Below are 1,149,654 nucleotides of genomic sequence, written 5' to 3'. Positions count from 1 at the left end.
ATGTTCACTTTAAAATAAGGTCCTTAGAAATGAACATTCTGCTCCATGTGCAGTTTGATCAACCCTGAGTCCATTAAGACTATTCCTTCCTGTGATCTTCTAATGCAGTTTTACAATTGTATTGGCTTAAAGAGTAAGTCAATTCTTCACATTTATCCAGCATGTATTTTGGGTCAGATACTTAATATCTACTAAGCAACCTCTCCAAAGGTTCAGTGATAGAGGTGCTCTGTTTTCTCTTACCTCATGGGGCCAGGAGATGGTACAGCCACCCTCTTCCATTTACTGTCCTCCAGGTCTCTCACTTATTGAGGACCTCAGCACCTCGCTTATAATCTCTCTAACTCTGGCCACCATCCTGACTGACTTTAATGTCCTTGTAAATGACACATCTACAAGTGTCATCTTTTCAATCCTTTTTATCTCCACTCCACTTCACCAACCTATTCCCATGATTCACTTTATTCTCAGCAGATGACCTCACCTCTTATTTCATTATGCAAATCTAGGCCATCAGATGCTAACTTTCATTTTCCTGCCCTCACCCCACCCTGACACAGAGCTGTGTCCCTACATGTCCTAACCTCCTTTCTCTTTATCTTGTGCATGGGTAGGCATAACTTCTGTTCAAGTCAAATTCACTTATTTATGCTTTGGAGATCATTGTTTCCCACCTCCTTGGGGACCTTTCTTCATCAGTTATTCTCTCTTTTATCTGTATCTTCAACCACTCTTTCATTTAATGCTCAACTTTCTCCCATTAAAAAAAGAAATAAACAAAACTCTCCTGGTTCTGCCTTGAACTGGTGCTCGCCCTATTTGTTTCCTTCCATTATCAAGGAAGTTATCCAAAAGAGTAGTCTATAGTCACTGTCTCCATTTCCTCAGACCCCCATTCAAAACTAAGCCCCACCCCACACCAGTTTGGCTTTTCTGACACCAGAATACCACTATTACTGCTCTTGTTAAGGAAGCCAATGACATCCTGGTTGCCAATCCAACTAACAAATTTAAGTCTTTATTTTACCCGACCTTTCTCTGCTGCATTTAACATAATTGATTACTCTTACTCTACTTCTATTTTCATGCCTCTCTTGAAAGTGCCCACTCCTTGGCTTTGGTGATGCAGCTCCCCTCCTGGTTCTTTTCCTTCCTCTCTGATACTCCTTATTATGTTCCTTTGTGGATTTTCCTCTGATACCCCTTAAATGCTGGTCTTTCCCAGAATTTGTCTCATTCTATGCCTTTCCCCTAAATCATCTTATCTATTTCCATGGTTTTATCTGTTGTTCTGTTGACTCCCTAATCTATATCTATATCCTCAAACTTCTCTTGTGAGCTCCAAACCTGAATACTCAATTGCAACTAAACACATGGGACATGGTATGTCTCATAGGTACTTCAAAAAGAAACTCAGCATGTCACAAATATATCTTTGTTATTCAAATCTTCCACTCCTCCTCTATCCACGTCAAAATCTCCATTTTTGGTGACTCAGACATCTATCCACATAGTTGTCCAGGTCTGAAACTTGGAAGTCATCCTAGACTCTGTTCAACCAGTCGCCCAGACCTGTTAAGTCTGTCTTCCTAGTATCTATATGATATGTCTTTTCTTTGTGTTCCTATAATACATTAGTCCAGACTCATCATGTCTTTTTAAAAAATGTTTAAATAGCTTCTCTTTTTCTGTTTTTTTATTTCAAGAAAAATGATCTTAAATATAATAATGTTACATGCAATAAACATTAATATCTCAAGAAAAAAGATTTTAAATATGATGTTATATGCAATAAACACCAATTATTCAAGAAAAATGATCTTACATATAATAATGTTACATGCAATAAAGATTAACATTTCAAGAATACAAGGATTTTAAGTATTATAATATTACCAAAACTGTACTAACATAGTATGATATCACAAAAGTTATAGGAAATATTAAAAATGTGCAAATAACAAGGATTACTTCTATTATATTCTAGTATATTTTTCCCCCTCTGGCTCTATTTTTGTTCATCAGTTTATATTGTTCATTGTATTCTACAAATGAGTGAGATCATATGGTATTTATCTTTCTCCGATTGGCTTATTTCTCTTAGCATGATGCTTTTAAAGTCTATTTTGTTGGATGTGAGTATTGCTACTCCAGCTTTTTTTTTTTTTCCATTTGCTTGGAAATTTTTTTTCCATCCCTTCTCTTTCATCCAGTGTGTCTTTTGTTTTGAGGTGGGTCTCTTGTAGACAGCATATACTTGGGTCATGTTTTTGTATCCATTCAGCTACCTTACACCTTTTTATTGGAACATTTAACCCGTTTACATTTAGGATTATTATTGAGAGGTACTTATTTATAGCCATTTTAGTTCTGTATGGCTAGGTTTCTCTCTCTGTTTCTCCTCAGCAATCCCTCACAGCAATCCCTTTAGCATTTCTTGTAATGGTGGCTTGGTGGTGATGAACTCCTTCAGCCTTTGTTTGTCTGGGAAGCTCTTTATTTGACTGTCCATTTTGAATGATAGCCTTGCTGGATATAGTAACCTTAGTCTTAGATCCTTGCTTTCCATTAGTACTTCATGCCATTCCCTTCTGGCCTGTAGAATTTCTGATGAGAAATCAGGTGTCAGCCTTATGGGAACTCCTTTGTAGGTAACAGTTTTATTTTCTCTTGCTGCCTTTAAGATTCTCTTTGTCTTTAATTTTTGGCATTTTAATTATGATGTGTCTGGGCTTGGGTCTGTTTGGGTTCTTCTTCTTTGGGGTTCTCTGTGCCTCCTAAACTTGTGTGACTTTTTCCTTTACCAGGTTAGGGAAGTTTTTTACCATTATTTCTTCAAACACTTTCTCCATTCTTTTCTCCCTTTATGCCTCTTCTGGCACACCTACTATTCTAACATTGTTACATTTCACATTGTCCCACAGCTCCTTTAAGCTGTCCTCCTGTTTAATTGTTTTTTCTTTTTGGTTCTCTAATTGAGTGATATTTTCAACTCTGTCTTCTAATTCACTGATTTGATCCTCAGCTTCCCCTAATCTGTGTATTCCTTCCAATGTGTTCTTTATTTGTGTTATGTCATTCTTTATTTCAGACTGTTCTTTTTTCATAGTTACTATATCTTTTTTCATACTGTTGAACATTTTTAACATTACTATGAACTGTTTCAGATAAATTTCTTATCTCTGCTTCATTTATCTCTTCTTCTGGAGAATTCTTTTATTCAGGGGTTGTTTCTTTGTTTCATAATTTTGGTTGTCTGTTTGGGTTTGTGACTATATTTTAGGTAGATCGTCTATACCAGTGGTTCTCAACCTTCCGGCCCTTTAAATACAGTTCCTCATGTTGTGACCCAACCATAAAATTATTTTCGTTGCTACTTCATAACTGTAATGTTGCTACTGTTATGAATTATAATGCAAATATCTGATATGCAGGATGGTCTTAGGCGACCCCTGTGAAAGGGTCTTTCGACCGCCAAAGGGGTCGCGACCCACAGGTTGAGAATTGCCTCTCTATACCTCTCAATCTCTAGTGGAGGAGAGTGTTAAAGGTTGTTTCTGACTAATTGGATCAGGCTAAGACTCAAAGCCTCCAGAGACCGCCTCTGTCTACAGACTAATAGGATTCTGACTTGAATTGCCCCCAGACAATTGTCCTCAGGTATGGGGAGTTTTTTCAACAGGGTGGAGCAGTTGCTTCTGCCTGGAGGCTAATTGTTATTTTTAATCTCTTAAGTGGCCTCAGGCAATAGGGTGTATCGACTGTCTTTCCTTCAGGCAAGGCAGATGCTATGTGGGAAAGATATTCTCCACTGTGTGAGGGAATGACTCAGCCCAGGAAACTTGGGGTGTCTCCCTTTTGAGCTCTATCTTCCGAGTCCCCAGTCCTGGGTTCTGCTCTCACAGCTCCAGTCCATTTCACCTTATTTCTGCCAGAGCACAAGGTGGGTGGCTCCACAGGGAATTTTTGTGTGTTGGTCTTTTAAGAGTGTTCCTGAACTTTCAGCTGCCACTCCCTGGCAGATAGTACCCACTGCTTTTCACAGCTAGATGTTATGTAGGTACCCTCCTCAGTTTGGTGCTCTCTGCTGGGGATCCCAGCTTTGGGATTAGATCCCAGAATTCTCAGTGGCACCCCCCACAGCTGAGATATCTCTCCAGGACTTCAGTTGCTGTCTGTGAGTGCCCGCCATCCCTTTTGAGTCTCCACCCCTCCTACCAGTCTACCAGTCTCTATGTGGTCTCCACCTTCCATCCTTGGGTATCAGGGTTCTCTCCTGTGAGTTTTCCATTGATTATTCAGGAAGCCTTTCCATATTTCAGTTGTAATTGTATATATTATATATAATATATATATATAATTATATAATAATTATATATATACACACACACACACACACACACACACACACACACACACACCCCAGGTTATCTTTGGGGACCCCGGGTTGTCTTTGGGGACCCCGGGTTGTGTCTGGGGACCCCGGCTCCCCAAAGGTGTGGACGGAGTCGGCGAAGAAGGAACGACACAGAGGCAGTGTTCAGTTGATCAGCATGGTTGGGTTCTCCAGCCAGGTTCTATAGCCATATTCCCTCGCTAGGTTCTCCAGCCAGGTTCTGTCCAGGTTCTCCAGCCAGGTTCAGTCACTAGGTTCTAGTCAGGTTCTCTTGCCATGTTCTATCCAGGTTCTGTAGCCAGGTTCTGTCTCTAGGTCCTTCAGCCAGGTTCTCTCGCTAGGTTCTGTCTCTAAGTTCTGTGGCCAGTTTCTGTCCAAGATCTTTTGCCATGTTCTCTCCAGCGAAGTTCTTCTGTCTCTAGGTTCTGTGTAGGTTCTGTGTCTAGGTTCTGCGTCCTGTTGTCTTATTACATCTGTATTTATACCAGTTGATTCCAATCCTATCACTCTCTATTCCAAAGGTTAGGGCGTTTCTTATCTCCATTCCAGGGAGTAAAGATTATGTAGCTTAAGCATGATTGTTCGTAGTTAAAGTGATTAATTACCCGCCTGGCACTTAGTTAAGGGGTTTTATTCCCTCCCTAACTTCAGGGGGAAATCCCTACCTGGGGAAACAACCTTTCTCAGAGAGGTGACCTTGGTTAAAACACATAGTGCCAAGAAGGTGAGCAAACATATTAAGAACAGTATGCCATATATGCCAGGTCCCTTGAAACAGCAAGGATGGACTGGCTCCCGGCAAAGAAGGAGCAGCAGAACAATCCAACAAACAAAAAAGGAAATAGAAATGCATGGTGGAAGGGATCTTAAGGGTGGGTAGGGGCATTGCCCAACTAAAATGTAATTGGTTTGTTACTGAGTACTATTCATGGGAAGACAGCATCCTGACTCCTTCTCTATACAGCATATTGGGAGTAAAAATGATGCATCCAGGTGGAAATAAGATTAGAGGTTGGAAGACAGACAGGGAAAGAAGAAGTCATAAATAGACACTGAGTCACTGGCTGGCTGGTTGCAAATACTGACTCTCCAGTAGTGATAGAATAAAAACGTGGGGGATATCTCTGGAAGATTCAAGAGATGGGGGCAACTCTTCTATGGTTTTGACTTGCCCAGCAGATTTCCACGTACACACGTGTACAGGCCTATGTTTGCATGCACACACATAAACACATAACTGACTGCCCTCCCTGGAAGCACAGAAGAAGAAAAAGCCGCCAGAAGAAGAAGCCGCCCACCTTTGGTCCAGGCGCCAGTGCCTGCGGCTGGCTGCAGCCCAGGAGACGGACAAGCCACCCGTCCGAGGTCCCAGGCTGCAGCCACCCGGAGAAGCTGCCAGCCCTGTGGTCCAGAGCGCCAGCGCCTGTGGCCAGGGAAATAGGTTCCCTCTTCTCCTACTGTAGTAATTACTTCAATATTCCCCTTCTGAATTTCTCTCCTGTGCTGCAACCCAACTCCACTTTTCATCGGAAGGATACGGAACAGAGAGAGCAGTGTTAAAAGCTTACATTTTTAAGCCGGTAAGGTTGGTACTTAAACATATAAATGGAAAGCTAGAGTCCTTAAGGCTACAAAGGCTACAAAGGACAGGGACAGCACATGACCTATTATATCCAGCAATCCATATGGGGACTGAAAACTTTGCAATGATGACAATTAGTGAAGATATGAATCAACTGAAATAGTTGACAATTCTTCCATCTTTGAAAATATCTATATCAAATCTGTTTAAATATATTTTCATCTGCACAATATAACACATTCTGACAAGACCACCACCACCACCACCAATGTGGTCAGTGTTGTGCCGATAAATGTTTAATAACTAAGGGACCACCACCACCCCCCAGTGCACAAATTTTTGTGCACCGGGCTACAAATATATATATATATTGATTTCAGAGAGGAAGGGAGAGGGAGAGAGAAACATCAATGATGAGAGAGAATCATTAATTGGCTGCCTCCTGCACACACACCCCACTAGGGATCTAGCCCACAACCCAGGCATGTGCCCGTGACTGGAATCGAACTTGGGACCCTTCAGTCCGGCAGGCTGACCCTCTATCCATTGAGCAAAACCGGCTAGGGCTAAATAGCTTCTTAAGTGGTCTTCCTGCCTCTAGACATACTCTCCCTTTAATTTGTTCTTTGCAATTATGCTAGAATTTTTCTGTAATGCAAGTCAGATCACATCACTCCTATACTGCAACAAGCACTATCTCCCCACTGCTTACTGGTAGAGTCCAAGCTTCTCCACATGCCTTACAAGGGCCTTTCAGAACCTGGCCCTGCTTACCCTTTCAGTCTTATCTCCTATTATCTTTTCCTCATCCTCTTGCCTAAATAATATCAAACTGAACACACCCCATCAAGCCTCCATACCTTTGTACACACTGTCCTCTCTGCCTAGAATGAGCCCTTGTCTTCCAACCAAACCTTTATTCAGATTTTAAAATTAGACTTAGAGTAGTTATTGAAATCAGTATGGTTAAGCACTTTGCCCATGGTCACACTGCAAGTAAGTAGTAAAGCTGAAATTTGAACTAGGTCTTTTGACTTCAAAATTCATCCTTGATTCCTAACACTACACTGGTTGAAGAAGGCCACTCCACTGTTTAAATACTGGGCAAGGTGTATTCCAGGTTTGGCTTGAACCCCTTAGTGTCTAGTGTTCATTGTACCTGAAGGCAACCCATTCTAGCTTTGGGCTTCTTTGACCAGTTTAAAAGCTATTGTTAGTAGTAAACCAAATTATAAAGGAGCCAAACAAGACACAGCTAAGAATAAAACATTTTGGCTCATTGCTAGAACTTCCTTTATAGTTTGACACCAAATCATTTGTTGTTCTGGTTAGTTCTAAACTCATCTCAACACACAACTGAAGCATACACCCTATATTTTGCCAACTCATCTACAAAGAAATTATGGGAAACGTTATCCAACACCTGGATTAAATGAAATCCACTATAGCTATCACATTCTCAGATCTGCCAATCTAGTAAGTATGGGAAGGATATTTATTTTTTAATGAGGCAATTTGTCAATGATTTAAAATATGAGTTTCCAGTGGCATACTTTCAGAAATCATTTGCAGGTTGTCAGGAAGATGATTTTTGGGTACTGGGTTTCCCACTGCCCTTCAAATGACATCTAAATAGGCAGGGGCATTGCTATGAATTGTACAGCATTATTGTTTGCACCTGGTTTATTTAGGCTTCCATTTCAGTTTTTCTATGCTTTTATTTTTCTTTGACTACATTCTTCCCTTGCACATGTTTTCTCTGTCTGCTTCATTCCCTAAATTTCTACATCCATCCTCCCCCAATCCAATTCTCTCTCTCTCTCTCTCTCTCTCTCTCTCTCTCTCTCTCTCTCTCTCATCATTGCATGCAGCCTCTCCTCTGGAAATATTCTCTGATTTCCCCAAGCTGAGTCATTGCTTCTCCTCTTGTAGGATATAGTAGAAAATGCATACAGTGTACACCATGAAGTACTAGTAGATCCCCAGAAAATATTAGTTCCCTTCTCCCTTTCCTTTATATAAATCTCTAAAATAGGACTGATTACATTGTATTGTTTCTTGTTTACTTGAACATCACCAATTCTGAACTCATGTAGTCGTTCATTTAGCAGATATTCATTGGATTTTTAATGTGTGTACAAGTCATTGTTAATGTGAGGTACTGAGGATACCGTCCTTTCTGAAAATTTTACTTCCACTGTCTCTTTTTCATTTACATATTCATAGCACCTAGTATAGTGCCTGACAAATAAAGAGTGCTCATTAAATGTTTGTTAAGAGAAATCTCCAAGTGTGGTCCTAGGACAACTTGCATCTGGATCACCGAGGGTTTCAGGTTAAAATTTAAATGTAAGTTCTTTGGTCTTGCTCTAAATCTACTGAGTCAGAATCTCTTAAGGGTGATCTGAAAGAATATGCATTTTTTTCTGGTTCTGCAGATTTTCCCTTCACACTAAAATGTGGGAATCATTACAAAATAGTGTGTGTGGGGGAACTAATGCCAATTTTTGAAAAGTGTAGCTAAAACCAATTGAATTATTTTTAATGCCTCTGACCATAGTAGGAACATTTAGTGAAGAAAGAAAAGGGCATTAGTCAAAATTCTCTGGGAAGTTTTTAAAAACAGGCTTGGAATATTCAAATAATTAAAAAAGAGTCCTTCTAAAGTCTAATATGACAAGTGGAATTATTAATAAAATTTAATCTTAATTTAGATCAAAATTATACTAGAGAGTTTTCATTTTTATAGAGCTATTTTATTTATATACTTGGTATTATATATATCTTAGTATATATAGGGACCATATATTATAAAGTTGAATCACATATTTATTTTAAATTATGAGAGAGTATGTCACAACTGTATTTTTACTTTGACCCTGATTATATATGTGACCTATCTGATGTCTAGTTCTTGATTAGAAATGATAGTAGTACTCATTATCTATGAAAATTTGATCAATTTTTACTGTTTTATACCATATTTTCTAACACCATACTGTTATTAAATATATTATTTGGTAATATATTAGGTATGTAAGATCTGAGTCAACCAAAGGCAGCATAACTTACCTTTCAGGAAGAATTGCAAAATCAGATTTTATGCCCATGTTCTTGGGACCTGGCACATTCTATTTAGGGTCTGCCTTGACATGATCCTCTTGGTCAAGAGCTGAGGTGTGTATGCATCTTGGCACAAATCTCTTACGTATCCACAGGTTTTTATTTCTTCTTCCTGTCTTGTAACTTTACTCTTTTAAAAAATTAAATTTAGGGTTTTGTTGGTGTCACTGCTGCCAAGCTGGATCATGACCGGCTGCCCTCACAGAGCTCGCTGAGCACCATGTCCAAAGACCTGAAGATTCTGTCCAGTGACTCCTACCTGGAGCTGAACAAGGACCAGAGCCAGCATTTCAGTGCCGATAACAGAGAGCATGAAAAATTACTGAAGGAAAGCTGCACTCTATATGTGGGGAATCCTTCCATTTGTACATCTGAGGAGCAAATATTTGAGCTCTTTAGTAGATGTGGTGATATCAGAAATGTATTTATGGGCTTGGATAAGTTAAAGAAAACACCATGTGGTTTCTGTTTTGTAGAATACTACAACAGAGCTGATGCTGAAAATGCCATATGGTTCCTAAATGGGACCATCTTAGATGACCATACCATCCACACAGAGTGAGATGTAGGCTTTAGAGAGGGCAGACAGTGTTGTGAAGACTTTGAGGCTGAGAGAGGAGACTTTGAAAAAGAGTCTCAGGCCTATGATTAGAGAGAAACTCCCAAGTGAAAAATTTGCAGCTCTAGCCCCTCCAAAGGTCTTTTAAAGAATATCCCCAGGTGAGCAGATACCTCATAATCTCACAACCATTTTTAATTACTTTATTTTCTGACCAGAAACCCTTTTGATGTACTTTCTCTCTAAAAAATTAATAAATGGCATAAACACAAACATTCTTTTATTCTTGTAATTTTGAAGCTGGCTGTCAGATTACTAGTTTGACCATCAGGTTGTCAAAAGTAAAATGTTATTCAGGAATAAATTAAGTATTTAATATCTGAGTCAACCAAAGCACAAATTTACTTCCAGAAAGACGTCAGTTGGATTGAATGACCATGTTCCCAGGACCTGAAAATGATCATTTTTTAGAGGTTGCATAAAATAAAGACAAATAAACAGAAATTTAAAAATATATATCAAAGGAATACAAGCACATTACTTATAAACATAATCAATTTCGGGAGAGTTTGTAATGAAAGCCAAAATCCTCCTGCCCCACCTGTTTCTACCCTAGACTTATTCCCTGGGCAATAAGTTTTAATTTTTTAGCAGTATTTTTTTCTTTCCTCGTAGTTTCCTCTAAATTTCTAAATAACATGACTTTCTGTACTATTTGTTTTCCTTTTAAACATTAAGTATTGACTTCCTCCTTTCATAGGTAAGGATTTAGCTCATTTACACCCACATTGGCACATCTCTCCTTCATAATGTAGTTTACAATACTTTACTTACTTTGTCTATTGTTATATAACATGGGTTAGGTTAGATTACAATAGCAAACAACCCCAAAGCCTTACTTGCTTAAAACCACTCAAGCCTGTTCTTCACATTGTCAATTGCCTGGGGACTCTGCTCCATGCCATGATGATCCTCCTTTTGGGGTCCAGAAAGCATAGCCAATATCATTCGTATAAATCAGTTATTGTAATTCCCTCTCTTTTGCTGGTGATTGGTTTAGGAATCCAGGCTTACACCAATTGGAGGTTGACAATCCCATGATGATTAGTTATTAATACGTTCAAGGTGGACAATGGCCAATGGGGACCCAGCAAGACTGAAATGAAGGGTTTTTATTTTATCCTTGAAGTAGAGGTTGTCCCTTTCCACTGCATGTGACTAAGTATGTATATAGCAATTGCTATAAGCAACCTTCTTACAACCAGAGAAACCAGCCCTAGGATGAACTGGACACATTAGAATGGTGAAAAAAGAGACCAAAGAAACTGTGTCTTTCACGAAATTATCTAGTTGCTGAATCAACTAACCTTACAGTACACACTATGTCTGGATATCCTATTAAGTAAGACTAGAGGCCCGGTGCACAAAATTTGTACATGGGTATGGTTCTTAGGTCTGGCCTGTGATCAGGGCCATCTTCCTTGGTTGCCAGCAGCCAGCCCCGCCCCCTGCCACTACCCACCTCCCTCCCCACCCCCCCAGTTTCCCCTTCGCCCTCTTGCACCCGAGGTGGGTCTGGCCCAGGATACACTTTGAACCTGTATAGGAGGCTGTGATCCAGAGGTGCTTTTGTGTGGAATTTCTTTCAAGTAAGGGATAGGGTGTGGGCCCAATGCTCAAGAGAGTTCCAGGAGGCAATGGTGCTATCAGGGTCATTCTGGTCACGCCTGAATGTTCACTGCATTTATTCACTGGAGGATTCTATTTGCAGGGTCCTGGGGTCCTTGCAACAACCCATCCCACAGAAAGGTCCCATTAGATTTCAGGTCGCATCACCACTGAGGAGGGTAAGATCAGGTGCTTTAAGCAAAGAACACAGAATTCTGGACAGGGTTAGAATTCAGCAGCATCAGGAGGCAGGTTTCTCAACAACCCACCTAACCAACGCCTGCTACCTTATTGATGGCTTCTCCCTCCCCCTCAGGGAGCAGGTGGGGAGGAATGAGAAGCAACTGTCAGCAGCTGTGGGCAGGCCTGTGTCTCAGCTGTGGGAAACAATGCCAGCCAGCCAGGGGAGGGACCGAGAGGTTGGCCTGCAGGCCCCCATCAGGTGATCAGGGCCTGCAGGCTGGGGGCAGCTCCTGCATTGAGCGTCTGCCCCCTGGTGGTCAGTGCATGTCATAGTGACCGGTCGTTTCACGGTTTGGTCGATTTGCATATTACCCATTTATTATCTATAATAACAAAAGGGTAATATACTAAGTAGACTGGACAGCCAAACAACCTTCCAAACATCCTTCCAGATGAAGATGCTGCAGCGGGGGCCAAGGCAGAGGCAGTTAGGGGTGATCAGGCAGGCAGGTGAGCAGTTAGGGGTGATCAGGCAGGCAGAGTAGTTAGGGATGATGAGGCAGGCAGACAGAGTGGTTAGGGGCAATGAGGAAGGCAGGTAGAGTGGTTAGGGGTGATGAGGCAGGCAGGAGAGCAGTTATGGATGATCAGACAGGCAGGCAGGCGAGCAGTTAGGGGTGATCAGGCAGGCAAGTGATTAGGGGCAATGAGGCAGGCAGGCAGAGTGTTTAGGGGTGATCAGGAAGGCAGGAGAGTGGTTAGGGGTGTTCAGGCAGGCAGGTGAGCAGTTAGGGGCATCAGGCAGGCAGAGTGGTTAGGGGAGATCAGGCAGGCAGGCAGAGGCAGTCAGGGGTGATCAGGCAGGCAGATGAGCAGTTAGGGGCATCAGGCAGGCAGGCATGTGGTTAGGGGTGATGAGAGAAGCAGGCAGAGAGGTTAGGGGTGATCAGGCAGGCAGGCGAGTGGTTAGGAGCCAGTGGTCCTAGATTGTGAGAGGGATGTCCGACTGCAGGGATCTGCCCTAAACCAGCAGTTGGACATCCCCCAGGGGTCCCAGATTGCAAGAGGGTGCAGGCCGGGCTGAGGGACCTCACCTCACCCCACATGAATTTCGTGCACCGGGCCTCTAGTATAGGATAATACAGTATTTGATATCAGAGTGTTTTTATTTTATTCTTGTGTAAAGAATTTGAGTTGTTCCCTTGTGAACCCAATCATACATTTCTAGTGTTCATGACTTTTCATCTGGAAAGTTAGATGAAAACACCTTTTTACTCCTGACTCCTTCACCCTGTGACCTGAAGTCTCTGCTCAATAAGAATCTTTCCTAGATAGGGAAGGAAAGGGCATGTCAACTTTTATGGAGTGACTATTAGGTGCTGGGCACTTTGCTAGAGACTTTAAAACACAATCTCTGGTGCACTGGTCAACACTCTTGCCCCAGCGGGTGCTCAGTTGCTTGGAGCATCATCCCATACACCAAAACTGTTGCAGGTTCCATCCCCTATCAGGGCACATATGGGAAGCAGATGTTTTTCACATTGACACCCCCCCCCCCCCCGCTCAAAATCAATAAAAACATATCCTCGGTGAGGATTAAAAAATAATAATAATAAAACACAGCCCTGGCCAATCTTTCTCAGTGGTTAGAGTGTCTGCCTGCTAACTGAAGGGTCTCAGGTTCAATTCCTGGTCAAGGCGCATGTTCCATGAGTTGCTGGTTTGATACCCAGCCCCATTCAGGATGTGTGCGGAAGACAACCAATAGATGTCCCTCTCACATCTCTTCTCTCTCTCTCTCTCTCTCTCTCTCTCTCTCTCTCTCTCTCTCTCTCTCTCCCTTTTCCCCCTCCCTTCCACTCTCTTCAATGGCAAAAAATATGCTTGGATGAGGATTAAGCAAAAATAAACACATAAATAAAACACCGTCTCATTTACTCTTTTTAAAAATATATATATTTTTTATTGATTTCAGAGAGGAAGGGAGAGGGAGAGAGAGATAGAAACATCAATGATGAGAGAGAATCATTGATTAGCTGCCTCCTACACACACCCTACTGGGGATCAAGCCTGCAACCCAGGCATGTGCCCTTGACTGGAATCAAACCCGGAACCCTTCAGTCCACAGGCCGACGCTCTATCCACTGAGCCAAACCAGCTAGGACTCATTTACTCTTAAAAACTCTGTGCCCATTACCTAGATGAGGTAACTGAGGATCAGATAGGTAAGGTCACTAACTAGTATGTGGCAGAGCTAGGGGTCAAATCAAGGAAGTCTATGTCAAAGTTGGTGCCCTTAATCACGGTACTCCACTGTCTCTTTCCCTTACCTTCCGTCAGGTCACTAGGTCCAAACTTGTGAGTTTCCTTTTTCTCAGGAAATCATCCCGCTGACTACATCATATCTGAATGCTCTCTCCTGCAAGCAACCTTCTCAAGTGAGTTCTCCTTCTGCCTTGCCATCCAGGACCACTCAAGCTTCACATCGAAAGCAACCCAGCCATATTTATATTTACTCTCTAAAAGAAACAGAAGCATCTGGCATGCATTTCTGGCCAATTTAGCTTACTAAATTACAGCAATGGAGTTTACTAAATTTTTTTTAGCATCTTCCATTTGCAAATTCCCTAAACTAGAAAAAAAAAGAGAATTTAAAAGTCATGGGATTAAAATGTGTTTTGTTTTGTTTTCTGTCACAGGGAGTTTCTGGAGGAGTACCCTGGCATTCTCTCAACCACTCCTTTTTTAATGAGACCAATTGATAAGGAAAACAAGGAAATTAGAATAGAATTTTGGTTTTCTTTAGATTTTAGCAAAGCAGTAAACAAGGTCTTTCCTGGAACCTTTATTTTACTGACCATTCAATGCCATTTAATACTGCTGCTCTTTCTTTTTCTTTTGATTCCATGACACCACACTTCCCTAATTCCCTTTGTATCTCTATGACTATTCTCACTTTGCCCTTCATGTGATCCTCCTCCCCCATCAACATGTGGTTGTTGACCAAGATTCCATCCTAAGTCTTTGGTTCTTCCCACTTTCAAATTCTCCCAGCCCAGCCTGTGTGGCTCAATGATTGAGCGTCCACCCATGAACCAGGAGGTCATGGTTCCATTCTGCGTCAGGGCACATGCCTGGGTTTCAGGCTTGATCCCCAGTAGGAGGCATGCAGGAGGCAGCCAATAAATGATTCTCTCATCATTGATGTTTCTATTTCTCTCTCTCCCTCTCCCTTCCTCTTTGAAATCCATAAAAATATATTAAAAAACAAACAAACACACATTCTCCCAAATGGTTCCATTCATTCTCATTGTCTACATTTCTTATCTTTTCTCTGATGACATAAAAATCTATATCTCCAGGCCAGAACTTTACCCCAAACCTGAAAAATCCCATGAGTAACTCAAATTTAACACATTCAAAAACAAAACTCATTATCTCCTCCCCAAACCTATTTTCTTATGTTCCCTGTCTCAAACAATAGCATCACCCAGTTATCTCTACACCAGAGACCAGCTAGTCATTCTGCCTCTTTATTCTCTGTTACTCCCCTAATAGTAAACACTGACCCGATCTTGATGATTTTACATCTCAAATATTTCTCCATTCATGGCATACCTAATATCTGTAACCAATTCTTAGCTGACCTCCCTACCTCCAGTTTTGACCCTATCCAACTTTCCACACAGCCACCTGAACTAGGTTTTTAAAGAAAAAATATGATCGTGTAACACACTATCACATATAAGATGGAGTTCAAGCTTTGTCAGGACCATACAAATCTTAAATTAGCCAGCTTCATTTCCCAGCTTCATGTCTCACTCACAGCTAATGTTTTAGGAATACCAAGCTGCTTGCAGCCTTGCATTTCTCTGAACACTTCTGTTCCTTTGCTCATGCTGCAGCCTCTGCTTTGAAGCCCATTCCCCCATTTTTTACTTCCCCCTCTTTACCTGGCTGACTACTTGTCATCTTCTCAGACTCAGCCCAAGCATCATCTCTTCAAGAAGGCTTCCCTTAACCTAACACCTGATCCTGGGCTGGCTTAGATGCCCCTATAAAATGCTTTCAGAACATCCTGAACTTGACTCTAACACATCACTTGTCCCACCATATTTTTCTTGTCTGTTATACATGCTTGTATCCCTCATTAGGCTATGAGCTTCCAGAGGACTATGTTTTATTAAAAATTGTATCTGTCACATCATGTGCAAAGTCTGGAACATAGTAAGAATCTAATGTTTGATAAATTGATTATTTTGTGGCCATAACACACTTGGCTCATTGAGTTGACTTATAACACCCTTATTATTTTTTTTCATACAGTTATTACATAGTGTGGTAAGTACAATGGTAGAGATAAAACAAAAGAATAGAAATGGGACTTCTAACTTGGCCTGAAATAAGTAGAGAGAAGGAAAATGTATTAAGTTAAACTTAAGTTGCACTGATAGAAATAAAGTATGTAGAAACAGAGAGGAGATAGTTTGGGTTTATTCTTCAGGTCAAACTACGCCTGAACAACATTTCAACCAGTGAGCTAAGTTGAATTATTCAATAAATGCCAGTGGTTTGAAAAAATAAAGCCAAACCTCAGGAATTGTTGAAGGAACAGGAAAGATTTAACCAGGATAGGGATTTAATGGTTTTAATCAAATATTTGAAAGCTGTGTTATGGGTGGAATTGTGTGCCCCAAAAAGATATGTTGAAATCCTAACCTCTGGAGCATCAGAATGTGACCTTATTGAATATGGTGTCTTTGCAAATTCAATTAGTTCAGATGAGGTCATATTGGCATAAGGTGGGCCATTAATTCAATATGACTGGTGTTCTTATAAGAAAAGGGAAATTTGATCACAAAGAGGGAAGTTGCCATGTGAAGACAAGGGCAGGGATTAGAATTATGTTGTCACAAGCTAAGGAACAGAAGCCCTTAGAAGCTACAAAATGTAAGGAAGGATTCTCCCTTAGAGCCTTCAAATGGCCGAAAACGGTTTGGCTCAGTGGATAGAGCGTCGGCCTGCGGGCTGGGGGGTCCCAGGTTCGATTCCGGTCAAGGGCATGTGCCTGGGTTGCGGGCGCATCCCCAGTGGGGGGTGTGCAGGGGGCAGCTGATCGATGTTTCTCTCTCATCGATGTTTCTGGCTCTCTATCTCTCTCCCTTCCTCTCTGTAGAAAATCAATAAAATATATTTTAAAAAATTATATAAAAAAAAGAACCTTCAAATGAAACATAGCCCTACCACTGCATTGATTTCAGATTTATAGCTTCCAGAACTGTGAGACAATAAATGTCTCCTGTTTTAAACCATCCAGTTTGTGGTACTTTGTTCTAGCAGCCACAGGAAATTAACACAGGCTGTCATTGAGTAGAGGGAACAGATTTTTTTTTTCTGCATAAGACCCAGTGGATGGAAGATACAGAGAGACAGAAATGCTTTATATTGAATAGAAACCTCGTAATCATGCTATCCTAAGTTAAAAATGAGCTGCCATGGGATTTGGCAAGCTCCCCATCACTGGAGGTCTAGGATGATCTGTGTGATGAAAATCATAATAAAATAAATAATAACAGCAATATTACAACTTCCACTCTTATCCAGATTTTATCAAGCCAACTTCAAAAAGGTGTTTATGAGACAACTGGAGATATTTGAATGCTGACTGAATATTTGATTATATTATAGATTTATTAAAAAATAGGTGAAAATAAGTCATAATGCTTATTGAAAGAGAGAGAGGGAGAGAGAGAGAGAGAGAGAGAGAGAGAGAGAGAGAGAGAGAGAAAGAGATTGAGAGAGAGAAGGAGACACCTTATCTTTTAGAAATACACACAGAGGAAATGATATGGTGTCTAGGATTTGCTTTAAAATAATCTGGAAGAGGAAGAGATGATTTGGTGTACAAATGAAACATGATTGGCCATGTGTTGATAATTGTTGAAACTAGGTGATGAATACACAGAGATTTACTTATACTATACTCTCTACTTTGTGTTTTTTTTAAATTTTCCATAATCAAGTATTTTTAAAAAATAGCTATCGGCTACTATGTACTGAGCACTTATGATGTCCAGAAATCATGGTAAGTACTTTTAAAACAGTATTTAATTTAATTTAATTATATTACATAAAATAGACAAGTAAAAGTAGACATATTCCTGTATAAGATGGCATAGTACTGTAAACATGTTATCTTTTAATTATCTATATATATATAAAAGGCTAATATGCAAAGTGTCCCCTTGGGAGTTCAACCAGGAGACTGGGAGTTTGATCGCTCACTATGACATGTGATGACCACCAGGGAGCGGTGTGGAATGAAGGAAGGCCCCGGCCAGCAGCCAGAAGGCCCCAATCAGCCATGATCGCCGGCCAGGCCTAGGGACCCTACCCATGCATGCATTTCGTGCACCAGGCCTCTAGTTATGCATAATTAAGATGAAGAGAGAGTTTAATTTGTTTGAATTGCTTGAATTTTCAAAAGAATATATCTGTGTCAATTTCTATATTTAAAAGAAATCTCCACAACAGTCCAATGAGGCACTAATGTTTCAATTTTATAAATGAGGAAACAGCATCAGAAAGTGAAGTAAACTGCCCAAGGTTGCACAACTACTAAATAGTGGAAGATTTAAACCCAGATTTCTCTGACACCACTATTGCATGCTTTTAATGCTGTTGTTATTCAAAGTGTTGCCTAAGAATTAGCAGTATCTTATCATAGGAGAGTTTCCTAGAAATGCAAACTCTCAGCTCCCTACCCAGACCTATCAAATGAAATTCCACACTGCTATCCAGGGTATTTAAGCACTGGAAGGATGATTAGACTCAGCCAAAGATTCTAAACCCTAGCTGTTTATCTGTGCTAATTTAAAAAAATTTAGAAATGCTGGTTTCAGATTGTACTGTATTGTACCTCTGGGTGGGGCTTGAAAAATCTATATTTATAGGTATCCACAGATGAGCTATCGGGGTTGGAAAACACTGGAAAATGAGATCTATAAAAATATTTTCCAACTCTTGAATTATCTCCTGAGAAGTTTGCAAGAGAGAATGAAGAACTTAGTTATGTGCAACTGTGGAAAATTACCAATTCACTGAAGATACACATTTAGAAGGGAAATATAAACTTCAAGTAGTGAAAATTGAGTGCAGATGTACTGAATAAGGAGTAGAAAGTATATCAAAATACATGAAAATTAATATATAAATATTATATTTTATTTCAGTGGGCTGTCAATGTATACATATACAATAATATAAGGTAGAAGCCTGTGACTACAAAGCAATTAGATTGATTTTTATTGGTGCATTATGTAACTCAAATTCATTACACTAGAATTTTTTTTTCAAAAACAGTTTATTCATGAAGGAGTATAAAAGTTAGTTACAACAGAAAACAGAAGGGCCCAGGCCAGTGTTCACTGGTTAGAGCATCAACCTGAGGACTGAAGGGTCTTGGGTTGGGAGAGGCAACCAATCGATGTATCTCTCTCACATCCATGTTTTTCTCTCTCATATGGCATTTTATCATTTCTATTCAACTGCTTGGATGTCTCATAATACATAAATTACTGCTATATTTTTTTAATTTTTAATTTTTATTTATTATTATTTTTTAATTTCTTTATTGGTTAAGGTATTACAAATGTGTCCTCATCCCCCATTAACCCCCAACCTCCTCCCCCCCCCCCACCGCACTCATACTCTCATCCCCCTGTTGTCCGTGTCCATTGGTTTGGCTTATATGAAAGCATACAAGTCCTTTGGTTGATCTCTTCCCCCTATCCCCACCCTCCCTTACTTTCCCTCTGGGGATTGATAGTCTGATCGCTGTTTCTCTGTCTTTGGTTCTGTCCCTGTTCATCAGTCTATATTGTTCTCTATATTCCACAAATGAGTGAGATCATGTGGTATTTATCTTTCCCTGACTGGCTTATTTCACTTAGCATAATGCTCTCCAGTTCCATCCATGCTGTTGCAAATGGCAAGAATTCCTTCTTTTTTACCACAGCATAGTATTCCATTGTGTAGATCTGCCAAAGTTTTTTAATCCACTCATCTGCTGATGGGCACTTAGGCTGATCCCAAATCTTAGCTATTGTAAATTGTGCTGCTATGAACATAGGAATGCATATATCCTTTCTGATTGGTGTTTCTGGTTTCTTGGGATATATTCCTAGAAGTGGAATCACTGGGTCAAATGGGAGTTCCATTTTTAATTTTTTGAGGAAACTCCATACTGTTCTCCACAGTGGCTACACCAGTCTGCATTCCCACCAGCAGTGCATGAGGGTTCCTTTTTCTCTACATCCTCACCAGCATTTGTCATTTGTAGATTTGTAGATGAAAGCCATTCTGACAGGTGTGAGATGGTACCTCATTGTCATTTTGATTTGCATCTCTCGGATGATTAGTGACTTTGAGCATGTTCTCATATGTCTCTCAGCCTTATGTATGTCTTCTTTCAAAAAGTCTCTATTTAGGTCCATTGCCCATTTTTTGATTGGGTTGTTTATCTTTCTTTTGTTAAGTTGTATGAGTTCCCTATAAATGTTGGAGATTAAACCTTTATCGGAGATATCATTGGCAAATATGTTCTCCCATGCAGTGGGTTTTCTTGTTGTTTGTTGATGGTTTCTTTTGCTGTGCAGAAGCTTTTTATTTTGATATAGTCCCATTTGTTAATTTTCCCTTTAGTTTCCATTGCCCTAGGAGCTGTGTCAGTGAAGAAATTCCTTCGGCATATATCTGAGATTTTGCTACCTGTGGATTCCTCTAATATTTTTATGGTTTCCTGTCTTACGTTTAAGTCCTTTATCCAATTTGAGTTTATTTTTGTGTATGGTGTGAGTTGGTGGTCTAGTTTCATCTTTTTGCATGTATCTGTCCAATTTTCCCAACACCATTTATTGAAGAGACTATAATTTTTAATAATGAATTTATTTATTTATTATTTCTTAATGTTTAATGTTAAATGATTAGTCCACTTATTTACCTGCTGTCTTCTTAGTAATGAACATATTCGTTGTTAAATTCACCTCTGATTATTTATCTTCTTACTCTGTAAGGACTGTTGAACGTGTCCTTATTTCAAAGTCAAGAAAAAGAGTTTCACCATCGATGTCTTTACAATCATATTAGAAATTTAGTCCCAATATCTATTTTACTAGTAATATTTGAAAAATAGAATTTATTTTTTCAATGTATCCTGAGCCCCTATCCTCAAGGAGCTGACAGTCTAGTAGGGGAAACATAAGTGAACAGACAATTAAAATAAAGTGTTATAAAGTACTGAGCTATGATAAATACAAGCTGCTTCAGAGCATGTAGGATAGGATCCTAATAGGCAGTGGAAATGGGAGGATGGTAGTCAGGGAAAGATGAGTCTTGACAGAAGAGTAGAATTTATTCAGAACAAGAAGGGCATTTCAGAAATATGGCGTGTAATAACTATAGATTGTGCCAGATGGCTACTTGAAATATCAGGGGCATCACTTTATAACGCATATGATTTTCTAACCACTATGCTATACGCCTGAAACTAAAACAAAATAATATTGAATGTAAACTATTTGAAAAATAAAATTAAAAAAATAAATAAGATGGCACAGAAACCAAAGGGAATATGGTAACGTCAAAGAACATATAATATTTTATGCACATAGGCTCAGTGTGGAGTAAAAGGAAGAGGCTAATGAGGTAGTCTGAGGAGAAATCACAAAGGACTCTATATAACATTCCAAAGAGTATGGACATTATCCATAAGCTATAGACAATCTTTGAATGCTTTTAAATAGGGGAATGGCACAATGAAGTTTGTGTTTTAGAAAAATTATTCAGGTTCTATGGGAAAGATGGATTTGAAGGAATTGGGACCGAAGCACAAGAGTTGTTGCAAAACAATTCAATATGTTAGGCACAAAATAAGGAGAGTACATATATGAAAGATATTTGGGAAGCTGAATGAAACTCCGTGACAAAAGAAGTAAAGGAGAAGGAAGAGTCAGATTTCTGGTTAAACTATGTCCTCAAGGAGCCCACAGGCTAATGCAGTGGTTCTCAACCTTCTGGTCCTTTAAATACAGTTCCTCATGTTGTATTATGAAGTGGCCTTCCTTATCTCTTGTTATGGCCTTCACTTTGAGGTCTATTTTGTCCGATATAAGTATTGCTACCCCAGCTTTCTTTTCCTTTCCATTTGCCTGAAAGATATTTTTCCATCCTTTCACTTTCAGTCTGTGTGAGTCCCTTCTAATGAGGTGGGTTTCTTGTAGACAGCAGATGTATGGGTCATGTTTTTTTATCCATTCAGCCACTCGATGTCTTTTGGTTGGAGCATTTAGTCCATTTACGTTTAAAGTTATTATTGAAAGGTATTTGTTTCTAGCCATTTCTTTTTTTGTGTGGCTGTTTTCTTTCTGAGCTTTTTATTTCTTATTTTTATACCAGTCCTTTAGCATTCCTTGCATTGCTGGCTTGGTGGTGATAAACTCCCTTAGCCTTTTTTTTGTCTGTGAAGCTTCTTATTTCCCCTTCAAGTTTGAATGATAGCCTTGCTGGATAGAGTATTCTTGGATTCAGTCCTTTGCTTTGCATCACTTTGTAAATTTCAGTCCATTCTTTTCTGGCCTGATGTGTTTCTGTTGAGAAATCATTTGACAATCTAATGGGAGATCCCTTATATGTAACTTTCCGTCTCTCTCTTGCAGCCTGTAAGATTCTCTCTTTGTCCTGAACATTTGCCATGGCAATTATGATGTGTCTGGGTGTGGGTCTTTTCGGGTTCACCTTGTTTGGGACTCTCTGGGCTTGTGTGACTTTTTTCTTCCCCACCTCAGGGAAGTTTTCTGATATTATTTCTTCTAATAGGTTTTCTAATCCTTGTTCATCTTTCTGTTGTTCTGGTACCCCTATTATTCGTATGTTGTTTCGTTTCATGTTGTCCCAAAGCTCCCTTAGGCTCTCCTCCTGTCTTTTAATTTTTTTCTCCAATTGCAGTACATTTTGGGTGTGTTTTGCTTCCTTGTCTTCTAATTCACTAATTCGGTCCTCCGCTTCTCCTAGTCTACTGTTGATACTTTCAATGGAGTTTTTCATTGCAGCTATGTCACTCTTCATTTCTTCTTGGGTCTTACTGAAGTTGTTGATTTTTTCATCTGTTTCTTCTAGCTTCTTCCATATGTTATTGATTTTTTCATCTGTTTCTTCGTGCTTCTTGCAGAGGTTGTCAATTTTTTCCTCCATCCGGTTTATGCACTCTAGGACCCTTATTCTGAATTCTTTTTCTGTCATGTTGCATGCCTCTGTATTACTTAGCTGCTTTTCTGGAGAGTCCTCCTTCTCTTTCCTTTGGGGGTTTCTTTGCCTACCCATGTTTGATCTCACTGACATATCTAGACGTTGAGTCGTTCAGTGGTTGCTCCCTTGGTGGCAGTGACTCCTTGGCCTGTGGTTGCTCTTCGGGCAGTTGCGGTAGCAGCTGCTCTTCAGTTGGCAGCAGCTCCTCTGATGGGTGCTGTTCACAGCTGTGGTGGCTCTTCTGGCTGGTGGGGCGAGGTTTCATGTACAGCCGCTGTTCCTCAGCAGAGGGTGTGGTGCTCAGGAGGTTGCTGTTGTTTGGATCTGCTGTACTGATTTAAAGGCACAAAATACAACACAACAAGGCACCACGTACCAGGCACTATACACAACTATATTCACGATATTAATAACCCCAAATAAAGGTGACCACCAGAATTAAGAGAATTAGGGGATAAGGAAGAAGGAAGAGAAAAAGATAAAAGAGAAAAAAGAAAAGAAAAGTAGGGACCAAAAAAAGGAGTGCAAAAATGAAATTGGGAAAAAGGAGGGGGGAAAATAAAAGCGAGAAAAGAAAAGAAAAGAAAAAAAAGAGCGAAAAGAGAGAATGAAGTGGAAGGGGAAAGAGACTTTTTTTTAATATATTTTATTGATTTTTTACAGAGAGGAAGAGAGAGAGATAGAGAGTTAGAAACATTGATGAGAGAGAAACATCGATCAGCTGCCTCCTGCACATCCCCCACCGGGGAAGTGCCCACAACCCAGGTACATGCCCCTGACCGGAATCGAACCCAGGACCCTTCAGTCCGCAGGCCGACGCTCTATCCACTGAGCCAAACCGGTTTCGGCGAAAGAGACTTTTTATATGAGGAGAATACTCCTATAGAACTGCCACTAATCCCAACAAATTCCAGCAACAGCTCCCTGGAGATGAATGCAAACTAGAAACAACCAATAATATAACAATGAAAATAGAATGGAGAACACTAATCCCAAAATAAAATAAAGAGAAAATAGAATGACGAACCAAGATGGCGGCATAGGTTAACACCGGAGTTTGCTGCTTTGAACAACTACTTCAAAAGTGAAACCAAAAAACGGAAAGGACATCACCCAGAACCACAGGAACGCTGGCTGAGTGGAAGTCCTACAACTAGGAGGAAAGAGAACGCACAGGGACACTCAGAGGAGGCGCAGTGGTGAAGTCAAATTCTGAGGTGCGGAGTGCGCGGAGCGGGCTGGCGGCGGAGGGCGCGGTTGTTGTTTTCAATCGGGAGGGAGTCGCAGACTCTGAGCACCAGATCCGGGCGAGTCTTTAGGGACCCAGACTCAAACCGGAGAAGCGGGACTGTCTGGCGTCGGTCAGAGCGAGTGCAGCTTTCTCTCCGAGCTTTGCAGAGGGTGCTGGGACTCAGAGAGGCAGAGCCCCTGGGGACAGGACTGAGAGCCGCCATAACTGCTCTCTCCGGCCCACCCTGTTGATCCTGTGCTACCCGCCCCGCCCAAGCCCTGCACAGAGGCATTTGCCGGATAGCCTCAGGCAAAGGCTAGATTAGCACCTCCATAGAGGACAGAAGTTCTCTCACTGCTGACACAGCTGATTCTCATAGCCACTTGGCCTGGAGGTCAAACCCTCCCTGGAATTAGCTACAACAATCAAGATTTAACTATAAGACTGTGAACAAAGACCACTAGGGGGTGCACCAAGGAAGCATAACAAAATGCGGAGACAAAGAAACAGGACAAAATTGTCAATGGAAGATATAGAGTTCAGAACCACACTTTTAAGGTCTCTCAAGAACTGTTTAGAAGCTGCCGATAAACTTAATGAGATCTACACGAAAACTAATAAGACCCTCGATCTTATATTGGGGAACCAACTAGAAATTAAGCATACACGGACTGAAATAACGAATATTATACAGACGCCCGACAGCAGACCAGAGGAGCGCAAGAATCAAGTCAATGATTTGAAATGCGAGGAAGCAAAAAACATCCAACCGGAAAAGCAAAATGAAAAAAGAATCCAAAAATGCGAGGATAGTGTAAGGAGCCTCTGGGACAGCTTCAAGCGTACCAACATCAGAATTATAGGGGTGCCAGAAGATGAGAGAGAGCAAGATATTGAAAACCTATTTGAAGAAATAATGACAGAAAACTTCCCCCACCTGGTGAAAGAAATGGACTTACAGGTCCAAGAAGCGCGGAGAACCCCAAACAAAAGGAATCCAAAGAGGACCACACCAAGACACATCATCATTAAAATGCCAAGAGCAAAAGATAAAGAGAGAATCTTAAAAACAGCAAGAGAAAGTAACTCAGTTACCTACAAGGGAATACCCATACGACTGTCAGCTGATTTCTCAACAGAAACTTTGCAGGCCAGAAGGGAGTGGCAAGAAATATTCAAAGTGATGAATACCAAGAACCTACAACCAAGATTACTTTATCCAGCAAAGCTATCATTCAGAATTGAAGGTCAGATAAAGAGCTTCACAGATAAGGAAAAGCTAAAGGAGTTCATCACCACCAAACCAGGATTATATGAAATGCTGAAAGGTATCCTTTAAGAAGAGGAAGAGGAAGAAAAAGGTAAAGATACAAATTAAGAACAACAAATATGCATCTATCAACAAGTGAATCTAAGAATCAAGTGAATAAATAATCTGATGAACAGAATGGACTGTTGATTATAATAGAATCAGGGACATAGAAAGGGAATGGACTGATTATTCTTGGGGGGGAAAGGGGTGTGGGAGATGTGGGAAGAGACTGGACAAAAATCGTGCACCTATGGATGAGGACAGTGGGTGGGGAGTGAGGGCGGAGGGTGGGGCGGGAACTGGGAGGAGGGGAGTTATGGGGGGAAAAAAAAGAGGAACAAATGTAATAATCTAAACAATAAAGATTTAATTAAAAAAAAGAAGAAAATAAAATAGCACTTTAAAAAATGGTAAAATGGTAGCAGTAATAATACTGGTTAAAAATAAGAAGGTAGTAATTAAAAGGGTAAAATCAGGTGATGGAAAAAGAAGAAAAAAAAGAAGAAAAAAGAAAAAAAATGGTTTCTTAGTTAAAAGTTGAAAAAAGAAAAAAAATTGCAGTAGTGAAGGTCCTTCGGTTCTTCTATTCTTCAGTGTGGCTCGCCTTAGAACTGCCAGGTATTCAGGAAAGTGTATAGTTTCCCTGCGATACACTGTTCCTCTGTGTTGTAAACCACAGTCCTTATTTTAAAGCAGGCCGTATTTGTTTCCCAGACTGCCTTATTTTGTGTTTAGCAAAGAGTCAGTTTGTGGGTCAGCCTCTGGGTGGCAGTGTTCTGGGGTTGGCCTCTTGCCGGGGTCCAACCCCAGCAGGTCCAGGGGTTCCCCAAAGGTGTGGACGGAGTCGGCGAAGAAGGAATGACACGGAGACAGCGTTCAGTTGATCAGCAACCTAGCCAGGATCTCTAGCCCGGATCTCCAGCCAAGTTCTGGTTTGGATCTCCAGAGAGGTTCTGCTTCGGATCTCCAGCGAGGTTCTGTAGCCATGTTCCCTCGCTAGGTTCTCCAGCCAGGTTCTGTCCAGGCTCTCCAGTCAGGTTCAGTGTCCAGGTTCCAGTCAGGTTCTCCTGCCAATCTCTGTAGTCAGGTTCAGTCCAGGATCCCTTGCCATGTTCTCCCGCTAGGCTCTGTCTCTAGGCTCCGAGGCCAGTCCCTCTCCAGGATCCTCCGGCATGCTCTCTCCAGCAAAGTTCTTCTGTCTCTAGCCTCCGTGTAGGTTCTGTCTTCTTGATTCTGTTCTAAGTTCTGTCTCCTTCTGTCTTGTTACATCTGTATTTATACCAGTTGATTCAATCCTATCAATCTCTATTACAAAGGTTAGGGCGTTTCTTATCTCCATTCCAGGGAGTAAAGATTATGTAGCTTAAGCATGATTGTTCATAGTTAAAGTGATTAATTACCCGCCTGGCACTTAGTTGAGGGGTTTTATTCCCTCCCTAACTTCAGGGGAAAATCCCTATCTGGGGATTTAACCTTTCTCGGAGAGGTGACCTTGGTTAAAACATAGTGCCAAGAAGGTGAGCAAACATATTAAGAACCGTATGCCATATATGCCAGGTCCCTTGAAACAGCAAGCATGGACTGGCTCCTGGCAGCCTCTGAGGCTATAGGGGCTCTCTGTCCAGTGGAAGTTCACTGCCCAGAGCTGGCTGCGTAATAGTTAGTTACCGGCGCTTTGTTGTTGCTGGGATTGAAAATCCCTCTATAGGCCAGACCCTGTTAACTCCCAGGGACTGATCAGGTTATTTTAATCCTTGATCTCGTTCAGGGTGGAATCTGGGTGTGGCTGTGCTCCTTGCCTGGGGGCTGGGGGGAGGAGTCTCACTCTCCGGAGAGAATGGCTGCCCCAGTCTTGGGCTCAGGGGTGTCTCAGCACTCAATTCGCTGCCACCTCTCCCGGCCCCCCTTCTCTCCTCAGTCTCTCCCCAGATTCCACTCCTCCGAACACTCTCCCTCTCTTCAGCACAGGTGAGTGTCTGTATCCGAAATGTCCCATGAACAGGATTCAGTGAAAACAAACAAACAAACGCCGGCCGCGGAAACGGGGAAGGCTTGGTTTCTGTAAGCTTCTTCTCTTATCGGGACTGCATGGTCTGGTCAGCTCTTCAGGCTGTCCCCTTTAGGCTCAGTCTTCCGTGATCACAGAACCCAGCTCTCAATTCCCCTGGCAGCGCCAGGAATCCCGCAGTTCTCCTTTCCCCCATCAGGGGCTGTGCCTGTCCCAAGGGACTCGGCTGTCTGCCACGCAGTCTCCCTCCGACTCTCTGGGTTCAGAGGTCTGGCAAACTTTCCTGCCCAAATCCCTGGTTTTTTTTTACCTTTCCAGGGGAGTTCTGCTCTTTCCGGCTGCAAACCGTCTCACCAGCTGAGCAATTTCGCCAATTCGGCGTGGGTGTTATTAGTTTCAGCTGCTGACTCCATTTTCTCCGGGACACGACCTGGGACTCGTCTGCCTATATCGCCGCCATCTTCTCTCTCACAGTTCCTCATGTTGTGACCTAACCATAAAATTATTTTCGTTGCTACTTCATAACTGAAATGTTGCTACTGTTATGAACCGTAATGTAAATATCTGAAATGCAGGATGACCTTAGGCGACCCCTGTGAAAGAGTCATTCGACCGCCAAAGGGGTCTCGACCCACAGGTTGAGAACCGCTGGTCTAATGCATGAGGAGGAGTAGACTTTGGAGGAGTAGAGAAATGTGGGAGAATAATGAGATCAATTTTGGATATGCTGAGTGAGTTTGAGGAGTCTATAGAACAACTAAGTGGGACTGGTGAATAGACAAATGAATATGTAGGTGATGATCTCAGAAGAGAGGCAAGGACTAAAGACCTAGATGTGGAGCCCTAACTGGTTTGGCTCAGTGGATAGAGCTTTGGCCTGCCGACTGAAGGGTCCCAGGTTTGATTCTGGTCAAGGGCATGTGCCTTGGTTGCAGGTACATCCCCAGTAGGGGGTGTGCAGTAGGCAGCTGATGGATGTTTCTCATAGATGTTTCTAACTCTCTATCCCTTTCCCTTCCTCTCTGTAAAAAATCAATAAAATATTTTTTTAAAAAATAAAGACCTACATGTGGAAATCATGAGATGCACATTGGAATTATGACAGCAAGTATGTTTACCTAGGAAAAGACTCCAGAATGAGGTGAGACATGGGCTGAGGACAGAACCATGTAGAACATAAACATTTAAAGAGTTGCAGAGGAAGAAAAATTCTGGAAGGAAGAAAGAAGATCAGTCAGAGAAACAGGAAAAGCAGGACAGTGCAGTATCATGGAGCCAAGTGTATTCATTTTACATTGCTGCTCTGTCAAATTGCCACAAACTTAGTGGCTTAAAACAACAGAAATCTATCTTATAGATTTGAATGTTAGAAATAAAAAGTCAGTTTCATGGAACTATCAACAGGGCTGGTTCTTTCTGGAGGCTTTAGGGAATAATCCATTTGCTCACCTTTGCCACCTTCTACAGACTGCCTCCATTGCTTGGCTCATGCCTTCTTCCTTCATTTACAAAGCCAGCTGCATAGTTTTGTCACATCTCCTTCACTGTCTCTGCCTTTGTTTTCACGTCACCGTCTCCTGACTCCCTCTTATAAAGACCATTGTGATTATATTGGGTCAGCTGAATAATACAGGATAATCTCCCCATCACAAGATCTTTATCTCAATCATATCTACAAAGTTTATTTTTTTCATATAAGACAACATATTCATAAGTACCAGGAGTTGGAACTTGGATATCTTTGGCGGGCATTATTCTCCCTGTGACACTAACATAATGGGGAGTTTTGAGAAGGAGGATTTTCAGCAAAGTCAGACACAGAAGAGACATCAAGGAAGATCAGGACCACAGCGGCCTTTGGATTTAGCAATTACAAAAAAAATGAGGTCTGAGCAAGAATAATATTAGTGAATTTGTAGAACCGAAGCTAGAGTATAGTAGATTAAAAAGTGAAAATAATAACACCCAGAAATCTATGGCTATTTTATACACCAATAATGAACTCACAGGAAGAGAAACTAAAAAAAAAAAATTCCATTTCTCATTTCACCAAAAAATTAAGATACCTAGGAATAAACTCAACTAAGGAAGTAAAAGACCTGTACTTGGAAAACTACAGGACATTGAAAAAAAAAGATAGAGGAAGACATAAACATATGGAAGAATATACCATGTTCATGGATTGGTAGAATCAACATCATTAAAATGTCTATACTACCCAAAGCAATTTATACATTCAATTCAATCCCCATTAAAATATCAACATATTTCACAGACCTAGAACAAACTCTCCAAAAATTCATCTGGAATAAAGAAAAAAGACCCCTAATAGCCACAGCAATCCTGAGAAAGAACAAAGTTGGAGGGATCACAGTACTAGATATCAAGCTATATTACAAAGCTACGGTTATCAAAACTGCCTGGTACTGGCACAAGGACAGACATATAGACCAATGGAACAGAACAGAGAGCCCAGAAATCAACACAAAACAGTATGCTCAATTAATGTTTGACAAAGGAGGCAAGAGTATACAATGGAGTCAAGACAGTCTCTCCAATAAATAGTGTTGGGAAAATTGGACAGATACTTGCAAACAAAATGAAACTGGATCACCCACTTACACCATACACAAAAACAAACTCAAAATGTTTAAAGTACTTAAATGTAAGATGGTAAACCATAAAAATTTTAGAAGAAGCCATAGGCAGCAAAATAGCAGACATATGTCGGAGCTTAACCGATATAGCTCCTTGGGCAATGGAAACTAAAGAGAAAATAAACAAATGGGACTATATCGAAATAAAAAGCTTCTGCACAGCAAAAGAAACCACCAACAAAACAAAAAGAAAGCCCACTGCATGGGAGAACATATTTGCCAATGCTATCTCCAATAAGGGTTTAATCTCCAACATTTACAGGGAACTCATACAACTCAACAAAAGGAAAATAAACAATCCAATAAAAAAAAATGGTCAAAGGGAGGAGAACCAAGATGGCGGCATAAGGTACAAACCTGTACATGCTGCCCCCCACAACAACATTAAAACCACAACTATAAGACAAAACAGCTATCATCCAGAACCACGGGAAAGCTGACCGAGTGGAAGTTCTACAACTAGAAGGAAAGAAAAAAGCACATTGAGACCGAGTAGGAGGGGAGAGGCGCCAAGAACAGAGGTACGGAGGCGCACGCGAGGCTGCTGCACCTGGGTGCATGGTTTTTTTCAATCAGAAGGGGACAAGCTCTCGAACGCACTGAACTCATTTACAGCGAGATGCTGGGGTCCCAGGCTCCTACGGGGAGAAACGGGACTGTCTTGCAGCGGGTTAGAAAGCGAGGGTGACTTTCTCACAGAGCTGCTTGCGGGGATCATTGTTGCTGTGGGGGTGCGTGGCACTCAGGGAGTTGCGGAGTCGGAGTTGCGGGGTCGCTGACGACACCATTGCTGTTTGATCCTCCTTGGGGACTCTCTGAGACCCTGCTCCACTCAATTTACATCCCCTCCCAAGCAGTGCTCGGCAGCACAAAGGAGGCACCTGCGCTTTTGCAGCCTAACAAACTGCAGTGAATCAGAGAGCTCCAAAACTTCCAAACTCCAAACAAAGAGGAGGAATCTGTTTATATTGCTGTAGCCCCTGCTGGGTGGACCCACACAGTGGTTGACTTGGAGATCCAGAAGTCAGGGTACTCTGGGTCAGATACTAGATTTCAACTCCTCACATCTATAAGGGACACACTCAAGAAGCAGACTCAGTGAGCACCAAAGCCCCACTGAAGCAAGTCCTACCACATAAGGGTGTCTCCAGCACAGCAGTTCTTCTTATAGACACAGTGGGTCCTCGCAGTCAGCCAAAAATGCAAAGACAAAGAAACATGTCACAAATGAAAGAAATGGAGGAAAGCAAACTAATGGAGGACATACAGTTCAGAACCACAGTTATAAGGTTACTCAAGAATCTTCTACAAACCTCTGAGGAACTTAGTGAGACCTTCAAGGATCTTAATGAGAATGCCAAATAAATGGAAAAGGACCAATCAGAAATTAAACATACACTGACTGAAATAAAGAATAATATACAGAGATCCAACAGCAGACGAGAGGACCCCAAGAATCAAGTCAAATATCTGAAATACAAAGAAACAAAAAACACCTATCTGGAAAAGCAAAACGAAAAAAGAATCCAAAAATATGAAGATAGTGTAAGGAGCCTCTGGGACAACTTCAAACGTACCAACATCCGAATTATCGGGGTGCCAGAGGAAGAGAGAGAGCAAGATACTGAAAGCCTATTTGAAGAAATAATGACAGAAAATTTCCCCGATCTGATGAAATTAATAGACTTACAAGTCCAGGAAGCACAGAGAACCCCAAACAAAAGGAATCCAAAGAGCACCACGTCAAGACACATCATAATTAAAATGCCAAGGGCTAAAGACAAAGAGAGAATCTTAAAAGCAGCAAGAGAAAAACAGTTAGTTACCTACAAGGGAGTACCCATACGACTGTCAGCTGATTTCTCAACAGAAACTTTGCAGGCCAGAAGGGAGTGGCAAGAAATATTCAAAGTGATGAATGCCAAGAACCTACAACCAAGATTACTTTATCCAGCAAAGCTATCATTCAGAATTAAAGGTCAGATAAAGAGCTTCACAGATAAGGAAAAGCTAAAGGAGTTCATCACCACCAAACCAGGATTATATGAAATGCTGAAGGATATCCTTTAAGGGATAAATACCACATGATCTCACTCATTTGTGGAATATAATGGACAACATAAACTGATGAACAAGGACTGATCCAGAGACAGAGAGGCATTGATTGGACTGTGGGGCCTTGGAGGGAAGGTAGGGGAGGGTGGGGGTAATGGGGAGAGATCAACCAAAGGAGTTATATGCAAGCATATAGGCCTAACCAATGGACATGGACAACGGGGGGGGGGGGGTGAGGACATGGGCGGGGGGGGGGATAGGGGATAACATGGGGATAAGGACACAGATTTAATATCATAATCAATAAAAATATATTAAAAAAGAACAACAACAAAAAAATGGTCAAAGGACCTAAATAGAATCTTTTCGAAAGAGGACATACAGAAGGCCAAGAGACATATGAAAACATGCTCAAAGTCACTAATCATCCAAGAGATGCAAATTAAAACAACAATTAGGTACCATCTCACACCTGTCAGAATGGCTGTCATCAACAAATCAATAAACAACAAGTGCTAGAGAGGATGTGGAGAAAAAGGAACCCCCGTGCACTGCTGGTGGGAATGCAGACTGGTGCAGCCACTGTGGAAAATAGTATAGTGTTTCCTCAAAAAAAATAAATAAATAAAAATGGAACTCCCATTTGACTCAGTGATCTCACTTCTAGGAATATATCCCAAGAAACCAGAAACACAAGCCAGAAAGGATATATGCACCCATATATTCATAGCAGCACAATTCACCATAGCTAAGATCTGGAAACAGCTTAAGTGCCCATCAGTAGATGAGTGGATTAAAAAACTGTGGTACTTCTACACAATGGAATACTATGCTGCTATAAAAAAGAAGGAACATTTACCATTTGCAATAGGGGAGAAGGGGTTAGAGATCAACCAAAGAACTTGTATGCACATATTAGCATAACCAATGGGCACAGACACTGGGGTGGTGGTGGTTTGCCCTCGGGGATGGGAGTAGATGGAGGGGGGAGGAGACATATGTAATACTTAAAACAATATAAATAAATAAATAAATAAATAAATAAATCCTATATAATAAAGAGGTAATATGCAAATTGGCCATCACAGCCTCACACAAGATGGCCGCCCCATGTAGTCACAACATGGCTGCCCCCATGTGGTCACAAGATGACTGCATCCATGTCATCACAAGATGTCTGCCACAAGATGGCCGGCAATGGAGGGCAGTTGGGGGCGAACAGGCCAGCAGGGGAGGGCAGGTGGGGGGGACCAGGCCTGCAGGGGAGGGCAATTAGGGGTGACCAGACCAGCAGGGGCAGGCAGTTGGGGCAAACAGACCAGCAGGGGAGGGCAGCTGGGGGCGATCGGGCTGGCAGGGGACTGGTTAGGAGGTGATCAGGCTGGCAGGAAGAAGCGGTTAGGGCCAATCAGGTAGGTGAGCAGTTGGGAGCCAGCAGTCCCGGATTGTGAGAGGGATGTCTGACTGCCGGTTTAGGCCCTATCTCATGAGGGGTCCCAGATTGGAGAGGGTGCAGGCTGGGCTGAGGGACACCTCCCCAGTGCACGAATTTTGTGCACCAGGCCTCTAGTAAATAAATAAATAAATGTGAAAATAATATATTGTGGATGTTGGTAGTCAAATTTCTCACTGTTGAAGAGACTATCTAAAATGGTAAGGGCAGAATAAATCCTATGGTATAGAATTGAAAATAGAGGATCAGTGTGAATTCTTTTGTTTTAATATAAATATACAGAGAGACAAATACATAAGTTGATATAGATGTATGTGGGCATTCTTTTATGCATACATGTGTATAGGCACATATATACATCTATTTCATAGCTTTGTCCACTGAGAGGTTCTACAGGCAATGTGCACCATAAGGTCTTGGTTTCTATTATTGATAGGTACTTATTTATTGCCATTTTTATTCTTTATGCCTATCTTTCTCTATTTCTTCTTATTATTACAGCAGTCCCTTTAACATTTCTTACAATGCTGGTTTGATGGTAATAAACTCCTTTAGCCTTTTTTTTTTTTGGTCTGGGAAGCTCTTTATTTCACCATCTATTTTGAATGATAGCCTTGCTGGATAAAGTAGTCTTGCTTTCAGATCCTTTCTTTTTTTTATGGCCATTTATTTATTTTTTATTTTTTTATTGTTTTATTGCTTAAAGTATTACAAAGGGTATTACATATGTGTTGTTTTTGTTTCCCCCCCCGCCCTTGACAATACCCTGGCCTCCCCTAACCCCCAGTGTCTTATGTCCATTGGTTATGCTTATATGCATGCATACAAGTCCTTCGGTTGATCTCTTACCCCTCTCCCTCCCGCCCCCTAACCCTCCCTGGCCTTCCTGCTGCAGTTTGACAATCAGTTTGAGGCAGCTCTGCCTCTGTATCTATTATTGTTCATAAGTTTATAATGGTCTTTATTATCCATGAATGAGTGAGATCATATGGTATTTTTCCTTCATTGACTGGCTTATTTCACTTAGCATCATGCTCTCCAGTTCCATCCATGCAGTTGCAAATGGTAATAGTTCCTTCTTTTTTACAGCAGCATAGTATTCCATCATATAGATGTACCACTGTTTTCTAATCCATTCATCTACTGATGGGCACTTAGGCTGTTTCCAGATCTTAGCTATGGTGAATTGTGCTGCTATGAACATATGAGTGCATATATCCTTTCTGATTGATGTTTCTGGTTTCTTGGGATATATTCCTAGAAGTGGGATCACAGGGTCAAATGGGAGTTTCATTTTTAGTTTTTTGAGGAAACTCCATACTGTCTTCCATAGTGGCTGCACCAGTCTGCATTCCCACCAGCAGTGCATGAGGGTTCCTTTTTCTCCACATCCTCTCCAGCACTTGTCGTTTGTTGATTTGTTGATGATAGCCAGTCTGACAGGTGTGAGATGGTACCTCATTGTTGTTTTGATTTGCATCTCTCTGATGATTAGTGACTTTGAGCATGTTTTCATATGTCTCTTGGCTTTCTGAATGTCCTCTTTTGAAAGGTGTCTATTTAGGTCCTTTTCCCAGGTTTTGATTGGATTGTTTATCTTCCTTTTGTTAAGTTGTATGAGTTCCCTATAAATTTTGGAAATTATGCCCTTATCAGATATGACATTGGCAAATATGTTTTCCCACACAGTGGGTTTTCTTGTTTTGTTGTTTCCTCTGCTGTGCAGAAGCTTTTTATTTTGATGTAATCCCATTTGTTCATTTTATCTTTAGTTTCAAGTGCCCTAGGAGCTTTATCAGTGAAGAAATTGCTTCAGCATATGTCTGAGATTTTGTTGCCTTTGGATTCTTCTAGAATTTTTATGGTTTCCCATCGTACATTTAAGTCCTTTATCCATTTTGAGTTTATCTTTGTGTATGGTGTAAGTTGGTCGTCTAGTTTGATTTTCTTGCATATATCTGTCCAATTTTCCCAACACCATTTATTGAAGAGACTATCTTGGCTCCATTGTATGTTCTTGCCTCCTTTGTCAAATATTAATTGAGCATATTGGTTTGAGCCGATTTCTGGGCTCTCTATTCTATTCCATTGATCTATATGTCTGTTCTTGTGCCAGTACCATGCAGTTTTGAGAACAGTGGCTTTGTAATACAACTTGATACCTTGTATTGAGATCCCACCTACTTTGTTCTTTCTCAGGATTGCTGCAGCTATTCGGGGTCTTTTTTTATTCCAGATGAATTTTTTGAGAGTTTGTTCTAGATCTGTGAAGTATGCCATTGGTATTTTAATGGGAAGTGCGTTGAATTTATAGATTGCGTTGGGTAGTATGGACATTTTAATGATGTTGATTCTACCAATCCATGAACACGGTATGTTCTTCCATCTGTTTATGTCTTCCTCTATCTCTTTTTTCAAAGTCCTGTAGTTTTCTGAGTAGAAGTCTTTTACCTCTTTAGTTAAGTTTATTCCTAGGTAGCTCAATTTTTTTGGTGCAATGGTAAATGGGCAGATCCTTTCTTTTTATTACCTTGAAAACTTCATGGATTCTGGTCTATAGTTTCTGTTGAGAAATCAGCTGGTAGCCTTATGGGAGCTCCTTTGTAGGTAACAAATTGCCTTTCTGTTGCTGCCTGTAAGATTTTTTCTTTGTCTTTAATTTTTCTCATTTTTATTATGTTGTATCTAGCATGGGCCTTTTTGGATTCTTCTTGCTTGGGAGTCTCTGTGCTTCCTGAACTTGTGTGACTTTTTTGGGGTGTGTGTGGGGGGGAAATTGATGATATTTCTTTTTTTAAAATTAAATCTTTATTGTTGGAAGTATTACATATATCCCTCCTTTTCTCTCATTGGCTCCTTCTAGCCCACAACCATCCCCCCCACTACAGGCCTTCACCACCCTATTGTCTGTGTCGATGGGTTATGCATATATGCATACAATTTCTTTGGTTGATCTCTTCCCACCCATCTTTGCCCTCCCTCTGAGATTCCACAGTTTGTTCCATGCTTCTATGTCTCTGGATCTATTTTGTTCATCAGTTTGTTTTGTTCATTAGATTCCACATATGAGTGAGATCATGTGGTGATACTTGCCTTTCTCTGACTGGCTTATTTTGACCTCCATGCTGTCTCAAAGGGTAAGAGATCCTTCTTTTTTACTGCTGCATAGTATTCTATGGTGTAAATGTAGCACAACTTTTTTATCCACTCATCTACTGATGGGCACTTAGGCTGTTTCCAGATCTTAGCTATTGTAAATTGTGCTGCTATGAACATAGGGGTGTGTACATTCTTTCTGATTGGTGTTCAGGTCTCTTAGGATATATTCCTAGTAGTGGGATTACTGGGTAAAATGGCAGTTCCATATTTAACTTTTTGAGGAAATTCCATACTGTTTTCCATAATGGCTGCATCAGCTGGTATTCCCACCAGCCTAGTACTAGGGTTCCCTTTTCTCCACATCCTCACCAGCACTTGTCTACTTTCAACTCTAGCCTAGATTGTGATATGACCTAATTTCTCCACTTGCATTCTTGCCCCCTATAATTCATTCTCCCACAGCAGCAAAAAATGACCCTTTTAAAATGTAATATTATGTCACTATATTGCTTAAAACCCTTCAGTATATCTAGAAAAAAATATAAATTCTTTACCAACTGGCTAGAGCTCATATAATCTAGTCTATCTATCTCTCTGGTCTCATCTCCCTTGTTTTAGCCCCCACCCCAGGTCTTCTTTAGGTGCTTGAACACGCTAAGCTCTCTTGAACCAGGGTCTTTGTACTTGCTCTTTCCTCTGTTTAGTACATGCTCACCACCATTCCTTTATATCATTTAAGTCTGAACTTAAATGTCAACTCCTTAGAGATGCCTTCCCTGCCCAGTCCACCAAAAGTATATTCCCTATGTTATTCTCTTTCTTAGCTTCTTGTTTTGTTTCCTTCATAGAACTTACTATAATTTATAATTATTCTATTTATTTACTTTTCTATTTGTCTCCTCTTTAAGCAGAGTTCAGTGGAGATGGATTATCTCTGTTCCACATGGTGTCAGATGGGGCAGCTTGACTGACTCTGAAGGATCCAAGATGGCCTCACTCACATTATTGGGTCTTTGATGCTAGCTATCAATTGGGACACCGTAATTCTTCTCTTTGTGGCCTTTTTCTACATCAGGAAAGCTTGAACTTCTCTATATAGCAGTTGTCTTCCAAGAGGGCATAAACAAAAGCTGGAGACCTCTGAAGGCTTTGAAATGACCACTCCTGTCCAGTTCTACTGGTCAAGGCAAGTCACAGGGCTAGCCCAATTTCGAGGAGGGGGAAACTCCACCTGTTGATAGGAAGAGTAGCAGTCACATTACTAAAAGGGTATAGTAAATGAGAGGAATTGTTATAGTCATGCAATCTATCACCTCAAATATTCAAATGGCTCACTCCTTAACCTCTTAAAGATTTTTGCTCATGTCACCTTCTCAGTTAGGTCTTTCATGACCACCCTATATTAAATTATAATTCCACTTGCACATTCCTTATCTCTTTTATTGTTTTATTTTAACACTGTGAAAATTATCATCATCCAAAATATATATTTTACTTATTTATTGTCTGCCTTTGCTTTTTAGAATACAAAGTCCCAAGAAGGCAAGGATTTTTATCCATTTTGTTCATTGCTATATTTCCAGAACCTATGAAGTGGCTGGCACATAGAAGATACTAAATAATTATTTGTTTAATGAATATGAGTTCAAAAGTAGTGAAACAAAAAAAAAAAAACCCCATAGTGAAACCTCCTTTTTCAAAATATTTAGATATCTACTATGAGCATAAAAAGGATTTTGAACTCACTAGTTTTCCTTCCTTTGCTTTTCCCTGATTTCTTGGTAAGCCTTGAATAAGTTGTCATCTGCAGTTCCTATCTTCCCAACAGCAAATAAACTTGAATAATCAAGCAATGAGCTATCTCATTAAGAGGGTTTTGGGGAAATCCTATAAGATAAGATGCAAAATTCTATGAGATGAGATGAGATGCATGGCCACTTTCTGATCATTATTGTGTATCTTGTGCCAAATTAACACCCACTGGAGATAGCTAGTTGAAATCCCACTGGGATTTTTTGAATCTGGAAAATTGGTGAAAATGAAAATTTCATTGTCCAGATGCATAAAAGAAATCCAAGAACATCAAGAGGACAAAGAAACTGTCTTTTGGAGAGGAGGTGAGCTGAAGGTAACATTATATATCCATTCCAGTTATTCCTGGATTGAGATCAGAAATTGGGCCAGTGCCCTAACCTTCCCCAGATAAAGAGACAGCTCCTCTAGGGTAGAATACAGCAAAGAATCCAAATATTTGAATAAGTGCCATGAAAGTAATTAAAATTGGGAGATTTGAAAGCAAGTAAATTCAAAATTACTGTACTCAAGACAATGATGTTTGAGCTGAATTTTGAAGAAAAAAGAATTAGCTATGCAACTATCTTGGCAAGTACTCTTCAGGCCAACCAATTATGACCCTTAGACCAAATCCTGTCCACAGCCTGTGTTTGTGAATAAAGTTTTATTGTTTATACATTGTCTATGGTTGTTTTTGCACAGAGCTAAGTAGGTGAGACAGAAACCATATGTTCCACAAAGCCTAAAATATTTACTATTTGGCTAGTTACAGAAAAAGGTTGCCCACACCTGCTCTAGGTAAATGCAAAGGCTTTATGCAGGGATGAGCTTGGAGAATTCACAAAACAGAAAGAAGTACTGAAATGGGTAAGAGGAAGAGTGGTATGAATGTTGCCTCAGATCAACATTAAGCCCACTGGTCTGCAGAATCCACCTTCTTTCCCCTTTTGAAGGCTATTTATCTAAAGCTTTTGAGGATCTGATACTGGTACTTTTCCCATGTACGATTTCCCAGGATCACTGACAGTGGTTTCATTGATCTTATTTGCAGATTCTCAGTGGCCTAGGGAATAAGTAATTCAAGCCAGAAGATTTGAACTAATTTAGAGCAGCACTGTTAATCCATCACAGGCCAGTACCCACCTAACAGGTCAATATTAATAGAAGGGCACTATCTCCAATCAATGTTTTATTTTATTTTATTGTTAAAAATATTTTTTTATTTATTTCATTGAGAAAGGAAGAGAGAGAGAGATAAAAACATCAATGATGAGAGAGAATCATTGATCAGCTGCCTCCTGCACACCTCACACTGGGGACCGAGCCAGAAACCCGGGCATGTACCCTGACCTGGAACCAAATCATGACTTTCTGGGTCATAGGTCAATGCTCAACCACTGAACCCCATCCTACCCATGCTCAATGTCTTATTTTAAACTCAAATCCCCCTTGACATCATTTCACTGATATCTTTGTGTAGAAATTACCATGGATCTTATGTTAAATCTGATTAATATCATATATGGATACCTATAGCCATACATATTCATATATACCTATGACAGTGTTTTCAAAACTATATTTTGAGAGACACTTGTATCCTGTTAGATATTAATAAGTGAGTAGAACATGAAAGTCCCATGGTCAAATATATTTGGGGAATTCTAAACACAGCTAAAATTGATTTTATTTCTGGCAAGACTTCTTAAAGCCTTAATATACTAATGAGTGCTGTAAGTCTCTGAGAGGGAGGTTCAGTGTGCAGCATTTCCTAAACTTCCTTGGTCAATTATATTTTTCTCAGAATACCAGTAAATATCTTGAGGGACACTAGTATTTCTTGAGTTAACTTGAGAATTGCTGGCATATAGGCATTTGAGTCCCTGAGTAATGTGTCTGGCCTCCCAACATGAATCTGCTATGAATACACTAGTTCTGCCAAGAAGTCCTCTTCCATGTGTGATATTCTCATTGTAGATTGAAGACTGGGGTAAATCTATCAGGGTGGTGAAGGTCATCTCTGGACCACACTCTTTCCTGTTCATTGCCATTCATCCAGGAAATATTAGTACCCACTTTGAGCCAGACACTATTCTAGGTGTTGGAGATACACCACTGATGGAGACAGACAAGGTGTTGCTCTCATGGAATGTACCAGTATATGCTAGCATGTATGTGCACCAGCAGGGCATATAACAAATATATATGGTATATTTAGCTAGATATAAGTGCCCTAAAGGAATGTTATGCTAGAGAATAGTGTGAATGCATTCATTTAGATGGGGTGGTTAGGGAAGGCTTCTGTGAATAAGTGATGTATAATCTGAGGGAGTAATCATCTATGTGAAGAGTGAAAGGACAATCACCCCTACAGAGAGAAGAGGACATGAAAAGTTTCTGAGATTGTGAAGAATTTGTGGTTCAAGTGATATTAGAAGGCCAGTGTGTTTGGATTTCAGTGAGCAAGGAGCAAGTAATCAAGTATAGCAAGAATGAAACAGGATGAGATTGAAGGGGTAAGCAGGGGCCAACCATTGCTAAGTCTTACAGAACAGTTTAAGTAATTTGAATTTTATTTTAATGGCAGTGAGAGGATGGAGTAAAATGATTAGATTTCCATTTTGAAAACTGTTGGGGTCCATCCCCAGCAGGTCCAGGGGTTCCCAACGGTGTGGATGGAGTCGGCGAAAAAGGAATGACACGGAAGCAGCGTTCAGTTCATCAGCATAGCTGGGTTCTCTCTTTATTGTCCTGTTACTTCTGTATTTATACCATTTGATCCTATAAGCATGCCTCTATAATCACATCATAGTATGTTTGTTTTGGGTAACCTTCTACAGTTCCTTGTTTCATTTCCATAGTTTCTTATCTGACCTTTGCCAAAAATCCTGTCTCTATCTAGTTCTGTTGATTTTAATCTTGTCTAGGTTAATCTCTGTGTTCCATTATAAGGGCTATTCCAAGATCACTATTCTACTGCTCTACTGATAAGCTACAAGGAAGTGACTGAAGGAGATTATCCTACCCAGTAAAGGTTATGTCCTCCCAGCCCCGCTTCTTCCCTTCCCTGGGACTGCCCTGTGTTGGCGGGTCTCTAGGGGTATAGGCTTTGGTGCTTTCCCTGGTGGGCAGACCCCTGGGGATGTGGGCCCAGCAAGTCCCAAATTTATTGCCAACAGTCTTAGTCCAAGTTCTTCATAAGTCCTTTCTCGGGGAGGTGGCCCTGGCTAGAACACATAGTGCTAAGAAGGAGAGCAAACATATTAAGAACAGTATGCCAGGTCCCTTGAAACATAAGCTGTGAAGATGTTTCTTCCCTGCAGCAATTGTGTCAAGCAGCAAGGGTGGACCAGCTTCTGGCAAATTCCCCCATTTTTATTTTTTAAATGACAGCGCGTGTAAATCAGTGGCCACCTCTCGGATTGTGTTAAGACTTGGAAGAAGACTTGTTTGTGATTTTGCTAACAAGTCAGTCCAAGGCCTAACCCTATATTGGCTCCCCACAGAAAACAAATAACTCTGGCAGAAGTACTGATTGCAATGGGGATAAAGTAAAAGTGGGGAGACGAAAATAAGACTTGACAGTGGATTATATGTAGCATTCTGGGGAGAGGAAGGTGTCAAGGATGATATCCCAGTGTCCAGTAGAAGCAGTGGATAGAGCCATTTAATGAGATCAGGAGGAGTAGAAACCAAGAGTTCTCTTTTGGTCACACTATCTTAGTGCTGTGTACAAAGGACCCAGTTGAAGATGTTCAACAGTCAGGTGGATATGCAAGTCTGGGCTCAGGGGAGAGGTTTGGACTGGAAAGATAAAATGGGAATTGTATTTAAAACCGTGGGACTGGAGGAAGTCACCTAGGGAGTGAGTGTAGATAGAGAAGCCAAAGACTGAACCTGGGGCACCCCAACCTTGGGAGTTAGAAAGGCAGCAGGAGGAAACAACAGAGCCAGAGGAACAGGCAGTGAGATGGGAGAAAAACCAGGAGGATGTGGTATAACAGCAGCCAGACTCTAAGTGACCTGGTGAGCTGGTTAGGAAGGCATGGCCAACAGGTAGGTTAGGCTTGGATCTGAGGACTAATTAAAACTCTAGGAAAATATTTACCAATGTAATATAAATATCAAACATATACGTTATGTTTATAACAAACATGTATGTAACAGAGCAATTCAGATAAATTATCTATACATATAAAAGCCTAAGCAACCGAATGACTGGTCACTATGATGCACACTGACCACCAGGAGGCAGATGCTCAACGCAGGAGCTGGCCCCTGGTGTTCATTGTGCTTCCATAGCCAACCTCCCACGGCTGGCCAACCTCCCATGGTCCCTCCTCCACAGCCGACCAGCTCTGATTGGCCCTATCAATCGGGACTGGGTAAGATGGTCCTGATGGCCCGATTGCGGACCAGGCAGAGGGACCACACCCGTGCAGGAATTCAAGCACCGGGCCCCTAGTAAAATAAATAAAAGCAATACCAAAATATAGATCAAAGGGAAATAAAAAGTACTAGTACCTAGAGCAGTGATGGCGAACCTATAACACACGTGTCAGAGGTGACACATGAACTAATTTTTTGGTTGATTTTTCTTTGTTAAATGGCATTTAAATATATAAAGTAAATATCAAAAATATAAGTCTTTGTCTTACTATGGTTGCAAATATCAAAAAATTTCTATATGTGACACGGCACCAGAGTTAAGTTAGGGTTTTTCAAAATGCTGACACGCCGAGCTCAAAAGGTTCGCCATCACTGACCTAGAGCATACTATTTCTCCATACTGGGAGCATATTTATTTTGAACCACTGTCTCTTAAGCAGCCCACATGGCCTGTTCAGAACAATATCCCATTGATGAGCCCATGCCAAAAGTACTTCTCAACATCCTATTAAGAACCCCCTGGTTAAAAAAGCCTTCAGGTCAACCTCTGCATTTCAGACAACTAGCTGCTTCTTTTAAGATCCTGTGAAGGATCCCTTCTTCAGATTGAACAATTCTCTTGTGCAATAAAATCTCCCTTCTGTGATTTTTTTCCCCTCTGAAACAGACTGGGCTCTGTGTTTTTCTCTGTAGAAAGTATCTGGAGCCATTCCCCCTCTCCCTCCCCTTTCCTTAGTTGGAAAAAAAAGAGGCCATGAGCTGTCCCTTTCATACCCTAGGACTGTGGTGTAGAGAGCCTGCCTCTGATTAATTCAATTAAACACCTCAAGCTGAAGCTGTCAAACATATTTTTTTTCATGGGTCTGGTTTATTTTGTTAGTAGGATCAACACATGTTATATACAAAGGTAACCATTAAATAATTATAAACAAATAATTTAATCACAGACTCCCAGCCCATTTTGCATCTCCTGCCAGCTACAAAACAATTACTTTCATACATTTTACAGTGATAATTTGCATAGAACCACTGAAAGTGGGGATATGTTCAAAGCAGTTGCTTATGTGATATAATTATCAAAATCTCCCAACCGCCCCATCGCCGCCCACAAACACTATTACCATTTCTATCAGTTAATACATTGAAGGCCTCTGTAAAATTAAAACATTATCTACTAATAGAGAGACAAATTAAGACATTAACATTAAGCTCAAATTAGCTAATCCTTAATCGGTAAGGTCCTTTTTGAAAGGGACCCAGAAATGGTTAAATTTTAAGGAAAGGAAAGGTCTAGAATAGGGGCTGCTGCCTGGGGAGAGAAGTTGGGGATCAGCACTCCATGGAGTGCTCTAGTAATCCAGGGACTTATTTAAAAGCATTGGCACCTCAGGTGGAGGGGATAGTGCTAAAAAAAAAAAAAGGTGAAGGACACATAGTTTTTAAAGGACAATAGAGATTTAATGCAATCCCCATAAAAATCCAATGTCATTTTTTAAAAAATATATTTTATTGATTTTTTACAGAGAGGAAGGGAGAGAGATAGAGAGTTAGAAACATCGATGAGAGAGAAACATCGATCAGCCGCCTCCTGCACACTCCCTACTGGGGATGTGCCCGCAACCAAGGTACATGCCCTTTGACCGGAATCGAACCTGGGACCTTTCAGTCTGCAGGCCGACGCTCTATCCACTGAGCCAAACCGGTTTCAGCTCCAATGTCATTTTTTAAAGAAATAGAACAAGAAGTCATCATATTTTTATGGAACCACAAAAAGACTCTGAATAGCCAAAGCAATCCTGAGAAAAAAGAATGGAGCTTGAGGTATCATGCTACCTGACTTCCAATTATACTACAGAACTATGATAATCAAAACAACATAGTATTGGCAGCGAAACAGATACACAGATCAATGGAACAGAACAAAGAGCCCAGCTATAAAACCGCATGTATATGGACAGATACTTTTCAACAAAGGACCCAGAAACACACAATGGAGTAAAGATAGTCTCTTCAATAAATGGTGCTGGGAAAACTGGAAAACCACATGTAGAAGAATGAAACAGGATTATAGTTTGTCCCTATATACAAAAATTAATTTAAAATGAACTGAAGACCTAAATATAAGACCCAAAACAATAAATTACATAGAAGAAAACATAGTTACCAAACTTACAGACCTTGATTGTAGAGAACATTTTTTGAACTTGACCCCACAGGCAAGGGAACTAAAGGCAAAAATAAATGAAGGGGACTATATCAAACTAAAAAGCTTGTGCACAGCAAAAGAAACTGACAACAAAACAAAGAGGCAGCCAACCAGATGGGAGATGATATTTGCAAACAGTGTAGCTCAGACAAAGGTTTAATTTCCAAAACATATAAAGAACTCATAAAACGCAACACCAAACAAGCAAACAAATAACACAACCAAAAAGTGGGCAAAGGACCTGAAAATGCACCTCTCCCAAGGAGACATATATGAACAACAACTAGATATATGAATAGATGTTCACCCTCAATGGCAATCAGGGAAACGCCAATCAAAACTACAATGAGATACTATCTCACACCTGTAAGAGTGGCTATTATCAAGAAGACAAGCAACAACAAGTGTTGGAAAGGTTGTGGGAAAAGGGAACCCTCATTCACTGCTGGTGGGAATGTAGACTGGTACAACCATTATGGAAAGCCATCTGGTGCTTCCTCAGAAATTTAAGAATAAAGCTACCATATAACCCAGCAATCCCTCTCCTGAGCATATACTCGAAAAACTTGAAATAATGTATTAGCAAAGATATATGCAGCCCTATGTTCATTGCAGTATTATTCATGGTGGCCAAGACATGGAAACAACCAAAGAGTCCTGTGATAAAGGACTGGATAAAGAAGATGTGGTACATATACACAATGGAATACTACTCAGCCATAAGAAAGAATGAAATACTGCCATTTGCAACAACATGGATGGACCTGAGAATATTACGCTAAGTGAAATAAGTCGGTCAGAAAAAGCTAAGAACCATATGATTTCACTCGTATGTGGGATATAAAACTAAAATATGTGGACATAAACAGCAGTGTGGTAGTTGCCAGAGGGAAAGGTATTGGGGGTTAAGGGAGCCCTAATATATGGTGACAGGAGAATATTTGACTTTGGTGGTGGGCACACAGTGCAATATAGATCTTGTAACATAGAAACACACACCTGAAACCTATATGATCATAATAATCAATGTCACCCCAATAAATTTAATTATGAAATTAAATTAAATTAAAGGACAATAAAGGCAATTAAAAGAAAATCTCTAAGTGCCAGTTCTTCCAAGAGCTAGCTAGCTTGGTTCAGGTGTAACTGTGATGAAAATGGTCAGTTCTTAAGAGTTTAGAAAATTCTCCAGTTCTCTGCGGGGATCATATCAAATGAGGTTAAAGAATTCCCAGGAATCAATTCACTCAAATTTGTGGGGTTTTTTTTGAGACATAAATTTTAAAACTTTTTTAAACTATAAAAGAAATTCTCATTATAGAATATCCAAACAGTTATAAAATACATAGAATCAAACCAGAAAGATCCTCTTCAACACCCACTGTAATTCCAGACTCAAACTGTTTACAGTGTGCCTTCCCAATTTTTTTCTATGCATTTACCGGCACACAAATACAAAAATCTTTACCAGTTATGTAAACCTCCTAATTCTTTTATTTTCTTAAAATTTGTTTTATTGTAGAAAAATATGCATACAGTAGCCTCCCCTTATCCATAAGGGATATATTCCAAGACGCCTGAAACTGCAGATAGTACTAAACCCTATATATACTGTGTTTTCTCCTATACATACACACCTATTATAAAGCTTAATTTATATGTTAGGTGCAGTAAGAGATTAACAACAATAACTAGTAATAAAATAGAAAATTATAACAGTATACTATAGTAAATGTTACATGAATGTAGTCTCTCTCTTCTCTCAAAATGTCTTATTGTATTGTACTTAAACTTCTTGTGATAATCTGAGAAGATATAATTCTTATGTGATGAGATTCAGTGAAGTGGAACTTTCCTTTTAATATTTTCAGACCGTGATTGACCTTGGGTAGCTGAAACCATGAAAGCTAAACCATGGACAGGGATGAGGTCTACTCTACCATAACATTTACCATTTTAACCATTTTCCAGTGCACAGTTCAGTGGCATTAAGTACATTCACAGTGTTGTGTGACCATCCCCTCTATTTCCAGAACTTTTAAATTGTTCCAAATAGAAAATCTGTACCCATTAAACAATAAGTCCACATTCTCTTCTTCCTTCAGTCCCTGGTGACATCTATTCTACCTTGTTCCTATGCTCTTCATTCTTTTAAAATTGCTTTTGAAAAGGTAATACAGAGACATTATAAACATTCTAACAATAGGAAAGGGCATATTCAATGTTAAATACTTTTTCCTCTCATGCTTGAACCCCCTGCAACCAGTGTAATCAGTTTCTTGGATATCTTTACTAATGAGTCTATGTATATAGAAGCATAAATGGACATATACCATCCCCCCTTTTTTACAAAGTAGTAGCAAGCCATACACAGCTTGATTTTTTCATTTAACGGTATCTGACATGTATACATATATATATATAATGCATATATAATATGTAATATAATGTGTATGTGTGTGTGTGTGTGTGTATAAATATATATATATATATATATATATACATTAATAAAAGGGTAATATGCTAATTAGACCAGGTCAACTGGACATCTTCTGGTCATCCGGTCCTCTTTCTGGACAAAGTCACAGTGGCGGGGGCCAGAGCAGAGGCGGTTAGAGGTGATCAGGCTGGCAGAGGAGCAGTTAGGGGAGATCAGGCTGGTAGGGGAAAGCAGTTAGGAGTGATCAGGCAGGCAGGCAGAGGCAGTTAGGGGCAATCAGGCAGGCAGGCAGGCAGAGAGGTTAGGGGTGATCAGGTAGGCAGGCAGGTGAGCGGTTAGAAGCCAGCAGTCCCAGATTGCAAGAGGGATGTCCAACTTCCAGTTTAGACCTAAGGGGTCCCAGATTGGAGAGGGTGCAGGCTGGGCTGAGGGATCCTCCTCCGTGCACAAATTTCATGTACTGGGCCTCTAGTATATATATGACATGCATATATTTATAATTCTTCCTCATCCATTCCTCTGTTATGCTAGGATCATCTTATGCCCCATTAAGATTGTAAAAAATAATTTTTATTTTTGCAAGAAATGCATAGCATAAAACTCACCCTCCCAACAATTTAAATTGTACAGTACAATATTGTCAACCACATGCACACTGTTGTGCAACAGATTCCTCAGAACCCTTCCACTAAACCCTGCATGACTGAAACTCTACACCCACAGAAAACAACGCCCTGCCTCTCCTCCCCCTGGACCCTGACAAACACCATTCTACATTCTGTTTTTATGAGTTTGACCACTTTAGATATGTCCTATAAGTAGGATCATGCAGCATTTATCCTTCTGTGACTGGCTTATTTTACTTAGTGTATTATCATCAAGCATCATCCTCATCACATACCACATTTCCCTGTATGTATATGCCAAATTTTGTCTCTCCACTCATCCGTTAGAGGATATTTATGTTGCTTCCAACTTGGCTATTGTGAAAAATGTTGCAATGAACATAGGAGTGCAAATAGCTCTTTGAGAGTCTGCTTTCAATTCTTTCAAATATACTTCTAGAATTGAGACTACTGAATCCTGTTAGTTCTATTTTTAATATTTTGAGGAACCTCTGGATTCCTGAGTTTTTTCCATAGTGGTTGCACCATTGTACATTCCCATCAACAGTTTACAAGGGTTCCAATTTTTCCACATGCTTGCTAACACATTTTATTTTTGTTTTGGTTCACTTCTTAATAATGGCCATTTTGATAGGTGTGAGGTGATTTCTCATTGTGGTTTTGATTTGCATTTTCCTGATGATCAGTGATGTTGAGCATCTTTTCATATGCTTTTTGGTCATTTGTATATCTATGTCTTCTTTGGAGAAATATCTATTCAACTCCATTGCCCATTTGTTAACTGGTTTATTTATTGTTTTGTTATTGGTTTGTAGGAGTTGTTTTTTTTTCTTTATTGAATAAGATATTACAAATGTGTCCATATCCCCCCAATGTCCCCTCATCCCCCCAATAGGAGTTGTTTATATATTCTGGATATTAATGCTTTATCAGATATAAGGCTTGCAAATATTTTCTCTCCATTCTTGCCTTTTTTAGTTTGTTGATTCTTCTGCTGCACATTTTTCGAGTTTGATGTAGTCCTGCCTGTCAATTTTGCTTCCCTTGCCTGTGCTTTTGGTGTGACTCTAACTTTTACTTCTCTTAAGGCCAGACTTTCATCAGGATAGCCTGGTTGTGATTTTTGCCTCCCTTTCCATCTCAGTGTTCTCCAGCACATTGTTTAAAAGGGGTGTTGCCTAATTACTACTGCTTCTCTGGTGCTTCCCAGAGTTACCTTAATTTTTTCTGGGCTTGCTTACATGCACAGTAATGGGAGGTCTATGTGAGAGGGGATGTTTCCTCCCATTTTCTAGCTTCTTTCCCCTTCATCTCCCCATTTCCCACAAGTTTGGAAGTTAATCTCCTCTGGGCCTCCTGTTTCTTCCCTTTGGAATCTTCCTTGTAAGTGGGGAGGTGGTCTCTGAGCCAATGACAGGTCAGCCAAGAGGTACTTCATACCAATAAAGGTTTCTGGGTTCTAGATGAACCAATTAGCTTCTTAGGGACATTGGATACCTAGATAGCTAGCATCTATTCTATTGCCCTCTGTAGTAAGGATTCTTCTGTTTTGTCCATCAAGGATTGGAATGTGCAAATGAAACCCTACTTTTTATTTTAATTTGATGGCTTTAATCCATCCCCACAGTTTTTTTTTTTTTTGTGTGTGTGTGTGTGTGTTTTTTTTTTTTTTTTTTTTTTTTTTTTTTTTTTTTTTTACCATGGCCAATAAAACAGCCATTCTCCCTGTGTAAAAAGAAAGAGGGGTTGGGTTTCCTTCAATTGTCTGCCCTTTTCTGTCTCCTCCACTATTTTTGTTTTACTCTGTTGTTAACTTTGCATAGAGCAGCTTCATAAGAGGACCTGTGCTGTGGACTGGGGCTCTCATCTCATTGGCGCTTGCAAGGACCTTTTCCTTGTTCTAACCTGAGGGTTCCTGGGACCAAGGGGCTGGTGGGTGGAAGAAGAGTTTGGCCATAATCTGCTTTCTGCATTTCACACACATTCTTCGCCCAGTTTCTTTCTCTTTCTCTCTCTCTCTCCTCTCTCCTCGCGCGCGCGCACACACACACACACACACACACACACGCGTGCGCGTGCGCGCGCGCGCGCGCGCGGACACACGCCCGGCTCTGCCCCTCTCGGTGTGTCTTCCTTCAAGATGACAGGGCGCTGGAGAAAAGGCTGCTGGAATCAGCTGGTAGGTACAGCAGTAACCCTAACCCCACCCACCCGCTGCTTTTGCTTGCTCAGGTTTCTTGGGTCACTACTATCCAGGGAGAAAACAAGTAAATGCGCCTCCAGAGGAGGGGTTGGGGGAACTGGGAGCGGAGGGGACGTCGGAAGGTGAGGTTGGGAAGGTGGCCAAGTGCCCCTGCTGCTGGGGCCCTTCCCAGTGCTCCCTCAGGGCCTCAGTCCCAGCCCTGTTTGCCCCCACCCTACCCCCTTTTCGAAGCGATTGCTTTTTTTTTCTCTGCTGCGGCGGAAATGACAGTGTGGTGCTGCCTTGGTGTCATGGTGCTGCCCCTGGATTGAGGTGGTGAAAACTCTTAAGTTTGGCTCCGGAGCATCGCAACCGCCTTGCTGTCCCTGGCGGGGCGCGCAGGAGGGCGGATCCCAGCAGCTGCGCGGCGGCAGCGGCGAAGGCGAAGGCGGGCGGCGGCCTAGAGAGGCGGCGGTAGCGGTGGCGGCGGCGGCCCGGGAGCTCTCGCAGCAGCCAGAGCCAGAGGCATCTCGCGGCGGAAGCAGGCGAGCGCCCTGCGCTCTAGGGCGCGCTCAGGAGATGGCAGGCACGCGGAAACGCTCTGGGTAAAATGCGCCCCTTCTCCACGGTCCTCAGGGGGCCGAGCGCCCCCGCTCGCGCGCCACAGCTCTGGCTGCCTCTCAGGTGTCGCCGGGCCCGGCGCGGGCCAAAGGCTCCCGGGCTCGGCGGGGCTGGGCGATGGGGCCCGCGAGGCTCGAGGCGGCGGCAGGGCGCCGGGCCAGCTCTGGTATCCCTTTGCGCTGTTGGGGCCCGGGTGCTAGTCACTGCTGCCCTCCTGGAACGGAGTTTGCTCTCCGGGGTGCGGGCGGGGGCGGTCCGAGGCCTCCCGCGCAGCCGGCCAGGCCTGGCGCGGTCAGTAAAGCGGCTCCTTCCCACGAGCGCCTTCCCACGCTCCGGTGGCCGGCAGCCTCCTCAGCCTGGCCGGCGCCCCTCGACCGCCAGTCTGCCGGGGGTGGCTGCTGTGGCAGCCAGAGATGCCGTGGACACCCTGCCGGCAAGGAGGCCCAGCGAAACTTAATTTATTTTTTTGCCAGGGGAGCGATCCTCAAGTCTCTGGGCGGTTCCTTATTTCTGGCCTAGCTCTGAGACCAGCTCAGCGGGGGAGAGGGGAAACTTACATATGTACACTCGACAGACTGTGACTGACTCTGGGAGAGATGGTGTTTTTCCATTTCTGGCTTGTAAGAATTAAGTAAATAACTGTGGAGTAAGATTTACAAAAACGTTTTGGTGATGATAAGGTTTAGGTTACTTAGCACTTTGTGTGTAGCACATTATTTCTTGGAGGTTTTCCTCAGAGCAGTAATTTGGAATCCTGGGGTCCTTGTGTTCTTCACTGTTGCTCTCTCACACTTCCCAACCCACCTTCACACTCACCTTCCTTCTTATCACACATCTTCCTTCTTCCACCTTATCACACATCTACCTGCCTACCTAAATCTCCCACCAGAACCTACCCATCCCACACACCCTTCCACCCTGTGTACTCCCAGCTTCCCAGCTATGCAGTCTCTTGCTCCTCAACCAGTTTGCCTTTTTCAGGATTTCTGAGTGTGGGGAATGTGTTGAGTGATGGTTGTGTGTCTCTGAGGAGGAACCCTTATAAAAGAATATATTAGAGACTACGTAAATAGACAAATACTGTGGGAGAGTTGATTCCTCTGATTCCCAGGTTGGGCCATAAGGGCTACCTTTAACCCCATCCTTTTGCCTCCCAGTACTCTAATCAGTTACCTGGTCATGTTCCAATAGAAGGGAAATGCTGAAGAAAGAGAGTCTCTTCCCTACTTCCCACTCTACCCCTAACCCTCACATCCTTCCAACCCTCTCCACTCATCATGCCCTGAGGGGGAACCAGTCTACTATTTTTATATATTCCTGCCCAATCAATTAAGTTAATATACTAGTAGATATATAATGTGAATTATATTTTTCTGATTGTTCCTTACAACTAGATTTATGTGGTTGAAATATGGGTCTAGGGGCCCAGATGATCAGAGAGTTCATCCCAAATCTGATATTGCATTATCTCTATGGCCTTAGGACATTCTTCTGACCTTTCTTTCATAGTTGATGCAGTTGTATAAAAGGCATAATATTGTGTACTAGGTATTGTGAGCTTTCTCTTGGCCTTTGGAAGATGGAAGGGTTCTATACAACCTCAGCATTACACTTTTCAAAGAAAGTGCTTCATTAACCTTTTTGTTGGTATAATAGATTGACTGGGTATAAGTAGGAACCCTAGTTTCTGGAAACCTTAACTTGCCATTATTAGCCCCCCTGGAGCCAAATCTATCACCATACTTCGGCCCTAAGTCTGTTTTTCCCCCCTAATGCACAAACAACTGAATGAAACATACATAAAACTAGATATACAGAGTAATGGTGATTATTTTAAGTAGAGGCTTAAATCATATCTAATGTACTGCAACCTAACAATCTGAGTCAGGCTGATCTGAAAACATAACCTCACCCATTTTTTTTTTTTTTGCCTTTATGGGGGCAGTTAATTTCTGAAAAGTTGCATAAATAATTTTAGGTATGGCTATATAAGCATGATTAGGATCTAGTAGAGTTGAGTCAATAATATTTATTAAGTGCCTACAATGTGAAGAGACCTCTGCTGACTGGGCCGAGGCCCCAGCCTTGGCCTAGTATTTTGGCCTCCTGCTTCTTTGAGGCCTACCTCTTTACTTGCAGCTCCAGGATCAGGACAGGGAGGGGCTGTGAGGGGTAGGGTAGAGGCTATTAAGGGGCAATTGTTTCTCTGGTTTACTTTCCTGACTACTGGACTTCTCATCTTGCATGTTGTGCCTTGCATGGCCACCCCCTGGGAAGTACTGCCACAAATCAGAGTGACTTGATTGCTATACAAACGTATCATCTGAACAGTGCAAACTGATTCAGATGAAGTTGGTTTAGTTAATCCCTTCTCTTTAAGTGCAGGACAACCTGCTCCAACTTGCAGATTCTAAAGCAGTGCCAGTGAGGTCTCATAATTGCATCTAAAAATTGCTCTGGGTAGTCAGCCTATCCAATCCCTCCCCTCTCCTCCCATAAAATCTGCTGACACCATGACAGTTGAGAAGGAAACTGCTGGAGGAGTATGTCTTTACCATTCACCAAACCTCATTGGCTTGGTGAAGAGGTGAGAATGTCTTTTTTTACTATATTCCTTGGCACTCAGGTTCTCTCTTTTCCAACTGGGACACAGCTCCTTAAAAAGCAGGTAAAGACAGGGCTGAGTCACAGAATGTGTCTCAAATGGCTTTTCTAAGAGGTACCTGCTTGGCCTCAGGTGTGTCTGTCACTCAGTCTTTATGGATTTTGGTAACTCCCTAGCTATTAGGCAATGGGATTTGGGTGCTAGTGGAGGCCAGTGGTGCTGCATTTCCATTTAGCACTAAGATTTTGTCTTCTCTGCAAAGGAGAATATGAGGCAGCGTGTTTGCAAAATAACTCCGTACTTAAGCTGAATATCTTGACTTAGAGCCTTGCATCATCAAAATATGACATGTAACATATTGATACTGGACATATGATATATCAGGAAAGCTCACAGTTTTTCACTTTTTGATGATTAAAAGTTTGGGACCAAGGCGTTATTGCACTAAGATCTGTATTTCCAGTCTCTCAAAAAGCATTGAATTAATCACTGAGCAAGGTGGAGAAAAGACTAGAAAAGTGTTTCTCAGCCATTGTATTGAATAATGCTAACAAGTTTCCCTATTAGCTATGAGGCCTTGGGCAAATTCCTTAACTTCTCTGAGCCTCAGATTCCTCACCTATAAATAATAATAGTATCTACCTTTTTTTTCAGCTTGTTGAATTTCTTTATTTTTTTCTTTTTATTGAACTTATTGGAGTGACACTAATTAACAAAATTATACAGGTTTCAGGTGCACAATTCTACAACACATTATCTGTACACTGTATGGTATTTTCTTCACCCTAAATCAAGTCTCCATCCATCACCATTTATCCCACTTATACTCTCCTCTACCTCTTCTCACCCTCTACTCCCTGAGACTAGACATTTATATCCAGTTATCCCCCTGTGCAGGCTGCTAGTCCACTTTTTATTTTTTCTCTTTCCCAAGAATCAACATATATTTCTTTCTTCATTTTTCTTGAAGTAAAAGTCTGTTGAATGTCTTCTGTGAGCACTGGAGGTCTGTGGCTATTTCTACTGTTTGTCGTTTTTCATCTTCCCATTCTCCATGGCCATAGGCAGACACCATCTTTTCAAAAGTCAATCTCCCAGCTTCTTCATTTTCCTTAGAAATCCTATAAGCTTCTAAAACTACCATATGTTTAAAATATGGAAGGTGGAGGGATTTTGAATAATGTGCCAACATCCCACCACTCCCTTCTCCATGTGGGGTTTACCTGAATGCACACTAGGGTGTTGGTTCAACCTAAATGGGTTAGTGAAATAACCTTAGTAAGGCTTGTCCTGCTTGGGTTCCTGTCTCTCTGCAGAGCTCTGACTACCTGACCTTGGGCTTTGTCTCAGCCTCTTTCCTGCAGGTCAGACTCCTATAGTTGATGAACAGAACAGTGTCCCCAGTCTCTGGATCTTCCTCTTACAGAGACCAAATGATCAGATAACAAACTCATTATACAATGTAAAATCCTCCTGTAAAAGAAAATACCATTATTTACAATTTGCTGGGTTAATGTGTGGGCATGGAAGATAATGCTAATGCAGGACAGTGAAATATCTGAATGTATACAGCCCAGAGATAGAAAAATGGTTTATGGTCCAGAATCCTCGATTCTTTTGTCTATAGCCCTTTGTTCAGTGTTGCTAGGATTCATGTGGTTCCTAGGGGAGTAGAAGTTTCATTTCAAATAGGCTTTTGTTCTCTGTCCCTTGTTTCTGTACTGAACTTGGGGTCCTCTCAGCCTAACATTCAATAGCATGCCCTATATACATATATTGCCAATTTCATTCTGTGGAAGTAGAGGTGCCTGTCCATTCAGGTGTGCCACTGCACATTTAAACATTTACAGATATTTCATTGGAAAACAGAGATTGGGAAAACAGCCCTAGAATAGATGGTAAGCTGTACTAGTAGCAGTAGTTAAATTAAATTTATTCTCCATTTGTTCTTGAACCTTGCAATTGCCAATGTGATCTGCATTAAGATAAAGGTATTATGAATTGTACTTAGGATTCCTGAATTATGTGTTACCTTGGCAAATCTGTTTCTCGGTTACTCAGATTATATCTTTTGCAGTTGTAGCAGATTTAGGACTTTTAGTTCTGCTATTGTGATATTCATTTTAATGTCTTTGATGACTATATTATATAAAATAACCAATGATTGGATTTATGAGCTAATTATTGTAAAGACAATATCATTGAATCCACATACTATAAAATATTAAGTAAGCTTTAATAACCTATTAGACGGGAAGTGACTCTGGCACTCTCTGTCAGTTGGTAATCAACTTCCAGTCCTGAGCTCTCTCTGAGCATGATAAAAGCTTAAGAGAAAAGAAGAGAGACAGTTCCTGCCTTAGGGAACTCAAGTCTCACAGGAGAGACATATGAGTATAATGAATATCACAATCAGATGCATAGTCCTCTAGAAAACTTGTGGTGGAGTGTAATGTCCTCTACATGTCAACTATGTGTTTGGGATGAATTTTCAAAGGAGACTTGGCTTGGGGTGGTGAACACCTAATACAATATACTGATTATATATTATAGAATTGTGCATCTGAAACCTACATAATTATATTAACCAATGTCACCCCATTTCTATATAATAAAAGCCTAATATGCAAATTGACCAAATGGCAGAATAACCGGTGGCTATGACACACACTGACCACTAGGGGGCAGACGCTCAACACAGGAGCTGTCCCCAGCCTGCAGGCCCCAGGCCAGCCAAGGCCAGTGCCAGCAGGCCCCCTCCCCCACCCCGATCACCCTGCAGAGGGAGGCAACTGGTGGCGATGGCAGGGGGCAGGGTCAGTGAGCAGGTGGCACCAGACTGGTCAAGGCAGGTGCCAGTGGGGGCCCTCTGATCACCCCACTGGTTGCCCCACAGATTGGTCCTGATCGCTGGCCAGGTCTAGAGACCCTACCCATGCACAAATTTCATGCACCAGGCCTGTAGTAAATTCAATAAAAAAGAAAGTAAAATAAAATCAATGGTAGGACATTTATATTTATTCTAAATGGTAACGAAATTTGTTTTTTCAAATAATAAAAATTACTGTTTTCCTTAATAATGCATTTCATATCTGTCATCTGTGAATGTATGATGAGACTATATTTTATAAGCAAATTAATTATTTTATTCTCATCTGATCCTCACAAGAGCTTGTGAAATGGGTAGGGCAGGTAGTTGTGATTTGACAGGTGAGGAGGCTATGACCGAAAGAGTTTAAATGTCTTACCTAGAATCACTCAGCTAATTCATCTTAGAGTCAGTACTACAACCAGGCTTTATTATGAGGATCAAATGAGATAATCGCTTTGGAACTATTTGAAAAGTATAAAATGGTACACAGATGTAAGATGATTCTTACTGTTATTTATGCTTACTGATCATCTAGCCTCTTTTTGAGGGGTTTCTATTTTCAGTCTTTATCCTTTTCGGATGAAAATTCTATGTATTGGTTGCCTTTTATGTTCCCAAATGATCTTGTTTGAGTTTCGAGAGTTTTTTCTCCCTGTTAATAGTATTCTAGGATTTTGTCTTCTTTTTCAGTTCCAAAAGGTGTTCTCACTCATTTATACTCCTATGTAACTCCCCTCCCCTTTATTTGTCTTCTGGAACACCCATTATATCTTTCTTGAGGTACATACAGCAGACAAAGCCAGCCACTGCCCTTCGTCACCTTGGCTTTAGCCAAAAAAAGAAAAAAAAGAAAAAAAAATGCATTCTGTTTATTTCAGTTTCTTTCATGATGATGTCCATTGTTTGTCAGCCTTTCTAGTCACACTAATAAATAAGAGTTGAATTTTGAGGGGCCAGTTTTCAATAATCCAAGGTGTCTTTTCTATGTGATACAGATAGCAAGATCTCTGTAATGAAAGGATGTCAGACCTGGAAAGCATCTTAAAGAGATCATCTGGTGATTCTAGCCCAACTTTAATGACATTTTACAGTTAAGGAAACATAAGACTTAGCCTGATGTTATTTGATCATTCCTGAAGACAAGGAGACAGTTTCTAGCATTTTTATCTTTTGTATTTTTGTTTGTTTTTCTTTATTGATTAAGGTATTACATATGTGTCCTTACCCCTCATTGCCCCCCACCCCCCACTCATGCCCTCACCCCCCTGGTATCTGTCCATTGGTTAGGCTTATATGCATGCATACAAGTCCTTTGGTTGATCTCTCCCCCTTACCCCCACCCTCCCCTACCTTCCCTCTGAGGTTTGACGGTCTGATCAATGCTTCTCTGTCTCTGGATCTGTTTTTGTTCATCACTTTATGTTGTTCATTATGTTCCATAAATGAGTGAGATCATGTGATATTTATCTTTCTCTGACTGGCTTATTTCGCTTAGCATAATGCTCTCCAGTTCCATCCATGCTGTTGCAAATGGTAAGAATTCCTTCTTTTTTTACTGCAGCGTAGTATTCCATTGTGTAGATGTGCTTAAGGAAGAGTTCATAGGACATTAATGTTAATATCCTAAAGAATCTTTATTTTATATCAATTTGTGTGTATATTTTTTGTTAATCCTCACCTGAGGATATTTTTTCCCATTGATTTTTAGAGAGAATGGAAGGGAGGGGGAGAGACACATAGATAGAAACATCAATGTGAGAGAGACACATTGACTGGTTGCCTCCCACTGTGCCCGACCAGGCAACCAGGTAAATGCCTTTGACCCAATTGAAGCCGAGACCCTTCAGTCTGCAGGTCTATGCTGTAATCACTGAGAAAGACTGGCAAGGGCTATATTATTTTGTTTCTTAAACAAATCTTACAACTCAGCCCAGTCCTCATTCTACAGCCCAGAGGTCAGACTTGGTTTCATATTCATGGCTTTTCTCTGAAGAAGGGTAAACCATGGCTCCTCAGGGAGGTAGTGAAAGCCTAGAGCCATGCTCTGTAGATTACGAGTTCTCTTTCTGATCAAAGTTAACTACTAGTAAATGCTGGATTTGAAGGGTGATGCTGAAATCAGTCTTTTCATTTTGTAATGTAGAATGTATTATTTTTATCTCAATCGCCTGCTTTTAAACTCCTCTTTTCTATTTCTACCTACTCACACAGCTTTATACCTTCTTATAGTTTATTCTCATCAACTTTTTTTTTTCAGGGTGAAGATAAGCCATGGATAAACAATTTCATAATAGAGCAAGGGCAAATACATGAACATACTTATTTAATGAGCGGAATCAACTAAATTATATGGAGGGCAACAAATAAGTGTATGTTGACGTGGGCATTTGTTTTTTATCATGGCAATTGTTCTGCTCTCCCAGACATTTTATCAATGCATTTTTATGACAAACCATTGTGTTTTCTGGAAAATGCTTCATGATTACCTGTCATTGCATCACACTATCAGGTTCACATCCTGTCTTTATTCTTAGCAAACTCTAATTCTGCATAAGTTGGTGATTCACAAATTTTTAAAGTTGCAACACTCTGCTACTGTTTTATTTTTGTCATACCATACCCCCATACTTCCTAAAAGTATTTTGTGATATAGGAGTCAAATATTTTTAGGAGTTTTATATTTTTTAAATTAATACAATTGGGAACTGAGAATTTTATAACACCCTTTGATCATTAAAGATATCCCAGGATATTACAAAACCTAGACAGGGATTCACTTACCTAGGAAAACAATTGAAAGGAGAAAGCAATCCAAGAGAGTTTAGAAATACTACATAATTACATAGTTGACAGTATATTATAGTGGTTAACTGTTCATACTCTGAGTCAGACTTGTGTTTGAAACTTTTAAAAGTTGAGATATAATTCACTATCATAATATTCACCATTTTAATGTGTACAATTCATTGGTCTTTAGTATATTCACAAAGTTATGCAATTATCACCACTAATTTCTGAACATTTTCATCATCCCCAAAAGAAACCTCATACCAATTATCAGTAACTCTATCTCACCAACCCCCAAGCCTTTGGCAACCACTAATCTATTTTCTGTTCCTATGGATTTGCCTATTCTGGATATCTCATATGAATGGAATCAGAATTTGAGGCCCTTTGTGACTGTATTCTTTCAGTTAGAATAATGTTCTCAAAATTCATCCATTTAGTAGCACATATCAATACTGCATTCCTTTTCCTTGCTGAATACTATTTTATTATATGATATACCACATTTGTTTATCCATTCATCACTTGATGGATATTTGGGTTGTTTCCATCATTTGGATATTATAAATAACTAGAGGCCTGATGCACGAAATTCATACAAGGGGCTCAGCCCTTGCAGCCCCGGCTTCATCTGGAAGGACATCTGGAAGGTCGTTCAGCTGTCTGGTCTAATTAGCAAATTATGCTTTTATTATTATAGATGCTGCAGTAAACATTGTGTACCGGTTTTTGAGTATGTCTTCAATTTTTCTGGATCATATAGTAACTTTACATTTAACCTGTTGAGGAACTGCCAAACTATTTGTCAAAGCAGCTGGATCATTTTACATTCTCATCAACAGTGTATGAGGGTTCCATTTTCCCCACATCCTGGTTGACATTTGCTATATTTTAAAACTTATAGCTATCCTAGTGGGTGTGAAGTAGTATAATAGCCATCTTAGTGAGTATGAAGTGGTATCTCAATGTGGTTTTGATTTGTATTTCCCTAATAGCTAATGATGTTTAGTATCTTTTCATATCCCTATTGATCATTTTTATATCTTGTTTTAAGGAATGTCTATTCAAATCCTTGTCCATTTTAATTTTTTTGTCTTTTTATTGTTGAGTTGTAAGAGTTATGTATATTTCTAGATACTAGACCTACAGTACATATATGAGCTGCAAATGCTTTTTTCTCATTATGTGAGTTGTCTTTTAACTTTCTTGATGGTATCATTTATAGCACAGAAATCTTTAATTTTGAAGTCTGATTTATCTTTTTTTCCCTTTAGTTGTTTGTGCAGTTGGTGTCATCTAAGAAACCCTTGCCTAACCTAAGTTCATGAAGATTTATACCTATGTTTCCTTCCAAGAGTTTTATAGTTTCTGCAATTATATTTAGATTTTTTACCTATTTAGAATTAACTTTTATGTATGGGGTGAGGTAGGGCTCCAACTTTATTCTTTTGCATGTGGATATCCATTTGTGCCAGCATCATTTTTAAAAAAAGATTATTATTTTCCCCATTGAATGGCTTTAGAACTCTTGTCAAAAGTCAAATTGACCATAAATATATGAGTTTCTTTCTTTTTTTAATTAAATCTATATTGTTCAGATTATTACAGTTGTTCCTCTTTTTTCCCCCCATAGCTCCCCTCCACCCGGTTCCCACCCCCTCCTACCCTCACCCCCCCCCACTGTCCTCATCCATAGGTGCATGATTTTTGTCTAGTCTCTTCCCACATCCTTCACACCCCTTTCCCCCCCAAGAATAGTCAATCCACTCCCTTTCTATGCCCCTGGTTCTATTATAATCACCAGTTTATTCTGTTCATCAGATTATTTATTCACTTGATTTTTAGATTCACTTGTGATAGATGTGTATTTGTTGTTCATAATTTGTATCTTTACCTTTTTCTTCTTCTTCCTCTTCTTAAAGGATACCTTTCAGCATTTCATATAATACTGGTTTGTTGGTGATGAACTCCTTTAGCTTTTCCTTATCTGTGAAGCTCTTTATCTGACCTTTAATTCTGAATGATAGCTTTGCTGGATAAAGTAATCTTGGTTGTAGGTTCTTGGCATTCATCACTTTGAATATTTCTTGCCACTCCCTTCTGGCCTGCAAAGCTTCTGTTGAGAAATCAGCTGACAGTCGTATGGGTACTCCCTTGTAGGTAACTAACTGTCTTTCTCTTGCTGCTTTTAAGATTCTCTCTTTGTCTTTTGCTCTTGGCATTTTAATTATGATGTGTCTTGGTGTGGTCCTCTTTGGATTCCTTTTGTTTGGGGTTCTCTGCACTTCCTGGACTTGTAAGTCTATTTCTTTCACCAGGTAGGAGAAGTTTTCTGTCATTATTTCTTCAAATAGGTTTTCAATATCTTGCTCTCTCTCTTCTTCTGGCACCCCTATAATTCGGATGTTGGTACGCTTGAAGCTGTCCCAGAGGCTTCTTACACTATCTTCGTATTTTCGGATTCTTTTTTCATTTTGCTTTTCCGGTTGGGTGTTTTTTGCTTCTTCATATTTCAAATCTTTGACTTGATTCTTGCCATCCTCTAGTCTGCTGTTGGAACTCTGCATAATATCCTTTATTTCAGTCAGTGTATGCTTAATTTCTAGTTGGTCCTTTTTCATAACCTCGAGGGTCTCACTAGATTTCTTGAGGGTCTCACTACATTTATTGGCGGTCTCACCAGACTTTTTGAGGGTCTTACTGAATTTATCGGCGGTTTCTAGAAAGTTCTTGAAAAACCTTAAAAGTGTGGTTTTGAACTCTATATCCAGTCATTTGCTTTCCTCCATTTCTGTCATTTGTGACCTGTTTCTTTGTCTCCGCATTTTTTATGCTTCCCTGTGTTGGTAGAGTGGCTTTCTGGGCTAGGTGTCCTATAGGGCCCAGTGGCTCAGCCTCCCCAATTACCTGAGGTGCACCCCTTTGTGGGCTTTGTGCACAGTCTTGTTGTAGTTAAGCCTTGATTGTTGTAGGTATCACTGGGAGGAATTGACCTCCAGGCCTGTTGGTTGTAGAATCAGCTGTGTCGGGGGGGTGGAACTTCTGTGCTGAAGACACCCTTATGAGGCAAGACTTGCTTCAGTGGGGCTTTGGTGCTCACTGAGTCAGCCCCCTGAGTGCGTCCCTTATGGATCTGAGGAGTTGTAATTGGATGGTCCCACTCTGACCACTGGATACACTGACTCTTGGATCTAGGGAGGTGCTAATTTAGCCTCTGCCTGAGACTACCCATCAGGAGCTACGAAGAGATCTGCAGATTCCCCTTCCTTGTTTGGGGTTTGGAGGTGCCCAAATGAAGCCCAGCTGTGAAACCGTGCAAGCTGCTGTGGGGCCTTGGGCCTTCTCTTGGAAGTTCTGGGTCTGTCTGGCCCTGCTGCGGTTTGTTAGGTAATTTTCAGATTGCAAAGGGCCAGGGCGTTCATATGCAAAGCCTCTGCCGCAGCTTGTGTGGGGCGGGATCTCAGGGAATCAACAGGGAGGAATAAGCAGCTATGGCTGATCCTCAGCCCTGCCCTAAGGGGCCCCGCGTCTCAGTGTCCCGGCAATCACTGCAAGCACCTTTGAGAGAAAGCCACCCTCGAGTTCGGAGTTCTGCCCACTGCCAGACAGTCCAGTTTCTCCCTGTATGAGTCTGGGTCCCCAGAGACTCACGTGGAACTGGAGTTCAGAGCAGTCGGGGGCTTGTGACTCCCTCCTGATTCAGAAAGACTGCTGCGTCCTCAGTTGCCAGCCCTTGCCGTGTGCACCTCCGTACCTCTGCACTTCCGCACCTCCTTTGAGTCTCAGTGTGCTTTTCTCTTTCCTTCTAGTTGTAGAATTTCTGCTCAGCCAGCCTTCCTGTGGTTCTAGATGATGTCCGTTTTGTCTTTTAGTTGTATTTTTGAAGTGGTTGTGCAAGGCAGCAATTTCCGGTGTTTACCTATGCCGCCATCTTGGTTTCCTCCCCGAGTTACTTTCTTTTTTTTAAAAAATATTTTATTGATTTTTTACAGAGAGGAAGGGAGAGGGATAGAGAGTTAGAAGCTTCAATGAGGGAAACATTGATCAGCTGCCTCCTGCACACCCCCTACTGGGGATATACCTGCAACCACGGTACATGCTCTTGACCGGAATCGACCTGGGATGCTTTAGTCCTCAGGCCGACGCTCTATCCACTGAGCCAACCAGTTAGGGCTATGAGTTTATTTCTGAACTCTCAGTTGTATTCTGGGTCTGAATCTTAGCTTTGCTACTTTCAAACAAGTATGACCCTGGGCAATATGACATACACATTACATTCTTCAAACAGTTCTAGAAAATTCAGCAATCCCTGGTTAAAAATCTTATTTTGATCTTATCTAAGGCAATCCTGACCCATACCATACTTTACCAAGCTTAATTTCATGGTGAAGTTCAAGTGTCACACATGGGAACAATTTTTAGGATTCTAGGAAAATTCAATGAGCTTTTCCTCAGTACAGTATTTATACAACACCATTCTAAGACTTAGAATACTTGTGGTATTTGTTTTATATAGTTTTCAGTACATAGACATGTCTTTCAAAAATGCTCCTGTCCAATTGTCATTTTGGTGAGAGGCTGTACTTGATCCTCCCAGGTAGCTTCCAACACAGATTTTAAGGAATGCAGACATGCAGTTCTGGAAGAGACAGTAATAGAAATGCAGTGTGAGATGGGGATAGGCCTAGAAGAAAGAGATACAATTTGTAAGAGACTTGGAATGAGAGGCAGATTCAGAGAAACTCAGAGGGACACAGAGACAAAAATAGAAGCGGAAATATGCTGTTTAGAAATCCTCTTGTAAATAGTCAAGATAAAGTTCAATGAAGGAGGTGAGATGATTGAAATAGAGGTGTAGGGAAAAGAGCACAGGCATGGTGACACAGTACTCTGTGTATGTATGTTCTTGGTTGATTTACTTAACAATGCTGAGCCCCAAATTCCTAACTATCCTATATAATAAAAGCCTAATATGCTAAGTGTCCAGTTGACTGGTTGGCTGTTCAACCAATCAAGCATAATATGCTAATGATATGCTAAGGCTGCTCAACCGCTCTCTATGATGTGCACTGACCACCAAAGGGCAGATAGTCGATGGGTCGACCAGTCGCTATGGTGTGCACTGACCACCAGGGGGGCAGATGCTCCGACTGGTAGGTTAGCTTGCTGCTGGGGTCCGGCTGATGGGGACTGAGTAAGATGGGCCGGACATGCCCTAGAGCCCTCCTGCAGTCCCTTCCTGGCTGGCCAACCTCCCATGTCTCTCCCCAGCCCATTTTGTGCATCATTGGGGTCCCTTGGCCTGGCCTGCACCCTCTCACAATCCGGGACCCCTTGAGGGATGTTGGAGAGCCAGTTTCAGCCCGATCCCGCAGGCCAGGCTGAGGGACCCCACTGGTGCACGCATTTGTGCACCGGGCCTCTAGTAATACATATATAGTAGTAATACATTCCTCACAGATTTCTTCATATAATTTCATGAAATAATGTGTGTGAAGTGCTTAACACAGGACTCAGAATATAGGAGGTGCTCTATAAATGCTAGGTCCCTTTCTAACTTCTACTTTAAGGGATTCTTTATTTAACAATGATTGATACCTAGTGTGTATGAAGCTCCATACTTTGAATAAAAATATGAAATAGTTGAAGCCCTCAAGGAGCATGGAGAGTTAGCTGGAGACACAGATAAGTAAATGAAAGAAAACAATATTCTGGAAGCTACCGGTGGTTGAGGTGATAAACATGTAAATGAGAGAAGTTCTAGTTTTCTAGCTTGGATGGTGATATTCACCAGATAGAAAAAATTGGAAGAGGAACAGGTTGTGTGTGTGTGTGTGTGTGTGTGTGTGTGTGTGTGTTTCAGGGAGGGGAAAATAACAAGCTCACTTATGGATATGTTGAATTGAGCAGTGAAACTATCAAAAACAATACTCCTGCCTTGAGTGGAAGTTGGAATCTATCATCTCCAAAGTATCTTCCAATTCTAAGAGTCTATGATATATGTACATTTTAATTGTTTTACTTTATCTCTATATGTGGATGCTGATAGATGTTATGTTACAGAATACTAGCCAACAATTTTCAAGCACTTGTAAATTGTAAGATAAGAATACCACAAGTCTCATTTTTTTTAAAAGTGGTTATACAAACTTACCAAACCAACTGAGAGTGACCATTTTACAAAAAGATTCTTCACTTTTACACCAATGGCCTATATATTTCTGAAAAAATAGTTATTTCAGTGTACTTAAAAGGTTTGATTTAGAAACAGCTTTTAGGGATACATCTATTGTACTTTTGCAGAAGGTATAATTGTACTCAGAGTTTAAGTATCCTGTGAGAAGGTTATGTGGGTATCTCCGATAGATGACCAAATCTGAACAAATGTAAATGGCAGAATAAAGTTCTCATGCCCTGATAAGTGTCTCCAATGGTAGAGAGATGATGAACAAAAAGTTTTTCAAAAGCAAAAGGATAAATAGGATTAATACTTTTAGTCAATAAGATATTTTACATTGTTCCTTAGTTAAGGCTAGCTTAGAATATTTTTGTGTGTTGATTTTAATTAATGGAAAAACTATGGCAACAAGTATCTATATGTTCAGCTCAGAAGTGCCTGTGAAAGAAGAGATAGATTGACCAAGAGCTTAGTTTCTTCTTAGTTGGGTGACTTCTTTTATCTGATGCACACTAAAATGAAGATTACCAGATCTGAAAATTTCTCGCTCCACACTTTGCTAATTTATATCTAGATCTTGATTTGCATCTTGTTATATTTTAGGAAGTATGAAAAGACACATGGGGAGGTGAGCTTCATAGCAGACTTGTGCTAGTTCAGTTCAGCAGGTGTTAAAAACCAACTGAAGCCACAAGGTAATATGTCTTCATTATTGATCTGCAACTATTGCTGAGTAAGTTGAAATCATTGATCATTTAGTTTGATGAAATGAAGACTTTTCTGAAGGTGAAGGAAGAAAGTGAAAATGAAAACTATCATATTTTGGCTCTAGTACCTCATTATACTAGAAATGGGACAAAACAGAAATTTCCATATGTGTTTGTAGGAAGTACTTCAGATCCACACTCTTAAAAACTTATTATCCTGCAATCAAGAACTACATTTTTCTAAAGCTCTCTCTTCTTTTTATGCAGGCTCTTAGAATGGAATCATTTCAAGAACTAGTGAATTAGTTTGAAATATGGCCTTGTTCTCCTTCCACTAGATGTGAAATAGGAGCAGCCTCTATATTTTACCTTGAAGTAGAATGGAGAACAATATTGGAAAATGGAGATTGAGAGTTTTTCAGGGCCTCAGGTTTGTCATAGTCATGGAGGATAAGAAATGTCAGTGGAGAATATGTGAGAGAATGATATATGCCAGTGTTGTGAGCCTAAATACTAATGTTAATCAGTAAACCAGGATTCAGAGGTAGCCACTAGTTCTATTTATTAGTGCAGAAAAATAAACTGAAGTATTTGTCAGAAACAAGGTTTGAAGGGGGATAAAACCTTTCTGATTAATTCCTGAATCATTTTCCTATTACTCCAGCATCCCTGGGGAATCCAGTATGTAAAGTCTCCATTGGTTAGTGAAGAATTATACTACATTCACTTTTCCCTTGGAAATGCTTAATGACTCTTGTTTTGTATTCCTTGCAGGTGAAAGCCCAGCCTCTGTGGTTCTTAATGCCTCAGCAGGATTATTTTCAATAAAGATGGAAACCCTGGAGTCTGAATTGACCTGCCCAATCTGCCTAGAGTTATTTGAAGATCCCCTTTTGCTCCCTTGTGCTCATAGTCTCTGCTTCAGCTGTGCCCACCGCATCTTGGTCTCCAGCTGCAGCTCTGGTGAATCCATTGAACCCATTACTGCTTTCCAGTGTCCTACATGCAGATATGTTATCTCACTCAACCACCGGGGCCTGGATGGCCTCAAGAGGAATGTGACTCTGCAGAACATTATTGACCGCTTTCAGAAGGCTTCAGTCAGTGGGCCCAATTCCCCAAGTGAGAGCCGCCGGGAGAGGACTTATAGGCCCAGTACCACCATGTCTAGTGAGAGAATTGCTTGCCAATTCTGTGAACAGGACCCACCAAGAGATGCAGTGAAAACATGCATCACGTGTGAGGTCTCCTACTGTGATCGTTGCCTGAGGGCTACACACCCCAACAAGAAGCCTTTCACCAGCCACCGCCTGGTGGAACCAGTGCCAGACACACATCTTCGAGGGATCACTTGCCTGGACCATGAGAATGAGAAAGTGAACATGTATTGTGTATCTGATGACCAATTGATCTGTGCCTTATGCAAACTAGTGGGGCGTCACCGAGACCATCAGGTTGCGTCCCTGAATGATCGATTTGAGAAACTCAAGGTAAGGGATCTGGGAAATATCCCTTACACAACTTTGTGTCTTTGTACACTGTTATGTGGGAGGCAAGTTCACTAGTAAAATGGGTCACTTATATGAAAAGTGAGTTAACTTCAAGTTGTCATGAGGAATAACCTACTCACCTGCTAGCTCTCACTGGAACCTATTTCATCTGTTGTATAAATCTGCTTGTGTCTGGCCAGTTCTGGGGGAATTGGCCTATTGCCCACTACACCAATAGTACATCCAGGGAAACAGCACTCTATTTCCTCTTTCAGTGACGCGTTACACACTACATATCTTTGCCATGATTTTTTCCACCTCTTCTTTTAAGGATGTGAGTACCTGTGTAGGTGTGCCATAATTAGCATTTGTGCTTATTTGCCTATTTATGTGTATAGCAATGGGAAGGTTTGGTGTGTTTCTGTGTAGGTATGGGTGGAGGTGTCTGAGTAGATCTCTGTAGGTGGGAGATCTTTGTGGAGAACAGTAGTATATGTTTGCACACTCAGTACTCTAAAGAAAATTGGCACTGGCCACTACAAATTGCCATCAAGCCCTTAACACAGGGCTAATTCTAAGCCTGGTTTAAAAAAAACACAAAAAACACAACAACAACAACAAAATTAAAATAAACAACAACAACAAAAAAACAGACTAACAGTTCCTAAAAAAGGAACTTCAGTGTACCATGAAGTCAGAAGGAATGATCAAATACCTGAACTAAACATTTAGACTGAAGGCCATAAATATTTAATCCAGTATCAGATTTTGTGCCAGCGTTCATTTTTGTGGTTAATGGACTGAAGCACTTGTTTGCAGTCCTGCCTTGGAAATTCTTACTCTTTCATTTGTGTTCAGTGGAAAGAGTTCCAAAGTTGTTGGGCCATATATATTTATGTGCAACTCTAAATGCCTGTTTTTAAAGCCCTACTACCTCATGCGGATAGTAAAATGTCAGATCCAGCAAATTGTTTTATTCCCATTGCCTGCCTGTCATGTCATTTAACTTCTCTTAGAATTTTCAGACAAGTAAAATGTGTAAATGAGTCAGATTACCACTGCTAAATAGGGCCTGAATATATAAGCCAAGCTCTAAGGAAGATCTAGATAGGATGAAAGGAAGGCAAGAAGTGGGTGGAGAGTTTCCTCTAGCCATGCTTTGGAAAAGTTGATGTAACTTAGGTAAAATTTGTGATGTTGGATAGGATAGCAATACTCAGAATAATATACGTATTCTCTTCTGTCATTTGTGGCAAGCAATATTGAGAGTAGTCACATTGACAATACTTTGTGCCTTTTTAAAAAATGTTTTTTATTTATTTTAGAGCCAGAGGAAGGGAGAAGGATAGAAAGATAAAAACATTGATGAGAGAGAAACATTGATCAGCTGCCTCCTGCACTGGGGATTGAGCCAGCAACCCAGGCATGCACCCTGATCGAGAATTGAACCCTAACCTCCTGGTTCATGGGTCGATGCTCAACCACTGAGCCACACCAGCCAGACGGTTTATGCCTTTTTTGATCATTATTTACATCTAATATTTATAAATTTGTACATAGTTCAATGTTTATGTTTATTTCATTCAAGGTGCTAGTATACTGAGTGAAATAAGCCAGTCAGAGAAAGACAAATATCACATGATTTCACTTATAAGTGGAAACTAATGAACATAATAAACAGATGAACAAGATAGGTCCAAAGTTATGGATGCATTAAAAAGAATGACAGATCTCAGAGGAGGGGAGGAGATGGGAAGAGATTAACCAAAGAACTTATCCTATATAATAAAGAGGTAATATGCAGATTGACCACCACACCCTCGCACAAGATGGCCACCCCCATATGGTCAAAGATGACTGCCCCATGTGGTCACAAGATGGCTGGCAGTGGAAGGTAGTTAGGGGTGATCAGGCCAGCAGAGGAGTACAGTTGGGGGCAATTGGGCTGGCAGGGGAGCAGTTAGGCATTGATCAGGCTGGCAAGGGAGTGGTTAGGCATTGATCAGGCTGGCAGGGGAGTGGTTAGGGGGTGATCAGGTTGGCAGGCAGAAGCGGTTAGGGGCAATCAGGTAGGCAGGCAGGCAAGCAATTAGGAGCCAGCAGTTCCGGATTGTGAGAGGGATGTCCGACTGCCTGTTTAGGCCCGATTCTGCAGGGCCTAAACCGGCAGTCGGACATCCCCCAAGGGTCCCAGATTGGAGAGAGTGCAGGCTGGGCTGAGGGACACCCCTCCCCCAGTGCACGAATTTCCTGCACTGGGCCTCTAGTATACATATATGCATAAACAATAGACACAGACAATAGTGCAATGAAGGCCTTGGGTGAGGCAGGGCCTGGGAAGAGGGGGACATAGGCGGGGGAGAAATTGGGGCACATTTATAATACTGTCAATAATAAAAAATTCTTCTGCAGAGAAGAATAATTTTATTAGTTTCAATTTTTAGAATCATAAGAAGTTAGGCCTTGATCTTGGTCTAGTTGAAGCCCTACACTTTAAAGTGGTATAAACTGAGAGTTTGATAGGTTAAGCCAGTGGTCGGCAAACTCATTAGTCAACAGAGCCAAATATCAACAGTACAACGATTGAAATTTCTTTTGAGAGCCAAATTTTTTAAACTTAAACTATATAGGTAGGTACATTGTTATTAACTTAATTAGGGTACTCCTAAGGCTTAGGAAGGGGCCAAAGAGCCGCATGTGGCTCGCGAGCCGCAGTTTGCCAACCATGGGGTTAAGCAATTTGGTCAAAGTCACAAAATTGGAACTGGATCTAAGCTTCTAGACCAGCAGTTGCCAACCTTTCAGACCTCATGGACCACCAGTGGTCCGCAGACCACCAGTTGGCAACCGCTACTCCAACGGTTTCCTCTAGAGACCATGAGTTAAGGATCCTTTGTACTGCAGCCTGCTGCCACTTTATTTTAGACTTAAGTTTTCCCCATGAAATGTGATTTGAAACTAAACATTATGCTCCAGCAATTATACATCTTATAGGTCACACAGATAGACAATTAACAGCATCAAGGAAAGGACATATTGTATAAACTTATGGCTTCATAATGGCAAGAGATGGGGGTGGGGTTTCAGGGAGAATGGGGGATATGGAGAGGATGGAACAATCTCTGCCAAATATTTGCAGGTGTTAGAACTATAAATAAGGCATTGGCCTTGAGAAATATTCCAAACAGAAAAAAATCTGTATCCATATGTATTATTGAGATAACAAAAGACTGGATATAATAAGCCTGTATCTACACAACACCAGCTTTTTGAAAACATCTAAAACATGAAAACATTGGATGATGGATTAGATATTTGGCATCGTGCAGCTATGGCCCTCGTCTCTAGGGATGGATGGAACACAAAAATATTTTACCAAAATATACTTTAGTCTGTAACTAATCAGTAATTTTTAGAGAAAGTGCAGATTTTGAATCATTCCCCTTTAATTTTTTTAGGAAATGTGCAGAAAAATCTGATTATAAATTAAGTAGAAACTCTTTATGCTCATTTTTGGACAGAGAGTGGAAACATATGAATCATTCCCAACTGTGTGGTTATATTGTCTGGAACATCTTGGATTTGGGGAGGGAGAGGGAAGTGCTGCTTATGTGTGTGTGGATGGGTGGGGTCACTTTGGTTTGGTGCCAGGTGTAAAAGGATATTAGTTCACCACATAAAACAGAGAGAAAATCTGACTTTCAGTGTCACATATACTCACTTTTTTGAGTTAATTTAGAAAAGCATTTAGGATTATCCCCTTAGTCTACTTGATTCTTCTCCAAGGAGAAAGGAAAACATTAGCTGTCAGAAGCTATGGGGGAGATAGCCTTGAGCATACTTCCCTGGCCTGAGGGAAGCACAGCAGTCCTACAGGAGAAGGGGAAGAATGATAGCAAATACATATATATATGGGTTTGACTTTCTGGCCAGTAACTGATACAGTATTTATTTGCACTTTTTGGTTCTGGAGCTTAATTCTTGGCATTTATAACTCTGTACAAACATCTGTGCTTAGGATTAGTATTCTCTAATATTTATTTGTTCAATAAAGAATAAACAAACCATTATGTAATAGGTGCAAGATCAGAATAACCAGTAGCTAGTTAACATGTATTCAAAATGGTTTAGAGGGTTTGGGATACTTAGTATAGTTTATTATCCTTACTTAATTGTCCAGTCTACTTACATGCCTTCAGAAGACTACCAGTGGTTTAATTAATTCTTCACTTTCAAAGAATAATTGTGCTTATGACAGTTATTATAGTAGTAAAGCCTATCAAAGTAGTTATTTTTTTCCATTACTTCTATTTTTACTTACTAATCACAGTATATAAATTAGTTCATTATTTGTGCTGCTTTTCTATAAAACTGCTTCACATTTTAGAGTTTTCATTGTCACATGAGTTTCTCATCTTAGAAAAGATTGATATTATTGTATTAGTAAATGTTGGCTTTATAAAAAGAGGTCCCAGTGGCTCTCTATCAGTGCTTGATCTCAACTTGATATTCTGAGTCCTGTGCAACTTGGTCCTCATGCTGCCTTTCTGTCTTTTCCCCCTTCCACTCTCAAACATGCTACCTTCATCTACCCAGGGTAGCCTCCTAACTATCTGCTAAACATACAATTCTCTTTTCCAACTCTGAAATTTCACTCTCATGCTCTTTTCTTGGCCTGCTTAACAATCCAACCTATTCTTTAGTGCTCGGTTTAAACCCCACAAGGCCACTCCAGCACACACCAACTATACCATAAATTCTTTGAGGCAAGTCACAAGGTCTTTTCTTCAGTATCCTCCTCAGTGTCTAGCCCACGTAGTCAGGGTTCAGGGTTTAAGAAATCCAAATGAGTTAAATATTTGAAATGGATATGCAGCAAGTATACCAGTATCTGTAGCTTGTTTTGGTTCTTATAAGATATAAATCTGTATTGCCATTATGATTTCTTTAGCAGTCTGAAAAAATCTCCTGTGAACTACTGATAATGTTAAAAATCAGAGTTTTAGCAAAAGTATTCATGTCCTTAATTTTAAGTGCCTATCCATTTTGATTGCTGGATTTTCCAACTTCCTAACCCTATTGTGACATCTGTATAAATCATATGTGATTATTATAATTCTCTTTGAGAGTGATGTCTTCACATTTCCATGCCCACAGCCTGCCAAAAATATAGCTGATGAAACCCAGGGGGAATAGAGGAATTTCCTAAAAGGAATAAACAAGCACATTTTCTTTTTCTCATTACATTTCCACAAATTCATTACTTCAAATAATTCTTAAATGCAGTTACATTTACACATCAGGGATCTTGTTGTTAAAAAATATTACCTGGCACTAGGATTAGCTTTTGGTTATGGGAAAGTAAAACACACACACACACACACACACACACACACACACACACACACACACACACGAAGAAAGACTGAGACAGAGAAAGCTAAAGATTGCCAGACAAAGAAGGAAGATATGAGACTTGGAGAATGTTCAAAGGAAAGCCATAATGAGAATTAAAAGGTTGGAAAATATGATATTCTGGAATCTTATCATAGTTGATTGCTTGTCCTTCTTCCTACTCAGTCACTCTGTCATCCACCCACCCTTCCTCTCTCAGCCACTACCTTCTCACAGGCATTTGTCTACTCACCCACTTGACACCCACTTCTGTCTGCCAAGACAGATACCCTCTCAACATAACTACCAATGGGCATTTGGCTGTTTTTGAACAAGTGTGAGTATGAATATAAGAGAAAGAGAAATATCTTTATGAGCCTGAGTTGAGAGTGGGTATATTTTCATATATATGCATGTGTCACTATATATAAGCGTATGTGTTTTTGCATGGATGAGTGGCTGAGGATGACTCTGTCTGTGTGTCTATGTGTATGTATAAATGTGTACCACTGTGTGGAGAAGGAAATAATGTATGTGTTAATTTTCTGTGGGTATCTGTAGATAAGTTGGATATGAGAGGCCATAAGTGTAAGGCAAGTTTTCTGTGGCTACATTAGGGAAGGTTAGGACCTCAGCAGAACCCCTCCTTATACTAAGGATCGCCATAATAAATGAGCAAATTCATATATTCTCATGATAAGAAATGTCTCCAGGTTGAGACCAGGGCCGGTTATCATGGGTGAGAGAGCAAAAAAAGTTGTTTCTCACTTTCACACACTTAGATACTGAATCACAGTAGCTAAATATAACAAGAGCAAGGAATTTCAGTCCATATTTGCACTCTCTAAGGTATGGTAGTGGATGGTGTGTATGGGGGTGGGAGTAATATCTGTCATGGGGTGTCTCAGCTAACCAAACCTTTAATTCACTATTGTAAAATCATTCTTGCTTGTAAGCATGGCTTCTTTGTGGTCTCTTAATTGCCTAAGACTTGCTCCCCATTATTTATAATATTTATAAATCTGTTCATCTTTTGTATGTGTATGGGGCTAAAAATGCATTTTATTCCATCTCTGCTTAAACTGTGTGCTAAGACTCATTTGGACCTTTATTATTTTTCTTCTAATAATTATATTGATTCTCTGGCTCAGTTCTCATGTAGCATTAACAGGGTTCTCTGTTAAAAGATGATTTATATTATTTCTTAGGTTTGAGAACAAGTTTAACAAGTAGATACTCCAACAATTTGTGCTCTTATCTTTCTGTTTTACTGTTATTTCTTTTGTCCTAAGTCTTCTCATCAACACATCTGAGAACAGTTTACAAAATGTTGACTCAGAGATTGTTCTTGGGTAGATGAAAATCCTGTCTGTTAATATTGGGCAAAAGAATATTTTATAAAAATATAATATAGGTGAGGAAATATTAAGGAAACAAGAATTATTGAGCCAGCCCTAGCCAGTTTGGCTCAGTGGATAGAGCATTGGCTTGCAGACTGAAGGGTCCTGGGTTCAATTCTGGTCATGGGCACATGCCCAGGTTACAGGCTCTGTTCCCAGTGTGGGGCATGGAGGAGGCAACCACAATGATTCTCTCATTGATGTTTCTATCTCTCTCTCCCTCTCCCTTCCACTCTGAAATCAATAAAAATATATTTAAAAAAAGAATTATTGAACAAAAAGAAGTGAAGTTTAAAGGGGAAATGTGATAATGGTATTCAAGTTCATAAAGGATTGACATAATGAGTTAATATTAATTAAACCGTAGCACCAGGGATTTAGGACAGAGTTTCATTCATTCATTTACTAAAAATAATGAATGCTAATTTTATTCAATGTAGTAGGAGCTGGGGACACAGAAAATAAGGCACAGTCCCTGGCCCGAGGTGCTCTGAGCTGAGTAAGTAAGGGAGATAGAAACATACATAGAAAATTCGAATTCAGTATGGTAAGTGCCTTGACAGAGGATTGCACAGGATACTCTGGAGCACAGAGGAAAAGTCTGGGAAAGGAAGTCATCAAGCTCAAAAACAGGGACTCATGAATGGATTTGTTGGAGAGGAGGGCAAACTGGAGAAAATATGTGAAGAAAGAATTGATGGGACTTGGTGAATTATTATAGTGGTTATGGACAATGGAGAGAAAGAATTTAAAACATGATCTTTGAGTAGATGTCTTGAATAATTATGGTATCGGGGACAGAAATGGAATTAGGAAGGGGCTAGCAGTTTGGTGGGATGACTTGACTTTAGATTTGAGTTTGATATGATTGTGGGTTGACTCAACATTCACTCATTTATTAAACATTTACTAAACACCTATGTGGGAACCCTAAACAGAGTATGCCAGATGTTCAAGGCCAAATTGCCATATGCATGTGAAAAGCAAGGACACAGCAGTTTTACTGTATGCACTGTGCAGGCGTACCTTTCTATAACCCAAATATTGATGTCACTAGTTGGCGAGAAGCCTCTATTGTCTAAGTTGGTATAGAAATGAGTGACTGACCAGCCAGTGTATGGCTGCTTTGTGGGCTGCTTTGTGAGGCTACTTTGAAGAACTACTTTGTCTGATGGCTACTTAGTAGCAATGGCTACTTGGTCTGCAATAAAGTCTTTCTTATATGCCTGCGACTGCTCATATTGTTTTCCAATACCCAGCGTCTGAGGACCTGTACTCCCACAACCTTTAGGTGCCCAGCACCAGAAGAGATGTAGGGGTTACAAGTATAAAGACAACATAGTCCCAGCCCTAGTGGAGTTCTCAGCTTAGTGTGGGTCAAGAGGCAATTAAGGACACAGTTATGAGACAATATAGTGAGTGCTATGACAACAGAAGCACAGAAGGCTGTGAGAGAGCATAGAAGAGAATCATCATGGACTTTGGGTGGGCTTTTGGACTCCTTATTGGGAGCAAGGGCCACAGTAAGTGCTCTAGTTAAAATAAAATAGTTTGTTCAAATATCTGGAGGAGAGCCAGCATGGGGTACTCTTAGAACTGAAAGGGCAAGTTGTTTTTTAGGAGTTTGGAAGTCAGACCTTTATGGTGGCTGAAAGATCAGGTCTAGAGAAATAAATTTGGTGTTTTTAGCATGGAGGTAGAGCTATGCAGTGGTGAGCTAATGAGGGCCCATGAATGAACCTTGCAGCACACTAATGATCTAGAATTTTGTCATGGAGGAAGAGCAGGAGGAGGATGTGTAGGAGAGGCAGAGACTGAAGAGGAATAGTGCAAGTAGAATACAATATTGAGGCCTCCAGCAATGTAGGGTTGGCTTTGACTCACTATTCTAAGTATTATGAAAATGGTGCTAGATTTACATTTTTAGTGCAGGTTTTCATTTAGAAGGTCCAAATAATAATTTACACATCTGAGCTAGAGATTACCAATGTTATGCATCTAAAGAGAGGGGAAAGAATGTTTCGTGTAGCATGTCTAATAAGGTGACTGAGGGAGTGTGGGTCTTTCCTGAATGATTTCGGAAAGTACAAATGCCTGGCTGGCTTGGCTCAGTGGTTGGACATCGACCTATGAACCAGGAGGTCATGGTTTGATTCCCAGTCAGGGCACATGCCTGGGTTGCAGGCTCGATCCCCGGAAGGGGGCGTGCAGGAGGCAGCTGATCAATGATTCTCTCTCATCATTGATGTCTCTCTCTCTCTCTCTCTCTCTCTCTCTCTCTCTCTCTCTCTCTCTCTCTTCCTTTCTCTCTGACATCAATAAAAATATATATTTTTAAAAGTTCTGAAAAGAGGGATGGCAGCCTGGCCCGAGGACTGGTCTGATTATCTCTAAGAAGCCTTAGGTGGAGTAAATCTTACACATCCAGTATATCTCCTGCATCTCATTCTGTGACATAGCCTGTGTATATACAGCAGCAAATAAATGTTTGGGGAAGGAATAAAACTCTGGCATAAGGGTATGGGTTTTCATTTATGGAACAGATGGTGTGTTCTGCTTTAGAAAGGCCATATGTAATTGATACATAATGTGACAGACTGAAGCAAAAGCAAATTAAGTATTTTAAGACAAGCAGTTAAAAAAAAAGAAGGCAGAACGTGACCCCCAAAAGTGTGCTAAGATTTTGGCTTCTAGCTTGTGGAAAAGCTGGGAACATCCGTGAATAGACAGGATGTCAAAAAAGAACATGCCAAGGAATAGTAATAGGGACACTGGCTCGGGTTATTTTTAAAGATGAAGTTATCTTCTGTCAATTGGGAAGGCTTAGGTTTGTAATGAGTTGGGCTTTCTTCCCCCTTCCCTTCTCTCCCTACACTTCTAAGGTTCAGTTCCCACATCAAAAAAGGTTTAGATAATGCCTCCCTTGTGTCTTTTATTTTATTTTTAAAAAATCAACTCTGGTGGGCCCTGGCTAGATGGCTCATTTGGTTGGAGCATAGTCCCATACACCAAACAAGGTTGCAGGTTCAATTATCAGTCAGGGCACATATCTAGACTGCAGGTTCTTCCCCTCTCCCCTCTCCCCTCTCCCTCTCCCTCTCCCTCAATTTTTAAAAAACCATATTCTCAGATGAAGATTAAAAGAAAATGTTTTTAAAAATTTACTCTGGTTGGATTTGACTTGTCATACTTTTTAGATAGCAAGAGGGCATATGGGCTAGTGCAGTAGGCTTAGGAAGGGTACGAAGGGGGTCAATAGGGAAAAGGGAGGATATCTTTAATACTTTCAACAATAAAGATAAATTAAAAAAATTAAAGCGAGGATATGGACACTTGGTGGCAAAACTACATGTTTCCATAGAACAGAAAGCTCCATCCTCTTTTAGGCTTCAAGGTTTGCTATTTAGGGTAGGTGTCTGTAAGTGTGCTCATATTATGTGAATACATGTGCCTTCACAGAGCATGACAAATGGAGATCATGGTCAAGTGTAAGCCAACAGGGAAATCACTCTAGCTTTAATGAAGAGCTGGTGTTTTGATGCATAGTTAGGTTTCTTGAGGGAGCCAATGAAAAAGTAACCAGAAATAACCTGTATCTAGAAAACTGAAACAAACAAAAAACCCCAGCAATTACTTGAGAGGTTTAGAAAAACCGTTTCTTTTTATGGGATGCTGTCTGGAAAAAGAATAGCCTGTGCCTGATTTTCTCAGAAGTGGCAAAATATTTTTCTCTTTTGGAAGGGTATAAAAGAAGACAAAGAGGCCAAGTCTATATGACACAAATGAAGTAGAACTTGGTTAAAAATGGCATCCATGTAGGAGTCTGCCAATTTAGCTAACTTGGGCCTTTTAAAATCTCATTTATGCAAATAAACCTAATCTTCCCCTCACTTTGTGCTATTTAGACATATGTACAATTTTGTGAGAGCTCTAATGATGTAGTCATCTGGAGGGGAAGAGAGTCTCATAGTTTTGTAGCTCAAATGACTTCTCTAACCCTCACACATGGGAAGCACAGGAGAACCCAGAGGTAACCTCCTGCAGCAGGAAATGGGAGCTTCATCCTGCTCCCCTTGCCAACCTCCTGTCCCCGTTTCCTCCCAGCAGTTATCTCCATTCCAATCTCCCCTGCCACTTTGACTCTCTCTCACTGTCATAGTTCAACTGTACTGAGAAAACTGCATTAATTAGGCTTAGACAGAGGGAGCTTGGCCCAGTCATTAATAGGACTGCATAAGAAAAGAGCAAAATAAAACAATTTTTCTAAACCAAGCAAACAATAGAGACACTTTTTAGTATAAGATTTTATATATATATACACATATCCTTTTTGTTTACTCAGCCAGAGTATAGACAAGATAATTACTTGGCTAAATCAATAAAACCTAGGGTGGCCCAGAATATCTAGTTCTAAGTGATTAGTCAGTACAAGGCATGAGAAGTAAGGGTGTGGAAATATACTGCATAATTGTGTCAGTTCTCTCCTGTACATGGGTTCATTATTGAGAATCAATTTCAGTTTCAGGGGAGACTTTAATTCCTTGTAAATGAGTAGGAAGTTAGTAAGTAAATGCTTGGTGTTTTCCTCGAATTATCTCTCATAATATAAGAAAACAGTGGCAAAAAGCCAGCAACAGATGGTGTTTTTATTAGCCAAAGATTTATTTTTCAAAGCATTTTCATATTAATGAAGTCAGGTTGAAATTAGAGGCATCTTGTCAGTTGAAATTGTCTGTTGTAAAAATGTGCTGGTATTCTGCAAATTGCTAGGGGGAAGGAGCAAAATAGCCATTTGCCATAATTTTGTGATGGTAACCCAAGGTCCATAGTCTAATCCAGTGATGGTGAACCTTTTGAGCTCGGCGTGTCAGCATTTTGAAAAACCCTTACTTAACTCTGGTGCCGTGTCACATTTAGAAATTTTTTGATATTTGCAACCATAGTAAAACAAAGACTTATATTTTTGATATTTATTTTATATATTTAAATGCCATTTAACAAAGGAAAATCAACCAAAAAAATGAGTTCGCATGTCACCTCTGACACGCATGTCATAGGTTCGCCATCACTGGTCTAATTAGACCCCAAATTATGTGCTCAGCCCTAATTTTTGTTTTCAGGGGCTTTACAGAAGCTATGAGTCTCAGTTCTGGGCCATAAATGAGGAACACCCAGCAGGGATCTTAGTCCTGCTCTGCACTATGAATTATTTATAAGATATCAGTTTCATAACAAGTGTTGCAGCAGGTTGCATGTATTCGTTAGAAAACATTCTCCCCATGGCATCCTATGTTTGAATGGAAACATATTGCAGTTTGAAACACAGATTTCTAATATAGCTGTTCTGTGTTCATCAGTCTACATTATGTTTACCTAATATGTCAAGATAGCCATTTGTAATATATTGGGTTTCCATTGATCTAGGAATCTGGACAACTCTGCTAGAGATAATCACAAATTGATCAGGTCCATTACTAATGCCCACTCTCTAACTTAAGCTGGACCTTTTCTTCAAACTATAGCTCTGTCATATTCATCTTACGATCAAAATTTTTAAGAGGGGCCCAGATTTGGAGCCTCCACGTTATCACTACCTCCATACTTAATCCGGTACAGTTTGGCATCTACTTCCAAAAGTCTATTGAAACTAATTTTTCAAAGGTCACCAGTGACCTCTAATTACCAAATCCAGCTGCCCTTCTTGCACGCTCTGCATATATGATAGTGACAAATCCTTGATTGAAATGTGTTTTTCTCAATTATCACATTAGTTTGGCCCAGATCTGCATTCCCAACTGCCTTGAACACTGAAGCTTTCTCCTAACCAGTGTCCCTGTCCCAGGCTTTTCTGTTTCAGTTTGCCCCACATGTTGCTGGTAGCTTGATCTCATAACTACAGCCCTGATTATATCATTATCTTACTCAGAAGCCTCTGGAAAGTCCCCACTGCTTCAAAAATAGGTACAAACTCCTCACCTAGGCATTTAAGACCTTCATAACAGAGCCTTGATTTCCATTTCCAGTCTTGCTTCCCCTGCACACTACTCTCTTGTACCCTCTGTTCTAGCCAAACTCAAAGCCTCTTCCCTGAACATGTCCTATACTTTATTCCATTTTAGTTTTGTTCATGTTGTTCCTAGTGCCTGGAACACCCTGCCACCCTCCATCTCTGTCTATTAAAATCCTACTTATCCTTCAAGACTCATCTTAATCTCACTTCTTCTTTATCTCTGAAGTCACTGCACCTTGACAGAGTAGATGTTCAATACCTTTTGTGGTATTAAATCTCTGAACTGTTGTTTCTTTTTTTTCCCTCTGACATCTACTTAGCTTAAAGATCATGCCCAAATCAATGATTGCGGCCCTTCTTTTTTCCTTCTTCCCTCTCTGCCATTGCTAAGGAGAAGGCCACAGTTGAAATGGTCATGGAGTTAAAGAAGACCAGGGGAGACACTGTGCCCAAACCACAAAAAATGGAATAAATTGTGAAAAATCACTCCCATTGGAACAAAGCCAAAGAAACCAAGAGAGATCTGGCAAAAAGGGAAGCAAAAATTAAGATGGTTTTCATAATCCAGTTTGAGAACAAGCAAATTCAAACTGCCTATCCTAGAAATACACATATCCAGAGGAACACATCTTTTAGAATAGATTCATTGGACAGTGCCAAGGTTACTAAGCAGCAACAGCTTTTTAGTAGCAAGGGGCCAAGTACATGAGTCCTCTTCCCCTTCCCCATTTCTCCTACTGAAAACATGAACTTTGAACAACTACAAACTATAAAAACTGTAGAGATAGCAATGAAGCAACATGGCCAAGGGAAAAAATGATAATAGTGTAAGGGCCAGGAAGTTGGGGTATTACATTTGGAACAGACTTTGTGAGGGCATTGGGATGGTGAGTCAGAGAGGAGTGGATATTGGGGCAGGTCCCGGGGTAAAGCAGCCACCAGAGCTGAAGATGGGAATGGGAAGGAATAATAAGTTCATTATCAATCTAGCAGGGGTCCTCAAACTTTTTAAACAGGGGGCCAGTTCACTGTCCCTCAGACCGTTGGAGGGCCGGACTATAGTTTAAAAAACAACAACTATGAACAAATTCCTGTGCACACTGCACATATCTTATTTTGAAGTAAAAAAACAAAATGGGAACAAATACAATATTTGTATTTGCATGTGGCCTGCGGGCCGCAGTTTGAGGACCCTTAATCTAGAGTAAATAAAATGTTATTTTCTTACATAAGGAATGGGAGAAAGTAGCTTGCTCAACTGAAAATATGCTAAGAGTTCTGAGTACTTTTGAACTATGTTATATTAAACGGATTTGCAAAGTGCTTCTAATGTATACCTTAAAAGTATCTATATAGTAGTAAGCAGTGATAAGCAATGGATGTCCTATCTTGATACAGTCAGGCTTTGCTATATATATATATATATATATATATATATATATATATATATATATATATATATATATTTTATTGATTTTTTACAGAGAGAGAGAGAGAGTTAGAAACATCGATGAAAGAGGAACATCGACCAGATGCCTCCTGCACACTCCCCACTGGGGATGTGCCCGCAACCCAGGTACATGCCCTTGACCGGAATCGAACTTGGGACCTTTCAGTCCGCAGGCCGACGCTCTATCCCCTGAGCCAAACCGGTTTCGGCAGGGCTTTGCTTTTTGAAGTCTGGCATCTCCATGGGCTCTTCCTTAGTGCCAAAGAAGTGAAACTGAGATATGATGCTAGATTTTGAGGAATCCCACACTTAAAATACCGTATTTTTTTTCTGAAGGAATCTACTGATAAATATAAAATGTTATCAACAACAACAACAACAAAAACACACAAAAATCATGGGATTCTGGAGCAAAGCCATGACTGAATGCTAGAGACCTGAGTTACAGCCCTAGCTTTGCCATATACTAATTATATGACTGTGCAAAATACTTTACCCCACTCTGAAGCTCAGTTTTCTCATCTGTAAAATGTTGAAATCTCCTACTTCATGGGTTGTTATGATCATTCAATGATAGATATGAAAATGTCTAGCATAGTGTCTGGCAAGTAGTAATCATTCAATAAATTATAGTTTTCTTAGTCTACTCATCTGTAAAAGAGATAATAATATATGTTCTCCCTATATTACAGGTATACTATGAGGGTAAAATGAAATATTGACTATGAAATACTTTAAAAAGTTAAAAATATTACAGAAACATAAAGCTGTTTTAATGTCATTAAAGTCCTATATCTACAAAGTCATGAATGTCAGCTTTTCCCCAACAGTGATAGTGGATCAAATGTATAGTATTATTAAGTGCTTACAAGAGTGCTTAACCCATAGCAAGTGCTCATTGAATCTTTGAAATAGTGTATTTGCCGCCTAGCTGGTGTGGCTCAGTGGTTGAGCGTTGGCCCATGCACCAAGAGGTTGCAGGTTCCATTCCTGGTCAGGGCACATGCCTGGAGTTGTGGCCCGATCCCTGGTGGGAGGCGTTCAGGAGACAACTGATTAATGATGTTTCTTTCTACCTCCCTCTCCCATCCTTCTTTCTCTCTCTAAAATAAATAAAAACATTTTTTAAAAAAGGGAATATTGTATTTGCTGACTGACTGACTGATCTCCATATGGTATTGGTTCTCAAGCTCATTGAATGTTTGTTCTTTTTTCCCCCCTCTTACCCTTTTCCCTCTTGCTTCACACTCTGCGATGATAGCAAACTCTAGAGATGAACCTCACCAACCTGGTTAAGCGTAACAGCGAACTAGAAAATCAAATGGCCAAGCTAATACAGATCTGCCAGCAGGTTGAGGTATGTAACAGAAATATTTGTGATTTCTTCAGAGGACCTGTATTGATTCTTTTTTTGGGGGGGGGGACTTGAATTATTCATTTCTTTGCTTATTTATTTATTGGCTTAAACCCTTCACCTTTTTCACCCAGCCTCACAACCTCCCTCCCCTGTGACAGCTGTCAGTCTGTTCCCTGTACCTATGAGTCTGTTTCTATATTGTTTGTTAGTTTATTTTGTTCATTAAATTCTACATAAAAGTATACATCATATGGTATTTGTCTTTCTCTGACTGGCTTATTTTACTTAGCATAATACTCTCCAGGTCCATCCATGTTGTTGCAAAAGGTAAGATTTCCTTTTTTTATGGCTGAATAGTATTCCATTGTGTAAATGTACCACAGCTTTTTAATCCACTCATCTACTGATGGCACTTGGGCTGCTTTCAAATCTTGGCTATTGTAAATAACACTGCAGTGAACATAGGACTGCACATATTCTTTTGGATTAGTGTTTTGGGTTTCTTCTGATATATTTCCAGAAGTGGAATTCCTGGGGGCTTGAGTTTTGTCAGACTGCAGATCAGCCATTTGGACTGAAGGACTGACTGGCAGTTCTAGGAAGTCTCATTTCTTTAGGATGCTTGTGTTCTCAGAAAAGTGGCAGATAACTATTGTTTAAAAATATAGGTATGAAGTGGTGATGAGTTGTGGAGTCAACAATCCAAGGGACAGTCCCTTCTTCTTTCCAAACAGGCAATATGAGAATCCAACATGAAGTGTGTTTCTTCCTTCATCAAACTAGACATTATAGTTCCTTGAAGAGATTGCTGTAGTGCCATGGGGAAGTTGGGAGTCTGGGTCATCAGAGTAGGGTGAGGCTCATTCAGTGCCATATTGTTTTCATAACAATATTATCAGGACTGCTACTCTTCCTAGCCTCTTCTCCCTTTGTCCCCATGCTCCTTACCTGGTCCACACTCACCACTTTTCCACTTATTCTTGTCATCAACAAATGATATCTATGTTAAAGTTGTCCGTGAGTTTTAAAGTGTTACACAAGTATAAGGTTTTTGGAAATGGTTACCTACATGAAATCTCAGAGCACAGCTTATGAGAGGAGTCAACCTCTTCTTAAGTGGATGCAATAAAAGAAAGATGTTAGCCCTGACCAGTTTGGCTCAGTGGATGGAGCATTGGGCTATGGACTGAAAAGTCCCGGGTTCGATTCTGGTCGAGGTCATGTACCTTGGTTGCAGGCTCGATCCCCAGTAGGAGGCATGCAGGAGGCAGCTGATTGATGTTTCTAACTCTATGTTCCTCTCCCTTCCTCTCTGTAAAAAGTCAATAAAATACATTTTTTAAAAAGAAAGATGTTATTTCTCTCTCTCAAGAATGTGAAACTTTAGCTGTAGCACTTGGTTTTCTTTTTTTAATTTCTTATTTTCCCTTTTTATTACTCTTGCATGTTTTTTTTTTAATTTTGTTTTCTGTAGCTTTTGTTAAAGAGGCAATAGAAGTGTTTAAAGTGTAAACAGTGGGTAAAATATTATAGGACTCCTCATGGGCAGTGATTGGATAAAAATGTTTCTAATTCTATGTACAATCTGATAGTCTAGTTCTAATCTTAACTGTATGACAAATAAATGTAATGGTTCAAGTTTATTTTACTTTCAACAATATAATAATTTTACTGTGATCTCATATCTTAAGCCCACCTAGCCATTCCTATTTAAGAGAAGGTAGAGAATTTTGTAAGGAAAATGATCTTTTTTTATGAGTAACCGCTCATGATTTTTTGGATTTCTTAAAATATTGGTTTTCTTTTTTAAAACTTTTTTATTGAATTTATTGAGGTGACATTGTTAATTAAATGACATAGGTTTCAGGTATACAATTCTATAAAACATCATCTGTATATTGTGTTGTGTGTTCACTACCCAAAGCCAAGTCTTTATCCATCATTTATCTCATCTATACCCTCTTCTACCTGCTCCCATCCCTCTTTCCCTCTGGTAATCACCATACTGTTGTCTGTATCTATGAGATTTTTTGTTGTTATTTTGTTTTTGCTTAATCCCTTTACATTTTTCACCAAGCTCCACAACCCCACTCTCTTCTGACAGCTGTCAGTCTGTTCTCTATGAGTCTGTATCTATTTTTTGTTTTAGTTTATTTTGTTCATTACATTCTACATATGAGTGAAATCATATGGTATTTGTCTTTCTCTGACTCGCTTATTTCACTTAGCATAATGCTCTCTAGGTCTAGCCATGCTTTTGCAAAAGGTAATATTTCCTTTTTTCTTATGGACAAGTAGTATTCTATTGCATAAATGTACTGCTGCTTTTTTTTATTCACTCATCTAATGATGGGCATTTGGGCTGCTCCCAAATCTTGGCAATTGTAAATAATGCTGCATTGAACATAGAGCTGCATTTGTTCTTTCAAATTAGTGTTTCAGGTTTCTTCAGATATATTACCAGAAGTGCAATCGCTGGATTTTAAGGCAGTTCTATTTTTAATCTTTTGAGGTAGTTCTATACTGCTTTCCACAGTAGCTGCACCAATCTTCATTCCTACCAATAGTACCTGAGGGTTCCCTTTTCTTCATATCCTTGCCAACATTTGTTGTTTGTTGATTTATTGATGGCAGCCATTCTTGCAGGTGTGAGGTGATATCTCTGATGATTACTGATGTTGAGCATCTTTTAATATGATTATTGGCCATCTGTATGTCCTCTTTGAAGAAGTGTCTATTCAGTCCTTTGCCTATTTTTAATTAGATTGTGTTATTTTTTGGGTTTTTTTGGTGTTGAGTTTTATGACTTCTTTATAACTTTCGGATGTATGGGTGAATAAGTTCTTCCATTCAGTGGGTTGACTTTTCATTTTGTGAATGGTTTCATGTGCTGTGCAAAAACTATTTAGTTTGATGTAGTCCCATATGTTTTTCTTTTGGTTCTTTTGCTTGAGGCAATATATCAGAAAAATATTACTGCGAGACATGTACGATATTTTACTGTCCGTTTTCTCCTAGTATTTTTATGGTTTCAAGTCTAACATTAAAGCCTTCAATTTTCTTTCTTTTTAAAGTCTTTATCTGCTTTTGGAATTAGGATAATGCTGGCCATATAAAATGAGCTTGGGATTCTTTCCTCCTCTGGAATTTTTTGGAATAGTGTGAGAAAGATACATGTTAGTTCTTTGAATATTTGGAAAAATTCACCTGTTAATCCATCTTGTCCAGGACTTTTCTTTGTTGGGAGATTTTTAGTTATTGCTTCAACTTCACTAGTTGTAATCTGTTCAGATTCTCTGATTCTTCCTGATTAAGTTGTGGAAGATTGTATGTTTCTAGAATTTATCCATTCTGTCCAGATTGTTTAGTTTATTGGCACATAATTGTTCATAATATATTCTTATAATTCTTTGTATTTCTGTGGTGTTAATTGTTATTTCTCCTCTTTCAGTTCTGATTTTATTTATTTGGGTCCTCTTCTTTTTTCTTGATGAGTCTGAATAAGGGTTTGCCAATCTTGTTTATCTTTCCAAAGAACCAGCCAGCTCTTTGTTTCAAGGATCTTTTGTATTGCTTTTTTACACTGCATATCATTTATTTCTACTCTCCTCTTTATTATTTTCTTCTCCCTACTCTCTTTGGGCTTTGTTTTTGTTCTTTTTCAAGTTCCTTCAAGTTTAAAGGTAGATTGTTTATTTGAGATTTTTCTTGTTTCTTGAGGTAGGCCTGTGATAGTATGAATTTCCCTCATAGGACTGCTTTCACTTTGTCCCATAGGTTTTGAGTTGTGTTCTCATTTTAATTTGTTTCAAGGTATGTTTTGATTTATTTCTTGATCTCATTTTTATCCCATTCATTGTTTAGTAACATGTTATTTAGCCTTTATATGTGTGTGTGCTTTTTCAGTGTTTTTCTTGTGATTGACTTATAGTTTCATACCATTAAGGTCAGAGAAGATGCTTGATATGATTTCAATCTTCTTAAATTTATTGAGATTTGTTTGTGTCTGAAAATGTGTTCTATCCTAGAAAATGTTGCGTGTGCACTTGAAAAGAATGTATATTCTGCTGCTTTAGGGTGAAATGCTCTGAAGCTATCAATTAAATCTATCTGATTTAGTGTGCCATTTATGCATACTATTCCCTTTTTGATGTTCTGTCTTGAAAATCTATCCATTGATGTCTTACTGGGTAAAGAAGTCTTGGTTGTAGGTCCTTGCTTTTTATCACTTTGAATATTTCATGCCAATTCCTTCAGGTCTGAAATGTTTCTGTTGAAAAATCCATTGACAGTTTTATGGGAACTCCCTTATAGGTAACTATCTTTTTGTTTCTGCTTTTAAGATTCTCTCTTTATCCTAACCTTTGCCATTTTAATTATGATATGTCTTGGTATGTGGCTCTTCGTGTTCATCTTGTTTGGGACTTATGTGCTTCCTGGACTTGTGTATTGTTTTCCTTCACTAAGTTAGGGAAGTTTTGATCATTATTTCTTCAACTAGGCTCTTGATCCCTTTGTCTCTTCTTTTTCTGGTATTCCTATGATACAGATGTTGTTACACTTCACGGTGTCCCAAATGTTCCTTAAGCTATCCTCATTTTAAAAATTATTTTTCTTTTTGCTTCTCTGATTGGGTGTTTTTGTTTTTTTTCTAACTTGTCTTCCAAATCAATGATTCAATTATCTGCTTCCTCCAACCTAGTGTTTATTCCTACCAGTGTATTCTTCATTTCTGACTGTTCCTTTGTTATGGTTTCCCTGTCCTTTTTCATCTTCTTGAGCATCTCTTATAAATTGCTTGCCTCCATTTCATTTAGCACTTTTTTGGGGAGATGTCTCTGTTTTTTTCATTTGGAGCATGTTTACCTAATTGGCAGCCTCTTTGTGTTTGTTTATATGTAATAGATGGATCTGCTATGTCTTGGTAGGGTGGTCTTACATAAAGTATGTATCCTGTAGAGTCCAGTAGTACAACCTCCTTGATCACCTGATCTGGGTACTTCAGGAACGTCTCTTGTGTGTGTTATGTGGGCCCTCCTGTTATAATTGAGTCTTGATTGCTATTGGCCTCTTTGTGTGTGGGATTGACCCTTGGGCTGGCTGACTTTGAGGCTCAATGTCAATCACAGCATGTGAGCTACTGTGCAGGTGCTGACCACACGAAGCAGAGCTTGTCTCAGCAGGGTCTTGCACCTGCCATGATATCTCTTCGAATATGCATACTACTTGTGAAGCTTATTGGATCCTTCTCAGGGATTTTTTGAAGTTGGCTATTGGGTGTTTTGGTTCTGGTGCTCTTGGTAGGGACTCTGGTGCAGGCCAATGACAGAAGCTGTCTATGACTGGCCCTGGACTACCTGTTTGGAATTACAAGCGATCCACAGTTTGAGGTTGCCTCTGCTGGACTTGGGTGTACCAAAGCTGTGCACCAAGTCCAGCTTTCATCAGCAACGGGCCCGGGGGCAGGTCAGCAAAAGTTTGAAGGCATTCTGAAATCCACCTCCACCTGTCTCCACCTGCCTGCTGCCTGTTAGACTCAGTCACTGAAAGAGCCTCTGGCATTACTCGAGTTTCTTGAGGTAGTTTCTCAGTGAGTCACCAGGTAGGAGCGAGTGGTATTTACCAGATTGATACAGGTTCAAGCTCGTTGTTAGTGCTGGGTATTAGGCCACTCAGTATATGTCCCTGTTTATACCAAATCTAGCTACCTCCCACTGTGTGCTCACACATCTTTGTGTTGGGGTGGGGTCTCAGGGAGTTATCAGAGTGGCCTCCAGGGTTTATCAGACCCTAACAGACCTAGATCTGGCAGGTGAAGGGAGGGCTCTGTACTGGTCAGGCATGTGAGGGAAAAATAGCTGCTGCCCTAGAGCCACATAACTCAGTCTGTCCTTGATTCTGCTGGGAGGAGCCCAAGCTCAGCAGGTTGGGGCCTCCAGGGGTAGGGAGGATGGGGTTAGTGGATGGCCAGTGAGTGGAAAGTGCTAGTCAGGCTTCAGGGAAGGTGCAGGATGTGGCCCTGCTCCAGAGCCCCACAACTTAGCCTATTCTGACTTTTGCCTAGTCCTCCACAGGATGGAGCTATCAGGAGTTGGGCAGGTGGGGCTGCTGGGAGCATGGAGGGTGGGACTAGCACTCTCTTGAGGGGGAGTGTCAGTCAGGTTCACAGGGGGGTGAGGTACTCGACCCCACCCCAAAGCCACACAACTCTGTCACTGACACCCCCTGAGTCTGCCCAAACCTCTACATCCCGGCCTAGGCAGCTGACTCCTCAGCAGGGTATAAACTCTGCAGGGTGGGGCAAGAGGGAGTCCAAAGGGTGGGGCTATTGCTTTCTCTCAGGCAGATGCCACATAGAGGGCTGTGCTCCATCCAAGAAAAATGGCTTCTCTGGTGTGGGAGAGGGACTCAGCACAGGGATCCTGGCAAGGATCTCTTCAGCTCTCTCCTCAGAGTCACAAACGCCAGACTCCCCATTCTACACTAGTCTGTTACCCTCTCCCTCGGCCAGAGCAGAGAGTGAGTGACTGTGAGTGAAATAGTGTGTATTGGCCCTTTAAGACTACTGTTTCTCTGGCAGACTACTGTCGGACAGAATCTGTGCTTATTTTCACAGGCAGATATTATCTGGGTGCCTCTTCCCAGCTCTGGTGCTCTGGGCTGGGGTGCCTCCCTTGGGGTTTAGACTCCATGCTTCTCAGGGGGAACACGCCCCCCCCCCATACACACACACACGCACAGCTGAGATATCCCTCTGGAAGCCCTTTTTTGCAACTCTGCCCTTCCTGTCAGTCTTGATATGGCCTCTTTTGTAAATCCTTGGTTATAAGAGTTCTCTTCAGTTGTTTTCAGTTGGTTATTCAGGATGATGGTTTTATAATTTAGTTGTCATTCTAGTTTGGTTCTTAGAGGAGATGAGTGTTGCTTCCACCTACACTGTTGCCATTTTGGATCCCAGCAATCAATCAAGTATTGGGTTTCTTAAACTAGGATATACTTGTATGATGTACTTGTATTATAGCAATTTAATCCTTGTTGCACACTCCATTTGTGGAAGAGAGTGGTGCTAAATGTACGGTACATACGATACCAGTTAAACCCTGTTACGAGATTATGCAATGGGGTCTGGAATTTAGGAAGAAGCATAAGGATTGGAAAGAAAGAATACTGGAATGTAAGTTGGAAAACTGGACTCTAGACTAAAGTTTGCCATTAACGGGTAATATAAACTTTAATAAGTCATTTAGCCTCTCAGCTTGTGTCCTTACCTATAAAATGAGCAGTTGAACTGACTACATGACCTTTGATGTCTCTCCCAGATTTCACAGGTGAATAGTTACTTTCTTTATTCTCTCCTTTTTTTTTTTTCAGTCTCATCCTTTCCCAGGGCAGGTGGAAATAAAACAGAGGCATTTTAGAGTGTTTTTCAGATCATCAGAGTCACTCTATGTTCCACTATATCAAAGCTTCTGATTATGCTGTTAGATTACAGTATAATAATCCCACACTGGTGAAAAGACAAGGAAGTATTGTAAGTAGGAGACAAGATAAGGAATCCCTTGGTTTAGAATTTGCATGATTGAGGGTGGGGTAACAGCTAATAGTAGATGAATTCTGGTTAGAAATTATAATAATCACCTTCCTCATTCTCATCAAAAAGACTATTAAATATAGAGCAATTTGTAGTCAAATTAGAAAAGTAAGCAATTTATTTTCATTATTTGTTCACTTCAGGAACTCTATGACATCTTATCCTACACCTGGGAATCTTGTCTCTCTATCCAGCCTCACCCAAATGCCCTGTTCCAACATTTCCCAGCCCATTGCGCCAATCATACCTTTAAATTCAGAACCCTTCTCTTTTCAAGTGGCAAGGAGCTAGTCTCATAAAACAATGCATCATTGTGTTAATAGAGGAGGACTCATTCTTGCCCTTTAGGTAAAAGGTGATATTTTAACAGCACCTTTCTGAAGTTAGTATTCCTGCTTAGTCTTTAAGGGCTGACACTAGTGCTTATAAATGTAAGCAAAGTAGGAAGGAAGAGCAGCCCCACCATGAACCAGCAAGGGAGGTGTTTAAGAGGCTCCCTTAGGGATGCTTATTAAATCCATCCTGTAGGCCATTGTCTGTTCTGGCACACAGAAGTTCACCTTTTAATAATAGCTGTCCATTACATTGTACTAGGTACAAAGAAAAATGGCATGGGCATAGTATTTATCTTGGAGGGCTTACACAGTACCCACATCTACCCTGATGTGGATACACATGTGTAGGAAATATACAGACAATGGAATAAAAATGTTAACAGTTGGGAAAGATTCCTGAGATACTGCATTACATGTCAAGGGTGAGAGTATATTTTGGGAGTTAACTTCATGGTCTATTCAGTTTAAAATGCTATTTTAACAGTGGCTCTACAGGATAGCTTATGGAAGACCATGGCTGTCCCCTATGACATCACCCGTTCTGAAAGGTTAGGGATGTGCTCTAAACTTCCCCATAATAGTAGGGTGATGAATCCAGGGTACTTATTATACTCATTCAACACAGAGCCTATGTCCAGAAGGCTTCAGGACAAACATGCACATTAGAAATGCAATTAAAGAAAGAACTTGAGACTTCATAAGTGCTTATAACTACTTTATAAATGAAATAAATAATAGCATACTGTCCATCATGAGAGCCAGACAGTGAAGGGTGATATGACAGTTTTTCAGTTTATCTAATCCAGATTTGTCTATAGAAAATTATTATATTCATAGTGTAAACCAGGCATTTCACATTAGGTGGGGGTGGAGGATTCAAGCTAAGGCACTTCTGAGAAAACTATTTTCCTGCCAAACCTGTTCCCCTTCCTTATTGTCTGCAAATGTTTTTGTCACAGATTGACTTTTCATAAAGGGGCCATAAATACTGCCTCCCTCTCCTGGTTCTTTTTCCCTGTTCTCTATTCTCCTCAGAAAGTAAACAAAGCTGCAGTCTTCCTATTATTACAGAAACAGAGATTAGGATCACCAGAGATTTGTTAGCTGAATTCTTTGGTAATGCAGCCTATTATAGATGCTGCCCAGCTTTCAGAATTTAGTGGAAAGGCAGTTAGAAAATTTTCTATCCCAAGACTCCATTAATCTAGTTAAGGAAGGACATGCTTTGACCTTGCTACTCTGGCCACTTGATCTCTATATATAGTTCTTTGTCCTGTCTCATCAGGCATCCTTTGTTTACATCTCCAAAGGAAATCTCTGTTTAATGCATAGCCAAAGCAAAATATATACTAACAGATGACTCTTTCCTTTTGGCTTCCAAGACTGTATAGTTTTATGAGTAATTAGCATTCCAGAAAATACTGAGGGAAAGAAAAATTGTTAAATACTTCGTAATCAGTCAGTCAACGTTTCTTGAGCAAGAACTATGTACTCACTGTGGTGAGCAATTTGACAACTACAAAAGAAACATTTCTGATGGCCTCCAGGAACTTTTACTCTAGCTAGGGAAAACACAGTGTCTAGTGAGAAAGAGGAGTATTTATAAAGCAGCATGCAGTACAGTATAGGGTACAAGTGAATGTAGTGTAGCTCTTCCAATTTTACTGATTTAGTCTTACTGTTAATTTTTAGGGCACTGAGCATATTAAAGCACTTTCTTGGGTATTTTGTGTGTCATCTGTTTTCCTCCCCATCAGAACTGCTATAGTACCATGGGTTAGTTAGTCCATCCCAGAAGCTCCGTGGGCTGATCAATTTCTTCCTGGCTCTTCTCAAGCCTTTTAAGGAGCTAGGTGGCACTGATATTTAGAATTAAGATAAAGAAGAAACAAAGGAGATGAGTTGGAAGAGAGGGAGAGGCTTTCAGTAGTTCGGGATATTTCAGTTTTTGGTCTTGCCACCAGGTTTTAGCTTCAGTAGCTTTCAGAAGTTATTCTGTTAGGAGTTCAAACTGTAGGTGGCTTGGTGGTCTCCCTTTTTGCTCCTATTGCTCACTGAAAGGGGATTTGGTTTGGGAAAAGCAAGAATCAAGCCTGACTGCTTCACCAAGCATAAAAATAGGTGTCTTAATAGAAATTAATTTTTTTAAAATCTGCTAATGGATGATTTCAGCAGATGATCCTTAAATATTTTAGAGTGCTCCAGATAAAGGAAAGAATAGAATCTAAGTCATTAAAGCACACAAATATGTTTACTGGAGGAGTCTTTTCCAAGCACAGAGTACATAATACAATGAAGAAGTGATTAGAGGGAAGTAATTATAACCAGGTAAAATTTAATAAAGATAATTCATTGTAGCCAAATTTTTAAGGAGGAAAAATAAATTACTCTCTCTGCTGAGACAGAGAGCAGAGGTATTAGTAGAGGTAGAAATGAACAAATTGTATGGGCAAAATGGTACTCGAAACCCTGGGCATACACTGTATACAGAGATAAATAGGAATGGATCATGCCCCCAAGGAACTTACCTGACAGATAAAATGTCAAAAAAAAATTGTGAAGTGATAATTATTTTAATGAAGGTAAGTGCAAAAGGACAAGCTAGCACAGAGACAGAAACACCTCAGTCTGCTTGAAGGAGTTAAGAAAGACTCCAGAATGGATATGAGAATTGAGTTATTTTGAAATAAAAGAATTTTGCCAACAAAAATGAAATAAGAGAATAAAGGGACAGCATGCAAGAACACAGAAGGGTAAACAGCATATAGGTGTTCAGGGAACTACCAGAAGTTTAGTTTAGTCACACAGAATGTGAAATGTGGAAATCTTTACATGAGGCAAGTGTAGAGAAGTAGTTAGAACCTAGATAATAAAGGGCCTTGTGTGTCATGTGTAGGTGTTTAGACTTGATCCTGAAGATTTCGGGAAGCCATGGAAGGATTTAAAGCAGGCGAATAACTGGATAAGATCTGCATTTCAGGGTTGTCCTGGCATGAGTGGGGGGGATAGGGAGTAACGTGGGGATAAGGACACATATGTAATAACTTAATCAATAAAAAAATTATTTTAAAAAAATGAAGGCAAAGAGACCATTCAGGTGAGAGAGACCAAGGCCCAGTCTAAATGGCAGTAGGGTTAGGGAGGAGGGTATACATTCAAAACACTTCTAGAATGTAGAATCAATACTACCTGGTGATCAGTTAGATGCAGTGGATGAAGGGGTGAGAAAATAGTAAGACAACCCTGCCCACTAAGCCAATGCAATAACGCGATGCCAGCATGATCTTCTCCCAAATACTATTGGTGTGAATTATCCTAACCCCCTCAAGGCTAAGAAGACATGGATAGTCACACACCAGCTGTCATTATTTTCTACCACAGCCTTACAGGCCACTGGGTTTGGTGGAACTCACATAGAAACAAAGACCTTCTAACTGTCTGTTGTCAGCCAGGCTACTTGACAACAAACTCCAACTCCGAACAGTCAGAAGTGATGTTTCCACTGCCCCCTGGCCGCCCTGGAGATTGACCCTCCATTTTTGTACAATGCACTCTATCATGAATGGAAAATAAAAGTTGGTTCTGAACATTTTCATACCCCCCCCCAAAAAAAGAAGAAATTAGTAAGATGATCCCCAGGTTTCTGGCTTGGGTGACTGAATGGATATGTTGCTTTTAACTAGGTTAGTAAATACAGAGTTCTTTTTAGACATGTGAGGTTTGTTGTGCTGTGGGTCAGAGTTAGGTAGGAAATGCCTAGTATGCAGCTGCCTGGCTAGACCTGGAGATCAGGAAAGAGGTCTGGGAAAGTAATGAAGACTTCGGAATCATCAGCATCCAAGTAGCACTTAGAGCCACAGAGAATGTGTAGAATGAAAAGAATGCCTAAAACAGATCAGCGCAATTGTTTGTCAAACTGACCTTCCAAAAATAAACGGGAAGACTGTGCAGCCTTCTATGGAATTACTAAGGGACAATATGTATTTAACAAATTGAATATCAGAAGTAAATTATTAGTTTGTGGAAATAATCAACATTTTAGAATACCTTCATAGACTAAGAATAAGTAATGTTTATTGAAGATTTCCTATATTTGAGGTAAATACATTATATGTTAACCCATTTAATCCTCATGACGACTCTATGAGGTAACTACTGCTTTATTCCTGCTTTACAGATAAAGATATTGAAGTGATTTGCCAAGGTCATGCCACTAGGTAACAGAGTGGGGATTTGAACCCAGGTACTTTAACTCCAGAGCCTGTACCCTTAACCACCTCATGGCATTTCCTTTTGTAAAGTTAAGGTACACATCACTTGGATGTCCCTTGTTCCTCATCAGTGGTTCGTGACCCATCCCATAAGGAGACTTGTAGTGAGTAAGGGATATGAAACAGGGATGTGAAATCTGGAGGAGAGCAAAAGAGAAACAGAAAGAGCAGAAGGGAGGAAGTAAACTAACAAAACAGAGGATTGAGATGGCAGAGGAGGAGAAGCCTTCAAGGTGTGGAATGTTTGATGGAGTCCAGTAGGGCAGACACATTATACAGGAAGAGCTTTGAGGGAGGATGTTCGTGGAAAGGTGAGGATAGAAGATAGATTCAGAAAGATTAAGGAGAAAGTAAGTTGTAAGAAAATGCAGGCTTCAAGAAATTTGATCATGAAGGTGAAGAGAGGTAGCGTGGTAGTATCTTTTTGAAGTGCAGAAAAATCAGACTTACAAACACACATAGAATATTCCAGTTGTTTATTTTGTTACTGGGTAGCTAACAGCAGGAGTTACTAGATCCAGTGACTCAGGACACACATGTTTCATTTCTTTTATTTGGTTTCCAGCCATCTCTCCAGTCCAGGGTCCTCTTCCAAGTTCCAAAGCTTCAGTTTCTACAACTCTCTCCTCCTAGAAATATAGGTTCTGGAACACAGTGTACTGTGGCAGCTTTGGAGTTGGGCAGACAGGAGTCATGCTAGCTGTGTAACCTTGGACACATAACTTCTCTGAGCCCCAGTTTCATTATCTATAAAACTTGGACTAATTATATACCTTGAAGGACAAGGCAGTACATGTTAAAGCACTGCTGCTGTGTCTGGCATATAGTTGAGGCTCAATAAATGGTGGTAGTAATTGTAGCAGCAGCAACAACAGTGTTAGTAGGAGTAGGAATAATAATAAGAGCAGTTATTAGTAAGTAGTACTATAGTAATATTTCTGGACACCACACCTTTGCCAGAGATCCCTAGCCCTGACCTCGGGACTTCTAGGGGTATTTAGAGTTATTTCTGAGGATGGGAAGAACAGTCATTGCCAAATGCTCACAGTCAATTTCAAATTTAATATACATGAACTAGAACTTTTCTTGGAAAGGGGGAGTGGTATTGAAATTGCAGCACTGAAAATGTTGGGAATCTTAGCCATATGACCCTATTAAAAAATCTACCAATAACTCTGCAAAGGCGTTACAGTAAAGAGGATTATTATACTCAACTAGAGGCCCAGTGCACGAATTTGTGCTTGGGTGGGCTCCTTAGGTCTGGCCAGCGATTGAGGCCTATCAGGGGGCCAGCTGGCTGGGGGGAGGGAGCCTGGTAGGTTGGCCAACTGGCCACCCCCTCAGGGCCTGGTGGTAAGGACCATGGGAGGTTGGCTGGCCGGCCCCCCGATTGGGGCCACTGGGGGGGCCGGTCGGCCAGGGGGAAGGGCTGTGGGAGGTTGGATGGCTGGTGGGGGTGGGGCTGCAGGAGGTTGGCTATGGGAGTGCACTGACCACCAGGGGGAAGCTCCTGCATTGAATGTCTGCCCCCTGGTGGTCAGTGCTCATCATAGCAACTGGTCGACTGGTTGTTCCAGTCATTCCAGTCATTTGGTCATAATGGTCGCTTAGGCTTTTATATATATAAACTAGTGGCCCGGTGCACGAAATTCGTGCATGGGAGGAGAGTGTCCCTCAGCCCAGCCTGCACCGTCTCCAATCTCGGACCCTTTGGGGGATGTCGACTACTGGTTTAGGCCTGATCCCAGGATGTCCGATTGCCGGGATCGGGTCTAAACCGGCAGTTGGACATCCCTTTCACAATCGTGGACTGCTGTCTCCTAACCACTCACCTGCGTGCCTGCCTGATTGCCCCTAATTTGTGCACGGGAGCAGGGAGTTCCTCAGCCCGGCCTGCACCCTCTCCAATCCGGGACCCCTCAGGGCTGCTGGCACCTAACTGCTCACCTGCCTGCTGGCCTGATCTCCCTAACTGCTCTCCCCTGCTGGCCTGATCCCTCTAACTGCTCTCCCCTGCCATCCTGATCCTCCTAACTGCTCTCCCCTGCCTGCCTGATCACCTCTAACCGCCTCTGCCTCAGCCCTGCCACCATGGCTTTGTCCGGAAGGACGTCCGGAACCTCGTCTGGAAGATGTTCAGTCTAATTAGCATATTACCTTTTTATTAGTATGGATGCCACCTTGCCTAAAAATGCAGGTTGTTAGCAGGTTTCCCTATCATGGAAGAAGAGCCCGCAGTAGCATCCTGGGTTCTGACCAGGGCTTATGCACTCGTGCTTTATCTCAGCAGATGAGATTCCTAGAAGACTCTTGGATGTACCTTGAACATTTCTATCGATTTTGCCAAGTCATCCTCCAAAAATGTTGAATCACTTTAAACTCCCACCAGCAACCATGCATGTGCCCTCTGTCCTACTTTGATGCCAGTATCATTGATTTCCCCCTAGAAGCTTCCCTCCCCTCAGCCGGGACTGCTTGGCACTTGAGCCAAACTCACTGTTCAGCCCAGGACTTGATTTCCTGAGATAGAATTATGGAAGAGGAAAAATAATTTTCCTCTACCCTTCTGAGTTCTTAGCGGAGGCCCTTGTAATGAAAGACAGATTACCAAGAGAAAAACCAAAGTTCATTAACATGTGTACCTCGTGTATATGTGGGAGATCCCAGGGAAAAATGAATAACTTCCCAAGGTGGCTTAGAATCCAGATTTAAATACCTTCTTTCTAGGGAAAGGGGACGGGATATGTAGGCCTCTTAGAGGAGAGTACATGATTTTTAGGAAAGATGAATGGGGGTGGGGGAGATAGTTTGTAACAAAGTTTGGATGTGATGTCAACTTCTAGTCTCCTGTCCTGTGACAGGAGTCAGTCTTCACTGGCTGATGGCACTTTTCCCATCAAGGAAACCTTTTGCTGGGTCCGATTTTAGGCAGATCAGGAGACTTCAGTGAAAACCTCTCCTTGCATTTGCTGTTTTTCAAGCATCTGCAGGTCAAGATCGTCAATATAACAACATGGCATATGTTGGGGTGGTCTGTTCTCTGACTTTCAGAATAAACCCAACAAAAGCTTGTTTCCTCTCTTAGATAATTTGCCACAGTAGCGTTATTCCCTGGAAATAGTATTCTGACCAGTATTCTGATCACTTCCTGGGAGTGATCATAACATACTCTGTGCTTGTAGAAAGGTGTGGGCCATATCACTAAATAATCAGGGTCAGTTTTCTCATCTTGTGGAAAGGGAGATAAAGCTTTGATAGTTGATCTCCCTTTCCACAGGTTTCCTTCCAGTTTGTGTCTCTGCTGCAGCCCCAGTGGCCCCAGCGCCTCTGCGGCCTTGGGGTTATGGGCTGCTGGGTGCCGGCCCCCCTGCAGGCTGTGTCTGTGGTCCTCTGACCCCAGCGCCGAGGTGGGGCTTGAGGCTGCTGGGTGCAGGTCACCCTGTGGGCTGTGTCTCTGCTCCCCCAACCGCAGCGCCTAGGCGGGGCTTGGGGCAGCTGGGTGCGTGCCCCTCTGCTGGCCCCTTTGTGGGCTGTGTCTCTGCTCCCCCAACCCCAGCGCTGAGGCGGGGCTTGGGGCTTCTGGGTGCCGGACCCCCTGCAGCCTGTGTCTCTGCTCCTCCATCCCCCCGGCAGCGCTGACCAAGCAGGCCCAGAGGCCCTCCACCAGCGGGTTGAGGCAGAACGCCTGCGTCCTCACCAGGCTTCGCTCTGCCACTTGGAGCCTATGTATGCAAATTAGCCGCTATCTTGGCTGGCAGTTAATTTGCATATTGTGCTAATTAGCCAATGGGAAGGGTAGCGGTCGTACGCTAATTACCATGTTTCTCTTTTATTAGATAGGATAAGCTGCTAATTTCTAGTTATTAATTTAAACAAATTTTATTTAATAGAGAGTGTTCACTGCCCTTCTGCAAGAATACCTTTAAGCTGATACTTAAGTAAACTTGCCTATTATCCTGCCCAAATCCTCTTGATTACTGACACTAAACAAAGGCACACATTTTATGGAAGGACTCATGCATTTATCTCTAGTAGCTTTAAAAAGAGAAGGTTCTTTGGGATTTTTAAATGTTTACTAGCCAAAATGTTCTGTGAGTATGCCAAACAGAGTTTATTCTTGTACTATTTGTTAATTATTGTATTATTTTCCATATGAACAACTGTAAACCTACTTTGGCTCATGACTGTATAGGTGATATTGAGAACATAGAAATGGACGAGACCACCTAAGACAGAGTTCACATGATAGAATCCTTGGAATACTGATATATATATATAATACTATAACTAAACTGGGTTTATTCCAGAAGAAATGATTTAACATTAGAAAATATATTAATATCCTATTTAATAATAGACAAAGATGGTAATTGACCATACCTTCACTACGCCTCCCATTGGCTAATCAGTGTGATATGCAAATTAACCACCAACAAAGATGGCAGCTAATTTGCATACTGCAGGCAGGGCGGGACAGTGCAAGCCGCCATCCAGGCCCTATGTGTGGCCCTGGGCTGCCTAAGCCCTGCCCCCAGCTGGTACCCCCATGTGCCGCCTAAGCCCCACCGCCAGCCGGGACCCTATGGTGATCTGAGAGCAGGAAAGTGCCACCCACAGGCAGCACCCAGCAGGGCCTGCCCCCAGGTCGCTGTGGCAATCCAGCAATCCGTAAGAAGGAAATGCGACCTGTAGGCAGCACCCAGGAGGGCCTGCTCCTGGGTTTCCATGGTGATCCCAGAGAAGGAAAGTGCAGCCTGCAGGCAGCACCCAGCAAGGCCTCCTCCTGGGTCTCCCTGGCGATCCCAGAGCAGGAAAGTGCAGCCCGCAGGCAGCACCCAGCAAGGCCTGCTCCTGGGTCGCCATGGCGATCCCAGAGCAGAAAAGCGCAGCCCCCAGGTGGGCAAGCTCCTGGGTCACCATGGTGATCCCATATCAGGAAAGTGTGGCTGGCAGGCAGCCCCCAGGTGGGCATGCTCCTGGGTCGCCATGGCGATCCCATAGCAGGAAATTGTGTCCTGCAGGCAGCACCCAGGAGGGCCTGCCCCCAGGTCTCCGTGGAAATCCGGCGATCCATGAACAGGAAAGTGCGGACTGCAGGCAGCACCCCACCCTGGCCACAGCTCAAGGGAGAGAACGACACGCAGTGGAGGCCAGGAGACTGAGAGATCAACACAGAGGGGCGCCTGCTCCAAGCCTCCACGGTGTGGCTGGGGGCAGGCCCCCAGCAGACACACACACACACACACACACACACACACACACACACCCCACACAGAGTGACTGCTCTGAGCCTCCTATGCAGCTGGAGGCAGGCCCCCAGTGGGGACACACACACACTCTCTCTCTCTCTCTCTCACACACACACACACACATACACACACACACACACACACACACACACACACACGGGACGCCTGCTCCGAGCCTCTGCTGCCAGACTGTGGCTGTCAGTAGGACATCCACTGAGGGCTCCCGGACTGTGAGAGGGGCAGGCTGGGCTGAGGGAACCCCACCCACCAGTGCATGAATTTCGTGCACCAGGCCTCTAGTATAGTGTTATAATACACTAGAGGCCCGGTGCATGAAATTCATGCACAAGTGCAGTCCCTAGGCCTGGCCAGGGATCAAAGCATGACTATCTGGAGTGAAAGGGCAGGTCCCAGCTGACCTCTGGGCCCTGGGCAGCACCTGGGCCCCCAGGCCCCTGCACACCCCCCTCTGCCTGAGTCACGGCACCCGAGTCTCCACACAGAGACGTGGTGAGCGCAGCCAGATGGAAACCCGGCAGACAGTGTGCTCTCTCCTGGCCAGCCTCGCAGACCAGCTCCTGTGTGAACCCATGGGGAATCCAACCAACCCCTATAGTCCCAGAAGAGGCTGTGCTGGTGTGGGGCAGGCTCCTTGTGGGTGCCTGGCACCTGAGCATGTGTGGGGGGGCTTCCCCAGGGCACAAGCCCTGGCGTCCAGGGGGAGGGTAGCAGGGGTAGTAAGAGCAAGCTCAGCAGACACCCCAACCCTGCATTCTCACTGCACCTCCATCCTGTCACCCGCACCCCCCACCTGGGCCCTGCAGGAGGTTGGTTGCAGCCACACACCCCCAGTTCCCCATTCCAGCCTGGGACCTGGCCCCAATAGGGCGATTAGGGCCTGAAGGCTGCTGGTCCACATCTGTAGGGTGATTGGCGGTGGAGTGATCAGCCCCCCACTCACACCTGCCTTGGCCTGCCACTGCCCGTTCACCTGCTCCACCATCCCACCATGGTCCCTGGGGCCCATCAGGCTGCAGCACCTCCACTGCCACCTGCTGCCAGCACTGAGACACCAACGCCCGCCATGTTCCATGCCACCCTCTGGTGGTCAGCGCACATCCTAGCGAAGGGTCAAACTTCTAGCAAACGACCACGCGAGGGAATAATTTGCGTATTAGGCTTTTATTATATAAGATTTGTTAATAATAATCCAATATTGTATAGTTTTATTATTAGTGATATTAACCTGTTACTGTCATGTGTTGTAATTTTTTCTCAGTTTGTCATTTATATATTTTTTGTATGATTTTTGTTTTTTCTCTCACTCATGGAAGAAGGTCTCCCCTCCTTAAACTTCCTTTTCATATTTTCAGTGATTTTCTTCTTTCTATTTTAAGTCTTTTATGTACTTGCAATTTATTTTAGGATATGAAGCTTTAAAATTTATTTTAGGTTATGTAGTTTTGTTTTCTTCCAAATAAATAGCTACTATGGCAAGAGCATTTATTCATACAAGTCTTTTTCCTATTGAACACATATGCCAATTTTGCCATATATTGTGTTTCCATAAGTACTTGGACTTATCCCAGATTCTACTCTGTTCCATCAATTTAATTTCCTATTCTTAAACCAAACCCTTACTATTTTTTATTATAGTGGCTTTATGGTAACTTTTAATATTTAGTAATATCTGATATTTCTTTGTCATAAATTTCTTGCTACTCTTAGATATTTTGTTCTCTGTAAGAACTTTAAAATAATTGTATCCAGTTATAAAATATACTCAATTTGGATTGTGATTATCATTGTTTTATATTTATTTTGAGAAGAATATATTCTATACTAGTGGCCCAGTGCACGAAATTCGTGCACAGGGGAGGGTATGTTCCTCAGCCTGGGCTGCACCCTCTCCAATTTGGGACCCCTCAAAGGATGTCCTACTGCCAGTTTACAGGGATCGGGCCTAAACCGGCAGTCAGACATCCCTCTCGTAATCCAGGACTGCTGACTCCTAACCACTCACCTGCCTGCCAGCCTGCCTGATTGCCTCTAACCACTCTGTCTGCCCGTCTGCTTGCTCCCAACTGCCCCCCCCGTTGCCAGCCTGCTTGCCCCCAAATACACCCCTGCCAGCCTGATCACCCCAAACTGCCCCCCCTGCTGGCCTGCTTGCCCCTACCTTCCCTCCTCACTGGCCTGCTCATCCCCAACTGTCCCCCTGCTGGCCTGCTCACTCCAAACTGCCCCCCCTGCCACCGTCCTGATCACCTCCAACTGACCCCCACTGATGGCCTGCTTGTCCCCAACTGGCCCTCCTGCTGGTCTGCTTACCCCCAACGGCCTTGCCCCCCACCAGCCTGATCACCCACAACTTCCCTCCCCTCTTGGCCTCTAACCGCCTCTACCTCAGCCCCGCCACCATGGCTTTGTCCAGAAGAACATCTGAAAGGTCTCCCAGTCTAATTAGCATGTTACCCTTTTATTAGTATAGATGAATTCTTTTATAGAATGGGCATTTTATTACAGATGGTTTCCCATGGCATTTTTTCTAAAGAAGTAAAAATTACTTTAAAAAATGTTTCAGGAAGACTTTGAGAAATTTACAGTATCTGCTTTTCTTCCAAGAAAGTTGTCACTTTTATGCCAGCGTGAGAATTATTTGTATGCTTTGTATGTCAGCATTGGGCCACTGTGACTGGGGGGCACTTAGCTTGACTTGAGAGTAATTATCTTGCTCACTGGCTGGGAGGGAGGGTGTGTGGCAGAGGAGATAAATACTCGGTTCTGGATTATTCATAGATTGCTGACTTTCTGGATTTATTGTGCAAGCCCCTCCTTTTATTGATGTCCACCTTCTATTGACAGACATCTACCCTGGGAGAGAAATGAGATGAAACTCTCTTTTTATTGTAAAAAGCATTTGAATTCCTAAGGTGTGATCAGGCCACCCAGCCATCCATAGTCAAGGTACACATTTTCATGGAGGATGTTCCCACTCTTGAATAAATCAAAACAATTTTTTCTTTTAATTTAAACTTTCTTCTCTAACTGTTTTCTTGTTACTTAAAAGCTAGTTTTTTTGAAACTACTTCCAAAGCTTTTCAAGCTGTATATGTCCTTGGAATGAATTTATAAATTAGAATTGAGCCCGGCCAGTGTGACTCAGTGGTTTAGCATCGACCTATGAACCAGGAAGTCACAGTTTGATTCCAGGTCAGGCCACATGCCCGGGTTGTGGGCTTGATCCCCAGTATGGGGCATGTAGGAGGCAGCCGATCAATGATTCTCTCTCATCATTGATGTTTCTTTCTTTCTTTTTTTTTTTAAATATATTTTATTGTTTTTTTACAGAGAGGAAGGGAGAGGGATAGAGAGTTAGAAACATCAATGAGAGAGAAACATCCATCAGCTGCCTCCTGCACGCCTCCTACTGGGGATGTGCCCGCAACCAAGGTACATGCCCTTGACCGGAATCAAACCTGGGACCCTTCAGTCCGCAGGCCGACGCTCCATCCACTGAGCCAAACCGGCCAGGGCTCATCATTGATGTTTCTATCTCTCTCCCTCTCCCTTCCTCTCTGAATCAGTAAGAATATATTTTAGAGAGAGAGAGAGAGAGAGAGAGAGAGAGAGAGAGAGAGAGAGAGAGGAGTATATATGTTTGTAAATAACAAAACATGTTTTTGATGCTCTTAGAAAGTCTTATTTTCTTTCATTAAAACTTGTGCAGTATAGGGAACTCCATAGATTCTCTTAATTTGAAGAAAGTTAGAGGGAAAGGTACTAATTCAGAGTTCCTTGGGAAAATGTGTCGCTTATATATTTTTTTATGTTTTTTTTAATCAAAAACTGAAATATTTTCTATTCAGAAAATATATTTGGATCTAAATATCTTCTATAATTTTAACCCTAAAATATCAATTTAAATATTTTAAAACTGGTTGGGATGTTTGTTTTGTTTTTTAAATAAGTTAGGTTACTGAAGTTCTACATATTACTGGATCACCTGGGATAATTTTCTGATTGGAAAATTAAGAATTATAGTCAGAGGGGAGGACATGAGAATTTTTAAAGAACATATTCAATTTACTTTAGAAGCTGAACCTCTCTTATCATGTGACTTGTTTTGTATGTTAAACTATATTATCACATAAGCATTCCTGCTATTGGAACAAACAGTGACAGTTGATTCGGGTCATTTGAATGTCCACTGTCTGTTTTAATTTGTATGTTCGTTTTGACTCTGTCATATGCTCAAACTTCAGTGGAAGTCATGAGAACCTATTATTTTTGCCTGCTCCCTCCTTTACGTTGGAAATACTCTTTTTTACTCAAAGGGACCTTAACTTTAATGTAAGGGATTGTTCCCTTGCCAACTTTTTTCTTCCTTGCCAGGTAAGAGAGTTGTTGTGAACTCTTTAGAGATGCCTTCCCCAGGATATTTGCAGATGTGGTTGGGAAAAGTCATTTCATCCCCGACCTTTGCATGTCAGGTGCTGGGGTGCCCGGGGTGCTGCCATGCCTGCACCCCCAGCCCTCCCTTCGTGATTGCAGATCCGGGGACCGCAGGCACAGCTGCACCAGTCCCCCGGGTGCAGCCGTGCCTGTGACCCCGCCCCTCACTTCCTGATCTCAGATCAGGGGACCACAGGCACCTCAGTACCCGGTGCCCTGGGTGCCGCCATGCCTGTGGCCCCGCCCCTTCCTTCGCATCTCAGATCAGAGGTCCACAAGCCAGGCTGCACAGGGTCCCCCAGGTGCAGCCGTGCCTGTGGCCCTGCCCCTCCCTTCGCATGGCAGATCAGAGGGCCACAGGCATGGCTGCACCCTGGGGCTGCACCCGGTGCCCAGGGTGCTGCCATGCCTGCTGCCCTGCCCCTCCCTTCACCATCGCAGATCAGGGGGCTGCAGGCCAGCCGGCACCCCTGGCCCCGGGGGTCCTGCATCCCGGCTCTCTCTTCCTCTGATCGCCATGGCGATCACCGGCACCCCCAGCCGGGGGGTGTCTCCTGGCCTGCTGCCGGGCTTTCTGATGGTGATCACCACCCCCCAGCTCTTGCCTGCCACCGTTCTTCCGTCTTTCCCCTTTTGCCTCCCATCATTGTGCCTATATATGCAAATTAGCCGCCATCTTTGTTGGCAGTTAATTTGCGTATCGCCCTGATTAGCCAATGGGAAGGGTAGTGAAGTTATGGTTAATTACCATGTTTGTCTATTATTAGATAGGATATTTATTTTGAGAACAAATGATGTCAAATCTTTCCAAACAAAATCATGCTTTATCTTTCCTTTTTTTCTCAGGTTCTATTTGTGGGAAACTTCACTTTACTATATTTAAAAAATTTATTTATATTTATTTATCTTTACTTTTTATTTTATTGAATTTATTGGGGTAGCATTGGTTAAAACTATACAGATTTCAAGTGTACAACTCAATAAAATATCATCTGTATACTGCATCGTGTGCTCACCACCCAGAGTTGTCTCTTTCTTTCCCCATTTATCCCCCTTTGCCCACATCTACCTCCCCCACCCTCCCCATATGTTCATTGCAGCATGATTTACAATAGTGAACACATGGAAACAGCCCAAGTGCCCATCAGTAGATGAGTAGATAAAAAAACTGTGCTACATTTACTCAATGGAATACTACTTGGCCGTAAAAAAAGAAAATCTCACTTTTTGTGACAGCATGGATAGACCTGGAAATTATTATGCTAAGTGAAATAAGCCTGTCAGAGAAAGAAAAGTACCACAAGAACTCTTTAATATTTTATTATTTTGTTTCAAATAGGTACAGTATCTTTATCATTAAATTGATCCTTAGGTATTTTATGATCTTGTCCCTGTTGTGAATGCATTACTTTTCTATTTCCATATGAAACAGCATATGGAGAAAAGCCCTTGATTTTATGTATTTACTTGTATGCAATAATCTTACCAAATTAATAATTTTAGATTAAAAAAACTAGAATCTCTTAGGTTTATCTGAAGTACTTATATCTCTTCTATATCAATATTTATACCAGTTATTCAATTTTCTCATTTTCTTTTTTGGCCTCAGCTAAAACATTAAAAACACTGTTGAATAATAGTGATGATATCAGACATCCTTACCTTGTTCCTGATCTCAGAAGGACCTTAGCATTTTCACCATTTAGTATGATGTTTGCTATTTGTTTTTTAATCATATTTCAATGCTATCTTTATTTAGAAATTTTATTTGGATTAGCCACTAAATTTTGTTTAAAAATTTCTTAGAATGTATCATAACACTATATGTTAATATATTTTCAAATGTTGAATCTTTTTTTTTTAACTTGGGTAGCAGCTTATTTATTTATTTATTTATTTATTTTTATGTCTAAAATTTTACATATGTTTCCTTTTTCCCAATTGACCCCCACCCCCAGTCATTCCCACCCTGAGCAAGCCCCCACTGCCCCAGTGTCTGTGTCCATTGGTTATGCTAATATGCATGCATAAAATCCTATGGTTGCTCTCTAACCCCCCTCCCCTACCATTTGTCTCTGGATCTATTCTTGTTCGTCAGATTATGTTGATCATTATATCCCACATATGAGTGAGATTATGTGATATTTATCTTTCTCTGACTGGCTTATTTCACTTAGCACAATGCTCTCCAGTTCCATCCATGCTGTTGCAAATGGTAAAAGTTCCTTCTTTTTTATAGTGGCATAGTATTCCATTGTGTAGATGTACCACAGTTTTTTTAATCCACTTATCTGCTGGAGGGCACTTAGGCTGTTTCCAAATCTTAGCTATTGTAAATTGTGCTGCTATGAACATATCCTTTCTGATTGGTTTTTCTGGTTCCTTGGGATATACTAGTAGTCCTAGAAGTAGGATTACTGGGTCAAATGGGAGTTCCATTTTTAACTTTTTGAGGAAACTCCATACTGTCTTCCACAGTGGCTGCACCAGTCTGCATTCCCACCAGCAGTGTACGAGGGTTCCTTTTTCTCCACATCCTCTCCAGCACTTGTCGTTTGTTAATTTGTTGATGATAACCATTCTGACAGGTGTGAGATTATATCTATTGTTGTTTTGATGTGCAACTCTCAGATGATTATTGACTTTGAACATGTTTTCATATGTCTCTTAGCCTTGTGTATGTCCTCTTTCGAAAAGTGTCTATTTAGATCCTTTGCCCATTTTTTGATTGGATTGTTTATATTCCTTTTGTTAAGTTGTATGATTTCTCTGTAAAATTTGGAGATTAAACCCTTATCTGAAATATCATTGACAAATATGTTCTCCCACGCAGTGGACTTTCTTGTTGTTTTTTTGATGGTTTCTTTTGCTGTGCAGAAGCTTTTTATTTTGATGTAATCCCATTTGTTTTTTTTCTCCTTAGTCTCCAATTCCCTAGGAATGTGTATGCAAAGATATTGCTACGACATATGTCTGCTATTTTGCTGCCTATGGAGTCTTGCAGGATTTTTATGGTTTCTCGTCTTACATTTAAGTCCTTTAGCCATTTTGAGTTTGTTTTTGTATATGGGGTAAGTTGGAGATCTAGTTACATTTTTTTTGTATGTATCTGTCCGAATTTCCTAGCACCATTTATTAAAGAGGCTGTTTTGACTCCATTGTATGATCTTGCTTCCTTTGTCAAATATTAATTAAGCATAATGGCTTGGGTCAATTTCTGGGTTCTCTGTTCTGCTCCATTGGTCTATATGTCTGTTCTTGTGCCAGTACGAGGCAGTTTTAAGAACTGTGGCTTGGTAAAGTAGCTTGATATCTGGTAGCTTGATCCCTCCAACTTTGTTCTTCTTTTTCAGGATTGCTGTGTCTTTTCTGGGTCTTTTTTATTATGGATGAATTTTTGGAGTTTTTCTGGATCTTTGAAATAAGCCATTGGTATCTTAATGGGTATTGCATTGAATCTGTAGGTTGCTTTGGGTAGTATGGACATTTTAATGATGTTGATTCTACCAATCCATGAACATGGTATGTTCTTCCATATGTTTATGTCTTCCTCTATCTCTTTTTTCAATGTCCTGTAGTTGTCCAAGTATAGGTCTTTCATGTCCCTAGTTAAGTTTATTTCTAGGTATCTTAATTTTTTTGATGCAATGGTAAATGGGATTTTTTTCCCCTTTCTTTTTCTGTGAGTTCATTATTGGTGTATAAAAAGGCCATAGATTTCTGGGTGTTAATTTTGTATACTGCTACATTGCCAAAATCATTTATTAGGTCTAGTTGTTTTTTGACGGAGTCTTTGGGATTTTCTATGTATACTATCATGTCATTTGTCAATTAGGACACTTTTACTTCTTCTTTTCCAATTTGGATGCCTTTTATTTCTTCTTCTTGTCTGATTGCTTTGGCTAGCACTTCCAGTACTATATCAAACAGGAGTGGTGAAAGTAGGCATCCCTCTCTTGTTCCTATTTTTAGGGGAAATGAGTTTAGTTTTTGCCCATTGAGCATGATGTTGGCTGTAGGTTTGTCATATAAGCCTTTTATTATGTTGAGGTGTGATCCCTCTATTCCCACTTTGCTGCAACTTTTTATCAAAAAAGGGTGTTGGATTTTGTCAAGTGCATTTTCTGCATCGATTGATATGATTAGGTGATTTTTGTCTCTCAGTTTATTTATGTGATATATCACATTTATTGATTTGCCAATATTGTACCATCCTTGCATCCTCAGAATAAATCCCACTTGGTCATGGTATATGATCTTTCTAATGTCATGCTGGATCCGATTTGCTAGAATTTTTCTGTGGATTTTAGCATTTGTGTTTATCAAGGATATTGGCCTGTAGTTCTCTTTTTTTGTGGTGCCTTTGTCTGGTTTGGAGATTAGGGTAATGCTGGCTTCATAGAAAGAGCATAGAAAGACCATTTTGGAATAGTCTGAGGAGGATAGGTTTTAGTTCTTTGAATGCTTGGTAGACCTCCCCTGTAAAGCCGTTCAGACCAGGGCTTTTGTTTGCTGGAAGATTTTTGATTGCTACTTCAATTTCTTCGGTAGTTGTCAGCCTATTCAGGTTTTTTGATTCTTCTTGGTTGAATTTTGGGAACTTGTATTTTTCTAAGAATACGTCCATTTCATCGAGGTTGTCCAGATTATTGGAGTAGAGTTTTTCGTAGAATTTTTTTAACAATCCTATGTATATCAGTGGGGTCAGTTGTTACTTCACCTCTTTCATTTCTGATTTTGTTTATTTGGATCCTCTCTCTTTGTTTCTTGGTGATCCTGGCTAGAGGTTCAGCAATCTTGTTTATCTTTTCAAAGAACCAGCTCTTGGTTTTGTTGATCTTTTGTAATGTTTTTTGGTCTCTCTGTCGTTTATCTCCACTCTGATCTTTATTATTTCCTTCCTTCTACTTACACTGGGCTTTTCTTGTTGCTTTCTTTCTATCTCTTTGAGTTGTAGGGTTAGATAATTTATTACCATTTTTTCTTATTTTTTGATATAGGACTGTAGAGGTATGAACTTTCCTCTCAAGACTGCTTTCACTGTGTCCCATAGATTTTAGATTGTTGTGTTTAATTGTTCTTTATTGCTATGATGCTTTTTATTGCTTCTTTGATCTCTTGGGTAACCCAATCATTGTATAATAGCATGCTATTTAGCCTCCAGATGTTTGATTTTTTAATTGTTTTTATTGTAGTTGATTTCTAGTTTTATACCATTGTGAGCTGAGAAGATGCTTGATATGATTTCAAGCATCTTCTTGAATTTGAAGAGACTTTGCCTGTGTCCCAATATGTGGACTATCTTTGAAAAATGACCCATGTGCACTTGAGAAGAATGTATATTCTGTGGCTTTGGAGTGAAATATTCTGAAGATGTCAATTAATTCCATCTTATCTAGTGAGTCATTTAGGATTGATGTTTCTTTGCTGATTTTTTCTTTAGACTATTTGTCCAGTGGTGTTAGTGGGGTATTAAAGTCCCCTACTATGAGTGTATTTCTGTCAATCTCTTTCTTGTATCCTCCAGAAGTCTTTTATATATTTGGGTGCTTTTGTATTGGGTGCATATATGTTTACCAGAGTTATATCTTCTTGTTCAATTGCTCTGTTTAGTATTATGAAGTGACCTTCCTTATCTCTTGTTATGGCCTTCACTTTGCGGTCTAATTTGTCAGATGTAAGTATTGCTACCTCAGCTTTTTCTTTCATTTCCATTCGCCTGAACAACTTTTTTCCATCCCTTCACCATTAGTCTGTGTGAGTCCTTTGTTCTGAGGTGGGTCTCCTGTAGACAGCAGATATATGGGTCATGTTTTCTTATCCACTCAGCTTCCCTATGTCTTCTTATTGGGGCATTTAATCCATTTACATTTAAAGTTATTATTGATAGGTACTTGTTTGTCACCATTTTTATTCTTTATGCCTGTGTGCCGGGAGCCGGTCCATCCTTGCTGTTTCAAGGGACCTGGCATATATGGCATACTTTTCTTAATATGTTTGCTCACCTTCTTGGCGCTGTGTTTTAACCAAAGTCACCTCTCCGAGAAAGGTTGAATCCCCAGGTAGGGATTTTCCCCTGAAGTTAGGGAGGGAATAAAACCCCTCAACTAAGTGCCAGGTGGGTAATTAATCCCTTTAACTACGAACAATCATGCTTAAACTACATAATCTTTTCTCCCTGGAATGGAGATAAGAAACGCCCTAACCTTTGTAATAGAGATTGATAGGATTGAATCAACTGGTATAAATACAGTTGTAACAAGACAGAAAGACTCAGAACTCAGGAGACAGAATTCAGAAGACAGAACCTACACGGAGCCTAGAGACAGAAGAACTTCGCTGGAGAGAGCATGCCGGAGGATCCTGGAGAGGGACTGGCCTCGGAGCCTAGAGACAGAGCCTAGCAGGAGAACATGGCAAGGGATCCTGGACTGAACCTGACTACAGAGATTGGCAGGAGAACCTGACTGGAACCTGGACACTGAACCTGACTGGAGTACCTGTACAGAACCTGGCTGGAGACCCTGACAAGCGAACCCGGCTATGATGATCAACTGAACGCTATCTCTGTATCGTTCCTTCTTCGCCGACTCCGTCCACACCTTTGGGGACCCCTGGACCCGCTGGGGTTGGACCCCGGCACCTGTGTTCCTTCTTCCCTTCCTATTTCTTGTTTTTACAGCAGACCCTTTAGCATTTCTTGCATTGCAGTTTGGTGGTAATAAACTCCCTTAGTACTTTTTTGTCTGTGAAACTCCTGATTTCACCCTTAATTTTGTTTGATAGCCTTGCTGGGTACAGTATTCTTGGATTCAGACCCTTCCTTTGCATGACTTTAAGATTCTTACTTTGTCATTAATGTTTGCCAATTCAATTATAATGTGTCTTGTTTCCAGTGTTTTGGGATTCATCTTGTTAGGGACTCTGAGAGCTTCTTGGACTTGTATGAGTTTTTTTCTTCCAGATATCAGGGAAGTTTTCTGTCATTATTTCTTCAAACAGGTTTTCTATTCCTTGCTCAGTTTCCTCTCCTTCTGGTATCCCTGTTATGCGGATGTTGTTTCATTTCGTGTTGTCCCAAAGTTCCCTTAGGCTCTCCTCCTGTTTTTTAATTTTTTTTTCTGGATGCTGCTCTGCTTGGGTATTTTTTTCTACCTTGTCTTCTAGCTCACTGATGTGGTCCTCTGCTTCTTCTAGTCTACTGTTGATGCTTTCTATTGAGTTCTTTACTGCAGTGACATCATTTTTCATTTCTTCTTGGTTCTTCATTTCCTCTTGGTTCTTACACATGTTGTTGAATTTGTCTTCCATCCTTTTCAGTGACCTTATGACCATTGCTCTGAATTCTTTCACTGACATATTGCTTGCCTCCATTTCGTTTACATCCTTTTCTGGTGATCCTCCTTTTCTTTTGTATGCAGGCTATTTCTTTGTTTCCCCATTATTGTCCCTCTCTGGGCATCTGGTTATGTAGCTCTCTCTCTCTCCTGTGTTGACTTTCTCTAGGCAATATCTGACCTTTCCATCCACGGATTGCATCACCAGCTGTGTTTAATTTGTCAATTCTGGGTGGGTGTTACTAGATTCAGCTGTTCCTTCTGTCTGCTCTGTGAGAAGGTACAGGGCTCATCTGTGTATTCGCACCACTTTATCTCCCCCTGTACAGACTTTTTAGGTGCCTGCGGTTGGGGCGGCTGGAGTCCCAGTGTTCCTTGGTTCACAGCTGAGGCAGCTGGTTCCTGGGCATTGTGGTAATAGGGTCCTGGGAGGTATCCGAGGTATCCCCAGTTGAAAGTATGGCTGGGCTTCAGATCACAGCCACTCTCCCCTTCAAGATGGCACAGTCTCTGTGGCAGAGCCAGCCATTCCAGGAGAGATTTCAGCAACAGTAGAAGCTGCCCGGCCCAGGGATCCCGGTCCGCCAGTCCCCAACAGTGCCTTGGAATATAGCTGTCCCTCACTCACAAATACAGACACTTCCTGCACATCCTGTCAGCAGCCATCTTGGATCTTCTTGAATCATTTTTTTTTACGTTTGGAATAAGCCGTGTTTGGTTATAGTATTTTATTCTTTTAAAATGTTTTTCTTGATTGAAGAGAGGAAGGGAGAGTGAGAGAGATAGGAACATCAATGATGAGAAAGAATCATTGATCAGCTGCCTTCTGCACTCCCTCTACTGGGGATTGAGCCCACAACTCAGGCATGTGCCCTGACCTGGAATCAAATGGTGACCTCCTGGTTCATAGGTTGATGCTCATCCAGTGAGCCACACTGGCCGGGCATATTCTTTTGTTGCCCTTTAGATTTCATTTTCTATTTTATTTAGGATTTTTTGTGTGTATATTCAGAAACGAAATCAATATGTAGTCTTATTATTTCTGGTATCTTTCTAATATTGTATTTATATGATTCACTAAATGTGTTTGGGATCTTTTTATCTTTCTCTGTGGTTTTCAATAGTTTAAACAGCATGGAATGATCTGTTCTCTAAAAAGTTTATGGAACTCATCTCTAAAATAATCTGAACTTGGAGTATTTTTTAAAAATTACACACATTTAATCACCTTTCCAATATGGATTAAAGTTATCAGTGTCTTGAGGTTTTATTACTTTGGAGAAGGGATAAAATTAGGTAGTATTTAATAGATTTTTCAACCATGTGACATAGGTTGCACATATTCCCATATAAATACTTTTATATCTACACAATAATGTTCTAGAGCAGCCGTGGGCAAACTACGGCCCGCTTGAAATGAATAAAACTAAAAAAAAAAGACCGTACCCTTTTATGTAATGATGTTTACTTTGAATTTATATTAGTTCACACAAACACTCCATCCATGCTTTTGTTCCAGCCCTCCAGTCCAGTTTAAGAACCCACTGTGGCCCTCGAGTCAAAACGTTTGCCCACCCCTGTTCTAGAGCTAGCTCACCCTTGGCATATTTCTTCCCATCTTTGGGTTTAGTGACTACACATTGGTAACTTAAAATCCACCATGATGGGAGTTTTTATACAATGGAAGTCAATAAATAGTGGCTTTTTTTAAGAGCACACTACTGTCTTTATCTATTTTCTGTTGTTAGTATTGCATTTTGTTTTGTTTTACTTTCCTTTTCCTTAATCGGAGTTTTTATTTATTTTTTTAAAATTATTTTATTGATTTTTTACAGAGAAGAAGGGAGAGGGATAGAGAGTCAGAAACATCAGATGAGAGAGAAATATCGGTCAGCTGCCTCCTGCACACCCCCTACTGGGGATGTGCCCACAACCAAGGTACATGCCCTTGACTGGAATCGAACCTGGGACCCTTCAGTCCACAGGCCGATGCTCTATCCACTGAGCCAAACCGGTCAGGGCTTAATCAGGGTTTTAAAGAATCCACTTTTGATTTAAGTTATCATTTGATTATTTCATTTTGATTTCATTCATTTCAGATTTTTAAAAATGAAATTCTTCCTTCTGATTCATTTTTGTTTATTTTATTGCCCTTTTCCAGTTTCTTAAATTGAAATATTAAATCATTTATTTTCAATCTTTAGATATTTTCCTAATAGAGCTTTAAGTGCATCCTATAATTTTATTATTGTGTCTCTTCATTATTTTCTATAAAATTAGGAATTTGAGTTTTGAATTTCCAAAATTGTGTAGGAGTATGTTTTCTAATTTCCAAGTGAATAAGAATTTAGGGATTCATATTTTTGTTATTTTCTTCCTTGTTACAGTATTATGATCAGAGAAGGTAGACTAAAATGTCTTCTATTTTGAATGTATCAGTATTATGTCATTCTTTGTTGTTGGAGTATACGATCAGTTGTCAATGTTCCATGAATAGAAGAGAAGAATGCTTCCGCTCTTGAAAAAAAAACAGGGTTTAGGGCCACTGACCAGCCATGCAGTTGAAAATCCATGTATAACTTCACACCCTCAAAATGTAACTGCTAATAGCCTACTGTTGACCGTAAGCCTTACCCATAAAATAAACCATCTTACGACACATTTTTTTGAAATATTTATATATATATATATGTATATATATATATATATATATATATATATATGTATATATATACTAGAGGCCCGGTGCATGAAATTCATTCAATTGGGGGCGCTGTCCCTGAGCCCAGCCTGCACCCTCTCCAATCTAGGACCCCTCGAGGGATGTCTGGCTGCTGGTTTAGACCTGATCCTACAGGCCTAAACCATAGGGACTGGGCCTAAACCGGCAGTTGGACATTCCTCTCACAATCCGGGACTGCTGGCTCCCAACCGCTCACCTGCCTGCCTGCCTGATCACCCCCTAACTACTCCCCAGCCAGCCAGATTGATGTCTAACTGCTCCCCTACCAGCCCAATTGCCCCCAACTGCCCTCCCCTGCCAGCCTTGTCACCCCTAAGTGCCCTCCCCTGCAGGCCTGGTCTTCCCCAACTGCCCTCCCTCCTCTGCAGGCCTGGTCCCCCCCAGCTGCCCTCCCCTGCCAGCCTGGTCATCCCCAACTGCCCTCCCCTGCTGGCCTGGTCATCCCCAACTTCCCTCCCCTTCCAGCCTGGTCGCCCATAACTGCCCTCCCCTGCAAGCCTGGTACCCCCCACATGCCCTCCCCTGCTGGCCTGGTCTTCCACAACTTCTCTCCCCTGCCGGCCATCTTGTGGCAGCCATCTTTTCACCACATGTGGGCGGCCATCTTGTGTGAGAGTGTGGTGGTCAATTTGCATATTACCTCTTTATTATATAGGATATACTGTATTCTTACTATAAAGTAAGTTAGAGAAAAGAAAATGTTCTGGGGGGGTAGATATGGCATGGAAGGGGCCAATGGGGGGAAAAGGACATCTGTAAAGCTTTCAACAATAAGTTTGTAAAATATGTAAGGAAGAGAATATATATTTTCAGTATTTATTGAAGACAATTTGTGTATAAGTGGACCCATGCAGTTCAAACCCATGTTACTCATGTGCCAACTGTATTTTATATCTGGTACAAAGTTCTCTATATAACTATTACATTGTTTTTTTGTTTGTTTGTTTTAAAATATATTTTATTGATTTTTTACAGAGAGGAAGGGAGAGGGATAGAGAGTTAGAAACATCGATGAGAGAGAAACATCCATCAGCTGCCTCCTGCACACTCCCTACTGGGGATGTGCCTGCAACCAAGGTACATGCCCTTGACCGGAACCGAACCTGGGACCCTTGAGTCTGCAGGCTGACACTCTATCCACTGAGCCAAACTGGTTAGGGCCTATTACATTGTTTTATTGGTAGGTTTTTTCAAATCCTTTATATCCTTGCTTATTTTTTTAATGTTTCTTACTTCATTGGTAGGTTGGTAGGTTTCACACTATAACTTTTTATGCTTTAATCTTATCATTCATCCTATTTGTAACAATGTTTGTTTCTTAGAGGTGCAACTGATAGTTTAAAGCAAAGATGCATTTTAGAAGTTATTGATACAGCCCTAGCCAGTTTAGCTCAGTGAATAGAGCATCGGCTGTGAACCAAAGGGTCCTGGGTTTGACTCCAGTCAAGGGCATGTACCTTGTTTGCAGGCTTCTCCCTGGCCCAGGCTCTGGTCAGGGTGTGTCCAGGAAGCTTTCTCACATCGATGTTTCTCTCTGTCCTTCCCTCTCCCTCCCAACTCTCCCTAAAAATCAAGGGAAAAATATTCTCAGGTGAGGATTAACCAAAATAATAATAATAATAATAATAATAATAATAATAATAATAATAACAAAATGCCTTTTATTAAAAAATAAAAAATAAATAAAAGTCATTGATACATATTGTCAACAATCTCTGTTCACCAAGACAATTTACACTCTTGCCAGAAATGTACAAAGGAACAGATGGGGCTTTCCTATGTTTTTCTCTACCATGCTGTTACAGAATGTTACTGAATTCAGTCACCTATACCTAGCCTTTTGGTCTTTTCTATAAGAGAAGAATTCTGAGATACCAGGTAGTTGTTGAGAGGAGGAACTCCTATTGCATTAGGGTTAGGGTCAACAAAACTGATGGATGTCATTCAGTAAGCCTACTACTGCTGTTTCAAATAATACTGTTGAGTCTTTGTGGCTTGACTTGCTTCAGTACAGAGAGAGGTCAGAGAAATCAGAAGCAGTTTTGATTAAGCAATTAAACATCCCCTTGTTGGGCCTTAAGTAGTTCCCTCCATAATACCTGCCACTCCCTTCCTTGTACCCCCCAACTCTTTCCCTCTTTGTTCTGCCCAGGGATGACTTTTTCTTCTTTCCAATATCTCCTTCAAAACGTGTTTTCTATGACACTGAAATCTACAATCCTTCATGAATGAAAACTGCTTTACAGAGATCTGCATTTTTATAAAGGATATACATTTCTGACGGTAGAATTTTAAGGGTTAGTGGAAGTGGTGCATAATATTGTTGGAGTCTTCTATTTTCTTCACTATGAAACAGTGGTATTTAATTCTTCATTAGAAATGTACATGACCTTTGAAAAATCAGTATTAAACTACTCTTTATAAAGTATTTGATTCAAACAAATCAACTGTAAAACTACATCTAATCTAATAAAAGAGAAATATGCAAATTGACCACACCTCTGCTAAGCCCCAAGCCACGCCTACCAGCCGATCAGAGTGACTATATGCAAATTAACCCAACCAAGATGGCGTCCAGCAGCCATGGAGCTGGAGCAAGCAGGAGGCTTGGTTGCCCTGGTGATGGAGGAAGCCAAGCTTCCCACCTGCCCTGGCCAGCTGTGGCCTCCACTCAAGGCAACAAAGTTTCAATTATAGAAGATAAATAAATCCCAGATACCTGCTTCCAACCAGCTTCCACTGGGAGCTTGGGTGGCTGGGGGCCATGGCCTGCCTGCAAACAGCCATCAGCCACTCACTCAGGATGGCCACACACTCATGTGGTGAGGGTCCCTACTGGGGGACTTGGCCAGCCTGCAAACAGCCATCGGCCCCTCACCCAGACAGGCTAGGCACCCCAACAGGACCCCCTCACCCTGAAGGGGCTGTGGCCAGTCTGAAAACGTCCCTCAGCCCCTCACTCAGGCTGGCCAGGCACCCCAGGGGGGACCCCCACCCCGATGCGGGACACCCTTCAGGGAAAACCAGCTGGCCCCCACCCATGCACCAGGCCTCTATCCTATATAATAAAAGGGTAACATGCAAATTGACCCTAACAGCAGAACGACTGGGAATGGCTGGTCACTATGACACACACTGACCACCAGGAGGCAGACACTCAATGCAGGAGCTGCCCCCCTGGTGGTCAGTACGCTCCCACAGGGGGGAGCTCTGCTCACCCACAAGCCAGGCTGACTGCTGCCAATACAGTTGTGGTGGTGGGAGCCTCTCCCGCCTCCTCAGCAGTGCTAAGGATGTCCAACTGCAGCGTAGGCCTGCTCCCCGCTAGCAAGTGGACATCCCCTGAGGGCTCCCAGGCTGCCAGAGGGATGTCTGACTGCCAGCTTAGGCCCAATCCCCTGGGGAGTGGGCCTAAGCCAGCAGGTGGTCATCCCCCGAGGGGTCCCAGACTGCAAGAGGGCACAGGCCAGGCTGAGGGACGCCACCCTCCCCGAGTGCACAAATTTTTGTTCACTGGGCCTCTAGTTTTTATATAATTGGGAAAATTTAAATATGAAATAAGCATTAGATGAATGATATAAAGGAATTATCTTAAGCATTGTGATTATGCAATGAAATACCTTTATTTTATCCTTATCCAAGGATATGTTCATTGATTTCAGAGAGAGAGGAAGGGATAGAGAAAAAGAGAAACATTGATGTGAGAAACATTGATTGGTTGCCCCCTGTACACACCCCGACTGGGAATCAAACCCACAACCCTAGGTATGTGCTCTGATGGTGAATTGATTTTGCAACTTTTTGGTGTATGGGACAATACTCCAGCCAACTTAGTCACCTAGCCAGGGCGCAATGAAATATCATTTTATTTTTGAGATGAAAACTGAAGTATTTAGGAGTAATATAAAACTATATAACATCTTGGATTTGCTTTAAAATAATTCAGCAAAAAAGGGGGAAATAGATTAAACAACTATAGCAAAATGTTGATGGCTATAGAAGCTGAGTAATGGGTACATAAGGTTTCATCATATTCTCTAGTTTTAAATATGCTTTGAAATTTTCATAATCAAAGTGTTTAAAATGGTAATAGTGACATATATTCTCTGCAAGAAGTAAAATAATGCTAAGTTTTATAAATAAAAGAATTTAAAGTTTTTCCTGCCCTCTCTCAAGTAAAAATCTTATATGGCCAAGGTTATTTTTTGTCTATCAAAATCCCATATTTCCATTCTCAGGACCAGCCTGATTTTCTCCAGGCCCAATTTATCTTCTTTTTTTGGTCACATTGTTTGAAGCTCTTCAGTGAAGAGAAGGTGACAACAGGGAAAGATCCGCAAGAACCAAACCACATTATTGTCCAAAGACAGTCCACAGGAAATTGGCCGCTAGTAAATGCATCCTTTCTTAGAAAATATATTTGGAATCTGGTGCTGGAAATGTGAGATCTGAACTGTAAGAGACCATAAACCTGAATATTCAAAGCAAAGTCACTGAATAAGTTAGCTCACTATCCAAATAACACCAACTCAGGCTTTTAGGTTCGAGATTAAGAAGAAGCACTTATCCAGATTTAGAGAATGGAAGTAATTTCTGAGTAATAGAAACACATTTGTGTGTGTTCACATACACACAAGTTATAAGTTCTAAAACTATCTTACTTAATCAACAAAAAGTTGTGGAAATATCCGTTGTAAATGATAAATCATCAAGAGTCAAAATGCCAGTCATCCCATTTTGCAGTATAAGGAGTAAGTATAGACATTAATCAAATCTGAATTTCAGCTTTTTGGGAAAGAGGTATTTCTTGTTTCCAGACTAGAGGAGCAAGTTGGAGTGGGGGAGGAGTGAGGAAGGCTATACTACTTTGTTCCAGATTCTGTTCTAAGAACTTTATCTCTGTTATCTCATTTGATTATCACAACAACCTATGAGATAGGTAACATTGTTTCTATTTTACCTGTCGGGAAGATGGGCTCAGAGATGTTAAGTAACTTGACCCAGGTCACTCAGCTTGTAAGTGTCAAAGCTAGAATTCAGGCTCAGTCCTGCTTGACTTAAGTCCAGAGCTCTTTCTATTCTACTTGGTTGCCTTCTAGGAGAAAAAAGGAGCTTGGAAGAAATTAAGCATATGAAAATCCTCAAAAAGAAAAAAAAAGAGGGTGCTTTTGCCTACAAAAAAATAGTTGTAGTTATAAATAGAATAATCAAAGGGCACAGTTACTTTGATGGTTAGAATGAAACATGGGGAATCTGAAGGAGCCCTGGCCTTGGAATTAGAAAAGCTAGTTTGGGTTGTAACTCTATCACTTGATAGCCTGTATGATTTCAATAATTCACTTCATCTCTCTGGATCTTGGTTTCCTTTTCCATACAATTCGGACAGTAATGCCTGCTCATAGGGTTGTTGTGAAGATCACATATATATTAAAGCAGTCTCTAGTCTAAACCATAACAACTTTACAGGTATAATAACTACACAAATGTAATGAATGAATTTTTTTATTAACAGTAACAATATATTAAGATGATCAGTCCTTTGGAATTTCCCAGCAAGTTGAGATTCTTTCTCCTTTGCTTTATATGTTCTCTAGAAGTCACTGACTTCCCAAAGGAACTGAGCTCTGATCCCTAAGCAAAAAGTAAAGATCCAAAGTATATCACACTTGTGCCCACTAATACCCTCACCATTTATGTATAGGTAAAGTAGGTTAAGAGAAAAAACATCAAGAGCGGACTTATAAGGGAATAGATGCTCATCTGAGAAAGTGTAAGGGTGAAGGATACAGACCTATCTGCTTTACCCTACTGACAGTGGCGAAAGATTATGAATATAGGCATTACAGGCACACAAACACCCACTCACACATATGTGAGCCTCTGGGATTTTCATTATAAGGCAGAGCCCATCAGGATAGGATCCCTGGATAAGCCATGTAATGGAGGGCCATCTCTGACTCAAGAAATACTTTCCTAATACTACCCGATATTCATACTTTTGACAAGCGCCTTTCATCCTTCTTAATCAATACCACCGACAGGCTAATTCCTAGATCCCTGCTCTGTAGAGCAGGAATTAGAAGGCACACAAGGATCAATGCATTAGCAAGTATTTTAATGAGCCTCCAATGTATTGAACTCTACTTTGCTTGGAGTCAGAGTACAGGACAGATCGAGCTGGCTCCCTCAGGGAACAATGCTGAGGAGACTAAAATGTAATATAATTGCAGTATTATATTTTTATAAGTGAGGGAATGTGTTAGATAGCTTTCTTGCTTACACACCTATTTCTTCTAGATTCAACCTAATATCTTTTGGGATCTGAGCCTGGGGGATTGTGTTAATTATGGGGAAGCCCAGAGCATACAATCAGAAAATAACAAGCTTGGACCAGCCAAATTCATTCCCAGCCAAGGATGTGAAATTGAATAGATATTTTGTCAGAAATCAGAAGTTGACCTCCCTCCTGGCACCAGTACCCTGCTCTGAATGGAGGGAGTAGGTGATGGTCTGACTCATGGTAGGAAGAGAGGCCATCTTCCTTTAGAGGCAGGGAGAACCCTGTGCAGCAGTATGAAGGTAAGTGCATTTGGGAATGAGGTCTAGGTGCTTAGGTGTGGGAAGTATAATAAAAGGAACATGGCAGTCATATATACAAGCAAATCATATTCCAGAAAGAAGAAGAGACACAGAAACTGAATACAAATATACCAGATGATGAAGCCATGCTTGCTTGTTTGTTCTACAGAAAGTCCCAAAAGATATGATGGTTATAGCAATAGTAGCCACAGTCATTGTCATCATCACATTAGTAGTAGTAAAAACAAAACAACACAAAAAGCAAATGTTTGACTGTAATATATCGGAAAGTGAATCAGGTGCTTTAATTCTGTTGTTTAATTTAATAAACATTTATAAAGTCCTATGAGGCTAAATACTGATATTATCTTCACTTATAAAAGAAGAAACTTGGACCCCTTGTTCAAAACCAGACAGAATCAGGAGGTTCACCTGGAGCTATCTGACCTCAAAGCCCATTCTTTTAACTATTTCCAATTTAATTTTGATTTTTGGTTCAGTAAAGATAAACTCCCCTCCCCAGGTCTCCCAGGAACCCTGCCCAGAGAGCCCCTGTTCTCTCTTCTGTCCCTTTCCCAACCCCATCCACACAAAGATAACATTACCAAGGGCTCTCCTCAGGACCTCCTTCCTGCCTTGGGTTTTCTCCCATAGAAACTCTTTACCTCTAATCTCTCTCCTGAATCATGAAGTAGTTGGGACACATGGAAATAGTCTCTCAAGACATCTTTGTTACCTGGTCATGGAGTTGGGTATTTTTCTGGGCCTCTTTTCCCACTGATGCTCTCATACAGAATTCTTCAGATCCTTGTCCTGGAGCTCTTTCCTAGTACTTCTCCATATTCTTTCCCAACCCTGAGCAGCTTAGAACAACATAGACTCTTCTTCAGCTATTTTTACTCTTCCATTTGGACCCTTGCTTCTTCTAGTGACCATCTCCCTTTTCTGAACTTGGAGCCAGTTTTTTCCCTTCTGTCATCCGAAGTCCCCTGTCTCAGAAAGAATGACTTATTTATCAGAGTCCTTAGCTGTCAGTGTGTGAATCTCCTTGGCCTTCCCAGTAGAGATCCCTTGCTCTGTATGTATCTATAGAGTATCAGGACGCTAAGCCATCTCTGAGAGACTAAGGTCTTGTGGAAGGATGCTAAGTCAGACTTGAGTACAGAGAGGGGCTAAGTGCTCCCCACAATCTAGTCTGAGGCAAAAGAAAGGGCAATCTTTCAATGGATTGCTCTGCTCTCCTTCCCTTACATAATTCAGTGGTTGTGAAAGGCAGTGAAAAGGAGGCCTTGGGGGAAAGCTGTGGACTAGGGATCAGCAAACCTGTGTATAATACCTCTATTACATTTTCTACTATGCTGTATTGGAATTATCTGATTATGTCTTATTTCCTTCATTAGACTATAAGCTTTTTAAAGGCAGAGGCCTTGACAATGCCACATTCATTTTGAAAAACACAGTTCCTAACTGGTCTCTCTTACTCATGCTACTCTCCTGTAATCAATTTTCCACATAGTTGTAGGGATAAGCTTGCTGAAATGCAAAGCCCACCTGTCACTCCTCTACCAAAAACCCTTCTAATGTTCCCCATTGCCATTAAGATAATGATATTTAAGATGCATCATGATCTGGACCCTGCCTACTTCTCTAGTATGCCCTTTAACCACCTGCACTTTATACTTTGTTCACTCATTCCACAAATACTTAAGCATATTTCTGCTTTGGGCCAGGGATTGGGAATACAATGTGAACATGGTCACCTACTCTCAGAAAACTTACACCTCTTTGCTTCTGCTAGCTGACTACTACTTGCCCCTAAAGACTCAGCTCAGGCATCATGCCCCCAGGAAGCCATTACCATATGTTTCACGTGTACATTTCTGTGATACATGACTGTATATTGCACTGTGTGCCCACAACCCCAAGTCAAATCATTTGATGTCACCATATATTTGTTCCCCTTTACCCTTTACTACTCTCCACACCTTTCCCTCTGGTAACCACCATACTGTTGTCTGTGTCTGTGAGTTTTGTTTTTCTTGTTTGTTCCCTTGTTACTTTCAGTTTTATATCCCATATATAAGTGAAATCATATGATTCTTAACTTTTTCTGACTGACTTATTTTGCTTAGCATGATATTCTCAAGATCTATTCATCTTGTTGCAAATGGCAGTATTTCATCTTTTCTTATGGCTGAGTGGTATTCCATTGTATATATGTACTACATAGTACTTCTATGTACTGATTTATCTCCTCACCAGACTGTAAACTCTGAGAGTAGGTACTGTGTCTTATCTACTTTTTTTATACCCAGCACGTGGCTTGGTACATGATAGGTATTGAGAAATGATAATTGAATAAACAGTACCCTCTGGTGGTTATCTATTATAAGAATTTTTTATGGATCATAAGGGTGAGTAAAGCATAGCTATTTATCCAGGAGAGGTAACTTTATCTTTCTTTCAACATTGGGTAAGGAACCATTTCAGAATATGTTGTCTCCTAGACCTAAGTTATTATTCCAGCGTCTTTCCGAATCTTTCCTAATGCAGCAAACAATATGTAAATGACAGAACAAAATTACTAGTTTGAGTAATTGTATAAAAAGAAAGTGTAATGGAAGTTGGTCCCATGTAATTAAGTATACAATTTCTCATTGAGCTCTTATTTCAGAGCCAACACACTCACATTCATTCAACACATACTTGTTGAGTATTTACAGTGTGCTGGGCATTATTCTAGATGTTGGGGATGCAGGAATGAATAAAACAAAGACCTTAACCTTAAGTAGCTTACATTCTCTTTGGGGGAGACACAATAAATGGCTATATTTTTTATTGAGGCTTATAAGTGCTATGGATAAAAATAAACTAGGGTACAGAGTGGGGTGTGAGATGAGATGCCATTTGGACAAAGTCCTGAAAATCTATTAATTATAACTTCGGAAAACTATGTAAATGTTGGCTCACCATACCTGCCCGAAATATTATGGGACTTATAGAGTTTTTCTTCTTTTTCTCTTTTACATTTTGAAATAAGTTTCATCTCACATAGGAGTTGCTAAAATAATACAGAGAATTCCCACATACCTTTCACGTATTCTTCCCCAATGTTAACATCATACATGACCACATTAACTATCACAACCAGGAAACTGTCATTGGCACAATATTTTACTAAGCAAACCACAGACCTCATTTGAATTTCACCAGTTTTTACATGAACTCAACCTTCTAGGGTTCAGGGGAGGGTACATAGTTCCATGAACTTTATCACATGTATAGATTTGTGTAATCACCATCATAATTTGAACAGTACAGCTTCATCACCCACCAAAACTTATTTGTGCTACTTCTTTTTTAAAAATATATTTTATTGACTTTTTACAGAGAGGAAGGGAGAGGGATAGAGAGTTAGAAACATCGATGAGAGAGAAACATTGATCAGCTGCCTCCTGCACACTACCTACTGGGGATGTGCCTGCAATCAAGGTACATGCCCTTGACCGGAATCAAACCTGGGACCTTTGAGTCTGCAGGGCGACGCTTTATCCACTGAGCCAAACCGGTTAGGGCTGTGCTACTTCTTTACAGTCACATCTGCCCACCTGGCAACCACTGGTCTGTTGTTCATCACTATGGTTTTGTAATTTGTGGAATGTTATGTAAATGGAATCATATAGTATGTAGCATATTGTGATTTATTTATCATCACTCATCATACTGCCACAGAGATCCATTCAAGTTATTATATAAATAGTATTTTATTGTTTTATTACTGATGTTCCACAATTTGTTTATCCATATCCCCCACTCCCACTGAAGAGCATTTCGGTGGTTTCTTGCTGTGGGCTAATACAAATAAAGCTGTTATGAGTATTCTATAAGTTTTTTGCATAGATATAAATGTTCTTATTTCTAGGATAAATACACAAGGGTGCAATTCAGGGAGTTTTATATCTTCAGAGCGGCTTACAAAACAAGCAGTAGCATGAAAAGAACATTGGATGGGGAGTCAAAGATCTGGCTCCAGCATTGTTCTGTCATTGATCAATAATATGATGTTGGGTAAGCCCTTCTCTCAGGACCTTACATTTCTCTCTGTAAAGTGACAAGATAGATTATTTCTTGAGTCTTTTCTAACAATTTGTGGTTCTAAAGAGATAGAAAGGTTTCTGCCTCATCTCCTCATCTCTTGTAGGATTTATAGCTATATACATAGAATTCCAGTTGAAAACCTAGATTATACCTCTCTATTCTTTTCCTTGCATGTTCTAGTTATGTAGAAAGAGAATATGCGGGAGAAAGTAAACTATATATAAGGCTACAAAGGCTTGAAGGTCTGATCCCTGAGAATAAAGGACAGAATAGCTATGTGGCACAAGGCCATTCTTAAATGATGTATATGTAGTAAATTGTTCTCTCCCTCTGTTGCAATATTTTTATTAGTTAGGCTTAGGGTAAAATAAACATGGAATATGTATGTGTGCCCATATAAAATGTGCACATTATATGGTTTATAAATATTAAATTATATGCATTTATAAACTACATATTTTTGAAGTCAGGAAGGAGTTACACAACATGTTTGCAATGGTTGTGATTATATTGAGAAGCAACTCTGAGAGGAAAAGAAATATACCTGTGAGCACAGTCTCTCTGCTTCTCTCTGTCTCTGTCTCTGTCTGTCTCTATCTCTCTCACACACACTCAGTGGTTATCATCATGGGCAAGAGCTAGATTGCTTGGGCGCAAATCCTGGCCCTGCCATTTATTAGTTATATGAACTTGGGTAATTACATAACTTCTATATTTCTTAGTTTCTTCTGTTAAATGACAGCGATAATAATAGTGCCACCTTCATAGGGTTAATATGAAAAACAAATGGGTAAAAATATATGAAACCATTAGAACATTGCATCATAAGCACCCACAATCTGACAGGAAATGTGTCTGTCGGTTGATGTCCATGTCTGTCAGGAGGCCTCCTACAGCATGAATTCCTGAGCCCAATATACTAAGATTCTTACACTTCTAAGGACAGTCTGCCCGCCACCTCCCCATGCACACTACTTTTATAACTTCAGCACCTCTATCCCCCACCTACCTTTACCCTCCAACCCCTCATCCCCTCCTCCATTAAAAAAATAAACTTAGGCACTGAATCAGTAAGTTGTTCACTATGCCTCAATAATTCTTTTTGCCTCCTAAACTGCAGTTTTTCCAATACTGGGAACTAAAAAATCTTATCAATAGCTTTACATATCCTTTATTACTTTAAGTGACCCCTTTCCCCAACCAAATCTAAAAAGCAGATAAAATCCATTTAAAGAAAAACAGCCATAGTTGATTTAATTATTTTTATGTAAAGCTATAAAGGCTATCTTTAATATGTTGCAGTGTTTTGCTTTAGAACACAAAAAAGAAGATTGTCCCATTTTCCTCTTCCTTTTATACATTTGACCTTTCCTGATAAAAAGATTGTTGTTGGTGGTGGTGTGTGTGTATGTGTGAGATACTGCCCTTTAAAGCATGATCTGGATTAATAGCTTAAATGTTGCCACTGTAGGTGCTATATCTGCTTCATTAATATCACGTTTTGTTACTTTTTCCAGCTTTATCCTATATAATGAAGAGATAATATGCAAATTGACCATCATACCCTCACACAAGATGGCTGCCCCATGTGGTCATAAGATGGCCACCCCCATATCATCACAAGATGGCTGGCAGGAGAGGGCAGTTGGGGGCGACCAGGCCTGCAGGGGAGGGCAGTTGGGGGGGACTGGGCCGGCAGGGGAGCAGTTAGGCGTCTATTAGGCTGGCAGGGGAGTGGTTAGGGGGTGATCAGGCTGGCAGGCGAGCGGTTGGGAGCCAGCAGTCCCAGATTGTGAGAGGGATGTCTCAGATTAGAGAGTGTGCAGGCTGGGCTGAGGGAACCCGCCCCCCCCCCAGTGCACAAATTTTGTGCACCGGGCCTCTAGTTGAAATATAATTGACATATAACATTGTGTACATTTAAGTTTTGCAATCTGATTTTATCTATACTAATAAAAGAGAAAAATGGTAATTGGTGTACGACGATACCCTTTTCATTGGCTAATCAGGGCTATATGCAAATTAACTGCCAACTAAGATTGGCAGTTAACTGCCAACAAGATGGCGGTTAATTTGCATACGTAGGCACAATGCAGGGAGGCAAAAGGGAAAGCAGGAAGAAGCCCCCTGCCACTGACAGTGATCGGAAACCCAGGGGGGAGCTAAGAGCTAAGAGAATCAGGCGCCTTTGCCGCCCTGGCCAGTGATAGCGGGAAGTAGGGGTGGAGCCAGCGAGGGGAGCTGGGCACGGTCGAAGCTGGCAGTCCCGGGAGCTAGGGGCCCCTTGCCTGGGCCTAAAGCGAAGCCCACGATCCTGCGATTGGAGGGTGATGGGGGTCAACGCCTGAGGGCTTCCCAGTATGTGAGAGGGGGCAGGCTGGGCTGAGGGACACTACCCCCCCCCCACACACCCAGTGCACGAATTTCGTGCACCGGGCCCCTAGTATATATATATATATATATGTATGTGTACATACACACACACACACACACACACACACTAGAGGCCTGATGCACAAAAGTTGTGCTAGGAGCTTGGCCCTCGCAGCCCCAGCTACATCAGCCCTCACGGCCCCGGCTGCCTCCAGGCCCTGCGGCCCCGCCCCGCCCACTGGTCATTCCAGAAGGTCGTTCTGGAAGGTCGTTCCAGAAGGTCATTCTACCATTTGGTCTAATTAGCATATTATATCTTTATAGACCATATATATATATATATATATATATATATATATATATATATATATAAATGGATGACCACAGCAAGGTTAGTTAATACACCCATCACCTCACATAGTTACCCTTTTTTGTGGTGAGAACATTTAAGATCCACTCTCTTAGAAACTTTCAAGTATACAATAGTGTTGTTTATTAACTATAATTAAGGAACCTATAATTAACTATAATCAAATTCATAGATATAGAGAAAACATTGTGTTTGCTTGACTGCATTGTTATAAGACAGTAATGACTTAGTTGCAGCTCAGTAAGGTGACAAAGCTGTTCCTAACTCGTTGATAATCCCTAAGATGTTCAATTTACCTCTCACTTTTCCTTCTCATCTCCTTTACACAGAAAGTGACTGCATGTTGAATGAAGCCCACCTTAGTCTTTTGTCTTTGATATTGTAGAATCTGAGATGGTGGGATAATGGTCACTTGAGTGGTCCTGGGCAATAACGCAAGTCAGAAGTTTGTTGTGCCCTCCCACTTCTTTGAGTATTGTGCCTGCTTTTTCTCCCCACTTTGTTCTCAACTAAGGTGTTAATTAACAATAGTTAAGATGTTATTATAGTGTTAAGATCCTGATATCGCCGAAACCGGTTTGGCTCAGTGGATAGAGCGTCAGCCTGCGGACTGAAGGGTCCCAGGTTCGATTCCGGTCGGGGGCATGTACCTTGGTTGCGGGCACATCCCCAGTGGGGGGTGTGCAGGAGGCAGCTGGTCGATGTTTCTCTCTCATCGATGTTTCTAACTCTCTACCTCTCTCCTTTCCTCTCTGTGAAAACTCAATAAAATATATTTTAAAAAAAAATTTAAAAAAAAAAAAGATCCTGATATTGTATCCAGGTACACTCAAAGTCTCAAAGGGACAGCACAGGTGTCCATAATATGTCTGCAACCTCCGTTTCTACCCTTATTTTCTTCTCTTGCATTTGTTAGATATGCTTTACCCAAATACCTTCTCTACTTTCCTACCTGTGTTTTTACTCATGCTATTCACATCATTCTCTTTGTCTGGAATTCTCTCCCCTTAAACCTCATTTCTGTGTGCAACCAAGTCTTTACTCATCCTTCAAGAGCAACTCAGCTACATTAAACCTTTCCTAATCCCCTGATTGTCTTTTTCCATAAGCAAAATGACTTTTCCTTTCTCTGTGTTCTCATAGAGCTTTGGTTATATTCTATTACTTGTTCTGCTATTCCTTCTATTGTAATTAGCTGAATTCACACTCATTTTCCCCACCAGATTGTAAGTGCCTTGAAGGCAGAAGCTGAATTTTTTCATAATTCTGTCCCACTTAGGAACCTGCATAATGCCTTGGTGCAGGCACTTACCAAATGTTTGCTGAAATAAAAACTTCCCTAAATAATCTTTATAAATGGCATTTCAAAAAATCTTCTAGGTGGAAGGGAACAATCAATTTGGGCAGAAGGTTTCAGGGAATAAAATAAGATGGAATTGACTATGTAGGGGGTGGTGGTGTCCTGGGGTGGAGATGGCCAACGAGGAGTTGTATTACTCTACAAATGAATTTCATTTGAGTCTGGGTATAGGGCTCATCCAGTGTTCATACATATTGTCCCACCTGAACAGGAAATCTCAGTTCCTTCTGAACTCCTGTGCAGTGCTCTGCAGGACTGATGAATATGACTGAGCTGAGGGGACGGGATGAGTAGAAATTTTTCATGGAGGTGGGATATAGCGAAGGCTGGTGAACTTTAAACCTAGGAATAAAATATCTATAGAATAAGTGTTTGAGATATCACCCTAGAAACTATCAAATACACTCTCTGAGGTAAAAAGGGTAAAAAGATCTAGTCCGTTTACATTTCAATGCAGAATAGAAACAATTACCAAAGTAACATTTCACCATCTGTTAAACCTTTTCATCCTGTGCCTTTTGTAAACTCCTATATATTAATTTTCTTGTAGTGACCAGCAGTAAAATCCTTCAAACAGAGGACATGCGTGTTTGTGTCAGGGAAGGGTGCAAATTGGGGAACATTGGGTCTGACTCAAATTCTCTAAAGATAATTTAGGGAAGATTTTCTTTCAGATTAGGGTTTAATCTTTGGGCTGGGAGGTAGGAAAGACGTTCAGGAAATCGAGTAGGGTGGGCCATTGAGAAGAAAGAAAAGAGCATAGAGCAGAGAAGAGGACCTGGAGACTTTAGGATCGCCTGTGTTCCCTGGTGCTTATGTCTTGGAAGACTGGCTCTGAGACTCAGTCTTAAACATCAGAAACTGCCCAGAAGTCTTTTTGGGATAGAGATATTTACACAAGTAGGTTGTCAAGATTAGCATATTAGTATTTTCAGGCAGCATAGAGTTTTTCACAGACATAAAGCCATTTAGTTAAATGCACTAACCTAGTGGTCGGCAAACTCATTAGTCAACAGAGCCAAATATCAACAGTACAGCGATTGAAATTTCTTTTGAGAGCCAAATTTTTTAAACTTAAACTATATAGGTAGGTACATTGTTATTAACTTAATTAGGGTACTCCTAAGGCTTAGGAAGAGCCACACTCAAGGGACCAAAAAGCCGCATATGGCTCGCAAGCCACTGTTCACTGACCACGGGTTAGTGACTAACCCAAAGAACAAAGAACAAATAAAGAGCTGGGGTCTTCTACAAATCAATCAACCAACTAACCAACCAAGAATGCTAATCAAGATAATCCCCAGTAATTTTCAACTAAGGTTTAATAAGCAAGTGAAATACCATACTGTAAATTCAAAGAAAACTGCAGACAAGGAAACTACCAGACCTTTCAAGTGCCTTCAAAGCAATTTGAGATATTTTATTCACATCAGGAAGATAGTTTTTCCCTGGAGTGTTTCCTGTTCAGAAAACACTTAAGGACCCCGCTCTTTCAGGCTGCTTCTTTTTTTTTTTTTTTTTTTTTACTAGAACATCACATAAGTTTATTTCAGATGTAACAGCAATGTTAAAATCAACAAATTTAATTATTAACTGCACCAAGTAAACTTAGCCATTTAAGTACTTTTAAAGTTATTCCCTCCAAAAAACTGAGGGAGCTTTTCTTTTCCACCCCACATACCATGGTTTCCCAATAGTTCTGTTTTTGGAGGACTTTCAATTGATGAGTAAACTGCTTTGGTGATATTTCAGAACTTCTTTCCCCATATGAAAACTGATCTGGACAAATTATATATTGCATAGATTTCTCTACAGATTTTCTTCTTTAGAACCCAAATACAATTGCCATCCAGTGTAATTTTTACCTATTCATCCCACGGTAAAAACTGTCTGTCCTGAAAAATATGGTGGTTATAACCTGTAATCCAATCATCCAGTTAATAGAATAGTTTTACCTCAATAATAATTTTTATCATATTTCAAAATAACCAACTCAACATGGGGCCTTATTTCAGGCTTTACTGACTCATAAGCATATGAACTAGTGCCCAGCTTCTACCTCTTCTATTTCTTCCTCCTCCATAAGTGGATGGAATTATTTAATACAAGTCTGATATAGGATGATTAACCCTTTACAAACATTTACAATTTAGGTTAAAGATACTGACTAGTGTGGAAAAAGAAACAGTATAATGATAGGGAGCCTACACACTCAATTCAAAATTTAATATTTTTTCCTCCTTAAATAACATGTACTTAATTGTCATGAGGCAGCTATTCGGTTTTCAATAACAACATTTAGGGATACATTCATAGGACTGATAGTCCAGGTGAAATGGTTATAGAAATAGAGGCAGTGTTATCTCAGAAAACTCATTTATATATCAAAATCTATTTTTTGATATCTGTAAGTTTACAAAAAGGCTGAATTCTTCAAACTAATTACGCCTTCTGTAACTCAAGCACTCTTTTCTTGGCAAGAGCAAGCGGAAGCTTATCCATAAGGTAAAGGTGCTTAATGCTGAACTTTTATTCTAAGCTTAGATTTAGACTGCTGAAGCAACTGATACCCAAGAACCAGCATGGTCTATCTACATTTTTACTATCTTAAGATTAGAACCCTATAAACTCATTCATCAACTATCTTCCTTTTCTGTATTATTGTTGGCACTCAACTAAGACTGCTGAAGTCTATTGTACTTTGTACTTTCACATTCTCAAATAAGAACTTAAGATTATAAAGTGTGTATAAACACTGTGTAAAATAATTTTGTCATTTAACATATTTGAAGAGATGAGACTTTCACAGCAGAATTTACATGAGGATAAATATTATGAAACAACCTTCCTTTTAAAGTCAAATGACAGAATCTTCAAACTCTATGCACTATTTTAAAGTCTAATGAGATCATTTGTTGGGCCACCAATATTGGCAATCATAAAAATTTAAATATTGGAGATGGGACTATGGAGGAAAACAAGAAAATTTCAGATGTCTCTTTTCTTACGAAGTTATCAACCTGTCAAAACCACTCCTTAAGCACCAGAAAATGATCTGGCATAAACCAGTTCTATCAGTAGAGGTCACAATGACATTTGCATTGGTAACACTTCTAGACTTTTACTTTTCCAAGAAAGAAGTAATATGTTTAACAATTCTCCCTTCCCCAAATCCTTAAACTTAGTATCATAGGCACAGAATGTAAGCAAATCTGGGATGTTCTCCAATAGATAATAGCACAGCTATGTCGTTCTCAAAAATACTGTCTAGATATTCTTTCCTCATAATCAAATGCTCAGTGGCCACACTTTTAACAGCCTGCATTAACTGACATTAAATGCATTTATTGTGCCACAAGTCCATCTAATCTTACCTTTAAGTATGTTTTAATATGTCCAATAGACAACACCTGCTTCAGGATTCTTTAGGGGTATTGACCTATACGGACACCAACTCCATTTTTAAGGTTAGACTAACTACTGTGGGTTTACTGAAGAAAGGGGACAGGAGAAAAAAAAAGTAAGTCACAACAAACCTCTTTAGGTCAGTGTTGAAGGCCATATCTTTAGCTGGAATATTGGAAAAAAATTAATTTCATCAGCTCACACTCTAAAAGTTAATGCCACTAATAACAATCAACAGCAGGAAAAATAAACCTAACAACCAACCAACTCGTTAGCAAAAAGCAGTTTAACTCAAATACTGAGACCAAAGTCTAACACTACCTACCAAAACTATTCCACCCACCCTCAGCCACCAATGAGGAAGGAAGAAATAATTGCTTAAACACACACACACACAAAATAAGCTTTGTATTTCTTACAAGGATAACAATAGTCCAACTCCTGAGATAGTATTTAGAAGGACAAAAGGTGGAGTTGAAGGCAATGTCTAGGAATTAGTATCCCACAAACAGTCTTGAAAAACCCAAAGTACCACAAACACACTAAACTTGTCTATGATTAGAGAACAAGATATTGCTACTGCTTTTTTCTTTTGAAATATATATTTTGTAGGTTCTGCCCTTCAATGTGAAAGCAGGACATTAAAAAAAGTTAAAAATAAATTGAAATTGATAGCCAAATTTTCGGGACCATATATCTTAACTGTGAAATAAACAGCTCTATACCTCTCCTTCCTACCGTCAAACCACCTCACAAAAACAAGAAAACAAAAACAACCTAAACATGATTAATTTTGAAAGTATTAAAACTTTTAGAGGAAAGTGAAGGAAAGAAAGGAGGAAAAACAAGAACAAGGAGTGGGAAAAGCTTCAAAACAAAGGGATGGGGGGTGGGGAAATCAATGGGCCTCTCTTTTATTTGGCGACAAGCAAGTGCAAGAAAGTTCATTTGTAATTTGTTCAGTTGTCTGTCTTTTGCGCATCTGCATTCTGGCCAGAAGGAACTTTGAGGTTTTTTTGCAGCACATGAGCATCTGCAGGCTCTATTCTCTTATAGTAGTTCTTCTTGGTCTCAATAATTTCAAAGCCAAACTTCCTGTAGAAGTCAATTGCTGATTCGTTGCTGATCTGGACATGCAGATAGATGTTGTCAAAAGTGCCATCTTTTTCACAGATGTTTAAGACATGATTTAACATTTTAGTTCCTATTCCTAGCCTTCGGTATGGTGCCAGACATCCTAGTGTCATGATGTAAAGTCTCTTCTGATTCTGTGAATGATCCACTCTACAGCATACCGCACCGACTGCAATATCATTGAAATAGGCAAGTTTTGCTAGCTCGCCAACCTCCCGCACATCCTTGTAGAACTTGTCATTGTAGCTGACTGGAAAGATGACCTGGTTTAATCTCTTCAGCTGCTTAATATTGTGTGGTGTCACATCTCCCAGCTCGATCCGGCTACCTTTCATCTTCCCCGCCTGCTGAGGCCATTGTTACCACCGATATCAACGCCGTCGTCGTCGCCGACCTCAGCTCTGGGCGCCCTCCGCTGGTGCCACTCAACCCCACAAGCCGGCCTCCTCGCCTGAGGCTGGGAGCTGAGTGGATGACGGAGGCCGCGAGAGTGGAGCACTGCCCTGCGTCCCGGGAGGGGGCGGAGTGCGTCCCGGGAGGGGGCGGAGTGCGTCCCGGGAGGGGGCGGAGTGCGTCCCGGGAGGGGGCGGAGTGCGTCCCGGGAGGGGGCGGAGTGCGTCCCGGGAGGGGGCGGAGTGCGTCCCGGGAGGGGGCGGAGTGCGTCCCGCCGCCGCGCTGGTACCGCCGCTTCTCCACACGTGCACACGGAGCACTCGGCTCCCGCCCGCCGCCGCCGCTGCCGCCGCCAGCCCGACCCGCCGCCCTCAGACTGCTTCTTGACATGGAAAGATTTTAATGTCAGTGCTTTGCCTTTAGTTTGGGATTTTGCCTCTTCAGCCAACTTCCTGCTCTGCTCTCAAAGTTGTACCTGGCTGTTATATCTCACCCGGTGCAAATGTCCAAATTCTGCTCTAAATCCCTCACTTCAATCTACATTTTCTCTACAAAATATATCTACTATAGTACTTTTATAATGTTTATCTTATTTTATTATCCATTGAGGTACCCTATGTCTTCTTCTTTATATATATATAATTATTGATTTTTTACAGAGAGGAAGGGAGAGGGATAGAGAGTTAGAAACATCGATGAGAGAGAAACATCGACCAGCTGCCTCCTGCTCACCCCCCACTGGGGATGTGCCCGCAACCAATGTACATGCCCTTGACCGGAATCGAACCTGGGACCTTTCAGTCTGCAGGCTGACGCTCTATCCACTGAGCCAAACCGGTTCTGGCCCTATGTCTTCTTTATTAAAAAGTTTTAATGTTGACACTATTGCAGAAGTCCCCCATTTCCACCCACTTGCCCTCCTCCACCCAACTCCGCCTCCCCCTTCCTTGGCCTTCACCACACCATTGTCTGTGTCTATGGGGTATGCATATATGTTCTTTAGCTAATCTTTTCACTTTGTTTATTTAGTCAGCTCCACCCCCTCTCATTTGGCACCCGACATTCTGTTCCATGAAGCCATGTTTCTGGTTTCATTTTGTTCATCAGTTTATTTTGTTTATTAGAATCCACATATTAGTGAAATCATTACCCTATGTCTTTTGATTGGAGCATTGAAGCCATTTAAAGTGATTGTTGATAGTAAAGTATTATTGCATTTATTCTTTTAGCTATATTTGTCTGTCCTCCTTCCCCTGCTCCTTCTCCTTCTCCACTTCCCCCCTCCACCTTCTTTTTAAAGAAGGCCCCTTAACATTTCTTGTAATACTGGCTTGATGGTAGGAAACACCTTTAGCTTTTTCTTGTCTGGGATGCTCTTTATTTCTTCTTCAATGTTAAATTATAACCTTGCTTGGTAAAGTAGAACTCTTGGTTGTAGGTCCTTTTCATTACTTTGAATATTTCATGACAATCCCCTCTGTTGAGAAATCAGCTGACAGCCTTATGGGAGCTTTCTTGTAGGTAACTGACTCTCTCTTGCTGCTTTTAAGATTCTCTCTTTATTTTAACCTTTACCATTTTAATTATGATGTGTCTTTGTGTGGGCGATTTTGTGTTCATCCTGTTTGAGATTATCTGCATTTTTTGAATTTGTGTGTCTTTTTCTTTCACCATGTTAAGGAAGTTTTTAGTCATTATTTATTTTTAAAAAAATATTTATTGTTGAGTATTACAGATGTTCCCCTACTATTTTCCCCATTGCCTCCCTCCAACCAGATCCAGCCTCACAGGCTTTCAACACACTATTGTCTGTGTCCATGGGTAATGCAGGTATGCATATAAGTTCTTTGGTTAAGCTCTTCTTACACCCCCCTTCCTTCTGAAATTTGTCAGTTTCTTCCATGTTTCCATGCCTCTGGTACTATTTTATTCATCAGTTTATTTTGTTAATTAGGTTCCTTGTTCATTTATTTCGATTTTTAAAGTCAGTTGTTGATAGATACATATATATTGTCTTTTTTTGTTCATATTTTCCCCTTCTTCTTAAAGAAGACCCTTCAACATTTCATGTAATACTGGTTTGGTGGAGATGAACTCCTTTAGCTTTTTCTTGTCTGAGAAGCTCTTTAGCTGATCTTTAATTCTAAATGATAGCTTTGCTGGGTAGAGTAATCTTGGTTGTAGGTCCTTGCTTTTCATCATTTTGACTATTTCTTGCCACTCCCTTCTGACTTGCAAAGTTCCTGTTGAGAAATCAGTTAAGAGTTATGTGGGTACTCTATTGTAGGTAACACTGCTTTTCTCTCGCTGCTTTTAAGATTCTCTTTTTGTCTTTAACCTTTGGCATTTAATTATGATGTGTGTTTGTGTGGGCCTCTTTGGGTTCATCTTTTTTGGGACTCTCTGCACTTCCTGAACTAATATTTCTTTCATCAAGTAAGGGAAGTTTTCTGTCATTATTTTTTCAAATAGGTTTTTAATTTCTTGATCCCTCTCTTCTTTTGGCAACCCCATTTTGTGAATGTTGGTACACTTGAAGTTGTCCTAAAGGCTCCTTACATGATTTCCACATTTTTTTATTCTTTTTTTCTTTTTGTTGTCCCAATTGGGTGTTTTTTGCTTCCTCACATTCCAAATCGCTGATTTGATTCTTGGCACCCTCTACTCTGATGTTGATTCCCTGTAAATTATTCTTCATTTCACTTAGTGTATGCTTCATTTCTAACTGGTCCTTTTCTGTGTTGTTGATGCTCTCACTAAGTTCCCTAAAATGATTGTATTACTTTTGATCTCTCCCTTGATATCTTCCAGAAGATTTTTATGTATTTGGGTGCTCCTTTATTGGGTGTATATAAGTTTACCAGAGTTATATACTCTTGTTGTATTGATCCCTTTAATATTATGAAGTGACCTTCCTTATCTCTTGTTATGGCCTTCACTTTGAGTTCTATTTTGTCAGATATAACTATTGCCATCTCAGCCTTGTTCTCATTTCCATTTGCCTGAAAAATATTTTTCCATCTCTTCACTTTCAGTCTGTGTCTGTCCCTTGTCCTGAGGTGGGTCTCTTGTAAACAGCATATATATGGGTCATGATTTCTTATCATTCATCCACTCATTGTCTTTTTATTAGAGAATTTGATCCATTTATGTTTAAGGTTATTATTGATAGGTACTTTTTGTAGTCATTTTTATTCTTTATGCCTTTCATTCCTTTTATTCTTTATTATTTTCTTCTTCCCTTTCTATTTCTTCTTTTTACAACAGTTCCTTTAGCATTTCTTGCATTGCTGGCTTGGTAGTGATAAACCCCCTTGTCCTTTTTTTGTATGCGAAGCTCCTGATTTCCCCTTCAATTTTGAATGATAGCCTTGCTGGATAGAGTATTCTTAGATCCAGTCCCTTGCTTTGCATCTCTTTGTATACTTCATTGCATTCCCTTCTGGCCTGATGTGTTTCTGTTGATAAATAATGTGATAATATAATGAGAACTACCTTGTAGGTAACTCTCTGTCTCTCTCTCTTGCAGCCTCTAAGATTCTTTCTTTGTCGTTAACGTTTGCCAGGGTGAGTGATTGCAAATGAGATTTTGTGCATTGGCCCTTTAGGTGGGCACTTGTCTCTAGCAGACTCCTGTCTCTCCCTCAATTTTCACAGTCAGATGTTATTTGGGTGCCTATTACTGGTTCTGGTACTCTGGGCTGGGGAGTCCAGCATGCAGTTGAGACCCCAACTGCTCAGAGGGAACCTTTGCTACTGAGATATTTCTCCAGAACCTCAGCCACCTTCCATGGGAGTAGGGCCAGCCCTTTTCACGTTTCTGCCCTTTCTACCAGTCTCAATGTGGCTTCTATAAATCCTTGGTTATAAGTCTTCTATTCAGTTATTCTTCAATTGGTTATTTAGGTTGACTGTTCTATATTTTAATTGTAATTCCAGTTTGGTCCTGGGAGGAGGTGAATGTAACATCCACCTATTTTACCACCATCGTGGATCTGGACCCAGTACATCTTTTTAAAAAGTTAACTATGGTCATTATATGACCCTTTTACCCTCCTTCTTCCAAAAAATACTTTTAAAAGATACCATATTAAGAACAAGGATCAATCATATTAGCTTGGCTCACAATTTCCCTCCTTCTCTTCTTTTAATCTGTGTGCTATCCATCATTCAGGCTCAATTCAAGTCACATTTCATTCAGGCAATTTTTCTCTACTTTCCCACCAAGAATGATCTTTTTCTTTAATTTCTATAGATTATAGTCTACATCACTCCGTTGTGGGGAGCCGATATAGGGTTAAGCCTCGGACTGACCTGTTGGCAAAGTCACAAACAAGTCCCAGCTTAGAGGGCACAGTCCTCTTAAGCATAATTAGGCTTGACCTTATAGCTCCCTAGATCTTACCTGGGAAGCTAATGGGCTGAGGGAAGTGCAACAAGAACAAAAACAAGTGAAACTCACAAGAACAGTGTAAACAAGTGAAATTCACAAGAACAGTGTAACTTTGGTAACCACTACCTTGTTTACCTCTGAATATAAAATAAGGGCTCAACTTGCCTCGGGATCTTTCTCTGTGGCCTCAGCCAGGCACAGGAAGATCCACAGAGACTAGAGAGAGCTAGAGAGTTCTGAACACCGTCTCCATGTAAAACATTCTTCGCTGACTCCCTCCACACCTTTGGGAACCCCTGGACCACTGGGGCTGGACCCCGACACTCCGTGGTATTTATTTTATGCTACCTTGACTTACTTGTTTTATATGTAAGACTTTTCACTAGCCAGATAGCAGATTTATTGAGGGCATTGCACAAAAGACATGATTAATACATGTTTGATGATGAAGATGATCATGATTTTTTTTGTTTGTTTCTTGGTATAGGATGGGGCAAAGGGAAGATTATGGAGGTAGGGGGATGAATTAATGAGGTTTTTACAATTATAGCCCTAAAGGGTGATACGAACTTCAACTTATTGGTCCCTTGGCTCAGAGCCTCATTGTATTACCAGAAGAACTTAGTGAAATTAAAAAGAAAAGGATGGAAGAACTTGGGACTGCTATGGATTTATGTGGGGGAAGAAGGAGAAGGAGCAGTCACAGGTAACTAAACCTGAAAAACTGCAATAATGATAGTAACATTAACAAAAAAAGAAAATCAGGAGTAAAGGTCAGATTTAGAGGGAAGATTATGAGTTTGTTTTTAGACATACTGAGTTTCGGGTAACTTGAGTAACCACATGGACATGTCTAGCAAGCAGTGAGATGCATTTCTCCTCTCATTCAATTCAATTCAACAAATATTTACTGAACATCTACCATATGCCACTCACTATGCTGGCAAATAAAACACAACCTCTGGCCTCCAGAGCTCATGTTTGGGTAGAAAAGACAGACTAATGAATACCTATGACATAAGGCAGTAAATAGTATAATTAACTTACGTATAAAGTATTATAGGAATATAAATAAGAGACCAATTATTTTTTTAAATATATTCTATTGATTTTTTACAGAGAGGAAGGGAGAGGGATAGAGAGTTAGAAACATCGATGAGAGAGAAACATCGATTAGCTGCCTCCTGCACACCCCCTACTGGGGACGTGCCCACAACCACGGTACATGCCCTTGACCGGAATCAAACCTGGGACCCTTCAGTCCCCAGGCCGACGCTCTATCCACTGAGCCAAACCAGTTAGGGCAGGAGACCAATTGTTTTTTTAAAGCAGGTGAGAAATAGTTACGGAAGTAGTGATCTTTGACCAAGACCTGAAAAGATAAATAGAAGTTTGTTCAATAAACAAAGAGAGAAATGACTTAAAGGAGTGTCTTGAGTAAAGGCACAAGACATGGAGGTACAAGGAATGTAGGGGAACAATAAGTAGAATGAAATGACTAAAGAGAATGGGAAGACAGAATAAAGATGGATGTACAAAAGAAGGAACAATGGTCAGAAATTAAAGATAGGGATTTTGTTACACTCATCTTGGGAGGAAGTATAGTGTGATGGTTAAAGGTGTGGACTCCATGCCCGCATGCCCGGCCAGTATGGATTAGTGCTTGAGTGTTGCCCCGTGAACTAGGAGGTCATGGTTTGATTCCCAGTCAGGGCACATGCCTGGGTTGTGGGCTCAGTCCCCAGTAGGGGGCATGCAGGAGTTAGCCGATCAATGATTCTCTCTTATCATTAATATTTCTATCTCTCTCTCCCTCTCCCTTCCTCTCTGAAATCAGTAAAAACATATTTAAAACTTTTAAAAACAGGTGTAGACTCCAGTTGGATATCCTGGGTCCAAATCCCATCTCTGCCACTTACTAGAGGTGTGGCCTTGAGCAAGTCACTTTGTGCTCAGGTTTTCTCAACTGTAAAATGAGATTAATGGTACCTGCCTCATTGAGTTGTTTTGGTGATGGAAAGAATTACTGCAGTTGTATCTGTAGGGGACTGGTTCCAGGACCCTTCACAGATACCAAAATCTGTGAATACTCAAGACCCTTATATAAAATGGCATAGTATTTGCATATAACCTACACACATCTTCCCCTATACTTTAAATAATCTATCAATTACTTATAATTCCTAATACAATGTAAATGCTATATAAATAATTATTCTACTGTATTGGTTAGGGGATGATGATAAGAAAAAATAGTCTGTACATGTTCAGCACAGATGCAACCTCATATGCCTAACTACATAGTACACATCAGCAACAATATAACATTTTTTAAAAATATGTTTTTATTGATTTCAGAGAAAGGAAGTTAGAAAGAGATAGAAACATGTGCTCTGACCTGGAACTGAACCAGTGACCTCCTGGTGCATGGATGATGCTCAACCAATTGAGCCACACTGGCTGGGCTACAATGTAACTGCCCCTCCTCCCCCTGAATATTTTCAATTTGTGGTTGGTTGAATTCAAGGATGCTGGACATGCAGATATGGAGGGCTGACTGTACATGTAAACTGATTAGGACAGTACCTGGCATATAGTGAGTATTATGTAAAGGTTATTCCAAAGCCTAAATTATAAGACACAAGACACTAAACCTACACCATCAGCAGCCTCAAAAAGAAGCTAGAAATAAGAATAGTCTAAGTCTCCAGATACTCTAAGCACAGATCCAGGGAGCACTGGATGAATAGATGCATCTCTTATTCTCACATGAGTAGGAGTTCCTTGAGAGGGTGAGATTATTTCCTTGGAAAGGTAGATCCAATTTAGGGAAAGGGTGAGGAATCAGAAAAAAAAATTAGAATGGGCAGCGTGGGACTGTTCATTCAGAATAAGTAGAAACTCTCATTTTAGCATTCCCCCTTGAAAATGGAAATAAAACAAAATAAGGTTGAAATTCAGCAAGCACATTTTATTTCAGTTAAGAATAAAACATAAAATTGGCTAATTGGGGACCTTAGAGGATAAGAGAGGAGGCAGCAGAGTCCAGTGACAGGTGTTTTTCTGAGAATATATGAAGTAACTCTATGAAGAGAGCTAGCAATTGGAAATGCAGCTCTACCTTGCTAATGAAGCTCATCTGGCCCCTTGACGTTTGATGCTCAAGTAACCCATTGTCTGTTCCTCAGCATTCTAGAGCTCTGTTTGAGTGATCCTTGAATAGACTCTTGGAATGATTGTGCTTCCTGGTGTGACTGCTCTGTGTGCTGCTGAAATGGAACTAAACCTCATCTGCCCACCCAGCCAACCCAAGGGTCTCGCTTGATAGATAGAATTCAGTTTGAATTTTGGTTTTACCACTTACTAGCTGTGTGATCTTGAGCAAGTCACTAAAAGTCTCTGAGCCCCAGTTTCCCCATCTGCAAAATGGGGATAAAATGGCTCTATATTATAAAGTGTTTATGATAATTACATGTAATAATTTATCTATAATGTAGTTGGTACATTAAGTGTTTAAAAGATGTAAGTTGATTTACCTTTCCTTTTCCTTTACACTTGGGTAGCCCAAAGATCCCCTGCTCTCATTTAACCCTTTTTGGAGCTTCATGCCATCTAGTGTTAGTAGAGATGGAAAGAAGGAAAAATAAGTATATAGAAAAATAATCAACAATGATGGCTCTTTTTCCCTAATCCCACCCTGATTTTGCAATGGAAATACTTTGATGTAGCAGGTGTCCCCAAACCAGAAAGGTGTTCAGATACTGGACAGCTCAAGGTGAGAAATATCTACTGAGACATGATGACAACTATGTGAAAATTTATCTACACTCATGTATTTATTGTGAATTTATAGCTGTACATTCATATATTTTTAAAATTAGAAGGGAATAAGAAAAACTGAAAACATTTTTGTTAGGATGGTAGAAATATGTTGTTGTAATATTATCTTGATATCATTGCTCCTGTGAAGAGGAATACTCTTTCCCTGACGTACTTAAATTTCCTTACCCTCTTTCCAAAAGAACAGCAGGAGGACAGGGTGCTGGAGTAATGGGAATTGCACAGTGGGAATAATATGCCCCCATCTCATCTGTCCTTCTGCCCAGCCTTCCATTAATCATCATGACCTACCAGAGGCCGGAGAGTTTCCTGTCTGTGGTGCTTCAATGCCCTTGCATCATTAATATCATCATCTCTACCCTTCCTCTAGGAGTGGATCTTATGAGGGAGGTATGGAAGAAGTTGTGCATGTTTTGCTGTCAGTCTGAACCTTTCAGAGATCCAGCAGAGGACAAAGGCAGCAATCACTGTGTAATATTCTGGACTTTCTTGGCAGGTGAATACTGCTATGCATGAGGCAAAACTTATGGAAGAATGTGACGAGTTGGTAGAGATCATCCAGCAGAGGAAGCAAATGATTGCTGTCAAAATCAAAGAGACAAAGGTAAAGCACAGCACTTCAGTGAGGTCAAGGCAAAGTTGACTTTACAAAAGTTAAGGTTTTATGCTGAAGATTCTAGTTTGAATTTGGATCATGAAAGCAAGAAGAAATGAGGTTTTAGGGAGAGAGGCAAAGAAGCAATGTTTGGCTTAATGCTGCGAATTCCATAAAAATGCTGGCAGTTCTAGGGCATTGGAAACATTATCTTTACCTGGTTGGTAGTAACATGGGTATCTGTATATGCAAAAAATCATTGAGTTGCTCACTTCACATTTGGGTGCTTTGCTGTATGTATGTTACTAGTATAAGTCAATATAAGAAAAAATATAGTGGTAGGAATGTGGGCCAGAATTATGGAAGGACCATGAATGCTATGATAAGGACTTTGGGCTTAATATGAAAGACATAGGTAAACCATTCTAGTTTCTTAGGAAGAGAAAAGACTGATTGATATGACAGAGGTGTGCAGGGTTATATAGGAAGCAAGTTCAGAGACTTATGGAATGATTCTTGGTATAAGTTTATGAAGACGTAACCCAGAGAAGTGGCAGTACTAACTGAAGGGAAGAACATAACCGGCATCTCTAGAAGGAAATTATGGGAATCATCAATTGATTAGGTAGAAAAGATGAAGGACAGAGAGAAGACTTCTAGGCTTTTAGCTTGAGAACTGAAGAATCATAATCAAGAAAGTCAGGTATGAGACTCCATGAATCTATATGGTTTTAGAATTGTGGGTCTGCTGGTCAGGGTAGTGATTAAAACCTCATGCGGTGTATACAATGTGAGATGTTATGAGAGCCTGGAGTGGTGACCAATACTTTATGCCATACTGGGTGGTTCCAGCTAACACAGGAATTGAAGTTTTCGGGAACACAGATCTGTGAACACACAGGTATGTGTAAAGATACTTGGAAAAATATATACATAGAAATGTAGAGCCTCATAAAGAAAGAGGAGGTACTTTTTATTAAACATGTATGTGAAAATGTATTGACAATAAAATGTAAACAATGATCCCTGGGTGGTGGGGTGATCCCTGGGTGGTAGGGTATCTTTTTATATTTTACTTTTCTTTTCTTTCTTTCTTTATTTTGTCAATCCTCACCCAAGGATATTTTTCCATTGATTTTTTAGAGAGAATGGAAGGGAGAGGGAGAGAGAGAGAGAGAGAGAAGCATTGATGTGAGAGAGACACATTGATTGGTTGCTTCCCACACACACCCTGACCTGGGTCGGGGATCAAGCCTTCAACCAAGATACCTGCCCTTGACCAGAATCAAACCCGGGACCTTTCAGTCCTCAGGCAGATGCTCTATCCATTGAATAAACCAACTAAGGCTATTTTCTACATTTTCTATATGAGCACGCATTGCTTTTATGACCAGAAAAATTAACGTTATCAATAAAAAGAGGAGCAGATAATCTAGAGTATATGACTGTGTTGCAGGGTAAGTAAGCAGGCTGTAGGTAGGAGGAGGGGTTGGCATGACAGACATAGAGGGTAGGGTGAGAAGGTGAATGGTTAGTAAAGAGACCATTGGATATTAATGTGAATTGGCCTTATTTTTAGAGTCACTGCGGCAGATCTCCTTCCTGTTGTTTTATTGTTTTTAATTAAGCACTGGATGTTTTCTCTTATTTTTCTGTTGCTAATTATTTTAAGGTTATGAAACTGAGAAAGTTGGCACAGCAGGTTGCTAATTGCCGCCAGTGTCTTGAACGGTCAACAGTCCTCATCAACCAAGCTGAGCATATCCTGAAAGAAAATGACCAAGCACGGTTTCTCCAGTCTGCAAAAAATATTGCTGAGAGGTGAGTTCCTTATATTCTTTTGACATGCCTGCTCCTATGAAAAGGGGCCAGCTTAAAGTCATTTAATTCTGTTCAGGCATGTATGTAGCAGTTGCCACCTGAAGATTTTACCAGCTAGTTACTTACTAAGCCTCGGTGATGGATTGCCCTGTTGATTCCTGTGACCCTTCTCTGCCGCTGCAGCCTACCAGTTCTTCATTTGCAAAGAATCTGTAGTCTACAGTGAAACATTGTTCATTATAGTCACCAAGGCTTCAAGGGTCAATAGGAGCCCATTAGGCCAGAATTGATCTCCTGTCTCCTTCTCATTCATTGAAGACTTTGGCTCCAGGTTCACAGTATTCTTTTTATTGCTTCTGCCATTAGTTTGGTGATGTTAGCAGCATCCACATAGCTGACCCATCTAATACTCTAGCCATCTAGTCTCCTGGCTTTTTGCCATATCCTCCTCCAGTGACCCTCACTTCTTTCTACTCCACTTCATCCACCCAATTCCATGGCCCACATGCTAAACTTCACCATCACTTATTATTACACTTAGATCATAAATAAAAACATTACAAATTCTAACTACAACCTCTGTATTTACAGTTGTCTGTTTTTCTTCCAGTACATCTATTCTTCCACTTCATTGGGACCTCTAAGTTCTGATTCCTACCTACCAGCTACTGACTGTCTTCACAACTGCCTTCACTTCTTTCTTTGGCCTATTTAGAATCTGTGATTTTTCACTTCAGCTACTCTCTTTAATAACCACAGTTCCCTTGCCCCACTGCCTTTTTATCACACTATACTGATAATAGGCCAACTCATCTATTCCCACATTTTCTATGCCTATATTTGAGTTGCAGAATCCTGCTGGAGAAAATCATATAACCAAAGATTTTGGTACGACTACACCACAAATTCATGGCCTCTAATCTTACTTTGGCTCTTAGTGCTGACCTGAAATCTTTCGTGTTGCTTTGGTCAGCTTTCTTTTTTCCTTATTTCAATAATAGCTATTTCAAATTTTCTGTACTCATCTCAAAATTCCAACCCTGCCACCTTTCTGCTTATGCTCAGCAAATGAGTTTACCTCCTATTTTACAGAGAGAGTGGTAGGTATGAAATAATAAATTCCTCAATATCCCATACCAAACTGCAAGTATAGTTACAACTACATCCGTCACGTTCATCTTCCTTCTGGTTATAATGGAAGAGATTTTCCTTCATTTGTGCTTTGGTTACATGCCTTCTTTTTCCTTACTTTAATTTATTCACCACTCTAGTAGACCTCACATGCACTTTTAAACTCATTCATGTCTCACCTATCAATAATAATAATAATACCCACAACTTTCCTCTACCTCCCAATTCCTGTAGCTATTGCTCTATCACTCTCCTTTCCTTCACAGAAAATTTCTTAAAAGATTTTCCATTTCATCACTTCTAATTTATTCTTAAAAAATTTAAAGCTCTTTATATTAAAGCAATACTTGTGTAATTAAAAAGTCAAATATTACTAATAGTCATATTGCAAGAAATAACAATCCTCTACTCACCCCAATTTCTGATCTCCATCAATAATACTAAGCATTATTTATTGTTGGGCATTATTCTAAGTATTAGCTTAGTCCTGAGAAACCTTTTTAAGATAAACACTGTTATTATTCCCTATTTTTTAAATGAGAGAATGAGCATCAGAGAACTTGGGTGACTTGACTAAGGTCACCCAACTAGTAAGGAGTAGAAGTAGGATTCAAACCCAGGAAGTCTAGTGCCATAGTCTACACTTCTAAAACAAAGCCAAGTAATTTTAGCTCTATTAACTGTTTCTATTGGCATAAATTTTATGTTTATGCTTGCTTATACTGCTATTTTATAATATGCTTATACTACTATTTTTATTCAATTTCATTTTTTAATTAAAAAATTTTATTTCATTTATTGGGGTGACATTGGTTAAAAAATTATATAGGTTTCAAGTATACAGTTCTATAACACATCAACTGTATATTGTATTGTGTTTTCAGCACCCCAAGACAAGTCAGTCTCCTTCCATCACCATGTATCCTCCCTATACCTTCTTCTACTTCTACCCACCCCACTTCCCCTTTGGTAATCACCATGCTGTTTTCTGTGTCTATGACTTTATTTTTTGCTTAATCCCTTTACATTTTCCACCCAGTCCCTCAGCTCCCCTCTCCTCTGACCGCTGTCAGTCTGTTCTGTAACTATGAGTCTGTTTCTATTTTGTTTCTTAATTTATGTTGTTCATTAGATTCCACATATAAGTGAAATCATATGGTACTTTTCTTTCTCTGACTGGCTTATTTCACTTAGCATAATGCTCTCCAGGTCCATGAATGCTGTCGCAAAAGGTAAGATTTCCTTCTTTTTTAATGACCAAGTAATATTACATTGTGTAAATGTACCACATATTTTTTTATCCACTCATCTACTGATGGACATTTGGGCTATTTTCAAGTCTTGGTTATTGTAAATAGCACTTCAATGAATATAGGGGTGCAAATGCTCTTTAAAATCAGTGTTTCAGGTTTCATTGTATATATTCCAAGAAGTGGAATCGCTGGGTCATAAAGCAGTACCATTTTTAATGTTTTGAGGTAACTCCATACTGCTTTCCACAGCAGTTTTACCAATCTGCATTCCCACCAATAGTGCACAAGGGTTCCCTTTTCTACACATCATCGTCAACTCTTCTTGTTTGATCATTTATTGATGATAGCCATTTTGATAGGTATAAGGAGATACCACACTGTAGTTTTAATTTGCATCTCTCTGATGATTAGTGACTTGGAGTACCTTTACATATGTCTATTGGCCATCTGTATGTCCTCCTTGAGAAGTATCTACTCAGGTCCTTTGCCCATTTTTTGAACTCTCTATCTGATAAATTTCTTCTCTCCACCTGGGGCTTGTTTTTTTGTCTCCCTATTTTGGCTGCCTGTTTGGGTTTGTGTCTATGTATTAGGTAAATCTGCTATTACCCCCAGTCTCTAGGGCAGGACAATGTCAGACGCTGTTTGTGATTGACCCTGAGTACTGTTTGGAGGTATTAGCAATCCACAGCTGTGGCTTCCTTTGCTGGGACTGGGTGCCTTTGGATAGGACCAAGATGTGCACCAAAGTCTGCTTTTTCTAGCCTAGGTCCAGAAGGAGATTAGGCAAAGACTCAAAGCCTCCAGAGATCAGCCTCTGCCTACAGTCTGATTGTTATTCTGTCTTAATTATCCTCAGGCTATAGACCACAGAAAGGTGTAAACTCCACGGGGTAGGGCAAGAGGTTTTCCAACAGGGTGGGGCAATTTCTCCCCCCAGGCAAAAGCTGCCTGGCTAATAAAGGTCTGCCAAAGAAAGATGTTCTCTGCAGTATGAGGGAATTACTCAGCACAGGAAACCTGGGTGGCTGCCTTCTGAACTCTAACCCCGGAGCTCCCTACTCTGAAATCTCCTCATTCAGCTCTAGTCCACCCTGCCCTGCCTCTGCCAGAACCCAAGGTGAGTGGCTGCACACAAAATTTTGTGTGTTGGCCCTTTAAAAGGTGCCTGCATCTCCAGCAGTCTCTCACTGGCAGACAGCAACCCTGCTGCTTTCACCACCAGATATTATGTGGGCAACTTTCTCAGTTTTGGTGCTCTGGGCTGGGGAGCCCAGCTTGGGATTTAGACCCCAGAGTTCTCGGTGGGAACCCCCCACAGCTGAGATGTCCCTCTAGAACAGTGGTTCTCAACCTTCATAATGCCGTGACCCTTTAATACAGTTTCTCATGTTGTGGTGACCCCCAATTTCATTGTTACAAATTGAACATAATTAAAGCGTAGTGATTAATCACAAAACAATATGTAATTATATATGTGTTTTCCGATGGTCTTAGGTGACCCCTGTGAAAGGGTCGTTCGACCCCCAAAGGGGTCGTGACCCACAGGTTGAGAACCTCTGCTCTAGAACTTCAGGTGTTGTCTGTGGGAGTCTGGCCAGCCCTTTTGCACCTCCGCCCCTCCTACCTGTCTCTATGTGGTCTCCACTTTCCATACTCAGTTATCAGAGTTCTCTCCAACTCGTCTTCATTTGATTATTCAGGATGGTTTTTCTGTATCTTAGTTGTAATTACAGTTTGGTCCTGGGAGAGTGTCAGCTTTCACTTACTCCACTTCCATTTTGGGAAAACCTTTGCCCATTTTTAATTGAATTGTTTGTGGGGTTTTTTGGTGTTGAGTTTTATAAGTACTTTGAAACTTTGGATATTAACCCCTTATCAGCTGTATTATTGGCAAATATGTTTTCTCATATAGTTGTCTTTTCATTTCGTTGATGTTTCCTTTGCTGTGCCAAAACTTTTTAGTTCGATGTAGTCCCATTTGTTTATATTTTCTTTTGTTTCCCTTGCCTGAGGTAATATATCAGGAAAAATACTGATGCAAAAAATGTTTGAGATTATACTGCCTATAATTTCTTCTAGTATTTTTATGGTTTTGAGTCTAATATTTAAGTCTTTAATCCATTTTGAGTTTATTCTTGTGTATAGTGTAAGAAGGTGGTCTAGTTTCTTTTTTTTTTTTTCTTGCATGTATCTGCCCAATTTCCCCAATGCCATCTATTGAGTAGACTATCTTTAACCCATTGTATGTTTTGCCTCCTTTGTCGAATATTAATTAACCATAGAGGAGAGGTTTATTTCTGGGCTTGTTATTCTATTTCATTCATCTGTATGTCTGTATTTATGCCAGTAGCATGCTGTTTTGATAACTATGGCCTTGTAGTATAGTATGATATCAGGTAGTGTGATTCCTCCCACTTTGTTTTCTTTTTCAATATTGCTGTGGCTATTTGGGGTCTTTTGTGGTGCCATATAAATTTTTGGAACATTTGTTCTAATTCTGTGAAATACACCATTGATATCTTGACAGGAATTGCATTGAATCTAAAGATGGCTTTGGGTAGTGTGGACATTTTAATGATGTCAATTCTTTCTCTCCATGAACATGGTACATACTTCCACTTATTTGTAACTTCTTCAGTTCCTTCCCTCCCTCCCTCCCTCCCTCCCTCCCTCCCTTCCTTCCTTCCTTTCTTCCTTTTTCTGTTTTGACATTTATTATGTAGTACCTCAGACACTGCCAGCACTCCATCTTCTGCCATCTGTCCTTGGTGGCCTGTGGGTCTGGGTTCAGTTTCTTTCTTAAGTGTCTTACATTTTATGAGTACAGGTCTTTTATAACTTTGGCTAAATTTATTGCCAGGTCTTTATTTTTTGATGCAATTTTACATGCAATTGTTTTCTTAGATTCACTTTCTAATAGCTCATTATCTATATATATAAAAGGCTAATATGCAAAGTGTCCCCTCCGGAGTTCAACCAGGAGACCGGGAGTTTGATCGCTCGCTATGATGTGCGCTGATCACCGGGGGCAGTGTGGAATGAAGGAAGGCCCTGGCCGGTAGCTGGAAGGCCCCTATTGGCCCTGATCACCAGCTAGGCTAGGGACCCTACTTGCACGAATTTTGTGCACCGGGCCTCTAGCTGGTATATAAAAATGCAACTGATTTCTGAATATTTATTTTGTATCCTGCTACATTACTGAATTCATTTGTCAGTTCTTAGAAGATTTCTGGTGGAATCTTTAGGGTGCTCTGTATATAGTATCATGTCATCTGCAAATAATGACAGTTTTTCTTCTTTTTTTCTAATTTGGATGCCTTTTATTTCTTCTTATCTGATTGCTATGGCTAGGACTTCCAGTAATAGGTTTTATAAGAATGGTAAAAGTGGACATCCTGTCTTATTCCCAATCTTAAGGGAAACACCTGTAGTGTTTTCCCATTGAGTATGGCAATGGCTGTGTGTTTGTGATATTTGGCATTTATTACATTGAGATATGTTCCCTCTGTTTCCATTTTTCTGAGAGTTTTTATTATAAATGGGTGCTGGGTTTTATCAAAGACTTTTCTGCATTCATTGATATGATCATGTGGTTTTTATCCTTCATTTTGTTTATGTGTTATATCACATTTCATTTGCTGATATTGTATCAAATTTGCATCCCTGGAATAAATCCTACTTGACGATGGAATATGATCTTTTGATTGTATTGCTGGATATAGTTTTTTGTTGAACATTTTAGCATCTATGTTCATTAGGGGTATTGGCCTATAATTTTATTTCTTTTTAATATCTTTATCTGGTTTTGGAGTAGGATAATGCTGGCCTCATAATATAGCATGGGAGTCTTCCCTCCTCTTGAATTTTTTAGAATAGTGTAAGAAGAATAAGTATTAGTTCTTTGAATGTTTGGTAAAATTCACTTGTGAATTCATCTGGTCCAGGTCTTTGTTTGTTGGGGGTTTTTTGGTTACTGCTTCAATTTCACTAGTTGTAATATTTCTGTCCAGATCCTTTGATTCTTTCTGAATCAGTTATGGATGATTGTATATTTCTAAGGATTTATCTATTTTGTCCGGATTGTCCAGTTTGTTGGCACATAGTTATTCATAATATATTCTTACAATCCTTTGTATCTCTGTGGCATCAATTGTTACTTCTCTTTCATTTCTGATTTTATTTATTTGGGTCCTTTTCTTTTTTCTTGAGTCTGAATAAAGGTTTGTCGATCTTGTTTATCTTTTCAAAGAACCAGCTCTTTATTTCAATCATCTTTTGTATTGCTTTTTTTTTTTTTACTGCATATCATTTATTTGCTCTGATCTTTATTATTTTCTTCTTCCTACTCTCTTTGAGCTTTGTTTGTTGTTCTTTTTCGAGTTCTTTCAAGTGTAAAGTTAGATTGTTTATTTGAGATTTTTCTTGTTTCTTGGGATAGTAATGCTATGAATTTCCCTCATAGGACTGCTTTTACTTTGTCCCATAGGTTTTGAGTTGTTCTGTTTTCATTTTAATTTGTTTCAAGGTATCTTTTGATTTATTTCTTGATCTCCTTTTATCCTATTTATTGTTTAGTAACATGTTATACAGCCTTTATATTTGTGTCTTTTTTCAGTTTTTTTCTTGTGATTGATTTATAGTTTCATACCATTAAGGTCAGAGAAGATGCTTGATATGATTTCAATCTTCTTAAATTTATTGAGACTTGTTTTGTGTCCGAACATTTGGTCTATCCTAGAAAATGTCGCATGTGCACTTGAAAAAAATGTATATTCTATTGTTTTAGAGTGAAATGCTCTGAAGCTATCAATTAAATACATCTGATCTAGTGTGTCATTTATGTCTTTGATTTTCTGTCTTGAAGATCTATCTATTTCTGTCAATAGGGTGTTAAAGTCCCCTACTATGACTGTATTACTGTCAATCTCTCCCTTTATGTTCATCAACATTTACTTTACATTTTTAGGTGCTTGTGTGTTTGGTGCATATGTGTTTACAAGGTTATATCCTCTTGTTGGATTGCTCCCTTCCTCAACATGTAGTATCTTTTTTGTCTCTTACTATAGTCTTTGTTTTAAAGTCTAGTTTGTCAAATGTAAGTATTGCTACCCTAGCTTTTTTTCCTTTCCATTTGCATAAAGTATATTTTTCCATCTCTTTACTTTCAGTCTCTGTGTATCTGTAATTCTTAAATGGGTCTCTTGTAGATAGCATATATATGGGTCTTGTTTTCTTATCCATTCAGCTACCGTGTGTCTTTTGGTTGGAGCATGTAAGTCATTTACATTAAAGTAATTATTGATAGGTACGTAATTATTGCCATTTTATTCTTTTAACTATGTTCCTGTCTTCCTCCACTTCCTCCTCCCCTCCTACTTCTTTTCTTATTTTCTTTAATAAGGCCCTTTAACATTTCTTATAGTGCTGGTTTTGTGGTATCAAACTTCTTTAACTTTTTCTTGTCTGGGAAGCTCTTTATTTTTCATTCAACTTTAAATTATAGCCTTACTGGGTAAAATAGTCTTGGTTGTATGTCCTTGCTTTTTATCACTTTGAATATTTCACATCAATCCCTTTTTGCCTGAAATACTTCCATTGAGAAATCAGCTGACAGTCTTATGGGAGCTTCCTTATAGCTAACTCTTTCTCTTGTTGAATTTAAGATTCTCTTTTTGTCCTTGTACTTTGCCATTTTACTATGTGTCTTGGTGTGGGCCACTTTGGGTTCATTTTATTTGGCACTGTCTGAGCTTCCTGGTCTTTTTCTTTCACCAGGTTGGGCAATTTTTGGTCATTATTTATTCAAATATGTTCTCAATCCCTTGCTCTCTCTCTTCTCTTCCTGGTACCCCTGTGATGCAGGTGTTACACTCCCTGTTGTCCAAAAGTCCCTTAAATTATCTTAATTTTTAAAATTCTTTTTCTTTTTTCTGTTCTTATTGGTTGTTTTTTCTTTTGTTTTTCTAATCATTGATTCTATCCTCTGAATTGTCCAGCCTACTGTTTATTTATTCTAATGCATTCTCCATTTCAGATATTGTAGTCTTTATTTCTGACTGGTTCTTTTTTATGATTTCTACATCCTTTTTCATGTCGTTATAGTTCTCACTAAGTACATTGTCGTTTTTACTAAGTTCCTTGAGCATCCTTATAACCATTTTTCTGAAATCTTCATTTGATAAGTTGCTTGGCTCCATTTCATTTATCTATTTTTCTAGAGATGTCTTCTGTTCTTTCATTTGGGGTATGTTTCTTCCTCTCCACATTTTGCTGCTTCTTTGTTTTTGTTTCTATGTACTAGGTTGATCTGCTTTGACTTCTAGTCTTGGTAAGTTGGTCTTATGTAATAGGTGTCCTGTGGGGTCCAGTGATGCAGTCTCTTCAATCACTTGATATGGTGCTCCAGGAATGTCCAGTTTGTGTTTCCCCTCCTGTTGTAATTGAAAACTTGATTGCTATTGGTCTGTTTGTGCATGGGATCACCCTTCAGCCTGACTGACTGTGAGGATCAACCCCAACCACAGTATGCAAGCTGCTGTGCAGGTACTCACCAACTGACACAGAATTCACCTCAGCAGGATTAGGTGCCTACCAAGATTTTCCTCTGGATATGCTGCTTGTGAAACTTACTGGATCCTGTTCTCATGCTGTCTGTAGCTGGGCACTGGATGTGTTGTTTCTGGGCTTCTAGGAGTGACTCTGGTGCAGGCCCATGGCAGGCACTGTCTGTCACTGGCCCTGGATAATCTGTTTGGAGCTACAAAGTGATGTACAGTTTGTGGCTCTCTGTACTTATCCGGGGTGTGCATGGGCAGGAACAAACTGCACACCAGGGCTGGTTATTACCACCACCAGGTCCAGGGGCAAATCATCAAAAGTCCCAAAGCACCTTGAGATCTACTTATGCCTATATCCATCTCCCGGCTCCTATTATGCTCAGTCACTGAAATAGTCTCTGGAGGTATTTGATTTTCCTAAGGTAAACTCTAAGTGAATCACCACATAGGGGCGTGACAGTGTTTACCAGATTGATGCAGGTTCAAATATGGTGCCAGTGCTGGTTCTGTGGCCACTCAGAAAAAGTCCTTAGGTATACTAAGTTTAGCTGCCACCTGCTGGGTGCTCAGACACCTTTATGGTGGGGCATGGTCTCAGTGAATCATGAGGGTAAGGCCAGCAAAATTAATCAGGCCCAAAGGACCATGATTTGTCTATGTGAAGAGAGGGCTATACTTCAGTTGGGCATGCAAGGGGAAAATGCCCCATGTCCTAGAGCCACACAACTCAGTCTGTTTCATATTCTGCCGGGAGGAGCCTGAGCTCAGTAGTATGGGACCACTGGGACTTGGGAGGGCAGATCCAAACAGTCTCCTGTTGGGGGTGGTGCCAGGAAGCCTGTATGAGGGGGATGGGCACTTCTTCCCCTTCCCAGCAAGAGCATCTGAGATAGACATGCACCAAAGAATCCAGCTCTGAATAGCCCTCTGATCCCCCTTGTGATGTAGCCACACAACTCAGCACCCATCTGTCTGTTTCTCAGACAAAGCCTTCCTGGGAGACATGCTCTGAACATTCCAGCTCTGGCACTCTGATACCTCTATGGTGGTAGGGCAGTCCAATTAATTCAACAAGTGTGGGGGTGGCACCACCTGTGCTTAGAGGCGGGGAAGAAATGTCCACTTCCCAAACTACACAGTTCAATCACTGTCTGAGTCTCTACCAAGAGCTTCCCCGGAAAAGAGTGCACTGAAGTTCCTGGCTGGGTACAGCCAGCTGACCCCTGTATAGGACCTGAATTCAGCAAGGTGGTATCTCCAGTAGTTGAAGGACTAGGTGGTGCTATAACAATAGGAGTGCTCGAACCTGGGAAGGGGGCATGTGGGTCTCTAGCAGACTCCCTTCTCTCATCTTTGTTGCTCTGGGCTGAGAATCCCAGCATAGCGTTGAGACCCCACGCTGCTGGGGAGAGGGAGTTTTACAACTGAGATATCCCTCCAGCTTCTCAGATCTTTCTGTGTCTTGACCCTTATCAGGTTCTATGGTGTCTTCTGTAAATTCTTGGTTATATTTCAGTTCAGCTAGCTTTCAGTTTGTTATTCAGGTTGATTGCTGTATAATTTAGCTGTAAATCTGGTTTGGCACTGGGAGCAGGTGAGTTTAGCTTCCACCTACTCTGCAGCCATCTTGGAATCCATACATACATTTTTTTTTTCAAAAAAGGAACTGTTTTAAATAGTTAAGGTATGAAATTGAGAAGCCGATGAATATGAGTTCAGTTATATTTTATATTTCTTTTTTTTACTGACTCTTACTGGTTGTATGACCTTGGGCAAGTTTCTTAATCTTTCTATGTGTCATCTTTCTCATTTACAAAATGGAAAAAAATTAGATAATGTATGTGAATTATGTATGTATTTATGTATGTAAAGTATGTATGTATATAAGGTATGTATGTAAAATACTAAATAAATGTTAGCAGTTGTGTTGTTGTTAGTTATTAAGTTATTCATTCAGTAATTATTGATTTAGCATGTGTTCAACACTCTGTTAGGGACCATGGAAGATATGAGGTACAAAATATGAACCCTGCTCTTGAGTTGCTTAGAATTAGTTGAAGAGATAAACTAGCATAACATTATACAACTAGATAATAATACAATTAAATGTAAATGTTAGAAAAGATCAAATAAAGTACAGTTCTTAGGGGAAGGTTTTAACTCAGCTCCAATGTGCTAATCTTATTGATTAGCATAAGAAAATCTTTCAAACTGCTCTTACCAAGCCTTCAGAGGTCTAGTTTTGATGACACCTGCCAGATGGAAGTTGATGCAGTGGGGGGGAAATCCTGTATTTACTTCTCAAAATTAAGACAGGATGGGGGAGTGTGTTTGAGAAGTGAATATATGTGAATAAATATGATACAACCCTTAATTGGTTCCTGATGATTAACATTTAAATGGTTTCCATTGGCAAAGCACAGATATGAGATTTTTCACTTAATGAATCAAGTCTTACAAGTCATTTAATTTCACCTTGTTAAGCCAGAAATCAAACACTGCATAATGATTGCAAACTTATTTTGATGTATATTGATGTACTTTTTTTCTTTTGCAGGGTCGCTATGGCAACTGCATCTTCTCAAGTTTTGATTCCCGACATCAATTTTAATGATGCCTTTGAAAACTTTGCTTTAGATTTTTCCAGAGAAAAGAAATTGCTAGAGGGGCTAGATTATTTAACAGGTGTGAAAATACTGTGCTTCCTTTCTCATATTTTTTCCTTTTGGTGTACTTATACTTTAAAATAATCTGGAAAGGACAATATGTATAATGAAAATGCTTTTATAACCTATGAAATGATACATGTGTCTTTTTTAATAGAACACATTTTTGTTAATATAACAGAAAAGAAAGATGATTTGTCAAATATTTCTGGGGCAGATTAGGTATAACATCCATATTTAACGGTAAAAAAGAAATAGTTGCTAAAGGATTTCTCCTTATGAACCTATCAGTAATATATTGTTACTTGTTATGGGGGTAGGACTCAGGTGGAAATTATAGAATATTAGAGAATGTCCCACATGGATACAGATACTACTCAAATCGTTTTAAGGAAACTTAAGAATTGGCAGATTAGGAAGAAAAATGTAAGAAATATCTGGCTTGCAGAGAATTTTAGAAAATGAGGGAATGCAACCAACCTTTAAAAAATGATGGCTATATTCAGGGTTATTTGAATGATCATTTCCTGAGAAAAATACACACACATAATAACTTTGAGTTATTTTTGTTAATATATTAAAATAGCTGTCATTTATTGAACATCTACTTTATGCCAGACACTGTATATTAATTTTATGTCATGAATCCTTGCAACAAATCTATGATGTAATTATCATCCTTATTTTACAGATAAAGGAACACATATTATTTTGCATTTTGGTATACTGCCAAACATATATAGTAAAACTTATTTTGAAATAAAATGTAATAGGTCGAAGGTCATGTAATAAGAAAATGGTGTGACCACTTTGGTCTAATATTTACCTGTGTTTGCAGACAGTGTAGACAATTGGTCATTCATCTCAATAACTTAGGCTTATATCTTTGCCTAATACGTCTTTATCATTGAAGCAAAAGTGAGTTGGGGGAGCTTGAGGTCTCTACCCTTTGCTTTAGGTTCTATGGTATGTGAAGTATAAAGCTTCTCATTAAAATCTCACAAGATGTTGGGTTGAGCAGCAAAAGTAATGATTGTAAAATTCCAGAACAGAAAATGTGATTTCCTTACCTTCTTTTCCACCTTTTCCTACAGCCCCAAACCCACCATCTATCCGAGAGGAACTCTGTACTGCCTCCCATGATACCATTACAGTCCACTGGATCTCGGATGATGAGTTCAGCATCAGCTCCTATGAGCTTCAGTACACCATATTCACTGGCCAGGCTAACTTCATCAGTAAGTCATGGTGTAGTTGGGGCCTGTGGCCAGAGATAAGGAAATGTAAGGAAGCAGTAAGCTGCTCAAGATTGGCCGGGGCGCCACGAGGCAAGTGTTTGTAAGACATGTTAGGTTGTTTAGAACAGTGTTTTGTAGACAGTATAAGCTCCCCCAGCTTTGCATTGCAACGGGCCCATCAGCAAGTAGTGTATTTCCTTGTTGGGCAGTCACTGGGGCCACTCCCATTTGTTTATGTAATCTTTAGCTTTTCCTCAGTTAATCCATGTCACTCCACTCTCTCAAGTTAGAATAGAGCTCATATATTGTTCCTGGGTAGCTAAGCCACCATCATTGCTGATTCTATGTGTGTGAACATCTCTCCCCTTGACTTTTCTTCCACTTCATTACCATGGTAAAATACATTATGTTCAAAGACTACTACTTCCTTTACCATACGCATTTGTATTAGTAAATATAGTGACAAGCTTCCTGCCTCTGTCACTCTTTTCTTTACCCCTTCTCCCTTTCCTCAAAGAATTATACCAAATATAAAAACTTGTCAGTGGGCCACAAAATGAAAGATGTTAAAAAAGCAGTCATTTAGCTCTTATGGTTTCACCTTCTGATGAATTGGATCAAGACAGGGCAGAGTAAGAACTTAACTCATCGATTGCCAGATAAGAGGGTTCAAGGTGCAAATTCCCCTCAGTGCACTGGGGAAAAATGGAAATGAAAGAAGAATTAAAGCTAGATTCAACACTGGAACTGATTTCCATCCTAAGGTTGCATCTGCATAGCTGCTAATTAGTATTTTCTTTTACCTGTGTGTTTGTGCTTCTGTTTCTGACTTCACAGGCTTGCATGAGAGGAGTTTTTCCAGTGAAACCCTCCTGATAGGCTTCCTTTTGCTGAATTGTGACAATTCTGGGCCACGTAGTGGGGTGGAGAGGTGAGAGGACATTTGGGGTCAAACTCTCGAAAACACTTGCCTCGTGCAGTTCCAACCTAAGCCACTTGGCCAAGATAGCTGTGATCTTGGATGTTCCTGGGTATTTCTTCATTTTGTGAAGTCACAAACTCTAAGGCCTTCCCAACATGCTTTTCTGCACTTGTCTCTCTTGCTCTGGAAAGTCTTAGAGCCAGCAACTGTGCTTCTTCTTCCTGATATGGGGAGAACAGTGGACTCCTGGAGTTGAGAGTAAGTCCAAATATTGGCAAAGATCTAAAGGCTGCCACCTTTATTTTAAAGGTTATATAGTCTTTTGTAAAAAAAAAAGCTTAAAGGTTAATTGTTAATAGCAAAGGGATTATAGCATCTTAGAATTCGAAGGGATGACATTAGAAGTCATCTGTTCTAATCTTCTTTTGTTCTACAAGATTCCCAGTAGATGATTATCCTGTCCCTGATTGAACATTTCCAGTGATGGATATTTCACTTCTAAAAAAACAGCTCATTTAATTAAACAGCTGTAAATAATTGTCAGTGCTTCTTTATAAAAGTTCTAACTTTTTCCCTAGTAAATAATAATGACAATAATAATTTACACCTGTATTATGTTTTGCCATTTACAATTGCTCCCACATACATTATCTTATTTAGTCTTCATGAGTTCTTACTTAGCCTAATGAAATAGATGATATCAATTCTATTTTATAGATGAAGAAACTGAGGGTCAAAATGAGTTGCCCAAGGTCACAAAGCTACAAACTGATGGAGTCAAGATTTAAACTCAAGCCTGTCAGACTTCAAGCTAATGCTTCTTGTATTAAACCACAGCTACCAATTAGTCCTAGGCCTGCCATTTTATGCCTCACTAACAAACTTAATCAATCTTTCACATGACAATTCTTCAGATAATTTTAGGTAGTTCTTGTGTCTCTTCTAAATTTTCTCCTTTCCAGGCTAAACATCCTCAGTTATTTGAATTGCTTCTCATGTTCCATACCTTTTACCATCCTAGTAGTCTTTGTATGGACAATGCTTCATTATATAACCTTGGCCGATGTGGCTTAGTGGTTAGAATGCCAGCCCGTGAACCGAAGGATCACGAGTTCAATTCCCACTCAAGGGCACATACCTGGGTTGCAGGTTCGATCCTGTCCCCCCAGTTAGGGCACATGTAGGAGGCAACCAATCAATGTGTCTCCCTCACATCAATGTTTTTCTCTCTGTGTACCTCTCTCCCTTCTCCCTCCTTTCCACTCTCTCTAAAGAGCAATGGAAAAAATATCCTCGGGTGAGAATTTAAAAAAAGTGAACACACTCCAAAAGTAGTCTGACCATTGCAGGGGACAGCTGGATTATTTCTCTGTATATTACCTGTTGCCCTTCTCCTTGGAACCTTTTTATTTATTTATTTTTTAATGAATAGCCGTATTGATTACTCAGTGTTGGCTCAGCATATAGTCAGCTGACATCCCTAGGAATTTTAAATCCTATTCCTGTTAAATTAATTTATTGTCCACATGGAAATACAACACCTTTGATTCCTCATTCTAGCCTGCTAATATCCCTTTGACCAGTTTCTGCCTTCCAATACATTTACTTCCCCTTCTAGTCTGCCTTCCATGTCTTCCTCTGATCATTGATAGAAAAGTAGAACAGGACTGGGACAAGGGCAGACCCTGAAGCAAAATTTTTTATGGCAGTGGGCAGATAAACTATTTTACTAAGAATAAGTATTCATGAAGATTCATGGTTCCAGTCCTACCTGTTGACTGAACCTCGCTTCTGAGAGACACTTCCCTTGAGGTTTTTCCACATTTTCTCTCTTTTTAAACCACTTTATTTAGGGGAAGAATGGTATTAGAGACCAAGACATGGAGATTAGAAATACACATATCCACCCATGTATGTATATATATGAACACACATACAGTATATATACATATACTTTACCTATGTGCACATATGCATACACATACATACATATATATTTAGATATCATGAGTTTCCATCAATACCTCCAATTACAGTTCATCCCCCAGGTTCTTTCTTGCCTTCCCCCATTACATATTTGTATGTTCCTACTTTCACAATGAGAACCCTGGCTCCTAACAACGTTAATGCATGTACTCATTTGCTCACTTCCATAATATATTTACAATAGGTTCAGAATTTGCTTTGCCCACACCACTATAAAACAAACAATAGTTCAGGACTTGTTTGCAATTCTCCTCCTACCCCCATCCCTTTGGTGTGGTTATTTTTCATTTGAAATGCAGTTGGGTTCATTTGTTTCAGTTTGTCTTTAGTTTTAGTATTCACTCTTCCCAATCATACTGATTTCATTTTAACTTTTGAATTTATAAAACAGCAGCATGATTCCAAAAAGGAAAACTGTACAAAAAAGGTATATTCATATAAGTGTCATTCTCTCCCATATACTTTATATACTTTTTTGTTTAGATAATACTTCATTAGTTTCTATAATCAAACCCATGTAGATTAAGACCTTACATATTTAATACAGTGCGTTACCCCTGTAGAAATGGCAAAAAAAATATGTTGAACATTTCTAGACCAATATGGCTGTTAACTTCTGTACAATGCCAACCCAACACAGTACAACTGAGATAGTTTTTCCAAAGTTGACAGCACAACTAAAGTTTCCAAAATTCAAACCATATATATATATATATATATATATATATATATATATATATAAATTTATTTACTTAAAAAGAGCAATAGCAGTATGTTATGCATCAATAGCAGCAACAGATTTTCCAGGTTCTCTAGTCATCTGAACAAAATTTTAGAGACATCCAGCACACTCCAATAAAAAAAAAAAGGTAAAAGACAAATCTCCATAAAACAGCAAAGTTCTATTACTGTTGTGGTACCTGGCACCATTTTTTTAAGCTTCTCCATCATCATCTGGAAAGAACACATTCTAGGATAACGTCATTAAAAACAGCTCTGATAAAGCACGGTCACTACCATATACTTTTAATCCTGTTCACCCATCCCCATCCCTTGTAAATAACCAACTTCATTATTTTCTGTTTTTTTTCTTCCTGTTGTTATTGTTGTTTTATAACTCCACACAAATGTATGTATGTTTTTTTTGTTTTGTTTTGTTGTGGGGTTTTTTTGCTTTTTATTTTATTTTATTTATTTTATTGCTTAAATTATTACAAAGGGTATTACATATGTGTCCTTCCCCCCCTCCCCCGTGTATGTGTGTTTTCTTATTTGCCTTTCTTTCTTGCAAAAAGGTAGCATACTAATATTATGCATGCTTTTACACAACTTGCTTAATTCAATTAACAATATACCTTGGAAATCACTCAATATCAGTTCATAGAGATCTCCCTCATACATTTTTACAATTGCATAATACTTCATTATGAAACCTGTTTTGTTTTCTGTTTTGCATTGTTAGAAGTATGTCTGGAAGATCATATATTTCCCTCTTTGTATTAAAATTTCATGTGCAGTTTATGATTCATACTATGCATTGGTGTGTAGACAGCCAAACACTCAAGCATTATCCCTGGCTCTTGTCCCTTTATTATCTTTTCCTAAGAATCACTGATCATTTCCACTAATTATTCTTCTTTCTATAGCATATCTTTTTGCCCTCCATTGTGCTTCTTTTTCTAGTTTTAATTTATACTTTTTCTCCCCCCCCCCCAAATTAATTATAAAACCCTGCTGAACAAATTGCTTTTTAAAAATGTATTGTTTTTTTTTCTTTTCAATCTCACTTAAACCCTTTACTACAGCTGTATAGAAGTGACTAAATTCATCACTCATTTTCCTCACCATTTCCTTTCCACCCTTTGGTAGAATTGTGTTTAAAAAGCAGTAAAGTGACTGAAAAGAAGATAACAGAAGAGAGAAATATAGGTAATCCATAGACTAGAATGTTGATACCTCTTGTATTAAAAGTTAGCCGAATACGTTTTTAGTTCTGTACGTTTTCCTGTGTTTAAGTCCATGTTTATGCTCTAAATAGTTTCAAAAGCAGAAACATAGATCTCTGAACCTTTTCCTGACTTGGGAGGAAAGAATGTTCAAGATAATAGTGTGTTTCTGAGTCACCCAACCCCAAAAGAATATTGGGATCAGAACCAGGAAGGGATAAAACTGTAGTGTCAAGTGAGGAGATAATATTTTGCTTTGGTTATCATGTCACCTCCTTGGCTTCCCTATGATACCTAGAGCCCAACTAGTCTTGGAAATAAGAATGAGGATGGGATGGGAGAGTTGAGTCATAAGCCCTAAGAGAGTTGCTACCTTGCAATGACAACAAGACATAGTTGTTCACCCTGTGACTTGTGGTGCAATGGAGAGAACACCGAACTAGTGTTAAGGAGACTAGGTTTCTTCTACTCTCAGCATCATCCCCATCTATCTGTGGCCTTGGGCAAATCACTTTTCTTCTCTCCATCTGAGTGTCCCATTTGTGAAATGAGGGAAATATGGTGTCTAGGTGTCCTTTTGGTTTTTAGATTCAATGTTCCTGTGCTCTGCACAGGACTGTTCCATCCATACAAGGCCAGACTCAGCTCTCAGAGGATTGGACCTTTGGGGTGAAGATCTAGAGACTCCATAAAAGAGATGATTCTGTGATTTTGTAGAATAGTTTTTCCTATATTATTTTGAAGAAAATTAAAGTAACCTCACTTTCCCTAGTGGTTACATTTAATTACCAGAAGCAAGGAACTAGGCATGAGCCTAGCTCCATGGCAGGAAAAAAGCAGAGGAGGTTCATTTCACTATGTATTCCAGGACTCACACACACACAAAAAATTCAATTTTGGGGGGGCTTATGATGAATTTTCAGTGTGCTTTTTCATTCTATTTCTATTACCTGCTGGTTAATGTCCTTGTCTTTCCCCATGTTACAGGCCTGTATAATTCGGTGGATAGCTGGATGATTGTTCCCAACATTAAGCAGAACCATTACACAGTGCATGGACTCCAGAGTGGGACACGCTACATCTTCATTGTTAAAGCTATAAATCAAGCAGGCAGCCGTAACAGTGAACCTACCCGACTAAAAACAAACAGTATGTTATGGTGATTCTGAAAGGAGACATCAGTTTTCCCCTCTGTGCCAGGGAGTACACTTAGCCTGAGGAGACATCAGAGGCCCTGGGTAGAGGAGCTTTACTGTTATAGTTTGTGCTTTGATCGAGGGGTTTGTTCAAGGCTCTGGAAGATATGTGGATACAGATATACATAAACTAGCTGGTGGCTTTGGAGGATGTTAGTGAAGTGGTTTTCTCTGCACTCCATCCTCATGTTTGGGGGACAGTTGAGTAAAAGACTACTACAGTCACCACTTAATAATAGAGAAATATTCTGAGAAATGAATCATTAGACAATTTTGTAGTTGTGCAAATGTCATTGAATGTATTTACACAAACCTAGGTGATATAGCCTACTCCACACCTAGGCTATATGGCATACCACTATCCTATATGTGGTCCGTCATTGAATGAAATATCATTTTGTGGAGCATGACTGTGTTTGTGATAATCTGCTAAAATCCTACTGCAGAGAAGCCATACCTGTTAGGAATGCTTTTGACTGCAAGTGACAGAAAATTGAACTAATTTAGCTTAACAAATAGTTACTTGTTAGTAGCTCAAACAAAGTATTGTTTTTCTTTCTCTAACATAGCAAGAGGTTTGGCCCGGCTGGAGTGGCTCAGTGGTTGAGCATTGATCTATGAACCAGGAAGTCACAGTTTGATTCCCGATCAGGGCACATGCCTGGGTTGCAGGCTCATCCCCAGTAGGGGGCATGCAAGAGGCAGCCAACCAATGATTCTCATCATTGATGTTTCTATATCTCTCTCTTCTTCTCCCTTCCTCTCTGAAATCAATAAAAATAAATTTTTAAAATACCATAGCAAGAGGTTTGAAGGTATGCAGTTCAGGGTGTTGCATCAGTTCTGTGATGTCGTAAAAGACTCAGGCCCCTTCTCCTTTTCTGTATTGGCTTTTTGCCGCATGGTCACAACAGAGCTACTGCAATCAGTAGATGTCATATTTTCTTTCAAGAAAGGAAGAAAGATAAAGGGCTGGTATACATGATGGCTATTCCTTTTATCACAAAAACTGCACTTTCCCAGAAGGTTCTCACACCCTGTCTGACTTCGGCTTCCAACTATTTCCATCTTATTAGCCGCCCCTAGCAGCAAGGGAGACTTAGGTGCTGGAGTATTTAGCTTTTCTGGCCTCTATAGTGAAAGTGGGTAAGAAAGAAAAAGTAGGAAATGAGTGTTGTGTTCACCAACAGTGTCTGCCACAGACAAATTTTGTCTGATATGGCTCTTGCCATTCACAGCAATTGGTGGTGCTAGTACCTGGATTTGTCATATGAAGATAAGGAATTATCTGTTGTGAATGATCTTACACAACAAATATTTTATCTGACCATTGATGATGCAATAGTCACTCTAATGAAGTTACCTAATTACGTTATTTATATCCCAGTTGGAAGAGGGCAAAAAAAAATTGTCCTGTTGCTGATTTATTTTCAGTTTTGATCTGCTAATAAGCAAAAATGATCTCATCAATTCCCTCACTTTGTCTCACCTCAAACACTAAAATCCAGTCAAATACCAAATCACATACTGAAATAAAAGTAAAATAATAAACGTATTTGAGACCCTAAGAGTCCCCTTTTAATTTGATAATATATGAAGGGGGCAGCATATTATTGTTTTAAACCCTCACCCAAGGATATGTTTCTTTACTGATTTAGAGAGAGGAAGGGGAGAGAGAGAGAGAGAGAGAGAGAGAGAGAGAGAGAGAGAGAGAGAGAGAGAACGAACATCTATCTATTGCCTCCTACACGCACCCTGACCAGGAATCAAACCCACAACTCGGGTGTATGCCCTGACCAGTAATCAAACCCGCTACCTTTCTGTGTATGGGATGACACTCCAACCAACTGAGCTACACCGGCCAGGGCAGCACATTCTTATTTTATTGAATATGGTGACTTTTGGCCTGCTTCCTTCATATAACAAAAAACAGCCAACTTGCACTGATCCAAGAATGACCATCATATCAAGGCTCCTCTGGTAGTGATGGTCCTGGAAGACAAAGAATTCTTAAATATTTCCTCATGCGTTTTCTTATTTCTACTTTTTTCAGGCCAACCCTTTAAACTGGATCCCAAAATGACTCACAAGAAGTTGAAGATCTCCAATGATGGATTGCAGATGGAGAAGGATGAAAGCTCTCTGAAGAAAAGCCATACTCCAGAGAGGTTTAGTGGCACAGGGTGTTATGGCGCAGCAGGAAATATATTCATTGACAGTGGCTGCCACTATTGGGAAGTAGTCATGGCTTCCTCAACATGGTGAGTGGATCTCACTATTCTTTTCTCTTCTCTCCCCTGTCATTAGGTTCCTGGAGATCCAGTTCTATAACATAGACATAATACCAGTAAGTCAAGGTTAAAAAACATGTGATGAAAACCACTCCTAGAAAAATGTGCCAGCTTTTAAAAATAAATCATGGAAAATATACTGAGCTAGGAGTTGGAAACTACTACAGCACTTTAATTGCTAACTTATTAAAGTTCTAGTGGTATCAACATTATGGATCTAAATATAAACTATTTAAGGAAGAGACATGTATTCTATTTCTTATATATTCTGTATGGTATCTAGCATAACACAGATCATTACTAAATATTTATTTCTCTCTCCTTTCCACTGTTTCACAGGTATGCAATTGGCATTGCCTACAAATCAGCTCCCAAGAATGAATGGATTGGCAAGAATGCCTCCTCATGGGTTTTCTCTCGATGCAATAGTAACTTCGTTGTGAGACATAACAACAAGGAAATGCTGGTGGATGTGCCCCCACAGTTGAAGCGCCTGGGTGTCCTTCTGGATTATGACAACAATATGCTGTCTTTCTATGATCCAGCTAACTCTCTGCATCTTCATACTTTTGATGTGACCTTTATTCTTCCAGTTTGTCCAACATTCACAATCTGGAACAAATCCCTAATGATCCTGTCTGGCTTGCCTGCCCCAGATTTTATTGATTACCCTGAGCGTCAGGAATGCAACTGCAGGCCTCAAGAATCCCCTTATGTTTCTGGGATGAAAGCTTGCCATTAAATTTCAAGAAAGCATATAATTCTCTGGCTCTCCACTTCAGCAGTTCTTCCCCTCCTAAACTTCAGTTAGTGTCCAATATACAAGATACCAAATAAAGTTCATTTGAAGCATCCAAAATAACTAGATATTATAGCTTTAATTTTTGTGCATTAAAGCTCATATTTGAAGTAATGTTTTGAGTTTCTTAGAACAAATTATCTGAGTAGTCTGGGTTCAAGCCATTGGAGAACAAATTTAGAAAATACCTCTCTTGTCATTAGAGAATTAAAACTTCCCAGTGATTTATAAGTACAAATGATATTGAAAGGAATTAGGGTAATTCTAGGTAAATAGTGTAGAATGATGCTCTGAACAAGGGACTAGCCAGCTGGAAATAGGGGTGTCAGCTTTTCTAGTGTTGGCCAATTTGGCCCAGTAGAATTTGAAAGTGTTAAATGGTTACATATTATATATAGCTTACAATAAAAATCTATAATCAAGGATTTATTATGAAGAAAACATATATGTATATATAATTATAAAATGAATAAATATGTATCATTTATTCATTTTCTAGATTTTATATACATAATCAACTTAATTTGTTCATTTGGGTCAAAAATATACTGGAAGGGGAAATAAATTATACAATTCATTTCTGTCCCCTATAGGGAACAACAAAATCAGTCAACATTAATCCCTTCCCTCCATTCATCCCTTTTTTCTTCCTTACTGTCACACGCACATTCACATGCAATAATGACATAGATGGTAGGAAGAGCTCTAGGTTGGATTAGGAGACATTGAGGGACAATACTACATACATACTATTGCTAGATAGAAAATTGATCCAGGTAGAAGTGTCACATGTAGCACAGTTTCATTGGTGCTACCTAATAGAGGAGGTTTGTCTGAACTGTTAAAAATTCTATCACAGAAACAAGTTTTCTTTTATTCCCAAGTACATACAGTCACTAAAATTATGCAAAAAAATAATGGAGGTTCTTTAAGAACCTGCTTTGTTTACTTAATCAGAATGGAGTGTTAGGGATACAACTATTTGCATATAAATGTACTTGAATTTTCTTAAGAATGCCTGAGGGGAGTGTGAATGCTTGAGAACAGTTTGTTTTCTTAAACAGGCTAAATAATCATTCCTTTTTGCAATCTTGTTTACACTCTTTATCTGCTTAGCTAACCCTTCATTGCAAATGCACTTATAAACTTCATCCCAGGCCTTATTACTACCATGGTCAATTTCACTGCTGGAATGGGGATGTCAGAACCAGAGCTGTCTCTTTTCCAGGAGCTGAGTCTGCTTCAAGGAGTCTACTTTTCGGGAGTTGTAAAAACATTACTGTTGTACCAAACTGTAGCTGTAACAAGCTCCCACATTGGAGCCTTGAGTGTCCCAAATTCTCGCCTCTTTCTTTCCACCACTTTGGTGGATATTCATTTATTAATTCAGTCAATGAACTACTTACTAGATGCCAGGTACCACACTGCCACTGAAATACTGATAAAACCTAGTCCCTGCTGTCAAATGGCTTACTGTAGCTATATACATCCCCTAAAGGACACTTTTGTATTGTTTGTTCAACTAACGTGGAAAGCAAGATGGAGGCAGATGCAAATGGCTGGCTCAGACTTACATATCTAGTGGCAAAGTGAGCTTTTTGGTTTAAAAAACCATATGTACTTACTGCTAATCAGGAAATGAACAACCTCAGTAAGATTCTGGGAAATAGCTTGCTCTAATGGGGAGCTCATAGCCTTTGTACTAAAATAACCTAGTTTCTCTGCAATTAATTAGCAGTATGGCCAAGAGCAACAATTTCACTTCTCTGAGACTCTGTTTCCTCTTTTGTAAAATACCTACCTAACAAGGCTTTTGCAAAGATTTAAAAAGATAGCACATGTTGCCCTGGCCAAGTGGCCCAGAGTGTCGTCCTTACATCAAAAGGTTGCAGGTTCGATTCCCAGTCAGACCACATAACCTATGTTTCAGGTTCAATCCCCAGCCAGGGCATGTACTGGAGGCAACCTATCAATGTTTCTCTCTCACATCAACATTTCTCTCTCTTCCTCTCTTTATTCTTTCCTCTCTAAAATCAATAAACATATCCTCAGGTGACAATTTTAAAAAAGCACACGTAAACTGCTTAGCACAACCCATGGCATTAAGTATAATGATTATTAAGCTTCTCCCCACTGCCTCGCCCAGCCCCTGCCCCAGTAGAGTGTAGTGGTGCTTAAAAATGTATGCCTTTCATTTCTAAGTTACTCTGGTCTCTCCTTTATGGCCTATCCCCCAATTCTTAAACAAAGCAAGTGATTTCTTACCTTAATAAAAACTTTCACTGCCCTTTCTTCCATAACATTCAGTAGAAGGTCCCAATTACTGAGGGTTTGGCTTTTTAAGTCTCTGTGTGTTTTCCTAGCTTCATCTTTTGTCACTTTCCCCCTCACACTGGTTACCCTAGCCAACCTTAACTATTTACACAAGTTGTTCTTTGAGCCTGGAACAGAGACATTGTAACAATTTTGATGCCCACAGGAAGTAAACGGTAGGAATTGTTCTTAAGGGAATAGAATGAAACTGCTAAAAGTGAAAAACACTCCACCTCCACCTCAGTCCAATTTCCTGTACCTTGTCTTGGGTCTCCCACGCCATTCATTTTTTGTGCCCTTTGGATTTTAGTGTCCTGAGACAAAGCTTAAACTTCCCCATCTTACTTTTGATCCTAGCCTGGGCTACCTTTCACACCTCCTAATCAGATTAACTCTCGGCCTCTAGACAGGGTTATGTTCTCTTCAGAGCTCCCATGGCACTCTGAGCATCCTTATGGCCTCGGTGATAATCATATTAGATAGCAATGCTTTTCAGAGTGTGGGCCTTATATCATTTGTTAGAATCACTTTTGGTGTTTGATAAAATAATTGATTCATAGATCCCAGCCCTGATCTACTTAATTAGAATATCTAGACACATGGGTGGAATTTTACATTTTTAACAAGCTTTCCAGGTAATTCTGATGCACACACAAATTTAATGTATAACAATCAAATTCTGTATTAGACTATGAATACCTTGAGGGCAGGGTCTATGTCTTTTGTTTTTGTTGTATTTTTCACACCTGAGATAGTGTGTGGAACAGAGTAGTTGCCTAATGTTTATTGAACAAACGAACAAATGAATGAATGAATGAATGAATGATCAACGTTGTACTCTGATATCCATATTAGTGTTTGTTGTTTCCTGGGCAGAAAAGCTTGGGCTTTTCCATTTTGGCTATACTGATAATATTTTGCAGATGTCCCACGACTTATATGCATAAATGAGTACGAGTATTGTCCTCCTCAAAAGCTCTTTGGAAGTTGGCTTGGAGAATTGTCTGGAGCATGTGGCACCATTCTATTCAATCACTTTTCAATATTTTTCAAATTCGTTCTTTGAAAGTAGATTTAAATTTTGGTTACAACCAAAAATCAAAGCTAAGCCTACTGAATAAAGTAGGAAATGAAATTGGGCTTGGGATAAACAATTAAATTGCTGAGCCAAATAATGAAACGATAATTGCTTTCCAAGAGACAACATGGTGACAAAGTACTCAGTGGGGGTGTGATGAGTCCCAGATACTTCAGTAAACTTAAGACTTTCATAGGATACTGGTAATGCCAGGGACCTTAAAAGACATCATTGACCACCTTTAGCTGAACCCAGTTGAACAAAGGAAATAGGACCTGTTTAACATCAAGGAAGGTAACTCCATAAATTTTCGTTGCTCTTGTTCTACTCAGTTTATTCCCCCACAATCCTTTCTGCTAGCAAATTGTTCTATCTGTCTGCAATTTATGCTTATTTCCACTTTTGTACTGTCTTACTGAAGAAAGCACAAAAATAAAATATAAAGTTAAACCTGTTTCGAGTATATGAAAGAAATTTTAATGCCACATTGGAGTTCTGGCTACTTGTAAGTAAGAGTAACTGCATCTGTTTTTATCATGTATTTCCATTGTGTAACTTTGAATGCAGTGACATTCAGATTGCAGCAAAATCATTTACATATTCTTTCGAGCTGAAATACACTAGGTGAATTTTCTAAGCTTCCATGGTTTACATATTTATACATGGACTACCTGGATGGAATAATCCATGGATGGACTTTTTGATAAGCTCCAATATTTGACATTCTTTCCTCGACAGAATGGAGAATGTGATGCTGACAGACAAGAACCACTCCCACAAGTGTTTCAATTCCTAAAGCCAATTGCAGCTTTGGATCCATTGGGCTGTATTTGGCTGTGTATTATAGGTTGACTGTCATCAGGTCAGGTAAAACTGCTTTTTATGGTCTAATCTGCCATTCATACATATGCTGTGTTGTTGGCTAAAATATTTATTAGACTATTGTTGGAATATTTTTAATGTTTTTTTATTGATTTTAGAGAGAGAGGAAGGGAAAGGGAGAGAGAGATGGAAACATCGATGTATCAACATTGATAAGCTGCCTCCTGAACATCCCCAGCTGGGAATTGAGCTCACAGCCCCGGCATGTGCCTTGAGAGGGAATGGAACTAGCAAGCTCTTGGTGCATGGATCAACGCTCAACCATGGAGCCACACCAGCCGGACATATTGTTAGAATATTTTTAATCAAATATTTTACCCATGGCTTGTTTGTACTGGGAGCTCTGGACCAATAGCTTCTCTCCTAGTATAGAAATCTGAGCATCTGTAGATTACACAGCCTCATCCCTTAAAACATCCCAGCCCATCCAAAATACTATATTATGAATTAAATAAATATATATGTATTAATGAGTTCTTGATTGTCTCTTACTGGAATTTAAATTGGGGGGAGATTAAAAGAAAGACAGCTATGAGTTACTGGAATTGTCTAAATGATTTGGGGGAAATAGCTGGAGATTTGGGCAGAGAGGATATATGGCATATGGAAATGGAGATCCAATCATGAAGACTAGTTTCAGAAGCAGTAAACAGTAAAAAAAGACTAAGGAAATTAAGGTATAAGGCCCCAGAAAACATGGCTCAGTTCAGGGGTTGGGGCAGAAGTTCGGAATTAAGGAAGACCAAAGAAAATCTCAGTGCTAGAACGTATTGATTAAGGTTGGGCTAGGGCCAGAAGTGAGCTGACTTGCTGTTCAATTGCTGTCCTGTAGGAGGCGCCTGGGAGGGTTACACTATGCCTCAAATTGGGTTTAGGCATATGTGAATCAGAGTTGTGGTTGCACTGAGACTAAAGGGGGGCATGAAGCCTGAAGTGAAGCAGGCCAGTCAAGGGTGGCAGCTGGAGAAGTAACTTGAAACAGGTTGTCAGATCAAGAGCCCCTAGGAACTATAGCTGAAAAGAAGGAAGATTAAAATACAAAAGAGTTTAGAATTTGGAATATTGGGGTTAATGGTCTAACTGGAGAGCAACATGGGCTCTCCAAATATGGGGCTATTACCCACAGCTAAGATTTTATATAATTTGGGGGGTATAATGTTTGGAAAGGCTGACTCCATTTAATGTGCCAGGCCAGACTACATTAGGTCCTTTGTGTTCCCCCACATAGGAATAGGGTTGGTCCTAAAGTCTCAGAGAAGCTGAATCTGTAGGTGGGAGAGAGGTGGTCTGTTATAAAGGAGTAACAGAGACCAAGTAGGTTGTTACATGGATATTGAAAATGTGTGTAGCATAATAGCTAATGAGGAAGCTCCTCCTCCACTGAATTCCCAGGGGTGAAGGATCAAGGTGGTTTTTCTATAACTGTTGGGCACAGTATACAAATTGAAGTTGTGGCTGGTCTAGCCTGGTCATTCAAACGGCATTCACTGATCACTCTTTATGTTCCCAGTACTCCTCTCATTTCTGTGGAGTCATATTAAGATGAAAGTATTCCTAATATTTATAGTCTAGTGAGGTACCTAATTTTATAATTCTTCCCAAGTAGTTTTTGTTCTATGAACTTGAGTTATTAGTGGAAGCTGAAAATGGAAGCCTTTACTGTAAATGCAGAGATGAGAATAGGAAGCTCTTACCAGATTACACATTGGGGATTCTTAGTAAATGCTGGTTGAATAAAATTAGAACCTGATAATGGGAACAACAAATGGGCCACCTTTTACACTGTGAGGTTTGTCTTAGGTGAACTCCACTCCACCACTTCTATGATCCCCCTCAGACACATATTCCTGGTCCAGCATTCTCACAACTGCTACTTGGTAAGAGGCTATTGTTCTTTAAGGCCAGTCAGCTCCAAAGGAAACAACTAGAAGAATTAATAAATTAGCTATTAATAATGTGCAGCCAGAGTGTAAGTCCTGGACAATAGAATTTGGGCTGACTTTCTCTTTGATGAACAGTGACAGGAAAAAGCCATTATGATCTACATATCTTTTTTTAAGATACAATTTTAAATTTTTCAATTGACATTCAAAATGTATTTATATTCTTTTCAAGTGTACAGCATAGTGGTTAGACAATTGTCTACATATACTTTTGTCCAGCTTAATGCTCTCAGTGATGGGGGAGAGTGCTTTAATTACCAGAAATGTGAAATTCTCAGCAAACAGCTGTTAAGCACACAAGGCAAAGCAAGAATCCAAGGTCTGATTGACTCATCAGTAAAGATATAATAAATCACTTTTAGATTCAAACAGTTTATTATTTACACAGTGAAAGAAAAAGTAGTCAATGGTTCCTGCTCCTAGTAGTCTTTGTCCAAACACCAAAAAGGAGGACACTTAAACAAAAGGGGCCAGAGGACTGCAATGGTAGTTGTGGGATAGGCTGTTGCTAAGAAGCCAATTCTGTACTGAACTAAATGGCTTCATATTCTGTAGCTCTATTTTGAGGGATGAATTAGAAAGAATTTTAGCTTATCAGATCCCAGCAGGTAGGAAGCTTTGAAAAATCATTTCTTGACAGTCTCCCAGGGCAGAGGGGGTTAGGAGGGGAGTGAGAGATGGCCTTGAAGCATCTTCTAACCAGACTCCAAACCTCTTGTGCTCTGGGAGGATCACAGGTATTCTGCCAAGACTCAGATTGGCTGTAATCAAATCTTTGCCTGTGGAGTTTATGTGGATAGAGCAAGGCTACCAGGGTACATGGGGGAAGCCATTCTACATTCGTTAACTGAAGGCCCAGCTACCTTCCCTGGGAATTAGTAAAAGGGGGTGAAGTAAGGTTTATTGAGGAACTTCCCTTCTCCATACCCTCTGCTGACCTTCTTATTCCTCTCCCTTCATTTTTCTAAGTTTCTTTGGGGTTGGGATAGGGTGGTGCAGGGGTTAAAGGAGTAAGGGAACACACAACGAATTCAGGGTATGCAAGATCCAGTACAAAGGTCAGAGAATCCCAAAGCTCTCTAGTCCTTTGCTAGTTTGATTCTTAGTTTTTTAGCTATGAATTGCAATGCATGAATAATTTCTAAAGTCCCTTCTAGCTCTAACAGTATGATTTTCCATAAATGCAAGTTTATTGAATATAGTGGTAGGAGCCTAATCTGCATACCTACCCCCCAAATATTGGGACATCAGGGCAGATCATCAAAAACCCTATGATTAGAACAGAGAGGTGGATAACATTATTGTTAATCTAGGACCTCCATCCTAATCCCTTTGAGGGTGACTATGCTCCTCCATACACACTTCAATTTACTTGGAACACATATTTGCCACCATTATTTTTGAGTTTTCCACTTCAGCCCTCTCCCCCATCCTGCTTTACTCACTAACTGCAAAAGATGCAAATACTGCTCTAGCTAGACATGTCTCAGTTTCAAATTTCAGGTCAGTTGTCTGACAGTCTTCAATGTGTCCATTTAGGAAATTACCAAAGACATTCCATTTTCCAAGGGTAGAACAAGTCACTTTATATAGCAAACAACAGGGGTCTTTTGTGCCACCTTTCCCGATCATAGTCTTTCTTCCTCAAACCTCCACAAATATACCTCCTACATGGCAGAGGAGAGAGTCTTGGCATAGCCACTAGTCAGTTATTCAATCATTTATCTATCCAAGTAATTTATTGATAACCTCTTTGTGCCAGGTGCTGGAGTTCAGTGATGAATGAAACACATACTCTCTGCCCTCATGAGACTCATAACCTAGAGGGGGAACAGATCATCAACAAATGAATACTTTTGTAATAATAGGAGCTATCAACGATAGTTTACACTCTCCCTGACACTATTCTAAGCATCTGAGATGTAGTAACTAATTTAATCCTCTAAGCAACCCTTTGAGGTAAAAATTATTGGCCCCATGAAGAATTAATTCCAAGCCCTGGCCCAGACCAGCAGATTCTGTGGTACCTGGTGAGCTGCTAGCCAAAGGTCTTGGCATGGCTGTCTTTGGTGTGGGGTAAACGAGTTTAAGGCCAGCACCGAGGAAATGACCCAGCCCAATGACACCTAGTTTCAGTGTTGACCAGGCAGGATTCCCAGGACTATACTAAACAACCTCGAAACTGTCCCCGCCAGGGTTTTCCGGCCCTCTTTTTTTCCTCGCCTTTCTCTCCCACCTCCCAATTCCCCCTCCCCTTTTCAGGCCGACCCCTCCTTTGGAGCCGCCTCCTTTGTGAGTCATTTCCAATTCCCCGCCCCAAAGAACTTGTATTTCCCTCTGAATCCCCCTCTGACCGGAAGCAGAGGAAAGGCAAACCGGCTTTGGGAACCTGGTGAGCTCTTTGTCCAACGAGCAAGAAGCCATTTGGAGGGAAAGGAAATCAGAGGAGTTCGTTCTGGCCAAGCGACTCGCTTCCCTGCCGTATATTCTGGCCAAGCGCCGTATAGTCTGTGATGTGAGGAGGGAATTGGCTACTAGGAGGGACTTATCGCTGCCCGCAAAGCTGGGGGGGCAGAGGAGGGCAAGGACCGCAGGGCCCAGAAGCCAGCCCTGGAGAAGGGAGAGGGGCGAGGGGGGAGGGAGAGGCTCCCTGGATGAGCGTGTGGAGGGTTGTATAGGTGAACATTTTGGGGATGTGCCTATGTGCGGAGGGACAGTGTGTGTGTGTGTGTGTGTGTGTGTGTGTGTCGATTTACAGGTGTGTAGGGGGAGGGGAGAAGGGAAAAGAATGCTAATGTCACCGGACCAGCCAGGAGGTAGGAGGTTGCCTGTAGTGTGTGGGTTCTTGATTTCCTGCAGGAAAGATTCCACAATACGAGTCCAGATGATTTTGAGAGTACTTTATTAAAGTTGGGAACAGTGAAATGAAATTTTCAGATAGAAGAAGCAACAGGAGAGAGCTTAGGCGGGCTGCTTGGCTTTCTAGAAAAGTTAGAGAAAAGGCTTGGAGACAGGTTCAGAGGGTTAGCCAAGGAGCAGCTGCTGCTGCTCCGCTGGTTACAGGTCCCTGGGGACCCTTAGAGTTTAGAAGAAAGTTCACGTGGGAGAAAGAAACAGCGTGGCCATGCTCCGGAAAGAGCCGCTGGCATCCTTTATCTTGAGGGCTTTTATTTATCTTTGGGGTGGGAGGGGAGGTCCTAGAGGAGGTCTCAGGGGAGGGTTTCTGCAGAATATTCATCAGTTTTCCAGGTGTGTTTTCAAATACTGTAATATGTTGGTGCACCCAAATGAGTGCATAGAGACGAGGGTCATTTTCTGGTCAGCTTTGTCTCTATCTTGGATTTGTTTGGTTCTAATTGGTTTTTGTTGTTATTTATTTCCCTGACTTTATCCATCCTTGGATTTGGCTGACACTAATTGCACTGATTGGGTCTCTGTTATCTCTCTCCCTGATCAGGGTGATTTAAGCTACCTATTTACTCTCTGGTTAGGGAGGAGAGGCTAAACCATTTGCTCTCAAGTGTCTGTGGAAGATTTTGCAATTTACTAGCTGAATGTAAATTGCTTGACTTGTTTGGCCCTATTTGGCTAACCATCTGTCTCAGTTTCCCTTTTCCCAATTGTCAAAAATTCTCCTAATATCTAAGTATCCTGCCTCACTGACTTTTTATTTTTGAGGTGGCAGGGAGGGTGGACATGACCTGTTTGAAATACTGAGGAAAACTATTGACCATCTCTTCAAAAAAGGAAAAAAGAAAGGGCAAATGGTTTGCTCATAAGCAGAGAGAGGTCCAGGGCCCACAATAGCCATCCGTGGACCCCAGATTACTGCTTAAAGAGGGGGAGAAAACCCAAATAGGCTACTTTGGTACTTCCCATATATTGTTTGAGTCTGTGAGAGGAGAAAAGGAACAGGTGACTGAGCTGTTGCTTACTCTTTCTGTGAGCATGTCCTGGGCTTGGTGTGGCTTCCAGGCTAGGTTGGATGCTCCTCAGGGACACGGTGCTCTCTGAGTGGGGGTATACAATGGGATCACTCCCAGTGTAAGACCTCATGGCCTTCCCCATAAAGTTGAGTGCTGGACATTGCAACAAGGTCCTTTCTGGTGTGCCAGCCTGGTGACTTCACCAGCCTCAGATCTGCCCATTGGCTTCTTGCCAAGGTTGGAGCATAGGGATTTGTAGTGTCCTGGTCTGATCCCTACCACTACCACCTACTGCCCCCCCCCACACACACAAGTGTCTCAACAGCCTGTGAGTAGTATGGGGAATATGATCTTCAGGTTGGAGTTTTGCTGGGTAAGTGACTCAAAGGAGACCAGCGGACTTGGGTTCTGATCCGATCTTTACCATTAACTAACTGTGTGACCAAAAGCAATTTCCCTGGTCTTCCTGTGCCTCCCTTTTGTCATTTATAAAATGGGATAGTAGCTCACAGGGTTGTTGTAAGTGTAAATATGATTATGATAAGTTCTTAGTACATGGAAGCAATGAATACATGGCAATATATACAGTATATATATGTCAAGAGAAGTTAAAGGAAAAATTTTATTCTGAACGAATGTATTAAACTGCTGATTTATTTCTGGTCTCTTCTAGGCATACCTAGCTGTGCTGTCCTCAGACAAAGCCCACTAAGTCCATCCTATAAAATCACACACCTGAAGTAAGTTTGAATTTTTTACTATGTTTGGGTAGATGAATATTAGTCCACCAACAACTCTCTTTTGGATTTCTTATCTCCAAACCTTCAAACTTGCCTGCTTCCATCCTGTTCATTCTGCATGTTGCAGTCAGAGTTATCTTTCTCTCTGAGCGACAAAATAACCTACTGGTTCAGAGCATAGACCTTGGTGTCAGATATATCTCATTCAAATCCCACCTCCACCCTGTTTTACCAATTTCTAGTTGTGTGACCTTGGACAAGTTACTTTGCCTTTTTAAGAATTCGTTTCCTTATCTGTAAAAGGGGATAATGGTGGTTTCTACCTCATATATGTGTGAGAAGTTTGAGAGATAATGTATATATGGTGGCCTGCAGTAACTGCTCAGTAAATGGTAGATTAAAAATGGTAAGAGCAGTAAGGCTGCTAACAAGAGACTGTTAAAATAATGTACTATAACATCTAGACTGGATAGGGAGTAAAGCAGTGAGAAGTCAAAGGAAGGGAGATTTTGATGAATGAAGAGTGAGTATTTGAGAGCCAAGAAGTAATAAGGATAGGAGGTTGTAGCCAGAGATTGGGATAGTGGAGTTCAGGGATTTTGAAGTGGAGCAGTTCCACGGTTATGGGGTCATCTAGATTAGAACACTAATGGCATGTGGTCAGAGGTTGTAGAAGTAGGGGAGATCACAGGACAGTGAGGCTAGAATGTTGTGTGAGTCATCTATAGTCATCTAGGCTACTTATATGATGGCAGGGGTTGGAATGGAGAGAAAATGGAACTAGTGCCAAAGCCACGGTCCACTCTGATTAACAGGGAGAAGTTACTTCTTTCACAAATATTTACTGAGCTCTTACTAGATATCAGGACATAGCAGGACAGACAACAGTCCTGCTCTCATGGAGCTTATAGTCTAGTAGGAGTGACAACAGATATGAATAATCCCATCTGTAAATAGAAAACAGCAAATTGTGGTAAGAACTATGAAGGAAAAATAAGGGTTCTGTAAGTGCTTATAACAGGAGGATCTGAACCTGTTTGGAATGTCAGGGAAGGCTTCCCTGAAGAAGTGATGAGAACTGAAAATTCAATTGGGATAGATGGAGATGGATGAGGGGTGGGTGGAGGAAGTGTTCTAGGTAGAGGAAATGAACAGCATGTGGAGAAACCTGAAGCTAGAACATGTATAAAGGACTTGAACTGAGAGGCATCTCCTATGACTAGAGCATATTAAGGAAGGGGGAGAGTATTGTGAGCTGAGGCTGAATAGCAGGCCCCCTTAATTATTTTGGACTTTATCCTAGGAAAAATGGAAGTACTCATTTAAAGGGTTTTTTCCTTCCCCCCCACCCCAGTTTTAGTGAGATATAATTGATATATAACATTGTATAAATTGAAGGCATACAGCATGATGATTTGATATCTGTATATATTGCAAATGATTAACACAATATTTTGTAAATAATACATAACTGCTAATTATAAAAATAATCAAAAAACACAGAAATATATCAATTGTAAAAGCCCAGTTTGTATTTGTGTGTGTTAGAATATATATGTATGTACACACACACACATATAGATACATATATTATTATATACATATACAACATAATTATTTTATTTTTTAAATATTTTTTGTTGATTTCAGAGAGGAATGGAGAGGGAAAGAGAGATAGAAACATCAATGATGAGAGAGAATCATTGATCAGCTGCCTCCTGCACGCCCCACTCTAAGGATTGAGCCAACAACACAGGCAATTGTTTTTTCACCTATAAGTTGGACATATAGTTTTTCCCTTTTAAATTGTTAATGCATTGACTTGCATTAATAAATTTTTTAAAAACTTTCTATTATGAAAACTTCCAAATATAAATCACAGTACAGAGTATAATAAACCTCCATGGAGCCATGACTCAGCATCAATAGCCATCAACATTTTGCCATACTTTTTCAGCTATCTTCTTCCCCTTTTTTGTGCTGGGGTATTTTAGGCTAAGCAAGAATGTCATATGATTTCATGCATAAAGATTTCAGTATGCATCACACAAAATTATACCAAAAAGGATAGCTCATGTAATCATAATGCCATTATCACACTAATGCCCAGCATGTACTCAGATTTTTTCCAGTTGTCTAAAAAATGTTACTAACATCAGGGTTTGTTCTAATCAGGATCTAACCAAGATCAACTCATTGTATGAAGTTATATCGCTTAAGTTACTTTAAGTTTTTAAAAAGATAAAACAGAACAATAACTCTTTCCTTTTATTTTCATGCCATTGGCTTGTTGAAGAAACCTGACATTTGTCCTGTAGACTTTCTCTCTCTCTTTTTTTTTTTCCTATTGCTTGGCCAACATTAAAGTTTTTCTTTTTGTTTTTGTTTTTTTTTTGTTGTTTGTTTGTTTTTAGACTCTCTCTTACATTCTAGATTTGGCTGATAACTTCTTTGAGGATCTGTTTTACCTGTCTCTATATTGCTGTGAAAGAGCAGAGCAGGACTAACTCCATTTTGCATTGCGTCCTCCATCTTGTGTAACTATGTCCCTGACATGACCCCTTTTCTGAAAAAAAAAAAAAAAAAAAAACACCACAGAATGTGTCAGTTACCCAACCCACCCTAGAATCAGCCAATAGGAACACACAGGAAATAACCAAAGGCCAAAAGTATGCTAACTGCATCCCGTCACTGTGTAACTGGACCCTAGCCCGCACCCAACCAATCAGAGTCAGCCAACTCAGTGGTCCGAGCATCACCCCATCACCCGACCCCAAGCCCTATAAAATTGCTATACTTCTGGAACTCAAGGCTCTTTTGCATCCTGCCTCTGCGTCGGTAGAGGCGGAAAGACCGAGTTTGAGCTTGAATAAAGGCTCTTTGCTTTTGCATCGGACTTGGCTCCCTGGTGGTCGTTGGGGATCTTGAAATCTGGGCATAACACCTGTAGACTGGAAGTTAGATCTAAATACGTGATTAGATTCAGGTTATTTATTATTATTTGGCAAGATAATTTCATAGTTGATAGTATTTACTTCCTTTTACATGATGTCTGCTTGTCTCATTTTTAGTGATACTAAAAATGGATTGAAATGGTGATAGTTTGATCCCTTCATATTAAAGTTCTCTATCATTTTTTCACCTAATGAGTTTACCACCCACTTAATAACTGTTATATGAATCAATTTTTCATTAGGGTTTCATAGTAATGATTTTCTGATTTTATCCTTCTTTCAGCATTTATTAGATAGCATACCTCTGTCCTTCATCTACTAGGGCTCTTTGGTATGCCTACAATACAGTTCCTATAGGAAAGAGGATAAATGCTTAACTCTTTTTCTTGTCTTGTAATTGCCACCTTTTCAAGTAAGTGTTACCGGGAACCCCCCTTCCCCCCCCCCCCCCCCCCCCCCGTGGGCTAGGGCTGCCTGTTGCTGTGTCTAATAATGAAGGCAGGGTTGAATCATATAAGGCATTTATTGAGAAGGCTAGCCAACCAAGAAGACAGGGTGCTTACAAACATTCAAATCCTGTCTTACAGCAAGGTACAGGGGACAGGATTATAAAGGGGAATGGACTAGGGTAAAGCTGAGAATGAAATACAGCTACGTGCAGCCCTGGAAGTCCCCAGATGTCAGCTATTATTCTTAGTCATCAGGCAATGAGATGATGTTTTGACTCCTGGTGAGTTGGTCTGACAATGCTTATCGGTTCTGCTTGCTGGATTCACAGCTGAGTCACCTCCTCAATCACTTCACACAGGCTTTGAAAAGGAAACTTAAGAAAAATGTAACCCCCTATTCACATAAGTATATCTGTTTTAAGATTTAAAATAATTTGATTATTTTTCAGATTAATTCAAGTACTCTATCTATACTAATAAAAGAGAAAAATGGTAATTGGCGTACGATGATACCCTTTTCATTGGCTAATCACGGCTATATGCAAATTAACTGACAACTATGATTGGCAGTTAACTGCCAACAAGATGGCGGTTAATTTGCATATGTAGGCACAATGCAGGGAGGCGAAAGGGAAAGCAGGAAGAAGCCCCCTGCCACTGACAGTGATCAGAAACCCAGGGGGGAGCTAAGAGCTGGGGGGCAGGGCAAAGGCGGCCCTGGGGCCGCCTTTGCCCTGCCCCCCAGCCATGATCGGAGAATCAGGTGCCTTTTCCGCCCTGGCCAGTGATAGCAGGAAGTAGGGGTGGAGCCAGCGATGGGAGCTGGGCACGGTCGAAGCTGGCAGTCCCAGGAGCTAGGGGTCCCTTGCCTGGGCCTAAAGTGAAGCCCACGATCGCGGGGCCACTGCAGCTGCGGGTCCCCGCTGCCCGGGCCGCACGCCTAGGCCAGAGGTGTCAGGCCTGGGCAAGGGGCCGATCCTGCGATTGGAGGGTGATGGGGGTCAACGCCTGAGGGCTCCCAGTATGTGAGAGGGGGCAGGCTGGGCTGAGGGACACTCCCCCCCCCACCCAGTGCACGAATTTCGTGCACCGGGCCCCTAGTCAGATTATAAGTCCCTCTATCATTCTCCTCTCTGATTAGGTAGATTAGTTGATATCTATCAACCTTATACTATACTAAATTTTATTTTTAAATTCATTATATTGTTGTAGTGCCACTAATTTCACCCCTGCTATGTGGCGATTACCCCCTTTTAAGTCTTTTGAATTGACATGCTCTAGAAAAGAGAGGCATACATTGAATACAGCAACAAGATATTAAACAAATTACAGTAATGAATAAAAAAAATGAGGAAGGCTTCCTTTATACCAGCCCAGCTGGGTAGCCATGAAGTAAGAGTAGTAAATTCCTTTGTAAAGAAGCCTTCCCTTTTTACAGACTGAAAAAGAACCAAACAAATTCTGTTTTAGTTTACTTTAGATTTTTTTTATGTAATTAGATTTATTATTCAGTATACCTATAATTTTCCTTTAAGATTTCCCTTTACAACCTTTCTATGACTGTCACAAACCTTCTTACAACTTTTACAAACATTCTTATAACTTTAACTCACTTTCTTTTTTTTTTTCAAAATGCATCTCTATGCCTCATGCCTTCTATTACCAACACTATAACTTTTTTCTATTCCCTTCTTAAGTATTTCTATTCTAATATCCTTTCTTCCTGTTATATCCCTTTCTTTATGTCCCTTATCACTTTTTTACTTCCTTAACTCTAATTCTTTTTTAACTTACACAGACCTCCTGCAGCTTACACAGACCCTCTGTAACTTGCCTAGTCCCTTTTAGTTTGTTTCTTCTTAACTCATTCAGAAATATAACTACTTTCTAACTAGTTAAAATTCTTAACTCTTAGAAACAATTGTTAGGTGACAAGGAAGCAATTAACATTCCTCAGATTTGCAATACATTCACATTTTTAAAAGCTATATTTCAAAAGAAAGTAAGACATGTTAATTAACACATCTAAATCTACTCTCCAGCTTCTCTGTAATAAGAAGCTAAAAATAGGCAAACTCAGATTATGGTTTCCATCGAAATATAATTTTTCTCCCTAAGATTACCCTTATTTTTATCAAAGAGCCAAATCGAGACTAATATATTTACTGTAGTCAGTTGAGTTCCAGTTTGGCCTAATTATTTGCATAAACACAATAGAAATAGTAATTGATTACATAGACTTTTTAAAAAATCTGCCTTGCTGGAATCTCACAAGAAAGTTTCCTCTCAGGGCAAAGAAGCCAGGCCACACAGTTGCCATCAGGCTTTGCTTGCAATACCTATAGGTTTGGGTATATTCCTCAAGTTTTTGAGGTACCCACAAGTATCTTGAGATTCCCTCTTGATATCTTTTAGGAAAGCAACCTTTGTTCTTTACCTGGAAAGATTGCCATGAACCATGTGACCAAGCAAGGTACCAGGCTATTTATCCAAGGGGCTTATTGGCTTCAAAGTCAATCTTTATTCCTTAGCACTTTCTGGTAACATCCAGAGTCCTGGCATGTCTCTTTTAGACATGATATTCCAGCAAAGTCTTGGTTAATAAAACCACAGTTGGAAACTGGCTTATGTCCTGTTATGAAGAAATCTAATTCTTATTGGATTTATGCAAACACGTTGTCATGAGAACAATAATACTCATTAAGAGTATCTAAATTCTAGAGGGATAAGGTAGGGAGAAAAATATAAATGCCTCAACATTGCTTATGAAAGTATAATTTACTAAATTGCTTTAAGAAAAGAAACAAGTTCCTCGATGTCTGGAAAACAAGAAGGTTAAAATCAATATTTTTAATAAATATTACAAAAAGCATACAATTATTTTTATCTCATTCAGTCCTATAATCAAATTCTGTTTCTCCTGATTTTTCTTGCCAGTATTTATATAAATCCAAATACTCTATAGAGTTCTAATAATTTTTATCTAGTTTGAGGGAATGGTCTCAGAGATATGTAGCTTAAAATAAATCAGAGCCCTTTTCCATGGATCTTTCAGAAGATGTGACATCTTTGTAAATGTATCAGAGTAAAACAATGACTGGCTGTAAATGACAAAAAAAATAAATTTAAAATGGCGTGGTTATATATTTCATTACAATGCAATTTACATGTTATCTTTCACTTTTAGTCATAGAATCATAAGCATAAGTCAACCAATCAGCCAGAATGCGGCCCAGTGGGCTGCCAGGTGGGGTTGCCAGTGCATTTCCCATGCTTTTCAACACCCAGAAACAGAAACAGAAGGTACCTTAAATATGCCACTCCTGGCTTACAGTGCTCAGGACATACAGATAACAGGCGTGCAAACAGAATGCTGATTCAACCAATAGCAAAGGCCACTGGGAAAGTTTGTAAGCACTTACGGAAAGTCCCCGAGTTAAATAACTCAGAGCTGCTATTAAGTTTGCACAGGCGCCTGCAAGAAGTTTCCCAAGTCTAGGCAACCACCCTGAGTCCTTTGCCACTCCCCATAGGGTCTTACCTTAGGGCTCAGAGGAGAGTCCTGTGGAGTCACCAAAATATGTTACCAGCAAACCCCGGTGTGGGTTCGGGCTGCCTGTCGCTGTGTCTAATAATGAAGGCAGGGTTGAATCATATAAGGCATTTATTGAAAAGGCTAGCCAACCAAGACAAGGCGCTTACAAGCATTCAAATCCTGTCTTACAGCAAGGTGCAGGGGACAGGATTATAAAGGAGAATGGACTAGGGTGAGACTGAGAAAGGAATGCAGCTACGTGCAGCCCTGGAGGTCCACAGATGTTAGTTATTGTCCTTAGTTATCAGGCAGTGAGATGATGTTTTGACTCCTGGTAGTCATTCGGACCATGCTTATTGGTTCTTGCTGGATTCACAGCTGAGTCACCTTCTCAATCGCTATACTCACCATGCTGTGCACACATCACCACTATCTAATTCCCAGAATTTTTCCAATACTCCAAACAAAAATCCCATACAGTTATCTGTCACTACATATTCCCTCCTTCCCCCAACTCCTGGCAACCAATACTCTACTTTCTATTTAAGGATTAGCTTATTCTGTATATTTCATATAATTGGAATTATGCAACATATGACCTTTTGTATCTGGCTTCCTTTCACTTAGCATAATACTTTTGAGGTTCATCCATGTTGTGGCATGATTCAGTACTTTGTTTCTTTTTATAGCTGAATAATATTCCATTGTAAGTATATACCACATTTTATTTGTGTGTTCATCATTTGCTGCCATGAATATTTTTGTACAATTTTTTGTTTAAATACTTGTTTTCAATTTTTTTTTTGGTATATATCTAGGAGTGGAGGTACTGGGTCATATGTTAATTCTATGTTTAACTTATTGACAAACTGCCAAATTTTTCCACAGTGGCTGCACCATTTTATATTCCCACCAGCAATGTATGAGGGTTCCAATTTCTTTCTCCACATTTTTCCCATTTTTCCACTTTTTAAATTATAGCCATCTTAATAGACGTGAAGTAGATTATTATTTAATCATAAGAAGGAGTGAAGTACTGATACATGCTACAATATGAATGAATCTTGGGAACCATTATACTAAGTGAAAGACATCAGACACAAGAGGCCACATATTGAGTGATTCCATTTGTATGAAATGCCCCAAATAGGCAAATCCTTAGAGATAGAAGTAGAATTGTGATTGCCAAAGGGTAGAGTATTTCTTTTTGGAGTGATGGAAATGTTCTGGAGTTAGATAGTGGTGATGGTGGTAAAACTTTGTGAATATACTACGAAGCATTGAGTTGTACACTTTAAGGGAGTGAATTTTATCATAGGTGAATTATATCTTAATTTTTAAAAAGCATAGTGTCTCATTGTAGGTCTAGAGATGATATTTGATATTTAAATTTATAGCATTTCTCTCCTTTATTTTTAACAGCATTATACCAGGTAGAGTACCCAAGAAAAGCAGTATAGTTTGTTGATGGAAAAGGCACACAGCCAAAGGTGTGAATGAGACTGAAATTAGCCCATACCATTCTCTTTTAACTTGGTGTTTTCTAGCTTGGTGCTACCCCAGCCCAGAGGAAAAAGTACCATTTTACTACTTTGTAATTCAACTGCCCAGAGGAGAAAGACATCTTACTTTGATTTGTCTTTTTAGAAAGGGCAGCATTCTAGTGGAGATCCTAGTACAGTGGATACTACTTTCCCATCCTGAAAATTGGGCCATCTTCATAGCCTTTTACTTTAACTGGGTCTAATAAAAAGTTATAAATTACACCCCCATAATTCTGTAAAGGTCTGTTGATTATAATTCACTCTCCTGTGTAATATCTGTGTTAGAGTTCTTTAATTGCCGGCCACAGAAAATTATTCTGAGTAACTTAAGCAAAAAAAAAAAAAAAACCAAACAAACAAAAAAAACACATACAGTTTTGGAAGGACCCCGGAGTTGCTCAAAACCAAATGAAGTGCTGAACAAACAAGGCCTCAAAGAGGTCAGGGACTAAGGAAGCTTGTGGCCTTTGGGTAGCAGAACCTCAGTCTCTGTGCTCTCCATTTAGGTTTAAAATTTAGGCACAGAGGATCTGATTATTCCATTCAGAGGGATGGGATCTCTGAAAGAATGCTGGACAAACCAAGCAATAGCTACCAAAGGAGATAAGAAAAAGAGGGTTGTCAACATCAATGTGGAGATGCTGAATAGGCCTTTAGATCTATAAATTTGGATATCAGAGGAGAGGGCTAGACTGGGATAAACAACTAGGAATTGAAAGATAATTGAAATAATGGGCATCGTTGAGAGTGCCCAGGAAGAGAGTGAGTAGCCATGCACCCCTTCATCTCCATTACCTCAGGGTAGGAATGGTTATTGGAATAATTTGAAACTGCAGGATTGTTTCTATTTTTTGGAAGATGTGATATTCCTAGTGATTGGGCAGAGTCCAGAGTATGGGAACATATAACACTGTGCTGGGAAAGAACATTCCATCTCATAAGAATGAAGTTGTTATGTGAAGATTTTAATGAAATGTAACTTCTTTATATCAATTACAATAAATGCCATTTTATTTTTTCTCTACAATTTATTATTTATACAAGGATGGACAAAAGTAGGTTTATAGTTGTGAGTACATGAAACATAGTTTATTTTTGTATTATTACTTACTAATTGTATTATTTCCATACAAATAATGGTAAACCTGCTTTTCCCCACCCCCATATTTCACTTAGTTTTGTGCTAAGTGTTTTATGTATGTCATCTTAATTAATTCTCACAATGAAGTAGTTATTATTATCACTATATTTTACATGTGGGTTACTTTAATCTCAGAGAGTTTAAGTAATTTACTCAAGGTCATATTGCTAGAAAGCAGTGGGAAGGGATTGAAGTAAGGCCTGAGTTCAAAGACATTTCTACTCGATATCAAATGATATAGCAATACCAGCATTAGCTATAGTTTAGAATTATTGAGCTCTTATTGTGTACCATATAAATACCAATACTTTGTATTCATTATCTCATTTAATCCTCTTAATAACCTTGCAGGCGATCCCTATTTAACAATTGAGGAATCTGAGGCTTAGAGATGTTAATTTCATGGTTGTAACATAGTAAGTAGTCAGTTTGATTCCAAAGCCTGTGTGCTCAACCTTAGACTAGTGGCTCTCTTTCCTGCCTGCATATTAGAATTACCTGGGGTGTTTAAAAAAAAAAAAACTGATGCCAAAGCTCATCATCAAAGATTCTGACTTAATTTATCAGGATATAGACTAGGCATTGGATTTTTTAATAGAAAGCTTTTATTTATTCCTTCAATTTATTCAATCAACATTTTTTAAGATGCTTTTTTATTTTTTATATATTTCTTTATTGATTAAGATATTACATATGTGTCCTTATCCCCATGTTACCCCCTATCCCCCCGCTCATGCCCTCACCACCCTGTTGTCCATGTTCATTGGTTAGGCCTATATGCTTGCATATAAGTCCTTTGGTTGATCTTATTCAATCAACATTTAATGAATGTCTTCTCTATGCCAAATACTTTATAGACATTTACTTTCTAGTAAGATATATCAGATATTGCCACAATCATACATAACAACTACAAACTCTCAATAGTATGAAAAATTAACAATTTATTAAGCACTTATTCTCACAGATCTGGAGGCCAGTTGGGATTCAGTTGATTAGGTAGTGCTGTGTGTTTTGGGTAACTCTGATTCAGGCTAGAGTTACTCTGCTTTTCTTGCTGTAGAACTGTGAGTCAACTGAGGTGGCTCTGTTTCATGTATTCTCATCTTCAGACCAGTGACCTAGCTGGGGCTTGTTTCTCTCATGGCAGTGGCAGAATCATGAGAGGGGACATGTCCAAGCACATTTCATTTCAAGCCTCTGCTTAAGTCACATCTGTGACACTCCATTAGCCGAAGCAAGTCTCAAGGCTGAGCTCAAAGGCAAAAGATGGGAAAGTAAGCTTCACTTTTTTGTGTGCAAAGTTCATGGTAAATTCTGAGAACTGGAGCCATTATTTCAATGTAAGTGGAAAAGACCAAAAAAGAACCATAAATATAATAAAATTATCAAATGTATTAAAAAGTGATAAGTAATATTGCAAAAAAGAAAAAAAAAATTCTGGTGGGTGATGTGAAGGTTATTCTAATGTGCTGCTAGGACTGAGAACCACTGATCATACAGTGTTCAACCTGGAAAGAACCCTGGGCTAGCATTTCCTCAGCCATTTAAAAAATAATAAAACAGACCCAGAAAGTAGAAGAATCTTACTCAAGGTTCATAGGTAGAATGTTATAGAAATGGAACCGGGGCCTAGGTCTTTTAACTCTCTAGACTGTTTCTTTTATACCAGTATTTCAATTTATGGTCTTCTCTTTTTACCAATGGCTCCAAAAACATGTTGTGGAAAGACACAGCCATTCTCTCTTATCCTGTCCTCAAACATTAGAGGTATACTCCATAAATCCTATACTTCCCTTAGTAACCCAATTCAGAGCCCAATATGACATTACCAATACCTGTACTCTGTAACAGTTTGCAGACAGTCTATCCTTTTATTTTTTTTGCTCTGTTCAAATTGAAGACTGTTGCTTTTGGTCTATCTTCATGTGATCCCCCCATTTCCACCCCAGCTATCTACTTGCTTATTGGGCCTTCTCTCTTCCCCAATTCTGTAGTGCCTTAAGTTATATTTTTATTCCAGGCTTCTACTAGACCATATAGTCATCATTTCTGTTTTGGATTACAGTGTTCATGATATGCTAGGATGAACAGTCAAAAGAAAAGAAGATATGGAATCTGCTTGTACCTGGAGATTATTATCTAAACATGAAGGTGAGTAACTGAATGAGGTAAGAGAAGATACAATTTAGATAATCCTGTTCATTCTCTTTCCTCTACTTCTCCTCATAGACTTTGGGATTTTTCTGAATATTTAAAATAGTGTCACAAGTGTATAGGTGTGTGCATATTAAGACATTATATGGATACAGTATTTAGCCATTAATAATCTCTTGAGAATGTCTCCACAATTTTGTGTTTTCCCAAATGTGAAAAGAAAAAAAAAAACACACCAGGAGAAGAGGCAATTGTGGTTTCTACTGTTTTCCATAATCCCCAAAACATTTATAATTATAAAAGACTCTTAAGTCTCTCCCTTTACTATAACCACAGATTTTTATAGGAGATAGAACAAAGAGTAAAGATTGCTTGAAGTCCTTGACCATGTGGCTAATTCCTGAATTCCAAGGAATGTTTAGTTATGAGAATAGAAACTGATTGTCTTCAACATACCACTTACCTGCCTGCCCATTTCTGTAATATTCTAATATCTGCCTCTTCAGACTTTGCTTTCTCCCATCCACCTAGTCACACCTTCTGCCAACTACATGTCTCAATCTTGCTTTTAAATGTGTGCAAATACTAAAGACTATAGGAATATGAGTATGTGTGCATGTGCTTGTGCATTTTTATCTGTATACCTTTACACGTAAGTGTTTGGATTGAGTATGTGGGTACAATTAAGTTGAATGTAGGTCATTGTATATATCTGTCAAACTAACATCAGCAATGCCTTAGTCTTTCACATTAAGTCAGTCGCAACCAAAGCTCCAACAGAAGCAGTAGACTAATATTCAGTGGAAAGTAAAATACCAGAACTACATTGTGCCCCCCAAAATGTGTACAAACTTTAATAGCTGATAGCTCAATTTTGCAAATGAAATGTACTTTAATAAACACTGTCTTTATAATTATTCAAAGTGTGTGATACATTTTTGGGACACCCTATAGTCACTTCAAATAATATATGCCCCTTTAAGTTAATACCTGAAATTTTCCTTATTGATCATATAACTTTAAATGTTTGTACCCTAAATATATCTAAGTGGGAAGTTCTTACATTTTACTGTATGTTGGACATTAGCTATAAAATACCTTTGTAAGTTAGAATAGATGTGAGGTGACTTACTTTCTTAGTTGTGTCTGTGTTTGGGGAACAGTATGAATGGCTGTTCCAGTGTGGCTAAATTTCTTTATATTTCATGTGTTGGCATTAAGATGTACTCTTAACCCCCATATTGTCTCCCACAGCTGCTTCAAATTCTCTGGCTTAATTTTCATGGAAGAAGCTTACAGGTAGATGTCTTATCTGTTTTAATATTTTTTTCTGTCTTGGGACTAGTACCTTTCATGAACCGGCTGCTCATACCCACCCTTCTCCCATTTTGTCCCCCCAGATTCATTAGGCAAAAATCATTGATCTTTTTTGGTAAGATGAAGTCCCAAACTTTCATAACAGGTAGGATTTATTTATTTATTTATTTATTTATTTATTTATTTATTTATTTGTGTATGTTAATCTTCACCAAAGGATATTTTCCCATTGATTTTTAGGAAGAGTGGAAGGGAGAGTGAAAGACAGAGAGAAACATCAATGTGAAAGAAACACATTGACTGGTTGCCTCCTGCAGGAACCCCAGCCAGGTCCTGGGCCAGGGATGAGCCTGCAACCAAGGTACATGCTCTTGACTAGAATTGAACCCAGGACCCTTTGGTCTGCAGGCCGATGCTGTATCCATTGAGCCAAACTGGTTAGGGTGAACTTTTATATCATATAACATAGTTATTTGAGTACTGGGAGGACTATTGATGGTAGTCAAGCACCAGTTGTATGGAATTTTATGGCCAGAAATCACCTGTCTGCTTCTGGAATAATCTAAATTAAGGTCAACACATTATATATAGCTAGTGCGCTAAATCAAGCCAGTTGCCTTTTTGTAAAGTAAGTTTGACTGGAGCCAGCCATGGTCAGTCATTTACATATTGTGTATGGCTGCTTTCGCACTAAGATGGCAGTTGAGTAAATTGCATCAGAGACCAAAAAGCCTAAACTATTTATGGAATTTCACAGAAAACGTTTGCCAACACATCTAGATCAGTATTCTCTAAACTGAGTTCTACTGAACACTGTTCTCCAGGAGTTAGGAACTGTGCTTTTACAAATGGGTTCTGTAATCATTTAAGAGCAGAAAATGCCAGATTAATTAAAATTAAACAGCCTTTTTCTTTTTTAACTGTAGATCATCTCAGAGCCTTTCATATGCTAATATGCACTGAAAAACTCTAATAAAAGGGATAACTCATTTGACCACAGGACACAGTTTTTCAGCTCTCCTATTAATATCTTGCAAAATTGTGTTCCAAGGAACACTTATTTGGGAAATGCTAGCTTAAGACATTCACTTACCATAAATCTGAACTTAATCACCGACTCCTTGGATTGTTCTTTTCTGGTTGTAGAAGGTGAAAAGCTATGTAGTATAGTATTTAAACACATAGACTTTGGATTAAACAAACCTGAATCTTAAGTCTCTACCACTTACTAGCTGTTAAACCTTGGACAAGTTACCTAATACTGTAAGCAGGACTGGCACATAATTTATGGGGTATAGTACAAAATGGAAAAGCAGGGACCCCTGTTAAAAAAATTATTAAGAATTTCAAGATAGCAACATCAAAGCATTACATCAAGCATGGGCCCTTTTGAGCATGAGATCTGTGCACAGATTGCACACCCAAGAACTTATAACTCTGGCTATAAATTTAAATTTCCTCAACCATAAAATGTACTTTACAGAATTATTGTGAGGACTAAATCAGAAATATATGTAATAGAATAGGCAGTAGTAAATTACTTGCGTTTTTTTTTTTATCCTCACCTGAGGATATGTGTTTTTTTTTTTAATATATTTTATTGATTTTTTACAGAGAGGAAGGGAGAGGGGTAGATAGTTAGAAACATCGATGAGCGAGAAACATCGATTAGCTGCCTCCTGCACACCCCCTACTGGGAATGTGCCCGTAGCCAAGGTACATGCCCTTGACCAGAATCGAACCTGGGACCCTTGAGTCCGCAGGCTGATGCTCTATCCACTGAGCCAAACCGATTAGGGCATGGGATATGTTTGATTTTAGAAAGAGAGGAAGGGAAAGAGATAAATAGATCCATCAGTTGCTTCCTCTACAAACCTGGACTGGAGATCGAACCTGCAACATAGGTATGTGCCCTGACTGGGAATTGAACTGGAAAACTTTTGGTGCAGGGGACTCCAACCAACTGAGGCACACAGCCAGGGCTAAATGACTTGTCTTTAACTTGAAAGCATTATAGCCATATTCAATAAATATTTATTGATTGTCAACCATGTGCAAGGTACCATGCTAGGTACTCAGAGGTACTATGGTGAAGAAGACAGTAAGGTCCCTGCTTCATGTAGATTGTTGTTTAGTGGAAAAGACAGATGATGAAAAAATAAAGAAGACAATTATAAATTGTGATAAATGGAAAGAGAATAGTAGAGAGAATCTGCTTTAAATTGGGTGGTCAACACGGACAATTAGGTGGTGAAAGCCTGGGGTGGGGATGGCAGAGGGCTGGAGGGGGTTAATGGGGAAAAAAGGGGACATATGTGATACTGCCAACAATAAATATTTTAAAAAAATTTTTTTAAAAATTGGGTGGTCAGGCAAGTCCTCTTCTAGGAAGTGATATTTACATTGAGTTCTGAAGGATGAGAATGAACTCTCATGGGAAAAGCAGGAGGAAGTGTTTCAGGCAACAAGAATAGCTGGTGGAAGGACCCTGAAGTGGGAAAGAAGATGGCATTTGTGAAAAACTAAAAGTATGCCAGTGTGGTTTTAGGGTAGGTACTGAGAAGGAGAGTGATATAAAGTAAGGCTGGGGAGGGGATGTTGGTAGGGTCCAGATCATGGCACACCTTGTAGGATAAGTTAAAGATTTTGGATTTTATACCAAGTGCAATGTAAAGGTCTTGAAAGGTTTTGGGAAGGGCAGTGACATGATGTAATTGATATTTTTAGAAGATCGTATTGGCTGCTGTGAGGAGAGGAGCCATAAATAGGCAAGAGTATATAATAAGGAGGCTACTTCACTCATGAAAGAGTTGATAGTGCATTGTACTTGGGTAGTATTTGAAGATGTAGTGACAAATAAATGGATTGGAGGCTTATTTTAGAAGTGTAAATGATAGGCCTTGCTAACTGATTGGATGTGGAGGATTCAAGGGGGAAAAAAAAGAATGACTTCTAACATTTTTCTGAGCAACTGGGTAATACAATTTCACTGAGATGAGATTCCTGGGGAGGGTATTTTTTTTTGGGGGGGGGGAAGCATCATAGAAATCAAGAACTTGGGTTTAGCCCAAGCTGGTTTGGCTCAGTGGATAGAAGGGTCCTGGGTTTGATTCCAGTCAAGGGCACATGCCAAAGTTGTGGGCTCAATCCCCAGTAGGGACCATGCAGGAGGCAGCTGATCAATGATTCCCTCATATCATCGATGTTTCTATCTCTCTCTCTTCTTCTCCTTTCCTCTCTGAAATCAATTAAAAAATACATTTTTTAAAAAACTTGGGTTTAGAGGTAAAGTTTGAGGAGCCTTTGAGACATTCCAGTGGAGATAGTGGTGATGATGGTATTAATTATAGTGGTTTTTTTTTTTTTGTATTATTGTCAAGTATTATGGTGTCACCTCATTAGATTACCAGGAAGTATTTAGAAAACATTTGAAAAAAAACACCCCAAAATAGGACTTGATAAATGTCATCACCATGACAAGCATATAAAGCCCTGATTGCTTGTGAAAAAACATGATAATATCAGAAAAGATACCATGCAGAATTCCTCAACAAGATAATTTCATTGAAATGGAACATGTATTTGATCCTGATGAAGAATGTTCCAGCTCATCCTAAACTGTGGTACTTCAGGGATGTGCTGTGTTTGGTAAAACAGCTGTGGTGCACAAGTTCATGTTTGACTGGGCAACAGGAATGATTATTCCAGACAGGTGTAAATATCTCATATACTAAAACTGCAGATAAATAAGCCATATTGCTAACCTGATCACTAATAATTTCAAGATGTGGATGGACTAATCCTGGATGTTGTTATTATGTATTCAGAGAAGCTTCTGTTCATTCTTGATGGGTTTCCTGAGCTTCAGTACCCTGTAGGTGATGAGGAAGAGGATCTTAGTGCTAACCCCCAGGAGAGGAAGTCAGTAGAGACCCTCTGGTGTAGTTTTGTGAGGAAAAAACTGTTCCCCAGGTCCTCCCTCCTGATACCTGCCCATCCTATCACCATGAAGCCCCACTCATTATTAAAACAAGCTATCCAGGCAGAAATACTATGGTTTACATATGCTGAAATGAGAACATTTAAAAATTGTTTTATTGTTGATAATATTCCAGATGTCTCCTTTTACTCCTTTATTCCCCTCCACCCAGACCCTACCCACACACTCCCAGGTTTTCACCACCCTATTGCCTGTGTCCATGGGCTACACATATCTATATATATAAAAGCCTAAGTGACTGAATGACTGAACGACTGAACAACTGGTTGACCGGTCGCTATGATGCGCACTGACCACCAGGGGGCAGGCGCTCAATGCAGGAGGTGTCCCCTGATGGTCAGTGCACTCCCACAGCCAACCTCCCACAGCCCACCCCTCCCCCGCAGCCAGCCGACCTCCCGCGGCCCCAATCAGCCCCAATCGCAGGCCAGGCTGAGGGACCCCACCCATGCACGAATTCGTGCACTGGGCCTCTAATGGGTATATAAGTTCTTTGGTTTATCTCTCTTCATCCCCCCACCCCCACATCAAGACTTTCAGTCTGTTCCATACCTCCATGCTGCAGGTCTTATTTTGTTGGTCAAATCATTTTGTACATTAGATTCCCCAAATAAGTGAGATCATGTGATATTTGTCTTTCTCAGATGGGCTTATTTCACTGAGCATATTCTCCAGGTCCATCCATGCTGTCACAAAGGGTAAGAGATCCCATTTAAAAAAATCTTTATTGTTGAAAGTATTATATAAATCCTCATTTCCCCCCATTAACCTCTTCCAGCCCACTCCCGCCCCCCGCCCCCCAAGGCCCTCACCACCCCATTGTCAGTGTCCATGGATTATGGATATATGCATAGAAGTTCATTGGTTGACCTCTTCCCACCCACTCTCCCTGCCTTCCTCCTGAGGTTCAACAGTCTGTTCATGCGTCTCTAACTCTAGCTCTATTTTTGATCATTAGTTTATTGCGTTCATTAGATTCCATATATGAGTGAGAACATGTGATACTTATCTTTGACTGGCTTATGTCGCTCAGTATAATACATTCCAGGTCCATCCATACTGATGAAATTGGTAAGAGTTCTTTCTTTTATCATTGCTACATAGTATTCCATTGTGTAAATGTACCATAGTTTTTTTATCCACTCATCTGCTGATGGGCACTTAGGCTGTTTCCAAGTCTTAGCTATTGTAAATTGTGCTGCTATAAACATAGGGGTGCACATTTTCTTTCTGATGAGTGTTTCGGGTTTCTTAAGATATACTCCTAGAAGTGGAATGACAGGATCAAATGGGAGTTCCATTTTTAATTTTTTGAGGAAATTCCATACTGTTTTCCATAGTGTCTGCACCAATCTCCATTCTCACCAGCGATGAACTAGTGTTCCCTTTTCCTGTATCCTCACCAGCACTTGTTTGTTGATTTTTTGATAACCATTGTGACTGGTGTGAGGTGATATTTCATGGTGGTTTTAATGTGCATTTCACTAATGATTAGGGACTTTGAGCATTTTTCATATGTCTCTTGGTCATCTGTATGTCCTCTTTGGAGAAATGTCTATTCAGGTCCTCTGCCCACTTTTTAATTGGCTTGTTTGTCTTCCTTTTGTTGAGTTGTATGAGTGCTTTATATATTTTTGATATTAACCCCTTATCAGATTTATCATTGGCAAATATGTTCTCCCATACAGTGGGTTCCCTTTTCATTTTAATGGTGGTTTTTTTTGTTTGTTTTTTTCTGTGTGGTTTTTATTTTGATGTAGTCCCATTTATTTATTTTATCCTTTATTTCCTTTGCCCTAGGAGATGTAGCAGCAAAAATTCTGCTATGTGAGATGTATGAGATTTTACTGCCTATGCTTTCTTCTAAGATTTTTATGGTTTCATGCCTTATATTTAAGTCTTTTATCCATTTTGTGTTTATTCTCGTGTATGGTGCAAATTGGTGGTCTAGTTTCTTCTTTTTGCATGTGTCTGTCCAGTTTTCCCAACACCATTTGTTAAAGAGGCTGTCTTTACTCCACTGTGTATTCTTGTCTCCTTTGTCAAATATTAATTGACCATAATGGTGTGGGTCAATTTCTGATCCATTGGTCTATATGTCTGTTCTTGTGCCAATGACAGGCTGTTTTGATTATAATGGCTTTGTAGTAGTTTGATATCTGGTAATGTGATCCCTCCAACTTCATTCTTCTTTATCAAGATTGTTGCAGCTATTTAGGGTCTTTTTTTGGTCCCATATAAATTTGTGAAGTATTTGTTCTAGTTCTGTGAAGTATGCTGTTGGTATTTTAATAGGGATTGTGTTGAATCTACAGATTGCTTTGGGTAGTATAGACATCTTAATGATGTTAATTCTTCCAGTCCATGAACATGATGTATGTTTCCATTTTTTTGTCTCTTCCTCTATTTCTTTTTTCAATGTTATATAGTTTTCCAAGTACAGTCTTTTACTTCCTTGGTTAAGTATATTCCTAGGTATCTTAATTTTTTGTTGTTGTAATGGTAAATGGAATTGTTTGTTTTTTAGATTGTCTTTCAAAGAGTTCATTATTAGTGTAAAGAAATACACTAATGTATTGACTTCTGGATGTTGACTTGGTACACTAAATACTTTGCCAAATTCATTTAAGTCTAGTAGTTTTCTGGTGGAGTTTTTATATACAATATCATGTCATCTGTGAATAGTGACAGTTTTACTTCCTCATTTCCAATTTGGGTGCCTTTTAACTCTTCTTGTCTGATTGCTGTGTCTAGAACTTCTAGTACTATCTTATCTAAAAATAGACAAACATGGTAATTAACCATACCTCCGACACGCTTCCCATTAGCTAATCAGGGTGATATGCAAATTAACTACCAACCAAGATGGCGATTAACCGCCAACAAAGATGGCAGCTAATTTGCATACTACAGGCAGGGCGGGACAGCGCCATCCTGCCTGCCCCCCTGCCATCCCGGCCTGCTATCTGCGACCGGGGTGGCAGGCAGCCCATATGGGTCCCGACCCAGGGCTGCCCGGTGGGACCACAGCGATCCGTCACCGGACACGCCCACAAATGGCCCTCTCGCAGGGATGCGTGGCTGGCAGGTGCTAATGCACTGATCAGCCACTGGCTTAGCCCACAAATGGCCTTCTCCGGGGATCCCGGGTTGGCAGGTGCTAATGCACCAATCGCCACTGGCCACACCCACAAACAGCCCTCCCATGGGGATCCTGGGTTGGAAGGTGCTAATGCATGGATCAGCCACCGGCTGTGCCCACAAACGGCCCTCCACAGGGATCCATGGCTGGCAGGTGCTAATGCACCGGTCTGCCAACACGCACACCCGGGCCGCCTTTGCCCTGCGCATACTATGCAGCTGGGAGAGGGGAGTGGGGCCGCTGGGAGCAGGGCGGGAACTGCCCAGGGTTTGCATCAGGCAGCCGAGAGTGGAGTGCAAACTATGCAGCTGGGAGAGGGGCCAGGGGCCGCTGAGAGCAGGGTGGGAACTTCCCGGGATTTGCGTCAGGCAGCCCAGAGTGGAGTGCAAACTATCCCAACCGGTAGCTGCTTGCTCATTCACTTACTTGCTCAATCATTCACTCATTCGCTCGCTCATTCATTTACTCATTCACTCACTCAGCAAACCCTCTCAGGTCCCTGGCACCAGGCCAGGCACTGAAGGTGAAGCAGGATAAGACAGAGCTATGTCCTCAAGATGTTAGTAATTCAGTATGTGCCGGGAGCCGGTCCATGCTTGCTGTTTCAAGGGACCTGGCATATATGGCATACTGTTCTTAATATGTCTGCTCACCTTCTTGGCACTATGTGTTTTAACCAAGGTCTCTGAGAAAGGTTGTTTCCCCAGGTAGGGATTTTCCCCTGAAGTTAGGGAGGGAATAAAACCCCTCAACTAAGTGCCAGGCGGGTAATTAATCACTTTAACCACGAACAATATGCCGGGGTCCAACCCCAGCAGGTCCAGGGGTTCCCCAAAGGTGTGGACAGAGTCAGCAAAGAGGGAGAGACTTGGAGGCAGCGTTCAGTTGATCAGCATGGTTGGGTTCTCTTGCCTGGTTTTATTGCCAGGTTCTGTAGGTTCTCCAGCCAGGTTCAGTCAACAGGCTCCAGTTAGGCTCTCTTGCCAACCTCTGCAGTCAGGTTCAGTCCAGGATCCCCCGCCATGTTCTCTCCAGCGAAGTTCCTCTGTCTGCAGGTTCTGTGTAGGTTCTGTCCTCCTGGCTCTCTTCTAAGTTCTGTCTTGTAAGTTCTGTCTGTTGCTGTCTTGTTACATCTGTATTTATACCAGTTGATTCAATCCTATCAATCTCTATTACAAAGGTTAGGGCATTTCTTATCTCCATTCCAGGGAGTAAAGATTATGTAGCTTAAGCATGATTGTTCGTGGTTAAAGTGATTAATTACCTGCCTGGCACTTAGTTGAGGGGTTTTATTCCCTCCCTAACTTCAGGGGAAAATCCCTACCTGGGGAAACAACCTTTCTCAGAGACCTTGGTTAAAACACATAGTGCCAAGAAGGTGAGCAAACATATTAAGAACAGTATGCCGCCGAAACCGGTTTGGCTCAGTGGATAGAGCGTCGGCCTGCGGACTGAAAGGTCCCAGGTTCTATTCCGGTCAAGGGCATGTACCTGGGCTGCGGGCACATCCCCAGTAGGGGATGTGCAGGAGGCAGCTGATCGATGTTTCTCTCTCATCGATGTTTCTAACTCTCTATCTCTCTCACTTCCTCTCTGTAAAAAATCAATAAAATATATTTAAAAAAAAAAAAAAAAAGAACAGTATGCCATATATGCCAGGTCCCTTGAAACAGCAAGCATGGACCGGCTCCCGGCAAGTATGCAGCCAGGAGAGGGGCACCAGGGCTCTGGGAGCAGGGTGGGAACTTTCCCCGGGTGGGCTTCAGGCAGCCGGGAGTGGGGCCAGAACTTCTGCCATGTTGCCATGGCAATGCGGCAGAAGTTCCTGCCCCTTAGCTGCTTGCTAATTCACTTACTCGCTCATCCATTCACTCATTCACTCACTCATTATTCACTCACTCAGCAAACCCTCTCAGGTCCCTGGCACCAGGCCAGGCACTGAAGGTGAAGCAGGATAAGACAGAGCTATGTCCTCAAGATGTTAGTAATTCAGTAGGATGAAGCAGGCACATGAACGAGGCAGTTGTATGCACAGATGCACTGTACTGGGTTCGGTGAGGGCTGTAACTAACGCCGACTTTGTTCTCTTGATAAAATGGGGCCTCAGGAGCCAGGCCACCCCAAGCCTGTAGGCCTGTGCCTAGGCCAGGAGTGGCCGGGGTCCAGGAACATGACAGAGGGTGCAGGTCAGGCTGAGGGGTCTGGCCCTACCCCTCACCCTCACCCCTGAGTACACAAATTTTTGTGCACTGGGCTACTAGTCCTATATAATAAAAGCGTAGTATGAAATTGTCTCCTCGACTGGGAATTCATCCAGGAGTTTGACCAGGGCCCTGGCTGGTGGCTGCAGTAGGCAACCATGGAAAGGGAGGGAGGCCCTGGTGGTGGCAGGAGGGCCCAGCCAGTAGCAGCTGCAATAGGTGGCTGGGGGAAGGCAAGGAGGCCCCGGCTGGTGGTGGTGGTGGTGGTGGCAGGCGGCTGGGGGAAGGGAAGGAGTACCCAGCCTGGCAGCTGGAAGTTGCTTGGGACCCTACCAGTGCATGAATTTTGTGCACTGAGCCTCTAGTGTTGAATAAGAATGGTGAAACTGGACATTGTTGTCTTGTTCCTGTTCTTAAGGGAAATGCTTTTAGTTCACCATTGACTGATGTTGGCTGTAGGTTGTCATATTTGTCCTTTATTATGTTGAGGTATGATCCCTCTATTCCCACTTTCCTAAGAGTTTTTATCAAAAAAGCATACTGGATTTTGTCAAATGCTTTTTCTGCATCTATTGATATGATCATGTGATTTTAAAAAATCAATTTATTTATGTGATGTATCATATTTATTGATTTGTAAATATTGTACCAGCCTTGCATTCCTAGAATAAATTACACTTGATCATGGTATATAATCTTTTTAATATATTTCTAGATCCAATTTGCTAGTATTTTGTTGAGGATTTTAACCTCTGTGTTCATCAGGGATATTGCCCTATAATTTTCTCTCTTTGTAGTGTCTATCTATACTTTAAAATTTTGAAATTAGGATAATGCTGGCTTCATAAAAAGAGTTTGGAAGTGTTCCTTCCTCTTGAATTGTTTGGAATAGTTTGAGGAGGATAGGTGTTAGTTCTTCTTTGAATGTCAGATAAAATTATCCTGTAAACCCATGTGGTTCAGGACTTTTGTGTGCTGGAAGTTTTAAAATTACTGCTTCAATTTTATCAGTTGTTATTGGCCCACTCAGGTTTTCTGACTTTTCCTGATTGAGTGTTTGACGATTGTGTTTCTAGGAATTTGTCCATTTTGCCCAGGTTGTCCAGTTTGTTGGCATATAGTTGTTCATAGTATCTACTTATGATCCTTTGTATTTCTATGGTGCCTGTTGTTATATCACCACTTTCATTTCTGATTTTATTTATTTGGGCCCTCTCTCTTTATTTCCTGATGAGTCTAGCTAGGAGTTCATCAATCTTGTTTATCTGTACAAAGAACCAGCTCTTGGATTGATTGATCTTTTGTACTGTTTTTTGTTTATTATTATTCTCTGTCATTTCTTTCTGCTCTGATCTTTATAATTTTCTTTTTTCTACTTCCTCTGGGCTTTTCTTATTATTCTCTTTCTAATTCATTTAGTTGTAGGGTTAGATAGTTTATTAGTGATTTTTCTTGTTTCTTGAGGTAGGGCTGTAATGCTATGAACTTCCCTCTCAGGACTGCTTTCGCCGTGTCCTGTAAGTTTTACATGGTTGTGTATTCATTTTCGTTTGTTTCCAGGAAATTTTTAATTTCTTGCTTGATCTCATTGGTAACCCATTCATTGTTTAATAACAGGCTATTTAGCCTACATATATTTGAGTGTTTTTGAGTTTTTTCTTATTGTAGTTGATTTCTAACTTCATGCCATTGTGATCTAAGAAGATGCTTGGTATTATATCAATCTTCTTGAATTTGTATAGGCTTGTTTTGTGTCCTAACATGTGGTCTATCATTGAGAATATTCCATGTGGGCTTGAGAAGAATGTATATTCTGTTGCTTTGTGAAATGTTCTGTAAATACGAGGTCCATCTAATTTAGTGTGTCATTTAAGGCCTGTTTTCTTGTTGATTTTTTGTCTTGAAGATCTATTTAATGGTATCATTGGGGTGTTGAAGTCCCCTACTATGAGTGTATAGCTGTTAATCTCTCCCTTAAAATCCATCAAGAATTTTTTATGAACTTGCGTGTTCCTATATTTGGTACATATATGTTTATAAGCGTTATATTTTTCTTATTGAATAACTCCCTTTAGAGTTATGTAGTGGCTTTTTTGTCTCGTTATGGCCTTTGTTTTAAAATCTATTTTTATCTGATAATGTGTATTGCTACCCCAGCTTTTTTTTCTTTCCATTTGCATAGAATATATTTTTCCATCCCTTCACTCTCAGTCTGTGTATATCTTCTGCTTAGAGGTGGGTCTCTTGTAGATCGCATATATATGGGTCATGTTTTCTTATCAATTCATTTACCCTATGTCTTTTGATTCAAGCATTTAATCCATTTACATTAAGGTTATTATTGATAGGTATTTATTTATTGCCATTATTATTTTCTTTATGGCTATGATCCTCTCTCCTTTTCTTCTTCTTAGAGCAGTCCCTTTAACATTTCTTGCATTGCTGGCTTGGTGTTAATGTACTCCTTTAACCTTTTTTTTTTTTTTTTTTGGAAAGCTTTTTATTTCACCATCAATTTTATATATATTTGTTGATTTCAAAGAGGAAGGGAGAGGGAGATAGAGATAGAAACATCAATGATGAGAGATAATCATTGATCGGCTGCTTCCCGCACACCCCAAACTGGGGATTGAGCCCACAACTCAGGTATGTGCCCTGACTGGGAATCAAATCATGACCTCCTGGACTCACCATTGATTTGAAATGATATCCTTGCTGGATACAGTAGTGTTGGATTTAGGCCCTTGCTTTTCATTACTTTGATTACTTCATGCCACTCCCTTCTGGCCTGATATGTTTCTATTGAGAAGTCAGTTGACATTCTAATGGGAATTCCTTTGTAGGTATTTTTCTGTCTCTCTCTTGCTGCCATTAAGATTCTTTATTTTTAACATTTGCCATTTTGATTATGATGTGTCTAGGTATGGATCACTTTGGGTTCCTCCTGATTGGGACTCCCTGTTCCTCCTGAACGTGTGTGACATTTTCCTTTACCAGGTTGGGGAAGTTTTCTGTCATTATTCTTTACACGTTCTCTGTTCCTTCCTCACCTTCCCCTTCTGGTATTCCTATAATGCAGATGTTGTTAAGTTTTTGCGGTGTCCTAGAGCTTCCTTAAGCTATCTTCCTGCTGTTTTAAAAATACATTTTTATTGATTTCAGAGAGGAAGGGAGAGGGAGAGAGATAGAAACATCGATGATGAGAATCATTGATTGGCTGCCTCCTGCACACCCCCTACTGGGGATCAATCCTGAAATACCAGACATGTGCCCTTGACTGGAATCGCACCTGGGACCCTTTGGTCTTCAGGCTGACACTCTATTCACTGAGCCAAACCAGCTTGGGCTATCTTCCTGCTTTAAAATATTTTTTTCTATTTGCTATTCTCATTGTGTATTGATTTCTGCCTCATCTCCCAAATAGCTGATTCACTCCTCTGCTTTGTTCAGTCTACTTTTAATACCTTCTTGATGTTAAATGTATCATTCATTTTTGTCTGGTTCTTGTTCATGGCCTCTATTTCATTTTTCATTCTGTTGTAATTTGCACTAATTTCTTTAAGCATCTTTATAACCATTGCTTTGAACTCTATGTCTGATAGGTTGCTTGCCTCCATTTTATTTAGTTCTTTTTCTGGAGATTCCTTCTTTTTCTTCATTTGGGGGTTGTTTCTTTGTCTCCCCTTTTTAGCTGCCTCTCTATATGTATGTGCTTCTGTGAATTAGAACTGTTATGTCTCCCAGTCTTTGTTCGATCGCCTCATGAAGAAAATGTCCGGAGGGGTCCAGTGGTGCAGTCTCTTTGTTCACCTGATCTGAATGCTATAGGAATGCCCCTTGTGTGTGTTATTTGGGCTCTTCTTTTGTAATTTGGACTTCATTGTTGATGTCCCATTGGTGGGAGGGCTTTCTCCTCCAACTTGCTGCCAGTGAGGTTCAACCCCAATGTCATTGTGCCAGCTGTTATACAGATGCTGACAGAACAGAACAAGACACAACAGGATCAAACCAAAAATACCATCAAAATCAAGGTATTCAATGCAACAACAACAGGAAAGACTAAGAAGGAAAAAGAAGAGAAAGCAAAGCAAAATAAATAAATAAACAGACAGACTACTAAGAGACACATTACCAAAGACTTGGAGGGATATAAAGAAAAAGGGAGAGCCCTAACTGATTTGGCTCAGTGGATAGAGCGTCAACCTGTGGACTGAAAGGTCCCAGGTTCGATTCCGGTCAAGGGCATGTACCTTGGTTGCAGACAAATCCCCAGTAAGAGGTGCGCAGGAAGCAGCTGATCGATGTTTCTAACTCTCTATCCCTCTCTGTAAAAAATCAGTAAAATATATTTTTTAAAAAAGAAAAAGGGAGAAAGAAGAAGATAAAAAATGGATATATGGGAGCAAGGAGGAATTTAAAAAAAAACTAGTATAGGAGGAAAAAATAAAAGGAAACAGAAAATAAGTATAAAATACTAATGAATTACAATGTAGTAATAATGGATATAAGATATAGATAGTAAAATGGAAAAAAGGGGAAATAAGGAAAATTAATAACAACAATAAGAATAGAAAAATGTAGGATAAAATCAGAGAAAATTAGAGATATTCAAGAAAAAAGAGAAGAAAAAAAGGGGGAAAAACAAATGACAAAAAAACAAAAACAAAAAATCCACTCATACATACATAGACCAACAAAACAAAACTGCACTCTCATACACTGAAAAACCTTTGCGTCCACTATTTGTGGAGCTCCCTGGATTTTTCTCTAATGTTGCTGAATCTGGTCCTTTGGTGTATCTATCCTGGGCTCTCTGAAAGCTTCTCTTGTACAGGTCAATGTGAGTTACTGTCTCTTTCTGGCCCTGGGCAACCTGATTGATGTCTGAGCTGAGCCCATAGTAGTTCAGTGGGCACAGACTCCTTATTAGCCCAGATGCTGGGTCTGCCTTGAGTGTCACACTTTGATTGTCTCTGTTCTAAGCTGTACTCCCTTCCCCCGTGGATCTGGGCTCTATGTGATATCCTGGTCTTGGCTGGAATGGCTTGATCAGAGTCATGTTGGGAGTGGTGCCAGTGCCTTGTAGGAGGGTTGCTAGGCCCTTCCTCTCCTTCTAATGCCTCAGCTCTGTCTGGTTTGCTGGCACCTCCTCTCTGTCACCTGCAGGGGCACAGATTTTCTGCCCCTGGTTGTTTCCCCTTGCCTCATGTAGCTACAGGGTTAGTGTTAGGTTTAGGGTTAGGATTAGGGTTAGTTTTGCTGGTGGGAAAGAGGGGACCTCCCCTGTGTTCCAGGTGGGCAGGGCTGATCTTCCTGACCTACTGTCCAGTCCCCTTTCTGCTCACACACACAAGTTCCTCCAAGAAATAGAAGGCCCCCCAAATTCAATGTTGGGTGTGTCTTTCAGATCCTTCCAATGTAGGCTGGCTCTGAGCTCCACTGCGTGGCCCTTCCTACTGGTCAGGAGGAGCTCCCCAGGCTGCACTATGGCAGGGTGCTAGTGCGACTCTATCCAGGGACTTCAGCCCCAGGCTTCCACTGCTGCACCCACTCCACAGTCTCCACAGCCAGTGCCCTTGAGGCCTCCTCTCTCAGTCCCAGGCCCTCCTGTCTCACCTACAGATCTGCAGCCTCTTTATTTAATCTCCACAGGTCCTCAGTTCTAATAGGTCGGGGAGGCTACATCCACCTCCCACCCTACAGCACAGTTCCTGCCCCTGAGCTGTGGTGATGGAGCTGAGAAGCTGGGCTCTAGAGTGGTGGTGGCAGCACAGTACTGGTGGCAGTTGTTGAGTACACAGCAGGGACAGTGGCTCAATGGCAGTGGCACAGTGTCTAGGCTGGGTCCCGTCAGGTGCACGGTTTCAGGCTGGCTGAGTGTACCAGGTGCAGAGAAGCCCCGCTGGTGTCTGTTGCAAATGTGTAGTTCTGGGTTGTAACCTCTGTGGGCACCAGAGGGAGATGTACATGGGTTTGGGCCCAGGTCATGGTGAGTCCAGATGGTGGCAAGGCTTTGTGCCTAGCTGCTGCTGCTCTCTGCAGCCTCTTCCTACATACAACCTTATATACCTTTCAAGGTGGCATGCTCTCCAAGCTGGAGCTGTGCCTAGGGAGTAGCTGTGATGGTAGCAGAGACTTTTTGGCCAGGAGAGCCCAAATCGTCTGCCCCCAAGGCTCCCGGGCGATCCATCGATCATGCTTTCCCTCACACACACAAACACATTCACTCCCTTACTTGCTCACATTCTCTCCCTCACTCCAGACCTACTGGCCACCATGTATCTTCCTTGGAGTATTGAGAAAATATTTCTTGAGTCACTTTTCAGGTGCTGATGCAACAATGAGGTTCTTTTATGGTCTGCAAGAAAATGAAGCCCTTGATATTATGTCTTCTCTTCCCATCATCTCCTAGATGATCTGCAGTGTCCTGCAGTCACAGGGAGATGGTGACATGACTCTTATGAAGTTATTTTAGACCCTGAGTGATGTGTATCTGTTCTATTTTTCCAAGTACATCAAAGGAACCCTAGCCAGTTTGGCTCCATGGTTAGAGCGTAGGCCCGCGGACTGAAGGGTCCTGGCTTCAATTCCAGTCAAGGGAATGCACCTGGGTTGCAGGCTCAATCCCTGGCCCTGCGTCGGGACCTGTGTGGGAAGCAATCAATTGCTGTGTCTCTCTCTGTCTCTCCCCCTTCCTTCCACTCTCTCTCTCTAAAAATCAATGGAAAATATCCTCTGATGAGGATTAATAAAAAATAAACAAAAATGGACATTCTGGCTATGTCATTCTGTGTAAAAATCAGTCACAGTCTCCTGCCTGTCAGTCTCTCTTAAGTGTCAGCATTTACTTGTATTTGAGGAAGAATGAGCTTTAGCATTCATACTATCAGCTTTGATATCTAAAAAATGAGTAATGCCTTTTCTCCAGTGTTTTGGTCTTCAAAAATGATGGGCCTTGTTGTTTTTAATGTATTCAGGCACATGATCATTTCTAGCATTGTCCATAAATAAAATGAATCATTTCTACATTCCATATTTTATGTCAACCAACATAATAAGGATTTATCGAATAACTATCATATATTGAACACTGGCCTAGGTAGATACTCAGAAAAAGCTAACAGTTTTGAGCACTTACTATGTGCTAAGCACTGGGCTAGCCACTATGTATACACCTGTGTGCGTCTGTTAGTCTTTATTATCACTCTGTGAATGTGCTCTATATTATGTATTTATTATGAGTATGTAAGTCATCAAGATTATCATTGAGGACTCTGCTATTTTGGTGTTGATGACTATACTGGAAAAGGTTATAAGTTTAATACTGAATTGGTCGTCTTTCTCCTCTACACACACTTCATCACTGAGGCCTCAGAGAGCTCCAAGTTAGTAAGGGATAGAGTTATACTCCTGTGTATGTTGCCTGGGCTCTTTCCACCAGACTTGGCACCTTCACAGAGGGTCAAGAGCTGAAATTCAAAGAGGCTTATATATCCTATATAATAAATGCTCAGCAACCAAAACGGCAGAATGACCAGAGACCAGAACGACCATGGCTCCTCGCCCCCCGTGGGCCCACGGACCCTTGCCCCACCCCCCATTCTGGGGGCCCCATCAGGGCAGGCTGGTTGGCCCCTACCCGTGCACTGGGACTCTATCCTATATAATAAAAGGATAATATGCAAATGACCAGAATGACTGCTCAACCAGTCACTATAAGGCGCACTGACCACCTCTTGTTATCTTTCCTAGGCTGGCAGGCTCCCATCACCTGATGGCAAAGAGGGAACTGGGTGTGGGTGGCGGCGGGGGGCAGGTTTGGCTGTGGGCACCCAGGGAAGATGGCCCTGATCGCAGGCCAGGCCTAGGGACCATACCTGCACATGAATTTTGTGCTCAGGGCCTCTAGTCTAATAATAAAAGCATAATATGCTAATTAGACCAGATGTAGCTTCCAGACGACCTTCCAGATGAAGCCTGGGCTAGGAGGGAAGCCCGGGTACCAGGTGCCTGCCAATGGCCAGAGGGAAGCCCGGGTCCTAGGTCCCAGTGGCTGGAGGGAAGCCTGGGTCCAGGGTGCCAGAAGGAAGCCGGTGCCGGCAGCCGGGGAAGGAAGGCCTACTCTTGCATGAATTTCATGCATCAGGCCTGTAGTATTTATATAATACAGATTCTATACTACACAATACATGTCTACTAACTTACTAAAACATCCAAGAAAACATAAATCTGTGGTATATAGAAAATGCTATTGGTCTTAAGTTTGTTCTCAGTATTCCAGTTAAGATTGACAGTGCCTCTCCTTTAGTGTGGAGCCAGCTGAGGTGCAGTGGCCTTGAGAAGGAGATGAGTGGGCAGAAGCATCTATTTGAGGAGAGTTAACCTGAGTCTTTTTTCTGAGAGTTGTATTTCCTCAGGGGCAGTAGCATAGTGGTAGAAATTAGCATGGGGTATGTGTGTTTGAGGGAAATGGAGAGGGGAAGTGCAGCAAGAATTTGGCACTTACAGGGGAAGGGGTAGGAGAGGTTACAAGGATTTGGAGTTATGAAGGACTTTGACTACAGTATCTTGACTAATTTATGACAGCTTTAATCCAATTGTATATTCTAAAGTGAAATAATGGATAAACACATTTAACTTTTTAAACACTGATGGAAACAATAAGAGAATTCTGGTTCCCTCAGGGTTTCCAGAAAATCAGCTTTAGACGGAATTCTACCCCCTAGCATATTGCCTTTCTCTCTTCAAAATTTAATCCAAAATACTGCTTTCTCAAGCATGTTGACTGAGAATTTACTACTGAACTTTCCTAATTCTTAATTATTGCCATTAATTCAACCAAGATAGCTTGACCTCTCTGAGCATCTGCAAAATGGTGATTGTAGTGTCTGTCATTGGGTTAAGGACCAGATAAGATAATTTGTGTATGTCAAGTGGTTACCTCAGTGCCTGGCACATAATAACATGGCTTTGGCTTTGGAGTCAGACAGACCTGAGTACTGACCTGTGTTCTGTTCCTACCCATGGGACTTTGGGCAAGTTACTTAAGTTTTTTGTGCCTTAATTCCCTTATCTGCAAAATGGGTCAATACCTCCTAAGATTTTTGCAAGAAATAGATTAGTACTAATATGGTAACAGAAGCAAAAATAAGCGTTTTAAAATTTTTGGTTTTCATTATTTTTTAAAAATTATTTTTGCCTTCTCATCTCTTTTAGGTCCTTCCAACTGCACAGTTTGCCAGTGTCTCAGCTATACTTGCCTGCCAAGCACTATGCAATCTATACTGTAAAACCAAAGACCTGAAGTAAGTTGAAATTTCCTTCAAACTCTTAGGTATTTGCAGGTAAACACTAGATGTTTAGAGTTCAACTCCTAGCTGATTGGACCTGAAAACAAAGTATAACAAGTGCTCAATTTCTCCATAGAAGTACAGCAAAACATGTGCTGAACCTAGGAGTAGGGAATGAGGTACAGATCCCTGCCAGCCCCTCCTGCCTCCTTCCCATTTGCATGTGCTGTTTTTGCTGTAGTCAGTGGGTGGCAATCTGTAACTCCTAAGAGACTGGTGCGGTCCTGGACTTACTTCCTTTTACTTCAAGACTCCCACTGTCTTCCCCCTTGGTTTTCTTTCAGTTGTGTCCTGTCCATCTCCATGCAACTTGATAATCCTTTTCTCTCCCTGAACCATTCCCCTGCTGTTATTCCCCAAAGTGCCACTGCTCAGAAGCCTCCACCTCTGCCGTGATCTTTTGTCCTCACTCACTTTCAAGTGCCTTGTCTTGTTATCTGTCCATGTCACTAACACACAGGCATGAGCCCCTTTGGTTTCCCACCACCTCGCCACACAGATCAGTGTGTGCTCTCCTTCCTTTCTGCCCCAAAAGAAGAGATGGCTTTTCTAAACCTACTCATGCCAATAAATTCATTTCCTTTTAATACATTTTTGTGAACATTTATTTTATTTTACACAACACAGAAGTACCTGAAGATATACAATCCCTCCACCCTAATGCCTTACTGTAACCAACCCCACTGCACCCTATAACCCCCACACCCATCCACTCCTACTTTCCATCCCCTGACTCTGATCCCAGTCTCCCTAGGTAATACCTTGTTTGCTAAGTGTCTTTTTTTTGCTTATTCAAATATAAATCTGTAACATAGGGCACACAAAACATCTATTAACACATTGTATGCAGGAAACGTGTTTACACATTTTACGTATTTATACGTTCTACCAGTGTAGTAGAGCGCGGGACACGTATTAATACGTTTTTTATAGACTAGCGGTAGAATGCGGGTAACGTATAAATATGTAAACTAAAGTTATCGTAATTTTACTGAACGTTGCCATTTGCACAAAAATGGCCCGCGCCACCTGTTAGTGCACGATAAAAACTACCCGCAAACAATGTGTTAATATACATAGCATACATATACACAATACTTTTGGGGGTTTTATTTCACAAAAAACAAAATTGACCTTTCATATATTTTTGAACAGTAGAATAGTCTTCCAATACAGTAGGGCAGGATCTGTCCCATTCTTTTATATATTTCTTGTGTTTGCAAGCTTTCTTCAGCTGTCTCCTTCCCCATGGCTCCAGTTTCTCCCATAGTCAAAAGAACCCTCTCAGCTATGTATCTCACATCACTCCTTCCCATCACAGCCAGGAGTCCTTGAAAAGCCCCCTTTGCTAACTGTACTTCCTTACTTCCTGCTCCCTCTCTCCTCAGTACTGTCAGTTTGGCTTCTGCTTCTCCCCCACCCAGATTTGCTCAAAGATCAAAAGTGAATGCCAGACCCAATGAACACTTTTTACCTCCTGTCTTACAGGCCCCCTACAGCCCTGGGCACCGCTGACTTGCTCCCCTGGCACTTATTCTGAATACTCTTAAGTATTTCATTGCCTCCATGGTTGCCCATGAGGAACAATTTTACCCCCCAGTGGACATGTGGTAATTATCTTGAAACATTTCTGGTTGTCATAACTTGGGGGATGTGCTACTGGCATCAGGGTAGAAACCAGGGATTCTGCCAAACATCCTACAGTGTACCAGCCATTTGCAACATAGAATTATCCAACTCCAAATGTCAAGAGTGCTGAGTTTGGGAAGCCCTGCCCTAGGAGGATATAAACAAGCCCAAGGTTATTTCTGATAAGTACAAGCTAGGTATCTTGTCCCCAATTCTGATGGTTATCCACATTTGCCCCAAAAGGAAATAGCCCAGTCACATGCAGCTGCTGCAGAGATGTCGCAGGGCCATGACAACTTCAGTCTCTAGGTCCACAGTGGCCAGGTGATGTCCTGGGCTCCTCCAGTTGTCCCAGTCTGGTGTGACTCCTCACCATCCTTCCACCTGTGGGCTAAACTATGCATTTAGTCATTCTCAACAAAGCTTATTGCCATGAAAGGTAGAGAGGAAGACCATCTTCCCCCTCCCTCTTTCCTGTCACCCCCTCTCTGGAATTTAATTTCCCACTGGGATATGTTCTATTCCACATTTCTGAATTCACCGAGAGATTTGTACCCAAATTCCGCTCCCAAATTAACCCCAGGGGGGCGGGGGTTAACCCCAGGCCTGTTTTGATTATTTCTTCTAATATAACTCACTCAGAACATGAATGAGCTTCTTGTTCAGTTCATCCCTGAATACTCTTGGGAGCAGGAATCCCAACTACCCATCAATCACTGAGGTACCTCCCTGGCCAGTTCTGACATTTTCTTTGACAGTCTGTGGTTTGTTGCTCCTCTTTCGGTGCCTATTTCTGACTTTGAAATAATCTGGTTCCACAGAAGAGTAAGCAGCTCCAGTTAGTTTAAAGAAAAGGGGATCTGGGTAGAGTGATTTTTTACACAGCACAATGGCAGGAAGCGGAAAAATGGTTGGGCCTCCACTCTTTTATCTCTAGGGTCTCAGGATAAACTTTTCTCTGCTTCTCTGTGCCTCTTTTTTCTGGGATGTCATACTGGTGTCTTCTAAGACACTTGGCCTCTGTAAAGCACATGGCTCTGCTTTCCCCTTAACCAGAGCCAGGCCTTGGCTGAGGCCCCCATGCCCATGGCTCTGACCTTGGCCTCAACTCCAATTGACCCACTACTTCACTGCCCAACACCATCCTGACTATGAAATCTGTCTCTCTTCTGATTCTCTAGTGTGACAATCTGTTTGCCTCAGGATGGGTCAAATGTCCACTCCTGCTGCAATAATCTAGAGCCTAGGTAGGAAGGGAGGGATAACCAGGTCCCTCAGATACTAGGGTGGGGGAGAGATACATACAAATAAACAGCACTTCTGGGGTGTCGAATACTTATGCTCTGGAACAGCGGTCGCCAACCTTTTGGACCTCACGGACCACCAGTGGTCCGCGGACCACCAGTTGGTGGACGCTGCTCCAAAGGTTTCCTTAAACCAGCGGTCACCAACCTTTCAGACCTCGTGGACTACCAGTGGTCTGCAGACCACCGGTTGGTGACCGTTGCTCTGGAACACAAAGAGGATCATCAAAGCATTTCTCTCCCACCTCCCACCCTGCCTCCCTCCAACTCCACTAGTCTTGTTCTCCCACTCATTCCCTTACCCCCACTCAACACAGCCCCTCCCCCCACCAAATATTGATATCGCTTTGGGATATATTTGTTATATTTCACATTCCTGAATTTAAGGGTTCTGTAACCAGGTGCCCCTCCCACAGTGGTGGCAAATTTCCCTCCCTGAAAAATTCATAGGGTTACACCAAAGGCAGTTCCAATCCCTGGGCCTGTGAGATGCTGGAAGTCTTCTCAGCTGTTGGGGCTCAAAGGCACTCTGGTCTCTTTGGGGTTCTTGAGGATCTGTTCCCTGGGACCCCATCATAGAGGGGCCCCAGTAGACAGCCTGAAATGGAGCTCCTGCTGTGAAGGCTGCCCATGGTGGGGATGGTGTGGGTGCTTCTGGAAAGGGAAAAGGGGGCATTAGAATGGGTATGTGAATAAGGCAGGGAGCTGGACAGGAAGGGTTGCTTGTGAGACTGTGGACCTAGGCTTGAGAGTCCCAGAAAAATAAAGCATGGCTGTTTCTACTGATCTGAGATGTCCCTGCCTTTGCCTGCCATAGGTGTACGTTTTCTGCTCCACAAAGCTACAGGCCACCTCCACCCCCTACCCCCTCTGCATCCTCTGTCTTCCTCCTTCTACAGCAGCAGTTAGCAGTAGTAGTAGCAACAGCAACCTCTGCCTTGTCTTCTCCTCACCTGCTCCGTTTGCCCCAAACACACTGGTAGTAGTCAGGCCTGGCCCCTCTGAAACCTGCTGCCGTTCCCAGGAAGATGCCATCTCCTGTAGAGAAGTGGGCAGGGTTAAATTCCATTCAGGGGGTGGAGGGGCTGGGAGGGAAGATGGGGTAGTACCAAGTGGGGTAATCTTACAGCCTGGAGAAGCTTCAACCTCAGCAGTTCCTTCTCTTTCTGAACCTCAGCCAGTTTGGCCAGCGTCAGCTGCAGCTGATAGGCTGCGTCTCTGCGCTCCATTTCGTGCTTCGCGGTAAGCTCGTTCATGTTGGAGGTCAAGGCTTGTAAGGCCGATTTGTGCAGGTTGGTGAAGTCTTCTAGCCACTGCACCCTGCAAGTGTGTAACTGGCCCTGCCTGTGGGCCCAGCGCATGCCCAGGGCCAGGCTACTCCAGGCACAAGCCTCTTTGGCCTCGCTGGTCACTGCACTGTTCTCCAGGATAGCCCTGAGCTTGTCTTCCACCTCCGCCCAGGACAGGGATATATTCTCCAGGTAGAACTCAGGGCCTTTTATGTGTCTGGCCATTTTCTCGTTGATGAAAGCCACCACACTGCCATGCTGGAACCCACCAGAGGGGTCCTCGGGTCTCAAGGCCATGATAGCAGAGGGCCTTAGGGGCCTGGTTGCACTGCAGGGATAAATCAACTAGTTGTTTCCTCTGTTAGGGCCTCCGCTTTTAGTTAGCCCCTCCCCCAAGGCTCTTCCCATCCGCTTTCCCTCCCCCCCTCTTCAACCATCTCCCCCCGCAAACACACAGGATACCTCCCACCAGTTTTCCTCTCTCCAGATGCTGTGCCAAAGGAAGTGTACACGGACCACGCCTGCGGACCGCACCCGCGGACCACACCCGCTGATTCTGCACTGTGCCCCCTTCCCCACCACGCCCGAAGACGTAAGGTACCTTTCCTTCCAATGGCTCCGGCGGAAAAGGAAAGCTGAGTCCCAACCCTGGAGCCTTATACCCCGGCCGGGACTGTACCAATTTCCAGAGACAGCAAGGGTGGGAGCGAATGCGCCAGGAATATCCTTCCGATCCTCCCACCCCCAGAACATCAGGGGACCCACTATACTGTTGAAAGCTCATGAAGGTGGAAGAGACAGGAGTGGTCAGAAAAGACTTAGATCTACGAATGCAAAGCACTTGTAATCGTGTATAAAAAAACTTCACCCTCTCTCGCCACCACAAAGGTTTGTCCCACTCGGGGGGCGCGCTCCTCCTAGAAATGGAATGTTCTAGAACACGGACGAGTCCAATCCTCCCAGTGGCCTCAGGTTCCCGCTGGGGAAGAAGTTGGGGCCAGAAAACAGCCTAATACCCCACTGACCCAGGACTGAGCACTGTGGTCACTGTAATAGTCATAAATCCCAGCCCTATATACTCCTGAGACTGTCTGGAATCTGCGGCCGGTCACACCCACCACCATCGTCACCCCCATCTCCTGCTATTTTTTCCTCTGGACTCCTGCAGCCTTCTGACGTCAGGTCTGCCTTCTGTCCTACCTTATCATCAGAGGGGTGATCATGTCTCTTTAAAACTCCGATGGCTTTCTGAATCCTATGGGATAAACCAGACAGAACCCAGGTAGAGCCCTACTTTGCCACTTATTATATGACCTTGTGCTATAACCGGATCGCAGTTTCTGTCTATGGGCTTAGAATGGGACTGAATGACAAGCGCATGTAAACTTGATGTAATGTTTTCTATAACTCCATTTTTGTAAAATGTACGAATCTGTGTATGCGCACGCGGTGTGGGTGTGTGGGTGTGTGTCTTTGCACAAGTGTCTTGGAAAAAGAAGGAAGGGTATACACCAGACTTTTAACATTGGTTATCTCTGGGGGGTAGGAATATAGTACATTAAAAAATATATATTTTGCCGAAACCGGTTTGGCTCAGTGGATAGAGCGTCGGCCTGCGGACTGAAGGGTCCCAGGTTCGATTCCGGTCAAGGGCATGTACCTGGGTTGCGGGCATACCCCCATTAGGAGATGTGCAGGAGGCAGCTGATCGATGTTTCTCTCTCATCGATGTTTCTAGCTCTCTATCTCTCTCCCTTCCTCTCTGTAAAAAATCAATAAAATATATATTTAAAATATATATATATATTTTATTTTTTTCTCTACTGTAAAAATAATTTATTAATAAACATTTTACATTTTTCAAAATAAAAACATTTTTCTTATAACTTCTTATAATTTTTAAGTATATAATAATTGTATATATAAATAATATTTAATTACCTAGGAAGTAAATGGCTCCCTGTAATGCCACCCTTCCCCCAATCTGGGAGCTAACCACTGCTAATAGCTTGATATATATCCTTCCAGTCTTTTAAAATAGGCCATAGCAGATAATTGGCAGTTTCTCAAATTAAGCATCCTTTCTCTTTCCTCTTGGCCTTTGCACAGGTTGCTCCATGAGTGTATTGTCTCTCAGCGCCTCTCCCCACTCCCATTCTTCTCATCCCCCAACTCCTCTTTAATTGCAATTCCTTTTCACAACAGCACTCCGTTATTTCTTCCACTTATAAGTATTCTTGATCCTCCAAACCCCACCTAAAGCTAGGCTGAATTGTGCCAACTTTCTGTGTCTTCATGGTACTTTGTCCATACTACTTGCAGTATTTTTCACATAATATTATAACCCATGATTTTCTCATTAATTGTATGTTCCTTGAGGGCAGGGTCTGGGGCATAATTATTTGTGTTTTTAGCATCTAGAACAGTGGAAAGCACCCAATAAATTAATTGTTGAATTTATTGAAATAATTCATTACATCAGTAAGTTGCAAATAGGTACCTTTAAAGAGAATCCTATTTTCTTTCTTCTCAGAAATGTCTTTTTCTCCACACAGACTAATTTACTGCCACCTGACAGCTTCTTGTAGTAGGGACCTCTCCTTAGTGTTTGAATCCAACCAGTATCTGACAGATTTGGGATTTATAAAACAATACCCCGGAAGATTCAGTAATGAAACTTCTGTGTGAAAGATTAACACAAACTATATCTTACAGAACTGAGGTAAATGGTAGCAGGAAAGTTTGTTATCTGTTCACTAGAGGCCAGTGCACGATTCGTGCACTTGGGGGGATCCCTCAGCCCAGCCTGCGCCCTCTCGCAGTCAGACATCCTTAGCACTGCTGAGGAGGCTGGAGAGGATCCCGCCACCACCGCTGCGCTCACAGCCTTCAGCCTGGCTTGTGGCTGAATGGAACTCCCCCTGTGGAAGCACAATGACCACCAGAGGGCAGCTCCTGCATTGAATGTCTGCACCTTGGTGGTCAGTGCACATCATAGCGACCGGTTGTCCCGGTAGTTCCACCATTAGGGTAAATTTGCATATTACCCTTTTATTATATAGAATATTATTTTTGTCAATTTCTGTTTGTGTCGGGGGAGAGCATGAATAAAGTAACGAGGTCATTCTTCTGTTTTCTGAAGATTTTATGGATGCCTTATTTCTCCATCTTCTTGTGGGGTGCTAGCAGTTGTTCTCAGCACCAGACGGTCATTCATTGACCTGGATTTTATGCTTCAGCTTTGAAATTGCTCTGTGAAGGCTTAAAATATCCAAATTTCAAATTACAAAGGCTCAAGTAAGTAGTAACTATTAATTTCCATGCTGCAAGAAAAAGTTTTTAAATATGCAACTCAAGATGGATGTTGTGTGATCATAACACATATCAAGGAGTCATAAAGAGGAAGGATAAAAGTGACAGTACTAGCCCAGCCAGCATGGCTCAGTGGTTGAGCATCAACCTATGAACCAGGCGGTCACGGTTCAATTACTGGTCAGAGCACATGCTGGGGTTGTAGGCTTGATCACCAGTCGGGGTGTGCAGGAGGCAGCCTACCGATGATTCTCTCTCATCATTGATGTTTCTCCCTCTCTGTTCTTCTCTAAAATCAATAAAAATATTTTTTAAAAAGTGACAGTACCGCCCTGGCGGGTTTGGCTCAGTGGATGGAGCGGCCGGACTGCACACTGAGGGGTCCCAGGTTTGATTCCGGTTGGGGGCATGTGCCTTGGTTGTGGGCACGTCCCCAGTGGGGGGTGTGCAGGAGGCAGCTGATCGATGTTTCTCTCTCATTGATGTTTCTGACTCGCTATCTCTCTCCCTTCCTCTCTGTAGAAAACCAATGAAATATATTTTAAAAAAAGTGACAGTACATACAGTTGTTCCCATGTAACAAGTTAAGGAAGAGACTTTTCACTCTAAGAGGTAGTAACATCAATGACAATAATAATAACCAAGACTTATTAAACAATTGGTTTGTTCTAAGTGTTGTGTACATGACTTCCTTTCATCAGCACAATAGCTCTGAGAGGTTCAGATTTTTATACCCATTTTAGCACATTAGGAGAGAGAGGCCCAAAGTCAAAAGACTGAATTCAAAACCCAAATGTTTCTGACTTCAAAGTCTATGGTAATGACCTTAGTTAATAAAAAGTTTATCATATGTGTATTAATCAGATTTCTCCAGAGAAACAGAATCAGTAAGATGTATATAAATATATATAGAGAGAGATTTATTTTAAGGAATCAGCTCATGGATTATGGTGACTGTCAAGTTCAATATCTGCACGGTAGGCCAGCAGTCTGGAGACACAGGGAAGAGCTGATGTTGCAGTTCAAGTCCAAAGACAGTCTGCTGGTAGAATTTCTTCTTCTGGGGAGGTCAGTCTTTTTCTATTATAGCATTCAACTCATTGGATGAGGCCCACCCACATTATAGAGGGTAATTTACTTTACTCGGTGTCTACTGATTTAAATTTTAATCTTATCTAAAAAGTACCTTCACAGAAACAGCTATAATAATAAAAGCATAATATGCTAATTAAATCAGACTAGTTCCAGACAACCTTCTAGACCAGCGGTTCTCAACCTGTGGGTCGCGACCCCTTTGGTGGTCGAACGACCCTTTCACAGGGGTCGCCTAAGACAGTGGTTGGCAAACTGCAGCTCGCGAGCCACATGCGGCTCTTTGGCCCCTTGAGTGTGGCTCTTCCACAAAATACCAACTTCTGGGCATGGGCCACGGAGTTTCAATCACTGTACTTGCGCACCTGCACGTTATATTTTGTGGAAGAGCCGCATGTGGCTTGCGAGCCGCAGTTTGCCGACCACTGGCCTAAGACCATCCTGCATATCAGATATTTACATTACGATTCATAACAGTAGCAACATTACAGTTATGAAGTAGCAAGGAAAATAATTTTATGGTTGGGTCACAACATGAGGAACTGTATTTAAAGGGCCAGAAGGTTGATAACCACTGTTCTAGACGAAGCCAGGGCTGCGAGGGAAGCCCAGGTCCCAGGTGCCGAAGGGAAGCCGGTGCCAGCAGCTGGAGAACGGAAGGCTTACTATTGCACAAATTTTGTGCATCGGGCCTCTAGTATAGAATAATGTTTGACCAAATATCTGGGTACCATGACCTAGCCAACTTGACACATAAAATTAACCATTATAATGTATATCTGGAGTTTTCTAAAACAAAAGCTTTTTAGCATTAAAGCCTTCTAAAATCTACTTTGAAACTTTGCTGTTGTTTTTTTGCAAAATGATTCTATTTAAAATTTCTAAATTGGGGAGCTATAGAGACATGTTCTTATGAGAACTTTTCAAGACAGAATTTGAAGCATGGTAACTCAAGAGAAAATGAAGGATCAAAGGTTGTGGTGTATATCATAGAAATTCTTGAAAGTGATGAAAGAAAAAGTTGATGGGAAATGTTTTAAATAATTAGACTACTAAGAAACAAAGATTGAGAAGACAGGAAGTTCAGTAAAACTCACTCTTCGTGCCAGAGAAGGAATATTGATGATGGTGAGGGGCTAGATTTCTCTAAGAAGGCAGATTAATGAATAATGGACTTTTATTTTTTTAAAAAAATCCTTTTTTAAATTTTTATTTATTTGATTTACATTTTTAAAAAAATTTTAATTAAGGTATTACAAATGTGTATTTATCCCCCCGTTGTCCCCTCATACCCCCAGTCTTGCCCTCACCCTCACCCCCTGTTGTCTGCGTCCATTGCTTATGCTTATATGGATGCATATAAGTCCTTTGGTTGATCTCTCCTCCTTACCCCCTCCCTCCCCTACCTTCCCTCTGAGGTTTGAGCATCTGATCGATGTTTCTCTGTCACTGGATCTGTTTTTGTTCATCAGTTTATGTTGTTCATTATAATCCACAAATGAGTGAGATCATGTGATATTTATCCTTCTCTGACTGACTTATTTCGCTTAGGATAATGCTCTCCAGCTACATCCGTGCTGTTGCAAATGGTAGGAGTTACTTCCTTTTTAGTGCAGCATAGTATTCCATTGCATAGATGTGTCAAAGTTTTTTAATCCACTCATATGCTGATGGGCACTTAGGCTGATTCCAAATCTTAGCTATGGTGAATTGAGCTGCTATGAACATAGGGATGCATATATCCTTTCTGATTGGTGTTTCCAGTTTTTTTGGATATATTCCTAGAAGTGGGATCACTGGGTCAAATGGTAGTTCCATTTTTAGTTTTTTGAGGAAACTCCATTCTGTTCTCCACAGTGGCTGCACCAGTCTGTATTCCCACCAGCAGTGTACGAGTGTTTCTTTTTCTCCGCATCCTTGCCAGCATCTATCATTTGTTGATTTGTTGATGATAACCATTCTGACAGGTGTGAGATGGTATCTCATTGTTGTTTTGATGTGCATCTCTCAGATGATTAGTGACTTTGAGCATGTTTTCATATGTCTCTTGGCCTTCCTTATGTCTTCTTTCAAAAAGTATCTATTTAGATCCATTGCCCATTTTATTTATTTATTTATTTATTTATTTATTTATTTTTTGCTTTTTTTAAATCTTTATTGTTCAGATTATTACATTTGTTCCTCTTTTTTTCCCCCCATAACTCCCCTCCTCCCAGTTCCCGCCCCACCCTCCGCCCTCACTCCCCACCCACTGTCCTCATCCATAGGTGCACGATTTTTGTCCAGTCTCTTCCCACATCTCCCACACCCCTTCCCCCCCCAAGAATAGTCAGTCCATTCCCTTTCTATGTCCCTGATTCTATTATAATCAACAGTTCATTCTGTTCATCAGATTATTTATTCACTTGATTCTTAGATTCACTTGTTGATAGATGCATATTTGTTGTTCATAATTTGTATCTTTACCTTTTTCTTCCTCTTCCTCTTCTTAAAGGATACCTTTCAGCATTTCATATAATCCTGGTTTGGTGGTGATGAACTCCTTTAGCTTTTCCTTATCTGTGAAGCTCTTTATCTGACCTTCAATTCTGAATGATAGCTTTGCTGGATAAAGTAATCTTGGTTGTAGGTTCTTGGTATTCATCACTTTGAATATTTCTTGCCACTCCCTTCTGGCCTGCAAAGTTTCTGTTGAGAAATCAGCTGACAGTCATATGGGTATTCCCTTGTAGGTAACTGAGTTTCTTTCTCTTGCTGTTTTTAAGATTCTTTCTTTATCTTTTGCTCTTGGCATTTTAATTATGATGTGTCTTGGTGTGGTCCTCTTTGGATTCCTTTTGTTTGGGGTTCTCCGCGCTTCTTGGACCTGTAAGTCCATTTCTTTCACCAGGTGGGGGAAGTTTTCTGTCATTATTTCTTCAAATAGGTTTTCAATATCTTGCTCTCTCTCATCTTCTGGCACCCCTATAATTCTGATGTTGGTACACTTGAAGCTGTCCCAGAGGCTCCCTACACTATCCTCGCATTTCTGGATTCTTTCTTCATTTTGCTTTTCCGGTTGGATGTTTTCTGCTTCCTCGCATTTCAAATCATTGGCTTGATTCTTGCGCTCCTCTGGTCTGCTGTCGGGCATCTGTATAATATTCGTTTTTTCAGTCCGTGTATGCTTAATTTCTAGTTGGTTCCCCAATATAAGATCGAGGGTCTCATTAGTTTTCGTGTAGATCTCATTAAGTTTATCGGCAGCTTCTAAACAGTTCTTGAGAGACCTTAAAAGTGTGGTTCTGAACTCTATATCTTCCTTTGACAATTTTGTCCTGTTTCTTTGTCTCCGCATTTTGTTATGCTTCCTTGGTGCACCCCCTAGTGGTCTTTGTTCGCAGTCTTATAGTTAAATCTTGATTGTTGTAGCTAATTCCAGGGAGGGTTTGACCTCCAGGCCAAGTGGCTATGAGAATCAGCTGTGTCAGCAGTGAGAGAACTTCTGTCCTCTAGGGAGGTGCTAATCTAGCCTTTGCCTGAGGCTATCCGGCAAATGCCTCTGTGCAGGGCTTGGGCGGGGCGGGTCGCACAGGATCAACAGGGTGGGCCGGAGAGAGCAGTTATGGCGGCTCTCAGTCCTGTCCCCAGGGGCTCTGCCTCTCTGAGTCCCAGCACCCGCTGCAAAGCTGGGAGAGAAAGCTGCACTCGCTCTGACCGACGCCAGACAGTCCCGCTTCTCCCGTTTGAGTCTGGGTCCCTAAAGACTCGCCCGGATCTGGTGCTCAGAGTCTGCGACTCCCTCCCGATTGAAAACAACAACCGCGCCCTCCACCGCCAGCCCGCTCCGCGCACTCCGCACCTCAGAATTTGACTTCAGCACTGCGCCTCCTCTGAGTGTCCGTGTGCGTTTCTCTTTCCTCCTAGTTGTAGGACTTCCACTCAGCCAGCGTTCCTGTGGTTCTGGGTGATGTCCCTTCCGTTTTTTGGTTTCACTTTTGAAGTAGTTGTTCAAAGCAGCAAACTCCGGCGTTAACCTATGCCGCCATCTTGGTTCTCGCCCATTTTTTTTATTGTGTTGTGCGTCTTCCTTTTGTTAAGTTACATGAGTTCCCCGTAAATGTTGGAGATTAAACCCTTATTGAAGATATCGTTAGCAGATATGTTCTCCCATGCAGTGCGTTTTCTTGTTCTTTGTTGATGGTTTCTTTTGCTGTGCAGAAGCTTTTTATTTTGATGTAGTCCCATTGTTTATTTTCCCTTTAGTTTCCATTGCCCTAGGACAGTGATGGCGAACCTATGACACGCGGACTCATTTTTTTGGTTGATTTTTGTCTGTTAAATGGCATTTAAAGATATAAAATAAATATCAAAAATATGTCTTTGTTTTACTATGGTTGCAGATATCAAAAAAATTCTATATGTGACATGGCACCAGAGTTAAGTTAGGGTTTTTCAAAATGCTGGCATGCCGAGCTCAAAAGGTTCGCCATCACTGCCCTAAGAACTGTGTCCATGAAGATATTGCTTCGGTATATATCTGAGATCTTGCTGCCTGTGGATTTCTCTAACATTTTTATGGTTTCCTGTCTTAGGTTTAAGTCCTTTATCCATTTTGAGTTTATTTTTGTGTATGGTGTAAGTTGGTGGTCTAGTTTCATTTTTTTTGCATGTGTCTGACCAAGTTTCCCAGCACTATTTATTGAAGAGACTGTCTTGACTCCATTGTATGTTCTTGCCTCCTTTGTCAAATATTAATTGAGCATAGTGGTTTGGGTTGATTTCTAGGTTCTCTATTCCAGTGGTCTGCAAACCGCGGCTCATGAGCCACATGCGGCTCTTTGGTCCCTTGAGTGTGGCTCTTCCACAAAATACCACGTGCGGGTGCGCATGTACAGTGCGATTGAAACTTTGTGGCCCACGCGCAGAAGTCGGTTTTTGGCCTGGGAGAGTCTATTTTCAAGAAGTGGCGGTAGAAGAAGTGGGGGGTGGACATATAGAGAGGATGAACGAGAGGAGATTGATGAAACAAATATACAAGACAAGTATGGGTGGGAGACTTGGAAGGGGTTGACCTCAGCGAATGTACCTCAATCAGATTGAGGACATTTTTAGCAAAGGCCAGCTTTAGGAGTACCCTAATTAAGTTAATAACAATGTACCTACCTATATAATTTAAGTTTAAAAAATTTGGCTCTCAAAAGAAATTTCAATTGTTGTACTGTTGATATTTGGCTCTGTTGACTAATGAGTTTGCCGACCACTGCTCTATTGTATTCCATTGGTCTATATGTCTGTTCTTGTACAAGTACCAGGCAGTTTTGAGAACAGTGGCTTTGTAATACATCTTGATATCTGGTATTGAGATCCCTCTTACTTTGTTCTTCATTCTCAGGATTGCTACAGCTATTTGTTTTTTTGTATTTTTTTTTTCAGATGAATTTTTGGAGAGTTCTTTCTAGATCTGTGAAATATGCCGTTGGTATTTTCATGGGGAGTGCATTGAATTTATAGATTTCTTTGGGTCGTATGGACATTTTAATGATGTTGATTCCATGAATACGGTATGTTCTTCCATCTGTTTATGTTTTCCTCTATCTCTTTTTTCAACGTCTTGTAGTTTTTTGAGTACAGGTCTTTTACCTCCTTAGTTAAGTTTATTCCTAGGTATCTTAATTTTTTTGTGCAATGGTAAATGGGATTGTTTTTGTAATTTATTTTTCTGTAAGTTCACTATTGTTGTATAAAAATGCCGTAGATTTCTTGGGGTTAATTTTGTATCCTGCTACATTGCCAAATTCGTTTAAGTCTAATAATTTTTTGATGGAGTCTTTAGGGTTTTCTATGTACAGTATCATGTCATCTGCGAATAATAACAATTTTACTTCTTCTTTCCAATTTGGATGCCTTTTATTTCTTCTTCTTGTCTGATCACTATGGCTAGTACTTCTAGTACTATGTTGAACAGGAGTGGTGAAAGCAGGCATCCCTGTCTTGTTCCTGTTCCTAAGGGAAATGGTTTTAATTTTGCCTATTGAGTATGATGTTGGCTGTAGGTTTGTCATATAAGGCTTTTATTATGTTGAGGTATAATCCTTCTATTGCCACTTTGCTGAGCGTTTTTATCAGGAAACGGTGATTGACATTGTCAAATGCCTTTTCTGCATCAATTGATATGATTCTGTGATTTTTGTCTCTCAATTTATGTGATGCATCCCGTTTATTGATTTGCAGATATTGTACCAGCCTTGCATCCCTGGAACAAATCCCACTTGGTCATGGTGTATAATTTTTCTAATGTACTGCTGGATCTGGTTTGCTAGAATTTTGTTGAGGATTTTAGCATCTATGTTCATCAGGGACATTGGCCTGTAATTCTCTTTCTTTGGCGTCTATCAGATTTTGGGATTAGGGTAACGCTGGCTTCATAGAATTAGCTTGGAAGTGTGCCTACCTCTTGAATTTTTTGGAATAGCCTGAGAAGGATTGGTTTTAGTTCTTCCTTGAATGTTCGGTAAAACTCCCCTGTGAAGCCATCTGGTCCAGGGCTTTTGTTTGCTGGAAACTTTTTGATTACTTTTTTAATTTCATCAGTAGTTATTGGCCTATTCGGGTTTTTTTTATTCTTCCTGATTGAGTTTTGGAAGCTTGTATTTTTCTAGGAATGTGTCCATTTTGCTGAGGTTGTCCAATTTTTTGGAGTAGAATTCTTCATAGTATTTTTTTACAATCCTTTGTATATCAGTAGGGTCGGTTGTTACCTCACCTCTTTCATTTCTTATTTTGTTTATTTGGGTCCTCTCTCTTGGTTTCTTGGTGAGCCTGGCGAGAGGTTCACCAATCTTGTTTATCCTTTCAAAGAACCATTTCTTGGTTTCATTTATCTTTTATATATTTTTTTGTCTCTATGTCATTTATTTCTGCTCTGATCTTTATTATTTCCTTCCTTCTGGATACTGTGGGCTTTTCTTGTTGCTCTCTTTCTAATTCTTTAAGTTGCAAGGTTAGATAATTTATTACCAGTTTTTCTTATTTTTTGAGGTAGGCCTGTAGAGCTATGAACTTCCCTCTTAGGACTGCTTTCATTGTGTCCCATAGATTTTGGATTGTTGGATTTTCATTGTCATTTGTTTCCAGCATGCTTCTTATTTCTTCTTTGATCTCTTTGGTAGTGCAATCATTGTATAATAGCATGCCATTTAGCCTCCAATTATTTGATTTTTTTCATTGTTTTTATTGTAGTTGGTTTCTAGTTTTATGCCATTGTGATCTGAGAAGATGCTTGTTATGATTTCTATCCTCTTGAATTTGAAGAGACTTTGCCCCTGTCCTAATATGTGATCTATCTTTGAAAATGTCCCATGTGCACTGGGGAAGAATGTATATTCTGTAGCTTTGGGGTGAAATGTTCTGAAGATGTCAATTAAGTCCATCTTATCTAGTGACTCATTTAGGATTGCTGTTTCTTTGCTGATTTTTTGTTTAGAGGATTTATCCAGTGGCGTCAGTGGGGTTAAAGTCCCCTACTATGACTGTATTGCTATCAATCTCTCCCTTGGTATCTTCCAGAAGTTGTTTTATGTATTTGGGTGCTCCTGTATTTTGTGCATATATGTTTACCAGAGTTATACCTTCTTGTTGAATTGCTCCCTTTAGTATTATGTAGTGGCCTTCCTTATCTCTTATGGCCTATACTTTGAGCTCTATTTTGTCAGATATAAGTATTTCTACCCCACCTTTTTTCTCATTTCCATTCGCCTGAAATTATTTTTTCTATCCCTTCATTCTCAGTCTGTGTGAATCCTTTGTTCTGAGGTGGGTCTCTTGCAGACAGCAAATACATGTGTCATGTTTTCATATCCATTCAGCTACCCTATCCCTTTTGATTGGTGCATTTAATCCATTTACTTTTAATGTATTATTGATAAGTACTGTTTGTTGTCATTTTTATTCTTTTTTTATTGCTTAAAGTATTACAACGGGTATTACATATGTCTCCTTTTTCCCCCCGCCCTTGACAATCCCCTGGCCTCCCATACCCCCCAGTGTCTTATGTCCATTGGTTATGCTTATATGCATGCATATAAGTCCTTCAGATGACCTCTTATCCCCCCTTCTTCCCCCCTACCCTCCCCGGCCTTCCCGTTGCAGTTTGACAGTCTGTTTGAGGCAGCTCTCCCTCTGTATCTAATTTTGTTCATAAGTTTATAATGGTCTTTATTATCCATGAATGAGTGAGATCATGTGGTATTTTTCCTTCATTGACTGGCTTATTTCACTTAGCATAATGCTCTCCAGTTCCATCCATGTCGTTGCAAATGGTAAGAGTTCCTTCTTTTTTACAGCAGCATAGTATTCCATCATGTAGATGTACCACATTTTCCTAATCCATTCATCTACTGATGGGCACTTAGGCTGTTTCCAGATCTTAGCTATGGTGAATTGTGCTGCTATGAACATATGAGTGCATATATCCTTTCTGATTGGTGTTTCTGGTTTCGTGGGATATATTCCTAGAAGTGGGATCACAGGGTCAAATGGGAGTTCCATTTTTAGTTTTTTGAGGAAACTCGATACTGTCTTCCATAGTGGCTGCACCAGTCTGCATTCCCACCAGCAGTGCACGAGTGTTCCTTTTTCTCCACATCCTCTCCAGCACTTGTCATTTGTTGATTTGTTGATGATAGCAAGTCTGACAGGTGTGAGATGGTACCTCATTGTTGTTTTGATTTGCATCTCTCGGATGATTAGTGACTTTGAGCATGTTTTCATATGTCTCTTGGCTTTCTGAATGTCCTCTTTTGAAAGGTGTCTATTTAGGTCCTTTTCCCAGGTTTTGATTGGATTGTTTATCTTCCTTTTGTTAAGTTGTATGAGTTCCCTATAAATTTTGGAGATTAGGCCCTTATCAGATATGACATTGGCAAATATGTTTTCCCATGCAGTAGGCTTTCTTTTTGTTTTGTTGATGGTTTCTTTGGCTGTGCAGAAGCTTTTTACTTTGATGTAGTCCCATTTGTTCATTTTCTCCTTAGTTTCAAGTGCCCTAGGAGCTGTATCAGTGAAGAAATTGCTTCGGCACATGTCTGAGATTTTGTTGCCTTTGGATTCTTCTAGAATTTTTTTGGTTTCCTGTTGTACATTTAAGTCCTTTATCCATTTTGAGTTTATTTTTGTGTATGGTGTAAGTTGGTGGTCTAGTTTCATTTTCTTGCATATATCTGTCCAATTTTCCCAACACCATTTATTGAAGAGACTATCTTGGCTCCATTGTATGTTCTTGCCTCCTTTGTCAAATATTAATTGAGCATATTGGTTCGGGCCGATTTCTGGGCTCTCTATTCTATTCCATTGATCCATATGCCTGTTCTTGTGCCAGTACCAGGCAGTTTTGAGAACAGTGGCTTTGTAATACATCTTGATATCTGGTATTGAGATCCCACCTACTTTGTTCTTTCTCAGGATTGCTGCAGCTATTCAGGGTCTTTTTTTATTCCAGATGAATTTTTGGAGAGTTCGTTCTATATCTGTGAAGTATGCCGTTGGTATTTTAATGGGAAGTGTGTTGAATTTATAGATTGCTTTGGGTAGTATGTGCCCCACCCCGCGGGACAACAACAGGGGAACGAAAAGACACCCTAGGAGAATGAGACAAACAAGGGACACGAAAGAATGGAGGCAAGACAGTGTCCTGATCAAGCCTCAAATTTTATTCTCACAGCGGCAGTATATATACTGTTTTAGGGACGAGGGGTGGGTAAAGGGGTCTATGGGCAGTAACCTATTACTAGAGATTTATTAGGCTCCTGATGGCTGTGCTCATCAGCAGAGATGTGTGATTTAGCAGGCTCCGGATGGCTGTGCTTGTGAGGGTAGTTTATCTTTAACTGCTGGCCAATTTGCAAGACACAGGTGGTTTCTGGTAATTAGGAGTTTCTGGAGGAACCAGAAACTTATAGTTCTTAAGATAGCTTTGTCTAAGCCAATATCTCTAATGGCTCCCAACAAGTATGGACATTTTAATGATGTTGATTCTACCAATGCATGAACACGGTACGTTCTTCCATCTGTTTATGTCTTCCTCTATCTCTTTTTTCAACGTCCTGTAGTTTTCTGAGTAGAGGTCTTTTACCTCTTTAGTTAAGTTTATTCCTAGGTAGCTTAATTTTTTTGGTGTGATGGTGAATGGGATTGTTTTTATAATCTCTCTTTCTGAAAGTTCACTATTGGTGTATAGAAATGCCTCATATTTCTTGGGGTTAATTTTGTATCCTGCTACATTGCCAAATTCATGTATTAAGTCTAGTAGCTTTTTGATGGAGTCTCTAGGGTTTTGTATGTATAATATCATGTCGTCTGCGAATAAAGACAGTTTTACTTCCTCTTTTCCAATTTGGATGCCTTTTATTTCTTCTTCTTGCCTAATTGCAATGGCTAACACTTCCAGTACTATGTTGAACAGGAGTGGTGAGAGGGGGCATCCCTGTCTTGTTCCTGTTCTTAGGGGAAATGGTGTTAGTTTTTGTCCATTGAGTATGATGTTGGCTGTGGACCTGTCATATATGGCTTTTATTATGTTGCGGTATGATCCTTCTACTCCTGCCTTGCTGAGAGTTTTTATCAAAACTGGGTGTTGGATTTTGTCAAATGCTTTGTTCCGCATCAATTGATATGACCATGTGGTTTTTTTCTTTCAATTTGTTTATGTGATGTATCACGTTTATTGATTTGCGGATATTGTACCATCCTCGCATCCCTGGGATAAATCCTACTTGGTCATGTTGTATGATCTTTCTGATGTACTGCTGGATCCTCTAGAAGATTCTTGAGTAACCTTATAACCGTGGTTTTGAACTCTATATCCAGTAGTTTTCTTTCCTCCATTTCTTTCATTTGTGACCTGTTTCTTTTTCTCCACATTTGGCTGCTTCCCTGTGTTGATAGAGTGGCTTTGTGTGCTAGGTGTCCTATAGGGCCCAGTGGTTCAGCCTCCCTAATTGCCTGAAGTGGAGACTCTTGGTGCACCCCTTTGTGGGCTGTGTGCACAGTCTTCTTGTAATTAAGCCTTGGTAGCTGTTGGTATCATTGGGAGGAATTGACCTCCAGGTCAATTGGCTGTGAGGACCAGTTGTGTCTACAATGGGAGAACTTCTGTGTTGGGGACATCCTTATGGGGCAGGACTTGCTTCAGTGGGGCTTTAGCACTCACTGAGTCTGCCCCCTGAGTGTGTCTCTTATGGATGTGAAGAGTTATAATCTGGATGGTCTCCCTCTGACCACTGGGTAGACTGGCTCTTGAATCTCCAAGGAGGTGCAAAGTCAACCACTGCCTGAGGCCACCCAGCAGAAACTCCAGAGAGATCTGCAGATTCCTCCTCTTTGTTTGGGGTTTGAAGGTGCCCTGATGAGACGCCGCTGTGAAATAATGCAGGCTGCTGATGAACCTTAGCCCTTCCTTTGGAATCTCTGGGATTCTCTGACCCAGGTACAGTTTGACAGGTTTTTAGGTGTAGAAAGACCAGGCCATTAGTATGCAAAAGCCTCTGCTCACAGCTTGGGCGGGGATGTAAATTAGGTAGGGCAGGGTCTCAGGGAATCACCAGGGTGGAGAAAACCACAATGGCTGCCAGTCTGCTTTGCCTGGGAGAGGTTCTGGGGTCTGTGTCCCATGGCCCCATGCAGGAACAATGAACGCTGCAAGCACTTCTGTGAGAAAGCCGCCCTCACGTTCTGGCCCGATGCCAGACAGTACAGTTTCTCTCCATATGAGTTTGCATCTCCAAATTTTTGCCCGCAGCTGGAGTTCAGAGCAGTTGGGAGCTTGTTTCTCCCTCCTGATTGAAAAAAACAATAGCATACCCAACTGCCAGCCCCTTTCACGCGTGCCTCTGTACCTCCACACTTCCACCTCCTGCCAGACTCAATGCGCTTTTCTCTTTCCTTCTAGTTGTAGAATTTCCACTCTGCCAGCCCTCCTGTGGTTCTGGATGATATTCATTTTGTCTTTTAGTTGTAGTTTTAATGTGGTTGTGCGCAGCAGCAAGTTCAGGTGTTTACCTGTGCCGCCATCTTGGTTCTCCTCATGAATTTTATTTTCATTGTACTTTCCTGTAAACTTCCTGGCTCAGTGCTTTGCACATAGTAAATGCATATAGGACACCAGTTAGTAATTTAGAGCATCCAGGGAAAGGCAAGGAGAAAGTAATATGTTCAATGAAGACTAAATGTCTAGACATCCAGAAGGTCAAGGGGGGGAAGAGATTGTGGCCTCAGAGTGACAAAGCTCACCTTCATTTATTCCACAAGCACTTGCTAGACATCTGCTGTGTGCTTAGATAAATGTGCCAGTTACGGGTAGATAAGAATGAATAAGACATGAGACATGATCTGTCCTCTTCAGGAGTTAGTGAGTGTAGTGGTAGAGACAGGCACATAAACTGATTAATGCAATTGGGTAATCACAAGGTGGGAGTAATGGCTGGAGACAACTCACTGATCCCAAGAGGGTCAGGGAAAGCTTCTTAGAGGAAGGGCCACCTGAGCTGAGTCCCAGGATTATAACCAGGGGACATGGGGGTAAAGATGCAGAAGATTCAGGTAGCATGAGTAAGGGTAGCCAAACAATAAGCAGCATGGTTTATGGTACTTGATGGGGATGGGGGCGGGAAATCTCCAGGAAGTTTGCTATGATTGGAGCATAAAGTGCATAGAATGTGTCAAGACAAGAGACTGAAGGGGTAGGCAAGGCCTTGTATGTCATGTGTGATTAGTAAGATCTATTAGCAGAATTCTGGGTGCAAATTTGGTAATCATTCTCTTTCACATACTATAGTAGTAGTACATTTTGGGGCCTTTCCTCACCTTTTCAAAATTGGTCCCAGGATGGAGATACTTTTGCTTCCAAAGCTGGTTGTAGAATCAGTCCACTGCTGCTCCTGTTTCTCACTGCTGTATGGGGCTTATTTTGAGAGCTGATCTTACCCAGTCTCACAGAAGCTTGGTTACTGGATAGTGATGTCCTGGATGGTCTGAATCCTGTGAGCCCTGCAGTGCCATTATACGTGGGCTCTGAGATTACAGATAACTTGGTCCACATCCAGACTTGCAGCCATCTTTCTCTAAAGTACTGCATGTGTCAAGGTGGCTGGGTCCAGAGGAACCTCTTGAATCAGCCACAAGTGTATATATGTGTAAAACTTGCCCTTGCCCACAAATATATAGGCCCCTGAGGTGAGTCAGGAACTCCACTTAAGCCCTCTTTCTTCAAGATCATTTTATTTGAGGGGTCTTGGTGCCTTTCCCAGGCACCCAGGATAAAGCTCCCTAGCTCACCCTGATATATATTCCTGATTCTAAATTTGGAAAGAAAAGGTTGAAAGTAACTGGTCTCTTAACTCCAAGAAGACATCTGAGCTTTGTAAGCATATTGCCCCACCTCTTCCTCAGCAGCAGAGTTCTACAAATCAGAAGATAAGGCAGCTTTTGCTAAGTCACTAAAAAATTCTGAAGGTCTTGTTACATTTCCATGGCCTTGTAAAACTAGCAGGGCTACTCATTTCCTTTTGTTAGATAAAGATTAACTTCTATCCATTAAGAACTAAAAACTGTACCTCATCACATGCCTGAAAAAGCTTATACCTTCTTTTGTAGTCATTGAGTTTTAATTTAGGGACACATGTAGAGTTTGAAGTGCTTGTTGGACACTGGTGGACATTTTCTAGTAGGTAGACAGTTGGCTATGGGAATGTGCCCTGGAGATAACTGAAACCATGAAAATGGATGAGATCTTTAGGGAAAGAGAAAAGAGGACCCCTGAGGGACATCTTAGGAATTAGTCCTGGGCAATATCATCTTTAAGAGGTGGGTATGGAAAGGAAAACCCATGGGAAAAACCAGGAAAGAAAGGTGTCCTGGAAACTATGGGAAGAGTGAGTTTCAGGGAAGAAGTGCCCAACAGTATCAAAGGCAGCAGAGAGGCCCAAATGGATGAGTACTGGAAAATATCCATGAGATTTAACAATTAGGAGGCTATAGGTGACTGTATTGAGGGCTGTTTTAGTGGTATAAGGGACTGGAAACCAGATTGCAGTGATTTGAAGAGATAAGAGATTAAACAGAGACTACTTTTTAAAAAAGTTTGTGAAAAAGAGGAGATGTGGGGTTGTAGCTAGGGGGAGTTAGCAGACAGTAGGAAGGAGAGAGTTATTATTTTTCTTTCTTGACTTGTTTTAGCATAGACAAATTTGTAGGCAGAGAAAGGAACCTGTAGAGAGGGAGAGGTTACAGATACAGGAGCATGGAATAATGGATCAGGGCCTTGGACAAAGGCTGGGAGGGACAGGAGTGAGAATCCAAAAAGGAAGTTAAGCATTTTCTCTTTTGAGACCCAAGGAAGGATCTGAGGCTGAGGGAGGAGGTTGATAGCCAAGTGAGTGAAGTAACTGGAGTGGTGCCAGGGAGCAAGTGAGAATGGGAATCTTATCCTTGAAAATAGGAAAACTGCTGAAGGCATCTATTGGCTTGACTTGACACAAGATTCTTTTCATTTTTCATAGCATTGATATGGATCATTTTCATGAAGAAACATTTAGAAACATGGAAGCTTTAAAAGTCAACAAGCCTGGAATTATCTGGTCGTTTTCAAGGAGAACCCTCAAATCAGATGCGCATAGACCAGGGGTGGGCAAACTTTTTGACTCGAGGGCCACAATGGGTTCTTAAACTGGACCGGAGGGCCAGAAGAAAAGCATGGATGGAGTGTTTGTGTGAACTAATATAAATTCAAAGTAAACATCATTACATAAAAGGGTATGGTCTTTTTTTTCAATAGTTTTATTCATTTCAAACAGGCCGGATCTGGCCCACAGGCCGTAGTTTGCCCACGGCTGGTATAGACCCTCTCCATCTGGCACCATTTTTAACAGTTGTGCACTATTCTTGTTCTAAACATGTTAACCTTTAGAAAATACTAGTGTGAAATAAACATCAGTGATTACTATTTCTTACATATAAACATCCACTAAGTAGGGTGGAAAAGGCAGAAGCACCTTAGTTCATATATCTTCAGAAATAATTCATGTATTGTCTTACAATATTTACTTTGTTTTCACAAAAACCCTGGAAGGTTGGAAGATGAGGCTCAGGGAGGTTGTGACTATCTTTAGGTCACATAGCTCATTAGTGGGAGAGTTGGGACTGGAATCCAGCCAGGTTTCCCAATACCCAGATCAGACAGGGAAATAATGGGGGAAAACATGCAAATGAGTCCTCTTAAAGAAACAAGACCCTTCAAAAGATTACAGGGCAAGAGAGTATGCAAACACATGTTATATTTTATGATGCTGATTTTAAGTAAAACTGTAATTCACAAAAGAGGAATGAGTTGGATTACTTGGGAAAGATGTCATGGAGATGAGACATGGTGTGGGCTTTGAGACTGAGTAGGATTGAGAAAGGGAGAGAGATTAACTGATCAGTGGCTATAAGACTACAGGCAACAGGGCTGTGTTTGTGAACAGCTCACCAAAAGCACCTAGGGAGAGAGACATGTTTGTATTAGATTTTTTTTGAGCTTCCACAGTATCTATATCCTAGGCTCCTGAGGGTGCTCTGCAGTTCCCCGGATTAAGCCCCTTCCTGAATTTTTTTTTTTACTGATAACATTTTGATAACTCTGGGTGCATAATATAACTGGTACATCTAAAAACAACAAACCAACAAATTTTCATAATTTCAGGTTATACACACTTTAAGTTAATGAACTAGATTTATAAAAGCTACAAAATATTTTCAAAGGTATGGGAAGATGTGGTCATGAGATTTCATTGTAAGAATGGGTATAGGATATGTAAGATATTTTTCAAACCTACAAAGGACATTTCAAAATTTACAATGTTAATAAAGTTCTTGCTTAGAAAATCAACATTTTTATCTTCATTCATCAGAAGATTTAATTAGAGCAGCTTTCTTCTTATACTTTTCTCCAATCTCTCTAATATTTTCCAAGAGATCTTCAGACACTTCCTCTTCATACTCTCTGTCAACTTTAGCAATATGCTCCTCAAGGTATCTCTCCACAGAGCCTACATGTGTGGCAACCATCACTAAAAGACACTCTAAGTTATTTCCCACTTTTGACTTTCTTCAGTTGTGGTTTGTACAACTAGCTGGTATTCCCATTGAATAGAATATAATTCATTCATAGTTTCACGGAGGCCCTCATTAACAGCACTCTCCAGCATGTGCTTGTGTTTCTCCAAGGACTCCAACTCACTGACACATTTGTTGCCCCCTTCCCCGGCTTCCTATACTTTTTTTTTAAAAAAATATATTTTATTGATTTTTTACAGAGAGGAAGGGAGAGGGATAAAGAGTTAGAAACATCGATGAGAGAGAAACATCGATCAGCTGCCTCCTGCACACTCCCCACTGGGGATGTGCCCGCAACCAAGGTACATGCCCTTGACCAGAATCGAACCTGAGACCCTTGAGTCCACAGGCCGATGCTCTATCCACTGAGCCAAACCGGTTAGGGCGCTTCCTACACTTTTGTTGGTAAAGATCATCCAGCTTTTGAATTTCTTCTTTCAGAGTTCTTACACTTCCTGCTTTCCATTATCATTGTATGTAATTGTTCTAAAGTATCATCTAACCCCATTTTTTTTTAATGTAGAGCTTTATTACTATCTTCTTCAGTTTGGTTCAAGAGTTCCTTGAGTGGTACATAAACTTGAGCTCTGTATTTGACAAGGCAGTTGGCACCAGCTTTAGGATAAAACTTAATTTCAAAGTCATAACCTTTGGAATTCTCAGCACCCTTAGGGATAATTTTTAATTTTCTAGCCAAATTGTGATAAGCCGCTGCTAATTGTGTTTTGAGCTTCTTTGCCTCTGGCATATTTTAACTCCTTATTCCCCAACTGCTGCTGCTCATCTCCAGGTCCTTGGTTAATTTATTAATGGTCTGCTGCAATTCATTTATTTCATGATTTATTCCCTCAATGTCTGCAACTGAGTACTTCTGGTTATCAACAATATTCTGTAGTCGAATATTCTCTTGTTTCATTGTGTCACATTCTAGGTCTGAGTTGCAGGTTTGATCCTTGGCCCCAACTGGGGCCATGTGGGAAGCAACCCCCTTTCTGAATGTTTAACACCTCCTCATATGTTTGTTCTTGTTCATGGACTCCTATGGCTGACTCACTCCTCATCTCTGACAGTATATTGCATAGCATACCATGGATCCTGCACACCCCATGTTTCTATTTCTGCCTAGCTTCCACAAACCACGAGATAAGAGAAGTGGAGAAAAGAAATGCCAGGCTAGTAAAATAGCAGAGTCCATGAAATATGAGAGAATGTGGTATGGGATTGACAGGAAAAAGGCTTACTTGATTATTTACTTGATTAAATGAATAAGATATATAATTGTCCCTAGAAGCTCCTTGATGAGCTGTGTGACCCTGAATAAGTCATTTGTATTCTTGGAGCCTCAGTTTACTCATCTATAAAATGGGGATAGATTGACATTAAGCTTGCAGTGCTGTTGTTTCCAACACGATGCTTACACTATGGTGGGTACCAATTAATGGTAGTTGTTTGTATGAGTGTGTACCCATAATATAACTCAGCTTGTAGTCTGAGCTTCCAGATTTTTGCTGTGTAGTCAGTATGAACTGTGCATTTCAACTAAACGTGTCTTCTGGGAGTGGTGATTCTAGTGGGAGAAGAGACACCCAGTGGGAAGTTATTATGAGAGGTCCAGCTGCTCCATGTGTTCATCATTGTGTGTTGTTTCCTCCTGCGCTGGGAGATGGTAACTCTTAAGACCAGGTCTGGCATGAGAAGAATAGTCAAAATGGCACTTTCCAGTTTTCTCAAGTTGTTCTTTTCCTTTAGTTGTTTAACACTTATTATTACGCATTTATTATGTGCCAGGTTTTGTGCTAGGTGTTGGCCTTACAGAAATGAATATGCCTTTTCCTGTGTACTTCTACATCATGTTCTCTGATTATCCTGGTCCCTCTGTCAGTCTGCTAAATATCTGATAAAACTCAGTCACATTAAGAACTCAAAATATAATGTTAAATGAAAAAATGCTGAACTGTGTTGTGAATCTCGTTTGTGTGCAAAAGGATAAATATGCACGTGTATGTATGTGTCCAGAATATGTATGGAAATATATATACCAGAATTGCTAACAGGAGTTAACTTCTGGCAAGAGGAATTTTGCAAGGGCAGTAGAAGAGAAATGGAACTTTTCATTTTTATCTATAGCCCTCTGTCTACTTAATGTTTTTACCATGTGCATGTATTAGTATAATTAATAAACTTGATGTTAAAAATAAGGTTCACCCATACCGAGGAGTTATTTTCTTCTTTTAAAACATGATTATTTAGAGGAAAGTATAGGGAAGGTATGACATAAAAGCCCAAAGGAAAAGAATGGATGATTTTACATCAAAATTTTAAAAAATTTTCTGAAAAAAACACACACATAAATATAATTAAAAGACTAGTGATGAACTGGAAGCACATATGTGGTACACACATAGGGACAAGGCTAATGTCGATTATATAAATTATAAATCAGTATGAAAAACAAAACATGGAAGATTTTTACTTCAAGCAATATGAAGTAACAGTGAGTGGATTTACCCTCCCACATTAACAACTAAAAAACTGGGCAATATATATGAAACAATAGTGTCCAGACATTGGATAACAGGCAGTGTTGGGACAAAAAAATAGCAATATGGTTTTAACAGAACCATATCAATAACCTTATTGAAGTCAATGGTCTCACAGCAATACAATTAAAGGCTGAGATTGGTAAAATGGAAAAAATTATAAAAACACAACCATATGCTGTTTATAGAAAAACCACTTTAAATATCAAAATACAAATAGGTTGCCGAAACCGGTTTGGCTCAGTGGATAGAGTGTCGGCCTGCGGACTGAAAGGTCCCAGGTTCGATTCCGGTCAAGGGCATGTACCTGGGTTGCGGGCACATCCCCAGTGGGAGATGTGCAGGAGGCAGCTGATCGATGTTTCTCTCTCATCAATGTTTCTAACTCTCTATCTCTCTCCCTTCCTCTCTGTGAAAAATTAATAAAAATATATTTAAAAAACAACAACAAAAAACAAAAAAACAAAAACAAAATACAAATAGGTTAAACATAAAAGATAGGGAAAACATACAGCATGTTAACACCCCAGTAATTGATAGACCAAGGAGATAGAAAATAAGTAGAATATAGAAGTTTGAACAACAAATAGTAAATTTTATATATTTGACATCTATACAAACTCAATCCAACAACAGAAAACATATTCTTTACAGAGTATACACATTGCACATTTATCAGGATAGACCATATATGGGTTATATAACAAGTCTCAATAAAGTTAAATTATTCAAGTCATACAAAGTATGTTCTTGGACTACAGTGGAGTTAAATGAAAAATCACAGGGAAGTAGATTACAGCATAGTAAATATAGTCAATAATGTGGTAACTATATATGGGGCCAGGTGGGTGCTAGAAACAGGGGACAACTCTGTAAAGTATATGTACATCTGAAATTGATACAGAGTAATATTGAATATAAACTGTAATTGAGAAATAAAAAAATAAATTTTAAAAAATCAATAAAAGATACATGGAAAAATCTTTGAAATATTGGAAAATAAATAACACTTTTAAATATTCCATTGCTCAAGAGTAAGTATGAAAAGGAATTAGAAAATATTTTAAACTGAGTGAAAGTGAAAACAATACATATCAAGTTGTGGAATATAGCTAACACATTGCCTAGAGGGAAACTTATAGCACTAAATAGGTGTGTTAGGAAAAAAGGTCTTAATAAGAAACTAGGAATAAACTTAACCAAAGAGGTAAAAGACCTCTACCCAGAAAACTACAGGACATTGAAAAAAGAGATAGAGGAAGACATAAACAGATGGAAGAACATACCGTGTTCATGGATTGGTAGAATCAACATCATCAAAATGTCCATACTACCCAAAGCAATCTACAGATTCAATGCACTTCCCAATAAAATACCAATGGCATACTTCACAGACCTAGAATGAACTCTCCAAAAATTCATCTGGAATAAAAAAAGACCCCAAATAGCTGCAGCAATCCTGAGAAAAAAGAACAAAGTAGGAGGGATCTCAATACCAGATATCAAGTTGTATTACAAAGCCACTGTTCTCAAAACTGCCTGGTACTGGCACAAGAACAGACATATAGACCAATGGAACAGAATAGAGAACCCAGAAATCGACCCAAACCACTATGCTCAATTAATATTTGACAAAGGAGGCAAGAGCATACAATGGAGTCAAGACAGTGTCTTCAATAAATGGTGCTGGGAAATGTGGTCAGGCACATGCAAAATAATGAAACTAGACCACCAACTTACACCATACACAAAGATAAACTCAAAATGGCTAAAGGACTTAAATGTAAGACGGGAAACCATAAAAATACTAGAGGAATCCACAGGCAGCAAAATCTCAGATATATGTAAAAGGAATTTCTTCACTGACACAGCTCCTAGGGCAATGGAAACTAAAGGGAAAACAAACAAATGGGACTATATCAAAATAAAAAGCTGCACAGCAAAAGAAACCATCAACAAACAACAAGAAAACCCACTGCATGGGAGAACATATTTGCCAATGATATCTCCGATAAAGGTTTAATCTCCAACATTTATAGGGAACTCATACAACTTAACAAAAGGAAGATAAACAACCCAATTAAAACATGGGCAACGGACCTAGAGACTTTTTGAAAGAGGCCATACATAAGGCTGAGAAACATATGAGAACATGCTCAAAGTCACTAATCATCCGAGAGATGCAAATCAAAACAACAATGAGGTACCATCTCACACCTGTCAGAATGGCTTTCATCAACAAATCAACAAATGACAAATGCTGGCGAGGATGTGGAGAAAGAGGAACCCTCGTTCACTGCTGGTGGGAATGCAGACTGGTGCAGCCACTGTGGAGAACAGTATGTAGTTTCCTCAAAAAACTAAAAATGGAACTTCCATTTGACCCAGTGATCCCACTTCTAGGAATATATCCCAAGAAACCAGAAACACCAATCAGAAAGGATATATGCATCCCTATGTTCATAGCAGCACAGTTTACAATAGCTAAGATTTGGAAACAGCCTAAGTGTCCATCAGCAGATGAGTGGATTAAAAAACTTTGGCACATCTACACAATGGAACACTATGCTGCTGTAAAAAGGAAGGAACTCCTACCATTTGCAACAGCCTGGATGGGGCTGGAGAGCATTATGCTAAGTGAAATAAGTCAGTCAGAGAAAGATAAATATCACATGCTCTCACTCATTTGTGGATTCTAATGAACGTAAACCGATGAACAAAAACCGATGTAGAGACAGAGAAGCATCAATCAGATGCTCAAAACTCAGAGGGAAAGCAGGGGAGGATGGGAGTGAGGGGGAAAGACCAACCAAAGGACTTGTATGCATGCATATAAGCATAAGTGATGGATATGGACAACAGGGGGTGAGGGTGAGGGCAGGATTGGGGGGATGAGGGGACTTTGGGGGGATAAGGACACATTTGTAATATCTTATTCAATAAAGGGAAAAAAAGAAAAAGAAACTAGAAAAAGAAGATCAAGTTTAATTCAATATTAGAATAAAGGAAATAGTAAAGAGCAGAATATATACATATTGTAAGTTTCCATTTTAATGAAATTCTAGAAAATTTTATTTTTTATGTTTATTTTTTTCTGAGTTTTACATGACTACTCCCCCCCCCTTTTATTGAATTTATTGCAGTAACACTGGTTAACAACATTATATAGGTTTCAGGTGTAGAATCCTATAATACATTTATGACACACTGCATTGTGTGTTCACCACCCCAAGTCAAGTCTTCTTCCATCATCATGTATCCCCTCTGCACTCTCCTCTCGTCTATCCCCATCTCCACTCCTTGGCAATCACCACACTGTTGTCTATGTCCATGAGTTTTTTTTCCTCTTTTTTGCTCAATCCCTCCACCCCTCCTTCCCAACCCCCAACTTCCCCCACTTGACAGATGGCAGCCTGCTCTCTATCTATGAGTCTGTCTCTATTTTGCTCCTTAGTTCATTCTGTTTATTAAATTCCACATATGAATGAAATAATATACTTGTCTCTCTGACTGGTTTATTTCACTTAGCATAATGCTCTCCAGATAGAAAATTTTGTAATTTCTGGAATTATAATTTCTGACAACATATTAGTGACCACTGGGGAGAAAAAGGGATACGTTTATAAAAGGGTACAAGAAAACATTTGCAGGAGATAGAAATGCTCTTTATTTTGTGGTGATGGTTTCAGTCAAAATTAATCAAATCTTATTCTTTAGATATGTCTAGCTTATTTTGTGTGAATATTTTTTAAATATATATTTTTATTGATTTCAGAGAGGAAGGGAGAGGGGAAAGAGAAACAGAAACATCAGTGATGAATCATTGATTGGTTGCCTCCAGCACACCCCACACTGGGGACCGAGCCTGCAACCCAGGCATGTGCTCTGACTGGGAATCAAACCGTGACCTCCTGGTTCATAGGTCGACACTCAACCACTGAGCCATTCTTGCCGGGCTCCACCCCCCCATAATTTGTTTCACTAATCCCCTATTGAAGAATATTAAGGTAATTATTGTTGTTATTAGACAAGCAGCTATACCTTGGAAACACACTCTTAAATGCTTTTCCTCTGAGGAAAATGAAAAAAAACTTTTAAAAAAATCACGCTAACCCTGCCCTTGAGATTATTATACCCCAGCCTGAGGTCCATTGGCATCCTCAGAGGTTGTTACCGATGGAGTTGGCCACTCAGGAGTGCTGGGGTGGGAAAAGGTTGACAATCAGCATGGCTTTTGAGGACTGATTTTTCAAATCAAGGAGAGTGAAGGGCAAACCTCTGAGACATCACTGCTGAAAAAATATTTGCCCCTGATTATAATCCTCAGAATCCTCCATTACCCGGCAATGGAATGTCTTCCTGGATATGCTTGTGGCTGATGTTTCCTCTTCGATGTTCAGAAAGGACTACCTGCTAAAATAAGAGAAGCCAAGAGACTGGGGGTGTCCAAACAACCACAGCCCTGCTCAACGGAGAAGGGCTCCTCGCCTGGAATGTGCCATGCTTTGTGTCTTGTGACTGTGCTGCTTAGCCAAGGCAGCCACGATTAGGCAGACAAGAGGGGAGCCAGAGGCCTATGAGAATGCTCCATCCAGGAACTGTTACAGAATCGTTTTATTGTGTATGAATTATACCTCAACAGGTTGTAAATACACACACACACACACACACACACACACACACACACACACACACACGTCTGAGTCATTTAAGAACTCCAATTGGCTAACCCCCATAACCCCATATTTAAAGGAATCTGGGGTCCAACAAAGTCAAAGTCACACAGCCGGTTCATGATCAGACTTGGATTAGAACAAGTGTCCTTATTTCTGGTCTTTCTCTTCTTAGCATACTAAAGGCAGAGATTAGATTAAAGGCATAGATTATAAATGATGGATTTTCAGTCTTTTGTGGCGTGCCAGTGGGAAAGAGACATGTGCATGATGAAAACAGGTGACTTCTAGGGTTCTTTCAGTGATGTGCTAGAACTGGCTTATACTGACTTGTGAAAATTGATGGTTAAATTTTGGGGAATTTTGCAAGCCACTATTAAAAATTAAATGATATAAACTTGCAAATAAATAAATTTTATTAAAATAAAGGTAATAAATACTCTAAATTCATCACTTTCTAATTATTTTACTACATTTTACAATTACCTGTGCTCTTTTTTTAAAAAATATATTTTTATTGATTTCAGAGAGGAAGGGAGAGGGAGAGAGAGATAGAAACATCAATGTTAAGAGAGAATCATTGATTGGCTGCCTCCTGCACACCCCATACTGGGGATGGAGCCCAAAACCCAGGCATGTGCCCTTGACTGGAATCGAACCTGGGACCCTTCCGTTAGTAGGCTGATGCTCATCCACTAAGCCAAACTGGCTAGGGCTTATCTGTGCTCTTGAGGTTATTGATATCTATTGTATATGGTGGAATTGTTAAATAATTGTGTTCTAGTCTGCATCTTTTCTCTATTCCACATTCAATGATATCACATTGGTAGCTTGAAATTGGCCATGGTAAGAGTGTTTATACCACAGAAATTGGCAAATGCTACAAATCATTGATTCTTTTCCTTCTTCCCCAAAGAGCTGGTTGCTAAGTATTTGCCAGTATATTTGTATCTTAAATCATCACTTGCTCTGACATTCATTTAAGACTTTTCCCTAGCATGGAAGGCAACCCAGTCAGTGCCTAAAGTTATGCTAGGTAAACAGTGGATAGTCAAATACCCAAATGTTTTAGGGTAACCAACCATCCTGGTTTGTCCAGGACTCTATTGCTTCCTGAATATCCTAGGAAACTTCTTAGTCCTGGGCAAGCCAGGATGGTTGGTCACCCTAGTGTGTTTGCACTGTTTTTTAAAAAAGGAACCAGGTGGGTAAATGAATTGAAAGCTCTATTCTTTTATGGAAAATAGCCCAAATACATCTCCTGTGAGAAGAAGAGTGGCATATTTGTGCATAAAGCCCCAAATATTACACAATCTCAGCAGTAGCCAGGAGGGAAGGCAGGACATTACAGAAGGAGGTGCTCAAGAAATATTAATTGGTGGTAGATGACTGTAGAGAGTCTGGCTTGCAATGGGAACAGAGGCCCCAAATGGTGGAAAGCTACAGTCTGGCCTACCAGCTGGTGGCAACTGCAGGTGGCAGCAGACTCTGGTTCTGAGGCAGGCAAGGGTTGGGAAAGCCTTGAAAGAGAAAGGATCAAAAGATACACTGTCAATGAATGTGATAATGATTGTGAACACTAAAGGCTGCGACTTTGAGGTGTTTTGAGGACATCAAAGGAGTTTAATGGGAAAGACATTCTCAGTCCACTTAAATATCCATTTCTTCTTTTCAAGCCTCACTCCGCCGAAGGGCTGAGTAGGCAGATGCTTATAGAGCATGGGAAGGTTATTTCTGTCCAAAGACCTGGCTCCTCTTTCCCACACCACCAATTTTCACCACAAGTCAGACTCTCTCATGAGTTAAGGAACTCAGTAACTGTGCATTGAGGAAACAGAAACTATTAGCAGACCATTAACATCTGACCTTAGATTAGTAAATTAGTTCTTAACTATTTCCCAAGAGTTTAGAATATACAGAACAAATGAGAAAAGATAAGGAAAAGTTCTGGAGCATTGGCAGACAACATGGAAGGCTTGGTCATGGCACACCAGTAAGAGCCTAAATTGGAGAGAGAGGTAATGGCCTAAGCATGGAAGGGGAACACCACAAGCAAATGTCACCCACTTCCCAGTTTTATTTATGGCTGATTCAGTTTCTTTTACTTACTTATCTCTTTCTTGCTTTTCCAACTCTAGCAAGTCTTCCTTGAAACAGTTTTATAGCCTAGTGTGAATGTATTGCACTCCCTCTTACCAAGTCACTCCTTAACCTTAGGGGGTTGGGGAGGCATGCCTCCTTTTCCTAAAGAAACATCATCATAATAATGGTAGTAGTAGAAGCAGTAGTGATAATTATTACTGGTCAAGCACTTAGTTTTGACAGGCATTGTGCTGTGCTGTAATTTCTCACTTAATTCTACAAAGTATATATTTATTTTCATGTTATATATGAGATGCAGATTTTTTCAAGTAATTTATCAAAGGTCATGTGGGTAGTAAGTGGCAGAACCAAAATCCATACCTGTCTAACTCGACTCTGGCTAGGGTTAGAGGAAGAAGGAGGTAGACATAAAAAAGGAATTATTTCATTCAACAAAAGTGTGTGAACTTCCTACCATGTGCCAGGCCGATGGGATATAAAAGTATGCATAGTCCATTATATCCCAAGAAATCAGAAACACCAATCAGAACGAATATATTCACCCCTATGTTCATAGCAGCACAATTTACAATTGCTAAGATATAGAAACAGCCTAAGTTCCCATCAGCAGATGAATGGATTGAAAAACTGTGGTACATCTACACAATGGAATACTATGCTGCTGTAAAAAAGAAAGAGCTCTTACCATTTGCAACAGCATGGATGGACCTGGAGAGCATTATGCTAAACAAAATAAGTCAGTTGGAGAAAGATAAATATCAAATGATCTCACTAATTTGTGAAATATAATGAACAACATAAAGTGATGAACAAAAATAGATCCAGAGACAGAGAAGCATCAAACAGACCATCAAACCTCAGAGAGAAGGCAGGGGAGGGTGGGTGGAGGGTAAGAGATCAACAAAAGACTTCTATTCATGCATATGAACATGACCAATGGACTAAGACAATAGAGGGGTGGGGGCATGTGTTGCGGGGCAGGAGCAGGTGGGGAGAGATCAATGGGGGGAAAAGGAGACATGTAAAAGTTTCAACAATAAAGAATTTTTTAAAAAAGTAAAAATAGATCAATATGACATTAAAAAAAATATGCACAGTCCTTGCCCTTAAGGAAGTTACAATTGAACAGAGGGGATATGTCCACTGTTCTAATAGTGCTAACAAAAGGCAGCGTTAAATCATGTCTATGACATAATAATAACAGCTACCAGTTGTTGAGAGCATACTATGTACTATGATAATACATTCTATACGTATTTAATCCTCATGACAATCCTGGGACTATTACTACATTTTACAGATAAGGAAATGAGGCTAGTAAGGCTTTATTAACATCTATGGCCCAGAATAGTGTGTTACTGGATTCCTTTTTGAGTGAATTTTTTTAGTATCTGCACCCACCTCAGAGCCTGCAAACCAGAGCCAATAGCTACTTCGAGATCACATGTACCTCAGCCAGCACCTGATCTGCAACAGCTTAACACTGTACTTTCATTGCATTTGGAACCTTGAGAATAGTGAAGGCCACGCTAGTTCCATAATTAGCCTCCATCTTAAATGTGCACCACCACCCTTTAAAAAACACACAATTATTCATCATGACTGTACTAAGTGCAACTGAACTGTATACTTTAAAATGGTTTAAATAGTACATTTTATATTAAGTATATTTTGTCACAATAAAAACATTTATTACACAAAAAAATGTTCACTTTTACACATGCAAAGTCTAATATATATCTAATGGTTACAGAAAGTCACTTTGCTGCAAAAACGGTTCAAAAGCTCAATAATCTATTACAGAGTTCATAATCAGGGTAACAGCACCTTTTTCCAAGAGGCTGACTCTGCTACCACCTCAGCAGTTTTGGAGAGCCATCTTGCTGAGTCATCTTTCACACTGTTTTGTGCCTCTTCTCCCCAACCCTTCTTTCCACGACTCCCTTCCTCACAAATATTTCTACTGTGTCCCTCTGATTCTTTGTGTGATAACCAAGCTCTCCCATATTGCTCCTCCTTGTAAACAAATGCTATTTTATTCTTTGCCCTAACTGACTCTGGCATTTCACCAAGGACACTCATTTATAGGGACTGCAGGAGAGACTTGTGTCCTCTTGCTTTTTTGAGACAGCTTCCAGGCCATTTTTTCTCTGTCCTGCTGGAAAGATGACATTTTAGGCACACAGCAGCCAAATCAATCACTTACCACACCTCTTCTATGTTGCCTAGACACTGATCATGCCCCCAAAGTAAACCAGGTCTTTGAGCCTCTAACACAGGTCTTCTTTGCCAACATTCAACTCATTGTCCTGGGAGACTTCAATGTTCACTTGGTTTATTCATCCAAAACTTTGGCTGAGAAGTTATTGACTTCTTAAAACCTAGTGACCTTGCCCTAACTGTTTTGGCTCAGTGGATGGAGCACTGGCCTGTGGACTGAATGGTTCCAGGTTCGATTCCAGTCAAGAGCATGTGCCTTGGTTGCAGGCACATCCCCAGTAGGGGGTGTGCAGGAGACAGCTGATTGATGTTTCTCTCTCATCGTTGTTTCTAACTCTCTATCCCTCTCCCTTCCTCTCTGTAAAAAATCAATAAAATATATTTAAAAAAAACACCCAAAACCTAATGACCTGCCTCCATTTTAATCAACCACTTTCATGGCTACCCTCTAAACTTGTGTAACCCAATACAGTAGCCATTATCTACAGGTGGTTATTGACATTTAAATTAACTAAAAATTAAATTAAAAAATTTAAAATCAGCTCCTCTATTTCACTAGCCATATTTCAAGTGCTGAATAACCACATGGGGCAAGTGGCTACCATATTGTATAACACAGAGAAAATTTTCATGACACTGTTGTACCTCAAAAATATTTTAAAGTGTATTGTGTATCTACAACTTGCTAGGCACTCTTTAAGGAGTTGAGGATACAATGATGAACAAAACAGATATAATTTACTAAGGCTTATTATACAGCTATAGTAATCAAGACAGTGTGTCATTGGAAGAGGGATAGACACATAGATTGAAACAGAATGGAGAACCTTAAAATATACCCACCCAAATACACAGAACTGTTTTTTACAAAGCAGTTCAATGGAGGAACAATTGGACATTCATAGGTGCCCCCCCAAAATATGAACCTTATATAAAAATTTAAGTGAATCACAAATGTAATGTAAAAACTATAAAACTTTAGGAAAACATAGGAGAAAAGTCTTTGTGATCTGGAGCCAGGCAAAACTTAAAACTTAATTAAAAACGTTTGCTCTGTAAAAGACTATTAAGAAGATGAAAGACAAACTACAAACCTATCAAAGGACTCATATCTAAAATACATTAAAAAAAAAACTCTCAAAACTCAAGAGAGAAAAAAAAAGACAATCCAATTAGAAAATGGGCAAAAACCTATGAACAGACATTTCACTGAAGAGAATATACAGATGCCAAATAAACACATGAATAATATTATCAGTATCCACTAAAGAAATGCAAATAGCGCCACAATAAAATACCACTACACACCTATTAGAATTGCAAACAATAATAACACCGAATGCTGATAATGATGCAAAGACACAGTCACTCATACATTGCTGGTAGGAATATTAAATGGTACAGCCACTCTGGGAAACAGGCAGTCACTTATAAAACAAAACATACAACTATTATATGATCCAGTAATTGCATTCCTGGGCATTTATCCCAGAGAAAGGGAAATTTATGTTCACACCAAATGTTCTATGTCCATGTTCATTGGAGTTTTTATAATAGCTCTAAACTGGAAACAATGTCCTTCAACAGGTGCAGAGTGAAGGTTAAACAAACTATAGTAAATCCATACCCTGGAATACTACTCAGCAATAAAACAAAATGAAATATTGATATAGACAATGACCTGGATGAATCTTCAGAGAATTATGCTGAGTGAAAAAAAACAATATCAAAGGGTTATATACTTTATGATTCCACTTATATAAGATTCTTAACATGGCAAAATTTAGAAGCAAAGGACAGATTCATTGTTCAGAGTGGGATGTGGGAAATCAAGGATCCGGGAGAGAAGTGGGTGTGGCTATAAATGGGCACCACAACAGATACTTGTGGTGATGGAACTGTTCTGTATTTTGACTGTATCAATGTCAATATTCTGGTTATGATATGATACTATAGTTTTATAGGATGTTACTGTTGGGAAAAATTGGATGAAGCATATCTAAAATCTCTCTCTATATTCTGACAACTGCATGTGAATCTACAATTACCTCAGAATAGTAAGTTTAATTTAAAAAGGACAAGGAGGTGAACATTTCAAGAAGGAGGAGTTGATTAACTGGTCAAATTCTGCCAACATATCTAGCAAGGTGAATGACAAATACCCATTCATTTTGACAATATGAAGATTATTGTGACATGAGCAGAAACTGTTTTGCTGTAGTCAGGGGGACTGTAAAACAGAAGTGGACTAAGGTGTAAACAGGAGGCAAAGAAATAATGATTCTTTAAGAAGAGACAATTCAGTCAGGAAGTTTGGCTGTGAAGGGGAAAGTAGTAGCTTGAGTGAAGTGTGGAGTAAAGCAACTGTTTTATGTTTGATTGATTTTTCTTAAAAATGGAGACTCTTTATGTTTAAACCTGTTGGGAAGGATCCAACAGAGAGGAAAAATTTGAAGAAACAGAAAAGATAAGGGGTCATTAACAGTGTTAGGCTCCTGAAAGATAGCAGACAATGGGATCAAAAGTGTACACAGAGGGAGTCAACAATTTTAAAAAAAAGTATACACAGAGGGATTGTCTTAGAAGTGTAACAGCTTTTTATAATGTAACAGAGGGGAATAAGATAATGATAGAACTGCTTCTTCTCAGCAGGAAGAATTGCTGAGAGCAAGGGTAGATGTGAGTGAAGAGGGGGCTGTATGAGGGAGAACTAGGATTTATGGAGACAGAAAGTTTGAAAATTTGTTCTGGAGGATGAGTTTACCAAAAATATTTATAAGGATTATCTGGTAGTCTTGTGGGTCCATGCAGGATTAATGATATTGAAGTTCCTGTGTAAACCATTATGCTCTGTTGTGTGAATTTCTCTAGCAGTGCTCATATGCAGGTACAGAGAAAACAGAGTTGGGTTTAGCAGGGTAAGGTTTATAAAACAAGATCAAGACAAGGAAGCTTAGTACTGTCATAATGTTACTGAAATGATGAACCATGACATCTGAACTAAATAATGAAGGAAATAAAAAGAAGAGCCCTGATAGATTGGGAGGAAGGAGAAGAATCCAGACTTCAGGAGCTAAGGAGTGAACATGGTGCTAGTTGAAAAACTGGGAATAGGAGTTTGTGGCTGGAGATTGGGGTGCTTGAGATCATGACTTTGGAAATGAAGCTGTGTCATGTGTCAGGTAATGACAAGATCTGGGGTATGGCTATTGTTTATGAGAGAGAGAGAGAGAGAGAGAGAGAGAGAGAGAGAGAGAGAGAGAGAGAAGAAGGAGAAGGAGAAGGAGAAGGAGAAGGAGAAGGAGAAGGAGAAGGAGAAGGAGAAGGAGAAGGAGAAGGAGAAGGAGAAGGAGAAGAAGAAGGAGAAGAAGAAGAAGAAGAAGAAGAAGAAGAAGAAGAAGAAGAAGAAGAAGAAGAAGAAGAAGAAGAAGAAGAAGAAGAAGAGAAGAAGAAGAAGAAGAAGAAGAAGAAGAAGAAGAAGAAGAAGAAGAAGAAGAAGAAGAAGAAAGAGAGAGAGAGAAACTAAGTTGAAAGAGATCTTTTGAGATGAGGAGATCAAGGAATGGAGCTGTCAGATGGGTTATTCCTGGGGATGTTGAAATTACTCAGGGTAGTGCCAGAGCTTGAAGTAGAAAGAAAGGCTGTGGACCAGGGGCCAAAGGCATTGGTAAATAAAGAGGAGTGACCTGAAAGCAATTAAATGAGTGACAAGGAAGAGTGACAAGTAATTAAATGTCCTCAAAGGATAGAATTTGTGTTTTATAGTTTTTTTGTTTGTTTCAGGAGTATAGGAAAGTAATGGTTTGAAAGCAGAAATGGGAAACAAGCAGACACCAATACCATCCTTAATTTTGCCTGGAGGACAGTGTAGCCCTAATCCAGAGGGCTACACTGGTGGCCACCAGGTTTCAGTTAACATCAAGGAATGAAGAGTCTGAGGATATAGGAGCATTTGCTGAGTATGGTAAGGCAGTTACATAAGTACAGAGGAAAATTTCTCTACTTACACAAATTTCTGAAAGAAGACAAGTGGAATAGTCAATAGCCAATATGTAGGAGAAGAGTGGAATGCTGAATCAGGGTAAGGAAGTACATAACATTATGGGGATGGTGGTAGAATAGATGCCAGGGGAGGAGTAATGATGAAAACCAGGATGAGAGCCTTGTGGGTTTAGTCTCAACAAATATTAGAGGAAAGTAGAAACTAGGCCTAATAGCCAGAGTTCCTTCAGCCTTGCATCTACAGGGTGGGGCAAAAGTAGGTTTGCAGTTGTTCGTATGGAAAATAATAATACAAGAATAAACTCTCTTTCACATAATCACAACTGTAAACCTGCTTTTGCCCCACCCTGTTTAGTATCTGCCTATATGGATTAACAGTGACAAACTCAGAGGTTATAGTTTCTTTACTGGCATGGCATGGACTGGCATTGGTCCAGAAGGGCTGGCTTCAATCTCAATCCTTGTGGCCTAGAGTTGTGGCATCCCTGGTGGCTAGAGTTCCACTTCTCTTACTAAAACCTTGTCTCTCTCTCTAGTCTTTGTCTGTATTGTTATTACAGTTATTTTTCTAATTCATTTAATCCTCTACTTATTTATTCCCTCCATTATTTCCCATGTAATCTAGCAGCTATCCTTCATTTCCACAGCAGACAACTTTCTCACCAATATTTTCAAACTGCCTTGCAGCTGGCCCATCCATTGTACTTGCATAGTAGCAGAACCCCACACCTAGACCAACCTTAAATGTGTTCCTCCTATGCCTGAGCATTAGCTTCAGTCTGAACATGGTTTTGCACACTGCCATGTATCCTTTGTGTACTCTTTCTCAATATTCTCTCTCTTTCACCTAAGAAGCTAGTTCAGCTCTTCACCAATTTTCTTAAGCCCCCTTCCCCCTATGTCTCAGCACATATCTTGGACTCACTTTATCATAAATACAGAAGCCAGAAATAGCCTCTTCTTCCTGCCATCCAACCTGATATACCCCTCACAGACTTATAGGCGCCTGTCTGAGATTAAACATGGTATCCTCTCTCTTTCCTAGTACCTTGATTCATTGACATCACTCCTAGTTCCCCAGTATCTTCAACCATTCCCTCTCCACTAGTCTCCTCTCTCTCTCTCTCTCTCTCTCTCTCTCTCTCTCTCTCTCTCTCACACACACACACACACACACACACACACACACACACACACACACAGAGCTAGGTATAAAAATGCTCAAGTATCATTCAGCTTAAAATAAATTCCATTTTTAAACAAGTATTTCTCTGATATTGCCTACATTTTATTCAATGTTAAGTCTATTTTGACTGAATTAATTATACTTCCACTACACAATAGATTGTGGGGGGTGGGAGAGGAAAGATAATGGGAGAGAATGGAAGAGAAGGGAAGGGGAGGGGAGAGGAAAGGAGAGGAGAGAGAAGAGAGAAGAGAAGAGAAAGGAGAGGAGCGGAGAGGAGAGGAGAGGAGAGGAGAGGAGAGGAGAGGAGAGGAGAGGAGAAGAGGATGGATGCTGACAGTGAAAGAAATTGTTTCAATATGGCCTGTAGGAATATCAGAAGCTATTGAAATGATGCTTCATTGCACATTTATTATCATGGCAAAGTGTTAGCAATGTAGTTTAATTGAAAAACAAGTAATAAAATAATATAAATGGCTTGATACATTTTTGGTAAAAAAATGCATGCATGTGTGTATAGAACAGTGATGGGCCAGAAAGACAAATGCCAAAATGTTATACTTGATTAACTCTGGTTTGTGAGATAACTTTTGATTCACCAATATCTTATAAATCTTCTACATTAAACACAACTTTTTAAATAAGAAAACACACACAACTTCTCCAGAAACCAGATTATCCCCTTCCTGTTATTACCATTTTATCCATCTTCTTTCCTTTAACTCAGTGGTTCTCAACCTTCTGGCCCTTTAAATACAGTTACTCATGTTGTGACCCAACCATAAAATTATTTTCGTTGCTACTTCATAACTGTAATGTTGCTACTGTTATTAATCATAATGTAAATATCTGATATGCAGGATGGTCTTAGGCGACCCCTGTGAAAGGGTTATTCGACCGCCAAAGGGGTCGCGACCCACAGGTTGAGAACCACTGCTTTAACTCAAACTTCTGAATAGTCTCCATTCACTGTTTATACTTTTTCTCCCCCAGTCCCTCCTCAATTGTCTGCATTCTGGCCTGAGTTCCCACCACCTACTAAAACCATTCTCACCAAGGTCGCCCATGACATCCTTGTTGCTAATCTACTGGACATTTTCTGTACTTATCTGAGCTGCCCTAGTTGTTGGACTGGATTTGATACTATATTATGGATCATTCTGTTCTTTCTTATACTCCTTTATTTCTTGGGTCCCATGACCACACTCTTTCCTATGATTGCTAGCAGCAAGGGGATAACTGAAAAGGCAGGCACTATGGGTTTGAATCCTAGCTCTCCCACTAACTACCAGCATAAACTTGGGCAGTCTACCTTAATGTCTCTGAGCCTCAATTTCCTTCTCAGGAAAATGGGAATGATAATGATTACTTCATAAAGTTTTGTTCAGGATGAAATGAGATGATGCTTGTGAAGCACTTAGCACAGGCATTGGCACATGGCAAGTGGTAGTAAATGATAGTAGTATCATTAGTAGAATTATTATTTCTACTTCTCTGAATTGTCTTCTTAGGTACCCCTTTAAATGTCAGTGATCTCTAGGATTCTGTCCTGAGACTTGCTCTCTTTTGATTCTATATGCCCTGTCCCTGGGTGATCTCATCCATGCTCATGGTGTCCAGTGGCTTCTGTACTTTTGTGATCTGGAAACCTTGCCCTAGAAACCAGTCCTGGCCCTGAGGCAATGGCAGCCCTACTCATTCCCACCCTGTGCTCTGATGGGTGCTGTAGTCTCCCTGGGACCTGACTGCAGTTGCAGCTAACTTACTCTTGGCCTACCCTGGACAGGCTGCCAAGGATGTGGCTGTTTTGGGTGGTGAGCTTGGTGGGGCAAGAAGAAGGGTGGCAGGCCAAATGCTAGGAGGTCCTTAAAGAGGCTTAAGGGCCTGAACTGGGTCACTTTAGCTTCAGAACATGGACCCAAGCAGGTCTGGGGATCTGGTGTGACCACTGTTTCCAAGGTGGATGAGATGCTTACCGAGCCCTGGAAATACTGGACAAAGGCCTTGCAAGACCAGGTGCATTGATAGAATCCTGAAAGAATATAAGTGGAGGAGTCAACAGCCAATTGGTGGTCTTCATTCTACCAGACCTTGATAATGGAAGAAGAAAGGGTAAACTAACATGCCGCATTTGGTCAATTGGAAGTGTACCTTACATTTTCAGAAGATTTTCTGTCCCTTTTGAGAAGTCTGTGTATATAATTGAAAAGTTGCTCTTAACTTTCCCCACAATATTTTAAATGAAAACTTATTTTGTTACATCTACATATGCCTTTTAGGTGTAAAGACTCGTAAATGCCTCATTTTTTATTTATAAAATTAGATTATTTTTTGATATAAATTTCACTATTTCAACCATTTTAAAGTAGACAATTCAGTGGTTTTTAGAATATCACAATATTGTGCAAACACCACCACAATCTAATTCCAAACATTTTCATTACCCCAAAGATAAATGCCATATCCATTAAACGGGTGCTCCCAACTCCCATCAGCAATCACTAATCTGCTGTCTGTCTCTATTGATTTGCCTATTCTAGACATTTCATATAAATGAAACCATATAATATGTGTTCTTTTGTGTCTGCTTCTTTAATTTAGCATATGGTTTTCAAGGGCCAGCTATGTGGTAGCTGCACTTAATTTCATTATATGGCTGGTTAATATTCCATCATAGATATACCACTTTTATGTATCCAATTATCAGTTTATAGATAGTTGGCTAGTATCCACTTTTTGAAAAATGACTAGTTATTATGAATAATTCTTGTATAAACATTTGTGCATAGATTATTTGACCACAGGTTTTTAATTCTCTTAAGTATATACATTGGAGTGGAATTCCTGGGTCCTATGTTAACTCTATGTTTAACTCTTTGAGTAACTGCAAAACTAAAGGTAGTATAAGCATACAATGGAATATTATGTAGCAATAAAAGTAATGAAATACTGATGCATGCTACAACATGAATGACTTTAAAACATACTAAGTGAAAGAAACCAGACACAAAAGGCAACATATTGTATGATTCTATTGACATAAAAGTCCAGAACATGCAAACCTATAGAAATAAAAGGTATATTAAGGTTTGACCATGGCTGGAAGAGGGAAGAGGGACTCGGAGGTGACTGCTAATGGGTGCAGCTTTGCTTTTTGGGATGTTGAAAATCTTTGGGAATTAGATAGTAGTTGCACAGTTCTGTGAATGTATTAAAAACCACTGAATTGTACACCATAAAAGCATAAATTTTATGGGGAATTATATCTCAGTTAAAAAAAAAGAGCGTGATTCCTGTAGATGGTAATATGAGCTGGGGAGAGAAGCAGCATTTTATAGGGAATAAGTTTTAATGCATATGGGTGCAATCATATGTTACTAATCTTTTTCTGACTGGCTTATTTCACTTAGAATAATACTCTCCAGGTCCATCCATGCTATAGCAGAAAGTAAAATTTCCTTCTTTTTTATGGTTGAGTAGTATTCCATTGTGTAAATGTACCAGAGCTTCTTTATCCACTCATCTACTATAGACACAGACAACAGTATGGTGATTACCAGAGGGAAGGGGGGTGGGGAGGGATAATGGCAGATGCAAGGAGACTTGACTTGGGGTGGTAAACACACAATACAATATATAGATTATGTATTGTAGAATTGTATACCTGAAACCTATATAATTTTATTAACCAATGTCATCCCAATAAATTAAAAATAAAAAAGTGTTTGTAAGCAAAGAAAAAGAAAGAAATGTTGGGTGCTTTTGTTGAAAAAGTTTTAATTGTATGAAGTACCATTAGGTCAGTGGTTCTCAACCTTGGCTGCACATTAGAATCACCAGGGAATCTTTTTAAAATCCTGATATCTGGGCTTCGTCCTCTGGAAATTGTTTCTTTCTTATGGGATGAGGCCACAACATTAGTAACAAAGAAACAGAATTTCCGAAGGATGAGGCCCAGAAATCAGGAATTTAAAAAGATTCCCAGGTGATTCTAATGTGCAGCCAAGGTTGAGAACCACTGCATTAGGTGGAAAGGTGACCCCTACATTAAATGCAGCTGTAGCTACTCCTCTTATACAAGAGGGATATGTTTAGCTACTTGGTAGAGAGAGTGATTGTAATACCCAATGAGTCTCTGATTTCCATTATGTTTGTGAGATAAAACTTCAAGAACTTGACCATTCCCTTTTATGTATAAACAGGGAGAAAAAGCTTAGTATAATTTGGAGGTGACCCAGAATGGTAGGGCTGTGGATAATAACCTTGAGTTGGTCAAAGGCTAACTCTGTAGTGACCTCTGAAGGCAAAGGTTCAGGGATGCCATTTTTAGTTATATCATAAAAGGTGACAGCAGAAAAGGTGTGAATCCACCCTCTCAATCCACTAAGTTATCTTTGGTAATAGGTAAAAGACAATTTTGAATAACTATTTCTATCTGCTTAGGGGGTTTTGCCTTCTTAGGATACATTATAGCTTAGATTGTAAACCCGAGTCTAACAAATTATAATTTACTAGAGGCCTGGTGCATGAATTTGTGCATGGGTGAGGTCTAGGCGGCCTGCCCCGATGGGGGCCAATCAGGCCATGCCGGCTGGGGGGAGGGGCTGCAGATGGTTGGCCGGCTGGCCCCACCCACGATACAGCCAGGGCTGGCCACGGGGAGGTGTTGCCCCTCAATTGGGCCGGTTGGCTGGCCACAGTGTGCTTCATAGCGACCGGTCATTCTGGTTGTTCCGGTTGCTTGGCCTTTAGTAGTATATACTATATAGATCTTTATAAACTGCTTGTATTTTATAGCTAAAGTTCCTAAGAGATAAATAAAGCCTTCTTGAGAAGAGGTTAAATCAGGTAAATATAAGAGCAACTTACCTGCATAATAGGTCAAGATAGAGGAAAAAAGAAATTTTAAATCTTGGAGTTTATGACTGAAAATCTGAGGTAAGTATGAAGGGGTGTGAGTGAGGCCTTGTTGCATCCCAGTCCAGGGGTACTGTTTATTTTCCCATGTTGAAGTAAAAAGGTGTTGGAAATGAGGATGTAAGGAAATATTAAAGAAGGCTATACAGCAAACATGTCAAACTCGCGGCCCATGGGCCGCATGTGGCCCACAACTAATATTTTTGTGGCCCAGCCAATATAACAGTATGTAAGAAACATTTTAATAAAAATTTCATAACTTAATTTTTGCAATAAACTGTTATACATAACTAGAGACCTGGTGCACGAAATTCATGCAAGGGACTCGGCCTTCGCAGCTCTGGCTTCGTCTGCAAGGTCATCCGGAAGGACATCCAGAAGGTTGTTCAGCTGTTCGGCCTAATTAGCATATTATGCTTTTATTATTATAGATTATTCATAATGAACTACAATGTTCTCTATGACTGATTACTATAATTGTGTTGCATTCATTTCCCTTATGCGCTATATGCGTAGGTGCACCATTTCTCTCCACTAATACTTGCAGTGAATATTTTAGCAGCTGATTGCCATGTCATTAGTCTTGGACTGACTTGTTTGGTGCGCGCAACAGGAAATATTTTGCTTTTAGAGAACAAGAAAAATAGGTTTATTTGCATTACGCTTATTAATTTGTGCAGTTATTCAGTGTCTGGTAAGTTAATGTTCTAGAAAAATATTAATTTTTATTAAAATGTTCTATTATTTTATGTTAACGATTACTCATTTATTTCAGCCCTTTGTATTCAGCATGTCTCTATCAAAATAAACCTACATTTCTCTGAAAATTAAAGCTTTTGTTTTTTTGCAGCCCACATAAACTTAAACCTTGTTTATTTGGCCCGTGTTAGCCTTTGAGTTTGACATATTTGCTGTACACATATCTACTACTGTGAAGTGAGTTAAATGTGGAGGTATAGAAACCAGGATAATGTTTGGGTAGAGGACCACAGGAAATGTGAGCATACTATATGATTTTATAACCCTTACATCTTATAAAAGTAGTACCTATGTCCATTAGGATGTTTTTGCTGAATGGATAGGAGTGTTGCAGGCACTAGCACAAGGAATGATTAAGCCTTTAACTATGAAATGTGCTTCAGGTTTTAGGGAATACTGACCAATTTAGGCAGAGTAATTGGCGGGGGAGGGGGAGTCAATATTGACTTGTAAAGGGTTCTATGTCTTTTATTTTTCCCATACCTGTAGATGAGGAGGCCCAGAGAACATTGTGTACTGAAGAAATTAAGTCAGAAAAATAAGGGAATTTTAAGGGGGAAGTGAATGGACGACTCAGGAGTATTTCTAAGGGGTATTACTCAAGTAGTTAAAGGAAATCACCATAATATGGCATACTGGGTTATCAGAGTCTAAGAGATCGAGAAAAAGTCATTTGGGTATACATCTAATAGTAGTTTCCCATTGAGCTGAAAGGTCCCATCTGAATAGGTTAGGGAGCATGGAAGGACTGAAGAGAAAGATATGTTGAGAAGTTTAAGGGTCCACAAAGTATTAGAAGAAAAGGAGAGGATGTGTTTATTCACTTGCTAAGTTCCACCAATGTGATTTTTTTTTTAGATTCCTGAGGGAGGGTGGTAGGAAACTAGAAGGAATTAATGGTAGATAGTGTGACTCTGGTGTCTACTAAAAATGAGATTAGATGAGCACTTATGAATAAACTAGAGGCCCAGTGCAGGGATTTATGCACCTTTGGGAGTGTGGCCTGCGGGGATTGGCCCGCTGTGGGAATGCCGCTCATCCTGGTCAGCCGAGTGGCACTTCCACTGTGGAAGCGCACTGACCACGCGAGGGAAGCTCCTGTGTTGAGCATCTGCCCCCTGGTGGTCAGTGTGCATCATAGCGACTGGTTGACCAGTCGTTCTGATTGTTCCACCATTTGGCCGCTGGGTGTGTATGTATATATATATATATATATATAGTTTTATCTCCTTGTTGATCCAAAGATAATTGGGAATATTGTAGGATGCATTTTTTTTGGAAGAAGGGAATAATTTTGTTTCTGATTGAGCAACTTGTTTAGCATTGTCAGATAAAAATACAGAAAGTTCAGTTACATGTCAATGTTAAATAAGCAATGGATGATATTTCAATGTGTGACCCACATATTTTATGAACTATACTATTCCTTGGCCTTACTTATTATTTATTTAATTTCAAAATTTTTATTTTTACAAAATTTATATTTTAAAATATGTTTTTGTTTGCTAAATCTGGCAACCCTAGTTGAGTGTTGTTGCCTGGCCAAAGCAGGACAGTTGCAGACTCAGTATCATGTTCTCTGCAGTAGCTGCCAGTATCCATATCTTTTTGTGTTGTATTTGTGGAAAGTCTCCTATTTCCTTCAAGCTGTTTAAATTATAACAACAAATTTGTGGTGTATGCTTTTCTCTTGTTTACTATGCTCTCCACAAAATGCTAGACTAAAAAGTCTTGACTCCAAATGTTGTAACTCATGAAAGGGTACCTCTATGGCTGTGCATCCAGAGACAGATGAAGGTAGGGATCTAAAGCTGAGAGGGAACTAAGAAAGGGGAAAATAAGGAGAAAGAGGACATAGCAGAGGACAGAGAACAGGAAAGGAAGGAGGCCAGGACCGAATCTAATGGTAAGGGGCAGACGCAGTTAGAAAGGATGAGGTTGTTTTAAGAGAGGACTCAGTAGATTGAAATCTTTTTGAAATGTTTCTTTTCTCAGCTTCTCCATACCAGTTAAAGTTGTCCATTGTTAGGTAGCCATCTTATTTCCTTTTTGTTCTAAAGCATATGTCTTGACATGTCCCAAGAGTCTCAAATGGACCACTGCAATTCAAAATTGTCTTCCTCAAATGATTTGGAGAACCAAGATAACGGCGTAGGTAAATGCAGTATTCACAGCCTCCCACAATCACATCAAAATTACAACTAAAACACAGAACAACCATCATTCAGAACACCTGAAATCTGGCTAAAGGAAGTCCTACACCTAGAGAAGTAAAGAAGAAAGTACATTGAGACTGGTAGGAGGGGTGGACACACTGAACAGGCTTGTCTGACATCCACGTATGCCATTTTTTTAAAATTGGGAGGGATAGCTCCACTGCAGAGGCCTCACTGAGAAGCAAGGCGTCTGAGCCACACACCAGACTCCCAAAGGTGTGGACGGAGTCGGCAAAGACTATCCACCCTCTTCCTACGGTGGAGTCCTATCCATCCCGAGTGCGGGGCACTTACCTAGGGGTCCCTGTTCGGGTGCCAGATGCTGGGGTCCAACCCCAGCAGGTCCAGGGGTCCCCAAAGGTGTGGACGGAGTCGGCGAAGAAGTAATGACACAGAGACAGCGTTCAGTTGATCAACAGCCTAGCCAGGATCTCTAGCCAAGTTCTGGTCAGGATCTCCAGCGAAGTTCTGGTTAGGATCTCCAGCCAGGTTCTGTGTCCATGTTCTCTTGCTAGGTTCTCCAGCCAGGTTATCCAGCCAGGTTCTGTAGCCATGTTCCCTCTCTAGGTTCTGTCCAGGTTCTCCAGCCAGGTTCAGTCACCAGGTTCTAGTCAGGTTCTCTTGCCATGTTCTATCCAGGTTCTGTAGCCAGGTTCTGTCTCTAGGTTCTTCAGCCAGGTTCTCTCGCTAGGTTCTGTGTCCTGTTGTCTTGTTACATCTGTATTTATACCAGTTGATTCCAATCCTATCAATCTCTATTCCAAAGGTTAGGGCGTTTCTTATCTCCATTCCAGGGAGTAAAGATTATGTAGCTTAAGTGTGATTGTTCGTAGTTAAAGTGATTAACTACCCTCCTGGAAGTTACTTAAGGGGTTTTATTCCCTCCCTAACTTCAGGGGAAAATCCCTACCTGGGGAAACAACCTTTCTCGGAGAGGTGCCCTTGCTTAAAACACATAGTGCCAAGAAGGTGAGCAAACATATTAAGAACAGTATGCCATATACGCCAGATCCCTTGAAACATATGCTGTGCAGATGTTCCTTCCCTGCAGCGACTGTGTCAAGCAGCAAGGATGGACCGGCTCCCAGCATTGACCCAGGGTTCCAGTGCTGGGAAAAGAAGTCCCTGTAACTTTGGGCTATAAAAACCAGTGGGGATTGTGGCTGAGTGACACCGAGGCTGCTGGAGTTGCAGTCAGTTACTCTTAAAGTACTGGTGCATGAACTTACACGGGCTCACTCCCTCTGAGCTCCAACACTGGGCAGCAGCATTGGATATACAGGGAGGAACTGATTGTCTGGCATTTGGGCAGGAACACAGGGGCAGCTTTCTCCAAGATGGAGTTACTCTCGGGGGTCATGGTTCCTGTGCTGGGACCTCTCCTGTTGCAGAGCTGATTGGCAGCCACATCTGAGTTTCTATTAGCCTGGCTCCCACGGTTCGCTCCACCCTGGTGATTCCCTGAGAGCCTGCCCCATCCAATTTGCAGACCCACCCAAGCTGTTTGCATCAGTTTGCCCATATGAATGGCCTGTCCTGGTTTAGGCTTCAGACTTTCCTAAAATCTTTCAAACAAGCAGCAGCTGGCATCAGTGTGCCCCACACCTATCATTAAGAGGCCCAAGACCTGGCACTAGCACCAGCTGGTCCTCACAGCCAATTGACCTGGAGGTCAACTCCTCCCATTGACACCAACAGCAATCAAGGCTCAACTACAACAATACTGGGCACACAGCCCACACAGGGGCACATCTAGAGTGCCGAGTTCAGGTGACAGGGGAAATGGGGGGAATACAAGGGGACATCTGTAATACTCTCCACAGTAAAGATTTTTTAAAAAGCAAAATTGCCTTCCTCAAAATCGCTCTGCTTAGCCCGTAATAGCCCATAATATAAGAAATCCAGCATAGAGGAAGGGAGACAGGACTCCATTTACCTTAGAATTGTCATCTCATTCTCTGCTCTCAGAGAACCTGAAAGGTCAGAGAACCCCATAAGACAAAAAGGAAATAGAGGCAATGATTTCAATCTGACAAAAGATTTAACCCTTTTAAAGAAGCAAAGCCTGCAACTTGTGTGCTTCAACAAAGAGCTGGAGCACATCCAGAGTTACTACTTGATCCAATAGGAGCCTCCAAGAAGGGAGGAAGTGGCTTCTGGACTTGCTCTGTCCTTATCTGAAACCTTAGTAAGCTAGAGGGCTTCTCCAGACCCAGTCTGAGTCATAGTGCCAGATTGTCAAAGACAGAAACAGTTAAAGTAATTCAAATAGAGGTTACAGGCTTTATTCGGGTGACGTGCCTCTGGGAGCACATCAATATGCAACTCCCTGAGCCAAAGCAGAACTGGGTCTTTTATAAAACAAAGAAGAGAGGGGTACAGGACTATGGCCTTGTCTCAATGGCAGTTTTCTTTATTTGTAAATGCTGCACAACTTGCAGTCAGAATTGTTTCAGCTTATCACAACTCTCTCAGGATTGTTGGTGCAATCTCATTTTGGCTGCTCTCAGAACAGCTCTTCTGAAAGCTATCTCTATAAGCCTGTGGGTTGTCTGTTAACTGTTTAATGCCAGTTAAGGTAGAGGGGATAGAGCTGGAAAAGAAGGAAAACAATAAGAGGAAATAAAAAGAAGACAATATTCCAACCAAGGAAAAACTGGTGTCTACTTAATTATTTTACAGTTGTTCTCAGCTTCTACCATTTAAGCACTCTTCATTCAGGTACACAAATTCTCAAGTTCAAATCTTGGAGTTTTCCCTCTACCTTCAGCCCATTTCTAATTATTCTAGTGCTTCCCCCAATGCTCCTCTGCACCCCAATTTTGTTGCCTTCATATCCTTCGCCCCGTAGCCACAGGAGAGATCATATCTGTTGGATGCAGAGCATGAAACCAGAGAAGGCTTCATGGAGGAGGCTGTATCTGAGCTAGGCCTTGATAAATTGGACAGGATCAGCCTGGGCAGAAAGAGAAGGAAAGACCTTCGAGTAGGAGACAAAAGTATTGAATTTGTTCATTTTTCAAATAAAGTGTTATGAAGGGCCTTAGTTGTGCCAAACATTGTCAGGCACTGACTGGGTAAGAGTGTGGATTTTGAGAACAAAGACTCAAACTCCAAGCCTTGCCACTTCCTGGCCATACTTGGGGGTAGGGATCAGACATAACATAATCAATGAAACAGTCGGAGTAGAGACTAATGGATTGGAGAGCAAAAGCCCTGTTTAAGGGAAACAACTCGTGCTCAGATACTGGTAGTCATAACCTTGTGGGCTAGTCAGGTGTGATATTCTGATGTTTCAAGAAAAGCTAAAATTCTGGATTTTATGTGAAGTGTTTTAATTTTTAAAATATTAGCCACTACATTTCAAAGAATAAGTTTATAGGTCAAATTATACACATCTGGTGGCTGGTTCTCTCTGCACTTGACATGTTTGTCCCCTCTGGCTTACTGTCTTAACTCTGTACTTATTAGTCAAGGCCCTCCAGCTAGCACCTTTGCTTCATCACCAGCCTAATTTCTCCCTATGTCTCTCCTTCCCTGCCACTTTTTGGCCCAACACTATAAAATTGTTGCCCAGATGAGCCTTTATGTTTGTAAACATGTTATTCAAGTGCACATCCTCAATTCAATTATCTTCTCCTGACTAGCATCTCCTATTCTTTAAGAGCCATCTCTTTTGAGAAGCCTTCACTAAATCCTTCTCTGTGCTTCCAAATCCCCTGGGTAATACTATACTGTATTGTCATTCCTTGTCTACTTTTCCACTAGTTGGAATATGCTATGCCTGGGACATAAGGGCATGTAAAAAAGATTTGTTTGGTAAATGAATAAACAGAATGAATATATGTTTACACTGTCACTTGCTATATTGAAATATGCACCAATAAAAACATAGAAGTCCCCTTCTCTATCCACTCATCCATTTATCCAGCAAATATTTGTTCAGCACCTATTATGTATCAGGAGCTCTTCTGAGTGATGGGGATAAAAGAATAAACATGCCAGACAAAGTCCTTGTCTTCAAGTATCTCATATTTTAGTATGAGGAGACCATAAAGATATGTAATATAATGTAGGATGGTGACAAGTGCTATGAGGAGAAAATAAAAGTAGGGTAGGGGCTTATAGAATGACAAGTGCATTTTCAGAGTATATTTGGGGAAGGTGACATTTGAGCAAAGATTTGTGGAAAGGAGGAAGCAAACAATACAGATACCCGGAGAAGAGCATAGCAGGAACAGTAATTGTAAAGGTCCTTGGGGGGGGGGGGGCATAATGGGCATGTTTGAAGTATAGCAGGGAGGCCAGACTAGTTACAGAAGAATGAGCAAAGGGAAAGTGGTGAGAGTTGAGATCAGAGAAATAATGGAGGGCTAGACCATGTTATCATCACCTCCCTCAACAACCCATTGAATGCAAAGCCTAGTTGAATGATGGAGTAAGAAATTTCAGCCCTACTAAGATGTGTGATGGCAGTGCCAGGAAGATATGTATAGGTCAAAACAGCTTTCCCCAGATATATATGCTTCTTTTAGTGCTCTCTCTATCCAGTGTTGTTACCACAACACTCTCAGATGCAGGTCCTACTGGAGAACAGGCACTGTTTGCCTTGGGAGGGTCATGAACTGGTGGAGATTGGCCAAACTTATTTCCTGCTGGTTGGGGCTGGGACCAGGCTGCATACCTCCACCCAGTTGCAAAGAACTCTGGAGCTGTTATTCATCAGATACACTGCTATTTAGAACTAGTCTTGAGTTTACTACCTCTACACCTTTTCCTGTCCTAGTAAGTCATACCTAAAGCGTCAGGTGAACTGTGCTCTACTCTCTAAAATGAGTTGTGAGACCCAGGACAAATTTGGTGCTCTGAAAATGAAGAATTTGGACTTGATGTTTTAGTGATGTCATACCATGCCTGTCTTGACTCTTTCTGTGTGATAAGCCTCCTACTTTCTAAATGTGAAGTGGGCCTTTTATGGCTCTCTTCACATAGCTTCACCCAGGTGTGAGTATAACTATGAATATGTATGTTGCTTATTCAGAACAATGACCAGGATAGGTTTCGATTGGAACCCCATGGTCTCTTCTCCCAATGTCTCCACCCCCCACGGCTTCTCCTTTACCTGGTATTCCATTAATCACTCCTCACAAACAAAGGTGAAAGGCTGTCACCAAGGGTGACATCTAGGAACCAGCAGGCCCACACACCCACCTCACCCAAGCAGGACTTCATCGTCCTCCTGGAAAATAGAAAGAAAGAATATCTCCTCTAAGAGACATACAAACAGATTCTGAGACTGTCAGAAAACTGCCAGGGGAGATTCAGGCAGGCTCACTACTGAGTGGCCCTGAGCAGCTCCAGAGCACAAAGACCCAGGGGCAATTAGGAAGCTCAGTGCCTGGGAATGTTGTAATGGATGGTGGCTCTTAAGAGAAACTTAGTCATTCTCACAGCTTGGTTTTGGGCTAACTGCTGTGCAAATTCTTCCTCAGCTGTGGAGTTTTTAGATCTCAAGGCATTGTTTAATCTTCTAAATGTGCAGGAGGAGGAGGACATAATTTTCAAGGCCTGAAAACTCAGGGAAAGCCTGCACATTCCTGTTTCGCTGATCTCAGTTCTGTGCTTCCCCCAGAGCTATTGCTGCAGAGGTTGATGGGAGCCCTAAGGCCTCTTTCCCATCAGAAGTAGTGAACTGGACAGGACGACTTGAGGGAGTGGAGGATGCTTAGTGGAGGATAATGAGTCTAGGTGCAGCCCAGTGACCCAGCACCTAGAACCAAAGAGGGACTCCGGAGTGAGGGAAGTGGACAAATACTTGCCTTAGACTGTAAAGCTTAGTGCATGCTGTGACCTCAGTCAGGTCTGGCTTCCAAGCCCAAATTGCTTTTTTATGAGTTTTCTTTGTAAATATAGGGGCATGTTAGGAACCAGGAGGTACTTTTCACTTTAAACTAGTAGCCACAAGATCAAGTTAAGTGAGCCAGTAGTAAGCAGCAAGGGGTGGTGGGGACTGTGGCAGCAAGAAGGTACACACCCCATTTGAAGGCAACAGCCCCTCCTCAGCTCTCCTCAATTCCTGCCATGCTGCAATCTGCTTGGATGGCCCCATCTACCAGTTGGTTTTGTTTGTTTGTTTTTTTTAAACCTTACCTGATGATATTTTTCCATTGATTTTTAGAGAGAGTGTAAGAGAGTGGGACATACAGAGACAAATATCGATGTGAGAGAAACAATCGATTGGTTGCCTCCTGCACAAGCCAGGGCCAGGGCCTGGCTGGGAAGGAGCCTGCAACTGAAGTACATGCCCTTGACCAGAATTGAACCCGGGACCCTTCGGTCTGCAGGCCAATGCACTATCCACTGAGCCAAACTGGCTAGTGCACCACCAGTTATTTTTTAAGAGAAAGATCTTTACACAATGATTTTAGAAATTTCCCATGTTTTAATGTTGATGATGAATTACATTTCTATTTATACAACAAGCACATGTATTGTGCTTACTAAATGAAGGCACTACTCTGAGCACTTTGCTGCTGGGGTCCAACCCCAGCAGGTCCAGGGGTCCCCAAAGGTGTGGACGGAGTCGGCGAAGAAGGAGACAGCATTCAGATGATCATCATAGCGAGGTTCTCTAGCCAGGTTCTAGCCAGGTTCTCCAGCCAGGTTCTGTATCTAGGTTCTTCAGTCAGGTTCTGCAGGTTCTCCAGCCAAGTTCTGTAGCCAGGTTCTGTCCAGGATCTTTTGCCATGTTCTCTTGCTAGGTTCTGTCTCTAGGTTCTGTGTTCTGTTGTTTTGTTACATCTGTATTTATACCAGTTGATTCCAATCCTATCAATCTGTATTCCAAAGGTTAGGGCGTGTCTTATCTCCATTCCAGGGAGTAAAGATTATGTAGCTTAAGCGTGATTGTTCGTAGTTAAAGTGATTACCCGCCTGGCACTTAGTTAAGGGGTTTTATTCCCTCCCTAACTTTGGGGGGAAATCCCTACCTGGGGAAACAACCTTTCTTGGAGAGGTGACCTTGGTTAAAACACATAGTGCTAAGGGGAGCAGACATATTAAGAACAGTATGCTATATACGCCAGGTCCCTTGAAACATATGCTGTGCAGATGTTTCTTTCCTGCAGTGACTGTGTCAAGCAGCAAGGATGGACCGGCTTCTGGCACTTTGCAAATAATTAACTTACCTAATTCTTTTAAAAATATATTTTTATTGATTTCAGAAAGGAAGGGAGAGGGAGAGAGAGATAGAAACATCAATGATGAGAGAGAATCACTGATTGGCTGCCTCCAGCACACCCACCGCTGGGGATCAAGTGGGCAACCTGGTCATGTGCCCTGACCCACAATCTAACCATGACCTCCTGGTTTATAGAGCCAGGCTTACCGATTGTAGTCAATGATCTTTGTCAGTATGCTGTGCTGTTTCATGAAAACTAGCTAATGAGCTCAGCCGGCATGGCTCAGTGGTTGAGTGTTGACCCATGCACCAAGAGGAAGGCTAGTTCAATTCCTGGTCAGGGCACATGCTGGGGTTGAAGGCTGATCCCCAGTAGGGGTCATGCAGGAGGCAGCAGATCAATGTTTCTCTTTCATCAATGTTTCTATCTCTCTCTCGCTCTTCCTTCCTTCTCTCTAAAATCACTTTTAAAAAAACCTAGTTAATGAGCAAACAAAAAAACAGCAAAAGCAAAGCACACACAAAACCAAGCACTGGACAAAAACCAAGCAGACAAGTAAACATAAAACAGGTCTTTTGCATGCTTCCCCTGTTTTAAACCAAAATTCAACAGGATTTTCCACCTTTGACATTTTCTCCTGATTTGTTGGGGACAAACTCCTTCAAACCTGGCCCCCATTTTAACAATGCTCTTTTGTAGATATTCCCAACACTGATTTCCTTCCAGCGCTTCTATAAAGCAACCTGAATGCTTTGCCTTGTGTTATTCTTGCCCTCTGAAATACTACCTCTCTCTTTTCATTGTCCATTCTAGAGTTTTACCTTAAAAAAATTCTGCCCCAATCCTCCCAGAACCCCTCTCTTCTGCCATTTGGAACCCATGAAAGAAACTCATTCTGCAATGAGGATTTGGGGGCTCATATAGCCATGCCTTGCAATGGCCCACATTCCCCTTTATGTATATGTATTTGTTTTCTGTGTTGCATAAGGCAGCCTTTTATAATCACATATTTCTTAATATTAATCCCTGATTTGTGTGTATTTGTCTTGTCTTCACAGCAAGAGTGTCAGCCAGGAAAGCTGGGGCTGTGTTGACTATGTATTCTACTGTCCTTTGTTCAGTACCAAGAGGTCACAACCACATAATCTGCAAGGGCATGGGCTTTGAAGCAGTCACATTTGGGCCCAAGCCCTGCCTCCACCACTTACAAACTGTGTGACCAATAAAAACTAATTTTAATTCTTTGAAATTCATTTTCTTCATATGTAAAATGAGGAATATAACTAATACATCCTTAATGGGATTATTATGAGACATAATGTATATAAAATGCTTAACCTAGGGCCTGCCATTTAGTGAACCTTCAGCATTTGGCAGCTTTTATTACTATGTCACAGGTACCATCAATCAGCTCAATAGCTGAGAAACTCTTCAATCTCTTGGATCCAAAAGGATCTCTGGTTTTTATGGTTAATTTCACTCAGGAGGCAACAGATCAATTTTAGACATGTCAAATAGGACTGGCTAAAAAAAAAAATGCAGAGCCCTGCAAGTATACAATTAGAATGTGATTGTTCCCCCTTCAAATCAAGCTTAGCTTATCCCTATTAGAAGATATTAGAGGGTCTAGAACCTCTTCAGGTGAAACAGGTATGTACGTGTGTGTGTGTGCATGTGGGCATGCACATGTACATATGCACATGCTTGTGCCTTCACATATGTGTTTTTTCAAAGCAGAATCTATGACATGTGTTTGTACAGTGTGTCAACACAAATTGCCTAGGGGTAGGCTTCCTCAAACATTTTAATGTACACAGTAGGTTGAGTCACACTATCGGTTAACATAGAGTTCCTGGTACTAACCCTTTCCAGTCTCCCTACTATCGCTAGGTAAGCAATCCCAGGCTACTTAACACAAGCTGACTCATACTTAATGTTAAAACACGACTTTTCAAAAGAGACTTTCTGCATGATTCTTCCTTCTAGGACAGGAAACAAACATTTCCAAAATTCAAGAGGACAGAAACCTCCATGACTCTATCCAAATATACTTCTGAAGTGTCTTTGCTTCACAGCCTTACTGGAGGCCACTTCCGGCAGTTCTCTGGAAGATTCTGGAGGAATACCAGTAAGGTGTCCAGCACATTTAGGGACTTAGTGTTCACACCACGTTAGTGGCCAGGAAAAATTCCAGTTCTTACACATGGGGATGGGAGGGAGAAGGGGGAGTTTTTCACTGCACAAGCCCATCACAGAGTTCAATTGAGAGTTTCCTATTCTAGAATCCCTAGTCTGGAAGTCCTGGCCTTTTGGCTTGCAGTGACGGCGAACCTATGACATGCGTGTCAGAGGTGACACGCGAACTCATTTTTTTGGTTGATTTTTCTTTGTTAAGTGGCATTTAAATATATAAAATAAATATCAAAAATATACATCTTTGTTTTACTATGGTTGCAAATATAAAAAAAATTTCTATATGTGATATGGCACCAGAGTTAAGTTAGGGTTTTTCAAAATACTGACATGCTGAGCTCAAAAGGTTCGCCATCACTGGCTTAGAGAATTGTAGAATTATGTGCCACTTTTTTTCTTAAAATATATTTTTATTGATTTCAGAGAGGAAGGTAGATGGAGAGAGAGAGATAGAAACATCAATGATGAGAGAGAATCATTGATTGGCTGCCTCCTGCATGCCGCCCCCCCCCGGGCATGTGCCCTGACCTGGAACTGAACCATGACCTCCTGGTTCATAGGTTGATGCACAACTACTGAGCTACACCGGCCAAGCTGTGCCACTTCTTTTTATTGCTTCCAAGGCAACTCAGTTATAACCAGGTATAAGGAAATTTATTGTTGATGATGATGATAATGCTATTGTAGGTTTGTTTTTCAATAGATATACCAGGTAATGCATATTCAAATAAGAGATATCCTTTCAAATAGTCACTTTGCTATACCATGAACTTGAAAAAGTGAATTCACCAACCATTACTAGGCTGTGTCCTTAAAGTCACAGTATACCATAAATTAAGTGCACGTGTCCTGGTACCAGCTGAATTGGGCTGAGGTCCTGTTTCTGCCATTTATGTGATCTTCCAAAAAAGTCTCTCTGAGCCTAATTTTTAGCCATAAGGTGGTTACCAGGGACTGAGGCTTTGATCAGCAAGAGCCTTACTTGTGAAAAAGATCACTGGCAGGCATTTCACAATAAGAAAATGGTAAAGCAAAATAAAAATGGCTGCTCACTAAATGTGGCAATCAAGGACAGGGAGGGGGAGCAGGAGCCAACAGGTACTGCCCACTAAAGAAAACTGAAAACTACCTAATTGTGCATGTGAAATAGGATGTGGCTTATACAACAGAAATATTTGAAGTTAGCTGAGAGAGGTGAGAATATGAGTCCTGAGTCTACTGTTGCTATAGATGAGATTTATGCAAATTGCTTACTTTCCCTGTGCTTCTGTTTCTTCACCTATAAAATGGGAATAATAATACTACCTACCTCATCAGGCTGTGAAGAGGATTAAGTCTCTCTCTCTCTCTCTCTCTCTCTCTCTCTCTCTCTCTCTCTCTCTCTCTCTCTTGTAAAATCACCTAAACATAGTGCTTATTCTCCTTAAGAGCTTGCATTCTTTGAGGCATGAAGAGGACCAGTATATAAATAGGTATGTTATCCTTTAAATGCTGTGAAAAAGGTGTTCTGTAACTGAAGTTGTAAAGGTGAGATCATATCATGTGAGAATTAGGAGACAATATATGAAGGATTTAGTTTTGTGACAAGGCTCCCACAATGAGTAGATTTTGAACAATTAGACTTGGTGGGGTTGGCAATCTAGGAGGAGGGGATAGCCTTGTAAAAGCACAGGAGTGAAAAGGTGAGGCGTATGTTCAGGGAACAGGGAATATTCAGTTTTGTTTTGCTGACCACTTGTAAAACTTCAGCCAGCTCTGGCATTCTTTGGTGTTACAAATAGCAAAAAATAGACAGGAAAGGTAGGTTGGTTGCTTATTGACTGCCAGATAAAAATACTTATGTGTAAGCCAAAAGTGATGGAGAGTCATTGAAGCATTTTGAGTATGAGAATGACACAATTAAATTGAACTTTAGGAAAATGTATATGGCAGGGTTCTAAACAGACTGAGGGAGAGGGATATTGAGGCCAGGAGGGAGACTAGGATGCTGCTGAAACCATCTAAATAGGGACTGAAGAGAAGCTTTCAGTAGGATTTTATGCTAGTGGCATGGCAGGGTGAATAAAAGCAGGAGTCAAGAATACCCCAGTGAAGAATTATAACAGGGACATGAGCAACAGAGGTTGGAAGCACAGGTTTAGAGACAGAGATATAAGTGAATATGCCAGGCAGGCAGTTGGGAAAAGCAATGAACCTCAAATGGTTCTGTGATTGTACAGGGAACTTTTGAAATACCTTCTTTGGAACCATTCCAACAGAAATTAATTAAAATCTTTAGGCTCTAAGTACTGACTAGATTTCACCTTTCTATATGTAATTCAAAAATTTAAAGATCATACAAATATATATAAAGAATTCTAATAAATTCTGATTTTCCATGATGACTACTTCAATGATCAAAAACTGCATATGAAAAGCTTTACTCCCAAATCTCTGTGTCTATCTCTATCTCTGTCTGTCTTTCTGTCTCTCTCTCTCTGACTCTGGTGCCATAAGAATAGCCTTTGCCTGTCTCTTGGAAACCCAAGACTGCCTTCTCAGCCAGCTCCCAAGCCACACAAAGACAGCAGGCTCATTACTTTATAATTATGCCTCATTTCTTGACCACAAAAGAACATTACTTAACTTAATCACCCAACTTCTTCATTAGAATGAGCCATGAATGACCTAGCTATTTCCAAAGAGCAGATTCCCTCAATGGGTAATAATTTGCTCCTATTTAGGACATTAGAACATTAAAAAACACTTCACCTTATCTCATACAATACAAAAAATAAATTCCAACTAAATCAATTCCAGATTCATAAGTTGATTCACTTAACAACTATTTATTAAGCACCTGCTATGTGAAAGGCACTATTTTAGGCCCTTAGAATGAACTGAGAACACAACAAACAGAAATATCTGCCCCCTGAATCTTCATTCTAGTGAAAAACTAAACAATGAGTAAACTGTATATGTTATAAGGTAATACGTGCTACGGAAAATGAAAAAGGTAGGGCTGGAGTAAGGAAAGCTGTTTTAAAATATGTGAACAAGGGAGGTGTTGTTGAAAACTAACATTTAAGCAAAGACTTGAGGAAGATGCGGGAGTTGGCCCTATTGATATCTGGGGTTAAAGTGTCACAAACAGAGGCAACTGACAGAGAAAATGAACTAAAAAGTGGGAGCATGCCTGGTTAGTTCAAGGATCAACAAGAATAGTGTGGCTGGAGCAGAGTGAGAAGGGGAAGAATGGTAGGAGGTGAGGATGGAGAGGTGGTGGAGTGGGTGAGGCAGATTATTTTAGGGTCTTCTAAGATATTTTAAATACTTTGTGGCTTTTACTCTGAGAGGAATTGGGCACTATTGGAGGATCTTGAGCAAAAGTGAGATGTGATCTGACTTACATATAAAAGGATCATTCTGGCTGCTGTAATAATAGACTGTAAGGGAAGATGGAGGAAGCACAGAGGCCAGTTAGGAAGCTATTTCAGTGATCTAGGCAACTGATGCTGGTGGCTCAAACCAGGGTGGCAGCAGTGAAGTGAGAAAGTAGTCAGAGTCTGGATATATTTTGAACACACACCCCAAAAGAATTTGCTGATAAATTAATTAGATGTGGTACATGAGAGAAGGAGAAGAGTCAAGGATAACACAAAGACTTTTGGCCTGAGCAATGGAAGGACAAAGTTGCCATAACTGAAAGGACAAAATTATAGAAGCATTAGAAAGAATATAATGATATGATAATATATAATGGTACTTCTATAGTCTTGGATTGGGAAAGGCTTTCTTAGGCAAGATATGAAACTCAGAAGCTACAAAAAAAAGTTGCTAGATTTAATTACAACAAAATGCAAAATTTTTTATGGTAAAAACATACTTTTAAAATTTATTTTTATTGAATTTATTGGGGTGACATTGATTAATAAAATTATATAGGTTTAAGATGTACTATAATATGTCATCTATATATTGTATTGTGTGTTCATTACCCCAAGTCATGTCTCTTTACATCATTATTTAACCCCTCTTTACCCTCTCCTACCTCTCTCTACCCCCATTTCCCTCTGGTAAGGAGATAATTTTTTTAAAGTGATGGAATGAAAGAAAGTATTTATGATGTATATACCAAATTCATATTAAGATTCATAAACTATAAATTTCTACAATATTAAAAGATAACTCAATGGAAAAATGCTCTAAGGCCACAAACAGGCAATTCACAGGTAAATGAACACCAATTAGGCCAGTATACCTATGAAAAAAGGTTGACTTCATTAGAGAGATACAGATTAAAACAACAATTTTCACCTATGATACTAATAACAATAAAACACTGATAATTTTTATTGTTGACAAGGCCGTGAAGAAACAGGTATGCTTATATACTCTTAATGGAAGTGTAGATTTGTAAATAATTTCTGGTGGACAATTTTTCATAATCTACCAAAAATTAAAATGTTCACACCCTTTGACCCAGCAATTTGATTTCTATGTACCTAATGTACAGAAATAATCATACAAAGTGGGCAGAGATATAGGCAAAAGGATGTTCACTTCACCAATGTTTATAATGGTGAAAAACTGGAAATGACTTACGAATTTATCAATAGGAGAATGGTTAAATAAGTTGTGGTACATTCATACTATGAAATACCATGCAACCTTAAAATGAATAAGGTAGATCTATAGATGTAGTTGTACATGGTGATGTAAAAGAGATAATAAAAATGCTTTTCCAAGGTTAAAAAGCAAATTATAGAACAATATGTGTATTATGATTACCTTTATGTGAAAAAAACCATTGTGTGTGTATGTGTCTGTGTGTGTGTGTGTCTGTGTAAATTTATAGAGGTCTGAGAAAAATATGGAACTCCCAACGCTTGTGAGCATGGCATGGCATTACACATATTGTTGAGAGAATGCAGATGTTCTCTTTATTCTCTGTTTACTTCTTTGTTCTTTTAATTTTTTTATTTTTCAAGGACAGTTTACATACATTATTCTGTATTAGTTTCAGGTGTGCAGCACAGTGGTTAGACAATCATATACTTACAAAGTGTTCCTTCTGATGTTTCCAGTGCCCACCTGGCACCATAGCTATGTACATAGCTATTACTATACTATTTTCCCTATGCTGTACTTTACATCCCCATGACTACTTCTTTGTTCTTTAAAATCTCTTTAGAATAAAAATATTACTTTTGTAATTTTTAAGTTAAAAAATGAGGGACAAGTCAGATACAGCAAATTTCTGAAAGTTCCCAAAGAAGAAATGTGGAGGCAGTAGAACATTTGTTACATTACATTTACACTGTGCCACTGTGCTGTGTGATGGGAGGGACAGCATCTATTGCGTACTATGTGGCCTTGGGAGAGACACAACGTTTCTGAACCTCCATTTTCTCATATAAAGAATGTAGATAATACCTGACCTATTTATTTCATTGTTAGTTGTGATGATAAAATGGAAAAACAGTTTAAAAATTATAAATCCCTGTAAAATGTGAGAGATTTAATATTTCATATGCCAGTGACCCACTTCTTTTGAGCAATAGTGTAAAACATCAAAATTCAGTCTGAAGCAGAAAATCTAAATTGTCTCTGAGAGTTTATTTTAACAGAATTCTACCTGTCCGAGTTAGGTCCCACATAATACAAGTGTTGGCATTTTACTTAAATATTCGAGAGCAGTGGTTCTCAACCTGTGGGTCTCGACCCCTTTGGCAGTCAAACAACCCTTTCACAGGGGGTCGCCTAAGACCATCCTGCATATGAGATATTCACATTACAATTCATAACAGTAGCAAAATTACAGTTATGAAGTAGCAACAAAAATAATTTTATGGTTGGGGCCACAACATGAGGAACTGTATTTAAAGGGTCAGAAGGTTGAGAACCACTGTTCTGTAGTGTCTGAGACATTCTGGTACAGATGTATTTTGGCAATGGCCTTGAATCATACCCTCTACCCTAGCTATCCCAGGGCCAACTGTAGGATATTAGCTCTATGTACAATGTGAATTTATCCAAGGGGAAGCCCTGAGAGGGGTATTATGAAATTTTCACATAGGACAGTGTGACTGATCTGTACTAAGAATGTTTAGATAGTAATAGGAAGGAGAAAATTCTAAGTAATAATGGAAGTTACCTGGAGCCAAGGTTTGGCATCAAATATGAGCATGACCAAGCAAGGCTGTGAGAATAAATCAGGCCTGATGGAAGTAAAATGGCTTTCTGAGAAGCAGTAGGAAATTGACTTGGCTAATGTGAAATTGGGGGGGGGGTAAAACATCTCCCATAAATTATAGTTCATAAATCATATCTCTGAAACTTGTACATATTTCATGTGACTGAATACTTTAAGGTAATAAATCTTGACAGCATTTTTCAGGTGGATAACTTGACGTGTCTGAAGTTTAGAAGAGGTGAGGACCAGATTTGGGAAGTCTGGGAATCCAGATTAAGGAATTTGGACTTGATAAAATAGTCCATAATATTGTCATTGAAAGTGTTTTATCAAGGTTGGAACATTAGCATGTAGTTGGTACACAGGATGAAGGAGGAAGAAATCAGGGATACACTTAGGAAGCTGCTATAATAGGCCAGGGATTGAGGATCTGGACTTGGACCATGATGAAAACTGCAGATTAGAGAAAGGAGAGATCTGAGAGCCACTGTAAAGATGGAAACAGCAAGACTTTGAGACCTCAGGGGAAGAGCCAGCGGAGGTGCTTATGTATCTGAGGGTAACTTAAGCACAAGAGGAACTCTGTTAGAAGCTCATGTTCATATGAAGGCTTCTCACCTGTGCAGCCTGCCATTCCCTCTTAGTGAACCCCCTTTCCAAGGAAGCCCTGTAGCACCTATTCAGTTACCTATTTCCGCTAACATTCAGACTCATCCAATGGAAATCTTAAAGCATTTATTCACTCATCCAATTTGCAAATTTAGGTGAGTGAATAAATGCTGTAAGGTTTCTATCCCGGAAGACAAGCATGGAATTCATTTTACTGCCAGTTTTGATGGAGGGTAATGAGAACTGCCAGGGTTTCAAAAAAGTGTGACATATCCAGAGTTTGTTCACATGGAAATTAATGCTTCATAACCCCTGTGCCCTTCTTGTGAACTCCATCTCTTGAGTAAATCTTAGAGCACCAATTTATGGTCCTAATTTGTAAAGGGATGTTAGTGAATCAATGCTTTTAGACTTTTATGGAAATATTTGAAATTAATTAGCCTTGCCAACTTTTATTTGCATAGGCTCTCTTCCAACTATATCCCCTCCTCAAGTATAACTTTTATTAAGATTGGTTTTAAACAATAAAACTGAGAGAATCTGTGTACAAAGAGCTTGAAGAATTTAAATACGTGGGTTTATTATTAACACAGTAGCAAATATATCAAGGAAACACGCCCCATGAAAAGTGTTTCAAAGAAACAGAAATCTGCTCTGTGAAAGGTCTGTACCCAATAAGTCAGCCCGAAAAAGCTTGTTTGTTCGGTGATGCCTGCAGATAAGACTGCCAAACCTCGTTGTGATTGAATAAGCCAGTTTGAGACTCAGCCTAGCCCAGGCAAGCTACTGGTCCCCAGCTGCGCTCCACGAGCTTCGACACCATGGTGTTCGCATTTTGGAAGGTCTTTCTGATCCTGAACTGCCTTATAGGTAAGGAAAGAGTCTCCAAACCACTAAAGAAAATCAGGAATGGAGTTTTTCATTTTGAACTGAAATTGTACATTTTTACATAGAATATTCCCCTCTTGTACTGGAAAGGACATACGATTAGTATGCTGAGTAAAATAAATTTTAGAAATCTTGCTTAGCAAATATGTGCCATGCTGATTTGGGAGGAAAGCCTGTAAAAAGAATTGTTTTATGTAGCTTCTGAATTCAAAACATTTTAAAAGAAAAATCAGTTTCTTCTCTCTCTCTCTCTCTCTCTCTCTCTCTCTCTTTCTTTTTGTCGCTATATATATATATATATTTACTTTGGAAGTTGAACAGATGAACTTAGAAGCTCAAGCCTGTGCTAAAGATATTTTTTCTATTTTACTTGAATTTAATTTCCTTTAAGCTCCCTGTGAGGGACCTGATTTGCTACAGCAGGCAGAGCCTGGCTGGGAGGGCCTGCCATGCTTTACTATCTAACATTTCTTAGGAACTTGTACTTTTCTGAGGCTAAGCCTGTATTTTGGAAAATATGTGAGTGATTTATTGTTGTGCACAATATGGGTATTTTCAGGGACTTGAGCAGAACAAAATAATTTTTAGAGTAAAAAATCCTGATGTTGGTTAGACCCATAAGAGATCAATAAGTCAGAAAAATCCTTGGCTAGTTTTTTTTCAAATACCAGATATATTTTGCATCTGTTCTTATGATAATTTAGGTCCATGGTAGATACAATAATATTCTTTCTCCCAAAATGGTATCTTTAAGCCATCAGTAATATTAGGCAGTCATTAGAATGAGTTTATCAAGTACATTTAATGATATAAGAAAATGCTCAGAAAAAATATTAAGTGAAAAAGCAGGATACAGACACATGCCTAGAATAAATTTCCAGAAGGTTATATACTAAACTGCTGCTCATAGTGATTAACTCTGGGTGATGAAGTCGTAGATTATTTTAATTTTATTCCCCAATTTTTCCATATTTTCCAGGGTTTCTAAAAAAATATATACTATTTTTATAACCAGAATAAATGTACTACTTTTTAAAACTATATGCTTTTTAGTAATAGTTATTTAAATGTCCATTATGAAATGCTTAAACCAACATGTTCTATGGAGTCACCAGAAGGGAATACTGCATTTATCCAGTGATCTAACAAGGACTTGGAGCTGGAAAAAGCCACCTTTCTCAATTTCCATCTTGCTGAAAACAGATGTTATTATTTTTCCTTTCCCTCAGGAATATTCATTTTAAACCTTAACTTTACACAGTGAAAGTCTTTGTTTCTTTTAAAGAGCTTGTAGTCATTAACTAGTTGGGTCGCCCCTGGGCCTCTGGCACTAGCTCTCTAAAATCACACCTGTAGTCAACATCTATTTTTCTATGTGAGGCCTTCATCTGGCCTATACTAGACAGCAGTTTTAGAACAGTTGTAAGAGTGTGTTTCTTTTTTTTTTTTTTACTGTAACTAATATATATATATATATATATATATATATAATTTTTTACTGATTATAAATGTAATGTGTGGTCATTGTAGAAAATATAGAAGTATATAAATAAGAAAATAAAAATCACCAGCAACGTTACCACAAATTTAGGTAAATTTCTTTTTTTTCCCTTTGCAAGTGTATATATTACATTAAAAAATTGGGTTTATAACTTGCATATTGTGTATACTGTGTATCTATACATACACAGTCTAGCTGGCCCCAACCAAAATATGGTAGTGACAATCTAGCAGATGGAATGGAAATGTAGTATAGTACAGTATATTGTTAATTGCAATGCTTACCTATATATAGAAGTCAGAGAAAGATTTCAATAGTCCATACCTTACATTAGTAGGGTCCATCAGTTGGTCCAGATATGGCTGTGAGGCAACTGGCAATATTTCCATAGATGTGTAATTTGATGGGCTAGTTGAACTTGTTTCCTAGTCAGGAAAAATGTCATGTTTTTGGTATCAAGCATGGTTCCAGGCACATAGTGGGCACAAAGGAAATATTTATTGAAAGAATGAATTACCTTCCTAAATCCTGCCATTTGTAACATAGATGGACCCTGAAAGCATTATGCTAAATGAAATGTCAGATAAAGACAATACTGTATGATTGAACTTATATGTGGAATCTAAAAAACCTGAATTCATAGAAACAGAGAGTAGAGTGATGGTTATCAGGGTGGGTGGGTGGGGAAAACGAGATGTTGGGCAAAGGGTACCAACTTCCACTTATAAGATGAATATGTTCTGGGGATATAATGTAAAACATGGTGACTATAGTTAACAATTCTATATTACATACCTAAAAGTTGCTAAGAGAGTAGATTTTTTTTCACACCCAAAAAAATCAATTATAATTATGTGATGTGATGGAAGTGTTAATTAACCCTATGGTGGTAATCATTTTGCAATATATATGTCTCAAATCAACATTTTGTACATGTTAAATTTATGCAATGTTATATGTCAATGAAGCTGGAAAATGAATTACTTTCCCAAACTCTAAACAATCAGAAATGATTTTCTTATTTTTTTTGCAAGGCAAATATCTTTATTCCTGTAGGAGGGTGCGCATGCACATGGTCTGGAAGCATGAGCATGCGAATGGTCCACTTGGCTTTTTAATTCTTATGCTCGTGACCTGTCCCTTACTCTTGATTGGAGCTCAGGCTCCCAGTCCTTTGTGATTGGCTAATTCAAAGGAAGGGGTTGAACTTTGCCATTTCAAGATGGCAGCCCCCAGGGGAGCTGCAAGTCATGTAGGCCAAAATGGTGGCTGCCAAGTTACACAGTCCAAAATGGCGGCTGCCTAAACGGTTCTTTGACAAAAAAAATTACTTGTTTATTCTCACAGTTTTCCCTTCTTCTTTCTTTAAAGTCTTTTCTTCAAACTTGTCTAACATTCATTGACTTTCATGCTCTACAGCAGTGGTTCTCAACCTTCCTAATGCCGCGAACCTTTAATACAGTTCCTCATGTTGTGGTGACCCCCAATTTCATTGTTACAAATTGAACATAATTAAAGCATAGTGATTAATCACAAAAACAATAAGTAATTGTATATGTGTTTTCCGATGGTCTTAGGCGACCCCTGTGAAAGGGTCGTTGGACCCCCAAAGGGGTCACGACCCACAGGCTGAGTACCGCTGCTCTACAGTGTCTAGGAGAAGATTATTTTGCTGTTTAGTCAATGCAATTTCAATTAACCTTTGGATAATACAAGGGATGATGTAACATCCCATCACTGTAATTCCTAATCAAAGAGGTGAATATGGATACCATCACTCCCTTCCACTTTCCAAACCATTGCTCTAGTGAATCAGAGAAAGGATCCTCAATCCCAGGGTTCTAGCTAACTCATGAGCTAAAGCTGTCAATCCCTGTAGGGCCTTTGTGATGGTTCTAGAAATGATTTTCACAACATATTTAAAAACAATTTTCTGTACAACTAAGCAAGGCAGATTTTATTTTAATCAAAATCTTTCTGATGACTCCTTAGGAAGTCTTAGGCTAAATTCTATTTTAGAAAAATAATTTCAATCAAAGATGTCTTTGGCAAAAAGTTTATGCATATCATGTTAGGTGCTTGTAATATATATTAGTCACCTGTTGGAAATGTATGTTGATGTTTTATCCAGTAATATATTTGAACTTTAGTAGTCAAGTCAAAAAAGTGAGTGATCATTTGGTTATCTTCTAATTAAAAAATGATGCCATTATACATGAAGTTGCTGGAAATTAAATCACTTTAAATGTGTCAGGTTAAATATGGCTATTTAGGGGATATTTTTGTTGTGGTATAATAGGAGAATAATCCCCCATAAGCAAAGTGCCTGCCACAATGCAGGTGTTAAATAAATAAATGAACAATCACTACCCAAACGCAAGTATTTAAAACCTTTTTAGAATGTTAATTAATTTGTGTATGCACCTTGGATTATTTTCCTTTAATAATAGGCACTGGTTTTGTTTTTTTTTTAAAGCAGTCACACATATTTTAACTATATGCATTTTTTTGATATTTTGTGTAATTCAATCAGGTCAGGAGTGAAATTGAAATCCTAAATTTTGTTTAAATCAGATACTAATCTTTTTAATTAAAAAAAATGTAATGTTAACATAATTTCAGGTGTAACCCTTTTCCCTGCCCTCTGCCCACCTCCACCTCCCTCCCCCTCCCCCTCCCCCTCCCTTGGCCTTCACCAAACTATTGTCCATGGGGTATATATATATATATATATATATATATATATATTCTTTAGCTAACACCTACATCTTCTTTATCCAGTCACCCCACCTCACTCTCCTCAGGTACTTATCTTTATTTTGCTATTTATTCACAGTTTTGTTAATGTAGAATATTTTCTGCCTTTTTTAAAATTTTTAAACCATTTCTCAATTTAGAGAAAATTAATCCAAAGGAAGGAGGATTTTTTCCCTTGACACTCACAGAATCACCTCTAATTTAAGACTAAATTTGTACTGTTCACTATCTACATGTGGCTAAGTTTAATAAATTCAAATTAAATAAAATTTAAAAATTCAATTCCTCAGTCACACAACCTCATTTCAGGTGCTCCATAAGTACATATGGGCAATGGCTACTGAATTGGACAGTGCAGAGATATAATATTTCCATCATCAAAAAAATTACATGCACAGTGCTGGGCTAGAGGATGAACTCAGAGATTTAGGTGAATGATGTAACGTTTTTTTAAAGTTCATCTGGAAAAATATAGCTCTTAGCTCTGAATTATACTGTCACTATTTTAGGGATGGGCAATTTCTGAAAACCATCTTTTCTTCAGAATTTAAGAATTGATTATGGTCCTCAGTTTTGGGAATCTGGGCATTAAAATTGTCTGGGCATATTGTCTTGACAATTGTTGCTTATTTATAGGACAAAGCGCATATTCTTAAAAATATATTGTCTTGCAGTAGATTTGAAGGTTACCATCTTTATTCTAAGGTGATATTGTTGGGCTTTTACAGATCTCAAATTATTTATTTAATTATATGTTGTCAATTTTAAAATGTTGAAAATGTTTAAATCAGATTTATAGTTCCCAAATCCTTCATTTTCAAGTGCCTCCATTCTGTTCTGTGTTATAAATGGCTTCCTACTGCATTGAAATGGCAGGCAGAGATTGTGTCTGTCTTGTTTGTGGCAGAAAAAGGTGCTCAACAGGTATTTGTTGATAGGCACCACGGCCTCTTCCATGGCTTGCCTTATGTGAGAGCTGTGCTTACTCTGCCTTCAGACTCGTTGAGAACAGCCTTTAAAGGTTTTTTGTTTTGTTTTGTTTTTTATTTGTTTTTGGCCTTACCTGGTCCTAAGTTCCCACCATTACTCAATTCCATAGCAGATATTGGGACCCAAACTAGAGAACAAAAATGATGGTCAAATAGTATCTTCAAAATCTCTATTTTTAGGGGAAAGTTTCTGGGAACTTTAATGGCCATCAAATTCTCATTCTATCTATTTTATTTTGAACATTTTGAAGACATTTTGAAGTAATCATTTAGGCATAGCCAAAGATGAATATGGCAAACTTCCAAGAGAAATGAGATGGGCTTTTTGAGGGCAGAAGAGTGCCACTTAGCTTTCTCAAATTAAGTTTCCATCAGAAAAAGTAGCTGCTTTCTGCAGACCAATTTTGGTTTTTGAGGAGGCATTATGGGAACCACGAAAACATGGAAAGGAGAACATTGGGAAGAGAGAAACTTCATGGAATTAGAAGGTGTTGCATTGGCATGTGCCCTAAAGTACTTCTCTCAATTCATCAAGATATGGGTTGCCATGTAAGCAGCCAACTCTGTCAGAGAAGCAGCTGGACCAGTGGCCTGGCTGTGAAAGAGAACACAGCTATTGAATCCAGGAAACAGGGTAATCAGTATAATGGTTTGCTTTTTTTTAAAAATGTTTCAAAGTGTTTGTCACTTCCCTGAGTTCTTTTTGCCTAATTGCTGCCATTAAGGAAAACTAAATTAAAAAACTCTTTGGGTGTGCAAAATTGGGAAGGGTGCCAGGAATTTGTCTTTCTGTACGATTTCCTCTGATCTTCCTACAATCTCTGAATCCTTATCCCACCCCTACATCTCATTCCAGCCCCCCTGTAGCATAGAGAACACCTCTTAAACTTGACTTTTTCTTCTAACACCTACCTGACAATCTTATGTTCCATCCTGGAGAACTTCTGTACTCTCTGATTTTGCAATAGATAATAACCAATTATTTGGGCTAGCTAAAGCCTCTATAGTGTTACCCAAATCATCCCCTATAATAGCCCTTTTGGAAAATAGAACTGCGTATATAGTACAGAAAATTTCAAGTACAGTGGTAGGCTGCATTTGGGGGTAGGGAGTGCTTCAGTATTTGTCAGAATCATATAAGCAGCTCACCCTTTTGTAAGACCACCAGTTCTCAAATTTGTGGTTTCGGGCCCAGTGCACGAATTTGTGTACCAGTGGGGTCCATCAGCCTGGCCTGTGGGATGGGGCTGAAACTGGCTCTCTTGACATCTCCCAAGGTGTCCCGGATTGCGAGAGGGCACAGGCCAGGCTGAGGGGCCCCACCAGTACACAATCAGGGCTGGGGAAGGACGTGGGTGGTTGGTCAGCCAGGGAGGGACCACAGGAGGGCTCCAGGACATGTCCTGTCTGTCTCACTCCTGTCCCGATCAGCTGGACCCCAGCAGCAAGCTAACCTACCGGTTAGAGCGTCTGACCTCTGGTGGTCAGTGCATGTCATAACGAGCGGTTGAGTGGCCTTAGCATATCATTAGCATATTGCGCTTTGATTGGTTGAACAGATGACTGCACAACTGGACACTTAGCATATTAGGCTTTTATTATATAGGCTTATTTTCACTGTCCTAAAAATCCTCTGTCCCCACCACTGTCATCCTCTCTCTATCACCTTACAACCACTGTCTCCATAGTTTTGCCTTTTCCAGAAAGTCATAGAAGTGGAATCACATGTCTGTAGATTCTGAATTGGCTTTTTCCACTTAAGAATATTCATTTAATGTTCCTCCATATCTTTATAGCTCATTTATTTTTAGCACTGAATAATATTCCATTGTCTGGACATACCATGGTTAATTAATCCATTCAACTACAGAAGGACATCTTGGTTGCCCAAATTTGGATAATTATGAATAAAGCTGCTCTAAACATCTGTGAAAATTTTTGTGTGGACATAAATTTTCAATTTCTTTGGGTAAATATCAAGAAGTGCTATTGCTGGATAGTATGGTAAGATTATGTTTAATTTTGTAAGAAATCACTAAACTGTCTTCTGAAGTCATTTTGCATTCCAACCAGCAATGAATGAAAGTTTCTGTTGCTCCACATTTTTGCCGGTATTCAGTGTTGTCATTGTTTTTTATTTTGGCCATTCTAATGGGTGTGTAGTGGTATCTTATTGTTATTTTAATTTGCATTCCATTGATGACATATGATGTGGAGTATCTTTTTATATGCTTATTTGCCATACGTCTATCATCTTTGGTGAGATGTCTGTTAAGGCCCTTGGTCCATTTTTTAATCTGGTTGCTTGTTTACCTATTATTGAGCTTTAAGAGTTTTTTGTATATTTTGGATAACAGTTCTTTATTACATATGTCTTTTACAAATAGTTTAACCCAGTCTGTGGCTTATCTTTTCATTCTCTTGGTAATATCTTTCTCAGAGCAGAAGTTTTAAATTTTAATAAAGTTCAGCTTATCAATTATTTTCTTTCATGTATTGTACCTTTGGTTTTGTACCTAAAGTCATCATCAAACCCAAGGTCATCTAGATTTTCTTGTACACTATCTTCTAGCAGTTTTATAGGTTTTCTTTTTACACTTAGATCTGTAACCCATTTTGAGATAATTTATGTGAAAGGTGTAAGATCTGTGTCTAGATTCCCCCCCCCCACATTGACATCAAGTTGTTCCAGCAGCATTTGTTGAAAAGATAATCTTTGCTCCATTGTATTGCCTTTGCTCCTTTGTCAAAGATCAGTTGACTATATTTATTTGGGTCTATCTCTGGGCTCTCCGTTATGTTCCATTGATGTATTTGTCTATTTTTCAACAATACTACACAGTCTTGATTATCATATCATAGCTTTATAGGAAGTCTTGAAGTTGGATAGTGTCAGTCCTCCAATTTTGTTCTTCTCCTTCAATATTGTGTTGGCTTTCCATAAAAACTTTAGAATAAATTTGTCAATATTCACAAAATAACTTCTGGAATTTTAATTGGGGTTACATTAAGTTTATAGATCAAGTTTGAAAGAACTGTCATCTTGACAATATTGAGTGCTCCAATCTATAAAATCGAATAGCTCTCCATTTACTTAGTTTTTTATTCAATTTCTTTCATCAGAGTGTTTAGTTTTCCTCATACAGATATTATACAGATCTTGTTAGATTTATACTTAAGTCTTTCATTTTGGAGTGTGATGATGTAAATTGTATTGTGTTTTTAATTTCAAAGTCCACTTGTTCATTGTTGGTATATAGGAAAACAATACTCTTTTGTGTATTAACCTTATATCCTGAAATCTTGCTATAATCACTTATTAGTTCCAGGAGGTTTTTTTTTGTTTTGTTTTGTTATTGATTCTTTTGGCTTTTCTATATAGGCAATTATATCATTAGAAATTTCTTTCATAATCTGTTTTTCTTTTCTCTTTTCTCTTCTTTTCTTTTCTTTTCTTTTCTTTTCTTTTCTTTTCTTTTCTTTTCTTTTCTTTTCTTTTCTTTTCATGTTTTACTGCAGTAGCTAAGACTTCCACTGTGAGATAGATAAGGAATGGTGGGGGTGACATCCTTGCCTTCTTCCTGATCTTAGTTAAGGAAGCTTCTAGTTTTTCATCATTAAGTACAATGTTGGCTGTAGGTATTTTATAGATGTTCTTTAACAAATTGAGGATGTTTTCCTCTATTTTTATTCATAGTTTACTGAGAGTTTTTAAAATCACAAATGGGTGTTAGATTTTGTCAAATTTTCTGCATCTATTGATATGATCATGTGATTTTTTTAGCCTGTTGTGATGGATTACATTAATTGATCTTCAAATGTTGAACCAGACTTGCATACCCAGGATAAATTCCACTTAGTAATGGGGTAGAATTATTTTTATACATTGTTGAATTTATTGAGGATTTTTCATCTATGTTCATGAGATGTATTAGATTTCTTTTTTTGTATTGTCTTTGTCTAGTTGTAGTTTTAGGGTGATGTGGCCACAATAGGATGAGTGAGGAAGTATTACTGCTGTTCTATCTTTTGAAAGAGATTGTAGATAACTCATATAATTTCTTCCTTAAATATTTGGTAGATTTCACCAATGAACCCATATGGGTCTGGTGCTTTCCCTTTTGGAAGGTTATTTATTATTGATTCGATTTCTTTAATAGATATAGGATAGATATAGGCCTGTTCAAATTGTTTACTTCTTCTTGTGTAGGTTTTGGAATATGATGTCTTTCAGGAAATGAATCATTTCATCTAGATTACTGAACTTGTGGGCATAGAATTGTTCCTGTATTTCTATGCTTTTAATGTCCATAGAATCTGCAGTTATGGTCCTTTTTCATTTCTGATATTAGTAATTTGTGTCCTCTGTATATTTTTTCTTAGTTAGCTTAGATAAAGTCTTATCAATATTATTGATTTTTGTGATTAACCCATTTTAGTTTTCTCTATTGATTTCTTGTTTTTCAATTTCATTGATTTCTGCTCTAGTTTTCATTATTTCTTTTTTTCCTGCTTACTTTGTTTTAATCAGCTCTTTTTCTTTTTTAGTTTCATAAGCTTTATTGATTTTAGATCTTTCTTTTCAATTATATGTATTCAATTATATAAATTTCCCTCTAAGGACTACTTTTGACACATACTATAAATTTTGATAAATGGTGTTTTTATTTTAGTTCAAAATATTTTTAAAATTTCTATTGAGGTTTTTTCTTGACCCATTTTTTTTATTTAGAAGTATGTTATTTAATCACCATGTATTTTGGGTACTTCCAGTAGTTTCTTTGTTATTGATTTCTCCTGTAATTTCATTGTGGTCTGACAGCAACTTTGTATGACTTCTATTCTTAAATTCATTAAAGTCTGTTTTATGGCCCATAACTTGGTTTATCTTGGTGAGTATTCATAATGTTTTAAAGTATATCTCTTTTTATAGAACACTTCACTCCATAACAGCAGAATACACTTTCTCCCTCCCCACAAGGACCCACAGAACATTTACCAAGATAGACCATGTAGTTGGCTATAAAATAGACATCAATTTTTTTAAAAAAATTAAAATCGTACAGGGTTTGTCTCTGAGCACAACTATCAAACTAGAAATCAAGAACAGAAATAAGTCTTTAAACACTTAAAAATTATAGAACACACTTATAAATAATCTATGGATCAAAGGTGAAGTTTCAAAGAAAAATTTAAAATTATACATAAACTGAATAAAAATAAAAATATGTAATATGCAGCTAAAGCATTGCTGAGAGAGAAATTTATAATACTAAACGCATTTGAAATGAAGAAATGTTTTAAGTCAGTAATTGAAGTTTCTACATCAAGGATCTAGAAAAAGGACAAAACAATCCCAAAGCAAGCAGAAAGAAGGAAATAATTAAGAGCTGAAGTCAGTGGAATTAAAATAAGAAAACTATAGAGAAATTTAAATGAAATAAAAATTTGGTTCTTTGGAAAAAATCAATAAACAAATGACAAACCTCTGTCAAGACTGGTAAAAACAAAAACAGGTAAGATATAAATCACAAATATAAGTAATAAAATATGGGATATCACTATAGAGTCTGTAGTCATTAAACATTTTTTAAGAAGACAGAGATCGCATGTACACTTTAGACAATCTCACTCCCATGGTAACATTTTGTAAAACTATAGTATAATATCACAACCAGGACACTGACATTAATACAATCCACCTATCTTATTTATATTTCTCCATTTTTACTTGTACTTGTGTGTATGTATATGCATTTAATTTTATACAATTTTCAACAAAAATTATTGGGGACCCCAAATACTTTTTCTCTGTGGGTTATTTCAATCTACATTTAATGTATTAGCAAACAAAACAAAAAAGGTAAACACAAAAATACTCAAGCACACATTCCATTAATTACCAGAGCAATGGCATCATTATCTATCATGTAGCTTCTAGAACACTTTATTGTACACTCATGAGAGGGTGAGACCGAAAAATAACATCTTATTATTATTATGAATATAATTTTGATCTTTTAGCCTAACAAAATGGTCTAGGACAACAAACTCATCCTGGTTTTCCTGGGACTTTTCTGGTTTAAGCACTGAACCAGTATTTTTTACTTGGTTTTGAAATGGAAAGTCCCATTTATTTTTCTTACTTGGTTTTGAAATGGAAAGTCCCATATACAAGGGACCCCTCAGATCTGGGAAAACTGGATTGGTTGTTCTCCACACTCAAGGACCTTTGTGGATCCCCAGACAACATTTTAAGAATGTCTATTCAAGGCCATCCTTACACAGAAAAAATTCCCAGTTCAGAGCTATCACCTCACCATCACATAGGATTTGAGTATCTTCACATAGTAATTTGTTAAAAATTATCCTACCCCATGCCAATTGCTTGCTCAGCTTTCCTATATGGTTTCTCCTGCCTTCTCCTCTTCACCTTGGATTCCTCAAATAAGATGTCATTTCAAGTGCTTTGTGATTAATAAGGATCATCAGAATATGAGTGTGTACCATTACCTTTTGATGATTATCTTTTCAGGTCAAGTTAATGTGGTGCAAGTGACCATCCCAAACCGTGTCGTGAATGTGACTAATGGATATAATGTCACTCTCATCTGCACCTACACCAGCACTGTGGCCTCCAGGGACAATCTTTCCATCCAGTGGTCACTCTCCAATAAGAAGGAGTCACGGCCAATTACTGTAAGAACTTTATTCCTAAACTATTCCCCTTTGGTAGTTCTAGCATAAACTGTTGAAGTCAGTGTGTGAAGGAACAGAAAACTAGTAACAACAGTGATAGAACATCAGATACAAAGAATTTGAAATTATCTGTTTAGGGAATACCATCATGTAAGTGGCTTGGCCTTTGTCCCCTCTTCATATTCAGTTATAGCTTGTTATCATAATTCAGTTTAAGTCGACATTGAGTATATCAGGTATTCTAGAGTAGATAGGCATGGTCCTTCTCAGTGGTGAAATAAACAGTTCTGAAAGGGTTTTCTTCCACCCACCAAAATCATCCTCACTGTTATTTCCAGAAGACTCTAGTTCAAATTCACGTCCTAATTGATCTGTAGATCTCTGTCAAACTTAATATCTGGGATCTGCCTGTCAAGTGAGCTAGCTCATCGAGCCAGACTGAGTCCTGGTAGAATGAGAATCCCAGATGGGTGGAAAGGGGCCAAGGTAGTGAAGAACTCTGGTAATCAAAGGCAGCATGACGCTAGAGAATAGGGGTGGTAGGTTAGAGTCTGGGGGAAGAGGTTGCCAAAAGAAGGTGTACTATAAGAAAATCAAGTCAGAATGATTCTACCAGCAAGCTTCCTATTCCAAGGTTTTCTCCATCTGATCTAAAGGGTAATTGCATGTTTAAATTAACCCAAGTATTAAAATTGTATACTTAAAGTGTGTGCGTGTGTGTGTGTGTGTGTGTGTGTGCGCGCGCATTAGTGTGCAAGCACTTATGCCAACACATATTCCTTGAGAGACAAGGTCCATAGCTTTCATCAGATTTTTAAAAATAATTTATAATTCAAAACAAGGAATTTAGAGAAGAAATAAACCAATGTGGTTTGGAATAACTGGATGTAGTTGAGTTGGGCCTTGAAGGAAAGGAAGGGTTTTGATTAGTAGAAATATAGAGGGGGCTGAGTGGGCTGCAGGAGGCCCAGGGCAGAGATGAAGAAGAAGCTATACCTGGACCAGAGTTGCTTCAGCCATTACTAGTCTTTTGGAGGTCCTGAATACTTGTTTAGCAAAAAATATCATTCAAGAGGAGATTTCATCAATTTCATCCTCTAGTCAAAGTTCAACAATTTTGCTCAGTGCTGGTTACCTTAGACATATATCTGAATCACTGTGCCTCACTTAAAATATGGTAGAATGGTAATAGTTGTCTACAGGTTGCATGAGGAATCAACTGACATAATGTATGTAAAATACTTGAAAATAATATAAATTCTGTAAATTTTCACCCTTGTAAACACTGTTATCAACATCAGCAGCAGCAGCAACAGTAAGTCCACCAGTTTCCATCATCCAAAATGTCCTGACCTAAGACCTCACATGTTGCAGTCAACTAAGAGAGAAGGCTACTCCCTTAATTGTAGGTGACAATAATCACACAATGTTTTTTCCTTTTTAAAATTTACTTTCCTAACTAGTCTTTTCAGTATATTCTTTCTTTATAGGTATAAAGTCCTTCTCATTTTGCCAATAGGGACTGAATTTAGAGAGGCCTTGCCAATATATTTTGAAATGTCTTTTTTTTATGTTTGGTCCTCAAATAAAGATGTACTCAATTGTCTGGATGCCAGGCCATACCAGTCTGATTTTAAAAACACAAATTCTCCTGTATGCCTCTTCTGACACTAGAATTTACAAGGTCACCTCTTGGTTAAATTATATGGCTGGTGAGGAGCTGGAGATGCAGGGTCAAAGGATCTTGTGACCAACAATGCGTTTTTTCTAGACCTAGAAATGCAGACGAAGAAGGTATAGGTATTGAACTGAGTGTGACTTGAGCTTAAGGACATCTCTTAGAGCAGTGATTCTCAACCTTGACTGCACATTAGAATCACCTGGGAATCTTTTTAAAATCCTGATTTCTGGGCCTCATCCTCCAGAAATTCTGTTTCTTTGTTACTAATGTTGTGGCCCCACCCCATAACAAAGAAACAGAATTTCCAGAGGATGAGGCCCAGAAATTAGGATTTTAAAAAGATTCCCAGGTGATTCTAATGTGCAGCCAAGGTTGAGAACCACTGTCTTAGAGCAACTTTAGAAAGAAAATCTATTAACAAATAAGTATTTATAAGTAGCTTATTTACTTGCCGTTTACCTCAGTCTTCAAAATGTCTGGTACAGGCAGAGCAAGTAATTTAAATAATCTACTCTTTTAAGATGTCCAAATCAAAGGAATTCTTCTGCACTGAACCACTTGATCAATGAGAATATGCTGCTTGATCATAAAACATTTTAAGTATTTCTTGAAGAGCATGAGACCTGTCCTATTTTTGTGCCTTGGCCACATGGAAGACAGGGTAGAGTAGGGCCAGCTCTTGGCTTGTAGACAGTGAAAATCACCCCCTAAAAGGCAGGTTTTCTTTTCCGCCTCCTCGCCCCAGCAAGAGCCCCATTATAAATATTCTTAGGTTTCTACATCCAGAGAACTTGAGTTCTTCCCTATTTTCCTTCATACACTGCAGGCATATTCTTCTCTCTGCTTTTCCAGATGAGTAGTTTTGGAGCCCCAGTGGAAACCTCCTAATGGATGTCAGTTCTACTCATTGTTCTACTTACTTGCTGGCTGGATGACCTTAGACAAGTCACTTGACCTTTCAGAGGTTCAGTTTTCCTATCTGTAAAATGAGGTTACTTACCTACCTCATAGGTTTACTGTGAAGATTTTTTTTAATGCTTAAGTTTTTATTAAATTTATTGGTGTGACATTGGTTAATAAGATCATGTAGTTTTCAGGTGTAGATTTCTGATACAAGATCTGTATTTTGCACTGTGTGCCCACCACCCAAAGTCAAATCATTTTCCATCACTATATATTATGTGCTCTTAACCCCCACACCCCTACCCCCTTCCCTCTGGCAACCACCACACTGCTGTTTATGTCCACCATTTTCAGTTTTATATCCAATATATGAGTGAAATAATATGGTTCTTAGCTTTTTATGACTTATTTCACTTAGCATAATATTCTCAAAGTCTATTCATGTTGTAGCAAATGGCAGTATTTAGTCTTTTCTTATAGCTGAGTAATACTCCATTGTGCTTATGTACCACATCTTCTTTAGCCATTCCTCTATCACAGGACACTGGTTGTCTCCATGTCCTGGCCACTGTGAATAATGCTGCTGCAAGATTTAATGAGATAATGTTTGTGAAGCACTAGGAAGCTTTCCACATATTAACCATTAAGTGAATGTAAATTATTATCAACACTACTCACAAAATGGTGATTTTGCAAAATCCCTATTCCATCCATATCCCTGGGTCATGGGCACTAGAAAACGCAGCCCAACAAGATACACTTAGTATAGCTGGGCAGCTGGGGCAGAACTCTTGGGGGTATCCTGGCCCAGAATTGGTTTCCAGTTTTGCTGTCTTCCAGGTGCCTGTGGCTAAAGAGAGGGGTTAGGCCCCTTCTCTGCCTGCTCCTTATCCTTGAACAGAGACCTACTCAACAAAGAGGTTGCAGATATCTTCCTTTGAGATGTATTTTTCCAAAATAAAATTTGGTTTCTATTTCCAATGTTTCCTCTTTGAGCACTTCCATGCATCCAGAATTCTGTACAGCATGTTGTATGTTAATATAGGAATGGCTGGTAGGACTTTTGGGGGGTGATAAAAGGAGACTGATATGCTATTAGACAATTCTGTGATTTATGGGAGTAAGATGTTGCCAGACTGACCACTGAGTGATTCAATTCAACTCCTGGGTTGATGTGCCTATATACCATTCGGCTCTCAGATCCACCCATTTCTGCTCAAACACAGCACAGCCCGTGCCTCAATACTGAGGGTATGGAGGAAAAGGCAGTCAGTCAGTGTCTAAAAATGGCGCATGCAAGAGACGCTCGGGGAAGATGTAGCTGGACCTCTCAGGTAAGAATACCTATTGGTGTACTACTGGACCCCTTCATTGTTTGGAGTCTCCAAAGCAATGGTACTGGCTTTCAGGAGTGAGAAGGGAGGGTCTGAGTTTGGTAACAATCCAGATCAGCACAAACCCCTGGACAAAACTGAGACAGCCTTGAGTTTGCCTCTCATACCAATGCCTGGAGTTCTTTTCAGCCTCCTCTAAAATGTCAGGGCCTTATTGCTGCCTTAATGAGCATGGCAGTGGCCAACTCTTGCCAAAGGCTCATATTCTCCCACCACCAAGATCATTGTGTTTTAAAGGCCTAGTGTTTCTCAATACCCAGGGGAGGATGTTATCTCTTACTATCTCCTCTAAGGGGTTCCTTTGCTGAATAGGGTCTACAGAAGTATCCCATAAGTCTTCTGACCAGGGAGGCCAGGATATTCATTAGTATGGCCCTCCTCTTAGAAAATCCCTCTTCTTGGAAGACATGGACAGCTTCAGTTGATCACTTCCTCAGTAGGAACTCTTACCCGAAGACTCTAGGTCCTGGGACAGGCAGACTAACATGGAAGTTTCAGGTGGTCTGGTGCCCCTCTAATCACAACAGTGGCCTCCTCTTCCATCCAACCAGTCACTGGTAAATTTCAAAGACCTCAACTGCCTATGAACAGAACAGGTTTTGATCCTACTTAGCATGGGTCTCTCAGACAGTACTTACTTTTCTAAAATATCCATAGTGGAAGAAACCCTTTGCCATCCTCATCTCCCCAACACACATAGAGTGTTGACAATTTCTTTCCAGAACCTAGTGTCTTCATATTCTCTGGCTGCTAGATTCTCCCAACCTACCCTGTCCTCTACAGATAGGATTATATAAAATGTTTTCCAAATGTTGGCAGAGTAGAGGTGTCCCACCTCCTCGGGGACCTTTTAAAATGAGGGGATGTTGGTTTAATTGTTATAAATGAGAGCCAATACTGGCATTTGGTGGTTGGTGGCCAGAGATGCTAAATGTCTTGCAATACATAGAATAGACTCACATGAAAGAGTTGTCTGTCCAAAATGCCAGTATAACACTCATTGAGAAGTGCTCTAAGTTCTTCCCTTCCCACTGCCCTCTCCCATCAAAGGTTACCTATTCTGTGTCCCATTCCCTCAGGTGTCTATTCTTGCTAAGTTTGATAAATTAATCGAATGTTAAGGTGTTATGGACTGGTAGCAATTTATTTTGCTATTTTCCAAAGAAAATAATTTAAGCAGTCTCCACTCCACAAAAGCTATTTAAATACTAGGTATTTCAGGTAAATTGCAGGCTGGGAAGGGAAAGGTGTGGGAAAGAAAGTCTTCCTTTTAGTGTTTCATTTCTTCTATGTGCAATCCCAGTTCCCCTAGTATAGTCCAGAGAAAATTATGGGCTGGAGACCATTGCTACCCAATAGTCACCCCCCTTCTGTGGCTCACCCCTTTATGAACAGTGCAGGAAAGCAAGAGGCTGGAAGGGAATGAATCGATGGTTTGCTGTGGACTTCTAATGCTTCCACATTTCCAAAAAGAATCCACAAAATCAGCTCTGGAGGCTAAACACATTTATTAACTGCAACTTAGACTCAAACAGAAAGTAGACCGAATTCTTTCAACTCTCTTGTTTATATTCCGACCCCTAGTTAGAGAGCAGCATCACAAAGCTGAGAAAAGAATCTTTTTTTGGACAAATCTGGCTCCTAGCTGTGTGGCTTCATGTGAATAGGAGCTTGGCATAGCAGAAGGGGAAAGGTAGTTATTGCAGCTGGCAGACGTTGAAGGCAATGTGTGGTGAACCTACTGAGCTTGGGAAGAAGCATCATGCCAATAAATAGCGTCAATTGGCAGAAGAAGAGTCAGGTTGGAGTAGGAGATGGAATGGCCCCAAAAGGAGAAGGTTGCCTGTAAATCATCTTCCTGGCCTAAGTCGGGACTTTAAGTTCCATTTCAATATGTTCAGTGAGAATTGGGAGGTCTGAATTCCATGTCTGACTATAAATTGTGTGACCTTGGGAAAATTACTTCCTTGAGGGGTTTCAGTGTCCTTTTCTGTAATATAGGAGAATGAATCAGAGGTTGCAAACTGGAGGACTTGGGGCCTGATTTGGCCAGTGGATGCATATTGGATGGCTAGCCCAGTATTTTGTTTGTTTCCACACTTTGAAAGCATTGTTTGTATTGGATACCCACTTTACCACAGGCCCCACTATTCTCTCTGATCTTACCACCATCCACCAGCCCCTGCCAGACATTTACCATATTTCTTATATCCATCTGGCTCCTTACAGTTCCTCAACCTTAGAAGCCATGATTAAGTGATCTCTCAGGGGTCATATAAATATGACCAAACAAATATGCTATTATGATTCACATTCAGCCTCTAGCATCACCAATGGACAGGCAGAGAGGACCCTGGGGGGAAGTAGGAAAGTGCCATAAACACAACCACAAAGGGCAAGTGGGCATAAAATTAACAAGCACCACTTAAGGAGCCACCCCTTCCCACCAAGGATGTAGCTTATTGAACATCCATGGCTTTTCCTGGACCTCAATTGCTTTGATCTCTAAATTGACCATATATTTTCTTTGAAAAGTGTATAAGCCTCACAGGGTCATGGCCAGGCCTTGATCATTGTTCAGCTTTGATTTGTAAAAGAATTATTCTTTTGTGGAAAATGGTATCAAGTTTCAGTCCTTCCTGCATGATTAGATAAGCAGGGTTAGGAAAACATTTTATTTTATTTTTCTTTATAAGGACAGTGTGACAGTGTGGACTTCCCCTAACAGAAAGTCCATCTATCTATGTGTCTGGCCACTTGCTAGCCCTGGGCACGTTCCTTTTTTCACAGCATCCCGAGACCAAGTCCTTTCCCTTTTAGGTCTCCATTATTCTCTCTACTTACCCCATCCTGTCCATGACATCCTTTAGTATTATTTGTGAGAGGGCAAAAATATAAGCTACAGTGTGAGGAGCTGGGGTAGAAGGGTTGGTGAAGGTCCTTTTCATAGGGAAGTTACAAGTTCAGGGCCTCATGATTATTTGATCATTTCACATTGACTCATGCCCAACTGTGAGAATTTTACAGTGACTTACTTTCGTGTCCTAGTCTTGGCATAAAACACACTCTCTTCGCCCCCTGATCTCTGCAGAAACAAAGCTCTTTCACCTAGATCCTCTGAGACTTACTGTGGGTCACAGGCAAAACTGATGTCATATCTCGTTGTGGTGTCTTCAAACCTCAATATAAAACAGGCTGTCCTACCCCCAGTCTTCCTGGGAGCTGGGGAATAGGCCAGATGTTGAAGTTGTAACGGGCTTCCTTGATGGACTGCAGGCTGTGTCCCAGGTAAGAATCCACAGGATCTCAAATTGTTAATTGGAAAGTAAATAAGCCCAATGCTGGCTAGTGAAATGAAAAGCTAGATATATTGGGTGTCAACACAAATGAAGGGAATAGACATTTGAGGAGTTGAACTTCCTCTTGGCCCACTTGAATACCTTAACACTGGCTTTCTGGTTTGTCAGTAAAACAGAACTCCTCTGGGGCAAAAGTTAGTAATTTCAGTAGGTATGAATGGATGAATTGAATTATAAGTGACTCATTTAGGGCAGGAAAAGAAAGCTAGGTGATATTAGAGAACCAGAGGAGAGACAAGTTGTTATCTTTTTAAATATGCTTTTTCCTTTGAATTTTTCCTCAAAAGCTACATTTCTGCCTTACTTTAAAAATATATTGGCTTTCTGCTTGAGGGACAGTGCTTTTGAATTTATCTAGACAAAATCTTTCAGCTCGCTGATCACCTTCCCGCTCTCATTAGCCTATTAAGGTAGGAGCATTGTACAAGAAATTAGAAAAACTGGGTCCTAGAACTGTCCAAACTATAAACTTCTCTGTGCTTCAGTTTCTACTATAAAGTGAGGAGCGTGAATTAAATAAACCATAAAGCTCTTCAAATAGATTTTATGAAAATATTAATTAGTTCCACTGGACTAGGGCAGTATCCATTTATTGAATAATATATATTTCAATTACACACATTTGTATGAAACTAACAAAGAATGTACATAGACTGTGTGTATTATGAAAGCCCAGGGATCAGTGATTCCAAAGTTTCAGTCAGTCATGTCTTGTCTTTATGATTTTTGTCATATTTGGGTGCACAAGCAGTATTATTTAATGTTTTCTATACTAACTTGGTTTCTTAAAATATTAAAAATATCTGTCTTAGATTCAGCCCTAAGCAATAATATTCATGAACTCACAGATTTAATGTGCTATATATGTCTCATTCTAATAAATTTTCATTTATATAATACCTAAAATCAACTTATGTGCCTATACTTGGGGAATACATATCACACTTAGGAGAATATTGCTCTGGTTCCTCATTCAGATGTGGAAACTAAAGGTTGGAAAGATTAAATAATTTTTTTACTTATCACAAAGGAGGTTTCCATGGAGACATGACCAGAGGCCACCTCCCCTGACATTGTCACAGTTAGTCAGAAGCAGAGATGTAGCTAAAATCCAGGCTTCTTTCCACCTCACCATGCTGCTCCACACTTGCCATTATGATCTAAATATCCATGTTCTTAAATAAAGATGGGACTAGAATCCAGATCTTTCTTAAGTATTCTAAATTATAATAATAAAAATCCTGTGGCTTTAGATGAGTTATTTAATTTCTCTGGATTTGAGTGTCCTTATTGAAATGATAATTCCAGTTCTGCTTCCTGACACATGGGGAGAAAGGTAGTAGCTCCATTGACTAAGCACTTTCTAGACCCTTTTCTGGGTTATATTGTTCCACCCCCATACCATCATTATGAGGAAATGGGACCAGATGATTTCTCGAAGCCTTTCTCCTCTGAAATGTTATTCTAACATGGTGAACCCTAGTTTGTTTATCCAAAGAAGTGTGTTTGTTTGAAAGGAGCATGAATATTCTAACTTTCAGGGAAACCAGATATTCCAGATAGTCCCACTGAGTAATATAAACTCAATTTTTAAAAACCTTGTAAAGTGTGTGTGTATATGAGAGGGGTGTGTGTGTGTGTATGCGAGGGGTGTGTGTGCTGGTTTTGGATTTCCCCTGATGCATTTGTGTCCTATAAAATTAGTTTCATCCAAGTAGACTCATCAGATGAGTATCTTGATCTCTTAACTTAAGCTTAAGAGTTGAATCCCATTAGCTCCAGCTGACTACTGTATGTAAGATCATCATACTTTGCTGCTATGATGATATCACAAAGCTGCTTTGAGCACAAATGAAGTAATGGCTTTTGCAAAGCTGTGAGGAAGCTGACATATTCCACTGAGTTTAAAAACCTTTGCCACAGGGACCTGTTCCCTGATGGGGGTAAAATGCTGCTGTATATTAAAGAAGATAACCTTGGATAGAAGGAGCTCCCAGGTAGTTTATCCTAGCCCTGGACATTCTTCAGTTCTCATTTTTATCATTTTTTTGTCCTAGGTTTACTATTATGAAGGTGGACAAGCTGCATCCATCGGGCAATTTAAAGATCGAATTGTTGCGTCCAAGGAGCCAGATAATGCATCCATCACTATTTTGCATATGCAACCAGAAGATAGTGGCATCTACACCTGCGATGTTAACAACCCCCCAGATTTTAGTGGCAGCAATCAAGGCATTCTCACAGTCAATGTGTTAGGTATGGACAAATTTTTATGGGTTTTCTTGGAGAAACTTAGGACTTCAATAAGCCAGGGCATGGATTATAGTGCCAATTAAGTCCCAAGGAGAAATGTCCTCCCTCCTCCTTTGATTATCAGGGAACTAGAGACACATCCCCTAACCCAACCTGTATAGAAACAGTGAGAAATCACTCATAAAACATGTTGAAACAATTGCCAAACCAAAAGGGCTGCCAAAATGACAGACAGCAGTAGATGATCCAACCTCCAAGGATTCCTATTTCTGAAGGATAAAATGAGGACAGATGGGACAATGCATAGTACCACTAAATGATCATTAGCAGCTCTTTAATTGGGGACCTCCAATTATAGCCAGTCCTACCTGGGGGAGACAGCTGCCAATTTATTATCTCTCCTATTAACCAGCCACAATACCCACCATTAAACCATCCTATATAATAAAAGGCTAATATGCAAACCGACCGAATGGCGGAATGACCGGCAGAACAACTGGTCGCTATGATGCACACTGACCACCAGGAGGAGGCAGATGCTCAATGCAGGAGATGCCCCTAGCCCACAGGCCCCAGGCTGGCCAAGGGAGGTGTCAGAGGGGGCCCCTCGATCACCTCACCAGTGGCCCCACAGATTGGCCCTGATCGCTAACCCAGGCCTAGGGACCCTATCTGTGCACCAATTTCATGCACCAGGCCTCTAGTTATCCTATCTAATAAAATAGTACTATGCAAATTAACTTTCACTTTGTGACAAAGATGGCAGCGCCCATAAGCCACAAAGATGGTGGCGCCAGCCAGAGCCACGGAACCGGCGGACACACAAGCCCTCAGGGGGGTCTGGACCCCAGCCCCAGCCCCAGCCCCTGGAGGCTGCAGCGCTGGGCTGCTGGGGCTGGAGCCAGTGGACACACCCTGCATCCCTAGTTCCCCTCCTCTCATTTCCAGGAAATAAAATGTCCACTGTGCGTCCACCATTTGGCACAGCCCCTACCTGTTGCCGGTGCCCCCTCCCCCAGCAGGCAGCACTATGCAGCTCCTGGGCATCCGTCTTCCCATACCTTACATGGACAAATGCATGCAGGAAAAGTCAGGGATTTAGGCCCCTGACGTCAGCTTCCAGCTCTCAGGGCACTGCGTGGGAGACTGAGGGGAGAGGGTGGGGATGGTGGGAAGGAAGGAGGGGGAAAGGCACCAACCAGGAGTTGCTCCAGCCCTGTCAAAGTTTCACTTTTTGTCTGCGGGTTCACTCCCCGGCACTGTGCGAGCTTTCCTGGGATAAGTAGCTTTAGCAAGCAGGAGGACAGCTGGGTGCTGCAAGGTAAGGGCTGGTTGCACGGTCCGGGGCACAGGACATGCTGCTGGGCATGGGGCCAGGCCTGTATGGGGCTGGGGACAATGGGAGGGGGAGTGCCTGGGCACCTCCTCCTATGCCTTAGCCTTCGCCTCCAGCTGCCTTCGCCTCCAGCTGCCGCCGCCACTGCTGCTGCCCCAGCTCCCTCCTCCCAGAGGTATTGTTGCAAATCCTCCTTCCTTCCTTACCCCCCACCCTCCACCCATAGGTGCCTCGGGAACCGCCAGACTCCCCAGGCATGAGCACCTCTGGGATGGCAGCAGCATGGGCGCAGGGTGTAGAGTGTGTGCCCTGCCTGGGCGGAAGGGCCCGTGGTACAGAAGTGCCAGCTGTAGTGCAATCACGGGGTACACGCCATTGAAGGGAGACTGAGTTTTTCAGACTGAGTTTTTCAGGGCTTTAACTCCACCAAGGTCTGGGTGGGGTTAAAGCCCTTCCCTGTGTGACCCCAACCTGGGCCTTTCTGGGTGCCCAGGGGGCGGGCCACACCCAGCTGCTTAGACCTTTCACAGGATCCCAGTTGTCATTGTGAAAGGGGCCTAGGAATCCAGTTATCCAAGCCCCCATTTTATAGTTGGGGTAACTGAGGTCCAGAGAGAAGGAGGGCCTCCCCAGAAGTCAGTCACTAAAGGCCGAACTGTAATGAAAATAAATGGCTCCCAATTCCTAATTTCTGTTCTCCAGCATTTCTCCAGCACCCATAGGCTGGCAGGGGAGGGGCAGTTGGGGGCAATCAGGCTGGCAGGTAGAGTGGTTAGGGGCGGTCAGGCAGGCAGGCAGGTGAGCAGTTAGGAGCCAGCAGTCCCAAATTGCAAGAGGGATGTCTGACTGCTGGTGCAGGATCGGGCCTAAACCAGCAGTCTGACATCCCCTGAAGGGCCAGATTGGAGGGGGTGCAGGCCAGGCTGAGGGATGCCCTGCCCCCATGCATAAATTTCATGCACCAGGCCACTAGTTTTAAATAAAGGCAGGAGGTTCCCTTTTAAAATATGTTAACACTATTTGGATTGTTTTTCTAGATTCCACATATAAGTGAAATCATATGGTATTTGACTCTGTCTGACTTATTCCACTTAGCATAGGTCAGTGGTTCTTTTCGTTGCTACTTCATAACTGTAATGTTGCTACTGTTATGAATCGTAATGCAAATATCTGATATGCAGGATGGTCTTGGGTGACCCCTGTGAAAGTGTTGTTTGACTGCCAAAGGGGTCGTGGCACACAGGTTGAGAACCACTGCTCTAGGTCCATCCATGTTGTTGCAAATGGCAAGATTTCATTCTTTTTTATTGCTGAGTAATATTCCACTGTGTATATAAATACCACATCTTCTTTAATTCATCTATTGATGGACCAAAATGAGAATAGACCCATAGGTACAGAGAAACTCTTGTTTGCCAGAGAGGAGGGTGTGTGTGTGAAAAAGGTGAATGGGGAATAAGAGGTACAAAATTCCAGTTATAAAATGAAGAAACTATGGATATGTAGTGTACAGCACAGGGAATATAGTGAATAATCCTATATAATAAAACCATAATATGCAAATCAACCAAAGAGTGGAACGACAGGCAGAACTACAGGTTGCTGTGACCCACACTGTCCACCAGGGGGCAGACACTCAATGCAGGAGCTGCCCCTGGTCAGGAGGTGACCTGTGGCAGCGATTGGGGGACAGGGGTGGAAAGTGGGCGGTGCCAGGCTGCCAGCCAAGGCGGGTGCCAGCAGGGGCTCCCTGATCTCCCCACCTGCCTGTTGCCCCACAGATCGGCCCTGACCACCAGCCAGGCCTAGGGACCCTACCCTATATATTGGGAACAGTCTCTTAGCTTTAAAAATTAAAATCTGGCAAGGCTACTCTAACACTGAAAAAGCAGGATGATGCAGCGATGACATGCATGGACTCTGGCTTGCACATATTGTGGTCAGCCCTGATTCTGACACTTACAACGGTGTGACAAAGCCAATTACTTAACTTCCCTCTGCTTTAGTTTGTCCACCCATAAGATGGGGAAAATGGTACTACTGCCTCAGAAGGATCATGTTATGTACTACTTTTTATAATCAAGGCAAAAAATGTAGCTGCCCATACAACAGCAAGATGTGTTTCACCTGTATGAAAAGTTTGGTCAGTGGTGCATGCAGCATCCCGGATTGTGAGAGGGATGTCCGACTGCTGGTTTAGGTCCGATCCTTGCGGAAATCCCCCTAGGGTGCAGGCCAGGCTGAGGGCCCCTCCTCCCCCCATGTATGAATTTCATGCACCAGGCCTCTAGTATTGTAATAACTTGGCATGGTGACAGTTGGTTACAACTGTGATCAGTGTAGTGATCACATCATAAGGTATATACATATCAAATCATTTTATATACCTGAAACTAATATACTATTGTATGCTAACTATACTTTAACAAAAATTTTAAATGTTAACACCATTTAGAAAAAGAGCCACATGTTAAGCTAGAGTTGAGAATGACTTTATTTATATATACAAATATGCATTATGTGACACTGGACAAGTCATATCCATTCTTCAAATGAATTTGGAGTAATTCATTTATGCAGTATTTATTGAGTGCTTGCTTTGTGCTAGCAGCAATAAGGTTTACAGCATTGGAGGCATGGTTATTGCTTTTGGGAAATTCATAACTTTAGAGATTTCTAGGGCTCCTTTCAACCTCTGTTTGAGAAGACAATGGGAGTTTTGCTCCTGTCTTTCAGCCTAGCAGGTCTTGTGTGCAGACCTTCAGATGTACTGAAGGGAGGGATGAAAGGGCTGTAAACCCTGACCAACTAACAATTTTAACTAAGGGCTTTCCCACTTCTAAGTAACCCCAATTAGAGCTGATCTAGTTATTGCTCTTTTCAAGCTGAGTACATCCATTACAGGAAAGGAAGAGCTAGATCAAACCAGCGACTTGATAATTGAGTAGCTTGAAAAAGCAGCAATCAGTAACAAGGTGAACACCTAGGGGAAATGTCCAGAGTTGTCTGAGCTTGCCATTCAAGTGATGCTAGAAATGCACCATGTACTTACTGTGAGGTTTGCTACTGCATCTACACACCTGGTAATCAAGCACTGATTTTTAAGAGTGGTGTACCTCAATCCTGTTTTTATTTTGCTGAGCCCTGTTCTAGGCATTGGGGTATAAGAAAAAACAAGATAAGTATACACAATCCCTTTCCTGGTAAAGTTGATGCTCTGGTTTGGAAGATTAGTCATTTACATGGAAACTAAATGGTCTGATATAGATGATAGCACCTCAGGCTCTGAGTCAGAAGACCTAGGTTCTAGCTCTTACTTGGCTACTCTGTGGCATCAAGCAGGTCAGTCCACCTTGCTCTGGCCATTTTGATATGGAGTTATGACTCCTACCCTGTCTTTACAAGTTTACTATTAGGATTAAATTATATACTGTCCATGTTCAATGAATTTGATGCATTAGTCCTCTAATGGGTTTCTGTTCCTCCCTGGCTCTGGGTTGTCCTTCTGACCAGGAACAGACAAAGAAGCCAAACATTTTTATCACTGATCTTGGAAATAGTCCTGAGATAGTTATGCAGAAAGGTTAATATTCTTAAATTTAAAGTTCAGAAAATCCCTAATCAACTTCCATAAGAAGCTGAGGGTCATTTTCTCTCTGAGTTGTTCTTTCCCATGAGTATTTGGGTTAGTTGTTCCTGCAATGACTGTGTCATGACTTTTCCTTAAGCATCTGGGATCCAGAAAACTTAAGAGGCAAAGGGTCTGTGGATTTCTTTGTTTATTTGGGAACTCTCAAAAATTCTATTTTTATTAATTGGGCTCAAAACAAAAGCATGCTACAAGTTAATGCTTTTGAAAATTTTGAAATTGATAATTTTTTCTAAAAATTGAAGCAGCTCTTTACAGTTCCCAAATTCCATTGTATATGAGTGCTTGTTCTGCTTATCCTGACTGTGGGGTGGGGCATGGTGGGGTCAGTCCAATGGTGGAAAGAAGTTCCAATATTTTCTTAAAGATCAATCTTCCTAGCAATGCATCTTTAGAGTCATTTTATTACCCAGTGATGGACATTGATTGATCCCATGCATTTACTTGTTCATGAATAAATTCATTCAATAAACCCTGAGCACATGTCCAGTTACTGTGCTAGGCAATGGTGATGGAAAGATGTAAAATATAGGGTCTGAGCCCTCCAAAAGCTCAGAATCTAGTGAGGGAGGCAGATATATAACTTAAAAACAGTGAAGGTAGGAGAGGAGATCTGGGAGACAGAGGGGAAAGGACTAAAAGCTGTCTGGGGAAATGAAGAAGGTTTCCTGGAGAAGGTGACTTTTGCACTGAATATTGAAGGATGTGTAAGAGTGTGTAAGGTAGAAAAGGGGCTGCAGTATCAGGACACAGTTTAGGTGAAGAAAACAGCAATGAGCAAAGGCCCAGGTGGTTTGGACACCATTCATTTAGGAGAGCTCCATTAGGTATGATAGCCTTGAAAAATGAATCGCTGAAAAATATCCAGCGGAAGTTTGAATAATTATTTTGTATGCATTTAGAATGAGAATCATCTTCCTTATGCAATTTGGCATATAAAAGAAAATGATATATTTAGAGAAGGTTTGAGACATTGCTGAAGCATTTTCTTTTGTTTTCTGAGGTGAGCCTCTTCCTCCCACCCCAATTCTGTTGAAAGCAATAAAGTTAAATGGTAGGTCAATGGCTTTGGCAGTAAATTGTGGGCTTTAACTGATGAAGTGCCAATTCAATAGTGATGCAGTAGTTTTAGAAAATATATAGGTTTGGGACATGGTTCAAAATGATTCACTAAGTGTTTTATTAATAAAAAATTAAAGGAGAACATGTGTCCAGCAAAATATAAATACAATGCCTATCTAGATTTGATTCTGGACTCAAGAAATGAATAAAAGTCATTGAGGTTTTTGTCCATCATTTAATGTAAGTCCTGGTACCTGACTGTGATAAAATACCCCATTTAATTTTCTTTTCAAATTGCTGTATTCTGCTGTAAAGGCTATAAAATCTCCATGTTTAAAAAAATTCAGTATCTAAATCTAATGATAGTTGCAATGGACTTCTGGTTAAATAGTCTTGTTTAGGGTAGGCATAGCCAATGAATTGTCCCCACCTGAGAAAATCAGTGGAAAGGCAGAGAGAATGGAGAGGTAAAGAGAAAAAAAAAAAACTTCTCTTAGTTAAAAAGACAACTGTTTAAAGATAGGGATGGTGAAGTGTTTCAAAGGGCTACAAGTATATCTACCTGTAATATATATCTATATTACTTGCTCATGTGTACAGTAGGTTAGAATCTAAGATTGGAAGATTAACTTCAGTAGCAAGCTATAAAGTGCAGCTGCGGGAATTAGTTCTGCTCGTGGCCAACAGCAATTCTGTATGCAAGGCTCTATAAACATGGCTTCATTAATATAAATACAATATATTTGGATTAGCTGGAGCTCAGAGAATCACCTGTTCACCATTTGCAGATGAGTCAACTAAGGTTTGGCTATGTTAGGTTACTTGCCTAAACACATCTAGGGTAAAGTTGCAGAGCCAGTATTCTGTGTCTATCCAGAGCTCTGTTCTTAACTGCTACCTATCAAGCAAGAGCAGAAATCTGGGAGGTCTGGAGTATTAAGGTCTGACTAGCCTAAGTTAGAGAACCTACGTCTTTGGAGGACTTTAAATCCAACTTAAGATAAGGAAGATGAGTTGGAAAGTTTCCACATTCAGGCACTTAACTTTCTGTCAGACTAAGGTTAGAAAAAGCTGTGAGCTGTAAGATGAGTGAGGAGATTCAGATTTTCAATTTCCCACAGGACTTCTCCATTGAGGTGTTTTATAAGCAGCTAAAATTCAGTATGTCCCAAACTGACCTCATTCTCACTCCTCCCTCCTTCCCACTCTTTGCCTGAAAACTTGTGCCTCCTCCTGTATTCTTTATCTCAGGGGATGATGGCAAGCTCATGTACCCAGATGTTCAAATCAGAAATCTGGGAGACATCACTGACCCCACCTTCTTCCTCATGCCCCATATCCACTTGGTCACCAAATCCTGTTGACTTGTAGTACCTCTTGAATTTGTCTCCTCCTCTCCCTTGGTTCAGGCACCCAAGAGTAAGAGTGATTCAGGTAAAATTTTAAAATGGCCATCATCCCTCCCCTACTTAAATTCCTCCTGTGGTCCTCCTGCTCTCAGTACAAAATACATGAAATACAAAGCCCTCTTTCACTACTCTCCCCACCCCACTTCAGAACTGTGTCAGAAGGCCCTCAAGTACAGTGGGGCCTTGACTTACGAGTGTCCCGACTAACGAGTTTTTTGAGATACCAGCTGTCTCTCGGCTGACTTTTTGCATTGAGTTGATAGAGTAATTTGAGGTAACGAGCTCTTTAAGGAGCTCGGTCTCGGAACGAATTAAACTCGTAAGTCAAGGCCCCACTGTATTTGCTTGTGGAGTGAAAAATGAATAAAGATTTCAACACTCTGTAGCACCCCCCCCCAAAAAAATGGGCTTCCCCTACCAATGAGTGACACAGGCAAATTCAAACCCTCCAACCATTTTGTGCACCCCGGAAAAATAAGTTCCAAAAGTAACTCATAAGTAAAAGGAAAAATAAAAATATGGCATTAATATAATAATTTTTAAAAGAAAAATAATAGGTTATCTCAAAGTATTTAAGGGTTATATTTTCCTTTGAAACTGTGCTTCAAGAGTATAAACTATACTCCTAATTGTTCAGGGTTTGCTTACATTTGGTTGTTTTAATAAAGCCATATTTTTACACACAAAGTGGAAATTCCTGGTTATAGATCTGGGAAAGAGGCAGATGGAAGACTTGCTATTAGAATCTTAATGGCCTGGTGACTGAAAGGTTCTTGCATCTGAGGTGCTCTACTCCCACCTGGTGGTACAAATAGAAAACTGTCAAAATAAGTTTTAAAGATTAAAAAAAAAAAAGCAGCGGACATTTCACAAAATGAAAATGAGGAAGTGACTGTAATTGTTATAGACTGTCATTCATTCAACAGGATTTTTACTCTTTGTCATTATTTTACAGTCAAACCTTCTAAGCCCTTTTGCAGCATTCAAGGAATAGCAGAAACCGGCCGACCAATCTCTCTTTCTTGCCATTCGGTGCTTGGAACGCCTTCCCCTGTGTACCACTGGTATAAACTTGAAGGAAAAGACATCATCCCAGTGAAAGAAAGCTTCAGTAAGTATATACCTCAGAAGCCCCTGGCAAGGTATGGTGTGTGTGGTAGCTGATAGCTTGTGTGTGTGGCTGACTGTTCATCTTCCAGATCAATCTTCTATTTTTCTGGGAGGGGTGTGTGAAAAGAGATGATTGTGATCTGGTCTTATCCCCAACTTCTAGAAGCCAAACCTGGTTTTGGCTCAGAGGTGGTGGGATGGGGCTACCTTTGGAATAGTCTTAAGGGGTCTAGTTGGACCCTGCACACCTCAAGAAAGGGAAACTAATGTGAGGGAGTGGGTTGGCATTGAATGATCTGCTACATTGCCATCTCTACCCACATAAGAGATTTCAAAAGTCTGTTTCCTTGTTTTGACAGACCCAGCCATCGGGACTTTGGTTATTGGAAATCTGACCAATTTTGAACAAGGTCATTACAAGTGCACTGCAATCAACAACCTCGGCAATAGCTCCTGTGAAATCGATCTAACTATTTCACGTGAGTTGATCATACAACAGTTTCTCCTTAAGTCAAGTATCCTGGGGCTGCCAATCAAGTAAATTAATTAGTCCTGGTTAGTCCTTCCTGTTTCTCTGGAGATTTGTTGCTTTAAAGGTTAATATGATGCATTATCATCCTAATACGTATCTATTGTTTACACAATATTTAATATGTCCCACACACTGCCCTAAAATGTTTATAAAAATAAATTTGTTCAACCTTCACAAAATCTCTAGAAAGTAGGAATTACTATTTAATAAATAAAACAACAGCCTCATTGATAGTACTAGGCTAAATTTTCTTTGTTGCACTGTTGGTAAATCAAGGTGAAACTGTAGCAATCTATGTCAAACATGGAGCTCACAAACTTTCCAGTTCTTAACTAATTTGTCAAGATATGCCCCTGATAATAATAGTAATAAGAACACTCATACGTACAGTCACAGTAGCTAATATTTGTGGAGTACAAATTATGTGCCAGACACTCAGCCAGGTACTGTGAGCATTACTTCTCTCAGTCTTCCAAATACCCTATCTAGGAGGCAGGATGTGTTACTCTCATTTTACTGAAAGAACTGGGGTTCATGTAGGTAAGTTATATGCCCAAGGTAATCCAGTTAGTAACTTGCAGTGTCTGGATGCCTCTAAACCTCAACCTTCCAGTTCAAAAGTGCTTAGTTACTAATCATAGATTTGAGGGCTTGGAATTTTCAAATTGGACCAGTCAATGGCAAGCCTCCATAAAGCATATCTTGCTATACCTCTCAAAGATCACTTAACACTTAGGATCATGTCATCTATTCCTTTTTTCTAACTTACTTTGAATGTATGATTTTAATACATACAATATACAGGTGGCCAGTTTCATTGCTTTCCTATGAAGCTGAGCTTTCTTCCTTTTATTTGCCCTGATCCAAACATTTTTCCAAATCCAGGATACACCTTCATCCTTATATCACTTTCAGCTCTTTTTATTCAAAGTGAAGAAGCTTCATCTGTTTGTTCTGTCCTTTCTGTGGTCCCATTCTACCCCCAGTACTTTGATCCATTTCTGCTGTTTTTCTCTGGATCTTCCACAATCCCATTTTACCTTTCCAGAGGTATAGTCATACAGCAGATGTAGAGACTCCTAGGATTTATACTTGAACCTCTCTTCCTTTTGAATCCTCTTTCCAGTGATGTTGACACTTGGCTTCCTTCCTTCCTTCCTTCCTTCCTTCCTTCCTTCCTTCCTTCCTTCCTTCCTTCCTCCCTCCCTCCCTCCCTCCCTCCCTCCCTTCCTTCCTTCTTTCCTGCCTCCCTGCCTCTCGATTAATAAGGTATGTGTCTTACAATCAAGGACCTCACAGTTTAGCTAGAGCAGTGGTTCTCAGCCTTGGTTGCACATTAGAATCACCTGGGAATCTTTTTAAAATCCTGATTTCTGGGCCTCATCCTCTGGAAATTCTGTTTCTTTGTTATGGGGTGAGGCCACAACATTAGTAACAAAGAAACAGAATTTCTGGAGGATGAGGCCCAGAAATCAGGATTTTAAAAAGATTCCCAGGTGATTCTAATGTGCAACCAAGGTTGAGAACCACTGAGCTAGAGAGATGAACAGACATTAAAATTGTGTGAAATGCTATAATAAAGGTGTGCAAGGGTCTATTAGTATAGGACATTAAAGAAGAAATAATTAATTATGCTTATACAACCAGGGCCAGCTTTACCAATAAAGTGCTATTTGAGCTGTATCTTGAAGGAACTTTCTTTATCTATAAAATAGGGATAAAGGTGAAAAGAGGGTGAAGGATGACAATAGAGCAGGAAAATAGTCAGCCCATGCTGAGAGAGGAGGATGGAGGATTCCAACAAGGATGTCTCTGAAGAAAATAAAACAACAACATAAGAAACCTATAGATTATTCTATGTGTTAGAATCTATTGAAGGAGTTCAATAGTTTTACTGGAAATTTGGGGGATTAGCAATAATACATTTTTTTAAAATCACCAAATGAGGCAATTATTAACCTCAGAAAAATTTAAAATGTATAAGAGAGAAACATACTAATACTATGTTATGCAGCTGTGGAAATATTTACATAGTCATAATATTGCAAACTTGGATTTACCTACAACTTGTGCTATCCTATCTAATAAAAGAGGTAATATGTAAATGGACCATCACTCCAACACACAAGATGGCCGCCCCCATGTGGACACAAGATGGCCACCACAAGATGGCTGGCAGGGGAGGGCAGTTGTGGGTGATCAGGCCAGTGAAGGGCAGTTGGGAGGGACAAGGCCTGAAAGGGAGGGCAGTTAGGGGCGACTGGGCCGGCAGGAGAGGACAGTTAGGGGCAACCAGGCCTGCAGGGGAGGGCAGTTGGGCGGGACCAGGCCTGCAGGCGAGGGCAGTTGGGTGGGACCAGGCCTGCAGGGGAGGACAGTTGGGGGCAATCGGGCTGGCAGGGGAGCAGTTAGGCGTCGATCAGGCTGGCAGAGGAGTGGTTAGGAGGTGATCAGGCTGGCAGGCAGAGTGATTAGGGGCAATCAGGCAGGCAGGCAGGAGAGTGGTTGGGAGCCAGCAGTCCTGGATTGTGAGAGGGATGACCGACTACCCATTTAGGACTGATCCCACTGGGGTCCCAGATTGGAGAGGGTGCAGGCTGGGCTGAGGGACACCCTCCCCCCATGCATGAATTTCATGCACCGGGCCTCTAGTCTATACTAATAAAAGGGTAATATGCTAATTAGACTGGAAGACCTTCTGGACAAAGCCATGGTGGTGGGGCTGAGGCAGAGGTGTTAGGGGCGATCAGACCAGGAGGGTAGGGCAGTTAGGGGTGATCAGGCCAGCGGGGGGGGGGGCAGTCGGGGTGAGCAGGCTGGCAGGAGGGGAAGTTGGGGGCAAGAAGGCTGGCGGAGGGGGGGCAGTTGGGGGTGAGCAGGCCAGCAGGCAGAGTGAGTGGTTAGGGGTGATCAGGCAGGCAGGCAGGTGAGTGGTTAGGAGCCAGTGATCCTGGATTGTGAGAGGGATGTCTGACTACTGGTTTAGGCCCGATCCCCGGGATCGGGCCTAAACTGGCAGTTGGACAACCCCCGAGGTATCCCAGATTGGAGAGGGTGCAGGCCAGGCTAAGGGACACACCCCCATCCCTCACATCCCCCCCATCCCCATGTGCATGAATTTCATGTACCGGGTCACTAGTAAATATATAAGGAGAATGTGGTAGGGTATGAGGGGAATGTTATAAGAGATTTAAAACTTCAACTTCCAGAGTAGGAAGTCAATAGAAAATAACCAAAATTGGAAAACATAGAGGACATATTAGAACAAGCATAATAGAAACATGGGGGCACATTTTAGAAGATTACAAAATAGTTAAAAATGATTGTCTCTAGTGAATGGGACTGAGAGATGGAGGACTGGTGATTTTTGTTTTGGTTTGTTTTTGTTAGATGCCTAGTGGAACTGTTTGACTTTCTAAATTATGCACACGTATTCCTTTAATCATAAAATGTTGAAGGAATAATCCCGCAATTCAACTAGGTTTTAGTCTCAAAATATAAGATGTCCATTCTTATTTGAAGGGAGATGGATGGGGATGAGCCTTCCTGGAACACATACATGGCCTCTTGGGGACAATAAAGTCTCGTGCTCAGCTGAATCATCTCACACAATAAATTTCTCTATAGACTGATCTAATAAACCAGTTTATGAAACGGGCATATCCCTTTCCAGTGGTCAGAATATATGAGACTCCATAGTGAGCATGGAAACTATGAGAGAGAATGTAGGGACCCGCTTGACCTATTCTCTTGGAAAACCTGCTAAAATGTCCATGCCTGTAACAGAGGTCATTTCTCTGGTCACCAGAGTGCAGCTCCATGGTGTTTCTTTCACTCACCAAGCAAATGCACACTGAAGTCTCCTCGAAACTTAATTTTTTTAAATATAAAGTTTTTAAAAATATGTTTTTATTGATTTTAGAGAGAGGAAGGGAGAGGGAAAGAGAGAGATTGAAACATTAATGAGAGAAAATTTGATTGGCTGCCTCCTGCATGTCTCCTACTGAGGATTGAGCCTGCAACCAGGGCATATGCTTTGACCAGGAATCAAACTAGCAACCTCTTGGTGCATAGGATGATGCCCCTTTTTGAAAGTGATGCTACCTCCCCCAAGTTGGCATTTTTTTTTAATGTGTGTAAATGTGAATGAGTAAGCTACATAGTTGACCTAGCCATCATGCTTCCCCCCTGAGTCCAACTGGCAGAGTTCTAGGGGTTTCCATACTCCCAGCCTATGCAATTCCAATATTTTCCACTCTATGAATGCCCCAAATATTTCCCCCTGTCACAAAAGTACATGTATGAGGCAGAGACAATATATTCCACTTTACTAACCAGTTGCTTGTATACTCCAGATCCAGAAGTTGGAATCATTGTTGGGGCCTTGGTGGGTACCCTAGTAGGTGCTGCCATTATCACCTTTGTGGTGTGCTACGCAAGGAGCAAGGCAAAGGCAAAGGGGAATGAAAGGAAGAGAACTTCTAAAACCACCACAGAACTCGAGTAAGACCTTAATTTGTTGTCTTTACTTGAATATAGTCATTTCTCTGGCATATCTCTTTCAGTCAGCTCTTCCTAAGCACTCCTTTTAGCATAAAATATCAGGGGTATCTTTCTGTTCATTCTCACTACTTTTATAAAAGAATCATGTTGGGTACTGTTTACTGAGTGCTGTGTTTCAGACTCTTCTAAGCACTTTATATCAACTTATTTAACCACAATAACCATTTTAGGTCTAAGAAAATGATTTAGCATATTAGTATACTTGTCTTTCTACCAACCGGTCATAAAATATAATTTTCAATATTTTTTTGGAACAAGGGTCCCACAAAGGCAAAAGTGCCTAAGGTCTACAGAAGTCAGAACGTGACTGGGCCCACAGCCTATGCTCTTGACCACTCTGCCATTTCTTCGTGAATGTATATCACACTTGTTCATTTGTTCATCTTTCCATTTCTATGCTTCCACAACTGTGGATTGGGCACCAACCAGATGCCAAGTATTGTGCTAGATGCAGTGTGAGCTAGAGATAACACCCGAGTCATGGATTTGGGCCTCAAAGACCTTACTAGATGAATAGATCCTTTCACCTTGATATGTTTTCCCACATTTGGAACACTGGTTTTTCTCTCCTGAACTCTAATGATATTGTTGAGACATAACTTTTCTGCACCCAAAATAGAGACACGTGGTCTAACAGTGAACCAGAATATCAGAAATCACAGAGGTCTTGAACAGATTGGGACCTATGGTCACTGAAACCTATGGCTCCACGTGAAATGTCAAACCCTAACTTGGTCTTCTCTGGGCCTTCTTCCTGCAGACCAATGACAAACAGAGTTACAGAGTTCGAGACAATGCCATCTGAAGATGTTATTCAACTAGAAGCAACACCAACTTCCTTCCATGAGATTGAACCCGATACCGTCCTGGGGGCAGATCATGGGCCTATCACCATTCCTGAGTCTTCCCTGGAGCCTGCCCTGGTGCCTGAGCTTGAGATCCAGCTGGAGCCCAAGCCAGAGCCCGGGATTGCAATTAAAGCCTTGGGTGATAAGGAAAAACCAGAATAAGTCATAGGCTGGTAGCCTAACTGCAGTGTTTATCACTAAGGAACCCATTACTGGCACTTAGAATTCAGTTGACCTAACCAATCACCCACTACCTCCCTCCATTTTGACCAACCCTCTTTTAACAAGGTGCTCCTACCATCAATCCAAAATAAACAGGTCAAGATAACTACTAAATAAATGCAAGGGTTCCTGCCTTACCAGTAAAATGTACTTACAATTTTACTAACACATAAGCATAACTAATTATAAAAGCAAGTGATTTCTAATTCAGTTGAATAAACTGCACCTATTTCAAGGATACAGTTTGATGTGTTATGTTTTGACATCTGTATATACAACTAATACTTGTGTAGTATTTCAGAAAATCTTATTTCTGTATTTTTAGCTACTCTTTGTTACATTCCATATGCACACATGACAAGGTGGCTTTAATTGGGTTCAATATTATTTCTATGATTAGTTCAATGCTTCCCATTTTCATATTAACCACTAAGAAAAGAATTCACCATTACCATATCCCAGATTAGAAAAAAATCTTAAAAAATTCCAGAGAAGATTATTTAAAGGGTTCATATTGGTTGGTACATAGCATTTAAAACTAGGTCTTAAAATTAATGCTTCATTTATCATATTAGATTTCCGAAGGAACCACCCTGTTATTCACTATCTGAGCTTAGCAATTTTTTTTAAATAACCCAATTTTTAAATGCAAAGTAATGTACAGGCAAACAATTCCCAATACAATGTTCCTTTAGTGAATACAAAATGTTGATATCACGGTTGATGTACCATGTAGCTTTAAATGAGCTATTGTGCTATCACTATGTCTCATGCTATCTACTTTGGAAAGGCCAGTTTAGGAAACTGTTCTAAATTGACACTCAAAATCAATTTTAGATAATCTGAACTAATTATTTAAACTGTTTTACTGTTGGGGTATTCCACATTAATAGAGATATCATTCTTGTATGTTAAATAGTAACTAAAATGCATTGATATCACCTCTTCACCAGTTAAAAAGCCCTTCCATTGATTATATTTCACCTACATCCCACCTTGAAGAAATTCACAGGTAGACTTTTTCATTTACATAATGAATCAGATTTTAAAGCTTATTTTAAGGTTCAATAAATAATATTCAATAACATCTTATTTTAATTATCCTAAGGTAAATCTTCTATAAGAAACTACTGAAATTTACTTTATGTAGAATAAACTGCACCTGTTTGATATGCTGATGTGTTTGACATATGTATATACCCAGGAAACCACTACAACCATCTAGCATGTCCATCATCCCAAAACATTTCCTATACCCCTTTGTGCAATCCCACCAACATCCTGGACCTAGACTACCAGTAATTTGTTTTCCATCATTTAGAGATTAACTTTGCCTTTTCTTGAACTTCATATAAATGGGATCATTCAGTAAGGAATTTTTTGTGTCTGACTTCCTTCCAAGTTGAGTCCTTTTTTTAAAAAATATATATTTATTGTTGAAAGTATTACAGACATCCCTTCCTCTCCCACCCCTCATTGACCCTCTCCACCCCTTTTCTGTCTTCATCTCACTATTATCTGTGTCCATGTGTTATGGATGTATGCATACAAGTTCATTGGTTGATCTCTTCCTATCCACCCTCCCTGCCTTCCCTTTGAAGGTCAACAGCCTGTTCATGCTTCTGGGTCTCTGGATCTATTTTTGTTTATCAGTTTATTTGATTCATTAGATTCTACATATGAGTGAGATCATGTGATACTTATCTTTCTCTGACTGGCTTATTTCACTTAGCATAATACTCTCCAGGTCCCTCTATGCTGTCTCAAAGGGTAAGAGATCCTTCTCTTTATAGCTGCATAGAATTCCATTGTGTAAATATACCACATCTTTTTTATCCACTCATCTACTGATGGGCACTTGGGCTGTTTCCAGATCTTAGCTACTGTAAATAACACTTATATGAACATAGAGGTGCATATATTCTTTCTGATTGGTGTTTCAGGCTTCTTAGGATATATTCTTAGAAGTGGGATCAGTGGGTCAAATGGCAGTTCCATTTTTAGTTTTTTTGAGGAAATGCCATACTGTTTTCCATAGTGGCTGCACCAATCTGCATTCTCATCAGCAGTGCATGAAGGTTCCCTTTTGAATCCTTTTTAAGTAAAGTAATGAAGATCTACTAGTCATATCCAGATTTTCATGTAGAGGATTTTCTTAAACTGTGGAGCCCTTTCTATATATATTCTAACTGTACAATAACTGAGACCCTAGGTTTTAAGATAGGTTGGCATTTAATTCACATTATACTTGTTCAGAGCCATGTAGAAAACAGATAGCAAGCTGTAACTTACGTATTTTCTTTGATGTGTATTAATTTTAGCTAATCACATGGGTTTTTGAAGTAGCTATAATTACATTCAGGCTAAATATATTATGATATATGGTGTCTGATGTGTATAGGAATCAAAATGATGGTCTTAAGAATGACCTTATATTAAGAGATTAAAAACTGCCGAAACCGGTTTGGCTCAGTGGATAGAGCGTCGGCCTGCGGACTGAAGGGTCCCGGGTTCGATTCCGGTCAAGGGCATGTACCTTGGTTGCGGGCATATCCCCTGTGGGAGATGTGCAGGAGGCAGCTGATCGATGTTTCTCTCTCATCGATGTTTCTAACTCTCTATCTCTCTCCCTTCCTCTCTGTAAAAAATCAATAAAATATATTTTTTAAAAAGAGAGATTAAAAACTAAATATCAGCAGTATGAAAATTTCAACAATCAGAATGCCAAAGTAGGTGGAATTCACTTTTCCCTTCCACTTTTATGACAAAGGCAAATCACAAGAGACTGACATGTAATAGTCCACCACTACACCTCAACATTTCTGGTGGATCAGTGCCAAACAAGATGAAAGGCACTCTTGGTGATCTTACAGAACTCTGTCTTATTAGCACTGTTCTGTTCAAAATATTGAATAGTTGGATCAGTGGTTTTTAACCTTTTTTGAGGTCATGGATCACCTTGAGAACCTGCTAAAAACTCTGGACCCCTCTCTATAGAGAAATTCTTATACACACAAAAAATGTTATGTACAGTTTTAGATAAATTACAGACAGCCTGAACCCAAGATTAAGAACTAATGACTTCGATAAAAATGTGGAAGGCACGCAATAAATCTATAGATGCTCTGCCCCTAGAGGGAATGACTATTATGTTGTATGAATCATGACAAAAATGATCTTGATAGCCAGGAAGCTGAGCTAAAAATAGCATAATCAATTGAACAAGACTGGAAGGAGAGGTCTGCATTTAAAATAGAGTATACGTTGTTCATGCAGAAACCCTACCTGGGCAAGGTTGGAAAGTAGGTAATGATAATCTGAAGTAGTATTTTTGGATCTCACCTTTCAGTGCCCTTCCTGGCTTTACGGTGTCTTATTTTCCAGGATTCTCATATGTCTTTTAGCTCAGTGACACACTCAGTTCTGCATTCCTCAGACAGGATTCATTGCTCAGGACCCTTGCCACCCTTTCAAAAGATAGCCATTCTGTAACCTGTTTTTGTCCAGTGAACATGATCTTTCATCATCCAGTGATGTCATTCAGGTTGATAAGGACTTAGCTCTCTTAGGTGTATTTACCTTTAAACAGGGAACTCTGGAACACAGACAATTCCTTAATCCAGAGTCTAAACAGTGGTATTTCAAGAATTGGAAAAATCCACAGGGGAGTTATTTTTGGGAAAAGGAGACTTCTCAGTCCCTCCCAAGTCAAGCAACATGGGTTACAATCTACTTTACCATAAGGCCACCCTGGGTCAGTGTGACTTTTATCCCAGTCTCCTTAGCTTTCTGTTAGTATATCCATAATATACATATATTTATGTTTGCAATGAGTCCTGAGACCCTATAATATATATATAAAATGGTAACATTTTCACTAAATCTTAACTTGGAAAGAAAATGGACTCATATGTTAAAAGAGCCTTACAATAAGTGAACATTTTTCTGCTTATCAGTGGCTCAGAAAATAAGTAATGGAATAGGTCATTACTTAAATATTCTGATTAAACTTTAACCAAATTATTTTGGCATCATTCTTATTCAGAGAAGGTACTACCTGATTTATTTTGCCATAGGTAGTTAAAGTTTAAGTGAGCAGTCCCAATCAAATTAAAAACCAGCCTTGGGGTTCTTAATCATTCACTTCTTACCACCCAAAAATATTTCCCCAAACTTCTCACCTCTCTCTGTTTCTGCATTTAGCAACTAGGATATGCTAAAGTCAACAGAAAAGCTTTTTGGCTGTAGGTCCCTATTCTCCCTAAATTCATCTTTTAATTTAGTCACCCATGGGATATTTATTGAATGGCTACTATGAACCAGATATTATGGTCGGTGATGCAATGGTGAGCAAATTCAGAGCTAGCTCTAGTACATATAAGGCTTTGCTATGTTGCCTAGCTGGCATGGCTCAGTCGTTGAGCATCGACCTATGAACCAGAAGGTCAGGGTTCAATTCCTGGTCAGGGCATATGCCTGGGGTGTGGACTCAATCCCCAGGGATGGGGGTGCAGGAGGCAGCTGATGGATGATTCTCTCTCATCATTGATATTTCTATCTCTCTCTCCCTCTCCCTTTCTCTCTGAAATCAATAAAATATATACTTTTTTAAAAAAGGCTTTGCTATAACAAGTTCTTGCATATTATCAACAGTGGTGTGTTGACTCTAGGGGAGGAAGGCTGGATTTACACTGCAAATCATAGTGATCTGTAATGAAAAAGGACTAAACCATAGTAATGCTCGGCCTATAGCTAAGAAACAATGTACATGTGTGGGCAAAAGTAGGTTTATAGTTGTGAGTAAATGAAACAGAATATATTCTTGTATCATTATTATTGCATTATTTTCTATATGAACAACTGTAAACTTACTTTTGCCTACCACTGTATATTTGATAGCTCCTATGTCCTTTTAGAGTACCAGGTGACCTTTCCTCTCAATATTATAAGTTGAGAAGTTAAAATTTGCAGTTCTTAAACAGGCCTGTGTGTAACTCAAGTTTGATGAACTTTCAGTAAAAAAAGCTAAATGAGTTGGAAGGGAGATTTGATATCAACAGTACTCAACAATTTCCAAACCCAGAGCACCTCAGGGTGATAACATACACAATGGCTCACTCCTGAAAATGATGGAGTGGAGGCAGGAGATAATGCAGAATTACATTGTTGGTGGGGGAGACAGGAAGGGGTACATGTAGTTTTAAAAAGCTAGGTCATGATTACATACACCCAGCCAATCCCCAGAGGAGAATCTCTGAGTGACGAGAGATAAAATAATCTGCCTGATATTATGTAAAGTCAAGACTAGACTCCAAATTCTGATTCCCAGTGTAATGTTCTTTCAACTGCACCAAACTACTAATTCCAATAAAACAAACCCAACTTTTAGTAATAAATAGTTGTTTTACAATGTCTATGTGCTGGAAAACAGGTCTTATAAAAGGTTCAAACCAATCAATACTCAAAAATCCCACTTGTCTTTGAAGCTTTGTTTTAAAAACGAAGAATTCAGAGATGATAATGAAGGCAATCTGACCAATATTCAAGGCCATCAATATTATTAGTTTATACATACCAGTGATTTACATATTGTTAACAAGCCAGTTCATTTAAAATGACAATAGCCTACAAATTGTCTGAGGCTTAGTTCCAGCTGTATTGCTTATTAAAGAACTAGGATGAGTTTTCTTTTTCTGCAGACAATGAACTTAATACAGTGGAACCTCGGTTCTCAAACTTAGTTTGTTCTGGAATGCTGTTCGAGAAGTGATTTGTTTGAAAATCCAAACATTTTTTTCTCATTAGAAATAATGTAAATTGAATTAATCTGTTCCAGACCCCCAAATGACTCTGTTTTTACCTTTCTTATATACAGTACATGTGTAATGCACTATTTAATCTATAAACGTTTTAAAAACAAAAAGGACATGAAATGTAAATGAAAATTTAACAAAAAGGAAATGAAATGTATAGTAAATCACTTTCAGCACTCATTCCAGGGTGTCTTTTAGGTCAGGTGCAGCACCTTCACTTTTTCACATATCATTGCCTCCGAAATGCTATATCACCAGCTAACTGCTTTTCGTTAATCCAAATCAACAGCTTTCTACCTTTTCAATTGCCTGTGATCGTTGTTTTGTGAGCACTTTCACACCCTTAGCAATCAGCACTCTTGATGACCTCTTTGTTTTAAAATTGTGCTAATTGTGCATTTTGTCATGCCATACTTGGTAGCCAGATCAGACACATGAACATCTCTATTATACTTGGCAATTATTTCTTTTTTAAGCTCTACATTCTCACTTTTTTCACTTTGCTGCTATCATTAACCCATGATGATTTACTGTATGTATTTAATAATAATAAACAACAAAAGTAAAAACACAAAAATATCTACAGCACAAGTTCCTGAGATGTTAAATGGACAATGTGAGGTTTAGCAATAAATTGATACTCATGCATTCTCTCTTTTGCCGCCTGAGGGATGTGTGACTGTTCATACGGGTATCAGCATGAAAGGGTTGTAGGGTCAATAGCTGAAGTTTTGTTTGACAACTGAGACATTTTTTTCCCTTGAACAAATTAGTCCAGAAACAAATTGTTCAAGATGGGAGACATTTGAGAACCAGGGTTTGACTATATTTATGAAGAGTAACTTCCTTCAGTCCTAACAGGCTGTATTAGGTACAACTTTAATCATGCTAAATAATATTGGAAAGAAATTACTTCCCCTATCATCAATTCTATCCCTGGTATTCAATAAACAAAGTTTACTTCCATTAAGAATATGCTTCTCTGTTTAATATTTGTAAAGATCAGCACTCAAAAAACTTATGTAAAAAGGGTTTGCAAATTAACAACAGTTTGTGTTTACAAAAGTCATTTTAGCTACTGGTCATTAAATCTATGACCCCAAATTAATAGAAGTTGTGGGCTCACTTACTTTAAGCAATATTTGAAGCACAAAGTTCAAAATTAAAAAAATAATTTGAAGAGTCACTTGGAGGTCATTAGATTTTATGACTAGTAATCATTTAAGAGCATTTCCCTAAATTGAGATCAAGTTTACACTTAATAATTTCCTTTGGCTCCACATTTAATTAGCAATTCAGAAAATTACTGTTTCTTTAAAGATTTTAAAATGCCTCAGTTCAAGCTTCACTAATTTTATTAACTTTAGAGCTACCAAAAGCGGAGAAATGTTTTTATAAAGGACTTTAAGGTTTTAGTGGGTATTTAACTGATTTGAAAGAAAAACTGCGAGACTGTCTCAACATTTTATTTTTTTAGTTTCTGATATACAAATCAAAGTACATTTTTTTGGAACAAAGCATGTTAACAAGCTTTACATTCTTTTCAATACAGGATGAGTTAATCTAGGTGCTTAAAAACTTCCTCTTTAAAAACAGCATATTTTATAGATGGAAACAGCTTATTAAAAGGATACATGAGTACAGGCTATCATTTTTTTATTATCTTAGTGCTTCTGAATACCAAAGTTGGAATAACAGGCCCTTCAACTGAAAATTTGGTCCTCTAAAATATGTAAGTATTCCTCCCATAACAAAAATAAATTAAATGTACTGCTGGAAAAACAGCAATTTTTGGTATAAGCCTCTGAGTGAGCTTGCAAAACAAGTTAGGATGTGTTTCAACTCGACAGAAGGAACATTCTAGAATCCACCTTAAAATATTTGGCAGAACAACTGGCCTGAGGCTACTGAGGTTGTTTTGCCTCAGAGGGGGACAGAGAGTGCACAGGAGAGTGCTAAAGTCTCACAATAGTCACAGAATCACTTACTCAAAATTAACCAAAATTCTATATAGATTATACAACAACAGTAGAACAATTTCAACAGTTATTACATGCCTGGAAAGCAAATTGTAAACTCAGAACAAATATCTCAGTAGGAACAATATTCAAAATGTTTATAAGACTTTGAAGATGAAAAAAACTTCATCATTCATAGATGATGTCTTATGCACCAAGTACATTTGTTTCCAGGACACTGGGGACAACTACAAACATACAAAGAAAAAATAAATCCAAGCTGTTTAACCTTCCACCATTCCCTTGAGTATTAAACCCAGACCACCTTTGGCCACTTGCAGGGGTGTCTTTTCTTCTTTATTCTCAATGTAAATACTTGCTCCATGGGACACCAGCAGTTTTGCTTCTTCCACTCTCTCCTCATCACAGGCTAAGTGTCTGAAATTGAGATCACAAAGACTGATAAATCACTACCACTTCTACATAATGCTAGGACTTGCTGATGGGTATTCCATAGCGCATATTATTAGATAGTGTGATATTGGAAATCTATTTAATCAGGAAAGCAAAATCAACTTGCATGGGGAAGAGTGTTTATACGTTAAAATTTAGTGAAATAGCCTTACAATACCAGATCATAAATCATAATTCTGGTCCTAAGGCAATAAAAGAAGGGATCTAAATGCCAGCTTAAGAAACAACTTCCTTATTCTACTGAGATTATAAGTAATTTTCATCAAACACATGCAATCACATTCATGGCTGGAATTTAGAAAAGTCCCCATTCATAACCTGCTAAAAGGATTTTATATGGTTTATATTTTGGAAAAGCATTTTGAAAGAGTTTATCTCATTTGATCCTTATAACTACCTGGTATTACTATTAACATTTTACAGTTGAACTTGTGATAGTAGTTAAAGTCCTTGCTTATGATGACATGACTGAGGAGTAATTGAAATAACTTTGTTGGGCATTTATAGTTTGCCAGGCAGGGTATTAGACACTTTACATGTTATTTTATTTAAACCTCACAACAATCTACTGAGGAAGGAATTATTATCCTCATAGATGAGGAAGTTAAGGCTCAGGAAGGTTAAGCAGCTACTCAAAGTTACTTAATATAAGTATTTAATACTAGGGGCCCGGTGCACGAAATTCGTGCACTGGGTGTGTGTGTGTGTGTGGGGGGGGGGGTAGAGTGTCCCTCAGCCCAGCCTGCCCCCTCTCACATACTGGGAGCCCTCAGGCGTTGACCCCCATCACCCTCCAATCGCAGGATCAGCCCCTTGCCCAGGCCTGACGCCTCTGGCTGAGGCGTCCGGCCCGGGCAGCGGGGACCCGCAGCTGCAGCGGCCCCACGATCGTGGGCTTCGCTTTAGGCCCAGGCAAGGGACCCCTAGCTCCCGGGACTGCCAGCTTCGACCGTGCCCAGCTCCCCTCGCTGGCTCCACCCCTACTTCCTGCTATCACTGGCCAGGGTGGCAAAGGCACCTGATTCTCCGATCATGGCTGGGGGGCAGGGCAAAGGTGGCCCCAGGGCCGCCTTTGCCCTGCCCCCCAGCTCTTAGCTCCCCCCGGGTTTCCGATCACTGTCAGTGGCAGGGGGCTTCTTCCTGCTTTCCCTTTCGCCTCCCTGCATTGTGCCTACGTATGCAAATTAACCGCCATCTTGTTGGCAGTTAACTGCCAATCTTAGTTGTCAGTTAACTGCCAATCATAGCTGTCAGTTAACTGCCAATCATAGTTGTCAGTTAACTGCCAATCTTAGTTGTCAGTTAACTGCCAATCATAGTTGTCAGTTAACTGCCAATCTTAGTTGTCAGTTAACTGCCAATCATAGTTGTCAGTTAACTGCCAATCATAGTTGGCAGTTAACTGCCAATCTTAGTTGGCAGTTAATTTGCATATAGCCCTGATTAGCCAATGAAAAGGGTAGCTCGTACGCCAATTACCATTTTTCTCTTTTATTAGTGTTGATAATTGGTAAGTGGCTGAGTTTGTAAATCCTAGGCTGTTCCCAGACCCTATACTGCCTGACTTTTAGATTTCTCCAGGCCACTGTGCCTTTCCTGTTATGGAGAAAAGAGCTATATGCAAGTCTTTCTAAATGGAATCACTCAGAACTACAGAAAAGATTTTTAAAACTAAGAGTTAAGAAAACATTATTTTTTATAAGTTAGTTTAAAGTCAAATTAGAAAAGGTTGAGTCTCACTTTGGACAAAAAAGAAGACATTTCTGGTTCAAAAAAAGTCACCATTCAATAAAGAAGAAGAAAAATGGACAAGAATGCAGAAAAAAATATCAAGGTAGATGATGGCTTCAGGCCATAAACATAAATCAGTTCCAAATGGGTTTGAGTTAAATGAAAAACAGTAACAATAAATCTCAGCTACAACCTATGGTACGATAAAATACAGGTGAATATTTAACTAATTTCAGGGTGAGGAAAGACTCTCTAGTCATGAGGGAAGATTAATAGGTTTGACTACATAGTGACTTCTGTTATTTTTAAAAAAATCATGAACAACATGAAAAGAAAAACTGGAAAAATATTTTCAACTAACATGGCAGAAGGCATATTTTTACTATATCAAGTCAAAGGTACTTAAAAACTCAGTAAATAAAAAAAAAATTAATTCCCCAAAAGGAAATAAAAAGGGACACAAAGTTATAATTTATAAAATAAATGACATTAGTTGTAGGCATTAAAAAAATGTTTCTATTCACTGATATTAAAAATGTATTTAATATAACTGGTAAGTGGCTGAATTTGTAAACTATGAAACACCATTTTTCATACAAAAAAGGATATTTTCAGTGTTGGTAAGTGGGTAATGGGCACTTTCAAACTGCTTTTGGGAAGGTACAATGATACTCCTCTGGAAGCAATTTAGCAATATAAAGCAATAATCTTAAAATGTGTGTATTTGTTGACCCAGAAATTCTACTTCTAGGAGTGTATACTAAGGCAATAATCAGCAATATGGCCAAAAACTTTTATATATAGTTGGTCAATGCAGCATTATTTATAATAGTGGAAAACTCAAAAAACTTTAAATATACAGTAATATAGGAATGATTAAGTTATGAACACCCATAAAATTGAACGGTATATAGCCATTCAAACATGTTTTAAAAATACTTAATAACATTAGGTGAAAAGAACAATACATAAAATTACATGCACAGTATGATCTCAATGAAAAAAAAAGTAAAATATGCAGTTGCATATAAAAGACTGGGTAGAAATACATAAAAATGTTAGTGGTTGATTCTGGGTGGCAAGATGATAGGCATTTTAAAATTTTATCTTTATATTTTTGTGAACTTTCAAATATTTTTGCCATAACATGCATTACATTTACAAGCACAATAAAAAAAAGGAAACGATATGTAAGAATTAGTGCAAGAGGGCTAATTTCAGGTAGAATACAAATGACTGCTACTTGTCACTTACAGAGGAGTGTTACCCTCAGTGTCTTGGATGTTTGTGGATGCTTTGTAGTACAGAAGGATATGAATCATCTTCAAGTTACCCTTGGCTGCCGCCCGGTGCATTGCTGTAGCCTCATAATGGTCCTTAGCATCTGGATTAGCCCCGCCTTCCAGTAACATGACGGCGATCTGGAAAGAAGGAGAAGAAAACTATGCAGAGATATATTTTTGTCTGCATAGAGGTTTAGAACTCAAAAGAAGTTGCCTAGGAATAAAACCCTACCTCGTGTCTGTTTTTGGAAGCTGCATAATGTAGGGGAGTACAGCCATTTTGATTGACAGCATTCACTTGAGCACCTCTTCCCAGAAGGGCTTTTACAATCTCATCCCGGCCAGCAGAAGCGGCAATATGAAGAGGAGACCAACCAGCCTATAAAAGAGGTGGGCCATACAAAACCAGGGGAGAAAGGAACAGGGATTAACACTAACATTTAGGCAGGGTTTACAAAGAGCTGTGTGTGAATGGTTTAAAAGAGTAACATTCTTCCTTTTCCCCTCATTAAGCACTGTAGAAAATTTGGAAAGCAGATGTACACAAAAGAAAAGAAAAACCACCCATAATCCCATACTATAGAGGTGATGATACTTAAGACTAATTCTAATATATTTTCAAATTGGGATCATAGAATATCAAGTTCTGTGAGTTGCATTTTCCGTAATTTCCACTTATCATTTTGTTGTGAGAATTTTTCTGTCATTCTTTAGAATCATAACTTTATTGGTTACATATTATTTTATCATATAGACATACCTACAGCATCCAACTGTTCCTCTAGCAAATTGTTCTTATTTCTTTGCTAATATAAGTATTACTTCAGTTAGCATCCTTGAAAAGGAATCTCTGCCTACAAAAAGTTTGCATCCTTATTATTCACAAATCTTATCCTAATACTAGAGGCTTGGTGCACGAATTTGTGCATGGGTGGAATCTGGCCAGTTGACCCCAATTGGGCTGGCTGGCCAGGGGGAGGGGTTGCTGGAGGTTGGCTGGCCAGCCTCACCCCTGATCAGGGGGGTGGGAGGCGGCAATGGTGGGCGGGGCTGGCCAGGGGGAGGGGTCGAGGGAGGTTGTACAGTTGCAGTGCACATCATAGCGACCAGTCATTCCGGTGTTCCAGTTGTTTGGCTTTTATATATATACTAGAGGCCTGGAGCACAAAAATTTGTGCACTTGGGGGGAAGGGGAGGTCCCTCAGCCCGGCCTGTGCCCTCTCGCAGTCTGGGACCCCTCGGGAGATAACAACCTGCTGGCTTAGGCCTGCTCCCGGGTGGCAGAGGGCAGGCCCAATCCCTAGGTGCAGCCCCTGGTCGGGCTCAGAGCAGGGCTTATTGGAATTGGGGCACCACCCCCTGTCATGAACAGAGCAGGGCAGATCGGGAGGTTGCGATGCCACCCTCAGTCACGCTCAGGGTAGGGCCGATTGGGGGGTTGGGGCACCGCCTCCTGTCACACTCAAGGCAGGGTCGATGGGGAGGTTGCAGCGCCACCCCCTGTCACGCACAGAGCAGGGTCGATCAGGGGGTTGGGGAGCTCCCCCCTGTCATGCACAGAGCAGGGCCCATCAGGGGGTTGGGGAGCTCCCCTCTGTCTCTCACAGAGTAGGGCCGATAGGAGAGTTGGGGCTCCGCCCCCTGTCACACACAGAGCAGGGCAGATCAGGGGGTTGGGGCGCCGCACCCTGTCACACTCAGGGCAGGGCTGATGGGGAGGTTATGGCTCTACCCCGTCACACACAGAGCAGGGCCCGTGGGGGGCGGTTGGGGCGTTGTCCTCTATCACCCACAGAGCAGGGCCGATCAGGGGGTTGGGGTGCCGCCACTGTCACACTCAGGGCAGGGCCGATGGGGAGGTTATGGCTCTACCCTGTCACACACAGAGCAGGGCCCGTGGGGGGGGGGGGCAGGTTGGGGCGCCGCACCCTGTCACACACAGAGCAGGGCTGATCAGGGGGTTGGGGCGCCTTCCCCTGTCACAAACAGAGCAGGGCGGATAGGAAGGTTGTGGCCCCGCCCCCTGTCACACACAGAGCCACAGGGCGATCGGGGGTTTGGGCGCTGCCCCCTGTCATGCTGATCCCGGTGCTGGGAGGCCTCAGGGCTCCGCTGATCCCGGTGCTGGGAGGCATATTACCCTTTTACTATATAGGATAGAGGCCTGGTGCACGGGTGGGGGCCGGCTGGTTTGCCCTAAAGGGTGTCCCGGATCAGGGTGGGGGTCCCCACTGGGGTGCCTGGCCAGCCTGGACGAGGGAATGATGGCTGTTTGCAGCTGGTCACACCTCCTTCAGGGTGGGGGTCCCCACTGGGGTGCGTGGCCAGTCTGGGTGAGGGGCGGAGGTCTGTTTTCAGGCTGGTGGGTGACTGAAGCTCCCAACCGCTCCTTTTTTTCTTTTTTTTTTTTATTCTGGGCCAGCTTTAGCTCTGAGGCTTGGCTCCAGCTCTGAGGCCTCGGCTGCTGAAAGCAGGTATCTAGTTTGTTTGGGTTCTATAATCGAAACACTGTTTCAACTCCAGCTCTGAGATCCCAGCTGGCTGAAAGCAGGTTTCTGGAGTTTGTTTAGATTCTATATTTATAACAATATTTCAAACTGCAAGCTCAGAGGCCGGCAGTGGCAGGCAGGGAACCTTGGCTTCCTCTGTCACTGAAGCAAGCAAGCCTCATGTTCGCTTCAAGATGCCTGGCTGCCGGCCGCCATCCTGGCTGGCAGTTAATTTGCATATCGCCCTGATTAGCCAATGGGAAGGGTAGCGGAGGTATGGCTAATTACCATGTTTCTCTTTTATTATATAGGATAGATCACCAAAACCATTACATAAATATCTACATAACAAAAAAGATATCTAGGTCCTCATAATTTAGGCACTATTTACCCCCCAGAAATTTCCAACATAATAAAAGTAGTCTGGAGTCTATTAGAGGTCACCGTAATAAGCCTTAATCTGCATGTTTATCTTAAATTACAGAGTATTAGTAGCAAAACTAATAATTTAAAATAATGCAACCACTAGTCCTGTGCTTGGTCACCAAGGCCATACTATAATTTCCTAGTAATAAAGGTTACAATTTTGTTTGTAAGCTTAATACTCAGGCTTCAGTAAACACAGTCTGGAGACTATAGATAACTGGGAATTTATCAACTCTGTTTAGTACTCACATCATCTTTATCATTCACTGGCACTCCAAGCTGCAGCAAGAATTCAACAATTTCTGTATGTCCTGCTGAGCACGCCCAATGCAATGCAGTTCTGCTATCCTACATGGGAAAGAGAGAAGCAATAAGGTCAACATTCTTGAAGAGAAATAGAAGAACTAAGGTAAAAAAGCAGAAAAAGGTAAGATTGGGCCCAGCAAATCTATAGTTTGGAAACAAGAAGTGGAGATCACTGAATCCTCAGGAAGGTAACCTTAAACCATATTATTACTAATAAAAGAGAGACCAAGGTTTTAGTAACATGGGGAGAAACTGATTTGAATGCTTGTGGCAGAAATAGAGCTTTAGCTGTTTACTATTTAATTATTTGTGTACATTTTCACGTCAGACACTTTGCTAGATGTACATATGTCTCATTTAATCTTCAAGATCCTGTACAGTGGATATTATCCCCATTTTACGGATGAAGAAACTAAGATTCCTCAGTGTAAGCAACTTATCCAAGGTCACACAGCTAGTAAATGGTGAAGGTGGGACATAAATTGCTGTCTGTCTGACTCCGAAATTTCTAGATTCTCTAGAAAGAGAAATGTTAGTAATTGAGATTATCTGCATATCCATCTAAAAACACACACCACACACAGAATTGGAGAACATTACTTTTCAAAAAAAATAATAAGCTGGGAGTTAGTCATATTCCTCTAAGAGAATCCCTTTTTGCATTGACTGCTATATTTTTAGCCTTATGTAAAAGAAAATGGTATTTTAAACTTTTAGCAAGAAGTTCCAACACATAAAAATAGAGGGAATATAATAGCAACCCATATGCCTATCACCTAGATTTAATATTTTGCCAATTTGCTTCATCAAATGTTTTCCTTGCTGGTTCTTTTAAAACAAATCCTAAATATCATAACTTTTCATCCCTAAGTACTTTAATATCTAAAAAACAAAGATACTTTCCTACATAGCTCTGAGACCGTTATTATACCTATTAAAATTAGCACTAACTCTAAAAAATTAACACTAACTCCTTTATAACATGTAATACCCAGTCTGTATTCAATTGTCCCCAAAATGTCTTTTTTGGTTGTTGTTGTTAATTCTCACTCGAGGATATTTTTCCATTGATTTTTACAGAAAGTGGAAGAGAGAGGGAAAGACAGAGAAATATCAATGTGAGAGAAACACATCAACTGGTTGCCTCCTGCATGTGCCCTGACCAGGGCCAGGCTAGGGAGGAGCCTGCAGCAGAGATATGTACCCTTGACCAGAATCCCGGGACCCTTTGGTCTGCATGCCAATGCTCTTATCTACTGAGCCAAACCCGCTAGGGCTTCCAAATGTCTTTTCAAAGTTTGCTTGTTTCAATCAGGATTCATACAAGGTCCACAAGTTGCATTTGGCTATGTTTCTTATGTCTCTTGATCGTGAATAGCTTCTCCCTTTTTAAACCGCTGACTTGAAAATGGTTGGAAGTATTATTTGACCTTAAATTAAGTTTAAGTATTAAATATTGCCAGACCATATGAAGATTAATTAGGCAAAAGTAAAGCCATTTTCATGTTAAGCAATAAAGTAAAGTTCTAGGAAAAAAGGTCTCCTGACTTCTAATTCTCTTCCCAAAGACACAAAAAGGAGATCTCTAAATATGTGACACTGTCTCACTAGTGCTTAGTGTGGTGCCTGTTAAATAGGAGGCAATCTATAAATACTGTTGGCTTACTAAGGGCACTGTGAATCTTGCTTGGAAACTCAGGGTGAATGCATGAGGGTTCTTTGAACAGGAGGGCAGAATGAAACACTTCCCAAAGTCCATTCACTTTTGTTCTGCCTCTGCCTAGAATGCCCATTTCATCCTCCAAGGAAATCCCGCTCATCCTGCAAGGCCTCACAACCTTTGCAAAGCCTTTTCAATGCCAACATTCGGCTTTGCTAAGGGATATTAAAGCAGGTTCTCCCATTACATGTTCTGAAAGTTCTACGTAAACGTCTCTCTCGAGTTTTTAACTTCAATTTGTAATCGGACATTTGATTTGGGAGTACTTTACGCATGTCCGCCTCTTCCACTTCTCTCTCCCTAACTCCAAGCAAACTGTCTAGCACTGAAGAGGCGTTCAGTTACTCGTGTTTCGTTGAATAAAATCACTTGTAAAGTAAAGGCACCCATATCTTTTTTTAAAAGCTTTCCTCCTCAGGGACTTCTCAAAAGATTGGGCCTTTCTGAGAAACACAGTAAACGTTCTAGAAATATCCAAAATTCAGGGAGCTAAGGACTGGGCTAAAAATAAAATAAAATAAAATAAATCTGAGGATTGCGGGACTAGTTCCAACCGCCTGATTCTGAGTCCTGAGGTGACCCAGGGTGAGGATGGGGCGACAGGGGCGGGGATCTGGCCCTCAGGAAATCTGCCTCCGCTCAGGCCGCGCCAGGCAGCCACGTTGGTCTCTACGTCATCGCTGCCGCCAGCGAAAAGGCCCCAGCGCTGCTTTACCTGGTCAGTTCTAGTAGCCAGGGATTTATCGGCCAGGATCTCCTCCTTCAACTCCTGCAGCTTTCCGCTGTAGGCCAGATTGCAGACCGTTAGGTTAGACACAAACCCCTCCATTTCGTTTTCCCAGGAGCTCAGTAAAGCAGGACCTCACGTAGCCGCCTCTTCGTGCCAATCAAAAGGACTGACAGAGCTCCACCAATCACCGACCTTCTTCGTTCCGTCGCTCCTTTCCCCATCGCAAGGCGCCTCTGGGAGTTGCAGTTTGAACTCAGTTCCAGGCTGGGAGGCGCCTTTGCCGCTCTTATCAACTCTGCCCCTAGCAGCACAAAACTACAAGTCCCAGGGTCCCTAGCGGCCACCGTAGTCAAGTGGCCAGTGGAATTGGCCCAGGATGACAGCTGGAGAATGGAGTCAGGTACTGGGACCCGCTTCGTGGGGAACCGGGGTGGGTGGTCGCTGTGGGGCATTGAATTGGCTGCGCGGAACGGGTGCGGAATCGTGGCAAGAGAGTAATGGGAGCCTAGAGGTCCTGTCGGACGGGGAGCCTGACCTGCAGTGGCAGGCGGAAGGGACAACAGTAGGAGCTGAGTACTATCTCCTGAGCTCTTACTGGTGGCTTTGGCCACCCTCCCCCTCCCTGCCGCTAGCACAGGACTGGAAAGAAGTTGGGATTAATTATTTTGACACCTCGGCGGAGAGACATCAGGACAGAATTCTGTCACAGCAGTGATAGCATTTGGCACCGCAGTAAGGTGATGAGCCAGGGTGATGCCAGAGGCAGGGTGTGATGCCATAGGAGCCCTCAGTGAGTTCATGGCCTGGTAACATCACAATTTGATGAGGGTCATCTTGATACAGTGGTATGGTGCTGGCCCTTTAATATTGTGGTTATAACGATGACATCGAGGTTTTGCTAGAACTATGCTAATAGTGTTTCTGTTCATGGAAATCCCAAATAATGCCATATCAGAAGAGACGCAAGGCTTATCCTTTATAGGGCATATCCAGAAGGGCAGGTATGTCAAAACTAATTAATGATAAGAATACACTCAAGAAAGAGAATGAGCCGTAACTGGTTTGGCTCAGGGGATAGAGCATCGGCCTGCAGACCGAAAGGTCCCAGGTTCGATTCCAGTCAAGGGCATGTACCTTGGTTGCGGGCACATCCCCAGTAGGAGGTGTGCAGGAGGTGGCTGGTCGATGTTTCTCTCTCATGGATGTTTCTAACTCTCTATCTCTCTCCCTTCCACTCTGTAAAAAAAAAAAAAAAAAAAAAAAAAAAAAAAAAAAGAAAGAGAATGATTATATTTTATCTTGTTATGGTGTAGAACATGGCTTGGCAAACTTTCTGTAAATAGCCAGATAGTAAATATTTTAGGCTTTGCGGGCCAAAGGCAAAATCCTGGATAATTTGTAGGAACTTATATAACCAGAGAAAACAAATTTTAACAAATTTTTATTTATGCATTTCAAAATATAATAGTAATAATAGAGTACTTTTTGTAATAAAGGACTACTAGTGTGAATAATGGAATGGGGGGGGGCTAAAATTTGTTTAATCGGGGCTCACAGTCAGTGTTCCCTATTATCAAAATTGTTCCAAATGTTCTTCTGTTAATACTGATCGATGATGATATTTTACCCATTTCATTTTGTAAATGTCTTTTCAAATAGATAGGGACTTCCAAATACTGATATCAACCCAGAAACATATTCTTGTTAACTTTTAAATACATTTTTATTTCAGAATAACTTTAGATTTGTAGAAAAGTTGCAAAGATGGTAGAGTTCCTGTGTACCCCTCACCCATTTTTCCCTATTGTTCTTTTCCTATTTTTTGTGATATATTTTACATATCATAAAATTAATCCATTTCAAGTGTATAATTAAATTATTTTTTAGTAACTTTACTAAATGGTTCAGCCATCATTGTAATCAGTTTTAGAACATTTTCACTCCTCCGGTAATATCCCTCATGCTCATTTATAGTTAATCCTTATTCCCACTCCCTGCCCCAGGTAACTAGTAACCTTCTTTCTGGCTCTATAAATTTGCCTATTCTGGACATTTCATCTAAATGAAATCATACAATATGGGGTCTTTTTGCCTGGCTTCCTTCACTTAGCATAATATTTTTGAGGTTCATCCATATTATAGCATGTATTTGTACTTTATTGCTTTTTATTGCCAAACAGTATTCCATTTTATGGATATAATACATTTTGTCTGTTTACTCACTAGTTGATAGATATACAGGTTGTTTCCAGCTTTTGGCTATTGTGAATAATGCTGCTAAGTGCATTTGTGTGCAAGTCTTCATGTGGACATATGTTTTCATTTCTCTGATATATGCCTAAGGCTGGAATTACTGGATCATATGGCAAATTTATGCTTAACTTTTCAAGAAACTGCAAAACTGTTTTCCAAAGCAGCACCACTGTTTTGTATTTCCAACAGCGATGTATGAGGGTGTCTATTTCTACACATCCTCACCAACATTTCTTATCATCTGTCTTTTTATTATAGCCATGTTAAATGTGTGTGAAATGATATCTCAGTGTGGTTTTAACTTGCACTTCTTTAATGACTAATAATAATGAGCATCTTTTTGTGTGCTTATTAGTCATTCATATATCCTCTTCAGTGAAGTATATGTTTATATATTTTTCCATTTTTTAATTGAGTTGTTGTCTTTATTCTCATTTTATTGTTGAGTTGTAAGAAGTATTTATGTATTCTGGATATAAGTCCCTGTCAGATATATGAAATGTAGATATTTTCTCCAGTCTGTTGCTTGTCTTTTTATTTTTTTAATGTTGCCTTTTGAAGCGCAAAAGGTTTGAATTTTGATGGGGTTCAATTTATCATTTTTTCTTTTATGGACCATGCTTCTTGTTATACACTTTTTACAAGTGTGCAATTTAATAACTACTAGTATATTTTAGAGCTGTGTTATCATCACCATAATCTTATTTAAAACATTTCCATCACCCCAGAAGGAAACCTCATGCCCATTTCAGTCACTTCCTATTTCCACTCTCAGCCCTAGGCAACCACTCATCTATTTTGTGTCTATGGATTTTCATTTTCTTGGCTTCAATATAAATAGAATGATACAATATGTGATCTTTTGTTTCTGGCTTCTTTCACTTAGTGTATTGTTTTTGGAGTTTATCCAAATTTTATTTTTATTTATTTATTCATTTTTATTTCCTTTTATTGATTTTTAGAGAGAGGAAGAGAGAGATAAAGAGAGAAAAAGAAACATCAATTGATTGCCTCCCACATGCACCCTGAGCAGGGATTGAACCCGCAACCTGGGTATGTGCCCTGACTGGGAATCGAACCTCCTACCTTTTGGTGTATGGGATGATGCTTCAAGTGAGCCACACAGGCCAGGGCAATTTTATGCAAATTTTACTATGTATCAGTACTTTGTTCCTTTTTATGGCTGAATACTATTCCATTGTATAGCTATACCAGATTTTATTTACCCATTCATCAGTTGATGGGCATTTGGGTGGTTTTTACCTTTTATTTATTATGAACTAGAGGCCCGTTGCACAAAGAGATTCGTGCAATAGGCCTTCCCTTTCCCTGGCTGCCGGCACTGGTTTTCCTCTGGCACCGGGGACCCAGGCCTTCACTCCGGATGGAGCCTTCAGTCTTCTCAGCTCCGGATGGAGCCTTCAGTCTTCGCTCTGCCGCTTTGCTCCTACATTGGGAAATTAACCGCCATCTTTGTTGGGTTAATTTGCATATTCTCCTGATTGGCTGGTGAGCGTAGTGGAGGGACAGTTAATTTACATGTTTGTCTATTATTAGGTAAGATAATGCTGCTGTAAACATTCATGTACAAGTTTCTGTGCAGACATATGTTTTCATTTCTCTTAGTACATATCTAGGAGTAGAATTGCTGGGCCACATGGTAAGTCTATGTTTTACTTTGTGAGGAATTGGCAGATTCCTTACCAAAGTGACTGTACCATTTTCCCCTCCCACTAGCAATGTATGAGGGTTTGAATTTCTCCACATATCTACCAATAATTGTTAATGCAAAAAGCCATATAAACGAATTACATCTGTGCACAGTAAAATGTCAATTGCAAAAGGTCTTTGGGCCAGTTGCTCAAACTTTAGTTGGAGAATATATTCTCCAGTGAAACAAATGTGAGGACACAGGGCATATGGAAATCAATGACCTGTATGACAGTTATAGGAATAGGTTCTGGGTTTTTCAGAATGAAACTTCTCCATTCCCATCACTTCCCCATAGCACAATTTCTTCCCATCTTCTTTTATTATAGCCATTCTAGTGAGTATCTCATTGTGACTTTGTTGCTTTGACTTTTGACAACTATAGGAATTATAGAAAGCATGTTGTAATAATTTGTGATTCAATGTTATTTGTCAAAATGACTTTCCTACAGTATAAGTTTCACATATAAGTGCTGTTTTGCTTTGTAATTCTAGGTTGAATGAATTAAAAAACATTATAAAGTCTGCAGCAAAAGCTACTTATCAGAGGCATTCAGTGTTTGATAATAGTGGTTGAGGGCTCTTCTAACAGTTTAAAAATGTAAAAGTCATTCCTACCTTACTTACCATATGAAAAACACAAAATGGACTTAATTTGACCTGCCAGATGTAGTTTGCTGATGACTTATATAGAACAAAAGTGTCATGTATATAGTAGGTGTTCAATAAATATTTATCCAGTTGATTACAGAGGTACAGTACAACAGGCCTATTGTGTGGTATTCACAAAAGATTGGGTATAGTAATATTTCACCATAATAGCACTTCAAGGAATTGGATTTGATAGTTAGAAACAGCTGGAAAAACAACTCCAAGTGCCTCACCTACTGAGTGACTTGTTTGGGTAATCTTGTTTTATAGACAGAGTGTTGTGCTTTTATTTTATTTGATATGACACGGTAGTTAACTTTCAATTCTGAGTTCCTTAAGTTCAAGGGTGAAGTACCCCTTGATTTTTAGAAAGCTACAAGACAAAAGGATCTCTAAGGGAGAATTCTGGTCACTTCTTTTTGTCTGTAGCCCCAAGTCTTGGAGGAATAGCAATCCCATATTTTATTTATCTATCCAGAGTCAATACAATTGAGTGTTCCCTGTTGCCTTTTCTATTGGTCACCTACATTTGAGATGGTAGTTCAAATGAATCCAAGTTCATTTTTGTGACTTACTGAATAATTCTAAGAATAGTTAACATTTATAGATCACATATTCAGATATTGGGCTTATCTTGTTTAATCCTTCACTACAATCCTGTGAGGTAAGTATTATTATCTTGCAGGCCCAACTTTTTAAAAATGAGAATAAAGGTACAAAGAAGTGAAGGAACATGGCTAAGTTCACACGATTTAGTAAAAGTTAGAGCTAAACTGGAAATGCAGGACAATTCTATCCCAAAGTCCTAGCATTTAACTACTACAATGTTCTGCTCAATTTTGCCAAAGACGAAATTATGTATAAATGCAAACCTCAAATAATACAACACTAGTTCCTGTAAGAGCTCTTTGGGCTATAATTCTGCCTGTGATTGTGGGGAAATGACATGTTTTTCATATTCTAAAACAATGTTGTCCAATAGAACTCTGTGTGATGATGGAAAAGTTCTATATCTATGCTGTTCTAGTATGGTAGCCACTAGTCACACTGTGCATTTGAAATATGTCTAGGAACTAAAATTCTAGTTGCATTTAATTTTAATTATTTTAAATTTAAATAGCTTAATGTGGTTAGTGGTCATTATTTTGGACAGTGCAGAGAGAGGCAATTTCTCCCCATTTGCTCCTTTCTAATTATTACTAAATATTTTATCCAGTGAAAATATTTTCCCCCCTAGCACAACTGGAAATGAATATATTCTCCAGTGAAACAAATGTGAGGACACAGGGCATATGGAAATCAATGACCTGTATGACAGTTATAAGAATAGGTTCTGGTTTTTCCAGAATGAAACTTCTCCATTCCCACTACTTACTAAAGTTTGAGCAACTGGCCCAAAGACCTGTCACAATTGACATTTTATTGTGCACAGATGTAATTAATTTATGTGGCTTTTTGCCAGCACTCCACAATTGCCAGTTGCCTAGTTTAAGATGAGCTGTTTTAATCAGTGGCTCTAATATTTTAAGCACAAGTTTGATGCTACAAATTAATGTACTTGGTATTGTATGTCACTGGCTTATACAAACCTTCCCCATTTGAAAACTATCCTACATAATAAAAGGCTAATATGCAAATTGTCCCCACGGGTGGGAGTTCAACTGACCAGGAATTAGATGTGTGCTGACCACCAGAGAGCAGCATGGAACATGGTGAGCATCCGCAATGCAGCGCTGGCAGCAGGTGGGAGTGGAGGCACTGCCAGCCCCGATGGGCCCTGCCTGACGAGAGCGGGACCACAGTGGGATGGTGGAGCAGGTGAGTGGGCGGTACCAGGCCAAGGCAGGTGAGAAGGAAGGCCCCGGCCTGCAGCCAGCAGCTGCTAGAGACCCTACCCATGCACAAATATGTGCACTGGGCCTCTAGTCCTTTCATAAAAATTCCATATTTTTATAGGCAATTGTAATAAAACATTTTATTTACTTCTTGGGTTTTAGTTTCCATGCTCTTATTTCTGAGCCATTTGCTTTATAAGTGTTTTATTTTTTAAAAAAATTTAATCCTCACCTGAGGATTTGTTTCCACTGATTTTAGAGAGAGAGGAAGGGAGAGAGAGTGAGAGAGAGAGAAAAAAACATCAAAGTGAAAGAGAAACATCGATCAGTTGCCTCCCACACATGCCCCAACCAGGGATGAAACCCAAAACCTGGGTATGTGCCCTGACTAGGAATTCAACATGCCACCTTTTGGTGTTCAGAATGGTGCTCCAACCAACTGAGTCATCCGACCAGGGCTCTTTTTAAACTTTTTATTTAGAATAAACTATTTACAAGAAATTTCAAAAATAGTATTGAAAGGCTCCATATACTCTTCATCTGGTTTACCCCCAAACATTACATTTCACATAATTATGATATGATATGGGAGCCAGGAAATTGACATTGGAGTTATGTGTGTGCACTTCTATGTTATTTTACATAAGATATATAGATTTGTGTAATCATCACTGCGGTCAAGATACAGAAATATTTCATCACTAGAAAGCTACCCTTTTATAGCCATGCCACCACTCACCCCACCATCTATAATGACAAATACTGATTTGCTCTCTATAATTTTGTAATTTTATATGCATTGAATCATAAAGTATATTACTTTCTCCAATATTTTTCACTTAGCATAATGATCTTGACATCCATCCAACTTGATATGAATATCAATAGTCTGGTCTTTTTTATCACTGAGAAGTATTGCATGCTATGGATATACTATGATTTGTTTAACCATTCACCTATTGAGGGACATTTGGGTTATTTCCAGTTTTGGATTATTACAAATAACACTGTTATGAATAATTAGTATAGGTATTTTGTATAGCTGTAAATTTTCATTTCTCTGATGTAAATGCCCAGGAGACTGATTGCTAGGTCATATGGTAAGTGTATCTTTAAATTTTATAGAAACTGACAGACTGTTTTTCCAGAATAAGTATACCATTTTACATTCCCATCAGCAACGTATGAGAGATCCAGTTTCTCTGCATCCTCACCATCATTGTCATTGTTTTTTATTTTAGCTGTTCTAATAGGTGGATAGTGAAAGCTTATTGTGATTTTGTTTTCATTTCTCTAATGGCTAATGATGGTCAACATCTTTTCATGTATTTATTTGCCATCCCTATATCTTCTTCAGTGATACTTCATGTCTTTCAATGTGTATATTACTCTGATTGATTTTCAAATATCAAACCAGCCTTGCATTCCTGGAATAAACCCACTTGGTCATAGTATATAAATTTGTTTATAGATTACTGAATTGTAATTTTGCAAAGCTATTATGTTGTTATGGATTTCTGTACCTCTAATTGTTAATGATATTGGCTTATTATTTATTTTTGGTACTGTGTTTGTCTGATTTGGGTATCAATGAAATATTGGCCTTATAGTATGAATTGGAAAGTATTCTCTCCTCTTTTATTTTCTGGAAGAGATTAATATTGCTGTTGTAATCAAACCTGCAACCTGGGTATGTGCCCTGAATGGGAATAAAACCAACGACCTTTTAGTGCACAGACAATGCTCAACCAACTGAGCCACATCAGCTGTGTAATATTGCTGTTGATTCTCTTTTTTAATTTATTTTTTTATTACTTAAAGTATTACAAAGGGTATTACATTTGATTCTCTTTTAAGTGGCTGAAAAATTTTTCTGTGTAACTGTTTGGGCCTGGAGATTTTTTTTTTGGGGGGGGGAGTTTTAAAAGTACAGAGTCATTCAGTGGGTATTCTTTTCATTTTGTTGATGGCTTCCTTTGCTGTGCAAAAACGTTTTAGTTTGATGTAGACCCATTTGTTTATTTTTTTTCCCTTTGGTTTTCCTTGTCTGAGGAGATATAACAGAAAAAAAATATTGCTATGAGAAATTTCTGAGATTTTACTGCCTATGTTTACTTCTAGGATTTTTATGGTTTCAAGTCTTACATTTAATCCATTTCGAGCTTATTGTAATGTATGGTATAAGAAGGTGGTCTAGTTGCATTTTTTGCACATATCTGTACAATTTTCCCAACACCACTTATTGAATAGACTACCTTTACCCCATTGTATGTTTTTGACTCCTTTGTCAAATATTAATTGACCATAATGGTGTCGGTTTATTTCTGGGCTCTCTATTCTGTTCTATTGAGCTACATGTCTTTTTTTATGCCAGTAGCATGCTATTTTTTTAATTTAATTTTTCATTTAATTTATTAAGGTGACGTTGTTTAATAAAATTATATAGATTTTTAGGTGTACAATTCTATTGTGTTGTGTGTTCATCACTCCAAGTCAAGTCTCCTTGCATCACCATTTATCCCCTTTATAACCTCCTTCATGGCCTTGTAATATAGTTTGATATTAAATAGCATGATGCTTCTAACTTTGTTCTTTTTCAAGATTGCTGTGACTATTCTGGGTCTTTTGTAATTCCATATAAACTTTTGGAATATTTGTGCTAGTTCTGTGAAATACATCATTGGTATCTTGATAGGAACTGTGGTGAATCTATAGATTGCTTTGCATAGTATGGACATCTTAATGATGCTAATTCTTCCTATCCATGAACACAATGTATGCTTACATTTATTTGTATTGTCTTCAATTTCTTTTTTCCATGTCTTAGAATTTTCTAAGTATAGGTCTTTTATATTCTTGGTTAAATTTATTCCTTTGTATTTAATTTTTGAAAAAGCAATTATGAATGAAATTGTTCTCTTAGTTTCCCTTTCAGATAGTTCAAATTGATGTATAAAAATGCAACTGAGCCCTGGCTGTTGTGGCTCAGTTGGTTGAGCACTGTCTGTGCACTGAAAGGTGGTCGGTTCGATTCCAGGTCAGGGCACATACCCAGGTTGCAGGTTTGATCCCAATGCCTAAGCAACCACTCCATGTTTCTCCTCTCCACTCCTCTCCGCTCTGCTCCGCTCTTGCTCTTGCTCTTGCTCTCACTCTCTCTTCGACCCCTCTTGCCCCTCTTCTTCTCCATTCCTCTCTCTCTCTCTCTCTCTGAAAAAAAAATACATTTTTAAAGATGCCATTGATTTCTGGATATTTACTTTGTATCCTGCTACTTTACTGAATTTATCTATCTGTTCTAGTAGTTTTTTGGTGGAATCTTTAGGGTTCTTTATATACAGTATCATGTCATTTGCAAATGACAGTTTTACTTCTTCCTTTCCAATTTGGTTGCTGAAAAGGCATTGAACTTTGTCAAATGCTTTTTTCTGCATTTATTGAGATGATTATGTCATTTCCCCCCTTCTTTCTGTTAATGTGGTATGTGGTATATCACATTGTTTGATTTACATATGTTGAGTCATCATTGCTTCCCAGGGATACATCTTACTTGGTCATGGTGTGTGATCTTTTTAATGTTCTGTTGAATTTGGTTTGCTAGTATTTTGTTGAAGATTTTTGCATCTATATTTATAAGGGATATGGGCCTGTCATTTTCTTTTCTTGTGCTTTTTTTTTTCTTCTGGTTTTGTATCAGGGTAGTGTTGGCTTCACAAGATGAGTTTGGAAGTGTTCCCTCCTTTCCAGTTTTTTGTAAGGGTTTGAGAAGGATTGGCTTCTAAACTTTTTCAGAAAGAATAAAGTTATTTTTTTAAAAGAAGTTATTTAAATATTTGATAGAATTCACCAATGAATTTACTTGGCCTTGAACTTTTCTTTGTTGGTAGATTTTTGATTACTGGTTACATCTCCTTAGTAGGTATAGTTATCTTCAGATTTTCTGTTCCTTCATGATTCAGTCTTGGTAAGTTGTGTATTTCTAGCAATTTATCTATTTCTTCTAGATTATCCAATTTGTTGACATATAATCAATTGTTCATGTTTGTCTTTTATAATACTTTTAATTTCTATGGCATAAGTTATAATATCTCCTCTTTAGTTTCTGATTTTATTTATCTGAGTATTCTCTTCTTTAGCTAATATAGATAGCTAAAGCTTTGTCAATGTTTTTATTAAAAACAAATTAGTATTGTTTAAAATAATTTTTTTATATTCTCTATTTTGTTTATTTCTGCTCTAATCTTAATTATTTCCTTCCTTTGGCTAACTTTGGACTAAGTGTGTTCTTTTTTTTCTGGTTCCTTAAGGTATGATGTTATATTATTTATTTGAGAACTTCCTTCTTTTTAAATGTAAGCATTTATCAGTACATGCTTCCCTCTCAGTACTGCTATTGCTGCATTCTATAAGTTTTGAATTGTGGTGCTTTCATTTTCCTTTGTCTTGAGATATTTTCTAATTTCCCTTTTGAATTCATCTGTGACTGGTTGTTCAAGAATATGTTTTTAATTTCCACATATTTGTGAATTTTCCAGTTTTACTTCTGCCATTAATTTCTAGTTTCATACCATCATGGTTGGAAAATATTGCTGGTATGATATCAATTTTTTAAAAATTTTTAAGAATTGTTTTGTGACCTAATGTGATCTTTCCTGTAGACTGTTCTGTGTTCACTTGAGATGAATATGTATTCTGTTGCTGTTGGGTGGAATGTTTTATATATGTCTGTTAGGCTCATTTGACCTATAGTGTTGCTCAAGTATTTTTTTTCCATATTGATCTTCTGTCTGAATATTCTATCCATTTTTGAAAGTGAGGTGTTGAAATCCTCTACTATGATTGTGTTGCTGTCTCAGGGGCCACTAGGCATCCAATGTATGCCAGCTCCCCGTCAGCACCCAATTCGTGTGAGACAAATACCAGTCCCTCAGGCAGCCCTCCAAAAAATCAGAACGTTGGATACACATTCTACTCCTCTTCTTCCCTCTTGAGGGGTAAGTTTCAAGTTGTGCTCCTTCTGATTGCACTGAGCCATGTGAGCCCCAGTAAACTGCCCTCTGCTTTTCATTTTCAATGGTTCCCAGGCATCCAAGCTATGTCAGTTCCATTAGTTCTCTGAAGGAGGTGAGACAGATATCATTTCCTTGGGAAGCTCTCTGAAAAGCCAGAATGTTGGAGCCATGCTCCCCTCTTTACTTACTTCCTGGAGTTGTGGGCTGGGGCATTCTCTTCTGGCATTGAGCTGTACCAGCTTGGGGGAGGGCTGATGTGAGTAAAATTAACTTGCTCTTACCTGTTCCAACGCGGCTGTTCTCAGCTTTTTGCTCATCTTGGGTTCTGTAACTTCCTAACTAGATTCTGGAAATCTTATACCAGTGCTTTGGTCCATATATTGTTGTTAAATTGGTATTTCTGTGGTGGGAAATAAGGGCTAAGATATGCTATTCTGTCATCTTACTTGCATGCAACATATTTTGATATATTGTATTTTTGTTTTCCTTCAGTGCAATGTATTTTTTTTTTTACTTCCTTTGAGACCTCCTCTTTGACCAATGGGTTATTTAGAGGTGTGTTGTTTAATTTCCAAGCCAAACTGTCTTCTTCTCTCTTTCAAAGATATATATATATATATATTTTTTTTTTTTTTAATTTCCACATATTTGTGAATTTTCCATATAAGTAGAATTTTTCATATAAGTAGAATCACATAGCATTTGCCATTCAATGATTGCCTTATTTTACTTAGCATAATGTCCTCAAGTTTCATATATATATATATATATATATCAGTGTTTTTAGCTGTACGTATTGGGAAGAATAAAAAAGGTGTATCTATTCTATCTTTTCATAGAACCAGAAGTTGTATAAGTGGTTCCTTAAGGAAAACATGGGTGATGTGTTAGCTATTGCCTTTCTCCCTGTAAAACTCTAGTTAAGAATGGGTGAAATCAGCCTGGCCGGTGTTGCTCAGTGATTGAGTGTTGACCTATGAACCCGGTCAGAGCGTATGCCAGGTTGCAGGTTCAATCTCAATGGGGAATGTGCAGGAGGCAGCCATTGATCTCTCTCTCTCTCTCCCCCCCCTTCTCTTTTCCTCTTTGCAATCAATAAAAATGTATTTAAAAATGGGAATATCACTCTGACCCCCTAAAATATATGCATACTTATATTTTATGCTTTTTAACTGTTTTTGTAAACACATAAAAATATTACCACCCTAACTAATATTAAGTGCCCAGTTCAGTGGTGTCATGAAATAGACCTCCAGAACTTTTTCATCTTGCAAATCTAAAACTCTATGACCGTTAAACAACAACTTACCTATTCCCTAGTCCCTGGTAGCCACCATTCTGCTTTCTGTCTCTATGAATTTTTACTAGTTTAGATATCTCATATAAGTAGAATCACATAGCATTTGCCATTCTATGATTGCCTTATTTTACTTAGCATAATATCCTCAAGTTTCATCCATATTATAGCATATAACAGGATTTCCTTCCTTTTTAAGGCTAAATAATATTCCATTATACATATATACCACATTTTGTTTATTAATTCATCCATTGATGGATTTTGGATTGTTTCTACCTTTTAGCTACTGAGTATCATGCTGCTATGAACATGGTTTTCAAGTATCTCTTTGAGACCTTGATTTCAATTATTTTGGATATATACCCAGAAGTGGAATTGCTGGATCATACGATAATTCTTTTAATTTTTTGAGGCACTGCCATACTGCTTTCCATAGTATTTACACCATTTTACAATTTTAGCAACAGTGCAGAAGGTTTCCAGTTACTCCATAACCTTAATAACACTTGTTATTTCCTATAGCCATCCTAATGGATATGAGGTAGTAGCTCATTGAAGTGCCGATATGCATTTCCCTGATGATTAGAGATGTAGAGCATCCTATTATATGCTTGCTGGCCATTTGTATATCATCTTTGGAGAACTGTCTATTTAAGTCCTTTGTCTATTTTTAAAAATCAAGTTATTTGATTTTTTGTTTTTGAGTTGTAGGAGTTCATTATATATTCTAGATATTAACTCCTTATCGTATATTATTTACAAATATTTTCTCCTATTCCATAGGTTGCCTTTTCACTACATTGATTGTGTTATTTAATATAGAAAAATTTTAAAGTTTGATGCTGTCCGTTTGCCTTTTTTTCCTGTTGTTACTTGCCCTTTTGGTATCATATCCAAGAAACATTGCAACGTCCAATGTCATGAAGTTTTTTCCCTTTGTTTTGTTTCTAGGCATTTTATAGTTTTAGGCTTTATGTTTAGGCCTTTAATCCATTTTGAGTTAATTTTTATATATGGTCTATGGTAAGGTTCCAACTTCATTCTTTTCCATGTGGATATCCAGTTTTCTAGAACCATTTGTTGAAGAGACTATCCTTTTCCCATTAAGTGGTCTTAGCACCCTTGCCAACAACCATTTGACCATATACACAAGGGTTTATTTCTGAGCTCTTCATTCTATTTAGTTGTTCTATTTATCTGTTTTTATGCCAGTACCACAATGGTTTGATAACCATAGCTTTGAAATACATTTTGAAATCAGAAAATATGAGTCCTTCAACTTTGTTCTTCTCTTTTTTTTTTTTTTTTTTTTGGTGGGGAGAGTATCTAGGGTCCCTTAAGATTCCTTATGAATTTTAGAATGGATTTATCTATTTTTGCAATAAAATGCCATTGGGATTTTGAGGTATGGCATTGAATATGTAGGTCACTTGATAGTGTGGACATTTTAATATTAAGTCTTTCAGTACATGAACACAGATGTCTTCCCATTTATTTTGTGTCCTCCAATTTCTTTCAATAATGTTTTGTGGTTTCCCATTGGTATACTTCTTTTTTTTTTATTATTACATTGGTATACTTCTATATACTACATTAAAAACTGGCAATCAAGTAAAAATTCTTTGTTAAACCTTGCTTTTCCAGTAATTTAAGAGTGCAGAGCTATGGATGGGGTACCATTCATTGTTCCTACAAATTTTTTGCTGCTTATGACAGTGGCTGCCCATATGAAAGTCTTTGCTTTTTCAGGCATTGAAGCTTTAGCTAGCTCCTTTATGGCTCCTTATGGGGCTAGGGTCTGCATCCTGTCCTTCCCTTTATTCACTATAATTAAATTTACCTTAAGACTAGTCCTCTTTAGTGATTCTGAACCTGCGGCCCTGGTAGGACTGCTTAAGGGTAGAAGTCAGGAAAGGCAGAACCAGGTTTTGGATGGAGAGAGACACTTCCATGGAAAACAATCTGGAGCTCTGCCTCCTCCATGATGCCTTCTCTGACCATGCTATCATCTTTTTCAGAATTCCTATAATACTTTTGTCTACTGTTACATCTCAACATTCAACTTGTCTTACCAAGTAGAATAAACCTCAGTTACCTGACTCTTTCTTAGAATAATGCATTTTTAATAATGAGGGTTTCCAAATGGCTCATGATTTCCTCTATTTAAGCACCATAAGCTTTTAGTATTTTATCCATCCTGAATGGAATTTTTCAAAAAAAATAAAGAAAAATCTACTCCTCTGACATCTTATATAGCATTTATGGACATAAATTTTTTATTAAGAATCATGATTGCCCTAGCTGGTTTGGGTCAGTGATTAGAGCGTTGGCCCATGTACTGAAGAGTCATGGGTTCAGTTCCAATCAAGGACAGATACCTCAGTTGCAGGCTTGATCTCTGGCCCCTGTCAGGGCACTATGGGAGGCAACCAATCGATGTGTCTCTCTCACATTGATGTTTCTTTCTCTGTCTCTCCCCCTTCCTTCCACTCTCTCTAAAAGTCAATTGGAAAAAATATCCCTGGGTGAGGATTAACAGTAACAAGAAAAAGGATCAAGATTATGACTATCTGTTGTTATATTATGGCATAATACAGTGGTAGTCTATTGAAATGTGATTTACTATTTGTCCCTGCACTAAATGGTTCCAGGGCATTTATTCTTTCTTCTCTCTTCTCTCTCTCTCTCTCTCCTTTCTTATCTCCCACATTAGGTTTTCATGATTTTCTGGTCAGTTGTTCCATCTTTCTGCTGTCAATCTACTTTTGTAAAATCAAGCCCCATTCCCTGTCTCAGTAGGCTCAACAAATACTTTTTAACTGGGACTTGATGCCTGAATGTAATGTTTCTCAAGGCTCTTGAGTGGTTAAGGATATATTTTCTCTAGTCTATTTTGTTGGTTTATCTGCAGGCTTGCTCTAATTTGGAGAGTTTTTCTGAGGGACTAAGAACAAAATATCCAGGAAGAGAAACCACTGGGGCTCTTGAAATCAAATTACTCTAATTTTTCTTTCTGTTAATCTCTTCTTACACTGCATGGCTCTCCAGTCAGGGCTTTCCTGTTGTGCCTTCTGGAAAGAATAGTTGGTGACAAGAAGCATTTTGAGGCAACTCTGGTGTATACTAGTATCACTTCATCTCATCAGAGAAATGAACTTCAAAAGTTGACACAAGAAAAGGCATCCTCCATTTGGGACTCTCTGATAGAGTATTCAGGGCTCTGAGAAGGAGTTCAGAGTCAGGAGCATTTTAAAATTTTGCTATAGTTGTCATGATAGATGGCAGAGGATAAAAATGGGAGCAGCCTTCAGGGGTAGTTACTGTGAAATTCATAATGGAGAGGGAAAACTAGTGTTACTGAAGAGGTCCAAAGTTCTAGAAGTGTGAACTGAATATAATGGAAATTACATAGCTAGAGATATGTCTAAATGTCATAATTGTGAAAAGCAAGGAAGGCAGTTATTAACTATATTTCCCTGTGTACAGCTATTTTGAATATTTACCATATTGGAATTATTTCAACTTTTCAGAAGTGATAGAATTTGAGTGTACTTGTTGATACTGACTCTCTGGTAAAATATAAAATACTAGGGGCCCGGTGCATGAAATTAGTGCACTGGGAGGGGGGGGTGGTCCCTCAGCCTGCCCCCTCTCACATACTGGGAGTCCTCAGGCGATGTCCTACTGACGGCTTAGGCCTGCTCCCTGCTCCCCTTATGGAGCGGGCCTAAGCCACAGTCTGGCCTCCCTTTGTGGGAGGCAACCAGGCTGATCAGGGGAAGGCACCAGCCCCCATCACCCCGCTGCTGCAGCCACTGCCTGTCACCGCAGCCACCAAGGTGTTTTCATCAACATGGACTCCAGTCCCTTCACCATGAAAAAATGACAACTTTCTTTAGGCATTTTCAAGATGTGTCTTTCATAGGATATGACATTGCTTTATTTTTTTTTTTTTAATCCTCACCTGAGGATATGTTTCCATTGATTTTTAGCAAATGTGGAAGAGAAAGGGAAAGACAGGGAGAAATATCAAAGTGAGAGGAACACTTTGATTGGTTGCCTCCTGCATGAGCCCTGACCTGGGCCCTGGCCAGAGAGGAGCCTGCAACCTAGGTACATGCCCTTGGTCAGAATTGAACCCAGACCCTGCAGTGGGCAGGCCAAGGCATTATCCACTGAGCCAAACCAGCTAGGGCAGGATATGACATTTCTTAGCCCTCCAGCAGCAGACCTTCGTTTTTTTCTCCAGGAGTGTGGTGGAAAAACCCTAGGTCACCTTTTTGGATTCTTATTACCCAAGTTACTAAGAATATTACCAGTGGCATACAGGGAGCATAGCCAATTAGCGGTCAGAAAAGGTGTTTCCTCTGTAGTTCACACCGATCACCGGCTCGGCCCCTGCCCAGGCCTAAAGCCTCTGTCCAAGGACCCCCAGCTCCCTCGGATCACCGGCTCTGCCCCTGCCAAGGCCAAAAGCCTCAGGGCCTAGGAAGGGCCCCCCCTCCATCTCCCTCCGATCACTAGCTTCACCCCTGCCCAGGTCTAAAGCCTCTGGCCCAGGCTTTAGGCCTGGGCAAGGGACCCCAGCTCCCTCCAATTGCCGGCTCCACCCCTAACCAGGCCTAAAGCCTCAGGACCTGGGAAGGTGCCCCACATCTCCCTCTGATCGCTGGCTCCACCCCTGCCCAGGCCTAAAGCCTCTGGCCCAGCCTTTAGGCCTGGGCAGGGGCCCCCTCGGCTCCGATTGTAGGCTTGGCCCTGCCTGGGAGCCCCCTGTCTCAGGCCCTTCCTGGGCTTTTCAGGGCCTGCATGGGGCCTACCTCAGAGTGACCTGGGTGCTGATGATGTTCCTGAGACCCAGGCCGCTGGGCGGCTATGTATGCAAATTAACCGCTATCTTTGTTGGGTTAATTTGCATACTCATCTGATTGGTTGGTGGGCGTAGCAGAGTGACACCAATTTGCATGTTTCTCTTTTATTAGTGTAGATAATTGAAACTTTCTAGCCCTGAGTGTAGCCCAGGGCTGGCCAGGGCAGGCCGGAAGCTTGGCTTCCTCCATTGCTGGGGGCAACCCAAGCCTCCTGCTCGCTCCAGCTCTGTGGCTGCTGCCAATCTTATTTGGGTTAATTTGCATACTTCCTCCTTATTGGCTTGTGGGCATGGCTTGAGCGTAGAGGAGGGATGGTTAATTTGCATGTTTCTCATATTATATAGGATGTGAAACTAAAGTACAAGCTTTGAAATTTAAGTATATTTCCTGTTGGCCACACCCAAGCACAAATTCTAATTAAACACTTAGCTTTGGGGTTATTAACACTTCTTTAAAGTTTACAAAGCACGTTCACATCCATTCTCTCATGTGATCTCACTATAGCCCTGTGCGGAAGGTATATATCCATTTTGTGGATAACGAAAGGGAATCTTAGCTTAGTAAAAGACTGGCCCAAGGCGACTTGGTTAGTAAAAGGCAGGACATAAATAGAAGCCAGCTGTTCCATTTCATAAGCCAGTGTTCTCTTCAGCATAGTATGCTTTCTTTCATTATATTAGGGCAGTGGTCAGCAAACTGCGGCTCATGAGCCACATGCGGCTCTTTGGCCCTTTGAGTGTGGCTCTTCCACAAAATACCACGTGTGGGCATGCACATACAGTGTGATTGAAACTTCATGGCCCATGCACAGAAGTCGGTATTTTGTGGAAGAGCCACACTCAAGGGGCCAAAGAGCCACATGTGGCTCGTGAGCCGGAGTTTGCCGACCACTGTATTAGGGGAACAAATTCAATATATTTCTCTGATGAAGACCAACTAATGCTATAGTAGTAAAGAAGAATTAATAAATTTGTGAATTTATAATCAAAATGAGCGTATAAAAATAGATAACATTTTAGAATGCTATAAGTTGAAAAATCCAATAAATTGGCATCAAATCCAAGTAATATTTGAATCTACAAACTACTTGCACTGGGATTTGAAGTGTGTGTATTCAGAGAGGTGGAATAAATTCAGAAATATATCTCTCCTCCTGATAACAAAAGAATTTTTGTTGTTAGCATAATTTGACCTGTATTGCCAATCTGTATCAGAAATAAATCCAATATGGAGACTTACCTTTTTTTCTTAAATTGAGGTATTCCTTATAGACATTAAAGTATAGAAACCTTGAGTGTACAGCTCAATGAAATTTTATACATATGTAACCTCTACCCAAATCAAGATATGGAAATATTCCTGGCCACCCAGAAGATTTCCTCTTGCATCCTCGCAGTTGACACATCCTCCCAAGGGTTACAGCTATTCTGACCACTATCATCATAGATTAGTTTTACCTGATATCAAACTTTATATAAATACAATCATACCTTAATGTAATAATTTGTCTGTCTTCTTTTGGTTAACATATCCATGAGATTAATCCCTGTTTTTTGTATAGTATTAGTTTTTGTTGTTATTGTGTATCATCTCATGTATGATTCCCCACAGTTTATTTATCCATTGACGTGTCTTAGTTCAAGTTGCTGTGACAAAATTTCATAGATCATATGGCTTAAACAACAAACATTTATTTCTCACAGTTCTATAGCCTGGGAGGCTCAAGATCATGGTACTGTGAGATTCAATGTCTGGTGAGGTTCCTCTTTCGGATTTTTAGATAGCCACCTTCTTACTGTGTCCTCACATGTTGGAGAAAGTTCATCAATCTTGTGTCTCTTATTAGGGCACTAATCCCATTTATGAGGGCTCTACCCTCATGACCTAATTACCTCCCAAAGGCCCCAACTCCTAATATCATTACATTGGAGATTAGGACTTCAACATAAGAATTTTGGGACGGTACAAACATTCAGTCCATAGCACCTCTGTTCATAGACATTTGGGTTGTTTATAGGTTTGGATGTCATGAATAAAGCTGCTATAAACATTCATTTGTTGGACATAAGCACTCATTTTTATTAGATATAAACATAGGAGTGAAATCTTTAGAGTAGGTGGAATAGCAAGACATTTTAAACTGAGAATTACTTTAACTTAGGGTAATTTAACTTAGCATTAATGAAAGAACTGATGGCCAAGTTTCTTATAAGAATACTCACTTTATGAAGAGCCATACTTGGAGATAAATGTGAATCTCAGCTTTGTTTAGCAGGTCAAGATTCTTTGCTTGCCAGATATTAGAGAACATTTTTGCTATGGTTGTTGGGTTGGGTCTTTCATGCTTGTGGGTAGATAGATATATATTTTTCTGGTGTCTGGTACATTGAGTGCTCATCAGGGATGAGGAGCTATTATATTGCAAACTGTATCATTTTTTGGATGGAGTCAATTTGTCTTTTCTTGGACAGTTTGGCTCAAGGGATCATAAAATAACATAGGAAAATGAAGTTCACTTTACAGAAATTTGCCTTAGGATTAACTTGGAATAGATCTTTTGTTTTGAAAGTGAAGATACACATGTAATTTTATGTTATCCCAAAACTTAACTCTAGCAGTATAATTTACATTACATCAAAGGTAAACAATTTTTAAACATCATATGTCTGCTGGCAACATTTACTAATGAAGTGTGATATTGAAAGGATATGGGCAAAATTCCTGTGGTCTAGGAGGCGGGTGAGGTGGTTGTAAACAGAGGAGAAAACTGGGAAAGTGCTTCAATGAAGAATAAAATTTCCATGAAAGACTCAGAATTTTTCCCGTTCTAATATACTACTGAGTGTGCCAAAATACAGAGACCCACCTTAACCCCTTCCTTGATAAAGATGCTTACTTCAGGTTGTTTTTTTAAAGAAAATTTAATTTGATAATGAATATAAAAAATACCCTAGGGTTTTCATTGCAGGCAATTACTTGTTGCATCACTTCTGTAAATAGTGGAATACCTAGTCTTCCTCCTGGTGCTTTTGAAACTCTTTGGGGACTACATGAAGCCTGGGGTAAGCCCAGAGTCCTTACCAAGGCTTCCAAGACCAGCATGTACTATCTCTTCCTTCCTCTTTAGCCTTAGCCCTTGACAGTCTCTATGCGGCATCACTATTCCATAGTCTCTCAGCCCTTGGTATTTTGTTACAAGCTTCTACTCTGCCTGGAATGTCCTTCCCCTGCCCAATTTACTTAACTCTCATCCTTTAAGGCTAAACCCTGCCATCATCTTTCTTCCCAAAGCCTTCTCTGTACCCCAAACTGGCTTATATGAATGACCCTCTTCTGTGCTCCCTTATCCCCCTGTACATATAGGTACTGACTATACTACATCAAAAAGCACTTCCTTTCTCCCTCTCTTCCCATTTAACTTGAAATTGCTTAAGATATGTTGCTATCCTCAGGGCCTAGTATAGTGCCGGTCATAGGATAGGCACTCGGTAAAGGATTGTTAAATTGATGTTTGGATGGACATATAAACCAGCTTTTAGACCTTTGTTAGTATGCCTATTCATTTCATAAACATTTGATAGGCATTAAAGGATGACTAATGTTAAGCACTGTGATCAGAGCTGTAAAGGATACAGAGATGAACACTACATGGACTGAGATGGGAGTTTATTGTAAGAGCAGACAGATTACATGCCCGCAAATAATAATAATCTGAAGTGCAAAGTACCCAATGCCATAAAGGAGATATAAATAAAGGACTATAGTGGCTTAGAAGAAGGAGCAAGTACTAAATTGAGGAAGAAGTGTTCATAGAGAAAGTGGCATTTGAGGTAGGATGGGTGCAAGTAGGACATGAATGAGCAAAGAGCCTCCAGTGTATCATGTGATTTATTCTGTCTGAAAAGAGTAGATCTTATGAAGGAATAATAAGCAGTGGGGAACAACTAGGAATGTAGGAAGTGGCCATATTGGAGAGGACCTTAAATGCCAGGCTGATGAGTTTGTATTTGATTCTTATCAGTTGGAGCGATCTCAGAAGCCCATGGAAGTTTTTGACATGGGTGGAGAGATCCTTTAAGAGTCTGATAATGGTGTATTTTAGTATTTTCTTGGTAAATCATTAACTAATTAATTGCTAAGCTTATAATTACTTTTACTATAAACAATGTGGAAAAACTCCAAGGTCTGTGGCTCCTTGACCTTTTTGCACTAGTCTTTTCTCACTGGAAATCTAGATGAGGTAAAAAAAAAAATCATATGACCCATTAGTTCTGAGAAATGAAAATTGAAATTGACAGAGGAAAGAAACACTAGCAAGACATAAATGGCTCATAAAAATGCATAGACATGTAAAGTGTTTGCTTAGGAACCGTGTCCAAAATGTTGCCTTCAGCTGTCTGGAAAAATCCGGACACAGTATATGAATTATATTGTTAACATTTATTCCTTTGGGGTAGTTTAGATCACTTCCAGTTAAAAATAACTATACTGTTCTAACCTCAGACTGTCTACTCTTACTCTCCCCTTTAAACAATGGGTACCACATTGTCAGTTTGTTTTATAGTATGTTATATAACCAGAGCATCTGGTTTCTTGCTGCCTTAGGCCAGGCCTTCACCATTTCATGCCTGGATTTTTACAACTTTTTCATTATTCTCTCTGTCTCCAGTGCCTCAAATCTAGCTATATGACATTGGGCAAGTCATGTAACCTCTCTGATATTCTGTTCTCTTAACTCTAAAATGGAAGTAATGATTCTTGCCCTGCCTATCTCAAGGAGCTGTCTTGAGGATCATGTGAAAGCACTTGAAAACTGTCAGTGGCTTTACTAAGACTTGGACTCTACAGATTGGTTTTATACCCTGTACAATCTAGTCCCAAGCCACCTCTCTAATCTCATTTCTCAACATTCTCTAGGATCTACTTCTCCTCTTAGACATACCCAAACTTATGGTGTTCTCCTCATCTGTAATATTCTCCCTCTTATCTCTGCTCATCCAAATCTAAGCAATAATTTAAGGGCCAGTTCAAATTCTACATCCTCTTTGAAATCTTCCCTGATGACTCCAATGCTCATCAGTTTCCACCTTTGCTGAATTTTGACAGCATTTACTTATTATCAGTGTTTGCTTATTTGTTGCTTTTTATTATGAGCTCTTCATTCACCCAAGGCTCATTTCTTTACCCATGTTATAATTTTATGATGCTTTAGTTTGTTCATTTAACATTTAGTGAATGTTTGAGGATGTTTCCTCTAGTCCTCATAGGACCAAGTGTAGAACTTAGAAATAATAGTTGGATCATTTATTTAGACATTTATATACACACTCTCTTAAGAGAGAGACAAGAGAACCCATCTTCTCTTCCTAGTGCTTGGAGTACCCCTCCTAACAATTTCCACCTCCTACAGAACCATAGGAAGGCCTTTAAGATGGGACTGTCAATAGAAGTTTCTGTGGTTATAGATCTCTTTTATAGCTGTGCTATCTAATATACTAGTAGTAGTCATTAGCCACATATGGCGATTCAGTACTTGAAATGTGGCTAGTGCAACTGAGTAACTGAATTTTTATTTAATTTTAATGTAAATAGCTGCCTGTGGCTAGTGACTACTGCATTGGACAGTGTGGGTCTAGATCAGTGGCTTTCCAACTTTTTTGCTCTAACAATATAATGAGAAATACATTTTATATTGCAACCCAGTTTATATATACACAAATTTCATGAAATAATACTCATACTATTATGTATTAAATATACTATTATATTTTCTGTTCTATTTAATTTCATTTAAAAATTCTGTTTGCAAACCACTATAGATTTCATAGACCATTGATGAATTATGGTTTTCTCATTGAAAAACACACTGCACATTTTATAGGTGGAGAATCTGAGGCCCAAAGAAGTACAGTAGGTTCTGCAAGGTCACATAGATAGTTTTAGAATGGAACTAAAAATTAGGGTTCATAGGCTAGAGATATTTCTAAGAGTGATTCTTCCTTCTGTTAGCCATGCCCCCAAATTTTATTTTGATGTTGGACAAAAATCATTTGACACACTCTTTATTTTGACTAAATACTATCATAGTGTCTTGCTTCCTGCATGAGTCATGAGCTCTGTATTTGAGTATTGGTGCATTTGGGTTTGAAAAATGCCCAAAATCAAAGTTACAATATAATGGAGGCTTACTTTGGACCCACTACATGACTTGGCAATGACACTAATATGAAACTACCTCCTGGGGAATAAAACAAGGCTTTCCACTAGCAGGTTGATCCTTAAGGACAACAAAACCTATTGATTAAGAATCAAGGTGATTCTTATCTCAGTTTATACAATAGTTGCCTTGAGTCTTGAATTGTAAAACCAAGCAAGTAATTTTTTCTCCATTTGCCCATTCAATATGCCACCTTACTTGTATGCCTTATCAACAAAGAGAACCTTTACAGAAGTGGTATCTTTTAATTCTTCTGAAAAATGCATTACTCCAAAAAGAGCAGTTACCCTATCAAAAGAAAAAGAGGCAGCAATTTAGAATACAGTGGTCTTCATGTTAGGTGCATTCCTGACCAGTTTGTGAATGGAATCCCTTTTCCTTATGGATATATCCAAATGCATTTCAGTCAGCAGATAGGAGGCAATAACTTGTCCTTAAATGAAAATAACAAAAATATATGCTAAGATCTGGAAACAGCCAAAGTGCCCATCAGTAGATGGATGGATTAAAAAACCTCTGTGGTACATTTACACAATGGAATACTATGCAGCTGTAAAAAAGAAGGATCTATTATACTTTGAGACTGCATGGAGGGACCTGGAGATTATTATGCTAAGTTAAATAAGCCAATCATACAAAGACAAATGTCGTATGATCTCACTTATATGTGGAATCTAATGAACATAATAAACTGATTAATAAAATAGAACCAGAGGCATAGAAACATGGAACAGACTGATGAATTTCAGAGGGAAGGGGAGAGGGGGGTGGGAAGAGATTAACCAAAGAACTTATATGCATATATTTAATGCCCATGAACTCAGACAATAGGGTGGTGAAGGCCTGGGGTGGAGCGGGAACCGGTTGTTGGGGATCAAAGGGGAAAAAAGACATCTGTAATACTCTCAACAATAAGTATTTTTTAAAAGGCAATAAAATTTTCAAAAGCATCATTTTAAGGGAAAATTTAAAAAGTCCAATTTTGTATTACATTTGATTCTTACCACCATGGTCAGTAGCATGAATTGACTGAGGTCTCTAAGAAATGTTGTATTTTGTGGTGTCAAGTCGAAAACCAAAGGGCCTTATCACTTAATAATTGTTGCTTGACAAAAGGACTGGTTATCCCTTTGCTGACTTGCCCGGCAATTTGTCAGGTGCATGCAGCCTCCTGTGCTCCACCACCACCAGTACTAGACAGTTAAATAGAATCTCATAAAGTCTAGTTGAAAGGTAACCTTTTGGTTAAGATTTTCAGGTAAGTCAGAAAATGATAATGTTCTCTTAGGATATCAGAGTATATACTGGTCTACAGAGAAATCATTCATGTATTTTGCATTATATGACAACTTGGCATTGTTAAAGTGTGACTTGCTAAATACATTCAAGAAAATGTGCAGTTTTGAACATGATAATCCTCCTTGGAAAGCTAAGAATTGTTGTCCCATCTCTCTTTTTTAAGTTCTTGGTTTTCAGAAAAGCATGGCACTGGTAGGAAGAGACATGAAGATGGACAGGGCCTGTGCGCAGGCGAGCAGAGGCTGGGAAGACCAGGACACTAAGTGGACCCAGGAATAAGGGGGTGAAGTCACATTTTAGGCTGAACTTTGTTCTTCTGGATTCCTCTTGCCTTTTTAGCCTCTGCTAATCAACCTACCATCTACCATGCCCCTCTTCACAATCTCTGTGCTGGTTGACTTCTTCACATTTTTTTTAAACCTCTCCTTCCTTTGTTGACCATGTCCAGGAGTCCAACATGTTCTGGGTAGACCTAGCTTATTATCTCCCTACCCCACACTATATTTTTCTGCTACCATCTCATCACCCACACTTGAAAACTTCAAGTCATTTTTGACTCTCATTCTCCTTGGCCCCACCCCACACTCAGTTGCTTGCCAAATCTTTTTGGTGTTTCCTCAACCAGGAATTTCCTCCCTTCCCCCTTCCCACCTTTGACTTATTTTCATTAAGGCTCAGCTCTGATGTCACCTTTTCTAGGTTATAGAACAAATGATTCATCCCCAGTTGGAATGAATCATTTGTTGCCTTCTACTAGTATATCTCTTAAAAAAATATTACCTATGTTACCAAATACAAGGGGCTTCTCTCTTGGTGATCATAACCTAATGAATCAAGACCAAGGCAGAATATGAGTAAGGAAAATTTATTTGCAGCAAGTAAGGAGAGCACTGGGGATGATTCCCAGAGCTGTGTCTCCAAATACACAAGAGTAATTATTTTTATTGGGACTAGTTATGCTATATTCATTAAAAAGAGACAGGTCATTATATGCAGAGGCTAGGTCATTCTAACATAGGTGCAGTAAGGGAGCATGCTTTATCTTTTATCACATGTATAGAAAATGGTAGGTAAGTTCTGCTTGGGGAGGGGAATTTAGTATTATGATTAAGCAGGATCAGTATTCCTTTTAGGCATCCTTATCTGGTTTCAATAGGAAAAGGGTGTTATTGTTTTGTGGTCAGTCAGGGAACATCCTTTTCCTGCAAGACAGCTCAGCAAAGATTGTTAGTTTCACAATTGAGCAACCCTTTTAACCCCATTCTGCTGACATTTATTTGTTTATTAGAGAAGAATGAAAAATACAAACTATAGTGACCTTCTTGCTGGCGTGAGAGGGGCTGAAGATTAAGAGAAAAATTCTTTGACTACCATTTTGGTCAGAGCATCTCAAAGGAAGCAGCACAGTTCTCACAGGCTTTAAGGGGTAGTATTAATTTGACAAGATGGCTGGGTAGTGACTCATTGAGACAGGGTTGGTGATAGAGAAATACTTTTATTTTTTCAGCCAGTACTAAAAAAAGACCCAAGGCTTATATGCATAAATGTTGTACATTCATCCAATGCCACCCTTCCTCACCCCAACCAGGGGAATGCCAGAGAGGCTGCCTCTTTCTCACACTCCTCTCAAGCTACTTCTTTTCTGATTTTCTTTCTCTTTCTAAGCTATGCTGGGCATTCATTTTAACCTGATTTTTCCTGCCTGTGAAGGGTAGAGAGTAGGGTGGGAAGGTACATAGTGTGATTTTATGCCACCTCAGTCCACCACCTCCTGGGGATGGTCTGACCTGGGTGATCATTTTTAGCCTGGTATTTCTTGGACATGGCCCAGGGGCTAAGGCCAGTGACAGAAAGGCTAAGATAGCACTGGCTCTCTGGCAGATTCAGCAGTGATGAGTTTACACTGGTGAACAAAATGGTTTTCTCATTTCTAACTTCCTCAGGTTTGAAATTCTGCCAAGACGATACCCTTTATAATTAAAACATCTTGAGGAGAAAGGCTGCTTAAATCCCTGAAAAATTGGATTTCTGTAATATGTTTCAAGAAAGGTAGTATCCCTGGGTAGATGTGTTTCTAAAGTTGTAATTTCAGATTATAGCTTCAACTTGTACAAATTATGCAAATGTGACTTCAACATCCAACTAAGTGTTTTGAGCAGGTGAACCTGTTTTCATGACCAGATATGACTCATTTATTTTTGGGAACATTTATTTCTATGAAAGCAGTATGCTCCTGCCTTAGAAAACAAAACCAAACCAAACAAAACAAAACAATTTGTTCTTTCAAGTGAGTTAAGCATATCCGACAATGCCATTTTTACAGGAACCCAGTCACATGAGGCTTTTAGGGACTGCTTTGGGAGAGACCCTGCAGCTACTTGTAGCTGCACAGAAGGACCCCTACCTTCTCTGAGCTCCTCTTTCTTAGGGGATGGGGAGACTCCAAGAATTGAGAGGAGAAGGTATGTGCTGGGTGTCTTAGCATTGAAGTTGATGTATTGTTCTCATAGAAATAACCATACACTATAAAATATACTATCAATTTGATTTTTCTGGTTATAGTTTAAAATAGGTTTTTTGGGGGCTGGCTTTGAAACCTATTTACTGTCTGCAATATTATTTCCCTCAGAAAATTTACTTAAAGAGAACTTTTAAAATTCTTTATTGTTTAAATTATTACATATAGTATTACATATGTCTCCTTTTCCCCCCACTGACCTCTCCCCGGCCACTCCACCCCCCTGCACATGCCTTCATCCTCCTAGTGTCTGCATCCATTGGTTATGCTTATATGCATGCATACAAGTCCTTTGGTTGATCTCTTACTGCCCCCCCGCCCCCGCTGCCTTCCCTCTGAGGTTTGACAGTCTGTTCGACGCATCTCTGTCTATGGATCTATTTTTGTTCATCAGTTCATGTTGTTCAGTATATTCCACAAATAAGTGAGATCATGTGATATTTATCTTTCTCTGACTGGCTTATTTCGCTTAGCATAATGTTCTCCATGTCCATCCATGCTGTTGCGAATGGTAAGAGTTCTTTTTTTTATAGCAGCATAGTATTCCATTGTGTAGATGTACGGCCATTTTTTAATCCACTCAGCTGCTGATGGGCACTTAGGCTGTTTCCAAATCTTAGCTATTGTAAATTGTGCTGCTATGAACATAGGGGTGCATTTGTCCTTTCTGATTGGTGTTTCTGGTTTCTTTTTTTTCTTTTTTTATTTTATATTCCTAGAAGTAAGATTACTGGGTCAAATGGGAATTTCATTTTTAAGTTTTTGAGGAAACTCCATACTGTTTTCCACAGTGGCTGCACCAGTCTGCATTCCCACCAGAAGTGCACAAGGGTTCCTTTTTCTCCACAACCTCACCAGCACTTGTTGTTTGTTGATTATAGCCATTCTGACAGGTGTGGGAAGGTACCTCATTGTCATTTTGATTTGCATCTCTCAGATAATTAGTGACTTTGAGCATGTTTTCATATGTCTCTGGGCCTTCTGTATGTCCACTTTCAAAAAGTGTCTATTTAAGTCCTTTGCCATTTTTTTATTGGATTATTTATCTTCCTTTTGTTAAAATGTATGAGTTCCCTATAAATTTTGGAGATTAGGCACTTATCGGATATAACATTGGCAAATATGTTCTCCCATGCAGTGGGCTTTCTTGTTTTGTTTATAATTTTCTTTTGCTGTGCGGAAGCTTTTTATTCTGATGAAGTCCCATTTGTTTATTTTCTCCTTAGTTTCCATTCCTGTAGGAGCTGTATTGGTAAAGATATTGCTATGACATGTGTCTGCTATTTTGGTGCCTATGGCTTCTTCTAAGATTTTTATGGTTTCCCATCTTATGTTTAAGTCCTTTATCCATTTTGTTTCTCTTTCTGTGAGTTCATTATCTATATATAAAAGCCCAGCGACCTGAATGGCGGAATGACCAGAATGACCAGAACGACCATTGGCTGTGACATATACTGTGGCAGCCAACCAGCCTGATCTGGGCCCCGATTGGCCACCCTCCCGGCTGGCCTGGCCCCTGATCAGCCCCCAACATCCCAACCAGGGGCAGGGCCAGCTGGCCAACTGCTGGTGGCCCCTCTCCCCTGCCAGCTCAGCCCGATGGACCCCCATCAGGGTGGGCCAGCCAGACCAAACCCATGCATGAATTTGTGCACCAGGCCTGTAGTTGGTGTATAAAAAGGCCATAGATTTCTGAGTGTTAATTTTGTATTCTACTACATTGTTGAATTCATTTATTAAATCTAGTAGTTTTTTGATGGAGTCTTTAGGGTTTTCTGTGTCCAATATCATGTCATCTGCGAATAATGACAGTTTTACTTCTTTTCCAGTTTGTATGCCTTTTATTTCTTCTTCTTGTCTGATTGCTATGGCTAGCACTTCCAGTACTATGTTGAACAGGAGTGGTGAGAGTGGGCATCCCTGTCTTGTTCCTGTACCTAGGGGAAATGGTTTTAGTTTTTGCCCGTTGAGTATGATGCTGGCTGTAGGTTTGTCATATAAGGCTTTTCTTATGTTGTGGTATGATCCCTCTCTTCCCACTTTGCTGAGAGTTTTTTAAAGAGAACTTTTGAGATAAAACCCCTTTATAGTTCAGTCTTGACTCTTTTGGCAGACACCAATGGTACAAAAGTGAATTTTAACCCCTCCTACATTACATGGTCATAAATTCTGAGATTCTGGCCTATGATCTTACAAGGTTTAATTATATTTTATTCTGTTACTTTATTTTGAGAGATAACCACTGTCATTTGTGAATCCCAAGAACAAGTTATACAGAGTAGGGCAAAAGTAGGTTTGCAGTTGTTCATACTATTTTGTAAAATAATACAAAAATTAATAAATAATAATGCAAGAATAACTTCTATGTTTTGCATACTCACAACTGTAAACTTATTTTTGCCTCACCCTGTATTTATTATCAGCTGTGAGATCCTACTTTGCAGAAGTCATATGTGAATAAAATAACAAATCAAAGTACCATTAAAACATTCAGTCTTCCAGCTAAAATATTACATTTTCACAGTTGTATAAACTTTCAGACTTGTCATAGCCCCTTCCAAGTCACTGGCCACTAGAAAACGTACAATATTCCCTGTGATGTGGGTAGGAGTTAGGTATTAAGGTATTATTGTATTATCCTGATAAACTAATTTCAGGAGAAGCTAGATAAGTGACTGTTTACTAAGAAGACGCCATGAAAGAAAAGGTTTTGAGTTAACTGTAGCCAAATAATTATTAAGATGGGGTGCCAAATAGAGCCTTAAAGGGGAAGGTCAAAAAAGGTGGTCAAGAGGAAATCCCTTAACTAAAAGATTTTGTGGCCTGTGAGTGTCTCTTTTCCTCAAAGAAAAGGATTTGCTTCTATTACTTTGGAGCCCAACTCATGACCTTTCACCTTTAGGATAAAGGTAATAATCAGTAGACCACAGAAGCAAGCCCCCTTTGTTAAATTTTGCCTGAGTTTCTTCCCTTTAATTTCAGTTTTATCCAAGTATGAAAACCAAATTACTATTTTTGCTGACTACCTAGAAGAATTTCCAGATACAGATGACCTGGTATGGATCTTGGGGAAACAGCATCTCCTTAAAACAGGTAAGGTTTGGTAGCATTTGTCTGTGAGAACCCAAATAAAGTGGGTGCTTGAGGTCAAGGTCCTATACAGTTTTCCTCCTTGGGTTGGCAGAACATGACCTTCATAACTGTTAATCCTACTCTCTAGCTGATTTACCTGGCAGCCAAAGAAGTTTAAGCCTCAGGCCCTTCCCTTTGCAGAGGCCCCTTCCAAGACCTTAAGAGGCCCTTGCAGCATGTTTATATGGTTGTAAGTGTTTGTACAATTTGAAAAGGTCATATATTCGTATTCTTTCCCCTAAAGGAGAATCCCTGAATTCTATAAGACTCAGGTTTCAAAAAGCATGAACCCACTCCTGGTATCAGTAACCAGTATCTAGTCTTTGATGACTGGGCTACATACTTTTCATTCCTCACATGTCCTTTTCTGTCTAGGTTAAAGCACTGGGGACTTCTAAACAGCCCATGGCTGTCAGAAATAATATCAGACACTGAGAAGTCTTGTAGTTTGAGATATTTTGCTGATTATAGCTCTGTTTTACTTTATTCTGATTGTGTATAGAACATACAGCTAGATAGATGGAAAGGAAGCTTGAATTTGTTTTGTTGTTGTTGTTGTTAACCCTCAGCCGAGGATATTTTTTCTATTGCTTTTGAGGGAGGGAGGGAGGGAGGGAGGGAGAGAGGGAGGGAGGGAGGGAGGGAGGGAGGGAGAGAGAGAGAGAGAGAGAGAGAGAGAGAGAGAGAGAGAGAGAGAGAGACATTGATATAAGGGAGACACATTGATTGGACACTTTGATTGGTTGCCTCCTGCACAGGAACCGACTGTGGCCAGGGATTGAACCTATAACCCAGGTATGTGCCCTTGAATTGGAATCACACCCAAAACCCTCCAGTGCACAGGCCAGTCCTCTAACCACTGAGATACACTGGCTAGGGCTGAATTTGTCTTTCTTACTCTTACATTCTCATAGATTGGGAAAGATCTTTAAACCTAAAACTGCTAATGGCCCTGTACAAAGAAAATTCCTGAGCTTGGAGTGAGGCAGCTCTGATTTTGTATCTGTCTGAGGAGAGGCCCCATCATGGAGAGAATAACAGGAAGAAGCTCATCAAAAAGCAGGAAAGGAAGTTAGGCATTCTGTAGCTCCTCCTGAGTCTGGCTTCATGATTTTGATAGGACAAGACTGAACAGTGGAAAACGGCCAGAGCTAGCCATTAGGAGAATTTTTCTATTCAGACTCTTCTACTACCTTAGATAAGTCATTTTCTCTTTTGGAGCTTAACTCCCTTCACTAGCACATAAAATGAGGGGACTGGAGCTCATTGCTTCTAGTTCTGCATTCCTTGACAACAGAAATCACTAGGTTGTCAAACATACCCATATTCAAATGTTAAATTGCAAAATGACTTTCAAAGTGAAATTGTTAAAATGTCCATACAACTTCCCCAGACTTCCTAGCATATAGGGAAGGTGAGAGGTATAGAAAATATCAGAGGAAGGAAGGAGTGACTGGTCTTTACATTTTGAGAGGAGGCATATATAATAGCAGCTAACATTTATGCAGGCTTACTACATACTTTAGCATCTAAGCACTTTCATGTATTATCTTGTGGAATGCTCACAACTCTATGAAGTAGGTGCTCTCCCCATCTTATGGATGATGAGAATGAATCTCAGTGACAGGGCTACACAGTTGGTAAGTAGAATAGTCAGGGTTCAAACCCAGGGAGAGTTTGACTCCAGGAATCTTACTCTTAACCATTATACATCTGCTTCCCAAAATGTGCCAGACACTGTAGACATGAAGGGGAAGGAAAATCCAGACAGTAATTTTCTTATTAGTTAAAAGGAAAGGCAAGGGGGAAAATAGAAACTATAGACTGATACTGAATTTTCTTTTTTTTCTTTTAAAATGCAATGGATATAAGTACTATACTATACAGAATACAAACATGAGCATATGTTGTTGAAAAAGGGGAGAGAGAAGACTAAGAAAGATAGAACCACATCTAAATATTGATGGGAACATGGAAGCCATATTTGTGGCCATCGAAATAAATTTGTCATAAAATACAAAAAAAGCATACTTTCAAAATAGACACAAAAACATTTATGATGTTATACATCCATTTAGATTACAAATACCAGTTGCACTAGGTGGTATTAATACATTGCTTACATAATTAATTTGCTTAACAGGGCACTTTCATTTTAGTTAAACATGTCCACATGTGTACACCCCACCACACACACACACACCCATACCCAGTTTTAGATAACAGAAAGTGAGTACTGATGACAGATTCAGTCAAATGTCACCAATTAGGCAGGGCTGATTGCCTTGTGAGTTGGTTACCTAGGATCCTTGCTTTTCCTGTTCTTTGTCTTATGGCCATGAACCCAGTGTTAGTACCTGCCAAGACCATGGAGCTCAGTGGAAAAGAGACAGGAGCCACCCAGCAGCATTGTACTAGCCAGTGGCTCTTGTCAAAACATAGGTAGGGGGAAATGTTGAAATTATTTGGTTAAAATGAAATTGGGTTTCTTATGAATTTCCCTAGTCCCATAATAATGAAATTACCTGGTTATTTGAAAATTAGTTTGCCGCTGGATCGGAAATCAAAAGCAGATATCTTTAGATGGGCTATGGTGATTTAATTTGAATTTCACATTTAATTACAGAAAAATCTAAGCTGTTGTCTGATATAAGTGCTCGTCTATGGTTTACATACAGAAGGAAATTTTCACCAATTGGTAGGTATATGATTTGTTATACTGTGCTTTCTTCCTTGTACATAGCTTGCCTGAAGTTTTCAGCGAGTTCACAGAAATCTCCAAATTAGAAGCTCACTATGATTAAGAATTTGATTTAGGGTAGTATTTAAGTCTTACACTTCATGCAAAAGTTTCATTGCCAAGGAACCTCATCATGTATGGCTCCATACTGTTAATGTGTAATACCAAGATACTTTTGAGCCCACCTCCAAGTGTTCAGGCTCTGGATTGTATTATTTATTTTATTTCTGAGAGTAAGGAAAAAGTCAGACTTTTCATTTGGGCAATATTTATTAAATTATAATCTGCTTTGTGTAGATTATAATTTAATCAAGTAGCTACTTGATTATTAAAGACAATTGTACCTGAAGAAAAGAAAGTCATTCTTTTGATTGTTTTCCCCTATGAAATGAGAACACCTTGCCACTGGGAGATGAATGAAGATAGATTTCCTTGGACCTAATTCTAGGTTTAGAGTACCAGCTACTGTTTAGGGAAAAAAAAAAAAAAGGACAATTCAATAAGCTAAGTGAACAGGCTCCCTCTAGAGAAAATTTCTAAAATGTTTGCAAGTAGGGTGACCTATTTCTGGTATCATGGCCTTGTGGGAAAAGATTACCAAACCCAATGGTGGAAGCTATTCTCCTAACAGGAAACCTGTCTGACCAATTTTGATACAGGACTGGACTTATTAATTGGCTTCAGATCAAGTTTTCTGATAAAGTGCCAAAAATGAAGTCCACACAGACATTTTTTTTTCCCTCTGCAGGAAGTACCTGAGCAGTAAAACAAACAAAATAGCTATTTTCAGTACCCAGTGATTCTAAACTGTTAACTGTCTCCAGTGAAGAGGTCTTTGCAAAGCTTGAAGACATTTGCAATTCAACTCTGACAATGTTTTGGCATTCGATGCTCTCTTCTTTATGTGAGCTTCACTGAATCTTTTCCATACTAATCTGGCCGGTAATCCCAATATGAGCAAGAGCCAAGGGCTCCTCTTCCAGCTCTCAAGTTGGCTCAACCCTTCTCTTGTTACTGTAGCAACTCTCCTTCAATCCCCACAACAAAAGGAAAGGGGCAGCCACCTTGGCTCACTTGTCTTATAAGGTTGATGGCCCCCTTTAATGTTACTTTTGTGAGATCATGCTCATAGTATACTTGTTCACTTCCATATTGGGATATGAAAGCAATAAAGGCACAATGTCTCCTCTGCCATCCAAGTTATCTGATTTCATTGGTACCATGAAAAAGGATAGTGAGCTCATCCTGACCACATTTGTGGGATTTTTGTTACATCAAGTGTTCTTAAAATGAAACTCTTTGTCTTATTTCATTTATTAGCTGGTTTTGTGCCTTTTAAAGATATAGTACATGTCTAATTTATTAATAGTATTCTTTTAATATATATTATATATAATGTATTATATATAATATATTTATTGTCAAAACATAGATGGGGGAAATGTTGAAATTATTTGGTTAAAATGAGATTGGGTTTCTTATGAATTTCAGAGAGAGGAAGGGAGAGGGAAAGAGAGATAGAAGCTGCCTCCTGCACGCCCTACACTAGCGGGTGGAGCCTGCAACCTGGGCATGTGCCCTGATCAAGAATTGAACCATGACCTCCTGGTCATAGGTAGATGTTCAACCATTGAACAACACTGGCTGGGCTATTAATGGTATTCTTAATTGTGACCTTACTCATAACACCAAATATTTCCATTATCCTGAGTGGGTTGTAGAACACTTTCCCAGATACTCTCTCACTTGATTCTTATAATCCCCACTGATAGTAGCCAGGGTATATGCTATTATCCCAAGTCTATAGATGAGATTTAGATTTAGGTATTTAGAGACTGGTCTTCTGATGCCCAATTTAAGATTCTTTCCTCTATTTTACATTGCCCTTCTTGCTGTTCAGATCTTTATAATGTACATTTAGAACAGTCAAAAGTCTTCCAGATATCTTTGACCATTTTGATGATTGCCTTTCGTAGCATTTATTTCTTAAGTAAGGTAAGATGGGCTTCCCTGAAAGGTGAGCTGTGCAAAGCCAGGTTTGGTCAAACAGATAATTATATGGCATAGACTAAGTGTTGGTAGTCATACATTGCACTCGTCTACCAAAATTGCATGCATGTCTAGAAGTCTCCAAGCAGAAAACATAAGGGACAGGTTCTGTTCATTTGTTTATTTTGTTTTTGGCCATAGAACCCATTTTGGTTAACTCAGCATTAACTTTGCAAGTTCCACTCTGTAACAAACCCTGTTTGATATCTGGCTATATCTCTTACCTCTTTTCAGTGTGTGTGTGTGTGTGTGTGTGTGTGTGTGTGTGTGTGTGTGTGTGTCTTGTATGATTCCCAGACATGCTGATTGTTTTGGGAATGGGCAATTTCAGGAACTCATATTTATTGCCATCCATTTTGCCAACAGGAGGAACGGGCCCTTCATCAGATGCTGGCTGGGGATGTATGCTACGCTGTGGACAGATGATGCTGGCTCAAGCCCTTATCTGCAGACACTTGGGAAGGGGTGAGTTAAATTTGTTCTCTAAACTGCCTTAGAGACCTCTTCAGTAGGGCTTACTGCTGGTGGTTTCATATTTGTGGTGAACTTGAGGAGTACTCACTAACCAAGCTACAGGTCCTTAAAGTGCTCCCTGTAAGCTCAAGTGGTGTGGTTGACAAGTTGACAAAGTCTCCCATGAGAAGGAAAGAGGCGACATTTCCTTGTGAATCACCAAGCCAGAGGGACAGAATTGAACCTTGAGGCAGGTGTGTCATTTAGTTTCCATCTTCGTCATTGTGTGACTGAGTCCTTAAACGGGTCACATAACAAAGGGAGCAGGAGGAAGAGTGTGGTGGTAGGTCTGTTTCTTGACCTCATTTAAAATATCTGCCTGGCAAAGGATGTAAATGACATAAAGGAAATGCCTAGTGAGGGAGCTGGTGCTATTTTGGTTTTGGTTCACTGAAGATGTCCATTTGATGATTAAGGGATCCTTAAATTACCTTCCTCAAAAAACTATTTTATTAAAATAATTTTAATAATCATTGTTGGAACTCTTGAGTGTTCCTTTCTTTTTAAAAAAATCTATCTTTATTGATTTCAGAGAGGAAGGGAGAGGGAGAGAGAGATAGAAATATCAATGATGAGAGAATCATTGATCGGCTATCTCCTTCACGCCCCCACACTGGGGATCGAGCCAGCAACCCAAGCAAATGCCCTGACAAGGAATCAAACCATGACCTCCTGGTTCATATGCCGATGCTCAACCACTGAGCCACGCTGGCTGGGCAATTCTTGCTTTCTTAAGATGTGTGCTTCCCTGTGAGCATCTGTAGGGTGACCCTGACTGGATGCCAGTTTTGGCAATTGAGTGAAAGTCCAGTTCAACTTGAGGATGAAGGAGTGAAAGGATACCTTAACTGAGATTTTCTGCTGAAATCATTGAGGTTCAGAGAATGGAAACATTATTCCTTTTCTCCATTGTGCAACCTCACACACCCTGCTGCCATTATCACAAATGATTATGGAAGGATCTGGGGAGATTTCAGGGCCTGATTCCTTCTTTTTGGGGTTTATGATATCTTGTGCCTGCTTTCTGTTTATCAGATGAAGAAACTGAGGTTCAGGAAGTAAGGTGACTTTCCCAGGGTCAAACAGCTAGAAAACAAATTTGGGAATATAATGTAGGACTTCTGACTCCTTGTTCAGAGATGTCTCTATGGTACACTTCTTGGAGAAGATTCATTCTTACTATTTAACTTTTTCTCATTTATAATATGTTTTTATTGATTTCAGAGGGAGGAAGGGAGAGGGAGAGAGAGATAGAAACATCAATGATGAGAGAGAATCATGGATCAGCTGCCTCCTGCACGCCCCACTCTGGGGATTGAGCCCACAACCTAGGCATATGCCCTGACCAGGAATTGAACTGTAACTTCCTGGTTCATAGGTTGATGCTCAACCACTGAGCTTACTGGCTGGATGACTTTTTTTCATTTATAAATGAGAATATCTTTCTTCTGAAGGATGGGGAATAAGAGCTCAACCAAAGAGCATGTATGCATATAAGCATAACCAATGGACATAGACAATGTGGGGGGTGAAGGTCAGGACTGAGGGGCAGGTGCAGGCTGAGAGAGGACAATGGGGGGAACAGGGGACATATGTAATACTTTCAACAATAAAGAATTTTTAAAAAGATGTTTCTTCTGCAAGTGAATTTTGTGAAAAGCAAACTGGGGAAAAAATCCCAGTAAGCAGTCTCAATTATTTTAATGTAAAAACAAATAGCAGGAAGGATTTGGGAATAGATCTTATAGCAAAGATGAATTAGAAGATGTAATTTTGTGAAGAAGTGTTCTGTTGTGTTTCCTATTTAGTTATTGAGGTGGATTCACTTATCACCATCATCAGAAACTATTTAGTGGTACTTACTAGTAGCAGCCAGCTAATCAGGATTTCCTCAGACTTGGACAATTTGCTAGCCAATGAAAAACAGTTGGATACAGATAACCCTCTGAAGTCTGTGCTGAATATGAAGTTTAAAACTTTGGTTTCAGAAATACTCAAAGCAAAGAGAATGGAAGACTCTGGAGATAATGGCCTTTGGCTTCAAGTAAAATTAAGTTGTGGATTCAAACCCTTTCTAAAACCTCAGGAGATAAATTTATGTCTTGGAAGCAAAGCAAACCTCAGAATTCTGTCCCATTAGACAGAGTTCCTAGAGTGGAGGGGTGGGAGCAGTGCATCCTGTCCACAGCAGTGATTATGGCAAGTTTTTGCAGTTGTCGTCAGTAGCATTGGAGGGTTGTGCCTAAGTCATGGATGGGATCCCTACAGATGTGATTATTTTGGTTTTGGTCATACGGAAACCTTGAATACTGATAGAAAAGGTATTTGTTTTTGCAAAGCTCAGTGTGGACTTTTTAAATGTGTAAAATTGGCAGCATGCAATTTTTTAAGGCTTCCTTAGCTCTGAATTGTGTATATTCCCCTGTGAAATGTTGTGTGTCAGAATAGTACTACCCTCATGAGACTCTTTTGGTAATGCTACCAAAATATAAGGACAAAGCCATTGCTGTCTGTGTGGTGATGAGACACTGGCATCTGGGTGACATACGGATATGTTGCTGGGTTTTGTGTGACCCCTTGGTCATTGAGTAGCTGACCAGAAAGGCCTTTATGAGACTGTTTTCATATAATATTTTCCCACTTCTAGCCCTGAGGCTAAGTCAATTCCTTGGTCAACTTCTTGTTATGCTTTTACTTTACACCTATCAAGTCTTTGAAAGTAATCAGTTTCCAGATGTCTTTGTGATAAAAACTAAAGATATTTAGGAATGTTCTAAGTTGGTCATTCCTGCCATTAAGATATAACTTCTTTGTAGTCCTTCTAACCTCATGGTTATAATAAGAGTTCAGAGAAGTAATAAGAAATTATAAAAATAACTTAACTCCTTTTTTTCCCTAAAAGACTGGAACTGGGAGAAACAAAAAGAACAACCCAAAGAATACCAGCGGATCCTACAGTGCTTCTTAGATAGAAAAGACTGTTGCTACTCTATCCATCAAATGGGTAAGGTCACATCAGTGGTTTAAAAACAATGCCTGTGCCTGCTCTTCTTGTCCTCTACCTTGTATGTGGCTCCACTAAGTTGTCCACCTGTTTATTTATGCAGAAAGTTGGAATTTTGTGGCATGCTGGAAGACCTTTTGCTAACATGTTTATTTTTTTTCCACATAAAAACAGCGCAAATGGGTGTAGGAGAAGGAAAGTCAATTGGCGAATGGTTTGGACCAAATACAGTTGCACAGGTGTTAAAGTAAGTAAGAGTCTGGCATTCACTTTATTATACTATCTCTTATGCCTTCCTCCTCCGCCAATTCAATGTGCCATCAACCTAACTATTCTTGCCATTCCACTAAGTAAGCCATCCCACTAAACCAGCAAAAATCTGTACCATTTTTCTCAGACAGTTTTTTGAAATGTGTAACTGGGCATAGCTGTTTTGGTATATCAGAGGTATAGTCATTGGTACCAGTATATGTAGAGGTACCTTAGGACTCATTTGGTATCCCCACAGATTGGTGCTCATGTGCCATCAGCATGAGGGTCACTTTGAAGCCAAAGTATTCATAAAGTGGGGGAGACTGAGCCAGCCTAGGCAAGACATGGACTCCCACCCTGTATAGTATTATAAAAAACCCACTTATTCATTTATTTATTCATTCAAAATTTACTGGGTGTCTTTACTGTGCTAAGTGCATGGTATACAGAAATGAACTAGACACACTCCTTGCCTCAAGGAACTCATGACTTTTTGGAGGAAGCAAACCCAAGGGAGTCTTGGAATCTGTCTGTGATCTCTTAGCAGACTTCACATGCCCAGCTTAGTAATTTTGCACTTGTTCTGTTAAATTCCAAAATTCACCTCCCATAGTAAGAGGCAAGGTGGAGAAGCTTGGACCAATGTTTAGGAAGTGAATGAAGTGAGTGGCATCAGGACCTACACCTGCAGGTCACCTTGCCTGTTATCATTCTCCTTCCTGACAACATATCACCAAATGAAAACTCCATGAGGGCAAAGCTTGTATTTGTTTTCCTCACTGCTGGAACACTAGCACATAAAACTGCCTGGCACACTTAACCGCTCAATACATTTTTGATGAATGAATGAAAATGGTAGCCAGAATCTGGGTTTGGATTTAGCATCAGAAGACTGAAATCATTGGGCCTTCTTAGATGTAGCCTGTTTCAATTCTGGGCTCTCTGGAGCATGGTGGAGGTACCTGATCCATGCAAAGTACAGATGGGGTACTGATTCAATTATTAGTCAGTCTTCAATGAACTAGAACACATTGTAAATGTGCTTGTGATGGGAGTAGTCTGGATTTCCTGGGGACCCAAGTGAAACCTATATCTTGGTTTTACTTTTCGCTAACAGTGTAGTATGTCTGAGACTACTTTCTTACCTTAGTCTGTAGTGCCTTTTGGAGCATCATTGACTCTGCAGAGTGAGGCTTTAGCAGTATTTCGGGAACCACTGTAGGAACCCAGAGTAGAAAGTGTAGAAGATTAGAATGGCTATGCTGAGTCCAAAACCCAGCTTGAAATGGTTGGTTTTTAAGTGATATCCCTCAGAATTTGCTTCTTTATTCTCAAGTATAGGCATGGTGCATGAATTCGTGCATGGGTGGGGTCCCTCGGCCTGGCCAGAGATCAGGGCTGATTAGGGCCATCTCGCCCAGTCTGGGGGAGGGTCTGCGGGAGGTTGGCCGGCCAGGGGGAAGGACCATGGGAGGTTGACTGTGGGAGCTCACTGACGAACAAGGAGCAGCTCCTGTGTTGAGTGTCTGCCCCCTGGTGGTCAGTGTGCGTCATAGCGACTGGTTGTTCAGTCGACTGGTTGCTTAGGCTTTATATATATAGATTTTGAAGTTCCCAACAACAAATGGAAACAAATTTTTAGAAATATTTAACTAGGTTCACATACATGATTGTTATCATTAACAGCAGTGTATAGTATCATTATTATTATTTTTAAAAAATTCTTTATTGTTTAACATATTACATACCAATAGAGTATTACATGTTTTCTTTTCCCTCCATTGACCACTCCAGGGCCACCCCCATCCCCCAGCACATGCCCTCACCTCCTCCTAGTGTCTGTGTCTATTGGTTATGCTTGTATGCATGCATTCCAGTTTTTTGGTTGATCTCTTACCCCCCTCCCCTGCCTTCCCTCTGAAGTTTGACAGTCTATTTGATGCTTCTCTGTCCATGGATCTGTTTTTGTTTGTCAGTTTATGTTTTTCATTATATTCCACAAATGAGTGAGATGTGATATTTATCTTTCTCTGTCTGGCTTATTTTGCTTAGCATAATGGTCTTCATGTCCATACATGCTGTTGCGAATAGTAAGAGTTCTTTCTTTTTTATAGCAGTGTAGTATTCCATTGTGTAGATGTACTGCTGTTTTTTAATCCACTCATCTGCTGATGGGCACTTAGGCTGTTTCCAGATCTTATCTATTGTAAATTGTGCTGCTATGAACATAGGGGTGCATTTGTCTTTTCTGATCGGTGTTTCTGGTTTCTTGTGATGTATTCCTAGAAGTAGGATTACTGGGTCAAATGGGAGCTCCATTTATAATTTTTTGAGGAAATGCCATACTGTTTTCCACAGTGGCTGCACCATTCTGCATTCCAGCCAGCAGTGCAAAAGGGTTCCTTTTTTCTCTACATCCATGCCAGCGCTTGTTGTTTGTTGATTTGTTGATGCTAGCCATTCTGACAGGTGTGAGATAGTATCTCATTGTTGTTTTGATTTGCATCTCTCGAATGCTTAGTGATACTGAGCATGTTGTCATCTGTCTCTTGGCCTTATATATGTCCACTTTCAAAAAGTGTCTAAGTCCTTTGCCCATTTTTTGATTGGATTGTTTATCTTCTTTTTGGTAGGATGTATGAGTTTCCTATAAATTTTGGATATTAGACTGTTATCGGATATAACATTGGCAAATATGTTCTCCCATGCAGTGGGCTTTCTTGTTGTTTTGTTGATAGTTTCTTTTGCTGTGCAGAAGCTTTTTATTTTGATGTAGTCCCATTTGTTTACTTTATCCTTAATTTCCATTGCCCTAGGAGCTACTAATATATCGATAAAGATATTGCTATGACATATGCCTGTTATTTTGCTGCCTTGGATTCTTCTAAAATTTTTATGGTTTCCCGTCTTACGTTTAGGTCCTTTATCCATTTTGAGTTTATTTCTGTGTATGGTGTAAGTTGGTGGTCTAGTTTCATTTTTTTTCATGTATCTGTCCAATTATCCCAACACCATGTATTGAAGAGACTATCTTGACTCTATTGTATGCTCTTGCCTCTTTGTCAAATATTAATTGAGCATAATGGCTTGGGTCAATTTCTGGGTTCTCTGTTCTGTTCCAATGGTCTGTATGCCTGTTCCTGTGCCAGTACCAGGTAGTTTTAAGAACAGTGGCTTTGTAATATAGCTTGATATCTGGTATTGTGATCCCTCCAACTTTGTTCTTCTTTCTCAAGATTGCTGGGGCTAGTTGGGGTAATTTTTTTATTCCAGATGAATTTTTAAAGTATTTGTTCTAGGTCTGTTAAATATGCTGTTGATATTTTAATGGGGATTGCATTAAATCTATAGATTGCTTTGGGTAGTATGGACATTTTAGACATTGATTCTACCAGTCCATGAACATGGTATATTCTTCCATTTGTTTATGTCTTCATCTATCTCTTTTTTCAATGTCCTCTTGTTTTCTGATTGCAGGTATTTTACCTCTTTAGTTAAGTTTATTTCTAGGTATCTTAATTTTTTTTTGGTGCAATGGTAAGTGGGATTTTTTGTTTGTTTGTATCTCTTTCTGTGAGTTCATTATTGCTGTATAGAAAAGCCATAAATTTCTGGGTATTAATTTTGTATCCTGCTATGTTGCTGAATTTATTTATTAAATATACTTGTTTTTTGATGGAGTCTTTAGGGTTTTCTACGTACAATACCATGTTATCTGTGAATAATGACAGTTTTACTTCTTTTCCCATTTGGATACCTTTTATTTTTTCTTCTTGTCTGATGGCTATGGCTAGCACTTTCAGTACTGTGTCGAACAGAAGTGGTGAAAGTGGGCATCCTTATCTTGTTCCTGTTCTTAGGGGAAATGGTTTTAGATTTTGCCCATTGGGTATGACATTGACTGTAGGTTTGTCATATAAGGCTTTTATTATGTTGAGGTATGATCCCTCTATTCCCACTTTGCTGAGAGTTTTTATTAAGAAAGGGTGTTGGATTTTGTCAAATGCTATTTTGACGGGAGCTGGTCCATGCTTGCTGTTTCAAGGGACCTGGCATATATGGCATACTGTTCTTAATATGTTTGCTCACCTTCTTGGCACTATGTGTTTTAACCAAGGTCTCTGAGAAAGGTTGTTTCCCCAGGTAGGGATTTTCCCCTGAAGTTAGGGAGGGAATAAAACCTCTTAACTAAGTGCCAGGCGGGTAATTAATCACTTTAACTACGAACAATCATGCTTAAGCTACATAATCTTTACTCCCTGGAATGGAGATAAGAAATGCCCTAACCTTTGTAATAGAGACTGATAGCATTGAATCAACTGGCATAAATACAGATGTAACAAGACAGCAGAAGACAGAACCAAGAGAGACAGAACCTAGAGACAGAACCTAGAGACAGAACATGGCAAAAGATCCTGGACAGAAACTGGCAACAGAACCTAGAGACAGAACCTAGCGAGAGAACCTGGCTGAAGAACCTAGAAACAGAACCTGGCTACAGAACCTGGATAGAACATGGCAAGAGAACCTGACTAGAACCTGGTGACTAAACCTGGCTGGAGAAGCTGGACAGAACCTGGCTGGAGAACCTAGCGAGGGAACCTGGCTGGAGAACCTGGAGAATCTGGCTGGAGAACCTAGCAAGAGAACATGGACACAGAACTTGGCTGGAGATCCAGAACAGAACTTTGCTGGAGATCCTGGACAGAACTTGGCTAGAGATCCTGGCTAGGCTGCTGATCAACTGAACGCTGTCCCCGTGTCATTCCTTCTTCGCCGACTCCATCCACACCTTTGGGGACCCCTGGACCTGCTGGGGCTGGACCACAGCATCTGGCGCCCAAACAGGGACCCCTAGGTAAGCCCCACTCTCAGGATGGATAGGACTCCACCATAGGAAGAGGGTGGATAGTCTTCGCCGACTCCGTCCACACCTTTGGGAACCCCTGGAACAGGATTCCCCTAGGTAAGCCCTCCCCATTGAGAACCCCACACTCGGGACGGATAGGACTCCACCAGGGTACTGCAGACCCCCCTATAGAGGATAAGTAGGGTAAGAAGGTGGATAGTACAGAACTTAGATTGAGAAGATGTGCCATACTGAGTCCAAAGAAAGAAGACTCTGTATTGATCTTTAGATTAAGAAGATGTGCCATACTGAGTCTAAAGAAATAAGACTCTGTATTGATCTTTTAACACATATGCTTGCTAGCAGAGGAATTAAGGTTACTCCAGGTCAGACAGAACGTTTTATACAAGAAATATGTCCATGCTTTTCTGAGGAAGGAAAGGTAAATGTAAAGGCATGGGAGGAGGTAGGCCCAAGGAGCCTTATCCTTAACCCCACTGCAGCCTTTCCAACCCGGGAAAGTGCAGGATTGGCAAGCTCTCCCTGGGGTGATAGATCAGGACTCAGGTAATAGCGGAAATCGCCAATCCTACTCTTAAAATGGATACAAGAGAGTATTTCAGGTTTTTCTTTTCAATGCCTGCTTTTAAAAAATAAAAAAGGGGGAATTTGCCGGGAGCTGGTCCATGCTTGCTGTTTCAAGGGACCTGGCATATATGGCATACTGTTCTTAATATGTTTGCTCACCTTCTTGGCACTGTGTGTTTTAACCAAGGTCTCTGAGAAAGGTTGTTTCCCCAGGTAGGGATTTTCCCCTGAAGTTAGGGAGGGAATAAAACCTCTTAACTAAGTGCCAGGCGGGTAATTAATCACTTTAACTACGAACAATCATGCTTAAGCTACATAATCTTTACTCCCTGGAATGGAGATAAGAAACGCCCCAACCTTTGTAATAGAGACTGATAGCATTGAATCAACTGGCATAAATACAGATGTAACAAGACAGCAGAAGACAGAACCAAGAGAGACAGAACCTAGAGACAGAACATGGCAAAAGATCCTGGACAGAAACTGGCAACAGAACCTAGAGACAGAACCTAGCGAGAGAACCTGGCTGAAGAACCTAGAAACAGAACCTGGCTACAGAACCTGGATAGAACATGGCAAGAGAACCTGACTAGAACCTGGTGACTAAACCTGGCTGGAGAAGCTGGACAGAACCTGGCTGGAGAACCTAGCGAGGGAACCTGGCTGGAGAACCTGGAGAATCTGGCTGGAGAACCTAGCAAGAGAACATGGACACAGAACTTGGCTGGAGATCCTAACCAGAACTTCGCTGGAGATCCTGACCAGAACTTGGTTAGAGATCCTGGCTAGGCTGCTGATCAACTGAACGCTGTCCCCGTGTCATTCCTTCTTCGCTGACTCCGTCCACACCTTTGGGGACCCCTGGACCTGCTGGGGTTGGACCCCAGCACTTTTTCTGCATCAGTTGGTATGATTATGTGATTTTTGTCTCTGAATTTTTTTATGTGATGTATTACATTTATTGATTTGGGGATATTGTACCATCCTTGCATCCTCGGAATAAATCCCACCTGGTCATGGTGTATTATCTTTCTAATGTAATGCTGGATCTGATTTGCTAGGATTTTGTTGAGGATTTTAGCGTCTATGTTCATCAGGGATATTGGCCTATAATTCTCTTTTTTCGTGGTGTCTTCATCTGGTTTTGGGATTAGGGTAATGCTGGCTTCATAGAAAGAGCTTGGAAGTGTGCCTTCCTCTTGAAGTTTTTGGAATAGTCTGGAATTTTTTGGAATAGGTTTTAGTTCTTCTTTGAATGTTTGGTAGAACCCCCCTGTGAAGCCTTCTGGCCCAGGGCTTTTGTTTGCTGGAAGGTGTTTGATTACTGCTTCAATTTCCTCCATAGTTATCAGTGTATTCAGATTATTTTATTCTTCCTGATTTTTTTTTCAAGGTCGTATTTTTGTAGAAATATGTCCATTTATTCTAGGCTGACAGGAATAGAGTTCATATTATTTTTTTACAATCCTTTGGAATAGAGTTCATATTATTTGTTACAATCCTTTGTATTTCTGTGGGGTCTGTTGTTATTTCATCTCTTTCATTTCTGATTTTGTTTATTTTGTTTCTTTCTCTTTCCTTCATGAGGAAGCTGGCTAGAGGTTCATCAATCTTGTTTATCTTTTCAAAGAACCAGCTCCTGGTTTCATTGATCGTTTGTATTTTTTTTTTGTCTCTATGTCATTTATTTCCACTCTGATTTTTATTGTGTCCTTCCTTCTGCTCACTCTGACCTTTTCTTGTTGCTTTCTTTCTAATTCCTTAAGTTTTAGAGTTAGATAATTTATTAATTTATTACCAGTTTATCTTTTTTTTTTTTTTTTTTGAGGTAGTCCTGTAATGCTATGAACATCCCTCTCAGGACTGCTTTCACTGTGTCCCATAGATTTCAGATTGTTGTGTTTTCTTGTCCTTTGTTTCCAGGATGTTTTTTATTTCTTCTTTGATCACGTTGGTAACTCAATCATCCTATATAATGAAAGGCTAATATGCAAATCAACTCAATGGCGGAATGACCGGTTGCTGTGATGTGCAGTGACCACCAGGGGGCAGACAATGCAAGAGCTGTCCCCCAGTGGTCAGTGCGCTCTTATAGGTGGAGCGATGCTCAGCCAGAAGCTGGGCTCACGGCTAGTGAGCACAGTGGTGGTGGCAGGTGCCACTCCCACCTCAGCAGCAGCACTAAGGATGTCCAACTGACATCTCCTAGATTGTGAGAGGGCGCAGGCTGGGCTGAGGGACCCCGCCCCGAGTGCATGGATTTTGTGCACTAGGCCTCTAGTTGTTTAATAACATGCTATTTAGCTTCCAAGTGTTTGAAATTTTTTTGTTTTTATTGTAGTTGATTTCTAATATGCATTGTGATCTGAGAAGATGCTTGATATGATTTCATTCTTTTTGAATTTGAAGAGAGTTTGCCTGTGTCCCAGTATGTGGTCTATCTTTGAAAATGTCTGATGTGCATTTGTGAAGAATGTATATTCTGTACCTTCGAGGTGAAATATTCTGAAGGTGTCAATTAAGTCCTGATCTAGTGAGTCATTTACAATTGCTGTTTCTATGCTGATTTTTTGCCTATGATTTATCCAGTGATGTCAATGGGGTATTAAAATCCCCTACTATGATTGTATTGCTGCCGATCTCTCCCTTGATATCTTTCAGAAATTTTATTTTATTTTATTTTTGTATTTGGGTGGTCCTGCATTGAGTGCATATGTGTTTACCAGAGTTATATCCTCTTGTTGTAGTCAACCCCTTTAGTATTGTGAATTGGCCTTCCTTATCTCTTGTTAACTTAGAGGTCTATTTTGTCAGATATAAGTATTGCTACCCCAGCTTTTTTTTTTTCATTTCCATTTGCGTGAATAATATTTTTCCATGTCTTCACTTTCAGTCTGTGTGAATCCCTTGTTCTGAGGTGGGTCTCTTATAGACAGCATATATATGGGTCATGTTTTCTTATCCATTCAGCCACTCAATGTCTTTTGATTGGAGCATTTATTCTATTTATGTTTAAGGTTATTATTGATAGGTACTTGTTTGTAGCCATTTTTATTCTTTATGTCTGTGTTTCTTCTTCCCTTTCTATTTCTTGTTTTTACAACAGCCCCCTTAGCATTTATTGCATTTCTGGCTTGGTAGTGATAAACCCCCTTATCCTTTTTTTTTGTTTGCAAAGCTCCTGATTTCCCCTTCAATTTTGAATGATAGCCTTGCTGCATAGAGTATTCTTAGATTAAGTCCCTTGCTTTGCATTACTTTGTATACTTCATTGCATTCTCTCTGGCCTGATGTGTTTCTGTTGAGAAATCATTTGATAATATAGTGAGAGATACCTTGTAGGTAACTCTCTGTCTCTATCTTGTAGCCTTTAAGATTCTCTCTTTGTCATTAACATTTGCCATTGTAATTACGACATTTCTCAGTGTGGGTCTTTTTGGGTTCATCTTGTTTTGGACTCTCTGTGACTCTTTTCTTTCTCAAATCAGGGAAGTTTTCTGTCATTTCTTCAAATAGGTTTTGTAAGCCTTGCTCCTCTTCTTGTACTTCTGACACCCCTATTATATGGATGTTACTTCTTTACATGTTTCTCAAAGCTCCCTTATGCTCTCATTCAAGGCTTTGTAATATTTTTCTCCAATTGCTGTTCCGATTGTGTGTGTGTGTGTGTGTGTGTGTGTGTGTGTTTTCTGCCCTGCCTTCTAACTCACTAATTCAGTCCTCCACTTCTAGTCTACTGTAGAAACCTTACATTGTGTTTTTTGTTTTAGCTATAACATTTTTATTTCCTCTTGATTGTTACATAAGCTGTTGATTTTCTCATCTGTTCCAGTTTATGAACTGTATAACCTTTACTGTAATTTCTTTTTCTGAAATACTGCATGTCTCCATTTCATTTAGTTCCTTTTCTCGCGATTCAGCCTTTTCTTTCCTTGGGGGGTTGTTTCTTTGTCTCCCCATTTTTGCTGTCTCTTTCTGGCCCTGGGTACCCTGCTTGGAGTTTGAGAGGTTGAAGACCCTATCAGGGCAATGGTCCTGAAATCGTTAGCTCAGAGGCTGGGTCTGCCTTGAGTCTCATACCTTTATTGTATAGGCTCTGAGTTGTATCCCCTTTTCCCTCAGATCTGGACCCTCAGTTGTCTGCTTCAGATGCTTGGGATGGTGGGAGCATGTGCACAGTTTCTCTGGTGTGTGATTCCCAGTGAGGACCCAGAGCCCTCTGACATGCAATTCACTGTGTGGCCCTGGAACTCATGGCAGGGTGGCACCATAGGTCCCTCTGGCAGCGCTCTTGCAGCATGGTCCTCTGGCACCTGGCTGGGCACACCAGCTTGCTCTGGGTCACCCCAGCAATACTGTTCTGTAGTCTGGAGTGAGGCGTGTGCTGGGTTCCTCCAGGTATCCCCTTCAGGACTGTCCCAGGGGCCAGGAGAAAGTGGGTGTGGGTTGCTCTGGGTCCCACAATCAGAGCTCCCATGTGGACCTAAGTGAGGCATGCACTGGGTTGCTGTGGGTCGCCCCTCCTAAGCTGAGGTGAAGCAGGCATGCATTGCTCTGGGTCACCTCATCAGGGCTGTCCAGGGGGCTGGGATAATGCCAGCAGTGGTTGCTCTTGGTCACACAGGTTGCTCTGGGTTACACAGTCCCCACTCTCCTGTGGTCTGGAGTGGGGCATGCTCTGGGTTGGTCTGGGTTGCACTGGCAGCAGGTCCTGGGGCTTGGGATTGAGCAGGTGCTGGGTACCTCTGGGTCAGGCTAACAGCATGGATTTGGTGTCCGGGGCACGGGTGGGGCACAGGGATCCCCCTGGCTTGCACTTACTGTGAAGTCTTGGAGCTGGATCTTAGGATGCTGGGACCCTGCAGGCTGGTGAGGAGGCCTGGTGCGTGAGCTCACTCTGGCAGTGCGCTCTCCCTGTGGACCTCTGGCAGCCTGCTAGTAGGTACTGCACCACTCACTGCCAGGGCACAGTGGTGGTTCCACACAGATTATGGCTGGCAGGTGGTGTTCTCTAGGCATCTCTGTCCTTCCTTATTGAAAATTGTCTCCTCAGCTGTGTCTAATTTGTTAATTCAGGGTGGATGTTCTCTGATTTAGTTCCTTTTCCAGCCTGGCCCTATAGCGGTTCTCAACCTGTGGGTCGCGAACAATGAAAATACATCCTGCATATCAGATATTTACATTACGATTCATAACAGTAGCAAAATTACAGTTATGAAGTAGCAACGAAAATAATTTTATGGTTGGGGGTCACCACAACATGAGGAACTGTATTAAAGGGTCACGGCATTAGGAAGATTGAGAACCACTGCAAGGAGGAGGTGGACAACACTGCTGCCTATTCGGCCACCATTTTCTATTCTCCTCATTATTATTTTTGAGAAAGATAATATGTTAGAACTAGTAAAATAAAAGTATAATAGTAATTAACCTCTTTCTGATAGCTACCATGGTTTGGGAGAGAATGTTTTTTCTTTTGTCGAGTGAGACTGGACTTTACCCAGGAATCTGAGTAGCCAGGTTAAACTTGTTTTCTTTCAAACTGGCAGGAAGAGAAGATAAAGGAGAAATAATCATGGTACTTTGCTCAGACTTCAGATGCTCTCCAAAGGGGTTTTCTTCCTAATCTCTTGGGTCATGCAACTCAACATGTTCTCTTTCTTCAGCTAAGCACCCAAAGCCAAAGCCATTTGCAGCACAAATGTTCTTAAACAGCATTCTCACAGCACATGGGGATGGATATGAGCAACCTGTTTCTCTCTCTGTCTCTCTCTGTCTCTCTTTCTCTCTGTCTCTCTGGATTTTCCTGGGTTGTATTCTCTGTATTATCTATCCTCCCAAAGAATATATATATTATGCTTCAGCTCAAATCAAACTGATATATATGACAGTTTCCATTTACCGAATAAAGCAATAAATCAGAATATCTTTTATTTAAGGAAAGGAAACAAAACAAAACTTATTGGGAGCAGATGCATTGGTAACTCTTCTCTTTCACCCAAGAGGAGTAACATCATCTTGTGAGGTAGACTTTTCCATTTTGTAAAGTAGGGCCTCCTTTTCAAGGTTCAGAAACTGTGACTTTGTGGCATACTCAGGGTCCCTAAACATGGAATGTTCCAGTGCTCACTTGAAGGAGCTAGAGCTAACCTGAACCCCAACCTCTCTGAGGCTTAGTGTTCAGTGACTTCAGGAATACTGGGCATGGATTGTATTGTTTCCTGCTGATATTTTCATCTTCCACAATTGTGACTTCCTTGTATGTTGCTTTTCAGAAAACTTGCTTTATTTGACGAATGGAATTCCTTGGCTGTTTATGTTTCAATGGATAACACAGTGGTCATTGAAGATATCAGTGAGTCCACAGTCTGTTTACCTTTCTGGGTTGTGGGTGTGAGGTCCTTCCTCACCATTCAGAAATCAGGAGTGAGAGATAGATATATAGATAGATATACAGGCAGAGAGAGGCATAGACAGAGGCAGATAGACAGACAGACATACAGACATGGCTGGATCTTAGGATTCTGGGTCCCTTCAGACTGGGACACACACACACACACACACACACACACGCGCGCGCGCGCGCGTGTACACTGGCTCTGACCTGCCCCGTCAGGGCAATGGAGCTTAGGGGATCACAGAACCCTGGTTAATCATCCCCTGCATCCCTTTTTTCTCTTTTCTTTCAGTTTTATGAAAGGAAGGAAACAATAGGAGGGTTTTTCTGTTCCTTGGTGCGTTACCAGACCTTTTCCCTGCAGGACACCCAAGTGTAGATAATCAGTTAAACCACCAACATGTCTTCTGTGGAGACTGTTCCCTAGTCTAGCCCTGTGCTCCCCACCGTGGGGTTAGAGAAACCAAAAGACACGGTCCCTCTCCCAAAGACCCTTGCAGACTAGTTGAGAAATGAGATTCTCTCAATGAGCCCATGATATCTGACAGGAGGTAAGGGAGTGCTCAATTGCAAGAAGGAAGAGAAGTAAGGGCTGGAAGAGTGGCCTGGGCTTCCTGTGGGAAGTGGGACGAGCTGGGTTCTGGTGACAGAGACAAAGGCCTTCTAGGCAGGGGGTGTCATGTGAGGTCTCCCTTAGTTTTGACTTGGCATATCTGTTAGGGCTGGATACCTAATTTACCAGCTTTCTTGTCTTCTGTTTCTAGAAAAAATGTGCCGTGTCCTTCCCTTGAGTACTGATACAGACGGTGAGCGTCCCCCTGATTCTCTGAATGCTTCGAACCACAGTAAGGCCACCTCTGCCTGCTGCCCAGCCTGGAAATCCCTGCTGCTCATTGTGCCCCTCCGCCTGGGCATCAACCAAATCAATCCTGTCTATGTTGATGCATTCAAAGTAAGTCACTCCTTTTTCCGAGCCCATTGTTGCCTGCCCATCACATCGCCATGTGAGCACAGAGATCCGTGAGCAGCAGTCCACAAGTGAATTGAGAATCTTACATTCTCTTTCCCTCTAGGAGTGTTTTAAGATGCCACAGTCTTTAGGGGCATTAGGAGGAAAACCAAATAACGCCTATTATTTCATAGGATTCTTAGGTAAGAAAAGAGGAATCACAAGTAAGTCATTATGGGCTAAGGGAGGGCGGGCAGAAAGTTTGCATGGGAGACCAGGCAATTCCAATTAATGGGCCTAGTCCAGCCTGGAGATGCTGTGGTCTCTGGTCAGCTCCTTCTGTCTCTGGCCTGATCTGTGGAGAGTAATACTTCTGTGTGCCTGACATAGAGCAGATCCCCCTTGAATGTCTCCACTTCCTTGACTCTTTATAAGATGATTTCACACTGCTTTCCTACAGGACCACCTCAAGGTCACAGCATTGCTTCAGCTCATCTCTCTTTTTCCTGTGGGGCCCAGGGTGGTAGAGTGTCACTCTTTTGGCCTTGTTGATCTCTGTCTTACTGGGGCTCAGGCATTTAGTCCAGGGGCCATCCTCTTCCTTCCCAGCTCCATGCAGCTGGACCTGCAGGCTCATTGTTCAGAGCCATGACTCGGTGGGAATTAGAAGAGGCAAAGACAGATATCCCTTTTCTGATAAAACAACTAATCTAATATGGACCCTAACAAGTAGCCTGACATTCCCTGCCTAGTTTGACACCTCTGGAAACCCAACCACCTTATCTACTAGCTGTGACCAGAGACACTTAAGGCCCTTGGCACACAAGGTGAGCTAGTCCAGTGCTTCTCAAATTTTAATATGCACAAGAATCACCTTGAGAGTTTTTTAAAATACATGTTTGGTAGGTCTTGGGTAGTCCCTGAGATTCTGAATTTCTAGCTAGGTAGTGCTGGTGCTGCTGGTACACACACTATACTTTGAGTACCAAGGACCTAGACACCTGGTTAGTTCTGAAGAGCAGCAGGAAGGGAATGATGTTGTTAGGGAAATTTGGTACAGGATACCTCTCACAAGAGTGGAGTGGTCAGATACTGGACCTTGAAGAAGATTGCAAGGGACAGCCTTATATTATCAAGGGAGAACCAGAGCAGGTATGGGGGATGGTATGAGGGATATACAGAGGACAGGGTGAGGCATCTGACAGGAGGTAAGGGAGTACTCCTTATCTCCTCCACCATCTCCTTGGAGATTCTGGGAGGTGATGTGGAGTGAAAACAAACATACTTGGTGGTGTATGCTAGTCTCCCAGTTGCTAGCTGTGTGACCACCAGAAGAGAACAACTCTCAATCTCAGGTTCCTCTTAATGGAAAATGGGGCTAACACCTCACTCACCATGTTGTCACATCAGAGTAGAGCATTCAGTAAAGAGTTAGGCATGTAGTATATACTCAATAAAAGGTGGCTCCACCCTGCCTGACCTCAACATCTCTTTCCTTTTTCTCTCTTTAAGCCTGGTGTTTCTATACAGTTGCCTCAGCTCTCTCTAATGCTGCCATCTATTGGCCAAGCCTAAGAACTACAGCTTGATGGAAAATTGGGGGGCTAATATTTTTCTAAGTACAAAAACGTAGTTATATAAATTTCAATATCTTCTGTTTCTAAGTTTTTGGGTTACTGTCAAATAAATGTTGCAAAAATCTATTATTATTTGTGTTTGAGGACAATGTTGACACAGATTGGAAAATAATTTTGGAAGGATCTCAGTGAATAGGGTATGCCACTCCTGGGCTTCCTGGCCTCCCTTATCCCAACTTCTCCAGAAAGAATTTGCCAAGATCAAGAAGCTCTTCTGTTTCCTGAGGCCACTGGGGTGATTTTGTGTAGTTTGACTACTCATGAAAGAGGTGTGGACAATCCTCAGTGCCAAAGATAGAGGTTTACATAGTGCCCACTAACTCTCAAAAATCTTTTTGTTTAACCTTCACTCCACAGTCCCCTCAACTTCCCTTTTCTGACTTACCTCCTAGTGTATTAGGTTGGGGGGTTCATATTGGTAGAATGTCTGAAGGGAGGGAATGGATGAGAACTGCCATTTTCTAAACAGCTGTTTTATGCCAGAGACTCTGCAAAGTGTTCTCTCTCTCTCTCTCTCTCTCTCTCTCTCTCTCTCTCTCTCTCTCTCCCTCTCTCTCCTCTATCTCTATCTATTTCAGTAGATAGATATGGATATAGATATAGATATAGATATAGACATAGACATAGACGTAGATATAGATAGTTATATATAGATGTATAAAAATAGGTAGATAATTATATATAGACCAGAGGCCCTGTGCACTAAATTCATGCACTGGGGAGGTGTCCCTCAGCCCAGCCTGCACCCTCTCCAATCTGGGACCCCTTCGGGGGATGTCCGACTGCTGGTTTAGGCCCTGCGGGATTGGGCCTAAACCAGCAGTCGGACAGTCCTCTCACATTCCGGGACTGCTGGCTCCTAACCACTTGCCTGCCTGATTGCCCCTAACCACTCTGCCTGCCAGCCTGATTGACGCCTAACTGCTCCCCTGCCAGCCTGATCACCTCCAACTGCCCTCCCCTGCAGGCCTGGTTGCCCCCAACTGCCCTCCCCTGCTGGCCTGGTCACCCACAACTGCCCTCCCCTGCCAGCCATCTTGTGGTGGCCATCTTGTGATGATGTGGGGGCAGCCATCTTGTGACAACATAGTTATAGTTAGCATAACACCCCTGTAAGATAAAGATTTTTATTTCCATTTATACCTGAAGAAACTAATAGAGGGGATGTGTTCTTAAGAACACCCAACTAGAAAGTAGTGAAGCTGGGATTTGATCCCAGTTTGGTCATCCTTGTCTACCATACCACATTGCTTCCCTGATGCTCTCTTCCTGGAGGGAAGCTGGGAGAAGCTCTTGCTGTGAGAAACTCTGGCCAAGGTGAGACTCTGACTGTCAGATTTGTCCTGCGTAGAGGGGAGATATTTGTCTCCTGTGCTTTAGTAGGGGTTGCCACCTGGAGATCTATAGTGTGAACCCTGTGTTTGCAGTTGGTTGAATAGCCTGCCTCTTCTGTTCAGGCCTTGTGAGAGACTTTAGTTTAGTTCCCACATCGTTTCTAGGACTTTTTAGATTTTCTTTTCTTTATTTTTTAATCCTCACCTGAGGAAATTTTTCCATTGATTTTTAGAGAGAGTGAAAGAGAAAATATCCATGTGAGAAAAACACATTGATTGGTTGCCTCTTGCAGTGCCCTAATTAGGGCCATGGCCGGGGAGGAGCCTGCAGCTGAGATATGTGCCCTGGACTGGAATGGAACCCGAGACCCTTGGGTCTGCAGGCCATTGCTCTTTCCACTGAGCAAAACTGGCTAGGGCTAGATTTTCTCTCTCTCTCTCCCTCTCTCTCTCTCTCTCTCTCTCTCTCTCTCTCTCTCTCTCTCTCTCTCTTAAAAATAGTCTTTAATTTTTTTTTTAATTTCAGAGAGGAAAGGAGATGGAGAGAGAGATAGAGACATCAATGATGAGAGAGAATCATTGATCAGCTGCTTCCTGCACACCCCCCAACTGGGGATTGAGCCTGCAACCCGGGCATGTGCCCTTGACTGGAATTAAACCCAAGACCCTTCAATCCACAGGCCGACACTCTATCCACTGAGTCAAACCAGCTAGGGCTACTATATCTCTTTTAAGCACTCTTGGAAACAGGGTACACAGGCAGATAGGATGCTGCTATTATTCCCAGCACCTTAATTAGAAACATTCTGGAAGAACGATGCTTAATTATAACCCTGCTTTAGATTCGTATTTTCTTGTGCACAACTTCCTTCTCCTCTTAGGCTTCCCTCTAAACATCCTGGTTATTGCTCTTCATTGTAACTTGAAGCCTTTTTGATATAACTGATGTCACCCACCTGTGGTCTGGGGGAACAAGTACCTTGACTTTCATAAAATAAATCATATGGAAGCATTGAGTTTCATATACTCTCCAACATTTATTTGTAGAGAATAATGGATCTAAGAAAGATACTTCTATGACTTACTTGTATTTGTATTGTGTTTTAGGCATTTTACAGAGGTGAATTCTTCTTGTTCTTATAATACCCTATGAGGTAACTGGAACAGGTCCAATGACACCAGTTTAAAAACAGAAAAATTAAGACAATGATTTAATAAGCTTGTCCTAGGTCTGTGATAGAGACAAGTTGAGCTTTCATCAGACATCATAAACATATTCTTTTCCAACAGAAGCACTTATATGTGCCCAATACACTCCTGGATGCCATTCCAGGAAAGGTCTTTAGGGCATCCCTTCCCAGCCCATCCTCCTGCTACAGGTAGGTATTTCTTTGGTTGTCTAACTCAGTCTAAAACACAGAAGCCTAGATAGTCCTCAGGCCTAGATAATGAGGTTAGGGTGTTCCCTTAGACACTTTTGCCTACTCAGTATGCCACTGGTGAGCATTAGGGAAACTCTCAGCCCTTTGAAAAGTAGAGATTTTACTATCCTAAACCCTCCCAGGTAATTATTGGGCTAGACTTTTTCAATTTAATGAAGCATGGTTTTTCTTTTATTTGTAAACATTGATAATCTCAAAGTGAGTTTTCCGAGCAAGGTATATCTGTAAAGAAGTTAATGTGACCAAGGCAGTGCTTTCCAACAGGGATTACTAACTTGCTAACAAGGACTAACTTGCTAGCTAATCAATACCAGAAGTCAGCTTCCTGGTATCTCATCCATAGCAAAGCCAGCATTCCCATTTCTTTTGGAGGCTAAGGCCTTTCTCCTTACCTGATGTGCTCTCTGACAGTAGCTCTGAGAACCAATGTTCTGGAACTAGATGCTTTCCAATGTTGAAAGAGGCAGGAAACCCCCATTGACATCTGAACTCATGGCCTGGTGATACTACCTACCACCTCTTTGCTACTGCTGCTCACAGAGCTTGCCATGTCATCTGTAATCTCTCATCCCCACCTTTTTCCAAACCTGCTGCTTTCCATTTTTGGAGTTGGACTTTGAGGAGATGTGAATGCTAGGGCAAGTCTTCTCATTGAATGTTTAGATTTGAGTGTGGGTGGCTTCCTTAGGTATGCTCACCTTAACTTGGGCTTTCTATCATCTCATTTTCATTGTCACCAAGGGAGGGGTTAGGGAAACCAGAGCGCCTCCTCCCAAGGACAACAGTGGAGCCAGGGCAGGTGGTTTTTTGAAGGTTAAACATGCCTCATTCCAACAGGTGATGAGCTCATTTTCCTGGACCCTCACACAACCCAGACCTTTGTTGACAGTGAAGAGGATGGAACCGTTGATGATCAGACTTTCCATTGTCTGCAGTCGCCACAACGAATGAATATTCTGAACTTGGATCCTTCCGTGGCATTGGTGGGTGTCTGAAGGTTGGGTGGGCTGTGAGATACACTGCCGCCCTATTACAGATTTGTTCCCTGGGTATTTTCCAAGTATATAGGTAGGGTGGCCAGATTATATTAATTTACCACCCCCATGAGAGGTAGTGTAGAATAGTGGGGAATGAGTGGACCCTGAAACCAAATTGCTCAAGTTGAAATTCAGGCCCTGCCACTTACTAGTAATGGACTTAGGGGGAGTCCCTTTACCTTTCTGAGTCCTTTGTAGGGGAGGTATGCTGTACATTGTGAGTATTCTATAAATGTTAGTTATTATTAGCGTTATCATCTTTCACACTTTTCCTTCTCACCCTCTAATTATTGCCACACAGGCCAAGGGAATAATGTAGGGTATCAGTAGGGAGGGAGAAGGTGGCAAGATCCACTGGGTAGGCAGTGCCAATTCTCTGGGCACACAATCCAGGAAGTTTCAGCCCCTCCTGCCCCCAAGTAGTATGGCTGCTGTCTACACACATTGAAGGTGCAGCTGCTGTGAAGTAGCCAGTGGTTCTGAGGCCTGTCTGCATCCTTTCTTCTAATTCAAGGCACCAGTATCCAAAGAATCCTTTTTCCTTAGACCATTCTTTTACTACTAGATGATAGCTCTGAGGATGGAGAACAAGGCTGTTGGTTCTTTTTATTCTAATAATTTCCTTAAAGTAAAACCACCGTATTAAATATTGCCTCTAGCTAAAAGTACTATTTGGATTTTGCCTACTAGTTTAATTGACTCTTCTTTATAGATGTGTATATTTTTACACTAAATGTAATGGAATTAACCCCACACTGGAGATTGGGCTTTAAGTTACTATATCTCACAATATGAGGGGAGAGTATATCTCACAGTATGAGGGGAGAGGGATATGGAGGAAAAGGGACAAGGAGAAAATGAAAGGGTCAGAATAAGAGAGAGAAGCATAGATATAGGAGAAACAGAGGGAGAGGGAGATGGAGAGACCGAAGGAGAGAGAGAAACAGAAAGAGGGATGGGAGAGAGAGAATGAGGGGGAAGGAAGAATGAATGAGCAAATGCTTGTGTCCAACTGAGGCAATGTCTAGGAGGCAATGTCTAGAACATTTCCCAATGTTCCTCCTAATTGTTGGGAAATCACATCCAAGGAGAGTGGACCACATCCCACATAGTGGCTCCATCTTGTAGTACAGGGAGGGCCTTCCTTGGTGCCCCTGACCAGTTCTAAGTTATGTTCTTTTGCTTTCCCCCAAGGGATTTTTCTGCAAAGAAGAAAAAGACTTTGATAACTGGTGTAGCCTTGTTCAAAAGGTAAAGATATATGTTTTTCTTAATCTTAAAAACAAAAGTTATTCAACGTGATACATTTTCAAGACTTTTTCATAGTAACATAAACCTAGCCTGATATGACTCTACTGCAAGAGAAAGAAACTAAGATGTGGTAAATTGCATATAACTTTGGGGAACCAAAGAAAATTTTTTGTTAGAAATATGCTTAGTAAGTCAAGTAAATGATATTTTTAGCTTCTTAAAGTTTTATCTCATTAAGCCTACAAGTCATGAAATATTTAACTAATATTCTACCATTTAACCTAAAAATGCCAATTTCATATAGCTCAGCCTAAGTTTTTTTAATCTGTTCAGAACACTGAGATGATTGAAGAAACTGATTTACTTTGCTATTTATTTAGGTTAATGTACTGTATTCCATTTACAGTTTAATGTACTGTATTATTATTGTTTAGGGGACTTGCCTTTCTATTCACTGTCTTATTTATATAAAATATAGGCATGCTGCTACTTAAAGGAAATACAATTTGGAGAAATCTGTGTAAATACTAAAGCAAGTTATTATTTTTTTTATATTTTGTGTAAAAGAATAGCTATTGTTTTGCTGGATCACCAATCTTTGTATGTGTCTCCCTCATTCTGAGCTTCTAACACATGCCAAATATGTGAAAGACATTGATAAACGCTTATTGAAAAAAATGAAGGGAGATCATAGGGCAGTGATGGCAAACCTATGACACGCGTGTCAGAGGTGACACGCGAACTCATTTTTTTGGTTGATTTTTCTCTCTTAAATGGCATTTAAATATATAAAATAAATATCAAAAATATAAGTCTTTGTTTTACTATGGTTGCAAATATCAAAAAATTTCTATATGTGACATGGCACCAGAGTTAAGTTAGGGTTTTTCAAAATGCTGACACGCTGAGCTCAAAAGGTTCACCATCACTGTCATAGGGAGTAGTTTAAAGGGCCCTGGATGGGATAGCAGGAGACACAATGTTCTCCTATTTGCAAAACAAAGAGATTGGAGCCCAGAGCCTCTTGTAGGTGTAAGGAGGGAAGATTTTTCTTCACAAGTAAACAATTAATACAAATGTCCCTAGCTGAATCTAAAACCCCAGTTAATAGTTAGTTGAAACATAATGGATACTTATTGTCTAAAAGGAATACTTATATTTCAGGATGCAGCAAAACTATATTTATATCACATTTAAAATTAGAAGAAAAATTTTCTGATAAGACTGTGCCATTTAAATTAGGACATATACTGTAAGTGTTGGACTAAATGGAAACCATGCCAATATGTACCAGTATTTCTCTTGGGGCAGATTTTATTTGATTAACCAACATTTCTTTGGAGCCAACACTTCAGGAACATCTCGCCCCTAAATTGAGTTGAGTCCATGCAACTGGCATATGACCTGAACCTCATGATGGAGTTTGGGCAGTGAGTACTGGCCTTCTATCAGATACTCCCTCCATTGGCCTTCCCTCCTGGCCAACAGTTTTAGAATTGAAGAGGGCTGGGTCTTTAGATGGGTCAAATAGAGGATGGGAATATTTGCTAGTTCTTTGCTTTCACCTTTCAACAATCAGGCTACTCTCTTGGGGCTTGGGGTCATAGGCTGCCAATTGGACAGAAATATAGTGACTGCAGTGTTTATAACTGCTTCTATGTCTCCTCAGGAAATTCTAAAGGAAAACTTAAGGATGTTTGAATTAGTTCAGAAACATCCATCGCACTGGCCTCCCTTTGTACCTCCAGCCAAACCAGAGGTAACAACCACTGGGGCAGGTAAGTGGTTGTTCAGGGGCCCTTCAGCCAGCAGACCCACGTGTAGCAATTGGTTTATGAGATAAAAGCAATCATCTGGACCAATCAAGGAATAGTGCTTCTGATTATTTAAATCCTCTGATGAACTGATACTGATGTCAAAGAATGATAATAGCAGAAAATGAGCTTAGTGCAAAAGTTCCATATAAAATCAAAATGACTAGACTTTTTTTTTTTCATAGTCTGGTTCAGAATAATAAATCAGAGACCATGGGTGAGTCAAAAGGTGCCTCCAAGTTCTTACAGAACCTCCTCATCATGTGAATAAGACTATGCAATAAGTCTGGTTATTTTGATTCTTTAGAGAGAATTTCTAATAGTTGGCAGTGGTCCTATCTGTAAGTCTCCTCCACAAAAGCTTTTCTTTAGAAAAACAATTTAAAAATGCATAGTCTTCTCTACTGAGTAATGTATTGACTGTTTTAACTTAAGCATCAAGCTTTTCTTCTTTCTCATTTTTGTATTCTCACAGAATTCATTGACTCTACTGAACAACTAGAGGAGTTTGACTTGGAGGAAGATTTTGAGATTCTGAGTGTATAAAATAGTAGGAACTCAACCTTAAGATTTGTCTTCCATCTGGCACCAGAAGAACATGAACTCATTACATAAAACTTTTGTAGTCAGCAAGTGCCTGTTATGCCAACAGCATACAAACTTGATAGCAATCAATCATGACTGAGCCAATCACCGCTTCTCAGAAAAAACGTTTAACAATCCTCTCCCAGAAAGAACTAAAACAATCATGGGATCTAGGAGCAGAAAGATTAGGAGCCATTCTTTGCTTCTCAGCTTGTCTTACTTGGCCATAGTGACTCTGCCACTACTGAAATGAGAAGGTGGACTTCTGGAAGATAGACAGTAACTCCCACCTTGCTTCAAGCACCAGCAGATGAGAAATGGTTACCCGTGCTTCCGCACCCTTTAGGTGTGACCTCTTTTGGGCTAAATACTAAGAAGCAGTCTGTTCTTTTGCTCTAATAATAAAGTGATTACACCAGGGAGAAAAAGCTCTTGTTAAATTATTTGAATATGTATTTTAATTAATTATAATTAATATCAAAAAGTTTGTCTAAGAAATTATGTCAGATGTGGACTTATTGATCTCCTGACTCTTTGGGGGAACATTACTAGTTAATGGGTCACTGTTCCCTTCTTTACTGATACTTTTGTCAGATATCACCCTGTCCTTAAATGAAATCATGATCACTTAGGTCAAGGGTCAGCAAACTTTTTCTGTAAAGGCCAGATAGTAAATGTTCCAGGCTTTGTAGGCCATATCGCCTCTGTCTCAGCTATTTACTAGTAACTGTGCTGTTGGAAGTACAAAAGTAGCCATAGACAATCTGAGCCTGGCTGTAAACCAATAAAACGATATTTAGAAAAATAGGTGGATGGCAAATTTAACCTACAGTCTGTAGTTTGCCAATCACTGACTTAAAATGTTGATTTTTGTTTGGGAAATTAAAAATCGTGTTTGAATTAGACTCCATTTTGTTTGACAGCCTTATTAGAAAGAATTATTCATGTGGTCACCTTTAATCTGTGTATCATATACAATTCCAAACCTTTTAAGGACTAGCAACATACTAAATTTTAAAGCACATTTTCCTATTGTCTTTGCCACCAACTCTCCTTTGTGGTTGCACCTCAAGTCCCAGCGGTGTCTTCCCCGTTTCTTCTTGCCCTCTTAACCTGTATGCATTTCACTTGCATCTCAACCAAGTTATGAGGAAGGCCAGCAACTGGGGTTTGAAAGCTAGCATCAAGCCAAGGTGTGTTTCTTGTATATTTAGAAATATTATAACACTTGTTTCCTTAGATTCCAAATTTTCCTCTTTTTCTTTCCCCAGTAGGTAATATATTCCAGTGGTTCAAAATTCAAAATATTCAAAATGGTATTCAGTGAAATGTCTCTTCTTCCCAAGTATTAGTTCCGTTCCCTGATGCTCCTGTTGTTATTAATTTTTATCTTTCCAATGGATATATTTTATACTATACAAACATATGCATATATATCTTAGATTTGATTTTAACAACTTTAGCATTTCTCTACTATTGATTTATTTGAAAATGATCCTGAGGTGCCAGAAGTATGTGAACTCCTTTCTTGAACTCTAGCATGGGACTAAAAGCAGTTATAGGCTTATTTGAAACAGGTTTTGGGTTTATTGCCTGTTAGAGGACTCTTTCTGTTCTTTGACTTTAATTGTATTTTTTTCCTGTCTCAATGTTTTGTTATAAAACTCAATTTGTAGTAACAGGAGCCCCCATGGCTCCAAGGGAGACTCATTAATTGTAGTGAGATGGATTTAGAAAAATTTTCATCAAAGAACATCAAGAGTCATTGTTCATGCTAAATTCCTTTTATTTGCGATGTACAGAGCTGACAACCATGTTTTTTACTCAGAGAGGAGGTGAAGATAACAATAATTCAGATTATACCGATTATGTTTTATTTAAGTTGGCACAGTTTACATAATATTTAAGGAAACAGAATCATCTGGAAGGAATTGCCTCATGTCAACATATCTCAGTGTTCTGGGAAACTGATAAAATGGTTAAAACAAATCCCCCAAACATAACACAATACACTTTATAGTTGACTCAGGCTTGCTTTAGGTCTGCTAACTGCTAAAGAGAGGAGTGTGTTAGATTTTTATGAGGTTTTAAAAATATGAAAATAGCTTAACAGGCTACCTGTAAAAGAGTAATTGGAAGGGCATTTTAATGGAAAGTCTCTTACAGTCTCAAAATGCAAAGGAATCAATAAACTGCAGCTTCAGTTTGCCACATTACACACATCTGGATAGCATTTGAAACCGGGACTTCTGAGAAATTGGGACAAGGGATTTACCTTTTTGCTCCTGGAGTCAAAAGTAAAATTCACACCGCCTTACCCACCCACCCTTCTACCCATGGCCTGGGAGAAAGGGCTGTGGTTCTCTTAACGGGCCTGGCCACATTTGGTGCATCCTCCACTCTACTCTGGACCCGGCCAAGTAATACTGGTAGGTCTCTACCTAGAGAGGGAGTTGGCAAGAAGGATGTGATTTGTCTAGGACCATATGAAGTTGATGAGCCCTTCTTGGCTTCTGGCCTTCAAACCTCCCTAAGCAATATGGGGTCCAGTCGTGCTTACTCTCGAAGGAGTCAAAGCTCATCCTAGACTACTGGCTGGCACCTCATTCCATCTCTGCTGCCTGCCTAGACACAGTGGGTTTTCTTGAAGGGTGAAGGCTTGCTCTATGCAGGCCTGAGTCATCCATGAATACTTAGCCAGGTATATATTTTTTTTCATGTGGAAACACTTGGTTCTGGTTTAAGCCAAAGAATGTGTGGTGACCTCTGGACATAAAGAAATGACTTATCAGTTATTATAGAACCACTTTGTGATCAAAATGGTGAGGAAAGCTAGCAGCTTTCTAAGAAGCTGGAAGCCCAGCAGGTCTTTCTGAGGTCACACAAATATCCAAATCAAATAGTAGTGCCAGGTTGAAATGGGACAGCAGATCTCAGCAGGGTGGGCTCACCCATTAGGCCTGAAGGTTGGGGTGACCAGTATCCAGTAGTCCAGCCCAAATGAGACTCCAATGTACAACTTTTCAGATAGGAAAATGGGCTTAGGCCTTTCTTCTTCAGATGGTTTGGGTTTGTGAGGTGACTGTTCTGTGGAGGAAGGGACAGCAAGGGGCAGAATGGCAGGAGCCACCCTACAGGCTTTTCATACACACCTGGCAGCGGCTGACTCGTGTGTGGAGCTGCCCAGCTTTCAATGTTTCTGGTACAGGTTCCTCCCCAAACTGCTGCTTCTCCTCCACTGTTGTCAGCCAGAAACTGTACTTGTTGGCAAAGTAGTGGCAGGTACCCCGGGCACCACTGCACTCAATGAAAGGAGTGGCTCGAAAATCCTCTAAGCAGGAGCCAGGTGAGACCAGGGACTGGCCTCCACCCTCGGCGCCAGCGGCAGTGTGCTGAAACAGAGAGGGGTGAAGTGTGAGCTGGGCCCATGGGAGATGATGGACACCCTGCTGCTCCAGGAGGAACATGTGCTTCCTTCTTAAACTCAGGCCCCTTGGCTCATCCCTAATGTCTAGCCAGCAGACCAAAGGCTGTATTTCTGGACCTAGGCTGCTCGTCCTCCTTTGTAGTAGCTTCAGGGCGAGTAGATCCTTCCAAGATTCCTGTTGCCCACCCAACCCACTGCGCATGGGCTGCGGCCACATCTCAGCCAGTTTTCCAAACTGCTGCTGCCCCACAGAGTTCTGAGGTGTGCTTAGTGTGTCCCCCCTCCCCCAATTCCATGAGCAAATAAGTGTTAGGCTGAATTAAGAAAAAAATCAATAGGTTTTAGAATGCAGTTCTTCTCAGAGCCCGTCTACTTCAAGCCCCAGGTGGTGTACACCAAGAAGGATAAAAGCATGCAATACTTCACAAAGTGTTTAAACCATTGGTCCCTCCCCCAACATATCTATTAATAGCTCTGAATTTACCTTCATTAGAACTTATATTTTCGATCTGTACCACAACCTTTAGAGCGAGATATTGTGTTTGTTACCTGCTATGTACATGTAGGCCTTAGATTAACCTAATATCCTGGCCCTCACTTCAGGAAGCTCCTGCAGCACCCAGTTCCAGGATTTCCTCATCAGTGTCACTCATGAGGCAATAATCTTTGGTCACAATATCCGTAGACAAAAGACCCTCTCTCCGTCACTTTAGCTGGGTTATTATCTGGACCACATGAGGTGGGGAGGCCTCACACACACCCAGCTCAGGAAATGGCCAATGGGACAGACGCCCAGGTTGGACACACAGTTGCACCTTACTTTGCAGAACTTTGGGGAAGTGTGTCTCCATAAAAATGACCTTTCCTAATAAATGAAGTATCAAAGTGTTCCTCATTTTGATCATCAGGTAAAGCTTTCTAGCATGAATGACACATTACCCTGCCTTACTGAACAGAAGACACTGTATTTTACACTTTACAGATGACCCAGGCTTGTTGCTATGAATGTTGGTTTTTGCTTTGGAGGATAATGCAGGGACCCTGTACCAAGAGACGCAAATTGTAGACTTTTTGGGTGGCCTTTGAATTGTTTTCTCCCTCTTTTCTCCCTTTTAGTAGGCATGTCTCATTGCTTCCAGATGCCTTAATAGGCAGTCCAAATTCCCATCCTTACATGTTTTCAGAAAAATATAATATTCTAGTATGTTAGAATTATGTTTACAGTAAGAGTAAAGAGATTCTGAATAAGGGCTTAAGAGCACCCCCATGAGCAAAGCACATGATACTTCATACATAACTTTTCTACCAGTCCTTGTGGAAGCTCAGTGGACAGGACTAAGATTGATAGGTAAGTAATTCTGTATTACACTGGGACAAACTGCCCAATTCACAAAGACTGCAGTTTGGTAATTCTTTGAAGGTACTCTCTCACCACCTCACCCCTGGTGATTTAGCAAAGAAGCTCTGGTGAAGCAGGTACTTCAGGGGGTTCACACTGATTTGCACTGGGAGTTTTCCTGTACCTAAACCTGACCTGTAACTCATTTAATGTGCCAACTTACTCATGGAATGTCATGTGAAGGACTTGATGTTGTCTTGGACTTACAGATGTTCTCAGCTCTTTCTTACCAAGATCCAGCGTGGCTGGCCATTGCCTTCCCATCAAAATGGCAAAGCAGCAGAAATCCCAGCAAGGACATGGAAATACAACATGGCCTCATCTGAGCTTTTTTGGAGGAGGAGGCTAGAGGGAGTGTGGGCACAAGAATGGGAGTGGCATGCCTACACTGATCAGTGAGAATGTGTCCCAGCCCTAAGTAGGGACAGCCTATCCCTCACTGTCCATCCAAATTGTGTGGTTCCTCCTCCTTCCCTTGCTTATGGCATAACTGAAGCAGGCATAAAGATGTCAGGGCTTGTGCTGGTGATTCATAGGCATTCTCACCCTGAACCACTGGGTGCAAACTGTTCCTTTATGCTCACACCTGTAATTACCTGTCATTCATACAAAAGTGGGCTCTCCAGTCTTTAGCCAAACCCAGGTCAAGCATTTCCCTTCCTTTCAAACTCTGTGGTTTCTACTCTGTGTCCCTTAAAACTGGAAATCAGTCTGAGGGACTCTCCCAGAGATCCCTGCCCTCTGCCTCTACAACAGAGACAGAGGCCTTACCATGAGAAAGGAGTACCCCATCCAGAGGCTGTGCCAGCCAAGGGGGCACTGCGGGATGGTGATATCCTGGCTGTGCACAGCAATGGCTTGCGAGGGTGCCTCACACACAGAGCAGCGGCTGATATACTGGAGGATCTTAGTCTGGTCGATGGGCATCATGGGGATGGGAGCAGTGGTTGAGAGCCAGTAGGACTTATCATTGCGCCTGGCATAGTGACACACTTCATTGATGTTGCAGTAGATGAAAGGCATGGTGCTGAAGCGGGGCAGACAAGAGCCAGCAAACCCTGGAAGGAGAGAAGGTGGACAGGAGCAGGGCTGGGACTATGTCCAGGGCTACTAGGACTTGGCTAGATGGTGGTTTGGTTTACATCCATCTGCTTGTGCCAGAACAGGGACACCTCTCCTTACCATCCTGGAACACTGTACACACACTAAAATCTGTTGATCAAATCCTATTTTCAATGCACCAGGGAAGTTTGATAATGAAAATAATATTTTTATAAACTGAATAATTATTCCCTAATTAATCTGCTTTATAAAACCAGCATTAATAAAGTCTACTTTTCAGAGTTAGCATACCTGTAGACAATACAAGTAATTCTTGGGTAATCATCCTTGCCCCACAGGTCATCTTATTATTACTACTATTAATCACTAACATTTCTGAATATTTACTATGCACCAAGCATTGTTCGAAACATTTTACATTGGGTGATTCATATAATCCTTATACCACCTTATGAGATAGGTACTAGAATGAGCCTTGTTCCATTCAGGAGGGAACAGAAGCTTACAGAGGTTGAATAACTTGTCCCCAGGTACATAGCTAGTGTTAGAACCCAGACCTACCTGAATCCAGAGCTGGTGCTTGTAACCCACTACCCAACAGTGGCCTATCAAGGGCTGGGGGTAGTGAGGAGCATGGCTCTTGGTTTTTGTGGGGCAGATGGCCAGGTCTGGCTGTCAGAGTCAGTACCTACCCAAGTCCTGGTTGTGGGCTTTCTCCTGCCCCTCCACAAATAGCAAGCTGTAACCCACCCACAGCTGGGTCATCTCAGCAGGGCACAGGGGCACCTGCTTCGACTGGCTGTGTTTCACCAAGGTGTAACCCACTCTCGCACTCTGTCCAGGCAATCCAGCCCTTCCAAAGGGGCCCTGTTTTCCTGGAGGACCTGAGAGACAAAGAGTGGAAAAGAGTGATCCAGGTGCAGTCAATAATAACAGCAGCTACTCACTTTGTGCTGAATATTGAGCAGGGCACAATTTCATCACCTCAATTTGTAGATGAGTAAATTGAGGCTCAGAAGTCTTACAACTAACAAGTGGTGGAGCTAGAACATCAACTCAGATGTACAGTAGTCCCCCCTTATCTGGGATTTTGCTTTCTGCAGTTTCAGTTACCCATGGTCAGCCACAGTCCGAAAATATTAAATGGAAAATTTGAGAAATAAGCACTTCATAAGTTTTAAGTGGTTGTGCACCATTATGAGTAGTAGCATGATAAGGTTTTGTACCATCCAGCTCTGCCATGCCCGAGATATGAAGCATCCCTGTGTACAGCATCTCCACACTGTATATTCCTTGCCCATATTCACTTAGTCCTCTCAGTTATCTGGTCAACTATCAAGGTATTGCAAGGTTTGTGTTCAAGTAACCTCTATTTTGCTTAATCATGACCCCAAAGCCATTCACATAACTTTTATTATAGTATATTGTTATAATTGTTCTATTTTATTATTAATGTTGTTAATCTCTTACTGTGTCTAATTTATAAGTTCAACTTTGTTCATTGGCATGCATATAGAAAAACCCCCAGTATATGTAGAATTCAGTACTCTCTGCGGTTTTAGGCATCCACCGGGGGTCTCAGAAAGTATTACCCACAGATAACGGGGGACTACTGTATCCAGTTACAGAATCCCCATTTTAAAAAGCATACTGTCCAGCTTCCCTCCCATAGTCACCTGGTTTTGGTTCTCTAAGAGGGGGCAAGGGAGGATACTTCTTGGGCTGCCGGGAGCCGGTCCATCCTTGCTGTTTCAAGGGACCTGGCATATATGGCATACGGTTCTTAATATGTTTGCTCACCTTCTTGGCGCTGTGTTTTAACCAAGGTCACCTCTCTGAGAAAGGTTGTTTCCCCAGGTAGGAATTTTTCCCTGAAGTCAGGGAGGGGATGCCTCTCCTAGAAAGGTTGTTTCCCCAGGTAGGAATTTTTCCCTGAAGTCAGGGAGGGGATGAAACTCCTTAACTAAGTGCCAGGCGGGTAGTTAATCACTACAAACAATCATGCTTAAGCTACATAATCTTTACTCCCTGGAATGGAGATAAGAAACGCCCTAACCTTTGTAATAGAGATTGATAGGATTGAATCAACTGGTATAAATACAGATGGAACCAGACAGAGAGACAGAACTCAGAACACAGAACTAAGGAGACAGGGCTTGGAAGACAGGACCAAGAGAGACAGAGCCTAGGCACAGAACCTACACAGAACGTTCTCTAGGGACAGAAGAACTTCGCTGGTGAGAGCATGCCGGAGGATCCTGGACAGGGACTGGCCTCGGAGCCTGGAGGCGGAGCCTGGCGAGAGAGCATGGCAGGGGATCCTGGACTGAACCTGACTGCGGAGATTGGCAGGAGAGCCTGACTAGAACCTGGTGACTGGACCTGCCTGGAGAACCTGGACAGAACCTGGCTGTAGAACCTAGCAAGAGAGCATGGACACAGAACCTGACTGGAGAACCTGCAGAACTTGGCTGGAGATCCAGACCAGAACTTGGCTGGAGATCCTGGCTAGGCTGCTGATCAACTGAACGCTGTCTCCGTGTCATTCCTTCTTCGCCGACTCCGTCCACGCCTTTGGGGACCCCTGGACCCGCTGGGGCTGGACCCCGGCATTGGGCCAGCCTTGTAGACTCTCATAGTAGGTAACTAAGTGCCTTTACCTGATGAATCAGAGGCAGCAAAAGCAGACTTGGGATTGGGGGGGTACAAATTGCACCCTCTTCTCCTGCCTGAGGCAAATGATGATACCACTTTCCCACTGAGCCTCAGAACTGTTCTCTACTCAGGACAACTGATTTGCTATCTCTGATATAAAGATGGGAAGTAAGTAGCAAAACAACCATACCTGGTCTCAAATTTTCTTATCTCTTATTCCACCCCCCTCCCATCCACATCACAATCCTTAGGTAGAAAAGGCGAGATGCGGGACAGGAAGCCATGCTGTACAATGGAGTCAGGAGTCTTAAGAGCTGGAAGACAATCCAGAAAAGTATTTGGAGCATACCTTTCTCTTTAGGAATATAGGGCTTTAATCCTTCACAGGCTCAGAGGGAATGCATTAGAGCCAAGTTTTCCAGTCTCTGGGTAGTGTCAAGCTTTACCACCAAGTTTCCTAGTTCTCATATTTGAGATTTTAACTCACCACCAAGCCTTAAACCCTCACAAAAGCCCTCTGTCCCTAGTTCTGACATTGCCAGACCTTCAAATCCTGGAGGTCCTTGCAGTCCAGGGAGACCAGGATCACCAAGAGCCCCAGGTGGGCCAGGGAGCCCACTCAGGCCATCTTTGCCAGGGATGCCAGGTAAACCTTTGGAGCCTACAAAGAGAGAAGGCCCACAGAGGGTTACTCAATATGGAGGGTCTGGAAGAGGGGACTCATATGTCATGCCCAGGACTCACCAGGAGAGAGTGCGCCATCCATCAGGTTGGCGCTCACATTGAGCTCAGGGCTGAACTTCCCGGGCTAGTCCTTAGTTCATGTTGGGGCATCTAGGCGCTGGGACTGCACTCTAAACCTAGCCCTTCTGAGCTGCTTTGCCTCTATTTCCTCCTTCCTTCCTCTTATACTCCCAACAGTACTGGGAAGAATGCAGGGCCATTGCTGGCATCCCATGCCAGAAATGAGGACATTGAGGCCCAGAGAGACTGCTAACTTACTCCAATCAAGGGGAAAACTGGGACTAGAAGTCAGGTTTCCTGTCCCCCCAGCCCTGGACTTTCTCCATTGCTTTTCATGCCCCTGCAGACTCCCTCCTCTCAGCAGCATGTTAGTGAGGGTCAAGCTGTCTGGAGTAGCTGTTATGCTCTGCCCACACAGTCTCTAAAACCAAGTACAACTGCTGGTTCTGCTGGTCTTTCCTCCTGGCAAGAAGTTTGGCAACTCTTTGACGAGCAGAGGAAATGCTTGAGGAAGGTGCCCCCTTGGAGCTGGGCTTTCCAGCCAATTTGTTCAGCCTCTCAGCCAAGACTGTCTCAGCTACCAGAGAAGTCATCTTTCTCTTGAACTGTCCTTACCTTGTAGGCCTATAGGGCCTTGAACTCCAGGATCCCCCGTGAGACCAGGGATGCCATCAATGCCCGGGAGACCCATGGGTCCAGGAGGAGCCTGGATGGCTTCTGCAATTGGTGTTTGGCCTGGAGCACCTTGGGGGCCGGAAAAGCCTATGGGCAGGTGGGAGGAATGGAAATGTCAGGTGAAGGCTGAGGAGACAGCCTTCCTTCTGCCTCAAAATCACCAGCTTTCTGCCCTTCCTCTTTGTCCCCACAATCTCTACTGAATGCCACCAGAATGGCTCTCACCACACTTTACATAATGTCCTATTTAACCATCAACCTTCCCAGTGGATTGGTAGCTCCTTGATGACAGGGGCTAAATTGTATTTATCTTGCCTTCTCAGGGCTCAGCACAGGGCCTGGTACATGTTGTAAATATGGTAGTCTGAGGCTTGGCTTGGGACTGGGGTAGTTAGTTCACTCACTCACTGGTCAGAACACAGTGCCAAGGAGGCTGAGGGGATGCCTCTAATTTCCAAAGTTCAGTTGGCATCACAGCCTAGGGCCCCAAATGCAGGCAGCTGGCTTACTATTAAAGCCAAACAAGCCAATTTGCTTACTAATTCATTGAACAAGTATTTCTTGAGTGCCTACTGAGTAAATCAGGGAATAGAGTGGTGAATAAGACAGATGTTTATGGAGGTTATGGTCTGGTGACAAAGATGAAAATTATATAACCTGACAAATGCCATTAATCTTACTGCAAATTGTGAGAAGTGCTACAAAGGAAATGAACAGTGCAGTGACAATGGGAAGGAGGAAGGGGGCTATTAAGTAGAGAACCTGATTTAGAGAGAGTGATGTGTCATCTAATAAGCATTGACATTTAAACTGAGACCATTGAAGCATTAGAAAGAGCTGTGTTGGGGGGCAAAAGTATTCCAGGAAGTTGAAATAGCATGTACAAAGGCCAGGTGTTTTTGGATAACTGAGAGGCTAGTGTGGCCAGAGCACAGTGAGCTGCAAAGGGAAAGGGCTGGTGATGAGAATCAGGAGGGAGGCATCACATAAGGCTTTGTGGTCATAGCTAATTTATTTATATGCCATAGAAGTCAGTGGATGATTTGTTTTTATAAGATCTCTCGCCACTGTGTGGAGAAATGATCACTAGTGGAGGTCCACAGTGGAAATAGGGGGACCAATGAACAGGTCACTGCAGTGATTCATGTGGGAAATGTTGATGGCTTGGACCTGGGTGGTAGGGGTGGAGGTGATAAGAGGTGAGTGGATGCAAGGCACATTTAGGTGACACAATCTTCGGGGCTTGCTATGTGTATGAGTGACAGAGGTGGTGGTAAAGGATAGGAAAGAGGTTCTTCATTTCTGGATTGAGCAAATGGGTGGGTGGTAATGTGAATACAAACCCAATACCCACTAATGTAGAATGAGGAGACCAGTGGCAGGATCTATGGTGGCAGAGCAGCAGTGACTTTTAGTCCTGGCAGCTGATGGAGGCAAAAATATTGCCAACCTGCCCACTGGAGGAGCTTGATCCAGCTGTTTCAAGCATCCAGGCTTTCTTGGCGTGGTGTGTAGTGACTCCTGAAGGAAAATACCCCAGACCCCTCCCTTCAGCTTATGATCAGCCTAGCACATACTCTCAACTCACCTCTTCGGCCTGCCTTCCCCTTCATTCCGGGAAATCCTGGGTCTCCAGGTGGCCCAACCTTGCCTGGCATCCCCATGAAGCCAGGCTCACCTCTCATGCCTGGCAAAGTCCAAAGGAAAGCAAGTCAGAGCTTGGCATGATGGTGCTGGTTGCGGGGAGTAGAGACTAGGCAGAGATGAGGGTGGGAAGAGCATTATCAGCTGGCTTCTCGTTACAGGGCTATAGGAAGGAGCCACATCTGACTGTAGAGTGGAAAAGGGCCCAACAACCAGCCAAGCAAGCAATCATACCTTTCTGTCCTAGCTCTCCAGGGAGGCCAGAGAAACCTGGAATTCCTTCGTCTCCCTTTGGCCCTTTAGGACCAGGAATTCCAGGGAAGCCAGGGTCTCCAGGGTCACCTTGATTTGAAGATGGCCCAGGGAGACCTGGGGGGCCTGGGAGGCCTGGGTGGCCTAAAAATGAGACAGGAAGTGGGACAAGTAAGTGCAGGTGAGCAGGAAGTGACCACTGCTGAAAACCTTGGAACTGATATGAAGTCAAAGCCTATCCCCAGGGCAGAGAATGTTCTCTGGCGTCTGTGGGGTCCCAGTGCCCAGACCTTCCCAAACCCTTTTAGCAAAAAGTAGCCTGTTGCAGTCCTTGATCTTCCTGCTAAGGGAGGGAAGTGAGGCTGAGCAGGCCCATGTATGTCCAGCCATAGAGATGGGGCTGGATTGTATATGGGACCACCCCAAACTCCAGACAAAAGGTGATGGCCAGCCCTCTTTTGGGCTTCCTGTCTTTACCTCGTTCTCCATCTAGGCCTGGTCGCCCAGGGTCTCCAGGCTGTCCTGCTATGACTGATGGCAAGGAGAGGCCTGGGGCACCAGGGGGACCAGCAGGGCCTTGAGGACCTGGGAAACCTGCAAAGAACAAATAAAAGGAGCTGCATGGACTTTGTGTGCCCAGCAGAGGGCCAGGCCCTCTCAGAGAAAATGGATATTTACACAGAAATTGGGAGACCTTAGGTAGTTGCCAGACGAACAGATGCCAGCAGAGGGCTCTTCTCCCTTCATTTTACTTTGGCAGTCAGCAGATGAAGTAGCTGACAGGGCTCGGAGACTCCCCTCTCCCCTTCCAGAGCTTTGGAAATTTCTAGCTCCCCAACCTCACTAGTAATGGAAATATTTTAGATTTCCCCCAAATCAGGGAATAAAATGCATGACTGCAACACATGGAATTGATGTTTCCCAAAGTGTTTTAAATCTACTCTTTCTGTAGCACATTTCATTAAGTTAGTCAGTTATGTCTGATGTTGTTCAGAAAAGCTTATAGATGGAGGCACAGTCCCCAGCCAGTCAGAATAGACACCTGCTGGGTCAGAATGGAGGCACCCAGGTGCTGTGCTTCTTGATGTCTTCTAGAGCTAACTTCTAGAGCTTCTAGACAAATGGAAAAACAGTTTTATAGGTAATTCATATTAACTGAATGCTTGCTTAATTGAGCTTAGAGAACAAATTTCTCTACTAAATCCCTTTTTCCTTTTTTGGCCAAAGAGAATAGTTATTTATTAGAGTAAATACAGAATACTTGTTTGCTAAATTTTAATACTGCCTTACAAGTTTTCTGTTTGTGGAATGATCTCTATTATAATATGTTCAAAATGAAAAAGTTTAACTGATGACAGATTTATTTAATATGAACACATTGAATATTTAGATGGTACTCTTGATGGAAAAACACATCAAAGTCATACATACAAATGTCAAAGTTCACATACTTTTAGCATGAAGAAATGTGCTTATTACTTTGGTGTATTCTAGAAGGTATTCAAATGAAGAGAAGTAGATTTAAACTGGTTGATAAGCTATCCTTGTGGTTGAGATTATTTTTGTTTATGACAAGAAAATTAAAAAATATTAGTTGCATTTTAGTTTCTGACAAGCTGACTATATTTATTAATGCTGAATTTCTCATATTTAGGTAAGGAATAGTAAAAGTACACCCATAAAAACTTGTAAAGAAATATAGCAGGCTGGTTAATTCAGGTGTTTTTAATAAGTTCATTAATTAATTGAATGCTGAGGAAATATAGAGAAAGAAAAATAAATTTCAAGAAAAGTCTCCAATTATTATAGGTCTGAAAAAGAAACAAAATAAAAATACAAAGAACAACTAGCTGCATAGCCACATGGTACTACTTTTAATATTGTCAACTGTTTCTTGATAAACATTTGAAGTTATTTTCATTTTCACAAAAGTAAACATCTGAAAAGGAAGAAATATTGTTTTTTTCCTGAAAAAATTACTGAAATTGTGCAAAACTAGTAAATGAGACAACATATATAGTAGACTAAGTGTGGGCAGCACACTGATTATAAAAATTCCCATTTCAGTTTTTGAAGCCACCTCCTCTTTTTACCTGTTTCTTTATTTTATAATTATATCAATTTACCATTAAATCTGAAATAAAATACTATTGACCTCAAGGAGTAGAAAAAACAACCACTTAAATGAGCATATGAAAACACAAGATGGCATATTTTCCCAAGTCGTTCCAGTGTCAGAGCATTAAAAAACCCTAAATATACAAATTCAACTTCTAAATATTTCATACAAATATAAAAATGAATGATGTAATTTTAAGTTATTTATATTATTATAGGGTCCAGGGTTGCTTTAACAAGTTTCCTTAGGGGTAAACCCTCATTTTACATGGATTTCTATGATCAAATCAGAGATAAGTTCCTATGGATGAGGGAATTATAATATTTGCTTTTAAAACAAATTGTTTTAATTAGATTTTGAGAAAAGCAGAAGAAAATTTAGGAATAATATGTAAAAAATAATCCAGATACAATGAACATCTGTTCCACCCCCCCCCCAAATTATTTAAGAAAAAGAAGATAGCATTACTTTTCCTTCAAAGATCTCACCAACTTCCCTCCCAATCAGAGGCACCCACTCCTGAATTTTGTGTTCATTGTTCCTTTTTTATCACTGTTTGACCATTCTTATTTGTATCCTAAACAATATTTTGGTTGGTTTTGCTTAGTTATGAACATTTAGCAATGGAATTATACCAAATGCTTTCCTCTGGTACTTTCTCCCCCCCACCCCAACATTATGTTCCTGAAATGTATCCATCTTGTCATGTGCTGTTTACTGTATTTGTAATTGTGATTTTATTGCCTCAGATAGCTAAAGGAAATTAATAAATTAATGACCAGGCATTCATAATCCAGATTTGAAAACTGAAAAGGCAATACCCCTGTGCTTCTATTCAGGTTCCCACTTCTCTATCTCCTGGGAAAGAAGTCAGATGATCTCCTTATAGGCTCAGACCATGTTTGAGCCCTCATTTTGGAGAACCTGCTGGCTTTTAGAAAAGAACAGGTTGGTCTAGACCTGTGGTCAGCAAACTGTGGCTCACGAGCCATATGCGGCTCTTTGGCCCCTTGAGTGTGGCTCTTCCTAAGTCTTAGGAGTACCCTAATTAAGTTAATAACAATGTACCTACCTATATAGTTTAAGTTTAAAAAATGTGGCTCTCAAAAGAAATTTCAATCATTGTACTGTTGATATTTGGCTCTGTTGACTAATGAGTTTGCCGACCACTGGTCTAGACCAAAGGAAAGAATAAATAGGAACAGCAAATACACCAATATAAAATACAACAGGAAATGAATTAATGTATGAATGACTATAGATCCTGGAAAACATATACACATTATACAAACATGCACATAAGTAAGTAAAATATGGGACCTCAGATCCCAGAGCTATGAAGAACAGAACATTTTGCAAATATTTTCCCCCCAGTTAACATGTAATGATATAATGGCCAACATTTCTTGAGCAACTACTATGTGCCTAACGCTGTGCTAAGTGCTTTTGTATACATTGCCTTACTCCTCATTGATTCCTCATCAAACCTCTGATGTAGATTCTCTTATTATGTTCATTTTATAGACAAGGAAAACTGGGGGTCCATTTGGAACCAAGGGGCAAGTAACTTCCTTGTTCAAGTTCATATAGCTAGTAAGAGGTAGAGCTGGAATTTTAATTCATCGGTGTGACATCAGAGCCCATACTCTTAGCCATTTCTGTTTTCTACTGAGTGGGATATATATGGGTCTTCAGAACATTCCTAAAGAGAGTACAATAATTAAAATTCACTCTCACTATTTAAGAGGTGAGGAAAGGGAGGCTCAGAATGGAACTTCAGACAGTGTGTGAGTCAGGGGCTGAGATTAGGGCAAAATCTGCTTTTTAGTAAACCCAACAAATCCTAATTGTGTGCCTGTTGTGTGCTTGTCATAGGGAGACATTTATCCTCTTAGTCTTGGACTCCTTCCAGCAGCCACACAGTCTTCCTAGGGCCCTGGGATTGCCATCCACACTGGACACTGAGGAATTTCTGGCAAACCACTAAGTGGACAACTCTGTCCCTCAGGACCATTAAATCCAGGCCCTGGGCCAAGTGTGCAAGAGAGGCCCTTAGTTTAAATAAGGGAGGTATCTGGAGGCTAGAGAGCACTCTATCAACTCCTTCCTCAAACCACTTCCCAGGAAAGCCCTAGGCATGCCTACCTTGTTTTCCTCAGCGGTCTGTTTCACTGGGTTCTGAGATTCGCAGAGATGTGAAGACATGCACAGCTCAACCCCGTGAGCTGCATGGCCCTGACAAACCCCAACCCTAGCTCCCCAACCAGGTCTTAGCTTCTACAAGGCCTGATTTGGGGTTACTTACCTTGGCCACCTTTTTGTCCTTTCATGCCTGGCTTGCCTGAGGCTCCAGTGCCAATTCCTGGAGAACCTTTTTCTCCTTTGGGACCAGGCAAGCCAGCTGGACCTGGCACACCAGTTATACTAGGTCCTAGGAGGAGAGAACAGAACTCAGTGTGTGTGTGTGTGTGTGTGTGTGTGTGTGTGTGTGTGTGTTTGTGTGTGTGTGTATGAGGCCCTCATGCATAGCTCAATTATTAGAGGCCTGTCTGAAATAAGAGGAAGGAGAGCTCATTCAAGTAGAGGGACAAACCCTATCCTCTTTCCTTCACATATCAAAGTAGTCCAAATTGGGGACTAGCAAAAAGATCTAGGAGTCCAAGCATATGGGATACACCACAGTCAAGAACTCATGGCCAGCCCCTATCAGGCTTCTATTAGAGCTGATGCTCTCTTTCTTGCCTTTGAAGGTCTTCCTTACCTGGAGTTCCATGAGTACCCTTCGTTCCTGGAAGCCCATTTAATCCATGTAAACCAAGAATTCCAGGATAACCTAAGGGGAAAGAATATCAGAAATGGCTTTAGCAACTCTAAATCATGAAGGGCCAGCAAAAGGTCTTGTCCCCACGGGCATTGCAAAGTCCTCATTTTAAAAATAAGTGTGAGAGGGAAAAAGACAGAAAGATGGATGAGAGATAAACATTGATTGGCTGCCTTCTGTACACCTCCTCCTGGGGGTCAAGCCTGCAACCCGGGCATGTGCCCTGACCAGGAATCAAACCTGCGACCTCCTGGTGCATGGGACAACACTTAACCAACTCAGCCACACCAGCCAGGCTGCAAAGTCCTCATTTTAAACGTCATGTTCTTTCTTGAGGCATTACTTAATGCCCTAAGTGAGACTAGACTGCTCTTAATCTATACACTCCACCCTAAGTTTTCCTGACTCTTATTAAACACCTGTATAGCTTTAAGAACAGGATGATAATTAGGTTTCTTAAAGAAAAATTGAGAGCAGCAATGCCAATACCTTGAATTGCCAACTCCCAGAGACTCACTGCCCAATCTCTAAGTCAGGGAAAGACTTTTATATGCTATGGCATTGACCTTCCCTGATAATTCTTCTCTCCATGAATTCTATGTTCTTATGTTACCATTTATACTTGTCCTTTTTTTTTTTCTCTCTTCATCTTCCTTTCCTATTATCCCTCACGTGGCTCAGTAAATGGCTCTCCTGAACATGGCTTAACCTGAGCTATTGTCTCCTAATAAAAAGTAGTTGCTGTCCTTTTTTGAGGGAAAGACCCCTTATTCCACTGGCTTCTCCAAAATACTCATACCTTTAGTTCCTATTAGGCCAGGTGGTCCCAGGGGCCCAGGTGAACCTGGGTAGCCTGGAGAACCTGGAAGCCCTGGATCTCCTTTTATGCCTGAAATCCCAGGGATCCCTAAAAGTGAAACCAAGGCAGAAGTTCAGAATGGGTCATGCCTTGAAGGTAATCCTATTTTTTTCATAATAAAGTTGTCATGTGGCATGGTACCTGGGGAGCCAGGAAGGCCAACATCTCCAGGAATACCAACTTTCCCATCTTCACCTTTAATTCCAGGAACACCCAAGTCACCAACTAGCCCAGATTTTCCTTTCATACCTACAAATCAAGAAAAACACTGAGTGATCAGGTCAAATTTTATGCAGTGCATTCCTCCTTTATAGAGGGGGAGTAGGAAGTTGAAGCCACTTGAACTGTCAAGGTTGCTAGATCCAAAGAAGGAACTCTGAAAAGGATCATAGCAGCTGTTTTCACATTTGAAAAGTGCTGCCCAGTTGAAAAGTAAGTAAACTTGTTCTGCATGCCCCCAGAAGTAAGATCAATGGGTGGAAATGTTCGAGAAGAAGTTTAGATAACTATAAACTAAAGGGGCAATACCATTATTCCACAGATCTTATCCCATATAAGGCTACAAATCTTGAAAAAAGAGTAGGCTGGTTTGCTTGGGGAAAACTGTGTGCTGCCTGTGAGTGGACACATGACAGATAGGAATTTTTCTGCTCTGGATAGAAGTTGTAGAACTTGGGGTTGACCTCCAAAATTCCTTTCAATCCTCAGTTTTTAGGAGTCACAAGTGAGACAAAAGTACAGAAACCTTACCTTTCAAGCCGGGTTCCCCAGGTTCTCCCTTAGGTCCTGGGCTACCAGGAAGTCCAAGTGTCTGGCCTTGATCTCCTGGGGATATCAAAACATTGTTCAAATGTTCAGGAGAAGCTATAGCTCATTTTGCCAAAAGGAGAACTTTTTAAGGCAAAAATCTTTCCAGATTCAGTATAGCCAGAAGAGCTCCTTAACAAAATTACCCATTGGGTTAAAAGTGACCAATCATCAACAAAGGGCTGAAGTGCTACCAGGCTATTGACATGAAATGATGCTAAAGACAGCATATCTCCATTGGAAAAATACATCACCCAGTTTGGGCAGAGAAGATAATGGAAAGGGCCCTAAAACATCACCAAAATGGAACAGTGATGACAGAAAGAATGGGAATTTTCCCTGCTAGGTGAATTGGGTTAAGTAGGGGAAGAGACACTTTAGAGCCTAGGTTCCCCTCTGCTGCTGAGTCTGGAAGGCAGGAGGGTTGAATGCACTATTTGTCACATGTCTTTGAGGAACAAAGACTGCAAAGGGGTGTTGGCCAAAGGGAGAATGTAAATCAACTTACTTTCTCCTAAACACAGAATCTTACCCCGCCCCCAACCAGGAGAGCCCTAGGCCTATTAGAAATTCACCTTGATCTGGAATAAAAACACATTAAAAGAGAAAGTACTCCTTACCTTTTGAACCTGGGAGGCCAGATGCTCCTGGGAGCCCAGGAGCTCCGCTGAGACCCTGCAAACCCTTCAAAGCAATATGGGGATCATTATTTCTGCCCATAACTCAGGGCCTTCCATTCTTAAACCGCCTCCCCTCCCTGAGCCACTGCCAGAGGTGTCTATCATGTACTCTGTGGCAGTAGTGGACTGGTGGAAGAGGGGTGTGACATCCTGCAGAGGGGAAGATGATGAGCAATCGATGGAAGTGCATCCTTGGGGTATTTTTTTAGGGGAGGGATTTGATCTGTGATTAATCCTGGTCTTGTCATTCATAACTTCCTAATGCCTATTAAAATTGGAATCTTGGCAATTCGAGGTGTTCCAGTAAGTCTCTTAGAAAATACAGAACGTGACAGTCAGGCCAGGCACTAGGTGTGCTATGCAGACAGTTGGCTACCACTGCCCATGACAAACCTCTGGAGCCATTATGCCAAGAAAAAGTATTGCTTCACTATGCGAGGCTAGCCATCTGTCACAGGTTCAGCAGGGGACACAATGTCTTTCTGTCACCAGGTAACAGACTGTATGTGTGCAGGTTCATAGGAAAAACTGCTTCATTAGCTAATGTCCAACACACTCTCTGAATCTGGGAAGTGGTCATGTCAGCTGCCACCAATACAGTTCTTCTCCTGGTCTCTGGCATAGTCTTGATTCATTTTGAGATGTACCCAGTAAAGACATGTGCTACCTAGTGCCTTGGGTGGAGTCTGAGTTCTGTACTGGGTCACTGTGGTCACCAAACTACTGCTTAGGACATCCCCTCCATTTGCCTGGCTTTTTCCTGCACATTGCATCTCTACTAATTCTAGCCTTCACTTACGCTCTGACTCCTTCCAGAACGCTTTCCACTTTGATTTCATCCCTCCCAGTGTGTGAGTAGTCGGGACCACCTAGTTGAGAACTATTGGTTTCAAAATTGCTTCGTGTGTGTGTGTGTGTGTGTGTGTGTGTGTGTGTGTTCTCTATACCAGATGGACTGACACTTTTAAAGGACAAGAACTTTGTCTGCATGGAGCATGGGTGTTCTGTGATTCAGTTCATTTAGTCCCTTCAATACCACTCTTATTGCTACTATTTATTTAGAGTCTGCCATGAACCAGATGCAATGCTAAGTGGTTTACGTGTATCATCTCACTTGATCGTCATTTCTGTCTGCAGGAGGTATGATTATTCCCATTTCTTACAGATGAGAAAAGTGAGGCTTGGGCAAGTTAAGCAATATGCAAAAAATCGCAGGGCTAATGAATGACGGAACTAAGATTTAAACCCAAGTCTCATTGTTAAGCCTACTCTACCACTCTGCCTTTTAAGAACCCAAAGAAACTGGATTTGGTTATTTGCCAGTTGTTGTCTCTTGTGGAGGCAACAAAGACCTTTCTGAAATCAAAACATCATGAAGTCTGTACCAAATTCTTATGATGTGCCAAATTCAATGGATGAGGGCAGTGGGGTACAGACTAAAAAGCACGTGAGGCAGTTCTTGTTCTCAAGTCCCAACAATCTCACATAAAATCAGACCCACACAGGACCAATAAGTAATGAGAAGGATAGTGTGCCAGCATGGTGGAAGCCCAGGGACTTCTGGAGGAGTGGGCACCTGGGATGGGGCCTGAAGGATGGGCAGGTATGAGGCAATTGCAGAGGAGGAAGTCGGCCATATGGGGGTGATAGCATGAACAAAGGCCCAAGGGAGGGGGTGTTCAGGAAAGGATGGAAAGACCTATGAGACTCAAAGAGAGGGCTTTGTCTAGGGTGACCTGGGAAAGGGGTCAGGATCAAAATGGTAGGCAAAACGGACATATCCTCTTGCTATAGAGGGCCTTTCCTGGTGGGGAGACAAAAATCTGTACACACATACACTTTCTCCTGGCATTCCTGGGAAGCCCGAGATTCCAGGTGAGCCTTTCTGGCCGGGCAATCCCCGCAGTCCTGTGGATCCAGGGGAGCCTGGTCTCCCAATAAGTCCTTTGATGGTACTGGGGAATCCAGGAGCTCCAGGAAAGCCTGGTGGCCCATGGAGGCCAGCCTTTCCTTTCTCACCTGGGAAAGAAGCAAATGGCTTGGAATGAGACTCTGGGCAAGAGAAAGCTGCTCCCCAAGGTGCAGGTGCCCTGGGTTGCAGACAGACAAAGTACAGCTTGGGGACAGTTAGCATGGAGGTAGAGGTGGGGGTGGGGTGGTGTCTTCAGCCTTATGAAGCACCAGTAAGGTCCAGCCCTGCTCCAGTACTGGGAAAGCTGTTCAGTGCCCATTCCCTACCATCTGCCAGGCTCCTCCAGGGGTACAATAGTCTGTGGTTCAAAAACTCAGTTAAACATTGACAGTGAGAACTGGCAGTCTCAAAGTCCAGGTGCTTCTCTGTCTCATGGGAAGGTATCCTCTTAGAATCCCCTGCCACCACCCACACTGACACTTTGGGGGTCTTGTAGTGCAGGGCCTTTTCTCAGGAAGGGATTTGAGTTTGGTTCTAAAACCTTCCTGGGGCATTTCTCCTGCCCAATCCCTGCCCCAGCACCTCTGGGTCCAGAAAATCCATCCAATCCTGCTGAGCCCTGAGAGCCTTTGTCTCCTTTGAATTGAAGGTTCAGCATTGGAGGCCTTAGACTGGGAATTCCAACTGGCCCCGGATCACCTCTGTCTCCTGCAGGGATGGAGATCATGAGATCCTCATGAGAGGAAGCTGAGACATGGGGTTAGGCATGAGCTGACCTTTCATATCAGCTCTCCCCCCCTCCCCCCCGCCCACCACACCCAGGCACCCTTTCTGGGCCCTTCCAGCTTCTTTTGTGCCCCTGTTTTCCCAACTTGGCATTTAAGTGCATGCTCTATCCTTCAATAAGCCCAAACTCCACAAACAACTTTAGACTGTACTCAAAACCATCCTCTGTTGAGCATCTGGGAATGTATGACAAGGCCTCTAACATGCAGTGGTAACAGAAGAAATTAGGTCTTTTAGTTTAAAAAGATTTCATTCAGAAGCCTTAAATCTTATCTAACACAGGATTGTAAAAGCCACACGGATGACAAAGTTGACAAACAAAATGTACCTTGGGAAGCATGAATGGAAATTCCAGAATTCAATTCCCCAGCTCACCTTTTTCACCAGGGCTACCAGCCCTTCCAGATGGTCCCGTTTTTCCAGCCAACCCAGGAATTCCCTTTAATCCATTTGCACCAGAAATACCGGGGAGACCTGGCATCCCTGGAAAACCTATCAGTCCAACAGACCCCTTCTCACCTGTTAAGAAACAAGAACTTCTATTATTATCCCTGTTTTACATACAAGGAAATGGAATCTCAGAGAGGTTAACTTACCTAAAGTCACACAGCTAGGAAGTTGCAGAAAAGAGATTCAAACCCAGGTTTCTTTAACTTCAAAGCCCTAACTCTTAGTCATTACACATTATACAATTTCCCTGTACAGGGACATGACACTAAGCAACAAAATGGAAAGATGAGGTGGACACTTGTTTTATGATTTGTCAAAATAAAGCTCATGTGTGGCACATACACAAAAAAGCCCAGGGCCAGGAGGCAGGGAGATTAGCTCTAGTCTGGCACTGTTTACTAACCAGTTGTGTGACATTAGACCACTCACTTCCCTCTCTATAAAATGGACACCCAACCTCTGATGTCTAGCAGGATATGAGAACAGAAAATGAAAACTATCAGGCTTTGTGGTAAGGGTGAACCTACCACAGATGAGTAAGCAATGAGTAAACCCAATGTGGCTATGACTGTCTTGGACTTTGCTGACTATGCTATTCAGGCCAGTGTTCCACCCAGTAGGCAGTGAGTGTGACTCTCAGCACTAGCCTTGTCCAACTATCTTGTCACTAAAATCCCTGCCCACCTCCCTCCTCATCCCCCTTTCCTAGGCAGCGGGGAAGGTCAACCTGGGCAGCATGGATGCTCCTTTGTGGCACCGACGACTGCCTTTCTGATCACTTCACTTACCCTTCAGACCAGGCAGGCCTGGCAATCCAGTGTCCCCTGGCAACCCTGAGTTCCCCAGGAAGCCAATTAACCCTGGGGATCCAGGAAGGCCTTTCAGCCCAGGCAGACCTCTCTTTCCAGTTGATGCAGGGGGACCTCTTTCACCTTTCGGACCTTTCTTTCCAGGATGTCCTGAATCACACAGGAGAGAACACAGGACCGCTGTGAAGTAAGACTGTTCAGATCTGGATCACTGCCTATTCTCATGGCTTCTGATTGTTTTTAGTAAATGGCCCTTTAACAATGGCGTATGTAGGTTGCTAACAGGCAGAGGACTTAGTTGGCCGAAGCATTAGCACCTACCACCCAGAGTGTCACACCAATGGCTATTAGTTCCAGCATGGCACTGTAGCTGGCAGGGCACACAAACCCCTTTTTATTATAACTTCTTCACCATTTATGAATGAGGTTTGAACTTTATCCTCTGAATGGAGCTCTCTAAAGCCAGGGTGGCAAATGGACTCTAATTTCCTGGAACTTCCTGTCTGAACCACTCCACAATGGCTGTTTCCTGAGCCAATTGGTGAAGTAGAGGTTAAAGCTGAGCCATTGTTTTAGCTTCCCAGGGAGCCATGGATCCAGGGATGCCCTTTTAATCCCTCATGCAAACAGTTAAATCAACCAGTTACTTGGCATTAAGGTTGAAAGACCTCCTAGTGCCAAGTACTGTAGAAATCCCCAAGGCCCATTTGGTCTCCTAGGTATTCTGAGACTTCTTTCACCATGCATTACGTTGGCCAATGGGATTAACCTCCTGAGCCTCTGCCAAAGTGGAATGTTCAGGTACAAAGCAAGGAAATTAAAAAACCAAAGGATTAAATCAGTGTCGACAGAGGTATTTTGACCTCTGAGGACCTAAATGAATGGCTGACTTGGCTTTCTATGGATTGAAAAGCATCAAGTCTCTGAAAGCCCCAAGATTCTAATGGGAGGCTGTGAAGCAGATTCCACAACAAGAGAAGGAAATTCAATGGGGTCCAATCCCACAGCATGAGTTCAGGGACCCCTGGCTTTGCCAGGTTATAATGTATACTAAGATAATTCCTTGAGTGCAAAGCAAAGTCGGTGGGGATGTTAATCTGTGAGCTTAAGTGTCATTTTCTCACCTGGACAGCCTATGTGAAGATACCAGAAACCAGAAGAACAAAGGGGATAAAAAGCAAATTAGTGGTGCTGTAATTCAACTTCATTCACTTGGCCAGGAGTAAGGAGAGATGATATAGTGACTGAGGCAGGGTGTGGAGGGTGGTGCAAGAAGAAGACAAGCTGCAAACACTAGGCTGGAAACAGCGGTATTACTGCCCAATGAAAGACACTGTGGCCATGGACCTCAGAGACATTCCCCCCTGAGAGGGAGGCCACCGTGCAGTCACACTCTGCTCGAGCTTCTCCCTCAACCCAATGACTTCCTAGGGCCCCAGTAAAGGCAATGGAGATAGCTAGACACCCCTCCACAGCAAGGGTGGCTTCTCTAAGGGAAGGCAGGAGGGAGGCTGAAGCATGATTAGGGGGTGGGAGGTCATGTGGGAGGGCCAGGGTGGGATTTGTGGCAATATTTTGGAACCTAAACTGCAGAAATCTGTTCTGCTGGGCATTTGAGGGCAACTTGAGATTTGAAACTTGAGAGGTTAGGAAAGTGGTCTCCTTCTCAACTCTGTCCATGTCACACTGCTGCTATTGACCAGGGCCCAGGGCCTAGCTTAAGTCTGGCAAGCTGGGTTTTCATCTCCAAAGGACCTACCTGAAGTGCCTGGAAAGCCTGGTGCTCCTGGTAGCCCAAGTTTGCCCTTGATGCTGGGTAAACCAACAGTCCCTGGGATACCTGGTTGTCCCACGTGGCCTGGTGTTCCAGGGCTTCCCTGCTCACCTTTGGGACCTAACAATCCTGAATTTCCAGGCAAACCTAATGAAAGGGAGGGATAGATGAGCATAGCCTGTTTCAATGATGGCAGGGCCACATTACCAAACCAACTGCCAGTGGAAAAGCTGGTCCCAGATGTATCCCAGGTGCCACTGTAGTCTTAATTCCAGCATTGTTGCTATTCCCAGCAGTTAATAAGAGCTTTTCAAGAGACCTGACTATTTATTATGGTTACTTCTGGAATTAAGACAGGAGAATAAATTCAGTCAATTTAATAAAAAATAGTCCCCAAAGAGAGGGACAGAATAAAGTGACTTTTCATTTTAATCCCCTTATTAACCCATCGCCCCAGATTCATGCAAATGTTCATGCAAGTATACTGGTTACAGAAAGGCTTTCTGTTAATTGTTAAATAAGTGAGGCAATAAGAGTCACCCTTGGGTCCTGGAAGGCCAGAGTCTCCAGGAAATCCTCTCTCCCCTGGCAATCCCTGTAGGCCTTGCTCCCCCGGAGCACCAATTTCAGCACCAAAGATGTCACCAGGGACTCCCTTTGAACCTGGTAAACCTGGATTGCCAACTTTGCCAGGCAAGCCATCTTTTCCAGGGAGCCCAGGAAACCCAGGCAAGCCCTTATCCCCACGAGGTCCAGTAAATCCTAAATGTAAAGAGGCAAAAATAAAAGGCCATGTAGATTTAGAAGCCATATATCTGGGTAGAGGTATCTGAAACAGATTTTTTTCTATTATGAAAGTAAAAATATCAATAATGTGTGTCATGATTCTAAAAGAACAAAACCAACAAATAAATCAAGTTAAAACAAACAAGAAGCCCCAAGCTTATAGATACAGAGATCAGATTGGTGGTTGCCAGAAATACGGGGTAAGGGATATGGAAAATGGGTGAAGGGGGTCAAAAGGTACAAACTTTAAGTTATAAAATAAGGCATGGGGGTGTAATGGATAGCATGGTGACAATAGTTAATAATACTGTATTGCATGTTTGAAAGTTGTTTAGAGTAAATATTAAAGGTTTCATCAAAACAAAAAAATTATGTAAGTAGGTATGGTGAAGGATAGTAATTAGACTTATTATGGTGATCATTTCATAGCATATATAAATACTGAATTATTATGTTATACACTTGAAATTAATATAATGCTATATGTCAATTATACCTTAATAATAAAAAAGAAACATATTTAAAAATAATAATAGTGTGTCTCATATTTCTCTTGAATATCAGGAGTCTCTGGTCCTGGGAGGACTTGCCTAGAGGCAGGGACTGCATCATATGACGTGGAGGAGGTTCTAACTCATTGAGGCCAGGCCTTGGGCCGAACCCAGCAACTCTGGGGCTCCTACAGTAGCTGAAGAGATGAATTACACCCATGACCTCATATAAAAGGCCCAGTCTCTACTGGAGTTGTCAAACTCCTGCTGTCATGTTTCCCTCTTTCTGGGTCATGGAAAGAACTGAGGCACCAATAAACCCCAGGCCACATAGCCCAAGATGATCTCTGTGCTGTAGAACAGAAGTGGGTCTTAAACTAAGTCCCATGGGACATGGTTATTTGGTAAAACTCAGATTGCTGGGCCCACCCCAGAGCTTCTAATCAGTAGCTCTGCCAAGAGGCCAAGAATCTGCATTACTAACAAGTTTCCAGGTAATGCTGGCTGCTGCTGGCCCAGGTTTGAGAACCACTGGTGCAGTATAGAACAATGACACTCAGGTTGAAATATCAGTGTGTGAGTGAAGGGATAGAAATGGAAAACTTCTCTGTGACTCATCTGAATTTCTCTGACCTTTAAGGAGTTGATCCAGGAAACTGCCATAGGTCTGGTAGCCAAACTGATGGAGTCCTAGCTCTGTCACTAATGGCTTTGTAATCACAGGCAATTCACTTTTCACTTGCTCCCCAATGTCCTCATCTGAAAGTGAAGAGGTTGTCCTAGCTGATCTCAAATGGCCCTTATTGCCCTCATATGCTGTCATGTTGTAGCTCTAACCTAACTCCCTGCAACTGGTAGATGGCTACTACACCAGAGCACAAACCTAACTTCCTGCAACTGGTATATGGCTACTACAATCCAAATGCACACACTCACACAAAAGGAGAAGCAGGGAGGAGAACTTATTTACTTACCTGGCAATTCAGGGAGGTGAAGTGATCCTGGATTTCCAGGCTCTCCTTTATTTCCCTGCGATCCAGGCTGGCCTGGAGTCCCGGGGAGGCCACGGGCCCCTTTAGGGCCTGAAAACCCAAATGGTGAGGGAAAAGGTGAGTTAGTGTGGATAGGTAGGATTTGTGGTGTTCAGTCAAGAATCCTAGTGTCTTGGAGGGCATCTCTTTTTATATATTTTTAAATTGAATTTTAGAGAGAGAAGAAGGGAGAGGGATAGAAACATTGATGAGAGACTCTCCAGCAGCCATTCTATTTTCTCAATCTTCAAGGCTGCCCTTTCAGGAGAAATGTGTACCCCCAAATGCTACTGGGCTACACTCTGCTTCCTTTGGCTCATGACCCTGGCAAGTATGCTCATGGCTTTCTCTGGTCTCATTCCATACCTGGGAATCCGGGAGCTCCTGGGAATCCTGATGGACCATATGGCCCAGGAATAATACAAGGCAAGGTGGTACCTGTAAATGGTAACAGGTAAACATCTGGTGATCCCACTGAGTCAGGAATGATTTCCCCCCCAGCATGCTCCTTTACTTCCATTCCATCAAATGGGACAACCAAGTTCTTCCCACCCAGAAGCTGGAGGCCATGCAGAAGAATCCTGACATCAGAAGCTCTTGGGAGTTAACCCTAATGCAATTGCTTTCAGATAAGAATGCCCCTAGTGCCGAAACCGGTTTGGCTCAGTGGATAGAGCGTCGGCCTGTGGACTGAAAGGTCCCAGGTTCGATTCCGGTCAAGGGCATGTACCTGGGTTGCGGGCACATCCCCAGTAGGGGGTGTGCAGGAGGCGGCTGATCGATGTTTCTCTCTCATCGATGTTTCTAACTCTCTATCTCTCTCCCTTCCTCTCTGTAAAATATCAATAAAATATATTAAAAAAAAAAAAGAATGCCCCTAGTATCCAGGTACCAGGATGTCACTTCCAAAACCATCAGTGTCCAGTGCCAGGCAGTCATCTCTGTAGCAGATGTTACCTATGAAGATTTCCTAGCAGTGACCTATACAGGAATAGCAACAAATGGCAATGGCCTGCTCACCCTGCCCTCAGATGGAGCCTCTCCCTAGGATAGGAGCTTGGGGTTAATCCTAAGGGTCCATTATGCCCACATTACAAGGGTTTGAAGCCAAGACCCTCAAGTTCACATGTCTTCCCAATTTTTGGAGTGAGTTCTTTCGACACACCTCATTTGGAATCTATTGAAGTCTATTGACTGTTCTTGGTCAGATATACCTATAAATTTGTACCAGCCAAACACTGAAGGCCATTCTCTTGTCCACAACAGACAAGCATTGACCCTTCCCTCAGCTCCACATTTACTAAAACTGCCAACTCTGCCACAGAAGGAGAAGGGGCAGTCAATATTAATATTCAAGACATTAAAATTGGCATGCATAGCCCTTCTTCTAGCAAATTCTTCATTGGTCATTCATAATGCAAATATAAAGAGTCTATAAGATCATGGAGGGGAGGTTTAATAAAATATTGGTGAACAAATTAAGTGTTGGTTCCCTCAAGTTCCATTTACAAACAATTGCTATGCTAATTAAAAATCTTTCATATTCATTAAAAAAATCCCTCAAGGTCTGCTTTAAGCCATGGAGCTAACAGTTCTAATAAACTTCTACATCTTTTGCCTGTACTTAAAATCAGTCTTAAACTTCATTTCTTAAAAGATATGTATACAACCTATGATTCAGACTGCTTACTCAACTGGATGACATTTCTCCTCCAATCCCACTTCTATTTTCTACTATGAAGACTTGATGGCATTTTTAGCCTACTTGTTCTATTACTAAATCAAAATTGAAAATTAAACAATATAATGTATTGGCTTAAGATGTGGGCTCTGAAGCTGGACAGACCTGTTTGTATCCTAGTTGCGCTACTAACTAGTTGTATGGGCAAGATACTTAACCTCTCTAAGCATCATGTAAATGAGAGCTACTTGTCTCATATGGTGTTTGTGAGGATTATATGCAAAATGCTAACAGTGCCTATAATCCTGGTATGTGCCTAATGAATAATAGTTTTTTATTATCCTACTTAAGAAAAAGTACTTAGAACAACTCCTGCAAGGTCATCCCTGGTTTCTACCCTCAGTCAGGTTAGTGACACTACTTTCTAGCCTGGGCAGCAACTTTCTGTCTTCTAGACCTCAGGTTCCTATAGTCATATTTCCATAGGTGGAGAGATGGCCATAGGCCTGATCTTCCTCCATAGGTGGCCACACTCATCGTGATCCTGCCAGACACTGAGATTATGGACCTATTTCTGAGGGTTATTTCCACTATGGAAATATGCTCCATGGGCAAGCACCTCAGGATGACATGCCAATCCTATTCTTTCCTCCAGCCCAAGTCCTTTGGACTAGACTGAAAAACTGCCTCCTAGATGGTATCATGAGAGGGATCCTGCAGAAGACTCTCTTGCCCCAATAATTTCAATAGGCTTCAATGTGTCAAACACTGCAATTTCATTGCTTTATGTCTTAAGAAACAAACTGGGTAAAATACAGTTATCTCTGGATTGACTCCAAACATAAATCCATCCATCCTTAATTTATCAGATCAGTTTCATAGATTTCTTTCACATGTGACAGCCAAGTAAAGACAAAACCTTTAGAGGATGGGGCAGTGGACAGACATCTGAATAGGAAAAATAATGATAAAAGGGAAGATAAATAGAAACCAGAAGAAATTAAGGACATACTTCCCTTTTGCCTCAGGCCAGTCCTGTACACCACACACCATATGTATTAAAGCAGAGGGTCAACATCATGGGAACGTAAGGACTTTAAGTCATACTGGTACCTGGTTCTTTTACTTTATGTCCCTGTATTCTACTTTACATTCCTGATTTCAGAGCCTTTTCTCCAACAAAGCAAAACTTGGTTTTACCCATATGCTGTTTTATAAATGTAACAAATGACCTAATTATTCAGACTTTTCCCAATTAATGCCAAAATTCTCAGAATAAAAAGCACCTCTGGTTACCAAGATTCTAACATCTTAATTTACTCTGGGCCCAATGAATAAATTTCAGACATACATGGGTCCTTTGAGGTACCTCTCAAGGCAAGTTATAGCCCCAGCTAAGTTCAGAAAATGAAGGTGCTCAAGCTAGAGAACAGCAAGCCATCAGCATGCATGGTGAAGGAAATCAGCCCCTCTAGAGACTGCATGCCGGCTTAACCCTGTACTCCCTCCCAGAAGGTATGTGCCAAGGAGCCTCTGAAGCAATTTCATGTTAGCCTTTGCACCCCAGCCTTAGGATCACCCCTCCCCAACCAGGGGCTGCTCAGTGTAGTGCTCAAGCCATTGTGAGTGTGTGAGGTAAAGGTGAACAAAAATGAATTTTTCCCCCTAACATTGGTGTTTGAGAACCTCCTGACCTAGCTAGCTCTCACCTCCCTCAGTGTCTAAGTCTCCTATACCATCCTTCCCTCTGCAGCAGCAGTCACCTAGACCAATCAAGTAAAGAAGAAAATTAAATCAGGACAGAAGTTCCTTGAGGCCCAAGGGAAGTCTTATCTGCAGCCCAGGTATACCCACCAATCAAATTCCCTATCTGGATTGAATGGAGAGAGCTGGCACCCTTACAGAATCAAGGGCACTGCTTCAGTAATAATGAAGGTGATGTATTAGTATGAGCATCTGGATCAGAACTTCTTTGGAAACAGCCCATTTTTTTGTTAGGTTTTGTAATAATTCACACTACAAAGTCGAAAGGCTTCTGATGACTACATCCCCTTTCCTGGCAAGGCAGTTGTCCTAGCCTGGGCCACCACTGGTTGAAGTGAGTAGATTTAGGAACAATATATTCATTTTTTCATGGCAATAGCTACAATGCAAATGTCTGGGGTCTACAGGTTATATGTTGGTAAAATGGTGTGGAAAGAAAGCTAATGCTCTCAATTGTAATTTGGTAGCGGTGGGGGGAGGTGGGAGGAGGAGGGGAGTCTTGGTACTGCAACAAGAACATTTTCTATATAAGGTATCTCATAGACTATAATTACTATATCACTATATTCCTAAGAACTTTCTGTGTCCAGTGACTAGTGAAGTTTGGGATAGAAATGGTCCCATGGGCTTCCTTCTGTTGACTCAGAATGTTGAGAATATCTAAATTTGGGTGTGTGAAATTTTACAACTAGACCAATCAACTAAAGAAGAAAATTAAACCAGGACAGAACAGAAGTTCCTTGAGACCCAAGGAAAGTCTTATCTGCAGCCCGGGATACCCACATGTTATTATAATTCAGTTTAAAACTTAGTTGCCTGCAAAATGTGTTGACTTAGAATCAAAATCCAATTGTTGGAGGGGTAGTGAAATGACCATGAGTAATGTCCCTGAGAACAGAGCTGGAAGCAAAGCTATAGATAACACCAAAACGTCCGAAGGGAAGAATGATTTATAAAAGTTCTCACAGCTTTCATAGGAATGTGTGAACTGAAATAACGATTTGATTTTTAATCATCTTGAATCATCAATTTTTAACCTGTACTATTATTGTTCTTATACAAATTCACAAAATTAGATTTTAAAACAAATAAAATTTTTCCAGACCTGGTGTCTTTCTCCCTTTTTAGGTATTTCTTCAATGTGACAAGGTGGAAAGAGGAGAAACAGGTCTAAGAAATAACCCTTTGGTTATTGAGAAGGCCCTTTCTTTTGCAAATATATATTAGTCTCCTATAGAACAATTTTACTATAAGAGGGAGGTTGAAAAATGCTAAAAAGTATTACTTACCTTCTCTAGTATCCAGAGGCTTATCATTCAGTTGGAAAAAGTGAAAGTATTAATGGAAATAATTATATAATTTAAGTGGCAATGACATCTGTGGGGGTCAAGGGAAGGCTTAGTAGAAGAAGTAGGGCTTATATTGAACCCTGGTAAATGGGTAGGATATGACCATATAGAGAAAAGAGGAAGGGTATTCCAGAAAAAGGCAACATGGACAAAATCTTGGAGTTAGAATTGAACATGTGTTTAGGGATAGTGAAAAATACTGTTGTTCTAAGTGGTGTTTTATTTTAAATCATGAAGACTGTGAGATAAGGTAAGGCTACAAAGAAATTCAGACATTATTCAGTAGAGATCACGTGTGGCTTTGGACTAGGGGGTAAAATGATATCAGTACTTTATAGATATTAAATTGGCAGCAGTGTTCATAGTAGTATTGAGTGGGAAAAGTCTGGATGTAGTAGATAAGAAACTACTTAGCAAGTTGTCATTGAGTCTCCTAACTATCCACCCACTTGTTCATCCATCCATCCTTCCACCTGTCCTTTCAACCATATATTTATTCCAACAAGCATATAGGTGTTTAATAAGTGAGGCATGAAATAATGACATTGTAATAGCAAGAAGAGGAAGGGAAGAATATAAAAACATTCCAAATGAAGAATAAGAGATAAATGTTAAGTTTTCAAACTTCAGATGACTATAAGGATTGTGATACCGCTAATGGAAACACAAAGATTGTGGAAACATAAAAGTTGGGACAAAGCTGTTCTGGCTGTATGAAAGATGGCACTATATTAACATAGCACCTTTAAAATCCATAAGCAGGACTGTCACTCATTATATTTTCTGAAATTCTAGTAGAAAAAGAACTTACATAAATGGAGGAATTTAAGATATAAAATGGAGATTACACGAGATACAACTATGTTTTGTTCTCAATCTGAGATCTCATGAATCAAGGAAAGGTTTTTCCCTGCTGATGATATTACCACACAATGTATAGGACACCCTGTCTAGTATCCCACTCATTACTACAATGACATTCATAATAAATGGTCATTCAGCTTCTGCTTGAAAATTTTCAGGGATTATGAGGTCATAACTTCCCAAGGCAGCTCTGTTACATTTTTAGACTGCTCTATTAGGAAGTTTTTCACTAAGTAGAGCTGAAATCCATATTGTTCTGCGTAAGCATACCACAATACAATTACAATACTTTTTCCACATGAAAACACTTAGAGGACTAAAAGTATTGATTATAATCAAGTCTCTTCTGACACATTTCATGCAGCTGGGTTATTTGTATAATTTACAAGGGGTTAGTTTCCCAAGTCCAAAGCTATCCAATTCCCTGACTCACCTGGAGGCCCAGGGAGGCCCGTTTTCCCTGGTAATCCATCTATTCCTTGATCTCCAGAAAGTCCACGAGGTCCAGGAGATCCTGGTAGCCCAATTCCTGGGGGTCCAGGAGAACCACTATGACCTTTTTCTCCAGGAAGCCCTGGGAATCCCTTTTCACCTGGGAATCCCTGTCCAGCATCACCCTAGAATAAAAGCCCAATTTAGAGACCTATCTGCAGAGTCTTCTAACAATAAGAAAGAGGTAACCAGTGTGACTAATACTTTTTGGGGGGTTAAAGTTCTCTATCACTCTATCAAGTCCTCTGAGTTTAGGTAGTGGGGATGATGAAGCTTGTCAATCCTGGGTGATCTGATAATGCAAAATTATCTAGATCAGTGGGGGCAGGGGCAGAAAACAAGAACAGGATAACAATCCTTGGGGTCACAAAAAGCAGCTAGATTACTTGCAATGGAAAGCTACTGAGAAGCTGAAGCCTTTTAAGCGATATGGTCAATTGTTACTGGCATTTATCAAATGAAACAATGACCAATACTTAGAAAAAAAGATTTCCATTTTAAAGGAAAGAAAAACACAGAGCAAAAATTGTCCGTGGCAGAGGAAGAGATGTTTTACCCTGTCTCATGGTCTAGTGTCAATCAGAATCACCCTTTCCCCAAGTCAGGTGTGAGGATTTATAGAGCTAATTACCCAGAAACAATCAACTTACCGGAAAGCCTGGCAGACCTGGTAAACCTGGTAATCCATCCTTGCCTGGTATTCCTGTCTCTCCAGGAAGCCCCTGAGTGCCAGGATCGCCCTGCTCCCCTGGCTTCCCTGTTCTTGTACTGAGGGTTGATTCTCCTTTCTCTCCTTTGGGACCTGTAGGACCTTGAGGCCCAAATAAGCCCTGACAAAGAGACAAAAGGGAATGATCAAGAGACAAAAGGGAATGAGCACGCTTCATAGAATTCTGGCTCCTAACATTAGTCTTACCTAAAGCAGGTCCTTAGGTACATTTTTTTAAATATATATATTTTATTGATTTTTTACAGAGAGGAAGGGAGAGAGATAGAGAGTTAGAAACATCGATGAGAGAGAAACATCGATCAGCTGCCTCCTGCACATCTCCCACCGGGGATGTGCCCACAACCCAGGTACGTGCCCTTGACCGGAATCAAACCCGGGACCCTTCAGTCCGCAGGCCAACGCTCTATCCACTGAGCCATACTGGTTTCGGCCTTAGGTACATTTTAATACTGTTCTGGGCACTTGGTTATGTTGTTATTTTGTATTATAATTGACTTTATTTTCTATCCTTTCTAAATTTTGAAATCTTTGAGGATGGTAACCTTGTCTTAATTCCATTTTTATCTTCCGGGCCCAGCACAGTGCTAGGCAAATGCAAATGATTTTGTGGAAGGAAGGGGGCTAATTAAGAGAGGGATGAAGGGGAGGAATATAGGTAGGTTAAAACAGAAAGGCATTTTAGAGATCATCTACCCAAATATTTCACACTACAGATAAAAAACCTGCAGCTTTGTTATATCCCCATTTTTTTTAATGTGTTTTAGAAAAGTGATTGGTGAGGAGTGAGGGGCACTTGAGAGCTCTCATTGTGCCCTTGGGGCCAAAGTTTGGCCAGACTTACTGGAGACCCTGATGGACCTTGTGTGCCTTTAGAGCCTGGATCTCCTCTGGCTCCTTTAAGGCCTGGAAGGCCTATATGACCTGGTGGCCCAGGTGGGCCTGGCTCTCCGGGTGGTCCACTGTTGGAGATAGCACCATCACAAGCACAAAATCCCGAGTCCCCTGAGAGAAAATAAAAGACAATATTAAACAAGTGAGCCTTCTTTCCAAAAAAAGAGAGGAAGACCTGACCGTGGTAATTTGTGATTTAAGTCCATAGAGACAATAAAAAGGCCTGTGAACAGATTTAAATAAACTAAGTTTCCTCTTTATCAAAGTACATCTGTGCTAGTGATTTGGATTTAATTAGTCTGGAACTAATTAAACATCAGTGTGTCTGATGTGTTGTAGAGTTGGGAACCACTGACCCACACTAACCAGCTAACAGTCTGGAATCCAAGCCACTTAAAGATTCTCTTTAGAAAAATGTCTTTCCCCTCTGTCTTTTGTACACAGAGACAAATGTCAAACAAATTAACAATAGAGATGGCAGCAAAGCACCTTTGAAGAGGTACCAAGAAGTCACTAACCCTACAGCCTAACCACCTATACTTTCCACGCTTAAAGTCAGAAAAATAAGAATCTGGGACAACATAGGTGACTTTTGAGTTCCTTTAAGTTCCTAAAGGGTCAAAGGCATAGGGTAGCTGAGTGGATAAGAAAACATGACCCATATATCTTCTGTTTATAGTAGACCCACCTCAGAACAAAGGACTCACACAGACTGATGGTGAAGGGATGGAAAAAGGTTTTTTAGGCAAATGGAAATGAAAAATAAAAAGCTGGTGCTTGAGGCTAAGTACAGTAGTTAGCATAATAAAAGCGAGAACTTCATCAGAAGGATGATGGACACCTTCAGCAGGGTTGAACATCTGCATATTATTGCCTACTGCCAGACAGCTGAGGGCAGTTCCCCCAAACTGATGGTCCTTTATTGTTTACCAAACCTTACCTCTGATGTGTATATCTGCTTTGCTAAAGGGCAAAATATGTTAATAAAAAGCCCTGGGTCCAGAGATTTGGGGAGCCACTTCACTAGAGAGCTGGTTTCCTCCTGGTTTCCCATGTCTCCCAAATGTATACTTCTTGTCTAGTCTCTCAATCCATTTATGAACAGACCTTCTCAAGATTCCTGAACCCTAGCTGTGGAAAAGACTGCAGTAAGCTGGGGTAGCAATACTTATATCTGACAAATTAGACCTCAAAGTGAAAGCCATAACAAGAGATAAGGAAGGCCACTTCATAATATTAAAGGGAGCAATTCAAAAACAAGATATAACTCTGGTAAACATATATGCACCCAATAGAGGAGCAGGCAAATACATTAAAAAAAAAAAAAACTTCTGGAGGATATCAAGGGAGAGATTGACAGCAATACAGCCATAGTAGGCGACTTTAATACCCAATAACATCACTGGAAAATTTTTCTAAACAAAAAATCAGCAAAGAAACATCAATCCTAAATGACTCACTAGATCAGATGGAATTAATTGACATCTTCAGAACATTTCACCCCAAAGCCACAGAATATACATTCTTCTCAAGTGCATGTGGGTCATTTTCAAAGATAGACCACATATTGGGGCACAGGCAAAGTCTCTTCAAATTCAAGAAGATAGAATTCATATCAAGCATCTTCTCATATCACAATGGCATAAAATTAGAAATCAACTACAATAAAAACAATAAAAAAAATCAAACACCTGGAGGCAAAATAGCATGTTATTAAACAATGATTGAGATACCAAAGAGATCAAAGAAGAAATAAAAATCATCATGGCAACAAATGACAATGAAAACACAACAATCCAAAATCTATGGGACACAGTGAAAACAGTCTTGAGAGGGAAGTTCATAACTCTACACACCTACCTCAAAAAACAGAAAAAAAGGTAAGAAATTATCTAACCCTACATCTCAAAGAGTTAGAAAGAGAACAAGAAAAGCCCAGCATAAGCAGAAGGAAGGAAATAATAAAGATCAGAGTGGAAATAAATGACATAGAGACCAAAAACAAACAAACAAACAAACAAAACAAACAATACAAAAGATCAGCAAAACCAAGAGCTGGTTCTTTGAAAGGATAAACAAGATTGATGAACCTCTAGCCAGTCTCACCAAGAAGCAAAGAGAGAGGACCCAAATAAACAAAATCAGAAATGAAAGAGATGAAATAACAACAGACCCCACAGAAATATGAAGAATCACAACTCTGGTATTCAAACAAACTTGTCAACCTTGAAGAAATGAACATATTCCTAGAAAAATAAGACCTTCCAAAACTTAACCAAGAAGAATAAAAAAATATGAATAGGCTGACAAGTATGGAAGAAATTGAAGCAGTGATCAAAAAACTTCCAACAAACAAAAGCCCTGGACCAGATGGCTTCACAGGGGAGTTCTACCAAGCATTCAAAGAAGAACTAAAACCTATCCTACTCAGACTATTCCAAAAAATTCAACAGGAAGGCACACTTCAAAGCTCGTTGTATGAAACCAGCATTACCCTAATCCCAAAACCAGATAAAGACACCACGAAAAAAGAGAACTATAGGCCAATTTTCTTGATGAACATAGTTGCTAAAATACTCAACAAAATTCTAGCAAATTGCGTTCAGCATTACATTAGAAAGATCACACACCATGACCAAGTGGGATTTATTCCGGGTATGCAAGGATGGTACAATATCCACAAATAAATAAATATGATACATCACATAAACAATCTGAGAGTCAAAAATCACATAATCATATCAATCAATGCAGAAAAAGCATTTGACAAAATCCAACACTGTTTCTTCATAAAAACTCTCAGCAAAGTGGGAATAGAGGGATCATACCTCAACATAATAAAAGCCTTATATGACAAACAAATACCTAACATCATACTCAATGGGCAACAACTAAACTCATTTTCCCTAAGAACAGGAATAAGACAGGGATGCCCACTTCCAACCCTCCTGTTTGACATACTACTGGAAGTGATAGCCATAGCGATCAGACAAGAAGAAGAAATAAAAGGCATCCAAATTAGAAAAGAAGTAAATCTGTCCTTATTCTTAGATGACATGATAGTATACATAGAAAACCCCAAAGACTCCATCAAAAAACTACTAGACCTAATAAATGAACTTGGCAATGTAGCAGGATACAAAATTAACACCCAGAAATCTATGGCCTTTTTATACACCCATCATGAACTCACAGAAAGAGAAATGAAAAAAATAATCCCAATTACTATTGCACAAAAAACCCCCACTAAGATACGTAGGAATAAACTAAGGACATAACAAGGCCTGTACTCAGAAAACTACAGAACATTGAAAAAAAGAGTGATAGAGGAAGACATAAACAAATGGAAGAACATACCATGTTCATGGATTGGTAGAATCAACATCATTAAAATGTCCATACTACCCAAAGGAATCTACAGATTCAATGCAATCCCCATTAAATTACCAAGGACATACTTCAAAGACCTAGAACAAACTACCCAAAAATTCATCTGGAATGAAAAAAGACCCCACATAGCCACAGCAATCTTGAGAAAGAAGAACAAAGTTGGAGGGATCACAATACCAGATATCAAGCTATATTACCAAGCTACGGTTCTCAAAACTGCATGATACTGGCATAAGAACAGACCTATAGACCAATGGAACAGAAGAGAGAACCCAGAAATTGACCCAAGCTCAATTAATATTTGACAAAGGAGGCAAGAGCATACAATGGAGTAAAGACAGTCTCTTCCATAAATGGTGCTGGGAAATTTGGTCAGATACATGCAAAATAAATGAAACTAGATCACGAACTTATACCATACAAAAAACAAACTCAAAATGGCTAAAGGACATAAATGTAAGATGGGAAACCATAATAATCCTACAAGAGTTCATAGGCAGCAAAATAGCAGACATGTCGTAGCAATATTTTTACAGACACAGCTCCTAGGGGAATGGAGACTAAGAAGAAAATAAACAAATGGGACTACATCAAAATAAAAAGCTTCTGCACAGCAAAAGAAACCATCAACAAAACAACAAGAAAGCCCACTGCATGGGAGAACATATTTACCAATGATATTTCTGATAAGGGTTTAATCTCCAAAATTCACAGAGAAATCATACAACTTAACAAAAGGAAGATATATGATCCAATCATCCAATCAAAAAATGGGCAAAGGACCTAAATAGACACTCTTCAAAAGAGGACATACAGAAGGCCAAGAGACATATGAAAACATGCTCAAAGTCACTAGTAATCTTAGAAATGCAAATCAAAACAACAATGAGATACCATCTCACACCTGTCAGAATGGCTACCATCAAAAAATCAACAAATGACAAATACTGGAGGGGATGTGGAGAAAAAGGAACCCTCATGCACTGCTGGTGGGAATGCAGACTGGTGCAGCCACTGTAGAAGACAGTATGGAGTTTCCTCAAAAAGTTAAAAATGAACTCCCATTTGACTCAGTAATCCCACTTCTAGGACTATATCCCAAGAAACCAGAAACATCAATCAGAAAGGATATAAGCATCCCTATGTTCATAGCAGCACAATTTATTATAGCTAAGATTTGGAAACAGCCTAAGTGCCCACCAGCAGATGAGTGGATTAAAAAACTTTGGTACATCTACAAAATGGAATACTATGCTGCTATAAAAAGAAGGAACTTTTATTATTTGAAACAGCATGGATGGAACTAGAGAGCATCATGCTAAGTGAAATAAGCCAGTTGGAGAAAGATAAATATCACATGTTCTCACTCATATGTGGGATATAATGATAAACATAATTTGATGAACAAGAATATATCCAGAGACAAATGGTAGGGGAGGGGGAAGTTAGAGAGCAACCAAAGGATTTCTATGCATGCATATTAGCATAACCAATGGACACAGACACTGGGGTGGTGGGTACTTGACCAGGGTGAGAATGACTCAAGGGAGGGGGCAAATTGGGGAAAAAGGAGACATATGTAAAGCTTTATAAAATACAGTTTCTATTACAGTTTAGAATATATATATATATATATATATATATATATATATATATATATATATATATATCTCCTATCTAATAATAGAGAAAAATGGTAATTAGCCATACATCCTCTACCCTTCCCATTGGCTAATCAGGGCGATATGCAAATTAACTGCCAGCCAAGATGGTGGCCGGCAGCCAGGCAGCTGAAAGCGAACAGGAGGCTTGCTTGCTTCAGTGACGGAGGACTCCAACGTTCCCCGCCTGCTGCTGCCTGCCTCTGAGCTTGCAGTTTGAAACATTGTTACAAATATAGAAGCTAAACAAAACCACAGAAACCTGCTTTCAGCCAGCCGGGCTTCAGCCAGCAGGACCGCAACATTGTTTCAATTATAGAACAAACGCAGAACCCTGTTTTCAGCCAGCCAGGATCTCAGAGCTGGAGTGAGCAGGACCGCAACGTGAGCAGGACTGCAACAGTGTTACAACTATAGAACACAAAAAACCAGATACCTGCTTTCAGCAGCCGAGGCCTCAGAGCTGGAGCCAAGCCTCAGAGCTAAAGCTGGCCCAGAATAAAAAAAAAAGAAAAAAAGGACAGGTTGGGAGCTTCAGTCACCCGCCAGCCTGAAAACAGCCCTTAGTCCCTCACCCAGACTGGCCATGCACCCCAGTGGGGACCCCCACCCTGATCCAGGACACCCTTCAGGGCAAACCAGCTGGCCCCCACCCATGCACCAGGCCTCTATCCTATATAGTAAAAGGGTAATATGCCTCCCAGCACCGGGATCAGTGTGACAGGGGGAAGCGCCCAAACCCCCTGATCGCCCTGCAGCTCTGTGTGTGTCAGGGGGCGGTGCCCCAACTTCCCTATCGGCCCTACTCTGTTTGTGACAGGGGCCAGTGCCCCAACTCCCCTATTGGCCCTACTCTGTGAGTGACAAGGGGGAGCTCCTCAACCCCCCGATGGGCCCTGCTCTGTGCGTGACAGGGTACGGTGCCCCAACCCCCTGATCAACCCTACTCTGTGCATGACAGGGTACGGTGCCCCAACCCCCCTGATGGGCCCTGCTCTGTGCGTGACAGGGGGCAGTGCCCCAACCCCCTGATTGGCCCTGCTCTGTGCGTGACAGTGGGTGACTCCGCAACCTCCCCATCGATCCTGCCTTGAGTGTGACAGGGTGCGGTGCCCCAACCCCCCAATCGGCCCTATACTGAGTGTGATTGAGGGTGGCATCGCAACCTCCCGACCCGCTCTGCTCTGTGCATGACAGGGGGTGGTGCCCCAACTCCCCAATCAGCCCTGCTCTGAGCCGGACCAGGGGCTGCACCTAGGGATTGGGCCTGCCCTCTGCCACCCGGGAGCGGGCCTAAGCCAGCAGGTCGTTATCTCCCGAGGGGTCCCAGACTGTGAGAGGGCACAGGCCAGGCTGAGGGACCCCCCCCCAGCCCCCCCGAGTGCACAAATTTTTGTGTACCAGGCCTCTAGTACATATATATATATATATATATATATATATATATATATATATATATCCTATCTAATAAAAGAGAAACATGGTAATTGGCGTACAACTGCTACCCTTCCCATTGGCTAATCAGCGAGATATGCAAATTAACTGTCAGCCAAGATGGCGGCCGGCAGCCAGGCAGCTTGAAACTAACATGAGGCTTGCTTGCTTCAGTGACTGAGGACTCCAAGTGCCCCGCCTGCCTTGCAGGCCTCTGAGCCTGCAGTTTGAAACATTTTAACAAATATATCTCAGAGCTGGAGTCAGAGCTGGAGTTATACATTGTTTCGATTACCTACTTTCAGCAGCGGAGGCCTAAGAGCTGGAGCCTCAGAGCTAAAGCTGGCCCAGAATTAAAAAAAGAAAAAGAAAAAAAGGAGTGGTTGGGAGCTTCTGTCACCCGCCAGCCTGAAAACAGCACTCAGCCCCTCACCCAGACTGGCCAGGCACCCCAGTGGGGACCCCCACCCTGAAGGGTGTGTGACCAGCTGCAAACAGCCATCATCCCCTCGTCCAGGCTGGCCAGGCACCCCAGTGGGGACCCCCACCCTGATCCAGGACACCCTTCAGGGCAAACCAGCCAGCCCCACCCATGCACCAGGCCTCTGTCCTATATAGTAAAAGGGTAATATGCCTCCCAGCACCGGGATCAGCGGAGCCGAGAGGCCTCCCGGCACCGGGATCAGCGTGACAGGGGGCAGTGACCAAACCCCCTGATCACCCTGCAGCTCTGTGTGTGACAGGGGGTGGGGCCACAACCTCCCTATCCGCCCTGCTCTGTTTGTGACAGGGGAAGACGCCCCAACCTTCTGATCAGCCCTGCTCTGTGCCTGATATGGGGGAGCTCCCCAATCTCTGATTGCCCTGTGGCTCTGTGTGTGACAGGGTGCAGCGCCCCAACCCCCTGATCGGCCCTGCTCTGTGTGTGACAGGGGGCGGTGCCCCAACCCCCCAATCGGCCCTGCTCTGAGCCTGACCAGGTGCTGCACCTAGGGATTGGGCCTGCCCTCTGCCACCCGGGAGCAGGCCTAAGCCAGCAGGGCATTATCTCCTGAGGGGTCCCAGACTGCGAGAGGGCACAGGCCAGGCTGAGGGGCCCCTCCTTCCCCCCGAGTGCACAAATTTTTGTGCACCAGGCCTCTAGTATATATATATATATATATATATATATATATATATATATATATATATATATATATATATATATATTACAGTTGTTTTTTTTTAAAAAAAAGATCCTAAAGGGTCTTTTCTTACATTTAGAAAAGTGATAATTCCTGAAACTCTGAGAGAACAGACTTTCCTCAAATTAGCATTTTTCAAGTATGATCTATGGACTTTCTGCCTGAGCCACCTGTGATTTTTGTTTATAAGGCAATTTGCTGGGCCTCACCCTATATCTAGTTAACCAGACCCTTAGGTAGTCTGACAAAGAATGTAATTTTTAGTAATTTCCCCTAGGTGATTTTCATGTACAATGAAGGTTGAGAATCACTATCACTGTTAGAGAAATCCTTCTGAACCCATGGGAATATAGAAGGGGAAACATTAGAATTGTCCCTCTTTTAGGAGGGAGAATGGTATCAAGAAGTACACTAGCTCTATAGTGAGTTAGGGTAAGGCCAAAGTTAATATCCTAAATCAAGTCTTGCAATTTAATATCCTTGTTCCCAAATAACAGGGCAATAAGAAAAGAGAGGAGTAAACTGGAACCTCTCTGAGCTTGAGGAAAGCTGTGAATTACTTGAGAGAAGAAGAACAATTTTAGATACCTGAAACCAGTAGGCCATCCCCAAACCTCTCTTGGGCCAGTTGTTTCACCTTTTCCTCCATCTCTTCCTCTACCCTGGCCTGGACTGGAACTATAATGAATTGATTCAATTAAGCTTTAGCATCTCCCCTCAGAGTATGAAACAAAGGAATAACCCAAAGGCATCAAGAAGATGAAGAGAGGCGTGCAGCTGAATCAATCAGTCCTTCAATATCAGTGGAGGCTGAAGTTGCTTTTATGGAGCCTGTTGGCTTTTTCAGAGTGCCAGGTCTTGACCTGTTCAGAGTTTTTTTCATTCAGGCTGAAGGTAATGCATGACTTCTAGCTTTGGCCTTGCAAACTGAGAAAGGTTGCATCATGTGCTAGTTAACACCCTGGGCTCCTAGCATAGTTTCTGCAGGTGGATGGGTAGGAGTAGCCTCTGAACCACTTCTTCTTGTGTGATCTCAATTGCCAACCTCAGTCTTATAAGCCCAAATATAGCACTCCTAATAATCTTATACTCAAATCCCCAATCAAGATCCAAAATTGCTTCTGTTCAGATATTTAAGGCTGTGGGTTTGCTCATTCCCTGGAAAGCCTTCTCCAGGGAGTTTGAGGAACAAATAAACCCAAGGGGACAGAATCACCTTTTACTCCTTTGAGACCTTGGTTTCCTTTTGGACCTCGTTCTCCCCGGAGGCCAGGAAATCCTGGCTCTGTGCTTTGTAGGGTTCCAGGCTCAAATGCTGGACCTTCAGGAAAAAAAAAGAAACATAAAATATTGGCACCTTACATGAGCCTGGGCTCATTTGACTCAGCACAACAGCTCAGTCACCAAGGCTTGGGTTCTCAAGACTCAAAAAATGAGATTAAAAAAAATCCAAGACAGGGACCTAAAGTCTACAGTAAGTCCATCTTCTGTTGGCTTGATTAACTCTACTACTAATTATAAAATGTCTACCAAGTTCTAGGCACTGGACCACATGCTAGGAATACGAAATTGTACAAGGCAGTTTCAGTAACTCAGTAGTCCCAATGTCTATTCCAGAGAGGGCTCTTAGGACAAAAGAGGAAATGGGTGCAAGCTGCAGTGGTCATGGGCTTTAGGTCTCAAAGAAACATGCTGGGCATATTTCCATCCTTTCTCTTAGAATCTAGAATCCCATACTCAAGTATAAGACCTACAGAGAATAAGCCCTATGGAGGCTTTTAGCAGCCTCCTTGAGATTCAAGTTTGGCTTCCCATATCTCAGGCCCTCAGTCCACCCTTGAGGACAAGGAAAAGTTTGAAAGAGCCAATGTTTCTTCTTTGGAAGCTGGAAGATCAGAGGCCTAGGGACTGAGAACAGTGAAGAGTAAATGAGTACAAAAGTCGGAAGGCATTAGGTAGTGTTTGATCATCAAGGTGGCCCAAGTTTGCTTGTTCCTTGATGAACATTGTGATTGCTGTGGTTGCTAACTTGTAGAAGCAAGGCTCTGACTCAGAAAGAATGGGGCCTTCTTCACTGCTGCTCTGTAGTTACCATGTGTCCTGGCTTAGCTGCTATACCTGTGCAATGCTCCCTCCCTCAAATGTCATGACTGTTTTGCAGTCCGGATCACACCTGAGTCTCAAGACCAAAGAGAGAAATGAACAACTTACCAGGTGAGCCTGGTAGGCCTGGTAGACCTGGTGGGCCTGGCAAACCATCTTTGCCAGGAAGGCCAGCTGCTCCAACTGTGGTTTGGCCTGGGTTTCCTTTGTTCCCTTTCAGGCCTGGAACTCCCTGTGGCCCTGGGTCACCTGACACACCTGGAAAAATAAGCCCACACAAAAATACTAAGCACATCACCCCACTTACTCTTCGGGGGTATTCTACTCAGTGGCATACATTGGAAACTAAACTACAAGGGAAGAATTTGGGAAAGCATTTGCCCTTCTCTTACATCAAAGTTAGAAAGATCCTTGGGAATCTCCTAACCTAACCTCTTGAGAAATTAAGGCCCAATGACATGAGAAAAATTGGTCAGGGTGCAGAGCTTCTTAGTGGCAAACCTCAGAGGGAAAATTGGGTCTCTAGCTTCTCATTTCTTGATTTTTTTCCAGTTTGGTGCTGCAGTCAGCTGTACTTCTTCCAAGTGGTTGCTTTAAAAGCACAGGAATCTTTACAGAAGCTCATTCCAAGGAATTTAGAAACTGGTACCTTTAAAATAATGTCTGAGCCCCAGCCAGGTGGCTTGGTTACTTGGAGAATTGTCCTGTACACCAGAAAGGTTGAAGGTTGGATTCCTGGTCAGGGTACATACCTAGGTTACAGGTTTGATCACTGGCTGAGGATTTAAGATAAAATAAATACAAGTAATGTCTGAGTATTTATATTTGGGACATCACTGCCTCCCAGACTCTGGCATGCCCTTTCTATTTTTGTTACTATAGAATGCCATAGGGGTATGCCCCTCAAGTGATTGCTTTATGGGTACTTTCCATAGGATGCTGGGGCTAATTATGCACAGAGCGAGGGTCTGGATACCAACTTTCCTCTGAGCTTTTGTTAGGGCCTTCTGTTAAGCATCAACTGGATGGCACATCCTCAGAAGAATGACAGGGCTCCAGCAGTCCAACCCAGGTTTCTTTAGCTGCTGCAAACCTCAATGACAGTCTGGATTGCCTATTTAGCTATAGCACATTACTGAGGCCAAAGGAAAGTTGTCCACCCAGGCTTACTCCTCATATACATTAGCCTTGGGCTGGCAGTGAGAACCTAACTGACTAGTCAACCTTTCCTTTGTCTTTGGCTAGGTATGTACTAGACCAGAGATATAGAAGGGGATACTGGACACCAGAGTAGAGAGATAACTGATCTGTGTAGGAGGTGGGTTAGTTTGTTTCACCTGGTAAAGCTGGTAATCCGGGGATGCCAGAAGAGCCAGGCAGGCCCTGGATGCCTTCATCACCTTTAAGTCCTGGGAGGCCTGGAATACCAGGGTCTCCAGGATAACCTGGCATTACAATGAAATAAAAAAAAGAAGTAAGCAAACCCAGAAGACACTCACAAATGCCACAAAATGCCTAAGAAAAGATGCAAGGAGATGTCTTCAGGTAGAGGTGCCTTTCTTGTCCTTCATAGGTCTCTCCCAGATGCTAATGGCCTCATGTGATAGTGAGTCTACTTGAACTAAGACTCCACTAGTGTTCAGAAATGCTCTGGCCAGAGTTTGCCTCCCATGGTAAGATCTGGCAAGTACTATGAAGTTCCTGCTACTACTAGTAATCTGCTATAATGCCTCAAATATCTACCATTTGGGTTAAGGGGTTGGTTGAAGTCTACTGGTATTATTCATGTTATACACATAGGTTTTTTGGGAGAAGACCAGAGGAAGACACTGTCAACTGTTAATGTCTCAGCTTCAATGGGTTTACCAGACAGAGCTTGAGCTTGAGAGGATGAGGGGAGAAAGATAAGTTAGGAGACCCAGGTTGAAGAGACACAGTAGTAGAAGCCTTTGATCAAGCAAGAAGTAGCTGGAGAGAGTGGGCATCTGGATCTCTGGAGAAGGCAAAGGGAAGAGTTAGGCACACACAGTAACTAGAAAAAAGAGAGGTGAAGACAAACTTTCAAAGCATCATTCTGTTAACCAGTTGCTTCCCCAAGGATACATTTTTATTTCCAATGAAATTGTCAAGCTCAAGCATGCATGGGATCATGTAGCTGAGACCCTGAGTGTCCCATAGTATCAGGCTGAAGTCAGTCTAGCTGGGGAGTATATCAATCCTTCCCTAAGCATCACTAGAATAACAATTTTTCTCAAATCCAGGCCCAGGCTAACTCAAACCCTAGTCTTGGTAGATCCAACACAAAAATGCAGTAGGGTTTGGCTTGTTTTCCCAAGACATTGGAGTTAGCTTCACTCCCCAAGTTCAGGACCCAGGAGGAGCCCTTGGAAGTGTTGGGTTTAGCAGCAATCCAATGGCTGACAAAAGATTCTTTAAATAATTATAAGGGATATAGAATTTAACCCCCTGTCTTTTCTTCTATGCTCAAATCAATGAAAAATTGCACCTGAGATCACAGCACCATCTGTATCGATGTAAACATCTGGGCCTGGCAGGCCAACACCACCCTTTTCTCCCTGCAAGGATTAAATACATTAAACACAAATATTTATGTGACCTCATCACCTAAGACCTATGTGCCCTCAAATCCATTCCCCAGAAAAGTTTCTCCTTCTGCAACCCCTGATTTCCAGGGTCAACTAGTCCATAGGTTAATTTCAAAGACGTATCAATTTAAGTTTAAGGCAACACAAGTCAGGTCAGAAGTCTGATACTCAATTGCAACCCTGTCAAGAAAAGGGATCCCAATTTCATTTTGTAACCTGACTCTAGGAAAACCTGCTCTGGGCCTGGAAAATATATCATAGAAATAGATAACATGGCTACACCCAAGAGATGCCAAAGGGGGAGGGGGAGCAGTGTTTCAACATTTTCCTCACTCTCAGCTGGCCTGGGACTTTGATATTGTCACTGCTCTTGTTAGTGAAGGTCAGGCAGAAGAAGTCAAAGGAGTCTTAATTGTCCCCCAAAAGGGACTCAGATACCATAATCAGATACAGTGGCATATTTAGAGTGGGGTGGTGGGAATTCTCTGTCCTAGGTGCAGGCAATAAGGGAATGCATTGCCAGTAGAGAATTTAGGAACAATAATAAAACTGAAAAGTTGGCAATTCTAAGCAATGTCAATAAAAAAATATTCCTCCTTGAAGGGATGGATTTGCTACCATGTTCCCCTCCCCCATTTAGTCTACCATTTATCAAGTAGTATTAAATAATTCTCATCACCTTTGTGTATTAAAGTAGGATGTATGCATTTCATGTGAAAAAGATGACATCTAAAATGTTAAAATACTTTAAAGATACTTTATTTCATATGTAGGCTTTTGCTATGGTCTGAATGATTGTGTCCCCCTTCCAAATTAATGTTGAAAACCTAATGCCCAAGGTGATTGTAATTGGAGGTGGGTCATGAGGGCAGAGCTGCCCCAGTTGGGATCAGTGACATTATATAAAAGGCCCAATAGAGTTATCTCGCTCTTTCCATCATATGAGGACACAGGAAAATATAGGTAGCAAGCTGGAAGGGGGCCTTCACTGGAACTCAACCATACTGGCATCCTGATCCCAGACTTCTAGTCTCCAGAACTATGAGCAATAAATTTCTGCTGTCTATAAGCTACCCAATCTGTGATATTTTGTTATAGTAGCCTGAATGGACTAAACAGCATTTTTGGTAATTCTTCACTCTTCCTTCTCCCCAATCCTGGATTTTTACTTCCCAACAACATTACCTTAATTCCTGGCAATCCATTAAGCCCGAGGAAACCTGAGGACCCCTTCTTGCCCTGTGACAGAACATAGTTACAGCTAAGTTGAATGTCTACATAATGGTGTTTGGATTTGGCCAGTGCAAATGGCACAGGGACATTGGCTGGCATTCAGGGTATGTATGGATCCTACCTGACTCTGTAATCTGTTACAGAAGGCCATATGGCACACTAGGTAGCCAACTTGCATGCTTGGAGGTACAAGGGCCAAAAGGCTAGAGGTGAATATAATCAGGCTGGCCTTGCTAAGGACTGATAACATGATAAAGAAGTATGACCACATCATATAGCATGACATGGCATGGCACCAAACTTGACACTGGATACTCATCTTCTTGGTTGCAAACAAAAGAAGAGTGGTTGAGTTTATACCAATTAAAGGGAGGTGGAAAATTTGCATTATAAGCAATGTCTCCCTTTGGATTGATAGTCATGTTAAGAAAAGTGATGGGACCTTTAGCTTCAGATTTTATACACCAAGGCTTTAATAATATTAACCAAAATACCTGACTCCCTGGAGGTCCTTGGACTCCTTCTAAACCCATGGGACCCTGTAAAGAGAAAAAAAGGCACCTGAGAAAGATTAATAGCTCACACTAGAAAAAGCCACTAGATTTACATAACAAAGCTATCCAACTGAGTTCAGGGTTTAGCAGCTCCTAAAATCAGGTAAGAGAATGTTCCTAGACCTGGCTTAATGACTTCTTTCTAACTACTAATCCATCAGGTTGAATAGCCACCACACAGAGCATTTTTAAAGAGCTAAATAAAGGGAAACATTTTAAGCACTAAGTTGAATTTGGTAAAAGGGCTGGGTGGTATTATACTTAGTCTGCATTAGCTCCAAGTCATGAGATTTTTAAATATATTGTGGGAGAGCCGCTTGTCTCTCACTCCAAATGCATAATTTGTTGGTGATTGTGCCTTTTCCAGACAAGGGAGTAGGGAAAAGTAGAGAAAGAGAAAGAAATGGCAGGGTAATGGATGAACATTGCTGAAAATTCAAAAGACTCTTTAACAAGCTTCATGATGAAGCTAAAACACAATTCTCTAAAGTGTTACTTCTTTAAGGCTAAGGCTGACCATTTGCTTACAGTGTAAGACCCAAGTGAGTGAAGTTATTTTTCCTCTTGAAGTGAAATTATTATTGGAAACTGTTGACTCAAAACATCACCACAATCTAGAACTTCTCAGGCTTGTTTCTGTTCTATAAAAATTGCACTTGGCCCTCTTTCTTCCATTTCTGCATCCCCCAACTCTCACCCTTGCCCATATTCCCACATGATAGAATGGAATGAAAGCAAGACAACAGTCACATAATTCTTTAGCCCAGAAGGTAGTTATACATGGGAGCAAGGGGAGTAAATAGTCTGAGTAGTCACCTGTATAGGGGGTACATCATTCTTTATTCAAAGGAGCCATTACTTCCAGGGAATGGGTAAAAGTGGAGAGAAGGTAATCTTAGGGGCCTGCCAGAAGGCTGAGGAAGAGAAAGAAAAGCTTAAGTGGCCCTAGCTGGTTTGGCTTAGTGTACTGAAGGGTCCTGGGTTCAATTCTGGTCAAGACATGTACCTCGGTTGCAGTCTTGATCCCCGACCCTGGTTGGAACACATGTGGAAGGCAATGAGTCGATGTATTTGTCTCACATCAATGTTTCTCTCTCTCTGTCTCTTCCCCTCCCTTCCACTCTCTCTAAAAATCTATGGAAAAATATCCTCGGGTGAGGATTAACAAAAAAAGTGTCTAAAACAAAAACTAATAAAAATAATTATTAAAAAAAGAAAAGCTTAAGTGGCCATAAGTTACATAACATAAATTTGAAAACAGAAAATAAAATGGACCAGGTGACTTAACAGACCCAGGCAAGCAACATTCCAGGTTCCTACCCTACCTACCCTAGGTCCTGGCAAACCAGGGATGCCTTTTTCTCCTTTTTCTCCTGCAGTTCCAAATCCCTAAAGGGAAAAAGAAACCATAAGTTATAACATTCATTTCCTCATAGGTCTTCTGGTTCCATCCAAAGCGCAGTGGTAATTTCAAACCATCTCCATTGTTCCACTGGGGAGGCTCACAATGCTGAGTCTCCTATCACATTTGAGAAGCACATAGGACCTGAATATAATTTGAACCATTCATTCAAGGTTACATTTTGGTTCTAGAAGTAATGTCTTCTCCCTCAAACAATATTGCATATATTTATAGTAACATGGACTAACAGCATAGAAATGATAAAATATCTAACCCCATTGATTTTTCAGATGGGGAGAATAACACTCAGAGGGGCTAAGCATCTTGTATGGGTTACAGAATCAGAAAGCCCGGTTGTCAGACTTCCATTCCAGGACCTTTTCCATGAGAATAGGCTTCCTTCCACCATCCAGGAATTTGGGTTTTTGACCCTCAAATGAGGTGACACGCGAACTCATTTTTTGGTTGATTTTTCTTTGTTAAATGGCATTTAAATATATAAAATAAATATCAAAAATATAAATCTTTGTTTTACTATGGTTGCAAATATCAAAAAATTTCTATATGTGACATGGCACCAGAGTTAAGTTAGGGTTTTTCAAAATGCTGACACGCTGAGCTCAAAAGGTTCACCATCATTGCCCTAGGAGCACTCCAAATGGGGACTGTGACATGGTTTCCAATCCCTCTTGCACTGCTCACAAGAGATGAGGGCTTACAGCCATGGACATGACTGGAGGATTCTCTATGAAGAGGCAGAAATCCAAAAAAAGCTGAGTGAGTGAGAAAGAGCTTCCTCTGCTCTGAGCCTAAGCAGAGGTTCTCAACCTTCCTAATGCCGCGACCCTTTAATACAGTTCCTCATGTTGTGGTGACCCCCAACCATAAAATTATTTTCGTTGCTACTCCATACCTGTAATTTTGCTACTGTTATGAATTGTAATGTAAATATCTGATATGCAGGATGTATTTTCAGGAGTCGCGACCCACGGGTTGAGAACCGCTGGGAGGCAAGCATATTCTGGACCCCAAAATACAGAAGAGTTCATTACATAAGTGGATAAAGACTTTCCCAGAAAACTGAATCAAAGCCATTTGTTACTGCTTAAAATTGGATGTTCTGGAAAATAGATTTTGGCAAACAACATTTAAGCCTATTATGAGAGTAAAGGAGGCAGTGAAGCTTTCTTACATGTAAGCTTGTAAAAGACACTAAGTGTTGTGGCACGTTACCTGTTGTCCTCCTGTTGTGACCTGGTTCAACTGGTTGAGAAGGCACTGTACAAATCCTGTTTGTAGTTTTCTTCCACTTATGTAGTGAGAGTATTCCCATGGGTACTGACAACTAGCTGAATAGCCCTTAGCTTTCTAGGCCCAAGGTTTTTTTGTTGTTTTATTTTTTAATGTGGATTGTTTTGTTGTGTTTTTACTAGGGGAGAGTGTGTGTCTGAGAATGGTCTGATTCAAAGCAGGCTTTGGTTTCTATTTGCCTTTCTCTTCATCTGCAGTTGTGTGCCAAATAGCTCAGACTGCATGCTGAATAGGATTTCTATTCAGAAGGCTTGCAGGTCAAACTGAATGCAAACTTATTTGAAATCTCAGTTCTGGATCTCAAATTGGAAACCAATTCATGCTGCCACCTGGTGGAATGTGTGTATTGGCCTCTGAAGTGAAGTACTTCATGCAATGTTCTTTGTCCTGTCCATGGAAGCTATGGCAGCTCAGGCTGCCCTAAACACTAAAAGTGCTAAGATGGGTTTTATAGTTGACAAGCAGAAGAATGATATCACACTCACTTCTGTCTCCTCCAAGGACATTACTGCAGGCTGAATGCATACAAGGCCCCATACATACTTGTTGAATTAAATGGAATAATTGCCCAGAGAACAAAACTATTTAAAACTATTTAAAATGTCTAGGAACTGTCTTGTGCCCCCCCATACATATCTTGCCACAGTTGTAAAGACAAGGGGACCTTGTCTTCCTTCTTGCTGTGGTCTACAAATCTGTTTCTCAGAGAGAAGGTCTGAGAATTTGCACAACAACGTGAAAAAAATAAATACATAAGTTTAAAAAGGAAAAAAAAATAGTAATCTGTGAGTGTGTGTTAAAGCCAATACAAAATAGATGACTTGGCAAGATATTGGGCTGTAGGCTCAGCTTGTCTCCAGCACAGGGGGCACCATACAGGGCCCTGCTGAACAAGCTGTTCTAGCAAAACGTCCTAGGACCATCTAGTCCTTACAGGTATGCTCTCCAGGGCCCTGATATACTGGTATTTTTGGTTTAAGGATATTAGTCAATTTTAGTCACTTGGTCAGAAATAAGGGGGAATGACATAGTCACTGGGTCAGGGTGGGGAGGACGGTGAAAAAAAAAGGCAAGCTGACTTACAAATTAGTCACAGTGATATAAAGTACAACACAGGAAATATAGTCAATAATAAAAATATGCACAGTGACAGATGGTTCCTAGACTTATGGTGGTGATCACTTTTCTAAGGTATACACACATCTAACCACTGTTGTACACCTGCAACTAATGTAATATTGTATGTGAACTTAATTTAAAATTAGATATAAAAATAAAAGTTAAAAATGGGTACAGTAAAAAGAAAACAAAGAAAAGAAACAAGCAAGGTACAAACACTAGGCTGGAACCAAGAGATGTCAGACCCCACTGCCCAGTGAAAGACACTGTGGCCATGGGCCTCAGAGACATTCTCCCCTGAGAGGGAGGCCACCGTGCAGTCACACTCTGCTTGAGCTTCTCCCTCAACCCAATGACTTCCTAGGGCCCCAGTAAAAGCAATGGAGATGGCTAGACACCCCTCCACAGCAAGGGTGGCTTCTCTAAGGGAAGGCAGGAGGGAGGCTGAAGCATGATTAGGGGGTGGGAGGTCATGTGGGAGGGCCAGGGTGGGATTTGTGGCAATATTTGGAACCTAAACTGCAGAAATCTGTTCTGCTTGGCATTTGAGGGCAACTTGAGATTTGAAACTTGAGAGGTTAGGAAAGTGGTCTCCTTCTCAACTCTGTCCATGTCACACTGCTGCTATTGACCATCAGGGCACCAGGGCCCAGGGCCTAGCTTAAGTCTGGCAAGCTGGGTCTTCATCTTCAAAGGACCTACTTGAAGTGCCTGGAAAATGTGGTGCACAATTGAAGGAGAACACCACCTGCCCAGTAGCTGTCTCAGGTCCACTCAATAGGTACCTCAGGATTTGCCAGTTTCTTCGCTCTCTCCTCATCTTTTCTATTTTGCCCTACCCTGTGTTTGCCAGTTCCTTGGACAGACAACACACAGGTGCATGATTCCAACAATCTTCATGGGAGTATCTGTGGCCTACAAGTCTTAGTATTCTCCTGGAGACAATGGGGTGAAATGTGTGAAGCTGAGACTGAGCCAAAAATCAGGGATATTTGGTCACTGCAAAGGGTGCAAGAGAAAGAAGGCAAGGCATACATAATATCAGGCTGGCTACTTGTCAGCAATTGCTGCAAATATTTAGGCTTATATGAAAGGGAAACAAATTGTTAAAGAGAACAATTTGGATTCCCTAAATATTCCATTCTCAACTCTGCCTTGTGTGGATAATTGAAAGTTTATGTAAGGGGTTTGGATTTCAGAAGTGTGTTTCCCCTGAAAATCCCAAAGTATCTTAAACATGTTACCACCTTTCTTCTCACAAATTTTCTGTCATAAGACACAGAAGGTACCTATGAATGTTCTCATTAAGCAGGTAGAGATGTTAGGAGTGAAGAAATTACATGATTTGGCAAGTTTTCATATCAAATCTATTCCGAAGTGAGCTGAAAACTCTGGCTTCTTGATTTCCAACATCTGAAAATATGCTGTGTTATATAAAGAGAGGCGTTTTTCAGCTTGGGATGTATTTACAATCAACTGGAGTTTCTATTTTTCAGCTCACATTGTGAAACACTGGAAATGCTGAGCTTCAAACGGTATTGCAATCTATCACCCTGCATTGTTGTCAGCCAGTCTCTTTTTATTTTACAGGACAAAAGGGAACAGGGTGAAAATGCAGCAGGGGGAATTATTTGAGGTAGACCCTGGAAAAGAATGAGAGGGAGGGAGGGAGAGTGAGCCAGTAAATCCAGTAACACCAAAGTTCCACCACCATAATGACAAGAATGAACTGGACTGTAGGGGGCAGTGTGGTATGGGGAAAAAGTTCTGAGTTGGCTAGAAGTAAAGAAAGCTGAATTTCTGTTTCAGTTCTGCTAATAATTTGCTGTGTGACTCTGGACAATCAATCCTTTCATCCGTTCAAGCCATGGTTTCCTCATCAACACAAGGAGATAAGCCCAGCCCACCTTGCATACCTCACAGGCATCACTAGAGGTGACTAAAATCTATGTGAAATGCTCACAAAAGAAGGTGCAAACCTTTTTCCCTAGCACACTTGCAAAGCACTTTATATCTGTGCTGCCCAATTGAAATATAATGTGAGCTACTGTTATTTTAAATTTCCTAGTAGTCACCTTAAGAATGTAAAATAAATAGGGGATATTAATTTAATAACATTTTATTTAACAAAATATATGGTAAATATTGTCATTTCAACACTGAAGTAAAAATTGTTAATGGGACATCTTAGATTTTTTCTCATACCCAGTTTTTAAAATCTGGTGTGTATTTCACACTTATGGCACATCAAACTAACCACATTTCAAGAGCTCAGTAGCCATATGTGGCTAGTGGTATCATTTTGGACAGCACAGTTTCATACTTTGCAAATAAACTCTACGTACATTGAGAGTTGGGCCTCATTGAGAGTATGTCCATTGCTATATTACAGATATACAAAGAACTTCCGAGACTTGAAAAAGTCCCCAAACGTAGCTGAGTCTTAAGCCCAGGTGTCTTGTCTCCAACAGTAGGGTTCTCTTCAATTCTGATTAATTAGATGCTGAGCTGATTATAATCAAGGACACTGAACACATGATTCTCTGCTCTCCTGTGTTTCTACAGAGTAACAGGATCATCAAGGAAACAACCTGTGCCACTGGCCCTACTGGCTCTGTTTTCTGGCCATCCAGAGAGACACAGTGTTTCAAAAAACTGTAGAGAAGCACTACAGTCAATCATCCCAACTTTGCCAGCAAGCAGTCATATTCATTCATCTTTGATTCATCCATTTCCCTCCCTACCCCTTCATCTAACCCATGAAAACCTTGTCAGATTCTCCTTCAAAATACATCTTATGATTTAATAGCCATATCAACCAGATATAATATGTGGGCCTCATTTGGATTCTAATTCCAGTGAGGCAATTATAAATAATACTAGAGGCCCGGTGCACAAAAATTTGTGGACTCGGGGTGGGGGGGTCCCTCAGCCTGGCCTGCGCCCATTCACAGTCCAGGACCCCTTGGGGGATGTCCACCTGTTGACTTAAGCCCACTCCCTGGGGGATCAGGCCTAAGCTTGCAGTCAGACATCCTTCTGACAGCCAGGGAGCCCTTGGGGGATGTCCGACTAAAGGCTTAGGCCCCCAAGGGATAGGGTCTAAACTGTTAGTTGGACATTCTTAGTGCTGCCGCAGCGGTGGGAGAGGCTCCTGCCACCACCACTGTGCTGGCCAGCCATGAGCCAGCTTCTGGCTGAGTGGCACTCCCCATATGGAAGTTCACTGACCACCAGGGGGCAGCTCCTGCATTGAGCATCTGCTTTCTGGTGGCCAGTGCACATCATAGCAACCGGTCATTCTGCTGTTCAGGCAGTGTGCATATTAGCCTTTTATTATTATTATATAGGATGTCCCTATTTCCCTCCTTTTGCCCCCTCTACCCAGCTCTTGCCCCCCACCTCTCTCTGGCCATCACCGTACTGTTTTCTGTGTCCATGGGTTGTGCATATATCTTCTTTGGCTAATCCCTTCTTTAAATTCACTTCTTTAAATTTTTATTTTCAGATATGTGCTTATAACTGCACTATTATATGTTTTCTATTATATCATTTAGAATTAAGATATTTTTTAATTGAACCCTTGTAAATTTTAGCACAATTTAATAAATTATGCTAGAAGCAAGTAGGAGACTTTTCATGTAATGCATACACATTTCAATTAATATTTTATTAATTTTTAATTTTTTAATATTTTAATTTGAAATAATCTCATACATGTAAAAAAACACTATAAAATAATACAGCATATTATATGTATCCTTCACCCAATTTCTTAGGTGTTAATAATTTAAACATAACCATTATACAACTAACAAAATTTGGAATATATTTTTCTTATAATCTCTTTAATGTTACTTAATCCATTTACTTTGTTTTTGTTAATCTTCACCCAAGGATATTTTTCCATTGAATTTTAGAGAGAGTGAAGAGAAAGGGAGAGAAACATTGATTGGTTGCCTCCTGCACATGTTCTGATAAGGACTGGGGATCAAGCCAGCAACTGAGGTACATGCCCTTGACTGGAATCGAACCTAGGACCCTTCAGTCCACAGGCTAATGCTCTATCCACTGAGCAAAACAGGCTGCAGCTTAATTCATTTACTTTTAATCTATATGAGTCTTCATATTTAAAGTGGATTTTGTTTTTGATTCACCCTCATAATCTGTCTTTTAATTGGTGCATTTATGCCACTGACTTTCAGAGTGCTTACTGATAGAGTTACTACCATATCAGGTGGCATCTGGGGCTTCTGGGGCCGGCCTGCCTTGCGGCCTGGGACCCGCCGATCGGGTCCCCGGCGGCAAGGCAGGCCAGCTTCTGGGGCTTCTGGGGCCGGCCTGCCCTAGATGGCAGTGCGCTGGTGGCTCGCACTGTCCCACCCTGCCTGTAGTATGCAAATTAGCCGCCATCTTTGTTGGCGGTTAATTTGCATATTGTGCTGATTAGCCAATGGCAGGCATAGCAAAGGTACAGTCAATTACCATGTTTGTCTATTATTAGATAGGATATTTATGAGACAATCACAAATCTGAATTCTTTCTTATTAACTGATATTAAGCAATTATTAATAATTAATATCTGATGATCATATTGTCATTATGCTTTTAAAAAGCCCTTATCTCTTAAGAAATGCTGAGGTATTTATGATGAAATAATATGTCTGTTATTTGCTTCAGATTGGCTATGAGTTGGCAATTATTGACATTTATACCATTATGCCATTCTCTCTACTCTGTATATGTTTAAAATGTTCTGTAATAAAATGTTTAGCCCTAGCTGGTTTGGCTCAGTGGATAGGGTGACAGCCCGTGGACTGAAGATTCCCGTGTTTGATTCTGATCAAGGGCACATGCCTGGGTTGTAGGCTCCATCCTCAGTAGGGGGCATGCAGGAGGCAGCAGATCAATTATTCTCTGTCATCAGTAATGTTTCTATCTCTTTCTTCCTTCCTCTCTGAAGTCAATCTATACTAGTAATAGAGGAATATGCAAATTTTCCTGGATGCTGTCACAGTAACAGTAAGGACCAAACAGCAGGCTGCATGGGGAGACAAGGCCGGCAGGTGGGGCAGTTGGGGGGTGACCAGGCTGGTGGGGAGCAGTTGGGGGTGACCAGGTTGGCAGGGGCAGCAGTAAGGGGAGATCAGGCCAGCAGAAGGGGCAGTAAGGGGTGACCAGGCCAGCAAGGGGGCAGTTGGGGGTGACCAGGCCATCGGGAGGGCAGTTACAGGTGATCAGGCAGGCAGGCAGGCAGGTGAACAGTTAGGAGTCAGCGGTCCCAGATTGTGAGAGGGATGTCCGACTGACAGTTTAGGCCCGATCCTTGGACATCTCCCAAGGGGTCCAGGTTGGAGAGTGTGCAAACTGGGCTGAGGAGGCTCTACCCTCCCCTCCCCCACGTACATAAATTTCATGTACCAGGCCTCTAGTAAAAATATATTTTTAAAAACTGTAAACTTTTTACATTTTGAATGCATGCACTTTCCATTTTCACTATCACCCTAGTCCAAGCCACTGGACTGCTGTAATACCCTCTGTTTGCTGCCTCACTCTCCCCATTTTCTCCACTCCCCCATATCCTCCAACCAGAGTGATCTTAAAAATACAAGTCAAAGCCTCCTAATAGATTCCTGCTACATTTAACATAAAAGCCATATTTGACCGATAAAAGTCTCCATGATCTAGATCAACAGTTCTCAACCTGTGGGTCGCGACCCCTCTGGGGGGCTAATGACCCTTTCACAGGGGTCGCCTAAGACCAATGGAAAACACATATATAATTACATATTGTTTTTGTGATTAATCACTATGCTTTAATTATGTTCAATTTCTAACAAAGAAAATACATCCTGCATATCAGATATTTACATTATAATTCATAACAGTAGCAAAATTAGAGTTATTCAGTAGCAACGAAAATAATTTTATGGTTGGGGGTCACCACAACATGAGGAACTATATTAAAGGGTCGCTGCATTGGGAAGGTTGAGAACCACTGATCTAGATCCTTCCTCTCTGCATTCTAATGCCTGGTTCTTGGCCTTGCTCACTCTGGTTCTTGGCCTTGCTCACTCTGCTTCCATCCACTCAACTTGTTGTTCCTCAAAAGCTCTGAGCTTTTTCCAAACTTAGGGTCTTCATAATTATGGTTCCCTCAGCCAGAAACAATCTTCCTGATCTTCACATGACTTGTTCCCTTATAATATGCATTTTCTTGTTGCTCTCTTTCTTAATATGCATTTTCTTGACCATTGTCCAAAGTAGCCCAACCCATTCCCAATCCACATTCCATCACTTTACTTTTTTTTAAATCTTCTATGTATCCCTTACCATTTGTTTTCTTGTTTATCGTCTGTCTCCTTCCTCATTTTCCCACTAGAATGTACTTTCCTCAAGGACAAGGACTTTTAATTATTGAACTGTTATTACTCTTATAAGCCTCAGAGTCCAGCAGAATGCCTAGCACATAGGGGCTCTCAAAAGGTTTTTTGAGTGAAAGATACAAAGGCAGATAGGAAAGTGAAGATAGGATTACTAAATTTAACTCCCATTTACTGAATAATTGATAAATGTCAGACATGTGCTAAGTCCTTTTCATTAAGTTAAAAATTTGTCAAACCCTAGCCAGTTTTTCTCAATGGATAGACTCACAGGGGTCCTCAAACTATGGCCCACGGGCCACATGCAAATACAAATATTGTATTTGTTCCAATTTTGTTTTTTTTACTTCAAAATAAGATATGTGCAGTGTGCGTAGGAATTTGTTCATAGTTTTTTTTTTTAAACTATAGTCCGGCCCTCCAATGGTCTGAGGGACAGTGAACTGGCCCCCTGTTTAAAAAGTTTGAGGACCCCTGGGATAGAGCATTGGCTTGTGGACCAAAGGGTCCCGGGTTTGTCTCTGGTCAAGGGCACGTACCTATACCTAGTTGCAGGCTCCTCTCTGTCCTGGGCCCTGGTCGGAACTTGTGCAGGAGGAAACCAATCAATGTGTTTCTCTCACATTGACATTTCTCTCTGTCTCTCCCCCTCTCTTCTACTCTCTTTAAAAATCAATGGAAAAATATCCTTAGACACAGATTAAAAAAAAAAATAAAGAAAGAAAGAGAAAAAGAAACTTGTCCAACATCACATAGCTAGAATGTGGTGAAACCAGAAGTCAAGCCTAAGTATGTTTTAACTCTAGAACTTGAGCTAATAAACTCTAAGGTATATAGTCTCATAAGAGTCATTATAATGTTCCCATGCATTCAAGAAACAAGGACATTTCAAATGGCCTGATTGGAGTGGCTTAGTGATTGAGCATCGACTTATGAACCCAAGAGGTCATGGTTCGATTCCCTGTCAGGGCACATGCCTGGGTTGTGGGCTTGATCCCCAGTGTGAGAATGCAGGAGGCAGCTGATCAGTGATTCTCTCTCATCATTGATGTTCCTATCTCTTTCTCCCTTCCTCTCTAAAATCAACAATAAAAGTATATTTTTAAAAAAGAACATTTCAAATGCCTTCTAATAATGAAGATGGTGGAATTCTCTACAATAACCATAGGAAGAAGTCTTCCTGTTAGTCTTTATTGCTATAGCTTTTGTCCAATCAAACACTATGTAGATATTGACAATAAAGAGACTTACTGGAAATCCTGGAGGGCCACTTGTTCCTGGAGAACCCTCAAGCCCTGTTTCCCCCTGGAAAAATAAGCAAAGCTTAGTGAGTGGCAGCAGGAAGCAGTGAACTTAAAGGAGATGGCTCTCTTGAGCTACTTGGGCTGGGCTGTGGGAAACAAATGGGGTATCAGGATTGGGGCATCAAAGGGTGGTGCAAATTACAGACTGCAAAAAATCAATGGTTTGGGGGAAAGAGTAACAATTACATGCTAATTTTCCTATATGTGCCCTGGAAGGACTCTCTAAAGTTTGGGAATGATCATGAATGCAAGTAATCTTTCACATGTTTATAAACTGTTTCTAATCAATGGATACTTCCTATAAACCTGGAGGGAACCTGGAACTATTGTTTGCACAAAGACAAACTTAAAGAAATGGGACTAAACACCTTCTCCTGGCTGGATGCATTGACCAGAGGCACAGAATCATAAAACTTATGAAAATCCCAGGAAAGAAGGGAATGCAGATTACTGAAAAATATCTGGACAGCTTAACAGCATACAACCATTCAAACACTAGTACACCCATATGCACACTCACTCATATCAAAATACAGAGTATAACACATATTGGCTAAACAGGTCTACAGCTTCAGCCGATCAGGTAAATTAGGGCATCTGCTGCCACATGTTGACAATATATCCTTTTTGGCATGATCAAGTTTTAAGGGCAAATAACTTAAAAAAAAGATACTGCAACTCAAAGAGCAACAATTTATATCGTATGTGGTCTGTCACAGTCTTTGGGAAAACATAAGTATTGAGAAAGTTGGTAGTTAGGAGGAAAAACCCAACTCTTCAATATTTAAGTTATTTAGCATCTTGATAATTGGATCTGCACAAGTGAAACACAGAAAATAATCACTTAAATGAATACTCAGAAAACCAAGAACACTCATATCCACATATCAAAAGACAACTTTTCATGAGGGACAAAACAAAGAAAGCTTTAACTTCACTTTCAAACAAAAATCCATTGCCCAGGATCCACTGCCCTTCTAGTGTGGTCAGGTTATTTGAATTGAACTTTGGTATTAATAGGAAAAAGCTTATTAACTTTTTTTGTTCTTAAATATTCACTACCTTAGATCCTTTCTTCCCTTTGGGAAACCCCATGAATTCCAGTTCTCCAGTAGATGGTGGGGGTCCTGCAGGACCAGGGAGACCAACATCCCCCTGTAAGATCAAAAGGAACTTTAAGCAAAGCAGAACCACACAGACCATTTCTCTAGAGGGTGAGTTTGTCCTCTGTAGGTAACTCACAAATAAACTGTCCATTACTTTGGCCTCTTTACCCTCACCATTGTATCAATGAGGAAACAAAACTATCAGTGCCAAGGAGTGAGAAGAATTATAAGCCTGTCCAAATGCATTTTGTACCAGCAGTGCAGAAGAAGGAAGCAGAATAAAGGAAACTGCAGGTTCATGCTTGCCTGGTCATGCATAAGGGTGTTTAGAGGAGAGCAAAAAAGGGGTTTGAGCAAGGTGAATGGACACTTCTCTGCAACTGTGATCAGACTGTTATTGGTCTAATCCTTGTCAAAAGCACAAGCAGAGGCCGTGAAGCCCATGTTAGAACATTGGTGGCTGAATTTGCTCATTGGAGGCAGTGCAATCTACAAGAGGCACTCATGAAGGGGAGAAAAACAAGCTTGTAGTCTCTCTTGAGGCTCCTAAATCATTATAGACGTAAATAGGGGAATGAAGAAGGGGAGATTCAAGAGAATGGTGAAAGCATGGCTAAGGAGGCAAGAGAGAGAGATGAAGAGAGAGGAAGAGAAGAGGAAGCAAGAGGAGGAGGAGGGAAGAAGAAAAGAAGGAAGACAAGGAAGGAAGGAGATAAGAAGCCAAGAAAAGAGAAGAGTAGGTGGCACAGTACACAAATACCCTGGTTGAAGGAAGAGGTAATATATTTCAAGAGAGTATATTTGTAAGACATCCACACTTCACAGGTAGGAAGCAAGAAGACTACAATATTTTAAAGGAGAAAGACCACAATATCTTATTTGTGGCACGTGCACATGAAGTCCTCAAGAGACCTCATCAGAAGATCCATGTGGGTGGAAAATGATCATTTCCCGAGGCAAAAATTCAAATACCCTTACACAAGCAGGCACAAGGTTGTAGCCAGAGACATGTTTTTGGAGCACATGGAATACAAATTGTATTTTGTGAAAATCTATTTACCTTGTCTCCTTTCTCTCCTTGGAAACCTAACCCCATATTCCCCTGGGGCAGGAGGCATAGGGAGGAAAAACAAAATCAATTACTAAACAAGTTCTGGGAACTTCAGTAGGAATGCAGTCTCTTTTTTTTCCACCAGAAAGTGCATTTAATCAAACCAGAATATCTCTGGGGAAACATGATTACTTAATGGAAGGAGGCCAAATGTCTTAAGACACAGTATACTCACGTCAAGACCAGGGAGACCAGGGGGACCTGGAGGACCCTATATTAAAGATGAAAAGAAACAGCACTTTTTAGTTTCAGACAAGAAGAATGTGGGCATGTTTAGAGTACTCCACCCATCTTGGTATAGCCTGCCATTGGTGAAGCAAACTCTAGCTCCCTCTCTCAAGGTTTCTATCTCCCAAATTGACCCAATAATCACATTCATGTTAAGATAGTGAAAGTTTCATGTGTTATTCTTCCCAATAGGCCAATTACTTTGGTGAAGGTAAACCAAAGTAATCAGTGGTAGGATTTTATGCACTGGAGAAAGAAAAATCTGGGCAGGGCTTTCCCAGAACCACACAGATGACTCGCTATGCTTTTCCTATGCCAGCTATGGTAAACAGGATTGGTATAAAAAAGAGAGAGGTAGGTAGAGCTTTCCAAGTTGCAGTGTTGAAAAGGATTTTGAAAATTCTTCTGTGCTCAGGGTAGGTGATGCTGGTGGTAGTATGATTAATTAGCAGCACCAAGGGAGTGGATGGTAACAATAGATATGCCAGGTATCTGCCATCTCTGGGCTATACTTTAGGTTGATCCAGACTAGGTGACTTTGGAAGCACAGAGTGAATAGTCATATTGATGCTAATAAATAAAGACAATACATAACTCCTTATAAGAGCATACTTCCTTTTAATCCTCCAAGAATGGAGTTACCTTCTCTACTAGGAGAACCTACATTTACACAGGTGCACATTAAATCCATGGCCTAGTGCACTGGTTCTCAACCATCTAGCCCTTTAAATACAGTGACCCAACCATAAAATTATTTTCGTTGCTACTTCATAACTGTAATGTTGCTACTGTTATGAATCGTAATGTAAATATCTGATATGCAGGATGGTCTAGGCGACCCCTGTGAAAGGGTCGTTCGACCGCCAAAGGGGTCGTGACCCTCAGGTTGAGAACTGCTGGCCTAGTGGCTAAAGCATTCATGTGAATGAATTCTATGATAACATGGTAGATTTAGTTACTTACTTGAAATCCTGGTGATCCTATAAGTCCTACAGCTCCTGGAGAGCCGGGTGTTCCTCGTGGGCCCTAGAGAGACAAGTTTTTACTAAGGTCATAAAAGCAACACAGTTTCTCAATGAAAATGAAAACATTTGCCCACAAAAACTGCACAAGAATGGGAATACTAAAATAATGGGAATGTCCTAGCCCAAGGTTGGCATACTGCAGCTCGTGAGCCACATGTGGCTCTTTGGCCCCTTGAGTGTAGCTCTTCCTAAGCCTTAGGAGTACCCTAATTAAGTTAATAACAATGTACCTACCTATATAGTTTAAGATTAAAAAATTTTGCTCTCAAAAGAAATTTCAATCGTTGTACTATTGATATTTGGCTCTGTTGACTAATGAGTTTGCTGACCACTGTCTAGGCATCCACTGATACAAGAATTGATAAGTGAACTGCAATACATACAGTAAGATAAATAATAGCAAAATGTAACAAACTACTGATATATGAACCAATGTAAATGAATCCCAAAAACACTGTGCTAAGTGAAAAAGTCTGACCCTAAAGGCTACATATTTTATTATTCTCTTTATATGATGCCCTAGAATAGAAAAAAAACTGATTTAGGATGGAAAAAAAACCTCAGCCTTTGGGCTGAGGTGGGGCAGGGATTGACTATAAAGGGACAGGAAAGAACTTTTGAAGGTGATGGGAATGTTTTATACCTTAAGAGGGTTTTGGGTTACACAAGGATATACATTTGTCAAAACTCATTATATGTACACTTAAGATTTGTGTATTTATTATATGTAAATTTTACATAGAAAAAAAAACTGTAAACAAATTTTGAAGTCCAGCTAATGATAGGCATGCAATTTACTTTAAAATGAGTAAATATGAGAGAGATTGATGGATGGATAGAGATGGGCAGATAGATAGAAATGGGATAAAACAAGTATAGTGATATATTAATGGTTAGGATGTTCACTGCAAAATTCATCCAATTTTGCTGTATATTTGAAATTTTTCATATTAAAGTGATGTAAAAAAAGGAAAATTTTAAAAAAGAATTAAAACAATTACATTAATATCAGGTAAACTAGAATTCAAGGCAAATAATATTACCAGAGATAAGAGGGGGCATTTCATAATGATAAATAGGTCAATTCATCAAGAAGATATAATAATCTTATATGTGCATGCATCTAATAGCAGAGCTTCAAAATATATGAAGCAAAACATGACAGAAATAGACAAATCCACATTATAGTTGAAGATTTTAATATACTTCCCTCAGTAATTAATATTAGTTAGACAAAAATTATCAGTAAGAATATAGAAGATACAAAATATATTACTTTGACCTAATGTTTTTTTTTTTTTAGATCACTATACCCTAAATTAGCTGAATACATATGGAAAGATAGTTCCATATTCCAGGCCATAAAACAAACCCCAACAAATTTAAAAAATATTGAAGTCATACAGAATGTGCACTCTAACTGCAATGAAATCAACTGGAAATCAATAACAGGAAGATATCTCAAAAATTGCCAGATGTTTGGAAGTTAAACAACACATATTTGAAAGGAAAAATCACAAGGGAAACTAGAAGATATTTTGACCTGGATGATAATAGTGATGAAATTAAAAATAAGACAATGAAATCTGAAGAGAAAGATGGTATGGGGAAATGTATGGCCTAATTAAAACTAGGAGCAGTAACAAGGTGATATGTGCTTAGGTAAGGGATGGAGAGGCCAAGTGAAATCAAGACTTAAATAGGTGGAAGAGAAACTAGTGATTTGAAGTTTCCCCAGGGATGTATGATAGTAGAATATTTCCTTGACAATCCTATATAATAAGATTTAATATGCAAATTGACCATCACTCCAACACACAAGATGGCTGCCCCCATGTGGTCAAAGATGGCCGCCACAAGATGGCCGGCAGGGGAAGACAGTTGTGGGCAATCAGGCCAGCAGGGGAGGGCAGTTAGGGGTGACTGGACCAGCAGGGGAGGGCAGTTGGGGGGGGGGACTAGGCTGGTAAGGGAGGGCAGTTAGGGGTGACCAGGTCAGCAGGGGAGGACAGTTAGGGGTGACCAGGCTGGAAAGGGAGGGAAGTTAGGGGTGACCAGGCCTGCAGGGGAGGGCAGTTAGGGGTGACCGGGCTGGCAGGGGAGGGCAGTTAGGGGTGACCGGGCTGGAAAGGGAGGGCAGTTAGGGGTAACCAGGTCTGCAGGGGAGGGCAGTTAGGGGTGACCAGGCTGGCAGCGGGGAGCAGTTGGGGGCAATGAGGCTGGCAGGGGAGCAGTTGGGCATTGATCAGACTGGCAAGGGAGTGGTTAGGGGGTGATCAGGCAGGCAGGCGAGCGGTTGGGAGCCAGCAGTTCTGGATTGTGAGAGGGATGTTTGACTGCCCATTTAGGTCCACCACGATCAGGCCTAAATGGGCAGTAGGACATCCCTCGAGGGGTCTCAGATTGGAAAGGGTGCAAGCTGGGCTGAGGGACACACCGCCCCCCCATGCATGAATTTTGTGCACTGGGCCTCTACTCAGCCACCAAACTTCCCTCTTCAAATCTACATGGTTTATTTATCATGCCTGTGTATGTACATAAACATTGTACCTCTGCAGGTAGGGAAATGATTTCTAAGAGAAGCTATGCAGCAAATATAGTTATTCTACAAATTTAGTTAATACACCACCTAAACCAGTTGTTTAAGTGTAGGGGACTGGATGTCCTTGGTCCTTACTCGTTCATCTCTGTTTGTGTGTGTGCTTGCATACATACTATTTATTGCCTATCTTTTCTCACACTGCTCTCTGTTTAGAAAGCTTCCTCCTATTGCCAGCCAGTCTAAACATCATCCATACTTCTCAGAGGCTACCTTCTCTATCTTAAATATAAAGTATTTCATGATGTATCCTTAGTTGGACAGCATCTCTTCCTTAAAACTTTTGTGGAATTCTTATGCCACATTCCTAATAGTGTTTCACATCCTGGGTCAGGGATGGGGCAGAGACCATATCTGCATTGCCTCAGGGATCACTTGTAGAATATTTTTGAGTGTAGGTGCTTAGTATCTGTTCTGGAATAAAGCAGAAAGGAAGGAACCCTGATATAGGCAATAAGGAAGAAAGGAAGGGCTTTTCTTAAGCCATTTCTTGACAATGTAGAAACTCAAGGAAAACAGAAAGCTCTTATTAATACAACTCACAGCTTTTCATGGACTCACTATTATTTAGAGTACCTTAAAATTTGTTTTATAAAGAACACGTTTTAAAGAAGAGTGTTGTACTTTTGTTTTATTGACAGCACTCTCAACACACAGGAAACACTTAGTAAATGCTTGCTGAATGAAATGCAAAATTCTGTACCAGGGAGTATGCAGTTTCCTGGTCTAAAGGTTTAAAAGCTTTCCTGCTGTGTAACTTTGAGATGGACAGTCTATCCCATCAGTACTTTCTCATCTGGAAAAAAGACAATAGTGTGACCCATTTTCTATGGATTTTTCTTGAGAAGGTCTACAAAGACCTTCAAACACTGAAGGGAAGAATGAAAAGGAACAATCAGTAACTGTTGCCTAAACATTAAGAGCTCAACACATAAGTAACAACTTACAGTGATTCCATCTAGTCCTGGCAGCCCAGGATCCCCCTGAGAAACAGAAAAAGGCAGAAGAGTGAAGAGATTAATAAACCAAGTCTGTGGTATTTCATAGGTAACTGACCTAAAATGCTTGGGCATAAAAACACTTTGCTGAAGCTTAGTCCTCTTCTGTCAAGGTTCTGTGTTTTAAATAATGTATGAATTGGACATATTCAACCATTTACTTTTTTCCTAAGAAAAGTCTAGACTCTAAAAGGCAAATATTATAGCCTTGGTTGAACAGGATTTCATATTTTACTTGAATTAATTAATTTTTACTTTTTCTAGGAACTTATTAGAAACTGTTTTTGTGGGCTGGTGATTTTCTTTCTCTTTTTGGAGGAAAGCAAGCTACATTCCCATGTGCCCTCATCCCCAGAGAATCTATGCCCGTATATATACACAATGCAAATAAGACATTTCAAGGGAGACTCAACAGAGCATATAGTCTCTGATTACATTTTAATTACTTTGCACCACCTTAAGTCACTGTATAAATCTATAATATAACCATCTTGTGGAAATTGCTGTGTTCTACTGGGTCCAAGGTCTCTTTTATTTTTGGTCAAACTATCTAATCAATGTTTGCTGTGACAATGGCCATATTTTGATACCTGCTAGTCTTACTGCACTTGGCTTATGGTAAAAAATCAGCTCTCTGCAGAATGGAAAGAACACTAACTGGTTGTGTGACTCTGAGCAAGTCACATAGCCACAGTATATCTCAGCTTTTCTATCTGTAAAATGAGCAACATGAATCTAACAATCATGAGGTCTTTCCCAACTCTTACATTCTATCTTCTGCTGTGGCATCTATGGACAAGAGCTCAAATACTGTGCCTTTGTCAGTTCTCATCCAGCCACCCCCATCACTCCATTCCAAAGTGACTTCCAATGTTCCAATCTTCGGGGCTCTGTGTGTGGATGGAAGGCAGAAAGGTGCCATCCTCAGCTGAATGTGCTTGGATGCACCTTCCTCTCTTGTTGGACACATAGATTTTGATTTTCTAGCAAGGAAATGATGGGCTCCCTTACTACTCTTTAAGGGAAATAGGGTTAATCATTTGGCAACAGAGTTTATTGAGGGTCCATAGGATACCAGGCAGTATAAACCAAGAATTCAGTCACAAGAATACAGAAGGTTTTTATCAATGAAGAAATGAAAGTTTCTAACCAGCTTCAGAGTTGATGGGCAATTTTTGCAGACAGCCAGGGTCCCAGCTAAGGGTGATGGGCTTGGGTTCAGGGACAGAAAAGGGCAGGGCCAGGATCCTGGGCTGGTGGCCATGCTGAGATGGGCAGAGACATACATGGATTCAAACCAAGGTATGCAGATATTAAGGATTCTAGAGCAAACAAAAGGTATCTGCCTCTAGGAAATGTCTCAGCTTGTCAAAGAAAATGATATGCATGCAAACTGTTTGCTGATCTGTCTCTAATTTTTGGTCTAGATACTATAAAGCAAATATCTTTGACAGTATGGTTACAAACATTTCTGTCAGTGTTTGTACCACAAAATGCTCAGGGTCCTTTTTAAATACAGCTTGGTCTGCTTAAATAGAGACACAGATGCTAGTTCTGGAAATGTTTTTATTGGATCTGGGGCCCAATCTGGGGGAGCTCAGCTTATAGCCTACTCAGCTGTCTGCTTCAGAGGCTCTTACCTTCATTCCTTTGAAACTACCTTGGGTATGGACAGGTTCACCTTTAGATCCTTTCTGACCAGGAAGCCCCTGAGTAAAATCAGAAAAAAATCTTGTGAAAATATACACACACAGAGTTTTGTTAACAGTATGAACTGATCAGATAGAGGATGAAACAGAAAGAGGCTGAAATTGTATGGATTATTCTATGGCAGAATTGGCTATGCTAAGGGCCAAAGTACATCCCCAGAACAGCTTCTGTGTCTCAAAATCATATGCCCATTGCCCCAATTCCAAAATCTCTAAAGGGATTAGAAAGGAGGAGACTTTGAATCTATTCAGAGCAATCAACTTTTTCTGTAAAGAGCTAGATAGTAAATAAGTTAGGCTTTGCAGGCCATATCTGGGCTCTGTCCCATATAGTTTATCTTTACTTTTACAATCTTTTAAAAATGTAAAAAGAAGCCACAGGTCAAGGGTCACGTTAGCCAGTTTGCTGACCCCTGGTCTAAGAGATATATACAAAACTATCTCCATTTTGCGCTGCTACACACAACTTCAACTTCAATACCTGTCCAAGAAGCCAGTGTGTCTCACTAACACAGAAAACAATTCAAAGTATGCCCAACTCATCTATCAACCAGAAATTTACTGTCTAACTGGCAGATGCCAGCTAACATCAGAAATGTTGTCCTGTTGGGGAAAGTCAATGTCCCCATACCTAATGGGAAGTCAGGATTAGTATTGGGGGTAAGGTTAAATTTTGGGTACTGAAGCATTGATTGAATGATGATTTTTTGAGCTCAAAACTACAGTTATATTAAAAGAACAATGTGGTCCCAAAAGCACAAACAAGTTTCTTTCCTGACACTTCCTGTTTCCTCTTATACTTGTGGCCACTACTTTCATCAAAGAAATATCAAATAGCCGAAACTGGTTTGGCTCAGTGGCTAGAGCGTCAGCCTGCGGACTGAAAGGTCCCAGGTTTGATTCCGGTCAAGGGCATGTACCTGGGTTGCGGGCACATCCCCAGTAGGAGATGTGCAGGAGGCAGCTGATCGATGTTTCTCTCTCATCGATGTTTCTAACTCTCTATCTCTCTCCCTTCCTCTCTGTAAAAAATCAATAAAATATATGAAAAAGAAAGAAATATCAAATAATATCCACTCAGGATTCAGCAGGGTTATTAAGGTTCTGTTTAGTAAAATACACATCCAAGTTCCTATTTAGGCTTAAAGGGAGGTTTGGGGACAGGATTAGGTTTTACCTTTTTCCTTTGACTCTCAGATGTTCATTACCTCAAGATTTCTTCTCCTACTGTTGGGGGTAGCACTTCCTTTATTTCCTGAATATTCACTTTCCTAATACATATGTGATTTGCTCTCTTCTCCTGTTGCCATGGCAGTGTTTGAAGAACTTTTGACATAAACAGCTCATCGTATGTTGGTAATACACCCCCCGCCCCCAATCGCTGCATATTGGTTTGATCCTTAGATGTCTAGGTTCTTTATGACAATCTGGGGCTTGTACTTTGTATGTATGTCTCACTTTCATATTTTATTATTTTACTTTATTAATTTTATTTTTCCCATCACCATTTACTCCCCCTATAATCTCTTCCACCTGCCCACACTCTTTCCCTCCATACTAGGTGTATCGGTTAATAATGTGGATTTTGTAATCAAAGAAAACACAATAACTTCAAGAGAAACATCAAAAGTGCTTTATTCAAAATAATGTCCATCGCTAGCTATACATTTCTCCCATCTTTCAGGTAATTTGTGGATACCGTCCCAAAAGAACTTTTCTTGTTTTGAGGCAAACCATTCAGAGATCCAATTTTCCACTTCTTCATATGTTTTGCAGTGCTGCTCAGAAAGCGCATGTGCCATCGATCGAAACAAGTGGTAATCTGAAGGAGCAAGGTCTGGTGAATACAGCAGGTGGGTTAATACTTCCCAGGCAAGATTTTTTAATGTGTCTTTAACTGGTTTTGAAGTGTGTGATGGTGCGTCAACATAAAGCAAAATTACTTTGCCATGTCTTCTGGCCTATCCTGATTGTTTCACAATCAAAGCATGGTTCAAATTATTTGTTGTCGGTAGCGATCAGTATTAACGGTTTCACCTGGTTTCAGAAGCTCATAATACACCACACCTTCCTGATCCCACCAAACGCAGAGCATTATCTTCTTTCCGAAGCGATTTGGCCTTGTAGTCGATGTTGATGGTTGACCTGGATCAACCCATTATTTTGTGTGTTTGGGATTCTCAAAATAAATCCACTTTTCATCGCCAGTCAAAATTCGATGCCAAAAAGAATTTCATAAACTGATGAACAAAAATAGATACAGAGGCAGAGCAGCATCGAACAGACTGTCAAACTACAGCGGGAAGGCCAGGGAGGGTTGGTGGGGGCGCGGTAAGAGATCAACCGAAGGACTTGTATGCATGCATATAAGCATAACCAATGGACACAAGACACTGGCGGGTAGGGGAGGCTGGGGGAAGGTCAAAGGGGAAAAAAAGGAGACATATGTACTACTCTTTGTAATACTTTAAGCAATAAAACAAAATTAAAAAAAAAGACTTTCTTTCATGCTGCTGAAGCAACATTTTACTGATGACTTTTCGGTTTTCCATTTGTCTTTCGTTCAGTTGATGTGGCACCCATGTTCCTTCCTTTAAAATCTTTCCCATTGCTTGTAAATGATCAGAAATTGTTTGCTGAGCAATGTTTAATTTTTCTGCAAGTTGTTTTTGAGTTTGACACGAATTTTCATCCAATAATGCTTGTAATTGTTGGTCTTAAAACTTTTTCGGTTGACCTGGACGTTCTTTGTCTTTCACATCGAAACCATCACTTTTAAAGCATTTAAACCAGTGTTCACAAGTATCTTGAGATGGAGCATGTTCACCATAAGCTTCCCGAAGTATTCAGCAGCACTTTTCTTCAAAATAAAGTAATGAATTAAAACTTTCTGCAAATGCTCTTTTTTTTTGTTTTTGGCACGAAATTCAACATTTTTAAGCATAAAAATATCTATGATATTAACACCTTCAGCAAATTTGACATGGGAAATTTTAAAGCTTGCTATCAATACAACAAAATAGCAAACATATCAAATCACATATATATCAACATTTATGTAACTCCATCTAGTGAAAAAAATCCTCATTATTAACCACTACACCTAGTAATCACCACACTGTTGTTCCTGTCTATGAGTTCTTCCTCTTTTTTCTTTTTTTACTCAATCCCTCCCACAACACTCTCCTCCACCAGAGCTGTTTGCCTGCTCTCTATCTCTAAATCTGTCTCTATTTTGCTTTTTAGTTCAGTCTGTTCATTAAATTCCACATATGAGTGAAATTGCATGGTACTTATCGTTCTCCGACTAACTTATTTCACTTAGCATTATGTTCTCCAGGTCCATCCATGCTATCACAAAGGGTAATACTTCCTTCCTTTTTATAGTCGAGTAGTCTTTTATTGTGTAAATGTACCATAGATGTTTTATTTACTCATACTGTTGGACACTTGGGCTACTTTAAAATCTTGGTTATTGTAAATAATGCTGCAATGAACATAGGAGTGCATATATTCTTTCAAATTAGTGTTTCAAGCTTTTTCAGATATATTCCCAAAAGTGGAATTTGGGGTCAGAAGGCAGTTCCATTTTTAATTATTTGAGGTAACTCCATACTGCTTTCCACAGCGGCTCCATCAATCTGCAGACCTACCAACAGTACATAAGAGTTCCCTTTTCTCCACATCCTCGCCAACACTTGTTGGTTTATTGATGATAGCCATTCTGACAGGTATGAGGTGATATCTCATTGTGGTTTTTATTTGCATCTCTCTGATGATTAGTGGTGTTGAGCATCTTTTCATATGTCTATTGGTCATCTGTACGTCCCCTTTGGAGAAGTGTCTATTTAGGTCCTTTGCCCATTTTTTAACTGGATTTTTTGTGGGGGTTTTTTTGGTGTTCAGTTTTATAAGTTCTTTATAAATTTTGCATATTAACCCTTATCAGATGTATTGGTGGATATATTGTCCCCTTTAGTGGGTTGTCTTTTCATTTTGTTGATGATTTCCTTTGCTGTGCAAAAACATTTTAGTTTGATGCAGTACCATTTGTTTATTTTTTCTTTTTTTGTCCTCACCCAAGGAGATATATCCGAAAAAATATTGCTATGAGAAATGTCTGAGATTTTACTGCCTATGTTTTTAAAAATATTTTATTGATTTTTTACAGAGAGGAAGGGAGAGGGACAGAGAGAAACATCGATGAGAAAGATGGATCAGCTGCCTCCTGCACACCTCTTACTGGGGATGTGCCTGCAACCAAGGTACATGCCCTTGACTGGAATTAAACCTGGGACCCTTCAGTCCGCAGGCCGATGCTCTATCCACTGAGCCAAACCAGTTAGGGCATTTACTGCCTGTGTTTTCTTCTAGGATTTTTATGGTTTCGAGTCTAAGTCTTTAACTTAAGTCTTTAATCCATTTTGAGTTTATTCTTGTGTCTGGTATAAGAAGTGATATAGTTTATTTTTTTTCTTTTGCATGTATCTCCAATTTTCCCAACACCATTTATTAAATAGACTATCTTTAGCCCATTATGTTTTTTCCTCCTTTGTCAAATATTAAGTGACTATAAAGGAGTGGGCGTATTTGGGGGCTCTCTATTCTGTTCCATTCATCTATATATCTGTCTTTATGCCACTACCATACTATTATTATTATTATTATTATTATTATTATTATTATTATAGCGTGATTCCTCTCACTTTGTTTTTCTTACTCAAAATCACTGTTGCTATTCAGGATCTTTTGTGGTTCCATATATATTCTTGGAATATTTGTTCTAGTTCGTGAAATACTTGATTGGTATCTTGATAGGAATTGCATTGAATCTGTAGACTACTTTGGGCAGTATGGACATTTTAATGATTTTAATACTATCTATCAATGAACACCATATATGTTTCCACTTATTTGTATCTTCTTCAATTTATTTCTTCAGTGCCTTAAAATTTTCTGAGTACAGGTCCTTTACTTTCTTTATCTAGGTATTTTATTCTTTTTAAAGCAGTTGTGAATCACATTGTCTTAATTTCCCTTTCTGATAGTTAATTATTAATTCATGAAAATGCAACAGATTTCTGGATATTTATTTTGTATCCTGCTACTTTACTGAATTCATTTATAGTTTTTGGTGAAATCTTTAGAGTTCAGTATCAAGTCATCGGCAAATAACAGTTTTACTTCTTCCTTTTCAATTTGGATGCCTTTTATTTCTTGTTATTGTCTAAATGCTGTGGCTAGAACTTCCAGTGCTATGTTGAATAAGAGTGGTAAAAGTGGACATCTCTGTCTTGTTCCTGATCTTATAAGGGAATGCTTGTAGTTTTTCCCCATTGAGTATGATGTTGGCTGTGGGGTTGCCATATATGGTCTTTATAAAGTTGAGGTATGCTCCCTCTATTTCAAATTTTCTGAGACTTTTTATCATAAATGGGTGCAGGATCTTATATAATTCTTTTTCTGCCTCTGTTGGTATGAGCATGTGGTTTTTATTCTTCATTTTGTTTCTGTGGTGTATCACATTTATTGTTTTGCGGATATTGTACCAACCTTGCATCCCCAGAATAAATCTCACTTGATCATGGTATATGCTCTTTTCAATGTATTGCTGGATTAGGTTTGCTAATATTTTGTTGAGGATTTTAGCCTCTATGTTCATCAGGGATATTGGCGTATAATTTTCTTTCTTTGTCATGTCTTTATCTGATTTTGGAATTAGGATAATGTTGTCTGCATAAAATGAGCTTGGGAGTCTTACATCCTCTTGAATTCTTCGGAATAGTTTGAGAGCGATAAGTGTTAGTTTTCTTTGAATGTTTTGTAAAATTCACCTGTAAGCCATCCAGTCCAGGGCTTTAGTTTATTGGGAGTTTTCTGATTACTGCTTTAATTTCACTAGTTGCAATCTGTTTACTAGTATTCAGAGCCTCCGATTCTTCTTCGTTTAGTTTTGGAAAATTGTATGTTTCTAGGAATTTATCCATTTTTTGCAGATTGTCCAATTTGTTGGTAGATAGTTGTTCACAATATTTTCTTACAATCCTTTGTATTTATTTGGTGTCAGTTGTTACTTCTCTTTGGTTTCTGATGTTATTTATTTGGGTCCACCCTCCTTTTTTCTAGATGAGCCTGGTTAAAGGTTTGTCAATCTTGCTTACATTCTCAAAGAATCAGCTCCTGGTTTCATTGATTTTGGGGGGATATTTTTAAGACTCATTTATTTCTGTGCTGATCTTTATTATTTCCACCCTTCTACTCAGTCTGGGTTTTGTTTGCTGCTCTTTCTCAAGTTCCTTTAAGTGTAAATTTAGAATGTTTATTTGAACTTTTTCTTGTTTCTTGAAATAGGCCTGTAATGCTATGACTTTACCTCTCAGGACTGATTTCCCTGAGTCCTATGGACTTTGGGTAGCTATTTTATTAATTTTCATTTGTTTCCAGGTATTTTTATTTCTTTGTTAACCCATTTATTATTTACTAACATGTTATTTAGCCTCCATGTCTTTGTGTGTTTTTCAGTTTTCTTCTTGTGATTGTGTTCAAGGCTGTTTGTGTTCATGAGTTTCAATTTTATATTCCATATATGAGTGAAATCATATGGTTCTTAGCTTTTTCTAATTAATTTATTTCACTTAGCATAATGTTCTGAAGATCCATCGATGTTGTTGCAAATGGCACTATTACATACTTACTTATGGCTGAGTAGTATTCTGTTGTGTATATGTAGCACATCTTCTTTATCCAATCCTCTGTAGCAGGACATGTTGGTTGTTTCCATGTCTTGACCACTGTGAATAATGCTGCAGTGAACATAGGGTTGCATATATCTTTGTGATACATGCTTTCGAGTTTTTTGGGTATATACCCAGGACAAGGATTGCTGGGCATAGGTAGCTCTATTCTTAATTTTTTGAGGAACTTCAGACTGATTTCCAGACTGGTCATACCAGTCTACATTCCCACTCACAGTGAATGAAGGTTGCCTTTACTCCACAACCTCTCCAACACTTCTTATTGTGTGTCTTGTTGATAATAGCCACTCTAACAGGTGTGGCGTGGTATCTCATTGTAGTTTTGATTTCTCTAATTGCTAGTGAGGTTGAACATCTTTTCATATATCTATTGACTGTTTATATTTACTTGAGGAAGAGGTGTATTTTCAGGTCCTCTACCCAATTTCTGATTGGGTTGTTTCTTTGGTATTGAGTTTTATGAGTTCTTTATATATTTTGGAAATTAAACCTTTGTCAGAACTACTATTTGCAAATATCATCTCCTATCTCATTGGTTGCCTCTTTGTTTTGTTATCAGTTTCTTTTGCTGTGGAGAAGCTTTTTAGTTTTATATAATCTCATTCATTTATTTTTGCTTATTACTTTCCTTACCTTTGGGGTCAAATTCACAAAATGTTCTCTATGACAAAGTTTCATAAATTTGGTACCTATATTTTCTTCTATGTAACTTACCGTATTGGGTCTTATATTTAGGTCTTTGATCCATTTTGAATTAATTTTTGTACATGAAGATAAACTATAATCCAGTTTCATTCTTTTGCATATGGTTTTCCAGTTTTCCCAGCACCATTTATTGGAGATACTATCTATACTCCCTTATATGTTTATGGCTCCTTTGGCAAAAATTATGGGTCCACATTAATATGGTTTTATAGCAGGGCTCTATATTCTGTTTCATTGATCTGTGTGCCTGTTTCTCTGTGAATAGCATATTCTTTTGATTATCATAGCTCTGTAGTATAATTTGAAGTCAGGTAGTGTGATATCTCCAGCTTCATTCTTTATTTTTTATGATGATTTTTTGTGCTATTTCTTTAAAAAATGAATTGAGATTTTGATGGGGATTGCATTAAATATGTATATTGCTTTGGGTAAAATGGCCATTTTAACTATGTTGATTTTTCTAATCCATGAGCATGGGATGTTTTTCCATTTTGTTGTCTTTTTCAATCTCTTTAAATAATGCTTTGTAATTCTCAGTATATAGGTCTTTCAAGTTCTTTGTTAAGTTTGTTCTTAGGTATTTTATTCTTTTGGTTGCAATTGAAAAATAAATTGTTGTGTGTTTTTTTCATTTCTTTTTATGAAGTTTTGTTGTTAGCGTGCAGGAAGGCAATAGATTTTTGTACCTTGATTTTGTATCTTGCAACTTGACTGTATTTAAGTATTGTTTCTAATAGTTTTGTGGTGGATCTTTAGGGTCTTCTATGTATATAATCATGTCATCCATAAAAAGTGACAGTTTTACTTCTTCCTTTCCAATTAGGATGCCTTTTATTTCTTTTTCTTGCCTTATTGCTCTGGCTAGGACTTCTAGCACCATGTTGAATATGAGTGGTGAGAGTGGACATCCTTGTCTTGTTCTTGATCTTAAAGGAAAAGCTTTCAATTTTTCACCTTCAAGTATGATATTAGATGAGGATTTATCATATGTGGCCTTTATTATGTTGAGGTACATTCCTTCTATTCCTATTTTTTATTGAGTGTTTTAATCATAAGCAGATGTTGTATCCTATGAAATCCTTTTTCTGCATCTATTTTTAAGATTATATGTTTTTTATCCTTCTTTTAATGTGGTGTATTACATTGATTTATTTGTGTATGTTAAACCATCTTTGTGCCATGGAACGAACCCCACTTAATTGGAATATATATTTTTAATGTATTATTATATTCCACTTGCTAGTATTTTGTTTAGGATTTTTGCGTCTGTAGTCATCGGATATATTGCTCTGTAGTTCCCTTTTTTTGTGTTATCCTTCCCAGGTTTTGGTAAATGGGTTATATTGGCTTCATAAAATGTGTTAGGAAGTATTACCTCTTCTTCATTTTTTTTTGGAAAAAAATTGAGAAATAGGTTTTAAATCTTCTATAAATGTTTGGTAGAATTCACTAGCAGTCATCGGTCCTGGATGTTTTTTTGGGGGAGGTTTTTGATGGTTGTTTCAATTTACTTAATGCTGATTGGTCTATTTAGATTTTCCAATTCTTCATGATTTAATCTACAAATGTTATATATTTTGAGGAACTTATCCATTCCTTCTAGGTTGAATTTGGTGGCATATAATCTTTCATAATATACTAGTATGATCCTTTGTATATCTGTAATATCTGTGGTGACTTCTCCAATCTCATTTATGATTTTGTTTATATGGGTCTTTTCCACTTTTTCCTTAGTGAGTGTAGCCATGGGTTTGTCAATTTTATTAATCTTTTCAAAGAACCAGCTCTTTGTTTTACTAATTTTTGTATAGTCTTTTGTTCTCTATTTCATTCAATTCTGCTCTATTTTTTATTATTTCCCTTCTGCTGACTTTGGTTTGCTTTTGCTATTCTTTTTCTAGTTTATTAAAGATGTGAGGTTAGGTTGTTTACTTGGGATTTTTCTTTCTTGAGATAGGCCTGTAATGATATAAACTTCCCTATTATTAATGCTTTTGTTGCATCCCAGAAATTTTGATATGTTGTACTGTCATTATCATTTGTCTCTAAATATCTTTTGATCTCATCTTTTATTTCTTCTTTGATCCAGTCATATTTTTTTTTAAAAAAACCTGTCTTCTTTCCAGGGTTTTTTATTTTTATATTTTTATTGTTTTTTTACAGAGAAGAAGGGAGAGGGATAGAGAGTTAGAAACATTGATGAGAGAGAAACATCAGTCAGCTGCCTCCTGCACACTCCCCACTGGGGATGTGCCCGCAACCAAAGTACATGCCCTTGACCGGAATTGAACCTGGGACCCTTGAGTCCGCAGGCCGACACTCTATCCACTGAGCCCACTGGTTAGGGCATGATCCAGTCATTTTCAGTAGTATGTTGTTTAATCTCCACATATGTGTGAGTTTCTTTACTTTCATTTTGCAGTTGATTTCTAATTTCAAGGCATCATAGTCAGAGAATATTCTTTGTATAATTTTAATTTTCTTGAATTTGTTTATGCTAGTTTTGTGACCCAACACATGGTCTATCCTTGAGAATGTTTCATGTGCATGGAGAAGAATGTACAATCTGATATTTTGGGATGAAAAGTTCTTTAAGTGTCAATTATGTTCATTTGGTCTAGTGTGTTATTTACGGCTGATATATTTTTTTTATCGATTTACTGTTTGGTGGTTCCAGTAGAGATGTCAATGGAGTATGAAGGTTCCCAACCATGATTGTGATTTGATATGTTTCTCCCTTTAGTTCTGCGAGTAGTCGTTTTATATATTTTGGTGCTTCCTGGTTGGGTGGATATATATTAAGAAGTGTTATGTTGTGTGTGTGAGTTTTTTTTTTAATGTACTGTCCCCTTTATAATTATAAAGTGTCCATTTTTGTCTCTTGTTAACTTTATTTGTCAGATATAACTATGGCTACACCTGCTTTTCTGTGGATGCTATTTGCTTGGAGAGTCATTTTCCACCCTTTTATTTGGAATCTACCTTTGTCTTTGAAGTTTAGATGTGTCTTTTGTAGGCAGCATATGGTTGGATTTTGTTTTCTTGATCCACTCTGTTACTCTATGCCTCTTTATTGGTGAATTTAGACCATTTACATTAAGGGTAGTTATTGATGTATGAGGATTTCCTATAGCCATTTTATCTTTTGTTTTCTGGTAGCTCTGTGCCTCCATTGGTTATTTTCCTTTGTGTTTTTGTCTGTTGTTTTTATTTGGTACTATTCCATACCTCTCTCCTCTGTTTCCTCTTTCTTTAAGCTATCTGTCCTGGTTTGGGGATTTTTGTGTGTGGTTACCATTAGGTTTTTAAAAAATAAACTTGCATATATACAGTATTTTTTTTTCTTTTGAGTGCATCTGATCCTCATCCTCCTTTGCCAGTTCAGAAATTTTTATGGTTTTGTCATTACAAATCCCTTTTTACACTGTAAGTTTTTTGGTGATATTAATCATAGTGTTATGACCTTATGTTCTTTGTTTCAGGAAGAATAACTCCATTGAGTATTTCCTGTAATGGAGGTTTTCTGTTGATAAAATCCCTCAGCTTCTGTATGTCTGGGAACGTCTTTATTTCACCTTAATTTTTAAAGGATAATTTTGCTGGATATTTTATTTGTGCCTGGTAATCTCTTTCAGATGTCTGAATATTTGCTTCCATTGTCTTCTGGATTTCAGAGTTTCTGCTGAGAAGTTGGACGAAATTCCGATAGGTTTTCCTTTGTATATCACTTCCTCCTTTTATGGCCTGCTTTGAGAATTTTTTCTTTGTCATTAATTTTTAATAGTTTTAATACGAAGTGCCGTGGAGAGGGTTTCTGTGGATTTAGGTAACAAGGTGTTCTGTTTTCTTCTTAGATTTGAGGATCTAGTTTTTTCCATAGGTTTGGGAAGTTCTCATCCACTTTTTGTTTCAATAGATCCTCTGTTCCATTCTCTCTCTCTTCCTCTTCTGTCATGACTATTATTCTAATATTGCTTTCTCTCATGTAATCATATAGTTCTCATAGACCTCTTTCATTTTTCTCTCTGCTCAGGTCTCTCTCTTCTTGTCTAATTCATTTGTATATTCCTATCTTAAATATCTCTAATTCTTTCCTCTATCTGGCTGGCTCTGTTTCCTATGCTCAGTAGTTTACTCTTTTTTATGATCTAATTACCTTTTTAATGTTTAAAATTTTATGTATGTCTCCTTTTCCCCCAATTGACAACCCCCAGTCATTCCTGCCACTGGAAAGCCCCCATTGCCCCAGTGTCTCTGTCCATTGGTTATGCTAATATGCATGCATACAAGTCCTTTGGTTTCTCTCTAACCTCCTCCCTTCCCTACCATTTGTCTCTGTATCTATTCTTGTTCAACAAATTATGTTGATCATTATATCCCACATGTGAGTGAGATCATGTGATATTTTTCTTTCTCTGACTGGCTTATTTTACTAACAATGCTCTCCAGTTCCATCCATGCTGTTGCAAATGGTAAAAGTTCCTTCTTTTTTATAGCAGCACTAGAGGCCTGATGCACAAAAATTTGTGCACTCGGGGGGGGGGGGTCCCCTCAGTCTGGCCTATGCCCTCTTGCAGTCTGGGACCCTTAGGAGGATGTCCACCTGCTGGCTTAGGCCCTCTCCCTGGGGGATTGGGCCTAAGCTGGCAGTCAGGCATCCCTCTGGCAGCTCAGTAGCCCTCGGGGGATGTCCACTTACCAGCAGGGAGCAGACCTAAGCTGCAGTCAGACATCCTTAGTGCTGCTGAGGAGGCAGGAGAGGATCCCGCCACCACTGCTGTGCTGGCAGCCATCAGCCTGGCTTGGGGCTGAGCAGAGCTCCTGCTGTGTGAGCGCACTGACCACCAGAGGACAGCTCCTGCATTGAGCATCTGCCCTCTGGTGGTCAGGGTGTGTCATAGTGACCAGTCATTCCCAGTCATTTTGCTGTTAGGGTCAATTTGCATATTACCCTTTTGTTATATAGGATAGAGGCCTGGTGCATGGGTGGGGGCTGGCTGGTTTGCCCTGAAGGGTGTCCCGGATCAGGGTGGGGGTCCCACTCGGGTGCCTGGACAGCCTGGGTGAGGGGCTGATGGCTGTTTCCAGGCTGGTCAAGCCACCCTCCAGTGGGGACCCTCACCCCATGGAGGTTTGGCCAGCCTGGGGGAGGAGCTGATGGCTGTTTTCAGGCTGGCCACACCACTTTTAGGGTTCGGGGTCCCCACTGGGGTGCCTGGCCAGTCTGGATGAGGGGCTGAGGGTCGTTTTCAGGCTGGCCAAGCCCCCCGGCAACGGAAGCTAACAGCATCTCCTTTTTATCATTTTTGTTTTTGTTTTTGTTTTTTAATTCTGGGATTTATTTACCTTCTATAATTGAAACTTTGTAGCCTTGAGTGGAGCTCAGAGCCAGCCAGGGTGGGGGAAGCTTGGCTTCTTCCATTGCCAGGGGCAACACAAACCTCCTGCTCGCTCCAGCTCTGTGGTCACAGCCGACTGAAAGCAGGTATCTGGGGTTTATTTGTCTTCTATAATTGAAACTTTGTTGCCTTGAGTGGAGCTCAGAGCCTGCCCCGGCAGGCAGGAAGCTTGGCTTCCTCCATCACTGGGCAACCAAGCCTCCTGCGTGCTCCAGCTCCATGGCTGCTGGCTGCCATCTTGGTTGGGTTAATTTGCACATAGTCGCTCTGATTGGCTGGCGGGCGTGGCTTAAGGTGAAGCTAAGGTACAGTCAATTTGCATGTCTGTATTTTATTAGTGTAGACAGTATTCCATTGTGTAGATGTAGCACAGTTTTTTAATCCACTCATCTGCTGGTGGGCACTTAGGCTGTTTCCAAGTCTTAGCTATTGTAAATTGTGCTGCTATGAACGTAGGGGTGCATATATCCTTTCTGATTGGTGTTTTTCGTTTCTTGGGATATAATCGTAGAAGTGGGATTACTGGGTGAAATGGAAGTTCCATTTTTAACTATATGAGGAAACTCCATACTGTCTTCCACAGTGGCTGCACCAGTCTGCATTACCACCAGCAGTGCATGAGGGTCCCTTTTTCTCCACATCCTTACCAGCACTTGTTGTTTGCTGATGATAGCCATTCTGATAGGTGTGAGATGGTATCTCATTGTTGTTTTGATTTGCATCTCTCAGATTAGTGACTTTCAGCATGTTTTCATATGTCTGTGGGCCTTCTGTATGTCCTCTTACAAAAAGTGTCTATTTAGGTCCTTTGCCCATTTTTTGATTGAATCATTTATCTTCCTTTTCTTTTCTTTTTTAAAATATATTTTATTGATTTTTTACAGAGAGGAAGGAAGAGAGATAGAGAGTTAGAAACATCGATGAGAGAGAAACATCGATCAGCTGCCTCCTGCACATCTCCTACTGGGGATATGCCCGCAACCCAGGTACATGCCCTTGACCGGAATCGAACCCGGGACCTTTCAGTCCGCAGGCCGATGCTCTATCCATTGAGCCAAACCGGTTTCGGCTATCTTCCTTTTCTTAAGTTGTATGAGTTCTCTCTAAGTTTTGGAGATTAAACCCTTATTGGAAATAACATTGGCAAATATGTTCTCCCATGCAGTGGGCTTTCTTGTTGTTTTGTTGATAGTTTCTTTTGCTGTGCAGAGCTTTTTATTTTGATGTAGTCCCACTTGTTTATTTTCTCCTTAGTTTCCATTGCCCTAGGACAGTGATGGCGAACCTATGACACGCGTGTCAGAGGTGACACGTAAACTCATTTTTTAGGTTGATTTTTATTTGTTATAATGGCATTTAAATATATAAAATAAATATCAAAAATATAAGTCTTTGTTTTACTATGGTTGCAAATATCAAAAAATTTCTATATGTGACACGGCACCAGAGTTAAGTTAGGGTTTTTCAAAATGCTGACATGCCGAGCTCAAAAGGTTCGCCATCACTGCCTGAGGAGCTGTGTCTGTAAAGATATTGCTAAAACATATGTCTGCTATTTTGCTGCCTATGGAGTCTTGTAGGATTTTTATGGTTTCCCATCTTACATTTATGTCCTTTAGCCATTTTGAGTTTGTTTTTGTGTATGGTTTAAGTTGGTGATCTAGTTCCATTTGTTTTTTGCATGTATCTGACCAAATTTCCCAGCACCATTTATTGAAGAGACTGTCTTGACTCCATTGCATGCTCCTGGCTCCTTTGTCAAATATTAATTGAGCATAATGGCTTGGGTCAATTTATGGGTCCTCTGTTCTGTTCCATTGGTCTATATGTTTGTTGTTATGCCAGTACCGTGCAGTTTTGAGAGCTGTGGCTTGTAATATAGTTTGATATCTGGTATTATGATCCCTCCAACTTTGTTCTTCTTTCTCAGGATTGCTGTGGCTATTTGGGGTCTTTATTTATTCCAGGTTATTTTTTGGAGAATTTTTTCTAGATCTTTGAAATATGCCATTGGTATTTTAATGGGGATTTCATTAAATCTGTAGATTCCTTTGGGTAGTATGGACATTTTAATGATGTTGATTCTACCAATACATAAATATGGTACGTTCTTCTGTTTGTTTATGTCTTCCTCTATCTCTTTTTTTCAATGTCCTATAGTTTCCAAGTATGGGTCTTTTATGTCCTTAGTTAGGTTTATTCTTAGGTATCTTAATTTTTTTGGTGCAGTGGAAAATGGGATTGTTTTTAAGCTTCTCTTTCTGTGAGTTCATGATGGGTGTATAAAAAGGCCATAGATTTCTGGATGTTAATTTTGTATCCTGTTACATTGCCAGATTCATTTATTAGGTCTAGTAGTTCTTTGATGGAGTGTTTGGGGTTTTCTATATATAGTATCATGTCATTTGTGAATAAGGACAGTTCAACTTCTTCTTTTCCAATTTGGATCGCTATTATTTCTTCATCTTGTCTGACCGCTATATCTAGAACTTCCAGTACTATATAGAACAGGATTGGTGAAAGTGGGCATCCCTGTCTTGTTCCTGTTCTTAGGAGAAATGAGTTTAGTTTTTTCCCATTGAGTATGATGTTGGCTGTAGGTTTGTCATATGAGGCTTTTATTATGTTGAGGTATGATCCCTCAATTCCTGCTTTTCCAAGATTTTTTTTTTATCAAGAAAGGGTGTTGGATTTTGTCAAATGCTTTTTCTGCATTGATTGATATGATTATGTGATTCTTGTCTCTCACTTTGTTTATGTGATGTATCACATTTTTTGATTTGCAGATATTGTACCATCCTTGCATGCCCGGAATAAATCCCACTTAGTCATGATGTATGATCTCTCTAATGTAATGCTGAATCTGATTTGCTAGAATTTTGTTGAGGATTTTAGCATCTATGTTCGTCAAGCACATTGGCCTGTAGTTCTCTTTTATTGTGGTGTCTTTATCTGGTTTTGGGATTAGGGTAATGCTGACTTCATAGAAAGAGTTTGGAAGTGTGCCTTCCTCTTGAATTTTTTGGAATAGTCTGAGTAGGATAGGTTTTAGTTCTTCTTTGAATGCTTGGTAGAACTCCCCTGTAAAGCTATCCAGACCAGTGCTTTTGTTTGCTGGAAGATTTTTGATCGCTTTCTCAATATATTTGCTAATTATTGGCCTATTCAGGTTTTTTTATTCTTCCTGAATGAGTTTTGGGAACTTGTATTTTTCTAAGAAAATGTCCATTTCATCCAGGTTGTCCATTTAGTTGGAATAGAGTTGTTCATAGTATTTTTTCATCATTGTTTGTATTTCTGAGAGATCGGTTGTTACTTCAACTCTTTCATTTCTGATTTTCTTTATTTGGGTCCTCTCTCTTTGTTTCTTGTTGAGCCTGGCTAGAGGATCATCAATCTTGTTTATCCTTTCAAAGAACCAGCTCTTGGTTTTGTTGATATTTGTATTGTTTTTTGGTCTTTATGTCATTTATCTCTGCTCTGATCTTTATTATTTCCTTCCTTCTGGCTACGCTGGTCTTTTCTTGTTTCTCTCTTTCTACCTCTTTGAGTTGTAAGGTTAGAAATGTTATTACTGTTGTTTCTTGTTTTTTTTTTTTTTTTTTTTTTTTTTTTTTTTTTTTGAGATAGGCCTGTAGACCTATGTACTTTCCTCTCAAGACTGCTTTCACCCTGTCCCATACATTTTGGATTGTTGTGTTTTCATTGTCATTTGTTGCCACGATACTTTTTATTTCTTCTTTGATCTCATTGGTAACCCAATCATTGTTTAATAGCATGCTATTTAGCCTCCAGGTGTTTGATTTTTTTCATTGTTTTTATTGTAGTTGATTTCTTATATTATGCCATTGTGATCTGAGAAGATGCTTGATATGATTTGTATCTTCTTGAATTTGAAGAGACTTTTTCTGTGTCCCAATATGTGGTCTATCTTTGAAAATGACCCATGAACACTTGAGAAGAATGTATATTCTGTGGCTTTGGGGTGAAATTTTCTTAAGATGTTGCTTAATTCCACCTGATCTATTCAGTCATTTAGGATTTATGTTTCTTTGCTGATTTTTTCTTTAGATGATTTATCCAGTGGTGTTAATGGGGTATGAAAGTCTCCTACTATGACTGTATTGCTGTCGATCTCTCCCTTGATATCCTCCAGAAGTTTTTAAATGTATTTTAGTACTCCTGTATTGGGTTCATATATGTTTAACAGAGTTATATCTTCTTGTTGAATTGATCCCTTTAGTATTATAAAGTGACCTTCCTTATCTCTTGTTATGGCCTTCACTTTGAGATCTAATTTGTCAGATATAAGTATTGCTACCTCACCTTTTTTTTCATTTCCATTCACCTGAAAAACCTTTTTCCATCCCTTCACCATCAGTTTGTGTGAGTTCTTTGTTCTACAGTGGGTTTCCCATAGACAGCAGATATATGGGTCATGTTTTCTTATCCACTCAGCTACCCTATGTCTTTTGATTGGGGCATTTAATCCATTTACATTTAAAGTTATTATTGATAGGTACTTGTTTGTCACCATTTTTATTCTTTATGCACGTGTTCCTTCTTTGTTTCCTATTTCTTCTTTTTACAGCAGACCCTTTAGCATTTCTTGCATTTCTGGTTTGGTGGTAATAAACTCCCTTAGTACGTTTTTTTCTGTGAAGCTCCTGATTTTACCCTCAGTATTGATTGATAGCCTTGCTGGATACAGTATTCTTGGATTCAGACCTTTCCTTTGCATGACTTTGTATATTTCATTTCATTCCCTTCTGGCCTGATGTGTTTCTTTTGAGATATCCGTCACTAGTCTGATAGGGGATCCTTTGTAGGTAACTTTCCGTCTCTCCCTTAGGCTCTCGTCCTGTTTTTTTGTTTTGTTTTGTTTTGTTTTGTTTTGTTTTCCTAGATGCTGCTTTGCTTGGGTATTCTTTCCTACCTTGTCTTCTAGCTTACTGATGCGGTCCTCCACTTCTTCCAGTCTACTGTTGATGCTTTCTATTGAGTTCTTTATAGCAGCAATGTCATTTTTCATTTCTTTTTGGTTCCTCTTCATTTCTTCTTGGTTCTTATACATATTGTTAAATTTCTCTTCCATCCTTTTCAGTGACCTTATGACCATTACTCTGAATTCTTTGTCTTTCATATTGCTTGCCTCCATTTCATTTATTACCTTTTATCATGATTCCTCCTTTTCTTTCTTATAATGACTATTTCTTTGTCTCCCCATGATCGCTGCTCCCTAGGTGTCTGGTTATGTAGCTCTCTCTCTCTCTTGCATTGACTTAAAGGCAAAAATACAACACAAGAAGACACAACACACAGGGCACCAAACATAAATGTATTCATGATACTAATAACCCCAACTAAAGGTGACCACCAGAGAAAAGAGAATTAGGGGATAGAAAAGAGTGTAAAAATGATATTGAGAAAAGGAAAAAAAAATGTAAGAGAGAAAAGAAAGAGAAGAAAAAAGAAGGGGTAAAATATATCTATATGGGGAGAAAACTCCAATAAAACAACAACTAATCCAAAAAATGCAAACTACAAATGACAACTAATCCAAAATAAGTAAACTACAAACACCCAAACAACAAACACCCAGATAAATTTGAGGAAGCAGAGCTTTTTTCTAGAAGGTAAGGTCAAATAATTGAATGAATGGGGAAATAAGCACAATTCAGAATAGAGGAGGTAGAAAGAGAATGTATGTATAAGAAGAAAAGTAAAACAAAATTTAAAAAGTAAAATATGCCAAAACCGGTTTGGCTCAGTGGATAGAGCGTCGGCCTGCGGACTGAAAGGTCCCGGGTTCAATTCCGGTCGAGGGCATGTACCTGGGTTGCGGGCACATCCCCAGTAGGAGATGTGCAGGAGGCAGCTGATCGATGTTTCTCTCTCATCGATGTTTCTAACTCTCTATCTCTCTTCCTTCCTCTCTGTAAAAAAATCAATAAAATATATTTAAATATATATATATATTTTTATTAAAAGTATATATAAAAGAATATATATATTCCCCTTCTGTAACCTTTCTATCCATGTATTCATTTATTATTAGGAAAGGAGAATAGATAGCCCTGAGTTGGTGATTGGAATTAGTTATTAGTATAAGAAGAGAACTAGCGAGGAGAGGAAAAAAGAAGCAAAAAAAGAATCAAAACAAAAAAACAAAAAACTAAACTAATCAATAATAAACAAACAACAAGACAGAAAGAAAGAGAAAGTCAAAAAAAGGAAGAAAAAGAAAATTGGATAGTGATGAAAGAGAAGAGAGAAGTGTGCATAGACTTAGAGCAGGGAGAGGAAATTAGATATATGACTAAGATAAATTTTGAAAAGGGAGTAAATAGAAAGGATATAGAAAAACAAAAGCAGAAACAGGGTATAAGAAGCAGGACAGAAAAAGGGGGACATGAGTGTTGGCATAAAGGAAAAATTGAGATAGAGTAAAATAATGCTAAAGGAAAAATAAAAATACAATGTAGAACACTAATCCCAAAATTAAATACAATAAAGAAAAAATAAAACTTTAAAACAGGTAAAATAATAGTAGTAATAATAAAAATTAAAAATAAAAATATAATAAAAAGGTAGAATCAAGTAAAAAAATTAGTTTCTTAAGTAAAAGATAAAAAATAAAAATGTGAAGTAGTGAAGGCCATTTACTTCCTCTGCTGTTCTGCTTGGCACATCTGTTTCCTTTCAGGTAGTCTGTACAGTATTGACATTTCCTGAGATCCACCACTCCTCTCTGTCATAAGCCACAACCCTGTTTTCAAGCAGGTGTGATCTCTTTGTTTCTCAGCCTGCCTTTAGTTGTATTTACCCAAGAGTGAATTTCTGATAAACCCCTGGGTGGCAGTGTTTCTGTGGCTAAAAGGCCCCTCTCCCCAGTGTTTAGATTGCTTTCCCTGCAGCATTTAATACTGGGTTGGAGGGATGGACTGCCCAAGAGCTGGTTTTCCGTTCATCTCCTCTCACCACTCTGATCCCCAGGTTCCATAGAAACAACTTTCCCCTGCAGTCTCGGTGACTGTTTTTAATTGGAAGATTCTATGTACTGGACTTAGAAATCAAAAGCAAGGATTTAAAAATATTAAAAAAAAAGCAAGAGGATGTGCACAGACTCAAGTCTTTTCCCCCTGGCACTGCACAGCTGGTACACTGGTAGAACTTTAGTGTACCTGCTGTCTTTCTGGGTCCAGCCCTTCTGTGAGTTAATTCCTAGAGTCCCCTTCTGCCTGCAGCCCCCTTCGACATTCAAGAGCTACACTGACCCCAACAGCCACGAATTTTGTGGGACACTGTTTTCCTCTGAGACTCTAGTTCAGCCGTGGGCAAACTACGGCCCGCGGGCCAGATCCGGCCCGTTTGAAATGAATAAAACTAAAAAAAAAAAAAAAAAAAAAAAAAAGACCGTATCCTTTTATGTAATGATGTTTACTTTGAATTTATATTAGTTCACACAAACACTCCATCCATGCTTTTGTTCCGGCCCTCCGGTCCAGTTTAAGAACCCATTGTGGCCCTCGAGTCAAAAAGTTTGCCCACCCGTGGGTTGCATGAATTTCGTGGGTGTTTCTCCCGCTAGCCTGGATCCCAGGTCTCATCTTTCTCTAGGCCAGTGGTTCTCAACCTTGGCTGCACATTAGAATCACCTGGGAATCTTTTTAAAATTCTGATTTCTGGGCCTCATCCTCCGAAAATTCTGTTTCTTTGTTACTAATGTTGTGGCCCCACCCCACAACAAAGAAACAGAATTTCCTGAGGATGAGGCCCAGAAATCAGGATTTTAAAAAAGATTCCCAGGTGATTCTAATGTACAGCCAAGGCTGAGAACCACTACTCTAGGCAATTTCTGACCTTTCCATCCATGGATTGCCTCACCAGCTGTGTTTAATTTGCCAATTCTGGGTGAATGTTATTCAATTCAGCTGTTTCTTCTATCTGCCCTGTGAGAAGGTGCAGGGCTCATCTGCATATTCACGCTGCTTTGTATCCAGACAGACTTTTTAGGTGCCTGTGGTTTGGGAGGCTGGAGTCCTGGTGTTCCTGGGTTCACAGCTGAGACTGCAGGTCCCTGGGCATTGTGGTTTTAGGGTCCCAGGAGGTATCCAAGGTCTCCCCAATTGAAGGTAAGGCTAGGCTTCAGATCAAAGCCACTCTCTCCTTCAAGAAGGCATGGTATCTGTGGCAGAGCTGGCTGGTCTGGGAGAGATTTCAGCAGCAATAGAGGCTGCCTGGCCAGGGGAGCCTGGTCTGCCAGTCCCCAGTTTCCCTTGGAATATAGTTGTCCTTCACTCACAAATACAGACACTCCCCACATGTCCACACATTCTCCATTCGTTCTCTCACTCACACACTATCTTTCAACCTGTTGTCCTGTTGGCAGCCATCTTGTATCTCCTCAGTAGTTTACTATTAATCTCCTTAATTGCATGCTTCATTTCCAGGATTTTTCATTGGTTCTTTTTTAAAGTTTTAATCTTTATGGTAAAGTACTCATTTTTTTGGATTTGTTTTCTGATGCTTTGAATTACCTGTCTATATTTTCTTGCATCCCATTGAGTATTTTCAGAACTGCAATCTTGAAATCTCTGTCATTTATATCACATATTTCCATTTGTTCCAGCTTGCTTTCTGCAGATTTATTTTCTTTCTGATCATCCACGTTACTGTGATTATTTATGGTATTTGCTGTTCTCCTTTGTCTAGTCATGTATATCTGCCTATATTAATGGCTTATAACAGCTTTCTCTGAAGAGGTCATTCTACTATTTTCAAGTAGATGGAGTTGAATCACACTATTTTTTCTTTACCTCTGTGAGCTCCCAGACTACCTCCATGGCTTCTGTAAGATAGTACAGCCATGTTGCTTGAGGTTGGTTGTTTTGCCCTCACCATATTGGTGACCCTGGACCTCTTGGGGTCCTTCAACAAGCACCCCACCTAGGGATCTGTTACAGTGGAAAACAGTGGTTCTCCTGCAATAGTTCTTCATTTAAAGATAATATGCTTCTGAACCTGACACCAAGGACAACAGAAGGTGAGTTTGGGGAGTCCAAGTGGCAGATGGCAGGGCTCTGTGGTTCTGTTTCATTTTCTTATATACCACTGCCCAGCCTTACATGTGGAGAGCCACATGGCAGAACCTTATGCTTTATGAGGCCTCTGCTGGCTCAGTAAGTGTTTTCTCTACTCACCCTGCTGGACTGCCCCCTGAAGCTTTCTGTTCCTCCAGGTGTGAGCTCTGCCCTTTCCTCCTTTCTTTTCTCCCCATTTTTTCATGGTTGCCCAACTTTAGATGTTTCAATGTGCAGGTCTCTCATGTATGCCTCTGTACCAAGTAAGAAATTATTTGTTGAATTATAGTTGGTTAACGTGTTAAAATATCAGTGGGAGAAGCTAAGGGGTTCTCTCATGCTGCCATTCCTCTGATGTCACTTTGTCTTTAACTTTTGTCATTTTAATGATGATGTGTCTTGGTGTGGGCCTCTTTGGGTCCATTTTGCTTGGGACTGTGCTTCCTGAACTTGTATGTCTTTTTCCTTCACCAGAGTAGGGAAGTTTTCAGTAATTATTTCTTCAAATATTTCTTGATCCCTTGCTCTCTCTCTCTTCTCCTTCTGGCTCCCCTATGATGTGGATGTTATTACCGTTCATGTTGTCCCAAAGTTCCCTTAAATTATCCTATTTTTTAAATTCATTTTTATTTTTGCTGCTCTGATTGGCTGTTTATTTTTACTTTGTCTTCCAAATCACTGATGTGATCCTCTATGCCAATTAATTGTGCCTATTGTTTTTTCCTTCCAATGTATTCTTTATTTTAGCTATGGGATTCTTCATTTATGAGTGGTACTTTTTATGATTTCTATGTCCTTTTTAATGCTGTTGAACATCTTTATAATCATTACTCTTCACCCTATATCTGATAAATTGCTTACCTCCATTTCATTTAGTTTTTCTTCTTGAGAATTCTCTTGTTCTTTCATTTGGGTCCTGTTTTTTTGTATCTCCATTTTGGATGTTTCTTTGTCTTTGTTTATATGTATCAGGTAGATCTGCTATGACTCTCAGTCTTGGTAGGGTGGCCTGACATAGTAGGTGACCTGTGGGACCCAGTGGTGCAGTCTCCCTTATCACCTGAGCTGGGTGCTCTAAAAGTGTCCCTTGTACCTGTTATGTGGGCCCTCCTATTGTAATTGAGTCTTGATTGCTATTGGCCTATTCATACATGTTATTGACTCTTAGGCTGGTTGACAGTGAGGCTCAATCCCCAACACATTGTACCAGATACTATGCAGACGCTGATCACATGAAGAGGAATCTATCTCAGCGAGGTTTGATTCCTGCATAGATTTTCCTGGATATGCTGCTTGTGAAGCCTATTGGATCTTGCTCTGTTATTGTCTGAATATGGCCACTGGGTGTATTGGTTCTGGGCCTATTCAGAGGGACTTTGGTGCAGGCCAATGTCAGAAGCTTTTTTAAATTGTCCTTGGGCAACATGTTTGGAGCTACAAGCGATTCATAGCTTGTGGCTCACTCTGATGGGCCTGGGTGCATGTGGAAAGGAGTAAGATGCATACCACTGTATGCTTTTATTAGCACTGGGTCCAGAGGCAGGTTGGCAAAAGTCTCAAAGCACTCAGAGATCTGCTTCTAACTGTAGGCTGTCTGGCTAAGTCACTAAAAGAGATTCTGACTGTATTCCTCAGCAGGGTGCATGCTCCACAGGGTGGGGTGAGAAGCATTCCAGCTGGTGGTGCTATTATTTTCTCCCAGTGTGATGTTGCATGTAGGGGAATGCTCTGCCCAAGAAATATGGCTTCTGCAGTATGGGAATGACTCAGCACAGGGATCCTGGTAGGTGACCTCTTAGCTCTCTTCCCAGAGCCACCAAACCCAGACTTTCCTCACACAACTCCAGTCCACTCTTCCCTCTCTCCACTGGAGTCCAGGGAGAGTATCATTTCTAGCTGTCTTTCTCTGGTAGAGAGAAACTCCACTGCTTTTATCAGCCAGATGTTATGTGGGCACCTGTTTTGGTGCTTTGGCCTGGGGAGCCCAACTTGAAGTTTAGACCCCACACTTCTCAGGACCTCCTGCAGCTGATATATCCCTTCATAACTTCAACTGCTGCCCATGAGGCCCAGCCAGCCCCCTCATTCCTCCACACTTCCTACCAGTCTCAATGTGGTCTCCTCTATAAGTCTTTGGTTATAAAGCTTCTCTCCAGCTAGTCTTTAGTTCATTATTCAGGATGATTTTTCTATAGTTGTAATTCTAGTTTGGTCCTGGGAGGAGGTGAGTGTAGCTTTCAACGACTCCTCTGCCATCTTGGATATCTCTGTATGTGTCACTTTTTGAAATATATATCCACACCCATAACATGGTCACTAAAGATGATGGTGCTGATCTTTCAGTAATATGCCAATTAATTAATGCAGTCTTGGTTCTGTCTAATAGTATGATTCATAGCTTAATATACTATATCTGTACACTTATTAGCTTAGATGATTTTAAGGGAAGTTGAGAATGGTTTAGAAATGTGTTATTTTTCTCTTTCCAGCCACCTATAAAAGCAGCCTTACAAGGACACAGTATTTATTAGAAATATTAGAATCCCTTAGAGTCTAATATTTGATCCCTATCTGAATAAATGAAATTAAATAAAAGTGACACAAGTATCCAACAAATACTTTATCAATCCCAGAACCAAGGGTTGTGATGTGCAATGGGAAGGGGGAGGGGAGAAACTATGTAATAGAGTAGGATTTTTCAACTATTTCTCACTGTCAATACCTTGAGACAGATCATTCCTTGATGTTGAGGAGAGGATTGTTCTGTGCCAGTAGCACACATTAAGTTTTTGATAACCACAATGTCAACAATAACTGTCAAATGCTTCCTGAGTGGATAATATCACCCCTGGTTAAGAATCACTGGTATATACAAAGCTTGCCAAGCATTTTGGGACATTGTTAGTACTTCTGTGAACCTATGTAAGCCTTCCAAATACTGCATTTCCCAAATTTGCCTTATATGGGAACATATCAAGTAGCCCAAGTGTGTACTTTGTTCTGAAATTTACTAGTCTTAACAATCTTGCCAACTCTAAAAATATTATTAAAAAATAACCCTAAGGCTGGGAGCCTATTGCACTACTGACACTGGTGAAAACATGCAAAGCTATGCCAAGAAAACATATTTATGGGAGATCAAAGATGGCTGTCAATGGTATGGCAGGCTGCAAGATTTTGTGTGAGAGAACGAAAGGAGAATGTGTGGACTTATGGGGAGTGTCTGTATTTGTGAGTGAGGGGCAGCTATATTCCAAGCGACTGTTGGGGACTGGCAGATCGCCCCCCCCTCCGCCCCATGGGGCAGCCTCTCCTGTGGCTGAAATCTCTCCTGGAGTGGACAGCTCTGCCACAGAGGGTGCACCATCTTGAAGGGGAGATGACTGTGATCAGAGACTGACTGTGATTGGAACCCCAGCCTTACCTTCAACCAGGGAGACCTTGGATACCACCCGGGACCTTACAACCACAACACCCAGGGACCAGCTACCTCAGCTGCAAACCCACGAACACCAGGAATCCAGCCTCCCTGTCCACTGGTGCCTGGGAAGTCTGCTCAGGGGAAGACAAAGCAGTGCAGAAAATGCGGATGAGCCCTGCACCTTCTCACAGAGCAGATAGAAAAAACAGCGGAATAAAAAAGCACCCATCTGGAACGGGAAAATTAAACACAGCTGGTGAGGCAATCCATGGATGGAAAGGTCAGATATCACCCTAGAGAAAGGTGAGATCTGGGATACATGCTGGAGGGAGAAAACATGCATGAAACATGTACAGTGGGAACTAGAGTCTCCGAGGAAGACTGCGCCCCACAAGATCTGTGGCTGTTGGGGTCAGTGTAGCCCTCAAATGTGGACAGGGTCCCACAGGGCTGCTGGCAGAAGGGGACTCTAGAAATTAACCCACAGCAGGGCTGGGCCCAGAAAAGCAGCCTGAAGTTCTACTAGTATACCAGCTGCACAGAGCCAGGGGAAAAAGGGACACGCATAGAGATGTGCTCAGAGCCAGGGGAAGTCATGCTCAGTGCCAGGTGAAAAAGACGCGAGACTGTGCGCCTCCTCTGGCTTTTTTTTTTCTTCTTTTTAAATCCTTACTTTTGCTGGCTAAGTCCAGTACATAGGATCTTCCAATTAAAAACAGTCACCGAGATTGCAGGGGAAAGTTGTTTTTATGGAACCTGGGGATCAGAGTGGTGAGAGGAGATGAACAGAAAACCAGCTCTGGGGCAGCCCATCCCTCCAACCCAGTATTAACTGCTTCAGGAAGGGCAAAATCTGAACACTGGGTAGAGAGGCCTTTTAGCCCCCGACATTGAGAAAGAAACACTGCCACCCAGGGGTTTATCAGAAATTCACTCTTGGGTAAATACAACGAAAGGCATACTGTGAACCAAAGAGAGCAGAGAGATCCCACCTGCTTGAAAACAGGGCTGTGGCTTATGACACCAAGGAGTGGTGGATCGCATGAAACATCAGTACTGTGCTGCCTACCTGAAAGGAAACAGATGTGCCAAGCAGAACAGTAGAGGAAGTGAATGACCTCCAATACTTCAAAATTTAATTTTTTATCTTTAACTTAAGAAACTAAATTTTTGTTCTCTTACTTGTTTTTACCTTGTTTATTATTATATTTTTATTTTTAACTATTATTATTACTACTATTATTATACCCTTTTTAAGTGTTATTTTATTTTTTCTTTATTTTATTTTATTTTTGGGATTAGTGTTCTACATTCTATTTTTATTTTCCCTTTAGCATTATTTTACTGTATCACAATTTTTCCTTTATGCCAACATTCTCTTCCTCACTTTTCCCGTTTTTGTTTTGTTTCTCTTAACCTGTTCCTGCTTTTGTTTTTCTGTATCCTTTCTTTTTACTCCCTGTTAAAAAATTGATCTTACTCATATATCTAGTTTCCTCTCCCCTGCTTCAAGCCCATACATACTTCTCCTCTTTCTTCACTATCCATTTTTTTGCCTTTTTCTTAATTTCTGTCTTGTTGTTATTTGTTTGATTGTTGGTTAGGTTTTTTTGGTTTGTTTTTTGTTGGTGTGTGTATGTGTGTGTGTGTTTTTTTGCTTCTGTTTTTCCTCTCCTCGCTGGTTGTCTTCTTCTACTAATAGCTTAACTAATTCCAATCACTAACTAAGGCCTATCTACTTTCTATTCTCCTTTTCCGATAGTAAATGAATACATAGATAGATTAAAGAAGGGGAAAACTCTCTCTATATAAATTTTCATATATATATATAAATTTTCTTTCATATATATATATATATATATATATATATATATATATATTTGAATTTTCCTTTTTACTTTTCTTCTTATACACTCAATTCTTTTTCTACCTCCTCTATACTGAATTGTGGCTATTTCACCATTCATTAAATTCCTTGACCTTACATTCTGGAAATAAGCTCTGCCTCCTCAGATTCATCTGGGTGTTTGTTGTTGGGAGGTATGTTGTTTGCATTTTTTGTATTTGTTGTTGTTTGTAGTTTTCATTCATCTCTGGGTGTTTTTTGTTTGCTTTTTTGGATTAGTTGTTGTTTTATGGAGTTTTCTCCCCATATACATATATTTTACCCCTTCTTTTTTCTTCTCTTTCTTTTCTCTCTTACATTTATTACTTTTCTCAATATCATTTTTTGCACTCTTTTCTATCCCCTAATTCTCTTTTCCCTGGTGGTCATTTTTATTTGGAGTTATTAGTACCATGATTATATTTGTGTTTGGTGCCCTGTGTGTTGTGTCATGTTGTATTGCATTCTGTGCCTTTAAGGTAATGCAGGAGAGAGACAACTCCATAACCAGAAACCCTGATAGGAGTGATCAAATGGAGACAAAGAAACAGCCAGCATACAAAATAAAAGGAGGAATCACCAAAAAAGGAAGTAAATGAAACAGAGGCAAGCAATATGACAGAGAAATAATTCAGAGTAATGGTCAGAAGGTTGCTGAAAAGGATGGAAGAGAAATTCAACAATATGTATAAGAACCAAGAGGAAATGAACAGGAACCAAGAAGATATGAAAAATGACATTGCTGCAATAAAGAACTCAACAGGAATATAAGCAGTAGACTCAAAGAAGCGGGGTACTGCATCAGATAGCTAGAAGGCAAGGTAGGAAAAATACACAAGCAGAGCAGCATCTAGAAAAAAAAACCTTAAGAAACAGGGGGAGAACCTAAGGTAACTTTGGGAAAACATGAAACAATGTCCGCATAATAGGGGTGCCAGAAGGAGAGGGAACTGAGCAAGGAATATAAAACCTGTTCAAAGAAATAATGACAGAAAACTTCCCTGATATTGGCAAGAAAAAACTCACAGAAGTCCAAGAAGCTCATAGAGTCCCAAACAAGATGAACCCCAAAGATTGACACCAAGACACATTATAATTAAATTGGAAAACAGCAACGACAAAGTAAGAATCTTAAAGGCTACCAGAGAGAGACAGAAAGTTACCTAAAAAGGATCTCCCATCAGTCGATTGACTTATTTCTCAACAGAAACACATCAGGCCCGAAGGGAATGGAATGAAATATACAAACTCATGTGAAGGAAAGATCTGAATTCAAGAATACTGTACCCAGCAAAGCTACCAATCAAAATTGAGAATGAAATCAGGAGCTTCACTGACAAATAATGACTAAGGGAGTTTATTGCCACCAAAAAAGCAATTCAAGAAATGCTAAAGGGTCTGCTGTATAGAGAAGATATAGGAAGGGAAGAGGGAACACAGGCATAAAGAATAAAATAGCGACAAACAAGTACCTATCAATAATAACTTTAAATGTAAATGGATTAAATGCTCCAATCAAAAGACATATGGTAGCAGAATGAATAAGAAAACATGACCCATATATCTGCTGTCTACAGGAAACCCACCTCAGAACAAAGGATTCACACAGACTGATGGTGAAGGGATGAAAAAAGGTTTTCCAGGCAAATGAAAGTGAAAAAAAAATTGGGGTAGCAATATTGATATCTGACAAATTAAACCTCAAAATAAAGGACATAGCAAGAGATAAGGAAGGATACTACATAATACTAAAGGGAGCAATTCAACAAGAAGATATAACTCTGGTAAACATATATGCACCCAATACAGGAGCACTCATATACATAAAAAAAAAACTTCTGGAAGATATCAAGGGAGAGATTGATAACAATACATTCATAGTAGGAAACTTTAATACCCCACTGACACCACTGGATAAATCCTCTAAACAAAAAATCAGCAAAGAAACAGCAATCTTAAATGACTCACTGGATCAGATGGACTTAATAGACATCTTAAGAATATTTCACCCCAAAAGTGCAGAATATATATTCTTCTTCAGTGCACACAGGACATTTTCAAATAGACCACATATTAGGACACAGGCAAAGTCTCTTCAAATTCAAGAGGATAGAAATCATAACAAGCATCTTCTCAGATCACAATGGCATAAAACTAGAAATCAACTACAATAAAAACAATGAAAAAAATCAAACATCTGGAGGCTAAATAGCATGCTATTAAACAATGATTGGGTTACCAAAGAGACCAAAGAAGAAATAAACAGCATCCTGGAAACAAATGAAAATGAAAACACAATAATCCAAAATGTATGGGACGCAATGAAAGCAGTCCTGAGAGTGAAGTTCATAGCTCTACAGGCCTACCTCAAAAAGACAAGAAAAACTGGTAATAAATTATCTAACCTTGCAACTTAAAGAATTAGAAATGGAGAAACAAGAAAAGCCCACAGTATCCAGAAGGAAGGAAATAATAAAGATCAGAGCAGAAATAAATGACATAGAGACAAAAAAAATCCCACAAACAATACAGAAGATCAATGAAACGAAGAGCTGGTTCTTTGAAAGGATAAACAGGATTGATGAACCCCTCACCAGGCTCACCAAGAAATAGAGAGGACTCAAATAAACAAAATCAGAAATGAAAGAGGTGAAGTAACAACTGACCCTACTGAAATACAAAGGATTGTAAAAAATACTACAAACAATTCTACTCCAAAAAACTGGACAACCTCAATGAAATGGACACAATCTTAGAAAAATACAATCTTCCAAAACTCAATCAGGAAAAATAAAAAAAATAAGAATAGGCCGATAACTACTGATGAAATTGAAACAGTAATCAAAAAGCTTCCAGCAAACAAAAGCCCTGGACCGGATGGCTTCACAGGGGAGTTTTACAAAACATTCAGAGAAGAACTAAAACCAATCGTTCTCATACTATTCCAAAAAATTCAAGAGGTAGGCACACTTCCAAGCTCTTTCTATGACGTCAGCATTATCCTAATCCAAAAACCAGATAAAGACACCACAAAGAAAGAGAATTACAGGCCAATATCCCCGATGGACATAGATGCTAAAATCCTCAACAAAATCCTAGCAAACCAGATCCAGCATTACATTAGAAAAATTATACACCATGACCAAGTGGGATTTATTCCAGGGATGCAAGGCTGGTACAATATCAGCAAATCAATAAATGTGATACATCACATAAACAAATTAAGAAACAAAAATCACATAATCATATTGATTGATGCATAAAAGGCATTTGACAATGTCCAGCACCCTTTTCTGATAAAAATGCTCAGCAAAGTGGGAATAGAAGGATCATACCTCAACATAATAAAAGCCTTATATGACAAACCTACAGCCAACATCATACTCAATGGGCAAAAACTAAAACTATTTCCCTTAATAACAAGAACAAGACAGGGATGCCCACATTCACCATTCCTGTTCAACATAGTACTAGAAGTACTAGTCATAGCGATCAGACAAGAAGAAGTAATAAAAGGCATCCAAATTGGAAAAGAAAAGGTAAAATTGTCATTATTAGCAGATGACATGATACTGTACATAGAAAAGCCTAAAGACTCCATCAAAAATTTATTAGACTTAATAAACGAATTTGGCAATGTAGCAGGATAGAAAATTAATGCCAAGAAATCTATGGCATTTTTATACACCAATAGTGAACTTTCAGAAAGAGAAATTACAAAAACAGTCCCATTTAACATTGCACAAAAAATTAAGATACCTAGGAATAAACTTTACTGAGGAGGTAAAAGATCTGTACTCAGAAAACGACAAGATGTTTAAAAAAGAGATAGAGGAAGACATAAACAGATGTAAGAACATACTATGCTCATGGATTGGTAGAATCAACATCATTAAAATGTCCATCCTACCCAAAGAAATCTATAAATTCAATGCACTCTCCATTAAAATACCAATGGCATATTTCACAGATCTAGAAAGAACTATCCAAAAATTCATCTGGAATAATAATAATAATAATAATAATAATACCCGAATAGCTGCAGTGATCCTGAGAAAGAAGAACAAAGTAGGAGAGACCAGATATCAAGATGTATTATAAAGCCACTGTTCTCAAAACTGCCTGGTACTGGCAGAAGAACAGACATATAGACCAAGGGAATAGAATAGAGAACGCAGAAATCGACCCAAGCTACTATGCTCAATATTTGACAAAGGAGGCAGGAACATACAATGGAGTCTCTACAATAAATGGTTCTGGGAAACTTGGTCAGACACATGCAGAAAAATGAAACTAGACCACCAACTTACACCATTCACAAAATAAACTCAACATGGATAAAGGAATTAAATGTAAGATAGAAAACCATAAAACTATTAGAGGAATCCTCAGGCAGCAAGATCTCAGATATATGCCAAAGCAATATCTTCATCGACAACTCCTAGGTCAATGGAAACTAAAGGGAAAATAAACAAATGGGACTACATCAAAACTAAAAGCTTCTGCACAGCAAAAGAAACCATCAACAAAACAACAAGAAAGCCCACTGCATGGGAGAATATATTGCCAATGATATCTCTGATAAGAGTTCAACCTCTAACATTTACAGGGAACTCATGCAACTTAACAAAAGGAAGACAAATAACCCAATCAAAAAATTGACAATGGATCTAAATAGATACTTTTCGAAAGAAGACATAAGGAAGGCCAAGAGACATATGAAAACATGCTCAAAGTCACTAATCATCCAAGAGATGAAAATCAAAATCACAAAGTGGTACCATCTCATACCTGTCAGAATGGCTATCATCAACAAATCAACAAATGACAAATGCTGGTGAGGATGCAGAGAAAAAGGAACACTTGTGCACTGCTGGTGGGAATGCAGACTGGTGCAGCCACTGTGGAGAACAGTATGGAGTTTCCTCAAAAAACTAAAAATGGAACTACCATTTGACCCAGTGATCCCACTTCTAGGAATATATCCCAAGAAACCAGAAACACCATTCAGAAAGGATATATGCACCCCTATGTTCATAGCAGCACAATTTATAATAGCTAAGATTTGGAATCAGCCTAAGTGTCTATCAGCAGATGAGTGGATTAAAAAATTTGGCACATATATGCAATGTAATACTATGCTGCACTAAAAAGGAAGTAACTCCTACCATTTGCAACAGCATGGATGGAGTGGAGAACATTATGCTATGTGAAGTAAGTCAGTCAGAGAAAGATAAATATCACATGATTGCACTCATTTGTGTAATATAAAGAACAACATAAACTGGTGAACAAAAACAGATCTAGAGACAGAGAAGCATCAATCAGATGCTCAAACCTCAGAGGGAAGGTAGGGGATTGTAGGGGTAAGGGGGAGAGATCAACCAAAGGACTTGTATGCATGCATATAAGCATAAGAGATGGATGCAGACAAAGGCAGTGAGGGTGAGGGCAAGACTGGGGGGATGAGGGGACAATGGGGGGATAAAAACACATTTGTAATACCTTAATCAATAAAAAATTAAAAAAATAATTGAAAAGTGTTGCTTTTATAAGTACCGCGCGCTAACCGATTGCGCCACTGGAGCTCCAAAAGTGTTGCTTTTAACATGAATGTGTATAGAATGAATTTAGTGCTTCCAGTTATTTTGAATGTGGCCATGGCTAAAGGTCTTAGGGTGCTAAAGTGACCATATAAAGTGATATTTAGAAGGGGTCATTTGTATCTTTGTCTTTAACTTAGCTATGGGAGGGTGGAGTAACAACTTCAGAGGTTTCTTTTTGCATTTTGTATATGCTTGGCACTTTTTTTTATTAAGTGTGTTGGAAAAAAGTTAATATACTTTGCAACATATGCTATCATTAATTATATTTCACATGTTACCATAGCTCAAATCTCATTAAAATGAATTCCAAAGAACTATTAAAAATGTAAAATCTTATTCACTTATTAAAATTTTGCTAATTAAAAAACCCCAAAACAAAATAAAAGAAAATATGGCAGTACATCTACACAATGGAATACTATGCTGCTATAAAAAAGGAACTTTTACCATTTCCAACAGCATGGATGGAACTGGAGAGCATTAAGTTAAGTGAAATAAGCCAGTTGGAGAAAGATAAATATCACACAATCTCACTCAGATGTGGGAAATAATGATCAACATAATTTGATGAACAAGAATAGATCCAGAGATAAATGGTAGGGGATGATAGGGGATGAGATCCAGCAAAGTACTTGTATGCATGCATATTAGCATAACCAATGGACATAGGCACTGGGGTGGTGGGGGCTTACCCAGAGTGGAAATGGCTGGGGGGTCAATTGGGGAAAAAGGAGACATATGTAAAACTTTAGGTAATCCTATCTAATAATAGACAAAGATGCAAATTGACCATACCTTCGCTACACCCACCATTGGCTAATCAGAGTGATATGCAAATTAACCACCAACAAAGATGGTGGCTAGTTTGCATATACCATCTGGGAGTGAAGACTGAAGACATCATAGAAGGAAGCCAAGCAATGGAGCTGAGGTAGCGGAAATGGGCAGGAGAGAAGCTGCAGAGATGGGCGGGAGAGAAGCGGCAGAGAAGGGCGGGGTAGGAACAGCAGAGATGGGAGCGAAGCTCTATTCTTGCAGGAATCTTCCTGCAATGGACCTCTAGTCTAATATAATAAAAGAGAAACATGCAAATTGACCTCCGCTAAGCCCAAGCCATGCCCACCAGCCAATCAGAGCGACTATATGCAAATTAACCCAACCAAGATGGCGGCCGGCAGCCACAGAGCTGGAGCAAGCAGGAGGCTTGGTTGTCCCGGCAATGGAGGAAGCCAAGCTTCCCACCTGCCCTGGCCAGCTGAGGCTTCCACTCAAGGCAACAAAGTTTCAATTACAGAAAATAAATAAATCCCAGATACCTGCTTCCAGCCAGCCTCCACTGGGAGCTTGGGTGGCTCAGGGCTGTGGCCAGCCTGCAAACAGCCATCAGCCCCTCACCCAGGCTGGCCAGGCACTCCAGCGGGGACCCCCCACCCTGAAGGGTGTGTGGCCAGCCTGAAAATGGCCCTCAGCCCCTCACCCAGGCTGGCCAGGCACCCCAGTGGGACCCCCACCCTGATCTGGGACACCCTTCAGGGCAAACCAGCTGGCCCCCACCCATGCACCAGGCCTCCATCCTATGTAATAAAAGGGTAATATGCAAATTGACCCTAACAGCAGAACAACTGGGAATGACTGGTCACTATGACACACACTGACCTCCAGGGGGCAGACAGTCAATGCAGGAGCTACCCCCTGGTGGTCAGTGTGCTCCCATAGGGGGAGCTCTGCTCAGCCACAAGCCAGGCTGATGGCTTCCAGTACAGCGGTGGTGGTGGGAGCCTCTCCCACCTCCTCAGCAGTGCTAAGGATATCCAACTGCAGCTTAGGCCTGCTCCCCGCTGGCAAGTAGACATTCCTCGAGGGCTCCTAGGCTGCCAGAGGGTTGTCTAACTGTCAGCTTAGGCTCAATATCCCGGGGAGTGGGCCTAAGTCAACAGGTGGTCATCCTCCGAGGGGTCCTAGACTGCGAGAGGGCACAGGCTGGGCTGAGGGACACCGCCCCTCCCCCCCCGCCCCCAAGTGCACAAATTTTTGTTCACCGGGCCTCTAATAATAATAATAATAATAATAATAGAAAACCAAAAAAACAAAACAAAACAAAACCCTAAAAAGTGTAGCATGTGTCACCCTTCTGCAACTGGTATTATTCTTTAGACTTTTAATGTTGTGGTGCTGCCAGCACAGACTTCTGAATTAGACAAGGGGCTGCAGTGGTTGCCCCATAGATGCTTAATGTGATCCAGATTGGAGAAAAATGGCACACTTTGAGGAAAGCAAAGCCATTTGAAATAATATACAAACATCTGGAAGCATACAGGTGGTCCAAGAAGTCCAGGATAGCCATCAGCGCCTGGAAATCCAACAGCTCCTTGAGTTCCATTACAGCCATCCAGGCCAGGTGGGCCTCTGGGCCCTGGTTGTCCAGGGTGGCCCTGTTTAAAGAGAAAAGAAGGGGTCAAGTCAGGCACAGGACTCTCAGCTACTCTCTGATAAATTCATCAGTGAGAGGATCCAAGCATGCTGCCAAACTCTGGCCCTTGTTCATTCTTAGCCCCATCACTGATGCTCTCATAGCTTTCCTTTCTACTCAGGTGTATGTTGCTGATAACAGTTCAGTGTTACCCCTTCCAAAAGTATCAATGTTTTATATGATTCAAACTGAAACCAAAGAGATCAAGAATGAAGAGATGGGACACACAGCGCATTGCAACCTCACCTTCCCTGGGTACAAAAATAATATACAAACATCTGGAAACATACAGGTGGTCCGAGAAGTCCAGGATAGCCATCAGGGCCTGGAAATCCAACAGCTCTTTGAGTTCAAAAATATACTAAGTTGGGTACAAAAATATACTAAGTTGGGGCTTAGCTGTCTGGAAGCTGAATTGCTACCAACATGGAATCATGGTAGGCCTTAGGAATCCTGAGAACAGATTGGAGCCTGGGAAACCTGGGGTGGCTTTCTGTATTAAAAGAGTTGCATAAGAAATGATGCTGAATTTTGGTCAACTGAGCAGAAGCAATTTTCACAGCAGCACCTCTCCTGAAAGCAGTTTGGTAAAAAAATAAGCCGGTTCTGGAAAAATTACACTTTCAATCCTATTTTATCATTATCACATATCATGCTATTGCTTCAGTTAGGAATGCTATCTTCTCCTCTTCTCCATACTCACCAATGAGGCAGTTGATTTGTTGGGCTATTAGTAATCATTTATATACAGTTGGTATTAATTTAATAATTTTTCAGAGTTGGTCTTTCTTGGTGAATATACCTTTTTTTTTGTAGGGAATATCTCTTTTTTAATCTATCAAAAGCAGGTTGGGTATTGGGTAAGCAGCAAAGAGATGACTTGAAAGACCAGAAATCTAGATAGGTCAATAAAAGGTAGACTCCTACCCTCTAACACACACTTTTGGAATCCAAGTACATATACAATGAATTGAGGGAAATATGTCATGAATTCAAAAGTAAACTTCTCAAATTATTAGAGGAGACAAACTTTTATCAAATTCTTACTGAGAAAATGCTCCATAGAATTGTTTCATCTTCATTGTTATTAAGTTGTAGAAGATAGACAGTCTACAAAGATGTAGAAGCATACAAAGATCTGGAAGCATACAGATGGTCAAAATCAGACAAAAGTATGATTCTATACTGCTAGACTCATAGAATACTAAGTCTAGAAAAGTGGTCAATAAGCCTATCCTTTCAATAAACTTGCTGCAATCTGTGCTTTCCAGACTCATAGGATGATTTTTACTTGCACTGGGGAAACTGAGACAGCTTATTAAGTCATCATTTTATTAGTAACTGAGATGGCTATTCTTATTTTCCCTCTGAAGATCTACATCCTACCTTCCCCAAATCTGTGCCTTGGGAGGATGACCTTTATGGACAGCACTGTGTAAGCTCCATTTCCCTTTGATTCCTAGTTGTATTTGGCACTAGAACAGGAGGAGAAAGAGCACATGCTATTTATTTCCCTTATGCCTTTCATCCTTGGCTATATCTCTGGCAATGGCCACATTTCTCTATGATCTTAGATCCCATTGGAAAACCATTATTCCATGGCTCCAGGTCACACAGGGTTCCAGTATTATCATTGCTTCTTTCCCCTTTGGTCACAGGGGTGATAACAGCTTTTTGTTAGTTGCTTCACCATCCATTGTTGTTTCCATTAATCCTGACCTTTAAATCCTTTAAATATACCCTTTACTCAACTCTCCTGTTAACTTTTTCAAGTGTAGTACATATTTCTTCCTAGGATCCTGACTACCACTTTAAAATGTCCCAGCTAAGCTTGCTAGAAGCAATCTCTCAGTTGAGTAACAGGGATGATTTAAGGTAAGACAACAGGCTGGCTCAGTATTAGGGGGCTTACCACTAGGGCTTTGGTTCTGTTTGACACCAAAACCTTTGCTTGAAATCTTGCCCATTGGTACCCACATTTTTTTCTTATCCCCAATTCTTCTGTAGTTTTCTTGCCTGAACTCCTGATATCTCCTATCTGCAGGATTCCAGGGACACCTGTTCACTACTACCTTAGCCAAATTCTCTGGGATTAACCTCTGACCTCTGATAGACCTGTCAACCCTTTCTTATTCAGCTGACACCATGGGGTGGTGGATAAAGCATGTTTGAGTCAGTCAGACTTATACTACAATCCTAGCTTTGCCACTCCTCAACTTAAGCCTCAGTTTCCTCATCTGTAAAATGGAGATGAATAATGCTATCTCATAGGGTTGTTGTTAACATTAAAATAAAATTTAAAATTTATGGTTAAAATTCCATGAGACTGTTTACTACACAGGAGCTCAATAAATGGTAAGTCTTCTCTCAAGCAAGTCAGCAAGGATAAGCCACCAGGCTGAGTTCTGTCTCCTCTCAGCTCTCAATACCAAAAAATTTCTGGCACATTGACCTTTCTGGTTATTGCTAATGATTTTCCATATGTGTGTGCCAGCCCTTCAAGAGAATGTAGCTTTAGCTTTTTTTTTTTAGGGAGAAAACAATGGTTTTATATAACCACAAATTTCTGAACACATAGAATAGGAGGATCTGCTGTATTTCAGAAAAAGCAATGCTCTTTAGAACCCATATTTCAAAGGAATAGTTTCCATTTGGTGAGCAGCATGTGTTCACTTTGAAGATATAAATCTGGTGTGTTCATTTATGCATCTTTAGGCAGAAAACTGTTTAAGATTGACTCCATGGGAAAAGCTAAACATAAATTGCAAAGGATGACTTGAAAACTTCTTCTCTCAAATTATCTGAACTAAAAACACTCAAAAAGCATACATTTCTTGAAGGTGCCAGCAGCCCCAAATCATAGCTATTATATCATTAAAAGCCACAGCCCTACTATCCCTAGTCTATTGTTTTAATGTTGAATATGTTGATGAATGCTTGTCCACTCTCTCAATAGGTTGCTGTGCCCCTTAGTGCACAGAATTGGATGATCATGAAGTGACTACTTGCTCATTCATGTTGAAATTGTCTACATGACAGCAAAAATGGAGTTTTGGGAGTGAAAACAGTGGCATATATGTTAGTGATCAGCCATTATTAAGATGAAAATCAGGTATTTGCAGTGATCCAGTTTAGTAAGATGTGTTTGGGAAGCTGTTGATTTTAGCCAAATTGCTTAATAAGTGCCACTGAAAGTTGAGAAAAATAATGTCTGAGTAGGCCAAAGGTGTCTGTTGTATTCCTCTGTCTGAGGGAGTCCTGTCAGTCTGAGAACTGTTGCTTTTATAGGTTCTGGAGGTTGGAATCCATTCCCCAAATAATTTTAGAGTTCCTAGTATATGCTGAATTCAGCCCTGGGGTCTATGAGGTCCCAGAGAGGAGCAGAAAACATATTTGTGTTTTCAAGGAGCTAACTAATACTATTACACAAGACAATCAATCAATACCATTGGCCATATGTAATAAGGAGTTAGAGGGTGTGGGGCAGGCATCAAGGATTCCTGGAAAATTGCAGATGGAAGGAAGAGGTAAGCAGTGAAAATAAGGTGCTTAATAAATTCATCATGAATAGCTAGAAAAGAGAGGATGAATAAGAGAGAATGATTTCACTGAGTAAGTGAGGCTTGGAGCCTCTTGTTAAAGCAATCAAAAGTCAAAAGTAAAGATATACAACCTTTGGTCAAGGGAAGGGCCAGTGAAGGTAAAAGGGAGTGGAGACTTCTACTGGAAGCAGCATGCTTATTTGGAGGAATCTGGACACCTGCAACTCATTCTCCCAAGCAGTAAAGTCCCAAAGAGAAGTGATAAATTCCTGCAAGCCCTAGTGCTCTCCAAGTTATGAGTTGAGGGCAGAAATATCCAGCTGGACTCGGGCAGGGTCCAGCTCAGAATTGGAATCAGCCTTTGCATCACAGGATTCACGACCTTCCAGCTCCCATTTAAAAGAGACTATGACTGAAATCCCTACCCCCTGCCCCACCACTCATCTCTGGTAAAGCCAGCTCCACAGGATGAATGGAAGAGGCAGCCTCCAGTTTGCTAGTTTCCCTTACCCATTGGCTTCTTGAAGACACACATTCTGAGTGGAGACTCTGCATAAAATGGCTATAGGAACACAGACATGAGACAATGCCAGGGGACATCACAAAAGAAAGATCAACCCAATACACTTATTTCCCCACTGACCAATTTCTGTGCATTTTGCAGGGTCTGCACTTAAATAAAATGCAGAAATCTGATTTGTTGATAAATGTAACAAACACAAGGTGAGTCTTCTATTCTCAAAATCCACAAATGTATACTAGATCTGGAGAGGAAATGGATTAGATGAGTATATCTTTATGGGTAGAGCTATATATTTTTTCTGTATCCTCTTAGTAGAGTGTTAGTATATATAGCAGATGCTCATGAAATACCTATAGACTGGCACAAAGAGATTTGGACATCCTTCCCTAATACTAGATGATTATGTAGTGTCACATAAGAAGCTGTTTTGTCTAGGGCCTCCACACAAGATTTGGTTCTTCTCTTAAAAAATGTTGAAGACCATTGCTATAGACAAACAGCCCAGGCTAAAGTTTAAATATATAGAGAAGTGCCAAAGGACATAACTAAAAAGTGATAGCAGCAAGTACAAACACTGCATTTTAAAGGCTGGCAAAATGTTTCCATGTGATCTCCAGTGGTGAGATAAGTAGGGATATGAGGTGAAAATGAAGAAACTATGCAACTGGGTTGGATGAAATGGGAGAAGAAGATGTCTGCAGGCACCAAACTCCCCACTTATCTCCAGCAAAGCCAGTTGTTCAGGATGGATGAAAGAGGCTTATCTTTGGAGTAGTCATTTTGTACAAAATAAAGGAAAATTCACTCTGAAATGAGAGGAGCCTGAAGAGAATAAATTATAGGAACAAAATGTATCAAGATATTTTTCTACCCAATTTCATGCACTTTCTTAAATTTCGTATAATGAGTATGTTCATGTTCTAATTGGCACTGACTCTACACTTCAGAGCCAGTCTCTCATTCCCAATTAAAGCTCCCCTCAACCCACAATGCCTACCTCATTTTGCTAAGATATTGATGGCTTCTTATATTTGCACATGTCTCTGCACCCCGAGCCGTGTCATTTGGTGATGCCTATAACTGAATCCCAGGGAAACTGTGCAACCACTGCCCTTCAGACCTTAACACACACATCTCAACACTTGACCCTGAGCATGTTTGCATAAGATGGGATGTTGCTAAGGCCAAAGTGCTTAAGTTATGAGGCAGAACCTAGAGGTGATATTTTAAAATGCCTTTGTGGATGCACTCACCGGAATCCCATCAATGCCAAGAAAGCCAGGAACTCCCATGGGACCCTAAAAATAGTAGGGAGAGGAAAGTTAAAGATAATCCAATTGACCTCCATTTGATTTAGTGAATTTTTCATGTAATTCATGACCTAAGTTGTTAAGAAGCCTTTTGTACCTCCTCTTCCACATTGCTCCCTACTCCAGTTTGAAGTGATCACTTGCCTCTACCTGAAGTCTCAGACCCATGTGTATTATGAGATCAGTTCTTGTCTTAGGCAATGTGATGTAAGATCCAAAAGTATATCCTGCCCTGATATCCTGCAAACCAGGAGGGCCTCAAGTGTTCTATCCACAAGTCCCCCCCACCCTGCTCCTGTAGATAAGGTCTCTTAGGCAAATGACCATCCTAATCAAATAGACCAGATGCAGTTCCTGCTTATCCCTGAGCAGTGGCTTTTAGTTCCCTGCTGGCCCATTGAATTAGTCAAACAAGCCAATCACATTCTCTCTCAGAAACCAAGGGATACCTCACCTTCCTGACACTACAAAATCTGCCTCACATAGCCAATTCTGGTTTATTCTGATCCCAAGGGCAACCCTTGTGTGGCCCTCCATAGTAGGCAGTGTACTCCTCCCCTGTGCTGGGAGTATATGCAACTAATAAATCTTTGTCCATCCCTCTGTTCAATGTCAGGTGTCATATTTTTGGCCATCCCCAGAGCCATAGGGTGGAAGCCCCTCCCTCACCAATGGGGTGAAGAGGAGGTGACAAGGACACATATGTAATACCTTAATCAATAAAGAAAGAAAAAAAACCAACAGGGAACATAAACTGAACACTAATCTCAGTCAGTCACCATGACATGATCAATCTTCTTACTTGCATATATTTTCCTATATTTGTGGCCCAGATTGCTTCTAAGCATTTGAGCCCTTGCTTCCAAATCGCCTTGCCTTGATTCCTGACCTCTACTGCCCAGATGATTAGACTTTTGACTCACACCCAGTTGAAACCAACATGACTTCACACCACAGTGAGCCCACTTGTCTATCAAGTAGCTAATACATGCACTTCATGGTTTGCTTCTCATGAGAGTCTCTCTAGAATTGGGCTGATCCATTAGTAGTACACCACTCAGCCTGTCTCTTATTAAAACATGTAGCCCAGCATCACTGTATTCAGGATTAATGTTATTTCCACAACAGAACTGAGATTTAGAACCTTTTACCTTCATACTTGTGACCCCATAAGTCAAAGAAAAATCAAGCTTTGATGCTCCTACCTTATCTCCTTTTGGTCCATATGTTCCCAGAGGGCCTGGGGAGCCCCTTTCTCCTTTGAACCCTGATAAACCACTAGGGCCAGCAAATCCTTGAGGACCTGTTTGACCTTGAATTCCAATGGGTCCTGGTTGCCCCTAAGATGGACAGAAGGAGTATAATTAGTAACCAGAGGACTTAACATTAATACTTCTCATTTTCCCATGCACAAAAACCACTGTCATCACGTCATTAAATAATTTTGGCTTAGAGATCTGTGAAGTATGCCAAAGTTCCAGACACAGATCAGAAAAGGCTATTTTAGGGGCTGCTAAAATTATTTGGATAGGACATATTTTATAAGCACATTTAATAAGATTCATGTGCACCAATATCCTTCAACTTTGTACTTCTTAGGAGATTAGTTATTCAAGCTGGGTAATATTGTCTGCTTCGTAGTTAATGCCAGGTCATCCATCAGATTGTCAAAATGGCAAAAGAACAGAATGCTGGAGAATATCATGACATTTTATAACTCACATCCAAATGGCCAACCACATGCTTGCTATGAAGCCCATAAACGGTTGTGCTTTAAAGAGTACTGTCTCCAGGGTCAGAGAGGGGAGAACCCAGAAACCCATGGGCTGACCAATATGTCAGAGCTCATCTTTGTTGGCAGACTTTAGGACCCCATCAGTGCAACTGGAAACAGATGCTCACAGGGAACACACACACACACACACACACACACACACACACACACACACACACTGTTTATTTTCTTCCTCCCTATCTCTCTTCCTTCCCTTTACTCCTGCCAACTGCACATTGTAGAAGTGTAATATTCAAGGAGCCTGAGAATATACATCAAGTATCAATTATGATAGCAAGAAGAAGCAGCCTGAAGATTTTGAATGCCCTGGTTATAAAGTGTCTGCAACAATGAAGTCTGAGAGTTCAGGCTGACATTTTAAAGCTGACTGAGACAGAGAATTAACTCCAGTGGGTGCCACACAAGTGGACTAGTCTATCATTTAGAACAAACGCCAGCAGGGACTGAATTTTCTTGGCAGAAAAATGAAAACCATTAGTAATGTTCATTACCTTTCAGAGAACACAACGCCATATCAGTTAGAAAGCCTATTTTCATAAATGTTTTCCATCTCCACCTCTCTGCCCCTTTACTGACTGCCTGCAATTTCTTACATATCTGTGAAAAGCTCTGAGAAAAACCCATTAAACATGCCCTTTAATATTCACCTTCAAAATTTACTTTTTGAAAGCCTGAAAACAGGACATATGGTTTATGTGGTGGCTAGAGTCATGTACTGGAGATGCAAGTGAACACTAGCTGTATAGGGCTTTTAGAGTACAATTTTCAGTGTCAATTAGGTCCATGAAGACTAGGACTCTTGTAAAAAGTAAAAGATGCTATTCCCAAAAGATGCAATTACCCAACACCCAACATAAACACATAAACACAGCCTACAAATGATGCTAGGGTTCAGACTTTTTAATGAGCTTATCTCTGGGAATGATGGGGTGGGAGTTGAGCTTTCACTTTTTATGCTCTTTCTCTCTGTTGTTGAAATTTTATTTACAATGATTCTGTTATTTATTACTTTTGTGAATATATATATATATATATATATATATATATATATATATATATATAACAATACTTTAAAAAAAGTAGTATGGGGATGCTGTTGAGTATTAACAAAGAAGTCTAAAATGTAGGCTTAAACTTTCAAGACTAATGCACTCATCAAAACCACAACAAACAGTACATGTCCAGAACCTAGCATAAATGGTATAACAACACAAGGAAAGTGTTGGCCATGAAGTTGGTAATGCTTACATTCTGTCCATGACTCAGATGGGGTGGGGTGGGTGTTGAGAGGGAGTCATGGGTCACACTGGAAAGGCTGAGTGGCCCAACTGGAGTGGGCCTGAAAAGCAAGGCAGGAAAGTTAACAAATTGATTTGGTGGGAAGTAGGGAACCCTTAGAAGATTGGGGTCAGGGAAGGATGGGAGGAAGGTTTTGTGTTTCAGGGCTGAAACTCATCAAGGAGCATTCAGGAGAACATGTGTGTGTCAGCATGAGGCCAGGGAAGCCTGCCTGAGGCTGGAACAAAGGAAAAAGATAAGAAGCAGCTGTTGGGGGAGGAGGGGACTATTTGGTGGGAGGATTGGGGGGTGGGGCAGGAAAGGCTTGTCGAAACCATGTTATTACTAGCAGAGAGGTTGCAGTCAGGGCACAGAATGCTCAAAACTTTCCTAGATCAAGGAGGGGAGGTGGAGCGCATGATAAACCATTGAACAGCTACTAAGAGAGCAGATTGTGGTGTCACCCAATTCTCATCTTGCTCACATCACTACAGCCTGAGCAGTGCCTGGCATGAGCACATGGGCTGGCACACTCCAGCTCTGGTCTCTTGCCCTTGGGAGTGCATGATCAGCAAGAGTAAGCAATGAGACTTAGGAGTGAGGAAATTCCAGTGCTGGACTTAACAGTAAATCTGATTCCATCCAGAAAAGGCAGGGTTCCATGGCTCATTTCCTTTCTCTTTGCTGGATGTGCATGCTGAATTTGCCACAGTTGCACAGCTGACTCCTCAGTTCCAGCCAGAGAACTTAAAGTGAGTCTCTTAAAGAACTCATGGGTACTTTGGATTCTAATTCTTTTTCCAAAAAGGTATTTGAAATGGCACTCCTCAAAGGAAGGTGTACTTCTGGTCTGTCACCAGCTAGAAACCTCTCAGACTGACCAAAGGGCCAGAAGCAGGGACTGTGGGATATCTTGAGGCCTCTGGGGCACTGCTCAGAACTGCCTTCTCAGAGTGGTTTCAGGCCCTTCTAGAGCCTGTAGTCATAAGATATGAGACAAGAAGCCTTCCCACCTACTGAGGTCCTTTCATTCAGTGGTACAGAGCACCACAAACAATGAAAGATGGCAAAGAAGGAGAGAAACTAAGATGGCGGCATAGGGAAACACCAAAATTGCTGCCTCCTACAACAACTTCAAAACACAATAAAAAGACAAAACAGACATCATCCAGAACTTACAGGAAGGCTGGTGGAGTGGAAAATCTACAACTAGAAGGAAAGAGAAATGCACATTGAGGGTCAGGAGCTGCAGAAGTAAAGTGCAAAAGTACGGAGGCTCGAGAGTGCGTGGAAAGGGGCTGGTACCTGAGGACGTGGCTGTCTTTTTGAATTGGGAGGGAGTCACAAACTCCCGACTGCTCTGAACTCCAGTTCCGGGGAGTCTCTGGGGACCCAGGACTCATACGGGGAGAAACTGGACTGTCTGGCAGCGGGCAGAACTCGGAACTCGAGGGTGGCTTTCCCTCAGAGGTACTTGCAGCAATTAAATTATCAGGACACTGAGACACGCACGGCCCCTTAGGGCAGGGCTGAGAATCCGCCATAGTTCCTTGCTCCGCCCTTTGATTCCCTGAGGCCCCGCCCCACCCAGGCTGCGGCAGAGGCTTTTGCATATGAATGCCCTGGCCCTTTGCAACCTGAAAATTACCTAACAAACCGCAGCTGGGCCACAGACCCAGAACTTCCAAGAGAAGGCCCAAGGCCCCACAGCAGCTTGCATTGCTTCACGGCTGGGCCTCATCAGGGCACCTCCAAACTCCAAAAAAGGAAGGGGAATCTGCAGTTATCTTCATAGCTCCTGCTGGGTAACCTCCAAGAGCCAGTGTACCCAGTGGTCAGAGGGGGACCATTCAGATTACAACTCCTGAGATCCATAAGGGACACACCCAGGGGGCAGACTCAGTGAGCACCAAAGCCCCATTGAAGCAAGTCTTGCCCCAGAAGGGTGTCTTCAGCACAGAAGTTCTCCCACTGCAGACACAGCCAATTCTCACTGCCAATTGGCCTGGAGGTCAATTCCTCCCAGTGATCCTACAACTATCAAGGCATAACTACAACAAGACTGTGCACAAAGCCCACAAGGGGGTGCACCAAGAGTGTCCACCTCAGGTAACGGGGGAAGCTGAGCCACTGGGCCCTACAGGACACCTAGCACACAAAACCACTCTAACAACACAGGGAAGCATAAAAAATGCGGAGACAAAGAAACAGGTCACAAATGACAGAAATGGAGGAAAGCAAATGACTGGATATAGAGTTCAAAACCACACTTTTAAGGTTGTTCAAGAATTTTATGGAAACTGCCGATAAATTTAGTGAGACCCTCAAGAAATCTAGTGAGACCCTCGAGGATATGAAAAAGGACCAACTAGAAATTAAGCATACACTGACTGAAATAAAGAATAATATACAGCGATCCAACAGCAGACAAGAGGATTCCAAGAATCAAGTCAAAGATTTGAAATACAAAGAAACAAAAAATACCCAACCGAAAAAGAAAAAAGAAAAAAGATTCCAAAAATATGAAGATAGTGTAAGGAGCCTCTGGGACAACTTCAAGCGTACCTACATCAGAATTATAGCGATACCAGAAGAAGAGAGAGGGCAAGATATTGAAAACCTATTTGAAGAAATAATGACAGAAAACTTCCCCTACCTGGCGAAAGAAATAGACTTACAAGTCCAGGAAGTGCAGAGAACACCAAACAAAGGGAACCCAAAGAGGACCACACCTAGACACATCATAATTAAAATGCCAAGAGCAAAAGACAAAGAGAGAATCTTAAAAGCAGCAAGAGAAAGAAAGTCAGTTACCTACAAGGGAGTACCCATACGACTGTCAGATGATTTCTCAACAGAAACCATGCAGGCCAGAAGAGAGTGGCAAGAAATATTCAAAGTGATGAATAGCAAGAACCTACAACCAAGATTACTTTATCCAGCAAAGCTATCATTCAGAATAGAAGGTCAGATAAAGAGCTTCACAGATAAGAAAAAGCTAAAGGAGTTCATTACCACCAAACCAGCATTATATGAAATGCTGAAAGGTATTCTTTAAGAAGAGGAAGAAGAAAAAGGAACTCTTACCATTTGCCACAGCATGGATGGAACTGGAGAGCGGATAAATACCACATGATCTCACTCATTTGTGGAATATAATGAACAACATAAACTGATGAAGAAGGACTGATCCAGAGACGGAGAGGCATTTATTGGTCTGTCGGGTTTTGGAGGGAGGGTAGGGGAAGGTGGGGGTAAGGGGGAAAGATCAACCAAAGGACTTATATGCAAGCATATAGGCCTAACCAATGGACACGGACAATGGGGGGGGGGGTGAGGGCGTGAGTGGGGTGGGGTAGGGGGTAACGTGGGGATAAGGACACATATGTAATATCTTAATCAATAAAAAATATATCTACACTAATAAAAGAGAAAAATGGTAATTGGCGTACGAGCTACCCTTTTCATTGGCTAATCAGAGCTATATGCAAATTAACTGCCAACTAAGATTGGCAGTTAACTGCCAACTAAGATTGACAGTTAACTGCCAACAAGATGGCGGTTAATTTGCATATGTAGGCACAATGCAGGGAGGCGAAAGGGAAAGCAGGAAGAAGCCCCCTGCCACTGACAGTGATCAGAAACCCAGGGGGGAGCTAAGAGCTGGGGGGCAGGGCAAAGGCGGCCCTGGGGCCCCCTTTGCCCTGCCCCCCAGCCATGATCGGAGAATCAGGTGCCTTTTCCACCCTGGCCAGTGATAGCAGGAACTAGGGGTGGAGCCAGCGATGGGAGCTGGGCACGGTCGAAGCTGGCAGTCCCGGGAGCTAGGGGTCCCTTGCCTGGGCCTAAAGCGAAGCCCACGATCGCGGGGCCGCTGCAGCTGTGGGTCCCCGCTGCCCGGGCCGGACGCCTCAGCCAGAGGCGTCCTGCAGGGGCAGGGGCAGGGGCAGAGCCCGCGCGATTGCGGCGCCCCCCGCTGCCACTGCAGGTCCCAGCTACCCGTGCCGGACGCCTAGGCCAGAGGCATCAGGCCTGGGCAAGGGGCCGATCCTGCGATTGGAGGGTGATGGGAGTCAACGCCTGAGGGCTCCCAGTATGTGAGAGGGGGCAGGCTGGGCTGAGGGACACTCCCCCCCCCCCCCCCACACACCCAGTGCACGAATTTCGTGCACCGGGCCCCTAGTATATATATATATATATATATATATATATATATATATATATATATATATAAAAGAAAGATGGCAAAGAAAAAAATAAGAGACATTTCTTTTGAGTGTTGCTTTGTCAACCTTTTCTAGATGTGCATACTCTGTGCTTATAGCTATATGATCTGTTTTCCATATCTCCAACGCATAGGGTTTCTGTTGCAGTGCCCAGGGTACTGCTGAAGCTTAATACTGTACTAAATTGGTAATGAACTACTTTGGGGGGGGGGGGGGAGGGTGTTTCCTCCAAAAAGCTATCAGTGTCACTTTTCAAATTGGCCAGCAGAGGTCAGTGTGAAAATATAGTGGCTACAGATAATGAGGTAGGTGGGTGGGCCTCACTACAGAGAAAAATAAATCAAACCGGTGTCACAGAAGTCACAGAATATTCAAGCAGGAAGGGCCCTTAGGGACCATTCCATCCAGCCTCTATTTTATACATTTTGAAAAAAAGAAGCCAAGAGAAATGACTTGTTTAGGTCACATAGCTACTGAGGAACAGTGTGGGTCTCTAACCACATTGCCCCTGCCAGTGTGTGGTTCTTTCCTTGTTTGCCAGTGGCAGATGTCCTAGGGGGTCCTTGAGTCTCGTTCCCTAACCCCAGGCCTGCCCCTGGGACTTTCCCCATCAGTAGGCTGCAGCAGCCAGATGCTCACACATCATTTCTCTCTTCCTAACACTGATCATTTCACAAAACAATCTGAAACACAATCACTATTTGGGCTGCAAGCAGAATTTCAATGGGCTTGGACCAATGCCCTACCCTGATACATGTCATTTATTTGGGCAAATAGACCCAGAGGGCAGAAGGGACACCTCCAAGTCTTTCCAACAAGCTCTTCTGACTCCATCTGCTCAGGATTTTTCATATACACATCAGGGTCTAATTCTCCAGAGAATGAGCTGGCACTTGTGCCTAAGGCCAGAAACTGCAGGTTCACAACTGCAGCCCAGGCTGGCTGCCTTCTGATGACTACAGTGGGTTGGGGTCAGTATATATATATGGGGTCAGACCACACACCCCATAGCCCCAGTCCCAGCCCCAGATAACTGGAGTAACAGACCCAGAAATAGGTCTGCATATAAAGTAGTACACATATGCAGAAATAGCATCTAAGAATCTGAAAAGCATATGCTTCAAATTAGGTAGGACTGTGAAACTGATAGGGAGCTGACTTTTCATTATGAGGGCCTTTCCTGCCTTTTTACCCCTCCCCCAATTTTCCAGTGTCCTCCTATGAAATTAAAATTTGTTCCTAAGGAAGAATTTGAAACTCATTCCCACTGAGGCATAAATGACTGACAACAACTTAGAGCTTTACTTCTCAGGGGGATTTGCATTTTAATGGAGAGTGAAGCATTAAACTAGGGGATGCAAATTATATTTATGAAGCATAACAGAGACAAGGGGTGGGCACAGGCTTTCCTAAAGATCCAGTTATATTACAGGAGATGGTGCAGTGCTGTTAGGTGGTGTCATGGAGCAGTCTCTGGAGTCAGACAGACCTGGATTCCAATGTCCTTACTGCCATTTGAAAACTATGTGACCTTCGTGAAAGGAGTTAAAGCAGAATTAGGTAGACAGGGTAAGGGGTGGAAGAAGAAGGAATCATGGAGCTAGCTGAAACCACAAAATGTTTTGCAGAAAAATAGGGTGTTTTGAGACAAGGATGTTTTTCTTGCAAGTGCAAAATAAAATGTTGCAAAAAAGGCCAGGAACCAATCAGAGAGTGGTACAAATAGACAAAGAGCAGGCCTTTAGCAGGCATAAGGGGAAGAGCAGAATACTTCTATGTCAATCCATGTGGATCCCCTCCCTTTCCGAGCGGGGAGCCTGTGTTTGCTTGCAATAAATTCCTGCCTTGTTTGAACTCCTCTGATCAGCAGCTTCATTCATTTTTTTAAATGTTTTTATTGATTTCAGACAAGAATGGAGTGAGAAAGATAGACACATCAATGATGAGAGAGAATCATTGATTGGCTGCCTCCTGCATGCCCCCCACTGGAGATCGAGCCCACAACCAGGTATGTTTTCTTCTTTTTTCCCCCTTCAGGTATGTGTTCTTGACCAGAATTAAACCCGAGATCCTTCAGTCCAAAGGCTGATGCTCTATCCACTTAGCCACACTGACCAGGGCAGTGGTTTCATTCTTTGATTCCGTAAGACATGACCCTGGGTTCCTGCTCACTGGTTCTGGTATCATTAGGCAAGTGACTTAACTACTCTAAGTTTCTAGAGCTTTGAGCAATAATAGCTCTGGTGTAGGGTTATTGTGAACATTTGAGTTAATGAATTTAAAACACCTGGTAGATGGCATAAAGTATCTGTTCCATTTCCTCTTTAGATATCATTTATGATAAAATAGAGAAATTATGATTGGGTACTTAATGCTCCTTCTCTTAAGCAGAAGATGCACAGACATTATTGAGAAACCCTCTTTGGGACAGAGATGTGTGCCTAGGAATGAGAAGTATCTGGGAGAGCATTTTTCCTCTTAGGCCTGGTGTTTTTGCTCTATAGGCACTTGGCTCTTCAGCATTTGCTCATTCTCCTAACAAGACCTCATCTACATGTTAATGACTCCCAAATCTGAACCTCTAAACCAGATTTCTCTTCTCAGCATACCTGGTAATACAGACAATGGCTTATCAGATCTTTCCTACTGGATATTCCAAATCAAACCCAAAATGACCAAAGCTGAACTCATAATCTTCTTCCCCACCCCCATCCCCCAAACCAGCTCCTTCCTTTTGAGTTAATGGAATAAACTCAGTAAATGTCAGTCCATCCATAAAGTTGATTAAGCTAGAAATCCACAAAGTTGACCAAGCCAGAAACTCAAGTGTCCTCCATGACCTCATCTTTTCCTCATCTTCCACATCCAATGTATCAGCAAGAACTATCAATTCTACCTCCAAAATGTAACTCAAACTTGTCAATTTCTCTCTGTCCCTATGGACTTAGTTCATGGTCTTCCTCACCTCTACTCTAGGGGGTTCCCATAGCCTCCCAATTGGTCTGCCATCTTCTAGTCTTGCTTTATTCTCTCCTGGCATCCTGACCCAGGGCCTGTGTACATGCATGCCTCTGCTCTCCTGGATAGCTCCTGTTTGTAATTCAGGCTCCAATCAAAATACCAGCTACTCCAGGGAGTTTCCCATAATTACTCCCACCCACAATATGTGCTGGGTTGCCTGTTTGTATCCATACCCCTGAACAGATTGAGCTTCTTGAGGACAAGACCCATGTCTTACTTCCCACTGAATCACCTGTACTACATACAATGCTTAGTACACAATGAGTACTCAGTAAATGTTTTCTGAATGAATGGAAAAATGAAGCTGTGAATATACACACTGAGAAGCCAGTGACCCAGGGATAGCAATATCTTCTTTGGAAGTCTAGATAGTTATACAGGAGTGCAATAAAGAACATTCTGATCACAGAACCACAGAAAAGAGAGATGCACATGACAGGAAATCATCGAGTTCAGGATGAAGAAGCTGAAGCCTAAAAAGGGAAAGAGACTTACCCATGTTCATGTAGTATTTTTTAAAAATCTTTAAATTCTTTATTAGTTAAGGAATTACGAATGTGTCCTCTTTCCCCCCCCCCCATTGACCCCCATCTTCCCCCCCCATGCTCTCATCCCCCTGTTGTCCAAGTCCATTGGTTTGGATTATATGGATGCATACAAGTCCTTTGGTTGATCTCTTTCCCTTTCCCCCTCTCTCCCCTACTTTCCCTCTGAGGTTTGAAAGTATTACATATTAGAGGCCTGGTGCACGAGATTCATGCACTTGGGGGGTGTCCCTCAGCCCAGCCTGCACCCTCTCACAGTCCAGGACCCCTAGGGGGATGTCCGTCTGCCTGCTTGGGACTCTCTGTACTTGTGTAACTTTTTTCTTCCCCATATCTGGGAAGTTTTCTGTCATTATTTCTTCAAATAGATTTTCTAATCCTTGCTTCTCTTCTTGTCCTTCTTTCAGCCCTATTATGCGTATGTTACTTTGTTTCATGTTGTCCCAAAGCTCCCTTAGGCTCTCCTCCTGCTTTTTAATTTTTTTCTCCAGTTGCTGTTCAGATTGAGCTTGTTTCTCTGCCTTATCTTCTAATTCACTAATTCGGTCCTCTGCTACTTCTAGTCTGCTGTTGAAACTTTCCATGGTGTTTTTGATTGTAGCTATATCACTTTTCATTTCTTCCTGATTCTTGCATAGGTTGTTGATTTTCTCATCCATCCAGTGAATGAATTGTACAACCATTATTCTGAATTCTTTTTCTGTCATGTTGCATGCTTCAACTTCATTAATTTCCTTTCTTGGCGACTCCTCATTGTCTTTCTTCTGGGTGTTGTGTCTTCTCTTCATTCTGATTATCTCCTGATGGTTCAAATGTCGAGTTGCGTGGGCCTGGGCCGTGAGTAGTGGGAGCCTCACACCACCCTAGTGTCACTGAAGAGTTCTGACACTAAGATGTGTTGTTGTTGTGAGTTGGTGGGAACCAGGCTCGCTCAGAGTCAGTGTTGCCAGCAGTCAATTGTATAATTGGTCCTTACTTTCCAACTAGAATTCCAATCTGAGCTATGCGGCCAGGGTGGAGGGGATACAATAACTTAACAGATTCTGGCCTAAGGAGTTTTGGTCTCTCTCCTAGACATGAAATATATTGTAAGAAAGAAATTAATGATAACACTTTTTAAGGGCAGAGTACTTAAGAAATTTCAAAACACTTTTCCTTTTGACTTCCTTTAGAGCATCACAATATACTTGTGGGCACCAAACTGAAAAGTGGTTTAGTCATAGGGCTTGGAAATGTCATACAGTTGGTCAGTGGCAGAGTTGGAGTCAGGGCCTCCCAATCAACTCTCTGTTCCATCTGCTGGAACAAATAGAGACAGCCATTAATAGAACCCTACAATCCACTCCCCTAGCAACAGCACTAATGAGCTATAATTGTCTGCAGAAGTAAATAAGGAAGAAAGAACACTAGTAGGTGAAGAATATGTCTAGAATATGTCAGATAAAGACTCATATCATGCAGATATACAGACTCATTTCGTGACCCAGGAAGACCGGTTCAGCTTGATAATGTTAGCATCATCTGCAATTTGACTTTTCTTATCTATTAATAAAAAAGTGATCAGTGTTTATCAAAGAGTGAACCCCCTAAATTCTTAGTGTCTACCATAGCTAAGAAGCTGTATAAAAACTTGCTCTCAACATCCAAGTGAAACCACATTTATTTTCCGTTTTTTTTTTAATTTAACTTCTTTATTGTTTAAAGTATTACATAGGTCACCTTTTTCCCCCCTTGACCTCTCCCCAGCCACTCCCACCTCATGCCTCACCCCCCTAATGTCTGTGTCCATTGGTTATGCTTATATGCATGCATACAAGTCTGGTTGTTAAGTGATAATCAGTGTTTGAAGGAACCAACCCAGGCATGAAGACATGCATCTACATGTTTTGTTTGCGAACACACACACACACACACACACACACACACACACACACACATTCCACTGGCTACTGAGAGCATGTTGAAATTTTTGGAAAGACACCTTCCAGAGTGATGAAATTAACTCTTGCTAGGCAGCACTCTACATCCCTCCCTTCTATCTGTTTATTCACAATTCTCTCTAAAACATAATAGTGACCTTTTTTTAACCAAGCACTTACTAAGTGCTATATATTTTAATCCATCTCCTTTAATCCTCTAACAGCCCCCAAAAGGTGGGTATTAGTCTCGTTTTAAAAATAATGAAACTGAAATACAGAGAGGGTAAAGAACATGCCTGGGGTCACACAGTAAGCAATTGGTGAAGGTAATTTTGGTGATACCAAAGCCTCTGTTTCTTCCACCAAGCTACATTGTCTCTCTGTGTTGAATAATGCTCAGAATATAGAAAAACAAGCCCAGTTGATGAGGGGCAGCAAGAGGTATTCTGGGCATAAAATATTATTTTTATTGATAACAGAACAATTTATCTCAAGTTTCCAAATCTTTTCATTGGAACAGGTACAATAAATAGAAATTCAATTAATGGAATTAATAAATTAAGTCATAAAAGGCACTTCAAGGAATGGCACTACCTAGAACTTAAAATGATGATAAATTTCTTTTTGTTCCACAATCAAAGTAGCCTCCTTAATTGGCCTGTGGACAATGGATAGTTTACTAGGCCTTTGTAGACAAATTCTGGTGTGTGATGAGTTCCCCAATGCTAGCATAGTAAATTTGGTGCAGAAAAGGGTATACAAGCACAGTGTACTAATTTGATTATCATTGTGCTGAGAAGAAATGGGAGAATTTTTTCTTTAAACATGTTATAGTTTCCCATACCCCTGGGAATGCCAATAATTGTTAAAAATAGGGTGAAGCAGTGATGTGTGCTAGATAGAGCCACAGCAGATGATGAAGAATTTTTAGGTCTTCTTTTGCTCTATGACATGTTCATAAAAGCACATCAGAAACCAGAACAAATATACCTTTTGTGATAACATTATAATTGGGAATTAAAAGAAACAAAAATCAAATCAAAATGTAAACATGACTAATAGTTGGCCATAAAAAATAAAATAGAACACCCAAACACTTCTGTAATCATTACAAATGTTTCAATGAGCCCCCCATATTCCTTCAAATGTGCATGCAGTCTACACAGAATGCCAATGTACTACAAAGTGTGTACTGAGTTTTCAGAATGAGAAAATAAATATAGCTCTACTTGAAATGAATTTAACGTAAAACTAATACATGAGTTGAAAAATTTGCAATACTTAATTTGCCCTAATTTTGTTTCCCTTTTTAGAATTTAAAAGGGCAATAAGCATGTGATTTGATGGGACAGGCCTTTTTTAGTAAACTTGGATCGATGTTGCCTTTGCCTATCAAAATTCTCCTGTTTAATGAAGAATCACAAGATTTAGGTCTCATTTCTTGCTCTCACTTTCTAACTGTATGATCTTGAGAAAGTCAGTTAATCTCTGGGCCTGGAATATTACTTGCCACCTTATGTTCTGGATTGCTTTGAGCATCAGTTGAGACAATGTATGTGAAAAGGGGCTGAGGCATCATTCCGTTTACAAAGATTTGCTTTTGGAGAAAAAAATCTACTAAATAAACCCCTAATTTTCAAAATACTTTCTACAAAACCCATTTTTTTGGGGGGGGGGGCCTCAAAGGCAGTAAGCCCTTAAATGAGGAGGAGGTTTCAGTAGAAAAAAAATTGAATGAAAAGAGGAGCAGAATTTTTAAAATTTAATTTACTTTTATTATTGACAGTATTACAGATATCCCCCAACTTCCCCCCCTTTTTACCTCCCTCCTTCCAGCCTTGAAGCACCCTAGGCCTTCACCACACTATTGTCTGTGTCCACTGGTTATGCATACATGTATATGAGTTATTTGGTTAATATCTTTCCATACCCCCCTTCCCTCTAAGCAGCGGTTCTCAACCTGTGGGTTGCAACCCCTTTGGCGGTCGAATGACCCTTTCACAGGGGTCGCCTAAGACCATCCTGTATATCAGATATTTACATTACGATTCATAACAGTAGCAACATTACAGTTATGAAGTAGCAACGAAAATAATTTTATGGTTGGGTCACAACATGAGGAACTGTATTTAAAGGGCCAGAAGGTTAAGAACCACTGCACAGTCTGTTCCATGCCTCCATGTCTAGGGACCTATTTTGTTCATCAAGTTATTGTGTTCATTAAATTCCACATATAAGTGAGATCATGTGAAACTTGTCTTTCTCTGACTGTCTTATTTTGCTTAGCATAATACTCTCCAGGTCCATCCATGCTGTTGCAAAGGGTAAGAAATCCTTCTTTTATACAGATACATAGCATTCCATTGTATAAATGTACCACAGCTGTTTTTTTTTTTTATCCATTAATCTACTGAGGAGCAGAATTTAAAGCTGTGGAAGGTGGGGGCACATTGTCTAGCACAGGAATCTCATTATAGTTTAAAAATGATTGGCCCTACACTATTATCCTATTATTGTAGTTTTTAAAATATGTGGTTTATTTTACTTAGTTAAAAACATTCACTGATTGTTTGATTTTAGAGGGAGAGGAAGGGAAAGAGAGAGGTAGAGAGAAATATCAACTAGTCTTTCCACCCATTTATGCATTCATTACTTGACTCCAGCATGCACCCTCATGGGGGACTGAACCTATAATCCTGACACATTAGGACGATGCTCTAACCCAGTGGTCGGCAAACTCATTAGTCAACAGAGCCAAATATCAACAGTATGATTGAAATTTCTTTTGAGAGCCAAATATTTTAAACTTAAGCTGTATAGGTAGGTACATTGTTATTAACTTAATTAGGGTCCTCCTAAGCTGGCCTTTGCTAAAAATGTCCTCAATCTGATTGAGGTACGTTTGCTGAGGTCGACCCCTTCCAACTCTCCCATCCACACTCGTCTTGTATACTTGTTTCGTCTATCTCCTTTCGTTCATCCCCTATATATGTCCAAACCATCTCAACATACCTTTCTCAATCCTCAACACTACATCTTCTTTCACTCTACAACTTTCCCTAAAATTAACTTAATAAACTTTACTTAAAGTTTTAAGTCTTAGTTAAACTATAGGTACATTGAATAAAACTTGATATCATACTTAGTAACGATATTATTTATTGATAAAATTAAATACCTGTAGGATTTGCAGCTGGTTGGGAAAATACAGGTAACTTTATGCTTCGAGTAAGTACTTTTGTCACCCGCGTGCGATTTGCGGACGCGACTAGCACTAACCACTGCACATGAGACTGCTGACTGACTGGATCCCACGGCCCGCCTGCGCGGTGTCTCCCATCGCCCCACCAACCGACACCCCCACTTCTTCTAACGCCACTTCAAAATAGACTCGCCCAGGCCGAAAACCGACTTCTGTGCATGGGCCACGAAGTTTCAATTGCACTGTGTGTGCGCACCTGCACGTGGTATTTTGTGGAAGAGCCACACTCAAGGGGCCAAAGAGCCACATGTGGCTTGCGAGCCACAGTTTGCCGACCACTGCTCTAACCAACTGAGCTACTTGGTCAGGGCCTGCAGCTTATTTTAAAATACATGGTTTAATTACCACCTGGAGCCAATCTTTTCCTTTGTCTAGCAAAACATAGCCATGGTTTCATAATCAAAATAAAAATGAAACAGGAATTGCCAGAAATTCCCTTCACAACAATTTTTGCTATAGTGTATATATTCAATTAGACATGGAATACTTGTAGCATTTTTCTCTGACATAATAAATTACCCACCATTGATATATACTGAACAATCTTTTGTCTAATACTGAGCTGGTATGAACTGATTGCTTCTGGATCAATGTTGGATCCCGGAGTCTCTGGTGAGAAGCCATCAAGTTTTGGGAATGGAAGGTAGCAGGGAGTAACCAACTACTGCTCCTTAAGCAGAACTAGAAAAAGAAGTATAAAATCAAAGAACTTCCCTCTCAGGACTCCCTTGCCAAAGAAGTCAGAAAGCTCTGAAAGGGGAGGGGAGAGAAGTACAGGGAGGAGAAGAATTCACTAGTACATAGTCTCAGTGCTGTTCTCGTGAAAACCCACACCCCTGTATTCATTTAGAACCAGAGGAGTATGCATATACACACACCCATGCAGATAAAGAGATACACATTCCAACCCAAACAAATGTGCCCACAGGCACAGGAGTCGGCTAAAATGATAAGATTTGCTGGTATTCTGGCATAGCCCACCATACAACTCCCAGCCAGCCATGAATTTGAATTCAAGAAGTTGAGATAATTTACAGCTTCTCCCATCAAATATATGCAATGATCCCTATGGATAAGCAAAGTCATCTACACAGATAGATTCAGGCCAAAAAGGACATGAACAGAGAGGTCTGGAGGGCGAGGACTGAGGTGATATCAATCTCTGGGTACAAAAGGAAAGATGGGCTATGGTAGTGGGGGCAGCTGTGGTATAGATGAAAAAAGCTCCATAGCTATTAGTGGCATCAATAAGAGCTGCAAGCTTGCTTTGGAGAAGTGCTTCAGATTTTAAAGTATTTGCATATCTATAACTCCATTAAATGTTCATAATAACCCTATCCACAATGTACTAGAGCAAGTAATTAAGGCCCAGAGATTAATTAACTTGTCCATGACCACACAGTTTATGACCAGCAGAGCCAGATTTTCTTATTCTATCTAGTACTCTTTCCACGACTACCCTTTTAAAGTAACAGGTCAATTCTAGGTCAAATGTTTCCACAAAATGTAATAAAACTCCAACAAAAACCCTAGGTCTGGAGTTTACTGAGTGCTCTTGATCTTTCCCATCCTGCTCCTTGCTACCCAGTGGCACTTAAAAAAAATCTAGGTTTGGTATCATGGGCTTTTAGCTAAAATGAAGCCATTTTGGGCCTGTGGTTCTTTCTTATTTGTTTGTTTGTTTATTTATTTATTTATTTATTTATTTATTTATTTATTTATTTCTCTTAATCCTCACTGGAGGATATTTTCCCATTGATTCTTGTTATTAGAGAGAGTGGATGGTAGGGAGGGAGGGGGAGAGAGAGAGAGAAACATCGATGTGAGAGACACACATTGATTGGTTGCCTCCTGCATGCTCCCCCAACTGGGGCTGGGGATCAAACCTGCAACCCAGGTACATGCCCTTGACTGGGAATCATGACCCTTTGGTGAACAGGCCGATGCTCTAACCACTTATCCACACCAGGAAGGGCCAAGTAGCACTTTTATTAACCAATTAAGTAGATGTACAAAGGACAAAGAACTCAAATCAATCCACTTGGTCCCTTCATAAGTCATCAATTCAGTAAACATTGTACCAGACATGGTGCTACATGTTGTGAGCACAGAGATGAATGTAACATGGGCCTTGACTTCCCAATCTGAGTCAGAAAGATGAATTATATACACATAAGGCAGAGGATGGTGGGAGGGATATGATTCTGAACCCAAGGAATGTTCATAGGTTTGTCTTAGAGAGACAGAGGATGATGCTTTATTCCTCCAAACTAGAGAATGAAGGAGAGTGAGTAAAGAACAAGACCCAAGACAAGTTTTGTTAAGTCTGAAGCATTGTAGAAAGTGAATTTCAAATTGACCTCAATTTTCTCAATAAATGTAGAAAGTCAGGTCACAGATAGAGAGTGAAAGTAGTTGAGGTAGAGAATGACTGGAACTGGCCAGGAGGAGATGCTGTGGAGAACATGGCAGGATGTCAATTATTAGAAAAGTGTGAAAGGCTGCCAAGCAGCCCCGAGAGCTCTGCTGACACTAGAGAACATGTATTTGTGGGGGAAACTTCCTCAAACAATACTTGGCAGCCCAGGAGCAGGAGCAGGCAAAGCAGGTGGGGTTTTCCAGAGTTAGGCACTGGTACGTACGTTAGAAGTACTGGGGTTGAAGTAAAGGCATAATTCCAATAGGAGAACATGAGAGCATAATCTAGGGGTCCAGGCCAGAGAGTGAGCTGGAGAGGAACTAGAAGTTCCTGATAAACAAATAATTTATTAGAAAATTTGGCATTGTTCAAAGTGAGAAGTCTGAACTAGTTATAGATATGAATTAGTACAGCATTTAGTAATTGAGTCAACTCTGTCAAGACAAATCTGCAGCCAGAGATAGTAACCTGGGAATCCACACATAGAAAAAAATCCAGCAGACTGTTAACAACGTCAGGCCACGTCTCCCCCAGATTGAGGACCTTGTAGCTGGGCCTAGTATCCAACTCAAAGGGAGATGCAGAGATAATGGTGCCAACTTCCAGGACAGAGTCAATGGCATGTGTAGTAGGGGAGCAGGTAGCTCACATGTTCACAGCTTACTAAAGACTCCTGTTTTGTCAGTTTTTGTTTCTCTTTACCTTCCCCAATTCCATAGTGCCATTTACATTTTTTGTTATATCTCACTCTGCCCAACTGTTCCCTTAGAGATAGTAGCAGGTAAAGCACTTTAAACAACTTAAAACAATTGTCTGGAGCCAAGAGAAAGCAGAACTAGGGATAAATCAGGAAACTATTCTGAGAGGAATCCAGGTGAAAATTTGGGGAGGAAGGGAGTGGCAGCTGGCAAAGGAAGCTAAATGAGCCAAACCCTAGGACCTGGGGGAGAAAGAGATGAAAAGGGAGCTGGCCTTTTGAGGGATCTGGTTTGGAAGGTTAACTGAGCAGGAGGCTCCATGAACTTATCTTTCCATCCATAACGTTATTTTTCATTCTCTGGTTTTATGGGGATTTTAGAAGCTTCTAGTTCTGGTTCTGGCAATCTTTCAGAAAAAGTTAACAGAATTCTATAGAAATAAAGTCCCCAACGAAGCCTGCCATAGCCAAGAGTAGCACCAATTGTCTTCTAAAGCCAAATGGTAAACAAATCTTCAAGTACTTTCTCTTTCAAAGCTTTGAGTGCTTGAGGTCCTTTGGCCTGAGAACCTAGCAGCTAATTGCTTCTCTTGACTTACTGAATGACAAAGAGGTTTCTTTGTTAGTCCAGTTTCACCCAGTCTCTGGAACCCAGAAGAAAAAGTGAGGGAGTGTAATGTGGGGAGGGAAATTCTAGTAAGCAGATTTTGGAGTGGGAAGATCTCCCAAAGGCAAAGCAAATGAGAACGATTAGGGGAAAGGTGTGAATCAAGGCACAGCAAGGCTAGCTTTCAATGACAGGTAGGCTGCTCCAGGGCTTAGAGGAGCCCTCCTAACCACTGGGACCCTACTCCGGTAACTCTCCTCCCTCTTACTTACATCTTCTGGACTGGTTGCTTTTCATTGGTCTTTAAAATGTGCTCTGTTCTGCCAGACACTAAAAATTAAAATAGCCCTGACCGGTTGCTCAGTGGTTAGAGTGTTAGCCTGGGCGCCAAATGGTGGTGGGTTCAATTCCTGGTCAAGGGCAGGTACCTTGGTTGCATGTATGATCCCCAGGCCCTGACGGAGCATGTGCAGGAGGCAACCAATCGATGTGTCTCTCTCAGATCCATATTTCTCTCTCCTCTCTCTTCTCTCTCTCTCCCCCCACATCCCTCCCTTCCTCTCTCTCTAAAAATCACTTGACTACTATTCCCCACAGGTGATCACCCTATCTCTTTACCACCATCCCAGAACAAACATCTTGATAGACTAGCCAAAACTCACTGCCTCCACTTTCTTCTACCACTCTCCCCAACACCTGGCATTCTGTGCCTACATACTCCTTTCGCTTGAAAGTACTCTCTGAAATAACTAGTGACCTCTGCTAAATTCTAATCCCATAGACATTCTTTACCGCATTTGTGATTGCTAAACACTCTTTTTCCTTCTAAAACCCTCTCCTTGGCTTTCATTCCACTATACTACAGGTTCTTCAGTATTTTATTATCTCACAATCCTCTTCACTTGCTCCTTCCATTCTGCCCAAAGGGTGTTGCTTCTCTCTTGTTAATTTCACCCACCTTCTACAGCTTCTAATACATCCTCTATAAAGACCACACACCACTGTAATTTATTTCTCAGGTCCTGTCAATGTCCACATCACTCTTATTGGTCCCCTTAGGGACCAATAACTAGAGATTAGTTCAGTCCCTCATTAGTTGTCACTTGCATAGTGACAATAGCCTCTGGAAGTTATCTATGTGTCCAGTTAAACGTTGCTGCAATCTATCTAACACTCTGTACAGTAATCTTTCTATATCTGATCCTATTGCTTCTCTGTGCAAAACTGTAAATCATTTCCTACTACTTTTGAAATAAAACCTATACTCCTTACCCAGGCATTGAAAGTCTTTCACAATTCAACATCCACCTGTTTTTGCAGGCTTATTTTTCATTAAATACCCTTAGCTGCCCTACCAGCCATAATAATCTCCTTGTTGTTATTTAAATTGGTTCTGCATTCTTTCACCAGCTGGCTTCCAACCAAATAGTTTCTCTTCCAAAATTAACCTTTCTTCCAGAATGCTCTACCAAGGCTCTGTCCATCTTTTAAAGCTGAGTTCAAATCTGACTTCTTCCAAAAAGACTTCTCATATTTCCCTGGTTGAAATTAATGTATCCCTTCTAATAAGACAGATTTTCCTTTGGAATTCAGCTGTAAGAGAGTTGAGTCAATTATACCCCTAATTTTAGAGCAAAATATCATCATTAGTCTATATAAGACCTCTCCTTTTATTATTTTCCTTCATCCAAATCTCCCCCTCTCACTCCTGTCCAATCACAGGAACCTTCTGAAATGTATTTGATGTAAGCATATAAGTTCAGGATATATCTACACTAATAACAGACAAAGATGCTAATTGAATGTACCTTTGCTACGCCCAAGCCATGCCCACCAGCCAATCAGAGTGACTATATGCGAATTAACCCAACCAAGATAGCAGCTGGCAGCCACGGAGCTGGAGCAAGCCGGAGGCTTGGTTGCCCTGGCGATGGAGGAAGCCAAGCTTCCCGCCTGCCCTGGCCAGCTGTGGCCTCCACAAAAATCAACAAAGTTTTAATTATAGAAGACAAATAAATCCCAGATACCTGCTTCCAGCCAGCCTCCACTGGGAGCTTGGGTGATAGGGCTGTGGCCAGCCTGCAAATAGCCATCAGCTCCTCACCCAGGATGGCCACACCCTCATGGAGTGAGGGTCCCTGCTGGAGGGCTTAGCCAGCCTGAAAATGGCCCTCAGCCCCTCACCCAGGCTTGTCAGGCATCCCAGCGGGAACCCCCACCCTGAAGGGGCTGTGGACAGACTGCAAACAGCCATCAGCCCCTCACCTAGGCTGGCCACACCCTCATGGGATGAGGGTCCCCGCTGGGGGGCTTGGCCAGCCTGCAAACAGCCATCAGCCCCTCATCCAGGCTGGCCAGGCACCCCAGCAGGGACCCCCACCCTGAAGGGGGTGTGGCCAGTCTGAAAATGGCCCTCAGACCCTCACTCAGGCTGGCCGGGCACCCCAGTGGGACCCCCACCCTGATCCGGACACCCTTCAGGGCAAACCAGTTGGCCCCCACCCATGTACCAGGCCTCCATCCTATATAATAAGAGGGTAATATGCAAATTGACCCTAACAGCAGAGCAACTGGGAATAACTGGTCACTATGACACACAATGACCTCCAGGGGGCAGACGGTCAATGCAGGAGCTACCCCCTGGTGGTCAGTGTGCTCCCACAGGGGGAGCTCTGCTCAGCCACAAGCCAGGCTGATGGCTTCCAGTACAGCGGTGGGGGTGGGAGCCTCTCCTGCCTCCTCAGCAGTGCTAAGGATGTCTGACTGCAGCTAGGCCTGCTCCCCACTGGCAAGTGGACATCCCCTGAGGGCTTCTGGGCTGCCAGAGGGATGTCTGACTGCCAGCTTAGGCTCAATCCCCCCAGGAAGCAGGCCTAAGCCAGCAGATGGTCATCCCCTGAGGGGTCCCATACTGAGAGAGGGCACAGGCCGGGCTGAGAGACCCTCCTGAGTGCACAAATTTTGCATACATACATACACTGAGTGGCCAGATTATTATAACTGGCCAGATTATTATGACCACCCCATCAGTACTTCGTTGGGCCACCTTTTGCCTTCAATACTGTGGCGATTCTTCTTGGCATTGACTCCATGAGATGTTGAAATGTGATGCGAAGAACCTGACACTATGACTGATGAATAGCACTGTCCAGTTCTGTGAGATTTGATGGTTGTGGAACCAGCTGCCTGATGCTCTTTTACCTTCGTCCCACAAATGCTCAATTGGATTGAGATCTGGTGATTGTGGGGGCCACCTAAGCAAGGTAAAGTCTCCCTTATGTTCTTTAAACCACTCCTGCACAATGTGAGCACCGTGGCATGGCTCATTGTCTTGTTGGAAGAAGCCATCTCCATTGGGGTATGCCATCAACATGATAGGATGAACTTGATCAGCAACAATACTTAGGTATGTTGTGCTATTCAGACGTTTATAATGGTCTAGCCCTCTTCAGCATGAGATTATAGCTAATTTGCCTACAAACGTCAGGAGGTCGTAATAATCTGGCCACTCAGTGTGTGTGTGTGTGTATATATATATTAGAGGCCCAGTGAATGACATTCATGCACTGGGGGTTGTGGGGGTCCCTCAGCCCGACCTGTACCCTCTCCAATCTGGGAGCCCTCAGGGGAGCCCTCTCCAATCCGGGAGTTTCTGTCTATCTTTGCAATCATATGAGTGAATTGTCTGAGACCCCAACTCAGTTTGGTTTGTTGCTCACAGTATAATAGAGGCATTTTTTTTCTTTGCTTCATTGATGGAGATTTCCTGGAAGTTTTAGGATATCTTCCCTTTAATTTTTCCTAGACACTCTGATTTTACTTGTCTCTCACCTTTGCTTTCCCTCCATCCCCCACCGCAACAGTAACTTGCTCCAGGCTCACTTTGCTCTAGTGTCTAGGACAGTGGTTCTCAACCTGTGGGTTGCGACCCCTTTAGGGTCGAACGACCCTTTCACAGGGGTCGCCTAAATACATCCTGAATATCAGATATTTACATTACAATCCATAACAGTAGCAAAATTACAGTTATGAAGTAGCAACGAAAATAATTTTATGGTTGGGGATCACCACAACATGAGGAACTGTATTAAAGGGTCATGGCATTAGGAAGGTTGAGAACCACTGGTCTAGGAGATCCATCTGCCACCAGAACTATGATTCCCAACATATTTCGTGCCTCCTGCGCTCTGGGCTTCTGCTTCCAGTCCTGGGGCTGCCACCAGAACTACTATTCCCAGAATTCCTGGTGCTCCCCATGCTCTTGGTTTTCCCTTCCTGCTCTGTCTCTGTCCCGTGGCCTCCCACTCTGCCAAATCCTCCAAGCTGCCAGCTCTCCCTCTCTACTCTCTGTCTGGTGGCTTGGGAGCCAAGTTCCCCAAGCTGCTCCACTCTCTGCCAGATCTCCCACTCTGTTCTCTGCCCAGCACCTGTGTATGCAAATGAACTTGCCATTTTTGTTGAGTTAATTTGCATACTCACTCCTGATTGGCTGGTGAGCATAGTGGAGGGATGGTCAATTTACATCTTTCTCTTTTATTATATAGGATGTGTGCTTGCATGCATTTAAATTGATGCAAATTTTATTGAAATGTTTTTATTCTATTTCTTATTTTTTCAAGAGAATATTTTTAAAGGTCTATATTGCTATTTTCACAGCTACTTTAATGCTTCTAATTCTTGTTAGTATGCATAATATGCATTCACCATACTTTAAATGTATATTCCCTCACTGGTCGACAATGTAGATTGCCACCAATCCCTTACACAAATGATTCTTTCATAAATATCCTCACAAGCAGCCCATTTTAGAACCATGGAGAAGTTCTCCAGGATACATAGTCAGGAATGAGATTGTTGGGTTGTAGGAATATATACATAGTTACTGTCAATAAGTGCCATCATGTTGCTCTTCAAAAAGCTATCCCAGTTGATACACCCGCCAATAATACACAGGATTTTATTTTTCCCCACATGTTCACAAACACTGGTATTATTTGACTTTTTAATTTGTGTCAACTTGATGAATATAACTGAGGATCTCACTGTTACTTTAATTTTTATTTCTCTGAACACTAGTAAGGTTGCTCATCTCTTCGTATGCTTGTAAGCCAAGACAATTACTCCTTTTGTGAGTGTTCCATTCTGTGAATATACTTTGCCCATGTTTTCTTTGTATTCTCTGTCTTTTTTGTTTGTTAATTTACCAGATATCAGTGCCTTGTTAGTTTCACACATCGCAACTATCTTCTAATCTATCATCTGTCTATTAACTTTGTCTATGGTGTCCTTCATTGAATTGAAAGTCTTAAGTTTGATGTAGTAAACTTCATGACTTTTTTACCCTTGTATTGCATTTTGGGGTCTGATTTATAAAGTCATACAACATTTCAAATTATAAATTCTTCTACATTGATTGTTTTATCTTTCACATTTAGGCTTTTAATCTACCTGGAGGTCATCTTCGTATATGATATGTGGCAGCAATCCAACTTTATTTTCTCCATATAGCAGTGCTTCTCAATCTTTTCCAGGTCATGACATAGAGATTATATGATAGTATGTTCTCAGAATCATGTGGTAAACTGATGGGGCTGCTTAGGGCCAGAGGTAGAGACCACCAGCTCAGAACTTTGGCTACTTTAGGTCTCTGCTGACCACCCTAAGAGTTGAGGGGATCAAGAGCTCCACACTCCATAATCCATTTATGACTTGCAGTGTGTCAGACTGATTGGGAAGCTCTGTCACATTGTGATCCACTCCTTCCAATACCAAAAAATCCTTCCATCCTTTTCTGTGAGATTGCATTGATCTTATCTGTTTTTGAGCTCTAAATTCCATTTCTTCAGTTTATTTGCCTTTTAATGTGCTGGTCCTAGAGATGATGATGATGGTGGTGGTTGTGATGATAATGATGATATCTTTGCAGCATATCTCACACTATAGAATGGCAAATCTCTTATCTGTTCTTTTCCAAAACTGATTTAGATATTCATAGACAATTATTCTTTTTATAAATTTTAGAATAAATTTTTAAAGTTCCTTAAAATACCCCGGCTGGTATTTTTATTGGAATGACTTTGAATTGATAGACTTGGGAAAAATTGACATCTTTAAAATGATAAGTCTGCCAACATGGTGTATCCCACTACTTATTTAGAACTTTATGTCTTTAGTAGAAATTAAAATTTTTATTTGTAAAATGTTTGTTTAGGGGAATTACTAACAAAAAATATATTTTATAGGTTTTCTTTGTTGTTGCTATTACTGTGAATGGCGATTTTACATACAGAATTTGGTACTTCTGTTATTATATTTAGAGTGTGCATTGAAGTAGAATTCTATGTCTAAGGAAATGGTTCCCTAATTGGGCTTGAACCTCTAAAGACAGGTCTTTGGTCCACCTTTCTTTCTACTACTGTGATTTTCGCATTAGTATGTGCTCACTTAATATTGCTTGAACTGAATTAAGGGAACTGAATGCTTCAGAAATTACCATCCATGTAATTTTCTGGCAAAAGTGACATGTGATTCTTATTTTAAAATAAACTACATGTTACTTCAAATTAGATATTAGAGGAAAGACATTATTAATGTACAGTTTTGACTTTTGAACAACATTAATGTTTTATATACCCCCCCCCAAATTATATTCAATTATGAATAGAGGAAGAAGGGTCTCTGAAACTGAATAGAAACAAAAACAAAAGGAATTAATTGTGGTAGGCAATACCTGGGAGGGGGCATATGGGAGACTTCTGAAGTGATGATAATGTTCTATATTTTGATATAATTGTTGATTACATGGATGTGTTAACTTTGTAAAAATTATTTGTGCTGTATACTTATGATTTTGGGACATTGTATATGTAATATAAAATTTAAAGTTGTAAAAATAAAAATGAGACTTATTACAGAGGTTTACAAGTAACCTAAATGTATAAAAACATCCTATCTAATAATAGACAAACATGGTAATTAACCATACCTCTGACATGCTCCCCATTGGCTAATCAGGGAGATATGCAAATTAACTGCCAACCAAGATGGCGGCTGTCAGCCAGGCAGCTGAAGCAAATAGGAGGCTTGCTTGCTCCAGTGATGGAGGAAGTCAAGGTTCCCCGCCTGCCGTTGCCAGCCTCTGAGCTGCACTCTAAGAAACAATGTTGCAATTATAGAAGCTAAACAAACCCAGAAACCTGCTTTCAGCCAGCTGGGCCTCAGAGCTGGAGCTGCAACAGTGTTTTAATTATAGAAGCCAAACAAATCCAGATACCTGCTTTCAGCAGCTGAGGTCTCAGAGCTGGAGCCGAGCCTCAGAGCTAAAGCTGGCTCTCAGTTCCAGTGAAGCCATAGAAGGTAAATAAATCCCAGAAAAAAAAAGAAAAAAAGGAGAGGTTGGGAGCTTCAGTCACCCACCAGCCTGAAAATGGCCCTCAGCCCCTCACCCAGACTGGCCAGGCACCCCAGTGGGGATCCCCACCCCGAAGGGGGTGTGACCAGCTGCAAACAGCCATCATCCCTTCATCCAGGCTGGCCAGGCACCCAAGCGGGACCCTCACCCTGATCCGGGACACCCTTCAGGGCAAGCCAGCCGGCCCTCACCCTTGCACCAGGCCTCTATCCTAAATAGTAAAAGGGTAATATGCAAACTGACCCTAACAGCAGAAGGACTGGGAATGACTGGTCACTATGACACACACTGATCATCAGGGGGCAGACGCTCAATGCAGGAACTGCCCTCTGGTGGTCAGGGCGTGCTCATAGTGGGGAGCTCTGCTCAGCTACAAGCCAGGCTGATGGCTTCCAGTACAGCGGTGGTGGTGGGAGCCTCTCCTGCCTCCTCAGCAGCGCTAAGGATGTCTGACTGCAGTTTAGGCCTGCTCCCCACTGGTAATTGGACAACCCCTGAGGGCTGCCAGGCTGCCAGAGGGATGTCTGATTGCCATCTTAGGGCCAATCCCCCGGGGAGCCGGCCTAAACCAGCAGGTGGTCATCCCCTGAGGGGTCCCAGACTGCGAGAGGGCACAGGCCAGGCTGAGGGACCCCCTCTCCACCCCGAGTGCACAAATTTTTGTGCACTGGGCCTCTAGTTTATTATAATGCCTGTGCATAATAACGTCTAGAGTTTATTGTATGTCAAATCTGTGCTAAGCATCTCACAAGCATGGTAAAATTTAATGCTCAGAAAACTCTTATGAAGGAGGCACATTATCATTCACACTTTATATATAAGGGAAATGAGACAAAGATAAGTTAAATTACTACTTATAGTTATTCACTTGGAAAATGTGTATCACAATGAATATATAACAACTTAAAACCCTGAAAGAAAAGCACCCTCTGAACAACTCATTTTCAAAGTATCATAATCATGGTGAGGGGGTGCTCTATTGCATCTTAGCTACCATCATTTCTAAAGGGCTCAATCTAGGAGCTCTAAAGAAGAAAGGGGTTCTAGCTCTTACTGTCTTCAGTCAAAATGTTCAGTACTTCCAACCTCCTTTCTAAAAGGCTGGGTCATGATAGAATCAATATGTCCTTTTTTAGTAAACCTTTTATTTTTGGAATAAACTTAGATTTCGCATATACGCCATACCTCCATAACCTGGTTTTCCCTAATGTGAACATCTTACATAACTATGTACATTTATCAAAACTAACAAATTAAATTTGCTATGATAGTATTAACAAAACACACTTTATTCAGATTTCATCAGGTTTTATATTAATGCCCTTTTCGGTTACAAACCAGGATACCTCATCACATTTAGTAAAATGCACTACATTTGTGGTAAGATTAAAAATGGCGGCAGAGTGAGTGGATGCTGCACCCAGGAACAAACTGTAATTACAACTAAAATACAGAAAAACTTCCTGTATAATCAATGGAAAACTCCCAGGAGAGAACCCTGATACTCAAGTACCAAAAGTGGAGACCACATAGAGACTGGTAGGAGAGGCAGAGGTGTAAAAAGCCTGGCCGGGTGTCCACAGACAGCAACTGAAGTCCTGGAGAGATATCTCAGATGTGGGTGTTGCCACTTAGAACTCTGGTATCTAATCCCCAAGCTGGGCCCCCCAGCAGAGAACACCAAAACTGAGAAGGGTACCCACATACCATCTGGCTGTGAAAAGCAGCCAGATGTTGTCTGCCAGGGAGTGACAGTTGAAAATTCAGGCATCCTCTTAAAGGGACAATGCACAAAATTCCCTGTGGAGCCACATACCTTGTGCTCCGGCAGAGGAAGGGTGAAGTGGACTGGAGCTGTGGGAGCAGAAGCTAAGACTGGGGACTCAGGGGATAGAGCTCAGAAGGCAGATACCGCATTTCCTGGGCTGAGTCATTCCCTCATGCAGCAGAGAACATCTTTCCCACATAGACATTTGCCTTGCCTGGGGGAAGACAGTTGATACACCCAATTGGAAAACACCTTGCCCTGAGGCCACTTAAGAGATTAAAAATAACAATTAGCCTCCAGGCAGAAGCAACTGCTTCACCATGTTGAAAAAACTCTCACCACAGCTGAGGACAATTTCCTGTGGGGCAACTCAAGTCAGAATCCTATCAGTCTGAAGGCAGAGGCAGTCTCTGGAGGCTTTGAGTCTTTGCCTGAATTAATTAGTCAGAGACAGCCTTAAACAAGGTCCTGCACTAAAAATTGAGAGGTGTACAGGATCTACCTAATACATAGTCACAAACCGAAACAGCCAGCCAAAATGAGGAGACAAAGAAACAACCCCAAAATGAAACAACTAGAGAATCCTTCAGAAGAAGAGATAAATGAAGCAGAGATAAGAAATTTATCTGGAACAGAGTTCAGAGTAATGATGGTAAAGGTGCTCAACAGCATGAAAAAAGATATAGTAACTATAAAAAAAGAACAGTCTGAGATAAAGAATGATATAACACAAATAAAGGACACATTGGAAGGAATACACAGCAGATTAGGGGACGCTGAGGATTGAATCAATGAATTAGAAGACAGAGTTGAAAATATTACTTAATCAGAGAACCAAAAAGAAAAAAACAAACAAACAAAAGAAAACAGGATGACAGCTTAAGGGAGCTGTGGGACAATGTGAAAAGTAACAATATTAGAATAGCAGATGTGTCAGAAGAAGCAGAAAGGAAGAAAAGAATAGAGAACGTGTTTGAAGAAATAATGGCAGAAAACTTCCCTAACCTGGTAAAAGAAAAAGTCAAACAAGTTCAGGAGGCACAGAGAACCCCAAAGAAGAACTCAAACAAGTCCATGCCCAAACACATCATAATTAAAATGCCAAAAATAAAAGTCAAAGAGAGAATCTTAAAGGAAGCAGGAGAAAAGAACACTGTTACCTATAAAGGAGTTCCCATAAGGCTGACACCTGATTTCTCATCAGAAACTCTACAGGCCAGAAGAGAATGGCATGAAGTACTCAAGGTAATGGAAAGTAAGGATCTGAGACCAAGGTTACTATATCCAGCAAGGCTATCATTCAAAATTGACGGTCAAATAATAGAGTGTCCAAGACTAAAAAAGACTAAAGGAGTATATCACCACCAAGTCAGCATTACAAGAAATGCTAAAGTGACTGCTGTAATGAGAAAAAGAAACAGAGAGAGAAACCTAGCCATACAGAATTAAAATAGCAATAAGTAAGTACCTATTATTAATAATAACCCTACATGTAAATGGACTAAATGCTCCAATCAAAATGTGTAGAGTAGCTCAATGGATACAAAAACATAACCCAACTATATGCTGTCTACAAGAGACCCACCTCAGGACAAAAGACTCACACATGATGAGAGGGAAGGAATGGAAAAAATTTTTCCATGCAAATGGAAAAGAAAAGAAAGATGACGAGTAGCAATACTCATCTGACAAAATAGACTTCAAAATAAAGGCCATCACAAGAGACAACAAAGGTCATTACATAATACTAAAGGATTGATCCAATAAGAGTGTATGTCCCTGGTAAACATATATGCACACAATATAGGAGCACCTAAACTTATAAAAAAACTTCTAGAGGACTTTAACGGAGAGATCAACAGCAATAATACTGTCATAGTAGGGGTCTTTAACACACCTCTGACTTCACTGGATAGATCTTCCAGACAAAAACTTAACAAGGAAACAGAGACTCTAAAGGACACACTGGATCAGATGGATGTAATTGACATTCATAGAACATATCACCCCAATGCAGCAGAATATACAATCTTCTCAAATGCACATGGATCATTCACAAAGACAGACCACATGTTAGGACAAAAAACAAGTCTCTAAAAGTTCAAGAAGATTAAAATTATATCAAGCATCTTCTCAGATCACAGTGGAATGAAATTAGAAATCAACTACAGTAAAAACACCCCAAAACATTCAAACACATGGAGGTAAATAGCATGTAATTAAGCAATGAATGGGTTACCAACAATATTAAGAAAGAAATAAAAAACTTCCTGGAAACAAATGAAAATGAACACACAATGACCCCAAATTGCTGAGATACAGCAAAAGCAGTCCTGAGAGCGAAATTCATAGCACTACAGGCATACCTCAAAAAACAAGAAAAATCAGCAATAAATTATTTAACCCTACAACTTAAAGAACTAGAAAGAGTACAACAAGAAAAGTCCAGAATAAGTAGAAGCAAGGAAATAATAAAGATTAGAGCACAAATAAATAACAGAGGGGCTAAAAACAAACAAACAAACACCAAGTACAAAAAATCAATGAAACCAAGGGCTGGTTCTTTGAAAGGCTAAACAAAATTGATAAACGGTTAGCCAGACTTATCAAGAGACAAAGAGAGAGGACACAGATAAATAAAATCAGAAATGAAAGTGGAGAAGTAACCACTGACACCATAGAAATACAAAGGATTGTAAATAAATACTATGAACAACTATATGCCAACAAGCTGGATAATGTGGATGAAATAGACAAATTCCTAGAAAAATATAATCTCCCAAAACTAAATCAGAAGGAATCAGAAAACCTGAATAGGCCAATAACAGCCAATGAAATAGAAGCGGTAATAAAAAACAAACTCTCACCTAACAAAAGCCCAGGTCTGGACAGCTTCACAGGGGTGTTTTACCAAACATTCAAAGAAGAACTAACAGCTATACTCTGCAAACTATTTCAGAAAATCCAAGAGGAAGGAAAACTTCCAAACTCTATGAGGTCAGCATTATCCTAACTCCAAAACCAGGTAAAGACACTACAAAGAAAGAGAATTACAGGCCAATATTCCTGATGAACATAGATGCTAAAATCCTCAACAAAATTTTAGCAAATCAGATCCAGCATTACATTAGAAAGATCATACACCTTGACCAGGTGGGATTTATTCCAGGGATGCAAGGCTGGTACAATATTCACAAATCAATAAACGTAATACATCACATAAACAAATTGAAAGACAAAAAGCACATGATCATATCAATAGATGCAGAGAAAGCATTTGACAAAATCCAATACTTTTTTTGATAAAAAAACACCTCTCTGCAAAGTGGGAATAGATGGAGCATATCTCTATATGATAAAGGCCATATATGACAAACCTATAGCCAACATCATACTCAATGGGCAAAAACTAAAATCATTTTCCCTAAGAACAGGAACAATACAGGGATGCCTACTTTCACCACTCCTGTTTGACAGGCATAGTACTGGAAGTGCTAGCCATAGCAATCACAGAAGAAGAAATAAAAGGCATCCAAATGGGAAAAGAAGTAAAACTGCCATTATTCACAGATGATATGATATTGTACATAGGAAACCCTAAAGACTCCATAAAACAAACAAACAAACTACCGGGCTTAATACATGAATTCGGCAATGTAATAGGATACAAAATGAATACCCAGAAATATATGGGTTTTTTATACACCAATAATGAACTCACAGAAAGAGAAACAAACAAACAAATAAAAAATCCCACTTACCATTGTACCAAAAAAATTAAGATACCTAGAAATAAACTTAACTAAAGAGGTAAAATACCTGCAATCAGAAAACAATAGGACATTGAAAAAAGAGATAGATGAAGACATAAACAAATGGAAGAATATACCATGTTCATGGATTGGTAGAATTAACATCATTAAAATGTCAATACTACCCAAAGCAATCTATGGATTCAATGCAATCTCCATTAAGAAACAGCATATTTCACAGACCTAGAACAAACTCTCCAAAAATTCATCTGGAAAAAAAAGACCCTGAATTGCAGCAGAAATCCTGAGAAAGAAGAACCAAGTTGGAGGGATCACAATACCAGATATCAAGCTATATTACAAAGCCACTCTTCTCAAAACTGCCTGGAACTGGCACAAGAACAGACAAATAGACCAATGGAACTGAACAGAGAACACAGAAATCAACCCAAGCCATTATGCTCAATTAATATTTGACAAAGGAGGCAAGAGCATACAATGGAGTCAAGACAATCTCTTCAACAAATGGCATTGGTAAATTTGAACAGATACATGCAAAAAAAAATGAACGTAGACCACCAACTTATACCATTTACAAAAATAAACTCAAAATGGATAAAGGACTTAAATGTAAGATGGGAAACCATAAAATTCTTAGAAGAATAATATGCAACAAAATAGCATGCATATGTCATAGCAATATATTTATGATACAGCTCCTAGGACAATGTAAACTAAGGAGAAAATAAATGGGACTACATCAAAATAAAATGCTTCTGCACAGAAAAAGAAACCATCAACAAAATAAGAAAGCCCACTGCATGTGAGAACATATTTGCCAATGTTATCTCTGATAAGGGTTTAATCTCCAAAATTTACAGGGAACTCAAACTTAACAAAAGGAAGATAAACAATCCAATCAAAAAATAGGCAAAGGATCTAAATAAACATTTTTCCAAAGAGGATATGCAGAAAGCTAAGAGACATATGAAAACATGCTCAAAGTTACTAATCATCCAAGAGATGAAAATCAAAACGACAATGAGGTACCATCTCACACCTGTCAGAATGGCTATCATCAACAAATCAACAAACGACAAGTGCTGGTAAGGATGTGAAGAAAAAGAAACCCTTGTGCACTGCTGGTGGGAATTCAGACTGGTTCAGCCACTGTGGAAACAGTATGGAGTTTCCTCAACAAATTAAAAATGGAACTCCCATTTGACCAAGTAATCCCACTTCTAGGAATATATCCCAAGAAATCAGAAACACCAGTCAGAAAGGATATATGCACCCCTATTATGGGAACCATGCCAGGTCCCCGGATAGTCAAGGCTGGTAGACGCACAGAGGCCTTGTTATCAATCCACCAGAATGCTGAAAGGCCACTCTGGGAATGTGCCTAAACACGGTTCAAGGACTCTGAGCCTGGGAATCCTAATCAGGCCAAGATACCATGAGCAGGTGCAAGGACACATGGTACATTGTGCCCTTCAGTAGCCAATATGATTGATGTAACTATTGGCACAAAGCCTCTTTTGTCTAAGTGGTATAAAAGTAGTTTACTGACCAGTCTAGTTAGCTAAGGTGGGAGTGAGAAGAAGTCTGATGAAGTATGGAGAGAGAGCAGCTGGGCAGGAGAGACAGGAGAAGCTGCTGAGCCAGAGAGCTTAGAAATGACTATGATGTGAGGTGGTAAGCCTAGGAGGCAGCATGTGGCTGCTCAGATAATAGCTGTGCATACAGAGACTGATGCTGCTTTATGGGAAAGATATATGTTCACCAGCTAGTGTCTGGCTGCCTGCCTGTATAAACTTTGCTGTGAGGACTGTTCTTGTCTGATGGCTATATGGCCATGGGCTTCAGCAATAAAGACTCATTCTTACTAGTATATACCCACAACCTCTCATGGCTTCTCTATCTAAGACCCGGTGTCCTAGGACGTCCAGCCCCAGGCAGAGGGGCTTGGATCCAACACCTGTTACTAGTGAGCAGAGGATACTGGTAAAGGAGGAACTTGGACTAAGTTCCCCAACAGTTAGTACAGTGGGCAGGGTTCCAGAAGAACCAGCCCTGGTGTAGTTGGATAGGAGAATTTAGAACAATACATAAACTCAGAACAACTCAGAGGTACTCAGAGCACCAGAGCTTGTGCAGGGCTCCTTCTGCGTGCTCTGACACCTATGTTCATAGCAGCACAATTTACAATAGCTAAGATTTGGAAACAGTCTAAGTGCCCATCAGCAGATAAGTGGATTATAAACCATGGTACATCTACACTCAGCATGTCAAAGTTGCAGCCTGGGCCGCATGTGGCCCACAACCAATATTTTTGTGGCCCAGCCAATATAACAGTATGTAAGAAATGTTTTAATAAAAATTTTGTAACTTAATTTTTACAATATCCTGTTATACATAATTATTAATAATGAACTACAACGTTCGCTAATGACATTACTATAATCATGTTGTATTCATTTCCCTTACGCACCTTACCCACAGGCACACCATTTCTCTCCACTAATACTAGCAGCGAATATTTTAGCAGCCAATTGCCACATCATTAGTTTTGGACTGACTTGTTTGGTGTGTGCAACAGGAAATATTTCGCTTTCGGAGAACAAGAAAAATAGGTTTATTTGCGTTAACTTATTAATTTGTGCAGTTATTCAGTGTCTGGTAAATGAATGTTCAATAAAAATACGAATTTATTAAAATGTTCTATTATTTTATGTTAACAATTACTCATTTATTTCAGCCCTTTATATTCAGCATGTCTCTATGGAAATAAACCTACTTTTCTATGAAAATTGAAGATTTTGTTTTTTTGCAGCCCACATAAACTTAAAACTTGTTTATTTGGCCCGTGTTAGCCTTTGAGTTTGACATGGTTGGTCTACACAATGGAATACTATGCAGCTGTAAAAAAGAAAGAACTCTTACCATTTGCAACAGCATGGATGGATCTGGAGAACATTATGCTAAGCGAAATAAGCCAGTCAAAGAAAGATAAATATCACATGATCTCACTCATTTGTGGAATATAATGAACAACATAAACTGATGAACAAAAATAGAGCCAGAAAACAATATTTTTGAATATAATAGAAGTAATCCTGTTTTTTGCAGATTTTTAATATTGCCTGCAACTTTTGTGATATTATACTATGTTAGTACAGTTTTGGTAATATTGTTATATTTAAAATATTTGTATTGAAATATTGATGTTTGTTGCATGTAATATAGCCATATTTAAAATCATTTTTCTTGAAAAAAGAAACACCTAAAAATATATTTTTTTTGGTAAAACTACATAACAAAATTTACTAGTTCAACTAATTTTCAAGTGTATAGTTCTTGTGGTTGTCTAACCACTATGCTGTATACCGAAAATAATAAAAATAATATTAATGTAAAATGTAATTGAAAAATAAAATTAAAAAAGAAAAGTGTACAGTTCTGTGGCATTAACTAATTTACATTGTTATGCAACCATCATGACCATCCATCTCCAAAACATTTTCATCTTCCCCAATTGAAACTAATATAAGACATTTTTACAACAGCAAAGAACACCTTTGTCCAGAGTAGTTGGAGCCAAAGAGAAACATTTTCCACCATGCAATTATCAACAACCCTGTAACAATACAAAGAGTTTGTTATATATGAAAACCATGGAAATAGCTAAGCATGAACACTATGAGCAATACTTATAGGAAACATCAAGATTGGGTTAGTAGTAAACTCTCTTCATAAACAAAAACTTTGGCAATAAAAAGCTAAGTAACCCATTTCAGTGAAATACATAGCCTGACCAAGAAGCTGCAAATGGTTTTGAGAGAAAATAATTCTGTGAAACCAATACAAAAGCAAATCAATCACCAGAAAGAAAAGGGACTATCTATACCAGTTTTCAGAAGAGAATCTGTAGATACCCAGCAATGTGCATGGGAACTGAGAAAGTGATTAGACTCCAGCTCACTATCTCATGTACTCTGTATCATCAAGCAATTGTCAGAAGATCTAATAATCAAGCACCTGGTAGTGGAGATAGTCCTATAGTATGTAAAGAGCTCACAGAACTATTGTTGCAATACTTGACTCTGTAAGGAAGAAGATTCTCTAGAGTAGAAACATGTTAGATGCTCTTAATCAGTGCTTCTCAAACTGTAATGTGCATATGAATCACCTGGGGACCCTATTACAATGCAGACTCTGATTCAGCAGGTCATGGATGAGACCCAAGAGTGCATTTCTCATGAGCTCCATGGTGATATTGATGCTGCTGATCTATGGGCTGTAATTTTAGTAGCAGAGTTCTAAATTAGCAGTTCTCAACTTGGCTGCATATTGGAACCACCTGAGGATCTTTCGAAACACCTGAGGATCTTTAAAAACTGCTGTCAGGGTCCTCTTTTCAGAGGCTCTGATTTAATTAATTAGTTTAGGGCAGTGGTCGGCAAACTCATTAGTCAACAGAGCCAAATATCAACAGTACAACGATTGAAATTTCTTTTGAGAGCCAAATTTTTTAAGCTTAAACTATATAGGTGGGTACATTGTTATTAACTTAATTAGGGTACTCCTAGGGCTTAGGAAGAGCCACAATCAAGGGGCCAAAGAGCCGCATGTGGCTCGCAAGCTGCAGTTTGCTGACCACGGGTTTAAGGTATCCAATGGACTGAATTGTGTTCCCCTAAAATTAATATGTTGAAACCATCATCTCTACTACGTAACTGTACTGGAGAAAGGGTCTTTGAGGAGGTGATTAGGGTTAAATGAGGTCACAAGGATGGAGCCCTGATTAGAAAAAACTGGTGCCCTAATAAGAATATGAGGAGTTATCACTGTTTTCTCTCCATCATGTGAGAACACAGCAACACAGCAGAGTGTCCATTTGCAAGCCACAAAAGACCTCTCACCAGAACCAGACCATGCTGGGATCCTAATCTTGGATTTCCAGCTTTCAAAATTGTAAGAAAATAAATTTCTGTTGGTTAAGCCACCAAGTCCATGATATTTTGTTTTGATAGCCCAAGCTAAAACAGGGTGAGGCATGGGTACTGAGAGTTTAAAGAGCTCCCCAGGTGATTCTAATGTTCAGTCAAGGCTGAGAACCTGTGCTCTAAGTCATAGTTGAAGTGAATGCAACATCAAAGTTGCATCACCCTCGCACTCAGGTGAACACAAAAGCTACTCCATGTGCTTGGAGAAGCATCAAAACACACATCTCTGATTCATTACAGAATAGGCGGGAGCCCTCTCCTGCTCAAACAATTTAGTCATATTCATCAAAGACATGAATGTCCAACCCAAAAGTTGGGGCAGCTTTCATGACATTTAATAAAATGACAGCTGTCATATTTTTTCTTATAGTTTTCTTCAGGAGAAAGGACAATATAATGATTTGTATTATTCTGTTTGTGGGCTTAACTAAGACATATGGTAGTCCTCTTACTTGAATGGGGATATGGGAAGTCCTGTGAAGAATGAGCTCTTCAGATATGTCATCAACATTTTTTGCTTCCTTCATAGGAGACTGAAAGGAGAGCTATCAAACACTGTCTTTTGATGACACCAAGCAAGGCTGCACTGCTATAATGTGTTATTTAGTGTTTGCTTTTAAGCATTTTTAGAGTTAGAGTGTTGGAGTCAACATTGCGTTTGTTCAGAAAATAATAGACCTGAAAGACTTTTACAGCAATATCAAAGAATTGAGAGAGATGAATTGAAGTATTTTGTTGGTTATCTACTGTGCATTGGGGACCACCAATCATAAAAAAAAAACACATACAACTGTGAGGTCAGTTTGCTTAGGCTCTGTTTATATTTGGCTGAACCAGTAATGCTCCAATTCCATAAACCTCAGGGAACCTGGAAACACACCTAAGCATTTGACCTGCTGACTAGCATGGCTGTTGACAAACTGATCTATAGGGCAGTCCCTAGTCATTGGAACTTCCACTGGATTCTTTGGAGGGTTAAATGAGAAATCTTCAATAGGAAACTGCTTTGAGAAAGGATTCAGTACTAGGTGAATATGATCACAGCATGGTGATTAAGTTGTGGAAATATTTGATTGTGCTGACATGGTTGGGATGAGTAAACTTTAGGCTGGTTCAACAGTCCTAACCATCACTCCTTTCCCACATACAGATAATTAAGAAATATTAATGAAAGTTCCTGATGGTGTCCCTGGGTTTACTCCTTTGCTAGTTAGCTCCAGACACTCAACCAAAAAAGAGCCAGCTTGAATGGCTACAAAGCTGTGTTTGACCCACAGCAAAGAGATGTCTGTTTTCAGATACCATTCAGGTGTTCCTTGGCCACAGTAGCAGAGAGTAAAAAGAAGATCTTCCTGGGGCACCAGTCACATGATACAAAATGCAAGGCCCTACAGAAATTCTCTTCCAACCAACAACTTGGCAGAAGTAGGGTTTTCTTCTTTAACTGAGAAATAGGCTGGGGTAAAATCACAGAGGAAAACTCCATCTGTACATGTGACCAGAAAATAAAGCAACTCTGTCATAAACTTTCCCAACTATCTTAAAAGAAGTAGACTATTTTTTAAAAATTGATTTCAGAGAGGAATGGAGAGGGATAAAGAGATAGAAACATCAATTATGATAGAGAATCATTGATTGGCTACCTCCTTCACACCCCCCACCAGGGATCGAACCCACAACCCAGGCATGTGCCCTTGCCTGGAATCAAACCCAGGACCCTTCAGTCCTCAGGCTGACCCTCTATCCATTGAGCCAAATCAGCGAGGGCAGAAGTAGACTATTTTAACAGAAGGGTGTTGTATCCATCTCAAAAAAGGAAGGCACAGACTACATATTTGTATATGTAGGTGGAATTAGTGAGGAAACCTTACACAAGAACAGGTCAGTCCAATGATACTCCAAACTAGAGGCCTGATGCATGAAGATCCGTGCAAGAATAGGCCTTCCTTCCCCTGGCTGCCAGCACCGCCTTCTCTCTGGCCTGGAGCCACCTTTCCGCCTTTGCGTGCTGCTCAGAGGCCCAGAGCAGCCAGGATAGGGTGACCACGCAGGCATCCTGGCCTGGCCACTGCCAACTTTGTCGTGTCAATTTGCATATTCCCTCCTTATTGGCTGTGGGCACCACCATCTTTGTCTAGAAGTGACAGTCAATTTGCATAATCCACCTTTATTAGATAGGCTGTTTTGTCTAAGAAGCCTCCTTCAGCTGTCTGCGTTTTGATTCTCTCTGTCTTCAGACTCTTTCAACAGAAGGCTCACTGAGTAGAGAGAAGATCATGTTATTATAAGCATTCACAGGAGTCCCACTGAAGGAACTCCGGGCTGAAGCTGTATATGCCCAAATGTTATTCTACCCAACCCCAGAAAATCTTGGCTATTGTCTTCTGCACTTAGCAAAACAGAAGTTCCAGACTGCTGAGCTCAGTGTGAAAGTCATCATTTGTCCTAGCCACAAGATGGGGAAGTTGCCTGTGAAATAAGCTTTTGTGATCATCTGCAGGTGATCCATCTCAAAAAAGGAAGGCACAGACTACATATTTGTATATGTAGGTGGAATTAGTGAGCAAACCTTACACCCTGTCCTCAAAAGGCATACATTTTAGCACAGGAAACAATGTGGTACTTTGGTTACTTTTGCCTGGATCCAGCTTAGGTCCCAGTGACCTGAATACGGAATTCAAACTCCACAGTCTAGTATAGTTCTGGGCTACATGGTAAATGTATTCTAGATTTCTTAAGCAATCAAATGCCTGGCAGAGGATCTAAGAATTGAGAGGTCAGTGTAACCTTTCAACAGAGGCTCAAACAAACATTTTAATAGACTGCACAGAAGCATCCAAGAGGGAGATAAACATGTCAAACCCAAGCTGCTGCTGTCTCTATTCCTTTTTCCTATCTGTTTCCATGGTACTAATCACTTTAGTGCTTCTAAACAAGTGGGGGAAATATTTTTTCCCTTGTTATATCAAAAGAATTCTGGGACCACTAACTGTCCCATCTCCATTTTCTTAATTTCTTTCAAGTATAATAGAGTCAGATAGATCTGGGTTGAAATTTCAGCTGTGTCACTAGCACCTACTATCTTTATAATCTTGGGGCAGATAACCTATCTCCATGTCCATTTTATCTTCAGTTCAAAGTTAACAATATCACCTACGTACTTGTCTGAGTTCTTGTAAGGATTGGATGAGATCCATTTGTATCTGTTAAAGTTCTGAGCTACAAGCAACAAAACTTAATTCTGCATATGATCTAGAAATCAGGTGTCAAATGGTAAAAAGCCTAAGCAAAAAAAAAAAAAAATCCTGTCCAGTCACCCAGAAATATTTGCACTTCCAGTCCATTTCCCCAGGGTTCCCACTTTTCTGTTGAGATTAATTTGATAAATGTATTTGAAGGATAATGTATTAATGACTGGTAATGTATTTAATGCCTGACCCCATTCCTACATATTAATGGCTGAAATAGAGACCTTCAATGGAGTGATGAATGATTGTCAGTGTAGGCACTAACAGGTTTGGCTGGGGAAATCTGGGTTTGGGATTTCCTCATGTCCTTCATATCACAACCCAAAAATGAATAGGAAGAAAAGGAAAAACGAGGCATCAGGGTTTTTCACCATACAGTGAGGTCAAGTGACCTTGAACAGAATAGTCACTAGAGCCCTGTTCTCTGCATTCCTCTGCAGTGCTATTTGTCTTCCGTGACACTCTACCTCCTCCTTTTTTTGGAGCCTGCAGTGTATATGTAATATATAATCCATTATTAAAATGCCTTCCATAGCAGTTACGTGTTGGTTGCAGTGACATAAAAGACAGGGAGCTTAAAATACTTCAAAATTCTAATAACTCTGAATTTGAGGATATATTTGTAGCAACGGGTCAAACTCCCTCAGGCTGTGAAACTTCAAATGAAACTCCAGGAACACAGAATGGCATTCCATTTCAATCTCTGTTCAGCAGGAAGCCTGGAGGATCAGTGAGAAAGCCAGCTGGCTAAGCCAGGAAACCATAAATTTCCAAACAATTTCTATAGAGCTCTGCCTTTTACTTAGTCTTTTAGGTGGTGGTAAAGGAGCTCTGACAGCTGGAGGTAAAAATTAAGACCCCCCAAAAACTCCCTGAGAATGGATCAAATGAAAACAACAACAACAACAACAACAACAACAGCAAAGTCCTAGAACTCTCAGTGTTTAAAACTTCCCTCCATAACAAAGTGATGGATAAACATTGGGCAAACATCCTGAGATGAACTCATTACCTATCTCAATTGCTCTAGGCTAAAGTCTATGAAATAATTCATTCCATCCCCCTTGTCATCAATTACATGATGTAGAGAAGCTCATGTGCACTAATGACAAGGCTGTCAACCTCTTCCTAAAGCTCCATTCCTTTGTGTCCATAGGCTCCCCTTCCAGCCTGCTTAATCTCTGGAGGACAATACAATCAGGGCTTAAGTGGTTCCCAAGGCCTGTAGAACCCCTCACAATGCCCCATGTTTCCTGCCCTGAGAGCCCATAATTCATGACCATGCAGATAAATGAATTATACACTTGGCCAGAGATTAAGCCTGGTCTTTTGTACAACAACCTCTGAGGTCTGGGGAAGATTTGACTTGTCAGGATCTGTGTTCATTCTGCCTTGATGAGAGGCAGAGCAAAGTGGTTCTGCCTGTACAATCCCACACCTCAGGGTATGATAATCAGCAAATTGCAGACAAGGAATTGGCTATTGGCCGATTCTCATTGTCTGGGGCCCAGGCTGAACTGTTCAGTGGCTGGCAGGCTGTTTTTCTGGCTCCAGATGGCAAACCATCTCTTGCCAGGCAAGCCAAGGAAGAAGAGAATCCTGAGCTGTGTTGCCAGCTGCAAAGGGGTCAAGAAGGAATTTTTAAGAGGCCAAATGCAGAGAGCTAAGTCTACCCAGAATCCCACATGGGGAGTGAGGAGAGAAGGATATAAACTCTGTTTCCTTGGATTTAAATTCAAATATTTAGGTAGAGCTGGAAGACTGAGACGATCTTTTAAACAAGAAAAAACAAAACCCAAATAGCCACTTCAAACCCATTCCTTAACATGTCAATTGAGTAGCCTACACATGTGAGTCACTTAAAAACCACACATCTTTAGATTTCCAAGGGCTTTTGTATGCACAATGTGAGCTGTCTATTGTCTGAAGGACAATACTTTTATCTTGGTTAGCCACTGATGTCTCTGTTCAGATATCTTTTCCTCAGAGAGACCTATACTGATGCCATGACCTACATTAGATCCTCATGTTATTATTTTGACTATATGTATTATTTTTCTTTCATGGCACTTATAGTAATTTTTAATTATATTTGCTTTGCTCAACTGTTCAACAAACATTTATTACACTTTTACTGGCTTGGTTCTAGACTCTGCAGATACACAGTGAACAAAATAGACAAAAGTCCCTGCTCTCATACTCTCTAATAAAAAAGTAATATGCAAATTAACCATCACACCCTCACTCCCTCACTCCATCAGTCTGTCACAAAGATGGCGGCGGCCATGGAGCAGGAGTGAGCAGGAGGCTTAGGTTGCCCCCGGTGATGGAGGAAGCCAAGCTTCCCTCCTGCCCTGGCTGGCCCTGAGCGCTGCTCAAGGCTACAACATTTCAATTATAGAAGTGAAATAAATCCCAGATACCTGCTTCCAGCCTGCCTGGCCTCCACTCAAGGAGGGGCTGAGAACATGGGTTGCCAGGGGCAACCCAGGCTTTGAGAGGGACCAAGGCTACAAAGTTTCAATTATAGAAGTGAAATAAATCCCAGATACCTGTTTCCAGCCCACGGTCGTGGCCAGCCTGAAAACAGCCCTCAGGCCCTCACCCGAGCTGGCCAGGCACCCCAGTAGGGCCCTCCACCATGAAGGGGCTGTGGCCAGCCTAAAAACAACCCTCAGCCCCTCACCCAGGCTGGCCACACTCCCATGGGGGGTTAGGGTCTCCACTGTGGGGCTTGACCAGCCTGCAAACAGCCATCACCCCTCACCCAGGCTGGGCAGGCACCCCAGTAAGGACCTCCACCCTGAAGGGGGTGTGGCCAGCCTGAAAAAGACCCTCAGCCCTTCACCCAGGCTGGCAAGGCACCCTAGTAGGGACTCCCACCCTAAAGGGGGTGTGGCCAGCCTGAAAACAGCCCTCAGGCCCTCACCCGAGCTGGCCAGGCACCCCAGTAGGGCCCTCCACCATGCAGGGGCTGTGGCCAGCCTAAAAACAACCCTCAGCCCCTCACCCAGGCTGGCCACACTCCCATGGGGGGTGAGGGTCTCCACTGTGGGGCTTGACCAGCCTGCAAACAGCCATCACCCCTCACCCAGGCTGGGCAGGCACCCCAGTAAGGACCTCCACCCTGAAGGGGGTGTGGCCAGCCTGAAAAAGACCCTCAGCCCTTCACCCAGGCTGGCAAGGCACCCTAGTAGGGACCCCCACCCTAAAGGGGGTGTGGCCAGCCTGAAAACAGCCCCTCACCCAGGCTGGCTAGGCACCCCAGTGGAACCCCACACTGATCTGGAACACCCTTCAGGGCAAACCAGCCGGCCCCCACCTGTGCACCAGGCTTCTATCCTATATAATAAAAGGGTAACATGCAAATTGACCCTAACAGGAGAACGACTGGGAATGACTGGTCACTATGACACACACTGACCACCAGGGGGCAGACGGTCAATGCAGGAGATGTCCCCTGGTGGTCAGTGCACTCCCACAGGAGGAGCTCTGCTCAGACACAAGCCAGGCTGATGGCTGCCAGCACAGCAGTGGTGGCGAGAGCCTCTCCTGCCTCCTCAGCAGCACTAAGGATGTCCGACTGCAGCTTAGGCCTGGTCCCCGCTGGCAAGTGGACATCCTCCGAGGGCTCCCAGGCTGCCAGACGGATGTCTGACTGCCAGCTTAGGCCTGATCCCCGGGGGAGTGGGCTTAAGCCAGCATGTGGACATCCCTCGAGGGGTCCCAGACTGTGAGAGGGCACAGGCCGGGCTGAGGGACCCCCTGAGTGCACAAATTTTTGTGCACTGGGCCTCTAGTATAGCTTATAATATATTAGGAGAGGTATATATACAAAATAAATGTTATGTTATATAGTAAATAAAGGCTCCAAAGTGAATTCTCATGCCAAAAAAAAAAATTTGCAAGAACTTTTTTGCTGGTTAGTGTAGATACCTATAATGCACAGTAATGAGCTAATTATCTTTCTCATTTTTTTCTAGTACAGATAAATCTGATCTTAACCCATAATAACAAAGTGGTCATCAGCAAAGACAATAATCATCCTTAAAGTTATTTCACTCTGTAAAATAAGAAAAGTGCTCAGAATGCATTATGTTTATACCTCTATAATAACATTTACCTCTCTGAATTGTGATTGTTAATATCTTGGCTTCCATCTGTCACTGGGTATTCATGTGCTTAAGGACAGAGATTATGTCTTACTCATCTTTGTATCCCAAGAACCTAGCCAGATAGTCAAGAAATATATGTAGAAATGAGAATCTGGACTTTATCATAGGCACTGAGACCACCGAATGATTTGTGTGAAAAAGCACAGGAGCTGCCCTAGCCGGTTTGGCTTAGTAGATAGAATGTTGGCCTGCAGGAGGGCCCTAGGTTACATTCCAGTCAAGGGCACATACCTTGGCTGCAGGCTTGATCCCCGACTGGGAAGCAACCAATCAACGTGTCTCTCTCACATTGTTTCAATGTTTCTCTCTGTGTGTCTCTCCCTCTCCCTTCCACTCTTAAAAAACCCCAAAAAAACAGTGGAAAATATCCTTGGGTAAGGATGAGAGAGAGAGAGAGAGAGAGAGAGAGAGAGAGAGATGCAGGGACCAAGCAAGAATAGAGGATGCATCCAGCTCTGTGGAGTCCAGGCCAGGCTGGAGTAGAACTAGAACTACCACTTCTTTCACAAGATGGAGAAGGTGCTATTTGATTCACAAGCCCTTCCTCAGTGCATGGGAATTTTGTCCTAGGACTTGTGGGCTCCTATGGGCCTGGTCTTTCAGGGAACACATTAATTTATTAAGGCATTTACTAGAGAATATAGCATATCTTTTATGTAATGGGACCTCTTGGAATATGGACTGTACAAGTTTACAGAACTGCATGGTTCATTGAGGCCTAAGGGTAAAAACCTTTTTCTTTTTTTATATATACTTTTTTATTATAGAGCAAAACATCCACATGTAGACAATTTAAAAATTTAATACATTTTCAAGATAATGTTATAGTGATGCAAAACTTTCTAAATTGTCGGAGGCAAATATCCTACCTCACAAGACAGGGTCATGTGGAGATGACAGAAAATCTTTCTTTGGGCTAGATGGGCCACTGAGTTATTTTCCAGTAGATAATTTCCCATTTCCTGAGACTGTAGTTGTTGCAGGTGTAGAACATTGACCAAATTAGTAGGGATCCCAGAATGCTACCTAGAGGCCTTCCCCCTCCCTCCTGGGCTACATCCCTTACTTCTCAGATAATTTTCCTGTCATATATGATTCTTCCTAACAAAAGAAAAGTCACAAATATCCAAGACAGCAAAGGTTCTGGCCTATCAAGATTTTACTGAGCATTTCAGTGTAATACCTGTAATCCTATGGGCACACTTAATTTAAGGGAAATGATTTTCACTCTACAGTCTACTTCCCTAAGGTGACTGCAATAAGATTTCAACAAAAGCACTCCCAGACATCAGGGGACTCTTATAGTTTGATTTAAATTAACACACTCCAAGTCCCAAAGAATGTGACACATTGATATGTTAACATGCAAGGCGAAAAATTGGTTCCTGTCTAGGAAAGAAAAAAGGAAAAGCAACCAATTGTACATGATAAATGCACATTGATTTGAGGCTGGAATGGCCACTTTATACAACTCACAAACTTCTCTAAATCTTGTTTCAATAGTTGTGGTAACACCAGTGGGCACTCTTAATATACCTACATCTATTAGTTTTGCTTATCTTGGGACACTGCAGAATGGAAGAGGAGTCACAGGGTGGTATATGACAGAATCATGGAGACTGGGGGGGAAATACTGGAGGGCATGGGGAAGTTAAGCTTGAAAAACCACCAGTAAGGTAAAGCATTTTGTTTACTTTATCTTATCTGGGCAAATCCTGAACTTCTTAACTCCAGGGATTAAAAAGCAACAATGGAAAATGGTGCTTCAGGGAAAAAGCAAACCCTAACCAAGTTTTGTATAAACTTCCCTAGATCTGCCAAGAAAGCTTTCCAAAAGTAGAAAGCCTTAAGAAGGCTCTATCCCTCTTGAGAGCACATTTACAAAAAAACCCTAGTGTTGGTTTTACCGATTGCTCAAGCCTTTCTGAGTCTCACAGGGAAAAATAAAAAGGAAGGGCACCCCGGAATGGAGGGGGAGGGATACTTCCTAAAGACAGTTGTCTGCAAAGTTCTGCTCTGATGGCCTGCTGTTTGAATTGGTCCAAAGAGAGGGTCTATGTTACCTAGAAGAGTCTGTGTTAGTGCTCCACACTTGAGTAATGCAAAAATTTAGAGCAGCATTTCTCAAAATGAGGGCCAGGATGCCCTTGGGCTTCAATGGAACTTTAAAAAAGGACTGTTGGTTCAATAAAGAGACTTGGTAACAAAATATACTTTTTTTTGCTGACCACAGCCTACCACAAACAATACAGCATTCAGAGGCTCTTTTATTTTCCCTGCATTCTCCCTTCTTTCCCTTAACTTTATTAAGATCAAAGTTTTGTATGTACTGGAATCTGTTTTTCAGTTCTTCCTTGTCACACTACTCTGCCAACCTCACCCTGCTAACAAGCCCTGACTCTTTTTCTTGCCCACATTAATTTTTTTTTTTTTACATTTTCTCCTAATTATCTGGCAGCTAGTACATTCAGCCTCTCTTCCAATTCTAAGCTGTTCGGACAACAATGAATCATGGCCCGAACCCCAATAACATATTGACAGTTGCCATAACAAAAACCTATAAAATTAGGTTAAATGACAAAGCCTTCATAGAAAATTAAGTGTCTTCAGTATTAGAGATAAAGTTGCTATAATGTCATCATAAGGCAGGAAGAAGGGGTAGTGGGATATTTCTTATAAGAAGCAGAAAATAAAGTGTCCTAACCAGTGAGGTAGAAGACTTACTCTCAGTTCTACCATCAACTTTCTGTGACCATAAGTGAGTACCTCCATTTCTTTGTATCTCAGTTTCCTTATTTGAAAAAGAAGGCTTATTAGTGAAGTCAGCCCTCTTTCAAGGAGAGATACCGAAACCCTGGTTTGAGGTGATGCATGGATAATTTTTTTATTATAATAGTTTTATATACATTCTATCTTACATTTGGAAAATACTGATTTTCCATTTCCAGTTTCATTTAAAAATAAATTTAGCTTGATAAAATCATGAACCAACTAAAGAAAAGCATTTAGTAAATAATGAGTACTACATATAGCAATAGTGAAGGTGTTTTGTGAATTTTCACTTGGATTTGGTGAAGAATGGGCTAAATTACTCCTACTGACTCTAGTATTCTGGGTCAATTAAACAATATCATCTAACACTTTACAACATTTATTATGTGCCAGCCATGTGCCAGTGTTCTAAGAACTATATATATATTAAATCATGTAATCTTCACTACAACCTTATGAAGTAGACACTATTATATCTGTATTTTACAGATGAGGAAACTGAGATATATAGGGACTAAAAACTTGCCAAATGTCACAAAATTTAAGAGTCAGAGCCAGAATTTGAACTTGAGCAGATTTGATCCAGAAACTACACTGTTTAATTGCTACAACTAGTGTTTCAAAAAGTGTGGATCCTGAATGAGCAACATCAATATTATTTGGGAGCTTGTTCTAAACTCAAATTATCAAGTCCCTACCCCAGATCTACTGAATTAGAAAATCAAGGGAGAGGAGCCCAATAATATGTTTTAATAAGCCCTATATGTGATTCTGACACACACACATTTGAGTGTGCACTAAACTGCAATGCACTAGATTGAGACAATGCAACAAGTGTGGATTGATGGAAAAGTGATTTGGGGGGAAAATTGAGGTAGAGTGAAGGTTTATATAAGGCCGAAGAGAAAAAGGAGCCAGATTAATGAAAGATTATGGGAACAGAAAGTAAGAGGAAGAAAGCAGATCTTGGGGTCACAAAGAACAATGAGCATAGCTATCTCTCAGAGGACTGGAAGAAAAAGAGATGGACCCAGGCAAGAAGAAGATGATACCTTGAACTTTCCCCCATATAATAAAAATTTGATAAATAGCTTTTAGTGATGGTAGAGAGGAACTTACCAGGTTTTGAAGAAAGAGGTGATTGATTCACACTGATGTGAGCCACACCATTGACATGAGTAAAATATTTACTTAAAGTGCTTAGGTCAAAGTAGCAGCTGGGGATGAAGATTTTTCCAATGAACCAAGCCCAGTGATTATTAGGATATTGTGGCAACCATGGAAATGTGCAACTCATATATGCATAGCCAATGGACAAACATTAGTGCAGGGAAGGCCTGGGGAGGGGGCAGGAATGGGGTGGAGGGAGTCAATGAGGGGGGATGGGGGACATTTGCAATACTTTGAACAATAATGTTAAAAAAGAAAGAAATGTGCAACTCAGATCTTTTGCTTTGGGGAGCATAATTGTGAGCCATAGCTGCCGACCCTCCAAACCCATCACAGCATTTGAGCTGAGTCCACACTTCCAAAGAGAAGTTCCCAGCTAGTGACTGAGTGTGGCCCATTTCTGAGACAAGGGTCTTCTCTGATGGGTGACTTTAACTTGAGGACTTCTTACTTGGCTTGGCCAAAACTTTCTTAGAACTGTGCTGCAATCTGAGACTCTATTTGTCTAACCCTCTTTCCTTCCCTCTCTTCTTCAAAAGAGTTGAACCTGCACTGTGATCTGACAGCCCCCTTTTCCTTTGGCTCCCTTCCCTTTTTTCCTCACAGGCACATAATTCAATAAATCTCTTACTTATAATGCTGTCTTGGAGTCTGTAGAGGTCCCAAACTAATAAAGGGTTCTTCCCAATCATGATTTGCTGTATGAGTGAAGATGTGGATTCTGAAAGTATCTCAGGGTTGGATGATTTGAGGTTAAGAGTAATATGCGTGGAAGGAGGTACATGAGAGTAGACATGGAGATTCTGATAGTGTTAACCCTGGACCTTTACAACAGGAGACCTGCTTTATTCAGATTTCCTCAGAAGTGTAAAGACAGATGTCAGGCATTAATGAATTAGCATTTGTAAGCTCCATCTTTATACTGGTTTTGTTCTTTTATGTGGATTCCACAGGGAAGAGTAAATTATATGAATGAAATGGTGGATCCTAGCTTTCGATGAGATATCTTTACTCTTAAGTGATTAGGAGGTTTCCGATTTCATGGGAAAATGAGTATGGCTGAGACAGCAAGATTGAGAAAGAAAAATGATTTGTCAGAAGTTGAAGGGGCCAATGTTGGCAGTCAGATTTTCCTTTTTAAAGAGTGTACACATACTACATAAACTCTTTGGAGGAGGTAAATATCCCTTAGAGAAGTAATATCTTGGGAGCCAGCATCTTATAGGAGATGATCTATAAAACAGTTGAAATAGATCTCATTGGGGATGAACTGTGGGGTCTCACTGAAAAAGGAACTGAGATTACATGAAAAATAGCCAAACTGTTACAACTTTACCTTTTATACTTTTGCCTTCTGGGAGGACATTCACACCCGCTTCTCTGTCAAAGCCCCTGGGTGTCTGGCCCACTTTTACTAAGATCCCAGGGTATAGCAGGATCCAAGCCAATCTTGTAAATGTATAAGTCACTAACTGAAGGTGCGTCTTCCTATGGAAATTGGGATTTCAGGCCCCTCTTACTCATGCCTTCAGAAGAGCTGAGCATCTTCAGACACATTGATACTTAATTTACCTAAAATATTATAAGGAATCAATTGTAAAAAAGGGATCTTTGAGACTCAACAAAATTTTAAAAAAAGAAGGAGGTTAAACTACTCTAATACAACTTGCTGCTTAGTGGGAATTTTCAACAGCAGGAGGAAACTTCAGTATATAAACACATTTCTAAATAAAGGCACTGAATATTTATTCAGAAATAGATGCAACTGGCAATCAAATGACAATACCATTAACCAGAATCATACCTTTCTCCTGATTGTTCATTTAAAGTAATTATACTATTTAATAAATAATAATAATGGTTATCATTTTGCAAATCATTTATTTGCCAACCTGAAGAATCATTTAGATCATAAAGACAATTTCAAGAACTGGTAACCAAGACTCCAGTGTTCCTGCTGTTGCTTCTGATTAGAATAGTAGGCTTCTCTCCTCTCTACTGAAACAGTGGGGGCTCAAGTCTTAGACACTTTCTGGCAATAATATCAATGTTATTAGACTTAGTAAATGAAGTTTTGGCATAGGAACAACCTCTACTGAAGGCACAGACCATAAATAAGAAGAGCAAATTATTAGGAGAAGAGCAACACATTAACAAAGGCAATTTGCTAGTGGTAGCAATAAAGATCATATTTGTTAATCAGTACTACCCCACATTCTAGCAGGTCCTGCTAAGGTTGGATTGGTTATTTCAATTAATGGGCTGTTTTTTCTTCCTTCCAATCAGGTGGGACTAGACACAGATATCTGGAAAAGATGCAAGTCCAATTCATTGGAAAATATACCAAATAACCTGTTTAGATATGGCCATCCGACACACCAATAGATTAGCCCTGTTTAATAGCCAGGCCCATGCAGGCAAATAAAAATCATTTCCAATAAACTCAAGAGTGATGATAATCCTGCACCGAATATCCAAGGTACAGTTAGCACATGGTGGGCTGGAGGCAGTGTCTTCCTGAGTCAGGAGCCTGGAATCGACCCATTTTTGCCACCAACTGACTTTGTAACCTTGTACAACTCCCTCCCCCACCTTTTTACGCTTCAGTATTTTAATCTATAAAATAAAACAGTGCTCTTTAGGGTTCCTTTCAGCTCTAGAGATATATGTATTTATTGTGTTTTTGTTTTTTTGTTTTTTAATATATTTTTTATTGATTAAGATATTACATATGTGTCCTTGTCCCCATGTTACCCTCTAACCCCCCCCCCCCGCTCATGCCCTCACTCCCCCCCCCCCCCCCCGTTGTCCGTGTCCATTGGTTAGACCTATATGTTTGCATATAAGTCCTTTGGTTGATCTTTCCCCCTTCCCCCTCCCCTCCCCTACCTTTCCTCCAAGGCCCGACAGTCCAATCAATGCCTCTCCGTCTCTGGATCAGTCCTTGTTCATCAGTTTATGTTGTTCATTATATTCCACAAATGAGTGAGATCCTGTGGTATTTATCCGCTCTCCAGTTCCATCCATGCTGTGGCAAATGGTAAGAGTTCCTTTTTCTTCTTCCTCTTCTTAAAGAATACCTTTCAGCATTTCATATAATGCTGGTTTGGCGGTGATGAACTCCTTTAGCTTTTTCTTATCTGTGAAGCTCTTTATCTGACCTTCTATTCTGAATGATAGCTTTGCTGGATAAAGTAATCTTGGTTGCAGGTTCTTGCTATTCATCACTTTGAATATTTCTTGCCACTCTCTTCTGGCCTGCATGGTTTCTGTTGAGAAATCAGCTGACAGTCGTATGGGTACTCCCTTGTAGGTAACTGACTTTCTTTCTCTTGCTGCTTTTAAGATTCTCTATCTTTTGCTCTTGGCATTTTAATTATGATGTGTCTTGGTGTGGTCCTCTTTGGATTCCTTTTGTTTGGGATTCTCTGTGCTTCCTGGACTTGTAAGTCCATTTCTTTCACCAGGTAGGGGAAGTTTTCTGTCATTATTTCTTCAAATAGGTTTTCAATATCTTGCCCTCTCTCTCCTTCTGGTACCCCTATAATTCTGATGTTGGTACGCTTGAAGTTGTCCCAGAGGCTCCTTACACTATCTTCATATTTTTGGAATCTCTTTTCTTTTTTCTTTTTCGGTTGGGTATTTTTTGTTTCTTTGTATTTCAAATCTTTGACTTGATTCTTGGGATCCTCTTGTCTGCTGTTGGAGCTCTGTAAATTATTCTTTATTTCAGTCAGTGTATGCTTAATTTCTACTTGGTCCTTTTTCATGTCCTCCATGGTCTCACTATACTTATTGAGGGATTCATTAAATTTATCGGCGGTTTCCATAAAATTCTTGAAAAACCTTATAAACGTGGCCTTGAACTCTATATCCAGTCGTTTGCTTTCCTCCATTTCTGCCATTTGTGACCTGTTTCTTTGTCTCCACATTTTGGCTGCTTCCCTGTGTTGGTAGAGTGGCCCTGCGCGCCAGGTGTCCTGTAGGGCCCAGTGGCTCAGCCTCCCCCGTTACCTGAGGTGGACACTATTGGTGCACCCCCTTGTGGGCTTTGTGCACAGTCTTGTTGTAGTTATGCCTTGGTTGTTGTAGGATCACTGGGAGGAATTGACCTCCAGGCCAATTGGCTGTGAGAATCAGCTGTGTCTGAAGTGGGAGAACTTCTGTGCTGAAGACACCCTTTTGGGGCAAGACTTGCTTCAATGGGGCTTTGGTGCTCACTGAGTCTGCTCCCTGAGTGTGTCCCTTATGGATCTGAGGAGTTGCAATCTGGATGGTCCCCCTCTGACCACTGGGTACAGTGGCTCCTGGATCTAAGGAGGTGCTAATTCAGCCTCTGCCTGAGGCCACACAGCAGGAGCCACGAAGAGGCTCAGCTGTGAAGCAATGCAAGCCACTGAGGGGCCTTGGGCCTTCTCTTGGAAGTTCCGGGTCTGCCTGGCTCAGCTGCAGTTAGGTACATTCACATGCAAAAGCCTCTGCCGCAGCCTGGGTGGGGAATCAAAGGGCGGAGCAAGCAGCTATGGCTGACTCTCCACCCAGCCCTAAGGAGTCACGCGTCTCAGTGACCCGATAATTGCTGCAAGCACCTCTGAGGGAAAGCCGCCCTCAAGTTCGCCCACTGCCCAACAGTCCAGCTTCTCCCCGTATGAGTCCTGGGTCCCCAGAGACTTCCCGGAACCGGAGTTCAGAGCAGTCGGGAGCTTGTGACTCCCTCCGGATTCAAAAAGACAGCCACGTCCTCAGTTGCCACCCCCTTTCCACGCGCGTGAGCTGCCGTACCTCTGCACTTCACCTCCGCAGCTCCTCTGGCTCTCAGTGTGCTTTTCTTTCCTTCTAGTTGTAGAATTTACACTCAGCCAGCCTTCCTGTTGTTCTGGATAATGTCCGCTCTGTCCTTTTGTGGTATTTTTCAATTGTTGTGGGAGGCAGCAATTTCCCGGTGTTTATCTATGCCACCATCTTAGTTTTTCTCTTTTTTTTTTTTTGTTTCTTACAAATTGATCATGGCCATATGGCAAAAATTAGAGAGAGGGAATAAGTTTCATCTTAAACATTTTCAGTAAGTTGCCTTAATTGTTTGATACTGGCTGCCTAGAACACTGTGTTGAGAATTCTGATGCTAGGTCCAAGCTCAGCAGAAAAGAAAGCCAAAGACAAAGGAACAGGTGTGGGGGGGATAGATTTCATGCCATGGATTTACCATCCCAGACATAGATAATGTCATTTAGGCAACTGGATCATATTAGTTAGAAGCCTCCCATTGTAACTCGTGGAACTGGATCTAGCCAGTACCATTGTTAATAATCTAGCATTTTACAGTCCTATATGGTAGCCACTAATCACATGTGGCTGTTACATGTAAGTTAATAAAATAAATTTAAAATTCAATTTCTCAGGCACATGAGCCACACACATGTCAAGTGCTCATAGTGACATGTGGCTAGAGGCCACATTATCGACACCACACATATAGAGCATTTCCATCATTATAGAAAGTTATATTGGATGATACTTCTCCAGAGAGTTTAAATATTACAACTGGAGTGGGTAGGAGTTTTAAAATGGCATAGAGAATGCTTTCATGAAAATTCAGAGCTGGAAGAAGTTTTAAAAATTTGAATTCATATCCATTATCTTATAGCTAAGGAAACTGAGGCCCAGAGAAGGTCACATAGCTAATTTGTAGCAGAGTTGGGGATAGGACCCAGGTTTCTTGATTCTGAGTCCACTGCTCATTCCATGATCCTGGTAACATACCTAGAGTATTTCCTAATTACTCTACTAGCTCAGGGTAAACTCCCACTAATATTAGTAACTTGAGAACAGTAGCCAGATGTTCCCATCATCTCCCCTCTGCCACTTATATTTTAGAGAGGAAACTTCAGGAGAACCCTGAATGGGGTTGGAGGTGGGGAGGAGTATGCAATTATGCAAGTAAATACCTAGCTCCAGAATTAAGAGTAAACATTCCAACTGTTGTATAAATATTTAACCCAAGTCATACATCTGGGTCCCAAAGAAGGTTTGTTCTTGGCATTTACAATTAAGATGGATACATCCCCTGACAAAATGTTAATACTAACCTTTCTTGAGTATAAACACATCCAAAGATACTCCACACTGAGTGTAAATGTATAGGAAGAGATTATTCACTGGATATCCAGATCTTGGCGAAACTATTCTCAGAGCACGTGGATGGAGACATTGCAACAGCAAAGGGTTTGTTGGGTCCTGTTTTCCAAGGGTGTGGGAAAGGAAATAGTCTTGTTTACAACGATAATTAGGCTGTCCTCCAGAGAATTTGCTATTGGGATGCATTTGGATGGGTCCAAGGTTGGATACAAAACCTACAAATGGCAGTTCTAGGATGGTATATTTTCATTGGCTACCATTCCCTTAATTACCCCAAACCAGATGCCGGAGCTACAGAGATGGCTAGGCACCAGTTCACTACTCAAAGGACTCACATTGCTCTTCAAAGCAGGTTACCTTTACAAGGAAGTCCTGTAAAGGAGCTGCAAGGAAAAGCCAACTTGTATTAAGGAGGGGTGTTAGTCCTCTAAGCCTCAGACTCTCTTTGTGATATCATATTTAACTCTCTCCTTTGGTTTAATTTCTCCACCAAGACAGTCATGGCCCTTACTTCCTGAGAATATTGGAGGTATCAGTTCTGTAAGGTCTGTTTATATCCCAAAAGGGAATTTTGAAATTAAATACATTAATCATTAATGATGGAAATTTGAGGTTCAGTGAGGAAATAGATGTTATTTTTGAAAAAGCATTTTGAGGATGAAGAGGAGTTCTGTTGGACTCTGATAATCTCACCATTTCTGGTGTGACTGAACTGCAAGATTGACTCTGTAGTTGTCTGTCTGTCTTACACAACTAATGTAAGGCGGCAGAGAGACATAAATGCAAAGTTTCTAAAGAAAAGGAATCATATATCTTCCATTTGCTTCAAAAGGGACCAACAAGTTGATGGGTTTCAGGACATGCTACCCCAAAATATGGCACCCTGACATATTCAATATTTTAAGCTGAAGGAATTTGAGAATACAACAGAAGCAGGAAGGTCACTCTGACTTTCTCCCATTCTTGTCTCATAAAACAGGTCAAAAACCCTCCTGTGAGAGGTACCCTCCCTGTACCCGAGGAAAGGAACATCCTTGTCTTTGAAGACTAAGGGGGACCAAGAAGAATTGGAACAAAAGGGCCTTGTTAAATTTTCCCCAGTTTACTACACTTACCTCATTCTTAGCCTATCCTATTCCTCCACAACTGTCCATTTTTTTTTTTATCAAACCTAGTATTAAAATACACAAGTCTTATCATATCTTCATGTCTTCATTTTATAATGAAGGCTCCCTTGTCATGTAAAACTTATATTAAATACATTTGTATGCTTTACCCCTGTTAACCTGTCTGATAGTTTAATTTACAGACCCAGCCAGGGACCCTAAGAGGGTCAAGAAAAACTACTTCCTCCCACACTAGAGCCAATCATGGGCAGGCAGTTAAATTGTCTATTTGTTCCTACTTATTCACAGTGAGGGGCCTTACAGACCCATAGCTTTAAATACACCTTTATCTTTATAACAACTCTGTCTCTTAAAGGCATCAATCACTGGATTGATTGGAATCTACATTTTATAAACACTGTGATGCATTCAGTAGCTACTTGTTTGGAAAAAAAAGTGAATGATTACAGCCAATGTTTACTAAGTCCAAGAAGACCCATAAGAAAAGCACAACCATCATAAATGATAGATTCTGGTAGGTAAACAAGATTTGGGAAACAGAAGCAGTTCCACTGCCTAACATCAAGCAAAAGTGCTAGACAAAGTCAGGAACTAAATCCATAGGAAATTCACAAGAAAAAATGAAATCCACTGGATGAAGTTCTCAAATGAGATTTCTGCATCACACTTCAGAGAGCAGCAATTCTTAGTTTTAACTGCACATTAAAATCATCCATGTTCCACCCTAGAGAGTCTGACTTAATAGATCTGGAGTTGTCCCCAGGCACTGTCTTTTATTTTTATTTTATAAAAATCCAAACCCAAGGATATTTTTCCGTTGATTTTTTTTTAGAGATAGTGGGGAGATAGAGGAGGAGGAGGAGGAGGAGGGAGAGAGAGAGAGAGAGATAGAGAGAGAGAGAGAGAGAGAGAGAAACATTGATGTGAGAGAGACACATTGATTGGTTGCCTCCCATAAGGTCTCTGACTGGGGCAGGGGATCAAGCCTCCAACTGAGGCACATGCCCTTGATCTGAAATTGAATCCATGACCCTTCAGTCCATGGACCCTTCAGTTTACCTCAGCGGCTCTAACCACTGAGACAAACTGGCCAGGGTAGCACTGATGTTTTTACTTATATTTTAAAATATATTTTTATTGATTTCAGAGAGGAAAGGAGAGGGAAGGAGAGAGAGATAGAAACATCAGTGATGAGAGAATCATTGATTGGCTGCCTCCTGCCTGACCTTTACTGGGAATCAAACCCACAACCCAAGCATGTGCCCTGACTGGGAATCAAACCATGACCTCCTGGTTCATAGATCAAAGCTAAACCACTGAGTCACACAGGCTGGGTGACACTGCTGTTTTTAAAATACTTCCCAGGAAATGATGATGTGCAGTCAGGGTTGAAAATCACTGTTCTAGACTACAAGGTTATACTCAACGTTTTCATTAATTTGAGGCATCAAGTATAGTTTAGGGTAGTGGTTTCTGTGAATTTATATATATATATATATATATATATATATATATATATATATATATATATATATATATATTAGTATATTGGGACCTATCCCCATATTTCTAAATTAAAATTTTTAGGAGTTGATCCCAGGAATCCACAATTTTATAAGCTTCCCCAGATCATTGTTATGCAGCCAGCCTGGCAGGACTTTGTGGAGGAAGTTCACTTAAGAACTACTGAGTTAAGTTATTTGCGTGTCTGTGATGGTACAAAGCAGTGGCTCTCAACCCTGGATGATCAGATGCCTGAATCTCACCTCTGGAAAATCTAATTTAATTCATCTGGGAGGATCTCTGGACCAGTATTTTTTCAAAGCTCCTGGTAATTTGTATGAAATCAGGTTAAGGAACCAGTAGCTTGGAGCAAGAGTGGCAAAAAAATAAAAGGTAGCCCTTGGACATGTAATTTCATGTCAATGGCAGACATCATTAATCTATTTTGGCACTCTTTCTTGCAATGTCTATATGTGGCCTCATAATTCTTCTCACTATATTATCCTAGGCAGCCACTTCAATGCATAGTGTGGGCAGGCAACTACTGTTTGCCATCTTTATCTTAGGTCCTGCCTGGCAGAAATCTATAACCTGTGGAGAGCCTTTACTGGCTTTTGTTTCTAGGCATGGTACTTAAGTGTCTAAGTTGTTTGCCAGGGCACTGTTTTGAAGCAGGAGGAGTGGAAGCCAGAGGTAGGTACAATAGAGATTATCATCTAGCTACTGTACTACCCAGTGAAGCATTTGTAATCCCATATTCTGCTACAAGTAGAAAGCTTTGTGCAGAGTAATTTATCTATTCATGTTAGGTTAATGGAGGACCTCTGTATGACCTTATTATATTAAGAGAATAGGAAACACTAAGCATAAAGGGAGTTCACTCAATATTCACAGTCAAGATGAGAATTTTTGTTTGTACATTCTAATCTACTTTCTATAAACATTCTACCTATTGATGGTTTTCTTATCATAGGACTCATACCCAGCCTGCTGAACCTTTGTTCCAAGTTATGGTATGTGGGAAGAGCATTTGAGCTTCAGAATGAAACTGCTCTTGCTATGCTGCTTCTTGCTTTGGAGAAGACAGTCCAAGTGGGCCTGAGGTTTCAGCAGTTTCTTCTGCAGCTGATAATTAATGTGGTATGTAAGGAGGACAGAAATAACATATTTTTTCATCTAAGAAAGGGCCTCTTTCCCTGTGGCCTTTTGTTTCAACAATGCAGAACAAAGAACAGCAGGGATACAGAGATTTCCCTCTGGATAACCTACAATAAAGAACCTTTAAAAGCAATATATCATAATTCTGATTAGGACTGGAGAGATAAAGTGCACAGTGAGCATGCCAAGGATCCAGAGTCTATAAATGAGGAAATCTCTGCCAGAGGCAAGTAGCCTGGAATTTAAGGGAAAGAGGAGGGGCTTTGGAGTCAGAATATGTTCAGTGGCTCAACCACTTAATAGCTGTGTGACTATAAAATGGGGGACAAAAAAGGGGAGGACTATAATAATATATTCCCCAAAACCTAGTGGAAAGATTAAATTAGATAGGAATAGCTTTCTAGAAAGCCTCTTAGAACAGATCAGTGACTGACACACAGTAGCACTCAATTAATAGTAGCTAGTATTATTATTTGATCAGGCCACCAAACTGCTTAGTCACACAATTCAAAATCCATATTAACTTTTCTTAAGGGATTATTCCTAGACAATCAGCATCAGAATGACACGGGGGAGCTCATTAAAATGCAGATTCCTAGGTGACATTCTGGGTCTAAAGAATCAGAATTGGACTTGGAAATAAGCCATTTTATAGCAAATGCTTTGAGTGATTCTGCTTCACATTTAAGTTTAAGAACCACTGATCTGTAGAAAAGGACCAATTATATCTGACTTATTTGTCTCACAAAAATTACAACTAATTCATATTGGGAAAATTGTGTATAGATGCTTCAGACAAACAACATTATAAACTTTCAAAGTGGTATTAACTAACATCGTTTAGATGACAGGAAAAGAAATGAAGTGAATGTTAGGATTTCAGGTTCAGGGGAAATACTGAAACACAAGGAACTTTCTCTCTGCCTTCATTATTTCCCTCTTTATCTAAAGTATGTTTTGACTGGATTCCACAAATATTGTGTTTAATAGTGTTGTTTAATAAATATACTATAAGCTAGGCACTGGTGACATTTTGGCAGTCAATAAGAGAAGGCTTCTGCCTTCATTAAACTTATATTTTAGTTGGAGGATACAGATAGTAAACAATTTAAAAAGTTGTGACTAAAAGATCATGCATTTATTAATTTATTCACTCTCTTTTTCAATAAACATGGAATTTATATCTAGAGGAAGACAAAAATTTCAAGTAATTACAAGTCAATAATATATGGAACTACAAAGAAATGCATGGTGCGAAGGGATTTTGTGTCTAAGGGAAGATAATATCAAGAAAGGCCTAATACAAAGGTGATTTTTATAAAGAGTGATATTTGAGTTGTCAACTGGAGGATGAATAAAATGTGGGAGAAGAAACAGTAGATGATAAGCATTTCAGGAAGATGCAGTGTGCTGAAAACCCAGAAGTTGAAGAGAACATGATACATTTGAAGATATTGAAATGGCTGCTGAGGATAGTGCTATAGACTGAATGTCTGTGTGCCTTCCAAATTAATATGTTAAAACCTACTTCTCCAATGTTATGGTATTTTGGGTGGGACTTTTGGGAGGTAATTAGCTCATAATAGTGGAGCTTTTATGGATGGGATTAGCACCCTTATAAAAGAGATGCCAGAGAGCAAATTCACCCTTTTCACCATGTGAGGGCATAGCAAGAAGATAGTCAGCAAATGTGCTTTCACCACACACCAATTCTGCTAGTGCCTTGATCTTGGACTACCCAGTTTCCAGAACTATGAGTAATAAATTTCTGTTGTTTATAATCTATCAAGTCTATGGTATTTTTGTTATAACAACCCAAATGGACTAAAACAGATTGGAGGGGAGGAAGAATGTCACTAGAATATGGAGAGGAAGACAGGGTCATCAGCTCATGGTGGCCCACAGTGCTATGATGAAGAGTCCAGATGTTATTCTTAGGGCAGTGGAAAACCACTGAAGGTGTTTGGAAGGGGTTTCTAATCAGGAGAGTAATAAAACCCATATGCCACATTAATAGGCAGAATAATACTTCCCTCAACCCAAAGGTGTCCACATCTCAACCTCCAGAAAATGAGAAAACAAAATGGCATAAATAATAAGGGCACTTCTAAGGCATGACTCAGAACTATACTAGTAGGATGTACTATAGTGGCAAAGGTAAACTGCTATGGCTAGAGAAGAGATTGTTGAAGGCAGACATGAACTGGACCTGATGAATGGGAGAGATTTGGAGTTAATGATGTCATTCATTTTGGATGGAGGAAAACACCTGTGTGGGGTGGAAAGTTTAAAATGAACATGGCCAGGTAAGAAAATGGATCATGAGCAACCTACACTTCTCTTTACTCAGTGGAAATATCTGTTTTGTTGCTGGTATTTTGATGTTGGAAAGCCATAATAACAAGCTACTGTTGGAAAATCACTTTGTGGGATGGGTGAATGGATGAAAGAGGAGATATAATAGTCACAAATCAAAGGCAATCTGAGGAAAAAGGTTAGAGGAAGAATGAAGGTAGTAATGGCTTAAGTATTCTGTATTACAAATGAGCAAAGAGCTATGTTCCTCAGTCCAGAAACAGGAATATGTTGAGGAGCCCCTGCACATAAAGTACAGCTTTTGAAATGGAAAGAGATAATAGAAATAGCCCGAGAGCTCTATGAAGACACCCTATATCTGTGCTGTTGATCAGTGTGGCCTTAGTTTAGCATTTGGTATGCTGCCGGGGAAATGGTAGCAACATAAATATGATGCTTCTCAGACTAGTCCCAGATATTAAGTGCAAATCTTATGTCTAGGGTACTTGAAAGTATAAAGGGCCTAGATTTCCTATAAGCACAATTGCAGGTAGGTGGTGGTTAGGGGGTAGGATTTGTTGTTTGTAATAAACTTTGTTCAAACCTATTAGTTTCCTATTACTGCTGTAACAAATTACTTCACACCTAGTAGCTTGACAACACACATTTATTATCTTACTCTTCTGTAGGTAACCAAGTCTGAAATGAGTCTCCCTGGTCTAAAGTCAAAGTATAGGCAGAATAGCATTCCTTTCCAGAGACTTTAGGGGATAATCCATTCCTTTGCCTTTCTAGCTTCTGGAGGTTGCCCTTACTCTTTGGTTCATGGCCCCTTCCTTCATCTTCAAAGCTATCAACATCGGCCAAGTCTTTCTCACCTTAGGTCATTCTGAAACTTTCTCTTCAGCCTCTCTTCCACTTGCCTTTGTGATTACGTGATTACATGATTACATTGGGCCAACCCAGATAATTTAGATAATCTTCCCATTTCAAGGTAAACTGATTAGCAACATTAATTCCATCTGCAAATTTAATTCCTCCCTTCCATATAGCCTTACATGTTCACATTTTCTGGAGGTTGAGATGTAGACACCTTTGGGATGGGGTAGGCATTATTCTGCTTATATAAGTATCCATCCATAAAACTGTTAAATATACTCTACTGGACAATGTTCCCTTCTTGTAAGCCCACAACATATAAAGTACTTAACAGAATACATTCACCACATAGTAAAAACTCTGTTGTATAACACTATCAGAACAAGTAATAGAATAGTTAAAATGAAGAATCATCATATAAAATAATATATATGGTCCTTAAGCATTTTATTTCAACCTAAAACATATAAATGTACATCCATTCACAAACCTGGTGATGTGATGTCAGGCCAAGCCCCCCTTTTTGTTTGTGGATCCTCTGATTGGAATTTCAATCTCTTTCTTCCATAAGTTACATCCCTAATGCATCCTATTTGACTTCCAGCTTCAGGTTTTCTTTCTTTTTTTTTTTTTTCTGCTATAGGGAAGTTTTTAAAAGCAACTTTATTATTTTTCCCAAAGCATTGCACTTAGTTTTCATAGAAGCAGTAGCTTCCATTTTATACTCATACTAGAGGCCCAGTGCATGAAATTGTGCATGGGGGTGGAGTATGTGTCTCTCAGCCCAGCCTGAACCCTCTCCAATCTGGGACCCCTCGAGGGATGTCCGACTGCCCATTTAGGCCCGATTGAGGACTTCTGGCTCCCAACTGCTCACCTGCCTGCCTACCTGATTGCCCCTAACCACTCCCCTGCCAACCTGATCAATGCCTAAATGCTCCCCTGCTGGCCTGATTGCCCCTAATTGTCCTCCCCTGCTGGCCTGATCACCCCCAACTGTACTCCCTATCAGGCCTGGTCCCTCCCAACTGCCCTCCTCTGCTGGCCTGATCGCCCACAACTGCCCTCCCCTGCCAGCCATCTTGTGGTGGCCATCTTGTTTCCACATGGGGGCGGCCATCTTTGACCACATGGGGGTGGCCACCTTGTGTGTTGGAGTGATGGTCAATTTGCATATTACTATTTTATTAGATAGGATTTAATAAATTTACATTGAGTTACTTAATTATATTAGCAAGTAAAACTGGCATAAATGGGTTTGGCAACAAAACAACTAATTTTTGGTAAGTACCAACTCAACGCATTGGAGCAGAAATGTAAAGGTCAACCAGAGGGTAGCTTATTACACATGAGTGTTTCTTGTGCCATAAGCATTGTCAGTATATATTTCAGTATGGAAAAAAAGCATCAACTTAATCCAAGTCAGGTAAGTGGAGGTCAGTGAAGGGAGCTTTTACTATATTTAAAAGATTTTACAAGAAAAACACAATCAATAGATACCATGTAGTCTCAATTACTCTTATACTCAATTTCTTTCTGAAAGTCCTCCCCAAGTGTGCATCAGCTAATATTAAAAGTAGTTGATATTTATTTAGTGCTTATTATGTGCTTAGCATTATGCCAAGTACTTCATTAAACATTTATTTAATACAACAACCATATGAGGTGGGATTGTGCCCATTTTATAGATGAAATAACTAAATTTTAGAGTTGAGAAACTTGCCAAATGTCATACATCAAAAAACACTGAAGTCCAGAATTCCAGCTTTAGAACTCAGATTTATTACTATTATACTATGTTGCCAACTATCAGATGAGCAAGTCAGGAGTTATAGCATGTGGTGCCATACTGTCAGCTTCCTCTTCATAGTCCAGTGGTGGATCATTCAAAAACAGGAGGCAAAATAAGTATGGCAATGCCCCTAGGCAAACTTCTTTGTTTCCTTAGCTCCTCAGACATGGTAGTTGATGACTGGTGATGACTCAAAAAGATACTCAAAAACCAGAAGCAGACACTAAATTTATTGAAACTCTTTATCATCAACAGCTATTTTTTTTCAGCAGCACCTTTTTTTTTTTCCTTCAAAGTTTTCCTTATTTACTTTCCCTCTCGATTCAGCAAGGGCAACCATCATTCTATCTTGGGTTCTACCACTATAGAGTGCCACTCATTTACCTTCTGCCTCCAGAAATCATTCCATGGGTCTTTGTAGAAAGAGATCAGAGCTCAATCTCCTTGTTCTGGCTAGGCAACATTAGCCCTTAGAAATCAAAGAGATTAGGCAAAGCCTCCATGAATGTTAGAGCTGGACAGCCATGTCAGTGAGCTTCTGGAAGTTATGCTGCCAGGGGGAAAAGGCCAGGGAAAAGAACTGTGCTAAGGAAAAAGAGGGTGTGTGCGAGCTTTCCGAGAATGGGGTCATTAGACCTCTGTCTGGAAGGTTCATGTGAAGCAAACACACTGTCAGTGCATGTTGGCCAGAAACCCAGAGGAAGAGAATTTAAAGTCAAATAGTATACTTTCTACCTCTAGGATGCCAAATTCACAAGTGTATCAAAAGCCAGAGGCCTAGGTTTGCCATGGAGACTCACAACTGAAAAAATCTTGCAGGTTATATCAGAGATACCAGCTCAAATTTCTTCAGGCTACGTTTGAGCAGCTTGGACTAAAATTATACCCAGACCAGACTGGACAGGATGGAGCAGTTTAATGACTTGTCATGATTTGAGGGCCACTAAAAGAACTTTCTACAAAGGTAGACAGGAAAGGGCTAAAAGAAAACTAGCCTAGGCCTATTAACATCTAAGTGAAGCTCAGAATCAGCTATAAGCATGTTGACAGATTTCAGGTGATTATAATACTACCATTCTTTAAAAAAAAAATCATAGTATGTTGGGGTTTGAGGTCACTCTGGTCCAAATACAATGTGACCTTTGAATTTTAAAAAAAGATTTATTTTTATTAGAAGTGGTGAGTTGTTATGTCTGTGTCAGGGATAGGAGGATTTGTGTCTGTGTTTCAGTAGGTGGAACTTCATCCATCTTCCAGCCCCAGCCAGGTCCAGGTGGAAGAGTAGATGGTGATGACTCTGACGACATTGGCCAAATCCCAATGTCATAAGGGAGAACAAAAGTACAGGCCATGCAGATTCATCCTTGAAGAGAAATGAGCCATAGACCTTCAACTAGCTGACAGAGCACATGCTATAGAATCATGGAATCAATTCGGTATGGCAAAAAAACAGAGAGCATTAGAATTCATGGGAATTGGGTTTGCATTCCAGCACTACCCAAATTTTCTGTTGACTTTGGGCATATCATTTCATTTATCTGGGTCTCAGGTTTCTCATCTGTAAAATGAGAACAGTCATAACTGCCCTTCCTACCTGTGGAAGATTGCATTATTGACCCAATTCTTTGCTCCTTCCACTATCTGTGCCAGCTGACTCATTTCTTCCATAAAATAAGTGGAGCATAACTCCCATTCATTGACTCCAGGTTCAGTGACGTAATTTGTTTTGACAAATTGGATGTGGAAGTAACAGTGAGCCAGTTCTGCTTACTCTTGCATCTCTGCTTTAACCATGAAAATAACATGCTCAGGCTAGCCCATGGTTCTAGAAGGAGAATGAAAAACACATGAAGCACAGCTACTTTCAGCCTAGACCAAGCAACCCCCAGCTTGCCACAGACTCATGAATGGCCAATGCCCAGCAAACCTACAGCCTGGCAAGAAATAAGTGTTGTTTTAAGTCACTGAGTTTTGGGGTGGTTTGTTAAATAGTGGCAGCTAACCGATATAACTTGGAGAGGCTATGTGAATTTCAAATATGATGAGATATAAGAGTACTTTTCAAAATTTCTAAGGTTTATACAAATGTTATGGACTGTTCTAAGAGTGACCAACTAGCTTTAAGGGTTAGAAAGCTAAAGTAAAGTGGAATTTGGTCAAGTTCTGTTACTGTAAGTTTTAATTGACAGGGTCCTCCTTGCTATAAGAAAACTAGGAGAGCTAAGTCTCAAGGTTTAACTCCAGTTAACTTATCCTGAGGCCATCGTGCCTCCTGAGTTCCTGTTCGGGCACAGGAGAACAAAGCATAGAGTAAAAGTAGATAAAAAGGATGATTTAATGAGAAGTCTTGCAGAACTCTTCAGACAGCAGAACAGTATACCAACAGCTCTTCACTCTGCCTCTTCAAATACTTGTTCTGTTCACTGAATCAGCCATAAAATTAATCAGTGTTGATGGAGTCTTGTGGGCTGTGGCCAACTGTCTTGCTGGGCAATAATTCTGTCAGCTCTCTATTCCAAGCAACTGTCTCTAAGAGTTCCAAAAGCTAAACACAGGAAAACCACACCAGCCACAGGCTTCATTAACTAATAAACCTTGATGGAAAGCAGGATCTCACACAGATGTTTCTGGTATAGAACTCCCCCAAGGAAGAGGGGACAGTTGTACTTAAAAATCCCATTGGGCTGACTAAAGGTGCTCCTATCCTTCACAATATACTTCAGAGTTTGGGTCAGACCAGTATTTGTACCAATAAAATAAATAGCAGAAATGATATTTATAAGATCTTGGCAAGAAAAGTATAAATAAATTCAAGAGCATAGGCAGTGATATTTTGAGAAGTAATATTAACTGTGCTCAGTAGAATAGAAAGTAAATTATTTACACTCCTAAGGATTCAGGGCAGATTTAGCCATTTAAGGGAGGGAGGAACGACCATCTGCTGTTCTAGCTACAAATGATTAGCTTACGTGTCACATGCCAAGGCTTAAACCACAGCCAAAAATATGAAACAGATACAGCCCCAGAAAGTTCCACTTTGGGGGTCTATAAAGGGGAAAGAAATTGTGTGCTCTCTATATTGGCAGCTGGGATTGCTAATTCTCATATCATGCAACTTTTCAAAGGGAATTCTTTCCTTAATAAAGAGTGAGAAACAAGCAAAAAACTTTATTTCCACCATGTTTCTCTTGTGAAACTCATCCCATCCATTTACCATGGGCAAAGGAAAGTCTACAGTGGATGAATTCCCTAATTATTCAGCTGCCTTCAGGGATACCCCAAAACACCTAAAATCTAATTAACCAGTTTACCCTTCCTCTCATCACAATGCCAAAATAGAATCCTTTTGATCAAATTCCTTACTACCATTCTACCATACCCAAAGCTTGAAACCCTTCCCAACTTTTACTCCCACATCTGGTAAGTCCTCCAAATTTGCCTTTTCTTCAGGCACATCTCTTGATTTGTCCTGCTCCTCTGCTCTGCCCTATGAGAGGCTGTATTTTCTCATGCTTTGGTAACTGCAACAACCTCTAAACTCTGTCTTCTAGACTTTCTCTAACTTTTCTTCATGTTGCACTCAGGTCATCTTCCCCATCTATCATTTTGAAAAATTAGTTCATCCTCTGTCTTCAAGGAATGTGAATGACTCCTGGTTTCTTATGGCATCAAAACACATATGTAGTACCTTGATCAATACAGAAAAAAATTTAAAAATGTAAACACATTATTGACAATTTAAAGTAAAAATAATAGCACTGTATTACGGTGCTTATAAACTATGCAGTAATGCTTTTTTAAATAATGATAACACAAAAGATGAGTAAATAAAAATATATTATTATTTAAAAAAACCCTGTGTGGCAGCCCTGTTACTCAGTTTCATTTACTGTATCAACCATCAACTTCAGGCTGGTACCTGAAATACTAATTTCCAGTTTTGAAACTGCTCAACCTATTTCTTTCACTTGGAATGCTCCTTGAGACCTTTTCAATACTCCTAGCACCCCATGTATGCAAACCCAGCCTCAAGTTTGTATCTCCTATGGAATACTCTAATAATACTAACGAGATAAATGGAAATTTAATTAAAAACCAATGAAAAAAAAACCAAACAGCAACAAAAACAAGATGAGCAGGAGGATTCCAATTCTTACTGGTAGTCTTCTTATTGGTGGTTTCTTCAGCAATGCCTTTTTCACACATCCTTCCGTTTCTATTTAAATATGACCACTTTTATTCAAGATGGCACTCTCGACCTCTATCTGCCAGAAGTTCTCAACCTTGGCTGTATATTAAAATCATCCTGGGGAGATTTCTTTTTAAAGTTTTATTTTATTGCTTAAAGTATTACAAAGAGTAGTACATATGTCTCCTTTTTCCCCCCATTGACCTTCCCCCGGCCTCCCCAACCCCCCAGTATCTTGCGTCCATTGGTTATGCTTATATGCATGCATACAAGTCCTTCGGTTGATTTCTTACCCCCCCACCACAACCCTCCCTAGCCTTCCTGCTGTAGTTTGACAGTCTGTTCCATGATGCTCTGCCTCTGTATCTATGTTTGTTCCTCAGCTTATAATGTTATTTATTATCCATAAACGAGTGAGATCATGTGGTATTTTTCTTTCATTGACTGGCTTATTTCACATAGCATAATGCTCTCCAGTTCCATCCATGCTGTTGCAAATGGTAAGAATTCCTTTTTTTTATAGCAGCGTAGTATTCCATTGTGTAGACGTACCACAGTTTTCTAATCCATTCATCTGCTGATGGGCATTTAAGCTGTTTCCAGATCTTAGCTATTGTAAATTGTGCTGCTATGAACATAGGAATGCATATATCCTCTCTGATTGGTGTTTCTGGCTTCTTGGGATATATTCATAGAAGTGGTATTACTTGGTTAAATGGCAGTTCCATTATTAATTTTTTGAGGAAACTCCATACTGTTTTTTCACAGTGGCTGCACCAGTCATTCCCACCAGCAGTGCATGAGGGTTCCTTTTTCCTCCCCATCCACTCCAGCACTTGTCATTTGTTGATTTGTTGATGATAGCCATTCTGACAGGTTTGAGATGGTACCTTATTGTTGTTTTGATTTGCATCTCTTGAATGATTAGTGACTTTGAGCATGTTTTCATATGTCTCTTGGCTTTCTGAATGTCCTCTTTCGAAAAGTGTCTATTTAGGTCCTTTGCGTATTTTTTGATTGGATTTTTTATCTTCCTTTTGTTAAGTTGTATGAGTTCCCTGTAAATGTTGGAGATTAAACCCTTATTGGAGATAACATTGGCAAATATGTTCTCCCATGCAGTCGGCTTTCTTGTTGTTTTGATGATGGTTTCTTTTGCTGTGCAGAAGCGTTTTATTTTGATGTAGTCCCATTTGTTTATTTTGTCTTTAGATTCCATTGCCCTAGGAGCTGTATTGGTAAAGATATTGCTATGACATATGTCTGCTATTTTGCTGCATATAGCTTCTTCTAAGATTTTTATGGGTTTCCATCTTACATTTAAGTCCTTTATCCACTTTGAGTTTATTTTTGTGTATGGTGTAAGTTGGTGGTCTAGTTTCATTTTTTTTTTTTGCAAGTATCTGTCCAGTTTTCCCAACACCATTTATTGAGGAGACTGTCCTGTCTCCATTGTATGCTCTTGACTCCTTTGTCAAATATTGATTGAGCATACTGGCTTGTGTTGATTTCTGGGTTCTCTGTTCTGTTCCATTGGTCTATAAGTCTGTTCTGGTTCCAATACCAGGCAATTTTGAGAACAGTGGCTTTGTAGTATAGCTTGATATCTGGTATTGTGATCCCTCCTACATTGTTCTTCTTACTCAAGATTGCTGCAGTTATTCGGGGTCTTTTTTTTTTATTCCGGATGAAGTTTTGGAGAATTTGGTCTAGGTTTTTGAAGTATGCCATTGGTATTTTAATGGGGATTGCATTGAGTTGATAGATTGCTTTGGGTAGTATGGACATTTTAATGATGTTGAATGTACCAAACCATGAATATGGTATATTCTTCCGTTTGTTCATGTCTTCCTCTATCTCTTTTTTCAATGTCCTGTATTTTTCTGAGTACAGGTCTTTTACATCCCTAGTTAAGATTATTCCTAGGTATCTTAATTATTTTTGGTGCAATGGTAAATGGGATTGATTTTTTTTTTCTTCTCGTTCTGTGAGTTCATTAACCTAATATATAAAAACCCTGGGTTGTAATGACCAGTAATGACCGACCAAGGCTTGACCAACAGGAAGTCAGTCTTGCAGTTAGTGTTGGGTTGCTGACTGCTGAAGGGGCTGCTAATCAGGGCCAGAGAGAGGCCTGAAGAGAGAAGCAGGGACTGATCCATTACCTCTGTGGCAGCTTTTGATCTATACTTGCCTCTCTCTTTCTTTCCCAGGCTGGCCAGCAGCCACACCTCCATTTCTCTCTAGACCAGGGGTCCTCAAACTACAGCCCATGGGCCACATGCAAATAGTAATATTGTATTTGTTCCTGTTTTGTTTTTTTACTTCAAAATAAGATATGTGCAGTGTGCATAGGAATTTGTTCATAGTTGTTTTTTTTTAAACTATAGTCAGGCCCTCCAATGGTCTGAGGGACAGTGAACTGGCCCCCTGTTTAAAAAGTTTGAGGACCCCTGCTCTAGACCTTCACCGGGGCTGCTAATCAGCCCTGCCTTTCTGATCAGGCCTAGTTGATAGTCCCAGAGGTGCTGACTGGCATAGAAACTGACCAATCAGAACCAAATCTGGGTCAACTGTGAGAAGCCAATTGCTGCCTAGGAGGCAGAGCTTTTGAGGCTGACTGGCATAGAAACTGACCAGTCAGAACCAAATCTGGGTCCACTGTGAGGAGCCAATGACTGCCTAGGAGGTGAAGCTTTTGACACTGACTGGCATAGATACTGACCAATCAGAACTAAATCTGGGTCAACTGTGAGGAGCCAATGGCTGCCAGAATCAAATCTGGCTCAACTGTGAGGAGCCAATGGCTGTCTAGGGGATGGAGTTTTTGACACTGATTGGCATAGAAACTGACCAATCAGAACCAAATTGACTGGCAGAGGAGGGCCATTGGGGAAAGATCAAGCCTTTAGGGGAGGGCAGTTGGGGGCAAGATCAACCTGGCAGGGGAGGGCCGTTGGGGGTGAGATCAGGCAGGCAGAGGCAGTTAGGGGCAATCAGGCAGACAGGCAGAGGGGTTAGGGACAATCAGGCAGGCATGCAGAAGCAATTAGAGGCGATCAGGAAAGCAGGCAGGTGAGTGGTTAGGAGCCAGTGGTCCCAGCTTTTGAGAGATGTCTGACTGCCGGTTCCAGGTGGGTGCTCTTTGATTCAGCTGTTCCTTCTGCTCTGTGAGAAGGCGCAGGGCCTGTCCGCAAATTCCGCCCTTTGTCTTTTCCTGAGCAGACCTCCCAGGCACGCATGATCAGGGAGGTTGGAGTTCTGGCATTCCTGGATTCTCAGCTGAGGTAACTGGTCCCTGGGCATTGTGGCTGTAAGGTCCTGGGAGGTATCTGAGATCTTCCTAGTTGAAGGTAAGGCTGGGGTTCTGATCACAGTCAGTCTCTGATCACAGCCGTCCCCACTTCAAGATGATGTGGCCTCTGTGGCTGAGCTGAGTGCTCTGGGAGAGATTTCAGCCACAGTAGAGGCTGCCTGGTCAGGGGAGTCGGTCAGCCAGTCCCCAACAGTTCCTTGGAGTATAGCTGTCCCTCACTCACAAATACTGACACTCCCTGCAAGTCCACATGCTCTCCTTTCGTTCTCTCACGCTCACACTATCTAGCAGCCTGCAGTCCCATCAGCAGCCATCTTGAATTCTTCTGGGGAGCTTTTAAAACACTAGATACCCATGTTGTACCCCAGATAATTAAATCACAGTCTGTGGGGTTGGTGAATCTCAGGTATCAGTATTTTAAAAATTGTTCCAGGTAATTCTAAGGTTCAGAACCACCAGTCCAGAAAACCACTATATTCTCTTTCCAGGTTTCCCCCACCTTTTGTTTCTCTCAACTGTACCATATTTTACTACTGTTTAAATTCTCAGCTCTGTTTTATTCTCCTATTCAAGATCTTTCAATGATTTAGCTCTCTCTTTCTCTCACTCTCTCTCCCTCCGCTCTGTCTCTATCATCTCTCTCTCTCTCTCTCTCTCTCTCTCTCTCTCTCATCTTTCTAGCTGTTTATCTCTAAAGCATCTATATAATCTATATTTATACCTCTATCCATTTTATATATATATATATATATATATATGTATATATATATATATATATATATATATATATGAATATGTATGCTGTGTTAAATGAAAACGTAGGATAGAGAAGAATATATGGTATGTTTAATTGTAAATTTTACATATGTATTATTTTTCTTTTGCTACATAACAAATTTTCACAAAGTTAGCTGTTTAAACTTAGCTTAAAACGACACTAATTTATTGTCATAATTTTTAGGAGTCCAAGCATGATTTAACTGCTGCTAAGGGTCTCTCACTGTTTTAAGATGTAGGTTTTATGATCAATCAGGTATGGGGAAGTCAACAAATAGAGGATGACAATCATTGAAAAGATAATTTGTTACTACAAGATCCAAGAGGAGGGCCACAGCATGCAACATGGGAAAGCAACAGGATCTGTCAAGAGGCAGAAGAAGTGAGGAGAAAAACATGGGCAAGAATCTTTATTGTAGTTACCATGGGAAATGCAAGGCAAAGCAGAATAAGCAGGTTTAGAACTGGCCAGTTTAAACAATTTCAGAGGGCTCTGGGTTATAGGAGCTGTCACTAGTTGTCTGGTACCTGATCCTGGGATGATTAAGGCAGAGGAATATTGCCTCCTGGAGTGTAAGATTTAGATAGATAGGGTGGTTCAGGTATGGGGTCTGGATTGGTTGGTTTGCATATGAAAGGCACCCTTCTGAGCAAGTTATTTGCTCTCTCTAAGGACTGACTAGCACTGAGAAAGGGAGTCTTTTTCCCAGACAGCAAACCCCAAATATCAAAACATCAAGAATATAGAAAGTAAGAATATATAGTTAATACATTCACTGGATTGAAATCTCAGTATCAAACAAGGCTATGACCCAAGCTCAGTACTTATTGGCAGAATTCAGTTCCTTATCATTTTAGGACGGAGGTCCCTGATATCTTGCTAGCTGACTGCTAGTCAGCTTCCAGAGACTGCTCTCAGACCCTAGCTACATGGTCTTCTCACAAGACAAAGATTCTTAAGACAAATACCATATGATCTCACTTATATGTGAAATCTAATGAACAACATAAATTGATGAACAAAATAGAAACAGAGGCATAGATACAATGGACAGACTGACAGCTGTCAGATGGGAGGGAGAAGGGGGAGACTGGATGAAAGAAGGGGAAGGATCAGCCAAAGAACCTATATGCATAACGCATAGACACAGACAGCAGTGTAATGATGGCCAGAGGGAAGAGGGATGAGGGCTGGGTAGAGGTGGGCAAAGGGAGAGAAAGTGGGGAGCATCTTTAATAGTGTCAACAATAAAAAAAAAACAGTTGGAAATTCTTATATAATGTAACTTAAGTATCTCATCACCTTTACCATATTACATAACTTAATCAAGAGTGACAGAACATCATATTTACAGGTCTGCAAAACTCAAGGGAAGAAAATTATATAGGACATATAGGCAGGGAAAAGGAGTCTTAGAATTCTGCCTTCCACAATTTGGAATTATTTATATGTATATATTTGCATTGCAGAAAAGTTTGGAAAATGTTCATGAATCATCTCTTTTGAGGGGCTTTCAGATGGTATTATTTTTAGACATTAATTTTTATTCTACAAAGCACATATTATTTAGGAGGCAAGGAAGAAAATTGTAAAGGAAGAATGGAAGGAAGGAAGGTAGGGAGGAAGGAAGGAAAGAAAAGAGAAAGAAGGAAGAAAGCAAGAACCTTCAGCTGCTTACTGAACTAAGTATAAATTCATTGTCAAAAATGGTTTTCCATAACATGATGCCAACTCTGTAAAAGGAGTCATTTTCTATTACCCCTTCAAATGATCCCTTATTCAAGATAAACTAAGTACCCTGGCCCTCATTTTACCCTGTCCTTTTTTCTATATATGGCACACTCATATTATTCTACTGTTTTCATTTCTGTCAAAATCCTACCCATCCCTCAAAGCCAATTGCTATCTTCTCTGCAAAATCATTCGTGATCCCACTAGCATGAGGTGATCCTTCTTGCTTTTGAAATTCCTGAGCAGTAGATCATAGGGGTTAAGCTCCCAAATTCTAAGGTCATAGATAGCTTATGTTCTACTCCTGGCTCTTGGTACTTTCTAGCTGGGAAATCTGAGGTAAATTGCTTAACCTAGTAAGTCAGGACCATTGCTCAGACGAGCTAAAGCAATTGGGAAAAGCGCTTTAAGCCAAGGGGAATTAGCAGAGTTGGAACACTGGGATGGAAGTATCTAAGTCAGAAATCCAAAGGAAACAATATATGCCTTTAGAAGGAAATCAACTGTGTGGGACTGAGGTTGGGATGAGGATGCAAATGAGTGGAGCTTTGAAATTCAAACCCAAAATGTAACCTTTGCCTTGGAAAATTACCCAGCCAAAGTCACAGACACTAAATATAAAGTAAATGTTTCATGAAACCAGGCAACACCATCAGTAATGCATTCCAGACTATTTCTACAAAACAGAGGGTTCTTCCTATTTAGGTGTCTTTGTGGTAATGTATGAGAATGCTAATTCCAGGTAAAGAAATTTCATTTGTGTGTTTTGTGTGTTTTTTTGAGAGTTGAATTTATCCAAAAAAAACAACCATCTCTTTTGACAATTTTTTCCTCCAAGTATGCCAGTCAGATTATGAAAGGCAAAGCAAAGAACAGTTTTTTCCAGCCCTGTACATAAAAGACATCTAGTACCAACCCCCCTGTTCTGGTACAGTGGGGCATATTGCAAAACATTGCCAGGCTGCCTGGGAAGTGAAGGTTGTGCCTTGGCTCCACCATATGATATATGAAATTGGCATTAATCTGGTAAACCAGGTCAATACACCCTGAACCTGGATTCTGATTCACAAATTCTCATTTTCTTTGCCTATATAATAATTGGGAGTCACATCATTAAAATATACCACTTTATTAAGATGTACCCTTTAATTAGCACCTATTATTTTCCAGATACTTTACACACATGATCTCAATTAATCCTTACAAGTATACCAGCTAGGTATTCTTATCCCATTGTTGAAGGATGAGGACCCATTTGTGGGTAGCAAAATGCAAGGCTGAACAGTACCCCCCCCCCCCATTGATCTTTCCTTTCTCTGGCCCCCCTGCAGTAACTCAGGATACCCCAAAGCAACTTCCTTCTGCTCCAAAGACAAGTGGCTCTTCCAAAGACAGCAGGCCACTGTGGCATTTTAGAAGTGTCTGCTGATAGTTTGATTGGCAGTATGGAGAAGTGGGTCACTAGAATCAGAAAACAGGGTTTGCAACTTCTAATTGTCTGTGGAGCCTCAACCAAGTTCCCTTCCTTTTCTGGGGCCCTGCTTCCTCAACTGTAACATGATAGGATAGGACTAGATTTATGGATTGAAAATGTTTGAAAACTATGGAACCTTTGTTACATAAACAAAATCTTATATAGTCAAATCAGTAACACTGGTTAAAAGGGATGGAGGCAAGAAGAGCAGAGAGGCAGCCTTTGTAGCACTCTGCTGTATATCAGGCTTCAGGGTCAGGGTTGACTGTTTGAATACACAGTTGTACTAGGTTATAACTAAAGGTCCTTTCCAACATTTGATGGTTCATAAGGTGGACAGTTTATTCTTAGATGTTGCAGTGCATTTTCCATTCTCTAAGCTGAAAATAGAATATCATTCAAGATGGGGACCATAACATGCTCATCTTATATTAATAATCCAGTAGAAAATTTTATTAATGCCCTTCACTTCTGAGGTTCTTCTACACCTCTGGTGACAGAGAGAGCTGACTTAAAAGCTAAAGGTGTGGCTATCAGATAGAGACAGTTGCCAAAGTCTTATGCTTTGGTACCTAGCTCAGTGTTGTACACTTAATAGGTGTTTGGTAAATACTTGCTATGTACTTGTTTTCTCAAAGGTAATGTTAGCCCTGGGGTATCAGTACCTTAAAATGAACATCCTCGTTTGGCCATAGGTCCTCTAAAATTCTGAGAGGAAAGCAAATCTCAAATACTATCATTTTATTCTCATCAATATCTACAGCTGACCACTCTGGAATCTGACATTCTGATTACAGGGAACAGCAGAACACAGTGCTTTATAGCTGGTGTCCTTTAAAAAACACATTAAAATCTACAATGACAATATCATACAAAGTAACAAGAATGTATTAGACACAGGTTTCCAAGAAAAAGAGGCCTTGAGAGGAAGATAAAGCTTCTTTATTATTTCTTTTAAACAATATGTTTTAAAAATGTTATTGATGAGAAAAGAGAGGGAGGGAGGGAGGGAGGGAGGGAGGGAGGGAGGAGAGAGAGAGAGAGAGAGAGAGAGAGAGAGAGAGAGAGAGAGAGTTATTGTTCCACTTATTTATGCATTCATTGGTTGATTCTTGTATGTGCCCTGACTGGGAATCGAACCTGTGACCTTGGTGTATCGGGACAGCATTCTAACCCACTGAGATACCCAACCAGGGCTGATAGAGCCTCTTTAATAGAGCTAGCTGGGCAAGGAAGATTGTTAGATACTAATTTTCTCTTTGAAAAGATATTTGGGTTATACAAGACAACATCTGAAGGAGAGCTGCACTTGAGAAATGTGAGTGAGATGAAGAAGTCCAGAATGCAGAACCAAAAAGAATTGTAACAGATTCAATAGTTTTAGTGTTATATTTATTGATTTGCTAATACTGCTCTATTGCCCTGCTTGACTAGTAGAGGACAAGTAGCTCTTGTGCTTTAGGTTTAATCCACTAAAAAGAAAGATACAAAGACATAAAGCTGAATTGTCCTTTTAAATATTACTGGGTGAAATTCCGAAGAAATTTTTTCTTAAAGACCACACAAAAACTCTTTGATTTGCCTCATTTGGGGTAAATAATGATTTGGGTCCAAACACTTTACAGATCTGGAGCCAATTAGTTCAAATGATGTTATGTTTTCAAAATAATTAAAAGAGTGGTCAGAAAGACAGGCACTCAGGTAGCAAAAGTTTGCAGTTTACAGTCATTTATGGTTCATGTGTTCACTCTGATCTTTTGATAGTCATGGTCAGTGAGGGGTTAGTTAAAATAAATGGGACAAAGTTCTAGTTTTCAGAGCTCATAAAGCATGAAGACTCAAACAAGTCTCCACATCTAACAAAGGTTTACTTCTTGCCTTCACCTGGAAAACAACTTAACCTCTTCATATCCATTTCAAATTGGGTGAGAACACCAACCCAAGCCCATGAATTATCTTTCCTTTACATCAAGGCTTCACCCTTACCCTCCATTGTATCCAAAGTGCAAGATCTTACTGAAAACAAAATGGTACCTGAAAAATTTTTTTACAAAATATATTTTATTGATTTTCTACAGAGAAGAAGGGAGAGGGATAGAGAGTTAGAAACATCAATGAGAGAAATCGATCAGCTGCCTCCTGCACGCCCCCCACGGGGGATGTGCCCGCAACCAAGGTACACGCCCTTGACCGGAATCGATCCTGGGACCCTTCAGTCCGCAGGCCAATGCTCTAGCCACTGAGCCAAACAGGTTCGGCAAAGATTTTGTCAACAGATTGTCAAACTGCAGCGGGAAGGCCAGGGAGGGTTGGGGGGCAGAAGGGAGGGGGGTAAGAGATCAACCAAAGGACTTGTATGCATGCATATAAGCATAACCAATGGACATAGGACACCGGGGGATAGGGGAGGCTAGGGGACTGTCAAGGGCGGGGGGAGGGGGAGGACACATATGTAATACCTTTTGTAATACTTTAAGCAATAAAAAAAAATTGTCAAGTCCAAATCATCTGCTCTTTCCCAAGTGGCCCAGATGGCATATACTCTGGGTCTACTGAAAGCCTAATGAGAAGTCAAATTAGGCAGGACATAGTAGTAAGTGACTGTGTTTACTGAATCTACTCAATCATAGCTTTTATGGACAGATTCATATTAGCACAACCCAAAGGGAAAGAGTCTTTGCTTGAGGTCACAATCTGTCCAAATCAGCATTGTAAGTTGCATCCCAACCTCTTCCACCAAAGCAATTATCTAGGTTGTTAGTTTGCTGTACAAAACCCCTATGAATGTTTTTTAAAAAATCTTTATTGTTGAAAGTATTACATATGTCTCCCTTTTTCTCCCACTGATCCCTTATAGCCTGCCCCTACCCCTAAAAAACCCCTATAAATGGTATACTTTAAAAATCACTATTATTTGATGTAAAGAATACTGATGGTGGTGATACTAATATTAGAGAATAGTGTGATTACAGGAGGAGAGAGCTTATATGGCGGGGAAGTGGGGGAAGCAGACATGTAATACTGCAGTGTCTGAGCAAAGTTTCTTAAAGCAGCCAAAGCCATTAGCAACTGGAAAATGCTTAGCCCTGAATTCCTACAGATTTTTTGGTCTGATTTGCTCAAGACAGTATACAGAGATAGTGCAAATGCTCTGTAGGAATATTCAGTGAGCCAGCCATACACTTGGTTGGTACCTTGAAAAACAAAATGCCACTTTTCAACAATACTTTCTTGTCTGACAAAAACAAATCAATGTGTGTCCACCTACAATCTTTTGGAAATTGTGGCATCCACTTTGGCATTATGAGTGCAACCTTACCCCTAGAAATACTGTTTAAATTGATCAACAAGTCTAATAACCAAAGTATTTGATATTTAGGAACTGTTGTATGGCCAATCAAAAGAAAATCTGGGTAGGAGTTACATTGTCTGCAGAAAAGATTGTATCTACCATGTGCCAATTCTTTTTCTCCACCATGGAGAAGGTATTAGGATTCCAGAGCATGTGATATGGATGTCCTCATAAAAGTTGGTTTCAGCTGCAGGTGTTGTAACTTTATTAGGAAAGAAAGTTAGCTGTTTCAGGACTAGGATATAAACACATTGAATGACCCTGGTTTTTTGGCCAGGATAAACATAGGCATAAGTTAAACAAAATGTTAAACTCCAACTCTAGCTTGGTGTCATTGATTGGGGAAATGGGGCAACTCTGGCAGGTTGAGATAAACTCAAAAGTATATGGAGGATACAGAGGCAGAGCAACATCGAACAGACTGTCAAACTACAGCGAGAAGGCCGGGGAGGGTTGGGGGGTGTGGGTAAGAGATCAACCGAAGGACTTGTATGCACGCATGTAAGCATAACCAATGGACACAAGACACTGGGGGGTATGGGAGGCTAGGGGAAGGTCAAGGGGAGAAAAAAAAGGAGGCATATGTACTACTCTTTGTAATACTTTAAGCAATAAAACAATTAAAAAAAAGAGCAAAAAGAAAAAGCAAAAAGTCAAACAACACCAAAACAAATTAAACAGATTTTTAATTTTTTTAAAAATATATTTTATTGATTTTTTACAGAGAGGAAGGGAGAGATATAGAGAGTTAGAAACATCGATGAGAGAGAGACATCGATCAGCTGCCTCCTGCACATCTCCTACTGGGGATATGCCCGCAACCCAGGTACATGCCCTTGACTGGAATCGAACCTGGGACCCTTCAGTACGCAGGCCGACACTCTATCCACTGAGCCAAACCAGTTTCGGCAGATTTTTAATTTTTGACAATCAAAAACACTGAGGTGCAGTCTCATTATTTTTGTGTGTGTTCCAATAATATTGTATTTTTAGATACTTAAGTTTCATATCATTTTCACCTGCCACAGAACATCATTCTTTTGATTTTTTTCAACTATTAAAAAATGGTAAAACCATTCCAGCTCATGGACCTTACAATTAAAGGTAGTGGGCCAGATTTGCCTGCAGGCCACAGTTTGCAGACCCCTGTTCTAGATGGAAAAACAGAGAATTTAGTGACCAGACCTATTACTCACACATCAAGATAGAGACAGGCAGGGACAGAAGTCTGAGTCCCTGATTCCACAGGAGTGGTCAGGAAACTGAGAAGTCATTATTTTTCTCATTCTTAGTCCATTTTCATACAGAAATGTCCTACAGAATTACAAGACCTAGAGACAGGGCCAGGTCCCAGGGAAAGAAATAGGTGGCTGATAGTGCTGGAGCTCATGTCCTGGGGAACTGTCCACTCCCTCCCAGGGTGGGACTTTGGATAAGGTGCATGTGCAGGATTTCCTCTGCCCACTCTAGGTACTTGGCTGCTTTCTTTACACCTTCTCAGTGAGCAGATGATTGGTTACCAGGAACTCCCCGAAGCAGGATGTACACACCTCCTGGTTACCCTGCAGAGCTGCAGCGTAGTCACCTACATTCTGGTCCTGCAGGGCCTGAGTGATGAGCACTGTGGCTTGGCTGAGATAGGCAGGCTTGGCTCTCCTTCTTCATCATCTTCCTCCTCCTGGCTCCCAGGGTTCCTGGTCCAGACTCTCAGACTCTGCCTCCATTGTTGCCAGGTAACCTATGTGGATAGGATTGGGGCCTTTAACCCCTTCCTTGGAGAAAGGGTCAAAGAAGGCAAGCTCTTCTCAGTGAGGCAGGGGAACTAGACACTTCCTTGGTGCTCCCACAGTTAAAGAAAAGACTGAGGGTCTTCTGAGAAGGACTGGATGGCAGGGGGTCTGCTGACACCTCCAACTTATCAAGGGCCCTTTTCTTTGAAGAGAGTGTGGGCAACTAGTAAGCATCAGGTGGCATCTGGGGCTCCTCAGGGGGCAGAGTGGGGATCAGAGGGGGGTGGCAGAATGTGCAGATCTCTGGATACCTTGGAGGGCCATATCACATCCCCACCTCAGAAGAACTCCTTGAGTTGAGGGCTGTTGTTGAGTGAAGAGATATGCATGGTGAAGTGAAGCAAGTTCTCTTCCCACTTTCACAGCTCCTCAATCAGAGGCTTCGAATCTGCCAAACACCTGGGGCCTGGGGGAACTCCTCCAGGTGGTGGTTTCAATGTGTAGGCCAGGTCTCTGTGCAGCTTGCAGAAGTCACTGTACTACTTCCAGACCACCACCTTTTTGACATCCTCTGGGTCCCTCTTTGAGATGGACTGTGTGGTTGGTCATTTTACACTCAGTGTAGCCCTTGGGGTGGGCCCAAGGATCAGAGACTGTGTAGTGCCGCAAGAAGTCGTTCTTTGCCATGGCAACCCAGCCAGGGTGGAGCTAACCGCTGGCCAGTCTCATTATTTTTAAGCTGGAAGCCATATTATTCAAACTGGATCAGAACCTCTCCTGCATTGATATGAGTTTTAACTTGAAAAGTGATGGCTACTTGTTCCCCTATTTTAATTCTTCAATCCTTTACTAAGTGATAACTCTGACATTTTAGCTGGGCACCTAGCCACACCGAATAAAAACTACAATTCTTATTCTCAATTTCAGATAAGTATGGCCCTGAAACTAAATTCTGGCCAGTGGAATATGAGGAAAAGTGATGTCATGTGATTTCTAAGTGTCTTTAAATGGAGGGACATACTGTTTTCGCCTAGTCTCCAATCCTTCTGGTTGGAATAAAGATATGATGGCTGGAGTTAGAGCAGCCATTTTGCACCATAAATTGGAAATTATATGTTGAGAATGATAGAGCAACAAGACCTAAGGAACCTTGTTATCACAGAGCTGCCATACAAGTCTCAATTGTCTACATGAACTTTTACTAGTATATCATCTCAAGCATTGAGTTTTTCATTTCTAGAAGTTATATTTGGGAATTTTTAATGCCTTTCATGTCTTACTTAACATGTTCAATCTTTCCTCTAGCTTCTTAAACATTTGGAAACAGTTAAATATTGTTTGAAAGTCTTTGTCCACTAATCCTATAATCTGTATTATTTCTGAATTGTTTTGATTGATTTTTTCCTTATTATTTCTTTCCTTCTTCTTTTGAATGCCTGGTAGTTTTCAATTGGATGTCCTATGTGAATTTTTATCTTATTGGATGATGGATATTTTGTATTTCTATAAATAGTCTTGGGCTTTATTCTGGAACACAGTTAAATTACTTGCAAACAGTGTGATCTTTTCAAGGCTTTAAAAAAAAATCTTTATTGTTGAAAGTGTTACATATGTCCCTATTTAACCCCCATTGACTTATTCTAGTCTGCTCCTGCCCCTTGCCTCAGGCCTTTACCACCCTATTGTCTGTGTCTATGGGTCATACATATATGCATACAAGTTCTTTGGTTAATCTCTTCCCACTCACCCACTCTACCCTGCATTCCCTCTGCGGTTCCACAGTCTGTTCAATGCTTCTAAGTCTCTGGATCTATTTTATTCATCAGTTTATTTTGTTCATTAGATTCCACAAATGAGTGAGATCCTTTCTCTGACTGGCTTATTTCATTTAACAGGTTCATCCATGCTATTGGAAATGGTAAGAGTTCTTTCTTTTTTCACAGATGCATAGTATTCCATTGTGTAAATGTACTACAGCTTTTTTATTCACTCATCTGTGGATGGGCACTTGGGCTGTTTCCAGATATTAGCTATTATAAATTGCGCTGCTATGAACACAGGGGTGCATACATTATTTCTGACTGGTGTTTCTGATTTCTTAGGATATATTCCTAGAAGTGGGATCACTGGGTCAAATAGGAGTTCCATTTTTAATTTTTTGAGGAAACTCCATGCTGTTTTCGATAGTGGCTGCAACAGTGTGCATTCCCACCAGCAGTGTACTAGGGTTCCCTTTTCTCCACATCCTTGCCAACACATGTCACTTGTTGATTTGTTGACGATAGCCATTCTGACATGTGTGAGGTGATACCACATTGTCATTTTGATTTATATCTCTCAGATGATTAGTGACTTTGAGAATTTTTTTCATATGTCTCTTGGCCATCTGTATGTCCACTTTGGAGAAGTATCTAATTTTTTTTGCCCATTTTTAAATTAGATTGTATGTCTTCCTTTTGTTAAGTTGTATGAGTTCCTTATATATTTTGGAAATTAACCCCTTATCAGATGTATCATTGGCAAATATGTTCTTCCATACAGTGGGTTCTTTTTTCATTTTGTTGATAGTTTCTTTTGCTGTGCAGAAGCTTTTTATTTAGATGTGGTCTCATTTGTTTATTTTCTCCTTAGTTCCCTTTGCCCCAGGACCGTGGTTGGCAAACTGTGGCTCGCGAGCCACATGCTGCTCTTTGGCCCTTTGAGTGTGGCTCTTCCTAAGCCTTAGGAGTACCCTAATTAAGTTAATAACAATGTACCTACCTATATAGTTTAAGTTTAAAAAATTTGGCTCTCAAAGTAAATTTCAATCATTGTACTGTTGATATTTGGCTCTGTTGACTAATAAGTTTGCCGACCACTGCCCTAGGAGAGATGTCTGAGATTTTGCTGCCTATGGTTTCTTCTAAGCTTTTTATGATTTCATCACTTACATTTAAGTCTTTTATCCATTTTGAGTTTATCTTTGTGTATGGTGTAAGTTGGTGGCCTAGTTTCATTTTTTTACATGTATCTGTCCAATTTTCCCAACAGCATTTATTGAAGAGTCTGTCTTGACTCCATTGTATGTTCTTGCCTCCTTTGTCAAATATTAATTAAGCATAATGGCTTGGGTCGATTTCTGGGTTCTCTGTTCTATTCCATTGATCTATATGCCTATTCTTGTGCCAGTACCAGGCTGTTTTGAGTACAGTGACTTTGTAGTATAACTTGATATCTGGTATTGTATCCATTCAACTTTGTTCTTCTTTCTCAAGATTGCTGTGGCTATTCGGGGTGTTTTTTTTTTTTGTTTTTTTTTTGTTCCATATACATTTTTGGAGAGTTTGTTCTAGATCTTTGAAATATGCCGTTCATATTTTAATAGGGATTGCATTGACTCTATAGATTGCTTTGGGTGGTATGGATGTTTTAATGATGTTGATTCTACCAATTCAAGGTTGGTTTTTAAATTCATTAGGCAAATTTAGAGCAGCTTTGAATGTAGAACTATTGAAGCAACACCATTTAGAGTACTCCGATGATCTGTGAATTGAGATTTTCAATTCTGGCTAGTGGGAACCGGCTATTCCTAGTCTTATGTGATCTCTGAGGATTTTTCTTCCAGCTCATTTTGAGTGGTACTCTTCCTGGTCTTATATACTAGTACATGTGTTGATTAAAATTCAGCAGAAGATTCAAGGAGGATTCTGCATATCTCCAGAGTTCTCTTTCTGTTGCACCTCTTTGCCCCCGTACTCTGTCCTGCAAATTCTAGCTGCCTTGGTTTTCCTACCTTCTGGCTCCTTCTCCTAATCCACCTGGCCCTACCTACCTAGGTTTCTGTTCCCTGAATCACTGCCTAGGACCTCTCTCCAGGCAGTAAACTGGGACAATCCTAGGGCTCACCTTGTTTCTTTCCTGCCTCTCAGAGATCACTTTTTTTGTTGCCTGGTATACAATGTCTGAAGACTATTGTTTTCATTTTGTCTGTTTTTTTTTTCACTTGCTTCAGGCAGAAGGGTAAATCCAGTCCCTGTTACTCCATCTTGGCCAGAACAATGGACTTTTACATCAGAGAGAAATAAATGGCTATATTGTCTAACCCACTCTTATTTTGCATTTTCTGTCATTGGCAACCAGCCTAATCCTAAAAAATATAGAGCTGATCCTTGATTTATTCAGAGAAGTTTCTGACTTTAATATAGAGAAGATAATATTTTTAGAATAACCAGAGACTTGATTAGCATCCAAGTAAAGTCAAATACCTGGATGAAAATGGAAAGGTCTGTCATTTCCTAAGAAAAGAGTGGTGCTTAAGCAGCCAAATCAATTCCAGCTGGTGTCAGTTGACAAAATAAAGTAATTTTTTTCTTAGTGAGGTTAGTTTTTCATTCAGACAGACAGAACAATTGGAGAGAGACTTATTCAATAAACTTTCCATGAACACCTACTATAGTCTAAGCACTAGGCTATATTCTAGGGATATAAATATGTATAGGCTGGGACAGAAGTCTTTACCAGCAGTTCACAAGTTAGATAAGAAACCCCTTATTTAGTTAAGATCTATGGTCATGAGAATAGTTCATAAACTTGGCTAAGAGGCTTAGTGCCAACTTTATTTTTATTTTTATTTTTAATTTATTGTTTATTGCTTAAAGTATTACAAAGGGTATTACATATGTGTCCTTTTTTTCCCCCCCGCCCTTGACAATCCCCTGGCCTCCCCTACCCCCCAGTGTCTTATGTCCATTGGTTATGCTTATATGCATGCATACAAGTCCTTCGGTTGATCTCTTGTCCCCCAACCCTCCCCGACCTTCCCGCTGTAGTTTGACAATCTGTTTGAGGCAGCTCTGCCTCTGTATTTATTATTGTTCAAAAGTTTATAATGGTCTCTATTATCCATGAATGAGTGAGATCATATGGTATTTTTCCTTCATTGACTGGCTTATTTCACTTAGCATAATGCTCTCCAGTTCCATCCATGCCGTTGCAAATGGTAAGAGTTCCTTCCTCTTTACAGCAGCATAGTATTCCATCATGTAGATGTACCCCAGTTTTCTAATCCATTCATCTACTGATGGGCACTTAGGCTGTTTCCAGATCTTAGCTATGGTGAATTGTGCTGCTATGAACATATGGGTGCATATATCCTTTCTGATTGGTGTTTCTGGTTTCTTGGGATATATTCCTAGAAGTAGGATCACAGGGTCAAATGGGAGTTCCATTTTTAGTTTTTTGAGGAAACTCGATACTGTCTTCCATAGTGGCTGCACCAGTCTGCATTCCCACCAGCAGTGCATGAGTGTTCCCTTTTCTCCACATCCTCTCCAGCACTTGTCGTTTTGCGTGGGAAAACATATTTGCCAATGTCATATCTGATAAGGGCCTAATCTCCAAAATTTATAGGGAACTCATACAACTTAACAAAAGGAAGATAAACAATCCAATCAAAAAATGGGCAAAGGACCTAAATAGACACCTTTCAAAAGAGGACATTCAGAAAGCCAAGAGACATATGAAAACATGCTCAAAGTCACTAAACATCCGAGAGATGCAAATCAAAACAACAATGAGGTACCATCTCACACCTGTCAGATTGGCTATCATCAACAACTTTTTTTTTTAATATATAAATCTCATCTTCTATTTTTTTTCTTTTATTTAGGGAAAATGCCTTTTCAACCCACGGTTTCTCAGTGAACCATATAATTTATACTTTCAGTAATAAAATAATTTATACTTTCAGAATAAACTAGTTTTTCCTAGAATAGGATATTCACACAAACTGAAAGCTTTACCAGTATCAATGTAGTGGAGAAATAAGTTGGACACCACTCTAACCACATGATTAAGGTGAACATTACCAATAATGGAAAAAATGACATCATTGTCCTACTGTTGGGAAGCACTGGGAAGGACATAACATTGTAGGGGGGAAAATGGTTTAAACCTTAATGTGTTAATGAGAAATAATCAGACAAATCCAATTGAGATACATTCTGCAAAACAACTGGCCTGAACTCTTAAAAAATGTTGGTCATAAAGAAAAACAGAAGAAAAGATGGAATCTAGGGTTCTATGTTAAAGGAATCCAAAGAGACTGATAACTAAATGCAATTCATAATATTTTATTAAATCCTGCATTAAAAATACCCAAAGCTATAAGGACATTTTTGAAACATTTGGCAAGTTTGAATGCAGACATTATATCTATACACTAAAGGCCCAGTGCATGAATTTGTGCATGAATAAGGTCCCTTGGAGTGGCCTTCAGAAATTGGGCCCTAGCACATACCCCAAGCCTTGCATCCCTGAAGCCCTGCCTGGCACCCCACCTTGACCTGGTGCTGCCCCCTCACCTGCTCCACCATCCCACCTTCAGGGCAATTGATCGGGGCCAGGCCCTCCGCCTGGCTCTCTTAGTACTTGGGAGCCGGGCGGCAGCCCTGTGGCCGCCACTGGTTGTCATCTGTGGGGCAATTGGAAGGGCAATCGGGACCCCGCTAGCACCTGCCTTGCCCTGGCACCACCTGGTCACATACTCTACTACTCCGCTATGATCCTGCTCTCATTAGGGCCCATCAAGGCCAGCAGTGCCTACACTGCCACTGCTGCCAGTGCCATGACACCAATGCCCACCATGTTCCGCGTCACCCCCTGGTGGTCAGTGCACATCATACTCCCTGAATAATGCCCATACTTTAATTATCACTGAATTTATATAAACTCAGGAAAACAACTGAGTCAAAGTTAGTATTCTGCTTATGGTAGTGTGTTGGAACTGCCTTGTACTGGCTAGCACTGGTTTATAGTAACCCATCATATTGGTAGTTTGAAATCAGCCCTAGCAGAAGTATTTATAACATGGATACCTGTGCATGTTATAGGATCCCTCTCTCCCCTCTCACAGAGCCCATGGTTAAACATTTACCAGAACACTACTAAGTTTAATTCTTAACCTGTGAGAGGTGTCATTCAGACCTTAAAATTGTTTTAAAGCCTTTCCAAAGGATCCTGAAATTATCTTAGAATTGCTAACCAAACATCTATAATAAAAGTGTAATATGCTAATTAGACCGAACAGACAAATGAACTTCTGGACGACCTTCCAGATGACACTGGAGCTGTGAGGCCGAGCCCCTTACACAAATGTTATGCATCATGCCTCCAGTCTAGTCCCATACAATGTTCCTTGGTAGCTGCTATTTAGTCCAAGAGTAGGCTTTGACTATACTGAATATGTAGGTAGGAAAAAGGTAATCTACAGTAAAAATAAAAAATAAAAGTTGGCTATACCCTTATCAAAAAGGCTTTTTACTGGGTGGCAACTTAATGAAGTGGAAAAGAGTGCTGGACCAAGGGACAAACAGCCCTATCACTGAGTGACTAAATTTAACCAAGGAAATTAACCTCTCTGAGCCACAATTTTCTCATCTGTAAAATGGGAGCATTAATAGAAGTACTTATCCCATAGAGTTGCTATTAGGTGGTGTGGTATTTTCTAATTGAGACAAGTAATCAATCACATATAACCATCAGTGCTAATGTTTAATGAGTATTTACTAATTTATTTAGACATATAATCTTACCTAGACTTTATCACAATTCTATAAATTTGGACTTATTAATACTCCCTTGATCTTAGAACTGTGCCCGAAGTAATGTAGTATGCACCCAATAAAAGATTATTTTTACTGTAATCCCTTGTATTTGTGAATAATTTAATTTAGTCTGCATAACAACATGGTGAACAAGCAAGGTAAGTGTATATAGCCTTAACTAAGCCTTAAATTATCTTAATAAACAGCAGAGCAGGGAGTAAAATTATGCCCTTTGAACTCCCAGTTTAGTGCTCTGCTTCCTGTGTTACTTTGGTTATGACACTACCAATTTCCCAGTGTCCATTTTCTTGAGTCAGGTGTGACCAACTCATATCAGTATGCACAAGAATTTCTGTTTTAATCATGTCTTGGGAAACTCCTTAGTACTAGGTAAATCAGGATGATTGATCACCTAACTTGAGTCTACTTTCTCATACACAGAACAGACTCAGAAGTCTTCCTAAGAAAATGTATCTGGCTCTGCTACCCAACTGTCACCTCATTCCTTCAGCTCTCATTAACAGCTTTTTTTCATTGATGAGAGAGAGAGAGAGAGAGAGAGAGAGAGAGAGAGAGAGAGAGAGAGAGGTATCAATGTGAGAGAGAAAAACATTGGTCAGTGACAACCTACAATTTGGGCATGTGCTATGACCAGGAATCCAACCCATGATATTTTGGCACACGGGATGATGCTCCAACCAATGGAGCCACAACAGCCAGGACAAGAATACTTTCTCATTTTTGTAGGCTCCTCTTCTTTTGCCTGTCCAACATTTCCCCCATAATTTTACAATTTGGTGATAGCCACTGGTAACTATTTAGTGTATGTTCTTTCAGTCTTTTTAAAAAGTTGGATATGTTCTGTTTAATGTGGAAATAAAGGACCTCTTTATTTAAAAAAAGTTGAATATGTACTGTAATTATTATTACAAACTGTGATAATACTGTATAAATACTTGTTTCCGATAATTCTCATTTAGCATTGTATCATAAGAATTTTTCCAAGTCATTAAACATTTTTCAAAGAAATACCATGTTATAACTATGATATATGATATATGATCCTAATATATAAAAACCCAGGGTCTGTAATGACTGAAGGTTCCACCGACTGGAAGTCAGTCCTACAGTTAGTGCTGTTGTGGGGGCTGCGGATGAGTCCCAGAGAGAGGCCCAAAGAGAGAGGCAAGGTCTGATCTGCAGCCTCTGTGGCAGCTGTTGATCAGCCATTGTCTCTCTCTTTCTCTCTGGGCTTCCTCAACAGCTGCAACTGTTTCCCTCCAAACTTCTGCAGGGGCTGCTGATCAGCCCCACCTCTCTGATCAGGCCCAGAGATAGGCCCAGAGATGCTGACTGGCATAGAAAATGACCAATCAGAATCTAATCTGGGTGAACTGTGAAGGCAGACCCTAAGGTGGGGGCTGAGTAGGGATTTTAAGGGCAACAGCTATTTGGTGTAAGGTGTAAGAAAGCAGTTCAATTTTATAATGACCGGTTTGGCAGTATAGTGCATATGGCTGGCTACCAGTCCAGATATAGGGATTATGTATTTTTGTCTCCCAAGAGCATTTCCTCCTGCTGAAAAAGGCTCACCCCCCCCCCCGCATTTAAGCAATCCTATCCCATATAATCTATCTATACTAATAAAAGGGTAATATGTTAATTAGACCGGGTCGACCGGACATCTTCCGGATGTCCGAATTCCTTCCAGACAAAGCCATGGTGGTGGGGACTAAGGCAGAGAAGGCAGTTGGGGGCAAGATCAGGCTGGCAGGGGAGGGCAGTTGAGGGCAACAAGGCCAGCAGGGGAAGGCAGTTGGGGGTGAGATCAGGCCAGCAGGGGAGGGCAGTTAGGGGTGATCAGGCAGGCAGAGGCAGTTGGGGGTGAGATCAGGCTGGCAGGGGAGAACAGTTGGGTGTGAGATCAGGTCAGCAGGGGAGGGAAGTTAGGGGTGATCAGGCAGGCAGGCAGGTGAGTGGTTAGGAGCCAGTGGTTGCAGATTGCGAGAGGGATGTCTCCCAAAGAGTCCCCAATTGGAAAAGGTATGGGCTGGGCTGAGGGGAATCCCCCCTACCCCGGTGCATCATGCACCGGGCCACTAGTATCCTATATAATAAAAGCCTAATATGCGAAGTGTCTGATTGTTCGATCAGCCTTTCAACAAATCAAAGCATAATATGCTAATGATATGCTAAAGCTACTCAACCACTTGCTATGACGTGCACTGACCACCAAGGGTAGACACTCTGACCGGTAGATTAGCTTGCTGCTGGGGTCCTGCCGATCAGGACTGAGCGAGATGGGCTGGGCATGCCTTGGAGCCCTCCTGTAGTCCCTCTCCAGCTGGCCAATCTCCTGCATCCCTCCCCAGCCCTGATCGTGCACCAGTGGGGTCCCTCAGCCTGACCTGTGCCCTCTCACAATCCAGGACCCCTCAGGAGATGTCAGAGAGCTGGTTTCAGCCCAATGGTGGAACGACCGGTCACTATGATGCACACTGACCACCAGGGAGCAAACGCTCAATACAGGAGCACCACTCAGCCAGAAGCCAGGCTCATGGCTGGTGAGCGCAGCAGCGGTGGCAGGAGCCTCTCCTGCCTCCGCAGTAGTGCTAAGAATGTCTGACTGCTGGCTTAGGCCTGCACGGAGCAGGCCTAAGCCATCAGCTGGACATCCCCTGAGGGCTCCCAGACTGTGAGAGGGTGCAGGTTGGGCTGAGGGACCTCCCCCCACCTCCCCGAGTGCACAAATTTTGTGCACTGGGCCCCTAGTATGATAATAACACTGCAAGGGATTCAGTGATGAGAGAGAATCATTTATTGGCTGCCTCCTGCATGCCCCTACTGGGAATTGAGGCTGCAACCCAGGCATGTGCCCTGACTGGGAATCAAACCATGATCTTTTGGTTCATAGGTTGATTCTCAACCACTGATTCATAGCGACTGGGCCATATATTGTTTTACTTAACCATTCCCCTATTATATGACATTTAGGCATTTCCCTTTTTTAAATATTATAAATAGGGTTCTGATGAATACTTTAATTCATTAATATTTCTATACTGGTTTGATTATTTCTTTCAATTAAATTTATGAGAGTGAAATTACTTGTTCAAAGGATCTGAACTTTTTTTGTTGTTGTTAATCCTCATCCAAGGACATTTCCCCCCATTGATTTTTTAGAGAGACAGGAAGGGAGGGGGAGAGACACAGAGAGAGCAACATCAATGTGAGAGAGACATGTTGATTGGTTGCCTTCTGCATACCTGCAACTGAGGTATAGGTGCCCTTGACTGGAATCAAACCTGCTACCCTTCAGTCCACAGGCCAATGGTCTAACTACTGAAAAAATCAGCTAGGGCAGATCTGAACATTTTTAAGACAATTGATACATACTGTCAAAATGCAAAGAGGATTAACTGGGAAAGAAAATTGCCAGTGTTAGATTTGGAGACACATTTGGAAATGGTTTGAAAATATGTGGTTGATTGTGTCCCTTCATTTTATAACTGGTTCTGTGGAGAGAACTTAGATTACTTTGGAAAGCACTTTAAGGTTACAATGTAAGAAGGTGAAAATCTATAAGAGCCTAAGCGACTGGCTGACTGGCTGCCCAGCTGACCAGCTAAATGTCTAGTAGCTATGACGCACACTGACCACCAGGGGACAGATGCTCAATGCAGGAGCAGAAACCACAGGCATTGAAACATGGGACAGACTGATGATTCTCAGAGGGAAAGGGGGAGAGGGGTAGGCAGGAAGAGATTAACCAAAGATCTTATATGCATACTAGAGGCCCGGTGCATGGAATCATGCACCGGTGGGGTCCGTTGGCCTGACCTGCAGGGATTGGGCCGAAACTGGCTCTCTGACATCCCCCGAGGGGTCCTGGATTGCAAGAGGGAACAGGCCAGGCCGAGAGGCCCCACCAGTGCACAAATCTGTGCACTAGGCCTCTAGTATGTTAATAAAATGTTTAGTCAATGTGTAGTATATTGTTTGTTTTTGATGGCATTTCATCTTTAGATGAAAAAGATTATACAGCAGAGGTCCTTTTTATAATAATTATATAGAGTACTAGAGGCCCAGTGCACAAAAATTTGTGCACTCGGTGGGGAGAGGGGGTCCCTCAGCCCGGCCTGTGCTCTCTCGCAGTCTGGGACCCTGTGGGAGATAACGACCTGCTGGATTAGGCCTGCTCCCGGGTGGCAGAGGGCAGGCTCAATCCCTAGGTGCAGCTCCTGGTCGGGCTCAGAGCAGGGCCGATTGGGGAGTTGGGGCGCCACCCCCTGTCATGCACAGAGAAGGGTGGATTGGGAGGTTGTGATGCCACCCTCAGTCATGCTCAGGGTAGGGCCGATTGGGGGGTTGGGGCACCACCTCCTGTCACACTCAAGGCAGGGTCGATGGGGAGGTTGTGGCGCCACCCCCTGTCACGCACAGAGCAGGGCCAATCAGGGGGTTGGGGCGCTGTCCCCTGTCACACACAGAGCTGCAGGGCGATCAGGGGGTTTGGGCGCTGCCCCCTGTCACACTGATCCCAGTGCTGGGAGGCCTCGCGGCTCTGCTGATCCCGATGCTGGGAGGCATATTACCCTTTTACTATATAGGATAGAGGCCTGGTGCATGGGTGGGTGCCGGCTGGTTTTCCCTGAAGGGTGTCCTGGATCAGGGTGGGGGTCCCCACTGGGGTGCCTGGACAGCCTGGGTGAGGGGCTGAGGGCTGTTTTCAGGCTGGCTGGTGACTGAAGCTCCCAACCACTCCTTTTTTTCTTTTTCTTTTTTTATTCTGGGCCAGCTTTAGCTTTGAGGCTTGGCTCCAGCTCTTAGGCCTCTGCTGCTGAAAGCAGGTTTCTGGCCTTTGTTTACCTTCTGTATTTGAAAGAATGTTGCGATCCCAGCGACTAAAGCAGGTTTCTGGGGTTATGATTAGCTTCTATATTTGTAACATAGTTGCTTAGAGTTGCAGCTCAGAGGCCTGCAGCAGCAGGCGGAGAACGTTTGAGCCCTCCGTCACTGAAGCAAGCAAGCCTCCTGTTAGTTTCAAGCTGCCTGGCTGCCGGCCGCCATCTTGGCTGGCAGTTAATTTGCATATTGCCCTGATTAGCCAATGGGAAGGGTAGTGGTCATACACTAATTACCATGTTTCTCTTTTATTAGATAGGATATCTATGTCCATTATAAGGTGTATGCCTTAATTTTATTATTTAGAATTATTATAGTCCTACTATAATTGTATTTTTGCTAATATGACAAATTGTTTATCATATTTTAATTTATTTTATACAGTGTCTTTGGTCTGAAATATAGCTGCAAATATTACACTGTTCTTAAGGAAGCAATCTCCTTTGGATTGCTTAGTCTTTTATGTATATAGATTTTGACCTTCTTACATTTTAACCTTAAAGTGCTTTTAGTATTGCATTTACAGTCAAAAGTGGTCACCACTTATACCACCATTCTTTCCTCTTCTCAGTAACCACTAGAGGGTAGAAAACATTCAGAGGTAGCTCAGAGCATCTTTCCATCCTCCAAAAGGATCAAGAAAGTTTCTAACAGAGGTCACCCATTTAACACTGTCACACTCTTCACTATTTCCTGCTTAGGCTAAATCTGTAGCATCCAGACTCCATCCTCACAAAATGGGGCCATCTCTTTGAAGTACTAGTAATTTATCAGTACTAGTAGTACTAGTAATTTACCAGAAAGTTACAGAGGACTTTAAGAAATAAAGAGGCATCTCCTTCTGCTTGTTGCATTTTCTTTATAGATCAAGGGAAGCAGATAAGAAATTAAAAGGTAGGAGCTATTATTATATTTGTGACCACTGAAAATTAGACTATGTAAAGTAATCAAGACAGAATTTCCAGGACCCCCCCTATCTATAGGACAAAGTAAACTTGTGCAACAGCAAGAGAAATAAAAACCGGGGGAAATCATTGCAGTAACTTTCTTCAGTCTAACCCAGAATCTCTCATAGCCCCTCCTTGATAGTGTCAGTCCTGCCTCAGACCCTTAGTGTACTCCTGGCACCAAAGTCATCAATCCCTTTAAGGACAAAGAATAGGAAGGCAGGAAGAGAAAAACAAGAAAGTTACAATTTTTCCCATGGGTGTCCCTAGTAATGAAAATAATAATGAACCATGGTACGAGTAAAAAACCATCAGGGATCAAGAAAGAGATGTATGGGATTGGGGGCAAGAGAGATCTGCTTTGATTCTTAGCTCCACCACTTACGTGCTGTGGGAACTTAGCAAATCACTTAATCTCTCTAAATCTTGGTTTACTCGTTTGTAAAATGGGATTTAAAATAAATACCTACTCTCCAAGGCTACTGTGAAAATTAAATTAGATAGGGTGATGAAATATAATAGAAATAGATAGTTGTTATAGTTAGACAACCTAGTGAATATACTAAAAACCACTAAATTGTCAACTTACAAAGGGCAAAATTTGTGGTGTAATATTTATATCTCACTAAAAATATTAAATAAGACAGCATATCTAAAATACAATGTCTGGCACTGAGTAAGTACTATATAAATGGTACAACTATTATTCTCTCATTGGTTTATGTTATCCTTATAATTTTTGTGATGATGATGATGATGAAAAAGATGACAATCATTATGTCCGAGAGCTCTGAAAGCAATACCTAGAAAAATAATACATCTCTGTGAGCAAATTAGTCAAAAGGAGGAGATGAGCGGGTGGTTTCTGGATACATGTAGATCACAGATGGGATTAACTAGGCTAGGAGCTCATTTGACATCTGTAGGAGGCCCAGGGGACCCAGGCAGCGGAGCCACCATTCCAAAATGAATAACAACTCCCCCCTTGGGCTCTATTAACACTTCTTTCAGGAGCCTTGGCTATATGTGGATCCAGATGAATATTGGAGAATCTTTGACAAATCATAGAACTTCCAAAAGCCATAAACAGCATAGCCAGTTGGAAAATCACGATGGCCTTTATGTCACTTCTGTGTTTATTAAGCACCTACTGGAAGGCTTAAAAAAAGGCTGGTGTTAAAAATACATTTACAAAATTTGGAAACAAAGTTAATTTTTAAAAGAACTTTGAGTTGATGGCAAGTTCAAACTCAAAGAAAATAAATGCTGAATTTAAAATAAAGTTGTATTAACATAATTCCTTTTGAATTCAATTATTTGGGTTTTGTGCATTTAAAATATTATTTGGTTATTTATGTTAGCTAGATGGAAATTGTTCTCTGCACTTGGGCAGGTCCCATCTGGCAATTTACTGATAGGCTGACCTATCTGCAATGTATGTTGGTTATTGCGTATGGGCTGCAATGCATGTAAGCAGGAGTGTAGGTTTTGGATGCTCAGGGATTTTTATTTAATAACATTTCTTAGTCTGGGTACAAGCTGCAGACAATTTGTTTGGAGTAGGTGGTGAAGAAGAGAAAGGAAAATCTAGCCATCATTTAATGCCCAGTTGGCAGTACTTAGTGGCATGAATATTACAAATACTAGACATTCTATTTTTAATGGAAACAATTTGGTTCAAATAGCCTGGATGGTTATTACCTCATTTTCATTGAAAATCCTACCTCATTATGTTATTAGAATGATCAGTGACAATGGATGTTTTGAATGTTCACAAGTTTTCTAATAAGACTTAAGTTTTTTGCTTTTTCTAATGGCTATCCCTAAGGGACTAAATTCTCAGGCTAATATAAATGCCACTTGCAAATTCGTAAAGTTGGTGGTACAAACCGTTTTCTGTACAAAGTTGCTCAAAGTTCAAAATGACTAAAAATGAAGTTCAACCAGTAGTTTGAGTAAAGTGAATTTATGTTGCTCATTCTGTCAAACCTAACAGATAAGCTCTGTTGATGCTAATGTTTGGCCACAGTCCCACTTCTCTCCCATACCTGGGAAAGGAGGAATCGGAATGATTAATGGGTGATTACTGCTACTCCCTACCTTTCATAGTCCCTTCATTTATGAATAGAGGAGTGAAAATGCCTAAGACTCCTTTCTGGATCCCTATTCCCATGAGCCTCTAGTCACCACCCCCTACCCCCAATCAAGCTCTTCTAGACCTATTGTTCCTCTAAGATCCCGCTCTAGTCTTATGCTCTCATCAACTACTCTTGTTTGTAGCAAACTATTTTCTTTATATTATCTGGACTTGGATATAAAACTGTATACAAGGGAAGACCAAGATAAGCTAAACATTAGTTCCACACTCAAGGGGCTCATACTAGTATATATCTCTATCATCTATCATCTCTTTCTTCTCTCTCTCTCTCTCTCTCTCTCTCTCTCTCTCTCTCTCTCACACACACACACACACACACACACACACACACACACACACACACACGGCCTTTATAATCCAGAAAGGGGGTTAAAAAACACAACTTCATAGAGTTACATCTATAGCTCACTCTGGACTCCCAAGATGAAATGGTAGAACTGGATGATTCCTGAGGTGCCCTCAAAAGACATTTGAGGACTTTCAGTTTGGAAGGTGGCCCTAAGTTCCCAGGCTGTGTTTGTTTTTGTGTTGTGTTTGCTTCCTCCCAACTGCTTTCTCCCATCACTAAGGGCCAATTACCACTCTGGTTTGGGCCATGAACATGGAAGGGTGACGGATCAGTGGTTCATGACTGCCCTGAGCCACTCCATGAAAGGTGGCCACCTCCCCCTTGGGCTGCAGAAGAAATTCTGTCACCCCTGCTGGAGCCACCATCTCCTGCCTGGCCAGGCAGGGTCCCCTTCTCTCAGTGGCAGCCTTGGGAAGTGACCCTGAGAGGGCCACTCTGAGAATCCCACCAGCCAGGTGCTTTGGGGCTGGTTGGGGTGGGAGTAGTCACTGTGCTTGTGGTTACTGAGGATGAGGTGAAGAGCCCCTGAGGTGACCTGACCGTCCCTGGGATGGATCAAGTTCCCCTGAGGAATCTGGGACTGATGGAGGACCTGCGGGGGCTGGTCAAACTATGGGCCTGGGGGCAGTTTGCCAGTAGGCTATAAATGAGCCTGGGGGAAAAGAGGGGATAGGGGCTGTGGGGGCTCTGTGACACTCCACTGTTTGGTTTTCCCTAGGGACCTTGGAGGACTTCAAACCAGCTTCTCATTTCATGAGGGAGGGTGGAGACAGGCTTCTATCCTGCTCTCATAGCTCGAGCTGGGTTTGGACTAGAGTTGGAAGATAAGAACTTTTTCTTACTCTGGGACCAATCATTTGGAGCCATGTACTCCCACTTCCAATAATGAATTTTTCAGTACACTAAACTGAAAACCATGCCTCAAAACCCAGCCTATGTTAGGCATCATGAAACTCCAGGTGTTTTTATGCTGGTGAGCCTCTATGAATCTCTATGTTCTATCTGTGTAAGGGTGGGCACCTTTGGGGTTTGTGGGGATCAATATTAGTATCTGTTTGGATATATAGGTTTAGGTATATTTCTGAGTTTATGGAGTGGCTGAATGAGTTTTAAGAATAATACATGTTGCTCTAAATGGACATGTGTGGCTTTTCTCTCTATGTATGCTCAGTTAATAATTCTTCAACTAATTTGCAAAGGCTATGTTTAACCCCTGGCGCCCTTCCCTCCCAGAGCTTTGTGAAGTTTAAGGCTCTGTTCTTATAGCAAAGGGGCCCTGTCTAGGGAGCCTGTTCAGACCTGTTTCTTCCTTTTGTTTGCTTTCTTTTTGTCTCTCTCTGGGGAAACCTGGCTCCTGAACCCTGGTTACCCCTCATTCCATTCTGGGCCCCACAGCATGTTTCTCCACAGCTCTCTCCTTTGCACATAGCTTTACTGGCATTCCCCAGCAACATGTGAAGGGGGTAGAAATCACTGACTGGTGTCAGCTCCAAGCAGGAACCCAACTAAAACAGTGGAATGCCAAGTCACTACAATTACTTGAACTAGCAAAGACATGTACAGGGACAAACACCACGGTTTCTTTGATATGGATGATAACCAAATTTATATCCCTGGGGGTCTAAAGAAATGAGCATTTTTCTTTGTTTTTCAAAAATTAAATGTAAAACTAAGCTTGTAAAGCTTAGGATGCAAAGTGTAAAAGCTGTCACAGCAAAGCCAAGTGCACAGTAAGAGTCTGCTATGGTCACAGTGTGTAATTCAGGGTAAGGGCACAATTCTAAGGTACTCTGTAGATTTCTCCACTGACCACATTTAAAAATCTGTCTTATGTGAAACAATGTCTTCCTTCTTTCATAATTTCCCAAACCTTCCTTTTCACTCACAACTTCCAAAACAAAATGTGACAAGTAGGAAACATGCTCTTTCAGAACCCATTGACTTCGTCTTCTCACTGGGCACTATAGTATCTACAGGAGCTTTTAACATCACATAGACAGAAGCATCTCACAGTTCTTTCTGTAATCAAGACAGGGTCACCTCAATGCTGCTGATTCCACTTGGGTTTGGGTTGAATTTTCCTCAGTTGGGATCAGTAGGGACTACCCAAAGAAGACAGTGGTTTCCAAGGAGCTACAGGAATGTGAAGGAAAAGAACTAGCACAATCTTGCAGTTAATTAAAAAATAGAAAGCTGACACATCCGCCTAAAATGAAGACAAGCCCTGATCATCAAATAACTATATTAGGTAAATGTGGATGTGTGGATGTGCGTCTGTGTATGTGCTCAAGATCGGAAAGAATCATTTAAAAAAAGATATGAGCTGAGCAGCAGAAAATGCAAACTTTTCATTTTGTTGTGCTAGGAAATTTTGGACATAGCAAGCTCTAAAAATAAGGAGTGTTCTATTTGCCTGTCATGTCTATTACTCCTATCCACTCTGCTCAACCCCCACCAAGTTAATTTTCTTAAGAAACAATTTTGCCATAATATTTTTAAAAAGAGTTTCTTAATCACTCTAGTCCATACCAGTCTCTCCTTTTGAGGACTTGTTCTTTACCATTCAGACATTCAGTCCAGATGCAGTGCTGTATAGCACACTGCTCTCTCTCTGTCTCTCTGTCTCTCTGTCTCTCTGTCTCTCTCTCTCTCTCTCTGTGTGTGTGTGTGTGTGTGTGTGTGTGTGTGTGTGTGGTCTTCATAAATAGAGGTCTAGGATCTAGTGCTTATAACATTTGAATTGCCCACAGTGCCTGCACCAATATATAGCCCCCAGAATGCTTTTTTTGTTGTTAATCCTCACCCGAGTATATTTTTCTATTGATTTTTAGAGATAGTGGAAAAACGAGGGGGAGGGAGAGAGAGAGAGGAGAGAAACATTGATGTGGGAGAGACACATTGATTGGTTGCTTCCTGCATGTATCCAAAGCCAGGACCGGGGATCAAACTTGCAACCCAGGTTTGTGCCCTTGACCAGGAATCAAACCTGAGACCCTTTGGTGCACCGACTGATGCTCTACCACTGACCCACACATGCCAGGGGTCAGAATGCTTTTTGAAATGTTTGTCTAGTGGGCTTGAAAGTCACACAACACAGTAAGAAAAATAAAATATAGAGCATAGTCTAGGACCTGTATCTCTAAGAGTAAAGGTGATCATTAAATAATTGTTAAAAGAAAAGCTTTTAACAATTGTTAAATTGTTAAAATAAAAGCTTTTATTCTATTAAAATGTGCCTCACTTGTTAAAATAGAAGTTTTTTTGAAAAGATGACAGTGAAGCAAATTTCTGCAAAGCAATGCACATTTTTCCCCACTGACTCATATTATAGCTTAAGAGGAACACCATGCAATTAATTTTATTAAACATTCTTGGAAGACTTGCATTAATAGAAGTCTTCTCAGAATAGACACCAAATTACTTTCCTGACATACACTTGGTAAGTTCATGTACACACATTCTTAACTCCATTGCAGTATAGTTCATACAGTGAGTGGCCCACATACAGGAACGGACACGAATCAGAACTGTAAAAGACTGATATGACTTCTAACAAAACTTAAATCACAGATGAAAACTGGCCTTTCCATATGCATGGATTTAATTTCTTTAACTCTTAAAAGGCACTGATATTAGGAAAACATTTTAACAATGATATAAACAAATGTTACACATACACCCTAAGTTATTAGTACTTCTCACTGGGGCAGGGATAGGATGATTAATTTGTTGATATCTGGCCCACATCTTCTTAGCAGATTTTATTCACTACAAGTATTGCTCCATTCACAACAATCCAACCTCAATGAGTTTAGCTGATTATGATAGCGGGATTTAAAGCCCATTCCACATGGTATAAAGAACAATGAGTAGGAGAATGAAATATTTGGTTCAAATCTCAGCTATGAGACCTACATGGGACCTTGGGAAAGTGTCTTAAACTCACTGGAATTGAGTCTTCTAAGTATTTTCATATTTAAAGCAAGGGAAAGGGCATTCACAAGCATGCTGGGAAAGCCTTTTATAAACCATACTAGAGGCCCAACGTAGGAAATCCGTGTAAGGGGCTCGGCCCTTGCAGCTCTGGCTGCCTTGGCCAGCCCTTGCAGCCCCTCACAGCCTCAGCTGGCCCTCACAGCCCCGGCTTTGTCCAGAAGGTTATCTGGACAGTTGTTCTGCTGTTCAGTCTAATTAGCATAGTAGCTCCTTATTATATAGGATATGCTGCTTGGGGCTTGGATCCAACCTCCCAAGCTTGTGATTTTATGGTTTTTAAATTTCTTTGCTGTCTCACTTATCCCAACTTCTGAGATCACCATTGCTTGATTTTATATAAAGTTGTCAAGGTGAAACTCCCAAGTTGGTGGCATGACTGTTCTATAGGGAAAGAGCCCAAGTTTATAAATATTTATTTTATTTTATTTTTTAGAATAGCTATGCTTTATTTTTTTTAATTCTTTATTGTTGAAAGTTTTACATATCTCTCCTTCCCCCTCCATTGACCTCTTCCTACCTGCTTCCGCCCCCCAGCACATGTCCCCAGTAGAAATATTTTTCTTTTTTTCAATGTTGTTTTGCCTCTGTTTAAGGATCCCCATCTACTTAAATGTGGTCTAGGCCAGTGGTCTCCGAATATTTCTGATTGAACACACTTTTCTTGTTAATCATGATGGCTTTATTATATTATTAGCTAGTATTTCAAGGCATAATATACACTTAAGGCAAGATATTTCATATTTAGAATGGTTGTAAATCCATATCTCATACAGTCTAATTGACTATTTTTGCATTCCCTTTTTGCCAATTTCTTGTCAGGTATAATTGGATTGTTGTGGGTTTTGCTTCATAATGAAGCCGAGGAAAAACTATAGGAGTAGGAAAAGTGTGAACACTGACATTTCCATATACTTACATTATCAATATTATCTCCAATACATTGTTTATTTGCATGAATCTTCTTAAGTCACTTGTCCATTTTGTGAGGGTTAATGCAGTTAGATAATATAATATACTAGAGGCCCGGTGCATGAAATTCATGCACGGAAGGGGGGTGTCCCTCAGCCCGGCCTGCACCCTCTCCAAACTGGGACCCTTTGGGGATGTCCGACTGCCAGCTTACTGCCCTCCCCTGCCACAACCTGCCTTCTCTGCCGGGCCTTGCCTCCACTGTGCACATGGCCATCTTGTGATGGCCATTTTGTGATGACGTTAAGGCGTGATACATGAGGGCGTGATGACCACCTAGGCCAGTGGTCGGTAAACTGCAGCTCACAAGCCACATGTGGCTCTTTGGCCCCTTGAGTGTGGCTCTTCCACAAAATACCATGTGCGGGCGTGCACGTACAGTGCGATTGAAACTTTGTGGCCCATGCGCAGAAGTCGGTATTTTGTGGAAGAGCCACACTCAAGGGGCCAAAGAGCTGCATGTGGCTCACGAGCCACAGTTTGCCGACCACTGACCTAGGCTATTATTACTATAGATGAGTCTACTTAACTGGGATGAAGGGAAATAGCAACATCTCTGGTACACATACAGAAAAAAGTTGAAGGCCTCATGGTCACCCCTTCTATTTTGTGGGCTCCCACTTTTTCCTCAGAATATCTTACAAATCATATGTAACAGGAAAGCCAAGAACATACCCCCACCAGAGAGGATGTGAGTGGCAATATATATTATATATTTTAAAGGCTTAATAATAGTAATTAGTAATAATTAATTAGTAATAATAATAATTTTTACATAGTGCTTAGTGTACTACACTATTTGAACTACTTTACATAAGTTAAATGATTTAATCCAGATTTTAATTTATTTCTATATTTTATCAATTTAAATGGAAATAGAAGTTGTAATATTTTCTTTCGTTATCCATATAGATTGACTCATATTACATATTACAACTTCTATTTGAACACACTTTTTAGTTAAAAAAAATTTGAGCATGCCATTTTGGAGACCACTGATCCAGGTTCTGATATTTAGAATCTTTGGATAAGTGGGATGCTTCTATAAAGTACAGCACAGCAATTCTTTCCAATATCCTGCTGCTGTGGTTTCATACCTGCTGACAAATGGCAAAAAAAGGAATTAGTGACACAGGTTACAAGTCTAGTCAACTGGAAGCAAAAGGGAGAAACTGGGTGAGGAGGCACTGATGGGCAAATGGAAATGAGGGATGGAGAACTAGAAGTGCTTGAGCAAGAGGGAAGAAAGCCTGGAAGGAGAAAGGAGGAAGTTAGACACAGGAGGAAAGAGAAAATAAGGAGAGGAAGGAGTAAATAGATGGAGAAAACAAGGAGAGGAAAGGATATATCGCACATTGGCATGCAAGATGTTTGGTAACCCATATCTTGATAGCTAATGTCTCTGACATATGGATAAGCAGGACCAATACAAAGAAAACAGATTTCCCTAAGGATCTATGCACACAATTTTCCCCCAGGTATGCAGAGTGAACCTGCCTCTTCTCATCAGACAGGCACATGCAAATTATTCATTCACTGCACGGATAAGACAATGCTAAACCTAAATAATGGGTCTCTAGAACTGTAGAGAGAATAATTCCTAGGCAGGGAAGATATTTTGGGAGTATGGACGATGAGAAGATATCCTTATGATTCTTTTCAAATCACATCAGCCATAACCAAGAACAAAGAGCACTCCACATTCCTGAAGGATTGCAGGACCTGTTAGGACTTTAGCTATTAGGAACTTCCAGTGTCAGCAGTAAAAAAGCCATAGCAAACAATTTACATCTGAGGCAGCTGCCAAGACACCACTCCAGAGGGTAGAACACTTTCAAACATTGCCCTCCACATATCAATGAAACACTAAGAAGCATGTTAAGACACTCTAGGGGTAAGGAACTGTCACGATACAGTAACATGGAGTCTGATTTAAATAATAAGAACTGGTGTGTTCTTCAAGATCATCCAGCCCAAACCCCACATTTTACTAATGGGCAAATTGACACCCTGAGAAGAGGAAGAACCAGGCCAATGTCATCCAGTTGTCAGAGGTCAGATATGGCACTTATGTTTCCAGATATAAAGAAGTATTCTTGACTCTATACCTGTGTATTTATCTCCTCCCCCAGATGCTTGGCTCCTCTATAACTGAAGCTTCCCTCACCAGCACAGATAACATATCCTCCAAATCCCAAACTGTCCCATTATCATCAAAGAAGGGATTAAGATAACCATGAACATCTGTTGGGCTACAATTGCATCTTGAGTCAGTGTTGAGACACTAAATTCTAACATTATTATCAATTCTTGACAAATTAAATAACTATATTTAAACACACAGGAACCCTTGGTTTTTTACCTCCCTCCCCTACTGCCACCCAATGGCTATTTCAATGCACAAACATTATTCTTCTCTCCCCACAAGGAAGAGGAATAAGAAAAACTTAAGACCATTAATGTTGCATAAGGTTAAGAGGTTTTTAACAAAGGTTTGGTGGAGAGAAGGGTGAAATTAATGTCAAAAGAGAATTTTGTGTTTATCTTTGACTCACAAGTATTCATAAATGTTCTCATCTTGGAGGAAGAACAAATTGCTGGAAGTCAAACAAAAAACATTTTTGCCAACTCCCTCCATGGGTAGGCACAGAGTAAGAAGCAACCCGACAAAAGAGGAAGTCAGATTCATAAACTCAGGGAAGTTAGGCAGAGCAGATTCACAAAGTAATCTGTTGGAACCAGAGTGTGGGAAAGAGCTACAGCCTTTACAGCTAACAGGGTCTTAAGAAATATAAGAAAATAGCTGCCATGGCTCTTTGCCTTCTTTTGGCAAAAAGGAATCTTCCCTAGACAGGAGACTCACATTTGCTCCACAGTGACCTAACAGCTAATCCAGGATGTGGAGAGTATGACTGGAGCTATAACCATCCAAATTAGCTTTTTGGTTCCTCAGTCCTTCATGAAACAGTTTGTAGTGCTTAGTGTTTCGGCATCTAAGAATACCTAGTTTCTGCCCTTTAGTTCCTAAGGTTGTGGAGCACAAACAAGTCAATAGACTGCTGTAGTTTAGTATTAGAGAAATAAGAAAAAGTATAGCTAACCTGAGCCTTGCAGGTAGTGGAAAGCTTCATGAGGAGGTGAAATCTGTGTTCAATTTTAAAGAATGGGTAAATAGAAGCAAGTCAGAAGAGAAAGAGTAAAGTGAGTGATGAAGAGTACATGGAAAGGGAGTAGCAGGTGTAAAACCTGGAACATATTAAGACAACATAGCAGATTTGGTGAACTGTAAATAGTTCACTTCATGTGTATGGCTTTGTTTTGTTTTCTGAAGGAGGAGGATCTTAGTGATGACAGATAATGTTGGAAAGGTGGTAGAGGGCCAGGCCATGGAGGACTTTATAAGTGCACTAGAGTTAAGATTTTATCATGAGATTTATGGGAATCCATTGAAGGATTTTAAGCAAGAGTTTCATGATTACATTTGTGTTTTAGCAAGATTGTTATAGCGAGGTGGCAAGTGGATGGGCAAGAGTGAGACTGTAGGTTAAGGGACCAGTCTCAAGGCTATTATGGTAGTTCATGCAAGAAACGATACAGGCCTGGATTGGAGTAATAAGTATGGAATAAAGTGGATGGATTTGAGCTCTATTTATGAAAATGAAAGGACAGAATTTGATGAGTTAGAGATGATTGCGGGAAAAGGAAAGAGAAGACAAGAATGACTCCCAGGTTTCTGGCTTGACCAATGGCATTCATGATGATTCCATCTGCTAAGATGGGGAAGAGGTAAGTAGGATGTGGTAAGGAACACATCTGGTGGGGGTTGATGGTTGAATTCTGTATGAGACATGTTTATGGTGCCAGTGAAAATCCAAGCAGAGATGTCCAGAAAGAAATTTACAATCCTGACTGGAAGCTAAGGAGAAAGGTCTAGGTTAGAGATAAAGATTTAATATTTGTCATTGTATGTGTGGTAGCTTAAATCCCTGGAATGTATGAAACCCCACTGCAAGAGACCTACAGTGAGAAGTGGGATGAGGCCAGAACCCTGGGAAGTCCCATCAAAGTAGAAAAACAACTAAGAGAGAATAGCATCATGACACCCATAATTAAAAAATCCAGCACTGCAAACTGTTTCATGAAGGACTGAGCAACCAAAAAGCTAATTTGGATGGTTGTGGTTCCAGTTATACTCTCCACATCCTGGATTAGTTCCTAGGTCACTGTGAAGCAAATTCGAGTCTCCTATCTAGGAAGGATTCCTTTCTGCCAAAAGAAGGCAAAGAGCATGGCATCTATTTTCCAATATTCCTTTAGACCCTATTATCTGTAAAGATCCTATGTCTCTCTCACACTCTGGTTCCAACAGATTACTTTATAAATCTGCTCTGCCTAACTTCTCTGAGTTTTTGAACCTGACTTCCGCTTTTGTCTGATTGCTTCTTACGCTGTGCCTACCCATGCAAGGAAGTGGGAAAAATGCTTTTGTTTTACTCCCAGCAATTAGTTCTTCCTCCAAGATGAGAACATCCTAATAAAAGCTTAATATGCTAAGTGTCTAACTGTTTGTTTGACCTTTCAATGTGTCACTATGATGCGTGCTTACCACCAGGAGGCAGATGCTCCAACAGGTAGGTTAGCTTGCTGCTGGGGTCTGGTTGATCGGGACTGGGCCAGATGGACTGGACACACCCTGGAGCCTTTTTGTGGTCCCTCCCTGGCCCCAATCGTGCACTGGTGGGGTCCCTCGGCCTGGCCTTTGTCCTCTCGCAATCTGGGACCCCCTTAGGGGATGTCGGAAAGCTGGTTTCATCCCAATGCCCACAGACCAGGCCGAGGGACCCCAACAGCACACATATTCTAGTTTATGAATAATTGTGAGTCAAAGATAATCAAAAACTTTCTCTTTTAAGATTGATTTCAGGAACAGATAGAATCAGGAAATAAGGAGGTATCTCTTGTTGCAGAGAAGTCAAGGAAGATACAAATGAAAAATTTCTATTACATTTGGCAACAAGCAAGTTAATGGTGACCAGTGTTAGCAATGAGGTCAGCTCATAGAGGGCTGAAGAGTGAGAAGGCAATGAAGGGAAAAAGCTTTGTGCAGGCAGCTGGAGCAAGGCCTGGCCACCCAAAGAGGTCATCTATACTAATAAAAGGGTAATATGCAAATGGTCAGGATGCCCTCATGTGTAATAACCAAACAGCAGGCTGCTTGTGCAGCAGGCATGTGTAGGTGGGGACTTGCAGCATCGGGGACTTGCATCACACCATCACAATCCATCACCAAAAGACCTGAGGCCTGGTGGAGTCCTCCGTGCACCTCTGCTGGGGGTCCAGAGGCCTCTGTGTGGCCTGGCCCAGGGTGGGGCTGGTGGAGGCCTCTGCATGGCCTGGAGGCAGGGCTCGGTGGAGGCCTCTGTGTGGTGAGGCCTGGGGGGTCCCTTGGCTCCATGCGTGAGGCCTAGGGGTCCTGTGGCTCCACACAACATGGAGGCAGGCCCCCGGCTCCAGCCTACCTCTTTGGGGCAATCCATCGAGCAGCCCCGGATGGGTGGGTGGGATCTACCTCTTTGGGGCGATGGCTTGTGGGGCTCCCACACTGACAGGGCACAGGCCAGGCAGGGTGACCCCCCAAGTGGACAAATTTCTTGCACCAGGCCACTAGTGTACAATATAGTCTTTCACTTTGAAGCAGTAGAGGATAAGGACATTGGTGTGTGTGGTAGTGGTTTGGCAGGACAGGTGTTTGGGGATACAGAGGGAGGATAGAAAGATGTACACAGGAATTGCTTAATTCAGAAAGAAATGGAAAAACCTTTTGGTAGCCATGGCAGCAGTTAGTTGACACAGGGAATGCCAGCTGTTTGCAGGAAGAGAGTAAATTGTAGGCCTAGTGTTGCCTTTTTATTTATTTTTTGTCTTTTTTCTTTATTGATTAAGGTATTACATATGTGTCCTTATCCCCCCATTTGCACCCCCCCCTGGCTCATGCTCTCACCCCCCCCCCAGTGTATGTGTCCATTGGTTATGCTTATATGCATGCATACAAGTCCTTTGGTTGATCTCTTCCCTTTCCCTCTGAGGTTTGGTAGTCTGATCAATGCTTCTCTGTCTCTGAATCTGTTTTCGTTCATTAGTTTATGTTGCTCATTATATTCCACAAATGAGTGATATCACGTGATACATATCCCTCTCCAACTGACCCACCTGGCCTAGCACAATGCTCTCCAGGTCCATCCATGCTGTTGCAAAAGGAGTTCCTTCCTTTTTACAGCAGCATAGTATGCCATTGTGTAGATATACCAGTTTTTTAATCCACTCATCTGCTGATGGGCACTTAGGCTGTTTCTAAATCTTAGCTATTGCAAATTGTGCTGCTATGAACATAGGGGTGCATATATCCTTTCTGATTGGTGTTTCTAATTTGTTGGGATATATTCCTAGAAGTAGGATCACTGGGTCAAATGGGAGTTCCATTTTTAGCTTTTTGAGGAAACTCTATACTGTTCTACACAGTGGCTGCACCAGTCTGCATTCTCACCAGCAGTGCATGAGGGTTCCTTTTTCTCCGCATCCTCACCAGCACTTCTTGTTTGTTTATTTGTTGAAGATAGCCATTCTGACAGGTGTGAGATGGTACCTCATTGTCATTTTGATTTGCATCTCTTGGATGATTAGTGACTTTGAGCATGCTTCATATGTCTCTTGGCCTTCTGTATGTCTTCTTTTGAAAATTATCTATTTAGGTGTGTTGCCCATTTTTTTAAAATATATATATTATTGATTTTTTACAGAGAGGAAGGGAAAGAGATAGAGAGTTAGAAACATCGATGAGAGAGAAACATCAATCAGCTGCTTTCTGCACACCCCCTACAGGGGATGTGCCTGCAACCAAGGTACATGCCCTTGTCCGGAATTGAACCTGGGACCCTTGAGTCCGCAGGCTGATGCTCTACCCACAAGCCAAACCGGTTAGGGCATGTTGCCCATTTTTTGATTGGGTTGTTTATCTTCCTTTTGTTAAGTTGTGTAAGTTCCTTGTAAATGTTGGAGATTAAACCCTTATTGGAGATAACATTGGCAAATATGTCCTCCCATGCAGTGGGCTTTCTTGTTGTTTTGTTGATGGTTTCTTTTTCTGTGTAGAAGCTTTTTATTTTGATGTAGTCCCATTTGTTTATTTTCTCTTTAGTTTCCATTGCCCTAGGAGCTGTATCGGTGAAGATATTGCTTTGGCATACGTCTGAGATTTTGCTGCCTGTGGACTCCTCTAAGATTTTTATCATTTCCCATCTTACATTTAAGTCCTTTATCCATCCTAAGGTTTTGTGTGTGCGTGTGTATGGTGTAAGTTGGTGGTCTAGTTTCATTTTTTTTTTGCATGTATCTGTCCAATTTTCCCAACACCATTTATTAAAGAGATTGTCTTGATTACATTGTATGCTCTTGCCTCCTTTGTCAAATATTAATTGAGCATAGTGGTTTGGGTCAATTTCTGGGTTCTCTATTCTCTTCCATTGGTCTACCAGTATATGTCTGTTCTTGTGCCAGTACCAGGCAGTTTTGAGAACACTGTGAAGGCCTATTGTTTAATGCACCTGGGCTCTGGAATTCATGAGAAATACATTTTGTGACAAGGAAGTGGAAAAATTCAGGTAGGAGATAAAGAATTAAGAAACTTAGACTCTTTCACATTAAACTTAGTCTTGTCTTATAAACTCTCCAGCTAGTACATAGTTTCACAAGCTATAAATCAGTGGTAAATGGTCCTTATCTAAGGGACAATCCAAACATTCCTTGCGGTTTGGTGTTACCTATAATAATGGTCCTTTACATGGCATGGATAACTAAGAGTTCACCACGCTATATATTAACACCAGAACACTGTTAAAATAGGGAAAAATTTAAAATAGTATTAAGTAATAGTAAGCTCATAACCAAACATTCCTGCCTGTTCCTAACTCAGACAAACATGCACGGATGGAACATAGTGTTTTCAAATCCAGTAGGGAAAAGGGGAAGGGATAGAAATGTCAACCTAACATTACCAGGTATGCCATTTTTTAAAGTCGACATTTTCCTAATGTATGTTAATAAGGTTGAGTTGTTAACAGGCTAGTGATCTTGGGCAAATCACTTATCAGATTATTTGTAGCATACAGATAATAATACAGAACTTGGGAGGAGAAGATGCTTTGGAAAGTACAAATCAGTGTACCAACACTAGGAAAGGGCTTTTAAAGGTAAAGCATAGCTTTGAGAAATCAGTTCAAGATAGCTTAAGCCAAAAAAGATTGGATTGCAGGTGCTCAGGAGTGCTAGGTGTTGTGTAAATGTCATAGTCAGTTCAAAAGGACTTTGGCAAAAGAAAAGTACACACTGCCCAGCATGCTATGCACTTGATGTTTCTCCAAGGCAGGAGGCAGACCTGCCAAAAGCTGTAGTATATAGCAGGGATGACCCAACATTCAGTTCCCCTCCCAGCTCTCAGAGCTCAAGAGGAACAGCTTGAAATCCTAATGGGGGCTCTCTTCTCACCTAAGGAAAACAGTCTCAAATCTTTCTGACATCTGCACAAAAGTGGTTCTGAGGGGCTGCCCTGCAGGGTCAACAGTGCTTGGGCCAGTTAAAACAATCCTGCTTGTCCCTGAGAATGTAAGAGTGTATGGAGGATGACAAAAAGGACCTAGTGTTGTGGGTGGCTTCAAGCATCTGTGTTCACAGGATCTGCCCCATGAGCACTGGCTTCCTGATGTACTTGGGAAATAGGACATCCCTGCACTTGACTCATGAAATACAGTTTGGTCTGGTTCAATAACCTTGACCCAGGAACTTCAGAATTCACAAATAAGCTTTTGGAAAATATGTTTAACTGTGTGGACTCTGAGTCTTTTAAATATTGAAAAAAAAAATGTGTGGTGATATGTTATTTTCTCCATGCCACGCTCCTTCAACCACTCATGTTTTCAAAGGAGAAGCCAGACTTGGGATCCAGATGTTTGGAACCCAAACAAGGGCTCCTTGCAGAGGAAATCCATTGACTTCCATCTTCAAAGACCAAAATCTCAGCGAGGAGCTAAACCATGAGGTCATTATAGGCATGTTTACTTGGTGTAGGACTAACCTCCATTTAGCAATATATTAACATGTTCTTTTAAAGGCTCCTGAACCCAGCAAACAGTCCAGAGCTGCTTCTCATTTTCCTGGCTGTTGGGTCTGACCAAATACTTCCTGCCCCCACAATCAATCAGGAAATGCCCTATTACTTCAAATCTCATGTGTTTCCACTCGGGCTATTTTTATTTGCCATATATTTCAGAATTAATGTAAGTCAATAAGAATCACCCTTAGTAAAGTGGACAGAGAATAAGTTCAGGAAATTCACAGAAGAAATACAAAAGTGCAATGAATATGTGAAAAGATCCTTAACTTCACATGTAGTCTGTGAATTGGGATGATTTTAGCCCACATTAGCAAAAATATCAAGTGCTGACAAGGGTATAGAAACATGGGCACTCTTCTACAATGCTGATTTGAGTGTAAATTATAATAGCTACTTGGTGGGGTAATTGAGCATTAGCTTTGAAAATTTAAATGCTTATTGCACTTATATATGGTAATTCTGATCCTTAGTATCTATGCTTGAGATGCCTGTTCAAGGACTTCCACTGTAGCACTACCATTTTTTTAAAAATAGCAAAAACTTTATAACAACCTAAGTGTTCATCAAAAGGGGAATGGCTGGAATAATCTAAGGGGTAGAGAAGAAGATTTTAAGGACATATTAAGTGGAAAGCAACAATAACAAAAAAACACACAAAGGCACAGAAGGTACACATATGATTATATTTTGAGGAAAAACAGAAAATGAAACTTTTAAATACATATTTGTACATATCTCTGATTATGCACAGAAAAAGCCCAGAAAGACAATAGTGGGACCAAGAGATCATCAAGGGAGACTTTTGTGTTGTCTTCATTGCTTGCTGTGGAAGATGATTTGACTTTGAGTGGTGAGGACACAATGCAATATTCAAGGATTGGCAAAAGTTTACAATTGTAATACAAATAAGTAATACAAGAATAAACTGTTTCATGTAATCATAACTATAAACTTACTATTGCCCTTCCCTATACAGATCATATATCATAGAAATGTACACTTGAAACCTATATAATCTATTAAACAATGTCACTCCAATACATTTAATAAAAAAGAAAAAAGAATGTATTCAATATTTATTGCAGAATTATTTTTTCTTTTCTATTTTTAAATTATAGAAAGATGTTTTCTCCCCCTCTCTCCAATATTTTTCTATTGATTTCGGAGAGAAAGGAAGGAAGAAGAAGAGAAATAGAAACATCGATGAGAGAGAAACATCTATTGGCTGCCTCCTGCATGCACCCTACTGGGGATCGACCCTGCAACCCTGCAATCTGGGCATGTGCCATAACTGGGAATTGAACCAGGGACCTCTTGCTTCATGGGTGGATGCTCAGCCACTGAGCCACACCTACCAGGCTAGAATTATTTTTTCTAAAGTATTTCCTGGTTGCAGAGCAGAGACAAGGGCATGGATCTTGGTGGCTACAGTGAACATAACTTACCTGGAAGGCAGTAGTGGATAAAGTAAATAGGGGAGAAATCAAAGGACCCAGGATTACAAATAGTCCAAATTTGTAATCAATTTGCTGTATGACCCCAGGAAGTCATTTTCCTTTTCAGAGTCTCTGTACAATCAGTGGATAAGTTGAGAAGCTCACTAAGTTACCTTCCTTTTCTGATATTCTATGATTTTCTAGGTCTATGCCTTCAATGTAAAATGGGTCTGGTTATTTTTGATGACAAGTTGGCTTTTTAATTTTCTTCTCCAAATTCTGGCACAGTTTGACATTTCACTTTACTGCAAATGGAAGATGATTAAAGAGAAGGTGGAATGGTCACTCTGTTCCCCATTTGGCTGTTTTTGAGGGTTTTGTTGACCTGTTTGTGTTACCTCCCTTTGACTGAGTAAGCTCTTAAGCTTGTTGAGTGTTATTTAAGTGCAAATACAAGACTGAAAGTTTGAAAGTTGAAAGATCTGAATTCTATAGTGTAGCCATAAATTCTGGAAACATTTTATTTTTTTTACAGATTGAACCTCCCCTTGAATACTTTCCTGAGTTACACTATAGATGCAGATTTATTCTGTAAAAATCAGAAATACAAATAAGCACATATGTACATACAAGTATTGATGGAAATGCTGCATCCATGCTCTGTGTTTATTGCATTTGCACATCAATTTGAACTGTGCATTGCTAATAGGGGACACTACATTGAATATATTATATAATATTTTAAACATTCTGTTTTAATATAATATCTGTAAGTCACTCTTTTTCTATACTTACCTATATTTTTGGACTTTATGGCTACTGTGCATTCTGGATATTGGATTAGTCATAATCCTACTCTGTAGATAACAATTGGACCACTTAGTCCCCAGAGTGATAAGAAAGAACCACATGGATATAAATGAGCTATAGCAATTTACACATATCTACAAACATATCATAATCCGGTTCTGTACAACCTAACTGAGTTTTGAAAATACTCCAGATGAAACCTTGAGGAAACCTTGGCATTGAGTCAATAAAGGAAACCTCTTTCTGGTCCCTCAGAGACTTTGACCAATTTAATTCTGCCTATCATTAGTTAGCAAAGCTTCTTCCAGCTGGTCATCATCGCTTTACTTGTTCCACAGGGTCATAAGAGGAAATTCTAAGCAGTTTAATTCTAAAGAAAACACACACACTTCAGATAACAGCTTCTGTGACTGTTTGTCTTTCAACAATGAAAGAAGCAACTTACTCTCACTCCTTTCTCGGGAAAGCATTTACAGCCCCAACTGCAGTCTTGGCCTCCACATGCCTTTCCATAGGATTTCTTCTCTCCCTATTAAAAAAAAAAAAAGAAAAAAGAAAGAAAGAAAGTTAGTAAACCATGTGAAACAAGAATCAATGTTGCCCCAAGGAACTTAACCCTTGGCCATATTTCTCCTAACCAAGTAAATTTATTTGATGGTGTCATGAGTCACATGAAATAAAAAGTCATCTTAAGTCTGCACCCTTTTAAGTCAGGTTTATACCTCACTCAATAGCTAGTTTGGTAGCTAGTTTGTGGCTCAGATACCCCCTCATTGGTAGAAATTCTAGTCACAAAATACAAGAGAATTTCTTTACATGTGGCTCAAAATAAACCCTGACATAGCCTGGCGCCTCACTGGACTTATGTATTTTTAATTATTGAGAAAACAGTGGCTGTAAGAGAGAATTTTTTTTAAAAAAATCAAGTGCTAGAAATGCAATGATAGATAAAAATGGACACTCTGTATTCTGCTCTTAGGATTCTTTTCCTCAGGCTCCACTTTTAACACACAATTCAAATTTTACAATGACACCCTATGCCCAGTTAGTCAGATCCAAACTCCTCAGGTGATATTGTGCCTTCAAATTCTATAACTTCCTTTTTTCTTCTGTGTTAATATGTTGTTGTTGTTGTTGTTGTTGTTGTTATCATTATTATTGTTATTAGCTGAATTTCTATAAGACCCCCTGCATGCTCCTGACATGTGCTGACCATCTCCAACCCTGGCTTACTCCACTTCAATTCACTGGTATTCATTCTCTTTAAAAACTTAAGTCTGTTTCTGCCTCAGGGCCTTTGCCCTAGTGGTTACTTCTGCCTGGAATGTTCTTACTTATATATATATTTTTTATTGCTGGCCTCTTTTCATCATGCTGGTCTCAGTTCAATCCTGACCACTCAACCTAAGGTAGCCCCCAGTTACTTGCAATCATATCACTTATCTTTCTCACATTAAACATTCTGTCTGCCCCCACTAGAATGTAAGCTCTGTATTAGTAGGGACCTTATCTATTTTGTCAAACATTGCATCCCCAATGTCCAAAACAGTGGATTGCACATAAGGAATGTTTGATGACCACATGAATAGAGCTGGAATTTGAACCAAGGTGTAACTCCAAGGTCTTGACCTTAGCCCTTATAACTTAGTGTTTTCTAAGTTCTTTGTCTAGCAGACACTTAATGTGAAAACTCAAAAATGAAGAAACTGCCATTCTGACCCTAGGAACTTTGAAAAAAAGCAAAACATAAATTCTAACTATTGCTTGTAATAAGAACTTATCGCTGGGATGGATTTAGTAACATCTAACTTTTTGTTTAATGTTGGCTGTTTATTTTATTAAAAAGAAGGGAATATTTATGAGTCAGCCTCACACTTGCCTCTTTATTGTGAGCCTTTTCCTAATTTCCAAGGAGAATTATGAATTTCTCAGATGGTCTCTTATATCTTTAGATATTCCCACAGCACTTTATTTCCACAATACCTTAGTAATAAGGTAGTGATGGCAGAGCTAAAATATTGCTATTTTAGATTCCAAACATCTTCCTGATAACAGAGAACTTGAAAAACAACTTTTATATGCCTTTGATATGTGACATGATAAGTGCTATTGTACACTTTGCTGTTTGCCCTCCATTTTATGGTATATAGGATAGGCAAGTTTTCATAAGGGTGAGATCAAGAGGTACTGTAGGAGTAGGAAAATGGAGGCTGGCAGAGAAAAGAGAACAGAAAGAGTAGCATTCAGTTTAACCTTTATCTATGTTGTCATTTTGTCTAATATTGAGTACTACATTTATTCAGATAATGGATAATTTGTATTTGCTTTTCCAAATATTTCTGTATTTTCCAAATAGTCGTCAATGAGCATATATCATTAGTAAGAAGAAAAAACACTATGTTACTAAATGATAAAAGTCATCCACTTGAAACAAAGAGGACTCAACAGGCATTGCCAAAGTTGAAGTGGTATCTGTTTAGAACTTTGGCCAACTTCCAAACAATGGCTTTTGAGTGTCCCATAAAATCTGTCTGTCATGAATCAAAAGTTTCCTGATCTCTAGCATGCAGCTAACAGACAGGAAATCATCACTGTCCTCTGTCACTGAGGAAAGTAACCAGAGAAACCTCACAGGCCACAAACAATTTCCTGTAATGCCAGCTCTGGCAGTTCCCCCAGGAGTCTTTAGTTACAGTGAGGGGGAGAGGCATAAAAGGAGTGGCTTCCAGGGAACATGACAGGACAAGGCTCTGGGGACGTCTTTGCCCTAACTTGGTTTGTCTGGGTTCACTCCAACCCCTGTTTAACCAGGCCACATTACTGGTGTCATTCCCATGATGCAATGCTCTGTCCCTTCCTCTCAAAATCCAACCCCTCCTTATACCCTCAGATGCTAGTACTTGTTCTTAATTGCTCCTGACTGTGTTTATGTTCCTCTTAACAAGAATTACATATATTGGGAAACCCAATAGCATGCAAAATAGAACAGAACAGGACTATTTGGTGAGCACTATCTTTGCCACCACTGCTATGTAAATAAACCTACAAAACTAGATGACATCACCAAGGAAGTGAATGTGGACAAACGGAAAAGAAGACATTATAGAATTGAGCACTGTGGCAGTTCAATGTTATGAGAATGGCAGGAGGTACCAGAGAAGGAGTAGCCCCTGTGGTAGAGAGAGAAGCAACATAGAAGGGGGAACTAGGCAAAAAGAGTGATAAACTGCTAAATTATTGATAAGCCAAGTAGGATGAGGTATAAGAACACTCCAATAGATTTAGCAATATGCTGACCTGGACCTGAGCAATTTAGGAAAAAAAAAAAAACTAGAGAAATTCGGTAGGACTTCAAGAAACCTCCAAGGGTCCACTTGAGGGTACTGAATTTTAAGGGAACATCAGTTATAAACATTGTGAGGTTTCCTTTAGCTTCTTCAGCCATGTGGGTACAGATGCACATTAGCAAAGGGTTGGATTTAACCAGGGTTGAGTTCTGCTAGGTGAGAATGATAAAGGAAGAAAGGGGCAATGGATTCAAAGGTATATGGAAACAAAGTAATTATAATGATAGACCATGGAATTTAGGTTTCCTAAAGAGGGAACTGAGCACAGGCAGTGGATCAGAGGCAGTAAAAAAAGGTAGTCGATCTTTTGCCTATTTTTTTTAATTAGATTGTTTTTTGGTGTTGAGCTGTACAAGTGCTTTATTTTGGATATTAACACCTTCTCAGATGCATCATTGGTGAATATCTTCTCCCATTCATGGTTTGCCTTCCATTTTGATGATTTTCGTTGTTGTGCAAAAACTTTTTAGTTTGATATAGTCCCATTTGTTTTTCTTTTGTTTCCTTTTCCTGAGGAGATTTATCAGAAAAAAAATATTAAGAGAAATATCTGAAATTTTTCTTCTTGGGTTTTTATGGTATCTAGTCTTACATTTAAGTCTTTAATCCATTTTGAGTTTATTCTTACATATGATGTAAAAGGTTGTCTACTTTCATTTTTTGCATGTCTATCCAATCTTCCCCCAAATATTTAGTGAACAGACTGCCTTTACTGTAAAAATTTCTCTCTTTTCTGTGTCCAGCGTGGCTAGAGAGTGGTCCAATTCCTGAGTAGGGGCTGCTGGGGATTGAGAAAATGAAAGAAAGAGATAGACACAGAGATAGAAGGAAAAAGCTGGGGCCAGGTGGGACAGCTGTCCTCTGATGGAGAGACAGTGACCCAGAACCAACCCAGTGCATTTATTTTATACAGCAAAAACCAGGAAGTTTTACTAAAGGTCAAGACAAAGGAGATTATGTGCATTCTTGGGCAGGCCTGAGTCCTATTCATTCCTGGTGCTTGGCTGGATTTAGATAACAAAACCCACCAGCTGGTGCCTGGGTTGAAGGTCAAGCAGACAACACTCCTGCCTCTGGCAAGGTGTGTTTCCAGGACATAGGTCTGCCAACACAACTGGATTCAGCTGACAATAATGAAAGAAATGTCCATGTGCCTTCCCAGGCACTCTCTACACTTTACCCCATTGTATGTCCTTGCTTCTTTTATCAAATATTAATTGACCACATAGATGTGGGTTTATTTTTGGGCTCTACTCTGTTCCATTGACATATATGTCTGTGTTTGTTGTTGTTGTTTTTTTTTTTGTTTTCTTTTTGGCAGCACTATGCTGTTTTGATTACTATGGCATTGTACTATAGTTTGATATTAGGTAATGTGAGTCCTCCAATATTGTTCTTTCTCAAGATTACTGTGGCTATTTAAAAATAACATACAACATAGGAAATATAGTCAATGACATTGTAATAAGTATGTACTGTGCCAGTTAGCTACTGGAAATATCAGCAGGAGGACTTTTTAAAGTATATGATTGTCTAACCACTATACTGCCCACCTAAAACTAAAACAAAATAATATTGAATGTAAACTGTAATTGAAATAAATTTTAAAAATTTTTAAAAAGGTAGTACAATCAATGGATGATTTATTCTGGTGAGGTTGAAGAAATATATGGGTTTTAGAATTGTGACCAGGTCTAGGTCTCAGAAGAAAGAAGACGGGGTGCTGTAAAGAGGCAAGGGCCTATTAATACTCTACCTAGTGCAAAACAAGACAGTCCTCAGAATATAAGACCTTCTTGAATTAGCTCAATCAATGGCTGTTGAAATGGACACTCCTAACAATTTTCATACAACATAAAATTATGCCCTTTCAATAACATCAGGTTTCTTTAAGATACCTTTCACACCAAATCTCATTTGATTTTCTACCACAAAATTGAACCAGGTATTTTAGATATATGGGTATGTGTAGAGACATTCACAATACCACAATGATTTCATTATGCCTTCAACTACCCTCCTAGACAGTGAATTCCTCTGAGGAGACTTTGGTTTATTCACCATAAGGAAAATCTAAGCCTCAATTTCCTTAACTATAAAATAGGGATAAGACTATTTTAACTCCCAGGGTTTGGTTGGGTTAGAGATAATGCCCCTAGCAAAATGATTGGCAAATATAGTATGCTCAATGTATGTTACCTGGTATTATTTATAATTATAGCACCTATAGTACTGTGCCTGCAAGTGTCTAATAGATGCTTACCCAATGACTGATTCATATTTTAAACTTGAGGAAATGGAGTTCCAGCTGTTTATTACTTCCTAAATATAAGAAGTTAAATATTAGAGTTGTGTTAAGAAACCAGGTATCCTTATTCTCTGCTTCTTGGGTTTTCTTCCCCACTGTATCTACTGCCACTAGTTTCAGGAATTAGCTTAAAATTAAGAAGTCAGGAAAAGAAGAATCTCAAGAAAGTGCCTTTTTTTCTTTTGCTTTTTAAAAAATCAACATTGCTTTACTGACTTTACAATATTATTTATACTGTTTGTACACTTCCTGAACAACCGTCATAGATGATTTCATAACTGTTTTAGACACTGACAAAGGAAGGGGAGAACCAAGATGGTGGCATAGGTAAATACCTATACTTGCTGCCTCTCACAACCACATCAAAATTACAACTAAAAGGCAGAACAACTACCACGCAGAACCACGGGAAAGCAGGCTGAGTGGAAGTTCCACAACTAGAGAGGTGAAGAAAGCGCATTGAGATTGGTAAGAGGTGTGGAGGCGCGGAAAGTGCTGGCCCCTGGATCTGCTGCTCTTTTAATTGGGAGGGAGATACAAGCTCCCACTTGCTCTGAACTCCAGTTCCAGGTGGACTCTGGGGGACCCAGACACATACGGGGAGAAACTGGACTGTCTGGCATGGCGACAGGAATTCGAGGGCAGCTTTCTCTCAGAGGTGCTCACAGTGATCATTGTTCCTGCATTGGGGCTCGGGAAGCAGAGACCCGGGGACCTCTCCAGTGCAGGGCTAACTGGCAGCCATTGCTGTTTGCTCTGCCCTGGTGATTCCCTGAGGCCCCACCCCACCCAATTTACAATCCCACCCAAGCTGTTTGCATCAACTTTTGCATATGAATGGCCTGTCCTTTCTCCGCATAACACCCATCAAACTGCAGCTGGGTCAGAGAGCTCCAGAGCTTCCAAAAGAAGATCCAAGGCCCTCCTGCCTTGCTTCACAGCTGGGCCTCGTCTGGGCACTTCCAAACCCCATACAAAGAGGAGGAATCTGCAGATGTCTCTGCAGTTCCTGCTGGGCGGCCTCAGACAGTAGCTGACCTTGCACCTCCTTGGAGATCCAAGAGCCAGTGTACCCAGTGGTCAGAGTGAGACCATACTGGATTACATCTCTTCACATCTATAAGAGACACACTCAAGGGGCAGACTCAGTGAGCACCAAAGCCCCACTAAAACAAGTCCTGCCCCATAAGGCTGTATCTTGCACAACAGATCTTCCAGAGTAGACACAGCTGGTCATCACAGCCAATTGGTGTGGAGGTCAATTCCGCCCAGTGATACCAACTACACTCAAGGCTTAACTACAGCAAGCCTGTGCAAATAGCCCACAAAGGAGTGTGCCAAGAGTGTCCACCTCAGTTGATTGGGGAAGCTGAGCCACTGGGCCCTATAGAACACCTACCACACAAGGCCACTCTATCAACTCAAAGAGACTTAGCAGCTGCTCAATACATAGAAACAAATGCAGGGAAGCAGCCAAAATGCTGAGACAAAGAAACACGTCACAAATGAAAGAAATGGATGAAAACAAAATAATGGATATAGAGTTCAAAACCATGGTTATAAAGTTACTCAAGAATCTTCTAGAAACCTCCAAGAAATTTGGTGAGCCCCTCAAGGATATGAAAAGGACCAATCAGAAATTAAGCATACACTGACTGAAATAAAAATAATATATAGAGATTCAACAGCAGACTAGAGGATCCCAAGAATCAAGTCAAAGATTTGAAATACAAAGAAGCAAAAAACACCCAACCGGAAAAACAAAAAGAAAAAAGAATCCAAAAATATGAAGATAGTGAAAGGAGCCTCTGGGACAGCTTCAAGCGTATCAACATCCTAATATGGGGGTGCCAGAAGAAGAGTGATAGCAAGATATTGAAAACCTATTTGAAGAAATAATGACAGAAAACTTCCACTACCTGGTGAAAGAAATAAGACTTACAAGTCCAAGAAGCACAGAGATCCCCAAATAAGAGGAATCCAAAGAGGACCACACCAAGACACATCATAATTAAAATGCCAAGGGCAAAAGACAAAGAGAGAATCTTAAAAGCAGCAAGAGAAAAACAGTTACCAACAAGGGAGTACCCATACGACTGTCAGCTGATTTCTCAACAGAAACTATGCAGGACAGAAGGGAGTGGCAAGAAATACAAAGTGATGAATAGCAAGAACCTACAACCAAGATTACTCTACCCAGAAAAACTATCATTTAGAATTGAAGGTCAGATAAAGATCTTCACAGACAAGGAAAAACTAAAGGAGTTCATCACCACCAAACCAGCATTACGTGAAATGCTGAAGGGTATTCTCTAAGAAGAGGAAGAAGAGAAAGGTAAAGACAAAAAATTATGAACAACAAAGTGACAACAAATACATATCTACCAACAAGTGAACCTAAAAATCAAATGAATAAAAAACCTGATGAACAGAACAGACTGGTGAATGTAATAGAATCAGGGGCATGGAAAGGGTGCAGGCGGACAATTCTCAGGGGTAAGGGTTGTGGGGGTGTGGGAAGAGATTGGACAAAGTGCTTACATTTATGGATGAGGTCAGTGTGTGTGTGGGGGGGAAGGTGGAAGGCCTGGAGTGGGGTGGGAACTGGCTGGAGGGGAGCTATGGGGGAGGGGAGGAGAAACATCTGTAATAATCCGAACAATAAGATTTAAAAAAAAACTGACAAAGGAATAATTTTTATGTCCATTTCCCAGATTTAAAAAGAAAACTTGAGTCTTAGAGAATTGGTGTCACTTGCTATTTAAGTTACAAAACAAGGACAATTATTCTCTTTACAGTGCACAGCTAAACTTCAAAACCAATACAAAATACTAAGGTGCCCTTTAATAACTTTTATTCCCCTCCAGTGGCCTCAGGATCCAGAAACCCAGAGAGGCCTCTAGCCAAAGAGGCCTCTAGTTCATGAAGCCACATTGAAAATAATGGCTACCACTTATCAAGCATCTGCTATGTGCCAGGTTAAGTACTTCACTTTTGTTACCTCCCAGAACTGACCCAACTACATTGTGAGGCAGGCACTATTACAACCATCATTTCACAGGTAAGGAAATTGAAGTTTACAGGAGTTAAATAGTTTGACTACCTAAGGTCACTTAACAAATGAGTGGCATGAATTCAAACCCAGTTTTTTTAAAAAATATATTTTATTGATTTTTTCCAGAGAGGAAGGGAGAGGGATAGAGAGTTAGAAACATCGATGAGAGAGAAACATCGATCAGCTGCCTCTTGCACACTCCCCACTGGGGATGTGCCTGCAACCAAGGTACATGCCCTTGACCAGAATCGAACCTGGGACCTTTGAGTCTGCAGGCCAACACTCTATCCACTGAACCAAATCGACCAAGGCTCAAACCAAGTTTTGACAGAACATCTTAGTGCTCAAAAATGGCAGTGAAGTAAGTGGAAGCTACAACGACACTCTCCCAGGAGCAAACTGGAATTACAATTAAATACAAAAAAAAAAAACCCCACAAAAAACACCATGAAATATCAACTGAATATTAGCTGAAAAGAACCCTAATAACCAAGGATGAAAAGTGGAGACCGCATAGAGACTGGTAGGAAGTGTGGAGGTGCAAAAGGGCTGGCTGGGTTCACACATACAGCAGCTGAAGTTCCATAGGGACATCTCAATTGTGGAAGGTTCCCACTGAGAACTCTGGGTATAAACCACAAGTGGGTTTCCCAGCGCAGAGCACCAGAACTGAGAAAGGTGCCCACATAATATCTGGCTATGAAAAGGAGCAGGGCTGCTATCTGCAATCAAGAGATGACTGGAAATGCAGGCAACCTCTTAAAGGGTCAACACAAAATTTTGTGTTCAGCCAATCACCTTGGGCTATGGAAGAGGGAGGGAAGAGTGAACTAGAGCGATGTGACCAGAATCCAGGGTTGGGGACTCTGGGGTTAGAGCATGGAAAACATCCACCCAAGTTTCCTGTGCTGTGTCATTCCCTCATATTTCAGAGGACATCTTTCTCTGGCAGACCTTTACCATACAGGCAGCTTTTGCCTGGAAGGGAAGCAATTGCCCCACCTTGTTGGAAAACCTCTTGCCTCATCCTGTGGTCGATAGCCTGAGGCCAATCAAGGCTGATAACAACCAGACTGCAAGTAGAAGCGGTTCTCTGGAGGCTTTGAGTCTTTGCCTGGTCTCCTTTTGGGCCCAGGGATAATAAAAGCAGACCCCAGTGAACATATTGGTCTTTCCCAAAGGCATTCAGCCGCAGATGAGTGAGCCACTAGTTGTGAATTGTTCATAGACCCAAACAGGGTACTCAGGGTCAGTCAGAAACAGCATTTCACATTTTCCTGCACTAGAGATTGGGAGTAGTAGCACATCTACCTAATAGATAGACACAAACACACAGACAGCCAAAATGGGGAAACAAAAAAACAAGCCCCAAATGGGAGAAGATAATTTGCGGGAAGCAGAGCTAAATGAAGTGGAGATAAGAAATGTATCAGATATAGAGTTCAGAATAATGATGGCAAAGATGTTCAGCAGCATGAAAAAAAATATAGTAACTATGAAAAAAGACCAGTCAGAAATGAAGAATGACATAGCACTGATAACACTAATAGTGGAAGGAATACACAGTAGATTAAGGGAAGCTGAGGATCATATCAATGAAATAAAAAACAGGGTAGAAAAAATCACTCAATCAGAGAACCAAAAATAAAAAATAATTTAAAAAGGGACGATGGCTTAAGGGAGCTGTGGGACAACATGAAAATGTATCAATATTCACATAATTGGTGTTCCAGAAGGTGAAGAAAGTGAGCAAGGGAGAGAAAACCTGATTGAAGAAATAATGGCAAAAATCTTCCATAGCCTGGTGAATGAAAAGTCACACAAGTTCAGGAGACACAGAGAGTCCCAAGCAAGAAGAACCCAAAGAAGCCCATGCCCAGACATAGCATAATTAAAATGCCAAAAATTAAAGACAAAGAGATAATCTCTTTTTTTATTGCTTAAAGTATTACAAAGGGTATTACATATGTGTCCTTTTTTCCCCTGCCCTTGACAGTCCCCTAGCCTCCCCTACCCCCCAGTGTCTTATGTCCATTGGTTATGCTTATATGCATGCATACAAGTCCTTCGGTTGATCTCTTACCCCCCTCCCTCCTGCTCCCAACCCTCCCCACCCTTCCCGCTGCAGTTTGACAATCTGTTTGAGGCAGCTCTGCCTCTGTATCTATTATTATTCAAAAGTTTATAATGGTCTCTATTATCCATGAATGAGTGAGATCATGTGGTATTTTTCCTTCATTGACTGGCTTATTTCACTTAGCATAATGCTCTCCAGTTCCATCCATGCAGTTGCAAATGGTAAGAGTTCCTTCCCTTTTACAGCAGCATAGTATTCCATCGTGTAGATGTACCACAGTTTTCTAATCCATTCATCTACTGATGGGCACTTAGGCTGTTTCCAGATCTTAGCTATGGTGAATTATGCTGCTATGAACATAGGGGTGCCTATATCCTTTCTGATTGGTGTTTCTGGTTTCTTGGGATATATCCCTAGAAGTGGGATCACAGGGTCAAATGGGAGTTCCATTTTTAGTTTTTTGAGGAAACTCGATACTGTCTTCCATAGTGGCTGCACCAGTCTGCATTCCCACCAGCAGTGCACGAGTGTTCCTTTTTCTCCACATCCTCTCCAGCACTTGTCGTTTGTTGATGATAGCCATTCTGACAGGTGTGAGATGGTACCTCATTGTTGTTTTGATTTGCATCTCTTGGATGATTAGTGACTTTGAGCATGTTTTCATATGTCTCTTGGCTTTCTGAATGTCCTCTTTTGAAAGGTGTCTATTTAGGTCCTTTGCCCATTTTTTGATTGGATTGTTTAATCTTCCACAAAGAGATAATCTTAAAGGCAACAAGAGAAAACCAATTTTTTACCTACAAAGGATATCCTAAAAGGGTTTCAACTGATTTATCATCAGAAACTCTACAGGCCAGAAGGGAATGGTATGAAGTTTTCAAGGTAAAGAAAAGCAAGGATCTGAAACCAAGATTACTATATCCAGCAAGACTATCATTCAAAATAGATGGTAAAATAAAAAGCTTCCCAGAAAACAAAAGTCTAAAGGAGTTTATCACCACCAAACTAGCACTGCAAAAATGCTAAAAGGACAGCTATAATGAGAAGAAATATATATATAGAGAGAAACATAGGCATAAAGAATTAAAATGGCAATAAATAAGTACTTATCAATAATAACGTTATATGTAAATGTAGTAAATACTGCAATCAAAAGACATAGGGTAGCTGAATGAATATAAAAATATGACCCAATTACATACTGTCTACAAAAGAACCACCTTAGTACAAAAGACTCACACAGGATGAGAGTGAAGGGATAAAAGAAATTCACATGCTTATAAAAAGGATAAAAAACTGCTGTAGCAGTATTCATATCTGAAAAAATAGATTTCAAATAAAGGTTATCACAAGAGACAATAAAGGTAAATACATAATACTAAAGAAATTGATCCCACAAGAGGTTATAACCCTGGTAAACATATAAGCACACAATATAGGAGCAACTAATTATGTAAAACAAAAACAAAAACAAAAACTTCTAGAAGCCTTTAAGGGAGAGATTGACAGCAATACATAGCAAGGGACTTTAACACTCACATGATTTCACTGGATAGATCTTTCAGACAAAAACTTAACAAGGAAACAGAGACTCTAAATGACACACTGGAACAGATGGTTTTAATTGAAGTTTACAGAGCATTTCACCCAAAGCTACAGAATATACATTCTTCACAAGTGCACATGCATCATTTTCAAAGATAGACCACATGTTAGGACACAAATCAAGTTCTGTATGAGTTCAAGAATATTGAAATTATATCAAGCATCTTCTCGTATCACAAGGGAATGAAATTAGAAATCAAGTACAGTAAAAACATTCAAAAACATTCAAACATATGTAGGCTAAGTATCATGTTATTGAACAATGAATGGGTTACCAATAAGATAAAGAAAGAAATCAAAAACTTTCTGAAACAAATGAAAATGAGTACATAACAATCTAAAATCTCTGAAACACATAAAAAGCAGTCTCGAGAGGGAGTTCATAGCATTACAAGCATACTTCAAAAAACAAGAAAAATTAATAAACTATTTAACCCTACAACTTAAAGAAATAGAAAGAAAAACAAAACAAAACAAGAAAAGCTTAGAGTAAGTATAAGAAAGCAAATAATAAAGATTAAAGCCAAAATAAATGACATAGAGACTAAATAAACAATAAAAAATATCAGTGATAGCATGTGCAGGCTCTTTGAAAAAATAAAAAAGACTGATGAACCATTAGCCAAATTAATCAAGAAAATGAAGGGAGAGGAACTGAATAAATAAAATCAGAAAGTGGTGAAATAACAACAGATACCACAGAAATGCAAAGGATTGTAAGAAAAAGCTATGAACAACTATATGCCAACAAGCTGGACAACTTGGATGAAATGGACAAATTCATAGAAAAATACAATCTTCCTAAACTGAATCAGGAAGAATCAGAAAAACTGAATAGGCCAATAACAACTGATGAAATTGAAGCAGTAATTAAAAAACAAAACAAAACAAAACAAAACAAAAAATTCCTAGCAAACAAAATCCCTAGTCCAGTTGGCTTCACAGGGGAGTTTGACCAAATTTTTCAAGAAGAACTAACACCTATATTCCTCAAACTATGATAAAAAATCCAAGAGGAAGGAACACTTCCAAATTCTTCTTATGAACCCAGCATTATCCTAATTCTGAAACCAGATAAACACACTACAAAGAAAGAGAATTAAAGGCCAATATCTCTGATGAACATAGATGCTAAAATCCTCAGCAAAATATTAGTAAATTGCACCCAGCAATACATTAAAAAGATTATACACCTTGACAAAGTGGCATTTATTCCAGGGATACAAGGCTTGTACAATGTTCACAAATGAATAAATGTGATACGTCACAGAAATAAATTGAAAGACAAAAAAATCACATGATCATATCAATTGATATAGAAAAAACATTCAACAAAGTCCAACACCTGTTTTTTATTTTTAAAAATCTCAGCAAAGTGGGAATAGAGGGATCATATCTCAACGTAATAAAGACCATATATGGCAAACGTACAACAAACATCACATTCAATGAACAAAAACTAAAACCATTTATCCTAAGAACAGGAACAAGACAGGGATGTCCAATTTCACCACTCTTATTCTACATAGTATTGGAAGTCCTAGCACAGTAATCAGACAAGAAGTAGAAATAAAAAGCATCCAAATTGGCAAAGAGGAGCTAAAGCTTGTTATTCATAGATGACATGATATGTACATAGAAAACCCTAAAGACTCCACCAAAAAACTGCTAGAGTTAATAAATGAATTTGGCAAAGTAGCAGGATACAAAATTAACACCCAGAAATCGATGGCATTTTTATACACCAATAATGAATTGTCAGAAATATAAACTAAACAAACAATCCCATTTACCATTGCAAAAACAAATTATGATACCGAGGAATAAACTTAATTAAGGAGGTAAAAGAGCTGTACTCAGAAATCAATAGGATGTTGATAAAAGTGATAGAAGAAGATATAAACAAGTGAAAAAATATGCAGTGTTCATAGATTGGTAGAATTTACATAATTAAAATGTTCATACTACTCAAAGCAATCTATAGATTCAATGCAATCCCTATTAAAATACTAAGAGCACATTTCACTTATCTAGAACCAATACTTCAAAAATTTATATGGAACCAAACAAGACCCTGAATAGCTGCAGAAATCTTGAGAAAGAAGAACAAAGTTGGAGGAATCACAGTACCAGATTTCAAGTTATACTACAAAGCCACTGTAATCAAAAGAGTTTGGTACTGGCACAATAATAGGCATGTAGATCCATGGGACAGAATAGAGAACCCAGAAATTGATCCAAACCATTATGTTCAATTAATATTTGACAAAGGAGGCATGAGCATACAATGGAGTCAAGAGTCTCTTCAATAAATGGTTCTGGGAAGATTGGACAGATACATGCAAAAAAAATGAAACTAGACCACCAACTTAACACCATAGACAAGAATAAATTCAAAATGGATAAAGGACTTAAACATAAGATGGGAAACCATAAAAATCTTAGAAGTCATAGGCAGCTAAAGACATCTCTTGTAACATTATGCTTGTGATACATCTCCCAGAGCAATGGAAACTAAGGAGAAAATAAACAAATGGGACTACATCAAAATAAAAGATTTCTGCACAGCAAAAGAAACCATCAAAAAAATGAAAAGGTCGCCCAGTGTATGGGAGAACATATTTGGCAATGATACATCTGATAAAGGGTTAATATCCAAAATATATAAGGGAATGCACACAACATAATAAAATGAAGATAAACAATCCAATTAAAAAATGGGCAAAGGATTGAAATAGACATTTCTCCAAAGTGGACATACAGATGACCAAGAGACATAAAATATGCTGATAGTCACTGATCATCAGAGAGATGTAAATTAAAACAACAATGAGGTATCACCTTACACCTGTCAGAACAGCTACCATGAACAAATCAACAAATGACAAGTGCTGGCGAAGATGTGTAGTAAAGGGAACCCTAGTACTCTGCTGGTGGGAATGCAGACTGGTGTAATTATTATGGAAAACAGAATGGCATTTCCTCAAAAAAATTAAATATGGAACTGCCATTTGACCCAGTGATCCCACTTCTAGGAATATATCCCAGGAAAACCGAAGCACCAATCAGAAAGAATGCATGTACCCCTATGTTCATATCAGCACAATTTACAATAGCTGAGATCCGGAAAACAGCCCAAATGTCCACCAGTAGATGAGTGGATGAAAAAGCTGTGGTATATTTACACAACGGAATACCATGCAGCTGTAAAAGGAAGAAAAGGAAGTATCTCTTACCATTTGAGACAGCATTGAGGGGCATGGAGATTATTATGCTAAGCGCAATAAGTCAGAAGAATACCAGTATCACATGGTCTCACTTTTACATGGAACCTAATGAACAAAATAAACTAATGAACAGAATAGATCCAGAGACATAGAAGTGTGGGACAGACTGTGAAATATCAGCAGGAAGGCGGGTTGGTTGGTTAGGTGGAAAGAGATCAATGAAAGAACTTGTATGCATATATGCATAACCCATGGACACATATAATAGGGTGGTGAAGGCCTTGGACAGGGGTGGAGGTGGGCTAGAAGGAGTCAGTGGGGGAAAAATGAGGACACATTTCAACAGTAAAGATTTAAAAAAAATCTTAGTGCTCTTCCAGGATCCCATTATCATCATCCTAGGTTTCTGAACTTGGTGGTAATAATACAGAAAATATAATTTCACTTTGAGCAAATTCTACAACAAAAACCTTTTTATTGAGTTTTAAACACATGCACATAGTTAATGTGCACTTAGCTTTCAAGAACAGCTTCCTATGAGTTTATGAATCAAAGGCTCCTGGTAGAGAAGGAAGTGAATGATCTGTGAGAGCTGGCTCCCTACCAGGTGGAACTTGTACTCACACTTTATTTTAAGGTTGAAACTGACACCAGACATTGCTGAATAGTTCAAGAAGGCATTTCCCTCCAACGACTATCTGACTGTGTTCACACACATACACAAATACAACTGACAGGGTCAGCGGTTGGGGAGAAGAACAGGCATGCCATATTTCACTTGGTAAAGCCCTTCCAGCCAGAATGAACCAGGGACAAACCACTGTTCAATTAGACCTTAAAATGAATTTCCCAAGCAAATGCTTAACACACAAATAGACAAACTAAATGTTGCCTATAATGTTCTTAAAATAGATGCTTCCCTTTCCTTTGCCAGCTAGTACCTAATAAACAAGTATGAAAGAACAGCAATTTCTAAGGTCAGTTAATGGGAACAAGAGCAGAATCTTTACACTTTAAGGCTAGAAGGAGCCTGAGGCCCAGAGGCCCAGTTCACACTTAGGGTGAATAGATTTAGTAAATAAAAATTCAGGATGCCAAGTTGAATTTTCATTTTAGAGAAACAACAAAGACAATTTTAGTATAATTATGTCCCAATTTAGCATGCAATGTTTGGGATATACCTTCACTAAAAATCCACTTTAGTTGTGTCTCTGAAATTCAAATTTATCTTGGCATTCTATATTTTCTCTGTAAATCTTACAATAGTACCATGACACACATGTGACAAGTTTAGTTGTTAGGTGTTTCAAAAGTAATTGTTAGCAAAAATATTCAAAGTACAAATTCTGCAACTTTTTAGAAAATCAAGAGGGTATTTAAGTTTCTTTCTGTAATTTAGTCAATCTTACTCATTTTCATTCTAATATGCTTTCCAAAGCAGGATGGGGAGGTAGAGTTATAACTAACATTGCAAGGATTAGATCCATTCATTTTTGTCAACAAATATTTATTGAGTGATTGCTCTGTGTGCCAGGCACTGTGCTAGGTGTTGCAGATATGAGTATAAAAAAATGAATACAACTTGTACATGAATGCTCATAGCAACTTTATTCATAATAAACCCAAAGTGAAAAGAGCCTAAATTTCCATCTATAGGTGAATGGATAAACAAGTTGTGACATATTTGTACAATGGGACACTATTAAGGAATTAAAAAAACAAACTATTGAGGCATGTAACTGTATGAATGAATCTCACAGATGTGCTTTTGAGTGAAAAATTCCAGATACATAAGAGTATATTTAGTATTAATCCACTTATATATGTTCTAGAATAGGTAAAGTGAATACATGATGATAGAAATCAGAATAGTGGTTACTCCAGGGGTAGGGGGTGAGATTCACTGGGGATATAAGGGGCTTTCTGGGATGATGGACATTTTCACATCTTATTTAGGACAATGTTTATGAGTATATACATTTATCAAAACTTATGAAACTATAAAATTATAATCAGTATATTTATTGTTTATAAACTACTAGGGGCCCGGTGCACGAAATTCATGCACTGGGTGTGGGGTGGGGGGGAGTGTCCCTCAGCCCAGGCTGCCCCCTCTCACATACTGGGAGCCCTCAGGCATTGACCCCCATCACCCTCCAATCACAGGATCGGCCCCTTGCCTAGGCCTGATGCCTCTGGCCTAGGCGTCCGGCCCGGGCAGCGGGGACCCGCAGCTGCAGTGGCCCCGCAATCGTGGGCTCCGCTTTAGGCCCAGGCAAGGGACCCCTAGCTCCCGGGACTGCCAGCTTCGATGGTGCCCAGCTCCCATCGCTGGCTCCACCCCTACTTCCTGCTATCACTGGCCAGGGCGGAAAAGGCACCTGATTCTCCGATCATGGCTAGGGGGCAGGGCAAAGGCGGCCCCAGCTCTTAGCTCCCCCCTAGGTTTCCGATCACTGTCAGTGGCAGGGGGCTTCTTCCTGCTTTCCCTTTTGCCTCCCTGCATTGTGCCTACATATGCAAATTAACCACCATCTTGTTGGCAGTTAACTGCCAATCTTAGTTGGCAGTTAATTTGCATATAGCCCTGATTAGCCAATGAAAAGGGTATCGTCGTACGCCAATTACCATTTTTCTCTTTTATTAGTGTAGATAATTCAATAAAAAATAACTATAAGCCATCATTGAGCTTACATTTTCATGTGGAAACAGATAAATACAGAAATATTTAAAGAATAGTAATTGTGAAAAGTGTGATGGAGAAAAATAGGATGCTATGAAAGTTCATAATGTTTAAATCATTAGGATGTAAAGATTATTCCTTCATTCATTAAATGCCAGGCACTGGATTACACCCTGCGGGTATACTGTTAAGTAAAGTAGACTAGATTCCCTGCTATATATTCTTGTAAAGGAGACAGGCATTAAGCAAATAATTTTTTATTTATAATCCTATCTAATAAAAGAGAAACATGGAAACTAGTGTACGACCGCTACCCTTCCAATTGGCTAATCAGGGCGATATGCAAATTAACTGCCAGCCAAGATGGTGGCCGGCAGCCAGGCAGCTTGAAACTAACATGAGGCTTGCTTGCTTCAGTGACAGAGGACTCCAACGTTCCCCACCTGCCGCTGCAGGCCTCTGAGCTGCAACTCTAAGCAACTACGTAACAAATATAGAAGCTAAACAAAACCCCAGAAACCAGCTTTAGAACGCAGGGCTTCAGCCAGCAGGATCACAACATTGTAAGCAAAGGCCAGAAACCTACTTTCAGCAGTGGAGGCCTAAGAGCTGGAGCCAAGCCTCAAAGCTAAAGATGGCCCAGAATTAAAAAAAAGAAAAAAGAAAAAAAGGAGCGGTTGGGAGCTTCAGTCACCCCCAGCCTGAAAACAGCCCTCAGCCCCTCACCCAGACTGGCCAGGCACCCCAGTGGGGACCCCCACCCTGAAGGGTGTGTGACCAGCTGCAAACAGCCATCATCCCCTCACCCAGGCTGGCCAGGCACCCCAGTGGGGACCCCCACCCTGATCCAGGACACGCTTCAGGGCAAACCAGCCGGCCCCCACCCGTGCACCAGGCCTCTACCCTATATAGTAAAAAGGTAATATGCCTCCCAGCACCGGGATCAGCAGAGCCGTGAGGCCTCCCAGCACCGGGATCAGCATGACAGGGGGCAGCGCCCAAACCCCCTGATCGCCCTGCAGCTCTGTGTGTGACAGGGGGCGGGGCCACAACCTCCCTATCCGCCCTGCTCTGTTTGTACAGGGGAAGGCGCCCCAACCCCCTGATCAGCCCTGCTCTGTGCCTGATATGGGGGAGCTCCCCAACCCCCTGATTGCCCTGCGGCTCTGTGTGTGACAGGGTGTGGCGCCCCAACCCCCTCCCCCCCACGGGCCCTGCTCTGTGTGTGACGGGGTAGAGCCATAACCTCCCCATCGGCCCTGCCCTGAGTGTGAGAGTGGCAGCGCCCCAACCCCCTGATTGGCCATGCTCTGTGCGTGACAGGGTACAGAGCCCCAACCCCCCTGATGGGCCCTGCTCTGTGAGTGACAGGGGGCAGTGCCCCAACCCCCTGATTGGCCCTACCCTGAGCATGACTGACGGTGGCATCACAACCTCCCAATCCACCCTTCTCTGTGCATGACAGGGGGCGGCGCCCCAACTCCCCAATCGGCCCTGCTCTGAGCCCCACCAGGAGCTGCCCCTAGGGATTGGGCCTGCCCTCTGCCACCCGGGAGCAGGCCTAATCCAGCAGGTCGTTATCTCCCGAGGGTTCCCAGACTGTGAGAGGGCACAGGCCGGGCTGAGGGACCCCCCTCCTCCCGGAGTGCACAAATTTTTGTGCACCGGGCCTCTAGTTGTACTATATGATACAAAGGCAACCAAGGGAGGAATATGAAAACATAAAACAGGGCACTTGGACTCCTTGGTGGGATCAGAAGAAGTTTATGTAAGAAAGTATGGTTAAACAGGCCTTTAGAATGAGAAAGTGTAAGTGAATGCTGCAAAGGCATGCTCCCAGGAACAAACTGGAATTGCACCTAAAATCCAGAAAAACTTCCTGAATAATCAACGGAAGACTCATAGGACAGAACCCTGATACCCAGAGACCAAAAATGGAGACTGAATAGAGACTGGTAGGAGGAATGGAGATGCAAAAAGATTGGCTGGGCACGTACAGACAGCAACCAAAGTTTTGGAGAGATATCTCAGCTGTAGCAGGTTGCCACTGAGAATTTTGTATATAATCCCTAAACTGCCCCCCCCCCCAGCAGAGAGTACCACAACTGAGAAGGGTACCAACATAGCATCTGGCTATAAAAAGAGGCAAGGTTGCTCTCTGTCAGGGAGTGATAGCTGAAAATTCAGGCACCCTCTTAAAGGGCCAATGTACAAAATTCCCTGTGGAGCCACCCACCTTGTTCTCTGGCAGAGGGAGGGCAGAGTGCACTGGAGCTGTGTGAGCAGAAGCCAGAATTGGGGTCTATGGGGTTAGAGTTCAGAAGGCAGATACCCCAAGTTTACTGTGCTGAGTCATTCCCTTACACAGTGGAGGATACCTTTCCCACACATTTGCCTTGCCTGGGGGAAGACAGTTGGCCCACCCTATGGGAAAACACCTTGTCCTGAGGCCACTTAAGAGACTAAAAATAACAAGTAGCCTCCAAGTAGAAGCACTGCCCCACCCTGTTTAAAAAAATTCTCACCACACCTGAGGATGATTGCCTGGGGGCAATTCAAATCAGAATTCTAGCAGTCTGTAAGCAGAGGTGGTCTATGAAGGCTTTGTGTCTTTGCCTGATCTAGTTAGTTAGAAACAGTGTTTGACAATGTCCTGTACTAGAGATTGAGAGGATAGATCTACCAAATACATAGTCACAAGCCCAAACAGACAGCCAAAATGAGACACAGAAATAACCCCTAAATGAAAGAATAAGAGAATTCTCCAGGAGAAGAGATAAATGAAGCAAAGAAATTTATCTGAAACAGAATTCAGAGTAATGATGGTGAAGATGCTCAACAGTATGAGAAAAGACATAGTATCTATGAAAAAAGAACAGTTGGAAATAAATAATGACATAACACAAATAAAAAACACATTGGACAGAATACACAGCAGATTAGGGAAAACTGAGGATCAGATCAGTGAATTAGAAGACAGTGTTGAAAAAAATCACTCATTCAGAGAATCAAAAATAAAAATAAAAAAAAACCAATTAAAAAACAGGAGGACAGTTTAAAAGAACTGTGGGCCAACATGAAATGTAACAATATTAGAATAGCAGGTGTTCCAGAAGAGGCAGAAAGAGAGAAAGGGATAGAGAATGTGTTTGAAGAAATAATGGCAGAAAACTTCCCTAACCTGGTAAAGAAAAATGTCACACAAGTTCAGGAGGCACAGAGAACCCCAAACAAGAAGAACCCAAACTGGTCCACCCCTAAACACATCATAATTAAAAGGCCAAAAATAAAAGACAAAGAGAGAATCTTAAAGGCAGCAAGAGAAAAGAAAACTGTTACCTACAAAGGAGTTCCCATAAGACTGACACCTGATTTCTCCTCAGAGTTCAGAGTAATGATGGTAACAATGCTCAAGAGCATGAAAAAAATATAGTAACTATGAAAAAAGAATAGTCTGAGATAAGGAATGACAAAACACAAATATACCATGTTCATAGATTAGGAGAATCAACATCATTAAAATGTCCATACTATCCAAGTCAATTTACAGATTCAATGCATTCCCCATTAAAATATCAATGGCATATTTCACAGAGCTAGAACAAATACTCCAAAAATTTGCATGGAATCAAAAAAGACCCCGAATAGCTGCAGCAATTTTGAGAAAGAAAAACAAAGTTGGAGGAATCACAATACCAGATTTCAAGTTATACTACAAAGTGACCATAATCAAAACAGCCTGGTACTGGCACAAAAATAAGCATATAGATCAATGGAACAGAACAGAGAACCAAGAAATTCACCCAAGCCATTATGCTCAATTAGTATTTGACAAAGGAGGCAACAGTATACAATGGAATCAAGACAGTCTCTTCAATAAATGGTGTTGGGAAAATTGGACAGATACATGCAGAAAAATGAAACTAGACCACCAACTTACACCATACACGGGAACAAACTCAAAGGGATAAAAGACTTAAATTTAAGTGGTGAAATCATAAAAAGCTTAGAATAAGCCATAGGCAGCAAAATTTCAGACATCTCTCATAGCAGTATGTTTACCAACACCTCTCCTAGGGCCATGGTTGGCAAACTGCGGCTCGTGAGCCACATGCGGCTCTTTGGCCTCTTGAGTGTGGCTCTTCCTAAGCCTTAGGAGTACCCTAATTAAATTAATAACAATGTACCTACCTATATAGTTTAAGTTTTAAAAAAGTTGGCTCTCAAAAGAAATTTCAATCGTTGTACTATTGATATTTGGCTCTGTTGACTAATGAGTTTGCCGACCACTGTCCTAGGGCAAAGGAAACTAAGGAGAAAATAAACAAATGGGACTACATCAAAATAAAAAGCTTCTGCACAGCAAGAGAAACCATCAACAAAATGAAAAGGTAGCCCAGTGTATGGGAGAACATATTTGGCAATGATACATCTGATAAAAGGTTAATATCCGAAATGTATAAGTAACTCATACAACTTAACAAAAGGAAGACAAACAATCCAATTAAAAATGGGCCAAGGACCTAAAGAGACACCCTCCAAAGAGGACATACAGATGGCCAAGAGATATATGAAGAAATTCCCAAAGTCACTAATCATCTGAGAAATACAAATCAAAAAGAAAATGAGTTAGCATCTCACATCTATCAGAATGGCTACCATCAACAAACAACAAATGACAAGTGCTGGTGAAGATGTGGAGAAAAAGGAACCCTAGTACATTGCTGGTGGGAATGCACAGTGGTGAAACCATGATGGAAAACAGTATGGAGTTTCCTCAAAAAATTAAATATGGAACTACCATTTGACCCAGTGATCCCACTCTTAGGAATATATCCTAAGAAACCTGAAGCACCAATCAGAAAGAATGTGTGCACCCCCTATGTTCATAGCAGCACAATTTACAATAGCTAAGATCTGGAAACAGCCCAAGTGCCCATCAGTAGATGAGTGAATAAACCATCCGTGGTACATTTATACCAAGGAATACTATACATCAGTAAAAAAGAAGAATCTCTTACCCTTTTTAGACAGCATGGAAGTACCTGGAGAGCATCATGCTAAGTGAAATAAGTTAGTCAGAGAAAGACAAATGTCACATGATCGCACTCATATGTAAAATCTAATTAACAAAATAAACTGATGAAGGAAGTGGATCCAGAGACTTGGTAACATGCAATAAAGTGTGGAATCTCAGAGGGAAGGCAGAGGAGGATGGGTGGGTGGGAGGTAAGCAACCAAAGACCTTGTATGCATATATGCATAAACCATGGACACAGACAATAGGGTGAAGGCCTGTAGTGGGTGCCGGGGAGGATAAAGGGGTTTCTGGGGGGTGTCAATAGGGGAAAGAGGGAACATATGTAATACGTTCAACAATAAATACTCATTTTTAAAAAATGAGAAAGCAAGCAGATTAAGAAATGAGAGTGAGGTATAGAATCTTCCTTGCACAGGAAACAATATATACACATGCCCTGTGGTGAGAGAGAGTATGGCAAATAGGAGAAACTAAAAGAAAGCTAAAGTGACTAAAAAAAAGAAAGTAAAGGGGAAAGTTATAGGAGATGGTACTGTACATAGGCAGGCAAAGGCCTACTCATGCAGAATCTAGAATGCCATGTTAGGAAGGTTGGTTTTTATCCTCAGGGCAACACGATTAGAATAATTTTAAGAAAGGATCAAAAAGATCATACACCATGACCAATTAGGATTTATCCCGGGAATACAAGGATAAACGTGATACACCTGCAAATCAATAAACTTGATACATCACATAAATAACCTGAGAGATAAAAATCACATAGTCATATATCAATTGATGCAGAAAAAGCATTTCGCAAAATCCAACACCCTTTCTTGATAAAAAAAACCCTTAGCAAAATGGGAATAGAGGGATCATACCTCAACATAATAAAAGCCTTATATGACAAACCTACAGCCAACATCATACTCAATGGGCAAAAACTAAAACCATTTCCCCTAAAAACACGAATGAGACAGGGATGCCCACTTTTACCACTCTTGTTCAACATACTTCTGGAAGTACTAGCCAAAGCAATTAGACAAGAAGAAGAAATAAAAGGTATCCAAATTGGAAAACAAGATGTAAAACTGTCATTATTCGCAGATGACATGATACTGTACATAGAAAACCCTAAAGACTCCATCACAAAATTATTAGACTTAATAAATGAATTTGGCAATGTTGCAGGATACAAAATTAACTCCAAGAAATCTACGGCATTTCTATACACCAATAGTGAACTTACAGAAAGAGAGACTAAAAAAGCAATCCCATTAACCATCACACCAAAAAAAATTAAGATACCTAAGAATAAATTTAACTAAGGTAGTAAAAGACCTGTACTTGGAAAACTATAGGACACTGAAAAAGAGATAGAGGAAGACATAAGCAGATGGAAGAATATACCGTGTTCACGGATTGGTAGAATCAACATCATTAAAATGTCCATACTACCAAAGCAATCTATAGATTCAATGCACTCCCCATTAAAATACCAACGGCCTATTTCACAGATCTAGAAAGAACTCTCCAAAAATTCATCTGGAATAAAAAAAGACCCCGAATAGCTGCAGTGATCCCAAGAAAGAACAAAGTAGGTGGGATCTCAATACCAGATATCAAGATGTATTACAAAGCCACTGTTCTCAAAACTGCATGGTATTGGCACAAGAACAGACATATAGACCAATGGAATATAATAGAGAACCCAGAAATTGACTCAAACCACTATGCTCAATTAATATTTGACAAAAGAGGCAAGAAAATACAATGGAGTCAAGACAGTCTCTTCAATAAATGGTGCTGGGAAATTTGGTCAGACACATGCAAAAAAAATGACACTAGTTCACCAACTTACAACATACACAAAAATAAACTCAAAATGGATAAAGGACTTAAACATAAGACAGGATACCATAAAAATATTAGAAGAATCCACAGGCAGCAAAATCTCAGACATGTGCCAAAGCAATATCTTCACTGACACAGCTCCTAGGGCAATGGAAACTAAAGAGAAAATAAACAAATGGGACTACATCAAAATTAAAAGCTTTTGCACAGCAAAGGAAACCGTCAACAAAACCAGAAAGCCCACTGCATGGGAGAACATATTTGCAAATGTTATCACTGATAAGGGTTTAATCTCCAACATTTACAGTGAACTCATACAACTTAACAAAAGGAAAATAAATGATCCAATCAAAAAATGGGCAATGGACCTAAATAGGTACTTTTTGAAAGAAGACATAAGGAAGGCCAAGAGACATATGAAAATATGCTCAAAGTCACTAATCATCTGAGAGATGCAAATCAAAATGAGAATGAGGTACCATCTCACACCTGCCACAATGGCTATTATCAACAAATGACAAATGCTGGCGAGGATGTGGAGAAAAAGGAACACTCATGCACTGCTGATGGGAATGCAGACTGGTGCAGCCACTGTGGAGAACAGTATGGAATTTCCTCAAAAAACTAAAAATGGAACTCCCATTTGTCCCAGTGATCCCACTTCTAGGAATATATCCCAAGAAATCAGAAACACCAATCAGAAAGGATATATGCACCCCTATGTTCATAGTGCCACAATTCGCCATAGCTAAGATTTGGAATCAGCCTAAGTGCCCATCAGCAGATGAGTGGATTAAAAAACTTTGGTACATCTACACAATGGACTACTAAACTGTGGTAGAAAAGAAGGAATTCTTACCGTTTGCAACAACATGGATGGAACTGGAGAGCATTATGCTCAGTAAAATAAGCCAGTCAGAGAAAGATAAATATCACATGATCTCACTCATTTATGAAATATAATGAACAACATAAACTGATGAACAAAAACAGATTCAGAGACAGAGAAGCATCAATCAGACCTTCAAACTTCAGAGGGAAGGTTGGGGAGGGTGGGGGTAAGGGGAAGCGATCAACCAAAGGACTTGTATGCATGCATATAAGCCTAACCAGTGGACACAGACAATAGGGGGGGTGAGGGCATGAGTGGGGGTGTTGGGGGGATTATGGGGGGAGGAAAGGACACATATGTAATACCTTAATCAATAAAGAAAAATTTTTAAAAAAGATCCACCTATTGCCTCCAATATTCTACTTACAGAGATCTATCTTTCAGCTATTCCCTTTTACTAGTTTGTCTTTCATGGCTCATCCATTTCTCTGGAAACCCTAGCCACATCCTTTCTGTTTCTTTTTTTAATATATGATACCTTCACCCATCCTTTATTAAATGGTTCCTTTCCTCTTCCAATAATACAATTGTTTGTTTCATTTTAGTATTCATTGTCATTGTCCACTATAACATCCTCCCTTTTAATTACTTCAGGAAATTGTGATGATAGTTTTATAATAAAAACATATGTTTTTCTGAGTGATTAGGCTGAGTGTCAGTTTCCTCAGCTGCACAATGCTTGGTGGGGCTGTATGTCATTCTATGTGTATATAGTGTCATGGGCTTTAGAGGCTTGACCCAAAGCCTTTTCACTCATTTTCAATGTGATGCCTTCAGGAAAACCATCCCAAGTTGAAAACAAAATTCTTTAGGGTTTATATTTGGGAGCCTAAGTTAGAATGAAAGACTTGATAAGCTTTCTACAAATTGAACCTATAGGAATAGGAAGGATTAAGATTCCAGGATGGCTTCAGCTTGCTGAAAACTTCCTGACAGACTGTTTCATCTATTATTGAGTCCAGATAATCAAGGACACTGCTCTTTCTGTCTTTTGTACTAGGGGGAGGAAACCTAACAAATGCTCAGTTGAGGTGTACAGTGAGTCCATGTAGAGTTCACCAATAGTAGCAACTGTAAGAAGAAGATGGAATAAGAGACAAATTCAGGTTGTTTCCATAAAGATAATATTTAGCTAGATATATAGCTCATGATATGGATACTCTCTAAGGCCTACTGATGTAGATGAGGCTAAAGATGTTTTGCCTTGATCAGAGATGAGGAAAGATAACATGGGATGGAGCTTCTAAACTGGAAAAATAGAATGGCTCATATCAAATCCATACCTCATGACTAGAAGAAAAATGATAGGAACCCTCCCCCCAAGTACAAAACCCAGTAAATAGCAGACTAAGATCTCTTTCTTCATTTGCCAAGAACAGCATGATACTTTTCCCTAATTTTATGGCAGCAATTTTAAGCTCTAAATCCCTTCAAAAGTTAATTTTAATTTTGCTCACAGGGTGAGCGAGACAAACCAACTTGTCACATATGCCTGCATTTCTATAATTAGGAGAAAAAACCCTAATCCCTTTTTATATGCAAAAAATAGAAACTAGTCAAGTAGTCTACTTGGTTGGTGGGAACACGCTTTTAAAAGTATCATGCTAAAAATAAAACACTAAAGCATTATATATCATAAGCAAATTTCAAGCTTCAGTCTAGACATTTTGTCCTTAGCCAAAGTCCGTAAGCAATAGAGTGGTCCAGTACTTCTGTCTCTGCCATGTTTCATGGCATTGACACTCATGTACTTTCTAGGCTAAATGACATACAAAACTGATTTCAGAAAGCCAATTTGTAGCAAGGCCTAAACTATATCTTTCGTAATTTATTTGTAATATACAAACTAGCAAAGTTCACTGAAGAAGAAATAGATAATCTGAATAGTTCTATATTGATTTAAAAAAACAGAATGTATAATTAAGCACTCCCCACAAAAAGCAAAACAAAACAAAACAAAAACCCTAAACCAGATAGTATCTCTGGTGATTTCTACCAAACAATTAAGGAATAAATAATACCTTGTACACAAACTCTTCCAGAAAATTGAATATGAGAGATTGCCTCCTAACTCATTCTATGAGTTAAGTATTGCCATTACAGATTAATATAATTCAGGAATACAGACACAAAAATTCTTAACAAAATTTAGAAAATTGATTCCAATAATATATTAAAATGGTGGTATTTTATGACCAAGTGTAGTTTATTCCAGGAATGGTAGGTTGGCTTCACTTTGAAAAATTCATATATTAGCAGGCCAAAAAGGAAAAAAAAATAACTATCTCAACATTTATTCCTGACAAAAACTCAAAGCAAAGTAGAAACAGAAGAAAACTTCTTCAATCTCCTAAAGGGCATCTATGAAATCTCTTACAATTATACCTAATTGTGAATGTCTGAATGTTTTCTACATTAAGACTTGGAACAAGGAAAGATGGTCACATTTATACTTCTAGTCAACATTGTGCTGGAGGGTCTAACAAGTGTGATAAAGCATAAGAAAAAACAGGACTTGATAGGAAAATATAGGTTTATCTTTTAAAAAAATCGTCTGTATTGTTGGAAGTATTACAGATATTTACCCCTCTCAGGCCTTCACCACACTATTGTCTGTGTCCATAGGCTATAAATATATGAATATAAGTTCTCCAGTTAATCTCTCCCTACCCCCACCTTCCCTCTGAAATTTGTCAGTCTGTTCCATGCTTCTATGTCTCTGGATTTATTTTGTTCATCAGTTTATTTTGTTCATTAGATTCCTCATATGAGTGAGGTCATGTGATACTTATCTTTCTCTGACTGGTTTATTTATATCTAATTTAATTCACAGATGACAATATAAAAACTTCTGTAACAACTACCAATAAAGCTGTTAGAACAAATAAAGTGAGTTATGTTTGATGAGGCAATATTAAAAATAAATTATATTTCTATATATTAACCAGAAAAAATAGTGAATTGAAATTGAATATTGATAGTAGCACCAAATATAGGAAACACTAGAGATAAATCTGACAAAATATGTGCAAACCCTGCACACTGAAAATTTAATAACTAAGAAAATTGAAGGTAAATAGAAAGCTATTGTTAAGATAAATTGATCATCATAGATTCAATGCAATTTAAAAATATATATGGAAATGCAAAAGAATTAGAAGAGCCAAAACAACTTTGAAAAAGTAAACAAAAACCTTGGAGACTTATAGGACTTAATTTTAAAGATGTATTATGAAGCTACACCAAACAAGACTGTATTATTGACATAAAAATAGACAAATATATTAATGAAACAGGATAGAGAGTTCAGAAATAGACCCACACATACATGGTGAATTGATTTTTGACAAAATTGCAAAGGCAATTCAGCAGAGAAAGGATAGCCTTCAACAAATGGTGCTGGAATAATTGGACATGCATATGCTAAACAAACAAACAAGCAAACAAATATATAAATTTGATCTATGCCTCACACCACCTACAAAAGTTAACTGAAAATTGATTGTAGATCTAAATGTAAGCCCCAAAATCTAAAATTTTCAGTAGAACAATTAGGAGAAAATCTTTGTGCCCTTAGATTAGGCAGATATTTCTTAGATACACCACCAAAAACTTGAGGTAAAAAGGGAAAAGATGAGAAGTTGAATTTCATTCAAATTAAAAACTTCTACTATTTGAAATATATTCTTAAAAAATGTAGACAAACTCTGGACTAAGAGAAATAGTTTCAAATTATATATCTCATATTGGAATATTAATATAGGCAATATCATGAATAAATATCAAAATTATAATGCTAAGTAAAAGAAGCCAGTAAAGAAAAGCATATGTATTTTATATTTCCATTCCCATAGCATCTGGGAAATGTAAATTAATCTATAGTGATGGAATGTAGATTGGCTATTGCCCAGGGATGTGGGTGGTGAAGTGTGAGTGGAAGGATTACAAAGGAGCATGAGGAAATCTTTAGGGGTGGTGGATGTGTTCGTTATCTTGATTGTGGTGATGGTTTTATGGTTGTACACATATGTTTATACCTATTAAATTGAACACTTATAGGACTTAATTTTAAAGATGTATTATGAAGTTGCAGCAACCAAAACTGTAATTTAGTGTATGTCAATTATACCTTAGTAAAGCTTTTTTTAAAAAAACTAATAAGTTATTTGAGGAAACTCCATACTGTTCTCCACAGGGCATGAGTTGGGGGTGGGGGGGCAATGGGGAGGTAAGAACACATATGTAATCCCTTAATCAAGAGAGAGAGAGAGAGAGAGAGAGAGAGAGAGAGAGAGAGAGAGAGAGAGAAAACAACGAATAAGTTAGCCCGGCTGGCATGGCTCGGTGGTTAACTGTCTACCTATGAACCAGGCGATCACAGTTCAATTCCTGGTCAGGGCACGTGCCAGGGTTGAGGGGCTCCATCCCCAGTGTGAGATGTGCAGGAAGCAGCTGATCAATGATTCTCTCTCATCATTGATGTTTCTGTTTCTCTCTCCCTCTCCCTTCCTCTCTGAAATCAATAAAAATATATTAAAACAAACAAACAAAACAAAACAAAACAAAAATACTAATAAGTTACTCAAAAGGACCCAAAAGATAATCTGAATAGGCTTTCACTGGCAAAAATTAAGTGGTGATTTAGCATCAATAATGATAACTGCAATGAATTAAATGCTTAAAATATTTAGAACTCCATGAGTCCATAATGGTACTTTCCCCAAAACCTCCTAAATAAAAACCCTTCACTGGTCACCTTTGGAGGATTCTAGGAAAATAACTAATTGTTTTTAAAAATAGTTAAAATAAAAGGAAGTGATGGTGGAATCAAGCATTTAACCTGCCTTTCCTAAATGAATTTAGGGTAACTATAAAATTTAATGAAAATATATTTCTACTAAAAGAAAAGGCAGATTTATAGAAACAACACTTGTAAGTCCCTATGAAGTAATGAAATGAGGTAAGAATATTATTAACATGTGCTAACATCATGGAAAGAGAAATAAGCAGACATTGCAGACATTCTATGTCTCATGATGAAAGAATAAAACATCATCTGATAAAATAATCTTGGAGAGAGAGAAATAGAATACAATCAAGTCTCTAGATCTAACTACCAATACTGTAAAATAGTATTATAGCAAATGTACAGGAACAGCAACCAACAACCAAAACTGTGGGAAACTCTTACAGCACAAATGATAAAAAGTTCCTTCAAAAAAGAATTGCAGGGAGAAAAACAGATTACGTGGAAACCAATCATTATAGTGGTTTAAGAGATTTACCATTCAATTGCAATGTAGGGATTTATTTGGCTAGTCAAGTATAAGAAAATAAAACAATTCATAAAACAATGAGGAAATAGGAACACTCACTAAATGTTTGATTACATTATGGAATGATTGTTAATTTAGTTTTGTTGTGTGTGTGTGTGTGTGTGTGTGTGTGTGTGTGATAATGGAATTTTGGATGTTTTCATGATTTATTTTTAAGCGATAGATAATGAAATGCAGATGAAATAAAATATTTGGGATTTGTTTCAAAATAATTGAGATTGGGGAGAAGTGAGGATGCATAAAACAAGATTGTATGAATTGGTAAATTTGGAGCTGAAAAATTGGTATGTGGGAGGAGTTTCATTTGCTATTCTATTTTGTATATGTTTGAAATTTTCTATTAAAAAGCATTTCAGAAAAAAGATTTAAGTTTTTGAGTTGGTGAATGGATGGATGAAGATGAATGATTAGATTTGGGAGGTGAAAGAGAAAGAGGAGTCAACAGAGAATAACAAGGAGGATGGTAATGTTATTTGCTGAGAAGAGGAAGCATGGAATAGGACCAATTTGTGTGTGTGTGTGTGTGTGTGTGTGCGTGTGTGTGTGTGTGTAGAGAATGAGTTTAGTTCTGGACACAATGAATTTGAGGTATCTTTGAATAGCCATGGAAACATGTTTAAGCAATTAGATATATATGGAATTGGGGCTTAGAAGAGACAGTTGGGCTGAAGCATAGAATTTTATAAATGGATGACATTGTGCACAGGCAGAATAGGTCCTAGGAAAAAGGTTTGAGGACCACCCACATTAAAGACCTGAGTAGAAAATGTAGGGCCCAAATTGTATGAATAGAATGCACAATGGGACAAAGACTCTGCTCACACTTTAGCTAGGGATATACATTTAGGTAATTTCTATAGGCTTGGTACTAGCCCACATACAATATTTTTTAAATAGTCATATGCTTTTCACTTCCCTCCAATACCCCTCCCTTTTGGTGACCACCAATTTATTCTCTGTATCTATGTTTGTTTCTGTTTTATTCATTTATTTTGTTTTTTAGAATTCACATATAAGTAAAATCATATGGTATTTGTCTTTACCTGACTTATTTCATTTAGCATAATACCCTCTAGATCAGTGGTTCTCAACCTTCATAATGCCACGACCCTTTAATACAGATCCTCATGTTGGGGTGACCCCCAATTTCATTGTTACAAATTGAACATAATTAAAGCATAGTGATTAATCACAAAAAATATATAATTATATATGTGTTTTCCAATGGTCTTAGGCGACCCCTGTGAAAGGGTCATTTGACCCCCAAAGGGGTCGTGACCCACAGGTTGAGAACTGCTGCTCTAGATCGATTTATGTTGTCATAAATGGAAAGATTTTATTCTTTATATGGCTGAGCAATATGCCCTTGTATATAAGGTGAATGGCATTAAGAAGTACAATTTACCAGTTATGAAAATAGCCATAAGCTGTAAAGTACAGCAAAGGAAACAGTCAATAATCTATCCTATCTAATAAAAGAGAAACATGGTAATTAGCTGTAACTTTGCTACCCTTCCCATTGGCTAATCAGCGCGATATGCAAATTAACTGCCAACCAAGATGGCGGCCGGCAGCCAGGCAGCTGAAGCGAACAGGAGGTTTGCTTATTCCAGTGACGGAGGAAGCCAAGGTTCCCTGCCTGCTGCTGCCGGCCTCTCAGCTGCTCTCTAAGAAACATTGTTACAAATATAGAAGTTAAACAAAACCCCAGAAACCTGCTTTCAGTCAGCCGGGATCTCAGAGCTGGAGTCACAACAAAGTTTCAAATACAGAAGGTAAACAAAGCACAGAAATCTGCTTTCAGCAGCCGAGGTCTGAGCTAAAGCCGGCTCTCAGCTCCAGTGACAGCCATAGAAGTAAATAAATCCCAGAATAAAAAAAAAAAAAGGAAAAAAGGAGAGGCTGGGAGCTTCAGTCACCCGCCAGCCTGAAAAGGGCCCTCAGCCCCTCACCCAGACTGGCCAGGCACACCAGTGGGGACCCCCACACTGAAGGGGGTGTGACCAGCTGCAAACAGCCATCATCCCCTCACCCAGGCTGGCCAGGAACCCAAGCGGGACCCCCACCCTGATCCAAGACACCCTTCAGGGCAAACCAGCCAGCCCTCACCCATGCACCAGGCCTCTATCCTATATAGTAAAAGGGTATTATGCCTCCCAGCACTGGGATCAGCAGAGCCGCGAGGCCTCACTGCCCCTGTGTCAAGTGGAGCCACGAGGCCTCCCAGCACCGGGATCAGCAGAGCCACAAGGCCTCCAAAACCCAGGATCAGCGGAGCCGCAAGGCCTCACTGCCCCTGTGTCAAGCGGAGCCATGAGGTCTCCCAGGACCGGAATCAGCGGAGCTGCGAGGCCTCCTGGCCCCTGGAGCAGTATGACAGGGGGCAGCGCCCAAACCCCCTGATCATCCTGCGGCTCTGTGTATGACAGGGGGCGGGGCCACAACCTCCCTATCTGCTCCGCTCTGTTTGTGACAGGGGAAGGCGCCCCAACCCCCTGATCGGCCCTGCTCTGTGCATGGCAGGGGGGATCTCCCCAACCCCCCTGATGGGCCCTGCTCTCTGCGTGACAGGGGCCAGCACCCCAACCCCCTGATTGGCCGGCTCTGTATGTGTCAGGGGTGGTGGCACAACCCCCTGATCTGCCCTGCTTTGTGCGTGACAGGGGGTGGCGCCGCAACCTCCCCATCGACCCTGCCTTGAGTGTGACAGGGGGCAGCACCCCGACCCCCCAATCGGCCTTACCCTGAGAGTGACTGAGGGTGGCATTGTAACCTCCTGATCCGCCCTGCTCTGTGCATGACAGGGGGTGGGACCCCAACTCCCCAGTCAGCCCTGCTCTGAGCCCGACCAGGGGCTGCGGGGCAGGCACCTAGGGATTGGGCCTGCCCTCTGCCACCTGGGAGCGGGCCTAAGCCAGCAGGTCGTTATCTCCTGAGGGATCCCAGACTGTGAGAGGGCACAAGTGGGGCTGAGGGATACCCACCCCCCTGCCAGTGCACAAATTTTTATGCACCGGGCCTCTAGTATATATTTAAAAGACTAAGTGACTATTCGATTGGTTGCTAAGATGTGCACTGACCACCAGGGGGCAGATGCTCTGACTGGTAGGTTAGCTTGCTGCTGGGGTCTGGTCGATTGGAACTGGGTGAGATGAGCCAGACATGCCCTGGAGCTCTCCTGCTGTCCATCCCTTGCCTGCCTTGATTGGCCCCGATCAAGACTGAGCAAGACAGGCCTGACATGCCCTGGACGAATCCATGCACCGGTAGATTTCGGCCCAATCCCAGTAGGCTAGGCCGAGGAACTCCACCAGTGCGCGAATCCGTGCAGCAGGCCTCTAGTATTAAAGGAACTATGTATGTTGTCAGGTGGGTGCTAGATTATTGGTGTGATAACTTCATAAAGTATATAAAGGTCTAAGAACTATGTTGTACACACAAATCAAATGTAATATTGTATGTCAACTATGATTGAAAAGTAAACTAATGTAAAATGAAAAATAAAAATTAAAAAAAATAAAATAGTCATATGCTGCTTTGTGTGGCTCTCCAAGTATTCTATGGGCATTAAATAGTCTTCTTTATGCCAAGATTATAAATTACTCAGTGCAGGGAGTCAGAAGAGAACTTGCATCTTTAGGAATATGTGGAATTCACATTTTCAGCCTTCCCCAAAATACTTCCCAGGGTAACCCTTTTTGAAGAGTGGTACATGCAAACTACACATTCATAGAGCCTGAACAATGAGGAGGCAATTCTGGAATCTAGGAGGTAGAAAGCTGGGGACAAGTTACTGCCACAGCTGATAAGTACATTGTCTAATTTAACCCCAAATAGTTGTCAAAGTGAAAATTGGGATGACTAGAGGCTTTCATGTGCCTAGTTTTCACTCCACAGCTACATCAAACGACTTCTCCATCCCTAGACATTAGGCCAATAATGAGAGGCCCTGGTAACCTTGCGGTTTCTCACACCATTACCACTTTGTCATTCATTACACACTATGCACAGGCCAAGATTCAATAAATGTTTGTTGGATTAATACATTCAATAAATAGATTTAAACATTCAGGGTAGTCTAAAGAGAGGAGGTTAATCTATTTTTGCCGAGTGCCAAGGTTTCGCCTTCAGAATTAAGTAAATTTTCCATTTAAAGACAAACTTTGAGGTCAGTATGTTGGTAAGTGTTAAGGGCATAGATGCTTTCCTTTTTTTATCTTTCAATTATTGTTTATATTCAATATTATTCTGTATTAGTTTCAGATATGCAACATAATGGTCAAACAATCATATTACAAGTACCTACCTGGCCCCATACACAGTTATTGTAATACTAGAGGCCTGGTGCACAAAAATTTGTGCACTCGGGGGGGAGGGGGGGATCCCTCAGCCCAGCCTGTGCCCTCTCTCAGTCTGAGACCCCTCGGGAGATAACGACCTGCTGGCTTAGGCCTGCTCCCGGGTGGCAGAGGGCAGGCCCAATCCCTAGGTGCAGCCCCTGGTCAGGCTCAGAGCAGGGCCGATTGGGGAGTTGGGGCACCGCCCCCTGTCATGCACAGAGCAGGGCAGATCGGGAGGTTGCGATGCCACCCTCAGTCACGCTCAGGGTAGGGCTGATTGGGGGGTTGGGACACCACCCCCTGTCACACTCAAGGCAGGGTTGATGGGGAGGTTGCGGCACCACCCCCTGTCACGCACAGAGTAGGGCCCATCAGGGGGTTGGGGAGCTCCCCCCTGTCACTCACAGAGCAGGGCCAATAGGGGAGTTGGCGCACTGCCCCCTGTCACCCACAGAGCAGGGCCGATCAGGGGGTGGGGGCCCCGCCACTCTCACACTCAGTGCAGGGCCGATGGGGAGGTTATGGCTCTACCCTGTCACACACACAGCAGGGCCTGTGGAGTGGAGGGGTTTGGGGCGCCACACCCTGTCAAACACAGAGCAGGGCCGATCAGGGGGTTGGGGCTCCGCACCCTGTCACACACAGAATCGCAGGGTGATCAGGGGTTTGGGGTGCCTTCCCCTGTCAGGAACAGAGCAGGGCGGATAGGGAGGTTGTGGCCCCACCCTCTGTCACACACAGAGCCTCAGGGCGATCAGGGGGTTTTGGCGCTGCCCCAGTCATGCTGATCCCATTGCCGGGAGACCTCGCGGCTCTGCTGATCCCGGTACTGGGAGGCATATTACCCCTTTACTATATAGAATAGAGGCCTGGTACATGGGTGGGGGCTGGCTGGTTTGCCCTGAAGGGTGTCTTGGATCAGGGTGGGTTTCCCCACTGGGGTGCCTGGCCAGCCTGGATGAGGGGATGATGGCTGTTTGCAGCTGGTCACACACCCTTCTGGGTGGGGGTCCCCACTGGGGTGCCTGGCCTGTCTGGGTGAGGGGCTGAGGGCTGTTTCAGGCCGAATGAAGCTCCCAACTGTTCCTTTTTTTTTTATTTTTTATTCTGGGCCAGCTTTAGCTCTGAGGCTTTGCTCCAGCTCTGAGGCCTCCGCTGCTGAAAGGAGGTATCTGGTTAGATTAGGTTCAATAATCAAAACTCTGTATCAACTCCAGCTGTGAGATCCCAGCCCGCTGAAAGCTGGTTTCTGGGGTTTTATTTAGCTTCTATATTTGTAACATAGTTGCTTAGAGTTGCAGCTCAGAGGCCTGCAGTGGCAGGCGGGGAACGTTGCAGTCCTCCATCACTGAAGCAAGCAAGCCTCATGTTAGTTTCAAGCTGCCTGGCTGCCCGCCGCCATCTTGGCTGGTAGTTAATTTGCATATTGCCCTGATTAGCCAATGGGAAGGGTAGCGGTTGTACGCCAATTACCACCTTTCTCTTTTATTAGATAGGACTAGAGGCCCGGTGCACAAAAATTTATGCACTTGGGGGAAAGGGGTGGTCCCTCAGCCCGGCCTGTGCCCTCTCGCAGTCTGGGACCCCTCGAGAGATAACAACCTGCTGGCTTAGGCCTGCTCCTGGCTGGCAGAGGGCAGGCCCAATCCCTAGGTACAGCCCCTGGTTGGGCTCAGAGCAGGGCCGATTGGGGAGTTGGGACGCCACCCCTGTCATGCACAGAGCAGGGTGGATCGGGAGGTTGCAATGCCACCCTCAGTCACACTCAGGGTAGGGCTGATTGGGGGGTTGGGGCACCGCCCCCTGTCACACTCAGAGCAGGGCCGATGGGGAGGTTATGGCTCTACCCCATCACACACAGAGCAGGGTGCGTGGGGGGCGGTTGGGGCGTTGTCCTCTATCACCCACAGAGCAGGGCCGATCAGGGGGTTGGGGTGCCGCCACTGTCACACTCAGGGCAGGGCCGATGGGGAGGTTATGGCTCTACCCCATCACACACAGAGCAGGGCCCGTGGGGGTGGGGGGGGGCGCAGCACCCTGTCACACATAGAGCCGCAGGGCGATCAAGGTGCTGAGGAGCTCCCCCCTATCAGGCACAGAGCAGGGCTGATCAGGGGGTTGGGGCGCCTTCCCCTGTCACGAACAGAGCAGGGCCGATAGGGAGGTTGTGGCCCCACCCCCTGTCACACAGAGCCGCAGGGTGATCAGGGGGTTTGGGCGCTGCCCCCTTTCATGCTGATCCCGGTGCTGGGAGGCATATTACCCTTTTCCTATATAGGATAGAGGCCTGCTGCATGTGTGGGGGCCAGCTGGTTTGCCCTGAAGGGTGTCCTGGATCAGGGTGGGGGTCCCCACTTGGGTGCCTTGCCAGCCTGGGTGAGGGGATGATGGCTGTTTGCAGCTGGCCACACAGCTTTCAGGGTGGGGGTCCCCACTGGGGTGCCTGGCCAGTCTGGGTGAGGGGCTGAGGGATGTTTTCAGGCTGGCAGGTGACGGAAGCTCCCAACTGCTCCTTTTTTTCTTTTTTTTTCTTTTTTAATTCTGGGCCAGCTTTAGCTCTGAGGCTCCAGCTCTTAGGCCTCCGCTGCTGAAAGTAGATAATCGAAACAATGTATAACTCCAGCTCTGACTCCAGCTCTGAGATCCCAGCTTGCTGAAAGCTGGTTTCTGTTTTTTTTTTTTTTTTTTTAGCTTCTGTATTTGTTAAAATGTTTCAAACTACAGGCTCAGAGGCCTGCAAAGCAGGCGGGGAACGTTGGTTTCCTCCGTTACTGAAGCAAGCAAGCCTCATGTTAGTTTCAAGCTGCCTGGCTGCCAGCTGCCATCTTTGCTGGCAGTTAATTTGCATATCTCGCTGATTAGCCAATGGGAAGGGTAGTGGTCGTATGCCAATTACCATGTTTCCTTTTATTAGATAGGATTATTGACTCTATACCCTATGCTGTAGTTTACATTACAACTGGGTGATTTTCTTGTGGCTTTGTTTTCCCATTTTGTCCAATCTTTTCCAATGTACTTTGTCATATTTTGCCACATTGCACAAATATCTTTAACAAGTGATCTCTTCTCTATATTTCCAGAGCCAGGGTTCTCCAGGAAAACAGAACTAAAAGGATTTGTGTGTGTGTGTGTGTGTGTGTCTGTGTGTCTGTGTGTGTTTGTGTTAGAGAGGCAGAGAGAGATTGTTTATTTAACTTCCTATTTATTTACTAAAAATAATTGGCTCACAAAATGTGGCAGCTGGCAAGTCTGAATACTTCATGCATGGTTGGGCAGAATGGAGACCCAGGGAAGAGTTGATGGTGAAGTCTCAAGTCCAAAGACAGGCTGGAGGCAGGCTTTCTTCTTCCTCGGGGAACCTCAATCTTTTTCTCTTAAGGCCTTCAATTGATTGGGTGAGGCCCACGAACATTATGGAGGGTAATCTGCTTTACTCAAACTCTACTGATTTAAAAGTTAATCATATCTAAAAAATATATTCACAGCAACATTTATACTGGTGCTTGACCAAACATTTGTACACCATAGCGTAGCCAAGTTGACTCATTGCATATTTACTTCTGAACAGCAAGTAGAAAATACAGAGGGCAAACAAACATCAGGGAACACCAAGTCACTGCTTCCTTTCTAACTAGACAAAACAGATTTTCAGCAAAGTGAAATATGAAATGGATGTAATGGTGTTACAGAGGCAAAATGGATAAAAGATTTGAATATAAGTTGTGAAACCATAAAAATTCTAGAAGAAACCATAGGCATTAAAATCTCAGACATCTGTAATATGAACAATATGTTTATTGATACATCTCCTAGGCCCACCGTGGTTGGCAAACTGTGGCTCACAAGCCACATGTGGCTCTTTGGCCCCTTGAGTGTGGCTCTTCCTAAGCCCTAGGAGTACCCTAATTAAGTTAATAACAATGTACCTACCTATATAGTTTAAGTTTAAAAAATTTGGCTCTCAAAAGAAATTTCAATTGTTGTACTGTTGATATTTGGCTCTGTTGACTAATGAGTTTGCCGACCACTGTCCTAGGGCAAGGGAAACTAAGGAGAAAATAAATAAATGGGACTTCATCAAAATAAAAAGCTTCTGCATGGCAAAAGAAACCATCAACAAAATGAAAAGGTAGCCCAGTGTATGGGAGAACATATTTGGAAATGATACATCTGATAATGGGTTATTATCCAAAATATATAATAAACTCATACAGTTTAACAAAAGGAAGACAAACAATCCAATTTAAAAATAGGCAAAGGACCTAAATAGATATTTCTCCAAAGCATATGTACAGATGGCCAAGAGATATATGAAAAAATGCTCAAAGTCACGATCATCAGAGAGATTCAAATTAAAATGACAATGAGATTTTCCCTCACACCTGCCAGAATGGCTACCATCAACAAATGACAAGGGCTAATGAGGATGTAGACAAAAGGGAACCCTAGTACACTGCTGGTGGGAATGCAGACTGGTGCAGCCATTATGGAAAACAGCATGGAGTTTCCTCAAAAAAGTAACTATTGAACTGACATTTAACACAGTAATTCCATTTCTAGGAATATATACTAAGAGAACTAAAACACCAGTCAGCAAGAATGTATGCACTCCTATGTTCATAGCAGTACAATTTATAATAGCTAAGATATAGAAACAGTCCAAGTGCCCATAAGTAGATGAGTAGATTAAAAAAACAAACAAACACTGTGGTATATTTACATCATGGAATACTATGCAACAGTAAAAGGAAGGATCTTTTACCTTTTGAGACAGCATTGAGGGGCCTGGAGAATATTATGCTAAGTGAAATAAACCAGTAAGAGAAAGGCATATATCACATGATCTCACTTATATGTGGAATCTAACTGACAAAATAAACTGATGCATAAAATATATCCAGAGACATAGAAGCATGGAACAGACTCTGAAATCTCAGAGGCAATATGGGGGATGGTGTATGGGTGGGAAGGGATCAACCAAGGAACTTTTATTCATATATGCATAACCCATGGACACAGACAATAGCGTGATGAAGGCCTGGAGGAAAGTTAGAAGAGGTTAATGGGGGTAAAAAGGGGCCATATGTAATACTTTCCACAATAAAGATTTTTTAAAAAAGAAAAATGTCTCTTTTATAAAAAACATACAGGGTTTTGCATTTTAAGGAAATTGGTCACTGGAATAATTAATGAGTATATGTATGTGTGTATGTGTACATATACACATATATACATGCAATTTGAATAATTAAAAAATCAAGGGTTTAAGGAATCAGAGAAGCTTATTTGTTTTTCTGGAAATTCGGGTTAGTTCCTGAGTTCTATAACGAGGAGAGTCAAGGGTAATTAGTAAAGTCAATGAAAGGGCTATACTTCTACTATCAGTGATGTTGACTGTACATTACATTTAACATGAGACTTATATAGGTTATTCCTAGTAGCTTCCCTTTATCTAGTGCTGGCTATGTGCCAAGCACTGTGATAAGTGCTTTATGGGGTTTATGTCATGTAATCTCCCAAACAACCCTTTTCCACAGGTGAGAAAACTGAAGCTCAGAGGTCATATCACACAATCAGGATTATGCAAATAATAACCAGCAAAGGCAGGATTCAATTCAAACTTCAAAGCCCTTGTTTGTAACCACTATGCTGGATTTTTATGAAAACATGTCATTTTCAATAAATATAACATATAATTACCATATGACATAGGAATTCCATTGCTAGTTATGTATCCAGAAGAACTGATACAAAATCTTACACACCAATATTCATAGAAGTTCTAGTCACAATAGCCAAAATGCAAAAACTACCCAGATGTCTATCAACAGATGAATGAATAAACCAAATATGGTATATATCCATACAATGGAATATTATCGAGCCATAAAAAGGAATGAAATTTTGATATAGACTAAAACATGGATAAATCTTAAAAATATGCTAAGTGAAATGGGCCAGACACACAAGGCCACACATTGTATAATTCCATTTCTATGAAACATTGATAATAGGCAAATTTGTAGATACAAACAGAGATTAGTGGTTCCATGGCCTGAGGAGATAGGGAAATGGGAAATGAATGCTTAATGGCTATGAGGTTCCCATTTGGTGTGGTGAAAAAGTTCTGAAACTAGATAGTTGTGATAGTTGCACAACATTGTGAATGTACTTAGTAAATGCTACAGAATTGTACACTTAAAAATGGCTAAAATGGTAAATGTTATATGAATTTTACCACAGTAAAAAGCCATCAGTCTAAGTTTAATGGCCACTGATTTCCCCTGTGCCTAAATTTGTGGGTTTTGCTCTTTAAAGCATTTACGAGTGTCTTCTCTCTGCTGACCCATAAACACGTCTAGGCTCATCTCCCCCTCTCTACTGTAACTCCTACTGTCCTTTCCCTATTCCTATTGGACCTGGAGTCTTTTCCCTCCTTCCTACCAAAATAAATTTTAACCATCCTTTACAATCCAGCTCTATCCATGAACTTTCTTGATTATTTATTCTCTTCCTCTTCTAATCAGGAAACCCAGAATGACCCACTTTATTTTTAAATTAACTTTAAATGTTAACATTACACAACTGTTTCTAAAACAACGCCTTTTGGCTCTCAGGCTAATGTCCTATTAACACCACACTGTCTCTATAGCACTTAGAGTTGTCAAAGTTGGCATATATATTTTGGGGAGGGTTCCTGGAAATTAGCCTTATTTCTCTGGTAAAACTGTCACTTCATGATGGGATAATACCCATTTCTTATACATCTTTGAATCACCCAACATGTTTTGGCACATAATAGATACCCAACACATTATCATGATGAATGATCTACAAATTTTTACAACCTTCCTCAAACCTGTTGTTGACATTAAAATAGGACAGCATAAACCATCACTTCATCAGAAAGGAAACATCTGTTTATCCTACTGTGTTTTACTTTCTAACAAATTAAAATCACATGAGCTCTTGCTAGTAAAGCAAGGAGTAGATAGACACTTTCAAAAAGAGCCAATTTGATGTAGTAATTAAGAGCATATGTTCTGAATTAGAACAGACACTAAAATAAATTTCGTGCTCACTATCTTTGAAATCTTGGACAAATTACCTTACTTCTCTCAGCCTCAGTTTCCTCATTGGTAAACATGGGATATTTATAATAGTATCTGCCCTTGTTTTTTTGTTGTGAATATCAAACAAGATAAGGAAGCATAGGGCAAGACACATATGTTAGTATTTATGATTATCAATGGTTTTCCCCAAACCTCTTCTTAAGGAAACAGTTTATTCATTGACCTAGTGTTCAGGAAAGCATTCAGCATAGTCATCTATAGTATGGTAGGTTCAACAATTGGGCTGTAAACGGTGGCATCAGGGCCCAAATATATACATTAGGAAAGTTCAATAATCAAATCCAGGAAAATGTAGGCTGATGCTTTGATACTCTAATTACAATCTATTAAGTCCAAATAACTGTGCCAGATTCCTTTTGGAATAACTACAGTGTTCCTAAGCCTGAGAACAAAAGTGGGACTTGAATGAAGGGCTAGTTTGCATCCTGGAAGATGAACAAGTGTTCTGCTTGTGGCTTACCAACTGATAATAGAGAAATCAGTGTATGGGAATGAGATGGTATTCTCAGTGTTTAACAATAAGAATAAACCTTTTAAATACCTAAACTCTATGGGTCTCCTGAACACATGGTTGTTCATCAATTTTCTTCAAACATCTGATTGCCCATACATGCCAAGACAACTGCCCATGTTTCAGTAGACTGGCTCATGCCTAGGCACAGGAATTTGAGGTTGAAGAGTGAAGTTACATGAGGTGGAAAGAAGTAGGGGATTCAGAACAAGGAATGGACTGGGTAATTGAAAAACTGTTATCTTTGTGAAGAATTAGCAATGGACACACACCCCTCTTTTAGACTGGTCTTGCTCAGGAATCCAAACCTGTGTCAGCATTGCTAGACGGTATAGAAAGCCATTGGGAATGATTTGGGATTGTAAAACCACTGTCGGTAGACAGTTGGATGCTCTCATAATGTATTATCTTCACTTGAAGGATTACTTTCCTAAGGTCAGATAGATTTGTTTGCCCCTTTGGATGAACTCTCTCTAGTCCTTCTGTGATAGGCTGTGATTCTCAAAAGTCATGATTAGGAATGAGTTTGCCCTATTGTAAGCAAGCAAATAAGAAGAACTTTGTTTGGTCTGGTCCTAGAATTGGTTATACCTTTATTTAGAAAGTATACACTAATCTGATTATTGAGTTTTGAAACTAACAGAAATATCAACTGAATTTGTACTATTAATAGTATGCAAAAGGACAAAGGATGGGCAGGAGAGATAGGATTTTTACTGTCAAGCTAAGATTCACAAGAGTGATACAGAACATCTTGTTTGACTCGTGCACAAATAGATGTCTCTGATTTTCCACTCATACTGAACTTCCCCTGTGGCCGTGAATCTGTTCCCTCCCTTCCAAAAATGTTGGGAACCAGAATTCTTTAATCACTACCTCTGATGTGTGGAAGGTAGTGTAGTTGATGTGAAGAGCTAGAGAATCTTTCAGGAAAACCAGGAGTGGATGACAGAGCACCTCAGAGAGTTTGGCAGAAGCCTGAGTCTAGAACTGTACTTTCTGTCTAAATTAGACCCATGGCTTTTGAATTCCACACAACATTCCTGCTATGTTGTTTTCATTTATAAAAATAATTCTACAATTAAGTAAAAACCAAAATTAAGACCTGTATAATGTCACTTCTCATTGTACTGTCTCCACCTGACCCTTGCCCTTTTCATCACCCTTTCTAAAAAATAAAATAATTTTTATTTATTTCAGAGAGAAAGGGAGAGGGATATATAAATATTAATGATGAGAGAGAATCATTGATTGGCTGGCTCCTGCATCAAGCTGCAACCTGGCATGTGACCAGAATCGAACCTTGACCTCCTGGTTCCTAGGTTAATGCTCAACCACTGAGCCACGCTGGCCGGGCTTCATCACCCTTTCCTTTTTGATCTGTTCTGATACCACACTTGCTCCCTTCCTATTCTCTTACTCTTCCCAGAGTAATTACTCTCTCCGAAATGCAGTTCTTAGCAGCCTTGTCCAGGTCCCACCCTCCCTCACCCTTCCAAATATACGCAGCTATTTGCAGTGGGAGCCAAAATCCTAATCTTTATCCACATTCTTACAGATGACCTTCTCCTAACCATAGCTTTCACTAAAAGTAAACAGTCTTCTTGTGGGTGATGGCAATCTGCTTAGGAAATGAACAGATTTTTATCTCAAAGCCGGGAGAACAGGCTCCAGAGACCTTCATATTTTTCATAGCCTCTGTCCTGAACTGCTCTCTTAGACTTACCTTGCACTCCACATCTTGGCCTCCTTTTAATCTTTTTGGCTTCTGACCTCATAACTCATTTTCCCACTCAGTCTTGCTTGGATCTGATTCTTGCTAAAGCTTCTCTGTTTTTGAGCTATCTGATTTCTTCCATAATAATGATTCCAACTCCTTCTCCTGCTATGTTGCAGTTGACTGCCCTGGATAAACATCTTATTCAATTATCCTCCAAACTTATGCACAGGGTCCTGAAACTCTGTTCAAATCTTACCCCCTCTGAACTTGTTTGGCTACTATTCCTGGACCTCCTTTAACACTTACAATATATAGCTTTGTGATGCAATATTTTGATATTAATTTATTTCATAGATATTAAGTGCTTTTCACATTATTATGGTATACTAGGAATGTACAAATAAAGTTATTCTCCAAGGGAAAATTAGATAATTCAATAGAACTTCCTGCAATGCTGGAAATGCTCTACGTCTGTGATGTTTGATTCAGTAACCACTAGCTGTATGTGGCTATTAAGCACCTTAAAAGTGGCTTGTTCAACTGAGAAACTAATATTTTAATTTAATTTAATTTTAATTCATTAAAATTTATATAGATACATGTGGTTAATGGCTACCATGCTAAACAGTGTCAATATCATGTATATATTAGGAATGGATTCCTTGGGTTGAAGAGTGTGTGCATTTTAGTTGTACTAGAAATGGCCAAATGTTTTCCAAAATGGTTGTCCCCCAAAATGGAAAAATAACAAATATTCAACAAGAGACAAAAAGATAAACACATTATGATTATACTAGTGGCCCGGTGCATGGGAGAGGGGCGTTCCCTCAGCCCAGCCTGCACCCTCTCCAATTGGGGACCCCTTGGGGGATGTCCGACTGTCCTAAACTGGCAGTCTGACATCCCTCTCGCAATCTGGGACCGCTTGCTCCTAACCACTCACCTGCCTGCCTGCCTGATTGCCCCTAACTGCCCTCACCTGCTGACCTGATCTCACCCCCAACTGCCTCTGCCTGCCTGATCACCCCTAACTGCCCTCCTGTGCTAGCCTGATCGCGCCCCCAACTGACCTCCCCTGCTGACCTGATCTTGCTCCCAACTGCCTGCCCTCCCCTGCCAGCCTGATCTCGCCCCCAATGGCCCTCCCCTGCCGGCTTGATCTTACCCCTAACTGCTCTCTCTTCCTTGGCCCCAACCACCACGGCTTTGTCTGGAAGGAAGTCAGACATCTGGAAGATGGCCGGTCGACTCAGTCTAATTAGCATATTGCCCTTTTATTAGTATAGATAGATTATATGGGATAAGATTGCTTAAATGCGGGGGGGGGGGTGAGCCTTTTTCAGCAGGAGGAAATGCTCTTGGGAGACAAAAATACATAATCCCTATATCTGGACTGATAGCCAGCCACATGCACAATACTGCCAAACCAGTCATTGAAAAATTGAACTGCTTTCTTACACTTTACACCAAATAGTTGTCCTTAAAACCCCTTCTCAGCCCCTATCTTAGGTTCTTCCTTCATAGTTCACCCAGATTAGGTTATGATTAGTCAGTTTCTATGCCAGTCAGCGTCAAAAGCTCCACCTCCTAGGCAGCCATTGGCTCCTTGCACTTCACCTAGATTTGGTTCTGATTGGTCAGTTTCTATGCCAGTCTGTATCAAAAACTCCGCCTCCTAGGCAGCCATTGGCTCCTCACACTTCACCCAGATTTGGTTATGATTGGTCGGTTTCTATGCCAGTCAGCATCTCTGGGCCTATCTCTGGGCCTGATCAGAGAGGCAAGGTTGATCAGCAGCCCCCTGGAGGCCCAGAGAAAAACAGAGGCATGGCTGCTGAGAAGCCTAGAGAGAGAGGCAAGTGTTGATCAACAGCTGCCACAAAGGCTGTGGATCAGACCCTACCTCTCTCTTCGGGCCTCTCTCTGGGCCTGATCCGCAGGCCCCTCAGCAGTCAGTGCTGCGTCGCCGCGGCAACCCAACACTGACTGCAGGACTTACTCCCAGTCGGTCGAGCTTTGGGTCATTACAGACCCTGGGTTTTTATATATTAGGATGCATACAATGGAATACTATATAACAGTTAAAATGAAAGAAACAGAACTATAACATAGATGAATCTTCAGCCATAATGTTGAATGAAAACAGAAGGTTGTAGAATGTTGTGTCTAATATGTTACATTAAATTTATGAACATGTAAAACAATACTCTATGTTTTTGAGGAATGTGGTGAAAGTATAACAACAATCATCAGAATGACAAATATCTGAAGTAGTTCATTAAAAATAAAGTTCCTTCTCTTCCAGGAGCTTACAACTTACTAGTAGGGAGGAAGGACAGGAAGGTGATATTTGTAAATTTGCACAAATGACCATACTTTATAAAGGTCATGAGAGGAGAAAACTATTCAGAAGCTTATCGGGAAAGGATTACCATATTTGTCTTTGCATACTTAGAACAGATTTTGACAGTTCAAGGGTCAAGGCTTTCAGACAGAAATGTCAATAGTTGCTAAGTCACAGGGTTTGTGAGGCTGATTGAGAGCCATGGGATAGGAGATATACCAGAGTTCTCTACTCTTAGATCCATTCAAACTTTCAGTGGGTTGTGTTTTATGTACCCTAATACACAACAGTGTCTAAAAGGTATGCAATAACATTTATACAAATTGTTCTCTCTTCTTGGAACTTATAATATTCTTCACACCACCCTTAAAATATCTAATTGGAGATTTAGCTCTAATGTCACTTCTGAAAAGCCTTTCTACATGACCCAGACAAAATTAATCACTCTTACCACCGAACAACCCTTCTGAAAAAAATGGCACTGACTTGGGGTCAGAAATGCATTTTGCTCTTCCATTTGAGAGTTGTACTAGCTTATACAAAAAGATCCAAAGAAGACCCAGGAATGCAACCCTGCAGACTTAAAAAATATAAAAAATTGGAGCACATTAGATAAGACCAATGAGATTCAAAGTCACCTTAAAAGAGACAGCAGAGTCTCTAGGCTGAGAGCCAGTTCAGATGGTAACCCAATCAATGTTATTATCATATCTTTAAAAAGATGGTCTATTGGGAAGAAAAAGGTCAGTTGAAAATATTGAGAATCAGAATTTTCTAAAGAATTATTTAAAAAGGGAGGGGAAAATAAAGTGTACCTTGAACATTTTCTTATGACAAAAAAAGAAAATCATGATTTTCAAATGGAAATCCTTAACAATGCAGCACTGCCAAGACCAGAAAGAATTCTACTTTCCAATCATTGAGGTCAGCACAACCTCATCCTGAAGATGAGTGGATCAGCCCATTAGATATGGTAGTCAGAAAACATTAGTAATATACAGCCTACTCCCCTTGCTGCAGTTCCATACACACCAAGCAACCTTCCTGTTATCTTTTGTCTTCCCACATAGATTTTCCCACAGGCAGAAGACTCATTCATGTGACCATCTGGTTCTTCCCAATAGCTATTTTTTCTTATGCTAAATGAATAAATTAATTTTCTAGTTTAGGTGTGCACCTCTTATGAACTTGGCTAGTCTGGGTGTATCCAAAGAAAATTATGTAGTCCCCATGGGCTGACAACATTAAGTTCTCAAGAGGGAAAATCTTAGGGCCAGGTTTAGAAATGTGGGGAAGTAAAGTGCCACACAAAGGGCCTTGCAACCTTTCCCTAAGAAAACTACTAAGCTGAAATGTTAGGCTCAAAATCATAAAAATCCTAGAAGAAAACAAACAGTAAAACCTTGGACATTTCTCATAACAATATTTTTTTCTGATATATCTCCCCGGTCAAGGGAAACAAAAGAAGAAATAAACATATGGTACTACATCAAACTAAAAAGTTTTTGCACAGCAAAGGAAACAAACCATCAATAAAATTGAAAAGACAACCCACTGAATGGAAGAACATATTTGCCAATACATCTAATAAGAGGTTAATATCCAAAATTTATTTTAAAATTTATAAAACTCAACACCAAAAAATCAAAACAATCCAATTAAAAATGTGCAAAGGATCTGAATAGACACTTCTCCAAAGAGGACACACAGATGGCCAATGGACACATGAAAAGATGCTCAACATCACTAATCATCAGAGAAATGCAAATTAAAACCACAATGAGATATCACCTCACATTTGGCAGAATGGTTATCATTAATAAATCAACAAACAAGTGTTAGCCAGGATGTGGAGAAAAGGGAACCCTCATGCACTGCTGGTGGAAATGCAGATTGGTGCAGCCACTGTGGAAAGCAGTATGGAGTTACCTCAAAAAATAAAAAATACTGTCCAGCTGGAATGGCTCAGTTGGTTGAGTGTCAACACAAGCACCAAAAGGTTGCTAGTTCGATTCCTGGTCAGGGCACATGCCTGGGTTTCCAGTTTGTTCCCCCGTCGGGGAGCTTAAGGAAGGCAACTGATGGATGTTTCTCACATCGATGGTCTCTCTCTCTCTCTCTCTCTCTCTCTCTCTCTCTCTCTTCCATCTTCTCTCTATGCATGTCCTCGGATGAGGATTTTTTTTTTTTAAATAGCACTGCCTTATGACCCAGCATTTCCACCTCTGGGAATTTATCTGAAGAAACCCGAAACACTAACTTGAAAGAATCTATGCACCCCTATGTTCATTGCAGCACTATTAACAATAGCCAAGATTTTGAAGCAACCCAACTGTCCATCCGTAGATGAATGAATAAAAAATCTGTGATATATTTACACAATGGAATACTACTCAGCCATAGAGAAGAAGGAGCTATTACCTTTGCAACAGCATGGATGGACCTGGAGAGCATTATACTAAATGAAATAAGCCAGTCAGAGAAAGACAAATACCATATAATTTCACTTATATGTGGAATCTAATGAACAAATGAAATAGCAAGCAAAATAGGGACAGACTCATAGCTAGAAAGCAGGCTGACAGCTGTCATGGGGGGGGTGGGGTTGCTGGGTGCCAGGAGTGGAGGGATTGAGCAAAAAAAAAAAAAGAAAAAAGAAAAAAATGCATGGACGTGGACAACAGTGTGGTGATTACCAGGGGGAAGGGCATGGTGGAGAGAGAGAAGAGGGCATATAGGGGGAATAAATGGTGATTGATGGAGACTTGAATTGGGGTGATGAACACACAATAGTGTGCAGATGATATGTTATAGAATTGTTCACATGAAACCTATATAATATTGTTAATCAGTGTCACCCCAATAAATTCAATAAAAAGGAAAAAAGAACACTGCTAAGCTCTCACCCCCTTTGAACCTAAAGTACACTACATTCTGTGAGTGGGAACAGCAATGGCACATTCTATGGATGGTTTAATCCAGAGATTTTGGGGAAGGCATCTTCTGCTAAATTCTTTGGGCTTATAGTAGTGCAAAGCATAGCACTTGGCTAGGTAAGTACCCAATGGATACTTATTGAATGAAACTGACTCTATGTTCCCTCTAAATGGTGGAATTAGAGAGTTGTATGAATTTGGTTTAAGAGGATGAAAAATGGATTTTTTCATTTATTCAAACAAATATTTAAGCGTGCCTAATGTATGCTAAATGCTATATTATGTGCTGAGGATACTGTGGGAAACAAGATGGACGTGGCTCTTGTCTTTGTGGAATTCACATGACTCACGGAGCTATTTCATGTGACCAGCTTATAGAAAAGTATTACACAGTAGTTTTTTATGTATGTAGATATGCATACTAGGTGTCTATCAATCTACAAATTTCAAAATTGTAATACACTATGAAGAAAAGAAGGATTAATGTAAAAGCTAAATTAGATGAGTATTCAGAATGGTCAGTCTCCCTGCTTAATGTTATTTAAACTAGGCCTGAATTAGTAGATGGCCATAGAAAAAAATGGGAGAAAGAGCATTCCAGGAAAGGGGAATAAGCAATATTTAGGTTTTAAGTTGGGAAATAGTTTAGTGTAGTTGAGGACATGAAACTGTAGCTAGAATGTAATAAGCAAGAAAAAGATGGGCTGAGTTGAGCTTAGAGATAGAAGTAGAGAAAGTCTATACAGAACTTTGTGGACCATCCTGATATTTGTGGGAAGCAAGAAAATTTTAACCAGTGGCACTGACTTAAGCATATCTGTCTTTTGAAAAAAAATATTCTAACTGTTCTGTAAAGGATATACTAGAAAAGGACAGTGGGTAGGGGAGACCATTAAGAGGTTGCTGTAGAAATTAAAGCTAATGATGATGGTTACATAAAATAATGAGTAGAGGTAGAGAGACAAGGACAGATTATATAAATGTAATATGAGATACAAGTCAATAAGATTTGGTAAGGATGTGATATGGGGAATGGAGAGGAAGAAATCAAGGATGATATTCAGGTTTCTCCTTGAGCAAATAGGTGGATGATAATACCATTCACTGTGATAAATGAATAATGGAAGAGGTCCAGGTTGGGTTTATGGGGGAGGGGAAAGGAGAATGTCTTTTGTTGATTTGAGATATCTTTTAGATATCCAAAATGAGCTATTAAGTAGATAATCTCTCTATATAAAAGGCTAATATGCTATGTGTCCATACAACCATTAGCTATGATATGCACTGACCACCAGGAGGCAGCCGCTCAAAGCAGGAGCTGCTGAGCTGCAGCGACTTGGCAGCAGAGGTTCTGGGGTGATGTACCCCAAAACCAGAGAAGAGGGAGCCCAATTCCTCATGGGGCTGTGCCATTTCACTTTCGGCTGTGTGTTATATTGTTGCTGGGGCACTGTTGGCCCCGAATCTGGTTTACTGCACACTTGCATTTGCATTCCACACCCTGCATGACAGCAACTTTGCAGAGTGCCCTCTTGCACTCCGGGATCCCTAGGGGGATGTTGGAGAGTTGGTTTCAGCCGATTCCCACAGGCCAGGCCAAGGGACCCCACCTGCCAGAGGGAACCCACTCACTCGGCAGATGCTGGGGAGGGACCGTGGGAGGTTGGCTCCAGGGCGTGTCTAGCCCAAATTGCCCAGTCCTGCCCCGCTGGCCACCTTCTAATTAATTTCCTTTCAATGTGCACAAATCCATGCACTGGGTCACTAGTTCAATATATAATCTTCTAACTGCTCTTCCTCCTCTGTTTTGGCCCTTCCCGGCAGAGAGTCATCCTGTGTAAAACATAAGTAAATAATGTTTGTCCTCTGCTTAAAATTCTCCAAAGCTTCCTCGTTTTATTCAGAGTAAAGGCCAAAGTCCTTACAACGGCCTACAAGATCCTACATGATCTGCTCACTCCCTTTTGAAACTCTAACCTTATCTACAACTGTACCTTCCATTAATTTTATTCTAGCCATATTGGCCGCCTTGCCAAACTCTCACTGTTGGACCTTTGCATTGGTTGCTCTAGGGACACTTTTCTTCTATATATCCACAAGGCTAGTTTTCTCATTTTCTTCAAGTGTTGGCTCAAATCTCACCTGCTCAAAGAAGCCTATCCTGCCCACACTATTTAGTATTGCTACTTCCTTCCTAGCACTTTCAAACCCTCTTACCTTGTTTTAACTTTCCTTTTTACTATATATAGCACTTACAACCTTCTGGCATACTATATAATTTACTAATTATATGTATTCTATTTTTCTTCAACCAATGTAAGTGAAATAAATGCTATTGTCTGTTTTGTTTAATGATAAAACCAAAATGCCTAGAACAGTGCCTGGCACACAGCAGGCACTTGATAAATGTGTTTAAGGAATGAATGCAAAAGTGGATCTGGAATGCAGAGCAAAGTTCTGGATTAGAGATATAACTTTGGAATCCATTAGCATATATGAGATTACTAAACCCATGGGGATGATTAAGATGGACTATGATATAAAGAAAAGAGAAGGCAGTTTAGGACCAAGCCCTGAGAGACTACACCATTTAAATATCAGAGGAAGCGAGGTTACTAAAGTAGAATAGGAAGGAACTTCCAGAGGGGAAGGAAGAAGATAGACAACTTTGTGGAGTGCTGATGAAGGGTCCAATAATAAGAGGGACAGCAGTTGCCATTGTACTTAGGAACAGTTTATTCAGTGTTAGTGCAGGCTCCTAATTTCTTGTCTAGATTTTTGCAGTTGCTTTGCAATAACACCCTGCCCTTTTATTCTCCCTTTTCCTTTATATCCAATATATCAAAATCAGAGTAGTATTCCTACAAACAAATTGATCAATATTTACTGAAAGTGTGGAAAGAACAAAAGAATTATAATCAGAATAATTATCGACTAATAGAAGTATGTTCTGGTGCAAGCCATATTAATCTCATTGTTACTCTGTTTATCCAACTAGAAAGTAGGGATAAGAATGAATAACTGCTGTTTCATGGGATTAGCATGAAGAGCCAATGAAATGATGAAAACATAACATCTGTATTGCATCCATGCAATTTGACAATATTTTCATGGAATGTGGACAGATTGGTGTAGGCCTGCCATCCTTTACCAGCATTCCTAGGGATATCTGAAATACAAACACTGTTTATCCCACAAAATTGTATTTAGAGGCATAATTAAAATGTTACACAGTGCACACAAATGATAGGCGAGGGAACTGCATCAGGACCATGAAAATCCCCATGTAGTATTATCCTTTACAGCATACTCCACCCACCATCCTTTTACTATCTACCAATTACCATGTTTCTCCCTTGTGCTAACCTGCAAGACTGTGAGGTGGTGGGAACATCTCTGCTGGAAGCTCTTGGTTGGAACTGACCTGAAGGAGCTGACTTTGGTTTTTTCTAAGACCTTCAAACAAGGTTGAAGTTTTTTCTTTCCCCAGCTCCCCCTGCAGCACCAAATCTTGAAGGCAGACAGGAAATATTTATCTTCTTTCCACAGCCATAGGCTCAGTTGCTCAAGGATGAGCGCGGTCTGAGTGGAGTGAGATTATGGGAATTCAGGCTGAGATCAGATTCTCTCTGTTTTCATAGGCCATACAGTGATTTGCAGATCCCCTTAGCCTTGCGCAAGCCTCCTGGTTTAGTCTACAGCTAAGGCTTAGAAGTTCCTAACCCTCACTAATTTCTCCAGAGGGAAGGAAGATCATTCTCTTTCCTTGACAGTTGTTCTTTTTATTTTTTCCCTCATTCAGAGTGTCACAGCTTCTTCTGGGGACTACCTCTCTCCATCTCCTATAAATCTTGGCCTTGGGTTTTAAATTTATGTTAATACTAGAGTTAACATTCAGAGTATTGCTTTGGTAAATATAAAGCTCCATGTCTAGGGCGGGGGGATAAAATGGATACATATGTAATACCCTTTGTAATACTTTAAGCAATAAAAAAAAAAATGGAATACATACAGAATACACATGTTAAAAAAGTATTGACCTATATATGTAAGACTTGTGTACTTTTCTGTATCTTATAACAATTTTAAAAGAAAAAATAAATGAATTTTGGATAACTCAAAAAAAAAAAAAAAAAAAAAAATAAAGGCATTATTATTGGCCACTTATTAGGAGCATGACACTATGCTAGATGGTGTCTTTGATGACCAAGATTCATTTACCCACAAGAAGTGTATGTGTCAAGGGAGCAAAAATTACACATATTTATTCAGCAATTATTTATTTAACAGCTACTGCATGTCAGGCATTGTCTAGGCATTGGGGATATATCAATGAACAAAGCAGACACAGATTCCTACCCTCATAGAGTTTACATTAAGTTGAAAATAGAATTAACTTTAATATACATATCAGAATACAGAATAAGTAAGGTACAAAGAATTCTGTATTCAGATGTAGCAATAACTGAAGAAACAGCAACACCATGTGAGGGGATAAGCATAAGTTTTAGGGTCAACCTGGATCTAAGTTCCCCTTAAGCTACTTTATTACCTGTGTGCCTTGGGGAAGTGACTTAACTTTGCTGAGCCTACTCTTTATGCACCCCTATGTTCACAGCAGTGCTACCAGTATTTATAGGAGCTAATATCTGGAAACAGCCCAAATGCCCATCAGTAGATGAATAGATAAAAAAGCTGTGGTACATTTACACAATGGAGTACTATGCAGCTGTTAAAAAGAAGGATCTCTTACCCTTTCAGACAGCATGGAAGGCCCTGGAGAGTACTATGCTAAGCAAAATAAACCGGTCAGAAAAAGACGAGTTTCACATGATCTCACTTATATGTGGAATAAATACTTTATCAGCAAATACTTAATATATCTGAATCTCAGTTTATGATGAACAAAATAAAGCAATGAACAAAATAGATTCAGAGACATGGAAACATGCTGCAGACTGACGAATCTCAGATGGAACTTATATGCATATATGCATAACCCATGAACACAGACAATAGTAAGGTGAAGGCCTGGAGAGGGAGCAGGAGTAAGGTGGAGGGGGTCAAGAGGGGGGAAAAAAGGAGACATCTGTAATGCTTTCAACAATAAAGATAATATTTTAAAAAAGAATCTAGATCAACCAAAGGACTTGTATGCATGCATATAAGCCTAACCAATGGACACAGACACCAGGGGGGTGAGGGCATGAGTGGGGGGTGAAGGGGCAATGGGGGGGATAAGGACACATATGTAATACCTTAATCAGTAAAGAAAAAAAGAATCTAGTCTTTAAATTAAAGACAAATATACAATTCTTACAGGGTTTTAGTGAGAATATATGATAAATTATGCAGAACAGGCTTAGAACATTTAGTTCCTTTCTTATTCTAGATCAAGGTTGGGGAACCTTTATTCTGCCAAGGGCCATTGGGGTATTTATAAGATCATTCTTGGGCCATAAAAAATTATCAACTTAAAAATTACCCTGCTATATTTGGTCAAACATTTAATTAACTCACCTCTAATGCCTTGGCAGAGCCAGACCAAATTATTTCACAAGCCTTATACAGCCTGTGGGCCATACTTTCCCTACCCCCATTCTAGATACTAATTCTACCCATATTCCATGCCTATGGATCTTTAGATGTTTAAACTGAAAAATAAACAAAATACTTAATATATCTGAATCTCAGTTTCTTTATCTGTAAACTGTGGATTAGAATAATTATTTCCTAGGGTTATTTGAAAGTTAAATGAAATATAAAAAGCCTCTAGTATAGTACCTGGCTCATAACAAGTCATCAATAAATGGTCACTGGCTACATAGACTCATATCTAGTGTCTAAAAATGACTTAAAAAACTCAACTATCAAGTATTTATTGATAAAATCTACTTGGCAGAATATTGTGAGTATTAAAGAAGGCAACTCATGTGTCTGGCCCAATATCCATACACAAAAAAAGCTCATATTACTTATTCCCAAGAAGTCTAACTGAAAAAAGTATCCAAGCTCAAGACCCCACAATGGGTGATTCAAAAGGGTTGGTCATACTCTACCAAAAACCACATGCTCTCTTTTTTTGTGAAAGCAAAAGAACAGAGTAGAAGAAGCTAAACAAAGGTGAACTAGGAAAGTGGCAAGAATTATTCAGTATATAGAAGTTGGAAACTTTGGGTAATAGTCAAGAACATATAACTTTTAAAATATATGGCTGTTAAATTTTGTAGTTGTGATAATTGTATTGTAGTTATTCTAAAAGGCTCCTTATCTGCTAGAGCTAATACTGAAATATTTATGGATTAAATTTTTAAATGTTATCAGATTTTTATTTAAATTGCATTAAAATTTTAAATTTAGGATTATAAAAACTTTAACAGTAACCTGGTTCTCTAGCAAAGATATATGGCACAATTGATACATCACTAACACATACATTTATTTACAAGTTATATTTTAACCAAGGTTATTCTTCTATTCCTACCCTGTTACAATTCAAACAAACACAATCAACACAATTAACTAAGATTTATATAGTACCTACTATATATGTGTAAAACTGGGGGTTGACAATCCTATCTAATAAAAGGGAAACATGGTAATTAGCATACGACCGCTACCCTTCCCATTGGCTAATCAGGGCAACATGCAAATTAACTGCCAGCCAGGATGGTGGCCAGCAGCCAGGCAGCTGGAAGCAAACATGAGGCTTGCTTGCTTCAGTGATGGAGGACTCCAACGTTCCCCGCCTGCCTTGCCAGCCTCTGAGCTTGCAGTTTGAAATATTGTAACAAATATAGAAGCTAAACAAAACCCCAGAACCTGCTTTCAGCCCGCCGGGATCTCAGAACTGGAGTTGATACAGTGTTTCCATTATAGAATCCAAACAAACCAGATACCTGCTTTCAGTAGCCGAGGCCTAAGAGCTGGAGCCAGAGCTAAAGCTGGCCCAGAATAATAATAATAAAAAAAAAAGCGGTTGGGAGCTTCAGTCATGCGCCAGCCTGAAAACAGCCCTCAGCCCCTGACCCAGACTGGTCAGGCACCCCAGTGGGGACCCCCACCCTGAAGGGTGTGTGACCAACTGCAAACAGCCATCATCCCCTCGTCCAGGCTGGCCAGGCACCCAAGCGGGACCCCCACCCTGATCCAGGACACCCTTTAGGGCAAACCAGCCGGCCCCCACCCGTGCACCAGGCCTCTATCCTATATAGTAAAAGGGTAATATGCCTCCCAGCACTGGGATCAGCGTGACAGGGGGCAGCGCCCAAACCCCCTGATCGCCCTGAGGCTCTGTGTGTGACAGGGGGTGGGGCCACAACCTCCCTATCCGCCCTGCTCTGTTCCTGACAGGGGAAGGCGCCCCAACCCCCTGATCAGCCCTGCTCTGTGCCTGATAGGGGTGAGCTCCCCAACCCCCTGATCGCCCTGCAGCTCTGTGTGTGACAGGATGCGGCGCCCCAATCCCCTGATCGGCCCTGCTCTGTGTGTGACAGGGTGCGGCGCCCCAAGCCCCCCCCCCACGGGCCCTGCTCTGTGTGTGATGGGTTAGAGCCATAACCTCCCCATCAGCCCTGCCCTGAGAGTGACAGTGGCGACTGCCCAACCCCCTGATCGGCCATGCTCTGTGTGTGACAGGGGGTGGTGCCCCAACTCCCCTATTGGCTGTACTCTGTGAGTGACAGGGGGGAGTTTCTCAACCCCCTGATGGGCCCTGCTCTGTGTGTGACAGGGGGGAGCTCCTCAACCCCCTGATGGGACCTGCTCTGTGCGTGACAGGGGGGAGCTCCCCAACCCCCAGATGGGCCCTTCTCTGTGCGTGACAGGGGGTAGCTTCCCAACCCCCTGATCGACCCTGCTCTGTGTGTGACAGGGTACGGAGCCCCAACCCCTCTGATGGGCCCTGCTCTGTGCGTGACAGGGGGTGGCGCCGCAACCTCCCTATGGACCCTGCCTTGAGTGTGACAGGGGGCGGTGCCCTAACCCCCCATCGGCCCTACCCTGAGCATGACTGAGGGTGGCACTGCAACCTCCCGATCCACCCTGCTCTGTGCATGACAGGGGGCAGCGCCCCAGCTCCCCAATTGGCCCTGCTCTGAGCCCGACCAGGGGCTGCATCTAGGGATTGGGCCTGCCCTCTGCCACCCAGGAGCAGGCCTAAGCCAGCAGGGCATTATCTCCCGAGGGGTCCCAGATGGCAAGAGGGCACAGGCCGGGCTGAGGGACGCCCCCTCCCCCCCCGAGTGCACAGGGCCTCTAGTCTATACATATAAAAATCTAATATGCAAATGGACCGAACAGGGGACAATGGAACAACTGAACAACCAGCCACTGTGATGTGCACTAACCACCAGGACGTGCACATGAAACATGGGGGGCATTGGCAGCAGGCAGCAGAGCATGGAATGTGTCAGGATGGTGGAGCAGGTGAGCAGGGGTGCCAGACCAAGGCAGGGCGCCAGTGGCTGTCACCAGGGTGAGCCTCTGGTGGTTACTGAAAATTCTTTGCTCCTGCACACCGAGGTCCCACCCGGCACTCACACTGCTGCTGGTGCTAGAGTCGCCATTCGCACCCACTGCTGGCACCCAGCACTGGTCCAGATTGCTTGGTGCCATCAGAGGGTGTGAGCGGCAGCTGCTGGCCCCGATCATCCCTCAGGGCTTCTCCACCTCCCCCTGCTCCTGAGGGGCCATCGGGTCCAGCAGCTGCCGTATGCACCTGCTGCAGGTGACAGCCCAGCTCACACCCACAGCTGGGGCCAGAGCCACCACTCACACCTGCAGCCGGCACCTGGCACCAGTCCAGATTGCTTGGTGCTGTCAGCAGGTGCAAGTGGCGGCTGCCGGCCCTGATCACCCCTGAGGGCTTCTCCACCTCCCCCTGCTCCTGAGAGGTGATCAGGGCTGCAGCCACTGCTCACACCTGCTTCCAGCACCAGCCACAATAGCTTTGCACCATCAGTGGGTGCCAGCAGGGCCAGTGCCATCAGTGCATCGGAGTGGCTGCAGTGGAAGTGGGGTTGCTGGCAGACAGGGGACAAGGGGCCGTGGCAGGAGGGGCTGGGCAGAGGCACAGAGGATGGGCCGAGACCCGCCTCTGTGCCCACTGCAGCCTCATGGCCCACAGTTCCTCTCAAGGTGCATGAATTCATGCACTGGGCCCCTAGTATATGCATAAAAAGTAGACTCAATTAAATTTAACAAACATCTGTTATGTGTAAGTCACTAAAATTTGGCTCCTGCCTTCATGCCATATAAACCAAAGGGACAGTAGCATGGTGAGATTGGAAATGTGTAGATAAAAATTTAGGGCAGTAAAAAAATGGTTGAGTTTCTCAAAGTTCATTTTTGTTTCTATGGGATGTCTAATTACAGAATGAAAGTTACTGCTGTTCATACAGCTGCTTTCTCTCAAGAAAACAAACAAGCAAACATTACCTAAGAATAATAACTACTCTTAGCCATGGTGGCATATAGGTTTGGGATCAGAGATGAATAGAATTTGGGGATTGGAAGGACCTTAAATTTGAGATTTGGTTCCATGGATTAATTAACTCTTAATTGAAATAGAAAACAGTACATTCATTATCCAGACACTCAATAAATGTTCAGAGTGACTGAATGAAATGTCTGAGGCACCAAACAGATATAGTAAACTTTGGTTTTATTCTTATATTCCAAATTAGGATTAAAATGAACATAACTTACTGTACGTAGAGCTCGGGAAGTATGTCTCAGCACTGTGGCTGATGCAATGGTGCGGCTGATGCAATGAGCACACTCCACCATGACATGCTTCCTCGGCACACCAGGAAGTAGCAACGCCCACCTGAACGAACTCCTAGAGCCACGTGCATAGGACCCCAGCCTTTCAGCCATTGGTCACCTGTAGCAACGTGTCTCCCTCTGATTGGTCCTCTCATGCTATATATACCCCTGTAGTTCCACAATAAAATGGATCTGCGTCACCGAATCTGGTCTCTGGAGTCCTGCATGCAGACGCCCTAGCGCATTGGGGCTCTGTCGTCCTCACCCCTGAGGGACCCCCTGAAATAACTTACCAGTTATTTTTGGCTGCAAAAGCAAAAAACTAAAAAAGGCAGATTTGGGTGAGGTAGGGAGGACAGGGCAGAGTTAAGTTGCCTACCATTCTATCTAATAATAGACAAACATGGTAATTGACCATACCTTTGCTACAAAGATGGTGGCTAATTTGCATACTGCAGGCAGGGCGGGACAGTGCCATCCTGCCTGCCCTGCTGCCATCTGGGCCTGCTATTTGCAACCCAGGGTGGCTGGCGTCCGTGTGCAACCCGACCCGGGGTGGCCGGGCGGGGCAGCAGCGATTGTCCCAGCCATGTGCCCAACCCAGGGCGGCACCCCAACCCCCGGTTTGGCCCTGCTGTGTGCGCGACCCAGGGAGGTGGGGCAGGCACCGAGGGATCAGGCCTGCCATCTGTCACCCTGGGAGCGGGCCTAAGACAGCAGGTGGTTATCTCCCGAGTGGTCCCAGACTGTGAGAGGGCACAAGTGGGGCTGAGGGACACCTCCCCCCCCCACCAGTGCACAAATTTTTGTGCACCAGGCCTCTAGTTTAAACATATCTAGCCATTAACCCAAGATGGCCCAATCAATCAGTATGAAAGAGCAACAAACAAAATAAAACCAAGTATCCTCCCATCTGCTGTCTTGATTCTACTTGGCAGAATCTCAGGGTTGGAGATTTTGGAATATAAAATATTTGTGAGGCTAAGCACTAAGGATACTTTAAACCTGTCTTCAGCAATTTAAGTCACACATTTAAAACTATATTATTGATAATTCATTTCCAGTTAATCTTTATGAGAAAAGAATGCTTTAAATTAAAACAGTATTGTATGATCAACCATGATTTGTTTCTGATTCAATATCTTTGATTTCAAATTGACAAATTTATTTGCAAATGGACTTTCTGGGGTTCAGAGAGTTACTTCATAAATCATGTCCCTGTGTAAAGACCATATCCATTTGCTTCCATCAAGAGCACTGAAACTTTTACAGGAAAGAATCCAGGCATAAACACACATGTGTGTGGGCATGATTCATATTTCCATTTTACATATAAATTAACTGAAAACTGGGGGTTACTAGGTTGAATACTAACCATGGGGAATAAGTGAGGGGATTATTGTGTCCCATTTATCAATATTAATATTCGTAATAGGCCCCACCCTGGATTAAGTGTCTACACTAAGCTAGAATATATCATATAGATAGGGTGGAGATCTGTTCCTAACTGTTGCCCACTCAAGGTAGGATTTTATTGCTTGGCTTTGAGTCCTCCAAGCAATCAAAAATTGTCCTACTTGTTTTTAATCCACACTTAACCAAAACTTCAAGTATTATGATCCTTCCCCTATCTCTCCCATCCCATAAGACTTCATTAACCAAACAAATCTGTGTTCAGATAATTTTTAAGGTGTAATAATAAAGAGTGGATTTTACCACTTATTATCCACAAATGGGTTAAAATTACCAAAACAGTTGAAAGTCAGCATAATTACTATTTATCTAGATAAAACACATGTAGTCATCTTCTGGAGCTGACAGAAGGGCATGAGTTATAGCACAATCTGGAATTGTGGACAAGGCAGTTATATGTTGAAGCCTAAATTAATAAAAGCTGAGCAATAGCTAACAGCTCAAACATAGAAGATCAGCATTAATAAGATTACCTCTTAGACTGCTGTTGTACATTTACTCAACTTGATTACAAGTTGACGTGTGTACTTTTTATCCCCCTTTATGCATATGGAACACATTAAATAGAGAGGGGTAACATCTGGTAAATACAGGTGGGGCCAATACAAATTGCATGGATTAGCGATTATTGCCCTGAGTCAAGAGATTTGGGAGGAATCCATGATCAAGACTGTGATGGCAATAATAGATAGCTGCTTGCTGTCTTCAATGGCAGGAGGTTAATTTTCATCATCTTTATCACAGATGTGCAGCATCTGTCTAAAATAAAATGGTTCTCAACTCTTGATGAACATTAGAATCTCTTGGGAAGCTTTGAAAAATCCCATTGCCTAGGTGCCATCTCAGAGGAATTAAATCAGAATCTCTGGAGTTGGGGCTCAGGTATCCATATTTTTTTAAAGCTCCCCAGGTAATGCCAACGTGCCTCCAAAGTTGACAGCCACAAAGTCTAAATGTGATTCAAAGGACTAAAGCAACACAATAAGGGAAACCAGGAACCCCCTTGTCTTGGCATTGGCATTTAACTGGAAGGTTTGCTGTCTCCCTGCCTTGGAATCACTACCTTACAACTGGAACCATAAGGACACTGCATGCCCCTTGGTGAAAATAGCCAACATTTAATGGGCATTGACTTTGTGTCAGGCACTGTGTGTGAAGCACTTCATGTGCTCTTTCGTATTTAAACCTTAGGACATCCCTATGAGGGATATATTATTGTTATTGCCTTTTTACTGAGAAAGAAACCGAGGCACAGACAGTGGAAGTGATTTTCCTAAGGTCACACAGCTAGTACTCTCAAATCCTCTGAAACTAAAAAAATAAATCTGTTGTCTGTCATAAACTGTTCAGAGGCCTGGGTTCTCCTTTGTCACGTTGTTTTCCAAACTAAAAAGATAACTTCTCTCTGGAGGGAGCCTGTCTACCCTTACCAATAACGATGTGCCATAAAAAATGTCAGCATAAATCAAATATTCCCTATTTATATACATGAAATTTACTGCAACTTTAAGCAACTCCTAATTAAGAGGTACATTTCCCAAAGCATTTTGTGTTTATTAATCTTTCAATTTTGGCCTTCAAGTAGGGCATCAAACTCAGAAAAAAATGGCAGAAGATCTGTCAAGAAAATCTATAGTTGAGACTAAGAGCCCAAAGCAAATACTCTAGAAAGGTCAGCTACTTTACCTCACCTCTTGGCAACTTCTACTGGCTACTCTTCCCAAACTTAATAATGAGCATCTATTTCAAAAAGAATCATGAATTTCCCAGTGATCTAGCATTTTTATTGACTGTTAAATTTTTCTAGGGCATTGTCTCACTAGAATCAAGACTGAATAGAGGGAATGAACAAATTCCATTTCTAACAGTGCCCCACTGGGCTGGACATGTGTGAAGGATGGATAGCCCCAGGATACCAGAACAGACTGTTGTATGGTGAGCTGCAGTGAGGCAACCCCAAGCAGGGAGGGCAGAAGAAAACCCATTAAAACTGCTCTGAAGCCCCACTTCAAACAATGGGTCCGAGCTTCAGGCAGCAGGAAACAAGCAGCAGGCAGGCCAGGCTGGCTAGAGCAATAAGGAAGCATAGGAGGGGGTTGTTTTCTGAGCTCCAGGTTGACCTCAGGTCTCAGAGGCAGAGTCCCAGTCAACCACCATATCAGCACAGCTGCAACTGTATCTCAAAAACAGTCTTTGTGTATACAGTGGTCTATGAACTGGAAAGGGCTGAGACTATCACTCTGGTCTTTTTAGCCCCATATGTACTCACAGATGAAAATCCCTATGTGTAGTATTATCTTCAAATATGTGTATAACATCAGCATAAATATAGCTAACATACCATTTCCCTGAATATAAATAGAATAGCAGGACTTGTACATAGAAGATAATAATTTGTGATATCTTCTTATTTTGTAAATAAATTTTCTTTACAGTAGAGCCATTTTTGTTAAAAATTTATCTGCATAAAAGAAGAGAAAATCTTAGAATTATATGTACTAAAATGTTAGCCATGTTTATTATCTCTTGATCTTGGAATAACGGGTGAATTTTTAAAAACCTATTTTGTTTTATTTGCTTGTATTTTTTAATTTTCCTAAAATAGACATGTTTTAAAATAAATTTTATAAGGGTTTTGTTGTACAATTTAAAAAATGAAAACAAACAACTTCTAGTTAATGCTTTAATTTATCCTCAGTTTCAAAGATATTATTTGAGAAAAAGAATTTGCATTTCTAAATATAGAATATAACAATATGTTTATGTACCCTTTTGGGGAAAAGAGTCTATAAATAAGTCACAAGAGACCCTTGGCAAGGGCTCTCTCTGTGATAGAGCCAATGCTAAACTCTAAAAGAAAAGTTGGCCAGAATATCAATTATACTAAATTTCAGAATCCTGGCATATAAGAAAGGCTCATTTTTCCCTTGACTATTGGCATCTTACTTTGGAACAATACTCTGACTTTGGTTCCTCATTCTCTTTAAAGATGGAGGCAGTGCTAGAGCCAGCTAACATCAGTTCAAAACTATGGGTTGTGCACATTTCTTCCCAACTTTGCATTCAGTGACATCACATTGATACCTTGAAATCAGCCTTAGTGGGAGTATTTATACTGTGGAAATTGGCAAATGCTACAAATTATGAATTTTTCCTCTTCCCATAGAGAGTTAGTTGTTAAGTATGGGAATATTTAATTTCCTCCTAATTTAGCAGAGATATTCTTTGTCCAGTGCTTGAAATGGAGAGTTAAAACTTTTATTTGTGTCAAAGGAAATCTTTATTACTGTAAAAAATGCAGAGGTTGGATTCAATCACTTGGCTCTGTCATTAGTAAGCTGGGATATTTCACTCTCCCTCCTGGGCCTCAGTTATTTCATCTCTACAATGGGAGGGCTAGACTATGATATCTAAGGTCCCTTCTAGACATGGAGAGCTTATGATTCAGAGCTGGAAAGGCAGTGGTTAGAGGTTCAGACTTGCAAAAAAAGGCAGCTCTTAGTTTAAATCTTGGCTCTGGATTTACTAGCATCTCTGTGACCTCAGGTGAGTTACCTAACCTCTGCAAGCATCTATGTCCTCATTTGTAAAATAATAATGATAATAATAATAATACCTTCATTATAGGGCTGTCCTTAGGATTAGATGAGATTATTCTCAGCATTCATAGTAGTAGGCATCAGTATATGCTAACTATTAGTATTAAGCCGGTTTTTACTTGTCTTGAACAAAAAATGCTTTAGAGCTACAGAGAAAACCTGATTTACTAAGACATCTGTGAGATGTTTCCTAAACTCCATTAGATATTTATAAACCAGTACAAATTAATTGGCACTGAAAATAGTGGTAGAGCATCACCTGCAACATAAATATTGATAATAATAGAGGGATGGGGGCCTAACATTTATTGTTCTCTCTGCTAGGCATTTAATATACTCTTTATCTTATTTAATGCTCATACTCCCTGGGTTAGACAGGTATTTTATGTTTGTTGTTGTTGTTGTTGTTTTTGTCCTTTTACAGAAATGGACACTAATGGTCAGAGATGTTAGATCACTTGCTCAAGGATCTACAACTAACAATTATTGCAAAGCCAGAAAGCCTCTCCAAAAGAGACCAGCCCAGATACCACCTGAAAGTATTAGAAGACTACATTTTGTTTTCAGAAACATGAGCATCAGAGAAATTCTGTTTATTAGACAGTACAAGGGTAGATAAAAAGGAACTCTGGAACAAAAGTGCTTTCATAGATTTTATACATATATATAAATATATATATATTATATATATAATATATATTATATATATAATATATATAAATATATATATTATATATATATTATATATATATATTATATATATATATAGCAATAGATATGGAGTGATGGTGGCTAAATCCAATAATTTTCTATAGAAATTAGCCTAAATAAAGAATAATATTTTAGAAAGTATACAACTTTATCTTCTTCCTAAATATTTCTGGATAGGACCAATCCTATACATTCTTGTAGAGCAGCGGCTCTCAAAATCTGGTTCCCAAACCAGCAGCGTCAACATCACAAAGGAACTTGTAAAAAATAAAAATTTTAGGCCGCTATCCCAAACCTATGGAGTCAGAAAATTGGCAGCAACCCCTTCTCCCAAGCCCTATACGTGCTTGAGAACCAGTTTGAGAATGAGTTGTAGAGATAAGTGGAAACAATGAAAAAAATGATTTCATTTCAGGTGTCTAAATATATAAATATATTGCCCTGACATGTTTATGGGTGGAGACAATATAAGTGAATATTTTAAATGCTACAGTTTAAAAAAAGATTTAAATCATTCATCTTTCTATAAGCAACAACTACATCTTATAAAACACTAAGCTGTATTACTTCCTGCCACACATCCAACCCTCTCCCCAAACACTGAAAAATAAATGATGTTCAAAGGACCTTAGTACTTAGTGTTGACTTTGTTTCTGGTTTGGAAACAGTGAGGGTTTGGATAGTTGACTGGTTTGGATAGCTGACTCCCAGAATCTAGCCCATTCCTGTCAAGAGCCAGGACTCATGGTTTTAGACAACAATGAACAGGGAAAGCTTATATTACAGAGCCTCAGCAAGGATAGTCAGTCCTGCAGAATGAAGTCTGTTCTAGTGTATAATTGTATGTTTTCTCCACAATTAATTCTTGTGCAGCCAAGAGGAGCCTCAGAGGGTCCCAATCAACTCTCAGGGGCACATCCTAGTTCTCTGGCTTTGCTTCATTTCAAGACACATTACTGTCATTCCCAAAAGAATTGTGTCTTATTGACAAGTTACTTTTAATTACTAAGGTAAAATTAAGTGAATTTGTGTTCTAGAAAGATATAATAGCCACTGTTATAAATGTTAACACTAGTTCTTTTGGGGGTTGGGATGGGATGTTTTCTTTATATCTACACTTTTATTTAAAAATAAATTATTTTGCAAAGAGTATGCTTAACATTTTTAAGTACCATATGATTTTACTTATATGTGGCACCTAATGAACAAAATAAACTAACAAAATAGGAACAAACTCATTGATACAGAAACCGACAGCTCTCAGTTTGGGGGCTGGGTGAAAAAAGTGAAGGGGTTAGGTGAAGAAAAAGAACTTCACAGACACAGACAACAATATGGTGATTACCATGGGAATGGGAGATAGGGGGGCATAAAATAGGATATAGGGGGGATAAATGGTGATGGAAGGAGACTGACTTGGGGTGGTGAACACGCAATACAATATACAGTTGATGTATTATAGAATTGTGCCCCTGAAATCCACATAATTTTATCAACCAATGTCACAATAAATTTAATAAAAAATTTTAAAAATGTTTTAAACTGTGTGTGTGTGTGTGTGTGTGTGTGTGTGTGTGTGTGTGTGTCTGTGAATGTGCTAGAAGCATGAGTGGGGATAACCTCATATCCACCCCTTGAGCAAATAAAACCTGTGGTTGTGATCTACTGCTAAAGCACATGGCTGCATTGCCTCTGTGACAGATCCCAGATAGTAAAACCCTTACAAGCTGTACCTTGATTTCAAGTCAGATATTTTAAGATACTAAAGGAAGCTTTGCTTATTGTGGGACAGAAAGAACGGGGCGGGGGTGGGGAACAAGAACAACAAAATAAAGTTATTTCCAACTGGGACAAATAGAGAGGTTATATCTAAGGCAAACATTTTAAGCTGTAGTCCTTCAGGCAGCAAGAAACAAATTAAACACACACACACACAGACACACACACACACATTCACACACATACACACTGACAAGATAGTGAAACAAGCTGTCTATATATTCACTGCATGAGGCTTGTAATCAAAGATCATTTCTGACTGAGAGCATACTGGCAGGTAAAATATCCTTTGCAAATTGCCTGGGTAATTACCGTCATATTACAAAACCTCTTTTTCCCCGGTCAACGTGGCAAGGTCTTTGGTACATAGGAATCTTAGGACACTTTTAGTCTGCAGTTCTAGCTTTCGAACTAGGTGAAAACAGGCAATAGGAGGAGTATTTGTGAAGCTGTCATGAAGTGTGTGTGTGTGTGTGTGTGTGTGTGTGTGTGTGTGTGAGCGTGCATGCTAGGGAACTTGTACACATGTTCTTACCTGGTTGTTCCCTCCAGTTTCGTTCCTCTATCTCCAGATAGAAATGGAGAGACACAACTAACCCATAAGATGCTAATTCTAAAAATTGGTTTAATGTGAATACAACTCGACATTTTACTCTCAAAGGTGTAAATAGCAAAGGGCTCCTCTCAAAAGTGGGCTTTTAATTTGCCAGAAGCAAGGAGTCAACATGCTTTGTATACATGCTTCACAGAATCCTCTTGACAAACATTTAAGATATTAATCTCTTAATGAACAAAAACTGTACTCTGAGAGTTATTAATCATAAATAAGTCCTATATATTGAACACTTATTATGAGTCTAGCACTGGGTTACATTCTTTCTGTGTATTATCTCATTTAACCCTCATTACATGCAAATAGGGTTGAGAATACTTCTGAAATATTTAGTGGTGTGGTAGGTCGTACTTGAAAGCTACAGCATATACCTGACACTCATCTTGGGAGCATCAACTTTAATTTAAAACAGTGTTTTTGAAAAAATATATTTTTATTGATTTCAGAGAGGAAGGGAGAGGGAGAGAGATAGAAACATCAATGATGAGATAGAATCATTCATAGGCTGCTTCCTGCATGCCTCACACTGGGGACTGAGCCCCAAACCTGGGCATGTTCCCTGACCTGGAATTGAGCCATGACTTTCTGGTTCATAGGTTGATGCTCAACCACTGAGCAACACCAGCCAGACTAAAAGAGATCAACCAAAGGACTTGTATGCATGTATATAAGCATAACCAATAGACACCAGACAGTAAGGGGGTGAGGGCATGTGTTGGGGGGGGTGGGAGTGGCCAGGGAGAAGTCAATGGGGAGAAAAGGAGACATGTAATATTTTAAACAATAAATAATTTAAATTAATAAAAATAAAATAAAAATAAAAGTATTTTAAATATTCAAACACAATTATACTATGTGTTGCAGTGATGTAATTATTTCTTAAGAGTAAGCATGAGAATGGAACTTATGGTAAGTCCTTTGGGCCACCATGCTAAGATCACTAAGGAGTAGGTGCTTACTGCTCTCTCACTGGCATCATGCTATGTTATACTGCCTCTAAACAAGGTAGCAGGCAATTCTTATCTATCATCTTGTGATATTTATTAGAACTTGAGACTCCTTGTGAGAATATCTTAATTAAGGGAACATGCATTTGTTTTTTTTCCTCTTATCAATTTCCCATTTGTGTAATTTCATTATATAGTTTCCTTGGCTTTAGGGTAATAGGCCACTGGTTCGAAGAGGGGATGGTGAGGGCACTGACTTTTCTGACAGGGTGGCTGACCTACACAGAGTAGTGGTGCCAAGAAATAAGAAAGGACAGACAAATCCACAGTCTTCAGTGTTTTGTATCTTCTTTTTATCATGACAGAACACACGAGAAAACAGGCTTCATTATACGGAATACCCCTTGACCAGCCTTGCCAGACACATCTGTCCTTTTGGCCTCTATGGCTTTGTGATATATGTCAATCAACCTATAGTTCATTTGTGATTCTACAACTATTTTAATACCTACATGGAAGCTTTGTGTGAAGCCTCAAGAAAATGAAAAGATTAGGAGAAAAGGCTAAAAGAATTCACAACCCCAAAAGATAACTTCCCACTGAGGTGGCATTTAAATTGGCTTTTAAAGATGGAAAGAATTTCATTAGTTTAAGATTATAGAGTGAGGCAAACGCATTCCAGAGGGAAGCAATGGCATAAGCAAACATTTAGGGGGACAATGGGTGGTGGAAAAGATTGAATCAAAAAGGCACAGGGATTATCTAGGAAATACAAGATTAAGCACTGCAGGATATCTGAGATTAGAGCACATTATGGAAGTGGTGGGAATGTAAACTAGAAAGAGATCTTGAAAGGGTTTTGATGTCAGACTAAAGGGCGTGACTTTATTGAACTCACAGGAAAGTACCATTAAATGTTTTGATAGAAAGTGATGCTAGAAAGTGATGCTATAAGACAAGTGATTTAGGAAGATTAAAACAAGGGAGCTGGAAAATGAAACCTTACAGATAAGATAGATTAAGGTGTTATGCAGGATGCAAAAGTAATGTTAAGTTAATGTCTCTTCCCTCAAGAAATATATAATATATATTTATAACCATTCCAGCAGAATGACCAGAATGACCGGTTGCTATGACATGCACTGAGCAGGCAGGCAAGCAGTTAGGGGCGAGCAGGCAGGACGACAGGAAGGCGAGCAGTTAGGAGAAAGCAGGCAGGCAGGCAAGTGGTTAGGGGTGAATCAGCAGTTGGACATCCCCCGAGGGGTCCCAGATTGCGAGAGGGCACAGGCTGGGCTGAGAGACCCCCCCCCCCACACACAAATTTCATGCACTGAGCCTCTAGTATATTTATAAAAACTATCACCAACAAATACATGAAACAATTCTGGGCTGCTCAGGGCAGTTCTATAAGTATTTTATACTAGAGGCCCAGTGCATGGATTCATGCACCAGTGGGGTCCCTCAGCCTGGCCTGTGCCCTCTCACAATCCAGGACCCCTCAGGGGATGTTGGGGAGATGATTTTGGCCCGATACCCACAGGCCAGGCCAAGGGACCCCACTGGTGCACGATTCCATGCACCAGGCCTCTAATATCCATATAAAATCTTTGGTTAATCCCTTCCTGCTCTCCCCCCTCCTTCATTCCCCCTTTCATCTGAGATTCATCAGTCTGTTCCATGTCTCCATGCCTGTGCATTGAGTGTCTGCCTCCTGGTGGTTATTGCTCATTATAGCTACTGGTCGAATGGTCAAAATGGTCGCTTAGGTTTTTATATATATAGATAACAATGACAACTGACTAATAAGTCTTGAAAATTTGTATTTTTTTCACAAATGATACTTTTTATGGCAACTACTCTTACAGACATATTACAGCCCTGAATTTTCAACCCAGTGACCTGGACTTTCCTTCTTTCCTCATATTAACACATCCTCATTCACCAGAGGGTAAAAGAAAAGGATTTCCAATGATAGCCTTTTTCTTAGGATAGTCTTTACATTCTCTTTCCTCACCTCATTTAACAAACTGATCTTTATAGGGTATCAAGGCCTTGAAGCTGCCATAGCCACCCCTCCCTGCTTCCAAGTCACCTGTGCTAATTTGCTGAACAGACTACTGAGATTACAAGCAAATATCATTTAGGAAGAAAAACACACAATCTCTATGGAAACCTTAAGGTCTGAGAGGGATCCCACCTTGAAATCACCAAACAATGGTCTCTTTGAGAAGTTTTTAGAGCCTAGCATAGACAATTTTATTAAGAGGTTGGCTGTTGTTAGCATATCCACTTCTCAAATCCACAAATATAAACCTTAAATCTTAAAATTCCTATGCAAGTGGTCTCTTTTCTTTCTACACATCATTGACATATAAAGTTGTGAGACTGAAAATAAATAAGTTTATTCATATAGGGGACAAATATTGGGTACCTGTTGTGTTAAAATTACTTCAAAATGCTCTAGGGATCCTATATAATAAAAGGCTAATATGCAAATTGTCCCCATGGGAGTTCGACTGACTGGGAGTTTGACCACTTGCTATGATGTGTGCTGACCACCAGGGGGCTGCGTGGAAGGAAGGAAGGCCCTGGCCCTGGCCAGCAGCCAGAGGAACGAAGGCCCCAATTGGCCCTTATCGCCAGCCAGGCCTAGGGACCCTACCCGTGTATGAATTTTGTGCACTGGGCCTCTAGTTCTATAATAAACATGGCAACATGTTTTGAGATATCAACATCTATCCAGGGACAACCTTGGGAACAGAGAAGAGAGTGACCAGCATTATAAGGTACCCAGTTTGCAATGACCACTGTAGGAGTCACTAGCACTGGATTTTTCAAGCAAGTGCTAATGACATTATCTGTCCTATCATACCTAAACCATTAAAAATGTGCAAATTTATTTTTCACATTCATAAAATATTGGCAATGCATTTTTAGGTCCAAAGATCAACACATATTAATTGAACACTGCCATTGGTTATGCACAACTGTATGGATACATTGATGAACAGGGCAGAGAAGGTCCCTTGTCTCATGGAACTTATGTTCTAGTGAGAATACTCAGACAATATATTAAAAAGCCAAATAATTTTAGAGAGTGGAAATAAACAATGGATGAAATTACAGGTGATATGACAGACCATGGCAGGAAAGAACTTACTTTAGATTGGGTGACCAAAAAAAGATTCACTGAAGGAATGACATTTGAGTGAACATCTTCATGATAGTAAATATCTAGCAAGGAAAATCTCTTAGGGAAGAAAGTTATGAATAGAAGAAATAGCAAATATGGAGTTTCAGAGGCAAATAATAATATTAACTATGTGACCAGCACTGTTCAAATGCTTTACAGATTAAGATCATTTAATTCTCACCACAACATTAGAAAATATATATTAATAATTCCAATTTTCAGAGGATGAAACTGAGAGAAAGAGAGGTTGCAAGGTTAGTCTAAAGTCAATAGATAGTAAATGGCAGGTGTAGGATTGAAACCTAGGCAGTCTTACTGGAAAGTCCCTATCTTAACCATAATGTAGAGAGGAGTTAATGAAATACAATAATCTTTCCTTAAGGGCTGGAATTGTCACAGAACATACTGAAAAGTCTTAGAAAACAACCTAGGAAATTTTGGGGCTAATTTATTAGATGGGCTGCTAGGAAACAGGTAATTATGAGGAGTTAATGAACTCACTTCATATTGACTTAGATTTAAAGCATGGAGTTTTGATCTTGGGGTTGTCCCTGAGTCCCCAGACTTTAACTTTTCTAAAACATTCAAAAGTATCAGAAAATACCAGTGTAATAATATTAATCTTCTTCATAAATAACCACCATAAATCCAAGTTTCCATCACCTACCTAAAGAGCTCTCCCAGTAAAACAGTTTGATTAAAATGAGATAAGTGTGAAGAAGCTAGCAGCATGTCATCAATACAGACAGTCAGTCCAGGGATGTAATCATCATTCTTCATTTCTCTGGAATTTTTCATCTGTAATACTATCTATCCTATATAATAAAAGAGAAACATGCAAATTAACCATCCCTCCGCTATGCTCAGGCCAAATCCACAAGCCACGCCTACCAACCAATCAGGAGCGGGTATGAAAATTAATCCAACTAAGATGGCGGCAGCCACAGAGCTGGAGCGAGCAGGAGGTTTGGGTTGTCCCTGGCTATGCAGGAAGCCAAGCTTCCCGCCTGCCCTGGCCAGCTCGGCTCCACTCAAGGCTACAAAGTTTCAATTATAGAAGATAAATAAATCCCAGATACCTGCTTCTAGCTGGACTTGGGCTTTGCTAAAGGCTACAAAGTTTCAATTATAGATGATAAATAAATCCCAGAAAAAAAAATGAAAAAAGGAGAGGCGGGGAGCTTGGGTTGCCAGGAGGCATGGCCAGCCTGAAAATGGCCCTCAGCCCCTCACCCAGGCTGGCCAAGCACCCCAGCAGGACCCCCACCCTGATCCGGGACACCCTTCAGGGCAAACCAGTCAGCCCCCACCCGTGCACCAGGTCTCTATCCTATATAATAAAAGGGTGATATGCAAATTGACCCTAACAGCAGAACAACTGGGAATGACTGGTCACTATGACACACACTGACCACCAGGGGTCAGATGCTCAATGCAGGGCCAGCAGGGGCCCCCTGATTGCCCCAACTGTTGCCCCACAGATCAGCCCTATGCACTGGCCAGGACTAGAGAGCCTACCCATGCATAAATTTTGTGCACTGGGCCTCTAGTACTTAATAATGTCACAAAGCAAGAGTAGTGTTGCTGGCAATTAGGATATCAAAGAGTAGCTTCCTTTAAGTTGAAAAGTAAATTTTGAGAATAATATAATATTAAATCCGTATGTTGAGGTGGCTAAGATCTATGGTAAGAATGAATCTTTTATCCGTTAAATTGTGAAGAAGGAGGAAAAAACACATTTGTGTTTTTTGTAGTTGTATCTCAAACTGCAAAAGTTATTAACACAGTGTGTGATAAGTGTTTAGTTCAAATGGAAAAGGCATTAAATTTTTGGGTGTAAAACATGAACAGAAAGTGTGTTCCAACTGATGGCAGCATGTTGTACCAGAAAGCATTGAACTTATACAAAGACATAAGCAAAGGATCCCTTGAAATTAGTGAAACCAAGCCATTTACTGCAAGTAAAGGATGGTTACATAGACTGAGGAATAGGTTTGGCCTGAAAAATATAACACTTACTGGAGAGACTGTCTGCTGATGATTCAGCTGCTGCCACATTTCTGACAGTTGAAGAAGTTGAATAAGGAGAAAGGCATGCATATATAAGGAAAAATAATAGTATATATAGGGCTTGGTACTCTCTGCAGTTTCAGTCATCCACTGGGTATCTTGAAATTTGTCCCCCACATTTAAGTGGAGACTACTGTACTACAACATGCTGTTTTAATCTAAATGAGAATATACTAGTAAATAGGCATATAGGATTTCAGAAGAGGGAACAGAGATAAGTGTTTTGGGGTAAGCATAGTGAAGGCAGTTTAATGAAGGTGTTGTCACCTGAACTCTTTTTAAAAATATATATATATTTTATTGATTTCAGAAAGGAAGGGAGAGAGAGAGAGAGAGAAACATCAATAATGAGAGAGAATCATTAATCGGCTGCTTCCTGCATGCCCCTGCCACTAGGGATCGAGCTGCAACTCAGGCATGTGCCCTGATGGGGAATCGAACTGTAACCTTCTTCTTCATTGGTTGATGCTTAACCACTGGTCCATGCCTTGCTGGGGTCAACCAAATTCTTGAAGGACCAATGGGTTATGATTTAAGAAGGTGGGGGTGGGAGTTTATAAGCAATAACAGATGAAAATGATTCATTGGACAGAGGAATTAATTAGTTTGGAAAACTAGTCTTGGGCCAAATCAGGGAGGTTGTGTTCTCAGTACATAGTCTAACTATCATCCTATACAAACCTAAAAGCCAGATCTATCATGATGATAGTCTACATGATATCAAAAGCATTGATTTACCTTTCAAATGAATGTTTTTCTTATTGATTTTGGAGAGAGAGAGGAAGGGAGAAAGAGAAAGAAACATCAATTGGCTGCCTCCTGTGCCTTGACTGTGAATTGAACCAGTGACCTCTTGGTGCTTGGGACAACACTCAATCCACTGAGTACAGCAGCTTTGCTGAATTACCATTTTTAATTTTGTGGAAACCATTCCCCATGACCTCTCCATGTTAATATTTAATTATTTTTTCTGCTATGACTTTTAATTCTGTTTTCAATTATATTTTCCCCTCTGGTTGATTAAAAATATATTTATGTTAAGAACCCTCAGTTTCAATGCCTTTATCCCTTAGCAGTCACAACCTGAAAAGATACTAGTGCCAATCACATTGCACTCAGCTTAAGTGCACAAATAGATTATTTCTCTAACACAAAAATTATCTGGAGAGATAATGAAAAGGGTAGGGAAGGAAATTACAAGAAATAGATGCCAAAAGACAAATTTATATCACTAAGGAAGCTATACTGGTTATCATAATAATAACAGATATTTATAGAGGGCTTTCATCCTGAAGATTCCCAGAGCCCCAAAACAATGAACACTTAGGGTAGATAGATTAAAGTAACTACACAGACATCCAAGAGAGGAAGCTCTCTCTCCAAAGCCCAGTGCATTAAGTCATTCCTGAGATAGCATTCAATTTTAGCAAAGCGATTTTAAAGGAAGCTGGATGAAACTTCCAAGTCATGAATCTGGACAGCATGCATAAAGAACATCCCCAAATCTTTTCACAGGAGAGAGCCTGGGAACAACAGGTTGCCCATAGTCATCTTAAGTCTCATGCATTAAGATCACAGCAACTTTGGAAGGCAGTGAAACCTCACTGATTTGAGATAAAAGAAGTTCAAAATACCATCAGATATTGTTTTATATCTTGAAAGCATAGATTTACCTTACTAACACATACTTCTAAATAAATTTATTCAATAAATATTTAGTCAGAGTACATAAGAAGAGAAGGGTTTACAATCTCTTCAGAATTTCAAGCCAATCCATTAATAATGAAGAGTATGTTTTTCCAGTTCTATTCCTGGATCTAACATTAAGCAGCTCTATGATTTTGGACAAGTAATTTGGCATCTCTGGATTCAATCTCATCAAACTTGTGTGTGTGTGAGAGAGAGAGAGAGAGGAGAGAGAGAGAGAGAGAGAGAGAGAGAGAGAGAGAGAGAGAGAGAGAGAGAGAGTTAGAGTTGTATGTAACAACTCTTTAGTAACCCTTTGCCTGTGTGGAATAGCCACAGGTAATTTGGCTAAAGGTCCTATTTGGTTATGAAACCTGAGAAATACAATCTACTAGACAGAATGAAGCTCCCCACTTACAACAAGTTTAAGGAAAAAATTAAAAATGGAGCAGATTCCAAGAGTTCAGAACTTGTACAAATGGGTAAACTTCTAAAGAAATATTGATGTATATTCATAGAGGTGAACTAGACCCTACAGATCATCTAGTCTAGTTTTCAAATAATTCCTTGGACCATCAAAATTTCTTGAGCACATATCACGAAAAAACATTCAACCTATGCTGGTATAATTGCAGTTACTGGGAACTCTCTCTCTAGGTGGCCTATTGTACCTTTGGAGAGCTCAGACTATTAGACGGCTTTCCTTCATATTCAGATGAAATTTATTTTCTATAGATTCAACCTATTTATCTTAGCTCAAGTCCTTGTGGCAATATAGATTAAGGTTACTCACTTTTCCAAGTGACAGTTTTGCAAATATTTAAAGATAGCTAAATATCTGTCCCAGATAGTCTCCTCTTCTCCAGTCTCAACAGCCACAGTTCGTTCATCTGTGCTTTCACTCCCCAAGCCAGTCTCTTATGAAGACAAGTCATTATCTTACATATGTGTTAAATCTCATGGCCCAGAACTACTTGTAAACTTTGAGGTACCAGCTAACCAGTGCAGAATAATGCAGAGCAATCATATCTAGTAGTCTGGACACTAGACTGTATTTACTTCTATTGATGCAATGTGATAGTACCATATTTCAAAACAAAGATGAACCTCCTCAAACTCAGAGTGGCTCAAGAGACTTGCAGTAGCACACAAGAGAGTAAACTATAGCTAGAGGCAACATGGACCTATTGGAAGAATGTGAACACAAAGTGGGCATTGTAGGCATATTGTAGAGGAGTTTTGGTGGGGCAGCAATATTTTCCCATTTCTTCTGAGTTTTGAAAGTCTATAACTCCATGAACCAAATAAAATCCTACAATATTTCGTAAACATTTGCATCTGTGATTATCAAAACCTCTTTAGAGGTTCCTCAAAAGTTGAGTTAACAAAGCAAGTTCCTGCAAGGAATCTAGTGCCCTAGTGCTTTCATACAGGAAGATTTTTCCCAAGTAGGGAAGCAAGTGAGAAAAATAAAATGTAGCAGGGCCTATTTTCAGCTCTCAGACATTGGCATAACTTGTAGAAGAACAAAGTTTGGGATCTGGGTATGCAGATACCAAACCACAAGTCTTATCTTCACAGGTGCAAACTTATCGCAATACCAAGCACACATACTTGAACCTTTACTTTCCAGACACCTGTATGACTGCTACCTGTGAAAGGGGCCTTCAAGCATTCTTCACTCATATGAAACATTCTGTCTGGGTATAGATAACACAGATCAATTGGTTCAGAGCCTTTAAAGTTGTGTTTTGATTTTGCCATTCTGAGAGGGAGGTGTGGGGTGGAAGGAGTCAATGGGGAAAAAGGGGACCTCTGTAATACTTTCAATAATAAAGATAAAATTTTAAAAACCTCTTCCAAGAAGTTTGGACTTTCTGTTGTAAATTCTTTCTTTCTTTTTTTTTTTTTTAAATCTTTATTGTACTAAGTATTACCTAACCATTGTTAATTTTTAAGCAAGAACTTCATGTATCATCTTCACACTTTATATTGTTATAAATATGTTCTGTTTATAAAACTGATTTTTTAATGCCTAATTATTGTCTGATCTTCAAAACAATCTGAGAGTTAGGTCAAGTGTTTTGTTTTCATTCCCATTTTACAGGATGAGGAAACTGAGGATCACAGAAGTGAAGTTACTTTCCCAAGGTTATCCAAACTTGAATTAAAGATGGAATCCAAACGAAGGTTTATGACTCACACTCCAAAGTAATTGTTCATCACATCATGCTGCAGATTGCCACTTTAAACCAGAGGGTCTTATAAAGGGGCACTTGTGAAATTATCTTCACATTATTCCAATCTCTTTAACTTCAGCTCATTATCTGGCTCAGGAAAATATGCCTTTAGAATTATAATTATCTGACCCAAAGGGCTATTAATTTTCTTCTAGTCATTGAAGGATTTTTCCCTGCCCTCTCCATTTCCAGGTTAAAGAAGAATAAAATTATTTGAGTAGGAATATGGGGAGACACATACTAATCTATTTTGTTTGAGAAAATGAAATGGAACCAGTTTGAGTCTCTTAAAGACAGCTTCAGCCTCCTCCCAGAGGCCTTGCTACTGTAGTTTCACTTGTGATGCATTTTTATTTCTATCTCTTAGTCTGGAGAATTGATCACTCTGTTATTGCCTATTGTGATCTTACAGGAGTCTATTGTTCCCCAAATTTCTATTCTTTAGAGATTCTTTTTTGGAGGGAACTTGCAGGGTTAGGGGACTGATAGTGTGACACTGCGTCACACTTTCTGATGCCTTCTCTGTAGTTGCAAAGAACAAATTATGCCATCTTAGAATTAAGTGGGTTCAACTTCTATCTAAGCAGGTCAGGAATTAGGAAATACTTTTTTTCTAGAAAGGAGAAGAGAGGTGGACTCAACTGTAAGGTCTACAGAACTTGTATAATCAAACAAGTCAGAGAAACCTAGCAGATTCTCACCAGCATTTCACATCTGATTCATTTCCAACATATCTTTTGAATGATTAGACAGTACCAAATTGAGTTTGTGTTTATCTTGTTAGAAATTATTTAGGAAATTAAAGTTTACTGGATATGTGACCTTGGGTTAGTCCCTTAACCTCTCAGCCTCAAATATCATTATTTGAAAAGGGGATAATGAATTATATCTATCTTGTAGAACTGTTGTCAGGAGTAAATGGGTTAATTTACACAAGGCACATTGAACATTGTCTAGCACCAGAGTAGGCAGTCAGTAAATGCTGTTTAGTACTCTCCCACTCATTCTCATGATTTCTCTGAAAAGAACATGAAAGGAAACAGGAAAATCTGAAAAACTCATTCCTCTGCCTTTATAGAGAGGAAACTAGAGAACATAGGTGTTATCTGATAAATTGCAATTACAAAGACCCAAAGTAGATCATTTGTATCAGTGAGTCTCACTTTCTGGACTGAGACTCACAGTAAAAAGTACATTATAAGTAACATCACAAAACATGTATTTCCAGCAATGCAGTTGGAAATTTTCATTTTATTTTTTTAATATAGTTTATTGATTTTTTACAGAGAGGAAGGGAGAGAGATAGAGAGTTAGAAACATCGATGAGAGAGAAACATCGATCGGCTGCCTCCTGCACATCTCCTACTGGGCATATGCCTGCAACCCAGGTACATGCCCTTGACCGGAATCGAACCTGGGACCTTTCAGTCCACAGGCCAACGCTCTATCCACTGAGCCAAACCGGTTTTGGCAAATTTTCATTTTAGTTCGTGTCTTATTCCATTACTAGAGGCCCGGTGCACAAAAATTTGTGCACTCAGGGGGGAGGGGGGCCCCTCAGCCCGGCCTGTGCCCTCTCACAGTCTGGGACCCCTCGGGAGATAACGACCTGCTGGCTTAGGCCTGCTCCCGGGTGGCAGAGGGCAGGCCCAATCCCTAGTTGCAGCCCCTGGTCGGGCTCAGAGCAGGGCCGATTGGGGAGTTGGGGCGCCGCCCCCTGTCATGCACAGAGCAGGGTGGATTGGGAGGTTGCGATGCCACCCTCAGTCACACTCAGGGTAGGGCTGATTGGGGGGTTGGGGCACCACCCCTGTCACACTCAAGGCAGGGTCGATGGGGAGGTTGCGGCGCCACCCCCTGTCACGCACAGGGCAGGGTTGATCAGGGGGTTGGGGAGCTCCCCCTTGTCACACACAGAGCAAGGCCGATCAGGAGGTTGAGGAGCTCCCCCCTGTCACTCACAGAGTAGGGCCGATAGGGGAGTTGGGGCATTGCCCCCTGTCACACACAGAGCAGGGCGGATCAGGGGGTTGGGGCGCCACACCCTGTCACACTCAGGGCAGGGCCCATGGGGAGGTTATGGCTCTAACCCGTCACACACAGAGCAGGGCCCATGGGGGGGTGGGGCGCCCCACCCTGTCACACACAGAGCAGGGCCGATCAGGGGGTTGAGGCACCGCAGTCTGTCACGCACAGAGACAAAGGGCGATCAGGGGGTTGGGGAGCTCACCCCTATCAGGCACAGAGCAGGGCTGATCAGGGGGTTGGGGCGCCTTCCACTGTCACGAACAGAGCAGGGCGGATAGGGAGGTTGTGACGCCGCCCTCTGTCACACACAGAGCTGCAGGGCGATCAGGGGGTTTGGGCGCTGCCCCCTGTCATGCTGATCCCGGTGCTAGGAGGCCTCGCGGCTCCACTGATCCCGGTGCTGGGAGGTGTATTACCCTTTTACTATATAGAATAGAGGCCTGGTGTATGGGTTGGGGCCGGCTGGTTTGCCCTAAAGTGTGTCCTAGATCAGGGTGGGGGTCCCCACTGGGGTGCCTGGCCAGCCTGGATGAGGGGATGATGGCTGTTTGCAGCTGGTCACACACCCTTCAGGGTGGGGGTCCCCACTGGGGTGCCTGGCCAGTCTGGGTGAGGGGCTGAGGGCTGTTTTCAGGCTGGTGAGTGACTGAAGCTCCCAACTGCTTCTTTTTTCTCTTTCTTTTTTTATTCTGGGCCACCTTCAGCTCTGAGGCATGGCTCCAGCTCTTAGGCCTCGGCTGCTAAAAGCAGGTATCTGGTTTGTTTGGGTTCTATAATCGAAACACTGTTTCAACTCCAGCTCTGAGATCTCGGCTGGCTGACAGCAGGTTTCTGGGGTTTTGTTTAGCTTCTATATTTATAACAATGTTTCAAACTGGAAGCTCAGAGTCCGGCAGCGGCAGGCGGGGAACGTTGGAGTCCTCCGTCACTGAAGGAAGCAAGCCTCATGTTCGCTTCAAGCTGCCTGGCTGCCAGCGGCCATCTTGGTTGGCAGTTAATTTGCATATTGCCCTGATTAGCCAATGGGAAGGGTAGCGGATGTGTGGCTAATTACCATGTTTCTCTTTTATTAGATAGGATATTGTATTATGAGGAAAATGCTGGTCAGGATCCATATAATTAATTTTAAAAAATAGAAATGGGTTTCATTCAATCTACAGTTTGAAAAATACTGATTTAGATGCCCCCAAACTCCATTTTCATCAACCAAGAAAATAGTTCTTGCTCATACTATTTAGATTATTGGTCTTAATTGTCCTTCAAAATGTAGCCTAAATGCTTCCTCAGAAATCATTCTCTGATCATTCTGGTCAATATCATGTTCCTTTCTTGTATGCTGCCCTATGAACGCTTTCTTTTTTTCAAAAGACTTATTACAATTGCTAATTATATATTTCTATGTGATTTTTTCAATTAATATGTCTCCCTCAATAGAATGTATGCCCATGAGGATAGTAACCTTGTCCATGTTTTTTTCATTAGTGTATTTTATTATCTCTCCCAGCCCAGTACTTTGTTCATAGTAAGAACTCTATGACTATATGATGAATGAATGAATGACCAAACTAATAAATGAATGAATTAGGTACTCACAAACCGATATGTAAACCTCGTAAGTCATCAACCTACTATGAAATAATTAGTTGGCTTTGTTTTTTAAATTGGACTGAATGTCCAATGTTACTTTGGACATAATGTTCAATGTTAAAAACCATTTCTTCCAGTCTCGCCAGTGTGGCTCAGTTGTTTGAGTGTTGTCTCATGCACTAAGAGGTCACTGGTTCGATTCCTGATCAGGGCACATGCCCGGGCTGCCAGCTTGATCCCATGCAGAAGGCAGCTGATCTATATTTCTCTCTCATCAATGTTTCTCTCCTTCTTCCCTTCTTCCTTCCTCTCTATCTAAATAATCAATACAAACATATTTTAAAAAACTGTTTCTTCCAGTAGACTAAGCTGCATGAGTGCTAGGATCACATCTGGTTTTACTTCTCATTGCACTCCAGAACCAATATGTGTGTATAATATAGATATAGATATAGATATAGATATAGACATAGACATAGACATAGACATAGACATAGACATAGACATAGACATAGATATATTGGACTTCTGAAACTCTTCCAAATTTCATGAAGTGTTTCCAAAGTGGACCTAATGATTGTAAATGGCCTCATGCATCAGGCCTTTAGCAGCAAAGATATTACAGAATATCAGAGGTGGATGAAACCTTATGCATCAGTCATTGGTCAGCAAACTTCCTCTGCAAAGGGACAAATAATAAATTTTTTCAGCTTTTTATACCATATGGTCTTTGTCACAACTACTCAACTCTGCTGTTGTAGTTCAAAATCAATCACAGACAATACTTACACCACCAGTAAGCATAGCTGTATTCAAATGAATCTTTATTTACAACAGCAGATGGCAGACTGAATTTGGCTGAAATTTTTCTGACCCTCTCTAACTCTAATCCAACCCTGACTCAACTTGCATATTTTATAGCTGAGAACAGAAAATGACTATTAAAGGAAATGGCCTGTTCAAGGTCACACTACTAATAAATGACAAAGCAGGGCCTTTCAACTTCTAACTTCAGTTCTCATGACACCAAATAGCAGCTGTGTTTTAGGGTCTGACTGTTTCAGTCCTGGTATTGGTACTATGCTGCCTTGTTTTTTGAAACTAAGGAATTTTACCTTAAATGTGATTTTCATTGGTGGTTTTTCATTTTTACTTTTTATTCTATCATCCGTGTAATGTAAAAGCTTTGAGAGGACCAGTTTCACAGAGCGATTATTCAAGTCCTATTTTTTTTCAGGTTCTTGGAATTCTACCTCCTCATATATACGGAAAGGGTATGTGCTAGGTTCTCTTAGGCAAAATGTTCTGGCTTCTGGGATATAAGGGCTGGATGGAAAAACAGGAAGTGAAAGCTCCATTATAACATCTCCCATACATCTTACCCAGCTCTCTCATAATTAATTTAGTAGCAGGGAGTCACTGAGTTCCTACTGTATAAGCAACACAAAACTAGGTTTGGGAGGGGAGGAATAATATAGATGAGAATATTAATAGCAGGTAACTTTTATGGGTTCTGATTATATGCCAAGAACATCATATATAGCTTTTTGAAAACCTCATCAACACTTTAAGGAAGGATCAGATAGACTAAATTGCTTGTATTGGAATCCAATTTTGTCCATGTCAAAACCCTGGGCTGTCTTTGCAACTGTTACTGTTCTTAAGTCCATAGATTCCTGAAAACACTTCTAAGAATTGAAGGTAAAATATTGAAAGTACCTAGCCCAGTGTCAAGCACATAGTACGCACTCATCTGTTCTTATTACCCACCACTCTCTCACTTGCTCACCCACAGACCCATACAAATATGTCTCTGATCAGCACTCCCAGAACAAGTGAAGCCCTTTCATACCTCTGTGCCTTTGCATACACTGTATATTTTTCCTGGAATGCCTCCCACCACATGTACTCTGCTCTATGAAGTCTCAGCTCAAGTGTCACCTCTTCCACGATAGTTTTCTGATGCCTTTGGAGACACTGAATCAGTTTTTCCTCATAATTTCCCCACCCATCACTTTGTTCAACTCTCTATTATTGGGCCTAATAAAGCACCTGTTCTCTGGTTTATCACACTATGAAGCACACTCAGACAGGACCTGTGTTATTGATTTCATTTAAAAAATAACATCTATTGTGTGTTTTTAATACAGAAAAGTAAAAAAGGGAAAAAGGACTGTAATTCATCTCACAGAAGCCTCTGTTGGTCTTTAAGAAAATAAAGCAATACATGAACATGATAGGAAAATTCAAAGTGTACAAAAAAGCTACAAAATAAAAAGTAAAAGTCTCTCACAAGCCACCCTTGTCCCAGAAGAAATGTTTGTTAACAGTTGCTTGCATAGCCTACCAGAAAAACATCTGTGTGTATATACATATACTATTTTGCATTAAAGTGACTTTTCTGAACACAGTATTTTGTACTTTATTTTTTCCATTAATTATATATCTCAGACATTTTACTCAGATCATCACATATAGATCAACTTCATTCTTTTAAGTAACTGCATAGAATATTATTTGGGATGAATGTAAATTAGTTAATCAATCTCCTATCTGTGGACATTTATGCTTTTCTATATCTTACTGTTATAAGTGACACTGCAATAAAAATGTATATAGTAATTTGTCAAGTGGGAAAGTACTATATTTCATTGAATTAATGATGCATCCCAATTTCAGAGATATTAAAAAGGGGAAAAATGTACATTTATAAAATAAATGTGCATCTTAGAATTGATGAAATATGGTATATTTGTGGGATAATCTCCAAGAAGTGGAAATGATGCATCAAAGAGTATGTGAATTTAAATTTTTCACATGTTGCAAAATTGCCCAACAAAAAGGCTATATCAATTTCTACTCTCACAAGAAAGGTATGAGAGCAACCATTTCCCAAACTCTTGCCAATGGCAATAGCCAATGTTTTCTTTTTTCTTTTTTATTGAATTTATTGGGGTGATACTGGTTAACAAAATTATAATGATTTAAGGTTCACAATTGTACAACATATCATCTGTACACCAATGTTTAAATTGTCAAAAGAAAATGATTGTCCCTATTTTATATTCATAAAGTACAGTTTGAAATACTGCACTAAATATCCTCTCAAACTTGCAACCTTGAGATACTCTGATTCCCTGTGAAATTTCAACATCTAATTGGTTCCAGCAAATTAGAAGTTTTCAAATAATGTCAATTCAGAGAGAAAGTTTTCCATTCAAAGCAGCATCTCTGAGCCAAAGCACAGCAAGACAGACAATAAGGCCAGATGCATGGTTGGGGGTTTCATACAAGAAAAACACTCCCTTCTTCCGCAGGAGCAGCTGAAATCACTCAGAGATGAAGCAAGAGTTCAGCTCTCTTTGCCCTCTCTCCTAACCTTGCTTAGATGATTGCCTTCTTAGATTTTTGAACTATTGTTTCAGGCTGCCCCCAAATATGACCCAAATGATGCATCTTTTGAGAAAAGATCTATCTTCTCTAGGAAAATGTTGCCTCATTTTATCCATCGATCTGGACATCTGGACAACAAAAACCTGTGCATCAAAGCAATGCACATTTAGCTGACTTAATAGCTTTGAGTTGTTGTTGTTGTTGTCTCCTTGGTCTTGAGATAGGTAATTCCTCACCTTCATATAGATCCAATTGTTGCCAAGAGTGAGAAGATTGATGCAGTTCCTCACTTGTGAGAAGTGAGTTTATTGGCATCTTTAGCAGAGTGTTAACTTAATCAAATGTCCCAAGAAGAGCATAGACAAAGCTCATTAATTTATATAACAAATATTTATTGAGCAACTACCACGTGTCAGGCACTATCCTAAGTGTCAGTGATACAGCAGTGAGCATCCCAAACCCCTATATCTGTAGAGCCCACATTATTTGTGTGTGTGTGTGGGGGGGTGAGTGGGAGTGGAAAGACACAAACAATAAATTAACTACATAAAATTTATAGCAGGAAAGACATTGACTAGCATTGTGAAGAAAAATAAAGCAGGGGCAGAGGATAAGGGTTTGGTTTAACTATCATTTATTGAGCATCTATTATATGTTAGATTCAATGCCAAATATGTTCTATACAGGATGAAAAGAAAGAGAAGGGGTAGAAGAATGGGACTGGGGAGGAAGATGGCAGCTTCACTTAGCTTAAGCTTGTCTTTGGAATCAGATGGAAGGCTGACACTGCCCAGCCTCATTACAGAGTCGTGGACAGCCAATAATGGAGAAGATACAGTGAGCCACTTTTCAGATTTTCATATTTTTAGGTCTTTTTCCTAGCAGGTATTCCAAATTTATTTGTGTGGCTGTTTCAAGATCAGACATATTCCTGCTCTGATATTAAGTACAATACAGAACCTGAAGGTTAACCTGAAGTTGAGTGGTTCTCAACTTGGCTGCACATTACAATCAATCACCTGGGAATCTTTTTAAAATCCTGATTTCTGGGCCTCATCCTCTGGAAATTCTGTTTCATTGTTACTAATGTTGTGGCCTCACCCTATACTGACCTATACTCTTTGGAATGACCTATAGAATACCTCTTTTTCCAATACACAAGTAACTAAGTGTACAGAGAAGAATAGCTTGATTGCAAGGAGTGTGTATACAGCGATAGAGGTTGCATGTGCTAAAAAAAGAAAAAAAGGTGAATGCTGTGGGGATATATGAGTTAGATCAATGTAGACCATGACAGAAGCACTAGGTGGAAAAAATCTAGCATGGGAGGCAGAGAAGAAGAGTGTGTGACTAAGTGTAAAAGATGGAAAAAAGAGGAAGAACAAAAGCAGGCAGAAAAAGTCAGTTGAACTGCCTCTGAGATCATGGGAAACAAGTAAAAAAAGAAAATCTGCACTTAGCTTTCACTGCATAGATTTTAAGTAAGCATTATTCAAGCTAATGAGTTGGTTAAAGTGCTTTTAAAAAAATAATCATTATTGTTGAGATTATTACAGATGTCCCTCTCTTTTCCCCCCATAGCTCCCCTCCACCTGGTTCCCACCCCTCTGCAGGCCCTCGCCACCCTATTGTTTGTGTCCATAGGTAATTCATACATGCATATAAGATCTTTGTCTAATCTCTTCTCCTGATTCTATTCCATTCAACCGTCTATTCTGTTCATCAGATTTTTTATTCATTTGATCTTTATATTCACTTGTTGGTAGATATGTATTTGTTGTCACTTTGTTGTTCATAATTTTTTTTATCTTTACCTTTTTCTTCTTCCTCTTCTTAAAGAATACCCTTCAGCATTTCATATAGTATCAGTTTGGTGGTGATGAACTCCTTTAGCTTTTTCTTGTCTGTGAAGCTCATTATCTGTCCTTCAATTCTAAATGATAGCTTTGCTGGGTAGAGTAATCTTGGTTGTAGGTTCTTGCTATTCATCACTTTGAATATTTCTTACCACTCCCTTCTGGCCTGCATAGTTGCTGTTGAGAAATCAGCTGACATTCATATGGGCACTCCCTTGTAGATAACTGTTTTTCTCTTGCTGCTTTTAAGATTCTCTCTTTGTCTTTTGCTCTTGGCGTTTTAATTATGATGTGTCTTGGTATGGTCCTCTTTGGATTCCTCTTGTTTGGGGTTCTCTGTGCTTCCTGGACTTGTAAGTCTATTTCTTTCACCAGGTAGGGAAAGTTTTCTGTCATTGTTTCTTCGAATAGGTTTTCAATATCTTGCTCTCTCTCTTCTTCTGGCACCCCTGTAATTTGGATGTTGGTATGCTTGAAGTTGTACCAGAAGCTCCTTACACTATCTTCATATTTTTGGGTTGTTTTTTCATTTTGCTCTGCTGGTTCAGTGTTTTTTGCTTCCTTGTATTTCAAATCATTGATTTGATTCTTGGAATCCTCTAGTCTACTGTTGAATCCCTGTATATTATTCTTTATTTCAGTCAGTGTATGCTTAATTTCTGACTGGTCCTTTTCCATTTTTTGGCATTATCACTAAGATCCTTGAAAGTCTCACTAAGTTTCTTGGAGGTTTCTAGATTCTTGAGTAACCTTATAACTGTGGTTTTGAACTCTATATCCAGTAGTTTTCTTTCTTCCATTTCTTAATTTGTGACATGTTTCTTTGTCTCCGCATTTTGGGTGCTTCCCTATGTTTCTTTCTATGTATTGTGTAGATGCCAAGTGTCCTTAAGTTGATAGAGTGGCCTTGTATAGTAGGTGTCCTATAGGGCCAGGTGTCTCAGCCTCCCCAATCAATTGAGATGGACACTCTTGATGCACCCCTTTGTGGGCTGTGTATACAGTTTTGTTGTAGTTGAGCCTTGATTGCTGTTGGTGACACTGGGAGGAATTGACCTCCAGGCCAATTGGCTGTGGGGACCAGCTGTGGATACAGTGGGAGAGTTGCTGTGCAGGAGACACCCTTATGGACCAGGACTTGCTTCAGTGGGGCTTTGGTGCTCACTGAGTCTGCCCCTTGAGTGTGTCACTTATGGATGTGAAGAGTTGTAATCTGGTATGGTCTCACACTGACCACTGGGTACACTGGCTCTTGGGTCTCCAAGGAGGTTTAAAGTCAGCCACTGCCTGGGGCCACCCAGCAGGAGCTACAGAGAGACCTGAAGATTCCTCCTCTTTGTATCAGATTTGGAACTGCCCAGATGAGGCCCAGCTGTGAAGCAAGGCAGGCTGGTGCTGGTGCTGGTGCCAGTTCTTGGGCCTTTTATTGATAGCTTTGGGGCTCCCTAAACCAGCTGCAGCTTGTTTGACAGGTTTTAAGCTGAGAAAGGACAGTCCATTCATATGCAAAAGCTGCTTCCAACAGCTTGAGTGGCTTTGTAAATTTGGTGGGGTGGGGTCTCAGGGAATCACCAGGGCAGAGCAAACAGAAATGGCTGCCAGTCAACCCTGCACCAGGGAGGTCCCAGCATGGGAACAATGACTGCTGGGAGCACCTCCATCTGGAAGAAAGGTGCCCCCGAGTTCCTGCCCTGATGCCATTCAGTCCAGTTTCTCCCCATATGTGTCTGAGTCCCCCAAAGCCTCACCTGGCACTGGATCTCAGAGGAAGTGGGTGCTGGCCTTTTAAGAGGGGCAGCTAAGTCTCCAGCAGCCGGTGTGTCACTCAGCCCCAATATGCACTGCTTTTTACAGTCCGTAGTTCTTACTGCCTATAGGAACTTATTTTCCGAGGCCTGGGACCCTGGGCTGGGAGTCTGGTATGGGGCTGGAATCCTTTGCTCTTCCAGGCAGCCTCCACAGAGGCGATCTCCCTCCTGATTAAAAACACGACACACCTGGGTGCTGGACCAGCCCGTTCCATGCTTCCAAACCTCCTATCAGTCTCAATGTGCTTTCTTCTTTACCTCTCTAGTTGAAGAACTTCTACTCAGCCAGCTTTCCATGGTTCTGGATGATAGTTGTTCTGTATTTCAGTTGTAATTTTGATGTGGTTGTGGGAGGCATTGAGTACAGGCATTTACCTATGCCACCATCTTGGTTCTCTAAAGTGCTTTTTAAGTGCTTTGTAAAATCAAGAAAACTAATAGTCATTTTTCACATTGAGAAAGGAAGGGCCTCTCAACATCAAAGAATGGCCTCTCTTTTGAATGAAGCAGCTTGCCACAGCAGTATCTGGCTCCCTAAATCTCAGTAACTACAATATATGCACAAGCCCTCTTTTGTGTGGAACTCCTATCTAATCAAAACGAATCACCAAAGAGATCTTTGCCTAACATATCTGAGTAACAGAGCTGAAGTCTTTACTCTAGCAGAGGCCCCCAGTAAGCCCGTGTGAATGAGAAGAAGGGTGGTCAACATTGCTGGCTATGAGAAATGACTTCCTCAGTATTCTGTTAAAACTCTTTACATTGACAGGAATTAAATCAGATACACCCACAGGAATTTGGAGAGCAAGGATAGAATCCAATCTCTACATCTAGATTGATTGGGACCAGGCAGATCCAAATACTGACAAATTGAAAAGAGCCGAGATGCCTCAGAACTTATTTTCTGTGTGGGGAACTGAGGTCTGCAATGGGAGCTGAGGAAGTCTAATAGTATGGGGGAGGGGCTGTTGTGTAAGCTGACATGGTAGCCCTCAGTTTAAAGATGATGAAATCTCATTCTCTAAGGAGGAACTAAAGAGGCTCCTTGTGTAATCTAACTTGTCTAGCAAAATAGTCAAGACAAGCCAGGGTTCCAGTAATTGGGACCTATAAATGGCTACCATTTATTGAGTGTTTATGGCAAGCCAGGTGGGTGCAACATGTTTTGCTCAGATTCACTCATTTAGTTTTCAAAACAAGCCTATTAAATACATTATTCCAATTTAAATTGTTTAAAAATTCTGGCTCAGAGAGGTTATGGAACTTGCCTGAAATCACAAGTAATTGGATAAATTGGGATTCATACCTTGGCCAGGTCTATTCAATTCCAAAGTTTGTGTTCTTTCTACTAAATGATATCACCTCCCAAGGAATTTATCTAATGCACTTGATACAATATTTTCTCTCTCATGTAATTTTTTCTCCATCCACAGATTTTCTTTATTCTGTTCTTGGGCTGTAATGTTGAGGTGTAATAAAGTTTATTCTTCTCCCCTATAATCTTCTCTCTTTCTTTAGCCAAGAGACCTATTGACTACTTGAGAACCTGACTGAATATAAAATTTAAAACTCACTTCTGAGGAAGCTTTCAAATCCTAGAATGCCTTGGTTGGAAATCCCTTATGTAGTCCCAGCTTCGGCATTGTGGAGAGGGTAACCTAAATTTCTAAGATGGGAAGTGACAAGCCAAAGGTCAAAAAGCTAAAGAATGGTGAAGTTTGCATCAGGACTAAACCCAGGTCTCCTGAATCTCAGCACAGCACTCTCTTTCCTACAATTTTCCTCTCCCTGTGTTCCCACCCTCCTCTTTGATTAAGCTCTCCTTCCCTGATTAAACCTATTATATCTCCTCCCGAGCCTGCAAGTCCATCCAATACACTTCATCTTGTTCATTATTACCCAAAGAAGACCCTCTACATCAGTTAAGGCTGTCACCTTAAAGCCACTTCAATTCTCATTTAATTGAGAGTCCCTTCACACATATGCATAATGTTTGCAGCTCACAGTTTTTTATAACTAGCTTAACATCCTCAGATCTATCAGCTCCTTTAAAAGTGTTTCTTTTATATTCTTTTGTATCCCCCATAGACTTTAAAGGTGCTTATTAGACATTGGTTAAATTAACAAATAGTATCTACTTAAAAAACAACAAATGCTATTAAAATAATATATTCTCCCCCAAGAGAAAATAAATCCAGGTAAAAAGACTCCATATCAGTTACCTGTAGAATTTGAAAAAGTATAAACTAGTTAATTAACCATTGGAAAAGTCTTAGATAAGAATTTGTGGATGTTAATTAACATCAAGCCTCACACAGACCAAAGGCAAAGTGGTAGGAAACTATTTTAAGCAAATTTTGTTTTCAAGAGAGTATGATTAAGTGAAAACCAAATATGCCATATTTATAACATTAAATTTATCTGCTGAAACTAGTCAGACTAGAAGCAAAGAGATCATGAAAATATGGCAGCTAATTTTCAAAGCAGCTCTCTGACTGCTTAATTCTCAAAACAGTTCTCTGAGGTAAGAAAATGTAATTATCTCACTTGTACAATGGGGAAACTGAGACAGTCAGGCTAAGTGACTTGTGGGGGCCTAAAGTTATCCAAGATATATATATATATATATACCTGGAATAGATATTCTACACATATGTTTGCTGTATATAATTCACTAATAGGACTGTTCCTAAAATACAGGTATGCCTGTCATTTTAGTCTTTGAAGTTAATTTAAAAAGGCGTATAAATCAAATCCTGTTTTCAGTACAAATATAAAGTTCCCACCAGTGAGTGAATTCTACAGTAAAGTAAAAAACAACCCCCTCATCTATTCATTTAGAAAATAACCTTCTGTCTTTTTAATCACAAAGTCCCTGGACAAGCAGTCTGACCAGAAAAAAGAAGAAGAAGGAAAAAAAAAGAAAGAAAGAAAAGTGCTACACTCTCCCAGTATAATTCAAAAAGGAGTAGCAATTTAGGTTGTTTTTTTTAAGTTAATAATACTTCATTCATTATACTGATTAGAACTTCACACTTTCTATAAGGGTGACAGTAAGGGCTGACCATCCATGACACAGAAGGACTGTTATTATCAGCACTTGGCAGAATTTCATCCAGCTATTTGAAATCAGGAGAGAACTATGTGATCCATTTTAAAAATGCCTGTAGCCTCTTTTAATAAAATTTACAAAAGCATTTTCAAAGCGTTACGTAAGTATACTGGAAAGAAAGTGCAATGAAGGTGTCTTTTCTGAGATGTCTGTCCCCTGGAAACCATTCCCATCCAAGTTGGATCAAGGACTTAGTATCATTTTAAGTAATCAAAGGGAAATCTCTAGGCTTTCTCATCTAATTGCCATCTCCAGGGAAGTGCCTTCTTCACTCAGCTAGGTCGAAGGGGAAGAGAATCTCTGGGAATTTAAGAAGTGGGTGATTTGCACTATACTAGTAGATTTTTCAATCATTTTGATGGTGCTTGTCTCAGGAATTAGGTGTCTTTTTTCTTTTAAAATTTGGTATTTAGTGAAAGAAGCCTGTCTGTGTGGGTATGTATAACAATCTACCTCTTTGGTGAATACCACTAATCTGTGATGCCTGGTAGGCTTCTCCTTAACAGTTCAAGGGTTACAAATCACTGATCTCAGAATCTGGACAAATTTCACTGGAAGATGAAAGAAAACAGTATTATCCTAAAATATTTTTTTTTCTGCTTGAGGAAGAGACATTTTATAATCAGAATTGGTGTGAGGTTAGAAATTTAACATGATATCAGAGATTCTTAGAAAAGGGTACCGACATCTTGCTTTTAACACCCTTCTTTGTATTCTGGAATAGAATAGGTGTCCTATTCTAGCACTATTTTTTCTTCAAGTATCTTAATATATCAGTCAGGCTCCTACACGGTTTGCAGCTTTTGTAGTTCTCAAATTTGAGGCCATTTGCTTCCTACCTGCAGCCTCAGTCATGCTCTAACCTACAGGAAAAATCTAAACAATTGTTTAGAGGTGAGGAGCAATTAAAGAATTATGAGTGTCTGGAAGAGACCTAATCACCAACTTACATGCTTGTTAATAATGGAAACTTGATTCCTCCATCCTTTACTGAATTGTTCACTTTGCTTGAGTTTCATAGTACCCTTAGCCCAGTACCCTAGTATTTGTAGGATTAGAGTCATGCCCGCCCTGTGGGATGGATATGTATATATATATATATATATATATATATATATATATATATATATATATATATACATATATATATATATATATATATATAAATTTCCTTAGAAATTTCTGTGTTATGCATGCAATTTTTCATGTGATGTCATGACTTATAGAGGAAAAATGTTTGAACTGTTTATAAACCTAAGCAGTAAACATTTATTTTCTTTTACAGTTTCTGTGAGTCAGGTCTTTGGAAGCAGCCTACCTTGGAGGTTTAGGTCCTAGGTCTCACATTAGACTACAATCAAGATGTCAGCTGGGGCTTCAGGCATTTGAAGACTTGCCTAGGGATGGAGAAACCACTATTCTGGGCTGTCTGTGAGGTTGTTTCTGGATGAGAGTAATGTCTGAGTCACAGACTGAGTACAGTAGGTTGTCCTCCCCAATGTGGCTGAGCCTCAGCACATCTATGGAGGCAGAGGAGGGAGAATTCATTCTCTTGGCCTGACTGTTAAGCTGGGACACTGGTCTTCTGCCTGGACTGGACCTCAGACTCAGGCTGGAGCTAACACCATCATTTTTCCCAGGTCTCCAGCTTGCCAACTGCAGACTGTGGGCTTCTCAGTCTCCATAACCATGTGAGCCAATCCCTTACAATAAATCCTTCTATATAAAAAAAGTGCCTCACTTGCTCTGGCTGGTGTGGGTCAGTTGGTTGATCATTGTTCTGTGCACTGAAGGGTCGACTGGTTTGATTTCCAGTCAGGGCACATGCTCAGGTTATGGGGTAGATTCCCCAGTCAACTGTTGGGATATTTGCAGGAGATAGCCAATTGATGTTTCTCTATCACACTGATGTTTCCCTCTCTTTCTCTCCCCTTCTACCTTCCTCTTTCTCTAAAATCAATAAAAGCATATCCTATATAATAAAGAGGTAATATGCAAATTGACCATCACACCCTTACACAAGATTGCCACCCCCATGTGGTCACAAGATGGCTGCCACAAGATGGCCAGCAGGAGAGGGCAGTTGTGGGCAGTTAGGGGTGACCAGTCCTGCAGGGGAGGGAAGTTGGGGGCAATCAGGCCAGCAGGGGAGCAGTTGGGAGCCAGCAGTCCTGAATTGTGAGGGGGATCGGGCCTAAACTGGTAGTTAGACATCCCCCAAGGGGTCCCAGATTGGAGAGGGTGCAGACTGGGCTGAGGGACAACCCTCCCCCCCCCAGTGCACGAATTTCATGCACTGGGCCTCTAGTTAAAAAATAAAAGTGGCTTACTCACATGATTGACCAGTCATCTAAGAGGCCAAAATGGAAGCTGCAATGTCTTTTATAACTAGACAGTGTCACTTCTACCATATTCTGTTGGTAATGCAGACAGGATTTGAGTCAATGTGGGAGATGACCACACAAGGATTTGAATAACAGGAGTTGATAATTATTGGGTGTCATTTGGAGACTGGATACCATGGGTACAGAACAAAGCAAAGAAGGATGGAAAATGAATTGGGTGTAGTTGGGAGATAGTGGAAATCAGATAAAAACCAGCACCCTTAATTGACCACCTTATTTAAAATATTTGTATGCATTCCTGCCATTCTGTATCCCATTACTCTGTTTTATTTTTCTTTACAGGTGTTAATGCTACCTGAGAAATTATATATTTATTTTTTTAACTATTTTACTTTCTGATTCCTCCATCAGAATACAAATTCCATGAAATAAGGGACTTAGTCTATATTGTTCCCTGTTGCTACATAACAACCTTCAATTAAGTATTTATGTATTTGAAGGTATAACATTTGAATCTTTCTTTTTTTTAAAATTTATCTTGTTGAAAGTCTTACAGATGTCTTTTTTTTCTCATTGATGCCTTCCACCCCACACCCACTCCTCCCAGGCCTTCACCACACTATTGTCTGTGTTCATGGGATATTGTCTGTGTTCATAACTATTCCAAAGTTAACCACTTCCCCCCAACCCCCATCCCAGCCTTCCTTCTGAAATTTGTCAGTCTGTTCCATGCTTCTATGCCTCTGGAACTATTTTGTTCATCAGTTTATTTTGTTCATTAGATTCCACATATGAGTGAGACCATGTGTTACTTATCTTTTTCTGACTGGCTTATTTGGCATAGTATAATATTCTCCAGGTGCCTCCATGTTGTCTCAAATGGTAAGAAATCCTTCTTTTTTACAGCTGCACAGTATTCCCTGGTGTAAAAGTACCACAGCTTTTTTATCTACTCATCTACTGATGGTCACTTGGGCTGTTTCTAGATCTTAGCTAATGTAAATTGCACTGCTATGAATATAGAGGTGCATATATTCTTTTTGATTGGTGTTTCAGGTTTCTTAGGATATATTCCTAGAAATGGGATAATTGGGTCAAATGGCAGTTACATTTTTAATTTCTTGAGGAACCTCCATAGTGTTTTCCACAGTGGCTGCACCAGTGTGCATTACCACCAACAGTGTACTAGGATTCCCTTTTCTCCACATCCTCACCAGAACTTCTCATTTGTTGATTTGTTGATGATAGCCATTTTGATAGATCTGAGGTGATACCTCATTGCTGTTGTTTTCTAAAATATATATTTTTATTGATTCTCAAGAGGAAGGGAAAGGGAACAAGAGGTAGAAACATCAATGATGAGAGAGAATCATTGATCAGCTTCCTCCTGCATGCCCCACACTGGGGATCAAGCCCACTACCCAGGCATGTGCCCTGATGGGAAATTGAACCATGACCTCTTAGTTCATAGGTTGATGTTCAACCACTGAGCCACACCAGCCTGGTAAGTCATTTTAATTTGCATCTCTCTCATGATTGGTGACTTTGAGCATTTTTTTCATATGTTTCTTGGCTTTCTGTATGTCCACTTTGGAGAAGTGTCTATTTAGGTCCTTTGCCAATTTTTAATTAGATTGTTTTTCTTCCTTTAGTTAAGTTGTATGAGTTCCTGATATATTTTGGAAATTAACCTTTTACTGAATGTATCATTGGTAAATATGCTCTCCCAACAAGTGAAAGACTATACCATGTCCATGGATTGGTAGAATTAACATCATTAAAATGTTCATACTACCCAAGCAATCTATACATTCAATGCAACCCCTATTAAAATACCAATGGCATATTTCACATATTTAGAATAAACAATCCAAAAATTTATATGGAACTAAAAAAGACCCTGAATAGCTGCAGCAATCTTGAGAAAGAAGAAAAAAATTGGAGGTATCATAATACAACATATCAATTTATACTACAAAGCCACTGTACTCAAAACAGTCTGGTGCTGGCACAAGACCAGGCACATAGATCAATGGAAAAGAACAGAGAACCCAGAAATCAACTCAAGCCATTATACTCAATTAATATTTGACAAAGGAGGCAAGATCACACACTGGAGTAAAGACAGTCTCTTCAATAAATGGTGTTGGGAAAGTTGGACAGGTATGTGAAAAAAAATGAAACTAGACCACCATCTTATACCATACACAAGAATAAACTAAAAATGTATAAAAGACTTAAATGTAAGTCATGAAACCATAACATCTTAGAAGAAACCATATGCAGCAAAATCTCAGACATCTCTCATAGCAATATGTTTACCTTACTCCTAAGGTAAGGGAAACTAAGGAAAAAAATAAACAAATGAGACTTCATAAAAATAAAAAGCTTCTGCACAGCAAAACAAATCATCAACAAAATGAACACTTGAGGTTTTCAAAGTTCCAGATTTCCTATCCTATCCTTAGAATTCTAATTCTAGAAATCTGGAAATCTGTATTGTTCTAAAATACCCCAAGTGCTTTTCATAAGCATCCAGGTTTGTAAGTCAGTGATCTAAACAATATGGAGGTTGTCTTTGATAACCTAAATGGCCTGTCTTAACTAGAGGGTGTCTGGAAGTAGAACTGACTATTGGAATGGAGAGAGGGGGGGGGAGAATGTAGTGGGCTTAAGAGGGAATTTAGTTGACCAGGCAGTACAATATTTCATTTATACAAGATATATTGAGCAGCTATTATGTATAAAGCAGTATTGTAGGCATTGGAGATACCACAGTGATGGAAGAAACAGAAAAAAGTCTTTGGAATCATATAATTTATACTAGAGGCCCAGTGTACAAAATTTGTGGATTGGGGGGGTCCCTCAGCCCAGTCTGCACCCTCTCCAATCTGGGACCCCTTGGGGGATGTCCAGTGGGATCAGGCCTAAACCAGCAGTTGGACATCCCTCTCACAATCTGGGACTTCAGGCTACCAACTGCTCACCTGCTTGCCTGCCTGATTGCCTCTAACTGCTTCTGCCTGCCAGCCTGATCACCCCTAACCACTCCCCTGCCAGCCTGATTGACTCCTAACTGCTCCCCTACCGGCCCGATTGCCCCCAACTGCCCTCCCCTACAGGCCTGGTCACCCGAAACTGCCCTCCCCTGCCGGCCTGGTCGCCCCTAACTTCCCTCTGCTGCCAGCCCGGTTACCCCTAACTGCCCTCCCCTGCTGGTCCAGTCACCCCTAACTGCCCTCCCCTGCCAGCCATCTTGTGGCGGCCATCTTGTGACTACATGGGGGTGGCCATCATGTGCAAGGGTGTGATGGGCAATTTGCATATTACCTCTTTATTATATAAGATTCCATTGGGAGAGCTGATGGTGAAGATGGCATTAGGAACAGCATGCTAGAGGTATGAAGCAGAGCATAGCAATAGGCATACAAACAGAAATTGAAGTAAGCAGGTAATTGCTATTGGTCAGTGGTCAGCAAACTGCGGCTCGAGAAACCGCAGCTCGCGAGTCACATGCGGCTCTTTGGCCCCTTGAGTGTGGCTCTTCCACAAAATACCAGCTCTTCCACAAAATACCAACTTCTGCTCATGGGCCATGAAGTTTCAATTGCACTATATGTGCGCGCCCACACGTGGTATTTTGTGGAAGAGCCACACTCAAGGGGCCAAAAAGCCGCATGTGGCTTGTGAGCCACGGTTTGCTGACCATGGGTATAGGTAGTAGTGAAGGATTAGAAGCAATGGTAGTTTTAGTTTTTAGTTATATTAATGCACTAGTTTTACAATTAATTTTTTTAAATATATTTTATTGACTCTTTTACAGAGAGAAAGGGAGAGAGATAGTTAGAAACATCGATGAAAGAGAAACATCGATCAGCTGCCTCCTGCACACCTCCCACTGGGGATGTGCCCGCAACCAAGGTACATGCCCTTGACCAGAATCGAACCTGGGACCCTTCAGTCTACTGAGCCAAACCGGTTACGGCTACAATTAATTTTTTAAAAAAGCTTTCATGCACAAGGAATTACCACGAGCATATCCGGGTTTGCAAATAATACCTCCAACATTACCTGTAGCCTTACTCCCTTCAGTGCACACTCAGAACACAAATAAGCACCAATGAATTTATTATAAAACAGCATTTACTAATGTTTAAAAAATATATACCCTGAGGACATTACAGAATCTTGGTTATGTTAATATGCATTGTAAATATCAATGCATATGGAAAATCTACTGAACTTATTTCCCAGTCTTAAATGAACTCAGACCCATTTTTTTTTTTCTAAGAAAGTCTTCAGTATATGTATTGCATATATGGAACACCCTTTGGGAAATCATGGTTTAGAGCAAAGTTGGAAGTAATAAGTAATAAGTAATAAGATTGGCTAAATGTTTACCAAGTTTGTTTCCTTTTTTACTGAGAACATAGATCAATTACATTCTCCAACCTCACTTGAAGTTAGGTATAGCCACATGACTGAGTTCTAGCAAAAAGAATGTGGGTAGAATTTTTATGTGCCACTTCTGGGTGTGATCCATAAAAACAACTCACATTGTCCAGCAGGTGTGCCCCCATGGTTGAGAGTCAACCTATGAATCAGGAGGTCACGGTTTGATTCCCAGTCAAAGCACATGTCCAGATTGTAGGTTCAATTTCCCCATAAGGGGTGAGCAGGAGGAAGCTGAATAATTATTCTCTCTCATCATTGATGTTTCTATCTTTCTTTCCCTCTCCCTTCCTTTCTGAAATCAATAAAAATATATTAAAAACAAACAAGCAAAACAACTCACACAATACTCCACATACTTTATCTCCTCTTATTTGCCCTCAAATGTAGAGGACTCTAAGGAAGACTGTGATGTCTTGGACCAGGTATAGCAAACTATGGTCCCAGGGTCAAATCCAGCTGCCACTTATTTTTGTAAGTAAAAATTTTTGGAACCCAGACATACTCTTCTTATTTTTATTTTTTAATATTATATATGGCTGCCTTCATGCTACAAGAGCATAGATGGGTAGTTGTGACAGAGACTGTATAGCCTACAAAGCCTAAAGTATTTACTACCTGGCCCTTTACAGAAAAATTTGCTGACCTCTGCCTTAGGCAAGACACAAACTTGATGGAAGGAATTTGGTCTCTGAGTGACTGCATGGAATAAAGTTCCTCCATGAACTCACATTGGAACTTTATTTTGTTAATCCCCTGAAATTTGTGGTTTGTTTGTTACTGCAATTGACCTAACACATTGTAAAAGGATGTGCTGTACATTCTGCTTGCTCCTCCAGATTGACTCTCCACTATTTTCTACTGTGTTATGTGCCCAAGGAGAATGCCCACACGTTTGTGAATTGTCACTTCATTAAATTCTCTTTAGTCTTTTGAGCGTGCCAACTGCATTTTACTGAGATTCTGACTAAAGATTACCTTGAGTCTGCTTTATTTATATTTGAAAATCCACAAATTTTAATATGTTATTATTATGTTATTTGCAGTATACCCCATAGCTGATAGGGACATACTAAGTAGTATTATAGCATATCCAGGTGAAAAATACCAGATTTGTCCTCATACCACATCTAAAATAATGTTTTTAAAAGAATGTCAAGGCTGAATGGTACAGAAAGAAAAACATCTCCCAAGGAGTTGAAGATTCAGAGTTTTATATTTGCTGTGCCCTCTGACCCCCTTTCCAAAGACCAGAGCTCTTCAGAAAACTTAACCTTGTGGTCCTTCTTATAAATCCCTCTGCTACTAATATTTGGTAATGCTACCAAGAATCCACTAACTAACCCAACACATTAAGGATTCAGCATGGAATCTCCTGGATTTATTATCAAGTTTTCCTTAGCAGGGGAGTTTCTGCTGTTAGTCCACTATTTTAAGAAGACAATCTAATGGAAATCTTAATATATTTCATCAACATAGATTAAATTTAAGAAGATGATTTCTTCTGTGAATTAAAAATGTTGTTGATATTCTTTCTTATATAAAGTGCTCTCTACAGCTTAAGGGGTTATCTCAGTAAACTAGTTCATAAATAGCAGAATTGCCAGTGAAGAAAAAAAGTTTAACTGACTCTCTTTTTGAAAACTAGATTTCTTCAGGGCTGAAGACATAGATCATGCACTGACCAGAGTGAATAGTGAGGTCTCCACTGGCCCACAGGTTATTTACTGAGCTTTATAATGGACAGAGGATTGGATACACATTGGAACCAGGAGTTTTTCCACAAGGCAACAACATCAATTTCAATCCAGAACAATCTGTAGTATTGATTAACTTTTAGAATCTTTTTTACTGCTACCAATCTGTCTCATATTTTATTCAACAGCTCCCTGAAAGAAATTTAGAGGCAACTCTGGAACACCTAGGGCAAATCCAGCTTGAAAATTATCTGCCACACTGTTACCTCTTCAGTTTACAAACTGTCCTTAGAAAATGGTAAAACTGTTCAGATTTTCAACTGTTTTTGAAGTTACATTGTAAAGAACACTAAACCAGAAATCAGGAGCTCAGGATTTTTGAGTCACTAAATAGCTCTGTGTCCTTGAACAAATTACCAAATTGGTAGGGACATCAATTTCCTCATCTGTAAAAAGAGGATAATAGCTCTTGCTGGTGTGGCTCAGTTGGTTGGCACCAAAATGTTGCCAGTTAGATTCCAGATCAGGGAACATGCTCAGGTTGTGGGCTCATCCCTGGTAGGGGATGTGCAAGAGGGAGTTGATCAATGTCTCACTCTAATATCAATGCTTCTATCTCCCCATTCCTTCCTCTCTTTCTAAAAATCAATTTTTTAAAAAGAGGATAATAATAACCTATTTCATAATTTTGTTGAAAGTATTCAAGGAGATATATTCATGTAAAGCATTACAATGCCCTGTACATAGTGAGTACAATATTTTTAAGTGGCAATACTCCCCAAATTGACATAGAATCAATGAAGTTCCATCAGAATCCCAGATGTTTTTTTTTGTAGAAACTGAGAAGCTGATTCTTAAATCCAAAGCAAATAGAGATAGACTCAGAGAATAGGCTGACAGTTGTGTGTGTTGGGGGAGGGCAGGGGCTGGGGTTGGAGGATGTTGGAAAGAAAAAAAGAGAAAAAACCCTAGACACAGACAACAGTGTGGTGATTTCCAGGGGAATGTGGGGTGGGGGGAGGTGAAGAAGAGTATAGCGAGGATAAATGGTGATTGACAGAGACTTGACTTGGGGTGGTGTATATACAATATAATGTAAAGATGATGTGTTGTGGAATTGTGCACATGAAACTTGTATACTTTTGTTAACCAGTGTCACTCCAGTAAATTCAGTAAAAAAGAAAAAAATTAAAAAATTTATGTGGAATTGCAAGTATCCCCAAATAGGCAAAACACTTTTGAAAAATAAGATCAAAGTTGGAGTATTCATGCTTCCTGATTTCAAAACTTACTACAAAGCAATAGTAATCAAGAAGTATAGTAGTGGTGTAAGACATGCAAATAAATGAAATATAATTGAGACTCCAGAAATAAACCTATACATCTTGATCAATTATTTTGACAAGGGTGCTAATATCATTTAAGGGGGAAGGAAGTCTTTTGATGCTGGCATGACTGGATATCCACATGCAAAAGAATGAAGTCAGATCCTTACCTCATACCATATAATACAAAAATTAATTCAAAATGATAAAAGTCCTAGATATAAGATACAAAACTCTTAGAAGAAAAAAGGGATAAATCTTCCCTTTCTTATATATGACTCCAACAATGAGCAAAAAAGAAGAAATATATATAGAGTCTATCAATCAAAATTAGAAATGTTTGTGCCAAGGACATTGTGAATAAATTAAAAATACAATTCAGGGAATGAGAGAAAATCATATATCTGATAAGGAGCTTGTATCTGGAGTATGTAATGAATTTTGCAACTCAGCAATAAAAAGACAACTCAATTAAAATGAACAAATGACCTGAATAGACATTTCTCCAATGAAAATTTACAAATGTCCAATAAGCACATGAGAAGATGCTCAATATCATAGCTATTAGGGAAATGCAAATCAAAACCACAATGAGATTCTACCTCACACCTACTAAGATGGCTATAATAAAAAAGTCATATAATAACAAGTGCTGACAATGATAAGAAAAATTGGAACCTTCATAAACTGCTGGTGGAAATGTAAAATGGTACAGTCACTTTGGAAAACAGTCTGGTAGTTCCTTAAAAATTTTATAGAGTTATCATTTGACCCATCAATTCTAGTCCTGGGTATATACTCAAGAGAAATGAAACATGTCTATATAAAAACTTGTACACAAATGTTCATAGCAATATTATTTATAATATTTAAAAAGTGGAAAATTCCAAATGCCCTTAAACTGATGAATAGAAAAGCAAAATGTGATATATCCATATAAAGAAATATTACTCCACCATAAAAAATGGATTAAGTACTGATACATTCTACAAATTTATGAACCTTGAAAATATTATGCTAGCTAAGTGAAAGAAGTCAGTTGTAAAACACCACATATAGTTATATGAAATGTCCAGAATAGGCAAATTTTTGGAGACAGAATATAGATTAGTTGTTGCTTTAAATTTGGGTAGGTGTTATAGAGGGGTAACTATTAATGGGTATGGGGTTCTTTATGATATGGTAAAAATGCTCTAAAATGAACTGTGGTGATTGTTGCACATATCTGTGAATGTACTAAATATCATTGAATTGTACTCTTTAGGTGAATTGAATTATATATTATGAGAAAATTATATCTCAATGAAGCTGTTACCAAATAATTATAAAGAAATAGCTAGGTTGAATGTAAAAGAATGGGAAAAGTACTCCTTGAAAACATGGATCACAAGAAAGAGGTGTACTTATATTATTACTCTTAACCAATAGCTATATTATTATTTTAAAGCTGTTTAGTTCCTTGAAGGCAGGGACTACATATAACTGGACTATGGACTCATAATCTTGCATAACAACTGGCATATAAGAGCATTTATTATCTACTTGTAGAATCTCTGAATTGTTCACTTATCAATTTGCATTAAAATTAATTGTAAGTGCTATTTGCAACAACATGAATGAGTATCACAAACCTGATGAGACAAAAAGCTAGAAATAAACGAATACATCCTGTATAATTCCATTTTTTTTGAAGTCCAAGGACAGTCAAAACTAATCAATGGTGATAGAAGTTATATAGAAATGAGTGTGGTGCAACTCTGGAAATGTTCTATATCTTTATTTAGATTACTCTTTTATATATTGAACTGAATAGTTATGGTTTGTATACTTTATTTAATGTGTATTATTACTCAGTAAAATTGATACTAAAATTACCCATATATAAATATAGATTCTGGGGTTCTATGTTGCCATACATTACTTTCTTTAGAAAGTTGTATTTATGTAGATTATTGAGGAAAGCTTATTTTTATGTTAATAGCATCACCATCCCACCCCAGCCTTGGTCAATTTACACTGCTTGCCTTCATCTCTTAATGCACTGCAGAAAAAAGAAGAATATTCCTTCCTAGCAAAGACTAACATGTTACTGTATGACTTTCCACATGCTACTCTGAATATCAGATTCTCACAGTTTAAAGTGGGAAGAACTTATCAGTTTGGGGATTGAGGAAGAATATTCTCCACAATAGCAGATCCTGTGTGCACTATGAAATGTGCTCCATCATCTGAAAGAATCATTCTTTAGGTAAGGAGCAAAATCCCCCAACAGCATTCATCAATCTCAACTAAAAAGTACTATAGAGGGGGAAAAATCACAATGAGTAAATACTATAACAGTAGGTACCTTATATTTGTTTTTAACCCAGTAACTAGAGTACGTTACATCTGCTAATATAGAAATGACTTCGGTTTACCCTGTCACTCTGTTTAAGTACTTTTCACATTTCCTTCACCTCTTTATGTGGCCTGAATTATATTTTATATTTGCCTTTACAGTTTGCATGACAACTGGAACAAGTGTACTATGCTTGTGAGAGCAGATGTTTTACATTTTCTGAACTTAACTTCTGTCCCAAAACTCCCTCACCAAAGCAGCCCAAGATACATTGAACTAGCTTTTCCAAAGGTTTTCATAATAAGAGGAACTGACCTCATTTCCTCTCCAGGATAACCAGCTTGTAGTTTGTTTGTTTTTAAATATATTTTTATTGATTTTTTACAGAGAGGAAGGGAGAGGGATAGAGAGTTAGAAACATCGATGAGAGAGAGACATCGATTAGCTGCCTCCTGCACACCCCCCACTGGGGATGTGCCCGCAACCGCAACCAAAGTACATGCCCTTGACCAGAATCAAACCCAGGACCCCTCAGTCCACAGGCCGACGCTCTCTCCACTGAGCCAAACCAGTTAGGGCACCAGCTTGTAGTTTTATGCTGAATTAGAACAAACACTATTCGTGTGCCTCATATTTCTCATTGAAACATGGTTGATCCAAGAAAGTTTTAACCAGCATTAAACCATTCACGTTGTCTTTCTGGACATTCTAATATAAACATTTTAAAATGTTATTTCCCTCTACTCCTTTTGCATGATACCCCTTTATCATTTCCAAAAGTCTGGGGAACTGGCAGAAAAATATTAATTATTCAGAGCAAACTGTCAATTTTTTGTGGAGTAATGGAAATTGGAGGAAAACTGCTTTCTCCAGGTATGTGAGGGCACTAACCTGTACCTGTGCCTCTAGCTGTTCACACATTCCTCTGTTGTGGAATTCCGGTCAGAAACTCTGTCCCCCACTTCCACTCCTCCTACTCTTTCCACCCTCGCTTCTCAGTGCTTCCCAAGAATGAATTCACAACCTTGGAATGGAGAAGGTGAATGGAGCTCTTTCTTTACTCATTTTAACTTCTGAGCACTGGCTTGAGTTTTCTGAAATTGAGTGAATTCATCAAATGTGTCTGGACAGAGGTGCTCTCACTCATTAAGTGCACCCCAGCACAAAGGCATTTCTCTTATCGAAAGTCTGTAAAATCTGTGGCCCAGTGGCTGAACTCCTGGCAGTGAGATACCTATAGAAATTCTGTTAACTCTTTCCAGACAGAAAGGTCTGATCTAGCACTATCACTCCATGCAAAATAACCCTTCAACAGGCTGGTTGGGGAAATAAAGCTTACAAATCAAAAACAATTTAAGGCATAATTCACTTAAGAATCATTAAATTATGTCATTCAGAAGGTGGGTCACAGGAAGACAGTTCAATTATGACTGGGAAGTCAGGGGAGCCAATCAGTGCAATTCTACCAGGCACTTTCTTTTTTTCATGTCTCTTTCAAGGCTTAGCTCAAGGTTCACCTGATCCAGGAAGCTTTCCCTGACCATTAAGGTAAATTCCAAGTTCTCTCTTCCTTCTAATCAGTTATTGCTTGAAGTTGACACTTACTTTTAAATTATTTCTGTGTGTAATGACTTTCTATGCATGTATATAATGCTTCTCCATATAGGTTGCAACTTTCTTGAGAATAGGAAATGTGTCTTACACATCATATCTTCCACAAAGGCATTTATAAACACAGTAGATTCTGAATCTTCAACCAAGAAGACAGTCTCTCCTTTACTAAGCCAGACTCCATTATTTTTCAAGATCCACCATAAATAAACATGCAATACACATAAGAATAATGAATTTTTCTAATGTAAATGCAACTTCAAGACAAGTCCTTTAGCCCTCTCTTCTAATCAGATTGCCAGACCCTAAGGCTCCCATGTATGGAAATTCTAATCAGCTAAAATGGTGATGATTTGTTCTCTTTTTAAAAATATATATTTTTTTACCGATTTTGGAGAGGTAGAGAGAAGGAGAGATAGAAACATCAATGATGATGGAGAATCATCAATGCTGCCTCCTGCAAGTCCCACACTGGGGATCGTGAACAACTCAGGCATGTGCCCCAACTAGGAATTGAACCATGACCTCCTAGTTCATAGGTCGATGCTCTACCACTGAGCCATGCTGGTGGCTGGGCCTGATCTGTTTTTAAAGGCCTTGTCCAACCTCAAAAAAGGCAGGTTACTCACTTAATGTTCAATAATTTTTATTGCCTTTACCATTTATTGTGGTTGCTTAAATATAGTCAGCATTGCACCTTTCTTTAGTTCTTTTAGTTACATATTGTTTTTCATATTATTAAATTACTAGAAGCCTGTCACACAAAGATTTTCTCAATAGGCCTTCCTTCCCCTGGCTGCCGGCACCGGTTTTCTTCTAGCACCCGGGACCCAGGCCTTTGGTCCAGCCGCAGTGGAGAAGCCAACCCTCTTCAGTCTTCAGTCTTCACTCTGGCCAGAGCCTTCAGTCTTCGCTCCATGCCTGCATATGCAAATTAACAGCCATCTTTGCTGGGCTAATTTGCATACTCATCCTGATTGGCTGGTGGGCATAGTGGAGTGACACCAATTTGCATGTTTCTCTTTTATTACTGTAGATTGTATGATTGGGATCAGCATATTCTATTTCTGTTTAATCTGCCACAACCCTTGAATGTAGTGCTGGGTGCATAGTAAACACTCAAAATGACATTAAATTAATAGAAGATATTCAGAACAACAAAAATGCTAGGAAAAAGGAATACAATTAGGTAGATCAGTCTCTGCCTATACTTGGAGGTCCATTTAATGTTGTTCAACTTTAAGTGCAAACATATCTCCCTAAAAATGACACCAAACAAATAAATTCCATTGGAGTTTGTTTAAAAGCCAATTAGAGATGATGTACCTTTCTGAAAGAATTAATTAGCTGACATTTCATTTCAGGATGATCAATTGAAGCACAAAATGAACAATCATATATTTAGTGAGTCTTTTCCATGCAAGACCCTGTATTAGGGATGTGAGAGTTTAATCCACAAAACGGGTGACTTATCCTTAAAATTATTTTGAAAGAGAAAAGCACAAAGCCCTGAGGAATATATAATAAAATAGTTAGCCCTAACTGGTTTGGCTCAGTGGATAGAGCATCAGCCTGTGGACTGAAAGGTCCCAGGTTCGATTCTGGTCAAGGGCATGTACCTTGGTTGCAGGCACATTTCCAGTAGGAGGTGTGCAGGAGGCAGCTGATCGATGTTTCTCTCTCATCGATGTTTCTAACTCTCTATCCCTCTCCCGTCCTCTCTGTAAAAAAATCAATAAAATATATGTATTTTAAAATAGTTAAATAAAGCTTATTTTGCTCAGTCAAAAGGTACTCTCCCCACCCTGCCCTTGCAGCAAGAAAAGACTAATGATGAATCAATCTTTGCAAACCTTTGGCACTGCACATCTATTTCAAGCATTATCAGATTCTGAGTCATACTTTTGCAATTAGTTCTGCAATTTCCCCCTCATTTTATGTGAAGAACCAGACTCTTAGAAATCCTACAGTTGGTAATGCATCAGAGATTGTCCAGGGATTCTGCTTCTGTGTGTGTGTGTGTGTGTGTGTGTGTGTGTGTGTGTGTGTGTGTGTATGTGCATGCACATGTGCGCGCACACCATGAACTCTTTGGCAGTCTGGTGAAGGCTTTGGACACCTTCTCAGAATAATCTTTTTAAAAGCATAAATTAAAATGCATAACAGTGATTCTTATTTTTAAAAGTTCAAAAACATGCAACACTAATCTATGTTGTCCCAAGTCAGGACAAGTATTACCCTTGGGGGTTCTCATTGGAAGAGAGCAGAAGGGGCCATTCTGGAGTGGTGGTAATACTCTCGTTTCTTGTTCTGATGCTAATTATATATTTACTAGAGGCCTGGTGCATGGATTTGTGCACCGGCGGGGTTTCTCAGCCTGCCTGTGCCCTCTAGCAATTTGGAACCCCTCGGGGGGTGTCAGACTGTTGGTTTTGTCCTGATCCCCTGGCCTGTGGGGATTGGGCTGAAACTGGCAGTCTGACATCCCCTGAGGGATGTAGTAGTGCGAGAAGTGGCAGGCAGCTGGGGAGGAGCCCCAAGCCCAAGCCTGGTGCCAGAGCACTCCCGCTCATGTAAGCCCCACTCTGCCTGCTGCTGCCACCATTTAGTAGCACTGCCACGGAGGCGGGAGAGGCTCCTGCTGCCGCAGCTGCTCTTGTCAGCCATGAGCCTTGTGTCTGGTGCCCATCAGTCAGCTGAGTGGTGCTGTTGCTGTGGGAGCGCACTGACCACCAGGGGGCAGCTCCTGCATTGAGTGTCTGCCCCCTGGTGGTCAGTGCGCATCATAGTGACCAGTCAACCGGTTGTTCGGTCGTTCGGTCATTCAATCCCTTAGGCTTTTATATAGAGAGATGGTCACATTGTAAAATTTCATTGAGCTATACACTTATGATTTGGCACTTTTCTGGATTCATTTTCAACTTCAATGAAAAATTTAAAAATAAATGACATATAGGATTAAAAAGAAATCTGTTATATTGAAATATAGTTCTATCCACAGACTCTTAATGGGTCTTCTCCCTAGGTTAAGAACCCAGAAGAAAGAGATAGAGAAAACACAAAGATATGAAGCAGGAGCTCCTTACTTCTAGGAGTTTATAATCTGATTGAGGAGAAAACACTGACAAACCTGCAATTTGAAGAAACCAATAAGTTTATTTGATAAGAGCCAATGAGAAGGAAAGCCAAAAGAGAAAAGCGAGAATAAATACTTTGATGCTATAGTGTCAGAGCAGAAAAAGTAGAGAATGTGGAATCCATGCTGTCAATGGAAGGGTGTGAAGAGTTTGAGTAAGTTGAAGGGTTGAAAGGGGAGCATTATTCTTGCAGTGTGGGGAGTCAAGGTCTTGGGAGGTTTTGTATCTATTTGGCCATAGTGAAGTAGGCATGTTAGTAGGTAGTATGAAATAAAGCTGATGACTACTGCTGGGTAGAGAATGGGAAGATAATTTTGAACCTGGAGTTACTAAGAGGAAACCATTGAGGAATTTTTAGCAAGGCAGTAACAGAATGCTGTTTTATGACATCACTCAGTTCAATTTAACAAACATTTCCAACCCTGGCTGGGTAGCTCAGCTGTTTGGAGCTTCATCCAGATATGCCAAGGTTGTGGGTTTGATCCCCAATTAGGTTACATACAAGAATCAACCAATAAATGCATAAATAAGTGGAACAACAAATTGATATCTCTCTCTCTCATCAATCAATAAAAATTGTTTTAAAAATTTTCCTCAATGCTTGCTAGGTTTGATGTTCACTAGACTCTTCCCTGGTTAATGGTTTTAAATATACCCTAAGAGTGTCTGTTTTTTTCCTTTCATAAGTACTAGAATTGTCTAAGATTGCCAATTTACATTTACATACCAAGTTGGTATAAATTAGACTGCTATTTATTCAAACTGACTTTTTAGATATAACAAATCAAGCAAATCTGTGGCAAAAAGACAATAGGATATGTTCCTATTTGGGTCAGGAATATGCCTCAAAGTTTTTAGTTGGATTATTTCCAAGCATACTGTTTGTCCAAGTGTTTCTCTTTCAGGCAATGTTCTTTTCAACACACAAAATGCTAGGGCTATATAGAAGATGAGGCACTCAAAAAAGGCAGCAGATTTTAATCACTACTGAATAAGCCTAATGATTCACACTAATGTCATTTATTATTAACAACTTGAAAACTTGATAATGAAAAAGGACCATGGAAAAGTCCTTCCAAGTATATGAACCCAGATAATGGAGGAGTTTCCAAACTTCCCAGCCTACTCTGTTTTCCTATTGTTTAACATGAAGGTCACACTGAGTTTTAAGTTAGGAATAGTCTATTTCACTGTGGAAGATAGTGGAGATGGCTAAATTCAGAGAGTTTACTGTGTTTCTTTCAGTGCCTGAAAGCTATTCTATCTTTGTCATCATGACTACCAGTCAAGGCATGCTTTATAATTTCTATAAGACTACCCAGACTACATGGCTGCCAATAAAGCATGTTTTTTTCTGAACACCAACACTAAGTCCCCTTTATTATGAGGTGAAGGTTAGTAAGGAATAGTATTTGGTAGGAAAGTGTGTCTAAGTCAACTCTAAAGAAATGGTTTCTTTGTGGCATTTACTGTTGGGCTAATTTTTTGCTGTTACTACATTTAGGAAATAGAAGTCTCTAGAGTCATAATTTAACTCTATTCTTTCTCTCTCCTCTCCCCACCTCTCCTCTCTTCCTCCCTGCTCTGCTCCCCTCTCCTCTCCTTTCTTCCCCTCTCCTTCTTTACTCTCTCCTCTCCTCAGAGTGTTTTAAAGTGTAAGACTTCTTTATTGTAATGTATAAAGACTGTCCATACATATCACTTACAGGTGGTACTGTTTCCTTACTAATTTTATCTTGGGATAGTGTAATTTATCAACACTTTAATAGTCACTCTCAGATTTTCATAGCCCATTTATTTTTGCCCTTAGCTCAAGACTAGAGCTACATCTCAGAGCACTGATGAAAGGAATATGCTTTCCATCTCTGCTCCAAGTATAGCAGAGTGAAACTGCTAGGCCTCATGTCACATGAACCACAGTGTAAAAAACTTTTTATAATTTCCATGTGTCTCAGAAAATCTATTTTAGAACTCTCAGAAGGCCAAAAGAGAAAGCTTTGACTCCTTTCTTGAAAAAGATCCAAGTAATTACGTGAATGTGTTTATATTTATACACACACACACACACACACAGAGAGACACACACACAAACCATAGATAGCCTTTAGCTCTTTATATATTAACTAGAGGCCTGGTGCCCAAAATTTGTGGACAGGTAGGGTCCCTAGGCCTGGTCAGTGATCAGGGCTGATCTGTGGAGTGACTGGCAGGGTGATCAGGGGAACTGCTTGCATCCACCTTGGCCTGGAGCTGCCCACTCACAGCCCCCCCACAACTACCACCACCAGTCTCCATCTGTGGGGTGATTAGAGGGTGATCGGGGCCCTCGCTTGCACCCACATTGGCCTGGTGCTGCCTGCTCTCCTGCTCCACCATCCTGACATGGTCCTGCACTCCTTGGGACCCATCAGGTCCGGCAGTGCCTCCACTGCTGCCAACGCCAGCCATATTACATGCTGCCCCCTAGTGGTCAGTGCATGTCTAACTCCGGGGCGATTGAACTCCCGCCCATGGGAACAATTTGCATATTAGCCCTTTATTATGTAGGATGAATTAAGCTTTTGCACATATTGTAAATGTGTTCCCAATTGTTGCATTTGCCTAATAATATTTTTCAAAATATATTTTAAAAGTTTAGAAAGTAGTCCAATGTATCAATATATTCTTTTTAACTTTCATATTTTCATAACAGTAGTCACTCCCTACTTCACACTTATAGGAATATTTCTCTGGATACTCTTCTGGGATTTTTCAGGTTTTATCTCTTACATTTAAAACTTTACTGTACCTGGCATATATTCTAGTGCATTGCATGCAATACAAATTGGATTTTTCAAAATTATTAGTTAAATATCTCCAAAAACTGATTTGAGGTGCTACCTCTACTATATCTTAAGTTAAAAAATATGTACTTTTAGCTTGGCTGGCATGGCTCAGCATCTGCCTATGATTGAGCACCTATCAATGAACCAGGAGGTCACGGTATATGTGGGCTCAATCCCCAGTGTAGGGTGGGCAGGAAGCAGCAAATCACTGATTCTCTCTCATCATTGATGTTTCTATCTCTCTCTCCCTCTCCCTTCCACTCTAAAATCAATAAAAAAAATTTTAAAAATATGTACTTTTATATGTTTGAAATTGGAAATTTCTTGTCTTTAGAAATGCACATGTCCTTTGACTTAGCAATTTCATTTCTAGTTATATATACTAAGGAAAATCATAGATAAGTATAAAGCCTCAGCTATAAGAATGTTAATCATAGCATCCTATATAATAAAAGCCTAATGTGCTAAGTATCCAGTCATCTGGTTGGCCATTTAACCAATCAAAGTATAATATGCTAATGATATGTTAAGGCTGCTCAACTGCTCACTATGACATGAAATTACCACTAGGGGGAAACTAGTTGACCAGTCGACCAGTCACTATGATGTGCACTGACCACCAGGGGGAAGACACTCCAACCAGTAGGTGAGCTTGCTGCTAAGGTCCGGCCAATTGGGACTGAGTGAGATGGGCCAGAAACACCCTGGAGCCCTCCCGTGGTCCTTCTCTGGCTGGCCAACTTCCTGCATCCCTCTTCGGCCCCAATCATGCACTGGTGGGGTCCCTTGGCCTGGCCTGCATCCTCTCACAATCTGGGAACCCTCAGGGGATGTTGGAGAGCCGGTTTCAGCCCGATCCCGCAGGTCAGGCCAAGGGACCCCACTGGTGCACAAATTCTTGCACTGAGCCTCTAGTTATTTATAAAAACTTACATTTCAAACAACCTAAACTGCCTAACAATAGGGGAGTAACAGAGTAAATTATGATAGAGCCAGTTGATATGACTCAGTATAGTTATTACATGATGATTATAAAGCTGTTAGAGATATGAAAAATATTTATGATATTGATAAATGAAAATAAGAAGTTACAACAAAGTAGTATGCACAGTATGATCATATGTAAATTATAAATATACAATCATACATAAAAACTATTGGGAGGATATGCCTCCCAAAATGTTAGGGATTGTGGAATTATGGATAATTTTACTATACTTTGTACTTTTCTGTATTTTCTTACTTTTTACAATAAAGATATATTATGCTCTAATCAGGAAATTATGTTTTATTTTTAAATTAAATAAAATTTACAATATTTCCATTTTAATAGGGAGTAACCAAACTGAAATCTGAGATATAGAATTTATTGCTTATCGCTTTAAACATGTTTCAACCATTATAAAGTGAAAATCTCTTTACAGAAAGGAGCGTATATATTTTTCTCCTCCTTGACTCTATCACTATGGTCATTTACATATATATGTCCTATTATTAAAATTAATGCTTTATTCCTGGGATAAATGCAATATGCCATGATGAATATTTCTTTTTTTTATATCAGGGGTAGGATGGAAGGAGATATTCCCAGTTTTTCTATTTTCTGGAAGAACTTGTGTAAAGGTTGAGATAACGTCTTTCATGAAGTTTTGGCAAAACTGTACCTACACAATTCATTTCTTTAATAATTATTCTTCTAATAACTTATCCACTTTATTTGGATCAAAACGGAATGGCATAGAAAAATGTTGGCAGCTGGCAGGACAGAGGTGAGGGATAGGAAGTGAGTGAGTGAGGGAATGAAAGGAGAGTGTGTGGATGTGTGTGTGGTGTGTGAATGAGTGAGGGATAGTTAAATCCCACAGGAGCAGCAGAGGTTGGCAGACCAGGCTCTCTGGGACAGGGAGAGACTACCACCACTGCAGGCACTCCCCCAACTGCAGAACTCAGGCAGGGAGCCCATGCCATCTTGAAGGGGAGAGCGGCCTCTTCTAGGCATTCATCAGCACCACCACCCAGACAGGCCTGGGATACTGCCCACGACCCAGCAGCCACTCTGGCCAAAATCCTGCTGCCCACTCGCAAACTCACAGACCCTGGGATCTTCACCTCCAAAGGAGCACAACACCTGCAGCAGTAAGTGCAGCCTCCCCCTCCCCAGCAGCACAGACCTCTGACATGCATTCTCACATCTCCAGTGCGCACGTCTCCTAGGCACACCACTTCATACACTTCTCTTAGGAGTCACTGTAAGCCCCAGCTGGGTGAGATTTTGTACAGACACAGGCGCACTGTCCCCAGTAGAAATTCTGAATTCTCTCTGCCTGAATAACTGCCCACACACACCCAGCTGCGCAACTTAAGCACCAGGACCCTTCAGCGCCAGGGTCCCTCAGAGTGCATCAGAGCTCAGTTCCCGGGAACTGCACTGCCACAGTTGCTCATTCCCCCTGAGCCCATCTATCCACAGGGCACTTTGGGAAGCCGCAGTGAGCCTCCATTGGGTCCGATCTTGGACAAATAGGGACGCACTCCCCTGGGCAGTAGAAATTCTGAATTCACCCATCCTGGATACCTGCCCAAAGATGCCTCCATTAAGCATGCCAGGGCCCTTGAGAGTGCTTCAGTGCGCCTGCACTAGCAAACTCACTGCCGGTGCTCCAGTGTGCCACCACTGGGAACTCGCGTCTATCCACCACAGGTGCATCAGCAAAATCTGAGTTTCCCCACCCCACAGCTGCAGAACTCTAGACACTACAGTTGCATGCTTTTCCAGCGTGCAGGTCTCCCAAGACCACTGTTCCACAGGCAGCCCTGGGGCCCCGATGTGAGCCCTCCTGGACATGCACTTAAACAAACAGGGGTGCATTGCTGGGCTCTAGAAACATTGAATTCCCTCTCCTGGGATACCTGCACACAGACACTGCAATCCTGTGGCTTCAGTGCCAGGGCCCTGCAGAGTGTGTCAGTACACCCTGCTGGCAAACACACCACAGGTGCCCCTGATAACTGCCACTGGGATCGCGTGTATCCAACCACGGAGGCAGCAGCAAAAGCTGAGTCTGCCCACCGCACAACTACAGAACTCTGGACACCACAGTCACGCCTTTCCAGAATGCAGGCCTCCTGAGCCCCACCACCACAACAGATGGTTCCTGGGTGCCACTGTGAGTCCCCGCTGGGCACGCGTGATTTCATCCAAGGGCACAAGACAGCAAAAACTGGGACACCCCATCCACGGCTGCTGACTTCTAGACACCTCAGTTGCGCCTTTCCAGCTCGCAGGCCTACATCAAGAGGACCCAAATAGCTCAAGTAGGGAGCTACACTAGACTACCAAGCCCAGGAGATCTGAGAGGTCACACCAGTAGCACCATACCCAAAAGAAACTGGGTAGCAAAGCAATGGGAGCTACAATTAAAACATTAGAGCAAAACATGGGAAGACAAAAAAGCAATCCACAAAGGAAAGAAAAAGAGGATCACCAGAAAGGCAGTTAAATGAAATTGAGGCTACTAACTTATCAGAGAAAGAATTCAGAGTAATGGTCATAAGGATGCTCAAATAGCTGGATGACAAATACACACAACTCAATGAGAATTATAAGGAGCTGAATGAGAATGTCACCAACATGAAAAGGTACCAAAAGGAAATGAAGAATGACATAGCTACAATAAATAACACAATGGAAGGCTGAAACAGCAGACTAGAAGAGGCTGAGGACCGCATCAGAGAATTAGAAGACAAGGTAGGAAAAAACACACAAACACAGGAGCAACTGGAAAAAAAAAACTTAAAAAGCAAGAGGAGAGCCTAAGGGAGCTTTGGGACAATGCAAAAATGAAACAACATTCACTTAATAGGGGTACCAGAAGGAGAGGAGGAGAAGCAAGGAATAGAAAACCTCTTTGAGAAATAATGATAGAAAACTCCCCTGATACTAGCAAGAAAAAAACTACACAAGTCCAAGAAGCACATAGAGTGTCAAACAAGATGAACCCCAAAAGACCAACACCAAGACACATCATAATTAAGTTGGCAAACACCAACAACAAAGTAAGAATCTTAAAGGCTGCCAGAGAGAGACAGAAAGTTACCTACAAGGGATCGCCTATTAGAATATCAGCTGACTTCTCAACAGAAACACACCAGGCAAGAAGGGAATGGAATGAAATATACAAAGTGATGCAAAGCAAGGGAATGAATCCAAGAATACTATACCCAGCAAGGCTATCATTCAGAATTGAAGGTGGAATCAGGAGCTTCACAGACAAAAAAGGACTAAGAGAGTTTATTACCACCAAGCCAGCAATGCAAGAAATTCCAAAGGGACTACTGTAAAAGGAAGACACAGAAAGACAAGAAGAAACACAAACATTAAGAATAAAAATTACCACAAACAAGTACTTTTCAATAATAACATTAAATGTAAATGGATTAAATGCTCCAATCAAAAGACACAGGGTAGAGGAGAAACCAAGATGGCGGCATAGGTAAACAGCGGAAATTGCTGCCTTGCACAACCACTTCAAAAATACAACTAAAAGACAAAACAGACATCATCCAGAACCACAGGAAGGCTGGCTGAGTGGAAATTCTACAACTAGAAGGAAAGAGAAAAACACACTGAGACTCAGAAGAGGTGCGGTGTGGAAGTAAAGTGCAGAGGTACGGAGGAGCATGGGGAAAGGGCTGGCAGCTGAGGACGCGGCACACGTGGAAAGGGCTGGCAGCTGAGGACACAGCACATGTGGAAAGGGCTGGGAACTGAGGACATGGTTGTCTTTTTCAATAAGGAGGGAGTCTCAAGCTCCTGACTGCTCTGAACTCCAGTTCCGGGCGAGTGTCTGGGGACCCAGACTCATACAGGAGAAACTGGACTGTCTGGCATCGGTCAGAACTCGAGGGTGCCTTTCTCTCAGAGGTACTTGCAGCGATTACCAGGACACTGAGAAGCGGGACCTCTTAGGGTTGTATTGAGGAGCAGCAATAGCTGCTTGCTCCGCCCTGTTGATCCCCAGAGACCCTGCCCCACCCAAGCTGTGCACAGAGGCTTTTGCATATGAAAGGCTTGGCCCTTTGCAATCTGAAAATTACCTAACAAACTGCAGCTGGGTCAGTGAAACCCAGAACTTCCAAAAGAAGGCACAAGACCCCACAGGAGCTTGCATTAATTCACAGCTGGGCTCCTGCTGGGTAGCCTCAGGCAGAGACTAAATTAGCACATCCTTAGAGATCCAAGAGCCAGTGTACCCAGTGGTCAAAGTGGGACAATCCACATGACAACTCCTCAGATCCATAAGGGACACAATCAGGGGGCAGACTCAGTGAGCACCAAAGCCCCACTGAAGCAAGTCTTGCCCCAGAAGGGTGTCTCCAGCACCGAAGTTCTCCCACTGCAGACACAGCTGATTCTCACAGTCAATTGGCCAGGAGGTCAATTCCTCCCAGTGATACCTACAACAATCAAGGCTTAACTACTACAAGACTGTGCACAAAGCCCACAAAGGGGTGCACCAAGGGTGTCCACCTCAGGTAATTGGGGATGCTGAACCACTGGGCCCTATAGGACACCTAACATAGAAAGCCACTCTATCAACACAGGGAAGCATAAAAAATGCAGAGACAAAGAAACAGGTCACAAATGACAGAAATGGAGGAAAGCAAACTACTGGATATAGAGTTCAAAACCACACTTTTAAGGTTGTTCAAGAATTCTCTAGAAATCGCCGATAAACTTAATGAGACCCTCAAGAAATCTATTGAGACCCTCGAAGTTATGAAAAAGGACCAGTTATAAATTAAGCATACACTGACTGAAATATATATATATATATATATATATATATATATATATATATATATATATATATATATATTATACAGAGTTCCAACAGGAGACTAGAAGATCACAAGAATCAAGTCAAAGATTTGAAATACGAAGAAGCAAAAATCACCCTACCTGAAAAACAAAAAGAAAAAAGAATCCAAAAATACGAAGATAGTGTAAGGAGCCTCTGGGACAACTTCAATCGTACCAACACCCGAATTTTGGGAGTGCCAGAAGAAGAGAGAGAGCAAGATATTGAAAACCTATTTGAAGAAATAATGACAGAAAACTTCCCCTACCTGGTGAAAGAAATAGACTTACAAGTTCAGGAAGCACAGAGAACCCCAAAAAAAGGAATCCAAAGAGGACCACATGAAAACACATCATAATTAAAATGCCAAGAGCAAAAGACAAAGAGATAATCTTAAAAGCAGCAAGAGAAAAACAATCAGTTACCTACAAGGGAGTACCCATACAACTGTCAGCTGATTTCTCAACAGCAACTATGCAGGCCAGAAGTGAGTAGCAAGAAATATTCAAAGTGATGAATACCAAGAACCTACAACCAAGATTACTGTACCCAGCAAAGCTATCATTCAGAATTGAAGGTCAGATAAAGAGCTTCACAGACAAGAAAAAGCTAAAGGAGTTCATCACCACCAAACCAGTATTATATGAAATGCTAAAAGGTATCCTTTAAGAAGAGTAAGAGGAAGAAAAAGATAAAGATACAAATTATGAACAACAAATACACATCTATCAACAAGTGATTCTAAAAATCAAGTGAATAAATAATCTGATGAACAGAATAAACTGGTAAATATAATAGAATCAGGGGCATAGAAAGGGAGTGGACTGACTAATCTTGGGGGGGAAGAGTTTGGGGGTGTGGGAAGAGACTGGTCAAAAATTGTACACCTATGGATGAGGACAGTGAGGGGGGGTAAGGGCAGAGGGTGGGGTGGGGACCAGGTGGAGGGGAGCTATGGGGGGAAAAAGGAACAATTTTAATAATCTGAACAATAAATATTTAATTAAAAAAATTAAAATGTAAAAAAAAAAAGATACAGGTTAGCTGAATGGCTCTTGGAGGTTAAGTAGCATGCTATTAAACAATGGCTGGGTTACCAGAGAGATCAAAGAAGAAATAAAAAGCATCCTGGAAACAAATGACAATGAAAACGCAATAAACCAAAATCTATGGGACACAATGAAAGCAGTCCTGAGAAGGAAGTTCATAGCTCTACAGGCCTACCACAAAAAAAACAAGAAAAAATGGTAATACATGATCTAACCCGACAACTCAAAGAGTTAGAAAGAGAGGAACAAGAAAAGCCCACAGTATCCAGAAGGAAGGAAATAATAAAGATCAGAGCAGAAATAAATGGCATAGAGACCAAAAAAACAAAACAAAACAAACAAACAAACAAAAACATTAAAAAAGATAAATGAAACGAAGAGCTGGTTCTTTGAAAGGATTTACAAGATTGATGAACCTCTCACCAGGCTCACCAAGAAACAGAGAGAAAGGACCCAAATAAAAAAAATCAGAAATGAAAGAGGTGAAGTAACAACAGACCCCACCGATATACGAAGAATTGTCAAAAAATACTACAAACAACTCTACTCCAACAAACTGGACAACCTCGATGAAATGGACAAATTCCTAGAAAAATACAAGCCTCCAAAACTCAATCAGGAAGAATCAAAAAACCTGAATAGGCCAATAACTACTGATGAAATTGAAACAGTAATCAAAAAGCTTCCAGCAAACAAAAACCCTTGACCAGATGGCTTCACAGGGGAGTTTTACCAAACATTCAAAGAAGAACTAAAGCCAATCCTTCTCAGGCTGTTCCAAAAAATTCAAGAGGAAGGAACACTTCCAAACTCTTTCTATGAAGCCAGCATTACCCTAATTACAAAACCAGATAAAGACAACACAATGAAAGAGAATTACAGGCCAATATCCCTGATGAACATAGATGCTAAAATCCTCAACAAAATTCTAGCAAACCGGATCCAGCATTACATTAGAAAGATCATACACCATGACCAAGTGGGATTTATTCCAGGAATGCAAGGCTGGTACAATATTCGCAAATCAATAAATGTGATACATCACATAAACAAGATGAGACACAAAAATCACATAATCATATAGATTGATGCAGAAAGGCATTTGACAAAGTCCAACACCCTTTCTTGATAAAAACTCTCAGCAAAGTGGGAGTAGAGGGATCATACCTCAACATAATAAAAGTCTTATATGAGAAACCTACATCATACTCAATGGGCCAAAACTAAAACCATTTCCCTTAAGAACAGAATCAAGACAGGGATGCCCACTTTCACCACTCCTGTTCGACATAGTACTGGAAGTGCTAGAAATAGTGATTAGACAAGAAGAAGAAATAAAAGGCATCCAAATTGGAAAAGAAGAAGTAAAATTGTCATTATTCGAAGATGACATGATACTGTACTTAGAACACCCTAAAGACTCCAACAAAAAATTATTAGACCTAATCAATGAATTTGGCAATGTAGCAGGATACAAAATTAATGCCAAGAAATCTATGGTATTTTTATATGCCATTAGTTAACTTATAGAAAGAGAAATTAAAAAAAACAATCCCATTTACCATTGCACCAAAAAAATTAAGATACCTAGAAATAAACTTAACTAAGGAGGTGAAAGACCTCTACCCAGTACCCAGAAAACTACAGGACATTGAAAAAAGAGATAGAGGAAGACATAAACAGATGGAAGAATATACCGTGTTCATGGTTTGGAAGAATCAACATCATCAAAATGTCCATACTACCCAAAGCCATCTATAGATTCAATGCACACCCCATTAACTCTTTTGTGGATCATCTATTTCTTAATACTTAAAAACAAAACAAACCAACAACAACAACAGCTTTGTGCATAGAAGTGTGTTCATCATCCTTTTTTTTTTTTTTTTTTTGTCAATTGGGGGAGTGGAAGGACTGCCACAAATGAGGGAAGGAGGTCCTAGTTCTATGTGTCATAATAACTAGGGATCTATAGTCGGTTCATATCTCTTAGCTCATGACATTATCATCCATGGAAATTAAAGGAAGGTTAATAAAAGCTCTAAGTTGCAAAAAAAAAAAAAAAGCAACCGCATATTTCATAGATCTAGAAAGAACCCTCCAAAAATTTATCTGGAATAAAAAAAAAAAAAAAAAAAAAAAACCGAAGCTGCTGCGATTCTGAGAAAGAACAAAGTAGGAGGGACCTCAATACAGATATAAAGCTGTATTACAAAGCTATTGTTCTCAAAACTGCCTGGTACTGGCACATGAACAGACATATAGATCAATGGAATAGAATAGAGAACCCAGAAATTGACCCGAACCACTATGCTCAATTAATATTTGACAAAGGAGGCAAGAACATACAATGGAGTCAAGACAGTCTCTTCAATAAATGGTGCTGGGAAATTTGGTCAGACACATGCAAAAAAATGAAACTAGACCACCAACTTACACCATACACAAAAATAAACTCAAAATAGATAAAGGACTTAAACGTAAGACGGGGAACCATAAAAATATTAGAGGAATTCACAGGTAGCAAAATCTCAGATATATTCCAAAGGAATTTCTTCACTGACACATCTCCTAGGGTAATGGAAACTAAAGTGAAAATAAACAACCTGGATTATATCAAAATAAAAAGCTTCTGCACAGCAAAAGAAACCATCAACAAAACAATAAGAAAGCCCACTGCATGGGAGAACATATTTGCCAATGATATTTCTGCTAAAGGTTTAATCTCCAACATTTGCAGGGAACTCATACAACTTAACAAAAGGAAGATAAACAACCCAATAAAAAAATGGGCAATGGACCTAAATAGACACTTTTTGAAAGAGGACATATATAAGGCTGAGAGACATGAAAACATGCTCAAAGTCACTAATCATCTGAGAGAAGCAAATCAAAACAACAATGAGGTACCATCTCACACCTGTCAGAATGGCTATCATCAACAAATCAACAAATGACAAGTGCTGGAGAGGATGCAGAGAAAAAGGAACCCTTGTTCACAGCTGGTAGGAATGCAAACTGGTACAGCTACTGTGGAGAACAGTATGGAGTTTCCTCAAAAGACTAAAAATGGAACTTCCATTTGACCAAGTGATCCCACTTCTAGGAATATATCCCAAGAAACCAGAAACACCAATCAGAAAGGATATATGCATCCCTATGTTCATAGCAGCACAATTTACAATAGCTAAGATTTGGAATCAGCCTAAGTGCCCATCAGCAGATGAATGGATTAAAAAACTGTGGTTCATCTACACAATGGCATACTACACTGCTGTAAAAAGAAGGAACTCCTACCATTTGCAACAGCATGGATGGAGCTGGAGAGCATTATGCTAAGTGAAATAAGTCAGTCAGAGAAAGATAAATATCACATGCTCTCACTCATTTGTGGATTATAATGAACAACGTAAACCGATGAACAAAAACAGATGTAGAGAGAGAAGCATCGATCAGATGCTCAAAACTCAGAGGGAAGATAGGGGAGGGTGGGGGTGAGGGGGAGAGATCAACCAAAGGACTGGTATGCATGCATATAAGGATAAGCGATGGATGTGGACAACAGGGGCTGAGGGTGAAGGTAGGATTGGGGGGATGAGAGGACATTGGGGAGATAAGGACACATTTGGAATATCAATCAATTAAGGGAAAATAAATTTAAAAAAACTTAATGGCATATAAGTTGTTCATAATATCCTCATTTATTTTTAATATCTAGTGTACCTTGTACTTATGTACTGTTTTTTAATTACTCATATTGATTATTTGTGACCTTTTTCTTGGAAGAGGTTTTTCAGTTTTATTATTCTTTTCAAAGAAACAACTTTTGATTTTAATGATGTTCTCCACTGCACATTTATCTATTTCATTAAGTTCATGTACTTTTATTTTCTTCAGTCTTCTACATTTATTCATTTTTTCTAACTTCTTAAGAAAAATGACTTAAGCTAAATGATTAATTTTTAGTCTTTTTTATTATTAGCACGGAATATTATATATATTTTTTCTATATAGATCTTTTACAGCATCTCACAGTTTTTGTTGGAATTTTATGGTCATTCAGTTCAAATTTTTAATGTACATTATGATTTATTTTTTAAATGTGTTTTTTTAATATCTAAATGTCTGAGAACTTAGAAAATGTTATTTTTCGTATTGACTTCTAACTTAATTTCAGTATTGTTACAGAATATGTTGCATAGATATAGATATCCTTGAATTTTGTTCTAATTTGCTTTAGAGCACAATACATAGTCAATTTTTATGTATGTTCCATCTGTGCTTGCAAAGAATGATTATTCTCTAATTGTTGGGTTTGGTGTTCTATAAATATTAATTTTATCAAACTTGTCAATTAGGTTATTTAAATGTTCTATAACTTTGCTAGTTTTTTTATCTGCTTTAAGTATCAATAATTGAAAGACACATTTTCAAATATGCTTCTAAGATGGTAGATCCCCCCCCCCACTGAGCTGAATGTGTAGTATTTTATTTTATTTTTTAAATCTTTATTTTTGTGAGTATTATAGATGCTCTTCTTTTTCTCCCTCATTGCCCCCCTCCACCTGGTTCCCACCCTGCTCCAGGCTTTCATCACCCTATTATCTGGTCCATAGGTAATGCATATCCTATCTAATAATAGACAAACATGGTAATTGACTGTAACTTCGCTATGCCTCCCATTGGCTAATCAGCACAATATGTAAATTAACCGCCAACAAAGATGGTGTCTAATTTGCATACTGCAGGCAAGGTGGGACAGCGCAGCTGCCAGTGCAAGAGCCGCCATCCAGGCCCCCATTTGCGACCCCAGAAGCCACCTGCCTGCTGCCCATGATCGGATCCAATCCCGGGCTGAAGGCCAGCCCCAAAAGCCCCAGAAGCCGCCCAGAAGCCACCCAGAAGCCAGTGATTGGGGGGAGATGGGGATCCCCTGCCCAGGCCTGACACCTCTGGTGGAGGTGTCAGGCCTGGGCAAGGGACCGATCGGGGAATTGGAGGGTGATGGAGGTCGACGCCTATGGCCAAGGTGTCAGGCCTAGCTGGGGGGCGGAGCCAGTGATTGGTGGGAGATGGGGGTCCCCTGCTCAGGCCTCATGCCTGGGCCAGAGGCATCAGGCCTGGGAGGGGGGGCAGAGGCGGCAATCAGAGGGGTCTGGGGGTCCCCTGCCCAGGCCTGAAGCCTGGGCCAGAGGCGTCAGGCCTGGGTGGGGGGAGCCAAGCTGGTGATCAGAGGGAAATAGGGGTCCTCTGCCCAGGCCTGACACCTGGGCCAGAGGCATCAGGCCTGGGTCGGGGGTGGAGCCGGCAATCGGAGAGGTCTGGGGGTCCCCTGCCCAGGTCTGATGCCTCGGCAAGAGGAGTCAGGCCTGGATGGGTGGGCCGAGCCAGCGATCAGAAGGAGATGGGGGTCTCCTGCCCAGGCCTGAAGCTTGGGCCAGAGGCGTCAGGCCTGGGTTGGGGGGATGAGCCTTCAATCTGAGGGAGATGGGGGTCCCCTGCCCAGGCCTGAAACCTGGGCCAGAGGCATCAGGCCTGGGCGAGGGGCCGATCTGGTGATCAAAGGGTGATAGGGGTCGATGCCTCTGGCCGAGGCATCAGGCCTGGGCGAGGGTGGAGCCGGTGATCAGGGGGAGATGGGGGTCCTCTGCCCAGGCCTAAAGCCTGGGCCAGAGGCATCTGGCCTGGGCCGGGGGGGGCCAAGCTGGCCATTGTTGTGAACTACAGAGGAAACACCTTTTCTGACCGCTCATTGGCTAAGCTCCCTGTATGCCACTGGTAATAATCTTAGTAACTTGGGTAATAAGAATCCAAAAAGGTGATCTAGGTTTTTTTCACCACACTGCTGGCGAAAAAAACAAAGGTCCACTGCTGGAGGGCTAAGAAATGTCATATCCTGCCCTAGCCGGTTTGGCTCAGTGGATAATGCCTTGGCCTGCCGATGGCAGGGTCTGAGTTCAATTCTGACCAAGGGCATGTACCTAGTTTGTAAGCTCCTCCCTGGCCAGGGCCCAGGTCAGGGCTCATGCAGGAGGCAACCAATCAAAGTGTTCCTCTCACTTTGATGTTTCTGTGTGTCTTTCCCTTTCTCTTCCACATTCTCTAAAAATCAATGGAAACATATCCTCAGGTGAGGAAAAAAAAATAAAGAAATTATTATTATATGAAAGACACATCTTGAAAATGCCTAAAGAAAGTTGTCATTTTTTCATGGTGAAGGTACTGGAATCCATGTTGATGAAAAAACCTTGCTGACTGCGGTGACTGGCAGTGGCTGCAGCAGCGTGGTGATGGGGCTGGTGCCTTCCCCTGATCAGCCCGGTTGCCTCCCACAAAGAGAGGCCAGACTGCAGCTTATGCCCGCTCCCTAAGGGGCGCAGGGAGCAAGACTAAGCCATCACTAGGACATCCCCTGAGGGCTTCCAGTATGTGAGAGAGGGCAGGCTGGGCTGAGGGACACCCCCCCCCCAGTGCACCAATTTCATGTGCCAGGCCTCTAGTCTCTCTCTATATATATAAAAGCCTAAGTGACTGGCCAACTGGCTGACCAGCCAGTAGCTATGACACGCAATGGCAACCAGAGGACATGGAAAGATGAAACAGACTAATGAATCTCAGAAGGAAGGGGGGAAGGGGGAGAGCAGAAAGAGATTAACCAAAAATCGTATATGCATACTAGAGGCCCAGTGCATGGATTCATGGACCAGTTGGGTCCCTCAGCCTGGCCTGTGGGGACTGGGCCGAAACTGGCTTTCCAACATCCCCCCAAAGGGTCCCAGATTGCAACAGGGTGCAGGCCATACTGAGGGATCCTATTGGTTCACGAATATGTGCATCAGGCCTCTAGTTTATATATATAAGAGCCTCATATGGTAAGTGTCTGACTGGTCATTATGATGCACACTGACCACCAGGGGGCAGATGCTCAAAGCAGGAGCTGCTGAGCTTCAGTAACTTGGCAGCAGAGATTCCCGGGTGATGCACCCCAAAACCAGAGAGGAGTGAGCCCAGTTCATTACAGGGCTGCACGATTCCACCTTTGGCCATGGATTATGTTGTTGCTGGGCACTGTTGGCCCCAAATCTGGTTTACTGCACACTTGCATTTGCATTCCACACCCTGTACGACAGCAACTTTGCAGAGTGGCCTCTCACACTGTGGGACCCCTCAGGGGATGTCAGAGAGCCAGTTTTGGCCTGATCCCCTCAGGCCAGGCCAAGGGACTCTGCCTGATGGAGGGAACTTGCTCACTCTGCAGATGCCCAGGAGGGACCACAGAGGTTGGTTCCAGGGCATGTCCAGCCTATCTCACCCAGTCTCACTCCACTGGTCACCTTCTAATTAATTTCCATTCAATGTGCACAAATCCATGCACCGGGTCACTAGTATGCATATAAGATCTTTGGTTAATCTCTTCCTGCCCCCAAAACACCCTTCCCACTGAGATCCCTCAGTCTGTTCCATGTCTCCATGCCTCTGATACTATCTTATTCATTAGTTTATTTTGTTCATTAGATTTCTTGTTCATTTATTTTGATTTTTACATTCAATTGTTGATAGATATTATTTGTTGCCATTCTATTGTTCATATTTTAAACTCTTTCTTCTCCTTTTCCTCTTCTTCATCCTCCTCCTCCTCTTTCTCCCTCTTCCTCTTCCTCTTGCACTCCTTTTCTTAACGAACACCTTTCAGTATTTCATGTAGTACTGGTTTGGTGGTGATGAACTCCTTTAGATTTTTCTTGTCTGGGAAGCTCTTTAAGTGATCATCAATTCTGAAAGGTAGGTTTGCTGGGTAGAATAATCTTCGTTATAAGTCCTTGCTTTTCAACACTTTGAATATTTCTTGTCACTCCCTTCTGCCCTGCAAAGTTTTTGTTGAGAAATCAGCTGATAGTCATATGGGCACTCCCTTATAGGTAGCTAACTATTTTTATCTTGCTTCTTTTAAGATTCTTTGTCTTGAATTATTGGCATTTTAATTATGATGTGTCTTGGTGTGGGCCTCTTTTGTTTCCTCTTGTTTGGGACTCTCTGTGCTTCCTGGACTTGTAAGTCTATTTCTTTCACCAAGTAGGAAGTTTTCTGTCATTATTTCTTCAAATAGGTTTTCAATATCTTGCTCGCTGTCTCTCTTTTATTTCTAGCACTCGCATAATATGAATGTTGGTACACATAAAGTTGTCCCAGGCCCTAACCGGTTTGGCTCAGTGGGTAGAGCATCGGCCTGCGGACTGGGGGGTCTGTGGTTCAATTCCAGTCAAGGGCATGTACCTTTGTTGCAGGCACATACCCAGTGGGAGGTGTGCGGGAGGCAGCTGATCAATGTTTCTCTTTCATTGATGTTTCTAACTCTCTATCCCTCTCCCTTCCTCTCTGTAAAAAATCAATAAAATATATGTTAAAAAAATAAAACAAAATAAAGTTGTCTCAGAGGCTCCTTAGACTATCTTCATATTTTTGTGTTCATTTTTCTTCTTGCTCTTTTTCTTCTGTGTTTTTTGCTTCCTCATATTCCAAATCATTGTTTTGATTCTCAGAATCCTCTACTCTACTGTTTAATCCCTGTATATTGTTATTTATTTCAGTTAGTGTATGCTTAATTTCTGACTGGTCTTTTTTATGTCTTTGATATCCTCACTAAGATCCTTAAAAGTCTCACTAAGTCCCCTGAAGCCCTCATTGAGTATCTTAAAGCTCTCATTAAAATCTTTGAGTAACATTATAACCATGTTTTTTGAACTCTATATCCAGCAGTTTGTTTGCTTCCATTTCTTTCATTTGTAACATATTTTTTTTTTATCTCCACAGTTTGGCTGTTTCCCAGTGTTTGTTTCTATGTATTAGTTAGAACTGTTATGTCTCCTGGATTTGTTAGAGTGGCTTTGTGCAGTAGGTGTCCTGTAGGATCTAGTGGCTCAGCCTCCCCAGTCACCTGGTCTGGGCACTCTAGGTGCACAGTGTTATTAGAATTGAGCATTGATTGCTGTTGGCATCAATTTGAGGAATTGATCTCCTGGCCAATTAGCTGTGAGGACCAGATGTGTCTACAATGGAAGAGCTACTGTGCAGGAGATACCCCTATGGAGCAGGGGTATCTCCTGCTTCAATGGGGCTTTGGTACTCCCTTCAGTATTAAATTTTGTATTTTGAGTGTGTTGCTTTGTGGATGTGGAGAGTTGTAATCTGGAATGGTATGAAGCTGTTCACTGGATGCACTGTCTCTGGGACCTCCCAGTTGGTGCAAGCCAGCCACTACATGGGGCCACCTGGCAGGAGCTACAGAGAGATCTGCAGATGGCTGCTATTTGTGTTGGGCTAGAAAGTGCCCAGGCAAGGTCCAGCTGTAAAGCAAGGCAGGTTGGTCCTAGTGTAAGGTCTTGGGCCTTTTATTGATAGATTCGGGGCATGCTGACTCCAGCTGCTGCTTGTTTAAGAGATTTTTATCAAAATCTGAAGCCTGAGCCAGGACAGGCCATTCATATGGAAAAGTAGATGCAAACACCGTGGGTGGGGCTCAAAATTGGATGTTGAGGGTTCTCAGGGAATCACCAGGGTGGAGTGAACAATGTTGGTCACACTGATGGAAACTCGGATATGGCTGCCAGTCAGCTCTGTGATGGGGGAGGTCCCAGCCCAGGAACAATGATCCCATGTGATCACCCTCTCTGGGTGAAAGCCACCCCTGAGTTCCTGCTCTGATGCCAGACAGTCCAGTTACAGTGGGGCCTTGACTTACGAGTTTAATTCGTTCCGTGACAGAGCTCATCACTCAAATTACTCGTATGTCAAATCAATTGTGAACGAGTGAGACACGTGATGATGGACTGATGTTGTGGCGTTCACTGTGATGTTTGCTATGCCAACTAGTGGTGGGGTATCTGAAGCTGGCTCATAACCCTAATTTTAGCTCGCAACTCAAAGAAAAAAATCAGCCGAGAGACTGCTCATATCCCGAAAAACTCATTAGTCGGGACACTCGTAAGTCAAGGCCCCACTGTATTCCCTGTATGTCCCTGGATTCCCCCAAAGCTACCATCCGGCACTAGAGCTCAAAGGAAGTGGGACCATGTAAGTTCATGCATGGGCCCTTTAAGAGGAACACCTGAAACTCCAGCAGCCTCCACATCATTCAGCCACAATCCCTACTAGTTTTTACAGCCCGAAGTTACAGGGACTTGTCTTCCCAGCTCTAGAACCCTGGACTGGGGGCCTGCTGTGGAGCTGGTACCCCCCTGCTTCTCACGGGAGGCCTTGGAGATATTCCTACTGATTATAAAAACACCACATATGGGTGTCTGACCAGACTGTTCCATGTGTCCACCCCTCCTACCAGTTTCAATGTACTTTCTTCTTTACTTCTCTAGTTGTAGGACTTCCATTCAGACAGATTTCAGTCAGTTCTGAATAATGGTTGTTCTGGATTTTAGTTGTAATTTTGATGTGGTTGTGGGAGGTGGCGAGTACTGGTGTTTGCCTATGCCACCATTTAGGTTCTCTCCTAAGATGTTAGATTTTAATTTATTCTCCCATCAGTATTAAATTTTGTATTCCATTGTGATTGGTAACTGATCTGCTATCAGTCTAACTGTAGTTCCTTTATAAGGATAGCTCTATCTTTCTTCTTTTAATATCTTCTTTTATGTCGATAATGTACTGAAGTTTCCCTATATGTGTCTAGGCTAGGATTCTCTCTCACCATCCGTATCTATCTATTTCCATTTCTATTTCTATTTCTCTATTTTCTCCATCTGTTTAGAATATATTGTGCTTCCTGAATTTGAGTACTTATGTCTTTCATTGGTTCTGAAAACTTTTCAGTGAATATGTCTGCAAATAATGCCTCTCCTCAACTTCCTCTTCTCTATCCTTTTGGATAGATATAAATTAAGTGCTTGCATTTTGTTCTCCATCTCTTTTTTTTTCCACTCCAGCTTCTTTTATTTATCTCTCCATTGTAGATAATTCTTCTAGGTGTTTCTTCTATCTATCCCATTTTCCCTTCACCTGTGGTTTGAGTTGTTTTGACCTTTCAATGAATACTTATTTAAATAAATATATAGTGCTCATTTCTAATAATTCAGTTTCACGTAATTATTTATCAAATTTTCCAGGTAATTCCTAATTGTCTTTTGTTGCTTGCTAATATTTGTGAAATATATTTAACTTTTAAAAATATTTCATACATAAGTATTCTGAATATCTGAAGTCTTCAGGGATATAAATCTGTTCATTACTGTTTCTGTGGACTCTCACCTATGATGTATTTTTTTTAGGTTCTTGGTGATTTTTTTATTACTGTGAACTCACATCTGCTTGTCCATGATCTGTTACAAAATTACAGGCCTAAATTGGAAGTTTTTCAAAGAATATATGTATTTGCTTCTCATAGAGAGGAAGGACGCTACTAACCTGGTACCACCATAATCCCTTCATGTGTCCTGGTTTAATTTGGGAGTCTCAGGTTCAGACTTCCCTTCCCTGTGATCCCCATCTTGCTGCTCTTTCAAGTATTAGTGAACTGAAAGCAAAACTATGATATTATCGGTATTTCTACTCAGAAATCTAGCTTTCTTGGAATCCTCCCTCTACTTTCTGTGATCCCAGCGATGTACAAAAGCTATATTTTATCCAGGATCTTGCTGTTTTTCAGTTAGTATTTCCAGTATGTCTATTACATCATATGGCTGGAAACAGAAGTGTATGGGCAATGCTAAGTTTTATGTCCAACCATTATATTAAATGGCTTGACTCTTTGGGCTCAAATAGACTACTACAAACTGCTATATATGGCACCCCTAATCATTTTCTAAAATGCATAACTTAGCTTACATTAAAATAGCGTAAATTATTAAACTTAAAGAATTGACAACAAATGCAGTCTGTCTTACCTGGATATTTGACTTGGCAGAGATAGTCATATAAGAATTGTTGCTTATCAAATCTAAGCAAATAAAAGTTTTCTCTCTTTTCTAGCTTCTGGAGGAGGATCTTCACCCCAACCAACTTCCCATGGCCCCATTCAAGTTCCCCCTCCACTCTTGTTACAATGTTTAATCTATGAAATTCCACTTCACAATCAAATGTATTAGAATAAAGATTTTTCACAAATGGAGAGAAACCTGTAAGCTCTTATGATATTTATACAATAAATATTTTTTCAATGAATCAATTGTACCTTATTTTAATAAAAATGATAACTTGGCAATAACTACTTCATTTTTCATTTTTAAATATGCAAACTTTATTATTTAAAATTTTAATTACATTTACTAGGGTGATATTGGTTAAGAAGATTATATAGTTTTCAAGTGTGCATTTCTTTGTTTTAGGGTATGTTGATTGATTTTAGAGAGAGGAAGAGAGAGAAAGAGAAAGAGAAACATCAATGTGAGACACTTCAATTGGTTGCCTCACATACAGGCCCTGACCAGGGATTGAATCCCCAACATTGTTGGTATGCCAAACAATGCTTTAACCGACTGACCCAGGGTGCATGCCAGACTTTAAATACTTTGAGGGCAAGGACTAATGGCAGTGGTGGTAATAGCGATGGCCACACAATGTTTTTGGAAGGAAGGCATGAAAAAAAGAAGGAGGGCAGGCAGGAAGACAGTAGCTCTCTAATTGTTTAAGCAATGGCAATATGAATTTGCCTACTGTATTGTAAGAACAGGTTGTATTTACATACAGCTATCAGGGTTTTATGAGATCTGTGATTTCACTATCAGAAACCTCAATTCTGGGAGCGAATTACATGTAATCAAATGACTTCACCATGACTGCTAATGACTTTTAGATGGCTGCTAAAAGCAACTTTTAGATGGCTGCTAAAGCAATTTTTATAGACTTTACAGAAACTGTAAAGTTCAAAATAAAATATATATATTTTTTGCTTTTCTCATGAGCGATTAATGCTAAACGCAAACACACAGCAGGGCCCCAAATTGTGATTTGAGAAGGTGGGTCAGTGACCTCTTAGTGACTATTGAGCAGTAGTAATTTTCTGTTTTTTAAAAAATACTTTATTCATTCCTTACAGAGAGGAAGGGAGAGGGAATAGAGAGTTAGAAACATCGATGAGAAAGAAACATCGATCCGCTGCCTCTTGCACACCTCCTACTGGGGATGTGCCCGCAATCAGGGTACATGCCCTTGGCTGGAATCGAACCTGTGACCCTTCAGTCCGCAGGCTGGCACTCTATCCACTGAGCCAAACCGGTTAGGGCTGCTTTTTTTTTTTTTTAAAGAGAATATTAAGGTTTTCAAAATCTGGAGGTACCAGATGTGAAACTGAGAAACTCTTTCTTACTTACAAAAAGGTTGTGACCACTAAAAAAAATTATAGCAATGCTGGTGATAATGGAGAGAAACACCAACAAGAAAATTTAATTATACCTGGGAAGGTGACTAGGAGTGATGAGAATTTTTTTTTAAATACAGAAAAATAAACTTGAATATAATTCAAGAAATAGTTTATGAACATCTGTTCCACTAGACAATATGAGGAATATACAAATAAACAAAATATAGTCCCTACTCTCAAAGAGTTCATAATCTGCTAGAAGACTTTGGAGAAATCTAGTCAGACATATACACCAATGGTTTCCAAAGTGTGTGGTATAGAAACTACAGTTAGTATCTGATAGAGATGAACATAAAAATTTAAGCATTTAACAATGTTGTAAGATACATTTGAAAAAGTGTTTCCCAACAAACAGTGAAGATATAAGGAGCTAAAGAATCTGTTAATCAAATCAATTGCTATATGATTTAAGGAATGCAAACTGATGTAGCTGCTGCTGCTGGTGCTCATGATAGTGCCAGCTAGTCTTTACTAAATGCTTATTATGATGTGCCAGGCATTCTGAAAAGCCTGCACTATTTTGCGGAAACTTTAACCCTCATAACACTTTGAGATAGGTACTATTAAACAAATAGGGAAACCAGGGCTCAGGGTAATTATTTAACTTCTACAAGTCCACACAAATTTTTCTATTAATATTTTTAAGCCTCTAGATTAGTTATTAAAACAAACAAACTGCAACTATGTGAAATTACTGTATCTATGTAAATTTTACTTTTTAAAAACTGTGTAGAAAATATTTTGCCTTGGCTGGGCATGATCAATCCTTCTGTATATCTTAAGCAGCTTATTCTAAACCTGCCCCTTGAAATCTTCTCCAAGTTGCTCCTTCTATAACCCAGGAGAAAGATCCTTGTGGAAGGTGACAAATTGAAAATAAAGAGTTTTTCAAGTGGCTGTTGAGGGTCTGAGGGTGTTTGGGAAGTGATCTCAAAGGCAGTGACCCAAAGTTCTGGAACTAAACATTGCCTAGTAGGCCTAACAGTGGAGAAGACAGAGGAAAATACTATTGTATGGTAGCTAAGTCATTGTGCTTTATATCACTCCTTACGGGTTTTGTACCTCTCTGTAGTTTAAATTCCCTGATTAACCACATTTATTAACCACCTACTCTGAACAAAAGCACTTGGTGGGTATCTAAGATACGATATACTCAAACTGTTCAGGCACACAAAGGCGTTTTCATTTCAAATGGGGAAGGAGACATATAAAAAGTAATATGCCAAATATCTGGACAGTTGGCCTTTACTAGGGTTTTCCGGAAGATATTGTTATATAACTTTCTCAAGTAAATAAGCACATAACATTTTCTAGTCAGTAGTAGCAGTTTCTGAATAAAACATGAAAAAAATTGAAATATATCAAAGTTGGAAGATAACTTAAAGGCTACAATTTCTTTAGTAAAGGAACTGGGTATTATAGTTAAAAATAACTAACCCCATCCCCTAATATGTTAGCCATAAATACATAATTAATATAATTGATTAATAAATATATCTTCAACAACTGATTACCACCATTTTAGGGTAAACAAAGTCCTGCTTTGCACTCCCCGCCCCCCATCCCCGCCACCCAGAAAGACTCCAGCCATTTATGTCTCTTCAACACCTCAAATTTCTATTTTCTCAAGTGACATTTGTATCAAGAACTCAGTTTCCATCTCAAATGCATAAAAATGAGGTGTGTGTTTTTAAAGCTTCCACAGAGAATGTTTACTCCTAAGCAAACCCTACACCAGCCCATCTAGGACAACAATCATTTCCCAAACTTTTAATAACTGTTTCTGTCTAGACATCAACTCATACTAAAAAAGACAGAAGAAGCTGTCAAAGGGTAAAAAACCAGCATCTGAAAAAATGAAGAATTTGAGCACAGCAAAGGTAGATGAAAAATAAATTGTATGCAAGAAAGATAAGCCCAGAGGTAGGCCAAAGCAGACACTAGTAAATATCTTCTCTTAAAAATCTAACCAGTAAATGATAATTAATATCAGGATAATAATGTCTTTTTGAGGAAGTATATTTTACTTGGCAAGTGGATAGTGCCTTAAAAATATAACACAACTACAGGAATGATTGATGAATATGATGTTTACCCTTTAATTTCTTCTAGCTGCTGATTGACGATAAGTGGAAGGCAATTTTGTCTCCTCTGTGATAGGAAAGGGAGGTGTCTGAAATAATATAACTTTAAAGTTCTTTGTGGCCTTGTGTACACATTCACTGTTATGTGGAAACTTGGCTACAAATTTGTGAGGTGTGCAGGGCTGATACTGTTATCACCATTTTGAAAAGAAGAAACTCAGGAAGAGGGGAATTGCCTAAGGCCACAGTGGTAGGGCCGGAGATCCTTCATTTGGTTCTCAGGAAGTTTTCATAACTCCCTCCCCTTGAAAGAAAGTGTTAGATAAGGGTACTAGGTCATCTATGAATTTAATATACTTAGGGTACTCTAATCCAATAGCAGGCAAAACAGAAAGTGAGAAATACTTTAACTGCCTTATAACTATAACTATCTGTAAATCCAGGGTGTCTGTGCATACCAAAGTTCATACTGAGAACATTAAGTTTTATTTTAAAACCTGCAGGCATTTCAAGTGCTTGTTTTTAGCTTCATGTTTTTCCCTCTACTACTATATTTGGAGGGAGAGGGAGCTAAATGATGAGGATAAGAGTGGGATCAGAGGGAAGAAGAGATTTATGGAGCCCATGCAAGAGAAGATATAAGGGTGCCTATTTCTTTTGAAGAGGGGTGCATTTCACATGCTAAAATAGGCATTTTCACAAAATCATGCCTAGATCTTAATGAAGAGGAGCAAGAGATAAGTCTTATCAGGGAAAAAGAAAAGACCTGCAAGAATAACATTAGAGTTTGTTTTAATTGAAAAGCAGGAAATGTGTTTTGGAACTCATCCAAAATGTTTGCCCAGTTAAAGAAGTGAGAGATGGTGTCAGTAGATCTGTGAACTTATCTAGTTTTCTTGAAACAAGTACTGTATGTAAATACTGGCTTATTACTACTCTCTCTATATTAGTTAGAGGATCTGGCACAACACAGGACAAAGATTTATGTTCTCTCAGAAATATGTGATGCAGTGCAGCCCACTAGATAGAGTTTCTATGTCCTTCTCACTGGAAATTTGAAAAGAGATAGTTTCTTACTGCTTAACATGCCTTAAGCCTATTGTGTGAAGGAGCACTCTATTAAATCCAGGGCTGCCATAAATTTAGAAAGAAAGAAGTAGAGGTGAAACATAAGGGTGCTTCATCAGCATGATGTGCCATTTTCATTTTGTAGAACTGTGGAAAGATCACTTCACCCCACCTCTGCCCTCCCCTCCATAAGTTGACAAAAGCACTAAATGTTTTTGCCTCTCCTGTGGTCTTCTGGCACCCAACCACATCAGGCACCAACTCCACTGAATGAAAAGGGAACCCAGGTGACATTGAAAAGCTTCCAGAATTCTGATAGCCAGTATGTATAATGACCTAGTGGGTACACACTTGTTATCCAACCAACCACTGCATAATAAAAGCATTTCTCTAGTCCAGAAAACAACACACTGAATTTCACGTTACAGCTAATTCAAAAAAATTCTGGTTCAATTAAAAAGTTAGCACAGCTGGGAGTCCCATGAAATTGATTTGGTATATGCGTGCCAAATAATCAAAACAAAGGAAGTAACTTTCTTTTGAAAGGTCTTGTTAGTCATTGCTTAGCAGTCTATATCATTTGACCCTTTTGCTATTCTTTGGGGAAAGCTGAAAGTTTGTAATAACTTATTGTGGAATTTGGAAGAGTAGGCCACATATATAAATATCTGAATATTTAGTAGTCTTAATGGCACACAAAAGGATTGCTATAGTCATTAAAGTAATACAAAGTATAAAGGCTTTATTTGGTGACTTCATGTTAGAATTAGCACCACAATCCCACAAAAATTAGTTTGTAAAAATATGAATCTTCAAATGAAAGTACTAAAGTTAAAATTCAGGTGTAAGATGATAGGCTTAATCTCAACACATTTAAAAAGAGAGGAAATAATCTATTTGTTGGAGTTGAGCCTATGTATTGTCTGGCTTACAAAGTTAATCATAACACTGGGGGATAGGGTCAGTTCAGGCCATCTGAGCTGATTCAACATGCTCTGCAGGACAGCAAAAGAAAGAGATAACTTGACCTGCCATGGTTCTACCTGCATTCAGACAGTTTCCACTGCTTTGCCAGAAATAAGATGTACTGACCTTATCTGGCTTCTAGACAGTCCAGTCAGAACTGCTTCCCTAACTGAGGTTCATGGCACTCTAGAGACAAATACTGAAGGCACTATAGGAGTTAAAAATCTATTACTACTGGTTTTCTGGGACATGTGGATAATATCTAGTGGTTCTCATCTATAAAAAGCTGTTCAAAACCATCACATCTTCAAGAGACAATAATTAAAGATTTCATTCTCTCCCAATTTTACCAAGTACATGTGTTGAGGAAATAAATATATGGCCACCAAACAGTGCAAAGGGAAACTCATAGAAACATAGAAAATGCAGCATATGATGATTTTTTAATGCTCTAATGAAACCTCTCAGAGATATGCTCAGTAGTCAGTGACTAATAAGCTGAGGAGTAAAAGATTACACTCAATCTGTCTGTTAGCTACAAGACTTTAATCAATCTCGGGAAAATGCTTTGAGGCATAAAGAAATATAATAGGGCAGTGATCTAATCTTTCAGAAAGCTTGGTACCATTTTCTATTTTCTCTCCAATTGGGAAGGCGATAATGTTGACACCATTCCTAAATGTATTCTACATCATTGCTGAGGGAGAAGAGGGTCATCTTGCTCAATGATCCACATATGTCCTTAACTATGAACTGTTGAAACCTGAATCTCTCAGTATAATTGTATTTCATCACACCAGAGCATCTGGAGGGCCTTTTTTTTGGGGGGGGGTGGTTGTGATAAGCCAGTAGGATCGAAGTTCTGCCCTACTCTCCAACAAAGCCAATAAAATCCTACCTCTAGCAAAGAGTAGCACTGCTGAAAACAAAACATGTCTTTGAACCAGATTTGGACCATGGGTCACCATTTTCTAACCTTCATTCTAGATAGACTATAATTATTAGAGGATTTAAGAGAAAAGGAGATTAATGGAGGCCAGATCAGTCATAGCATGCTTTGTGAAGAAAATGTAATTTGAATCAACCTTGGCAGATGAGTAGGATTTCTCTTGTCCCCAACTACCTAATCTCATGTACATATACTTTTGAAAGGTCTACAAACATCACTCCTCACACATGCACATCTATCTATCTATCTATCTATCTATCTATCTATCTATCTATCTATCTATCTACCTATCTAATCATCTATCTATCCCCCCAGTCAATTTAGAATCAGTAAACATACCTCTTTCCACATACAGAATTTTTCAAAGAAGGAAGGATAATTCAAGTTGTGGCTCTGTAAATGGCTTTCCTACTTATCAGCCAGGCAACCACTTAAAATCAGTAAATCACAGCCCATTTCATCTAGAAAATGGGTATAATAATCCTTTACCTATCTCATGTAACTGGAGAATAGTTCAACTCAGATAACACATGAAAGCCATAAACATAAGTATAAACGTAATGTCATCATTATCATTCATCATTCCAGCCTGTGAGAATGGGCTGTTTAAAGTTCATTCTTGAAAAAGTATAAATCTTTACATTTCCTAGTTGCAAAAATTAACTCCCACTGTGTATTATCAATCACTCCTAGTAGCCTTGCATGATGATAATTTATAATTAACACATTTGAGATGCACATTGGAGATAGGTCTTTTATAAAAGAGTTCTGACTATATTGTTTAGGTCCACTTGAGAAACCAACAATGAAGACCAAAATGGGTAACCAAATAAGCATAAGGAAATGCAAAGTAGCCAGCAATGCTGAACTGAAGGGAGATAATTATTTAGGGGAAGCCAGGCCAAAATACCTGTCATAGAACTTGAGTCAACAGATTTTCAGTCTCCATTGTGACTTAAGTAAATGTTTAATTTCGGTTATCTTCCTAACAACAATTTACACATTCTTTCAATTCTTCTTCACTGCCTCTCCTTACTCCCACTGATTAAGTTATTCAGGGTAATGGTTAAGAATGGGAGATTTTGATTAGTCAGACTTTGTTGTAAATCCCAGTTCTGCCTTGTGACCTCTTGTTGGATAAAACTCAAATTTTTGTTTTAGCACTAGTAGAGTGCTATTTCTCATCCTTCAGAGCTCTAGGAACTCTAGAATAGATTCATGGGTCTATTATAGAAACATTGACATAAGACAGTTAAATCTTATTTTATGAAAATGCTTTCTGAAATGCATTGTTATTTTAAAAGACAAATACTGGTAAAAAAAATTCAAAATGAGTACAAGAAAAAACAATCAGAAGGATTATTATCAATTTGATATTAGAATAATTTTCTTAAACTTAAGAACTTGTAGATCTCCAAGAATACATTTGCTGACACCCAAAGGTTGGTGGACAACAATATGAGAAACTTGATTTAATATAATGGATAAATCCTAATAAAAGGATGCTGGTTCACTTGCATCTAAGGATTTCTTAGGAAACTGGTTGATAACATCTGTGGTTGAGCTATTCTAGTGAAATGAATATTTTGGATACTGTTTTCTAGTGGTGTAAATAAATTGCCTTTCTTTATGTAAAAGCCTAACATTTATACTTAAAGTTGCCATAAAAAGGCATTAAAAATATTTTACAGTGATGAAATGTAAATTATTATAATAATAATCCTTATATTGTCTCATAGTAGATTGGCCATGAACTGATAATTGTTGAAGCTGGGTGATAGGAACATCGAATCTTATTGTATCATTCTCTCTGCTTTATTCATGTATAAAATACACCACGAGGAAAATATTGACTTGATAGCTAAATGACTAGAGCCGTGGTCGGCAAACTGCGGCTCTTTGGCCCCTTGAGTGTGGCTCTTCATAAGCCTTAGAAGTACCCTAATTAAGTTAATAACAATATACCTACCTATATAGTTTAAGTTTAAAAAATTTAGCTCTCAAAAGAAATTTCAATCATTGTACTGTTGATATTTGGCTCTGTTGACTAGTGAGTTTGCCAACCACTGGTAGAGCAAAGGACTCTGTGAGAAAATATTATGGAAAATATTCTATCACCACATATATATAACAGGTTGATATTGGCTTTGACTTGCACTAATAACCAGTGTCCTCATATACCTAGCCATGTGCTTTTATATATGACTAGAGGCCCGGTGCACAAAAATTTGTGCACTCAGGGGGGAGGAGGGGGTCCCTCAGCCTAGCCTGTGCCCTCTCGCAGTCTGGGACCCCTCGGGAGATAACGACCTGCTGGCTTAGGCCTGCTCCCAGGTGGCAGAGGGCAGGCCCAATCCCTAGGTGCAGCCCCTGGTCGGGCTCAGAGCAGGGCCGATTGGGGAGTTGGGGCGCCACCCCTGTCATGCACAGAGCAGGGCGGATCGGGAGGTTGTGATGCCACCCTCAGTCACACTCAGGGTAGGGCCGATTGGGGGGGTTGAGGCACCGCCCCCTATCACACTCAAAGCAGGGTCGGTGGAGAGGTTGCGGCGCCACCCCTTGTCACTCACAGAGCAGGACCAATCAGGGGGGTTGGGGCTCCGTACCCTGTCACACACAGAGCAGGGCCAATCAGGGGGTTGGGGCGCTGCCCCCTGTCACACACAGAGCAGGGCCCATCAGGGGGGTCGGGGCTCCGTACCCTGTCACACAAAGAGCAGGGCCCATCAGGGTGTTGGGGAGCTCCCCCCTGTCACCCACAGAGCAGGGCGGACCAGGGGGTTGGGGCGCTGCCCTCTATCACCCACAGAGCAGGGCCAATCAGGGGGTTGGGGTGCCACCACTCTCACACTCAGGGCAGGGCCAATGGGGAGGTTATGGCTCTACCCCGTCACACACAGAGCAGGGCCCGTGGGGGGGGGCGGGTTGGGGCACTGCACCCAATCACATACAGAGGAGGGACGATCAGGGGATTGGGGCGCCGCACCCTGTCACACACAGAGCCGCAGGGCGATCAGGTGGTTGGGGAGCTCCCCCCTATCAGGCACAGAGCAGGGCTGATCAGGGGGTTGGGGCACCTTCCCCTGTCATGAACAGATCAGGGCGGATAGGGAGGTTGTGGCTCCGTCCCCTGTCACACACAGAGCTGCAGGGCGATCAGGGGGTTTGGACGCTGCCCCCTGTCACACTGATCCCGGTGCCGGGAGGCCTCTCAGCTCCGCTGATCCCGGTGCTGGGAGGCATATTACCTTTTTACTATATAGGATAGAGGCCTGGTGCACGGGTGGGGGCCGGCTGTTTTGCCCTGAAGGGTGTCCTGGATCAGGGTGGGGGTCCCCACTGGGGTGCCTGGCCGGTCTGGGTGAGGGGCTGAGGGCTGTTTTCAGGCTGGCGGGTGACTGAAGCTCCCAGCTACTCCTTTTTTTCTTTTCTTTTTTTTTTATTCTGGGTCAGCTTTAGCTCTGGCTCCAGCTCTGAAGCCCCTGCTGCTGAAAGTAGGTATCTGGTTTGTTTGGGTTCTATAATCGAAACACGTATCAACTCCAGCTCTTAGATCCCGGCGTGCTGAAAGCAGGTTTCTGGGGTTTTGTTTAGCTTCTATATTTGTAACAATGTTTCAAACTGAAAGCTCAGAGGCCAGCAAGGCAGGCGGGGAACATTGGTTTCCTCCGTCACTGAAGCAAGCAAGCCTCATGTTAGCTTCAAGCTGCCTGGCTACCAGCCGCCATCTTGGCTGGCAGTTAATTTGCATATCTCGCTGATTAGCCAGTGGGAAGGGTAATGGACGTACGCTAATTACCATGTTTCTCTTTTATTAGATAAGATAATAATTCAGGTTTTGCCATCAGAAGAGTACTCAAAATACCAGAAAACAAATTGGAAAAGTGCAGAGCATCATTCTAATGGGCTTTGTGTGGTATTATTTGAAAAGTTTCCTTTTTCCTAACCTATGATTTATGCAGCAGTCCCTCCTTATTCATGGGGGATACTTTCTGAGAACCCCGGTGGATGCCTAAAACCACGGATAGTATAAATAGGGTGAGGCAAATGTAGGTTTACAGTTGTGGGTATGCAAAAAACAGAGCTAATTCTTATATTATTAGTACTAGATGCCTGGTGCATGAAATTTCTTCACTGGGCGGGGTGGGGTGGGGGGTCCCTTCAGCCCAGCCTGTGCCCTTTCACAGTTTGGGATCCCTCTCACAGTCCAGGACCCCTCTCTCCTTACTCCCTGCCTGCTTGCTGCTCCTTAGGGCTGCCACGTAGGTGGGAGAGGCTCCCACCACTGCACTCACCAGCCGTGAACCCAGCTTTTGGCTGAGCAGCGCTTCCCCTGTGGGAGCACACTGACCACCAGGGGGCAGCTCCTGCATTGAGCGTCTGCCCCTTGTTGGTCAGTGCGCATCATAGCGACTGGTCATTCTGCTGGTCATTCCACCCTTCAGTCAATTTGCATATTAGGGTTTTATTATATAGGATTTATTAATCATTATTTTGCATATATGTATATGTTTCATATATAGAACAACTATAGACCTACTTTGGCTCCACCCTGTATTATGTCTTATCCTATACATACATACACCTATGATAAAGTTTAATTTAGAAATTAGTCACAATAAGAAATTAATAGAAATAATAAAATAGAACAATTATAAAAAGATATTATAATAAATATGATGTGAATGTGGTCTCTTTCTGAAAATATCTTATTGTACTGTACTTACTCTTTTTTTTTTTATTAATCCTCACCTGAGGATATTTTTTCCATTGCTTTTCAGAGAAAGTGGAAGGGAGAAATGGAAGGGGAGAGAGAGAGAGAAAGAGAGAGGTAAACATTAATGTGAGAGACACATCAATTGGTTGCCTCCCACATGCACCTAAACTGGAGGTGGGGAGTGAACCACAACCCAGGTACATGCACTTGACCTGGGATCAAACTTGTGACCCTTTGGTGCTTGGGGTAACATTCTAACCACTGAGCTACACTGGCCAGGGCTGTTCTCAGCCTTCTTGTAATGATGTGAGATGATAAAATGCTTATGTGGTGAGGTGAAAAACATAGGCATTGTGACTTAGCATTAGGCTATTATTGACCTTCTGATGATGTCAGAAAGGAAATCATCTGCTTTTGGATGATTCTGGATCATGGAGCCATATCGTTGTCAGTGGTTGAATGTCAGGTGCATGTAATGTCAATGGTTGGGGAAATTTAATATTTTCAGATTGGAGTTGATCATAGGTATTTGAAACTGTGGAAAGCGAAATCATGGGTAAGGGAGACTACCATATTTTTAAATCTATATAAATACTCAATGGTGTATCTTCTAGTAAGCTTGGGTAAAGGTTAATAGTACCTGAAGATACTCTGGATCACGCATGTCTTATTTGGTTGATATCTTGACAAGAACTTTGTGCATGTGTGTGAACATGTCTTTATATTAAGGGTGTCTCCTTTATTACCTATGATTTTTACTGGTAGTCACCTTGACTTAGACCTTCTCCTAAGCCAGTGATGGCGAACCTTTTGAGCTCGGCATGTTAGCATTTTGAAAAACCCTAACTTAACTCTGGTGCCGTGTCACATATAGAAATTTTCTGATATTTGCAACCATAGTAAAACAAAGGCTTATATTTTTGATATTTATTTTATACTAGGGGTCCGGTGCACGAAATTCGTGCACTGGGTGTGTGTGGGGGAGGGGGAGTGTCCCTCAGCCCAGTCTGCCCCCTCTCACATACTGGGAGCCCTCAGGCGTTGACCCCCATCACCCTCCAATCGCAGGATCGGCCCCTTGCCCAGGCCTGACGCCTCAGATAGAGGCGTCAGGCCTGGGCAGGGGACCCTCATTTCCCCCCATCACTGGTTCTGCCCCCAGCCCAGGCCTGATGCCTCTGGCCCAGGCGTCAGGCCTGGGCAGGGGACCCCCAGACCCCTCCAATTGCTGGCTCTGCCCCTTGCCCAGGCCTGATGCCTCGGCCAGAGGCATAGACCCCCATCACCCTCCTATTGCCTGATTGGCCCCTTACCCAGGCCTGACACCTCCGCCAGAGGTGTCAGGCTTGGACAGGGGACCCCCATCTCCCCCCGATCACTGGCTCTGGCCCCTGCCCAGGCCTGAGGCCTCTGGCCCAGGAATCATGCCTGGGCAGGGAACCCCCATCTCCCTCTGATCGCTTGCTCCACCCCCCACCCAAGCCTGACACCTCTGACCCAGGCTTTAGGCCTAGGCAAGGGGACCATCATATCCCCCCAATCCCTGGCTCCGCCCCCCACCCAGGCCTGATGCCTCGGCCAGAGGAGTTGACCCTCATCACCCTCCAATCACCAATCACCGGATCAGCCCCTTGACCAGGCCTGAGGCCTCCGGCAGAGGTGTCAAGCCTGGGCAGGGAACCCCCAGCTCCCCGCGGTTGCAGGCTCCGCCCCTGCCCCTGCAGGATGCCTCTGGCCTAGGCGTCCGGCCCGGGCAGCGGGGACCCGCAGCTGCAGCTACCCCGCGATCGTGGGCTTCACTTTAGGCCCAGGCAAGGGACCCCTAGCTCCTGGGACTGCCAGCTTCGACCATGCCCAGCTCCCATCGCTGGCTCCACCCCTACTTCCTGCTATCACTGGCCAGGGCGGCAAAGGCGCCTGATTCTCCGATCATGGCTGGGGGGCAGCCCCCCAGGGCTGCCTTTGCCCTGCCCCCCAGCTCTTAGCTCCCCCCTGGGTTTCCGATCACTGTCAGTGGCAGGGGGCTTCTTCCTGCTTTCCCTTTCGCCTCCCTGCATTGTGCCTACATATGCAAATTAGCCGCCATCTTGTTGGCAGTTAACTGCCAATCTTAGTTGGCAGTTAATTTGCATATAGCCCTGATTAGCCAATGAAAAGGGTATCATCGTACGCCAATTACCATTTTTCTCTTTTATTAGATAGGATATTTAAATGCCGTTTAACAAAGAAAAATCAACCAAAAAATGAGTTCGTGTGTCACCTCTGACACTCGTGTCATAGGTTCGCCATCACAGTCCTAAGCCATTATCAACAGTAAATTTGGTTAAGACAAGAAGCATCATTGAAGAGCTTTATAGTAAACTATACATGAGAAGAATCCACAGCAGTTCACACAAAAAAACAAACTTCAAATTGACAGAAGTTGACACACATATTCATTAATGCTCTCACCAGCCTATTCACGCTATTTGTTAAATTAAACCCTTTGTCTCACAATCGAAGTAATAGTAAGAAATAAACCTGGACTTGAAAAAATGGCAGCTGAATGGACAGACTTGTTGTGCACCTCGTCCCAGGGCTAGACTGGAAATACAACTAAATTGGAGAACATTCACCCGGAATTATGAACTGAGGTCCAGTTGAGAAGGTGACTTACAGCAAAGAAAGACAGAAAACTCCTGATACCAGTAGGAAAGGAGAGTTCAAGAGAGGAGCAGGCCCAACCGCCAGGGGTGGCAGGAGGAGCTGAGAGAGAGGAAGGAGTGCTGGGTTAAGGGAGAGCCTGTTCCCTCTGAAAATAGAAGCTTAGAATCAAGAATGGGCTCCACAGCTGGGAGCAGCAGAGTCATGACCTACAGCTGCACATGTAACATCCAACTGAAAAAGGAAAAAGTGTCAGGGCTGCTGACAGCTGGAGAATCTGGAGTTGAGACCCCAGCTACAAAAGACAGCACTGTGAAAGGGTAATGCGGCATGACAGCTGGCCTAGGCGAAGTCTGGAGCCAGTGGAAGAGAAAGCCACAGTTTTGTTGTTGCCTTTTCTTTTCTTTTCTTTTTTTATTATATATTAGAGGCCTGTTGCACGAAAAGATTCATGCAATAGGCCTTTCCTTCCCCTGGCTGCCTGCACCAGTTTTCCTTTGGCACTGGGGACCCAGACCTTCGCTCTGGCCAGAGCCGCCTTCAAAGCCTTTGCTGCTCTGGCTGGAGCAGCATTCAGTCTTCGTTCTGCCACTTCAAGCCTACATATGCAAATTAACCACCATTTCTGTTGGTGGTTAATTTGCATATCTCGCTGATTAGCCAATGGGAAGTGTAGCGAAGGTATGGTCAATTACCCTGTTCGTCTATTATTAGCTAGGATATTCATTTTATCCTTCAAACAATACTATGGGGTGGGTACTCTTATCCCCATTTTATTTTTTTTTAATTTTGTTTTATTGCTTAAAGTATTACAAAGAGTATTATATATGTTTCCTTTTTTTCCCCTTCTTGACATTCCCCCATTGTTGCCTTTTCTCTAAACCCAGAGAGTAGGAGTTTTCAGTTGCAACTACTTACCAAAGGCTTTGCTGTAGGGAGGGAGGCATGGACTTGAGGTGTCTGAGGAGAGGTGGGGGAGGGAAATAGGGCAGGGAGACGTGGGAAATCAGTAGCCAGGTGTCCTGCATTGGGTCATTCATATGCTTCCAAAACAAAATGGCCATTTTTCCTGAGAGGAACTAGCTGCTCCCAATAGCCAGAGGGCAGGCAAAGAAAAAAAAACGCCCTAGGTGATACAGCCTGCTGCACCATGCATTTTGAGCTTTATAGAGGAAACAAAGGCAAAGACCAAACTTATGGGTTTGAACACTCTCTAGAAGCCCTCAGTGACTGGATTGGAGATGTGGCCATCTGCCGCACTATTCTGGGAACTAGACTGACAAAAATTCCAGGGTCCCAGCTGACCCCATTGGTCTCCATATAAGGATTTCTGTCCAGACAAGGGCAGAGTAATATTTTGTGACACTTGGAGAGGAGTAGCTCTGGGGCAGGAAAACACACCCACCATATTCCCTGAAAGTAAACAGCAACTCCCCCACATAGAGCCCTGTCAGAAACAGACTTTTGAGTGACTGAGATTGATAACTGGCTAACAAGCAAAGGTGGGCAGAGGCAAAGCCCAGGGAACCAGGGGAACTTTGCTGAACCAGCCCTGTGCCCCACGTGGCTAACAAACCTACTTTAGGGGTCAGATTGATCCCTCCTGCTTGCAGCCAAGTCCTGTGGAGGCAGACACAAACATTGGGTTGGTAGATTACCTGAAGCTTCAAGCAGGTTGCTAAAAGACAGTGCTGAATAATGGTTAGCACCTAAGTATCTAACAGGAAGCCCAGAATTGACATACAGACTAGAAGAGTGGATCCTTAGTGAACTTCCATTGGGAATTAAACTCAGATGAAGCTAAAGCCACTTCACTTTTTTTCTTTTCTATTTTCTCTTTTTCCTTCCCATTTTTCTTCTCTTTTCTCCCTTTTAAAAGTTTTTCGTTCCTTTTTTTGTTTTTAAAAATTATCTTCTTTACATATCTGCTATATTGATTAGTTATTATTCTAGTCTCTGTGGTTTCCTTCATATATCTAATTTTCCTCTTCTGTTCCCCTACTCAATTTTCTTTTTTTTACTACCTAATTTTCCCCCTTTCTTTTCTTTCTCTTTTCTTTTTCTCCTGATTTCTTTCTTTTTTCTGTTTCTTAATTTAGGTCTATCTGGCTTATCCTCTATTTTCTTTTTCAAAATAGTTTTCTTGGTTTATTTTTAAAAGTTTTTTAAAAATATATATTTTATTGATATTTTACAGAGAGCAATGGAGAGGGATAGAGAGTTAGAAGCATCAGTGAGAGAGAAACATCGATAAGCTGCCTCCTACATACTCCCCACTGGGTATGCACCCGCAACCAAGGTACATGCCCTTGACTGTAATTGAACCTGGGACCCTTGAGTCCACGGGACAATGCTCTATCCACTGAGCCAAACCAGTTAGGGCGTTTTCTTGTCTTTATATTTCTATTCTCCCTCCTTTATTGTAAACTGTTTTCCTTCCCTATCCCTCTAACTCTTTATTCTTATGTTCTCTATTTAAGCTCTGTATCTATATATTCAGTCCCAATTTTTATTGTTGTTTTTCGTTTGTGCTTTTTTGTTTGTTTGTTTGTTTTATTGTGTTTTCTCCCTGTATTTTGACTTTCTTTTATTATTCTATTATTCTTGCTCTCTTTTCTCTTTCCTAATTCTTTCTTCTCTGGTGGTCACATTTGTTGGTATTATAAGGGTCTTGTATACATTCTTGTTTTGTTTCTACTGTCATCTTTTGTCTTGTATTCTTTTCTGTTCAGCCAGCTCCTCCACAACAGCTTGCATGACAAGGTCAGGGGTGACGCACATAGTCAGACAACCTGAGAGGAGACTCAATCCACGAATAGAACAATACCATTCAAGTCTCATTCCCTCTCTTGTCAGGAGTCAGTGGAGCATAAGGAGGCTGCTTCCCATAGGGAGAGGTGAGGTGAAATTCTACAACAGGAAGCAGCCTTGGTGGAGAAAATGGCGACCAGCAGGAAGGTAGGGAGGGAGAGAGTGTGAGAGTGCAAGGAAGTGATAGAGGAGTGTGTGGACGTGTGTGGTGTGTGTGTATGAGCTAGGGACAGTTAGATTCTGCAGGTCTTCTAAGGGGCTGCTAAACCGGGCAGTCTTAGGCAGCGGAGTCCCGCTCCTTGCATGGACACTCCTAGGCAGCCAGCACAGGCACGGCGACCACGCCATCTTGGGAAACAGAGCTGCTTGAGACTAGGATCCTGGCCTCAGCACCAACCAGTCTGATCTCAGATGCATACCAGGACCCTGCAGCCACTGGGGACAGAGACCTGTGACCATAGCTACAGACCTGCGGACACCAAAAGTTCAGAAATCCCCACAGCAGATCCGTGAGTAACAGAGCCCATCTCACCTTCCCGCAGGCTTGCAGGCAGCGCCAGAGTAACTAACTGATAGACCCACCCCTTGCAAGGGCCTCAGCACTCCAGGAACTTTAGCCTGGAAGTGCGCGAGCACCTTGGAACTGATCCCGCATAGGGCCCGGTTCAGGAGTCCTGGGCTGGGAGCAATCCTTGGAACACCAGGAACTGGTCCTGCTCCAGGAGCCCTGGGCTGGGAGCAAATGCGCGAATCCCAGGAACTGATCCTACCTGCACTGCAGGCTTCGGAGCCCTGGGCTAGGAGCAATCGCGCGAACACCACACCGGGAATTTGTCCCATGTATCACAGGCCCAGGGACCCCGATTCCCTGGGCAGGAGGCAGCACCAAGCACCAGTGACTTGACTGTGTTTCTTATCACCTGCACCTGAGATCCTGATTCCCTGTGCATTCATACTAAGAGCCAGTGACTCCAATTCCTGGTGCAAGGGCACACAGGGACCCTGATTCTCAAGGCAAGGTCGCGCGAAGCAACAGAGACTCTGATACTGGATTCTTGGGGAACTCTGACACCTGGTGCACACTAGGAGGCTCTGGTTTTCAACACGCTTTAGGGGGGTCTCTGTTTCAGCACGGTACAGGCAGGATCCCTGATTCTAAGGGCACGTACGAGGCCACATTGATCACTGACAACACTGACTCTGAGCGAGCCTGGTTCCCACCAACCCACAACAACCACACATCTTAGTGTCAGAGCTCTTCAGTGACACTAGGGTGGCAGAAGGCTCCCACTGCACACTGCGCAGGCCCATGCAACTCGACGTTTGAACCATCAGGAGATAATCAGAATGAAGAGACGACACAACACCCAGAGGAAAGACAATGAGGAGTCGCCAAGAAAGGAAATTAATGAAGTTGAAGCATGCAACATGACAGAAAAAGAATTCAGAATAATGGTTGTACAATTCATTCACCGGATGGATGAGAAAATCAACAACCTATGCAAGAATCAGGAAGAAATGAAAAGTGATATAGCTACGATCAAAAACACCATGGAAAGTTTCAACAGCAGACTAGAAGAAGCAGAGGACCGAATTAGTGAATTAGAAGACAAGGCAGAGAAACAAGCTCAATCTGAACAGTAACTAGAGAAAAAACTTAAAAAGCAGGAGGAGAGCTTAAGGGAGCTTCGGGACAACATGAAATGAAGTAACATACGCATAATAGGGCTGCAAGAAGGACAAGAAGAGCAGCAAGGATTAGAAAATCTATTTGAAGAAATAATGTCAGAAAACTTCCCAGATATGGGGAAGAAAAGAGTTACACAAGTACAGAGAGTCCCAGGCAAGATGAACCCCAAAAGACCCACACCAAGACACGTCATAACAATGATGGCAAATGTACAAGGCAAAGAGAGAAACTTAAAGGCTGCAAGGGAGAAACAGAGAGTTACCTACAAAGGATCCCCCATCAGATTATGAAATGATTTCTCAACAGAACCACATCAGTCCAGAAAATAATGGACAGAAATTTACAAAGTGATGCAAAGCAAGGGACTGAATCCAAGAATACTCTATCCAGCAAGGCTATCATTCAAAATTGAAGGGGAAAGAAGAAGCTTCACAGACAAAAAAAAAAGGCTAAGGGAGTTTATCACCACCAAGCCAGCAATGCAAGAAATGCTAAAGAGACTGGTGTAAAAAGAAGAACTAAAAAGCCCAGAAAGAAAACAGCCACAAAAAATGGCTACAAACAAGTACCTTTCAATAATAACTTTAAACGTAAATGGACGAAATGGTCCAATCAAAAGACATCAAGTGGCTGAATGGATAAAAAAACATGACCCATACATTTGCTGTCTACAAGAGACCCACCTCACTAGAAGGGATTCACACAGACTGAAAGTGAAGGAATGGAAAAATATCTTTCAGGCAAATGGACATGAAAAAAAAAGCTGGGGTAGCAATACTTATATCGGACAAAATAGACCTCAAAGTGAAGGCCATAACAAGAGATAAGGAAGCCCACTTCATAATACTAAAGGGATCAGTACAACAAGAGGATATAACCCTGATAAACATATATGCACCCAATGCAGGAGCACCCACATACATAAAAAAACTCCTGGAAGATATCAAAGGAGAGATCGACAACAATACAATCATAGTAGGGGACTTTAATACACCACTGACATCACTGGATAAATCCGCTAGACAAAAACTCAGCAAAGAAACAGCAATCCTAAATGACTCACTAGATCAGATGGACTTAGTTGACATCTTCAGAACACTTCACCCCAAAGCCACAAAATATACGTTCTTCTCAAGTGCTCATGGGACATCTTCAAAAATAGACCACATATTGGGTCACAAACAAACTCTCCCCAAATTCAAGAAGATTGAAATCATACCGAGCATCTTCTCAGACCACAAGGCCCTAATATTAGAAATAAACTACAATAAAAACAACTCAAAATACTCAAACACTTGGAAGCTGAATAGCACATTATTACATATTATTGGGTTACCAATGAGATCAAAGAAGAAATTAAAAACATCCTGGAAACTAATGACATTAAAAACACAACAATCTAAAACCTTTGGGACACAATGAAAGCAGTCCTGAGAGGGGAGTTTATAGCTCTACAGGCCTATCTCAACAAACAAGAAAAAATGGTAGTAAATCATCTAAACCTACAGCTCAAAGAATTAGAAAGAGAGAAACAAGAAAAGACCAGAGTGAGCATAAGGAAGGAGATAATAAAGATTAGAGCAGAAATAAATGACATAAAGACCAAAAAAACAATACAGAAAATCAATGAAACAAAGAGCTGGTTCTTTGAAAGGATAAACAAGATTGACAAACCTCTAGCCAGGCTCAACAAGAAGCAAAGAGAAAGGACCCAAATCAACAAAATCAGAAATGATAGAGGCGAAATAACAACAGATCCCACAGAAATACAAATGATTGTTAATAAATACTATGGACAACTCTACTCCAACAAACTAGACAACCTGGAGGAAATGGACATATTCCTAGGAAAATACAACATTCCAAAACTTAATCAGGAAGAATCTAAAAATCTCAATAGGCCAATAACTATGGAAGAAATTGAAGCAGTCATGAAAAAGCTTCCAGCAAACAAAAGCCCAGGACCAGACGGCTTCACAGGGGAGTTCTACCAAACATTCAAGGAAGAACTAAAACCTATCCTCCTCAGACTACTACAAAAAATCCAAGAGGAAGGAACACTTCCAAGCTCTATGAAGCCAGCATCACCCTAATACCAAAACCAGGTAAAGACAACACAATGAAAGAGAATTACAGGCCAATATCCCTCATGAACATAGATGCCAAAATCCTCAACAAAATCTTAGCAAATCAGATCCAGCAGTACATCAGAAAGATCATACACCAGGATCAAGAAGGATTCATCCCAGGGATGCAAGGATGGTACAATATCCGCAAATCAATAAACGTGATGCATCACATAAACAAATTGAAAGAAAAAAACCACAGTCATATCAATTGATGCAGAAAAAGCGTTTGACAAAATTCAACACCCATTTTTGATAAAAACTCTCAGCAAAGTGGGAATTGAAGGATCATACCTCAACATAATAAAAGCCATATATAACAAACCCACAGCTAACATCATAATCAATGGACAAAAACTAACACCATTTACCCTAAGAACAGGAACAAGACAGGGATGCCCACTCTCACCACTCCTGTTCGACATAGTACTGGAAGTATTAGCCATTGCAATTAGAGAAGAAGAAATAAAAGGCATCCAAATTGGAAAAGAAGAAGTAAAACTGTTCTTATTTGCAGATAACATGATATTATACTTAAAAAACACTAAAGACTCCATCAATAAACTATTAGACTTAATAAAAGATTTCGGCAATGTAGCAGGATACAAAATTAATGCCAATAAATCTATGGCATTTCTATATACCAATAGTGAATGTGCAGAAAGAGAGACTAAAAAAGCAATACCATTTACCATCGCACCAAAAAAATTAAGATACCTAGGAATAAACTTAACTAAAGAGGTAAAATACGTCTACTCAGAAAACTACAGGACGTTGAAGAAAGAGATAGAGGAAGACATAAAGAGATGGAAGAACATACCATGTTCTTGGATTGGTAGAATCAACATCATTAAAATGTCCATACTGCCCAAAGCAATCTATAAATTCAACGCACTTCCCATTAAAATACCAATGGCATATTTCACAGACCTAGAACGAACTCTCCAAAAATTCATCTGGAATAAAAAATGACCCCGAATAGCTGCAGCGATCCTGAGAAAGAACAAAGTAGGTGGGATCTCAATACCAGATATCAAGCTGTATTACAAAGCCACTGTTCTCAAAACTGCCTGGTACTGGCACAAGAACAGACATATAGATCAATGGAATAGAATAGAGAGCCCAGAAATCAGCCTAACCAATACGCTCAATTAATATTTGACAAAGGAGGCAAGAACATACAGTGGAGTCAAGATAATCTCTTCAATAAATGGTGCTGGGAAAATTGGACAGATACATGCAAGAAAATGAAACTAGACCACCAACTTACTCCATACAAAAAAATAAACTCAAAATGGATAAAGGACTTAAATATACGACGGGAAACCATAAAAATACTAGAAGAATCCAAAGGCAACAAAATCTCAGACATATGCCAAAGCAATTTCTTCACCGATACATCTCCTAGGCCATTGGAAACTAAAGAGAAAATAAACAAATGGGACTACCTCAAAAGAAAAAGTTTCTGCCCAGCAAAAGAAACCATCAACAAAACAACAAGAAAACCCACTGCATGGGAAAACATATTTGCCAATGTCATATCTGATAAGGGCCTAATCTCCAAAATTTATAGGGAACTCATACAACTTAACAAAAGAAGATAAACAATCCAATCAAAAAATGGGCAAAGGATCTAAATAGACACCTTTCAAAAGAGGACATTCAGAAAGCCAAGAGACATATGAAAACATGCTCAAAGTCACTAATCATCCGAGAGATGCAAATCAAAACAACAATGAGGTACCATCTCACACCTGGCAGAATGGTTATCCTCAACAAATCAACAAACGACAAGTGCTGGAGAGGATGTGGAGAAAAAGGAACACTTGTGCACTGCTGGTGGGAATGCAGACTGGTGCAGCCACTATGGAAGACAGTATGGAGTTTCCTCAACAAACTAAAAATGGAACTCCCATTTGACCCTGTGATCACACTTCTAGGAATATATCCCAAGAAACCAGAAACACCAGACAGAAAGGATATATGCACCCCTATGTTCATAGCAGCACAATTCGCCATAGCTAAGATCTGGAAACAGCCTAAGTGCCCATCTGTAGATGAATGGGTTAGAAAACTGTGGTACATCTACACGATGGAATACTATGCTGCTGTAAAAAAGAAGGAACTCTTACCATTTGCAACAGCATGGATGGAACTGGAGACCATTATGCTAAGTGAAATAAGCCAGTCAATGAAGGAAAAATCCCACATGATCTCACTCATTTTTGGATAATAAAGACCATTATAAACTTATGAACAAAAATAGATACAGAGGCAGAGCTGCCTCGAACAGACTGTCAAACTACAGCAGGAAGGCCGGAGAGGGTGGGAGGGCAGGAGGGGGGTGGGTAAGAGGTCAACAGAAGGACTTGTATGCATGCATATAAGCATAACCAATGGACATAAGACACTGGGGGGTAGGGGAGGCCAGGGGATTGTCAAGGGTGGGGAAAAAAAAGGAGACATTTAATACTCTTTGTAATACTTTAAACAATAAAAAAATAAAATAAAATAAAAATAAAAAAACAACAACAAAAAAAACAATACCATTGAAGACCCAATTATAACAGGAGAACCCAAATAAATCAAGTAGGGGGCTTTACCACAACACCCAGCTCAGGAGATATCAGAGACTGCACCACTGGGTCCCACAAAATACCAACTACATAATATCACCCCAAAAATCTGGGTGGCATAGCAGTTTTGTCTAATACATAGAAACAGATAAGAGACAGCAAAAATGGTGAGACAAAGAAACAGTCCTTAAATGAAAGAAAAGGGAGGAATCACCAGAAACGAAACTGAATGAAATGGAGGCAAATAACCAGCCAAATAAAGAATTCAAAGTAATGGTTATAAGGATGCTCAAACATCTGACTGAGAATTAGAAGCAACTCAATGAGAATTATAAGGATCTGAATGAGAAATACACCAACATGAATAATAATCAAGAGGAAATGAAGAATGACATGGCTGAAATAAAGAACACCCTGGAATGATTCAAGAAGCTAACTATAAGAAAACTACAAGAAGCTGAGGACTAATTCAGCAAGTTAGAAGACAAGGAAGAAAAAAAAATGAAACAAAACACCCAAGAAGAGCAGCAATTGGAAAAAAATTAAAAAGCAGGAGGAGATTTTAAGGGAGTTTTGTGACACATGAAATGATACAATATCCACATAACAAGGGTGCCAGAAGGAGAAGAAGCTGAGCAAGGAATAGAAAATCTATTTGAAGATATAGTGACAGAAAACATCCCTGACTTGGGGAAGAAAAAAGTCACACAAGTCAAGGAAGCAGAGAGAGTTCCAGTCAGGATGAACCAAAAAGACCCACACCAAGACACGTCATAATTAAAATGACAAACATTACAGACAAAGAATCTAGAATGCTGCAAGAGAGAGAAAGAGATTTACCTACAAGGAACCTCAAGTTAGACTATCAGCTGATTTCTCAATATAAAAGCATCAGCCCAAAAGAGAGTAGCATGAGATATACAAAATAGTAAAAATGAAGGGACTGAATCCAAGAATACTCTATCAAGCAAGGCTATCATTTCAAATTGAAGGTGAAATCAGGAGCTTTGCAGACATTAATAGGTTAACAGAGTGTATTGCCACCAAACTAGAAATGCCAGAAATCCTAAAGTGACTATTGTAAGAAGAAGAAATAGAAAGAGAGGGAGGAACACAGGCATAAAGAATAAAAATGGCAACAAACAAGTACCTATCAATAATAACCTTAAATGTAAATGGTTTAAATGCTTCAATGAAAAGATATAGGGTTACTGAATGGATATGAAAACATGACCCATATATATTCTGTCTACAAGAGACCCACCTCAGAAGAAAGGACTCACATAGGCTGAAAGTGAAGGGATGGAAAAATTTTCAGGCAAATGGAAATGAAAAAAAAAAAAAAAGCTGGGGTAACAATACTTATATCTGACAAAAATGACCAAAAGTGAAGGCCAAAACAAGAGATGATGAAGGCAAGTCCATAATACTAAAGGGTTCTATACAAGATGATATAACTCTGGTAAACATATATGCACCCAATATAGGAACATCCAAATACATAAAACATCTTCTGGAGGACATCAAGGAAGATATCAACAACAATCCTATATAATAAAAGTGTACTATGCAAATTGTCCCCTTGATTGGAGTTCTTTTGGGAGTTCGACCAGGGTGTGGGCCGGCCAGGGGAAGGGAGGAAGGCCCTGGCCAGTGGCGGCAGCAGGCAGACAGGGGAAGGGAGGGAGGCCCTGGCCAGTGGGGGCAGCAGTTAACCAGGGGAAGGGAGAGAGGCCCCGGTGCTGGCAGGTGGCCGGGGAAGGGAGGGAGGCCCTGGCCAGTGGCGGCAGCAGGCAGACAGGGGAAGGGAGGGATTACCTGACCAGCAGCCAACAGCCTCTAGGGAGGCACAATCACAATAGGGGACTTTAATACCACACTGACTAGATAAATCTTCTAGACAAAAAATCAACAAGGAAACAGCAATCTTAAACAACTCACTAGATCAGATGGAACTAATTGACATCTTCAGAACATTTCACCCCAGTACAATGGAATATGTGGAATATATATTCTTCTCAAGTACACATGGGAAATTTTCAAAGATAGACCACATGTTAGGACACAGGCTAAGTCTCTACAAATTGAAGAAGATTGAAATTATATCAAGCATCTTCTCAGATGACAATGGCATGAAATTAGAAATCAGCTACAATAAAAACAATCAAACACATGGAGGCTAAATAGCATACTATTAAACAATGAAAGGGTTACCAAAAAGATCAAAGAAGAAATTAAAAAAACATATTGGAAACAAATGAAAAGGAAAACACAACAATCCAAAATCTATGGGACACAGTGAAAGCAATTCTGAAAGGGAATTTCATAGTATTACAGGCCTATCTAAAAAACAAGAAAAATCAAGAACAACTATTTAACTCTACAATTAAAGAATTAGAAATAGAGCAACAAGAAAATACCAGAAACGTAGTGTGAAGGGCGACTACAGTGTTTGGAGAGGTTCAAGCCTCGGATTAATGAGAGGGCACAGTCCTCCCATGACAAAGCCACATGCAGGTCTCAGATTGGAGGGCAAAGGCCTACCAGAACAATTATAGCCAAAGTCTATGGTTATAAGCTTGACCTTATGGTCTGAACCTGTAGTTCTAGGTAACTAAGGGATGTGGCTGTGGCAGGTGCAGTAAGTAAAGCTTGATAAAGTTCCCAGGTGCATGTAATTAAGTAGATTCAAAACTTGCAAGAACATCTATGTTAATAATAGCCTATGACACCCAAACTCATTTTATTGGTTGATTTTTGTTAAATGGCATTTAAATATATAAAATAATTTAAATCTTTGTTTTACTATGGCTGCAAATATCAAAAAATTTCTATATGTGACACGGCACCAGAGTTAAGTTAGGGTTTTTCAAAATGCTGACACGCCGAGCTCACTGGCCTAGGTGGTCATCACGCCCTCACGCATCACCCCCTAATGTCATCACAAGATGGCCATCACAAGATGGCCATCACAAGATGGGCACATGCACAGCTGAGGTGGGGCCTGGTGGAGGAGGCAGGTTGCGGCAGTGGAGTGCAGTTGTGGGCGATCAGCTCATCAGGGAGGGCGGTTGTGGGTGATCAGGCCACTGGGGAGCAGTTAGGGGCAACCAGGCAGGCAGGCAGGTGAGCAGTTAGGCACCAGCAGTCCCAGATTGTGAGAGGGATGTCCAACTGCTGGTTTAGGCCTGATCCCACCAGTCACACATTTCCTAAGGGGTCCCAGATTGGAGAGGGTGCAGGCCGGGCTGAGGGACACCCCCCTGTGCACAAATTTCATGCACCAGGCCTCTAGTTGTAAACATTTTGACCATGCCCTTGCTTTGTCTCATGGGATCTGGCTATAAACTAAAGACTTAGGTTACAGGCTGTGGCACTGTCTCTCCATCCGAGGACAGTGTCCCACCTGGTCCCCACTGTATTCTCTTGTCTGTCTTCTTTAATCCTTCATCACCCCTCCTCAGGTTCACCACTGGCCATGCTGAGCGTGGTTCAAAGTAGAAAGAAGGAAATAATAAAGATCATAGTGGAAATAAATGACATAGATGAGAAGAGAAAAACAATAAAAAGATCAATAAAAACAAAGACTGGTTCTTGATTTTGAAAGGATAAACTGATGAACCTCTATCTAGACTCACCAAGAAACAAAGAAAGAGGGCCCAAATAAAAAAAATCAGAAACGAAAGAGGTGAAGTAACAACTGACCCCACGGAAATACAAAGGATAATAGAAAAGAAAAGAAAAGAAAAGAAAAGAAAAGAAAAGAAAAGAAAAGAAAAGAAAAGAAAAGAAAAGAAAAGAAAAGAAAAAAACTATGAACGACTCTATTCCAACAAACTGGACAACCTGGATGAAATGGACATATTCCTAGAAAAATACAATCTTCCAAAACTCAATCAGGAAGAATTAGGAAACCTGAATAGGCTGATAACTACTGATGAAATTGAAGCAGTAATAAAACAACTTCTAGCAAATAAAAGACCTGGTCCAGACAGCTTAACAGGAGAGTTTTACCAAACATCCAAAAAAGAACTAACACCTATCCTCCTCAAACTATTCCAAAAATTCTAGAAGAAGGAACACTTCCAAGCTCTTTCTAAGAGGACAAAATTACCCTAATCCCAAAACCAGATGAAGATACTACAAAGAAAGAGAATTTAAGGCCAATATCCCTAATGAAGAAAAATGCAAAAACCCTCAACAAAATTTTAGCAAATAGGATCTAGCAATACATTAAAAAGATCATACACCATGACAAAGTGGGATTTATTCGGGGATGCAAGACTGGTACAATATCTGTAAATCAATAAATGTGATACATACATTAACAGATTGCAAGACAAAAATCATATGATCATATCAACTGATGTAGAAAAAGCATTTGACAAATTCCAACACCATTTCTTGATTAAAAAAACTCAGCAAAGTGGGAATAGAGGGATCATATCTCTAAATAATAAAAGCCTTATATGACAAACCTACAGCTAAAATCATACTCAAAGGGCAAAAACTAAAACCATTTTCCCTAAGAACAGGAACAAGACAGGGATACCCACTCTCACCACTCCTGTTTGACATAGTACTGCAAGTGCTAGCCATAGAAATCATGCAAGAAGAAGAAATAAAAGGCATACAAATGGGAAAGGAGGAAGTAAAACGGTCATTCTTCACAGATGGCATGATATTATACATAGAAAACTCTAAAGACTCCATAAAAAATGTTAGATTTAATAAATGAATTCAGCAATGTATCAGGATACAAAAGTAACACCAAGAAATCTATGGCATTTTTATACACCAATAATGAACTCTCAGAAAGAGAAATCTAAAAAAATCTTATTTACCATTCCAACAAAAAATTAAGATACTTAGGAATAAACATAACCAAGGAGGCACAATACCTGTACTCTGGCAACTACAGGATATTGAAAAATGAGATAGAGGAAGATATAAACAAGTGAAAAAATATACTATATTTATGAATTGATAGATTCAACATCATTAAAATATTCATACTATGCAAAGTAATCTATAGATTTAATGCAATCCCTATTAAAATATCAACAGCAGCCCTGACCGGTTTGTCTCAGTGGATAGAGCGTCTGCCTGCGGACTCAAGGGTCCCAGGTTTGATTCCCGTCAAGGGCATGTACTTTGGCTGCGGGCACATCCCCAGTAGGGGGCGTGCAGGGGGCAGCTGATAGATGTTTCTCACTCATCGATGTTTCTAACTCTCTATCCCTCTCCCTTCCTCTCTGTAAAAAATCAATAAAATATAATTAAAATAAAATAAAATAAAATATCAACAGCATATTTCAACAACCTAGAACAAACTCTCCAAAAATGTGTATGGAATCAAAAAAAGATTCTGAATAGCCACAGCCATCTTGAGAAAGAAGAACATAATTGGAGAGATCACAATACCAGATATCAAGCTGCACTACAAAGCCACTGCAATAAAAACATCCTGGAACTGGCATAAGAACAGGCATATAGTTCAGTGGAACAGAACAGAGAACCATAAAATCATCCCAAGCTATTATGTTCAATTGATATTTGACAAAGGGGGAAAACACATACAGTGGAGTCAAGACAGTCACTTCAATAAATGCTGTTGGGAAAATTGTACAGATATATGCAAAAAAATTGAAACTAGATAACCAACTTAACACCACACATAAGAATAAACTCAAAATGGATAAAAGACTTAAATGTAAGATATGAAATCATAAAATTCTTGGAAGAAACCATAGGCGGCAAAATCTCAGACTACTCTTGTAGCAATATGTTTACTGACACAGCTCCTAGGGCAATAGAAACTAAGGAGAAAATAAACAAATGGGACTACATCAAAATAAAAACCTTCTTCACAACAAAAGAAATCATTAACGAAATAACAAGAGAGCCCACTGCATGGGAGAACATATTTGCCTATGATACATCTGATAAAGGGTTAATCTCCAAAATGTATAGAGTACTCATACAACTTAACAAAAGGAAGACAAACAATCCAATTTAAAAATAGGCAAAGGAGTTAAATAGACACTTCTCCAAAGTGGACATACAGAAGGCCAAGAGGCATAAAAAAAATGCTCAAAGTCACTAATCTTCTGAGAGATGCAAATCAAAACAACAATGAGTTACCACCTCACACTTGTCAGAATGGCTATCATCAACAAATCAACAAATGAAAAGTATTGATGAGGATGTGGAGTAAAGGGAACCCTCGTACATTGCTGGTTGAAATGCAGACTGGTGCAGCCTCTGTGGAAACGTTTCCCCAGAAAATTAAAAAGGGAAATAGCATTTGACCCAGTGATTCCACTGCTAGGAATATATCTTAAGAAATCAGAAACACCAATCAGAAAGAATATATGCACCCCTACGTTCATAGCAGCACAATTTACAATAGCTATGATTTGGAAACAGCCTAAGTGTCCATTAGCAGATGAGTGGATTAACAAACTGTATTACAATTACTCAATAAAATACTACGCAGCTGTTAAAAAAAAAAAAGAACTCTTACCACTTGTAAAAGCATGGTTGGACCTGGAGAGCATTATGCTAAGCAAAATAAGCCAGTTAGAGAAAGGAAAGTATCACATGATCTCACTAATATGTGGAATCTAATGAACAATATAAACTGATGAACAAAAATAGATCCAGAGACACAGAAGCATCGAACAGAATGTTGAACCTCAGAAGGAAGGCAGGGGAGGATGGGTGGGTGGAAGAAATCAACCAATGAATTTGTATGCATATATGCATAACCCCTGGACACAGACAATAGGGTGGTGAAGGCCTGGTATGGGGGGCAGGGGTGGGTTGGAAGAGGTAAATGGGGGTAAGAAGGGGACATATGTAATACTTTCTACAATAAAGATGTAAAAAAGAAAGAAATATGTAATATCACAGTGCATACAATACCTTATTCTAGATTGAGATGCAGCAGGGGGTGGTGAAAGTCCTTTGAGTCTTATAGATAGGATCATGTCATTGATTTATTTAGAGCCAGTTATTTATTTCAAGAAAGAATGCAAACTTATCAGCATAGGAATCCCAGAAATCTGATTTTATGACATGGAATTCATCAAAATACTCACAAGGAGACATTTAAATGGAAAATTCCTTCTGTTCAAGATTAAAGACCAGAGTCTGTTGTTACCAGTCATCTCTGGGAGTATTACACAGCCACCAGTTATACAACTTTCTTTTTTTTTAAATATATTTTATTGATATTTCACAGAGAGGAAAGGGGAGAGATAGAAAGTTAGAAACATCGATGAGAGAGAAACATCGATCAGCTGCCTCCTGCACATCTCCCGATGGGGATGTGCCCGCAACCCAGGTACATGCCCTTGACCAGAATCGAACCTGGGACCTTTCAGTCCGCAGGCCGACGCTCTATCCACTGAGCCAAACCGGTTTCGGCAACTTTCTTTATGATAGGGCCTGGTGTAAGTAATAAAAAGAACACAGATTATGAGTCAGAAAACCTGAGTTCTAGTTAGGTTCTTTTAATACCAACTAACTACATAACCTTGGGCAAGTCATTTAATCAGGTTTTGATGGTCAGGAATTACAGAATTATAACTTTTCTGTTACTATAACAGTAAAAACAGGAGGTGAGGAAGAGTCCAAAAGACAACATTTTATGGAAACAAAACCAGTCTAAGCTAATATCTCTTTATATCGCTGCAGCAAATAATTGCAAAAACAACCGAAGAGGCAGAAGAAATTCAAATTAGGGGGAGGGGAACCTTGTATTAAGCAGCCCAGCCTACGGTATGCACAATAATTACCAAACTGATAAGTAGTTTGATTTCTGCAAAAGCAAGGAAACATGAAGGAATGAAATTGAAAGGAAGTGACTTAGCAAGATGTCCCAAGGAAAGAGAATGTGCTAGGCTAGGTGATATCTTTCTACAGGGCACTTTAAGTAATAGTGTGACTGAATATTTCTAGCTTTTCACCTTCAGAGTAAATATTTGGATTGTACTTCTGGCCTCCACTGGTGCCTGATCAAGTCTGACCCATGGTATATCAGAAAAGTGACGTGTGTCACATGCAGAAATAAGATTTAATTGGTAGTGCAATGTGAGACCTCAGGAGCTCTCTTTCCCTCCGACAGGACAGTCAGCAATGTTCCAGATGATGGCTGCTTTATCTGCTCCTAGTCTTAGGCCCACATACTATTTCACAGGTGATACATGATAGGCATGCAGTGTAAACAATAAATAAACTTTTGTTATTTTGAGACACTGAGGTATTGGGAGTCTTCTGCTACAGCAACAAAACCTACCCTAGCCTGACTGAAGGGATGGCAATTCTGAAGTCAAGTACTCTACCTAACAGAGAGCAAAGATAATTTGACTGTTTTGCTCTTGACAGATGAGCCTCAATAAGGGCTTTGGTGCATCTCAGAGGCCTTGCCCTCAAATATTGTAAGGTTATATTATGAATATGAACAAAAGTATGTCACTGTTACTGGCAGCAAATAGTGGATGTGAAAATAAAGAGGACAGCTTAGGACAGGGCAGGCTCAGGGGACTCGTAACTTGATATAAATTCTTCCTGTCATTCTGTTTCAAGTAAATAGAGACAGAAAGTCATATGGCTCTTCAATGGCCTATCCAGAATAACTGGCCCTCAGCCAGTTTGAAGCCAGCAGGTGTCCTTCGTAATAGAGTTGGCACCTTCATTTTTCAATCTATTTAGTAGCAGAGTGGGCAAAAGCTGAACAAACAAGGAAGGAAGAACTACATTTTTACCATCAGAGCCCTTAAAAATGACCAGGTTGAAAATGGTGTTACAAACTTTGGGGGATGACATTTTAAAATATATATCTCTGTGCAATTTAAAACTAACCAGTAAATTATTTTCTCTTGAAGACTCTAAGGATCATTGATCCTGTGCTAATCTGAACTACTTATAGGTGCACAGCTACTAAGATAATGCACAACACTGCAGGAAACTGAGGCAGTAATTACAGGGTGTCTTCTTGGCATGACTTTTGTCCATTAGTAACACCTTAAATAGGGTGTTTGGATATGAAGAGACACACCACAGTGGTATGAGAACTGTCAATATTAGCTACAATTTACTAAACACATACATCAACCAGGCAATTTATAATAACCTTATAACTCTATTCCTCACAACTATATGAGGCAGATATTATATTTTTCAAATGAGCAGATGAAAGAATGTAAAAAGGAAGTGGAAGTGAAAGAGAAATTATAGAAGGAGAAGTGAGTCCAAGAGTAAGATGCTATTGGTAGTGAAATGAAGATAAGGACTGAGAAGTAATTGAATTTGGTGATTATAAAGTGACCTTTAAGAAATCAATTTCAGTAAATTGGTTGAGGAGAAAGCCAGAATACAAAGAACTAAACAATAAAGGAGTTACAGGAAAGGATATGCACTAACTGTAGGCTATTTTTCCCATGAAATCTAGTACTTTACACACTTACCTTTATCCATATAAATCTCATCAAAGTGATGAACTGATTGACCTTCCCCAGAAAAATGCACATACATATCTAATTTTGTATACAATTTCAGGGCATTTATAAAACTACCTAAAACCCACTTAGGGACCCCAGCTCAGGAATGAATGCTATATACCAAATTCAGGATGGTGGATATGGGGCTGTGGGAGTGGTACACAGTTGCTTTTAACTACATTGGTAATATTTTATTTCTTAGGTTGAGTTATGGTCCTATGTTCATTATATTATTTTCATTACATTATTACATATGTTCATTATGTTATTTTATATAATACTAGAGGCCCGGTGCATGAAATTCCTGCATGGGGGGGTTCCCCTCAGCCCAGCCTGCACCCGCTCCAATCCGGGACCACTGGTTCTTAACTGCTCACCTGCCTGCCTGCCTGATCACCCCTAACTGCCCGCCCCCGCTGGCCTGGTCACCCCTAACTGTCCCCCATGCCAGCTTGGTTGCCCCTTACTGCCCCCCTCTGCCAACCTGGTTGCCCCTCACTGCCCCCCCCCCGCTGGCCTGATCGCCCCCAACTGCCCCCCATGCGGGCCTGGTCGCCCCATGCAGCCTGCTGTTCGGTCATTTGGTTGCCCCTCACTAACCCCCATGCCGGCCTGGTCACCCCATGCAGCCTGCTGCTTAGTCATTTGGTTGTCCCTCACTAACCACCTTGCTGGCTAGTCACCCCATGCAGCCTGCTGTTCAGTCATTTGGTTGTCCCTCACTAACCACCCTGCTGGCTAGTCACCCCATGCAGTCTGTTTGGTCTTCCATTTGGTTGCTTAGGCTTATATTATTATAGATTCATATGTATTATAACTTTTTTTGTTGCCTAAAATGTTTCATAAACTTTTTAAATAGAAAAAAATGATTATATAACACAATATCTTTGTTTGTAGGAAATACACACACTAAAATATTTCAGTCATGTGACATCACATTGGCAACATACTCTCAAATAAAAAAAAACATTTTGTACTATACTTTGAAATGTTGCTGTAATTTTCAGATCGTTTCAGAATGGGAAAAGACAGGTAACACTAAACAGAAAACAAACTTACAAATAATAAACCTTAACTAAGTACATACTCTCAGTGGTATACAGGAGGGAATAACCAATACGTACATTTACAGAGAAATGTACACATAGAAATGCACAGAGAGATCCTTCAAAGTAGAGAAATGGACTGCTGTTAATTTGACCCTAAAGTACACTGTTTTATGTCAGAATGCTCTTTTCCCCACTGGCTTAAGTTCTGACTGAGACAGTATAAACTGGTTATCACAGACATTAGGGAGAATGGGAGTTTCCATCTCCTCCCATGGCTTTAAGACTGAAGGGCTCAGACTGAGGGCTCAAAACAGTTGCTGGACATCAAACCAGAGAAAGCTCTTTCAACTTGACTAGTATGTCTTCAATTATTCTGGCAGCCCATTAGGGAGAGATTTGGGAGGTGGGGGAGAAATATAATGTTTTAATTGAGTAGGCATCTCAATGATGTAACAACTTCTTGACCAAGGGAAGTGTAAAAGTGGTGATTTAGGAAGATCGTATATAGAGGGGGAAAAACTAAAGGCAAAGACTGTGATTAGAGTGTCAGCCTTTATAATACAGCCTTTATAATATAAATATTAAAAATTGGGCTGGCTTTAGCTCAGTGGTTCCTTCGCATATAATATAAATATTAAAAATGAATAAACAATAAAATAATATGTGTATTTATATTTGATATGAGCATTTATGCCAGATATATAGGATACAAGTAGTTATATGTTCAGGTAATTGTCTGTCATAAGAATGGGCAAAAGACTCATTGATCATGTCAGTATTTCCTGAAAATAGTATACGTGGGAGGTAACAAGTTGATGTCTCTCTCTCTCTCTCTCTCTCTCTCTCTCTCTCTCTCTCTCTCTCTCCCTCTCTCTCTCCTCTCTTTCTCCTTCCCCCTTCCTCTCTCTAAAATCAATTTAAAATAAAAAACAAACCTCTTTTTAAAAAATAAAAAAGTCACTCAAAGCTTTACAGAGCAAGGAAAAATACCACTTAATTTTTGCTCCCTCCCCCATAGAAAATATGTCTCCCAAAGTATTATTAGTAATTCAGTCTTTTGGCCAGAGGTCCCAGACATTTGTGAGAAAGCATGGTCTCTCCGAGGTAAATGCTGTAGAGATTTTATGGCCAAGGAAATTTCCTCTGAGGAGCACCAATTCCCCTTCAGTGCAAGGAGACCAGATTGAAAGATAATGGCAAATGTTGCCCTATTGTTATTAGACAAAGGGAAAGTGGGACTTCAAAGATGCCTGTGGAGGTATCTTCAGACATAGTCTTTAGTTAGTTTTCCACAGGAGGTCACAAAGGTAGAGCAGCATAGGTAAAGTGGCTTTGGAGAAAGTAGAACAATTATGACAATTCTCCTTTTTCTCCCCTAGGAAGTTTGAAATACAAATTCAACACATAATTAGAAATTTTCTCTAAAGTGCCCCCCAAATGGCTTACAACCCATTTCTAGTAAAGAAGCCATCACAGTGAGTGGTGAGAGAATAACAACAATAGTCATAATGTTAGAGTTAATATATTTAGTGATTTTTCTATGGCTATAGTTAGTGTTGGAATCTGTATTTGAACCTAGGAACATTTGGTTCAAGATTCCAAGATTTTATTTTTTAACCACACTATAATCCATAAAGGGAAAATATCTGGAAATAGACTTCTAACATTAAACATAGAACCACAAAAAAAGCTGAGTAATGACACATACCTCATGTTTTGCCTACATTTTATAAACCTGGATGGGACAGATGTTTGCCACATGAGTGTTCCCTTTGTGTATAAAGGGCTTGTCAGTGCTGCACACAGAGTCAGTGGCCAGTAATTACCATAATGCCTATCATACCTCACCTAGAGAAATACACCTTAGCACAGGCATTAGGCAAATGCTCTGAGAAGTCAGGGAGCAAAATAAGAGTGCAGGGAATTTCTGGCCCTTTCCTATTCCTCCAGCTTCATAACATGCAGTGCTCTGCTTACCTCCCTCCACTTTACCTTTCACCTGCTCCAGCCACACTGGCTTAGTGTATGCCATTGTATTTCAAGCAAAAGGGATGATCACAGTGTTTGGCACATAGTAGGCACTAAATAAGTATTCACTGAAGAAAAGAAATAGAAAAGGCAAAGGAAGAGAGGATAGAAAGAAGGGAAGACAAGGCAACATATGTAATACTTTCAACAATAATTTTTTAAAAAAGGAATAAGGGGAGACTTCAGGAAAGTATTCACTAAAGTGGACCTTTATGGAAATATAATATGTTCACCTATAGAGACAGAAGGAAGGCAAAGAATGAGAAAAGGACAGTGTTTCAAACAGAAGGAAAAACATGGTATGTTGATCCACCATCAAAGTATAAGTGTGATCTAAACATCAGTATCCTATATAATAAAAGGGAAATATGCAAATTGAGTGAATGGCAGAATGACTGGTCACTATGATGAACACTGACCACCAGGGGGAAGACAGTCAATGCAGGAGCTACCCGTGGTGGTCAGTGTGCTCCCACAGGGGGAGTGCTGCTCAGCCAGAAGCCCTGAGCTGGGCTCACGGCTGACGAGCACAGCGGCAGTGGCGGGAACCTTTCCCACCTCCACAGCAGTGCTAAGGATGTCTAACTGATGGCTTAGGCACCCTTGCAAAGAGTGCTGCACACAGCACTAAGCCATCAGTCAGACATCCCCCAAGGGCTCCTGGACTGCGAGAGGGTACGGGCCAGGCTGAGGGACCCCCCCCCCAAGTGCACAAATTTTGTGCACTGGGCCTCTAGTAAGAACAATAACAGGAGATGGGGACAGATGGTTAGGCAGAGCCAGATGATAACAGGTATAGGAGGGAGTTTTTACAAATGTTGGAACGGCATAATTATATTTGTATTTTAGAATAGACCCTTTGCTTGCAGAGAAAAGATGTATTAAAAAAGTGGATGAGAGGTAGGGGATGGCTGAAATCAGAACAATCAGATTTGTTGTGGGAATCATGAGAAGAGATAACAAAAAATCTGTTTGAGAGAGACAGCACAACATAATGAGTTTTAACCCAAATTCTACTCTTTGCTCGATTTGTGATTTTGGATAAATCAGTTAATCTCTCTGGGTTGAGACTATTTCCCCTATATATTTCATAGGGTAGTCTTGTGCAAGTAATGACATAATATTGAATAAGTGCTTTGTAAACTTAAAGCACAGGAAATAATATGTCATTATTAAGGTGGTCGGATAGGGGGGAAAAGAGGAGGGAGCAATTAAGAAACATGACCATTCTTATAGACATACCACTTACAAAAGAGAGAGTCTTGTCTAACAGCTCCCTTTTCCTTATCTTGTCATATATCAGTTGTCAAAATTGGGAAATGCTTTTTAACATGGTTGTTATTTTTCCATCAAAGCAATTGGTATTAGAGTTAGCATAAGTACTTCCTAGATAGACAGGGAAAAGGCACTTGTTACAGACCATTAGGAGTAGATCTGTTTAATCATTTGATATTCATTATTTATCACCTAATATATAATTGGCATTATCCTCTACATTGTTAATACAAGGATGTAGAGGGTAATATAGCCATATAAGCACAGGAATTTCACAATTATAGTACACAGTAGGTGCTACCAAAGGGGCTCAAAGAACCTTAGAAGCACAAGGTATAGAAGAATGATTATTTCTGGAGAGGTCTGTTTCATAGAGGACATGACATTTTATCTGGGTAAAGAATGAGTAAACGTTCACTAGGTAGAGGAGAAGGTGTAAAAGATGGAGAAAGTCATTCCAGATACAGAGACAGCTTATGCAAAAGTAAAAAGATGTAACAGAACATAAAGTGGTTTGGGAATGGAGAGAAGTTCAATCTGAATAAAGCGTAATGAGAACTATCAATTTGAAAAGGATGGGTGTCAGGAAAAAACAGAGACATAAGGCTGGAAAAGTAGCTGGGTCCAGATAATAAAGAGCCTTACGTATGCTAAGCCAAGGAGTATGTATTTTAATCCTGGAAGAAATAAGAAACCCAAAAAAGGTTTTAAAACAAGAGATAATACAATTGGATTTGTTGTTAGTGAAATAACTCTGGTGGTAGTGTAGAGATTAGAATGGAGTCAGTAGGTAAAACACACACACACACACACACACACACACACACAAATCCTAGTTAAGAAGCTACTTATGTATGGTGATGAGGATGGAAACCAACATAATATAAATGGAAAAGCTGGATTCTACCAGTTTTTGGTGAAACTAACAGAAGTTAGTGAGAAGGATGGAGATAATGAGAGTTAGTGGCTGATCCTATAGTTTCTTGCTTTAAACTGGGTGGATGGTGATGCCATGTATCAAAGATAAAAAAAAATGATAGTATCAGCTTGGAGTGTCTGGAAGGACTAGAAAATAGTTTTATTTTTGTATACACTGTGTTTGGGGCAATACAAAATAAAAATAGCTGACATTGTTGAGTGCTTATACTAAGCTCTAGTTTTAAGTACTTTGTATATATCAATTTATCTATATACAGGAACAAGAGCTTAGTAGGTTTGGAACTTAAAAGAGATGTCTACATTCATAATATAAATTTGGAAGTCATCAATATATAGAAGGCATAGTTAATACTACTGAGGCAAGAAGAAGGCAAAGGTTAAAATGCTGAGGAAACCCACCATTTTGGGACCAGGGAGTGATGGAAATTGTAAGCTTAACGTTGACAAAGACCATGCCTTACTTGTTCACTACTATGTCACCAGAGCCTGGCATACTATTTAGAATACAGTGGTTGCTCAACCAATAAATGTTGAATGAGTAATATAAAAATATCAGGGAAGTATAAGGAGAAAAAATAAAGCATAGTGTCTTGGAAGCCAAAGGAAGAAAAGTAATGTAAAATGCCAAACACTATAGAAGAGACGTCAGATGGAATGAGGACTACAAAGAAACCATTGGGCTTGTCATTAGTAACTTTAAAGACAGTCATTTTGGTGTAGTAGAATCAGTCTAAATTGTAAGAGGCTTAAGGTTAAATGGTTGTTGAAGAAGAGTAGAAAATGACCAGGAATTTGGTAATAATACGATTGAGGTGGTTAAAGTTACAGAGAAAAAAATGAAGCCATGCTATTTAAATACTCTAAACAATAAAGAATTTAAATGAAAAAAATTCTAATTTAAAATTCTATATAAATTAAACTCAAGCCTTTTCTGACAAGGTCCTTTATCAGAATGTTATATAGGTCAGAAAGGATAGAAGTTAAGATCAATTCTTATTATCAAAGTGAAATAATTTTTTCCAGAACTTAAGGGACTATGGTTCCTCAAAGCAAAACAAACAAAAATGTCATATTGATCCAAATCAGAAAAGTAAATTTTATTAGAAAATAGATATACTTAAAAATCACAAATTCTTTGTTCCCATCTATATGTTTGTGTTTAGAAATACTCACCCATTTGCAAATATTCCTTGACTACTTAAATTGTAGTAGTCAGGAACATTGACTCCAGAACCCAGTTACCAGGGTTCTACATGCTCCTTCTTCTGCTTACTAACTGTGTGATCCTGGGCACGTTAATAAACTGTTCTGTTTCAGTTCTTTGCCTGTAAAATGGAGGTAACTTGCCACAATGGTTGTATCCCTCCCAAAAGACTCTCTTAGATCCTGTTTTCCACACTCCATTCTCCCAATCTCCATGCCCTAAGAATGAATTTTATTTTACAAATTAAAAAAAACACAAAACAACAATGAAAACAAACAAAAACCATGTTTTTATAATAAGAAGACTTCAGTATTATTTGTAGGAAATACACACACACACACACACACACACTAGAGGCTTAGTGCACAAAAATTTGTGCACTCGGGGGGGTCCCTCATCCCGGCCTGTGCCCTCTAGCAGTCTAGGACCCCTTGGGGGATGTCCACCTGCTGACTTAGGCCTGTTCCCCGGAGGATTGGGCCTAAGCTGGCAGTCAGACATCCCTCTGGCAGCCCAGGAGCCCTTGGGGGATGTCCATTGCCAGCAGGGAGCAGGCCTAAGATGCAGCTGGACATCCTTAGTGCTGCTGAGGAGGTGGGAAAGGCTCCCACCACCACCTCTGTACTGGTAGCCACCAGCCTGGCTTGTGGCTGAGCAAAGCTCCCCCTGTGGGAGCGCACTGACCACCCAAGGGCAGCTCCTGCATTGAGTGTCTGCCCCCTGGTGGTCAGTGTGTGTCATAGTGACCAGTCATTCTGCTGTTAGGGTCAATTTGCATATTGCCCTTTTATTATATAGGATAGAGGCCCGGTGCATGGGTGGTGGCTGGCTGGTTTGCCCTGAAGGGTGTCCTGGATCAGGGTGGGGGTCCCGCTTGGGTGCCTGGCCAGCCTGGGTGAGGGGCTGATGGCAGTTTGTAGGTTGGCCACAGCCCCTTAAGGGTGGGGATCCCTGTTGGGTTGCCTGGCAGGCCTGGGTGAGGGGCTGATGGCTGTTTGCTGGCTGGCCACAGCCCCTTCAGGGTGGGGTCCCCACTGGGGTGCCTGGCCAGCCTGGGTGAGGGGCTGATGGCTATTTGAAGGCTAGCGACAGCCCCTTCGGCGGGGGGGGAGGGGTCCCCACTGAGGTGCCTGGCCAGCCTAGGTGAGGGGCTGATGGCTGTTTGCAGGCTGGCCACAGCCCCTTCAGGGTGGGGGTGCCCACTGGGGTGCCTGGCCAGCCTGGGTGAGTGGCTGATGGCTGTTTTCAGGTTGCACAAGCCCCCCAGATGGGACCCTCACCCCATGAGGGTGTGGCCAGCCTGAGTGAGGGGCTGATAGCTGTTTGCAGGCTGGCCACGGCCCCCAGCCACCCAAGCTCCCAGTGGAGCCTGGATGGAAGCAAGTATGTGGGATGTATTTATCTTCTATAATTGAAACATTGTTGCCTTGAGCAGAGGCCACAGCTGGCCAGGGCAGGCAGGAAACTTGGCTTCCTCCATCGCCAGGGCAACCAAGCCTCCTGCTTGCTCCAGCTCCATGGCTGCCAGCCGCCATCTTGGTTGGGTTAATTCGTATATAGTCGCTCTGATTGGCTGGTGGGCGTGGCTTGGGGTAGCAGAGGTATGGTCAATTTGCATGTTTCTCTTTTATTAGATTAATACTAGTTGCTTCCTTATGTTTTCTATATGTTTATGTCCTTCCACCTATATAGCCCAGGACAAGTTCATAGTATAAGCATGGGTGGTGAAATTATTGAGTTATTCATATAACACCTGCAAGAAAAAAATAATATATATTTGATATTTGAAAATTTATTTGTTGCATTCTTATATTAATGAAATAATTAGGAGAATAGCATATTTTGCTCCTATGATATGGCTTGCCTATAGTTTATAGAATATGGGAGTATATTTACTGAAGACTTAATGATATGCTTAACATCTAAAAGATTGTTGGCATTTGTAGTCATTACAAATGCCCTGCCATGCTTGAACAAGCCTCATAAAGTGACACTTTGTTGTAAAAATCAATTGCATAATCTAAGGGTTATTTATTAATGTCATGTATTACTTTAGCAATCTAGTGAAGCCTATGGATTACTTTTTAAAGTAATCCTATATAATAAAAGGGTAATATGCAAATTGACCAAATGGTTGAATGACCGGTCACTGTGACAAGCAATGACCACCAGGGGGCAAATGCTCAATGCAGGAGCTGCCCCCTGGTGGTCAGTATACTCCCACAGGGGGAGTGCCATTCAGCCAAAAGCTGGGCTCATGGCTGGCAAGCGTAGTGGCAGTGGGGTGGCGGGAGCCTCTCCTGCCACCGCGGCAGCACTAAGGATGTCTGACTGACAGCTTAGGCCCCAGGGCTCCTGGACTGTGAGAGGGCGCAGGCTGGGCTGAGGGCCACCCCCTCCCGACTGCATGAATTTTGTGCACTGGGCCACTAATATATATATATATATATATATATATATATATATATATATATATGTATATATATATATAATTTTATTTTTTAAAATATACTTTTAATTGTTGATAGTATTACAGGTATCTCCCATCCCCCCTTTACCCCTATCCTCCAAGCCCCTACCCAGCTACCCCATGTCTTCACTACCCTATTGCTTGTGTCCATAGGCTACATTTATACATATATAAGTTCCTTGCTGTGTGTATATATAAACCTCATGCAAGAAGTGAGGATATTTTTCCCATTGATTTTTAAAGAGAGCTGAAGGGAGGTGTGGGGAGGAAGGAAGAGAGAGAAACATTGATGTGAGAGAGACACATCAATTGGTTAATTGGTTGGCTCCCAAAAACACCCTGACTGGGACTGGGGATTATCAGACAAGAAGAAGAAATAAAAGGCATCCAAATTGGAAAAGAAGAAGTAAAGCTGTCTTTATTCACAGATGACATGATATTATACATAAAAAAAACTAAAGACTCCATCAAAAAACAATTAGACTTAATAAATGAATTTGGCAATGTAGCAGGATACAAAATTAATGCCAAGAAATCTATGGAATTTCTATATACCAATACTGAACTTACAGAAAGAGAGACAAAAAAAGCAATCCCATTTACCATCACACCAAAAAAATTAAGATACCTAGGAATAAACTTAACTAAAGAAGTAAAAGACCTCTACTCAGAAAACTACAGGACGTTGAAAAAAGATAGAGGAAAACATAAACAGATGGAAGAACATACCATGTTCTTGGATTGGTAAAATCAACATCATTAAAATGTTCATACTACCAAAAGCTATCTATAGATTCAACGCACTTCCCATTAAAATACCAATGGCATATTTCACAGATCTAGAACAAACTCTCCAAAAATTCATCTGGAATAAAAAAAGACCCCGAATAGCTGCAGCAATCCTGAGAAAGAAGAATAAAGTAAGTGGGATCTCAATACCAGATATCAAGCTGTATTACAAAGCCACTGTTCTCAAAACTGCCTGGTACTGGCACAAGAACAGACATATAGATCAATGGAATAGAATAGAGAGCCCAGAAATTGACCTGAGCCAATTTGCTCACTTAATATTTGACAAAGGAGGCAAGAACATACAATGGAGTCAAGACAGTCTCTTCCATAAATGGTGTTGGGAAAATTGGAGAGATATATGCAAAAAAAAATGAAACTAGACCATCAACTTACACCATACACAAAAATAAACTCAAAATGGTTAAGGACTTAAATGTAAGACGGGAAACCATAAAAATACTAGAGGAATCCAAAGTCAACAAAATCTCAGACATATGCCAAGCAATTTCTTCACTGATACAGCTCCTAGGGCATTGGAAACTGAAGAGAAAATAAACAAATGGGACTACATCAAAATAACAAGCTTCTGCACAGCAAAAGAAACCATCAACAAAACAACAAGAAAGCCCACTACATGGGAGAACATATTTGCCAATGTTATCACCGATAAGGATTTAATCTCCAACATTTATAGGGAACTCATACAACTTATCAAAAGAAAGATAAACAATCCAATCAAAAAAAATGGGCAAAGGACCTAAATAGACACTTTTCAAAAGAGGACATTGAGGAAGCCAAGAGACATATGAAAATATGCTCAAAGCCACTAATCATCCGAGAAATGCAAATCAAAACAACAATAAGGTACTGTGTCACACCTGTCAGAATGGCTACCATCATAAAAATCAACAAAGGACAAGTGCTGGAGAAGATGTGGAGAAAAAGGAACACTCGTGCACTGCTGGTGGGAATGCAGAGTGGTGCGGCCACTATGGAAGACAGTATGGAGTTTCCTCAACAAACTAAAAATGGAACTCCCATTTGACCCAGTGATCCCACTTCAAGGTATATATCCCAAGAAACCAGAAACACCAATCAGAAAAGATATATGCACCCCTATGTTCATAGCAGCACAATTCACCATAACTAAGATGTGGAAACAGCCTAAGTGCCCATCAACAGATGAATGGATTAGAAAACTGTGGTACATCTACAAGCTGGAATACTATGCTGCTGTAAAAAAGAGGGAATTCTTACCATTTGCGACAGCATGGATGGAACTGGAGAGCATTATGCTAATTGAAATAAGCCAGTCAATGAAAGAAAAATACCACATGATCTCACTCATTTATGGATAATTAAGACCATTATCAACTGATGAGCAAAAATAGATACAGAGGCAGAGCAACATCGAACAGACTGTCAAACTACTGTGGGAAGGCTGGGGAGGGTTGGAGGGTGGGGGATGGGGTAAGAGATCAACCAAAGGACTTGTATGCATGCACATGAGCATAACCAATGGACACAAGACACTGGGAGGCATGAGAGGCTAGGGGAGTTTCTAGGGGAGAAAAAAAAGGATACATATATAATACTCTTTTTAATACTTTAAGCAATAAAACAATTTAAAAAAGAGAAGTAATATATGTGTCCATACCAAAATTTGTAGATTAATTTTCATAGCAGCATTATCCATAATAGCCCAAAATGCAAGATGCCCAAATGTCTATTAACTGGTGAATGCATAAATAAAATGTGGTATAGCCATAATAAAATGCCTACTAAAAAATAGTAAAATACTGGTACGTGCTGCAACATGAATGAACTTCAAGAGCATTATGCTAAGTGAAAGATGCCAAACACAAAACATTATATATTATACGATTCTATTTAAATAAAATGTCCGGAAAAGACAAATGTACACAGATAGAAAAGTAGATTCATGTTTGCCTTATGTTATTTGTGGGAATGGGGATTAACTGTAAATGAATATGAAGGATCTCACTGGGGTGATAACAATATTCTAAAACTGGATATCATTATAGGTGCACACCTTGGTAAATGTACTAAAATAATTGAATTGTAGAGATAAAATGGATGAATTTATGGTATGTAAATTATATTTCCATAAAGTTTTTAAAAGAAAAAGTGTGTAGAGACACAGCCCCCAGCAAGGAAAAAATACTCTTAATCCTAATAGTAGGATTTATCCATATCTGAATCACAGTGGAAAGAATCAATCTATGCAAGTTAAAATTTTAAGACAAAAAAGGTATTTCAATCTGAACTTGATTTGAATGTGGCTAAAGGCATTTTACCTATGTTCTTTGCAGAAGGGACAACTGATACTTGTATTCTCCTCTTTGCCCGTTCTCCACCCAAATAACTCACCCAGTAGGCTTTGACTTTTATGACTTATAGGTACCGCGCCCTAACCGATTGCGCCACTGGAGCTCCTCAGCTTTGACTTTTAAATGTGTTTGGTTGTATTAGAGCCTTTCCTGAAAGCAGATTTGGGAAGAAAATTGGAAACAAAACATAAGGACCCTAGCTACTTTGGGACACATTTTAACTCCTAGACATGTTGGCCTATGGTGAGATAAGGGTCGTTCTAGTCTTTTCTCTAACACAATGTATGCACTTGCAGATAATTACTGATTGTTAAGTATCCTATTTTTTAAGGAACTCAATGACTACCATTGTCTGAGAAAGTAAACTTCTAGAGAGTTAGAGAGACTATGTTTAGATAAACTTGTGTGTGCTGTGCCTTAGGCAGTTAACAGCCAAAAACATTTATGAATATTTGGAAATCCTAAGCTCTATCATATTCAAATAAATTGTGCAATATTTCAACTGAATAAAGATCATCACTCCTTTAAAAGAAATTTAATGAAAATTCATTTATAAATCCTGGATTTTAACATTTACCTTTACATCCCTTTAATAAAGAGAACTGCTTTATAAACTCTGACAAAGAAGGAACTCAAAAGCACCTAAATCAGTGGTTCTCAACCTTCTTAATACCGCGACCCTTTAATACAGCTCCTTATGTTGTGGTGACTCCCAACCATAAAATTATTTTTGTTGCTACTTCATAATTGTAATTTTGCTACTTTTATGAATCGTAATGTAAATATCTGATATGCAGGATGTATTTTCATTGTTACATATTGAACATAATTAAAGCATAGTAATTAATCACAAAACAATATGTAATTATATATATATATGTTTTCCGATAGTCTTAAGCGACCCGTGAAAGGGTCATTCGACCCCCAAAGGGGTCGCGACCCACAGGTTGAGAACCGCTGACCTAAATTAATCTATCTTAAATGCTCACCAATATTCCATTATTGGTAACTTAACTCTCACAGTGAAGACATTTTCTCATAATGAAGCACAACATAGTTCCTGTCAATCTATTCACAATAGTTATTTTTTAATATCAGTCAAAGGAGGTAAGGGAAATAAAATGTTTAAAACCATCAGAAAGGTAAAAAAAATTTACAAACCCAGAGAATAAACTGCATTTGAGAGTAGAAGATGAGAAACAGGCAATATAGATGAGAATCCAATACAAGGAGTACAATGGAAAAAAAACAAAAACTTCCCTTCAGAAAAGTCACCTTCTGAGAACTTACTCTGTGTATCTCCTCTTTCTCTTCCATTTTTTCAAAAAATTAAAGGAAGCAGCTCTGGACTTAAGGGAAGAAAGTACTGTCAAGGAACCTCAAGGTTTATTTTAGTCTTACCAAAGAAGATCACACTGACAGCAGGTGACTTTGTAGAACAATGAATAAAAAGCTTACCGAAGCAGTGTTTGATTTTGGAGACACACTTCATGTTCTAATAATTGAAGGCATCATCCTCTGCTGACTTATAAGGATATCAAGGGACAGGGTGCAGTGTGTGGGAAGTCTTCAGCAATTCAGAATAATTTGTTAGTGTTTTTCCCAAAAGTGCAATGAATATGATCAGCCAGAGTCTGAAAATAAAGGTTTCACTGGAGGGTATTCTGCTCAAGTGTGACATTTTCACAAGTGCAAGGTTCCTGGACAAATTGTTAACTAATCAAAACCTGGCATTTTCAGAGCAGGATGGTCCTGCAGAAATCAACAAGTTCTCAAGGGAGAACCAAGATGGCGGCATAGGTTAACGCCAGAGTTTGCTGCTTTGAACAACTACTTCAAAAGTGAAACCAAAAAACGGAAGGGATATCACCCAGAACCACAGGAACGCTGGCTGAGTGGAAGTCCTACAACTAGGAGGAAAGAGAAACGCATACGGACACTCAGAGGAGGCGCAGTGCTGAAGTCAAATTCTGAGGTGCGGAGTGCGTGGAGCGGGCTGGTGGCGGAGGGCGCGGTTGTTGTTTTCAATCGGGAGGGAGTCGCAGACTCTGAGCACCAGATCCCGGCGAGTCTTTAGGGACCCAGACTCAAACGGGAGAAGCGGGACTGTCTGGCTTCGGTCAGAGCGAGTGCAGCTTTCTCTCCCAGCTTTGCAGCGGGTGCTGGGACTCAGAGAGGCAGAGCCCCTGGGGACAGGACTGAGAGCCGCCATAACTGCTCTCTCCGGCCCACCCTGTTGATCCTGTGTGACCCGCCCCGCCCAAGCCCTGCACAGAGGCATTTGCCGGATAGCCTCAGGCAAAGGCTAGATTAGCACCTCCCTAGAGGACAGAAGTTCTCTCACTGCTGACACAGCTGATTCTCATAGACACTTGGCCTGGAGGTCAAACCCTCCCTGGAATTAGCTACAACAATCAAGATTTATCTATAAGACTGCGAACAAAGACCACTAGGGGGTGCACCAAGGAAGCATAACAAAATGCGGAGACAAAGAAACAGGACAAAATTGTCAATGGAAGAAATAGAGTTCAGAACCACACTTTTAAGGTCTCTCAAGAACTGTTTAGAAGCTGCCGATAAACTTAATGAGATCTACACGAAAACTAATAAGACCCTCGATCTTATATTGGGGAACCAACTAGAAATTAAGCACACACAGACTGAAATAACGAATATTATACAGACGCCCGACAGCAGACCAGAGGAGCGCAAGAATCAAGTCAATGATTTGAAATGCGAGGAAGCAAAAAACATCCAACCGGAAAAGCAAAATGAAAAAAGAATCCAAAAATGCGAGGATAGTGTAAGGAGCCTCTGGGACAGCTTCAAGCGTACCAACATCAGAATTATAGGGGTGCCAGAAGATGAGAGAGAGCAAGATATTGAAAACCTATTTGAAGAAATAATGACAGAAAACTTCCCCCACCTGGTGAAAGAAATGGACTTACAGGTCCAAGAAGCGCGGAGAACCCCAAACCAAAGGAATCCAAAGAGGACCACACCAAGACACATCATCATTAAAATGCCAAGAGCAAAAGATAAAGAGAGAATCTTAAAAACAGCAAGAGAAAGAAACTCAGTTACCTACAAGGGAATACCCATACGACTGTCAGCTGATTTCTCAACAGAAACTTTGCAGGCCAGAAGGGAGTGACAAGAAATATTCAAAGTGATGAATACCAAGAACCTACAACCACGATTACTTTATCCAGCAAAGCTATCATTCAGAATTGAAGGTCAGATAAAGAACTTCACAGATAAGGAAAAGCTAAAGGAGTTCATCACCACCAAACCAGGATTATATGAAATGCTGAAAGGTATCCTTGAAGAAGAGGAAGAGGAAGAAAAGGGTAAAGATACAAATTATGAACAACAAATATGCATCTATCAACAAGTGAATCTAAGAATCAAGTGAATAAATAATCTGATGAACAGAATGAACTGTTGATTATAATAGAATCAGGGACATAGATGGACTGACTATTCTTGGGGGGTAAAGGGGTGTGGGAGATGTGGGAAGAGACTGGACAAAAATCGTGCACCTATGGATGAGGACAGTGGGTGGGGAGTGAGGGCGGAGGGTGGGGCGGGAACTGGGAGGAGGAGAGTTATGGGGGGAAAAAAAAGGAACAAATGTAATAATCTGAACAATAAAGATTTAATTAAAAAAAACAAAAAAACAAACAAACAAACAAACAAAAAAAACAAAAACCTGGCATTTTCAATATATGTAGTATTAAACCTCAAGGCAACACATAACTAAACTTGTATACTGGAGGAATCAGATGGGGAAGTGTGCATAACCCTAGATCAATACATCTATTTACAAAGTCTAGAATTTATTTACATAAGAGCTGACATTCTGAGTTAAGAGGCCACAAAATGTTAAAAATCAAGATTCCTGACATCATCCATCCTCTTTTATGAAGGGAAACTATTTCACATCATTCTGATATTTTCTTGAAGACATATACCAGGACAATGTAATCATTTTTTTTTTCATAAAGGTACTATGTAATTTTAATTGGTTGAATTGTGTTGCTTTATAAATAGGATTTTAAAATATGTAAATTAGAGCCGATCAGTTAAAATTGTCAAAACTCACAAGGTAAATATCTTATTCATTTGTTATCTATATAGTGTATGGCTGGCTATTATTAAGAGGTGTGTTGTTTTTTTAAAATAGAGAAGTGAAACAGTAGTCAATAGTGGAACAACTTCATATTTGAACTCCACAGTTAACTTTATTTCTGTGAACATAAGTAGCTAGTGAGACTGGAAAACTGCAGCATCTCTGATTATTCAGAGCACACTACCTTTGGTAAATTATCCTAGTAATTCCATTAGAGATCTCTCTAATTTCTGGGGTCCATTAGACTTTTCTTGAGCAAATGTCTACAGAAATTCCTTTGCCTGAAATCACTAGTTGATTTTATGTAAGATATCTAAACAGTCAAAGGAGGAGGGAAAGGGTCGGGAGAAGAGACTCATTGCTCCGGCCTATTATTAAATGTTAACTTTAAACTTTTTTGTCTATTCTAAACCACTTTAATTTTATACATAAAATAAAACACAAAGAAAACCAATAAAATAAAACATCAGGCAGAAATTGAACATTACCTAGTGTTATCAGTTCAGTTCAGGTAGACAAATCCAGATGTTGTCACTGTGTACTGCCAAAGGACTCACAAACAAATACTTAAGCTCAACTCCTATAACATTTGCAACACTTTCAAGTCCCACTCCTTGTGCTCCCTTCAACTCTCAAATTTGTGTGCCAAATTCATGTTCTTGTAGACCAAGGAAAATTACATTTCTTCTGCCTCGGAGACTGATGCAGAGAAAGGCATCAGATGTCAGTCATCTCAAATCGTCTGGTAAGGTTCCTGTGTCTCTTGTGTCTTCTACTTTTATTTTCCCAACCCATTACAAAGTTTTGGGACAGAAATATGTCTGATTCCCAAAGGCATTAGCCTGACACTCTGCTATTCCTCTCTAAGAAGGAGGAATACAAATGAGAGTGATGTGACCTACGTTTTGTGAGGCAGCCCTCTGTAATCCCCCTAACACAAACACCAGAGGTGGGGGTCAAAGGAGGAGGAGGGAAAGGATCCTTAGAAGAGACTCACCGCTCTGGCAAGTTTCTCGATCAGGCAGAACGTAATCAGGAGTAGCCACAACCTGAAACAGGAGAGAGTGTGAGTAACATGGGCTCTCTAGGCTCCAGAGTCCTGCGTCTGTCCACAGACACCCCCACCCTCTTTTGCTGCCTGACCCCACTTTCTCTGCAATGACAGAACTACAAGTATGTATAGTCTCCGTATGGCAAAATAGTCCAAAGTAGGAAAGAGGAAAGGAGGTCGGGGGCAGCAACAGCTCACCCACGGTGCATGCTTTCAGATCCTCCAGAGCAGCGTCCCAGGAGACTGCTAAGTGGCTCCGAAGCCCAGGCTCATCTGGGCTCCGCTGATGCTTGCAGGCTGCTTCCTTATTCAGAAGGACCGGATAGGGGAGAGAAGTAGCTCAGTTCGGTAGAAACTAAATTCAGCTCCTAGATAAGAAGTGCCCTAAAGGGAAACATGCTCAGCAGTGCCCGCTACAACTTGCCGCACTCAAAAGATAGTTCCCAGCACCAAGAGAGGAAGGAATGGAAGGGAAGGGGGCGGGGTTGTCTGCTGTCAATCATTCACCCTACCTTGGGCAGCCGGTAGTCTTTCTCATTTTGGGGAACCTCTACCACAACATTCCCATGCATCTCCACAGCTTCATGCACGGCTCATAGAGACCTATACTCTAAGGTGTAAGCAATTATGCATCACACATTCCCATGAGACACTGTTAACTGTTACAACATAACTCACATATAGATTAGGCACGAGACTTTTATGTAGACAAGTGAGCCCCAACATGTCCTTTCAGGTTTGCCCAAATGCATACAACACTCATTCCAACCGATTTTATACTAAGCTCCTGGGAGGTAGGGGTGGTGGTGGCACTGCTGCTGCTGGTAGTTCTTGGAGTTGTAAATCTACCCTAAACTGAGTAGAACATAAGGGTGAGTGGGACCCCATGAAATAGTTCTAAAACCTTGAAAGACTCTAAAGTTATAAATTCTAGGATCCGAGATAACAGAAATGTTCTGAATAGTTCTTCAGTAAATCCCTGTAAGACCCTCCAAGGAGTCCACATCCAAGTATTTTCTGGACGTGTTGGTACTTGAAAAATCTATATACCAAAATTAAAAAAAGTAATGTCCATGTCTTTTTGGGATACGTCTATACAACTGCCATCAACTCAATATAAATATTTCTAGTTAGGTGTTTGTGTTATTTTTAAGGAAAATTGCCTGACAGCTATTTAATTCTCTGTCCTAAGTCCCTCTGAAACACAACTATAATGAGAGTGAATAACTTTCATGCTAATTCAATATAAGAGGTAAATATTATGACATTCAATGTAGCTGAATAAAAATATATGAGTGTATTTCAATAACATTCAACCATACAATAATTACTAATATTTACTGAATGCTCCCAAATCTCATATATATATAGCTCCCAATAAAGTATTCACACAAATATAGGTATGCTCATTTTCTTAATTCTTTGATTATAAGCATATATTTACTAATACAAATATATTTATATATTTCTAATATTTTCACATATTCTGTTGTATGTAGAAACTCTTCCCTGCCAACAGGTTGAAGAGAAAGAACACAGGCAGCTCAAGGAGCAGCGACCAAAATTTTTCTAATCATTAACAGTAAAAAGATCCGTTCTCCATGAGATCCATCCGCTAAAAAAAATAGTCCCAACTCAGGTCTATTTCTAATTGGCTTGGGTGCTCACACCAATGAGAGTTGAACTGGGCAGGGAAGAGTAGTATCCACGGAAAGTGCAAGTGAACGAATAGAAAAGCTTCTCGGTTACACTCACAGTGGTCAGTCATCTGGTCTGGGAGTTTCCCTCCCCCAAATAACTGAGCGTCACTCCCTTGCAGGTTGCTGCTGAAGGCTGTGGCGGAGTGATCCTCAAATTCCCCAGAGCTGATGGGGAGGGGGCGGTGCGGGGGAAGACAGGCAGGAAAGTAGATCTGTGGGATTTGCGTGAGGAAAAAGTTTGCAAGTCTGGACAGAAGGGAAAAGTACTCCCAAGAGACCGGCTTTGAGGAGGGGAGGGGGAGGGAAGAATAGCTTCTTCCTTTTTCCCCCTCCACTCTTTAAAAGCTTTTTTCTCCTCACCTAAGCCGACCTGCACAATTGGGGCACCCTCGCTCTCCCTCTCAGGCTCTAGCTCTCGCCCAATAAACCCTCAAGATTATGTCAATTGGTCAGAGCCAGCCAGGGATTTCGTGTGGGTGCTGAAGGAGCTGCAGGAGCCGGAGAAGAATGAAACTTCGTGGAGTCAGCCTGGCAGCCGGCTTGTTCTTACTGGCCCTGAGTCTGTGGGGGCAGCCTGCAGAGGCTGCGGTAAGTCCTTCCTTCTCCCCGCAACCCCCCACCCTTCTCATCACCTCACTCTCATGCTGTAATCACTTTTTATTCCCTTCCCTTCTTTTATCTTTGGCCTTGGCTAGGGAATTCAAATTTGTCTTCACTTGTTTAAGAAGAAACATTATTTAAATTTAACGCTGGTAACTCAAGCTTTCTGAAATTCAAGGGAGAGGTGTAAGTGTTTAAAAATAGGGCTGCTGGCTTTCCTGCAGCTAGCTACTCTGGGGACTAGAGCAGAGCCTGGGGCAGAGAACGAAGGCTAATAGATTACTAGGCTCTGGTAGGTATTTAAAACTTGTCCTCCCCACCGTCACTCAGCCCTGGGGTATTTCCCAGCCTGCCTGCTGGCTAACCTTTTCATTAGCTATACCCAACCCACGCACTCTAAACTTTGTCTATAGTTTGATATTTTGGCTTTTCTAATTTCGAGCTTCCATCAAAGTGTTAAGGGCGCCCATTAAGTTTTTCCCTTTTCCCCTTTCCTTAAGCAACTTGAACCTACCCTAATCTTTGGTCAGTAGAGCCTCTGTAGAGACTGTGTTCCCCATTTGGCATCCTTTTTGCAAATGCTCAGGTAACATACCAGGAAAAATGAAGTAAAGAGGATGACCTCAGGCTTCCAGTCTTCTGAGATTTTTGTGGTTTTTTTTTTAAGTTCTGGGGTTTCGATTGTTGTTTACTTTTTTTTTTTTTTTTAACTTACTAAGACACCTGAACAAATTGAGAAGTTTTGCCCATCACCTATTTAAAGGAAATGTTATATTTTTTCAAAGGAGAATGAGTGTTCTGATTAAAAGAGAGCAGAGGAGAATGCACATGTGAAATGACAGAGCAAAGTTCCACTCTGTTTTAGGAATATAGAGTTAAAACCTCTATAAATCTCCTAAAAGGGTATCTGGCTAGTCCCACCCACCATCCTTCTGGGTATGAGAGGCAGATGTAAGGAATGAATGGCTTTGGCAGAGAAAATGTTCTTTAGCCTAAAGCCCATCATCCCTAGTTTCACTCAACCTCTAAAGAGTTTAGAAAGTAAAATATCCCTGTAAGAATATTCAAGAAACTAATAAAAACAATTGCCTTGTGGGGAAAGTGGATGGTTTAGGAATAAAAGGTTGAAGAAAAAAAGAATTAAGTATGCATCGAATTATTTAAAAGTTATATTTAAGTGATCATAATAAGTGGTTTTAAAAACACTTCAGTATGAGATCATGGCTTAGGCCTTCACATGGTTGAGTGACTATCAATTCTTTATATGTTATTGTTTATCTGGGTCCACTTTTAAGTTAGCTGTCTAGCTTCTCTATATACTCAGTATGACACAGATAACATTGCCCTTCTTCTATCTTCCAGAAAGTGTGTAGATAGGAAGGCTATCTTTCATGTTATTATGAGTACATCATGTAATTATGATAGCACATCTGTTGAAAAGCTATGTGTATAAAATATTTTAAATTATATTTGCCATAATTTATTCCCCATCAAAGTAGATAAATGACTTAAAATTGCTTTTTTGATTTAGAGCATTTTAATGGAGTAAGGTTTAGTCACATAATAGAGTTACAGACTCTTGGATAAAAGTACAATTATTTTGTTGAAAACAGTTATTTTTAAAAACATCTTCTAGGTACATGCTTACTGCTTATGGGATTTGGCCCAGGGCAAAGATTTTATAGATATTTTATTAAATATTTCAATTTTTTCTTTTGACATTGCTATTAATAAATGTGCACCAGATACCAATCATACAGGTATGTACAGAAGTACTATACATCAATTTATATTAAATCCAATTGTATTAAAAATGTGATTTTTTTTTTTGGTTGACAACACTTGGCAGCGAGCCTATTTTCTTGGAACTTTTTAAGATTAAGTGTTCATGAAGAAATTACAGAAGACACCATGGAAGGGTTTTTTGTTTTGTTTTGTTTTGTTTTCCTTTTTTCCTACGGTATAATTTTTTTAAAAAATATATTTTTATTGATTTCAGAGAGGAAGGGATAGGGATAGAAACATTAATGATGAGAGAGAATCATTGATCAGCTGCCTCCTGCACATCCCCTACTAGGGATTGAGCCTGAACCCCTGGCATGTGCCCTTATCAGGAATCTAACGATGATCTCCTGGTTAATAGGGCAACACTCAACCACTGAGCAACACTGGCCAGGCTCCTCCTATATAGTTTTTAAATAACATTTTATATTACATTTCTCTATCATTAGGGTATTGTACCTTTAATAAAACCAGGGGTTTGTTTTTGCTGCTTCATGCATCAATATCATAGTTAGATGAATGTTTTAATCATCACAAAGATATGAATGGTATCTGCTCTCCATACTAATGACGGGGATATTGGTGACCTTATCCAGAGTAAACTGGTTGGTAGTGGGGCTGGTTGTTGATTGAAGTAGTCTAGTATTGAGACTTTTATAACAGGAAGAGCAGTGCCACTTAAATTGCTTTGTTTTTCAGTTAAGTGATTTCTTTATCTTTGAAGTCATGCCAAATGGGGATGTCACAAATATGTGGAACATTTTTTTAGGTAGAGTATATATTAGGTGGAATAAAGTATTAACTCTTATGCTGAAAGGTTAGCAGTAAATGAAAAAAGCAGCTTTAGGTTGGAAAGTAATTTCTAGTGATGGAGATAACGTATTTTTATGTAAAAGTAATTATACCTGGCCAAAACCGGTTTGGCTCAGTGGATAGAGCGTCGGCCTGCGGACTGAAGGGTCCCGGGTTCGATTCCTGTCAAGGGCATGTACCTGGGTTGCAGGCACATCCCCGGTGGGAGATGTGCAGGAGGCAGCTGGTCGATGTTTCTCTCTCATCGATGTTTCTAACCCTCTATACCTCTGCCTTCCTCTCTGTAAAAAATCAATAAAATATATTAAAAAAAATAAAAGTAATTATACCTGTACTGACTCACTGTCAGTAGGATATGCACTCCTTCTTTATGTATATGGTGTATAAGATTGCACTACCCTTACTGTACAAATGTTAGTAAGTTTTATGTGTATGTGTGTTCAGTAGATAGTTCTCTCTAATTTAAATGTACTATCTCCCTTGTGATCAGAGGCAACAGCTCATTAAAGATTGTAGTGTGGTTCAGGGCCATGGAACAGTTTTTCCTCTATGAAGTATACTGCTCAATAGAAAGAATTTGTCAGTATTGTTATCATAACTTACATTTTTGAGTGTTTACTATGTGCCAGGCACTGTGCTAATATGCTGATATACATGGCCATCTTTAATTTTCACCAAAGACCTATGAGATATATACCATTGATGTCCCCACTTTACAGATCAAGAAGCTATAGGTCATAGAGGTTAATTTGCTGAAAATCACTTAGGTAATAAACTGTAGAGCTGGGAATTTGAATCAAGGCAATCTGATTCCAATTTCTTTACCCTTAACAACTTTCCTATACTGCCTCCTTTGTATGTATGTACTCTATAGATATTTATTTGCTGTTCAGAGTATTTGGATCTCTGCTACTTTTTTTTTTTTTTAGTGAGGAAGGGAGAGACACTGGAATGAAATGGAAATGATAAAATGGGATTACATCTCTTCCTGCTGATGATAGGAGAAGTGGCATGGTATAATGCAAATAGATTCAGGATTTGAATAAAATAATCAGAGTTTGATTTCTATATGCATGTGTATATAGACAGAGGTAATTTAAAAGCAACCTAGAGCAATTGCTTATTGCAGGTTATATGATTGTATAAAATCTCATATATAAAAGGTTAGATTTATAAAACAAATTTAATTAGTCATAGATGGTTATTTTGAGGAATGATTTCCCTTATTGGTTTTTTAATTAGTCAGTTTTCATAACAAATTTAATTATACTGAACTTTTCAGGTGTATTTTTATTATGACGAAACAGGGTATATTTACTTAAGATGCCCAGTTTATTTTTGTTGTTTTTACAAATTTACCTACTCATCATATCCAACTCTATGCACTCAACTATATGTATTTTTGTGCATATGTTTATATATGTAACTGTTCTGTGACTGTGCAAGAGTGTGTACATAATTTCTAATGTGTTTTTATTTCGCTTTTGATGTCTGTATATGCAACACATTAGACTCTTTACCTTGAATTAACTATGATAACTTGGTTAAAGTTGTGTCTGCCAGGTTTATCCACTGTAAAGACACTCTTCTTTCCCTTTGTAGTTACAAAGTGAGCAAATCTTATGAGTATGTGGTGTGATATTGTGAGACAATGTAAATATCCTTCTCATCAAACTTTTGCCCACTAATTTTAGCATATAATTGAGGATTCTAGCCTAAATGATTATTACTGTGATATTTGCCAAATAGTAATTTTCAGTTTTTAACATTTTTTTGAATTTAAAATTTAATTTTAAATGTAACAAATAACTTTACCTTCTCTGCTATTTATTTAGTTGTTTATTTATAGCAGTATGAATTTATGGATATTTGTTTTATTCTAAGTGTTATAATGACTTATGCTATTTTTACTTTATTTTTTTCTGCTGAAGATATCCCAGATTTGGCCAATAGGAACCCTTAACAGTTGGCGCCTGTCTCCAAGGAGCTATAGTTTTTTAAAATGGGTAATTGTATTTAGAGATCAGGATCTCCACGTTTGGAATGCTCATTGCTGCTGGGTGTCATTACTTCTAGGCCTCTTCAGCAGACAAAACTAGGAAATATATGTATATATACATGGACATATACACACATCCATTTTTTAAACATCTCTCTCTATATGTGTATACATATACATATGTATATGTGTACATATATACACATATATTTATATATATTTGTGTTTGTGTTAAAAACATGAATTTGTACTGATACTTCTGATTCCAGTGCAAGATCATGGAATAAACATACATTTTTGATATCATGGGATCTCACTGCTTTCTGGTATCCTCAGACATGTTTTGTGGATTTTGTGGAGGTCTCATAAAGAGTCTTTAAGAGCTTGGCCTTTGGAGCTAGACCTGCAATTTGAAGATGTATGACCTTCAGCCAAGTAGTACCTTCTGAGCCTTAATTTCCTCATTGGCAAAAGAGGACCAGTTGTATGTACCTAACAGATTCTTTTGAGGATAAAATGAGAGAAGTTATGTAATGAATTTAGAATGGTACTTGGCACATAGTAAATGCTCAATAAATTTTAGATTTCATTATTGCCATTACAACTATTTATTGACTCACCATTTGTTATTTTATTAACTCAACTCATCTGTCTGATTTTCAAGGACAATCATGATCTTTCCCTTCATGTAACCTTATTTTTCATTACCTTTTACAGTATACTCCCTCCATTGTAGACTAGATGAGCTTTCCTACAATCTCTTGAGCACTACATATATATTTTGGCTCTTTATTAGAACACTATGGATGCAAATATTTGCTCAATTTTAGTATAATGTTTACTTTAATTCAGCAGGTATTTATTCAGCAACACATAAGTACTTGAGAATTGTATTTTATGTTATTCATGGACCTGTACTGTCCACAAAAAAAATTTGTGTTAGACACAATGGATAAAACTAAATAAGATAGACAGGGTCCCTGCTTTCATGCTAGTGAGAAAAAATAAATAGCCCTTCTGTTAAAGTTTTTTTATTTTTTACTATTATATCAATTGCTGCTTTTATCCTTCTTTGAACACGTGTGATATTTAGCCTCTTTCTCTCTAGTATCTAAATGCATTTTGTCCTAAAAGCATTTTGTTTCATGATAATTTATCTGTTCTCTCTATTAATTATAGCATCTGTGAAGGCAAGACCTGTATATTTGTTCATTCATTCAATCAATTTACATGTTGAGTTGGTCTGATAACAAAAGTAATACATGATAAGTGTTGGAAACTTTGAATATAATATAGAACATTACAAAGAAAATTATCTGTCTACAATTCTATCAACAGCACAGAAATACCTCTATTGCTGGTTTGCTGATTTTCCTTCTTATATATCTAACTAGATGCCCGGTGCACAAAAATTTGTGCACTTGGGGGGGTTGGGGGGTCCCTCAGCCCGGCCTGTGCCCTCTCACAGTCTGGGACCCCTTGGGAGATAACGACCTGCTGGCTTAGGCCTGCTCTCAGGAGGCAGAGGGCAGGCCCAATCCCTAGGTGTAGCCCCTGGTCGGGCTCAGAGCAGTGCCGATTGGGGAGTTGGGGCACTGCCCCCTGTCATGCACAGAGCAGGGCGGATTGGGAGGTTGCGATGCCACCCTCAGTCATGCTCAGGGTAGGTCCGATTGAGGGGGTTGGGGCACCGCCCCCTGTCACACTCAAGGCAGGGTCAATGGGGAGGTTGCGGAGCCACCCCCTGTCACACACAGAGCAGGGCCAATCAGGAGTTTGGGGCGATGCCCCCTGTCACGCACAGAGCAGGGCCCATCAGGGGGGTTGGGGCTCCGTACCCTGTCACGCACAGAGCAGGGTCGATCAGGGGGTTGGGGAGCTCCCCCTTGTCACGCACAAAGCAGGGCCCATCAGGGGCTTGGGGAGCTCCCCCCTGTCATGCACAGAGCAGGGCTGATCAGGGGATTGAGGAGCTCCCCCCTGTCACTCACAGAGTAGGGCCAATAGGGGAGTTGGGGCACCACGCCCTGTCACACACAGAGCAGGGTGGATCAGGGTGTTGGGGCACCACACCCTGTCACACTCAGGGCAGGGCCAATGGGGAGGTTAAGGCTCTACCCCATCACACACAGAGCAGAGCCTGTGGGGGGTGGTTGGGGCGCCGCACCCTGTCACACACAGAGCAGGGCCAATCAGGGGGTTGGGGCACCGCACCCTGTCACACACAGAGCCGCGGGGCGATCAGGGGCTTTGGGCGCTGCCCCCTGTCACGCTGATCCCAGTGCTGGGAGGCATATTACCCTTTTACTATATAGGATAGAGGCCTGGTGCACGGTTGGGGGCCGGCTGGTTTGCCCTGAAGGGTGTCCTGGATCAGGGTGGGGGTCCTGCTTGGGTGCCTGGCCAGCCTGGGTGAGGGGCTGATGGCTGTTTGCAGCTGGTCACACCCTCTTCAGCATGGGGATCCCCACTGGGGTGCCTGGCTAGTCCGGGTGAAGGGCTGATGGCTGTTTTCAGGCTGGCTGGTGACTGAAGCTCTCAACCGCTCCTTTTTTTCATTTTTTTTTTATTCTGGGCCAGCTTTAGCTCTGAGGCATGGCTCCAGCTCTGAGGCCTCGGCTGCTGAAAGCAGGTATCTGGTTTTTTTTGGTTCTATCATCGAAACACTGTTTCAACTCCAGCTCTAATATCCCAGCTGACTGAAAGCAGGTTTCTGGAGTTTGTTTAGATTCTATATTTGTAACAATGTTTCAAACTGCAAGTTCAGAGGCCGGCAGTGGCAGGCGGGGAATGTTGTCTTCCTCCGTCACTGAAGCAAGCGAGCCTCATGTTCGCTTCAAGCTGCCTGGCTGCCAGCCGCCATCTTGGCTCGCAGTTAATTTGCATATCGCCCTGATTAGCCAATGGGAAGGGTAGTGGAGGTACAGCTAATTACCATGTTTCTCTTTTATTAGATAGGATCTCTTCTTTAAAAAATAAATTGGTGACGTTACTGGTAATGTTAACCTTGGTCATTCGGTTAAGGTGGTGTCTGCAAGGTTTCTCCCCAGTAAAATTTCTATTTTTCCCATCCAATAGTAGAGTCATCCTTATATATTCTTTAGTGAAGTGTATATTAGAATCTCTTGCCCATTTAAAAAAATCAGGTTGTCGCCCAGCTGGCATGGCTCAGTGGTTGAGCATCGACCTATAAACCAGGAGTCAAAGTTAGATTCCCAGTATGGGCACATACTCAGGTTGCAGGCTTGATCCCCAGTAGGGGGCGTGCAGGAGGCAGACAATCAATGATTCATCATTGATGTTTCTATCTCTCTCTCCCTCTCCCTTCCTCTCTGAAATATATATATATATATATATATATATATATATATATATATATATATATATATATATATATTATATTTTTTAAAAATCAGGTTGTCTTATTACTACTCAGTTTAAAGAGTTGTTTATGTATTCTCTATAAAAGACCTTTATCAGATAAGTGATTTGAATATATTTTTCCATGTCTATGACTTAGCTTTTCATCCTCTTAAAATCTTTTTCAGACCAAATTGATAAATTCCAATTTACCAATTTTTTTTTTCTTTTATAGACATGCTTTGGGTGTCATACTTTGTCAAAATCAGTTGAGGCAAATTTTCTCCTATGTGTTCTTCTAGAAGTTTTATAGTTTCAAGTTTTACATTTAGGTCCAAAGTTCATTTCGTCTTTACCTTTGTATAAGGTAAGAGACATGTATCTAAGTTAATTTTATTTTTGCATATGGACATCTGATTCTTCCAATGCCATTTGTTGAAAAGCATCCTTTCTACATTAAATTTCCTTTGCAACTTTATAACAAATGCATTGATTTTATCTTTGTGAATCTATTTCTGGACTCTCTTATGTTGTATTGATCTATGCTCTATCTTTTCGCCAATACCATCCTGTCTTGATAACTGTCATTTTATATTAAGTGTTAAAATCAGGTCCTAGAGTTTTCCAACATTTTAAAAAAATTCACAAAATTGCTTTGTCTATTCTAGTTTCTTTTTATACAAATTTCCGAATCAGCTTAAGATCAGCAAAGAGGCACACAGCTGTGTAGCTTTTTATCTAATCTGAACACTCTTTTAATTCATGTTTAGACCATTCACATGTAAAATGCATTAAATTTTACCTTCTTACTAAAACAATTAAAATAAAAAGTTAAAATAAAAAATTAAGATTAGTCTACATACAGTTTTATATATTAATGTTTTCACTTATGAATCATTTTTTCATGTTATTAAAATTATTAGTTTTAAAATATTTAAATGATTGCATATAATTTATATTTATACACACCACAATTTACCTGTTCACTTTTATAGAATAATATATTTTTAAATTTCAAATTTTGAAAGCCATTGTAAGAAATACTGCCATGAACACTTTTTTATTCCCTATTTTATATTATCTTATTAGTACTTCCTCCATCATTGGGGAATTAGTGGGTTAAAGGCCATCCGTACCTTTAAAGTCTTTGATATGTGCAATAACATTTAGACATTTAGAAAGGCTGTATCAGCAGATGAGTTGTGATAGCTACTTTTTTTTTATCAATTACCATGTTATATCCTGCTAGGTCAGCTGTTCTCAACCTGTGGGTCGCAACCCCTTTGGGAGTCAAACGACCCTTTCATAGGGGTCGCCTAAGACCATCGGAAAACACATATATAATTACATTTTTTTGTGATTAATCACTATGCTTTAATTATGTTCAGTTTGTAACAATGAAAATACATCCTGCATATCAGATATTTACATTACGATTCATAACAGTAGCAAAACTACAGTTATAAAGTAGCAACGAAAATAATTTTATGGTTGGGGGTCACCACAACATGAGGAACTGTATTAAAGGGTCGTGGCATTTGGAAGGTTGAGAACCACTGTGCTAGATAATACTATTCAAATTTTTATGTACAAGGAATTCGAGGCCCAGAGATTAGTTAAAAAACTTGTTGAAGGTCACACAGTTAATAAATGATTGCTCTAGAACAGGATGGCGAACCTATGACACGTGTGTCAGAGGTGACACGCGAACTCATTTTTTTTTTGTTGATTTTTCTTTGTTAAATGGCATTTAAATATATAAAATAAATATCAAAAATATAAGTCTTTGTTTTACTATGGTTGCAAATATCAAAAAAATTCTCTATGTGACACGGCACCAGAATTAAGTTAGGGTTTTTCAAAATGTTGACAGGCTGAGCTCAAAAGATTCGCCATCACTGGTCTAGGGGCATATTTATTGTTAACAAATACCGCTCAGCTGGGTGCTCCTTAGCGCTGCCACCGCTTCTGAGCTGGCCAGCCTTGAGCCCTGCTTCTGGCTGAGTGGTGCTCCCCTTGTGGGAGCCACTGACCACCAGGGGTCAGCTCCTGTGTTGAGCATGTGCCCCTTGGCAGTCAGTGTGTGTCATAGTGAGCAGTCATTCTGCCAGTCATTCAGCTGTTCAGTTGATTTGCATATTGGACTTTTATTATATCGGATTCATTGGTTGATTGTTTTATGTGCCCTGACTGGGGATCAAACCCACAACCTGGCATATTGGGACAACTGTGCTACCTGGCCAGGGACTGCATTCATTTTTGTACCACTCTCACTTTACCTTCTCTTTCTGTTTCCTAGCTAGCTAAGTGACTTTATTGCCTTATGCCAGCATTGCAGTTTGTGCAATTCAAATTCATTCCTCTGCAAAATCACACATTATTATGCATTATGGCTTTTCTAGGTGGCATTTGAATAGCTGAACTTTAAGCTTTTACCTGGTAAATGATAGGGCTCTGTTCTTGCCAAATTACTTTTCAGAATGGTTTTACCAAGTATACTCCTATCAGTAGTGTTTATGAGTACCTATGAGATAGTAATTTTTTTCTATCTAGTACAGTGACTATGGAATTGATGCTCAATAGATTGCTAGTTGGTCAGCCTATTTGGTCTTATCCTCTAATGATTTTTCTTTTTAAAATGTAATCATTCCATTATTTCATCCACTCTGACAACAGCAACCATGGGGCAGAACTAATTTTTGAAATATTCTCTCTAATTAACATTATAAATGAACCACCCAGCCACTTAACTAAAACTTCATTACAAAGATTCATTTTTAATATCAGTAATTCTTGAGGATTTTGGACAGGTATCTTTAGTATAATCTCTAATACATAGGCTTCTCTCATTTTAACAAATCAGACTCTCATTGTATGCATCAATTCTTGAGTTAATTTACCTTTATAATCTGTCCAGGTCCAACTGTCCTTTATTACTTTAGCAGCTTCTGCTGGCCTTTAACTAAAAGTGTAGTCTGTGATGGTACCTGCTACATTATTGAAATAGGAACCCTAAATCCCTTGCTTTCTGCTAACCAAAGGCAACCAAAGGCAAATGATATAAAATAAACAGACTTTTTGCTAAATTCAACTTTTAACTTATTTTTTTTTATCTTACTGAATCTGATTGTAAACATTAGATTTACTTATTAACTTGTAGAGAGACTTAAGCACCATTTATGAGTAAGTACTAGTCAGGTTAATGACATTGGTTTTATGACAGTAAATTCTAAAATAGGACTTTTAGAAATTCTGTTGGCATTTGTATATCTTATAATCAAGGAAAATAATAATCTTTCTAGATATTATAAGAACTGGATGATTTGCTTCCAAAATTTCTTATAGTATGTATGACATTAATCAAATATTGAAGGAAATATTGGAACTTTGGGTAGTGGGGGAGGAATTGTGTTAAGAGTGGGATGCTAGTGAAAAATTGTTTAGTGTATTCTATATTTTGAATCCTACAGGACTTTGGTCAAGGAAGTGAGGTCCTTCTCTTTCCATAATCTCATTATCTAATTGATGTGGTAAAACATTTCTGAGTGTGAAAGATAGGCATAATGGTGCCTTTTCATATCACATAGGTTGTTTTCTGTTGAAAGTGGTATAAAACAGAAATTCAATTGTCTTACAGTAAGGAAAATTTTTAGCTCGCATAACAAGAAGTTTGGAGGTAGAGTATATCCAAGGTTGACTAATTCCTCCAAATGATGACCCAGTTTCTTTCCACTTTCTCCTTTGTCACACTCTGCCTATCAGCTCACTTTCTCAGATTAGTGTCCCTCATGCAAGATGGATGCTGCAGTTCTAGGGATCACATGCAAATACCACAACGTCCAGTACAAGAAGAGTATGAACTGTTCATTTGTGTCCCTTTTTATCAGCCATGAAAACTTACCAGGAGTCTTGCATCTCCACCCTGAAAATACCTCTTATATCTCATTGGTTAGAATTGTGTTATATGTATATGATTACAACAACCAGTATATTGGCAAGTGGAATCAGACCATAAAGGCAGAGTTATACCAGTGACTTACCTAACCTCCTTCCTGCCCCCAACAAAACACATTGCTGCTTGGAAAAGTTGGATGATGGGAAATCTGAATAAAATCAAAGTTCTTTTAGGAAGAAAATAGTTCTTGTTTCATGACCTCATCACTTTGTCCTCACGATCAGTTGAATAAAAGATTTGTAAGACAATGATATATTTGTTAAATGTAAGATGTTTCACTTAATAGGGAAATGAATGTTTTGTAGAGTTGTAAAATTGAAAGATGTTGACATTTTACATAATTATAGACATTTTAGAGCTGGAGAGACATTAAGGATCCTCAAAGTGCTGTGTGTGGACCCCTGGGATTCCTGCGTTCCTATCAGGAGGGACATAGCTATTTTAACAATAATATGAAGGCGATTTTGCCTTCCTCAATGTGTTGACATTTTCACTGGTGGTGGGTAAAACTGAAGGACTTGTATGCATGCATATAAGCATAACCAATAGACACAAGACACTGGGAGGGAGGTGAGAGCATGTGTTGGGGGGTAGGGGAGACTGGGGGGAGGTTAATGGGGGAAAGGGAGACATATATACTACTATTTGTAATACTTTAAACAAAAAATATTAAAAAATAAAATTATGAAGAAAAAAAAAACCTGCTAGAGCAGTGTACCAAATTGACCTAGTATGGGCATACCTCATTTTGTTGCAGTTTGCCTTATTGTACTTCAAAGATGTTGTATTTTTTATAAACTGATAGCAAGGCCCTCTGTCAGAAAAAAATTATGACTCACTTGATTGCGGTGTTCTGGCACCAAATCCGCAATACCCCTGCAGTTGTATCTTTCATACTCTCAGGGAATAAAAAGCCATTCTTACCTAAGAACACCCTCATTGTAGCATTAATTTTATTAAATTTTGTCTCATTCCATCACCATTTATTCCTGATTTACCCTCTTCTACCTCCCCCCACCCCATTTCTCTCTGGTAATCACCATACTGTTGTCTATGCCATGAGGTTTTTGTTTGTTTGTTTGTTTGTTTGTTTGTTTTTCTTAATCCCTCCACCACTTCTTTTTAATACCCTATATGGCAAAATGAGGAGTATACACAAATCAATTCTGTATGTTGATGTAAGATTGTTGTTTCTAGGAAAAGTATGTGTGCAATTGTTTGAGTTGTGGTCTGCACTAGCTGATTTTTGCATGGAACACATTTTTACTTGTAAGTTAAATTGAGGCAAATTATGGTTATTTAATCTTGGGTATTTGGCAGGCATTTTCTTGAAAATGAGCACAGCAAGTCTATCACTTCAAGGAAAACTACAAGCAATATTTGTTGCCAATCAAAAACTTTGAGATTTTCAAGTAAGAATTCAAACTTTAGAAAACTTACATCTGTCACTGTGAACTTTACAGCTTCCCAAAACTTAGCCTTTTCTAATGAGATTGGTAATTATATTAATATGTATGATTTTTGATATTGTTTAATAAAATGTGTTAACATTTAAAAGTTCTGCAAATCTCAGTGAACTAATATTTTCCAAATGATTAATGCATGATGTTATAAAATTACACATAGGTAAAAGATCCATTCAAAGGTAAGATAGATCAATGAGTTTTAATGTAATCAATTATATAAAGTTAATTAATATGGTTTCATATTCTGTGTTACAATTAAACAAAGAGTCTGCCACTTATAGAGCTTGGGTATAGTATCAAAGAATAGCCACAATTATCTTAAAAGACTATGAAATACTCTGTTTTCCAAGTATATTACTGCATTAAGCCAGGTTTTCTTCATATTTTTCATCCACAATATATTGTAAGAGTGAATGCAAAAGCTATTATAAAGATCTAGCTGAGTTATATCAAGGCAGACATTAAAGAGATTTACCAAAAAAGTAAAACAATTTCTTTTCTCATTCTGTTTTATTTGAAAACTATAATTATTTATAAAAGTACATGATATATGTTAATATGCAATGACTAAATTATTGTCAGTTTTAAATGAATGAATAAATAATTATTTAAATTACTACTCAATTTTATTTTATATGGCACATATTGATAGACATAATTCACATAAACAAAATTTCTTGGTGTCCTTATAGACTTTTAAGAGAATGAAAATGTCTTGAGACCAAATATTTGAAAACCACTACTTTATAAAGAACAACTCCATTTTATAGGAAATTGTCCTGATTGATGAATGAGGCAGTTAATTTGTTGCAGAGGCAGAGATGGAATCTTATTCTAGTCATCTTGCCAGTATACTAAATTAGTTTAAGGATTGGTGAGCTAATAATATAATTTTGTAATTGTATTCATCCTAGTAGATGAATAAATGGAGATACTAGACTCATATGTTTCCTACCATCTTCAGTCTAATTGCCAAATAAGAAAAAAATCTCAATATATAAATCACAAAAGAGGACACACTAATGAAGACATACAATGAGCTTAGATTATAGTTTTTTAAAAAAATTCTATTGCATTTATTGGGTTCAACATTGGTTAATAAAATTATATAGATTTTAGGTGTACAATCCTATACCATCTGTATATTGTATTATGTGTTCACCACCCCAAGTCAAGTTTCCTTCCATCACCATTTATCACTCCTTTACCCTTTTCTACCTCCCCCACACCTTTTCCGACTTGTAATCACCCAAAAATAAAATAAAATTAGTAATATTTAGATACTAATTTGGAAAATCCATGAAACCAGGGTTTTTGTCTTGATTTCTTTGTATTCACTACACTGTATATAGTTGGTTCTCAGTAGCTAGTTGTTGAATCAATTTTGAATTTAGGCAAAGGGTAGATTTATTTGGATACCACCAAGAGGCAAGACATGGAATCAGTGGGTTAAGTTACAGGAACTGTTCATGTCAATAATTTTCTATTGAGCTATTTAGAAATGGCATTGCCTGATTTAGGAAGGGAATACCAAGTTCTACTCCCATCCCCTATCTTCAAATAATCACCGAGCTGCATTTTGTACCTTATTTTTATTTTCAAGATTTATATGTAAATGAAGTCATATGGTATGTCCACTTTCTTTGTTCTGGCTTCTTTCTCTCTGCATTTGAGATTCAACCAGGCTATGGTGAATATCTACAATTCATTATTATTATTATTTTAATTATTTTATTGATTGATTTTACACAGAGAGGGAAAAAGAGAGGAAGGGAAGAAGAGAGAGAGAGAGAGAGAGAGAGAGAGAGAGAGAGAGAGAGAGAGATTTGTTGTTCCACTTATTTATGCTTTCATTGGTTGGTTCTTGTATGTGCTCTGAATGGGGGGAAGGGGTGGGGCAGGAATCAAACCCACAGTCTTAGTGCATTGGGAGGATGCTACATTGGGAGGGCTATAGTTCATTATTTTCTTGCTGAATAGTATTCCACTGTATGGATATAGTAGTTTGTTTTGCTATTCACCTGTTATCAGACATGTGTGTTGCTTCCAGTTCATTGCTATTACTGGTAAAGCTGCTGTGAACATTTTATTTTTGCATTTTAACACTTATTTTATTTTTTAAAAAATATTTTAATTGCAGGTAACATTATATATATATAATCTTCAGGTGTATGGCATAGTGGTGAACAGCTCAATTATTTTTTAACAATTGTAAATCAAGATATAGAACATTTCTATTACCCCAAACTCCATCATGCCCCTTCCTTTTAAGTGTGTTTTGTGTCTTCTATAAGAGTAGAAGGATCATACCTCAACATAATAAAAGCCATATATGACAGGCCCACAGCCAGCATCATACTCAATGGACAAAAACTAACACCATTTCCCCTAAGAACAGGAACAAGACAGGGATGCCCCGTCTCACCACTCCTGTTCAACATAGTACTGGAAGTGTTAGCCATTGCAATTCGGCAAGAAGAAGAAATAAAAGGCATCCAAATTGGAAAAGAGGAAGTAAAACTGTCCTTATTTGCAGACGACATGATATTATACATACAAAACCCTAGAGATTCCATCAAAAAGCTATTAGACTTAATACATGAATTTGGCACTGTAGCAGGATACAAAATTAACCCCAAGAAATCTGAGGCATTTCTATACACCAATAGTGAACTTTCAGAAAGAGAGATTATAAAAACAATCCTGTTTACCACTGCACCAAAAAAATTAAGCTACCTAGGAATAAACTTAACTAAAGAGGTAAAAGACCTCTACTCAGAAAACTACAGGACGTTGAAAAAAGACATAGAGGAAGACATAAACAGATGGAAGAACATACCGTGTTCATGGATTGGTAGAATCAACATCATTAAAATGCCCATACTACCCAAAGCAATCTATAAATTCAACGCACTTCCCATTAAAATACCAACGGCATACTTCAGAGATCTAGAACGAATTTTCCTAAAATTCATCTGGAATAAAAAAAGACCCCGAATATCTGCAGCAATCCTGAAAAAGAACAAAGTAGGTGGGATCTCAATACCAGATATCAAGTTGTATTACAAAGCCACTGTTCTCAAAACTGTCTGGTACTGGCACAAGAATAGGCATATAGATCAATGGAATAGAATAGAGAGCCCAGAAATCGGCCCGAACCAATATGCTCAATTAATATTTGACAAAGGAGGCAAGAACATACAATGGAGCCAAGATAGTCTCTTCAATAAATGGTGTTGGGAAAATTGGACAGATATATGCAAGAAAATGAAACTAGACCACCAACTTACACCATACACAAAAATTAACTCAAAATGGATAAAGGACTTAAATGTATGACAGGAAACCATAAAAATTCTAGAAGAATCCAAAGGCAACAAAATCTCAGACATATGCCGAAGCAATTTCTTCACTGATACAGCTCCTAGGGCACTTGAAACTAAAGAAAAAATGAACAAATGGGACTACATCAAAATAAAAAGCTTCTGCACAGCAAAAGAAACCATCAACAAAACAACGAGAAAACCCACTGTGTGGGAAAACATATTTGCCAATGACATATCTGATAAGGGCCTAATCTCCAAAATTTATAGGGAACTCATACAACTTAACAAAAGGAAGATAAACAATCCAATCAAAAAATGGGCAAAGGACCTAAATAGACACCTTTCAAAAGAGGACATTCAGAAAGCCAAGAGACATATGAAAACATGCTCAAAGTCACTAATCATCCGAGAGATGCAAATCAAAACAGCAATGAGGTACCATCTCACACCGGTCAGACTGGCTATCATCAACAAATCAACAAACGACAAGTGCTGGAGAGGATGTGGAGAAAAAGGAACACTTATGCACTGCTGGTGGGAATGCAGACTGGTGCAGCCACTATGGAAGACAGTATGGAGCTTCCTTAAAAAACTGAAAATGGAACTCCCATTTGACCCTGTGATCCCACTTCTAGGAATATATCCCAAGAAACCAGAAACACCAATCAGAAAGGATATATGCACCCCTATGTTCATAGCAGCACAATTCACCATAGCTAAGATCTGGAAACAGCCTAAGTGCCCATCAGTAGATGAATGGATTAGAAAACTGTGGTACATCTACACGATGGAATACTATGCTGCTCTAAAAAGGAAGGAACTCTTACCATTTGCAACGTCATGGATGGAACTGGAGAGCATTATGCTAAGTGAAATAAGTCAGTCAATAAAGGAAAAATACCACATGATCTCACTCATTCATGGACAATAGAGACCATTATAAACTTTTGAACAATAATAGATACAGAGGCAGAGCTGCCTCAAACAGATTGTCAAACTGCAGCGGGAAGGCCGGGGAGGGTTGGGGGGCAAGAGGTAGGGGGGTAAGAGATCAACTAAAGGACTTGTATGCATGCATATAAGCATAACCAATGGACATAAGACACTGGGGGATAGGGGAGGCTAGGGGACTGTCTAGGGCGGGGGGATAAAATGGATACATATGTAATACCCTTTGTAATACTTTAAGCAATAAAAAAAAAAAAGAAATCTTAGAACTCCAAGGTTCCAAAGATATCATATGTTTTCTTCTAGAATCTTTATAGTTTTAGAGTTTATCTTTAGGCCCATTTTTTTTCCGATGTAACCAGTTTTTCCAGTACCATATATTGAAAAAATCCGTTTTTAATTAAGTTGCTTTAATGACTTAATTGAAAACCAACTGAATGTATATGTATAGGCTTAGGTAGGGACTCACTAGTCTGTTCTGTTTATGTTTGTCTATTCTTGTGCTAATATCACACTTGCTTAATTTTTTGGCATTATAATAACTCCTTAAATCTTATAGTATAAGTCCTTTAAAGTTATTATTCTTCAAGATTGCCTTGACTATTTATTCCATATAAATTTTGGATTCAGAGGTGAACCAAGATGGCAGCATAGGTAAACGCCTGTATTTTCTGCCTCCCAGAACCACATCAAAATTATAACTAAAACACAGAACAACTATCATCCAGAACCACAGTAAAGCTGACTGAGTGGAAGTACTACAAATAGAGAGGTAAAGAAGAAAGCACACTGAGACTGGTAGGGGATGTGGAGCTGCAGAACAGACAGTTCTGGCACCAGTGTGTGCCACTTTTTTAATCTGGAGGGAGATCACCTCTGCAGAAGCCACTGGAGGACCAAGGAGTCCAAGCCCCACACCGAACCCTCAGCCCAGGGTCCCAGAGCTGGAGAAAGAAGTCCCTATGGGCTGTAAGAACTATGGACTGTGAAAAGCATTGCAGATTGAGGCTGAGTGACACACAGGCTGCTGGTGACCCAGCTGCTCCTCTTAAAAGGCCAGCACCACAAACTGAATTTATAAGCTCCCACTTCCTCTGAGCTCCATTGCAGGATGAAGCTCTGTGGGACCCAGACACATATGGGGAGAAACTGGACTGTCTGGCATCGAGGCAGGAACTTGGGGGTGGCTTTCTTCCAAATGGAGGTGCTTGCAGAGGTCATTGTTCCCATGCTTGGATCTCCCTGGTACAGGGCTGACTGGCAGCCATTTCTGTTTGCTCTGTCCTGGTGATTTCCTGAGACCCTGGCCCACCCAATTTACAACCCCACCCAAGCGGTGGGCAGCAGCTTTTGCATATGAATGGTCTGTCCTTTCTCAGCCTAAAACCTGTCAAACAAGCTGCAGCTGGGAGCCCCAAAGCTATCAATAAAAGACCCAGGAACTAGCACCAGCACCAGCCTGCCTTGCTTCATAGGTGGGCCTTGCATGGACACTTCCAAACCCAATACAAAGAGGAGGAATCTGCAGATCTCTCTGTAGCTCCTGCTGGATGGTCCCCGGCAGTGGCTGACTTTGCACCTCCCTGGAGACCCAAGAGCCAGTGTACCCAGTGGCCAGTGTGAGGCCATACCAGATTACAACTCTTCACATCCATAAGAGACACACTCAAGGAGCAGACTCAGTGAGCACCAAAGCCCCACTGAAGCAAGTCCTGGTCCATAAGGGTATCTCCTGCACAACAGCTCTCCCACTGTATCCACAGCTGGTTCCCACAACCAATTGACCTGGAGGTCAATTCCTCACAGTGACACTAATAGCAATCAATGTCAACTACAACAAGAGTGTTCACACAGCCCCAAAAGGGGTGCACCAAGAGTGTCCACCTCAGGTGACTGTGGAGGCTGAGCCACTGGGCTCTATAGGACACCTACTACACAAGGCCACTCTATCAACTCAATGAGACCTAGCAACTACCCAATACATAAAAAACAAGCACAGGGAAGCAGCCAAAATGTGGAGACAAAGAAACATGTCACAAATGAAAAAAATGGAAGAAAGAAAACTACTGGATATAGAGTTCAAAACCACAGTTATAAGGTTACTCAAGTGTCTTCTAGAAACATCTAAGGAACTTAGTGAGACCTTCAAGGATCTTAGTGAGAATGCCAAAAAAATGGAAAAGGACCAGTCAGAAATTAAGCATACACTGACTGAAATAAAGAATAATATACAGGGATTCAACAGTAGACTAGAGCCGTGGTCAGCAAACTCATTAGTCAGCAGAGCCAAATATCAACAGTACAACGATTGAAATTTCTTTTGAGAGCCAAATTTTTTAAACTTAAACTATATAGATAGGTACATTTTTATTAACTTAATTAGGGTACACCTAAGGCTTAGGAAGAGCTACACTCAAGGGGCCAAAGAGCTGCATGTGGCTCGCGAGCCGCAGTTTGCCGACCACGGGACTAGAAGATCCCAAGAATCAAGGCAATGATTTGAAATATGAGGAAGCAAAAAACACCCAACCAGAAGAGCAAAAAGAAAAAAAGAATCCAAAAATATGAAGATAGTGTAAGGAGCCTCTGGGACAACTTCAAGTGTACCAACATCTGAATTATGGGGGTGCCAGAAGAGACAGAGAGAGCAAGATATTGAAAACCTATTTGAAGAAACAATGACAGAAAACTTCCCCTACCTGGTGAAAGAAGTAGACTTACAAGTCCAGGAAGCACAAAGAACCCCAAACAAGAGGAATCCAAAAAGGACCACACCAAGGCACATCATAATTAAAATGCCAAGGGCAAAAGACAAAGAGAGAATCTTAAAAGCAGCAAGAGAAAAACAGTTAGTTACCTACAAGGGTGTGCCCATACGACTGTCAGCTGATTTCTCAACAGCAACTATGCAGGCCAGAAGGGAGTGGTAAGAAATATTCAAAGTGATGAATAGCAAGAACCTACAACCAAGATTACTGTACCCAGCAAAGGTATCATTTAGAATTGAAGGTCAGATAAAGAGCTTCACAGATAAGAAAAAGTTAAAAGAGTTTATCACCACCAAACCAGTATTATATGAAATGCTGAAGGGTATTCTTTAAGAAGAGGAAGAAGAAGAAAAAGGTAAAGATAAAAAAAATATGAACAACAAAGTGACAACAAATACATTTCTATCAACAAGTGAATCTAAAAATCAAATGAATAAAAAAATCTGATGAACAGAATAAACTGATGAATGGAATAGAATCAGTGGCATGGAAATGGAACAGACTGATGATTCTGAGAGGGAGGGGTGTGTGAGGGGGTGTGGGAAGAGAGTAGACAAAGATCTTATATGTATGTATGCATTACCTATGGACACAGAGAATAGGGTGGTGAAGGTCTGGGGCGGGATGGGAACTGGGTGGAGGGGAGCTATGGGGGGAAAAAAGAAAGACATCTGTAATAATCTCAACAATAAAGATTTTAAAAAAATTGGATTCATCTTGTAAATTTATACTAAGAAATCTTTTAAGATTTTTATAGGGATGGCAACAATTGTATGTATCAATTTAGGGATAATTGAAATCTTAAAATTATTCGTTCTTTTCCAATACATGAACACAGTGCATGAACACAATACATTAACACAGAGACGGTTTCTGGGTTCCTCTCAATACAGTACATCTCCCCATTAATTCAGATATTCTTTAATTACCTTCATCATAGAAGTCATGCGCAGCATTTGTTCAACTTCTTCCTATGCATATGCTTGCTTCTATGTTAAAGGATATAATCTTTAAAATTTTATTTTCAATTGCTATTGCTAATATATAGATATGTAATTCACTTTGTATTGATATTCTTATCCTGAGATATTACTATTTTTTCTTTTTTAGGGTATGATGTACTTATTGTAAAATTCACCCATTATATGCACAGTTCCCTGAGTTTTGAGAGTTTTATGCAATAGTGTAAGTGCAGTCTATAATCAAGTTATAGAACAGCATTGCTGAATTATTTGTTATATCTAGTAGTTATATTATATTTTCCATGTACATAATCATATCATCTGCAAATAAAGTGAATTATACTTCTTTCTTTGAAATCTGTATGCCTTATTGCACTACTTAGGACCTCCTGTACAAGTTTTATAAAAGTGATAAGAGAAGGCTTCCATTTTTGCAGGGAGGATATTAAATATTTCATGCTTGTGCTAGCTTTACGTTTTCCATAGTTATAGATTGTAGAGGTCCTTCTCCATTCATTCTTGTTTGCTGAGACTTAAAAAAGAGTTAAAATTTTGTCAAGAAATAATTTGTACCTATTTAAGCAGTCGTGTTTTCAAGAGTTCAGCTGACCTGCTAGGTGTCTGAGTAGCCAATTAAAACAATCCAAAATGAAAGTAACAGGCAAGCTTATAATTGCTTCCTGTGATTGTATAAGAAAGAGGCTAAACTAGGGTAAGTGCCAATTCCCACTCCCATTTACATTTTTCTCCATGCAGTGGCTCTAGATCAGTGGATCAGTACAGATTTGAGGGGTCAAGTTGTGTCACTGAACGTGTCTCAAACAAAAAGTTCCATCAGTTTTATGGACCTAGGGGCCTAGGGGAGGAAGGGAAGAAAGGTTAAGAGTGGAAATATACTGAGTACTGAGAGTGGAGAAAAGTGTATTCAAAATTTTCCCTTACTTCCTCTGCTATGAACATGAACAAGTTTTTGTGTGGACATATGCTTTCATTTTTCTTGGGTAAATATCAAGAAATTGAACTGCCGGGTTATATCAAAATTTATTTTTAACTTTACAAGAAACTGTGAAATTGTTTGCCAGAGTGGTTTTACTGTTGTACATTCCACCAGTGTTTATAAGTTCTAGTTGTTCCTCAAATGCTATCAGTACTCTTAATTTTAGCCATTTTGCTATTTAATTATTGCTATCTCCTTGGAGTTTTGTTATAGCTAACTTTTTATTTATATCCCAACATTTACTATCTTTGGTGTATTGTTCTGTGAATTTTTGATAAAAGCATACAATCTTGTAACCACTGCCATAATCAAGATTCAGAACAGTTCCATCACCTAATATTTCCTAATGCTGCCCTTTATAAATAACTCCTCCACTTAACCACAGTTCCTAGTAATCATGCATCTATTTTTTGTTCCTATAATTTTACCTTTTTTATAATGTCACATATATCAGATCATCCAGTATGTCACCTTTCTTTTAAATTTTATTATTTTTTTTCAATTACAGTTTGCTTTTAGTATTATTTTGTATTAGTTTCAAGTGTATAGCATAGTGGTTAGGTAATCATATACTTTACAAAGTGCTCCACCTCAGAATTTCCAGTACCCATCTGGCACCATACATAGTTATTATGATATTATTGACTATATTTTCTATGCTATAACCTTTTAAGTCTAGCTTTTTTTCTTGTAAGGTAATAAATTTGAAAATTATCCATGTTCTGTACATCAATAGGCCATTTCTTTTTTAATGTTTTTTTTAATAATTAAGTGGTAACAGCTCTATATATTCTGGATATAACATCTTTGATACGTGCATGTTTTGTAGTTATGATCTCTTATTTGGTGACTTTTCATTTTGTTAACTGGCATTTTCAGAGAATAAAAGTTTAATATTTTTTCTTTTGTATTAAACATTTTTTGTTGACATTATTGCAGGTGTATCCCCTTTTTCCCCCTTTGCCCACCTCCACTCACCCCCCTCCCCTTCCCTTGGCCTTCAACAAACTATTGTGGGTGTCCATGGCATCATCCACATGGACCTTCATTAACAACTCAAGATCCTTAACCTCCACTCCCCGAGGAAGCTCTTGGAGGGCCGAGGCAGACCGGGTGGGTGGACTTTGGTAGGCATCTGGCAGATAAAGGGTGCCGCTCTTTTCTTCTATGGCCCTTGGTTCTGACATAGTGTACAGGCATGGAGCAGACCCTAGCCTGCTATCATTCTCTCTGATATTCTTGGGAATCAGAATCCTCCCCTAGCTCCATAAAAGTGAAGGAACTTTTTCTATTCCCCTTACTTGTTAGGGTCTTTCAATAAAAAGCTGTCAAAATACAAAAAAAGTTTAATTTTTACACAGTCTAGTTTATCACCTCTTTCTGGTTATGACTTTGTTTCCTTTATAAGAAATCTTTTACCACTCCAAAGTCACTAAAATTTCCTTCCAGGTTTGCTTATCAAAGTTTTTCTTTTTTTTATTGGGTTAGCTTTCAACCCATTTAGTTATTTTGTGGTGTTTGATAAGGGTGTTGGTTCAGTTCCTCCCTCCCCCATGTGTTTAGTTCCAGCACCATTGATTGAAAAAACGATCCCTTCCCCATTGAATTGCCTTGGTACGTTTCTTGAAAATGAATTAACCATGTATGTGTGGGTTTATGTTTGGAATCTAAACTGCTCTATTCATCTATATTTTTATCCTTATGCTAATACTACACTGTCTTCATTACTGCACTTTTATGATAAGGCTTGAAATCAGGTGGTGCTAATTCTCCAAATTTGTTCTTTTTTCAATATTTAGATCCTTTTCCTTCTTCATTCTATTCCTCTTTTTCCTCCTCCTATTTCTATTTCTATTCCTATTCCTATCCATCCTATTCTGATCCTTCTTCTCCTTCCACTCTTTCCTTGTATTTCTATATAAATTTTACAATCTGGTTGTCAATTCTTACAAATAAAACTCCTGGATTGTGTTTAATCTGCAAATGATTTTGGAGAAATTTATGTCTTAACAATACTCAGCATTCAGATAAATTAACATGGTATACCTTTCTGTTTATTAAAGTCTTTTTAACATTTTCTCAGTAACGTTTTAAACTTTCAGTGTGTAGGTCTTCTACATACTTTGCTAAGTTTATCCCTAAATATAAATGTGTTTGAATAGAATTATTAATTTAATTATATTTTATTTTCTATTTTTAATTATGTGTTGTTAGCATATAGAAATATAATTGATTTTTTCTATTGGTCTGTATACTGCAATCTTATTAAATGAATTTGTTATTTTTGGTAGCTCTTTTATGGTTAACTTAGAACTATTTACATACATGATTATGTATTCTCTGAATTAAGAAAGGTTTACTTCTTCCTTTCTTGTCTGCATACTCCTTTACCTGGCCCCCCCCTTATTGTTAAGATCTTTAGGAGAATGTTTGATATAAGTTTGAGACCACAGTCTTTGGTAACTTTTTTCAATGTCTGAAAACATTTGTTTCACATATTTTGTAGTTTTTTGGTTGTTTATGACAAGAGGGCAAGTCCAGTAGCAATTGTTCCAACATAGCCTGCTTTTGTTTTTCTGCTTTCATTTCACCTTAGTGAACATTTTTGAACGAAATTGTTTGCATTTCAGATTATTTCCTTTGAGCAGACTTCTAAAACTAGATATTGTCATCTATATACATATATCTCTATCATCTATCTATCATCTATCTATCCACCTACCTATCTATCATCTATCTATCATCTATCTATTATCTATCTATCTATCTATCTATCTATCTATCTATCTATCTATCATCTATCTATCTATCTATCTATCTATCATCTATCATCTATCTTTACCTGCCTATCTCCCTACTTACTGATTCATCCATCTGTCTACACCTATAGTGTAGAAATTACCTCAGGAGCAGTGATCATATTTTCTACTTCTTTTAATACTTTATGTCATCTAACCTTTCATTTAATTCATGGAAAGTAAAGTTTTTGTGATCAATTTTCTCATACACAAAATATCCCTTTAATTACAGGGTAGAGATATTTCTAGTCTTCCCTATGAAGTTTAAGGGAAGAGAAAACTAGGATTATAACCATAGTTTTTATTTTCTATTACCTTATTTTACTTCATTTAACTGTCTTATTTCTCTTTGTTAATGCTGCAGGAAGCAAATAAATAAAATATTTTAGAAAATATGCAGTAAATTTTATTTAAACATATTACCTTTTTATTGAAATTATTGGGGTGACACAAGTTAACAAAATTCTGCAGGTTTCAGGTGCATAACTCTACAATACATCATTTGTACACTGTACTGTGTGCACCGTCCATCACCGTTTATCCCCCTTACATCCTCCTTCACTCCCCCATCCCAGCAATCAGCACACTATTGTCTGTGTCCATGAATTGTTATTTTGATAGGAGGAAGGTTTTATTCCTAACTTTCCTTCATTTTGACTTAATTTTATAGGAGAGATGTTTGAACAATGACCCAGTAGGAAATGGCCTCATCCATTTTGAATTAATTTAGTTTCAGGAAGCCCTGTGAAATATGAAGCATTTACAGTAGTCCTCTTTTTATTTGTGGTTTTGCTTTCCATGGTTTCAGTTACCTTTGGTCTGAAAATATTAAATTTCCCCATTTATTGACATTGTCTACTCCTGACATCCAACCGTGGACATCGTCATGGCTAAGCGATTCAGGATGCAGATGACCCTCCTTCTATTATCATCAGGTTAATAGTAGCCTAAGGCTACATCACAATGCCCACATCATTCATTTCTCTTCACCTCAACAAGTAGGTACTCTGTTATCTCACATCATTACAAGAAGGGTGAATGCAGTACAATAAGATATTTTGAGAGACCACATTCACATAATTTTTATTACAATATATTGTTATAATTGTTCTATTTTATTATTGTTGTTGTTAATCTCTTCCTTTATAAACTAAAGTTTATTACAGGTATGTGTGTATAAGAAAACGTAGAGTATATATAGGGTGCAGTGCTATCCATGGATTCAGGCATCCCCTTGGCACATACCCCTTCAGATAAGGGCTAATGCTGAACTTAAACTTTAGCATTCCTAGCTGCCTACAAATGAGCCAATTTGTTCTAGTTTTAAGGTCATGTTAATTTTCAAAGGTTTGTTTCAAAATGAAGGACTTGGCTCCTTTTATGCTGTGATTCTTAAAATGGAGGCATGTAAACGACAGGGAAATGGGGACTGAAAGAGACTTTGCTTGGGACAGTGGACACACAATGCAGTGTACAGATGATGTTTTGTTGAATTGTGCACTTGAAACTTGAATGTTTTTGTGAACCAATGTCATCCCACGAATTTCAATAAAAAATAAGCTATACTAGTACATTTTCTTCAGATTGAGGGTATATTGAAAGTTTTTCCTGTCTGGCAAAATTTATCTCCCTAGGTTGTGTATTCCCCCATCACCCATTCCTTTTACTTTTGTCTTGCAGTTCTTATGGCCAATTGAATTCTTGGGTTTTTAAAATCATTTTTACTTGAGTGAGTATACTCAATTTATAGTAATTTGGTTAATAGTGAATAAATGCATTCTTAGCTTTTATCTCTCCCAATTCTATTTGCTTGCTTATCTTTTGCAGCCTATGTAGGCATTCTATTTTTCTCTACAGTTGCAGAAAAACTTCTTTTTGTTATAGCACAAGCTTATTAGACCTTATCACAGCCTTCATGCTTTCTTCATTTGTGCATACTGTGTAATGGAAAAAACCACAGACTAATGTAAAATAACAAGTGAGGTTAAACTGAGAAAGGTCACCTTTCTTAAAGGCTGAAAAAGAGGGTCATCTTCAGGGATTTGCATTTGTTTCTCTGACTAATTTGACTGATATGTTTGAATTTTCAGATTGACAACCCTTATATTAAAAACTTGGATTTATAAACTGATCTATATCCTGGAAGAGTTTTACACTCATATCCTTATTTTTTTTCTGTACACTGTGATACCCAGATAGGGAAAAGGAAGTATCTTTTTCTTCAGATGGTTAAATCATTATGATTTGAAATTGATAATACACTATAAAACAAAGGTGAGTTCAAAATCAGGTATTCATGATTTTCATGAGGCAGTGTACACATTATATTATCCAGGCTTTATTTTAAAATCAAGTCCTGATTTAATTATAAAAAATGAAAGTATTCAGAGGTAAGAGCGATTAAGATATTTCAGATTATAATCTTTTTCTTAGTTTTGCTTATGTGTCTACTTATTCATCTTTATTCCTACTTATTGGTACTTAAAAATTCTGTAAATATTTTTATTGAGTTCAAATATTTATGAAATTATAAATTATTATAGAAGACAAGAGTATAGATTTAGATTACCATTAAATCACAATGAATATAAATGTGTATTCAAAGGAACAATAACGTGGTTTGTTTTAAGCAGAATACTCAAGGGCCTAAAGTTTCATCTTTCCCTATCATTTTCCTAAAATATGCAGCATCAGCCTAAATATGATTTTTTTGTATTAAAGTAGGACTTCTCTATGACAAATGCTTATTCAAAATTAAATGGAGAAACAGAATTTAGGAGATGATAGTGAAACTATAGGTCCTTTTTAATTTTTATTTATCTGTATTTTCTCAGTAATCTATGGTACATGCTTATTACTTTTGCAATGAAAATGTTTTAAAAGTATTTATTTTTAATTATTTATTGTTGAAAATATTACAAGTGTCCCTCTTTCCCCCCCATTAACCACCTCCACCCCACACCTGCCCCCCCAAGTCCTTCATGGCACTATTGTCTGTGTCTATGGGTTATGCATATATACATAAAAATTATTTGGTTAATTTCTTCCTGTCCCCACTCCCCCCTTCCCTCTGAGATTCCTCAGTCATTTCCATGCTTCCATGTCTCTGGATCTAGTTTGTTCATCAGTTTATTTTGTTCATAGTTTATGGCTCTATATTTCAACAATTTTCGGATTTAAAAAATTTAACAACATATTTTACTCAACTAATTTTTATGCCATCATTCTTATTAAAGGAAAAGAAGGCTAGGTGAATTAATGAGAACTAAAACATGATTTTAGTATTTTACTAATCATTTCAGGTCAATTTTAGAGTGTTTCTTTAGCTGCCTTTCTTAAAGTAGAAATTCAGTGGTTTTTTTTTTTTAAAGTAAAAATTTCCAGATGTTGCCAGTAATAATAACACAATGCCACTAATAATTTTGTCATTGAGTACAATGAAGAGAAATCATCTTTAATTTGTATCCATTCTCCCATATAAAGAGTAACATGTATTTTCCTTTCCTTTTCCCCACTGAGTGATAAACATCTTTCTACTTTTCATGTTATCAACCCAAAAAACAGTGATTTTGAATGCTGGAGACAACTATTTTCACTTATGTTTGGAGCAAAATGTGTAATGTATGTATGAAATCTGTGATTTTATTTTAAGGCCTTGTGAATGTATCTAAAATCTTTATATAAATTGGCGCGAATGTTGCTATAAAATACAAATACCTTTCTGGTAAAAAAAAAAAAAGGAAGAATTTTAAACATGTATAATTTAGTTAAGTGTTTTCTGATTGAATTGGGAATATTCAAGATTTATAAAGTATTATAGTATATAGTAAGTCTCTAATAAACATTTATAAGCTCTATAATTTATTCCAAAACCTTGATAAAAATATTTTAACTAATATATGTTGTTTCCAAATATTGATTGAAAATATTGGATCATATTATCTGTTCCTGCCCCAATCCCCACCCCATCTTACAATTGTCCTGAAGAAGAAAATTGTGTGAACCTCAGTGAGGGTTTGAGTTGCCACCATTGCCACGCTTCCAGAGAGGGTGTGGCAGAAGTGAGATAGACTTTTTTTTCTGAGTTAAAAAATCTTTATTTATTATTTATTTATTTATTATCTAAAGTTTTACATATGTCTCCTTTTCCCCCAGTTGACCCCCCCCCCGCCATTCCCACCCCATTTTTTGTTTTTGTTTTTTTCTGAGAGTATGATGATTTTTCTGATTCTGTCTAAAAAATGGCAAAGATGATAGCAGCTGGGAAAAAATGTGAGTGGCATCTCACTAGGCATGATGTAACTATCCTCTTTTAGAATTCTGCACATTCTTAGTCATTCCTTTGTCAGGTAGTCCAGGTGTAGTGTGGGAAGTACATTTAGCTTCTCCACATTGTTGTAGTAATTTATCACAGCAAATTATTGAAAGGAGCACGGATTGAAAGTTAGGTTAGACTTTAGAACTGGGTATAGAAGGAAAATGCTCAGAGAATTTATCCTGGCCATGGAAGGTTTAGGAATTAGAATGAGGCTTTAACATGTTGGTGTTTTGCAGTAGTAGGACAAATTCTTCCTTTTTTATGGCAGTAACCCCCCCACCCCCACCCCACAATAGCTAGTTCTAAAGTTACTATTGTAGTATAGTGTAATGTTTTAGGTTAGAGCATGGACGTTGACATCAGGCTTGGTTTAAGTTATGACTGTTCCAGTTAAGGTAATATTACTATCCTAAAGTGTCTTAATGCATAACACATTAAGTGTTCAATAAATGAGAGCTGTGATTTTACACACAATCTTTATTCTCTTCCATTATAGTTTAGTGAAATCTATGTGCCTTTTCTTAGGCACAGTAATTTGTTTTCCCTTTTTAATCAGCTTTCTTCAGCTCTGGTCTTTACTATAAAGTAGAAAGATGACTTAAAAACACTTTTTTTGTTTGTCTGTTTCTATAGGCATTGGCTAGACATTATATCAGTTAAGTATTCATACACTAATACTTGATATATTGAAAAACAGATATAATTCCTTAAATAGTGTTGTCTGACTAGAGATAAAATGGCCCAAAAGAGAGATAGGAAAATGGGAGTGGGAGTTGTAGAGAAAATTAAAACTAATGTCTAAACAAGAAAGATGGTTTATCCTTAGACATAGGGAAAAACTGTTAAAACTACTCTGTCCACTTTGCTTTTCTAGAAACTTCTTAAGGTTTTAAAATAGTAAATTTTTTATTTTGTTGAAATTAAATATTTAGATAATTGCAGTATAGATATATATGTCTGTATGTATATATTACATATATGTAACTTTGTTATTCCTAAACAAATTTTGTGGTTCCTTCACACCCAAAAGAAATTTAAATAAATACTTTGAATATTTCAGGAAATACAGCATGCCGTTTAGTAAATTTAAGTGAACAAGTGAATAACTTAGCTATTCCAACAATGTTTTGCCTCCGCATTCCTTGGCACAAACTGGGACCTCAGTGAAGTGTTCCTCATGGGAGTTGCCTGTGAAATCTTACTGAAGAGGATCAAATCCTAATTCAGGCTCCCCTCCCTTCTGTTTTATTAAAATTAACTTTATTACAGTGTAATTTGCATACATTAAACTGAATCAATTTTACTTATATAGTTTAATGAATTTTGACAAATTTATATACCCACAAGATATTAAATAGTTTTATCATCCCCAAAATTTCACTTGTGTCCCTTTCCCTGTCCCTGTATCCTGGAAACCATTGATCTGCTATCTTTGCTATGAACATTTGTGTAAAAGTCATTTTGTACGCATAATAGTCATTTCTCTTGGGTGAGTGCAAAGGAATGGAGTGTATAATATATTTAACTTCATAAGAAACAAACCAAAATATTTGTCAAAGTGATAGAACTATTTTACATTCCTACAGCAGTGTAATGGATCTTTTCAATTATAGCTATACTAGAGGCCTGGTGCACGAACTTTGTGCATGAACTTTGTGCACGGGTAGGATACCTAGGCCTGGCTGGCGATCAGGGCCAATTAGGGCCTTCTGGCTGCTGGCCAGAGCTTTCCTTCCCCCAGCTGCTGGGGCCTTCCTTCATTCCACGCTACCGCCTGGTGGTCAGCACACATCATAGCAAGCAATTGAACTCCTGGTCTCCCAGTCCAACTCCTGAGGGGGCAATTTGCATATTAGGCATATATATATATATATATATATATATATATATATATATATATATATATATCTCAAGTGGTATCTTGTTTTATTTGCATTTTCCTGATGCTTACCACATGCTCATGTAGTCATTGACCATTCATATATCTTATTTTGTGTAATGTCCCCTCTAATCTTTCTGTATTTTGTATAAATTTCATTGCTTATATTCTTAAACTAGAGGCCTGGTGCACTAATTTGTGCACAGGTGGGGTCCCTCTGGGTGGTCTGCAGAGAATTGGCCTCAGCTTGCACCCCCAGCCTCACAGCCCCATAGCCCCACTTGATACCCTGTGTTGGCCTGGTGCCTCCCCCTCACCTGCTCCACCATCCCTCCTGTGGGGCACCATCCCTCCTGTGGGGCGATCTATCAGGGCTGGGCCCCCCACCCGGCTCCTTCAATGCTGCTTGGAAGCTGGGCGATGGCCCCAACTGCCACCGCTGCTGCTGGTTGCTGGCTGGAGGGCAATCGGCAGGGTGATCGGGCCCCCCCTGTCACCTGCCTTGGCCTGGAACCGCCTGCTCACCTGCTCCACCATCCTACCGTGGTCCCACTCTTGTTGGGGCCTTTGGGGCTGACAGCACCTCCACTACCGCCTGTTGCCAGCGCCACATTGCTGTCACCTGCCATGTTCCGCACTGTCCCTGGTGGTCAGCTCATGTCACAGAGAGCAGTTGAACTCCCAGTCTTCAGGTTGAACAACTGCCAGAGGGGACAATTTGCATATTAGGCTTTTATTATATAGGATTGAAAGAGTTCTTTTTATATTCTGAATGCAAACTACTTTATTTGTTTTACACACACATACACACACCTTTTGGTGGGTTGCATTTTATTTTCCTTAACTGTATATTTTAATTAGCAGTGTTTTAAATTTTTGATAAAGTCCAGTTTATCATTTTTTTTAATTATTGCTTTTTGTGTCATGTGTAAGAAACCTTTACACTAAAATTTTAAATTTTGCCTATTTTCTTCTATATGTTTTGTGCTTTTAGCTTTTGAACCCATTAGGGTTATTTATGTATGCAGTGTAAGTTAAGGATTCTGCTTCAACTCTTAAAAAATTTATTACATGAAATTAACATAATATAAATTTAATCATTTAACATGAGTAGTTCAGTGACATTTAGTCCATATACCTTGTGTGCAACCACAACCTTTATCTAGTATCAAATATTTTTATTACTCCAAAATAAGACTTCATACCCAATGAACAGTTTCTGCTATTTCTGCCCTACGAGCAGCTCCTGGAAACCACCAATTTGCCTTCTGCCTCTATGGACTTACCTATTCTGATAAATATATTCCTACTAGGGGCCCGGTGCACGAAATTCGTGCACTGGGTGTGTGTTTGTGTGGGGGGGAGTGTCCCTCAGCCCAGCCTGCCCCCTCTCACATACTGGGAGCCCTCAGGCGTTGACCCCCATCACCCTCCGATCGCAGTATCGGCCCCTTGCCCAGGCCTAACGCCTCCACCAGAGGTGTCAGGCTTGGACAGGGGACCCCCATCTCCCCCCCGATCACTGGCTCTGGCCCCCTCCCAGGCCTGAGGCCTCTGGCCCAGGAATCATGCCTGGTCAGGGGACCCCCATCTCCCCCCAATCACTGGCTCTGGCCCCTGCCCAGGCCTGAGGCCTCTGGCCCAGGAATCATGCCTGGGCAGGGGACCCCCATCTCCCTCTGATCGCTTGCTCCACCCCCCGCCCAAGCCTGACGCCTCTGACCCAGGCTTCAGGCCTGGGCAAGGGGACCATCATTTCCCCCCAATCCCCGGCTCCACCCCCCACCCAGGCCTGATGCCTCGGCCAGAGGAGTTGACCCTCATCACCCTCCGATCACCAATCACCGGATCAGCCCCTTGACCAGGCCTGAGGCCTCTGGCAGAGATGTCAGACCTGGACAGGGGACCCCCAGCTCCCCGCGGTTGCAGGCTCCGCCCCTGCCCCTGCAGGATGCCTCTGGCTGAGGCGTCCGGCCCGGGCAGCGGGGACCCGCAGCTGCAGCGACCCCGTGATCGTGGGCTTCGCTTTAGGCCCAGGCAAGGGACCCCTAGCTCCCGGGACTGCCAGCTTCGACCGTGCCCAGCTCCCATTGCTGGCTCCACCCCTACTTCCTGCTATCACTGGCCAGGGCGGCAAAGGCGCCTGATTCTCTGATCATGGCTGGGGGGCAGGGCAAAGGTGGCCCCAGGGCCGCCTTTGCCCTGCCCCCCAGCTCTTAGCTCCCCCCTGGGTTTCCGATCACTGTCAGTGGCAGGGGGCTTATTCCTGCTTTCCCTTTCGCCTCCCTTCATTGTGCCTACATATGCAAATTAACCGCCATCTTGTTGGCAGTTAACTCCCAATCTTAGTTGGCAGTTAATTTGCATATAGCCCTGATTAGCCAATGAAAAAGGTAGCGTCGTACGCCAATTACCATTTTTCTCTTTTATTAGTGTAGATAGTATGTGATCTTCCTAGTCTGGTTTCTTTCATTTAGTGTAATGTTTTCGAGGTTCATATAACATTATATGATGTATCAGTACTTAACTTTTTATAGTGGAATCATATTACATTGTATAAATATACCATATTTTGTTTATCCATTCATTCATTGACGGGCATTTCAGCTGTTTACCTTTTGGCAATTGTAAATAATGCTGCTATGAACATGTGTGTACATGTATGTAGAGTTACTGGTCATATGGTAATTTTATCTTTAAGTTTTTGAGGAACTGAGAAGCTTTTTCACAGTGTCTGAACTATTTTACAGTGCCCTCAGCAATGCACAACCATTCTAATTTGTCCACATCCTTCCAATTCTTGTGATTTCCTGTATAATTATTTTTATCATTCTGGTTGGTTAATGAAGTGATTTTTTTTTTGAGCTCTATAAGCTTGAATTCTTTTTTTTAAATTGTTTTATTGCTTAAAGTATTACCAAGGGTATTACATATGTGTCCTTTCCCCCCCCCCGCCCTTGACAATCCCCTGGCCTCCCCTACCCCCCAGTGTGTTATGTCCATTGGTTATGCTTATATGCATGCATACAAGTCCTTCAGTTGATTGTGGTTTTTATTTGAATTTTCATAATGATTAATGATTTGTTCATCTATTTTTAAATTTTTAAAATTATAGTTAACATTCAATAATATTTTGTATTAGTGTACAGCATAGTGGTTAGACAACCATATACTTTACAAAGGGTTTCCCAACTGACAAAATACGTAGTTATTACCATATTATCAACTATATTTTCTATGTTGTACCTCATATCCCCATAACTATTTTGTAACTACCAATCTGTACTTCTCAATCTCTTCACCTTTTCCTCCCAATCCCCCAAAACCCCTCCCCTCTGGCAATTATCACTCTGTTCTCTGTATCTATGAATCTGTTTCTGTTTTGTTTGTTAATTTTATTGTTCTTTAGATTCCACATATGAGGGAAATTATATGGTATTTGTCTTTATAAGACATTTATTTTGCTTAGCATAATACCTTCTAGATACATCCATGCTGTCTCAAATGTCAAGCTTTCTTGTTTTTACAGTTGAGTAATATTCCATTGTGTGTATGCATCACAACTTTTCTATCCACTCGACTATTGATAGCATTTGATTTGCTTCCATTGCTTGGCTATTGTAAATAATGCTGCAATGAATATTGGGGTGTATATAATCTTTCCAATATGTACCCAGAAGTGGAATTGCTGGTTCATAAGGCAGTTCTATTTTTAATTTTTAAAGAAACCTCCACATTGTTTTCCATAGTGGCTGCACCAGTCAGCATTCCCACCAATAGTTCACGGAGGTTTCCCTTTTTCCACATCCTTGCCAACATTTGTTGTTTGTTGATTTATTGATGATAGCCATTCTGACAGGGGTGAGTGGCTATCATTGTGGTTTTAATATGCATTTCTCTGATGATTGGTAACATTGAACATTTTTTCATGTCTGTTGAACACCTGTATATCCTCTTTGGATAAGTGTCTATTTAGGCCCTTTGCCAATTATTTAATTGGATAGTTTGGGGGCTTTTTGTGTGTTGAGTTGTATGAGTTCTTTATTAATTTTATATATTAATCCTTTATCAGATGTATCATTGCTGAATATGTTCACCCATAAAGTAGGCTGTCTTTTCATTTTGTTGATGGTTTCCTTTGCTGTGCAAAAACATTTTAGTTTGATGTAGTCCCGTCTGTTTATTTTTTTTCTTTTGTTTCCCTTGCCCGAGGAGATATATCAGAAAAAATATTACTAAGAGAAAAGATCTTACTACCTATGTTTTCTTCTGGGACTTTTATGGTATCATCTTATATTTAAGTATTTAATTCGTTTTAAGTTTATTCTTGGGTATGGCATAAGAATGTGGTCTAGTTTCATTTTTTTGCACATGTATCTCCTATTTTTCCAGCACTGCTTATTGAATTGACTATCTTTATCCCATTATATGTTCTTGCTTCCTTTGTCAAATATTAATTGAGCATATACACATGGGTTTATTTCTGGGCTCTCTATTCTGTTCCATTTATTTATATGTCTACTTTTATGCCAGCACCATGTTTTTTTATTACTATGGCCTTATAGTATGGTTTGATATCAGGTGGTGTGTTTTCTCCAACTTTATTCTTCTTTCTCAAGATTGCTGTGACTATTCATGGTCTTTTCTGGTTTCATATACATTTTTAAATTATTCTAGTTCTGTGAAATATACCACTGATTGGTAATTTGATAGGAATTGTGGTGAATCTATCGATTGCTTCAGGTACTATTCATATTTTAATAATATACTTCTTCCCATCCATGAGCATGGCACATACTTCCATTTATTTGTATATTTCCAATTTCTTTCTTAAATGTCTTATAATTTTCTGAGTACAAATTTTTTATATCTTGGTTAAATTTACTTCTAGATAATTGTATTTTTATGCAATTGTGAATGGGGTTGTTTTCTTAGTTACCTTTTCTAATAGTTCATTACTATATAAAAATGCAACTGATTTCTGTAGATTTATTTTGTATTCTGCTACATTACTGAATTGATTTATCAGTTCCAGTAGTTTTTTGGTGGATTTTTTAAGGTTCTCTAAATATAGTATGATCGCATATGCAAATAATGACAGTTTTACATTTCATTTTCTTTTCAATTTGGATGCCTTTTACTTCTTCTTTTTGTCTGATTCCTGTAGTTAGTACTTCCAGTACTATGTTGAATAAGAATAGTGAAAGTGGACATCTCTATTGTTCCTGGTTTTAAGGGAAATGCCTTTAGTTTTTCCCCATTGGTTATGATGCTAGCTGTTGGTATGTCATGTATGGACTTTATTATGTTGAGATATTTTCTCTCTATTCACACTTCACTGAGAGCTTTTATTATAAACTAGAGGCCTGGTGCACAAAAATTTGTGCACTCGGGGGGTCCCTCAGCCCAGCCTGTGCCCTCTTGCAGTCCTGGACCCCTCGGGGGATGACCACCTGCTGGCTTAGGCCCGCTCCCTGGGGGATTGGGCCTAAGCTGGCAGTCAGACATCCCTCTGGCAGCCCAGGAGCCCTCAGGGGATGTCCACTTGCCAGCGGGGAGCAGGCCTAAGCTGCAGTTGGACATCCTTAGGGCTGCTGAGGAGGCGGGAGAGGCTCCCACCACCACCACTGTACTGGCAGCAGTCAGCCTGGCTTGTGGATGAGCAGAGCTCCCCCTCTGGGAGCACACGGACCACCTGGGGGCAGCTCCTGCATTGAGCGTCTGCCCCCTGGTAGTCAGTGTGCATCATAGTGAACAGTCATTCCCAGTCGTTCTGTGGTTAGGGTCAATTTGCATATTACCCTTTTATTATATAGGAGTGCCTGGCCAGCCTGGGTGAGGGGCTGATGGCTGTTTTCAGGCTGGCCACAGCCCCTTCAGGGTGGGAGTCCCCTCTGTGGTGCCTGACCAGTCTTAATGAAGGGCTGATGGCTGTTTGCAGGCTGGCCACAGCCACCAGCCACCCAAGCTCCCAGTGGAGGCTGGCTGGAAGCAGGTATCTGGGATTTATTTGTCTTCTATAATTGAAAATTTGTTGCCATGAGCTGAAGCCATAGCCGGCTCAGGGTATGCGGGAAGCTTGGCTTCCTCCATCGTATGGGCAACCGAGCCTCCTGCTTGCTCCAGCTCTGTGGCTGCCAGCCACCATCTTGGTTAGGTTAATTTGCATACAGTTACTCTGATTGGCTGGTGGGCATGGCTTTGGGTGTAGCGAAGGTATGGTCAAGTAGCAACTTTGTCTTTTATTAGTGTAGATAAACACTGGATTTTATCATAGTATTTTTCTGTATGCATTGATATATGTTTCCTACCCTTCATTTTGTTTATGTAGTGTTTCACTTTTATTGAATTTGTGAATATTGTACCAACATGCATCCCCAGAATAAATCCCACTTAACCTGGTGTATGATCTTTTTAATATATTGCTAAATTTAATTTGCTAATATTTCGTTGAGGATTTTAGCATCCATGTTTGTTAGGGATAGAGGCTTCAGTTTTCTTTCTTTGTAATGTCTTTATCAGGTTTTGGAATGAGGATTATGCTGGCCTCATAAAGTGAGCTTGGGAAGGAAAAGTGTTAGTTCTTCTTTGCATATTTGGTAAAATTCCCTGTGAAGCCATCCAGTCCAATACTTTGTTTTATGGGACTTTTTAAAAATTACAGCATCAAATTCATTAGTTGTAATCAATCTATTCCAATTTTCTCTTTTTTCCTAATTCAGATTTACAAGATCCTATGTTTGTAGGAAATTATCCATTTTGGTCAGATTGTTTGATTTGTTGCTATATAGTTGTTCATAATATTTTCTTATAATCTTTTCCATTTCTGTGGTGTCAGTTTTTACTTTGCTTTCATTTCTGCATTTGTTTATTTTGATCCTCTCTCTTTGTTGTATAACTCTAGAAATAAAGTTATCAATTTTGTTTATCTTTTCAAGGAACTCACTTTAGGTTTCTTTGTTTTTTATTCTTTCTTAGACTCTATTTGGTTTAATTCTTCTCTGATCTTTATTATTTTCTTTCTTCTACTCTGAGTTTTGTTTGTTTTTCTTTTTCTAGTTCCTTTAAGAGTAAGGTTAGATTGATAGTTTTCATGTTTCTTGAGGTAGACCTGTAAGGCTATGAATTTCCCTCTTAGGACTGCTTTAGATATGTCACAATGATTTTGGGTTGTTGTCTTCTCATTGTCATTTGTTTCAAGGTGTGTTTTGATTTCTTCCTTGATCTTACTGTTAACCCATTCATTGTTTAATAACATGTTATTTATCCTCCATGTGTCTGTATGATTTTCAGTTTTTTTCATGTGATTTATTTCCAGTTTCAGACCATGATAGTAAGATAAGATACTTGATGTGATTAAATCTTCTTCATTATTGATGCTTATTTTGTGCCCTAACGTGTATCCTAGAGAATGTTCCAATGGCACTTGAAAGGAATATATATTTTGCTGCTTTGTGGTGAATTGCTCTGATGATATAAATCAGGCTGTGTAACATGGCTTCCTTTTTCCAGCACCAAGCCCAGGGAAAGGTCATCAAAAGACCAAACATACTCCAAGTTCTGCTTCTGACTGCCAGTTTCCTGTTAGGCTCAGTCACTTAAAGAGCCTCTAGCAGTACTGAAGTTACAAAAGATAGGTTCTCAGTAAGTCACCAAGTAGTGGCAAGTAGTGTTCAACAAATTGATAGAGGTTCAAGCTTGATGCCAGTGCTCAGTCTCAGGCCACTCAACAGAAGTCATAGGGTACACCAATTCTAGTTGCCACCAGTTTTGTGGTCATAGACAAGGGGTGGGCAAACTTTTTGACTCGAGGGCCACAATGGGTTCTTAAACTGGACCGGAGGGCCGGGAACAAAAGCATGGATGGAGTGTTTGTGTGAACTAAGATAAATTCAAAGTAAACATCATTACATAAAAGGATATGGTTTTTTTTTTTTTTTTTTTTTTTTTTTTTTTTTTTTTTTTAGTTTTATTCATTTCAAATGGGCCGGATCTGGCCCGCGGGCCGTAGTTTGCCCACGGCTGTCATAGACCTTTGCAGTATGGCGGGATCTCAGGCACTTGTCAGGATAAGGTTAGCAGAGTATATCAGGTACAAAGAGACCAAGATTTGGCTGTGTGAAAGGAGGGCTCTGCCATTCAAGGGAAAAAATGGCCCCTGTTCTAGAACCACACAAGTCTGTCCTGGATTCTGCCTGGAGATCCTAAGCTTGGCAGGATGGGGCTCCTGGGAATCTGTAATGTTGGGCTTATGGCTCTTCCATGAGGCAAAGGAGTTGGTCAGGCTCATGGGAATTTTAGGGAATGGCCTCCACCCACAGCCGCACAACTCAGTCTTATCCATATTCCTCCCTGACCTCCTGGAGAGCCTGAGCTCAGCAAGGCAGGCCCACCAGGAGTTTAGAGGGTGACTCTAGTGGATCTCCTCTGAGGGGAAGGCACTTATCAGGCTCATGGGATGGTGGGGCGGGGAGAATGACCCCATTCCAGAGCCACAAATCTCATTCACTAGCACTCCCTGAGTCAGCCCAGACTTCTATAACCCAGGTCCAGGCAAGAGACTCCTCCTCAGGGTATGGACTCTACAAGGTGGGGGGACAGGGATTCTGGAGGATGGGCCATTGCATTTCCCCAGGCAGTTGTATGTAGGGGAGTGCTATATGCAAGAAAGTTGGTATATATGGTGTGGAAGAGGGACTCAGCACAGGGCCCTGGATGTTGTCTCTTCAGCTCTCTCCCAGGAACCACAAACTTTAGTTACCCCTCACCTGACTCTAGTCCATTTGCCCTCCCTCTGCCTGATCCCAGCGTGAGTGGCTTTGATGATATATTGTGCACTGTCCCTTTAAGAGGTTGCCTGGATTTCTAACAGACTCGTCTCTCTTAGGAGGACAAAATCCTTTCTGATTTTCACAGCTGTATGTTAGGTGGTCCCCTTTTCCAAGCTCCGGTACTCTGGGCTGTGGAGCCCGGGGTTGGGTTGAGACTCCTGCTCCTAGAGGGAAACTTTTGCAGCTGAGATAGCTCAGTCTCCACTTGTGGAATCTGGGTCAGCCCTTTACACATCTTCATACTTCCTACCAGTTTTAATGTGGCTTCTTCTGTAAAATCTTGACTGTAAGACTTCTGTTCAGGTAGTCTTCAGTTGCTTATTCAGGTTGATTATTCTATATTTTAGTTGTAATTCCAGTTTAATCCTAGGATGAGGTGAATATAACTTCCACCTACTCCAGTGTCATCATGGATTTACATTAATTTTTCCATATGTTTGTTCACCATTTGTGCATTTTGGGAAAAAATATCTATTCAAAGCCTTTACCTATTTTTTTTTCTGGGACTTTGTCTTTTTGTTCTTTAGTTTGATGTGCTATATATATATCTAGATACCAGAAAGGTATATGATTTATATACATTTTCTCCCATTCAGTAAACTATCTTCACTTTCTTGATAATATCCTACTTTTTATATTTTTATTAAATTTTATTGGGGTGACATTGGTCAACATGAACATATAGGTTTCATGTGTGGATTTCTACGTTACAAAATCTGTATATAGCACCATGTGTCCACCACCCAAAGTCAACTTTTCTTCTGTCACCTCATATTAGGACCTCCTTCTCCCTCCACCCTCCACCCCCAACAACCACCACACCGCTGTTTGTGTTCATAGCTTTCAGTTTTATAGCTTACATATGGGTGAAATCATATGGTTCTTAGCTTTTTCTGTCTGGCTTATTTCACTTAGCACAATGTTCTCAAGGTCCATCCATGTTGTTGCAAATGGCACTATTTCATCATTTCTTATGGCTGAGTAGTATTCCATTGTGTATATGTATCCATATCTTCTTTATCCAGTTCTTTATCTCAGGGCACTTTGGCTGTTTCCATGTCTTGGCCACCATGAATAATGCTGCAATGAACATAGGGGTGCATATATCTTTGCGTATAGATGATTTTGAGTTTTTCAAGTATATACCCAGGAGTGGGATTGTTAGGTCATATGGTAGCTCTATTCTTAATTTTTTGAGGAATCACCAGACTGCTTTCCATAGTGGTTGTACCAGTTGACATTCCCACCAGCAGTGAATGAGAGTTCCCTTTTCTCCACAACCTCTCCAACACTTGTTATTGTTTGTCTTATTGATAATGGTCACTCTAACACGTGTAGGGTGTTATCTCATTGTACTTTTAATTTGCATTTCTCTAATTTTCAGTGATGTTGAACATCTTTTCTTATATCTATTGGATATTTGTATGTCTTCTCAGGGGAGGTGTATTTTCAGGTCTTCTGCCCACTTTTTGTTTGGATTATTTGATAATATCCTTCTATGTGCAAAAAATTTTAATTTTCATGAAGTCAAATTACCTTTTTTGTTTTGTTTTGTTGCTGATACTTTTGGTGTCATATCTAACACTACATTGCCAAATTCAAGGTCATGAAGATTTACTCCTATGCTTTTTTATGAGTTTTATGGTTTTAGATTTTATATTTAGGTAATTGATCCAATTTGAATTAGTTTTTTTTTGTAAATCACATGAGGTAGTAGTCCAACTTCATTCTTTTGCATATGGATATCCAGTTGTCCCAGGACTGTTTTTTGAAGAGACTATTCTTTCCCAATTTAGTAGTCTAGGCACCCATGTCAAATATCAGTTCACCAGAGATGTATGGATTTATTTCTGGACTCTCAATTTTGTTCCATTGACTATTTGTTTATCCTTATGCCAGTACCACAGTTTTGATAACTGTAGCTTTATAGTAAGTTTTCAAATTGGGAAGTATGAGTACTATAAATTTTTTTGTTTTGTTTTTAGGTTATTTTGGCTATTTGGGACCCCTTGCAATTCCATATGAATTTGGGGATCAGCTTTTCCATTTTGCTCTAAAAGCTGTTTGAATCAATTAATCATTTATTTTAAAAATTAAGTATATTTGTATACAATATTATATTAGTTTCAGGTGTACAATATAGTGATTTGACATTTATATACCTTACAATGTGATCACCACACTAATTCTAGTAATCATCTGTCTCTGTGCAAACTTATCACAACATTATTGACTATATTCTACTTCACCATTTTCACCAACCCTCCATACCCTCCTGTCTTCTGACCATGGTCCCAATTTTGATAAGGTTTTCATTGAATATATAGATTTCTTTGGGTGGGATTGGCATTTGAATATTGTTGAGTCTTACAATACAGGAACACAAGATGTCTTTTCATTTATTTAGATGTTCTTAAATTTATTGAATCATTTTTTCTAGTTTTTTTGTATGCATGTCTTTCACTTATTTGTTTAAACTTATTCTCAAGTACTTTATTCTTTTGGGTGATATTGTAAATGAAACTGTTTTATTAGTTTTCTTTTTAGATTGGTCTTTGTGATTGTATAGAAACAAAATTTACTTTTCCATGTTGATCTTATACACTAATATATTGTTGAACTTGTTTATTAGCTTTAGGATTTTATTTGTGGATTCTTTAAGACTTTCTATATATAGAGGATCATGTCATTTGAAACAGATATAATTTTACTTTTTCTTTTTTAAAATTTGGATTATTTTTATTTATTTTCCTTACCTAATTACTCTGCCTAAGACTGCCAGTGCTCTGTTGAATGGAAGTGGTGATAGTGAGCATCATCCCTGTTTTGTTCTTGATATTGAAGGAAAAATTTTCAGTCTTTCACCTGTGAGTACTGAGTTAGCTGTGGGTTTTTCATAAATACTTATTATGTTAAAAATCCTTTCTATTTCTAATTTTTGAATGTTTTTATCATGAAGGAGTGATGGATTTTGCCAAATCTTTTTCTGTATCAATTATGAGGATCACATGTTTATTTTCCCTTGTTCTATTAATGCAGCACTTTACATTGATTGGTTTTCTTATGTCAAACCACTCTTGCATTTCAGGAATAAATTTAACTGGACCACAGTGTATAATCCTTTCAGTAGGCTATTGGATCTGGTTTGATAGCATTTTATTGAGTTTTTTTGCATCTGTTTTTTAAAAATATGTTTATATTGATTTCAGAGAGTAGAAGAGGGGAATAGAAACATCCTTGATGAGAGAGAATCATTGATCAACTACCTCCTGCATGACCCCTACTGGGGATCAAGCCTGCAACTCAGGCATGTGCCCTGAGCAGGAACTGAACTTTGACCTCCTGGTTCACAGGTCAACGCTCAACCATTGGGACACACCAGCTGGACTGCATCCATTTTTATACAGGACTAGGGGCCCAGTGCACAAATTCGTGCACCTTGAAAGGAACTGTGGGCTGTAGGCTGTGAGGCTGTGGTGGGCACAGGGGCAGGTTTCAGCCCATCCTCCGTGCCCCCATGGCCCCTTCCACTGTGGCCCCTGGTCCCCTCCCTACCGACAGCCATGCTCCCGCCACTGCTGCTCCCATGCGCTAACGCCCCGCTCACTTGCTCCCACTGACAGCATGGAGTGATTGGGGCTGGCTCCAGCAGTGGGCATGAGAGGGGCCAGCACCGTCAGTGGGTGCCAGTGGCAGCTGCTGCCCCAATCACCCCTCAGGAGCAGAGGGAGGTGGAGAAGCTCTCAGGGGTGATCAGGGCCGACAGCTAGCTTTGCATTTAGTTTGCTCTTCTTTTTCTAGTTTTCCAACTGTGCAAAGTTAGGTTATTGATTTGAAATCTTTTCCCATTGTTAATGTAGGCATTTACTGCTATAAATTTCCCTATGACCATTCCCTTTTCTGCATCCCATAAGTTTTGGTATGTTGTATTTTCATCTTAATCCTTGTGTAAGCACTTTCTAATTTTCTTTGTGATTTTTTCTTTGACCTATAGATTGTTTAGAAGTGTATTATTTAATTTCCACATATTTGTGATTTTCAGGTTTTTCTTTTTTTATTGATTTCTAGCTTTATTCCATTGTGATTAAGGAAGATACTTTGTATGATTTCTGTCTTTTTATATTTATTGAGACTGTTTTTTGCTGACTAACCTATGTTATGTCTTGTAGAATGTTCAATGTGCACTTGAGAAGTATGTATATTCTGCTTGTGAATGGAGTGTTCTATTTATGTCTTTCAGGTTTATGTTGTTGTTCAAGACATGTATTTCTTTATTAATCTTTGCTATAGATCAGCGGTTCTCAACCTGTGGGTCGCGACCCCTTTGGGGGTCGAACGACCCTTTCACAGGGGTCTCCTAAATACATCCTGCATATCAGATATTTACATTACAATTCATAACAGTAGCAAAATTACAGTTATGAAGTAGCAATGAAAATAATTTTATGGTTGGGGGTCACCACAACATGAAGAACTATATTAAAGGGTCGCAGCATTAGGAAGGTTGAGAACCCCTGCTCTAGATGTTCAATCTGTATTGAAAGTTGGTTATTAAATTCTCCAACTGTTGTACAACTGTTTATCTCATCAATTCTGCCAATACTTTCTTCACATATTTGGGGATTTATTGTTTGGCATGTATGTTTATAATTGTAAATTACTAGTATTCATGAATTTATCCTTTTATACATCCCTTCTTTGTCCCTTATAATAGCTTTTGCCTTAAAGTGTAGTTTGTCAAATATTATTACAAACACCTACCGCAGCACTCTTTTGGTCATTATTTGCATGGAATATCTTTTTTCTTTATGTACCTTTCAACCTATTTATATCTTTGGATTAAAGTGAATCTCTTGCAGAGAGCATATAATTAGATTCATGATGTCTTATCTTTCTGCTAATCTCTGCTTTTGATTAGAGTATTTAATCTATTTGCATTTAAAATAATTACTTATAAAAATGAATTCTGCCATTTAGCTCTTTAAGAATTTTATTTTACATTTTTTCCCTTCATTTCTCTATTAATCTCTCCTTTTTTTCTTTAATTGATTTTTTTGTATTGTACCATATTAATTCCATTTTCATTTATTTTTATGTATTTCTTTTAGATATATTTCCTTAGTGGTTACCATGAGGATTAAAATTGATGTTTGTAAAATTTAGAAAATGTATAATAATATGATTTAAATTAATATATTGTTCTCACAAGTTACATATTTATATATTGTGTGCTCTTTAAGATATATTTATAATTATGTTTTTATGAATTTGTCTTTTAAATTATGTAGGAAATGAAGTGTAACAATATAAAAGTACAATATACTGGAGGTTATATGTACATATATAACTATCTTTATCAGAGGTTTTTATTTCTTCATAAGGCTCTGAGTTATTGTCCAGTGTCCTTTCCTTTCTGTCTGAAGAAATATAATTACTGTTTCTCGTAAAGCAGGTCTACTGGTAATGAGTACTCTCAGATTTTGTTCATCTAAGCCTATCTTAATTTTCCCTTCATATTTGAAGGATGGTTTTTGCCAGGTGCAGAATTCTTGGTTTCCAGGGTTTTTTGTGTGTTTTTTATTTATTTTAATTTTCAGTACCTAAACTTGTAATCCCACTGCCTCCTGGCCTCCATGGTTTCTGATGAGACATCAGCTGTTTATTTAAAATCCATTCTTTATGTTCAATTGCCTTTTTCTTGAAGTTTTACAGATTCTCTCTCTGTCTTTGACCAGGAATTAAACCTGGCCTCCTGGTTCACAGCTCGATGCTCAACCACTGAGCCACACCAGCTGGGCTGCATCTATTTTTATAGAGGACTAGAGGCCTGGTACACAAATTCGTGCACCAGTGGGGTCCCTCAGTCTGGCCTGCGAGATCGGGTTGAAGGTAGCTCTCCGACATCCCCCAAGGTGTCCTGGATTGCAAGAGGGTGCAGGCCAGGCTGAGGGACCCCACGGGTGCATGATTGGGGCCGGGGAGGGTCACGGGAGGTTGGCCAGCTGGGGAAAGACCACAGGAGGGCTCCAGGGAGTGTCTGGCCCATCTCACCGAGTCCCAATTGGCTCACCTACCAGTTAGAGTGTTTGCCCCCTGGTGGTCAGTGCACATCATAGTGACTAGTCGAACAGTGGACTATCTTCCCTCTGGAGGTCAGTGCACATAATAGCGAGTGGTTGAGTGACCTTAGCATATCATTAGCATACTACACTTTGATTGGTTGAACGACCAACCAGACAACTGGATACTTAGCATATTAGGCTTTTATTATATAGGAATCCTACAGTACAGTCATAAAATTTGTTTTTCCACTTATTTATTTACATTAATTAATTAACTTTGAAGTTGATTTTTGCATGTTATTTATGCTATGAGCTTGGTGAACTCACGTATTAGTTCTAGGAGATATTTTATAGATTCTTTGGGATTTTTTATATAAAAAAATATGAGATCTGTGAATTAAGACCTTTTTATTTCTTTTTTTTCCATATGTATAGTTTATATTTCCTTTTCTTTTCTAAGTACTCTTAAGGAAGAAAATTTCAATCAAGAACATGCATGAAACATCAAGGGATCAGTAGAAGGGTGTAAATCAATAGACATTGATCTGCCCATGACAAAGATCTAATTGATTTGATTGCATGATTCATGAATCATGCAGCATCCCATCTAGCATGATGAGAGCTATACAATATGAAAAATTTTTACAGGCAGAAGCTGGGTGGCCAAGAAAATTATTAGCAAAATAAAAAATATTGTTTTAGGCAAGGTTACCTTCCTTTGGTAATTCAGGGGTCTGATTAGGCAGATCACCTCAGCTTTCTTTTGGAAGAATGGAGAGTGCCCATGTGACATATTACCTCATTGGTGGTTACCATAAAATTCCAGACTGACTGATTAAGATTGTACTAGTATTCCTGAAGAAGGTTAAAGCTGCAATTAGGTTAGATATTAAGTTTAAGTTTAGTGTCATGGGCTATAGCACAAGTGACTCCATTTTGGACTTGTGGTTTTATCTTTAATAATTCCTCCCTTTTTATCACATTCTCTGAGTGAGAGATATGATTAAAATTTAAGGCATTGGCACTTCTGTCAGCTACCACTCTGTAGTTCTCGCAGCTTTCATTGGCCCTCCTTTTAATATTCACAGGTCAAGATGCTCTTGCTTAATTCCAGTGATACTATCAGATCACAGCTTCAGTTAAACAATCTTTAAGTGGGTCAATCTCTTCATTCCCCTTCTGACATTCCAATATAAGTGAGATTATTTGTTTGGTGGTTAGTGGCTGTGAACACACATTAAAGCTTTTGAGAATATAATGATCCAGGGAGATTATTTATAACTATAAACAGCATAATTCCCAATGTTTTGAATGTACTTCAGAGCCATAATCCCTAAGACCAAAACTAATCAAAGAAAGACCTTGTTAAAGGAGTCACCCTTTAAAACCAAGTGGTTTGCTCAATAATATTATGTAACTGAGTTTCAACTTCAGAAGTGTTAATCCAGGTACAGCAGGTGGTGTTGGCCCCAGCACATACACCTTAGCTAAAAGATAATCAAGGACTATTCTATTGTCAAGAACAACTTTGGCTAGAGAACCTAAGGATTTTGATTGAGTAGGTATTGTATTAACAGAGGATTCTGTAATATTTTAAAGAGTTTAGGAGAGGTTCCTGATGATCGCCTTATTTGTATTTACTTCTAACCGGGTAAGAATCTATGTGCTAAGGAAGCAAATTCTAAATCATGAAAAATCTTCTGGTCCTTTTTAACTTGAAAATGTAAATTCAGGGGAGTCAACCAATGAAATACCTGCACTTTCTTTGTGAACAGTTAGTACAGTTGTGTAACCAAGAGGCTTTTTCTGGTTATGCACCATACACATAGGCATTCATAGGCCCAAGAATGATAATCATCACAGACAAAGATAAATTCTTTTGGGCATAAACTACTTCTGTTAAGGTGGCACTGTTAATGGACAGATGGGATTTTTTAAATAGGTTTTTATTGATTTCAGAGAGAGGAGGAGGTGAGAGGGAGAGAGAGAGAGAAATGTAAATATCTCCGCAGGCCCCCTACTGGGGATCGAGCCCCAAACCAGGGCATGTGCCCTGACCTGGAATGGAACCATGACCTCCTGCTTTATAGGTTGATGCTCAACCAATGAGCAACACTGGCCAGGCCAGATGGGAGTTTTTGATTACAAATCCTTAGTCTGAAAGTTTACACCCTCCCCTTAGCAATGGCCTGGGAGATACAGATGATGGCTTTATTTTTCTAGGCCAATGCCAGCAAAAAGAAAGAAAAGAAGGAAGGTTTTTATGTTTAGATAAAGTATGAAATCTTGATGCATCATCTTAGGTGGAAGCAGTACACATCAAAGTCAGCTACTTCTCTTCCTCATCAATCTGATTTATAGATCTCCATGGGACCAGATCTCGGGCAAAGCCTTCTTTAACTTTGAGCACTGTATCCAAGGCTCAATGCTTTCTAGTTTTGTAGCAGTGTCAGTGATCAGGAGTACTTGATAAGGTCTTTTCCAATGGGCCTTAAGTACTGTCTTTCCCTGATGATGCTTCCAGAATACCCAGTCAGCACGCTCTTGGTTGTGACCAACAGGATCCTTTGAATTGGGATCTAGAAAAGCTTCTTTATCTTGAGTATAAGAAATTAAAGACTTAAGGTAGATGGCCATTCTAGCATGAGCGAACAAGGGATTAACAGAAGGCTGCATACCGATAAACATTGCTTTATCTGTAACAATCTTGTGTGAGGAGAGTTTGTTTTCCAAAGGGGGTACTGTGAACAGACTATAAATAATACCTTATGCCAGGTGGAGTCAGTAGTTTTAGACACTTTAGAGATTCAAGATTGAGGATTCCATTAATTCTCCCACCCTTGCCTGATGATTAAAGATCATTAAGACAATGATGATTCCAAAAAGTTTGCAAGGTTTCTATTAAAGCTCATATGATTTTTCCAGTGAAGTGGTTGCCTTGATCACTGGAGATTGTGGAAAGTATACCCTGAGTGGGAAACTTATTTTCTAACAATTTCTTTGCCTCTGTGAGGGCATCAGCCTTGCGGCAGGGGAAGGCTTCAACCCATGTGGAAAACATACATACAATAACAAGAGCATATTGATAACCCATACTAAGGGGCAGTTGAATGAAGTCCAGCCACAGGTGTTCAAAAGGTCCAGATGTATGAGACCTGAGGCCTTTGGGAACAAAAATAGTTTTTTCAGGATTATGTACCTGACAGGTCAGACATTGCTGGTAGACTGTTTTTGTAATTTTATAGAAGTCTCCCCACCAATATCAATTCATCATTTGAGTCATCTTGAATGAACTACAGTGGGTGAAGGAATGCAAAAACAAAAAATGGGCTTTGCCAGGAGCTTGAGAGAATGAAGCAACCATGTTGGGTTTCCCATAGACTCAACTGTTCATTTAATTTACAGCCATTGTGTACCCATCTTAATTTCTCTGATTCAGAAATTAACACATTGTCATGCTAAAAGGACATCAGGAAGGCAAAGTCTGGCAATGAGGAATTTTTTTTTTTTTTTTTTTTTTTTTTTTGCAGAAGCAGGACTAAGCTCATTCACATGTCCTACAATTGTTACAGATTCTGTTGCTGCTGCCTTTGCATGAAAGTCAGCTAGAACATTTCCCTCATAATCAAATTTAGTTCTTTTAGTGGGAGCTTCAGTTTTGATGACAGCAATTTCAGAAGGTAAGATAATCGCAGTAAGAAGATTGTTTACATGTTGCCCATTTTTTATTGAGGTCCCAGAGGACTTAAGAAACCAACTTCTCCCCATAATATTCCAGAATCATGGACCACCCAAAAGATACAACTGCTATCAGTATCAATATTTAGTTTGTTCTTTGGATAACTGGCATGCTATTGTAAGAGAGTGAAGTTTTGCTTGCTGAGCTGATTTAGCTTGTTGAAGTTTTCTTCTTTAAGTATGTAAGTCATATTGGCTATTAATAGCAAAACCAGCTTGTAAATTCCCTATTCCATTTCTACAGTATGACCCATCAACAAGCAAGATTAAATCAGACTTAGTTGAAAGGGTGTCTTGTAAATCAGGATGTAGTGTTCCAAAATGGGACATTATAACCTCAGTCATGGTGCTAGCCTTTGGGTAGAGGTAGTAATGTAGCAGTATTAAGGATATCAGCATTTAAGAAGGATCTCATAGGAAGTTAGTCTACTTGCAGAGAGATGTTGACTAAATTCAGAGTTAAGATGACTTTGGACAGATTGTGGAGTTTGCACATTTCCCAGGGTTAAATTGGCTGAGGTGTCCACTAACTTTGCAGCTGCCCTTATAGCCTTAAAACACCTGGGATAGGCACAACCAAATGAATCAAGTTGTATGCTACCATAGGTAACAACCATGTTTATTACCATGGTTGTTCTTCTATGAGCATTCCCAGGGCATGGATATTCCCTTCCTGCACAAATGGAGTAAAAGGTTTTGAATAATTAGGTAGCCCTAAGATGGGTGGTTCTTGCAGTGATTGTTTTATTTTTTATTCTTTAAAGTATTACAAATAGTAGTATATATGTCTCCATTTTTCCCCCATTGACCTTCCCCCAGCCTCCCCTACCCCCCAGCACATGCCTTCACCGCCCCAAGTGTCTGTGTCCATTGGTTATCCTTATATGCATGCATACAAGTCCTTCAGTTGATCTCTTACACCCCCGACCCTCCCCTGCCTTCCCATTGTAGTTTGACAGTCTGTTAGATGCTTCTTTGTCTCTGTATCTATTTTTGTTCATCATTTTATGATGTTTATTATATTCCACAAATGAGTGAGATCATGTGATATTTATCTTTCTCTGACTGGCTTATTTTGCTTAGCATAATGCTCTCCAGTTCCATTCATGCTGTTGCAAATGGTAAGAATTCCTTCTTTTCTACCACAGCGTAGTATTCCATTGTGTAGATGTACCACAGTTTTCTAATCCACTCATCTATTGATGGCCATTTAGGCTGTTTCCAAATCTTAGCTATTGTAAATTGTGCTGCTATGAACATAGGGGTGCATATATCCTTCCTTATTGGTATTTCTGTTTTCTTGGGATATATTCCTAGAAGTGGTATTACTGGGTCAAATGGCAGTTCCATTTTTAATTTTTTTAGGAAATGCCATACTGTTTTCCACAGTGGCTGCATCAGCCTGCAATCCCACCAACAGTGCAAGAGGGATCCTTTTTCTCTGCATCCTCTCCAGCATTTGTCGTTTGTTGATGTGTTGATGATAGCCATTCTGACAGGTGTGAGATGGTACCTCATTGTTGTTTTAATTTGCATCTCTAGGATGATTAGTGACTTTGAGCATGTTTTCATATGGCTCTTGACCTTCTGTATGTCCTCTTTCAAAAAGGGTCTATTTAGGTCCTTTGCCCATTTTTTTTTAAATATATGTTTATTGATTTCAGAGAGGAAGAGAGAGAGAGATAGAAACATTAATGATGAGAGAGAATCATTGACTGGCTGCCTCCTGCACACCCCCCACTGGGGATCAAGCCTGCTACCCAGGCATGTGCCCTTGACCAGAATCGAACCCGGGACCCTTCATTCTACAGGTGGACGCTCTATCCACTGAGCCAAACCAGCTAGGGCCCTTTTTCCATTTTTTGATTGGATTGCTTATCTTCCTTTTGTTAAGTTGTATGAGTTCCCTGTAAATGTTGGAGATTAAACCCTTATTGGAGATAACATCGGCAAATATATTCTCCCATACTGTGGACTTTCTTGTTGTTTTGTTGATGGTTTCTTTTGCTGTGCAGAAGCTTTTTATTTTGATACTAGTCGCCCAGTGCACGAAATTTGTGCACATTAAAAGGGAATTAATTAGTGGAGATATTTTAATATTGCTATTTGCCCTTTCTCTGTAATAGAAGTGTGAGAAATGAAAGGAAATTAGTAAAATGTATATGAAAATAATATATAAATTTATTAATAAATAAACAGTAACAAAAGGATATAACAACAACAGAGGCATGATATAAAAACGACAAAAACATGATATGAAAACAACAAAAACATGATATGAAAACAACAAAAACATGTTATAAAAAGAACAGTGATGCAAACAATGATTGATAAAGTGATTAAATTTATTCTAATATATCCCTGTACACCACATTAAGAGTGAAAACACTTTCAGAGTGTTTGACTAATTTCCCTTGTGATGAAGTATTTAGAACTTTAACTGTAAGTCACATGCTCTTCAAACTCAAGAGAAAGCAACATGTAACTGACCATGTGTGAAAATGGGTTCAGGTAGGAATATGCCTACTCTGTCTAGAGTTTGTCCTTGTGATTTATTAATAGTCACCACAAATGCTGGCATCAAGGGAAACCATCATCGAATCAATTTAAATGGGAGGCTAGTGTCAGATGGGGACAAATTAATTCTTGGAATCAGAATAACCTCTCCCTCTGCAGATCCTGTTAATACTTCAGCTTCGATAATGTTAAGTCGCAATCGTTTGATAATAAATCTGGTACCATTACAAAGACCCCATTTATTATTGAGATTTCTCAATAGCATGATGATTGCACCCACTTTCAATTTTAATTTATGACACGGCATTCCAGAAGGAGTAACACTATTAAGAAATTCGATGGGAAAATTTTCTCTTTCAGCATCATCTGTGGAATCAATGGAATCATCACTCAAACATGTGTGAAAATCTCCATCGAGTATATCCAAAATTTCTTCATTTAAGTTTTGAACATGCCCATTTTTTGGACAAAGAATTGCACGTTTAGATATATTTTTAATATTATCTATAGATATAGTATTTCCAAAGGTAGCTTCAATAATAGATCCATTACAAATCATTTCACAGGTGATTTCAATAATATCCATTCCTAAATGAAAACTGCTATCAAGTTTGCCATCTCCAAGTTTTACTAACCATCCACTATAAGCAGAATCCTCTGATCTCATATTTGTTGTAAGAGACAACATTCTGAAACATCCCCAAACATTGCAGTACTTTAAACTCCTTTGTACTATGGCTGATCCCATAGCATGTGGTACAATACTGAGACATTGTTGAAAATCCCCTCCAAGAAGAACTTTCTCACGAAATACAACATTCAGACTCATAATTTCTCTTAGTAATCTGTCTATGGCATTTATAGCATGACTGGATGCCATGGTGCATTCATTAATAATGAGAAGTTGGGCCTTTTTAATAGTTTTAGCAACTTCACTCTTTATATTGAGTCTAGAAATTGAAGTGTCATTTATTGGAATCGGTAATTTATATTGGGAATGAAGGGTGCTTCCACCGAGAAGTAAATGTACAGCAATTCCTGTAGACACTGTGGGTAAAACAGTACCACCATGACCTCTAATATAATATATTAAAACTTTATACAGATATGCAGGTGAATAGGATTCCTAGCTGGCTGGCCCCTGAGAGCTGGCCACTTGTCGATTCCATGAGGAATGGGGCTCCCTCCTCCCTCCTGTCAGGGTCTGGGGTGCAGGTGAATGGGATTCCTGGCTGGCAGGCCTCTGACAGCAAGCTGTCCAACAGCAGATTCTGTGAGGAATGGGGCTGCCTCCTCCCTACTGTCAGGGTCTGGTTTGAAGGCAGGCCATGCCCCCTGTTGGGCCAGACCCAGAGTTCTACCATGCTGTGGCCTCTGCCTCAGCAACCCAGGACTGACTGCTGCTGGGCGCTCTTGGCACTCCGAGGGTGGGTTTTTCCCTCAGGCCTCGCAGGAGACAGCTTGGGGAGGGCGCAGCCCTTGCAAGGCAACCCAGAACTCAGTACTTCCATGCTCCACTCCAAGGGCGGGTTACTGCCTGAAACTTCTCCCTGAGGGCAGGTTCCTGCCTGAAACTTCGCCCTCCGGGAAACAGCTGGGGGAGGGCGGAGCCGTTTCCAAGATGACCCCTGCAGGACTGACTTCCTTCCAGTTGGTCAAGCTTTGGGATGTGATGCTACACCAGGGTTTTTATATAAGTAGATAGTCCCATTTGTTTATTTTCTCCTTAGTTTCCATTGCCCTAGGAGTTGTATCAGTAAAGATATTGCTACGACAAATGTCTGCTATTTTGCTGCATATGGCTTCTTCTAAGATTTTTATGATTTCCTGTCTTACATTTAAGTCCTTTATCCAGTTTGAGTTTATTTTTGTCTATGGTGTAAGTTGGTGGTCTAGTTTCATTTTTTTCTTTTGCATGTATCTTTCCAATTTTCCCAGCACCATTTATTAAAGAGACTGTCTTGACTCCATTGTATGCTCTTGCCTCCTTTGTCAAATATTAATTGAGCATAATGGCTTGGGGTCAATTTCTTGGTTCTCTGTTCTATTCCACTGGGCTATATGTCTATTCTTGTGCCAGTACCATGCAGTTTTGAGAATAGTGGCTTTGTAGTATAGCTTGATATCAGATACTGTGATCCCTCCAACTTTGTTCTTCTTTCTCAAGATTGCTGAAGCTATTTGGGGTCTTTTTTTATTCCAGATGAATTTTTGGAGAGTTTGTTCTAAGTCTTTGAAGTATGCTGTTGGTATTCTAGTGGTGTTTTTGTTGAATTTATAGATTGCTTTGGGTAGTATGGACATTTTAATGATGTTGATTCTACCAATCTATGAACATGGTATATTTTTCCATTTGTTTATGTCTTCCTCTATCTCTTTTTTCAGCATCCTGTAATTTGCTGAGTACAGGTCCTTTACCTACTTTGTTAAACTTATTCCTAGGTATCTTAATTTTTTTGTTGCAATGATAAATGGGATTGTTTTTTGTTTGTTTCTCTTTCTGTGAGAAACAAAGTTCATTATTGATGTATAAAAAAGCCATAGACTTCTGGGTGTTAATTTTGTTACATTGGGTCTTCTCTCTTTGCTTCTGGGTGAGCCTGGGTGTTAATCCTGCTACATTGCTGAATTCATTTATTAAATCTAATAGTTTTTTTTACGGAGTCTTTAGGGTTTTCTATGTACAATATCGTGTCATCTGTTAATAATGACAATTTTATTTCTTTTCCAATTTGGATGCTTTTTATTTCTTCTTCTTGTCTGATCGTTGTGGCTAATACTTCCAGTACTATGTTGAACATAAGTGGTGAGAGTGGACATCCCTGTCTTTTTCCTATTCTTAGGGGAAATGACTTTAGGTTTTGCCTATTGAGTATGATGTTGGCTGAAGGTTTGTCATATATAGCTTTTATTACGTTGAGGTATGATCCCTCTATTCCCTTCTTGCTGATAGTTTTTATCAAGAAAGAGTGCTGGATTTTGTCAAGTGCTTTTTTTGTATCCATGGACATGATTATATGTTTTTTATCTCTCAATATGTTTATGTGATGTATCATATTTATTTACTTGCGGATATTATACCATCCTTGTATCCCCAGAATAAATCCCACTTGGTCATGGTGTATGATCTTTCTAATGTAATGCTAGTTTCGATTTGCTAGAATTTTATTGAGAATTTTGGCGTTTATGTTCATGAAGGATATTGGCCTGTAATTCTCTTTCTTTTTATTGTCTTTATCTGATTTTCAGAATAGGGTAATGATGGCTTCGTAGAAAGAGCTTGGAAGTGTTCCTTCCTCTTGAATTTTTTGGTATAGTCTGAGGAAGATAGGTTTTAGTTCTTCTTTGAATGTTTGAAAAACTCCCCAGTGAAGCCATCTGGTCCAGGATTTTTGTATGTTGGAAGTTTTTTGATTACTGCTTCAATTTCCTCCATAGTTACCAGCTTATTTAGATTTTTTGATCCTTCCTGGTTGAGTTTTGGAAGGTCACATTTTTCTAGGAATATGTCCATTTCTTCGAGGTTGACAAGTTTGTTGGAATACTAGAGTTGCTCATAGTATTTTTTTTTAATGATTCTTCATATTTCTGTGGGGTCTATTGTTATTTTGCCTCTTTCATTTCTGATTTTGTTTATTTGGGTCCTATCTCTTGGCTTCTTGGTGAGCCTGGGTAGAGGTTCATCAATCTTGTTTGTCCTTTCAAAGAATCAGCTCTTGGTTTCATTGATCTTTTGTATTGTTTTTTGCCTCTATGTCATTTATTTCCACTCTGATCTTTATTATTTCCTTCTGCTCACTCTGGGATTTTCTTGTTGCTCTCTTTCTAATTCTTCAAGTTGCAGAGTTAGATGGTTTATTAACAGTTTTTCTTTTCTTTTTTCTTTTTTTGAGGTCAGTCTGTAATGCTATGAACTTTCCTCTCAGGACTGCTTTCACTGTGTCCCATAGATTTTGGATTGTTGTGTTTTCATTGTCTTTTGTTTCCAGGATGTGTTTTATTTCTTATTTGATCTCCTTGGTAACCCAATCATTGTTTAATAGTATGCTATTCAGCCTCCAAGTGTTAGAATTTTTAAAAAATATTTTTATTGCTTTCAGAAAGGAAGGGAGAGGGAGAGAGAGATAGAAGCTTCAATGATGAGAGAGAATCATTGATTGGCTGCCTTCTGCACACTCCAAGGATCTAGCCTGCAACCTTGGCATGTACCCTTGACCAGAATTAAACCTGGGACCCTGCATTCCCCAGGTTGATGCTCTATCCACTGAGCCAAACTGGCTCAGGCTAAGTGTTTAAATTTTTGTGATTTTTTTATTGTAGTTGATTTCTAATCTTATGCTATTGTGATCTGAAAAGATGCTCGATATGATTTCAATCTTCTTAAATTTGGAGAGATTTTGCCTGTGTCCTGATATGTAGTCTATCTTTGAAAATGTCCCATGTGCGCTTGAGAAGAATGTATATTCTGTAGCTTTGTGGTGGAATGTTCTGAAGAAGTTGATTAAGTCCATCTGATCTAGTGAGTCATTTAGGATTGCTGTTTCTTTGCTGATTTTCTAGAGGATTTATCCAGTGATGTTAATGGTGTATTAAAGTCTCCTACTATGATTGGATTGCTGTCAATCTCTCCCTTGATATCTTCCAGAAGTTTTGTTTGTTTGTTTGTTTTTTATGTATTTTGTTGCTCCTGCATTGGGTGCATATATGTTTACCAGAGTTATATCCTCTTGTTGTATTGATCCCTTTAGAATTCTGAAGTGGCCTTTCTTGTCTCTTGTTATGGTCTTCACCTTGAGGTCTATTTTGTCAGATATAAGTATTGCTACCCCAGCTTTTTTTTTCATTTACATTTGCCTGAAAGATATTTTTCCATCCCTTCACTTTCAGTGCGTGAGGTCCCCTTGTTCCGAGGTGGGTCTCTTGTAGACAGCATATATATGGGTCGTGTTTTCTTATCCATTCAGTCACTCGATGTCTTTTGATTGGAGCATTTAAACCATTTGCATTTAATGTTATTATCGATAGGTACTTGTTTGTAGCCATTTCTATTCTTTATGCCTGTGTTCCTTCCTCCCTTTCCATTCTTTTTACAGCATTCCCTTTAGCATATATTGTATTGCTGGCTTGGTAGTGATAAACTCCTTTAGTCTTTTTTTTTGTCTGCGAAGCTCCTGATTTCCGCTTCAATTTTTATTGATAGCCTATTACTGAATTTCAAATTAAAGAATAAAAGGAGCTCTCTTAGCAAATACTAGAGGGATACTATAAGAACGAGTAACTGAGACATTCTCAAATTAAGAAGCCTTTCTGATGACACTTATGCAAACTGGCAGCCTGAGATTTGCTCATTGGGTCTATAAGGAAGACTCAAATATCTCAGCAAACCCTAAATGCTTATCAGATTGGTGTTTCCTAATAACACCCATCAGTGATTACATGAAGTTTTCAGACAAGAACTAAGAAAAGAATCATAACCCAAATGCCTGTCACAAATGTACAACATGGGGAAATCCTAAACAAAGTCAGTAACACTGCTGCTTTGCTGGGACTCTCATATACAGTAATTTTCAAACATTGTGGCAAGACACCAATGCTCATTTAGCTAATTAGACAACACAAAAACATTTGTTTCAAATTTAAAGGGGTAAAAAATGTTAAGATATGGATGTTTTATGCATGCTCAGGGCCACCTTAAAAATACTCCATTCAGTGACATCATAACACAAATTTGCATCAGTGAAAAGAAACTGGCATATTCCATCTCTTACCATTCAACTTGTCAGATGGTGAAGGACAAAACAGAACATTTCACTAGTTTTAATTTTTAAATATGATTGTCACATTGGGAAAATGAAATAAACACAGTAAAATAAACTGTACAAAAGCAAAGTAGAATAACAAAAAAATATTTTACTAAAACATAAGATTTACAGAATTTTTCAGATAAGCCATACAAAATGGTCACAAGCTTTTCTTGAAGTGGGGATTCTACATTTGACAGAAAAGTCACAGTATTATTTGTGAGGGTCATGGTGCTGTTTAATGTTCCCATTTTGGTTCAAACAATCAAGCTTGTTCACTTACAGCGTCTAAATAAGTTAGACTTGGCTAGAGAGCATATTTGAAAGAACTGGCTAGCTGCTTTTAACCAATGCAATTAGATCACCATAAAAAGGGAAAAGGAGCCCATAAAATAAAAATTAAACTACTTACTCCCTCAAAAAAACACACACACACACAAAAAAAACCACCTATACCCCTGCAGCTAACCCTGACAACTACCTTCATTCACAGTGCTTTATACTTAAACCATGATGGGGGGAAATGAATAAAAGCAGAGAGGGGTCACTGCTTTTAAATGTTTCACAACAGTCCAGGTTGTACTTGTAGCCTCTGCTCATCCTATCTAATAAAGAGGAAATATGCAAATTGACCATCATGCCACAACAAGATGGCTGCACCCACAAAGGTGGCAGGGATTCTGTAACACAAGATGGCTGCGCCCACCGCAGAGGCAGGAATCCCATAACATAAGATGGCTGCACCCACAGAAGAGGGAGAGATTCTGTAACACAAGATGGCTGTGCCCACTGTGGAGGCCAAGTTCCCGTAACAAGCCTTAACAAGCAATCAGCAGGAACATGAGGCTGTGTGGCACTGGGCCAGGGCAGGGGACCTGAAGCTGTGCACCCCCGCCTGATGGGGCTTGACAGGGGACCTCAGGCCACACACCCCCCACCCCGGTGCCAAGTCAGGGGACCTCAGGCCCTGTTACCCACCCTGGTGCTGGACCCTGGGACCTGGGCTTGCATCCCCTACCCAGTGGGGCTTGACAGGGGACCTCCAGGTGCAAGCTCCACTTGGCAGGGCTGAGAGGGGACATCAGGCTGCGCCCCTCACCCACAGGGCTTGATGGAGGACATCAGCCCCCGCCCCCTCTCCCCAGTGCTGGGCTGGGGGATCTCAGGCCATGCATCCTGCCCCGGTGCTAGGCCAGGGGACCTGAGGCTGCACTCCCCACCTGGTGGGGCCTGAAGGGAGACCTCAGTCCATGCCCCCGTGGCCCGGGCCAGAGGACCTCAAAGCATGCCCCCAGGCCTGAGCCAGGGGACCTCAGGCTGTGCCCTCAGCCCTGGCAATGGGCCAGGTGACCTGAGGCAGTGCCTCCCACCTGGCAGGGCTTGACAGGGGTAGGACCAGCCGGGTCTGGATTTAGCCCAATGGGGGTGGGGCCAGAAGGTTCTGGGTCTCACATGACTTCAAGGTGCACATGGGTAGGTGGGGACTTGACTCTGGTTCCCATGGCGCACCCCAGACTCTGACAGGAAGAAGATTTTCATATACATTTTACTAATTTTCTTTCATCTCTGACACTTCTATTATAGAGAAAGGGCAAATAGCAATATTAAAATATTTCCTCTAATTAATTCCCTTTTAAAGTGCACGGACTTCGTTCACTGGATCACTAGTGCTTTATAACAGTGAATCAAGACAAGACATAGATTTGCTAATGTTCATTTAACCACCAAAGGACTGAAGATTTCTGGGCTGTTATTCTGTAATGTTTCTAAAACTGTGCCCATTAAATGCAAACAAAAAAGGAAGAAGTCTTGGCAGAACAGGAGAAGTGATGCACACTTGATGATCAGATCGATTTAAATATTATTCATGGCATATAGCCTAGTCCATGCTCTAGATGTTTCTATGGCTTGGGCTTCATTGGTCTTCCCTTGTTCTGATACATCATTTGCTAATGGGTCATCTGGATTGGGAGCACTTTACAAAGCCTGGATTGATGGCAGAACTCTGTGAATCTGCAGTGCTGGGAACCACTTATCTTTCAAAATATCTAAACATATTCTTCCCAACTTGTCTACATTATGATGATAAATTTTGATTATGAAATGTACTTACAGTGCTGCCATTGGGTATTATTCTGGAAGGAATAGTTCAAGCTTAAAAGTCCCTCCCTCAAAGGGAGAATCCTGGGGGCCAGCATTGACCACATGAAAATAACAGGCATTGTTCTCATCTGGTTCTGCTTTAATGCCAGGAACTGGTTCTGCCAGCAAATGCTGGGTTTCCTTGATAATACTGTGTGGGAGCCCAATCATCTTGTCAGATCCCAAGTTTGGCCTCCTGTTTAGTCTCTGGCTCCACTCACCTCAGGCACGAGTCTGCAGTGATTGTTTTAGTCCAGTGGTTCTCAACCTTCTGGCCCTTTAAATACCGTTCCTCATGTTGTGACCCCCAACCATAAAATTATTTTTGTTGCTACTTCATAACTGTAATCTTGCTACTGTTATGAATCATAATGTAAATATCTGATATGCAGGATGGTCTTAGGCGACCCCTGTGAAAGGGTCATTTGACCCCCAAAGGGGTCGTGACCCACAGGTTGAGAACCACTGTTTTAGTCATATAAGAGCCTGATCATGTTTTATCTTCTCAGGGATGTAGTTCAGGGACTGAAATTTTAGTAATTTTATTGAGCAGGGAAGCTAATAAAGAAAATTAGGAACCTATAGTTTGCAATAACCAGCCAAGCCTAGAAATCTACAAAGCTGTCACTTAATTGTGTGTTTAGGAAATTTCTGGATTACCTTAATTCCTTTTGGAGACAGCTGAATTCCTTCTGAGATTATATCATGTCCTAGGTAATGAACAGTATCTAAAGATAATTGTAATTTTTCCTTAGAGATTTGTTTCCTTTTTCAGATATCTGTTGCAGTCAATAATGGAATCTTTTATGAACACCTCTTTGGTAACTGAGCACAGCAAGAGGTCATCTACATATTGTAAAAAGGTCGATTTCCCCTGGGGAACTGGAGGATGCTTAAATCTTGGTGAAGTACTTGGGAGAAATAAGAAGGGCCCTCAGGGAACCTTTGCATAACTGCCCAGGTATACTGTCAATTGATAATGTAGCTAATCATAGGAGTGACATATGTTTAGTTCTCTGCATGTCCAAGCTAAAAACTCCATTTAATGTTGAGTTCTAGTTGTTCTTTATATATTGTGGATACCAATCTTTTATTATCCTACATAATAAAAGCCTATTATGCTAAGTGTCCAGTCATCCAGTCGGCCGTTCAACCAAAGTGTAATATGCTAATGATATGCTAAGGCCGTGCAACTACTCACTATGAAGTGCACTGACCACCAGGCGGCAGACAGTCGACTGGTTGAACAGTTGCTATGATGTGCACTTACTACCAAGGAGGAAGACGCTCCGACCAGTAGGTTAGCTTGCTGCTGGGATCCGGCCAATCGGGACTGAGTGATAGGGGCCGGACACTCCCTAGAGCCCTCCCACAATCTCTCCCTGGCTGGCCAAACTCCCGCATCCCTCCTGACCCCTGATCAGGCACCAGTGGGGTCTCTCAGCCTGGCCTGTGCCTTGTCACAATCCAGGACCCCTCATTGGATGTTGGAGAGCTGGTTTAGGCCTGATCCCACAGGCCAGGCTGAGGCACCCCCACTGGTGCACAAATTTGTTCACCGGGCCTCTAGTCCTATATAATAAAAGTGTAATATGCTAAGTGTCTGACTGATCAGTCAACCATTCGGTCGACTGCTCGACCAGTCATTATGATGTGCACAGACCACCAGGGGATAAACACTCCGACCAGTAGGTTAGCTTGCTGCTGGGGTCTGGTGGATTGGGACTGGGTGAGAGGGCTGGACATGCCCTGGAGTCCTCCTATAGTCCTTCCCCAGCGAGCCAGCCAACCTCCCTTAGTCCCTCCCTGGCCGGCCCCCATCGGCTCTGATCGAGACTGGGTGAGACAACCTGATTGACACCAATCACTAACCAGGCCAAGGGACCCCACCCATGCATGAATTCGTGCACCAGGCCTCTAGTATACATATGTTTTGGTAAAGTTTTCTTCCAATCTGTTGCCTGCCTATTCATTTTCTTTTTTAATTATTAATTTTTTCAATTACAGTTAACGATCTTATTTTGTATTAGTTTCAAGTGTACAGCATAGAGATTAGAAAATGGTGTTTTTAATGAGCAGAAGTTTTTAATTTTAATGAATTCTAACATTATTTTTCTTTTATTTTTTGTATTTTCTGTATCTGGTCCAACAAATTGTTTCTTATACTAAGGTCACAAAGATAGTTCCAATTTTTTTCTAGGAGCTTTAAAATTTTATCTTTTATATTTAGGGGCATTATTGATCTTGAAGTAATTTTTGAATGATATGAGAGAGGGACTGACATTTTGTTTTAGAAATATGAATATCTTGTTGTTTCATCAAAATTCACTGGAGAGATTTCTTTTCCCAATGAAATTTTCTGGTACTATTTGAATTTACTTGTGTGTGTCTAATTTTGGATTCTCCATTTTGTTTCACTGGCCTATTCACTGATATTACACTGTCTTTGTTGTGGTAGCATTATAATGAGTTAGTCTTAAAATCAGGTAGAGTTAAGTCTTACAAATTTTCTCCTCTTTGTCCATTTCTACAAATTATGGGAAAATTGATAGCAATATTTAAATTCTAATACATACACTATCATATATTTCCATTTAATTAAGAACCTTCTAATTTTTCTAAGGAATATTTTATTACCTTTTTTATATAGGTGTTGCACTCTCAGTAAGTAATTCATGATTTTAGATGTCATTGTAAATAGTACTATTTAAATTTTTATTTTATAATAATTGATTTGGTATCATTTTGATTTTATATAATTACTATATATACTGTGATATTACAAAATTCATTTATTTAGATTCCATAGTTGTTTTAAAGATGACTTGGAATTTTCTACATTTAACAATCACACTTATATGATATAAAAACCCAGGGTCCATAACATCCAAAACAACCGAAGACTCCACGGAACAGAAGTCAGTCCTGCAGTCAGTGCTGGGTTGTCCTGGTGACCCAGCACTGACTGCCACTGCTGCGGGCACGGCTACCCAGCACTGACTGCCGAGGGGACTGTGGATCGGGCCTGGAGAGAGGCCTGCAGAGAGAAGCAGGGTCTGATTTGTATCCTCCATGGCAGCTGTTGATCAACACTTACCTCTCTCTTTCTCACCGGGCCTGGTCAGCAACTGAACCTGGATTTCTCTCCAGACCTCCACTGGGGCTGCTGATCAGCCCTGCCTCTCTGATCAAGCCTGGAGATAGGCCCAGACATGCTGACTGGCATAGAAACCAACCAATCAGAACCAAATCTGGATGAGCCAATGGCTACCTAGGAGGTGGAGCTTTTGATGCTGACTGGCATAGAAAACTGACCAATCAGAATAAAATCTGGGTGAAGTGTGGGGAGCCAATGGCTGCCTAGGAGGTGGAGCTTTTGAGGCTGACTGGCATAGAAACTGACCAATCAGAACCAAATCTGGATGAAGTGCATAGAGCCAATGGCTGCCTAGGAGCCAGAGCTTTTGACACTGACTGGCATAGAAACCAACCAATCATAACCTAATCTGGGTGAACTGCAATGGCAGAACCGAAGGTGGGGACTGAGTTGGGGTTTTAAGGGCAACAGCAGTTTGGTGTAAGGTGTAAGAAAGTGGTTCAATTTTTAATGACCAGTTTGGCAGTATAGTGTATATGGCTGGCTATCAGTCCAGATATAGGCATTATGTATTTTTGTCTGCCAAAAGCATCTCCTCCTGCTGAAAAAGGCTCCCCCCCATTTAAGCAATCTTATCCTATATAATCTATCTATACTAATAAAAGGGTAATATGCTAATGAGACCGGGTGGAACGGCCATCTTCCAGATGTCTGACTTGCATCTGGACAAAGCCATGGTGGTGGGGGCTGAGGGAGAGGCAGTTAGGGGTGATCAGGCTGGCAGGGGAGATCATTTAGGGGTGAGATCAGGCCTGCAAGGGAGTGAAGTTAGGGGTGATCAGGCAGTTGGGGGCAAGATCAGGCCAGCAGGGGAGAGCAGTTGGGGGCGAGATCAGGCTGGCAAGGGAGGGCAGTTAGGGGCAATCAGGCAGGCAAGCAGGCAAAGGCAATTAGGGGTGATCAGTCAGGCAGGCAGAGAGGTTAGGGGCAATCAGGCAGACAGGCAGAGGGGTTAGGGACAATCAGGCAGGCAGGCAGAGTCAGTTAGGGGTGATCAGGCCGGCAGGCATGTGAGCGATGAGAAGCCAGTGGTCCCAGATTGTGAGACAGATGTCTGACTGCCGCTTTAAACTGGCAGTCGGACATTCCCCAAGGTGTCCTTGGTTTGAGAGGATGCAGGTTGGGCTGAGGGAATCCCCTCCCTCCAGTGCACAAATTTCGTGCACCAGGCCACTAGTCTATATAATAAAAGCCTAAGTGACCTTTACGGCGCAGTGACCAGAATGACCAGTTACTATGATGCACACTGACCACCAGGGGGCAGATGCTCAATGCTCAGGAGCTGCCCCCTGGTTGTCAGTGCGCACTCCCACAAGGGGAGCACCACTCAGGCAGAAGCTGGGCTCACAGCTGACAAGCATAGTGGTGGTGGCAGGAGCCTCTCCCACCTATACAACAATGCTAGGGAGCAGCAATCCGAGCGGTAAGGAGCAGCGAGCAGGCAAGTGGTAAGGAGCACGGGGTCCCAGACTGCCGAGGGATGTCCGTCTGCTGGCAGGTAGACATCCCCCAAATGGTCCCGGACTGTGAGAGGGCGCAGGCTGGGCTGAGGGGCTCCCCACCCCCCAGAGCATGAATTTTATGCACGAGACCTCTAGTCTTCAAATAAAATCATTTTATTTTTCCCTTTCCAATCATTTTACCTTTTTTTGTTAATTCTCACTAGAGGATATTTTTTCCATTGCTTTTCAGAGAGAGTGGAAGGGAGAGAGGGAGGGAGCAAGGGAGGGAAGGAAGAAGAACAACAGAGGGAGAAAGAGGGAGAGAGATTTGAGAGAGACACATTGACCTTGGCTGCCTCCTGCACTTGCCCTGGCCAGGGGGACCTGGGGAGTGAACCTTCAACCCAGATATGTGCCCTTAATCAGGAATCAAATCTGCAAACCCATGGTGTGCTGGCAGATGTTCTAACCACTAAGCAACACCAGTCAGAGCTCATTTTACCTTTTTTCTTAGGCAGTGGCTAGGCACAATGGCAGACTGTTGAATAGGAATGATGAGAGAAAATTTATGTCTGTCCCCAGTTATAGGGAGAAAATCCTTCAGTGTTTCATTATTAAGTATAATGAATGCAAATTTTTCAGTGCAAATTATTATGTTGAGGAAATTCCCTTGTACTTTTAGTTTGTAGACCATTTTTTTAAAAAATACATTTTTATTATTTCAGAGAGGAAGGGAGAGGGAAAGATAGAAACATGAATGATGAAAGAGAATCATCGCCCCCTACTGGGATTGAGTCAGAAACCAGAGCATGTGCCTTGACTGGGAATGGAACTGTGACCTCCTGGTTCATGGGTGGATGCTCAACCACTGAGCCACACCGACTAGGCTGGTGACCATATTTATTATGAATGATGTTGAATTTTGTCCAATGAACATGTAATTTTATTCCTTTAATCTGTTAATAAATAGTATTTATTTATTTATTTATTTATTTATTTATTTATTTATTTATTATTGTTAAGACAATGTTGCCTTTTCAAAATTAACCACTACTTGACCAAGGTGTAGTATTGTACTTACACACACACACACACATGCACACACACACACAATGTAGTCAGTTTGGTAATATTATATTAAATATTTTCACATCTGTGTTCTTGAGGGATGTCTTTTTGTACAGTAGTCCCCCTTAATTTATGAGGGATACATTCCAAGACCCCCATTGGATGTCTGAAACAGCATATAATACCAAATCCTATACATACTATATTTTCCAATACATACATATCTATGATAAACTTTATTTTATAAATTAAGCACCATAACAGATTAACAAAAATAATAAAATAAAAAAATTATAGCAATATACTGTAATAAAATTTATGTGAAACTGGGTCTCTCTCTAAATATCTCAATATACTGTAGTTACTCTTCTTCTTGTGATGATTTGAGATGATAAAATGACTTGTTAAGTCAAGAACTAGCACCTTTTCACTTAAAGGAAGCACAGTAAGACATTTCTTTGGCATATCCGAATTCCCAGAATCATTACTCTTGCACTTTGGGAACATTATTAAATAAAATAAGGGTTACTTGATTACTTGAACACAAGCACTGCTATACCTTGACAGTCAATCTGATAACCATGACATCCAATAAGTGATTAATGGACAAGTAGTTGTATAGAGCATGGATATGCTGGCCAAAGAGATGATTTACATCTTGGACTGGACAGAGGGGAATGGCATGAGATTTCATCACTCTACTCAGAATGGCATGTAATTTAAAAATTGTGAGTTGTTTATTTCTTGAATTTCCCATTTAAAATTGTCCAACTGCAGTTGACCTCAGGTAACTGAAACCATGGAAAGCAAAACTGCAGACAAGGGAAGGAATACCGCATTATATTTTCTTGTAATTTATTTGTCTAGTTTTTGTATCAATGTAATAGAGGCCTTCTAAATGAATGATTTTCTTCCTACACTGTCTAAAAGTATTTATAGCATTGGTATTATTTTTTTTTCACTTAAAAAAGTTTAATATTTTCACTTGAAAGTAAATGATTGCCAATTTAATTATGATGTTCTTTCTTATAAGACATGTCTATGTGTATGAGTATTTATAAATAATCCTATATAATAAAAGGGTAATCTGCAAATAAACTGAATGGCAGAACAATTGAACAACCGGTCTCTATGATGTGCGTTGACCACCAGGGGGGCATGCATGGAACATGGCAGGTGTAAGCAGCAGGTGACAGAGAGTGGAAAATGGTGGGCAACGGCCATGGTGGGATGGTGGAGCAGGTTAGCAGGGGCACCAGACCAAGGTAGGGTGCCAGTCGCTGTCATCAGTAACCAGCCTCTGGTGGTTACTGAAAATTCTTTGCTCCCACAGGCCACAGTCCCACCCGGTGCTCACACCTGCTGCCAGCACTGGCCCCACTCGCACCTGCTGCTTGCGCTGGAGTCACCACTCACACCCGCTGCTGGCACCCAACGCCAGCCCTGATCACTTGGCACTGTCAGTGGGTGCAAGCAGCAGCTGCCGGCCCTGATCGACCCTCAGGACTTCTCCACCTCCCCTTGCTCCTGAGGGGCCATTGGGGATGGCAGCTACCTCATGTACCCACTGCCAGCAATGACCCAGCTCACAACCACTGCTGGTACCAGAGCCACTGCTTTCACTCACTGCCAGCACTGGCCCCGCTCACACCTGAAGCCAATGTCAGAGCTGCTGCTCACATCCACTGCCAGCGTCCAGCACCAGTCCTGATTGCTTGGCACCATCAGCGGGTGCAAGCGGCAGCTGCCAGCCCCGATTGCCCCTGAGGGCTTCTCCACCTCCTTTCGCTCTTGAGAGGCAATCAGGGCAGCAGCTTTTCTTCACACCCAATGATGGCACTGGCCCCAATCGCTCTGCACCATCAGCAGTGCAAGCAGGGCCGATGCCATCAACCCATGGGAGTGACAGTGATGGGAGTAAGGCTGCTGGCAGACAGGGTTACAGGGGGCTGCAGTGGGAGGGGACAGGTCAAGGCACAGAGGATGGGCCAAGACCTGCCCCTGTGCAAACCACAGTTTCACAGCCCACAGTTCTTTTCAAGGTGCACGAATTTGTGCACTGGGCCACTAGTATTATATAATATACTTGTAGCCTGGTGCACAAAATTCGTGCACATTGAAAGGGAATTAATTACAAGAACATAATTTGGACTCACTATCTAATATCAATAATATGTGAGTGTGAGGCAGTCCACATTTCTGAAATTCAATGACATGAATTTTAGCTATTACTTTGCCAAATAAATGGACTTTACAGATATCATTTAAAAGAGCATTCAGCTTAAAAACTTTGGCTACCAAGTCAGGTCTGTTTGCAACTTTTTGCCAGTGTTGTAAATTGTTTGCAATGTCTGCCCATTTGGGGGTGCATGTCATGGTTATGAATAAATAGGGCTTGCCATACTTTGTTACAATTGCCATAGCATCCTGATATCGCTGCTGCATATTTCTGGGACTACCCTCAGAAGATGATGGAAGTATTATCATTTTACCAATTGGTACATTGTCATTTTCAGATCTAGATTTGAGATAATCCATCAAAACACTATATTTTTCAACTCTCAACTTAGATTGGTTTGCTTTGATGAAATTTATCCAATTGGCCTCCATTTTTGAATATGAATCCACGATAAACTGTTGAGTTAATTTTCCTGCTTTTAAAATAGGATTGAACGTGTCCCACACAGAGAGATGAAATCCATAATACTGCATTTGTGTGACTCGTGTCCTTACATTTTGTCTAGTATTATTGTCGATTACACTGTTGTCTCTGAGTCTTAATGCAATATCTGTCCCCCAGCCTTTTTCACCATGTGGAAAAAAAAATAGGATATGTCATTGCATCTAATGTAGGAAACAGGATACTGATTTGTTTCATTTTAGTGGCACTTGGATTATTGGGATCTGGTTTACAATGAATGAGCAAGTCCCTTTCAAAAGGAGATTCTCCATCTTTGTTTCTGAATATGACAGCAACCTCAGTTACACGGGGAGAATTATATCTATCTGGGTCACTGTTATGCTCATATTTAATCACCATCGTTACTTCTGTGGGAGCAATACCTTTTGCTGCTGCTTCAGATTGGGCTTCCTTTTCTACCTCATGTAGCATCTTGTACAATTTTGTTAATTCACTTATTTCATGCATGAGGTTGTTGATGTTGATCATGAGTCTGAGCAGCCCTGGTTTTCTGGCATTGCTAATCTTTTACTTGTAGTTTTGGCTGTATCCAAAATATAGAGTTGAGCAAACTTCTGAGAAACCCCATCAGAAGGATGTAAAGTTCCAGTACAGTGATAAACTTGTCCGTGTATTCTAAAACACTATGGTCTATATCCTGATGGTGATGCAATATTTGCACCCATGGAAGCAAAAGCAAAAGAACTATTTATGGAACGAATAGTTTCCATGAAATTTTTACTGTCAGAATTTTCGTTTGTTACTAATCTTTTTAAATATGCTGGGTAATCTGGAAAATGTATATCATTTGGAAAGACTTTCCCTTTGCTACAGCATCGAGTAAATTTCCCATTGGATGGTTTTTCATTGGAGAAATTTAGTGATAGGCAAAATTCACATTGAACAGTCATTCCACCACAACTATGTTCGAGGATTGCATCCTCATGTACTCCATTTTCGCTGAGAAGGCAGTTCCTACTGGTATTGGTAGTACTTGTTGATGACTGTTCTCTAGACATATTCTGTTGTCACCACCACCTTCTTTCAACTTCAAAGGCACGTTGGTCTTTAGACATTTACTGTCGATAACGCTGGTGTTTTTTTGGCATCAGAGCGACATTTTTCCAGTAGCTGGTGTTCAGATACATCCTGTCACAGGCGCCACCTTCTTTCAAGATCAGACGCACTCTGCTCTGCAGACACTTTGTGTCGATAACGCTGGCATTTTTCAGCTGCAGAGCTATGTTGTATCAACAGTTGTTATTTAGACATAGTCCCACCTCTCTACTGTCCCCATCTGAGATGCAGGTGAATGAGAGTCCTCGCTGTCAGGCCACTGAGAGCTGTCTGAACAACAGCTGATTCTGGCTGATTCTGTGGGGGTGGGACTTCCTCCTCCCTGCTGTCAGTTTCCACAGCTGTGATGAAGAAGCTGGAGTGAGAGAGGGAGCCTCGCCTTCCAAGCCACCCTCTCTCTTGCTCTCTCTATGACCAGCAGTCTCCTGCTCTGCCAAGTCCTCCAAACCTCCCACTCTCCACTGGCAAGGTCCCAGGAGCCCGTGTGCTTGGCTATGGCCTCGCCTCCCTGGGCCAGTGAAAGTCCTGGGAGCCTACGGGCATGGCTTAGCATGCCTCCTGGGGCTGGTGATGGTCCTGGGAGCCCGTGGCCACCATTGCCTCCTGCGGCACTTGACACCTTCATATGCAAATTAACCGCCATCTTCGTTGGATAATTTGCATAGTCACTTGGATTGGCTGATGGGCGTGGCTTGAGCGTAGTGGAGGGACAGTTAATTTGCATGTTTCTCTCTTATTAAATAGGACTAGAGGCCCAGTGCACAAAAATTTGTGCACTTGGGGGGAAGGGGCTCCCTCAGCCCGGCCTGTGCCCTCTCGCAGTCTGGGACCCCTCGGGAGATAATGACCTGCTGGCTTAGGCCTGCTCCCAGTGGCAGAGGGCAGGCCCAATCCCTAGGTGCAGCCCCTGGTCCGGCTTAGAGCAGGGCCAATTGGGGAGTTGGGGCGCCACCCCCTGTCATGCACAGAGCAGGGCGGATCAGGGGGTTGGGGCACTGCCCTCTATCACCCACAAAGCAGGGCCGATCAGGGGGTTGGGGCACCGCCACTGTCACACTCAGGGAAGGGCCAATGGGGAGGTTATGGCTCTACCCCATCACACACAGAGCAGGGCCCATGGAGGGAGGGTTGGGGCGCTGCCCTCTATCACCCACAGAGCAGGGCCGATCAGGGGGTTGGGGCGCCGCCACTGTCACACTCAGGGCAGGGCCGATGCGGAGGTTATGGCTCTACATCGTCACACACAGAGCAGGGCCCGTGGTGGTGGGGGGGGGGGGTTGGGGTGCCGCACCCTGTCACACACAGAGTAGGGCTGATCAGGGGGTTGGGGCGCCGCACCCTGTCACACACAGAGCCGCAGGGTGATCAGGGGGTTTGGGCGCTGCCCCCTGTCATGCTGATCCCAGTGCCGGGAGGCCTTGTGGCTCCGCTGATCCCGGTGCTGGGAGGCATATTACCCTTTTACTATATAGGGTAGAGGCCTGGTGCACGGGTGGGTGCCAGCTGGTTTTCCCTGAAGGGTGTCCTGGATCAGGGTGGGGGTCCTGACTGGGGTACCTGGCCAGCCTGGGTGAGGGGATGATGGCTGTTTGCAGCTGGTTACACACCCTTCAGGGTGGTGGTCACTACTGGGGTGCCTGGCCAGCCTGGGTGAGGGGATGATGGCTGTTTGCAGCTGGTCACACACCCTTCAGGGTGGGGGTCCCCACTAGGGTGCCTGGCCAGTCTGGGTGAGGGGCTGAGGGCCGTTTTCAGGCTGGGGGTGACTGAAGCTCCCAACCGCTCCTTTTTTTCTTTTTTCTTTTTTTATTCTGGGCCAGCTTTAGCTTTGAGGCTTCGCTCCAGCTCTTAGGCCTCTGCTGCTGATCGTAGGTTTCTTGCCTTGGTTTACAATGTTGCCATCCTGCTGGCTGAAGCCCTGCGGACTAAAGCAGGTTTCTGGGGTTTTGTTTAGCTTCTATATTTGTTACATAGTTGCTTAGAGTTGCAGCTCAGAGGCCGGCAGTGGCAGGCGGGGAATGTTGGAGTCTTCCGTCACTGAAGCAAGCAAGCTTCATGTTAGTTTCAATCTGCCTGGCTGCCGGACGCCATCCTCGCTGGCAGTTAATTTGCATATTGCCCTGATTAGCCAATGGGAAGGGTAGCGGTCATACGCTAATTACGATGTTTCTCTTTTATTAGATAGGATGATATATACTAAATGTACTAAATACACTATTATATTATGTTACTAGAAGCCCAACTAATGAAATTGTGTAGCCCTGCCCACCCCTCCCCACCCCTCCCCGAGCTGCTGCCACTCTGGTTTATTTTGCTGTGCAGCTGCTGCCAGCCTTGCCAGCTCATTTGTGCCTGGAGGTTCCCATTCCTCTCTCCCCAGTGTTGATTGTCTGAGCTATTGGCTGCTCTGAACCGTTTGGTTCTTTCCCTTAGTAACAGCTTTTATCTTCTGCCTCAATTCCTTCCCAGCTCACACCCTTCTTCCACAGGCCGCCTCCCCCCTGCCGCAAGCTGCATGTGCCCCTGCCCCTCCCCCCATGGCAGGAGCACCTCCACTCACCACCTGGGGACCCGCACCGTGCTCCCCACACCCGCCTGCCCATTGCCCATCCCCTGCGCCCTCTTTATTGCGTGGCCCCTGGAGAGCTGGCACCGTGGGTCTCCCTTGAGTCCTGGTTTCCCACCCCATGGGGCCGGTGCCACGGGACTCCCCCAATACAACTCCTGGTCAAGTCCCTGTCAGCACCCACCCACCTGCGCATGCCTCATAGTGCACACAGCCTCGCCTACCCGCACCCCCACCTCCTCTCCACCCACTGCGAGAGCTGCTGCTCATTTGGTTGTGATGCTGTTATGGCATCATGACCTCAGGCCTTTTATGATATATATGAAATTTATACTAAACCATATTATATACATTAGATACATATATAATAAATATATGGGTGCATGTAAATATACACACACACACACACACACAGATACACACATAAATGCACATTCACACTGAGAGGGACAGACAGATTGACAGACTCTGGTATTAGGTACATTAATACATTAATGCAGTCCAATTTTAGCTGTTTAACAAATGTTGGGAGTTTGGAAATATTTTTGTTTTTTTAATAGTTTTTGGTATTTTTTATATATTTTTTCTAGACTGAGAATGTCACTTAATAATTAAAAATAAAAGAAAAAAACCTGAACTGTTTTTGCTCTTGGGAATGAAACAAAAAGGATTTCTTAAGCTATAACAGGCACATTTGAGAAATCACTATAATACTATATGGTAATTAAAATTCTAGAGATGGTCACATGTGAGATTCCCACACCCCAACACCAAACCATTAAATGATTTCTGAGTAGGTGTAGCATTCCAAGTTCCTATGGAAATTGCCAAATGATTAAGGAGGTGTTTACGCTCTTTGAAAATAAGTCCACGTTGTAGTTTTTTTCTTTGTCTTTCAAAGGCTTAAAGAAATTGAAAATCTTCACAGCATAATGCATTTTTTTTGTTCCCTTTGATTTAGAGCATGGAAGGCTACCCAATGTCAGGAGACACTGGAAGAATTTGGCTTGATTTTCTAACGTTGGTTGGGAACAGTAAGGGAAATGAGAGAACTACTTAAAAGAATCAGCTAAATCTGGTTAATGTAGCCAATGATAGGATAAAGTAAAAATTTTAGAGCATGTAATCTATTGTGATTGTGCCAGTTTTCCAGGCCAATTAAGAAATAATCTTTATTGCTCAAAGTCTCAAGATATACTGGGAGAAATGCATGGGTACATCATCAGATACCTTTAAAAATAAATGGGTGACAGTTTAGAGTTGCTATCTAAACTGTTTAACTACTTATTTGGCCTTAACAAAGGTATATGACAGCTTATAAGTTTTAGAAGTAACATTGAGAGAACAAAAAGTACAGGAATTTTAAAAAGGTGCATATAGCCCTGGCCCGTGTGGTTCAGTTGGTTGGAGCATCATCCTTGTGCACCGGAAGGTTGTGAGTTCAATTCCCAGTCAGGGCACATACCTAGGTTGCCATTTGACCCCCGGTCGGGACCCATAGATGTTGGTAGATCTCTCTCTCTCTCTCTCTCTCTCTCTCTCTCTCTCTCTCTCTCTCTCTTTCTCTCCTTCCTCCCTCTCCTAAAAATGAAAATGAAAAATAAAAGATGCATGTGTATAGACAGAGATCTAGTATTAGCCCTTTCTTCCAATAAAATTGTGGAAGAAAGCTATATAATCCTTAGAAGTCTATTTATTTAGGCTGTTTTTTTTTTCTTGGCTTTTTTATTTTTATTTTTATTTTATTTATTTACTTATTATTGCTTAAAGTATTACAAAGAGTATTACATATGTCTCCTCCCCCCCCCCGCCCTTGACAATCCCCTGGCCTTCCCTACCCCCCAGTGTCTTATGTCCATTTGTTACGCTTATATGCATGCATACAAGTCCTTTGGTTGCTTCTTATCAACTGTGAGGGGTGAGTATAGCAAGAGGAGTGGGACCAGAGGACTAAGGAAGGATGACAGGTTGTTGGGAGAAAAACTGGAAAAGAAATGATTAGAGAAAAATTCTTAGGGTATTGGGCATAGAGTGAGGACATGGTGTGTTTTGTTTTTTTGTAACTTCCAAATTTGGATGATTTTTGGATGTTCCTATAAGCATCTGTACCTAACATATCTTATTGTCGTCTAGCCAGCATGGCTCAGTAGTTGAGCATCAACCTATGATCCAGGAGGTCATGATTCGATTCCCAGTCAGGGCACATGCCTAGGTTGCAGGAGGTTCATGCAGGAGGCAGCTGATCAATGGTTCTCATTGTTGGTGTTTCTATCTCTCTCTCCCTTCCTCTCTGAAATCAATAAAAATATATTAAGGAATAAACAATCTTATTGTCAGATAAGTTTAGGATTAAATGAGGCTTGGAACAGTGAGGCCATGAGAATATGAAGAAAGAATGAAGGAAAGGAGTAACATCTTATTTGCCCAATTTCTCCAGCTCAGTATTTCATAATGTGTAGTTGGAAGAGTACCCACAGTTGTGTCACTTGAGATACTTACTAAATAGAGTCCTGAACTCCACTTCAAACATAATGAAATTCTGAGCCTTTGAACCTGGGATCAGCATTTTTAACAAGTTTCACAGATGACTCATAGCAAAGGAAATTTTGAGAACTGCTGCTATCTATAGTAATAAAAGGGTAATATGGGGCCTGAGGGAAGTCAGCCCGGGTCCCGGGTGCCTGTGGGCAGCTGGAGGAGGGAAGCCTGGGTCCTGGGTGTCAGAGGGAAGCCGGTGCTGGCAGCCCGGGTCCCAGGTGCTAGAGGGAAGCCAGTGCCAGCAGCCGGGGGAAAGAAGGTCTACTCTTGCATGAATTTTTGTGCATTGGGCCTCTAGTCTAGTATGGTATATAAGGCTAATTTGTTCCCATTGTTTCTAATCCATCACTCTCCTCCTTTTTCACCCACCATCAGCACCTCTTAAATACACATGTGAATAATTTCTTTCACCTGGAATAGATGTCACTTATTTAAAAATTGTTTTGCCTTATTACTCATTTTTTCAGTGTATTGCTTATAGCTGTTTGATGTTATGCCAAGGCACCAAATTGAATAATGCATATTTAGGTAAGAAAGCAGTACAGGGCAAGTCACTTAGTTTGTGAATGAACTTAGGCAACTACCTTTCAGACAGCTGTATCACCTTGTGGCTTTATTTCCTCTGCTCATTATTGGGTACACTCTAATTGTTGTGAAGTTATACATAAAATTTATTTTTAGTCAGAATGATCCTAACCAGAAAGCTATCTGCTGTGATTGTTATGGAACTGAAGTAGTATGAGAAAGTTGCCTTTAGCCATGACATAGTTTTGCAAATGAACTTTCAGTTACATATTACTACAATCTGTTTGGGACATTACATATCTTAGTGCTTTTTGTAAATAGGTATTTGGTACTTTGAAAATTTATAGAAAGAATTCTATTGTTTTCTTTTCCCATATTAGGCAATCATAAACATCTTGTTGGATTATTTGTGTTTTCTTCTTTTCCTTTGATTATTTGAGAGGTAGGAAATCAAGGAAGCAGGAACTGGAGTTCCTACAGTGGTGAAAATTGAAGTATCACCTTTGGGTTTTTTTGCAGCTAGATCACTGATGAATATGGACAGGACCTAGAAAGTATAGACTAAAACCAATATATGGGGCAGGTTTCAGAAGTAGATGGTTTGTTAATCCAGATATCCATGTAGTAAGCATGGTTGCAAGTGTGGTAGGTATTATTCACAGGTGAGCTGAGTACAAGAGCAAGGGTAGCTGGTAGTAGGAAATATGGATAAATCCAAGTAAACATTAGTTCTGGTGGTAGAATTGGAGCAATGTTGAAAAAGTTTTACAGTAACCACTGCCTAGATTTTACTATTAAATTTTGCTATATTTTATCCATGTGTCAACTTATCAATTCCCTTATCTATCCATTATTGCATATTATTTTTTACTTATTTAAAAGAAAATTTTGGACAGACATCCCATCATGCATCAGAAGAATTAATAATGTTAAGATGACAATACTCCCCTCATTAATTTAAGGATTCAATGCAATATCCATAAAACTCACTGTGGGCTTCTTTGACGAAATTGAGAAGCTGACCTAAAATTTATATGGAAATTCAAGCAACCCAGAATATCCAAAGCAATTATAAAAGAGAAGAAGAGCTTGAGGACTCACACTTCACACTTTCCAATTTCAAACTTACTATTAACAGTAATCAAGACTGCGTAATACTGACATAAGGAATGACATATAGATCAATGGAATAAAATTGAGAGTTCAGAAATAAATCCTCATTTATATAACCAATTGATTTTTGACATAGGTGCCAAGACAATTAGATGGAAAAAGAATAGGCTTTTCAACAAATGGTATTGTGTCTGCATGCAACATAATAACGTTGGATCTCTACTTTCACCATATACAAAATTTATTTTAAAATGAATCTTTTATATGAAATATACTGAATAAGCAAATCTATAAAGACAGAAAGTATATTAGTGGTTCCTTGGGGCTGGGAGGATATTGGAAGAAAATAGGGAGTGACAAATGTGAACAAGTTTTCTTTTTGAGATGATGAAAATATTCTAAGATCAATTGAGGTGATGGTTGCAAAACTCTATGCGTATATACTAAAAACCATTTAACTATACAGAAATCATGGCCTGATAAGCTGTTAAAGAAAAACAAGTAAATTGCAGAAATCAGTTCATTTCCCCAAAATTCTTCAACACATATTATAAGATGCATTTAATATTTGTTTCCATATTTTTATTTTGATATAAAAATTATATAAATTGAAATGCATGTATCTGAAATGTGCATTCACTGAGTTTTGAGAAATTCATATACACCTGTGTAACCCATTTCCTTAATATATTATATAGATCACTAGAGGCCTGATACATGAAGATTCGTGCAAGAATGGGCCTTCCTTCCCCTGGCTGCTGGCACCTCCTTCTCTCTGGCCGGAGCCGCCTTTCTGCCTTCGTTCTGGCCCAGAGCCGCCTTTCTGTCTTCCCATGCTGCCCAGAGGCCCGTAGTGGCTGGGGCACTGTGGAATGCCTGTGTATGCAAATCAACCCGCCATCTTTGTTGGGTTAATTTGCATACTCACGCCTGATTGGCTGGTGGGTGTCATGAAGGTACAGCCAATTTGCATCTTTCTCTTTTATTAGTGTAGATTAACCGCACCTTCAGAAAATTCCCTCTTGTCAACTTCACAGTTAATTTTCACACATATCCTACTAGAGGCATTCTTTGATCTTTGCTCTGATTTCTTCCACCACAGAATCATTTTGCCTGGTTTAGTATTTTGTAGAAGTAGTACCATAAATAGTTTTTTGTAAGACTTTCACTCAGTATTCTATTTCTGAGTTTAATTGTTTAATTCCATTAATGACTGAGCCATATTCCATTGTATGAATTTATCAAAGATAATGATACAAAGCTATACTCTTTAGATTATCTGGATATCATGCATAAAACTGCAATGAACATTTCATTACAAGCTATTTTGTGGACCTATGTTTTCATTTCTCTTGGATGAATATGTAAGAGTAGAATTGTTGGGTCATAGGGATAGTATATGCTTAACTGCATTAAAAAAAAAAAAGTCCTGCCACAGTTTTTCCAAAATTGTTGTGCCATTTTACATTATCAACTATGTATGATAATTCCAATTGTTCCACAGTCTCTACAATATTTTATGTTGTTGGTCTTTTTATCTTTTTATTTAGCTGAGTATATAGTACTATCTCTCATTTTGCTTTTAATTTGCATTTAGCTGATAACTAATGATGTTGATCAATTTTTCATATCCTTTTTGCCATTTGTATATTTTCTTTTGTGAAGTGTCTGTTCAAATTAGGTGCCTGTATTTCCATTAGGTTGTTTTTAATCTTTATTGTTGAGTTGTAATAATTTCTTTTATGTCCTAACTATCAGTTGTGTCAGGTATATGTATTGTGAATAAGTTGTTCCATTCTCTAGCCTGCACAATCATATGCATAATGATGTCTTTTGGTAAGTAGACATTTTAAATTTTGATGAAATTTTATTTATCAATTTTTTCTTTTGTGATTTTTTTCTTTTTTTGTCCTGTCTAAATAACATTTGCCTGACTTCAAATCATAACAATGTTATGCTATATACTTCTCTAACAACTAACTGTGTGGCTTTTAACTTTAATGTTTTTATTAATGATCTATTTCAAATAATTTTGTATGAGATAGGGATTGAGGCTAAGTTTCTCCCATAAGGATATCCAGTTATCCCAGAACCATTTTTTGAGTATATATATTTCCCCTATTTGGTTGCTTTGGCAACTGTATTGAAAAATTCAGTAAACGATATTGTGTATAATTGATTTATTTCCTAATTCTAATGATGATACCATAGTCTTTTTAAATTGAATTATTTTGGGTGATATTCGTTAATACAGTTATATAGGTTTCAGTACACAGTTCTATAAGACATCATCTGTATATTATACTATGTGTTTACTACCCCAAGTCCAGTCTCCTTCCATCACCATTTATGCCCCATTTACCCTTTTCTAACTCCCCAAGCACCTACCGCTGATAATCTTTCCATTCATTTGGTTGATGGTTTCCTTTGCTTTGCAAAAACTTTTTAGTTCAATGTAGTCCCATTTGTTTATGTTTCCCTTGCCCAAGGCGATATATAAGGAAAAATATTGGTACAAGAAAAGTCTGAGATTTTACTGACTATGTTTTCTTCCAGGATTTTTTTGGTTTCAAATCAAGCATTTAAATCTTCGCTCATTTTTTTGTATATTCTTTTTTTTAATTAAATCATTATTGTTCAGATTATTACATTTGTTCCTCTTTTTTCCCCCCATAACTCCCCTCCTCCCAGTTCCCGCCCCACCCTCCACCCTCACTCCCCACCCACTGTCCTCATCCATAGGTGCAGGATTTTTGTCCAGTCTCTTCCCGCATCTCCCACACCCCTTTCCCCCCCAAGAATAGTCAGTCCATTCCCTTTCTATGTCCCTGATTCTATTATGATCACCAGATTATTTATTCACTTGATTTTTAGATTCACTTGTTGATAGATGCATATTTGTTGTTCATAATTTGTATCTTTACATTTTTCTTATTCTTCCTCTTCTTAAAGGATACCTTTCAGCATTTCATATAATATTGGTTTGGTGATGATGAACTCCTTTAGCTTTTCCTTATCTGTGAAGCTCTTTATCTGACCTTCAGTTCTGAATGATAGCTTTGCTGGATAAAGTAATCTTGGTTGTAGGTTCTTGGTATTCATCACTTTGAATATTTCTTGCCACTCCCTCCTGGCCTGCAAAGTTTCTGTTGAGAAATCAGCTGACAGTCGTATGGGTATTCCCTTGTAGGTAACTGGGTTTCTTTCTCTTGCTGCTTTTAAGATTCTCTCTTTGTCTTTTGCTCTTGGCATTTTAATTATGATGTGTCTTGGTGTGGTCCTCTTTGGATTCCTTTTGTTTGGGGTTCTCTGCGCTTCCTGGACCTGTAAGTCTATTTCTTTCACCAGGTGGGGGAAGTTTTCTGTCATTATTTCTTCAAATAGGTTTTCAATATCTTGCTCTCTCTCTTCTTCTGGCACCCCTATAGATCTGATGTTGGTACGCTTGAAGCTGTCCCAGAGGTTCCTTACACTATCTTCATATTTTCGGATTCTTTTTTCATTTTGCTTTTCTGGTTGGGTGTTTTTTGCTTCTTCGCATTTCAAATCTTTGCCTTGATTCTTGCGCTCCTCTGGTCTGCTGTTGGGTGTCTGTATAATATTCTTTATTTCAGTCAGTGTATGCTTAATTTCTAGTTGGTTCTTTATCATAACATCGAGGGTCTCATTAGATTTCTTGAGGATCTCACTACATTTATCGGCGGTCTCACCAGTCTTTTCGAGGGCCTTACTAAGTTTATCTGCAGCTTCTAGACAGTTCTTGAGAGACCTTAAAAGTGTGGTTTTGAGCTCTATATCTTCCATTTATGACATTTGCGTCCTGTTTCTTTGTCTCCGCATTTTTTTATCTTTTCTTGGTGCACCCCCTAGTGGTCTTTGTGCACAGTCTTGTTGTAGTTAAGCCTTGATTGTCGGCAATACTGGGGGTGATTTGACCTCCAGGCTAACTGGCTATCTTTTTGTATATTCTTGTATGTGGTGTAAGAAGGTGGTCTAACTTCATTTTTTTGTATGTAGAATTTTCTCCACACCATTTATTGAATAATCTTTCCCCATTGTATGTTCTTGTCTCCTTTATCAAATATTAATTGACCATAAAACTTGGGTTTATTTGTGGGCTCTCTATTCTGTGCCATTGATCTCTTCAATTGTTCTCATGCCCTTATCATGCTATTTGGATTATTATGGCATTGTAATATAGTTTAATATCAGGTAGTGTGATTACTCCAACTTTATACTTCTTTTTCAAGAATGCTGTGACTATTTTAAGTCTTTTGTGGTTCCATATAAATTTTTGAAATATTTGTTCTAGTTCTGTGAAATATGCCATTCGTATAATGACAGGAATTGCATTGAGTCTATCGATTGGTTTGGGTAGTAAGGACATTTTAATGATGCTAATTCTTCCTATCCATGACCATGGTATATGTTTCAACTTATTTGTATCTGCGTCAATTTTTTTTCAGTGCCTTATTATTTTCTGAGTATAGGTGTTTTACAACCTTGGTCAAACTTATTCCAAGGTATTTTTTTGTAACAATTGTGAATGTATTGTTTTTTCAGATTCCCCTTCTGATAGGTCATTACTGGTTTATAAAAATGCAACTGAATTCTGGAGATTATTTTGTATTCTGCTATTTTACTGAATGCATTTATCAGTTCTAGTTATTTTTTGGTGGAACTTTTAGGGTTCTCTATATACAGTATCATGTCATCTGCAAATACTGACAGTGTTCCTTCTTCCTTTTCAATTTGAATACCTTTTATTTTATTTTTAAAAATAAGTTTTTATTGATTTTGGAGAGAGAAGAAGGGAGAGGGATAGAGAGATAGGAATGTCAATGAGAGAGAAACATAATCAATTAGCTGTTTCCTGCATGCTTCCACTGGGGATTGAGCCCAAAATCTGGGCATGTACCCTGAGCAGTAATTGAACCTGGCAACCTCTTAGTTAGTGGATCGATGCTCAAACACTGAGCCACACTGGCACAGCAGAATGCTTTTTTTTTTCCCTTCTTGTTTGATTGCTGTGGCTAGGACTTCAAGTACTATGTTGAATAAGAGTCGTAAAAGCAGACATCTCTGTCTTGTTCTCAATCTTAAGGGAAACACAGTTTTTGCCCATTAAATATGATATTGGCTCTGGGTTTCTCATCTATGGCATTCATTATGCCGTATTTTCTTTTGATTCCCACTTTGACCAGAGTTTTTAATGTTAAATGGGTGCTTGAGTTTTTGTTTATTTACTTATTTAATTATTTTGTGAGTGCTGGATGTTATCAAATGCTTTTTCTGCATCTATCTGATCATGTGGTTTTAATCCTTTATTTTTTTTATGTGATGTATCATGTTTATTGATTTGCAGATATTGTACCAACTTTGAATTCCCAGAATAAATTCCACTTGATCATAGTAAATTATGAAATTTTTAATGCATTGCTGGTCCAGTTTGCTAATATTTTTTGAGGATTTTAGCATTTATATTCATCAGGGATATTGGCCCATTATTTTCTTTCTTTGTAGTATCTATCTGGTTTTATAATTAGAATAATGCTGGCATCGTAAAGAAGAGTTTGGAAGTTTTCACTACTCTTGAAATTGTTAGAATAGTTTGAGGAGGATAGGTATTAATTCTTCTTTGAATAATTGGATAAAATTTGCCTGTGAACTCATCTTGTTCAGGACTTTTGTTTGTTGGAGTGTTTTTTTTTGTTTGTTTGTTTGTTTTTTATTACTGCTTCAGTTTCACTGGTTGTAATCTGTTCAGATTCTCTTATTTTTCCTGATTCAGTTTTGGTAGATTGTATGTTTCTAGGGATTTATTTATTTATTTATTTATTTATTTCAGATTGTCAAATTAGTTGGCATACAGTTATTTGTAATATTTTCTTACAATCCTTGGTATTTCCTTTTTGTCAGTTGTTACTTCTAATTTTTCATTTTTATTTTGTTTATTTGGCTCCTTTCTTTTTTCTTGATGAGTTTAATTAAAGGTTCTTCAATCTTGTTTATCTTTTCAAAGAACCAACTCTTGGTTCCATTGATCTTTGGTATTTTTTTTTCTTTTTTAATCTTTACCCCAGTATATGTCTTTCATTGATTTTAGAATGGAAGGCAGAGAAAGAGAAAGAGAGAAAGAAATTGATATAGGGGAGAAACAGATCAGTTTCCACCATTATGTGCCCAAACTGGGGATCAAATCCGAAACATGGGAATGTGCCCCGACCAGGAATTAAACCCACTACCTGTCAGTGTATAGGACGACACTACAACCAACTGAACCATACATACCAGGGTTGTATTTCTTTTTACTCTATTTCATTGATTTCTACTCTGATCTTTATTTTTTCCATCCTTCTACTCACTTTGGGCTTTCTTTGTTGATCTTTACCCAGTTCCTTTAATTGTAAAGTTCAATTGTTTATTTCAGATTTTTTTCTTGATTCTTCAGGTAGGCCTTTGATTGTATGAATTTCCCTCTTGGGATTGCTTTTGCTGTGTCTAGGAGATTTTGAGTTGTTTTCTCATTTTCATTCGTTTCAAGGTATCTTCTGATTCCCCCCCCCCTTGATCTCATTGTTAACCCATTTATTGTTTAGTAACATGTTATTTAGCCTCTATGTCTTTGTGAGTTTTTTCATGTTTTGTTTTGTTTTTTCTTGCAATAGATTTTTAGTTTTATACCATTATGGTCAGAGATGTTTGATATGATTCTGATGTTTTTAAATTTATTGACTTGTTTTGTGCCCTAACATGTGGTCTATCCTGGAAAATGTTCCATGTGCACTTGAAAATATTGCATGTTCTGCTGCTTTGGGGTAAAATTCTCTGAATATATAAATTGAATCCATCTGATCTACTGTGTCACTTAAGGCCAACGTTTTTGTTGTTGTTGTTGTTGTTATTGTTGTTGATTTTCTGCCTGGAAGATCTATCTATTCATGTCAATGTGGTATTAAAATCCCCTACTACAGGGGTGGGCAAACTTTTTGTGAGTGCGTGCCAAAACCAGCAAAATCTCTGACTCAAAATTCTTCTGCGTACCAACCCTAATTTTTTGAGAACATGTTACGCCTACTTGATATCTCTTAAGGTGTATGTATGTGAAGAACCTTGAAGAAATAATAAAATTGATTTGAGCGACAAAAACACAGTATATGATGATGAAAAATACATTTATTTTTTAATGTATACATGTACACTGATAGTCTGACAGAAAACTTTATGACTCCATTTGATATTATCAGTGGGACTTTTGCTGCTGCATCACTGATGACAGAGATTTTACATCAGGTTTATATTTCGTGACCTTCAAAGATATGCATGAGCTACTACTTTCATCCATCAGGCTACTCCTATTATGAGACTTAACAAAATTCATCACTGAGAACAAAGATTCACAAGCGTATGTGGATGAAACCAAAACACTGGTCGGATCTAGGAAGGCAGGGAGAGTTAAGGCAGAGGCATAGAAATTGCTCTTCCCCTCTCTCGTCAATCCACGTCTATGGTCTTTAAGATAACTTGTTACATAAAATTATTTATTTATCTAAGATGCACCTACACTGAATTTATCTGAAAAATAAAAAAGTCGATATTAAGAAAAAAATTGTAAATGGAAGATTATAAGAGAGGGCTTCGCGTGCCAGCAAAAGTTACTGGCGTGACATGTTTGGCACGTGTGCCAGGGGTTGCCCACCCCTGCCCTACTATGACTCTATTTTTGTAAATCTCTCCCTTTATGCCCATCAAGATTTGCTTTCCATATTTAGGAGCTCTTAAGTTTGATGCATAAATGTTTATAAATGTTATAGTCTCTTGTTGGGTTTCTCCTTTTATCATTATGTTCTGTCCTTCTTTGTCTTTTACTATAGTCTTTGTTTTAAAGTCTATTTTGTCAAGTATAAGTATTGCTCCCCCAGGTTTTGTTCCTTTCTATTTGCATGAAATATCTTTCTCCACCTCTTTAATTTTAGTCTGTATGCATCTTTCATTCTGAGGTAGGTTTCTTGTAGACAGCATATATATGGGTCTAACTTTTTATATATTCAGCTATGTTTTATCTTTTGATTGGAGCACTTAATACATTTAAATTTAAAGTGATTATTGATAGGTACATATTTATTGCCATTTTATTCTTTTAGCTATGTTCCTCTGTCTCCTCCTCCTCCTCCTCTTCCTCCTCCTCCTCCTCCTCTTTCTCTTCCTTCTCTTCTTCTTCTTCATCTTTGTCTTCATCTTAGTCTCTGTCTCCATCTTCTTCTTCTTTAACAATATTTTTAACACTGGCTTGGTGGTAAAAACAACTCCTTTAGCTTTTTTCTTGTCTTGGAACCTCTTTTATTCTCCTTCAATTTTATATGATAACCTTGCTGGGTAAAGTAGTCTTGGTTGTATCCTTGCTTTTCATCACTTTGAATATTTCATTCTAGTCCCTTCTGGCCTGAAATTTTTCTGTTGAGAATCACCTGACAGTCTTATGGGAGCTCCCTTGTATGTAACTATTTTTCTCTTACATCTTTTAAGATTCTCTTTTTGTCTTTGCCATTTTAATTATGATGTGTCTTGGCATGGACCTCTTTGGGTTTATCTTGGTTGGCACTCTCGGTGCTTCCTGCACTTGGATATCTTTTTCCTTTACCAGGTTAGGGAAGTTTTTGGTCATTATTTCTTCAAATAGGTTCCTGATACCTAACTCTCTCTCTCTTTTCCTTCTGGTATTCCTGTGATGCACATGCTGTTATGCCTCATGTTGTACCAAAGTTCCTTTAAATTATCCTCATTCTGTTTAATTATTTTTTCTTTTTGGTGCTCTGATTTGGTGTTTTTTTCTATTTTGTCTTCCAAATCTCTGATTTGACTTTCTGCTTCATTTAACCTATTGTGTTTTTCCCCCAGTGTATTCTTGAAGTCAGATATTGTATTCTTTATTTCTGACTGGCCTTTTTTTTTTGTTTTCCTCTTTTAAATCTTCACACAAGGCCATACTTTATTTTTTAATTTTAGAGAGAGAAGAAGGGATAGGGAGAGAGAGAGAGAGAAAGAAACATCTATGTGAAAGAGAAACATCGATTGATTACCTCCTACACATGCCCCTTCAGGGGATCAAATCTGCAACCTAGGCATGTGCCCTGACTGGGAATCAAAACCACAACCTTTTGGTGTATATGATGATGCTCCAACCAACGAAGCCACCTAGCCAGGATCCTTTTGCTATGTTTTTTATATCATTTTTCATGCCGTTTTAGTTCTAACTAAGGTCCTTGAGCATATATATATATAACTTTGAACTCTATATCTGATGCATTGGTTGCCACCATTGTATTTAGCTCTTTTTCTGGAAAGTTGTTCTGTTCTTTTATTTGGGTCTGTCTTTGTGTCTTCCCATGTTTGATGCCTCTTTGTGTTTTTCCTCTGTGTTTTAGATAGATCTCCTATGACTCCCAGTCTTTGTGGTTTGGTCTTACATACTAGGTGTCCTGTGGGACCCAGTGGTGCAGTCTCCTTGATCACCTTAACTGGGTGCTCCAGGAATGTCCCTTGTGTGTATTATGTGGACCCTACTGTTGTAATCGAGTACTGATTGCTATTGGCCCATTCATGCAAGGGATCAACTCTTAGGCTGGCTGACTGTGAGTCGCAACCCTGCCCACAATGTGAGAGCTGTTGTGAAGGTCTGACCACACAAAGCTGAATTCACCTTGGCACAATTTGGTGTCTGCCTAAATCTCCCCTTGGATATGCTGCTTGTGAAGATAATTGGATCTTGTCCTAATGTTGTCTGAAGCTGGACACTGGGTGTGTTGTTTCTGGGGCTCTTGGGAGACACTCTGGTGTAGGCCAATTTCAAACACTGTCTGTACCTGGTCCTGGGCAACCTGTTTGGAGCTATCTCAATGTGGCTTCCTCTGTAAATCTTTGGTAATAAGACTTTTCTTCAGATAGTCTTTGGTTGGTTACTCAGCAAGATTGTTCTTTAAATTAATTGTAATTCCTATTTGGTCGTGGGAGGAGGTGAGTGTAGATGATATGATATCAATTATATGTAATTTGCACTATAAAGGAATTGGAAACATATTGACATGTTACCAATAACTGTCTATAGATACCACGCAGTCTTAATTACTATATCTTAATAATTAGTCTTAAAGTCATGTTTGTGGCTACTCCCCACAAGATTAAGCAAACTAGCCTGGCTGGTGTGTCTCAGTGGTTGAGCATCAACCTATGAACTAGGACCTAAATAGACACTTTTCAGAAGAGGACATTCAGAAAACCAAGAGACATATGACGACATGCTCAAAGTCACTTATCATCTGAGATATGCAAATCAAAACAAAAATGAGGTACCACCTCATACCTGTCAGAATGGCTATCATCAACAAATCAACAAAGAAGTGCTGGAGAGGATGCAGAGAAAAAGGAACCCTCCTTCACTGCTGGTGGGAATGCAGACTGCTGCAGCCATTGTGGAAAACAGTATGGAGTTTCCTCAAAAAGTTAAAAATGGAACTCCCATTTCACCCAGTGATCCCACTTCTAGGAATATATCCCAAGAAATCAGAAACACCAATCAGAAAGGATATATGCACCCCTATGTTCATAGCAGCACAATTTACCATAGCTAAGATCTGAAAACAGCCTATGTGCCCATCAGCAGATGAATGGATTAGAAAACTGTGGTACATCTACACAATGGAATACTATGCTACTGTAAAAAAAGAAGGAATTCTTACCATATGCAACAGCATCGATGGAACTGGAGAGCCTTATGCTAAGTGAAATAAGCCAGTCAATGAAAGAAAAATACCACATGATCTCACTCATTTATGGATAATAAAGACCATTATAAACTGATGAACAAAAATAGACACAGAGGCAGAGCAGCATCGAACAGATTGTCAAACTACAGCGGGAAGGCCGGGGAGGTTTGGGGGGTGTGGTAAGAGATCAATCGAAGGACTTGTATGCATGCATATAAGCATAACCAATGGACACAAGACACTGGGGGGTAGGGGAGGCCAGGGGAAGGTCAAGGGGGGAAATAAAGGAGACTTATGTAATACTCTTTGTAATACTTTAAGCAATAAAACAAAATTAAGACAAAGGAGGTTATGGTTTGATTCCCAGTCAAGGCACATGCCTGGGCTACCAGCTCGATCCCCAGTAGGGGGTGTGCAGGAGGCAGCTGATCAATGATTCTTTCTCATCATTGATGTTTCTATCTCTCTCTCTCCCACTTCCTTCCTCTCTGTAAACAATAAAAAAGAGATTAAGCAAAATATTTAAAAAAAGGAAAGCAAGCTTTTAATTAATTTATTATAAATGACTTCCTCTTCCTAAAATGAATAACGGTTGAATTTTAGTATTTTTAGCTTGGCCAAATGAAACATAATTTTCAGGAAGTCATTAACATTTACTGAGACACTATTCTAATACATCTATAAATTTGGGCATAATCCTTAGGAATATTTGAGCATCACATTAGGTAACCTCTCCTGAAACCCTTAGTAAGACTGAGGCATCCAGGATCACTGCACTTGCTTTGTACTTTTCAACTCCAGGGGGTGCCATTCACATCGGCATAGTTAAAACAACAGTGTGGTGATTGCGGTGGGGAAAGGGGGTGGGTGGAGGTGAATGAGGGCATTGAGGGGCTAAATAGTGATGGAGAAAATAAATAAATAAATAAATAAATAAATAAATAAATAAATAAATACACAAATAAATAAACTTAAAAAACTAAAAAGAGATTGGAAGAAAGAAATGAAAAATGAAGAAAGATTTATGAGAGATATATGTGGTGTAAATGGTAGCTCATCACATGTCTGATATCCTTTACATAAGCTAGAAGAGTTGGTTTCAAATATTTATTGCAAATGTATCAATAAAAGCAGTTAAAATTGGAGATTCTCTGGCTAAAGGTTATGTGTGTAAGATCACCAGAGCTCATTCCATTCACATCTGTGCTTCTCCTATCCACAGTCCCCAAAGTTAAAATCTAGCATATTAGGCTATTACTATAATCATGTTGCATTCATTTCCCTTACGTGCCTTATGCGCAGGCACATCATTTATCTCCACTAATACTAGCAGCAAATATTTTAGCAACTGATTGCCATGCCATTAGTCTTGGACTGACTTGTTTGGTGTGCACAACAGGAAATATTTCGCTTTTGGAGAAGAAGAAAAATAGGTTTATTTGCTTTATGCTTATTAATTTGTCACCCCCAACTGCCCCACAACCCACTGGCCTGGTAGCCCCCAACTGCCCTCCCCTGCCGGCCAGATTGCCCTTAACACCCTGCAGGCCTGATCTCGCCAACTGCCCTCCTCTGCAGGCCTGATCACCTATAACTGCCTCTGCCTCAGCCCCCACCACCATGGCTTTGTCCGGAAGGAAGTTGGACGTCCAGAAGATGGTCAGTCGAACCGGTCTAATTAGCATATTACCCGTTTATTAGTATAGATAGATTATATAGGATAGGATTGCTTAAATGGGGGGGAGGCGCTTTTCCAGCAGGAGGAGATGCTCTTGGCAGACAAAATACATAATCCCTATATCTGGACTGATAGCCAGCCACATGCACTATATTGCCAAACCGGTCATTGAAAAATTGAGCTGCTTTCTTACACCTTACATTAAACAGCTGTTGCCCTTAAAACCCCTTCTCGCTGAAACCGGTTTGGCTCAGTGGATAGAGCGTCGGCCTGCGGACTGAAAGGTCCCGGGTTCGATTCCGGTCAAGGGCATGTACCTGGGTTGTGGGCACTTCCCCAGTGGGCGATGTGCAGGAGGCAGCTGATCGGTTTCTCTCTCATCGATGTTTTTAACTCTCTATGTCTCTCTCTTCCTCTCTGTAAAAAATCAATAAAATGCATTAAAAAAAAAATAAAACCCCTTCTCAGTCCCTACCTTAGGTTCTGCCTTCGCAGTTCACCAAGGTTAGGTTCTGATTGGTTAGTTTCTATGCCAGCCAACATCAAAAGCTCTGCCTCCTAGGCAGCCATTAGCTCCTCGCAGTTCACCCAGATTTGATTCTGATTGGTCAGTTTCTATGCCAGTCGGTGTCAAAAGCTCTGCCTCCTAGGCAGCCATTGGCTCTTCTGGGAAATCCATAATGGCCCTGCTGACAGCTGTCTCTCTCTCAGTGCCTATCTCCAGGTCTGATCCACAGCCTCCACAGCAGCTGTGGATAAGGCCCTGCCTCGCTCCCTCTCCGGGCCTCGCCAGCAGCCACAGTGGCTGCTGATCAGGCCCTGCCTCTCTCTTTCTCCAGGCTTCACCAACAGCCAAGGCAGCTGCTGATCAGACCCTGCCTCTGTCTTTCTCTAGGCCTCTCCAACAGCCGCAGTGGCTGCTGATCAGGACCTGCCTCTCTCTCCGGGCCTCTCTCTGGGCCTAATCTGTAGCTGCCATGGCAGCAGAAAGGTCGCTAGCCTCGCCCCTCCCACCCCCACTACCCCATCAGCCCGTCTGCCACCAGCCTTGTGGGCCACCGAGGAGGGACTGAGAGGTGCTCCATGAACTTCCTGGTGACCAGTCGTACATCTGGTCATTTAGGTCGTGATGGCCATAGGCTAATATTAATATAGATAGTAACTGATTTGCCAGTGTATTTCTCCAACTAAATGGCCAGGTAGCTGAAGGCAGGTTCTGTGTACTATATTCATCATCCCAAGTACTTCTCATTGCTTTTTGAGATAGTTAAGCATGCAGTGAATATTTATGAACTTGAATTATATATAACCCATCTCTTGATGTATCTACATATTGCAGAGTTTAAGACTATGGTCAATATTCTCTCAAGAACAGAGAAATTCCATTTTTACCAACCTAGCCATAAGTGAAGAATGTTCGTTTTGTTCTGATTTTGCTTACTCATATATGTTTACCTCCTGTTCTACCAGATATGCCATTTGAATTGCTTTTATGATTTTCTGGTATGCAGTATTTATCTCATTGTGTTTTTTTTTTCCAATTCAGTGTTGCATTGAATTCTGTTTGTAGATGACTAGCCAGTAGACTTTAATTTCTAAAATTGTTTCGCTAGTTTATGTATGGTTCGTAAATCACATCACCTGGCACTCTGGTATTCATTCATTAGAAATGGATTGGTGATAGAAATCAGGTACAGACCCTTGATGAGATATCTCAGTTGGTTAGAACATCATTCTCATACACCAAGGTTGCAGGTTCTATCCCTGGTCAGGGCACATATAAGAGTAAACCATTTAATGCATAAATAAATGGACAACAAAAATCAATGTTTCTCTCTCTCACTTGCTTTCTCTTTCAAATAAATAAAAACATTTAAAAACCAATCATGTACAATGCCATGTTAACAAACTTTATTAAATAGCAAATTTCCAGGTTTTTGCTGTTTTTATTAAAAATAAAAGTTCCCCTATTCCCAAAGTATGTAAGATATACTGTGACTCTTTCTGCCTGAAAAGATTTTCCATCTTCATCTCCCAGATCTGTTTTTTAAATCAACTCTTTCTCACCTATACTTCCACTGGTTTCTCTAAGATGGATTTAAATAAAGGACAGACTTTTGTCATGACAAGAACATAAAGTGATACTAAATTTTGAGTAGTATATAAAGTGAAGCTGCTTTGGAAATAATGTTCTATTTGAGTGACAAATATTGAAAAAGTACTGTAAGCTTTAATATTAGAGGAAGTTTTAAGTTTTCTAAATATTGACTTGACAATTACCATCCTATTGTATGGAGCTGGATTTCTTGTGATTTGGGAGGGGCTATGGTAGTAGGTGGTATACAATTTCCCAACTTTGATATGTGATTTTATGTAATAAGTGCCTTATAATCAAGCACATTAAGAAGGCATTGTTTTTATTTCCTGTTGATTATAAGTGAAACAGTCAGAACTGAAGCACTCCTGCTTTTTGTGATTGTACTAAACTAAGGTTTTCCTCATTTCTGTCTATGATGGAAAATACCATAGAGGCTTTCATGTAGAATACTTGCCTTACTCAAAGTGGTAGGAAGGTTTCCTGCTTTGCTGCCTGTGAAATCAAGATCATAGTAGGTCCTCCTACCATGAATACCAGCTGCTGAGATGATCAGCAAGTAATTCTGTCAGAAATGCACAAGAAATGTTAGTCTACTCAGTGTAGGGGAAAAAAATATTTTTACTTTGCTGCCAGTAGGCAACAGGAAGTCCTAGGGCATGTTAGTACATTTTTATACTGGCAGAGAGCCCTGAAGTTGGACTCACTGAGTTTTGCATGCATTTAGAACACAGGTTTTGACGGCTTCATTGGAGGAATTCCAGACATATATATGCTCAGCACATTTCTGAAGTTTTTATTCTTATTATCTTGGTACTGTGGTCTTTCTTTTTTGTTTATTTATCTGTGATGTTAGTACTTTTCCAAGGCCAAGTTAAAACAAAAACTACAGATAAGTTCAACTTGTGCTAATCCCTTTACATTTATGGAACTACATTACTTCAATCCTAAGAAAGGTGTTGCAACTCAGGATATGTCTCTACAGGCCTGGGAGAACAGAAGGCTGCAGTGCTGTCAATAGCCAGCCCTTAAAAATCTCATTGTGCCATGCCTGGTATGGCTCAGTTGGTTGGAGCTTTGTCCCGTGCACTGAAGACTCTCAGGTTTGATTCCTGGTCAGGGCACATACCCAGGTTGTGGGTTTGATCCATGATTGGGACACATATGGAAGGCAACCAATTTATATATTTTTTCTCTCACATGCATGTTTCTCTCTCTCTCCCTCTCCCTCTCCTCCTCTCTCTCTAGAATCAAAACATCCTTTGGTATGGATTTTTAAAAAATCTCATTGCCACAGAATCAATATTTATCTTCTCAATTTTCTTTTATCAGTGCAGTCATAGCTTTGGTTAGCTCATTTAGGTGAAAGTCAATCACTTTAGATGATGTTGAAAGTTTTGTAATATCCTATATAATAAGAGAAACATGCAAATTAACTGTCCTTCTGCTATGCTCAAGCCATACCCACCAGCCACACCCACCAGCCAATCAGGAGCAAGTATGCAAATTAACCCAACTAAGATGGCGGCGCCCATGGAGCTGGAGCGAGCAGGAGGCTTGGGTTGCCCCCAGCGATGGAGGAAGCCAAGCTTCCCACCTGCCCTGGCCGGCCCTCGGCTCCGCTCAAGGCTACAAAGTTTCAATTATAGAAGATAAATAAATCCCAGATACCTGCTTCCAGCCGGCAGTAGCCATGTAGCTGGAGTGAGCAGGAGGCTTGGGTTGCTCCTGGCGATGGAGGAAGCCAAGCTTCCCGCCTTCCTTGGCCAGACCTGGGCTCCACTCAAGGCTACAAAGTTTCAAATATAGAAGATAAATAAATCCCAGAAAAAAAGAAAAAAAAGAAAAAAAGGAGAGGCTCTGAGCTTGGGTTCCTGGGGGGCATGGCTAGCCTGAAAATGGCCATCAGCCCCTCATCCAGGCTGGCCAGGCACCCCTCACCCTGAAGGGGGCTGTGGGCAGCCTGTAAATGGCCCTCAGTCCCGCACCCAGGCTGGCCAAACCCCCATGGGGTGAGGGTCCCCACTGGGGGGGGGGGATTGACCAGCCTGCAAACAGCCATCAGTCCCTCATCCAGGCTGGCCAGGCACCCAAACGGGACCCCCGCCCTTATCCAGGACACCCTTCAGGGCAAACCAGCTGGCCCCACCCATGCACCAGGCCTCTATCCTATATAATAAAAGGGTAATATGCAAATTGACCCTAACAGCAGAATGACTGGGAATGACTGGTCACTGTGACACACACTGACCACCAGGGGGCAGACACTCAATGCAGGAGCTGACCCCTGGTGGTCAGTGCACTCCCATACAGGGAGCTCTGCTCAGCCACAAGCCAGGCTGATGGCTGCCAGCACAGCAGTGGTGGCAGGAGCTTCTTCCGCCTCCTCAGCAGCACAAAGGATGTCCAACTGCAGCTTAGGCCTGCTCCCCGCTGGCAAGTGGACATCCCCCAAGGGCTCCCAGACTGCCAGAGGGATGTCTGACTGCCACCTTAGGCCTGATCCCCCTGGAAGCAGGCCTAAGCCAGCAGGTGGACCACCCCTGAGGGGTCCCAGACTGCGAGAGGGCACAGGCCGGGTTAAGGGGACCCCCCTCCCCCCGAGTGCACAAATTTTTGTGCACTGGGCCTCTAGTTCAGAAATAAGTCAAAACCAAAAATCCAATGATTTTATTGTGCTACACATGTTTATCATCCCATAATTCTGGACCACTATTTTTATTTGGGAAGTTTTGGATACTTTCTTCCAGAGTTAGTTGCTGAAGGAACATGGCATTTGAGGTAAAAGGCAAAAATCTAAGTTCAATTATTAGTTTACCATGTTATCCTAAATCAAGTAATTTAAGTTCTTCAAACCTCAATTTCTATATCTGAAAAAATAGAAAAGTATACCTGCATACATCACAGCATCATTACTGAGAAGACCAAATATGATATATGTGATAGCATTTGTAAGTTGTAAAGAGCTGTACAAATGTTGGTTATCAGTTTGTTTGTTTTTTGCCATCCTTTCACCCCACCCCCCCAAAGCCTAAATAAATCTATTCCCCCCAGCCATGATCGGAGAATCAGGCGCCTTTGCCGCCCTGGCCAGTGATAGCAGGAAGTAGGGGTGGAGCCAGCGATGGGAGCTAGGCATGGTCGAAGCTGGCAGTCCCGGGAGCTAGGGGTCCCTTGCCTGGGCCTAAAGCGGAGCCCATGATCGCGGGGCCGCTGCAGCTGTGGGTCCCCGCTGCCCAGGCCGGACGCCTCAGCCAGAGGCGTTAGGCGTGGGCAGGGGCGGAGCCTGCAACCGCGGGGAGCTGGGGGTCCCCTGCCTAGGCCCGACACCTCTGCCGGAGGCCTCAGGCCTGGTCAAGGGGCCGATCCGGTGATTGGTGATCGGAGGGTGATGAGGGTCAACTCCTCTGGCTGAGGCATCAGGCCTGGGCAGGGGGCTGAGCCGGGGATTGGGGGGATATGATGGTCCCCTTGCCCAGGCCTGAAGCCTGGGTCAGAGGCGTCAGGCTTGGGCGGGGGGTGGAGCAAGCGATCAGAGGGAGATGGGGGTCCCCTGCCCAGGCATGATTCCTGGGCCAGAGGCCTCAGGCCTGAGCGGGGGCCAGAGCCAGTGATCGGGGGGAGATGGGGGTCCCCTGTCCAAGCCTGACACCTCTGGCGGAGGCGTCAGGCCTGGACAAGGGGCCAATCCTGCGATTGGAGGGTGATGGGGGTCAACGCCTGAGGGCTCCCAGTATGTGAGAGGGGGCAGACTGGGCTGAGGGACACTCCCCTCCCCACACACACCCAGTGCACGAATTTCGTGCACCGGGCCCCTAGTAAATAATAATCATTACAGCAGAAATAATTTATTTATAAACACCACTCATCTCCCCCTATTCCCAAAATAAAATAACTTCTTTCAGTTTGAACAGAGAAAAACCAGTGTTTCTTCTGATGCTTATATTATAGCTTTTAAGAAACAATTTTAAGTAATTCATTGGATTGATCTCATTTTAAGATGCTTTTAATCTGTCAATGCTAAATTTCCCATTGTTGAATTTTCTTTGTAAGGGACGTAAGCACAGAGTCTACTCTTAACAAATGTCATTCTGATTTAGGATAATTTTCTAATGTAATAATTTCATTTACACAAATGTCATTAAAAACACCTAGTGAAACCTCCACATTTCACGTATTTTCAATGGTATCCAAAAGTATTTGAAAAAAAAAAAATTACCCAAATAGGCATCGTTTTCCCATTCTAAATGTAAAATCACTAGGGCAATTCTGAGTAATTTATCTGTGATTTTTAAAGTTAAAATACTTATGGTAATGAAGTATTTGTTAAGTTGTCCAGATTAGATGGCAGAATAGCTCCATTGTCTGAACACTGGTATCTTTAAATCTTTAGATCAATTTGATCAACATTAGTTTATGAGCATCCTTAAAGTCTGGCATACTTTTGTCTGGTAACCTTTCTTAGGCTTCTCACATCCTTTCTCCACCCTTCTTCCATCCCTATTGGGGAAAAAAATGAAGATATTTAAAACTAAATGAGTGTATCTTTATTCTTTAGTTATCTTAAAAATTGTCACATTTTTAATAAAAAAAACAATTAACTGTTAGTATTGTGAATTACATGTCACAGTCATATTTTAAGGAGTCTCATATTTTTAGTTCTAGGTTTGTAGAAGGTGGCAGGTGCTGCCTTGGTTAAAAGCCTTCAAATTTATTAATGTGTTAATCTATAATTTGATTTTTAAAGAAATACTTTTTTATGATAGTGAAGATAATATGTTTCCTCTTCATAGAAAATCTGGCAAAATACCTTGGCTTTTGTTCACAATTTGAAAGTACATGGGAATCAGTTTGAAATATTGGAAAAGTCATGATACTGATTCTAGTTCTGGCTCTGTCATTGAATAGCCCTCCATTTCTTCAGGATTAAAATGAGTGTGGATTAGGTAATTTCATGACCTCTTTCAACTCTGCTAACACTCTTTTTATTTATAGCATTTATTAGGAAGAAGTAGCAAGATTTGCTTATAAATTGCAAGACGATATCAAATAATAAAAGTTACATAAAATGTTTAGCTCTGGACTGTTAAATAATTGTGAATCCATATCACCCACCACCCCCAGTGGAGGTTTATGGTCAAGAATAGCCAGGTCAAAGATGACTTCTGTTTTGAAATCTCAAATTTAAATTAATATAGTTTAGAGTTTATTAGAATCACGAGAGTAGCCATTGCATGATATTGTGGCACAGTTTTATATTGTGTGTATATGGTTTTAAAATACAACTAATAGTAAAAATAATCAATTTCTCTCCTCATCCCTTTTGACTTTCTCCATCAGTTCCTTAAGACCAAAAAATTGTAAATAATTTTTGCTTTATTGACACATTACTTACTTACTTTATGTTGTGACAAATGAGATGCTCTTTCTGCTACCACCCTTCTCTCTCTTCTTCCATCTTTTCCCAATATGTCACGCTGTTTTCAATTAAATCAATAAGCAATGTCTACATTATTTTGAATATGTATTATAAATATAATATGTTGCTTATATCAGAGCCAGGTAAAAGTCTATTATAATATTTCTTTTATGTGTGGCTCTTTTCAAAAAAGTCTCTAATTCTACTTCTTACATTCTTAAATGCATTTGTTATACTCTTTTTTTTTTTTTCAAAAGTTCCAAATATCTAGTTCCCTCACTTTTTCCCTGGGAGAATACACTGGGGACACCATTGTAAGTGGTCTTTTTATATTTTCTGATTTTGTTGATGGTATTTAAAAATAGAATTTATTTTAATATACAGAATTTATTCCCAGCAACTTTGATAAACTTTACTAATTCTAATTACTTTGTATATTCTCTTTTATTTTCCAACTATGCAATCATATTATCTGTGAATGATGTTTATGTTTCTTCCTTTTCAAATCTTTTCATTCAACAATGGCTAGGGCCTAGGTTAAATCCAACTTTGTCATATTTTATTTAGGACTTTTGTATCTATGTTCATTGTTAAGGTTGACCTCTGATATTCTTTTCACACTCAGTCCTGTTTAGATTTGATATCGTTTTGCTTCTTTTATTCCTCCTCTTCTGTTTTCTGGAAGAACTTGGTTAGAATTAAATGACTTGTTGTACCTTAATTGCATTGTGGTCAGAGATCATGCTCTGTTTGAATTCTGTTCTTTGAGATTTGCTTAAACCAGTGATGGCGAACCTATGACACGCGTGTCAGAGGTGACACGTGAACTCATTTTTTTGGTTGATTTTTCTTTGTTAAATGGCATTTAAATACATAAAATAAATATCAAAAATATAAATCTTTGTTTTACTATGGTTGCAAATATCAAAAAATTTCTATATGTGACACGGCACCAGAGTTAAGTTAGGGTTTTTCAAAATGCTGACACACCAAGCACAAAAGGTTCGCCATCACTGGCTTAGACTAATCTTAAATCCCATTGTATGGTCAGTTTTTATAAATAACCAAGGTGTGCCTGATAGTAATGTGTGCTCTTAATTTGATTAGTACAGTGTTTTGCGTATGTTTACCAGAAGTTTGTAATGATCTTGAAATCTTTCTACATTTTTTTTAGAAAATTAAATCTTTATTGTTGAAAGTATTAGATATGTCCCATTTCCCCCCATAGACTCCTTTTTGCCCAACCCCTGACCCCAGGCCTTCACCATCCTATTTTCTGTGCCCATGGGTTATGCATATATGCATACAAGTTTTTTGGTTGATCTCTTCCCACCCTCCCCCACCTTCTTTCTGAGATTTCGCAGTCTATTCTATGTTTCTATGTCTCTAGACCTATTTTATTCATTAGTTTATTTTGTTGATTAGATTCCACATATAAGTGAGAGATAATTTCATGTGTTGTTCTAATAATCAGAAATATGTTCAAATATTGAAATTCTGATCATGGATTTGTCTCTTTCTCCTTGTAGATCTAGTTCTTTTAACTATTTTAGGATTTTCTTTAGTATATACAAATCTACCAAACCTTTTATCATTCTGAAGTGACCCTATAGTCTATTACCTTTCATAATGCTTTTTGCCTTAAAGTCTATTTTGTCTGAAGTTAACATAGCTAAACCAATTTTCTTCATTTATTATTGGTATGATAGAAGTTTTTCATATTTTATTTGAACCTTTCCATGTAACCGTATGTTTTAGACGTCTCCGATTAAGTGTGTACATATTTCAATTTGCCTTCTTTTTGCTGTCTGAGGATATTTGTCTTTTAAGTTTTTTTTTATCAATATATTTATCTACCTAACTTTTTAATTATCTTAAATAAATTGAAAGATATAATGAATAGCGGTGTATTTTCCCTCTAGATTCAACAGTTGTTAGTATTTTGCCACATTTGCTTTATATTTTTATGTCTCTAACTCCCCAGTGTCTGTGTGTGTCCATGTATTTAATGATTCTGTAAGTATATTGTAAGTATTTATGGTGTGTACATTTTTTTGCTATGTTATTTAGAAGTAATTTTCAGATATCATCACACATTACATGCCTAAATACCTCAGCATGCATCATGCCTCATCAAAAAGAATATTATACTGTGTAAATATGCTGTTAATCTACTTAAAAACTAACAATGATTTTAAAGTATAATCTAATATACAAATCATATTCAGATGTCCTTAATAGTCCCAAAAAGCCTTTAATAGCTGTTCAGGTACTACATTTGTATATTTTCTTAAATTTTTAAAACTCTGAAATGTGTTGGAAGAAAATTTTATATGGATCTCTTTTGTCTCTTGTCATCTTGAGAGAAGAATAATTGTCTCTTAGTTCTGGACTTTTTTTTTTTTTTAGGGATATTTATATAGGGAGCAACTTGGAAACCAGAGATAGTATCTCCTTTTGGAGGAAAAGCTAGGTTTGTTTACTGTCCAGTATAATAAATATAAAGCATCAAAGGTCAAGAAAGCTTACTGTCCATTATACAATACTAAAAGCCTGTTGCACAAAGATTTGTGCAATAGGTCTTCCCCTGGCTGCTAGCACTGGTTTTCCTCCAACACCCAGGACCCAGGCCTTTGTTCTGGCCGCAGCGGAGAAGCCAAGCCTCTTCAGTCTTCAGTCCTCAGTCTTCACTTCAGCCAGAGCCTTCAGTCTTCACTCCATGCCCACATATGCAAATTAACCGCCATCTTTGTTGGGTTGATTTGCATACACATCCTGATTCACTGGTGGGGTAGCGGAGTGACACCAATTTGCATGTTTCTCTTTTATTAGTGTAGATGTGGATTCCCCCAAACACTCAGTTTCACTCCTGTAACAATACTGTGTATATGAAGGCATTACTTTGTCCTCTTCTTGTCACCCTGTGTGAACTGGAGCCCAAGGAAGCCTGGGCTATTGATAAAATAAATTGTCTGTCATCTCTGATTTAAGTCTTGACTTTTCTGCCAGCATCCATAAACTATGGCAGGGTAACTTGTTAGGTTCCAAGTAGAGAAAAATCTCAGGCCCTTTACAATTCTCGAGTAGTACTCCCAAATTTTATTTTATGACACTGACTTTTAACAGCTTCATTGAGATATAATTAAGATAAATTTCACCCACTTAAAGCTCACAATTCAGTCGTTTTTAGAATGTACAGAGTTGTGCCACCACCACCAAAATCAATTTTTGAACATTTTTATTATCCCCCAAAGGACACACATCCCTTAGGTGTCATTTCACATGCCCTCCTCCCAAACTCCCCAGCCCTGGGCAAACACCAATCTAGTTTCAGCCAAGGTTGTCTATTCTGGATATTTCAGATAAAATAATGCAGCATGTGGAATTTTGTGTCCGGCTTTTTTCACTTACCATAATGTTTTCAAGGTTTAGTCATATGGAAATGTGAATCCATATTTTATTTTTCTTTATTGCTGATAATATTTCATTTTTATGCATACCCTTCATTTTGCTTTCGAATCCATCAGTTCTGTATACATTTTATTCTATTCTGGACAGTACTATGAACATTCATGTACATATTTTATGTAGATATATGTATCTATTTGGATTAGGAATGTATCTCTGTGTGGAATTGCTGGGTCATATGTTTGCTTGAGACATTATCAATTGGTTTTTTAAACATTTTACCCCCACTAGCAGTATATGAAGTTTCCAATTTCTTTGGAATCCTTGCTAACACTTGCTATTGTCTGTTTTAGAGTTATCGCTATCCTACTGTATGTGAAGTGGTATGTCACTGTAGTTTTAATATGCATTTTGCTGATTGTTAAAGACATTGAACACATTTTTGTGTGCTTAATGGATATTTGAATATCTTTTCTGAGAAATGCCTGTTCATATCATTTGCCTATTCTTTTTAAAAAAACCTTTATTGTTTAAAGTAATACATATAGTATTACATATGTCTCCTTTTCCCCCCATTGACCTCTCTCTCGTCACCCCCACCCCCAGCATATGCCCTCAAACCCCTAGTGTCTGTGTCCATTGGTTATGCTTATATGCATACATACAAGTCCTTTGGCTGATCTCTTTACCACCCCCACCCCCACCTGCCTTCCCTCTGAAGTTTGACAGTCTGTTTGATGCTTCTCTGTCTATGGATCTATTTTTGTTCATCAGTTTATAGTCATTATATTCCACAAATGAGTGAGATCATGTGATGTTTATCTGTCTATGACTGGCTTATTTCATTTAGCATAATGCTCTCCATGTCCATCCATGCTGTTGTGAATGGCAAGAGTTCCTTTTCTTTTACAGCAGCATAGTATTCCATTTTGTAGATGTGCCACAGGTTTTTAATACACTCATCTGATGATGGACACTTAGGATGTTTCCAAATGGTAGATATTGTAAATTGTGCTGCTATGAAAATAGAGGTGCGTATGTCTATTCTGATTGGTGTTTCTGATTTCTTGGTATATATTCCTAGAAGGGGGATTACTGGGTCAATTGGGAATTCAATTTTTAAGTTTTTGAGGAAACTCCATACTGTTTTTCACAGTGGCTGCACCAGTCTGCATTCCCACAAGCAGTGCAAGAGAGTTCCTTTTATTTCACATTCTTGCCAGCACTTGCCTTTGTTGATTTGTTGATGATAGCCATTCTGACAGATGTGAGATAGTATCTCACTGTCATTTTGATTTGCATCTCTCAGATGATCAGTGACTTTGAGCATGGTTTCATATATCTCTTGGTCTTCTGTAGGTCCACTTTCAAAAAGTTTCTAGTTAAGTCCTTTGCCCATATTTTTGATTGGATTGTTAACCTTCCTTTTGTTAAGATGTATGAGTTCCCTATAAATTTTGGAGATTGACCCCTTATCAGATAAAACATTGGCAAATATATTATCCCATGCAGTGGGCTTTCTTGTTGTTTTGTCGGTGGTTTCTTTTACTGTGCAGAAACTTTTTATTTTGATGTAGTCCCATTTGTTTATTTTCTACTTAATTTCCATTGCCATAGTAGCTATATTGGAAAAGACATTGCTATGATAAATGTCTGATATCTTGCAGCCTATAGATTCTTCTACGATTTGTATGGTCTCCTGTATTATGTTTAAGTCCTTTATCTATTTTCAGTTTATATTTGGGTATGGTGTAGGTTGATGGTTTAGCTTCATTTTTTTTGGCATGTATCTGATTTTCCAACACAATTTATTGAAGAGACTGTCTTGACTCCATTGTATGCTCTTGTCTCCTTTGTCAAATATTAATTGAGCATAATGGCTTGGGTCGATTTCTGGGTTCTCTGTTCTGTTCTGCTGGTCTATATGTCTGTTCTTTTGCCAGGCAGTTTTGAGAACAGTGGCTTTGTAGTATAGCTTGATATCTGGTATTGTGATCACTCCTACTTTGTTCTTCTTTCTCAATATTGCTTTGGATATTCAAGGTCTTCTTTTATTCCATATGAATTTTTGGAGAGTTTGTTCTAGGTCTGTGAAATATACTGTTGGTATTCTAATGGGGATTACATTAAATCTGTAGCATGCTTTGGGTAGTATGGACATTTTAATGATGTTAATTCTACCAATCCATGAACAAGGTATATTCTTCCATTTGTTTATGTTTTCCTCTATCTCTTATTTCAGTATCCTGCAGTTTTCCGAGTAAAGGTCTTTTACCTCCTTAGTTAAGTTTATTCCTAAATTTCTTAATTTTTTTGGTGCAATGATAAATGGGACTGGTTGTGCTTTTTTGTTTGTTTGTTTGTTTATTTTTTTCCCTTTCAGTGATTTCATTATTGGTGTACAAATAATCCATAGATTCCTGGTGTTAATTTTGTATCCTGCTACATTGCCAAATTCATTTATTAAAAATAGTTTTTTGATGGAATCTTTAGGGTTTTCTATGTACAGTATCATGTCATCTGCAAATACTGACAGTTTTACTTCTTTTCCAATTTGGATGTCATTTATTCTTTCTTCTTGTCTGATGGCTATGGCTAGCACTTCCAGTACTATGTCTAACAGGAGAGGTGAAAGTGGGCATCCCTGTCTTGTTTCTGTTCTTAGGGGAAATAGTTTTAGTTTTTGCCCATTGTGTATGATATTGGCTGTAGGTTTGTCATATAAGACTTTTAGTATGTTGAGGTATGATCCCTCTATTCCCACTTTGCTGAGAGTTTTTATCAAGAAAGGTTATTGGATTTTGTCAAATGCATTTTCTGCATGAATTGATATGATTTTGTGATTTTTATCTCTCAGTGTGTTTATATGATCTATCAAGTTTATTAATTTGTGGATATTGTACCAGCCTTTCATCCCAGGAATAAATCCCACTTGGTCATGATGTATGAAATTTCTAATGTACTGCTGGGTCTCACTCGCTAGGATTTTTTTGTTGTTGTTGTTAAGGATTTTAGCATCTATGTTCATCAGGGATATTGGCCTGTAATTCTATTTCTTGTGGTGTCTTTATCTGGTTTTGTAATTAGGGTAATGCTGGCTTCATAGAAAGAGTTTGGAAGTGTGCCTTCCTCTTGAATTTTTTGGAATAGTCTGAGAAGGTTTGGCTTTAGTTTTTCTTTGAGTGTTAGGTAAACTTCCCCTGTGAAGCCGTCTGGCCAAGGGCTTTTGTTTGCTGAGAGGATATATTTATTTATTTAATTAATTTTTTTATTATTACTGCTTCATTTCCTCCATATTTATCGGCCTATTCAGATTTTTGATACTTCCTGATTGACTTTTGGAAGGTCGTATTTTTTTTTAAGAATATGTCCATTTCTTCTAGGTTGACCAGTTTGTTGGAATAGAGTTGTTCATAGTAATTACTTAAAATTCCTTTGTATTTATGTGGGGTTTCTTGTTATTTTGCTTCTTTAATTTCTGATTTTGTTTATTTGAGTCCTCTCTCTTTGCTTCTTGGTGAGCCTAGCTTGTGGTTTATTAATCTTGCTTATCTTTTCAAAGAACCAGCTCTTAGTGTCATTGATCTTTTGTATTGTTTTTTTTTTTTTTTTGGTCTCTATGTTATTTATTTCTGCTCTAATATTTATTATTTCCTTTCTTCTGCTCACTCTGGGCTTTTCTTGTTGCTCTCTTTCTAATACTTTAAGTTGTATAGTTAGATAATGTATTGCCAGTTTTTCTTGTGTTTTTTGTTTGTTTGTTTGTTTGTTGAGGTAGGTCTGTAATGCTATGAACTTCCCTCTCAGTACTGCTTTCATTGTGTCCCATAGATTTTGAATTGTTCTATTTTCATTGTCATTTGTTTACAGGATGTTTTTTATTTCTTCTTTGTTCTCTTAAGCAACCCAGTCATTGTGTAATAACGTGCTATTTAGCCTCCAAATGTTTGAAGTTTTTATTGTTTTTATTGGAGTTTATTTCTAATATTATGCCATTGTGATCTGAGAATATGCTTGATATGAATTCAATCTTCTTGAATTTGAAGAGCTTTGCCTGTGACCCGATATGTGGTCTGTCTTTGAAAATGTCCCATGTTCATTTGAGAAGAATGTATATTCTGTAGCTTTGGGGTGAAATGTTCTGAAGATGTCAATTATGTCTTTCTAATCTAGTGAGTCGTTTGGGATTGCTGTTTCTTTGATGTTTTCTTTTTGTCTGGAGGATTTATCCAGTGATGTCAATGGAGTATTAAAATCCCCTACTATGAAATTTACAGTAACAGGGAGAAAAGAATGGCGGAGGTTTAGACAGACATGATGATGCCTTGTCCAGGAGCAGATAAGAACGAGCAGCTGAAACGGGTAACATACAGCCCGAATAAGCTGAGGAGATTCAGCTGAGAGACAGTCTGCTGCCAGGAAAGACAGAGAACTCCTAGAAAAAGGGAACGGTTAGAGATTGAGGCTGAAACCTCTCCCGGTGCGCCAGCTCAGCCACGGGCACCCCGCCATCTTGAGTGGCTGTTACCGGCATCCAGAGATCAGCTACTAACCCGGAAGCAACGGCTCTCAAGCAGCGCGACTAAGTGAACTCAGAGGAGCCCTGCTTCTCCCCACAGAAAGATTTTCCCTATTCTTTTTACCCCCTGTCAAAATTTCACCCTACTTATATATCCTATTTCCAATCCCCTGTTCTAAATCCTTATACACCTCTCCCTTATCTTTCTTCACTCTCCATTTTTTTTTCTTTTTTCTTCTTTTCTCTCTCTATTGTTTTGTTGTTGTTTGCTTGATTGTTGAGTATATTGGGTTTTTTTTTTAGGATTGTTCGTGAGGTTGTTCTGCTTTTTATTTTTGTTTTTCTGTTTCTCATCCCCCCACCCCCCAGTTATTATTGTGCTTTTGTTTTCCCTTGCCTCGTTTGATATTATTCGTTGTTTGTAATTTGTATTCATCTACAGGGATCCGTAGCTGGAATTTGTTGGGATTAGTGGCTGTTCATTTGGAGTTTTCTCCTCATATAAATAGTCTCCTCCCCTCTTCTACTTCATTCTCTTTGCTCTCTTACTTTTTTTTTTTTCGGTTTTCTCTTCTATCTTTTTCTCTTCTTTCTTCCTTATCTGCCAACTCTCTTAGCTCGGGTGGCCACCTTTATTTGGGGTTATTAATACCATAAATACATTTGTGTTCAGTGCCTGGTACTTGTGCCTTGTTGTGTTGTATTTTGTGCCTTTAAATCAACGCAGCAGATCCAAGCAACAGCGGCCTCCTGATCACCACACGCTCTGTCTGAGGAACAGTTGCTGTGTGTGAAGCCTCCCTCCACCAGCCAGAAGAACAACCACAGCTGTGGTCAGCACCCACCAGAGGACCTGCTACCAACAGAGGAGCAGCTGCTACCACAACCTCCCAAGGAGCAACCACAGCCCGAGGAGCCACTGCTACCCAGGGAGCAGGCACTGAATGACTCAACATCTATATATGTCGGTGAGATCAAACATGGGTAGACAAAGAAACCCCCAAAGGAAAGAAAAGGAGGACTCGCCAGAAAAGCAGGTAAGTGATACAGAGGCATGCAACATGACAGAAAAAGAATACAGATTAAGGGTCCTAGAGTGCATAAACCGAATGGAGGAAAAAATCAAAAACTTATGCAAGAAGAAGGAAGAAACAGATGAAAAAATCAACTACTTATGCAAGAAGCAAGAAGAAACAGATGAAAAAATGAATAACTTATGTAAGACCAAAGAAGAAATGAAGAGCGATATAGCTGCAATAAAAAATACCATTGAAAGTATCAACAGTAGACTAGGAGAAGCGGAGGACCGAATTAGTGAATTAGAAGACAAGGAAGCAAAACACACCCAAATTGTACTTCAATTGGAGAAAAAAATTAAAAGACAGGAGGAAGTCTAAGGGAGGTTTGAGACAACATGAAATGAAACAACATACGAATAATAGGGGTGCCAGAACAACAGAAAGAGGAACAAGAATTAGAAAACCTATTCTAAGAAATAATATCAGAAAACTTCCCTGAGGGGGGTGGGGGAAGAAAAAAGACACACAAGCCCAGAGAGTCCTAATCAAGGTGAACCCGAAAAGACCCACACCAAGACACATCATAATTACCATGGCAAATGTTCAGGACAAAGAGAGAATCTTACTGGCTGGAAGAGAGAGATGGAAAATTACATGCAAGGGAATCTCCCATTAGATTATCAAATGATTTCTCAACAGAAACACATCAGGCCAGAAAGAATGGACGGAAATTTACAAAGTGATGCAAAGCAAAGGACTGAATCCAAGAATACTCTATCCAGCCAGGCTATCATTCAAAATTGAAGGGGAAATAAGAAGCTTCACAGACAAAAAAAGGCTAAGGGAGTTTATCACCACCAAGCCAGCAATGCAAGAAATGCTAAAGGGACTGGTGTAAAAAGAAGAAATAAAAAGCTCAGAAAGAAAACAGCCACACACACACACAAAAAGAAATGGCTACAAACAAGTACCTTTCAATAATAACTTTAAACGTAAACAGACTAAATGCTCCAACCAAAAGACATGGAGTGGCTGAATGGACAAAAAAACATGACCCATACATTTGCTGTCTACAAGAGACCCACCTCATTAGAAGGGACTCACATGGACTGAAAGTGAAGGGATGGAAAAATATCTTTCAGGCAAATGGAAATGAAAAGAAAGCTGGGGTAGCAATACTTATATCTGACAAAATAGACCTCAAAGTGAAGGCCATAACAAGAGATAAGGAAGGCCACTTCATAATATTAAAGGGATCAATACAACAAGAAGTTATAACCCTGGTAAACGTATATGCACCCAATGCAGGAGCAACCACATACATAAAAAAACTCCTGGAAGATATCAGGGGAGAGATCAACAATACAATCATAGTAGGGGACTTTAATACACCACTGACATCACTGGATAAATCCTCTAGACAAACAATCAGCAAAGAAACAGCAATCCTAAATGACTCACTAGATCAGATGGATTTCATTAACATCTTTAGAACACTTCACCCCAAAGCCATGGAATATACATTCCACTCAGATGCTCATGGGACATATTCAAAAATAGACTGCATATTGGGCCACAAGCAAAGTCTCCCCAAATTCAAGAAGAATGGAATCATACCAAGCATCTTCTCAGACCACAAGGGCATAATATTAGAAATAACCTACAATAAAAACAACCCAAAATACTCAAACACTTGGAAGCTGAATAGCATGTTATTAACTATTGATTGGGTTAACAATGAGATCAAAGAAGAAATTAAAAACATCCTGAAAACTAGTGACAATGAAAACACAACAATCCAAAACCTATGGGACACAATGAAAGTAGTCCTGAGAGGGAAGTTTATAGCTCTACAGGCCTATCTCAAAAAAACAAGAAAAAAAGGTAGTAAATCATCTAACTCTACAACTCAAAGAATTTGACAGAGAGCAACAAGAAAACCCCAGAGTGAGCAGAAGGAAGAAGATAATAAATATTAGAGCAGAAATAAATGACATAGAGACCAAAAAAACAATACAGAAAATCAATGAAACCAAGAGTTGGTTTTTTGAAAGGATAGACAAAATTGACAAACCTCTAGCCAGGTTCACCAAGAAGCAAAGAGGGAGGACTCAAATAAACAAAATCAGAAATAATAGAGGCGAAATAACAACAGACCCCACAGAAATACAAATGATTGCTAAAAAATACTATGGACAACTCTACCCCAACAAACTAGAAAACCTGAAGGAAATGGACAAATTCCTAGAAAAATACAACATTCCAAAACTCAATCAGGAAGAATCTAAAAATCTCAACAGGCCAATAACTATGGAAGAAATTGAAGCAGTCATGAAAAAGCTTCCAGCAAAGAAAAGCCCACGCCCAGAAGGCTTCACAGGGGAGTTTTACCAAACATTCAAGGAAGAACTAAAACCTATCCTCCTCAGACTACTATAAAAAATTCAAGAGGGAGGAACACTTCCAAGCTCATTCTATGAAGCCAGCATCACCCTAATACCAAAACCAGGTACAGACAACACAATGAAAGAGAATTACAGGCCAATATCCCTCATGAACATAGATGCCAAAATCCTCAACAAGTTCTTAGCAAATAAGATCCAGCAGTACATCAGAAAGATCATACACCATGACTAAGTAGGATTTATCCCAGGGATGCAAGGATGGTACAATATCCGCAAATCAATAAACGTGATACATCACATAAACAAATTGAAAAAAAAATCACATGGTCATATCAATTGATGCAGAAAAAGCATTTGACAAAATCCAATATCCATTTTTGATAAAAACTCTCAGCAAGTTGGGAATAGAAGGATCATACCTCAACATAATAAAAGCCATATGTGACAGGCCCACAGCCAACGTCATACTCAATGCACAAAAACTAACAGCATTTCCCCTAAGAACAGTAACAAGACAGGGATGGCCACTCTCACCACTCCTGTTCAACATAGTCCTGGAAGTATTAGCCATTGCAATTAGATAAGAAGAAGAAATAAAAGGCATCCAAATTGGAAAAGAAGAAGTAAAACTGTCCTTATTTGCAGACGACATCATATTATACATACAAAACCCTAGAGACTCCATCAAAAAACTACTAGACTTAATACATGAATTTGGCAATGTAGCAGGATATAAAATTAACCCCCAAGAAATCTGAGGCATTTCTATACACCAATAGTGAACTTTCAGAAAGAGAAATTATAAAAACAATCCCATTTACCATCGCACAAAAAAAATTAAGCCACCTAGGAATAAACTTAACTAAAGAGGTAAAATACCTCTACTCAGAAAACTACAGGACATTCAAAAAAGAGATAGAGGAAGACATAAACAGATGGAAGAACATACCGTGTTCATGGATTGGTAGAGTCAACATCATTAAAATGTCCATACTGCCCAAAGCAATCTATAAATTCAACGCACTTCCCATTAAAATACCAATGGCATACTTCACAGATCTAGAACGCACCCTCCAAAAATTCATCTGGAATAAAAAAAGACCCCGAATATCTGCAGTGATCCTGAAAAAGAACAAAGTAGGTGGGATCTCAATACCAGATATCAAGATGTATTACAAAGCCACTGTTCTTAAAACTGCCTGGTTCTGGCACAAGAACAGACATATAGATCAATGGAATAGAATAGAGAGCCCAGAATTCAGCCCAAACCAATATGCTTAATTGATATTTGACAAAGGAGGTAGGAACATACAATGGAGTCAAGATAGTCTCTTCAATAAATGGTGTTGGGAAAATTGGACAGATATATGCAAGAAAATGAAACTAGACCATCAACTTACACCATAAAAAGAAGAAACTCAAAATGGATAAAGGACTTAAATATACGACAGGAAACCATAAAAAATTCTAGAAGAATCCAAAGGCAACAAAATCTCAGACATATGCCGAAGCAATTTCTTCACCGATACAGCTCCTAGGCCATTGGAAACTAAAGAGAAAATGAACAAATGGGACTACATCAAAATAAAAAGCTTCTGCACAGCAAAAGTAACCATCAACAAAACAACAAGAAAGCCCACTGCGTGGGAAAACATATTTGCCAACGTCATATCTGATAAGGTCCTAATCTCCAAAATTTATAGGGAACTCATACAACTTAATAAAAGAAGATAAACAATCTTATAAAAAAATGGGCAAAGGATCTAAATAGACACCTCTCAAAAGAGGACATTCAGAAAGCCAAGAGACATATGAAAACATGCTCAAAGTCACTAATCATCTGAGAAATGCAAATCAAAACAACAATGAGGTACCATCTCACACCTGTCAGACTGGCTATCATCAACAAATCAACAAAGGACAAGTGCTGGAGAGGAGGTGGAAAAAAAGGAGCACTCGTGCACTGCTGGTGGAAATGCAGAATGGAGCAGCCACTATGGAAGACGGTATGAAGTTTCCTCAAAAAACTAAAAATGGAACTCCCATTTGACCCTGTGATCCCACTTCTAGGAATATATCCCAGGAAATCAGAAACACCATTCAGAACGGATATGTGCACCCGTATGTTCATAGCAGCACAATTCACCATAGCTAAGATCTGGAAACAGCCTAAGTGCCCATCTGTAGATGAATGGATTAGAAAACAGTGGTACATCTACACGATGGAATACTATGCTGCTGTAAAAAAGAAGGAACTCTTACCATTTGCAACAGCAAGGATGGAACTGGAGACCATTATGCTAAGTAAAATAAGCCAGTCAATGAAGGAAAAATACCACATGATCTCACTCATTCATGGATAATAAAGACCGTTATAAACTTATGAACAATAATAGATACAGAGGCAGAGCTGCCTCAAACTTATTGTCAAACTGCAGCCGGAAGGCCGGGGAGGGTTGGGGGGCAGGAGGAATGGGGGTAAGAGATCAACCGAGGGACTTGTATGCATGCATATAAGCATAACCAATGGACATAAGACACTGGCGGGTAAGGGAGGTCAGGGGATTGTCAAGGGCGGGGGAAAAAAGGACACATATGTAATACCCTTTGTAATACTTTAAGCAATAAAACAATAAAAAATTTTACAGTAAAAATAAAAATTAAAATCTCCTACTATGTTTGTATTGCTGTCGATCTCTCCCTTGCTATCTTCCAGAAGTTTTTTTGTTGTTGTTGTTTGTTTTTTAATATATATGGTTGTCCCTGCATTGTGTGCATATATGTTTAAAAGAGTTATATCTTCTTGTTGTATTGCTCCCTTTAGTATTTTGAAGTGTCCTTTGTTATCTCTTGTTATGGCCTCCACTTTTAGGTCTATTTTGTCAAATATAAGTATTGCTACCCTACCTTTGTTTTTCATTTCCATTGCCTATAAAAAAGAAATTTGCATCCACTTATTTTCAGTCTGTGTGAGTCCCTTGTTCTGTGGTTGTTTTTTTGGTAGACAGCATATATATGGGTCATGTTTTCTTATCCATTCAGCCACTGGATTTCTTTTGATTGGAACATTTAGTCCATATACCTTTAAGGTTATTATTGATAGGTACTTGTTTGTAGCTATTTTTATTCTTTGTGTCAATGTTTCTTCTTGTCTTTCTATTTCTTCATTTTACAACAGTCCTTTTAGAATTTCTTGCATTGCTGGCTTGGTAGTGATAAACTCCCTTAGCCATTTTTTGTCTTCGAATCTCTTGATTTCCCCTTCAATTTTGAATGATAGCCTTGTTGGATAGAGTATTCTTGGATTCAGTCCCTTGCTTTCCATCACTTTTTATACTTCATTCTAATCCCTTCTGGCCTGATGTGTTTCTGTTTAGAAATCATTTGAAAATTTAATGGGAGGTCCTTTGTAGGTAACTCTGCCTCTCTCTTGCAGCATTTGAGAGTGTGTCTCTTTGTTGTTAACATTTGCCATTGTAATTATGATGTGTCTTGGTGTGGGTCTTCTTGGGTTCATCTTTTCTGGGACTCTCTGTGCTTGTGTTACTTTTTTCTTCCCCAAATCATGGAAGTTTTCTGTCATTTTTTCTTCAAATAAGTTTTCTAATCCTTGCTCCTCTTCTTGTCCTTCTGGCACCTCTACTATACGTATGTTATTTTGTTTCATGTTGTCCCAAAACTCCCTTAGCCTTTCCTACTGCATTCTATTTTTTTCTTTAATAGCTGTTCAGATTGGGTGTATTTCTCTACCCTATCTTCTTACTCACTAATTCTGTCCTCCACTTTTTCTAGTCTACTGTTGTAACCTTCCATTTTTTTATTGTAGCTATATCATTTTTTATTTTCTCTTGATTCTTAACAAGTTGTTGATTTTCTCATCCATCTGGTTTATGGACTGTAGGACCCTTACTCCGAATTCTTTTTCTGACATTTGCATGCATCCATTTCATTTAGTTCATTTTCTGGTGATTCCTCCTTTCTTTTCTTTGGTGGTTGTTCTTTGTCTCCCCATTTTTGCTCTATGTTTCTGGCCCTGGGCACTCTGCTTGGGGTTTGAGAGGTTGAAGACCCTATCAGGGCAATAGTCTGGAAATAATTAGCCCCGAGGCTGGGTCTCTCTTGATTCTCATACTTTTATTGTCTCTGCTCTGAGTTGTATCCCCTTCTCCCACGGATCTGTTCCCTCATTTGTCTGCTTCAGATGCTTGGGGTGGAGGGAGCATGTGCACTGTTCCTTTGTTTTATGAATCCCTGTGAGGATCCAGAGTCCTCTGGCATTCTATTTGCTGTGTGGCCTCAGTACCCATGGCAGGGTGGCACTCTAGGTCCCTCTGGAAGTGCACTTGTGGCATGGTCCTGTGGCCCCAGGCTAGGCACACAGCTTGCTCCCAGTCACCAAGGCAGCACTGTCCTGTTGTCTGGAGTCAGGCATGTGCTGGGTGCTCCAGATAGCCCCTGCAGGCCTGTCTTAGGGGCTGGCAAGATATGGGTGTGGTTTGCCCTGGATTGCAAAGTCATAGCTCCCCATGGCCTGAGTGGAGCATGTGCAGCAAGACCGTGGGCTCAGGGTGGAGTGGGCACAGTTTGCTCTGGGTTCACAGTCCTAGTTTTCTTGTAGCCCAGAGTGAGACATGTGCTGGCTTGCTCCAGTTCTCCTTTCCTCAGTGTGGAGAGGTGGCAGGTTGCCTTGGGTCACTCAATAACAACTCTCCTGTTACCCAGAGTGAGGTGTGAGTTGGGTTGCTCTGCATGGCCCCAGCAGGACTGTCCTGGGGCCTACGATGGAGCAGGTGCTGGTGGCTCTGGGTCACACAGTCAGAACTTCCCTGTGGCCCAGAGTGAGACATGTGCTGGCTTGCTCCAGTTCTCCTTTCCTCAGTGTGGAGAGGTGGCAGGTTGCCTTGGGTCACTCAATAACAACTCTCCTGTTACCCAGAGTGAGGTGTGAGTTGGGTTGCTCTGCATGGCCCCAGCAGGACTGTCCTGGGGCCTACGATGGAGCAGGTGCTGGTGGCTCTGGGTCACACAGTCAGAACTTCCCTGTGGCCCTGAGTGAGGCATGAGCTGGGTTGCTTCGGGTCACCCCATCAGGGCTGTCAGGTGGCCAAGGTGGAGCAGGCACTGGTTGCTCTGGGTCTCACAGGTTTCTCTGAGTTGCAGTCCCTGTTCTCTTGTGGCCCAGAATGGGACTTCTTGGGTTGCTCCAGGTTGCCCTGGCAGCAGGTCCTGAGGCTTGGGGTGGAGTGGGTGCCAGGTGGCTCCGGGTCAGGCTAGCAGCACAGTTCTGGGGTCCGTAGCAAGGGTGGGACACAGGGTTACCCCTGTCCTGCGCTCACTGTGGGGTCTTGGAGCAGGATCCTAGAATGCTGTGTCCCAGCTGGCTGGTGAGGAGGCCTGGTCTAGGAACTTACTCTGGTGGCACGTGCTCCCAGCAGACATCTAGGAGCCTGCCGAGAGGTACTGTGCCACTCACTGCCCGGGCATGGTGGCTGGTCCACATGGGTTATGGCTGGCAGGCAGGTTTCTCTAGGTATCCTCTGCCCTTCCTTATTGAAAATTGTCTCCTCAGCTGTGTCTAATTTGTTAATTCAGGGTGGATGTTCCCCGATTTAGTTGCTTTTCTGGCCTAGCCTTAGGAGGAGGTGCATGACACTGCTGCCTATTTGGCTGCCATTTTCTATATCCCTTTGCCTATTTTTAATTGGCTTATCTGCCAGTAAGTTAATGAGTTCTTTATAACCTAACATTGGAGGTTCAGTGGTTGAGCATTGACCTATGAACCAGGAGGTCATGGTTCAATTCCCAGTCAGGGCACATGCCCGGATTGTGAGCTCTATCCCCAGTGCGGGCATACAGGAGGCAGCCGATCTGTGATTCTCTCTCATTGATGTTTCTAGCTTGCTAATCCTCTCCCTTCCCCTCTCTGAAATCAATAAAACATTTTTTAAGAAGAGTTCTTTATATGTTTTGGTGGAAGTCCCTTATTATAAACACTAGAGGCCCGGTGCACGAAATTCGTGAACTGGGGGGGGGGGTGAGTGTCCCTCAGCCCAGCCTGCCCCCTCTCACATACTGGGAGCCCTCAGGGGATGTCCTATTGACGGCTTAGGCCCGCTCCCTGCTCCCCTTGGGGAGCGGGCCTAAGCCGCAGTCTGGCCTCCCTTTGTGGGAGGTGACCAGGCTGATCAGGGGAAGGAACCAGCCCCATAACCCCGCTGCTGCAGCTACTGCCAGTCACCACAGCCAGCAAGGTTTTTTCATCAACACGGACTCCAGTCCCGTCACCATGAAAAAATGACAACTATTTTTAGGCATTTTCAAGATGTGTCTTTCATATAATAACTAGAGGCCCGTTGCACAAAAATTTGTGCACTCGGGGGGGGGGGGAGAGGGGGTCCCTCAGCCAGGCCTGTGCCCTCTAGCAGTCTGGGACCCCTCGGGAGATAACGACCTGCTGGCTTAGGCCTGCTCCCGGGTGGCAGAGGGCAGGCCCAATCCCTAGGTGCAGCCCCTGGTCGGGCTCAGAGCAGGGCCGATTGGGGAGTTGGGGCGCCGTCCCCTGTCACACTCAAGGCAGGGTCGATGGGGAGGTTGTGGAGCAACCCCCTGTCACGCACAGAGCAGGGCCCATCAGGGGGTTGGGGTGCTGCCCTCTATCACCCACAGAGCAGGGAGGATCAGGGGGTTGGGGCGCCGCCACTCTCACACTCAGGGCAGGGCTGATGGGGAGGTTATGGCTCTACCCCATCACACACAGAGCAGGGCCGGGGGCGGGGGGGTTAGGGCGCCGCACCCTGTCACACACAGAGCAGGGCCCGTGGGGGGGGGAGCTCCCCTCTATCAGGCACAGAGCAGGGTGGATAGGGAGGTTGTGGCCCCGCCCCCTGTCACACACAGAGCCGCAGGGCGATCAGGGGGTTTGGGCGCTGCCCCCTGTCACGCTGATCCCGGTGCCAGGAGGCCTCGTGGCTCCGCTGATCCCGGTGCCGGGAGGCATATTACCCTTTTACTATATAGAATAGAGGCCTGGTGCATGGGTGGGGCCAGCTGGTTTGCCCTGAAGGGTATCCTGGATCAGGGTGGGGGTCCCCACTGGGGTGCCTGGCCAGTCTGGGTGAGGGGCTGAGGGCTGTTTTCAGGCTGGGGGTGACAACTCCCAAACGCTCCTTTTTTCCTTTTTTTTTTTTTTTTTTTTTTTTTAAATTTTGGGCCAGCTTTAGCTTGAGGCTTGGCTCCAGCTCTTAGGCCTCTGGCTGAAAGTAGGTTTCTGGCCTTTGCTTACAATGTTGCGAATCTGCTGGCTGAAGTTGGGCGTATTTGTTACAATGTTTCTTAAACTGCCAGCTCAGAGGCAGCGGCAGGCGGGGAACGTTGGTTTCCTCCGTCACTGAGGCAACCAAGCCTCATGTTAGTTTCAAGCTGCCTGGCTGCCAGCCGCCATCTTGGCTGACAGTTAATTTGCATATCTCGCTGATTAGCCAATGAAAAGGGTATCGGTCGTACGCCAATTACCATGTTTCTCTTTTATTAGATAGGATAATTTCTTTATTATTTTTTTAACCTCACCTGAGGATATGTTTCTATTGATTTTTAGAGAATGTGAAAGAGAAAGGGAAAGACAGAGAGAAACATCAAAATGAGAGGAACACTTTGATTGGCTGCCACCTGCATGAGCCCTGACCTGGGCCCCAACCAGGGAGGAGCCTGCAACCTAGGTACATACCCTTGGTCAGAATTGAACCCAGACCTTGCCATCGGCAGGCCAAAGCATTATCCATTGAGCCAAAGTGGCTAGGGCAGCATATGACATTTCTTAGCCCTCCAGCAGCGGACCTTCATTTTTTTCACCAGGAGTGTGGTGAAAAACCCTAGATCACTGTTTTGGATTCTTATTACCCAAGTTACTAAGAATATTACCAGTGGCATACAGGGAGCTTAACCAATGAGAGGTCAGAAAAGGTGCTTCCTTTGTAGTTCACACCAATCTGTGGCTTGGCACCCATCCCACCCCCACCCCAGTCTTGACGCCTCTGGCCCAGGCTTCAGGCCTGGGCAGAGGAACCCCATCTCCCCCGATCACGGGCTCCACCCTTGCCCAGGCCTGACGCCTTGGCCAGAGGCATTAACCCCCATCACACCTCCGATTGCCAGATTGGCCCCTTGCCCAGGCCTGATGCCTCCACCAGAGGTGTAAGGCCTGGGCAGGGGACCCCCATCTCCCTCCCATAGCTGGCTCCACCGCCCCCCCCCCCACGCCTGACGCCTCTGGCCCAGGTATCAGGCCTGAACAAGGGACCCACACACCCCTCCAATTGACGGCTCCACCCCCCGCCCAGGCCTGACGCCTCAGCCAAAAGCCTTAACCCCCATCACCCTCCGATCACCTGGTCGGCCCCTTGCCCAGGCCTGGCACCTCCGCCAGAGGTGTCAGGCTTGGACAGGGGACCCCCATCTCCCCCCGATCACTGGCTCTTACCCCCACCCAGGCCTGATGCCTCTGGCCTAGGCATCAGACCTGGGCAGGGGACCCCCATCTCCCTCTGATCGCTTGCTCCACCCCCCGCCCAAGCCTGATGCCTCTGACCCAGGCTTCAGGCCTGGGCAGGGGACCCCCCCAGCCCCCTCCGATTGCTTGCTCCACCCCCCGCCCAGGCCTGATGCCTTGGCCAGAGGAGTTGACCCTCATCACCCTCCGATCACCGGTTAGCCCCTTGCCCAGGCCTGAGGCCTCCGGCAGAGGTGTCAGGCCTGGGCAGGGGACCCCAGCTGCTCACTATTGCTGACTCTGCCCCTGCTCCCCGCAATGGCTGGTTCCGCCCCTGCCCAGGCCTAACGCCTCTGGCCGAGGCCTTAGGCCTGGGCAGGGGACCCCCAGCTCCCTAAGATCATTGACTCCGCCCCTGCCTAGACCTAATGCCTCTGATCAGGCCTTAGGCCTGGGCAGGGGACCCCCAGCTGCCCAGGATCCCTGACTCCGCCCCTGCTTCCTGCGATGGCTGGTTCCGCCCCTGCCCAGGGCTAAGGCCTCTGGCCAAGGCGTTAGGTCTGTGCAGGGGACCCCCAGCTCCCCGTGATTGCAGGCTCCACCCCTGCCCAGGCCTAACGTCTTTGGCCAAGGCTTTAGGCCTGGGCAAGGGACCCCTTAGCTCCCCGGACTGCCGGCTTCGCCCCTGCCCAGCTCCCATTGCCAGCTCCACCTCTGCTTCCCGCTATCACTGGCCGGGGTGGCAAAGGCAGCCAGTTCTCTGATCATGCCTGGGGGGCAGGGCAAAGGCAGACCCCAGGGCTGCCTTTGCCCTGCCCCCCCAGCTCTTAGCTCCCCACTGGGTTTCCGATCACCGTCAGTGGCAGCCAACCTTTCCCTTTCACCTCCCAGCATTGTGCCTACATATGCAAATTAACCACCATCTTTGTTGGCAGTTAACTGCCATCTTAGTTGGCAGTTAATTTGCATATTGCCCTGATTAGCCAATGGGAAGGGTAGCGGACGTATGGCTAATTACCATGTTTCTCAATTATTAAATAGGATGATTTGATAATATGTTTTCCATTCTATGTGTTGTCTATTTTCTTGATCATGTCATTTAATGCACAAAATTTTAAAATTTTGATGAAAAATTTAAAGAAAAATGTATGAAATTACCGAATTTATATCTATTTTTTTCTTTTATTATATGTTCCTTGGGATCTTTTATAAGAAGTCTTTGACTAACTAAAGGTCAGAGAGTTTTTCTCCTGTGTTTTCTTTTAAGAGTTTTATAGTTTTATATCTTGCATTTAATTGGCAATCCAGTCTGAGTTAATTTGTATGTATGGTGTAAGGAAGTGGTTTAAGTTCATTTTAGTTCATATCTATAAATAGTCCTAGCACTATTTTAGAAAAACCAATTCCTTGAGTGAATGTTCTGGAAACCCTATCAAAAATGAATTCACCACAGACACATGGGTTTATTTTGTTCTATTGATGTATATTTCTAGCCTGATGCCAGTAGTAACACTGGTTTAATTATTGTAGCTTTATAGTAAGTTTTGAAAATAGGATGTGTGAGTCCTCCAACTTTTTTCTTTTATAAGAATGTTTTGAATTTTTTAATTTGGTCATTCAGCAATTAGGTCCATATTTGAATTTTGAGGTTCCTTGTAATTCCATATAAATTCAATGGTAATTTTAGGGTCAGGATGTTCATTTTTGCAAAAACAGACATATAAATTTGTTAAGGGTTGCCTTGAATCTGCAGAAAAATTTGGGAGCATTTTCATATTAGCAATGTTGAGTCTTCTAATCCATGAATATGGATTATTTTCCATTTATTTAGGTCATATCTGAATTCTTACAACAATGTTTTATAGTTTGAATGTAAGTGTTATATTTTTAGTTAAATTTATTCCCAAGTGTTTTATTTTTCTTTACACTATTGTAAATTGACTTTTACTTAATTTCATGCTAGTATGTACAAATACAACTAAGTTTTTGTATATTGATTTTATACCTTGAAACCTTGTAAATTTATTTGCTTTAAAAGGATTTTCTTTATATAAGACTATGTCATATGTGAATAGAAATAGCTTTACTACTTCCTTTTTAATATTGGTGGCTTTTTTTTTTGTCTAAATGCTCTGGTTAGAACCTCAAGGAAGATGTTGGAAAGAAGTGACAGAGTAGCCTGGCCTGTTTTACCCAGTGGTTAGAGCAGTGGCCCACAGACAGAAAGGTCCTGGGTTAGATTACTGATCAAGGGCACATGCAGTAGGTACAGGCTCCAATCCCTGGCCCCAGTCTGGGCATGTGCAGGAGGCAACCAATGTGTCTTTCTCATATAGATGTTTCTCTCTCTCTCTCTCTCTCTCTCTCTCTCTCTCTCTCTTCCCCTCCTCCATCTCCTACACTCTCTCTGAAAAAATCAATGGAAAAAATATCCTTGGGTGAGGATTAAAAAAAAAGAGGCGGCAGAGTAGAGATCCTTGTCTTGTTTCTGATCTTGTAGGGAAACAAGTCAGTATTTAACCTAATGGTTGCGATGTTAATTAAGGGTTTTGTGTTGTTGTTTTTTAATCAGACTGAGGAAGTTCACAACTATTCTTACATTGGTAGTAATCTGTTCTCATCTGTTCTCCCTCATTCTTGATTTTAATAATTTTAGTCTTTCATCCAAACAGTATTTCAATCACAACTGGGTCACTTTAGTCTCTCTCGATGGTTTGTCAATTTTGTTGATCTTTTTTCAAGAACCACCTTTTGGATTATTTGATTATGTATTTTTCTATTCTCTATTTCATTAATTTCTACTCAAATCTTTATTATTTCCTTCCTTTGTTAGTTTGTGCTCTTTTCTAATATCTAAAAATGGAAGGCTAGTTTACTGGTCTAACATATTTTAATATAGGTATTTAATACTATATATTTCCTTATAAGCACTACTTTAAATGCATCCCATATGTTTTGTACTTTTAATTTCATTTATCTCAGAATTTTTAGTATACCTTGTGACTTCTTTGAACCAAAATTAGGAATAAATTATTTATTTTCCACATGTGAATATCCCAAATTCCTTCCTGTTATTGATTTCTAACTTCATTCCACTGTCATAAGAACATATACTTGTGTGATTTCACTAATTCTCAGTTTATTATGGTTTATTTTATATCCTAGCATATGATCTACCCTAGAAACTATTATATGAATTCTTCAGAAGAATGTATTTATGCTGTTGTTAAATAGAATGTTGTATAAATGTTCTTGGGGCCTAGATTATTTATATTGTTCAAGTCTTCTGTTTCTTTGTGGATCTTCCTTGCTGTTCTACCCATTATTGAAAGTGGGGTGTTGAAGTCACTGTCTATGTTTATTGAATTGTCTATTTATCACTTGAGTCAGTTTTTATTTCATTAATTTTGGGACTATTTTGTTAAGTGCATCTAAATTTGTACTTATATCTTCCTGGTGAATTGAATATTTTATCATTATAAAATGTCTTTCTTTATCTATGGTAATATTTTTTGTTTTCTAATATATTTTATCTGTTATCAGAATATTCACTTCAGCTTTCTTATGACTGTTGTGTTAGTCAGTTTTTACTGCTTTCATGAAGTACACCAAACTGCCAAAACTGGGTGGTTTATAAACAACAGAAATTCATTTCTCACAGTTCTGGAGGATTAAATTTCTATATTAGGCTTCCAGTATGATTAGGTTCTGGTGAAAGTCCTTTTCTGGTTTCAGACTTCTGACTTTCCCTTATAGCCTCACAAGGCACAACAAGGGCTAGGTAGCTCTTTGCCCTCTTCTTATAAGGGCATTAATCCTACTCATGAAGCAGTTACCCTCATTATCCAATTACCTCCCAAATTCCCTATTTCAAAATATCATAACAGTGGAATTAGGGTCTCAACATATTAATTTGGAAGGGGATAGGGAACATTCAGTCCATTGCTGTCGCTGTTTTCATGACTGTTTTATTTCCATCCTTTTACCTTTAACCTTTTTGTATGTTTTAATCTGTGTTCTCCTGTAGACATCTTTAGATATTGCTTTTTAAAAATATCATCTGGCAATCTTTGACTTTTGATTGCCTTATTTAACCTAGTCACATTCAATCCTATATAATAAAAGACTAATATGCAAATTGAACTGTGAAATGACCAGTCACTAAGACAGGCACTGACCACCAGGGGGCAGATGCTCAATGCAGGAGCTGCCCCTGGTCAGTGGACTCTCACAGGGAGAGCACTACTCAGCTAGAAGCCAGGCTCACAGCTGGTGAGTGCTGTGGTATTGGGGGGACCCTCTCCCAGGGAGCAGGCCTAAGCCGGAAATCAGACATCCCCTGAGGGCTCCCAGACTACAAGAGGGCACAGGCTAGGCTGAGGGACCCCCCAAGTGCACGTATTTCATGCACTGGGCCTCTAGTGTTATTTATAGAATACAATTTTTATCTGCAATTTTACTTTTCTTTCTGCATTTCTCATGTGTTTTTGTTCTTCTCTTCCTTTAAAGGCTTCATTTTTTATTAAGCAAACATTTTCTATTTAAATATTATAATTCCTATAATGATTTTCTTAACTGTGTTTTGAGGGGTATTTTTTAGTGGTTGCTCTACAGCTTACTATGGGCATCATAACGTATCATAATATACCTACGATTGATAGCAAATTAATTGCATTGAGATATACACTATTACTAGTATGAAGCTCTATTTCATTTTCCTCTTTCCTGTGCTATTATTCTTATACATACTATATCTATATATGCTACAAACAAAAATACATTGTTACAATTAGAATGTTATATAATTATGTTTTTAAAGATGCTAAAGAAAACAATGAAAGCAAATATCTAGATATATAAAGCCTTATTATGCAAATAGACCGAATAGTGGAACAACCGAATAACCAAATGACTGGTTGCTACGACATGCACTGACCACCAGGGGCGCTCACGCAGAACATGGCAGGCATCGGCAGCAGGCAGCAGAGTGTGGAACATAACGGGCATTGGCCGTCTGTAGTGGGATGGTGGAACAGGTGAGCAGGAGCACCAGACCAAGGTGGGGTGCCGGTCGCTGTCATCTGGACAAGCCTCTGGTGGTTACTGAAAATTCTTTGCTCCCATGCACCATGGTCCCGGCGGCGTTCGCACGCATTGCTGGCACTGGCCCCACTCGCACCTGCTGCTGGCACCAGAGCTACTGCCCACACCAGCTACTGGCACCCAGTGCCAGCCCTGATCACTCGGTGTCGTCAGCTGGTGAGAGCGATGGCCACTGGCCCCAATTGCCCCTCAGGACTTCTCCACCTCCCCCGGCTCCTGAGGGGCGATTGGGCCATCAGCCACCACTTGCACCTGCTGACAGTGCCGGTCCCACTCACACCCACTGCTGGCATCAGCCCCAATCGCTCCGTGCCATCAGCGGGTGTGAGTGGGGCCAGCACCATCAGTGTGTGGGAGCAGCAGTGGTGGGAGTGGGGCTGCCAGCAGAGAGAAGGTTGTGGCGGGAGGGGTGGGCAGGGGCACAGAGGATGGGCCAAGACCAACCCCTATGCCCACTGCAGCCTCGCGACCCGCTTCCCTTTCAAGGTGCATGAATTCGTGCACTGGGTCCCTAGTACATTTTTAATTAGTTATGTTGAACTTATTTAACATAACTTGACCTTATTTCTTATTTTCATTTGTTCCTGTTAATTCGAGTTATTATCTGTTATTATTTTCTTTTTTCAATACAGCTTTGCTCTCACCAAACTCCTTTGTTGTGTTATTGTGAAATATATAACATTTCTATATGTTACAAGCCCAACAGTACCATTATACACAAGTGTTTTATATAATCACTTTTTAAGTCACTGAAAAGAAGATACAGAAATAGGCATGTATAATATCTTTTACAATTGCACATTTTTGTTTACCAGTACTCGTGTGTGTGTGTGTGTCTGTGTGTGTGTGTGTCTGTGTGTGTGTGAGAGAGAGAATAGTTTCCTGTAATATTTTTTGTAAAGCAGATAAGTCTGACAGCAATGAAATCACTTTGTGTTTGTTTACTTCAGAATGTCTTTGTTTCACAATATTTCATATGGAAATAAGACTCAGGAATTTCCAAGATGGCTGCAGAGTAGCTAGAAGCTGTTCCCACTTGCTTTGGCCTCAAACCACATTTTCAGAGCAATCAACCATAAAACCAATTTAAGGCTAGCTGTTCAGAAATATTATAACCAAGGAATATAGAAGTAGCCACCTAGAGACTGGTAAGGAGGGCAGAGAAGTGGAAAGGAAAAGCCACATCATACAGGTGCAGTGGTGGCTGAGAAACTGAAGAGATACCATGGCTGCAGAACTCCTGCCCCCTAAGAGCATGGGGTCTCAACCCCACATGGGGATCTCCAACTCAGAGCAACAGAGACAGGAAAAGAAGCCTGTAGGGTGTCTGGCAGTGGGAGTCAGTTGGATTTGGTCAGCCCACACCCTCCCAGGGGAGTGCACCAGCTTGGGGAGTGCACTCTGTACTCTTGACTGCTAGAGAGGCCATGCTGCCTTACTCAGGTCCTGAGGATAGGTCTGCTGGCTACACCCAGAAATGACTTTAAAAGGCCCCATCCACCCACATGCACCTCGAAATTGCACAAGACCCAGACCCAGCTGGCCCCACCCCCATTAGGCTAGATACAGACCCAGCCGGTCCCACCTTTCTCAAGTCCCGCTGGGTGGGGTCACAGCCTCAGGTCCTTTGGCCCAGTGCCTGCCGGGGGGTGCAGACTGAGGTCACCCATCAAGCCCCACCAGGCAGGGAATGCGGCCTGAGTTCCCCTGACCCGGTGCCGGGGCGGGGAGCATGGCCTGAGGTCCCCTGGCCTGGTGCTGGGGCAGGTGGACGTGGCCTGAGGTCCCTAGTCATGCCCTATGGGGAGGGGTGTGGGGGAGGAACAGCCTCCAGTCCCTGCTGATTGCTCTTTAAGGCTTGTTACTGGAACTTGGCTTCCACTGTGGGTGTAGCCACCTTGTGTGATGGAAACCCCATCTTCGCTGTGGGAGCAGCCATGTTGTATTACGGAAACCCCCACCTCCACTGTGGGTGCCACCATCTTTGTGACTGAGTGACCGTCAATTTGTATATTCCCTCTTTATTATATAGGATTTCTTTTATTTGTCTTGCCTTTTCTATGATTGCACTTTCTGTGTCTATCTCTTTCTTGCTTTTGTCTTCTTTGGATTTATTGAGTATTATCCCTCCCCATTAGTTTGGATTAGCACCTCACTTATCTTTTTTTAATGTTTCCCTTATAAATTAGATTTCCTAGGTTGTATGCTTATCCTTTCAAAGTTCTAAATAGTTTCAAGGACCTTAGAATACTTTAACTTTGCTCACCCTCCCCTGACTTATATTGTACTATCACTATGTTTTTCTTTTATTTTTTTTTTAAATTTTGTTTATTGCTTAAAACAGTGGTTGTCAACCTTCCTAATGCTGCAATACTTTAATATAGTTCCTCATGTTGTGGTGACCCCCAATTTCATTGTTACAAATTGAACATAATTAAAGCATAGTGATTAATCACAAAAACAATATGTAATTATATATGTGTTTTCCTATGGTCTTAGGCGACCCCTGTGAAAGGGTTGTTCAACCTCCAAAGGGGTCGCAACTACAGGTTGAGAACTCCAGGCTTAAAATATTACAGAGTATTACATATGTCTCCTTTTTTTCCCCTTGACCTTCCCCCGGGCTCCCCTACCCGCAGTATCTTGTGTCCATTGGTTATGCTTATATGCATGCATACAAGTCCTTCAGTTGATCTCTTACTCCCCCCCCCAACCCCCCTGGCCTTCCCGCTGTAGTTTGACAGTCTGTTCGATGCTGCTCTGCCTCTGTATCTATTTTTGTTCATCAGCTTATAATTGTTTTTATTATCCATAAATGCGTGAGATCATGTGGTATTTTTCTTTCATTGACTGGCTTATTTCATTTAGCATAATGCTCTCCAGTTCCATCCATGCTGTTGCATATGGTAAGAATGCCTTCTTTTTTACAGCAGCGTAGTATTCCATTGTGTAAATGTACCACAGTTTTCTAATCCATTCATCTGTTGATGGGCACTTAGGTTGTTTCCAAATCTTAGCTATGGTAAATTGTGCTGCTATGAACATAGGGATGCATATATCCTTTCTGATTGGTGTTTCTGCTTTCTTGGTATAAATTCCTAGAAGTGGGATCACTGGGTCAAATAGGAATTTCATTTTTAACTTTTTGAGGAAACTCCATACTGTCTTCCATAGTGGCTGCACCAGTCTGCATTCCCACCAGCAGTGAAGGAGGGTTCCTTTTTCTCCACATCCTCTCCAGCACTTGTCCTTTGTTGATTTGTTGATGATAGCCATTCTGACAGGTGTGAGATGGTACCTCATTGTTTTTTTGATTTGCATATCTCAGATGATAAGTGACGTTGAGCTTGTTTTTATATGCCTCTCGGCTTTCTCAATGTCCTCTTTTGAAAAGTGTCTATTTAGGTCCTTTGACCATTTTTTGATTGGATTGTTTATCTTCCTTTTTATAAGTTGTATGAGTTCCCTATAAATGTTGGAAATTAAACCCTTATTGGTGATAACATTGGCAAATATGTTCTCCCATGAAGTGGGCTATCTTGTTGTTTTGTTCATGGTTTCTTTTATTGTACAAAAGCTTTTTATTTTGATATGGTCCCATTTGTTTATTTTCTATTTAGCTTCCAATGCCCTAGGAGCTATAGCGGTAAAGAAAGTGCTTCGGCATATGTCTGAGATTTTATTGCCTTTGGAATCCTCTAGTATTTTTATGGTTTCCCATCTTACATTCAAGTCCTTTATTCATTTTGAGTTTATTTTTGTGTATGGTGTAAGTTGGTGGTCTAGTTTCATTTTTTTTGCAGGTATCTGTCCAATTTTGCCAACACTATTTATTGAAGAGACTGTCTTGACACCATTGTATGTTCTTGCCTCCTTTGTCATATATTAATTGAGCTTATTTGTTTGGGTCGATTTCTGGGTTCTCTATTCTATTCCATTGATCTATATGTCTGTTCTTGTGCCAGTACCAGGCAGTTTTGAGAACAGTAGCTTTGTAATACAGCTTGATATCTGGTATTGAGATCCCACCTACTTTGTTCTTCTTTCTCAGGATTGCTGCAGCTATTCAGGGTCATTTTTTATTTCAGATGAATTTTTGGATAGTTCATTCTAGGTCTTTGAAATATGCCGTTGGTATTTTAATGGGGAGTGCGTTGAATTTTTAGATTGCTTTGGGTAGTATGTATATTTTGATGATGTTGATTCTACCAATCCATGAACATGGTATGTTCTTCCATCTATTTATGTCTTCCTCTATCTCTTTTTCAGCATCCTGTAGTTTTCTGAGTAGAGGTATTTTACCTCTTTAGTTAAGTTTATTCCTAGGTATATTAAATTTTTTGGTGCGATGGTAAATGGGATTGTTTTTTAATCTCTCTTTCTGTAAGTTCACTGTTGGTATATAAAAATGCCATTGATTTCTTGGTATTCATTTTGTACCCTGCTACATTGCTAAATTCATTTGTTAATCCTAATAATTTTTAGATTGGCTTTTTAGGGTTTCCAGTGTACAGTATCATGTCATCTGAAAATAAGGACAATTTTACTTCTTCTTTTCCAATTTGGATACCTTTTATTTCTTCTTCTTGTCTGATCACTATTGCTAGCACTTCCAGTACTATTTTGAACAGGAGTGGTGAAAGTGGCAGCCCTGTCTTGATCCTATTCTTAAGGAAAATGGGTTTAGTTTTTGCCCATTGAGTATGATGTTGGCTGTAGGTTTTTCATATAAGGCGTGTATTATGATCCTTCTATTCCCACTTTGCTGAGTGTTTTCATCAGAAAAGGGTGTTGGACTTTGTCAAATGCCTTTTCTGCATCAATTGATGTGATTATTTAATTTTTGTGTGTCAATTTCTTTACATGGTGTATCAGGTTTATTGATTTGTGGATATTGTACCAGCCTTGGATGCCTGGAATAAATACCACTTGGTCATGGTGGATGATCTTTCTAATGTTGCTAGATCCGGTTTACTAGAATTTTGTTGAGGATTTTTGCCTCTATGTTAATCAGGGATATTGGCCTGTGATTCTCTTTTTTTATGGTGTCTTTATCTGGTTTTGGAATTAGGGTAATGCTGGATTAATAGAAAGAGCTTGGAAGTGTTCCTTTCTCTTGAATTTTCTGGAATAGTTTGAGAAGGATTGGTTTTAGTTCTTTGAATGTTTGGTAAAACTCCCCTGTGAAGCCATCTGGTTCAGGGCTTTTGTTTGCTGGAAGCATTTTGATTACTGTTTCAATTTCATCAGTAGTTATTGGCCTATTTAGGTGTTTTGATTCTTCCTGATTGTGTTTTGGAAGCTTTTATTTTTCTAAGAATGTGTCCATTTCATCGAGGATGTCCAGTTTGTTGGAGTAGAGGTGTTCTTAGTATTTGTTTACAATCCTTTGTATATCAGTGGGATCAGTTGTCACTTCACCTCTTTCATTTCTAATTTTATTTAGGTCCTCTTTGTTTCTTGGTGAGCCTGGCTAGAGGTTCATCAATCTTGTTTATCCTTTCAAACAACCAGCTCTTGGTTTCATTGATCTTTTGTATTGTTTTTATGGTCTCTATGTCATTTATTTCTGCTCTGATCTTTATTATCTCCTTCCTTCTGGATACTGTGGGCTTTTCTTGTTGTTCTCTTTCTAATTCTTTAAGTTTCAGGATTAGGTAATTTCTTATCATTTTTTTCTTGTTTTTTGATGTAGGCTTGTAGAGCTATGAACTTCCCTATCAGGACTGCTTTCATTGTTTCTCATAGATTTTGGATTGTTGTGTTTTCATTGTCATTTGTTTCAAGGATGCTTTTTATTTCTTCTTTGATCTCTTTGGTAACCCAATCATTGTTTAATAGCATGCTATTTAGCCTGCAAGTGTTTGATTTTTTTCCATTGTTTTTATTGCAGTTGATTTCTAGTTTTATGCCACTGTGATCTGAGAAGATGCTTGTTATGATTTCTATCCTATTGAATTTGAAGAGACTTTGCCTGTGACCCAATATATGGTCTATCTTTGGAAATGTCCCATGTGCACTGGAGAAGAATGTATATTCTGTTGCTTTTGAGTGAAATATTCTGAAGATGTCAATTAAGTCCATCTGATCTAGTGAGTCATTTAGGATTTCTGTTTCCTTGCTGATTTTTTGTTTAGAGGATTTATCCAGTGATGTCATTGGGCTATTAATGTCCCCTAATATGACTGTATTGCTATTGATCACTCCCTTGATATCTTCCTGAAGTTGTTTTATGTATTTGCGTGCTCCTGTATTGGGTGCATATATGTTTACCAGAGTTATATCTTCTTGTTGGATTGCTCCCTTTAGTATTATGTAGTGGCCTTCCTTATCTCTTGTTATGGCCTTTACTTTAAGGTCTATTTTGTCATATATAAGTATTGCAACCTCAGCTTTTTTCTCATTTCCATTTGCCTGAATTTTTTTTTCTATTCCTTCACTATCAGTCTGTGTGAATCCTTTGTTCTGGGGTGGGTCTCTTGTAGACAGCAAATATATGGGTGGTGTTTTCTTATCCATTCAGCTACCCTATGTCTTTTGATTGGGGCATTTAATCCATTTATTTTTAATGCTATTATTGATAAGTACTTGTTTGTCATCATTTTTATTCTTAATATACATGTTTCTTCTTGCCTTTCTGTTTCTTCTTTTTAGAGAAGTCCCTTTAGCATTTCTTTCATTTCTGGCTTGGTGGTAATAAACTCTCTTTGTCCTTTTTTTGTCTGTGAAGCTCCTGATTCCACCTTCAATTTTGAATGATAGCCTTGCTGGGTATTGTATTCTGGGATTCAATCCCTTTGTTTGCATCACTTTGTACATTTCCTCCCATTCCCTTCTATCCTGATGTGTTTCTGTTGAGAAATCTGTCGATTTTCTAATGGAAGATCCCTTGTATGTAACTTTCTGTCTCTCTCTGGCAGCTTTTAAGATTTGTATTGTTATTGATGTTTGCCAGTTATGATGTGTCTTGGTGTTGGTCTTTTTGGGTTCATCTTGTGTGGTACAGTATGTGCTTTTTGGATTTGCATAGTTTTTTTCTTGCCAATATCCGGGAAGTTTTCTGTCATTATTTCTTCAAACAGGTTTTCTATTCCTTGCTTCTCTTCCTCTCTTTCTGGCACCCTTATTATTTGAATGTTGTTTCGTTTTGTGTTGTCCCAAAGCTCCCTTAGGACCTCTTCTTGCTTTTCAAATTTTCTTTCTAGCTGCTGCTGTGTTTGTGTGTCTTTTCCTACCTTGTCTTCTAGTTCACTGATGTGGTCGTCAGCCTCTTCTAGTCTACTATTTAAGCCTTCCATTGTGTTCTTTATTTCAGCTATGTCATTCTTCCTTTCCTCTTGGTTCCTTTTCATGTTGGTGACATTCTCATTCAGCTCCTTATAATTCTCATTGAGTTGTGTGCATTTGTCATTGAGTTGCGTGTATTTGTCATCCAGCCATTTGAGCATTCTTATAACCATGACTCTGAATTCTTTCTCTGAGAAGTTATTTGCCTTGGTTTCATTCTACTCTCTCTCTGGTGATTCCTCTTTTTCTTTCCTTTGGGGATTGCTTTTTGGCTCCCCCATGTTTTGCTCTAAAGTTTTATTTGTTTCTATGTCCTAGATCTGACTGTTTTGCTACCCAGGTTCTTTTGAAGATGGCGGTGCTGGTGTGATCTCTCGGGTCTCCTGAGCTTGGTAATCTAGTGTAGCACCCTACTTGAGCTATTTGGATTTTATTGATGTAGGCCTGTGAGCTTGAAAGGTGCAATTGCGGTGTTCAGATGTCAGCATCTGGGGAGGGGAATGTCCCAATATTTGCTGCCTTGCATTCTTTGTTGAAATTGCATGTGTCCAGCAGGGGCTCACAAAGGTACCCAGGATCTGTCTGTCGGGTGGTGGGGCTCAGGATGCCTTCATAATGGAAAGGCATGACTGTGGTGTCCAGAGTTCTGTAGCTGTAGGGTGGGAAGACTCAGTTTTTGCTGCTGGGCCTGTGGTTGGATACACACGCTCCCGGTGGCAGCTCACAGGGTCACCTGTGGTGTTCTTGCCAGCGTGGCACCCTGGCACACTCTGAAGGGGCCTGGTTGAAGCCAAGCGATTGAGTCATCTGTGGGCAGGTATCCAGGATGAGGGTATTCAGAATTTCTACTGCTGGGGCAGTGCACTCTTGTTTGGATAAGAACACACCTGTGGTTCAGTGGGCTCAGGAGGCCTAAGCGCTGGAATAGCATGACTGTAGTGTCGAGTTCTGCAGCTGTGGAGTGGGAAGACTCAGTTTTTGCTGGTGTGCCTGTGGAAGGGTACATATGCTCCCAGTGGCAGCTCACAGGGGTACCCGTGGTGCATTTGCGGTGTGGAGCTCCGAGGTACTCTGAGGGGCCCTGGCGCTGAAGTTGTGCGACGGTGTCTGTGGGCAGTTATTCAGGAGGAGTCAATCCAGAATTTCTGCTGTGGGACAGTGCACTCCCATTTGCACAATATCACACCCAGGAAGGCTCACAGTGGCTCCAAAGATCTGCCTGTGGGCTCCTGATGCCTGTCTGCTGGAAAAGCACGTCTGTGGTGGCATGTTTGCAGCACAGAGCTCTGACGCACCCTGAGGGGCCCTGGGGCTGAAGTTGTGTGACAGTGTCTATTGGCAGTTATTCAGGAGAGTGAATTCAGAATTTCTGCTGTGGGGCAGTGCATCTCTGCTTGCAAAATATCGCACACAGCGAGGCTCACAGTGGCTCCCAAGATTTGCCTGTGGGGTGGTGGGCTCCGGATGACTGCCTGCTGAAAACTGTCTTTTTCTTTTAATTCTATATTTTTGAACACTGCAATTGTTTTATAAGTGTGTTTTATAGTTAACATTTATTTATATTCACCTACAAATTTGCAACTATTTTCCTTTTCATTCTTTTTGATGTTTTAGACCTTCCATTTCATTTCATGTAAAATACAAGATATTCAAAAGCTTTGAATTTTCTGAGACCCCTCTAGGGAAACACTTTCTTGTTTTCTTGATGTTTAAAGATCTTGTCTTTGGTTTTATGATCTGAGGTTACACTATTTTGCGTCTGTTTTGGGGTTATAGTTTTTGTTTTGTTTTTTTCATTTGATCTGTTGGACATTTTGAATCATAAATATCTTTATTTCTTGAAGACTCTCTGCCATTATCTCTAACTCTTGTCTTCCCCCCTTTCTCTCTCTCACCTATTTTTTTTCTAAATCTAATTACCTGTATGCTATAGTTCCTCACATTTTCTTCCATATCTCTTAACTCTTATTTCACATTTTTCAAACATTTTGTCTGTATGCTACATTGTAGATGTTATAGATGTGTTCTTTACTTTTGCCACGTGTTTTAACTCTAATAAGTTTCTCTTCTGCTGTTTCTAGTCTACTGTCATGCCCATCTATTGAGTTTTGAATTACAAAGTTTTTACTTCTAAAATTTATATTTTATTTTAATTCAGCTATGTTACTTTCTTATTATTTCTGGTCTCGTTATTATTTTCAAGTTCTTAAAATTATATTTAATAATCCTATGTAATAAAAGTCTAATGTGCAAATCCATCGAATGACCAGTCAGTGTGGGGTGGGACTGGTAAGTGGGCAGTGCCAGGACAGCCAAGGCAGGTGCCAGCAGGCGATTGGGTGGTGTGGTGACTGGGGGGCAAGGCCGGAGCTGCACCTCGGTGGTCAGTGTGCTCCCATAGGCAGAGTGCTGCTCAGCCACAAGCCAGGTGGAAGGTTCCCGGAATGTGTGAAGGCCCAGGCTGGGTGAGGCCCCAACCCTCCCATGCACGAATTTTCATGCACTGCGCCTCTAGTCTTAAAATAGTTATTATACATTATACGTCTACTAATTCTAAATATCTTAAATCTTTGCTTAGTAGTTTCTGCTGTCAGTTCTTCCTTCTAGTTTCTGATTATGGTATGTTACTTCCTTGTATACTTAATGAATTTTGAGTGGGATATCTTATTTTACTTTCAAATAGGATTTAAAAAATTTCTTTGATATTTACTATGAAGGTATGTTCTTCTACATAGGACTTTTATGTATTTCATCCCAGCCTGTAGAATGCCAAAGCAGTCTTAGTCCACTCTAAATTTTCAGTTTGAGGTTAGTGGTCTACCCAGCTAAATGATAATTTGGATTACAAATCACTATGAGGTCCAGAATTTGGTTATAGTTTCTTAAGGATTTCTCACTTCCCCTCATCCTTCTCTGATGAAAGCCAAGATATATTTTTCTTAAAATTCTCTAGGGATAAGATTGTGGGTACTTTTATATATGGTACACCCTTACATTGAAGAAATTATGGAACAAGTATCTCAAATTCTCCAAGTTTGCTAAATGGCCTCAGTGCAAAAATAGTTTCATTAGTCAGTTTATTGGGCTTTTCTTCTCCAATATTTTGGCATGTTAAATCCTATATTGAAAAGAACTGAGATGGAGGTGTAGATAAACGCAGGTACTTGCCACTTCCCACAACCACATCAAAATTATAACTAAAATAAAGAACAACCATCATTCAGAACTGCCTGAAATCTGACTGAATGGAAGTCTTACAACTCTAGAAAAGTAAAGAAGAAAGTACATCAAGACTGGTAGGAGGGGCGGAGGCACAGAAGAGGCTGGTCCTAAACCCATGCGTGGCATTTTTTTAATGGGGAGGGATATCTCCAAGGCCTCCTGTGAGAAGCAGGGGGTTCCAGCCCCACATCAGACCCCCAACCCAAGTTTCCAGAGCTGAGAAGAGAAGTTCCTATAACTTTGGCCCATAATAACCATCATGGATTGTGGCTGAGTGATGTGGAGGCTGCTGGAGTCCAAGGTGTTCCTGTTAAAGGGCCTGTGCATAAACTTACACAGTCCCACTTCCTCTGAGCTTCAGTGCCCAGTGGCAGCTTTGGGGCAATTCAGGGACAACAGGGAGGAACTGGACTGTCTGGCATTGGGGCAAGAACTTTGGGGCAGCTTTCTTCCAGACAAGGGTGCTCACAGTGGTCATTGTTCCTGTGCTGGGACCTCCCCCATCACAGAACTGACTGGCAGCTACATCTGAGTTTCCATCAGGATGGCCCACACTGTTTGCTCTGGTGATTCCCTGAGACTCCATCCCATCCAATTTTCAGCCAAACCCAAGCTGTTTGCAGCTGCTTTTCCATATGAATGTCCTATCCTGGCTCAGGCTTCAGAGTTTGCTAAAATCTCTTAAACAATTAGCAACTGAAGTCAGCATGCCCCAATCCTATCAATAAAAAGACCAAGACTCGCCCCTAGCACCAGCCTTTCTTGCTTCACAGCTAGTCCTTGCCTGAGCATTTCCTAACCCAAGTTGCAGCCATCTACAGATATCTCTGTAGCTCCTGTTAGGTGGCCCAAGGTAGTGGCTGATTTTGCCACTACATTGCCGGGAGGCCCCAGAGCCAGTGCACCCAGTGGACAGCTTTAGACCCTACCAGATTACAACTCTACATATCCATGAGTGAGACACTCAATGGGAAGACTCAGCACCAAAGGCTCACTGAAGCAAGTCTTGCTCCATAGGGGTGTCTCCTTTACAGCAGTTTTTTCATTATAGATGCTGCTGATCCTCACAGCCAATTGGCCTGGAGGTCAGTTCCCCCCAGTGATACCAACAGCAATCAAGGCTCAACTACAACAAGACTTTGCACACAGCCCATAAAAGGGAGCACCTAGAGTGCCCAGCTCAAGTGACTGGGGAGGCTGAGCCACTGGGCCCTACTGGATACCTACTACACAAGGCCACTCTACCAATTCCAGGAGATGTAGCAGCTCTACCTAATACATAGAAACAAACATGAGGAAGCTGCCAAAATGTGGAGAGAGAAAGAAATATCTTACAAATGAAAACAAACAAGCTACTGGATACAGAGTTCAAAACAATGGTTATAAGGTTACTCAAGGATCTAAATGAGAGCTTCAAAGGACTTAATGAGAGCTTCAGGGGACTTAGTGAAACGTTCAAGGATCTTAGTGAGAATATCAAAGACCTGAAAAAGGACCAGTCATAAATTAAGCACACATTAACTGAAATAAAGAATAATTTACAGGGATTCAACAGTAGATCGGAGGATTCTGAGAATGAAATCAACAATTTGTAATATGAGAAGCAAAAACACCCAATCAGAGAGTAAAAAGTAAAAAAAAAATTCAACAACATGAAAATAGTGTAAGGAACCTCCAGGACAACTTCAAGCATAATAACATTTGCATTATGGGGGTGCCAGAAGGAGAAGAGAGAGAGCAATATATTGAAAACCTATTTGAAGAAATAATGACAGAAAACTTCCCTTACCTGATGAACAAAATAGTTTTACAAGTCCAAGAAGCGCAAAGAATCCCAAACAAAAGAAACCCAAAGAGACCCACACCAAGACACATCATAATTAAAATGTCAAGGTTAAAGACAAAGAAAGAATCTGAAAAGCAGCAAGAGAAAAGCAGTTAGTTACCTGCAAGGGAGTCCCCATACAGCTGTCAGCTAATTTCTCAACAGAAACTTTGCAGAAAAGCTATCATTTATCATTACTCTACCCAGCAAAGCTATTATGTAGAATTGAAGGTTAGACAAACAGCGTCAAAGACAAGAAAAAGCTAAAGGAGTTCATCACCACCAAACCAGTATTGCATGAAAGGTTGAAGGGTATTCTTTAAGAAGAGGAAGAAGAAGAAGAGGAAAGAAAAATTCAAAAGTTCAGAATGGCTATCATCAACAAATTAACAAATGACAAGTGCTGACAAGGATGCGGAGAAAAAGGAACCCTCGTGCACTGCTGGTGGGAATGTAGATTGGTGCAGCCACTGTGGAGAACAGTATGGAGTTTCCTAAAAAAACACACAAAACAAACAAACAAAAAACAAACAAACAAACAAACAAACAAAAGAAACAACAACTAAAAATGGAACTCCCATTTGACCCAATGATCCCACTTCTAGGAATATATGCCAAGAAACTAGAAACACCGATCAGAAAGTATATGCACCCCTATGTTCATAGCAGCACAATTTACAATAGCTAAGATTTGGAAACAGCCTAAGTGCCCATCAACAGGTGAGTGGATTAAAAACCTGTGGTATATTTATACATTGGAATACTACACTGCTGTAAAAAAGAAGGAATTCTTACCATTTGCAGCAGCATGGATGGAACTGGAGAGCATTACAATAAGTGAAATAAGTCAGAAAGAGAAAGATAAATATCACATGATCTCACTCATTTATGGAATATAATGAACATAAACTGATGAACTAAAACAGATTTAGAGACAGAGAATCATTGATCAGACCATCAAACCTCAGAGGAAAGGGAGGGGAGGGTGGGGGTAAGGGGGAGAGATCAACTGAGGAACTTGTATGCATGCATATATGCCTAACCAATGGACACAGACACCAGGGGGGTGAGGGCATGATTGGGAGGGTCGGGGGGCAATGCGGGGATAAGGACACATATGTAATACCTTAATCAATAAAGGGGAAAAGGGGGATCCAGAAAACAAAGAAAAATTCAAAAGTATGAAAAATAAAATGGCAATATATACATATCTATCAACAATTGAATCTAAAAATCAAAATATAGGAAGAAGGAGTTTAATGAACAAAATAAACTGATAAATAAAATAGAATCAGAGGCATGGAAACATGGAATAGATGACGAATCTCAGAAGGAAGGGGTGGCAGGAAGAGATTAACCAAAGATCTTATATGCATTTATGCATTACCTATGGACACAGATAACAGAGTGGTGAAGGCCTATGGCAGGGTGGGAACCAGGTGGAGAGGGGCAATGGCGAATATCTGTAATACACTCAACAATGAAGATTTTTTTTAAAATTAAAAAATCCTATATTGCTCTTTTTTGATGTTTTTAAGATATTTTTACATTTCCAAGCATCTTTAAGTAGTTTAAAAAACAACAACAACAACAACAAACAGGCATACGGGTTTGGATACCTAACAACTACTTTATTGAGGTATTTCTTATTGTTCCATGACATCAATTAGGCGTATATATCTTGTAACACCTGAAACAGAATCATTCAGAGATGTTTATTCAAATTTTAGAATCTGTTAGCCAACCTCACACTTACTGAAACAGAACCTTTAGGATGGTATCCTAGTTTCTGAATTTTGGGGAGGTTTTTTAAGTATTCCTAATGTGTACAGAAGTTTGATTTTATTTGTACTTTAAAGTCTTATATTTGTTATTTTTTATTGTAAGAGTCTGAGATCTGAATATATTGTTTTGTATACTTGTTCTAGCACCATATGTTGAACAATCCATTATTTTCATATCTATTTGATATTCTAACTTTTATTATATTTCAGGTGTGTGTGTGTGTGTGTGTGTGTGTGTGTGTGTGTGTGTGTGTGTGTATCTGTTTCTGATCTTTCTATTTTGGTCTATTGAGCTGCCTACTCTTTGAGCAATACCATGCTATTTTAATTAGTGTTGACTTAACATGTGTTTTACTATGTTATTAAAATATCTTCCTTAGTTTTTATTTTATGATTTTCTACCACACTTAAATATTTAAATATTACTATAATTGCATCATTTTCTTGCTTTAACCGTCTTCGGTAACTTTGTAGAATTAAATAAGTTTTTCTACGTTTTTTGAAAAAGTTCTTTAATTAGCTGTATCTTCTAGTGTACTTTTCCACATTGACTTAAGAAATACTTTAGATTGGGGTACTTAATGTTTGTTTTACCTGACTCATTGCCCACAAAATGTTTGTTTTAATCTTAGTGCTAAGCATGCCCATATTTCCTCTAGATGTCTTTCTGTCCATCCTTCAGAATTGAAGTCGAGTTATTTACCTTCTCTACAGAGATCTCATGAATATTCCCAGACTCAAGGAAACCCACTCAACTTTTATAGCAAGTATTTACTATACCACTTATTTTTATTCCTACTGAATCACAGACTGTAAAGGCTGAAAGCTACCTAAAAAGATCATTCTGTCTATCTCTGTCTTCTTACCAAAGTGAAAACTGAGCCTGAGTATATGGGAATGATCATAGTCTTCTAATGACTCAATTGCTGAGGTAAACTTAGGATGTATTCCTTGTATTTTAGAGTTCTTTCTATTTCCATTGTTTGCTTTATCAATAATCTATTGTATTTTATTTTTATTTGTTTGGACCTAGAATTCTTCTTTAACTAGATTGGAAGCTCCTTAAAGGCAGGACTCATGTCTACACACTTTTTACAACTCATAGCCCTAATATTAAGTCTTTATTTATTAGGTACCTAATTGATATTAATAGATATTAGTAAAAAGCTAACCAGATGTCAAATTGGGGCTACTTCCTCATGGGCATCACTACTATAATTGCATGGAAAGCGACATCTAGTGGTTGGTGTGTGTGTTACAATTGCCTTTTTTTTTTTTTACACAGTAATGGTTACTTTATTTAAAAAATTTTTAATTTTCAATTACAAGTTGCATCCAGTATTATTTTTATTAGTTTCCGATGTACATATTAATGGTTAGACAATAATATATTTTATAAAGTATTATCCTTGATATTTCCAGTACCCACCTGGCACTATACATAGTTATTACAATATTATTAACTATATATTCCCTATGATATACTTTACATCCCCATGACTATTTTGTAACTACCAATTTTTATTTCTTAACCTCTTCACCTTTTCACCAAGCCCTCCAAACTCTGAATACTAGAGTTTTTATAACCTAGATTGAATAAATAGAATATAAATTGAATTTTTAAGTTAAATTCAATAAAATTGTAATTACTAAATGTTTTCAGTAGTGGCAGCTATTGTGAATCAGTATGTCCCAAAATTTATAAGTTTGGACTTTGAAATCTAGAATTCATGTCTGCACAAAGTAATATTATATATTTTAAATTCACTCTGTTCCTGAAACACTCTAATGTAATTTTTGTGTATGGAATTATCCTTCCTATTAGAGAGCAATGATATACTAGTACTACTGTCTTTGTATCGCTACCAGCACCTAAGATAACATAGTGATAGTCACATAACAGGTAGATCAAATAAGTATGTGTTGAATTAGTTATATATGTTGGAAGGACCTGTGTTTTATTCATCTTTATTGCCTAACAAGTTTTCTGGACTCTAATAATACTCAATTCATGTTTGATGAGTAAGTCTAAATAAGTATATTTAACCTGTAATGTAGTTGATGTATAATACTAAAACGTGAGTTCCAAACCTCATCATCTATGTATAATAAATAATGGCTGCATAACAGAGTTTAGATTGTAAATGTGGCAAACAGGGCGTAGCTCACTTGGTTAGAGCGACATCCTGATATGCCAAGGTTGTGGGTTCAATCTCCAGTCAGGGAACATACAAGACACAATCAATGAATGCATAAATAAGTGGAACAACAAATTTCTTTCTCTCTCTCTCTCTCTCTCTCTCTCTCTCTCTCTCTCTCTCTCTCTCCCCCCCCTCTCCATTCCCCTTCCTCTCCCTGTCTCAAAGAGAAATACAGAACAACAAAAAACACAAGAAATGTCACAAACATATTTTTAATATATTTTTATTGATTTTAGAGAGGAAGGGAAAGGGAGATAGAGATAGAAACATCAATGATGGGAGAGAATCATTGATCAGCTGTTTCCTGCAAGCCCCCTGCTGGGGATTGATCCCCCAACCGGGGCATGTGCCATAACCAGGAATTGAACTGTGACCTCCTGGTTCACAGGTCGATGCTCAACTATTGAGACATGCTGGCCAGGCACAAACATATTTTTCTGGAACAGCCTCTTGGAATGTAAGTGAAAAATTCCCCCAACATCAGGCCATTGTTGTTTGTTCTTATATTGGTAATTAGTAAAAGGAATTTCAGCATGTTAGGGGTTCTAACTAAAAGAATGATTTCAGTACTTCAATAAGCATTGGGGAAGATAATCTTGTCATGACTGGAGTAAAGGAAAGCATGGAATGTTGGGAAGGACCCTAAGTTACTTTTTTTTTTAAAAAAAATATATTTTATTGATTTCTTACAGAGAGAAAGGGAGAGAGAGAGAGAGAGAGAGTTAGAAACATCGATGAGAGAGAAACATCGATCAGCTGCCTCCTGCACACCCCCCACTGGGGATGTGAGCAACCCAGGTACATGCCCTTGACCGGAATCAAACCTGGGAACCCTCAGTCCACAGGCTGACGCTCTATCCACTTAGCCAAACCGGTTTCGGCTCTAAGTTACTTTTTAAGTTATAGGCTCCCAAGGCTGAGCATTGATAAACATTATTTGGTGTATACATTACATAAAAGTTTCTCTTATTTGATGAGAAGCATGCTATCTTACTGTACATAAATACTGAGGTATCTGCCTATGTTAAACTAATTACTATTTATTTTTCTAAGCCATTAAGCTTCATGCCAGAGTAAAGTATAGTTCTGGAAGGCAGAAGTCATCTATTTTCTTGTCTAATAGATCTTTATTTTAAAGAAGACATTTTTCTGGCTTCAGGAACTCAATTATTAATATAAGTGAATGAAATTGTTAGTAGTAGCTATTATAATCAGTTAGGTTGTGGGAACAGCATTTTCAGTAAATCTTGAAGCTGATAATACTGTGCTACTAGAGATGAGAGAGTGGGGGAAAAGAAAAAAAAATTGTGGTTAAAGATAGTATTATGTATTTTATGCCCCATGATTGCTCAAGAATGCAGAGAAAAAACAACTTCTTGGCTAGTTGCCAAGGTTACTGCTAATATGGATTAATAGGTAATTTCTTACAAGAGATGATAGGAGGAAAAAAGAGTTCCTAGGAGCTTGTACAGTGGCAAATCATATTACAGAGAAGTTTTATGAATTTCTTGTTCATTTTTAAAATATATATTTTTGCTTTAAAATTATAAAAAAAATTGTTATACAGTGGGGCCTTGACTTACGAGTTTAATTTGTTCCGTGATGGAGCTCATAACTCAAATTACTCGTATGTCAAATCAAAAAGCGAACGAGTGAGACACGTGATGCTGGGCTGATGTTGTGGCATTCACTGTGATGTTCGCTGCGCCAACTAGCGGTAGGGTATCTGAAGCTGGCTCGTAACCCGAATTTTAGCTCGCAACTCAAAGCAAAAAATTAGCCAAGAGATGGTTCATATCTCAAAAAACTTGTTAGTCAGGACACTCATAAGTCAAAGCCCCACTGTATTACATGTGTTGGCAAGGATATGGACAAAAGGGAACCCTTGTGCACTGTTGGTGTGACTTCAAATTGGTGCAGCCACTATGGAAAATAGTATGGAGATCTCTTGAAAAACTAAAAATATATACCATATGACCTAGCAATTCTACTCCTGGATATTTATCTGAAGAAAAGGAAAACCTTAATCTGCAAAGATATATGTACCCCTATGTTTATTGCAGCATTATTTACAATATCCAAGATATGGAAACAACTGAGGTGTCCATTGATAAATGAGTGGATGAATGATATATTTACCTACACAATGCAATGTTACACAGCAATAAAAAAGAATGAAATCTTGCCATTTTTGACAATGTGGGGGTTCTAGAGGGCATTATACTAAGTAAAGTAAGTCAGGTTGAGAGAGACAAATACCATATAATTTCACTTATATGTGGAATCTAAACAAACAAAACAATACAAAAATAGACTAATAGAAATAGAAACCAAAGGAATGGTAACTAGAAGGGAGGGGGTGAAAAAGGTGAAGGGGGATATAGTCAACAATATTTTTCCAGTATTTTTTTATAAATTTGAATTGTTGAATTCAGTTGAGATGTTAGTCAGTCTGGTTTTCAGGTTTATATTTAATGATTTTCCTCCTCATTTCTCTTTCTTTATAGGCTTGCTATGGGTGTTCTCCAGGATCAAAGTGTGACTGTAGTGCTATAAAAGGAGAAAAGGTAAGATCTGAGATGGGCCTTTGAAAATATAGGAAAAACAGAAAAATAATGTTTTTAATATTGTTTTTTAAAAAAACAGGGTTTCTACCTCAGCACCTAAGTAAGTAAAATGAATTCTATTCTAGTGCTTATTGTAGATAGTTGTAAGGATTAGACTAATTGTTGCAGGGATCAAAACATATTTTCTGTAAAAGGCCATAAAATAGATGTTTTAGGTTTTGTGACCCAGTAACGTCTCTGTCACATATTTCTCTCTTTAAAATATTCTTTTAAAAGTGTAAAAAATATTTTTAGCTCTTGGACTATATAAAACAAACTTCTGACTGTATTTTACTTGAGATCTATTGTCTATCAACCTCTGATCAATCTTGTTGAAAGCACTTAATAACCAAAAGAAGGGAAAAAACACTTAAGAAGGAATCAAACATTTATCAGGCTACTAATCCGTGCTGGATACCATGCTAGACAACTTTGTGTATACTTATGTAGTCTATGTAAGTTAATGATTAGTGAATCTCTATTTTTATCTCACTGTTCCACAACAGCACCCCTGTTGTATACATATGATGATTACAAAGTATTGGTGAGGATTAAATAGCATAAACCTAGCCACTTTGAGTCAGTGACTCACATTAAAATTGGAAGATTAAAAAGAGGTAGTGAATTGTAGCCCTATGAGAATTTTAAGGAGAAAGGGGATTATACTCTAGTTTCCACTCTTTGGGCTCAATAAATATTTTTGAATAAACAAGTGAATGCTACTAATTACATATGAAAAAGTTTGGGACATTATCTCAAAACCATATTCCATTTAGAAATATAAAGGTTCACTGGCATATTAATGCATTTAAAAGTTCTGGAGTAAAGAAACCTCTTTGTTTTGCAATGCTATATTTCCAAGCTCCATTTGATCATGTAACCCACTTTTCTCTTAATAGACCACCTATTACAGTAGTCCCCCTTTATTCTTGGTTTTATTCTCCATTGTTTTATTTACCCACAGTCTTCTGAGGTTAAAAAATATTAAATAAAAAATTCCAGAAATAAGAAATTCATAAGTTTTAAATTGCGTGCCATTCTAGGTAGAGTGATGAAATCTTACACCATTATGCTCCATCCTGTCCAAGATATGAACCAGTCCTCTGTCCAGTGTATCCATGCTGTATACACTATCTGTCCATTAGTCACTTATTAACCATATCACCAGAAGGTCAATAGTTGCCTAACACTATATCAAAAGGCTTATGTCAATCACCTTACTTCATTTAGGAATATCATATTATAACAAAAAAGGGTGACTACAGGTTCCTAAGATATTTTGAGTGAGAGAGACCATATTCGTATAACTTTTATTACAGTACCCTATATAATAAAGAGCTAATATGCAAATGGTCATCACGCCCTCATGCCCTTGCACTGGGGCCAGGGACCTGAGGCTGTGCCACCACCCTGGTGGGGTTTGACGAGGGACCTGAGGCTGCACCCCTCGCCCTGCAGGGCCTGACAGGGGTGTGGTCAGCCGGGTCTGGGTCTTGCGCTATTTCAAGGCACACATGGGCTGGTGAGGCATGCCCCAGACTCTGACAGGAGGGAGATTTTCATATACATTTTACTAATTTTCTTTCATCTCTGACACTTCTATTATAGAGAAAGGGCAAATAACAATATTAAAATATTTCCTCTAATTAATTCCCTTTTAATGTGCACGAATTTCATGCACCAGACCACTAATATTGTTATAATTGTTCAATCTTATTATTAGTTATTATTGGTAATCTTCTACTGTGCCTAACTTATGAATTTGCCTTTATCATAAGTATGTATGTATGTATGAGAAAAAAACTATGTATAAGGTTCAGTATTATATGTAGTTACAGGCATCAACTGAGGGTCTTGGAATGTACCCCCATGGATAAAGTGATACTACTATATATTAATCAAATAGTGTTATGCTGAATATCTATTTGAATAACATAGTTTGAGGTGAGTAGTTTTATAGTAATGGTGCTATCTGTAATGGTAAATAAAATAAGAGTGATTAATTTCTTATATTGGTACAGTGACTTTTATCAGATTAAGTCTTCTTGGGATAAGAAGTATACACTCTGGACAAAACATAATAGCTATTTAATGGCACAGGAGAGTGACCAAAAATTAAAAAAAGGAGAAAGGATTCTACCCTTGAAAGAAAGGAACTACACTGGGCAAGTTTGCATTTATGTTGCTTTTCTCCTGAGTGCACTGTTCAATCTGAATGGTATAGGATGGTCAGAAACCAGACACTATGCCACAGTCTTACTGGCTTGAGAAGTCAGAGGACAGAAGTGAGGATGCCAGAATGGTTTTGATTATGCTGGAATGAAGGGAGCCACAAAGGGGATAGCCAAAAAATTCTGCTTCTTAACTCCACACAAACTCTTGGTTGAATCCTGAAATTTACATGTAAAGGAGGATTCATACAACCCAGCAAAAAGGAATGGCTAGAAGAATGAAATAACTAAACATAAAATTTAATTACTGTTCAGTGAAGGGAAAACAGAGTTTTAAGATTTAGTTCAGCTGAGCTAACTATTTCCTGAAATAAAATTTCTATACTTTCCAGAGGCAGAAAAAGAATCCATGATGTCTACATATTAACTATAATGTCCAGTATGCAATTAAAACGTACTAGACATAAGAGATAGCAGGTAAAAGTGACCCATAGCCAGAAAAAGTTCAGTCAATGATAACTAACTTGAAATAACACAGATGTTAGAAATTCTAGACAGTAATTTAAAGCTAATAGGATAAATATATTTATTATTTTAAAGGGAAATCAGCTCAGAATGAATGAACAGAGAATCATAACAGAGCTCTGGAAAATGAAAGAAAGAGGAAAATCTACATTTAAAAAGCAAAATATAAGAAAGAGCAATTTACCAGATGGGCTTTTAACAGCAGGATGGAGATGACTGAAGAAGGGGTCAGTGAAGTTAAAAATACATTAGAAGAAAGATCCAATCTGAAGAACAAAGAGAAAGAAAAGCATAGGTCTTCAGTGACCTGTGAGACAGTATTAAATGACTTAATACAAATATAAATGGAATCCTATAAGCACCTGAGGGAAAAAACAGGGGAGTAATAATAGTAATAATTAATGAGGCAGTAGTAATGGCAAGAATTTTGCTCACTTGGTGAAAAATATAAATTTACAAAATAACATAAATTTAAGAAGTCCAGCACAACCCACACAGGATAAAAACAAAGAAAACTAGACCCAGGCACATCATAATGAATCTACTGAGAAAAATATAAATATGTGATTAAAAAAAATTTGAAAGAAGCTAAAGAAAAAATACACATTATATACTGGGGCACAATAACATCAATGAGTTTTACAAATTCTTCATATATTTTGGAAATTAAAACTTTTTCAGAACTACTGTTTGCAAACATTATCTCCCATCTGGTTGGCTGCCTGTTTGTTTTGTTGTCAGTTTCTTTTGCTGTGCAGAAGCTCTTCAGTTTGATATAGTCCCATTCATTTATTTTTGCCTTTACCTCCTTGCCTTTGGGGTCAAGTCCATAAAATGTTCTCTACCATCAAGGTCCATACCAAACAAATAAACAATCCAATCAAAAAGTGGGCAGAGGACCTGAAAATACACCTCTCCCAAGAAGACATACAAACAGCCAATAGATATATGAAAAGATGTTCAACCTCACTGGCAATCAGGGAAATGCAAATTAAAACTACAATGAGATACTACCTTACACTAGTTAGAGTGGCCATTATCAATAAGACAAGCAACAACAAGTGTTGGAGAAGTCGTGAATAAAAGGGAACCCTCATTGACTGCTGGTTGGAATGTAGACTGGTACAACCACTATAGAAGGCAGTCTAGTGATTCCTCAAAAAATTAAAAATAGAGCTACCATATGATCCAATAATCCCACTCCTGGGTATATACTCAAAAAACTCTAAATCATTTATATGCAAAGATATATGCATCCCTATGTTCACTGCAGCATTATTCACAGTGGCCAAGAGTTGGAAACAGCCAAAGTGCCCTGCAATAGAGGACTGGATAAAGAAGATGCGGTATATATACACAATGGAGTACTATGCGGCCATAAGAAAGGATGGAATAGCCTCATTTACAACAACATGGATGGAACTTGAGAACATTATGCAAAGTGAAATAAGTCAGACAGAAAAAGCAAGACTACATGATTTAACTCATATGTGGAATATAAAACTGAAACTTATGAACAAACTGCAGTGTGGTGGTTTCCAGAGGAAGGGGGGTAGAGGGAGAAAGCAGTCCTGATATGAAGTGACAGGAGAAGATTTGACTTTGAGTGGTGGGCACATGTTCCTATATACAGATTATGTAAATTAGTAATCCACACATGAAAACTATATGTTCATGTTGACTAATGTCACCCTACCAAAATTTAATTTAAAAAATTATCATTGAAAATATCTGCATATACAGTGAAAATACACATAAAAACAAAAGGAAATTTAAGACATTTTCTGGTCATATGACATGAGAAAAGTTTTCATCAGCATATTTGCACTAAAATAAATTTCTTCAGGCTAAAAGACTGTTTAAGCCATAACAACAAAGCTTCAAAAGCATAACAACAGCCCTGGCTGGGTGGTTCAGTTGGTTGGAGTTTCATCCGAAACACCAAAAGATTATGGGTTTGATTACTGGTCAGGGCACATACCTAGGCTGTGGATTCAATTCCCGACTGGGGTGCATATGGGAGGCAACCGAACATCGATGCTTCTCTCTCTCTCTGAAATCAATAAAAACAATAACAACAACAGCATATCCTCAGGTGAGAATTTAAACAAAAAAAAAAAGAAAGAAAGAAAAGAAAAGCATAACAACAGAAGCCCAAACTGACAGAATTAAAGAGAGAAATGGACAAATCCACAATCATAGTTATAGATCCTAATACTCCTATTTGTCATTGGCACAATAACTATGAAAAAAAATTTGTAAAGGCATAGGTGGTTAGAATTACACTGCTAACAATCTAGGCCTAACTGACATATATAGAGTCCTATATCCAATAACTACAGAATGTAAATTTTTTCAAAGGTATATGAAATTTTCTCCATGATAGACTATATAATGGGCAATAAAATGAGACCCTATCAATATCAAAATATTGAAAACATCAGTATATATTATCTTACCACATGTAATGAATAAGAAATCAATAACAATAAGATCTGTCAAAAATCCCTAATTATTTAGAAATTAGAAAGCACCGTTCTAAATAATTGATAGAGCAAGGAAGAAATCACAAGGAAAATTAGAAAATACTTTAAGTTGCATAATGATTGAAAAGCAATATACTGAGAATCGTGGTATTGAATTAAAGCAGGGTTTAGTGAAAAATAGCTTTAAATACCTATTTTTTTTTAAAAAAAGAGAGGGGCAAGGCCAGGAAGGCCCCCCAACAGCCAGACAAGGCCACAGAGACCCCTCCTGGTGCCAGCAGGCCCCATGGGAAGTTCAAGATTAAAGACAAGAAGGACAGCCCAGATGCCAAGGCCCATAGGAAAACCAAAGCTGGGACTCAGAGCTCAAAAACCACAATCCCCAAGAGTGAAAATGGTGTGACTTCTCCAGCCAAAAAGAAGACAGGGAACAAGGTCCTTAAAGAGGCCTCTGCCCAGGGGGCCAGGAAAGGATCAAAAGCCAAAGCTGCTGCTGCTCCTACAGCGAATCCAAGATGGTACCTGAACCACTGACCAGGAAGATAGAGGTCCCCAGGGGCCCAAGAAGGCCTGGCATGTCCACCACGGCCTCATCATCCAAAGAGACCAGGGTGAAGGCAGAAGCCAAGAGCTAGAGGCGGGGTGGAGAGACACTAAGACTCAGAGTTTTTATCCCCAAAAAACACATCACTTTATTTTACTGTAACCTATTTATCAATAAAGAATTTTTTCTCCCTCACAAAAAATAAATAAATAAATAAATAAATAAATAAATAAATAAATAAATAAGAAATAAGAAGAGAGAGTTCAAATCAGTGATTTAAGTTTCCCAGTTAAGAAACTATAAAAGGGCAAGCAATTTCAATTTAAAATAAGAAATAATAAGGACAAAAGGAGAAATAAAAATATATGGACTAGAAAATAAAAGAAAAACATTATACAGCCAAAATTTGTTAATTGCTTGTTAGCATGACTGATAAGAAAATAGAAAACACAAGTAACCAATTTTAGGAATAATAATACAAATATGAAAAAATAAAGGAATATTATAAACAACTTTACAATTTTATAACAATAAATTCAACAACTTAGGAAAGATGGAAAAATAATTTGAGAAACAACATGACCTAAAACTAATTTACAAACTAACTCAAACAAATATGAGTAGCCCTATATTTACTAAGGAAATTAAACTCTCAATCACTTCCCACACACAAAAGATTCCAGACCACAGTTTTCACTGGTGAATTAAATGAAACATTTGTATAAGAAACAATATCAATTTTTCATAAACTCTTTCAGAAAATAGACTGATGCCCAACTAAATTTATGAACTAATATGTCCTATTATCCAAACTAGACAAAGACAAAATTACAAAATCATAAAACTACAACTAAATTTTTCTCATTTTAATGTAGATGCAGAAATCTTTAATAAAATTTTAGGAAATCAGATCCAATCTACAGTAATAAAAGAGAAACATGCAAATTAGTGTCACTCCACTATGCACACCAGCCAATCAGAGTGACTATGCAAATTAACACAAAAAAGATAGCAGTTAATTTGCATACACAGGCACAATGCGAAGACTGAAGGCTCCAGCCAGGGTGAAGACTGAAGACTGAAGACTGAAGAGGCTTGGCTTCTCCACTGCAGCTGGACCAAAGACCTGGGTCCTGGTTGCCGGAGGAAAACCAGTGGCAGCAGCCAGGGGAAGGAAGGCCTATTGCACGAATCTTCGTGCAATGGGCTTCTAGTAGAATATAAAGTGAATAATATATTATTACTAAGTGGGGCTTATGCCAGGAATCCTTAGTTGGTTTACCATTTGAAAATCAAAAATTGTAATCCACCATATTAAAAAAGAATAAAAAATTAAAACTTAGTATAAGTCCACCATATAATTATCTCAATAGATGCAGAGAAAACATTTAACAAAACTCATTATCTGTCTCTGATTTAAAAAACAAAACAAAAAAAAAGACCTCTCAGCAAATTAAGAATAGAAGGGGTTTTCTTGACCTTAAGGGACATCTACCAAACCCCTTCAGCTTAAATTATGTTCAATGGAGAAAGATGTAATTCCTTTCTCCTAAGATCAGAAATATGTCTGTTCTCACTACTTCTATTTAAATCTGCCAGTGAAGTAGGATGAGACTATTGGAAAGGAAGAAGAAAAACTGTCTTTTTTTTGTAGATGGCATGATTTGTCAATGTAGAAAAATTAATGGGCAATATTAAAATGCTCTTAAAATTTGTAAGTGAGTTTAAAAGATCACAGAATAAACAAAATTAATAAAACAAGATCAATAAACCAAAATCAGTTACATTTCTATGTTCTAACAATGAAAAAATAGGAAATTGGAATTATAAAATCATCTTTCATATTAGCATAAAATTTTCAAATACATAGGAATAAATCAGACAAAATGTGCAATTCCTGTACACTAAAAACTAAAAAAAAATATTGCTGGCAGTAATAAAAGAAGATCTGAATTAATGGAAATATATATCATGTTCATGGATTAGAAGAGTCAATATCATTAATGGGCCAATTCTCTCCAAATTTGTCTACAGATGAAAAGCAATTCCAAGTAACTATAAAACTACAGTAAACATGATAGGAGAAGGAAAGCCATACAGATGAATAAAACAGAATAAAGAGTCCACGGTTGTATGAGGAACTGATTTTTTTGACGAAAGTGCAAAGGCAATTCAGTGGAGAAAAATAATCTTTTCAACAAATATTTCTGAAAGAATTGAATATGCACATTGAACAAAAATGTACTTTAACTCTTTGTTTGAACTCTATATAAAAATTAACTCAAAATGTATCATAATTCTAAATTTAAACATAAGTCTATAAATCCTTCAGAATAAATCATACAAAAAAATCATTTTGACCTTTAGGCAGATATTTCTTAGATTTTACACCAAAAACATGATCCATAAAAGAAAAGACAAATAGATTCTATTTCATCAAAATTAAGAATTTATTCTTTTCCAAAGACATTGTTAAAAGAATGAAAAGACAAATCACAGTCTAAGAAAAAAATGTTTGCAAATCACATATCAAATATAAGTCTTGCATCCAACATATAAAAAGAAATCTGAAAAAAGATGAAGAGATTAAGGGAGAAAACCTCATAGACACAGATAACAGTATGGTGATTATCAGAGGGAAAGGGGAATGAAAGTAGGTAGAAGAGGATATAGGGGGGATAAATGGTTATGGAAGGAAACTTGACTTAGGGTAGTGAACACACAATACAATATGCAGATGATGTATTAAGAATTGTACACCTGAAACCTACATAATTTTATTAACCAATTTCACCCCAATAAATGTAATAAGAGCAGAAATCTCAAAACTTAATTAAAAATCCCCAAATAATATTAAATTAGAAACAAATTGGCAAAAGATTTTAAGAAACTTCACCAAATAATATTTATAAATGGCAAATAAACATATGAAAAGTTATTCAACATTATTAATTAGGGAAATGCATAATAAAACCATAATGAGGTAGTTCTGTAAACCCATTAGAATGTCTAAATATTAAATCAGAAATATACCAAGTATAGGAAAAGATGTGGAGCAACTAGAGCTATCATAGATTGATGGTGTGAATCTAAAATGCTGCAGACACTTTGGAAAACATTTTGACAGATAATGAAAAAGTTAAACATAAAAGTATAATATGACCCCATCTTCCTAGGCCTTTACCAATGAGAAATGAAAGTATATGTCTACATAAAAAACTTGTATATGAGTTCATGGTAGCTTCATTTGCAATAACCAAAAACAGGAAACAACTCAACTGCCCATTACCAGATGGATGAATAAAAAAATTTTAGTATATTCATACAATGGAATCTTATTCAACAATAAAAAGGATTGACTTATTGAGACACACCACAATAGGTGTGAATCTCAAAATAAATATGCTGAGTGAAAAGTTAGACAAAGTGAGTGCATTCTGTATAATTCCATTTATATATAATTCTAGAAAATGAAAACTTCTATACTGACAGAAAGCAAATTAATCTTTGCCTGGGGTGGGGATAGGTAAATAGAGGTATGAGGAAGATATTTAAAAGTGGGGAAAAGAAAAAAATTAATATTTATAATGTTCATTTTACTATTTTTGATTAAAGACTTTCTATTTTAGAGCTCTTTTAGTTTCACAGCAAAACTTAAAGAAAGATACAGATATTTCCCAGAGATCCCTCTGCCCCCACACTTACATACTTATACATAGTTTCTCAAACCCTCACATCCCCCACCACAGTAGTACACATGTAGCAATTGATGAATCAACATTGATGCATCATTATTACCCAAAGCCCATAGTTTACCTTAGAGTAAACTCTTGGTAATATTCATTCTGTGGGTTTGGACAAATGTATAATTATATGTATCCATCATTATATTATCATACAGAGTATTTTCACTGCCCTAAAAATCCCCTGTGCTCCACCTATTTATCTACCCTCACACCCACTTCTGGCAACCAATGGACACTTCACTATTTCAATAGCTTTGCCTTTTCCAGAATGTCATATAGCTAGAATCATACAATATGTAACTTTGTACATTGGCATCTTCACTTAGTAACACACATTTAACGTCCCTCTATGCCTTTTTATGGTTTAGATTTTTTTATTTTTAGTGCTGAATAATATACCATTGTCTGGATGTACCACAATATTTTTATCCATTCACTTGTTGAAGGATATCTGGGTTGCTTCCAAGTTTTGACAAACGTGAATAAAGCTGTTATAAACACTTGTGTGCAGGTGTTTGTGTGGACATAAGTTTTACACTCCTTTGGGTAAATACCAAGGAGTGTTTTTGCTGGATCATATTTAGTTATTTTTTCATCTCTTTTTTTTCTTTATTGATTAAGGTATTACACATGTGTCCTTATCCCCCCATTGCCCCCTCACCCCACTCCCGTTCATGCCCTCACCCCCCTGTTATCTGTGTCCATTCATACAAGTCCTTTGGTTGATCTCTCCCCCTTATCCCCACTCTCCCTTACCTTCCCTCTGAAGTTTGAGCATCTGATCAATGCCTCTTTGTCTCTGGATCTGTTTTTGTTCATCAGTTTGTGTTGTTCATTATAATCCACAAATGAGTGAGAGCATGTGATATTTATCTTTCTCTGACTGACATATTTCGCTTAACACAATGCTCTCTAGCTCCATCCATGCTGTTGCAAATGGTAAGAGTTCCTTCCTTTTTACAGCAGCATAGTATTCCATTGACCATTACACCAAAAAAAAAATTAAGATACCTAGGAATAAACTTAAGACCTGTACTCAGAAAACTACAAGACACTGAAAAAAAATAGAGGAAGACATAAACAGATAGAACAACATACCGTGTTCATGGATTGGTAGAATCAACATCATTAAAATGTCCATACTATCCAAAGCAATCTGTAGTTTCAATGCACTCCCCATTAAAATACCAATGGCGTATTTCACAGACCTAGAACGAACTCTCCAAAAATTCATCTGGAATAATAAAAAAAAAGACCCTGGGTAGCTGCAGCGATCCTGAGAAAGAAGAATAAAGTAGGAGGGATCTCAATACGAGATATCAAGCTATATTACAAAGCCACTGTTCTCAAAACTGTCTGGTACTGGCACAAGAACAGACATATAGATCAATAAAATAGAGAACCCAGAAATCGACCCAAACAGATTAGCTCAATTAATATTTGACAAAGGAGGCAAGAGCATACAATGGAGTCAAGACAGTCTCTTCAGTAAATGGTGTTGGGAAAATTGGACAGATACATACAAAGAAAATTAAACTAGGCCACCAACCTGTACCATACATACACAAATGTAAACTCAAAATGGATAAAGGACTTAAACATAAGATGGGAAACCATAAAAATATTAGAGAACATATTTAATTTTGTAAGACACCTCCAACTGTTTTCCAAAGTGGCTGTACTATTTTGCCTTACCACTAATAATGAATGAGAGTTCCTGTTGCTCCACACTCTTGTCAGCATTTGATGTTATCATTATTCGGGATTTTGGCCATCCTAATGGGTGTGTAGTGGAATCTCATTGTTGTTTTAATTTGCATTTCCTTGATGCCATATGTGGAGCAGCCCTTCGTGTGCTTATTTTCTTCCTTGGTGATGTATCTATTAAGTAAGTCTTTGGTCCCTTTTTAAAATCACATTGTCATCTTATTATTGAATTTAAAAGTCCTTTGTATATTTTGGGTAATAGGTGTTTATCAAATGTGTCTTTTGCAAATACCGTTTCTTATTCTGTAGCTTGTATTTCTCATTGACATTATCTTTTGCTGAGCAGAAGTTTTTAATTTAATTGAGTATAGCTTATCAATTATTTCTTCCATGCATTTGTTTTTCTATCTAAAAAGTAATCACTATATCCAAGGTCATCTAGGATTCCTCCTATGTTATCTTCTGGAAGTTTTATAGGTTTGTATTTTACATTTGGGTCTCTGACCAATTTTGAGTTAATTTTGTGAAGTTGTAAGGTCTGTGTCTAGATTCATTTTTGTATGGGCAGTTCAGATGTTCCAGTAGCATTTCTTGAAACAATTAAGAAATTTTTATTAGTGACAGTTATGTTTATTATTAATTGCTACATATGTGAAAAAATTTTGAATCATATACTTTTAATATGTGCAATTTATTATAAATTAATCATACTTCAGTAAAATTGCTTTTTAAAAGTAAGTTTAACACAAAAAAAATAAAACATGTAGATTCTTTGAAGGATTATGTTCACATGCACACTGCTAAAAAACAAACAAAACTAGCCAGACATATAATGAGAACAAGAAATTAACCAGTTGACAATCTAAAATTCATGTCACAGTCAAACATTACCTAAACAAAATTTGTCCCTCTACCAGTTCCATCAGCACTTAATGGGAGCTTACTAAAATGCAGATTCTTAGATATCAGAGCAGACCTACTCAATCTAATTCTGGGGGTAAAGACTATAATCTGTGTTTTAGCAATCTGTCCAAATGGTCCTTATGCAAGCTTGACAGTTGCTAAAGAGCCATATTCTTGTTATCCTAATTATAGTACATCAAATATTTCTTTGTGCTATATAATTATAAAAACAAAATAGAAATAACACAAAACATATTATAATCATGTTATCCAATTCAATCATTATTTTCATTTGTCCATTAAAGTATTGCCTCGTCCATATGTTTATATAATGTTTACATTTCACACTATTATATTCTAATCCATATTATATTATAATCTAAAATAGTTTTAATCTTAATTGACATTATAGTAGTTTATCCTAATTTTAATTATTTTCTATTCACAGAAATCAAATACTTTTCTGCTAATTTTGTATCTTCCTTGAGAAACTATTCTTAAAATAGTTTTTTTATTCCCATGATCATGTACATTCTTATTGTGATTATAAAGTGCCCTTCCTATAAAAAACATAACATTCTTATGAGTTCTTTTTTTTTTAAAATATATTTTATTGATTTTTTTACAGAGAGGAAAGGAGAGAGATAGAGAGTTAGAAACATCGGTGAGAGAGAAACATCGATCAGCTGCCTCCTGCACACCCCCCACTGGGGATGTGCCCGCAACCAAGGTACGTGCCCTTGACCGGAATCGAACCTGGGACCTTTCAGTCCTCAGGCTGACGCTCTATCCACTGAGCCAAACCGGTCCCGGCCTTATGAGTTCTTTTGAGTAACAATCTAGGCCAGTGATGGCGAACCTTTTGAGCTCGGCATGTCAGCATTTTGAAAAACCCTAACTTAACTCTGGTACCGTGTCACATATAGAAATGTTTTGATATTTGCAACCATAGTAAAAAAAAAAGATTTATACTTTTGATATTTATTTTATATACTTAAATGCCATTTAACAAAGAAAAATCAACCAAAGAAATGAGTTCGCATGTCACTTCTGACACGCGTGTCATAGGTTCGCCATCACTGACTGGGCTCTTTCTAAGTAAATTTGTCTGTTACCCTTTTTAATACTAGTTTGTTGTATATGATCCAACTTTATCACAGAATGTCATCCTTTGTATAATTTCTACTAATTCTAACTCTTATTTTTTCTGAATTTTAGGCAACAACATGTGCCATGCATTTTATATAATCCATTAAGAAAGTTCATTCATTGAATGAATATTTATTGAATATTTTTTTCTGTTGGGCATTAGCAATACAATAATGAAGAGAGCATGATTGATTAGATGAAGAGGTAATAAAGATGGTGGAGTCAAGATTTTAACAAATTTCTGCCTGAGGTAGCGGGGTTGCTTTATTTCCTGGAATAGGGAATAAGGTAGAAAGTTAATGAATTTAATTGTTTGTTTATATTAAGCTTGCTTTGGGGGAAATTATACAACTCCTCTTTGTGCTAACTCTTCTTGTGTAAAATGGAAGTAATAATATTTACGTCATATTGTCATTGAGAGGGTTAAATAGGATAAAAATATGGAAAGAATTTAGAATAAACTCTGGCATGTTGAAAATAAGCAATACATTTTTGGCTGCTATTATTGCTGCTAAGTTGTAGTTGCCTGCGTGATATTCAAGTGTAGATATTTAAGACAGTTGGCCCTGTGAGCTAAGCTTTTAGGACAAAATGTGGTGATATTTGAGATTTCTCAGAGAAAGAAAGAAAAAGGATCAGAAAAGGAATTCAGAGTAATACCAATATTTAAGGGATAGGCAGAGAGAGAGAAGTTTATTTCACAAAGAAATACAAACATAATTTTTATCCAAATATGGGCAGGCAGCAAAAACCAGGTGTGTTTTTTTGTTTTTTTTCAAGTTTGACCCTCATATATAGACACAGTATGCCATTTTCTGTGTTTGTGTTAGCAAATTAATGTAAAATTTAGATTAAATTATTGCCTGACAGCTGGTAGCAAAGGGTAGGCATACAACAAATGTCTGCTACCTAACATCTATATTAGGAATTAGGTAAAACACCTCCCTCACACTCTCCTCATGGAAGTCTCTATAGTTTCTACTGCAGGAAACTTTCTACATTTCTAAGGTTAGGGATTGGTCCTGCAATTCTTTTGGCTACTCTCCAGGAGCTCCCCTTCTATCTTTCTTGGTTATATTACTCAGTCAGCTACATAGGACCACATTATCTATATATATAAAAGGTTAATATGCAAAGTGTCCCCTCGGGAGTTCGACCATGAGACCAAGAGTTTGATTGCTCGCTATGATGTGCATGACCACCAGCCAGGGGGCAGTGCAGAACATGGCAGGTGACCAGCGGTGGTGGGGCGGTAGCAGATGCTGAGGAATCGAGGGAAGGAGGAGGCAGGGAGGTGGGGAGGTGGGGGAACTGCATGGTGGCAGTGTGCCGGTGGCAAGGGAAGGAGGAGGAGGAGGGGAGGCAAGAAACCTGATTGGCCTTGATCACCGGCTAGGCCTAGGGACCCGACCCATGCACAAATTTCATGCACCAAGCCTCTAATTTGACTATAGTGTGAGGAGATTTCACAATATATAATTTATTGGTATATGATTTCATTGATACCAACACAATTAAAATTTTCAGCATCCTCTAATTTCAATTTCTAGTTTATTCCTTTCTCATCTATAACCCAGATAGCAATTATCAGAAAATATACCTCTCTTTAAGCACTATCCTCAAGTTTTGGCTGAGATAGGCTCTAAATACTAGCAAAGATCCCACATAGGAAAATCTACTAGAACTAGATTTTTTTTCCTTCTAACTTCCTTTCTGACTGGCACATGTGATCAGATTTCTACCGCCAGTTCTATCAGGAATGGGCTATGTAATAATTTGAGGCAATTCAAAACTAAAACTTTTAAATCTTTTTTTTCTCTTCCCTCCCTCTATTTCCTTCAAAATAATTAAGTTGAGGTTGATGAAAACTAAGTTATCATAATTATATGACTAATTAAAATTAAAAGAGATATTTTTATAGAAACATGTAGTAATATGTCAATAATAATTGTCAAAACTACAGGAATCTTTAGCCCTACCATTAATTGACTAACATTTGCTTTAGTGGTTTTGAAGTAGTAAGTGGAAACTGACCAGAGTAGATTTTTCAAAGTATATATATATATATATATATATATATATATATATATATATATATTAGAGTCTTGGTACACAAATTTGTGCATGGTGGGTCCAGCCAACCCACCCCAATCGGGGCCAATCAAGGCCAGGCTGATGTGGGGGAGGGGCCACAGGAGGTTGGCCACCAGCCCTGCCCCCGATCGGGGCCTGATTGGGGCCAGGCCAGCCAGGGTGGGGTGCTGTGGGAGGTCAGCCATCGGGGGTAGGGGGTGCTAATCAGGGGTAGGCTGGCTGAGGGGAGGGGCCATGGGAGGTTGGGGGTATCAATTGGGGCATGATCGGATCAGTTGGTCACCATAGTACACATCATAACGTCTGGTCGTTTCGGTTGTTCTGGTTGTTCCATTGTTCTGGTCATTTGGCTTTTATATATATAGATTATAGTATGATTCAATATAACAAGGTATTTATTCTGTACAAAATTATCCAAGATATCTAGACAAAACTTAGTATTTACCACACACATGTGTACACACACACTCACATATACACACTGGAGATATGAATAAAAGTCTACTGTATTATAACCTCTAGGACAGTGGTTGGCAAACTGCAGCTCATGAGCCACATGCGGCTCTTTGGCCTCTTGAGTGTGGCTCTTCCTAAGCCTTAGGAGTACGCTAATTAAGTTAATAACAGTGTACCTACCTATATAGTTTAAGTTTAAAAAATTTAGCTCTCAAAAGAAATTTCAGTCGTTGTACTGTTGATATTTGGCTCTGTTGACTAATGAGTTTGCCGATCACTGCTCTACGGGAATGTGCTTCCAATGGCCCATCAGTTAATTGTCTTGTAGATGTGGATGCTTTGTCTTTTTTAGGTGCTTCCTAGGTTGTCACTATGGATAGAATCTAGTGAGAGGGATCACAAATGAGGTCCAGAATCTCTGGGCATAGACTCAGCCTTTAAGCCTTAGGAAAGTAGAGGAACTGCTTGCAGCCCTGCAGTTGGGTACCTGTATTATGAGGCTATGAGTCCTTGGGGTTTTTAAACTTAGTAGTGGTGAGTTTTTTCTGTTGGTGTTTACAATCTTACTATGATTGGCTGTAAGCAAGCTAACTAACCCTAATGTGTTGATTGAATTATATATATTAGTACATATGGAGGGCCTGCTACCCCATCTAGCTGGCTATACAGATATGCACATCAGACAGCCTTAGATGCTGATAAGATACTGATGAGTAGACACTTAATGGTAGGTAGGCAGCTGATAGATGTATAGATACTGCTAAGATACTGATGAGTGGAGCCCTAGCCAGTTTGGCTTAGTAGATAGAGCATTGACCTGCAGACTGATGTGTACCAGGTTTGAGTCCAGTCAAGGGTACATGCCCAGGTTGCAGGCTCAATCCCTATAGGGATGTGCAGGAGGCAGCCAATCGATGATTTTCTCATCATTGATGTTTGTATCTCTCTCTCCCTCTCCCTCTCCATCTCCATCTCCCTCTCCCTCTCCCTCTCCCTCTTCCTCTCCCTCTCCCTCTCTGAAATTTATATATATGTATACACACACACACACACACACACACACACACACACACACACACACACACATATACTAGTGACCCAGTGCACAAAATCTGTGCACATTAAAAGAGAATTAATTATAGGAAATATTTTAATATTGCTATTTTCCCTTTCTCTGTAATAGAAGTGTCACAGATGAAAGAAAATTAGTAAAATGTATATAAAAATCTTCCTCCTGTCAGAGTCTGGGGCACTCCGTGTGAAACAGAGTCAAGTCCCCGTCCACCCACATGCACCTCGAAATCACAAGAAACCCAGACCCAGCAGGCCCCACTCCCATTGGGCTAGATCCAGACCCCCATCCCACCCCAGTCAAGCCCCTCCAGGTGGGGGGCATGACATCAGGTCCCCTGGCCTGGCCCCAGGGCAGGAGGTGTGCCCTGAGGTCCCCCATCAAGCTCCACTGGGCAGGGGCACTGCCTCAGGTCCCACGGCCCGGCACCAGGGTGTGGGTGTGCGGCCTCAGGTCCCCTGGCCCGGTGCCGGGGTGGGCATCGCAACCTGAGGTCCCCTGTCAAACCCTGCTGGGTGAGGGGCACAACTTGAGGTCCCCCAACCTGGCACTGGAGCAAGGGGTGCAGCCTGAGGTACCCCGTCAAGCTCCACTGGGAGGAGGATGTGGCATGAGGTCCCCCGTCAAGCCCTGCCATGTGGGGGGTACAGCCTGAGGTCCCTTGGCCTGGGCTGGGCCTGGGGGCATGGCCTCAGGTCTCCTGTCAAACCCCACCAGGTGGGGAGCGCAGCCTCAGGTCCCTGTTGATTCTTCATTAAGGCTCATTACAGAAACTCAGCCTCCGCTGTGGGCACAGCCATCTTGACTGTTACAGTATGGGTACCAGGTTTGAGTCCAGTCAAGGGTACATGCCCAGGTTGCAGGCTCAATCCCTATAGGGATGTGCAGGAGGCAGCCAATCGATGATTTTCTCATCATGGATGTTTGTATCTCTCTCTCTCTCCCTCTCCCTCTCCCTCTCTGAAATTTATATATATGTATACACACACACACACACACACACACACACACACATATACTAGTGACCCAGTGCACAAAATCTATGCACATTAAAAGAGAATTAATTGCCGAAACCGGTTTGGCTCAGTGGATAGAGCGTCGGCTTGCTGACTGAAGGGTCCCAGGTTCGATTCCGGTCAAGGGCATGTACCTGGGTTGCGGGCGCATCCCCAGTGGGAGATGTGCAGGAGGCAGCTGATCGATGTTTCTCTCTCATCGATGTTTCTAGCTCTCTATCTCTCTCCCTTCCTCTCTGTAAAAAATCAATAAAATATATTTTAAAAAAAGAGAATTAATTATAGGAAATATTTTATTATTGCTATTTTCCTTTTCTCTGTAATAGAAGTGTCACAGATGAAAGAAAATTAGTAAAATGTATATAAAAATCTTCCTCCTGTCCATACTGTTACAGTATGATGGTCAATTTTCATATTCCCTCTTTATTATATGTATATATTTTAAATACTGACAAGTGGACCCTCAATGGTAGGGAGGCAGCCCTCCTTTGCTGGTGTTAGTAAGTGCTATGGTCAGAACTGGAACTTGAGTCACAATTCAAAAGGTAATTCTGAGTAGAGGAATTATTAGTGATTTTCTCTTTATTTTTTGTTTTCTACAATAAATGTATTCCTTTTTTGTATTAATTTTATAATCAGAAAAAAATAAAATTTTCATGATCTAGATAAGGTCTTTTTCTGGCTTATTTATCTCTAATCAGCTAATGAATTTCCATTCTGGATAAACTCTTCTGCTCTATAACAAATCTGAAAGCTTCTCTGATTTTTTTAATTTCTTTTCATCCCTGCACCATACTTATTTCATTTAACCTCTGCACCTCCTTTTTCTTGGGTTAATGACCATCTTTCTTATTAAACTTTGGATGTCAGTATGGTTAAATCTCACTTCATCACTGATATGTTTTTTACTTTTACAAGAAAACATGAGATTACATAACCATATGTAATATAAATTCAGAATGATTTGTGTTTTATCACTCATATCTTAAAGGTTTCCCACATTAGTGGATACTGTATATTTTGTATTATTAAATTATTCTTCTCTAGATAGTTGTTTGATCTTCTGAATCTCAATCATTACTGTGCTTGAAAATTCATAAATGACCTTACCTTTCATTCTTTTTTAACTGCAGGGGGAGAGAGGATTTCCAGGTTTGGAAGGCCATCCAGGTTTGCCTGGATTTCCAGGTCCAGAAGGGCCTCCAGGGCCTCAAGGACAGAAGGTATGTGCCAAGTTGCCAACCAGTAATACCAGAGGAAGTTGAAGGCTATGCTGTTATTCAACACTTCTTGGGCAAGAAGTTGAGGCCAGCTTTTTGTGCTTCCAAAGCTGAAGTAGTGTAATTAATGACTTCAGTAGAGGTAAAGGACAGGGTACAAACTATATTTTCTAATTGAATGACCCTGACATCGAGAAAAGTAGCCTGGAGCATACACATGAGGAGATAGTAATATCACATGACAAATCTCCAAAGTAACTAGAGTCTACCTGGTTTTGGAGTTCCCTTTTTATTCTACTTAGTGTGATATGCTCAGTGGGAGGGACTGGGCGCAAAGGCACCCTGAAATTTTATCAGTAAACCGGCTGCTTAGTGCCAGGGGAAAAAAAACACGCAGTGCCAGAGGGTAAAAGTTATGAGTTCGCACACTTACTCTGGCTTTTTTTTTTCCTCTTTAAATCTTTGCTTTTGATTACTAAGCCCAATACATAGGATCACCCAATTGGGGACACCCTAAGAGACTGCAGGAGAAAGTTGTTTCTGTGGAACCTGGGGATCAGAACTGGGAGAACCAGCTCTGGGGCAGTCCATTGTCCCAAACCAGTATTAAGTGCTACAGGGGAAACAAAAGCTAAATACTGGCTAGAGAGGATTTATAGCCTTGGATGTCAATCCAGAAAATCTACCACCTAGGGGCTGAATCACAAATTGACCATTGTGTAAACACAAATAAAGGAGTCTAAGAAACAAAAAAATACTGCCTGCTTGAAAATCAGGACTGTGGCTTACAATACAGAGGAACAGTGGAATGCAGAGAACTTCAATACTGTCCTGACTACCTACAGGAAACAGGTGTGACAAACAGAAGAGTAGAGGAAGTGAATGACTTTCACTACTGCGCATTTTTATTTTTTCATCTTTTATTTAAGAAACTATTTTTTTTCTTTTTTCCTCAGTTGATTTTACCTTTATAATTATTATATTTTTATTTTGATCAGTGTTATTACTACTACTATTTTACCTTTTTTTAAAAAAAAAGTATCATTTTATTTTCTCTTTATTTTATTTTGGAATTAGTGGTCTGCATTCTATTTTCATTTTTCCTTTAGCATCATTTTACTATATCTCAACTTCACCTTTATGCCAACACTCTCTTCCTCACTTTTCCCATTTGGTTGTTCTGCTTCTCTTACCCTATTCCTGCTTTAGATTTTACTTATCCCTTCTTTTTACCCCCTGTTAAAAAAAAATCATCCTAATCATATATCCAATTTCTCATCTCCTGCTTTAAATCCATATGCACCTCTCTCTTTTCTTTCTTCACTATCTAAATTTTCTCTCTTTTTTCCTCTCTTCCCTTTTTTTGCTGTTGTTGTTATTGTGTTTTTGTATTATTTTGTTTTGTTATAGGTTTTCCTGTTTTAATTTGTGTTTTTTTTTTGCTTACTTTCTCTTTGTCCTATTATTTTTTGCTAGATTGTTGACTAGATTGTTTTTTTGTGCTTGTTTGTGAGATTGTTTCTCTTTGTTGTTTCTGTTTATTTTTTGCTTCTGTTTTTCCTCTCCTTGCTTGTTATTAGCTGTTGTTTGTCATTTGCATTCATCTCTGGGTGTTTGTTGTTTGCATTTTTTTGGATTAGTGGTTGTTCTATTGGAGTATTCTCCCCATATAAATAGTTTCCCCCCTTTCATTTTCCTCTTTTTTTCTCTCTTATTTTTTTCCTTTTCTCAATATATTTTTTACACTCTATTTTTTTCTTCTCCCCTAATTGTCTTTTCTCTGGTGGTCACCTTTATTTGGGGTTATTAGTATCGTGAATACATTTGTGTTCTGTGCCTTGTGCATTGTACCTTGTTGTGTTGTATTTTATACCTTTAAATCAGTGCAGGAGAGAGAGAGCTACAAAACCAGACACCTGGAGAAGAGAGATCATGGGGAGACAGGGAAACAGCCCACATATGAAAGAAAAGGAGGCATCATCAGAAAAGGAATTAAACGAAATGGAGGCAAGCAGTATGTCAGAGAAAGAATTCAGAGAAATGGTCATAAGGTCACTGAAAAGAATGGAAGACAAATTCAACAATATGTGTAAAAACCAAGAGGAAATGAAAAATAACATCACTGCTATAAAGAACACAATAGAAAGCATCAACAGTAGACTAGAAGAAGCAGAGGACTGCATCAGTGAGCTAGAACACAAGGTAGGAAAAAATACCCAAGCAGAGCAGCTTCTAGAAAAAAAAAATTAAAAAGCTGGAGGAGAGCCTAAGAGAACTTTGGGACAACATGAAATGAAACAGCATCTGCATAAGAGGGGTTCCTGAAGGAGAGAGAACTGAGCAAGAAATAGAAAACCTATTTAAAGAAATAATGACCAAAAACTTCCCTGATATAGGGAAGAAAAAACACACAAAAATCCAAGAAGCTCACAGAGTCCCAAACAAAATGAACCCCAAAAGACCAACACCAAGGCACATTAAAATTAAACTAGAAGCCAGTTGCATGAAGATTCTCACAATAGGCCTTCCTACCCCTGGCTGCCAGCACCGGTTTTCCTCTGGCACCCAGGTCCAAGGCCTTTGGTCTGGCCGCAGCAGAGATGGCAAGCCTCTTCAGTCTTCAGTCTTCAGTCTTTAGTCTTCACTCAGGCCAGAGCCTTCAGTCTTTGCTCCATTCTTGCATATGCAAATAAACTGCGATCTTTGTTGGGTTAATTTGCATACTCATCCTGATTGGCTGGTGGGCATAATGGAGTGACCTCAATTTGCATGTTTCTCTTTTATTAGTGTAAATTGGCAAACACCAATGACAAAGTAAGAATCTTAAAAGTGGCCAGCGAGAGACAGAAAGTTCCCAAAAGTGATCCCCCATCAGACTGGCGACTGATTTCTCAGCAGAAACACATCAGGCAAGAAGGGAATGGAATGAAATGTACAAAGTCATGCAAAGGAAGGGTCTGATACAAGAATACTGTACACAGCAAGGCTATCAATCAAAATTGAGGGTTAAACCAGGACCAAAAAAGGACTAAGGGAGTTTATTACCACCAAACCAACAATGCAAGAAATGCTAAAGGGTCTGCTGTAAAACAAGTAGGAAGTGAAGAAGGAACACAGGCATAAAGAATGAAAATGGAGACAAACAAGTACCTATCAATAATAACTTTAAATGTAAATGGATTAAATGCCCCAATCAAAAGACATAGGGTAGCTGGGTAGATAAGAAAACATGACCTACATATCTGCTGTCTACAGGAAACCCACCTCAGAAAAAAGGACTCACACAGACTGATGGTGAAGGGATGGAAAAAGGTTTTTCAGGCGAATGGAACTGAAAAAAAAGCTTGGGTAGCAATACTTATATCTGGAAAATTAGACCTCAAAGCGAAGGACATAGCAAGAGATAAGGAAGGCCACTTCATGATAATAAAGGAAGCAATCCAACAGGAAGAAATAACGATGGTAAACATATATTCACCCAATACAGGAGCACCCAAATACATAAAAAAAAAACTTCTGGAGGATATCAAGGGAGAGATTAACAGCAATACCGTCATAGTAGAGGACTTTAATACCCCACTATCAGAAATGGAAAAATCCTCTAAACAAAAAATTAGCAAAGAAACATCAATCCTAAGTGAGTCACTAGATCAGATGGAATTAATTGATATCTTCAGAATATTTCACCCCAAAGCAACAGAATATACATTCTTCTCAAGTGCACATGGGTCATTTTTAAAGATAGACCATATATTGGGTCACAGGCAAAGTCTCTTCAAATTCAAGAAGATAGAAATCATACCAAGCATCTTCTCAGATCACAATAGCATAAAAATAGAAATCAACTACAATAAAAACAATAAAAAAATCAAACACCTGGATGCTAAATAGCATGCTATTAAACAATGACTGGGTTACCAAAGAGATCAAAGAAGAAATAAAAAGCATCATGGCAATAAATGACAATGAAAACCCAACAATCCAAAATCAATGGGACACAGTGAAAGGAGTCTTGAGGGGGAAGTTCATAGCTCTACAAGCCTACCAGAAAAAACAAGCAACAATGGTAATAAATTACCTAACCCTACAACTCAAAGATTTAGAAAGAGTGCAACTAGAAAAGCCCAGCATAAGCAGAAGGAAGGAAATAATAAAGATCAGAGTGGAGATGAATGAAATAGAGACCAAAAAAAAAAAAAAATCAACAAAACCAAGAGCTGGCTCTTTGAAAGGATAAACAAGATTGATGAACCTCTAGCCAGGCTCACCAAGAAGCAAAGAGAGAGGACCCAAATAAACAAAATCAGAAATGAAAGAGGTGAAATAACAACCAATCACACAGAAATACAAACTATTATTAAAAAAAAAAATACTATGAACAACTCTATTCCAACAAAAAGGACAACATAGACAAAATGGACATATTCTTAGAAAAATACAAGCTCCCAAAACTCAACCAAGAAGAATAAAAAAACCTGAACAGGCTGATAACTACCAAAGAAATTGAAGCAGCAGTCAAAAATCTTCCAGCAAACAAAAGCCCTGGTCTGGACGGCTTTACAGGGGAGTTCTACCAAGCATTTAAAGAAGAACTAAAACCTATCCTGCACAGACTATTCCAAAAAATTCAAGAGAAAGGCATACTTCCAACCTCTTTTTATGAAGCCAGCATTACCCTAATTCCAAAACCAGATAAAGACAACACAATGAAAGAGAACTACAGGCCACAATATCCTTGATGAACATGGATGCTAAAATCCCCATTATAATTCTAGCAAATCAGATTCAGCAATACATTAGAAAGCTCATACACCATGACCAAGTGGGATTTATTCCAGGGATGCAAGGATGGTAAAATATCCACAAATCAATAAATGTGACACATCACAGAAACAAACTAAGAGAAAAAAATCACATAATTATAGCAATTGATGCAGAAAAAGCATTTGAAAAAATTTAACACCCTTTCTTGATAAAAACTCTCAGCAAAGTGGGAATAGAGGGATCATACCTCAACATAATAAAAGCCCTATATGACAAACCTACAGCCAACATCATACTCAGTGGGCAAAAACTAAAACCATTTCCCCTCAGAACAGGCACAAGGCAAGGATGCCCACTTTCACCACTCCTGTTTGGCATAGTACTAAAAGTACTAGCCATAACAATCAGACATGAAAAAGAAATAAAAGCCATCCAAATTGGAAAAGAAGAAGTAAAATTATCCTTATTTGCAGATGACATGATACTATACATAGAAAACCCCAAAGACTCCTTAGAAAAACTACTAGACCTAATAAATGAATTTGGCAATGTAGCAGGATAAAAAATTAATGCCCAGAAATCTATGGCCTTTTTGTACACCAATAATAAACTCACAGAAAGAGAAATGGGGGAAAAAATCCCATTTACCATTGCACCAAAAAATTAAAATACTTAGGAATAAACTTAAGAAAGAAAATAAAAGATCTGTATTCGGAAATCTACAGGACATTGAAAAAAAGAGATAGAGGAAGGCTTAAACAAATGGAAGAACATCCCATGTTCATGGATTGGTCGAATCATCATCATTAAAATGTTCATACTACATAAGCAATCCATAGATTCAATGCAATACCTATTAAAATACAAATGGCATATTTCAAAGATCTAGAACAAACTCTCCAAAAATCCATCTCGAATAAAAAAAGATCCTGAATAACCACAGCAATCCTTAGAAAGAAGAACAATGTTGGAGGGATCACAATACCAGACATCAAACTATATTGCCCAGCCACGGTTCTCAAAACTGCCTGGTACTGGCACAAGAACAGACATATAGACCAATGGAACAGAAGAGAGTATCCAGAAATTGACCCAAGCCATTATACTCAATTAATATTTGACAAAGGAGGCAAGAGCATACAATGGAGTCAAAACAGCCTCTTTAATAAATGGTGATGGGAAATTTGGTCAGATACATGCAAAAAAAATGAAACTAGATCACCAACTTACACCATACACAAAAGCAAACTCAAAATGGTTAAAGGACTTGAATAAGACGGGAAACCATAAAAACCCTACAAAACTCCATAGGCAGCAAAATTTCAGACATATGTCATAGCAATATCTTTATAAACATGGATCCTAGAGCAAGAGAGATTAAGGAGAAAATAAACAAATGGGACTACATCAAATTAAAAAGCTTCTGCAGAGCAAAAGAAAGCATCAACAAAACAAGAAATGCCACTGCATGGGAGAACGTATTTGCCAATGTTATCTCAGATAAGGGTTTAATCTCCAATATTTGCAGGGAACTCATACAACTTAACAAAAGGAAGACAAACAACCCAGTCAAAAAATGGGCAAAGGACCTAAATAGACACCTTTCGAAAGAGGACATTCAGAAAGCCAAGAGACACATGAAACATGCTCAATGTCACTAATCATCCAAGAGATGCAAATCAAAACAACAATGAGGTACCACCTCACACCTGTCAGAATGGCTATCATCAACAAATCAACAAATGACAAGTGCTGGAGAGGATGTGGAGTAAAAGAAACCCTCGTGCACTCCTGGTGGGAATGCAGCTGGTGCAGCCACTGTAGAAAACAGTATTGCATTTCCTCAAAAATTTAAAAATGGAACTCCCATTTGACCCAGTAATCCCACTTCTAGGAATATACCCCAAGAAAACAGAAACACCAATCAGAAAGTATATATGCACCCCTATGTTCATAGCAGCACAATTTACAATAGCTAAGATTTGGAAACAGCCTAAATGCCCATCAACAGATGAATAGATTAGAAAACTATGGTACATCTACACAATGGAATACTACGCTGCTATAAAAAAGAAGGAATTCTTACCATTTGTCACAGCATGGATGGAACTGGAGAGCATTATGTTAAGTGAAATAAGCCAGTCAATGAAGGATAAATACCACATGATCTCACTCATTTATGGATAATAAAGAACATTATAACCTAATGAACAAAAAGATAGATAAAGGCAGAGAAGCATTGAACAGACTGTCAAATTACAGCGGGAAGGAAGGGGAGTGTTGGGGGTGAAAAAATCAATCAAAGGACTTATTTGCATGCATATAAGCATAACCAATGAACACAAGACACTGGGTGGGTGGGGTAAGGGCATGTGCCAGGGGAAGGGAGTCCGGGGGAAGTTCAATGGGGAAAAAATGAGATATATGTACTATTATTTGTTATAATTTAAACAAGAAAAAAATACATAAAAATTAGACAGAAGAAGAAGAAGAAGAAGAAGAAGAAGAAGAAGAAGAAGAAGAAGAAGAAGAAGAAGAAGAAGGGGAGGAGGAGGAGGGGGAGGAGAATGAGGAGGAGGAGGAAGAAGACAATGTTACATTGGTAAGAATATTGGAGGCCTTACTTTTAGAAAAGAAATAATACCGCAAGGGGGGCACACGCAGTGATGGGAGTTTGAAAGTCATTAATTGCCATGGGACAATCAGAAGACTTTCCTGGTGGGTAGTGTCTGTGAGTGGGATTGTAAAATTTGTGTAAGGTGGGAGCAAGTATAGGAAAGGAGAAGCCCACCTCTATGGAGATCAAAATAGCCCCAATGGCAGATCCCATATCTCTGTTCCCAGAAACTTCAGCTAATTTCATCCCAGAAAGGAATGAAATCTGAGGAGGCATTTTGTTTCTGTAGTGTCAGAGTCCAACTGTGGCAATGCAATCAGATCCAGTGTAATAACTTTGGGGTATCTGAGGTACTAAAAATTTCCATATTTAGAAAAATGTCCATTTATTGCATTTAGTGGCACAGAAGTCAGACATTAATCTGCCAGGTTGGGTTGTAGGTGACATATATAGCAATTTGTTAAATTTAGAGCAGTGACAACCACCTGGGACAAGAGTTTCAATGAATTTGGTGAAGTGGAAGTCTCACAGGTTATTCTGTGGGAGATAAAGAAGAGATAATAGATCCATGTAGCCTCTCCTTCAATTCCCAGGCTCATGATCCTTAAGGTGCTATCATCCTATCAGTTGGGAAGACTTTTCCCCATTTATTGCAATGTGGGCAGTCTCTTCTATACCATGAGCAAAGATGACATCTTATATGCATGTTAATATGGGGAATTGTAAGATTGGGAGAAATATATGTTTTTTAAAAAATGTCACTTTTGGTTCATTGTCCTGTATTAGGTAGACTGGTGAACTGATATATGAGAGGGCATCTTCAGTTCATTTTCCTGGGAAAGAGTTGTTTTAAAACTCTTAGATTTTTTTCAAATGTAATCGTGGCACATCATGTCATTAGAGTATGAGGGGATTAAAATGCTTACTCATTAGGTAGTCATCCCAATAAAGGGGAAAATTAATGTAAATGCATAAATAAGTTTTAACACTTACATATGCCAGAGCATAGACTGTAGGGGTTTGGTTGAGTATGATCTCTGAGGAGGTGGCATTACATCAAGGTAGTTTTGTTATATTTAAAAGTGTTAGGCTTGATCGAGCAATTGAATCAATACCCCTTCCCCAGGAACTGAGTTCCAGGCCATTTTGAAATGGACATTTCCTTTTGCTGAGACCACATTCCACTTGCTAAGACCATTATCTCTCCCCTCCAGACGTGCACAGAGAATTCTCTGCCTAGAAAAAGCCCACCAAAGTGCTTTGACACTAGATTGCCCAAGGAAGTCATTTTGACTGCTTTTTAATTTCAATTAGAAAAACAATTATGTATATAAGGACACAATGTCTTAGAATTTTGTGACTTTTTGTACAACATATAAATGCGTTTATTAATAATTGTAGTTTCCTCCCCCCTCCTTCATTTCCGGTATATATATATATATATATATATATATATATATATATATATATAACCTATATTGACCCCTATATTGCCCAAAAGCAGTCATTTTGACTGCTTGAGGGGGGGAAATTTTAAATAATCAAATGACTCTTATTATTGAATTGAGTAAATTTCTTATATGATCAGTTCGGCTCTGTATTGAAATAACAGTTTTCATTTTTTTTTTCGATTGCCGTCACATGATAACATACAAGTACATGATAAATTGTAGATACTTGATAAGTTGCAGTTGCTCAATAAGCTAAACTAGTACTTGTTATTCGAATCTTTATGCAGTGATACTTGTTCTAATAAGTTGTTTATTTTATTTCTTTTGCGCCCTAAATTCATGAAAGAAATGTCGAATAGAAGTGAGTTATTGGAAAAGCTAAGGAACATAAGTGAAGAGTGCTCCGATATTATTCTTTCACAATGCAGTCATTTTGACTGCTTTTGGGCAATATAGGTATATACTAAGTTTCAGTCTTTCTAGTGTTAAAAACCTCTGACTCCTGTCACTGGGGGCTGGCACCACTTTGGGACTCAGCCACCTGGTGTGCGGATTATCGAATAAATTTGGAATCCCTCACCATTTTGGCCTGGTGCATTCTTCCTTCGGTGACCCTAACATTTGCTGCCAATACCTGAGTGGGTTCCATGGGCCATTGTCCAGGCTTTGATCACTCTGAGTTTGCTCCTCAGAGAGCAATAGGCAGTGGCAGCTCATCCTGGGCTTACCTCCAAATCCTACTCAGGTGATTGAACTGCTGGCCTTGATTAGGCCTCCCTCCCTTATGGTTCCTCCTAAACCAGCCAACGAGGAAGCCAGATTGGGAATCTCTCCTTCTCCATTGCTGATAATCCCTTACCACTGTAGCCTCATGCATTCCTCCTTCAGCGACCCTAACAAAGAGCAGAAGCGACCCGTGTTAAACTTCCTGAATAGAACTTTACACGAAGGAAAAAGCACGATTCTAAATGACTGCATAGACTTTAAGTAGATGAAACACTCTAGAGCAGCTGTTCTCAACCTGTGGGTCACAACCCTTTTGGGGGTCAAACGACCCTATCACAGGGGTCGCCGAAGACCATCGGAAAACACATATATAATTACATATTGTTTTTGTGATTAATCACTATGCTTTAATTATGTTCAATTTGTAACAATGAAATTGGGGGTCACCACAACATGAGGAACTGTATTAAAGGGTCGCGGCATTAGGAAGGTTAAGAACCACTGCTCTAGAGAATTCCCTATGTCCAACGAAGTGCAAAAACAGCAGAATGTTTTCTGTGCATCCAGGAGTGGCACACAAGTAGCAGAGAGAAGTGAAAGAGTCACGTGGATGGAACTGAACACAACTCACTGGCAATCCATGCAAACTGTTGGCATGAGACATCTCAATGAATTCCAGCTTGGACTAGACTGTCTCACCCTTCATCACCATGGAACTCCTTAAGCTCCCCATAATTCAGGCAGTCTTGTGAAAATGAGATGGGAACTCCAATTGACTGAGAGAAAATTTCAGCTGTGTTAGTGAAATGAATGCTTTGAAACAGAAATTAAGACTCCAAATTTGGCAACACATTAGGTCCAGCATAATAAGAAACCATAGAAACATAAATTTTTATTTCTTGCAACAGAGTTTAATTTGGATTAAGGGCTGAATTCCATGCACACCATGCTAAGAGGTAATAATTTTAATACAATTGTGTCAGATTTAAAAAGTTAACTATATCAGAATTCATTTGGAATAATTTAGCATTAACTGGGAGTATTCTACAGTAGTATGATAATTTTTAAAGGTGTGGTGGTATTCAGTTTAAACTTAAAAAACATTCCTGTCTTTTGCTTTGATTCCATTTCAATATGCATAAAATGAGAAGGTTAGACTGCTTTCCAAATTTTTGGGATTCTGAATTTGAAGCACTTTTGTGCTTTTGTCTCCACTATAACTTCATGTTTTCCAACATAGCCAAATTTATACTCGTTATGTGATTGGGAATTATGGTACATGTGTATATGTATCATATATACTAAATCTGCATACTCTTATATATGAAAATTGAATGTATAAAACAAATATATATGTGTGTGTGTGTGTGTGTGTGTGTGTGTGTGTGTGTGTGTTTCCAAAGCATTTATCTATTATTAAAAATAAAGTTTCATTGCTGGTATTGTAAGAGCTATACAGTTTTTCTAAATATATAACTATAACTGCAACAGTTCACCTATTTTAAAAAAATAGAATTCTATTCATTTTTTTATTCTTAAGACCACCTCAAATGTAAAGGCTACCTTATTGTATGTTGAAAGTATTTTATAACAGTGTGATAGTTAATAAAACACTATTTTTTCTTTTGAAAAATAAATAAATTTTAATTAATTTTTGGTAGATATACATTCACTTTATTCAAAGTAAATTAACATAAGAAGGTATACTTTGAAAAAAAATCTTCTTTCCACCTGTATCCATTAGCCACTGAGTTCTCCATATCCCTACTAGATACCCATTTTGTTATTTCCTTGCAGATATAACACAGATGCACTTTTAATTACTTTTATTTATAAAATGGTAGTATATTTAACACATTATTTTACCTTTGTTTTTCACTTAGTATACTTGTAGATATCCCATATCAGTATACACAAAACCTCATTATGTTTATAACTGCTTTTTATTTCATTTGTGTATAAACCATAATTAAGCCATCCCTATTTATGATAATTTAAGTCGTTTTCAAATTTTTGTTATTAAAAACAATGTTACCAAGATATACATTTTTCGATTTTTCAATTATAGTTTACTTTCAATATTATTTTGTATTGGTTTCAGGTGTACAGCATAGTGGTTAGACAATCATATACTTTACACAGTGATCCCCTGATATTTCCAGTACCTGCCTGGCATCATACATAGTTATTACAACATTATCGACTATATTCCTTATGCTGTGCTTTACACCCCCATGACTATTTTGAAACTGTCAATTTGTACTTCTTAAACTCTTCACCTCTTTCACCCAGTAAGATATACAATGTTAATAGTTTTATTTTCCCCAATAAAGTATTATATCAGTAAGATTATTTGAAGTGGTATTGATGAATCAGATGGTACACGTATTTATATATTTTTATGAATATTGTCAAATTTCTCCACAAGAAGTAATATGGTTAATTCTTTTTATTTTTCAATTACAATTTACTTTTAATATTATTTGTATTGGTTTCAGGTATACAGCATAATGGTTAGACAATCATATTATATGATTTATTCTTTTTTAAGATTTTTAAAAATTGATTTTTATAGAGAGAGGAAGAGAGAGGGAGAGAGAAACATTGATGTGAGATGTTTTATTTCCACCTTTAGTGGTAAAACACAAAATATTAATTGTGCAAATGGTCTTCTAGTTGTTTAAAAATAGAATTAAGTTTTATTCCATCTCATTAGAAGTACATCTATTGTGGAAAGAGTGGAATATTAAGCTTTTGTAAAAGCAAGGTATGGTAGGCAGAATAATACCCACCCCCTAAAGATGTCCATGATGTAATCATCAGAACAACTGAAATTAAGTTTGCAGATGGAATTAAAGTTGGTAATCAGCTGGTCTTAAACAAGGGAAATTATTCTAGATTGTCTGTGTGGCCCTAGGGCCTAGGCCAGCCGTGGGCAAACTACAGCCCGCGGGCCAGATCCGGCCCGTTTGAAATGAATTAAACTAAAAAAAAAAAAAAAAAAGACTGTACCCTTTTATGTAATGATGTTTACTTTGAATTTATATTAGTTCACACAAACACTCCATCCATGCTTTTGTTCCTCCCCTCAGGTCCAGTTTAAGAACCCATTGTGGCCCTCTAGTCAAAAAGTTTGCCCACCCCTGGCCCTAGGCAGTGGTTCTCAACCTTCCTAATGCTGCGACCCTTTAATACAGTTCCTCATGTTGTGGTGACCCCCAACCAGAAAATCATTTTCGTTGCTACTCCATAACTGCAATTTTGCTACTGTTATGAATCATAATGTAAATATCTGATATGCAGGATATATTTTCAGGGGTTGTGGCCCACAGGTTGAGAACTGCTGCCTAGTGTAATCATAAGGGTCCTTTAAATGTAGAAGAAGAAGGCAGAAGAAGCAGCGTCAGAATGACTCAAGTTATAAAGAATCATTCAGCCATTACTGGCTTTGAAGATTTAAGAAGGCCATGAGCTGAGGAATGCTGGTCGCTCTAGAACAGGTGTGGGGAACATTTTTTTTTGTCCAAGGGCCATTTGGAGATTATATATATATAAATTTGAGGACTATACAAAATGATCAATTTAAAAATTAGCCTGTTATAATTTTTTAAAAAAATATATTTTATTGATTTTTTACAGAGAGGAAGGGAGAGGGATAGAGAGTTAGAAACATCAATGAGAGAGAAACATCAATCAGTTGCCTCCTGCACACTCCCTACTGCGTATGTGCCCGCAACCAAGGTACATGCCTTTGACCAGAATCAAACATGGGATCCTTGAGTCCGCAGGCCGATGCTCTACCCACTGAGTCAAACCGGTTAGGGCATAGCCTGTTATAATTTCATCAAACATTTAATTAACTCATCACTAATGCTTTGGCAGAGCCAGACCAAATTATTTCGTGGGCCCTATATGGCCCTCAGGCTGGACATTCCCCACCTCTGCAGAAGTTGGAAAAAAAAGATAGGAAATGGATTCTTCCCCTAAAGACTTCAGAAAGTAACACAGCTCTGCCACTGGAACACCTGTCATACTTCTGATTTCCAGAAATGTAAGGCTGTGCTGTTTTAGCTACAGTGTTTATAGTAATTTGTAACAGCAGCATAGGAAACAAATATGCAAGGTAACCTTTTCTCAAAATGAAACTTTTCACAGAAGCCCCACATAAAACAGATAAAAACAGAGCTGCACTAATTGAAGGAGGGCTGTGTCATAGTGATGGAGGAACCTCTAGGGGTGTGAGTTGAGTAGTTTAGAAATTACTTTTGTAAAATAACATGTCCCAATTTAATAAAAGCTACCTAAAGCCACAGGCAGCGACCTACTAGCTATATATTCCTCTGAAATTCCTGCCTTTGTAGCAGAATAAGGTTTTCTTTATTTAATATTTGAAGGAAATAATTTTAAAAATGTAGACAAGACTTTATATTTTACGCAATGCAATTGTAAATAGAAATGGGTAAATAGATTAATACACGTGGGCAGCCTCTTTTGCATGGAGTCTATAGCCAAAGCTAGGAAGGAAAGTCTATGGTTCTTTCTTATTCCTTCTTAAGCTCTGCCAGTAGAAAGTCCCTATAAAACAAAGCAGAGGTTTAAAACAGAAAACTGAAGAATAGTACATATTTGGACTAAGAGATGACAATACTTACTACAAGCATGGCAATCACATTAACATGATATAGACACTGCCTATATTTTCAGTACTTATTTTGCTTAAGCCTAAATGATTCGGGAAATATCTACACCAATATTTCATTTTTGTTTTTTTGAATGATTTATAATTCGCTTTACAGGTATAAAGTTTCTTCTATAAGTTAGTAGTTTCCTTATCCATAAATAAAGGCCTTTCTTATTTTTATCATATAATAACTTACCTCAGTACTTTCCATTTAAATAATAAATACTTTTTCCTTGGGTATATAAATTTCTCAGTAATCTTCACTAAGGTTCACAAACATTTAATTATCTAATTTTAAAATAAAAAATTGGTTATTTGAGGGCTATTTGAAAGGTAAAAGCTAAGTATGTTGTATTTTTCAGGGTGATGATGGAAATCCAGGGCTACCAGGACCAAAAGGGATCAGAGTAAGTGATATGTGCTTATATGTCAAATGTGTTGTTGGTAAAAACAGAGAAAAAGCAAATGAAGTGTTATGAGACAACAGAAGAAAAGACTCACATTGAAATGCAAAAATATTCAGTCTTTAAAAAGTTAAAAGAGTTGGTATATGTCTACAATTAGCTCTTAGTATTTTGATAGTTATATTTACATATACAGATGTCTATACCCACTAATGTAAGAAGATTTTAAAGTAGCTTATGGTTAAAAATTGCAAAGTGATTCATTCTAACAAATTGCTGATTCACTTAAAATATATATCATATAAGTGGTTTAAACCAGAAATTCCCAATCATTGTGATCATCTCAGTCCTCTGGGCCCTCAGACTGTGTACCCTCCCAGTGTTATCATATACACATATTATAATTTTATGTGTCTTGAAGAGTATACATGGGAATCAATGGTTTTAACCACTGTATTAAAAAGTAACTATTTTTTAAATAATACAACATTACTTCAATATACTTAAAAACTCATTCCATATTCAGATTTCTTCAATTGTCTCACAGATGTCTTTTTATAATGGACTAGAGGCCTGGTGCACAAAATTCGTGCGGGGGGGGGGGCGTCCCTCAGCCTGGCCTGCACCCTCTCCAATCTGGGACCCCTTGAGGGATTGTCTGACTGCCTGTTTAGGCCCAATCGCCCCCAAAGGGATCGGGCCTAAACTGGCAGTAGGACATTCCTCTCACAATCCGGAACTGCTGGCTCCTAACCGTTCGCCTGCCTACCTACCTGATTGCCCCTAACTGCTTCTGCCTACCAACCTGATAGCTCCCTCACTGCTCCCCTGCCAGCCTGATTGATGCCTAACTGCTCCCCTGATGGCCTGACTGCCTGCAAATGCCCTCCCCTGCCAGCCTGATTGCCCACAACTGCCCTGCCCTGCCAGCCATCTTGTGGTGGCCTTCTTGTGGTGGCCATCTCTGGCAGCCATATTGTGGTGGTCATCTTGTGATGATGTGAAGGCAGCCATGTTATGGCGGCCATCTTGTGATGACATTGTGTGAGGGTATGATTCCACCTAGGCTTTTATTATATGGGATTTGTTCTAACCAGAATCAGAGCAAATTACATATATTGCATTTGGTTGGTGTATTTCTTAAGCCTATTTATCACATCATTGGAGAAACTGGGTCATTTGTATTGCACTGTGGTCCATATTCTGAAAGTAGCTGATTGTTTATTCATGATGTCATTTAAATTGTTTCTCTTTTCCCCCATATTTTCTGCAAATTGGAGGTTGCCTTGGAAGAGGCACTAGAGAACTTTCCGGGGATACAGAAAGAGCTGTACACTTGAGATTTGTGAATTTTACTGTATGTAAATTATACTGCAAAAAATAAAGGAAATAGAAACATGTACCAATAAGAAAGACTTGATGTGTTTGTAACCATCAAGTGTATGGTTTAAAACATTTCTCAGAAGAATTATATATATTAATCACTTCAATAAAGTTTTGTGACTAGTGAAAAAAAATAACACTTTATAGGTCATGTTATGTATTTACTACTCAATTACTTCTTATGGCCCAAATATCTGTCTAACCCCTCTTTTTATGCTAGGTTTAATCAGTGGTCTCAGGATTATGAACCTGATTCTGCTAACAAAAATGTCCACATCAACTTTCACTTAGTGGTTTAGCATCCATCTATGATCATTGTCGATCCATTTTTTTATTTTGTTCAGCGTTGCAAAGTGATGATTCTAAAAATTATATTAATCCTTCATATATTAACTAGAATTCTACTTTATAAGCTGGAATTCTAATAGGGTAATGAGTTGCTATACCAGCAACTTCAAGTGATGATGGGAAATATATATATATATATACCAGAGGCCCGGTGCATGAAATTCATGCACGGGGGCAGGGGGTCCCTCAGCCCGGCCTTCACCCTCTCCAATCCAGGGCCACTGGCTCCTAACCACTCTGCCTGCCTGCCTGATGCCCCTAACTGCTCTTCTGCGTGCCTGATCACCCCTAACCACCTCTTCCTGCTAGCCTGATTGCCCTTAACTTCTCCCCTGCAGGTCTGATCACCCCTAACTGCTCCACTGCCTGCATGATCACCCCTCACCACCTCTGCCTGCTGGCCTGATCACCCCTAACTGCCTCTGCCTGTTGGCTTTGTCGCCCTTATCTGCCCTCCCCTGCCAGCCTGGTTGCCCCTAACTGCCCTCCCCTGCTGACCTGGTCTCCCCTAACTGCTCTCTCCTGCCAGCCTGATTGCCCCTAACTGCCTCTTCCTTGGCCCCTAACACTGTAGCTTTGTCCAGAAGGATATCCAGATGGATGTCCGGAAGATGCCCAGTCTAATTAGCATATTACCCTTTTATTAGTATAGATTTATTTTTTTGTTTAAAGTATTTCATATCTCTCCTTTTCCCCCCATTAACTCCCCTCTGTCCACTCGCACCCCAAAGGGCAAGCCCCCACCGCCCCAGTGTCCGTGTCCATTGGTTATGCTAATATGCATGCATACAAGTCCAAATTATCCCATCTTTGGTCTGTGGATGCCCTTTCAAGTTGGTCCCTGTCCTGTTCCCTTTTTAAAATATATATATATATATATATATATATATATATATATATATATATATATATATATATATATATATTATTGATATTTTGTAGAGAAGAAGGGAGAGGGATAGAGAGTTAGAAACATCAATGAGAGAGAAACATCGATGAGAGAGAAACATTGATCAGCTGTCTCCTGCACACTCCCCACTGGGGATGTGCCTGCAACCAAGGTACATGCCCTTGACTGGAATCTAACCTGGGACCCTTGAGTCCACAGGCCGATGCTCTATCCACTGAGCCAAACCGGTTAGGGCTTTGTCCTGTTCCCTTTTGACAAAACTCTATTGATCTTTGATAACTTCCTTGCTTTCTGATACAAGACCCTTCAGGCTTATTTTGTACATTTTCTCTCCAGATCTATAATTGCCCATGTCTCTGATTCCAGGTTCTTTTTAGTGAAAAATGTGATTTAGATATCGCAGTCTGAATGGTAGTGGTTTTCATTGCTATTGGATTTGTCATTGTTTTGATGTCTTTGCAGTGGACAGAAGTAGAAAATAAACATTTTTAAGAGAAAAATATCCTGCATTCATATTATTCCAATCAAAATTTAAAATAAAAAGATTTTTGTATACTTATTCTCTCCCTGCCAGCTCTCTCTCCTTAAGGTGAAAATTTTGATTCTAAATGACATTTTACCCTACAATATACCTATGCTCCTATTTAGTTTCAAATAGTAATTTACAAATTAACAAAATAACAATTTCAATTTTAATGGTGAGAGTAGAATTCTTAAATGCCATTATTTTTCTTTTATTTTCCCCCTTTGAATTGGTTAATTTCACAGAAGAATTAGTCAAAATATTATGTTTTTAAAGCACTTGAAGTCATTATTTTCTTTATATTGTTATGCCAACAACTTGATATACATTAAGTTCATTGGTTCCAGTTTGTTTGCAATTTTTAATGATTTCCTTTTACCTCATTTGTTTTATCTTTTAATACTTTAAACATTTACATTGTTCTATAAGGTAAGGCATAGTTAGGGATGTTCCTCATATATCCTTGTCATCCCCCCCATTCTGTTCCTTCTTTCTAGATATAATCATTTTTATTATTTTTGTACATCTTTTCATTGTTTAGTATCACTACCCTTCTTATACAATGCTAGCATATTATATATACTATTTACACTTTGTTTCTTTTACTTAATATTATATCCTGGAGACCACTGTACAGAAATCTTCCTCATTCTTTTTAACAACTGTATGGTTTTACATTGTGTAAATTTACCACAAATTCTTTAGGCATGTTCTTATTGTTTCCAATCTTTAGCTATAATTATGGTTATATATTAACTAGAGGCCCGGTGCACAAAAATTTGTGCACCTGGGGGGTCCCTCAGCCCTGCCTGTGCCCTCTCACAGTCTGGGACCCCTAGGGGGATGACCACCTGCTCGCTTAGGCTTGCTCCCCAGGGGATAGGGCCTAAGCTGGATGTCAGACATCCCTCTGGCAGCCCAGCAGCCCTCGGGGGAGTCCACTTGCCAGCGGGGAGCAGGCCTAAGCTGCAGTCGGACATCCTTAGCGCTGCTGAGGAGGTGGGAGAGGCTCCCACCACCACCGCTGTGCTGGCAGCCCTCAGCCTGGCTTGTGGCTGAGCAGAGCTCCCCCTGTGGGAGCGCACTGACAACCACGTGCAGCTCCTGCATTGAGCTTCTGGCCCCTGGTGGTCAGTGTGTGTCATAGTGACCAGTCATTCCCAGTCGTTCTGCTGTTAGGGTCAGTTTTCATATTACCCTTTTATTATATAGGATAGAGGCCTGGTGCACAGGTGGGGGCCGGCTGGTTTGCCCTGAAGGGTGTCCCGGATCAGGGTGGGGGTCCTGCTGGGGTGCCTGGCCAGCCTGGGTGAGGGGCTGATGGCTGTTTGCAGGCTGGCCACACCCCCTTCAGGGTGGGGGGTCCCCACTGGGGTGTCTGGCCAGTCTGGGTGAGGGGCTGAAGGCCGTTTTCAGGCTGGCCAAGCCCCCCCGGCGACAGAAGCTCCCAGCGTCTCCTTTTTTTCTTTTCTTTTTTTTTTTTATTCTGGGATTTATTTATTACCTTCTATAATTGAAACTTTGTAGCCTTGAGAGGAACTCAGAGCTGTCCAGGGCGGGCGGGAGGGAAGCTTGGCTTCCTCCATTGCTAGGGGCAACCCAGCCTCCTACTCGCTCCAGCTCTGTGGCACGGCTGGCTGAAAGCAGGTATCTGGGGTTTATTTACCTTCTGTAATTGAAACTTTGTTGCTTTGAGTGGAGCTCAGAGCGGCCGCAGCAGGCGGGAAGCTTGTTTTCCTCCATCATTGGGGCAACCAAGCCTCCTGCTTGCTCCAGCTCCATGGCTGCTGGCCGCCATCTTGGTTGGGTTGATTTGCAGATAGTCGCTCTGATTGGGTGGTGGGCGTGCCTTAAGGTATAGCGAAGGTAGATTTGCATGTTTGTCTTTTATTACTGTAGATTTCTAAATTAAGCTATAATAATGCTTCATTGAATAGACTTGAATTTCATATTTTGTTTCATAATTTCTAGTATAACTTTGGAGTAAACCCTTAGAAATGTGTTGTTTCAAAAGGTAAATACTTGAATAATTTTGCTAGATATTTCCAAATTTCTCCCCATGGCATTTGGATCCCATTAGGGCTGTATGAGAATACCTTTTTCCCATACCCTCACTTACAGAGAATATTGTCAAATTTGTATTTTTTTATAATCTTGACAGGGAAATTGATTGAAGAATTTTTGGGGTGATCACATTGATGATCTCTGGTGCAGATATATTTGCCACTTACCCATCCTGCTGAATTCAATATTCATCACAAACCTTAGAGAACCACTTTATCTTTTATAAAAGATATTTTCTTCTTCTTCTTCTTCTTCTTCTTCTTCTTCTTCTTCTTCTTCTTCTTCTTCTTCTTCTTCTTCTTCTTCTTCTTCTTTTGTTGTTGTTAATCCTCACCCAAGGATATTTTTCTATTGATTTTTAGAGAGAGTGGAAGGTAGAGGGAGAGAAGGAGAGGGAGAAACATCTATGTGACAGAGACACAACAATTGGTTGCCTCCTGGATGTGCTCTGACAGAGGCTGGGGATTGAGCCTGCCACCGAGGTATGTCCCCTTGACCAGAATCAAACCCAGACCCATCAGTCCTTGGGCTGATGCTCCATCCACTGAGCAAATCCAGCTAGAGCTAGAAAAGACATTTCATCCATTAATTTGCTGCCTCTTACTAAGTATAATGCAGACAATGTTCCTTCTAATAAGAGTTTCTTCTGTAGTTTTCTATAGAGACTTTTAACACGTATAGGAGTTTTGTATTTTTTAATGATGTGTAAAAGAACAGCGAGTGGCAATAATCAATGAGACACAGTTTATCCATTGCATTTCTAAATGTAATTTTCACAATTCCCTTAGGTAGGATATTATCTCATTTTTACTAATTGTTATTTGGTTCAAGAAATTTATTTCTTCTTATAGGGTCCTCCTGGACTTCCTGGATTTCCAGGTACACCAGGTCTTCCAGTAAGTAGGATTTGGATCTTATTTTTAAATCCCTTAAAAAGAATTATATGATTTCTTTTTTTATGGCTGAATAACATTCCATTGTGTAAATGTACCACAGCATTTTTGTATCTATTCATCTACTGATGGGCACTTGGGCTACTTCCAAATCTTGGCTATTGTAAATAGCACTACAGTAAACATAGGGATGCATGTATTTTTTTCTGATTGATGTTTTGGCTTTCTTTGGATATATTTCCAGAAGTGGGGTCATTGGGTCATAAGGCAGTTCCATTTTTAATTTCTTGAGGAAACTCTATACTATTTTCCACAGTGGCTGCACCAATCTGCATTCCCACCAACAGTGTATGAGCGTTCCCTTTTCTCCAACTTCTTGCCAAGACAGAGAAAGACAAATACCACATGATTTCACTTATGTGTGGAATCCAATAAATAAAATTTAAAAAATAGAAACAGATTCATAGATATAGAGAACATACTGACAGCTGTCAGAGGGGAAGGCATTGGGGAACTGGGTGAAATAGGTGAAGGGATTAATCAAAAAACAACAATATAAAAAATGTCATAAACACTGATGACAGTATGATGATTTGGTGACTAACAGAAAGAAAGAAGGTGGGGGGGGGATAGAAGAGGATAAAGGAGGGATAAATGGTAATACAGTGGGGCCTTTACTTATGAGTTTAATTCATTCTGTGATGGGGCTCATAACTCAAATTACTCGTATGTCAAATCAAAAAGTGAATGAGTGAGACAGGTGATGCTGGGCTGATGTTGTGGCGTTCACTGTGACTTTCACTGCGCCAACTAGCGGTAGGGTATCTGAAGCTGGCTCGTAACCCGAATTTTAGCTCGCAACTCAAAGCAAAAAATCGGCCGAGAGACGACTCCTATCTTGAAAAACTCGTTAGTCGGGACACTCGTAAGTCAAGGCCCCACTGTAGAAGGAGACTGGATTTTGGATGATGAACGCACAATACCATATACAGATAATGTATTATAGGATTGTATACCTGAAACCTATATAATTTTATTAATCAATGTAACTCTAATAAATCCAATAAAATACGTTAAAGTAATCTAAGAAATATTATATATCTATTATATCACTTTTCATAGGGAATGCCAGGCCATGATGGGGCCCCAGGACCTCAAGGTGTCCCTGGATGCAATGGAACCAAGGTGAGATCTCAACTAAAGTTTAGGCAATATGATTGATAATAATAGATTTAAAAATCTAAATAAATCAATATTAAGAATGTTGAAGAAGAGATATAATATAGCTTCATGTCTGGGACATACATAGCTGTGTGTTCTGAGTTAACATTTTCAATAATTTGAAACATCAGTAATGCTTTCAGTTTGTGTAAGTAGCTGGGATATTTGCATTGAATTGAAGATTATTACAAAAACCTTTTCTGACTTTAGTGTAAAGTAAGATAAAAGTTTAAAAGGAATATATATATATATATATATATATATATATATACATATATATATATATATATATATATATATTCTAGAGGCCCAGTGCATGAAATTCGTGCTTGGGTAGGGGTCCCTAGTGGCTGCCTACTGGGAGCACTTCCCTTCCCCCAGCTGCCTGCCATCTCTGCCACTGGCCCTGCCCCCTGGTCAAACTCCTGGTCGAACTCTTAGTCAAGGGGACAATTTGCATATTAGGTTTTTATTATATAGGATGTTTTCAATATTATATCAGTTGTTAAAATTAATACGTATGAATGAGTGTCATTCATTAGCTTTGCTTTTTTAAAAACTAGGTACAACTTAAGTTTTCAAATAGTTCATGTTTTTAAACTGTTTTCTGCCTTACTTAATAACTTCCTTAAGAAAAAATTATAAAAATCTTTATGTAATAGAACACATTAATTTTTACTATAACCTATTAGTATGAAACTCTTTTCTGTTAGTGAAAATGATGAGTTTAACAATTTAAAAAGAAAACTGAAACATTACATACGATAAACATGTTTTTTTCCTGACCCACTTTTCTTGGTTTTAGTCATAACTTGAGCAACAAACAGACCACTGGCCCAAGTTTTAAATTTGAAGACAAAATATTATTTATAATGAGAATACTATTTTATATGATTAAAGGAATAGTTTTCTTTCTTTTTGAAAAGCAACAATTTAGCAGATTTCATAATTAGTTTGTATTTGAGGCCTTTAATTACATGAACAACAAAATTTTTAAAATGGATTTGTTATGCATACTTTTAGATAAAATGGTTTCTTATATTTCTTACTGTACAACTAATAGAATGAACCCCAGACCTAGAACCAGAATATATCTTTTCTTTTGTTTTCTGTCTTCTAAACTTAATGTTCAGGCCACTTCCTTTCTCTCTGAGCCTACCTTTTCCATGTGCAAAAAGTGAAGAGAGGGTATTGGACAATAAATAAAGGCACACAGATCAAATAATTTACTCTTTTAAACCTCTGATAAGGATGTTTCTAGGATTACTGTGGCATAAAGGTATTTGAAAGGAGGGTGCATTGGGGTTCTTCTACAACAACTTCAGCTTTTGTTTTCTAAACCAAATGTTCATAGTAGCACATTACAATAGTGAGTGAGAACAAACTTGGTGCCTAGGAAACATAATGACCTGCAATTGCTATAACTATTGCCATCATTGTCCTCTTGGTGATATTAATGGCATTATTACCATATTTTCCTCTTAGCAAAAAAAAAAGTTAATAGTTTGCAATAAAATAAAATACAATAAGACAGTTAAAATAAGAATCTATAGAATACATGGGCAGGAAATTGGGGCAAATCATTAATTATTAAATGTGATTATGGCCAGGAATCTGGTGTGATTGTCTCAAAGTGGATTTGTCAGAATAAAATGACTGAGGTAGAAGATCTTCTGTCTTTATTTTTTATTGGGATTGATAAATAGGGATAAAAATATCTTAGAAGTTTGACATAATCTGGATAGTTGATATTGAAATAATTGGAAAGTGAAGGCTAATGAATTTTTGGCAACCTGGCATGTTTCAAAATGGCTTTTAAAGAAATCTTCAATAAATGATTTCAATAAATCATTGTTTGCTGGTATAGTTATGCTTTCTTTCTTGCTCCTCATGCTCTTTCTTTTTAACTTCTAGGGAGAACGTGGATTTCCAGGCAGTCCCGGTTTTCCTGGTTTACAGGGTCCTCCAGTAAGTTATAAAATTTGGGATTGTAATGAACACAGGAATTGGCAGAAGAAGCAGAAGTGTAGAGAGTGAGTTCCGTGCATTCATGTGGAACAACGATAAATTTAAAGTAGTAAACTAGAAAAGATTTTTAAAAACCAAAGTTTGTAGTATAGCTCTGTGCTGTGTAAAAGCAAGAATTATGTTATTTAATACAGGGTGGGGTAAAATTAGGTTTATAGTTGTGAGTATGTAAAACACAGAGTTAATTCTTGTTTTATTATTTTAATTATTGCATTATTTTCCATACGAACAGCTGTAAACCTACTTTTGCCCACCCTATACAAATGTCACCTCTAAGTATCCTAAGATGCATTGTACTCAGAATGACCCTATAGTCATCTATTCACTTTGGGCCTTATTTGGAAAACATTGCATATATATATATAATAATATATTTTCTTTTTAATAATAGGGACCTCCTGGGATTCCAGGTATGAAGGTAAGCATCTCATGCTGGGATGGAAAATATTTTGAATAAAATATTTGGAAAGCCTGTAACTTCAATCAGATAACGTCACTGATTTCTGTCTTAAAAATGGATGCTTAACCGAAACTGGTTTGGCTCAGTGGATAGAGCATCGGCCTGCGGACTGAAAGGTCCCAGGTTCAATTCCGGTCAAGGGCATGTACCTGGGTTGCAGGCATATCCCCAGTAGGAGATGTGCAGGAGGCAGCTGATCGATGTTTCTCTCTCATCGATGTTTCTAACTCTCTATCTCTCTCCCTTCCTCTCTGTAAAAAATCAATAAAATATATTTTTTAAAAAATGGATGCTTCTAGAGCTTGTTGCACACTTACAAGCTCTCCTGTAGCAGTCTACTTTGGATTTAAGTACCTCCCTTGTACTGATGCACTTGTAAATATGTATATCAGACTCAAATTTCTTTTCTGAGACCTTTAGTCCTCATTACATTTTTATACAATTGACCACCTGCTCTCTCAAGAAACTCTTTTCCCCTGTATTCTGTGACACTATCCTTCCCTGATTCTTATTCTGTATCTCTGTACATTCAGCAGTGTTGTATGCAAGCTCATACTATCCTGCCCAGCAGGTATTAAGGCACAGTCTGACTCTCTCTTCTCTTCTATGTCTAGCAATATTATTAGTGCTCATTGTATTGTTACTATTTAGTTACTGAATACCTTCATTTATATCACTAAAACAGACTTTTCTTATAACCTAGATGCCTCCCTGATATCTCTACTCAAATATTTCTCAGACATTAAAATTAACATGTTCAAAGTTAACACAGACACCAAAATAAACCTGTTCTTTTCTCTGGCTTCTCCATTTCTAAAATTTGCATCACTATATATTATGTACACTATTACATAAGCCCCAAAACTTCCATTTTTTATTTCTTCACATACCTCTACCCCCTCATTCCATTATATCACTAAATACTGTGTGTTTTGCCTATAAAATATATCTTAAATTTATCCACTTTTCTCCTTCCCCACTGCCACTAAACTAACTATAATGTCTCATATAAACTATTGTAATAGCCCCTTACCTAGTCTCTCTCTCTCTCTCTCTCTCTCTCTCTCTCTCTCTCTCTCTCTCTCTTGTTTTTTGCTATGCCCCCCCGACCTTCAAAACAAATTTAATCTCTACAAAACAGCCAAGAATGATCTTTTGAAAACGTAAATCAATAGTGTTATCTTCCTGCTTATAAACCTTCAAGAGCTTCCCACTGCATCTAATCAAGTGCATCTAACATTCTTTTCCTGTAAGACCTGCATGTTCTGGTCCCTGCCTATATTTTCAATTTTATCTTTAAGCCACTTTTCCCTTAGGTCACTGATCATACCACACTCTTCTTTAAGTTATTTGAATGTCCCAAACTCTTCCCTTTCAGGGTTCTTTCACTATCTAACACTCATCCCCGATCTTCACCTGGATGATGCCTTATTATCCTTTAGCTCCCAGCCTAAATGGTACCTTCAGAGATTCTTCTTCTGTGACTGCTCACACTAAATTAATTTCCTTAACTATTTTTAATTGAAATATATTAATGTTTCACATAGAACATTGTATAAATTTAAGGTGTACATGTTAATTTGATCCATTTATATATAATAACTATCATTATAACAATAACTAGAGGCCAGGTGTGGATTAGTGCACAGGTGGGGTCCCTTGGCCTGGCCTGTGGGGATAGGGCTGAAACCAGCTCTCTAACATCCCCTGAGGGGTCCTGGATTGAGAGAGGGCACAGGCCAGACTGAGGAACCCCACCAGTGCACAATCAGGGCCAAGGAGGGACCGCAAGATAGCTCCAGGGCGTGTCCGGCCTATCTTGCCCAGTCCTGATTGGCTGGACCCCAGCAGCAAGCTAACCTACCAGCTGGAGCATCTACCCCCGGATGGTCAGTGCGCATCATAGTGACTGTTCAAATGGTCAAACAGTCGGACACTTAGCATATTAGGCTTTTATTATATAGGACTAGAGGCCTGGAAACAAAAAATTGAGCACTCAGGGGCGTCCCTCAGCCCGGCCTGTGCTCTCTTGCAGTCTGGAACGCCTCGGGGGATGACCACCTGCTGGCTTAGGTGGGTGACCTAAGGTGGGTGGCTTAGGTGGATGCAAATTGACCCTAACAGCAGAACGACTGGGAATTACTGGTCACTATGACACACACTGACCACCAGGTGGCAGTGCTCAATGCAGGAGCTCCCCCCTGGAGGTCAGTGCCCTTCCACAGGTGGCTTAGGTGGATGACCACCGCTCTCTGGGTGACTGGGCCTAAGCTGGCAGTCATACATCCCTTTGACAGCCCAGGAGCCCTTGGGGGATGTCCACTTGCCAGTGGGGAGCAGGCCTAAGCTGCAGTCGGACATCCTTAGCGCTGCTGAGGAGGCGGGAGAGGCTCCCACCACCACCACTGTACTGGCAGCCATCAGCTCGGCTTATGGCTGAGCAGAGCTCCCCCTGTGGAAGGGCACTGACCTCCAGGGGGCAGCTCCTGCATTGAGCACTGCCACCTGGTGGTCAGTGTGTGTCATAGTGACCAGTAATTCCCAGTCGTTCTGCTGTTAGGGTCAATTTGCATATTACCCTTTTATTACATAGGAGTGCCTGGCCAGCCTGGGTGAGAGGCTGATGGCTGTTTACAGGCTGGCCACAGCCCCTTCAGGGTGGGGGTCCCTCCTGGGTTTCCTGGCCAGCCTAGTTGAAGGGCTGATGGCTGTTGGCAGGCTGGCCAAAGCCCCTTCAGTGTGGGGGTTCCCACTGGGGTGCCTGGCCAGCCTGGGTGAGGGGCTGATGGTTGTTTGCAGGCTGGCCAAGCCCCCCAGCAGGCACCCTCACCCCATGAGTGTGTGGCCAGCCTGGGTGAGTGGCTGATGGTTGTTTGCAGGCTGGCCACAACCCCCAGCCACCCAAGCTCCCAGTGGAGGCTGCCTGGAAGCAGGTATCTGGGATTTATTCATCTTCTATAATTGAAACTTTGTTGCCATGAGTGGAGGCCACAGCCGGCTCAAGGCAGGCAGAAAGCTTGGCTGGACTTCCTCCATCGCCCGGGAAACCAAGCCTCCTGCTTGCTGCAGCTCTTTGGCTTCTGGAAGCCATCTTGGTTGGGTTAATTTGCATATAGTCACTCTGATTGGCTGGTGGGCATGGCTTAGGGCATAGCAAAGGTACGGTCAATTAGCATCTTTGTCTTTTATTAGTGTAGATTAACACCTCTATCATTTCATATAATTATCATTTCGTTTGTTTGCCAATACTCACCTGAGAATATGCTCCCATTGATTTTAGAGAGGGAGGAAGGGGGAGAGAGAGAGACAGGAACAGACACAGAGAGAAAAAGAGAGATGTGAGAGAGAAACATGGATCAGTTGCCTCCCACAAGTACCTTGACTGGGGATCAAACTGCAACCTAGGTATGTGCCTAACTGGGAATCAAACCTGCAACCTTTTAACCATCAAGACGATACTATAACCAACAGAGCCACCTGGCCAGGGCAATTATAATTTCTTTTTAATCCTCTACTATTTCTTTATCATGTACTATTTTGTTTTCCTTCATTGCCCTTAGCAGAACATTTGGTCATCTTATTTGTTTTCATGTTATGCTCTTTATTCCCCCAGTATATTATTAGCATCATGAGAACAGAGGTCTTGTTAACCTTTTTCATTAATGAGTACTCAGAGCCCAACACAGTTCTTGGCAAATATTAATATTCAATAATTTTTTAATGAATGAGTAACTGAAAGTATCACAGTCTCTTTCAAATAATTTTACTTCAGTATACTCTGGCTACTTCCTCACTTCCCATTAAAAGGCAAATTTATTCATGTTAATTATTGAGCTTGCCTAATCTGTCAGGACATTCATGTGACAAATTGAATTATCAGATCATTTTTCATGCTTTGCCAGTTTTCATGTATCATAAATGTTATTTATAACTTTCATTGGTGGTTTCTTTCAGGGTGAACCAGGTAGTATAATTATGTCATCACTGCCAGGACCAAAGGGTAATCCAGGATATCCAGGTCCTCCTGGAGTACAAGTAAGCAACCAGTTATTTTCTTCTTTGCAATATTGATTTAATCAAATCACAGCATCACTTCTTTTTTCTTTTTAGCTTTTAGTTATAGAAATTATCACCTGAAGTTTGATAGACATTGCAAGTACTTCTATCTGAAGATGAAAGCAATCTGGACCAGGGAGAATTTTAAGAAGCACTGCTGTTTTTTGTTTTTTGTTTGTTTGTTTGTTTGTTTGTTTGTTTGTGTTTTTTTTTTTACTTTTCTATATAATTTCCATGGAGATACTTGTTTTATTATTTGGAAGCAGAAATAGGCTTCTATATTTTTATTTTTGTGCTATGGGGATCAGTAGGATTAGTCTTAATAATTATAAATGGTCTGATTAAAAAGAAAATTGACCTAGATCTTCCATTTAAGGCATTAGAAGATATTATTTGTAACACTATCAGTTATACATATTTTAGGTTGAAGGAATACAATTGATGGATCAACTACAATCTTAAAAAAAAGTTATATTAGCCTACAAATAACAAATATGCATAGAGACAGTAATAACGGGAGTATTTGTAGATTAGGAAGTCAATTTCTTGAGGTTTATATTTATGAGGATTAATCCCTTTGCCAAAAACAAAAATCAATACTTTCTAATATTTGATCACTAACATAAAATGTCAAGGACTTTTTAAAACTACCTTCTCATATCATACTTATCGCCTATCCATATGCTCTTAAGTACTTTCAACTTTATCCATTATCTTTTATAAATTTGTATTATGTAATATTAGATGCCTGGTGCATGAGATTCGTGCATAGGTAGGGTCCCTAGGACTGGCCAGTGATCAGGGCTGATCTGTGGGATGACAGGCGGGGAGATTGGAAGGCCCCCACTGGCACCTGCCTTGGCTGGCCTGACACCTCCCACTCGCTGGCCCCACCTCCCACCTCCAGTTGCCTCCCTCTGTGAAGTGACCGGCGGGGTGATCAGGGGGGCTCCTGCTGACACCCGACTTGGGTGGCCTGGGGTCTGTGGGCTGGGGGCAGCTTCTGCATTGAGCATCTGACCCCTAGTGATCAATGCATGTCATAGTGACCGGTCATTCCACTGGTTGTTCTGCCGTTTAGTTGATTTGCATATTAGGCATTTATTATATAGGATTTGAAAATATAGCAGAATGCATGCAAAATATATGTATGCTATGAAGCATAAATACCCAATGAACACCTGTCACCCCAACACAACATGTAAGAACTAGAATATTACAAATAATTTTGGATAAACTTGTGGTTTCTGCCTTTTCTCAAGTCATAACTATCATCACAAGTATTCCATTGCTTCTTTTTTTTTATTGTGTTACATATGTCTCCTTTTTCCCTGATTGACATCCCCCGCCACTCCCGCCTCCCAAGACATTGTTTCTTAAAAATAGTTTTGCTATATATATTTTTACATAAAAACAATAGAATACTTAGTAGTTTTACTTTTAAAATAATATAATACATATGTGTCTTTCTACAAAATTTTCTATTTGATATGTAAAGATTCATCTATATGATTATATGTGTCTCTAGTTCATTCAGTTTCATTTCTACAAAATATTTCATTGTGTAGCTATACTACAATTTGTTTCTCCAATCTCCTATTGTTGAATATTTGGGTTGTGTCAGGATTTTTTAAAATTAAAAACAATTCAGGATTTATAACTAGATATAAAATTGCTAGATTTGAAGGGATTCAATTTTTCAAGTGTTTAAGATGATAAATTGTGTTCCACAACAATTGCATCATTTTCTTATTTTTTCCAGTTATTCTTACTTCCTTTGTCATCTTTAATCTTATTTCATTGATTCTAAACAATTGAATCTAAACATCAAAATAAACAAGCGAGCAGAACAGAAACAGACTCATAGGTACAGAGAAAATATTGACAGTTGCTAGATGGGATAGGGATTAGGGGAGATGGGTAAAAAGATGAAGGTTTTACCAAATACAAATTGGTTGTTACAGCATAGTTGTGGGGATGTAAAGTACACCATAGGGAATAAATAATTAGAATAACATTCTAATAACTATGCATGGTGTCAGATGGGTATGAGATTTATCAGGATGATCACTTAGTAATATAATGTCTAACCATTGAGGTTTACACCTGGAATTAATATAATAATGTATGTCGACTGTAATTGAAAAATAAAAAATGATTTAAAAATAAAAAGTATAAAAGCCACCTTGAAACTAATAGCGTTCCCTTCCCAGTTCTAGCATAAGAGCACCACTCGATGTCCATCTTTATCACTTTATTTTCTAAAACTTCCTTATGATGTGTTTGTTCCACATTTGTTATCTACCACTGTAAAACATAAGTTTTCTAAAAGTTTCACCCATCTGTTTAGTTGATATTTTTAATCCTTTTTGCTTCCTTTATAACAGGGCCCAGCTGGTCCCATTGGTTTACCAGGGCCAATTGGTTCTCCAGGACCACCAGGTTTGATGGTAAGCTTGCTTGTGTAATTTTATTTCTCCCTCTTTTATTTTTATTTCCTTCTTTGAAAGTGTAATGCATTTTCAATCTTTACCATCTAGAATAATCTTACTAACGAGAGATTTAACAATGTCATCATGAACAATATATGCTAAGTAATAGCTCCATTGTATAGATGGGAAAAATTAGGGTCACAAAATGAAAGATTTAGAATAAAGTATTTTGCTGTTACCTCTTGATATGTCAGTGTTGAAGTCGATTCTGGCCATTTCATGAAGTCTTCCACAACGGTTCTCTAGTAAATAAAACATGTTTCATCAAAATGAAGTTTTCTTTTTTCTTTTTAAAATTTTTATTGATTTTTTTACAGAGAGGAAGGGAGAGGGATAGAGAGTTAGAAACATCGATGAGAGAGAAATATCGATCAGCTGCCTCCTGCACACCCCCTACTGGGGATGTGCCCACAACTAAGGCACATGCCCTTGACCAGAATAGAACCTGGGACCCTTTAGTCCGTATGCCGATGTTCTATCCACTGAGTTAAACCAGTTAGGGCTAAAGTTTTCTTTTTAAGAGGAACAAACAAAGCTATTTACACAAAAAATCATCTCTGATTTCTTAGGGGCCTGTGACAAAATTGTAGTCCTATTGAGATTAGTGAACACTCTGCAGTGGGATAAGAATGTGTGTACCTCAGGGAAAAAGCAAAAACTTCTAAAGACTGAATGTGTGGGCAGACTATTAATTTACTACCTCTATGGATACTCATATTTTTTACTATAATAAATTCTTAGTATTTTCACTCCAGAAATACTCAGGTTTAATTCAACTCATGTTTTGGACTTACAGCTTTGCTGTTGCCCTCTTAAAAAGGCAAGAAAATTGTACTTCAGTCAAAGTAATTTCTGAGGTGCTACTCTATCATCAGCCATGCATTTAAGTGACAGTTTTCATTATACCGTTATAGATGCTACATTTTTGCCTATGACAGTTGTTCCTCTATTATTAAATAACATAAGAATCTATCAGAAAAGATTGTGATAACTGATTTCCTGGAAATATTTTTAAAGATGATTAGAAACATCCTTTATTTAGTTTGTTTTAGTTGTAGACATGCTGCAAAATATGAGACAGGGCTATGAAACTTTTTCTTAATTCTGTTGTTATAACATTGGTATACACTAAGTGTGTTGTTATACCTTGCATTTCCCTAACTTTTGTGGCACATAACTTATTCATTCTGCACTTCTAAATGTCCTTTCAATTAACCTTGATTCAACTGGTGAAGCCAAGACTTAGAAATGCCACCAAAGTACAATATGTAATTAAATAGGTCCCTTGATATCAAGAGGTGACACACTTGGGCAAACAAATGTCTATTTAACTTTTAAAACCTTGTAACATTCTCAAATATACAAAATCAGATCACATAAAAATAAAACTGTACTAAAATATTTAACATTAGAGGCCCAGTGCATGGATTTGTGCACTCATGGGGTCCCTCAGCCTGGCCTGTGCCCTCTTGAAATCCAGGAAACTTTGGGGGATATTGGCCAGGTCTGTAGGGACCTGACTGAAAGTGGCAATCCAACATCCCCTGAGAGATGTAGGAAGTGGAAGGCGGCCAGGGAGGAACCCAAGCCAGGGCTGGGCATCATGCTGCTCCCACTCATCCTGGCCACACTGCGCCTGCTGCCACTGCTGCTTGGTAGTGCTACTGCAGCGGCGGAGAGGCTTGTGCCACTGAAGTGGCATTTGCCAGCCATGAGCCCAGCTTCTGACTGAGCATTGCTCCCACTGTGGGAGTGCACTGACCACCAGGGGGCAGTTCCTGCATTGAGTATCTGCCCCTGGTGGTCAGTGTGCATCATAGCGACCCATTGATCAGTTGTTTGGTCACTTAGGCTTTTATATATAGACTAGAGACAGGATGCATGAAAATTCATGCACTGGATGGGGGTCCCTCAGCCCAGCCTGCCCCGTCTCAGTCGAGGAGCCCTCAGGGGAAGGAGGTGACAGGGCGATCAGGGGAAGGCGACTCCCCATCACACCTCTGCTGCTGCCACTGCCAGCTGTGTAAGCCTCGGCCAGCCCTGTCTCCTGAGCCTTGGGTGGCCCTGGGCACCTGGGCAGCCACCATTTGAGACTTGCTTGTGCCTCGGGCTGGCCCTGGGCAGCTGGGCAGCCAACATCCGAGGCTTGCCTGCCCCTCAGACGTTGGCTGGGCTGCCGCTATCCAGGGCTTGCCTGCGCCTTGGGCTGGCAGTGGGTGGCTGGGGTGCAGAAGGTACTGGGGTATTCCAGAGGCAGACACGTGGAAAGGCCAGGCCTGCCTGGTGGCAGGCCCGACCTTGCCATGCTCCTGCCACCACAACAGGGCTGAGGGGACTGGGCACTGCCATCTTGTGGCTGTGGGCGCCACCATCTTTGAGGGTGTGGCAGTCAATTAGCATATTCCCTCCTTGTTGGCTGTGGGTGCCGCCATCTTTGTGATAGTGTGAGGGTCAATTAGCATATTCCCTTTTTTTTAGATAGGATGTTATTTATTGATTTATTTTTATTTTCTCTTACTCTCCACCTTTTTTATTATTCAAAAATCAAATATATTATATTTAAATCATCCACCGTCAATTTTTATTAATGTACCATCATTTTCCCAAGATATGAAGTTTCAGAATTTCTTTGGAATACTTTTTCATGGTTCTAGGTTTAACAAAACTGTTGAAAACTTAAATTCCACTCTAGCTCCCTGAATTCTCAAGACAGTTGCTAATGTAAATATATATATATATATATACTAGGGGCCCGGTGCACGAAATTCGTGCACTGGGTGTGTGTGGGCGGGGGCAGGCCAGCCTGCCCCCTCTCACATACAGGGAGCCCTCAGGCGTTGACCCCCATCACCCTCCAATCGCAGGATCGGCCCCTTGCCCAGGCCTGACGCCTCTGACAGAGGCATCAGGCCTGGGCAGGGGACCCTCATTTCCTCCCATCACTGGTTCTGCCCCCAGCCCAGGCCTGATGCCTCGGCCAGAGGCATAGACCCCCATCACCCTCCGATCGCCTGATCGGCCCCTTGCCCAGGTCTGACACCTCCGCCAGAGGTGTCAGGCTTGGACAGGGGACCCCCATCTCCCCCTGATCACTGGCTCTGGCCCCCACCCAGGCCTGAGGCCTCTGGCCCAGGAATCAGGCCTGGGCAGGGGACCCCCATCTCCCTCTGATCGCTTGCTCCACCCCCCGCCCAAGCCTGACGCCTCTGACCCAGGCTTTAGGCCTGGGCAAGGGGACCATCATATCCCCCCAACGCCTGGCTCTGCCCCCCACCCAGGCCTGATGCCTCGGCCAGAGGAGTTGACCCTCATCACCCTCCGATCACCAATCACCGGATCGGCCCCTTGACCAGGCCTGAGGCCTCTGGCAGAGGTGTTAGGCCTGGGCAGGGGACCCCCAGCTCCCCGTGGTTGCAGGCTCCGCCCCTGCCCAGGCCTAACACCTCTGGCCTAGGCGTCCGGCCCGGGCAGCGGGGACCCACAGCTGCAGCGGCCCCGCGATTGTGGGCTTCGCTTTAGGCCCAGGCAAGGGACTTCTAGCTCCCGGGACTGCCAGCTTCGACCGTGCCCAGCTCCCATCGCTGGCTCCACCCCTACTTCCTGCTATCACTGGCCAGGGCGGCAAAGGCACCTGATTCTCCGATCATGGCTTGGGGGGCAGGGCAAAGGTGGCCCCAGGGCCGCCTTTGCCCTGCCCCCCAGCTCTTAGCTCCCCCCTTGGTTTCCGATCACTGTCAGTGGCAGGGGGCTTCTTCCTGCTTTCCCTTTCGCCTCCCTGCACTGTGCCTACATATGCAAATTAACTGCCATCTTGTTGGCAGTTAACTGCCAATCTTATTTGGCAGTTAATTTGCATATAGCCCTGGTTAGCCAATGAAAAGGGTATTGTCGTATGCCAATTACCATTTTTCTCTTTTATTAGATAGGAGATAGATAGATAGATAGATAGATAGATAGATAGATAGATAAATAGATAGATAGATATAGATAGATATAGATATAGATGATATAGATATAGATGATATAGATATAGATATAGATGTATATGTAGATGTAGATGTAGATGTAGATATAGATATAGATATAGATATAGATATAGATATAGATATAGATATAGATATAGATATAGATATAGATATAGATATATAAAAGCCTAATATGCCAAGTGTCCCCTTGGGAGTCTGACCGGGAGACCAGGAGCTCGATCACTCGCTATAACATGAACTGACCACCAGGGGACAGCATGGAATGAAGGAAGGCCCTGGCCAGCAGCCAGCATCTGGGGAAGAAAGGCCCCAGCCAGCAGCCAGCAACCAGGGAAGGAAGGCCCCGGCTGGCAGCCAAAAGTCAGGGAAGGAAGGCCCTGGCTGGCAGCCAGAAGGCCCTGATCAGCCCTAATTGCCAGCCAGGTCTAGGGACCCTACTTGTGCATGAATTTTGCTCACTGGGCCTCTAGTTTTAATAGAAAATACATATTAAAAATTTTATATTGCTTTTGTATGCACATAGTTTAAAGATTGCTTTTAAAACCTAGAAATAGACCCAAGCCATTATGCTCAATTAATATTTTACAGAGGCAAGAGCATAAAATGGAGTCATGATAGTCTCTTCAATAAATGGTGCTGGGAAATTTGGTCACATACATGTAAAAAATGAAACTAGATCACCAACTTACACCATACACGAAAACAAACTCAAAATGGTTAAAGGGCCGAAACCGGTTTGGCTCAGTGGATAGAGCGTCGGCCTGCGGACTGAAAGGTCCCAGGTTCGATTCCGGTCAAGGGCATGTACCTGGGTTGCGGGCATATCCCCAGTAGGAGATGTGCAGGAGGCAGCTGATCAATGTTTCTCTCTCATCGATGTTTCTAACTCTCTATCTCTCTCCCTTCCTCTCTGTAAAAAATCAATAAAATATATTTTTAAAAAAATGGTTAAAGGACTTAAATGTAAGAAGAGAAACCATCAAAAGCTTAGACTCCATAGGCAGCAAAATATCAGACATATGTTGTAGCAATATCTTTACTGATGCAGCACCTGGGGTATTGGAAACTAAGGAGAAAAAAAAACAGATGGGACTACATCAAAATAAAAAGCTTCTGCACAGCAAAATAAACCATCAACAAAACAACAAGAAAGCCCACTGCATGGGACAACATATTTACCAATATTATCTCTGATAAGGGTTAATCTCCAAAATTTACAGGGAACTCATACAACTTAACAAAAGGAAGAGAAATTATCTGATCAAAAATGGGCAAAGGACCTAGACACTTTTCAAAAGAGGACATACAGAAGGCAGAGAGGCATATGAAAACATGCTCAAAGTCACTAATCATCTGAGAGATGCAAATCAAAACAACAATGAGTTGGAATCTCACACCTGTCAGAATGGCTATCATCAACAATTCAACAAATGACAAGTGCTGGCGAGGATGTGGAGAAAAAGGAACCCTCGTGTACTGCTGGTGGGAATGCAGAATAGTGCAACCACTGTGGAAACTGGTATGGAGTTTCCTAAAAAAATTAAAAATGGAACTGCCATTTGACCCAGAAGTCCCACTTGTAGGACTATATCCCAAGAAACCAGAAATACCAATCAGAAAGTATATATTCACCCCTATGTTCATAGCAGCACAATTTACAATAGCTAAGATTTGGAAACAGCCTAAGTGCCTATCAGCAGAGGAGCGGATTAAAAACCTGTGATACCTACACAATGGAATACTATGCTGCTATAAAAAAGAAGGAACTTTTACCATTTCCAACAGCATAGATGGAACTGGAGAGCATTATGCTAAGCAAAATAAGCCAGTCGGAGAAAGATAAATATCACATGATCTCGCTTATATGTGGGATATAATGATCAACATAAACTGATGAACAAAATAGATCCAGAGACAAAGGATTGTGGGAGGGAGGTTAGAAAGCAACCAAAGGACTTGTATGCATGCATATTAGCATAACCAATGGACACAGACACTGTAGCAGTGAGGGCTTGCCCTCGGGGGTGGGAGTGGCCTGCGGGTGTCAATTGGGGGAAAAGGAGGCATATGTAATATTTTAAACAAAAAAAGAAAATGAAAAAAAGATTGCTTTTGTCAATAAAACTATACCATCTTTCACAATATTCTAAACAAATTAAGAACTGTGATATAGAACAAAAATTATACCTGATAAAACAGGAACCAGCACAGTAGGTAATATTATATCAAAAAAAAGTTTTAATGGTTCCAGATATATACTCAACAACTAAGCATACACTCAGGGAAACAAAAAATCAAAAGCAAATGAAACAAAAATTATGACACAAATGACCGTATCTATAATTCCACTAAATCTTTAATTATGGACAAGTCCTGTAAACACATCTTTTTAGAATTAGAGAGTTAATTGCCTTATGTTACCTAAATTAACCTATAATTCTGACATGAGAAATTTGATGTTTGTTGACATTAACTTTTTTACTTATTTTGGCACTAGTGTCTGTATCCATCCTTGAATGTCTTCCCCTGCCCACTCGTATCCTGACATGAGAATTCTCCACATTGATCTACTTTGTTTAAATTATTTAAAATGTGTGTCTGACTAGAAAGCAATGAGGAAAAATAGAAAATATTATATTGAAGGGCGTCCTCATTTTTTATGCAACAAAATAATTTTTAAATAAACATTAATATAACACTTGTTTCCTTTTCTGTGTCTTCAATTCTTAGGGCCCTCCTGGTCCACCGGGACTTCCAGGACTAAAGGTATTTTCTTTTTCTTTACATCTTTTATTTGGTGTGGATTTTTTTGTTATTGTCAATGAGATTTTAAGCTGAATCTTATATCTTCAGGGTAATATGGGCTTAAATTTTCAAGGACCCAAGGGAGAAAAGGTAAGTAAAGATAAAAGGGGATTATTCATCCCCAAGTTTGTTCCTTTCATAGTCATTTGAACTTGTCATTTTGCCTCTTGTCACTTTGCTTACATGTTATATTATTTTCTGTGTAAATTATGAAATACCACATTCTTATTTTATCTTGCAAATAGGGTGAGCAAGGTCTTCAGGGCCCTCCTGGGCCACCAGGGCAGATCAGTGAACAGAAAAGACCAATTGATGTAGAATTTCAGAAAGGAGATCAGGTGAGTGTGTGGAGAGAAAATCAATTAGCATCTGCTATAAAAGTGGCATTCCATTAAAATGAATTATAAGCTCTAAATGATTACATTGTTTTAAAAATAACAAGGATTTGAGATAATTAAATGTTTAAAGAACTTTACTGATGTATAATATACTATATACTTTATAATCCATCCACTTAAAATGTAAGATTACATTTTCTAGTATATTTACAGGGGGGAATCTGTAATACTTTCAACAAAAAAAGATAAATTTTTAAAAATCATTAATACTCTCATTTTAAGTATTATCTTGTTATTTATCTCAAAATTTGACTTGACCATACACTAAAAATTAAATGAAGTGAAAAAAGATGGTCCATTTGCCTAGCAGATTTTGACTTTGAATTAAAAACATCCTGTTATCTTTGGTTATACTACATGAGTCTATAGTTCAGCTTCATAAAAGCATTTCAATCTAGTTGTAGTATTAACAGTATTAATAGTGCTTTCCTTTCCTCTACTACTACATAGGGACTTCCTGGTGAACGAGGGCCTCCCGGACCTCCAGGGATGCGTGGTCCTCCAGTAAGTAACCTAATTTTTTTTAGCATCATTTAATGTAAATTGGTATTAATATATAGCATTCCATGAACCAATGTAAAACTATTTTTGTATGTCCAGGGCCCTCCAGGTGGTGTGAAAGGTGAGAAGGGTGAACAAGGAGAACCTGGCAAAAGAGTAAGTGTTATAATTACTAATACTCTGCAAAATTTTTTTAAATATTTGAGTATAAATTCATTCTTTCCCTTTAAATCCTATTTTTATTGCTTCAAAATGTCACAAATGAATACATAAAATATTATTTTATTTAAATGTTATAATATTGAAGTCTATTTATTTATTATAATATTGAAGTCCAAAACATCTACTTAATATAGTCCAAGTCAGGAATAAAGGTTGTTATGTTCTTTAATCTCATACTTCTTAAACAGCAAGTTTATATTCTTGCATTTCTTTGAATCCTAGGGTAAACCAGGCAAAGATGGAGAGAATGGCCAGCCAGGAATTCCAGTGAGTAAAGTCCATTACCCCAGGGAAAAAAAAAAAAGGCAAGGTCAGGAAGCAGGATAGCAGAGAGGCTTATATTTGGAATAGTTTAAATGAGTGGAAATTACTCTTTTTCTTTTGAACATGAATTTGAAATTCCTGTTTTTGTGTCAGATTTTTTTGAAACCAAAATCTGATTCTGTATTTTATTTTTTAATTAAATTGATTGCAGTAACCTTGATTAATAAAGTTATATAGGTTTTAAGTGTACAATTCTATAATACATCATTTATATATTGCATTGTGTATTTATCACTCAAAGTCAAATTTCTCTTCATCACCATATATTTGACCCCCTTTACCCTTTACTACCTCCCCCAAGCCTCCTTCTCTCTGTTAACCATCATACTATTGTCTGTTTCTATGAGTTGTTTTTTGTTTGTCTTCATTGTTCATTATTTCTTTTTGTTTTATATTCCACTTATGAATGAAATCATATGGATCTTGACTTTTTCTGTTTGACTTATTTCGCTTAGCGTAATATTCTCAAGATCAATCCATGTTGTCACAAATGGCAGTATTTCATCTTTCCTTATTGAGTAGATTCCATTGTATGTATGTGTATACACACACACACACACACACACGTATGTTTAAGCCAGGTTTATTGAGATATAATGTTTGTACTGTAAAATGAATCATTATTAACATACAGCTATGTGTGTATTGACAAATGCATATATCTGTGTTACCAACTCCATAATCAAAAACAATTCCATCATCCTCAAAAGTTTCATCACACTCCTTTTTTTCATAGTCATCCCATCCCCTCCATCCCAAATTAAGTGTCTGGCAAAAATTGATCTGTTCTTGCTCTAACTGGTTTGGCTCAGTGGATAGAGCATTGGCCTGCGGACTGAAGGGTCCCAGGTTCGATTCCGGTCAAGGGCATATACCTTGGTTGCGGGAGTGTGCAGGAGGCAGCTGATCGATGTTTCTAACTCTCTATCCCTCTCCCTTCTCTGTAAAAAATCAATAAAATATGTTTTTTTTAAATTGATCTGTTCTTTATCCCTACAATATTACCTATTCCATAGTATCATACAAATGAAATCATATTGTATATAGACTTTCAAGTTTATTTTTCAATTTCACAGTTTACATTCAATATTATTTTGTATTAATTTCAAGTGTACAACATTGCAGTTAGACAATCATATAGTTTACAAAGTGGTCTCCCCAATACTTTAAGTACCCACCAGCACCATACATAGTTATCACTCTGTTCTCTGTATCTATGAGTCTTTCTCTTTGTTTATTCATTTGTTTTGCTTTTTAGACTCCACATATGGACCTAGAGCAGTGACGGCAAACCTTTTGAGCTCGACGTGTCAGCATTTTGAAAAACCCTAACTTAACTCTGGTGCCGTGTCACATATAGAAATTTTTTTATATTTGCAACCATAGTAAAACAAAGATTTATATTTTTGATATTTATTTTATATATTTAAATGCCATTTAACAAAGAAAAATCAACCAAAAATATGAGTTTGCCTGTCACCTCTGACACGCGTGTCATAGGCTTGCCATCACTGACCTAGAGGGTATTATGCTAAATGAAATGAGTCAGACAGAAAAGGACAAATACAACATGATTTCACTTCTATGTACATAGCCTTTTGAATTAGTATTCATTTACATAGCATAATGCATTGTACTGTGTATCAATAGTTCAATCACTTTTATTGATGAATAGTATTTGTTTGTATGGGTGTAGCAAGACAGACTTATTCAATTGCCCATTGAAGGGTATTTTGATTGTTTCTGGTTTGGGCCATTATGAATAAAATTTCTAAAATCATTCACATACAAATTTTTGTATGAACATAAGTTTTTTAAGTAAAAGTTTTGACAGATAATTCAAATTACTAAGAAATGGAGAAACATTTAAAACATGTCAGTCCAGGAACATTATTTCAAGCAACCTTAGTATTAAGAGTATCCACAGTAGATATTAAAAGAAGTTTTCGAGGACAGATAGGAAATTTGATGACATTTGGAGAGAATTTCAAAGGAAAAGGATTATTCTTAACAAGACTGGAAGCTGGAAACAATAAAATCACATAAATTTACTTACATGTAATTCTGCTGAACAGGCAGTCCACAACTTATAAACTACAGATTCACAAATGGCTTAAACATATAAAATGGTATAAGAGGAGGTAAATTCAGGGCCTCAGTTCCTGTTTTGTTTGTTTGTTTTGTTTTATTGTTGCTTTTTGAACATTTTTTCTTTGTTTAATGATTAGAAGCCATGATATTCAACAATTTGCCTGATTGTTTTCTATAGCTATACCCAGGGAAAAGGCTGTTCTCGGTATTGGGAGAACTCAAATTAGGTCAAACAAAGGTAGTCTTGCCAGTGGAGTCTTTTGGGTAACCATTATACAAGTGAAATAATGACACTTCTGTGGGAAAGGGTCTTTGAAGAAGCTCCAACCAAGTTTTTTTTTCTCTTCCAGTTGTTGCCAGGCTACTGTTTTTAACCTTAAGTATTATTGGTTTTCGAAGCTACTGAGAAGCTAAGGAGGGGTGATGGGAATAGATAAAGCAAATTAAAAGGTCACTTGTTTTCAATAAATGCTTCCTGGATGGCTGCAAGTCTTTGGTTAATTTCTAGAGTTCTAAAAGGTTTGACTCCAGCTACTTTTTTTATGGAGGAGAGGATTTGGAGATGTCCTTCATTTTTGCTGATGCCACACTGTCCTCTTTGTTTTAAAGGGTTTGCCTGGTGATCCTGGTTACCCTGGTGAACCTGGAAGGATTGGAGAAAAGGTAAGACTTTTAATACTTCGAAGTGACTGATTTTATCCTAGTTATAATAATAATTCATTTCTCTCCCAAGACTGAGTTATAATTGAAAAGTTCTAAATAACTAGCTTTTGTATTCAAGACATACATTCTTTATCCATCTTTTGGTGTTGCCCTCTTTTTTCAAATACCACTTCCTCTGAATTTTCATCTATTGTTCTAAATCACAGTCCATGAGGAATTGTTTAATTTCAGCATTTCCATTGTGAAAAGTTGATCCCTTTACTTTAAATATGTATCTGCAAAACTTTTGTTCTCCGGAAAGAAGATTCACCACTATTTTAGTGAGGTCCTCCTACTAAAAAGGCTTATAGTTGTGACTTTAATGTCTTCATGAAACATTTCCATTCTGTATGCAATTATTGTCTAGGAGTCTGTGACTAATTCTTTGTTGTTTTTTTTCTTTCATTTGACTATGTAGCCTGACTGTAGACATTTATTTAGTTGCCTATTTTAAAAGTGACATTGAAAGAATGTATGAAGCACACAATTCCCATATATATCAGATCACAAAATATCCAGTTTTCCAATCTCTTTGGTCTCTAGTTGCTTTGTATAAAAGCTCAAACTAAAAAGCTTTGTTTTGCAGGCAAGGTGTTACAAACTTAAGTATTCTGAGGCCACTATTTAAATGGTGGTTTATCTCAAAATTAGATCTGAGTTTTATCTTGGAATAAGAGGCACAAGTAGAATAAAGGAAATTGCATATATTCAGAGAATACGGTTGTTTTTCAAGTATTAAGTAAAAAGTTATAGGACAGTGTAACTTTTTCCATTGATTTGAGAGAGAAACGTAGATTGATTGTCTCCCATAAGCAATCAGACCTGTAGCCTGTGTATGTGCCTTAGCTGATAATCGAACCTACTACCTTTTGGTGTATAGCCGTTGCTCCAACCAACTGAGGAACACCAACCAGGGCTAGGACAGAACAACTTTTTAAAGTAAAAAGAGCTTATAGATAGGTTTCTATTAACAAGTCTAGAACAAGAGTAGAGTTGTGGGAGAGAAATCTATTCTTGGGTATTGACCAGTAGAGTAACAATTGAATACTGTGTTCTTCATGCTGTCTTAGCTAGTGGTTAAGGGTAATAGTTTTGTTTGAATTTGTTTTTCATTAACTTCTAAGAGCAAAGTCACAAAGTAATTATGATTTATTAGCTATTCCTGATTATACTTAAGTCCATTAGCTAGAATATATCTGTCAATAATGGAAATTACACTAAATTTTTGCCTTTGACAAGGTTTATGAAAAGGAACATGGCTAAATATATAAATACGTAATGGCTTAAACTAATTATATTGGTACCAATTTGTTTATTCAGTATCTTCTTTATAAAATATTTACAGTTTCTTAGAAAACAGGAATTTTAAAATTAAAGGATGTTAGAGCTAGAAATATCTTAGAATCCTGCCTTATAGATAAGACAGAGAAATTAATTTACAGTGGGGCCTTGACTTACGAGTTTAATTTGTTCCGTGATGGAGCTCATAACTCAAATTACTCGTATGTCAAATAAAAAAGTGAACGAGTGAGACACGTGATGCTGGGCTGATGTGGCGTTCACTGTGAAGTTCGCTGTGCCAACTAGCAGTGCGGTATCTGAAGCTGGCTCATAACCTGAATTTTAGTTCGCAACTCAAAGCAAAAAATTGGCCAAGAGATGGCTCGCATCTTGAAAACTCATTAGTTGGGACACTCCTAAGTCAAGGCCCCACTGTATTTGGTCAAGATTGTATAGCTTATAAATCTGAAATAGCATTACAGATCTTCTCAGGCTTATCTCAATACTGTTTTATGTATCTCATGATGTAGTTTTTGATATATTTTATTTTGGATTTCTGGGACTTTATGAATGTTATCTGTTATGCTTTTGAAGAAATGGATGTTTCAATTTGATTTTCACTAACCTATTTTAAAATTGTATTGAACAGGGCCAAAAAGGTGACATTGGCCCACCTGGCCCTCCTGGACTTGTAAGTTTTTTAGTCTTCATTTATCAAATGTATTAATGAATTTTCATTTTTGTGCCTTAATTATATACTATGTACCCTATTTATAGTGGAACACAAAATTCCTAGTCATTATCAACTTCTACTGTCTTAAAAAATTTTACATCTAAAAATGTTAGTGATGTTGACCTCAAAGTCTTTGTATTGTTCTGCCTGTATATTACATCTCCACAGTAAAGCTCCAAAATTATGAGTTTGGGTTGTTATGCATCATGCTTACCAAATCATTTCTCAAGTAACCAGCAGGTGGTGCAAGTGTTGCTTACAAAGTTTCAATAAAAGAAACTGTTGGGGAATTAGGAATTGGTTCTTTCCCCTGCAGAGCTCAAGGTAAAGCAGAATTTGGTCTAAGGAGGTTTTCTCAATTTTTAATTGTCTGAGTCACACCTCTTTTTCCCCCTGAGTGTGTGCTTCTAGGGACCTTTAATAACAAATGTAGCAAACTGCTTCATGAAATGATAATTGGGGGATTTAGAGATTTTTTTGCCATGTTTGCATCCACCGTGAAATTTAAATAAAATATATTTTCATTTTATTAAGAATAAAATATCATGTTGCAATTTGACAGATTGGTTTTCATTTGGCTAAAATTTGGTAAGACTCTTGATTTTAAACTGTATTAAAATCTGCTATGTGCAAGTGCCATGAAACCTATGTACTCAGATAAAATTATATTATTTTTCCCATAGTGAGCTTCAGATGTTGATACTTAGTACCTTATTAAATCTAACAAGGATATACTTTTTAAAATATTATATAATTTTATTCACTTTAATTTTAAAATCAGTTTTAGTACTTTAATAAATCATTTCTTTATCAAATAAGATGATTAAAATTTTGATGAATATCAGAAGACATGAAAATTTTGAGAATCAGTTCTTTCCAGCATCTCACTTTCCCCTTTGAATTGCTATCCCAATTCTAGGTCCCACAACTTTCAGTGTTCTTTTGTCTGAATGTTTCTTATATCCAGTGAAATATCACACTTTGCCAGTAGGTGTAGATTTGTACATTGGACGGATACTTTCTTAAATCTAAAGCTTACTAACCTTTCTAGCTTTATGAGCTTAATTTCTTTGTATTTAGATTTTTTAGTATGAAATTCTTTTTTTTCTAATTTTTTATTGATTAAGTTATTACATATGTGTCTTTATCCCCACATTATCCCCCATACCCCCCACTCATGCCCTCACCCCCCTGTTGTCTGTGTCCATTGGTTAGGCCTATATGCTTGCATATAAGTCCTTTGGTTGATCTCTCCCCCTTACCCTCACCCTCCCCTACCTTCCCTCTGAGGTTTGACGGTCTGATCGATGCTTCTCTGTCTCTGAATCTGTTTTTGTTCATCAGTTTATGTTTTTCATTATATCCCATAAATGAGTGAGATCATGTGAAATTCTTTAGATGCTGAGGTTCTAAGAAGACAGAGAGAAAAATAATAATCAGTTCATTGATTTTAATCAATAAAGTCTTCCTGGAAGAGATGAGTTTTCTTTATCTTTTTTTTTTTAAGAGAAAGAAAAAAATGGGTTGATAAAGGGAAAGGTTGGAAGAAGGCATTATTGATATTTTAAATGGCATATCCTATCTAATAAAGATGGAATATGCAAATTAACCATCACTTCATGACAAAGATGGTGGCACCCACAGCCAACAAGGAGGGAATATGCAAATTGACAAGACAAAGATGGTGGCGGCCAGACCAGGACACTTGCATCGCTATGGCGACGATGCATGCATTCTGCTGTGCCCGCCTCCAGGCCTCTGGGCAGTGTGCGAAGGCAGAAGGTGACTCTGGGCTGGAGCGAAGGTGGTACTGGCAGCCAGGGGAAGGAAGGCCTATTTTTGCACAAATCCTCTTGCATCAGGCCTCCAGTTAAAAAATTAAAAATAAAATGGCATATTCAAAACAAAGACAAGGATGTGTAAGTTGCATGAAGTGGTTATAATCAGATAGACCTCACTCTACTAAAAATTCATCAGTAGTAAAAGCAGGAGATAAAAAAGGGAAGAAAGGTATTGGAAAAGTGACTTGACAGAGTACAGGGTTACAAGTAGCATCAGATATAGTAAGAAGTGGTGAAAAAATTTTGAGTCTTTAACCACAGAAAAATTAGGTTTTGAGGAAGCATATCCTAGCAATAGATTTGGATTCAAGAGGAAAAGTTCAAAAGTGCTTCTGTTAGTCCAAGTGTGAGGTAAGGATAGTAACTGTGGCAAAGAAAAGAAGAGGGAACACTAGAGAGACATTTACAGTAAAGACTGATCAGGCTTAGGTTAAGTGATTGCAATGAACAGAATGTGAATTATAAGGCGAGATACACTAAAATAATGATAGCTCTATATTCCTGGAGCTCAGGAGAGTGGTAATATTATAACTGGTTTTGGACAATTTCTAATCAGTTGAAGGAGTGATATAGAATGTGACTCAATCTTTGTAATGGTAAATGATTTTGCATCTCAGCACTTTGTGAAAATGATGACATAATCATACATAGCTGCTAGGTTATCTTCTGGAGAATGAGATTCTGCTTTTTTTGAGTTCTTTTTCTTTCTTTTATAATAAAGGTAATTCCTAGGCCTGGGACTGGTGTAACTGTAGGAGAAAAAGGAAACATGGGATTACCTGGCTTGCCTGGAGAAAAAGGAGAGCAAGGATTTCCTGGAATACAGGGTCCACCTGGCCTTCCTGGACCTCCAGGTAAAAGGGACTATACTAATGCTCTTGTGTTTGTATTATGGAATTGGCACAAAAAGGCAACACTCAAGCACTCAGAGGTTCCAGGAGAGACCTTTAATCAAGCAGCACTGCTGGCTCAGGGGATACAAAGATCCAAAGCCTGAAGAAGTGATACAATGAGATTGCCATATCCTAGCTAATAAAGAGTAATATGCAAATTGACCGTCACTCCAACACACAAGATGACCACCCCCATGTGGTCACAAGATGGCCACCACAGGATGGCCAGCAGGGGAGGGTAGTTATGGGTGACCAGGCCGGCAAGGGAGGGAAGTTGGGGGGAGACCAGGCCTGCAGGGGGGCAGTTGGGGGAGGGACCAGGCCTGCAGGGGGGCAGTTGGGGAGGGCCAGGCCTGCAGGGGAGGGAAGTTGGGGGCAATCAGGCTGGCAGGGTTGCAGTTAGGTGTCAATCAGGCTGGCAGGAGAGGAGTTAGGGGGTAATGAGGCTGGCAGGCAGAAGCGGTTAGGGGCAATCAGGCAGGCAAGAAAGCGAGTGGTTGGGAGCCAGCAGTCCTGGATTGTGAGAAGGATGTCTGGCTGCCCGTTTAGGCATGATCTCACTGGACATCCCTCAAGGGACACCAAGATTGGAGAGGGTGTAGGCTGGGCTGCGTCACACACACACACACACACACACACACACACACACACACACACCGTGCACAAATTTCATGCACCAGGCCTCTCTCTACTGTGTGTGTGTGTGTACGTGTGTGTGTGTGTGTATAAGAGAGAAACATGGTAATTAGTGTACAACTGTTACCCTTCCCATTGGCTAATTAGGGCGATATGCAAATTAACTGTCAGCCAAGATGGCGGCCGGCGGCCAGGCACCTGGAAGCGAACATGAGGCTTGCTTGCTTCAGTGACAGAGGACTCCAACATTACCCGCCTGTCACTACCGGCCTCTGAGCTGCAACTCTAAGCAACTGTATTACAAATATAAAAGCTAAACAAAAGCCCAGAAACCTGCTTTAGTCCGCCGGGCTTCAGCCAGCAGGATCACAACATTTTTTCAAATACAGAAGGTAAACAAAGGCCAGAAACCTGCTTTCAGCAGCAGAGGCCTAAGAGCTGGACCCAAGCCAAAGAGCTAAAGCTGTCCCAGAATAAAAAGAAAAAAGAAAAAAAGGAGCGGTTGGGAGCTTCAGTCACCCACCAGCCTGAAAACAGCCCTCAGCCCCTCACCCAGACTGGCCAGGCACACCAGTGGGGACCCCCACCCTGAAAGGGTGTGTGACCAGCTGCAAACAGCCATCATCCCCTCATCCAGGCTGGCCAGGCACCCCAGTGGGGAGCCCCATCCTGATCCAGGACACCCTTCAGGGCAAAACAGCCGGCCCCCACCCATGCACCAGGCCTCTATTCTATATAGTAAAAGGGTAATATGCCTTCCAGCACCGGGATCAGCGGAGCCGCAAGGCCTCCCAGCACCAGGATCAGCATGACAGGGGGCAGCGCCCAAACCCGAGGTCGCCCTGTGGCTCTGTGTGTGACAGAGGGCGGGGCCACAACCTCCCTATCGGCCCTGCTCTGTTTCGTGACAGGGGAAGGTGCCCCAACCCCCTGATCAGCCCTGTGCTGTGCCTGAGAGCGGGGAGCTCCCCAACCCCCTGATTGCCCTGCAGCTCTGTGTGTGACAGGCTGCAGGGCCCCAACCCCCTGGTCGGCCCTGCTCTGTGTGTGACAGGGTGTGGCGCCCCAACCCACCCCCCCCACAGGCCCTGCTCTGTGTGTGACGGGGTAGAGCCATAACCTCCCCATTGGCCCTGCCCTGAGTGTGGCAGGGTGCGGCGCCCCAATCCCCTGATCCACCCTGCTCTGTATTTGACAGGGGGCGGTGCCCCAACTCCCCTATCAGCCCTACTCTGTGAGTGACAGGGGGGAGCTCCCCAACCCCCTGATCGGCCCTGCTCTATGCGTGACAGGGTATGGAGCCCCAACCCTCCGATGGGCCCTGCTCTGTGAGTGACAGGGGGCAGCGCCCCAACCCCCTGATTGGCCCTGCTCTGTGCGTGACAGGGGGTGGCGCCACAACCTTCCCATCGACCCTGCCTTGAGTGTGACAGGGGGCGGTGCCCCAACCCCCCAATCGGCCCTACCCTGAAGCGTGACTGGGGGTGGCATCGCAACGTCCAGATCCGCCATGCTCTGTGCATGACAGGGGCGGCGCCCCAACTCCCCAATCAACCCTGCTCTGAGCCCGACCAGGGGCTGCACCTAGGGATTGGGCCCGCCCTCTGCCACCTGGGAGCAGGCCTAAGCCAGCAGGTCGTTATCTCCCGAGGGGTCCCAGACTGCGAGAGGGCACAGGCCGGGCTGAGGGACCGCCCCCACCCCCGAGTGCACAACATTTTGTGCACTAGAGGCCGGGTGCACAAAAATTTGTGCACTGGCGGGGGGTGGGGTGAGGGGGGTGGGGGTTGTCCCTCAGCCCCACTTGTGCCCTCTCACAGTCTGGGTCCCCTCAGGAGATAACCATCTGCTGGCTTAGGCCCGCTCTCCGGGTGGCAGATGGCAGGCCGATCCCTAGGTTTCAGGGGCTTGGGGTGCTGCCACCGGTCCCGCATAGGGCAAGGCAGATCAGGGGGTTGGGGCACAGCCCCTAGTCCCGTACAGGGCAGGGCCAATCAGCGGGTTGGGGCGCTGTCCCTGGTCGCGTACTCACACACACACACACACACACACACACACACGTGGCCTGGTGCACGAAATTCATGCACAGGAGGCGGTGTCCCTCAGCCCATCCTGCACCCTAAACCAGCAGTCAGACATCCCTCTTGCAATCCAGGACCACTGGCCTCATTAACTGCTAACCTGCCTTCCAGCCTGATCACCACCAAATGCCCCCCCACCAGCCTGCTCAGCTCCAACTGCCACCCCCTGCTGGCCTGCTCCCCCCCCAACTGCCCTCCCCTGCCATCCTGATCGCCTCCAACTGCCCTTCCCTGCTGACCTGATAGCCCCTAACCACCTCTGCCTTGGCCCCACCACCATGGCTTTGTCTGGAAGGACATATGGAAGGTCTCCCAGAAGGTCTCCTGGTCTAATTAGCATATTACCCTTTTATTAGTATAGATATTTCTAGGTTTCTTTGTTTTCTATGTGTTTCCTAATTACCAGGCTTTTGTGGTGGGCTTCACAGCCCCTCCTGAGTCAGTTAGATAGGTGAAGTTAGATTGTATCTAAATGCCTATTCTGGGTGATGCCTCTAGCTAAGCTGTTACATTCTTTTGTTTATGGCCCATTGTAAATTGGGAGTAATTAGAAAAATAGGTCTTGCAAGACCAGATTGTTAAGAAAGGGCAGGGACTTAATCATAGGCTACCAAGAATGTACTGATTAACAGATTCAGGCTGCTAGCCTTTCTATATCCTTTCTCATTTGTAGCTTCTTTACTAATCCACATATACGATATTATCACACTAGTTCCAAGTTGAACATGGCAGTAGAAGACATGAGTATTTTTTAATTGACAGAAACTTCACTTTTACTATAGACTTTCTCAACAAATCAACAAACGACAAGTGTTGGCAAGGCTGTGGAGAAAAGGGAACCCTAGTACATTGCAGGTGGAAATGCAGACTAGGGCAGCCACTGTGGAAAACAGTATGGAATTTCCTCAAAAAATTAAAAATGGAACTCCCATTTGACCCAGTGATTCTGCTTCTAGTAATATATCCTAAGAAACCTGAAACACTAAACAGAAAGGATATATGCATCCATATATTCATAACAGCACAATTTATAATAGCTAGGACTTGTAAACAGCCTGAGTGCCCATCAGCAGATTAGTGGATAAAAAAACACACACACACTTTAGTACATTTATACAATGGAATACTACATGGCAATAAAAAAAAAGAAAGACCTCTTACCATCTGCAACAGCATGGATGGACCTTGAGAGTATTATGCTGAGGAAAATAAGCCAGTCAGAGAAAGATAAGTATCACATAATCTCACTCATATGTGGAATCTGTTATGCCCGGATTTCAAGATCCCCAAGAGCCCACCAGGGAGCCAGCCGAGTCCGATGCAAAAGGAAAGAATCTTTATTCAAGCTAGCTAGAGCTCCCCGTCCACCACACGCACCGACGCAATGGCAAGCCAAGTGGCAGAGAGATCGAACTCTATGTGGAGAGAGGTTTTATAGGGGGGTTGGAGTAAGGGGAGCAGAAAAGACTGTAGGCCCTGCCAATTGGCCAGGTACAAGTCGGAGTCTTGTTACACAGGATGTGGTCATATCTATGGTGACTTCCCTTGATTGTCATTGGTTAGTTTAAAGAAGTCTTGGGTGTGGTTAGCAGAGGCTTGGGCTTCCGGGAAGAAGCCTTGCCAAGCACATGGCCAAGGTAAGATGGAGGGCATAGCCCTTACCCTGGGGCAAGATGGAGGGCATAGTCCTCACCCTTTCATTCCCCCCTTTGTCTTGGAACTTCTGGCTCAATCATGAGACGGACTGCATTTCTATTCCACCGTTGCTAGAGGCCCGTACTGGGCACAAGAATTATCAACTGAACTATCCCTATATGCTTAACAAATGGTCTGGTGGAAGGGAAAGAAACCATTTTAGCTTTAACAACTTCTATTGAAATAGGATTTTTCTTCTTAAAATTCCTCCATAGCTATCAAAAATCCAAGTCAAGATTAATTTATCTACTGTATTCAATCTAGCCTGATGTTTGCATAAACACAACAAGAATGGTAACCGACCACCTTTGCTGGAATCTCATAGTTGAATCTTAATGTGCCCTGTAGGGCCAGGAAGCCAAGCCATCCAGCTGCCATCAGGCCTGCCTGAAGTATCTGCTGAGTTAGGTGAATCCCTCACCTGTAGCAACTCCACCTGAGCCCACGCTTCAGGCTTTAAGGCCCATCTCAGTAGCCCTCCTACTTGTTGCGGCCCAGAGTGTGTGGGGGTTCTGCAGGGATGCAGGGGCATCCTTATTGCTCCCCTTCTACTCTGACCAACCACCAGTGATGGTAGGGCACGGGCCTGATGCTCCAGCCCCATCCATCTTCAGGGCTCCCAAGCAGGATACCAGGCTTTCTTCGTGGCATTTTTACTGGCTTTAAGTCTTTAGAGCTCAGACAGGGCTCTTTAAAACATGATACTCCAGTCAAAGTTTTCCATTGATAAAACCACTATTAGGAACCAGTCTTATTGAATATATGCAAAGAAATGTATTGCCATGACTTATTTAGCATTGCCAGATTTCGGAGGAATTACATAAGGAGAAAAACATACTGATCTGCCTTGCTAATTCCTTTTCATGGATTTATAATAAAACAGTAACTGTTGGCATTAAACCTTCTTTCCCAAACAGGCCTTTCCCAGCTTTACTACCCCTGACATGGGCATGGTTACGCAGGCCTGCAAGACAGTATACAGGCTGCCAACCATTAACTGTCTCTCAACAGAGACCAAAACCTGATGGGCACCCTTCCCTGCCCAGTTGGACACCTGCCCTCTTGGCAGCTAGACACCTTTTACTTTTGGGGTTCACCCCACACAGTCCCCTTTCAGGATAACCAACATACATTCAAACCTGCAAGAGAATCAAAGGTCAATATAACATATCAATACAATGAAACAATATTGGCATCATGGCCGCTTCAGGCAGCCAAATCTTCACCTACTAAACATGTGATCCTATAAATTGTCCCTGTCTCTTTGGAGCCATGTCCGTGAAGATGCAGGCATTATCTAAGTCTATTACACAGTATTGTGGGGGCTCCTAGTGGCAGGAGAGATCGCGAGCAATGTTACCAGCATCAGGCAGGTCGAGCACACCGTAGCTTGAGCTTGAGCGGGTTGCGTTGATCTCGATTGACGCTCCATTTGGTGACGAAGTCTTCCTGGATCACGGATGGGTCCGCTGACCGGATGTGAGTGTGATGGACCCAGGTCGCGACGCCGTCTACCTTGAGAGCAGTGGGGGTCATCAGCACCACAGTGTAGGCACCCTTCCAACGTGGCTCGAGGGTTTCCCGGTGGTGCCTTCTGACATAGACCCAATCTCCTGGTCTGTGCTGATGAGGAGTTGGGGTTGGGCCAGTCTCGTAGATGGTACGGAGGCACGGCCAAATGTCCTCGTGCGCCCTCTGGAGCCCTCTCAAGGAAAGAGATAGTTCTTGATTTTCAAATTCAGCAAGAAAGTCAACTTTAAGGTTAGGAATGATAGGGGGTGGCCTGCCAAACATGATTTCATAGGGAGTAAAGCCTAGGGTGTATGGGGAGTTCTTTACCCGGTAAAGGGCATACGGTAGGAGAGCCACCCAGTCCCCGCCAGTCTCCATTGTTAATTTGGTAAGGGTCTCTTTTAGAGTTCTGTTCATCCTTTCTACCTGACCTGAACTCTGGGGCCTATAAGCACAATGTAATTTCCAATTTTCCCCAATAGCCCCAATAGCCCTGGTTACTACCTGTGTTACCTGTGAAATAAAGGCTGGTCTGTTGTCGGACCCTATCAAAGCAGGAAAACCATACCTGGGTAAGATGCTTCCAGCAGCTTCTTGGCCATTGTCTGAGCTGTTTCATGCTTGGTTGGGTATGCCTCTACCCAGCCAGAGAAGGTGTCTATAAATACTAAAAGATATTTATAACCATACTTCCCTGGTTTGATTTCAGTGAAGTTGACCTCCCATTGTGCTCCCGGTTTGGTGCCTCTGAGCCTGGTCCCTTTTTCATTTGATCTGACCCTCGCTTTTGGAAGTTGACAGGTCTTGCAGGCAGACACAACCTGATCTATCTTGGTACTCTGCTGGTGAATCTTGATCCCGGCATGTCGGATTAGGTCCTTCATTTTCCGGGTTCCCAGGTGAGTGGATCGGTGCATGTGTTCTAATACCATGTCCCTGAGCTGGTCCGGCAGTATAAGTTTCTTGTCTGAGGTGCACCACTATCCCCTCACCTCCTGGGTGAGGGGAAGCTTCCTGATCCACTGCAGCTCTTCCTGAGAGTACCTGGTCTGGTCTGGTAGAACTGGGTCCCCAGGGTCTGGTAGTTGTAAGGCCATAGCAGGGACCGAGGTGAAGGCTGCTGCCTTGGCTGCCTGATCAGCCTTTTGGTTACCTCTTGCCACTGGGTCATCTGCATTCTGGTGCCCTTGGCAGTGGATAATGGCTAGCTTAGCGGGAAGTCATAAGGCCGCGAGCAGGTCGAGGATTTCCTGCTAATTTTTTATTGTCCGTCCCTCTGCTGTCAATAGCCCTCTCTCCTGGTAGATCGCCCTGTGAACATGAACTGTAGCAAATGCATAACGGCTGTCTGTGTAAATGTTAAGCCGTTTCCCAGCCCCCAGTGTCAGTGCCTTGGTGAGTGTAATGAGTTCTGCTCGCTGAGCTGACGTCCCAGGGGGCAGAGCCTCGGCCCACATGGTGTTCGTGCCGGTGACCACCGCTGCACCCGCATACCTGCACCCATCCTGCACGAAGCTGCTTCCATCTGTGAACCAGGTGGCCTCTGCATCTGGGAGGGGCTGATTGGTCAAGTCCTTCTGAAGTCCATGTACCTGCTCTAGGATTCCCGCACAGTCATGTAGTGGGGCATTTGGTCAGGGTTAGGTAGCAGGGTAGCAGGGTTGAGGGCCGCACTGGGATGGAACCATACTTTAGGGGGGTTGAGCAGCAAGCTTTGATAGTGGGTCATGCGAGCATTGCTCATCCACCTATCAAGAGGCTGCTTTAGGACCCCCTCAATGGCATGTGGGGTCGTGATCCAGATCTCCTGTCCCAGGGTCAGTTTGTCGGCATCCTTGACTAAGAGCGTGGTTGCCGCAATGATTCTTAGGCACGGTGGCCAGCCGGCGGCTACAAGATCCAGCTTTTTAGACAAATACGCTACCAGGCGACTCCTGGGGCCTAAAGCCTGGGTTAAAACCCCTTTTGCTACTCCTTTGCACTTGTCTACAAAGAGGCGAAAGGGTTTCGTAATGTCTGGTAGGCCCAAGGCTGGAGCAGCCAAAAGAGCTTTCTTTATCTGATTAAAGGCAATTTCTTCTGTCTCAGTCCATTCAAAGGCCTTCCCCCCCTTGGTGGCTTCATATAGGGGCCTGGCGATCTCAGCAAAACTTGGTATCCAGAGGCAGCAATAGCCAGCCGATCCTAGGAATTCCCTCACCTCCCTCCGGGAGGTGGGAGTAGGGATTTTCAAGACTGTCTCTTTCCTAGAATCTGACAACCGCCGCTGTCCGCCCTCCAATATGTATCCCAGGTAACTCACCCTCTCTTGGCACATCTGAGCCTTCTTCGCAGAGGCCCGGTACCCTAAGGTCCCTAGGGTAGCCAGCAGATTTTTGGTCCCTTGCTCACAATCTTTGGCGGTATCGGCAGCAATCAGGATGTCATCTACATACTGAAGGAGGGTGAGACTGGGGTGCTCTCTCCTGTACTCACCGAGGTCTTCATGCAGCGCCTCGTCGAAGATGGTGGGCTAATTCTTGAACCCTTGGGGCAATCGCGTCCAGGTTAATTGTCCACTGTAGCCTTCCTCTGGGTCGTGCCATTCAAAGGCAAACAGGGGTTGGCTTTGAGGTGCTAACGGCAGGCTGAAAAAGGCATCCTTCAAGTCTAATACAGTATACCAGACTCTAGAGAGTGCCAGAGAGCTTAGAAGAGTGTATGGGTTAGGAACGGTTGGGTGTATATCCAGGACTCTTTCATTTACTTCCCGGTGGTCCTGGACTGGTTGATAGTCATTCATGTGGGGCTTTCTGACTGGCAGGAGGGGGGTGTTCCAGGCAGATTGGCACGGAACCAGTACCCCTAGGCTTCGCAGTCTCCAGATGTGAGGCTGGATTCCCTTCAGAGCCTCCTGGGACATAGGGTACTGTTTGACTCTTATTGGACCTTCTCCTGGTTTTAGTTCTACCAGGGTTGGGGCTCTGTGAGCGGCCAGTCCTACTCCCCCCGTCTCTGCCCAGGCTGTGGGGAATTCTTGCAGCCATCTGTCCATATTGTTCTCTCCTGGGGGCGCCCCCTGGTGGAGGCGATATTCATCCTCCAGTCTCAGAGTCAGAACCTGGATGGGGTGGCCTTTGCCATCGGTGACCTCAGGCTCCCCTTGTCTAAAAGTTATTTGGGTTCCAATCTTGGTTAGCAAGTCCCGTCCTAATAGGGGCTAGGGGCATTCTGGTGTTACCATGAAGGAATGGGATACCCGGCCTGTTCCTAGATCTACTGTTCTTCGGGTAGTCCATGAATACTGTCTCATGCCAGTTGCCCCTTGCACCCAGGACTTTTTATTAGCTAGCTTCCCCTGAGGTATGCAGAGGACCGAATGTTGTGCTCCAGTGTTGACAAGGAAGTCAACAGGGGTCCCCTCCACTCTAAGAGTTACCCTGGGCTCGGGGAGGGGGTCCGAACCCTGACTCCCCTAATCACTCAGTCTTTCCAGCTCCAAGACCTCCACCTGGTCCGTCTTGTTTTCCTTTTTACCGGCCTTCTTTGGGCATTCTCAGACCCAGTGCCCTATCTCTTTGCAGTAAACACACTGGTTCCGTTGCAGCTTCTTTTCCCCCCCCTCGGGCAGTCCCCTTACCTCTTTCTTGGCCATCGGTAAGCTGGCGAAGGCAGCGGGTCTGCTCCTCAGGGGACTCCGTGGTGGTGGCTAGCAGAATGTTGGCCAGGTTTCGGGTCTGCTTGTCACTGGCAGCCTCCATGGCGTGGGCTTGCCTATCCTCAGGGGGCTCTCAGTTATTATACACCTTCTCAGCCACTTCCAGCAAGTCCCAAAAACTCTCTTCTCCTAACCTATCTATTCTCTGCAGTTTCTTTCTAATGTCCGTGGCTGACTGGTTGATAAAACTAATGATTACAGCTGCCTTATTCTCAGGGGCTTCTGGATCCATGGGGGTATAGGTGCGATATGCCTCCATGATCTGCTCTAGAAAGGCAGCTGGAGACTCATCTCTTTCCTGCTGTACATTCTCTACCTTGGTCAAATTGGTAGGCTTCCTAGCAGCCATGCGGAGACCCCCCCATTAGAGTCTGGCGGTAGACTCTGAGCATCTCCTTACCTTCTGCCGTGTTGAAGTCCCAGTCAGGCCTAGTTAAGGGGAAAGAGACATCCATCTGGGCCTGGTTGGTGGTTGGGTTTCCGTCTACACTGGGATCCACCTTCTGGGCCTCATTGAGGATCCTTTCTCTCTCTTCCGTCGTGAACAGAACTGTAAAAGCTGCTGACAGTCATCCCATGTGGGCTGATGGGTGAAAAGAACAGAATCTAGCAAGTCAATAAGTCTCCTCGGCTTCTCGGAGAACTTAGGGTTTTGTGCCTTCCAGTCATAGAGGTCACTGGTTGTGAAAGGCCAATAGTGATGGGGCTGGTTGCCATCCGCATACGGGGGTCCAGCGGCCCGTAAGGGCAGGGTCTTGATAGTGGAGTCGGGTGCTGCAACAGACAGCTCCCGCTGAGCTCTCTGCCGGGTGAGAGGAGGACCTCCTACCGGAACCGCGGCCACTCCCTGAACTCTGCCCCCAGCCACTCCTGGAACCCCGCCCCCAGCCACTCCCGGAACTCAACTCCCAGCCACTCCCAGAACTCCTGGCATGGGAGGATCGCCCCCCTGTGGGCTATATGGGGGAGGAAAGATTAGTGCTTCTTCAGTCCCCCCCTGCAGGACAGGGTAGGGGGGAGCTGATGGCTGGGTGAGATTCTTCTTTTTCTCCTCCTTTTCTGTTTCCTGCAAAGCAAGAATGGGCTGCGGCCCAGGAGGGCATGGAGGTAGAAAGGGCCTAAGCCAAGATGGTGGGTTTTCCACGAGGTCCTGCCAAGTAAGAATGTAAGAGAGTTGATCAGGATGTCCCCCCCTGAGTTGGGAGATGACGTCCCTGACCCGGCGGATGGTGGGGAAGTCAAAGGTCCCCTCCGGGGGCCACCCGACGTTAAAAGTCAGCCACTCCCTGGAACAAAATGTCTTCCACCGGCCTTTCTGGACCTCCGCACTGAGGCTACTGGCTCTTCCCTTCACCTCTTTAAAATGATCGACCATAATGCTTAAAGGAGTAGTTTCAGTCTGTCCCATAATGTCCATCCAATGAGTCCACAGAATAAAACAAAACAAACACAAACACATACAGCAAAAGGGCCCACCAGTACAGTCTTCCAACTCCATGGAAGCAAAACCAAAATAATCTCCCATCTCCATGGAAGCAAAAACCGAAAGCTTGACGATGGCCGTGCGCCAACCAGCGGGAGCAACCCGCCTCATCTCAGATTGAGGGGTTTCTACAGACCTTCCGACTCCGCGGAAGCAAAACTACACCCCTCCAGATGGAGGATTTGGGCGTCCCCCGACTCCTCCTGCCCGTGATCCCCCAGTGTGTCCACCTAGACCTTTCGGGCACTTACAGATTTCAGAAATGAGCTCACACAAAACAGAACACACAACGACACAGACACCTACTGTGGTCAGTCAGACTCCCTGGATTGGGGGTCCCTCGAGGGTCTTGGGATCCCGGACGAGCCCCCAAATGTTATGCCCAGATTTCAAGATCCCAAAGAGCCCACCAGGGAGCCAGCCGAGTCCGATGCAAAAGCAAAGAATCTTTATTCAAGCTAGCTCGAGCTCCCCGTCTACCACACTCACCGACGCAACGGCAAGCCAAGTGGCAGAGAGGTCGAACTATGTGTGGAGAGAGGTTTTATAGGGGGGTTGGTGTAAGGGCAGCAGAAAGGACTGTGGGCCCTGCCGATTGGCCAGGCACAAGTCGGAGTCTTGTTACACAGGATGTAGTCATATCTATGGCGACTTCCCTTGATTGTCATTGGTTAGTTTAAAGAAGTCCTGGGTGTGGTTAGCAGAGGCTTGGGCTTCCGGGAAGAAGCCTTGCCAAGCACATGGCCAAGGTAAGATGGAGGGCGTAGCCCTTACCCTGGGGCAAGATGGAGGGCGTAGTCCTCGCCCTTTCAGAATCTAATGAAACAAATAAACTGATGATAAAAAATAGACCCAGAGACATAGAAGCATGAACAGACAGTTGAAGCTCAGAGGGAAGGCAGGGAAGGGTGTGTGGGAAGGGATCAACAATGAACTTGTATGCATGTATACATAACCCATGGACACAGACAATGGTGTGGTGAGGGCCTGTGCAAGATAGGAGTGGACTGAAAGAGGTTAATGGGGGTGGGGGGCGAAATCCATGTAATACTTTTAACAATAAATATTTAAAAATAAATATATAAATGAATAAACAAACAAACAAATAAAAAATTAAACAGAACAGAAAACATGACTGCAAAAAAAATCCAAGTACATGAAATACTATAGTTTATTTTAAAAATCCCATTTCAACTTTTTATTAATAAATTATAGCGAAATTTTCTGTGGTTCAAAAAGTAATCATTATGCTTTCCATGCTCTTGTGAAAGGGAATGCTGTTGTTATAATGCCTAATTTTGTAAGATTTCCTGTATAAAAATAGAAAACAGCACTATTCATTTAGAATGATAGACAAATTTACCTAGAAATCTCTATGGTTATTTTGCTGTGCAAAACAATTTTGGGATTCATACTGATTTTTATGTAATTCCCTTGTTGAAGGTACACAGTATTGTAGAATATATATAATTTAACCATCAATTGAGCATTACCCTGGTCTAGAATGTTAATTTGAATGGTCTCTGATATGAAGTGATAGTACTGATTTATGTAAAATTTGAAAAAGCATCTGATATAGTACTTGGCACACATATATGTTCAATAATTTATTATTCCTTTTCTTCCAAAAATATTTGGCTAATGAAAAATTAACATAATGGAATGAGAGGCACTCAGTGATCCTCCTCAAGAGAGAAGTGTGGGTCTCATTTTGGTTTAACTAATTATCTGGTTTCAAGATTGTGGACTGAATACATACTGTGTCTGGAAAATTGAGATAAGGAATTCTTTCAGGATGAAGCAAAAAATTAGATAGTATGAAGGAAAAGTTAAGAGACATAAAGGATAAACCTAGAAGTTTCAAAATCCACCATGGAGTTCAGGGAGGAAAAAATTGGACAAGAGGAAATATTTGATTATTAATAACTAAGAACTTTTATATATTAAAAAAAAATGAGTCCCTGTGAAAAGACATAAGTTATTAAACAAGACTAAAATAATAATGTATCATCTATCTATCTATCTATCTATCTATCTATCTATCTATCTATCTATCTATCTATCTATCTATCTATAAATCCAGTGACTAGAATGCCGTAACAACCAGAATGACCGGTCGCTATGATGACCACTGCAGCCAGCAAACTGGCAGGATCTGGGGGTGGGGCCGGCTGGCCAACCCACTGCAGCCCCTCCCCCTGGCCAGCCCTACCCCGAATAGTCCCCCCACCAGCCAAATTTTCCCACAGCCCTTCCCCTGGCCAGCCATGCTCCTGAAGCCCGTGCCCACAGCTGGTTCCACTCCAGATGGGCCCCCCACCACCCCGATCATCCCACAACCCCTCCCCCTGGCCAGCCCCACTTCTGATCATCCTCCAACCCAGTAAGGGGCAGGGCCAACTGGCCAAACTCCTGCAGCCCCTTCCCCATGTGGCCCCACCCCAGATCCCCCCCAACCCCAATCAGGGGCAGGTCAAGCCAGCCAACCACCTGCGGCCCCTCCCCCCAAGCTGGCCCTACCCCCAGTGGGCCCCCACCACCGTGATTGGCCCTCAACCCCACCCCCAGCCAGCTCTGCCTCTGATCAGCTCCCCTACTCCAATCAGGGACAGGGCTGGCCAGTCAACCACCCATGGCCCCTCCCCCAGGTGGCTGACCCCAATTGGCCCCCCGTACTGCATTCAGGGGCGGGACCGTCTGGCCCACCTCCCACAGCCCCTCCTCATGGCTGACCCCACCCCCATCCAGTCAGGCCCCACCATTCCAATTGCCCTCGGCCACTCCCCTCAACCAACTCCGCCCCTGATCGCTCCCGACACCAATCGGGAGTGGGGCCTGCCAGCCAACCTCCTGCTGTCTTCTTCTCCCAACAAGCCCATTTCTGATTCTCCCCAATTGGGGCCAGGCTAGCTGGACCCCACCCATGCATGAATTCATGCACTGGTCCTCTAGTAATACATAAATATATAACTAGACACATTGTGTGGATATTTTAGAATTTAGGGATAAGAAGAAACTCTTAAAAACTGAGAAAAATGACAAATTACATATTAATGAGAGTCAGAGGAAGATAATGTAGCACATTTTCAAAGTGATAAAATAACTATGAATTTGGGATTTTATGTTATACTAGAGGCCTGGTGCATGAAATTTGTGCCCAGGAGGGTCCCTCAACACAGCCTGCACACTCTCTAATCTGGGAACCCTTGGGGAATGTCCAACTGCCAGGGATCGGGCCTAAACCGGCAGTCGGACATCCCTCTCACAATCCAGGACCACTGGCTCCTAACTGCTCACCTGCCTGCCTGCCTGATTGCCCCTAACTGGGACCCTGCCAGCCTGATCACCCCTAACCACCTCTGCCTGGTGACCTGATTGCCCCTAACTGCCCCCCCCCCCAGCTGGCCTGGTCACCTCACATAGCCTGCTGTTCAGTCATTTGGTCGTCCTTCATAAACCCCTGCTAGCTTGGTTCCCCCATGCAGCCTGCTGTTCAGTTGATTGGTTGTCCCTCAATATCCCCCCTGCCAGCCTGGTTGCCCCACAAAGCCTGTTGTTCAGTTGTTTGATTGCCCTCACTAACCCCCCTGCTGGCCTGGTCACCCCACGCAGCCTGCTGCTCAGTCATATCATCACCCCTCATGGCCCCCCCACCAGCCTGGTTGCCCCATGCAGCCTGGTGTTCAGTCATTTGGTCATCCCTCACTAACCCCCCTGCCGGCCTGGTTGCCCAACTCAGCCTGTTTGGCTGTCTGTTTGGTTGTTTCGGATGTGACGGCCCCTGGCTCTTTATATATATAGATTAAACTATCTTCCTACTATGAAGATTGAATTCTTGGAAAGTCCATCACCTCCAGAACTTCTCTGGAGGTTTTATTCTAGGCAAGGATATAAATTCAAGATGAAATTTGGGGTTGGGGGGGGTATGATGTAAGAATCAATAATTAGAAAAGATATTATTAAAGTATATTAAGTCTAAGTGACTATTGATCATAAAAATCAGGTGTTTTAAAGTTGTTTTTTTAAAATATATTTTATTGATTTTTTTACAGAGGGAAGAAGGGAGGAAGGGAGAGGGATAGAGAGAAACATCAATAAGAGAGAAATATCGATCAGCTGCCTCCTGCACACTCCTCACTGGGGATGTGCCTGCAACCAAGGTATATGCCCTTGACCGGAATCAAACCTGGGACCCTTAAGTCCGCAGGCTGATGCTCTATCCACTGAGCCAAACCGGTTAGGGCTAAAGATTTTTTTAAAATTTTTATTGAATTTAATGAGGTGATGTTGATTAGTAAAATTATATAGGTTTCAGGTGTATAATTCTATAATACATCATCTGTATATTGTATTGTGTGCTTACCACCCCAAGTCAAGGCACCTCCATCACCATTTATCACCCCTTTACTCTCTTCTACCTCGACCCAAACCCTTTTCCTTCTGGTAATCACCAGACTGTTGTCTTTTTCTGAGATTTTTACTTAATTCCTTCATCTTTTTCACACACCCAAAAAAACCCCTCCCCTATTATTAACTCTTTAGGTTTTTCAAAAAACATAGGTTTAAAACTTTAATGGTAACTGCTAGAGAAGAATAGAAATAAATTGCATGACTTACATACTAGTTAAGGGAAAAAACATGACCCAGATTTTTAATTAACGTAATACAAGTTAGGATTGGGACAAAATAGACACATATAAATGAAAAAATGAACAAGGATATAAGTGGCAGTTGGGGTTTCCTAATCGGAGGGGGGACTGAAACAGGAATTTTAGGGGAACATAGGCAGTTTTAGGGAATTTTTAGAATTGTGGTCCATGGGAAAAAAAATAGGGCTACAGACAGGAGAAGGTACATTTCCATAACACAAGGAAGCCAGGTGCAGTTACATTTCCATAAGACAAGGGAGCAGCAACAGTTGTATTTACATAAGACACAGAAGCAGCAACAGGTATCTATATCCTATCTAATAAAAGAGAAACATGGTAATTAGCCATACCTCCGCTAACCTTACCATTGGCTAATCAGGGAGATATGCAAATTAACTGCCAGCCAAGATGGCGGCCGGCAGCCAAGCAGCTTGAAGTGAACATGAGGCTTGCTTGCTTTAGTGACAGAGGAAGCCAACGTTCCCCACCTGCCGCTGCTGGCCTCTGAGCTTGCAGTTTGAAACATTGTTCCAAACATAGAAGCTAAAAAAAAACCAGAAACCTGCTTTCAGCCAGCCGGGATCTCAGAGCTGGAGTTGAAACAGTGTTTCAATTATAGAACCCAAATAAACCAGATACCTGCTTTCAGCAGCCGAGGCCTCAGAGCTGGAGCCAAGCCTCAGAGCTAAAGCTGGCCCAGAATTAAAAAAAAGAAAAAAAGGTGCCGTTGGGAGCTTCAGACACCCGCCAGCCTGAAAACAGCCCTCAGCCCCTCACCAAGACTGGCCAGGCACCCCAGTGGGGACCCCCACCCTGAAGGGGGTGTGACCAGCTACAAACAGCCATCAGCCCCTCATCCAGGCTGGCCAGACACCCAAGCGGGACCCCCACCCTGATCCAGGACACCCTTCAAGGCAAACCAGCCAGCCCCACCCGTGCACCAGGCCTCTATCCTATATAGTAAAAGGGTAATATGCCTCCCGGCACCGGGATCAGCAGGACAGGGGACAATGCCCAAACCCCCTGATCGCCCTGTGGCTCTGTGTGTGACAGGGGGCGGGGCCACAGCCTCCCTATCTGCCCTGCTCTGTTCGTGACAGGGGAAGGCGCCCCAACCTCCTGATCAGCCCTGCTCTGTGCTTGATAGGGGGGAGCTCCCCAACACCCTGATCCGCCCTGCTCTGTGTGTGACGGGGGCGGTGCCCCAACTCCCCTATCGGCCCTACTCTTTGAGTGACAGGGTGGAGCTCCCCAACCCCCTGATCGCCCTGCAGCCCTGTATGTGACAGGGTGCGGTGCCCCAACCCCCTGATCAGCCCAGCCCTGAGTGTGACAGTGTGCGGCGCCCCAACCCCCTGATTGGCCCTGCCCTGAGTGTGACAGTGTGCGGTGCCCCAACCCCCTGATCGGCCCTGCTCTGTGGGTGATAGAGGGTGGCTCCCCAACCCCCCCACCACCTGCTCTGTGTGTGACAGGGTACAGCCATAACCTCCCCATCGGCTCTACCCTGAGTGTGACAGGGTGCGGCGGCCCAACCCCCTGATCCGCCCTGCTCTGTGTGTGACAGGGGGCGGTGCCCCAACTCCCCTATCGGCCCTACTCTCTGAGTGATAGGGGGGAGCTCCTCAACCCCCTGATGGGCCCTGCTCTGTGCATGACAGGGGGCAGCTCCCAAACCCCCTGATCGACCCTGCTCTGTGCATGACAGGGTAAGGAGCCCCAACCCCCCTGATGGGCCCTGCTCTGTGCGTGACAGGGGGCAGCGCCCCAACCCCCGGATTGGCCCTGCTCTGTGTGTGACAAGGGGTGGTGCCGCAACCTCTCCATCGACCCTGCCTTGAGTGTGACAGGGGGCGGTGCCCCAACCCCCCAATCGGCCCTACCCTGAGCGTGACTGAAGGTGGCATCGCAACCTCCCAATCTGCCCTGCTCTGTGCATGACATGGGGCGGCGCCCCAACTCCCCAATCGGCCCTGCTCTGAGCCCAACCAGGGCCTGCACCTAGGGATTGGGCCTGCCCTCTGCCACCCGGGAGCAGGCCTAAGCCAGCAGGTCGTTATCTCCCGAGGGGTCCCAGACTGTGAGAGAGCACAGGCCGGGCTGAGGGACCCCCGCTCCCCCCCCCCCAGTGCACAAATTTCTGTGCACCAGGCCTCTAGTATATATATATAAAGAACTAGGGGCTGTCACATTCAAAACAATTGAACAGACCACCAAACAGGCTGAGTGGGGTGACAAGGCTGTCAGGGAGGTTAGTGAGGGACGACCAAATGACTGAACACCAGGCTGCATGGGGTGACCAGTGCAGCAGGGGGCTTAGTGAGGGACAATCAAACAACTGAGCATCGGGCTGCATGGGACAACCAGGCCAGCAGGGGGCAGTGAGGGGCGACCAAATGACTGAAAAGCAGGCTGCATGGGGTGACCAGGCTGGTAGTGGGGGGTCAGTGGGGTGCAACCAGGCTGTCAAAGGGGGGCAGTGAGGGGCAACCAGGCCAGCAGGGGGGGAAGTTAGGGGCAATCTGGCTGGTGGGGGGAGGGCATGAGGGGCAACCAAGACACCAGGGTGGGACAGTTGGGGGCAAATATGCTGGTGGGGGGGCATTTAGCGGTGACCAGGCTGGTGGGCAGTTAGGAGCGACCAGGCCAGCATTGGGTTCAGTTAGGGGCAATCAGGTCAGCAGACAAAGGTGGTTAGGGGTGATCAGGCTGGCAGGGGGCCCAGTTAGGGGTGATCAGGCAGGCAGGAAGATGAGCATTTAGGAGCCAGCTATTCCAGACATCCCCTGAGCGGTCCTGGATTGGAGAGGGTGCAGGCTGGACTGAGGGGACCCCCTTCCCCATGCACAAATTTCATACACCGGGCATCTAGTATTTCCATAAGACAAGGGAACTGGAAGTAGCCAAAAAAGTCTGTATTTACAAAATAAAGAAGAAGAAAGAAAGCCCAGAAGGAATAGGAGGACAATGAGGGAGGAGGGCCTCAGGAGTCACTGTAGTAAGCAATTTGAAAGGGAATATTGACCAGTCAGAAGGGATATCAGGACACAGGAAATGCAGCCTTTATGAACCATGGAAACAGGAAGTCAATGCGACCCTTTCCCCCTTGCCAAGTGGGAGTCCATTCTGTGGGACTCTTTCCCTCTCCCCACATGGGAATCTGTACTTGTTCTTCAATAAATCTCCACCTTTGCTATAAAAAATTATTTGAGCAACACAATCAAGCTGTGCATATTAGGGAGGAAGAAAAACTGTATGAAACAGAGAGTGTATATTCTTTTCAAACACACATGAAGCATTTATAGAAATTGACTCTATTAGACAATTAAAAAAAACTTAAAATTTTATGCTAGCCACATTCTGTGACCAAATAAATTTATAAATGAACAACAGAAAGCATCAAATGTCATTATATTTACAAATACACATTTGTAAATAATTCTAGAAGTAAAAAGGAAAAGAAATGAAAACAATAAACTATTGAATGCTAAATTACATCAATCAAAACTCATTAAAATATACATGGTGATACTTTTAATTTATCACAAAAATTAGGGATACTAAAAATAAATGAGCTAAGTTGAAAAATAAAAAGGAATGCAAGGACAAACAAAATAAAAGGAAAAATTTGATAAAGGTAAAAATAAAATGAACAGTATAAAGGCAAGAGGAGGCACAAATTAAATCAGTAAAGAAAAATGATTATTGCCATAAATATAATTAAATTTTTATTATAAGATAAATATAAAGCTATATCAATTTATTTGAAATTCTAGATGAAATATACATTCCTTAACAAGTAGAAAACATAAATTAGCAAAATTGTCCTGAGAAAGTATATTTCTAAATCTAAGTACAGATAAATTATCATAGAAGATTTTGCAATGTTAAAGATCTTTATTGAAAAGTATTGGTTTTATGGTTGGTTTTATAGATTTTTTTCAATGAATTCTACCAACCTGTTGAGCATATAATTCTCATATTTTAAAAACTATTTCAGAACATTTTTAAATAAAGAAAACTCAAGTGAATAGTATTGATACCAAAGAACCAAGGATATGACACTAGAAATAACTATAAGTCAGTCTCACTAACGAACACAGAAAAAATAATCCTAAATAAAATATTATCAAATTAATCCAACCTAAGATTGCAAGGTTGGTTCAACATTGCTGTAGTTGACTACACTGACAGATTAAAAGAAAATAGGCCAATAGATACAGAGAAATCATTCAATAAAATTTAATATCCATTGTTTGTTAAAAGGAAAAAAAAGTCTTAAAAGGTAGCTACTTTAACTTGAAACTATGTACTTCATACAGGAAGTACAGGACTGTTCATGACATGTCATAGTTTGTGGTGAAACATCAGGAACATCCTAATAAAGCAAAAAAAATAAGATAAAAATATTCATAGCCACTAATACTGTTTGTTCTTATACTGGTGATCATAGTCAATGCACTAAGTCTGGAAGAAAAAAAGAGGTGTAAGGATAGAACAGGAAAAGCACATCAAATGTTGGTTATCCACAAACCCAGAGTGTCTGAAATAATCAAATGACAAATTACCAGGACTTAGAATGTTTGCAAGGTGGACAGAAGTGAGTTGCATACTTAAAAAATTTGCCTTTTCTATACCAGCAATAAAAAATTAAACATATAACAGAAAAATTCTAGTTAAAAATAGTAATAGTAAAATTCACAATGGTAACTAATTCATGAATAAACCCAACAAAAGATATGTAATTATTCTGCAGAATTTTTTTTATATTTTATTGATTTTTTTACAGAGAGCAAGGGAGAGGAATAGAGAGTTGGAAACATTGATGAGAGAGAGAGAGACATTGATCAGCTGCCTCCTGCACAGCCCCTACTGGGGATGTGCCCGCAACCAAGGTACATGCCCTTGACCAGAATCAAACCTGGGACCCTTGAGTCCGCAGGCCGACACTCTATCCACTGAGCCAAACTGGTTAGGGCCAGAATTTTTTAAAAGTATATTTTTATTGATGTCAGAGAGGGAGGGAGAAATAGAAACATCAATGATGAGAGAATCATTGATTGGCTGCCTCCTGCACTCCCCCTACTGGGGATCAAGGCTGCAACCTGGGCATGTGCCCTTGACCAGAATTGAAACTGTGACTCTTCAGTCTATAGCCCTAAGCTCTATCCACTGAGTCAAACAGGCTAGGGCATCTCTGCAGAATTTTGTAAAATATTATTAAATAATATAGAATTAATAAATGAATGGAGAGATATACTTTATTATTATTTAATGTGAGAACTCTATATTATAAACAGGCGATTCTACCAAAATTTAATCTTTAAATTCAAATTAATCTAATTCAAAATCCCGATGCTTTTTTACAATGAAACTAACAAGCTGATTGTAAAATTTATTTAGAAGAGTAAATTTGTAAGTGTAATGAAGAATGTTTTCAAAAAGAACAAAAATGGGTATATCTTCCTTACCAGTTCTGAAATCATTGTAAAGCTGTACTAATGAAAAAGTGTGTCAGTGGTGTAGGAATAGGTAGTAGAACAGAAGAATGTCCAGAAACAGACATATGGAAACTTTGAGATGCTTATTTTTCTCTTGCTAAAGGCTTTCTAGTATTTCTGAATTAAACGATCACAGTATCAAAGAATAGTGGGTAGAAAGTTATTAGTATATTTCCAAATGTAATAAAGCTACTTTAAATTATTCTTTCTTACACACAAAATAGTACTCATGGTATTTGAAACTTTTCATCCTTTCTCCAGATATTCTCATAGAAAATAGTAAGAACATAACAGGCATTACACATTAACGGATATCTTATTATTATTTAATGTCTCATTGAGAACTAAAGTAATATCCTTAAAATAGGATAATTTTGATCATTTAAATGTTTTTTTCATCCCCCTCCCCCGATAATGTCTCACAAAACAGCAGAATATACCTCTGAAGACAGGAGGCAAAATAATGCTAACTGTGAATTGTTTCTTCTCCTGCAACTCTAATTTTTTTTTTTTAATCTTAGGGACTGCAGTTATGGGTCCTCCTGGTCTCCCTGGTTTTCCTGGAGAAAGGGGACAGAAAGGTGATGAAGGTCCACCTGGAATTTCCATTCCCGGACCCCCTGGACTTGATGGACAGCCTGGGGCTCCTGGGGCTCCAGGGCCTCCTGGCCCTCCAGGTCCTCACATCCCTCCTAGTAAGCTATTCTTTTCTCCTAAGCTCTATTGTTGTATTTTGTTTTCATTTATAAGTAAATCTGGCTGAATTTCGGCATCATTCTTTGTGTTTCTGTTATCTATGTGATTCTACATCAACTTCTACTTTTGATTTTTAGTGATTGTTTGATGTTTAAATTTGCTCTTCAAATTCTCACCAATATAATATCTTCCCTTTGCTTACAGGTAGTGGTATTACTGCAGAGAGTAACTAAAAAGAAGTCTTTTTCTCTAGCCTGTCAGGCTTCGTTTTTGTTTAATCTTCTGGATATTTCACAACAATTAATTTGTCGTCCTTTCTTTATTTTACCTCAGGTGGTGAGATGTGTGAAGCAGGCCCCCCAGGGCCCCCAGGATCTCCAGGTGATAGAGGACTCCAAGGAGAACAAGGAGTGAAAGGTTTGATCCCCATAATTATTCCTGCATTCTTTCAAATCATCAACAAAATCCCCTATATCCTCCACCCTACCTCAGCCATTCACTCCCATGGACATACCTAAGACCATTTTATTTCCAATAGTACACACTTCCATAACCTTGATTTCATTAGTTCCATTTTCTGACCACTGTCTCTATCTTTTTAGCTTACTAACTAATAAAGTGACTTCAACATTACTTTAAGCTCAATGAGACCAACTTTGACTATCAACGTTTTGGTGTTTTTTCTTCCCTTTTAACCTACCTTACATTCCATGATCAATTCATTGTAATAAATTCCATATATAAACGCTTGCCTCCTTTATCCTTCACTCACTTTGTTGTACTTGGGACAAAAACAGCCCTCGTGAGTCTAAATTACCACCTCTTATAAGTCTGCATCTTCTCTTCATACTCTTCCATTCTCATCTTAAGATTCTGACTTTGCTCCCTCCTTCACTGACCATTTGAAGCAATAACAATAGAACTTGCTCAGATTGCTATGACATTTATCGACCTACTTGTGTCTGTGCCCATATATTCTACCTTCCTGCCTATTATTGTTAATACTCTTATTCAAAGCCACAACTATCTTCTCCCTATATTCTGTGCCTTGCTTTTTACTTGTATCTTTTCTTGAACAGAAATTATTAATTAAAAGAATTCCTATTATTAATATCATTTTTCATTGTTAGTACTGTTTATGTCCTGTTTATAATATTTCTTAACCCAAAGGACCTGATAATTTTTTCTATATTTTTTCCTAGAATTCTTACCAGCTTGCCTTTGTGTTTTGAGTTTTGATCTTTGGTCTGTCTTCAATTTATTTTGGGGGGGAGGGAAGGGAGAAAGGGAGAGGAAGAGAGAGAGAGAGAGAGAGAGAGAGAGAGAGAGAGAGAGAGAGAGAAATATCTAATCTAATAAAAGAGAAACATGGTAATTGGCGTACGACTGCTACCCTTCCCATTGGCTAATCAGGGCAATATGCAAATTAACTGTCAGCCAAGATGGCGGCCGGCAGCCAGGCAGCTTGAAACTAACATGAGGCTTGCTTGCTTCAGTGACGGAGGATTCCAATGTTCCCCGCCTGCCTTGCCGGCCTCTGAGCCTGCAGTTTGAAACATTTTAACAAATATAGAAGCTAAAAAAAACCCCAGAAACCAGCTTTCAGCGAGCTGGGATCTCAGAGCTGGAGTCAGAGCTGGAGTTATAGATTGTTTCGATTACTTACTTTCAGCAGCAGAGGCCTAAGAGCTGGAGCCTCAGAGCTAAAGCTGGCCCAGAATTTAAAAAAAAATAAATAAAATAAAAGAGCGGTTGGGAGCTTCCGTCACCCGCCAGGCTGAAAACAGTCCTCAGCCCCTCACCCAGAATGGCCAGGCACCCCAGTGGGGACCCCCACCCTGAAGGGTGTGTGACCAGCTACAAACAGCCCTCAGCCCCTCACCAGGATGGCCAGGCACCCGAGTGGGGACCCCAACCCTGAAGGGTGTGTGACCAGCTGCAAACAGCCCTCAGCCCCTCACCCAGGCTGGCCAGACACCCCAGTGGGGACCCCAACCTTGAAGGGTGTGTGACCAGCTGCAAACAGCCATCATCCCCTCACCCAGGCTGGCCAAGCACCCCAGTGGGGACCCCCACCCTGATCCAGAACACCCTTCAGGGCAAACCAGCCAGCCCCACCCATGCACCAGGCCTCTATTCTATATAGTAAAAGGGTAATATGCCTCCCAGCACCGGGATCAGCGGAGCCGAGAGGCCTCCCGGCACCGGGATCAGCATGACAGGGGGCTGCGCCCAAACCCCCAGATCGCCCAGTGGCTCTGTGTGTGACAGGGTGTGGGGCCACAACCTCCCTATCCGCCCTGCTCTCTTCGTGACAGGGGAAGGCGCCCCAACCTCCTGATCAGCCCTGCTCTGTGCCTGATACGGGGGAGCTCCCCAACCTCTGATCGCCCTGCAGCTCTGTGTGTGACAGGGTGCAGCGCCCCAACCCCCTGATCGGCCCTGCTCTGTGTGTGACAGGGTGCGGCACCCCAACACCCCCCCCCACGGCCCTTCTCTGTGTGTGACAGGGTAGAGCCATAACCTCCCCATAGGCCCTGCCCTGAGTGTGAGAGTGGCGGCACCCCAACCCCCTGATCGGCCCTGCTCTGTGGGTGATAGAGGGTGGTGCCACAACCCCCACCCCTCCCACGGGCCCTGCTCTGTGTGTGATGGGGTAGAGCCATAACCTGCCCATCTGCCCTGCCCTGAGTGTGAGAGTGGTGGCATCCCAACCCCCTGATCGGCCATGCTCTGTGGGTGATAGAGGGCGGCGCCCCAACCCCCTGATCCGCCCTGCTCTGTGTGTGACAGGGGGCGGTGCCCCAACTCCCCTATCAGCCCTACTCTCTGAGTGACAGTGGGGAGCTCCCCAACCCCCTGATGGGCCCTGCTCTGTGCGTGACAGGGGGCAGCACCCCAACCTCCGGATTGGCCCTGCTCTGTGCATGACAGGGGGTGTTGCCACAACCTCCCCATCGACCCTGCCTTGAGTGTGACAGGGGGCGGTGCCCCAACCCCCCAATCGGCCCTACCCTGAGCGTGACTGGGGGTGGCATCGCAACCTCCCAATCTGCCCTGCTCTGTGCATGACAGGGGAAGGCGCCCCAACTCCCCAATCGGCCCTGCTCTGAGCCCGACCAGGGGCTGCACCTAGGGATTGGGCCTGCCCTCTGCCACCCGGGACCAGGCCTAAGCCAGCAGGGCGTTATCTCCCGAGGGGTCCCAGGCTGCGAGAGGGCCAGGCGAGGCTGAGGGGCCCCCTCTTCCCCCCGAGTGCACAAATTTTTGTGCACCGGGCCTCTAGTGTTGATATAAAAGTGAAACATTGATTAGCTGCCTTCTTTACACCTCCTACTGGGGCTTGAGCCCACAACCCTGGCATGTGCCCAGACCAGGAATCGAATTTGTGACCTGTTGCCGCTTGGAACGATGTTCAACCAACTGAGCCACACCAGCCAAGGCTGTCTTAAATTAAATTGTGTATATAGTTTGAAGCAGGGAATCAAAGTTCATTTTTTCTCATATGTATATTTAATTTATTCAATACCATTGTACAAAATAGCATCATTTTCCTGCATTAGCAATTTTGTTGTAAATCTTACGACTATTTATGTATGAGTCTGTTTCTGACCTGTTTATTTTGTACCATTGTTCTACTTTTTCTCCTTACACCAATTCCAAACTAAATTATTATAGCTTTATCTTGGCTTACATTGCATTTTCATATGCATTTTAGAATTATCTACCCAACTTTTAATTTTGGAATATTCCAGAATTAAGGCCCTGTTCCTCTTCTCTTCTAAGCTTATTCATTAAGTCTCAAGATGTTTTTAAAAATACATTTTATTGATTTTTTACAGAGAGGAAGGGAGAGGGATAGAGAGTTAGAAACATCTATCATCTGCCTCCTGCACACCCCCCACCTGGGATGTGCCCGCGACCGGAATCAAACCTGGAACCCTTCAGGCTTCAGGCCAATGTTCTATCCACTGAGCCAAACTGGTTAGGGTTAAGTCTCAAGATTTTATATACTATCTACTTGCCAATGTCTTCTACATTTATGTTTTCTGTCCAGATACAAGTCTTTTCCTCAAGATTAGTATATCCAACTGTCTACTTAACATTTTAAACTTCACATCCTGATTAAATTGAAGTCTTACCTCTACCACTTCCCCATAATTTTGCCAGTAATCTATTTCTCTTCTTATTAAAAGCAGGTCACTCTAGCTTGGGCTAAAAACCTTGACATCACCCTTGATTCCCCTCTCCTTTTGGATTCTGTATGTGATACATTATAAAATCGCATTGGTTTTACTGTAAAATCTGTTCAGAATCAAACCAAACCAATTTTCATCATCTTCATTTCTGTCAGTCTGGGATGAGTTGCCATTTCTCCTAGATCACTGCAGCAGTAACCTCTTAAACGGTTACCCGGTTTCTACCCCGGCCAAAATCCTTCATTTAAACCTTAAGGTATATCATGCTGCTTTTCTGTTTAAATTCTTCTACTAGATTCTCATTTCACTCATTTATGGTGCTTGTGTGATGCTTTATGATATGCTACCATTATAAACTGTTAACCTTCTGACCTGGTTCTCCTATCTCACTCTACTCCAGAAATCTGGTCTCATTAATTTTTCCTAGAATACTCTATAGTTATTGTGCATGTACCACATCCTTTAACTTTTTTATTATGTATCATCTTCTCACTAAAGTCTATCCTGACCACCCTATGTAAAATTGAATCCTGTGAACCATCCTTAGATGTCCAATCCCATTTTTCCAGCTCTACATTTTTCTATAAACATAATATATATATATATATATATATATATATATATATATAGATATATATATATATATATATATATATATATAATTTAATAAGTTGCCACCTTCATTATTTATTATCCCTTTCCATTAGTAGATTGTGAGCAGCTTGGAGACATGGATTTTTCTCTGATCTGTTTACCAATGTATCACAAGCACCAACAGTGCTCAGCACACAATAGACACTCAGTAAATATGTATCAAATAAATCTATTTTAGATATAGGCTTCTCTAACTACACTGTTAGGTAGCAATATTATTCCTTAGTGCTAACTTCTTTAGAACCTATCTAAAGAAGGTAGATGAATAATATATTTTTTATGATGATTTTCTCTAGGTGACAAAGGTGACACCTGCTTCAACTGTATTGGAACTGGTATTTCAGGGCCTCCAGGTCAACCTGGTTTGCCAGGTCTTCCAGGTCCTCCAGGTAAAACATCCTGCCTCTGGGAATTATTTTAAAAGATTTATTGGTTAGGTTTTTGTGTGCTTGTAGCTTTAGAATAATGCCAGTTTTTCATTTTATAGCTAGTCACTCATATCCTATATAATAAAAGGCCTAATAGGAAAATTGACCAAACAATGGAATGACTGGTCACTATGATGCACACTGACCACCAGGGGGAAGATGCTCAATGCAGGAGCTGCCCCCTGGTGGTCAGTGTGCTCCCACAGGGAGAGCGCCGCTCAGCCAGAAGCCAGGCTCATGGCTGGTGAGCGCAGTGGTGGTAGCGGGAGCCTCTCCCGCCTCTGTGGCAGCGCTAAGGCTCCCTCCCCCCACCCCAGTGCATGAATAGTTCATAAATATGAAGTGCCTCTATCTGCTATGAAATAAGTTATGCTCTTGTTTCTAATATCTGAAGCTACCAGCAGTTTTTATTAAAACATTTTGACAATATTAACCTAGGAAAAATATCTTCCCTATTTTCTATATGGTGAGAAAAATTACTTATACAGCATCAGACTTTTTTCTTCCAGAAAATTGGGGGAATACCTGGCCCCTGAGTATATTTTCCAGTGGTAGAGTTTAGTCATTGGGGATGTATCACATGTTGTCATGAAGGAATAGGACTTCTATAGGAGTTTGGTAACCAATAGCCAATATTCCTCTTTTTATATGTAATTTCTTCTTTCATGTTTCTAATCAAAACCATATTTAATATCCATTGACCCACAAGTCTTTTATTCAACTACCTCTTGGGATATCTCAATATTATATTATCTTGAAATAAAACTTTATGTCTATGTCAGGTCTTAAACTAGACACCAGATCTCTTACCTTTCTGTCTAGTCTAGTGTATCTGCCAAGGAAACCAATTCATTTGGCACTTGGAAAGTCTTATAATTGCCACTAGAAGTTAATAATCTAGCCTTGTGCCTTCAGTATAATGGTTCTCAAACTTGAGAGTGCATCAGAATTACCTGGAGGGCTTGCTAAAACCCAGATTGCTGGGCCCCACCCCCAAATTTTCTGATTCAGTAGATCTGGAGTGAAGGTCCAATAATTAGTAATTCTAACCAGTACTCAGGTGATGCTGATGCCACTGATTCGGGGACCCATTTAGGGAATGCCTACTTTAGTAATATTTCTTCTAGTCATTAAGTACCAAAAATTTCTCATAAACCAAATTTTAGGGAGTGGCAAACCAAATAAAGAACTGAAAAGGATGTAGGAAAATAGTTTAAGTCAGAACAAAGAAAGATATGCAGACTTTGCCTTTATCTCCTTCTCACCTTGGCAGAGTGGATAGTTAAAGGAGCCTCTGTGCATAGTACTTGCTAGCTGTGTACTCTTGAGAGGATTTAGAGTTGGAAGTACTTGAGAACACAATATTGTATGTAACATGAAATGTTAGATTTAGTTAAAAGGAAGGATGATTTCTTCATATTTAGAGCATAAAATCAGAAAACAAAATTGTGACCTGTTAAATGGGATTGAATGGGGTTTTTGTTTTAAAACTTGACTTCCTGATTTAATGATTTTTATATGCTTTGTCAGTGGTTTAACTTTAAAGCTCACATTATTGCATTATTTTGTGTGTGTGTGTGTGTGTGTGTGTGTGTGTGTGTGTGTGTGTGTGTATGTTAGGATCTCTTGGTTTTCCTGGACACAAGGGTGAAAAAGGACATGATGGTGAAATCGGTCCCAAAGGATTAACAGTAAGTTTTGAGTATATTATACTACAAAATAAGTTAAAGAAATCCATTTACACTTTGATTTCCACTTGTGGATATATATTAAAGAAGTTTAGTTTTTCTATTAAATTGTGATTTATTTGATTCCTTGATTCTCCCTGACTCACAGGACTCTCTTGATTAATAGATTTGTACACTACATGTTACTGGGTGGATTAATGGGATAAACTGACCACCAGGGGGCATATGCTCAATGCAGGAGCTACCATGATATGCACTGGCCATTTAAAGAGAAACGGCACTGTGGACCTGGTGCCTACAAAGCAACACTTGGCTTCCCCCAAGTGGGCTGCCACCACCCTGGAGCAGCAGCCCACCAAATCAAAAAATATGGCCCACAGCCCAGCCCAGGCCAGAAACGGTCACTGTGGGTGCCGGGTAATGATGTCACATAGCAACGCCTGGCTTCCTCTCCCTAAAGACTAGCCTCCATGAAGTTTCTTCAGACCAGGACCATGGCTTGCTTTATAGCCAGGTGGAAACATTTTACACTTTAACCAAATGTCTGTGAAGCATTTTCCTGTGCTGCATATTATTTGATCTTCACAGAGTCCTGGAGTAGGTAGATAGGAGACTCAGTGGAATCCTATCTTCTTTACATTAGCCAGAAAATTGAGATTTTTTAAAAATATATTTTTATTGATTTTTCAGAGAAGAAGAGAGAGAGGGAGAGAGAGATAGAAACATCAATGATGATAAAGACTCATTGATTGACTGCCACCTGCATGTCCCCCACTGGGGATCAAGCCTGAAACCCAGACATGTGCCCTTGACTAGAATTGAACCCAGGACCCTTCAGTCCTCAAGCCTACACTCTATCCACTGAGCCAAACCGACTAGGGCGAAAATGGAGATTTAGAAAGCTTAGAAACTTAACCCGACTAAAAAGAAGTAAGAAATGGTGGACCTTGAAAATGATTTCAGATTATTTTTTCACTGTTCAGAATATAGTCAAACACTGCTGCAGTTAAATATTTTACTCTTTGTTCTCCCTGTGTGATCTACAATAATAATCTGCTTCATGTTGATATTTACTGTAGTGTTGCTGACAATTACCTGAAAGAGAAGTTGGGGTGCTTCACTGGGCTTGAAAAAGTTTAGCTAAATCAGAAAGCAGGTCTAATTAAGCAAGTTTATTCTATATGTATAAAAGGCTAAATTGACTCACGCATGCATGATACATATAAAGCTCTCACTGGCACCAATCACATGCTTGTGTTTCGATCTGTCATTGTTGATCATGAATTTGGTTGACACTTCTATTTAGAGAAAGGGTGAATAGCGATATTAAAATATTTCTTCTAATTAATTTCCTTTCAATGTGCACAAATTCGTGCACTGGGCCACTACTAATATATACGTGTGTGTGTGTGTGTGTGTGTGTGTGTACATAAAAAGAAAGTGATTTTCTCTTTTGTTTTCCCCCCTTTCTTTATTTTATTTATCTGTTCAGGGCATACCAGGAGCTCCTGGTGCTCCAGGCTTTCCTGGACCTAAAGGTGAACCTGGTGACATCCTCACTTTTCCAGGAATGAAGGGTGAAAAGGGGGAGTTGGGTTTCCCTGGATCTCCAGGTCTCCCTGGTTTACCAGGCACCCCTGGGCAGGATGGATTGCCAGGGCTACCTGGCCCCAAAGGAGAACCCGTGAGTTGGTTTGATATTCTTGGTTTTCTAAGGCCAAATTGTTATTTAGGGATGTTTCCTAGGATATGCTTGTTGCTGACATGAACACCTAATCAATGTTTAAAAGAAAATGATATATAGAAATGATACTGTGTAGGGTTTCTTTACCACTCTTTTCTCTCAATTGTTTTATCCATTTCTTATTTTTAACCCAGTTTTTACTAAGTAATATTAGCTATGAATAGGTGGGCAGAAGGTTAAGATGCTTGTGGGTCAATGTGAGATTCCCCTTCTATTACCCCAAATGTCCTTGTCTGGGTTTATTTAGACCTAATGGCAGAAGTCTAATTTGCCTTTTATATATAGTAAGCTTAGAGGTTAGTGTGATTAGACAGCTATGTTAAATGTGCTATGGAACCTAAATGTTGAACATAAATGAACAGACTTATTTTGTGTGCAACATATAGCCCAGAATATTTAGGTAGAAAGTGTTATTTATATCAAATATTAGATAGACTGTAAACTTGACATACTAGACTATAAACTTCCTTAAGGCGAAGTGTTTTGTTTATTGTTATTCTTTATCTGTATCACCAGCATCTGGCACATAGCAGGAGTAAAGAATATTTGTTGAAGGAATAAATAAGTGAAGTGGTCACACATACCATTCCATAACACACATAAGGCTTATACAGCTTGTAAGAACTATTAATGGCTGTATCATTTCTCTAGTGGTATTCAGTAATACCAACCTACAGAGAGTTGTTATGTCTATATTTCTGTATTAAACTTTCCCTTTTCAGGGTGGAATTGCTTTTAAGGGTGAAAGAGGTCCCCCTGGGAATCCAGGTTTGCCAGGTCTCCCAGGAAATAGAGGGCCTATGGGCCCTCTTGGTATTGGCCCTCCAGGCCCAGTGGGTGAAAAAGGCATACAAGGTGTGGCAGGAAATCCAGGCCAGCCAGGACTACCAGGTGAGTATGATTGCTTTGTTTTTAATTTGGTTCTTAAAAGCAGAAGTGTGTTATCTTTGGCCACTCTTAACTTCCTTTCATAAGAGATATTTAGGCTTTTCAGAACTCCTTAGCAAGGGAATACAATATGTGTGCTTTTATTATGGGTGAGTTCCTCTTTATATGTTTTTCTGAATATCTTCATTTTTAGTGTTTCTGTTGTTTTTCTTTAAACATAATATACATACACACACACACACACACACACACATATATATATATATATATATATATATATATATAATTTTTTATTGATTTCAGAGAGAAAGTGGGAGAGATATATAGAAACATCAATGATGAGAGAGAATCATTGATCAGCTGTCACCTGCATGACTGCTACTGGGGATGGAGTCCACAATCCGGGCATGTTCCCTGACTGGGAATCGAACCGTGACCTCCTGGTTCAAAGGTCGATGCTCAACCACTGAGCAACTCTGGCCAGGCTGTTTTTTTTTTCGAAGTGCAAGATACCTAATGCAAAGTTTAGCAAATAATTATATTGGAGACACACATGTAACTACCACACACATCAGGAAACAGCACATTGCCAGCATCCTAGAAACCCCCATTTTCCTCTTTGTCCTTTCCTGATCATATCCCCTTCCATTTCTCCAAAGGAAACCACTGTCTTAACTTTTGCACAGTTTCCTTCCATTTAAACCCTAGTGTCATCACCTAAATATGAATTCCCAAAGTATTTTAAGCTTCTCTTTGAACTCTATATTAATGGAATTGTAAGATAAGTATTATTCATGTTAACTCTGTGTATAGCTACAGTATATTTATTTTCATTGCTGTTTAGTATCCTGTTGTGTGTGTGTGTGTGTGTGTGTGTGTGTGTATCACAGTTGATGTACCCATTCTATCATTAATGGACAATTGGCTATTTATAATTCAGACCTATTATAAATAATGCTTCTGGGTACACTCTGGTATACATACCCTGGTGTACATGTGCACACACTTTTCTGGAGGCAAGCATCAGCAAATTATAGCCCATGGATTAAAACTGACCAAACATTTTTTTTGTCATGAATGAAAGTGTTATTTGAACACAACCATTCACTATTGACTATGGTTGCTTTTGCACTACAACTTCAGTGTTGGGCAGTTATGATAGTAACCATGTGGTCCACAAAACATACAGTATTTACTGTCTGGTCCTTTACAGAAAAACTTTGCTAGTACCTGGATTAGGGTGTCTATTTAAGATTAGCATTTTCAAGGCATAGAATAAATGCATCTTAAGTTTTACTGGATAATTCTAAACTATATCCAAAGCAATTGTACCAATTTATATTTCTATCAGAAGTATTGGAGATTGTTTATTGCTCTACATCCTCATAAACATTTTGTATTGTCACACTTTTATATTTTTGCCAATTTTTTGAAATGTGATATATCTCATGGCAATTTTTTGTATCTCTATGGTTACATTAAAGTCTAGCACCTTTTTATATATTTACTAAACATTTTCATTTCCTTTTATGAAATGTCGATTCAAGTGTTTTCTCCAAAAAAATTTATACACAATTTGAATGATTATAAGGTCATTGTTTATTAACATAAAGTTCAATTTTAAAATTTAAAAGAATCTACAGAAGTGAATAATTTATTTGTCAGTGCCTGTTTTCAAACTGATGATGTTCTGGTCCAGGCACTGCTGATGACACAAAGCAATGGAATTGCAAATACCAATAATCATTTGATTTGTTTACTATTTGAGCTTCTTCAATTAATTGACGATTGCTGGTTTTGTACTGTAAAAACTTTGTCATTTATGTATCCCCTTAAAAAACAGTCTAGTGGCCCTTTAGTATATATTTTATTTGTTTAAAGCTTAGCTGGGCTTCACCCATTATTTCAAATCAGTTAAACCTGAAAAGGAGTGAAAATTAGGTGAATTATCAACTGTTAAAGTGTGTATACATTTTTGGACCATATATTTATTTATACACATACATATAGGTGTTTCTATGGAAAATAATATAATAATTAATAAATAATAATATAAGAATAAACTGTTTTATATACTCACAACTGTATACCTACTTTTGCACCACCCTATATATTTTATGTATTAGTTCTCTTCTGTTAGCTATTCATTTTGCAAAATTTTTACTCACTATAGCTTGTCATTTTTACTCTCTGTATGGCATCTTTAATGGACAGAAATAAATTAAAATGTAGTCAAATTTATCAGTCTTTTCTATCATGGTTAGTGCTTTTAATTTTATGTTTAAGAAATTTTTACTGGACCTGAGCCTATTTTAAGTCCTTATTTCAATTAATAAGAAGTAGGTGTACTTGAACTTTGCACACATAATATCTTAAGGAACCATTAGTTTACTTCAATTTGATTCTTTAAGGCCCTTTTTACCTATATTTAAAAATATTTTATAGATTCCATCTTTAATCATGGAAGCTTTTTAAAATTTATTTTATTGGAGTGACATTGTTTAATAGGATCATAAGTTTCAGGTATAGATTTCTATGATATAAGGTCTATATACCGCACTATGAAAGCTGTCATCTACTTTTCTATTTTTGAAATTTCATTCTTCCGTGTTTGGTATCTTTCTTGAATATATAATATGTGATTGTTTTTCTTATAGATTTTTGTTAGATTGCTTTTTCAAAAGACTATATTTTCTCCTTTGTGTTTTTAATTAGAAGATATCCTTAGTTAAGAGAACACTTATTCACTATTGATTCCCATTTGTCCTTAGGTCCTAAAGGTGATCCAGGTCAGACTATAACCCAGCCAGGGAAGCCTGGCCTTCCTGGTATCCCAGGCAGAGATGGTGAAGTAGGTCTTCCAGGTAGGTGAAGAATGTATTTGACCAGGTCTTCAATACTTATTGGCTTCTTTATATGAAGCTTTCCCTTTTAAAAAACTGTTGCTTCTCTCCTTAGGTGATCCTGGACTCCCAGGCCAACCAGGCTTGCCAGGAATACCAGGTAGCAAAGGAGAGCCAGGTATCCCTGGAATTGGGCTTCCTGGACCACCTGGTCCCAAAGGTATGTAGGAATGGGTAGCAGGCAGGATAGGTTAGCTGGTTAGTATGACATTATTCTTTGACATAGTTTAGTCAACAATAAAATATATAAATTGTACCTTTTTTCTATGTACTGTAAAGAATATAAATGAAAAGTCACAGCATGCATTAACTATACTTTCGTTTTTCTTTATTTAAAATAGTCCAGACAAGAAAATGTCTAAATTACAGATTTTTAAAAATTATACATAAGCTTTAAAAATCACAGTAATTATTATCTTTTGTGTTTACCATTGCATTTTTCAGGGCTTAGAACACTTCCTAGAACATAGTATGCACTCAATAGATGTTTGTTAAATGAATGGATTGCATTAAACAGAAAACATATTCATTGCACACATGTTACCAAGTAATGTGTTATTCTAAATCATATTCTCTTGACTTCCTGAAATTTTAAAAATCTGTTGCCTCAGTTCTGTTTTATTCCTCACAAAATTTATTCTCATGAAAGGCAAGAGTGTGAATTCTTCTGAGAATAGTGCTGAACATATCCTTACTCACTTACACTAAATGACTTAGAGTCAGATTAGACTTTTTGTGTTTTTATGTAATATCTTCGATTGTTTTAGCTCATTTCCAGAATTATATGGTAGACATTTTGTATACTATATTTAGATGTAAGCAGAAAAAAATATTTTCTGCATTTTTGTGTGAGATGCATTCCTTATGTTCAGTTTTGCCTCATAATAGCCTTCATTCCACTTTAGAAGAGTATATCTTCCACACATATTAACCTTTTATGAAAATTTTAGGACCATAAGGTGATTGAAATGGAATACCAATATCTGTAAGCTTGATCTTAAGTGGTCATCTAAAATGATATTGTGATTTTAACATCTTATTGTAGTCACTAAGCATGATTGGATAGGGTAAACATTGTTCATTTGGGAGTTTGGGTATCTTTCCTATAGTGTCTTCTATTTGGAGATTTAAAATGACTTATCATTTTACAGGTTTTCCTGGAATTCCAGGCCCTCCAGGAGCACCTGGGACACCTGGAAGAATGGGTCTAGAAGGCCCTTCTGGGCCACCAGGCTCTCCAGGACCAAAGGTCTGGGACATTTGTTCTTTTCCCCTTTTTTATTTCCCCCACCTTCTTTAGCTTTAGCTTTCTATTTTGCTCACGCATCATCCCAAGTCTTCACTAGATAAATAAACTTAACTGATTATATTTTCATTAAAAATATTTAACCCAAAACAGTCTTTAATAGTCCAAGAGGTCATATTTAAAGCCAAAAATTTTTTTGAACCTGTTTTATAGTGACCAATTATTTAATGAGATAGGAGATTATAGATGAAAGAATACAATCATCAACTCCCCCTGTGCTTCTCTGTAGTATCACCCACCCATTTTATGTTTGTCCGTGCCTCTCTGTGATGATTGGTTGAAATGCTGTTGAATATCATGTCAAGAACTGTCCCTCTGTCCCAGTTCTTTCCCAAATACATGCTGCAAATCACTGCAATCAACTTTTAATGATTATGATGATGATAAATGTGCCTGAATTACTTTCCATTCCTTTTATTATGTCTTAGCCAATTTAAAATTTTGTTCAGTCAACCTTCAGCAAACTGCTATGGTATGTATTTATCCTAACTGTCTCTCTATTTTCTGTGCTTAATTAATTTAAACTTGCTGTGTTTTCATCATTACAATTTTTTTTTCCCATGGCAAGAACAATTGACCATGATACCAGCTCTCATGAGAAGCAACTTCTCTAGTGATTAATTATTTTTATTTTATTATAAAACTTTTCAAATGAACAAAAAATTAAAAGAATAATACAATTAACTTTCATATATCCATCACTCAGATTTCAAATTATCAAGACTTTATCCTATTTGCTTCATCTATTCCCTCTTTCTTTGCTGAAATATTTTAACATAAATCGCAAAATCATGTCATTTTACCTATAATACTTCACTATTTATCTCTAAGTAAATGGACATTTTATACAAAAAACACAATGCCATTACCATACTTAGACAAATTAAAAATAATCATCTAATACTCAGTCTATTATCGCATTTCCTCACTTGGGTTTAGTCTCATTCTCTTTCAGTTATCTTTTTCTTGTCCTGAAACCAGCCCAAATCATTTAATTTGTTTTACTAAGCCTCATTTCCCATTCTTCCAGATGTTCTCTCCAACATACAAGTTACTTTTCATTTAATTACTCTATTTCATCACCCATAGGTGTGTGCGGGGGAAGTATTACATTGCATTTTATGCTCTAAATTCTCTCTTGTAAACAATCAATACTGAGAAAGTCATAGGAGTTTCTGTTGTGTTGTGTTATGTGTATGCTCTAGGGAGAACCAGGATTTGGGCTACCTGGGCCACCTGGGCATCCAGGACTGCCAGGGATCAAAGGAACACTTGGTCCAAAGGGTGATCGTGGTTTCCCAGGACCTCCAGGTCCTATCGGACACACTGGAATCGATGGGCTACCTGGACCAAAAGGTATGGAACGTATTGCTACTTTCAATTTGCTTTTAACTTTTGTAGATATTGAAAACTATTGGGAAAGTTTATGGGTGATAAGTCCAATTAAGTAAAGTCTATGCTGCCACTCTGTCCACTCCTTTTTTTTCTGTCCTTCATTGATATTGTTGTGTTTATTTTATTGTATATATAATATAATCATATATGTGCAAAAGTAACACTGAGGAATCTTTCTTTTACCCCATCTCCATCCACTCTGTTCCTCCTCATTCCATATATAGCTGTTTTTAATTATTTATTTAATTAGTTCTAGTGAGTGTTCCTTCAGACAAATATAAACCAATAAAATATACTTTTATTTCCTTTATCAAAAGATAGTGTACTACTCTTTTACTTTTTGAACTTTACTTGTTTTGTTAAATTATATACTAGATATCACTCCAGGTCAGTACATAGAGATCTTTATTTTTTACAAATAGCTTGAATTGCTTGGTTATACCATAGTTCATTCTAACAGTTACTGGTTTCTAGTTTGTTTTGTTTTTTTGACAAGTTTTTTTTTTTCTTATTAGAATTAACACAACAGTAAATAACCTTGTATATGTGTTCTTTCATATGGGTACAGGTGTGATCGCAGAAAAGCGTAAATAAAAATGGATTTTCTGAATTGAAGGGTAAATGAACCCCTAGATATTATTATATTCTCCTTAATTTGCACCATTTTACACTCCTAGCAGCAATGTATGAGTATTCTTGTTTTCCCACAGCCTTGATAAGTATGTTGACAAACTCTTGGATTTTTGCCAACCTGATGGAATAAGTAGGTATCTCAGTATAGTCTTGTAAACATTGTATTGAGAAAATTTTAAACAGAAAAAAAATTAACTGTACAATGAAAACTTATATGTCCACCACCTAGATTCTACAACTAACATTTATCTCTTCGACATTTTGTTTTTTAAATTTCTATATATAATGTAGGAAGTATTTTATAGTGACTAGTGTATAGCCATCATTGATATTATATTGTCAACATTTTACTGTACATGACTTATCACATATCTATCCATTGCTTTCTCCATTCATTGACTTATTTTTTTATGCATTTCTGTTTTTTTGGGGGGGTCTTTCTTTATTTTTTCCTTTATTGATTAAGGTATTACATATGTGTCCTTATCCCTCCATTGCCCCCTGACCGCCCCCCCCCCCCACTCATGCCCTCACCACCCTGGTGTCTGTGTCCTTTGGTTAGGCTTATATGCATGCATACAAGCCTTTTGGTTGATCTCTCCCCGCTACCTCCACCCTCCCCAACCTTCCCTCTGAGGTTTGATGGTCTGATCGATGCTTCTCTGACTCTGGATCTGTTTTTGTTCATCAGTTTATGTTGTTCATTATATTCCACAAATGAGTGAGATCATGTGATATTCATCTGTCTCTGACTGGCTTATTTCACTTAGCATAATGATCTCCAGTTCTATCCATGCTGTTGCAAATGGTTAGAATTCCTTCTTTTTTACAGCAGCATAGTATTCCATTGTGTAGATGTACCACAGGTTTTTAATCCACTCATCTGCTGATGGGCACTTAGGCTGTTTCCAAATCTTAGCTATGGTAAATTGTGCTGCTATGAACATAGTGGTGCATATATCCTTTCAGATTGGTGTTTCTAGTTTCTTGGGATAGGTGCAGGCACTATGGAGAACAGTATGGAGATTCCTCAAAAAACTAAAAATGGAATTTCCATTTGATGCATTTCAATATAAATTGAAACAGCCATATACTTCTTCCTAATTACTTTAAGATGCATATGATAACTACAATTGTATGGTTGTTCTTTTTTAATATAAATTTCATATTAAATGAGATGCACAAATCCTAAGGGTACATTTGCTTGATTTTGACAAACACTTGTGTAACCAAATTTTTACCAAGTTATAATCCCATAAATTTCCCTTATGTCCTTTTCTAGGTCCCCACCCCAACATCGACACTGACAACTATATTATAATGACTTTTATCATATAAATTAATTCTACCTCTTCTAGCACTCCATATGGAGTCATACAGTATGTATTTTCTTTGCAAGGATTTTTTTTCACACAGAATATTGTTTTTGAGATCCATTCATGTTATTGTGTTTATCAGTAGTTCTTTATTTTTATTATTATGTCTTTTATTTATAAATATACTGATGTTTATTCATTCTATGTTGATGGCCACAGGACTGTGTTGTTTTTTACTATTATGAGTAAAGCTGTTAAGACTAATCTTTTAAAAGTATTTTTATGGATATGTGCTTTCATTTTGCTTGGGCAAATTTCTGAGAGTAGAATTATTGAATCATAAGATAGGTGTATGTTAGTTGTATAAGAAACTACTGGAGTTTTTTTCAAAATGTTGTACCATTTTAAACTCACACCAATATTGTATGCAAGTTTCAGTTGTTGCACATTCTCTCCAACATTTGATGTTATAATTCTTTTCATTTTTGAATTTTGGTGGGTGTGTTGGTAATATATTTTGGTTTAGCTTGCTTTTCCCTAATGACTAAAGATGTTGAGCTCTTTTAAATATACTGATTGATAATATGCAGATTCAAATATATTTCCCTTTTTAAAATATGAGTTGTTTTCTATGTATTAACCTGTAAGATATTTTTATATATCTTTCATACTGGTCTTTTGTCATATTAGTTTATGAGTATTTTATCCCTATCTGGCTTGCCTATTCATTTTCTTTTTTGGAAAAATTTTAGAAGAGTTTATTGAGCCAATCTGATGATATACTCCAGAGAATAAGCTCTCAAATGTTCCTGCCTATTCATTTTCCTACTAGTATACTAGAAGCCCATTCCACAAAGATTCCCGCAATAAGCCTTCCTTCCCCTGGCTGCTGCCACTGGTTTTCCTCTAGCACCCGGGACCCAGGCCTTTGGTCTGGCTTGGCTTCTCCCCTCCAGCCTCAGCGAGGCTTTGCTTCTTGGCCGCAGCGAGGCTTGCAAGCCTCTTCAGTCTTCAGTCTTCAGTCTTCAATCAGGTTGGAGCCTTCAGTCTTTGCTCTGCACCTGCGTATGCAAATTAACCGCCATCTTTGTTGGGTTAATTTGCATAGTGACTCTGATTGGCTGGTGAGCGTAGCAGAATGACACCAATTTGCATGTTTCTCTTTTATTAGTGTAGATTTTGATAATCAAAATAATTATTTTACTGATGTTTCATTTATCAGTTTTTCTTATATGGTAATTATTTACTATGTATTATCTAGGAAAACTTTCCCTGTCTCAAAGTTGCAAGGATATTATATATTTCAGTTTGTAAGTTTTATAGTTTTAACTTTATGTTTTGATTATCAACCATCTCAAATAATTTTTATTCAGTATCATTTGCTTAAAAGAACTCCCTCCCAATTAGAGTACTTTAGTATCAATGTCAAAGATCAAATGACTATATATGAGTTGGGTCTATTTCTGTGCTGTCAATTCTACTTAACTATTTTATTTTCCTTAAGTCAATATCAACATTTATATTACAATGGCTTTACAGTAAGACTGAATGCCAGGTAATGTAAGTCCTCCATTTGGTTCTTCTTCTTTTTTTAAATTTCTTTGGATATACTAGGTCCTTTGCTTTTAATCTTAGGGTAGTTTAATTTTTTATTTCCATTTTATGTGTAAAATTGACCATCTTTTCATGTGTTTAAAGGACATACTTTTTTTCTGATAAGCTGCTCATGTCCTTTGCTCATTTCTCTATTGGTTTCTTATACCTTCTTGATTTTGATCCACCTAATTATGTATAGGAATAGAATTGGCTTAGCTGTTGTGGCAATTGTTTATTCCTTTCTGGTTTACAAGGAATTGGACTCTACTGGCTAATATTTTGGCTCCCAGAGAATAATCTGTACAGCTTAATGCTTCTGAAACATTTTGGATTGATTCCCATTAAAACAATAAGACAACATCACCCAACTTAACCATGGTAGATTCTGCCCTCCAAAGCCTCAAACTACCTCAGTACAAATTATCCTTAGATAAGATCTCTGTCTGCTAGCAAACAATTCAGGTTAGCTATAAATGATAAGATTCAAAGTTATAGGTAATCTTTCCCACCAATTACTTCCCCCCAGCTTAGACCTGTGACCATAAAAATTATAAATTGAGACATTCCAATCAATAAGCTCTGTAGCAAACAGTCTCTATGAAAATTACTCATCCACTGTATTTTGTTTATAAAAATGTCCTTGAGACAGGGGTTGGGAAGAAATAGGTTGAGGCCTATTTTAAACAACTTCTTAACAGCATTTGACTGATCTTGGAAAAGAAGTATAGGACCCTCATATCCTAATAGGAACCATTCTCAAATATTAAACCCCAGTATAATTCCTAAGGTTCTAGAAGAAAAAAGAATTTGGCATTTTCTGCCATGTATTGCCTTCATCCTCAAACATTTATTATATTCCTATTCTGTGCCAGGTACTACTTGAATCACTAGAAACACAAAGGCATAGACTCTGCTCTCAAATCTGAGACTGCTTTCTATTGTAATAAAATTGAAATGGCATTACTATGAGAGTGGTTACTTAAATAATAACTTTTATGAATATGTATCACTAATGTTTTAGATCAATATACAACAGCCAAACCTCATCAAGCAGATAATAATAAAAGTTCACCTACCAGGCACACGTTATACCAGTGGCTGGCTATTAGAACTTAGTAACTAAACTATAGGAGAGATTTAGGCACGACTTTTAAAGTGACATAGTGATCAATAATTAATTAATTAGACTAATTCCCATAAAGAAAGAACTACATGAGAAAGACAATGTGCTTAAGATGAAACATTAGAATCAGATTAAACATAAAAGAACAAATATGACTTTGGAAGAATTCCGTTTGTTTTATTTTTAAATTAAATTTATTGAGGTGACATTGGTTGACATGATCATATATGTTTCAGGTGTGGATTTCTATATCACACTGTGTGCCCACACCCCAAATTCAAATATTCTCCTATCAGCATATATTAAGACTCTCTTCTCCCCCCACCCCCTTCCCTCTAGAAACCACCACACTGCTGTTTGTGTTCACAAGTTTCAGTTTTATATCCCACATGTGAGTGAAATCACATGGTTCTTAGCTTTTCCAGATGGACTTATTTCACTTAGCATAATATTCTCAAGGTCCATCCATGTTGTTGCAAATGGCAGTATTTCATTCTTTTTATGGCTGAGTAGTACTCCATTGTGTATATGTACCACATCTTCTTTATCCGGTCCTCTGTCACAGGACACTGGTTGTTTCCATGTGTTGGCCTCCATGATTAATGCTGCAATGAACATATGGGGTGCTTATATCTTTGCAAATACATAATGTTGAGGGTTTTTATTTGTATACTAGGGGCCTGGTGCACAAAATTTGTGCATGGGAGGGTGTCCCTCAGCCCAGCCTGAACCCTCTCCAACCTGGGGTCCAGTGGGATCCGGCCTAAATGGGAAGTTGGACATCCCTCTCACAATCCAGGACTGCTGGCTACCAACCACTCGCCTGCCTGCCTGCCTGATCACCCCCTGACTATTCCCCTGCCAGCCTGATCAATGCCTAATTGGTCCCCTGCCTGCCCAATTGCCCCTAACTGCCCTCCTCTGCCAGCCTGGTAACTCCTAACAACCCTCCCCTGCTGGCTTGGTCGCCCACAACTGCCATCCCCTGCTGGCCATCATGTGTCGACATGGGGATGGCCTTCTTTGACCACATGGGGCAGCCATCTTGTGTGTTGGAGTGATGGTCAATTTGCATATTACCTCTTTATTATATAGGCTACCCAGGAGAGAGATTGCAGGGTCATAAGGTATAGCTCTAGTCTTATTTTTTTGAGGATTCACCAGACTGCTTTCCATAGTGGTTTTACCAGTCTACAGTTTGGTTTATAAATTACTTTTGTTCAGGTCCTCATCTAAGGTGCCTCAGTAGGCTTCATTAAGGAAGTGAAAGTTGAACTGAATCTTTAATGAAGGATGTTCCAGGTAGCCGGAATAATGTACAAAAGTATCATTGTGAAAAATAGAATGATGTGTTTGGAAATATTGAAAGAAATAAAATATACCTTGAAAAATCTATAACATATCTAGAAATCAATAAAAATGTGCCTAATGTATTTGAGGGAATAAATAAAACTCTATAAGAAACATGAAAAAGGGTAAAATTAATTCAATGATAAATTATATGTATGGATAAAAAGGCTCAATGATGTCAACTCTGCCCAAGTTTGTCCATAAATATAATGTATTTTCAATGAAAATTAAAGTAGGAATATTTTGGAAGCACTTGGCATATCAGATTCTAAAACGTAATGATTATCAAACATATAATAAAACATATTACAAAATCATTGTAATTATAACATTGTGAACCAGTGCTGGAACAGACAAGTAGTAAATCAGTATATAATAGAGTTCAGAAACATACTCATGTATACACAGAAACTTGGTCTTTAACAGAAATTGCATTATTATTCAATGGGGAAGGAGTAGATTTTTTAAAAGTTGGTAATTGAGTAAGTGGTCTCTACTAAATAAATCCAAATGCACAATATATAAATAGAAATTAAAGTAGTAAATATTAAAAGAATTTTTTATATTATGAGAAACTGGAAGATCAGAAGAGATAGATCTTTGTGGCACCTTAAGATTATACAATTTTGGCAGCTCTCTTTTTAGAAATATGTTTTTATTGACTTTATTTTTTTAAATGTATTTTATTGATTTTTTTACAGAGAGGAAGGGAGAGGGATAGAGAGTTAGAAACATCTATGAGAGAGAAACATTGATCAGCTGCCTCCTGCACACTCCTTCCTGGGGATGTGACCACCACCAAGGTACATGCCCTTGACCAGAATCGAACCTGGGACTCCTGAGTCTGAAGGCTTATGCTCTATCCACTGAGCCAAACTGGTCAGGGTTTTGTTGACTTTAGAAAGAGATGAAGGGAAAGAGAGAGAAACATCAATGTGAGAGAGAAAAGTTAATCAGTTGCCTCCAGTACACACCCTGAGTGTGGACTGAACCTGCAACTTGGGCATGTGCCCTGACCAGGAATCGAACCTGCGACTTTTTGGTGCATAGGGCAATGCTCAACCAACCCAACCGAGACACGCCAGCCATGGCTCACATCTCTCTTTAGTAAAGGGGATATAAAATTACAGATAGAAAATTGAGATATTGTAATGCCCAATATCAGGTGGCCTTCAATCCAAATAGACTTTTTGTGCTCATTCAACTACCAGGAGCCATACTTGGCATTGCCTTCATGTAGAAGGATACAAGGATAGGATCTACAGTGTTGTAGCAGGGCAATGAAAGGAGTTTCTCTTCAGCATAACTCCTCAACATTAACATTTATAGAACATTCCATCCAACAAGAGCAGAAAACACATTCTTTTTTAATGCACACAGAAAATTCACCATGATAGACCATAATCTGGGCCATTAAACAAACTTTGGCAAATTAAAAGTATTGAAATCATAGAGTAGATTCTCTTACCATTAACAGATTTAGCAAGAAATCAGTAATAGAAAGCTATCTGTAAAAATCTTGACATATTTAGAAAATAACAAAAAAAATTTTAAATAAGTCATTGATCAGAAGGAAAGTATTTTGAATTGAATTAAAATGAAAAAAAAATCAAAATTTGTAGAATGCAGATCAAGAAGTGATTAAAAGAAAATTCATATGTGAAAAAATTATTGGAGAAAAGAATAATCTCAAAAAAAGTATCTAACTTTTTTCCCTTAAGAAATTAGAAAAGAAAAACAAAATAAAGAGGACGAGCAGAAGATAGAGCAAAAAAACTATAAGTACAGATATCAGTGGAATTAAAAACTGAAAAGCAATAGAAAAATTGTATGAGACCAAATGAAGTTCTTTGAAAAGATCAATAAGATGGATACACCTCTATCCAGGCCAATCAAGAAAAAAGAGAAGAGACATATTACCAATCCTATCTAATAAAAGAGAAATATAGTAACTAGCCGTACCTCCACTACCCTTCCCATTGGCCAATCAGGGTGATATGCAAATTAACTGCCAGCCAAGATGGCGGCCGGCAGCCAGGCAGCTGAAAGCAAACATGAGGCTTGCTTGCTTCAGTGATGGAGGACTCCAACGTTCCCCGCCTGCCTTGCCGACCTCTAAGCTTGCAGTTTGAAACATTGTTACAAATATAGAAGCTAAACAAAACCCCAGAAACCTGCTTTCAGCCAGCCGGGATCTCAGAGCTGGAGTTGAAACAGTGTTTCGATTATAGAACCCAAACAAACCAGATACCTGCTTTCAGCAGAGAAGGCCTAAGAGCTGGAGCCAAGCCTTAGAGCCAAAGCTGGCCCAGAATAAAAAAAGAGAGAAAAAGGAGCAGTTGGGAGCTTCAGTCACCCGCCAGCCTGGAAACAGCCCTCAGCCCCTCACCCAGACTGGCCAGGCACCCCAGTGGGGACCCCCACCCTGATCCAGGACACCCTTCAGGGCAAACCAGCTGGCCCCCGCCCGTGCACCAGGCCTCTATCCTATATAGTAAAAGGGTAATATGCCTCCCAGCACCGGCATCAGAGGAGCCATGAGGCCTCCCGGCACCAGGATCAGCATGACAGGGGCAGCACCCAAACCCCCTGATCGCCCTGCGGCTCTGTGTGTGACAGGGGGCGGGGCCACAACCTCCCTATCTGCCCTGCTCTGTTCATGACAGGGGAATGCGCCCCAACCACCTGTTTGGCCCTGCTCTATGTGTGACAGGGTGTGGCACACCAACCCCCTGATTGGCCCTGCTCTGTGGGTGATAGAGGGCGGTGCCCCAATTGCCCCCCACAGTCCCTGCTCTGTGTGTGATGGGGTAGAGCCATACCCTCCCCATCGGCCCTGCCCTGAGTGTGACAGGGTGCGGCGGCCCAACCCCCTGATCCGCCCTGCTCTGTGTGTGACAGGGGGTGGTGCCCCAACTCCCCTATCGGCCCTACTCTGTGAGTGACAGGGGGAGCTCCCCAACCCCCTGATTGGCCCTGCTCTGAGTGTGACAGGGGGGAGCTCCCCAACCCCCTGATGGGCCCTGCTCTGTGCGTGACAGGGTACGGAACCCCAACCCCCCTGATGGGCCCTGCTCTGTGAGTGACAGGGGGTGTCGCCACAACCTCCCTATCGACCCTGCCTTGAGTGTGACAGGGGGCGGTGCCCCAACCCCCCAATCGGCCCTACCCTGAGCGTGACTGGGGGTGGCATCGCAACCTCCCAATCTGCCCTGCTCTGTGCATGACAGGGGAAGGCGCCCCAACTCCCCAATCAGCCCTGCTCTGAGCCCAACCAGGTGCTGCACCTAGGGATTGGGCCTGCCCTCTGCCACCCGGGAGCAGGCCTAAGCCAGCAGGTCGTTATCTCCCAAGGGGTCCCAGACTGCGAGAGGGCACAGGCCGGGCTGAGGGACCCCTCCTCCCCCCGAGTGCACAAATTTTGGTGCACCGGGCCTCTAGTATTAGGAATGAAAGACAGAACATTATTACAGACCTTACAGAAATTAAAGGAGTAACAAGGCAGTATGACAAACAACTGCACACTCATAAATTTGACAACTTAGATGAAGTGGAAGAATTTCTTGAAAAGTACAAATTACTGAAGATCACTGAAGAATAAATAAGAATTCAGATATTTATTAAAGAAATTGAATTTGTAGTTAAAATTATCCCAACAAAGAAAACTGCAGGTTCACTTGGCATCACTGATAATATTCTAGCAAACATTTAAAGAAGCAATAACACCAGTTACACACTATTTCTTTCCCAAAATAGAAGTGAATGGGTTGCTTCCCAATCATTGTATGAGGCCAGCATTACCCTAATATCAAAACCGGGCAAAGGGGAAAAACGCTATAGGCCAATGTCCCTCATGAACATAGATGTAAAAATCCTCAAGAAAATATTAGCAAGGAAAATCCAACAATATACTTTCAAAATTTTATTTTTTACAAAGTTGCAAAGTCAATTTTAATAGTAAAATAAGTATTTTCAATAAAGGGCACTAAATTAGTTGGGCAACTAATATGCAAAATAAAATTATATTTATTTCTTAAAGGTGACGTTGGACCAAACGGACAACCTGGGCCAATGGGACCTCCTGGGCTACCAGGAATAGGTGTTCAGGGACCACCAGGGCCACCAGGGATTCCTGGACCAATAGGCCAACCTGGTAAGATTGAAGTAAATGTATATTTTGTAGTAGCACTGATTGTATAGATGTTTAGCTCTTCAAAATGTGTAACCTATTTAACAGTCTTTCTGAAAGAGATTCAAGAGGTAACATGTCTACTTATATAATTAATTAATCCATGATATTTTCCTCCCTGTTTATTTAAATTTGATCTATTAACTATAATGCTATTTTAAAATTGCATATATTGTCACAGCATATAATTGTTGGGCTAGTTGGAGTCTTGGAATCACAGAGCTAAGGACGTCTAGTGCTGATTTTTCAGACCTGAGTAGCTAGATGTACCATATTAATAGACCTTGTTCTGTGGAACCTCTTTTACATTTCTTAACACATGACTAGAGTTAACACTCTGCTAAAATATTTTTTTGGCATTGTCATTCTTTTTTAATAAAATAAGTTGAATTTTCTTGTCTTGTGCCCATAAATGATCAATCACTTTACAAGTGATAAGCACTCTAAACTATTTTTAAAAAATCCTCAACTGAGGATATGTTTTTATTGATTTTTAGAGAGTGAGGAAGAGAGAGAGATAAACACCAATGTAAGAGAAAAACATCAATAGGCTGCCTCCCATATACGTCCTGAAGGGGGATTAAACCTGCAACCTAGGTATGTGCCCTGACTGAGAATCAAACCCACACACTTTTTGGCATATGGATGATGCTCCAACCAACTGAGCCACCCAGCCAGGGCTAAACTCTTTTTATATAGATATGCAAAAAAGCTTTTGTCAGCTTGTAACCTACTGGAGAAACATTTGTGTGAGAATTTACAATGCATAAGCACTCTAAACTTACTTGAATTTGTGGATTCTGAGCTATCTGGTGATGTGAATTCTTTTTATCTTAATCTAAGTAGGCACAGTCTTGGTTACTCTTGAGCCAAAATTATGTTATTGTAAAACACTGTAATAATTCATAAAATTAAAACAAATATGGAACATTTAATCATTACTTAATTCGTTTGAACACTTCAGATGACAAACACACAGTTCAGATGTACAGATATTGACTTTGAACAAAGGAAATATATTTTCTGACCTTAAATGGCAGTAGTTATTTTGTTAGCTATCATGCTAAAAATCTAGAAATACCAATAACAATATAAAAATCCTGGAAAGTAAAGATTACTTTTGTTTATGTCCAGTTTAAAAATTTTATTTTATGGCACATTGTAACTTTCATATGGCCCCTAACATGTCACTACTCCAACCCCAGCACCAAGGCGGGGCTTGGGGTGGCTGGGTGCTGGCCCCCCTGTGGGCTGTGTATCTGCTACTCTGACCCCAGCAGCCCCAGCGCCTCCGGGGCCATGGGGCTTGGGGTTGCTGGTGCCAGGCCCCCTGCAGGCTGTGTCTCTGCACCTCCAGCCCAGCGGCCCCAGCGGCCCCAGCGCCCCCACAGCTGTGGGGCTTGGAGCTGCTGGGTACCGGGCCTCCTTGAAGGCTTGTGTCTCTGCTCCTCCAATCCCAGCACCAAGGCAGGGCTTGGGGCTGCTGGGTGCTGGCCCCGCTGTGGGCTGTGTCTCTGCTTCTCCATCCCGGTGGCAGTGCTGACCAAGCAGGCCCAGAGGCCCTACACCAGCAGGTTGGGGCAGAACACCTGCGTGGTCACCAGGCTTCGCTCCACCAGGCCCAGGGCCATCAGGCTTCGCTCTGCCACTTGGAGCCTATGTATGCAAATTAACCACCATCTTTGTTAGGTTAATTTGCATACTTTCCTGATTGGCTGGTTAGTGTAGTGAAGGTAGGGTCAATTTACATGTTTGTCTATTATTAGGTAAGATGCTTACGTTTTCATCTTCTAATAGAAAACTTAATGGAAAGTGTTTTGTCATCTCTCCAGAGTAAAATGTTCCCATAATGCTTTTCAGACTTTTATTTTTACTTGTTTTCTGAGATTATTTAATTTTTACTATTTGTCATTCTCTTTTTCAAGGCAAGCTCTACAGTTTAATATGTGTTTATAAATAAAGGACCTGTTGAATATCAGTTCCTCATTTGACAGCAGTTAAATGAAGAAAAAAATGCCAAGGGACAAAAAACAAAGTGCTTTTTCATTCCATGCAGAAATAGAAGTTTTGGATTCTTATTACTTGAGTTGGCCATTAGCTAGGAGATTACTGCTTTAATGAATCTTTCTAGAGGTCACTTAAATATACTCAGTTCCAAGTCCACAATTTGTTATAATGCTTGTCTAGTCTTGGGGAAAAATTACGTAGCTTAATGGCTCAAGTTCATCATGACTAATGTGAATCAAATAAATAAAGATTAATGTCATTTTCATAGATGAAGGAGAGTACATTACAGTTTTTAAATGCTAGTGGCTATAAAACCCTTGGGTTTTGTCGTGTGTGTGTGTGTGTGTGTGTGTGTGTGTAAACTTCTCACAGATAATTCATGTTTTTGAAATTTTCCTTTTTTTCCATTAACTGGTTCCATTTACCTACCAATAAATTTAGAGTACTTATACAGCTCTAATGTACTTGACCTCCATAGATATATCCATATAATTCCAATTATTGTATAAGGAGATTCAGCAGAGCTTTTGAATTTATCTGACTTTCTTCATCCTGATTATACTAGAACTACTATTCATGGCCGTATTCATAGGACAAATCAATGTTGTTAAAAGTACAGCATAGTATTTTTAATACAATAAATAATAACAATTAATAAAGAAATCTTGCCTTGTACATGTAGTCATCCACTAATAATTATTGAGTTCTCCGTTCCTAACCTGTTAAGGTATAAAATCAAATTAATTTTTAAATTCTAACTCACCTGAGAAGCTAAAATTCCAAAATGATTATTCAAAGCAATAAAAGATCAAAGATAAGCATAAGTGTAAAGCTGATCAACTTCAAAGAATATTTATTACTTTTTGTGAATATAAATATTTTATTTTGTCTCTTGGCAAATACCTTTGATTTATAGAATATGCTATATGAATATCTGACCTAATATCTAAAATAAATTTCTTTACCCATTGCTAATATATAATAATAACAAATCACTATCTAATAACTTATATTTGTAAACATTTTTATTCTAATCTTTATATGATTAGCTTTGTTTCCTAACCCAATGAATCTTTTGCAACTTGCTTCTTCTTTGGTTGCTCATCTTCTTTGGTTTCTGCTGAACTTTAACACTCTACCTCTTGAACTTCAGGTCTACTGGATACTGTAGTTTTTTTCTCAAAAACCCTACCTTAAAACAAAAGCTTTAAACATAAATATCAAACAAGATTTCTCCAGATTTAAGTCTTTGGTTTCTTATTATTATTTTGTAGAAATGTTCTCTTGGAACATATTTCAAAGGGCAAATAGATATCTTGAAAACTCAGCTATTCAAATTTTGGGGGGTTATCATATAACAACAAACAATGATCCATATAGTGCTATAATAGTGCTTATTATTAGGTATCTCATCATACTTCACAAATATAATAATATAAAATATCTCTCCCTGTTATAGTATTATACTATAAAATGGCAGCATTAGAACCATCACCAATGTGCAAATTAAAAGGAATTCTCTGATCTTCAAATTGAATTTTATTAGTTTAAGAACATACTGGTATATGACATTAAACAGATCTTAAAATTTCAGCATCTTGATCTCTTGTAAAAATAATTATATATGAATCTCCAACAATAAAATTATATCTTACTGTTAAAGGGACACTTGGAATGGTCACCTGCTCAGCCCTTAGCTTCCAGTCAGTTATGGCATATCCCCATTTAACAGACAAGGACCAACATTGTCAAATGACTAAGTCACATAGCTGATAGGTATTGGAGTGGGAACCCACACCATATTTGTAGTGTAATATTTTTCCTTTAACATATTCTTTTTAACTACCTTGGTGTTTTTCTTTGTTGTTGTTGTTTTTTGGTGTGTTTTTTTTGGGGGGGGGGGGAGTTTGTAGCTCCATCTTCCAGAAAGTTACTAAGACTATATATTTTTTAGTGTCATATACTTTTTGGAAAATTCTGGCTGGAATACTGAGAAACAAAACAACAACAAAATATAAAAATAATTATTAAAACAGCATATACAAAGCCAAAATAAAGTCAAAGGGTGTGTGTAACTGACTTGCTCAGTAATCACTTTTATGGATTATAGAAATACTAGTGGCCCAGTGCATGAAACTTGTGCACATTGAAAGGGGATTGATTAGAGGAAATATTTTAATATTGCTATTTGCCCTTTCTCTATAATAGAAATGTCAGAGATAAAAGAAAATTAGTAAAATGTATATGAAAATCTTCCTCCTGTCAGAGTCTGGAGTGCACCACAGGACCCAGAGTCAAGTCCTGCCCACCCACGTGCACCTCAAAATCGCGCAAGACCCAGACCCAGCCGGCCCCACCCCCACTGGCCTAGATCCAGACCTGGTCGGTCCCACCCCTGTCAAGCCCTGCCAGGCGAGGTCACAGCCTCAGGTCCCCAGGCCTGGCGCCTGGCGGGGGGTGCAGCTTGAGGTCCCCTATCAAGCCCCACCAGACAGGGGGCATGGCCTGAGGTCCCCTGGCCCGGCACCAGGGTGAGGGGCTTGGCCTGAGGTCCCCTGGTCTGGTTCTGGGGGAGGGGGTGCAGCCTGAGGTCCTCCGTTGAGCCCCACTGGGCAAGGTGCATGGTCTGAGGTCCCCTGTCAAGCCCTGCCAGGCAGGGGTGCGGCCTCAGGTCTCCCGGCCTGGCACCAGGGCAGGGAATTTGGCCTCAGGTCCCCTGGCCTGGTGTCATGGTGGGGGGCATGGCCTGAGGTCCCCCATCAAGCCCTACCAGGCGGGCGGTGCACTTTGAGATCCCCTGTCAAGCCCTGCTGGGTTGATGGCGCAGCCTCAGGTCCACTGACCCGGTGCTGGGGCAGGGGGCGTGTCCTGAGGTCCCCCATCAAGCCCTGCTGGGTGGGGGGCACAGCCTGAGGTCCTCCAGCGTGGCACCAGGGCAGGGGGAGTAGTCTGAGATCCCCTGTAAAGCCCTATGGGGGTTTTGGGGTGGCACATCCTCAGGTCCCTGCTGATTGCTTCTTAAGGCTCGTTGCGGGAACTCAGCCTCCACTGTGGGTGCAGCCATCTTTGTGGCAGAGTGATTGTCAATTTGCATATTTCATCTTTATTATATAGGATATCCCAATAATTTATAGTACCTTAGAGCAGTGGTTCTCAACCTTCCTAATGCCGTGACCCTTTAATACAGTTCCTCATATTGCAGTGACCCCCAACCATAAAATTATTTTTGTTGCTACTTCATAATTGTAATTTTGCTACCGTTATGAATTGTAATGTAAATATCTGATATGCAGGATGTATTTTTATTGTTACAAATTGAACATAATTAAAGCATAGTGATTAATCACAAAAATAATATGTAATTATATAAGTGTTTTCCAATGGTCTTAGGCGACCCCTGTGAAAGGGTCGTCCGACCCCCAAAGGGGTTGCGACCCACAGGTTGAGAACCGCTGCCTTAGAGCAATGCAAATCCAAATGCCACTGTTGAACCACAAAGTATTTGTTACCAGCCTACATTGGAATTAGTATTAGAAGAAATTAAAAGTAAGCATTTAGAAACTTACATTGCAATTTGACAGTATAATTCTCTTTATTAAATATAATAACCAAAAGTTAAGCTTGTATTTTTTTGTCTTTTTATTTTATTTTTTAGCAATTTTTTTGTATTTTATAAAAAATGTTAGTCCATGATGGACTAAGAATTAAGAAAAGACTGATCTTTCACCATAAATAATTTGAGAAGTACCTTCTTAGAGAAATATACTTGAAAGTCCTAAAGTTCAATTGTTAGGTCATTTTATATATATGATGTCAAAAATATCTTTTTAACTCACTGCTAGGTTTGTTATACATCAGATTCTATCACTTGTTTGCCAGAAAAATAACTAGATACCTCTCTTAAAATTGCTTTAATAACTTGTTAACATTGGTGTTGTCTTAACTAGGCTTGCATGGAATACCAGGAGAGAAGGGGGATCCAGGGCCTCCTGGGTTTGATGTTCCGGGACCCCCTGGTGAGAGAGGCAGTCCAGGGATCCCTGGACCACCTGGTCCTGTGGGACCCCCAGGATCACCAGGTCTTCCAGGAAAAGCAGGCACCCCTGGATTTCCAGGTAATTTGTTTAAAGTTTTCTCTGGTTTTGGATTCAAGCAATTAACTGATATGACTGTAGTATATTATTCTCTTATACTTTTCTGGATTGACACTGCTCCTTAAGGAAAATGTATTTGATTTCAGGAAACTGACTTCGCTATTTGTATTATATTTTCTCTGTGAGAATTCCAGGTATATATTTCTATGTAACAAATGATACCCAAAATTTAATGGTTTAAATCAACCACTTTATTTTGCTCAAGATTTTGTAGATTAGGAATTATGGGATGCCTTAATGAAGTCATTTACCTCTGCCCCACATGGCACCAGCTGGAGTAGTTGAGGGTGAAGGATTTACTTCCAAGATGGCAATTCTTTGGTATCTGAGTATTCCTTAGCCTCATTACATGGTATCTCATTATCCATAGTGTCTCCTCACATGGCCTGGGCTCCTCACATTATGGTAATGTCAAGGTAGTTACCTTCTTTTCAGGGCTGCTGGTTTTCAAAGAAGAGAATTCCTCAAACCAAAAGTGAGTGTTCAAGAGCCCCAGGTGGAAGCTGCAAGACTTCTTATGATCTCACTTTGGGAGTCATACAATGTCACCTAATTAAGGTCACGTCACAGAGTCAGCCAAAATTCAAGGAGAGAAGGCTACACAATGATGTGTATACTGGGATATGTTTTTTATTTGTGGCTTATCTTTGGAGGTTAGCTACCACATTGAGTCTTTTTATTCATTGCTTTCAACAATAGTGGTCACTAAGGTTACAATAGTTGAAAAGGGGTAAAACTTAGTACTTTCCCTCCAAATCTCAATAGTTTTCCAGTTAATATCTTACAACATATCTTTAATCTTTCTAAGATCAAGGAAAGGTAAAAGTTACTTATTGATATTCTTCGAAGGTACCAAAGGTGAAATGGGTATCATGGGACCTCCAGGCCCACCAGGACCTTTGGGAATTCCTGGCAGGAATGGTGTTCCTGGTTTCAAAGGTAATATTCAGAGTTTTCTGGCATATGCATATAAGAGAGAAGATTAAACATTGCTTTATTTCATTACAGAATATTTTTATTTGACTATTTAAAATGAGCTATAGTTACTTATATTTTGTTTCTATGTGATATGGCATTTAAATAGGTCCTATTTTCAATTTGGTGGAATACTTAGTTTGGATATCATGAATCATGGTAAATAATGACATACAAGAATTAAATTTTCATTTTATTTACTGTCTCTATAGTTATTAGAGAATATCAGAAGAAAGAGGGATTGTCATTTGAGTGTAAAAATGTGTGTGAGCTCAAGTTATTCAAAGACAATAAATAAAGTGCTTAATTGTTTGGGTGGCTGGTGGCCTACCCAACTATGAAACGTATGAAGAATATTTGTGCACATTAATCCTGGATGTATAAATCTGATTTGTTGTATCTTCCCCATACATGTTGATTTTAGGTGATGATGGTTTGCAAGGTCAGCCAGGGCTTCCTGGTCCTATAGGAGAAAAGGGTGGTAAAGGAGAGCCTGGCCTTCCTGGTCCTCCTGGGCCAATGGATCCAGATCTTCTGGGCTCAAAAGGCGAGAAGGGGGAGCCTGGTCTACCAGGTAAATGCATGTATTATTCATTAACACATTTTCAGGTATACCTGAAGTTCAATTTTTGATATCATAAAAAGTGACTTGTAGTCCTGGATTCACCAACAAAAGGTGCATCAATTTTGTAATGAAAATTAATTTTCACTTCATTTTTACTATTTCATTGATCTACTTTTGTTTGAGTATTTTATTTTCAGTTTATCTGTCACAAACAGGAAGGTTTTAAAATAAACTTGGGCAGTCACCTTCAGGTCTTCCAGAACATATTGCAGGGTGTAGTTGAGAGAAAAAGATAGTGAGAATCATTTGGAAAACAGATTGCAGTGTTTAAGAAATTTCCTGGTCCTTTAATTTTTCCCCCCTGAAACCAGATGAGGAAGAGTGGTACATTGTTGTCCTGCAGTATTTTGATATCCATATCATACTTTGTTTTTAAATACAGTTCATTGTTACTTTATCTTGGCAGAATTAACAAGTACTGAACTATGAACAGTCAAACTCTGGCTGGGCGGGGAGGGGGCTGTCACTGAATGTAGATCTAGAGAACAACTGTGTTTATATCGTCATTTTATTAGAACTAATTAAAGTATAAAGTACTATAACATTTATTTTTAAATAAAAATTCTTTTTATAAAAGTATAACATTCATAGCAATGTGTCAGAAAATATGGATACACACAAATTAATAAAATGCTTACAATCCAATCTATATAGAATAGCCTTTCAAACAACATGTAACTTTAAAACAGGCCTGGTTTATTTGCAGCTTGTAGTAAAGTCTGTGGTTCTTTTAATGTTGTAACCATTAATATTGTCAGTCCAGGTGTGCATGTGAGGGTGTGTATGGGTATATGTGTATACAGATGTTATAAATTCCTTATGAGAAAGACTTGGTGGGGGTTTTTCCCTCAAAAATGTATTTAAGGCATTACTGTAATTCTGTGTATAGTCACAGAAGATGCAGGACCACCTAATTTTTTTTTTTATTTCTAAAACTATAGGCCTGATGCAGCAGTGGAGTCCCTTGGCCTGGCTTGTGGAAATCAGGCTGAAACTGGCAGTCTGACATCCCCCAAGGGGTCCCAGATTGCGAGAGGGCACAGGCCAGGCTGAGGGACCCTACCAGTGCACGAATCCATGCACCAGGCCTCTAGTATGCATGTAAGATCTTTGGTTAATCTCTTCCCTCCCTCCCCCCTTCCCTCTGAGATTCATCAGTCTGTTCCATGTTTCTTTGCCTGTGCATTGAGTGTCTGCCCCCTGGTTGTCAGTGTGTGACATGGCTACTGGTCAAACAGTTGAACAGTCTAATGGTCACTTAGGCATATATATATATATATATATATATATATATATATATATATATATATTATTTTACATTGTAAGATGAAGGATTTGGGGCAGATTATTTCTAGGCTATTCCTTATATTCTCCAACTATCTTTAATAACCTTATATTAGAGGCAAGTATAGAGTCTTTACTATTTTACAGAATATCTTGAATTATTCCTTACAATGCTTCTCTTTCATTTTATGCTTTCTGTAAAATAGAGTTAGTAAAGACTCTATACTTGCCTCTAATATAAGGTTATTAAAGATAGTTGGAGAATATAAGGAATAGCCTAGAGATAATCTGCCCCAAATCCTTCATCTTACAATGTAAAATAATTAAGCACAAAGAGAAAAGTAGCTTAATTGAATGCTTTGAATTCATAATGATAACTAAGTAAAAAGGAGAAGCTATTAGTGTGAGTACAGTGCTGTTGGTTCATACTATTTGATTATCACTAGTTCCTGTATTTCTCACAGTTCAGAATCTGAGTAGCTTGCTTTGCCAAATTAATTTAATGAATTAATGATATCAGCCTAACTTGTCTCTCTTATTCTCGTCTTTGGAAGGTATTCCTGGAGTTTCAGGGCCAAAAGGTTACCAGGGTTTGCCTGGAGACCCAGGGCAACCTGGACTGACTGGAAAACCTGGATTACCAGGATCACCAGGTAGGAATAATAGACCACCTTTAGAAATTGGATAGCTGATCCTGAACCCTGAAACATTAATTATGTATTTGTTATGTGTGATGATATTTTGGATATGGTTATGGCAATATCCTTTAATAGCTACTGAGACATGGTGTTCTCCTTTAGCAATAATGTTGCCATTTGGCCCAAGTATCAACAGTCAGGACTTTGTAGGATGTTTTGCTTTGGTATTTCTTTTTGTGGTAGTAGTAGAGTTACACAGAATCAGAAGTATATCAAAGTAAGGTGCTGGGTTTTATTTACATAAATTGCAGCGTAAGTAAATAAAACAATGATCTAGTAGGAGCCTTCAGACAGGGTCAATAATTACGCCATGTTAAACACACAATTTCAAAAAATAGATGCTGATATTTTTTTTTAAGTTTCAAGGGATGAAAATTTTACAACCTACCTTGGTAGTCTGTTACAGTATTAATCACCCTCTTACAGTCAACATAGATTTTTTCTTGTCTCTAATAAAATTCTTTCTTGCTGCTTTTTAAGCCATTTTCTTTTACTTGGTCCCCTAATGAATAAAGAGGATCTGGTCCCGTCTTCGTAAGAACCCTTGAGGTTCATTATTCTGCTTTAGACTCTGCATGACATTGCCTTGATATAGTTGGAAAAGGAAATTATTTCCTTTATATCCTTCACTTCTTCTGCATTCTCATCCCCAAGCTGGAAGCAATTGTGAAAGAATAAAAATCAATGAAAAATTGATCAAGGCAACATTGGAGCTCAAGCACCTAAGCTCTAGGAAGAATGTGTAAGCAGAGCAGCCATGACTGTTGGAGTTGACAGTTCAGAACCTCTCCATCAACACTTATCTATCCTTGGCCTAATGTACTGTGGTTATATCATGACAGATTACCAATTTCCTCTTTTTGCTCTCACATAATCAGAATCTACATGGGAAAGCTACTTCTGAATATTTTAAAAACAGACTCATTATGCTATATTCATCTGTGATAAATAAATACAGTAAAGGGTAGTTATACACATACAACAAATAGGACTTTAGGGTTTTGTAATCGTTTTTGGCAAGAAACAAGGTATCCTGATAAAAGTTTTGCATTTTTAAAATAAATTTGTATTAGGAGACCTCTATTACTGAGATTATATTATAGTATGATCTGAAGGAGATTTCTTGCCTGTTTTATGCTGAGTTAAGTCTTTGAAACTTGATCATGAATTAAGATTCGATCCATCCAATTCCATACTTGAATTTTAATTATGACCCATTCCAGGAAACCAGGAAGCCTCAATATTGATGACTTTTCTTAATTTTACCAATTTGACATTTCTAGGTCCCAAGGGTAACCCTGGTCTCCCTGGGGAGCCAGGACTTACGGGACCACCTGGACTTAAAGGAACCATAGGTGATATGGGATTTCCAGGTGAGTAATGAAATCTCCCAAGTATTTAGATCCACTAATGGAAGACAGCTCACTATCTTTGTTATCAGAAAAGAGATTGGTGTGTATAGAATCAGACTGAGACAATACCTAAGTTAATTAGTGGAAAAACCTGTCTCATTATACAAATATTTGAACTAGGAATTAAGGGACAGAGCTTTAGAAACTTTAAAAGTAAAATTTTCCAAACTTGCACGTTTTTTTTTTCTTTCAGCTGTACCCCTTTCACTTAAACTTCCTATAGAATAGACTTTTATATAATCCTGATTGTAAAACTCATTGTTCTATAGCAGAATTTGCAGAGTTCTTTTAAAAAATCTTTTGTTTGGTTATATGCATGACAGATATGCCACAAATAAAAGGTATTTTGTAAATTATTGCATGTTTTCAACAGGCCCTCAGGGTATAAAAGGGTCCCCTGGTATTCCTGGAGTTCCTGGACAACCTGGCTCCCCAGGATTACCTGGGCAGAAAGGAGAAAAAGGTGATCCTGGTGTTTCAGGCATTGGTATTCCAGGTCTTCCTGGCACAAAGGTAATCCTACTCTAGACATATGCCTGAGCAGATGTGATTTTTCTATAGTACTGTGCTCATTCCTAATTCTTCATTAAATAAACTTTAGACTGGCATAGGCAAGAATTCATTCCTTCTCTTTTTTCTTATTTTATAAGGAGATATGTTTTAGGCTTTTTAGCCAGTCCAAAAAAGGGAGAACACTTCTGATTAATCTTAATTTCTTTGCATGTTTCAGTAATCCTAAGGCATTTTTCTGCCTGCTTGTTTTTATTTACCTTTTTTAGTGATATGGTTATTGGTCTTTGTCCAATTATTATTATTAACAATGTGATGAGACTTAAAAACAAAGTAACTTCTGCTTTTTTGTAACTTAGGCAATTAATAAAAGTGCAGTAGTATTCTTAACTGCATATCTGAGGTACTCCTTCAAAAGCAGTCTGCCATATCCCTCTATTCCCCTAGTCCATGAGAAAATGTGGTGATGTTTCAGAAGTAATCAGATTTAGAACTTGTTTTAGAATCATGGACTCAACAAATATTTAATAACTGCTTAATTCTATGTAAAAAGATAATAACCCTTACTAATTTATAGGAGTACCTTATGCCTAGCAAAGTTGCATCCAATTTCTATAATATATATTGCAAATATTTGCTCCCAGTCAGTTGTCTTATAATATTGTTTAATCATTCAGTCAGACCACAAAGCTAGAGAGTTTTTGAAGATAAATTGTGTCACTCAACTTTCCCAGAATTAGTGAAAATTCCCACTGAGATAAGAATTTATTGAATGATACTTTAAAAATAATTTCTTTTTTAATAGTATACAAAGACTATAATTTACAATATATATGTGTGTGTGTGTTATAGATAGCTTATCATTTTTCAGACTCAATTTTACATTTAAAAATCTCTGATATTGAGGAGTATCTTACAATGGAAAGCACCTCTATAATTAGAAGCATTTTTATAATGTTATCGATACATAAAATGATGTTGCATCTTCCAAATGTATGTATCTTTTATTTACAGATATGAACTCTGGATTTAGCTATCATAACTAAGTAAATCTTACCTAACTTTCCTTATTAGCCATAAATATATTCCACATTGTCTTTCACTATTATATAGTATTTTGTGTGAGTCAACCATACATAATTTAATATTATAAGTACTGAAATTGTTCCCACACTTTCATGATTATAAACATATGTTGCATGTGATATGATTCTTATCCATATCTTACATACATATCATAGTGTTGTTTGGTAAATATTGTCACAGAATAAATTCTGAGTAGGATTGCTGGAACCTAGCATTTAAATGCATTTTTAATATTGATAGTTACTGACAAATTTTTCGGTCATATAGCTTTATAGCTTGATCAATATAATAAATTTTCTATTTCCTCCTCATGTTATAAATATTGAGTTTTATCAGTCTCTAATATTATCAACCTAATGGGTGAAAACTAGTGCATCATTGTTTAAATTTGACTTTTTCTCATTACAAGTGAGATTTCTTATGCTTATATCGTCTCTGCAAATTGTCTGTTCATACTCTGCCTCATTTTGAGGAAGGGATTTGGTTATATATTTCCTAATGATTTGTAGAAGTACTTTATAAATAGCAAAAATGCATCCATTATCTATTATATGTGTTCCAAATAGTTTCTCTCAGTAAGTTTTTGTATTATAGTTTACTATGTATTTCATCATGTAGAAGTTTAAATTTTTACATAGGTAAATTTTATACTCATTAATTATTGAAACAATATTTATTGAGTATGTACAATGTGCCAGGTTTTAGGTGCTGTTTTAGGTGCTGGAGATAGAGCATGAATGAAATGAACTCACTGCCTGCGTGGAACTTACATCTAGTCAATAAACAAAATAAGTAAGTTTATAGTATGTTAGAAGGTATGGCAAAAGTAAAGTGAGGCTTGGGAATAAGAATTGCTGAGAATTGTTACATTTTGAAATTGGGTTTAAGGGAAAGCTTCTTTTTTTTTAAAATATATTTTATTGATTTTTTACAGAGAGGAAGGGAGAGGGATAGAGAGTTAGAGACATCGATGAGAGAGAAACATCGATCAGCTGCCTCCTGCACACTCCCCACTGGGGATGTGCCCGCAACCAAGGTACATGCCCCTGACCGGAATTGAACCAGGGACCCTTGAGTCCGCAGGCCGACGCTCTATCCACTGAGCCAAACCGGTCAGGGCAAGGGAAAGCTTCTTTAATAACAGTTAATCAAGTGACCTCATGCAGTGAAGGAATCATTCAAATACGCTGAGTCAGGAATACAGCTGACATGTTTGAAGAACATAAGTGAGGCTAGTGTGGATTAAGAAGAGTAAGTGAGAGTGGGAGATCAGGTTGGGAACGAGGAGGTAGATTATCTAGGTTCTTGTAGATTATAGCAAGGGCTTTGACTGCTGAGTGAAATGGGAAGAGAGTGGAAGTAGTAACATAACTATAATTTAATTTTAAAAAAATCATAGCTCCTGTTAAGGAAATAGATCATAGAGGAATATGGATGAAAACAGTGAGACCAGTTATGGCACTATTTAAAAATATACAAAGTAGAAAGGTTGATGGCTTGGATCAGGGTGGTGGTAGTGGAAATAAGAAATGGTCAGAATCTGAATATATTTTTTAGGTCAAGCCAGCATTATTTGCTTATAGAATATGAGAAAAAGAGAGATATCATGGATGAATCTAAAATTTTTATCTTGAGCAACTTAAAGAATAGAGTTGCTACATAGTGAGATATAAAAGATTTTGAGATAAGCAGACTTGGTAGGGAAGATCAGGAGCATCATTTTCTGGTGTTATGAAGACTTTTATATGATAAGATTATAAAATTGACCTATATAATTTTTTCAGTACTTTCCTGATTTTTTTATATTGACATCTTTAATCTATCTGACATTTTATGTATGTTGTGTGAGGTGAAATTTCATTCTTTACTCATTGATTTGAAATGCCACTTAAAACATTTATAAATTTGTTCATACATATTTTTTCTTGACTGGGTGAATTTTAAAATTTATGTAATGGAACCCACATAATAACTCACCTCTGAAATTATACTGGATGGCAGCAGAAAATGCTTCAATTGGCAAATGTCCTCAATATATTCAACTCTTCAAATAAGATGCTAGCTTTTGGATTTTCTATGCATACTGCAAGTATACCTTAATAAGTAAATTCTACACTAACTTTGAATATTTGAAAAGCTGATAAAACAAGGAAATTATGTATTTGAAGTAGACTATTGTTTCTTTCAAATGGTAGTATTTTATCTTAGAATGGTAACACATTGAAAATATAACATTTCATATCTCAGTTACACTAGGCACAGGGAATCCTTGCTTTGCACGTTCTGATATGCACAGATTTGTTACCACACTTCAGTTAAATAACATCAGTCCACAATAATATGATTCAAATTTTAGTTACCATGGTATATTAGCTCTTCAATTCATAAGTCACTATGTAAATAACAGCTATGCATCATTATCAGTGAACAATCATTTCACTTCTTCCAAATTCTTTCAGTGATAGTCACAAAATTTTGTTACTCCCTTCATGCACTAACAGCAAAGTATGTAATCATGTTGCCTCTTTGTCTCTAAATACACAGGAAATTTAACAAAAATGGATAATAAAAGGGGCAGCTGATCAATAAATATAAAAATGCAGCAAAAGAACAAAAAGTGATAACATTGGAAGGGAACTTTAAATCTAATGTAAATGCAGTTATAGATGAAATAGCCAACAGTAAGAATGTTGACACTGCCACCGTTTGAAAGACCAAATGTGGAGCCAAAGAAGTTAAAAAAGCCAAACGTACCAACAACATATGACTTTTTTCAATATAGTTATAACTGAAATCCAGAGGGATTTTAATGTATTGCAGAAACCCTTTAAAGGTTGTGGATCGAGCATATTTTCTCACTGATTATTAATATCTTTTTATATGCTGTCAACTTGCATTTTCTTATTTGTGCAAAACAAGAAGTGATATATGATAAATTATCTACTTATATAAAAACTATGGGTGGTGTTCATCACAACCACAACCGCTGCGACCAAGCGGAAGGAAGTCAGTCCTTCAGGGGTTGTCTTGGCAACGGCTGTGCTCTCCTCCAAGCTGTTTCCCCCAGCTGTTTCCTGTAAGGGTGGGGTTTGAGGCAGGAACCCACCCTGGGAGCATGGAGGCATATCTTTCTAAAGTGTGCTGTGCCAGCACAGCCAGGGGTGAGCCTGAGTGGGGGCAACTAAAAGGCTTAGAAAAGACAAACAAGAGAATGAAAGCCGGGTCTCGGTGGGACACTGCTTCTCTGAGAGACAGCGACCATGCCCACAGCCATGCCTTTAGTTTATAGCAGATGCTACGAGGCAAAGTAAGGGCGTGACCAAAATGTTTACAACATTCTCCTGGATTTCAATCCTACTCAACTACATGCACCTGAACTCTATCAAGCCTACATCACTTAGGCATGTGGAGCCACGTGTTCGGACCATAGGTTCAAGCTTACAACTACAGCTGTTGGCTATAATTGTGCTGGGAGGGCCCTGCCCTCCAAGCTGGGACTTGCAGGTGGCAATGAGAGGACTGTGCCCTCTCATCAGTCCAAGGCTTGAACCTGTCCAAAACACTGTAGCGGCTCCCCACAATAAAGTTTTAATTCTGTTTCTTCGTTACTGATGTTGTGGCCCCACCCCATAACAAAGAAACAATTTCCGGAGGATGAGGCCCAGGAATCAGGATTTTAAAAATATTCCCAGGTGATTCTAATGTGCAGCCAAGGTTGAGAACCACTGCTATAGATAATATTAAAAATACATCTAAACATGCAAGTCTTTGTCCAAAAAATGAGCATGTTTAAAAATTAAATGAAGAAAATTTGCATATACTCGATGGAGATTTTCACACATATTTGAGTGATGATTCCATTGATTCCACAGATGATGCTGAAAAGGAAAATTTTCCCATCGAATTTCTTAATAGTATTACTCCTTCAGGAATGCCGTGTCATAAATTAAAATAAATTGAAAGTGGGTGCAATCATCATGCTATTGAGAAATCTCAATAGTAAATGGGGTCTTTGTAATGGTACCAGATTTATTATCAGAAGATTACGACCTAACATTATTGAAGCTGAAGTATTAACAGGATCTGCAGAGGGAGAGGCTGTTCTGATTCCAAGAATTAATTTGTCCCCATCTGACACTGGCCTCCCATTTAAATTGATTTGACAATGGTTTCTGTGATGCCAACATTTGTGATGACTATTAATAAATCACAAGGACAAACTCTAGACAAAGTAGGCATATTCCTACTTGAACCCGTTTTTGCACATGGTCAGTTATATGTTGCTTTCTCTCGAGTTTGAAGAGCATGTGATGTTACAGTTAAAGTTCTAAGTCCTTCATTACAAGGGAAATTAGTCAAGCACTCTGAAAGTGTTTTCACTCTTAATGTGGTGTACAGGGAGATATTAGAATAAGTTTAATCACTTTATCAGTCATTGTTTGCATCACTGTTGTTTTCATATGTTTTTGTTGTTTTCATATCATGTTTTTGTTGTTTTCATATCATGTTTTTGTTGTTTTTATATCATGCCTCTGTAGTTGTTATATCCTTTTGTTACTGTTTATTTATTAATAAATTTATATATTATTTTCATATCCATTTTACTAATTTCCTTTCATCTCTCATACTTCTATTATAGAGAAAGGGCAAATAGCAATATTAAAATATCTCTGCTAATTAATTCCCTTTTTAAAAAAATATTTTTTATTGATTTTTTACAGAGAGGAAGGGAAAAGGATAGAGAGTTAGAAACATCGATGAGAGAGAAACATTGATCAGCTGCCTCCTGCACACTCCCCACTGGGGATGTGCCCACAACCAAGGTACATGCCCTTGACCGGAATCGAGCCCGGGACCCTTGAGTCTGCAGGCCAATGCTCTATTCACTGAGCCAAACAGGTTAGGCCAATTAATTCCTTTTTAATGTGCACAAATTTCGTGCACCAGGCTACTAGTGTATAATAAAGAAGGAGTAGAATAAAATTTTCAGGAAACATAATAGTATGATTGGGAGATGGCAAGCACACAAAAAAACTATAATTATTGAGTTGTTAAGAAATAAGAAGGCATAGAGGGGATAAATGGTGATGGAAAAAATAAAATAAAAAACAAATAAGGTTAGTGGTAAAAGGTCAGATGAGGACTTTATTTTAAATATGTCATAGTTATGAGAGTATTTTCCTATTAGTCAAATGGTATAATTAATGCAGTACAGTAAAAAAAAAAAGTTGATAAAAAATCAGTATGCAGAAATTTGAGTCTTGAGTCTGTTTATATAACCTTGTAAGTCACTTACTTATTTTGTATCTCCATTATTTTGTCAGTAAAATCTATTTGAAAATAGAATAATTACTTTACCTTTTTTACAGAGTTATTGTGGGGCTTCAATTAGATTAAAAAAAACTTTTAAAATTATAAAGCACAATTACTTAGTATTTATCTGTGAAATGAGAGGGCTAGCCCAGGCTGTATGGCTCAGTTAGTTGGAGCATTGTCCCATACACCAAAAGGTTGAAGGTTTGATTCCCCATCAGGGCACATACATAGGTTTCAGGTTCCATCCCTGGTCAGGGGGAGGATGGGAAGCAACCAAATTGATGTTCCTGTATCACATCAATGTCTCCCTCTCTTTTTGTTTCTCTCTTTCTCCTTTCCTTTCCCTAAAATCAATAACCATCTCCTCTGGTGAGGATTAAAAATCAAACAAACACTCACCAAACTAGTAACAGTAGGAGACTACCTGAACATAATTAAAGCCATAGCTATGAAAATCCCACAGCTAATATCATAGTCAATGGCAAAAGACTTAAAGCTTTTACTATAAGATCAGGGGGGGGGGGAAACAAAAACAAAAACAAGGGTAGGTGCACATTCTAATCACTCCTATTAAACACTAGAGACCCGTTGTAGGAAGATTCCTGCAAGAATAGTGCTTCCTGAGACCAGAGCGAAGCAGAGAAGGGAGGGAGCGAAGCCCACCGAGGCAGGCTTCGCTCCCTTCTCCGCTGCCTCGCTCCCTCCCTTTGCCACTTCACCCTTGGCTCCCTCCTGTCTCCACTGCCTCAGCTCCCTCCCTTCTCTGCTGCCTCAGCTCTCTCCCTTTTCTGTTGCCTCTCCCTTCCTTCTCCGCTGCCTTTCTCCCTTCCTTTTCCGCTGCCTTGCTTACTCCTGTGTCCACTACCTCAGCTCCTTCCTGTCTCCACCACCTCGGCTCCCTCCCTTCCCTGCCGCCTCGGCTCCCTCCCATGTCCTCTGCTTCACCTCCCTCCTGTGTCTGCCGCCTCGCTCCCTCCCTTCTCTGCCACTTCGCTCCCTCCCATGTCCCCTGCCTCAGCTCCGCTCCCATCTCTGCTACCTGCGATCCGTTCCCTTCTCTGCCGCTTGGCTCCCTTCTACAGTGCTTGGCTTCCTTCTACACTGTCTTCAGTCTTCCCTGGGCGCCTGTGTATGCAAATTAACTGCTTTCTTTGTTGGGTTAATTTGCATACTCGTCTGATTGGCTGGTGGGCCTAGAGAAGGTATGGTCAATTAGCATCTTGGTCTTTTATTAGTGTAGATAGTACTGGAAGTCTTAGCCAGAACAATTATGCAAGAAAAGTAAATTTATCACTGAATATTTTTCCTATTCAAAAACATCTGTGGAGACCTTTGTACCATGGTTAATATAAATCCCAGTCTCCTGTAATGTTTGAAACCAGACCCATCTACCTGACCCCATGTTTTTTTTTATCACTTAGGCTACTGAGGAAAAAAGGGTTATAATTGGAAATACAGCCAGAGCATAATTATTGGACCAATTAAACATTATAGTATTTTTATGTATTAATTCTGTAAACCCAAAGTGGAAAGTAATGTGGGCTATTTGAACCCAGGGACGTTTTCCAAGTGTGAATGGTTTGGAGAGGACCAAATTTCATGAACTTTTTTTCATACATGAAAGGACTCCATGGACGTCTTGGACAGATATAAATATCTACTGACCCTGTGGAAAAGAGTATGGACAGTCCTGAAAAAATTAAAAATAGAACTACCATATGATTCTGCAATATCATTTCTGAGTACTTATAAGAAAAAAAAAAGCTAACTTGAAAAGATAAATGCACTCCGATGTTCAATGCAGCATTATTTACAATAGTCAAGTTATGAAAGCAAACTAAATGTCTATTGATGGATGAATGGATAAAGAAAATGATATACATATATAAATTATATATCACATTATTGAGCCATAAAAAAGAGAGAAATCTTGCCATTTGAGAAAATATAGATGGACATTGAAGGCATTTTCTAGGTTAAATAAGTCAGACAGAGAAAGACAAATACCATATGATCTCACTTATACATTGAATCTAAAAGTATAAATAAATAAAAGGAAAACAACAAGAATAAATCAGCTGATGTATATACCAAAAGATTAGTAATTGCCAAAAGTCCAATTTATCTATCAATCTTCTTTCAAGTTTAGTGCTTTTGTGTCCTATTCAAGAAATATTTATATACTCAAGTTTATGGGATGGGCAAAATGGGTGAAGGGGATTAAAAAGTAAAAGTAGACTCATAGATACAGAGAACAGTGATGGTTTTCAAAAGAGAGGGGCTTTAGGGGACTGGGTGAAAATGAGGAAGGGGCTCAAAAGTACAAATTTTGTAGTTACAAATGATTATATAAAGTAAAGCATAAAAATATAGTCAAGAATATTGTAATAAATATGTATGGTGCCTGGTGGGTACTTGAAGTATCAGGGTAATCACTTTGTAAAATACACATTTCTCTAACCTTTGTGCTGTACACCTAAAACTTAAAACAAAATGATACTGAAAATAAACTGTAGTTGAAGAATACATTTTTTAAATCCTCATTTGAGGATCTTTTTCATTGATTTTTAGAGAGAATGGACGAGAGAGGGAAAGACAGAGAGAAATATCAATGTGAGAGAAACACATCCATTGGTTGCCTCCTGCATGCGCCCTGACCAGGGCCCGGGAGAGGGAGGAGCCAGCAACTGCGGTATGTGCCCTTGACCAGAATGGAGCCTGGGACCCTTAGGTCCACAGGCCAACATTCAATCCACTGAGCCAAACCAGCTAGGGCAAAAATAAAATTTTAAAATTATAAACTTGTAGCTTTAAAATAAATACCATGGGATGTAATGTACAGCCTGGTGACCATAATTAATAATACTCTTTTGTATATTGAAAGTTGATAGAGCTAACCTTAAATCTTTTCATCACAAGAACAAAAAAATTTGTAACTATGTAAGGTGATAGATGTTAACTAGATAGATGGTAATCATTTTTCAAATGTATACAAATAATTAATCATTATGTTGTACTTCTGAACTAATATAATGTTATATGTCTATTATAAAAGCCTGAAGAACAAATGTACATAATTATGGTTTAAGTGTATTCAAGTAATGTCTGGCCTTTGCTGGAAATGTAAATAAACCATAATTTCCCCTTTTCAGAGTGATTTACACGATTCCTGGCCAGTTTGTTGATTCTCTGAGTGCTCTGTTTTATCTCTTCTTGCTTATCTTTTTTGAAGCTCATTGTTTTCTCTGAAAGCATATATAAATAATAAAAGTTAGATAAAATTTAAACTAGCAAATTGAGTACTTTTCAGAAACCCTGGTTAAATATTTACTTTTTTTACAGTTTACTTGTTTTGAAGTATTAAGGCCATGGGGTAGTGATGAGAACTGTATTGGGTAATATGTGCTGGTTGAAATTATAGATTAGGTTATTTGTAGAACTTAACATATAGTACTTTACCATATAGTACTTTGCCTCTCAGGTTTACCATTAGCAGAATATATGAATTTTCTTCTTGTGTTTTATTTTGGCATATAAATGTCATTGGTTCATAAGTAACAAGAATAATGATATTTTATTCAAAGCTTTTCTGTGTGTAAATACCTAAGATGGAACCAATCCAATACAAAATTTAATTGTATACCTATTATGTGTGTAAATCTGTGCTGACATTTGATTTATAAAGGTTTATACAAACATATATATATTTATATCCCAAGACTCTTATTTATTTTTAAATTGGTTGTAAAAGGCATTAGTTGAAAAGGCTTTTACTATAAGGCAAAAACAATTGAGTCACAAATCAATGATCTTATTTGCCTAGACAAGCATAAGTGCTAAATTAATAAGGAAGTATTCAGCAGGTGATGTTGCACACTAACATTTTGTTGGATAGGTCACAATCCTCATGAGCAGAGCAGTGAACACTGTGATAGTTGTAAATATAAAGTTATGAAATATGTTCTCATTGTTATTTGGAAAATTTTATCTTAATTTGTGAAAGTGGGTATGAATTTTTCTAAGGCTCCATTAAGACAAAACTTAATGCAAATGTTCATTGAACAAAAGTGGTTATACACAAATTGTCTCTGACCCCAAAGACATTTTAAATGTAATTGAAGAGTGAAGACATGTATATAAAAACCATTATAGGTGTGACAAAATAAAAACCTGAACTAAATTCTTAGGGTAAGCTCTCTTTGTCTTGGTAGGTTTCATGGAGAAAATGGGATTTGAGATGTCCACTAAAGAATTGATAGACCTCTGAACGTTAAAATGAAATTAAACTTTTGCAGTAGAATCTACTGTATCTTTGTTTGACATGCTTATTCTAAACAATTAATTTTATTGTAGCATACTAGGGATGATTATCACAAGTTCTGAAATCAGACTCTTTTGATCCAAATCCAAATTCCACCACTTACTGGCTGAATCACTATAAAATGGGGATAATAACAGTATACCAAGTGTACTGGTTAATAATAGCAGATTTTGTAATCAAAGACAACACAATAATTTCAAGAGAAACATCAAAAGTGCTTTATTCAAAGTAATGTCCATCGCTAGCTACACATTCCCCCATCTTTCAGGTAATTTGTGGATGCCGTCCCAATAGAACTTTTCTTGTTTTGAGGCAAACCATTCAGAGACCCAATTTTCCACTTCTTTGTATGTTTTGAAGTGCTGCTCAGAAAGTGTGTGTGCCATCGATCGAAACAAGTGGTAATCTGAAGAAGCAAGGTCTGGTGAATATGGTGGGTGGGTTAATAATTCCCAGGCAAGATCTTTTAACGTGTCTTTAACTGGTTTTGAAGTGTGTGATGGTGCGTCATCGTGAAGCAAAATTACTTTGCCATGTCTTCTGGAATTTTCTGGTCATTTCATGGTTCAAATTGATTATTTGTTGTCAATAGTGATCAGTATTAACAGTTTCACCTGGTTTTAGAAGCTCATAATGCACCCCGCCTTCCTGATCCCACCAAATGCAGAGCATTGTCTTCTTTCTGAAGTTATTTGGCATTGCAGTCGATGTTGATGGTTGACCTGGATCAACCCATGATTTTGTGTGTTTGGGATTCTCAAAATAAATCCACTTTTCATTGCCAGTCACAATTTGATGCAAAAAAGACTTTCTTTCATGCCATTGAAGCAACATTTTCCTGATGACTTTTCAGTTTTCCATTTGTCTTATGTTTAGTTGATGTGGCACCCATTTTCCTTCCTTTAAAATCTTTCCCATTGCTTGTAAACAATTGGAAATTGTTTGCTGAGCAACGTTTAATCTTTCTGCAAGTTGATTTTGAGTTTGACACGCATCTTCATCCAATAATGCTTGTAATTGTTGGTCTTCAAACTTTTTCGGTTGACCTGGACGTCTTTGTCTTTCACATCAAAATCATCACTTTCAAAGCATTTAAACCAGCGGTCACAAGTATCTTGAGATGGAGCATGTTCACCATAAGCTTCCCGAAGTATTCAGCAGCATTTTTCTTCAAAATAAAGTAATGAATTAAAACTTCCGACAAATGCTCTTTTTTTGGCACAAAATTCGACATATTTAAGTGTAAAAATATCTATGATGTTAACACCTTCTGCAAATTTGACATATGAAGTTTTGAAGCTTGTTGTCAATATAACAAAATAGCATATACATATCAAATCGCATATATATCAACATATGTGTAACTCCATCTATTGAAAAAAATCTGCATTATTAACCGGTACACCTAGTATTTCTTATAGTGGTGTTAAGGATTAATGAAAATAATGCACTTACTAGCAACATTAAGCACTTGACATCTCCAAGATTCACTTTTCTTATTTATAAAAGGACTAGAGGCCCAGTACAAGAAATTCATGCTTGGATAGGCTCCCTAGGCCTGGCTGGCAATCAGGGCTGATCTGTGGGGCAACCAGCAGAGCGATCATGGGCCCCCACCTTGGCTGGCCTGGCCCTGCCCACTCGCCAGCCCTGCCCCCTGCTACTACAGCTGGAGGAGACCAGCGGGGTAATCGGGGGGAAACCACTGGCACTCGCCTTGGCTGGTCTGGGGCCTGCAGGCTCAGGGCAGCTCCTGCATTGAGTGTCTCTCCCCTGGTGGTCAGTGCGTGTCAAAGCAACCAGTCATTCCACAGGTCGTTCTGCTGTTTGTTTGATTTGCATATTAGGCTTTTATTATATAAGATATGATAAAGTCTAACTCAAAGGGCTGTTAAAATGATTAAATTAAGCAATTTATGTAAATCACTCAGTAATTTTCCTGACATATAGTAAAAGGTCTATAAATGTTATGTCATTATATAATCTAAGTACTGGGGAGACTTTAGTTTTATCTTTTTATTCAAATTTCTAGGGTGAACCTGGTCTGCCTGGATACCCAGGGAATCCTGGTATCAAAGGTTCTATGGGAGATACTGGTTTGCCTGGATTACCAGGGACTCCTGGAGCAAAAGGACAACCAGGCCTTCCTGGATTTCCTGGTAATATTCTTTTTCTTAAATGCTTCATTCTCTCTTTCTTTATCTACTCTAACTTATATCACAGAGCAAGTTTTTTGGCAGGCTTTTATTCTATTTTCCAATCAGATACTGACTAGCAACATAATTTTGAACTAGCTCTTTAACTTTTCTTTGACAAAATTTCTTTCTGTATAAAATGAGAATTACCAACTCAGCAGAACAATATCCTGTGGACATAGGACAATTTGATGAATCATTTTCCAATCTTCGACTGTTGGCCACAAATCAATTAAGAGGCCTTACAATGTTTGTAATTGATAATGTATATTGCCGAACCTTAGTATGCTGCTGATTCTCTTAGACTGTACTCAGGTACACAGTGGGTAGCTATTGGTAGAAAAAGCAATCATACCATTCATTCAAATGACAAGGACTGTGTTGTGCAAGCAAAAGGACTTAGCATTATAGACAAGAAGGTAGCATGAACTAGATTGTTATAGTCCCTTTACTTTGGGTTAACAGTGGCATAGGTGGAACTGGCCTTTAGTTATCTTTTCCTTAACCTTTTTATTGAAATACTAGAGACCTGGAGCATGAAATTTGTGCACTTCGGGAGGTCCCTCAGCCCGGCCTGCACCCTCTTGCAGTCCAGGAGCCCTCGGGGGATGTCCAACTGACATCCTTAGTGGTGCTGTGGAGGTGAAGGCAGAAAAGGCTCCCGCCACCGCTGCTGTGCTCACCAGCCATGAGCCCAGCTCCTGGCTGGGCGGTGCTCTCCCTGTGGGAGCACACTGACCACCAGGGGGCTGCTTCTGCATTGTACGTCTTCCCCCTGGTGGTCAGTGCATGTCATAGCGACCGGTCATTCTGCTTTTTGGTTGATTTGCATATTATCCTTTTATTATATGGGATAACATAAATACAGTAAAGTGTACAAGAATATAAATGAATTTTTACCCATATATATATCCTTGTATCCACCATATATATCAAGTTATGAAATTGTTCCTTCATACCATAAAGTTTACACATTCTTCACAGTGAACCCACTCCCCCAAGTAACCACTACTATGACTTCTATCACCATCAATTAATTTTGCCGGTTTTTGAAATTCATATAAATGGAATCACACAGTATATATCCTTATGTCTGGCTTCTTTCACTCAACATTATGTCCATAAGATTCATTTATCTTATTGCATGCTTCAGTAGGTGTTTTTTGTTTTTGTTTTTGTTTTTAACAATGCTCTGTAATATCCCATTGAAGAATATACTGTAATCAATGACCCAGTCTCCTGTTGATGGATTTTTGTGTTGTTTTCATTTTGGGAGTTGAAGGGATTCAGAACATGTCTCCCCAAGATTTGCCACTTGGCATGGATTATTTTGAGCTGGAGGCCACTGAGACCCTGTGGGCCCACAAGAAACTTCTACTTCTCTCTTAAAGAATTTAAATTGGGGACCTTGCCCATAATAAGGATTATTACCAGAAATTACTTTTTATGGCCTAATTATAGGTCAGAAGAAATATGTAATTACTGAGCATCTGCTCTTATTGTCATCCTGCAAATTACCCTCCTCCCTTCTAAAGTCTCAGTTGCCTTACCTCCTTCCTTAGCTCAGGATGCCACATATGCCTCATTTTATCTTTCAGTCTCTAAACCTCTCATGTATGTGGGGTTCCTATACACATGTATGTAACTAAATTTGGTTATTTTCTCTTTTTAATCTATCTCATATTGGAACAGATTATTAGACCAGTTGAAATAATATAGAAGAGTTGAGGGAAATTTCTTCAAAAGATATTATTAACATTCTTTGACATGTTTTTGGTGGATATACAATATGTCCTCATTTCTCTTAGATAAAAACTTAGTAATAGAATTACTGAATCATAGGGTCTGTAGATATTTAAATTTATTAGATGGTGTCAGTTTTCCAAAGTGGTTTTATAAATTACAGCCACACTTGCAATGTATGAATGTCCATGGATGGCTCCTGGTGCTTGTCATGATCATATAGTGGTTATTATTTGTGAAATGCCCAGTTGGCCATAGCCTTGCCTGACATGGTATTGTCAGTCTTTTTAATTTTCAATGTTCTAGTGGTTATATAGAGGTATCTCATTGAAGTTTTAATTTACATTTTCCTAATGAATGATAATATTTAACATCTTTGGATATACTTATTGCTCATTTGGGTAGCATCATTTTGAAGTGATTCCTGCTCCAAGTCTTTTTCCTCATATTTCATGGGGTGGTTTGCCTTTTATCTTATAGATTCAAGGCAGTTCTTTACATATTTTAAATGTGAGTCTTGTGTCGGATATATTTGTTACAAATATGTTCTTGCTAAAAAACACCAAATACATTCTTGCTGTCTCAGATTTACCTTTCATTCTCTTAATGCTGTAGTGTGGTTAAAAAAAATTGTTAAATTTAATAAAGTCCAATTTATCTATCAATCTTCTTTCATGTTTAGTGCTTTTGTGTCCTATTCAAGAAATATTTATATACTCAAGTTTATGGAAATATTCTTCTAATTTTTTTACAAAGTTTAATGTTTAAGATTTTATATTTCAATTTATGGTTTATCTCAAATAAAAATATTTTTATGGGGTGAAGTAGGGGTCCAGGTTTGTTATTTCCATACAGGTATCCAATTGCACCACTCTGGGTTTTTTTCTTCTCAAGAACCTAAGTTCTTTTGTTCTTTTCATCAAAAGACACCATAAAAAATGAATAAGGAAGCCAGCACAGAAAAAATACTTGAAAAATATATATCTGACAAATGACTGATTTCTGGGATATTTAAAGAGTTTCTACAACTCAATACTAACACGATGTACAGTTCAATATTTTTTAAATGGGGAAAACTTTAAACAGACATTTTATAAAAGAAGATATGTGGATGGCTACTCAGCACATGAAATGTCGATCAATATCATTAACCATCAGAGAAATGTAAATGTAAATTAAAACCACAATGAATTAGCACTACATTCCTACCAGAATGCCTATTATTAAAGCAACTGATATCATCATATGTTGTACAAGGATTTGGAGCAGCTGGAATTCCCAAATGTTGTTGTGAAAGGAAAATGGCTTGGCAGGGATATATATATATATATATATATATATATATATATATATATATATATATATATATCCTATCTAGGTATTTACCCAAGATAAATAATGGCATATGCCTTCAAAAACACCAATGCAGAAATATCCATAACAGCATAATTCAAAATAGCCCAAAACTGGAAGTTGTCCATGTTTCCATAAGTAGAATAGAAAACCATAATAGCTAAAATGTGACCAAATGTTCAACAATAGATGAATGGATTAAATTTTTTGATATAGCTATACAATGGACTCCTGCCAGTTCTACTAGTTAAATATGGTGATAATTATTTTTATTATGAATATATAATAATTAAAGCCTCTGGATAAATAAATTTAAATTGTAAATTTATTAAAAGAACCATCAAACACCAGCATCTTTGGGGGTTTTCTTTCTATTCCTCACTGTTTCTATGCTAATACTATAAATTGTAAATTTGAGTTGTAGCTTTCAAAGAAATGTAGTTTTTCTTTTTTTATTAAACCGAACTCTTTACTTTAGGAACCCCTGGCCTTCCTGGATCAAAAGGTATTACGGGTCCTCCTGGGAACCCTGGACTTCCAGGAGAACCTGGTCCTATAGGTAAGCATAAAAAAGGGGTTTGATATTCTGTAAAACTAAGCCTCATGTTCATTTTGGGAAAGTCAAGTCATTTCAGGGAGCTGTGAACATTTTCAAGACAAGGAAATGGTGATCATTCACTTAGCACTGTTTGTTAGGTACAAAGTAAACAACTCAATAAAAATTACATTAAATTGCCCAGCCAGTGTTGCTCAGTGGTTGAGCATCGACCCATGTACCAAGAGGTCACTGGTTTTATTCCAGGCATGCAGGAGGCAGCCTATTGATGTTCTATTTTTCTCTCCCTCTCTCTTCTTTTCTCTCTAAATCAACTATAAATATTTTTTAAATTACATAAAATTGTTGTCATAGGACCTTATTTTTCAGGCTCACTTTTTTCCAGGGAGAGTTATTTCAAGTATCCTATAACAGATAGAAAATCTGATTTGTTTTTACAATGACAAGGAGTAATGCTTTTATTTGTTTACTAAATTATAAAGCAAATCACTTTCCTTGGCCCAATATAAGGCCTATAATGTGCCCTAGCCCCACACCTTATTTTCTTGGATAGTCTAAAACTAGATGAAAATGAGAAACTGAAACATTTTGGGTAGTGAATAAATGATAAAACTATTTCTTATTCACATTACTTACCCTTTATTTTTTAGGCTTCTTTTTCATAATATTTTATAAATTTAAAGGAGTATTTCAGAGGTTCTTTTGTTTTTTGGATTGAATTATTTAAAGCTAGTATGGAAAAAAATTGGGAATATGGAAGAAAAGGGGAATTGGGAAAATAGATGTAACCTTCCCAGTATGTTATTTAGGTGGTGGAGGTCGTCCTGGGCCACCAGGGCCTCCAGGTGAAAAAGGCAAACCAGGTCAAGATGGTATTCCTGGACCAGCTGGACAGAAGGGTGAACCAGGTACTGTATTTCTCATTGTTTTTAATTTTCTAATTTCCCCCTTTTGTTTACCATAACTTTTGCCTTTGTTTTTTACCCACAATGAAATTATATCTTCTTTATTACCCTCTAAGCTACCACAAGTTCCCATTCTAATTATATTCCATTCTATCCTGAGAATGTGACCTCACATTTATCCATCAGCTTGTTTCTCTCTTATGAAAAACATAACTTTTCTTGCCGCATTTTTTGTGTCAAGAAGCTACCCAACTTTTAACAAGTTCTTTGAATGAGCTCATTTTATTATGCAATCTATGTTCCATTTATATGAATATATATATATATATTTATATATATTTATATATATTTATATGAATATATATATATATATTCACAAATAGAATATATGTATATATAATTTTCTGATGTTGGGATTATAGTTCTGTTGGAAATAAACTTCTGCATGGTTTATATAATATACATTGTAGCAGTTAATAAAAACCTAAATAATTAGAAGATAATCTGTTTTGTTTCAGTTATTATTATCTCTTAGAGAGTTGTTGGTTTATCCTCTGACAGGCCAACCAGGCGTTGGAATCCCAGGACCCCCTGGACTCCCAGGACTTTCTGGTAAACTTTAATAAAACATGCTAAATAAGTCCATAAATAGAGAATATTCTATAGTACATTTATTATTCCATCTCTACAATTTATTGTTATAAAATGTGCAAAAAAACCCCAGAAAACTCAAAGCTAGAGTTACATCTTAAACCAGTTCTTAACAATTTAGTATGAGGATTTGTACTATAGAAAAATGTGTTCTTAAGGAAATTTACGTGTAGATATCTTTTCATTAACTTCATAAATAAATGCTGAGGAAATGATAAAGAAAGCAAACTTGTAGGAAGAGGTAGATTTCACTAAGTTTTTAAAAGAGTTTTAAACACTCTCTTACCCCCATGGAAACAAAACCAAGTTAATATAAGGAAACTGTAGAAATACATTCTAATAATAAAAATGTCACTGGAAAACTCCATGTTAATATACATTTTGCATTTTGTATGAGTATGTGTGCACACACATCTACCTTCACTCACATGTTTTTACTCTCATTGTAAGCACCAAGTAGTTAACTGAGTGATTGAATGTGTGTACAGATATATATATATCAACACTAATAAAAGAGAAAAATGTTAATTGGCGTACGACGATACCCTTTTCATTGACTAATCAGGGCTATATGCAAATTAACTGCCAACTAAGATTGGCAGTTAACTGCCAACTAAGATTGGCAGTTAACTGCCAACAAGATGGCGGTTAATTTGCATATGTAGGCACAATGCAGGGAGGCGAAAGGGAAAGCAGGAAGAAGCCCCCTGCCACTGACAGTGATCAGAAACCCAGGGGGGAGCTAAGAGCTGGGGGGCAGGGCCCTGCCCCCCAGCCATGATCGGAGAATCAGGCGCCTTTTCCGCCCTGGCCAGTGATAGCAGGAAGTAGGGGTGGAGCCAGTGATGGGAACTGGGCACAGTCGAAGCTGGCACTCCCAGGAGTTAGGGGCCCCTTGCCTGGGCCTAAAACGAAGCCCATGATCGCGGGGCCACTGCAGCTGTGGGTCCCTGCTGCCCGGGCCGGACGCCTAGGCCAGAGGCATCCTGCAGGGGCAGGGACGGAGCCCGTGCGATCGCGGCGCCCCCCCGCTGCCACTGCAGGTCCCCGCTGCCCGGGCCGGACGCCTTGGCCAGAGGCGTCAGGCCTGGGCAAGGGGCCAATCCTGCAATTGGAGGGTGATGGGGGTCAATGCCTGAGGGCTCCCAGTATGTGAGTGGGGGCAGGCTGGGCTGAGGGACACTCCCCCCGCCCCCCCACACACACCCAGGGCACAAATTTCGTGCACCGGGCCCCTAGTATATATATATTCTCAAATGACCATTTCCTATTTTTATGGAGACATTTTTAAAACCACAGACATCTCCTAGAAATTCCAAGATCCTTCCAATGATCTCAACATAAAAGTTATGACTTTAATGTGCCACTGATATGTTGCTCTCTGTCATGTTGGTGGTATAGAAAAAATGTTGAGCACAGTTTGTCTAGATTGTGATTTTTAAATATTGGATAGATTGGTCTTTGTGGGCACATAGATACCATTGAAGATCTGTATCTTCCTAGAGTCTCAAACTTAGTCTCAAAACATTTGTTTTAGAAATTCGTCCAGCCATCTCTAACCTATTCTTGCAGATACTTTATACTTTTCTATTTATTTATATTTTTTTCCTCACAGCTACTGGTCATATGATCATTGTTTTATGTCCTAATTCAAAGGGTATCTTTAAGGATGCAAGCTATTATTGTTTTTCTATTGCTATGCGTACTCTAGTAAACACTTCTGATAATAGATAAGTATATTTAATAGGATGAATGGGATTTTTAGATGTGTTGGGGATTTGGGGAGAGATAGAAATAAACCTAGTATATTCTATTACTTGTTCTAATAAATGCGAATAGCTTTAGCCTTATAGGCAAGCCTAATATTCAATATCATTTAATGTGTTCTCTAATGTCATTTTGCTTTCGTAGGTCAAAAGGGTGATGGAGGATTACCTGGCATTCCAGGAAACCCTGGCCTTCCAGGTCCAAAGGGTGAACCAGGCTATCCCGGTTTCCCTGGTGTGCAGGGTCCCCCAGGCCCTCCTGGTTCTCCAGGTCCAGCTCTACAGGGCCCTAAAGGCAACCCTGGGCTCCAAGGTCCACCTGGGAGACCAGGTATGTACATGAGTAGTAGGGGAATGGTCTATTTATTAGTCCATTTATTTCATTTTGCTGGCAAGTTATTCAGTCTTTAGGACATTAGAATCTATAATTGAAGAACTTCTTATAAGTAAATAGTTTGGTTTATACTTTGCTTCATCCATTTTTGTGGCATATAATATTTTTTTCAGTAATGCCTTTCATAATTTTCTTAAAGTTGAACTAAAACAAACCCATGTAGAGGAAAAAGGAAATAGTGATTTTTTAGTATTTGTATTAAATGTAAAGCTATACTGATAACCTGCCAGCAAAATGCCATCTGCATTTTTAATGTGAGCTTCTCAGCATGTCATCACAGAAATCATTTTAGTGATCACTCAGTAGATGCTTGTGGTCCATACCAAAGTGTTGCTATGGTTCTGTCATATGATCAGCAAATGTCACCAAACACAATAAAAATTTTTTATCTTCTCTATGAACTAGGCAATCCAATTTTTCTTCAACATCACAGCATGATTAAATTGAATAGTGATCTCTTCATACCAGCTTCATGTCTATACTTCATTTATCGTCTGTTAACTGCTCTAGTAGTCTCAATTTTGCATCAAATGTTCACTTTTCATTTTGTGTCTGTGCTGTGTCATTTCATTTTACTAAGTTTGGAAATGCTCATTTTCATCCTGAATTAATGTTGCTGAGCCAAATCACTGGTGATAGATTATTAACAGATATTTGAGACTTGATATGCAATTTTTATATTTCTGGTAATCAAAAACTTGGCTTTCATTGATTTAAAAGATATGAGAAATCTAAGGAAAAATTTTGTCTTTTTTTTCTCTTAAAGTCTTGACTCCTTTTGACTATATTTAAAAGTGAAAATTTTCATTTAAGTTACCATAAACTCTGAAGTAATTGGAGCTACCTTAAATAAAATATGCTCTAAAAATATAAATTTATTAGGATCATATACTTTGTTCAGAGGATACTTTTATTTTTTTATCCCAGATTTATGGAAATACAATTGACATATAACATTATGTAACTTTAAGGTGTTCAATGTAATAAATCCATATGGGTATATAACTCAAAATGATTACCATAAGTTATTTAACACATCTATCACCTCACAAAAAAATTGTAATTATGTGAAGATCATTTTCAAAACCAGTTTTTATCTGATTTGATTTGGATGTTTGTAGAGGGTGTTATTTAAAGCTTTACCTTAATTTTCTATTGAAGAAAACCAGTGACACTCCCTCAGCCATGTTAACTCTCTTGCATGTAACGTAAAGTATTGACACAACACCCTGATGGTTATGCATGCAATAACTCAATAAACCAAGCTATTTCCTGTTTTATATTTTAATCAGCACTGTGGTTATTGTTCTTATTAGTAATGGAGCTCATTGTTGAGCATTACTTTGAAATATATCAACATAAAGACATTAGTCACAAAAGCTTTTTTTAAAAATACTATTTCTAAAGAAATAATAATGAGAGTAGTTGAATGAAGCACACCTGATGAGTGTTTGTGACTTTTTGAATTCTTATAAACTACAAACTAAAATTGAGCTTTAAACCCAAATTTTCTCAGAATTGATTATTTTTGTCTGAGCTTATAGTAATGATTATTTAAAAAATGTTTTTTGGCCTTTCAAAATATGTCACATGTTCTGTTTTCATTTATTGGTGATAATTTGGTTTATTTACAGATGCATGAAAATGAACTTTCAGAATATTTTTTATTTGAATTAAAATTTAACTTGAAAGAAGTTAGTATAATGCTTTAGTTTCTTGATATCTCTAACAATGTTGATATTTTTCCTTTCATAATGATGATCTTGGGCCTTGGTGAACTTTGATCCCTATCCAGGTCCTACAGGTTAGCTCCTAAACTCTAAAGTAGTAACTGCATGAAGTTTGAAACTTTTAAAATATTTATGTATATACTTATATGCATATCTATATCTTTATCTGTATCTATATCTAAATCTATATATCTATACCTATATCTATATCTATATCTATATCTATATCTATATCTATCTATACATATCTGCAGATCATGTCTTCAAGTGTCTAAATATATTTTAAGAGTGTATATGCCAATTCAGTTCTTACATGTTTATCTATCTCTGAAAGGAGTCAGGAAAGTGCAGTTGTTTATGTCTATTGGCAGAACCCAAACTTACTTGATTAAATAACTAATTTAACATTTTAAAATGCATATAATTGTTTCATTTTAGTTGAAAATGTGTAGTACACAAAAGTATATTTTATAATATTTTACCTTTAACCTTTAGAATAGAGTGTATTTCTAACTTTTGCCTTATATCTATTAATGCAAATGAAATTGAACTCTCCTTCAAAAAGGCATTCTTTTTAAAACAATAATATGCATCCTGCAAATATGCAGTTCTTGGTTTGCCATACCTCTTGTAATTTTTCAAATGATCCCATCTTCATTTTTGAGGTTGTAACGAAGTTCTAAATTCTACTATTATGAAAATGAATTACTAGGCACAGAGTAAAAATTAAATGAATTCAACCTGCACAGATTAGAAGCCTCTTAATCTTATTTTCACCATACACATACACATATACACAGTACACATCAAAGAACAGTTACCAAGTGCTGTCCAATGAACCATTGCTGATTCATAGTGAAGGACGCTCACCTAATCAGGAATAAAAAGCACACAAAAAAATATTGGAGTGTGGTCATTACTTTCATGATAAGTAATCCTTTAAAAAGTTTCTAAGAGTGAACTAAAAGGAGAAAAAGTGTCCTCCCAAGCTCTGTTTATTGGGGATGGTAGGAAATTCTGGCTTCTTATTATTTTAAAATCATAAATGTTAAAGTTGTTTTTTAGGAAGCCAACTATCTCTATTTGAATTGATTCTCTAGTTTAGTATTCTGCCCCTAAAATTTTTATTGTTATAGAACCATATAATATTCTATCTGGAAGGGACCTAACTTTTACATTTGTCAAAAAGATATTATTCACCAGTCACTTGTTAGTGATGGGAAGACATATTTTATTCAAAACTATTGCAACAGGGGAGAGAGACTGTTAAAACTTACCTCAGCAGTCCTAGCTGGTTTGGCTCGGTGAATAGAGCATTGGCCTGCAGACTGAGGGGTCCCAAGTTTGATTCTAGTCAAGGGCACATGCCCAGGTTGTGGCTGGATCCCCAGTAGGGGGCATGCAGGAAGCAACCAATTAATCATTCTCTCTCATCATTGATGTTTATATCTCTCCCTCTCCCTCTCTGAAAATCAATAAATATATATTTAACACACACACACACACACACACACACACACACATACACACACACACACACGCCTCAACAGACCAAGGACAGGGGCAACGATGAGGCCTAGTTGAGAAGAGGGCTCATAGAAGTTTAGTCAATCAAGTGGTCTTTGTTATATATGAGAAAACAGAGATCCAAAGAGGTTAAGAAGCTTGCTTAAGGTCATAGCTGGGAATCTGACTTAGGGCTCCCCAATGCTCAGTTTAGTCTCTATTCTACTAATAACACATATCATCCTTCCACAAAGGTAGTTGTATGGCATGACGCTTATGATCTGGTCTCTTTTTCTAGTATAAACATAAGTGGTGGAGCAAAACTGCTCAGTCATTTTAGGAGACTTTGACATAGCAGACTGAACCCTGCCTCCACTTTTTTGTTTACTATTACTTCATGATCCCCATCAACCCCTACCAATTGGTTTGTTATTCCTAAATGGATGTCACCAAAATATTAAGGCAGGTGCCTGCTATTTAAATATCACCAAGATAAAGAGAAGACTAGGGTATACTTTGAAATAATTTTGAGTACTTCTCTGTCTGACTTGCATAAAAATCTGCTGCCTTGATCACATCCAAGCTTTACTATCAGCTAGAAGAAAATTGCTTTCTTGTGAATCATTAGAATATTTTCAAAGAAAAAAAGCAGCCTCATTACTTTAAAACTTTTTTACCCAATGTACTATAAATTACATAGTTATTGTAACCTGGTATCTGCAATGTTCTGTTTGCAACAGTTGAATAACGCAACTTTAAATGGAGGCTGGATTTAAAATTTGCCAATCAATTCACCAGTTTATCTTACTTATTATGAATTATTACAGTACTTCATTTTTTAAAAAAATTTTGCTTTGTTTTTCAGTTAAGCTTTGTTAGGTCATTGATAAGTAAGGGATTGAGAGCCTCATGTAGAAAATTGATTTGGCATACAACTCATTAAAATGTTACCTTTTATGTACTAACATCTTAGAAGTTTTGCTATGATATGATCTGAAGTTTCCCTTGGTATTTACTCAGACCAAAATACTATATATTTCAATGATATATTTTTCTAAGAGTTTTTATTAATGGTTCTTCTATACCAAGCACATGTATAAAATGCCTTTACTCAAATTTTGAATTATCTTAGGCAGGTATTCTAACTTATTTAACTAATCGTTTAGCCAGACTTTGCTCAAAACATTGTCTTGCTGTGTATGGTGTAGAAACCATTTAATCAAAATCTGGTTTTTAGCCTTCTGAATTTCAAATTATAAAGTGCTTTAAAAGTTTTATTTTTAGGCAGCAATGGTAACATTTTATATTTATATGACATGTTACCATTTATATCATATAATGTGCTTTTACTATAAGCTCCTAGAGGGCAGAGTTTGGGTCTGGCTACTCTTTGTGTTCCCTGTAGCACCTTGCATATGGCAGATACCAGGTCGATATGTTAAAAATAGAATCTTTAAAACAACTCTGCAAGGGAGATTAGGGCAGATATTACTATTTCCATGATGTGGATGAGAAGACAACTTAGAGAAATTAAATTGCCCCAAATCCCATCATTTAAGTGGCAGAGCGAAGAATAAATTTCATGTCTTCTAATTCCTAGGATTCAGTGCTTTAGCACAATTTATTTTCCCTGCTTACCTCAGTGTCTATAAATCATAGCAGGACTTGTAAGAAAAGTAAATTGTTTATAGTCAATTAACATTAACCAAGAATGGCCCTATCTGTTGCCTTTTTATCTTTTTATTTAATGATTCTTCTTTTAATAGTTAATAGCTTGATTTAATATGTCTATTGAATAATAATAAAGGAAATGTGGTATTTTCTATAGTTTTGAGTGGGATATTGCATGACAATATATTTAAAAGTGTCTATTCACTGATGATCTTCACATATTTTAAAAATTTGACTCTTTATTTTCAAGTTCAATGCTGAGCAAATATATATTGGCTTTTTCTCTTTGAGTAACTTATAACAAATAATAATGCAAAGAAGAAAGCCTCTTGATGAATTATGAAAAAAGATCAGAATGTGGCTCATCGAATGATTTTCAAAAAAGATAAACACAAGCATAGCTGGTAATGGCCATTGTATACAAGTGTTTTAATCTGTATATTTAGTTGCCTATGATCTTTGTATTTTAGTCTGATGAGGCCTTTAAATTAATTCTATCTCCTTGGGCCAATCTGAATATATCAAGAAATTTGCACCTTGTGTTTTTACTAAAATTGCAGAAACCAAGATAAACATTTATCCAAAGTATCCTTTTGTGAAAGGAATGAAAAGTTATCAGTGAAATGGTACTATTTTGCTAACTTTAATGTTTTGAAATGCTAACTTTTGGAAAGCCACAGTAGCAGTGTTAACATGATGTTTTGAGTAGAATTTTCCATTTTGGGGATTAATAAAAACTAGCATCTTATTTTCTTGAATAATCTCTATTTGAAAATGTCTGGATCTCTATACTTCAGTATGGTTCTGTTTGTATACTGAATACACTGTGGAAATAATAAATGCTGGCAAAGAGGAGTATTGTTTAACTTGTGCTATAATGTGAACCACTTCTAACTCAATCTTATTTTGTACTGTGTGATGTCTGATACTGCTAACATCGATCTTTGGGCTTTGGTGAACTCTGATCTTCCCAGGTTTTCAAGGTTAGACTCTTCACTGGTCAATTCTTTTTTTTTTAATGCTTTGCATGTATGATAAGAAAAATTCACTTTTTTGCTGTAATTCATAAGTCATTGAAGATTGCTATTATGCTCAAATACTACCTGCTATGGTATTTAACATTTTGATGAAGGTAATGTGACTTGTTTATAGTCAAGTTTCAAATGACTTTAGGTCTTTGTGGTTTCAAGTATTTATATTTATAAAAGGCAATCTGTACATAAAACATGTTTAATTTTAAATGGAAATACACTTATTTTTATCTTTAAGACTACATTAAGATATTTAGGGAAGCAGCCCATTTATAATCTCTGTACATTGATTTTATTTTCTTAAATTTTTGTTGCCTGAGATTGACCCGTGTTTTCATTACTATTTACAGTAAGAGGAGAGGGTAACTGTTGATTGCTGTTAAAAATAAAATGTATATGCCCCTTGTGTCATTAGCAAATCATTAAATTAAATTAAATTTGAGGGACTCGAGAGCAACAGGTCTGAATTAGTAGCAAATAAATTTCCCAACATTTAGTTTTAATTGCAAAAAGAGCATTGCCCATAACAAGTATAGTCCTTTTCAAATGATAACAATGTTCTGATTACTTTTCAGACTGGGGAAGAAGGTCATAAAAGACTCATTTTTCCCTATCTTAATCTTACCTTGTAGTTGTTAGACTGATTCACAAATTGTTTATTTTTATCTTAATAAAAACTAATTTTATACCTGATTTCTAGACCAAACTATATATTATAGATGAAAACAATTTTGCTTAGAAAGTCCTATGTAGGGAGTTTAGACTCAATGGTTGTTTATGTTTGTTTGTTTGTTTAAGTGTAAAGCACTCTAACCCTTTCTTTATGTTTGGGAAGGGAATTTCTGAGTGTGTCTGTCTGGTTGCCTAGCTAGGGTGACTATATGATTTAAAATGTTAAAAGATAAAACAATTATTGTATTGTTGTGGACCTTGTTCCTATCTCATGTACCAGATAGTGTTATAGTGTGAAAACACATATAAATAGCTGAATGATTTAAAATGAGTTCATATTTTAAAGATATAATTATAGTAATAATAATAATAATTTTAAAAATTCTTACATAATTCTTACTCTGTGCCAGGCACTGTGTTAAGTAATTTATATGTATTATCTTATTTAATCCTTGGAATATCATGATAAAGTATGCTGTTCCTACTATAAAGTAAGAATTTCCATTTTTTAAAATTAAATTTATTGGGGTGCCGTTGGTTAATAAGAATATATAGGTTTCAAGTATACATTTCTATGCTACATAATCTCCATATAACATTGTGTGCTCACCACCCAAAGTCAAATCATCTTCTGTAACCATATATTTGGCCCCCTTTACCCTTTACACCCTCTATTCCCTTCCCTCTGGTAATCAGCATAGTGTTGTCTGTGTCTATGAGTTTCAGTTTTATATCTCACATATGAGTGAAATCATATGGTTCTTAAAGTTTTCTGACTAACTTACTTTGCTAGCTTAATATGTTCAAGGTTCATCCATAAAGAAGATTTGATACATATATATATATAAAATAATTTCCATTTTAAATAAAATTATGGCCAAGGAGATTAATAAACTCATTAAGATCAAACAGCTAATGATTAATGGAGCTGGGATTCAAACCCAGCAATCTAGCTTCAAAGTCCAGCATTTTTAATCTAGATGCCATGCTGCCTTGTTAGCATGTAGCCATTGATTCTGGGTCTTACGAGTATAGGAAAGAGAAGTAAGGTCCAAATTTTATTTCCAATAAAAAATGACCCTTTTTAAAAGACGGCAACTAGATTTATGTTGTTTATCACTTAGTAGTGTATACATATGTTGAATTACAATGTTGTACACCTGAAACTTATGTAATATTGTATGCCAATTTTACCTCAATCAAAAGGATAACACTTTGTCCAAATGTAAGCATGTACATGATACTTCCTACATATCTTCATTTTTTTGTTGAAACTAATGAAAAACTAAAATTACTAGAGGGGAGAGAAGGTATAAGTGCTAACTACTGGCTGTTTATTATTTAGGGCTTTATAATTATTTTCTTAATGCAGGACTACTTAATCTCAGCCACTGCTTAGCACTCTACAAGCAAGTATCAGCTATTTCCCACTCTGTGATGAAAAATGTTTCTATTGATAACATCTCCTTGGTTGCTTTATTTAGAAAGGGAAGTTAAAACATAAAGAAAAGAGCTTAGCAAAATTCCATTTTTAATTATTTTATTTATTCACAAGAAATATGCAGCATTCTCATTTTTCTTCAGAAACATTTAAAATGTAAAGAATATGAAAACATTGTTAAAATAAATTGAAAGGTACTATGTTGATAATTAATTTCTGACACTTTAAAATATTCCCGTGTATTAAGCTTGTCACTAAAATGAAATTGAAAAGTTTGCTTAAATAACTATCTTAATTGCATAGTAATAAAAGTTGAATAAAAGTAATTGCCTATGAGTAAAGCAATTTGATTTTAACCACATTGAGACAGGTAACTGGAATCCCTAATTGCCCTATGGCAGTGATTCTGAAAGAGTGGTTCAGAAGAACCAACAATTGTAGCTATAGGGCACTTGTTTTTGTACAGGGAACTTGCTAGAATGCAAATTCTTGGACTCTTGCTAGAATCCAAAACTTTTGGGATGATCCCAGGAATCTGTTTTAACAATCCTTCCTAGAGATTCTGATGCATGTTTCAATTTGTGAACAGTGCCCCATGTGGTGTCTGTTTCCTTTGACTTAAATCAAACAAGAATTATAGAAGTAATTTTATTATAATGTTCTGAGTTCTTTCTTTAGATATGAGTGTACTGTATTTAATATATAATAAAATGCAAATTAAAACTGTCTGCAAACCAGTGTTAATAATAAAAATAGCCTGGCCCAATTTACATTAGAGAGTCAGCATAAGCCTATATATTTTAATACTAGAGGCCCAGCATGAACAAAATCCTGTGCTAGTAACTTGCTTCGGCTTGCCTCAACTGGCTGCCCTGCCCATTGCCACTAGTGGCTCGCTGCCCCACCCTCCGCTGCTCATAGCTCTCTGCCACTCTTGGCCCTCCACTGCTTGTAGCTCTCCCCCGCTAGTAGCTCACACCCCGCCCTACCCGCAGCAAGAGCCTCTGCTGGTTTTGTCGTTATGGTGTTATGGCCATGGGCCTTTTATAATATAGATAGTCTGGATTTTATCTGCAAACTAATATGATTTAGATGGCTGATGTTTTAAAAGCCTAACTTTTATACAATGCTGACATGTGATCATTGTTGTGAATTATCAAGGTCTACCAGGTCCAGAAGGTCCCCCTGGTCTCCCTGGAAATGGGGGTATTAAAGGAGAGAGAGGAAACCCAGGTCAACCTGGGCAACCTGGTTTACCTGGTTTGAAAGGAGATCAAGGACCACCAGGGCTCCAGGTAAGAAATAAGAGTAGATATTTGATGAGAAAGGGATGTGAGTGGTTGCAATGATAATTCCAAGGTGCATTATTTTAATTAGCATTTACTGGTCAAGCCTCTATGCATGGTTCAGTGGTGAATTACAAAGAAAGAAAAAGGCATGTTGTTTTTTACTTTTATTTTTTATTTTTTTTATTGCTTTAAGTATTACAAAGGGTATTACATATGTGTCCTCCCCCCCCCCCGCCCTTGACAATCCCCTGGCCTCCCCTATCCCCCAGTGTCTTATGTCCATTGGTTATGCTTATATGCATGCATACAAGTCCTTCGGTTGATCTCTTGCCTCCCTCCTGCCTGCCCCCCAACCCTCCCCGGCCTTCCCACTGCAGTTTGACAATCTGTTTGAGGCAGCTCTGCCTCTGTATCTATGATTGTTCAAAAGTTTATAATGGTCTCTTATCCATGAATGAGTGAGATCACGTGGTATTTTTCCTTCATTGACTGGCTTATATCTTCTTCCAACTAAAGGGACTTTGCCACCTAATAGATAAAGTGTCCTTCAAAAGATTCTTTACCTGGAGTATTTGGTATGTATAGTACTTACAAGTAGATTTAGGAAACCTGCATTTCAGTGAAAACAAATTTATAAAAGGAGACATATATATTGGAGCATTGAATGTAGAGGATTACACTCAGAACAGTGAAAGCAAATTTATAAAAGGAGACATATATATTGGAGCATTGCATGTAGAAGATTACACTCATAGAGAAGTAATTATGGTGAGTTGGGGTATTTTAGACTATGAAATTAGGTAGTTTTAGGGTCAAATTTTCACTCCACTGCATACTTTTGCATTGTGTATATGGGAAAGGCAGATATATACTTTGGGTTTCTCTCCTTACCTGCAAAAAGAAGAGAGTAATAGCATATTCCCACATCCGCACTCATGTTTTCCACCTTGGTTTAAGTCAGTGGTTCTCAACCTTCCTAATGCCGCGACCCTTTAATACAGTTCCTCATGTTGTGGTGACCCCCAACCATAAAATTATTTTCGTTGCTACTTCATAACTGTAATTTTGCTACTGTTATGAATCGTAATGTAAATATCTGATATGCAGGATGTATTTTCATTGTTACAAATTGAACATAATTAAAGCATAGTGATTAATCACAAAAACAATATGTAATTATATATGTGTTTTCTGATGGTCTTAGGCGACCCCTGTGAAAGGGTCGTTCGACCCCCAAAGGGGTCACAACCCACAGGTTGGCGACCCACAGGTTGAGAACCACTGGTTTAAGTGATCCAAAAAGTCACTTGCTTTTTTATGGATCCTCAAAGTTTCAATTCATTCTGGAGGATTGTTGTCAGATTTGGCAGCCAACACAGTCTGGATTCTGTCTTTTAATTATGGAGCTGCTTTATATAGCAGGGGGAAAAAACATCTGAAGAAGTGACTTTTAAAGCTTTCCAATAACTAACCTATTTTTCTGATGGCATCACTATTTTCCTGTACACCTAGACTTAAAATTTTAGTTATCCCAATATTCATTCTCTATTCACTCTCTATTCAATTCTTACCTCATTCATTAACCATGTATTTCCAGTTCACGTCATTATGCCTGATTCAAGACTGCCTGATACCAATATTTTATAAATCTAGTATTGTCAAGTTCTATTCATTTTCTTTTGTGAAAATTAGTTCTTGCATTTGTACTTTTCCTAAGTTTTTATTTGGAAATAATGTGAAACTTATAAAATGCAAGAATGGTGAAAACCTCCCATGAACCAACTGTTAACGTTTTTCCCCATTTACTTTCTGTATGTATGTTATATGTTGTGAATAAGTTGTATCTATCATGACCCTTTACCACTAAATACTTCAGGGCATAACATTTCTAAGATTAAAGAATTTTAATATAACCTCACTATAGTTATCAACTTTAGGAAATTAAATATCCATACAATGCTTATATTTCTACATTACATATTCCAATTGTGTCAAGTGATGAAGTAATGCCCTTTATAGCATTTTACCCTCCAATATAGGATCCAGACCAAATCATGCATTGCATTTAACTCTCATATCTCTTAATTATCCCTTAATCTCAAACAATTTCTAAACCTATTTTTTTCTTTCCTGATCTTGACATTTTTGGAGAAATATAGCCCCTTCTTATGTTTTTAAAATTAGAATTTTCCTTCTTTTGTTTGCTGTTTCTTCAAGTTTTGCATCCCCAGCTGGAATACTACATGAGTGGTTTTGTGTATTTCTCAGATATGGAGACTAAAGATGTTCATTTGATCCTCCTTGGTGATCTTAATTTTGATCACCTCATCAAGTTGTTATCTGGTTTCCCCAATATATTGTTACAATTTTCTCCATTATGACTAATAAGCAAAATGACAGGAAAGCACACATTAAGATCATGCAAGTACACTGCTCCTCTTCAAATCTCCCTTAGTTTTAATATCTATTTATGCTTTTCCCCTTAACCATCAAAAGTGTGACAGTGGCAAATTATGATTTTCCAACCCTTAGCACTACACATATACTAGTCAGCCCTACTGTAAGGGAGACTTTGATTTCTTCAATTTGTCTATTTATTAGCAGTATGGGTTCATAAATTCTATTTTTTGAATGATTTACAATTTTTAAACTAGCATTTCTTATTATGATGCTCATATTCTCTTAGATTTGGTAACCCCTGCAAGCTGGATCTTATGGCTTTCTGACATACATGTCCCTCCTATTTTTAACCATTTTCTTACATTTTAGCATAGTACAATGTCCCAGACTTGCCTCTTTTTTATTTCTACTAATAATGGCTTTATTATCTCTTACTTATTTTTCCTTTAGGTTCATTCTAGTGTTATTTTCAACTCTTCTCCTCCCCATAGTTTTATTGGCCCTCAAAACCAATTAATTAATAGGCCTTACTATAATTTTTGTTAAGTCTTTCAAATGTCATCATTTTTGCACATGTGATTCTAATCTAAGCACTTATCACCTCAAGGCTACACTAAAGAAAGTAGCGTCTTTGTTAATGATAATAAAATAATAGCTATCATTTATTAAGCACATACCACATGCCAGGCAGTTTTCTAAGTACTTAATAGTAACTATCACCTTTAATCCTTACAGAAACCTCATAAAGTAGATATTTTTCTTTATAAGTGAGAAAACTATGAATTGAAAATGTTAAATAGTCCACTCAAGGTCACACAAGCTAAACAGAGGCAAAATTGGGATTTGTATTCTGGAAGTTTGACTCTACAGCCAGTGCTATAAATCATTCTGCAGTACCACCTATATCCTCGCTAGCTCCCCATTGTTTCTCTACAATTAATTATTCTATTTATTCAGGGTAATCCTGGAAGGCCAGGTCTCAATGGAATGAAAGGAGATCCGGGTCTCCCTGGTGTTCCAGGATTTCCAGGTACTTGAAGGGATGTTTTAAGGTTCCCCCTTTACATTAAACACATATGGGACAAGATACCCATTTTATAACTTGGCTGGGTAAAGACTGTGGTCCTGGTGCTTTGTTGTGCAATTGTATGTACCTTCCTTGCAGGTATGAAAGGACCCAGTGGAGTACCTGGTTCAGCTGGCCCTGAGGGGGATCCAGGACTTATTGGCCCACCAGGTAAGACTTATTCTTATAACTAGTTATACCTGGGACTTAAATACATTGAAGGATTTGAAAGTTTGCATTCCTTCTTTCAAGCAAACTTTCAGAGTCTCAGACCCCAAGAACTGAGATGAAATTGACAGGACATCCCTCTATTTACTATACTTTCAAGCTATCTATTTTATTGATATAATATTGAGAGCAGACTTTTTTATGTTTGAGATAGATGCAGGAACAGCAAGAATGCTTCACTTAGATTTTTTTATTGCCTATTACACAAAATTTATCATATTCAATTGAACAGATCACAAAAGCAAGTCACAGAGGTATGTTTTAATATGGAAATTGGATGTGTGTTTTGTTTTGTTTTGTTTTGTTTTGTTTTGCTGAGAGACTTATAGAGGATTCCTGTAAACTGTGAAATAGGGTATCTACTAAATTAAATTCTTTTATTGGTTCAGTGGGTCTCTTGAAAGTACAACAAATACGAATGGCAAATGATGTTAGAATTAGAATGGACTTGTCAGGAAAGAGAATTGTGTTCCCCTAACACCAATGTTCACAGATTTGAAATGAATTAAACTTTTTAGTAATTGAGTCTCACTTCAAAGCTTGAAAATAGAGACAATATGCCTAATTTTTCCATTGACTATAATAAATTTATGTTTTTCCAATATTGGCATATAGTGATAGTTTTCCCAAATATATTTCTGTTGAACATGGCAATATTCCCATATATGTAACTTGCTTCTTTCACACCAGTTATTATTTTGACCTTAGATCACATTGGCATCTATTCCATCTGACCTTTCTTTTTCCTACCTTTAAAGTTGTGTGTTTTGACTTTTAGGTCCCCCTGGATTACCTGGTCCTTCAGGACAGAGCATTATAATCAAAGGAGATGCTGGTCCACCAGGGGTCCCAGGCCCGCCTGGATTTAAAGGTCTATCAGGATTACCAGGACCTCAAGGATTACCAGGTACCTTTGAAGATCATCTTTTTAAGCCTTATCTATTTGAGAGTATTTCCCTAACTCTTTCACTTGTCAGAGTTTGTTTCTGACTATTGGAATTTCAGAAACTGGTAGAATACTAGACCACCACAGGTGCCATTTCCTTTTTATTAAAAAAATCAATTTCTCATGTGCTAACTTCTTTTATCCCCAGTTGAATTTCTTGTAGCTCCTTCAGTGGTCGGCAAACTCATTAGTCAACAGAGCCAAATATCAACAGTGCAACGATTGAAATTTCTTTTGAGAGCCAAATTTTTTAAACTTAAACTATATAGGTAGGTACATTGTTATTAACTTAATTAGGGTACTCTTAAGGCTTAGGAAGAGCCACACTCAAGGGGCCAAAGAGCCGCATGTGGCTCTCGAGCCGCAGTTTGCCGACCACGGCCTAGGTAATCTAATTTGAATGATTAGTTTAGTGTTGTTTAAAACACTGTAATGAAATTCGTTAGGGTCGCCGAAGGAGGAACACACGAGGCCAAAAGGGATAAAGAATTATGAATTTATTAGGTCATCTGGAAACACAGATGGCCTGAATCCAAAAATGGTGCCAGCTCCCGAAGACAGGGGAATCAGAGGTTTTTAAAGGACTCTAGGCAGGCTTTTTCTGGGCAGAGAATTCTCTGCAGGTCTGTAGTCTAAGAAAGTCCGGAGGGTAGAACTAATGGTCTTAGCAAGTGGGATGTGGTCTAAGCAAGTGGAATGCCCATTGTGAAGTGGCCTAAAGGTCAGTTCCCAGGGGAAGGGATATCTATTCAATTATTTTATCAAACCTAACATTCCAGCCTTTTGTTTTATGGAATAGGGATGAAGGTCATACCTTCTGTATTTATTTCCTGCTGAGGGGGGACGTCAAGATCACAGGGGAATGGACTTTGATAGTAGTCGGCTGGACAAGGGGTTGCAGCAGCATGATTTCCCCAAGAGACTGGCTGGTGAAGGCTTGAAAACAGTCATGTTGAGTGACTTGGGAGTTAAAAGCGGGTCCTGAGGCTGCCACAGCGTCACTTGTCTGGTTTTGCTGCTTTTCTGGGCTTGGAGCTAAAATACTGGGGCCTACATGTTATCTTTAGGGAAGAAAAGATCGAGGTCTGTTACCTGACTAGTGATATGAAAGGGGAGGATAGGTTATCCTGGGGGTGAGGTTCTTATTTCTCCCAGTTTTGCCCCTTGCTAGGCATCCAGAGCTTTCTTGTCGGTCCTGAGACAGGATTTCAAAATAGGATAGAACAATGGTTAGGCCCCCATGCCAGTTCCAGCACCTGCTGAGATACCAGAGGTTATGAGGAGAGGGATTATCTGGACTGCCCTTTTGTGCCAGATATGATGGGTTATGGAAACAGGTAAAGATTGATTATTGAGGGCTACATCTACATTGGGTGAGAGATGACAGTACAGGTTTCTGTCCAGTTAGTGGGGAGACAGATGTATGTGTTCTCCCCACAGAGGAAGAAAAATCCCTAATGGAGACAAGCTGAAAGGTATAAAGAGAAGAGGTGGACTAAAGGGTATGAGGTTCCTTTTCTCTGTTCCACGCTCAAAGCTGAGAGCGTAGTTGCCATGGCGCTACCAATAAGGGGTGACAGATGAGTGGTTGAGATTCTATTGCAGTGAAAGTGGGAGGAAATGCTAGAATGGGCTGTTATCCAAGGGGAAAGTAAAAGGGAAAGAAAGGAACAGTTGAAGCCTGGACCTGGATGGTTGGATAAGAAGTTAAACAGACCAGCTGTAGGAAATAACCATTGGCTTCCAGGGAGACCTGTTGTCAACCTATTAGGACCTATGGCTGTTTGGTAGTTCTAGGTCAAGCATGTCAAACTCAAAGGCTAACACAGGCCAAATAAACAGGGTTTAAGTTTATGTGGGCCTCAAAAAAACAAAAACTTCAATTTTCATAGAAATGTAGGTTTATTTCCATAGAGACATGCTAACTATAAAGGGCTGAAATAAATAATTGTTAACATAAAATAATAGAACAATTTAATAAAAAATTAATATTTTTTCTTGAACATTAACTTAACAGACACTGAATAACTGCACATATTAATAAGCGTAACACAAATAAACCTATTTTTCTTGTTCTCCAAAAGCGAAATATTTCCTGTTGCACACACCAAACAAGTCAGTCCAAGACTAATGATGTGGCAATCGGCTGCTAAAATATCCACTGATAGTATTAGTGGAGAGAAATGGTGCACCTGTGTGTAAGGGAAATGAATGCAACACGATTATAGTAATCAGTCATTAGCGAACATTGTAGTTCGTTATTAATAATTATGTATAACAGGATATTGTAAAAATTAAGTTACAAAATTTTTATTAAAATGCTTCTTACATACCGTTATATTGGTTGGGCCCCAAAAATATTCATTGTGGGCCACATGTGATCCGTGGGCCACGAGTTTGACATGCTTGTTTAGGTTGACTGTGGTGTTGCAAGCTGATGAGGGGAGATGGCCTATTGTTATATTGCCCTGTGACCTTGTAAAGCATAAAGGGGCTTGGGTAACTAGTGAGGTATGTAGAGTGATAGGACCTGTGACCAGGAGGGAGGAAGGAGCTACCTTAGTAAGAGATAGAGCATAAGTACGGAAAAAAAGGGAGAATTGATTTGCCTGGACTGTAGGTCTGCCTTTTTGAGAGATATAGTTCCCTTTTCCTTTTATAAGCCAGAGTGATTTTTGCCTGATTCCATATCTTGATTTAGATAGGGATGGTGGTATATGCTGAAGAGGAGAGGCAAAGGCAGAGTCAGCAATCCCTGGCAAAGGTTGGATTGGTCTGGTTTAGGCGGGAATGGGTAAAATTAAGTGTTTGTTGGAGATGAGTGGAGGTGAGAAAGTTTCTTATGGGTGTAGGAGAGGAGGGTTGGAATAGGATGATGAGAACGAGAGCTAATCCCCATTTCCAGGGTCAGGATTATCCCAAGGGGGGAAAGCGTATGTTCAGGATCTAGAAAGAAGGAAATCTCACCCCATGGGTAAGCGAAGTCCCTTTGGAGAAGGGAGTCCCATAAAAAGGTGAGAATCCTGATGCAAAGGGACGGGGGGTAGTAGCTAAGACCTGGAGGATTTATATTGGGAGAGGAGTTGGGTTTTCAGAGAAGTCAGGGTTGGTAGGGTCAGTGCCGGGGTCCAACCCCAGCGGGTCCAGGGATCCCCAAAGGTGTGGACGGAGTCGGCAATGAAGGAAGGACATTGAGACAGCGTTCAGTTGATCAGCAGCCTAGCCAGGATCTCCAGCCAAGTTCTGGTCTCGATCTCCAGAGAGGTTCTGCTTAGGATCTCCGGAGAGGTTCTGTCTGAGATCTCCAGCCAGGTTCGGTCACCAGGTTCTAGTCAGGCTCTCCTGCCAATCTCCGCAGTCAGGTTCAGTCCAGGATCCCCTGCCATGCTCTCTCGCCAGGCTCTGCCTCCAGGCTCCGAGGCCAGTCCCTGTCCAGGATCCTCCGGCATGCTCTCTCCAGCGAAATTCTTCTGTCTCTAGAGAACGTTCTGTGAAGGTTCTGTGCCTAGGCTCTGTCTCTCTTGGTCCTGTCTTCCAAGCCCTGTGTCCTTAGTTCTGTGTCTTTCTGTCTTCTTGGCTCTCTTCTTAAGTTCTGTCTGTCTCTGTCTTGTTACATCTGTATTTATACCAGTTGATTCAATCCTATCAATCTCTATTACAAAGGTTAGGGCGTTTCTTATCTCCATTCCAGGGAGAAAAGATTATGTAGTTTAAGCTTGATTGTTCGTAGTTAAAGGGATTAATTACCCGCCTGGCACTTAGTTGAGGGGTTTTATTCCCTCCCTAACTTCAGGGGAAAATCTCTACCTGGGGATTCAACCTTTCTCAGAGGTGACCTTGGTTAAAACACATAGTGCCAAGAAGGTGAGCAAACATATTAAGAAAAGTATGCCATATATGCCAGGTCCCTTGAAACAGCAAGCATGGACCGGCTCCCGGCAGGTCAGTACATAGGGGGCATGTGAGTGAAGTCAATTTGCCTGTCTTGTCCAGGGATTTGGCCCCTGGACTGATGAGTGGGGAAAAAAGGAGGTCTAATCTAACTTGTCCTTGGGGAGGTACTGAGTAACAAGTAGAACAGGTTTTGGTGATATCTTGCAGTAGGGAGGCTAGGTTAGAACATGTGATGAGGGGTTTTAGGAGTTGTAAATGTATCCTATATGTAGGGAATTGTGAATAGCCTGTAAGATATCGCGGACCTGTCCCTGGGGAAGATATATTTTCCCTGAAATTTTAACCATGGATCTTCCTGAGGGGCCTCAAGTGCTAATAGGGACTGAAGTTCTTCTGGAGTATATTTGGGTGTTATACAAGGTATAGCTAAGAGTTGGGGAGATGGTGGCTTCCTCTGAGCCATTGCCTTGGCCTCCTGGTCTGCTTTGTTATTTCCTTATATTACATGATCATTCTGGACAGTTTCAGTCTTTGGTGGCCAGTCCCAGGAGTTCTGGGAGCTCCAAACCAGATCCAGAGGGCAGCCTTACGGGACTGGCTGAGGTCCGACCTGGAGGGGTCAGACTACAGTCTGATTTCCAGTGGCCTTCCCTTCTGCACCTTGGGCAGGGACCAGGTGGGGGTCTCAGGTTTGGGCAGGACTTGGTCCAGTGTTCTTCCTTGTTGCATTTGAAGCATGGGTCCAGAGGAGGCTTAGCTCCTGACTTACCCTTGGTTGGAGGACCAGCACCTTGTCTAGGGTTTATGAGAGCAGTGGCTAGGAGCTGGAAGGCCTCCTTCTGGGCCTCAGCCTTGGCCTGATCTTTCCTTTGTTTTTTGTATTTGGGTCTCCTCATCTCTTTTATTAAAGACCTTAAAGGCCAGATTAATGAGGTCTTTTTGAGGGTTTTATGGACCTGTGTCTATTTTTCAAAGTTTGTGGCATATGTCAGGGGTTGATCCTAATATATAAAGAGCCAGGGTCTGTCACAACCTAAATGTCAAGACGGATGACTTAACACCAAGCTAGGGTCCCAGCTGGTGTGGTAGAAGTCAGTCCTGGGTCCCGGCGGCATGGCAGGTATCAGTCCTGGGTCCAGGCCACCCATGGTGCAGCTGTGGGAGGGAGCTGTGGGCCCCAGCTGTACGCAGTGCGGCAGTGGGAGGGAGCTGTGGAAATGGAGCCATGTTGCCATTGGACTGGCCTCTGTGTCCCTTCCCCCACCCTCAGGCTCTGGGGAACCAGAACCATGCTACCATCTGACTGGCCTCTTGGACCCTACCCCCAGCCCATAGGCCTGGGGAACCACAGCCATGCTGTGATGGGACTAGACCCTACCCAAGGGGTCCCGGATTATGAGAATGTGCAGGCTGGGCTGAGAGGACCCCCCCCCCCACCCGAATGCACAAATTTTCCTGCACTGGGACTCTAGTTGGGATTTAAAATGGGTGTTCAGAAGAAGGGTTCCCTCTGGAGGTGGGGTCTAAGGTGGTAAATTTCTGTAAGGCCTCCATTATGTGGGAGAGGAAGATAGCTGGTTTTCATCAGTGCCCGGAATGATTTCATTGTTTGTCATAGTTGATCACCTTATGGGCAGCCTTTCTGAGTCTGGTAATGAGAAAGGTGATTATATGGCTACAGAGCCAGTGCCCTGGGGAAGTAACCTGATAGTCCCATCTCAGGTCAGTTCTAGGGACTGCATCAGTGCCAACAGGGTTTGCTGCCACATCCTATCTATGGAGGGCATTGGCATGGTCCTGAGCTGCTAGCCAAATGTACTCCTTCTCCTTTGGGGTGAGAGAGGAGGGCAGGATGACTTAGATGTCCTGCCAAATCAGGTCATAGGACTGGGTCAGGTACTCAATTCCTTAGTAAAGGTGGTCGGGTCCATGGGAAAAGGCCTGAGATGCCTCTTAATCTGTGTGAGGTTGGACATGGAAAATGGAATGTGTACCCACGCAACACCCTCAGTTCCTGCTGCCTCCCTCGGGGGTAGAATGGGGAGGGAACAGAAGTGACTGTTGAGGAAGGCAGTATTTGGGTGGCTATTTTTGTTTCTTGTTGTTTCTTTGTATTACCCCCTTTTTTCTGTCTTCTCTTTTTTCTTGCATATCTCTAATTTCTTTCCTTTGATTCTATTCTTTTTGTGTCTCTTATTATTGTTATTATTTTTTATCATTTTATTTTATTTTTATTTTTTCTCGTTTTACCTTTCCTATTTATATCTTAACTAGAGGCCCAGTGCACAACATTCGTGCACTGGAGGAGGGGCCACAGCCTGGCCTGTGCCCTCTCCTGGTCCCGGACCCCTTGGTGGGTCCTTAGCACTGCCTCGGAATCTGGAGAGGCTCCCGCCACTATCGCTGTGCTCTCCAGGCATTAGACCCGGCTTCTGGCTGAGTGGTGCTCTCCCTGTAGGAGTGCACTGACCACCAGGGGGCAGCTCCTGCATTGAGCATCTGCCCCCTGGTGGTCAGTGCACATCATAGCAACTGGTGGTTCCACCGTTTGATCAATTTGTATATTACAGTTTTATTATATAGGACTAGGGGCCCAGTGCACAAATTCATGCACCTTGAAAGGAACTATGGGCCGTAAGGCTGCAGTGGGCAAGTGGCAGCTCTGGCACCTGCAGCAGGTGCAAGCAGGGTGGGCACGAGCAGCAGATGTGAGCACCAGGCCAGACCACGATGCACGGGAACAAAAAATGTTCAGTAACCACCAGAGGCTTGCCCTGATGACAGCAACCAGTGCCCCACCTTGGTCTGGCTCCCCCGATCACCTGCTCCACCATCCCACTGCAACTGCTGCCCACCATGTTCCATGCTCTGCCATGTGCTGCCAATGCCCACCATGTTCCACGCGTGCCCCCTCGTGGTCAGTGCACATCATAGCAACCAGTTGTTTGGTTGTTCCCCTGTTCAGTCTATTTACATATTAGGGTTTTATATATATACTAGAGGCCCAGTGCACAAAAATTTGTGCACTCGGGGAGGGAGGGGGGGTCCCTCAGCCCGGCCTGTGCCCTCTCCCAGTCTGGGAACCCTCGGGAGATAACGACCTGCTGGCTTAGGCCTGCTCCCGGGTGGCAGAGGGCAGGCCCAATCCCTAGGTGCAGCCCCTGGTCGGGCTCAGAGCAGGGCCATTTGGGGAGTTGGGGCACCACCCCATGTCATGCACAGAGCAGGGAGGATCAGGAGGTTGCGATGCCACCCTCAGTCACGCTCAGGGTAGGGCCGATTGGGGGATTGGGGCACCGCCCCCTGTCACACTCAAGGCAGGGTCGATGGGGAGGTTGCGGTGCAACCCCCTGTCACGCACAGAGCAGGGCCAATCAGGGGGTTGGGGCGCTGGCCCCGTCACACACAGAGCAGGGCCGATCAGAGGGGTTGGGGCGCCGCCACTCTCACACTCAGGGCAGGGCCGAAGGGGAGGTTATGGCTCTACACCGTCACACACAGAGCAGGACCCATTGGGGGGGGGGCGGGGGAGGAGGGGGTTGGGACACCACACCCTGTCACACACAGAGCCGCAGAGCGATCAGGGGGTTGGACAGCTCCCCCCTATCAGGCACAGAGCAGGGCTGATCAGGGGGTTGGGGCGCCTTCCCCTGTCCCGAACAGAGCAGGGTGGATAGGGAGGTTGTGGCCCCGCCCCCTGTCGCACACAGAGCCGCAGGGCGATCAGGGGGTTCAGGGGGTTTGGGCACTGCCCCCTGTCACACTGATGCCGGTGCCGGGAGGCCTCGTGGCTCCGCTGATCCCCGTGCACTGGGTGTGTGTGTGGGGGGAGTGTCCCTCAGCCCAGCCTGCCCCCTCTCACATACTGGGAGCCCTCAGGAGTTGACCCCCATCACCCTCCAATTGCAGGATCGGTCCCTTGCCCAGGCCTGATACCTCTGGCCTAGGCGTTCGGCCCGGGCAGCGGGGACCCGCAGCTGCAGCGGCCCCATGATCATGGGCTTCGCTTTAGGCCCAGGCAAGGGACCCCTAGCTCCTGGGACTGCCAGCTTCGACCGTGCCCAGCTCCCATCGCTGGCTCCACCCCTATTTCCTGCTATCACTGGCCAGGGTGGAAAAGGCACCTGATTCTCTGATCATGGCTGGGGGGCAGGGCAAAGGCGGCCCCAGGGCCACCTTTGCCCTGCCCCCCAGCTCTTAGCTCCCCCCTGGGTTTCCGATCACTGTCAGTGGCAGGGGGCTTCTTCCTGCTTTCCCTTTGGCCTCCCTGCATTGTGCCTACATATGCAAATTAACCGCCATCTTGTTGGCAGTTAACTGCCATCTCAGTTGGCAGTTAATTTGCATATAGCCCTGATTAGCCAATGAAAAGGGTAGCTCGTACGCCAATTACCATTTTTCTCTTTTATTAGTGTTGATAGAGAGAGAGATATACCCATTATTACTATGTTTTAAATTCATTAACATTATTTCATTTATTTCTTGTTTCCTTTTCTTTTTTTCTTTTTTTTTTTGTTTAAAATATTACATATGTCTCCCTTTTTTCCCAGTTGACACCACCCCCGCAAGCTGCTCTCAACTCCAAGAGGAAGCCCCCTACTGCCCCAGTGTCTGTGTCCATTGGTTATGCTAATATGCATGCATACAAGTCCTTTGGTAGATCTCTAACCCCCCATCCCATGCCCCTTGTCTCTGGATCTATTTTTATTCATCAGTTTATGTTGATCATTATATCCCACATATGAGAGAGACCATGTGATATTTATCTTTCTCTGACAGGCTTATTTTGCTTAGCATAATGCTCTCCAGTTCCATCCATGCTGTTGCAAATGGTAAAAGTTCCTTCTTTTTTATAGCAGCATAATATTCCATTGTGAAGATGTACCACAGTTTTTTAATCCACTCATCTGCTGATGGGCATTTAGGCTGTTTCCAAATCTTAGCTATTATAAATTGTGCTGCTATGAACATAGGGGTGCATATATCCTTTCTGATTGGTGTTTCTGTTTTGGGGGGATATAGTCCTAGAAGTGGGGTTACTGGGACAAATGGGAGTTCCATTTTTAACTTTTTGAGGAAACTCTATACTGTTCTTCACAGTGGCTGAACCAGTCTGCATTCCCACAAGTAGTGCACGAGGGTTCCTTTTTCTTCACATCCTCACCAGCACTTCATTATTTGTTGATTTGTTGATGATAGCCTTTCTGATAGGTGTGAGACGGTACCACATTGTCATTTTGATTAGTGACTTTGAGCATGTTTTCATATGTCTCTCTGCCTTCTGTATGTCCTCTTTCAAAAAGTGTCGATTTAGGTCCATTTTTTTTATTGGATTCTTTATCTTCTATTTGTCAAGTTGCATGAGTTCCCTGTAAATATTGGATATTAAATCCTTATTGATGATAACATTGGCAAATATGTTCTCCCATGCAGTGGGCTTTCTTCTTTTGTTGTGCAGAAGCTTTTTATTTTGATGTAGTCCCATTTGTTTATTTTACCCTTAGTTTCTTTTGCCCTAGGAGCTGTATCAGTAAAGATATTGCTACGAGATATATTGTATATTTTGCTTCCTATGGCGTCTTCTAAGTTTTTATGGTTTCCTGTCTTACATTTAAGTCCTTTAGCCATTGTGAGTTTGTTTGTGTATATGGTGTAAGTTGGTGATCCAGTTTCATTTTTTTGCATGTATTTGACCTAATTTCCCAGCACCATTTATTGAAGAGACTGTCATGACTCCATTTTATGTGCTTGCCTCCTTTGCAAAATATTAATTGAGCATAATGGCTTGGGTGTATTTCTGGGTCTCTGTTCTGATCAATTGGTTTATATGTATGTTCTTGTGCCAGAACCAGGCAATTTTGAGAACAGTGGCTTTGTAATATAGCTTGACATCTCATATTGTGATTCCTTTAACTTTGGTCTTCTTTCTCTGGATTGCAGTGGGTATTTGGGGTCTTTTTTTTATTCCAGATGAATTTTTGGAGAGTTTGTTATAGGTCTGTGAAATATGCCATTGGTATTTTAATGGGGAGTGCATTGTATCTATACATTGCTTTGGGTAGTATGGACATTTTAATGATGTTGATTCTATGAATCCATGAACACAGTATATTCTTCCATTTGTTTATGTCTTCCTCTATCTCTTATTTCAATGTCTTGTAGTTTTCAGATAACATCTCTCTTTTCCCTCCTTAGTTAAGTTTATTCCTTGGTATCTTAATTTTTTGTTGCAATGGTAAATTGGATTTTTTTAGTTTTCTTTCTGTGAGTTCATTATTGGTGTATAAAAAAGCCATAGATTTGGGGGTGTTAAGTTTGTATCCTGCTACATTGCCAAATTCATTTATTAAGTCTAGCAGTTTTTCAATGGAGTCTTTGGAGTTTTCTATGTACAGTATCATTTCATCTGTGAATAAGGACAGTTATACTTCTTCTTTTCCAATTTGGATGCCTGTTATTTCTTCTTCTTGTATGATCACTTTGGCTTACATTTCCAATACTATGTCAGACAGGATTAGTGAAAGTGGACATCCCTGTCTTGTTCCTGTTCTTAGGGGAAATGGTTTTAGTTTTTGCCCATTGAGTATGATGTTGGCTGTAGGTTTGTCATATAAGGCTTTTATTATGTTGAGGTATGATCCCTCTATTCCCACTTTGCTGAGCATTTTTATCAAGAAAGGTTGCTGGATTTTGTGAAATGTTTTTTTCTGCATCAATTGATATGATTATGTGATTTTTGTGTCTCAATTTGTTTATGTGATTTTTCACATTTATTGATTTGTGGATATTGTACCATCCTTGCATCCCCATAATAAATCCCACTTGGTCATGGTGTATGATTTTTTTTTTATTTTTTTTTACTGTTGCTGTTTTTTTTGTTTGTTTTTTTTTATTGCTTAAAGTAATACAAAGGGTATTACATATGATCTTTCTAATGTAATGCGGGATCTGATTTGCTGGAATTTTGTTGAGAATTTTAGCATCAATATTCAGAGCCTCTGAAATAAATAAGCAAACGTGCAGGCCCAGCCAACGATGAAACGGATGGGCTGGCCTTTGTAGCCCCTGACTGCATACCTTGGAGTTTTGCCATCCACTGGGTTGGATTGCTGTATTGGACTAAGCAACCGAAAGCAGGTTTGCTTTGAAGAACGAGGCTCTCAAATAGTCCATGACTCTCTAAGAATGGACATTCATAGTCACGTTTGGCAGAAAGAGTTTTCCCCAAGTTTCACAGAGAGATAAAGTGACTGCTTGGCCATGTGAAGCACACACACAAAAACCCTGCTTTGCCAAGACGAGCTCTTTTCCACAGAGTTGGAACAGGAGCCTGAGTCAGAGAACATTTTATATTTAATTCAAGATATACGCCAACCCTGGTGTCACTTTCACACCAACATTTTGAAACTAAACAGTTAATGTGAATGTACCTTAACAATCACAGTTTGATATTTTAATCTAGAGGTTCATTAATCTTGTTTATCCATTCAAAGAACCAGCTCTTGGTTTTAATGATATTTTGTATTGTTGTTTTGTTGTTGTTGTTTTTGTTTTGTTTTTTGGTCTCTGTGTCACTTATTTCCTCTCTGATCTTTATTATTTTCTTCCTTCTGCTTACTCTGGGATTTTCTTGTTGCTCTCTTTCTAATTCTTTGAGATGGAGGGTTAGATAATTTAGTACTATTTTTTTTTTCAGGTAGGCTTGTAGAGCTGTGAACTTCCCTCTAAAGGCTGCTTTCACTGTGTCCCATAGGTTTTGGATTGTTTTCTTTTCATTGTCATTGGTTTCCAGGATAGTTTTTATTTCTTCTTTGATCTCTTTGGTAACCCACTGATTGTTTAATAACATGCTATTTAGCCTCCAGGTTTTTTTTTTCATTGTATTTATTGTAGTTGATTTCTAATTTTATGACATTGTGGTCTGAGAAGATGCTTGATATGATTTCTAATTGTTTGAATTTGGAGAGACTTTGCCTCTGTCTTAGTATGTGGTCTATCTTTGAAAATGACCCATGTGCACTTGAGAAGAATGTATATTCTGTAGCTTTGAGGTGAAATGTTCTGAAGATGTCAATTAAGTCGATCTGATGTAGTGAGTCATTTAGTATTAATGTTTCTTTGCTGATTTTTGTTTAGAATATTTATCCAGTGGTGTCAATGGGGTATTAAAATCTCCTACTATGGCTGTGTTGCTTTCGATCTCTCCCTTGATATCTTCCAGAAGTTTTTTGTTTTTATGTATTTGGGTGCTCCTGTATTGGGTGCTTATATGTTTACCAGAGTTATATCCTCATACTGAATTGCTTCCTTTAGTATTGTAAGGTGGCCTTCCTTATAGATTCTTTTTTCTTCCTATACTAGTTATTTTAGCTTCCTTCTTGCTTCCATATTGACATTTTTTCCTATTTTTCTTTCTCACTTTTTCTTTAAAACCCCTCTAAATCTTTGATCTCATGTCTTTTAGTATTCTTTTCATTCTTTGTTTTCTTTTTCTTTTTTATGCTTTCCTGTTTTTATTGCTTTACATAGCTTGATTTTTATGGTGTTTTGTTTTGTTCCTGTTGTGTCTTGTTCTGTTCTGTCAGCACCTGCATAATACTGGCATAATAAGGTTATGGGTTAAGCCTCACTGTCAGTGAGTCAAAGGGGAGATCCCTCCTATGAAAGAGACATTAGCAATCAAGCCCCTATTACAACAGGAGAGCCCAAAATAATGCATCCAAGGGACATTCCTAGAGCATCCAGCTCAGGATATCAAAGAAACTGCACCACTGGACCCCTCAACATATTTTCAACATAAGGCCATCTCACAAAGGCTAGGAGTCATAACAATTCTATCTAATACATGGAAACAAAAACAAAAAGGGAGCTAAAATAGGGAGACAAAGAAAAACCCCCAAATGAAAGAAAGGGGGAACTCTCCAGACAAAGACCTAAATGAAATTTAGGCAAGCAACTTATAAGACATAGAGTTCAAAGTAATGGTTATGAATACGCTTAAGAAACTTAGTGAAAATTACAATGTACTTAGTGGGAACTACAGCAACATGAAAAGGGAAATAGAAACCCAGAACCATACAAAAATGAAGAATAACATATCTGACATCAAGAATGGGAAGGAATTAAAATTAGATTGGATAAAGCAGATGATCCAAGCAGTGATTTGAAGACAAGGTATAAAGCAATACCCAATTAGATCAATAAAATAGAAAAATAATTAAAAAGCAGAAAGATGGCTTAAGGGAGCTCTGGGACAACTTGGAACATAACATCTGCCTCATAGGAATAGCAGAAGGGAAAGAATGTGAGCAAGGAAAAGAGAACATTTTTAAAGAAATAATGATATAAAACTTCCCCAACTTAGTGAAGGAAAAAGTCATACCAGTACAGGAGGCACAGAAAGTCCAATCAAAATGAACCCAAAAAGAACCACACCTGTCTAGACACATCATAATCAAAATGGCAAACGTTAGAGAAAAAGAAAGTATCTTAAAGGCAGCAAGAGACATAAAATTACCTGAAAAGGCGTTCCCCCTAGAATGTCAGCTGACTTCTCAATAGAAACACTTCAGGTCAGAAAGCAGTAGCATAAAGTATTGAAAGTAATGAAAAACAAGGCCCTAAATCCAAGACTATTGTATCCAGCAAGACTATCATTGAAAATTGAAAGCGAAATAAAAACCTTTCCAGACAAAAAAAGGTTAAAGTAGTACATTACCGCCAAAAAAGCAATGCAAGAAATCTTAAACACATTGCGGATGGGTCACGAGAATTCTCACTTCATATTACACAGTGTTTTACAAAGTATCATACTTTAAAAAGATATTAGCTTGTAATAACATGTAATAAATAACTTCAAATGCAATGGGTATTTAATTTTAAAGCGTGCCTTTAACATTTATGTAAAACATTTTTTGTACTTGTTCAATAGAAACTTATCTGGCCACTGGGTAAAGCTAGCAATAAAACTCCTGATCCGCAATGTGTTAAAGGAATTTGATTTAAAAAGAGGAAGAAGAAGAGAGAGAGAGAAATCATAGGTATAATGAAAATAAAAATGGCAATAAATAAATACCTATCAATAATAACCTTAAGTGTAAGTAGATTAAATGCTCCAGCCAAAAGACTTAAGGTGACAGAATGGATAAGAAAATGTGACCCATATATAAGGTGTCTACAAAAGATACACCTCAGAGCAAAAGATGCACAGAGACTGAGAGAAAAGGGTTGGCAAAATATTCCATTCAAAAAATAAAAAAAGCTGGAGTTGCAATACTTATATCTGACAAAATAGACTTCAAAATAAAGGCCATAACAAGAGACAAAGAAGGCAACTACATAACACTAAAGGAAATGATTCAATAAGAAAATATAACCCTTGTAAACATATATGCACCCAATATAGGAACATCAAAATATACATTTTTAAAAAAATTCTTGATAGACTTTAAGGGAGAGATCGACAGTAAGACTTATCCCGGGGATACAGTCATGGTAGGGGATATTAACATCCCACTGACATCACTGGATAGATCTTCCAGACCAAAAATCAACAAGGAAACAGAGGCCTTAAATGATACACTAAATCAGATGGATTCCAGCTGATATTTACAAAATATTTCACCTCAAATCAACAGAATATACATAATTCTCAAATGCACATGGAACATTCTCAAAGATAGACCAGATGTTAGGACACAAAATAAGTCTATACAAATTTGAGAAGATTGAAATCTTACTAAGCTTCTTCTCAGATCACAGTTAGAAATTCATGAAATTATAAATTCACTACAATAAAAAACTCAAAATCACTCAAATATATGAAGGCTAAATGCATGTTATTAAACAATGAATGGGTTACCAATGAGATGAAGCAAGAAATTAGGAACTGTCCTCACTTCGGCAGCACATATACTAAAATTGAAATGATAGAGAGATGATTAGCATGGCCCCTGAGCAAGGATGACATGCAACTTTGTGAAGTGTTTCATTTTTTTTTTTTTATGGAGGAAATTGAAGTAGTCATCAAAAAGCTTCCAACAAACAAAAGCCTGGGGCCAGACAGCATCACAGGGGAGTTTTACTAAACATTCAAGGAAGAACTAAAACTTATCCTCCTCAGACTACTACAAAAAATGCAAGAGGAAGGAACACTTCTGAGCTCATTTTTTGAAGCCAGCATTACCCTAATACTAAAGCCAGATAAAGACAACACAATGAAAGAGAATTACAGGCCAATATCCTTCATGAACATAGATGCCAAAATCCTCAGCAAAATTCCAGCAAATCAGATCCAGCATTACATCAAAAAGATCATACACCATGAGCAAGTAGGACTTATCCCAGGGATGCAAGGATGGTACAATATCCGCAAATCAATAAATGTGATACATCAAATAAACAAATTGAGGGATAAAAATCACATAGTCATATCAATTGATGCAGAAAAAGCACTTCACAAAATCCAACACTATTTCTTGATAAAAACCCTCAGCAAAATGGGAAAAGAGGGATCATATCTCAACATAATAAAGCAGTAATACAAACCTACAGCCAACATCATACTCAATGGGTAAAAACTAAAACCATTTCACTTAAAAACAGGAATAAGACAAGAATGCGTACTTTCACCACTCCTGTTCTACATAGTACTGGAAGTGCTAGGCATAGCAATTAGAAAAGAAGAAGTTAAAGGTATCCAAATTGGAAAAGAAAATGTAAAACTGTCATTATTCACAGATGACATGATACTATACATAGAAAACCCTAAAAGCTCCATCAGAAAATTATTAGGCTTAATAAATGAATTTGGCATTGTAGCAGGATACAAAATTAATGGCAAGAAATCTATGGCATTTTTATACACCAATAGTGAATTTACAGAAAGAGATTTAAAAAAAAAATCCATTTATCTTCACACCAAAAAAAATTAAGATAACTAGGAATAAACTTAACTAAGGAGGTAAAAGAAAACTACAGGACAATAAAAAAAATAAAAGAGATAAAGGAAGACATAAACAGATGGAAGAATAGACCATGTTCATGGATTGGTAGAATCAACATCATTAAAATGTCCATACTACCCAAAGCAATCTATAGATTCAATGCACTCCCCATTAAAATACCAATGGCATATTTCACAGACCTAGAATGAACTCTCCAAAAATTCATCTGGAATAAAAAAAAGACCAGCATTACCTGGTCACTTAAAAACCATTTCACTTAAAAACTGTAGTTATAAATAGCTGCAGCAATCCTGAGAAAGAAGAATAAAGTAGTAGGGATCTGAATACCAGATATCAAGCTGTGTTACAAAGCCACTGTTGTCAAAACTGCCTGGTACTGTCACAAGAACAGACATATAGATCAGTGGAATAAAATAGAGAACCCAGAAATCGACCCAAACCACTATGCTCAATTAATATTTGACAAAGGAGTCAAGAACATACAATGGAGACAAGATGGTCTATTCAATATATGGTGTTGGGAAAATTGGACAGATACATGAAAAAAATGAAAATAGACCACCAACTTACACCATACATAAAAATAAACTTAAAATGGATAAAGGACTTAAACATAATATAGGAAACCATAAAAATATTAGAGGCATCCACAGGCAGCAAAATCTCAGACATATGCCAAAGCAATATGTTCACCAGCACAGCTCCTAGGGCAATGGAAACTAAAGAGAAAATAAACAAATGGGACATCAAAAGAAAAAGCTTCTGTACAGCAAAAGAAACCATCAAAAAACAACAAGAAAGCCCAGAGCATGGGAGAACATGTTTGCCAATGTTATCACCGATAAGGGTTTAATCTCCAACATTTACAGGGAACTCATACAACTTAACAGAAGGAAGATAAACAATCCAATAAAAAAGGCAACTAATTTAAATAGATACTTTTAGAAAGAGGACATACGGAAGGCCAAGAGACATATGAAAACATGCTCAAAGTCACTAATCATCCAAGAGATACAAATCAAAATGACAATGCGGTACCATCTCACACCTGTCAGAATGGCTATCATCAACAAATCAACAAATGAAAAGTTCTGGTGAGAATATGGAAAAAAGAGAACCCTCGTGCACTACTTGTGGGAATGCAGAGTGGTGCAGCCACTGTGGAGAATAGTATGGAATTTCCTCAAAAAACTAAAAATGGAACTTCCATTTTACCAAGTGATCTCACTTCTAGAAATATATCCCAAGGAACTAGAAATGCCAATCAGAAAGGATATATGCACCCCTATGTTCATAGCAGCACAGTTCACCATAGCTAAGATTTGGGAAACAGCCTAAGTTCCCATCAGCAGATGAGTGGATTAAAAATCAGTGGTACATCTACACAATGGAATACTATGCTGATGTGAAAAGGAAGGAATTCTTATAATTTGCAACAGCATGGATGGAATTGGAGAACATTATGGTAAGTGAAATAAGCCAGTCAGAGAAAAATAAATATCACATGATTTTACTCATTTGTGGAATATAATGAACAACATAAACTGATGAACAAAAACAGATCCAGAGACAGAGAAGTATCGATCAGACCATCAAACCTCAGAGGGAAGGGGAGGGTGGGGTAAGGGGGAGAGATCAACCAAAGGACTTGTATGTATGCATATAAGCCTAACAAATGGACACAGACATCAGGGTGGTGAGGGCATGATTGGGGGATTCTGGGGTCAATGGGGGGATAAGGACACATCTAATTCCTTAATCAATAAAAAAAAAGAAATTAAAAACGTCTTGGAAATCAACACACAACCACCAAAAACCGATGGGAGACAGTAAAAGAGGTCCTGAGAGGGAAGTTCATAGCCTTACAAGGCCTACTTAAGAAACAATAAAAGGCACTAACAAACTCTCTAACCCTATAACTAAATGAATTAGAAAGAGAATAGTAAGAAAAGCCCAGAGGAAGCAGAAGAAGGGAAATTATAAAGATCACAGAAGAAATAAATGACATAGAGTCTAAAAGAAAGTGCACTATGAAATATTAATGAATCCAAGAGGCACTATAACAATGGACACCACAGAAATGCAAGGACTATAAGCAAATATTATGAACAACTTTATACCCACAAATTGGACAACCTGGGCGAAATGGACAAATTCCTAGAAACATGCAATCTTCCAAAACTCAGTCGGGAAGAATCAGAAAACCTGAGTAGGCCAATAACAACTGATGAAATTAAAGCAATAATTAAAAAACTACCAGCAAACAAAAGTACTGGACTGGATGGATTTACAAAAGCATTTACCAAATATTCAAAGAAGAACTAACACATATCTCTTCAAACTATTCCAAAAGATTCAAGAGAAGGAACACTTACAAGCTCTTTTTACAAAGCCAGTATTATCCTAATTCCAGAAGTAGATGAAGATACTATAAAAAAGAAAATTACAGACTAATACCCCTGATGAACACATAAGCTATAATCCTCAACAAAATGTTAGCAAATCACATCCAGCAATATATTAAATATATCATACACCATGATTTAGTGAGATTTATTCTGGGGATGCAAAACTAATATAATATTTGCAAATCAATAAATGTGATACATCACATAAACAAAATAAAAGATTAAAATCACATGATCAATAGATGCAAAAAAGCATTAGACAAAACCCAGCACCCATGTTTTTTATAACAACTCTCAGTAGTAAAGTGGAAATAGAGGGATTATACCTCAACATCATAAAGGCCATATATAACAAACCACAGCCAACATCATACTAAATGGGCAAAACCTAAAACCATTTCCCCTAAGAACAGGAACAAGACAGGGATGTCTGCTTTCACCACTCTCATTCAACATACTACTGGAAGTCCTAGGCACAGCAATAAAACAAGAAGAGATAGAAAGCTTCCAAATTGGAAAGGAGGAAATAAAACTTATTATTCATAGATGACATGATAAAGTACATAGAAAATCCTAAAACTATTAGGCCTAATAAATGAATTCAGCAAGATAGCAGGATACAAAAGCAACTTCCACATATTGATGGCATTTTTATATACCAATAATGAACTCTCAGAAAGAGAAACTCAAAAAACAATCCCATTTACCATTTCAGCAAAAATAAAAATATATCTAGGAATCAACTTAACCAAGGAGGTAAAAGACTTGTACTTGAAAAACTATAGGTCATTGTAAAAGAAATAGAGGAAAATAAAAATAAATGGAAGCCTATACCATGTTCATGGATTGGAAGAATTAGCATCATTAAAATTTCCATACTACCCCAAGCAATCTATAAATTCAATGTAATCCTTATTAAAATACCAAAGGCATACTTCACAGAACAAGAACAAATACTAAAACATTTATATGGAAGCATAAAAGACCCTGAATAGCTGCAGCAATTTTGAGAAGAAAAAATTTGGAGAGATCACAATACCAGACATCAAAATATACTGCAAAGATAATCAAAATAACCTGTATTGGCACAGGAACAGGCATATACTAGTAGAACAATGAAACAGAACAGAGACCCCAGACATTGACCCACACCATTAATATTTGACAAAGGAGACGAGAACATACAATGGAGTAAAGACAGTCTCTTCAACAAATGGTATTAGAAAAATTGGACAGACATGCAAAAATATGAAACTAGACCACCAACTTACAGCATACACAAAAACAAACTCAAAACAGTTAAAGGACTTAAATTTAAGACAGGAAATCATAAAAATCTTAGAAGACTCGATAGGCAGCAAAATAACCGATATATCTCATAGCAATGTCTTTACTGATACAGCACCTAGGGCAAAGGAAACTAAAGAGAAAATAAACAGATGGGACTACATCAAAATAAAAAGCTTCTGAACAGCAAAAGAAACCATCAGCAAAATGAAAAGGGGTCCCACTGTATGGGAGAACATATTTGGCAATTATACATCTGACAAAGGGTTAATATCCAAAATATAAGGAATTCATACAACTTAATAAAAAGTAGACAAACAATCCAATAAAAAATGGGCAAAGGACCTAAATAGACACTCTGCAAGGTGTGCATACAGAAGGCTAAGAGACATATGAAAAAATCCTCAGTCACTGAGCATCAGAGGGATGCAAATTAAAACGACAATGAGGTATTACCTCACACCTCTCAGAATGGCTATCATCAATAAATCAACAAACAACAAGTGCTGGTGAGGATATGGAGGAAAGGCAACACTAGTTCACTGATGGTGGGAATGCAGATTGGTGCAGCCACTATGAAAAACTGTATAGAGTATCATCAAAAAATTAAAAATAGAACTGCCTTTTGACCCAGTGATCCCACTTCTGGGAATATATCCTAAAATTCCCAAAATACCAATCAGCAAGAATATATGCACCCCTGTGTTCAGCAGCATTATTTATAATAGCTAAAATTTGGAAACAGCCCAAGTGCTCATCAGTACATTTATACAATGGAATACTGTGCAGCTATAAAAAAGAGGGATCTCTTACCCTTTGAGACAGCATGGATGGACCTGGAAAATATTATGCTAAGTGATATAAACAAATCTGAGAAAGTCAAATATTACACGATCTCCCTTATTTGTGGAATCTAATGCACAAAATGAATTGACCAACAAAATAAGACCTGAAACATGGAGGCATGGAAAAGACTGACATACCTGGATGTGGGGGTGGAAGGATGAGAGAAACCAAGGAACTAATATAGTTATATGCATAGTCCATAGACATGGGTAATAGGGTGGTGAAGACCTTGGGGGTGGGTAGTGGCTGGGCAGAGGTGAGTAAACAGGGAGAAAATGAGAGATATCTATAATATACTGTCAAATATAAAAATGTAGTTTAAAAAAACAAAAACAGATTACAAATTCAATGACACCCAAGGACTTTAAGTCTCCTAGATCTGTCTGGATATTGAATTATTGTACTTATATTTTGAAACCTTATTTCTTTTTTCCTGTAGGTCCAATTGGCCCTCCAGGAGATCCTGGGCGAAATGGACTCCCTGGCTTTGATGGTGCAGGAGGGCGCAAAGGGGACCCAGGTCTGCCAGGTCAACCAGGTGAGACAAGTAAAATGCTGATGATGATACTACTAGTATTCTTTACATCTGGGAGATGTCTGGACACATGGCCTCCAATTGTAGCTGTGATAGCCTCCTCTTGAGAGAGTGCAGTTAGCTGGTATATCCTTTGCTAGGGAACAGATACAAGGATATTTGCCATTATAAGAGAAGCATAGAAAGGTTATTTTTATTTATGTGTTTAGAGCACTGGAAAACCCATCTCTTTTTCAACATGGTGATTAGCTGCTCTGATCATTTTCAGTATGTGTCTTGTGACCATCTTAAATCTATTGTGAATCCACATTTAAAAATATCACAATAGAGTACAATTTCCATTATAGAATTCAGTAAGTATAATTGCAAAGATTAAGTGATCCCCATAGAGCTTTGAGAGTCATAGTGTCTTCTCATACTGAGATGACAAATTGATATGCATATTTTTGAGGTTACTCATTATTAGGTACTCCTCATAATATTGTATTGGTATCTACTAGATTTCCAATCTGTACTCAGCTTACTTCCAAAAATAATTTTATTCAATTTGCAATAAAAATACACTAAAAATAACTAAAATAGAAATAAAATATTATAAACTGAAAAATTTTAATGTGTTGGCAACTCTAGATAATATAAATATAACTCTAAATATTATAAACATAAAATATTTGTATTGATAAAAATATATTGTGGCAATCAGGCAGAGTGATGAAACTTATGGCCTTCCTAGAACTAACACCCTGCCATTTCATTAACTGTATATCTAAGGAAGAAATAAGTCAGTTGCCATCTTCATCATGTGGACATTGCTATTAAGTTTCCCCCAAATGAAAATCTATGCACACAGTGGCCAAAGACCTCTATATAAAGAGATTGTTCAAAGAACCTCAAATCAAGAGGCTAAATGAAGAAAGGGAACCAGAAGTAGGTTGAAAATAGACATTTTTAAAAGCCTTCTTTAGAGTGTCCTGCTTATTCTCTAAACAAAAGGTATGCCTGAGAATAATTCCCCAGACAGATTCAATGGAAAATGTTTTTAGCACTGAAGCTGGGAGACTGATGACAACCGCACCCTTCCTTTCTTGGTAATGAACAAAACAGCAGGCTGAAAGTTTGTCATGGAGTTTAGACTCCTTTAGTACAGCAAGAGACTAGTTATCTTGCTGTACTAAATATAAAGACTTCCCAACTAAGCACTACTTCTTCCCATATAATATAGTATATATACATAGATAGATGATAGATAGATAGATAGATAGATAGATAGATAGATAGATAGATAGATATAGACATATGCATATTTAAATCTCTTTGAGGTCAGGGACCATATTTAATTTATCTCTAAACAAGTGATATTTGACAGTACTTTTATAGAAACTATAAATATTGACTAAATTAAACAAATGAGGTCATAATGTTTTGTGAATAGACACAATAGTGGAACAGAGCTTACTTTATCTTGTATACTGATGATTCCATGGAAATAGGTACCCGTGGTTTGGATGGTCCCCCTGGGCCAGATGGATTGCAAGGTCCCCCAGGTCCTCCTGGAACTTCCTCTATTGCCCATGGATTCCTCATCACACGTCACAGCCAGACAACAGAAGCACCACAGTGCCCACAGGGAACTGTCCATATTTATGAAGGCTTTTCTCTCCTGTATGTACAAGGAAATAAAAGAGCTCACGGTCAAGACTTGGGTAAGATAATTGGCATCTTATTTCTTACTATGTACTTTGTTTTTGTTTTGAAAATCCTGTTGTGTTCTAGAGTAGCCTTGACCAAAATATATCTCTCTGTTCTTCTGGGACTTCTAAATTGAAGACCATGTCAAGGGAAGCTGAATATATTCAGTATGGGTTTAAAAAACAATATTCAATTTTAAACTTAAAGCATTAATTAGCCGAGTGTGAGATACAATTCTTGGCCTAAAGCAAGGCATTTTGGAAAGGGCCACATTTACTTTTATTAGCTTAGTAGTTAAGGAAACAGATTCCCTGTGTTCTTTACAGTATAACAGCTACTTGAGTGGGCAGTATTTATAACTAATGAGAGATAGTTTCCCCTTCTCTGACACTGGTCTTCAACAAGTTGAAAGTTAAGTTCTGAAGAGAATATTGATTTTAGGTCAAAGAAAAAAAGTAGCCATTGCTTAATCATCCTAGTTTATAGTTCCTAAAATAAGTGCCTTATCTGTATAAAGTATTATCAGAGTAGTTTAAAGCTATATAAAGCACCCTATTGACATATAAAATCCACTTCATTTAATGTGTCCACATGCATCTTCTCTGTACTGGGGTGGACACTTTGGTTGATGGGATGCAGCTGGACTGGATGATTCTCAAGACCTCTAACAATTCCCAAGATTTCTTTTTGCGGAATTTTAACTTTAGATTTCAAGGTCCCATTTTTTTTTTTTTACCAGGGGCTGCCTATTTTAGGGATCACTATCCACTTTGCATCTATAAAAACATTTAAGAATATATTTTGAATACCTAATTTCTGGAGTCTCTGTGGTAAGAGGCCTACTGGGGTCTCCTTACCTGTGCCATTCTGTGAAAACAGTTCGGTGGCAAGGGACCTCTGGGGGTCTACTCTGATTACTCTGCTTCCAGGGCATATGGCCACACCTGCCAGCCAATTCTGGCCTACCAGAGTAAGCACATCTACTTAGTACATAGAAGATGATAGTCACAAGTCATTTTTTTTAATCCAAATAAAGTAGGAATTTTCCCAACAACTTTCTTCTCCCACTTGTACTTCCCTTTTTTCTTCTCCTTTTCATCTTTCATCTGTTACTTTTCCTTCCCTCTTTTGTTTTCTTTATGTAACATCTTCTTTTTCTCATTTTACAATAAACAAATATTTTTTGTGAAAGTGCTCTTATATTTATATAATTCTCTATTTTCTTTTTTCCATAAAATTATTTTCCTTTTAATTCATTCTCTTTTCTCTGCCAGAGTCTAACTTATACCTTAATCAATCTTGTATACTTCAAATCTTTAACCTATCAAGTCAATAGGAACCATTAGAAATGTTTGAGCATTATGAAATTCAGAAATATTAGAGAAATACAAAAATATGGGACTTGCTATCCAGTGTGTCATATAACTTATCAAAATACATACATTTGGTCAAACAAGGGCTATCACAATATTTATTCAGACTTGGAGGCTACAAACTGGCCCTGACTTGGAAGTGACTCATACATAGGAACGCTCTGATAGGACCCAGTATCCCTAAGGTGATCCTGATTGCAGAGTCTCTGCTAGAGCTCACATAATTATAAAATTAGAGTTATCTGGCTAAGCAAAGAATAGAGGAAGTTATAGCTTTGATGTTAAAGAAATAATCAGTTGGTCAAATAAATGCATAGTCTCTGTTGGATTATTGAAAGGATACTTCCAAGGCAATGATGTAACTTGTATTTTCAATTACTTTCTATTTTAAAAGCACTTTTGAAATCAAATGTGATCTTCACAAGTATGATCAAGAGAGATATAGGACAAGTTGTTTTTTTCTTTTTATACACAAAACTAATGGCCTGGTGCATAAATTCATGCACGTTGAAAGGAAATTAAATAGAAGAAATATTTTAATATTGCTATTCACCATTTCTCTATAATAGAAGTTTCAGAGATGAAAGAAAATTAGTAACATGTATATGAAAATATTTAAATTGATTAATAAACAATAACATGATATAACAACAAAGATATGATATAAAAACACCACTGATAAAAACAATGACTGATAAATTGATTAAACTTATTCTAATATCTCCCTGTATACCACATTAAGAGTAAAAACACTTTCAGAGTGCTTGACTTATTTACCTTGTGATGAAGTATTTACAACTTTAATATCACACGCTCTTTGAACTCTAGAGAAAGTAATATATAACTGGTCATATCTGAAAACCGGTTCAGGTAGGAATATTCCTACTCTGTCTAGAGTTTGTCCTTGTGATTTATTAATAGTCATTGTAAATGCTGGCATCACGGGAAACTGTATTTGAATTAATTTAAATGGGAGGCCAGTGTTAGATGGGAACAAATCAATTATTGGAATCAGAACAACCTCTCCTTCCACAGATCCTGTTAATAGTTCAGCTTGATTATGTTAGGCTGCAATCTTGTGATAATAAATATAGTACCATTACAAAGACCTCATCTACTATTAAGATTTCTCAATAGCATGATGATTGTACCTACTTTCAATTTTAATTTATGACAAGGCATTCCTGAAGGAGGAATACTATTAAGAAATTCGATGGGAAAAATTTCCTTCTTGGCATCATTCGTTGAATCGATGGAATCATCACTCAAATAGGTGCAAAAATCTCCATCAAATATATCCAAAATTTCTTCAGATTGAAACACACCCATGTGGTTGGTGCCAGCGAGAGAGCTTTATATGTATTGCACATGTGTGAGTCAAGGTTTATTTTTAAATTGCCAGTGCACATCATATGTACCAGTCAGTCGGTTGGATGGACAGTTGGGCACTTAGCCTTTTATATACATAGATGGCTAAGAGGTTGTGACTTACTCAAAGCTATATACTCGGAAACTGATGGAGATAAGAACTTGAGCACAATAGCTACCAATTCTGAATCCATTCATTTTTTAATCATTCCAATTTGTCATTCACTTTCACATGACTTTAAGTCAGTCACCTCTCTCTGAGCCAGATATTTTTTTCTTAAAAATTGGAAATTCAGACTAAATCAATGATTTTCAACCTGAGGAACTTTTAAAAAGATTCTAGATCCAATCCAAACTTATTGTAAAACAATTCCCAATGATTCTGACAGTCTACAAGATTTAAGAATTATTGGTGTTTTATCAGTCATCTTTAGTTTGAAATAAGCATACTCCTTTGGATAGATGAAGAATAACCAAGGCATAAATTTAAAGGAATCCATTTTCAAATCCTCCACTTCCATGCTTTTGTCTCCAAAAGTTGAACTGCCTGTGTATGTTCTTTGGATATGCACTGTTCCCTCTCACTATCACCCATTTCCCATTATATGGAAAAAAATCACACTGTGACACATTGCCTTGAAATGTGAAAGCTTCTGGGAGACAAATTCAAAGGGACAATTCAAAATAAAAATGTTGTTAAAGGCTCTATTACCTAAGGTTCTATTATTCACTTCTAATTAATCTCATTAAGAAATGCATTTCTACGGTGGCCAGTGTTGCTCAATTATTTCAATGGTTGGAGTGTCAGCCCATGCAAAGAAAGGTCCCTGGTTCAATTCCTGGTCAAGGACATACCTGGCTTGCAGGATCAATCCCCAGCCCCAGTCGGGGAACGTGCAACCAGTCAGTGTGTCTCTTTTTTTTAAAATTTATTCATTGATTAAGGTACTTCATATGTGTCCTTATCTCCCCATTACCCCCTTGATCCCCCCGCATGCACTCACCCCCCTGTTGTCTGTGTCCATTGGTTAGGCTTATATGCATACATACAAGTCCCTTGGTTGATCTTTCTCCCTTACCTCCATTCTCCCCTACCTTCCCTCTGAGGTTTGATGGTCTGATCAATGCTTCTTTGTCTCTACATCTGTTTTTGTTCCATCAATTTATGTTGTTCATTATATTCCATAAATGAGTGAGATCATGTGATATTTATCTTTCTCTGACTGGCTTATTTCACTTAGCATAATGCTCTCCAGTTCCATCCATGCAGTGTGTCTGTTTCACATTGATCTCTCTCTCTCTCTCTCTCTCTCTCTCTCTCTCTCTCTCTCTCTCTTTCTCTCTCCCCTCTCACTTCCATTCTCTCTAAAAATCAATGGGCGGGGGAGGATGGGGGTTTAATGGAGGGGATGAGGACACATTTGTAATACCTTAACTAATAAAGAATTTTAAAAAAATAAAAATCAGTGGGGAAAAATATCCTCAGGTGAGGATTAACAACAACAAAGAAATGAATTTCCAATAAAAGGTTACTCTATATATTTAGTAATTATCAAAATTTATAATATGTATATTTTATCTCTTGTGAATTAACAATAACTGTAATGATGAAAATTCAAAATTAAATATTTGACATGTAAAGCCTTATGGTTGCAGAAAGTTAACTGCCATTTGACCCAGCAATCCCACTTCTAGGAATGTATCCTAAGAATCCAGAAATACCAATCATAAAGAATATATGCACCCCTGTGTTCATAGCAGCATTATTTACAATAACTAAGATTTGGACACAGCCCAAGTGCCCATCAGTAAATGAATGGATAAAAAAGCTGTGGGACATTTATACAATGGAATACTATGCAGCAGTAAAAAAAGAGGATCTCTTACCCTTTGAGACAGCATGGATGGACCTGGAGATTATTATGCTAAATGAAATAAGCCAAACTGAGAAAGACAAATATCACATGATCTCACTTATTTGTGGAATCTAATGAATAAAATAAATTGATCAACAAAAAAGGTCCAGAGGTATGGAGGCATGGAACAGACTGATATACCTCAGAGGTGGGGGCAGGGGTGAATGGGGAGAGATTAACTAAAGAATTTATAGATTTATATGCATAGCCCATGGACACAGACAATAGTGTGGTGAAGGCCTGGGGTGGGATAGGGGCTAGGTGGAGGGGGACAAAAGAGTTGGAAATGGAGGACATCTGTAATGCTATAAACAATAAAAATATATATTTATAAAAATATTTTTAAGTTATGTAATTTTTTCAGAGGAATATGATAGGATGATCAATAAAAAAACTTTCAAAAGTAAAAAATACATTAGTATAAAACTAAGTGAGAGGTGTAATCCTCCTATCTAATAAAAGAGTAATATGAAAATTGACCATCACTCCAACACACAAGATGGCCACCCCCATGTGGTCAAAGATGGCCGCCACCATGTGGACACAAGATGGCCACCACAAGACGGCCTGCAGGGGAGGGCACTTGGGGGGGACCAGGCCTGCAGGAGAGGGCAGTTAGGGGGGACCAGGCTGGCAGGGGAGGGCAGTTGGGGGGGACAAGTCCTTCAGGGGAGAGCAATTGGGGGTGACCAGGCCTGCAGGGGAGGGCAGTTGGGGGGGACCCAGGCTTACCGGGGAGGGAAGTTGGGGGGAACCAGGCTAGTATGGAAGGGCAGTTGGGAGGGACCAGGCCTGCAGGGAAGGGCAGTTGGGAGGGACCAGGCCTGCAGGGGAGGGCAGTTGGGGGCAATCAGGCTGGCAGGGGAGCAGTTAGGTGTCAATAAGGCTGGGGGGGGGAGTGGTTAGGGGGCTGGCAGGCTGGCAGGCAGGCGAGCAGTTGGGAGCCAGCAGTCCTGGATTGTGAGAAGGATGTCCAACTGCCACCTGGATCGGGTCTAAACGGGCAGTCGGACATCCCTCAACAGGTCCCAAATTGGAGAGGGTGCAGGCTGGGCTGAGGGACACACACACACACACAAACACACACACACACAGACACACACACACACACACACACACACACACACACTCCAGTGCACGAATTTCATGCACCGGGCCTCTAGTGGAAGTATAATTTCTAAATGCAACAGGAACATTAAATAAATTCCAATTTCTAAAAAACAATTTATATACTTTTTAAAATATTTGTTGTTAGATTTCAATTATTATACTGTATACTTTTAAAAGTGATATAAGGCTTCCGTTTTTTAAATATAAATATTCACAAAACACTAGAAAGGATACCTGGCAATTTTGAAATGTGGTTTGCAAAGCCCCATTGTCCAGTATTACAAAGTATAGAAGGATGGGGCTGGAACCCAGAGGCAATAACCAAGACCTTAATTACTAGAACAGTATCAACTTAAACTTCTGATGAAAATTTTAGATATCAACTTAAAAATCTGTTAGGGTAAATCATTTTTCATGATTCTTTTTGTGAGTAAATGAGAAAAGAAAGGCCTGATCACTAGTACAGATAACCTCTATTGCCCCTACCAGCCCCCCAAAAATCAAAAGCTCTATTTCTTTTCTCTTGCACTCACACCCTCCCTTTATCTTTATCTCTTATTTATTTTTTTCCGTTTTATTATTCACCTGAAAACCTGTCTGTGGTTTCTGTGTATAATGGTCAGCACTATAATTGTCCTTAGCCTTAAAGTGATTACAAAGCCACACAAGATACATTCTCTGGATGGCTTGTAAGAAGAGAGGGAAGCCTAGAGAGGAAATACTGATATGATATTATAAGGACTCAGTTTGTGCTCTTCACTTGTCCAGAATAAATCACCCAATATTATTCATAAAACAACACCAGTTTAAAAACAGTGTTAGGTAATATATAATGACCTACCACAATAACTGTCTACATAAATTATAAGATATAACCTGATTCTAGAAATGTTAAAATGTGTGTTTCATAATTGAAGAATTAAAGTACAGGGGTGGGCAAAAGTAGGTTTGCAGTTGTTTATATGGAAAATAATACAATAATTAATAAATAATAATACCAAAATAAACTACTGTTTCATGTACTGACAACTGTTAATCTACTATTGCCCACCCCTGCGCATTTATTATCTAAGAATTGTGATCAATGATTCTCTCTCATCATTGATGTTTCCATCTCTCTCCTTCCTCTCTCAAATCATTAAAATATATTAAAAAATAAATGTGGGCAAGTATTTTCTTTGAAAGTTTATTACTGTTTTAGAAGAAACTAAAGTATCATCCTGATGAAGTTCTTCATCTTTTACTCCCCAATTCTTTCTAGGGACAGCCGGCAGCTGCCTTCGTCGCTTCAGTACCATGCCTTTCATGTTCTGCAACATCAACAATGTTTGTAACTTTGCTTCAAGAAATGACTACTCTTACTGGCTCTCCACTCCAGAGCCCATGCCAATGAACATGGAGCCCCTGAAGGGCCAGAGCATCCAGCCATTCATTAGTCGGTAAGACATTGATATAGCTTTGACTTGTTCTAATCTTCAATTGGTTTAGCTAGTCAGAAATGAGTCCAAAACTAATAATCTGATCAAACTTCTCCCAGATTTGGTAGAATAGAGGTATCTTTATAATATTTAATTCAGTATTTAGTTTGATTTGTATTTATTGGTTATGTTTTTTGACCAAGCCTCCTGATAGACATAGTGCAATATACAAAGAGCTTACAGTCTAGTAATGAGGCAAATATACATAAATTAATCATCCTATACTAATAAAAGAGAAAAATGCTAATTGGCATACGACCGATACCTTTTTCATTGGCTAATCAGTGAGATATGCAAATTAACTGTCAGCCAAGATGGCGGCTGGCAGCCAGGCAGCTGAGAATAGGAGGCTTGGTTGCCCCAGCGATGGAGAAAGTCAAGGATCGCCGCAGCTGCGGGGCTCTGAGCTCCTGAAGCAACAACTCCAAAAGATACAATGTTTCAATTATAGAAGCTAAAAGATGGCAGTTAATTTGCATACTCAGGCTCCAAGCAGAGCGAAGCCAAACAGCCCTGAAGCAGCAGGGCAGAGAGGCCTCAGGGCCTGGGATCAGCAGAGTCGAGAGGCCTCCCGGCCCCGAGATCAGCGGAGGCCAGAGTCGGCCCAGCCCCGCGATCAGCAGAGCCTAGAGGCCCCCCAGCCCTGGTTATCATCCGAGCCGAGAGGCCTCCCGGCCCCGCGATCAGTGGAGTCGGAGGCCCCGCGATCAGTGGATCTGAGAGGCCTCCCGGCCCCAGTGATCAGCGGATCCGAGAGGCCTCCCAGCCCAGGTGATCAGCGGAGTCGAGAGGCCTCCCAGCCCAGGTGATCAGCGCAGTTGAGAGTCCTCCCAGCCCAGGTGATCAGCAGAGCCGAGAGGCCTCCCGGCCCGCGATCAGCGGAGTCGGAGGCCCCGAGATCAGCGGAGCCAAGAGGCCTCCCAGCCCCGGTGATCAGCGGAGGCGAGAGGCCTCCCGGCCCCGGTGATCAGCGGAGCCAAGAGGCCTCCCAGCCCCGGTGATCAGCGGAGTCCAGGTGATCAGCGGAGCCGAGAGGCCTCCCAGCCCCGGTGATCAGCGTAGTCGAGAGGCCTCCCAGCCCAGGTGATCAGCGGAGCCGAGAGGCCTCCCAGCCCAGGTGATCAGCGGAGCTGAGAGGCCTCCCAGCCCCAGTGATCAGCGGAGCCGAGAGGCCTCCCAGCCCAGGTGATCAGCGGAGCTGAGAGGCCTCCCAGCCCCGGTGATCAGCGGAGCCGAGAGGCCTCCCAGCCCCAGTGATCAGCGGAGTCCAGAGGCCTCCCGGCCCTGGTGATCAGCCAAGAGGCCTCCCGGCCCGCTCCAGGCCCATGATCAGCAGAGCCGAGAGGCCTCCCAGCCCAGGTGATCAGCGGAGCTGAGAGGCCTCCCAGCCCCGGTGATCAGCGGAGCCGAGAGGCCTCCCAGCCCAGGTGATCAGCGGAGCTGAGAGGCCTCCCAGCCCCAGTGATCAGCGGAGACGAGAGGCCTCCCAGCCCCAGTGATCAGCGGAGCCGAGAGGCCTCCCAGCCCAGGTGATCAGCGGAGCTGAGAGGCCTCCCAGCCCCGGTGATCAGCGGAGCCGAGAGGCCTCCCATCCCAGGTGATCAGCAGAGTCGAGAGGCCTCCCAGCCCAGGTGATCAGCGGAGTCCAGAGGCCTCCCGGCCCTGGTGATCAGCCAAGAGGCCTCCCAGCCCGCTCCAGGCCCGTGATCAACGGAGTCGGAGGCCCCGCGATCAGCAGAGCCGAGACGCCTCCCAGCCCTGGTGATCAGCGGAGCCCAGAGGCCTGATCAGCAGAGCCGAGAGACCTCCCAGCCAGGTTATCAGCAGCCGAGAGTCCTCCTGGCTAGAGATCAGTGGAGCCGAGAGGCCTCCAGGCCCCAGTTATCAGCGGAGCCGAGAGGCCTACAGGCCATGGTTATCAGCAGCCGAGAGGCCTCCAGGCCAGGGATCAGGGGAGCCGAGAGGCGTCCTGGCCCTGGGATCAGCAGAGCAGCGAGGCCTCCCAGCACCGGGATCAGTGTGACAGGGTGCGGAGCCCCAACCCTCTGATCGGCCCTGCTCTGTGTGTGACAGGGTACAGAGCCCCAACCCCCCTGATGGGCCCTGCTCTGTGCATGACAGGAGTGGTGCTGCAACCTCCCTATGGACCCTGCCTTGAGTGTGACAGGGGGCGGTGCCCCAACCCCCCAATCGGCCCTACCCTGAGCGTGACTGAGGGTGGCATCGCAACCTCCCAATCTGCCCTGCTCTGTGCATGACAGGGGGCGGTGCCCCAACTCCCCAATTGGCCTTGCTCTGAGCCCGACCAGAGGCTGCACCTAGGGATTGGGCCTGCCCTCTGCCACCCGGGAGCAGGCCTAAGCCAGCAGGTCATTATCTCCTGATGGGTCCCAGACTGTGAGAGGGCACAGGCCAGGCTGAGGGACCTCCTCTCCCAACCCCGAGTGCACAAATTTTTGTGCACCGGGCCTCTAGTATATATATATGGCTTGAGCTAAGTGCTGCAATAGATTCAATAAAAATGTTCTGAGAGCATAGACAAAGGGATGCATAATTATAACTGGAGAAATTATGGAAAAAATGTGTTGGAACTGGTAAGTCGTTGAAGGATGGGATAGAATTGAGACACAAGCAACTATAAGAAAGAACGACATACAAGGCAGAGAATATGGAAATGGGTAGTAGATTGATGTATTTAGAATGTAGATTGTAAAGGTTGTATAGTGAGAAGGGAAGTTGATTGGGTAGTTAGCTTGGACCCAGATGGTAGCAGACATTCACTGTGTAATTTAATTTGGAATTTATTTGGTATACTAGAGGTCGAGTGCATGAAATTCATGCATGGGGGGGTCCCCTCAGCCCAGCCTTCACCCTCTCCAATCTGGGACCCCTAGGGGAATGTCCGACTGCCGGTTTATGCCCAATCCCAGAGATCGGGCATAAACCGGCAGTCGGACATCCCTCTCACAATCCTGGACTGCTGGCTCCTAATCGCTCACCTGCCTGCCTGCCTGGTCACCCCTAACAATGCCTCCCTGCCAGCCTGGTCACCCCTAACTGCCCCCTGCTGCCGTCCAGGTCACCCCCAACTGCCCCATCCATGCTGGGCTGGTAGCTCCTAACTGTCCCCCTGCTGGCCTGGTCACCCCTTACTGCACCTCCCACTAGCCTAATCACCCCTAACTGCTCCCCACCAGCCTGGTTGCCTCTTACTGCCCCCCCCTGCTGGCCTGGTCACCCCTAACTGCCATTCCCCTGCCAGCCTTGGTCACCCCCAACTGCCACCCCTACCAGCCTGGTCACCCCTCATGGCCCCCCCGCCACTGACCTGGTCACCCCACGCAGCCTGCTGTTAAATCGTTTGGTTATCCCTTACTAACACCCCTATCAGCCTGATCACCCCATGCAGCCTGCTTGTTCAGTCATTTTGTCATTCCTCACTAACCCCCGTGCTGGCCTGGTCATAGGCAGCCATCTTGTGAGGGCATGAGGTTTAATTTGCATATTACCTCTTTATTATATAGGATAATGGGGAGCCCTGAAAAGTTTTTTACCTTCATTTTAGGGAAGAATACAGAATCATTGGTATGTAACATGGATTACAGAGGTGAAAGTCCTGAGGTTGAGATATTATTAGATTGAAGATAATGTAATAATCCTGGCAGGAGTGGATGGAACGTTCAGTGGGGTACATGTATCACTTTAATAGAATAAGATAGGATTTGGCAGTTGATTAGCTATGGGAAGGAGGAAGTGATACATGAAGTTTGGAGTTTTTTCAGGTTTGAACCCTAGTTTAACTTGATCTCCTAGGCATATTAGATATTGCCATTTTCATTCTGATCATAACCCAATTTATCTAGGAATCCAGCAACCATAAAGTATGAATCATTGGAAAGTCTAGTTTTTTCTCCCTTGAATATAAAGGTGAAACCTAGTCCAGCCCCTCTTAATAGCATATTTAGGATGCCCTTTTTAAATACATTTGCCCAAATCATTTTTCTTGAGTACCCTTGGTGTATATACTATGGGAATTCATTTTTTGTGATTTTTGTCTGTCCCAATTGTTGGGAGTAGAAGGTTCCCTAAAGATATTCCCTCTTTTGTAGATAAACTGTGCCCATTGGTTCAATATTTCAAAAGTCCACTCATGTTCTTTATTATGGACTTGGTAGACTAAGCTGTATTTACTTTGTTGCTATTTTACTTGATTTTATAGATTTAAGCCACATCTACAAGTGCCTGGGCAACTGCCCAGCATTCTGGATATGTAGTACTTCTCCAGGTAGACCAAATGGTTAACAAATATCTTTGAACCAAAAATAATGGGTGGGAGTTGAGAAAGCGTCTGTTTGTCTTTTTCTAGTTTACCAGACATTGTTCTTACCACAGTTTCAGCATTACTAAATGTCTACCTTTCATTTGAGCACTCTAACAGCAAGTAGTATGTGCAATACACTAAACCAATCTCTTATTGCAATTATGGCATTGACTATAACAAGTATGAATTTAGGGCAGAATGGAAAATGAAAATGCTACAGTAGTAATTCTTTAGTTTCTTGAAAAAAACTTGCAGTTTTTATTTATAACTTTGTTATATATATTAGGAGACAAGGCTTATGCAAAAGCAATTCTCAAAGTGCATTTTCTCTTCCTTTTCTGAGCATTGAAAACAACTTAATCGGCTTCTATACCAGGATGGCAGCCAAAGAAGAGGGAATGCTATTTCCCACATATTGACTCTGTAGATTGTATTCCCTCTTACCTTCCCTTACTAGATGTGCAGTGTGTGAAGCTCCAGCTGTGGTGATTGCTGTTCACAGTCAGACCATCCAGATTCCTCGTTGTCCTCAGGGATGGGATTCTCTTTGGATTGGTTATTCCTTCATGATGGTATGAAACATGCTTTCTTGTCTTTGTTATCATAGCTAACTGTCCATCATATCAACATTTCTTCCCAATATGAATATTCCTGTCATTTGCATAATAAGAAGCTTGATCTCAAATAGGTGCTGTCCAAGCACTTTGTTCCCCCTCACACATTTTATAGAACATATTTTTATAATCTGCCTGTTGCTTTTGTTGAGTATTCTTGGTGTAGATACTATTCTCTTACCTGTGGCCCTAGTTTCTTCACTAGATTTGATTTTTTGGCGAGTTTAGCACATATCTTTGAGTATCCACTAAGGTATGCACATGAGTGCATTGGCACATTTTTCCTTTTCTTTTCTAGCATACAAGTGCCGGGGCAGAGGGCTCAGGTCAAGCCCTGGCCTCCCCTGGTTCATGCTTAGAAGAGTTTCGTTCAGCTCCTTTCATTGAATGCCACGGGCGGGGTACCTGCAACTACTATGCCAATTCCTACAGCTTTTGGCTGGCAACTGTAGATGTGTCAGACATGTTCAGGTAAGGTGCTTATAATTTTAGTTTAATTTAGGTCCTTAGCTTCCTTCAGAGATGCTAGAGAAAAGAGAGACAATTTATGAATGGTTTATACCTAACAAATGTTAAAAAATTTAGTGGAATGTGTCCTTCATTCTTGCTTGTTCTCCTCATATACCTGACTCATATGAGATAAACAAAGTTAGCTAATAGTAGGTATGTGTGCTTTGAGATGGCTTGGTAGTAATTCTTCAGTAGCAAAACAAGCAAAGCCAGGTCATGTGACCTGCTCAATAACAAGTGAGCAGCTATTTAACTAGATGGAGGCCATCCCAGGAATTGAAGCTATAATCTGTGTTCCCTCTGCCAGTCCAATGAACTTTTTTCCAAGGATGTTTTCAAGGCTTTCATTCAAGTGTTTTTACTGGGGAGAACACTTATAACGCATGTACCTCAGGATACTTCAATCTATTGGATTTTATTCAGTTTAAATGTATTTTATATGTTGCTTCTTTTGAGTGTTTTCTTATGTGTTATCTTTATGCATTTCTTATGTATTATATATTATCATTTATTCATCATCAGTTGCCCAGATTCTCCTGATTATAGAACTATTAGAAAAATGTATAAGAGGGAGATACAAATAGACAAAGATAATAGTGGTGCAGAGAAAAGTCACAAAAATACCTACCAGTAATCATTCTTAGGTCATATTAGTCACTGCACTTGATCATATTGCTCAAAAGTTAACCATTAGTCATCAGGAGAGCTTCTTTAATACAGAAATAATGTTTGCAGATGTGAGGGTGATCTGGCTGTGACATCTGTCACTCCATTGATCACCAGGATTGATTTGGCTGATCTGGCTGGCTAGGCAGGTGTCACCCTCCTCTCACCCATCCATGTGTGTCTCTCAAGAAGCTGCAGCTGTGTGCTCCATCAGAAGAGATGGCCTTTCCCCACAGAGGAGAGGACTGGTCTTTGGTCAAGGCTATACGAGTAGCTGCACTCCCCTACTAGAACCTCCAAACAAGCTCTCAAAAATAATGTTTGTGCCCTGACCGGTTTGGCTCAGTGTATAGAGCGTCGGTCTGCGGACTCAGGGGTCCCAGGTTCGATTCCGGTCAAGGGCATGTGCCTTGGTTGCGGGCACATCCCCAGGGAGAGGTGTGCAGGAGGCAGCTGATCGGTGTTTCTCTCTCATCGATGTTTCTGACTCTCTATCTCTCTCCCTTCCTCTCTATAAAAAATCAATAAAATATATTAAAAAATTTAAAAAATAATGTTTGTATGTGAATTTGAACCAATAATATAATATAAATACCAGAAAAGGCTAACCCGATTGTCTTGTTTCTTATTTCCCAGCAAACCTCAGTCAGAAACGCTGAAGACAGGAGACTTGAGGACACGTATTAGCCGATGTCAAGTGTGCATGAAAAGGACATAATATTTTGAAAAATTCTGTGTGTGCTTTAAAATGTGATATATATATATATATATATATATATATATATATATATATATATATATATATATGAAATTCCCAGGATGCAATGTCTCACTCTCCCCAACTTTACCACTGCTGCCCAACAATGGTGCTACTATATATGACCAAGAAAGCATGCTGACTAGTAACCATGAAGATTCAGATGTACCTCAGCAATGTGCTGGAACAAAGTCTCTATTATTTTTCTACATAAGAAATAAGGATATGAATTCACTTTTTGGGTCCAGAATGACTTTCTGTAAGGATTATAAAATGAATATTATATATATTTTGACCAGTAACAAAAATGGTGCATTAAAAATTCAATTAAGGGAAGAATCTCACTGAGTGAAATAAAAGACTGCAGTTTGGGGGAAGAATTATTTTTCATGGTGCTACTAACCTTACTCTTTCCATGGTTTTTAATATAAAAGTGTTAATTTTATTTTGCTCTGTAAGTAAAGAATGTTTATAGTGTGTAAACAGCCTTTTAGCTCACAATGTTGAGTCATTTAGATGTGACCTGACATGAGTCAATCTTTACAAAAAAAATAGGAAACACTAGAGTACAGAGAGCAGGATTTTATATTCATGTTTATCAAAGTAAGAAAATTTATATTGCATGAAGTTACTACTGAGAGTAAATTTATTTTGAATTTTATCCCCTAAGTTCTTATTTGACTTTTTAAAATATAGGTTATTTTAGTCATTTTAATCATAATTTTAAATTTTTTTGTTACATACCAAATTATAATATCTAATGGAGAAATTTCTTTTTTGCTATATTCTCCAACACTCTCAACACCAGTTGTCTCCCATTTTAATGTTTCTTACATTTTGTTTTGTTCACCCTTCACTAGGCAAAGTTCTCCTAAATAATTTTGAGAAACAAAAATATACAAAAAATGATCATTCTTTTCTGTGTACTTCTTATGCAAGAATTATTAGTTTATGGTCTACGCTTGTACAAGAACTGGGAAGACAATACTTGGTTAGTCTTCTCTTTTCAATTATAAAGCCAATTGATGTTTCTTACTCTTTTTTATTCTAAACATTTTATTATAGTCATAGAATAACTAATTTCCCTAGCTGTCACCTTCTCAATGTTTTTTTAACTCACCAATTTCATTAAAGATACCATATGTTGGAAGGATGGTTTGTTGTGTATGTCTTCAGTCTGTGTGTAAAAGTCTGCACATTTACAGCTAGACTACATGTCTGCACATCAATAAGTAGTCCTTTCTAGGAGTTGTATTTCATTTACATTACTATACATAAGCACAAGGAGAAGGAACTTGAGTTTACTAACTATAACCTCCATTAGCCATATTGCACATGCAGTAACTTTCTTTATTTGGCTCCTGTCAGAAAAAAATTTAGTCTGTGAATCAGATGAACAAATATCAAGCTAGCTGGGGCAAGGAGTATGTGGTTACTTATCAGTTTAGAGAGGCTGGAAAGGTTAAAGACTAGGTAAAAAACATTTAAGCTAAAACAGAACTCTGCTTAGCTTATAGTAATCAGTATAGTAAGAAGCCAGGCTTTGAGATAACTTGGTTTAAATATAACCTTGAATTGATTATGTACTTTCAGATATGGGAATGGTTCTCCACTTTAAGGCCAGCAGCAGCACAGAAAACTCCCCTATGGAGTGGAAAGAGATAACAGCCTAAAGTCATTTTCGCAAATACATCATTCTCCTGCTCTGAGAAACCAATATGGGTACCAAGGTTTTTCTCATTGCAGTTCTATCAGTTTTTGCTTCATCAATTTTGAATATCTGTTATTAGGTGCATAAACATTTTAAGACTCTTGATAAAATGATCTCATTATAATAATAGTAACATGGTAGAGAAAATATTAATAGTCTTTGCTCTGAAATCTACGTAGATAGCAATATAGCCATTCAGCTTTCTTTGTGTTACGTATATTTTTTCTCATCATTTTGCTTTTAATCTATTTCTGCCTTTATATTTAAAGTGTATTTCTTGTAGTCAGCATATAGTTGGATCTCACTTTCTTATTCAATCTAACAATTTTTGCCTTTTAGTAGACTGTATTTAATGTGGTTATTGATGTGATTTGGTTTAAATCTGTCATCTTGCTGTTTGTTTTCTATTTGTGCCATTGGTAATTTGTTCACTTTTTAATGACTTATTTTGGATTGAGTATTTTTCTGATTTTATTTTATCTTCTTTGTGGCACATTAACTATAACATTTTGTTTCATTAATGACTGCTTTCAGGTTTAGGTATACATATTTAACTCATCACTATTTACATTCAAAGTTATATAATATCATTTCCTGTATGCTTAAAATGTTACAATAGTATACTTTCAATTCTCCCCTCCTGATCTTTGTGCTATTGTTTTCATACTAGGGCCCAGTGCACGAATATGTGCACCTTGAAAGGAACTGTGGGCTGCGAGGCTGCAGTGGGCACAGGGGAGGGTCTTGGCCCATCCTCTGCAGCCCCCAGCCCCTCCCATGTCTGCCAGCAGCCCTGCTTCCACTGCCACTCAGTGGGTGTTAGAAGCTGCTGCCCTGATCACCCCTCAGGAACAGGGGGAGGTGGAGAAGCCCTCAGGGGTGATCGGGGCCAGTAGCTGCCACCCGCACCCACTGCTGGCGCCGAGCCATCTGGGCCAGTGCCAGGCACTGACAGCGGGTGCAAGCAGCGGCTGCAAGTACCAGCAGCAGGTGCAAGCACCGGGCAGGACCGCAGCGTGCGGGAGCAAAGAATTTTCAGTAACCACCAGAGGCTTGCCCCGATGACAGTGACTGGCACCCCGCCTTGGTCTGGCACCTCCGCTGTGGCCAATGCCCGCCATGTTCCACGTGCACCCCCTGGTGGTCAGTGACCTGTTGTTTGGTTGTTCTGCTGTTCAGTCTATTTGCATATTAGGGTGATGATGATAGATAGATAGATAGATAGATAGATAGATAGATAGATAGATAGATGATAGATGATAGATAGATAGATGATAGATAGATAGATAGATAGATAGATAGATAGATAGATACTGTAACTTTAATGTTGTAAACATCATTCTATATCCTTATTATTTTTGTTTAAACAGTGCATTCACTTTTTATTCATTATATCTTATATATCATAAATTCACCCTCAATCTTTATAATTCTATGATTTTTAGTATATTCACAAAGTTACACAAGCATCATCACTATTAAATTCCAGAACATTTTCATCACCCCAGAAAGAAAACTTCATATCCATTAGCAATGACTCACTATCCTCCCATTTATCCCTTCCCCCAGCCTTTGACAACTAATTTTTTCTCTAAAGAATAGCATACCTGGACATTTTGTACAAATAGTTCATACAATATATGACCTTTTGTGCCTCTTTTTTTTTTCACTTAATGTAATATTTTCAAGGCTTATTTACATTGTAGCATTGTCAATACTTCATGCCTTTATTTTTTTCATTGAGATGAAATTCACATAATGTTAAACTATTTTAAAGTGAACAAATCAAGTGGCATTTAGTACATTCACAATGTGTGCAACCACCACCTCTGTCTAGTTCTAAAACATTTTCATCATCCCAAAAGAAAACCTCTTACCCATTACGCAGTTACTCCCCACTCCCTGAAGTCCTTGGCTGCCACTAATCTGCTTTCTGTTTCTATGGATTTGCCTATTCTGGATGTTTTGTAAAAATGGAATAATTCAATATATGACCATTTTTGTCTGGTTTATTCCATTTAGCATAATTTTTTCAAGGTTGATGCATATTATGTGTGGGTACTTCAGTATTTTTTAAGTTTAATAATAATCTATCGTATAGATATGATGAATTTTGTTTATTCGTTCATCCATTGACATTTGGGGTTGTTTCCACCTTTTGATGGTTGTGTATCATGCTGTAATGAATATTTATGTACAAGTATTTTTTAATATTTTTTTCAGTTTTGGGGGTATATACCTAGGAGTAGATTTGCTTGATCATATAATTCTATGTTTAACTTCTTGAGAAAACTGCCAAAGAGTTTTCCACAACAATGCATAAGTGTTTCATTTTTTCTACATGCTTACCAAAACTTATTTTTCCACTTTTTAAATTATAACCATCTCAGTGGGTATGAAGTGGTATCTTACTGTGGTTTTGATTTGCATTTTCCTAAGAACTAATGATGCTGAACATCTTTTTGTGTGCTTGTTAGTCTTTTGCATATATTCTTTAGAGAAATGTCTAAGTGCTTTTCTCATTTTTTAATTGGGTTATTTTTCTTTTTTCTTGAGCTGTAAGAATACTCTATATATTCTGAATACTAGTCTCTTATCAGATATATGATTTCCAAATATTATCTCCCACTCTGAAGGTTGTTTTCTTACTTTTTGTTGTTGTTATTCCTGACCTGGGGATATTTTTTCCATTGTTTTTGAGAAAGAATGGAAGGGAGGGGGAGAGACAGACAGAGAGAAACATGGATGTGAGAGAGACACATCTATTGGTTGCCTCCTGCATGCACCCAACAGGCGCTGGGGATCAAGCTTGCCCTTGACCAGGAATCAAACCCATGACCCTTCAGTCCATAGGCTGATACTCTGATCACTGAGCAAACCAGCTAGGGCACCTTGTTACTTTCTTGAAGGTGTCCTTTGAAGTACAAAATATTTTAATATTAATGAAATCCTGTTTGTTTTTCATTTTGTTGCTTTTTCTGTTGCTGTCATATCAAGGAAACCATTGCCTAATTCAAGGTCATGAAGATTTGCCCTTATGTTTTCTGCTCCTAAGAGTTTTATAGTTTTAGCTCTTACATTTAAATATTCGATTCATTTTGAATTAATTTTATACATGATGTGAGGTAAGGGTCCACCTTCATTCTTTTGCATTCAGTTATCCAGTTGTTCCATCACCATTTCTTGAAAAGACTATTCTTTCCCCCATTAAATTGTTTTGGCACCCTTTGAAAAAGTAATTGACCGTAAGTGTATGGGTTTATTTCTGTACTCTTAATTTCATTCCATTGATCTATATGTTTATCCTTATAGCAGCACCATACAGTCTTGATTACTGTAACTTTTTAGTAAGTTTTGAAATTTTGAATTTTCCAACTTTGTTCTTTTTTAGAATGGTTTTGGCTCTTCAGGCTCCCTTGTGATTCTATATGAATTTTAGGATTAGCTTGTCACCTTAAAAAAAAGCCAGCTGGCATTTTGATAGATTGCTTTGAATCTGTTTATCACTTTGGGGTATATTGTATTTTAACAATAGTATTATCTTCCATTGTACAAACACAGGATGTCTTTATATAGGTCTTTAATTTCTTTCAATTCTGTTTTGTATTTTCTGGTATACATGTCTTAACTACTTTTTAAATGTATTTCTAAATATTTTATTCTATTATATGCTACTGTAAATGGAATTGTTGCCTTAATTCTGTTTTTAAACTGTTCATTGCTAGTGTATAGAAATATAATTATTGTTTTTATAGATCTTGTATCCTGCAGCTATGCTGAATGCATGTGTTAGCTCTATTATGTTTTTAGTGAGGTTTTTTTTTAGCATTTTCTATATATAAGGTCACATCATCTGCAAATAGAAATGACTTTATTGCTTCCTCTCTAATGTTTTGCATTTTATTTATTTGCTTTGCCTAATTGATAAGACTAGAAACTACAGTACAATATTAAATAGAAATAATGAGAGTGGACATCTTTTTCTTCTTAATCCAAGGGGGAAAACTTTCTGTCTTTCACCATTAAGTATGATGTTAGCTGTCATTTTTCATAGATGCCATTTATCACATTGAGGAAGTTCCCTTCTATTCCTAGCTGTTGAGTGTTTTTATCATGAAGGGTTCTTGGATATTGTAAACTGATTTTTATGTATCAATTAAGGTAAGCATGCATTTTTTCTTTATTCTATTAATTAGGTGTATTACATTGATAGATTTTAATATGTTGACTAAACCTTGCATTCTGGCATAAATCCCACTTAATCATGGTGTATAATCCTTTTAATGTGCTCTTAAATTTATTTTCCTAGTATTTGTTGAGAATTTTTTCTGCATCAATATTTATATGAGATGTAGATCTGGAGTTTTCTTATAATGTATTTGTCTGGCTTTTATATCAGCATATTTTATATCAGCATATTACTGGCATCATAGAATGACTTGGAAGGTATTTGTGTCTCTTTAATTTTTGGAAGAGTTTGAGCATGATTGGTATTAATTCTTATTTAAAGGTTTGGTCAGATATGCCAGTGAAACCAGATCTTGTCCTCTGCTTTTTATATGTTGCTTAATTAGATTTGCTAGGCTTCTTATGTGTTTTTTTTTTCATTTGCTTGTTTGTTTTTTGTTTTTGTTTTTTAATTTTTGAGAGTTTATTTGAGGCAAACTGTCAACATATAGCAGAACCTAAATGAATTGAGATAATGCTCCAGAGAATGGCGGGTTACATCTGTATTTATACATTGCAATCAAAGGAAAGGGACATAGGTGGGTTACATGAAATCCATTGGTGATAGATTAAAAAGGTGGGATAAAGCAAAGCGGGGAAACCTCTGGGATAGGGTAAAAAGTAAAATGATGGACATATGCTTCTTTTACATAGACGAATACAGGACAGTTTTACATAATTAACAGTTGATAATTAACTTGATAACAATAACAATGAGAGAATGTCCTGGTGCCATTTGTTGTGCCTGGAGGGGTCAGGAAGATATCTCGCAGATATGTTATCTTAGAGGCAAAAAAGCAAATGGGCTCAGAAAAGATCTAAGTTGATCTTTGTCAGGGAAAATACTAGCCTAGGACATGACTACCCAGTATAACCTGTTTGTAGTTAAATATTTAATTTTCAGACCATCTTTTGTGGTTACTTTAGGTCTCTGAGGTTGCAAGGCTGCCATGCAGGCCTCCCCTGAGCTTGTCAGGTTAGCGTGTGGCCCCTTTCGTCCACACATCCCCCTTTTGGTCATAAATCAATCCAAAGGATGAATTGATGACCAACATTTGGTTGGATAATGGAGTACCATGGTGCTAGGAAGGCTCATGTTTAGGATGTCTCAGTGTCAGCATGTCTTGCTGAACAGGTGGACCACTGGGGATGGGGCAAGACCATAACCTTATGTAAAGGGTTTTTCCATTGGCTGGGATGCTTGTTCCCCTCAGACTTTTCCTTGTCTAGTATTAGACATTTTCTCTTCCTAATCTATGTTATTGGTTTAGTATTGTTACTTTTGTTCATGATATGTAAATGTTATATTAGATGCCGAAAAGCAAAACTTAATACAAACAGCAAAAAAACATGGATCGTGGTGACTCAAAAATTAGAAATGATCCAGAATACTTTTAACAAGGACATATAGGATCTGCCTGCCTCCCATTTACCTGTCCATTTTGAATAATAATAATTTGACCTTAAATGCCATCTAAGGCTTCTTATGGTTTTTAAGATCTATGTGATTTTGGCCTTGAATGAGTTAAGGAGTTTTGACTCCTCTTCCAATTTTTGTGGAATGTTTTATGAATGTTTAGAGTTATTTAAAAAAAAAAAACACCATTTGATAGAATTCATTAGTTAAGTTATTTGGTCCAAGGCTTTTATTTGTGAGATTTTTTTTTAAATTAATTTTTCCATCTGTTTATTTGTTCTATCTATTCATTTTTTTCTATTTCTTCTTATAAGTTTTGCTAGCTTGTGTCCCATAAATCTGTCTATTCCTTGTAGTGTGTCTAATTTACCTGCATACAATTATTCATAGTATTCTTATATAGTCAATTTTATTTCTGAAATTTCAGTAGTAATGTTCCCTCTTATATTCCTGATCTTAATAATTTGCATCTTCTCTCTGGTCATGGTCTGTCTAGTTAAAAATTTGTCAATTTTGTTATTAATTTTGAAGAACCAACTTTTGATTTTGTTAGTTTTCCATTTTATTGATTTCCACTCTAATCTTTGTTATTTCCTTCGTTCTGATTGCTTTGGATTTAATTTGCTCTTCTTTGTGTAGTTTTCTTTAAAATATTAGGTTAGGTGGTTGATTTCGAGGTATTTCATTTTTTCTTAATCTACACATTTACAACTACAAATTTCCCTCTAAACACTGCTTTAGCCATATCCTATAAGTTTTTTTAAAAAACTGATAGTCAATTTATTAAAAAGGTTGATTTAAACATCTGCAATGGTGACTTCAACTTTGACTTCTGGCTCAATACTGATGAAAGTAATCTGCTTAACAGTCTCAGGACTGTGCAAATCAATGAAAGGCTTGTGGCTCCTCATCTGAAGCCTAGCCTGAAGTCTTAGAACCCTCCCCACAGCGAGCTTTTCTTATAGTGATTCTCAGAGTCTTCACAAGCATCTGAACTGTTCCTTTCATTTTGAGATTCTTTTTCTTTGCCCCACTGATCAAGTCAGCACACACCTACAAAGATTTTACTTCGTGGCTGGTTAGAGTAATTCTAATTCAGTGAATCATCACTTCTGGTTCCACCAATGTCTTTCAGGTATCTTTAAAAGCCATGGCTGCAGGGCAGCTCTCTGACCAACTTGTTCTATGTAAGAGTGAACAGTGGTGAAGGCAAGCAGCAGTGAGTCAGTAGGAGGAGTGGACAGGATGGAGCTCTGCTGCAGCTGCAACCGTGTCTTCCTCAAAGAGCTGATAAGTTGAATATGTTGTGGTTTTGCTTCCATTAATTTTTAAGTATTTTTTCTCTCTCTCTCTCTTTTTTTTTTACCGGGATGCAAGAAGTATTTTATAATTTACCTTATTTCTTCACATACCCATTGGTTATTTAGGGTTGTGTTATTTAATTCACATTGCTATTTTTGAATATATTATTTGAGAATATCTCAACATTCCTGCCACTGATTTCATTCTGATGTGGTCAGAGAACAGACTTAGTATGATTTTAGTCTTTTAAAATTTATCAAGAATTTTTTTCCTTATCACCATTTATCCCCTCGATGCCCTCTTCCACCTCCACTCACCTTCCTCCCCACAACCACCCCTGCAATCACAATACTGTTGTCCATCTCTGTGAGTTCTCTCTCTCTCTCTTTTCTTTTTTGCTCCCTCTCTCCACCTTGTAATTTTGTTCCATGTGCTCTTTAGAACAATGTGTATTTTGTGTTGGGCAGGGCATTCTATAGAAGTCTATTGGGTCTAGTTGATTTATAGTGCTGTTCAAGTCTTCAGTTTTCTTCCTTTTTATTTATTGATTTGAGGAGAGAGAGAGAGAAAAAAAGAAAGAGAAAGAAATTTGTTTTTCTACTTATTTATGCATTCATTGGTTATTTCTTGTATGTACCCTGATCAGGTATCAAACCTGCAAACTTGGCATATGAGGATGAAGCTCCAACCAACTGAGCTATCTGGCCAGGATCAAGTTTGTCATTTTCTTGTTAATATTTTGCCTATTTGTACTATTCCTATTGAAAATAGGATATTCAAGAGAGACTGCAGCTGAAACCTCTCCCGGTGTGTCGGCTCAGCAGCGGAGACCGCGTCATCTTGAGTGGCTGCTACCGGCATCCAGAGATCAGCTACTAACCTGGAAACAAGGGATCTCAAGCAGCGTGACTGCATGAACTCAGACAAGCACTGCTTCTTCTCATGGAAAGCAGAGAGAGAACTACATAACCAAACACCTGGAGAAGAGAGATCATGGTGAAACAAAGAACCAACCCACATATGAAAGAAAAACAGGCATCATCAGAAAAGCAAGTAAACAAAATGGAGGCAATGGAGGCAAGCAACCTTTCAGAGAAAGAATTCAGAGAAATGGCCATAAGGTGGATGAAAAGAATGGAAGACAAATTCAACAATATGTGTAGGAACCAAGAGGAAATGAAGAAAAACCAAGAAGAAATGAAAAATGACATCACTGCTATAACGAACTCAATAGAAAGCATCAACAGTAGACTAGAAGAAGCAGAGGACCGCATCAGTGAGCTAGAAGACAAGGTAGGAGAAAATACCCAAACAGAACAGCTTCTAGGAAAAAAAAAATTAAAAAGCAGGAGGAGAGCCTAAGAGAACATTGGGACAACACGAAATGAAACAACATCCGAGTAATAGGGGTGCCAGAAGGAGAGGAAACTGAGCAAGGAATAAAAAACCTTTTGAAAAAATAATAACAGAAAATTTTCCTGATATAGGGAAGAAAAAACTCACACAAATCCAAGAAGCTCACAGAGTCCCAAACAAAATGAATCCAAAAATACCGACGCCAAGTCACATAATAATTAAAATGGCAAACACCAAGGACAAAGCAAGAATCTTAAAGGCAGCCAGAGAGAGACAGAAAGTTACCTACAAAGGATCCCCTATCAGACTAGCGACCGACTTCTCAACAGAAACACATCAGGCAAGAAGGGAATGGAATGAAATATACAAAGTCATGCAAAGGAAGGGTCTGAATCCAAGAATACTGTACCCAGCGAGGCTATCAATCAAAACTGAGAGTCAAATCAGGAGCTTCACAGACAAAAACGGTCTACGGGAGTTTATTACAACCAAACCAGCAATGCAAGAAATGCTAAAGGGTCTGCTGTAAAAAAAAAAAAAATAGGAAACAAGGAATGCAGCAGTAAAGAACAAAAATGGCGACTAACAAGTTTCTATCAATAATAACTTTAAATGTAAATGGATTAAATGCCCCAGTCAAAAGGCATAGGGTAAATGAGAGGATAAGAAAACATGACCCATATATCTGCTGTCTACAGGAAACCCACCTCAGAAAAAAAGACACACACAGACTGATGGTGAAGGGATGGAAAAAGGTTTTTCAGGCCAATGGAAGTGAAAAAAAAAAAAGCCAGGGTAGCAATACTTATATCTGACAAATTAGATCTCAAAGTGAAGGACATAAAAAGAGATAAAGAAGGCCACTTCATAATACTGAAGGGAGCAGTCCAACAAGAAGAAATAACTCTCATAAATATATATGCACCCAATATAGGAGCACCCAAATACGTAAGAAATCTTCTGGAGGAGATCAAGGGAGAGATTGACAGCAATACAATTATAGTAGGGGACCTTAACACTCCATCATCACCACTGGACAAATCCTCTAAACAAAAACTCAGCAAAGAAACATCAATCCTAAATGACTCACTAGATCAGATGGAATTAATTGACCTCTTCAGAACATTTCACCCCAAGCCACATAATATACATTCTCCTCAAGTGCACATTTGTCATCTTCAAAGATAGACCATATATTGGGTCACAGACAAAGTCTCTTCAAATTCAAGAAAATTGAAATCATATCAAACATCTTCTCAGACCACAATGGCATAAAACTGGAAATCAACTACAACAAAAACAATCCAAAAAAATCAAACACATGGAGACTAAATAGCATGCTATTAAACAATGACTGAGTTACCAGAGAGATCAAAGAAGAAATAAAAAACATCATGGCAACAAACACAACAATCCAAATGAAAACACAACAATCCAAAACCTATGGGACACAGTGAAAGCAGTCTTGAGAGGGAAGTTCATAGCTCTACAAGCCTACTGCAAGAAACAATGAGAATAAATGACCTAACTCTACAACTCGAAGAGTTAGAAAGAGAGCAACAAAAAAAGCCCACTGTAAGCAGAAGAAAGGAAATAACAAAGATCAGAGTGGAGATAAATGACCTAGAGACCAAAAAAACAATACAAAAGATCAACAAAACCAAGAGCTGGTTCTTTGAAAGCATAAACAAGATTGATACACCTCCAGCCAGGCTCACCAAGAAACAAAGAGAGAGGACCCAAATAAACAAAATAAGAAATGAAAGAGGAGAAATTGCTGGGGTCCAACCCCAGCAGGTCCAGGGGTTCCCAAAGGTGTGGATGGAGTCGGCGAAGAAGGCATGACACGGAAACAGCATTCAGTTGATCAGCAGCCTAGCCAGGATCTCTAGCCAGGATCTCCAGCCAAGTTCTTGTGTGGATCTCCAGCGAAGTTCTGCCAGGATCTCCAGCAAAGTTCAGGTTAGGCTCTCCAGCCAGGTTCTGTCCCGGTTCTCCAACCAGGTTCAGTGACCAGGTTCTAGTCAGGTTCTCTTGCCATGTTCTATAGTCAGGTTCAGTCCAGGATCTTTTGCCATGTTCTCTCCAGCGAAGTTCTTCTGTCTCTAGGTTCTGTGTAGGTTCTGTCTTCTAAGTTCTGTCTTGTTACATCTGTATTTATACCAGTTGATTCCAATCCTATCAATCTCTATTCCAAAGGTTAGGGCGTTTCTTATCTCCATTCCAGGGAGTAAAGGTTATGTAGCTTAAGCATGATTGTTCGTAGTTAAAGTGATTAATTACCCACCTGGTACTTAGTTAAGAGGTTTTATTCCCTCCCTAACTTCAGGGGGAAATCCCTACCTGGGGAAACAACCTTTCTCAGAGACCTTGGTTAAAACACATAGTGCCAAGAATGTGAGCAAACATATTAAGAACAGTATGCCATATATGCCAGGTCCCTTGAAACAGCAAGCATGGACTGGCTCCCGGCAAATTCCCCCTTTTTTATTTTTTAAAAGCAGCCATTAAAAAGAAAAACCCGAAATGCTCTCTTGTATCCATTTTAAGAGTAGGATTGGCGCTTTCCGCTATTACCTGAGTCCTGATCTATCACCCTAGGGAGAGCTTGCCAATCCTGCACTTTCCCGGGGTGGAAAGGCTGCAGTGGGGTTAAGGATAAGGTTCCTTGGGCCTACCTCCTCCCATGCCTTTACATTTACCTTTCCTTCCTCAGAAAAGCATGGACATACTTCTTGTATAAAACGTTCCGTCTGACTGGGAGTAACCTTAATTCCTCTGCTAGCAAGCATATGTGTTAAAAGATCAATACAGAGTCTTTTTTCTTTAGACTCAGTATGGCACATCTTCTTAATCTAAAGATCAATACAGATTCTTCTTTCTTTGGACTCCGTATGGCACATCTTCTCAATCTAAGTTCTGTACTATCCACCTTCTTACCCTACTTATCCTCTATAGGGGGGTTTGCAGCACCCTGGTGGAGTCCTATCCGTCCCGAATGTGGGGGTTCTCAATGGGGGGAGGCTTACCTAGGGGAATCCTGTTCCAGGGGTTCCCAAAGGTGTGGACGGAGTCGGTGAAGACTATCCACCCTCTTCCTATGGTGGAGTCCTATCCGTCCTGAGTGCGGGGCACTTGCCTAGGGGAATGGGGGGCTTTACCTAAGGGTCCCTGTTCGAGCACCAGATGCCGGGGTCCAACCCCAGCAGGTCCAGGGGTTCCCAAAGGCGTAGACAGAGTCGGTGAAGAAGGAAGGACATGGAGACAGTGTTCAGTTGATCAGCAGCCTAGCCAGGATCTCCAGCCAGGATCTCCAGCCAAGTTCTGGTCTGGATCTCCAGAGAGGTTCTGCTGTTTATTGTCTTGTTACATCCGTATTTATACCAGTTGATTTTAATCCTGTCAATTTCTATTATAAAGGTTAGGGTGTTTCTTATCTCCATTCCAGGGAGTAAAGATTATGTAGCTTAAGCATGATTGTTTGTAGTTAAAGTGATTAACTACCCGCCTGGCACTTAGTTAAGGAGTTTCATCCCCTCCCTAACTTCAGGGAAAAATCCCTACCTGGGGAAACAACCTTTCTCAGAGAGGTGACCTTGGTTAAAACACACAGCGCTAAGGGGAGCAAACATATTAAGAACAGTATGGTATATACGCCAGGTCCCTTGAAACATATGCTGTGCAGATGTTTCTATCCTGCAGTGACTGTGTCAAGCAGCAAGGATGGACCGGCTTCCGGCAAATTCCCCCTTTTTTATTTTTTAAATGATAGTGCATGCAAATCAGTGGCCACCTCTCAGATTGGGCCATTTAAAACTCAGAAGAAGACTGGCAAGCAATGACAGTGAGCATAACTATAAACATAGTGGATGGAGTGCACCAGGAGCCCCATTCCTGTAGAAGGTTGCCGGCCTCTTCAGTCAAGGGATTACAGCTGTCCTCAAGTTGTTGGTTTGATTGTCTTTGTTGGTCTGGCTAGCAGGCTGCATCACTGGCGACGAGCTTCCCGAAGCGTCAGCGAGTTGAAGGGCTGCATCAAAGGGTCCATCAGGGCCGTGGTTGATGGTGGTGTCGGTGTCCGAGGAGGAGTAAGCTGTGCCCTCTGGGTCAGCTGATATGGAAGATGGAGGGTAGTAGAGAGAAAAAGAAGAGAAAGCAAAAGAACTACAAGGCATGGAAGTGTTTAGAAAAAAGAGGGAGAAGAAAGGGAAGAAGGCAGCATCCTGACACAGCCCTTTCCTTCAGCTGACCCTTTCCCCATGGTCCAAGGTAGAAATGGGAAACAAGTCCTATTGCAGTGAGAGGGCAGCTGCTGTCAGCCAGTCTCTGTCTTTACCTGGGTCCTGATCTGAGCTGGGCGTGGGAAGCGGGAAGCAGCCATGGGGACAGGAGACCTTCCTCAGAAGGGGCGAGTGTTCAAGCCCCTGAACCATTCGGGGGGTGAGGATCTGTGCCCCACCTCTGTTGAACCCTAAGTTCTCTCCTACTGGCCCCGACTGTGCCTGTCTTAGGTTGCCCCACCCTGTGGGATCTTACCTGTCTTTGACTACCAGCCATCTCTGGGCCAAGTAGGGTGATGTGAGGTTCAGTTCTGTCTCCTTGGTAGCCTATGTCCCTCTGGCCTCCATGCCCAGCAACTGCCTTGGGATCCCCTTGCCTGCTGGCGGGGCCCCGGCATTGACCACATATCTTGGGGAACCCAGGTTTCTTCTCCATGGAGGGCCCAGCTCACTCTATTGGGTGAGAGACAGATCCATGGTACCGGCCACCATGAGGCTTCAACCTCAGCATGAACAGAGAGCTCAGGCAATAGCTATGGGCAATTGGATTGTAAGAAGAGGGTCCCTCTTGACACAAGGGTAAGAAGGGCCAATACAGGACAAAGGAGAGTCCCGGAACAGGGCTTTCTCAGCCCAGGATGTCAGGCTCTTGGCACAAGACAACTCCATGTATGGGACATATACCAAACACCCCTAGTCACGGCATAAAAGGGAGGTGCCCTTCCTGGAACAGTAGGGTAGGGAGATTCTAGAAAAGGCTGTGTTCAGGAAAGAAGGAGAAAGGCCAAAGAACCAGCAAACAAGTAGTTAGATTTAAAAAAAAGGAAAAAGGAAAGGAGATGTGGGGCAAAGCTGGGACATGTGGAAAGACAAAAAGGAGGCACATGTGATCCTCCCAATGGACAGATTGTTCCAGCTCAGGGCTGCACATCTGCTGCAAACGGGCACTGGTCAGGTGTGCTATGGTGAGGCAGAGATGGAGGGCGGTGAGACATAAGGTCATACTAGACGGTCTGGAATCCACACAGGTGAGTCTGCGTCCTGTGGAAATATACAAGCATACCTCTCCCCCAGGTTAAAAGTACATCAGGTCCCTTCCAGGCTCCTGTAAGCAAGTCTCTCCATTTGACAAGGTCTTTATGTTTAGTTAGATCAGGGTTCCAATGCCTGTACATCGGGGAATTTCCCTCAGAATCTACATTTAGTATATTAATTACAAATAGAGTATGTTGTAGAACATGATGAGGAGAGGAATATTTAAACTCATTTTCTTGTAATTTTTTAATTTGTGTTTTTAAAGTTTGGTGAGCCCTTTCTACTATTGCTTGGCCTTGAGGATTGTAGGGTATTCCTGTAGTATGTGCGATGCCGAATGTAGAGCACAAGTTTTTAAAAGCTCTAGAGGTATAGGCAGGCCCATTGTCTGTTTTAAGTGCCCTTGGTATTCCTAGGTAGAAAAAGCATTGGAACAGATGTTGACTTACATCTTTAAAGGCTTCTCCTGTACGTGCAGAAGCAAGGATAACATGAGAAAAGGTATCAATACAAACATGCACATAGCAAAGTTTGCCAAAAGATGGGACATGAGTAATATACATCTGCCATAAGTCACAGGGTCTAAGTCCTCTTGGATTAACTCCAGTAGCAGGGCTAGAAATAACAACAGACCCCATAGAAATACAAAGGATTGTTAGAAAATACTATGAACAACTCTACTCCAACACACTAGACAACCTGGAGGAAATGGACATATTCCTAGAAAAATACAACCTTCCAAAACTTAATCAGGAAGAATCTAAAAATCTCAATAGGCCAATAACTATGGAGCAAATCAAAGCAGTAATCAAAAAGCTTCCAGCAAACAAAAGCCCGGGGCCAGACGGCTTCACAGGGGAGTTTTACCAAACATTCAAGGAAGAACTAAAACCTATCCTCCTCAGACTATGTCAAAAGATCCAAGAGGAAGGTACACTTCCCAGCTCATTCTATGAAGCCAGAATCACCCTAATACCAAAACCAGATAAAGACAACACAATGAAAGAGAATTATAGG

At 40.1% G+C, this 1,149,654-nt stretch overlaps 9 protein-coding genes, 1 long non-coding RNA gene, 1 other non-coding gene and 3 pseudogenes across 29 annotated transcripts; 7 read left to right on the top strand and 7 right to left on the bottom strand.

The window, feature by feature from the left end:
- The first annotated feature begins 9,256 nt into the window (after positions 1 to 9,256).
- Positions 9,257 to 9,840, top strand: NCBP2L (nuclear cap binding protein subunit 2 like). The gene is given in 1 exon segment (XM_059679514.1): positions 9,257 to 9,840. A coding segment is annotated over 1 exon segment (432 nt). The 5' UTR covers positions 9,257 to 9,321; the 3' UTR covers positions 9,754 to 9,840.
- A 40,295-nt stretch (positions 9,841 to 50,135) lies between these two features.
- On the top strand, positions 50,136 to 172,214 carry MID2 (midline 2). Of its 8 annotated transcripts, XM_059679627.1 has the most exons (11): positions 50,398 to 50,872; positions 66,812 to 67,527; positions 83,043 to 83,138; positions 143,561 to 143,668; positions 145,332 to 145,480; positions 156,982 to 157,109; positions 158,185 to 158,328; positions 163,106 to 163,165; positions 164,170 to 164,331; positions 166,432 to 166,639; positions 167,009 to 172,214. In XM_059679627.1, exons 2-11 carry the CDS (start codon positions 66,868 to 66,870, stop codon positions 167,409 to 167,411), a joined length of 2,118 nt encoding a protein of 705 aa, XP_059535610.1. In that variant the 5' UTR covers positions 50,398 to 50,872; positions 66,812 to 66,867; the 3' UTR covers positions 167,412 to 172,214. The 8 variants fall into 8 exon arrangements, with proteins under 8 accessions (XP_059535615.1, XP_059535614.1, XP_059535612.1 ...); XM_059679632.1 differs by lacking the exons at positions 50,398 to 50,872; positions 163,106 to 163,165 and adding an exon at positions 50,136 to 50,264; XM_059679631.1 differs by lacking the exons at positions 50,398 to 50,872; positions 163,106 to 163,165 and adding an exon at positions 50,136 to 50,264 and having other exon boundaries at positions 158,185 to 158,418.
- On the bottom strand, positions 133,696 to 134,887 carry LOC132224964 (N-alpha-acetyltransferase 50-like). Its single transcript, XM_059680147.1, has one exon. The coding sequence runs from the start codon at positions 134,771 to 134,773 to the stop codon at positions 134,264 to 134,266; it is 510 nt and encodes a 169-aa protein (XP_059536130.1). The 5' UTR covers positions 134,774 to 134,887; the 3' UTR covers positions 133,696 to 134,263.
- A 6,067-nt stretch (positions 172,215 to 178,281) lies between the features above and the next one.
- On the top strand, positions 178,282 to 210,205 carry LOC132223914 (uncharacterized). Its single transcript, XR_009450554.1, has 5 exons — positions 178,282 to 178,350; positions 190,042 to 190,127; positions 191,385 to 191,429; positions 191,540 to 191,592; positions 210,007 to 210,205. It is a non-coding gene; the product is annotated as an uncharacterized LOC132223914 (long non-coding RNA).
- A 531-nt stretch (positions 210,206 to 210,736) lies between these two features.
- Positions 210,737 to 214,978, bottom strand: TEX13B (testis expressed 13B). 3 transcript variants are annotated; one of them, XR_009450553.1, is made up of 5 exons: positions 214,964 to 214,978; positions 214,201 to 214,690; positions 214,027 to 214,111; positions 212,408 to 213,727; positions 210,737 to 212,160 (listed from the first exon to the last, which is right to left on the bottom strand). XR_009450553.1 is itself a non-coding variant. In XM_059678938.1 (5 exons), the coding sequence occupies exons 2-5, from the start codon at positions 214,657 to 214,659 to the stop codon at positions 212,075 to 212,077; spliced, it is 828 nt and encodes a 275-aa protein (XP_059534921.1). In that variant the 5' UTR covers positions 214,660 to 214,690; positions 214,964 to 214,978; the 3' UTR covers positions 210,737 to 212,074. The 3 variants fall into 3 exon arrangements, 2 of the variants coding, with proteins under 2 accessions (XP_059534921.1, XP_059534922.1); XM_059678938.1 differs by having other exon boundaries at positions 213,530 to 213,727; XM_059678939.1 differs by having other exon boundaries at positions 210,737 to 213,727.
- A 61,336-nt stretch (positions 214,979 to 276,314) lies between these two features.
- On the top strand, positions 276,315 to 313,062 carry VSIG1 (V-set and immunoglobulin domain containing 1). The gene is made up of 8 exons (XM_059678851.1): positions 276,315 to 276,538; positions 288,339 to 288,502; positions 292,313 to 292,420; positions 297,897 to 298,095; positions 306,504 to 306,659; positions 307,018 to 307,137; positions 311,546 to 311,693; positions 312,514 to 313,062. The coding sequence occupies exons 1-8, from the start codon at positions 276,490 to 276,492 to the stop codon at positions 312,761 to 312,763; spliced, it is 1,194 nt and encodes a 397-aa protein (XP_059534834.1). The 5' UTR covers positions 276,315 to 276,489; the 3' UTR covers positions 312,764 to 313,062.
- Positions 313,063 to 320,086: 7,024 nt separating this feature from the next.
- Positions 320,087 to 329,924, bottom strand: PSMD10 (proteasome 26S subunit, non-ATPase 10). 3 transcript variants are annotated; one of them, XM_059679809.1, is made up of 5 exons: positions 329,739 to 329,924; positions 327,247 to 327,345; positions 324,315 to 324,461; positions 324,054 to 324,241; positions 320,087 to 321,032 (listed from the first exon to the last, which is right to left on the bottom strand). In XM_059679809.1, exons 1-5 carry the CDS (start codon positions 329,850 to 329,852, stop codon positions 320,879 to 320,881), a joined length of 702 nt encoding a protein of 233 aa, XP_059535792.1. In that variant the 5' UTR covers positions 329,853 to 329,924; the 3' UTR covers positions 320,087 to 320,878. The 3 variants fall into 3 exon arrangements, with proteins under 3 accessions (XP_059535792.1, XP_059535791.1, XP_059535793.1); XM_059679808.1 differs by having other exon boundaries at positions 324,054 to 324,220; positions 329,739 to 329,892; XM_059679810.1 differs by having other exon boundaries at positions 320,890 to 321,032; positions 324,133 to 324,220; positions 329,739 to 329,923.
- A 99-nt stretch (positions 329,925 to 330,023) lies between these two features.
- ATG4A (autophagy related 4A cysteine peptidase) lies at positions 330,024 to 391,420 on the top strand. 6 transcript variants are annotated; one of them, XM_059679807.1, is made up of 13 exons: positions 333,039 to 333,059; positions 360,402 to 360,512; positions 363,178 to 363,249; positions 365,707 to 365,805; positions 368,756 to 368,857; positions 369,032 to 369,104; positions 380,822 to 380,901; positions 381,708 to 381,895; positions 382,017 to 382,095; positions 387,143 to 387,288; positions 388,537 to 388,593; positions 390,263 to 390,371; positions 390,883 to 391,420. In XM_059679807.1, exons 4-13 carry the CDS (start codon positions 365,745 to 365,747, stop codon positions 390,951 to 390,953), a joined length of 966 nt encoding a protein of 321 aa, XP_059535790.1. In that variant the 5' UTR covers positions 333,039 to 333,059; positions 360,402 to 360,512; positions 363,178 to 363,249; positions 365,707 to 365,744; the 3' UTR covers positions 390,954 to 391,420. The 6 variants fall into 6 exon arrangements, with proteins under 6 accessions (XP_059535787.1, XP_059535790.1, XP_059535785.1 ...); XM_059679802.1 differs by lacking the exon at positions 333,039 to 333,059 and adding an exon at positions 357,318 to 357,363; XM_059679804.1 differs by lacking the exons at positions 333,039 to 333,059; positions 363,178 to 363,249 and adding an exon at positions 330,024 to 330,153.
- A 1,346-nt stretch (positions 391,421 to 392,766) lies between these two features.
- COL4A6 (collagen type IV alpha 6 chain) lies at positions 392,767 to 795,092 on the bottom strand. 3 transcript variants are annotated; one of them, XM_059680110.1, is made up of 46 exons: positions 794,843 to 795,092; positions 794,591 to 794,642; positions 614,400 to 614,483; positions 502,311 to 502,445; positions 501,049 to 501,093; positions 495,576 to 495,692; positions 460,338 to 460,406; positions 458,647 to 458,682; positions 455,039 to 455,101; positions 454,023 to 454,058; positions 453,797 to 453,838; positions 452,693 to 452,785; positions 451,578 to 451,631; positions 441,441 to 441,500; positions 440,052 to 440,096; positions 439,510 to 439,563; positions 438,225 to 438,294; positions 437,056 to 437,163; positions 435,827 to 435,976; positions 434,832 to 434,936; positions 425,897 to 426,057; positions 424,976 to 425,155; positions 424,267 to 424,450; positions 421,566 to 421,619; positions 418,542 to 418,613; positions 418,119 to 418,226; positions 416,408 to 416,629; positions 415,853 to 416,014; positions 414,073 to 414,243; positions 413,210 to 413,353; positions 412,631 to 412,756; positions 411,974 to 412,155; positions 410,077 to 410,140; positions 409,400 to 409,474; positions 408,791 to 408,898; positions 408,590 to 408,697; positions 407,731 to 407,802; positions 407,275 to 407,400; positions 403,328 to 403,444; positions 402,833 to 402,994; positions 402,543 to 402,641; positions 400,895 to 401,041; positions 400,080 to 400,196; positions 397,573 to 397,764; positions 396,590 to 396,876; positions 392,767 to 394,384 (listed from the first exon to the last, which is right to left on the bottom strand). In XM_059680110.1, exons 1-46 carry the CDS (start codon positions 794,851 to 794,853, stop codon positions 394,124 to 394,126), a joined length of 5,130 nt encoding a protein of 1,709 aa, XP_059536093.1. In that variant the 5' UTR covers positions 794,854 to 795,092; the 3' UTR covers positions 392,767 to 394,123. The 3 variants fall into 3 exon arrangements, with proteins under 3 accessions (XP_059536093.1, XP_059536091.1, XP_059536092.1); XM_059680108.1 differs by lacking the exon at positions 421,566 to 421,619; XM_059680109.1 differs by lacking the exons at positions 415,853 to 416,014; positions 416,408 to 416,629; positions 421,566 to 421,619.
- LOC132224571 (sorting nexin-15-like) lies at positions 581,292 to 582,322 on the bottom strand (annotated as a pseudogene).
- A 1,442-nt stretch (positions 795,093 to 796,534) lies between the features above and the next one.
- COL4A5 (collagen type IV alpha 5 chain) lies at positions 796,535 to 1,134,459 on the top strand. Its single transcript, XM_059680111.1, has 51 exons — positions 796,535 to 796,932; positions 937,293 to 937,352; positions 956,394 to 956,483; positions 971,082 to 971,126; positions 977,203 to 977,247; positions 978,367 to 978,429; positions 980,380 to 980,433; positions 980,885 to 980,911; positions 984,908 to 984,988; positions 987,397 to 987,459; positions 994,218 to 994,253; positions 994,341 to 994,382; positions 994,538 to 994,630; positions 995,141 to 995,194; positions 995,291 to 995,347; positions 995,636 to 995,680; positions 998,438 to 998,491; positions 1,000,461 to 1,000,502; positions 1,003,107 to 1,003,239; positions 1,025,054 to 1,025,227; positions 1,025,562 to 1,025,645; positions 1,030,378 to 1,030,470; positions 1,032,130 to 1,032,200; positions 1,033,690 to 1,033,881; positions 1,034,664 to 1,034,832; positions 1,037,601 to 1,037,693; positions 1,037,788 to 1,037,892; positions 1,038,884 to 1,038,981; positions 1,040,244 to 1,040,394; positions 1,050,491 to 1,050,604; positions 1,056,595 to 1,056,762; positions 1,057,651 to 1,057,740; positions 1,058,201 to 1,058,350; positions 1,060,240 to 1,060,338; positions 1,061,667 to 1,061,756; positions 1,062,169 to 1,062,308; positions 1,075,061 to 1,075,187; positions 1,078,798 to 1,078,878; positions 1,079,685 to 1,079,783; positions 1,080,342 to 1,080,392; positions 1,082,343 to 1,082,528; positions 1,091,804 to 1,091,937; positions 1,095,289 to 1,095,361; positions 1,095,497 to 1,095,568; positions 1,096,404 to 1,096,532; positions 1,117,412 to 1,117,510; positions 1,118,998 to 1,119,210; positions 1,126,225 to 1,126,402; positions 1,131,220 to 1,131,334; positions 1,131,675 to 1,131,847; positions 1,133,189 to 1,134,459. The coding sequence occupies exons 1-51, from the start codon at positions 796,852 to 796,854 to the stop codon at positions 1,133,268 to 1,133,270; spliced, it is 5,058 nt and encodes a 1,685-aa protein (XP_059536094.1). The 5' UTR covers positions 796,535 to 796,851; the 3' UTR covers positions 1,133,271 to 1,134,459.
- On the bottom strand, positions 856,960 to 857,624 carry LOC132224227 (ubiquitin-conjugating enzyme E2 N-like; annotated as a pseudogene).
- On the top strand, positions 1,111,356 to 1,111,462 carry LOC132225328 (U6 spliceosomal RNA). The gene has a single exon (XR_009450853.1). It is a non-coding gene; the product is annotated as a U6 spliceosomal RNA (small nuclear RNA).
- A 7,002-nt stretch (positions 1,134,460 to 1,141,461) lies between the features above and the next one.
- LOC132224570 (small ribosomal subunit protein uS10-like) lies at positions 1,141,462 to 1,141,816 on the bottom strand (annotated as a pseudogene).
- Positions 1,141,817 to 1,149,654: the final 7,838 nt, after the last annotated feature.

Source organism: Myotis daubentonii, chromosome X (assembly GCF_963259705.1).
Source record: "Myotis daubentonii chromosome X, mMyoDau2.1, whole genome shotgun sequence".
NCBI classification, from domain to species: Eukaryota; Metazoa; Chordata; class Mammalia; order Chiroptera; family Vespertilionidae; genus Myotis; species Myotis daubentonii.
This window is presented reverse-complemented; position numbering and strand designations above follow the sequence as displayed.

Bases quoted from the DNA above. Each gene is read 5' to 3' on its own strand.
- MID2 (XM_059679631.1), top strand. From the start codon at position 66,868: ATGGAAACCCTGGAGTCTGAATTGACCTGCCCAATCTGCCTAGAGTTA. The intron at 143,669-145,331 runs GTAAAGCACAGC...AATTATTTTAAG, and splicing joins TCAAAATCAAAGAGACAAAG to GTTATGAAACTGAGAAAGTT. The intron at 164,332-166,431 runs GTATGTTATGGT...TACTTTTTTCAG, and splicing joins TACCCGACTAAAAACAAACA to GCCAACCCTTTAAACTGGAT.
- LOC132224964 (XM_059680147.1), bottom strand. From the start codon at position 134,773: ATGAAAGGTAGCCGGATCGAGCTGGGAGATGTGACACCACACAATATT.
- TEX13B (XM_059678938.1), bottom strand. From the start codon at position 214,659: ATGGCCTTGAGACCCGAGGACCCCTCTGGTGGGTTCCAGCATGGCAGT. The intron at 214,112-214,200 runs GTAAGATTACCC...ACTTCTCTACAG, and splicing joins GGTTGAAGCTTCTCCAGGCT to GAGATGGCATCTTCCTGGGA. The intron at 212,161-213,529 runs GTAACCCTATGA...TGCATAGTTTAG, and splicing joins GGATTGGAACTGCCTTTGGT to CCCACAGGTGGAAGGATGGT.
- VSIG1 (XM_059678851.1), top strand. From the start codon at position 276,490: ATGGTGTTCGCATTTTGGAAGGTCTTTCTGATCCTGAACTGCCTTATA. The intron at 276,539-288,338 runs GTAAGGAAAGAG...TTATCTTTTCAG, and splicing joins GATCCTGAACTGCCTTATAG to GTCAAGTTAATGTGGTGCAA. The intron at 311,694-312,513 runs GTAAGACCTTAA...TTCTTCCTGCAG, and splicing joins AAAACCACCACAGAACTCGA to ACCAATGACAAACAGAGTTA.
- PSMD10 (XM_059679809.1), bottom strand. From the start codon at position 329,852: ATGGAGGGGTTTGTGTCTAACCTAACGGTCTGCAATCTGGCCTACAGC. The intron at 324,242-324,314 runs GTAGGGTTTTAT...ATCTCTGCATAG, and splicing joins CTTCCAAAAACAGACACGAG to TTTTCTTCTCCTTCTTTCCA. The intron at 321,033-324,053 runs GTAAGTGACAAG...TCTCAATTTCAG, and splicing joins ACTGAGGGTAACACTCCTCT to ACACTTAGCCTGTGATGAGG.
- ATG4A (XM_059679802.1), top strand. From the start codon at position 357,333: ATGGGGAGACTCCAAGAATTGAGAGGAGAAG. The intron at 360,513-363,177 runs GTAAGGTTTGGT...ATTTAATTACAG, and splicing joins ACAGCATCTCCTTAAAACAG to AAAAATCTAAGCTGTTGTCT. The intron at 381,896-382,016 runs GTAAGTCACTCC...CTTTCCCTCTAG, and splicing joins TCTATGTTGATGCATTCAAA to GAGTGTTTTAAGATGCCACA.
- COL4A6 (XM_059680110.1), bottom strand. The intron at 458,683-460,337 runs GTAAGAGCCTCT...TCTGTTTCTCAG, and splicing joins GTAGTTTCAAAGGAATGAAG to GGGGATCCTGGGCTGCCAGG. The intron at 402,642-402,832 runs GTATGATTGCTT...GGACTTTGCCAG, and splicing joins TGGAGAGCTAGGACAGAAAG to GCATGAGAGGTGAGCCTGGC.
- COL4A5 (XM_059680111.1), top strand. From the start codon at position 796,852: ATGAAACTTCGTGGAGTCAGCCTGGCAGCCGGCTTGTTCTTACTGGCC. The intron at 971,127-977,202 runs GTAAGTGATATG...TTCTTCTTATAG, and splicing joins CAGGACCAAAAGGGATCAGA to GGTCCTCCTGGACTTCCTGG. The intron at 1,000,503-1,003,106 runs GTAAGTTTTTTA...TTTATAATAAAG, and splicing joins CACCTGGCCCTCCTGGACTT to GTAATTCCTAGGCCTGGGAC.